At 43.5% G+C, this 1153433-nt stretch overlaps 4 protein-coding genes across 15 annotated transcripts; 2 read left to right on the top strand and 2 right to left on the bottom strand.

Annotated features, from left to right (window-relative positions):
* Window positions 1–457034: 457034 nt before the first annotated feature.
* On the bottom strand, window positions 457035–1017372 carry mast2 (microtubule associated serine/threonine kinase 2). 6 transcript variants are annotated; one of them, XM_068037080.1, is made up of 30 exons: window positions 1016549–1017372; window positions 965092–965242; window positions 946483–946557; window positions 944668–944798; window positions 764321–764352; window positions 637139–637230; window positions 609088–609163; window positions 575220–575298; window positions 561372–561526; window positions 537249–537324; window positions 530154–530363; window positions 524770–524871; window positions 517726–517858; window positions 515416–515483; window positions 510864–510949; window positions 509499–509707; window positions 502353–502491; window positions 499786–499918; window positions 497047–497212; window positions 494835–494936; window positions 494202–494324; window positions 492529–492638; window positions 488605–488768; window positions 482277–482557; window positions 477573–477788; window positions 474872–475095; window positions 474612–474734; window positions 470848–470984; window positions 469806–469993; window positions 457035–460777 (listed from the first exon to the last, which is right to left on the bottom strand). In XM_068037080.1, exons 1-30 carry the CDS (start codon window positions 1016687–1016689, stop codon window positions 458586–458588), a joined length of 6114 nt encoding a protein of 2037 aa, XP_067893181.1. In that variant the 5' UTR covers window positions 1016690–1017372; the 3' UTR covers window positions 457035–458585. The 6 variants fall into 6 exon arrangements, with proteins under 6 accessions (XP_067893181.1, XP_067893183.1, XP_067893184.1 ...); XM_068037082.1 differs by having other exon boundaries at window positions 469881–469993; XM_068037083.1 differs by lacking the exon at window positions 494202–494324.
* A 37902-nt stretch (window positions 1017373–1055274) lies between these two features.
* LOC137372801 (riboflavin-binding protein-like) lies at window positions 1055275–1098755 on the top strand. 3 transcript variants are annotated; one of them, XM_068037079.1, is made up of 7 exons: window positions 1055275–1055365; window positions 1069923–1070084; window positions 1071001–1071100; window positions 1079132–1079260; window positions 1079768–1079876; window positions 1092551–1092806; window positions 1098628–1098755. In XM_068037079.1, the coding sequence occupies exons 2-6, from the start codon at window positions 1069943–1069945 to the stop codon at window positions 1092803–1092805; spliced, it is 735 nt and encodes a 244-aa protein (XP_067893180.1). In that variant the 5' UTR covers window positions 1055275–1055365; window positions 1069923–1069942; the 3' UTR covers window position 1092806; window positions 1098628–1098755. The 3 variants fall into 3 exon arrangements, with proteins under 3 accessions (XP_067893180.1, XP_067893178.1, XP_067893179.1); XM_068037077.1 differs by having other exon boundaries at window positions 1055365–1055398; XM_068037078.1 differs by lacking the exon at window positions 1055275–1055365 and adding an exon at window positions 1055415–1055439.
* An 8537-nt stretch (window positions 1098756–1107292) lies between these two features.
* Window positions 1107293–1128690, top strand: ipp (intracisternal A particle-promoted polypeptide). Its single transcript, XM_068037070.1, has 8 exons — window positions 1107293–1107872; window positions 1113034–1113465; window positions 1116058–1116213; window positions 1120811–1120978; window positions 1122382–1122519; window positions 1123297–1123419; window positions 1125285–1125505; window positions 1127287–1128690. The coding sequence occupies exons 1-8, from the start codon at window positions 1107560–1107562 to the stop codon at window positions 1127509–1127511; spliced, it is 1776 nt and encodes a 591-aa protein (XP_067893171.1). The 5' UTR covers window positions 1107293–1107559; the 3' UTR covers window positions 1127512–1128690.
* tmem69 (transmembrane protein 69) lies at window positions 1127726–1146465 on the bottom strand. 5 transcript variants are annotated; one of them, XM_068037074.1, is made up of 3 exons: window positions 1146416–1146465; window positions 1141409–1141469; window positions 1127726–1132544 (listed from the first exon to the last, which is right to left on the bottom strand). In XM_068037074.1, exons 2-3 carry the CDS (start codon window positions 1141451–1141453, stop codon window positions 1131831–1131833), a joined length of 759 nt encoding a protein of 252 aa, XP_067893175.1. In that variant the 5' UTR covers window positions 1141454–1141469; window positions 1146416–1146465; the 3' UTR covers window positions 1127726–1131830. The 5 variants fall into 5 exon arrangements, with proteins under 5 accessions (XP_067893175.1, XP_067893173.1, XP_067893174.1 ...); XM_068037072.1 differs by lacking the exon at window positions 1146416–1146465 and adding an exon at window positions 1146240–1146409; XM_068037073.1 differs by lacking the exon at window positions 1146416–1146465 and adding an exon at window positions 1146313–1146409.
* Between the last annotated feature and the right edge of the window lie 6968 nt (window positions 1146466–1153433).

Below are 1153433 nucleotides of genomic sequence, written 5' to 3'. Positions count from 1 at the left end.
ACATGTTTTTTTTCAGTACCTTATATTTTCACTCGACCCTTTTCACGAAATGCACCTTTTCTCAAGTCACAGGTGTAGAGGTGTCATGCTAGGTCCCCACCTGCCAAGAATGAGGTACATTAATTTTGTCATGAACATTGATTTGAAACTGTTACTGGATAGATTTCTGTGGCATTTAGTTTTAATTAGAAGACTTTCATCTGGAACTTTGTTACTAGATTTCCATAAGATTAAATAACATAACGCACTGGGAGTGCTATTTTCTACTTTATTGTTAACATTATAAATGTGTCAAAGGAGTTTGTCAGGCCCTTGTAAATCCACGCTAATTTTTATTTTAAGTTACTGTTGTAGAAGTACTCCTCCAGACTGCCCATCAGATTTCATTATTTTAACCTGTTATAAATGTTAGGATAAGAGTCATATTATTAGAAGTTACCATTGTATGTTTCCAATCCTGTGACAGCTCAACAATGCTTAGCAATTCATCATGACAATGTCCAGTTTGAAAAAAAACCCTCCCTAGCATTCTAGGATATATGTCAGGAGATTTGTTAGTCTTTAATCTGCCTAATTTATAAAATACCTCTGGGATACTCAGTGTAATATAGAAATTTGATATCAAGTTAGCATCAGTATCTCTAGTGTATACTTTTAGATATTTTAATATATCAACTATTTTACACTTTAATTTTACTGCTGCTTTTTTCTTTATAATTCTAACTTCCTCTCTAATTATTCTTTTATATGTAGGAATTAAACATGATATTCATACTAGTACTGTATTATATTTATTACCCGTGTTCTGCCCTCCCTTTCCTTTATTAACCCAAACTGCATATTTCATTTTGTACCTTTTCCTGACATATAAATTCACCATCCCTAATTTCTCCTGAGCATATAAAACTACCCCTCCTATTCTGTCTTTTTCATCATTCCAGAGCATTTCTACCCCTCCATTTTTAACTTATTTCCATCTTCTAGAGTAAGCCACATATTTATAATTCCTATAACACTGTAATTTCCTGCTGCTGCATTTGCCTCAAACTTGAGCCTTTTATTCCATGCTTGTAGCATCCAGTTACAGACATTTCACAAGATAATTTTAGAGGAAGAAAGTTTTTTTGATTTATTTGATCTCATCTTACAGGAAAACCAGTCCTATAGTATTCCCATTATGTCATCTAGCTGCAGATATGTTGACTACCCTGGCCTCATTCGCCCTTCCTGACAACCTATTCCAGCTGCTGATTACCCCTGACATAAAGTAATATCTTCTGCTGTATGTTCAAAGCTTGCGCTTCATAACCCTGAACGTCTGCCATCTCCTGCTGTTGCCTTAATTTTCCTGGTTTTATTTTCTTTGTCACATTATTAATCTTAAGTATCTATAAGATTCCTTCCTGTATCGGTTTTCAAGATTGAAGACCTCAAGTTTATTCTTAATTTTAATCTGTACTTTTCATAAATTGTTTAGCCTTTTTTTTACATAATTTATTTCCTTTTAAGTTATTCTTATCCTGTTCTTGATCCCCCACCTAAACACTGAAGAGAATGTGGAGAATCCAAAACTAGGGGCCGTAAATACAAGATAGTTACTAGTAAATCCAACAGAGAAATAAGGAGAAATTTCTTTACTCAAAGAGTGGTTACAATGTGGAACTCGCTATCACAGGAAGTGATTGAGGCAAATAGTTTAGATGCTTTCAAAAGAAAACTATGAGTACCAGAGAGAAAAGGGAATTTAAAGATAGGATCATAGAACGGTTACAGCACAGGAGGAGGCCATTCAGCCCACCAAGTCCATGCCAACTCTCTGCCACAGCAATTTAGCTCGTCCTATTCCCCTGCCCTTTCCCAACAGCCCTGAAATTGTTTTTTCTTCAGGTGCTTATCCAATTCCCATTTGAAAGCCATTATTGAATATGCCTCCACCAAACTCTGAGGCAGTGCATTCCAAATCGTAAACACTCGCTGCATAAAAACGTTTTTCCTCATCTTGCCTTTAGTTCTTTTGCTATTCACATTAAATTGGTGTCCTCTGGTTCGCGACCCTTCTGCCAATGGAAACAGTTTTTCCCTATCTGCTCTATCTAGCTCCCTCATGATTTTGAGCACCTCTGTCAAATCTCCTCTCAACCTTCTCTTCTCTAAAGAGAACAAGCCCAGCTTCTCCAATCCATCCATATAACTGAAGAAATGCTGAAAGGCTAAGATCAGGTAGATGGAATGGGCGGACACTCATGCGGAATATAAACACTAGCATAAACTAGTTGGGCTGAATGGCCTTTCTGTGATGTATCCTCTATGTAATTTTATGTAATGTAACCACTGTTTTTTTATATTGAAAGTCTTGGCCTTTGCCTTCCGCATCTGGTTTAAATAATCCTCAGTTCTGCCTCTTTTGCTATCTTCTAGGCCTTTAATTAGACACTCAATATTGATAAACTTGCTTTTTGATGCAATTTGATCCATCGTAGGATGGAAGAGAGTCATGTACCCAGGACCTTCTGTATGGTGAGATAGCCAGAGACAGATGACCAGTGGGGTGCCCAAAGCTCCGCTTCAAGGATGCTTGCGAGCATGACATGAAGGACCTAAATGTTGACTATCGCACCTGAGAGTCATTAGCTGGCAAAAGAGGGAAATGGCAACACATACTATTGACTGGTGTGCACTATCACGATGGCAAGTTGCTGCAGCAGCTTGGTAACAGGTGCCAACGTCAAAACAACAACTCAAAGCATCACTTGGTAGCTTCATGTGCAGCACTTGTGGCAGAACCTGCCTCTCAAGGATTGGCCTTCACAGCCATCAAAGGTGCACCAAGAGAAGACACCCCACCTAAATGGATTGTTTGTTGCACGTCCATCATCTTTCGTGGATGGAAGGATGTAAACCCACCACAAATGCGACTAATTTCTCTCTTCCCTTTCTCTGTCTTGCTTTGTTCCTACTTGTCCATCACTCTTTAAAGTGCAGAGATCCCTGTTTCTATGTGGTATGCTAGAGGAATGCAAATTGTAGCTATTGTGGGCAGCAATCCCAAAGACCACAGAAAGCAGGACAGAACTCATAATCTCGGAAAATTCGTATCTATGGCCAAAGTCCTTGGCACTAGGGAGTGAATACCACGCTACAACAAAACTTGCACAACTGTCACTATTAACTGCAAGATGATATATTTTTCTCTTTCCCTGCCCAGCCACCCCCAGATTTGGCAGAGCACAACCCTACCCAAAACATATGTTTTGAGAGAGTGATATATGGACTCTGCCTAGAGCACAGGAAACGTCAGGCAGTTTGAAATCCATTCCATCTACCCAGGCTCCTCCTACACAGATTAGCTCTCAAGAAAGGCAGAGTGAAGCCACAAACTAACAGCCCTGCTTGGTATCCAAAAAAGGATAATGGTCAAAGCCGATCACCATATTTATTAGATCTTTAATCCTGGCCAGCAGCAAAATCCCAGTGATCTTCATCAAATTATCGTGATTCCCCAAAGAGCACACTGTTCCCATTGTGGGGACTATATCTCATATACCCCACTGTACTAATTTATTCCTCTGAAGGTTCTGTGTGACAAACTTTACAGTGACTTCATGTAGTAGTTGTGCTTTTAATTAAAAAAGAAATGTCGTTGTTTTCTCACCCACAAGGTTCCAGTTGCCCTGCTTTTCCTCTCAAGTATGAGTGTCAGAGATTTTGGGTTGCATTCTGATCCCCTTGAGCTCTTTTGCTGATTGTCTCTGTCTTCCCCTCATTCCTGTCTTAACTTGGACAACATGTCTACCTTCTGCTACTTCAGTTTCCTGTACATCCTGCACTCAGTTATGACAGTGAATTGTCAAGTTGTTACCTATACTTGTCAGTGGATATCTGCTGGCCAGCATTTGTTACCATGGTCCACGAGTAAATCATCAGGATGAAAATTGAGTGTGTTCGACAGTGCAAGAGGAGATTCACCGCACCCAGGTAGTGACAGTGAAAATTGTTCGGTCGGATAGCACCTCAGTCACTTTTAGTGCACCTACTGCTCACTGAATACAGGGTGGTTACTTAACCTCCATTTCTCCTAACTCTGTACTTATTACAAAGCTTCCCAATACAAACGGTCTACTCATGAACAGAGGAAAACGCCAGAAAAGATTGGCAAAACCCTGCTAAGAATTTTAAACTAGACATCAGGAAAAAAAATTGTCCTTCCATTTGCACTGCCTCCACCCCAAAATTTTGCCTTCATGATTGCTTCCATGGTACAGTTGTTTGGTCACGACCAGACCTCTGGTGCCTTGCCCAAGTATCCTATCTTTATTTGTTTTTTGACTATGAGACAGAACATTCAAGGGCGGCACAGTGGCGCAGTGGTTAGCACCGCAGCCTCACAGCTCCAGGGACCCGGGGTCGATTCTGGGTACTGCCTGTGCGGAGTTTGCAAGTTCTCCCTGTGTCTGCGTGGGTTTCCTCCGGGTGCTCCGGTTTCCTCCCACATGCCAAAGACTTGCAGGTTGATAGGTTAATTGGCCGTTATAAATTGCCCCTAGTATAGGTAGGTGGTAGGGAAATATATAGGGACAGGTGGGAATGTGGTAGGAATATGGGATTAGTGTAGGATTAGTATAAATGGGTGGTTGATGGTCGGCACAGACTCGGTGGGCCGAAGGGCCTGTTTCAGTGCTGTATCTCTAAACTAAACTAAACAAACTTGTCCTCGCCTAACATCTACACACATTGGGTTGGATTTTAAAGCCTCTCTGTCGTTGGAAACGTTGGCGGGGTGGGGGGAGAGGCAATGAAGATCGGCGCGGTGAAGGCCTGCCACCGACCCTGACGGCAACATGCCCTGTGGTGGGTGAGGCCTCATGGCGGCCACATGGTGACCGCCCCGCTGCTCGGCAATGGACCCCACATTTAAATATGTAAACTAATTTACATACCAGATTTAATGAGGGTCCCGTCGCCTCCTTGATTGCCACACTGATCTTCATTCGGGCGGCCATCAATGCGAACTTTCGAATCCCCGTTCAGGGAAACGTGGCGTGACACCTATGGGGAGTCGGGGGGAGGAGGAGGATTGTTTCTCTGTGCAGGGGAATAGGGAGTGGGGTGACATCACTGCGGATTGGTCGGGGGTGGGTGATGGGAAGGGCAAAGTGCCAAACCTTTGGGGGTGGGGGGGAACAAAAGGTTAGATTCTTAATAAACAACTTCTGGGGGGTGGGGCAGGGTGGGAGAAGGGCAGGAATGTTTTGAAATGCCGTTTGGGGGGAGGGGGTGTTTAAAATCTTCATTAAGGTCTGTAAGCCCTTTAAAAACGGCGCCGGCGCCTATGCATTGGTGCCGGACGCCATTGCCTGCGACAGCTTGCCCACTCCCTCCACGTGATCGCGGGAGATGGGCGCCGCAGCCATGTAAATGAGTTGCTGCATTTGAAATCATGGTGGCCCTGTGATGCGATGCCGTGCGGGCAGGGTGCATTTTTTTTACGTCCGCCGCCTACTTTGGCGGTGGGCTCTTAAAATGCAGTCCATTATATCAGGAGTGGCTGGATAGCAATCAGGAACAGACCACTGGCTGATATTTGCACCCAGCCCTAGCCTGTTCTGAGCCCAATTGTAGCACCCATATTGCCATCCCAGCTAAGATCACCTAACTCATCATAGACTAGAATTAAGTCTTGTCCATATTAAGCGTACTGCTTTGTTAGTACTGAAGTGGAAAGAAGGATGTAGTCCCGCTAAGTCATTTCTCACTTTCCAGATGTGAACAGTCCAGCTGTGGAGAATCAGAATGTTTAGAATAAAAAAGACAGATGTTTTGTATATAGAAAGTAGTGCTAGTTATGAAAAAGGGACAGTATTTATTGAGCTCAGCAGTATCACAATAGCAACGTTTTAGGTTGGGTTTGACAGTGAAAAAGAATACAGGAAGATACTTAAAGCCACAGAGTCTACAGCACACAACAGGCCATTCAGCCCAACTTGTCTAAGCCAGTGTTTATGTTCCACAGAAGCCTTATCTTCCCACCTCTTCATCTAACCTGGTGAGCGTATCCTTCCATTGCCTTCTCACTCATGTCCTTATCTCACTTCCCTTTAACTTCATCTATGCTATTTGCCTCAAATATTCATAGTGGTAGTGCTTTCCACATTTTAACCACTCTTTGGGTAAAAAAAATGTCTCCACAAGAATAATTTTGGAAAAGATTGACCAAGGACCTGGGAGCCCTGTAATCATCTCGCAGATACTTATCTGGTGATTGCTAGTTATTGGCTTGTGTGCTCACCTGACAATTCATCATTATTAACTGCTTTCTGGTTTATGGAGCGCATGACCTTTTACACTTATTCCTGCCCTTGTTTTCTCTTTCTTCAGTGCTAACCCTGCCCTCTTCGTGACCTCTCAACAATGTTCTCTTTCTGCTTCTTACCAGCCCTGACAATATACATATCCAGTTAGACGATTCATGTATTCTTTAAAACTTTTTTAAAAACTGTTACGTAGTTTTCCATTAGTTGTTTCTCTCTTTGTAAACAAAGAACAAATTTAAAATTAATAAAGCCCTAATCTAAATTAAAAGCCTTCCTATATATTTCCACCTTTATACACAGTCTCATCCTGATCATTCTTTGCATGTCCATAAGGCTGATATACCACATCATCCCCCAAAAGCTTTATCATCTTAGACAGATGCATAGTCATGAACTCTCATACATTTATTAGAGCTCGAGCGTCCACTGAAAATACAGTCTTTTTTTAAAGTAGCCAAGCCTAGGCTATGCTAAACAAAAAAAAATAGGGCCAGACCCTTGGGTATATTTGTACTCCTTCCAAATATTTGTATCTTATTTGAAGGGAGGTCGCCTTAGTCATCTATCCTTGTTTGGAGCTCTCGTCTGTAAGGATTTTCATTGTAACCCCTTTTTTTGGAATTACTGTGCAAACATAGAACAAAACATCACTCACCCTATTTCATTTCAATTTCAGAACTTCATCTATTTACTGTAAAACTAATCATGAATTCATGCAACTCTATACTTCAGTATATTAGCAACAATTCATATGTTATCTGAACCTGTGTTTAAATTTATGTATCACATTTTTCAATTTGTATAACTCCATGTAGAAATTGGTTTCATCTCATTTTCAAGCTGATGTACTGAAAAGGAAGATGGTTGTGGTTATAGAGTCATAGAGTTATACAGCACAGAAACAGGCCTTTAATACAACCGAGAACCAGGCGGAATATAGAAGGTTCAGAGGGGAAGTGAAAAAGCAAGTAAGAGAAGCAAAGAGAGAGTATGAAAAGAGACTGGTAGCGAATATAAAATGGAATTCAAAAGTCTTCTATAGACATATTAGTAGTAAAAGGGTGGTAAAAGGAAGAGTGGGACCTATTAGGGACCAAAAAGGAGATTTACGCATGGAGGCAGAGGGCATGGCTGAGGTAGTAAATTAATATTTTGCATCTGTCTTTACCAAGGAAGAAGATTCTGTGCAGGTCATGGTGAAAGAGAAGGTAATTCAGACACATGAGTTTAAAATTGATAAGGAGGAGGTTTTGGATAGGCTGTCTGTACTTAAAGTTGATAAGGAACCAAGACCAAATGAGATGCATTCAAGGATACTGAGGGAAGTGAGAGTGGCAATCATGGAGGCACTGGCTATAATTTTCCAGTCTTCCTTAGATTCAGGGGTGGTGCCACTGGACTGGAGAATTGCAAATGTTACACCCTTGTTCAAAATAGGGTGTAAAAATAAACCCACAATAACAGGCCAGTTTAACCTCGGTGGTTGGGAAGCTTCTGGAAACAATAATTCGGGACAAAATTAATAGTCAATTGGGCAAATGTGGGTTAATTAGAGAAAGCCAGAATGGATTTGTGAAGGGGAAATCGTGTTTAACTAACTTGCTGGAGTTGAAACAGAGAGTAGTGGTTAATAGATGTTTTCCAGACTGGAGGAAGGCTTGTAGCGGAGTTCTCCAGGGGTCAGTGGTAGGACCCTTGCTCTTCCTGATATATATTAATGACCTAGACCTTGATGTACAGGGCATAATTTCAAAAGTTGTGGATGATGTGAAACTTGGAAGCATTGTGAACAATGACGAAGATAGTGTAGAACATCGAAAGGCCACTGACCTGAAATGTTAACTCTGCTTCTCTCTCCACAGATGCTGCCAGACCTACTGAGTATTTCCAGCATTTCTTGTTTTTATATCAAAAGTATACACAGGTTGGTGGAATGAGTGGACAAGTGGCAGCTGAAATTTAATGCGAAGAATTGTGAAGTGATTTACTTTGGTAGGAAGAACGCAGCGAGACAATATAAAATAAAAGGTGGAATTCTAAAGGGGGTTGTCTAAAGGGGGTTGTCCAAAGTGGGCTGGGAAGATAGACTACAGGGGAAGTCAGTTGATGAGCAGATATTTCATAACACTCAGCAAACATTTATTCCAGTCAGATGGAAAGACTCGAAGAGAACGATGAAACACCCGTGGATAACAAAGGAAGTTAAGGAGAATATCAAATCAAAAACAAAGGTGTACAATACAGTGAAAACGAGTGATAGGCCAGAGGATTGGAAATTTTTTAGAAACTAGCAGCGATGACTAAAAAACTAATAAAGAGGGAGAAAATTGATTGAGAGTGTAAATTGGCAAGAAATATAAAAACAGTAAGAGTTTCTACTGGTATATTAAAAGGAAGAGAGTAGCTAAAGTAAGTATGGGACCCTTAGAATATGAGATTGGGGAATTAATAACAGGGAACAGGGAAATGGCAGATAATTTAAACCAATATTTTGCATCGGTCTTCACGGTGGAGGACACTATAAACATCCCAACAATAATAGATGAGCAAGGTGTAAATGGGAGGGAGAAACTTGTAACAATCTCTATCACGAGAGAAAAGGTGCTGGACAAACTGATGGGACTAAAGGCCGACAAGCCACCAGGACCTGATGGCCTGCATCCAAGGGTTTTAGAAGAAGTGGCTGCAGAGATAGTGGAGACATTGGTCATAATATACCAAAACTTATTGGATTCCAATAGGGTACCAGCAGATTGGAAAACCACTAATGTGACACCCCTCTTGAAGAAAGGAGGGAGTCAGAAAGCAGGAAACTATAGACCAGTTAGCTTAACATCAGTCATTGGGAAAATGCTAGAGTCCATTATTAAGTTAGAAATAGCAGGACATTTAGAAAAACATAATGCAATCAAACAGAGTCAACATGGTTTTATGAAAGGGAAATCATGTTTGACAAATTTGTTCGAGTTCTTTGAGGATGTAACAAGCAGAGTGGATAAAGGGGCACCAGTAGATGTAGTGTATTTGGATTTTCAGAAAGCGTTTGATAAGGTGCCACATAAAAGGTTATCGCACAAAATAAGAGCTCAGGGTATTGGGGGTAATGTGTTGGCATGGATTGAGGACTGGCTAACACACAGAAGGCAGAGAGTCGAGATTAATGGGTCTTTTTCAAGTTGGAAAGCAGTAACTAGTGGGATGCCACAAGGATCAGTCCTAGGGCCTCATCTATTTACTATCTATATTAATGACTTAGAGGAAGGGGCAGAATGTAATGTATCCAAATTTGCTGGCAATACAAAAATCAGTGGGCAGGCATGTTGTGATGAGGACACAAAGAATCTGCAAAGGGATATAGATAGGTTAAGTGAGTGGGCAAAAACTTGTCAGATGGTGTTCATTGTGGGAAAGTGTGAGGTAATCCACTTTGTTAGGAAGAATAAAAAGGCAGATTATTATTTAGATGGAGAAAGACTACAAAATACTGCAGTACAGAGGGATCTGGGTGTTCTTGTGCTTGAAACACACAAGGTTAGCATGCAGGTGCAGCAAGTAATTAGGAAGAAAAATGAAATTCTGGTCTTTATTGTTAGGGGGTTAGAGTTTAAAAATAGGGAAGTCTTATTACAACTGTACAGGGTGTTGGTGAGGCCACACCTGGAGTACTGCGTACAGTTTTGGTCTCCGTATTTAAAGAAGGATATACCAGCATTGGAGGCAGTTCAAAAAAGGTTCACTAGGCTGATTCCTGGGATGAAGGGGTTGTCTTATTAAGAACGGCTAAACAGGTTAGGCCTTTATTCACTGGTGTTTAGAAGAATGAGAGGTGATCTTATAGAACCATGTAATATTTTAAGGGGGCTTGACAGGGTAGATGTTGAGAAGATGTTTCCACTAGTGGGGGAATCTCGAACTAGGGGACATAATTACAGATTAAGGGGGCACACATTTAAAACTGAGATGCGAAGGAATTTCTTCTTTCAGAGGGAGGTGAATTTCTGGAATTCTCTGCCTGAGAGAGTTTTGGAGGCTAGGTCACTACATGTATTTAAGGAGGAGGTAGATAGATTTTTGAAATCTCGGGGAGTCGACGGTTAGGCGGAGCAGGCCCGAAAGAGGTGCTGAGGCCTGGGACAGATCAGCCATGATCTTATTGAATGGCGGGGCAAGCTTGAGGGGCTGAATGGCCTACTCCTGCTCCTATTTCTTATGTTCTTATGTTCTAGGAGCAGAGGGACCTTGGTGAATATGTACATAAATCAATGAAGGTGGCAGGGCAGGTTGAGAGAGGCTAATAGAGCATTCAGTATCCTAGGCTTCATTAATCGGGGCAGAGAGTACAAAAACAAGGAATTTATGTTAAATATGTCAAAACCGCTGGTTCGGTCTCAACTGAAGTTCTGGGCGCTATCATTTATGAAAGTTGTGATGGCATTAGCGAGAGAGCAGAAATGATTCATGAGAATGGTTCCAGGGATGAGGACTTCAGTTACATGGACAGATTGGAGAAGCTGGGACTGTTTTCCTTGGAGAAGAGAAGGCTAAGAGGAGATTTCATAGAGGTGTTTAAAATCATGAGAGGGCTGGACAGAGTAGATAGGGAAAAACTGTTCCCTTTGGTGGAAGGATCATGAACAAGAGGGTACAGATTTACAGTAATTGGCAAAAGAAGCAATGGTGACATGTGGAAAAACTTTTCCACGCAGTGAGTGGTTAGGATCTGCAATGCACTGCCTGAGACTGTGGTAGATGTAGGTTCAATCAAGGCACTCAAGAGGGAATTGGTTTGTTATCTGAAAAGGAAGAATGTGCAGGGCTATAGGGAGAAGGCTAGGGAGTGGCACTAGGTAAATTGCTCTTTCAGAGAGCCAGCACAGACACAATGGGCCAAATGGCCTCCTTCTGTGCTGTAATGATTCTGTAATTCTGACTTTGTTAATCTGTTGCTTCTCTTGTTTGTAAATAACTCCTCCCTTTGTTGCTGGTTGTTCCCTTCTGATTCCCTTGACCTGTGCCATGACATGGTTCCATGGGCAGCAGTTCTTCATGTCTGAGATAGGGTGATGATTCTGGGCAGCTGACTCAATCACAGGGACCCAAACCTGTCCTTGCCCAATGTTCATGCTCCTGAGTTTCCAGCTGGATGGTAATCAGCAGATGAAATTCCCATGTTATAGTTTTTACCTCCCTTGCTAGTCCAGGATACCATGCAGCCACTAAGTTGATTTCAAACCTTGGTACTGAAGTTCCTCAATGGAGAAACTCGTAACCTATACCACCTAGAAGAACAACAGCAGCAGAGACATGGGAACACCAGCACCTGCAAGTTCCCCTCCAAGTCACACACCATCCTGACTTGGAAATATATCAGCATTTCATCTTCTTCGGGTCAATATCCTGGAACTCAACCATCAAGCCGGGAGACCAACCCTCGATCAATGAAGGGTGCAGGAGGGCATGCCAGGAGCAGCATCAGCCATACCTAAAAATGAGGTGTCAGCCTGGTGAAGCTACAACACAGGACCACTTGCCTGCCAAACAGTGCAAGCAGCATGCAATCGACAGGGCTAAGCAATCCCACAATCAACGGATCAGATCTAAGCTTTGCAGTCCTGCCATATCCAGACGTGAATGGTGATGGACAAGTAAACAACCGACAGGAGGAGGAGACGCCACAAATATTCCCAACCTCAACGATGGGGGAGCCCAGCACATCAGTGCAAAAGACAAGGCTGGAGCATTTGCAACAATCCTTAGCCAGAAGTGCCAAGTGGATGATCCAACTCGGACTCTTCCTGAAGTCCCCAGCCTCACAGATGCCAGTCTTCAGCCAATCCACTTCACTTCACATGATATCAAGAAACAGCTGAAGGCACTGGATACTGCAAAGGCTATGGGCCCTGACAACATTCCAGAAATAGTACTGAAGACTTGTTCTCTAGAACTAGCTGCAAGCCTAGCCAAGCTGTTCCAGTATGGCTACAACACTGGCATCTACCCGGCAATGTGGAAAATTGCCCAGGTGTGTCCTGTGCACAAAAAGTAGGACAAATCCAAACCGGCCAATTACCGCCCTCTCAGTCAGGGATTGAACTGGGAAAATGAAAATCATCATGAAGAAGGTTGGTGTATCTGGAAATGATAGATTAGGATAGCCATAAATGCTAGAAATCTGAAATTAACACAAAATTCTAGAAATATACAGCAGGTCAACAGCAGCTGAAAAGAGAAAATACTGATTAGCAGACCCTTCAATAGAAATTTTTTTATATTTCTATAAATTAGCGGAGCTACATTGTCCCTGAGAACAGTGATTCTCAAACTTTATCATCCACAGACCACTTAGGCAGGGGAAAAGACCCCACAGACCACCTGCTGGTCCTACTCCACCCACTTTCGCTTGCCACCACTAAAAATTCATCAGAATTAATGGGAAGAATGGCGCTGATTTTGATGAGACACCAATGAGGTGATATCTGGTTCCAAGCTGGAGAGCTTCAGTCTCATGTCGGGCTCCACATTCAGCCGGTTCCTCTTTTCGTTTTCAGCCCTGCAAATGTTGAAAATCTGATCTCACAGTTGTATATTGTAGCAGTATCATAAATCATGCTTATAGCACTACATTGCTGTTGTTTGTGCTTTTGATCATTTGTGCAGTTCAAGCGGGAGCTGTTCTGGTTGTGTGACATCACATGCATGGTGGGGATAGGGGTTCTGACCTGTTCTGTTGTATGGCTTGGCCATGGCATTGCGCGCAATTTTGGAACAGCCCGTAGGCCACCTGGATGACCTTCGCAGACAAGACTACATTTTGAGAACCACTGCCCTAGAAGTTCCAAGATGAAAACAACTCAATCAAGGTCAGTTAACTTACAAGCTTTTAAGACACAATGGCAGCAAAATTCAGCTCTGTCGGACCCATAGCTTTGGCGGTATGAGTGCCATTTTAGTTCCAAAATGGCATCCGCACCACACACTTCCAGCGTGACCCATGGCAGATGCCATTTCGACATGTCAGTAGCGCAGATGTTAGAAATCTGCACCAAAGGTAGACAGAATGGGCAGAATGTGAAGTCAGTCAGCGTGTAACACTGATTTGACACATGCACTGTAATTTTCAACGTCACCATACCGGCTAACATCCTCCCTTAAACATGTATTCAGCAGCAGGAAGGACCCCAAACCCCTGCCCACCAGTGCTTTTTAAAGGGACCATCAACCACTCTCAGGTTAGTTGCTGATTAATTTCTATCACTTTGCCTGAGTTTGTAGAATTGCTAGGTGGTTTCCAGGGTTGTTTAAAGTTGGTGAAGTCAACAGGGAGTGGAGCTACACGTGGTGAATGCCATGGTTCTGACTTTAAGAGTTCTGGTCAGACCACTTCTCCCAGTCATGGATGCTGTAGTTACCATCCCTCCTGTCCTGCAGCATGAGAGAGGGATTGAACAAAGGCAGCACAGAAGAGAACAAGCTGCTCACAGATAGAGGAAGGGGAGAAGAGCTCTCAGCAGGAAGCTGTCAGGGTATGGGAGCATTTCCCTTACTTCAACATAAGCTCAGAGCAGTGCATCAATTCCATTTTACAAAGGAGATGGTCGCTGAGATCTGCCACCTTTTGCAGACAGAACTGCAGCCCCAGAGCAGGGCAAAGGCGGTACTGCCAGTGGCTGTGTTGGTGACTGTGGCCATTAATTTCTTCAATATCTTGCAGATCGTTGTCCACTGCCGCATATGTCCCACCCACAAAAAGCAGGACAAATCCAACCCAGCTAATTACTACCCTATTAGTCTACTCTCAATCATCAGCAAAGTGATGGAAGGGGTTGTCGACAGAGCTTTCAAGCAACACTTGCTCAGCAATAACCTGTTCACTGACACTCAGTTTGGGTTCCGCCAGGACCACTCAGCTCCAGACCTCATTACAGCCTTGGTTCAAACATGGACAAAAAGGCTGAACTCCAGAGGTGAGGTGAGAGTGGCTGCCCTTGACATCAAGGCACTATTTCACCAAATATGGCATCAAAGAACCAGTGTAAAAGTGGAGTCAATGGGAATCAGGGGTAAAACTCTCTGCTGGTTGGAGTCATACTTAGTGCAAAGGAAGATGGTTGTGGTTGTTGGAAGTCAATCATCTCAGTCCCAGGACATCACTGCAGGAGTTCCTCAGGTTAGTGTCCTAGGCCCAACTATCTTCAGCTCCTTCATTAATGACTTTCCCTCCATTATAAGATCAGATCTATGTCGATGATTGCACAATGTTCAGCACCATTCGCGACTGTCATAGTCATAGACTTATACAGTACAGAAACAAGCCCTTCAGCCTATCGTGTCCGCGCCGGTCATCAAGCACCTATCTATTCTAATCCCATTTTCCAGCACTTGGCCCGTAGCCTTGTATGCTATGGCGTTTCAAGTGCTCATCTAAATACTTCTTAAATGTTGTGAGGGTTCCTGCCTCTACCACCCCTTCAGGCAGTGTGTTCCAGATTCCAACCACCCTCTGGGTGAAAAAAGTTTTCCTCAAATCCCCTCTAAACCTCCTACCCCATACCTTAAATCTATGCCCCCGGTTATTGACACTTCCGCTAAGGGAAAAAGTTTCTTCCTATCTACCCTATCTATGCCCTCATAATTTTTTATACCTCAATCAGGTTCCCCCCTCAGCCTTCTCTGCTCTAAGGAAAACAACCCTAGCCTATCCAGTCTCTCTTCATAGCTGAAATGCTCCAGCCCAGGCAACATCCTGGTGAATCTCCTCAGCACCCTCTCCGATGCAATCACATCCTTCCTATAGTGTGGTGCACAGAACTGTACACAGTACTCCAGCTGTGACCTAACTAGCATTTTATACAGCTCCATCATAACTTCCCTGTTCTTATATTCTATGCCTCCGTTAATAAAGGCAAGTATTCCATATGCCTTCCTAACCACCTTATCTACCTGTGCTGCTGCCTTCAGTGATCAACGACACAAAGGTCCCTCTGACCCTCTATACTTGCTCGGGTCCTACCATCCATTGTATATTCCCTTGTTAGTCCTCCCAAAATGCATCACCTCACACTTCTCAGGATTAAATTCCATTTGCCACTGCTCCACCCATCTTACCAGCCCATCTATATTGTCCTGTAATCTAAGGCTTTCCTCCTCACTATTTATGACACCACCAATTTTCGTGTCATTTGCGACATTACGGATCATACCTCCTACATTCACGTCTAAATCATTAATGTACACTACAAACAGCAAGGGTTCCAGCACCGATCCCTGCGTTACACCACTGGTCACAGATTTCCAATTGCAAAAACAACCCTCGACCATTACCCTCTGCCTCCTGCCACTAAGCCAATTTTAGATCCAATTTGCAAAATTGCCCTGGATCCCATGGGCTCTTACCTTCTTGATCAATCTCCCAAGCGGGACCTTATCATAAGCCTTACTGAAGTCCATGTAGATTGCATCAACTGGTTTACCCTCATCTACACACCTAGTCACCTCCTTAAAAAATTCTATCAAATTTGTTAGACATGATCTCCCCCTGACAAAGCCATGCTGACTATCCTTGATTAATCCCTGCCTCTCCAAGTGGAGATTAATCCTGTCCCAGATACTGAAGCAGTCCGTGTCCAGATGCAGACCTGGATAAAATTCAGGCTTGGGCTCATCAGTGGCAAATAACATTCGCGCCACACAAGTGTGAGGCAATGACAATCTCCAACATAAGAGAATCTAACCATCTCCCCTTGATGTTTAATGGCAATACCATCGTTGAATCCTCCAGTATCAACATCCTTGGGGTTACCATTGACCAGAAATTCAACTGGACCAGCCACATAAATAATGTGACTACAAGAGCAGGTCAGAGGCTGGGAATTCTGCGGCAAGTAACTCGCCTCCTGACTCTGCAATGCTTGTCCATCATCTACAAGGCACAAGTTAGGAGTGTGATGGAATAGTCTCCACTTGCTTGGATGGGTGCAGCTCCAAGAACACTGAAGAAGTTCGACACCATCCACGACAAGACTTGATTGACACCCCATCCACCACCTTCAACATTCACTCACTTCCCCACTGATGCACAGTGGCAGCAGTGTGTACCCATCTACAAGATGCACTGCAGCAACTCACCAAGGCTCCTTTGACAGCACCTTCCAAACCCGTGACCTCTACCACCTAGAAGGATAAGGGCAGCAGATGCATGGGAAGACCACCACCTGCAAGTTCTCCTCCAAGTCATACACCATCCTGACTTGGAACTATATCACTGTTCCTTCACTGTCGCTGGGTCAAACTCCTGGAACTCCCTTCCTAACAGCACTGTGGGTGTATTTTGAAGGAGGTGACCTATTACTAGCCCGTTGGTGCATTTGCTGTCTAATTAGGGGCAGCTGATGCATTGAGGAGGTGGGATGTAAACGTGGTGGATTCAATTTAAAGGACACCTGGCAGCCATGATTGTGAACACTGGCATCCTTGGTGATGACAGAGGTCGGAACACAGTGGAGCAGCAGCATGGCATGCACCTGTGGAAAGCAGCCTCATGATTTGTCACTGCCTCCCGGGAGATGCTGTTAGAGGCGGTGGCAGCCCAGAGGAGCATCATTTTTCCGGAGAGTGGCAGAAGGAGGCCAGCATGCATGGATGGAGGTGCCTCAGAAGCTGAGTAGTCGCAGTGTGGTCAGCAGGATGTAGGTGCAGGGCAGGAAATGCTTCAATAACCTCCTGAGGTCTAGCAAGGTGAGTGCAATGCTTCACCCAGATGACAGCCTCCAGTTCTGGATTCACGAGCAGATCAACGAGCTGAGCAGCCTGAGGGCACATTGTGCTCAGGAACAGTGAGGATATGTGTTCCCAGGTGCACTCCTGAACCGTGGGCAATGCTCACACCACAAGTACTTGTGAAGGAGGTGGCACTGGAGCCGTGGACATCATATCAGAGTGAGCCGCTGGATGTATTGAAGGAGAGCACCATGTCTTAACTCTCTCATTGTTGACTTTGCACGAAAAATGAGCGCGCAACCCAAGTGAAAGGGGTCAAACCAGTGGTGGAGTGGAACATCGCGCTATTCTGATGGCCATGGAGGAGGAGGCCCTTGATGTTGCCAGGGTGTCAGCTCAGTAGGAAGTCAGCGAGAGGGAGATGGGTGTCCATCTGAGACAAGGTGAAAGGATCTTCCCATCTCCATGGAACGGGGGTGGAGCTCTGTCCTCATTTGTTTACTCCAGGCCAATGCTGAAGCTGTTATCAAAAATAAAAACAGAAAGTGCTGGAAATACTCAGCAGGTCAGGCAGCATCTGTGGAGAGAGAAGCTGAGTTAACGTTTCAGGTCTGTGACTTTTCATCAGAACAGAAGCTGTTATCGGCTACTACAATGCTGCAGAAGCAGCTACTGAGAAAGGAGAGTTTTCCTGATCAAATTCTTATGTCTCCTGTGGGGCCAGTTGTGGAGGGGGAGCCTCAGTATATCAGTGTGATGTCAGCGTCTACTTCAGAGGAGGAAGATGCATCCGAGGTAGCACCATCACATAATACAAGCAAACCCTCCAGCAGCGCAGATGTACTCACCTAGGACAGGGCCTCGTGCAAGTTTAGAATGAGTTGCCAAAGGTGATCAACACTTCATGTGTAATCAGGAGTTGGTGACGGAGACAGAGGCAGCTGTGGCCAGTCTCCCTCGGAGGATGGAGGACAGACACAGCAACGCTCAGCTGGGCTGAAATTCAGAACCTTGGGTCAAATACAAGGCGGGTCTACCTGGTCCAGTAGGAGGAGATGTGTGCTCAAATGTTGCCATTCCCTGAGGCAGTGTGGAGTCAAGGGCAGAGAATGGAGGAGTCCATTCATGAAATGTGCTCCACTATGTCTCAGGCATATAAGCGCGTGAGCTCATCCACTGAAAGAATGTCCTCCCACATGGATAGTCATATGCGGCATCACACTGAATGGATGCAGGAGCAGTGCATTGACATGCACAGAATGTATGCCACATTCTGTAGCATTGATGGGTCAGTGGCATTAATGACGCAAAGATGCATGAAAGGGCTGTCAGTTGTGCCCCAGCAGTTGGTTCCCTCAGGCATGCATGCCATGAAAGGGCTGGGGCACCCCTCACAGGGCATCATTATCATCAGCCACCTCTTTGGCCCCTCTGACTGAGGCACAATCTGTACAGCAAGATCCCGTGACCATGGCTGCCCTTGCATTGAAGCAGGTGGGGCACCCTGTGGTGTTGTCCCCACTGGAACTGCAACACTGAGGACGGTGCCATGGGCATCTCAGCTGCTGGCAGCCAGAATGGAGCAGCCTCTTCCACTTCTGCCTCAGCCACAAGGGGAGCACCCTGTAGGAATGATGGCATGTGTAAGGTGCCGTGATGGTAGTTTCACTTTGGAGTTCACTTGGGTGACTTTTGTAATGCTTCTGTTCACTGATAAATCCTCAAAGTGGGATTAGGGGGAAGTGGGAAGGGAGGAGGTGGTTTAGGTATGAACCTACTGGCATCTTCTATGGTTTCAGCCCTGCTGCTAACCACGGTCCCAGTTGTGGTGAGCACTGACTCCTCCATTGAGGTAAGGACATGCAGCCGTGCCTATCCCCAATGGTTAGGTGCTGTTGCCTCCGGTTATGTGCTACCTTTTCCTACTAGAGAGAGGGAAGTGTGTCAGTGAGTGTTGTGTAATGTGTTTGGGTGATGTGGCTATCATAGTTGAATAGCTGGCAGTGTGTGCAAGCTGTGAGCTGTGAGGCTTACAGCAATGCTAAGTGTGTGAGGGTGAGGTGAAGCTATGTTGGTAGGTGAGTAAAGGAGGCGTGGTGAAGAATGGAGTATGGTGTAAGGCTAGTGGTTCAGTTGTAAAGATATGGCATTTGATGATGCATTCACTGACCTTGACCACTCGCATGAGGTCATTGAACTTCTTCCTGCACTGCATTCAGATCCTTGGGGCTAAATGCTTGTATTGACATTGAGGGCTATCTGCTCCCCTTCCCTTCTCAGCATCTGCCTGACGGGTCTCCTGGCACTCTGTGGGTAGAGGATCTCAATTCTGTCCACCACCTCCACTAAGGTCTCCAGTGCTGCATCAGACAATCTTGGAGCCTGCTTTCTGCTCTGTTGCACCATTTTCACACTTCCTGCTCAGAGACTCTTCCCCAGTCACTTCTCGCACTTGTTGCAGCCAGAATACACCTGAAGTGCAAGCTAGCTTTAAGTAGTGCAGACTGGCTTAAAGTGGTGCTAGCCTCACACGAACTTGGGCACCCTACTCAGGTGTGCAGCCACCCAGCAGTGAGCGTAGCTTTGGGATGCACACTACTATAATTTAAATTATCAGGCAACACAAAGTTTCCATGCTGCCTGCATGACAATGAACGGGTGTGGGTTAATCATGCATCGCGACCCCCATGTCCATTTTCAGGCCTTATCTAATTTTCCCCAATGTAGATCAAACATTTGGAACAATTCAAAAATACTTTGCAAAGTTAGGGCCAACTCAATGACCACTATCAGATTAAATATCTTTCATTTAGGCCTATGGTGATCGTTGTCTCCAAGGTGCTTTGCCAAGACACTACTGCCTCTTTTAAAAATGTAACGACTTCCTTGATCTGTCCCACTCACTAAGAGTACAGTGAATCATAGGATACATTAGTCATCCATTCATAAACTGCCCTTCTATTACAATAGCTGGAAGTTATATACACAATACATATGGTTATGGTTTTGGTTTTGTCTCTAGCTTCCTGTCTCTGCCCTTCCACCCCCTCTTTTCACTGCGTCTCCAAAAGTCCCAAGTAAATCATTGCAACATTGCTCCAAATTCTCTGAGTTTTTGCAAAGCTGTGACAAAAAACATATCCAGTGAAAGAAAGTAGATCTTGTTGCTCGCAGAATTCCTTTCTCCTTTCAAATGATTTTTTATGCACTCCCATGAGCTTTGCTCACCTGTACACTGGGAAGTTCCCAGATTTGATCCTTGGCCTGTGCTCAACTCGCTAATCCCAAATGGGGCAGCAGTAGGGTGTTACAATTGGCTTTGACACACCTGATTTAAGGAGAGCAAAATTGTAGTAGGGGCAGGGGCTGTTCTTCCTCCTGATAGCTATCCAGTGGCCTTTACTGGATGTGAGTATGACTCAACATTGTGTGAATTGGATTTGACTGTGATGTTTCCACAGTCAGATAGCCAGACAATTGTCATTGTCAAAGTTCACATATGAAATAGGAGCATTTTGGTAAGGTATTGGAGAATGTCTGGTTCCTGTGAAAATCTATTCCAATAAGAAATTGATATCTTCAGAGGGTGCTACCAAAATTAACCATCAAAATATTCTATTGGAAAAAGAAATACTGATGTAACTCCAAGATATCTGTGCCTTCCTCTCCAGATTTTACCCCTCAGAAAGGTGGTAGGTATAAAACAGGAGGAGGGAAGGTCAGGACGGGTGGGGGGGGGGTGGTTGTGGGGGAGTTAGACGTGCTAAAATTCAGTGTGCTGGCCTCAAAACCCATTGGGCAACAAGTTATTACATGGTGCTACTCCTAGAGGTGCTACAAACGCCTACTTGAGGTTTTCTTGTGTGCGAAGTAGCTAGATGCAGGGAGGATGTTCCCGATGGCTGGGGAGTCCAGAACCAGGGGTCACAGTCTCAGGATACGGGGTATGCCATTTAGAACCGAGATGAGAAATTTCTTCACTCAAAGGATTGGTGAACCTGTGGAATTCTCTACCACAGAAGGTAGTGGCCGCCAAGTCATTAAATATATTCAAGAAGGAGATAGATATATTTCTTAATGCCAAAGGGATCAAGGGATAGGGGGAGAAAGCGGGAACAGGATACTGAATTAGACTGTCATCTTTTTTGAATGGCGGAACAGGCCCGAAGGGCCGAATAGCCTACTCCTGCTTCTATTTTCTATGTTTCTATGTACAGCTGGCCACTTGCTACACGAAGTTAGTGAAGTGGAGTGGTACACGCAGGTCCATCCCCTGTATGCCCCCAAAGACGTTGCAAGAGCAAAATGATGACATTATTGACCCGCACAGGCAACACCAGAATACCAAAATTGGTCAACACATGTGCAGGCAGCATCTTCCTTATTCACTCCTGAAACAAACAAGCGTTATGAAGTAAGATGGGCCCTGTTCTGGAGCTATTTAAAGAGCCACTCAACAAATGGCAGCTGAGGTGTTTTGAACTGACTTGTACTGAGACGAAGTTTGTGGAAGCACTGTGGTGAGTTGCTGGAGCAATTTGGAGATTTTTGCTGACCACAGGAAAGCCTTGCATAGGTATGGGAGCAGTAGTTGCAGTACCACTTGCTCTGCAACATGAGCAGGGCATGCAGAGGATTAGACAGAGAGGGGAAGCTGTGCGAGGAGGGAGAAGAAGGAGGGCTCTCCATAGAAGGCCCTAACCACAAAGTGTGTTCCAGGAGCACCACTCCTATGTAGCAATGAACCAGGAGCAGTGTCTCAGAAGGCTACATTTTACAGAAGAGGTAGTGATGAAGCTGTGACACCTCCTTCGTGATGACCTGGAGCCTCAAACCAGGGAGAGGACGGCCCTCACAGCGGCCGTGAAGGCCACAGACCTTACATGCTTTGCCACAAGATCCTCTCAGGTGGGAGTAGGCAGTATCAGCAACATATCATAGTTTGCCATGCACAGAAACATCAGGGAGGTCACAGATTCACTATACAGGAGAGAGGATTTCATCCTCTCCTCCCTGAGGAGGGAACACTAGGATGAAAGGGCACGTGGATTCGGCAGAATAGCAGGCCTCCTGATGGTGCAGGGCACCATCAACTGCACGCACGTGACTCTGCGGGCCCCCCACATCAACGGGGACAGATATAGAATCCGCAAGGGCTATCACTCTCTGTGCAGTTGGTGTGCGACCATACTAAGAAGTTCATCTCAGTGAATGCCCACTATCCTGGCAGCACCCATAATGCTTTTATCCTGTGCCAGTCCACATTACCTAGACCCACCAGAGGACACCGGCTCAGTGACAAAGATTCCTCTGCCCACCCCACCCCCTCACAAATGGATCATGAATCATGACCCCATTCTGCCTTCCCATCCACACAAGGTCAGAGGGCCTTCAATAAAAGCCATAGAGCCACCTGCAACACCATGGAGCAAACCATTGGTCTCCTAAAACAACAGTTTCACAGCTTGGATCATTTGCGGGGGATCCCTGCAGTACACGCCTGCGAGGGTATGCATGGTTATAGTGGTGTGCTGCGTCCTCCACTACCTTGGAATTATGAAAGCCTAGCCACTACTTCTTGGAGGGGCGGTGGGTGCGGTGGGGGGGGGGGGGGTGCAGAGGAGCATGAGGATGAAGATGAGGAGGAGGAGGACACATCCACTGCATGCAACTGGACAGAGCAAGAGGGATCACATTGTGAGGCTTCACTTCAGTTGAAATGAATTTCCCCTTACCCAACATGGACCACCCATTCCTTTACAGTGCACCTATTTCAGAGTCCTCATCAAAATGCCCCCTTGGCCAACATTACTCAACAAAGGGCAACAGCAAAAAACTTCATTCAAAACTTTATCCAGCAGCACATAAATAATACAAAAAAAAGCAGAACTAATCACCCTTAGTGCCTGTCTTGTAGGTCTCTTTGACTGTCCTAGTACTCCTATGCAGTGCTACCCCTGTGGCTGGAGGATGGCTAGTGGAAGGCTGTTGACTTTCGGTCGAGGACACTGCAGATGGCCTTGCTGGACACCTTCCACCACCCTGGGCCTTAAGTATCCAACTTCAGACTGTGCCAACTTGACATGGGTGGCTGCAGTCTGGGCTGACTGGCTGAGAGACAACAGCAAGGGCACTAGTGGAATGGCAGTGGTGGAAGCACTAATGCTATCATCCTGAGAGAGAACAGCAAGTTTGTGCTCCACGGTGCCACTGGCACTCCCCCAAAAGGTACCTCAGGAATCCTTGTAATCTACTAGACCTGGACTGCTGTGAGAGCCTGCATGCCCCATTGAGCACTGAGATCTGGATCCAAAATTGCAGCTGTCAGTACCTGGATGGCAGTGGTGTGAGACTGGATTAAAGTAACCATGACCTCCATCTGAGCTTCCACTCAGAGCCACGCTACAATCAGGGTAAAAAGGTGGCTTCATGAAATTTACTTGCTGCCCACCTCATTTTCAACCAGCGCAGGCAGGTAGTGAATCATGACCCCCGCGACCAAAAATCGGGCCAAACAAATTTCTAGCTTATTGTCCCTCTTTTCCTGCCAGATCCAAGGTTTCCAAATTTTAAGTTGCCAGAGTACACCATCATGTCAGAACATACAATAATATATAAAAACCATTTGCTACCCGAGTCTGTTTCTCTTCAGTAGGAGTTCAGCTGTTGCCATCTGAACTATCCATTCTTCAGACACAACTCCAGTTAAAACCAAAGCATCCCAACCTCAAACCTCAGGGAATTATTCCTAAAACAGGATTGGAAATTTCATTAGCAGAGTGTTTGACACAGCCTGAATTTACTGGAATGGATGTTTGGTGGTGTACTTGGCTAATCGGACGTTTGCATTCTCCATTCATACGGCATGACGCAATGAGGTCAATGACAAATCAAAGACCCTATGGACTGCACGGCCGTGGTTTACCCTGCAGGGGTACACGTGGCTCGAAACAGCTGAGAACGTATGGCAGAACTCAGACTGTGGGGTGGAACTGGGACGTAAATGAGTTGCAACTTCTAAAATCATTTAAAATCAACTTTACAAAGTTAATTTAACATTTTAAAAGGCTGTAAAAATATGTCTTTAGTGTCTGTACATCCATTTTTATCTCAGAAATGTCACAGGACGATTTAAAGTAAATATCTCAAAATGTTGTCCCTCTGTATCCATCCATTGTGGCAAATTGTAACCCTTGAGAATAGGTGGGGGGTGGGGGGGGAGGTGGTAAAAATTCATAGCACAACCCAACTCCACACACCCACTTCCAGGTGAGTATTTAAACTTATCATTGTCCCATCTGAATAAATGTTCACTTATTGTAGCTTCTGCCTCACTTGCCTCTGGCAAATGTCTGGCAGAGAGTGCTTATGTGGATACAGCATTTTGAATCTTTGAGGATTTCAAATTGACAAGGTAAGGATGGGAGGCACCTTAGATGTGTTTGACAGCACATCAGAAGAGGTAAACCATCACCATTCATGGCAGCGATGGCATACTGTGGTGGGATCAGTACATGCACAGGAAAGAGGATTGTGGTGCAGGAGGAAAAAGGAGCTTATCACTCATCTTCAGATGAAGACAACATAGAGAAGGAGGATGAAGATGAGGCACCCATTGCCAGACCAGCCATTTACATTGCTGCCAGGATGCCCTATTAGCACAAAGTCATAGAGTCAATGCAGCACAGAAGGAGCCCATGCCAGCTCTCTGTACAGCAATCCAGTCAGTCCCATTCTTCCACTCTATCCCTATAGTCCTGCAAATTTATTTCCCTCCAGTACCCATTCAATTTCCTTTTGAAATCATTGATCGTCTTTGCTTCTACCACACCTATTGGCAGTGAGCCCCCATTAACAATTGGTTCTTCCTCACATCCATACACCCCTCCGCCCCCCGCATCTCTTGCCCAAAACCTTAATTCTGTTTCCCCTAGTCCTTGTGGGAACAGCTTTGCTTTGTCTACCTTATCTAAACCTGTCATAATCTTTAACACCTCTATCAAATCGCCCCTCAATCTCCTTTACTCCAAAGAGAACAACCCTAGGTTCTCCAACCTAGCCTTGTTTCTAAAATCCCTCATCCCTGGAACCATTCTGGTAAATCTCCTCTGCACCCTCTCAAGGACCCTGATATCCTTCCTCCAGTGTGGTGACCAGAACTGGACATAATACACTAGTTGTGGCTTAACCAGAGCTTTATAAAGGTTCAGCATAACTTCCCTGCTTTTGTATTCAATACCTCTAATTATGAAGCCCAAGATCCCAAGATGCTTTAATAATTGTTCTCTCAATATGTCCTGCCACCTTCAAAGATGTATGCACGTGAACCTCCAGATGGCTGCAAACCCTTTAGAACTATGCCATTAAGTCTATATCGCCTCTCCCGGTCTATCCTGCCAAAATCCATCACCTCACATTTATGTATTACATTCCATTTGCCACTTGCCTGCCCATTCTGCTAGCCTATCAATATCCTGTTGCAGTCATTCGGTATCATCTTCACTGTTTGCGCAACTCCAAATTTGGTATGATTGTCAAATTTTGAAATGTTACTCTGTTTTCCAATATCCAAGTTATTTAAATACAATAAAAAAGCAGTGGTTCTAGCACTCACCCTTGGGGAACACCACTGTCTACCATCCTCCAGTCTGAAAAACAACCATTTACCACAACTAACTGTTTTCTGTCCTGAAGCCAATTTTTTTTTAATCCAAGCTGACTCTTGCCCTCATATTTCATGAACATCAATTTTGTTAGCCAGCCTTTTATGTAGTACTTTGTCAAACGCTTTCTTAAAATCCACATATATAACATCAATTGCTTTCCCTTCATCAACCTTCTCTGTTACTCAATCAAAAAATTCAATTAGATTAGTCAAGCATGATCTGCCTTTTACAAATCATGCTGGCTCTCCTTAGTTAACTCAGACCTCTCCAAGTGCCTGTTGATTTTTTCCCTGATTATTGCTTTTAAAACCTTACCCACCACTGATGTCGAACTGACCAGCCTGTACTAGGAATGTCCATACACGCTTTCTTGAATAAAGAAGCTTGCCACTCTCCAAGCCTTTGGCACTTCCCTCACGTCCGGGAAAGATAGGAAGATTATGGTAAGCCCTTCCACTATCTCCACCCCACTTTCTTTAGCAACCTGGGATGCAAGCCATCTGGACCAGGCGTCATATCCACTCTAAGCATCGCCAGCCTTTCCTGTGCATTCTGCCTATCGATTTTCACCCCATCCATTACTTCTAACATCTCCACTTCTACCAATATTTTGTCAGCATTCTCTTCCTTAGTAAACATTGATACAAAGTACTCATTAAGTATTTTAGCCTTACCCTGTGCCTCTAAACATATATCACCCTCTCTGTCTCTAATTGAACCACCCTGCCTCTTACTACCCACTTACTATTTACACGCTGGTAGAAGACATTTGAGTTCCATTTTATGTTAAACTGCCATTCTTTTCTCATATTCTTTCTTTGCCAGTCTTACTTTCCTCTTTGCTTCCCCTCTCAACTCATTATATTTAACCTGGTCCTAGCTTGAAGAAATCACCTGATTTGCATCATACATCCTCTTTTTTTTTTGTTTCATCATATTCTCTATCTCCCTCATCATCCAAGGATCTCCGGCAGACCAGATTGGTGAAGATCAATGACATGTTGTAAGGCCACAGATAAGGTATCTGCCATCCTGTTTAAGGTTGCAGATAATTTGCCATCCAAAGTCTGCACAGCTACAGTCATGGCCTGCATGGACTCATTTGAGAGCCTTTCTTGAAGCTCCATGAAGGCAGCCTCTCTCTCCATGGCAGACATTCTCACAGTTTCCTGCACAACCAATACACCACAGTTGGAGTTGGATGCCTCCATCATCTCTGCTATTGTGGAGAGTATCTGGCTAAATTGCTGTTGCATCTCTAGCATTCTCCTTATCAATGACCCTGGAGTTCAACATCTGTGCCCACCTGAGCATAGCTTGGGAGAATTGCACTGCCCTCTGACATAGACACTCCACAGTTATCCCTGCCATCAGTGTGTGCTTGTGCTCACATGTGAGGTGTGAATCAACAGATGAAAACCCAACTATTTAAGTGGACCCACTGAACTGTGAGTATCTGCGTTGGTTGTAGTTCCTGTGAAGATGCACCCTCAGAAGGAATGAGGTCTTCCGAGGAAACATAGGAACACAGGAACATAGAAGCAGGTGTAGGTTATTCAACCCATTGAGCCTGCTGCGCCATTCAATACGATCATGGATGATCATTCACTTCAATGCCTTTTTCCCACATTATCTCCATATCCCTTTATGTCATTGGTATTTAGAAATCTGTCAATCTCTATTGTCCTCATGGATGTCCTGTGATACATGCTGCATGTATGAAGGCTCAGGAAGACAAAAGAAAGAGACATGATTTAGTTGTGACAAAGTCACAACCTAGAAAATCACCACACTCCATCTTCTCATAGTTCAGTCATTGATGAAATGAAGTGAGCATATGTGTATCAGAGATATTTGTAATTCTGCCACCAGCTTTCTACGGGCTCCTTGTCTCTTAATCTCTGACTGAGAGGGATGCAAATGTGCCACTTATCTTCGGGGCGTCCTCCTCTGCATCTGTGAACTGCACTATTTATGGCAGCTCACTGCCAGTTCTCTCCCTCTCCCTTGCGCTCTCTTCTCTTAGGAGAGGTGAAAAAACAGATCTGTGAGTGAGTGAGTGAAGGTGATGTATTCACCCAATGGATGCAGTGACAATGAGACACATGCATTACATTGCATAAGGATTGGGTTAGTGTCAATGGTGGATGGACAAATGGGGAGTTGATGAAGTGCACGGAGAGTGAAGACTGGATGCTGTTGAAAGTTGATTGGGTGTGAGGAGTGATGTAATGTAGAACACATTGCAAGAGCGAGTGAAAGGTGGGAGTGGGGCTTAAAGCATGGGATGTAGTTGAATCAGCAAATGTACTTACTTTTCCCTGCCTGGTTAGGTCATTAAACTGCTTCCTACATGGCATCCATGACCTGGGTACAATGATGCTGCTGCTCACCTCTTCAGCTACTGACAATCACACCATCTAGGAGGGAGTAGCAGGTTTCTTCCTCCCAGGGCTGGGGGAAAAGATGTCCCTCCTCCTAACTGCATCCAGCAGTATTCCAGTGATGCATTATTTAATCTGGGTACTGCCCATGCTTTACATCCACCATTCATCCTGAACACCTCCAATTTCCATTGTGCACTGTCCCTTTAAAAACAGCTGAGATTACATCATGCAGGTGAACATCATGCCCACTGCTCAGCTTGGAGATGCAAAACCTAGAAGCCAAAATTAATTGGAACACTTGCTTTGAGATTGTAGATTCCGACATGCTTGGTTGGCAGGTTTCCCCCAAGAACTTCCACCTCACCACCCCCATTGGAGCTGTCCTCAGATTAATATCAGGGCCCTTGTCCCTCCCTACTGAATAAGTTGTGTGTGGATGAGTGGTGAAGAACAAAGGTACTGTGAAAGCTTCCACAATGGTGTAAGTTAATATGCAGGATCCACAATTGGGTGTTGCAATTAACTCATTTAGTGGGTAATAACACTTCCTGTTAATCAAGTGACAGGTTCCTCAAGTGGAACCTCCAGCTACATATGGGTCCTGTCAATAGTCCCTTGCACACTGGGTAGGCCAACAATCCTGTGGAAATTGATGGACTTGCCTTTTTTCTACTTTAATAAAGTTGGATGCTGTGTGGAAGGAAGACAGCATTTGTCACCTGTTCACTGCAGGTGCTCACAGCTCCTTGGATGATGTTACGGGGGTCTCCAATGCCTGACTGGAAGGAACCTGAGCTATAGAAATTATGAGCCATTGTCACCTTCATAGCCACTGACAAGGCCCAGTGGGAGGTCGACTTTGCCTTCAGTTCTTCACAGAGTTTCTCACAGAGAAGCACGCTTAGCCGCTCTGATTGTCCCTTACATGACATCCATTCCCTGTCCACTCTCTGTGGAAGGTGGTAATGACATTGGATCAATCTCCAGCCAAGGTGCCTCAAAAAACATGCCTGCTTCCTCTACTCCTTCTCCAGGCTGTCCATGATAATCAAAAACAGGGGAATTCCCAGAGAATAGACCATTGAAATGCTTTCACATTCTTAAGATGTAGAAGGAAGTGGAGGTCCGGAAATTAATTGCCTTCAGACACTAACAGGATTGTCAATGTCAAAACTGGCAAAAAAACCTGGCAAAACTGAGCGAATTAGAAAAAGGAACAATTTCAGATTGCTGGAGTAAAGCTCTACAGCTTTAATAGTCCCTTTGTTGGATTCCTAGGCTGAGAGTCATATAAGGGCCATAAATCATGCCAGTACCAGGTCAGTCACGCCATTATTTTTCAGTCTAAGTGGCTGTGGTAAAAATAATGCCGTAAATCCAGCAAATTGATGTTTGCCATTGACTGCAACGATGGGCTCAAACTTTTATCGGCTGAGGCAAGGCTATTGGCAGAGCAGCTCATATATCCCTGAAAATTATGGCAAAATGCAAATAATGGCATAACTCACTATTATTTCCTGAAAATTTAAGAATAAACAATGGTTTCCACCATTAATATATCATTGCTGTGACACAAGTTTGCATCAACTCCAGGCCCATTATTCTGCTGGGTTCAATGACCTTTTATCAAATGTCTTTTAACAACAGGGCATCAATAACTGTTATCGTTTGCCCCCACCTCAATAGAAAGAAGAATTCTGATGATAGGCAAATGACAGAGAGAAAATGCAACTTGGAGCAGGGAATACTTGAATATAGTGCTTTGTGATCTCTGCACTAACAGCGTTCATGTTTGCTGCAGGTTTTGACTTTGCAAACATGTTGAAAGCTTAGCGAATAAAGGTCTCCAATGAAGACTGCTGTTCAGTCTTCCCCCATCCTATAATAGAATATGTCACTTAGCAACACAGTTGTGAAATCGACGAAACTATTCCACTTCTTGACAAAGTTGTCATTTATTCTCAGGAAAATTTTTCATTAGAGTCTGATGCAGTCATGGCCCAAAATAATTATATTTCAACACCATCACAGGCCCACTTTATATTAGAATCAAACATAGTAACTGATTGTACTGCTACTTAGCACACTATGTCTTAAGTGTGCTCTCTTTTGTTTGGCTGCAGTAGTTGCCAGTGGACCATGTTCAATTGATTATTCCGCTGAGTACTCATAGTTATTATCCTTTGTTTGGCTGCACTCGCTGCTTGTACACAACATTAAATCCATTATTTTATGAATTAAGTAACTGGTACTTGCATTTGACCATTTTGAACAATTTCTTCTTGCGCACTTAACAATTTTGCTATTACTAGACGTGTGCAAAATTAACATCTTGCCAGTTTTAAGCAGAGACTTAGAAGGATATTGTTGCTGTCACAAACTTCCCAGAATTAACATCTCTTACAAAGCGATTTCTGTGTTGGGCTTCCAAGTGATACTCTGCCTTGACAATGCAGAGGACAATTACTATAAAATCTGCTGTATTCTTTCCCCAATGGCATACTTGATAAGAGCACAAACATTTCCTCCCCCTTAACACCTCTGTGAAATGCCTTGGGATGCTTTTCTCTATTAGCACTGGGATGAATATAGAAATTGAAGAAAGATGTTAAAAAGGCGATCAGAAAGGCAAATTAAGCCCTGGAAAAAGCACAGCAGCTGAAGCTGAGCATAATAGTACAACATTTTTCAATTTTAGGATGACTTTTTAAAAAATTATGGAGTTGCTTTCAATAAATGCCTACCTGACCTATTAATACATGCTTCAAAAGTTTAGTTTTTAGTTTTTAGTTTAGAGATACAGCACTGAAACAGGCCCTTCGGCCCACCGAGTCTGTGCTGGCCATCAACCACCCATTTAAAGTGGCGAGACTTGACATGAAAGCGAAGAAAGCAAAAGTAAAATCAACATACCAAAAGGACTAATAAAAACAATTATAGCGTCACAGAGTCATAGAGTTATACAGCACAGAAACAGGCCCTTCAGCCCATCATGTCTGTGTCGGCCATCAAGCACCTAACTATTCGAATCCCATTTTCCAGCACTTAGCCCGTAGCCTTGTATGCTATGGCGTTTCAAGTACTCATCTAAATACTTCTTAAATGTTGTGAGGGTTCCTGCCTCTACCACCTCTTCAGGTAGTGCGTTCCAGATTCCAACCACCCTCTGGGTGAAAAAAGTTTTCCTCAAATCTCTTCTAAACCTCCTGCACCTTACCTTAAATCTACGCCCCCTGGTTATTGACACCTCCGCTAAGGGAAAAAATTTCTTCCCATCTAACCTATCAATACCCCTCATAATTTTGTATACCTCAATCATATCTCCCTTCTGCTCTAAGGAAAACAACCCCAGCCTTTTCAGTCTCTCTTCATAGCTGAAATGCTCCAGCCCAGGCAACATCCTGGTGAATCTCCTCAGCACCCTCTCCAGTGCAATCACATCCTTCCTATAGTGCAGTGCGCAGAACACAGTACTCAGTACACGGTACACAGTACTCCAGCTGTGGCCTAACTAGTGTTTTATACAGCTCCATCATAACCTCCCTGCTCTTATATTCTATGCCTCGGCTAATAAAGGCAAGTATCCCATATGCTTTCCTAACCACCTTATCTACTTGTGTTGCTGCCTTCAGTGATCTGTTAGTCCTCCCAAAATGCATTACCTCACACTTCTCCGGATTAAATTCCATTTGCCACTGCTCTGCCCATCTTACCAGCCCATCTATATTGTCCTGTAATCTAAGGCTTTCCTCCTCACTATTTACGATACCACCAATTTTTATGTCATCTGCGAACTTACTCATACCTCCTACATTCACGTTTAAATCATTAATGTACACTACAAACAGCAAGGGTCCCAGCACCGATCCCTGCCGTACACCACTGGTCACAGGCTTTCACTCGCAAAAACAACCCTCGACCATCACCCTCTGCCTCCTGCCACTAAGCCAATTTTGGATCCAATTTGCCAAATTGTCCTGAATCCCAAGTGCTCTTACCTTCTTGACCAATCTCCCATGCGAGACCTTATCAAAAGCCTTACTGAAGACCATGTAGACGACATCAACTGCTTTACCTTCATCTACACACCTCAGGCTGAATTCTATTGGCAACGCATTCTGCGTCGGTGCCCTTTTCCCTCGGTGACACGCCCACATTTTCCGGCCGCCGCCGGGCCCCCTTGATATTAATCACAGGGGCTCATTTCCACAGAGGCTGCGGGCCACCCCCCACCCCCCATATTATGTGGGGAGAGGCGGGGCATTCGCCGCAGTGAGAGTTTTGACAGTTGTGCAGCAGATGGTGAGGCCCTATTTTAAGCGCCCCAGCACCTGCTTCCTGACAGCTGTCAAAGAATACTTACCTGACTGCTGAGGAGTGGGGCTGCTGTCAACATGGCAGCAAAGCAGAAAGTTCACAGACCTGAAAGTTAACTCTGCTTCTCTCTTCACAGATGCTGCCTGACCTGCTGAGTGACCCCAGTACCTTCCACTTTGCCGCCACATAGTTATCCTGCTGTGTCCCAGTGTCCTGTGAAGTTGCGACCCTCTTCTCCCACTCAAATGTAATATTCCTTCATGTAGGCGTGATGCACCTGGGTGAATAATTGTACATTTGCACATTCCAGGAAGTGAGACTTAAATAGACCATAAAAGGTATGACAAGAGGTTTACAGAGAACTCACTGAAATAAATGGGAAAGAATGGGTGTCACAGCAATGTAAATACTTCTTTCACTAAATGTTCCTCACCAACATGTGTGCCCTTTTCTCTGTGGGGATGATGTGTGCCAGCATGTAGTGCCAATGTCACATCCTTTTGCACCATTGGCCGTTCAGGAGAGCCAACGTATGCAATAACATCATTGCCATGCCACCATTACTCATGAACGTTTCCACAGATGCAGTGACATGGACATTGGCTCAGTCAGCTGCTGCCTCTAATGGTTTACACAGGGATGCTGCAGATGTGGACTGGTGCACAGCAGGTGAGCAAGGGTGATGCGTGACTTGCAGAGCTCATGTCGGTTCCTAAGGTGCAGAGAGCCTTTGTCTGATAAGCCACTTCTGTACATCTCTAGTTCACTGCTAGCCCTGCGTGGAGAGCCTGCGTGCCATCTGCCCTCCCATGTGTCCTTCATGTTGTAGGTCTTCAGCGTCCTCATAATCCGAGGAGGAATCCTGTTGATGTCGCCTCATCATGCCAGTGTCCTGGCCCCTATTGGGTGCGTAGTTGTGCAAAGCAACAAAGAAAGGAGCTGGCCTTTTTGGCCCATAGTACAGACCATCACTCTATCCATACAGGCATTGGAGGCACCCTTTCAGCATGCTGATCTCCTGCTCAATGGTGGCTCATGTAGCTCAGTGGCTGGCATTGTATCTCTCCTCTGCAGCAGTGGTGGAGTCTCTCACTGGTATCAGGAGCCATGTCTGCAAAGGACAGCCCTTATCTCCAAGAAAGCCACCCTCCAGCTGAGCCAGTTCAGTGAACAGCAGTGGCAGCCGGGACTGGCGCAAGACTCAGGTGTCATGGCAGCTGCCTGAAAAGCGACCATACATTCGCTGCAAGCATCTGCGGTGTTCACATACCAGCTTCACCTAGATTGCGAGGGCTCCTTTAATGGTGAAGTCTGCAGGTGGTAGCCTGGCGGGAGGCCTGATGGCCACATGACTGCAGTCTATGAACATTACAACCTACGGTTCTCCAGCAATGGTACCAGAACCAATGGCCCTCTGGGCCTGGCTGTGAGAGTCCGTCCTGAAGCGGACATACTCACTGGCCGTCCGGTGCAGGGCTTTGGTGACCTCCCCAATGCAGCGGTGCACTGCTCCCTGTGTTACCCCACAAACGTCTCTGGTGGGCCCCTAAAAGGCTGCAGAGGCGTCAGGATTGAGAACTGCTGCCACTATGAGGAACAAAGGCATGGGATGTCCACCGGAGCCCATGGGCTGCAGGTCATCCTTGACCAGGGCACAGAGACGTGTCACCACCCTCTCTATATGCTCAATCGCCTCTGACACTGGTGCTCTGACATCCGATGGCATGTCATGTGGGGCCTGTAGATGCACGGCAAACGTAATGGCGAGCTCCCCTTGGGGGCTGCTGCTCATGACCAAGGTCTCTACGTGAATCGCACCTGCCTGTTGGTATTGCCTCTGGTGCATACAGATCCTCATGTGCAGAGGATCACACAATGTAGGATGAGCCATACCTATTTCCATGTGATAAATAAAGTTGAACCCTGAATGTATTCGAAGGTTCCTAACAGGGCAGGGATTGGTGTTGACGGGTAGATCAGCTGCTTTCTGGATCAACTATGTGGCGTGCCATGGCATTGCCCATCTTGGCCAACACTCAGAGTGGCACAGCATGACCACATCAAGATCCTACCAGCTGAATTGATTGTCCCCACCATCCATATAACCTTAATGCCCTTTCTGGCACCCTCCCCACACACCGGGTACCTAGTGTGACATTGCTCCCTCACAAACTCAGAGCGTACACTATTAATGGAGGGATGGTACACGGTACCTCCCTTCATGTCAGCACAGCTTTCCCTCCAGTAATCCCAGTGCCCCTCCCTTTAAGAATGCAGAGTTAGACCCCTGAATATCCCCCTCCCTTTAAGAATGCAGAGTCAGACTCCTGAATATCCCCCTTCTCTCCTCCCTTCCTGAATGCAGAGTGAGACCACTGAATAACAGAACTTACCTTGGCTGGCGACAACTTCTGCCTCTGAGGTCCCACTGGCTTTTCAAATCATGAATGGGATGCCATGTGACGGCCCCCCGTTCAGTGAAAAATCCGAAAGAGTCAGTGGAGAGGCGGCGGGCTGCATAATCAGCAAAGGTAAGTACTCTTTACCATATGCTAATTGTGATGCCGCCGCCATGCAGCGGGGGGCTGCACTGAGGTCCTGCCACCGCCGGTAATATGCGGCGGGGCCCTTCTCGACGTCGCGGGTCATGGCGGGCCTCTCCCCACAGCATTTTACCAGCCCCCGCACCACAACCCCCAGAACCGAGGGGTCTGTAAAATTCAGCCCCTTGTCACCTCCTCGAAAAATTCAATCATATTTGTTAGACTTGATCTCCCTCTGACAAAGCCATGCTGACTATTCCTGATTAATCCCTGCCTCTCCAAGTGGAGATTAATCCTGTCCCTCAGAATTCTTCGAATAGTTTCCCTACCACTGATGTTAGACTCACCGGCCTGAAATTATCTGGTTTATCCCTGCTACCCTTCTTGAATAATTGTACCACATTCACTGTCCTCCAGTCCTGTGGCACTTCTCCTGTGGCCAGAGAGGATTTGAAAATTTGTGTCAGAGCCCCCGCAATCTCCTCCCTTGCCTCACATAGCAGCCTGGGATACATCTCATCTGGGCCTGGGGATTTATCCACTTTTAAGTCCGCTAAAACCTTTAATACCTCCTCCCTTTCAATGATAATTTGTTCAAGTATATCACAATCCCCCTCCCTGATCTCTACACCTACATCATCCTTCTCCATAGTGAACACAGATGAAAAGTAATCATTTAAAATCTCAGCTACGTCCTCCGGCTCCACACACAGATTGACACTTTGGTCGTTAATGGGCCCTACTCTTTCCCTGGTTATTCTCTTGCCCTTAATATACTTATAAAATGCTGTGGATTTTTCTTTATCTTGCCCACCAGTGATTTTTCCTGCCCCTCTTCACTCTCCTAATTACTTTTTAAAGTAACCCCCCTACACTTTCTATACTCCTCTCGGGCCTCCGCTGTTTTTAGCCCTCTGAATCTGCCATAAGCTTCCTTTTTTTCCCTTATCCAATCCTCTATATCCCTTGACATCCAGGGTTCCCTGGACTTGTTGATCTGACCCTTCACCTTAATGGAACATGTTGGCCCTGAACTGTCACTATTTCCTTTTTGAATGACTCCCACTGATCTGATGTAGACTTTCCTACAAGTTGCTGCTCCCAGTCCACTTTGGCCAGATCCTGTTTTATCATATTGAAATCGGCCTTCCCCCAATTCAGTATCTTTATTTCCGGTCCATCTTTGTCCTTTTCCATAACTACCTTAAATCTTACAGAATTATGGTCACTATCTCCGAAATGCTCCCCCACTGACACTTTTACACTTGTCCACCTTCATTCCCATTAGGTCCAGTATCGCCCCTTCTCTTATAGAACTTTCTACGTGCTGGCTTAAAAAGCTCTCCTTGACGCAATTTAAGAATTCCGCTCCCTTTAAGCTTTTTGCACTAAGACTATCCTAGTTAATACGGGGGAAATCCTCTGCTATTATTTGTACACGTCTCTGAGATTTGCCTTCATATCTGCTCCTCTATCTCTCCCTGACTGTTTGAAGGTCTGTAGTACACTCCCAGAAAAGTGATTGCCCCCTTTTTGTTTTTAAGTTCTACCCATATGGCCTCATCTGAAGAACCTTCTAAGATATCATTGCTCCTTACTGCAGTAATTGACTCCTTGATCAATAGTACAGGCTCTTAAAATCCAACCCTGAGGGTGGGGTATCTAAGTGCTCCGTTAGGTTAGATACTGGTCTTTAACCACTAGCCTTTTACCAATTGGGTGAAAGTTTCCTCCTCTCTGTTGGTTGTAAGTATTCTTTCTGAACTATGTTCCTAGTCAGCATGGGCATACAGCATACTTTCCTTAATTCTACCCTATTGGGCAATGTTATTCAGTCAAAGCTAAGGATGGTTAGTGTGGGTGGTAGAAAAAATGTCACACTGGCACATGAAAAAGTGTTCTTCTGAGGTTGAGGTGTTGCAATATATTTTTGGGCGTTGAAGGGAGCTTTGTTCTGCATCTGGCTGTACCGTACCTAACTAGTAAGTGCTTGATGCTGCCACTGGGCCCTGAAATGGAAACTGTTCTACTCCCCAGCAGTGACATCCATCACCTTGATTAGCATAAATTTGAAATCATTGAAGAAAGAAATCTGAAATAACAACTAAAAAGGAGCTTTTAACCATCAAAATAAACCGTTCTACTTTGTATGAATGTTTGTGCATTAACGACTGTTAACTGGACCCTCTTGGGGGAATGCATCAAAACATCTCAACATCAAAAAACATTTCAAACTGTAATTACAAAGGCTTAGACATGGTAGTTTTCAGTTAAATTGCAGTTCTTTGCTGTCAGTTTTATGATTACTTGATGCTGACAGTGGGATTCAATCATTATACATATTCAATTGAAATAAGTGGAAAACAGACACAAAAGCAATCCATTCAAAATCTAAATTACTTTGAATTTAAGCACCTTTAATGACATTTTAAATGATTATAGTCTTAACAGTTCAGTGTGCTAATAGCAAGAAAAAGTGAAGATGAAAAGAAGGAATGAAGGGGAAAGTTAATTAAGGGAGAACTAAAAGCAACCAGAAAATTGAAAGGGGGAGGAAAAATTTAGAAGGTTGAGAAAAAAAATACATTAAACATTAGAAAAACACCAACAGTTCTGAAAAAATGGAAAGACAAAAGGAAACATACAAAGGAAAGCAGTAAACAGAACTTTATCACCCAATGTAAGGATAAATGGGATAGAAATTCACTTTGGGCCATGTTGCATTGGTGGTCTACTATACATCCTGCTTGATGGTCAGTTCCATTGAAGTTAATGAAACTGAACATTAGGCAGGGCATATAACAGGCAACCTAAACGATAGCTCCCATTGAGTACTTCTGCTCAAGACAAATTTCTACTTCTTTGGGGAAGAAATTGTCAGCATTTTTTTATTGTCTTCCACTTTCTCCCTCAAATTTCCAGGCCCTTTCTCAGCTGGGAAGATGACTGAAGACCTTGTTACAGACAAGTGGGAAGTGGTGCGGGTAACTTCCACTTTTCACCTCTCAACTGACCGCAGATATTAAGGGTCAAATAAATAGACAAGCAACAGCTTTTCTCGTAGGTTAAAAAAGAAAGATAAATATTTATTTTTACACAATAACCAAAAATTGTTCATGACTTCACCCACTCACACACACGCTCACACACAAGAAAGATAAAGAGCAGAGGATACCATGCAATTAGAGTCCAATTGTTTAAAAAAAACTTATGAAGCTTTTCAGGAGGCTATCTTTCTGTGGTGCAGCCTGAATGCTCGTTGTCTTGAAAAGGATGAAGTGTTGCTGACTCCTTATGATTAAGTCTTAACTTAAAGTTAATGGTGGAAATCCTGGTTCACTTTCACAGATGGGAAGTTCCAAAGTTATCTTGCTATTTCTCTTTGCAGTAGTTAAAGATGTTATTGGCAGGGTTCCTGCGTAGCTAGAACAGTCTCTGGCTGGAAAAGACTCCTGAGAGATACCTTTTAACTTGTCATGTTGGAGTTTGGGCCAGGTGACTAAGGGCTCTCTCCCCTGGGGTGATCCATACAATGTTCCAGGATATGGGAACCAATGTTACATGATGGCATCTGAATGTGGTCCATTCTGCTAAAGTGGTGCTATTTTAAAACTATTATCTTCATCTTAGCTGCAGACTCAGTCTGTCCGTAAAAGTCTTTGTTAGCACCATTTCCGCCTAGCCCAGGGATCCAACCTGCATTTTACGGGTCCCAGGGCTTTAATTGTCCTGAGGCGGGACTTCCACCCGCTTGAGGGAGGAGGTCCCGCCTCAGTGAGCTGCCGGCCAATCTTAGTCCCAGCTGCGCCACCAGGAGTAGTGGCCACTGCTGGGACTGCAGCCCAGCTGATGCCATGGAGCCAGGACCTCAGGTAAGTTGGGCTTTCCTCACTGGGGGTGGGGGGGGGGGTGGTGGTCGGTCATGGTGGCAAGGCAAGGGTAGTCGTTTGGGGGGAGAGGGGGGTGTCTTGGGTCCCGGGGGTGGGTTTGGAGCCAGGAAGGGGCCCTCAATTGGGCACCCTGTGCCCGACTGCCATGGCACTGCCCACCCCCCACACCGCGCATGGAAAGGCTGGTAGCTATCGCTGGGCGGCCTTTCACATCCCCAGCATGCCCACTTGCCATGGGTAAAATACCTGTGGAGGCGGGTGAATGCCCTTAACTGGCCATTAAGACCACCCCTCCCGCCGACCACCGTAAAGTTGGATGGAGGTGGGAGTGGGGGGGGGAAGGCCTCCCAGAGCCTCCTGCTCAATTTTATGCCACTCCCATCTACCTCCACGTCACCATCTGGCCTGCAGGGGCGGCATAAAATTCAGCCCTTTACTTCAGTTAAATGTTTTGGATAATGAACATGGAGAAATTCAGTGGAATAACGGTGATATTTGCTTAATATTTTTCAAACTTTGCATTTCCACAAAAAGAAATAATTTATGTGTAATAATGGAATGGTTTTCAGTGTTAGATTGACAGCTTAAAGTAGAATTGCTCCACAAGAAAATTATATTGTTACTATTTTGAACATCCATTATAAAGAAGCAGGGACAACAAAAGTGCTCCTGAGAGACCTGACACAATTTAGATTAATTGTTCTATCTAGGTTAATTTAATGAAGAATTTTACACTTTGTCGCAAATACTCATTAAATGTCTCATTAGATCCAAAAATACGAACATTTCACCTATGCTGTTATTTGAATGTCAGAATAAAATAAAACGATTGCCATTGGAGATATGCAATGACAGTAATTTTAACTCTTTTAGTACTGATATTGTCCTGTAACTTGGTTTGACCAAGATGTCCCCTAGGCAGCAGTACCATATATTTCATTAACTGTCAATTTTCATATGATCAATTCAATGTAGCCCAGTCTTATTTACTTTGTGATTTGCATTCCCTCGCTGTATGGCTTAAGCCTCTATTCGGTGGTTATCCATGAAGGCAAAGTGAGATCAGAAATGCCCGATGGAAAAATCATATGATTTTTACAGAGCTAAAGAAGAGCATATAGGTGGATTTTACTTCTTCCAAGCAGACGTCAAGGGAGGATTCAACTGTGGAGTATGTAGAGTGTGTAGGTTTGTTACATCTCTACAGGAAAATGGGAAAATCAGTCAGAATCACCTCAGGCTACTCTCACATGCTTTCTGGTTGTTGGCTATGGAATGACATTGGCAGAAGTCTGGAGCTGGTCTATAATCTTTTGAATGGGGAATTGCCAGGAATGACTTCAGGACAATAAACCAGGTTATTTTCTTAAGTGAGCAATTAAATCAATAAATAAAATGGCTATAAAGGAAGACTGAAGAGAGTACTTTTCAAGAGGATGCTGTGGTGAATTACCTGTACGATCCAACCATCAGCGTACACCTCATGTGCCATATGGGATTTCTATTATCCCACTCCTAGATCCATTGAAGTTTGTATTATTAAATGAGTTGCTGGATTAGGAAAAGGGGAATAACACACACCTCAGCAACAAGCTTGAATAACAATCACCAACTTCAGGAGAGCAAGGTTTAAGGTACATTGTGAATTTTCAACTTATCACACCAGCAATGTTTATGGTGTCTTTGAGTAAGACTGCTAATTAATGCCAATCTCTGGTAAATTATGGGTTACTTTATGCTGTGGATTTGCAGTGACAAAGAACTGGGTTGAAACTGTCTACACTAACTTTAAGCCTAATAAGAACTTTTTTTTATTGAAAACCATACTTCTACTGCTCTCGGCTCCACATTCAGGTTAGTAATTTCTTTAAACTTACCTCGTGATGGCAGCCAGCCCTTTGAGTAAAAATAGATACTTTTTATGTTTAATTTGCTACAGAAGTGGCTTGATCAGTAGATTGTTCGATTGGGCTGGACCGTGGGTTTACATAGTGAGGACCAAAAATCTAAAACTTAAGAAAAGACTAAACTAATTGTATATTTTCTCATTCATCGAATATCTCTTAAAAAGTATTTAATATTACCTGCAATTGTATTCAGTATTGCTGTTTATTTAACAGGACTAAATTCAGAATCTTTTATCATAAACTCTCCTTGACATTAACCCATTTAATTCTGTTTCTTGTTTTTGTGTTCTCTCTCAGATACACATAAATACAAGCTGCAAGCATTCCACACATTCCAAAATAAGCAACTGCAAAATTTCAAATAAATAGTTTTGCTTGTCAAGTTAGTGTTGAAGCCTAGGAAAGATTGCAACCTGAAATGGTCCATTGAAATGGTCCAATACATGGGTAGAGCTAAAGGAATGAAACTAAATCACGTTCTCTTTCAAATGCCTATGGTAATTATATAGTTCCTTCTTACAAGAAATATTGACCAATAAAAATATGTTTTGATTGAACAACAATCTAAGTGTATCACAAATGTAGATTATTCCCTATCCATTTATATGAATTAATTTACTAATAAAAGCAAGCTATCACTTTTATAATCAAATTGCTTGTTACAAAAGAAGCAAAACCCCTCCCCCATAAATGCTGTTCATACTCAATGCAATTAATCTTCCCGTCCTTTCACTTAAATCCTAAGGGTTTAATGTTGGTGAGTGACTGGATGATGATTCACTATGAATAATGATACAGTCAGACTTATTAATTATGTCCTTAATGTAGCATAGCACATGGACTGGATTGTGTGTTTTGTGTGTCACCAGACCTCTCATGCCAGTGGAATCTTTGTTTCTGTAGTCCAATGGTCTGCTCAGTTAGGACTGTCATGGAGAAATGGGTCAAGTTGCATTAATCTTCCACTGGTGAGCATGGGTTTCTCAGAAGAGTCACGAACCACTTGTGCAGCAGCGGCCACACACTGATTTGATATGTAAAGTCAAAGATTGGGGGTATGGAAGACTGCCACAGTGTGAAGGCATCATACCAGCTGCCAGGACAGCAAACACATACATACATGTACTACGAGTCAACACTTTTCAGTTGGACATCCAGAGTGTGGTAGCCCTTATGATTCATGTATGTGCTTCCAAGGGACATGTGGACAGTCAATAATGCCCGGACCTGGGGGAAGCCTGCAATTTGTGGAAACCTGGAACCTTATCTTGTTGTTTCTGGTTATCCATGTGGAAAGTGATAAATGTATTTGTTCTGAAAAACATGGCATTAGCCACATGCCTGGTGCAAACAAGGACTACAAAACACCAATATAAAAGCAACATACTGCAGATTCTGGAAATCTGAAATAAAAACAGAAAATGCTGTAAATACTCAGCAGGCTGGCAGCATCTCTGGAGAGAGAAACAGAGTTAACATTAAGGTCTCTGACCTTTCGTAAGAACTGGAAAAATTTAGAAATGTATTAAGGTTTGAGCAAGTGAAAGGAGGTGGGGGAGTGGGAGAAGAACAAAAGGGAAGGTCTGTTGTAGGGCAGAGGGCAGGAGAGATTAAATGACATGGTATAAAGCCAAAGGGAGTGATAATGGGAAAAGTAAAGAAACAAAAAATGTGTCTAGAGGAGGTGTGAATGGCAGAAAAGCAACCATTCAAGGACAAAGTAAAGGGATTAAGAAAGAAATAAAATGGGGGAAAATGAAGCCTAAAAAAGCATGAAATTTTTTTTTAAAAGGGGGCAGAGGTTATCATCTAAAAGTATTGAACTCAATGTTGAGTCTGGAAGGTGCCCTGTCAAAAGATGAGGTGCTGTTCATCAAGCTTGCAGTTAGGTTCATTGGAACACTGTAGCAGGCCAAGGAAGAAAGGTCAGAGCGGGAGCAAGGTAGAGAATTGAAATGACAAGCAACAGGAAGCTCGAGGTCATGCTTTCGCACTGAATGGAGGTGTTCAGCAAAACCATCACTTAGTCTGCATTTGGTCTCCCCATTGTACAGGAAACCAAACTGTGAGCAGTGAATACAGTATACAGTAATAGAGGACTATAGAACAACTGATGTTACCAATGTTCCCTTTAGCAGCTGGGAAAGAGCCAGAGTCAAAACAGTACCAGGCAGGAATGACTTTAACTAGCACAGGTAAGGCTGTGCTAACTCTGCCAGTTGGCTGCAGATGTTACTGCGGAATGCACAATTCTGTCTATGCCTTCCTGGAGAAGTACAGCCTGCTTCTGCAATGCTCCTCTGAGAACTGCAGGTATGATGTCCTGTGTCAGAGAACTTTGGGAAAGTAAGCATTCATACAAGCTTTCCTTCTTCTGCCTACTCTCCCTGCAGCTGTGGCTCCTCCTCCTGCAATCACACTGGAATGGATCCCCATGATGGCAAATCTGGGTGGTGAGAAGCCCCTTACCAGTTGTCAACAGTGTAGAGGGAGTATAACTGTTGAAAAAGCTCTAAGTAACCAAAAAACATAATGCTTCAGCAGACAAAAGACTGCAAAAAGTTTCTAGTGATTTACCCAGAACCAGCTGAGGCCCTCTTTTAATATCGCTGAAAATAAGTTCCTCTGGATTCGTACCCCCCAATGGTTTGTGGGTAGGTTGTAGAGCTGTTGATAACAATGTGGATGCCAACTAAAGTGGTGCTTGAGTCCAAAAATCAGCACCCATAAACCCAATTTCATATTGTTTCAGGCAGAAGTGCAGGCTGCCTAAATCAAAGCCTAATCAAAAATTGTATTTTGTGTACTTCTGGTGAGCAGTGCATGTTATAATAGAGGTGTTGCAATATCAGAGAGGGTTATGACAAGAGGGCATTTTCAATTATTATTTATAAAAACTTTTTTACAATGACTCCTTCCAGTTCTCAGTCACGGAAACTGGAAAGATCCTCTTATAACAGAGCTAAGTAATACCAACTAATATTCTATTACATGTTGAAAAATAGGTTTGTGTCCTGCAATGTGACTGAGAGAACCTCAGTCCTGAAAGGATTAAGCAAATTATAAAAACAACCAGGTTCCCTGACAACTGCTGTGAGATGATTGATTATAACACAATGCAGCTATTTTATTTTTGTTTTGTTTCTGTTTGAATTTACATGTCAGTTCGAAGATGAAACTGTGCTCTGCAAACAAACACAGGAAAAGTAACATTAGAGAAGTTCAAAGTTCAGGCAGCTGCCTAGCGACACCACAGGCCATGGATCTTTGTGGTTATAGAGATAGATCCTTCAGCTTTCATCACATTTTGACAGATATGGTATTCTGCATTCCTATCCACCATTGCCTGGAGATATGGCCCACCGCACGAGTAACCTTTGCCCTCTTCCTCAGCAGTCTGGTCACTAGAATCCCCAGTTGTCTGCCATATCATTCAATAAGAGTGCAAGGATTCTTCAAATAATTGCTTGATAATCAATAACATAAAAATGGGTCAAGGTCACACATCTGCAAATGACTTAGTTCTTTGGTAAGCAGTAGGTTGCAATTGCTAAGGCAACATTATCTTCCATTAAAAGATTTCAGCTCATTCGTTCCCCTGCATAGTGCATTATCACTAATCCAACTGTTTAGCTTCTACCAGTTCAGAGTGATTTATGGGTTGGGGAGGGGGGAATACCATAGTTGTATTTTGAAGTACAGTATTGTAAGAGAGTTGCTCTGTATCTCTGTAAAAAGAGTTTGTATGTCAATGTTCTACATCACTACCATCCTGTTGGAATACAGAGTGAATTTGTTTTGTATTAGATTGGTGGTTATTTCCCTTTATAAAATACAGATGATCTGGGCTGAGACTAAAGAGAATAGGTTAGAATCTCTGTTTCGCTTCCAATCCTTTTAAAGTTTTTGTTTTATTTTTTACCATGTAGCCTAGAACCAGCTTATCATTCACATCGCCATCAGGGTTGAAAGCAAGTTTCACAACGTCTGAAAAAGTTCTGTAGCACAGAAACACCCTATTTTTCAAATGAGCCAGTAGAAATTCTGTTGCAGGCAGACGAGAGGGACTCTGTTTGGGACGGAAGGGTATGGGGACCCAGGGAAGCTTGCAACAAGAATGGCAGGAGGTGGCTACCAGTGTGAAGGTCATGAGCACCTTAGCAGATACCCGGAAACAATGCTGGAAGATGTTTAATGATTGTTTCCGGTCAGCTAAACTGGAGAACCCACTGTTATCTTCCATCATTTCGGCGTAATAACAATCCATGGTACTTGCAATTAACTGCCATCGCCCATGTGTTACGACCAGGTGAGAAAGGGATCTAGGCTTCCCTCTCAGCCTTCACCTGGTCTTACCGTAACAGGGTTTAATTTTAAACACACTGTTTTTTTTTAGCTCCCCCTGAGCGAATCCTTGTTCACGAACTTCCAATTATAAAGCAAAGAAACTAGCCAAACAGGTTTTCTTTGGTTTAAAGAAAAAGGTTGAACTTTATTAAACTTAAACTCAAATTCGGTTAACGTCTAGGGATACATGACGCGCCCACGCTAGCATGCCTACACAATACTTACATGCAGATAGAGACAGAAAAGAGCAGAAGAAATAAAGTGGAAAAATTTGAGGCAATATCTGAAGATGGTTTAGTTACTGTTCTTCGAACTCACTGTAAAGTCCTTGATTATAGGTAGGTCTTGCTTTTTGTTGGGGCCCAATATTCTTCTTAAACCTTGTTTGATGTAGGAGACTTTTCTCTCTTGATTTTCATGTGTCCTCAGTGGGCCCAGTGGCTTGTGAGAAAGAGATGGGAGAAAACAGGAGAGGTCTTCTCACTCCAGGAGCAAGCAGTCTTTTTTCTTTTCATTTCAAACTCTTTGTACAACTCAGAAAAACCCAGGTTGCCAAGCAGGTTAGTCATGTGACTAGTTGGTCTGACCACGTCTGTTTGTGGATTCACTTGGCTTAGCCGACCCTGGAATGAATCTTCTGACACAAAATACCTGGTGCTCAAAGTCCATTGTAGTTTAAATTGGAACAGGAATAGCCCCTTTCTCCCTCCAAGCACTGTCTGTTAGTAAGCAAATGTTTTTATCCAGCCTTGGTTGATCTGTTTAACAAGTCATTTCCTTGCTCCAGCAACAGTTTAAAATCAATATTTATATGACAAAATTAATATGCCTCATTCTTGGCAGGTGGGGGGCGGGGTCTGTATGGCACCTCCACACCCAGCAGAATGAAATGCGATTTGAGAAAAGCGCATTTCATTAAAAAGGGTCGAGAGAGAAAATATAAGATATAGGAAAAAAAGCTTGCGTCTCTCTCATTCATTCATTCACATGCATTCATAAATCCTCAAACTTATTACAGCCTGTCTTTTCTTGGTGCCAGTACTGTTTTAACTACCTCCTTTTTGGCATCCCAATAAATGTGGTTTTTTTGGGAAGTTTTTCTTCAGTCTGCCCATTTCCATGACTGCCTAAGGTCTCTGTTCCTGTTGAGGTCTGCAAGGGGGAGGGGGTGGGGTAAGATTTAATTAGCCCTAAGTTGGAATTTTTTTTCCTCAGGAGAGTCAGTAGTGGGTGGATCTATTCTGAATTCTCTTTCATGCTTTGCTGAGTCATGCAAAGGCTTTTGACTTCAGGGGATGGGTGGTTCCCTTTTTTTCTGATTGTGGGGGAGGATTCAGACACTCCTGCCTGCAGGTATTTGTGCAGACTCTACTGCACTCCCCTGTGGCACTTTGACGAGGTGAGGCATCACCCTCACAGATTGTCTGCCCCCTAGAGGTCTTTCTTTGTCTCTGCAGGTTCCTGTAAACGCTGTTAGCAACTCTGGAGGGGTCAGCATTTACATAGGAGGATGTGGGGTCGCACTTTTCAAATTTTTCGGGGTCAACTGATCGAACCGTAGGAGTTTTCATTCGGGATTCCTCCCGGACTTCCTTTAACCAGCCCGCTTGGTTGCTTTTTCCCCTTCCCTTTCTGCCGGCCTGTCCTCTTTTGTTCTCGGCGGGGGTCCCTTACAGTTCACCAGCCCTCTGCTGGAGGTTCCTCCTAACACCAGCACAGGACGTAGGGGTGCAGGTCTCACTGTAGGTTGGGAGGTTCCCTTCAACTTGGCACATGTGGCAACTCCTGCAGTACTCCACCACATCTTTGTGGAGTTTTGACCAGTCAAACTGCTGTCTTATGCAGGCTTTGGCCTTTCGTATACCGGCATGTACAGCCACTGCAATCTCATGGGCCATTCTTACTATTTTTCTCTGGTACCTCTGCGGCACCACTAATTGGTGAACTACTGTCCACTCCCTGCTCTCAAGTCTGTGAGGAGAACTCCATTTCCTCATCAGTACCTCATTCTTTAAATAGTAGCAATCAGGGACTCCCTCTGCTTCACTTTTAGACTGGGCAGCTTGTGCTAACTCTCGCAATACCGGGTTGGCTCGCTGAGTCCCAGCTAGGGAAAATTCATTTAATTCATTAACTGGAACTTCCAAAATTCCAAAGAAAGTCTCGGATGGACAGACCTCATGGTCACCTGCCTGCAGTGGAAATTCAGTCTCCTCTGGGGGAGCTGGTTTGATCATGGCCTGATTCATTACACATTCAGGGAAACTGCAGGGGACCATCTCCTGCCACTGCCCTGTCTCTCTCATCTCCTGCGATCATTCTTTCACTACTGGGGGGGCTACCACCTTCACCCCTGCCAATTCATTACCTAGCAGCACATCAACCCTGTCCACAGGCAAACTAGGGACAATCCCTACGGTCACTAGTTCCGAAACTAGGTCGCACTCCAAGTGCAGCCGGTGTAAAGGTACAGGCATACATTTCCCTCCAATACCATTCACCACCATTTTTGGTGTTCACTGCACTCTCTGGGGGAAAAGTCAGGCCTTTTCCCAGTAAAATGAATCTAGTGGCCCCTGTGTCCCTGAGAATTACTATGGGCTTGCTTTCCCCACTCGAGGGATCTGGGGTTACTTTCCCTTCAAACACAAAACCCCGATTGCCTTCAGAAATCCTATTAACCTTTCCTACACCTGTAGTAGTAAGCCACCTGGGTCTCATTCTTACTGCCGTTAAAACCACAGCTTGTTCTGCTGTAATAAAAGCAAAATACCGCAGATGCTGGAAATCTGAAATAAAAACAAGAAATGCTGGAAATACTCAGCAGGTTTGGCAGCATCTGTGGAGAGAGAAGCAGAGTTAACATTTCAGGTCAGTGACCCTTCATCAGAACTGACTTGTTCTGCTGTGCTTTCCATCAAGGTCTCTTCTTCTCTGAGTGGATGTGCCTTGATTAACCCTGTAGGTTTTCCCTTTAGTTTCCCGCAGTCAGCTTTTAGATGACCTGCCTTATTTCAGTGGAAGCACACGGGTCTCCGGGTCTCACTCCTGTTCACAGCACCTTCCTTTTTGGCTAGAGGAGGGCCCCTTGTGTCTCCTGCTTTTCTTTCCCAGGACTGCTTGGGCTCCTATCACCTTCCCACCCCTTGTCCTTTTTGGATTTGTGGGGTTGATTAGGAAAGGTTCCCCCCCGGGAAACCGACTTATATGTTAAAGCAAACTCACCGGCTAGAACGGCCACTTGCTGGGCTCTCTGAACCTGCTGCTCCTCTACATGGGTCTTTATGGAGAGTGGGAGAGAGTGTTTAAATTCCTCTAACAGAATTACTTCTCTGAGATTCTCATTGCTGAGCTGCACTTTAACAGCCCTCAGGCACTGGTCAAAAGCTAGCTGCTTACTTCTTTCAAACTCCAGATGAGCTTGATTAGCTTGCTTCTTGAGGGTTCTAAACTTTTGGCGATAGGCTTTGGGTGCTAATTCATATGCCCCGAGGATAGCATTTTTTTGTCAGTTCATAACTTGATGAACTCTCATCTGGCAACAGAGAATAAATCTCAAGGGCTTTTCCGGTTAGCTTGCCTTGTAATAAAAAAGGCCAGGTCTCAGCTGGCCATTTTAGCTGCCTTGCCAATTTCTCAAAAGACACAAAAAATGCTTCCACATCTTCCTTATTGATTTTTGTGATTAGTTGAGATAGTTTTAACAATTCTGTACCCAGTCCTGAATTATGCTCCTCCATATTGGCCATGCTTTCACTGGAGTTACTCTGTCACCCCCTAGTTAACTCAAGCCACTTCAGCTCTCTCTCTTCACATTCCTTATGGAATGTTCTTTCTCCCTCCCTCTCCTGCCTTTCTCCTTCTCTCTCCACAAATTCAAGTTTCCTCTGTTCCAATTGTATCTTTGCTAACAACACTCTGTTGGAGTCTACTTCTAACCCTGGTTCTGCTTCTTCAGATTCAAGGGAAAAATTGTTGGCCACTAGTCTTAGGAGTTCAGACTTCCCAGCCTTACCACATACAGTGGTCCCACACTGCTCAGTCATTTTCCTCATCTTTTGGGCCTCCTTATCTCGAGAGACAATGGATACGCGCCTGGAGGTGGTCAGTGGTTTGTGAAGCAGCGCCTGGAGTGGCTATAAAGGCCAATTCTGGAGTGACAGGCTCTTCCACAGGTGCTGCAGAGAAATTTGTTTGTTGGGGCTGTTGCACAGTTGGCTCTCCCCTTGCGCCTCTGTCTTTTTTCCTGCCAACTACTAAGTCTCTTCGACTCGCCACAATTTAGCCCTGTCTTTATGGCTGCCCGCCAGCTCTGGCGAATGCTGGCAACTGACTCCCACGACTTGTGATCAATGTCACAGGATTTCATGTCGCGTTTGCAGACGTCTTTATAACGGAGACATGGACGGCCGGTGGGTCTGATACCAGTGGCGAGCTCGCTGTACAATGTGTCTTTGGGGATCCTGCCATCTTCCATGCGGCTCACGTGGCCAAGCCATCTCAAGCGCCGCTGACTCAGTAGTGTGTATAAGCTGGGGATGTTGGCCGCTTCAAGGACTTCTGTGTTGGAGATATAGTCCTGCCACCTGATGCCAAGTATTCTCCGAAGGCAGCGAAGATGGAATGAATTGAGACGTCGCTCTTGGCTGGCATACGTTGTCCAGGCCTCGCTGCCGTAGAGCAAGGTACTGAGGACACAGGCCTGATACACTCGGACTTTTGTGTTCCGTGTCAGTGCGCCATTTTCCCACACTCTCTTGGCCAGTCTGAACATAGCAGTGGAAGCCTTACCCATGCGCTTGTTGATTTCTGCATCTAGAGACAGGTTACTGGTGATAGTTGAGCCTAGGTAGGTGAACTCTTGAACCACTTCCAGAGCGTGGTCGCCAATATTGATGGATGGAGCATTTCTGACATCCTGCCCCATGATGTTCGTTTTCTTGAGGCTGATGGTTAGGCCAAATTCATTGCAGGCAGACGCAAACCTGTCGATGAGACTCTGCAGGCATTCTTCAGTGTGAGATGTTAAAGCAGCATCGTCAGCAAAGAGGAGTTCTCTGATGAGGACTTTCCGTACTTTGGACTTCGCTCTTAGACGGGCAAGGTTGAACAACCTGCCCCCTGATCTTGTGTGGAGGAAAATTCCTTCTTCAGAGGATTTGAACGCATGTGAAAGCAGCAGGGAGAAGAAAATCCCAAAAAGTGTGGGTGCGAGAACACAGCCCTGTTTCACACCACTCAGGATAGGAAAGGGCTCTGATGAGGAGCCACCATGTTGAATTGTGCCTTTCATATTGTCATGGAATGAGGTGATGATACTTAGTAGCTTTGGTGGACATCCGATCTTTTCTAGTAGTCTGAAGAGACCACGTCTGCTGACGAGGTCAAAGGCTTTGGTGAGATCAATGAAAGCAATGTAGAGGGGCATCTGTTGTTCACGGCATTTCTCCTGTATCTGACGAAGGGAGAACAGCATGTCAATAGTCGATCTCTCTGCACGAAAGCCACACTGTGCCTCAGGGCTTCTCTATAAACAGTGCTTTTAACGTATCCAAAGTTACTTCACCCTGGCTTGGGGAACTACTAGCTTTAATTGCAGACATGTTAGTATTCAAGCACACACAACCATAAGAAAATCTGTATTAGAATCTTGCTCTTTTTTGATTGGGAACAATGTGGCTCCCCACTTCCAATTTCTCTTGTTTGTATGTGGGTGATATCCAGGACGGCAGCCCCCAAATTTCTGTTATGACCAGGTGAGAAAAGGGTCTAAGGTTCCCTTTCAGTCTTCACCTGGTCTTACCGTAACAGGGTTCAATTTTAAACACACCGTTTTTTTAGCTCTCCCTTGGTGAATCATCTTCACTAACTTCCAATTATAAGGCAAAGAAACCAGCCAAACAGGATTTCTTAGGTTTGAAGAAAAAAGAGTGAACTTTATTAAACTTAAACTCAAGTTCAGTTAACAACTACGGATACGCAACGCGCCCAAGCTAGCATGCCTACACAATACTCATATGCAGATAGAGACAGAAAAGAGCAGAAGGCATAAAGTGTAAAGGTTTGAGGAAATATCTCGCTCTAAAGTCGTTGATTGTAGGTAGATCTTGCTTTTCATTGGGGCCCAGTATTCTTCTTAAACCTTGTTTCGTGTAGGAGACTTTTCTCTCTCGATGGTCATGTGTCCTCAGTGGGCCCAGAGGTTTGTGAGAAAGAGATGGGAGCAGACAGGAGAGGTCTTCTCACTCCAGGAGCAAACTTTCTTTTTTCTTTTCAGTTCAAACTCTTTGTACAATTCAGAAAAACCCAGGTTGCCGAGAAGGTTAGTCATGTGACTAGCTGGTCTGACCATGTCTGTTTGTGGATTCTCTTGTCTTAGTCAAGCCTGGAATATCTCTTCTTACACAAAATACCTGCTCAAAGTCCATTGTAGTTTAAATTGGAACAGGGAATAGCCCCTTTCTCCCTCCAAGCACTGTCTATTAGTATGCAAATGTTTTTTCCATCCATGGCTGATCTGTTTAACAAGTCATTTCCTTGCTCCAGCAATAGTTTAAAATCAATGTTCATATGACAAAATTAATATGGCTCATTCTTGGCAAGTGGGCGGGGGGTGGGTCTGCATGACACATGTCTTAAATTACAGTGCCAGCCATACATGCCTCTTGTGGTGCTGAGTAAGAATTAGCACTACCAGCTTTCTCTTAACAGGTGTTCGTTCACTCACGCATTGCATGCATTCAGCCCCAAGTAATCTTCCTGTGATATAGCTGCTAGATGCTGTGTTATCTCATCGTGCCCACCATGAGTTCAAGCTCACTATTGGGAATCACTACATGTCCTGGTTACAACTGTAGCTTCTCACTTGCTCCACTCTGGTTGCAAAAGAAGCCATAGCAAAAGATGGAGAGCACGCACTGGAGAACAATCCATAGCACTCGTCTTGCTGCTCTTAGAAAGAGGAAGCCTTGCAAATCCTGTGGAGAGAGGCCATAGAGGAGGTTGGGCATGGTGAAGTAGGAGTCCTAACCCCAGCAAAAGAGTTCACTGTTACCTTTTCCTTCCTATCTCATCCTCTCATTCAATCACTAACAGCTAAGCGTAGATTACCCTTCACCATGGTAATCCTTTTAGTGCAAGGAATGCCTGAATATTGGCAATATGCCGTTGGACATACTTCAGCCACACTTTGTGTGGGAGACAACACCAGGTAATTGGTAATAAAAACAGAAAGTGCTGGAAATACTCAGCAGGTCAGGCCTGTGGAGAGAGAAGCAAAGTTAACGTTTCAGGTCTGTGACCTTTCATCAGAACTGGCAAAGAACAAAGAACAAAGAACAGTACAGCACAGGAACAGGCCATTCGGCCCTCCAAGCCTACACCGATCTTGATGCCTGTCTAAACTAAAACCTTCTGCACTTCCGGGGACCGTATCCCTCTATTCCCTTCCTATTCATGTATTTATCAAGATGTCTCTTAAACGTCACTATCGTACCTGCTTCCACCAGCTCCCCCAACAGCAAGTTCCAGGCACTCACCACCCTCTGTGTAAAGAACTTGCCTTGCACATCCCCTCTAAACTTTGCCCCTCGCATCTTAACCCTATGTCCCCCAGTAACTGACTCTTACACCCTGGGAAAATGCTTCCGACTATCCACTCTGTCCATGCCACTCATAACTTTGTAAACCTCTATCATGTCGCCCCTCCACCTCCGTCCTTTCAGTGAAAACAATCCAAGTTTATTCAACCTCTCCTCATAGCTAATACCCTCCAGACCAGGCAACATCCTGGTAAACCTCTTCTGTACCCTCTCCAAAGCCTCCACATCCTTCTGGTAGTGTGGCGACCAGAATTGCACGCAATATTCCAAGTGTGGCGACCAGAATTGCACGCAATATTCCAAGTGTGGCCTAACTAAAGTTCTGTACAGCTGCAGCATGACTTGCCAATTGTTATACTCTATGCCCCGACAGATGAAGGCAAGCATGCCGTATGCCTTCTTGACTACCTTATCCACCTGCGTTGCCACTTTCAGTGACCTGTGGACCTGTACGCCCAGATCCCTCTGCCTGTCAATACTCCTAAGGGTTCTGCCATTTACTGTATACTTCCCACCTGCATTACCTCATATTTGTCCAGATTAAACTCCATCTGCCATTTCTCCGCCCAAGTCTCCAACTGATCTATATCCTGCTGTAGGTTAGAAAAGAATTAGGTTTTAAGCAAGTGGGTGGGGGGAGGGGGGGAGGGTGGCGGGTAGAGAACAAAAGAGAAGGTGTGTGATAGGGCAGAGGGCAGGAGAGATTAAATAACAAAGCTGTCATGGGACAAAGGCAAAGAGTGTATTAATGGTGAAAGGCACAGCATTCGTCCAGAGAGAGTGTTCATGGCAGAGTAATAAGCAGCTCTGTCTACATGAAGAACAGGCATATGGTTAAAAAATAATATAAAATAATTAAAAATATAAAAATGTAAAAAAGGACCAAAAAAAGGAACGCTGCAGCAGGCCAAGGACAGAAATCGGGGCATGAGAGCTGGGGTGTATGTTGAAATGGCAAGCAACCAGAAGCTCGGGGTCATGCTTTCGGACTGAGCGGAGGTGTTCTGCAAAGTTTTATCTCCCCGATGCAGAGGTGACTGCATTGTGAGCAGCGAATACAGTATACCAATTTGAAAGAAGTACAAGTAAATTGCTGCTTCAACTGAAAGGAGTGTTTGAGGCCTTGGATGGTGAGGAGAGAGGAAGTAAAAGGGCAGGTATTACACCTCCTGCGATTGCATGGGAAGGTGTTGTGGGAAGGGGACGAGGTGACGGGGGTGATGGAGGCGTGAACCAGGGTGTCGCGGAGGGAACAATCCCTTCAGAATGCTGACAGGAGGGGAAGGGAAGATGTGTTTGGTGGTGGCATCACAATGGAGGTGGCGAAAATGGCGGGGGATGATCCTTTGGATGTGGAGGCTGGTGGGGTGGAAAGTGAGGACAAGGAGAACCCTGTCGCAGTTCTGGGAGGGAGGGGAAGGGGCCAGGACAGAAGTGTGGGAAATAAGTCGGGCATGGTTGAGGGCCCTGTCAACCACAGTGGGGGGGAATTCTCGGTTGAGGAAAAAGGAGGACATATCAGAAGCGCTGTTGTGGAAGCTTGCATCATCAGAACAAATGCATCAAAGATAGAGAAACTGGGAGGATGGGATGAAGTCCTTGCAGGAAACAGGGTGTGAAGAAGTGTAGTCAAGGTAGCCGCGGGAGTCGGTGGGCTTATAATGAATATTAGTAGACAGCCTATCCCCAGAGATGGAGACAGAGAAGTCGAGGAAGGGAAGGGAAGTGTCGGAGATGGACCATGTAAAGGTGTTAGAAGGGTGGAAATTGGAAGCGAAGTTGACAAAGTTTTCAGTTCGGAGCAAGAGCAGGAAGCGGCACCGATGCAGTCATCAATGTACCGGAAAAAGAGGTGAGGGAGGGGGCCTGAGTAGGACTGGAACAAGGAATGTTTGACATATCCCACAAAAAGACAAGCATAACTCAGACCCATGCGGGTACCCATAGCAACACCTTTTATTTGAAGGAAGTGAGTGGAGTTGAAGGAGAAGTTGTTCAACGTAAGAACAAGTTCAGCCAGGCGGAGGAGGGTGGTGGGTGGTGACTGTTCAACGAAGAAGCAAAGAGCCCTCAAACCATCCTGGTGGGGGATGGAGGTGTAGAGAGATTGGATGTCCATAGTGAAAAGGAGGTAGTTAGGGCCAGGAAACTGGAAATTGTCAAAAAGACATAGGGCATCAGAAGAGTCACAGATGTAGGTGGGAAGAGACTGGACCGGGGAGAAAACATAGAGTCAAGATAGGAAGAAATAGGTTCAGTGGGGCAGGAGCAGTCTCAAATGATGTGTCTACCAGGACAGTCCTGTTTGTGGATTTTGGGAAGGAGGTAGAAGTGGGTTGTCTGGGGTTGCAGGACTATGAGGTTGGAAGCTGTAGAGGGAAGATCTCCGGAGGAGATGAGGTCAGTTACAGTCCTGGAGACAGTGGCTTGATGTTCGGTGGTGGGGTCATGGTCCGGGGAGGTAGGAAGAAGTGTCTGAGAGTTGGCGCTCAGCCTCTGCAAAGTAGTCGTCAGTACACCAGATGACAACAGCACCACCTTTGTCAGCAGGTTTGATCACAATATCAGGGTTGGACATGAGAGAACAGAGTACAGCAAGTTTGGAGGGAGACAGGTTAGAGTGAGCGAGGGGAGCAAGGAAATTGAGACGGCCGATGTCACACCGACAGTTCTCAGTGAAAAGATCAAGAGTGGGTAACAGGTCAGAGGGAGGGGTCCAGGTGGAGGGAGAATAGTGGAGGCGGGTGAAAGTGTCCGCTGGTCGGGGGGAGGACTCCTGATTAAAGAAGTGAGCCTGGAGGTGAAGACGACGGAAGAAGAGCTCAATGTTATGCCAAGCGCAAAATTCATTGAGGGAATAAAACTGAGTACTCTGTTACGTACAGATCGTTCAGCATCAGAGATGGGAAGGTCAGAGGGTATTGTGAATACATGGCAAGGGATCAGATTAGGAGAAGGGATGGGGCCAGAGGAAAGTGAAGGGGAAGAAGGATCTGGAGTGGCGTTGGTACCCATGAGTTTTAGATTTTTTTTTTAGATTTAGATTTAGAGATACAGCACTGAAACAGGCCCTTCGGCCCACCGAGTCTGTGCCGACCATTAACCACCCATTTATACTGATCCTACACTAATCCCAGCTGAAGCTTGTGCTCCTTCACACCTGAAAGGAAGAGAAAAAGTTTTTTGTTAATGCCTTGGATAAGATGAAGGATGAAATGAAACAGCAGAGCAGAACAGCTTTGAGATAAGGTGAGGCGGTGCTTCTTGAGAGAGAGGTCAAGTGTGTACAAGGGGCAGCGCACAGCACTGAGTGTGGATCTCAGGATGTGGCGAGAGCAGCAGTCCAAGGAACGTTGTATTTCTCGGAGATACCTGTAACCCTGGGTGGATTCAAAACATGAAGGATGGAACTTCAGTTGGAATCCACGTGGAATAAGTCGGAGCCGGAGACAGTCACTGAAGATGATGTGGCTGTGAGAACGAGTTTGGTAATTGGTGCTTTTTGCCCCCATAGTGCACCTGAAAAATGGATGCAGCGGGGTCCAATTTCTTACCCCTTACATTGGTGGTTAATGTGAAGCAAACATTTCGATATACATGGAACAGATATTTGAGAAAATGCTTCCTTTAAATAGATATTCCCAAAAAGGGTTATGTTAACTATTATGTTCTGTAGCAGGGTTAAGAACCATACTTGGGAAATTGAATTTAAATGCATTGGAAGGAACAGGAAGTAGGTCTTATAGGCAATATGAATTTTTAGAGGGCAGAATTTGAAAGAAGATGGGAGCTTTGGGACAAGAATGGGGTAAAACTGGAAGAGGTGGAGGGGGCAGAGATAGAAGGGAAACGTAGCAGAAACAGCTTATAATGGTCTCAATTTTGCAGATAAAAAAAGTAATTGAGCTCCTTGCACTTCATATTTGAGATGACCTTCAGCCCATCTGTTCTTTTCAATGACTGCCCTATCTCTAACCTCCCTTTCCTCGCGAAGGTCCTCAAAGGTGTCAGTAGCTCCCAGCTCCACTTCTTTCTCCAAACATTTGTCCAATCCAGCGACTATCTTTCTCATAGGCCAAACATGCTTTAGCCAAAGTCATAAATGATATCCTATTTGACTTGATGTATTATACCCTCCTCATCCTTGATTTTTCTTTATCAGTTGGCCACTTCATTTACTTCCAATGACTCTCATCTCTTCCCAGTTATTGTATTCAGAGGAAGAACAATCTCCTTGTCTCAAAACGTGTCTCCAACTAGTCTTGAAGAAAATAAATCACCACATAAGACAACTGACAAACATGTTCTAGAAAGGTCTGAGGGAAATGAATTTGTTTTAACAATTGCTGTTTACTTGTTATCTCTATGTTCTTTAAAGACAGGCACTAAATAACTACACCTGTAATCACAACTCTCAGAAACTATCAGATCATTTAAAAACATTTTTATATCAATCTTTGTTGCAGTGAACAGCGGTAGAATGTATAATTTTATTGATTGATTACTTCTACCTTCCTTCAGTCCCAAAATCTTAACGGCCTGATTGCTTGACACTAACACCCTCTAATCTCACTAACAAAGTTGATTTTTATTTTTTGTTAAATACGCACCATCTGTTTTTTAGGACACGTGACAGTTTATCAGTTTAAGCAGCTGAAGGTTGGCTTGCATGCAATGTAGAGGCATAGATGTTAGGAACTGTTGTGACCAGCCACTGACAGGGTGGTGTCTGTATCAGTTGGCTTCATGCTCCTTTGCAACATGCAGCATAACTCAGCATAGCCCTTGTGACTTACAGCCTCTAATGTATTATTTTATTTATTTTTGGGATATGAATGACTGTCAGGGCAGCATTTACTGCGCTAGCTTCCTGAGGGCATTAATAAACAACCTAACCACATTCTGTGGGAGTGGAGCCACATGAACTGTATTGATTGAACCAGTTAGGATTTTAGGGCAATCTGACACTTTTGTGGTAATTTGTCTGCTGCTGGCCCACAAATTACCAGATTTATTGAAATCCATTTCATAACTTGCCATGGTGCGAGTTGAAGTCACAACCTTTGGGTTCCTACTCAAATACAATAATAACCACATTACCGTACCCAGATAATGGATTATACAAACTTTTCTCTGTAAGTGTGATTAGAAGGATACTAGTTCTTGAGTGCAGTGTAACACTGGTGCAGCACCCCATCGCCCAAGATCCTTATGAACCCCCATGCTACCATTAATCCAGTTGCAGCCTCTTTGGAGAATTCTCCACCCAACAAGCCTATCAATCAGGCTAACTTCCATACGGGGAAACTTCTGGGGGGAAAAATGACCTACATTAGAACAAGCATCTGGTCTGCCCAGTGATAATGATGTCATAGGACTTGGATTTAAGTTTATTAATGAGGTATCTGTGTTTGTCACCAGCGTTAGCCCCATAATTGAAATGGTAGTCGGCAGGTTTTCAGCACAACTGGGGCAGTAACTTGATTTCCCTGATTGATCCGCTCACTTGCCCCACTCCCACTTGGCAGGTTGGGTTAAAATTGAGGTCCCCATTTCTTTGTCCATTCCCCATATCTCATCTGATAATTTTTAAAATAGTTATCGATTCCCTTTTAAATTATGTAGTGTTTGCTTTGGTAGCTACTTGTGATAAAGCATTTGGTGTTCTAATAACCTCATGGATGAAAATAATTCATCCAACTTCCTTTTTCATTCTACCAGTGATAATCCTGAGTTTGTGCCCATTTAACAATTTGCTAACCAGTGGATTTTCATTCTTTCACGATTCACCGTTTCAAAATCTTTGATTATTTCAATAACCTCAAATAAATCTCCCTTAGCCGCCTCTGTTCTAATGATAAAATGCCACAACTTATCAAGTCTTTCTTTCTCCATGATTATAACCTATCATTCCGAATAATAATGAATGAAAAACCACTGTACAATTAAAGATACTAATAGAAACTTGAGGGGTGGAAGTAGAGATGCTGAAACTTGCCTCAGTGCCAAAGAACAACAACAAAAATCTGCTAGGTTCCCATTCCTGATCAATGCGTCGTACTTCCCATTGCAAAGTGTTCAGGCATAGACCTTGGGTGAGAACAAGATCAAGTTTGGCTATGATGCCCTTCATGCTTGAATAACCTCCCACACCACACAGGCATACGGGTGAAAGTGGCCATTTGAGTGAAAGATCTGCTGCTGTCCACAGAAACCGTAGCAATGTCGCCACTTTTAGAAGAGGAAGAAAATTGGGGGACCTTCTGCTACATTTCAAGGCACATGTTTCTAAATTAACTGTTGAAAATTAGCCTCAGCTTTGGAGATAAACACAACTGTTTCTAAGACGTTTTGAATTGCATTTCTATAGTGATCTAAGCACACAACACTGGACAATCTTTGAAAACTGATTAATTCAGTGTTGACAAAATTTGTAAGCTTCTGAAAACAATGTAGTCCTTATTTTAACTAATGAAATAAGTGATGTGAAAGCAGAAGGTCATTTACACAGTACTTGATCCTCAGAAGCAGAGAAAGTCTCAAGAAATGTAAGCTAGCGGCATGGTAAATTGTGGGTCACTTCTGCTGTTCAATTTGACTTTTCCATTGCTGAATGCAGTAGCTAATAGTGTTGCACTGCTGCTACTCCATTGATGACCATGATTTTTAGTATTAGGTACTGAGATTTATAAAACATCTACTTATTCAGGATGACACATTTCAACTTTGGTGGATTTTCCTTACATTTTATGTGAATAATGGGCTGCTAATAGTCTCATGGGCAATCAATTATATGCTCATCATACTCATCGTTATTACCATTGCCCCATCATTGTTCATATTATGGCTGCCCCTTGTACAGTTGGTATAGGTGTGTGTGTGTGTGTGTGTGTGTGTGTGTGTGTGTGTGTGTGTGTGTGTGTGTGTGTGTGTGTGTGTGTGTGTGTGTGTGTGTGTGTGTGTGTGTGTGTGTGTGTGTGTGTGAGACCTATTTGGCACAATGATGTGGGTCATGCCAATAATGAGGTGAGTGTAGTGGAATTGGAAGGAAATTTGAAGCGTCATCAAAAAGGAGAAGCATTATTTTCATAGCTACTGACAGCAAACATATTTTAATTTATATTGTATTTCTTAAAAATAATAGTGATATTACTGAAGGCAAAAAAGAACCGTGGGCTGGATTTTACCTTAGGCGGACAGGAATTCGCCACCGACTTTTCCTGCTTCTGCCTAGCCTGGGGATCCATCCCGCATTTTAAGGGTCCTGCCTGGGCTTTAATTGTCCCGAGGCGGGACTTCAACTCACTTGAGGGAGGACTCCCGCCTCACTGAGCTGCGGCCAATCAGCGGGCCAGCAGCTTTTAGTCCCAGCAGCGCCAGCGGGAGCGGTGGCCACTGCTGAGACTGCAGCTCAGCTGACCAGGTGGAGCTGGGAGGCGAGGTAAGTTGGGCATGCCTCTCCAGGGAGATCGGTCCTTCCCTGGTGAGGATAGAGTTGTTTGAGGGGAGGGGGGAGCCTTGGCTCCCAGGGGTGGGTTGGGATGCGGGGGCGGCCCTCAATCAGGCACCCTGCGCTCGACTGCCATGGCCCCCCAGTGCGTGGAAAGGCCAGCAGCTATCGCTGGGCAGCCTTTCACGTCCACAGCACGCCAGCTTGCCACAGGTAAAATACCCATGGAGGCAGGTGAAGGCCCTTAAGTGGCCATTAAGTGGCTATTTAAGGGCCTTGATTGGCCTTGGGCGGGTGGGCCATTTCCCCCCACCACCCGACTGCCATAAAGTTGACCGGAGGTGGGAGCAGGGCAGGTAGGCCTCCCAGAGCCTCCTGCTCAATTTTACATTGCCCCCACACCACCATCCGACCCACTGGGGCAGTGTAAAATTCAGCCCCGCATGCGTGAAAGCCGCTTTGCCATATTTAATTCATATTTTATGATGGGTAATTCTTCCCTTGCTCATAAGATGACAGGTGATCTGGGAAACCAAGCCTTTTTCCACTTTTGTCACCCAATGTCTTCTTTCATCATTCCCAGGACAGAAACAGCCGACCAAGCACACAGTCTTATAATATTGTTAAACCTAACCTTCAGAACAGCATCCCTAATGCTGAGATTTCCATTTCCGTACAATCTATCTTGTGATCCTGATGAAACTGCATATTAGTACCAATTTGTAGCAACTTGTAGCCAGTTTCATGCCTTTGATGACCAGGAGCTGGGCTGATGCCCAGTTTATGAAGGGCCGCTATAACTGTAGACAGGAGATTTGACTGGGTTCAAACACTGATCAAAGCTAAAAGATTCAGTTTGCTACTCTCCAGTGCACTTTAATTCCACCTGACAAACAACAAAAGATCATTTGCATTGTTAAACTGCAACTTATTGCAGCTTTATCACCTTTGATCTGTGTCCATTCCATAGTGTGTACTTACTAATACATTAGTTCGGATTTTGCAGGCAGTGACAAAGCAATGAGGCTCGCCGCTGAACTTAAAGAAAGCTGCCCACAAAGTTCTAGCGACCTCTGTGGCGTGTATTTTCCCTATCCCAAAGTCAGTTTAAATCTGCCACCAAGTCTAGGGGATCTATAGGCATGCAGAGAAAGCAGCCAATCACATTGCTGTATTCTCACAGACAGCAAAGCAAGAAGTTAAAAGCACTCAATCCCTTCACTTATAATTTAAATTTTGTGATAGGGAAATGTATGATTTAGACAGATGCTAAAAAACTATATACACAAATTTCAAAAAATATTTTATTTAAAAATATGTGCAATTTTATTATCATCTTGGAGAAATTTGACATTCCACAAATACAAAATTAGCTTTTTAGGGCAAATGAGGGTATTTTGCAGAAACTATGAAGTTAGTACACCATTAAAAGCCCAGTTACAGCCCATTGAACAAGGTGTAGCTTTTTCAAGGGTTTTCACAATGAGGGGAACAGAGTAAGATTGCAGCTTGGGGGGTGGGGATGGGTGATGTCTCTATAGCTTACTGTCTAGAGAAGTGTAGAATCAAAAACAGCAACGTTTAGATTTCTGCATTAATCTGTGCATGTGCAGACTCAAAAATTGCTGTTGCAAATACTAACAGTTTTGCCCATCATTACCACTGCAAAATCTGACCCATTCGTTATGTATAATACAGTGTATGTATTGCTAAACTCTATAAAGCATTGTGATATACTGCCATATTCCATGAAATATATATTTTTTATATATATATATATATATATATATATATACGGATGGTAGCATGGTGGTTATGTTAATGAGGCCTGAACTAATGATCCAGAGACTGCAAGTCAAATCCTGTCACAGCAGCTGAGGAATTTAAATTCAATTAACGAAATAAATCAAAAATTTAAAAAAAGTGCTAACCATAATCTTTCAAACTTCTCTTGATTTGAAAGCCATTCCTTTAGATTGGTAAATTGCACCAAGTTCTCAACTATTTAAGAAAGGTAAGAGAGTGAAATCAGGGAATTATAGACCAGTTAACCTAACATCTGTTGTGGGAAATTGTGAGAGTCTATAATTAAGGATACTGTGACTGAATAACTTGACCAATAGTCACCAAGGCTCCTGCTGTTTATTTAGCTTAAGATATGTAACTGCCAGTAAGGGTTTGTTTTTAAACAAAGTCCCAAGTGTCCTTCCAGTGGCCCTTTGCAAAAAAAAGTCCAACATCTCCTCAAATATTCTCCACAGTCTTTTACACACAAGTCCTCAAAAATATTAAGAATGGAAGCATGTTTTCAACTGATCAGAGAGAGCCAATATGGATTTGTAAAATGTAGGTCATGCTTGATGAAATTTGTTATCTATGTATTTATTGTTATACTATCTGTAAAGTGTTAGGAACTAATTAGCTAGGAACTAGTTGTTGTATGTAAGCACTCCAGTGGGGGGCCTCATTCATGGCTGCACTGGGGAGTCATTTTATATGTAACACAAGAACCAGTTGAACCAGCTTCCACGGCCAAAGCATTGTGCTGAAATAAACAAGACTGACTCCAGCATTTTCCAAGTTTAAAGTGTGATTCTTTCCAACATCTGGGAACCAGAAACAACAAAAAGATGAAACATGGTGGCAGTGAGTATCTATAAGTAAACCTAGAATATTTTTTAAAGGATCAGATTGAGAAAAGTGATCCAAAATAGTGCCAGAGAGACAGAAAAACTGAGTGATTCGTGTGAAAACTCTAAAAAAAAATGTCAGCTGGGCAGAAATGAAAGCACTGCTAAAGCCCATCATGAATTGGGAAGCTGATGATGTCATAGAGGCATTTGAGAAGTTTAAATAAAAGTGCAATTTGGCATTTGATAGTTTCTTAAAAGGCACTAGTGCAGAGGAGAGGGTCAGCTATATCCTTCTGTGGGTTGGAGATAAAGGATTAAATTTATTGAACAGCTGGGACCTAAGCAAAGAGGACAGCAGAAACCCAGACAAAATTTCTGAAAGATTCAGCACCCATCTCCAGCCAAAATCAAATCATCGGATATACCGATATGAATTTCAAGGCTTCAGACAGTAACTAGGTGAGCCCATTGACGATTTTGTAAGAAGATTGAAAAATGCAGCCTGAAAATGTAAATTTAAGGACACAGATGAATGGCTGATAGATCAGCACATTTGGGGTTCTGCACATCCTGAAGTACCGAAATCGGACAGGACAAGCTTACAATATCACAGGCTGTAGACATTGCCAGAGCACATGAAGCCACGAGCAGACAGATGAAGACTCTGACCTCCCAAATGGTTAGCCTTCAATTAAGCCAAGAGACAGGCAGCAAGGTCGATGCAGTGAAACAACAACTAAAGAATGTACACCAAACAGAGAGAAAGACGTGCGGGAGCTGTGGTCGACCACATGAATTGACAGATAGAAGGAAATGTATCGCATATGGATCAATCTGCAGAGCGTGTGGAAAGACCAATCACTGGGAAAAGATGTGCAGAACATGGCAAGAGGGTGGTAGACAAATCATCAGAGCCAGAGTAACAGGGCGAAGGAATAGTGAAAGAAACCAAAACATCCATACCCTGGAAGATGGCGATGGGTTTGAGTACATGGTAGACATAGGAACCATAGAATTGCATGAAATGTCTGGATGTGACAGTTTCCAGTGAAAAGAAATTCACACAACCATTCAGATCAGGAAGAGGCTGAGAAATAAGGCAACAATGATAAATCTGAAGGTGAAGATTTATACTGGAGCACAGAGTAACATCATCCCGCTCAGACTATACCAGCAGATCTTTACTGCAAATTTGGAGAAAAATGGTTATCTAAGGGAAGGTGCTCTGAAACCAAGCAATGTCATGCTAACAGCATATGGGGGAACTGAGATTCGACAGCTAGGAACAACCCAAATCAGAGGGACACACAAATCAAAAGATGTTAACTGTATGTTCTATGGCACAGAAACAGATGGTGCAGCTATCCTGGGGCTGAGCAGTTGTGAAGAGCTGCAGATTATCTCAGTAAACCATGAGGTGAAGGAGGCGACACTGAGAGTTGAAGATAGTACACCCGTTGAAAAGTGCCCTTGATAAGAAGCAAAGAAGGAAACTCACAACAGAAAGAGATGATAGCTATTGAAGTCCCAGCCAGACCATAGCACACTGTAGGAGTTGATTTATTCACACATAATCAAGAATGGTATCTCAAAGTCGCAGACTACTGCTCAAAATTCCCTTTTATCTGGAAGATGAAAGACTTGAGAGCCACATCAATAATCTCAGCAGGACAAGTTCTGTTCGCTGAGCAAGGCATTCCTGAAAGGTTAATATGTGACAATGGCACCCAATTTACATGCAGAGAATTTAAGGAATTCGCTGACCAGTATGGGTTCAACACCATCACCTCATCACCACACTACTCACGGGAACATGGATTTATAGAAAGACACGTCCAGATGGTCAAAATTGTGAAATGCCAAGAGACGAAGGAAAACCCAAACCTGGCCTTATTGTCACTCCAATCCACACCTCTCAAGACTGACATGAAATCACCTGCAGAGCTGTTAAACGGAAGAAAATGGAAGACAACTCTGCCAAGCAAAATACATCCTTCAAATGACCAGGAGGAAGTGAGACAACAACTCACTGAAGCACAAGTAAGAGGAGAGCAACACTTCAACAAATATGCTAAATCCCTACCCAAGTTGTTGAAAGGACAAACTGTACATGTACGGGATCCAATCATGAAAACCTGGAGCCCAGCAAAAGCTGTTAATGAAGCTGAGACTCCAAGGTCATATTTCATTGAGATCGAAACCGGTAACCAAATCAAAAGGAACAGAATCCATATTTGACCTACACCTGAACTGGAACAACAGAAAAGACCATCAACAACACCAGAAAAATCACTATCCAGTGAGACAACATTGACAACATCACCAGCAAGTGACACAACATCGCCTGTACAGCATGCCAACTCACCACCCAGAGCAACAAATGCCAAATCTATAAGATGGAGACACATCTTACCACCCAAGCGATACTGTGAATAATATTAGAAAAAAAAAATACACACTATAAAAGACTCTAAAAGGGGTTCAGATTATTTCCACAAGTTGGATGATAATCTTCTTTATTTATATTGACAGTTATATTGGTATAATGGCATTATGTTTTAAAGAAAGAGGGATGTTTATATTGTTATACTATCTGTAAAGTGTTTGGAACTAATTAGCTAGGAACTAGTTGTTATGTGTAAGTGGTCCAGTAAGGGGTCTCATTCAGCACTGGGGAGTCATGTTATATGTAACACAAGAACCAGTTGAACCAGTTTCCACAGCCAAAGCATTGTGCTGAAATAAACAAGAGTGACTCCAGCCTTTTCCAAAAGTTTAAAGTGTGATTCTTTCCAACATCTGGGAACCAGAAACAACAAAAAGATGAATCAAAACTGATTTAACTTTTAAAGAGGTGACTAAATTAGAATCATGGAGCCATAGAATGGTTACAGCACGGAAGGAGGCCATTTGGCCCATCGAGTCCACACTAGTTCTATGTAAGAGAAATTCAGCTGGTCCCACACCCCCCACTTTCCCCGTAACCCTACACAATTTTTATCTTCAGGTGCTTGATGGAGGAGTGCACTCCCTTTCTCTAGCTTCACTTCTCCATGGGTCACAGCATATATTTAAATGTTTTACCGACTTACTGATACAGCCAATTATACTTTATTTTAGTTTCAGAATAAAAATCCACCAACCAGGTTTCTTTAATAAACAATAAAATTACTAATTTATTATAAAACAAGACTCATTCAATAAAGATGCAAAGCTTATCAACACACAGGTTGAAATATGGAAGTATAAATATGTTCCCTTCTAAATAACACAATACACATCCACACTCCCGGTTAAAGGGAAAATAAAGAAGTTTTCTCTGCAGAAATCAACTTTACAAATAAACTAAAAGTACTTTGGCCAGATATTTGTTAATTCTTGAAGGAAAAGGATAAGATATGGAACGTTCCAGTTGGTCTGCCATCTGGATACACATAGGTGGGTGTCACTAGACACATGCGGCTGTCACTGAGATCTTTTCAGAATCAATTCGTTCAAGAGATGTCAAGAGAAAGTCTTGCAGAAGCTTCTCAGGAGAAATGCTGCATCAGTTTCTCCAGTTCTCAAGCTGGATTCTCAGGGTTTCTCAAAGAGGTGGAAAAGGATGAGCTGGTGGCCTTTCTCTCTTAGCAGGCTTACACCCCAACTGATATTCAAACAGTCCACACCCCAAGTCAAAAAGGCCAAAACTCCTGACCACCATAAACCTAGGCATGTCACTGCTCTGTAAACAGCTCCAATAGTCAGCAAGGCACCTGTTGTTTACTTAGTTTAAAGTATATGACTTCCAGTAAGTGTTTGTAAATAAAGTCCCAAGTGTCCTTCCAGTGACCTTTTCAAAAAAGAAGTCCAGTATCTCCTCAAATATTCTCCACAGTCTTTTACACACAAGTCCTCAAAAATATTAACAATGGAAGCACGTTCATGACATTATCCAACTCCCTTTTAAAAGCCACAATTGAATTTGCCTCCACCACACTCTCAGACAGTGCATTGCAGATCCTAGACACTTGCTGCATGAAAAATGCTTCTCATATCACTTTTGGCTCTTTTGCCAATCACCTTAAATGTGTGTCCTTTGGTTCGCGATCCCTCTACTAAAAGGAAGTTTCTCTCTCTCTACTCTGTCTAGACCCCTCATGATTTTGAACACCTCTATCAAATCTCCTCTCAACCTTCTCTTCTAGAAGAACAACTCCAGTTTCTCCAATCTATTCATATAACTGACGTCTCTCCTCTTCCCTGGAACCATTCTTGTAAATCTTTTCTGCACCCTCTCTAAAGCCTTCACACCCTTCCTAAAATGCGGTGACCAGAATTGGACACAATGGGCTGGATTTTACGTCGGGAGGATGGGAGCTGGCCACCAATGTAAAAGTCGGTGGCGAACCCGCTTCCGCCCGGCTTGGGCATCCGTCCCGCATTTTACGGGTTCCCGGGTTTTAAGTGTTCCAAAGCGGGACTACCACCCACTTGAGGGAGGAAATCCCACCTCATTGAGCTGCCGGCCAATCATTGGGACGGCAGCTCTTAGTCCCAGCAGCACCACCGGCAGTGGTGGCCACTGCTGGAACTGCAGCCCAGCCGAGGATATGGAGCCAGGAGTCCAGGTAATTTTTTAATTTAAATTTTTTTTTATATTTTAGAGATACAGCACTGAAACAGGCCCTTCGGCCCACCGAGTCTGTGCCGACCAACAACCACCCATTTATACTAACCCTACAGTAATCCCATATTCCCTATCACCTCCCTACACTAGGGGCAATTTACAACGGCCAATTTACCTATCACCTGCAAGTCTTTGGATGTGGGAGGAAACTGGAGCACCCGGCGAAAACCAACGCAGACACAGGGAGAACTTGCAAACTCCGCACAGGCAGTACCCAGAATCGAACCCAGGTCCCTGGAGCTGTGAGACTGCGGTGCTAACCACTGTGCCACTGTGCCGCCAAAGTAAGTTAGGGTTTGCCTCGCCAGGCTAATTGGTCGTGCCCCAGTGAGGCAAGGATGGTCGTTTGGGGGGAAGGGGGGGGACGTCTTGGGTCATCGGGGTGGTTGGGGAAGTGGGGGCGGCAATCAATCGGGCACCCTGTGCTTCTCCACAGGTCACAACATATCAATAAATTTTCCCACTTACCGAAACAGCAAATTAGATACTCTATTTGTCCCCAGAATAAAGCACACCAACCAGGTTTCGTTAATAAACAACAAAATTATCCCGTTATTATAAAACCCAGTCTTATCCAATAATGAAATAAATAACATTCGCAAATCGAAATAATAAAGCCCTGTATTTTTATTTATATCCTAGCCCTCACGCACATACACCCAAAAACCAGTTAACCGGGAAAAAAGGGATTTTTGTTTACAGCTGTTTCAAAGGAATAAAAAAGATTAGACTGCAATTATCTGGAAGGAAGTTCTTTGGTTTGGCGAGGTGTCCCAAAGTCGAATAGTTGGATGCCACCCAAAGTCTTTCCAGGTGAGGTTGATGAATAGTCTGTGTTGGGTAGGCATTCAATGAAATTCAACTGTAGAAGGCTTCACACAGGTCTTCCATCAGGGCTGTAGCATCAGGTGCCAGTTCTCATATTCATTGCAAAAATCCTTTTTAAAGATGCAAGGTTTCTGCAAATTCAGGGTTTCATCAAAAATGCAGGAGGTAACAGTACCACTTCATACAAGCTTTTGCTTTTCAAGAGCAAAGATTCTTTACAAAGAGGTAATATTTGTCTTGTTCTTCTTCTGATCTCCTGGCAGGTGCTTCTCAAATTCCAATTGCCTGCTTTAATCCAAACCCACTGGCCGGAATTTTACGCTGGGCGATCGGGAGCCAGACTCCGACGTAAATGTCAGTGCCGATCCAGCTCCCGCCCAGCCTGGGGATCTGTCCCGTATTTTACGGATCCCCAGGCTTCAATTGGCCCGAGGCGGGACTTCCACCCACTTGAGGGAGGAGGTCCCGCCTCAGTGAGCTGCCAGCCAATCAGTGGGCCGGCAGCTCTTAGTCTCAGCAGCACCACCGGGAGCCGTGGCCACTGCTGAGACTGCAGCCCAGCCGACGGAGGAGGACACAATGGAACTGGGACAGAAGGTAAGTTCGGGCAGCCTCACTAGGGGAATCGCTCGTGCCCCGGTGCGGCTAGGGTGGTCGTTTGGGGGGAGGGGGGCGTCTTGGATCCCGGGGTTGGGTTGGGAGACAGGGGCGGCCCTCAATCGGGCACCCTGTGCCCAATTGCCAGGCCCCCGCCCGGGGTGCGGAAAGACCGACAGCTATAGCTGGGTGGCCTTTCACGTCCCCGGCACACCCGCTTGCCACCGTAAAATACCCGTGGAGGCGGGCGAGGGCCCTTAAGTGGCCGTTAAGTGGCCACTTAAGGGTCTTGATTGGCCTTGGGCGGACAGGTCGCTTCTCATCCCCCCGCCCCCCGCCGGACCTCCGTAAACTTGGTCGGAGGCGGAATCGGGGCAGGTAGGCCTCCCGGAGCCTGCCGCTCAATTTTATGCCGCCCCCACGCCACCATCCGACTCGCTGGGGCAGCGTAAAATCCCGGCCACTGGCTTTGAAAGTTCAAAAATGAAACTAAAGTTTTGCAGAAACAAGTCACATGCTAAGTCATAAATTCTCTCTTGTCACACAAAGTAAAACCCCCCGCTGGTTGCCTTGAAATTACCTGGTTTCCAATACTTGTTTACTGGTCAAACCAGGATCCTCTTGTTGACCTTTCTTTTTGTTTTGAAAGCATCCATAAGTTCAGCTATCTCCAAATGTTTCAATGTCCACTGAAATCCTTTTCAGTTTTTAAAAATTTAGAATCCCAAGTTTTAATACAAAAATTGGAAATCCTCATGACAATGTATTAAGCCAAGGATTCCGTATACAATTTTAGCCACTTTCTCAAACTGCCCTGCCACCTTCAACAATTTGTGCACCTATCCCCAGATCTATCTGTTCCTGCACCCCTTTAGAATTGTTCCCTTTAGTTTATGCTGCCTTTCATCGTTCTTCCTACCAAAATGTATGGTGGAATGGGCAGACAAGTGGCAGATGAAATTTAATGCAGTGAAGTGTGAAGTGAATCATTTTGGTGGGAAGAATGAGGAGAGGCGATATAAATTAAATGGTACAATCTCAAGGAGGTGCAGGATCAAAGGGGCCGGCGGGTATTTGTGCACAAATCATTGCAGGTGATGGGGCAGATTGAGAAAGCAGCTCATAAAGCATATGGGATCCTGAACTTTATAAATAGGAGCAAACATAGAGTACAAAAACAAGGAAATTATGATAAACCTGTATAAAACACTGGCTCAGCCTCAACTGGAGTATTGTGTCAGTTCTCGGCACCACACTTTGGGATGTGAAGCCATTAGAGAGCGTGCAGAAAAAGATTCACAAGAATGGTTTTAGGGATGAGGAAGGGCTGCAGTAATGTGGATAAATTAGAGAAGTTAGGGCTGTTCTTCTTGGAGAAGAGAGATTAAGAGGAGATTTGATATAGGCGTTCAAAATCATGGGGGTCTGGACAGAGTAGACAGGGAGAAACGGTTCCCATTAGCGGAAGGATCCAAAACCAGGACACTGATTTAAGGGTGTTGGCAAAAGAAGTTAAGGCAACATAAAGAAATAGTTTTTTACGCAGTGAGTGGTTAGGATCTAGAATGCACTACCTGTGAGTGTGGTGGAGGTAAATTCAATCAAGGCCTTCACAAGAGAATTGGCTAATTATCTGAAGATAAAAATTGTACAGGGCTACAGGGGAAAGGTGTGGAAATTAGATTAGTTGTTCTTGCAGAGAGCTGGTGCAGACACAATGGGCCAAATGGCCTCCCGCTGTGCTGCAACCATTCTATGATTCTGTGATAAAGTTACAAAGTGATATTGATCAATTAAGCTGTTATGACCAGGTGAGAAAGGGTCTCGGGCTTCCCTCTCAGCCTTTGCCTGGTTTAACCATAACAGGGTTTATTTTTGAAGCACCATGTTTTTAGTTCCCCCTTAGTGAATCCTTGTGCACTGCTTCAATTGTAAGGCAAAGAAATCAAACAGGTTTCCTTAGATTTAACAAGAAAGGTAGAAGTTTATAAATCTTAAACTCTAATCCAGTTAACGATTACGAATACACGACGTGACCATGCTAGCATGTATATGTGATAAACACACACGCAGATAGAGAAAGAAAAAGTAGAAGGAATAAAGGGGAAAAGTGTGAGGCAATATCTGGTAGTTACAGTCCTTTAAGTTCAATGTGGAGTCTTTGGTTGCTGGTAAGTCTTGCAATTTGTTGGGGCCCAGTTTCAACTTGTTACTATGTAAGAGTCTTTTCTCTCTTGAGGTTTACGTGTCTTCTGTGGGTTCGTGGCTTGGGAGAAAGTGAGAGAGAGAGAGAGGCTTCTGTATTCCAGCTTCAGTTGCACACTGCCTTCTGAATTTAAACTGTCCTGTGGCTGGTTCAAAAAATCTGCACCAGCCAGTTAGTCCTGTGACCAGCTGGTTTAACCAATCCTGGCTCTGTGGATTGTATCATCTTAGTATGGCCTGGAATACGTTTCCTTACATCTTTAATGTCTGGTGATCAAAATCCATTTGGGTTAATTGGAGCAGGGAATAGTCTTTTGTCTCCACAAGGAAATGTCCTTCCAGCCCAGTGTCTAGTGACTTTCAAACAAGTCACTTCTTCACTCCAGCAACAGTTTAAAATCAATGTTCATATGACAAAATTAATATGCCTCGTTCTTGGCAGGTGGGGGTCTGCATGACAAAGTGAATAGGCAACATTGCAGAAAATAGATTTCAATGTAAGCAAATGTGAGGTCATTCACTTTAAACACAAAAAGGGTGTAACAGAGTACTTTCTAAATGGTGTAAAGCTAGAAACAGCAGAGGTACAAAGAGATTTGGGGATCCAAGTACATAAGTTATTAAAATGTCATGAACAGTTAAAAAAAAATCAAAAAGGCTAATATAATTGTGGCCCTTTTATCTAGAGTGTGAGAGAAACCCCACATGCCAAATGGAAATATTAATTTCATTGTGTAGAACTTTGCCTGAGACTTTTACTGGCCATTGTTACAAGTAACTTTTAAAACAGAACAACTAGAAGCCAAGATGGCCACGTCCAATTTGCATATGAACAAGCTAAAGAATCAGGCTGTAGACAGATTTGGTTACTCAGCCTAGCCAGAACAATGGGGTGCTCTCTGATTCACTTATCTGGGATAACCTTATCAATGGGGTTGTTAAAAGTAATTGACACCCATAGACTTTGAAAGAGCCAAAGCCCCCCACTACCAAGTATGTGTGAACAGCTCGGGGGGGGGGGGGGAACCCTTGAATTCTAAAGACCATTTCAGAAGATGCTGATTCAGACACAAAGAGGTGGTCATATGACATGTGTGCTAAGGCCACTCTGGAGATTTCTTTTTCTTTTCTACAGATCCTTACTTCCAGCAACTAAGGGGACATGGATAGAGCCCCTCTTCTGTCTTCTGGAACCAAAGAAGAAAACCTGAATTGTGCACGTGGCCCAGCGAGGACTTCAGGACTACAATTTCAACTAAAGACACTGAGACTCAGTACTTAAATTCTATTTATTAAGGACTCTTCTTCAGCCTCCCAACTCTGTTTTTAACCTCTGTAATCTATTTATGTGTGTGTGTGTGTGAGTGTGTGTGTCTCTTGTGTGAATGTGGGCATGGATGCGTAGCGTATTTTAGTAATCTTAACCAGTTTAGAATGGTAAGGTTAATAAACTTATATCTTTCTTGTTTAAAAACAAGAAAACCTATCTGATTGGTTCATTTGCAATTATATTAGAGGAACAGGAACAAGTGCACAGTTAAATCACTGTGTTAAAAAAAAAGATAAACTCTGTTGCAGGCAAACCAGAGAAGGTGCGAAAGGAGAGCCTGACACCCCTTCCTCACCTGGTCGTAACAAGAGGAATAGAACGCAACGACGTAGAAGTTATGCTTCAGCTACATAAAGCTCTGGTTAGACCACAAATTGGAGCATTGTGATCAGTTCTGCGCACCACACCTTAGGAAGGATATATTGTCTTGGAGGGAGTGCAGTGTTGATTCACTAGAATGATACCTGGATTCTGAGGGTTAAGCTACAAGGCGAGATTAAACAAACAAGGGTTGTATTCCCTGGAATCTAGAAAGTTAAGGGGTGATTGGATTGAAGTTTACAAGATATTAAGAGGAACTGATAGAGCTGACTGGGAAAAACTATTACTATTAGTTGGAGAGTCAATAACGAGGAGGTATAGTTAAAAAATTAGAGCTAGATATTTCAGGAGTGAAATTAGGAAACACTTCTTCACTCAAAGGGTGCTGGAAGTTTAGAACTCTCTTCTGTAAACAGCAATTGATGCTAAATCAATTGTGAATTTTAAAACTTAGATTGATAGATTTTTGTTATCCAAAGGTATTAAGAATATGGGACAAAGGCAGGTATAGAAGTAAGGTATATTGCACTAAGGCATAGAGCAGAGTTTCCCAGTTTCAATTCCCAACTGTGCTGTATTGACTGCTCTATCTGGGGTAAGAGTTTCTCTCAGTATACCTGAACTTGAAAAGGGGAAAGAAACAGGCGAACCAGTGACCACAGCTGGAGGCATGGACTCTGGGTGAACAAGATTGGCTGTGATGCTCCCCTCAGTGGAATAGTTTGTCAACACTCACTGTGTACATTCACACATTAACAAAGGTCACAGGAGCAAATTGTTGAAGGGTTTCCAGAACCTATGAGACCATAGCCAAGCAAAAAAAATCAGCATCGATGGAAAAGGAAGAAAAGCAGGAGCAGAGAAAGGATGCGCATGTGTGTGTTTGTGTACCTGAGTGTGTGTGTGTGTGTGTTTAAATGTGTGCATGCATAGACATGAATTTCACCAAGCAAATACAAAAAATATAGAAAGGATAAAGGAATTTACAGCCAAGAACCAAAAAACTAAATATTACACACGTACTCACCAAAAAAAATATGCAAGAGCGTTATACCTCTGTTAAACAGAGGACATTATATTATAGCAATGTGAGCATTAATAATAACAGGAATATTAATGTAAGATATGTAATAGAGTGTGTCAGTTCACAGTAAATCCATCTCTTCCTATGAGGTAAGCCCAACATAACATCAATCCAGCTCCATATTTTCAGAAACTGCTCTTTAGCTCACATGGTGCAGTGACATATGGTAGAAATCAGTAGTCATATCACTGCTCATTAGCAGAAAATACAAATTCTGACTAGGATAAGATAAAACTAACATTAGGCTCTTAAAAACACATTATGCTAGATTTTACCTTAGGTGGACGGGAATTCGCCACTGACATAAAAGTCGGTGGCAAACCTGCTTCTGCCTAGCCCAGGGATCCGTCCCGTATTTTACGGATTCCCAGGCTTTAATTGTCCCGAGGCAGGATTTCCACCCACTTGAGGGAGGAGGTTCCGCCTCAGTGAGCAACACTACCGGGAGCGGTGGCCAATGCTGGGACTGCAGCCAGCCGACTCATTGAACCTGGTAAGTTGGGCATGCCTCACCAGGGGAATCGGTCCTTCCCTGGTGAGGCTGGAGTGGTCATTTGGGAGGGGGGGGGGGGGTGTCTTGGGTCCCAGGGGTGGGTTGGGAGGTGGGGGCGGCCCTCAATTGGGCACCCTATGCCTGACTGCCATGGCCCCCCCACCCCCCACCCCGGGGCACAGAAAGGCCGGCAGCTATCGCTGGGCGGCCTTTCACGTCCCCAGCATGCCCGCTTGCCATGGGTAAAATACCCATGGAGGCGGGCAAGGGCCCTTAAGTGGCCACTTAAGGGCCTTGCTTGGCCTTGGTCAGGCAGGCCATTTCCCCCCTTGCCCGTCCGACCACTGTAAAGTTCACCGGAGACGTGAGCAACGTGGGTAGGCCTTCCGGAACCTTCCACTCAATTTTACGCCGCCACCATACGAGCTGCTTGGGCGGCGTAAAATTCAGCCCATTGAGAAAGTGAACACTTCTTCTGTCGCTATTTCTGCTGCAATGTAAACTGCCTGCAACTGTATTCTGTAAACTCTGAACTACAGTTGTCTGTACAAACTGTTCCAGAGAATGAGGCTTCTCACAGAGCTCCACCACTTCCTTTAAAAAAAACATAAATTTGCCTAACCACTGTCCTTTTTTACTTGCTCTCAATTCTTCTTCTTCGAGTTTTGTGTCAGATATGTGACTCAGTCCAGCTGAACTTTTATTTACAAATGGATAAATCTGCATCTTAATATATTCCAGTTGTTTCTTTCTCCCACATATGGGGCTGGATTTTGATCTCCCCCAGGCGTCAGGTTCTGTGGCAGGGGGAGGGGGGGGTGCCTGAAGATAGCTCCGGATAAGACTCACCATGGACCTCGACACCGGGAGGGCCCAGCCTAATCCTCCCAGCGGTGGTGAGGCTCAGTGGTGGCACCCCCGCCACTGGGCAATGGGACCACAATTTAAATATTCAAATGAATAAAATTATTACATTTAAATAGACTTACTTGCAATCTTGAGGGCTCGCTGCGATCTTTGGCTCGGCAGCCGGCACTCCCTGCCTTCAAGTCCCCGTCCGGGGCAACGTGGCACCACACTGGCGGGGAAGGGGAAGGAAGGAAGTTTTTCAGTACTGTGGGGGGTGGTGACGGAGTTAAATATATGAAATGGGTGTAGGGGCTGGTGGGAAGGGCTGAACCTTAAGCTTTGTGCAGTTTGGGGGAAGGTCAGATGTAAAAGGTAAGTGTTCTTTTGGGGGGGAAGGGCAAATAGTTATTGTAATTGTTATTGGAGGGGTGGGAAAGGGGCATTAGAAATTTATTTATTTAATTTTGAGGGGTAGAACTTTAAAAATTTAAATTGGACAGCAGGGCTGGCTGCCCTTTAAATATGGCGCCGGCGCCAGCGTATGGGCAGCTAATGCCATTGCCGGGGACGGACAGCCTACCCCCTCCATAGGATTGAGCTGCCGTGTTTGAGATTGCAGCGGCTCTTTGGTGTGTGGTCCGTGTCGGCAGGCCGCCAGTTTTTGAGCTCACTGCCGATACCGAGGGCGGGCTCTTAAAATACAGCCCATGTAGTCAACACTTCTGCATTGAACAGAGCCGAAAGCCCCAGGCAGTGTTACACATATCTTCCAAGTCTTGAAATTGGTGGATATGCAAAGTGTTCATAAATCAGACTTAAGAACTGTACATTTTTCTTGTGACTGCTTTAATTTGCCAAAAGCCTAAGGCTAAAGGGGGAAACACTTTGTTGGCCATCAATATTAATATCTTCAAAAGGTGCTTTATCATTTCAAACTACACTGAATAATTCCAAAATTATGTGACACTATATCTCTCCAGTTTTAGAACTCAATAACAGTCACAAAACCACCTGTAAATTACCTATCAGAAAACGAAGTGAATTGTAGAAATACTGCCCAGATTATAATTTATTATTAGAACCCCTTCAAAAATATACTGAGCCTCTTTTCAGTCACTTGTGTTCAGACCGAGGTTGAAGGAAAGTACTGCCTTTCTCTAGTTCCACTATTCCACTGGTCACAACATATGTTTAAACGTTTTACCCAGTTACTGATACGGCCAATTATATACTTTATCTATATTAGTTTCAGAATTTAAAAAATCCGCCAACCAGGTTTCTTTAATAAAAAACAAAATTATTGATTTATTATGAAACAAGACTTATTCAATAAGGATGCAGAGCTTATTAACACACTGCTTGAAATGTGAAAGTACAAATATCTACCCTTCTAAAATAACCCAACACACATGCGCATGCACACACCGGTTAAAGGGGAAAAAAATAAAGAAAATTTTTTAAAAACTGGTTCCACAGAGATCAACTTTAAAAAAAATACTTTGGCCAAGTTATTGTCAATTCTTGAAGGAAAAGGATAAGATATGGACTGTTCCAGATTGCCTTTGGTCTGGCATCACTCGGATCTTTCTGGTGCAGTTCTGTTCAGGAGACGTCGAGGAGTAATCTTGCAGGCTTTTCGGGAGAATTGCTGCATCAGTATGTTCAGCTATCACACTGGATTCTCAGAAGATTTTTCAAAACAGGTGGAAACGGATGTGTTGGGTTGCTTCTCTCTTAGCAGGTTACACACCAACGGAGTATTCAAACAGTCCAAGACCAAATCAGAAAGCCAAAACTCCTGACAGCCATAAACCTAGATGTGTGACATCTCTGTAAACAACTCCAATTGTCAGCAAGGCTCCTTATTTTTATTTAGCACTTCATTGTCTCTTACAGTAAGTGTTTTTTCAAAAAAAAACAAAGTGGCCTTGCAGTAACCTGTTTAAAAAAGAAAAATCCAGGCATCTCCTCAGTCTTTCAAATGAACCAATTTTCACAATTGTTATGGCCAGGTGGGGAAGGGGGTCTCAGGCTCCCCTTTCGCACCTTCTTTTGTTTGACCGCAACAGGGTTTATCTCTTTCTAACACAGTGGTTGAACTTACCACCTCAGTGAGCGCTTGCTCCTGTTCCTCTAATGTAGTTGTAAATAAACCAATCAGACAGGATTTCTTGAGTTTAAACAAGAAAGAAGTAAGTTTATAACTCTTAACACTCTAAATGGGTTAAAAATACATTGCACATTCACGCACACGTTCACGAGAGTCACACACACACAAATAGATTACAGAGGGAAAACAGATTTTGTGATTGGATTAATATCCATAATAAATGGAATTCAAATACAGTTTGTGAGTTCAATAGTCCTCATCTGAAATTGTATTCCTGAAGTCCTTGCTAGGCCACGTGCATGGTGGTGGGCTTGCTTTGCTCAGGGCTCCTGAAGGCAGAAGACAGGGTTGATTCTCATCCCCGGTTGCTGGCTTGAGGGGGTTCCCAGTCACAGCCGGATCTTGTCTTGATACTTTCTGGGGAGAGAGAGAGTGCGCATCCTTCATTGATGGCTCTCTGCTGTCTGTGTGACAAAGCTTACAGTTTCTCCAGAGCTGCACAGGCAGTCACATAACTCTATCATTTCATTTGTTTTTAATGAGGTTTTTCTGGAATCTTCTCTGAGATTCAAGGTGCTACATGCCTCAAGGTGTCCAGTCACACTTGGAGGGGCTTAGCTCTTTCAAAGTCGGTGTAGATGGCCTTGATGACCATGTTGATAAAGCCATTCTAGGTAATTTAATCACTGAGAGCCAACAATTGTTCTGGCTAAGCTGGGTGAGACTTTTCATCTCCAGTTTTAATCTTCTGGTGTTTCAAATGTAAATTGCAGCAGCCATCTTGACTGCCAGTTTTTAAAAAAAGTTACTTGTAAGATTTTTTAAATTAAAAGTCTAATGTAAGGTTCCCACCGATGAAATTAATATTTCCCCTTTGGCATATAGGGCTTTCATAACACAATATTTTAAACACGAGTCCCCAAAAAGATATTAATAATGAATGCACCTTCATGACACTTGTCATTGGCTGATATAATTCTGTAGTAAATGCAGTAAGATTAGAATGATGCTGAAGTTTGCTACTTTACCTTGGTTTGATTTGGCACATTGGCCCATTGCACCGGATCAATTGGACATTGTAAATTGAAGCACAATGTGCTGTCAGCCCAAATTAGCCGCCACTTTTAATAATTTGTTAGAAATAATAACTACATAGCTTTGATGAACTAAAGGGCAACTGGCATCTGGTAAGATCTCATATACAAAAGTTTGGTTCAATGTGAATGCTATTGATCTCATCAGTGTCAAACAGAACCAATGCTATAAATGTGCTTTTCCCTCCTCCAGCTGCAGTACAATGTGAAAATGTGGTACAATGTCAACTTAAAGAGTCACCATTGGTGCTCATCTAAAAATAGGATTTATATTCTCTTGATTTTTCTATTTCTTAAAGTATTTTTGTTCAAACAGTGAGAATTAATGATAATTATCAAAGATATTAGTTTGGAATTATTCCTTTCAACAGGAAGGGAACATCAACAGAGATATAAGGCTGATTTTTTTTCTTAAAGCCAACTGAGAAGAGAGGCCTTTGCTTTTCTTCCTCCAGGCCAAATGGGACAATTTTAATTTCACAGTTTAGGCCTCGCACGCTAATACTACGGCCCAACCCCATTGCAGGTTTCCTGCCGCCAGCCTGAGGCACGCATCACAGTTGTGACGTTATTGGTGAAGATGCCCATCTCATTTATGCAAATACCCCTGATCCTAGAGCTTGGGTCAGGGACAGACGGCACATCTATTGAGCAAGTAAAGATTCTGCCTCATCCCAAATCCACCCTTAAAAGGCCTCCCACCAAAATAGGATCATGTGAACTCTATTTTATCCTTCACCTTCAGTAATCAATCAAGTCTTATTTATCACAGTATACATTTCTTAGCTTCTTTATCTACAGTTACACACAGGTATCATTTTACATTGATATCTGCTTTTAGAGTGGTGCAAGTGACCAGCATTGTATTTTATTATTCCATTCTCTAAACACTGGAAAGCAAAATGAATTAAATACATCTGTACAGTTTTGATCACCAGTGTCCAACTATCAACGAAATTTCTACCAGTCGAAACGAGTCAGCAGGACAGTCATCGGGCTGAATTTTGGCGCGCTGTGAAAGCAGCGACCTTCCGACACGGGTGTGCAGCCGCCAAGCCCCGCGATATTATGCGCGGGGGCTCATTTAAATAGAGGGGGCGGAGCGGCCACCCCCGATGACATAGAGGGGGCGGCCACTGTGTTCTTGGCAACGGTGTCCAGCACCATTGCGCAGGCGCAGATGCCGACGTCATTTTTAAAGGTCTTCCAGCCCTTAGAGGACATTTAAATGATTAAAGGGATCGGTTCTTTAATAACTTAAATAAAGATTTATCCACACCTGCAATCCCCTCTCCCACCAACACCCCGCCCCCCCACCCCGCCCAATGCACATACAGTAATTTTTTTGGCCTATCCCCCAAAAAAAGCTATTTAGCAGTAACGACCCCTGAACTTTATTCCCTTTGACCCTAAACCACTTTCCACCATCCCCACACCCAATGAAAAAAGTTTTCCACACTTCTCCCACCCTGATAATTTTACTCTTCCCACCCCTCCCCACCCAGTGTCTCGCCTTAGAACTCAGTATGGAATTCCGAAGGCGCACGAGTTGCTATCAGCGGCGGTAAAATCGGCGTGGGATGGCCGCCGGCAGCAGGTAAATTAATTTGCATTTGATTACTGCTCATTTAAATATTTAGATGAAGGCCCCGCCGCCAAGCAGCCGGGGGATGGGGGAGAGTGGGGAGGTGCGGGGTGGGGAACTCACCGAGGTCCCCCCACCGCTGGTAATATGCGGCGGGCCCTTCTGAATGTCAAGGGTCAAGGTGGACCTCTCCCCGCAGAATTCTATGGAGCCCCCGCTGTGACCCACAGCGTCAAGGGGCTGGTAAAATTCAGCCTGTAATTTTTCTTAACATTGGACTTCAATTGGCTGGAAATGGAAACCTTGCTTGTATCCTCTACTCTTTATTGTCAATGAGAACATAATTGAATCATTCGGTCAAAATCTGTAGCAGATAATTCAAACCCCTATTTTAAACCTGTCTGCCTAGTGGAAGTGGCGGGGGCCTTATACTTGTTTAAATGGTTTCAATTTTGAAGCTGAAGTGATGGGAAACTATTGTTGAGGTGGTCACTCGCACACTAACAAATTAATAAACAGTGCTGAGATGCTTGCCAGGAAGCCTAAAATTATCTGGAGTTGTTAATACTCAAAGGGTTAAACAAAACTTACATATGTTGTAGTTTGTTTTGCTATATATAACTAGAAAAGTGGTTTAAAAAGTCAAAAAGCATGAAAGAATATGTGGCAGAACACTGTGCATACAGTATAATTGGAGAAAGTTTCATCAACAGATTTGGTATCTTTCAGTCTCAGAATAATATTCCTACTGACCTGAGCAAAAGCTAGATGTACTTTCTGACCAACCATGAACTTTCTTATAGCTGCACAGTTTGTAAATCTGGAATGAATAGAACACCTCTTTAGAATGCACCACTCCCCTTCATATTCAACAGAATTTTTTATTTATTTTCCAGAGGCCAGTTATTGAAGAGTATATGTACAAAGACAATTAATACAGCTAAACCCAAACATAAAAGGCACAACTTTATAAAGGTCATGGCACACTATCATCAAGTAAACAGCCACATAATGGCATAAAATTGCACATTCATAACTGTTTCAGTAAGTATGGAGTATAGTGACCTAGGACTTGTTACTAGCTGGGCATTGTTTAATAAAAGAGGTCCTCTTTAGTTCAAAATATCTATCTGGCAATTTTTTTTTTGTAGACTAATAGCTTCAGAAATAACAAAGTCTGACATACTACTGTTCCATTCTATGGTATTAAATGGATTACGCTTCTTGTAATTATATAACATAATGTTCTGGCAGTAGTCCAAGCCTGTCCAAACCATAATGTCTTGCATATATGTAACCTGAGTGTTTCCAACTGTCTACCAATATATACAAATGTGAAGGACTATTAATTACAACTTACATCCATTATAATTTCTAAATATCTTAATTACAATGGACCTCAACATCGGTCTGTGAGTCAGTACATGTGTTGCAGATCGCCAGTGTTTTCTACTTATGAACAATTCAACCCAATGGGTAGAATTTCTGTTGATATTCTCCAGATCCCCTACCGTAAGTCTCTCACTAAGGAGAAAATTTTAATCAGAATATCAATGGCTGGAAATGGAAACCTTGCTTGTATCCTCTACTATTTATTGCTCAATGGGAACATTTGGTCATTTGGTCAAAACGTGTAGCAGATAATTCAAACCCCAAGTTTGACTCTGTGTGCCTAGTGGAAGTGATGGGGGCCTCAGGTGTTTAAACATCAGTGTCTGATGATGTAATTGGGATCTTGATACTATCTTAACTGCGAAATTCTCAAATTGCACTCAGGCCCAGAGTTGCCAGTGCAACTTAATACCAAGGAAGAGCTGAAACCACAGGAAAACCCTAGCCCCCTCTGCCATGGGCTTACCCCTTCCCATAGCTTTCAATCTTCAGGCGCCCACCTCACTTAACTTGTTGGGTACTGTTTCCTTGGTTCCCCAGTAGCAACGTACAGAAGTGTTGTTTTTGGCTACAGCCCACAGCTTCAGGTGGTAATCTGTGCCAGAGCATTTAAATGAGACTCAGGGGCAAAAATTGTCCAGGCTCCTTGGTGGCACCATTGTGAATGCTGGCCTCCAACTCCGAGCCCCACCAGTCACACTCTCACCCTCGATTAACATCGGGGCTTTAGCGTTAGTACCAGATTTTAGGATAGCTCAGTTTTCAAATATCAGGGAATATATGGTCAATAGGGACATGCTACCTGTTGAATTAATAATGATACAGAAGGAACATGGAGGTTATTTAAAATTTGCACTTAAGTACAGGGAAGTCTTGAAAGTTCTTCAAATAAAAATAGAGGATAAATGGGAAAGCAAAACCTAATTGGTGAAAGAGGATATCTGTCAGGAAATTAATCTCTAAAAGAAATATTTCATTCGGTGTAAAGTTAGCAAGAATCGTAGAATCATAGAAAGCTTAAGACACAGAAAGAGGCCACTTGGCCCATCATGTCTGTGCCGGCTGAAAAACAAGCCACCTATTCTAATCCTACCTTCCAGCATTTGGTCCGTAGCCCTTCAGATTACAGCACTTAAGGTGTATATCCAGACTCCTTTTGAATGAGTTGATGTTTACTGCTTCAACTACCCTTTCAGGCAGTGAGTTCCAGACCATCACCACCCCCTGGGTGAAAAAGGTTTCCTCATCTCCCCTCTAATTTTTCTACCAATCACTTTAAATCTATGCTCTCTCATCACTGGCCTCTCTGCTAAGGTGAATAGATCCCTCACTTCCACTCTATCCAGGCCCCTCAAAATTTTGTACATTTCAATCAGATCTCCCATCAGTCTTCTCTGTTCTAAGGAGAACATCTCCAAGCCTACCCAATCTTTCCTCATAGCTACATTTTTCCAGTCCTGGCAACATCCTGGTAAATCTTCTCTGTACGTTCTCTCGTACAATTACATCCTTTCTGTAATGAGGTGACCAGGACTGCAAACAGTACTCAAGTTGTGGCAAGGACAAGTTACAGTTGAAGATAAATAAAACAATTGTTGGAAATGCCAAACACATACTAGAAAAAAGGATTGTGGACGGGTGTCCTTGTGTTGTTACAACCATTTTCACTTAAGTCAGAAATTAGAAAATGATTGATGCCTAAATAGGCCCTTTGAGAGATTTAACAGTTCAATTTAAGTATGAGAATCAGAAAGCGGCTGAAGTACTAATATTCTGCATATATATAAAAGCAGATGCTGGAAATCTGAAATAAAAACAAGAAATGCTGGAAATACTCAGCAGGTCTGGCAGCATCTGTGGAGAGAGAAACAGAGTTAATGTTTCAGGTCAGTGACCCTTCGTCAGAACTGCCTCAGAAGGGTCACTGACCTGAAACGTTAATTCTGCTTCTCTCTCCACAGATGCTGCCTGACCTGTTGAGTGTTTCCAGCATTTCTTGATTTTATTTCTGTATATGTATGTCAGTGGTGCCGGATGGGGGTATGTAAATTAATTCCTAAAAAAGTAACTGTAGTATTGTGCTAAGTTTGCTCTCAAAATGGTGTCTCCTCCCTTTCTATGCCTGATGATGTCATTCATTGCATCAGTGGCCTGATCTTTTAGTTTAGTTTAGAGATACAGCACTGAAACAGGCCCTTCGGCCCACCGAGTCTGTACCGACCATCAACCACCCATTTATACTAATCCTACACTAATCCCATATTCCTACCACATCCCCACCTATATATTTCCCTACCACCTACCTATACTAGGGGCAATTTATAATGGCCAATTAACCTATCAACCTGCAAGTCTTTGGCATGTGGGAGGAAACCGGAGCACCCGGAGGAAACCCACGCAGACACAGGGAGAACTTGCAAACTCCACACAGGCAGTACCCAGAATTGAACCTGGGTCCCTGGAGCTGTGAGGCTGCGGTGCTAACCACTGCGCCACTGTGCCGCCCCTCTTTAATGTATGGTTTCTTAACGGTGAAGTCACCACTGCACTGCATTATAGTAACTGTAGAAATATTTTTAGCTAGACTTAAAGCACTCAAGGCTGTGCGACTAGCCACTAGATCTGATGCCATTTACCCAAGAATACTGAAAGAAGTTGGAGTGATATTATGTAAGCCAGTGCCATATATAATTAACAGGTCTTTAAGATCTGAGCTAGTTGCAGTGAACTGAAAGGAAACTCATTTGATTCCAATATTTAAGAGGGAAATAATTTGGAGCTTGGGAATTATTAGCCCATTTGATGGCAGTGTAAATAAGACATTGGAAGGCATTATAAGGTATGTTATATGTGATCACCTGGAAAAATCAATATATCCCAGAGATGCTAGCACATATATAAGAAATGGAAATATTGCCTCACTAGCCTGATTGAGCTCTTTGAGGAATTGACCAAATCAGTGAATGATGGTAATAGCTGTTATGTACCTTGATTTTTGGAAAGCTTTCAATAAGGTACAACATATACATCTGTTGGGAAAGATTTCATAGTGTAGGATTGGCAGTCAGATACTCAACAGTGTTGATGAATTTAAGGGAAAGCTAGATAAGTACATGAGGGAGAAAGGAATAGAATAGGGTGAGATGAAGTAAGGTGAAAGGAGTGTCATGTGGAGCATAAACCAGCACAGGCCTATTGAGCAGAATGACCCGTTTCTGTGCTGTAAATACTATATAATACTATGTAAGGTACTATACTGGGTAGAAATTGGTTACCAAGTTGTAGGTAGACGATTGTTTTTAATGCAAGACCAATTAAACATCTGGTTTTAAGGAGCTGGCAAACAAGCCTAGGGTAGCTACAAAGCAATCGGTTGCCCGTGTTTATTTTGTAAGGTCGTATTGGGAAGCGCGAAAATGCTACACAATGGGAACCCCTCTTAACTTGTTGATGGAGATAGTGGGCTGAATTTTATAAGCCCGCCGCTGAAATTGGCGGCAGGCGAATAAAATGGCGGCTCGCCCATGCGGGCTGCACGACACAGAGCTGCCGCGATTCCAAGTGCAGCAGTTCATTTAAATAGCTGCGACAGGCTGCCCCCCATCCACTCCCCTGCCGATCGCATGGAAGGGGTGGACTGTCCCTCCCCAGCAATGGTGTCAGCTGCCTGTACGCAGGCGCTGATACCATTTTTAAAGGGCTGTCAGCCCTACTGTGAAATTTAAATATTTAAAGAGCAAAGAGGCTGTCGGGAACCAGGAGTGTTTCTGTTTAGAGGCAGATACATGCTGGGAAGTCCAGATTCAGGAGATAATCTCATACCGTTAAAGACAGCTAAGAAATTAAGGAAATCAAAGTGAATTCCTAAGAGCTGTGGTACACTTTGGATTGGTCCCAGGAGAAGTGAACAAACTATCAAGATCCTGTAACATATAGAGAAATTCTTGTGATGGGAACAACAGTCGAATAAGAGTGTTCTGTTGAGATTTAAAATTAGTGGTATACATCTCCATGTTTTGTTAAGATTTTAAGTGTAAAATATGTCTTTCCAAATTGTAGTGTTAAGTTAGTAGTGTTTTGCTTTGTTTAACTCATGTACAGTAAAGATTTTTTGTTTAAAAAGTAAAATCTTGTAGCGTAATTTCTTCAGTAATAACAGGGAATTCGACTTTCTCTTTTTAAAAATTAAAGGTCCCTAACCGGATCGTACCACTTCCCCAATGTCAACACTTGTGCACTCCCTACATGGCTCATGCAACAGCAATTAGACTGGGGACCCAAGGAATTGGGCTAGATTTTAAGAGTCCACCATCACTCTCGGTAGCAGGAGAAAAAAAATGGCGGCCAGCACATGTGGGCCTCAAGCCGTAGAGCCGCCATGATCTCCCATATGGTGGCTCATTTAAATAGCCAGGGCAGCCTGCCCCCCAATCCCGTGAAGGGAGCAGGCACTGGCGCCGTTTTTAAAGGGTAGCCAGCCCTGCCAGCAAATTTAAATTTTTAAAGACACCCCTCCCAAAAATGTACCAAATATAATTTCTAACACCCCTTTCCTACCCCCAATAACAATTACATTAAATATTTGCCCTTTGCCCCCCAAAACACTTACCTTTGAAATCTGACCTTTCACCCTCCAGACTGTACAAAGTTTAAAGTTCACCCATTCCCACCATCCCCTACACTCATTGGGCTGAATTTTACAAGTGCGTCACAGTTTGCGGCGGCACACTCTAATGACGGTGTGCATCCCGCACGGATGCGCCGTCCCTGAGCCCCTGTGATATTATGTGTGGGGGCTCATTTAAATAGAAGGGGCGGAGCGGCCGCCCCCTCCATGTCATTGTAGGTGCCGCCGCATCCTGGGCAGTGGCGTCTGGCGCCGTTATTAAAGGGCTTTAAGCCTTAGCAGAGATTTAAATTTTTAAAGGGACCAGGACTTTAAGTTTTAATAAAAAGCAGTACATTTTACATAAAAGTGCCACTTCCACCTCCCTCCCAATAATCACACAATAAATTTATTTCCCTCTCCCCCCCAAATAACGATTCTTGACAGTCCCGACCTTTAAACCCCAACCCCAAACTTAACACTCTTTGCCCTTTAACCCCTTCCCACCATCCCCACAGCCAATGAAAAATGTTTTCCCCACTCCTCCACCCCTCCCACCCTGAAAATTTTACTCCTCCCCCCTCCCCACCTGGTTCTCACCTCAGAATTCCATATGGAGTTCTGAAGGCGAGTGAGCTGCGTTCGTAGTCAGTAAAATCAGTGTGGGACGTCCACCGCCTGCAGATAAGTTTATTTGCATTTCATTTAGGTTCATTTGAATATGCAGATGAAGGGCGCTCCACCAGGCGGCGTGGGGGGGACACCGAGGTTTCCCCACCGCCAGTAATATGCAGCAGGCCCTTCTTGACATTGCAGGTTGAGGCAGGCCTCACCACCCCCTGCAGAATTTTACCGGCCCCCGCGCCGTGACTGCAGCGTCGAGGGGCCGGTAAAATTCAGCCAATTATGTTTATTTGACCCCGTTCCCCACCCCGCCGCACTAAAAATCATTACCCTCCCTCCACCTCCACCACCAGTGACAAGCCTGCTTTCCCCAGATGGGGAAGTGAAGGCACAGAAGTGACGGCTATCATACTGAAGATTGCAGCAGGCCCGGAAGATTGAAGGTAAGTTTACGTTAATGTATTCATTTTATTGTTTTAAATATGGAGATGCAGGTCCCATCCCCAGCGGCCAGGGAGCTGCCACGGCATCTTGCCACCGCCAGGAGGACTGAGCCGGGCCCTCCCGGTGACAAGCTCCGTGGCGGACCTCTGCCAGAACGATCTTCCGGCGCCCCCCACTGCGGAGCCCGACGTCAGGGCTTGGAAAAATCCAGCCCATTATTTCTCCAAACTACTTCAGGTTCACTAAGGCCAATTGTAGGAAACAATGTGAACTGTGATTGCAGCATCAAACATTCACCGGCCCCACCCCCCAATATGGCACCAGTTGAGAATGACTAACTCAGCACACACTTGGGATCAAAATATGGACCACATATTGTACTTTAAATATTTTTTCCCAATAGATTGCTCTTATTTTCGTGTTTCTTCCTTTTTGGTATCCATTAGTGTGATTTGTGTGCTTTTTCTGTATGGCATAAAATTGCATCAAATGTCAGAAAGTTTGAATATTACATTTTCTCTGCCACGGTTTTCTTAATATGCTTTTATTAATTCCCTTAAGTTGGTGTCCGACAGGTTAAGATATTATTTTGTTCTTTCAGGAGAAAGCTAGTTATCAACACCATACACATTGCTGCTACAATGAACATTTTTCTGCTCATAATTTAAAATAATTTAATAATAATAATTTAAAGTACTTTTCCAGGCATAATCATTCAATTATGCAAGACTGAAGCTTCACTTGTAGTCTGATTTATAGTCTTCATGCACTCAAGTATTTTCATAGCATTTGTTGTTCATACTGCATACTGCTTCATTGTTGGTTTTTAAGTGCCTTTGGGAGTACACCTCACCAACTCAAACCAATTGTCTTTTTCTTTGTCTGGGCTAGCTGATATGATCCAATCCATCAGGACGTGAAAAGCCAGATAACACTTCAAAATAATTAAAAAGTTCAGGTCTCCTTAAGTTCTTGAAAATGTCCAAAATAAAGTCACACTCAGAAAAGAATTGGAAGCAAATGTATTAAGTAATTTACTTTGAAAGCAATCATCATTTTATCAAGTCAACTTTAGCCTACAGAGATAGTAGCAAATTAGTCTATAATTTCCATGTCTGTCTGTAGTTGAGAGATTAATATTTTGAATAGCAATTTCCTCAAGTCAAATGAATTTGAATACCTAAATACATGAAACTGTCCAGAGATAACAAACTGAGATCTGAAAAAAGTCAGGTTTTATACAAAATTTAGACACAAGAATTCTTTGCAATTCATTGCATATCCAAATCTGAGATCCAAAGGACCTGTAAATAATGTTCACCTGTCTACGGAGAGAAAAAAATCAAGGGAACTAACACACCATTTGTCAAAATTAAAATTATAGGATCGTTACTCAAGACCAGGTTCTAAATCCATCCACTTTTAAAGTCTAGATCATATTCATAATTCTGCTGTCTATAGTATGTGCACCCATTATATCTATTAAGTGGCTTTGCAGAGCCAGGACAGATTGCAAGAGTTAATATTACTGATAGTGCCTCCCAAATCCCTGGGCCTGGGAGGCAGTTGTGAAAGTGTAAACCAGGTGTGCAGGTCAAAATTTAAGGCAAGATCCAGTTCCAGCAGGTCTCCAACTCTTCTGTCTCTGTCATGAAATTCTGATAGAGGTAGGAGCAGACACTTTTTGTGGACATCGGTGTAGACATCACTAGAAGAGGCATGATCCTCCGACAGTCCTTTTAACTTCAATCTTACAGCTGCAGTCCCGACTGGATATTCTACATCAGCTAACTTTGTGAAGATAAAAACAAATACTGCAAATAATGGAAATATTTGGTAGGACAGTTGGCATTTGGAAAACAAAAGATTATGATAGATTAATATTTTTGGAAGGAATTTTCATCAGAATTGCTATATATATGAAATAAAAACAGCAAGTTCTGGAAATACTCAGCAGGTCTGGCAGCATCTGTGTAGAGAGAAATAGAGTTAACGTTTCAGGTCTGTAACCTTTCATCAGAACTAGCAAAGGTTAGAAATGAAATAGGTTTTAAGCAAGTGAAAGGGGGGAAGGGGAAGAAGAACAAAAGGTCTGTGATAGGGCAGAGGGCATGAGAGATTAAATGACAGAGATATCTTGGAATAAAAGGCAAAGGGAGTGGTAATAGTTGTAGTAAAAGACAAAACATTTGTCCAGAGAGAGTGTTATTGGCAGAAAAATGAATAGCTCTGTCCGAAAGCAAAAACATGAAAAACAAGTTTAAGGCCAGGTCATGATCTGAAATTATTGAACTCAATATTGAGTCCAGAGGCCCATAGAGTGCCTAATTGGAAAATAAGGTGCTGTTCCTCGAGCTTATGTTGAGCTTCACTGGAACACTGCAGCAGGCCAAAGACAGAAATGTGCACGTGAGTGCATTGTGGTGAATTAAATGGCAAGTAACCAGAAGCTCAGGGTCATGCTTGCGGACTGAGCAGAGGTCTTTCGCAAAGCGGTCACCCAATCTGCGTTTGGTCTCCGCAGTGTAAAGGAGACCGCATTGTGAACAGCAAATACAGTTTACTAAATTGAAAGAAGTGCAAGTAAATCCCTGCTTCACCTGGAAGGAGTATTTAGGACGTTAGATAGTGAGGAGAGAGGAGGTAAAATGGCAGGTGTTTCACCTCCTGCAATTGCATGGTAAAGTGCCATGGGAAGGGGACGAGATGTCAGAAGTGATGTAGGAGTGGACCAGGGTGTCACAGAGGGAATGGTCCCTTCGGAATGCTGACAAGCGAGGGGAGGGGAAGATATGTTTGGTGGTGGCATCACGCTGGAGGCGGCAGAAATGGCGGAGGATGACCCTTTGGATGTGAAGGCTGGCGGGGTGGAAAGTGAGGACAAGGGGAACCCTGTCACGGTTCTGGGAGGAAGGGGAAGGGGTGAGGGCAGAAGTGCAGGAGTGGGCCAGACACGGACGATGGCCCTGTCAACCACAGTTGGCGGTTGGGGGGGTGGGGCGGAATCCTCACTCGAGGAAAAGGAAGACATATCAGAAGCGCTGTTGTGGAAGGTTACATCATCAGAACAAATGCAACAGAGATGGAGGAACTGGGAGAATGGAATGGCATCTTCTCCTCCCCTCCCCTGTCAGCATTCCAAAGGGACCAAAGGGCGTAGAGGATGGTGGGAAGGGTTGAACTTAAAACTTTGTGCAGTTTTGGGGGGTGGCGGGGAAGGTCAGGTGTAAAAGATAAATGTTTCGGGGGGAAAGAGCAAATAGTTAATGTAATCGTTATTGGGGTGGGAAAGGGGCATAAGAAATTTATTTATTTAGTTTTGAGGGTTATGTGCTTAAACATTTAAATTAGGCAACAGGGCTGGCTGCCCTTTAAAAATACTGCCAGCGCCTGCACACAGGCAGCTGACACCATTGCCAGGGATGAACAGCCCACCCCCTCCACGAGACTGGGTGGGGCAGGCGCCCTGACTTTTTAAATGAGCCTTCATGCTTGAGATTGTGGCAGCTCTTTGGTGTGAGAGGGCCGTCAATTTTTGAGCTTGCCGCCGAGATCAGGGACGAGCTCTTAAAATCTAGCCTGTTAACTCGGTTTCTCTTTCCACAGATGCTGCCTGACCTGCTGAGTATTTCCAGCATTTCTGTGTTAACTTCAGATTTCCAGCATCCGCAGTATTTTGCTTTTACTGCTATATTTATGGTTCTTCTGAGAAAGAATTCAATGTTTAACCACAGGGAAAAGTCTTTCATCTCCATCAGCCTGAGCTGGACTTACATACATGTCCATAGACAAAAGGATAGTCTTCCAAACCCCTGTAGTGTCCAGTTTCTTGTAAACATTTATTAAAGGCTAGGGAACAGGTTTTCTTGTTCCTGCTACTGGGTGCACTGGATCATTTGAGCAAAGTGCTGAGGGATGGTCAGGTTTTTGGAAAGCTTGGGATGCATATCCTGGGAATTAACAACATTGGCTGAGAGGAGGTCTTGGGTTTGTTTTTGAATTCTAACAAAATAGAACATGAATGTGGTACACTTCTTTCTCTGCCTCGTTCTCTATCTGCTTTACTATCTAGCTGTGTGTATCTTATGCTCTCTCTCTGAACATAAAATTAAGCAAGTGATAACAAATACATTACAACCCTTATTTTGGCAGGGGGAAAGAGCAGTCTTTTTTTTTTCAAAACATATTTTGAATAACTTGATTTGTTTACTTTGTTACCTCCTTTTGAAGAAATGTGCACATGATCAAATTGCAATTACATTTGCATATTAGCTGGAAAAAATCCAAAATGAATTTCAGTCACAATTATATGTTAATAAACTAGATATAATGAATTATATATTATACAGTTACATATCAGCCAATCAAATGGAAGACATTTGAAATGGAAAGTATGACACAGAAATTTGCATTAGGCAGGAATATACGAACATAAAAACAAGAGTAATCCATTCAGCTCCTCAAACCTGTTCCGCTATTCAGTTATTTCATGGCTAATCTGTATCTTAAACTACCTACCCATCTTGACCCCATACCTCTTACCTAAAAATGTTCAGGGTGTGACTGACAAGATGGACTATCTCAATAATACCATTTGTTAGAAATATAAATATCAGCATGTTTTCAATCACCCATTATAGCTTCCTGTTCCCCTCATCATCACCTTCACTCTGCATGGTCTATCCTCCAAACCCACAGTACTCTAGCTCCATCTTGCTCCCTCCAAGACCCACCTTCCAGTAGCTCTTCTACCTATCACCAAGGCCTCGTTTAGTGTTCCAGACCATGTGGTTCCTTATGTCCTACCTCACTAAGCCCATCCCAGGTTCTTCATCCATGATTCTCCGTTTCCACAGTCCACTCCACTTAGACTGTTGCAGACAGCATCTGGTCCAAGAATACCTATTCCTTCAATCTCCTCCCCCATGCTGCAACCATAGGAACTGCTGTAAGAGATTGCTACATATCATCTATAACATTTATTACTTTTGACAGTTCATTTTCAATATTGAACTAACAGCCTGAGAATCCATCCATCTACCCTCAATAAAGAGAGATAATCAATTATTATTATCATTTGATGTCATCAAAGTAGCAAAAAAAAAAATTGTTACCAGATATTATCAAAATAAAAGTTACAATCAGTACATCTATTGCTTTTAGAAGTTAAATAAAATTACTGTTAAATACTTGAATAATTTGCAATAGGTTATTAAAACACAAGATAAAATCACAGATTGCTGCCCAGACCAGTCATTATACAAAAAATTTAATTCAGCATGGTGATGTTACAAAAGTAATTTAGTAATGATTTATTTAATCAATTTTATTCCATGCATCTGTTCCCCGGAGCATCAGTATAACATCTGGGATATAACAAGAAGTTCACAACTACTTCTGGAACCATGTGCTATGATGGATGAGATTCCTGCAATAATGAGAAATTCCAGAGAAAATGATATGAGAAAGAAGATTAATAAACATGCATGCAAAATAAGGTGCATTGTGTGTGCAGGTATAGGCAAAGGTGCATGTGTACATGTGTTTTGCCTTGGAAGTAATGTCAGCCTGAGGAAAAGGAATCTTCATTTATCCTCATTTGCCTCATGTATTATTTTTAATTTTTAAAATCAATATTTGGACTGACTTAATTAAATTTTTCTTTCACTGAGATAAGCAGGCGTTCCATCTTGTAGTTTCAGTTCAATAGTCTTGATGGAAGTGCATCTAAATGGACATTGATGAGGGCAGAAATAGGTTTTGTAATGATGCCTCTTACAATCAAGTAGCAAATTGACATTTCATGTTGCGTTTTCTGCATCAAGAATGCCTAATGGTAAAGGGAACAGCAAGTTTCCAATGTACGAGAAACTGTACTCCAGTAATATCATTTGTCCTCATGAGAGGAGGAAAAACTGTGGAATAAAAGCTTGAATGTTTCAATGTGCAGTAACATGGGGAGGAAATTACTAGTCAAAGGCCACCTGGCTGAATTATCAGCTGCACTGGATTTTTGTTGCTCAAAGCACATTTTAATTTTGTTTTCTTCCTGGACTCGGTGGCAATCATTTCCAAAACAAGTGACGAGTTCTGTCATGTGTTTTCATGATAATGAGGGTTTTACACCATCTACACCATACCTCATTGCCAGGTCCAATTGCCATTCTTCTTCTTAAACCAATGCTGATTTAACATTTCAGGTATCAGCACAACTAAGGTAAAGAAAGAAAAGAAAAAGTAACCAATTATTTCCCACTGGTAGTAATCCATACTGTCTACCGAAAACATTGTTCATTTTCTTAGCTGGCTGTAGTTAAAAAATCTCTTACTCTATTATAATTCAGTTTCCCATAATTGTTATTTTCAGAGTAAACCCATTTCCCTATTATTATGAAAGTGCTTCCATTTTTTAATATTTTTTGAGGACTCATGTTTAAAAATTGTGGATATGGATTCATTTGAAAGACTGAAGTGATTCTAAAATGCTGGACTTTATTTTTTTTTAAAGGTCACTGGAAGGACTTGAGATTTTGTTTAAAAACAAACCCTTACTGGAAGTCACATGTCTTAAACTAAGGAAACAGCAGGAGCCTTAGTGACTAGGGGAGTTGTTTACAGAGAAGTGACATGTCAAGATTTAAGGTGGTCAAGCATTGGTTTTATTTTGGATACTGTTTTGAGTCAGTTGGGCATAAGCCTGCTAAGAGAAAAACCACCAGATTATCCTTTTACATCTCTTTGAGAAGCCCTGAGAATCCAGTGCATGGACTGGAGAAATTGATGCCATATTTCTCCTGAAAAGCTTGCCAGACTAATCCTCGACATCACCTGAAGGGAACTACCCCAGAAAGATCCCAGTGATAGCCATCTACGAGTATCTGGACACCAGACTAAAAGAACTGGTGTATGTGTGCATGTGTGTGTGTGTGTGTGCACATGTGCGCGCGTGTGTGTGGGTGTGTTGGGTTAATTTAAAAGGGAACTTTCATATTTTAACCTGTGTGTTAACAAGCTTTGCATATGAATTGAATAAGTCTTGTTTTATAATAAATTAATAATTTTGCTGGTTATTAAAGAAACTTGGCTGGTGGATTTAATTCTGAAATTAAAATAAAGTATATAATTGGCCGTATCAGTAACTGGATAAACCATTTAAATATATGTTGTGACCCGTGGAGAAATGGAACTAGAGAAAGACAGTGCACTCCACCAGCCTCAGTCATAACACTCTCCCTTGAATCCCCCACCAACATTTTGCATTGTCAATTTTCCTCTTTATATATGTGCGAAGTAATTTTTGGTCCAGATTTTTTTTCATTGAGAAATCAAGGTGCAGAGCCAAGGATCATAATTGAGACATCATCAAGCTGATCTTGAAGTGAGATTAATTGGGACAGAGAGACCAGATAATGCTAAAGTTGGATATTAAAAGACAGAAGATTATAGGAGGTAAGAAAGACCAAGGATTTTGAGATCTTATGAAAGAGTGAGTTAGAATAGGAAACTGTCCAGTGCAATTTGATGTAATAATAGCAAGAATACATGGGAAGGGGAATACATGGATGGTGAAGTATTTGTAGTTTTGGAAGGACAAGGGCAAAGTTCAGAGGAGCGCTGACTGTAATGGAATTAATAAACTATTGAGAGACCAGAAAAGTAGGTTTGGCGAGAGAACAATAAAGAGAAGTTTAAGACAAAAAAAAAAGCAGCTTCTGTTTTTCCATCTTGATCAAGTAAACTATTAGAAGGACCTCATCAGTAAGGAGCAGTATTCAGATCTTGGAGATTTTTGGCTTTGCAGTAAATTAAAAGCAACCTTTTTTAAATCCACTGCTCCATCTCAGGTTTGATTGCTCCCATTATCGTGGACATGCTCCATGTTCTCCTATGATTGTTCATATCCTTCTTCACAGCTACAACCTTATTTAATGGTTCAATTGCAACAATTACTGCATACAATGACAGTTCATTTTTAAAATGCTGTATTTTTTTTTAAAAGAAACAGAAATGTATTTTATATAGTGCCATATCACATCTCTTAGAAACGACTCAGTGATCAACATGTAATGAATTACTTTGAACTGCAATGACTTATAAGATCATAAGATCATAAGAACTAGGAGCGGGAGTAGGCCGTCTGGCCCCTCGAGCCTGCTCCGCCATTCAATAAGATCATGGCTGATCTTTTCGTGGACTCAGATCCACTTACCTGCGCTCTCACCGTATCCCTTAATTCCTTTATTGTTCAAAAAGATATCTACCTTAGCTTTAAAAACATTTACTGAAGAAGCATCAACTACTTCACTGGGCAAGGAATTCCATAGATTAACAACCCTCTCGGTGAAGAAGTTCCTTCTTAATTCAGTCCTAAATCTGCTCCCTCTAATCTTGAGGCTATGCCCTCTTGTCCTAGCTTCACCTGCCAGTGGAAACATCCTCTCTACTTGTATCTTATCTATTCTCTTCATAATTTTATATGTTTCTATAAGATCCCCCCTCATTCTTCTGAATTCCAATGAATATAATCCTAATCTACTCAGTCTCTCCTCATAAGCCAACCCCCTCAACTCCGGAATCAACCTAGTGAACCTCCTCTGCACCCTCTCCAGTGCCAGTACATCCTTTCTCAAGTAAGGAGACCAAAACTGCACACAGTACTCCAGGTGCGGCCTCACCAGTACCTTATACAGCTGCAACATAACCTCTCTGCTTTTAAACTCAATCCCTTTAGCAATGAAGGACAAAATTCCATTTGCCTTCCTAATTACTTGCTGTACCTGCAGACCAACCTTCTGCGATTCATGCACAAGGACACCCAGGTCCCTCTGCATAGCAGCATGCTGCAACTTTTTACCATTCAAGTAATAATCCTTTTTACTGTTACTCCTACCGAAATGAATGACTTCACATTTATTAACATTGTATTCCATCTGTCAGACCAATGCCCACTCACTCAATGTATCTATGTTCCTCTGCAAAGTTTCACAGTCATCTGCACACTTTGCTCTGCCACTCATCTTAGTGTCATCTGCAAACTTTGACACCCTACACGTGGTCCCCAACTCCAAATCATCCATATAAATTGTAAATAATTGCAGTCCCAACACCGATCCCTGAGGCACACCACTAGTGACTGATTGCCAACCAGAATAGCACTCATTTATCCCCACTCTCTGCTTCCTGTTAGTCAACCAATCCTCTATCCATGCTAATACTTTACCCCTAACGCCATGCATCCTTATTTTATGCAGCAGCCTCTTGTGCGGCATCTTGTCAAAGGCCTTTTGGAAATCTAGGTACACCACATCCACTGGGTCCCCATTGTCCACCTTGCTCGTAATGTCATCATAGAATTCCAAAAGATTTGTCAAGCATGACCTGCCCTTCATGAACCCATGCTGCGTCTGCCCAACGGGACAATTTCTATCGAGATGCCCTGCTATTTCTTCCTTAATAATAGACTCAAGCATCTTCCCCACTACAGAGGTTAAGCTAACCGGTCTATAATTCCCCATCTTTTGTCTACCTCCCTTTTTAAACAGTGGCGTCACATCTGCTGTTTTCCAATCTGCTGGGACTACCCCAGAGTCCAGCAAATTTTGGAAAATTACCGCCAGTGCACCTGCTATTTCTCCCACCATCTCTTTTAGTACGCTGGGATGCATTCCATCAGGGCCAGGAGACTTATCAATCCTTAGCTCCATTAGCTTGCCCAACACTACCTCTTCCGTAATAATGATTGTTTCCAGGTCCTCACCTACGTTCGTCTCTTTGTCAATTACTGACATGTTATTAATGTCCTCCACTGTGAAGACCGATACAAAATACCTGTTCAATGCCTCGGCCATTTCATCATATCCCATAACTAAATTCTCCTTCTCATCCTCTAAAGGACCAACATTTACTTTAGCCACTCTTTTTTTCTCATGTTCTATCTTACTTTTCTTTATAGCTCTTTTTGTGGCTTTCTGTTGACCTTTAAAGTTTTCCCAATCTTCTAGTTTCATGCTGTTTTTGTCCATTTGTATGCCTTCTCTTTCAATTTGATAGCCTCCCTTATTTCCTTAGACACCCATGGCAGATTACCCCTTTTCTTCCAGTCCTTCCTTTTCACTGGAATATACTTTTGCTGAGCACTTTGAAAAATTGCTTTGAAAGTCCTCCACTGCTCGTCAACTGTCCCACCATAAAATCTTTGTTTCCAGTCTACTTTAGCCAAGTCCTCCCTCATTCTATTGTAGTCCCCCTTGTTCAAGCGCAGGACCCTGGTATTGGATTTTATCTTCACACTCTCCATCTGTATTCTAAATTCAACCATACTGTGATCACTCCTTCCAAGAGGATCCCTAACTATGAGGTCATTAATTATTCCTGTCTCATTACACAGGACTAGATCTAGGATAGCTTGCTCCCTCGTCGGTTCCATGACATACTGTTCAAGAAAACTATCACGGATACACTCAACGGACTCCTCCTCAAGGCTACCCTGACTGAGCTAGTTTGACCAATCTACATGGAGATTAAAATCCCCCATGATAATTGCCGTACCATTTTTACAGGCATTAGTTATTTCTTTGTTTATTGCCCTGCCCAATGTGATGTTATTATTTGGTGGCCTATAGACTCCGCCTATCAATGACTTTTTCTTCTTAGCGTTTCTAATTTCCACCCAAATGGATTCAACCTCATTCTCCATAGAACCTATATCATCTCTCAGCACCGCCCTGATGTCGTCCTTGAATATCAGAGCTACACCACCTCCCTTACCTTCCTGTCTGTCCTTCCAAATAGTCTGGTACCCCTGGATATTTAACTCCCAGTCGTGACCAGCCTGTAACCAGGTCTCCGTAATGGCTACCAAATCATATTCATTCGCGATGATTTGTGCCGTTAACTCATCAACCTTGTTGCGAATGCTACGAGCATTCAGGTAAAGTGCCTTTATGCTAGCTTTCTTACCCTCATGATTTCCAACATCTCTAATAATAACTCCTGAGTTATCCTTCCTTTCTGCTTCTTTCATAGTTTGCCTTGAACTTAAACCCTCCTGAACTGACGAGCACAGCTGCCGATACTTCAATCTCCGATCCTGCTGTCTTCACAGTCCAGAGTGTCTGCAGCCACGGCATGCGGTAAGTCCATTGAGGTGAAGAAGGAGCTGTGGGACCCGAGAGAAGTCCTGTGAAAAGGTGCCCCGAACACCCAAAACATCCACGAACGGCCCCCCCGGCCGCAACTTCAAAGCGCCCGCGGGAGATGGCTCGGAGAGCATCTGCAGCGCACTGTCGGCAATGCTACATGCCTTTATTTAAACCACTGCAAAAAAAAAAAACCCTTAGCAAATGTAATCACCTCTAAGTCTGCCAAATGATGCTTCACCTCCCGAAGGACGTGGATGAGCTTTCCGGACGTCGATGGTGGGCACTGAGGAAATGGCTTATTACCTGCACCAGATTCCACCCCCCCCTCCCCCCCCCCTTTACCCCCCTTCCACCCCCCCCACCCCCGTCCCCTTCCCTGCTCCACCCTCTCAGCTCACCCCTTCACAACCCCGTCCCAGCCCGCCCCCCCCTCGCACCATCTTCACCCCGCACCCCCTTCCCCTGCACCCCCCCCCCACCCCCTCCCTCTACCCCTCCCCCTTGCATCCCCTCCTCCCACCGGCACCATCCTACACCTGTGTAGGGGCCCCAACAACCCCACTGCCTTGTGGGCGTCTCGGGAGAGACCAAGGCTAAGGGAGTAAACCCTAACAGAAAATCCGGAGCGGAACCCCGTAGGCGGTCATGTGTCACCTTTGGCATGTTTCCGGCAGTTCCTGCAGCCATACTGGTGCCAAACGTCGTGTCCTGCACTCCTTTGGACCCCACCAGAAAGGCCGAGAGGGGGGTTTTGACGACTGGGCAACTCTCAACCTCCATAAATTTGCCCAGGCATGCGCCATGGAGAGGTCACTCCATAGTTGCCTCACAGCGACTAAAACAACACGGAAGGCAGCAGTTACGGGTTATAAGTCCAGATAAATTGGCGTAGAAACTGGGCGCCACGGGTTGCCTTTGTCGGTGGGAGAGGTTATTGCACCTCACTGGACAGCTACCGCCCGCCTCAAACCGGGCAGCCCCCGGTCAATAAGGTTCTGTCCCGCCACAGTCTGCCTGCTTCAATGGGTGCTTGGAGCTCAGGGTCATTGCCCGAAAGGTGGACTGATACACCGCACCAAACAACATGAAAAAAGGAAAGAAGGTACCAGCCCTTCGCTTTGCAAGCTGGAACGTCAGAACTATGTGTCCTGGCCTGTCGGAAGACCTTACACAAATCAACGATTCTCGGAAGACCGCCATCATTAACAACGAGCTCAGTAGATTCAATGTGGACATTGCAGCACTTCAGGAGACTCGCCTCCCCGCGAGTGGCTCTCTAGCAGAGCAAGACTACACCTTCTTCTGGCAGGGCAGGGATCCTGAAGAACCAAGACAGCATGGAGTGGGCTTCGCCATCAGAAACTCCTTGCTCAGCATGATAGAGCCTCCCTCAAATGGCTCGGAACGCATACTGTCCATCCGACTGCTCACCACCTCTGGTCCAGTACACCTACTCAGCATCTATGCTCCAACACTCTGCTCCGCACCTGAAGCTAAAGACCAGTTCTATGAACAACTCCATAACATCATTAGCAGCATCCCCAACACCGAACACCTATTCCTGCTGGGGGACTTTAATGCCAGGGTTGGGGCCGACCATGACTCATGGCCCTCCTGCCTTGGGCGCTATGGCGTTGGAAGGATGAATGAGAACGGGCAGAGACTGCTTGAGTTGTGTACCTATCATAACCTCTGCATCACCAACTCGTTCTTTCACACTAAACCCTGTCACCAGGTTTCATGGAGGCACCCAAGATCACGTCGTTGGCACCAGCTAGACCTCATTGTCACAAGGCGAGCCGCCTTAAACAGTGTTCAAATAACACGCAGCTTCCACAGTGCAGACTGCGACACCGACCACTCCCTGGTGTGCAGCAAGGTTAGACTCAGACCAAAGAAGTTGCATCATTCCAAGCAGAAGGGCCACCCGCGCATCAACACGAGCAGAATTTCTCACCCACAGCTGTTACAAAAATTTCTAAATTCACTTGTAACAGCCCTTCAAAACACTCCCACAGGGGATGCTGAGACCAAGTGGGCCCACATCAGAGACACCATCTATGAGTCAGCTTTGACCACCTACGGCAAAAGTGCGAAGAGAAATGCAGACTGGTTTCAATCTCATAATGTAGAGCTGGAACCTGTCATAGCCGCTAAGCGCATTGCACTTTTGAACTACAAGAAAGCCCCCAGCGATTTAACATCCGCAGCACTTAAAGCAGCCAGAAGTACTGCACAAAGAACAGCTAGGCGTTGCGCAAACGACTACTGGCAACACCTATGCAGTCATATTCAGCTGGCCTCAGACACCGGAAACATCAGAGGAATGTATGATGGCATGAAGAGAGCTCTTGGGCCAACCATCAAGAAGATCACCCCCCTCAAATCTAAATCGGGGGACATAATCACTGACCAACGCAAACAGATGGACCGCTGGGTTGAGCACTACCTAGAACTGTACTCCAGGGAGAATGCTGTCACTGAGACTGCCCTCAATGCAGCCCAGCCTCTACCAGTCATGGATGAGCTGGACATACAGCCAACCAAATCGGAACTCAGTGATGCCATTGATTCCCTAGCCAGCGGAAAAGCCCCTGGGAAGGACAGCATTACCCTGAAATAATCAAGAGTGCCAAGCCTGCTATACTCTCAGCACTACATGAACTGCTATGCCTGTGCTGGGACGAGGGAGCAGTACCCCAGGACATGCGCGATGCCAACATCATCACCCTCTATAAAAACAAAGGTGACCGCGGTGACTGCAACAACTACCGTGGAATCTCCCTGCTCAGCATAGTGGGGAAAGTCTTTGCTCGAGTCGCTCTGAACAGGCTCCAGAAGCTGGCCGAGCGCGTCTACCCTGAGGCACAGTGTGGCTTTCGTGCAGAGAGATCGACTATTGACATGCTGTTCTCCCTTCGTCAGATACAGGAGAAATGCCGTGAACAACAGATGCCCCTCTACATTGCTTTCATTGATCTCACCAAAGCCTTTGACCTCGTCAGCAGACGTGGTCTCTTCAGACTACTAGAAAAGATCGGATGTCCACCAAAGCTACTAAGTATCATCGCCTCATTCCATGACAATATGAAAGGCACAATTCAACATGGTGGCTCCTCATCAGAGCCCTTTCCTATCCTGAGTGGTGTGAAACAGGGCTGTGTTCTCGCACCCACACTTTTTGGGATTTTCTTCTCCCTGCTGCTTTCACATGCGTTCAAATCCTCTGAAGAAGGAATTTTCCTCCACACAAGATCAGGGGGCAGGTTGTTCAACCTTGCCCGTCTAAGAGCGAAGTCCAAAGTACGGAAAGTCCTCATCAGAGAACTCCTCTTTGCTGACGATGCTGCTTTAACATCTCACACTGAAGAATGCCTGCAGAGTCTCATCGACAGGTTTGCGTCTGCCTGCAATGAATTTGGCCTAACCATCAGCCTCAAGAAAACGACCATCATGGGGCAGGATGTCAGAAATGCTCCATCCATCAATATTGGCGACCACGCTCTGGAAGTGGTTCAAGAGTTCACCTACCTAGGCTCAACTATCACCAGTAACCTGTCTCTAGATGCAGAAATCAACAAGCGCATGGGTAAGGCTTCCACTGCTATGTCCAGACTGGCCAAGAGAGTGTGGGAAAATGGCGCACTGACACGGAACACAAAAGTCCGAGTGTATCAGGCCTGTGTCCTCAGTACCTTGCTCTACGGCAGCGAGGCCTGGACAACGTATGCCAGCCAAGAGCGACGTCTCAATTCATTCCATCTTCGCTGCCTTCGGAGAATACTTGGCATCAGGTGGCAGGACTATATCTCCAACACAGAAGTCCTTGAAGCGGCCAACACCCCCAGCTTATACACACTACTGAGTCAGCGGCGCTTGAGATGGCTTGGCCATGTGAGCCGCATGGAAGATGGCAGGATCCCCAAAGACACATTGTACAGCGAGCTCGCCACTGGTATCAGACCCACCGGCCGTCCATGTCTCCGTTATAAAGACGTCTGCAAACGCGACATGAAATCGTGTGACATTGATCACAAGTCGTGGGAGTCAGTTGCCAGCATTCGCCAGAGCTGGCGGGCAGCCATAAAGACAGGGCTAAATTGTGGCGAGTCGAAGAGACTTAGTAGTTGGCAGGAAAATAAGACAGAGGCGCAAGGGGAGAGCCAACTGTGCAACAGCCCCAACAAACAAATTTCTCTGCAGCACCTGTGGAAGAGCCTGTCACTCCAGAATTGGCCTTTATAGCCACTCCAGGCGCTGCTTCACAAACCACTGACCACCTCCAGGCGCTTATCCATTGTCTCTCGAGATAAGGAGGCCCAAAAGAAAAAAGAAAGAAACCCTCCTGCACACATGTTAACCTGCTGCTTACCTTTTTATTTACCATCATACTCCCTGTCGTTTTCCCTTTCGCTTCCCCCCGACTCACTAGTTTAAAGTCTTAGAGACCACCCTATTTATCCGTTTCGCAAGAACACTGGTTCCAGATCGGTTCAGGTGGAGACCATCCCATCGGTACAGATCCCCCCGGTTCCAAAACTGATGCCAATGCCCCATGAAATGGATCCCCTCTTTCCCACACCACTCCCTTAGCCACGTGTTTACTTCCCTAATATTCTTATCCCTAAGCCAATTTGCACGTGGCTCGGGCAGTAATCCGGAGATTATGACCCTCTAGGACCTGTTCCTTAATTTTGTTCCTAGTGCTTTATAATCCCCAAACAGGTCCTCCATCCTAGCCTTGCCTATGTTGTTAGTCCCAACGTGGACCACAACAACTGTATCCTCCCCCTCCCGCTCCAATATCCTTTCAAGCCGGTCAGAGATGTCCTGCACCCTGGCACCGGGCAGGCAACACACCATGCGGGACTCCCGATCCAGCTTGCAAAGGATACTATCTATCCCCCTAATTATAGAATCCCCTATAACTACCACTTGTCTTTTTGCTCCCCCCTGTTGAATGGCCTTCTGCACCATGGTGCCATGGTCAGTTGGCTCATCCTCCCCGCAGCCAGCTCCCACATCATACAGCTACAGCACATCACCTGCCCAGCCATCTCTACTTAGTTAATTACTTTATTACTTTATATAAATTTATGAGTTAAATACCTTCTGATACTTCTCTGCTATGGTCTTTTTCAAATAACCAATTAATAGATAAATCAAAAAAAGAAAGTAAATTTTTAACCAAACACACGATACAGAAGAAATAAAAAAGCTTACCTTATCAACACACCAGAGTCCTTTTTTTTTGGTTAGAGGAGGCGGGTGGGAGACACTACACATGTAATGTCTCGGGTTCAGCCACTGCCCAAATATATAGGTTTTTACTTACCCAGCAGTCCCCTGGTCCGCCAAAACAAAAGGTAATTTACTTTAAGCTGAAACTGACCTTCCCAGCTGATAACTCGCTCGCACTATCTCTGCTTCCGAAAAAACTGCTGCAACAAAAGGTGAGTTATTTTAAACTGCCCAAATATATAGGTTTTTCTTGTTATGTTGGCAAATTAGGCAGCCATTTTACAAACAAAAAGATCCCACAACTAGAAAAGAGATAAATGATCAGTTTTTATGTGTTGAATGAGTGAGAAGAATGTTTGCCAGAGTACTTCCTGCTATTCTCCAAATGATATCATAGGACATTTAACCTGATTTAGAGATCAGTGGATTGACTACCATGTCAGACCATTTGGGATTGTTTCATCTGCAACCTGTTCTATGTGAGAACTCCAGGACACTTCATGCATCATGGATCACCTTGCGTAGGAAGTGCTGCCAGTTGCTCAAGCCCAAGCTCCAAGTGTAATATTACTTGTCTCTTAGGTTTGTGATCCATTGTAATATTCACAGGACTACAAATAACATCCCAATAAAATGTGGGTTTTATTATAAGACTTGCAGGTTGTTAGGTAAATTGGCCATTATAAATTGTCACTTGTATAGGTAGGTGGTAGGGAAATATAGGGACAGGTGGGGATGTTTGGTAGGAATATGGGATTAGTGTAGGATTAGTATAAAAATGGGTGGTTGATGGTCGGCACAGACTCGGTGGGCCGAAGGGCCTGTTTCAGTGCTGTATCTCTAATCTAATCTAATAACTGAACTGGAATGTATATATTCAAATAGTTCCTGCACGAGCGAGATCTAAACACCCCTCACTCTGCCGGGATCCATCCACAACTGCCTGCTCATGTGTGACATGACATCACTTCCTCTGGTATCTTCACTTGCAGCTCTTAAAGTCGTCCGTTCTTAAGGTAGTCCCTTCTTAAGGTTGTCCCACAACACTGAGTTTTGGAGTCACCAGTGCATCTGTAATTCTGAGAGTTTCCAAAAACATATTTTCCAGGAGGTGGTCACCTCACAGCTACAGAGGGTCCAGGAGGAAGACACAGGTAGTGCAGGAATCCCCCAAGCTAGTTGCACTTGCTCATCGATTTTCAGTTTTGAATACCAGAGGGCGACGACTCCTTGGAGAAATGCAACAAGAATCAAATCCTGGGCACCATGGGAGATTTGACTGCATACAGGGGAAAACAAAAGAGTAAAATATGCAGTAGTCATCAGAGGTTCGATAGGTAGGGGCATCGGCAATTGTTTCTGTAACCACAAACAATATTCACAAATGGTGCCAGGGTAAAGGATATCACTGAGCAGGTACAGGATATTCTGTGAGGGAAAAGGAAACAACCAGAGATTGTGGTTCATGTTGGAACCAATGACATAGGTAGAAGAGGTGTTGATATTGCTACAGACAGATGAGAGATGATAGGGATGATTCCTCCTTTTCATCTGTCGACTGGCCAGAGCCAACGTGTTTTTTAAGGAAAAGGTGCTTTAATTTTCAAGAACAGACAAATAACAGGTTTTCTCATAAGTTTAAAAGAAAGATAAATGTTTATTATACAACACCCAAAATATACGCAACAACACCCACTCTCACACTCATCCAGATACACACACACTCAAGAAAAAATTATAAAGATAACGTGGGCTGGATTTTGTAGTCCTGCCACTGAGAGCGACGGCGGGCATAGAAAATGGCAGCCAGCACGCATGGGCCGTGCACTGCCATGCCGCCGCGATCTTGAGCCCAACAGCTCTTTATCATATGCAGCTGCCACCCACCCCCCAGTCACGTAATGAGAGCAGCCTCAACAATGCCGTGAATGGCATCAACTGCATTTGCGCAGGCGCTGGCGCCATTTTTGAAGAGTTGCCAGCCCTGCGTAGAAACTGCAGAGTTGCCCCCATTCCCCTCCCCACACTGCACAAAAAATACAGATTTGCCCCGTTCCCCCCTCCCAACTACACTACAAATGCAGAGTTGACCCCTTCTACCCCAACTGCACAAAGTGCAGAGTTCACCCCTTCCCCCCAACCGCTACACTAAAAATGCAGAGTTCACCCCTTCCACAGCTCGGTGGCACCAGCTTTCCCTGGATGGGAAAGTGAAGACGCATGAGTGCCACCCGTCACGTTGAAGATCCAGAACTGCAGATAAGATCACTGTGGATTAGATTTTAATTAATGCAAACATCTAATTTAAATATGTCAAGTCAGATCCCGTCGCAGAGCGGTGGAGCGGTGGCAAGCCCACCATGGAGCTACCCCACCAGTGGGAAGATTGGGCCCAGCAATCCTGGCATCGGCTTCCGTGGTGGGTCACTGCCGCTCCGATCTTCTAGCCCCCCACCCCTCACCACAGAGTCACAATGTCAGGAGGGGAACAAAATCGATTTCCGGAAAAAGTGATGCCGATGTTACGTCTGACGATTTTAAAGAGTTCTCTGTTAAACTTGCTTTTCCCCAGGGTGAAGACTTGAAATGGTATAGGCATGTAATCTTTTCCCTTGTTCACTGAAGAAAGACTTGGGAGGTCAAGGAAGACGGATGTGCTGCTGCAGACTGCTCTTGATATATTACAGCCAAAGGTCACCGGCAAAGTCCTGGTATGATTTCTCAGGTAGGGAGTTCAAGGCCAAACTCCGGTCTCTGCCTACATGTGGTTCAAAGCTGGTAATCTTAAGCAGGGTCCTTTCTCTTCAATGGCAAAGATGGATCTCCTTTGTCTGCCCAAAATATATCTTTATTAAACCTCCTTATTAGAAACCTAAGGAGGAATTTTATGCTTTCTCTTACTGCGGGTTTGGAGGTGGGGAGAGCATAACATTGGGTGGGATGGTGGTGGGGGGGATCCCTGACAGCTTCCTGCCTCTGCCAAAATGAGTCCGGGGCAGAAAGTCCTGTGACCAGCTTTCCTTCCACCCCCCCCCCACTCACAATTGAGGCCCTTAACTGGGCAATTAATATCCAGTTAAGGGCTTCATCCCGTCGCCATCGCAATTAAGTGGGCCGTTCTGTTGCCGCATGGGAGTCATGGCACGAGAAACCATATGGGCTGCTTTCCTGCTCTGGGGGGTGCGGGGGGTGGGGGGGTATCCTTCATTAAGAGGCACTTAGTGCCTGAATGAAGGACTCAGCATCAGGAAGGGGGGGGGGCTTCCTGAAAGCCAGCCCCCTGCCCTTGCTAACGACCCCCTACAACCCCTCCTCCACAACCCTCACCCTCCCTCCCTGACCTACCTGTGGCCTGGATCCAGCGACACTCCTGGACCTTGGGTGGGTGCTCCACTGGCAGCAGTCACCACCTCCGTGGTGGTGCTGCTCAGTGAAAGTGCTGCCAGCCTCCAATTGGCCAGCAATTTTCTGACGGCAGGACATCTGGCCCAGAGTCCTTGGTCCCATGGAAGATCCACCGCTGTCCACTTAAGTGCCTAATTGACACTAGATTTGGTGGGCCTCCTACAGAAGAGGTGACGCGGGGGTTTTCGGCATCACTTTTTCCGGACATCGAGACCCCAGTCACCAGGATAAAAGCCCGGCCCTAGGTTCTGTCATGTGACCATAGTTTTTTTTTCCATTGTCCTCATAAATGGTTTCTGATGGTGAGGCCATTGTTAGACAATGGAGTCTGGGTGTCATTCATCCTCATTTCATCTTGATAAAGTAGAGCTTTTCACACCCATTCTTTGGAATTTGAGTTTGGCGTCCAAAAGTCTGCGACAGTATTGTCAAAACAATTAGTTGAAGAGAAGCAGCTGTGACCACAGAAAGGGTTGTTTACATTTTAATGATATTTCAGAGATATGTCCCAAAAGGTCATTTGTATTTTAATGGCTTCTCAGGGGTGTGTCTGAAAAGGCCATTTGTATTTTAATGATCTCTCCAAGAGTCAAGACATGAAAATTAGCTCAGGGTTCTTGTAATTCTATGTGTATTGGTAGGAAAGGAAATGACACCTGACATCTTACTCCATTTTGTTTACAAGAAAAGTGTCAGTTTCAGGTTTACTTCATAAGTTCATTTTATAGCTCATATGTTTGGATTGTGTGGGCATGACAATATCTTCCTGGCAGTTTCAGAAGCTAGGAGAAAGAATAAAAAACAGGACCTCCAAGGTAGTAATCTCAGGATTACTCCTAGAACCATGTGCTAGTGAGTATAGAAACAGGAAGATAGTGCAGGTAAATGCATGGCTGGAGCAGTGGTGCAGGAGTGAGGGTTTCAGATTCTTGGGGCATTGGGACCAGTTCTGGGAGAAGAAGCACTTGTGCAAAATGGATGGGTCACACTTGAAAAAAGCCAGGACCAACATCCACACTAGCACTGTTCAGGAGGTTTAAACTAATTTTGTAGGGGATGGGGGAAACAGAAAACAGCAGAAAGGAGCAGAAATGAGATCAGAGGAAAAAGAGATGTAAACAGCAGTAAAAGTACAAAAATAGAGTCATAGGTCTGAATTTTACAGACCCCCCCAACATCAGGAGTCATGATGGATGGGGCCTAAAAATGCCTCCGGAAGAGTACGTATATATTTCAGCCCATAGAGCCATTACGGCACAGAAGGAGGCCTTTCAGCCCATCGAGTTCATGTCTCCGCAGACCTCCATATCTCTGTAGACTGTCCAGTCAGTCCCATTCCCTCGTATCCCTACAAGTTTATTTCCTTCAAGTGCCCATCCAATTTCTTTCTGAAATCATTGATCGTGTCAGCTTTCACCACCCTCATAGGCAGCACGTTCCAGGCCACTACCACTCGCTGCACAAAAAAGTTATTCCTCACATCTCCCATGCATCTCTTACCCAAAACCTTAAATCTGCGTCCCTTAGTCCTTGTATCATCAGCTAATGTCTGCAGCTTTTCTTTGTTTACCTTATCTGAACCTGTCATAATCTTGTACAGCTCTATCAAATGGCTCTTAACCTCCTTTGCTCCAAGGAGAATAACCCCACCTTTTCCAACCTAACCTTGGAGCTAAATTCCATCATCCCTAGAGACATCAATGCTCATCAATGTTCAGTCTGGGTTCCGCCAGGACTCTTGGCTCCAGACCACAATATGGCCTTCGTCGAAACATGGACAAAGCAGCTGAATTCCAGAGTTTCTATCCTTGACATCAAGGCAGCATTTGACCAAGTGTGGCATCAAGAAGCCCTAGTAAAATTGAAGTCAATGTGAATCAGAGGGAAAACACTCCACTGGCCAGAGTCCTAACTAACACTAAGGAATATGGTTGTGGTTGTTGGAGGCCAAACATCTCAGCCCCAGGACTTCAGTGCAGGAACACCTCAGAGCAGTGTCCCAGGCCCAACCATCTTCAGCTGCTTCATCAATGGCCTTCCCACCACTGGGGAAGTGGGGATATTCACTGATGATTGCACAATGCTCAGCACAATTCACAATTCCTCAGATACTGACGCAGTCCGCGCCCACACGCAGCAGGACCTAGACAACATTCAGGCTTGGGCTGATAAGTGCCGAGTAACATTCGTGCCAGACAAGTGTCAGGCAATGACTATCTCCAACAGGAGAGAATCTAACCGTCTCCTTGACTTTCAGCAGCTTTACCATTGCTGCATTCCCCACTATCAACACCCTGGTAGGTTACCATTGACTAGAAACTTAACTGGAACAGCCGTATCAGTACTGTGACTACAAGAGCAGGTTGGAGGCTGGGAATTCTGTAGCGAGTAACCCACCTCCTGACTTCCCTAAAGCCTATCTACCATCTAAAAGGCACAGGTCAGAAGTATGATGGAATACTCTCCACTTGGCTGGATGAGTGTAGCTTCAACAATGCCAAAGAAGCTCGACACCATCTAGTACAAAGCAGCCCGCTTGATTGGCACCCTATCCAGCACCTTCAACATTCACTCCTTCCACCACTGGTGCACTCTGGCTACAGTGTGTATCATCTACAAGGTACACTGTAGCAACTTGCCAAGGCTTCTTCAACAGTATCCTCCAAACTCACAACCTCGACTGCATAGAAGAACAAGGGCAGCAATTGCATGGAAACACCACCACCTACAAATTCCCCTCCAAGTCACACAGCATTCTGTCTTGGAAATATCTCACCATTCCTTCATCATCGCTGGGTCAAAGTCCTGGAACTCCCTCCTAAATGCACTGTGGTCATACCTACACCACATGGACTGTAACAGTTCAAGAAGGCAGCTCACCAGTACCTTCTCAAGGGCAATTAGGGATGGGCAACAAATGCTGGACTTGCCAGCGATGCTCACATCCCATGAACGAATAAAATACAATCTTCTTTTGCCTTGCTCCATTATCCTTTTGTGATTTAACCTTTCCTGCCTTCCACTCTATCATAGAACTTCCATTTTTATCCTATCCCTTTTCCATGCCTCTGTATTTGCTTAAGAACTATTACATCTCTAACTTTTTCCAGTTCTGACAAAAGGTCACTGATCTGAAATGTTAATCCTGTTTCTATCTCCAGGTAATATCACTGAGCTAGTAATCTAGAGGTCCAGGCTAATGCTATGGGGAAAGGGTTCACATCCCACATTAATGAATCAAGTAATTCATTTAAAAAAATCTGGAAATGAAAGCTAGTTTCAGTAATTATGCCATGAAACTATCATTGATTGTTGTAAAAACCCATCTGTTTCACTAACGTCCTTTAGGGAAGGAAATTGCCATCTTCACCTGGTCTAGCCTACATGTGACTCCAGACCCACAGCAATGTGGTTGACTCTTAACTGTCCTCTGAAATGGCCTAACAAGCCACTCAGTTGTCAAGGGCAATAAGGGATGGGCAACAAATGCTGGTCTTGAAAGAATAAAAAAAAAATGCTGCCAAACCTGCTGAGCATTTTCTGCTTGTATTAGCAAGTTGAATGTTTTGTTACGTGCTGAGCAGAGAATCAGGATGCAAAGCTCAATATCACTAAATTTGGCTCTTTGAAAGATATTTCTCTACAATTTCTGTTTTGACACAATTGTTCATAAATGCCAGTTGCTTAACAGTTGTTTTGCTATTTTAAATTCAAAGTACAGAGGAGACTAATTAACGTAAATAGCCAGCGTATTCATGAAAAAGTGTTCATTGTTCGGAGAAGAATCCAGCCATGCAGCTATTTTACATGCCAGTGCCACCATGATGTATTAGAATGCAATTTATGTTTGTTGGATTGCATATTTGCAAACAAATGAGAATAGGTTTGAAAAGCACTTTTCATGAAGGCACTATGCTTTATGCTCAGTTGAAAATGGTTGTGAATTTACATTCTTTGACAGATTTCTGTCCATTTTCAGACATAATTGATATTGGCTTGATCTAACTTCTACTTTGAAAGCAGAATCTGTAATTCGACTGTGGCAAGCTATGGCATTCAGAAATGAAGAGATCCAACCCTATTGACCATTGAGTGAACCTCATCCATAGGATGCACATTGCACCAGGATAGCTTCTATCCTTCCTAGGTTTTAAATCCTCATGACTTCTCAGCTAAATTTTCAACAGTGCTACATTTACTGCTGACTATGAGTTTTTTTGCTGTAAATCCATAAGGACTATACATTTGATAAAGTTTGCCAAATCTCATTTCACTTTAGATCTTGTAAGTGGGACTATATCATTTGAAGTTTCTGGTTGCTGGCTTCAGGCCAGGAATAAACAGCAAAACTTATCTCTGAGGACAACAGGCTTGTCAGTTCAGGGCCTTTCTACACGACTCATATTCACCCAACAGATAGTAGGGAAGAATGTCTCCTTCACTGATATGAAGCAGGAGAGATGTTCACTATGTTTTTGGGCACAATTCAAATTTCTTGGCTAACAAGGTGTAATTCTAATCTGCTGGAAAGTAACATTTTAAAATAATACATTTCTCAAATGTCAAAGGCACGTGATGCAAAGAATTTTCCACTCATTAATCTTTCCTCTGTGTTCACTTCATAGTTTGTAAAAGGATATCATCCTATTAGCTCACTTTTTTTTACTTTTATAATGAACATTTTAAGAAAAGTAAGTTTAAATCCTACATTTTGTTAATTCACTTAAGCATGAAGAATACATCTGGTGCTAGTTAATGGGTATTTCTTGGGACAGTTCCATGAAGTCACTTTGTGAACAGAATGTTGACATTTAGGCATTAGCACTAGCAATCCAACAAGTTTTAGAAAAACAATAGCCAATCCTTCCATTCTGACTTTGTTAATGTTGACTGTTAGAAGAGTCTTGTATGTTGTTTATAGTGGCAGATGACTGGAGAGGTGAGTGTTTCTGTGCATGCACATGTACAGAGAAGGGAGAGATTTAGCATCCATTTGCCAGTATAAATACCAAACATTTAAATAATTAAAAATAAATGAAACCCACCTCTTGAGTGTTTGCTTTATTCTAAGTTTTCTAAATACAGTGATCCTGCAAGTATAGTTCTGGCCGGTCCCATACTTAAATTTGTGTTACTAAATTGATGTGGTCAGCATGAATCCACCTCTCACTTCTGCAAAAGGGTATTTGAAACCCAAATTAAAGATTTCTGTATCGATGGAAGCCACCTTATTGCCATCTGTCAGTTTAAACCTTTAACGAAACCAGATCCTGCATTCATAGCAAAAGCACTACAAAATAATTACAGATGATAAAGGCCATTCGGCCCATCTTAACTCATCTATCCAGAAAGACCTATTGTAGCATCCAATTGTTTCTTAATTGATTCCAGGATGTTAACCTTCATTAATGTATGTGGAAACCGATCATCTGATGATCACTCAGCGGGAGTAATTTTAACTTGTGCTGACAGTGCATAATGGGCAATGTCGGATTGACCGCCCATTAAACACCTCTCCTGTTTTTCCTTTCCAGGAATAATGAGCAGCTAATTGATATTGCCTATTTAAAACTCTCAGCAGCAGTTAAAATTATTCCCATTGTATGAGTGAGAACTTTCTGATTTCAGTGCCAACTTTATATTTTATTAGTTTGAACCTGGGCCCCATGTCTCATGCTTACAATTTAGTCTAAAGTAAAATTCCAGATTTATCTTTTCTATTCCCTTAAGAACCTTATATGCATTGTCATGAAAGTACTTCCATTTTTAAATATTTTTTGACGAATCGTGTTTTAGAGTTGTGGAGATGGATTCATTGGATGACTGAAGTGATTCCATAGATCCTGGACCTTTTTTTAAAGGGTCGCTGAAAGGACTCTGTTGAAAAACAACATTTCCTGGATGTCACATGTCTTCAGCTAAGTAAACAACAGGTGCCTTCTGACTATGGGAGTTGTTTACAAGAGATGTGGCATGTCAAGATTTAAGGTGCTCAAGAGTGGGTTTCATCTTTGAATACTGTTTTGAGTCAGTTGGGTTTGTAGCCTTCTGAAAGAAACACCCAGTTCATATTTTCTCCACCTCTTTGAGAAACCCTGAAAAAAAATTGAGTATGTGATAGCTGTAATGCCTGATGCCTCAGTGACCCATCTACGTGTACTCGGATGCCAGACTGTATGCCATCTGGAACATAACATATCTTATCCTTTTTCTTCAAGAATTAACAAGTACTTTGGCCAAAGCATCTTTATTTTTCCTTTAACCAGTGTGTGTGTGTGTGTGTGTGTATATTTACTGTCATATTTCAAACTGTGCGTTAAAGCTTTGCATCTTTATTGACTAAGTCCTGTTTTATAATAAATTAATACTTTTGTTGTTTATTAAAGAAACCTGATTGGTGGATTTTATTCTGAAACTAAAATAGATAATATATATAATTGACCATATCGGTAACTGGGTAAACATTTAAATATATGTTGTGACCTGTAGAGAAGTGGAGCTAGAGAAAGACAATGCACTCCTCCCACCTCGGTCGTAACAGCATCTATAAGAACACATCTCAAATACAGTGGGGTGAATTGTCACTTTTACTCATGGGTGGGAAATGGGTAGTAGCAGATTAGGCATCTGTTTTATACGCTGCCTCTTTTATACCCCACACATTTTATAGACCTTCTGTTTTATACCCCACCAGTCTTAAATGCCACCTGTTTTTGATTTTGATTTAGAGATACAGCACTGAAACAGGCCCTTCGGCCCACCGAGTCTGTGCCGACCATTAACCACCCATTTATACTAATCCTACACTAATCCCATATTCCTAACACATCCTCACCTGTCCCTATATTTCCCTACCACCTACCTATACTAGGGGCAATTTATAATGGCCAATTTACCTATCAACCTGCAAGTCTTTTGGCTGTGGGAGGAAACCGGAGCACCTGGAGGAAACCCACGCAGACACAGGGAGAACTTGCAAACCCCACACAGGCAGTACCCAGAATTGAACCCGGGTCGCTGGAGCTGTGAGGCTGTGGTGCTAACCACTGCGCCACTGTGCTGCCCTAAATTACACCCCATCCATTTTATATGCCATACATTTTATACCCCACCAATTTTATATCCCATCTGTTTTATATGCTGCATATTTTTATACACCGTCCATTTTATATCCCACCCGTTTTATATCACACTGTTGTGTAGACCACCTGTTTTATCCCCCACCTGTTTATTACCACATCTGTTTTATACCCCAACAGTTTTATATCCTACGTGTTTTATACCCGACCCATTTTATATCCCGTTTGTTTTATACCCCATCCTATGTTCACTTCCACTGACTTCAGAATTAAGTGAAATATAAAAGTTGCAGTCAATCTTCCATCACCTGTTCTCTGCCAGTCAGCAAAAGTGAAATTCATCCCTTTTCCTAGCCAAACAGGATAATTTCCTCCAACTTTTCTTCATAACGTAGCACTTTGACACTAGGGATCAGTCTCATGGCTCTTTTCTGTAGTGCTTCTAGTTGTAGGCGGTCTTCCGTGTGTCTCAGTGACCAGAACTGGGCATAGTGTGGAAAGTGTGGTCTGGTCAGAGTAGTCTAGTTTGATGACAAATTCCTTTAATTTATATTCAGTTGTTTTTGGTGCCATAGTTCAACATGCTATTACCTTTGTTGATTGTTGTTCTGCATTGGTTGAACAAGTTGAACTTTGAGTCCAATAGGACTCTTAGATCACTTTTACCTTCATCTATAGCTTTTTCAACACCATTCATGGAATATGTATGTTGCCCATTTTTCCTTCCAATGTGTGCTATATCAGCATGTTTTTATTCTGTCCACATACATATTTTTTCAACTCATTCAGTAATTTCTTAGCTGCTTATAATTCCACTGCCTTTGCTAGTTTGATATGATCTACAAAGTTGACCAATTTGCCTCAGGTTTGTGAATCCAAGTCATTGATTTAAATTAGAAACAATATCCCTCTATCTAGCCCTGGGGCACTTCACTCAGGATAATGCTGGTGAAAAGTATGCACACTGGGTGAAGGAATGAACAACAGCAACAAAATCATGCATTTGTATTTTATAGAATAATTTAATGACTGTTTTTGTCAGTATTGCATTTTATCAGTGAATATGTTTTGGCTTTATTAATATCAGTCAGACCATTAGGTGGAGGTGGGATGAGGCTTTTAACAGGAGCTCAAACTTTATGTTGGCTGTTGATCAATGCGCCTAACCATGTTAATTCAGTTGAAAGTCATAAAGGAGTCTTTGCCATATTTGCACATTCAGAGAGATAGATAATTATAGAAAGAAGATGGAACAAAATATGGAAAAACTGAATGTGGAGCTGACATATAAATGTCAAATGGTGCAGCTACAAAAGCAATGAGTAAACATTTTTGGTTTAAGGAGTAGAATAATCTACTTTTGCTTGCAATGGAGAAATCCTTTCTGTAAAGAACCAGCCATGAAGATCATGATATTGTTAAGCACGGGCATCATGAAATCTGAGACCTCGCAGAGTTCAACTGCAGGATAAGTGGTTACCTTCTGAAAAAAGGATCATAAAGATGCCACCGTCATAGAGATGTCCCAGACTGCTTCAGATTGTTCAATTGCCTGCAAAGGTGAAGTGGGAGACTTGGTTCCTTTGAAAGGTAACAAAATGGTTGCAACCTCAATAAAGGAAATGTTGCAACCTGGGCAGTTCTTACACTCTGAAAGTGAGCACCATTCATTTTCATGCATTAAATGTGAGGTTTCAAAACATACCATTTTAATGGTGGTAGACCTCTAGAGCACTTTTCTGCCTTGACATTTAATCTATAAATATAAATCACTTCGTAGTGCTATTATTTCTTAATTACCATGCAGATTCAGGTACATTAAATGACTGCTCATCCGTGATGAATGGTTGATGGAAGTGATCTGGGGTTACGCACAATCATCTACTAATATATTTGAGTCTGCATTTTAATACTCATTAAAATTCCAGTTATTTACTGTACTGCTTATAACCCATTAACTAGAAAGAATGGCAAGTGGTGTAATGACAGTGACATTGTGGTCCCGACCACAGCTGCTGTTTCTCCTTGCCTTAACCCTTTCTATAACCAGGGAAGACAAAGTAGAGCCTTAGAAAGCCAATAGCTTGGTCACAGCTGTCCATTATTCTAAGTGAAAAATACTCAAAATTTCCCTAATGCTAAATCACTTATATAACAATTGATCAGTAGTAAATTCTCATCAAAACAGAATCTTTTTTATATAAAAGTTCACCTTGCCAAGAAACAAGGGCTGAATTTTATTAGCGTGCTGCACATCGTGGTGGCGCACTTTCATGTCAGTGGCCTTCAGACACAGAAGTGTCTTTCACGCAGGGGCTCAAGCAAATGGAGGGGGCGGAGTGGCTGCCCCTGATGATGTGAAGGGGCGGCTGCTCCAGCCTTGGCAATGGCGTCTGGTGCCATTGCGCAGGCGCCGGCGCCATTTTTAAAGGGCTTCAAGCCCTTAGCATAGTTTTGAATTTTTAAAGTTTAACACTGGTGCTTTTATTTTTTAAAAATTAAAAGATGGAGGGCCTTTCCCAACTCTCACAATGTTTTTTGTTATTTTTATTTATTTTTATTGACTGATGTGAATAAGATCTAGTTTAGTCCCAACCCGAACTTTCCCCCTCAACCTCTTCACATTTGCCCTTCAACCCCCTTCCCAACATCCCCACGACCAATAAAAAAAGGTTTTCCCCGCGCCCCTGCCTCCCGCCCTGATAACTTCACTCCTCCCCTCTCCCCACAAGTGTCTCGCCTTGGAACTCCGTATGGCGCACGAGTTGCGGCCGGCGGCCGTAATATTAGCATGGGACGGTCACCGAGACAAGATAAGTATATGTAAAATAATTTGCATTGATTTTACTATTTAACTGAAGGCCCCGCTGCTTGGCAGCTGGGGGGGGAGTGCTGCACCGAGGCCCTGCCGCCGCCAGTAAAATGCAACAGGGTCTTCTCGGTGTCAGGGGTCATGGCGGGCCGCTCCTGCAAGTATTTTACGGGTCCGCCCCCCCCCCCCCCACCCTGCCACAACCCCCGACATCAAGGGGCTGGTAAAGTTTAGCCCTTGTGGTTGAATTAGGATTTTGAGGTTATTTATAAAACATTTTTAATTGATCGTATTTGTACCTCAGCAATGTAATAATTAATAATAGAACTGAATTCAACAGGTTCATTGAATTTATTTCAGATAATTTCCGAATGCAGCAGGTCTTATAACCAAATAAGGAGGAGGTGATTGTTAATGCAGTTATGAGGGACCAACCAGAAATAGTTAGCAATTCTCTTGGGAATTTTTGTCCACAAACAAACTTGAACAGAAGGTGGTTTTGGAGACATAGGTAATTAATTAACTGCAACAAAGTGGAAGAAATGGTTAATTAATAGATCTATGGACCAACAGTAGATTCTATTCAAGAACTTAATTAGTGAAACACAAAACAACTATGTACTTGGGACAGGCAAAGGAGAAAATTCTAGGGTGATGGTCTATGATAGTGGTTATGACCAGTATTGAAAAGGAAGGCTCATGCAAAGATGAATGATGGCGGCAAGAATGAAACAATGAAAATTAAAAGGGAAACAAAAAAGAAACTATGATGAATAACTTGCTGATGATATTAAGGGTAACAGCAAAGGTTTCTGCAAGTACATCGAGAAAAAGAGTGGTAAAAGAGAAACAGGACAATTACAAATAAATTTAGATATGACAATAATAGAGGAGAAGGACATGGGGAACTGCAAAATTAATATTTTACTTTGGAGGGTACAGGAGCAGGGATGACTAGAAATTCGAGAAGGGGAGAAATTTACAGGCATTAAATGTAACCAAAAAAAGTAGTGGAAAAATGAATGGAATTGAAGCCAGAGAAATTTCTAGATTGTTTCCTACCAATAACATTAAACAAAATAGGCAAGAAAAATCGGAATGTATTAGTTATAATCTTCCTGCCTGTTTGGAAGAGGAGCCAGGGTCAGCTGAGGCCCAGATAAGTAAGTTTTTTAAAATGTTGTTTAATTTCCTTGTGGACCAGGAGGACCATGCAATGCTTTGTACTGGGAACTGTTCAATTAGGACCCAGACAGTACCCTCTTCCCACCCAAAATCCAGCTCTCGTCCTCTGGGTTCGAATAACTCCAATCATGTAGATGGATGTTAAAATTTACCGGGCCCCACACTGCAGAGGGCCACTGGTTTCTCCTCTTCCTCGGCCCCAGCTGCACCAACTCTGCTCATGCTTAACATCGTCTTGTAATGTTCTCAGAGATAAATAGCGGGGTCCCATCATTTTCCTCCATAAATGACCTGAAATAGTGGGCTGTATATCCAAGTTTGCAGATGAATGCTTAGTCAAAAGGTCTGGTGAGTTGAGGAGGAGCACAAAAGAATGGAAAAACAAAGGGCAAATGTGCAGGTGGATGAAAGGTGCAGTTTAATACAACAAAGTGAGGGGTAATAAATATATTTTGAATGTAAGAGCACCAGTATAAATGAGGAAGCACTTCATGGCAGATTAACAAAAGGGTATGTAGGGGTAAGGTATATAAGTCATTAAAAGATAGCCTGCAGGTATAAAAAGTGATAAAAATATTCAATAAGATGCTGGATTTACCACAAGAGGTATATGTAAAATCTCTTTCTTTCTTATGACTGAAGTAGATGTACAGCAACAACAATAATTTTATATTCAGGTGGTTAAGCCAGCTAATTGTGTCAGGAGTAGCAGAGTGTATTGCTGTGATGCCTCCTTCATATTTGTGAACCAACATTGAGTCATCATAAATTCCATGGTCTGTTCTGGGTGACCATAATGTAACGCTGGAGAGTTTTTAACTCAAGTGTCCTCACCTGCCATGATTTGTGTGGATGCAATTTAGAGTTGCCAATGGACTTCACGGAAGATCGAAGCCAGAGACCTTCTACGTCGGTTTTTCACAAGGGATTTGTTTGTCATTTCTTGTGAGCCCCAGGCTTTCCAAACGTCATCAGGGTTAAAAATCACATTGTTGAAGGTTAAACACAGGGATCCATAAGGGCTTGTATGACTTCAAACATTGTTGAGGGACATTGTTAAAGTCCTTGTGGATGGGGCGACGTTTGTTTTCATCGATTCACTGGACTTCCATGAGGGTTGTGGCATTGTGGCAAATGGATGGTGGCACGGTGTGTGACAATACAGCAGCTAGGGTGTCAGGGTTGACTTGAGGGCTCCAATGATATACTGCATTGCAGAGTCCAGTTGGACATCAACAAGTTGAGTGTGACTACTTCTGGTCTGTAGCAGTTCACAATACTCACTATGGAGTACACAAGGGTCATCGCTGGTGTCCGAAGCACTGATGCTTCCCAGTTTATGTTTGCTAGTTTCTAGACCAGGTTAACCCTTATCTTTGTGTTGGTGGCTACCTTCTTCAGGTGATCATGGACGGTTAGCGTATGGTCCAGCTTCACTCTGAGATAGGTCATAGTGGGGTCATGTCACATAGTTTTGCTGCAGAAGATCACTTGTAGGGTGTGTTTAGTATTCTTTTCAAACTTCAGCACCAATCCTTTAATCCAGACTGTGTCGTAGGTTGATGGCAGGTGTATATATAAAATAAAAGCGAATAAGCATCGCTGGAGTCCTGCAGAACACAGGTCAGATTTCATTTGGAAAATTGTATTTAGTTTTGGGTACCCTATTTTCTGAAAGATATTCTGGGCTTGGAAAATATCCAGCATAATTCACCAGCATAATACCTAGAGATAATCAATGTTGCTGTAATGAGACTGAATAAATGTACTTTGAAGATGAGTAGGGTAAGGGGTAATCTGACTGAGGTATTTAAAATAGTAAAATAAATTACAGAGTAGATATGGAACAGTTCTTCCCTTTAATAGGGGGAAACTAGAGCAAGGAGACATAGTCATAAAATTTAAGCTAAGCTGATTAAAAGTAACACAAAAGTTTGTGGGAATCTAAAATGCACTGCATATCCCTTGTTATGAACAGGTGAGGAAGGGGTCTCAGGCACCCCTTTCGCCCCTTCTCTGGTTTGACCACAACAGGATTTATCTTTTAAATACAGTGATTTAACTTACCATCTCAGTGAGCACTTGCTCCTGTTCACCTAATATATACTTGCAAATGAACCAATCAAACAGGTTTTCTTGAGTTTAAACAAGAAAGATGTAAGTTTATTAACCTTATCACTCTAAACCGGTTAAAATAACTAAAATATGCACTGCATCCATGCTCGCATTCACACGAGAGGCACACACACATACAAATAGATTACAGAGGGAAAACAGAATTGGGAGATTGAAGTAAAGTCCATAATAACTGGAATTCAAATACTGAGTCTCCATGCCTTTAATTAAAATTAAAGTCTTGTAGTCCTCGCTGGGCCATGTGCACAGTTCAGGCTTGCTTCTCTAGTTCTGGAAGGCCAAAGAGGAGCTATATGCATGTCCTCTTTGTTGCTGACTGTGAGGATCTGTATATTTTAGGCTTAGTAGCTACCACTAAGGCTTCCCTGGGACTTTGCTGGAGAGGGAGAGAGAGAGAGAAGTGCTTTCTTCCTTGGAGTTCAGTTACTGTCTGCTTTCTGAGGCACAATTCACAAACTCTCAGAGTTACACAAGCAGTCATGTCATTTGACCACCTCTGTTTGAAACAGCACCTTCTGGAATGATCTTTGAAATTCAAGGCTGTTCAGGGGGGAGTTTTGGCTCTTTCAAAGTCAATGGGTGTCGATGGCTTTTGACGCTCAACATTGACAATAACATTCTAGGTAATTTAATCACAGAGCACACCCATTGTTATGACTAGACTGTCTCCAGTGGGCCTTTGGCTTTTTAGGTGCAAATTCGTGTGTGGCCATCTTTAGCTGCACTGTTCTGCTTTCTTAAAGTTATTTGTAATAATGTCCAGTAAAAGTCTCAGGTAAAGTTCCGTACGACAAAATTAATATTTCCATGTGGCATGTGGAGTTTCTGTTACACCTCTGTACCATGCCGAATGAAATGTGACAATGGGAAGCATTTCATTATAAGTTAAAAAGAGAAAACACAAGAAAAGACGCATGCATTTTTTTCATTCACTCTCATCCACTCGGAAATTTTAATATTGTTGCAGCTTGGCTTTTTCTATCTGCAGCAGTGCTGATTCAAACTGCCCTTTTCCCTTTGATGTTAGTGTGAGATGGTTTGGTGTGTTCCAATGGGTTGAAAGTTTCTTTAGTATTAGTTTGTAATAAGCTGGGAATGGGCATCTCAATAAACATGTGGTTGTTGGGAGAGCTTGGTGTCTGAAAATTTCCATAATGGTCTAGGGTGAGTTCTTTTTTGTGCACAGGTTTTAACACCTCAGCTGTTGTTTCTACAACATGTGGTTCTAACCCTTCAGGTTCCAGTACCTTGCTAATTTCTCTCCTTTGGGTAGTATTGGGAAATGTGTTGACTTTAAGCCCCGGTGAGGTCTCTGAGATTTCCTCTGGGCCTTTGTTCTTCTTGCAGTCTGAAGTGAGAGTGTTGGAGTTAATTAGCTCTGGTCTTGAGCTCTGATCATGGGAGTCTGCAGTGGGTGGATCCACTCTGACCTCACTTTCAGTGTTCTGGTGAGCCATACAAGTGCTGCTCACTTCAGGGCATTTTTGTTTCCCTCTTCTCTTGACTGTGGGGAGGGTCTCTTTGTTAATCTCCCCTATGTCCTCTGGGACATTCCTGCTCCCAAGTATTTGTCCAGATTCCACTGCACTCCCCTGCGACACTTCGACTAGATGAGGCATCACCCTCACAGTTTCATTGCTCTCTTGAGGACTTTCTTTGTCCCTGCAGGTTTCTGTAGAGGTTTGTGACAACCCTGGTAGGGTGCTTCTCTTGTCTGCATTTACGTAGGAGGGTGTGGGGTCTAATTTTCCTAACATTTCAGGGTTGGCTGAGTGGGCAGTAGGGAGTTTCATTTGGGAATCCTCCCAGACCACTTTTAACCTGTCCTCATGTCCTGTTTGGCCCCTTCCTCCCTAACTCTTTGCCAGATCTGTGCTTGCCTGTTCCCTTTGGTCTCGGCAGGGGTCCCTTACTATTCAACATCCCTCTGCTGGAGGGTCCTCCAAACGCCGGTACAGGAATTAGGGGTGCAGATTTTACTGCAGGTTGGGGCTTCCTCACAACATGGCATATGTGGCAAATTTTATGGTACTCCACCACATCTTTGTGGAGTCTTGGCCAGTCAAACTACTGTCTTATGCGGGCTTTGGTTTCTCGTACACCGACCTGTACAGCCATTGTAAATTCATGGACCATTCTTAATATTTCTTTATGGTACCTCGGCAGCACCACTAACTGGTGAATCACTGTCCACTCTTTGTCCTCCGGTCTGTGAGGAGAGCTCCACTACTTCATCAGCACCTCAACCTTTAAATAGGAGCAATCAGGGACTCCCTCTGCTTCAGTTTCAGTTTGGGCAGCCTGTGCTAACTTTCTTAATGCTGGGTCAGCTTGCCGAGCCTCAACTAGGGAAGATTTGTTTAACCCATTCCCTGGGTCCTCTAACTCCCCAAAGAAAGTTTCAGACAACCAGACAGCTTGGTCATCTGGCTGCAGTGCCAGTTCAGTCTCCTCTGAGAGAGCTGGTTTGGCCATGACCCAAGACACTGCACAATCAGGGAAATGCAGGGAACCGTGTCCTGCCACTTCCCTGTCTCTCTGACCTCCTTCGGTCTCTCTACCACTACTGCAGAAGCTACCACATTCGCCCCCACCAGATCATTACCTAGGAGCAGGTCAACCTCGTCCACAGGCAAACTAGGGACAATCCCTATGGTCACTGGTCCTGAAACTAGGTCGCAATCCAAATGCACCCAACATAAAGGTACTGGCATACATTGCCCTCTGATACTATTCACTATCATCCTTACATTTATTGCACTTTCTGGGGGAAAGATCATGCCTTTTCCCAGCAAAAGAGATCTGTTGGCCCATGTATCCCTGAGTATGACAATGGGCTTGCTTGCCCCACTCAAGGGGTATGGGGTTACTCTACCTTTGGAGAGTAAAGTCCTGATAGTGTTCAGGGATCTCATTAAATTTCCCTGCACCCACAGTAGTATGTTTCCTTGGTCTTACTACTGCTGCAGTTAAAGCCACAGCCTGTTCTGCTGTGCTTTCCATCAAGGTCCCTTCTCCTGCACTGGGCAGGTGTTTCCTGATTAACCCTACAGGCTTTCCCCGTAGTTTTCATTCATCAGCTCTGAGGTGACCTGTCTTATTACAATGGAAACACACAGGTCTCCGGTCACACTCCTGCTTTCAGCACTATCTTTTTTGGCTTGAGGAAGGCCCCCTGTGTGTCCCGCTTTCCTTTCTCGCCCAGGGCTATTTGGGCTCCTATCACCTTCCCACCTCTTTTCCTTTTTGTGGTTATAGGGGTTACTAGGAAAGGTTTTTCCTTGAGGTACGGACTTGTAAATGAGAGCAAACTCATCAGCCAGAACTGCGGCTTTCCTCACTCATAATTTCATAAGTTCATAATTTGATGAACTTTCATCTGGCAACACGGAATAAACCTCTTGGGCTTTTCCTGTTAGCATGCTTTGTAGCAGTATTGTCCAGCTCTTGGCCAGCCATTTTAACTGTCTCACAAGCTTTTCAAAAATTACAAAAAATGCCTCATTGAACTTTGGGATCAATTGGGAGTATTTTAAGAGCTCAGCACATGGCCCTGAGTTAAGTGTAGCCTCCATATTGGCCATGCTTTCACTGGGGTTACCCTGTCATCCCCTAGCTAATTCAAGCTGCCGTAACTCCCTTTCCTCCTGCTCCTTCTGGAAAGTTCTCTCTCTTTCCCATTCCTGTCGTTCATTTTCTCTCCCTTCTCTCTTTCTTTTGCTTCCCTGCTCTCTCTTCTTCCCTGTCTTCTAATTCAAATCTCTTCTGTTCTAATCGTATTTTTGCTAACATTACCCTGTCTGAGTCTAATTCCAATCCTGTCTCTGCCTCTTCAGGTTCAAGGGAAAAATGGTTGGCCACAAGTCTTAGGAGTTTGGATTTCTTAGCTTTGGCACGGAAAGTGATCCCACGCTGCCCAGCCATATTCCTCAATTCTTCTATAGATAGAGCCTTTAACTTATCCCAAGTTACTTCACCCTGGCTTGGTGAGGTACTGGCTTTGGACACAGACACAGCCGCTTTGGGGCGGCACAGTGGCGCAGTGGTTAGCACTGCAGCCTCACAGCTCCAGCGACCTGGGTTCAATTCTAGGTCCTGCCTGTGTGGAGTTTGCAAGTTCTCCCTGTGTCTGCGTGGGTTTCCTCCGGGTGCTCCGGTTACCTCCCACATGCCAAAGACTTGCAGGTTGATAGGTTAATTGACTATTATAAATTGCCCCTAGTATAGGTAGGGAAATATAGGGACAGGTGGGGATGTGGTAGGGATATGGGATTAGTGTAGGATTAGTATAAGTGGGTGGTTGATGGTCGGCACAGACTCGGTGGGCCGAAGGGCCTGTTTCAGTGCTGTATCTCTAAACTAAACATGCTAGTATTCTAGCAACATAAACCACAAGAAAACTTGTATTGCAGTTTACTTTTTGATTGGGATCAACTTGATTTAGCACTGGCAATTTCTCATTTGTCTGTGGGAACAATGCCACAATAGAGCCCCAAATATCTGCGATGAACAGGTGAGGAAGGGGTCTCAGGCGTCCCTTTCGCCCCTTCTCTGGTTTGACCACAACAGGATTTATCTTTTAAATACAGTGATTTAACTTACCACCTCAGTGAGCACTTGCTCCTGTTCACCTAATATAAACTTGCAAATGAACCAATCAGATAGGTTTTCTTGAGTTTAAACAAGAAAGATGTAAGTTTATTAACCTTATCACTCTAAAAACCGGTTAAAATGACTAAAATATGCACCGCATCCATGCTTGCATTCACACGAGAGGCACACACACATACAAATAGATTACAGAGGGAAAACAGAATTGGGAGATTGAAGTAAAGTCCGTAATAACTGGAATTCAATTACTAAGTCTCCATGCCTTTAAAGTCTTGAAGTCCTCGCTGGGCCATGTGCATAGTTCAGGCTTGCTTCTCTAGTTCTGGAAGGCCAAAGAGGAGCTATATGCATGTCCTCTTTGTTGCTGACTGTGAGGATCTGTATATTTTAGGCTTAGTAGCTATCACTGAGGCTTCCCTGGGCCTTTGCTGGAGACAGAGAGAGACTGAGGTGCTTTCTTCCTTGGAGTTCAGTTACTGTCTGCTTTCTGAGGCACAATTTACAAACTCTCAGAGTTACACAGGCAGTCATGTCGTGGGAGCACTTCTTTGTTTGAAACAGCAACTTCTGGAATGATCTTTGAAATTCAAGGCTGTTCAGACATACTTGGGGTTTGGCTCTTTCGAAGTCACTGGGTGTTGATGGCTTTTGACGATCAACATTGACAAAATCATTCTAGGTAATTTAATCAGAGAGCACACCCATTGTTCTGGCTAGATTGGGTAGTCACCTGTCTCCAGTGGGCCTTTGGCTTTTCATGTGCAAATTCGTGCGTGACCGTCTTTTGCTGTTCTGATCTGCTTTTTAAAAGTTATTTGTAATAATATCCAGTAAAAGTCTCAGGTAAAGTTCCGTACGATGAAATTAATATTTCCATGTGGCATGTGGGGCTTCCGTTACACACTGTTCGTATGTTGGTATAACCTTAATGTACCAGTGTGAACACATCACCATATTATTCCTCAATAACTCATTGCCTGGTTGGCCCCAAGTAAAGGTACTTGAAAGCACAGATGGTCAGAAATGGGTTAGATGGACACATAACTAATCATGTTATTAATGTGTCTAGAAAGAGGACGGAGTCGAGGGACTGGATTTTTAGCCCATGCCCGAGACGGGAACAGAGGGCGGGGGTGGGTGCCTGGCGCAGAGTTTTGCGCCACCGACATGCGTGTCAGTTCCCTGGCTCCATCCTGCCCAAGGCCAGCAAGTGGCGGGTAGCCAATTGACCCTCTTAAAGACATATTAAGGCCTGTTAACAGAGACCAACAAGGATTTTCCAGTTGGTCTCCAGGTCCCCACAGGTGGCAGGGGACTGGGCAGTTGCCTAGAGGCGGCCTGCCGGTGGCAGACCAGTGCCCTCAGCGCTCCAGGCAGGCTTAAGGGGCTTCCCTGACTGCCTAAGTTCAACAGCAGCTGCAGGCCACCCTGTGAAGTGGTTCCCTCCCCCCCCCCCCCTCCCCCTCCACAGTTGTGGCCTGGCTGCAAAGGTATTTTTATTTTAAATATGAAAAGGTTGGAGAAAGGGGGCAGCCATTTTGGGGGGCCCTCTCTCTCATTGACCTGTAAGAGGACACTGCTGCTGCTTCCAAGCTGAAGAGCCTACTATTAGCCTTCCAGCTTCGAGACCCTGCCCGCTGTTCTTAAATGGATGGCAAGCTTGCTCTCGGGCCACTAATTGGTCAAATAGGGGAAACTCACCAGTGAGTGACTGTCTATTACACAGTGCAGGCTTCTAACCCCCATTTGAGCCTGACAGCAGTGTCTCTGAAGCCCACAGGAAAATCCTGCCCTAGATGGTAAACTATAGCTATCCAGCTCATCATCAAAAGTCATAGAATTATACAGCACAGAAACAGACCCTTCGGCCCATCGTGTCTGTGCCGACCATCTAGCACCCAACTAATCCAATCCCATATTCCTGCACTTGGCCCGTAACCTTGTATGCTATGGCGTTTCAAGTGCTCATCTAAATACTTTTTAAATGTTGTGAGGGTTCCTGCCTCCACCACCTCTTCAGACAGTGCATTCCAGATTCCAACCACCCTCTGGGTGAAAAAATTTTTCCTCAAATCCCCCCTGAGTCTCCTGCCCCTTACCCTAAATCTATGCCCCCTGGTTCTTGACCCCCTCCGCTAAGGGAAAAAGTTTCTTCCTATCTAACCTATCAATGCCCCTCATAATCTTGTATACCTCAATCATGTCCCCCCTCAGCCTTCTCTGCTCCCCAAGGAAAACAACCCTAGCCTTTTCAGTCTAATTACTTCAAATGCATTTTGCCAATAACTTAGAAAAGGGAATGGAAATAATACACAGGAGATGATATGCAGGTTATATGTGCATAATATGGGGGCTGGGGGGACATTAAAAATGGTGGAATGTGACAGAGAACTCTGACATTCCAGCACAGCAGGCCCAATAAAATATGAATATATCTTTTGGAGGCATTTTATCTGCCTCTGTATGTTACTCAGCTTTTTCTAGTGCTGAGCATATAAGCACTGGTCTTCTACCTTTTAGCTATACCCATGAATAAATTGATCTGCTTGCTAGTTTAATAGAGATTTCAGAAGGGAGACTACACTTAGTCCCTTGACCATAGCAAGTTTAGCTCCCTTTCACTTCCACTGAAAAACAACGCAACAGTAACAGGGTGCAGCAAATTGCTTCAGGCTCTCAGCAGGATGAGTTTAACATATTCTTTTGCTCTCCCGTTGTTTTCAATAACTGGAAAAAGCACCGACAGAAGCTTTATCCATTGCTCACTAACATCCATGAAGCACATTAGCACCCAAGTATTGCATTCTCTTGTACACTTGTTCTTATTTATTCTTAAATGTAAATCTTATTCCATATAAAAATAAAAGGGGAATGTTATAGAAGCATTACTGAACTGTAGTGTTTTGGGACCTCAAGCAGTCATGAAAAGGGTTTCAGTGGACTCAGCCCTCAGGCCTGTGATCCACTTTGAGTTCTTAAATGCTAGAGTGAGCAGTTGGCATTTAATTTCAGTCAGACAATGCAGCATTAGAAAATAACGCCAAAGCTCATCCTAATAAAGTCCATCCAATGGAGTAGCTGATCTGGAAAAGGTTTTACATCCTTCCTCATTGATGTTGCACTGTTATGTTAATAATAGGATTCCCTGTTTTAAGGTAGATTAAGACCCAGTAGATATGGTCTGTTCCGAGGTATATCCTATCAAATCCAGTGAATGCATGAGTCAGCTCCTGAATGAGATTACAGGACAGGTGGATGGGCTGTGCATCTGACAACACAATCTAATTAAAGCACCGACACACTGCCTCATGGCAAAAAGAAGAGACTATTCAGACTGTTCTGGAAAGCTGCAGCATCTGCTTTATATTATTACTTTTCAGTATTATTCTCTCTTTTGGTTTTTGATACACAGATGCAGTAAATGATTAGGAAGGCAAATGGAATGTTGGCCTTTATTGCAAGAGGAAACGAGTATAACAGTAGGGAAATTTTACTGCAGCTGTACAGGGCCTTGGTGAGACCACATCTGGAGTACTGTGTACAGTTTTGGTCTCCTTATTTGAAAAAGGATATAATTGCATTAAAAACAGTTCAGAGAAGGGTAACACGACTAATTCTGGGGATGAAGGGCTTATCTTATGAAGCAAGGTTGAACAGGTTGGGCCTATACCCTTGGAGTTTAGAAGAATGAGAGGTGATCTGATTGAAACATATAAGATCCTTGGACTTGATAGAGTGGATACCAGGAAGATGTTTCCTCTTGTGGGGGAGACTAGAACTAAGGGACACAGTTTAAGAATAAGAGGTCTCCCTTCTAAGACAGAGATGAGGAGAAATTTCTTTTCCCAAAGGATCAATAGTCTGTGGAATTCTGTCCCCAGAATGCAGTGGAGGCTGGGTCATTGAATTTATTCAAGGCTGAGTTAGATAGATTTTTGATAGTCAAGGAAGTCAAGGGTTATGGGGGAAGACAGGAAGTGGAATTGTCTTATAGAATGGCAGACCAGGGTCGAAGGGCCAAATGGCCTACTCCTGCTCCTAAGTCCTATGTTCCTATATTGTTTAGTGGAAATGAAAATAGGTTTATTGCTTAAACATGTTAGGGGCAGTATAACGGAAACTATTACTCTGATTTTAACCGCAACAGAAATCGATGGGGGGTGGGAGCGAAAGCAGGTGGCAATCCATTTGTCACCAACCCTTACCCGCAGAATGGAAGGCTCAATAGATTTTAACACAGGCCTCCTATCCATGCTGCAATATTGAGTCCTGCCTGAAGACAGCAGGAGTGACATCACACTGGGGGGTGGGGGGAGGGGTGGGGGGAGGGGGAGGTCAGGCTGCCACTGGGGCAACAAAAATGCTTTCTGGCAAAGTAAGTCCATGACTAGGGGAGGTGAGGAAGCCCAAGGCATGAGAGGCCTGCTCCTCCCACCCCACAAGGAACCTTCAAAAAGTAAAACAATATTAACTTACATGGGCCTCCAGTAGCCTGGATCTTGTCTACTTGATGAAGCTGGAGGTGGCAAGATGCAGTGCATAGCCTCCTGCCCTCAAAGCTCTGCACCTGCACCTCTTCCACCACACGAGGGGTTAAACTTAGACCACATAGCACTGGAAGAGACTGGCCATGATAATGAGTTTGATATTTGTGTCTGTCTAATTTTGTTGGCACCATCAATGGCAGTCTTCCTATAGCCTCGATATTTAAACTGTTGCTGATGCACCTTTCTTAAGAGGTTACAGTGTAAAAGCAACTGAACAGCAAGTTCTTATTCCAAAGAATGGCCAAATGGCCCCACTGAACTCATAAAAGGGTACTAAAGCATCCAATTGATATTTCTGAGTCAAAAATACAAGTCGTGGCAGTGTGATTGCACATTAGGAATTCAGCATGCTGTGTTGATGATTGTTTGAACATTGATTATAATTCCCGACACTGGTTATAGTGATGCAGCTGAGATAGGAAATAATGAAACTCCAGTCAAGGGATAGGTGCTTCCCCTGACAGAAAGACAGGCAGATAACTTAGGGCACCTATGTCTCTTGGTGACCAAAAACAATGCTTTGACAGTCCTCAGTGCCAGATGCCTGTCCTTGCTTTGAGCCGGTTATACATTGCACAGGACAGTAAAGGAAGGAAAGTATATCAAAAATAACTTCAATGTTTGCAAGTTCAAATTTGACTTTATGCTGAAAATTTTTTTGAGTTTGGGATCAGATTCACCTCATCCCTCAAGTTTTCCCCTCATGTCTTGTCTGAAAGAAAAGAAATAACTTACATTTTTAAATAACAACTTGTACGAATATAGCACCTTTGATGTAGTCAAGCATCTAAAAATGCTTCACAGGAATACTATGAAACAACATTTGACACTGAGTTACATAAGGAGATATTAAGACAGGAGACATGCCAGAACTGGAGGACCGCAGAGTTGTCAGAGGGTTGTAAGGCTGCAAGAGATTACAGAGATAGGAAGGGATGAGTTCATGGAGGGATTTGAAAACAAGAATGAGAATCTTAAAATCAAGGCATTGCTGAACCGAGTGCCAATATAGGTCAGTGAGCACAGAGATGATGGGTGAACAGGGCTGGGTGCGAGTTAGGATACAGGCTGCAGAATTTTGGGCGCGTTCAAGTTTATAGAGAGTGTAAAATGAAAGATGGTCAAGAGTGCATTAGGATTGTCAAGTCTACAGTTAACAAATGCATAAATAGCACCTTTCATGACCTCAGGACATCCCAAAGCACTTTACAGCCAAGTATAGTCACTGTAGTATTACAGGAAATGTGGCAGCCAATTTGTGCACTGCAAACTCTGACTTAGGGTGGGTACAATGACACACACCAGCATCCCCCAGTGCATTGTCCAAGAGGCTATTCTTTATGTGTGAGTTAGACTATGAGTGCTGGTACACTACTCAACTCTGGGAACATCAAAGCTAGCCAAGTCTGATTCTGTCCTCATCTATGCCCACACTTGCACATTTACTAACACGGGTTGCTGTGTAGTGATCAGTAGTGGAAACCTTAGATGCTCTTTGCCTTCCTCAGCCTAGGGATCCCAAGACCAATTTTAGTGTGCCTACTGTTAAGAGAAGGAAAGTAGAATAGTAATGGTAGGATTCATACTCGTGCCATCAATAGACCTGCATTTCCCCCTCCATAACATCGCCCAACTTCGCCTGTCTCAGCTCAGCTACTGCTGAAACCCTCATTCATGCCTTTGTTACCTCTAGACTTGACTATTCCAATGCATTCCTGGCTGGTTTCCCACATTCTACTCTCAGTAAAATTGCGGTCATTCAAAACTCAGCTGCCCTTGTCTTAACTCGCACCGTTCCCCTATAAACACTGTGCTCGCTGACCTACATTGGCTCCCGGTCAAGCAGCATCTTGATTTTAATATTCTCATCCTTGTTTTCAAATCCCTCTATGACCTCACCCCTCCCTATCTCTGTAATCTCCTCCAGACCCACAACCCTCTGAGATATCTGCGCTCATCTAATTCTGACCTCTTGTGCATCCCTGATTTTAATCTCGCCACCATTGATGGCCGCGCCTTCAGTTGCCTAGGCCCTAAGCTTTGGAATACCCTCCCTACACCTCTCTGCCTCACTTTCCTCCTTTAAGACACTCCTTAAAACCTACCTCTTTGACCAAGCATTTAGTCATCTGACCTAATATCTCCTTTTGTGACTCAGTATCATACTTTGTTTTATAATGCTCCTGTGAAGTGCCTTGGGACTTTTAATTACATTAAAAGCGCTTTAAGTTGTTTCTGTAGTAATTACAGGGTTAACAGGGGCTTTTCCGTACTGTGAGTGAAAAGCTGGGAGTATAATTTTAAGAGATGGCTAACAGTCGGCATGTTTGCAAGGTGGTCATAATTCAGAGTTGAGCAGACACTTGAGTTTGAGAAATGTCTAGGATGATAAGATGATCAATGTCACCCCCCACCCCCAACCAACCCCCTTCCCACCCAAGGCCAGCCTAACTGCTCTAGTGTGTGAAATATCTGGAGAACAATAAACAGATTGATCTGGAATGTACACATGAAAGAAGGGGAAGTTGCCTACATGACTGCTGCCAGACTTAAATACTAATTTTTTTTTATTCTTTCATGGGACGTGGGCATTGCTGGCTAGGTCAGCATTTATTGCCCATCCCTAATTGCCCTTGAGAAGGTGGTGGTGAGCTGCCTTATTGAAGTGTAGGCACACCCACAATGCTGTTAGGAAGGGAGTTCCAGGATATTGACCGAGAGAGAGTGGAGGAACGGCGATATATTTCCAAGTCAGGGTGGTGTGTGGCTTGGAGGGGAATTTGCAGGTGGTGCTGTTCCCATGCATCTGCTGCCCTTATCGTTCTAGGTGGTAGAGGTCGTGAGTTTGGAAGGTACTGTCAAAGAAGGCTTGGTGAGTTGCTGCAGTGCACCTTGTAGATGGTACACATTGCTGCCACTGTGTATCTGTGGTGGAGGGACTAAATGTTGAAGGTGGTATATTGGGGTGCCAATCCAGCAGGCTGTTTTGTCCTGGATGGTGTTGAGCTTCTTGAGTGTAGGGTAGATGTCTGTATCATAGCTGCACTGGAACAGCTTGGCTAGGGGCACAGCCAGTTCTGGAGCACAAGTCTTCAGTACTATTTCCGGATTGTTGTCAGTGCCCATAGCCTTTTCATTATCCCGTGCCTTCAGCTGTTTCTTGATATCATGTCTAGTGAATCGATTGGCTGAAGACTGGAATCTGTGATGCTGGGAACATCAGGAGGAAGCCGAGATAGATCATCCACTCAGCACTTCTGGCTGAAGTTGGTTGCAAATGCTTCAGCCTTGTCTTTTGCACTGACGTGCTGGGCTCCCCCATTATTGAGGATGGGGATGTTTGTGGAGCCTCCTCCCCCTGTTATTTGTTTAATTGTCCACCACCATTCACAACTGGACGTGACAGGACTGCAGAGCTTAGATCTGATCTGTTGGTTGTGGGATCGCTTAGCTCTGTCTATCACATGCTGCTTCCACTGTTTGGCATTCAAGTAGTCCTGTGTTGTAGCTTCACCAGGTTGACCTCATTTTTAGATATGGCTGGTGCTGCTCCTGGCATGCCCTCCTGCACTCTTCATTGAACCAGGGTTGATCCCCCGACTTGATGGTAATGGTAGAGTGGGGGATATTCTGGGCCATGAGGTTACAGATTGTAGTTGAGTACAATTCGTGCCAGGGGATGCTTACATACTAGCCTTACTTTAACCTTATGTACTAAGCAGTATAAAATAGGACACGCCAGGAAACTGTTGGAACTCCAAGAAGCCTTAAGGAGACTCTCGTGAGTGGTCAGAGGGTTTTGTTCACAAACCCCGAATGAGTTAGTTACTCGTGAGTATATAGGTGCCTGTTTCATAAACACTGCATATGTTCAGTTTATATTGATTTGATAAATAAAGATTATTGATGAGACAACTCTGTCTCTAGTCCACATGCCTGTATTGAAGTAATAGGATAAGGATTGTCCTAACACCTACCACTAGCCCAGGTCAGATCAGGTAAATCAATGAAGATAAGAGAATCAACCTGCAGACACCATGGACTGTATTGCTCGGCATTACACCAAGCAGTACATTTATCCAATAAACCAGCACAATATCAAGGAATAACTTCCTTGAAAAAAATTCAGACTAGCAATTTGATAATAAATTGGAATTTAGTGCAATTAAGTTAATCTCACCAGTTTTCAACTCAGTATAATAAAGTCAGCAAACTTTAGTTGAGTTCTACCTTTTCGGCAAAGCACTACACTTCTATACCGATAAGTAAAAATTTTAACTTCAAAGAGTCATCTAAACCATGCAATCTTCAGAATTTTAAATGAATCTACCCAAGAAAGAAAATTGGGAAAGTAGCAGTGCATATGAGGTTGATCTCTTCATCCATGTGTGTGCATGTCTTTCTATAACTTCCTATGATTCTCACATAGTACTGTCACTTTCTTGTGCATAGAATTTCAGACATGCCCCTTTGTATTGCATTTTTACAAGCCAAGATACACTGTCTTGTGTAAAATTAAATCACTAGAATGTATGTATCTAACAATACAATTATTTAAAAAAACATTGTGGCATTGCATTAGTAGCTGTTTCTGTTAGCATCCTCATGGTAGATTGTCTTGGAGAAATACTTTTTCATTGTTTACAGGTTCTGACTTCTACTTAATGCTATCTCCTAGAACCTGTTGTTCCCTCCCAAATCCATGCCCACCCATCCTGGAACATCATGGGCTGAAATTCTGGGGCCCCTTGAAGTCAGGAATGGAGGTGGTAGGGAACCAAAAATAAAGGTCAGAAATTTATGTTGCGGCGGTGGCCCTGCCCACATGCTGAAAAGTCATGGGAAAGCCCGTGTCCGTCGGGCCTGAAAGCCAGACAGTGATTTTACATGGCCATATTGGTCTTGGTTGGAATTTCCAACCTTCTGAGGCAGGAAGTCCCACCTCCATGAGCTGCTGGCCAATCAGCGGGTCGGCAGCTCCTCAGTCCCAGCAGCGCCACTGAGAGTGGTGGCCATTGCTCGGGACTGCACCCACTGAGGGGAGAACCATGGACACTGGCCCCAAGAAAAGATGAGTGGGAATTCAGGCCTGGCTGGGGACAATAGGCTGGGCCCCAGCGATGGGGTGGGGTGGGGGTTGGGGTCGATCAAGCGGGGGGGTGGGATCTGTTCGAGCAGGGGTGTCGTGCCACCGGGGGCGGCCCAGTGCCATGGGGCACAGGGCAACCGATCAGGATGGCATCCCCCGAGCCCGCAAGGAGGCTGCCAGGTTTTACTGGGCGACTTCCTCAGCCGGTGAAGTGCCTGGGTGTCTGGCCACTGCTGGTAATTAATTGGCCACTTAAGAGCTTCAATTGGCCTGGGCCAGGCAGGCCATTTGCTACCACTCTGCTGCTGCAAAATAGTAGGTGGGGGTGGGAAGGCAACAGGAAAGGTGCTCCCCAACCACCACCAGCCACCCCCCTCCTCCCCACCACCTCACTCTGCCTTCCATACGATATTACGCCCACCCCTGCCTCCAGCCTGCTCCTGGGAGGGCCTAAAATTCCGGCCCCTATTTCCAGTGCTAGCAATAATCACAGACATCTGTGACCTCGTCGGCGAAGACCTCACACTTCGCAGCACTCGTCGTCATGCCCTGCCAGTGACCATTAAAGTCACTGTGGCCTTGAACGTCTTTGCTTCTGGATCCTTCCAAAGATCAACTGCAGACCTTAGTGGCATCACAAAAATGGCTCCCACTACTGCATCTCGCCAATCACTGATGCCCTTTCTGCCAGATCTGAACAGTACATTCATTTAATGACAGACATAGCCTCGTGGGGACAGAAGGCATTAGGTTTCATCTCCATCACTGGATTACCCCAAGTGCAGGGCACCATCGATTGCACCCATGTGGCCATCAAGGCACCCAGTGACCGGCCAGTGAGATCCATCAGCAGGAAGGGCTTCCACTCCCTCAACAACCAACTGGTCTGCGACCACAACAAGAACTTCCTCCATGTGTTTGCTCACTTTCCTGGCAGTTGCCATGACTCCTTTATCCTCTGCCAGTCCAGGCTGCCTCAGATCTTCACTGCAACCCAAAAAGTGCGTGGATGGATCCTAGGGGACAAGGGATATCCTTTGAAGAGATGGCTACTGATCCGCTATGGGATCCCCAGACAAAGGCACAACCAATGCCACCTGTTCAGTCGGATAACCACTGAGCAGGCCATTGGCTTCTGAAAATGCAATTCCGGTGCCTGGACCAGAGAGGTGGCGCCCTCCAATATCCACCTGCAAGGGTCTTGGTCATTGTGATGGTCTGCTGCGCTCTCCATTAAATGGCCCTTCAAAGAGCTGTGGATGTTAAGGCCAATGAGGCTCTGGAAGGAGACAGCTCATTAGGGAAGGAGCAGGAGTGGAATGTGAGAGAGGTGGAGTAAGAGGAGGCAAAGGGAGATGATGCTGAACAGAGAGGTGCTCCTGCTGCATGACAAGATGGCCTCCATCTGCCACCTTCTGGGAAGAGGACATACCTCCTCTCCCTCATGGCCTCCAGCATTAAATCCAGGTTGGCATCGATGAAGCGAGAGGCAACCCTGCCCTAGGTGCCAGGCCTTCAGCTTCCCTGTGACATCTCATTTGCCTCTGGTGCAGTGGAAGGCTTTGGCATAATCAGCAGATCTCTCCCTCAAGACAACCAGCAGCATCAGTGATGGCTACCACGGGAGTCTAAATGAATCCCACACTTCATCTGACCCACCTCCATTCCTGCTCACTAGGGCCCTAAGTGGACAGGAAACCGGTCTCCTACCAATTAAGGGTTTTCCCATGCCAAAATCTTAATTTTGATCAGTTTTCCACCAGAGGCGGGTTTCTGACCCAAAAACAAACCCAGCTCCTGTTTTCCACCTCTGTGGCGGAAATTCAAATGCATATTTGAATCCCTCCAGTCAGGTTTCCGCCCTGCTACAGTACCAAAACAGTTCTTATAGAAGTCACAAATGACATCCTATGTGACTGTGACAAAGGTAAACTATTCTTCCTCATCCTTTTCAACCTGTCTCTGCAGTCTTTGACAAGGTTGACTATACCATTCTCGTCCAAAGCCCCTTCACCGTCCAGCTGGGTGAGACTGCTTTCATCTGGTTCCATGCTTACCTATTTAATCATAGTCAGAGTGTCACCTACAAGTGGCTTCTCTTCCTATTCCCACAGTGTTAACTCTGAAGTTCTCCAAGGATTTATCATTTCCCCCTCCTATTTCTTATCTACATGCTGCCCTTCATCGATATCATCCGAAAACACATCCAGATCCACTCAACCCCTCTACTTTTCTAAATTGCCAGACTACTGTCCAACACCCATTCTATCTGTTGTAGATGTATCTATCCATGACATATTTGGTAGGAATGACCACTGCAAAGTCCTTGTGGAGATGAACTCCCATCTGCACCCTGACAATACACGCTATCGTGTTGTGTGGCACTACCACTGTGCTAATAGCTTCAGAATAGAATTGGCAGCTCAAAACAGGGCATCCATGAGGCACTGTGGGCCATCAGCAGCAGCAGATTTTTATTCCACCACAATCTGTAACCTCATGGCATGCCACATCCCTCAATCTACCATTACCATCAAGGCAGGGACGAACCCTGGTTCAATGAGGAGTATAGGAGGGGCAGCACCAGATGTAACCAATCTGCTGATGCTACAGAACAGGACTTCTTTTGGGCCTCCTTATCTCGAGAGACAATGGATACGCGCCTGGAGGTGGTCAGTGGTTTGTGAAGCAGCGCCTGGAGTGGCTATAAAGGCCAATTCTGGAGTGACAGGCTCTTCCACAGGTGCTGCAGAGAAATTTGTTTGTTGGGGCTGTTGCACAGTTGGCTCTCCCCTTGCGCCTCTGTCTTTTTTCCTGCCAACTACTAAGTCTCTTCGACTCGCCACAATTTAGCCCTGTCTTTATGGCTGCCCGCCAGCTCTGGCGAATGCTGGCAACTGACTCCCACGACTTGTGATCAATGTCACACGATTTCATGTCGCGTTTGCAGACGTCTTTATAACGGAGACATGGACGGCCGGTGGGTCTGATACCAGTGGCGAGCTCGCTGTACAATGTGTCTTTGGGGATCCTGCCATCTTCCATGCGGCTCACATGGCCAAGCCATGCATGCTAAACTACATGCATGCTAAACAGCAGAGCTAAGCAATCACGCAACCAATGGATCAGATCAAAGCTCTGCAGTCTTGTCACATCCAGTCCAAAATGGGGTGGACAATTAAACTACTAACAAGAGGAGTAGGTGCCATGAACATCCCCACCCTTAATGATGGGGGAACCCAGCACGTCAGTGCAAAAGGCAAGGCTGAAGCATTTATAACCATCTTCAGCCACAAGTGCTGAGTGGATGATCCATCTTGACCTCCACCTGAAGTCCCCACCATCACAGAAGCCAGCCTTCAGCTAATTCAATTCACTGCATGTGATCTCAAGAAATGGTTTATCACACTGGACACAGCAAAGGCTATGGGATCCAACAACATCTTGGCTGTAGTGCTGAAGACTTGTGCTCCAACTTAGCTCCAACTCTAGCCAAGCTGTTCCCATACAGCCACAATACTAGCATCAACCCAATAATGTGGAAAATTCCCCAGTTATGTCCTGCCCACAAAAAGCAGGAGAAATCCAATTCAGCCAATTACCGCCCTATCAGTCTACTCTCAATCATCAACAAAATGATGAAAGTTGTTGACAACATTGCTATCAAGTGTGTAAAGGGTTCCGTTCCTGTACCCACTTACTACAGTTCTTGGACTTTAGGAATTACAGTGTTCTAGGCCCAACCATCTTCAGCTGCTTCATCAATCACCATCCTTCAATCATAAGGTCAGAAGTGAAAATGTTCTCTGATGATTGCACAATGTTCAGCACCATTTGCGACTCCTCAGATACTGAAGCAGTCCATGTAGAAATGCAGCAAGACCTGGACAATATCCAGATTTGGGCTGATAAGTGGCAAGTAACATTCGTGCCACACAAGTGCCAAGCAATGACCATCTCCAATAAGAGAAAATCTAACCATCTCTCCTTGACATTCAATGGCATTACAATCACTGAATCCTCCACTATCAACATCCTGGGGGTTACCATTGACCAGAAACTGAACTGGAGTAGCCGCATAAATACCGTGGTTACAAGAGCAAGTCAGAGGCTAGGAACCCTGTGGCGAGTAACTCACCTCCTGACTTCCCAAAGCCTGTCCACCATCTACAAGGCACAAGTCAGGAGTATGATGGAATACTGTCCACTTGCCTGGATGGGTGCAGCACCAACAACACTCAAGAAGCTTGACACCATCCAGGACAAAGCAGCCCGCTTGATTGGCAGCCCATCCACAAACATTCACTCCTCCACCACTGTGGCAGCAGTGTGTACCACCTACAAGATGCACTGCAGCAGTGCACCAAGGCTCCGAAGACAGCCCCTTCCAAACCCACGACCTCTACCAACTAGAAGAACAAGGGCAGCAAATGCGTGGGAACACCACCACCTACATGTTCCCCTCCAAATCACACACCATCCTGACTTGGAACTATATCGCCGTTCCTTCACTGTCTCTGGGTCAAAATCCTGGAACTCCCTTCCTAACAGCACTGTGGGTGTACGTACCTCACATGGACTGCAGTGGTTCAAGAAGGCAGCTCACCACCACCTTCTCAAGGGCACTTAAGGATGGGCAATAATTGCTGGCCTAGCCAGTGATGCCTACATCCCGTGAATGAATTTTTTAAAATGAACAAAATTGCACACGGCACAGGGTTGGCTTAACCATGAATTGTTGTTTTATTGAATCCAATAATATCCCTAATACAGACACCTCTTTGCGTAGTTGAAACAGAAATAAAATAAAACTGTCCTCAGGACAAAACCTTCTGCAGTAACTTAAAATTGGCACCCTCCAATTCCCAGCGGAACCTTTCTGTGATTTAACCACTGTTCCGTGTTACCCAAAACAAAGTCACTATGACTTGGCTCAAACTTACAAATTTCAGGCAAATGAACTACGCTTTTGTCCCAAAACCCTCAGACCAAGATCACTACAATTTGGCTGTACCACAAATACGGGTAAAACAATAGGCTTTGTCCCAAACCCTCAGATTAATATCACTACGAATTGGCTGAACACAAATACAGGCAAAAACACTGCACTTTTGTCCCAACCCCTCAGACCCAAATCACTACAATTTGGCTGAAAACACTTACAATCACTCACATGGCCGTTCGGTCCCGGTGTTGATTATAGGTCCTGAGTCAAGATGAACAATCTTGATCTTTCTTCCGACTGCAGGTCCCCACAGTACAAACCCCTTCAAGATTTGACTGAAAATCTTACAATCACCCACACGGCTGGTCATTACCAATGTTGATTGTAGGCCTGGACATGAGATGACCAGTCCCCGTCCTTCACATAACTGCAGCACAGTCACTCCGATGTAGCTACTTTTTATAATAAAATGACTCAGGATTTCTAAGACACATGTTCTATTGTTCAGGCTGTGCTGTGTGCAGCAGGTAAACATCCTTAGTTTATTTCATGTATAGCCCAGACAAATTTGATCAGCTCATACTGGGAGAAATAACGTGGAAGAAATAACTCAAACAAATCTTCACACCAATCTGATCAGTGCAACAATGCAGTCCTTCCGAGGCAGATCCTTAAACTCTCATGTTGTTTAAAACAAAGCCTCCTGCTGTGTGAGGCAATACCTGGCTCTGAAGTTGCTGGAAGGTGTGAACGTATCAACTCTCTCCTTGAGAGGGATCAATTACAGATACAATGGCCAGATTCCAGTACCATTGTCTATGATGCTGGTCTTAATTATCACAACCTTGTACCATTGTGCAGGGTAATCAATCTCTTAATTGCATTAGTCGATGGTAGGTGATGGCTTTTCCTTTGGTACCATTGTTCCATTGAAAGCACTCAGTCAATGTTTGAATTCCTTTTGATGAGCCACTGTCTTTTCTGAATGTCCAAATTTATCCTTTTCTGCCCGGCCTGTACTGCTGGCTGCAGCTTGGCTTTTTGTATTGCAATCTAAACATGAGGTCAAAGCATGGCTGTGGATCTGAATTTTATAGTCCATAAATTTTCCCAGTTGGAGGAGATTCTGATCCTACAAGTGGCACTAACCAATAACAATGCACAGTTTGGGTTCTGCCAGAACCACTCAGCTCCAGATCTCAATACAGCCTTGGTCAAAACTTGGACAAAAGAGCTGTATTCCAGAGGTGAGGCGAGAGTGACTCCCCTTGATATCGAGGCAGCATTTGACCAAGTGTGACATCAAGGAGCTCCAGTACAACTGGAGTCAATGAGAATCAAGGGGACAAACTCTCCTGTGGCTGGAGTGCTACCTAGCACAAAGGAAGATAGTTGTGGTTGATGGAGGCCAATCATCCAAGTCCCAGGGCATCATTGAAGGAGTTTCTCAGTGCAGTATCCTAGGCCCAACCATCTTCAGCTGCTTCATCAACGACCTTCCCTCCATCACAAGGTCAGAAATGGTGATGTTCGCTGATGACCACACAGTGTTCAGTTCCATTCATAATTGCTCAAATAATGAAGCAGTCCATGCTTGCCTGCAGCAAGACCTGGACAACATTCAGGCTTGGGATCATAAGTGGGAGTAACATTTGTACCACACAAGTGCCAGGAAATGACAATTTTCAACAAGAGAGAATCTAACCATCTCCCCTTGACATTCAATGGCAGTATCGTCACCAAATCCGCCAACCATCAACATCCTGGGGCTCAGAAATTTAACTGGATCAGCCACATAAATACTGCACGGCTACAAGTGCAGTTCCAAGATAACTGTGCCCCTCCAATTCTAGGCTCTTGTGCATCCCTGATATTAATCTCACACTATTTGGTGTTCACGGGAGCTTGTTGTGTGCGAATTGGCTGCTGCATTTCCTACTTTGCAACAGCGCCTAAATTTCCAAAGTACTTAATTGGCTGTAAAGCCCTTTGAGACGCCTGGCGGACATGAAAAGTACTATATAAATGCAAGTCTTTCTTATTTCATTTGTTGCCATGCTTCAGTTGACTAGGGTCCAAGCTCTGGAACACCTTCCCTACACCTTTGTGCCTCTCCACCTCCCCTTCCTCCTTTCAGACACTCCTTAAAACCTACCTCTTTGACCAAGCATTTGGTCATCTATCCTAATCTCTCCTTATGTGGCTTGGTATCAAATTTTGTTTATACTGCTCCTGTGAAGCAGTTTGAACATTTTACTATGTTAAAGGCATAATATATATTTGCAATTTGTTAATGTTGTTGTTGATACAAAGAACCAGGTATGCAAAACATCCCTTGTTTCACGTATATCTTTAAATACACCATTTTGCATAGGCTTCCTCTTTCCTGCACCCTCATTGTGTTGAAATTAGGGGTCTTTGTCCCGTTTCCCACTCAAGATTAATCTTTCCCAAGACCTCAGAACCATGGAACTCTGACTCTTGCACTCTCCCTTTCCATTTAGTATAAAGGCACTTAAACCCAGACTTGTCATTGTCTAATGTTGCTTTGTACACACTTTGCTCTAGAAGCAAATGCTAGTTTGTCATTATTTAGATCTCCACAGAGGTTGTTTTTCAAGTTGTGATCTTCATTTTTACAGCTACAATATTTATAAAAGTTTGCATGTTAAATCTATATGACTGTCTTTTTTAGTGAGAAACCTTGGTGAAGAGACCAATATCCCCAGTATATTCTGGTACAACAAAGAGGAGTTTGCATGATGCAAGTTCCCCCATTCCTGAATTTTGTATCAAAGTCCTACAATTGGTGTTAAAACTCTGATTCCCTGGACATCTAAAAGAAACCCACTTCCAATATGGCAACTGGCAGACTGACAGGGTAGATCTGGCACTGGAAGTTGTAAACCCGAAATTCATCCTCTACCTTGCAATTTATGCCCAACAAACAGGTGAAAGGAAGTAGAATTTCTCCCCTTAAATGTTGGCATGAAAGAGAAAACCAAATATGTTTTTAAAGCAAATTTAGAAAATACAGCTTTCCAAAAAAAGGGGTGAATTCCTTTAAAATTAGAAGAACAAATTGCTGTAAATATAGACCTAAATCTTACAGTGGGCTAAGTCAACTGAATGGCCCTTTTCTCAATCTTTCATTATACCCATCTCCAACTTCCTTGCAGTAACATTATCTTCTGTTGATTTCAACTATTAAGGCATGTTCCAAGAAGTAATAAACTTTGTGTACCATGTTTGAAAAAGGAAGATTTAGGATGAATATAAACTCCTCTGGTAAGCTGATGTATTTTTGCACATTTACAATTCATCATCTTATTGGTCCAACAAAATAAAGTTAATGGGTTTACACATTACAGGAAGTATATGAGAATCATTTAAAAAAATCTCCCAAAGCAATCTTATTATTAAGAATTATATAGTTCTTCCGAAAAGTTAATGTATACTTATTGCACTCCAAGAACCAGCTGTTAAGTGTCCTCACAGATTTCATTTCTAGGCTTCCTTCACAAATGAAATAGACATTTACTATCCTTTTAAAAAAACTGCCAATTATTTATTCCAGTGACTATTTCTGCAATGTCAATGTCTAAATAATAAAAAATCTAGGCACATAGTTATTTCTGGCACCTTCCGTTATGTGAGACGATGGTTTGTGCGTTGGCGGTCAACTTTGTGTTAAACGTCACCTGCTGTGGCTCAGAGCCCCACTCTGGCATGGCAGTGTCCGCTGCACTTTCTGAAAATGAAGACAGTGGGCTGAGAAGGTGCAGGATTCGTTGGCCTCTGTTTTCTCTGGTCCCTCTTCTCAGCCAGCTGAGTTTTCAATTTCTCCTTGCCCCTTCCAATGCTGCTTCAAATAGTCAGCCTCCAGAGGTCCCGGCCATCAGCAGCTGTCTTCCAGTTGTCTGTGTTGATTTCCGCCATCTTCATATCTCGCTTACAGGAGTCCTTGTAACTGAGGTATGGACATCCAGCAGTTCATGACTCAGTGACCAGTTCACCTTACAGAAGGTCTTTGGGTATACAGATGTCTTCCATCTGATGAATGTGCCAGAGCCATCGCAGACATCGTTGGTTTAGTAATGAGTGTATGCTGACGGAATTAGCACGCTCCAGGACGTCTGAGTTGGTGACCTTGTCCTGCCAAGAGATGCCGAAGACATGTCTGAAACAGCAAAGGTGGAAACTGTTCAGCCTTTCCTCCTGCCTTGCAGAAGTTATCCAGGTTTCACTACTATAGAGGAGTGCATTGAGGACACAGGCTTGGTAGACTCACAGTTTGGTGTTCTCTGTCAGGTTGCTGTTGTACCACACTCTCTTACTCAGCTTGGATATAACAGCTAGAGCTTTTGCAATGTAAGATGTAATTATTACTTTTATCAATCAGATAAGAGGAAAATCATTCTGACACGTCCACATGATGGCTGGCATTTCACTCTTTTCCTTTTTGATATAAAAAAAATTCCTGGTGCACAACCTTTTAAAAAACAAACTGTATTTACATATCAGATTTGGTTCATAAAGTACTTTAAACATGTATATGCACATTGCTTCTTAATTACAAACAGACATCTCTATCTAATTTGGAGGTAACCATTTTCCCAGTAGAATATATACCAATTTGGAGAGATCTGCTTCAGAAGTCTAGCTTGAGGGAACAAATTCCCCCTGTACAGTATCTGTCAGTTATAAGCAGGAATTAGTAATTAACAACTCAATGTGAATTTATTTTCTGGTGAGTGATCTGTTGATCTAAGATAGCTTCTACAAATACAGGGACACTATTGTATTGCTGATGAGCGAACCTTTGTTTAATCATGAGTAACAAAACAATTCAGGAAAATGCTGACCATCACCCATGAATAGCCTCTCAAACATAATTAGCCATTCTAACATGATGGGAGGGAATAAGCTACAGAATAGACCTGGAGAATTCAAACATACCTTAAGCATCACAGGAAATTTGTTCCAATGCTATGAAAACAATATGGCCAATAAAGAATTTTCTTAAAATGGCATCCATTGTGATAACCTGAGAACTGGCCACCTGCCATGTAAATTTTTAATCGTACATGAATCATTAAGCAAACAGTTTTCCTCAGACGAATACAGAATCATTTTTTTCATTGTTGCTCGTGAAAAGAACACCCTAGTTAGTATTGTGCTTTTTTGCCCATCTAGGGTGTGCTGTATTCTCTTGAGGACCTCCAGTTGTCTGTATTAACACATATAATGAGTGATAATGCAAATAGATAAGAGAAATTGGTAGGATAAATGGAATATCTGCACCATTGAAATGGTCAAATCTAAGTCATCTACTAGCTCAATGACTACAACAGCTTCAACAGTGATGATAATAATTAGAAACAAAACAATGCAAGCTAAATAGCATTTCTCCATTTTAACTACCAATTAAACAAGTCAAATTAATCATTTTGTTTGCTGGAACATTAAAGTGCTTTGCATGACAATTTAAGGAGACTGCAATGACCCTTTAAGTCTACTGCTCCGCCACCTCTTTTCACAATAAACGTGCTGTCAATCTCAAGTCAGTTGCATGAACTCAGAAATAACTGATTGGTAGGCTACTATTTCGGTGTGATTTGGAAGCGGTATCTTCAGTAAATGGATTATTACAATAAAAACAGCAACAATTTATTTTAAGTCCCATGAATAAAAATGTAATTAGAAAGTTATTAATGTGTAATTTCATTGCTGGCCATGCATCTACAATGCAAGACAAGTAATAAAAATAATATTAGTGTACTGTAGTTCCATTTACATTGCTATTAGTTATTCATTTATGACACATTGGCAGTTGCAGAACTACAAAGAAATACTATGAATTAATACTGTCATTAAAGTTATTTGTTAATTGCATTATGTTTTATGGAACATAAAAGGAAAGCATTACCCTAAAAAGCATTAGATTAAAGATAAAACTTTAGTGAGGGTCTTTTTTATTTTGATTGAAAATGTAACACCATATGAGCAGTGCTGTAATAGGGATTGGATTTAAAGACAGTCCTTTCATCTCTGGTATAGACATTCTAGCCCAGATTGATGGTGTTACGACCAGGTGAGAAAGGTGTCCAGGGTTTTTTTACTATCTTCACCTGGTCTAATTGTATCAGAGTTTAATTTTAAACACACTGTGTTTTGAGCTCCCCCTTTGGTGAATCCTTGTTCACAGCTTTCCAATTATAAGGCAAAGAAATGAGCACACCAGGTTTTCTGAGGTTTAAAGAAGAAAAGTGAACTTTATTAAACCTTAAACTTAAACTCTAATACAGTTAACGCCTACGAATATACGACGCACCCACGCTAGCATGCACATGTGATACACACATGCAAATAGAGACAGAAAAGAGAAGAAAAATAAACTGGAGAGGTTTGAGGCAATCTCTGAAGAGGGTTTTTTTTTTTACTGTGCCTCGAGCTCGCTGTAGGCTCCTTGATTGTAGGTCATCTTGCTTTTCGTTGGGGTCTGTATTCTTCTTAAACCTTATTCGCTGTTGGAGACTTGTCTCTCTTGGGGTTCATATGTCTCCAATGGTTTCCAAAGCTGATGAGAGCAAGATGTGAGCAGACAGGAGCGAGGTCTTTTCCAGTCCAAGAGCAAACAGCCTTCTGATTTCAAATTCTTTGTTGGAAGCTCCAATTCAAAAAATTCCAAGTCAGTTAGTCATGTGATCCAAACCAGTCTGTCCACCTCTGTTTGTGTATTCAGCCATTTTAGCAGTTAACCTGGAATGCTATCTTTTCCACCTTCAATGTCTGGTAATCAAAAGCCCATTGTGGATTAAATTGGAGCAGGGAATAGCCCCTTTGTCCTTTGAAGTACTGTCTGTTGATATGCTAATGTCTCTCTCCAGCCAAAGTCTCCAATTGTTTTTTAAAGTAAGTTCTTTCTTCATCAACAACAATCCAAAATCAATGTTCATGTGACTAAATTAATTTTCCTCATTCTTGGCAGGTGGGGGGCTTGCCTGACACCTTCACCCCAGGGGAATGAAATGTGATTTGAAACAAAAACACCGCATTTCATTACAGGGTTTGAGAGAAATATAAGATACAGAAAGAAAAAACATGCATTTCTCTCATTCATTTCCATTCATTCACCAATCTTAATTCTTTTTAAAAATGGTCTTTTCTGTGCCAGAGCTGCTTTGATTTCCCCTTTTTTGTCTCTGGAGAGCGTTCTGAGTCATGCAAAGACCTTTGACTTCAGGGGATTGGTGGTTCCCTTTTCCTCTGACTGTGGGGGAGGATTCTTTGTTAATCTCCCCTTTGTCCTCTGGGACTATCCTACCTGCAGGTATTTGTGCAGACTTGACTGCACTCTCCTGTGACACTTCGACTAGGTGAGGTATCACCCTCATGGTTTCTGTGCCCCCTAGAGGTCTCTCTTTGTCTCTTCACCAGCCCTCTGCTGGAGGATCCTCCGAACACCGGTACAGGATTTAAGGTTGCATGTTTCAGTGCAGGTTGGGGTTTCCCCTCAACCTGGTACATGTGGCAACTCTGCAGTACTCCACCACATCTTTGTGGAGTTTTGGCCAGTCAAACTGCTGTCTTATGCGGGCTTTGGTCTTTTGTATACCGGCATGTACAGCTACTGTAGTCTCGTGGGCTCTTAATATTTCTCCCTGTTACCTCCGCAGCACCACTAACTGCTGTCCACTCCTTGTCCTCAGGTCTATGAGGAGAACTCCATCAGTACCTCATTCTTTAAATCGTAGCACTCAGGGACTCCCGCTGCTTCACTTTCAGACTGAGCAGTCTGTGTTAACTCTCATAATACTGGGTTGGCTCGCTGAGCCTCAGCTGAGGAAAATCCACCTAATTCATTCCCTGGGTCTCCTAACTTTCCAAAGAAAGTCTCGGACAGGCAGACCTCATGGTCATCTGCCTGCAGCGCCAATGCAATCTCCTCTGGGGGAGCTGGTTTGATCATGGCCTGATCCACTATACATTCAAGGAAACTGCAGGGGACCATGTCCTGCCACGGTCCTGTCTCTCTGACCTCCTGCGGTCCTTCTTTCCCGACTGGGGGGCTACCACCTTCACCCCTGCCAGATCATCACTTAGGCGTAGGTCAACCCCGTCCACAGTCAAACTAGGGACAATCACTATGGTCACCGTTCCTGAAACTAGGTTACATTTCAGGTATACCCGGTGTACAGGTACAGGCATACACTGCACTCCAATACCATTCACCACCATTCTGGTGGTACTAATTCATATGTCCCAAGGATAGCACTTTTGGTCAGTTCATAATTTGATGAACTCTCATCTGGCAACAAGTAATAAACCTCATGGGCTTTTCCAATTAGCTTGTTTTGTATTAAAAGAGACCAGGTATCAGCTGGCCATTTTAGCTGCGTTGCCAGTTTCTCAAAAGACACGAAAAACATTTCCACATCTACCTCATTGAATTTTGGAATTAATTGAGCAAGTTTTAGCAATCTTGTACCCAGCCCTGATTTCTGCTCCTTCATATTGGCCATGCTTTCACGAGGATTACTCTGTCGTCCCCTAGTTAACTCAAGGCGCTTCAGATCTCTCTCTCCGGATTCTTTCTGGAGTATTATTTCTCTCTCTCTCCTACCTTTCATTTTCTTCTCGTTCCTTCTGGAAGGCTCTCTCTTTCTCCCTCTCTTCTATTTCAAGTTTCCTTTGTTCCAATTGAATCTTTGCTAGCAGTACCCTGTCTGGGTCTGCTTCTAACACTGCTTCTGCTTCTTCAGAGTCAAGGGAAAAATGGTTGGCCACTAGCCTTAGAAGTTCAGACTTCCTAGCCTTGGCACGTCCAGTATCCCCAACTGCTCAGCCATTTTCCTCAACTCCTCCATAGACAGTGCTTTAACTTATCCCAAGTTACTTCACCCTGGATTGGGGAGCTACTCACTTCACGTGAAAACATGTTAGTATTCAATCACACACAGCCACAAGAAAACCTGTATTAATCTTGCTCTTTTTTGATTGGGAACAATTTGGCTTCCCGGTTCCAATTTCTCTTGTTCATCTGTGGGTAAAATTCTAGCTAAAATGCTAGCATCCAAATTTCTGTTACGAGCAGGTGAGAAAGGTGTCTAGGGGTTTTTTACTGGTCTAACTGTAACAGGGTATAATTTTAAACAAACTGTGCTTTGAGCTCCCCCTTTGGGGAATCCTTGTTCACAACTTTCCAAATTTGAGGCAAAGAAATGAGCACATCAGGTTTTCTTAGGTTTAAAGAAGAAAAGTGAAATTTATTAAACCTTAAACTTAAACTCTAATATGGTTAACACCTATGGATATACAACACACCCACGCTAGCATGCACACGTGATACACACGTGCAAATAGAGACAGAAAAGAGAAGAAAAATAAAATAGAGGTTTGAGGCAATCTCTGAAGAAGGTTTTTTTTTACTATGCTTCGAGCTTGCTATAGGGTCCTTGATTGTAGGTCATCTTGCTTTTCGTTGGGGCCCAGTGTTCCTCTTAAACCTTATTCCGAAATATTAAACTAAAATGGCAGGAGGGTGGGAACCTTTGCAAGGAGTCAGAGGAGGGAGGATCAAAGACAAGAACAAAAGACAGTAAGTAAGGGGAATAAGAAAAGTGATAGGCAGAGAAATCAAGGGCCAGAATCAAACAGGGCCACAGTGAAAAATAGTGGGAAGGGGCCAAGTAATGTTAAAAAGACAAGCCTTAAGGCTTTATGCCTTAACACACGGAGCATTCACAATAAAGTGGATGAATTAATCATGCAAATAGATGTAAATGGGTATGATATAGTCGGGATTACAGAGACATGGCTGCAAGGTGACCAAGGATGGGAAATGAACAGTATTTAGGAAGGACAGAAAAAAAGCAAAAGGCAGTGGGATTGCATTGCTGGTTAAAGAGGAAATTAACGCAATAGTGAGGAAAGATATTAGCTCTGACGATGTGGAATCTGTATGGGTAGAGCTGAGTAACATGAAGTGGCAAAAAACATTAGTGGGGGTTGTATATAGACCGCCAAACTGTAGTGGTGATGTTGGGAATGCCATTAAACAGGAAATTAGGGACACATGCAATAAAGGAACATCTGTAATTATGGGTGACTTTAAACTGCAAAGAGATTGCGCAAATCAAATTAGTCACAATACCGTAGAGGAGGAATTCCTGGAGTGTATACGGGATGGTTTTCAGGACCTATACGTTCAGGAACCAACTAGAGAACAGGCCATCCTAGACTGGGTATTGTGTTATGAGAGAGGAATAATTGACAATCTAGTTGTGCGAGACCCCTTGGGGATGAGCGACCATAATATTATAGAATTCTTCATCAAGATGGAGAGTGACATAATTGCTTCTGAGACTACGGTCCTGAACCTTAATAAAGGAAACTACGAAGGTATGAGGCGTGAATAGGCTATGACGGATTGGGAAATGTTACTTAAAGGGATGACGGTGGAAAGGCAAATGGCAAACATTCAAAGAGTGCATGGATGAACTGCAACAATTGTTTATTCCTGTCTGGCACAAAAGTAAAACGGGAAAGGTAGCCAAACCAGGGCTTACAAGGGAAATCAGAGATAGCATTAGATCCAAGGAAGAGGCATATAAATTTGCCAGAAAAAAAACCCAACAGACTTGAGGATTGGGAGCAGTTTAGAATTCAGCAAAGGAGGACCAAGGAATTGATTAAGAAGGGGAAAATAGAGCACGAGAGCAAGCTTGCGGGGAACATAAAAACTGACTGTAAAAGTTTCTATAGGTATAGAGAAGAGAAAAAGAGTGGTGAAGACAAATGTAGGTCCCTTACAGTCAGAAACAGGGGAATTTATTATGGGGAACAAAGAAATGGCTGGCCAACTAAATGCATACTTTGGTTCTGTCTTCACAAAGGAGGACACAAATATCATACCAGAAATGTTGGTGAACACAGTGCTTAGTGAGAGAGAGGAACTGAAGGAAATCAGTATGAGTAGAGAAATGGTGTTGGGGAAATTGATGGAATTGAAGGTCGATAAATCCCCAGGGCCTGATGGTATGCATCCCAGAGTACTTAAGGAAGTGGCCATTGGTGGTCATCTTCCAAGTTTCTATAGACTCTGGAACAGTTCCTACAAATTGGAGGGTAGCTAATGTAACCCCACTATTTAAGAAGGGAGGCAGAGAGAAAGCAGGGAATTATAGACCAGTCAGGTCTAAGCGCATTGCACTGTTGAACTACAAGAACGCCCCCAGCGAGTTAACATCCGTAGCACTTAAAGCAGCCAGAAGCACTGCACAAAGAACAGCCAGGCGCTGCACAAATGACTACTGGCAACACCAATGCAGTCATATTCAGCTGGCCTCAGACACCGGAAACATCAGAGGAATGTATGATGGCATTAAGAGAGCTCTTGGGCCAACCATCAAGAAGATCGCCCCCCTCAAATCTAAATCAGGGGACATAATCACTGACCACGGCAAACAAATGGACCGCTGGGTTGAGCACTACCTAGAACTGTACTCCAGGGAGAATGTTGTCATTGAGACTGCCCTCAATGCAGCCCAGCCTCTACCAGTCATGGATGAGCTGGACATACAGCCAACAAAATCGGAACTCAGTGATGCCATTGATTCTCTAGCCAGCGGAAAAGCCCCTGGGAAGGACAGCATTACCCCTGAAATAATCAAGAGTGCCAAGCCTGCTATACTCTCAGCACTACATGAACTGCTAACCCTGTGCTGGGACGAGGGAGCAGTACCTCAGGACATGCGCGATGCCAATATCATCACCCTCTAGAAAAACAAAGGTGACCGCGGTGACTGCAACAACTACCGTGGAATCTCCCTGCTCAGCATAGTGGGGAAAGTCTTTGCTCGAGTCGCTCTAAACAGGCTCCAGAAGCTGGCCGAGCGCGTCTACCCTGAGGCACAGTGTAGCTTTCCTGCAGAGAGATCGACGGTTGACATGCTGTTCTCCCTTCGTCAGATACAGGAGAAATGCCGCGAACAACAGATGCCCCTCTACATTGCTTTCATTGATCTCACCAAAGCCTTTGACCTCGTCAGCAGACATGGTCTCTTCAGACTACTAGAAAAGATTGGATGTCCACCAAAGCTACTAAGTATCATCACCTCATTCCATGACAATATGAAAGGCACAATTCAACATGGCGGCACCTCATCAGACCCCTTTCCTATCCCGAGTGGTGTGAAACAGGGCTGTGTTCTCGCACCCACACTTTTTGGGATTTTCCTCTCCCTGCTGCTTTCACATGCGTACAAGTCTTCTGAAGAAGGAATTTTCCTCCACACAAGATCAGGGGGCAGGTTGTTCAACCTTGCCTGTCTAAGAGCGAAGTCCAAAGTACGGAAAGTCCTCATCAGGGGACTCCTCTTTGCTGACAATACTGCTTTAACATCTCACACTGAAGAGTGCCTGCAGAGTCTCATCGACAGGTTTGCGGCTGCCTGCAATGAATTTGGCCTAACCATCAGCCTCAAGAAAACGAACATCATGGGGCAGGACGTCAGAAATGCTCCATCCATCAATATTGGCGACCACGCTCTGGAAGTGGTTCAAGAGTTCACCTACCTAGGCTCAACTATCACCAGTAACCTGTCTCTAGATGCAGAAATCAACAAGCGCATGGGAAAGGCTTCCACTGCTATGTCCAGACTGGCCAAGAGAGTGTGGGAAAATGGCGCACTGACACGGAACACAAAAGTCCGAGTGTATCAAGCCTGTGTCCTCGGTACCTTGCTCTATGGCAGCGAGGCTTGGACAACGTATGTCAGCCAAGAGCGACGTCTCAATTCATTCCATCTTGGCTGCCTCCGGAGAATCCTTGACATCAGGTGGCAGGACCGTATCTCCAACACAGAAGTCCTCGAGGCAGCCAACATCCCCAGCTTATACACACTACTGAGTCAGCGGCGCTTGAGATGGCTTGGCCATGTGAGCTGCGTGGAAGATGGCAGGATCCCCAAAGACACATTTTACAGCGAGCTCACCACTGGTATCAGACCCACCGGCCGTCCATGTCTCCACTTTAAAGACGTCTGCAAACGCGACATGAAGTCCTGTGACATTGATCACAAGTCGTGGGAGTCAGTTGCCAGTGATCGCCAGAGCTGGCGGGCAGCCATAAAGGCGATGCTAAAGTGTGGCGAGTCAAAGAGACTTAGCAGTTGGCGGGAAAAAAGACAAAAGCGCAAGGAGAGAGCCAACTGTGTAACAGCGCCGACAAACAAATTTTTCTGCAGCACCTGTGGAAGAGCCTGTCACTCTAGAATTGGCCTTTATAGCCACTCCAGGCGCTGCTCCACACACCACTGACCACCTCCGGGCGCTTACCCATTGTCTTTCGAGATAAGGAGGCCAAAGAAGAGCCCGACGTCGGTAGTGAGTTCATTTTCAAAGATTTTATAGCAGAACACTTGGAGAACAGTGGTAGAATTGGACAGAATTGGGTTTACAAAAGGGAAATTATGCTTGACAAATCTGCTAGAATTCTTCACGGATGTAACTAGTAGAGTTGATGAGGGGGAGCCAGTGGATGTGATTTATTTGGACTTTCAGAAGGCTTTCGACAAAGTCCCACATAAGAGGTTAGCGTGTAAAATTAAAGTGCATGGGATTGGGGGTAGTGTATTGTGATGGATAGAAAATTGGTTGGCAGACAGCAAACAAAGAGTATGGATAAAATGGGTCTTTTTCCGAATGGCAGGCAATGACAAGTGGAGTACCGCAGGGATCTAGTGCTAGGACCGCAACTCTTCACATTATATATTAATGATTTAGATGAGGGAACTAAATGTAATATCTCCAAATTTACAGATGACACAAAACTGGGTGGGAGGGTAAGTTGTGAGGAGCATGCAGAGAAGCTTCAGGGTGATTTGGACAAGTTGAGTGAGTGGGCAAATGCATGGCAGATGCAGTATAATGTGGATAAAAGTGAAGTTATCCACTTTGGTAGCAAAAACAGGAAGACAGATTATTATCTGAATGGCTATAAACTGAGAGAGGGGAACATGCTGCGAGACCTGGGTGTTCTCGTACACCAGTCACTGAAGGTAAGCATGCAGGTGCAACAGGCGGTAAAAAAGGCAAATGGTATATTGGCCTTCATAGTGAGAGGATTCGAGTACAGGAGCAGGGATGTCTTGCTGCAATTGGACAGGGCCTTGGTGTGGCCACACCTGGAATGCTGTGTGCAGTTTTGGTCTCCTTATCTGAGGAAGGATGTTCTTGCTATCGAGGGAGTGCAGTGATTGTTTGCCAAACTGATTCCTGGGATGGCGGGACCGACATATGAAGAGAGATTGATTCGGTTAAGATTATATTCGCTGGAGTTCTGAAGAGTGAGGGGGGAATCTCATCGAAACCTATAAAATTTCTAACAGGACTTGACAGGGTAGATGCAGGAAGGATATTCCCGACAGTGGGGGAGTCCAGAACCTGGGATCATAGTCTAAGGATACAGGGTAAACCATTCAGGACTGAGATGAGGAGAAATGTCTTCACCCAGAGAGTGGTGAACCTGTGGAATTCACTGCAGTTGAGGCCAAAACATTGTATGTTTTCAAGAAGGAGTTAGATATAGCTCTTGGGTTTAAAGGGATCAAAGGATATGGGGCGAAAGCGGGAACAGGTTACTGAGTTGGATGATCAGCCATGATCATAATGAATGGTGGAACAGGCTCGAAGGGCCGAATGGCCTACTCCTGCTCCTAGTTTTTATGTTTCTATTCACTGTAGGAGACTTGTCTCTCTTGGGGTTCCTATGTCTCCAATGGTTTCCAAAGCTGGTGAGAGTGAGATGAGAGCAGACAGGAGAGAGGTATTTTCCAGTCCAGGAGCAAACAGCCTTCTGATTTCAAATTCCTTGTTGGAAGTTCCAATTCAAAAAAACTCCAATAGTCAGTTAGTCATGTGACCCAAACCAGTCTGACCATGTCTGTTTGTGTATTCGGCCATCTTAGCAGTTAACCTGGAATGCTAGCTTTTCCACCTTCAATGTCTAGTAATCAAAAGTCCATTGTGGATTAAATTGGAGCAGGGAATAGCCCCTTTGTCTTTTGAAGTACTGTCTGTTGATATGCAAATGTATCTCTCCAGCCAAAGTCTCCAATTGTTTTTTAAAGTAAGTTCTTTCTTCACCAACAACAATCCAAAATCAATGTTCATGTGACTAAATTAATTTCCCTCATTCTTGGCAGGTGGTGGCGGGGAAGCTTGCCTGACAATGGCAATAAAGATTCTCTTTCTGATAGATGTAATGATAGAAAGTCAAAACTGTTTGGGAAGTCTCAAACCAGTTCCAAATAGGTATGCAGCAATAAACTGCCTATAATCCAGTGTCAGCCTGGCTCAGTTGGCAGCATGAAGGGACAGCGGTCGGCACTGACCTTGCAGAAAGCTGCCCACAAAGTTCTATTGCCCTCTGTGGCCTAGATTTTCCCATTCTTGACAGCAGTTTAATTCTGGCACCAAGTCAAGGCATCAAGCAGCAGTGATGTCAGTAAGCAGGGTAAGTAGCCAATCACATTGAAGTACTCTCACAGGCAGCAAACCAGGAAGTTAAAAACACTGATTATCATCACTTTTAATTTAAATTTTAAGATAATGAAATCAATGCTTACGATTGGATGAAGATAGAAGCTAAAATATCGTGAACAAACTATAAAAAAAGTTATTTTAAAATATGTGAATTTTTTTATAATGTTGAATAAATTTGACATTCAGCAAGTATAAAATTAGCTTTTCAGGGACAGTGAGGTTGTTCAGCAGTAATTATGAAATTAGTATGTCATTAAAAGCTCAGTTATATCTCATTCAACAAGGTGTTAACTTTTTCAAGGATTTTTACAACACGACTCATACTGGAAAAGTGGAAATTTTTGTCGGTTTACTGATTGTTTAAGGGGATGTCAACAGCATATCCTCTGGAGCAGCATGGAATCACTGATAGCAGCCTCTGGATTTCCACATTATTCTGCATATGTGGAAACTCCTGAAGTTGCTGTCACTTTCAGCGGAGTAACGATGGTGAAGACTGACAGTTTTTTGGTCATGGTTACCGAGCCATTAACGGCACAGGAGGAAGCCATTCAGCCCATCAAGCCCATGCCAGCTGTGCATGGAGCAATCCAGTCAGTCCCATTCCAGGCCAATATAATGTGACACTTCAATGTAGTACTGAGGGAGTGCTGTATTGTGAGAGCTGCTAACATTTTGGGTCGAGTCCAGGTTTTAGCTGCCTGTTGGAGAGAATGTAAAATATTACATTGCATTACTCAAAAGGAAAGGAGGGTGTCCTCCAAGTATCTGGGTCAACATTCATCCCTCAAACAACATCACCAACATAGACTAACTGGTCATTCACCTTGTTTTCCCTTAGTGGTGCCTTTAGCTGCTGCATTTATGCGTTTCAGAAATAATTCATTGCTTGCGAGGTGCTTTGCGATGTCCTGAGGTTAAGGTGCTGTATAAATTCCCATATTTTCAATAATTCAGCACTAATTGAGAGCATCATTCAGAGAGGCCACAGGATGGCTAAGTTAAAATATGTTAATGCCTACTTACCATACAGGCTGCAGCGATTCAGGCAGCACAGTGCAATCTATGTTCTGGCAGCCAGCAATACCACACCTTTGAATCCCCATTTGGGGAAACATGTTGCAACACCTATGGGGAGGGGGGAGGAGGTGTTTGTCTTTGTGCAGAGTTAAAATACCTCGGATTGGTCGGGGGAGGGGGTGATGGAAAGGGGTAAAGGACAAAGCTTCTGAGCTTTGGACGGGGTGGGGGGTGAAGGTCAGACTTTCACATGAGAAGTTTCAAGGGGAAAAGGGCAGGAATGTTGAGATATGCCATTGGGGTGGGGGGAGAATACATGGAAAGGTTATTTTATTCATTTTTTAAACTTTAAAGTAACCGGCCCTTTAAAAATGTAAATGCACATTAAGGACTGTAAGCCCTTTAAAAATGGTGCTGGCACCAGTGCATTGGTGCCAGATGCCTTTGCCATCATCGTGGGGGGGGGGGGGGCAGGTGCCGTGGCCACGCAAATGAGTCACCACGTTTGAAATCGCGGCAGCTCTGCGACATGGTTCCCGTGCATGCGGGCTGCATTTTTTTACACCCAACGCCTATTTTGGCGGTGGAGTCTTAAGATGCAGCCCATGGAGTCTGCACATGCACAGTTAAACATGGAAGTCCTGAAATAAAACCAAAAAGTGCCAGAAATACTCAACTCTACTATGAGTATTTCCAGCACTTTTTGGTTTTATTTCAGATATCCAGCATCTGCAGTATTTTGCTTTCATTACAGAAGTCCTGAAGTTGCTGTCAGTGATTCGACGCCATTGGTGATGATCCCACCCCCCCCCCCACCTCCCCCAAAAACAGACTGCAATCAAGTAGAAATCACTGAATTGACCAAAACTTTCCTTTTTACACTATTAGTCTCACTCTAAAAACGCTTGAAAAAGTTACACCTTGTTGAATGAGGTGCAATTGGGTTTTTAACGGTGTACTAAGTTCATAATTAATGCTGAGCAGTCTTAATGTCTCTGAAAATCTGACTTTATATTTGTGTAATTAAAATTTCTCCACCATGATATAAAATACACATTTTTAATTTTTTTTAAGTTTATGATATTTCAGCATCTACCTAATCCCATGCATATGTCTCAAATATTTATTCTGCTCTCTATAAAATTTTAATAAATGTGAAAAATTCAGTGCATTTTACTGCTAGCTTGCTGTCTGTGAGAATACTTCAACGTGACTGGCTGCTTACTCTGCTGGACGTCTGGAAATCCCCTTGACTGGAATTAAATTCAAACTAATGTTGGGAAAGGGGAAATCCATACCCCAGAAATTATTAGATCTTTGTCGGAAGCTTACTTTCAGGTCAATGGCAAGTGCTGTCGCTTTGCTGCCGTCCGTGAAATTCGGGCCAATGTTATGGGTTGGGACCAAGGGCAGGATTTTTGCCCCAATATGGGGTAGGAACTGAGGTGGGGAGGCATGTAAATTCACGCTTCGACCGTCTTGTCGGTTTCCCTACGCTGTTCTGATGGTCAGTGATTTTGCTCGGGGAAGGCAGGACCTGGCAACCTGACCGATTTGGATCAATGTCCAATTAAGCCTGCTAATGAGCTTGTTGTCAGCTCATTAAGGGCCTGTTTGCAATTTTTGTGGGAAGGCACATGATCCACAATGGACCTGGAACAGTCCAAGTTGAAGGAGGCAGAAACACAGCAGGGAGCCAGTCATGGCCACGCCATTCAATTCGGTGGGCTCATAAAAAGGTGCATGGCTGAGAGGGGCACTCAGCCATTGGCACACAGGTGTCATTGGGTGAGGAGAGTTAGCGGAGCGAGTGATCTGTCCGTGCTCAGTCAGGTGAGGGATTCATGACCGTCCTGGGATTGTGGCACCATAAGTAGTAAGCATTGTGAGTGCAGCTCATCACAAGCAAGGCAACAGCTGGACACGGGATTAAGGTACTCAGAGATAAGGAGGAGTAGCAATGAGGAGCAACATCCTCAGCGGTAAATGCAGAGCCCTGAGCATGAGGAGAGCAAAGAAGAGGAACAAGGAACAGGAAGGTAATGGAGGCCATACACTGAGCATCAAGTGTGCTGCCAAAAAAAAGCTATCTGGACATATCAGAAAAAGTGTCGCTTGAGACTATATCTATCTAGGCAGATGGTAACTGAAATTTGTGCCCTCATTAAGGAAGACCTCAGACCTCACAGTACTGCTCGCCATACCCTGCCAGTAGCCATTAAAGTCACAATGGCCTTGAACTTCCTCGTCTCTGGCTCACTTCAAGGATCAGCAGTGGATCTTGGTGGCATCTCTTAAGCGGCAGCACACCAATGTATCTCTCAAGTCACCGATATTCTATTTGTGAAAGGAAGGCAATACATACAATTTCAAACAGATGGGGCCTCATAGGCGCAAAGGGCAGTGGGATTCACCTCCAATGCTAGATTCCCACAGGCGTACTAAGTTCATAATTACTGCTAAACAGTCTTAATGGCTCCAAAAATCTAACTTTATATTTGTAGAATGTCAAATTTCTCCACTATGATAAAAATACACATTTTTAAAATAATTTTTTTAAGTTTATGATATTTCAGCATCTACCTAATCCCATGCATATGTCTCAAGTATTTATTTTGCTCTTTGTAAAATTTTAATTAAATGTGAAAACCAACCAGCCAATAATTTGTCCAAAAGTTATCTCAAATTCATTCTCCTACATTCAATCCTCCCCCACTTCTCCCCACCATAGTTCAGAGCTTTTAATTTAGATGCACAATAGGTGATTGGCGGGTACAGTGCACCCACCGCCTCGTGCTGCAGAACGCTGTAGGGTAAAATCCAAAATGATGCAAAGGAACATAGGAACAGGAGCAGGAATCAGCGATTCAGCTTGTCCAGCCTGCTCCGCATTCAGCTAGATCATGGCTGATCCTCTACCTCAATGCCACTTTCCTGCATTGTTCCCATATTCCTTGATGTCATTGGTCTCCAGATATCTATCAATTTCTGCCTTGAACATGCTCAATGATTGAGCTTCCACAGCTCTCTGGGTTAGAGAATTCCAAAGATTCACCACCCTCTGAGTGAATAAATTCCTCCACCTCTCAGTCTTAAATGGCCTACCACTTATTCTGAGACCATGCCCCCTGGTTCTAGACTCACCAGCCAGAGGAAGACTCCTATCTACATCCTCCCTGTAAAGCCCTGTAAGAATTTTGTAAGTTTCAATGAGATCACCTCTCATTCTTCGAAACTTTCGAGAACACAGGCTCAGTTTCCTCAATCTCGCTTCATTAGACAATCTGCCATCCCAGGGATTAGTCTGGTGAACCTCCGTTGCCCTCCCTCTATGCAAGTATATCGTTACTTAGATGAAGCGACCAAAACTGTACACAATACTCCAGGAGCAGTCTCACCAAGGCTCTATATAATTGCAGAAAGACTTCTTTATTCCTGTACTCAAAATACCTTGCAATGAAGGCCAACACACCATTTGCCTTCTTAATTGCTTGCTGTACCTGCATGCTAGCTTTTAGTGACTCATGAACAAGAACACCCAGGTCCCTTTGGACATTAACATTTCCCAACCTCTCACCATTTAAGAAATACTCTGTCTTTTTGTTTTTCTACCAAAGTGGATAACTTCATATTTATTCACATTATTTCCATCTGCCATGTTCTTACCCATTCACTTAGCTGTCTAGGTCCCCTTGAAGCCTCCTTGTATCCTCCTCACAACTTACATTCCCACCTAGTTTTGTGTCATCAGCAAATTTGGAAATATTACATTCAGTCCCCACATCCAAATCATTTATAGAGATTGTAAACAGCTGTGGCCCCAGCAGTGATTCTTGAGGTACCCCAAGAGTTGTTACTGTCATCCTGAGAATGACCCATTTTTTCCTTCTCTCTGTTTTTGTCTGTTCACCAATTCTCAATCCATACCAGTATATTACCTCCAATCCCATGTGCTCTAATTTTGTTTATTAACCTCCTGTGTGGGACTTTATCAAAAGCTTTCTGAAAATCCAAATACACCACATCCACTGGTTCTCCTTTATCAATGGTACAAGTAACATCCTCAAAAATCTCAAACAGGTTTGCCAAACATGATTTCCCTTTCATAAATCCATGTTGACTCTGCCCAATCATATCATTATTTTCTAAGTGTCTATTTATCACATCCTTTATAATAGATTCTCACATTTTCCCTCCTACTGACGTCACACTAACAGGTCTGTAGTTCCCCGTTTTCTCTCTTCCACCCTTCTTAGATAGTGGGGTTACATTTGCTACTTTCCAGTTTGCAGGAACTTTTCCAGTATCTATAGAATTTTGAAAGATAATCACCAATGCATCCATTATCTCTATAGCCACCTCCTTCAACACTCCGATGTAGCTCATCTGGTCCAGGGGATTTATCCACCTTCAATCCAGTTAATTTTTCGAGTACTACCTCTTTATTAATACTAATTTATTTCTGTTCCTTATTTTCACAAGTCCCTTGGTTCCCTAGTATTTCTGGGAGATTTTCTGTATCTTTGTCCGTGAAGACAGACACAAAGTAATTGTTTAGTTTCTCCGTCAGTTCCCCATTCTCCATCATAAATTGTCCTGTCTCTGCCTGTAATGGACCCACATTTGTCCTTGCTAATCTTTTCCTTTTCACATATCTAAAAAGCATTTACAGTCCACCTTTATGTTTCTCGATAGCTTGCATTCATATTCTCTTTTCCCTTTCTTTATTAGTTTCTTGGTCATCCTTTACTGGATTCTAAATTGCTCCCAATCCTCGTGCTTACCACTTTTTCTGGCAACCTTTTAAGCCACTTCTTTTGATCTAATGCAATAACTTCTTTTATTAGCCACAATTGATTCATCTTTCCTGTTGGGTTTTTGTGTCTTAGAGGAATGTATATTTGTTGTAGACCATGTTTCTTTTCTTTTGGGCCTCCTTATCTCGAGAGACAATGGATACGCGCCTGGAGGTGGTCAGTGGCTTGTGAAGCAGCGCCTGGAGTGGCTATAAAGGCCAATTCTAGAGTGACAGACTCTTCCACAGGTGCTGCAGAGAAATTTGTTTGTCGGGGCTGTTGCACAGTTGGCTCTCCCCTTGCGCCTCTGTCTTTTTCCCTGCCAACTACTAAGTCTCTTCGACTCGCTACATTTTAGCCCTGTCTTTATGGCTGCCCGCCAGCTCTTGCGAACGCTGGCAACTCACTCCCACGACTTGTGATCAATGTCACAGGATTTCATGTCGTGTTTGCAGATGTCTTTAAAGCGGAGACGTGGACGGCCGGTGGGTCTGATACCAGTGGCGAGCTCGCTGTACAATGTATCTTTGGGGATCCTGCCATCTTCCATGCGGCTCACATGGCCAAGCCATGTCAAGCGCCGCTGACTCAGTAGTGTGTACAAGCTGGGGATGTTGGCCGCCTCGAGGACTTCTGTGTTGGAGATACGGTCCTGCCACCTGATGCCAAGTATTCTCCGGAGGCAGCGAAGATGGAATGAATTGAGACGTCGCTCTTGGCTGGCATATGTTGTCCAGGCCTCGCTGCCATAGAGCAAGGTACTGAGGACACAGACCTGATACACTCGGACTTTTGTGTTCCGTGTCAGTGCGCCATTTTCCCACACTCTCTTGGCCAGTCTGGACATAGCAGTGGAAGCCTTTCCCATGCGCTTGTTGATTTCTGCATCTAGAGACAGGTTACTGGTGATAGTTGAGCCTAGGTAGGTGAACTTTTGAACCACTTCCAGAGCGTGGTCGCCAATATTGATGGATGGAGCATTTCCGACGTCCTGCCCCATGATGTTTGTTTTCTTGAGGCTGATGGTTAGGCCAAATTCATTGCATGTAATACTTCATTAAATACTAGCCATTGCCTGTCTACTGTCAAATTGTTTAGTGTATTTTCGCAATCCACCATTGTCAACTTGCCCCTCATACCCTCATGGTTTCCTGTGTTCAGATTTAAGACCTTAGTTTCAGAATGAAGTATATCACTTTCAAACTTAATGTAAAATCTATCATATTATGGTCATTATTTTCCAAAGGCTCCTTTACAGAAAGGTTATTAATTGACCCCTTCTCATTACATAATGCTAAATCTAAAATAGCCTGATCCCTATTTTGTTCTTCAGTGTACCCATCCCGTACATCCTCCACAGCATTAGTGCTGATTAGGTTTACCTGGTCTTTATGTAAAATAAATTCGCCCATTATTACTGTATTACCCATTTTACATGCACCTCTAATTTCCTGATTTATACTGTGCCCAACATTACCACTACTGTTTGGTGGTCTATAAACAACTTCCCCTAATGTTTGCTGCCCCTTGCCTGTTTCTTAGCTCCACCCAGACTAATTCTACATCTTGATCCTTGATCAGGATTTGAGCAGGTAGGTGTAGTACAAGGACCTGAAAGGGTGGAGACAGTGAGAGCAACGCCTCCCTCTGTAGTAATGATGATGTAACAGTCACATGGTAATGGGCTTTGGAAGAAGGGAGTGGAAGCACAAAAGATGCTAGCTAGTGAGGCTTGAGGAGAGTGTAAATAGAGATGTGTAAATAATGAAAGTGTTCTTAGTTGACCTTATCCAGACTCCGAGACTTTATCAATAATGTCCTAATTATGCTACTTCTACTACAACAACACACAACAGCAAGTAACTACTCATTTTTAGCTGTCCATCAGCCTGCTTTCCACCAGACAGGTAGGGCTAAAATCATGTCAGAAGTAAATTAAAACTGCGCAGCGACCTGCAGAGAACACAAATTGTCCTGAATGTGAGAAATTGTTAACTTCAGGCAACCAATTCTCAGAGTAGCATGGAGAGACAATTCGTGGTTCAGATCTATGAAGGAACTTTGCAAAGAGGACAGTGAGGTACAACTTAACCCCTTTGTACATCACGTGGTCCAGGGAAAAGTGTATATTTAGAAACCTTTCACATTCCAGTCAAAAGATCAGAAAAATAACAATGAAACAGTAATTCAATAATTTCATCAATACCATGATTCCAAACATAACCTGATTTATGAAAGAGAATTCTTCAACCAGTGCACTCAGAAAGCAGGAGAAGCTGCTGAATTATTTGTCCAGAATGTCTATGAACTGGCTGAAAGTGGTGAATTTGAATCACTCAAAAAAATGAGCACATTCAGAACAGAATTGTGATTGACTTTATGACAAAGGCTTGTCAAAGAAGCTAAAAATTTAAATTGGAGCTGACGCTTGATACAGCTATCCGAATAGTCTGTCACTCAGAACTGATGAAATGCCAAGCAGAAGGTCAGAGGCCAACTAAAAAGAGCTGGAAGAGGTTGCATTGAAATCATAGTTTAGACGTGGGTAAGAAAAGAAATGGAATAATTCTCAGAATGAGAAGGCTCCACTAAGACAGAGAGTACCTGAACCTTGTGCATGTTGTAATCACAGACACAGTCAAGAAGAGAACTCTCAAGTGCACAATTAAAGGTGCAGGAAATGTAATAAACTGGCACATTTTGAAATGATCTGTCACACAAAGATTGTTAAAGCTGTGATCTCTAATAATAACTCACATCATCAGGAATAATTCTAGGCTGAGTCAGCTATGTGTGGTGACGACAGACAAATCATGGCAGGTCATAAATGGCAAGACTGTGAATTTTAAGATTGATAATGCCACAGACATCATTATAATATCACAGCACACGTTTAGAGTCTATCCCCAGCCACTGAACATCTAACATTAAAGACCAGGACTGGAAACTGGATTGCAAGGGACAATTAAGGCATGCACTATATTCAAAAGTGGAAAGTGCGCTTCAGATTTTCAGAAGAGAAACTAAAAACAACAAAATATATTGGCATAATTGAAGAAATTACTTAATTTACAGATTGGTGCAGGCAAATTTTACCTGTTGTAAAAGCAGTCTATGTTCCACAGGAAGAGTTAATTGTGTGTCAGTTTAGTTCAATTTGTAGCACTCTTGCTTCTAAGTTAGAAAGTTGTAGGTTAAAGTCAACTACTGACTTAAACGGGGAATCTAGGTTGATATTTCAGTGCAGTACTGAGGGGATGCTGCATTGTCAGAGGTGCCATCTATCAGATCAGTTGTTAAAGTAGGCTCTGTCTGCCTAAACAAATGGATATCGAAACAAATCCATTGCTATATTTGAAAAAGTGCAGGGAACAACCTGGAATCCTAACTAACAATGCTCACTCCACCAAACCAGCAAAATACATGCTTTCATTTGCTGTTTGTGTGCAAATTGATTGCTGTGTAAATAAAGTGATTGCACTTTACTTCATATTAAAAGTTGCCATTGGTTGTAAAGCACTTTGTGGCATCTTGATGACATGATAAACCGCTATACAAGTTCTTTATTGTAGGTGATACCATCCAGAAAAATAATTCAAGATACAGATGGAGTACATACTCAGAATGAGATACAAGTATATGTTATAATCGTGTCCTTATATTTAAACCTATCACTGTTGTTCATTTAAGGCAGCTTTGGTGTACACTCTTGCTCTATTTGAGGAATCACAAGTCTATTGCTACAGTCACTTTCCATGTTTGGCACTTAACCAGATACTTTGCACATGTGGCCCAGTTCAGTGTGCCAAGCATCTGCTAGACTGAAGATTTTAAATCCATTGATGACAATATTGATGATATTCTTTTCCATTCTTTCAATTTGTAAGAAAAATACTAACAGTGAAATCCCTTTTCAAATACGAGAAATTCCACAGTCCCCTATGGAGAAATTTGCAGAACTATGGAAAAAGAGGAGGAGAGTGGAAGAAATTGGGTAGCTCTTTCATAACAACTGCTTGGAAAAGCTTCTTAGGTTTATAAAAAGGCAGAGATTAGCAAAAGTAAATTTGGGTCCCTTGGAGGCAAAGACAGGTGAAATTATAATGGGGAATAAGGAAATGGCAGATATTAAACAAATATTTGTATCTGGCTTCATGGTAGAAGACACAAAAAGCATTCTGGAAATAGTGGGGTACCAAGAATCTATTGAGAGTGATGAACGTCAAGGAATTAGTGTTAGGAAAGAAATAGCACAGAAATTAATTAGACTAAAAACCAACAAATCCTCTGGACCTGATGGATTACATCCTAGGGTTTTAAAAGAAGTGGCTACAGGGATAAAGGATACATTAGTTTTGATCTTCCAGAACTTCCTAGATTCTAGAATGGTCCCCTGATATCCAAGAAAGGAGGGACAGTGAAAACTGAGAACTATCGGCCAGTTAACCTGACATCAACAGTAGGGAAAATGCTTGAACCTCTAACTAGAGATGTGATAACAGAGCAATTAGAAAATCATAATATAACTGGGCAGAGTGAACAGGGATTTATGAAAAGGAAATTGTGTTATTAAAAATCTGATAGAGTTTTTAGGGCATGTAACTACTAAGGTAGAAAAGGGGGAGCCAGTTGATGTGGTGTGCCTAAATTTTCAAAAAGCATTTGATAAGGTACCGCACAAGAGATTATTACACAAAATTAGGGATTGGGGCTAATGTATTAGCATAGATTGTGGATTGGTTAGTGGACTGAAAACAGAAAGTAGGAATAAATAAGTCATTTTCAGGTTGGCAGGCTGTAGCTAGTGGGGTACCATAAACATCAGTGCTTAGAGCCTCAGCTATTTACAATCTATATCAATGACTTAGACAAGGGGACCATGTATAATGTACCCAGGTTTACTGACGATACAAAGTTAGGTGGGAAAGTAAAGGCCTGCTACCCGACCCGAACCCAACAGGACCCAACAACATGTGGGGTTCGGGTTGGATCGGCTCGCACTTCCGGGTCCGGCATTCAGGCTCAGGCTCAGGTCAGGCTGGATCGGACACATTCTATCACCACCTCAGGTAAATGACTTTAATGTTAATTTACTTTTTGGATTTTAAAGGTGGTTTTGCTACAGTTATTTTAAGCTTGTGCATGTAAGGAACAAAGTGAAAAACGGAAGGTAGGTTAACTGATGGTCGGGTTGGGTTGGGTCGGGTGTGGGAAAAAATGGAACAACTCGGGCCAGGTTGGGCTCAGGGTCAGATGGAGTTCTGTCGGGCTCGGGTCGGATCTCATTTGCAGACCCGAGCAGGTCTTTATGGGAAAGTAAGCTGTGGGTAGGACACAAAGAGGCAGGTTAAATGAGTGCGCAAGAATGTGGCAAATGGAATATAATGTAGAGAAGTAAGAAGTTATCTACTTTGGTAGGAAAAATGGAAAAGCAGAATATTTTTTAAATAATGAGAGACTGAGAAATGTTGGTATTCAGAGGGACCTGGGTGTCATGGTATACAATTCCAGAAAGTTAACATGCTGGGAGGAGAGGGTTGTCTTATGATGACAGGCTGAGTTAAATTGGGCCTATATTCTCTGGAGTTTAGAAGAATAAGAGATGATCTCATTGTAACATACAAGATTCTGAAGGGGCTTGACAGAGTAGACACTGAGAGGTTGTTTCCCGTGGCTGGGGAATTTAGAACACGGAGTTTAGCCTCAGGAGAAAGGGTCGATCAGTTTGAACTGGGATGAAGATAAATCTCTTCACTCAGAGGGTTGTGAATCTTTGGAATTCTCTAACCCAGAGGGTTTTAGTGCTCCATCATTGAATATATTCATAGCTGTGACAGATAAATTTTTGATCTCTTGGGGAGTCAAGGGGCAAGGGGAGCAAGTGAGAAAGTTTTTTTCATTCGTTCATGGGATGTGAGTGTCACTGGCTAGGCCAGCACTTATTGTCCGTCCCTAATTACTCTTGAACTGAGTAGCTTGCTGGGCCATTTCAAAGGGCTTTGAAGAGTCAACCACATTGCCTTGGGAATGGAATCACATGTAGGACAGAAGATTTCCTTCCCTAAAGAACCAGATAGGTTTTTACAACAATCAACAATGGTTTCATGGTCACCAATAGACTAGTGTTTTTTTCTTGTTATTTAAATTCCAGATTTATTTATCAAATTCAAATTTCACCATATGCCATGGTGGGATTTGAAGCCATGTCTCCAGAGCATTAGCCTAGGCCTCTGGATTAATAGCCCAGTGACATTACCACTATGCCACCACCCGCCCCCCACCCCCCCAGTTGAGTGGAGGCAGAAAAGCAGCCATGGTTGTATTGAATGGCAGAGCCGGCTTGAGGAGCTGTATGGGGGTCTACTCCTGTTCCTGTTCCTTATGTTCTTATGTACAACCAATTAGGAAAGCAGATAGTATGTTAACCTTTACTACAAAGGGATTGGAACATCACAGCTAAGAGGTCTTACTGTAATAATATAAGACTTTGGGAAGATAACACCTGGACAAAGCAGCCCGCTTGATTGGCACCCCATCCATAAACATTCACTCCCGTCACCACCGACGCATAGTGGCAGCATTGTGTACCATCTACAAGATGCACTGCAGCAACGCACCAAGGCTCCAAAGACAGCACCTTCCAAACCCGTGACGTCTACCACCTAGAAGGACAAGGGATGGGAACACCACCACCTGCAAGTTCCCCTCCAAGCCACACACCATCCTGACTTGGAACTATATCACCGTTCCTTCACTGTGGCTGGATCAAAATCCTGGAACTCCCTTCCTAACAGCATTGTGGGTGTACCTACCCCACATAGTCTGCCAAGGTTCAAGAAGGCAGCTCACCACCACTTTCTCAAGGGCAATTAGGGATGGGCAACAAATACTGTCCTAGCCAGTGACGCCCACATCCCAGGAACGAATGAAAAAATATACCTGCCCTCGAGGGAGTACAACAAAGGTTCACCAGACTAAATCCTGGGATGAGGGGATTATCCTATGAGGAGAGATTGAGTAGACTAGGCCTATATTCCCGAGAGTTGAGAAGAATGAGAAGTGATCTCATTGAAGCATATAAAATTCTTAAGGGGCTTGACATGGCAGATCATGGGACGATTTCTCCTCTGGCTGATGAGTCTAGAACACAGGGTCACAGTCTCAGAATAAGGGATCGGTCAGTTGGGACTGAAATGAGGAGAAACTTCCTCACTCAAGAAGTTGTAAATCTTTGGAATTTTCTACCCCAGAGAGCTGTGAATGTTCAGTCATTGAGTATAGTCAAGACAGAAATTGATAGATTGTTCGATACTAAGGGAATCAAGGGATATGGGGTCATGCGGAAAGGGGGAGTTGAGATAGAAGATCAGCCATGATCTTGTTAAATGGAAGAGCAGACTTGAAGGGCTGAATGGCCTACTGCTGCTATTTCTTATGATTTTATGTTCAAAGAGCCATCATGAACAGGATGGGTTGAATGACCTCTTTCTCTGATTTCCAAATCAGAGAATTAAGAATACAGTGTTGCTCCCCTATCTCTGAGCTGCACTCTCTGCTATATGTGTGGAATCACCTCTTACATTTCTCTCTAGTGATAAATATACAGCAGTAACATACTGTATCACTCACTGGTGCAACACATGTTTCCTATGTCTCCTGCCTCACGCAGTACTGATATAACACCACTTTAACATGCCTCGAATAATAATGATTTTTGTGGGCCTGTTACATTTTCAATCCATCTTGATTCTAATCGTGCTGCTGTTAAGAAACAGTCCTTTTATATCATCCGACTGCTTTCTCTGGCACACTAGAATACAATACAACCTAAAACATCATCAATTAAATAGACTAGTTTTATATCCCTTGCAATCACAATGAAATGTACTGCAGTAATAAAAGAAGCAATACTCTTTCAACAACTTTTACAGCCTATTATTCAAAGCTATCAAAATACATTCAATGCTACAAAACATATCAATGAAGAAGATTTCAAAAATATTATAGGCTTCTTCAGAATCGAATGCTAATTTTCAAACTGAGTAAGCTACTTCCTGTGAAACTCCATTTATGTAGAAAAATGTCCTGGAACCGTTATCAGTGGATGGAGACAAATAAAGAGAACTAGATGGATATTTCAGATTTTTATAATTTAAGGTCATCAATGCAACAAATTTCCCAAATTAAGATCGTGCCTGTTCCTTGGGCATAATGTAGGCACCCCTGACTGGAAATTTGTGCGGCGATCTATTAGCCCTGATCTTTTCAAATTTGCGTCTGTTACAATTCTCTGATTGGGATTACACTAGGTGCAGAAAGCATCCACCAGTTTGTGGGTCAGCGCCTGTATAGTGTATAATAACATGATGAAGTACATCAAATTTTCTAAAATGAAAACAGAAAATGCAGGAAATACTTAGCAGGTCTATCATCACCTCATTCCATGACAATATGAAAGGCAAAATTCAACATGGTGGCTCCTCATCAGAGCCCTTTCCTATCCTGAGTGGTGTGAAACAGGGCTGTGTTCTCGCACCCACACTTTTTGGGATTTTCTTCTCCCTGCTGCTTTCACATGCGTTCAAATCCTCTGAAGAAGGAATTTTCCTCCACACAAGATCAGGGGGCAGGTTGTTCAACCTTGCCCGTCTAAGAGCGAAGTCCAAAGTACGGAAAGTCCTCATCAGAGAACTCCTCTTTGCTGACGATGCTGCTTTAACATCTCACACTGAAGAATGCCTGCAGAGTCTCATCGACAGGTTTGCGTCTGCCTGCAATGAATTTGGCCTAACCATCAGCCTCAAGAAAACGAACATCATGGGGCAGGATGTCAGAAATGCTCCATCCATCAATATTGGCGACCACGCTCTGGAAGTGGTTCAAGAGTTCACCTACCTAGGCTCAACTATCACCAGTAACCTGTCTCTAGATGCAGAAATCAACAAGCGCATGGGTAAGGCTTCCACTGCTATGTTCAGACTGGCCAAGAGAGTGTGGGAAAATGGTGCACTGACACGGAACACAAAAGTCCGAGTGTATCAGGCCTGTGTCCTCAGTACCTTGCTCTACGGCAGCGAGGCCTGGACAACGTATGCCAGCCAAGAGCGACGTCTCAATTCATTCCATCTTCGCTGCCTTCGGAGAATACTTGGCATCAGGTGGCAGGACTATATCTCCAACACAGAAGTCCTTGAAGCGGCCAACATCCCCAGCTTATACACACTACTGAGTCAGCGGCGCTTGAGATGGCTTGGCCATGTGAGCCGCATGGAAGATGGCAGGATCCCCAAAGACACATTGTACAGCGAGCTCGCCACTGGTATCAGACCCACCGGCCGTCCATGTCTCCGTTATAAAGACGTCTGCAAACGCGACATGAAATCGTGTGACATTGATCACAAGTCGTGGGAGTCAGTTGCCAGCATTCGCCAGAGCTGGCGGGCAGCCATAAAGACAGGGCTAAATTGTGGCGAGTCGAAGAGACTTAGTAGTTGGCAGGAAAAAAGACAGAGGCGCAAGGGGAGAGCCAACTGTGCAACAGCCCCAACAAACAAATTTCTCTGCAGCACCTGTGGAAGAGCCTGTCACTCCAGAATTGGCCTTTATAGCCACTCCAGGCGCTGCTTCACAAACCACTGACCACCTCCAGGCGCGTATCCATTGTCTCTCGAGATAAGGAGGCCCAAAAGAACTTAGCAGGTCTGGTAGAATCTGTGGAGAGAGAAGCAGATTTAACGTTTCAGGTCTGTGACTTTTCATCAGAATTTTCTGTTCTTTCCGCACATTTCTTGCAGTTCCTTTTGTCATGCAGGCCCCCACCTGCCAAGCATGAGGCATATCACTTTCAACACATGGACATTACATTTCAAACTGTTGTTGAAGTGAAGAAAGGACTTATTTTTTAAAAAATGCCAGATCTTGGCTGGAAAGACATTTGCACATTAAGGGATCCATGACAATTTGGCAAATTGGATCAAAAATTGGCTTAGTGGCAGGAGGCAGAGGGTAATGGTTGAGGGTTGTTTTTACGAGTGGAAGCCTGTGACCAGTGGTGTACCTCAGGGATCGGTGCTGGGACCCTTGCTGTTTGTTGTGTACATGAATGATTTAGACGTGAAAATAGGAGGTATGGTCAGTAAGTTCGCAGATGACACGAAAATTGGTGGTGTCGTAAATAGTGAGGAGGAAATCCTTAGATTACAGGATGATATAGATGGGCTGGTAAGATGGGCAGAGCAGTGGCAAATGGAATTTAATCCTGAGAAGTGTGAGGTGATGCATTTTGGGAGGACTAACAAGGCAAGGGAATATACAATGGATGGTAGGACCATAGGAAGTACAAAGGGTCAGAGGGACCTCGGTGTACTTGTCCATAGATCACTGAAGGCAGCAGCCCAGGTAGATAATGTAAACCGTGGAGCGGAGTCAACGCCCCCTTGGCCCCTTTATTCCCTGCACCCACTTGATCCTGGCTGTCACGTGGGACTAAGTCCTCTTAATTCAGGCTCAGGCTGGGTGTTTGGGATATTGGGTTACAGGAGGGCCACCCTCCACTTAATCCACCGGCTACAGTTAATGGCTTAGCACAAAGAGGAGGAAACTCAGTCCTTTCTTTAACTATCAATTTACTTTATTCACGTTGTTGTACAATGTAAGAATAAGGCTTATACACTTGGTTAGACAAAAGCATGCAACTCAAACTGGGTTATACAGTTAATAACAAAGCTAGCTAGAATTGATAAGCACACCCACTAGGTTCCTCTGACCTTTCCCTGACCTAGTCACAGAAAACAAAGGATAATACCCAAAAAAGGGGAGAGCTGATGCTGGCCAGGCGTTCCATTCTCTCTCTCTTTTACGTCGTCACTGCGTTGCTCACGCAGGGTCTTCCACTTCCACGATGGTTGGTCTCCGGAGTTTTTCGCTGGCTCTATGCCCGAGATTCTTTATTCTTATTCTCCTTCTTATCTCTCCAAAACTAAGCTGTCTCTTTCCGGTTGGTTTAAGCCTGCTCACCTCGTTCGTATCTTCTCCTAATTGGCCCAGGCCCAAAGACCCCAGTATCACACCATGACCAAATAAGGCTCTATTCCTGTGTCCTCTCTTTTGTCTTGTCACATAAATTAATTAGTTCAAACTGGTTTTACCAGCACAGGCCAGTGTCTGAGCTCCAGGTTACTATAGTTCAACAAACTATTCCAGCAGTTTGTAACTGATTCTGTATTTCTTGCAGCCCCTGGCCAACAATAAGGTGGTTAGGAAGGCATATGGGATACTTGCATTTATTAGCCGAGGCATAGAATATAAGCACAGGGAGGTTATGATGGAGCTGTATAAAACGCTTGAGTACTGTGTACAGTGCTGGTCGCTACACTATAGGAAGGATGTGCTAAGAGGGTATAGAGTGGATTCACCAGGATGTTGCCTGGGCTGGAGTAGTTCAGCTATGAAGAGAGACTGGATAGGTTAGGGTTGTTTTCCTTAGAGCAGAGAAGGCTGAGGGGGGACTTGACTGAGGTATACAAAATTATGAGCGGCATAGATAGAGTAGATAGGAAGAAACTTTTTCCCTTAGTGGAGGTGTCAATAACCAAGGGGTTATTAAGGTAAGAGCAAGAGGTTTAGAGGGGATTTGCGGGAAATGTTTTCACCCAGAGGGTGGTTGGAACACACTGCCTGAGGGGGTGGTAGAGGCAGGAACCCTCACAACATTTAAGAAGTATTTAGATGAGCACTTGATACGCCATAGCATACAAGGCTACAGGCCAAGTGCTGGAAAATGAGATTAGAATAGATAGGTGCTTGATGGCCGGCACGGACACAGTGGGCTGAAGGGCCTGTTTCTGTACTGTATAACTCTATGACTCTATGACTCTATAACAGACAGTGTTTGGAAGAACAATGCAGCCATTCCCTGACACATTCAGCCCACAATGGACCATGGTCTGGAAAGATATTTGCATATTAACACAGTGCTTGGATAGGACAAAGGACCATTCCCTGACACATTCAACCCACAAGGACTTTTGGTCACCAGACATTGAAGGTGGGGAAGCTCCAGGTTGACTGCTAAGATGGCCGAATACACAAACAGATGCTCAAACCAGCTCATCACATAATTAACCTGCTGGGCAACCAGACTTTTTTGAATGTGTACAAATAGTTTGTACAGAAAGTAAATGCTCCTTGACTGAGAAGATCTCTCCTGGCTGGCTGGCCACAGCCTCCCCTGTTTGTCTGCTCCCATCTCTTTCTCACAAGCCTCTGAATCCACTGAAGACACATGAACCCCAAGAAAGAAAATTCTCCTACAATGAACAAGGTTTAAGAAGAATACTGGGCCCCAACGGTAAGTAAGATCTACCTACAATTAACGACTCTACAATGAGCTCGAAGAACAGTAACAAAAACTCTTTAGATATTGCCTCAAACTTTTCCACTTTATTTTTCTTCTGCTCTTTTCTGTCTCTATTTGTATGTTTGTTTCGCATATGCATGCTAGCGTGGGTGTGTCATGTATCCGTCGGCATCAACTGAATTAGAGTTAAAGTTTAATAAATTTCAACTTTTCTTCTTTAAACCTAAGAAAGACTATTTGTGCTGGTTTCTTTGCCGTATAATTGGAAAGCAGTGAACAGAGATTCGCCAAGGGGGAGCTAAAAACACGGTGTGTTTAAAATTAAGCCCTGTTATGGTAAGACCAGGTGAAGGCTGAGAGGGACCCCTAGACACCTTTCTCACCTAGTCATAAAACTCTGCAAACAGCCTTGGTACTCAGAGTTGTTAACCACAGAACTCCATAAGGAAATCAGTTTAAAGAAAACTGTAGTGACATCAGGGCCAATTTTAACTTGAGGTGGAAAAAGGGCAGGCGATGGGCAAAGTAACTGAGTCATGAGATAAACCTGCTGCAGGCTGGAGCATTTCCACCATTGTGTGGGCAACCTGCGCCTGCTTGTTTTCGAGCATCTGCACATCCATAGAGGGAGCTGATGGGTGGATTAGACTATTATCCAAGCCCATTCCAGCCACGTCCCTGCAAAGGGGTACTGACCCATTATGTCCATTGATCAGCAGGACAGCTGAACTAATGGCATCAATGAGATCAGTGAAGCAGTGTCTCAAAGTCTTTTACACTTATCTCCAAATCTGAAGCTGTAACAGAATGTCCATTCAACTCTGCCAATGTCTCAGTAGCAGCCTTAATACTATCTATTCAAGATGCCCAACTGCCTTCAGGACCTATGATATAGGGTACATGCTCTGGAGTTGCCAAATACAGCCCAAACTGAGTATTGGTGTGCAAGTTATTGGTGAGCAAATGATACTTGATAACTCTGATAATGACTCCTTCAATCACCATCCTTACAGCAGAAGGAGTAACATGGCACAGGACTATATAATATACTTTTCTAGCACGTGGCAAGCGCGGCGCCAATCGCAGCAGCGCGCTTTGAAAATGGCAGTCCACCCGCATGGATTGCCTGTCGTGGAACCGCTGCTATATTCAGCGCGGAGGCTTATTAGCATCAGCATCACAACGACGCGCCGTCCCCTCCCCCTGCCCCTCCAAATTACATGGTGGGGGGTGGGACATCTGGCGCCATGATCGTCATTGGCTTAGCTGAGGAGCAAGTGCTGGGACCCTATTTAAAGCGCCCCAGCACCTGCTTCCTGACAGCTGCCAAATACTTACCTCAGCACAGCATGCTGTGGATGCTGGCAATCTGGCAGAAAAGCAGAAAACTCTCCACTAGTTGGACTCATGCCTAGTGCAATGGAAGATGGTTGTGGTTGTTGGAGGTCAATCATCTGAGCTCCAGGACATCACTGCAGGAGTTCCTCAGGGTAGTGTCCTTGGCCCAACCATCTTCAGCTGCTTCATCAATGACCTTCCTTCAATCATAAGGTCAGAAGTGGGGATGTTCACTGATGATTGCACAATGTTCAGCACCATTCGCTACTCCTCAGATACTGAAGCAGTCCATATAGAAATGCAGCAAGACCTGGACAATATCCAGGCTTGGGCTGATAAGTGGCAAGTAACATTCACGCCATATAAGTGCCAGGTAATGACCATCTCCAACAAGAGAGAATCTAACCATGTCCCCTTGACATTCAATGGCATTACGAACGCTGAATCCCCCAATATCAACATCCTGGGGGTTACCATTGACCAGAAACTGAACTGCAGTAGACATATAAACACCGTGGCTACAAGAGCAGGTCAGAGGCTAGGAATCCTGCAGCGAGTAACTCACCTCCTGACTTCCCAAAGGCTGTCCACCATCCACAAGGCACAAGTCAGGAGTGTGATGGAATACTCTCCACTTGCCTGGATGGGTGCAACTCCAACAACACTCAAGAAGCTCGACACCATCCAGGACTAAGCAGCCCGCTTGATTGGCACCCCATCCAGAAACATTTACTCCCTCCACAACTGATGCACAGTGGCAGCAGTATGTACCATTTACAACGTGCACTGCAGCAACACATCAAGGCTCCTTAGACAAACCCGAGACCACTGAATGTCACCTAGAAGGACAACGGCAGCAGATACATGGGAACACCACCACCTGCAAGTTTCCCTCCCAGCCACACACTATCCTGACTTGGAACTATATCGCCGTCCCTTCACTGTCGCTGGATCAAAATCCTGGAACTCCCCAATAGCACTGTGGGTGTACCTGCCCCACATTGACTGCAGTGGTTCAAGAAGGCAGCTCACCACCACCTTCTCAACGGCAATTAGGGATGGACAATAAATGCTTGCCTAGCCAGCATTGCCCACATCCCATGAACGGATAAAAAATGAAATGTGACCACAGGAATATTTCAAATACAAAGTTGTCGGTGAAATGGAACACACACATTCATTCTCAAACACTCACTTCTCAAACTCACACTGCCATAGCTAGGCTCTGGTTTAAATTTTTGGAGTTTTGTCATCATCCTTCCTTTGGGTAAGGTACCATTTAAAAATTGCATTTCTTTTGGGTTACATGTTGTCAAATGGGCTTTCGGTCTCTCTAGCATCAATCGTTGTACTCTGGGAATGTTAATTTCAATAAATAGGGGATTGTTGGTGAAACTTGTAGTATGCAAATTTCCGTTACGGCTGATGACAATGTTTCATGTCTGCACAAGCTTTAGTTCTTTAACTACTGTTTCCACAACAACTGGCTTTAACAATTCAGGTGCCGGCACATTGATAATTCTTCTCTCTATAGTGATAGTGGATGATAAATTGTGTTTTAGCCCCTGTGAGGTGTCTGAGATTTCCTCTGGGCCTTAGTGCTTGCTGAGTTCTGAATCTAAGTTGTTGGATTGGATTATCTTTGGATTTGGGACTTGATCATTGGGTTCTTCAGTGCGTAGATCCACACTGACCTCATTTTTTGTTTTCTGGTGCGTTACACTAGTTCTGTTTACTTGAAGGCATTTTCCTTTCCCTTTTCCCTTTACTGTGGGGAGGGACTTTTTTCTAATCTGCCCCATGTCCTCTGGGACATTACTGCTCACAGGTATCTGCCCAGTTTTCACTGGACACCCCTGCAGCTCTTCAACTAGGTGAGGCATCTCCCTCACTTTTGGCCTGCCCTTTTGGGAACTTCTCTTGTCCCTGCAGATTTCTGTAAATGCCATTAGCAGCTTTTTTTAGGGTGTCTCTTTGTTCTGCATTTAAGTAGGAGAGTGTGGGGTCCAATTTTCCTAACATTTCAGGGTTGATTCAGCGGACAGTAGGGGGTTCAATGTGGGAAACTTCCAGGCCTTCCCATAACTCGTCCTCACTATCCTTTTTGTCCTCCTCTGTCCTAATTGCCTGACAGACCTGGGTTTAGTTGTCCCCTTCCCGGCTGTTTCAACATGTTAATGTGGCACAGCCTTTACTTTTTCCTTCGGTCTGGGATGTCAATTTTTAAAATTCATTCATGGGATGTGGACGTCGCTGGCCAGGCCAGCATTTATTGCCCATCCCTAATTGCCCTTGAGAAGGTGGTGGTGAGCCGCCTTCTTGAACCGCTGCAGACCATGTTGGGTAGGTACACCCACAGTGCTGTTAGGAAGGGAGTTCCAGGATTTTGACCCAGCGACAGTGAAGAAATGTTCCTAGTCAGGATGGTGTGTGACTTGGAGGGGAACTTGCAGGTGGTGGTGTTCCCATGCATTTGCTGCCCTTGATCTTCCAGTTGGTAGAGGTTGCGGGTTTGGAAGGTGCTGTCTAAGGAGCCTTGGTGCATTGCTGCAGTGCATCTTGTAGATGGTACACACTGCTGCCACTGTGTGTCGGTGGTGGAGGGAGTGAATGTTTGTAGATGGGGTGCCAATCAAGCAGGCTGCTTTGTCCTGGATGATGTCGAGCTTCTTGAATGTTGTTGGAGCTGCACCCATCCAGGCAAGTGCAACGTATTCCATCACACTCCTGACTTGTGCCTTGTAGATGGTGGACAGGCTTTGGGGAGTCAGGAGGTGAGTTACTCACCGCAGGATTCCTAGCCTCTGACCTGCTCTTGTAGCCACAATTAAATAATTTACCTGAATAATCCTTTTTGCTACTTGGTATGGGCCACTGAACTGAGCTTTCAGGTGTACACCCTAAATTAGGGGGACTACTAGCACATTGTCTCCAGGCTGAAATGTTCTGGCCTTGACATGTTTATCTGCCTGCCTTTTCATAGCTGTCTAGGAGGTTTTTAGGTGTTCCTGAGCCACTGCACAGGCTTTCGTGAGCCACTCCCTAAACATGGAAATGTAGTCTAACATGGAAGACTCATCCCTGTGTCCCAGAAACCTCTCCTTGATTAGTTTAAGGGGACCTCTCACCTCGTGTCCATAAACTAATTCAAAGGGACTAAAGCCAGTGGACTCATTGGGTGAGTCCCTGGTGGCAAAGAGGGGAAATCCCAGCCCTTTTGTCCCAGTCATGGGGGTACTCATCGCAGTATGCTCTGATCATTGTCTTTAGGGTTTGGTGGTACCGTTCCAAAGCCCCTTGTGCTTGTGGGTGGTAGACTGAGTACTTTAGCTGGGTTATGTCCAGATTACCCATTACTTTTTGAAGGAACCCAGACATGAAATTCATGCACTGATCCGACTGGATCTCAGCAGGCAGCCCATATCGGATGAAGACTTGGGTTAGCCCCTCCATCACTACCTTAGCAGAGATAGTTCTGTGGGGAATGGCCTCTGGGAATTGGGTAACCATATCCATAATGGTGAGAAGATACTGGTAGCTCCCTTTTGTTTTCGGCAGGGGTCCCACACAATCCACCAGCATTCTGCTGACGGGTTCCCCAAAAGCCAGTATGGGAATTAAGGGTGCAGGTTTTTTTGCAGGTTTGGCAAGTTTTACAGAGCTCCACCACATCTCTGTGGAGTTGTGGCCAGTCAAAATGCTGTCACATGCGGGCTTGGGATTTTCGTCGTGGGCCATTCTTAGTAAGTCCTTACAGTACCTCAGCGGCACCACTATTTGGTGAACCACTGTCCACTCTTCATCCGCAGGTCTGTGAGGACATATCCACTTCCTCATTCGCACCTCATTCTTTAAATAGTAGAACTCTGGAACTCCCTCTGCTTCAGCTTCAGTTTGGGCAGTCCGTGCTAAATCTTTTAGTACTGGGTCGGCTTGCTGAGCCTCAACAAAGGAAGACCTGTTTAATCCATTCTTTGGGTCCTCTAACTTCCCAAAGAAGGTGTCAGATAACCAAACAGTAGGGTAATCTGTCTGCGGTGCAATTTCAGCCTCCTCTGATAGAACTTGTTTTACCATGGACTGAGTCACCACACAGTCAGGGAAAATGCCGGGGACCTTCTCCTGGAACTGCTCTGTCTCCCTGACCTCTTTTGGTCTCTGTAAAACCACTGGGGAAACTACAACCTTCACCCCAGCCAGATCACTACTCAGGAGCAGATCAACCCCATCCACAGGTAATCTAGGGACAATCCCCACCGTTACCGGTCCTGAAACAATGTCGTACCCCAGGTGCACCTGGTATAAAGGTATGGGCATATATTGCCCTCTGTTACCATTCACTAACACTCTAGCATTCAATGCACTCTCTGAACACAAGAACACTAGAAATAGGAGCAGGAGCAGACCATATGATCCATCGATCCTGCTGCGCCATTCAAAACGATCATGGCAGATCTTAGGCTTTAATTCCACTTGCCCGCCCACTCGCCATATCCCTTGATTCCCTGAGACCAAAAATCTGTCTATCCCAGCCTTAAATGTATTCAACGATGGAGCATCCACAACCCTCTGGGGTAGAGAATTCCAAAGATTCACAACCCTTTGAGTGAAGTAATTTCTCCTCATCTCAGTCCTAAATGATCGGCCCCTGATCCTGTGACTGTGCTCCTGTGTTTTAGATTCCCTGACCAGCGGAAATAATCTCTGTGTTCACCCTATCCAGCCCCTTTAGAATTTTATATGTTTCAATGAGATCACTTCTCATTCTTCTAAACTCTAGAGAATACAGGCCAATTTACTTAGTCTCTCATCATAGGACAACCTCCTCATCCCAGGTACCAATCTAGTGAACCTTCGCTGCATTGCCTCCAATTCTTAAAAGTGGAGACCAAAACTGCACACAGTATTCCAGATGTGGTCTCACCAAAACCCTGTACAATTGTAGCAATACTTCCTTAGTCCTGTACTCCAATCCCCTTGCAATAAAGGCCAACATGCCATTTGCCTTCCTAATTGCTTGCTGTACCTGCAAGTTAATTTTCTGTGTTCCTTGTACAAGCACACAAAAGTTTCTTTGAACATTGACACTTACAAGTTGCACACCTTTTAAAAAATATTCTGCTTTTCTATTCTGACGGCAAAGTGCATAACTTCACACTTCCCTACATTATGCTCCATCTGCCATCCTGTTGCCCACTCACTTAACCAGTCTATATCTCTTTGCAGCATCTCTGTGTCCTCCCCAGAGCTTACCTTTCCAACTATCTTTGTATCATCAGCAAACTTAGATACATTACTCTCTATCTCTTCATCTAAGTCATTAATATAGATTGTAAATAGCTGAGGTCCCAGCACTGATCCTTCCAGCACTCCACTATTTACTGCCTGCCAACTTGAAAATGCCCCATTTATGCCCACTCGTTGCTTCCTGTCTGTAACGAATCTTCCATCCATGCTAACATATTACCCCAAACTCCATGAGCCCTTATCTTGCCAATTAACCTTTTAGTTTAGAGATACAGCACTGAAACAGGCCCTTCGGCCCACCGAGTCTGTGTCGACCATCAACCACCCATTTATACTAATCCTACACTAATCCCATATTCCTATCACATCCCCACCTGACCCTATATTTTCCTACCACCTACCTATACTAGGGACAATTTATAATGGCCAATTTACCTGTCAACCTGCAAGTCTTTTGGCTTGTGGGAGGAAACCGGAGGACCCGGAGAAAACCCACGCAGACACAGGGAGAACTTGCAAACTCCACACAGGCAGTACCCAGAACTGAACCCGGGTCGCTGGAGCTGTGAGGCTGCGGTGCTAACCACTGCGCCACTGTGCCGCCCTGTGCGACACCTTATCGAATGCCTTTTGAAAATCCAGGTATACTATATCCACTGGTTCCCCTTTATCTGCCCTACTAGTTACATTCTCAAAAAACTCTATTAAATTTGTCAAACAGGATTACCCTTTAGTAAACTCATGTTGACTTGTTCTAATCATACTGTGTTTCTCAAAGTGTATTGTTAAGATTTCCTTAATAATAGATTCCAGCATTTTCCCAACGACTGATGTTAGGCAAACTGGCCTGTAGTTCCCTATTTTCTCTCTCCCTCCTTTCTTGAAAAGCAGTGTAACATTTGCCAACTTCCCGAATCTAAGGAATTTTGGAAAATCATAGCTAGTACATCCACTATATCTGAAGCTATCTCGCTTAGAACCCTAGGATGTAGGCCATTCTGTCCTGGAGATTTGTCAGATTGTAGTCCCGTAAGTTTCTCCAATACTTTTTGACTGCTGATATGAATTTTCTTAATTTCCTCACTCTTTTTAGCCTATTTCTGGTATGAAGCTTGTGTCTTTGACTGTGAAGGCAGAGACAAAATATTTGTTCAATGCCTCTGCCATTTCCTCATTCCCCATGACAATTTCTCCTGTCTCTGCTTCCAGGGGACCAATGTTTACTTCAGCTAGAATTGTCCTTTTGAATACCTGTAAATTTCCTATAATCTGTTTTGATATTACTGGCTAGTTTACTCTCATTCTATTTTTTCCTTTTTATCAACTTTTTGGTGGCCCTTTGCTGATTTCTAAAACACTCCCAATCCTCAGCCTTGCTACTCTTTTTTGCAACATTGTAAGCCTTTTCTTTTAATCTAATACTATCCTTAACTTCCTGAGTGGGCCACAGATGAATTTTTCTGGCTGAGTTTTTGTTTTTCACAGGAATGTATTTTTGTTGAACATTTTGAATTGTTTCATTCAAGGTTTCCCACTGTTTATTTTCACCATACCTTTTAGTCTATTTATCCAATTTACCTTAGCGAGTTCTTCACTCATGACCTATATAATTGGCTTTGTTTAAGTTTAAGATTCTTGTTTGTGATTAGAGTATGTCACTTTGAAACTTAACATGGAATTCAATGGTATCACGATCACTGTTTCCCAGTGAATCCTTAACAATGACAGTGCTTATCAACCCTGTTTCCTTGCATAATACTAGATCAAAGATAGCTTTAGCCCTAGTTGGCTCCACAATGTATTGCTCCAAGAAACCGTCCCAAAATCCTTCTACAAACTCATCTTCTAGACCACTCCTGCCAATTTCATTGTCCCAGTCTAGAACAAAGAACAAAGAGCAGTACAGCACAGGAACAGGCCATTCGGCCCTCCAAGCCTGCGCCGATCTTGATGCCTGCCGAAACTAACACCTTCTGCACTTCCGGGGCCCATATCGCTCTATTCCCTTACTATTCATATATTTGTCAAGATGTCTCTTAAACGTCGCTATCGTATCTGCTTCCACCGCCTCCCCTGGCAGCAAGTTCCAGGCACTCACCACCCTCTGTGTAAAAAACTTGCCTCGCACATCCCCTCTAAACTTTGCCCCTCGCACCTTAAACCTATGTCCCCTAGTAACTGACTCTTCTACCCTGGGAAAAAGCTTCTGACTATCCACTCTGTCCATGCCGCTCATTACTTTGTAAACCTCTATCATGTCGCCCCTCCACCTCCGTCGTTCCAGTGAAAACAATCCGAGTTTTTCCAACCTCTCCTCATTGCTAATGCCCTCCAGACCAGGCAACATCCTGGTAAACCTCCTCTGTACCCTCTCCAAAGCCTCCATGTCCTTCTGGTAGTGTGGCGACCAGAATTGCACGCAATATTCTAAGTGTGGCCTAACTAAGGTTCTGTACAGCTGCAACATGACTTGCCAATTTTTATACTCTATGCCCCGACCGATGAAGGGAAGCATGCCGTATGCCTTCTTGACTACCTTATCCACCTGCATTGCCACTTTCAGTGACCTGTGGACCTGTACGCCCAGATCTCTCTGCCTTTCAATACTCCTAAGGGTTCTGCCATTTACTGTATACCTCCCACATGCATTAGACCTTCCAAAATGCATTACCTCACATTTGTCCGGATTAAACTCCATCTGCCATTTCTCCGCCCAAGTCTCCAACCGATCTATTTCCTGCTGTATCCTCTGACAATCCTCATCATTATCCGCAACTCCACCAACCTTTGTGTCGTCCGCAAACTTACTAATCAGACCAGCTACATTTTCCTCCAAATCATTTATATATACTACAAACAGCAAAGGTCCCAGCACTGATCCCTGCGGAACACCACTAGTCACATCCCTCCATTCAGAAAAACACCAAGCCACTGTTACCCTCTGTCTTCTGTGACTGAGACAGTTCTGTATCCATCTTGTCAGCTCACCTCTGATCCCGTGTGACTTCACCTTTTGCACCAGTCTGCCATGCGGGACCTTGTCAAAGGCTTTACTTAAGTCCATATAGACAACATCCACCGCCCTTCCCTCATCAATCATCTTCGTCACTTCCTCAAAAAACTCAATCAAAATAGTAAGACACGACCTCCCCTTTACAAAACTATGCTGTCTCTTGCTAATAAGTTTGTTTGTTTCCAAATGGGAGTAAATCCTGCCCCGAAGAATCCTCTCAAATAGTTTCCCTACCACTGACGTAAGGCTCACCGGCCTATAATTTCCTGGATTATCCTTACCACACTTCTTAAACAAAGGAACAACATTGGCTATTCTCCAGTCCTCTGGGACCTCACCTGTAGCCAATGAGGATGCAAAGATTTCTGTCAAGGCCCCAGCAATTTCTTACCTTGCCTCCCTCAGTATTCTAGGGTAGATCCCATCAGGCCCTGGGGACTTATCTACCTTAATGCTTTGCAAGACATCCAACACCTCCTCCTTTTTGATAATGAGATGACTGAGACTATCTGCACTTCCTTCCCTCGACTCATCATCCACCAAGTCCTTCTCCTTGGTGAATACTGATGCAAAGAACTCATTTAGCACCTCACCCATTCCCTCTGGCTCCACGCATAGATTCCCATCTCTATCCTTGAGTGGGCCAACCCTTTCCCTGGTTACCCTGTATAAAAAGCCTTGGGATTTTCCTTAATCCTGTTTGCCAATGACTTTTCATGACCCCATTTAGCCCTCCTAACTCCTTGCTTAAGTTCCTTCCTACTGTCTTTATATTCCTCAAGTGCTTCATCTGTTCCTAGCCTTCCAGCCTTTACAAATGCTTCCTTTTTCTTTTTGACTAGGCTCACAATATCCCGTGTTATCCAAGCTTCCCGAAACTTGCCAAACTTGTCTTTCTTCCTCACAGGAACATGAAGATTAAATTCCCCCACAATTATTATATGGCCTTTGTTACAAGCTCCAATAATTTCTTGTTTAATGCTCTGATCAACAGTATAACTACTGTTAGGGGACCTATAAACTACTCCCACCAGTGTTTTCTGATTTTTGTTATTCCTTATTTCCACCCATACTGATTCTACTTCATGATCTTCTGAGCCAAGGTCCTTTCTCACTAATGCCCTTATGTCATCTTTTACCATCAATGCTACTCCTCCTCCTTTGCTATTCTGTCTGTCTTTCCGAAATATTGTGTACCCTGGAATATTTATTTCCTAACTTTGATCACCATGTAACCATGTCTCTGTGATGATGGTTAGATTGAAATCATGGACCTCTATTTGTGCCATTAGTTCATCTATCTTATTGCAGATGCTTCGCGCATTGAGATATCGAACCTATAATTTCATTTTTTTGCTTCTATTCTCTTCAATGACCTTATTAGCTGCTGTACAATTTCGGTTAAACTCTGTCCCTTCCTGTCACTTTCTGCTTTTCTTTACCCACAATGCTATACTATTCAGTTTCATCAGTTCTGATGAAAGGTCACTGACCTGAAACATTAACTTTGCTTGTCTCTCCACAGGTGCTGCTAAACCTGCCGAGAATTTCCAGCACTTTTTGTTTTTATTTCAGATTTCCAGCATCTGCAGTATTTTGCTTTTATTTACGCTATACTGTTCTGATGCCTTGGCCTTTCTCTTTGGATTTCAAAATCTCACCTCTCCCGAACCCTCCCCCACTCTGTTAGTTCACTATCTCCAGTCTTATCTGTTGGCTCACTCTTGAGTTTGTATGCACTGTCCCTTCCTGTTACACCCTGATTATTATTATCCTTATTGCTATCTTGCTCTCTTGCCTTCTCCTATCTCTTTAAACTATCACATCATTCCTCACTTGATCCCTCACCCCCATTACTTAGTTTAAAGCCCTCTCTAATGCTCTAGTTATATGACTCGCCAGAACACTGCTCCCAGCACAGTTCAGGTGCAGACCATCCCAACAGTACAGCTCCCACTTTCTCAAGTGGGACAAAGGTCATGCCTTTTCCCAGCAGAAGAAATTTGGTGGCCCCTGTATCCTAAGTATGACTATGGGCTCGCTTGCCTCACTCAAGAGGTATGGGGTCACTTTCCCTTGGGACACAAAATCCTGGTAACTTTCAGGGATTTTGTTAGGTTTTCCCGCACTGACAGCGGTAAGTTTATTGGGTCATACTGCCACAGTTAAAGCCACAGCCTGGTTTGCTGTGCTTTCCATCAGGGCCCCTTTTTCTGCACTGGTCTGGTGTACCCTGATTAATCCTGTAGGTTTTCCCTGTAACTTTTAGCAGTCAGCTCAAAGGTGACCTGCTTTGTTACAATGGAAACACGCAGGTTTTTGGGCATAACTCCTGTTCTCCTGCCCCCTTTGTGTCCAGCTTTCCCTTCTTGCCCATAGCTGTTCAGGCTTCTATCACCCTCACACCTTTTACCCTTTTTGGGTTTGTGGGGGTGAATAGGGAATGGTTTCCCTTGGGATAAGGGCTTGTGTGCAAGCATAAATTCATCAGCCAGGATTGTGGCCTGCCTGACTCATGGAACCTTTTGTTTTTCTATGTGGGTTTTAATGGGGAGAGGGAGCAAATCTTTGAACACCTCAAGAAGAATCATCACTCTGAGGGTTTCATATGTGGGCTGTATCTTGAGTGCCCGTATCCAATGGTCAAAAGCAAGCTGCCTAACTCTTTCAAACTTGAGGCAAGTTTGGCCAGACTGCTTTCAGAGGGTTCAGAATTTCTGGCTGTACGCCTCCGGTACCAGCTCATATGTGCCCAAGATAGCATTTTAAGTCATCTCATAGTCTGACGAACTCTCATCTGGCAACAGTGAATAAAACCTCATGGGCTTTTCCTGTTAGTTTGCTTTGTAATAACAGTGTCCAGTTCTCTGACAGCCATTTCAGCTGTTTTGCAATCCTTTCAAAAGTGACGAAAATGCTTCCACATCCTCCTCATTGAACTTTGGTATCAACTGGGAGAACTTTAAGAACTCAGCACTCTTCCTGAGCTAGGGGTAGCTCCCTCACTAGCTGTGCCTTCACTGGGTGTATTGGGTATTCCCCTAGTTAGTTCAAGCCACCTTCACTCCCTTTCCTCCTTCTTCTTCTGGAAAGCTCTTCCTTTTTCCCTAACCTGATACTCTCTCTCCTCTTTCTCTCTCTGGAAAGTTCTCACTTTTTCTTGGAGTTCTAACTCTGGCCTCCTCTGTTCTAGTTGTACTTTAGCTAACATTACACTCTCTGTTTCTGACTCTGAACCTGTTTCTGAGTCCTCAGGTTCAAGTGCAAAATAGTTGGCCATAAGTTTTAGGATTTCAGGTTTCCTAGCTTTTGGATGGATAGTAATCCCTAACTGCTCAGCTACATTCCTCAACTCTTCAATAGATAGGGCATTTAATCTGTCCCAAGTTACTTCACTCTTGTGTAGGAAGGTATTGGCCTCGAATGTAGACATGTTAGTACTCTAGTAGCAAAATCCACAAGAAAACCTGTATTGAAGTTTTAAAATTTTTACCAGAGATCAATTTGATTTTCCACTTACAATTTTTCATTTGTCTTTGGGTACTCAAGCCCCCAAATTTTCTGGTCCGATTAGGTGAGGAAGGGTCACCAGGCTCCCCTCTTATCCTGCTCCTTGTTTGACTGCAACAGGGTTTATTCTCTTTTAAAACAGTGGTTGTGCTTACCACTGTAAGGGTGAAGGCTTGCCCTGGTACCCAAAAACGTCTTGAGAGTCAGATGTCTTGTACAAACGAGCGATCTTTATGTACGAGTGTGCAAGGAGAAGTCCTACTCTCATGAATGATTGTAGGAGTCCTGCTTGTACATTGTTCCAGTAGTCATTTTATCCAGTTTTACAGGAGGTTTGCTTGGTAAATTGTTGCTTAATTCCATCATTTCCCATCGATTGCCTTCCCTGATCTCATCCTGCCTTGGTTATATTACTCACCTCGTCAACCTCTTAGGATTCTTAGGCAATTCATAGGATTCAGGTGTCTCCCTCCTGAGCTCATTTCCTTCTGATTAGGCTATTCATAGGATTCGGATGTCTCCCTCCTGAGCTCGTCACCTTCTGATTAGGTATTCATATAATTCATGTGTCTAGCAGGCAAACTTTCTCAAGTTACAGGGACCTATGTTACGCCAAGTATCCCATGGTTCCCTATGCCAGTCGCCCCTACAGACCCCCCTTTTGGCCCTTGGCCTGCACCTGGTCCAAGGTAGCCATTACCCTAGGATCCTCTGCCTGTAAAATCATCTGGGGATCCTACCGGTTCCGATGAGCTTCCGTTCCTTCCCTAGCATCCTCTTATGACTTCACCTGTGTCCCAGTGACCAGGCTTAGTCTGGGATTGATACTTTGTATTATTCTACATAAATTACAGCAATTTTAGTCAAGCCTGCAGTACTCCCAGTGTACACCACTTCAGTCCCACCATTTGCCCCAAGGATACCAGCAAGATGGCCAACAAACACTAAGTACTCCTTGCCCCATCACTGTTGGCCAGACTGGTGGTTAGATTTGCATGGTTACATTTTTTAAATTATGTCTAACATCTCAGTTTAGGTGCCAGGATACAACATTCAACAAAATGTCTGATAACAATTCGCAACTGCACCGCTCCAGTACATGGGAATCAATTCTAATCAGGGATGAACATCCACCATAATACCCCAGTCCCAAACCGCCTCCCATCATAATGCGTCCTCCAGTTCGGCTACCACATCCTCTCTCAGTTGCTTGACCTCCTCTTGGATTTGGTGATACTGCTTCATTGCTATCCAGGCCTCTTCCCTCACCTTCAGTAGTTGTTCCAGCAGTTTAGGGATTCACTTCCCCTCGCGAAGCAGGTATCTCAATAAGCCCTCCACTAGATCATCGGTTATGCTCATCCACTCCCTATGGGGCGGCCAGATTGAGTTATCGCCAAATGTCCGATTGTCATTGGGGCCTGGGGGTGGAATCAGAAACTCGAGTTGATCACTGGGCAGTGGATGTTACCGTACTGGTACTGAGGCTCGCGGTGGTCATGCAGTATTCCCCTTCTCCACGATGTGCCACCTGCGTCGGGTCATGGCAGGCGCTAGAAATTTCAAGGGTACAGTTTAGAGTGATATTAAAACCATGTGCTGCTCTTGTCCCTATCCCTATGGGATGTGGACAGGCAACAATATTCCCTACACCCAGCCAGCAAGCTCCTGTAAGGAGGAAATCTCTCTGGGTCGCGTATTTGGTACAAGGTAGTACTCTGACCAATTGCTATCTCCCATGATCCCTGTATTCTCTACCCTGAGAAGGGTTTGGATGCCCCTGGTTCTTTAGTGTTTTGCTAGCATGTTGGTTAAATTCAAATCTAACTTAAAATTCCATTTAACATTGCTTTACTCAATATGATTTAGAAGTCAGCAAGCTCATTATAGCTAACAGCCATAATTCATTAATAAATACCAACTGGCTCTACACAATTATTCTAGCAATTCAATTTTTTAAAATTAAGAATTACAATTTAATCAGTGAATCTGGCTGTGCAGTTCAGCCACGAAGCTAGCCAATGTGCTCATGTACACTTAATGGAGTTTATTGAACAGATTACCCAAAATGGGACCCTGCAGTCAACATTCATGTTGGTTAGACAATTTAATAACAAATAACTTGAATAGAACTTAATCCAACAAGTAACTACATACAGATAGAATAGGTGTTATAAAGTTAGAGCTACAGTGGGTGATATGAAGCTAGATTTATGCATCACTGCTTTAAGTATAAAGGGAACCTTCATTGCCACGCTTTGCAACTTCAGGCACTGCTGTTCCCCATTCCCAACTGCCCTGAGCTACTCCTTAGGCATACTAGTTTGTTAACCATGACATTTAATGTTCCACACGCCTGATCACAATTGGCATCGCTCAATTCTTATAAAACAGGACTTGTTGGGTCCCCCAGTCAACCAACTTGGTTCCTTCTGCGCTCGTGGTTGCCAGACATATTGGCAGTACTGCGATTTTCATGGTCATGTAAAGAGAGAACATAGTGGACGCCAGTCGTCACCTCAGATACTGAAGCAGTGTAGAAATGCAGCAAGACCTGGACAGTATCCAGGCTTGGGCTGATAAGTGGCAAGTAGCATTTGTGCCACACAAGTGCCAGGCAATGACCAACTCCAACAAGAGAGAATTTAACCATTACCCCTTGACATTCAATGGCATTACGATCGCTGAATTACCCAATATCAACATCCTAGGGGTTACCATTGACCAGAAACTGAACTGGAGTAGCCACAGAAATACCGTGGTGACAGGAGCAGGTCAGAGGCTAGGAATCCTGAGGCGAGTAACTCACCTCCTGACAAGTCAGGAGTGTGATGGAATACTGTCCACTTGCCTGGATGGGTGCAGCTCCAACAAGACTCAAAAAGCTTGACACCATCCAGGACAAAGCAGCCCGCTTGACTGGCACCCCATCCAGAAACATTTACTCCCTCCGCCACTGACGCACAGTGGCAGCAATGTGTACCATCTACAAGATGCACTGCAGCAATGCACCAAGGCTCCTTAGACAGCACCTTCCAAACCCGTGACCTCTACCAACTAGAAGGACAAGGGCAGCAAATGCGAGGGAACACCACCACCTTCAAGTTCCCCTTCAAGTCACACACCATCCTGACTTGGAACGATATCGCCGTTCCTTCACTGGCACAGGGTCAAAATCTTGGAACTCCCTTCCCAACAGCACTGTGGGTGTCCCTACCTCACATGGACTGTAGCGGTTCACAAAGGCAGGTCACCACCACCTTCTCAAGGGCAATTAGAGATGGGCAATAAATGCTGGCCTAGCTAGCGACGCCCACATCCCATGAATGAATAAAAAAAGATTATTCTTTACATTTTCGTACTCCTTGATCTGCATCCAGTGCTTCCACCGGCCTTTCCCTTCCATATCCACTAGCACAAATGTTGCTGGTCACCGGGACCTCCTAAGGTCCTTGCCAGCGAGATGCTAAGCCTGGTTTTGCAAGTAGGACCCTAACAATCACTTGATCCACTACTCCAGGCAACTTTTCCCTGTCCTTTCGAATAATTTTCAAGTTCTGATGTTCCCAACTTAACCGCATTTGAATTGCATCTTCTTTAACTTGCTGCAAAAGTTTGAAAGGTTAAAATGGGTTTCTGCCAGATTTTTACAAGGCTCCGGACTTATCTTTATATTTGGAAAACAAACTGGAGCTTCTTCCACAGTTGCCAATTGTTTGTGTCAGTACGTCTCAGTTTTGCCTCAAGAGTACAAACGAGCGATCTTTATTTACAAGCATGCAAGGAGAAGTCCTACTCTCATGAATGATTGTAGGGGTTCTGCTAGTACGTTGTTCCAGTCGTCATTTTATACAGTTTTACAGGAGGTTTACTTGGTAAACTGTTTCTTAATTACATCATCTCCCATCTATTGCCTTCCCTGATGTCATCCTGCCTTGGTTGTATTATTCACCTCTTGATTACCCTATCCATAGGATTCAGAGGCTATTCATAGGATTTGTGTGTCTCCCTCCTGAGCTCGTTACCTTCTGATTAGGTATTCATATAATTTGTGTGTCTAGCAGGCAAGCTTTCTCAAGTTACAGGGACCTAAGTTACGCCAAGTATCCCATGGTTCCCTCTGCCAGTCTCCCCTACACCACCTCAGTGAGTGTTTTAACCTTTTCCTTTGTTGTGATTGTAAAAGAACCAATCAGACAGGTTTTCTCGAGTTTAAACATGAAAGAGGTAAGTTTATTGTACTTAACCAAAAACCTGATCTAGATAAAATAATAAAATTAAGTTACACTTTCACTCATACATACACGAGAATCATACACACAAATAGAGTACAAAGTGATAAGAAATAGTTTGGTTGGTTTAGAGTCCAGAACAAGTAAAAATGAATACACAGTCTGTGGGGTTGGATGATTCCATTGTGTTCCGGCTGAAGTTGTGATCTTGAAGGCTTGCCTTGTGGCTGGCCCACCTGGCTCAGGATTTTCTTGGAGACAGAATTGTAGGTGGCTCTCTTCCCCTGGGATATCTGTCTGTAACAATCTGTAGGCTTGGATGGTCCATAGCTACAGATGGTTTTTAAACTTGCGATGTTATCGGGAGAGAGAGTGAGACATACAGTCCCACTGGCGTTCTGCCTGGTTAGCACACTAAACCTGTTTGCTTCAAGGTCTCAGTAGTTTGTCTCCTGTGTGTAACAAAACTCCCAGTTTTACACAGCCTGGGGAGAGTGTCACATGGTTCTCTCAATCCTCTTTGATTTTTTTTATGAGAACAAAGAACAAAGAACAAAGAACAGTACAGCACAGGAACAAGCCATTCGGCCCTCCAAGCCTGCACCGATCTTGATGCCTGCCGAAACTAACACCTTCTGCATTTCCGGGGCCCATATCGCTCTATTCCCTTACTATTCATATATTTGTCAAGATGTCTCTTAAACGTCGCTATCGTATCTGCTTCCACCACCTCCCCTGGCAGCAGGTTCCAGGCACATACCACCCTCTGTGTAAAAAGCTTGCCTCGCACATCCCCTCTAAACTTTGCCCCTCGCACCTTAAACCTATGTCCCCTAGTAACTGACTCTTCTACCCTGGGAAAAAGCTTCTGACTATCCACTCTGTCCATGCCGCTCATTACTTTGTAAACCTCTATCATGTTGCCCCTCCACCTCCGTCGTTCCAGTGAAAACAATCCGAGTTTTTCCAACCTCTCCTCATTGCTAATGCCCTCCAGACCAGGCAACATCCTGGTAAACCTCCTCTGTACCCTCTCCAAAGCCTCCATGTCCTTCTGGTAGTGTGGTGACCAGAATTGCACGCAATATTCTAAGTGTGGCCTAACTAAGGTTCTGTACAGCTGCAACATGACTTGCCAATTTTTATACTCTATGCCCCGACCGATGAAGGCAAGCATGCCGTATGCCTTCTTGACTACCTTATCCACCTGCGTTGCCACTTTCAGTGACCTGTGGACCTGTATGCCCAGATCTCTCTGCCTGTCAATACTCCTAAGGGTTCTGCCATTTACTGTATACCTCCCACCTGCATTAGACCTTTCAAAAAGCATTACCTCACATTTGTCCAGATTAAACTCCATCTGCCATTTCTCCGCCCAAGTCTCCAACCGATCTATATCCTGCTGTATCCTCTGACAATCCTCATCATTATCCGCAACTCCACCAACCTTTGTGTCGTCCGCAAACTTACTAATCAGACCAGCTACATTTTCCTCCAAATCATTTATATATACTACAAACAGCAAAGGTCCCAGCACTGATCCCTGCGGAACACCACTAGTCACATCCCTCCATTCAGAAAAACACCAAGCCACTGTTACCCTCTGTCTTCTGTGACTGAGACAGTTCTGTATCCATCTTGTCAGCTCACCTCTGATCCCGTGTGACTTCACCTTTTGCACCAGTCTGCCATGCGGGACCTTTTCAAATGCTTTACTAAAGTCCATATAGACAACATCCACCGCCCTTCCCTTATCAATCATCTTCGTCACTTCCTCAAAAAACTCAATCAAATTAGTAAGACACGACCTCCCCTTCACAAAACCATGCTGTCTCTTGCTAATAAGTTTGTTTGTTTCCAAATGGGAGTAAATCCTGTCCCAATGACAGGAGGTCCAAAGTCTAAAATCCAAAACCTCTCTCAAGTGGTATTGTCAGTGTTACCACCTGGAGGGATGTCTCCACTCACGAATGCCTCAAGATAGCTTTAAATATCCTGCTAATGAGGGTGATCTGGATAATCTACTCCGTTCGCCAAAGCATTGTCCTGGCTGGGCTTCTTATTAGACATTGCCCCCTTGATTGGCACTCCGTCTAAAAACATTCACTCCCTCCACCACCAACGAACAGTGGCAGCAGTGTGTACCATCTACTACAGCACTACAGCAACACACCAAGGCTACTCATGCAGCACCTTCTTAACCCTTGAAAGGACAAGGGCATCAGATGCATGGGAACACCACCATCTTCAAGTTCCCCTCCAAGCCACACACCATCCTGACTTGGAACTATATCTCTGTTCCTTCACTATCACTGGGTCAAAATCCTGGAACTCCCTTCCAACAGCACTGTGGGTGTACCTATCCCACATGGACTGCAGCGGTTCAAGAAGGCAGCTCACCAGCACCTTCTCAAGGGCAATTAGGGATGGGCAATAAATTGCTGGCCTGGCCAGCGTCACCCACAACCAATGTAATGAATTTTTTAAAAAGTCTCTCCAATTCGATGCCTTGGAATGTGAGGTATTTCAGATGAAAATTGTGGTGGCCATCATGGCTGCCAGCTGTTTTTAAAGTTAACTGTAGGATTCCAGCTCTTTTTTTTTCATTGAAAGTTTAATGTAGGTTTCTAATTGATGAATTTTTAAAAATCCTCATTTAGCATTGCGGGTTTTCTTGACAATTGCTTTAATATTCTGGGCCCTACAATATATAATTATGCACGGCACAAAAACAGTCGGCTAGTGATAAAAAAAGAACTGCTAGAACTTCCAAAAAAACAGAAATGCAGAATGTAAACCAGGCAGATCAGCAGCTGAAAGAGAAAAGGTAGGTTAATGTGGCAGGTGTAAAGCTTTGTTTAGTACTTCGCACATTCAAGCAGAAGAATCCGAAGAGTCATATCCGACTCAAAATGCCAACTCTGTTTCTCCCTCCACTGATGCTGCTAGACCTGCTGAGTATTTCCAGCAATTTGTTCTCATTGTAGGAGATTCCCGTTGTTGGATTTACCAGAATTAACTGAGTACGACTTGCCAGAATTAACAAGTAGAGAGGGATCTTATTTTCATTTGTTTTTGTGGAATATGGGTGTCACTGGCTAGGCCAGAATTTATTGCCCATCCCTAATTGCCCTTGAACTGAGTGGCTTGCTAGGCCATTTCAGAGGGCATTTTAAGAGTCAACCACATTGCTGTGGGTCTGGAGTCACATGTAAGCCAGACCAGGTAAGGACGGCAGATTTCCTTCCCTAAAGGACATTCATGAACCAGATGGGTTTTTACAACAATCAACAATGATTTCATGGTCACCATCAGACGAGCTTTTAATTCCAGATTTATTAATTGAATTCAAATTTCACCATCTGCCATAGTGGGAATCGAACCCATGTCCCCAGAGCATTATCCTGAGCTCTGGATTACTAGTCTGGTGACACTACCATTACATCACTGCCTCTATCTGTACTCCTCAGTATAGATATTCTAATTTATTTCACAAACAGATTTTAAATTGCTGGAAAATCCTGTAGTGGAGGTCATCTCAGTTAATCAGCCATGTGCAGGGATAAATGTGGACTGAAATAACCCAAGATGAATTTTGGGTTCATTATTGGCTACTTACATTGATTGTTCTTCAGCCAGTCTGCCCCCGTGTGCTGCTCATGGTCTAAATGCGGCAAGAATAAAGTGAATGAGAATCCCACTGAAAATAATAGAGGAAGAATCACAGATAAAAGAGCACTCTCTTAAGTATTGCTCTGATTATAATGTTCAAGTTTTTGTATGGGACTTGAACCCACAACAATGACTCAGAGGTGAAGATGCTACAAACTGAGAAGCTGATGCTTAAAAAATTAATAAACTAGTAATAAGTGATTCAATAAATCCAGACCTCAAACAAAAGAATGGTAGATTTTGCAGACTGTTACAACCAAGGTGGGAGGAATGCACTGTTAATTCAGTCCCACTTCTCCACAGGTCACGATATCTATTTAAATTTTCCCATTTAGCAAAACTGTCAATCAGATACTCTATTTTTCCCCCAGAATAAAGCACACCAACCAGGTTTCTTTAATAAACAACTAAATTATCTGCTTATTATAAACCAAGTTTTAACCAATAAGAAAGTAAACATACAAATGTATTGAAATATTAAAGCCTCCTTATTTATCCTAGTCCTCACACACACACCCGGTTAACTGGGGGAAAAAAAAGGATTTTTTGTTTACAGTTGTTACAAGGAAATTAAAAAAAACACTTAGACTGAAAAATAGGTATGGACGTTCTTTGTTTTGGCGAGGTGTCCCAAAGGCAAATAGGCGGCTATTTGTGGAATCTTCCTAAAACAGCTTTTTCTAAGCAATGTTGATGATCAGTCTGGGCAGGCTTTCAAAGAGATGCAACTACAGAAGGCTTCACATGGGTCTTACATCAGGTATGCAGCAACAAAGGTTTCAATTCTCACATATTTGATGCAAATTTCCTTCAAAGATGCAAGGTTTCTGCAAACAGACAGGATGTCTTCAAATATAGGAGGCAACAGTACAACTTGATGAAGGAATTCTTTAAAGATGCATGGATTCTTCAAAGAGAGAACAATCTCAGCCATCTTCTTCTGGCAGCACACAGCAACTCCTTCCTTCCTTCTGTTTTTAGCCAAACCAACTGGCTTTTTTAACAGTTCAAAATGAAACCAACTTTTTCCAGAAACAAGTCCTATGACAACCATAAATCCTGGCCTGTCATTCCCTTGCAAACATCCTTCCAGAGTCACAAGCACAAACCCCCTGCTGAGTTATTTGCAAATAGATGCTTTCCAGTAAGACCTGCTCACAAACCAACCTTCTGTTGACCTTCCTTTTGTTTTTATGAAACACAAAGTTCAGCAATCTCCAGATGATTCAATGCCCAGAATTCAACTATAAGTTCTTTAAAACATATTTTACAAAAGAAACGGAAGCAGTTTCATAACAAGACTTGTAATAAATCAAGATGTAATTGAGTACGAAATAGTTTTTATCTATAGACTTAAAGTTGACTTAAAGATGTTTGCCTGAAAATCCCAGGGCATCGCACCCTTACATTGTGACACCCCAAGTCATGGAGTCATAGAGTTATATAGTACAGAAACTGGCCCTTCGGTCCATCATGTCCATGTTGGCCATCAAGCATCTAACTATTCTAATCCCATTTTCCAGCACTTGGCCCGTAGCCTTGTATGCTATGGCATTTCAAGTGCTCATCTAGATACCTCTTAAACATTTTGAGGGTTCCTGCCTCTACCACTCCTTCAGGCATTGTGTTCCAGATTCCAACTACCCTCTGGGTGAAAACATTTTTCCTCAAATCCCCTCCAAACCTCCTGCCCCTTACCTTAAATCTATGCCCCTTGGTTATTGACACCTCAGCTAAGGGAAAAAGTTTCTTCCTATCTACCTGATCTATACCCTTCGTAATTTTGCATCCCTCAATCAGGTCGCCCCTCAGTCTTCTCTGCTCTAAGGAAAACAACCCTAGCCTATCCAGTCTCTCTTCATTGCTGAAATGCTCCAGCCCAGGCAACATCCTGGTGAATCTCCTCTGCACCCTCTCCAGTGCAATCACATCCTTCCTATAGTGTGGTGACCAGAACTGTACACAGCTGTGGCCTAACTAGCGTCTTATACAGCTCCATCATAACCTCCCTGCTCTTATATTCTATGCCTCAGTTAATAAAACAAAGTAGCCCATATGCCTTCCTAACCACCTTATCTACTTGTGCTGCTGCCTTCAGTGATCTATGGACAAGTACACCGAGGTTCCTCTGACCCTCTGTACTTCCTAGGGTACTACCATCCATTGTATATTCCCTTGCCTTGTTAATCCTCCCAAAATGCATCACCTCACATTTCTCAGGATTAAATTCAATTTGCCACTGCTCTAATATAAAAGCAAAATACTGCGGATGCTGGAAATCTGAAACAAAAACAAGAAATGCTGGATTCACTCAGCAGGTCTGGCAGCATCTGTGGAAAGAGAAGCAGAGTTAACGTTTCGGGTCAGTGACCCTTCTTCGGAACTATAGGACACTGTGCAGTTCGATCATGACTTCTTTTGACTTGGGCTCCGCTGTTTGAGGTATTATCTCAACATTTCTGCTCTGTGTTAGTTGGACATGTTTAATTTCTGAGCCTTCCTGTCCAGAGGCTAATTAAGATCCTTAAATGGTCTATTAAATAGCCACTTAAGGGCCTCTTCCCACCTCCACTGGGATCTAACCAGGGAGGGCGCACTCCCTGTAGGCTTGAGGGGGGTCCCTCCTCCGTGAGCTATATGTGGCCTACAAAGGGCAAAGTCTCCACCTCCATGGACACCCCTGGACGTCACGCCCATCCCTCCTCCCCCCCATCCCATCACCAGGGCCTTCATGCCTGGTTTCGCTGACCCCGCCTCAGTTACCTGAGGACTGGGGTTCCAGCGCTGGGCCTGGGTACAAGGCCTCTGCAGTAACTGCGGCTGATTGGCCGGCAGCTCTTGGAAGCGGAATCCTGGTCGTTAAAGAGACGGCAATCCCAGCGCTGGAAAGTTTGCCTCTGGAACAATGGAGGATAACACCGGGGGGGGGAGGGGGGGGAGGTTGGTGCGGGGGGGCACGAAAAGGCCAAGGTGGGTTACCCCCTAACCTTGACCGTAATTTTCAAATTTGATTATTTTGCATTTTCTTGGATTTATATAAGTTAGAAATAGTAGTGATCCTAAAACTGAGCTGTGGGATACTTCACTCAGAGCTTCTCCCCACCCAACATCATTCAATAACAAGTATATATTGTTTACTAACTTTCATCCAATTTATTATCCATTTTCAGGGCTTACCCTTAATTCCTGTTGCTTTGAGTTTGAGGGAGAAATAATGGCCAGAGAACTGGTGGTGCAAATTGAATTAAAAATTTCAATCTTCAAATAGTACCATGAAAATTTTAATGTCCATCTGAACCACCAAACAATGCCTCTGTTTAATGTTTTTGAGGACAATTTCAAAATTGCAGCACTGTCTGGGTACTGCATAGCCTAGATAATGAACTCAAACCGACAACTTTCTGAACCAGAATCAATACTGCTCCAATTGAGCCAAGTTGTCACATAAAATGAGTGTGCCACAAAATATTTGTCATGGTTTGCCACAGAGAAGTCCAATTAATGCATTGTTCAGGTATTGTCAGAAGCATTTTAATCTTTTGATATTAGCAAGACTGCCACTGCCATTATTACACACAATACTGAGCACAATGGGTCCAGTGTCCAAAAACTGCTTGGCCATTCCTTTTTGTTCTGAGAATTGTTGCCTTTCTGATCTGTGCTGATTTATCAAACTCAGCTGAGATAGTAATATCGACAGTGCATCTGGTCTTTGACTATGGATCGAAAAATCAATCGGCATTCCCACCTCTTTTTGCTACCAGATTTCCTCTGCTGGAAAGAGCACATGCATTAGTGTTAGATAAGAACTAATGGGTTTGACTGCAAAATTCACCATCTAAGCTCAGAAATGAACAATGCCATGTTGGCAAAGTGCCAGAAGGATGGCAATTCCATAGGAAATTTTTCTAGCATAAGAAAGCAGTTTCAGGACAGGAGAAAACAGGGTTTTTTTTTTATGGTCCATTGCTTCCATTGTTTCAAATTGTTTCAAGCTACTTAGCCACTCAGTTCAGCTTCCACCCTCTCCTGCCAGTGGTTGTGAAGTTTTAATCGAAGCAATGCTGGAAGATTATTTGAATATTCTAAACCAGCAGTTAATGTCAACAGTGAAAAATAGATCATACCACAGGTAGGTAGACTTGACACCTGGCAGAAGAAAGTTATTTTAATATTATGTGGGAGTTTAATTACATATTTATGCTGTTAGTGCAAATACAAACTCCAGAGGATTGCAAATAATATGACACATGCTCTGCAAGATTAACAATTGTGGCAATATTAGAAGAAATAATTTGTAGCTAATTACTGAGAATTTTTAATGCCAATATTATCTACACATTAAACGTGTTATATGTGCACTCAGTTCGTTGTAATATTTAGTCCTGTCATGCTTGTGTCACCCTTCTCAGTCAATCATTCTTAATCATATTTAAATTTATTATAAATATCCCAAATTTATTCCACTGTATCCAAATTTCTTTTACTTAACTGTGATTGGCTGATTCGAACACTTGTTTGGCACTGAAACTTTACTTTACTTTCTACTTTCGCAACAGCTACTGCACCCCCCAAAAATTAAGTTAAAGCAAACTAAAAGTAAGTGATCAACTTCCAAGGTAGATATAATTGTAGGAATATTTACACTTTTTAAACCATGACTCGTACAATTATTGTAATTTACATTTTCTACCTTTGGGCGGCACAGTGGTGCAGTGGTTAGCACCACAGCCTCACAGCTCCAGCGACCCGGGTTCAATTCTGGGTGCTGCCTGTGTGGAGTTTGCAAGTTCTCCCTGTGTCTGTGTGGGTTTTCTCCGGGTGCTCTGGTTTCCTCCCACAAGCCAAAAGACTTGCTGGTTGGTAGGTAAATTGGCTATCAATAAATTGCCCCTAGTATAGGTAGGTGATAGGGAAGTATAGGGACAGGTGGGGATGTGGTAGGAATATGGATTCCTGGATATGGATCACTGGACATGTTTGACTGACTGGTCAACCACAATTTAGAGGTAATACAGAGCGAGTTTTTGGACAAAGGAGGTTGAAGTACACAGTATTCTAAGATTGTCTTGTAAAAACTGGATGGAAGAGGTAGTTTAGTTTAGAGATACAGCACTGAAACAGGCCCTTCGGCCCACCGAGTCTGTGCCAACCATCAACCACCCATTTATACTAATCCTACACTAATTCCATATTCCTACCACATCCCCACCTGTCCCTATATTTCCCTACCACCGACCTATACTAGGGGCAATTTATAATGGCCAATTAACCAGCAAGTCTTTGGCATGTGGGAGGAAACCGGAGCACCCGGAGGAAACCCACGCAGACACAGGGAGAACTTGCAAACTCCACACAGGCAGTACCCAGAATTGAACCCGGGTCGCTGGAGCTGTGAGGCTGCGGTGCTAACCACCGCGTCACTGTGCCGCCCAATATTGATGTGACACACAGTTGAACACAAACAGATGAGTGGCTTTTGTTTATTTGTTTTATTTTTCCTCTCATACATCTCATCAATTTAAAAGACAATCCATGGGCTTTCAACATACTTGCATAGCTGAGGTCTGGAGCCAGGGTTCATTATGTCATGATATGATATTTGAAGCATAGAGTCTCCACAGTCCAGACAAAGAAATGTCTGTAATTACTGCTGCACCCAATGGAGCACTGTGACTCCAACTGCCTTCCTGTTTAGGAAAGTAATTGTTTTAATTCTCTTCATTGTGAGACACTTATCAGTAACATGTTAGTTGAGTAATGACACTTAATCAAATTACAGTATGATTGACAATGCTGACGCACCAATTGAACACTCAGCAGGCAACTCAATGGTTTAATTATGATTGCTGGTGAGCATGATTGAGTGCTGAACCAAATTTAAGAGCCACTCTCGCCTAAATGTGGCCACTTTGAAACTAATGCAAAGCCCTAAAACTGATTCAGATGGCCTGTTCCTTTTTTTAAAAAAAAAAGTTTCAGGTCAGTCCCAAAATGACAAAGCCCTTCCATAGATGCTTCTAACCAGATGAGCATCATGACCATTTGAAAAACAAGTTCTGAAAATAAGTGTACATAACAAGGTATATACAGCTAGTTAGATTCTTCCTAATAATATCAGCTGGAAAGGACATGTCCCAAATAAATCATCTACATATAGACTTTTTCAGGTAGCGGCTAATGAAAAGTTAGGCTGACAAGATGACCTGCCTAAAGACATTTCTCACTAAATAATAGAACACTCCCAGATATGTTGTATTTCTGTTTCAGGCAGCACTAAACTGACCCAACAAAGCACCTCAGCCAATACCACCCTTCAACTTTGCCTCCTTTGCTCCAGTCGTCATCATGATGCAAAGCATTTCTGTCATATGAATTTCACGCTTCCTCAATTAGTGCAAATATCAGTTGCATTTTGATCTTGACCTGAAATTTCCATGAAATCGAAAATTAAAGATTGAAATAGCTGAAGACTTTTCCTATATGAATTGTCAGGTTTTTTTTTCCTTTCCATGTATTTCGTCCAAAATTATGGAAAAAGACATTGGAAAGCATATAACGGTTGACATTTTCCTTGGGTGACACTGCAAAGCATGTAATAGCAAATCAACCAGCCTGTTTTACACTCTGCCTGATTTATTGAAATTCAATCCTCTTGTTCCTCGTATTTGGAGTTATATTTTATAATGGTTACTCCATAGGTAACTTTCATTCAGAGTGCTTTAAAAGGCAACAGTGAGTAGATAGGGAAATGGGAGTAATTTTAGAATGCTATAACAAAGAGCCAGCATAGACAATGGACCAAATGACCACCTTCAGTGCCGTAAATTTCTATGAATCAGTGGCTGTCGCAGCTCACCTATAGGAATCAGTCAGAAACCTTGGGTTCAAATCTCACTTGTAATGTTGCAAAATGAGATTTCTCTTGTACATTGTGGTTTGATATGCACACAGCTCATGAAAGCCCACCAATGAAAGAATGGAAGTAATTAAATCAATATATGATATTTTGATTAAAAAGTAAAGAAACATTTTTATATATTAAAATGTTCCAATGTGCTGCATAACTGAGGATCAGATCCGAGTAGGGAAGTTAGGGACGTGACTGGAAGTATAATTGAAATAATTTCTAAGGGTTTTTTTTTTAAAGATGTAGGAAAAAGATCAGTTGTGTAGATTGAGAGTTCCAGAATGTGGGCAAGATGATTGAAGGCTTTACCAATAATAGTAGAATGAATTGAGGGCCAAATACATGGTAAACCAGAACTAGAAGAGTGAAGATTTGGGCAGGGACATGCAGGATGTTGCAGAAGCAGAAAAAAGGCAAGCCCATGAAGACATGTGAAGGCAAGATTTTAAATTTGATGTGCTGAGGATCAGTGAGCCAATGCAGATGAGCAGGCATTGGAGTGATAGGTTAGTGAGATAGGATGCTACTGGTGGAGATCTGGATATGTTGAATTTTAATCAAAGTGAACTTCAGAAGACCAGCAAGGAGAACATTGGAAAAAAAACAAGACAATATGTAACAGAAGCAGGATGTTGACAGTTTCAATGATGGTGGGGTTAGCTCAGAAAATCAAGAGGTTGATTGGGTGGAGCTAAGAAATAGCAAGGGGCAGAAAATATTGGTGGGAGTTGTTTATAGGGCCCCTAATGGTAGTTGTAATGTAGGGCAGAGTATAAATCAAGAAATTAGAGGAGATGTAATAAGGATGATACAATAATCATGGGGGATTTTAATCTTCATATAGACCGGGCAAACAACTTTTGCAGTAATAGTGAAATGGATACAAGATAGCTTTCTAGATCAGTATGTCAAAGAACAAACTTAGGAAATAGCTATTTTGGATCTAGCATTGTGCAATGGGAAAGGGTTAATTAATAACCTTGTAGTAAAGGGGCTTCTAGGGAAGAGTGACCATAATATAATAGAATTTTATATTGAGTTTGAAAATAGTTTAGTTAAGTCCAAAACTAGGGTCTTAAATCTAAACAAAGCAATCTACGTCGGGATGAGGGGAGAGTTGCCAAGGTGATTGGGAAACTAAATTGGAAGATATGATAGCAGACAAGCAATGGCTAGCATATAAAGAATTAATGCATAATTTGCAACAAATATACATTCCTTTAAATATATTGGATTGAGAATTGGCTAATGGACAGAAAGAAAATTCAGAATAAATGGAACATTATCGAGTTGGCAGGTTGTAACTAGCAAGGATCAATACTTGGGCCTCAACTATTTACAATCTATATTAATGACTTAGATGAGGGGACTGAGTGTAACATATCCAAGTTTTCTGATGATACAAATTTAGGTGGGAAAGTAAGCGGTGAGGAGGATGCAAAGGGGCTGCAGAGAGATATAGATAGGAATGGAGAGTGGGCAAGAACATGGCAGATGGAACACAATGTGACAAAGTGTGAAATTATCCACTTTGGTAGGAAAAATAAAAAAGAATATTTTTTGAATGGTGAGAGACTGGGAAATGTTTGCATTCAGAGGGACCTGGGTGTACTTGTTCAATAATCATGGAGAGTTAACATGCAGGTACAGCAATTAGGAAGGCAAATGGTATATTAGCATTTGTTACAAAGGGATTGGAGTATAAGACTAAACAAGTCTTACTTCAATTATGCAGGGCATTAGTAAGGCCACACCTAGAGTACTGTGTGCAGTTTTGGTCTCCTTACATAAGGAGCTGCTATAACTTATTCTAGAGGAAGTGCAACAAATGACTCGTTCCTGAGATGAGGGGACTGTCCAATTGGGGGAGATTGAGTGGACTAGGCTATGCTCCCTGGAGTTTAGAAGAATGAGAGGTGATATAATTGAAACATAAAAAATTCTTAAGGAGCTTGACAGGGTAGATGCTGAGAAAATGTTGCCCTTGTTTGTGGAATCTAGAACATGGGTCATAGTCTCAGCATATGGGGTTGGCCATTTAGGACTGAGATGAGGAGAAATTTCTCCAGTCAAAGAGTTGAGAGTTTTTGGAATTCTCTACCCCAGAGAGCTGTGGATGTTCAGTCGTTGAGTAAATTCAAGACAGAAGTCGATAGATTTATGGATACTAAGGGAATTAAGGGATATGGAGATAGCGTGGGAAGGTGGAGTTGAGGTAGGAAATCAGCCATGCCCTTGTTAAATGGTGGAGCAGGCTCAACGAGCCAAATGGCCTTCTCTAGCTCCGATTTCTTATGTTCTTATGTAGTTATGGAGATAAGCAAAGCTTTCATGGTGAAATTAGGCAGTCTTGATCATGCAAAAAATAACAATCTTGTGGTATTGCATGTATGGCACAGGCTTGGACTTCACTGCACAGTTTTAATTCTGGACTTAGAAGTTGCTATTTTATATTTGGATAGAAAATAATAGAAACAAAAAATTCATCGGTTCTATCACATTCTTGTAAACATTCCATTGAAATACAAGAGTGTGGTCACACAGCAGAACAGTCCAACTGACAATCCAGCTACATTATGTATGCATTTGCTGACTGTCAGGCAGGCTGATGAATGGAATTTCAGACCTCATAATAACAAAGATTTCTAGCTCGGGATGACAGAAGTCTAGCAGGGAGACCTGTGCCATCCAGAATAACATTCCCTTCTGTTAACCAACACAAAATGGCACTGATAGGGCAGAAGTTTGTGCAGCCGTTTAAAGCGAGAATGGTGAAGTGCGAGGATGGAGAATCACATACGAGCGTACACCCGGAAATCCGGCATCGTGATGTCGGTTCTGGATTTTGTTAGCGGCAGGAAAGCACCAAGGTGGAATTGATGCCCCACGCAATAGCTATGCAGGTTAAATTGTGGAATGCTTAATTTCAATACATTAGCATCTCATTTGTCACGATTTAATGGAGGGCCTGGGATTAAGTGGATGGTGGGAGGTACTCACGTGTCTTCGGGTTCACAACTGTTGAAAGCTAGCAGCGCAAGGTGAGGCTTCATTGCCGTGACGGGGAGGCAGCCATAACTAGAATCACAGAATCACAGAATTGTTACAGCGCAGAAGGAGGCCACTCAGCCCATCGTGTCTGCTCTGGCTCTCCGAATCAGCAATTCACCTCGTGTCTTCACCCCATAACCCTGCACATTCCTCCTTTTCATATAACAGTCTAATTCTCTTTTGAATGCTTTAGTTGAATCTGCCTCCACCACACTCTCAGGCAGTGCATTCCAGACCTTAACCACTCGCTGCGTGAAAATGTTTTTTCTCATGTCAGTTTTGCTTCTTTTAACAATTACTTTAAATCTGTGCCCTCTCGTTCTCGATCCTTTCACGAGTGGGAACAGTTTCCCCCTATATACTCTATCCAGACCCTCATGAGTTTGAATACTTCCATCAAATCACCTCTCAGCCTTCTCTTCTCCAAGGAAAACAGTCCCAACTTCTTCAATCTATCTTCATAACTGAAGTTCCTCATCCCTGGAATCATTCTCGTGAATCTTTTCTGTATTCTCTCCAATGCCCTCACATCTTTCCTAAAGTGCAGCGCCCAGAACTGGATGCAATATTCCAGCTGAGGCTGAAATAGTGTCTTATATAAGTTCAACATAACTTCCTTGCTCTTGTACTCTATGCCCCTGTTAATTAAAGCCCAGGATACTGTGTGCTTTATTAACCGCGCTCGCAACCTGTCCTGCCACCTTCAATAACTTATGCACATATACACCCAGGTCTCTCTGCTCCTTCACCCCCTTTAGAATGTAGCCTTTATTTTATATTGTCTCTTCAGGCTCTTCCTACCAAAATGAATCACTTCACATTACCCTGCATTGATCTTCATCCGCCATCTATCCGCCTATTCCACCAACTTGTCTATAACCTACACTATCCTCCTCAGAGTTCACAATTCTTCCAAGTTTCGTATCATCTGCAAACTTCAGGAAAAGCAAGGGTCACAACACTGATCCCTGGGGATCTCCACTACAAACCTTCCTCCAGCCCAATAAACATCCATTAACCAATACTCTTTGTTTCCTGTCACTCAGCTAATTCCGTATCCATGTTGCTACTGTCCCTTTTATTCCATGAGCTATAACTTTGCTCACAAGTCTGGTGTGTGGTACTGTATTAAACACCTTTTGAAAGTCCATGTACACCACATCAACAGCGTTGCCCTCATCAACCCTCATCAACCCTCTCTGTTACCTCCTCAAAAAAACTCCAGCAAGTTAGTTATACATGATTTTCCTTTAAGCAATCCATGCTGGCTTTCTTTAATTAACCCACATTTGTCCATGTGACTATTAATTATGTCCCAAATTATTCTTTCTAGAGGCATGTCCTGTAAATAGTTAGCTCTGTACTGTATATAATAGTTAGCTGTTAATAAACCCATTTGAGCCCTTCAACTAACTGGACTCCACGCATCTCATTTATGTTGCACCAGACAACATAAAAAGGAATTCATTACAGTGACCAATGCCCTGTTCCAGAGGGCCGGCGATTATGTGTGCTACCAGACTGATGGCACAGTGGCGCAGTGGTTAGCACCGCAGCCTCACAGCTCCAGTGACACAGGTTCGGTTCTGGGCACTGCCTGTGTGGAATTTGCAACTTCTCCCTGTGACCGCGTGGGTTTCCACTGGGTGCTCCGGTTTCCTCCCACACCCAAAGACTTGCAGGTTGATAGGTAAATTGACCATTGTAAATTGCCCCTAGTGTAGGCGGGTGGTAGAAGAATTGAGGGAAGGTGGGGATGTGGTAGGGAATATAGGATTAATGTAGGATTTAGTATAAAATGGGTGGTTGATGGTCAGCACAGACTCAGGGCCTGTTTCAGCGCTGTATCTCTCTATGACCCTGACAGTCAGGCTGAGAGGCCCATTGTATTCCGGGCTATTGTTTGATTTCCTCAGGTGCAAGGTGTGACAGATTGCACACATGTGGCCATCAAGGCTCCCATGGACCAACCAGCCACCGTCATCAACAGGAAGAGCTCCCAGTCTGCAACCACCAAAAGCGTTCCCTGGAGGTATGTGTCCGCTTCCCAGAAAGCAGCCATGATGCCCACATACTTCGACAATTCCAGGTGTCACAGCTTTTCAGTTCCCCCGCTCGTCTTCAGGGATGGATTCTCGGGGACAAGGGCTACCCATTGAAGACTTGGATGCTTACGCCTGTGAGGGACCCTCGCAATGCAGCGGAAGAAAGGTATAAAAATTGCCACGGTCCCACCCTGGTGACAATCGAGCAGGCCATTGGGCTGCTGAAGATGAGATTCCGCTGTCTTGATCGATCTGGTGGAACCCTGTAGTGTGCCCCAGCAAGGGTCTCATGTATCGTTGTGGTCTGCTGTGCTTTGCACAATCTAGCACTGCAGAGGGCAGAGGCCTTGCTTAATGCTGACATAATTGAACGACACTCCTCCACTGGCACGGAGGGCGGGAGGAGGGAGAGGTGCAAGCAGTACTGGATGTTGAAGCCCTTTCACTGGAGGCCAGGCAGATTGGGCAAGGAGGCAAGAGACAATCTCATATTTACCCACTTCCAGCCACCCTGATATCCAATCACAGAGAAACCAATAAAGACTGACCTCAGTGCATGTAGTCTGTCACCTCCTTTTCATTTGTGATCCATGCCGAGCGCCCAGCTGAAACACGTGCTAGTGTCCACAGGAGATTATATGTGAATGAGGACTGTGCCTACATTGGTATTCCACTAAGGGGGAAGGGTGAAGTCAGCAGCTCACAATTAAAGCATGATAGAACAATCACTTTTACACAATGAACATTAATGGTATGAACAAAGAATTTTACATTAATCATCACGTCAGATATGAAACACCTGTGAACCACTAAGTGTGTTTATGTGCTTTTCTTTATACGTTTGTGAGTGCTTCTATGAGGTGTGAACCCAACAACAGCAGCTGGGCTGGAGACAGGCCGCTGATCATGCTGCCCCTGGGCCTGAGTTGACTTTGGTGGCCATCCTCCATTTGATTGAGGCCTGGATGCCCCCAACTGCCTGAGGGTATCCCGGACTGGTGCAAGACTCTCCTCAGTCATCTCGGCTTCTAGAGCTGGGCTCACTGGCGGTGGTGGGTTGAGCAGCTGTTGTCAACACTTGGAGCTCCCTGAGGGTAGTCCTGGCTGTGGGGGCCAGCCTCTCCTCCTCCCTTTCAAGGATCGCTTAACCATCCCTGTTCATAAAAGAAGGACGAGGAGCTGGAGAAGACTCCAGGTGCTTCATCCTTCCCTCACCTAGCCACTGCTGCATTGAGCTGTTGGCCAAGGTAATGGTGTGCAGGTCTGTTCATATTTGTGGTATCTGGCTCTCCATGAGAGTCGTCAACCTCTCGATGGAGGAAGCCATGCACTCACGTGCCTGAGACATGGCAGCACCCATGGCGTGGATAGACTCCTCCATTGTCCACTCATGGCTGCACATGGCCTCTGGCATCTCCAGCATGCCCTGTGATGCCAACATCAGAGGCTTGTCATCAGTCTGGAACTCAGCTTGGGCCTGGCCACCCACAGTCCTCCGACTGTCAGAGACTGTCTCAGCCTCAGCCAGCTGCTGGAATGCATTTGCGATGCCCTCACCAGCTTGTGATCCTGATTCTACAGTCAAGCAGAAACCCACTGAGGTGAAAGTATCTGCACTGGTAGAAGCTGCAGGAGTCATGGGATGGTGTATCCTCTGAGTGCTCCTCCTCCTCAGAAGTGGACACCTGTCTCCCCTCTAGTTGAATCTCCTGCGGTTGCTGACCTGCATGAGAGAACAAAAATATGTGTGGGTTAGTCTATGCAGATCTTGTCATACCTAGCATATATGATGTGGGTCTCCAGAAGTGAACTGCATGTCGATGATAGGCAATCCTCACTGTTTTGCGCTGACTCTCCATCGGATATGGTGTGACTGCCCTGCATCCCCGCCAATTCTAATGCCTCCTCCTCTGCTGCAGTGAGAGGATGAAGATCTGAAATGCCCTCCACCAGCCCTGGCTGTCTCCCTCCTGTTGTGGACCCTCTTGCCCTGCAACAGGAAAGATAGGGATAGTCGTACTTCACAGAGAGATCAACATGACAATTCTCTCACTGTCAGCCCCTGGACCTCTACTGGGCTTTCACATATAGCTCATGCTCCTGGCCGCTCTCCAGGGAGTTAATGGGGGGTGAGCTGTGAAAGAAGGTGGCCTGTGGCCAAGATACAGCTATGTGTCTGTCAGGACGAGGTGATGCCTAAACCCCTCTGCCACCCTTGTGCCCCACTTCCTCCTGTGTAGCCACTTGCAATCAATAATAATGAGATCTATGGAGCACTCACCTTGGCAAAACGCAGGGGGTCGTTGACCCTTTTGTGGCACTATGCCCAGTTACAGGGGATGGCCCCATGGCTGCTGACCTCCTCAGCGATCTCCATCCAGGCTTCTTGGTCAGGCAGGAGGACTTCTGCTTGCCATCACAGGGGAAGAGGACCTTCCTCCTTTTCCTTGCAGCCTGGAGGAGAATCTGGAGGGAGGCATCACTTAACCATGAGGCCATCCTGTGTCTTGGGTCGGCCATCCTGTGGGTCCGCCTTGGGGGGATGAGGAGGTCCAGAGTCAAGGCAAAATGGGTCACATTTTGAACAGCTAGCAACAACTGAATGCAAGGAAGCAATGCAAGTGGAACTGGCAGGCTTTAAATATGGCGCCAGAATCTGCTGTGGAGTCATCTGACACCATCTCGCCTCTCACCCATGCCGCATGATTTGGGGGAGGACCCATGCCTCCAGTATGCAAAATGGTCACCTGCTGGGTGATCGAGGTAGGGCGGCCATGCACATGTCAAATGGGAACGTTGCCCATTTCCAGGCCTGGTGCCAGGACCGGAGGTAGGATTACTAAATTCAGTCCATATTGGGAGTGGAGAAGACCAGAGCCTCCTGATAGAACAGAGATATTCACACTCCTATTATAGAGTCATAGAATGATTAAAGCACAGGAGGAGGCCATTCGGCCTGTTGTGGCTTTGCTGACTCTCTGCAAGAGCAACTCACCTCGTCCCACTCACCTGCCTTTTCCACATAGCCCTACATTTTTTTTCTCTCCAGATTATTGTCCAATTCCCCTTTAAAAGGCACAATTGAATCTGCCTTCACCACACTCTCAGGCAGTGTATTCCAGATCTTAACCAATAGCTGCGTAAAATTTTGTTTTCCTCATGTCGATGTTGCTTCTATTGCCAATCACGTTAAGTCGGTGTCCTCTGGCTCTGGATCCTTCTGCCAATGGGAGCAGTTTCTCCCTATCTCATACAGCCATAGAGTCATAGAGTTATACAGCACAGAAACAGGCCCTTCGGCCCATCGTATCTGTGCCGGCCATCAAGCACCTATCTATTCAAATCCCATTTTCCAGCATTTGGCCCGTAGCCTTGTATACTATGACGTTTCAAGTGCTCATCTAAATACTTCTTAAATGCTGTGAGGGTTCCTGCCTCTACCACCCCTTCAGGTAGTGTGTTCCAGATTCCAACCACCCTCTGAGTGAAACATTTTTTCCTCAAATCCCCTCTAAATCTTCTGCCCCTTACCTTAAATCTAGCCCCCTGGTTATTGATCCCTCCGCTAAGGGAAAAGGTTTCTTCCTATCTATCCTATCAATGCCCCCATAATTTTGAATACCCCAATCAGGTCCCTCCTCAGCCTTCTCTGCTCTCAGGAAAACAACCCTAGCCTATCCAGTCTCTCTTCATAGCTGAAATGCTCCAACACAGGCAACATCCTGGTGAATCTCCTCTGCACCCTCTCCAGTGCAATACATCCTTCCTATAGTGCAGTGACCAGAACTGTAAGTACTCCAGCTGTGGCCTAACTAGCGTTTTATACAGCTCCAGCATAACCTCCCTGCTCTTATATTCTATGCCTTGGCTAATAAAGGTAAGTATCCCATATGCCTTCCTAACCACCTTATCTACCTGTTCCCCTTCAGTGATCTATGGACAAGTACACCAAGGTCCCTCTGACCCTCTGTACTTCCTATGGGCCTACCATCCATTGTATATTCCCTTGCCTTGTTAGTCCTCCCAAAATGCATCACCTCACACTTCTCAGGATTAAATTCCATTTGCCACTGCTCCGCCCATCTTACTAGCCTATCTATATGGTCCTGTAATCTGCGGCTTTCCTCCTCACTATTTACAACACCACCAATTTTCATGTCATCTGCGAACTTACTTATCATACCTCCTATATGCATGTCTAAATCATTAATGTACACTACAGACAGCAAGGGTCCCAGCACCAATCCCTGGGGTACACCACTGGTCACAGGCTTCCATTGGAAAAAACAACCATCAACCATCAATCTCTGCCTTCTGCCACTAAGCCAATATGGATCCAATTTGCCAAATTGCCCTGGATCTCATGGACTCTTACCTTCTTACCCAATCTCCCATGCGGGACCTTATCAAAAGCCTTTCTGAAGTCCATGTAGACTACATCAACTGCCTTACCTTCAACTACACATCTAGTCACCTCCTCGAAAAATGCAATCAAGTTTGTTAGACACGATCACCCCCTGACAAAGCCATGCTGACTATCTCTGATTAATCCCTTCCTCTCCAAGTGGAGATTAATCCTGTCCCTCAGAATTTTTTTGAATAGTTTCACGACCACTGATGTTAGACTCACCGGCCTGTAATTACCTGGTTTATCCCTGCTACCCTTCTTGAATAATGGTACCACATTCGCTGTCCTCCAGTCCTCTGGCACTTCTCCTGTGGCCAGTGAGGATTTGAAAATTTGTGTCAGAGCCCCTGCATTCTCCTCTCTTGCCTCACATAACAACCTGGGATACATCTCATCCTTTCCATCCTTCCTAAAGTCAGGTGCCGAGTGCTGGACACAAAACTCCAGTTGAGGCCGAGCTAGTGTCGTATATAGGTTTATCTTAACTTCCTTGTTCTTGTACTCTAAGCCCCTATTTAGAAAGTGGAGGAACCCATATGCTTTATTAACAATTGTCCCAACTTGCCCTGCAACCTTCAATGATTTGTGCATATATACCCCAGGTCCCTCTGCTCCTGCACCCCCTTTAGAATTGTACCCTTTAGTTTATATTGTCTCTCCTCGATCTTCCTACCAAAATGAATATCTTCAAACTTTTCTGCATTTCTGCCACTTGTCCACCTATTCCACCAGCCTGTCTATGACCTCTTGAAGTTTATCACAATCCTCCTCACAGTTCACAATATTAAAAAAAATAGCAGGGGCATTGGAGGTTATCAGAAAATTATCCTTTTTGAGTGCATTCATTTCAATCCTTATTAAAGTTAAATTAACTTTAAAAAGACATTGAACCAGAGCACAATTTGCCCACATTCTTTGTATGTTCATCTCATACACTATACCCTAAGGCCAATTAAAATTTTATTGCAAAAAAGAATTGAATATTTACATAATGAGAGTGGTTTTTCATATTTTATTTTACTTAGCCTGTTCCTGGTGGATGCTTAGGTTGACTATAGGACAGTCTTGCTTACTCAGGAGATCACAGTAGGAAGCATTCATGTTCCTATCCCACATAAAACCTTGGGCTACCTGAAGTATTCAGTTGCTAAGCTGCAGAAAAGTCCTGGATTTGCCTTTGGAGTTTAATGTATCCAAGCCTGCTGATATGGGCCATTCTTCTTCATTTATTTTCAGCTTTTTCATTACTCATAGTTCAACAACAAGAGAACTGAGAAATTGAAACTAATATGAAAATAAAAAAAGAAAAATGCTGCAGAGTTATACAATCTGAAGTTTATTTGTTTATATTGTCATGCTCACGCAAAGAGGAATTATGAACAATATAATGAACTTGCAAAACAAACCTAAAACGGACACATTTCCTAAAAAACAAGATGGAGTCACGAGGTCAGGTGACCTTATCCTGTACTGCCAATACACATGGAAACTACAAGAACACTGAGTCAATCTTCATGTCTGGACCAGTGTTGGAGAAGGCATTAAAATGTAAATGGCCCATTCTGCGTTAATGGCTACCTCTCTTCAACAACGTTAACAACGGCATGGCAGACATGTGGCTGAATTTTGTTTGATTGTCGGAGGCAAGTTCGTTGGCATGGGAGGGCCAGAGAATCACTGTGGAGCCGTCTGCCACAAAACCTGATGCTGTAACGCTGTTTGTCAATTTTGTCGGAGGCGGGGAAGTACCATGATGGCACTGATGCCCCGACATGACGGTATCATCATTTAAATATTATAAATACTGTTTCAAATAAATTTGAATCTCATTCCTCGCGATCCAACGAAGGGTTCACAATTTTGTGCGTGACATGCAGCACTCACATTCCTTCAGTTTCTCGACTTTCGAAAGCTGGTGCCACCAAAGCGAGAGTCCTCGGTGCCGCGAAAAGGAAGGTAACCTCACCTGAGTTTTTTTTAGAGGAAGTTTCAATAAGAAGCTTTTTTTACGTTGTCTGATGCAACATAAATGAGATGCGTGGAGTTCAGGTTGTTTAGTTTAGTTTAGTTTAGTTTAGAGATACAGCACTGAAACAGGCCCTTCGGCCCACCACGTCTGTGCCGACCATCAACCACCCATTTATACTAATCCTACACTAATTCCATATTCCTACCACATCCCCACCTGTCCCTATATTTCCCTACCACCTACCTATACTAGGGGCAATTGCTAATGGCAAATTTACCTATCAACCTGCAAGTCTTTGGCTTGTGGGAGGAAACCGGAGCACCCGGAGGAAACCCACGCAGACACAGGGAGAACTTGCAAACTCCACACAGACAGTACTCAGAATTGAACCCGGGTTGCTGGAGCTGTTTAAAGATCTGAAAACAGGTTTATTAAACAGCTAACTAATATACACAATACAGAGCTATTATAGGACTTGCCTCTTGGTAGTACAGTAGAAGAGTGAGTCTGGCAAGTAATCACATGACTACATCCTGGTACTCAGCTCATTAGCATACTAAGATCTTAAAGGTACATTACTCCTAAAGGCAATCACACAACAAAAGCGGGCTTTGCAACGGCCATTGCCACTATGGTGAGTCTGCAAGGGCTGTGTGTGAATTGGGGGGGGTAACTCTGCAAGAGACCTGTGTGTAAATGGGGGGATCTCTGCAAGGGGCTTCCTTGTGAATGGGGGAAGGGGCCACCCTTGCTCTGACCTCTGACATCTGACATGGTCAGAATGATGCCCAGGCGAGCTGCTTGCTGAGTAAGAAGTTTATTGTAAACCACAGAGGTGTTCATTTAATAAGCTGCCGCTCAGTGCTGGGAGAAACTAAATGCAGGGCTGGCAGCCTTTTAAAGATGGCACCAGCACCTACTCCAACATCAAGTGATGCGTGAATGGTGTCTCGATTGCGACCCCTGCCACATGACTGGGGGGGGGAGGGAAACAGTCACCAGCCCATGGTGTCTCCAAATTCAAACTCAAATGAATGGGTGTGAAAAGCTCCATTTTATCAAAATGGAATGAAGCTGGGTGACATGCAGACCCCATTGTCAAACAATGGCCCCACCATCAGATACCCTTTATGAGGGAAATGATGAAGAGAAACAATGGTCACATGACAGAAACTGGGATCTGATGAGGAGCTTCATAAAAGTATATGCTAGGCAGAGAGACTCAGAGAGAGAGAGAGAGAGAGACTGAGAGAGATTCCATCTGCTCCAATGGAAGAAGAAGGACCCTGCCTCGAACACCATTTTTTTAAACTACAAGTAGGCAGTGAATTGAAGTCACTTTGAACTCCATACCTGAGATACAAACAAAGCGAAGTCTGCAGCAACACATTCGCCCTCCTGAAATTTTCCAAGTTTTGTCTTCAGTGAAGCCGGAAAAAGGATAAATGATCCTGTACCGTTTTTTAAATCTTCACCCCGGGGAAGAAAGCAAGGTTTACAGTGAACTCTTTTTAAAACTTTCAGACCTAAACATGTTATCTTTTAATCTCTATCTTTTCATGTGTGTGTCTCTGTGTGCATGTGAGCATGGGTTAGGTTGTGAATATTTTTGGGTGTTGTTTAATAAACTTTTACCTTTCTTTAAACCTACGAGAAAACCTGTCATTTGTCTGTTTGTTAACTAATAAAACATTCAGGGGTTAAAACACATTTCTATTAAACACCCTGTCTTCGGTCAATTGAGAGGTGAAAAAGGAAAACCATCCCTATTATTTCCCACCTGTCCATAACAATATTAAATGATTGTAGCTGAAAAAAACTTAAAGAGTTAGCCTTTTAGCTATAACATTGGAAACAGTCACCAGCCCATGGTGTCTCCAAATTCAAACTCAAATGAATGGGTGTGAAAAGCTCCACTTTATCAAAATGGAATGAAGCTGGGTGACATGCAGACCCCATTGTCTAACAATGGCCCCACCATCAGACACCCTTTATGAGGGCAATGGTGAAGAGAAACAATGGTCACATGACAGGTCAGATAACCTGAAGACCCAAGTCTAAATTCAGTCTTGACTGAAATCTATCTTTCGACTTCTTGTAGGTGATAAGATTTGCAAAGCTCAGACAAACTGTCTGGGATGATCACTTCCTACACTTCTTATGTTTGCCTCACATGGTCCAACAAAAAACAGTATTCATGAGATGTAGAAATCCATAAGACTAGATTAATCAAACAAGGCAATAAGAATATAGCTAAGTTCATTGGTAGTCATGCATTATATAGTATAATACTATATTGCAGGAATGGGGAAGAGTGTATACTGGGTTAGGAAACTGTACTTTCACCTTTCACAATACTACCATGAGGAATATTTTAAATGAGTGCCAAGCTTATTCAGAACTGCTATTACTCTGAATGCAATTTGTTCAGTCTCTCTCAAGCATCTGTATTACTGAAACAGGATTTGTCAAAGTATATATTGTAGCATGCCAAAAATATCAGTGTGTAATAATTCTGAACAGGTGGTAAGTAATGTTGATTTTGTATATACCAATGTAATTTAATAATGCCCTCATAAACTGCAAATTCTTCAAATGTACCTGGACTGAAAATATATATTGAGGTTACACAACATATACATTTCTGAGAATACCTTAAAGGGCTGCTATTTTAGTTAATCAATGAAAGGCGCAAAGTATCTCCACTTAATTTAAATCATTTGTTGCTACTACAGAGAAAGCGGTTTCTCTGTGTGAATTGCATTAATAGCCAATATTAACAAATTTATTTCCCACCCATTCCTGTCCAAATATCTCACTTAAACTTTTGAGTCATGATTTTTACCCTCTCCCAGTGTTCTCAGAACTGAATTCTTGAGTGATCCCAGGAACCCTCTCCCAGTTTTCCCATACCCTGGAATCCCCTCAAGTACTGCTTCAGCTGGGACCCCATTCTGGTACTGCTGGACCATGCATCCCCTTTCTGGTGCTAGGGTGTCCTTATTGCTAGTAAGTCAGTGCCCTTAGTAATAGTACTTGCTATAACCACCCCAAGTTTATAGAGCATCCAACTAACGATGAGCAATGCCTCAGGAGATTTGCCTCTAATTTAATTAAAAATGTTATATATAAAAAAGTGAAATGAAGGTAAAGCTACAGTCTAACAATTTCAAATCACTGATTAAATGTGGCTCAGTGATGCAGCATATTGTTAAATGAACATGCTGAGCCACCCGTAAAGTGGTAAATGTCAGTTTGTGCCCACAATTCCTTTGTGTAATCACCTCCTAATGTCAGCCAAGTCAATAAGAAAAGAAGAAAGGAGGCATTAAATTGTGGTTATATGTTGCCAAAGAGAGGAAACAAAACTTCAGTTGCTAAGTTCCCAATATTTGTTACTCACTTTCACCATAAAACTGAATTCAGTCAGTATAAGAATTATGGAAGCAGAAACGTACAGATCTTAACTAATTCTCGTACTATACTACAAGACAAGCTCAATTGTGTACACACGAAAATGTCTTGTTCTTTTAGACTCAGAGGTAATTTGAAACAGTATTGTAGGAGGCAGGAAGAAAATCCTGGGAGTAAGCCTTGCAGCTCTTCTGTGCCAATACTGTAACACCAAGTTTATTTACAGTTGGACAGAACTGGGATCACTTGAGGCTCTCCTTAGAAATATTAGCATATCGACTCAGATTAAAGGATGATCTAACTAGATCTAGGACCTAAAATATGGGCAGGGCCATCAGAAAAGCTGATTAGGACCCTAATGCTAGGCACCAGGAGAATCAGGTAGCTCAGGGCATGTTGATTTTGTTGCTAATGGAGTGCAACAATTAACAGGTACATTGGGCTGGTCCAGCCGGTGGAAATGAGAAAGAGTATGTGGTCAAGTTATATAATTGAGCATGTGCCATGTGAATATATTAAAACCCTTACATACCCATGATGAAGGGGTCCTCCAGTACCCCAAAGGAGGGATAGCAAGTCCTAGATCCCTTATGCAAGAGTAAACCAAAATGCCAATATGCTGTAACACCACTAGAGGCAGGCCTACAGAAGCCAATCACCTCCTGGGTTGGGCACTTGAGCTTATGTCGCGAGTGTGCCAGAGAACGGCTAAACTGGTGCTATCCTGACGTCACGCAGCCCAACTGAAAAGTAATAGCCGACTCAAAATGTCAACTCTCTTTCTTTCTCCACAGATACGGCCAGACCTGCTGAGTACTTCCAGTACTTTCTGTTTTTATTCCATGTTCAATTACTTTGGCTTCAAGCTGCAGTAAAAGCAATACTGAGGTAGAAATCCCAGAGCAGCAGTGAGGAGAGGGTGAAGAATCCAACAGCACCTCTGGGAAAGGGGAGGAGTGTGCCAGCATGAACTAGGATGAGGTTAGGGGAAGGAGAGTACCAAGATGGCAGGGACTATAGTGTCAGCATGGATTTTGGATGGGTGGGGGGGGAGAGGACAGAAAAATAGAGCCCCAAGTTGCAGTTAGTGGTGAGAGAGGAGATTGTCTGGTTGGATTCAGGGGGATAGGAAAAAGAGGGTCAGGATGTAGCAGGGGCATTGGAGAAATAAAAACAGCCTATGGACTGGGCCTAAAGGAGATAGGGTAATTCTGTCTGGTGGGATTTGATTCCATATGAGGAAACGTTCCCTTGCAGAACTGGCACTTGCTGATTGTAAAGAACAATTTCTTCCAAGTGATTCACATGAGAAAAAAAATTTCACACTCATACCATAATCCTGTAAATTCCAGCGAGCATGCAATGGTACTGAAGCAAACACAGACATCTTATCCAGGATAATTGTGTTCTGATGAAAGGTCACACACCTGAAATGCTGGGCTAACGTTCTGGGCCCCCCAAAGTTGGGAACAGAGGCAGGTTGGGGGAAGGGGCCCCAGAAATACCAGCGCTGGCTGGCGTGATGGTTTCGAGTTGCTGTTCCCAGCACGGGCAAGGTTCACCAGGGCGGGGGAGGGCAGGACAGTGATACTGCCCACCTCCCAATTGAAGCCAATTCAAGTTGCTAAGCAGCTCATTAAGAGCTCGTTAGAGGGGGAGGTTGAAATTTTGACAGGGGCGAACGGGTTGCACATCCTGTCCATTGCTGACCAACTGATGAGAGGCCGGTACACAGTGGGCAGCCAGTCATGGCCCCTTAAGAGGGTCAGCGGGACAGAGGAGGACTCAACATTTGGAAAGGAGTTGGCCCCTGGCACTGTGCAGGTGGCAGGGAAAGTGGGCACTCAGCGCTCAGGCATTGAACGGGATCATCAACCCCTCAACATCACGGGGGTAGATGAACAGGGGGCAAGGCTGCCAAGGACAATTGGGCAGCCACCTATCCAAAAGAAAGGCTGCAGCTGGCAATGGGGGCACAACTGTCAGGTTTTGGGCCCAGTGATGTTGAGGGGCAACACGCTCCACAGAAAGGCATGAATCCCAAGCAGCAGGAGGACACAGGAGAGGAAGGAGGCACAGGAAGAACACGGAAGCCAAACCCTCAACACAGGATCTACTGCCAAAGATGTAGCTACCTGGTAATGACCGAAACCCAGTGCCACGGGACACTGCAACTCTCCAGACAGATGGTCACAGACATCTATGCCCTCATCACCGAAGACCTCGCACCTCGCAGCACTGGTCACCATGTCCTGCTAGTAGCTGTCAAAGTCACTGTGACCTTGAACTTCTTCACTTCTGGCTCCTTCCGAGGATCAGCTGCGACCTTAGTGGCATCTCACAAACAGTAGCACACCATTGCCTCTCGCTGGTCACTGATGCCCTCTTTGCCGGAGCTGGACAGTACATTCATTTCACAACAGACATGGCCTCACAGGGTCAGACGGCATTGGGTTTTGCCACCATTACTGGATTCCCACTGGAACAGGGCATCATCGATTGCACCCACGTAGCCATCAAGACACCCAGTGACTGGCAGGTGAGATCCATCAACAGAAAAACCTTCCACTCCCTTAACGTTCATCTGGTCTGTGACCACAACAAGAGCTTCTTCCATGTGTGCTTTCGCTTTCCTGACAGCTGCCAAAAACTCCTTCATCCTCTGACAGTCCAGGCTGCCTCAGATCTTCATTCCAATCCCCAAAGTGTGTGGTTGGATCTGAGGGAACAAGGAACATCACTTGAAGAGATGCTACTCACCCCTCTACTAGAGACCCAGACAGAGGCACAGAGGTGATATAACTAATGCCACCTGCTAATTAGGACAACCATTAAGAAGGCCATCGAGCTTCTTAAAATGCACTTCCGGTGGGTAGACCAGTCGGGTGGCACCCTCCAATACCCTCCTGCAAGGGTCTCGTCATTATGATGATCTGCAGCGATTTTCATAACATGGCCCTCCAGAGAAGTTTGGACCCGCAACGGAACAATTCACTGGGGAAAGAACAGGAGGTGAGAGAGGAGGAGGAAGTGGAGGTGAAGGGAGATGACACTGAAGTATCCCTGCTGCACAACAATGTGGCCGGGCATGGCTCAGGGACCGAAGGGCTTGTGAGGATGCCATGAATGTAAGGGATCTCCTGATTCAGGGATACTTCAACTAAGCCCTTCTGACCTAGGTTGAGGGGCATTGCATGGAAGGGAGTTTGAGATACCTGTGCTAACACAGGCAGGGAAGACGCAGCCTGGAACATCTAATCACTTACCACCAGTGAAGGAAGCACATCTGCCTAGAGGTTTTGTCCTCACCATGGAGAACCCTATATCTCTTGCACCACCTCATAGAGTTATTCGGGGCCAGAAGGAGGTCATTCGGCCCATCAAGTCCATGCCGGCTCTCCACAGAACAATCCAGTCAGTCGCACTCCCCCGCTTGATCCCAGTTTATTTCCTTCAAGTGGCCATCCAGTTTCCTTTTGAAATCATTGATTGTCTCTGCTTCCACCACCTTGTGGGCAGCGAGTTCCAGACCATTACCACCCACTGTGGAAAAAGGTTCTTTCTCACATTCCCCTGCGTCTCTTGCCCAAGTCCTTCGATCTGGGTATCCTAGTTCTTGTACCCTCAGTTAATGGGAAGAGTTTTTCCTGGTCTTCCTTATCTATGCCTGTCATAATATTGTACACTTCTATTAAACCTCCCCTCAATCTCCTTTGCTCTGAGAACACCACCAGATTTTCCAATCTAACCTTGTAAATAAAATTCCCCATCCCTGGATCTATTCTCGTAAATCTCCTCTACACCCTCTCAAGGCCCCTCACATCCTTCTTAATATGTGGTAACCAGAACTGGACCTCATACCACTTTTCCAGTCACGGCAGCAATGAAAGAGTCCCAGACATCTGGCTTAAAGTGTCATAATTTATGCAGTGCAAAGAGAGGAAAACAGTAGACAGGGACAATAAGAACACAGCCCAGTGACACGCTCAGCGCTCCGTATGAAGCAATGGCTTTAGTGCTTGGCCACTCCTATGCTGTGCTAAACACGTGGCCTCAGAGGATATGGGGACAGCCTGCTCACTCTTCTCGGCTTGTGGCTGAGTTGCATGTGGTGGTCATCCACGGCATGGGAGTTGCCTCTGGGGGCATCTCCAGAGGCTGCTGCACCTGCATCATTGTAGGGGCATCCTCCATCACTAGGTCCTGCTGCACAGATGGTCCCTCAGTCAGAGGGACCGAGGATGATAAGGATGCGCCATCGGGGGTAGCACCCTCATCCTCCACGGTGACATCCTCAGCCTTTGCCGGGTGCTTTGAATGCCTGGCAGAGTCCACCAGCTGGGGTGCACCTGGCATCCCTCCAAAGATCTCTGTGCTACCAGTGCCACTGACAGGTCCACGCTATCCAGTGTCTTATGCATCCAGTGAACGTCAGTGCACAGGTGGGCAGGATGTTCCATTAACAGCTTCATTCTGTCCTACCAATATCCACCTTAAGCTACAATTGTACAATGGGGCATCTAATTTGTTGTTCAAACCACAGTATTGGAGTCCATCCTGACATTGTACATCTGTTTTAAACTTCCTTCAGTAATTCCATCACTCTTAGATTCTGCCGATGTCTTTAGATCATTATCAGCACACACAATAGCAGCTTCCATCCCTGGTCACACATTTCAGGACCACCAAGATAATTAAACAATCAGAGTCCCTCAAATTACTGACTTCTTCCAAGTTATTGCTTGGTGAATTGAAGGCAGGGTTTATCTAAGAAAGCATATATTAAAAAAAAAGCTTCTTGTGCAGTTAGTTTCTCTGCGTTTCAAAAGAAGACGAACGTTTGCATCATCAATCAATGTCAGTTAGTGTCAGTTTCTGCAGCTTCCTCATCAATTAAGTTAGCTAATCTCTTGTTACGACCAGGTAAGGCAGGGGTGTAGGACTCCCCTCTCAGCCTTTTTGTATTTTGCCATAACACGGTTTAATTTGTAAAACACTGTGTTTTTAGCTTCCCCTCAGTGAATCCTTGCTCTGTAATTGTAATTGCAAAGAAATCAACCAGACAGGTTTTCCCAGATTTAAAAAAGAAAGATGTAAGTTTATTTCCCTTAAAACTCTAATTCAGTTAAAACTACTAAGAATACACGATGCAAACATGCGAGCACGCATATGCGATAAACACACACACAAATAGAGATAGAGGAAGAGAAAGAATTAAGGAGGAAAAGTTTGAAGTAATAGATGGAATTCAGTTACTGGTTCTGGGTTGAATGTAAAGTCTTCGATTGAAGTTAAGTCTTGCAGTTCTCTTTGGGGCCCAGTGCACACTTTCAAACTTGTTTAGCTGGCACCAAAAGGCTGCAGGGGTCTTCTGTCTTGAGGCTCGAGTTCCTTCTGTGGATCTCTTGAACTTTGTGTGAGAAAGAGAGGGAGAGACAGAGAAAAGGAGTGCTCCCTTCTTGAAGTTCAACTGCAGTCTCTTCCAAAAACTATTCTGTGAGCACAATTCAATTAACTCCAGGTTGGCCAGCAGGTTAGTCATGTCACTAGCTTTTTGCTTGAGACAGCCGCGCCTGCGAGGTTTGTGGATTCCTCACAGCTTACCAGACACTGTCAGTGGGGGGTGGGATGCTGGCCCTTACACATTCAATGACTCTCAATGTCTTTTGATCATTACTATTGACAAAACGCAGTTGGGCTAATTGGATCAGGGAGTACTCCCATTGTCTCTCCATGCCACTGTCCTTTAGAGTGCAAATGTGCAGCTATGTTTTCAGCCACTGTTCTGTGGTCTTTTTAAGCAAGTTTGTTCAATGCCCAGTAACAGTTCAAAAATAATGTTCTGTATGATGCACTTAATATGTCTCATTTTGGCAGGTGTGGTTTCCGTCACACCTTCACATCCAGCAGTATGAAATGTGACATTAGGGGAGCATTTCATTATAAAAATAGAAAGAAAACACACATGCATTCCTCTCATTCATTCAGAAATCTTAAAAATTGTTGCAGTCTGTCTTTCCTTTGTAGCAGCGCTGCTTTAAACTGCCCCTTTTCTTGAGGTGGGTCTGAGATAGTTATGTGTTGCTCAATGGGTTTAAAGTTTCTTCACTATCAGCCTGCAATACATTGGGAATGGGCATCCGAATAAACATATGATTTTGGGGGGAGGTTTGCAGTTTGCACATTTCCATGACGGCCTAGAGTGCCTTTGTTCCTGTTGAGGTCTGTGGATGTGGGCAAGGGGGCGGGGGGTTAGATTTAATTAGCCTTGGTTTGCAGTTCTGCTCATGAGAGTCAGCAGTGGGTGGATCTACTCTGATCTCTCTTTCAGCGTTCTGATGAGTCATGCAATGCTTTTCACTGTAGGGGATGGTTGGTTCCCTTTTCTCCTGACTGTGGGGGACCGCTCTCAGATGATCTGCTTTATTACAATGGAAGCACGCAGGGCTCCAGGTCTCACTCCTACTTACAGCGCCTTCCTTTTTGGAAGGTGCTGGGCCCCCTGTGTGTCCTACTTTTCTTTCTCTCCCAGGACTGCTTGGGCTCCTATCACCTTCCCACCCTTTGTCCTTTTTGGATTGTGGGGGTGACTAGGAAAAGTTTTCCCCTGGGGAACCGACTTGTATATTAGAGCAAACTCATCAGCCAGAACTGCGGCTTGCATCACTCTATGTACTTTATGTTCCTCTGCATGAGTCTTTATGGAGAGGGGGAGGGAGTTTTTAAATTCCTTGTGCAAAATCACCTCTCTGAGGTTTTCATAACTGGGCTGCACTTTAAGAGCCCTCAACCACTGGTCAAAAGCCAGCTGCTTACTTCTCTCAAACTCCAGTTAAGTTTGATCAGATAGCTTCCTGAAACTTCTGGCAGTAGGCTTCTGGTACTCGCTCATATGCCCCAAGAGCAGTATTTTTTGTCCGTTCATAATTTGATGAATTCTCATCTGGCAACATGGAATAAACCTCATGGGCTTTTCCTGTTAGCTTACTTTGCAACAGAAGAGTCCAAGTCTCAGCCGGCCATTTTAACTGCCTTGCAAGTTTCTCAAAAGATACAAAAAATGCTTCCACATTTCCCATATTGAATTTTGGAATCAATTGGGAAAATTTTTAAAACTCAGTACACAGCCCTGCACTTGTATTTTCTATGCTTTGCTTTGTTGCCCCCGATTTAACTCAAGCCACCTCAGCTCTCTTTCCTCCCGTTCCTTCTGGAATTTCTTTCTCTTTCTCTCTCCTCTCTTTTTCTTTCTCCTGTCTCTCCCTTTCTCTCTCTTACCCTGTCTTCCAATTCAAGTTTCCTATGTTCCAATTGTATTTTTGCTAGCAATATCCTGTCAGAGTCTATTTCTCACCCTGTTTCTGATTCTTCAGGTTCGAGAGAAAAATGGTTGGCCACTAGTCTTAGGAGTTCCAATTTCCTAGCCTTGACACAGAATGTGATCCCACACTACTCAGCCATATTCCTCAACTCTTCCATAGACCATGTCTTTAACCTATCCCAAGTTACTCCACCCTGGCTTGGGAGGTTACTGGCTTCAGTCACAGATATGTTAGTATTTGAGCACCCACAACCACAAGAAAACCTGTATTGAAATCTTTTCTCTTTATGATTGAATCAATTTGACTTCCCACTTCCAATTTCTCATTTGTCTGTGGGTCCAATCGCAGACGCTAGCCCCCAAATTTCTGTTATAACCAGGTGAGGCAGGGGTGTAGCCTTTTCCTGGTTTGGCCGTAACAGAGTTTAATTTTTAAAACATTGTGTTTTAGCTTCCCCTCAGTGAATCCTTGCTCTGTAATTGCAATTGCAAAGAAATCAACCAGACAGGTTTTCTCAGATTTAAACAAGAAAGATGTAAGTTTATTAACCTTAAAACTCTAATTCAGTTAAAACTACTAAGAATACGCGATGCAAACATGCTAGCACGCATATGCGATAAACACACACACACAAATAGAGATAGAGGAAGAGAAAGAATTAAGGGGGAAAAGTGTTAAGTAACCTGGCCTGTCGGAAGACCTTACACAAATCAACGATTCTCGGAAGACCGCCATCATTAACAACGAGCTCAGTAGACTCAATGTGGACATTGCAGCACTTCAGGTGACACGCCTCCCTGCGAGCGGATCTCTAAGAGAGCAAGACTACACCTTCTTCTGGCAGGGCAGGGATCCTGAAGAACCAAGACAGCATGGAGTGGGCTTCGCCATCAGAAACTCTTTGCTCAGCATGATAGAGCCACCTTCAAATGGCTCAGAACGCATACTGTCCATCCGACTGCTCACCGCCTCTGGTCCAGTACACCTACTCAGCATCTATGCTCCAACAATCTGCTCCCCACCTAAAGCTAAAGACCAGTTCTACGAGGAACTCCATAACATCATTAGTAGCATCCCCAATACCGAACATCTGTCCCTGCCGGGGGACTTTAATGCCAGGGTTGGGGCTGACCATGACTCATGGCCCTCCTGCCTTGGGCGCTATGGCATTGGAAGGATGAATGAGAATGGACAGAGACTGCTTGAGTTGTGTACCTATCATAACCTCTGCATCACCAACTCATTCTTTCACAATAAACCCTGTCACCAGGTTTCTTGGAAGCACCCAAGATCACGTCGTTGGCACCAGCTGGACCTCATCGTCACAAGGCGAGCCTCCTTAAACAGCGTTCAAATCACACGCAGCTTCCACAGTGCGGACTGCGACACCAACCACTCCCTGGTGTGGTAAGACTCCCTGGTAAGACTCAAGCCAAAGAAGCTGCATCACTCCAAACAGAAGGGCCACCCACGCATCAACACGAGCAGAATTTCTTATCCACAGCTGTTACAAAAATTTCTACATTCACTTGAAAAAGCCCTTCAAAACACTCCCACAGAGGATGCAGAGACCAAGTGGGCCCACATCAGAGACACCATCTGTGAGTCAGCTATGACCACCTATGGCAAACGCGTGAAGCGGAATGCAGACTGGTTTCAATTTCACTTTGAAGAGCTGGAACCTGTCTTAGCCGCTAAGTGCATTGCACTGCTGAACTACAAGAAAGCCCCCAGCAAGTTAACATCCGTAGCACTTCAAACAGCCAGAAGCGCTGCACAAAGAACAGCCAGGCGCTGTGCAAATGACTACTGGCAACACCTATGCAGTCATATTCAGCTGGCCTCAGACACCAGAAACATCAGAGGAATGTATAATGGCATTAAGAGAGCTTTTGAGCCAACCATCAAGAAGATCGCCCCCCTCAAATCTAAATCAGGGGACACAATCACTGACCAACGCAAGCAAATGGACCGCTGGGTTGAGCACTACCTAGAACTGTACTCCAGGGAGAATGTTGTCACTGAGACCGCCCTCAATGCAGCCCAGCCTCTGCCAGTCATGGATGAGCTGGACGTACAGCCAACAAAATCGGAACTCCGTAATGCCATTGATTCTCTGGCCAGCGGAAAAGCCCCTGGGAAGGACGGCATTACCCCTGAAATCATCAAGAGTGCCAAGCCTGCTATATTCTCAGCACTCTACGAACTGCTTTGCCTGTGCTGGGATGAGGGAGCAGTACCACAGGACATGCGCGATGCCAATATCATCACCCTCTATAAAAACAAAGGTGACCGCGGTGACTGCAACAACTACCGTGGAATCTCCCTGCTCAGCATAGTGGGAAAAGTCTTCGCTCGAGTCGCTTTAAACAGGCTCCAAAAACTGGCCGAGCGTGTCTACCCTGAGGCACAGCGTGGCTTTCGAGCAGAGAGATCGACCATTGACATGCTGTTCTCCCTTCGTCAGCTACAGGAGAAATGCCACGAACAACAGATGCCCCTCTATGTTGCTTTCATTGATCTCACCAAAGCCTTTGACCTTGTCAGCCGCCGTGGTCTCTTCAGACTACTAGAAAAGATTGGATGTCCATCAAAGCTACTAAGTATCATCACCTCATTCCATGACAATATGAAAGCCACAATTCAGCATAGCGGCGCCTCATCAGACCCCTTTCCTATCCTGAGTGGCGTGAAACAGGGCTGTGTTCTCGCACCTACACTCTTTGGGATTTTCTTCTCCCTGCTGCTCTCACATGCGTTCAAGTCTTCAGAAGAAGGAATTTTCCTCCATGCAAGATCAGGTGGCAGGTTGTTCAACCTGGCCCGTCTAATAGCGAAGACCAAAGTACGGAAAGTCCTCATCAGGGAACTTCTCTTTGCTGATGATGCTGCATTAACATCTCACACTGAAGAGTGCCTGCAGAATCTCATCGACAGGTTTTCAGCTGCCTGCAACGAATTTGGCCTAACCATCAGCCTCAAGAAAACGAACATCATGGGGCAGGACGTCAGAAATGCTCCATCCATCAATATCGGCGACCACGCTCTGGAAGTGGTTCAAGAGTTCACCTACCTCGGCTCAACTATCACCAGTAACCTGTCTCTAGATGCAGAAATCAAGAAGCGCATGGGAAAGGCTTCCACTGCTATGTCTAGACTGGCCAAGAGAGTGTGGGAAAATGGCACACTGACACGGAACACAAAAGTCCGCATGTATCAAGCCTGTGTCCTCAGTACCTTGCTCTATGGCAGCGAGGCCTGGACAACGTATGTCAGCCAAGAGCAACGTCTCAATTCATTCCATCTTCGCTGCCTCCGGAGAATCCTTGGCATCAGGTGGCAGGACCGTAACTCCAACACAGAAGTCCTCGAGGCGGCCAACATCCCCAGCTTATACACCCTACTGAGTCAGCGGCGCTTGAGATGGCTTGGCCATGTGAGCCGCATGGAAGATGGCAGGATCCCCAAGGACACATTGTACAGCGAGCTCGCCACTGGTATCAGACCCACCGGCCGTCCATGTCTCTGCTTTAAAGACATCTGCAAACGCGACATGAAGTCCTGTGACATTGATCACAAGTCGTGGGAATCAGTTGCCAGCGATCGCCAGAGCTGGCGGGCAGCCGTAAAGGCGGGGCTAAAGTGTGGCGAGTCGAAGAGACTTAGCAGTTGGCAGGAAAAAAGACAAAAGCGCAAGGGGAGAGCCAACTGCGAAACAGCCCTGACAACCAATTTTATCCGCAGCACCTGTGGAAGAGTCTGTCACTCTAGTATTGGCCTTTATAGCCACTCCAGGCACTGCTCCACAAACCACTAACCACCTCCAGGCGCTTACCCATTGTCTCCCGAGCCAAGGATGCCAAAGAAAAAAGAAAAACAAAAAGATGGAATTCAGTTACTGGTTCTGGGTTGGATGTCAAGCCTTCGATTGAAGTTAAGTCTTGCAGTTCTCTTTGGGGCCCAGTGCACACTTTCAAACTTGTTTAGTTGGTACAGAAGGCTGCAGGAGTCTTCTGTCTTGAGGCTTGAGTAACTTCTGTGGGTCCCTGGAACTTTGTGTGAGAGAGAGAGGGAGAGAGAGAGAGGTGCTCTATTCTTGAAGTTCAATTGCAGTCTCTTCCAAAAACTGTTCTGTGAGCACAATTCAATTAACTCCAGGTTGGCCAGCAGGTTAGTCATCTCACTAGCTTTTAGCTTGAGACAGCCTCGCCTGTGAGGTTTGTGGATTCCTCACAGCTTACCAGACACTGTCAGTGGGGGGTGGAATGCTGGCCCTTTCACATTCAATGACTTTCAATGTCTTTTGATCATTGCTATTGACAACATCCATCTGGCTAATTGGATCAGGGAATACTTCCATTGTCTCCTCATGCCACTGTCCTTTCGAATACAAATGTGCAGCCATGTTTTCAGCCGCTGTTCTGTGGTCTTTTTAAGCAAGTTTTTTCAACGTCCAGTAACAGTTCAAAAGTAATATTCCATATGATGGAATTAATATGTCTCATTTTGGCAGGTGTGGTTTCCATCACACTCTGTCGTTCTGTTTTATAATCCCCCCGGACTGACATCATGATTCTGTGTTCTTTATGTCCAGTTTTATTTCTTATCAGACCTCCTGAAACAATCCGTTTCTTACTTTACAACAAAGCAAAATACAGCCTTTTTTTTTTTTGTTTTTTTTTTTGGTTTCAACTCAATTTTACGACACTTGGGCCTCTTGCTAAACATTCCATAGACTGAAAGCGTTGTTTTTCATCACAGACCAATGACTGTTTATCTGTGGGAAAACAAACAGCCTGACAACTGCTTAAAGCAAAAAGCACTTTGTCTGAACCATCCATGTCCCCATCCCCATCCCAGGGTTGAATATCTTTTGCAAATCTCAACCGCAAATTTCACTTAAAGTTACAGATTCTTACATTATTCAGTGTGCGACACACATTTGGACAAGGTGGAGTGCACTGCACCCCCTTAATGACCACTTTTCCCCCTGTAATCATCAGGTCCACCATAAGCTCCCGTTTCGCCAGGCCCAACTGTCTCCTCTTCCACTCTCCTGACTATGTCCATTGCTGTCTGCTCCATTGGTGTGATGCGGTAGAAGAACGGCACCCCTCCTCCCGTCTGGGCCCTCTCCCAGACATTAGAGCACATTTTGTTCTCTTGTTGGAGGCGGGTTCTGTGGCATGGAGGGTACGGAGAATCTCTACAGAGCCGTCCACCATGAAATACGGCTCCATACCATAGGTGTGCCGATTTTGTTGGAGGCAGGGAAGTACCATGGCTGTACTTACACCCCAACGTGACAGCATCATCATTTAAATGTTTGAAAAGCTGCTTTAAATAAATTCACTAGGATCCAACAAAGGTCCCTCAATTTTGTGGCGGACGTGCGATACTCACGTGCCTTCAGTTTCGCAAGCCTCAGGAAGAGGACCTCCCTCCTCTCCCTCATGGTCTCCAACATTAGATCCAGGCTGGCATTGAAGTGAGGGCAGCCCTGCCCTGTGTGCCAGGCTTCTGGCTCTCCTGTGACATCTTGCTTCCCTCTGGTATTGTGGAAGGCTTTGGCATAATCAGCAGATTTCTCCCTTAGGACAACCAACAGCCTCAGTGATGGCTGCCATGGGCAGTCTAAATCAGTCCCACACTTGATCTGACCCGCCTCTGTTCCCTGCCCCCACTGGCTCTAATTGGACAGGGAAACCGTGTCCATATCAATTAAGGGCTTCCCCATGTGAAAATTGGGATTTTAATCAGTTTCCAACTGGAGGCAGGTTCCTGATCCGAAGACAATCCTGACTCCTGTTTCCCGCTTCCGTGGCGAAAATTCAGCCCATTAATTCTGTCTGTTTCTCTCTGTCCACAGATACTGCCAAACCCGCTGAGTATTTCCAGCATGTTCTGTTTTTATTTCAGATTTAGAGCACCCGCAGTATTTTGCTTTTGCATGTTATCCAGGACGGCTGCAATAAGTCGTGCTATATTTCTGCTGGAAGGACAGGAGGAGGTGTTATTACCGCAAGGGGTAAATTTATCACCAGGATAATTTTTCCAGGTAGGCCATCAGAGGCATAAGTGCTATGTCATTATCTTTCTGACAAACAGCCCCCATCAGATGTGTGTGAGGCCTTTCGTAGGAAATCTTTAGCACTGTGAAGCCAGGAGCCATGGTACACTGGTTACTTACTCGCTATCGCCCTCCTTTTTAGACACTGATGATGATATCTCTGAAATTAGCATGTCCTTCCTTTTCAAATCACTTATTTAGGTGTAACTGTGTTGGTCTGGTGAACAGATCAATATTCCCTCTTGGACACCCAGCAATGGCAAATGAGACATGATTTTTATGCTACTGTTGGGTTTCAAAATATCAGTGTCTTGGAAGCTGTAAATATCCACCTTCATCCTTGAAAAAGAGAAATTTGCAGGGCTATGGAGAAAGTGTAGGAGGAGTGGAACTAACTGAATGGCTCTTCAAAGAGCAGGCACAGTCATTATTCTCCAAATAGCCCGAGTCTGTTCCCGGGGTTGCAGGGTGGGGAGGGGGGGTGGGGGTGGGTGGTGGCGGTATTTAGATGGGAGTCTGTTCCCGGGGGGTATTTAGATGGGAGTCTGTTCCTGGGGGGGTATTTAGATGGGGGTCTGTTCCTGGGGGGGGGGGGGGTATTTAAATGGGAGCTGTTCCCGGGGGGTATTTAGATGGGTTGTTTTTTAACAGGGGGAATGGGATTAGAGGGGGGGTCTGTACTGTATGATTCTATGCTTCTTTGTGTCGTTTAGAGAATGTAGCTGAATTGTAAATTGGATATGACTTCGGGATCAGGTTACCACAGTCACACTTTTCAGCAAGAAGATAAGGAAACACACCTGTGATTCACTCGTGGCAATTGTAAGAGGTTCTGTTCCCGTACAACCTGACTACAGTTCTTAGACTTTAGGAATTAAAAGAACAAAATTGCACATGACACAGGGTTTGGCTTAACCATAAATTGTTGTTTTATTGAACCCAATAATATCCCTAATACAGACACCTCTATGGTTAGTTGAAACAGAAATAAAACAAAACTGTCCTCAGTACAAAACTTCCTACAGTAACTTGAAATTGACACCCTCCAATTCCCAGCTGAACCTTTCAGCGATTTAACCACTGTTCCCAGTTACCCAAAACAAAGTCACCACGACTTGGGTCTTCACTTACAAATTTCAGGCAAAAACACTACGCTTTGTCCCAAACCCTCAGACCAATATCACTATGAATTGGCTGAACCAAATACGGGCAAAAACACTAAGCTTTGGTCCCAACCCCTCAGACCAAGATCACTATGATTTGGCTGAAAACACTTACAATCACACACATGGTCGGTTGGTCCCAGTGTTGATTGTAGGTCCTGAGTCAAGGTGACCAATCTTGACCCTTCTTCTGACTGCAGTCTCCACAGTACAAACCCTTTAAAGATTTGACTGAAAAACTTACAATCACCCACAGGGCTGGTCATTACCAATATTGATTGTAGGCCTGGATCTGAGATGACTAGTCCCCGTCCTTCTTCACATAATGGCAGCACTATAACTCTGATGTGTCTTCTTTTTATAATAAAATGGCTCAGGACTTCAAAGACATATTTCCTATTGTTCATGCTGTGCACTGTCCAGCAGGTAAACTCTCTTTAGTTTATTCCATGCATAGCCTCGACAAATATGATTAGTTCATACTGGGTGCAACAATGCAGTCCTTCCATGGCAGAAATAACCCCATCAAATTTTCAAACTCTCATGTTGTGTAAACAAATCTTCCTGCTGCTTTGAGCAATACACCTGGCTCCGAGGTTGATGAAAGGTGTGAATGTCTCATACCTCCTTGAAAGGAATCAATCATAGTTATAATGGCCAGATTCCAGCACCATGATGATAACCTTATTATCATATCGAACGCATGTCCCTTGCAACCATTGTGCAGGATAATCAGTCTCTTCATTGCATTTGCCGATGGCTTTCCTCTGGTATCATTGTTCCCTGATAGCACTCAGTCAATGTTTGAATTCCTTTTGATGGGCCACTGTCTTTTACTGAATGTCCAAATTAACCCCTTGCTGCCCAGCCGTGCTGCTGGCTACAGCTTGGTTTTTTTGTATTGTAAACCAAACATGAGGTCAAAACATATCTATGGGTCTGAATTTTATAGTCCATAAATTTTCCCAGTTGGAGGGGTTTCCAATCCTACACAATGTCCTAGCTTTAGCCATGATGTCAGCAATAGATTTGAGCAGAGGGTTGTAGCTCCTTTCTCAAGAGAAATGTGAAATGAAGAATTACCTACCCCTTGATACTTTTCTTACACTCCCTGATGGGTGGTTATAAAGTAGAAACGTCTATAAACCGGCTCTGTACCTGATCTCTATTGTCTGCTACTTGGCAAAATTTCAAAGACTGCAAGTTAAATATTTTATCATTAAAAAACAAAAGTGGTTTTGTTTCTCAACCAGTATAATGTGTATAGTTTGGTTCCATTTCCTCTATTTGGGTTTTGACTATCAACTCCCTTTCTCTGTGATAAATATGCAGAGATGTTAATTTTAGGCAGCCATTAAGACACATACAATGTCCATTAGCAGAAATTATCCCTTTGCATATAAAGTTGACGTCCCATCAAACATTGCACAATATCTAAGTGCCATTAAACAACAAAAGCAATTGCTGCTAATCATAGCAAAATTGTCCATTTTTATTTTAATACATGGCAAATTACCAAGAGATCCATGTTCTCCGTCGGTTAGTATGTATCGGAGGGTATACTGTGGAGAAGTGCATCCACATTCACAGGTATGCTAGCAGTAAAGAGAAAGATTACCATTTTCCCTCCGTTCCTCTTGCTAAGTATGCTAGTGAATGGATACAAAGGGATCAAGGATCCTCCAGTGTCTCTTCAAGACAGGCATTCTTCATGCACGAGTCCCGACAATGACTGCCAGAGGCACAGGCAGCAAATTTAAATTTGTACACACATCTTACCCCACAGGAGTATGTTGACACATGTATTCGTAGGAAAGTCCAGAGGCATGCTTCCCCCCCAGAACTTTTTGACTTTTACAGTGAAAAATGTTGCTTTAGGAATAATTTTAGAACACTTTTTTTAAAACTTCATAGTTAATAGATTTTTAATGTTTAAAACAGTGTAGTCATCAAACTACCTTGAATCAGACATTCAGTGCTAAAAGGGTATGGAACATTTTTATCAGAAGACGCAAAAAAAAAGACCTGAAAACTCAACACAATCCCCACTCTAGGCTTTAACTGGAGAATCCAGGCTGATGCCTGAATACAATACTGAGGAAAAGGCTCTTGTTGGTGGTGCCATTCTTTGGATGAAACATAAAACTTCTGTATTGTCTGCTTGTTTAGGTGGATGTAAAAAGTCCAACGGCACTTTGCAAAGAAAAGCCAGAGGTTCTTTTGTCCACTGACCCAGCCAACATTATTCCCTCAATTAATACCAGCAAAAAAAAACTTGGTCATTTGTCTCATTTCTATTTCTGGGATTTTGTTGGCACAGATTATATCAGCTTTGGCTCAGTTGGTAGCACTCTTCCCTCTCTGAGTCAGGAGGTTGTCTGATCAAGTCCCACTCCAGGGCTTTAGCACAACAATCTAGACTGACACTTCAGTACCATACTGAGAAAGGACACTGTCGGAGGTGACATTTTTCAGCTGAGACAGTAAACTGAGGCCCCGTTTGCCCTCTCAGGTGGGATGTAAAAGATCCCATGGCACTATTTCAAAGAATCACAGGGGAGTTATCCCCAGTATCCTGGCCAATCTTTATACGAACATACAAATTAGGAGCAGGAGTAGGCCATTTGGCCCCTGGAGCCTGCTCCGCCATTTGATAAGATCATGGCTGATCTGATTCCAGCCTCAACTCCACTTCCCTGTCTACCTGCTATAACCTTTGACTTCCTTGTCGATCAATAATCTATCGAACTCAACCTTAAAAATATTCAATGACCCTGCTTCCACTGCTCTCTGGGGAAGAGAATTCCACAGACTAACAAGCCTCAGAGAAAAAATTTCTCAGCTCCATCTATAGTGGGAGACTCCTTATTTTTAAACTGTGTCCCCTAGTTCTAGTCTCTCCCATAGGGGAAACGTCTTCTCAGCGTCCACCCTGTCAAGTCCCCTCAGGATCTGAAGTTCTGAAGAAGGGTCACTGACCTGAAATATTAACTCTGCTTCTCTCTCCACAGATGCTGCCAGACCTGCTGAGTATTTCCAGCATTTCTTGTTTTTATCCCCTCAGGATCTTATATGTTTCAATAAGAACTCCTCTCATTCTTCTAAACTCCAATGGATATAGGCACAACCTGTCCAACCTTTCCTCATAAGATAACCCCTTCATCCCAGGAACTAGTCACGTGAACCTTCTCTGAACTCCTTCTAATGCAATTATATCCTTTCTTAATTAAGGAGACCAAAACTGTACATAGTACTCCAGATGTGATCTCACCAATGCCCTGTACAACTGTAGCAAACTTCCCTGCATTTGTCTTCCATTGCCCTTGCAATAAACAACAAATTCCATTTACCTTCCTAATCATTTGCTGTACCTGCATACTAACTTTGTGAATCATGCACCAGGACACCTAGATCCTTCTGTACCAGAGTTCTGAAATCTCTCTCCATTTAAATAATGTACTGCTTTTCTATTCTTCCTGCCAAAGTGGACAAGTTCACATTTTCCCACATTATACTCCATTTGCCAAATTTTTGCCCACTCACTTAACCTATCTATATCCCTTTGCAGACCCTTCACAACTTACTGTCCTACCTATCTTTGTTTCATCAGCAAATTTAGCAACCATACGTTCTGTCCCTTCACCCAATTCATTGATATAGATTGTAAATAATTGAGGTCCCAGCACTGGTTCCTGTGGCACTCCGTTAGTTACAGCTTGCCAACCTGAAAATGCCCCATTTATCCCTGCTCTCTGCTTCCTGTTAGCTAATCATTTCTTTATCCACGCTAATATGTTACCCCCAACACCATGAGTTCTTATTTTGTGTAGTCACCTTTGATATGGCACCTTACCAAATGCCTTTCGGAAATCCAAGTACACCACATCTGCGGGTTCCCCTTTATCCACCTTGCTTGTTACTTTATCCCTCAATCAACTTCACAAAAACAGATTAGCTGGTCATTATCACATTTCTGTTTGTGGGACCACGCTGTGCACAAATTGGCTGCTGTGTTTCCTACATTATACCAGTGACTCCACTTCAAAAGTACTTCATTGGCTGTAAAGCACTTTGGGACATCCAGTGGTTGTGAAAGGTGCCATATCAATGCAAGTCTTTCTTTTTTCAGATTGCCAACCCATACTCACCTAGAGACATTGCACTTCAACGTAATTCACTGAATGAAGTTTTGAGATTGCTTAATGTGAGAGACACCATATGAATACACATACTATTTATTCTTAGTGCTCTGTGGCACATCAGCTGCAGCACTCCAACTGCTACATGGTTGAGATCAGCTAATTCAGGACAGGAAGCAAATGTGGGACATTCCTGATATATATAGCTTAGTACAGTGGGCAATGTAATTCCCCAGCCAGTGTGGAAACGAACAACCTGTCTAATAGCGTGAATATGCCACCAATATCCTGGCTAGTTTCTAAAGTTTAGTTTCCCAGTGCATCTTCATTGAGTTTCAGGGGAAGAAAAATCCTGCTGGGTTTCCAGTACCAGTGACAAGCATTTGAGGTACAGGTGTGCAAAGAAAACCTGACCCAACTCCGAATGCTGGACCCGGAGGCCCTACCTGATCCGAACCCGACACATGCTGTCGGCTCCCATTGGGTCAGGTCGGGTAGCAGGTCTTTACCCATGTACTGATGTAAAGGCCTGCCACCCGACCCAACCCCGACAGGTCCCAACGACATGTGTCGGGTACGGGTCGGGTTGGGTCGGACTTCCGGGTCTGGAATTCGGGCTCGCGTCGGGTTTCCTTTGCACACCTCTAATTTGAGGAAGTGTCAAACAAAAGCCAATACTTTCCCTGCCCCTTTCTCCCAGTAAGGAAGGGTCAACCTTGGATTCAGACAAGTAGAAATATTGTTAGCATCCTTCCATCTACAAAAGATGATGGACATTCAGTAAACAATCCATTTAGGTGGGGTGGCTTCTCTTGGTGCACCTTTGTTGATGGCTGTGAAGGCCAATTCTTGAGACACACATTCTGCCACAAGTGTCGCACGTGAAGCTGCCAAGTGACACTGTGAGTTGTTGATTTCGGCTTTGGAACCTGTTGCCAAGCTGCTGTCATGGTAGTGCATGCCCGTCCACAGGATGTGTCGTCATTTCCCTCTTTGGCCAGCTAGTGACTCCCAACTGCAATCATCAACATTTAGGACCCTTAATGTCACACCTGCAAGCATCTTTGAAGCGGAGCTTTGGGGCGCCCCACTGGTCGTCTGGCCCAGCTACCTTGTCATACAGAAGGTCCTTGGGTATGCAACCATCTTCCATCCTGCGGACATGTCCGAATCACCAAAGCCACTTCAGTTTGATTAGTGCCAATGCACTGGGAAGCTCTGCCTTTGAGAGGGCTGTCGCATTTGTGATTTTGTCCTGCCAGGATATACCCATAATGTGCCACAGGCAGCGAAGATAGAAATTGTTGAGCTTCTTCCCCTGATAGTTGTAAATCGCCCATGTTTCACAGCCATACAGCAAAGTGCTGAAAACACAGGCCTTATAAACCATCAGCTTGGGCCTCAGGGTCAGCTTGGTATTATCCCCTGTGCGTTTTGAGATTTGACCTGCTTTCCCTATGCGTGTATCAAGCTCTGCATCGAAGGAAAGATTGTCGGAATTTTACAGCATGGTAGAGGCCCGCCCATCAGCTTAAAAGTTGGGGGCAAGCCTCTCTCCACTGGGCCTGGAAGCCACGCAGCAATTTTGCATGGCCCAGGCCCTTAATTGGCCTCTGAGGTAGGAAGTCTCATCGCCAAGAGCTGCCGGCCAATCAGGAGGAGCAAGAGGGACACTGACCCTGAGAAAGGTAAGTGGGATTTTGAGCCTCATCAGGGACAATTAGCTGGGTCCCAGCGATGGGGGTTGGAGTCGATCAAGAGGGTAGAAGAAGGTGCTGCAGCAGGGGTGGCTTATGCTTCTGGGAGTGGGGGGGGCGGTGGTGTCCTCTGTAGGGCAATTAATTGGCCTCTTAAAGGGTCTCAATTGGCCTGCCGTGGGTGGGCCATTTGCCACCTCCCCTGCTGCTGGTAAAATGGCAGTGGGGGTGTGTAAGCAACGGGAACAGCACCCCCAGCCTCCCACTCGATTTTACACCCCCTCCTCACCTCTAGCCTGTTCCCTGGGGGGTGGGGGGGGTGGTGGGGAAGGTAAAATTCCGGCCATTGTCTGTCACCGTGGACCCAAGGTAACAGAATTTGCTGACCACTTCTAGTGGGATCTTATTTACTGTGATCAGAGGCTTAGATGCAACATTTTGTCCCATGACTATAGTTTTCTTGATGCTTCTAGTCAAGGAGAACAAGTTACAGGTATGGGAGAGACAGTCCACGAGTCTTTGTAGCTGAGTTTCCACGTAAGCGACTAGTGCATCATCATTGGCGTAGATCAGTTCTCTAATCAGGACACAATGTGTTTCTGTCTTTGCTTTCAGCCTTGATAGATTATCGTCTCGTAGACTCCTTTCATATCTGGCGAAGGTCAGGAAATAACTCTAGAATTTTATGGCATCATCTAAATCTCTCAATTAGCTTGCAGTCAATCTCTTCTATACATTGCACAAAACATTTGAAGCAGCACATATCAGGTGCAAGTCATTTTAGGAATGGTGCCTGCTGGTATGTATCAGTAGTAACAAGAGGCAGAATGAAGTATTGGCATTTGTGAGGATGTTAAAACTGAAGTCTTTCTCCCCCAGTGAGTGTTACTGCTCACAAGAGTAAGAGCACCTCAGACTGGAAGATGACAAGGCTGATGATCATTATCATTTGAATCTGGTTGTAAGTGGCTGCTAGTCTGACACTTCTAAAGTGAACCGAGAGGGGTGAACTGATAATGATGAATGGTGGCTGATTTGAATTACACAGTATTAGAATTATCAGAGACAATAACATTTATATTTAAAGCAATGAGCAACCATTTATCATCATGAGATTATCATTCGGAAATGTCTATGAAACTTTGCTGTTTGTGTGAAACCTGAATGGCAGATTCATTAGAGAGGAGTAAATGGGTTTCATTACAGTTTAGTGATGTTCATTTGACATATTTTTCTTTGGTGTGTTAGTCCATTGATGCTATGTTAACTACTTATTTTCTCCACTGCAGCACATTGATCTGAATTTTACCGCAGGCTCCGGGATGTTGGGGTGGAAAACAGATCCCAAGCCCAGACCTGTTGGCAGCGGGACTGTAATTTTATGTTGTCTGATGCAACGTAAATGAGATACTTGGAGTTCAGTTGTTGAAGATCTCAAACAGGTTTATTAAACATCTAACAACTATATACAGTACAGAGCTATCTATTTATAGGACTTGCCGCTTGGTGTTACAGTTACAGAGTGAGACTGGCATGTAGTCACATGACTGCATACTAAGATCTTAAAGGGACATCACTCTTAAAGGCAATTACACATCAAGGTCCAGCTCAGCGATTTTACCACAGGCAGTATCCTCATTGGCCACCTCCAGGCCCACTGTTCAATTAAGGAGGATGGGCAGGCTCCTGATGTTGCTGGCCCAATTAGAGTTCTGAAGTCTCAGCATCGTCACCAGGAGAGGTGGTCTCCGGGAGAGGTGGCTGAGGCAAGCAGGAGATCAAGCCTCTGACAAGAAAGTTAAAAAAAAGAAAAATTTAAGGGGCCTGGAGCCAGAGAGGAAACCCCTCCAGGGGCTTGTGGCATTGTGGCTGAGGGGTCTGCCTTCACTGCCTGCAGCCTGCACTTTGGGCATGAAGGCTCCAACTCTGCCACAGGGAAGCCACCGCTATTAACCTGGTACCCTTCCCACATGGCCAGGGGGGTCGCCCTGTAGTCAGCAAAATTCCTGCGGCTCTGCAAAATGGCCTAAATAGGACCTTTAAAGTATGCAGATCGGCTGCCTGCCCCCTCGGAATGGGCAGCCGCTCTGCATCTGGTCCTGCGACTGGGAAAATGCCCTGGTGGCGGGACTGCTTTGCCCAGCCGTCCAGATGCAGCTTCCCACTATTTTACCGACCCCCCCGCCCCACCCCCCACTGCCTCCCAGCCTGCCACCCCGGGTTCAATAAAACTCTGCCTATTGTTTCTTTTCCTTCTCCTGAGACATCTTTTGCACCTGTTTTGCACAAAAAAATCTTGTTATAGCTACTTTAAAATCATAGAATTTTCATAATTTTCATCATCGGCTGACTTTGTTTGAAGCTGATTTCTCCATTTTCCAGGATCAGCTTTTCTGTGGCAACCACCATGTCCCCCCCAGGGATGATTAATGGCACAAGAAAGCCAAAGGAAAGGGGAGAAAGTAACAAAATCACTTAATAAAATTCAAAAAAAAGGATGGAAAGGGCAAGAAAAATAGCATGGCATACAAAAATAAACTTGTGATTCCAGTGTCTGAGAGATGCCTTAAATTATTAGAATTATTTAAGGTTATAACAAATGTGAACTCAGTAATCCCTGCTCTCAATGATGAGTCATGTTCGAAGGTAGTGCCAATTCTACTGCCCATGGATCCGCACTGGAAAAGCAGGATAACTGGATTTATCTTACAGTCTTATTCCATTAATAATTCACACCTGTAGGATTATTACACAAGCATGTTTATGAACAAAATACACCTCAAAAACCTGCCAATAATAGGTAGACCATCTGGAAAATGTAAGCTAATTTATTTCCTTGTAAATACAATCACATTTAAAGCAGTAACAATTTTCTTCACTTAAACCACTGCCTACACCACAAACAAACAGAACACAAGCTCACATAATTCTGATGTATTGCCTATTTAGACTGAACACATTGAAAAGGGGCCAGTTTATGGGAGGAGAAGCACTTCAGGTTCCGGGTTGGGTTTTATTTTCCAGTGAAATGTGTAGATGAAGTCTGAAGGCCATAGTCAAGGTGAAAAGAATAAGATAGAAAATGAGGTAAGTCAATAAGCAGGAATTGGGAGTCACCAGGCATTGGTTTGAGCATGCACGGTGATCAAACATAAATATAAACAGCTGAATTGTAAAGAACCTGCGCCTCCCTAGTATAAACTGCACATAAGATGAATATTCCCACTGCCAGAAAACATAGCCATGATAGCACTAAATGGTTTTATACTCTTTTTGCAATGATTTTATCTCTATACTGGAGTTTCTGTTGTAAATCCTTTGTCTAAGCCTTTAGGGCATATCAATTAAGGTGAAAAATAATCTGTTGTTTGATATGCTCATATCATTATACATTTTTGGTACATATATTGGTTTATATTATTCTGTTATTGTGTGTTAATATATTAGGACAGCAAAAGAGGAAGTTAGAATTCTGTCATGTTTTTCAAACAACATCTTAACAAATATGAGCCTCTCGCTGAAAATATTCAATAACCTGAAACCAGCTTAAAGAAAGGGTGCAGGTTATTGGCTATGACCCGATTAAGACTCCACAATGCCAGATCCTTAAAGTGACACAATCCTATTTAGTAAGCCATTTAAAACCATGCAAACATAAATCCATCTATAATATTTAAGCATTGATAAAATCATAGCATGGCTTCTTTGGATGCCACGAGCAGTGTTTAGCAAGTATTATTTTGGTTGGCAGCTATGTAATCAAATTTCCTTCTGACCAGCTGAAACTTTAAATAGTTAATATAAATTTTCATTTAATGTTTTATTGAATACTTTGTTTTTTGGCTTTTCCATTTTGATTTCCAAGTACCACATTCCACTCTTCAGACAAGAAGGCAATTATGGAGCAGTGTGACAATGATGCCCTCAACCTGATGGCAGTAAAGTGGAGATGAGCAGCTTAATATGATTCATCCATCAATTCACTTCCTCTCCCTGTTGAGAATGTTCCTCCGCAGCACCTCTTTGATATAGCATAGCCAAGACCAAGAGGAAGTGAGACAACTCACAGAAGCACAGGTAAGAGGAGATTAACATTTCAACAAGCATGCTAAATCCCTACCTGAGCTGTTGAAAGGACAAACTGTATATGTACAGGATCCAATCATGAAAACCCAGAGCCCAGCAAAAGTTGTTGGTGAAGCTGAGACTCCAAGGCCGTACATCATTGAGACCAAAACTGGTAAGAAAATAAGAAGGAACAGAGTCCATATTCAACCTACATCTGAGGTGGAAAAGCAGAAAAGATCATCAAAAACACGGAAACATCTCTATCCAGCGAGACAACATCACCAGCAAGTGACACAATATTAGAAACAGCAAGGACGACTCCTCCAACACCAGAAGCAACACGCACAGCATCACCTGCGCAGCATGCCAACTCACCATTGAGAACAATGAATGCCAAATCTACAAGATGGAGGCACAATGTGGTTAACTCTTACATGCCCTCTGAAATGGCCCAGCAAGCCACTCAGTTGTATCTAACCGCTATGAAATTAATAAAAAGGAATGAAACCGGACGGACCAACCGGCGTCAACTGAGGCAATGGAAACGACAACGGCAAACCCAGCCCTATCGACCCTGCAAAGTCCTCTGTACTAACATCTGGGGTCTTGTGCCAAAGTTGGGAGAGCTGTCCCACAGACTAGTCAAGCAACAGCCTGACATAGTCATACTCACGGAATCATACCTGACAATGTCCCACACACTGCCATCACTATCCCCGGGTACGTCCTGTCCCACCAGCAGGACAGACCCCAGCAGAGGTAGCGGCACAGCAGTATACAGTCAGGAGGGAGTTGCCCCAGGAGTACTCAACATTGACTCCGGACCCCATGAAGTCTCATGGCATCAGGTCAAACATGGGCAAGGAAGCCTCCTGCTGATTACCACCTACCGCCCTCCCTCAGCTGATGAATCAGTGCTCCTCCATGTTGAACAGCACTTGGAGGAAGCACGGAGGGTGGCAAGGGCGCAGAATGTACTCTGGGTGGGGGACTTCAATGTCCATCACCAAGAGTGGCTCGGTAGCACCACTACTGACCGAGCTGGCCGAGTCCTAAAGGACATAGCTGCTAGACTGGGTATGCGGCAGGTGGTGAGGGAACCAACAAGAGGGGAACAACATACTTGACCTCGTCCTCACCAATGTGCCTGCCGCAGTTGCATCTGTTCATGACAGTATTGGTAGGAGTGACCACCTCACAGTCCTTGTGGAGACGAAGTCCCGCCTTCACATTGAGGATACCGTCCATCGTGTTGTGTGGCACTATCACCGTGCTAAATGGGATAGATTTTGAACAGATCTAGCAATGCAATGAGGACTGTGGGCCATTAGCAGCAGCAGAATTGTACTCAAACACAATCTATAACCTCATGGCCCGGCATATCCCCCACTCTACCATTACAATCAAGCCAGGAGACCAATCAACGCAAGCTCGAGGAACAGCATCTCATCTACCGATTAGGCACACTACAACCTGCCGGACTGAACATTGAGTTCAATAATTTCAGAGCATGACAGCCCCCCATTTTACTTTCATTTTTTGTTATTTTTTCTTCTTTTCTTTTTTACATTTTTACAACCTTTTTTTTGCATTTATTTCATTTCATCTTAGTTTGTTCAGTTTGCTTACCCACTGTTTTTTTTTCATGTTTGTACTTGCTGCTGTTCAATCTTCAGTCCGTTAACACCCTATTTGTACTAATGCTTTGTCTTTCAACACACCATTAACATATTGTTTGCCTTTGCTCCATGACCTTTTGGTCAGCTATGTGGCCTTGTCCAACTTCACCTTCTCCTTTGTTATCTCTTGCCCCACCCCCACCTCACTTGCTTATAACCTGTGACATCTCTAATATTTGTCAGTTCCGAAGAAGGGTCACTGACCCGAAACATTAACTCTGCTTCTCTTTCCACAGATGCTGCCAGACCTGCTGAGTGGTTCCAGCATTTCTTGTTTGTATTTCAGATTTCCAGCATCCGCAATATTTTGCTTTTATTAAGCCGGGAGACCAACCCTGGTTCAATGAAGAGTGCAGGAGGGCATACCAGGAGCAGTACCAGGCATATCTCAAAATGAGGTGTCAGCCTGGTGAAGCTACAACACAGGACTACTTGCGTGCCAAATTGCGTAAGCAGCAATGCAATAGACAGAGCTAAGCGCTCCCATAACGAACGGTTCAGATCTAAGCTCTGCAGTCCTGCCACATCCAGCCATGAATGGTGGTGGACAATTAAACAACTAACTGGAGGAGGAGGCTCCACAAATATCCCCATCCTCAATAATGGGGGAGCCCAGCACATCAGTGTGAAAGATAAGGCAGAAGCATTTGCAACAATCTTCAGCCAGAAGTGCCGAGTGGATGATCCATCCCAGTCTCCTCCTGAAGTCCCCAGAATCACAGATGCCAGACTTCAGCCAATTCGATTCACTCTGCATGATATCAAGAAACGACTGAAGGCACTGGATACTGCAAATACTATGTGCCCTGACAATATTCCGGCAATAGTACTGAAGACCTGTGCTCCAGAACTTGCCGCGCCCCTAACCAAGCTGTTCCAGTACAACTACAACACTGGCATCTACTCAGAAATGTGGAAAATTGCCCAGGTATGTCCTATACACAAAAAGCAGGAGAAGTCCAACCCAGCCAATTACCGCCCCATCAGTCTACTTTCAATCATCAGTAAAGTGATGGAAGGTATCATCAACAGTGCCACCAAGCAGCACTTGCTTAGCAATAACCTGTTCAGTGACGCTCAGTTTGGTTCTGCCAGGGCCACTCAGCTCCTGACCTCATTACAGCCTTGGTTCAAACATGGACAAAAGAGCTGAGCTCAAGAGGTGAGGTGAGAGTGACTGCCCTTGACATCAAGGCAGCATTTGACCGAGTATGGCATCAAGGAGCCCTAGCAAAACTGGAGTCAATGGGAACCAAGGGGAAAACTCTCCGCTGGTTGGAGTCATACCTAGCGCAAAGGAAGATGGTTATGGTTGTTGGAGGTCAATCATCTGAGCTTCAGGACATCACTGCAGGAGTTCCTCAGGGTAGTGTCCTAGGCCAAACATCTTCAGCTGCTTCATCAATGACCTTCCTTCAATCATAAGGTCAGAAGTGTGGATGTTCACTGATGATTGTACAATGTTCATCATCATTCGCGACTCCTCAGATACTGAAGCAGTCTGTGTAGAAATGCAGCAAGACCTGGACAATATCCAGGCTTGGGCTGATAAGTGGCAATTAACATTCGTGCCATACAAGTGCCAAGCAATGACCATCTCCAACAAGAGAGAACCTAACCATTTCCTTATGACATTCAGCATTACCATCGCTGAAACCCCCACTATCAACATCCTAGGGGCTACCATTGACAAGAAACTGAACTGGACTAGCCATATAAATACCGTGGCTACAAGAGCAGGTCAGAGGCTAGGAATCCTGCGACAAGTAACTCATCTCCTGACTCCCCAATGCGTGTCCACCATCTACAAGGCATAAGTCAGGAGTGTGATGGAATATTCTCCACTTGCCTGGATGGGTGCAGCTCCAACAACACTCAAGAAGCTCGACACCATCCAGGACAAAGCAGCCCGCTTGATTGGCACCCCATCCACAAACATTCACTCCCTCCACCACTGATGCACAGTGGCAGCAGTATGTACCATCTACAAGATGCACTGCAGCAACGCACCAAGGCTCCTTAGACAGCACCTTCCAAACCTGCGACCTCTGCCAACTAGAAGGACAAGGGCAGCAAATGCATAGGAACACCACCACCTGCAAGTTCCCCTCCAAGTTACACACCATCCTGACTTGAAACTATATCGCCGTTCCTTCACTGTTGCTGGGTCAAACTCCTGGAACTCCCTAACAGCACTGTGGGTATACCTACCTCACATGTACAGCTGCGTTTCAAGAAGGCAGTTCACCACCACCTTCTCAAGGGCAATTTGGGATTGGCAATAAATGCTGGCCTAGCCAGCAACGCCCACATCCCATGAATGAATTTTAAAAAGTCTTTCCACCTAAGCTATACTGTGAATAATATTCTTTGAAAAGAAAACAAGCTATAAAAGACTCTTAAAGGGGTACAATTTATTTTCAAAAGTTGATTGTTAATCTTATTTAGTTTAATAAAAAGTTAATGATTGGAACAGTTATAGTGTTATGAAAGTGCTTCCATTATATTTAATATTATTATTTTTTGAGGACTTGTATTAAAATTGAAAAGATTCTATGAATGTGTTTTTTTTACTAAGTTCACTGACAGGACAAAATGTTGTTTGAAAGCCAACTGTGCTGGCGTCCACCTGTGATTTGGGCTCAGAAAACAGCAGAACCCTTGGTGACTTGGGGAAAAATGTTACAGAGAAGCCACATGTCAAGGTTTATGGAGGTCAGGAGGTCAACTCACTGTTTAGGGTTTGGACATTGTTTTCAGTTGGAGTGTGAACTGTTTGAACACAGTTGGTGCTTACCTGCCAAGGAAAAATAAATCACCCAGCTCACCTCCTTCTCTACCTTTTTAAAGAAATCCTGCCAAGATCCAGTGTGGGAGAAAAATTCTCTGGTGCCATATAGTTCCTGAGGAGCTGAAAAAAAAATCCTGCGATTCAAGTGTAAGCTGTCGGAAAAAACGTTGATGCCACATTTCTTCAAGAAAGCCTACTAGAATAATTCTCGACATCTCCAGAACGGACTGCTTCTGAAATGAACCCAGTGATCTGTCTCTGTATACCCGGTTGCCAGACCTAAAGAGGGACAACTGACTTTCTTCCATATCTTCTTTCCTTTCTTGTCAAGAATTAGCAAGTATTTGACTGAAGTAGTTTTTTTTGTTGTCTTCTTTTGTAACAGATCTCTGCAGAGTGAATTTCTGTATTTTTCCAGTGTGTTTGTGAGTGTAGTTGGGGTATTTTTAAAAAGGGAACTTTCATATTTTAATCGGTGTGTTAATGCTTTGCTTCATTACTGGTTAAGTCTTGTTTTATAATAAACTGATAATTTTGTTGCTTATTAAAAAATCTGATTGGTGTATTTTGTTCTGGGATAAAAAAAATAGAGTATATGATTGGCTATATCGGTAACCGGTAAACATTTAAATAGATGTTGTGACCTGTGGAGAAGTGGAACTAGAAAAGGAAGTGCCCACCTCCCACCTCAGTCGTTACAATAGTGATATAAAGGCATTATATTTTTAAAGAGGGGTGTTATATGTTGTTATATTATTTGTACAGAGCTAGGAACTGATTATTATGGGCAAGTGTGTTCCAGGGGGGCCAAATTCACTGCTACATTGTGGTCATGTAATGTGTAACACAACACTGCTCTGAGCTGTCCCTACCAGGCAGCATGCAAGCTGAATGAATAAACAAAGTGCTCCAGCATTTCTAAGTCTCAAGTGTAATTATTTTGAACTTATGGGAACCAGAAGACAACTAGGAGACATAACAGTCATAGAATATGAAAGTGTAATTGGGAACTCATGTGTCCTGAGTCTCAAAAGCAGGTTTATATCTGATGGGGTCAATACAATTTGATGAATAAACACTATTTCCTTGTAATCTGCTTGTTATAATTTCAGCATCTATCATCGAAGAAAACAGCTTCCTAACCATCAATCTTGTTTCAATGACAAAGTCCTTGTTTAGGATTCAACATTATAACTGCTCCTTCCTTAAGTTGGACTGGAGCTAGACTGTCTGGAAACTCTGGAGGGTATAGATTGTCATAACCTTCTGCATCTATAGAATCAACGCTGATATATTCTTCTAATTCACCTGACAGATTTTCTAAAACTTTTCGATTCAAATCTAGTGAATCTTCATTTTTAGCACAAAGAATGGCTTTCAAATACTAAGTTATATCAAATAATTATCCCTGCCATTTTGCCACACTAAACCAATCCATCATCTCATACACCTCCCTCATACCATCCCATCCCTTCCATACCATCCCCATGCTATGTCATTCCATCCTTCCTATGCCATTTCCATCCCTCCCATCAATCCCATCCCATCCCTCATGAAAACAATCGCTCCAGCCAGGGTAACTTTGTTGATGAGCTCCCTTTACCTTCTGTTGTTTTTGTTCTCCATCAAACTCCCCAACCCATCACCACCAACTGTTGGCAGTTGCATATGCATCACATCCTTCAGTCCTCCATGCACCCCATGTGCTTCCACATGCGCCAGGCACCACCCACCAAATAAACCCATCAACAGATGTGCCCCTTAAACGGAATGTTCAAAATGGTCTGGACAGACAATAACTGAATATTATTATTATAAATTATTGTTTTCCAGACACTTCCATAAAGATTTGAAATCACTATCTTGAGAATTCTATACAGAGCCGCACCTCTGTTCCTCAAACCTTAGATTTTCTATTGTCAATCTTGAGGCATAATTATGGCACAATTTTCTTATTTTTTTCAAGTTAGTGTGGCCAGCCTCTATAAATGTCAATTGTGTGAAATTACCAAATGTTTGCATTCTCCACAGTGTTTTAAATACAGCTGGAGTATATTATTCCAAAAGGCTTAAACCTCCAATTAAGTCAATTGTTTAGGGCAGACTTGATTAACCTAAGACAAACTGTGATGATTGGCATCAAAGAAAACACACAAGAATGTACGGGTAAAAAAGGGTCATTTGATTACACGGGGCCTATTATTTTCACAGACCAAAATCAATCTGCTGTTAGGGAAACAACTTACTCAATCTCCTGAGCAAAATGACTTACTTCAGGTCAAAATATCTCCAAGGAGATAAAGTTGTGCTAAATTACTATTATATCAAGTTTTATTGGATCATTTCAATAATCAGTCATGTGAGCATAGATATGGTTTACTGTGTTATAACAGTGACTTCAATGGCTGTGGTATATCCTGAGGTTGTGAAAGGCGCTATATAAATGCAAGTTTATTCTTTCTTTTCTGTTACTTGCTCTGGTCAGGCGGCATTCTGTGTGTTTGTGAGGTTTCAATGGCAGCTATCCTATGTGTCTCCATTTGGGCCCTGTTAGGTTGAATTTCAGTATCAGAAAATAAGTAACATTAAATTTTTATTATAATGATTATATTCATTATTCCTTTTTAAATACACATCTGAACAATGCGTGCTGGTGGTATCTGTAAGGGACTAGCTTGGTGGAGTTATTGAGCCCTGCAGTGTGAGAGCTGAATTCTAATGTATGTTGAAACTGAAATGCCCTTCAACTAATTCTGCTTTTTCATGGTAATTATCTAAATGTTTGATTTTTAAAAGCAAAGTGCTAGTTGCTCCTTTAGGTAAGTAACAAAGAACAATAGATCATCATTAACATGACCTGACTCCACCACTGCCTCAGTTTATCTGCTGCTGAAACTCTCAGCCCTGCCTTGTTACCTCTAGACTTGGCTATTCAATGTTCTCCTGGTTAATTTCCCATTTTCCACCCTATATAAATTTGAACTCATCCATAACTCTGCTGCACATATCCTAACTTGTACTGTTCTATTCACCTATTATCCCTCTGCTCACTGACCTGCATCGACTCCTGGTTTGGGAATTTTAAAATTCTCATCCTTGTTTTCAAGTCTGTCCATAGCCATGCCCTTCACTATATTTTTGTAATCTCCTCCAGTCCTCCAACCCTCTGAGATCCCTGTGTTCTTCCAATTCTGGCTTTTTGCTTATTCACAATTTTTATTTGTTCCATTATTGGTGGCTGTGCCTTCAGGTGTCTAATCTCTGGAATTTCCTCCCTAATCCTTTCTGTCTTTTGACCTCTCTCTACTCCTTTAAGGCACTGCTTTAAACCTACCTTTTTACCTGGTTTTTGGTTATCTATCCTAATATCTCCTTATACAGCTTGTGTCAATTTTGTTTGACAATGCTCCTGTGAAGTGCCTTGAGACACTTTGTTACTTTAAAGGCACAATATAAATTGTTAATTAAAACTATGGCACCTTTCTTCAAGTGGTAAGTATAGAATATCACAATTAAAAGTGTGTAATAAAATTAATGTTTATGCACAAAAATGAAACTCATCTTGTGAACCCTAAGATTTAGTAGAATTTGGGGAAGAAAATTTTCATGTAGGGCTTATACAAATGTGCTTAAAGTAGAGTATAAGTATCTGTTGAGGTGAATGTGACATGGAATCTGGCTGAGTGGAAATGGAGCAGCATAAATTCTGACAGCCAGAGCAGGATATTATGGAAAGAGATTGCTTCTCAAGTTTTGTGCCATTCTAATTGAAGTGATTTAATGATTTGTACTAACATGTTACAAGCTTTTAATTGATATGGAAAATTCTTGTGCAAAATCTATATAAAATATAAAACATGCATTTGAGAACAATTAAAAGGTAATTCACTAATCTTATAGTACAGAAGATGTCATAAACGGGGGAAACAGAGTTCAAATGACTCCGAGAATAGATTGTCCCCCATCAATTAAATCCGAGAATAGATTGTCCCCCTTGTAATCACTGGGATATCCATTAATTCTCAGAATACACACAATGCATCTCGTGGAGGTGATTTCATTTCATTAAATTTTTGACAGCCAGGGCTTACTATATAGTTGATATATAATTATGTCAGTGCTGAAGGATTAATGACTGTTTCAAACCAATTAAATTAAAATACACAGTTAATTCAGTCAACATGTATTTGCAGTTCCACATTTTAAAACAAACTTCATTCTGATTGTGCTGTGATACAACTGCCATAATTCTCATAGGATCATGATTATGTTTATCTATTTAGGGCAAGAAAAGGCCACACACCATAACATTCTGAGCCCCATCCTTCAGCTGTCTCCATGCACATGCATCAATCCCCTTCCCTTCCGCCTCCAGGAAGAGGCAAAAGAAACGGGACACAGAAAGGAATATATAGCATCTTTTATGTCCTCCGGATTCCCCAAAGCAGCTTGGAGCTAATAAATTACTTTCAAAATGTACTAATGTAGGCAAATGGGGGAGCCATTTTGTGCACAAGATCCCAAAGACACCAATCAAATAAATTAAAATCAAGTTATCTGATAAGTGGTGGAGAGATAAATGTTAACTATTGTACTGAGGGAACCTTTTCACATCTATGGCAGACAGCATCTTGGTTTAATGTCTCATCTGAATGAAGACATCGCCAACACTCCCTCAGTACTACACTGAAGTGTTAGCCTAGATCATGTACTCCATTTCTGGTGAGTGTAATATCTTTGTCTCTCACCAAACCCAAATGGGTGATCAGGTAAGCCTCAGCATGGGAAAGATGTAAAAAATTGTAACAGTGCCAATATTTGAAAGATGTTTACCAAACAGTTGTGTACCCATGTGCATGCTAGTTGGTTGGAACATCGTGCATCAATGACAGACTGTATTTGATCAGAGCAATGTGTATTCTCCTGAGGTCAGCTTAAACCCCTGTGAGAATCATCCTCAGCAGAAGACTCCTGGATTACATGGGTACAGAGACAAACACCTAGTATATCATGAATCTGAGAGGGACTCCAAATCACCCAGCGCTTGTGTAATACATTTTCAGAGTTAACACTCTGCAACTACACTCACGTTCATTTAAATTATATATAGCATTTAAACAATTAAATGCAGATTAATTAAACAATTAATAACAATTCCACCCAGCCCTGAAAATGATTCAGGACCTCTTAAAATAGTAGCCTGCCTGATAAACCACATGGGGACTAGGATCCTGAAAATATAGTATTTTGAAAGGTAATACAACTGAAATCAATTCATCTGTGTTAAATTGTTCCAATATGCGTTTTTAACTTTAGGCTAGTCATTAACAACACCAACATAGCAAGAAAATTGCTTTCCTGTGGCATAAGGAAATGCAGACTTGAAAGAAAAATTAACCCCTTATCATCCCATTTTAATTGGTGACCAAAATCTCCTGTAGATCAGGAAGCACCTGAACAGAAGTAGGAATAGATTGGCCTGGATTTTATTGTGGTAATGATGAGGAAACTGTCAGCATTCGCAGTCATTACACCAATGAAACTAAGAGCACCTTCTGGAGTCCACACGTGCACAGAATAACATGGAAATCTAGAAGTTGTTGTCAGTGATTTAATGCTTCTCCAGAGGGCACGCTGTTGAGAGACCACCCAAACTGCAGTCAATGGAAAACATTTGACTTGATGAGAACTTCCACTCTTATGCTATTAGTCTCACTGTAAAATCCTTTAAAATTTCTGACACTCAGAATCATCTTTGTTGCCTCTCAGTGAACCCTTTCCATATGAAGACCATTCTTCTTAAGATGAAATTCCAGAACACCACACACAATTCCAGATGGGGTCTGACCAATGCCATAGAAAGCAAAAATATAACTTCTTTTGATTTGTACTCTTGTTAGTCTGTAACAATCAAATAGCTTATTTATTATTTTTACTGCAGCTATGTAATATACTGGTGGTTTCATATAGATCTATTGATCGTGTCCCTAATCTCTTTCCTAACCAGCACGCTGCATCATTGTTCCTACGAGCACAGGCTCCTTTTGGTTTCTTGCTGCCATATTAATTATTTAATGAATATCCACAACAAATTCCATCTGCCATCTATAGGCTCAGTTACTGAAAAGATCTGAATTCTTGTGAATCATGCTGTATTGCTCATTATTTGATCCTCTTCCTATCTTTGTATCATCCTGCAAACTTGGAGACTTTGCTTTTGACATTGATATATTTGTATTCAAAAGTCTTGCACCCAGCAAATGAAACATCAACTCAACTACGAGAAACAAAAAGAGAAAGAAAATGAGGCACTTCTTGCTGTTTTTGGACCTTGGGGGTAAATGTGGCCTAACCCACCTAGGACAATCTGACAGAATGGGATCGGCCGCCTGTTTTACACCCTGTCTGGTTTTACTTATCAGGATTTCAATAGAAAGTAAAATTGGGTGGGGTGAAAAATGCACAGCTGATCTGATCCGATCCGGTGAATTTCCTGCTGGGTGGTCTAGGTTAAATTTGAGAAATTCTCAATTCTTCTCAATGAAAGGAGCTAAGCAGTTACCAATCTAAAGAAACTTCCAACGGCGAGACCAATTAGCCTCCAAGTGACTTCAGAGTCTTCCTATTGAGTTTATGGCCCACACAAAATCCATGATCAGTGGGCTTAAAGGGAAAGGCCAGGTTAGCAGCCAAATTTCCCAACCCCAGACTACCCATAAGCAATGCTCTACAAGATCAGTTACTACACACTTAAAAAAAATACAAGGCACCCAAAACTGACTGCTAAGGTATCACCTCTTTCCATGCTGAAAAATAGTCATTTATATCTATTCTGTTTCTTGGTTTTAAGTGAACATTCCATCCAACAGTATCTCCTGTGACTCCTTGTCTTATCTTAACTGCTGATAGGAAACCTTGACAAATGATCACTGAGGTTATTGAAGAACTGACCTCCAGCATGTGTTGCTTCCTTCACAAAAAGGAGAGGCAAAAGAGGGAGAAAATGCAGGATATAACAGTGCTGACAGTGGCTCCACATCTAGTGCACAGTGGTGAATACAATGACAAGAATGGAGTAGATGAAATGGAATCTTCCAACTGTTATATCACACCACTTCTGAACTAATCTGAGTATGAAGCCTACCATTGACACACAAAGGGCAGGATTTTGCTTCCAGGGGCAGGGAACAGAATCAGGGCCATTTCCAGGTCCTAAACCTGCCCCCAGTGAAAACATTCACACCTCAGATTTTCATGGGGCACCCCCTAAATTGGCCTGGAGACTGGTTTGGCGGCCAATTAGTGGTTGCAGGGGCTGTATTGGAGGTGGACAGTTCAAGTGCAGGCCCAAATTAAACAGATCACATCAGCCATTACTGTGGCTGCCATTCCACTGCTTTACCTTCAGCTTAGAAGCATAGAATGTCCCAAGGGAGCCAAAGGCCTGGAACCCGGACATGGGCAGAGCCATGATTTGTGGATGCAGAGCTGGAGGTCATCCTCGAGGCAGTAAGGAAAAGGAGGGAGGATCTCTTCCTGGAGGGTGGCAGATGGAGGCCACCCACCCAGATTAAGCAGGCCTGGATGGAGATAGTTGGCACAGTCAGCAGAAGGGATGTGGTGCAGAGAAACTAGATCCAGTGTAGGACAAGGTTTAATGACCTGATGCTCTAGCAAGGTGAGTGCAACCTCCAACCCTCAGGTCAGGCCGATGGATATTCACCCTCCAGCAGACACAACAGCTGAGGAGCCTGCTCCTGAACATGGGAGGAGTGTGTCCCAGGGCACCTACTGACTCCTCAGAATGGCTCACAGCCATATTGCTGCTGAGGAAATGCCAGCACCGAAACATACAGCTTTTAATGAATAGCAGCACCTGGCATTCGCCATAGAGACTAGCAGTGCCTTATCACAGTCGCTTTTGTCCTTGTAGGAAAGAAAAACTCAAAATGCCCATGAGAGGACCCAGAGGGAGGAGGGGCTCCCTACCTTCACATTGTCACTGCCATGGAAGAGGGAGCCATGGACATCACCAGGGTTGTGGACCAGGAGGAAGTCAGGCAAGGTGCAATGGGCATCTGTGGTGGAAATGGTGATGAGAGTGCAATGCATTCATTAAGGGGGTGAATTGCACTCCAGCCCCTCCAAGGGTAGACTGAAGACTGAATTGCATTGGGAAGCCTCAGCACTGCAGAGGCTTCTGTTCTTCAAAGCTAGTTCTCATGATCTCTTCTTGTGTCTCACACAGGTGCAGGGCAATGAGACCAACTCCCTCAGCATCATCTGGCACAGCGCAGCAACATCAGGGCTCAGAGGAGGCACTGTCACGCCTTACAAGCGCACCTTCCACCAGCACAGATACAGTTACCTCAATGGGTCCTTGCATGCGGTTATATAGGGTGGCACTGGGTAAGGAGCACGGCACGAGTGTACAGGAGGAGGTACCAGAGGCAGAAACAGCTGTGGGCAGTTCATCTCAGAGGATGGAGGACAGACAGAGCCATTCTCAGCTGGGCACAGATGTAGGGCTCAGGAGTCACTGGAAAAGAGGCTCTACCTAGACCAACAGCAACGTGCTCCCACGTGTCAGAATTCCCTGAGGCAGTGCAGGGTCATGGGCTATCATGGCTCAGGGCTTTGAGTGCATGAGCTCATCAATTGAGAGAGTGGCTAACCTCATGGAAAACCATATGTGTAGCACTTGGAATTATTGCAGGAACTGCTCACTGATGTTCACAGGATACATTCCGTACTGTGCAGCCTGGATAGGTCAGTGACGCTGATAATGCAGGGATGTCTGGAGGGGATGCCAGTTGTGCCTTAGTTGGTGCTCCCCTCCAGCCATCTGGAGCACCCGTCAAGGGCTAAGGCATCACCAAGGAGGATGAGGGCACCACACCTCACGGGGCACCATCAGCATCATCTGCCTCCTTGGCCCCTCTGACATAGGGAGCTTCTGTACAGTAAGGCCCAGTGACTGAAGCTGCCCCTGAAATGATGCCGGTGCAGCAGCCTCTGGGGGAACCTTCATGATGACCGCCACATGCATCTCAGCTGCAGGCAGAGATACGTGAGCAGGGTGCCTCCATCACCTCCGATGCCACAAGGGGAATACAGCTTAGAAATGGCTGAGCACGGAGGCCACCACACCGGACAGAGCACTGAATGGGTCTCTGAGGTGTAACTGTCTTCTACTTGTAACTGTGGACTATTCCCCTTTATGAGCACCAGGTATATATTGACCCATGAAGCCAGACATGTGAGCATCCTTTTATTAATGACGGGACAAGAAAAGAGGTATGAAGTGGTGAAGGTGAGAAAGGTGTTACAATCAGATGAGGAGGGGCCGAAGGGCTCCTCTCTTTTCCCTTTCCTTGTTTTACTTCAACAGCGTTTATTTCTTTTTAAAAATGAACGTACTTGCCAATTCAGTAAGTTTTTCATTATTTACATACTATGATCATAAAAGAGCCAATCGGACAAGTTTTCTTGAGTTTAACAAAGAATGAGGTTAGCTTTTATTGTACCTAAACAGATCTAAGTAAAATAATAAACTATGCTCCAACTTTCACACACACACAAATAGGTTACTGAGTGGGGAAGGGTAGATTGGTTGGATTAGAGTCTGGAGCAATAAAAAGGAGTATACAGTATGTGGAGTTTGATGACTCAGTGGTCTTCTGGATGAACTCGGTGGTCCTGAGGCTTCTGCCTTGTAGAGGTGGCCAGCAGATTTGAGTTTTCCTGGAGAACAGTGATGCAAATGGTTTCCTTCATGGGGTCTCTGTCGGCAGCAATGATAGACTTAGTTGATCACGGGTAGCAGGCAGGGTTCAAAACTTGCCAGGTGGACTGAGGAGAGAGAGCGAAAAAGAGAGGGACCCCACAGGGGTCTCTTCTGCTCTTCTGATCAATGTCAGTTGCTTATCTGCAGCCGAGAAAGAACTGCCAGTTTAAAACACACAGATGGTGGGCCTGTCACATGATGGCTCAATGTATTTGCTCTTGCAACTTAATGAGTTCATGTCTAGGAATTCCCCTTCTCTCAATCAGGGTCCCATTGTTCAGCGATTACCTTTGAGTGGTCCATCTCCACCAGTTTTAATGTCCCAAATTGCCTTTATTGTCTTATTAATGGAGACTGGCCAGGTGCGGCATTCCAAACTTCTCAAATCATTGTTCTGGAGGGGACTGGCCAGACAATTCCACTCCCTCTCAATGCAATGGAATGCAAGAGATTTTGATGCAAATTTCGGTGGCCATTTTAGCTGCTTGCAGCCACCTTTTGGTCTGCTCTTTTCTCCTTTTCTAAAATTTAGTGAATGGATTTTTTAAAAATCATCATTCTGCATAGCACGTGTTTGTGACAAAGGGTTCATCAATGGTGACAGTGAAACCTCAGGGCAGATGTGTATCTTTCATTGGTGGTAAGAGTTTACATGTTCCAGGTTGTGCCTTCAATGGAAGAGTTAGCACCGGCAGCTCAGAGTGAGTGCCAGACTGTGCCGTTGCTCCTGGATCAGAGGGGCTCAGTCAAATGCATTTAATCAGATGATTCCTGACATCAATGGTAACCTGACGAGACCCTCGAGCTCACGCTGGGCTCAGCCACCACCCTGTACAGATGGGGCACCTCAGTGCTCTGCATCATCCTCTTCCGCAACCTGCTCTTCCTCTTCCTCCAATGAGTTGTGTCCTGCCAGGGTCTCATCCTCTTCAATGTCCAACTTCTCTGGAGTGCCATATTATGGAGAGCACAGCCACCACAATAAGTGAAACCCTTGCAGGAATGTATTGGAGGGCGCCATCCAACCAGTTCAGGCACTGGAACCATATCTTCAGAAGCCCGATGGCCTGCTCAGTGGTTGCCCTACTGAGCAGGTGGCTTTGGTTGTATCACCTATATGCCTGTGTCTCTGTCTTTGGTAGAGGGGTGAGTAACCATCTCTTCAAGGGATATACCTTGTCCCCTTGGATCCATCCAGGGGATGGTGGGTGAAGTGAAGAGCTTTGGCAGCCTGGACTGGCAGAGGATGAAGGAGTCATGGCAGCTCTCATGAAAGTGAGCGCACACATGGAGGAAGCTCTTGTTGTGGTTGCAGACTAGCTGATTGTTGAGGGAATGGAAGCCCTACTTGTTGATAAATCTGACTGGCCGGTTACTGGGTTTCTTGATGACCACATGGGTGCAATCAATAATGTTCTGCATCAGAGAGAATCCAGCGATGGAGGCAAAACCTATTGCCCTCTGTACTGCCAGGTCACGTCTATCTTGAATATACTGTCCAGCTCTCGCAAATAGGTCATCAGTGATCTGTGAGATGCAGTGGTATGCAGCCGTTTGCGAGATCTCGCCAAAGTCCACAGCTGATCCTTGGAAGAAGCCAGAGGCAAAGAAGTTCAAGGCTACAGTGACTTGCAGGGCACGGTGAGCAATGTTGCGAGGTGTGAGGCCTTTGGCAATGACGGCACAGATTTCTGTGACTATCTCCTTAGACAGTCGGAGTCTCCTGTGGTCATGTGGTTCATGGTCATGTTATGGACAGGTGGGAAGTGGTTTGGGTGAATTCCACTTTTCACCTGTCAACTGACTGCAGTTAGTGTTTTAAAAATAATGTTTTAGTCCCTGAGTGTTTTAAGGGTCAACTAAATAGGCAAACAACAGGTTTTCTCGTAGGTTAAAAAGAAAGATAAATATTTATTTTTATCCAATAATCAAAAAATATTGCAACTTCATCCACTCGCATTCACACACACATGCACAAGATAGAGAATAGAGTGGTAGCAGGCAATTAGAGTCCAATTGTTGTGTAATAAAGTTTTTTGTTTTAAGAAAACCTTTAGAAGCTTCTCGGGAAGAAATCTTTCAGCAGTGCAGTCATGAATGTTCTTTGTCTTGAAAAGGATGAAGCATTGCAGGCTGCTTGTGCTTAAGCCTCAATCCAAAGTCGATGGTGGAAATTCTAGTTCACTTTCCCAAATGGGGAGTTCCAAAGTCACCTTGCAATTTCTGTGCTGCAGTAGTCAGAAGACGTGATTGGCAGGGCTCCTGCTTAGTTGAAACTGTCTCACAGCTGTTCTGAGTGGAAAAGTCCTTTTCTGGCTCTTTTGTCTGTGTTCTGCCTCTCTCTCTCCAGACAGATATCTTTTAAGCTAGAAATTTGTCAGGTAGGGTGTCGGTCAAGTGACTAAGGGCTCTCTCCCCTGGGGTGATTCATACAATGGCCGGAATTTTACGGCCCCCCCAACGAGCAGGCTGGTGGCAGGGGTGGGGAGGGTGGATGTAAAATTGAGTGGGAGGTGGGGGGGAGGACCATTCCCTCCGCCTTCCCACTCCCGCTGCAATTTTACGCAGAGTGGCGATGGCGAGAAACAGCCTGCCCTCCCCAGGCCTATCAAAGCCCTTAAATGGCCAACTAACTGCCAGTTAAGGGCCTCCTCCCGCCACCGCTGGTATTTTACCTGCAGTGGCCAGATGGCAAAGGCCCCAAGAACCCTGCCTGGTAAATCCTGGCAGCCTTCTTGCAAACAGGATGCGGCCGCTCCTGATTGGGCACCCTGTGCCCCACGGAGAGCCACCCCCGAAGCCCCAACAGCCCTCACAACACAACACTCCCCCCACCCCCCGCAACTGATTCCCCTTGCCTCACCGGGGCCTGGCCAATTGTCCCCAGCGAGGCCCCAAAAACTGACCTATGTTCCAGGGCCGTCCTTCACCTTGCTTGCAATGGCTGGGTATAGTCCCAGCAGTGCTGGTACTATGAGCTGCCGGCCCGCTGATTGGCCGGCAACTCCATTAGGCGGGATTTGCTGCCTCAGTGGTGTGGACGTCCCGCCCATGGCCAATTAAGGGCCTGGGAGCGGAAAATCCCAACGTGTCTCTCCAGGCCCAGCGTAGGCAGGCTCGCCCCAACTTTTCAGGGTGGGGCCTCCTGCCTAATGTAAAATTCCAGCCAACGTTCCAGGATATGGGAACCATTGTTACATGATGGCTTCTGAATGTGGTCCATTCTGATAAATAGGTGTAATTTCACACCTATTATTTTGGCCATAGCTTCAGAGTCAGTCTGTTTTCAAAAGTCTATGTTAGCTCCATTTCTGCAGAAAAGAGTTGTTAGCATGGAATGGGTTGTTTTCCATTTCAATGTGTTTTCCCCAAAACTAATTCAGACATGGATAAAGGGTTTCGTCTTCAACAGACAAACATATTTATTGACAGAACAGGAGGGGTCACCTGACCTCTTCTCCATCTTGTATGTGGCACGTGTGTCCTTTTTTGTAGTTCAGTTCAACATTTGACTTTTATTTCATAATTCCTCCAGTTCATTTCATAATTCATCACTGTTCCCTTCATGAGCATAGCCGTCTTCTCAAGGTAGCTACATCTTAAGCAATAGATCCTATGCCTCCCTGTCCTTCCTACCCCTTGACCCTATCCTTTGCCCTCCTGATGCCTGAAACTCTGCCTTTTCTGGATTAGGTTAACAGTCTTGATTGCCACTACACCCCAAAATCTGAGAGTCATGCCCCGATTGCCTTCCTCGTGCTTAGGTGGTCCTCCCCAATTGTGTTTTCCAGTCTTGCCCCCTCCTCTTATGCCCCCATGATTCCTGGAATGTGACAACCCCCTGCACACCATGAGCACTTACTGCTCACTCTCCCCGAAACCTGCGCTGACCTGATGGCACAGGTGTGCCAATAGCCAAGTCCCCCTCTGCACCTTTCATCCTTTCATGAGGCCCACCTAATTTCTTGGCATAGTCATGACTGGGTCCCCGCTGTGTGTCCAACTCCTTTCAGCTGGTCTGCCCCAGAAGACGCATACTGCCCATGCTGCCCCTTAATGAGTTCTCAATGAGCTTTATAACAATGTTAATTGGTGCTGTTAATGGATTGGGTGGGATCTCATGGCTGCCCTCCCCCAGTTCTAGTGAAACTCACCAGTGCCAGGAATGGTGTCAGGAAAGTAGCATGCTGGCCAGGTCTGGTATTTTCATTCCCTGTCCACCTCCATTCCCATCTCTGGCAGGACCTGACAATTCAGCCCAAAGCATCTGGAAGAATGGTATACTGGCATTTTTACAAATAAACCTTTTTTCGTATTGATACCTGGATAGCTGTTCTATTCCTGCTGTAATCTGTTACAGAGTGACTGTGTGCAGTTGTGTGGCCAGCACAGTTAACTGCAGCAATACAACTTCATGTATGAACAAAAATAGTAAAAAGCAATAATGCACAAACTGCACTTCCATCAGCACTTGCCAAGGCACACCAAGGGCTGGATTTTCCCTCCTGGGGTGGGAAACAAAATTCGGGACTGTTTCCAGATGCCGAACCCGCCCCCAGGGTGAAGGGATGCAGTCACTAATTAGGATTTTCAAGGAGGCGCTCCCTTAATTGACAGGGAGGCAGGTTCTCCATCCAATTAAGGGTGGTGGGTGGGCTCTTACAGCTAGAGAACCAATCAGAGATCTTTCAGCTTGTGAGGAGCAGCAGGTTGTAATGGAAGGTAAGTAAGAGAGAGAGCGCTTCAACATGGGGAATCCTCTCTCCAAATTTTTTATATCTGTAATTAAAAAATAGATTCAGCAGCCAGGTCAAAACTGTGGGTGGGGGTTGGGGGAGCCACTTTACAGGGCAGCCTGTGGCTGCTGCCACACCCAGCAGGCAGAGAGGGCCTCTAGGCCTGCCGCCAGATGCCTGCCTCCAGGCACCTACAGTGGCCCCAGCTGGAAAATTCCAGTCAGCCTCCTTTAATTGGACTCCATAAGGCTCTCAATGAGCAGTGACAGCTACCGCCACCTGTGGGTGGGTAGCCCTGCTGTCCCCTAAACATGCCTCCATAAAAATGGCCCGGAGGCAGCATGGAGCCGGGAAGCTGGCACACTGGCTGGCGGGGCTAATTCCCGGCCCTGCCCACCATTTCTCCTGGCCTCAGCGAGAGCTGAAAATCCAGGCCCAAGAATCTATCAATTGAGAATTAGTGTAGGGAATTGTTTTAGTATCCGCTGTTTCATTGTAGTCTGATCAAAAGAATTCAGACTGTGAAGCAGTTTGTACTGACATATTTAATTGAAGACTCGGAGCTGACATTGAAAATAAAATGTTCACCATATATTCCTGCCAACCCTTTTACTACCACTTTGAGCCTGGATAGGACTATGTACTTACCAGATGGAATAACAAATGACAAAGACTGGCAGGAAAGCAACCAAGCTATAAATTTTGGTTGCCATTAGTCATCGGGTAACTTGATACCTCAGTGCTTATTTCTCTGTTTTGGAAAGCTGCTTTTTGCTTCAAACACCTCTGTTCCATCTCCCTTGCCAAAGTGAGCACAAATTATCATCAAACTATAGCTAGAAAGCTTGGCCAAATTACCAATTTGTGGCAGAGCTAGAAATGCAATTGCACGGTTCACAACTTTTAAAAAGAAAATGATTCCACCAACCAGCATAACTCATGGTAGCTACAATCAGCCTCAGCACATTGTCATGACTGAACAAGTGATAAAGACATCAGAGCGCGCAGAAACATATTGGCTGTGTTGTTTTCAAGGAGTGAAAATACCAGAAAAAGGTTGCTTTTTTCTTATTTTCCTTTAACCTAAATTAGTAAATTTCACTCAAAGTAAGTTTGCCTTGGCAGACCTTGTTGCACTGCTGGGCAACAAGCCTAAGCTACACAGAGGTCAAAGGTTTCAGCACCTAAAAGGATAATGCCAATCTTGATTGAGTAGACAATATCATAAACAAAGAGGATTAGGTGTGTTTCATTGCAGTGTTCTCAGTCAATTTTATAAAACATAAGAAGTTAATTCCATGGATGATATGTACAATAAATTTCTCCTAAAGGGGCAATGGCGCATTTAAAACAAAGTAAAAATACAAAGAGCGCACACTGGGAGATCACATAATAGTGTATTTAGAGTGCTGAAAAGCGAATTCACCGGGCCATATGAACATACATACGAACATACGAATTCCGATATGGTGCCGCTCCAATGGGGTTTCAGAGCAAGCCATCCCAGGACTGAGCCAGATTCCAAAATTTTCCACTGAGGAAATAATATCTCTAAGTGATTTCATGTTTCAGTTGTAGCTAATTGCCCCATATGTACTCGGTTGTACAACCATTGTAAATGCAAATCTTTCTTCCTAGTCTTGAGACTTAAGAACATAAGAGCATAAGAAAGAGGAGTAAGAGTAGACCATACAGCTCCTCAATCCTGCTCTGCCATTCAGTACATCCATGGCTGATCTTCTGCCTCAACTCCATTGTCCTGCCTGCTTTCCATATCCCTCGATTCCCTGAGAGATCAAAAATCTGTCTATCTCAGCCTTAAAGATGGAGCATCCAGAACCCTCTGAGATAGAGAATTCAGAAGATTCACAACCCTTTGAATGAAGAAGTTTCTCCTTGTTTTGGTCCTAAATGATCAACCTTGTATCCTGAGACAGTTCCCCTGTGTTCTACATTCCCCAGCCAGGGCAAACAACCTTTCAGTTTCTATCCGATTAAACCCCTTCAGAATCTTAAACACCAACAGGAAATGCTGGAAATACTCAGCAGGTCTGGCAGCATCTGTAGAGAGAGAAGCAGAGTTAAAGTTTCAGGTCTGTAACCTTTCATCAGAACTGGAAAAGGTAAGAGAAGTATTAGGTTTTAAGCGGTCGCCTCTACATTGCAGAGACCAAACGTAGATTGGGTGACCGCTTTGCAGAACACATTTGATCAGTCCGAAAGCATGAACCCGAGATTCCAGTTGCTTGCCATTTCAAGACATCACCCTGCTCTCATGCCCACATTTCTGTCCTTGGCCTGCTGCAGTGTTTCAGTGAACATCAGCACAAGCTCGAGCAGCAGCATCTCATCTTTCGATTAGGCACTCTACAACCTTGCGGACTCAACATTGCGTTCAACAATTTCAGAGCATGACTGGTCTTCTTAATTTTTTTAATTTTTTTATTTCTTTTTAAAATTATTTTATTTTATTTTATTTTATTTTTTATCCATGTGCCTATTTTTTATGTTGTGCTTTTGGACAGAGCTGCTCATTATTCTGCCATTAACTCTCTCTCTGGACTAATGCTTTGTCTTTCACCACAACCATTAACACACTCTTTGCCTTTGTCCCATGACATCTTTGTTATTTAATCTCTCCTGCCCTCTTCCCTATCACACACCTTCTCTTTTGTTCTCTTCCCCTCCAACACCCTGCCTGCCCCCACCACCTTCACTTGCTTAAAACCTAATACTTGTCTTACCTTTGCCAGTTCTGATGAAAGGTCACGGACGTGAAACGTTAACTCTGCTTCTCCACAGATGCTGCCTGACCTGCTGAGTATTTCTAGCACTTTCTATTTTTATTTCCTTTCTTAGATACGGAGACCAAAACTGCGCACAGTATTCCAGGTGTGGATTCACCAAACGCCCTGTTCAATTGTAGCAAGGCTTCCTTATTCTTGTAATAAAGGCCAACATAACATTTGTCTTCCTATTTGGTTGCTGTGCCTGCATGCTAACCTTCTGTGTTCCTTGTACGAGTACACCCAAGTCTCTCTGAACGTCAACATTTAGAAATTTCATGCCTTTTAAAAAATATTCTGCGTTTCTATTCTTACTACGGAAGTGAATAACCTCACACTTCCCCACATTATACTTCATCTGCCACCATGTTGCCACTCACTTAACCTGTCTATATCTTTGTCGCCTCTTTGTATCCTTCTCACAGGTTACATTCACATCTAGCTTTGTATTGTCAGCAAGCTTTGATACGTTACTGTCCGTCTCTTCATCTAAGTCATTAATATAGATTGTAAATAGCTGAGGTCTCAGCACTGATCCTTGTGGCACACCATAGTTACAGCCTGCCAACTGAAACTCCTTATTTATCCCTACTCTTTGCTGCCTGTCTGTTAACCAATCCGCTATCCATGCTAACATATTACCCCCAACTGCATGCCCTTATCTTGTGTATTTACCTTTTGTGTGGCACTCCATCGAATGCCTTTTGGAATTTCAAGTATACTACATCTACTGGTTCCCCTATTATATACATCTTCAAAAAACTCTAATTTGTCAAACACGATTTCCCTTTCATAACACCATGTTGACTTTGTCTGCTCATCCTTTGGGCTGAATTTTATCAGCGGGCAGCAAACTGTGATGGCGGCATCCTTCCAACTCAGAGGTGCCGCCGCACAGCCCCTGCGATATTACATGTGGGAACTGATTTAAACGGAGGGGCGGAGCGGCCTCCCCCGATGATGTAGAGGGGCGGCAGCCGCGTCCCCGGCAATGGCATCCAGTGCCGGTGCCATTTTTAAAGGGCTTCATGCCCTTAGAAGTGATTTTAATTTTTAAAGTGATATTTTGTTGCATTGAATGAAGAAATTGAAATAAATGCTGGAGACCCTTTCCCATCCGCCCCACAATGTTTGTTTTCAGAGCATCATGAACAACATGAACATTATTCCAAACCCCAACTATCCCCCCACAACCTCTTTATTTTTGCTTTTCAACCCCATCCCAACATCCCCACAACCAGTAGGTATAGTTTTCCCCACTCCCCTCCCCAGCCCCAATAAATTTATTCCTTCCCCCTCCCCACCAGTGTCTCGCCTCAGAACTCCAACAGAGTTCCGAAGGTGCGCAAGTTGCGGCCAGTTGGCTGTAAAATTGGCGTGGGACAGCCACCGGCGGCAGGTAGATTAATTTGCATTTCAATTTCTCTAATTTCAATATTGTAATGAAGGCCCTGCTGCCAAGCAGTGGGGGCCGCACCGAGGCCTCGTCACTGCCGCTAATATCCGGCAGGGTCTTCTTGGTGTTGTGGATCGAGGCGGGCCACTCCCGCTACCATTTACCGGGCCTCCCCGCCTCAACTCACAGCATTAAGGGGCCAGTAAAATTCAACCCAATGATTTTCTAAGTTTATTGTTAAGACTTCCTTAATAGATTCCAGCATTTTCCCAACAACTGATGCCAGCCTAACTGGCCTATACTTCCCTGTTTTCTCTCTCTCTCCTTTCTTGAATAGTGGTGTTACATTTGCTAACTTCCAATATACAGGGACCATTGTAGAATCTAGGGAATTTTGGAAAATCATATAGTGCATCCACTATCTCTGCAGCTACCTCTTTTAGAACCCTAGGATGTAGGCCATCCAGTCCTGGAAATTTGTCAACATTTAGTCCCTTAAGTTTTTCCAATATTTTTCCTCTGCTGATATTGATTACCTTAAGTTCCTCACTCTTATTAGCCCCTTGGTTATTCTTTATGTAACTTGTGTCTTCTACTGTGAAGACAGACACAAAATATTGTTTCAAGTCTCTGCCATTTCCTCATTCTCCATGATAATTTCTCCTGTCTCTGCCTCTAAGGGACCAACATTTACTTTACCTACTCTCCTCCTTTCCACATACTTGTAATAGCATTTACAATATGTTTTTATATTTCTGGCTAGTTTAATCTCATATTCTATTTTTTCCCTTTTTATCAACTTTTTGTCACCCCTTGCAGGTTACTAAAACATTCTCAATCCTCAGGCTTACTACTATTCTTTCCAACATTATGAACCTGTTCTTTAAATCTAATATAATCCTTACCTTCCCTAGCAAGCCAGGCATGCCTCTTTCTTGCTGAGTTTTTGCTTTTACTGGAATGTATTTTTGTTGAACATTTTGAATTGTTTCTTTAAATGTTTCCCACTGTTTATTTACTGCCATACCTTTTAGTCTATTTACCCAATGAACCTCAGCCAGCTCTCCTCATACCTATGGAATTGGCTTTGTTTAAGCTTAAGATTCTTGTTTGGGACTGGAGAATGTCACTTTCAAACTTAATATGGAATTCAATTGTATTATGATCACCTTTTCCCAGCAGAGCTTTTACTATGAGATTACCAATTAACCCTGCCTCATTGCACAATGCTTTTAGACTTCTTGTAGCCTGGTTGGTAACAGATGCTTTTAATAACTGTGGGAGAGTTATGCTAGGCAAAGCACATGCCAAAAATTGCTAGAATCTTTCAGGAAAATAAATCAGAATTGTTTTTAACCAATAGTGTTATTTGATCCTTCTCGACATTAGTGGTGTCAGTTGTCCAGTGACCCTCACAAATCCAGCTAACATTTCACAGGTACATTCCGTGTTTTATTCTGTAGAACAGAATAGATTCTATTATTTAATCAAGAAATACTGGAAAGTTTTTTTTTAACTTTTTATATACATATATTATTTTATATTATTAAAGTCAACTTCAATAGATTTGATCTTTATTCTTCTGTATATTGCTATCGTGCGCCAATTTTTCATAGCTATATTTGAGGTGAACACTTTGGAACCAAGAAGCTGGAGCTATTATTATTGGGTTTATTTTTTTTATATTTCCAAAATATACTTTATTCATAAAAATCTGTAAAAATTACATTCCCAAACAGTTTAAAACAGCATCAAGTCATAATACACAAACAGTGCAAAGGTGATCAGTTACCTTCTATACAATCATGACTTGCCTCACAACCCTTCCATTTCATTGTCATGCCATATACATTTTTACATTTACAGCACACAAAATTTCTCCGATACAGTTCGAGGGGTTTCCCATGGATCCAGCCCCTCAGTTCAGCTTGGTGGGGGGACCTTACACTGTGGTCTTTCTCCATTTAGCCTTTGCTGCGGCTGCCCCAAGCTTTAGTGCGTCCCTCAGCACGTAGTCTTGGACCTTGGAATGTGCTAGTCTGCAACATTCGGTCGTGGACAACTCTTTTCGCTGGAAGACCAGCAAGTTTCAGGCAGACCAAAGGGTGTCTTTCACCGAATTGATAGTCCTCCAGCAGCAGCTGATGTTTGTCTCGGTGTGCGTCCCTGGGAACAGCCCGTAGAGCACAGACTCCTGTGTTACAGAGCTGCTTGGGATGAACCTCGACAAAAACCACTGCATCTCTTTCCACACCTGCTTTGCAAAGACACATTCCAGGAGGAGGTGGGCAACCGTCTCTTCCCCACCACAGCCACCGCGGGGGCATTGTGCGGAGGGGGCGAGACTTCGGGTGTGCATGAAGGATCTGACGGGGAGGGCCCTTCTCACCACCAGCCAAGCTACGTCTTGGTGCTTGTTTGAAAGTTCTGGTGATGAGGCATTCTGCCAAATGACTTTGACGGTCTGCTCAGGGAACCATCCAACCGGATCCACCGTCTCCTTTTCCCGTAGGGCCTTGAGGACATTCCGTGCAGACCACTGCCTGATGGATAGGTGGTCAAAGGTGTTTTCCCGCAGAAACTGCTCCACGAAGGATAGGTGGTACGGCACGGCCCAACTGCATGGAGCGTTCCGCGGCAATGTGACCAGGCCCATCCTTCGCAACACCGGGGACAGATAGAACCTCAGCACGTAGTGACACTTGGAGTTTGCGTACTGGAGGTCTACACACAGCTTGATGCAGCCGCACACGAAGGTGGTCATCAGGATGAGGGCCAATTTGGGTACATTTTCCCCGCCCTTATCCAGAGATTTGAACATCGTGTCCCTCCGGACCCGGTCCATTTTAGATCCCCAGATGAAGCGGAAAATGGCTCGGGTGACTGCCACAGCGCAGGAGTGGGGTATGGGCCAGACCTGCGCCACGTACAGCAACAACGTGAGTGCCTCGCACCTGATGACCAGGCTCTTACCCACAATGGAGAGAGATCGCTGCCCCCACATGCTCAACTTTTGTTGTACCTTGGCTACTCGCTCCTCCCAGGTTTTGGTGCACACCCCGGCCCTTCCGAACCATATCCCCAGCACCTTCAGGTAATCTGACCTGACGCTGAAGGGGACAAAGGATCGGTCAGCCCAGTTCCCAAAGAACATGGCCTCGCTCTTGCCGTGGTTAACTTTGGCTCCCGAGGCCAGTTCGAACTGGTCGCAGATACTCATCAGTCTGCACATGGACAGCCGATCCGAGCAGAAGACGGCGACGTCATCCATGTACAGGGAGGTTTTAACCTGAGTGCCTCCGCTGCCTGGGATTGTCACCCCTCTTATGCTCGCGTCCTTCCTAATAGACTCAGCAAAGGGTTCAATACAGCAAACAAACAAGACCGGGGAGAGAGGACAGCCCTGTCTGACTCCAGATTTGATCGGGAAACTTTCCGATTGGGGTTATGAAGCAGTAAAGCAACTATCCAGTTCAGTCTTTATCTTCTCACTCCTAGTACAATGGTGGCACTTTAGTGATTTACCTCACTTCTCTGTGTTTGTAGGAGCCATTCAGCAATCATCATAAGCAACCTTGAATCATAAATTCCCTCTGAAGCACTAGAAAGAAGATACAGCCAGGGTAAATTATTTGAAAACTGTTCCAATAATAATGATAAATATATCAAAAGTATTTGCAATTTTTATTTTGTTTTCTGTAAACAACGAAAGTAACTGAGAGCAATTTAGTCTCTATAACCATGGTAAAAAGTGTATTCTGAGCAAAGGCCATTTTCATTTAACAGGAGGGAACGTCTACTACTCTTCAGTGAAACATGCAGGAGAATTTCCATGGAATAAGTTGTGACACAGTTATACCATTAAAAAAAATTGTGTCATCAGTGGTAGGAAAGGCATTTACACAGTAGTGTCCTGAGTCATCTCATTTGCATGCACATTGGAGTATTCATTGGTGTAAGTCCCATGTATAACAAGTGTAAACCACTGCAGTGCATCAAAACTGCAATGCAATCTTTAAACAGACAGTTCAAGCTGCATGTTTCAGCAGCAGACTGGAGGATAACTAGGTAAGGATGCAGCCGTGCTTGGCTCACTCATTTGACACTCAAATAACTTTGCTGCATGACTCAACAATCCGTTTCTTGTAGTTTTCATGAATGTCAGGACCCTTTTGAGTGAACAGCCATGTAAGGGAACAGAGCACAGCACCTAAGGTACAGGAAAAGAATAGCATTTTTCTGACTCAGTCTTCATCGAGGAAATTGAATAAAGGAGACACAGACTCCTGGGTGTCCATGCCAGCATATCAGCTAGGAAAGTAATTTCTGCCACCTGGAGGGAGATGGGACTGGCATTGAGTAGCAATTCTCTCATCCCCAGGACAGCCAACCATGCCCACACGAAGTTTAATGACTTCACCAGCCAGGCACATTAACACTCAGCAACATCAAACAAAGGCCTTCTTAAATTTTGATGTTTTAAAGGGCACAACAGGTTATAATTATTTGTGATATGCTATCTGAAGGTACTGCATCACCCCACCAAGCTTATCCTAGCAGCAATAACATACCTTTAAGACCCCATTGGTTCTCTCGATGACAATTCTTGCAGAGAAATATGCCTTGTTGTAGTGCAGCTCTGCTGCTATTCAGAGGTCATTACCCATGGGAGCAGGTGCGTAGGATTTGCCGCCCAGAAACTACAACTTAATCTGTTTTTGCTCCAGGAAGAGGCCAGGAGGGACTGAATTTTGCAGTATGAAGGCATTGTGAGAACTTGCAGTATATTGGATGTTGACAAAGAAGATCCTCTGCATTTTGCCGCATAAATTTGATACATTCAGGGATTTGAAGGCCTTCCTTTTCAGATGGTTGGGAAATTGTTCTGGAGGAGCTCACAAAGCTACCTGGACACCATCAATTGTGCCCGAGAGCTTGATAAAGCTAGAAATTTCATTAAAAAGGATGACCCTCACTGATGCATTTTAATGATGCATAGATGACAAATTCCTCCACTCTTCTGTAAACTAGATATTCATAGAATAATCTGGTTGGTTTTACATGGATTCCCCCATCGCTGCTAGAAGTCATCCTGTTCAATAAAAATTGATTGTTGTTGTCACCTGCATAGCTACAAAAAAGCAATGCAGGAAGATGACCATGTCTGGAGGTCTTCATGTAGTAGTTGACAGAGCTTCCCATTTTGCCTCTTCAGTGAAGCATATTTTTCTTGTCCACATCCCATCACTAAAGTCCCCATTTGACCTGTTCTTCCTATATATTCAATGGGGGAGATGATAACTGGTGGGGTTCATCCTCCTTAGCATATACCTGATTTTCCTTTGCTCTATCCTGTGTTGCTTCTCCTCCATGACGAGCTGAAAATCTGATGGTGATCTGACCCTGTCAGAAGCAAGAGTAGGTGTCTGTAGGCAGAATGGCCAAAAATAAATCACTAAAAAACATTGTTTCCAATTGCAGAAACTGCTATTCAAATTCTTCAGGCCCAGTATCTCTTCATTTCCGCCTGTCTCCGTTGATATTGACACCTGCTGCACCTTATAAATCTCAGTCTAAATTATCTAAAGTGTATCAGGACAGTAAAAACAGAAAACCCTGAGCCGCTGCTCTCAACCTCTCTTTCCTCCTTTAAGACGCTTTTAAAAACCTACCTTGTTGATCAAGCTTTGGCCTGTCCTAATTTCTCCCTTCTGTGGCTCAGTGTCAAATATTGTTTGATAACACTCCTTTGAAGCACCTGGGGGTGTTGAGCTACATTAAAGGCACAAATAAATGCAGGTTGTTGTTGCTGTGGCTGCACCACTGGTCATCATATTGAAATATGCAAATACAGTCCATTGGGACTCAGTGGATGGATTACAGGAAGGTTCACAAAGCGCAAGGGAGTATGGAGGAAGGGTTTGAATGGCAGATGTTGGGTGGAAACACCTTCTGCCCAATCTTCCTACCTGAAAACATTTCCTGTGCCATTTTTCCACCATGAGTATGTAGAAAATGGTGGGCAAAATCACCCACATGAATAACACTAGCTAATAGTTCTCTTTCTGTTCATGACTGACCTATCCATTACCAGCACTTTGGGATAGACCTTGACTTTGAGCAATAGCTTCCAACGGGTAATAGCGAATCGGCTGCCTGTTTTACATGTCTCCTGCTGTTTAATTCTATTGAAGTAAAAAATTACAAGAGATGTAGAATAGACTGAAAATTTAATGTCAGTCATTTCACACTATCGGACAAAGTCAAAATCTACCCCTTTCTGTTTTTATTTCAAATTTTCAGTATTTATTGTCTTTCCTTTTATCCCTACGTCGAAAATCATTATTCAGTTTCCATTTACTTACTGAAGTGTTCACTGAGCAGGTGTTCACTACAGTATTATCACCTTGTGCTTGAATTTTGTTAATGCCAGAAAAGATAGTCAGCACTCAGACAGTTAAATATAGCCAGAATGAGGGGAACAAAATAGCGAGAATAAAGGGCTCCATAGAGTCCAGGAGCATGATACACAATGGGTAATACCTTGGGTTGGGAAGACTAGAATACTGTGTTATTCCTCTGCTATTATGAACTTATTCTCCACAGCACTGAAAGATGTAGCTGCTGTTAGGTGCTATAATGAAATTGTGGCCACTTGGGTTTTCATACAGCTGATTTCTTAATGAGGTTTACGTTTCCTACATTTTTTGCTGAGCTACTCAGTCCCAAGGGTGCTTATGAATAAGTTATAGCCTGCTGCAATGCATACTCATTATAATTTAGTCAAAAGTTGCACAGCACTTAGCAACCACAAACCCTCTGCTTTTTCTCCTGCTGCTGATTTAATAGCATGGAATAAAGCTATATTTAGGAGCTAGTGTAATCTGCCTGGACACTGAAAACAAATTGGCCCATTTAGCAAGAAAAGTTTTCATGTTTTTGGTCAATTATTTTTTTTCTTGCCAATTTTCTCCCACTCACTTCCTTTTTGGAGTATAGTCCCATAGGTATCTGCACCCTGTGGTATCCCACCCAATGGGAGCTTCAACTGTGTCAGCAGCTTGTTTGACAATGGGGGTATCACAACCATGTCTAATCCTGTCTTTAAGCAATATCCACACACACACATATCCAGCAGGGGCCACGGTATCAGAAGCTGATTCCTTTCCTGCTTATCTCAGAGGTCTAAGGTCAAATGTAGCATCCTACTGCAGCCCAGCTGAAATAAGCTAACTCGATATAGAGCCATGAGTGTAGCAGGGGGCCTGCTTGCCCTACATCTTCAACTTCAAACTGGACAGATAAACTGAGCTATTAAGGAACTTCCATTTGCTTTTATCATTTGCCAATTTTCAACCCTGCCCTCCCTCCTTGTTGGGTACAGTTCCACAGGTAACAGCCATCCTGCTGTACCTCACAGTAGTAAATATTATTCATGTCTGAGCCCTGAAAGTAAGCCTCAGTAGGCTATTTGACCATGGGAGCATATCTCAACCCTTCCTAGTCCAACACCAATATGTGCACATTCCAGCAAGGGTTGCTGGATAGCAATCAGGAGTATGATCTTTGATATTCCCTCCATGATGTAAAAGCACTGAGCCACATGTAGTGACTTACTGCCATTCTCAGAGAGATTAGTTAACACAACACAGACCAGAGTCAAAATTAGCACCCTCTTTGTCTATACGGCTTTACTACTCATTTAATAACTCCTTGGAGCCCTTGAAACACCTTGGAATGTTTTACTACATTAAAGGCGCTATATGAATGCAAGTTGTTGAAGAACGATGGTCTGGATTCTGTGCTGGAGGCGGGACTCATGGCGCTGAGCAGAAAAGGTGGGTCGTGCCCCCCACCACCGCCACCCCGCACCCCACCACCCACATTCACCCCACCGCCCATACACCCTAGAGCGATCCTCTGGTCTTTTTGAATCGAAGATTTAGGAGGGGAGATTACCAACCCTTTAAAGATTTTGAAGGGACAGGGAACCCGCCTCCAAGAGCTGCCGGCCAATCATAGGGCTGGCAGCTCAGCATTATTGGCAGTGCCACCCAGAGCAGTGGCCACTGCCAGTACTGCAGAGGTCACGGACCCAGGCCCAGTGGTGGAACCCTGGAACAATGGTAGGTGAGGTGGGGATGCGGCAATGGGGCAAGATCCTAGCGGCAGCAGGAAGAGAACCTTAATTGGGTGTTAAAAGGCCACGTAAGGGTCTCAATTGGCCTCTGGGTGGGAAGACCGTCATCAGCCTATCCTGCCCCCAGGAAGATCGCTAGGCGACGGGCCCACCACCACCACCCCCGCCACCCGTCGCAATATTCCATGCCCCCCCCCCCACCGATCCTGCGTCGGGGGTCTCACAAAATCCCGGCCCTCATGTCAGTTCAACTATATCATCATTCCATCATGATCCCAAGCTTCCGGTTGTTGCCATTTCAACACGCCCGCCTGCTCTCGTCCACATTTCTGTCCTTGGCCTGCTGCAGTGTTCCAGAGAACATCAACGTAAGCCTGAGGAGCAGCACCTGATATTTCAATTAGGCACTCGCGGACTCAACCTTGAGTTCAACAATTTCCAAGCATAACTGGTCTTTTTTTATATTTTTCTATTTTTTAAATTATTTTATTTTTTAACCATGTGCCTGCTTTGTCTTTCACCACAAGCATTGACACGCTCTTTGCTTTTGTCCCGTGATATCTTTGTTACTTAATCTCTCCTGCCGTCTGCCCTATCACACACCTTCCCTTCTGTTCTCTTCCCCACCAACCCGCAACCTCCCCCCCACCCCACCCCCTTCACTTGCTTAAAACCTAATACTTGTCTTACCTTTGCTAGTTCTGATAAAAGGTCACAGACCTGAAATGTTAATTCTGCTTCTCTCTCCACAGATGCTGCCTGACCTGCTGAGTATTTCCAGCACTTTCTGTTTTTATACCATCATTGTGTTGCTATACAATCATTATGTTCATGTATCATCAAATCAATAATTGTGGAACCCAGAATCATGGAAATAAAAATCATATTTTTCTGTAGATTTTGTACTCAAATCTTAGTAGGAAAGGTTCTTTATATTCCAGTGGAATCCTATCCGAAACACAAACCTGGCTTTCTTATTCTCAGTACTTTCTGGTTCTATTTTCTATTTAAACTGAGGACAGAGTCTCAACAGTCCAGAGTCTCTTCGCATTCTATGTTGCTACATTGACCTTCATTCTCTCTAGGCCTGAAAGTCGAGCCTATGTGAACAAAGTGTTTTGTCCACCTCACCCTCTGTCAGCGCCACAAAATTCAATGACCTGTTTGGTAATCTGAATTAAATCGAGAGGAAGTTTTCTTGCATAAAGACACTGAATAACATGTTTTAGGTTTGAGCACTGGTGGACAATTATGTCATTATTCAAGCAAGATTCTATTAAATTTACTTGTGAAGGCCAATGATGCATAAAGTAGGAACAGAAGAAGTAATATTTATATTGTTAACCTTTCAAAGCGTGGAAAGACAAATAGTTGGGCTCAGGCCTGACTGGGGGCTTCAAAAATGAGAATGTTACTTTAGCAAGGAATTGTGCTTATCATGTCCCAGTGCCTCAGCCTTGCCTAAGTCAGGAACCTTAATGTAATTGTATCTCTGTTAAGATCTCTAGATGTAGACCCTGCAGTCTGTAAAGAAGGGGATTTTGCTTCATACAATAGTGTACAAATAAGGATTTTCCAAGATTTGTCTGCCAAATTAATCCATGAAACAGGACAGAATTTACATCGGCTGAACAAGCTCTACGAACACCAGGCTAAATTTAGTGACCCCATAGCAGGTTTCAGCCGCGGACCCAGAAAGGGGTGCTGTCGCCACCTGTGACGTATGCAGCCGGCTGACCGCGATCACGCTACGGGCAGTTACTTAACATATTGGAGGCGTGTAGGCCCGTCCAATCACGTGATGGGAGCGGGCTGTGAGGCAGTGATAGTGGTGTCAGATGACTCTAACGCAAGTGCTGGCGCCATATTTAAAGCGCTGCCAGTCCTGCTTGTATTACTGTCTTTGAGTGAATCACTGATTCTGGATTGCTGCTGGACCCAGTGAAGAGGTGTTGGAAGTCCAGCGTCCACCGCCACCCCCACCACCAACCCCATAGAAGGACGTATCACCATTGGCACACATTGGGAGCGACCTGGCACTATGGTTGAGGCAAGACACCAGGTACCCCATGGTTTAGCAATGTCTCCCTGGAGATTCTCCTCCAAGCTGCAAGGGAAAGGTGGGAGGTCCTCTTTCCAAGGGATGGCAAGAAGAGATCCTCCCACCTGACAAGCAAGCCTGGATGGAGAATGCAGAGGAGTCAGCAGCCATGGGGTCACCCCATGGAACTGGGTCCAGTGTCGGAAGAAGGTCAATGACATCCTTCGTTCTGCCAAGGTGAGTGCTCCATACCTCCCTCTCCTTTGGGGCTTGCATGTGGTTACATGGGAGAGAGTGCAACATGGGGGGGAGTCGCCACAAAGGCACTGGCAAGGGGTTGCACTCTCCAGGGGAAAGATCAGGTCTTTTCTCAGTAAGAGTGATCTGGTGGCCCCTGTATCCTTAAGGATTACTATGGGCTTGCTTGCCCCACTCGAGGGGTATGGGGTTACTTTCCCTTCAGACACAAAATGCGATAAACTTCAGGAATCCTATTAAATGTTCCTGCACCCACAGCTGTATGTTTTCTGGGCCTTACTACTGCTACAGTTAAAGCCACAGCTTGTTCAGCTGTGCTTTCCATCAGGGTCCTTTCTCCTTCAATGAGTGGGTGTGCCCTGATTAACCCTACAGGCTTTCCCCGTAGTTGATGTAGTGGCAATAATGGAACCATGGTTTCTTAATATACAAGGATATAAAGTGTTCAGAAAAGATAGAGAAGGAAAAAGGGGAGTTGGGGTGGCAGTACTGTTTACAGTACAGTACTGTACTGGGAAGACATTATAGTGTTGGAAAGAGGGGATGTTCTTGAAGGGGCAAGGACAGAAGCCATTTGGTTAGAGTTGAGAAGCATAAAGAGTATGATCATGCTATTAGGGGTATTCTATAGACCTCAAAATAGTGAGAGAGAGAAATAGAGGAGCAAATCTGCAGTGAAACCACAGCCATGTGCAAAAAACTATAGGGTGGTGATATTGGGGATGTTAATCCCCCAAATATCGATTGGGATAATGTTAGGGTAAAGGGAAAGGAGGGGGAGGAATTTCTGAAATGTGTTGCTACGACCAGGTGAACAATGTGTCTAGGGGGGGGGTCTCTTGCTGTCTTCACCTGGTCTTTTTGTAACAGGGTTTATTTTTAAACAAACTGTATTTTGAGCTCCTGTTTTTGTGAATCCGTGTTCGCAGTTTCCAATTATCAGGCAAATAACTGAGCTCAAGGAAAAACAGTTCCCATTAACTTGGTACAAGGACTAGGGGACACAGATTGAAGGTTTTGGGCAAGAGATGCAGGTGAAATATGAGGAAGAACTTTTTTATGCAGTGAGTGGCAATGACCTGGAACTCACTGCCTCCGAGGGTGAAAGTGAAAGCCGAGACAATCAATGATTTCAAAAGGAAATTGGATGCGTACTTAAAGGAAATAAACTTGCAGGGCTACAGGGATCGAATGGGGTAGTGGAACTGACTGGACTGCTCCGTGGAGAGCCATCATGGACTCAATGGGCCAAATGGCCTCCTTCGATGTTGTAAATAACTCTATGGCCTTCTCGATGGTCACTCTTGTACAGCTGTGGCAACTGTTGTACCTCTCCTCTGCTTCAGTGCGAGGGTTCCTCACAGGCGTCAGTAGTCACGTCTTCAATGGGTAGCCCTTATCCCTAAGAATCCATCGCTGAAGGCAAGCGGGGGTGCCTGAAAAGCTGTGGCACATGGAATTGCCAAAGTATGTAGACGTTGTGGCTGCTTCCCAGGATGCAGACACACACCTGCAGGAAATGCTTTCGGTTGTCGCAGACCAGTTGAACATTGATTGAATGGAAGCTCTTTCTGTTGATGAAGGTGGCTGATTGCTCCAAATGCGTCTTGATGAAGGGCCATTGCTGGATTCCCCCAGGTACAAGGTGTGATAGATTGCACGCTTATGGCCTTCTCTGCCTGACTGTCATCGGTCAGTCCATTAATGCACATAGTGGATTGAAGAGGGAATTTGTTACCCCCTTGATGCGGTGGTGGGCCACTGCCTGGGAGACCCCACACATGTCCCTGGTGAATCCCTGGAAAGAGCCAGATGCGTAAAAGTTGAGCAACACGGTGATCTTCAGGGCCACAGGCATTGGGTTGCAACTCGTCTAGTAGCATGGCACAAACGTTGGTAGCAGCCTCCCTGGGGAGCCACAGTCTTCACTGACACTGCCGCTGGGACAGTTGGAGGTAGCTGAGATGAGTCCAGTACACTCTCTGGCGCAGGTAGTTCTTTCTTGGTCTGGCTGGCCGCTATTGCTCACCTCTTGGAGCTTCACAGGCGGGCGCAGCTGCATTGTGCCACGGGGTCCACAAAGACAGGGTGTATGAGACCCACGCCAGCTGATCAGTAGCCCTCCAGAGCGAACTTGCTGTGGCTCGTTTCCCTTTGCTACTCCCCTTGGAATGCACGTTAATGGCCCTCAGTGCCAACTCTTGCAGAGAGCCCAGAACCTGATACTATGGCCACTGGACTCTGTCACCTGAGACCATGGTCACCCAACACTGTCACCTGAGATCAAGCCCACCAGTGCAGAGTGCCCAGCACTGCAGGTCAAAAATGGCCTCCGTTTCTCCCTTTTCTCTTATCCAATGCTCCCCATGGCTGCTGTAATGGCAGAGGCGGGAGAAGTGCACTGTTTATTCCTGTTCCATCTCTCCATGGGTCACAACATATATGTAGATTTTTTTCCCCTTGCCGATACGGTCAATCATAGACTCTATTTTTATCCCAGAATAAAACACACCAACCAGGTTTCTTTAATAAACAACACAATTATCAGTTTATTATGAAACAAGTCTTAACCAGTAATGAAGTAAAGCATAAACACACAGATTGAAATATTAAAGTTCCCTTTTTACCTCAGCTCCTCACACTCACTAACATACATACACTGGTTAACTGGAAAAATAAAGGGTTTATGGTTTTTAGAGCTCTATTACAAACAAAAAAAACATTTGGGTTAAATACTTGCTCATTTTGGAAAAAACAGCATATGAGATATGTTGTGTTCCAAAACTGGCATACAATCTGGCCTCCAAGTACACATAGATGGGTCACTGGGATCTTTTAGAACAGTTCTTTACAGGCGGTGTTGAGAATTAATTTAGCAGGCTTTTCTTTAAAAGACAGGAGACGCGATGAGTTGACAGAGTGGACTTCTCAGTGTCTTTTAGAGAGGTGCTGGAAAGCTGAGCTGGGTTGTGGTCTTCTCTTCTTCCTTGGGAATTCTCTTCTCTCCTTGGAAGTTCTCTTCCTTTTTATACAGTTCAACCCAACTCAAAACAATTCAAAAGCAAAACCGACAACAACAGGTCAACTTTTTGACCTTCATCAATCTTGACCTGTCACTTTTTTGTAAACAACTTCTCCAGGTGCCCAAGTTTCTCTGTTGTTTATTGATCTAGACGTCAGGTGGTTTCCCAGAAAGGCTTGTTTTCCTCACAAGACCTCTCAGTGCCCCTTTTAAAAAACATTTCCAGGGTCTGTTGTTCAAAGTCAAGTGGACTTTACATGACCCCGTTTGAAAACGCCAAAGGTTAACATTTCTTCAATTTTTCAAAAATGAATTCCAAAAAATATGTTTAACAAATCACAGAGGCACTTCGTAACACTGCCTTCCGGCAACAGCACTGAGGCCTTGCCTCTGCACACTGCTGCCTTAATTCCAAACACCCCATTGAATTGCAATCAGTTCCATGCAAATGTATTACAACAAGATGTTCACCAATTTAAATTCCTGTTGTGTCAGGTTGGCAATGCCACCTTGGAGCTTTCCCACCACTGACAAAATCCAAACTGACGTCGCAACGTCAGATTTTCGGACCCACGCCTCCATTCTGATTCCTACTGGCCTCACTAAATTCCACCCACCCTGTTTGTTATCAAATCTTATACTTCACTAAATGTAAACTCCAAGACTCAACTGGAACTCCCTTCATTACATCCACTATGGAACCCATGAAATTTATTGAAACTTTTGAGGGTACATCTAATGTGGAGCGAACATGTTAGCCATGGCTCAGTTGGTAGTACCTCTGAGCCAGTAGGCTGTGGGTTCAAGTCCCACTCCAGGACTTGAGCACAAAAATCTAGGCTGATACTCCAGCGCAGTACCAAGGGAGTGCTGCACTGTCGGAGGTGCCGTCTTCCAGATGCGACATTAAACCCAAGCCCCACCTGCCCTCTCAGATGAATGTAAAAGATCCCATGGAACTACTTCAAAGAAGATAGGGGAGTTATCTCTGGTGTCCTGGCCAATATTTATCCCTAAATCAAGATCATATAAACAGATTATCTGGTCATTAAAACATTGCTGTTTGTGGGAGATTGCTCTGCACGAATTGGTTGCCGTGTTTCCTATATTACAACAAGTGACTACACTTCAAAAAAGTACTTCATTGGCTGTAAAGTGCTGAGAAATTGGGTGGTCATGAAAAGCACTATATAAATCTGAGTCTTCCTTTTTTTAATCTGATAGTTGGGAAGTATGGCGGAATTTTAGGAAATTGGACATCTGGTGTGAAGCCTTGTCCACCAGGTGCACATATCAAGGATTTGAAAGTGTGCCACTCGCTGGCAATACCTCCACCCCATGATTTTCCATCCATTTCTTTTCAGATTTCCAATTCACACTCCCAATAACCAAGGCTTCACAGCAGGAGCACAGTTTCATAATATCATCCCTGATATATTACCTTGTATTTGAGCTGTATTAACTCTTTATTTTACATTATTTTATAATTGTTGTACAACTGGTTGCTTTAAGACTTAGCTGTTTACTGTTGGAGTGCTCAGTCTCTTTTTTTTCTAGTTACACTTGTTGTTGTGAGATTACAACAATAACAATAACAACTTTTGTTGCTATAATACCATTAACATAGAAAAGATTTCCCACAGTAATTCACAAGGAGCTTGGGAGAGATAACCAAAAGAATTGGCCAAAGAGGGCCTCAACTGAGGATAGGGAGGTGGAGAGGTGGAGGGACCGAGTGGGGAGTTCCAGATTGGGCAACTGAAGCCATGGCAACCAATAGTGGGGTGCAGCGAGGGGGAATACACAAAGACCCAGGGTCAGAGGAAAGGAGAGTTCAGGGTTGGGGCATGGTAGGGCTGGCCAAGTTTACAAAGATTGAGAGGGGCAAGGCCTCAAAAGGACTTAAACACAAGGATGAGAATTTTACATTTAAGCCCATGTAGGCCAGCCAGGACTAGGGTGAGTGGGACTTGGTACAGGATGGAATACTGGCAACAGAGTTTTAGATGAGCTGAAGTTTACAGAGTGTGGAAAACGGGAGGCTGGCCAGCAGAATGTTGTTATATTTCAGTCTGGAGATGATAAAGATGAGGGTTTTAGTGGCAGATGGATTGAAATATTTAACTGAAAGAAGTAACATCTCATCCAAGACTGAATATCAGACAAGCAGTCTGACAACAGAGGCAATGGTGGGGGCGAGAGAGGAGATGGACAGATAGATCTGGGAGTCATCAGAATACATATAGAAGCTGACCCCATATTCACAGATGATGTCACCAAGGGCAGCATGTAGATGATGCAGAGGGGGATCCAAGGATATATCCTGGAGGTAATGGTGCAAAGGCAGGAAGAGAAGCTATTTCTGAACATAAAAACAGAAAGTGCTGAAATTACTCAGCAGGTCAGGCAGCCTCTGTAGAGAGAGAAACAGAGTTAACGTTTCAGGTTTTGATGAAAGGTCACACACCTGAAACGTTAACTCTGTTTTTCTCTCCACAGATGCTGCCTGACCTGCTGAGTAATTTCGGCACTTTATGTTTTTATTTCTGATTTCCAGCATCTGCAGAATTTTGCTTCCATTTCTGAACATGCTCTGTCTACAATCAGATCAGTAACATTGCAACAAAATGAGGGAAATCCCATTTATCTGTAAAATAGAGGAAAGGCATTGGAGCATGATGGTGTGGTCAACTGTGCTAAAAGACTACAGAGAGGTTGAGGCCGACAAGGAAACCTAATGCACCAGAGTTGAGGTTTTTTTTTTGAGGAGGCTTCAATGATAATGTCCTTGGAGGTTAGGGGGACAGTCCCTGAGATGAGAAATTCATATACAATGTCAGCTAGCATGGGGGCTAGGAAGGGAAGTTGGGTGGTCAGCAGTTTAGTGGGAAATAGGTCTCATGGACAAGATAAGTTCAGAGATGATCTCAGGCGAGAAATGGAAGAGGTTGGAGAAAAATGTGATCTCAAGGTTAAGTCAGGGGAAGCCTGGGGCAGTTTGGCTTGGTGAGGCCTTCTTCATCCAATCAATGCACTTGTGAATTTAGTTATTGTTAACAATTTGAATTCCCCCGGCTTGTTATTCCTACTAAGTATACTGTTATGGTGGTCTGCCGCCTCATTGCATGATGTTTTTCTGGACAGTTCTGTAGCCTTTTCTTATTAAAAATTTTGAAAGGAGCAGTTGGGCAAAACTTTATTTTAAAAAGAGCAACCGGTTATCAGACAATAAAGTAGACTTCACTCGACATCGACTGTTAGCAGATCCAGAAAACATCCAGACTATCCGGCAGGGCATTTTTTTTTATTGTTTTTGATTTCAAGCCTGGGATGTAAAAGGTGCTTGAAGCTACTTCCCTTGTGCCATGTGGGTAGGAGAATTTCTTAAATTGACACTTCAGGCACCTCGCTAAATGCATTTTAGATAAGTAACTGGTACACTAGTCCTCCCAATTGCATTGATGTTTCCACAGCTGCTACCTTGGCAGGAGAGGTTCAAAAAATATTTTTTATGTTTCCTTGTCAGCCAGGTGAAGCAGCAGTGCTTCTCGGGGCCTTGCAAGGAAACACGGGGGCTCGCTCCCATAATGTGATCCACCAGTTGCCCCCATCACCACTTGTCTGGCTGCATGGGATGCATAAACTGGGATTTTGAAATATCTCCAGGTGAATCCAGCGACACCTGGTGCATTTACATCAGGTCTTGGATGTGTAAATATTCTCGATCTGTCATGAAGCATTTGCCTGAAGCCTGAAACTGGAATTTATGATTTCCTGCAGTTTCTGTTGCTAACAGTTAGCTGTAGCACAGTCTAATGATTTGGAACACTGTGGAATATATGAACAAACAGAACATGTCATTTTAGTGATGACATATGGGGATTATAGGTGGTGAGTCTGTTGTTTCATGTTATAATATCATATCCCATTTGTAGCTTATAAATTTAATATGTTCAAGGGGAAATTAATATTCAAGGAATGTTATACACAAACAATAAACATATCACTGCGTCTCGGTTACCTCTCAATAGCATGTTTTATATTTTAAAAATACCAGTGAGGATTAGCTTGAGAACAGATACTTTGCCCTGCAAATTCCTCATGGTTTTTAGCACAATTTCCGTGTATAATTGGGACAATGAACTTTTATTTGGAAGTCATTTCCATCCCCAAATCGATCCTCTCAAATCCCCTGGTACTTTTTGGTCCTTCTCACAATCTACCCACCAAATCCAGAGTGGCGAAGCAGCTCCACATTTTCTAATTTTTGCACCCACAATGCACTCATTGTAAGTTTGAGTGAGAATGATAAAATGCAGCTGATACCGGAATCAGCTGAGATTGCCTGAATAGTGTGGTTAGTGATAGTGTTTTTTGTAGCTCAGAATGCTTTTGTTTGCAGATTTGTTTCGGCATTTGGCCTAGAGAGATCTAGACCAGGATTTTATGCTGGCTGTGGGGGTCTCAACATCTGGAAAAAGCGATGCCAAGAACCCCGTGTCACCTCTTCCGTGGAAGGCCTGCTGTATCTAGTGCCAATTAGGCACTTAACTGGACAGCAGCAGGCCTTCCACAGGATTAAGGACACTGGGGCTAGAAGTCCCCCCCGCGGAGAACTGCCAGCCAATCAGAGGCCAGCAGCTCTTCCACTGAGCAGTGCCACCAGAGAAGCGGTGGCTGCTGCCAGTGGAGCGACTACACCGGACCCAGGAGCATCGCTGGATCAAGGCCACAGGTGGGTCAGGATGGGAAGGGTCTCCCGGGTTGGGGGTCATAGGGGAGGGTGGTGTAGGGAGTTATTAGCAAGGTCAGGGGATGTGGCTCTCAGCGACCCCCTACCATCCTTCCCAATGCCGGGTCCCTCGTTCAAGCATTAAGCGCCTTTTAGCGAGGGACTACTCGCCCAGAGCCATGAAGCAAACTGCATGGCTTTTCGTTTTGTGCTTCCCGTGCAGCGGCAGGGCCGCCTGCCTCTTGGCTAATAGCAGTGGCGGCAGGATGAGGCCCTTAATTGGGCATTAATTGCCCAGTTAAGGGCCTCAATTGATGGCAGGGCACCAAGTTAATTTTGGCAAAGGCGGGAAGGTGGCAGGGCCCCCCCAACCACCATCCCATCCGATTTTATGCTCTCGCCACCTCCAACCCCACCGGGGGGAGAGCATAAAATTCTCCCTTACACTTACTTTTCACTGCTTCCAACTGTGTGAGGCCACTTGGAGATTTTCACTCACATATGCCCTCCACCTCACAGTAAAAGCTTCTCAGAAGCAGCAACAGCATTCCCTGTGGACACACTCATGTATGACATTATCATGGAGGAGGAGGAAAAGCAGCAGAGAATGAAGTACAGGGGAGCCAGGCAGAATTTAAAGAGGATGGACACGACCAGATATCATCTCACCCATTGAATATACACATAGACCAGGCCATATGAATTGCGGGATGTGTGGCAGCAGAGTGCGCAGTGGTTAGCACCGCAGCCTCACAGCTCCAGCGACCCGGGTATAATTCTGGGTACTGCCTGTGCGGAGTTTGCAAGTTCTCCCTGTGACTGCGTGGGTTTTCGTCGGGTGCTCCGGTTTCCTCCCACAGCCAAAGACTTGTAGCTTGATAGGTAAATTGGCCATTATAAATTGCCCCTAGTATAGGTAGGGGAATTGAGGGAAGGTGGGGATGTGAGAGGGTAATGGGATTACTGTAGGATTAGTATAAATGGGTGGTTGATGGTCGGCACAGACTCGGTGGGCCGAAGGGCCTGCTTCAGTGCTGTATCTCTAAATATAAAATATAATATAAAAGAGGCAATGTGGAGCTTTATCACCTACTGCATAAGGACTTGTACTTGAGAGGTCATCTCTGAAGGCGTCGACAGCGTTCAACATTTATAGCACAGGGTGATTTCAGGCAGCCATAGCGGAAGCTATGTAATATCAGCCAGGGTGCGATGTGGGCATGGGTCAGGTGACTGATAAACTTTACAAAAAAGCTGGCGACTTCTTCCCCTTTGGTATCAACAATGCAGTGGTGAGATAAGGCCATCCAATTCTGCAGGGATGATGCTTTCCCACAGTCCAAGTCCAATAGATCATGTCCATACCTGCTTTGTGAGGTCTTACTGAATACCCCCACATCTTTCTCAATAGGAAGGGCTTCCACTGCCTGAACTTGTAGAGTGCACATCGCACATAAACAGTCATGAGATATTCAGTCAAGCGAGCTGGCAATCAACTCAGTGGGCTGAATTTTCCCACCTTAGTTTTGTACAGGTTGTCAGGACAATTTTAGGTCGCGCACCCGTCTGCTGGAGTAGCAGGCCTCCAGGTTGCTTTTTTCCAGACCACTTAGGGAGGGTGGGTGGGATGATGCAGCCATTTTGTCAGAGGAAGGATTTCTAATTAAAGGGACCACGACACACTTCAGAGAAGCTCACCAGCTTTTGCAAGCTGCATAATCCACAGGAATAGTGAGGAGACCTGGCCAGGCTGGCCCCCAGGTTCCCCCCCTTTCACCTGAGGTCCAACTGAAGGAGTTGAGGGACTGCATTGAAGTAAGATCTCCTAAGGGCAGGAGGATGAGGACAGCTTCTGCAACCAAGCAGGCGTGGATGGAAGTGGCCGAGGAAGATAGTAGCAGCAGTTTGGCCCCTCTGACCTGGAGACCACGGACCAGGAGGATCCAGAACCTTAATGGCTTAACATTGTCAGGTGCCAAGTCCCGCTCTCTGACTTTCCCAGCATTCTCCTGTACAGCACTCTTCAGGACAACACACCTTGCAGCTCCACTCATACCTCTCTCTGCAGGCATCTCACATCCCCATCGGAACTGCTAATACTCACACTCATCCTTAACCTATTGCTCTCTCGCACCCATGCCTCACAGACAGTGTACACAAATGTTGTCTTTCACTCCTCTGAACACAAGCCATTCCTAATACTCCCACCTTCCTGCTTTCTCTCCTTGCAGGAGAAATCACACAACTTATTGAGAGTCAGGGACGAGGAGTTGTGGGGAATGAGGGGGTGTGTGCCTCCAATGACAGCTTGGCAACTTGCTCCATTGTGAAGGTGGTCTGGCACCTTGAGGATCCAGATGTCAGCAGCGAGCTGCCATCAGAGTCTGAGCCTCCTGAACCACTAGTGCTCACACATGTCAGGATAGTTGATCCATTGCCTGTAGACCTTCTGTTGGGGGTTTGGCTTTTTTCCACCTGTATCCCGGTGCCCAATGCTTCTGCATTATGGAGGGGCATTTGGCTGCGTAGAAGGAAGCTGGTGCTAATCCAGCTGCAGCAGGAGCATGTTACACTGGGAAGACCCTCGAGCCTCAACAGAGGTAGATCGGGTAGCTACATAAGCTGCTCCCCTGCCGCTCTGAAGGCTAGCAGCAGGGAAGTGCATCTGAAGCTGGGTGAAGTGCTGATCAGGTACGGTGCTTTCCAGGCAGTTAGCACTCATTTGTCAAGCAGCGATAGCACTCTCTGGCAGTGCTGTGCAAGGCAGCCTCACAGCCCATCCATTTCTATAGCTGTTCAGTGCAACTGATCAAAGCCTTCACAGCTTTTCAGTTTCACTGAGGCAGACCCTCCCCCTGTACTCTCACCTTCTCCTCACTGCCAGTTTAGGGATACAGCATGAGACTGCTCCACTGTTGGGAAAGATGGATTTCATTGGGAAAATCCCTCTGAATTGGCTTCTTAACAAGTTCAGTTGGCTTTCCACTGTTGCAGGATGGATGGCCACCATCATACTCAACACACCCCTGGGAAAAGCAGAAGTGAACAGGAACCTGTCCGCTGGCATTTTTAAAATAATTTTCCCACCTCCAAACCCTGGGAAAAATCTCCCATTGAGTCAAACATTGTTCCTGAGTTACCTGATGCTCCCCAGCCTGCTGCTGCGATCTTCAGCCACAACATCCTTTCAAAATGTTGTGACAGAAACCACACCTGCCAAATGGAAACATATTAATTTTGTCATATGGGACACTACTTGAAACTATTTTTTCTGGACATTGCAAAGAACTTGTTAAACAAAAACAGAACTGAGCGGCTGAAAACATGGTTGCACATTTGCATTCTGAGAGACATGAATGGAGAGACAATGGGGGTGCTCCTTGATTCAATTAACAAGATTGGTCTGGACAATAGTGTTGATCAAAAGACACCGACAGCTTTTGACATTGTAAGAGACAAAACTCCACCCCTCACCAAGTATGTCTGGGAGACTCTGAAATCCAACAATCCTCCCAGAAGTTGCTGTTTCAAACAAAGGTCACATGACCTACCTGCTGGGAAGACTGGGGATTTTTGAATTGTGCCTGACACAGAAAGGAACAGACTGCAATTTAAACACCAAGGAGAAAACTTCTCTCTCTGTCTCTCTCTCCAGCAAAGTCCCAGGAAAACCATGGTGGCAGCTTCTACACTCCAAGACTATAGACAAAGCCTCTCTTCGGCCTTCTGGTACCACAGAAGCAAGCTTAAAATTGTGCACTGAGGCCCAGTGAGGACTCCAAGGCCTTAACTTCAATTGAAGACATTGTATCAAGGACATTACCACCCAGTAACTGAATTCCATTTATTACAAATTCTACTTCAACCACACCCCCCTCCCCAATTCTTTCTTCCCCTCTGTGTGTGTGCTTCTCTCGTATGCATGCGAACATGTTTGTGTCGCATATTTTAGTAATTTTAACTGGGTTAGAGTGATAAGGATAATAAACTTACATCGTTCTTGTTTAAACCTAAGAAGACCTGTCTGATTGGTTCATTTGCAATTACAATTAGAGTGCAGTGAGCAAGGGCTCACTGAGGTGGTAAGCTAAAATCACTGTGTTTTAAAAGACAAACACGGTTACGGCCAAACCAGGAAAGGGGCAAGAAGGGAGCCTGAGACCCCTTCCTCACTTGGTCGTAACAACTTCTATCTAATTTCTATGCAGCCAGAACATTATTCTTATTTAAACAGATCTTGCAGAAATCACTAATGGATATGCCATTGGATTGACCTACAAAGTTCTCACATGAATATCTGTCCAGAGCATTAGGGATGGAACACATTTTCCATTGACACAACTTACCACGTGGAATTGTTAAGTCTTTGTGTAGAACTCCTTTGAGAGGAGAATAATAGTCACAGGTATTATATCGTTAGTGTAGCCATTCAAGCCTCACGTTTCTTTATTAATGTTCAAGCAATTAGAGTAGAAAGATGAAAAATGTTCAGATTAGGTGCTGAAATAGAACTTGGATAATTTGGTTGCCTTGGTGAAACAAATTCTAATGTTCTTATATTCTTAAACCAGCACTGGCTGAATGATAGCACGTTTGTCTCTAAAGCAGTAGGTTGTGGAATCAAGTTCAAAAACCTAAGTACATAATCTAGGCTGACACTTGAAAGCTTTAGTGTCAGAGGGGCTGTCATTTGGCTGAGTTATTATAAGTGAGTTGCTAACTGCCTTCTTCGATGGATGTAAAAGATCAAATGGCACAACCTGAAGAAGATTAGGGTGTACTCTTAATTTCAAGACCAATATTTATTTCTCAATCAATGCCACAAAAATATTATTTTCTGGTCATTTATCTGTTTTCAGAACTGTGCTGTGCACAACTTTTCTGATGCGTTTATCTACATGACAACAGTAACTACACTTCAAAGTATTTCATTGGCAGTGGAGCATTATGGGACCTCATGAGGATGTGAAAGGCATTATATAAATGAAAGCTTTTTCTTTTTGCTAGATACTGATGACTTCCTCTCTCATGTCACTAAGTAGGCTCATAAGAGTCCATGTTGGTACAAATAATATATTGTTTGTGTAGGGAATCGAGTTGATAGGACAAAATACTCCTCCTTTTCCATACCTTTCCATTCTTATAATGGTGGGGGGGAGGGCCTTAATGAAATTATACCTCAATGCTGATTCTAAAGATGGATATTGAATTTTAGGTTTTTCTCACTCGTAAAGGATCACCATTTTCACAAACTCAAGAACTGTGCTATCAATTTCTTTTAATGAGAAGCATTGAACTGACTTCCAGTCAAACTTTCAGCTCTTGTCACTTGTTGAGAATTCAAAGTCCTTATCCTGGGTGGACCACAGGGAACATTTTTATCATTGAGTTAAAAAAAAACATTTAAGTACCTCTGGCTTTCTTTATTTGTGGCACTCCTAATATTTCAGTGCCTTTGTTTTCTTTTTACCCTTAGATTTTGTGCTGGAGGTGGGGCTTCTGGTGGTGGGCCAAAAAGGTGGGGGGAGCCCCACCTCTGCATTTTCTCAGCCCCCAGAGCAATCCTTCAGTCTTTTGGTGTCAAAGTTTTAGGAGGTGGGATCCCTGTCCCTTTAACGTCTTTGAAGGGATGAGGATCCCACCTCCAAGAGCTCCCAGCCAATCAAAGGGCTAGCACCTGAACAGTATTGGTAGTGCACCGGAAACGGTGGACACTGCCAGTACAGCAGAGGCCTTGGGCCCAGGCCCAGCAGTGGAACCCAGGACAAGAGGTAGATAGGTGGGGTTGCTGAGGCCAGGTCAGAAGGCCCCAACGAGGGGGGAACTATGGGGTGGTCGTGCAGTCCAGGGGGAGGGGGTCCTGGGAGGTGAATTGGTTCCTGGTGGGATCCTCCATGGGCCACAAATTGCCCACAGAGGAGGAATCCCCCTCCCCTCAAACCCACAGGGAGGGTGCCTTGTTTTACATGGCATCCTCTCCATGCGACGGTGCCCCCACCACCACTGGTAAGATCCCAGCGGCGGTGGGAAGAAGCCCCTAATTGGCCGTTAATAGGCCACAGAAGAGCCTCAATTGACCTCCGAGTGGGAAGGCCATCGTTGGCCTATCCTGCCCCCGGGAAGATTGCTGGGCAACAGAGAGACAATGGGCCTCCACCCCACCGTCCCCCCCCCCCCCCCGCCACCTGTTGCGATACTCCGTGTCCCCACCCCAGCCCCTAGCCTCCGATCCCAACTCCGGGGGAGGGGGACCTGTAAAATCCAGCCCTAACTTCCTGTCATAACGTCACAAATGACTGATGAGGGACAGTGAGATTCACGGGGCATAACCAATGGACACAAAGAGTGTTTCCTGTTATCAGGAGACAGATTTCTTTTACCATATCATCTCTCCCAACTCACTAATTCTATTTACACTCCATGTTCATGTGCTACAATAATAAAGGAAGTGAATTTATTTTAAAGTTAAAGCATTGACTATGTTAATTCCATAAGCACCACTTCCAGGTTAAAAATTGCCAATGGAAAATAGCCCATTGCACTTCAGGCAACATACATGGTTTTAAGGAAAAATAAGCTGCAACATATAACAACCAATGTAAACCCAAACAGTCATTTAATAGTACAGAAATTGAATATTGCTGAAAATAGAGACGTGTTGTCGAAGTTTTTCATCTTGCACTCATCAGGACAATCATTGACAAGACGAAAAGCTTCGACAACATGTCTCTATTTTCAGCAAACCCAAACCTGGAACCTTAGGAATACTTGATTTAATAGGATAGTCGATAATGGCCGCACACAGCTTCTTGCTGTTTCGGTAGTCTTTTAACTTCATAATGTTTAGTCAATGAATCCACAAGGGACCCTTTTTACGGGTAACGCTTGTAGCCAATTATCTTCAAGCGAATCAAAGGTAAACACTGAAAAATTAGCATGAAGAATGATTATGTTAATGAAATCTTCCCACAAATCAGAAAAGAGTGCTATGATTGGGAAAGAGCTCAATTATGGAGTATAAATAAAATTAGTGATTTAGGTATTAGCTTTGGCTCAGTGTTAGCACTCATGCCTCTGAGTCAGAAAGATGTAGATTCAATGGGCTGAATTTTATACGGCGGAGGCCTTTGAACTCAGCGGGGCGCCCGCATTCGCCGGCCGCCGTCGAGCCTCCACGATATTAATCGCGGGGTCTCATTAGAATCACGGCGCCATACCGCCCTCCCCATATTAGGCTGTCAAAGAAATACTTACCTGCTTGCTGAAGAGTGGGGCTGCTGTCAATCTGGCAGCAAAGCAGAAAGTGCTGCAGAAATCCAGCAGGTCAGGCACATCTGTGGAGAGAGAAGCAGAGTTAACTTGTCCAAGTTCACAGACCTGAAAGTTAACACTGCTTCTCACTCCACAGATGTGGCCTGACCTGCTGAGTGACCCCAGCACTTTCTGCTTTGCTGTCACATTCTTACCCTGCTGTGTCCCAGTGTCCTGTGAAGTTATGATCCTCTTCTCCCACTCAAGTGTAACATTCCTTCTTGTAGGCGTGCCGCACCTGGGTGAATAATCTTAATTTTGCACATTCCAGGACGTAAGACTTAAATAGACCATAAAAGGTATTACAGAGGTTTTCAGAGAACATACTGACACAAATGGGAATGCACGGGTATCACAGCAATGTAAATATGTCGCTCACTAAATGTTCCTCACCAACATGTGCGTCCTTTTCTCTGTGGGAATGATGTGTGACAGCATGTAGAGCCAATGTCACATACCTTTGCACCGTTGGCTCTTCAGGAGAGCCAACGTATGCAATATCATTGCCATGCCACCATTACTCATGAGCGTTTCCACAGATGCAGTGACATGAACATTGGCTCAGTCAGCTGCTGCCTCTAATGGCTTACACAGGGATGCTGCAGATGTGAACTGGTGCACAGCAGGTGAGCGAGGGTGATGTGTGGCTTGCAGAGCTCATGTTGGTTCCTATGGAGCAGACAGCCTTTGTCTGATAAGCCACTTCCATACATCCCTAGCTCACTACTATCCCTGCGTAGAGAGCCTGTGTGCCATCTGCCCTCCCATGTGTCCTTCATGTTGTAGGTCTTCAGCGTCCTCATAGTCCGAGGAGGAATCCTGTTGACGTCTCTCCTCATCATGCCAGGCCTGGCCCCTATTGGGTGCATAGTTGTGCAGAGCAACAAAGAAAGGAGCTGGCCTTTTTGGCCCAGGGCATCACCCTATCCATACAGGCATTGGAGGCGCTCTTTCATCATGCCGATCTCCTGCTCAATGGTGTCTGATGTAGCTCAGTGGCTGGCATTGTATCTCTCCTCTACAGCAGTGGTGGAGTCTCTCACTGGTGTCGGGAGCCATATCTGCAAAGGATAGCCCTTATTTCCAAGAAGCTACCCCTGCATCTGAGCCAGTTCAGTGAACAGCAGTGGCAGTGGGGACTAACACAAGACGCAGGTGTCATGGCAGCTGCCTGAGAAGTGGTCACACGTTCGCTGCAAGCAGCCGTGGTGTTCACATACCAGCTTCACCTAGATTGAGAGGGCTCCTTTAATGGTGATGTCTGCAGGTGGTAGCCTGGTGGGAGACCATCAGGCGATGGTCACATGAGTGCAGTCTGTGAACATTACAATCTATGGTTCTCCAGCAATGGTACCAGAACCAATGGTCCTCTGGGCCTGACTGTGAGAGTCTGTCCTGAAGCGGACATACTCACTGGCCCTCCGGTGCAGGGCATTGTTGACCTCCCTGATGAAGCGGTGCACTGCTCCCTGTGTGACCCCACAAAGGTCCCTAAAAGGCTGCAGATGCATCAGATGTGAGAACCGCTTCCACTATGAGGAACAAAGGCATGGGATGTCCACCGGGGCCCATGGGCTGCAGGTCAGCCTTGAGCAGGGCACAGAGATGTGTCGCCGCCGTCTCTGTACGCACAATCTCCTCTAACACTGGTGCTCCGACATCCGATGGCATGTCATGTGGGGCCTGTAGATGTACGGCAACCATAATGACGGGCTCCCCTTGGGGGCTGCTGCTCACAACCGGGGTCTCTACATGGATCACACCTGCCTGTTGATATTGCCTCTGGCGCATACGGATCCTCACGTGCAGAGGATCGCACAATGTAGGATGAGCCATACCTATTTCCATGTGATAAATAAAGTTGAACCCTGCATGTATTTGAAGGTTCCTAACAGGGCAGAGATTGGTGTTGATGGGTACATCAGCTGCTTTCCTGGATCAACTATGTGGCGTGCCATGGCATTGCCCATCTTGGCCAACATTCAGAGTGGCACAGCATGACCACATCAAGATCCTACCAGCTGAATCGATTGCCCCCACCATCCACAAAACCTTAATGCTCCTGCCCTTTCTGGCACCCTCCCCACACACCGGGTGCCTAGTGTGCCATTGCCCCCTCACAAACACAGAGCGTACACTGTTAACGGAAGGATGGTACACAGTACCTCCCTTCAGGCCAGCACAGTTTTCCCTCCAGTAATCACAGACCCCCTTCCTTTCAGAATGCAGAGTTAGACCCCAGTGTATCCCCACTCCCTCCTCCCTTCTGTAATGCAGAGTGAGGACCCGCCGACTTTTCAGTTCATGAACGGGACTGCATGTGACGGCCACCCGTTCAACGAAAAATCCGGCAGTGTCAGTGGAGAGGCGGCGGGCTGCATAGTCAGCATAGGTAAGTAAGCATTACGATATGCTAATTGTGGTGCTGCCGCCATGCGGCAGGGGGGGCTGCACCGAGGTCCTACCACAGCCAGTAAAATGCGGCAGGCCCATCTCAACATCGCAGGTCAAGTCGGGCCTCTCCCCGCAGCATTTTAATAGCCCCCGCGCCCTGCAGCGTTGTAGGCTGGTAAAATTCAGCCTAATATGTGCAGAGCAAAGCAGAGTTAACGTTTCGGGTCAGTGACCCTTCATCAGAACTTCTGATGAAGGGTCACTGACCTGAAACGTTAACTCTGCTTCGTTCTCCACAGATGCTGCCAGACCTGCTGAGTATTTCCAGCATTTCTTGTTTTTATTTCAGATTTCCAGCATCTGCAATATTTTGCTTTTATTATATGGATGTAGATTCAAGTTCCACTCCAGAGACTTTGAGCAGATAACCTAGGCAGGCACTTCAGCGCAGTACTGAGAGAGTGCTGCATTGTCAGAGTTGCTGCCTTTCAGATGAGATGCTAAACTAAGGCTCCCACGGCAATTATCAAGAATCGCAGGGGAGTTCTCCCAGTGTTAACAGCGACTACACTAAAAGGTCATTGACCTTAAGCATTAACTCTGCTTTTATCTACACAGATGTTGCCTGATCTGCTGAGTATTTCCATATTTTCTGTTTATACTTCAAAAGTACTACATAGTTTGTAAGTGCTTTGGGATGTCCTGGGGTGGTGAAAGGCACTATTTAAATGCAAGTCCTTCTTTCATGTTTTTAATCAGGGCAACATTTAAAAATGTTCTCTGTCACTTTGGCCTGGATTATTACCTGGAGGCGAGTTCTGTGCAAAGGGGCTGTTGCGAGGTGGGAAACCTGGAAGAACATGCTTCCGAATGTCCTGCAGAATGCCCTTCAGGCTCCATTTTAGTGGGGTTTCCACTCACAGGCAGCCTGACTGACAGGCTGGAGGCTCTCAGGTAGAAAGCCTGCTTCACAGGGACAAAGCCTATGGAAGTAGATCGGTGTACAGGGGACATGGGAGAATCATGGATGGGGTCCCAGTCACCGGGAGGTGGGTATCCGGATCAATCGCAGCGTTTCCCATTTTGGTCAGAGTGGGGGGACCCTGATCCTGGAAAGGGGGGCAGGGGATCCCGATCACGGATGCTGGTCTGGGATTCCAATCACTGGGTTGGCATGTCAGATGGTGGTGCAGGGGTCCCAATTGAGGGGAGCAGGTGGTGGTAAGAAGCTGATCCCTGGAATCCTGATCCATGGTGGTCCAGGGATCCTGAGTGTGGGGAGGGGGTAGCTGGATGGTGGTCAGTTGGTCGGATGGCAATCGGGAGCAGACAGGTCAAAAGAGGTGAGTTTTACTGGGTAGTTTGTTGGGCCTAGAGGAAATACACCTGCTGCTCGACCCACAAGCTATGCTGTAAAATGTACTTATCTCATGAAGTCAGCCCCTCTCACCTCCTTTAAGCTGCTTGGTTTCCCAGGTCCTGGAAAACCTGTCCACCTGTGGGTAAAAATAGAATGACGACATGCAGCTGATTATAATATTTAAATGACCAACCCACTTCCCTCAAGCAGATTGGTCCCCGTCCTTCAACCCACCTCTGCTTAAACCAGAAATTGGGGGGGTGAGGGATGGTTTTAAGGCAGTTTTGATTCCCATCCCAGATTTTTCACATTTTAGTCTGACATGAACCCAACCCATCTATTTTTGGGAGTTAAAATTTGGCCCATGGTATTTAAAACAGATCTAGTAGAAGAGCTGTTGAAAGTGAACTGTATCCACCAAGTATTTTTTTCTTATTTTTTTAGTAAATATTTGTGTTCATCAAGGAATATTAATGCAGAGAAATATAACATACACATTTCAAGCATCCAGCATTAGTATAGCAATCATCAAACAAAGGCTTCCTCAAGTCTGGCTCAACAACAGCATCCAAACCTTACTGCTGGGTTACACCAGTGTGACATTTTCCATCTCCCACACAAACCATCCCTGGAGTCACTAACTGAGATAGTGTTATGTGAACATTTTTTTTTAAATCATGTATTTGAGAGTATATATCAGGTGTGCTCGGCAAATGTAGTGTCTTTTATATAAGCATTTATTGAAAAGGCTTGCATTAGACTGTCTGTCTGGGACAAAAGTGAATTGCATCTATTGTCACAAATATTATCAAAATTATGAATACAACTAATAAATGTTTGAACAAAATATTAAAGGAAAATATGAGGCAGAGCTCTGCAATATAAGGATGCTGGGTAGGAATAGGTTTATAACTTCGAAAATAGTGAACAAAAAGGTATGTGTTTATTGGGCTTTTACGATGCCAAAGATTATTTCAGTACTCAGTACCTTGTGCCAAAACAAACACCTGCATAGTAAAAATCCCAATAAACGTATACCTTCTCATTCATTACTTCCATTTAAGATCTGATGCCTCATTAGGTGGTCCGTCAGCAAAGATCTATTAAAATGAAAATGATTCTAGCCAAAGAACAAAACAGTTTTCAGCTGAGTTTAACTTTTGAAATGATAGGTCACACCAGCAAGGACAAAACAATGGTATTTGTGCGTGTGGGATTAGGAAAGGGTATGCAATTGACAGTTTATGTTTTACATTGCTGTGATCATCAGCCTACAAAGTGCCAATGGATCTGATTGATAATTTTTCCTGTGGATGAAATGACAACCATAACAGCACGTGCTAGGATTAGTCTACCATATGCTGTCCCCTAATAACATGCACTTAATGATAAAGAGTCTGCTTTGCCACCTCCTGGGTATAACTCGAACTTCAGTGGGACAAGGTTAATTAAACCTCTGAAGTCAAGTCCCTGCGGTCAACACCTAACTGCCTCACAACACTACTTCTGTGTTAAAATTAATACATAAAAATATAACCTAGCTAGCAAAAATCAAAAATATATCTTTTTGAAATAACCTTCGAAGAATGGCTGTTCAGGTTCACGTAACGGTTGTTGGTGAGTGAGAGGTTAAGCTAGACAACTTCCAAAATGGTCCTACTCACCATGAGGTGAATAACTTCTAATATTTTTGCAAGCAATTTCTCTGATCAAGTTCCAAGGCTTCCTGCCACTTTTGCTGTGCCAGTACACGTGATCATATCCAGTCATTCTCAATCAGCCTTCCTGCTGTGCAGGAGTAAAGTTTGGATACACACTCGTCTCATCAGGGTGAATGGGGAATTTTGAATAACATTGGGAAAGAATATAAGCCTCAGTCTTTCAAAAAGTGGCTAAGCTAAAAAAGAAAATGATGAATTGATGGTTAAAAATCAACACATTATCCATATAACACATAAAGGGGGAAAGATAAAACAATGCAAAACAATGGTTCTGTTAAAAATAGTCTTTTTTTCTGAAATGGAAAATACAGCTGAACAGGATATTAAATCAACCAAGAAGAAAACCATAGTCACGACAAGATGATTAATGAACAAACTCAAATGTCTGAATTGCCTTCCACATGGTAAAGCTTTACAGCTCATCCAGCAAGGCGAAGTCTTGCAATGCCTCCTGTATCCAAGTAATTTGCTGTAATAGATGGTGATAAATAGAATTATTGTGGATCACTTAATGCCCTATGGAATCTATAGAAATAGTTACGAATACTGCTGTCAGCTCAAAAATTCAAAGGCATAATTTTAAAGAAATGAAAGATTGTGTTGAGTCCTGCATGGCTTAATTAAGAAAAGGTGGTGCTAATTCTTTCCAAGAACTAGTGTCTCTGTGAATAAAACAAACTGTTCATTTGGTATTGTACCAGAGATAAGTGTGAAATCAAATGGTAAAGTTATCCAAAGAATTGCTTATTATTAACGTAACAGTTTGCAAAATTTGACAAGTAAACTGTAGCCCTTTTTCTCAGAGGCAAGATTTCCTGCAGGACATGCGTTTTCCTGATGTAAATAAATGTAATATATCCTACTGGTCTAGCAAGCTCTGGTATACTGGAGGTATTGCAGCAAGATTGGACAGGGCCTGAGTAAGGGTATAGGGATTACAATGCAGGATTACCCCGTGCCCATTGCTTCTGATGCATGCAAACTCTGTGCTGCCTGCTATCATAGAATAGAATGGTTACAGCACAGAAGGAGGTCATTCAGCCCATTGAGCCCGTGCCAGCTCTCTGCAAGAGCAATTTATTCCAACTTCCCCACCCTTTCCCCATAGCCCTGCAAATTTATTCCCTTCAGGTGCTTGTCCAATTTCCATTTGAAAACCGTGATTGAATCTACTAATTCAAATGATTGTAGCGAGCAGCCAGTGCTAACCTTGCTGTTGAATGGCTGCACACTTGAGCAGGGAGCACAAAATCATGAGAGGCTAACAAAAGTTAAAGCCAGCCTGCATCTCTTAAAGAAGTGGTGCATAGTGGCTGGAGCAGGTGCTGGAAGTCATCGTAAAAGTGATTTTGATGTGGGGAAACACTCAGTAATGGCACAACACATCAGAGAGCAGGCTGAAAGATTTTCTGACTTGCACTGGAGGCCTTGGTGCAAGAGGTAGTGAGAAGGAGAGATGTCATCTATCTATGGTGGGTCAGGAGGCATGCCAGACAAAATTTGTGAAGGCAGTGAGAGCAGATAGCTGTGGAGGTAAATGCCAGGAGCCTAGCCCCATGGACATATATGCAGTGCCACAAAAAGTTCAATGACTTCACACACATGGGACTGAATTTTACAAGTGTGCCGCTGTTCGTGGCGGTGCACTCAGATGGCAATGTGCAACCTGCATGGATGCATCGACCCTGAGCCCCCGCGATATTATGCATGGGGGCTCATTTAAATAGAGGGGGCAGAGCAACTGCCACCCAATGACACAGAGGGGGCAGCTGCTGCCACCACGCAGGCGCCGGTGCCATTTTTAAAGGGCTTTAAGCCCTTACAATTAATTTTAATTTTTAAAGGTGTATCATTGCAAAATTTTATTAAATAAAAACTTTTGTGATGGAGGCCCTTTCCCAATGCCTCCCTCCACCACCCCACCCCCACCCCCCCAATGGTAATTTCATTGCCCAAAATGACCAACAATTGGCTTTTTCAAATACCTGGACTCGCCCCCCAGCCTTCAGTCTTTTGCCCTTCAATCCCTTCCCACCATCCCCACATCCAATCAAAATTGATTTCCCTGCTCCTCCGCCCTGGAAATTTTATTCCTCTCCCCTCCCCACAAGGTTCTCGCTCCGGGAATTCCGAAGGCGTGCGAAGGCCGAATAGAGGCTGTAAAATCAACGTGAGACAGCCACCGCCTGCAAGTAAATTAATTTAAATATCATTAAGGTTCATTTTAATATGGAGATGAAGGGCCCGCCACCATGTGGCGGGGAACCGCAACGAGGTCCCCCCGCTGCCAGTAATATGCGGCGGACCCTTCTCGGCGTCATGGGTCGAGGTGGGCCTCTCCCCGCAGAATTTTACCGGCCCCCGTGCCACGACCCGCGGCATCGAGGGGCCGGTAAAATTCAGCCCATAGTCAGTGTCAATGACTGTATCTTCAAATGGCATACTGGGGGCCCCACCAAGTTCACAGTAAAATTTTACACATTTCACAGTCACAGCATTTTAAGAATCGTGAATTTCACGATTCCACATATTTAAATTACAAATTTCACATAGTCGCAACAAACCATGAAAATGATCTATTTAAAACAAAAAAAAGACAAGGGAGGTTTCTGATTAAAATGGCATTTATTGTGTACTCAAAAACTATTGTAAAAAGCTGACTATGAACAGGTCACATTCTATACTGACTGGAGTCAGTGGTTGAATGTGAGCATGGAGCAACCTGTAACTGTCTCTTTCTTCATTCCCTGTCCCTGCATTGTGAACACCAGTCCATGTTTAAACACAGCTTTCTCTGCGTCCACAGAGTTTGTTGGAATTGTCAGACAGCGTTGTGCTAGCCTTGCAAGGTGGGCGATTCTGCATTCCACAGAGTTCCAAAACTGCAGCACAGGCAAAGTACAATCTGTTTCTTTTGCAATGCTTTTATAATCAGGAATTTCCAAACTACAGCTCTTGTCAAAGCCAGGAATCGCATCAAATGACTTTAAATCCACCATCAACAGGTGCATTTGTGTCGGGTCAAAGTTATACACAGCTTTCAGGAGTGCCAAGGTTGTTGAAACCTCTGAGCCATTTTTTCTTCACCACTCGTCTCTTCCCCATAGCAGTAATATTGTTTGAGCTTCTTTGCCATGCAAGAAAACACCTATTGAGCACAGGCATTTAATTCAGCATCACCAGAGTGTTGTTCGTTTGACTGTGCTTCAGCCCAGAACAGTACATCCATTCCTTTATTGTAAGCTTTGTGGATTGTGACGTGTCGAGATTCAAACCAAGTGATTAAATCCATCAGTTGTGTAGCATTCTTGGCAACAAACTGAACCTCCTCATTCAGCTGCACATTGTTCAGAAGGGTTACAATGTCTGTTAAAACTTGTGCTGTCGGTGTCAGCGTGGGATATTCTGAGATGAAGTCTGAGTAGTATTTCAGGTGAGCTACATGATACTGTACTGCACAAAACCAAGAATTCCAACGTGTAATTACTGGCTCTGGAGGAAGGGCAATGCTTTGTTCCCCAAGTTCAGCCATTTCAGCCATATTTGCAATGTGTTGCCTGCATCAAAGTTTGTGGCTACGGCTGTGTTTGAAGATCTTTCAATGTAGCTGAGCAGTTTATCGACTTTACCAAAGTCACTTTTCCACAGCTTACTGATATGTGCATAATATGAACAGCATTAGGCATTACACCTTGGAGCACAGATTTGAAAGATTTTGTCATGTAAGTTGCATGGTCACTAATGAAAGCAGACACTTTGTTGAAATCTGCACCATATTTTGAAACAGTTTGGGTTATTGCTTGGGAAACTGTGATGTAATTAACAGCTTCTAAGTGGATGCAGTCTGCGAGCACTGTTGTTAGCTTTCCTGACTGTACATCTTCAGCCTTACCAGACATAAAATCAAACAAAACATGCAGTACCTAGTTGTCTTGCTCATCAGTGGACGCATCACAAATAATTGCAAGAGACTCACATGCATTAATTTGAGACTTCATTTCCTCACAACATGTAGAGAAAACCTTTGGTAGGTAGTCCTGTCGTAGTTTATTTTCACTTGGCAAGCAGCCACTATTTTGCACTTTACGTTGAATGAATACGCGCAGCTTTGGGTGATCAAATTTTTCCAGTGGTATGTTGACGCTTGCAAAACCATCTACAAGTTCCATTGCAACCAACTGACGATTTTCTGAGCTCTCTGTCGACTTCTTAAAAAGAGATGAAATCATTGTTTGTTTTTCTGTGTGTTCATTTTCCAGCAGTGTGGTGTTGGATGTTCTCTTTCTTCTGTGATGGCTTTCGGACTCTAAGCGGTGCTGAACCATCGCCCGCCGTGTGTGATCCAACGAAACGTTGCAGTTTGTGCAAAACAATATTCCAATATCAGCATGCAGAATTTGGCTTCCAATTTCTTTCAGTCGATGTGCTGCAGTAATGGTTGTGGACGTTTCTGATTTGCCACAAACTGCACCACTAGCCTCACATGCTGCTCAATTCACCACACTCCCATCATTTACTGACCAACAATTTCTATCAATCAGGACTCATAGCTAACGTTTGTAACTTCACCACACCCTCACACACTTAGTATAGCTTCAAGCCTCACACCCAACATCTCACGGCTTGTGCACACTGCCAGTAATTCAACCATGATAGGCACATCACCCACATTCACTGACACAGTTCCCTCTCTCTTGCAGGGCAAGATGGTGCACAACCAGCATGGAAGTGGTGCCCACCTGCAGACCCAACCATGATGCATTGTCTGAAGGCCAATATCTCAGCTTCAATTTCAGCACAAATAGAAGCTACCCAATGCCTGGGTGCTGCAGTGGAAGCTCACATTGAAGTCATCCAAGTTCAGCTTGCTGTCATGGAAGATTAGAGAGCTGGCAAAAGGTGTGCCCTCATGGTGGCTCAGTTATGCAGCATGCAGCAGACCCGTGTTCTGTCAAATACTGCAGAGCTCCTCCAAAACTGTCCAGGCAGCGCAAGTGTTGTTTAAGGACCCCAGTGGTTTGCTCTGTCACTTTTCAAGTGGCAGCATGGCTTTCATTATATGCATGCTGTCCACGTGGGCACGGATTGTGCACTGGAGTCATGAGCCATATTGTCAAAGGATAGCCCTCATCACCCAGTAGCCACCCTCTGGTTTGTCACGGTGGCTCAAATGTAGATGTGTGGCAGTGGACTGCTGCAGAATGAAGGCATCATGACTGTTGCCAGGATACTGAGCGTTGACTTGTATGGACCAGCTGGACGTTGAGGAAGTGGAATCCCTTCTGTTGTGGTACATCTCAGATTTGACATGCCGCAAGTCAATAGCACCCTGCACCATAGGAAAGCCTGCAAACAATGTGCCTAATAATTTTTTGTTCTGCGTGGTCTGTTTGTTTCAATATGTAATATTGCTAATTTTTTTTGCATGGCTGCATTTATCTTACACATAATACCTTAAAGTGAATAACTTGTGAGCAGCATCCGGATTACTATACAGCCATGCACGGGCACAGCCTAGTGGGAGTACTGCCCCCAATCCTTGCAAAGTCGTGCGCTTGCTCCACCTGTAAGAGAGAATTAAATGTATTCAGCTCTCCTGGAGCTCTCTCAGCCTCATTCACCTCCGTTTTACAACAGTGGATGGCAAACTGGGAGATGTTGGAAATACTACCTGCTCCAGTTTGGAAGGAACCAGACACAGAAAAATGTTCATAGATACTGGCAACGCTGTGTCCTAAGGCTGCAGTTGTGGCTGCAGCAGGTGGCAAATTTCAGCCAGCACCTTCTTAGTGAAGCAAAAGAATCTGACACACTGTTCCTCGCTGACGTTTAGGTCGGAGAATTGCTCCCTGACTCCTCTGGGCAGATATGACCTCCTGATAAGAGCCCTTCACTGTTCACCCATCTTCCACCAGCTTGCCCTGCCCTGTATTGCTTCTTTGGCTCATTTATATTTCCACATGTTCGTGCTCCCAAAATCAGTGTAAAAGTGTACAGCTAGAATTGGAACTCCAGCAGGGATACTGCTCTGGTCAAATGATGATGCTTGCTTTTAGTTTTGAAAATAAACAACTTCTAAAGATTTGACAACTTCCCTAACCCTACTCAGAAAAAAAGACAGTCAGCCCTATAAAATATATTGCTGCAAATATTGGATTTATATCAATTGTACCGATGGTGTAGTTCTTCAGGGCAAACCTCAAAATTGTCTGTAATTCTCTTTGTTCCACATCATTCAACATGACTTCCAAGTTTCCCTGCAGGTCCTATGGCTGTCAAAAAATTAGCATGTCAAAGGAGCTGTTCGTCACAGATCAAAGGGTCAGGTTATAAGGCTGAATGTTTACAGCTTTCACTCACTTTTTTTTATTCAGTACTGTTCGATATTTCACATTCCCCAGTATGAAAATGAATAATTAAATGACTTTCATCTTCTTTCTCTACAGAGAGCAGCCACAGCCAGCAGCAACAGCTTCAATTCTGACAGGAAGAAAATAGGTCTGAATTTAATTAGTTGCAAAAGTTATTTGGGGGAATTTTGTACTCATCAAGTTAAAAGAAGTTAATGAATGGAGACTGGAACATTTCTCGCATTAGGAACCCGACGTCATCATTGAGCACTTCCAAGAGAGGTATAGGATAGGAACAAGGCAAATTTCCAGGTTGCGGGCCGTCGGGGGGTCCGTCCTCCCCGATTGCCTGCCCCTCTTCCGCGGTTACGTTCGCGCCCGGGTGTCCCTGGAGAAGGAGCATGCGGTGTCCGCCGGTACGCTTGAGGCCTTCCGCGACCGGTGGGCACCGCAGGGACTGGAGTGCATCGTTGACGCCGAGAATGGCATTTTAATTTGAGTTTTTTGTCTATTTATCTGGTTTAATAAAGTTATTTTAAAACTGTAAATATGTATATAAAGGGGGCCTGAGGAATAAAGGCCCCCTCCACTTGAAAATATAAAAGGGGCCTGGGGTATAAAGGCCACCTTAAAAAAAAAAGGCAAATTAATCTCCTTCCACCTTACACCAGCCTGAGAAGAGCACCCTGTAGCACCAGGAGAATGGTCCCATTCCTATTTCCTGCTCCGATTATTGCTGTGAACTTTAAGGATGTAAGGAAAGTCACAAATATAATAAGATCATTCAGCCCACTGAAGCTCACCCCTCCAATATCTGTGGGAAGAGGACAGGTAAACTACTGGGGGCATTCGGGAAAGACTTTGGAAGAGCCAGCAGCAGCTGCCCAGATTTATCTTGCTTCTCCTGATCCCTCCCCCAGCAACAGTCTGAGGCTGACCCAGTCTGTTCGCAACCTTGGTCTCACATTTGACCCCGAGATACGCTTCTGACCTCATAATCGTGCCATCACTATGACTGCCTATTTCCTCGTCTGTAACATTGCCTGACTTCGCCCCTGCCTCAGCTCATCTGCTGCTGAAACCCTCATTCATGCCTTTAGACCTCCAGACTTGACTATTCAAACACAGTCCTGGCTGGTCTCCCACATTCTAACTTCCATAAACTTGCGGTCATCCAAAACTCTGCTGCCAGTGACTTAACTCACACCAAGTCCCATTCACCTATCACCTCTATGCTCACTGACCTACATTGGCTTACAAACAACATCTTGATTTTAAAATTCTCATCCTTGTTTTCAAATCTCTCCATAGCCTTGCCCTCCCTATCTCTGTAATCTTTTCCAGCCCCACAACCCTCCGAGATATCTGTGCTCCTCTAATTCTGGCCTCTTAAGCATCCCCGATTTTAATTATTCCACCATTGGTGGCTGCACCTTCAGTTTCCTAGACCCTAAGTTCTGGAATACCCTCCCTCCACGTCTCCGCCTCTCCACCTCACTTTCCTCCTTTAAGACACTCCTTAAAACCTGCCTCTTTGATCCAGCTTTTGGTCATCTAACCTAATATCTCCTTATGTGGCCCAGTGTCTATTTGTTTTATAATGTTCCTGTGAAGTGGCTTGAGACGTTTTATTACGTTAAAGATGCTATATAAATATAAGTAGTTGATGTTGTTGTATCCCACCAAAGAAACAAGCATTGATATTTCCTGGGCCATTTTGTGATCGACCTTCAGTGGTATTTAAAGTTGTTCATTATTCTGCCCTTGATACTTCCTCTGGACGCATCTTTTGTTTGTTTACTTGTTCCATTATCACCCCCTTTGGCTCTGCCCACCAACTCTTTTGTCATTTAATGTCTTCCGCCCTATCACAGACCTTCCCTTTTTTATTCTTTTTCTACCCTCCCCATTTGACCTACTTAAAAACTATTGCATTTCTAACTTTTACCAGTTCTGATGAAAGGCCATTGACCTGAAACATTAACTCAGTTTCTCTCTCCACAGATGCTGCCAGACCTGCTGAATGTTTCCAGCATTTTCTGTTATTTTAGATTTCCAGCATCCGCAGTATTTAGCTTTTGTATTGGTGTTTAATTCACTGCCATTTCTCTTCCAGGAGTGCCCACCTTGAAGAAGTTCTGCTGTTCTTTCCAACGGGATTTCCATTTGTCTCTTTTACCTTGTTGACCTTCATTGCTTTCTATTTTGCTTCTTGTGGTTGATCAAAAACTCGCTTTCACAGCCACATCACCTTCCTTAGCAACTGTCTCCGGTTCCAACTTATTCCATGTGGATTCCAACTGAAATTCCACCCTCCGTGTTTTGGACCCACCCACGATAACAGGTATCTCAGACCTTCAATGTTCCTTGAACTGCTGTTCTTGCCGCATCCTGAGATCCACACTCACTGCCATGCATCACCACATGCACACTCTTGACCTCTCTCTTCAGCAGCACCGACTTACTCGATCTCAAAGCTGTCCTGCTCCGCAGTTTCATTTCATCCTTCATCCCAACAAACGCCTTTTTTTATCTTCCTTTCAGGTGTTAAGGATCACAAGCTCCAACAACTCATGGGCACAAATGCTCTTCCAGATCTTTCTTGCCCTTCACTTCCTTCTGATATCATCCCTTCTTCTAATCTCACCTTTTGCCATGTATTCACAATACGCTCCAACCTTCCCCTCTCTGACCCGGAACGATCTGTTCTTTGTAAAGGATTTATCCCTTTAGGCCACCACCTCGGCACAACATTGAGCTCTTCTTCTGTCACCTTCACCTCTGCGTCCACTTCTTTGGCTAGCAGTCTTCCCCCCACATAGCGGACCCATTTACCCATCTCCAGTACTCTCCCTTCCCTTGAACCCTTCCCTCTAGCCCGTTACCCTCACTTGATCTTTTCATTGAGAACCTCTGGCGTGGCATTGGCCATCTTAATTTCTCTGCTCTCCTTGCTCATTCTAACCTGTCTCCCTCTGAACTTGCCGCACTCTGTTCTCTCAGGTCTAATCCTAACATCATTATCTGCTGACAAGGTGGTGCTGTTGTCTGGTGAACTGACCTCTACCTAGCAGAGGTTGAACACTAACTCTCTGACACTTCCTCCTACCTCCCCCTGGACCAGGTCCCCACCACCAAACATCAAGCTATCGTCTCCAGGAATGTCACTGACCCCATCTCCTCTGAAGATCTTCCCTCCATGGCTTCCAACCTCATAGTCCCCCAACCCCAACCAGCCAGTTTCTACCTCCTTCCCAAGATCCACAAACAGGACTGCCCTGGTAGACCTATCTTTTCTGTCCCTTCCTGCCCCACTGAACTGATTGTTTTCTAATTTGACTCTATTTTTTCTCCCCTTGTCTAGTCTCTCCCCACCTACGTCTGTGACTCTTCTGAGGTCCTCTGTCACTTTAACAGTTTCCAGTTTCCTGGCGCTAACCACCTCCCCTTCGCTATAGATGTCCAATCTCTCCACACTGCCATCCTCCACCAGGACAGTCTGAGGGCTTTCCACTTCTTTCTTGAACAGAGACCCAACCAGTCTCCATCCACCACCACCCTCCTCCGCCTTGCTGAATTTGTTCTCACATTGAACGACTTCTTTAACTCATCTCACTTCCTCCAAATAAACGATTTTGCTATGGGTACCCACATAAGTCCTAGCTATGCCTGCTTTTTTGTAGGATATGTGGAACATTCCTTGTTCCAGTCCTGCTTGGACCCCCTTCTCTCAACTCTGTTTCCAGTATATTGATGACTGTATCAGTGCAGTTTCCTGCTCTTGCACCAAACTGGAAAACTTCATCAGCTTTGCTTCCCAATTTTCACCCTTCTCTCACCTTCACATGGCCCATCTCTGACTCTTCCTCGACTTCTCTGTCTACATTCCTGGTGATAGGCTATCAACAAATATTCATTATAAGCCCACTGACTCCCACAGCTACCTGGACTACATTTCCTCATACCCTGCTTCCAGTAAGGACTCTATTCCATTCTCCCAGTATCTCTGTCTCTGTCGCATCAGTTCTGATGATGCAACCTTCCACACCTTTGCTTCCGATATGTCTTCCTTTATCCTCAACTGAGGAATCCCCACAACCCCCCACCATAATTGACAGGGCCCTCAACTGTCTGACCCATTTCCAGCACTTCTGCTCTCACCCCTTCCTCATCTTCCCAGAACCCCACCAGCTTCCATATTCAACGGAACATCCTCCGCCATCTATGCCACCTAGCACCAAACACATCTTCCCTTCCCCTCCCAGCATTCCGAAGGGACCGTTCCCTCCGTGACACTCTCGTCCTCTCCTCCATCACCCCTGACACCCCATCCCCTTTCCACGACACCAATCCATGCAAGTGCAGGAGATGCAGCACCTACCCTCTCTCCTCACTATCCTTTTTTTATATTCTTTCATGGGATGTGGGCATCACTGGCAAGACCAGCAGTTGCTGCCCATCCATAACTGCCCTTGATAACTGAGTGGCTTCACATGGAGGTCAGATCAGGTAAGGACAGCAGATTTCTTTACCTAAAGGATATTAGTGAACCAGATCGTTTTTTATGACAATTGATGGTAGCTTCATTGCACCATTATTGAGAATAGCTTTCAATTCCAGATTTTTATGAATTAATTGAATTTAAATTCCACCAGCCATTACCACTACATCACCATCTCCCCGATCCAAGGCCCCCAAACACTCCTTCCAGGTGAATCAAGGATTTATGAGTATGTCTTTCAATAATGTAATCGCTGCTCACAATGCAAATTGATCCGTACTTGGAAGACTAAACGCAGACTGGGTGACCACTTTGCAGAACATCTCTGTTCAGTCTGCAAGCATGACCCCGAGCTTCTGGGAGCCTGCCATTTTAATTCTCTCATGCTGACATCTCTGTCCTCGGCCGACTGCAGTGTTCCAATGAAGCTCAACGCAAGCTCGGGGAACTGCACCTTGTCTTTCGATTAGGCACTTTACAGCCTTCTGGATTCAACATTGGGCTGGATTTTGTAGAAGAGGTGGGGCTCCCGGCGCTGGGCCGAAAATGTGGGGGGAGCCCCGCCTCAACCTTTTCATGCCCCCTCAACCCAAGCGGTCCGCCGTTGTTTTTTTGGCTACGTGTCCTTCAAAGACAGGGATCCCCGCTCCATGAGCTGCCAGCCAATCACAGAGCCGGCAGCTCAAGAGTATCGGCAGGACCACCAGGAGCAGTGGTCACTGCTGGTATTGCAGAGGCCTTGGACTCAGGCCCAGCACTGAAACCCCACACCTCAATTAAGTGAGGCGGCGTCACCAGGGTCAGTCCGAAAGGCCACAGCGAGGGGCTTTGGGGGTGTAGTCGTAAAGCCCAGGGAGAAGGCGGGTCCTGGGAGGTGCATTTTCCTGGCCGGGGCCCTCCATGGGCCACAGATTTCCCACGGAGGGACTTCCCCCCCAAAGCCGCAGGGAGGGTGCCTTATTTTACAAGGCACCCCCTCCCTCCCCCCGCCGCTAGTTAGATCCCAGTGGCAGTGGGAAGGTGCTCTTAAGTGACTGGTAATAGGCCACTTCAGGGCCTCAATTGGCCTCTGGGCAGGAAGGCCATCATCGACTTATCCCTCCCCCGGCAAGATCACTTAGTGACAGGGCGATGATGGGCCTTCTGCCCCCCCTGCCACCTATAGCAATTCTATGGGCCCCTCTGCCTCCAACCCCACCTCAGGGGACTCACAAAATCCAGCCCATTGAGTTCAACAATTTCAGACCATAATCCCTGCCCCCCCATTTTGATTCCTTTTCTTTTCATGTTCTGGCCTTAATCTTGTTTTTCTCCTTTTTTTCTCATTTTTGCTTTCAGATGGCAGCTGTTCATTATTCTGCTATTGACACCTCCTCTTGTAATGAGTTCCTTATGTTGTCTGATGCAACATAAGTGAGATGCATGCAGTCCAGTTATGCTGAAGAGCTCAAACAGGTTTATTAACAGCTAAACTATTATACAGTACAGAGCAAACTATTTACAGAACCTTACTCTGGGAGTTACAGTTGCAGAGTGACGCTGGCTTGTAGCCACATGACTGCATCCTGGTACTTAGCTTATAAGCATACTAAGATCTTAAAGTGACATCACTCTTAAAGGCAATCATACAACACCTCTAGACATATCTTTTGTTTCTTTACTTGTCCCATTACTGGGACTCATTTAGTGCTAGGGACTTGGATGGGGCAGAATTTGTGAGGGGCATCCAGGAGGGCTTCTTGAAACAGTATGTAGATAGTCCAATTAGGGATGGGGCCATTCTGGAGCTGGTATTGGGGAATGAGCCCAGCCAGGTGGTCGAAGTTTCAGTGGGGGAGCATTTCGGGAGCAGTGACCATAATTCCATAAGTTTTAAGGTACTTGTGGATAAGAATAAGAGTAGTCCTCGGGTGAAGGTGCTAAATTGGGGGAAGGCTAATTATAACAATATTAGGCAGGAACTGAAGAATTTAGATTGGGGGCGGCTGTCAGAGGGTAAATCAACATCTGACATGTGGGAGTCTTTCAAACGCCAGCTGATTAGAATCCAGGACCAGCATGTTCCTGTGAGGAAAAAAGACAAGTTTGGCAAGTTTCGGGAAGCTTGGATAACGCGGGATTTTGTGAGCCTAGTCAAAAAGAAAAAGGAAGCATTTGTAAGGGCTGGAAGGCTAGGAACAGACGAAGCACTTGAGAAATATAAAGACAGCAGGAAGGAACTTAAGCAAGGAGTTAAGAGGGGTCATGAAAAGTCATTGGCAAACAGGATTAAGGAGAATCCCAAGGCTTTTTATACGTATATAAAGAGCAAGAGGGTAACCAGGGAAAGGGTTGGCCCACTCAAGGATAGAGATGGGAATCTATGTATGGAGCCAGAGGAAATGGACGAGGTACTAAATGAGTACTTTGCATCAGTATTCACCAAAGAGAAGGACTTGGTGGATGATGAGCCCAGGGTAGGGAGTGCAGATAGTCTCAGTCGTCTCATTATCAAAAAGGAGGAGGTGTTGGGTGTCTTGCAAAGCATTAAGGTAGATAAGTCCCCAGGGCCTGATGGGATCTACCCTAGAATACTGAGGGAGGCAAGGGAAGCAATTGCTGGGGCCTTGACAGAAATCTTTGCATCCTCATTGGCTACAAGTGAGGTCTCAGAGGACTGGAGAATAGCCAGTGTTGTTCCTTTGTTTAAGAAGGGTGGCAAGGATAATCCAGGAAATTATAGGCCGGTGAGCCTTACGTCAGTGGTAGGGAAACTATTAGAGAGGATTCTTCGTGACAGGATTTACTCCCATTTGGAAACTAACAAACTTATTAGCGAGAGACAGCATGGTTTTGTGAAGGGGAGGTCGTGTCTTACTAATTTGATTGAGTTTTTTGAGGAAGTGACGAAGATGATTGATGAAGGAAGGGCAGTGGATGTTATCTATATGGACTTCAGTAAAGCCTTTGACAAGGTCCCTCATGGCAGACTGATACAAAAGCTGAAGTCACATGGGATCAGAGGGGAGCTGGCGAGATGGATACAGAACTGGCTCGGTCATAGAAGACAGAGGGTAGCAGTGGAAGGGTGCTTTTCTGAATGGAAGGATGTGACTAGTGGTGTTCCGCAGGGATCAGTGCTGGGACCTTTGCTGTTTGTAGTATATATAAATGATTTGGAGGAAAATGTAGCTGGTCTGATTAGTAAGTTTGCGGATGACACAAAGGTTGGTGGAGTTGCGGATAATGATGAGGATTGTCAGAGGATACAGCAGGATATAGATCGGTTGGAGACTTGGGCGGAGAAATGGCAGATGGAGTTTAATCCAGACAAATGTGAGGTAATGCATTTTGGAAGGTCTAATGCAGGTGGGAAGTATCCAGTAAATGGCAGAACCCTTAGGAGTATTGACAGGCAGAGAGATATGGGCGTACAGGTCCACAGATCACTGAAAGTGGCAACGCAGGTGGATAAGGTAGTCAAGAAGGCATACGGCTTACCTTCATCGGTCGGGGCATAGAGTATAAAAATAGGCAAGTCATGCTGCAGCTGTCTAGAACTTTAGTTAGGCCACACTTAGAATATTGCGTGCAATTCTGGTTGCCACACTACCAGAAGGACGTGGCGGCTTTGGAGAGGGTACAGAGGAGGTTTACCAGGATGTTGCCTGGTCTGGAGGGCATTAGCAATGAGGAGAGGTTGGAAAAACTCGGATTGTTTTCACTGGAACGACGGAGGTGGAGGGGTGACATGATAAAGGTTTACAAAGTTATGAGTGGCATGGACAGAGTGGATAGTCAGAAGCTTTTTCCCAGGGTGGAAGGGTCAGTTACTAGGAGACATAGGTTTAAGGTGCGAGGGGCAAAGTTCAGAGGGGATGTGCGAGGCAAGTTTTTTACACAGAGGGTGGTGAGTGCCTGGAACTTGCTGCCAGGGGAGGTGGTGGAAGCAGATACGATAGCGACGTTTAAGAGACATCTTGACAAACACATGAATAGGAAGGAAATAGAGGGATATGGGCCCCGGAAGTGCAGAAGGTGTTAGTTTAGGCAGGCATCAAGATCGGCGCCGGCTTGGAGGGCCGAATGGCCTGTTCCTGTGCTGTATTGTTCTTTGTTCTTTGTTCTTAATGCATAAATACAGCAGCAGCAAATAAAGTACAAAGAATCACTGAGAAATTACCACTCCCTTTGGCTCTGCCCCACCAACTCTTTTGTCATTTCTTGTCTTCCGTCTTCTGCCCTATCACAGACCTTCACTTTTTTTTTTTCCAACCTCCCCCATTTGATCTACTTAAAACCTATTACATTTCTAACTTTTACTAGTTCTGACCAAGGGTCATTGACCTGAAATGTTAACTCTGTTTCTCTTTCCACAGATGTCGCCAGACCTTCCAGAGTGTTTCCAGCATTTTCTGTTTTTATTTCAGATTTTCAGCAACCACTGTATTTTGCCTGTATATGCCGAAATAGCTTTGCACAAGCACTTAGCCATTATGGACTGAATTTCACCTCAAATTGAAAATTTACTCCATGGTGTCCAAAGGGAACAAATTGCTACTTTAATGAATCACATGTTTCAAAGTTGCACAATTTCAGTGGAAAGGTTTTAGTTACATAGAAGAACGTGTATTCTCCTGTTTATGGTTAAGAAAGATTTTTCGTGGACTCCTGACAAAACAACAGGGATGTAGCCTGCAGCGGAAAAGTGCAAGGAAAATGCTTTTAAAAATCTGAGCACGGTCTGGTTTAACCAATGCATTGTAACAACTTTTTATAGCTTTGTCAACTTATGTCATACTGTTCTGGCTTTATAACCTAATATTTTACTAGCTTTTTCAGGAACACAGGAACAGTAGGCTATTCAGCCCCTTGTGTCTGTTTTGCCATTCAGTTAGATCATGATTGATCTGTACCCTAACTTTTATTTGTGACAATATATTGACTATATATTAAAAGTGATGAGTATAGTATAGTTGAAGTCTCCTTGTGCAACTCCAACTCTATTCATTGAGTTTTTATGATTCTTTTTGGCCCACATGCAATTAATTACAGAATTGAAAACCTGTGGGCTGTGATACCAGCAGTTACACAAAGATGGCATTTGCTGATGCACCTCAGCACTGCTGCTAGAGTATACACAGTGCAAGGTCATCCCATTCTCAGGGGGCTGGCTGATATTCCCACCACTGTGGTACATCTTCAGTGCCTGCCAGCCCCACGCTGCCAGCTGTCATGTGTGATGTGGGGGTTGGGGTGCAGTGGACGGAGTGGGGACAGAGTAGGGGAACCATCCTCAAGAAACCTCTTCGGCCCTCTTTAACTTTGTCAGAAATTACATGTTTCAAAGGGGCCAATGCTAAGATTTTTGAAATTTTTCCTTGCTCTTCTGGGTGCAGGCCACTTCCCCAGTTTATTTCCATGCTGTTACACCACAGTTACAGCAGGAATCCATCAAAAACAGGCATATAAAATCGCACACACATTTTTAAATGTTACTTTTCATTTTTTGTTTGTCTGCCCTATCGCATAACTGAAAGAATCCTTTTGTAGGCCTTCGTGCATCTTCGCTCTGTTAATTGTCATCATCAGCTAATTTGACAAGCTTACATTTGGTTTCAATATCCAGGTCATTAATGTAAATTACAAACAACAGGGGTCCAAGCATTAACTACTCCACTCAACACTTCCGCTCGTCTGTCATTACTCCTCGCGCTAGTACTCTTTCTGAATTTCAATCTTTTTACACAGGCCTGTACTCTACTCTGTCTCATATCCCAAGTTGTAAATGACTATTTTTTCAAACAATGGGTGCAATTGAAAAGCTCAGCCACTTTTCTGTTATTTTTCTTTTGAAGTTAAAGCAAATTATTTTTTAAAAAACTTGAGACCTGTAAGATATCTCTTTCTCCAGGCCATTAAGGCAGCATAAGTGGTGTCTTCGAACTACTTTTCAGCTATTCTGGTAAAATTACTTGGCAAATATGTAATATTCAGGAAGGGAGAAAATCGTCGGGCACAGGTGATGTACTGATGAATGAAGATAATCGTTTTCCAAGCACTTTTATAAACAGCACCAACAACTTGCATTTATATAGCGCCTATAATGTAGTAAAACGTCCCAAGGTGCTTCAGCAGGAACATTATCAGGGAACATTTGATGCCGAAAATAAGGAGATATTAGGACAGATGACCAAAAGCTTGGTCAAAGAGGTAGGTTTGAAGGAGCATCTTAAAGGAGGAGGGTGAATAAGAGAGGCAGGGAGGTTTAGGGAGGGAATTCCAGAACATAGGGCCTAATCAGCTGAAGACATCGCTGGCAATTGTGGAGCAATTAAAATCAGGGAAGCGCAAGAGGCCAGAATTGGAGGAGTGCAGAGATCTTGGAGGTTGGTAGGGCTGGAGTAGGTTACAGAGATAGGTGTGACTGAGGCCGTGGAGGGATTTAAAACCAAAGAAGAGAATTTAAAAATTGAAGCGTTGCAGGACTGGAAGCCAATATAGATCAGCAAGCACCCGAGTGTGTGGGACAAGAATGGGACTTGGTGCACGTTGGGATATGGGCAGCTGAGTTTTAGATGAGCTTAAGTTTATGGAGGGCAGAACGTGGGAGACCAGCCAGGAAAACATTTACCACCATGATAGTAGCTTTTTAACACTTATATTTGACTTTTCTAAAATCCCTCAAATCAGTTCGTTTTCATATATTGAATAACAAAATGATTTAAATGCATTATGTGGCAGGAGCGCAACTAGGGGCTCAGATGGCACTTCAATCATAACAGAAAAGCCTGTACTATTTGATGTAATTTGATGGAACATGTTGCAAAATTTAAAAACCAATATCTTTGCAGTGACAAGTATTGTGCCAGATGACAGCGAATAGCATGTGAAAGAACTGTGTGGTTTGAATTGTAATTTCCCTCTATTATCCAATTTCATCATTAATATCTGGCAGAGATTCATATTTTTGTATTTATGTAAGAAAGCAGTAATAGAAAGACTAGGGTCAATATTAATGTCTCCTTCCCAATGAGAACAGGATGGGAATGGGGGAATGGAAATAGAGATGAACTCCTCCACTCCAGGTTCACACCTTCTCCTAACCTAACTGGTATGTTTTGGGCATCCAATGAGGCCTTTGCCACAGAGCCTTACCCGGGAGTGAAATTTAAAGGAATGAGGACGTGTCATAGGAGGGTGACACCATTTTGAATACTTTTAGAGTTTCAAAAGTCATTTCAATCCATTAGAAAAGAGGGAAGGGTATTAAGTCAAACAAGTTCTTAAACTATTTCACAGACTCTCAGGGCACGTGCACTTATCCAGGCTGCAAAAGTAACATTTGTGTGAGAGTGTGAGAGGTTGCAGCCCTAATTCAATTAGTTAAGGGGGCTGTTCCTCAGTTTCTTGCTTCACTACAGTCTGACATTCCTGATCTTTGGTGTAGGGGTGGTGGTGGCAGTGGCAGGTAAATTGGAGAACCATTTGGTGAGTCTGCTCCTAGACCTGGCCTAGTTGGCCACCTATAAGTGCAGTGGAGGGCAGCAGGGGTGGGTGGGTGAGGGATAGTGTTGCAGGGGCATGGGACATTGTTCTGGCAATCTGCCTCTCTTCCGTAGTCATTTCTGTGCCCTAGTGGCCCTGGAGAAGGGGCACGTGGCATCAGCCAGTACGCTCAAGGCCTTCCGAAATCAGTGGGCACCGCAGGGGAGGGAGTGTTTTGTGGACACCAAGAGTGATATTATTATTTAGTCTCATAAGTTTGCTTTGTTTGTCAACAGACAAAAAAGGATCTGATGGACAAAAGTGAAGGAAAAGCAAACACTTAATAGAGCATCACAATCCAGGTGACGGATGGAGCAGCCCAGCCTCACCTCCTTATTTGATAGCTGCTGAAGTCTCAGGGTGCTGTGTGAATATGTTAGAAGCAAAGATCCTTAAGAACATATGGCACGGCTCTAAATCTGGCTCTCTGCTGATCCAGACCATGTGAAGACACTTCCTCACAATCATTGCCAGGTAGATGCCGCAACATCTACAATTGTGGTTACAGCCATCTTGGCCGATGAGGCAATCAGGCTTTGCAGGCTGATGATCACAAGACATGCTTTCTTGCATGCAGTACCACCGAAACATGTGATGGTGCAATTACAATCCAGGATAAAGCTTAGTCAGGCCTTCACATGCAACTGTGCTATTGGTCTCATTAGCATAACCTATATGACTCTACGTGTACTAATCACCTGCCGAAGTGACATACAATCAGCTGTGTCTACAAATAGCAATGAGTATGCATAGAGCACCTTTCATACAGCCTGATCTGCCTGACAACACCTATTTTTCCATGTACCTCAAACAAGGGATTTCCATTTATAAAACCATTGAAGTCATTATTGGGCAAGGGGCTCCAAAACAAAAACAGTTGGCGCAAAGACTCATGCGATCCTACATACCAGAAACAACTGGCCTAAAATCTGTTGAATTAATTTGCTTACTTGCCCTTTAAACTTTGTGCTCAACACCCAATCATCTTGCATGTTCACTTATGCAGCCATTTTTTGTAGTCTCAATTTTACAAATCTCCATCCTTATCCCTTGCTATTAGATCCCTACAAACTGGCACACACGAGGTAGTAACAGCAGAAAAATTGGCCATGTTGATTAGAACAATAAGGGTATATGTTCTGGTCAACTATGCCCTCTGGCCCATGGAGCAAAGCAGGCACTAGGGCCCAGGAAATTTGACTCAAATCCACATCGCCAGATCTACACCACTTTAACACTGAGCATGACCAAGTGGTGAGTATTTTAGACCAGCCTACACTGGGATTGCCAGAATTGAACCACATCTTTACAATGTGTTTAACTGAAGCTTAGTGCATTTTTTTAATCCACTTTTGACACTGCCATTTCTCTTCAGTCATCTGAGTTGGCCTAAGAGAAACTCCATGGGTGATGGAGTTCTTAAAAGATCTGAAGCTCTTTACCCTTTCCTGCTTTATTTTCCAGTTTTCTTCAGTATTTTCATTTCAGTTGGCATTTTCCTGTAAAGAATTTTTATCACGTTTTTCCTTAATTTTTTGTTTGAGCACGCAATCTGCCCGTGAAACCTAAAATATTCAAATTATTCTGCTAATCACTAGCAAGCTGACTGTAACTGAAGCATTTACAAGACTTCAGCAGGACAGGAAGAACTGAAAAATAAGGATGAATGATAAAGGAGCTTTTACATATAAAGTATCATGAGGAGTCCTGCAATGGTTGGTAAGTCAAGATAAAGATAATGATGGGGTTTGGTTTTAAAGCATCCCAATACTTAAGTCACAATTTAATGGTTGATGTAGTAGAAATCAAACAAAGGAGACCAAGAGGCAGCAATACCAGAATGCCTGCGTTCACCAACTGTGTCTGCATGCCCAGGCCCACATTCACCAGCTCCTCGCCCTACCTCATTCAGTATTCTGGGATACAAACTGAATGGTATGATGGTTCCATTAAATTTTTAATAGAGTGCCCTTTTGAATGTTTGTCCTGTGGCTGTTCCATGTCCTCCTCAGTTACTCCTACAGTCCTGCTTTTACCTTTCCCTGTAAAAACTGAGGCAAAATACTTAATTAGCATCTCTCCCATTCCCTCACAGATCTCTAAGTTCTTTGATTTCTTCTATTACCATGGGCTTATAAAAGCTCTTGTTATTTACTTTTGTCTTTACTGACACTTCTTCCATATTCTCTTTCATTCTTCCTAATTTTTTTTTGCTCTCATACTATAATGTTTAGATTCCTCAGTTCTCTTCTGTATTATTCCCTCTATATTTATCAATTGCTACTTTTTTGTTGCTTTAACCTCTCACTTTATCCATGGAAACCCTACTTTTAATGTATCCTGTTTAGTCCTAGTCAGACTGTATGTCACCTCTACCTTATACATTTCATATGTACAGTCACAATCACATTCAAAGTCGTTTGCCTGACCCTGCACCTCCCAAGCAAAAGAACATGAGGAGCCAAGTGGCTATGGCAGCAGAAAATTAAAAATGGAAATATTCTGAGTAACAATTTAGAAAGGAATGGTGTGTACATTTTATTTGTAATCATTTTGAAATATAACTTCAATAATATGAGAAAAATGGATGCACTCCCTTCAACATTTCTGTGGAACTACATAATTAAACAAGCTGTTTGCGTAGCAGTTTAATTATAGCTGAGACTTTTTTTCTCCATGAGCTGTAAAATTTTTATGCAGGGTCACATTGAGTTAATTTGCCTGCCTGCAGTATATGGAGATTGCATTCCACATCATTAATCTGCTGCCGAGGTCCACATCTACTGCAACCTGCTGATCACTGTAGCTTCATCAAAGGGAAATGCAATATCAATCACACAGAACTCCCTTCAATCCATAGATACAGTCGCTCGTATTTAGCAGAACTATCTAAACCGTCCCTAATTGACCTCTGGAAGGTATGAAGTAGCATTTGTTGCTTAGCCATTCATTGTGATCTAGGTGGCATTTTGCATTCTATACACAGATGGAACAGCTTTTCTATAGGTTTTTTCGTTCCAGATTGGTATACTCTGAATTTATCTATAGAAAATGTACCAGTTACTTACAAAGAACATATGAAAATATACAGTTACAATAGGACTTTCCTCCTATCAAGTCTATTCTTCCAAAGACCAGAGACCATTCACTCTAGTATGCAGTCTGGTATTTAAGCCTTTTAAATGTCCCAAGGATAAATTCTGCAATATTCTTCCCTTTGCCCTCAGTTTCAGAATATCTCTTAATCTTTGCATCCTGCATTATTTATTCTTGACCAGTGCCTTCCTTGGTGGGATATGTCCATAGTCTGAGGAGCTGTAGAACCATGAATAGTGTGCTACGGACAGCTGGGAAATGGTCTGAGTGACTTCCACTTTTCACCTCTCAATTGACCGCAGATAGCGTTTTTTAAAAAAGTGTTTTAGTCCCTGAGTGTTATAAAGGTCAAATAAACAGTGTTACGACCAGGTAAGAAAGCGGTCCCTCTCAGCCTTCACCTGATCTTACCGTAACAGGGTTTAATTTGAAACACACCATCTTTTTAGCTCCCCCCAGTGAATCCTTGTTCAGCGCTTTCCAATTCTAAGGCAAAGAAACCAGCACAAACAGGCTTTCTTAGGTGTAAAGAAGAAAAGTTGAAATTTATTAAACTTGAACTTAAACTCTAATTTGGTTGACGCCTACGGATACACGATGCACCAACGCTAGCATGCATACGCGATACACACGTGCAAATAGAGACAGAAAAGAGCAGAAGAAAAATATAGTGGAAAAGTTTGAGGCTATATCGGAAGAGTTGTTATGGTTCTTCAAGCTCACTGCAGAGTCCTTGATTGTAGGTAGATCTTGCTTTTTGTTGGGGCCCAGTATTCTTCTTAAACCCTGTTCGCTGGAGGAGACTTTCCTCTCTTGGGGTTCATGCGTCTTCAGTGGAATCAGAGGCTTGTGAGAAAGAGATGGGAGCAGGCAGTCAGGAGAGGCTGTGGCGAGCCAGCCAGGAGGGATCTTCTCGGTCCAGGAGTACACAAACACTCTCAGTTCAAACTGTTTGTACAATTCAGAAAAATCCCAGGTTGTCAAGCAGGTTAGTCATGGCTTGGCTCTGTGGATTGTATCATCTTAGCAGGGCTTGGAATGCTCCTCTTACACACAATACCTGGTGATTAAGGTCCATTTTTGGGTTGAATGTATCAGGGAATGGTCCTTTGTCCTTCCAATCACTTTGTTAATATGCAAATGTCTTTTCCAGCCATGACTGATCTGTTTAACAAGTCATTTCTTCACACCAGTAACAGTTTAAAATCAATGTTCATGACAAAATGAATGTGCCTCATTCTTGGCAGATGGGGGCCGAGCATGACAACAGACAAACAACAGGTTTTCATGTAGGTTTAAAAAGAAAGATAACTGTTTATTAAAACAATACCTGAAAATGTTTGCAACCTCATCCACTCACTCAGGCACACACATGCACACACACAAGAAAAGATGGAGATTAGAGGATAGCATGCATTTAAATCCAATTGTTATAAAAAAGCGTTCACTTTGAAACATTCTTGGTTTTCCAGGAGGAATTTTTAACAGTAGTGCACACCTGATATTCCTTATCTTGGTTCGAAGAGGTATCGCAAATTCCTTTGTTTAAGACTCAAAGTCAATGGACATTTTGTTAAAATATCTAAGATGGGGTGTTTTCAAGGTCATCTTTGGAGTCTCTGCCTCGGTGGTTTGAAGATATTACAGGCAGGATCATAATCTTGGCTGGAAAGGATGTCTCAGCTTCCTCACTGGGTAACTTTCTCTCTGTCTCTCTCAGAGGAATCTCTTTTTTTAAGAAAAACCCTTATCAGGCTGGGTTTCAGTCAGGTGACAATAGATGTTCTCTCCTGGTATGTTCATTCAATGTCTTTGAACGTGGGGCCATTGTTACATAATGGGGTTGGACTGTAGTTTGTCTTCATAAAGTGGTGTTATTTCCCATCTTGGCTTTGCATCCAGAGTGGCTCTGTCTGTGAAGGTCTTTGTCAGCCCAATTCTTGAAGGTAGCAGCCATTTAGCACTGAATGGCCTGTTTAACATTTTAATATGTCTTCCCCAGAACTAGTCCAGACCTGATGCTGGGTTTTAGTGTCCAACAGTCATGATATATATTTGCAGTACAGGAGGGGTCACCCGACCTCTTACTCCATCCTGTCTGCAGCAAAATGTGTCCATTTTTTGGAGTTTAATTCATCTATTCATTTTTGCAGTTCATAATTGCTCCAGTTCACAAAGAACAAAGAACAAAGAAAATTACAGCACAGGAACAGGCCCTTCGGCCCTTCAAGCCTGCGCCGATCCAGATCCTCTATCGAAACATGTCGCCTATTTTCTAAGGGTCTGTATCTCTTTACTTCCTGCCCATTCATGTATCTGTCTAGATACATCTTAAAAGACGCTATCGTGCCCGCGTCTACCACTTCCGCTGGCAATGCGTTCCAGGCACCCACCATCCTCTGTGCAAAGAACTTTCCACGCATATCCCCCCTAAACTTTTCCCCCCTCACTTTGAACTCGTGACCCCTAGTAATTGAATCCCCCACTCTGGGAAAAAGCTTCTTGCTATCCAACCTGTCGATACGTGTATATGGAATTAGTATAGGGTTAGTATAAATGGGTGGTTGATGGGCGGCACAGACTCGGTGGGCTGAAGGGCCTGTTTCAGTGCTGTATCTCTAAAACTAAAACTAAAACCTCTCATGATTTTGTACACCTCAATCAGGTCCCCCCTCAACCTCCGTCTTTCTAATGAAAATAATCCTAATCTACTCAACCTCTTCATAGCTAGCGCCCTCCATACCAGGCTGATGAACCTCCTCTGCACCCTCTCCAAAGCATCCACATCCTTTTGGTAATGTGGCGACCAGAACTGCACGCAGTATTCCAAATGTGGCCGAACCAAAGTCCTATACAACTGTAACATGACCTGCCAACTCTTGTACTCAATACCCCGTCCGATGAAGGAAAGCATGTCGTATGCCTTCTTGACCACTCTATTGACCTGCGTTGCCACCTTCAGGGAACAATGGACCTGAACACCCAAATCTCTCTGGACATCAATTTTCCCCAGGACTTTTCCATTTACTGTATAGTTCACTCTTGAATTGGATCTTCCAAAATGCATCACCTCGCATTTGCCCTGATTGAACTCCATCTGCCATTTCTCTGCCCAACTCTCCAGTCTATCTATATTCTGCTGTATTCTCTGACAGTCCCCTTCACTATCTGCTACTCCACCAATCTTAGTGTCGTCTGCAAATTTGCTAATCAGACCACCTATACTTTCCTCCAAATCATTTATGTATATCACAAACAACAGTGGTCCCAGCACGGATCCCTGTGGAACACCACTGGTCACATGTCTCCATTTTAAGAAACTCCCTTCCACTGCTACTCTCTGTCTCCTCTTGCCCAGCCAGTTCTTTATCCATCTAGCTAGTACACCTTGGACCCCATGCGCCTTCACTTTCTCCATCAGCCTACCATGGGGAACCTTATCAAACGCCTTACTGAAGTCCATGTATATGACATCTACAGCCCTTCCCTCATCAATCAACTTTGTCACTTCCTCAAAGAATTCTATTAAGTTGGTAAGACATGACCTTCCCTGCACAAAACCATGTTGCCTATCACTGATAAGCCCATTTTCTTCCAAATGGGAATAGATCCTATCCCTCAGTATCTTCTCCAGCAGCTTCCCTACCACTGACGTCAGGCTCACCGGTCTATAATTACCTGGATTATCCCTGCTACCCTTCTTAAACAGGGGGACAACATTAGCAATTCTCCAGTCCTCCGTGACATCACCCGTGTTTAAGGATGCTGCAAAGATATCTGTTAAGGCCCCAGCTATTTCCTCTCTCGCTTCCCACAGTAACCTGGGATAGATCCCATCCGGACCTGGGGACTTGTCCACCTTAATGCCTTTTAGAATACCCAACACTTCCTCCCTCCTTATGCCGACTTGACCGAGAGTAATCAAACATCTGTTCCTAACCTCAACATCCTTCATGTCCCTCTCCTCGGTGAATACCTATGCAAAGTACTCATTTAGAATCTCACCCATTTTCTCTGACTCCACGCATAACTTTCCTCCTTTGTCCTTGAGTGGGCCAATCCTTTCTCTAGTTACCCTCTTGCTCCTTATATATGAATAAAAGGCTTTGGGATTTTCCTTAACCCTGTTTGCTAAAGATATTTCATGACCCCTTTTAGCCCTCTTAATTCCTCGTTTCAGATTGGTCCTACATTCCCGATATTCTTCCAAAGCTTCATCTTTCTTCAGCCTCCTAGACCTTATGTATGCTTCCTTTTTCCTCTTAGCCAGTCTCACAATTTCACCTGTCATCCATGGTTCCCTAATCTTGCCATTTCTATCCCTCATTTTCACAGAAACATGTCTCTCCTGCACGCTAATCAACCTCTCTTTAAAAGCCTCCCACATATCACATGTGGATTTACCTTCAAACAGCTGCTCCCAATCTACATTCCCCAGCTCCTGCCGAATTTTGGTACAGTTGGCCTTCCCCCAATTTAGCACTCTTCCTTTGGGACCACTCTCGTCTTTGTCCATGAGTATTTTAAAGCTTACGGAATTGTGATCACTATTCCCAAAGTAGTCCCCTACTGAAACTTCAACCACCTGGCCGGGCTCATTCCCCAACACCAGGTCCAGTATGGCCCCGTCCCGAGTTGGACTATTTACATACTGCTCTAGAAAACCCTCCTGGATGCTCCTTACAAATTCTGCTCCATCTAGACCTCTAACACTAAGTGAATCCCAGTCAATGTTGGGAAAATTAAAATCTCCTATTACCACCACCCTGTTGCTTCTACATCTTTCCATAATCTGTTTACATATTTGTACCTCTATCTCACGCTCGCTGTTGGGAGGCCTGTAGTACAGCCCCAACATTGTTACCGCACCCTTCCTATTTCTGAGTTCTGCCCATATTGCCTCATTGCTCGAGTCCTCCATAGTGCCCTCCTTCAGCACAGCTGTGATATCCTCTTTGACCAGTAATGCACCTCCTCCACCCCTTTTACCTCCCTCTCTATCCCGCCTGAAGCATCGATATCCTGGGATATTTAGTTGCCAATCATGCCCTTCCCTCAACCAAGTCTCAGTAATAGCAATAACATCATACTCCCAGGTACTAATCCAAGCCCTAAGTTCATCTGCCTTACCTACTACACTTCTTGCATTAAAACAAATGCACCTCAGACCACCAGTCCCTTTGCATTCATCATCTGCTCCCTGCCTACTCTTCCCCTTAGTCACGCTGACTTCAATATCTAACTGTAGTTCATAACTGTTCCTTTCGTGAGCGTGACAAGTGAGTACATTAGATCATTTTATGTGCACTTGTCCTTAATCTCTTTCCTTACCAAGCATCCATTCAACTCATTTTTAAAGAGCACTGTTTCAGCAGGATGTCCATTCTACATATCCACAACAAGGGAGAAAATGAAATAAAAACAGAAAATGCTAGAAATATTCAGCAGATCTGGCAGCATCTGTCGAGAGAGAAACAGAGTTAACATCTCAGGTCAATGACCCTTCATCAGATAAATCATTTTCCCCTTATATGATTATAGAATTATTTTAATCTGATGTACTGCCTGAAGTGGGCTAGTTTTGTACTGATGCTTTCTAGTTCTGTGTTCAGTATTAAATAATTGTTTGTGTCTATATTACCCAATTCACTCAAAAGTTTGTCTGATCCCCTTCTCATTTTCTCTGGTGAAATCAGTTGAAGGTTTATGTGCCTGTTTAGAACAAAGAACAAAGAACAGTACAGCACAGGAACAGGCCATTCAGCCCTCCAAGCCTGCGCCGATCTTGATGTCTGTCTAAACTAAAACCTTCTGCACTTCCGGGGTATCCCTCTATTTCCATCCGATTCATGTATTTGTCAAGATGCCTCTTAAACGTCGCTATCGCACCTGCTTCCACCACCTCCCCTGGCAGCAGGTTCCAGGCACTCACCACCCTCTGTGTAAAGAACTTGCCTCGCACATCCCCTCTAAACTTTGCCCCTCGCACCTCAAACCTATATCCGCTAGTAACTGATTCTTCCACACTGGGAAAAAGCTTCTGACTATCCACTCTGTCCATGCCACTCATAACTTTGTAAACCTCTATCATGTCGCCCCTCCACCTCCGTCGTTCCAGTGAAAACAATCCGAGTTTATCCAACCTCTCCTCATAGCTAATGCCCTCCAGACCAGGCAACATCCTGGTAAACCTCTTCTGTACTCTCTCCAAAGCCTCCACGTCTTTCTGGTAGTGTGGCGACCAGAATTGCACACAATATTCTAAGTGTGGCCTAACTAATGTTCTGTACAGCTGCAGCATGACTTGCCAATTTTTATACTCTATTAGATTTTGTTTTAGGAGGCCCACAGTTTAAAGTAATTGCAAAACTAAATAGCAATCCTCAGAACAAAAGACACCAGTCTCAAATGCCAGAGATCTGCCCTCTGTGATGGCAGGGAGATGGTAAACACATGCACAAAGGAAAACTGGTTGATCATCTGTGTCCAAAGATGATCAAGAAGTTGAAAACACTCATTGATGCATTTTAATTTTTCAAAATATGCAGTGTTTTAATTTATGTGCAATTTATTCAGTTTTATTGCCTTTTTGCAGACATCATTGTCAACACTAATTGCCAATAGACTTTATTATGTTGATCATATCCACACACCAAAATTAACAATTGTGATTGATTGAGATGCAATTTATCATTGATTAATAGGTCAATCTTGGCAGGATTTTTCTCTCCAGTTATGCTGGTTCCCCTGGGTGGAATGTGACAGAAAATCCTTCAGGAGTCACTCTAACAGCATGTTGTTTCCTCCCTCTCACACCACCCCCACCCCAGCTTCAGCATTTACCTTGAGAGCATATGGTACACCTGCCCATATTTGGGTGCCCATATTATAATAGGATGCAAATGATGGCAATACATTATATGGCATTTTTCCAGGCATTTACACTTTATAATGCTGTGTACAAGAACCACTGATGGATAATGGCAATCCAGCATTGCTGTGGGCAACAGGAGAGCTGGGAGTTGAATTGGTCATGGGGCAACTGTTTCAAATTTCCAGCTCCGCAATTTTAAATTTAAAAAAAAAATTACCTCTTTGGTAATGAGCCATGTTTTGTTGCAACACGATCATCACAAACATTCTCCGCTTGCTGAGGAATCCACCTCCATTAGGTAAAACAGCCTTATACTGGACAATCAGCTGGGGTCAGGAGCACATCCTTGTGACTGGTCGAATTTTCATCCCTCTGATATTGATATTGCACCAGAACAGAACATCCCAGTCTCTATGTCCAATATGTAAATGTATATTTTGATCATATCAATATACCATGATCCTGTACAAAAAGAAATAAAAATAGAGTTGGACAAAGATAGCATCCAATTACATTGCGTGGAAATGTCTTGAAAATCTAGCAGGGACATTGTGCATTTATTTGCTTGCCTAACTCAACTTTCAGACAGGCCTTTAAATGAGTGCTCAGTGTTCCTGCTAAAAACACTTTAACCCCAAAATTCCAGATGGTGAGGTCAGTAAGATGCTTCAGAATCTTTCAAGTCAGCTCATGTGTTTACCCTTTGGAACAGGCAGGAGAGCAGAAGGCCAGCAACCTCACGGTCCACACATTGCCCAAAAGTACTCAAGCCACTCTGCTCAAGTGAGGCAAATTTGTGCCACTGCATGAGCACTTATGTTTGACTATCCTTTTTCATACAAGATTTTTCATCAGCAGCCACAGTTAATAATGGCTCCCTGCTGTGTGCCCGACAACTGTGCATTAATGTTTCCCAGACCGTTTGCTCTTCCCGTTATTACCTTTGAAAATTTGATTCTGTCCCTCTCCATCCTGTTAACAAGCTCATCAACAAGATTAGCAGCAAGTTAATTGGAGACATAGACGTTGCAGGCTCCCACACCCCCTCCCTGCCCCCCACTGCCCTCCCTTTAAAAATTCCAGCATGTCACGGAGGCGTCGGAAGACTGACACGCCATCCTATTTTCAGAGAGTGCCCGCACCCAACCTCGGCCCCATGGGCAATTGAAAATCCAGCCCTATGATTCTATTTTCCACTTCAGTGCTCCTGGTGCACAACAGGAAGGCACAAGCTGAGACTGTACACCTGAAGCCTGTTTTGTTCCATCCACTAAAATTTTAATGGATGGAAAAAAATGGGCTCCATGTGCTGGGATTACTCAGGTGGAAAACCTCTCTTGATATTCTTTCCTCTGCTAGATTATAATACTCCTTTATATATTCGAATAATATCACCAAGCAAAGCTACCTTATACCCAAGAGGGCATGATGTGTATGATTGTTATCATTTCCATCTTAAATTGTGATAATGATATTACTTAGAAGATTGCAATAAAGGGATTATCTCAGACTCTCAAAAGTTCAAAACCTGTTGGTACTGAAACTGTGTGGTTGTTCTGGCTAACTCGAACAAGAGAAGTTCATCAGAATAGCTGCAAATGGCCTTAAGTGCCATTTTCTAGAATGGCCTTGTGGGGGGCAGAGCTTCCTCCCATCCTTACACGGCCACTGGTGTAAGTGGAGTTGGGCTGGGGACAGGAACTCTTGAGAAATCCCATGCACCAGGCCTCAATCAGGAGGATGTTTACCTGCCCAATGCAGGCGGAAGTGGGCCCCACCTCAGGGTCCAGGCTAAGTTCAAGGCTTAAACCTCAAATTTAAGAAAGCCACTCTGGCAGCCAGATTGTTAGGGCTGGATTTTCCCATGGACTTCAGGACCCTAACGTCACGACAGAATGGGGATCCCGAATGGGGGGCCGGCAGCTCTGGAGCCTTGGCAGCCCCACCGGTAGAGGTGGGCACCGCTGATGCAGCTGTGGGACTGCAAGGGCGCCTCAACATGGAGGCACCCTTGGAGGCATGGATCCAATTCAAAAATGCAAAGGAGCAAAGCAGTAGCCCCCTCAGAGAAGAGGGGAAACCCCTCCTGATGAATAGTTTATGCCACGGGTGAGGCCTTTCATGCCCACAGCCCCATCATTGGGGCATGGATCTTCTGGTTCTGTTGGCCCCCCCAGCCTACCGCTGGGAGGCTGTCTCCATTGCACTGGCGGCCTCTGCACAAAGCGGGTGACCACTCTGCCAGTGGCAAAATGCTGGCGAGGCTGCAAAGTTGCCCCTAAATGGGGCCTTAACAAGCGTAATGGGCTGCTCGCCTCCATGGAATGGGTAGCTGATCCCATTCCCAGCCTGCTCCTGGGAAAGTTCCCCAGCAGAGGGAATGCATCAGGAAGCCATCCTGATGTCCCTCCCCCATATTTTCTGGACCTCTGACACCTCCAAGCCTGCCATTATGGGCCAGGAAAATTCTGCCCTTAGACTGAGAGGGGGATCCAGCAATACCCATTCCACACCACACTGGCCAGCTAACACTGGCATTTCTGGAAAGGCCAGATCCTCAATCAGAAGAACAATCTGGGTGCCTGTGGAGCCCACATCGCTGTCAGCACTGCCACTGAACTTGCAAATTTCAGTGGGGTCAATGGTGGAGATCTTTTGGTATTGTGCCCAGAATGCTAGCATCCAATCGCTGAATACAGTCCCCCTTATCTCAACTTTATGTTCATTTACAAGCCACATGCTAATTTCAGATAGCTTCCTCAATATATGCTCCATTTTTCCCAATGTTCCATATAATTGGGAATGACTGTTCTTTGTACATAAGCAGGAAAGGGAAATAAAGAAATCTGCTAATCTTCTTGAGAAATGAGATGTGTTTTGGTAACCCATGAAAGGGTTCCAGTATTTTAAAAATAAGTAAGTTATGGGTTCATGAAATAGAACAGGGAAGCTAAGTAGATTCTCATGGTGCAGGCATCTTTACTTCCAACCATTCTTGGGTTTCATATAAGAGTCAGTAGTCAGGGCTATAGCAAGTATTGCTGGTCTCCTAGACGCTATCCATCCACAGCCAACAACCTTTGAACAAGGATGGTAGTGTTGATGGTTGCAAAATGAGAGTGTCATGGGACCTGGCATCAATCTGTATGATGAGATGGTGGTCACGTACAAACTGGATATTTATTGAGTGGAATCCTTTCCTGTTGATGAACACCACTGGCTAATGGAAGGAGCCCAGGCAGCATCAACTGGGCCTTGGGAGATCCGTGAGCTCTGTAGAAATGCTGGGCCCTCGCCTAGTGTAGCTCCTCCTTAAAGCAAAAAATGAAGCCATTTGGCCATTTAAACAGACCTTCAGTGTCCTAATGGATGCAGCATTCTGATGAATATCCACTTTCTCAATAATGCACTGAAATATAAGCTCATGTCATAGTCATGGTCATAGAGTCTGTGCCGGACATCCAGCACCCAACTATTCTAATCCTATTTCTTTTTATTTTAAAAAAAATTACATGCATAGTTACTTAGTTTATTGATGTGTATTTTGAACCAAACAGAATAAATGAGTTTCTGACAAGACAAAGCAGCCCTGAATCCCCAACAAATCTATCTATATTTTCAGCATTCAGCTTCACTCTTCTAAAAATTTCCATCCAACTATTTAGGTTTGCATAAATATCCTTATTGTTAGATACATTTTCTTTCCATTAGAATGAACTTGTTTTCATCTCATTTGTATCCTGTTGATGTAGTTTGGAATTTCATCACAAAATTCTGTTCATTCCTATAAAAGCTAAATGCCAGCAATACAATAATGAAACACCAGCCCATCTAAAGACTGGAAGGCAGGCCATTAATTTTAACAGCACTAGATGAAATGAAAGGTAAATTTTTTAAAATACAATAAAAAAAAGCTCCAAACAAAATTTTGTAATTTACCAGAAGTTCCACAAGATACATATTCACAGCAAGGGACACTGTTCCAGTGCTATTCAAGTGGTGGGGAGTTTGCCTCTCACCTCAACAGACATAATGAAAGAGGTGACTGATGTTTTAAATCTTGTCTGTCAAAGTAATTACTTGAATCTGTAAAGTATTCCTGCTATCCATAACTTGCCTAACCTACAAAAAACCTAAATCCTTTTAAACCCAAAGTATGACTGAATAAAAACATGGTAAACAGAAGTTTAAATCTGAACACTGACTACTGTCCAATATCTCCTAATCAGTTTGTTGCTGTGTAACAATATCCTGTAATATCTTCACTGCAAGTGATTACTTATTTTATCACATTCCCTCTCATTCCATTTCTAACTTTGTTTCTATCCTTTAATGTCATTAGTTACGTTCAGTGTCACAGCCTCTGAACAGGAACCAAGCAGGTAAAGCGGAATAAAAAGGGGGCCCGTCACTCCCACCTATTAGCTGCTACTGAACTCCACAGCAAGTGGTTCTCAACTAGAATTCACACAATCAGCATGGTGTGACAATTCGAGCAGAGAACAAACCCCACTATTTAATCCAGCCTGTCTATAGTCAAAAAATACCTTTCTGCTTGGCATATTTTAACTTTACGCAGGATCCCCTTAAAAGGACTTGTCTCACCAAATGCAAATATTAGCATTTCAAATGGAAAATTACAAGTTTGGCAATTATTACACATTAAAGCTGTTTTAAAGGTATGGTTATTCAAAATACCTCTTTGCACATCCAATATAAATAAATACCAGAACATTTCAGTGTTACTGGCATAAAAATATAGTGCTTTTGTACAAATATTTAACAGTCCATGATAATTCTTCAAAGATAATGAACACTGTACAATCCAATATACCACAAAGCTGACATATCCTTGGAGGGAGGCCTGAATCCAAATCCTTCTAACTTCAAGGAGCGAGTGTGTCCACTAAGCCAAGTCACTCAGTAAAAAAGAGCACAATTTCAACCCTTTTGCTAAAAAATGAATTGAGATAAGTCGAAATACACAACTTTGAATTAAGAGGAGTCAGAGGAGTAGACTGTAGTAGAGCATGGCTACCCAATCCAAACCCGACGGGGTCCGACAGCATGTGTCGGGTCGGGTCGGGTCGCACTTCCAGGTCCGGCATTCGGGCTCGGATCGGGTCGGGCGGGTCAGACACGCTCTATCACCACCTCCAGTAAGTGGTTCCAATGTTAATGTACATTTTGGACTTGAAAGGTGGTTTTGTTACAGTTTTTAAGCTTGTGCAGATAAGCAACAAAGCGAAAAAAGGAAGGTGGGTTAACTGATGGTCGGGTCGGATTGGGTCGGGCGCGGGAAAAAATGAAAGGACTCTGGTCGGATCGGGCTCAGGGTCCAATGTAGTTCTGTCAGGCTTGGGTCGGGTTTCATTTGCAGACCCGAACTGGCCTTTAGACTGTAGCAGTTTTTAATGCATGAACCAACGACAGAAATGATATTTCTAGATCAATGGTCAACAAGGTATTTCTTTAATTTTTATGCAATCAAGTTTAACTGTCATTTATAAAAATAAATTCATAAAATATAAAATCAATGCATTTTAATGAATTTGTATGGGATACTGTAGATGACTGAGTTAGTGCGTGTGTGACCGAGCGCGCGATTGAGTGAGTGGTCGGACTTTTATGCCCCTTGCGGGAGTAGGCTGGAGACGGCGATGGCATAAAATTGAATGGGAGGCGGGGGGTGCGGTTCCTGTCACCTCCCCGCCCCTGCTGCAATTTAACGAGCAGCGGGAGAGGTAACAAACGGCTCGCCTGCCCCAGGCCAATTAAGGCCTTTAAGTGACCAATTAATTGCTACTTAAGGGCCTCCTCCCACTGCCACTGGTATATTATAGCTGAAAACATAGCCCAACTCTAAGCTTGAAGTTCATATTCCATGGTGGTTTTGAAGAAATCAGATAATGAATTATTTAATTCTGTCCAGCTGGACGCCGCGAGCTGAGGAGGTTGCTGAGTAAAAAGTGGCAGCTTCCTTGCGGGCTGGGTGAGGGGCCCTCCAAACACTTGATCGGGCACCCTGTGCCCAAGGAAGGCTCCCCTGTGGCACACGATGCCCTCGCTGGAGCGCAACCCCCCCTCCACCGCCCTGTCCCCCCGCCTCGCCAGGGCCCAGCCAATTGTCCTAGCCGAGGCCCCACAAATACCTCTATTCTGAGGCCACCTCCATTCCTACCCCTCTCACTGGGTGCAGTCCCAGCAGTGGCCACCGCTCTCCATCCGCTGATTGGCCGGCAGCTCTTGGAGGTGGGACCTCCTGCCTCCATGGGGTGGGAGTCCTGCCCGAAGCCTATTAATCACGTCATGGCTTCCAGGTCCGGCAGAGGCGGGCTTGCCCCGACTTTTTGGCCGGCGGTTGGGGCCTCCGCTCCGATGTAAAATTCCGGCTAGTGAGTGAGCGAGAGATCGTGTGAGCAAGTGAGTGAATGAGTAAAAACAAACTGCCCCACCACAGCCGGACAGAATTAAATAATTCATTAACTGATTTCTTCAAAAACACCATGGAATATGAACTTCAAGCTTAGAGTTAGGCTATGTTTTCAGCTGTAATGTTACATGGACTTGTCTCAGCTCTTCACCACACAGCCCCCCATCACCACCACTTTGTTTAGCTCCATTTCACCCATGCGCAACCCCCAAAGAAAAGGGATGCAAGGTGACTGCTTTCTTGCCTCTTAAGTAAAGTACAAGATGGTGATGTGGGTGAACTAGCCACTTTGAGTTTTTCTCTCTCTCTTTAGGGATGGAATTTTATGTGCAGAGCCCAGAAGCAGCCACCAGGGCCGTAAGCGGGTGGTACTTGCACTCCGACCCAATCCCAAATTGCACCACTATCTCACACCAGACTGCTATTTAACTGTCAGCAGGTGGGGGGTGAGGGCGCGGTCTGACCATTCCAGGGCTAAAGGAGGGCTTTGAGGCGGTGACCGCAGTGCCCTCTGACACTAATGGATATGCTGGCACCATCTTTAAAGGGCTGCCAGCATCAGAATGTAGCTGAGCCTTCTCTGACTGAAGTCTTCCCTGAAGACCCAGCCAGCAGTCTAGGCTTGCCAGTGGGAAGAGGCCAACAGGTCAGCAAAGTAGTCATTGTGAAGGCCAGAGAAACGAGGCACTACATGGCATGGCAGAAAGAAGATCCCGGGTGATCCCACAGTTCAGTGACAACTCCTGCATGTTCTCCTCCAGGCTGGAAAGGCGGGAGGTCCTCTTCCCCAGGGACAGAAGGAGGAGACCTGCCTGCCTAACCAAGCAAGCCTGGACTGAGGTGGCAGAAGAGGTCAGCAGCTGTGGGGTTGTCGGGAGAACCTGGCTGCAGTGCTGCAAGAGCATGAGTGACCTTCTTTGTTCGACCAAACTGAGAATCCCACACCTCAGTCCCCTTAGGGGTTAATAAATGGAAGTGTGAGGGTGCGGTTGTTGGGGAGAGAGACCCCATCCAGTCGGTGGCAATGGGGTCTGGCTGCAGCAGCTCCTATAAGAGGAATGGATGCAGCTCAGTCAACAGACACTAGTCAGTGGTGATGTGTGCAGGATCGCTGCAGAGTGGCTGAATGCTGGACGCATTTGAGTGCCACCAAAATGAACAGCTAGGCAGCTACCTGGCTAATTGTTGTGCCTGTCATTGTTGGGCAACTAACATTCCTCTTCTTTGTTCCTGCAGGAAATGAAAGCTTACAATGCTCAAGAAAGGACCTAGACCGGCGGCAGAGTGCCATTTCTTGCTATCCTCAAACCCGTGGAAGAGGCAGCTCTGGAACTGGCAGGGCAGCATGGCAGCAACTCCATCCCAGACAGTGAGGCAGGATTGTGGGTGCAAGAGGGTGTGTAGCCTCATGACCAGGCACAGGGTGCCTTAGGCGAGCACGAGGGAATGTGCTCCCTTGTCCTCCACTGCACCTAGATCGATCTGAAGACCAGCCAATTCTGGAGACTTGTGCATGGAAGGGGAACAACCCTTGGATCTTCCTGTTCTCTCATGCAGGTCAACCGCAAGAATAGAAAGCTGCTGTCTTCAGGGGACAGCTGTCCATCCCAGAGGAGGAGGAGGGTACCTTAGAGGGTGCATCGTCACATCATTCTCCTGCACCCTCCACCAGTGCAGATACTCTCACGTCAGTGTGTATGTGTTCACGCTGAGATTCAGGGTCACACCCTGGTGAGAGCACCACAAACGTGCCTGAGCAACTGTCAGAGGCTTTGACAGTCAAGGCCACTGACACTCTGAGGAGTGTAGGAGGCCAGGCCAATGCTGAGCCCCAGGCTGATGACATCCCTCTGGCTTTGGAGTCATCAGCAAGATGGCAGATGCTGGATGCACAGCATGAGGTGCATGAAGATCTGGCGGGGATTCCAGAAGGTATGCACACCCTGTCTTGGACAGTGGAGGAGTCCAGCCAGGCCAGGAGTGCTGTCATTTCCCTTGACTATGCACCTGACCTCTTCCATCAAGAGACTGGTGATTTTATTAGATAGCCAGATCCAGCAGACCAGACATGGATGCCAGAAATGCACATAGACCTGCATGCCATCGTCTTGTCCATGAGCACAATGGGACAGTGGCAAGGCGAGAGGTGGACGATGTAGTATAGGGATGTAAAGGGTTAATGCTGCAGTCAGCGAGAGTGACCCCTCCCACTGCAAGACTGATGATGTAACAGTCACATGGTATGGGCTTGAGGAGAAGAAGAGATAGCAGCACAGAAGATGTTATCTTAGGAGACTTGTGGACAGTGTATATAGGAAATGTAAATAATAGAGTAAATAATAAAGTTGACTTTATCTGGAGTCTAAGACTTTCCCCAGAACAGCCCAGCAACACTACAAATACAACAACAATACACAATATGGTGGCAACAGTAAAACAGCGGTAAAACAAAGGTAAAACTGTGGTGAACAACAGAGAAATTTAAAGATAAGTACTGGCTCAGTACAGTAAGCAAACTAATTACCTGCTGAAGAGGCTATGAAGAGCTCCAAAGCTGTGGTGAGTCAGAGCACACAAATACAAGCTGCACCACAGAAGCGTGGTGGTCTGCAAGTAGAATCCAGCGATCAGGTGAGTCACAATACCGATGGTCTTGGATTGGGTTAAAAGCCCTTCGAAAAGTTTGAAGTAATTCTCTAAAGGCATGGTGCTGTAAAAGGGGAAAAACCCAATCCTTCACTCGGGCTGAACAAGAGGGTGAAGAGCGGGGAACCCCCGAAAATTGCAAGAACTCCCCAAAAGCACAGGGAACCTCCGAAAACAGCAGGGACGCCTCCATTAAAGTAAGCAAGCACTGAAAGAAAAACAAGCAAACAGAATTTCTTAAAGAAAGGGGACACCCTAAAAAGTCTATTAAAGAAAGCAATATGGCTTCAAAATTGAGAATGCCTGAATGCTTCCACTAACAAGGAGGGTCCAATCAGGTACAAAATTGGTCCTTATGGAGGAAAAGGTTCCTAAGGTTTAGGATTGCTTCTCAGCGCCATACCAAGTCAGAGTGGAACAAGTGAACCCCCCTCTATATTCAATAGGTGTGATTCTGGACGACATAATTGTCTGACAAGGGACCAATGAGGTTTCTGATAAATTTGAAGAGGTACTTCAAGCCTTTGATAAATATTTCAATCTTCACAGTGTTATGACCAGGTGAGGAAGGTGTCTAGGGGTCCCTCTCAGCCTTCATCTGGTCTTACCATAACAGGGTTTAATTTTAAACACACTGTTTTTAGCTCCCCCTTGGTGAATCCTTGTTCACCGCGTTCCAATTATAAGGCAAAGAAACCAGCACAAACAGGCTTTCTTAGGTTTAAAGAAGAAAAGTTGAAATTTATTAAACTTAAACTCTAATTTGGTTAATGTCTATGGATACATGACACGCCCACGCTAGCATGCGTATGCGATACACACATGCAAATAGAGACAGAAAAGAGCAGAAGAAAAATAAAGTGGAAAAGTTTGAGGCAATATCAGAAGAGTTTTTGTTACGGTTCTTCAAGCTCACTGTAGCATCCTTGATTGTCGGTAGATCTTGCTTTTTGATGGGGCCCAGTATTCTTCTTACACCTTGTTTGCTGTAGGAGACTTTTCTCTCTCAGGGTTCATGTGTCTTCAATGGATTCAGAGGCTTGTGAGGAAGAGATGGGAGCAGACAGGAGAGATCTTCTCAATCCAGGAACAAACAGACACTCTCAGTTCAAACTGTTTTTACAATTCAGAAAACTCAGGTTGCCAAGCAGGTTAGTCATGTGACTTACTGGTCTGACCACATCTTGGATTGTAACACCTTAGCAGTCTCTGGAATGCTTCTCTTACACACAATACCTGGTGATCAAGGTCCATTGTGGGTTGAATGTGTCAGGGAATGGTCCTTTGTCCTTCCAATCACTGTCTGTTAATATGCAAATATCTTTTCCAGCCATGGCTGATCTGTTTAACAAATCCTTTCTTCACTCCAGTAACAGTTTAAAATCAATGTTCATGACAAAATTAATGTGCCTCATTCTTGGCAGGTGGGGGCCGAGCATGCCAACAGCAATAAAGTCTTGGAAAGAGCCAAACTTAATAAGCGGCCAGAGAAGATTGGTGAATCCATAGATTCCTATATTAATGATCTGTATAGATTGGCAGAAGGATGCAAATATGGCAAATTAAAGGCAGGAAAGATTAGAGACCAGATAGTCGTCGGCATAGCTGATGAATCCTCATCAGACCTTTTGCAATCCAAGGAAGACATTACACTGGAAAAGACCGTTCAGATTGTAGGACAGGCCTAAGTTCGCAAACAGAATAGGGCCATTCTATGAGTTGAAGACAAGCCATGGATGAGAAGTCCAATGCCAGTACAGTTTGTGAGAGCAAAGTGAAAGAAACACTTTGTGGAAAAGAAAACACATGCAGGTGGGAAGGTGAATGACACAGGAAAACCATGCCAACGTAGTGGAGCCAGGAAGACCCACAGATGGAAGCAGTGTCCAGCAACTAAAGCCGAGTGTTTTAATTGGAAAACAGCTTGACAATATGGGAAAATGTGCCAGAGCAAAACTTCTTTGCTTAAGGGTACAAAGCAGAAGACCTTCATGCAAAGAGCAGTGAATCAAGTACATCAATATCCCGACGAGAAAGAACCAAGAGATTTCCTGGAAGAAATCGGGAACCCAAATCAAGGTTTCCGGATGACAGACATCGACATGAATGAACACCTCACAAATTTTAAACTTGATATGGGGTCTAGCATCACAATACTGTCTGACCAAGAGCCATGGATGATGAGACATTGCCTCCAACCGGTTGATATACTGTTGCATGGTCCGGGAGGGACACAACTGAGAGTAAAAGGCAAACTTCAAGGACCGCTTCAGCATAGAGAGAGACAACTGGTAGACACCTTATATGTCTTGCATAGACAAGAATTGTCCTTACTGAGTAGGAATGCATGTTTAGAACTGCAGTTGATTAAGAAGATAGACGAAGTCAAGCAAACAAAGGTAAACAATTGCTTTCAAGCAGAATACCCAAAGCTTTTTACAGGGGTTGGAAGACTCAAGACAGAGTACAGGATCACATTGAAGGAAGGGGCCAGGTCAGTGTGTATCTTCACACCAGGAAGAATACCTCCTCCATTGTTGATCAAAGTCCAAGAAAAATTGGAAGAGATGACAAGAATGGGCATTATCTCTCCAGTAACACAACCAAAAAGTGACGAAGAATGCATTTGCATTAGACAGTATTGTGCACAAGGGTGGCCACAAGAAAGTCCAGGGGAGAGAACAATCAAGACGTTCCATGAGTATAGGAAATATTTTACCATAATCGACAATTTATTCCTAGTTCAATGAGTTCCCATATCTTAGATCGATTACACCAAGGCCATTTGCGTATAACTAATTGCACAGCAAGGGCACTATCTTCAGTATGATGGCCTGGAATATCTAAGGACATCGAGACCATGATCCAGAACTGTCAGGCATGCGCGATACAGAGGCCAGAACAACACAAACCTCTTTTAACTACCCAATTTCCAAATAGACCTTGGCAAAGGCTAGGTATGGATTTATTCACGTTTAGTGGGAAGACATATATAATCATCATCGATTACTTTTCAAGGTGGATATAAGTCCACAGATTACATTCTATGGCCATCGAAGTAGTTAACAGGATTCTTCAAGTCATTTTTGCGACACATGGGATTCCAGATGAAATATTATCAGACAATGGTCCACAGTTTGTGAAAAGTTTACTCGGTTTGCAATGAAGATGGGCTTTCAGCATCTCACAAGTTCACTGAGGTATCCACAGTCCAATGGTGAGGCAGAAAGAGGTGTGAAAACCATAAAGTCTTTACTAAAGAAAAAAGATCTTCCAATCTCACTCCTAATTTATTGTTCAACGCCGTTAATGTGTGGATTATCACGAGCAGAATTTCTAATGGGCAGGAAGTTAAGAACACAGCTTACAGTGTTGCCTCAGAAATTGATTTCGCAGTGAAGGCTCAAGACTATGAGAAAGTACAAGATAGGGAAAACTTCTATAGAAGGAAACAATCCCAGAATTATAATAAAAGATTTCGAGCAAGAAACTTACCCAAATTAAACAATGGTCAAAGAGTATGGGTACATGGCCTGGAAAGGAAATGTACAGTAATCCATAAATACAAAGACTATCAGCAATCGTATGTGATACACACAACTGCAGAGAACATATGAAGAAATTGGAGGGATATCATTCCTAGTCCCCAAAAGCAAGAGCCAATAATTCATTTGGAAGACCCAGATGAAGATGAACATACCCAAACCTAACAGAATGCTCCAATCTGTAATAAGGTTCAACCAAGTCAACAATCAGACTTACAAAGAGGACTACTTATCATCCCAGAAAGACCACAACCAGATCAGGGAGAGCTGTCAAAGTCCTATCAGACGAAATCTGTAAAGTTAGAGACTTGGGGAACAGAGTAGTAGATAAGTCATGAATGTATATATTTTTCAGAAAATGTTGGATAAAGACTCGAGAGGAGATGTAGTATAAGGAGGTAAAGGGTTAATACTGAAGACAGTGAGAGCAACCCCTCCCACTGTAAGAGTGATGGTGCAACAGTCACATGGTATGGGCTTGAGGAGAAGAGATAGCAGCACAGAGGGTGCTAGCTTAGGAGGCTTGTGGAGAGTGTATATAGTAAATGTAAATAATAGAGTTGTTCGTTGACTTTATCCAGTGTCTAAGACGTTCTCCAGAATTCCCTAGCAATGCTACAAATACAATAACACACAACAGACGAGGTGCCTGGAGTCTCCACCAGGTCCTCATCCACCTCAGGTTAGCAGGGAGTAGAAGTGTGCCTTGCGAGGGAGGAGGAGCGGCTGCCTTCCACATCTGTGGTCTCCTCTCACGGCGCTCCTGCTGTGGACAGCGGCTCCTCAGCCCCTCTGCCAGTGACACACACACCTCAAGTTACCGTGACGACAGAGGACAGTCCTGCACCTGTGCAGGAGCCCCTCATCATGTCGGGGCCCTCCAAGCATCAGGCAGCCAGAAGACGGCCGCCAAGGTCATCCCAAGCCACGGGGCAGCAAGGTCAGCAGCCTACCTCCACCACAGCTGGCAGCAAAGGGTGAGCACCATGTAGGAGCACTCACAGAAGAATTAAGAAAACCCACCAAATCCACTTGGACTTCACAGATGAATAGATTGTTAAGGATTTTCTGCTTGTGTCTGCTTATGTTTGTAAAAAAGGTATTTAGCATTATGTTAATATTTCCATCTTTTGCTGAAGACCCTTTGGAAGTGTAGGAGAACCAAGGCTCGCTCCAAGGGCTGTTTGGGTGGCATAATAGCGCCTGTGGTCATCGTAACAACTGTGTAGAAGCACCAGTGACACTGGTCGCAGGAGCATGGGCTTGCAACTGAGGCAAACAACAACAGTGGAGGGTGAATGTGGGCCTTTATTTGACTTGAAGGATGATTTGGAAAGGTCTTCTGAATCCTGTATGTATAAGCACCTCACGAGCTTCCCTTGCACCTACATCATTCTGCCTTCCATGCAGTCCATCATGTCTTTCAGGATGCTGCGACTGGCCATCACCTTCCTCATTATCCTCCTCATCTGAGGATGCCTCGCGCTCCATTATATCCTCATAGGTCAGGGCCTCCCCCTTCTGCAGCACCAGGTTTTGCAGCACTCAGCTGACCACCGCAATACGCAAGACCCTTGCTGGGGCATATTGAAGAGCGCCATCGGTTCGATCCAGGCACCTGAATCGCCTTTTTAGGAGACCTATAGTCTGCTCAATGGTGCCGTGGGTTCCATGTGGCAGGTGTTGTATTTCTCCTCTGCTACAGTCCTTGGGTTCCTCACTGGAGACAGCAACCATCTCTTTATTGGGTAGCCCTTGTCGCCAAGTATCCAACCTTGAAGATCCACGGGTGGGGGGGGGGAGGTGGCGGTTGGGGGAGTGAAAAGCTCAGGCACCTGGGAGTGCCTGTGTATGTAGGCACGGTGGGTGCTTGCAGGGCACCTGCAGGACATGTTGGCAGTTATCACAGACCAGTTGGATGTTGAGGCAATGGAATCCCTTCCTGTTAATGAAGGCTGCTTGCTGGCTGGCCTGTGGGAGCCTTGATAGCCACATACATGCAGTCTATCACCCCTTGCACTGACTGACTGTCCAAATCAGTGAGATAATGGATGTATTAGCTGGCCCTCCTAAAGAGAGCATCGGTCACTACTTTGATGAAATGATGTACCACTGATTAAGAGATGCCACACATGTCACCAGTGGGCCCCAGGAAAGAACCAACATCATAGAAGCTAAGGGCCATGGTGACCTTCACCGGCACTGGCATCGGGTGGCCATCAATACCAATGGGGCTCAGCTCATCTGTCATCATGGTACAAAGATCTGTGATGGCCTCTCAGGAGAGGCGCAGTCTTCGGCGACACTGCCACTCTGACATCTGGAGATAGCTCATCCTCAGTCTGTACACCCTTACTACAGGGTATCTTCTTCTCTGCGCTGGAGCCTGCTCGTGGTTCCCTCTGCAGCCTTCTCCCGCTTCCAATCCCAAGGCTGCCCCTGCAGATGGCCATGAGATTGCTGCTAGCTGGAACCCTCTGGCTGCAGCTCCGTCTCTCTCAGGTTCTCCTCCTCGATGTCCATGTCAGGTGGGCACTCGCAGTCTCAAGGGCCACTCTCCGAAATGCTTCCTCTAACCACACCACCCACTCTCAGCCCCCTTTCAATGCACCCAAGTGCGAGCAGCCAGATGGCACTCTGGAGGCTCAACCCCAAAGCCGTGGCATCTGACCTCCCCCTCCTTGCTGCAATATTATATTGCCACACTGCCCTAGCCTTCCTGTGAAGGCACACTGCCTCACCCGACAGCTGCTAAATTCAGCACTGACCTGACCTGTGAAAGGTGGGGGAGGGGAGACACTGGGCTGAGACAAACAATGTTTCCTGGACCTTTTGCTGTGCTGATATACCAGTCAGGACTGACGCCACCATGAGCCCCATGCACTTTGTGCAAAATTGGAACGGCTAGCAAAATCCGAGTCAATTGGCACCAAGTGTCTTAAGTACCTTGTTTTCAGACATGCACACCATTTCCATTAGACATGATGTCTGCCCCTCATAAAATTGGTACCTGCTGTGATGACATCAAAACTCTCTTTCGACGTCACCCCATGTGATCTTACCCGTTACCCCCACCCCACCCCACCCCACCCCACCCCAGCCACCAAGGCCTTCTGCAAAAGGTCTAGGAAACACCTTTTGTCTCAGCCCAGTGTCTCCCCTCCCCCACCTTTCATAAGTCTGGGTGAGATCAGAAAAACAGGTGGGCTTTATGATGTGATGTGATGCATGAGCAGAACACACTGCATCTCTGCACTATTAGTCTCCACAGCAACGTCACTATATGTTTATCTTACACAAGAACCAATTTACTGTATAATTATAGTTCCTGGCACTATGGAATCTGTCCCATTTATATTGCAGCGTGGATTTCATAACACCTCATTAACTATTGTGCTTTTCATTTCTTGCTTACAGTCCTTCCCCAATGGTTGATTCTTCATGAGTTTATTTCCTTGTTTTTTCCCCCAAAGGTCATACTTATATTTAATATTCAGTGGTAAATTGTCTTCCACTCCAAAAATAATTATAGTAACATTCTTGTCCTCATCTAAATAGTTCACATGAATATGCTCATATTGAATATTTTAAAGCATTTTGGCTGTTGAAGTATGATAAAAAGAAATCTGGGTATCATTAGTCAGCAAAAATAAATCCATCTTGGGGCGATTTTAAAAATGTAAATACAATCTATTTTCTTCCCAAAAGAACATTTTTAATGATGGATGAGATGGTAATTCCTTAAAAATTATGAAAAATTCCTGTTGTTTTTCTGAAGCTAATTAGTGCTACTGAAATCAGCTTGGTATTCAACTGCAGCTTTGTCCCCTGCTGGTTACTTCAACACAATAGTGTATTTGCTGGTGCTTATGAATGAATAATCAGTTCCTTTTCTCTAGCCAAAAGTTTTTAAGGACTTCAGTGGAACAGGAACAGATGGAAAAAGAGGACACCTGAAAAGCAGCTTCTCCAATACCAACTTGCACTGGAGTTGAGAATCACTCAGTGTCTAGATGCAAGCTGCACAGTCCCAAAGTGAGTGGTAAGTAAACATAAAGTTAATGATGGGGTTGGTTTGGATGAGTCCCAAATACAGGATTTTATGGTTGAACATGATGAAAGAAAGTATACCACTGAGATCAGTCGGCACCTGAGCCACAATGGTCACATCTGCCATTATACCACCAACCCTAGCTAAAAGCCTTGGCAAGCCGAGCTGCCAATGACTTGAGGACAAAGGCATCTCCAGGCCTTGGATTATCAGACAACTAGTTGTAGTGCTTTATTTTTACCATCTGCTGCAAGAGTACCGACAACAAACCTGTGACATTGAGACAGCGCGATCAATGGCAGGCAAGGTCACCATCAACATCCTCAACTTTTCTGCCACTGTCTTATTTCAGGCAATATTGGCTAATGTGCTATCACACATATATTAAACAAGCGACTGAAGCATTTTCATCTTTCCTACTGAATGGCAAATGGAGCATGATATGACTGTCGCATTGCACCACAAAAATGAGAGTGCATGGCATTGGAGGCAACTTATTGGCTTGGATAGTGAATTGGATGGGAGGTAGAAGACAGAGAGTAGGGATAATGGGTATGTACTCAAATTGGCAGGATATGACTAGTGGATCTATACTGGGGTTGCAGCTTTTCATTATATTTATCAATGACTTGGATGAAGGTATAGGGAGCCATATATCTAAGTTTGCTGGTGACACACAGGCAGCAGACGGCAGCAGAAAGTTGCAAAGGGACATTGATCGATTAATCGAGTGGGAAAACCTGTGACAAATGGAGCTCAATGTGGGAACATAAGAACATAAGAAATAGGAGCAGGAGTAGGCCATTCAGCCCCTCAAGCCTGCCCCGTCATTCAATAGGATCATGGTTGATCTGCCCCAGACCTCAACTCCTCTTTCATGCCAGCTCCTCATGGCCCTCAACTCCCCGATATTTCAAAAATCTATCTACCTCCTCTAAATTTCTTTCAATGATCTAGCCTCCACAACTGTCTGAGGTAGAGAATTCCAGACATTCACTACCCTCTGAGAGAAGAAATTCCTTCCCATCTCTGTTTTAAATGAGTGTCCCCTTATTCTGTAACTATGTCCCCTAGTTCGAGATTCCCCCACTAGTGGAAACATATTCTCAACATCTACCCTGTCATGCTCCCTCAGAATCTTGTACATTTCAATAAGATCACCCCTCATTCTTCTAAATTCTAATGAATAAAAGCTGTTCCCGATAAGTCAACCCCTTCATCCCAGGAATAAGCCTAGTGAATCACTTTTGAACCGCCTCCAATGCCAGTATATCCTTTCTCAAATATGGGGACCAAAGCTGTTCACGGTACTCCAGGTGCAGCCTCACCAACACCCTGAATTGTTGTAACAAGACTTCCCTATTTTTAAACACCAACCTCCTAGCAATAAAGGCCAAAAATCCATTTGCCTTCTTAATTACTTGCTGCACCTGCATGCTAACTTTTTGTGTTTCATGCACAAGAACACCCAGATCCCTCTGTGCTGCACTTTTTTGAAGTCTCTTTCCATTTAAATAATAGTCTGCCTTTTGATTCTTCCTACCAAAGTGCATGACCTCACATTTTCCTACATTGAACTCCATCTGCCAAATTTTTGTCCACTCACTCAACCTATCTATATCCCCTTGCAGATTCCTTATGTCCTCATCACAACATGCCCTCCCACCTATTTTTGTATCATCAGCAAATTTGGATACATTACACTCTACCCCCTCCTCCAAATCATTAATATAGATAGTAAATAATTGAGGCCCTGGGATTGATCCTTGTGGCACTCTGCTAGTTACATCTTTCCAACCTGAAAAAGATTCATTAAACCCGAATCTCTGTCTTCTGTGAGTTAACCAATCCTCAATCCATGCTAATACATTACCCCCAATATGGTGAGCTCCTATCTTGTGCAATAATCTTTTATGTGGCACCTTATCGAATGCCTTCTGGAAATCTAAATAGACTACATCTACCGGTTCCCCTTTATTGACTCTGCTTGTTATATCCTCAAAGAACTCTAGCAAATTTGTCAAACATGATTTCCCTTTCACAAAACCATGTTGACTCTGTTTGATTGCATTAAGGTTTTCTAAATGTCCTGCTATTTCTTCCTTAATAATGAACTCTAGCATTTTCTCAACGACTGATGTTAGGCTGACTGGCCTATAGTTTCCTGCTTTTTGTCTCCCTCCCTTCTTGAACAGGGGTGTCACATTAGCAGTTTTCCAATCCGCTGGGACCCTCCCGGAATCCAGTGAGTTCTGGAATATTTCGACAAATGCCTCCACTATCTCTGCAGCCACTTCCTTTAAAACCCTTGGATGTAGGTCATCAGTTCCTGGCAACTTGTCTGCCTTTAGTCCCATTAGTTTGTCAAATACTTTGTCCTTGTGATAGAGACGGTTACAAGATCTTTCCTCCCATTAGCTCCTTGCTTATCTGATATCTGTGGGATGTTTATAGTGTCTTCCACCGTGAAGACCGATGCAAAATATTGGTTTAAATTATCTGCCATTTCCCTATTCCCTGTTATCAATTCTCCAGTCGCATCCTCCAAGGGTCTCACGCTCACTTTAACTACTCTCTTTCTTGTTACATACCCTTGGAAGCTCTTGCTGTTTGTTTTTATATTTCTTGCCAATTTACTTTCATAATCAATTTTCTCCCTCTTTATTAGCTTTTTAGTCATCCGCTGCTGGTTCCTAAAAAATTCCCAATCCTCTGGCCTACCACTAGTTTTCACCGATTTATATGCCTTAGTTTTTGATTGGATACTCTCTTTGACGGCCTTTGTTAACCACGGGTGGTTCATCCTTCTCATCGAGTTCCGCTTTTTGACCGGTATAAATGTTTGCCGAGTGTTATGAAATATCTGCTTAAGTATCTGCCACTGCTTATCCTTCCCCTTAGTCTATTTTCCAGCCGTTTTAGACAACTCTTTCTTCATACCTCTGTAATTGCCCTTGTTTAAGTTGAGGACACTGGTTTGAGACCCAAGTTGCTCACCCTCAAACTGAATTTGAGATTCTATGATGTTGTGATCGTTACCCTCTAGAGGATCCTTAACTACGATATCTCTTACTAATCCTACCTCATTACATATTACTAGATCTAAAATAGCCCGTTCCCTGGTAGGTTCTGCAATGTATTGCTCTAAGTAACAATCCCTGATGCACTCTACAAATTTGTCTTTCATTGTACCTCTGCCAATCTGATTTGTTCAGTCAATATGCAGATTAAAATCACCCATGACAATTGTAGCGCCCCTCTTACATGCCTCTGTTATTTCCAAATTTATATTTTGTCCTACAGTGCGCAACTCTTCGGAGGCCTAGCTATGACTTCTTCCACTTGCTATTCCTTATTTTCACCCAAACTGATTCCACATCATGATCTATTGCACCTATATCACTACTCACCACCGCACTGATACCTTCCTTTATTTACAAAGCTACCCCACCTCCTTTTCCTTTTTGCCTATTTTTCTGGAACATCGAATACCCTTAAATATTGAGTTCTCAGTCTTGGTCACCCTGCAACCTGTCTCTGCAATAGCTATCAAGTCATACTCATTAATTTCTATTTGTGCCGTTAACTCATCTATCTTGTTACAAATGCTGCATGCATTCAGTTAAAGAGCCTTAAGCTTTGACTTTTTACCATTATTACTCATTCTGGTTCTAATTTCTGCTGCACTCTTCTGCTTATATTTTCTGCCCCTTCCTGTCATGCTTTGATCACCATTCGCCTCTTCACTAACCTGCACCTCTGCTCTCTCGTTTCTTTTTAATTTTTTAAACATCCCTTCAATTGAGCCCTCCCCCATTGTGAGATCGTCCACTTTGGACGTAAGAAAGATAAATCAGTGTATTTTATAAATGGTGATAAACTAGGAACTATGGATGAGCGGAAAGACTTAGAGGTACCAGTACCAAAATCAATAAAAGGCGAGTGAACAGATAGAAAAAATAAGTAAAAAGACTAATGGAATGTTGGACTTTATCTCAAAAGGGTTGGAATACAAAAGAGTGGCTACGGTATGCTACAGCTTTACAGAGCTCCAGTTAGACTCCATGGGCTGAATGTTCGGGGCACCCTGAAGATGGGAACAGAGGCAGGGGCCCGAAAAATACCAGTGCCAAGCGGTATGTCAATTTCAAGACATGATCCCGGCGCTGGCAATATTCAGCAACGTGGTGGAGGGCAGGACAGGAATCCCGCTCTCCCTCCAATTGAGGCCAATTAACATGGATTAGAAGCTCGTTAAGAGCTTATAAGGGGTCAAAGTTCTGATTTTTAAAGGGGTACACAGGTAAAATGTGCCTACTGAAGCAGATCAGCTGGGGGGGAGGTGAATACAGAATGGGGAGCCAGTCACGGATGCGCCAGGGCATCACCCCAGCCCCATAAAATGGTCAGCGGAACAAAGGGGCTCAGCTCTTAGTAAGGGGGTACCCATGGCGCTGCACATGTGACAGAGTCTGGGCACTCAGTGTCCAGGCTTTGAATGGACTCAGCACCCCAGGCATCATGGGGGCAGAAGAGCAGGGGCCATGTCAGCTAAGGACAATTGGGTGGCCACCTGCCCATAAGGAAGTCTCCAGCTGGCAATGGGGGGCACGACTGTCAGATTTTGGGTCCAGTGGCGAGGAGGAGCTACACCCTCTGCAGAAAGGGCAGAACCTCAGACCTTGTCACTGAAGACCTTGCACCTTGCAGCACTGGTCGCCATTCCTTGCCAGTGGCCATCAAATTCACTGTGACCTTGAACTTCTTCACTTCTGGCTCCTTCCAAGGATCAGCTGCGGATCTTGGAGGCATCTCAAAAACGGCTTTTCACCACTGCTTCTCACTGATCACTGATGCTCTCTTTGCCAGACCTGAACAGCACATTCATTTAACGACAGACACGGTCTCACAGGCACAGAGGGCATTGGGTTTTGCCTCTATCGCTTGATTCCCCCGGGCGCAGGGTATCATCGATTGCACCCATGTGGCCATTAAGGCACCCAGCGACCAGCCAGTGAGATCCATCAACAGAAAGGGCTTCCACTCGCTCGACATCCAACTGGTCTGTGACCACAAGAGTTTCCTCCATGTGTGCACTCACTTTCCTGGCAGCTGCCATGACTCCTTCATCCTCTGGCAGTCCAGGTTGCCTCAGATCTTCTCTCCAACCCTCAAAGTGCGTTAGTAGATCCTAGCTAGTTAGTAGCTGCAGCTCTTGTTAGACCGCATGACGGCTCTGGAGCTGCGGATGGACTCACTTTGGAGCATCCGCGATGCTGAGGAGGTCGTGGATAGCACGTTTAGCGAATTGGTCACACCGCAGATTAGGATTGCTGAGGGAGAAAGGGAATGGGTGACCAAAAGGCAGAGAAAGAGCAGGAAGGCAGCGCAGGTGTCCCCTGCGGTCATCTCCCTCCACAACAGGTATACCGTTTTGGATACTGTTGAGGGAGATGGCTCACCAGGGGAAGGCAGCAGTAGCCAGGTTCATGGCACCGTGGCTGGCTTTGCTGTTCAGAAGGGCGGGAAAAAGAGTGGAAGGGCTATAGTCATAGGGGATTCGATTGTAAGGGGAGTGGATAGGCGGTTCTGTGGTCGAAAACGAGACTCCCGAATGGTATGTTGCCTCCCAGGTGCACGGGTCAGGGATGTCTCAGATCGGCTGCAGAACATTCTGAAGGGGGAGGGTGAACAGCCAGTTGTCGTTGTGCACATAGGCACCAATGATATAGGTAAAAAACGGGATGAGGTCCTACAAGCAGAATTTAGGGAGTTAGGAGCCGTTAAAAAGTAGGACCTCAGAGGTAGTAATCTCCAGATTGCTACCAGTGCCACGTGATAGTCAGAGTAGAAATGAAAGAATAGTCAGGATGAATGCGTGGCTTGAAAGATGGTGCAGGAGGGAGGGGTTCAGATTTTTGGGACATTGGGACCGGTTCTGGGGGAGGTGGGACTATTACAAATTGGACGGTCTACACCTGGGCCGGACTGGAACCAATGTCCTTGGGGGTGCTTTTGCTAACGCTGTTGGGGAGGGTTTAAACTCATGTGGCAGGGGGATGGGAACCAAATGAGGTCAGTAGAGAGTAAGGATGTAGTAACTAAAGCCTGTAAGGAACTAGATAATGAAGTCAGCGTGACTAAGGAAAAGAGTAGGCAGGGAGCAGATGATGAAAGCAAAGGGACTGGTGGTCTGAGGTGGATTTCTTTTAATGCAAGAAGTGTAGTAGGTAAGGCAGATGAACTTAGGGCTTGGATTAGTACCTGGGAGTATGATGTTATTGCTATTACTGAGACTTGGTTAAGGGAAGGGCATGATTGGCAACTAAATATCCCAGGATACCGATGCTTCAGGCGGGATAGAGAGGGAGGTAAAAGGGGTGGAGGAGTTGCATTACTGGTCAAAGAGGATATCACAGCTGTGCTGAAGGAAGGCACTACGGAGGACACGAGCTGTGAGGCAATATGGGCAGAACTCAGAAATAGGAAGGGTGCGGTAACAATGTTGGGGCTGTACTACAGGCCTCCCAACAGCGAGCGTGAGATAGAGGTACAAATATGTAAATAGATTATGGAAAGCTGTAGGAGCAACAGGGTGATGGTGATAGGAGATTTTAATTTTCCCAACATTGACTGGGATTCACTTAATGTTAGAGGTCTAGATGGAGCAGAATTTGTAAGGAGCATCCAGGAGGGTTTTCTAGAGCAGTATGTAAATAGTCCAACTCGGGAAGGGGCCATACTGGACCTGGTGTTGGGAAATGAGCCCGGCCAGGTGGTTGAAGTTTCAGTAGGGGACTACTTTGGGAATAGTGATCACAATTCCGTAAGCTTTAAAATACTCATGGACAAAGACGAGAGTGGTCCTAAAGGAAGAGTGCTAAATTGGGGGAAGGCCAACTATACCAAAATTCGGCAGGAGCTGGGGAATGTAGATTGGGAGCAGCTGTTTGAAGGTAAATCCACATTTGATATGTGGGAGGCTTTTAAAGAGAGGTTGATTAGCGTGCAGGAGAGACATGTTCCTGTGAAAATGAGGGGTAGAAATGGCAAGATTAGGGAACCATGGATGACAGGTGAAATTGTGAGACTAGCTAAGAGGAAAAAGGAAGCATACATAAGGTCTAGGCGGCTGAAGAAAGACGAAGCTTTGAAAGAATATCGGGATTGTAGGCACAATCTGAAACGAGGAATTAAGAGGGCTAAAAGGGGTCATGAAATATCTTTAGCAAACAGGGTTAAGGAAAATCCCAAAGCCTTTTATTCATATATAAGGAGCAAGAGGGTAACTAGAGAAAGGATTGGCCCACTCAAGGACAAAGGAGGAAAGTTATGCTTGGAGTCAGAGAAAATGGGTGAGATTCTAAACGAGTACTTTGCATCGGTATTCACCGAGGAGAGGGACATGAAGGATGTTGAGGTTAGGAACAGATGTTTGATTACTCTCGGTCAAGTCGGCATAAGGAGGGAGGAAGTGTTGGGTATTCTAAAAGGCATTAAGGTGGACAGGTCCCCAGATCCGGATGGAATCTATCCCAGGTTACTGTGGGAAGCGAGAGAGGAAATAGTTGGGGCCTTAACAGATATCTTTGCAACATCCTTAAACACGGGTGAGGTCCCGGAGGACTGGAGAATTGCTAATGTTGTCCCCTTGTTTAAGAAGGGTAGCAGGGATAATCCAGGTAATTATAGACCGGTGAGCCTGACGTCAGTGGTAGGGAAGCTGCTGGAGAAGATACTGAGGGATAGGATCTATTCCCATCTGGAAGAAAATGGGCTTATCAGTGATAGGCAACATGGTTTTGTGCAGGGAAGATCATGTCTTACCAACTTAATAGAATTCTTTGAGGAAGTGACAAAGTTGATTGATGAGGGAAGGGCTGTAGATGGCATATACATGGACTTCAGTAAGGCGTTTGATAAGGTTCCCCATGGTAGGCTGATGGAGAAAGTGAAGGCGCATGGGGTCCAAGGTGTACTAGCTAGATGGATGAAGAACTGGCTGGGCAGAAGGAGACAGAGAGTAGCAGTAGAAGGGAGTTTCTCAAAATGGAGACGTGTGACCAGTGGTGTTCCACAGGGATCCGTGCTGGGACCACTGTTGTTTGTGATATACATAAATGATTTGGAGGAAAGTATAGGTGGTCTGATTAGCAAGTTTGCAGACGACACTAAGATTGGTGGAGTAGCAGATAGTGAAGGGGACTGTCAGAGAATACAGCAGAATATAGATAGATTGGAGAGTTGGGCAGAGAAATGGCAGATGGAGTTCAATCAGGGCAAATGCGAGGTGATGCATTTTGGAAGATCCAATTCAAGAGTGAACTATACAGTAAATGGAAAAGTCCAGGGGAAAATTGATGTACAGAGAGATTTGGGTGTTCAGGTCCATTGTTCCCTGAAGGTGGCAACGCAGGTCAATAGAGTGGTCAAGGCGGCATACGGCATGCTTTCCTTCATCGGACGGGGTATTGAGTACAAGGGTTGGCAGGTCATGTTACAGTTGTATAGGACTTTGGTTCGGCCACATTTGGAATACTGCGTGCAGTTCTGGTCGCCACATTACCAAAAGGATGTGGATGCTTTGGAGAGGGTGCAGAGGAGATTCACCAGGATGTTGCCTGGTATGGAGGGCGCTAGTTATGAAGAGAAGTTGAGTAGATTAGGATTATTTTCATTAGAAAGACGGAGGTTGAGGGGGGGACCTGATTGAGGTGTACAAAATCATGAGAGGTATAGACAGAGTGGATAGCAAGAAGCTTTTTCCCAGAGTGGGGGATTCAATTACAAGGGGACACGAGTTCAAAGTGAAAGGGGAAAGGTTTAGGGGGGATATGCGTGGAAATTTCTTTACGCAGAGGGTGGTGGGTGCATGGAACGCATTGCCAGCGGAGGTGGTAGACGTGGGCACGATAGCGTCTTTTAAGATGTATCTAGACAGATACATGAATGGGCAGGAAATAAAGAGATACAGACCCTTAGAAAATAGGCGACAGGTTTAGATAGAGGATTTGGATCGGCGTAGGCTTGGAGGGCCGAAGGGCCTGTTCCTGTGCTGTAATTTTCTTTGTTCTTTGTTCTTTGTTCTAGGGGACAAGGGATATCTCTTGAAGAGCTGGCTACTGACCCATCTGTGGAAACCCCAGATGGAGGCAATGCAACCAATGCCACCTGCACAGTAGGACAACCGTTAAGCAGGTCATCAGGCATCTGAAGCTGAATTTTTGGTGGCTGGACCAGTTGGGTGATGCCTTCCAAAACCCTCCTGCAAGGGTCTCGGTCATTGTGATGGTCTGCTGCGCTATCCATTATGTGGCCCTCCAGAGAAGTATGGACCTTGAGGACAAAGAGGCCTGGAAGGAGACAGCTCATTGGGGGAGGAGCAGGAGGTGAGAGAGGCGCAGGAGGTGAGAGAGGCGCAGGAAGAGGAGGCAGACGGAGATGATGCTGAACAGTGAGGTGCCCCTGCTGCACGATGAAGTGGCCTCCTCCTGACACCCTCGGGGAAGAGGACCTCTCTCCTCTCCCTCACGGCCTCCAAAATTAGATGCAGGTCAGCATTAATGAAGCAAAAGGCAGGCCTGCCCTGGTTGCCAGGCCTCCAGCTGCCCTGTGACATCTTACATCCCTCTGGTGCACTGGAAGGCTTTAGCACAAATAGCGGATCTCTTCCTCAGGACCACCAGCCGCCTCAGTGATGAGACCCACATCTCATCTGACCCACCTACATTCCTGACACCAATGGCTGTAAGTGGACAGGAAACCCATCTCCATATCAATTAAGGGCTCACCCCCGTGAATATCTGAACTTTAATCAGTTTCCCACCGAAGGCGGGTTTCTGATCCAAAAACAGACCCGGTTCCTGTTTCCTGCCTCCATGGTGAAAATTCAACCCCATATGGAGTACTGTATTCAGTTCTGGGCACCGAACATCAGGAAGGATATTGACCTTGGAGGATGTGCAGCGCAGATTCACCAGAACGATACCATCACTAAAAGGCTATGAGGCCAGGTTGCTTGGACAAGGTTTGAATTCCCTTCAATATAGAAGATTAAGGGCCAATCTGATTGAGGTGTTTAAGATGATTAAAGGATCTGATAGGGTAGATACAGGGAAACTATTTCTTCTGCTGGGGAATCCAGAACAAAGGGGTATAACGTTAAAATTGGAGCTCGGTTGTTCAGGGGTGATTTCAAGAAGCACTTCACACAAAGGGTAGTGGAAATCTGGAACTCTCTCCCCCAAAAATGCTGTTGCGAAAAGGTCAATTGAAAATTTTAATTCTGAGATTTATAGATTTTTGTTAGGCAAAAATATTAAGAGTGATGGAATAAAGGCAGGCTGATTGAGTAAAGCTACAGAATGGCGAACAGGCTCAAGGAGTTTAATGGCCTACTCCTGTTCCTATACTCCTATAAATACAGGAGTCATTGATGATAACCATGTGGCTATCCATTCAGAAGGTGCCTATGTCTCCTGTCACAACTATTGTGTGTTGTTGTAGTTGTAGCATAGCTAGGGCATTCTTGATAAAGTCTGAGTCTGGAGAAAGTTAACTAATAACTCTTATTATTTACACATCTCTTTTTACACTCCCCACAAGCCTCTCTAGCTAGCATCCTTTGTGCTGCTACTCTCTTCTTCCAAAACGTATTACCATGTGAATATTACATCACCATCACTACAGTGGGAGGGGCTGCTCTCACATTAACCCTTTCAGGTCCTTATACCACATCTCCCTCCAAGTCTTTATCCAAACATTTTCTTTAACTTATATACATTCTTGACTTTACCTATTACCAGTTCTCTCCCCAAGTCTCTGACTTCACAGATTTAGTCTGTTAAGAGGTTTCACTACTCTCTCTGATCATGTTCTAGTCTGACTGGGATGATTCTCGAAAGTCTTGATCGCTGTCTTGCTTGACTTTTACTCAAGGTTATAGCATTCTGTTGGCTCTGGGTTTCTTCATCATCATCTGGTTCTTCCAAATAAATGAATGACTGTTGCTTCTGGGGAATAGGGATAATGTTTCTCCTATTTCTACATATGCTCCCTTCTGTTGTGTGTACAACATACGCTCTCCGGCAGTTTTCATCTCTGGGGATTACAGTACCCACACAGGAAGTTAGTAAACAAAATTAGAGCACATGGGATTGGGGGTAATATATTGGTATGGATTGAGAAAACAGAGAGTAGGAATAAACGGGTCATTCTCAGGATGGCAGGCTGTTACTAGTGGGGTACCGCAAGGATCAGTGCTGGGACCACAGCTGTTCACAATCTATATAAATGATTTGGATGTGGGGACCAAATGTAATATTTCCAAATTTGAACAGCTGGTGTAGAAGGGAGGGTTTCAGATATCTGGACCATTGGGCTCTCTTCAGGGACAGATGGGACCTGTACAAGAAGGACGGGTTGCATCTAAACTGGAGGGGCACAGATATCCTGGCTGCGAGGTTTGCTAGCGTCACTCGGGAGGGTTTAAACTAGTGTGGCAGGGGTTGGGAACCAAAGCAGTAGGACAGCAAGTGAAATAAATGAAGGGGAACTAGTAAATAAGGCCAGTAAGACTAAGTGGAAGAGCAGGCAGGGAGATGTTGGGGAGAACAGCGGGACTGGTGGTCTGAAGTGCATTTGTTTCAATGCAAGAAGTATAACAGGTAAGGCAGATGAACTGAGAGCTTGGATTAGTACTTGGAACTATAATGTTGTTGCTATTACAGAGACTTGGTTGAGGGAAGGACAGGATTGGTAGCTAAATGTTCCAGGTTATAGAAGCTTCAGGCGGGATAGAGGGGGATGTAAAAGGGGTGGGGGAGTTGCATTACTGGTTAAGGAGAATATCACAGCTGTACTGCGGGAGAACACCTCGGAGGGGTCATGCAGCAAGGCAATATGGGTGGAGCTCAGGAATAGGAAGGGTGCAGTCACGATGTTGGGGGTTTACTACAGGCCTCCCAACAGCCAGCGGGAGGTAGAGGAGCAGATATGTAGACAGATTTTGGAAAGATGTAAAGGTAACTGGGTTGTAATGGTGGGTGATTTTGACTTCCCCTATATTGGCTGGGACTCACTTAGTGCTAGGGGCTTCGATGGGGCAGAATTTGTAAGGAGCATCCAGGAGGGCTTCTTGAAACAATACGTAAATAGTCCAACTAGGGATGGGGCCGTACTGGACCTGGTATTGGGGAATGAGCCCGGCCAGGTGGTCAAAGTTTCAATAGGGGAGCATTTCGGGAACAGTGACCATAATTCCATAGGTTTTAAGGTACTTGTGGATAAGGATAAGAATAGTCCTCGGGTGAAGGTGCTAAATTGGGGGAAGGCTAATTATAACAATATTAGGCAGGAACTGAAGAATTTAGATTGGGGGTGGCTGTTTGAGGGTATATCCACATCTGACATGTGGGAGTCTTTCAAACGTCAGTTGATTAGAATCCAGGACCAGCATGCTCCTGTGAGGAAGAAGGATAAGTTTGGCAAGTTTCGGGAACCTTGGATAACGCGGGATATTGTGAGCCTCGTCAAAAAGAAAAAGGAAGCATTCGTAAGGGCTGGAAGGCTAGGAACAGACGAATCCCTTGAGGATTATTAGGACAGTAGGAAGGAATGTAAGCGAGGAGTCAGGAGGGTTATGAGAAGTCATTGGCAAACAGGATTAAGGAAAATCCCAAGGCGTTTTATACGTATATAAAGAGCAAGAGGGTAACCAGGGAAAGGGTTGGCCCACTTAAGGACAGAGAAGGGAATCAATGTGTGGAGCCAGAGGAAATGGGCGAGGTACTAAATGAGTACTTTGCATCAGTATTCACCAAGGAGAAGGACTTGGTGGATGACGAGCCTAGGGAAGGGAGTGTAGATAGTCTCAGTCATCTCATTATCAAAAAGGAGGAGGTGTTGGGTGTCTTGCAAAACATTAAGGTAGATAAGTCCCCAGGGCCTGATGGGATCTACCCCAAAATACTGAGGGAGGCAAGGGAAGCAATTGCTGGGGCCTTGACAGAAATCTTTGCATCCTCATTGGCTACAAGTGAGGTCCCAGAGGACTGGAGAATAGCCAATGTTGTTCCTTTGTTTAAGAAGGGTAGCAAGGATAATCCAGGAAATTATAGGCCGGTGAGCCTTACGTCAGTGGTAGGGAAATTATTAGAGAGGATTCTTCGGGACAGGATTTACTCCCATTTGGAAACAAATGGACTTATTAGCGAGAGACAGCATGGTTTTGTGAAGGGGAAGTCGTGTCTCACTAATTTGATTGAGTTTTTTGAGGAAGTGACGAAGATGATTGATGAAGGAAGGGCAGTGGATGTTATCTATATGGACTTCAGTAAATCCTTTGACAAGGTCCCTCATGGCAGACTGATACAAAAGCTGAAGTCACATGGGATCAGAGGGGAGCTGGCAAGATGGATACAGAACTGGCTCGGTCATAGAAGACAGAGGGTAGCAGTGGAAGGGTGCTTTTCTGAATGGAGGAATGTGACTAGTGGTGTTCCGCAGGGATCAGTGCTGGGACCTTTGCTGTTTGTAGTATATATAAATGATTTGGAGGAAAATGTAGCTGGTCTGATTAGTAAGTTTGCGGACGACACAAAGGTTGGTGGCGTTGCGGACAGTGATGAGGATTGTCAGAGGATACAGCAGGATATAGATCGGTTGGAGACTTGGGCGGAGAAATGGCAGATGGAGTTTAATTCGGACAAATGTGAGGTAATGCATTTTGGAAGGTCTAATGCAAGTGGGAAGTATACAGTAAATGGCAGAACCCTTAGGAGTATTGACAGGCAGAGAGATATGGGCGTACAGGTCCACAGATCACTGAAAGTGGAAACGCAGGTGGATAAGGTAGTCAAGAAGGCATACGGCTTACCTTCATCGGTCGGGGCATAGAGTATAAAAATAGGCAAGTCATGCTGCAGCTGTATAGAACTTTAGTTAGGCCACACTTAGAATATTGCGTGCAATTCTGGTCGCCACACTACCAGAAGGATGTGGAGGCTTTGGAGAGGGTACAGAAGAGGTTTACCAGGATGTTGCCTGGTCTGGAGGGCATTAGCTATGAGGAGAGGTTGGATAAACTCCGATTGCTTTCACTGGAACGACGGAGGTGAAGGGGCGACTTGATAGAGGTTTACAAAGTTATAAGCGGCATGGACAGAGTGGATAGTCAGAAGCTTTTTCCCAGGGTGGAAGAGTCAGTTACTAGGGGACATAGGTTTAAGGTGCGAGGGGCAAAGTTTAGTGGGGATGTGCGAGGCAAGTTCTTTACACAGAGGGTGGTGAGTGCCTGGAACTTGTTGCCGGGGAAGGTGGTGGAAGCAGGTACCATAGAGACGTTTAAGAGGCATCTTGACAAATACATGAATAGGATGGGAATAGAGGGATACGGACCCCGGAAGTGCAGAAGGTTTTAGTTTAGGCAGGCATCAAGATCGGCGCAGGCTTGGAGGGCCGAATGGCCTGTTCCTGTGCTGTACTGTTCTTTGTTGATGACACAAAACTAGGTGGGAATGTAAGTTATGAGGAGGATGCAAGGAGGCTTCAAGGGGACTTGGACAGGCTAAATGAATGGGCAAGAGCAATGCAGATGGAATATCATAGAATAGAATGTGAATAAGTGTGAAGTTATCCACCGGTAGAGAAAACAAAAAGATAGAGTATTTCTTAAATGGTGAGAGTTTGGGAAGTGTTGATGTCCAAAGAGACCTAGGTTGTGCAACCTTTTCACATGGGGAACCACATTACAATTTTTGTCTTACACAGGGGGCCGGTGAGACAATTTTGGAAAGATAAAGGCATTAAAAATTTATCTTACTATTAATCAAAACAACAAATATGCATTTTTGTTCATGAGTCACTAAAAGCTAGCATGCAGGTGCAACAAGCAATTAGGAAGGCAAATGGAATGTTGGTCTTCATCGCAAGGGGTTTTGAGTACAGGGGTAAAGAAGTCTTGCTGCAATTGCATACAGCCTTGATGAGACTGCACCTGGAGTAGTGTGTACCTGTTTCCTCAACTAAGGAAGGATATACTTGCCATAGAGGGAGTGCACCAACGGTTCACCAGACTAATCCCTGGGATGGCAGGATTGTCTTATGAGGACAGATTAAGGAAACTGGGCCTGTATTCTCTAGAGCAGTGTTGTCCAACATACAGCCCACAGGCCAGAATCCGGTCTGCCAAAGGTTTCCATCTGGCCCACGGATGTATTTCAGAGATGAGCATTTCCCATTGTCTTCTCCTTCCAGACTGACTTTTTTCTTAAAAAATCACACTGTCAGTTTCACAGTTGACATCGGGAACAGCGTTTTCTGAACTTCAGACATAGTTGGGGTTTTCTGGCGGGTTCAGACTTTTTTAAAAGCCCGCCGAAAACCCTGAATCTATGTTTGACATAGACCTTTGGAAGATCTCTGGTGCGGAAGTTATCCCAAACAGTAACCGATTGAAACAAGCCTTCCGAACTGGGTTATAAATTTGGTTAGTAATCTTGAGGTCTTGTCTAAGGGAACCTGCCAAAATCCACTACTGGCGCCAAGTTTGGTAAACATTTTGCTCTGAGACAATTGTGCCAAGCTGTTTTCCACTGTGAATATTGGATGAATTTCCCATGCCACTGCTTTGTTAAGCTGCATTAAATCCACACAGATACGAGGAGTACCATTTTGTTTTGGGACTGGAACACTACACTCTTGGTTTTGTAACAGGAGCAATGACTCCCATCCTGGTCATTTCTTCCAGCTGGTCTTGAACGTCATTCATCAATAGGTGTAGTATTTTTCTGGCTGTAAAGATACAAATTGGTCTAGCATTTTCTTTAAGTGTGATTCTATACTCTGTCTTCAGTCTTCCTAGACCTGAGAAATGTTTTGGATAGTCTGCTTGAAAGTGACTGTTTACCTGTGACTCTTTACCTCTGGCTATTTGACTTAATTAATCTTCTGATGAGATGCAGGTCTAAGCACATTTTTCTGTTTAACAAAGAAAATTCTTGGTTTTGCAAGACGTATAGAGTTTCCATAATTTGTCTCCCTCTATACGCTTGAAACTTTACCTTCACTTTCAGTTGAGTCCCACCCGGACCATGCAGCTGTGTGACCACTGGTTGTAGGAAATGTCTCATCAACCATGCCTCTTGGTCTGACAGAACTTTGACACTAGCACCTGTGTCCAATTTGAAATTCGTTAGGTGTCCGCTGTCCAAAATCCTTAATTTGTGTCATTAATTTCTCCCTGGAAATCTCCCGATTCCTTTTCTGCTGGAAGTTGATGCACTTCATTTACCGCTCTTTGTGTGAAGGTCTTTTGTTTTGTGATTTTGAGTGGTATTGTCTGGCATATTTTCCTGTAATATCCTGACTTTTTACAGTTGAAACATTTCACTTTACTAGCAGGACACTGCTCCCGTCTGTGGGTTCTCCTGGCTCCACAGTACTGGCATGGTATCCCGGTGTCACGCACCTTCTCACCTGTATGTGTCTTCTTCTCTATAGATTGCCTCTCTGACTTTAGCTTCAAGAACTGTACAATTATTGGATTTCTTCTAATCCAAGGCTTCTCTTCATCCAGCAGAATGGCTCTATTTTGTCTTCGGACTTCTGCCTGTCATACGATCTGAATTGCCATCTCGAGTGTAAGGTCATCTTTCGACTATAAGAGCTCTGATAAAGACTCATCAGCTATTCCAACAACTATTTGGTCCCTCAACAGTTCTGCCTTCAATTCTGCATAGTCAGATCCCTCAGCCAATATGTACCGGTCATTTATAAAAGAATTCACCTATCTTCTGGACTTACTTGTTAAATTTTGCTCTTTCCAGAATTTTGTTACTCCTCAAATTGAAATATTTGTTGAAGGCTTGTAACACATCCTCAAAATGATCAGAAGCCTTGTTTATTCCTTGCCTCACAAACACGTCATCCACAATCACACCCATCGAGTATAAAAGGGTATTTACTTGTTCTGCTTCTGATTTAGTATGCAGCTGGGAAGCTATCCTAAATCGAAGGAATCATTTTCTCCATAAGGACCAATTTTGTAACTGATTGGGTAGCTTTCAGGCATTCTAAATTTCAAATCCATTTTGTTTTCCTAGGCTTTGTTAGGCATTTTAGGGTGTACCCATTTCTTTTTAAATTGTTTTGACTTTAATGGAGGTGTTCACACTCTTTCTGGGGGTTTCCTGTGCTTTTCCAAGGTTTCTCACACTTTCTGTGTCTGGTTGAGTAATGGCTGCCAACTCCGCCCGACTCCCAAGTCGCCTTTTCGTTAGAGATTGACCTCTCTCCCTGTTTTTCCATCCCAGTGCACTACTATCCAACAATGGTCCCTTTTAAAATTCTCTCCCCCGATCCTGGACAGTCACCTTGCACTGTGATTTGGAACCCAATCACTGGACCTGGATGTTTTGTTGCAGACCACCACGCTTCTGTGGTGCAGTCTGAATGCCTGCACAGCCGACTCACCGACTATCCACATCTTCTTCGGCTACGGAGTGGCTGTGGAGCTCTTTGCAGTCCCCTGATGAGATCTGCCATTCTCTTGGTGTTACTTCACAAGGTAAGGTGTTTTCAGTACTATTTGGTCATTTTTACCGGTGCCACCATTATGTGTGTTGTTATTATGGTTGTAGCGTAGCTGGGGTGTTGTTGATAAAGTCTAGGAGTCTGGATAAGGTCAACTAATAACTCTTTTATTATCTACACATCTCTATTTAAACTCTCCTCAAGCCTTTCTTGCTAGCATCCTTCATGCTAAAGCCCTTTACAATATGACTATTATGTCATCATCATTACAGTAGGAGGGGTTGCTCTCACTGTCTCTATCATTAAACCTTTCAGGTCCTTATACTACAACCACTGCTTGATCTTCCTCATTTACCTTCAGTGAGTAGAGAGGAGCCAGACCTGCATGGCAGCACCTAGAACCGGGAGCAGATAAATACAATGCGAGGCTCGGGACCTTCACTTATCTTCAGGGAGCAGAGAGGAACGGACCTACGTGGGAGCTTCAGGAGTCGACATGCACTGACTGAGTTGGAAAAAAAAATTTAAACAGTGACATCACAGGAAAGCTGTAAGGTGATTGATTGATGAGCAGGGAGTATCTGTAAATAGCTAGGTTAGTACACTGCTATTAGGGTATGTGTGTAAACAGCTGGAAATTATAAAAACTTAAAATTAAAATTTATGTAGCTACTTTATAATTATTTAAGACAGGTAAGCAGAAGGGAAGTAAGAAGCTTTAAGCGGTAAGGTTTATTGTATTACCAAGGTTTAAATTACTGCAGTAAATGCTGGTGAAGAGACGCATTAATTAAAAAGTTAATTAAGTAAATAATTAATTAGTTATTCAAAACACAATAAGGATGACAGGGCAGGTCATGTGTCACAGCTGCAGTATGTTGGATCTCACGGACACCAATGTGATTCACAGCAATCATGTCTGCTGTCAGAATCTACAGCTCGAGGAGCTTCGGCTCAGAGTTGATGAGCTGGAGGCTGAGCTACAGACACTGCAAAGCATCATGGAGGGGAAGTTACCTGGACATTTTGTTCCAGAAGGCAGTCACACCCCATAGGATAGGGTCTTTTGATTTGGTCAGTGGTCAGGGACAGGACGATGTGACTGCAAGTAAGGCAGATAAGGCGATTGAGAAGGCAGAAGTGGAGGAGCCTCAGCCCTTGCAATTGTCCAACAGGTCTGAGATTCTTTCAGCTTGTATGGATGAGAGAGGGGCTGCAGGGTGGATGAGCGAACTGACCATGGCACCATGGTACAGAAAGCCATTCAAGAGGGGGGAGTAAATAGGAAATAGGGGACAGTATAGTCAGGGGGATAGATACCATTCTCTGCAGCCAAGAGTGAGAGTCCAGAAGGCTGTGTTGCCTGCCCGGTCCCAGGGTTTGGGACATCTGCTCAGGGCTGGAGAGGAACTAGCAGTGGGTGGGAGAGGATCCAGTTGTTGTGGTCCACATGGGTACCAATGCCATAGATATGATTAGGAAAGAGGTTCTGCATAGGGAGTACGAGCAGCTAGGGGCTAAATTAAAATGCAGAACCTCAAAATCTCTGGATTATTACCTGAGCTACGAGAAAATTGGAGTAGGGTAAATAAGATTAGAGAGTTAAATACATAGCTCAAAGATTGGTGTGGGAGAAATGCATTTCAATTCATGGGGCACTGGCACCAGTACTGGGGAAAGTGGGATCTGTACCGTTGTAATGGTCTTCACCTGAACCGTGCTAGGACCAGTGTTCTGGCGAGTCGTATAATTAGGGATGCAGAGAGGGCTTTAAACTAAATAGTGGGGTGAGGAATCAAGTGCAAGAAGATATGATAAATTAAAGAGAGAGGACAAGGCAACAGAGCAATATAGCAATAAGGGAAATAATAATCAGACATGGCAGGAAGGGACAGAATGTACAAAATTAAGAGTGTGCAAGCAGCTAAGGCTAGAGGTTGTGTAAATAGTAAAAAGACAGAACTAAGGCTCTGTCTTTGAATGCGCATCGCATTTGTAACAAAACAAATGAATTGATTGCTCAAATAGAGATAAATATGTATGATCTGATAGCCATTACAGAGCTATGGCTGCAAGATGACAAAGGCTGGGACCTGAATATTCAAGGTTACATGACATTAAAGCATGGCTACCTGACCCGAGCCCGACCAGACCCGATGACGTGTCGGGTTCGGGTCTCTCTTCCGGGTTCAGCATTCGGGTTCAGGTAGGGTTAGGGAGAAACTGACAAGCCCAGGGAAGATATCAGTAACTGCAGTAAGTGCAGAAACATTAACTGAGCTCTTGATTTAATCTATACTTGGCCCAAGGATTTAAAAAATATCTGGAAATAGGGAAATTAAACTTCCCAACCTGAGTTCTCCGCGGAGATTTTTTTTTGTTAATGACATCGGAACTTGATACAGTTCAGAAGCTTGTTTGTTACCTTGCATGATCTCCTGAAGTGGATACTTTTTTTTTCCCGCGAGTGCTCAGGGTCGTGACGCTTTTGCCTGTTTGAAATCAGTGTTGGCTGTTTTTTTTTAAACTTTATGATGTTAATTGAGCACGGGTACATCAACAACTGGCACCTGTACTTGATTACTGGTCTAAAGTCTGGCCAGCCAACCAAACCCGAATACGTGTCAGGTTCAGGTCGGGTCGGGCATTTAAAAAAATTAAAGGACTCGGGCTCGGGTCGGGTTCGGGTTGGCTGTTGTCGGGTTGGGCCCGGGTCACATTTTAATTTTATACCCGAGCTATAGGCCTGCTCGGGTCTGCAAAAAAAAAACCAACCCAAGCCCAGCAGAACCACATCTGACCCGAGCCCGATCCGGCCAAGTCCTTTCACTTTTTCCCGTGCCCGATCCGGCCTGACCCAACTTACCTTCCGTTTTTCACATTCTTGCTGATCTGCACAAGCTTAAAATAACTGTAACAAAACCACTTTTCAAGTTCAAAAATTAAATTAATATTGGAGCCATTTACCTGTGATAGAGTGTGTCCGACCCGGCCCGACCCAAGCCCAAATGCCGGACCTGGAAGTGCAACCCGACCCGACCGAAACCCGACACATGTCGTTGGGTCCCGTCGGGTTCGGGTCGGGTAGCAGGCCTTTAACCCGAGCCAGGCTAAAACATGACATTTCGGAAGGATAGTAAACTAGGAAACATTGGAGGGGTAGCTCTGTTAATTAAGGATGACATTAGTACAATCAAGACCTAGGATTAGTTTGGGTAGAGATAAGAAATAGTAAAGGTAGGAAGTCACTTGTGGGAGTAGTTTATAGGCCCCCTAACAGTAACCATAGTTGAAAGGGAGGGAAGAACTTAAAACAATTACTATCACCAGGGAAAGGGTACTGAAAAAATTGTTAGAACTAAAAGCTGGCAAGGACCCAAATCCCAATGGACTTCATCCTAGGGTCTTAAAAGAAGTGGCTGCTGAGATAGTGGATGCATTGGTTTTAATTTTCCTAAATTCTGGAAAGGTCCCATCAGGTTGGAAAATAGCGAATGTAACTCCACTATTCAAGAAAGGAGGAAGACAGAAAGCAGGAAACTACAGGCCAGTTAGCTGAACATCTGTCATCGGGAAAACACTGGAATCTATTATTAAGGAGGTTGCAACAGGTCATTTAGAAAATCTCAGTGCAATGAGACAGAGTCAACATGGTTTTGTGAAAGGGAAATCATGTTGACTAATTTATTAGAGTTCTTTGAGGCAGTATTAAGCAACATGGATAAAGGGAAACCTGTGGATGTGGTGTACTTGGATTTCCAGAAGGCATTTGACAAGATGCCACATCAAAGGTTACTAAACAAAATAAAAGCCCATGGTGTAGGAAGTAACATATTAGCATGGATAGAGGATTGGCTAGCTAACAGGAAACAGAGAGTAGGCATAAATGGGTCGTTTTCAGGTTGGCAAGCTGTAACTAGTAGAGTGCCACAGGGATCAGTGCTGGGGCCTCAACTATTCACAATCTATATCTATGACTCAGATGAAGGGACAGAATATGTGGTTGCTAAATTTGCTGATGACACAAAGATAGGTAGGAGAGTAAGTTGTGAAGAAGACATAGGAGTTTGCAAAGGGATATAGATAGATTAAATGAGTGGGCAAAGATTTGGCAGATGGAGTATAATGTGAGAAAGTGTGAACTTGTCCACTTTGGCCAGAAAAATAGAAAAGCAACATATTATTTAAATGGAGAGTGTTATGACCAGGTGAGCAATGTGTCTAGGGTTCACTTGCTGACTTCACCTGTTCTTATTAATTTTAAACACAGTGTTTTGAGCTCTCCCTTTGTGAACCCTTTATTTATTTATTTATTTAGAAATACAGCACTGAAACAGGCCCTTCAGCCCACCGAGTCTGTGCCAACCAACAACCACCCATTTATACTAACCCTACAGTAATCCCATATTCCCTACCACCTACCTACACTAGGGGCAATTTACAATGGCCAATTTACCTATCAACTGGCAAGTCTTTGGCTGTGGGAGGAAACCGGAGCACCCGGCGAAAACCCACACAGTCATAGGGAGAAGTTGCAAACTCCGCACAGGCAGTACCCAGAATCGAACCCGGGTCCCTGGAGCTGTGAGGCTAACCACTGCGCCACTGTGACGCCCCTAGATGTAGAGGGTTCTGGGTGTCCTAGTACACAAAAAACAAAGAGTTAGTATGCAGGTACAGCAAGTGATTAAGAAGGCAAATGCAATGTTGTCGTTTATTGCAAGGGGAATGGAATATAAAAGTAGAGATGTTTTTCTACAGTTGTACAGGGCATTGGTGAGACCACATCTAGAGTATTGTGTACAGTTTTGGTCGTCTTACTTAAGGAAGGATATAATTGCATTGGAAGCAGTTCAGAGAAGGTTCACTCGACTGACTCCTGAGATGAGAGGGTTATCTTATGAGGAAAGATTGAACAGGTTGGGTCTGTATTCATTGGAGTTCAGAAGGATGAGAGGTGATCTTATTGAAATGCATTAGAGCCTGAGGGGACTTGACAGGGTGAATAGTGAAAGGATGTTTTCCCTTATGGGAGAGACTAAAACAAGGGGGCACAGTTTAAAAATAAGGGGTTTCCCATTTAAGAAAAAGGTGAGGTGAATTTTTTTCTCTCAGCGAGCCGTGAGTCTGTGGAACTCTCTTCCCCGGAGAGCAGTGGAGGCAGGGTCATTGAATGTTTTTAAGGCAGAAGTAGACAGATTCTTGACAATCAAGGGAGTCAAAGGGTATCAGGGGTAGGCAGGAAAGTGGAGTTGAACTATGATCTTATAGAATGGCAGTGCAGGCTTGAGGGCTCAACTGGCCTACTCCTTTTCCTTAGTTCATTTGTTCATATTTGCGCATGTGACTTACCTAGTGCTATCTCCTCAAGTCCACTAACTGCAACCTCTGAAATGTAGCAGCAGTACTGTGTCTTGCAGATCTTAATAGAAGGGATGAAGGATGCTCTGTGGTGTAGTTTTGCTCTGGGCTATTGGAAGTTCCCTCACTGTTGCTGGGTCAAAATCCTGGAACTCCCTTCCCATTAGCAATGTGGGTGTACCTACCCCACATGGACTGCAGCGGTTCAAGAAGGCGGCTCACCACCACCTTCTCAAGGGCAATTAGGAATGGGCAATAAATGCTGGCATAGCCAGTAATGCCCACATCCCATGAATGAATAAAAAAAGGTCAATTAGAGATGGGCAATAACCACATCCCATGAACGAATAAAAAATAAGTACTGACAACTTGCTCTTCTAAGCCTACAATAGCAGGCAAAAGGAACAAACATTAGAATGCTAACTGCAACGGACACCTTCCAAGAGAGCTTGCTTTGCAATAAGGGAGGCCCAACATCTCTGTCTGCTCCAATCAAGGTAGCCATATCAGTGGTCAAATAGCCTTGAGAAAGGGAATGACTCCCAGGCCTTCATTTTCCTCATGGCAAACCAGAGATTTAGCTGGTGGGCTGGTATACCCAATGAAAGCTGGCAAACTAGTCTGCTGGCTGACATATGCGGGGCTCACATGGTGTTGGAGGGTGGGAATAGCTTGGATCTCCAAAGATTTACAAAGTTTATGAGGATTCTTCAGCCTCTTATTGACCCTAAAGGCTTTGGAGCCCACTTGGATTACTAAAATTAGGAAATCTCCTCATGGTCTTGGAAAATCCACTGGACCCAACAACAGAGGTTCGCAGCAGGGTCATCCCAGAACTTACATGGTATACAAAACCTTTGAAATAGGTTAGGGTGCCTTGACATCTAAATGAAAGTTGCAACTCTCTTGCATGTCCTGCCAACCCACTGGTATGCATGCGATGCTATTAAAGAGTTGTAATGGTCTGTGAGGGCTTGGATTGGACCACCAGTAGTTATGGTTGCAATTAAACACTTTGCAATGTTGGGCCATCAACCTGATTCGTGGTGCTATTAGTAGCCGTACCTTCCAGAATCCCTTAAATTATATCATCTTCTCCTGCATCTGTTACTGGGTTCCACAAAGCCTAACCACTACCTCCTGTACCGCTATCTTGTGTAGCGGGTGCCCTGAAATGTCAAACACAGCGACCCTTTTTGTGCCTACCTCATACAGCAGCATGTCCACATCATCAGCTATCAAGGAGGGAGTTGGGTACTGTACAAATCTGCCACTTGCCCACTGATTCCTTTTCTGGGCTTCACATTGAGTCAGCCTTCCTCTAATTCTGCCATGCCACTTCCTCCAATATAATCTTTGGAAAGGCTAAACAAATATTTAAAAGCTATTTTGAATCTTTCTAAAGGATCTAAGAATTCATGTCCCTCTCTGCATCCCACTTATCTTTAAGTGCCTGCATCCTTTTTACTGAGGAAGGATATAATCATAGTACAAAAAAACTGTTTTCACACTTCTAGTGATGTCACGAAGAGGGCTGCTTTTTGCTGGAGCTCCTTTGTTCAAAATGTACTCAGCAAAAAGAAAATAAAACAGCAAGCCAGTAAAACATCAGCAGGTAAATGGAACAAACGAGCCACCAAAAAACCCTGAAGAAAGTAAGTGTTTCAGGACTCAACGTGGAGATGAACTGCACAGAACTGCAGTGATGAAAGATCACTGACCTGAAACATTCTCGCTCCACAAATGCTGCCAGACCTGCTGAGTATTTCCAGCATTTTTTGTTTTTATTTGTGTTTATATTTGATTCAGGACATAAATCTGGAGCTGAATTTAGGCACAGGCCCAAACATTTCTTCCTCAAACTCTCCATGGGAAAAGGATCAAATTTTAAAACACCCAGATTAACAGAACTAGCATGTGATGCCCAACTGATCCACCAGCAGAAATTTGAAAAGCATAGTTAAACACAGGTTTAGCTGCATGCAGCGATACATAGGAACATAGGAACAGGATTAGGCCATTCAGCCCATCGAGCCTGCTCCACCATTCAATACGATCGTGGCCGATCCTCCACTTCAATGCGTTTTTCCCCCCACACTATCCTCATATCCCTTTATGTCATTGGTATTTAGAAATCTGTCAATCTCTACTTTAAACATACTCAATGACTGAGCTTCCACAGCCTTCTGGGGTATAGAATTCCAAAGATTCACAACTCTCTGCGTAAAGAAATTTCTCCTCATCTCTGTCCTAAGTGGCTTCCCCCTTATTTTGAAATTGTGTCCCCTGGTTCTAGACTCCCCAACTAGGGGAAACATCTTAGCTGCATCTACCCTGTCTATCCCGTTACGTATTTTGCAGGTTTCAATGAGATCACCTCTCATTCTTCGAAACTCTAGAGAATACAGGCCAATCTCTCTTCACAGGACAGTCCCACCAGCCCGGGAACAAGTCTGGTGAACCTTTGTTGCATTCCCTCTATGGCAATAATATCCTTCCTAAGGTAAGGGGACCAAAACTGCACACAGTACTCCAGGTGCGGTCTAACCAAGGTTCTATTGAAGCAAGACTTCACTACTCCTGTACTCAAATCCTCTTGCGATAAAGGCTAACATACCATTAATTTCTTAATTGCTTGCTGCACCTGCATGTTAGCTTATTGACGAGGACATCCAGAACCCTTTGTACATCTGCACTTTCTAATCTCTTACCATTTAAAAAGTACTCAGCACATCTATTCCTCCTACCAAAGTGGATAACCTCACATTTTTCCACATTATATTCCATCTGCCACGTTCCTGCCCACTCACTAAGTCTGTCCAAATCCCCTTGAAGCCGCTTTGCATCTTCCTCACAACATGCATTCCCATCTAGTTTTGTGTCATCCGCGAATTTGGAAATATTACATTTGGTCCCCACATCCAAATCATTTATAGATATTGTGAACAGCAGGTGCCCAAGTACTGATCCTTGTGGTACCGCACTACTCACAGCCTGGCAACACGAGAATGACCCGTTTATTCCTACTCTCTGTTTTCTGCCTTAATCCATGCCAGTATATTACCTCCAATCCTTTGTGCTTTAATTTTGCTAACCAACCTTCTCTGGGGGATTTTATCAAAAGCCTTCTGAAAATCCAAGTATACCACGTCCACCAACTCCTTTATCAATTCTATCAGTAGCATCCTCAAAAACTTCAACAGGTTCGTCAAACATGATTTCCCATTCATAAATCCATGTTGACTATGCCCAATCAGATCATTATTATCCAAGTGTCCATTTATCATATCCTTTAGAATAGATTCTAACATTTTCCCTACTACTGATATAAGGCTAACAGGTCTATAGTTCCCTGTTTTCTCTCTCCCTCCCTTCTTAAATAGTGGGGTGACATTTGCTACCTTCCAATCTGCAGGAACCATTCCGGAATCTATAGAATTTTGGAAGATGATCACCAACGCATCCATTATCTCCATAGCTACCTCTTTCAACACTCTGGGATGTAGAATATCAAGTCCTGGGGACTTGAGCCCCATTAATTTCTCCAATACAACCTTCTTACTAATACTAATTTCCTTCAATTCCTCATTCTCCCTAGTCCCTTGGATCTCTACTTCTGGGAGATTTCTTGTATCTCCCTCAGTGAAGACAGACACAAAGTAATCATTTAGCTTCTCTGCCATTTCTCTATTCCCCATTACAAATTCTCCTGACTCTGCCTGTAATGGACCCACATTTGTCTTAGCCAAATGTTTCCTTTTTACATACCTATAGAAGCTTTCACAGTCCATTTTTATGTGTTTGCTAGTTTACTTTCATATTCAATTTTCCCTTTCTTTATCAGTTTCTTGGTCCTCCTTTGCTGTATTCTAAAATCCTCCCAATCCGCAGGTTTACTTTTATTTCTGGCAACTTTATAGGCCTTTTCTTTTAATCCTATACAATCCTTAACTACTGTTGTTAGCCACGGTTCACTGCCTTTACTTTTGGGGGTTTTGTTCCTTGAAGAAGTGTATAATTGCAGTAAATTATGTAATAATTCTTTGAAGACTATCCATTGTCTATGCACTGTCATACCTTTTAATGTATTTTCCCAATCCACCTCAGCCAATTTGCCCCTCATGCCTTCATAATTTTCTTTTTTCAAATTTAACATGCGGGCTTCAGATTGAACTACCTCTCTTTCAAACATAATGTAAAATTCTATCATATTATGGTCACTCATCCCTAAAGGTTCTTTTACAACAAGATTATTAATTAGCCCTTTCATATTACATAATACTAGATCTAAAATAGCCTGTTGTCTGGTAGGTTCCTCAACATACTGCTCTAGAAAACCATCCCTAACACACTCCAGAAACTCATCCTCCATAGCATTAGTGCTCTTTAGGTTTACCCAGTCTATGTGCAGATTGAAATCACCCATAATTACTGTATTACCCATGCTATATGCTTCTCTAATCTCCCAATTAATCCCATGCCCCACACTACCACTATTGTTTAGTGGCCTATAAACAACTCCCACCAATATTTGCTGCCCCTTGCTGTTTCTGAGCTCCACCCAAACAGATTTCACATTTTGTTCTTCCGATCTGAAATCCTCCCTTACTAACGTACTGATCCCATCCCTTATTATCAGCACAACACCACTTCCTTTTCCTTTTTTTCTTGTCCTTCCTAAATGTCAAAAATCCTTGAATATTCAGTTCCTAGTCTTGGTCACCCTGTAGCCACATTTCCGTAAAGGCAATTAGATCATACCCATTTACCTCTATTTGTGCCTTTAAATCATCTACCTTGTTGTGAATGCTGTGTGCATTCAGGTAGAACCTTGTCTTGTTGACATTATTCTACATTCTAAACCTAGTTGATGCTTGCCTTTGTTTCACCTGCCTTCTAATGTTGCTTGCTACTTTTCTACCTCCTGTTACCAGCTTTACTTCCTTCCAATTTGAGCTACCCCTCAGGTTCCCATCCCCCTGACAAACCCTCTCCAACAGCACTAGCAAATCTCCCTGCGAGGATATTAGTTCCGGTCCATCTTGTACAGGTCCCACTTGCCCCAGACTGGTCCCAATGCCTCAGAAATCTGATACTCTCCCTGCTACACCAATTCTCCAGTTACGTGTTCAATCAATCAAACCTCCTATTCCTATGCTTACTAGTACGTGGCACTGGGAGTAATCCTGAGATTACTGCTCTTGCGGTCCTAATTTTTAATTTCCTTCCTAACTCCCTAAAATCTGCTTTCAGGATCTCTTCCTCTTCCTACCTATATGGACCATACATCTGCCTGTTCACTCTCCCCCAGACGGATGTCCTGCAGCTGCTCCATGACATCCTTAACCCTGGCACCAGGGAGGCAACACACCATCTACTGCTGCAGAAATGCCTGTCTGATCCCCTGATCTTTGAATCCCCTATCACTATTGCTCTTCCACTCTTCTTCCTTCTCTCTTGTGCAGCTGAGCCACCTGTGGTGACACGGATTTTGTTCTGGCTGCATTCCTCTGAGGAACCATCGCCCTCACCAGTATCCAAAATAGAAAACCAATTAGCAAGGAAGATAGACTCAGGGGACGACTGCAGTACCTGCCTGGTTCTCCTAGACTGCCTGGCGGTCACCCATTCCCTTTCTGTCTGCATGCTCCTAACCTGCGGTATGGCCACCTCCCTAAAAGTGCTATCCAAGTAGTTCTCTGCCTCACGGATGCACAACAGTGACTCCAGCCACCGCTCGAGTTCCGAAACCCACAGCTCAAGCTTCTGCAGCTGGTGACACTTCCTGCAGATGCATTCATCTTCCCAAATTCCGCAGGGTATACATTCCACTTGGCCGAGCTGACCTGCCATACCGTAACTGTAAAAACTATTTATCACAATTAGAAGTAGAATAACATACCAGTTACTCACCAATCAGCTTCTTCCCCTGTACCGAAGAGAGAGACAGCTGCTAGAGGCTGAAAAAAGGTAGAAAAAGAAAGGAGCCCCTCCCTCACGCACAAAACTCCCACTTTACACTCTGTGCATTCAAAGTAGCTCTCATTGCAGACCAATTTATTTTCTCTCTTAATTTATAGTAGCCCTCCTTAGTGAACTCCCTCACTTACCAAACTCCCTTCTTCACATTCTGTGCCCTCCAGCAGCACTCAAAGCGTTCTTGACTGACCCACAGGCACCATTGCTGGAATTGATCCTCCTGTCCTCAAACACATTGCCGTTCACTCTCAAACTGTTCTTTGGGGGAACAAGGGCTGAAGTGCTGCAAGCTTACATGGCTTTTTTTACTCTCTGCTTGCAGAAGATGTTATAAGTCCCCTCTCAATAATCTTATCATGAAAGTAAAGATTCCACAACAGCTGCCACTAAGCACCAAAGGAAACTTACCCCAACACACAGTCACTTACACATCATTAAACATATAGGAATGCACAGGATAAGAAAGTGTTCAGCACAGACTTCCTCCTTCATGTTTCCCATTAAATATACCCAGGAGCCCATATAGCCTGTCACCCACTTCAGTATTCCAAAGAGAGACATTATAATCACAGGATCCAGAACAGACCTCAGGCAATACCCATGTACCTAATAGCTATGTGGACCTGCTCATGAGATCAGAAGACTAGACAACATTTTCACAAACATTTGGAACACACACAGAAATTCACATGCTCCATTACCAACACCTGAAGAGTACCATATGTACATGCTGAAAGCCAGCTTAGGTGCAGGGCATGGCAATCTCATGGATATTAGAATCCAAGTAACCAACCTACCATACAGAAAGCAGGAACTGAGGGAAGACATATTCTTCTTTGGCCTCCTTATCTCGAGAGACAATGGATAAGCGCCTGGAGGTGGTCAGTGGTTTGTGAAGCAGCGCCTGGAGTGGCTATATAGGCCAATTCTAGAGTGACAGGCTCTTCCACAGGTGCTGCAGAGAAATTTGTTTGTTGGGGCTGTTGCACAGTTGGCTCTCCCCTTGCGCCTCTGTCTTTTTTCCTGCCAACTACTAAGTCTCTTCGACTCGCCACATTTTAGCCCCGTCTTTATGGCTGCCCGCCAGCTCTGGCGAATGCTGGCAACTGACTCCCACGACTTGTGATCAATGTCACAGGATTTCATGTCGCGTTTGCAGACGTCTTTAAAGCGGAGACATGGGCGGCCGGTGAGTCTCATACCAGTGGTGAGCTCGCTGTACAATGTGTCTTTGGGGATCCTGCCATCTTCCATGCGGCTCACATGGCCAAGCCATCTCAAGCGCCGCTGACTCAGTAGTGTGTACAAGCTGGGGATGTTGGCCGCCTCGAGGACTTCTGTGTTGGAGATACGGTCCTGCCACCTGATACCAAGTATTCTCCGGAGGCAGCGAAGATGGAATGAATTGAGATGTCGCTCTTGGCTGACATACGTTGTCCAGGCCTCGCTGCCATAGAGCAAGGTACTGAGGACACAGGCCTGATACACTCGGACTTTTGTGTTCCGTGTCAGTGCGCCATTTTCCCACACTCTCTTGGCCAGTCTGGACATAGCAGTGGAAGCCTTTCCCATGCGCTTGTTGATTTCTGCATCTAGAGACAGGTTACTGGTGTTAGTTGAGCCTAGGTAGGTGAACTCTTGAACCACTTCCAGAGCGTGGTCGCCAATATTGATGGATGGAGCTTTTCTGACGTCCTGCCCCATGATGTTCGTTTTCTTGAGGCTGATGGTTAGGCCAAATTCATTGCAGGCAGCCGCAAACCTGTCGATGAGACTCTGCAGACACTCTTCAGTGTGAGATGTTAAAGCAGCATCGTCAGCAAAGAGGAGTTCCCTGATGAGGACTTTCCGTACTTTGGACTTCGCTCTTAGACGGGCAAGGTTGAACAACCTGCCCCCTGATCTTGTGTGGAGGAAAATTTCTTCTTCAGAGGACTTGAACGCATGTGAAAGCAGCAGGGAGAAGAAAATCTCAAAAAGTGTGGGTGCGAGAACACAGCCCTGTTTCAAGCCACTCAGGATAGGAAAGGGCTCTGATGAGGAGCCACCATGTTGAATTGTGCCTTTCATATTGTCATGGAATGAGGTGATGATACTTAGTAGCTTTGGTGGGCATCCAATCTTTTCTAGTGGTCTGAAGAGACCACATCTGCTGACGAGGTCAAAGGCTTTGGTGAGATCAATGAAAGCAATGTAGAGGGGCATCTGTTGTTCACGGCATTTCTCCTGTATCTGACAAAGGGAGAACAGCATGTCAACGGTCGATCTCTCTGCACGAAAGCCACACTGTGCCTCAGGGTAGACGCGCTCGGCCAGCTTCTGGAGCCTGTTCAGAGCGACTCGAGCAAAGACTTTCCCCACTATGCTGAGCAGGGAGATTCCACGGTAGTTGTTGCAGTCACCGCGGTCACCTTTGTTTTTATAGAGGGTGATGATATTGGCATCGCGCATGTCCTGGGGTACTGCTCCCTCGTTCCAGCACAGGCATAGCAGTTCATGTAGTGCAGAGAGTACAGCAGGCTTGGCACTCTTGATTATTTCAGGGGTAATGCTGTCCTTCCCAGGGGCTTTTCCGCTGGCTAGAGAATTAATGGCATCACTGAGTTCCGATTTGGTTGACTGTATGTCCAGCTCATCCATGACTGGAAGAGGCTGGGCTGCATTGAGGGCAGTCTCAGTGACAGTTCTACGTAGTGCTCAACCCAGCGGTCCATTTGTTTGTGTTGGTCAGTGATTATGTCCCCTGATTTAGATTTGAGGGGGGCAATCTTCTTGATGGTTGGCCCAAGAGCTCTCTTAATGCCATCATACATTCCTCTGATGTTTCCGGTGTCTGAGGCCAGCTGAATATGACTGCATAGGTGTTGCCAGTAGTCGTTTGCGCAGCGCCTGGCTGTTCTTTGTGCAGTGCTTCTGGCTGCTTTAAGTGCTGCAGATGTTAAATCACTGGGGGCTTTCTTGTAGTTCAACAGTGCAATGCGCTTAGCGGCTATGACAGCTTCCAGCTCTTCATTATGAGATTGAAACCAGTCTGCATTTCTCTTCGCACTTTTGCCGTAGGTGGTCAAAGCTGACTCATAGATGGCGTCTCTGATGTGGGCCCACTTGGTCTCAGCATCCCCTGTGGGAGTGTTTTGAAGGGCTGTTACAAGTGAATTTAGAAATTTTTCTAACAGCTGTGGGTGAGAAATTCTGCTCGTGTTGATGCGCGGGTGGCCCTTCTGCTTGGAATGATGCAACTTCTTTGGTCTGAGTCTAACCTTGCTGCACACCAGGGAGTGGTCGGTGTCGCAGTCCGCACTGTGGAAGCTGCGTGTGATTTGAACACTGTTTAAGGCGGCTCGCCTTGTGACAATGAGGTCCAGCTGGTGCCAACGACGTGATCTTGGGTGCCTCCATGAAACCTGGTGACAGGGTTTAGTGTGAAAGAACGAGTTGGTGATGCAGAGGTTATGATAGGTACACAACTCAAGCAGTCTCTGCCCGTTCTCATTCATCCTTCCAACGCCATAGCGCCCAAGGCAGGAGGGCCATGAATCATGGTCGGCCCCAACCCTGGCATTAAAGTCCCCCAGCAGGAATAGGTGTTCGGTGTTGGGGATGCTACTAATGATCTTATGGAGTTCCTCGTAGAACTGATCTTTAGCTTCAGGTGGGGAGCAGAGTGTTGGAGCATAGATGCTGAGTAGGTGTACTGGACCAGAGGTGGTGAGCAGTCGGATGGACAGTATGCGTTCCAAGCCATTTGAGGGAGGCTCTATCATGCTGAGCAAGGAGTTTCTGATGGCGAAGCCCACTCCATGCTGTCTTGGTTCTTCAGGATCCCTGCCCTGCCAGAAGAAGGTGTAGTCTTGCTCTGCTAGAGATCCACTCGCGGGGAGGCTAGTCTCCTGAAGTGCTGCAATGTCTATATTGAGTCTACTGAGCTCGTTGTTAATGATGGCGGTCTTCCGAGAATCGTTGATTTGTGTAAGGTCGTCCAACAGGCCAGGACACATAGTTCTGACGTTCCAGCTTGCAAAGCAAAGGGCTGGTACCTTCTTTCCTTTTTTCATGTTGTTTGGTGCGGTGTATCAGTCCACCTTTCGGGCAATGACTCTGAGCTCCAAGCACCCATTGAAGCAGGCAGACTGTGGTGGGACAGAACCTTATTGACCGGGGGCTGCCCGGTTTGAGGCGGGCGGTAGCTGTCCAGTGAGGTGCAATGACCTCTCCCACTGACAAAGGCAACCCGTGGCGCCCAGTTTCTACGCCAATTTATCTGGACATATAACCCGTAATTGCTGCCTTCCGTGTTGTTTCAGTCGCTGTGAGGCAACTATGGAGTGACCTCTCCATGGCGCATGCCTGGGCAAATTTATGGAGGTTGAGAGTTGCCCAGTCGGCCCCCTTTCAGCCTTTCTGGTGGGGTCCAAAGGAGTGCAGGGCACGACATTTGGCACCAGTATGGCTGCAGGAACTGCCGGAAACATGCCAAAGGTGACACATGACCGCCTACAGGGTTCCGCTCCGGATTATCTGTTAGGATTTACTCCCTTCGCCTTGGTCTCTCCCGAGACGCCCACAAGGCAGTGGGGTTGTTCGGGCCCCTACACAGGTGTAGGATGGTGCTGGTGGGAGGAGGGGATGCGAGGGGGAGGGGTGGAGGGAGGGGGGTGCGAGGGGGAGCTGGGAAGGGGGCTGTAAGGGGGTGGGGGGTGTGCAGGGGAAGGGGGTGCGGGGGGAAGATGGTTCAAGAGGGGGGCTGGGACGGGGTTGTGAGGGGGTGAGCTGAGAGGGTGGAGCAGGGAAGGGGATGGGGGTGGTGGAAGGGGGGGAAAGGGAGGGGGGAAGGGGGGGGAAAGCGGGTGCAGGTAATAAGCCATTTCCTCAGTGCCCACCATCGACGTCCGGAAAATATACATAGACATATAAATATAAATAGACATATACAACCTTGACAACTGGGGTTGTCGCAACAACATCTGCATTCTGCAAATGAATGAAAAAGGTCTGCAAAAGACCATCTAATCCAGACACCATCTTCCTCACTGCTCCTTGCAGTTAGACAAACTCCCAGGAGAGGCAAAAAAAGAGAAAAAAAACTGAAACCAATTTAGAAATAAATCTGATATATTCCTCTTCAATCCCAGAAGGCAATCATGCAAGTTACAGGAGGCTTCAGTAACTCATGAGTTATCACTAATGCCAGCTACCCTACACCTGGCTTCTAAAATTCAGGATATCATCCTCTGCCAGGATTTCTTCAGCATCTCCAAGGGCATGGAAAGAATGGACCTTTCCCCACCCTCCAGGATACCCTATGATCTGTACTGGACTTCATCAAGTGATTGGACCTAGCACTGAGCAAAGCCCATCGGACATTTGTCCCCAGACCTTTTATTCAAACTACCGAAGGGCAACTTCCAAGCAAAGAAAATCATCATGGCCTACACAAGAGCAAAGAGCCAGTTGTGTTTCTCCTCAAGGAAGGAGTCTTAATGCATTTCATTTCAGAGGCAGGTCAGGTCTTCACACCCAATTTAAACTTTAAGCTAGCACCATGCAAAATTATCTTATCTTCACATTGACACTAATCTTGTGCAATGGGAATACATGGTGGGGGTGGAATTCCACTTCAATAGGGACACAAAACAGATGATACACCCCCATGATTTACCTTCCATTGAAGTCAATGAAAAGGAAACATCAGGCCGGGTGTATAACAAGCAACTGATTCATAAATCGTCACCGCCATGGTCACATGGGCCAACTGGCAGGCTGTCAACTCTACTGTCACTGTTCATTAGCAGCTCGCCTAATGGGGGGATGGGGGTCAATATTGCCATTGCTGACGCCATTTAAAGGAGCATGTGCCTCTTAAAAGGGAAATGCACTTTGGCTGCAGGCAACTGTAACTGAATATTGTGGACAATGGCAGGCAGACGAGAATCTGCATGGTGAAGGTGGAGTGAAATGCCCTACAGTGGTTGAAGAATGCCACTAATCAGGGAGAGAAGGAATTGTGAGTGGGGCAATAGGTAATGCAAGGCTAAGCAGAGAGTAATGAGAGGTATATTTGGAGGCTTACCTTATCTAGCCTTGAGAGTTCATTAAATTTTTCCCTACATTGCAGCCCTGTCCTGGACATGATACATCTGACACTGCCATATTCTGCCATCTCTTCCCAGTGATGTTGGGAAGCTTGCCTCAATACCTTCCTGTTGCTTGGTGGACAGAAGATAATTCTCCTCCTGACAACCTTTCCCCTCCAAAACCTCCGATGCATCATCAGAGGAAAGGCTGTGTAGGGGGAGCTGCTTGCAGCTTCTCCTGCACCTGCCATTGTCCACAACTTTCGGTTACAGTTGCTTGCAGCCAAATTGCAGCTCAGCTTTAAGAGGTACAGGTTGCCTTTAAAATGGCATCAACAGCACACAAAACCGATCTTGCCCCCACCGCCCCAATTAGACAAGCCGCCAATGAACAGTGGCAGCCTGCCTATTATATTTAAATTAATCAGCAAGACCAATATGGGGCCTTAGTTGTGTCCACATGATCGGCTGCATGCTTCAATTCCTACCTCCTTATATATTAGGATCCAACTGCAAACAGCAACCATTAAACCGCACAGGAACAGGCTCTATTTATGATCAAGTTCTTAGTGTTTACTTGATAATATAAGATTTTCCTTATGACACGTGCTACTTATTATTTTCAAAAATGCTTTGATGATGTGCTAAGGTAAACAAACTCTGGTTTTGTGCGTAGCCACTTTTAATAATAAACTTTCCTGATCAGCAGGAAGAATATGGAAATGATGTAACCTCTCACTTACCGTAAACTTGTCAACGAATAGTTGGGACTGTGCTGCGGGCAGTTGCACCAGATCCATTAATAGCTATTACAGATTAATACTGACCTCTACTGGAATCATTTAACAAGCAGCATTTCTTGCAGGACAATCATTGCCTTCACTGTTTGCAAAGCATTAATGAGATTTACGATTATTATTAAATTAATGCCATTACTTCATCTGCCAGATTAAATCAGTTTGGTTTCAATATAAGCTATAGCAAGTCATAAAAACACGAGATTTAAAACTATCATTATTTATTTTGTTTCAAAATGCAGTAGGACATTTTAAATTGCCCAGAGGAGAACAAAATTATATAGTAAACCAAAAGTGACGTTTACCATATGACATCTCAGTGGGAATAATTAGGCACAGATTCGTATTCCTTTCTTTGCAGCTTAACCTCAGATGGCATTTCCTATGCACAGAAAAATTTGCACTGTGGCATAAGGAATTGTTTTGCTACAGGAAATTACAGCCAAACATATTGCCCGTGATATGTTATGTTACTTTGTCATGTGAGCTTATTTCCTTTTCTTATATAAGGCAGTGGAGACCGAAGACACCATCTGCTGCATTAATTCCTATAATCACTTTTCCTCTGACGATTTTTCTTTTGAATCTGTTCCTAATAGACTTGCTGGAAACTCAGGTATGCCTGGGGGAGCAGAATTTTCTTGAAACTGACTTGAAATTGACAGATAGGATGAGCATAGATGCAGTATTGACATCTTTAATAATTACGTGTTCATGCAATGTTAAAGATCTTCTGCATTAGAAGCCTTTACTTTCTTCTTTCACAGGAACAGGAGTAAGCCATTCAGTCCCTTGGGACTAATCCACCATTCAATTAGATCATAACTTTCAGAAGGCTGCTTACCTCAGGGAGCAGCCAAGTACCTACTTATAGTTATTTTGAAAATCACTTTTATGGGCTAAAGATCTATTTTAATTACTAGACCTAATACTTCATTTTGACAGGGCTGCACAACTTCTCCATCTATAGTGCCCAGAATGTATCCTGTGGGACGACATCCAGATTCTGCTTCCTACCAACCTATGAAATTCCATCCTAACACTTGCTATATAATACAGTAAATTGGAGCACCTGCTTGTAGCACTTTATCTTTCAGAGATGTTTTTAATCCTGTTTCCTTTCAAAACTGTCCTCTGTGTTTCTGTTTGTTATTGGTAGCCAATTCCATTTTGGGAAGTTTATTGGTAAAACAAAAACTGTCCCTCAGAATTAGAACTTCCATTCTGTGGGGTTAATATCGCTCACTGTGAAACCTATTTCCTTTAAATTTAGACTCCCCTACCTCAATATCTAGCGGATACCTGCAGAATGTGGCGTGCCGTTAAACTACACAAAGCAGAAAGGTTCTAGGTTCAATTCTAGATCTGTTTTGAGTTACCCTATTTCAACGTGAAAGAGCTATGAGCTTACTGTAATCAGGTCCTTAAATTACTTCAGGATAATAGACTCATTCCTTTAATATTGTCTCACTACTTTTCTATTCTTGTTTTTACACAAATAGATTAAATTCTACCATATAGGAAGTTATATAAAATTACCAAACCTCCTCCGCTATAAATTTCAGCTATAATACTGAGGACTGTGATAAAGGTCATCCCTTCTATCTAGCTGAGATATCCATAAATTCCAACCCACTTTGGTACACACTTCTTTATTATTGCACCCCAATGCAGAGTATATTACCACTGGCAGTTTTCTCCTACTGGCCAAAAAATTAAAAGGTTCAAATTCTTGTTCCATTTAACCGGATATTTTCTATCCAACCTTCTGGCAACAGGGGGAAAACATCAGCTTCTTTTCATTGGCATCTTTAATCACATTGGTCACTTCGGTCTGATGGCCTGGTGCTAAATATAAAGCAAATGTAAAAATAAATCTTTCTTTAAAAATAGCAAGTAAATGTCTAACGTTAAAATAAAAATCAAGGTAATTACCTGTGTAATATGGTGAGTTGCACCTCACAAAAATCAATGTCCAGAATAATTATTCCTTGAGGTACAATTATGGATGGCAAAGTGAAAATGACTCAGATTAGCTTCCAGGTGATAATTTATTAATGATGAACAATCATTCAAAATCTGAATTTTTTAATTAGTTCCCCGGGTAACCTTCATGGAAAATATAACTCTATTTATAAGATCAAGCCTATACAAATTTTAGTGCACACATATATAGAGACATATACACTAACACACACACACACACAGGCACACACATGTGGCATATATGTTACTAAAGATTTAGTCACGCAGTACTTTGAAACCAGTACTTGATTCTTTATAAGAACTGCAAAGAAGTGGAAACGCAATCACATAGTGGTGTTTGCCCCTGGGGCAATGCTAGATTCAAATCCATATTTTACTATTGTGCACGCTAGGAGACTGTTGCTATGGCAGTCAATGGTGGTAGACGTATTGGTGGATTCTTGCATCTAGTGCTCAACCAATATTTGTCACGAATAGTTGAAGTAATGACTTAATATTCCTGTTTAAGTAAGACCACGATGGGTATAATAATGTAGTATTTCTGGTACTAAACTAGAAATCCAGAGTTCAGATCCCACCATGGAAAATCGTGCAATTGAATAACTAATCTGCTAATTTGTGGGCTAATACTAGAGAATCTGACCATGAAACTATCATAAGAAGCCAACTGGTTTGCTAATGCCCTTCAGGGAAGGGAGCTGTTTCTCCTACCCATCTGGTCTGCATGTGTTGCCAATCCCAGACTATGTGGTTGACTCTTGATGCTGTCTGAAGTGGCTTGGCAATCTACTCACATGTGAACATCACGACAAAGTTCAATTATAAAAAATTGTATCATTTTAGGGCAAGAATCAGGAAATTTCAGCCCAGTCAAATCTAAAAGGTCCTACTCACTAACACTTGCCGGTGCCCATATTGGGACAGCTGCCCGCTAAATAGTCAAACAGCAGCCTGACATAGTCATATTCAGCCAGCATTCTGACTCCCCTCACCACCCCTGGATATATTAAGTCAGACCAGCAGAATAGACTCAATGGAGATCAAAACATAGTGGTGTACAGTCAGGTGGATAAGGCTCTGAGTGCCTTCTTCAATGACTTTAGGTTCCAGAAGTTTTGTGGCTTCAGGTCAAACAGGGCTAATCATCATTTACTGTCCTTACTCCTCAACTAATGAATGAATATCCCACCATTGACAGAAGCAAATATACAGAATGTACTCTATGAGGGACACTTCAATATACACTAACAAGATTGGCTCAGTAATACCATTGCTGACCGAGCTGGCTGTTTCCTGAAGAATATAGCTGCTAGACTTGGCATGTGTCAGGTAATGAAGGAACTGACATGAGGGAATAACCTCCTTAGAGTCATAGAGTCATTTACAGTCTATCAGGAGGCCATTTGGACCATCGAGTCCATGCCGGCCTTCCACTAAGCTATCCAGTCAGTCCACTCCCCAGCTCATTCCCGTAGCCCTGCCAGTCTATTTCTCTCAGGTGGTCATCTAACTTCTTCTTGAAGTCATTCATCATCTCCGCTTCCACCATGCTTGTGGGCAGCAAGTCGCAGGTCATTACCACCCGCTGCGTAAAAAAGTGCTTCCTCATATTCCCCTGCATCTTTTGCCCAAAATGTTTAATCTGTGTCCCCTGGTCCTTGTGCTATTTGTTAATGGGAACAGTTTTTCCTTGCCTAACTTAACTAAGCCTGACATAATCTTGTACACTTCTATTAAATCTCCCCTCAACCTCCTTTGTTCTAAGGAGAATAAATACAACTTTTCCAGCCTAACCTTGTAAGTAAAATCCTCCATCCCTGGAACCATTCTGGTAAATCTCCTCTTCACCCTCTCAAGGACCCTCACATCCTTCCTGAAGTGTGACCAGAACTGGACACAATACCACAGTTGGGGCCTAGCCGGGGCTTTATAGAGGTTCAGCATAACTTCCTGCTTTTGTACTCAATGCCTCTATTTATGAAGCCCAAGATCCCATATGCTTTACTAACCACTCTCTCAATATGTCCTGCCACCTTCAAAGATCTATGCACATGCATCCCCCAGGTCCTTCTGTTTCTGAATGCTCTTTAGAACTGTGAAATTAAGTGTATATTGCCTATCCCTATTCTTTCTGCCAAAATGCAACACTTTACACTTGTCAGTATTAAATTCCATCTGCCACTTCTCTGCCCATTCTGCTAGCCTATCTATGTGCTGTTACAGGCAGTTCATATCATCCTCACTGTTTGACACACCTCCAAGTTTGGTATCGTCAGCAAATTTTGAGATTCTACTCTGTTTTGCAAGATCCAATACATTTATATATAGCCAAAAAAGCAGTGGTTCCAGCTCTGACCCTTGGGGAACACCACTGTCTATCATCTTCCAATCTGAAAAGCAACCCTTTACTACGACTTGCAATTTTCTGTCCTTAAGCCAATTTGTTTATCCAGTTGGACACTGACCCTCCTATTCCATGAGCTTCAATTTTCTTAACCAGCCTTTTATGTTTTACCTTATCAAATGCTTTCTTAAAATCGCTATAAACCAACATACACTGCAGTCCCTTCATCAAGCTTCTCCGTTGATATTTTCCCTAATTATAGTTTTTGGGATTTTTTTCTCCCTGCTGCTCTCACATGCGTTCAAATCTTCAGAAGAAGGAATTTTCCTCCACACAAGATCAGGGGGCAGGTTGTTCAACCTTGCCCGTCTAAGAGCGAAGTCCAAAGTACGGAAAGTCCTCATCAGGGAACTCCTCTTTGCTGACGATGCTGCTTTAACATCTCACACTGAAGAGTGTCTGCAGAGTCTCATCGACGGGTTTGCGGCTGCCTGCAATGAATTTGGCCTAACCATCAGCCTCAAGAAAACGAACATCATGGGACAGGACGTCAGAAATGCTCCATCCATCAATATTGGCGACCACACTCTGGAAGTGGTTCAAGAGTTCACTTGCCTAGGCTCAACTATCACCAGTAACCTGTCTCTAGATGCCAAAATCAACAAGCGCGTGGGAAAGGCTTCCACTGCTGTGTCCAGACTGGCCAAGAGAGTATGGGAAAATGGCGCACTGACACGGAACACAAAAGTCCGAGTATATCAGGCCTGTGTCCTCAGTACCTTGCTCTATGGCAGCGAGGCCTGGACAACGTATGTCAGCCAAGAACGATGTCTCAATTCATTCCATCTTCTCTGCCTCCGGAGAATACTTGGCATCAGGTGGCAGGACCGTATCTCCAACACAGAAGTCCTCGAGGCGGCCAACATCCCCAGCTTATACACACTACTGAGTCAGCGGCGCTTGAGTTGGCTTGGCCATGTGAGCCGCATGGAAGATGGCAGGATCCCCAAAGACACATTGTACAGCGAGCTCGCCACTGGTATCAGACCTACCGGCCGTCCATGTCTCCGCTTTAAAGACGTCTGCAAACGCGACATGAAGTCCTGTGACATTGATCACAAGTCGTGGGAGTCAGATGCCAGCGTTCGCCAGAGCTGGCGGGCAGCCATAAAGGCGGGGCTAAAGTGTGGCGAGTCGAAGAGACTTAGTAGTTGGCAGGAAAAAAGACAGAGGCGCAAGGGGAGAGCCAACTGTGCAACAGCCCCAACAAACAAATTTCTCTGCAGCACCTGTGGAAGAGCCTGTCACTCTAGAATTGGCCTTTATAGCCACTCCAGGCGCTGCTCCACAAACCACTGACCACCTCCAGGCGCTTACCCATTGTCTCTCGAGATAAGGAGGCCAAAGAAGAAGATAGTTCTTGCATATCTCTGTGATTTCTCTGCAGATTAGCTCCTCTATTATTTGGAGGCCTACAGAATACCCCTAGTAGCATGATCATACCCTTTTTGCTCCTCAACTCTAACTAAGTGGATTCTGTCCTTGCCCCTTCAAGGACATCCTCCCTTTCCAACACTATAATATCTTCTCTAATCAGGGATGGCACCCCACCTCCTTTTTATCTTCTCTACCTTTTCTGAATACTTTATATCTTTGTATATTAAGTGCCCAGTCCTCGACATTTTTAAGCCACATTTCCGTTATTGCCACCACATCATATTCCCATACTATTATTTGTGCTTGTAACTCACCAACCTTTTTCACCACACTTTGTGCATTTACACACATGCATTGCAATCCTGAGTTTGCATTCCTCATAGTCTTTCTCAGTCCGCTCTCATCTAATACGGAACTACTCCTTTCTCTGGTGCTGTCTATCACTCTCACTCTGACCCCTACCTAATACTTTGCTATTTCTTACTTTAGTGCTATCTGTCTCTTCCAAATCTCTGTGCACCTTGGTGTTCCTGTCTTGTATTATGTCCTGTTTTGTACACTCCTGACAAGTTAGATTAAACCCTCCTCAATAACAGTATTTCCACAAGGAAATTTGCCCCAGCTCTGTAGGTGCAACCCGTCCGGCCTGTACAGGTCCCACCTTCTCCAGAACTGATCCCAGTGCGCCAGGAATCTAAAGCCCTTCCTCCTGCACCATCTTTCCAACCATGCATTCATCTGCACTACCCTCCTATTTCTATACTCACTTGCGTGTGGTACTAGGAGTAATCCGGAGATTACTACTTTTTGAGGTCCTGCTTATGTTGTTGGTAGCGATGTGAACCATGACTGCTGGCTGTTCACCCTCCCCCAAAGGGGTTCTGCAGCCATTCAGTAACATCCTTGACACTGGCACCAGGGAGGCAATACAGCCTAGCAATACTAAAACGTTACCAATAGTATTAATAATCTCACCAATAGTAATAAACATGACCAATAGTAATAGTAATAACTAGGAATTACACCCAACCAATCTAATAAGCTTTACCACTATTAGTAAACCTTACTACTGCTAATAAAACCTTACAATTACTAAAATTACCCAGGTTTTGAAAGATAAATGAGGCAAATACTTTGATTTTTCTCAGAACACGGTTGGTCCACTTTGGAGCCACAGACTGGACTGGACTAGACTGGCCAGCTCCCCGCTGGTTTCGCTCTCTGCCACCACTCTGTTAAACTCACCACTAGTCTCGCTCTCTCTCTCCTTCCCACTGCTCTGCTAAACTCCCTGCTGGTCTCAATCTTTCTCTCCTTCTTGCCACTCTGTTAAACATCCCGCTGGTCTCGCTCTCTCTCACTCTGTTGCCGATCTGTTAAACATCCCGCTGGTCTTGATCTCTCTCTCTCTCCTTCCCGCTGCCGGCAGTGGTGGCCACTGCTGGGACTGCAACCCAGGTTCAAGATGAAGAGGAAGCACATCACCCCCAGGCCATCAGAAGGCCGCCTACTTTTTACAGGCAGCTTTTCTCAGGCCTGGGATGCCCGCTTGCCAATGGTAAAATCCCCGTAGCGGTGGACAGACGCCCTTAAGTAGCTGTTAAATGGCCACTTAAGGGCCTTGTTTGGCCTTGGCAGGCGGGACATTTTTGCCACCACCACTCTGCATAAAGTGGCGGCGGAGGCGGGAGCAGGTTGGGAAGGGTCCCCTGAGCGCCGAAACTCATCATAGGGTCAAATGTGACATCAAGGTTGCAAACAGACTGGTTCAGCCTCAGAATATTGCCAGGGAGAGCGATGGAGTCGGTAGCTAGGGAACAGAATTTGGAGTGGGGACTGGAAACAATGGCTTCAGTCTGCTCAATATTTAATTGCAGTAAATGTCTGCTCATCCGGTACTGGATGTTGGATAGCAGGCTGATAACTTAGCAGCAGTGGAGGAGTCGAGAGAGGTGGTGGTGAGGTGGAACTGGGTGTCATCAGCATACATGTGAAAATTAATGCTGTGCTTTCAGATGATATCGCTGAGGACGAGTGAAGGAAAGTATATAGTGGGATTCTCTAAGGGTCTGTGTTAGGACCACTGCTTTTATTGGTATGTATTATTGACCTTGACTTGGGTGTACAGGGCACAGTTTCAAAATTTGCATATGACACAAAACTTGGGAGTATTGTGAACTGTGAGGATAGTGGTAGACTTCAAGAGGGCATAGACAGGCTGATGGAATGGGCGGACACATGGCAGATGAAATTTAATGCAGGGAAGTGTGCAGTGATACATTTTGGTAGGAAGAATGAGGAGAAGCAATATAAAATAAAGGGTACAATTCTAAAGAGGGTGCAGGAACAGTGGGACCTGGTATATGTGCACAAATCATTGAAGGTGGCAGGGCAGGTAGAGATGTGATGAAACATGGGTATAATAGGCTTAGTTAGGTAGAATTTAGATATAATTAATACATTATAACTTTTAGAATTAAAGATTGAATAAATGATCAGTTTTCAAGACTCACTGAAATTCCCTTTCAAGGGCAGAGTTAAAAATCCATAAACATCCCTGTTACAATCGAATGTGAACCAGAAACATCTTTTAAGTTAAAAAAAACTCCATTCCAAGGGCTCTGTTACAATGGAATTAGAAGATGAAACACACCAAGACATGTTATATGAGGTCGGTACTGATAACTATAATCTTAATTAGTTGATAGTGTTAGTGATATAGACAGACTGACTTAAGAGGTTGGTACAAGGTATCATCAAAGGATCATCAGATGGTCAACCACAAAATGGAATGATACTTACAAAAACAGATGCCATGTAAACCCAGTTACAGCTTCAAGAGAAGGGTATTCTCAGCAAATAAATTAAGTGGGAATGGTAGCTAATGATATTACCATATATGGATAACAAAAGTGGAAAAAACACACACAGAAAGGTAACACCTACATTCCAAAAAATGAGATGATAGATTAGAAACAGTATAAATGTGAGAGTTTTGAATCGAAAAACCGGAAGTATTGAATTCCTCATCAATGCTTCTCAACCTATGGTAAGAACAGCTGACTGCATGACAAAAGAATTCTGCTCTTAACTGAGAATGTTTTGTCTTGTTAAGCAGAAGGCTTACTCATGGAAGTTATGGTAACAGTTTACTTCGAATTTTGATGGATATTCTAAGATATTTTGCTGTAACATTATCAAGGTTGAACTTTTGGATTCTATTTTAGAAATAAGATTATGTTTTACATCTCTTAGTAATCTTTGATATTGTAGCATACTTAGCCACTTAAAATCTATTGCATGTTCAATTCTTTAATAAATATATAAAAGTTAATAAATCGTCTCATGCAGCATTCTGTATACAACTACAAGAACCCCTTCTCTGTGTCTCCTTAAGTGGGGAGATACTTATTGAAGAGAGTTTCCCAGATCCTTATAATATCTGGGATATTTATGACTTCGCTATAATTATTTTAAAAATAAGCTATCTGAAAGATAGTAATATTCTCTGTTAGTTTTCTTTCTTTGAGGGAGGATTGTTTCAGTTCTTCAGACCCAAACAAGTTTCTATAGGAATCTGTCTAGTTTGAACTTAATTAAAGGAGACTCATAGGGATGTACGCTTGATTTGGTTTTGTCCCTATATGGGGTTAAAGTCATAAGTCACTTCAGAGAAAGCAGTTAATATGGCTTACGGGATCCTGGGCTTTATAAAAAGAGGCATGGAGAACCAAAGCAAGGAAGTTATAGTGAACCTTTATAAAGCACTGATTCGGACAGACGGACACATGGTCCCCGATTAAGGGCTGCCCCTGCTTCCCCAACCACCCCAGGACCTGAGACGCCCCCCACCCCCCCCCCCCCCCCCCCCCACTTCCCCCCTCAAACAACCATCCTTGCCTCACAGGAGAGCGACCGATTAGCCCGGCGATGCAACCCTAACTTACTTGGACTCCTGGCTTCATGTGCTCCACTCCGGGTGGAGCTGCTGGGACTAAGAGCTGCCGGCCTGATGATTGGTCAGCAGCTCAATGAGGCGGGACTTCTTCCCTCAAGTGGAAGGAATTTAAGGTGAATGGCAAACGAACCAAAGGCAACATGAGGAAAAACATATTTTCCCGTATTGTGTAGTTAGGATCTGGAATGCACTGCTTGAGAGTGTGGTGGAGGTGGATTCAGTAGTGGCTTTCAAAAGGGAATTGGATAATTATCTGAATAGAAAAAATTTGCAGGGCTATGAGGAAAAGGTAGGGGAGTGGGACTAGCTGAGTTGCTCTTGCAGAGAGCCAGCATGGACACGACAGGCTGAATGGCCTCCTTCTGCACTGTAACTATTCTATGATACTATAAGTATTTACAAACATATTCCACTAAAAATGCTGAGTAGATGATCCTATCATGTCCGCTTTTAGATGCCAGTGTCCAGGTGAAATCCAAAAGTGGCTGATTACACGGGATACAGTGAAAGTCTATGTGCCCTGACAACATCCTAGTTGTAGTGTTTATTTATTTTTATTTATTTATTTAGAGATACAGCACTGAAACAGGCCCTTCGGCCCACCAAGTCTGTGCCGACAAAGAACCACCCATTTATACTAACCCTTCAGTAATCCCATATTCCCTACCACCTACCTACACTAGGGACAATTTACAACCGCCAATTTACCTATCACCTGCAACTCTTTGGCAGTGGGAGGAAACCGGAGCACCCGGCGAAAACCCACGCGATCACAGGGAGAACTTGCAAACTTCGCACAGGCAGTACCCAGAATTGAACCCGGGTCTCTGGAGCTGTGAGGCTGCAGTGCTAACCACTGTGCCACTGTGCCGCCCACTAGAAGTAGTTGTCCCTGTAGTCAAGCTGTTCCTGTGCAAATCATCCAGCAATTTGTCTCACAGGGTATCTCTTCCTTGCCACAGGTTGCTGGACCATTTACACATTAATAACAGTGCGCACATTAAATTTGCTGTTATTTTGCCAGAAAATTCTGGGCCATAAAACTTCACACACCACCTATCCTTCATGAAAAAGTTTCTGCCGGAAAACACCTTTAACCATCAATCCATCAGGCAGTGGTCTGCATGGAATGTCCCCAAAAAGTCTTGAAAAAAAACAAGAACTCCTCTTTTCCTCAGTAACCTCCAGTGGTCCCTTTAAGGACTGCTGTTTAGGCCATTGAATACCAGAGACAACTGAGACCAGCATGCACAGCTCCACACACACACATATGTCAGTAACAAGTCACCCACTTTTCAAGAGAGAAACGAGCAGCTAGCAATTTAAATCTCCTCCCAAGTCACCTCTTGACACCTGATAAACATATCTGCTGTTCACAAGGTCTAAGTCAGGAGTGTACTTGAATATTCACCTGAATAGCTGCAACAACACTCGAGACGTTCAACTCCATCCAGGATTTGTACCTCTGCCACTGTGGCTGTAATGTATACTAACTACAGAATGCACTGAAGCAATTCACTTACTTCAAACACACTTATGAGCCCTGTGACTTCTACTACCAACATGAAGACGGGCTGGAGGGACACGATGTTCAAACCTCGGGAAAAATGTACCCAACGTCGCCCTCATCCTGATGACTACCTTCGTGTGCGGCCGCATCAAGCCGTGTGTAGAGCACCAGTATGCAAACTCCAAGTGTCACTATGTGCTGAGGTTCTATCTGTCCCCCGAGTTGGGAAGGATGGGTCTGGTCACATTGTCGCGTAACGCTCCATCCAGTTGGACTGTGGCGTACCACCTATCCTTCATTAAAAAGTTTCTGCCGGAAAACACCTTTGACCATGAATCCATCAGGCAGTGGTCTGCATGGAATGTCCTCAAGGCCCTATGGGAAAAGGAGATGGTGGATCCTGTCGGATGGTTCCCCGAGGAGACTGCCAAAGTAATTTGGCAGAATGCCTCCTCACCAGAACTTTTAAACAAGCACCAAGACTTACTTTGGCTGGTGGTGAGAAGGGCCCTCCCTGTCAGATCCTTCATGCACGCCCAGAGTCTTGCCCCCCCACATGCTACCCTTGAGGTGGCTGCGGTGGGGAAGAGACAGTTGCCCACCTCCTTCTGGAATGTGTCTTTGCAAAGCAGGTGTGGAAAGAGATACAGTGGTTTTTGTCGAGGTTCATCCCAAGCAGCTCTGTAACACAGGAGTCTGTGCTCTACGGGCTGTTCCCAGGGATGCACACCGAGATAAACATCAACTGCTGCTAGAGGACCATCAATTCGGTGAAAGACGCTCTTTGGTCTGCCCGAAACTTGCCGGTCTTCCAGTGCAAAGAGTTGTCCATGACCGAGTGTTGCAGACTGGCACATTCCAAGGTCCAGGACGACGTGCTGAAGGACGCACTATAGCTTGGGACAGCCGTTGCAAAGTCTCAATGGGGAAAGACCATTGTGTAAGGTCTTCCCACCAAAGTGAACTGAGGGGCTGGACCCATGGAAAACCCCTCGGGCTGTATACACCAGATATGGTTTTGCTGTAAAATGTACATGGCATGTAAAATGGAATGGAAGGGTTGTGAGGCAACTCACTACTGTATTGAAGAAAACTGATTTCCTTTGCACTTTTTGGAATGTCAACTTGGTGCTGTTTTGAACTCTTTTGTAATGTATTTTTTACAGATTTTTATGAATAAAATATATTTTGGGAAACAAAAATGAAGAAGGGCTGGGTGGAGCAACAAGCCTCATGCTTTATCAGGACTGGTTAGAGCCATTGCTCCCTCTTTTGCTCCTGGAACAGACAGATGCAGTCAGGTTGGTGAAGGATACTTATCTGGCAGGGGAGAAAGTTTCATCCTTCAGGGGGCTGTTGTGTTTCTTTGGGAGGTTTTTTGGGGTGGTTTGGTGGTTTTAGTGCTGTTTTCGGCTCTTCATCCTCTTGGTGTTGGAGTTCTCCCATGGTTATTGTTTTCATGCTAGTTTCGGTCTTGGTGCCTGTCCTGTGAAGACTTTAAGCATAATGGCTGCAAAAAACACTAGAGCTCCAGGCCAGGGGTGCGTAACACCCATAGGGTGGCAGTGAAAAACAGCAAAGGAGGTACACCCATGGACCGGACCTTCTTCATTAAGCGAGTCCTTTTTGAATGTTGTGGATTTGAAGCTGTGGACTTCATCTGCCTGCATGACTTCCCCAGTGGCATCAACCTCGAGGTGACATTTAAGATCATTGCAGGATGCGTGCAGGATTCCACCAGCCATTGATCTGGTTGGGGGAAATTATTCCCGTTCCTCTGGCCTGGGTATTCTGCTGCGTGGTGGTAACTTCACCATCTCCGAAGTTAAGGAGGTGGTGGGTGGTCACCTCCTTGTAGCATTCGTAACTTACAAAAATGCTCCGCTCCAGTTAATCAACGTGTATGCCTCAGTTCAATACAGTGAGCGACTGATGTCCTCCAGCAGCTCCCACTGCTGCTGGCGATGTCCAGGCCAGTCATTCTAGGCAGTGATTTCAACTGTATCATTGATGCTGCTGGGTGATCCAGCAGGGCCGACAGCCAAATGGATGCCACGTCCAGTCTCCTGATGGAAACTAAAAAATGCCAAGCTGCACAATTCCTTCAGCAACCCTGCAGATGGCGCACCATGTAGATACACCTAGTCGTGACCAGGCGGGTCTGTCTGTTGCACAATTGACTTTCTGTTTGTGTCTTCAGCATTCACAGTCAGATCCTCCGATGTCATGCCAGTGTTCTTCTCTGACCACTGCCTCCTACTGGCTGCCTCACTTACAGGACAACCAGAAGGTTGGCAGGGGACATGGAAGCTGAACATGAAACTGTTGACCCCAGAGGACACTGAAGAACTCAAAAGAGATTACAAAGGTTGTAAAACTGTGAAACCCCTCTTTGAGTCCCCAACACACTGGTGGGAAGTGATCAAAGTGAACATCAAGAGGTTCTTCATCCTCAAATGGGTTCAGCAGATGAGAGACAGAGACAAAGGGAAATGTCCCGACTCCAGAAAAGCATGCAGAATCTGTTCCTGCTGCAGTCGATGGCAATCGAGGTCAAGGAGGATCTCCAAGAGGTGAAGAGCCAGCAGGCCTTGTTCTTTGCTGCGAAGGCCTCCAAGATCATCTTCAGGTCCAGAACCATGGTGAAACAGAAACTTGTCATGTGGGAGCAATGCTCCCTCTCCGTTGCAGGTAAGAATCTGGTGTGATGGAAACCACACCTGCCAAATTGAAACATAGTAATTTTGTCAGGTGGAACACGACTTGAACCCTTTTGCTGGATATTGCACAGAACTTGTTTAAGAAATATCACAGAGTTGGGCAGCTGAAATATGGCTGCACATTTGCATTCTGAGAAACAGTTGAATAGAGAGACAATGGAAGTGCTCATTGATTCAATTAACAAGACTGGGCAAACGTGATACTCAACGTTCTTTGTCTGTGTAAGAGCCAGAGCTCCAGACACCACCGAGTGTGACTGGAGAACTTTGAGAATCAATAACCGTCACAGAAGATGCTGTTTCAAACAAAGAGCTGGTCACATGACTTACCTGCGGGCCAGATTGGAAACTGTTTGAATTGTGCCTCACAGAAAGGTTTGGGCAGATTGCAATTTGTCTCTCTCTCTTTCAAGCAAAGTCCCAGGGACCCATGGAAGCAGCTTAATCCTCAAGACAGAAGACCTCTTCAGCCTTCTGGTACCAGAGAAACAAGTTTGAAAGTATGCACTGGGCCCCAGCAAGAACTGCAAGACCTCAACTCCAATCAAGGACTTTACATCCAAACTGAAAGACAGTAACTGAATTCTATTTATTGCCAACCCTACTCAAACCTCCCCATTTAATTCTTCCCCCCGCCACCCACCCCCCTGCCCCCCATTGTATCTATTTGTGTGTGTCTCATGGTGTCGTGTAGTTTAGTCATTTTTAACCAAGTGATAAGGTTAAAAAACTTACATCTTTCTTGCTTAAACCTGAGGAAACCTGTCTGGTTTGTTCATTTACAATTACATTTCGAGAGCAGTGAGCAAGGACTCACTGAGGTGTTAAGCAAAGAACACTGTGTTTTAAAAATTAAACCCTGTTACGGCCAAACCAGGAAAGGGGCCAGAGGGGAGCCTGACACCCCTTCCTCACTCGGTCATAACACTGGTCATCAGGTGCGAGGTGTTCTCTGTGTTGGTCTATTTGGCGCAGGTCTGGTCCATACCCCACTCCTGCGTTGTGGCAGACACCCAAGCCATCTTCAGCTTTATCTGGAGATCACATAAAAGGGAAAAAAATGTACCCAACGTTGCCCTCATCCTGATGCCCACCTTTGGCTGTGGCTGGATCAAGTTGTGTGTAGACACCCGGTACGCAAACACCATGCTGGGAGGTGGGGGGAGTGGGGGGGGAGGGAGTGCTCCTTTTTTTCTTTAACCCTCCAGCATTTGGTTCTTACTTTGGTGCAATGGAAGGGGCTATTCTAATTATAATAATAGTCTGTAAAGTTAAGGTTTGGCAGGGCAGCTCGGCTGAGTGGAATGTGCAGCCTCTGGCATGTGGGAAGTCATGAATGCACCATGTGTCCTAGATGAACACATCTGCAGGAAGTGTCACTGGCTGCACATGTTTGAGCTCCGGGTTTCGGAAATCGAGCTGTGGCTGGAGTCACTGTGGTGCATCAGCGAGGCAGAGAATTACGTGGATAGCACTTTTAGGGAGGTGGTGACACTGCAGGTTAGGAGCATGCAGGTAGATAGGCTGTCTAAGAGAACCAGGCAGGTAGCGCAGGAGTCCCCTGAGACGATCTCACTCACTAATCGGTTTTCCATTTTGGATACTGGTGAGGGTGTTGGTTCCTCAGAGGAGTGCTGTTGCAGCCCACAGGTGTGGCACCATATGTGGCTCAGCTGCACAGGAGAGGAGGAAGTAGAGTGGAAGAGCAGTAGTGATAGGGGACTCGTTAGTTAGGGGAACAGACATGCATGTCTGCGGCCGTAGACGGGACTCCAGAATGGTGTGTTGCCTCCCTGGTGCCAGGGTCAAGGATGTCATGGAGCGGGTACAGGACATGCTTCTGGGGGAGGGTGACTAGCCAGAGGTCGTGGTCCACCTTGGCACCAATGACATAGGTAAGAAGGAGGATGAGGTCCTGAAAGCAGATTTTAGGGAGCTAGGAAGGAGACTAAAATGCAGGACCTCAAAAGCAGTAATCTCAGGATTACTCCCAATCCTGCTTGTGAGTGAACACAGGAACAGGAGAATTGAGTGATTGAACACATGGCTGGAAAATTGGTGTAGGAGGGAGGCCTCAGATTTCTGGGGTATTGGGACCAGTTCTGGGGCAGGTGGGACCTGTACAAGATGGACAGGTTGCATATTAGCAGGACTGGGATTAATATCCTCGCAGGGAGATTTTCTAGTGCTGTTGGGGTGTGTTTAAACTAGATTGGCAAGGGGATGGGAACCTGAGAGGGAGCTCAGATTGGAGGGAAGCAAAACTGGCAACGTGTGAGGGGTGTGGGAACCAGGGTCAAATATCAGAGCGGAATACCAAGGTGCACAGAATACTGAGAGAGATAGATAGCACTAGGGTAGGAAATGTTAAGTTATTAGGTGAGGTCAGAGTAAGGGATAAAGTAATAAAGTCTAAATCAGGGTTAATGTGCATGTATGTGAATGCATGGAGTATGGTCAATAAGATTGGTGAGGTATAGGCCCAGATTGCCATGTAGAAGTATGATGTTGTGGCTATAACAGAGACCTGGCTCAAAGAAAGGCGTGTTAAATATTCCTGGATACAAGGTGCTCAGGAAAGATAGGAAAGGGAAAAAAGGGGAGGGGTGATGAAGGAGAGCATTGCGATGATGGGGAAAAAGGATGTCCCAGAGGAGTCGAGGACAGAATCAATTTGACTACAGATAAGGAACAAAAAAGGTGCAGTTACATTGCTCAGTGTTGTCTATAGGGTCTATAGGGAGGGATTCAAGAAAACTACAATCACCAGGAAAGTGGTACTGAACAAATTGTCGGAGCTGCGGGCTGACAAGTCCCCGGGTCCTGATGGAATTCACCCTACGATGTTAAAAGAAGTGGCTAGTTAGATAGTTGATGCGTTAGTTTTAATTTTCCAAAATTTCCTACATTCGGGAAGGTTCCATTAAATTGGAAAATAGCGAATGTAACTCCTTTATTCAAAATGGGAGGGAGATAGAAAGCGGAAACTACAGGCCAAAGAACAAAGAACAAAGAACAGTACAGCACAGGAACAGGCCATTCGGCCCTCCAAGCCTGCGCCGATCATGATGCCTGCCTAAACTAACGCCTTCTGCACTTCCGGGGCCCATATCCCTCTATTCCCTTCCTATTCATGTATTTGTCAAGATGCCAGTTAGCTTAACATCTGTATTAAGGAAAATGTTAGAAGCTATTAATAAAGACCTTATAGCAGGGCATTTAAAAAAATTCAAGGTAATCAGGCAGAGCCAACATGGTTTTGTGAAAAGGAAATCATGTTTAACTAATTTATTGGAGTTCTTTGAGGGAGTTACATGTGCTGTGGATAAATGGGAACAGCTGGATTTATTGTACTTGGATTTCCAGAAGGCATTTGATCGGGTGCCACATCAAAGGTTATTGCAGAAAATAAAAGCTCATGGTTTAGGGGTAACATATTGGCATGGATAGAAGATTGGCTAGCTAACAGGAAACAGAGAGTAGGCATAAATGGGTCATTTTCTGGTTGGCAAGATGTAGTGAGTGGTGTGCCACAAGGATCAGTGCTAGGGCCTCAACTTTTTACAATTTATATAAATGACTTAGATGAAGGCGCCGAAGGTATGGTTGCTAAATTTGCTGATGACACAAAGATAGGTAGGAGAGTAACTTGTGAAGAGCACTTAAGGGGGCTACAAAAGGATATAGTTAGGTTAAGTGAGTGGGCAAAGACCTGGCAAATGGAGTATAATGTGGGAAAGTGGGAAATTGTCCACTTTGGCAGGTAAGATAAAAAAGAAGCATATTATCTAAGAGATTACAGAGCTCTGAGATGCAGAGGGATCTGGGTGTCCTAGTGCATGAATCGCAAAAGGTTAGTATGCAGGTACAACACGTAATTAGGAAAGCTAATAGAATGTTATTGTTTATCACAAGGGGAATTGAATACAAAAGTAGGGAGGTTATGCTTCAGCTATACAGGGCATTGGTGAGACCACATCTGGAGTGTTGTGTACAGTACTGGTCTCCTCATTTAAAGAAGGATGTAAATGCGTTGGAGGCAGTACAGAGAAGGTTTACTAGACTAATACCTGGAATGGGCGGGCTGTTTACAAGGAAAAATTGGACAGGCTAAGCTTGTATCCACTGGAATTTAGAAGAGTAAGAGGCGACTTAATTGAAACATGTAAGATCCTGAGGGGTCTTGACAGGGTGGATGTGGAAAGGATGTTTCCCTTTGTGGGAGAATCTAGAACTAGGGGTCACTGTTTAAAAATAAGGGTTCACTCATTTAAGACAGAGATGAGGAGAAATTTTTTCTCTCAGAGGGTCATGAGTCTTTTGAACTCTCTTCCTCAAAAGGCAGTGGAATCAGAGTCTTTGAATATGTTTAAGGCAGAGGAAGATAGATTCTTGATAAGCAAGGGGGTGAAAGGTTATCAGGGTAGGTGGTAATGTGGAGAAATCAGTTCAGCCATGAACTTATTGAATGGCGGAGCAGGCTCGAGGAGCCGGGTGGCCTACTCCTGCTCTTAATTCATGTGTTTGTATGTTCATATATAGGCCACCAGCTAGTGGGGGGGACATAGAGGAACAAATTTGCAAGGAAATTAGAGGTGCAAAAATTATAGAGTAGTTATAATGGGGAACTTCAATTATCCAAACATAAACTAGGATAGTAGAAGTGTAAAGGGCAGTGAGGGGCAAGAGTTCCTGGAGTGTGTTCAGAAAAATTTTCTACAACAGTATGTTGCTAGTCCAACAAGAAAGGAGGCACTGCTAGACCTGGTTCTTGGGAATGAGGTGGGCCAAGTGGATCAAGCATCAGGGAGAGCATTTAGAGGACAGTGGTCATTGTTTAGGCTGACTATGGAAATGGACAAAGAACAATCCATAGTAAGAGTAATTAACTGGGGGAAGCCAACTTCAATAGGATAAGAATGGAGTGGGCCGTATAAATTGGAGTCAAAAGTTGGCAGGAAAAACAGTAGCTGAACAATGGACTACCTTCAAAGAAGAGAGAGTTCGGGCACTGTCAAGGTATGTTCCCTCAAAGGGGAAAGGCAAGGCAAACAAATCCAGAGCTCCCTGGATGACAAAAGAGGTAGATAAAGAAGAAAAAGTGTGCTTATGACAGATACCACTATTGAGAACCAGGCTGAATATAGAAGAATATAGAGGGGAAGTGAAAAAACAAATAAGAAGAGCAAAGAGAGAGCATGAAAAGAGGTTGGCAGCTAGCATTAAAGGAAATCCCAAAGTTTTCTACAGATATATAAATAGTAAAAGGGTGGTAAAAGTAGAAGTGGGGCCGAATAGGGACCATAATGGGATTTACACATGGAAGCAGAGGGCAGAGCAGAGGTATTAAATGAATACTTTGCATCTGTCTTTACCAAGGAAGAAATGCAATCCAGGCAATGTTGAAAGAGGAGGTAATTCAGACACTAGACGGGTTTAAAATTGATCAAGAGGACGTATTTGATAGGCTGTACTTAAAGTGGATAAAACACCAGGACCAGATGATATGTATCCAAGGATACAGAGAGAAATGAGGGTGGAAATCACGGAGTCTTCCTTAGACTCGGGGGTGGTGCCAGAGGACTGGAGAATTGCAAACGTTACACCCTTGTTCAAAAAGGGGTGTAAAGATAAGCCCAGCAACTACAGGCCAATCAGTTTAACTTCAGTGATGGGGAAACGTCTGGAAAAAATAATTCGGGACCAAATTAATAGTCACATGGACAAATGTGAGTTAATTAAGAAAAGCCAGCATGGATTTCTTAAGGGAAAATCATGTTTAATTAACTTGCTGGAGTTTTTTGAGGAGGTAACAGGGAGAGTTGATGAGGTCAATGCTGTTGATGTGGTGTACATGGACTTTCAAAAGGCGTTTGATACAATGCCACATAAAGGCCTGCTCGGGTATGAAATTGAAACCCGACCCAGGCCCGACCCAACCACATCCAACCCGAATCCGACCCGGGCCTGAGTCCCACCCAGGCCCAAGTCCCTTTATTTTTTTCCCACGCCCGACCCAACCTGATTACCATAATAAGGTTAACTATATCAAACAGGTTATTGTGCTCTACCTTGTCCAAATGTTGTGATCCTCCATTCCGGCAGCACGTTTCCCAGCTGAATGTTCAAATTTTGAAGGTTACTTCCCTCCCTGTGCAAGGCAGCACTGTGTACACATCCAGCCTGACCCAACCCGAGCCCAAATGCCGGACCCGCAAGAGACACCCGAACCCGACACATATCGTCGGGTCTGGTCGATTTCAGGTCGAGTAACCATGCTTTAGTGCCACATAACAGACTCGTGAGCAAGGTTATAGCTCATGGAATAAAAGGGACAGTAGCAACATGGATATGAAATTGGCTGAGTGACAGGAAACAAAGAGTAGTGGTTAATGGATGTTTTTCGGGCTGGAGGAATGTTTTTGGTGGAGTTCCCCAGGGGTCAGTGTTGTGACCCTTGCTTTTCCTGATATATATTAATGACCTAGATCTTGGTGTACAGGGCACAATTTCAAACTTTTCAAATGATACGAAACTTGCACACTTTATGAACTGTGAGGAGGTTATTGTATAACTCCAAAAGAACATTGACAAGTTGATGGAATGGGCAGACAGGTGGCAGATGAAGTTTAATGCAGAGCAATGTGAAGTGATTTATTCTGGTAGGAAGAAGATGGAGAGACAATATAAAATAAAGGGTACAGTTCTAAAGGGGATGCAGGAGCAGAGGGACCTGGGTGTATATGTGCATAAGTCATTGAAGGATAGGTTGAGAGAGCGGTTAATAAAGCGTACAGTATCCTGGGCTTTATTAATAGGGGCATAGAGTACAAGAGCATGGAAGTTATGTTGAACTTATATGAGACACTAGTTCAGCCTCAACTGGAGTATTTCATTCAGTTCTGAGTGCCGCACTTTAGGAAAAACGTGGGGGCATTGGAGAGAGTACAGAACAGATTCACGAGAATGGTTCCAGGAATGAGGAACTTCAGTTATGAAGATAGATTGGAGAAGTTAGGACTGTTTTCCTTGGAGAAAAGAAGGCTGAGAGATGATTTAATAGAGTTATTCAAAATCATGAGATGTCTGGACAGAGTGGATGGAGGGAGATAGTTTTCACTCATGAAAGAATCGAGAACGAGAGGGCACAGATTTAAACTATTTGGTAAGAGAAGCAAAAGTGGCATGAGGAAAACCTTTTTCACGCAGCGTTTGGTTAAGGTCTGGACTGTGCTGCCTGAGAGTGTGGTGGAGGCAGGTTCAATTTAAGCATTCAAAAGGGAATTTGACTCTTGTATGAAAAGGAAGAATGTGCAGGGTTATGGGGAGAAGGCAAGGGAATGAAACTGTGTGAATTGTTCTTTCAGAGAGCTGGTGCAGACACGAAGGGCCGAATGGCCTCCTTCTACACTGAAACGATTCTGTGATTCTGTGAAACTGAAAACCATGCAGGTCCAAGGAAGAAAGTAGAATTTGATGAGGAGTCGGTTAGAAAATAGACAAGGGAGTATTTGTGAGAAATATAGGCCCAGACTCAGACTTTTAAGTGAAGCAGTGCAAGGTTCATGCTGTTTTTGATCAGTATAAACGATCTGGACATCAAAACTAAATGTAAGCTTTTCAAATTTGCCAATAATAGTAAAATAAAGAGGGAAAGTGGAGATAAGGAGGTTAAATTTACTTAGCTCTTATGGTAGACCTCCACCATAAATAACCCTTGAAAAGAAAAAAAAGACTTGCATTTTTATAGCACCTTTCATAACCACCGGATGTCCCAAAGCAGTACTTTTGAAATGTAGTCATTGTTGTAAAGCTGGAAACGCGCAGCCAATTTGCACACAACAAACCCCTGTAGTCCGCACTGTGATAGCAATCAGATAATCTGTTCTTGTGATGTTGATTGAGGGATAAATATTGGCCAGGACACCGAGGATAACACGCCTGCTCTTCTTCAAAATAAAGCCATGGGATCTTTTATGTCCACCTGAGAAGGCAGACAGAGCCTTGCTTTAACGTCTCATCCGAAAGACAGCACCTCCAACAGTGCAACACTCCCTCAGTACTTCATTGGAGTGTCAGCCTTAATTTTTGTGTTTCTGTCCTGGAGTGGAGCTTGAACCCACAACTTTCTTGCACAGGTTAAAGTGCTACCAACTGAATCACAGCTGACGCAGCTCCCCTGTGGGAGTCTGGTGGAACAGGCAGGGACCTAACTATGCCAAGTCCTGACCTGTGTCCATGGCTTCCTGATCGGCTTTCACCCATCCCTACTAGGCTAATGATGCAGAGGGGGCAGAGCCAGGGCTGTGATACCCTTCCCTAGGTGAACCTGTTCTCTGGCGTCAGTGAGAGCCAACATATGTTTGGAGGCTGGTACACTCAGTGAGATAATGCATACCAACCTGTAAAAGGGCACAAGTCATCCCCACTCGGGAGGGATTCAAGTCATGGAAGTGGACCTTCCAAGCTAAGGAAATGTTAAAACAAATTGGTAGTATTGGCCTACTTGCTATGCTGGCATAATGGCCTAAGCGTGGCCTAAGGATTTCCATTATAATTAAATTAAAGTAGCTCAGGAAGACTTAAAAGGCAATATGTGAATAATAATAATAGACTTAACAAATTCAGTGCCTAGACAAAGTGACAAAAGCAACATAGAATCCTGGGATATTGACAGAACAGCAGAATGCTTGTCTAGAGGGATTATGCTAACTCTTTACAATGTATTGGTTAGATCAAACTTAAGAGTAGTATGATCAATTCAAAAACATTAGAATTTTCAAAATGGAGTTAGATGGCAAGATGGGAGATTTGGGATATTCCAGTATGATCTTCAATGAGTCAAATGGCCTTTTCTTATCCTTGACTTTTCCTACATTCTTGCCAGCTTTCTTTCTCTGCTTTTTTTACAAAGTGCCTTTAAAGCATTACTGTTGAAACAGTGTAAAAAGTACAGCACAAAATTCACACAATACAGAATAGTCAACGCAACATGACTTGAAACATCCCCCGAAATTGTAAGCGTATATACTATAATAAATTAGAAAGAGTTTCAATGTGTTACATATGGAATAACTCAACACAATCAAAACTACAATAAGATATAAAGTGACGTCCTTGGAGATTAACTTCGTTGGGTAAATTCAATGCAGGCCATATTGTACATGGTCAGTAGAAGAAACCAGCTTGATGGGTCAAATGATCTCTTGTTTCATGCCTCTTAATCTTCTTGTGTTTAAAGAAGGCAATTAGGTTATTGACATGGATTTGAAATTGTGAGCTATTGATTAAAAGTCAAATGTGCCTGCTACATAATCTGTTTATTTTAAATCCAAAGAAAGCATTCAAAAAGTAACCTAGTGCTAAACCGTTCATTCAGTGGTACTAATTTCACATTCATTATTGACTAATGTGGAATTTCATTAAAAATACCAGAAAGACTGGAATAAGAATTACAGAATTACATATGACACATAGACATTACTTTTGATAATACAAATATTTGGTACACATTGTCTAAGTAACAGCACACACGCACACACATATCCATGCCATGACCAGTAAATATATGACTCAATGTTAACTCTCATGTTTGCACCATGTGATATCATTGCATAGTTAACTCTACATAATTCTTGGTTTAATTATAGGGGGTGATTTTCATATAAAACATTCAGCAGGCAGATGGACCGATTGCAACACCAACACAATGACATCAGTGAGAAATTTCATTCATTTTCAAGTTGGGGCATCTCAGTATAACTTTGGTGAGCTGCCAGTGTTCAGTGAGGGGCTGGGGGGTGGGAGGAGGGTCCTAAAAATGGCATAGGATTCCAATTTAAACATCTGAATAAGGATTCTATCTGTTTCAGGTGGGACTTCTGGCTACCCAGTTCAGGACCCAGTTGAAAGAAGAGTTGGGCAGGCCTCGAGCTACCAGTGGGCGGTAAGTTTTATCTGCCTAATGCTCTTTTTTTTCTACGTGAATGGGGTGGTAAGTAGACAAAAAAATCACTCCTGTAATATTACACCCTATGGAGAAGCAACAGTGAAGCTATAAATGCAACTACCCCTGCTTGTAAAATTATTTTTTTTAATTCTCATCTGGATTGCTGTCCCCTGTATGCGGATACTCATTGACAACTTGCTGAACTTTAGTTCTGTGCATATTCATTGCACAACTGGAAAACTTTGGAACAGTGCCTCATCATCCCGATAGAATATTCCAGACACTTTTTCAGCCTCAACCTTCACCAAGGTGAATTTCATGAGATGTTTATCATTGTTCCAGTTCTCTCGATCCATACACTGTTGTTATGCTTCTTATTGTTGATGGACAAAGAGTAGTCAGTATTCCAGAATGCACATATAAGGCTGAATTTTCAAGAGCTTGTGGTGGCAAGTCGGGAGGTGGGGTGATGGAAATGCCTGAAAATGGGAGGAAATTCCCATCAAGCTGGCTCCATGACGCATTCCTGCCTTCACAGGATTTTGAAGGAGAAGGATTTACGACATGAATGGTTACACACCCGGCTGCAGCAGGTACCAATTAAACCTCTTACGAGTGCCCGTTGCGTCAGGAGGCCATACATGAAACTGTGGAAACCTTGGAGCGGCAGGGTGAGCAGACATAGGAGCCAGAGGCTCCGCTGAGCTCCGAAAGCCCCAACCTCCCTGGCCTTGTGAATTACCCGATTTGTGGCTGGCGGCCAGGAATGGAAGCACCCTCGCACCTCCCTACCTACTTCAGCAGCTCCCACCTCTGATTGTGAGACTGCCAATCTTTGACTGCTGGAAGGCCTGCTATTGGCCCTTCAGACTCAGGATCCCGCCCATCATCCTTAACTGACTGGGATCCCAGAAGCCCAGAACAAAAATTCAGCCCATATTCTCTCTAATGGGGTTAGCGGTAAAACAGACGTTATCTCCTGTTTAAACAGTGTGATCTCTAGTACAAATAGTACACATTTTTGGTTCAGTTAGTATGATCTCTTGCATGAGGGAGTGTGTCTCATGCTTAAATGGAAAAGTCTTTAGTGCATGTGCTGTGTGTCGCCTGTAGTTATATGTTTATCCATGGCAATGTCACCCTCTGCATGGCATTTGCTGCCATCTTTTATTGTAAAGGGAGAAGTTAAAAAGATCCTCTGAGACATTTGTGAATTTCATTTGTCTCGATAGCTATTAAAGCAAATTGGATTTTCGGAACACTTTACAGGTCAATAGACACTTTTCTTTCAACAATCTCAATCTCTTAGATTAGTGGAGATTTTTTCTTAACTCCACCAATTATCAGTAAATGCTGCTTGCTGTTTAAACATGCTCAACATTAATGAAGTTTGAAAAATGCAGCCAGCAGAATGTATTGCATAAATTATAGAAAATCAAATGGAAAGGCTCAATATTGCAGGAACATTTGTTATTCTGTCAACAGACAAGTAAAAGAGAGTGAATAACTGGATGAATTTCATTGCATGATAAGATATGTTGATTGAATACTAATAAAGTATTCTGAACCACCATAGGCCCAAATACACATTTAGCTTTATTTAATTTACATATAAGCAGTGAGAACTTTTGACCTCATCACTCTAGTTAATTACCACATACCCAGATAATCAGATGTTGCACTTGTTTTGAAATTTAATGTCCAGGCAATGGGAACAACACAACGTGCAGCACTGAATACTTTGCACAAATGCAGCTAACTACTATTTTCAAACATAATTTGTCCCAGTGTTAATCACTAGTGTTACGACCAAGCAGAGAGGAGTGCACTGTCTTTTCTAGTTCCACTTCTCCACAGGTCTCAACATATATTTAAATGTTTACCCAGTTACCGATACGGTCCATCATAGACTCTACTCTTTACCAGAATAAATTACACCAACAAGGTTTCTTTAATAAACAACAAAATTATCAGTTTATTATAAAACAAGACTTATCCAGTAACGAAGCAAAGCATTGACACACCAATTGAAATATGAAAGTTCCCTTTTTAAATACAGCCCCCCTGTCCCACACACACACAGGTTAAACAGAAAAAAATAAAGAAATTTTCTTTGCTAAGCTCATTTAGAAAAAAAAGACAGAAAAAGAATACTTTGGCCAAATTCCTGTTAATTCTAGAAGAAAACGGTTGAAATATGTTGTGTCCCAAAATGGCATACAGTCTGGCATCCAAAAACAAGTAGACGGGTCACTGGGATCTTTTCTGGAGGAGTTCATTTCAAGCGGTGTCCAGAATTAGTTTGGCAGGCTTTCCAGGAGAACTGCGACATCTGGGGTTTCAGATATCACATTTGATACACAGGGTTTCACAGAAACAGGAGGAAGGAGGCGAGCTGGGTACTTCTCTCTTGGCAGGTTGATCTCCAACTGCTTTCAAATACAGTCCACAACCCAACCAGAAAGTCAAAACAATATCCCAAAAGTGACCTCCTGACATCATAAATTGTGACATGTCACTTCTCCGTAAATATCTCCCCCAAGTCACTAAGGTTTCTGTTGTTTATTGAGCTTAAGGCATGTGATATCCAATAAAGGTTTGTTTTCAAACACGACCTCTCAGTGACCCTTGGAAAACAAAATCCATGGAGTTGTTTCAGTTTTCCCAAATAAACCAATGTCCATAATTCTAAAATACGAATCCTCAAAAAAAAATGTAAGAATAGAAGCACTTTCATAACACTTGGAAGCAAACAGGATTTCTGCCCATCTTCCATCAAGCTTCTGATGTTTGATTTAGAAAAATACATGAGGAAATTATTGGCAAATATAATTTTTGAGTCTGAAGGAAAGGCCAGGATTGTTCCAAGGCCAGGGAGATATTTCTTCCTATGTGGTAGAAATTACCATTTGCATTTTGCAAGGAGGAGGGTGGGCCAGTCAGAACAAAGCCAGCTAAGTCTTTCTGAGCTGTCCTGGATTTTGACCAAAAACAAGGCAACACATAGGATAATCGTATAGCACTGGGATTTAGACACATAGTGCTCTATGTATATATGTCTACATGTAACTTACACTATAACTGACCTGGGGAGCTATATGCTAGTACTGGGGACAATTCACTAACTTTACTATCAATCATTTTAATGAGCACAAAAGTTCATCCAAAATACTTTTTTTAAATGAAATTGGCTCATCATAGGAACAACGGTCTTTATGAAAGGTTTATCTTCTGTAATACCCACGTTGTCTATACATATTGGTTGAGAATTGAAAGAGCTGCATGTAGGATCTTTAGTTTTTTTAATATAGCATTATCAGATACAGTCCAGTAAAATGATTAATATACGTAATGATTGCATAGAATATACCTATAAATATGTGAGGGCTTAAAAACCATGCTAGTTTTAACAAGCTAGGAGCCTAATGCTATCACATTATGAGGGTTAGTCTTTTTTTTAGGTTGGACCTACTCCACCAATATTCCACTCGTTTTTCTTTCAGCTGAAATTTCTGGTTAGGCCCATTTCTTGCACCTGTTAAAAACATTGGCCGCAGTACTGGTCTCCATGGCAACCCATTAGTGACACCTTTCCATATTGACAGCTCCATTCACAACCACCTTTTGCTCTGTTAGCCCATTTTCAATCCACTTCTACTCTGTGCCGTCTGGCTTATGAAATAATCGCTTATGTGGCACAATATCAAAAACCTTGTTGCATTCTAAACATATCATCTGCAGAATTTCTGTTACCAACACAATCCATCATTCCTTTGAAAAACTCCAATTTGTTAGACAAGCCCTGCTTCTCATAAAGCAATGCTGGCTCCCTCTTACTCTACCATGCCATACCCAGTAGGTGTTTCATTGAGTCCTCTTTCCAGGTCCCTTCTTATACTTTACCCATAAATATTAGGCTCCCTGGCTCTAGTTTCCTGGGTCACTCTACAACCCTTTGTAAAGATTGATCTAATGTTACCTATTTTTCAATCATTGAATACTGCTCCTACTTCTAATGATTCGCTGAAGGTTAAGTACACAACTCTGACAGTATCTTTTGGGATTCATTAAAATCTAGTTTGAAGGGGTTGAAAGGCTTAAAATATCATCCTAACTGCAAACTGGGTGAAGTGTATTTTGGAAGTCTCAACCTAGTTATTAATAATCAATAGTCTACAGCACAAAACTGCTCATCATTTGGCACTAACCACCACTAAAATAGCAGTCTCACACATAAAGGCCATACAGACTGTTGGTACAGAAAATGGAAACTGCCACACTAGTGTAGTATGAGTGCTGTTGTGAGACTTAGTTTAGGAACCATTATTGGCACTTTAAAAGAAGAGAATTATCTTGCACTTTCACATACTGGGTATAATTTGGACGTATGTAATTGTCCCTCCTCCTATCTAAACAAAGGAGATGATGTCTTTAATGAGATTTTCTATGCTTGCCATTGATTCATTCACTTATTTAGGATGGAAGAAGTGCTAATTCATAATTATTTTGTTCAGTTTCTCTTTATACTGTTCATCCAAATGCTCTTGTTTGTTACCTTCGGGGAATGCTAGCAAACAATACTGTTTAAAAAAAAACACAAGAAAACTATTTCAGCAAAATAGCTATTAAACAACTGACACTGAGCCTCCCTGTAAAATACAACTGAGTACTGTAAAAAGAACATGTCAAGAAAGGTCAATGAAATGGACACATACCTTCTTGTGATGGCTCAGCGATTACGTACAGTGTGTGCCTGAACCATACATACAAGGAAGTTCTTGCGTTGTGCTGATTTTGCTCTCTGCAGGATAATAAGAAGGGTGCTATGATTGGTTTCAGCACTCTGTGGTCAAGGAGCAGAAAATCAGCCAAGGATCAGCTTCTTGATCCAGCCTTCTTGGTGAAACTACAAGTGTGTATAAGTTAAATGGTGACAGTACTGGGTTCACCTGTAATGCCCCTCACAATCACTATAAAGGTTTCGACATGAAAAATGCCTGCTATTCCAGGTACCAGAGGGCAATCAGTAAAAAGGAAAGATATAACATCTTCAAGAGGAGAAGACTGGGGAGATAATTGGCCAAAAATACAAAAGATACACAAAAAAAAGATAGATAAATCATAAGGCAGCATTTGAACCTTTGGACCTATTCAAAGTACGGGAGGCTGGCAGTGAGTCAGGAAGTCAAAAGTTAGCGGAGCGGGTTTTATTATGAGCTTCTAAACTCAACATGGTGTTAGCATCCAGTGGAGTCTCCTCATTGGAGGGCACAGGACCCTCCAAGCTCTGCTCAGCTGGACACAGATATTGAACCTCAGGGCTCATCAATGAAGAGGGCAATTCTAGAACAGCAACAGAAAATGTAAGGTTCTGTCAGCATATCTAGAGACACTGAGCACTATTTGGAAGGAGATTGGAGTGGTCTGTCTCTACCCTTGATATCTCAGGCCTTTGCACTGATGTCCACATCTATGGAAAGAGTGGTTGGCTGTGTGTTGACTTGGCCAGAGGCCTGTACACGTAGACTGCAAGTTTAAATAGGATAAAGGAAAGCCTCATTCAGCACCTCACTGAAGTGCAACAAAGTGCTTTCAAGCTTTTGGCTTGTGGGGAAGTGGGCCAAGGGAGGGAAGATGGAGAAAGGGCACATGGAACGGGAGACTTTTCTAAAGCTGTTCCCACTCTTTACCTCTTAATCCTCCACCCCCAGTCAGAGTCACAAATGCTGACCTCTGTCCTGATGGCCAAGTGTACCGCTGCACAGATGCAGGTGGGACAGTCTTTGGTAGGACCCTTATGGGCTCCAGAAACCAGGGGACACAGCCATGAGCATCTCAGCAGTCAGAGGAAGCGAACAAAAATCCTGTCTCTAGCTGTGCTGAAATGACAGGGATAGCACTATGTAGAAACAGTAAGAAAAGGAAGAAAAAGAATTTGTAGTTTCATAAGGGAAAGCACTTGGGTCTTTAAAAGTCTTTTAATGTATCAGTTTTATTGTCAATGTTTATCCACCATAAAATTTATTTCAAGTGTTCATTGTCCAGGCATCCCGATTGTTGCCTGTCACCTGCCGAATGACCATCAGCCTTGAGGAAAATGGTATGACAAGACGAGAAGATAAGCAATGGGTGTCAATGAGAGGGATAGATTATTGATTGTGGAAATGCTTTGTGCTGGGCGCTGGAGAGGTGGGCACAGTGGATTCAGCATTGGTGTGCCTGATGGCTGTCCATCCTAAACTTTGCCTGTATAAGTCTGTCACAGGTATCTCTAGCAGCTAGGCGAGTAGCTACAGCAACCCTGGCTACATGAGTCTCCTCCTCTTCCAAATATGCAGATCAGTCCTCATCTTCCTCCTCCTGCAGCTCCAGTCCTCCCTGCAGAGCAATGTTGTGCAAGGCAGACCACAATCTTTTCGCTAGTGCATATTGAAGACCAGCCCCAGATATGTACAGGCACCTAAATCGCATCTTCAGCAACCTGATGGCTTACTCAGTGACAACTCTTGTGCTTATCTGTCTTCTGTCATACTTTCCTGCACATCAGTTGTAGGGCTCCTCACACGTATTAGCCCTCATCTTCAAGGAACAATTCACTGACTCTGCTTATCTCTGTTTATCGCAAGCTGCTTCTGCTCTTTAGCTTGCAGGTAGTCTTGTGTTGTAGCTTCACCAGGTTGGCACCTCATTTTTAGGTATGCCTGGTGCTTCTCCTGGCATGCTCTCCTGCACTGCTCATTGAACCAAGGTTGGTACCCTGGCTTAATGGTAGTGGTAGAGTGAGGGATATGCCGGGCTATGAGGTTACAGATTGTGGTTGAATACAATTCTGCTACTGCTGATGGCCCACAGCACTTCATGGATGTCCAGTCTTGAGCTGCTAGATTTGTGCTGAATCTATCCCATTTAGCCCAGTGGTAGTGCCACACAACATGATAGAGCTTGCCCTCAGTGTGAAGACTGGACTTGATCTCCACAAGGATTGTGCGGTTGTCATCCTACCATTACTATCATGAACAGATGCATCTGCGACAGGTAGATTGGTGATGGTGAGGTCAAGTAGGTTTCTCCTTCTTGTCAGTTCCGTCACCACCTGCCCTTCAGGACTCCGCCAGTTTGGTCAGTATTGGTGCTACCAAGACACTCTTGGTGATAGATATTGAAGTCCCTCACAAAAGTACATTCTGTACTCTTGCTATCCTCAGTGTTTCTTCCAAGTAGTAGAGGAGTACTGATGGAGGGTGGTAAGTGGTAACCAGCAGGAAGTTTTCTTTGTCAATATTTGACTTGATGCATGAGACATCATGGAGTCTGGAGTCAATGTTGATGACTCCCAGGGCCATTCCCTCCCGACTGTATACCACTGTGCCGCCACCTCTGGTGGCTGTGTCCAGCTGGTGGATCAGGACATAACCAGGAATAGTAATGGAGGAGTCTGGGACATTGGCTATAAGGTATAATTCAGGCTGTTGCTTCCCAATTTTGGCACAAGTCCCCAGATGTTAGCGAGGAGGACTTTGCAGGGTCAACAGGGCAATTTCCAGTGTCTGGGCCAATGATGGGTGGCCCATCAAGTTTTATTCCTATTTGACTTTTCTGTAGCAGTTCAATACAACTGAGTGGTTTGCTAAGCCATTTAAGAGAGCAAATAAGAGTCAACTACATTATTGTGGGTCAAAAGTCACATGTAGGCCAGACCAGGTAAAGACAGCGGATTTCCTTCCCTGAAGGATAAATGTGAACCAGACGGGTTTTTGCAACAATCCAGTAGTTTCATGGTCACCATTATGGAGACTAGCATTTTTTTCCAAATGTATTAATTAATTGAATTTAAATTCCATCAGCTGCCATGGTGGAATTTGAAAGCATGTCTCCAGAGGATTAGTTTGGGCCATTATTTCTCTTTTTCTCATTTCAAAGAATTAATGAACTCTGTTTCAACAACAATGGTTTATGGCAAGAATTTCACATTCTAACCACCTTTGTGTAAAGAAATGTTTTCTAATTTCTCCCCGAATTCTTTTTATGATTGCCTTAAACTTATGTCCTCTCATGATTGCCATGCCAACCAGAGGAATGTGCTGAGAAAATGCCCTTAATATTGTGAGAGAAAGCTATGAATACATCAAAAACCCCTTTAATGTTGAAACAAAGAGACAAACAAATTGTTGACCATTACAACTTAACCCTAACCCTTGTTAATTTAGTCTAGCTAATGATAATTTCAACAGAAAAGCAACGCTAGTGTCATACACATGATATACAGTTGTGTTATACTGTATACAGAATAATACAGGAATAGCAAAGATTCAATGGAGATAAAGAAAGTGATGAATAGAGGGTGTTAGAAAAGCACTGGAGAGAAAAATGGTATGACAAGCAATGCAACATCTGGCAGAATACCAACACTGCAAAGAAACAGAATAAATGAAAAGACAGTTTGTCTTTGACAGAGAATAGGAGAAAATGAAACAGTACACACTGCAGAAAAAGACATTTAAAACCAAAGATTTCTTACTGCAGCTGATGCTGCATGAGTCTTTGTGCAAAGATTCACAGTGCAACCCGCTTATTATCAACCCTAAGGCATTAAAATAATAGCATTAAACAAAAGAATAGTGAAATTTGACTGACCAACAGCATCTTCAATGTTTAATTGAGTCCAATTAAGGTGATTGAAGTTACTTTGATGATGGTTTAAGGTGATTGGGAAGCAGTAGGGAAACTGTATGAGCAGAGTTATGAATAAGCAAATTTAACACTTCTGATGTAACTTTAAACTAATGTCTCAAAATCACTGAATTAATCACAAACTTTGGATAATGCAATGTTTAAATATATATATTTATACGAGTCAATTTCCTGAGATATTAGACATCAGTTGTGAAGACTAAATGTAATCATCAGGTGAAAAGAAGTAAGAGGACGGGAAATAATTAAGGATCACAGACATAATTCGGACCGCTGTCCTTATTTATATAAAATATATATTTTTTTTAAACCTACTAAATTTTGGGAAACAGAGTTGGCTGCAGTAATAGGCTAAGGAGGTGGAAGTGGCAAAACTGAAGTGCTACAATGGCATCACTGACAGAGGTGACAAGTTTACACAGGCAGTTCCATTATAGGGACTTAAGAACATAAGAAATAGGAGCAGGAGTAGACCATACAGCCTCTCAAGCCTGCTCCACCATTCAATACAATCATGGCTGATCTTCTGCCTCAACTCTACTTTCCCATCTGCTCCCCATATCCCTTCATTCATTGAATGCCCAAACATCTGTCCATCCCAGCCTTAGATACACGCAATTATGGAAAATCCACAACTCTCTCTGGGGTAGAGAATTCCAAAGATTTCACAACCCATTGAGTGAAGAAATTTCTTCTCATCTCAGTTCTACATGATCGGCCCCTTATCCTGAGACTGTGCCCCCGTGCTCCAGATTCCCCAGACAGGGAAACAACCTCACAGTGTCGACCCTGTTGAGCCCATTCAGAATCTTGTATGTTTCAATGAGATCACCTCTCATTCTTCTAAACTCCGGAGAATATAGACCCAATTTACTCAGCCTCTCATCATAGGACAACCCCCTTCATCCCAGGAACCATGTGCTATACCACTTCAAGGCGAGTATATTTTTCCTTAGGTATGAAGACCAAAACTGTGCGCAGTATTCCAAGTGTAGCAAGACTTCCTCCAACCCCCTTGCAGTAAAGGCCAATGTGCCATTTGCCTTCCTAATTGCTTGCTGTACCTGCATGCTAACTTTCTGTGTTCCTTGTACAAGTACACCCAAGTCTGTCTGAACAACAATCCTGACAAGTTTCATGCCTTTTAAAAAATATTCTGCTATTCTATTCTTACTACCAAAGTGAATAACCTCACACTTCCTCATATTATACTCCATCGGTTACCTTGTTGCACACTCACTTAACCTGTCTCTCTCTTTGCGTAACCTCTTTGTGTCCTCCTCACAGCTTACATTCCCATCTAGCTTGGTAAGGTCAGCAAACCTAGATACATTACTCATGGTCTCTTCATCTAGGTCATTAATATAGATTGTAAATAGCTGAGGCCCCAGCACTGATTCTTGCGGCACTCCACGTTGCAACCAACCAACTTGAAAATGTCCCGTTTATCCCTACTCTTTGCTGCCTGTCCATTAGTCAGTCCTCTATTCATGCTAACATATTACCCCCAAATCCACGGACCCTTATCTTGCATATTAACCTTTTGTGTGGCACCTTATTGAATGCCTTTTGGAAATCCAAGTATACTACTGGCTTCCCTTTATCTACCCTACTAGCTGCAAGCTCAAAAAACTAACAAGTTAGTCAAACAGGATTTCTGTTTCGTAAAGCCATATTGACTTTGTCTGATCATACTATGATTTTCTAAGTCCATTGTTAAGACTTCCTTAATAATAGATTCCAGAATTTTCCTGATGACTGATGTTAAACGTGAACATAGGAATTTATAATGGCAAAAGCTAACACAGGAACTACACATAAACATAAATGTTTGAATACATTATACATGTGCAATATGTTCTTAGCCTCCACCTATTTTTGTCTCCTAGGATTTTACAATAGTAATGGAAATTTGGTGCCATAATATATTGAATTACATTTTTTCAAAGAATTGTCAAAAAATTATAAACTCTGAATAAATCAAAAAGAACTGTAGTAATGTCATAATTGTATTCGGGTCAGTACTTCTGACAAAGTTGTAAATACGTTCAAATAGGACACTGCAATTTAGATAGAAATACTGACCAAAAGAAATCTTCACAAATTCATTTATAATTTACGACAGTAACCAGAGCAATCTTCTTGCAATATTATGTCACATAGAGAATAGACATAACAGACTTAATAAGTAGATCAAAAGATAGGTTCAGATATAGATGGCCATTCAGGCCATTTGTTCTCATCCTTCCAGTATATTAGCTCTACCACCATCTCATTATAGTACCAAACTGTTTCTCAAATGAATGTAATGCCCCGGCCTCAATCATCCATCCTGACAACCCATTTTATTAATTGATTATCCTCTGTATCAACAAATACTTCCTGAACTAGCTGTTTGCAGCCTGAGATTTGATCTCTTTGCCCTGCTGCTTGGTTTAGCTGAAAGTATTATTCTAAGATTACATTCTCTATCCATTAAGCACTATTTATATCATTATGGTTCCTTTCTGAGACTGAAAAAACCTAGCTTATGAAGTCATTCCTCACCCTTTTAACACTGGTGATCATAATTCTTGCTGCTGTTAACAGTATTTCTGCAGGTTTTAGATCACATCCCTATCTTATAGTAGCCACAACTGTACACTATACTTTAGGTGTGGCTTGAAACTGGCAATGTATAGTTTCCAATGATAATTTGAATAACTGATCTGGCAATATATTCTGTTTACTTTGTTTGTTGCCAACTCACACTTTCTGGAATCCACTACCAGAATTAATGGTTGAAGCAAAGATCATGGCAACATTTAAGAATCGATTAAATAGGTGGTTGAAGGAAAGAGGAATTAATTACTTTTCTCTGAGACTGTGAATCTAGATTATTTATATATACCATTTGCCCTAGTATATACCTCTGCAGCATCCTTGTCAACCTTGTGCCCTTTATGACTAATATTGACTTCTTTCCTTTTGATAAGTTACAAATCCACATCCATGACTTGTCCTAGTTTAAAAAACAGTCATATTATAAAGAAAGATTGTTTTCAACAGAAAGCGGCATCTTCCCTCCTGAAAATTAGCTTTATCTATATTAATTTATGTTTGAGGATGTATTCTTTCTTGACTGGTGGTAGTTAATACTTCTATCATTTGCGTGAAACATGATTTAGATGAAGACTATACTTTGGGTGGAGAATACAGCTGCATGTACCTTTGGCGATAAACCTACCAAAGACTGGAGAGAGAAATATACAAATCATTAGGTAATAATTAAGACAAAGTGTTCGGTCAAAAACTCAAATGTATTCAATTTAAACAAACATTGTCTTTTTAGCCAAACACATGCATTCTTTACAAGTAGACTGCCAAAGACTTCAAAGGAAAATCATGTTAGAGACAGGACAATTATGACAAGAGATATATATATATCAGAACCAAAGTTTGAACCCTGACTAAAATGTGGATGTAAAGAAAGAAAAATAAAAGACAAGAGCAAGAAACATCACTGACATGTCCGTCAACAAGCTGAGCCAAAGGTCCTCAAAGAGACAGAACCCATTTCAGATTGCTGTACTTCCTGGCTTTGATGAATTATGCTGTCTGGATTTATCAATATTGATCATTCGTATGTATCAGCAGTGAAGTTGAAGCCACCTCTGTCAAACTAGCTGTACAAACAGTCCTCATCAAAACCCCTTAAAGTAAGGCTCTATGGGAGTAGACAGCACCATCTATCAAAGTTGGACAATGATTGAAATAGAAAGCATTCTTTTTCCGCAAGCATGATCATTCTTACAAAGATGGATGTGACTTATGGAGTGGCCACTGGGCTTAGGCAAGTTTGTTGCAATCAATCCTTTATTACTCTTAGATCATTGAGTTTCATCTTCATACCCATTCAACAGATTTTTCTACCACCATTATATCTAATAAGGGTTCTAACTTTAGTTGAGTGGTTGTTTGTTGGTGCAGTCATTTACCAAGAAACCTGATTTTGAATCCTATCCTCTGACCTCCATGCCTTCACCCAAGTTAGCTGAAACGTGAAGTACAGTGCATGGTATTCTAGCCTGCAGGGAAGGTTAGGTTAGTCTGAACACAGATAAAATTGGGAACACAGACAAGTATTAGAGGTTTTAGTAAGTACTTCTACATCTTGTTAACTATGTCCACCAACTCCCTGACATGTCATGAAAGACATTTTAACTGTGGAGAAAGTAATTCTGTTCCATTTGAACCTGCAAATAAGACAGCAAATGATAAGCCATGAAGTTTTGATGAACCTTTATGAAACACTGATTTGACCACAACTGGAGTATTGTGTCCAATTCTGCCTTGCACTTTATAGAGGATGAGAAGGCTTTAGAGAAGGTGCAGAGAAGATTTACAAGAATGGTTCCGGGGACTTCATTTACGTGGATAAATTGGAGAAGCTGGGGTTGTTCTCCTTTGAAAAGAGAAAGTTGAAAGGAGATTTGATAGAGGTGTTCAAAATCCTGAGGCATTTGGATAGACTAGGTAGAGAGAAGCTGTTCCCATTGTCAGAAAGATAACGAAGCAAAGGACATAGATTTAAAGTGACTGGCAAAAGAACCAAAGGCGACATGAGGAAAAACTTTTTTTTAACGCAGAAAGTGATTACGATCAGGAATATACTGCCTGAGTGTATGGTGGAGGCAGATTCAATAGTGACTTTCAAAAAGGATTTAGATAAGCACCTGAAGGTAAAACAATTGCAGGGCTATGAGGAAAAGATGATGGTGGAGGGAGGGTGTAGCACTAGCTAAATTGATCTTGCAGAGAGCTGGCATGGGTTTGATGGACCAAATAGCCTCCTTCGGTGCTGGAACCATTCAATGATTTTATAGGGGAAAACTTGGTAAATACTTGAAGAACTGAGATAAGGTCAAAGGAGAACTGAAAGTGGTTTTGAGGCCTCACAATGTACAAAACAAATAATGACAGACAGATGAGACATGAAAGCAACTTTCTTTCAGATACACATTTTCCAAATCCTTGCCCCTGGTGAGGTAACTTGCCTGTCCTGAATAGGTATTGAAACTCTTACTGGACAGAAAATTGCAATGTCCATGCAATTTTCTGCTAAATACAGGGAAGGACTTGGAAAAATCTACCCTCCAGTATGCAGTCAATTGCAAGGCCAAATGACTTATCATAGAATCAGACAGCACAGAGGAGGCTATTCAGGCCATGTCTGTGTCACATCTCTTTGTAAGAGCTTTCCATTCTGTCCCAGTCCCCTGCTCTTTCCCATTGCCCTGAAAATGTATCCAAGTCACTTGTTAAAGTTACTATTGGAATCTGCCTCCGCCACCCTTTCACAGAGTGCATTCCAGATCATAACAATTCACTAGATAAAGAAAATTCTCATTACTCATCTGCATTTTTTTTTTGCCAATCATCTTAAATTTGTGCCCTCTTGTCACCAACTGTCCTGCCACTGGAAACAGTTTCTCCCTATCTAATCTTTCAGAACCCCTCATAATTTTGAACACCTTCTCTGCTCTAAGGAGAACAATCTCAGCTTCTTGAGTCTCGTTTTTTTATTTGTTCATGGGATGTGGGCATTGCTGGCTAGGACAGTATTTATTACCCATCCCTAATTGCCTGTGAGAAGGTGGTGGTGAGCCACTTTCTTGAACCACTGCGGTTCATGTGGGGTAGGTACACCCACAGTGCTGTTAGGAAGGGAGTTCCAGGATTTTGACCCAGCGACAGTGAAGGAATGGTGATATAGTTCCAAGTCAGGATGGTGCGTGGCTTGGAGGGGAACTTGCAGGTGGTGGTGTTCTCATGCATCTGCTGCGCTTGTCCTTCTAGGTGGTAGAAGGCGCGGGTTTGGAAGGTGCTGTAGAAGGAGCCTTGGTGAGTTGCTGTAGTGCATCTTGTGGCTGGTACACACTGCTGCCACTGTGCATCGGTGGTGAAGGGAGTGAATGTGGAAGGTCGTGGATGGGTGCCAATCAAGCAGGTAGCTTTGTCCTGGATGGTGTCAGCTTCTCGAGTGTTGTTGGAGCTGCACTCATCCAGGCAAATGGACTGTATTCTATCACACTCCAGACTTGTGCCTTGTAGATGATAGATAGGCTTTGGGGAGTCAGGAGGTGAGTTACTCACCTCAGGATTCCTAGCCTCTGACCTGCTCTGGTAGCCATAGTATTTATATGGCTACTCCAGTTCAGTTTCTGGTCAATGGTAACCCCCAGGATGTTGATAGTGGGGGATTCAGTGATGGTTATGATATTGAATGTTAAGGGGTGATGGTTGGATTCTCTCTTGTTTGAGATGGTCATTGCCTGGCACTTGTATGGGGCGAATGTTACTTGCCACTTATCAGCCCAAGCCTGAGTGTTGTCCAAATCTTCTAGCATTTGGACACAGACTGCTTCAGTAACTAAGGATTCGTGAATTATGCTGAACATTGTGCAATCATCCACGAACATCCCCACTTCTGACCTTATGATTGAAGGAAGGTCATTGATGAAGCAGCTGAAGATGGTTGGGCCTAGGACACTACCCTGAGGAACTCCTGCCTGGGACTAAGATGATTGACCTCCAACAACCACAACCATCTTCCTTTGTGCTAGGTATGACTCAACCCAGCAGAGAGTTTTCCCCCTGATTCCCATTAACTCCAGTTTTGCTAGGGCTCCTTGATGCCATACTCAGTCAAGTGCTGCCTTGGTGTCAAGGGCAGTCACTCTCACCTCACCTCTTGAGTTCAGTTCTTTTGTCCATGTTTGAACCGAGGCTGTAATGAGGTCAGGAGCTGTGTGACCCTGGCAGAAACCAAACTGAGCATCAGTAAGCAGGTTATTGCGAAGCAAGTGCCACTTGATAGCACCATCAATGACTCCTTCCATCACTTTACTGATGATCGACAGTAGACTGAACAGACAGTAATTGGCCAGGTTTGATTTGTCCTGCTTTTTGTGTACAGGACATACCTGCATAATTTTGTACATTGTCGGGTAGATGCCAGTGTTGTAGCTGTACTGGAACAACTTGGTTAGGGACACGGCAAGTTCTGGAGCACAGGCCTTCAGTACTATTGCTGGAATTTTGTCAGGGCCCATAGCTTTTGCAGTATCCAGTGCCTTCAGCGGTTTCTTGATATCCCGTGGAGTGAATCGAATTGGCTGAAGACTGTCAATTGTGATGGTGGGGACTTCAAGAGGAGGCCGAGATGGATCATCCACTCGACACGTCTGGCTGAAGATTGTTGCAAATTCTTCAGCCTTACCTTTTGCACTGTTGTACTGGGCTCCCCCATCATTGAGGATGGGGATATTTGTGGAGACACCTCCTCCAGTTAGTTGTTTAATTGTCCACCAGCATTCAGGACTGGATATGGCAGGACTGCAGAGCTTCGAACTGATCCGTTGGCTGTGGGATCGCTTAGCTCTGTCTATCGCATGCTGCTTACGCTGTTTGGCATGCAGGTAGTCCAGTGTTGTAGCTTCACCAGGTTGACACCTCATTTTTATGTATGCCTGGTGCTGCTCCTGGCATGCCTTCCTGAACTCTTCATTGAACTATGCTTGATCCTCTGGCTTGATGGTAATGGTAGAGTGGGGGATATGCCGGGCCATGAGGTTACAAATTGTGGTTGAGTACAATTCTGCTGCTGCTGATGGCCCATAGCTCCTCATGAATGCCCAGTCTTCAGTTGCTAGATCTGTTCGAAATCTATCCCATTCAGCACAGTGGTAGTGCCATACAACACGATGGAGGGTATCCTCAATGTAAAGACGGGACTTCCTTTCCACAAGGACTGTGTGGTGGTCACTTCTACCGATACTGTCATGGATAGATGTATCTGCGACAGGCAGATTGGTGAGGACGAGGTCAAGTAGGTTTTTCCCTCTTGTTGGATCCCTCAACACCTGCTGTCGATCCTGTCCAGCAGCTATGTTCTATGGGACTCAGCCAGCTCGGTCAGTAGTCATAGAGTCATAGAGTTATATTGCACAGAAACAGGCCCTTCGGCCCATCGTGTCTGTGCCGGCCATCAAGCACCTATCTATTCTAATCCCATTTTTCAGCACTCGGCTCATAGCCTTGTATGCTATGGCGTTTCACGTGCTCATCGAAATACTTCTTAATGTTTTGAGGGTTCGTGCCTCTACCACCCCTTCAAGTAGTTTGTTCCAGATTCCAACCACCCATCGGGTGAAAATTTTTTTCCTCAAATCCCCTCTAAACCTCCTGCCCCATACCTTAAATCTATGCCCCCTGGTTATTGATCCCTCCGCTAAGGGAAAATGTTTCTTCCTATCTATGCCCCTCATAATTTTGTATACCTCAATCAAGTCTCCCCTCAGCCTTCTCTGCTCCAAGGAAAACAACCCTAACCTATCCAGTCCCGCTTCATAGCTGAAATGCTCCATCCCAGGCAACAGTAGTGGTGCTACCGAGCCACTCTTAGTGATGGGCATTGAAGTCCCCCATCCAGGGTACGTGCTGCGCCCTTGCCACCCTCAGTGCTTCCTCGAAGTGGTGTTCAACATTGAGGATTCATCAGCTGAGTGGGGGCAGTCAGTGGTAATCAGTAGGAGGTATCCTTGTCCATGTTTGATCTGAAGTCATGAGACTTCATGGGGTCCAGAATCAATGTTGAGGACTCCCAGGGCAACTCCCACCTGACTGTACACCACTGTGCCACCACCTCTGCTAGGTCTGTCCTGCTGGTGAGACAGGACATACCCGGGAATAGTGATGGTGGTGTCTGGGACATTATCTGTAAGGTATGATTCCGTGAGTATGACTACGTCAGGCTGTTACATGACTATTCTGTGGGACAACCCTCCACTTTTGACACAAGCCCCCAGATGTTAGTAAGGCAGATTTTGCAGGATCGACAGGGCTGGATTTGCCGTTGTCATTTCTGCTGCCTAGGTCGATGCCTAATGGTCCATCTGGTTTCATTCCTTATCGACTTTGCAGCAGTTTGATACAACTGAGTGGCTTGCTAGACCATTCTTTGTTCTTTGACAGTTAAGAGTCAACCACATTGCTGTGGGTCTGGAGTCATATGTAGGCCAGACCAGGTAAGGACAGCAGATTTCCTTCCCTAAAGGACATTAGTGAACCAGATGAGTCTTTATGACAATCGACAATGGTCATCATTAGACCAGCTTTTAATTCCAGGTTTTTTATTTGTTAATTGAATTCAAATTCCACTATCTGCCATGGTGGGAATCGAACCAATGTCCCCAGAGCTTTACCCTGGGTCTCTGAACTACTCGCTCACAATACCACTGTGCCACTGCCTCTCCACATAACCCCTCTGCACATTGTTACGACTGAGGCGGGAGGAGTGCACTGTTAATTCTGTCCCACTTCTCCACAGGTCACAACATATTTTAATAATTTTCCCACTTGCTGAAACAGTCAATCAGATGCGCTACTTTTCCCCAGGATAGAACATACTAACCAGGTTTCTTTACTGAACAACAAATTTAACAGTTTATTATAAAACAAGTCTCAATGAGCAATGAAGTAAAACAATATTACACAGATAAAATTTTTAAAAATCCAACATACATTTTTAAAATCCCTCTTTCTACCTTAACCAAATTTTAAAGTCCCTTTTTACCTTAATCCCTTCACACTCTCTCGCTCTCACACACACACACACACACACACATATACCTGTTAATAGAAAAAAAAGGGATTTTTGGATCAGAGCTCTGTTGCAGACAAAAAGCATTTGGATTAACTACTTCTTGGTTTTGTAGGAAACAGCAGATGAGATATGTTGTTCTAAATTGGCATACAGTTTAACTTCTGAGTACATGTAGACAGGTCACCAGAATCTTCAGAACAGTTCTTTTCAGGCTGTGTTGAGAATGATCTTTAGCAGGCTTTCTTCAAATACAGGAAACAAGATGAACTGACGCAACGGACGTCTCAGAGTCTTTTAGGGAATTGCTGGAAAGTGAGCTGGGTTGTAGTCTTCTGTTCTTCCTTGAAATTCTTTCTTTCTTCTGCAGCAGACTTGACTTTTTTAAACATTCAGCAAGCATCTGATCTCTTCCTCCTGAAGGTAAAACACACACACACTGACTGACAACCTAAGAGTTTGCCAGTTTTTCTGCCCATCCAAGTGCTCTCTGTTACTACTGGGCTTGTCCAATCAAAGGAGCATTTGTCACTTTTCAGCCCCTGTTACCAGGGTTTCTGCTCAATCTCCAACCCGAGCCATGTGACAATCAGCAACACTATTGCTTTTTCAGTGCCCTCTTGATTAAAAAACATTTATTCAGTTTAACAATAAGTTCCTGTAAAAATATCTTTTAACAAAAAAGAATCACTTTCATAACAACATAATGAAGCCCATCATCCCTGACACCATTCTGATAAATCTCCTCTGCACCCTCTCCAAGGCCTTGACATACTTCCTAAAGTGCAGTGCCCAGAAATGAACTCAATTGCTGAGGCCTAACCAGCAATTCACAAAGGTTTAACATAACTTCCTTGCATTTAAACTCACTGCCTCTATTTATAAAGCCTAGAATTCCATATGATTTTAACAGCTTTATCAAATTGTGCTGTCATCTTGAAAAATATGTACGTAAATTCTCAAGTCTCTCTATTCTTGCATCCCTTTTTAAAAGTATAATTTAATTTATAATATCTTTCCTCATTTTTCCTTCCAAAATGCATCGCTTCGCACTTCTCTGCATTAAGCTGCTACGTAATACAATGTCAAGCTTTACATTTAAAAAAGATGTTCTGTGGATATCCACCTGTCCAGAATAGGGCTCAGTCTTTTTTATGTTTGAGAAAGTATTTTGAATAATATACGTTTGATTTCTGGAACATAGAACAGCAGTAATATAGGCATGTGAAAGTCCAGAAAAGACCATTACAGTCCATGTGGTCAAAAGTCAGAGTTCAAAAACAGAACACAATTTACTATCTATATCCGTCAATTGATTTTGTGACCAAATACCTGTCAGCTCCCTCTTAAAAATTTCTGGTGTATTCAGTCCGATCACCTTCTTGGGAAATCTACTCCAAATATTGAAAATCTTGTGTGAAGTCGGTATATTTATCAGCTTCCCTGTCTAGAGTGGTACACCATGCCCCTTCATTGTTATTCTTGGGATCATAGTAAACAGCTTCACGAAGTTAAACCTTCCAATACTCTGAAGAATCTTGAATTTTTAAAAAAGCTTGCATTTATATAGCACCTTTCACAACCTCAGGATGTCCCAACATTCTTTACAACATTCTTTTTGCGAGGAGCAGCTTTGACAGAACGAGGTGCAGAGCGGACTTACAGCTGAGCGGTCAATTTCAGTAAGTTACAAGTTAATCCCCTTTTGTTTCGGAGGACCAGGGGACTGCTGGGTAAGGGAAAACTATTTATTTGGGCAGTTTTAAAATCTCTTTCTTTTTGCGAGGAGCAGCTTTGACAGAACGAGGTGCGGAGCGGACTTACAGCTGAGCGGTCAATTTCACTTTGACAGAACGAGGTGCGGAGCAGACTTACAGCTGAGCGGTCAATTTCAGTAAGTTACAAGTTAATCCCCTTTTGTTTCGGAGGACCAGGGGACTGCTGGGTAAGGGAAAACTATTTATTTGGGCAGTTTTAAAATCTCTTTCTTTTTGCGAGGAGCAGCTTTGACAGAACGAGGTGCGGAGCGGACTTACAGCTGAGCGGTCAATTTCACTTTGACAGAACGAGGTGCGGAGCGGACTTACAGCTGAGCGGTCAATTTCAGTAAGTTACAAGTTAATCCCCTTTTGTTTCGGAGGACCAGGGGACTGCTGGGTAAGGGAAAACTATTTATTTGGGCAGTTTTAAAATCTCTTTCTTTTTGCGAGGAGCAGCTTTGACAGAACGAGGTGCGGAGCGGACTTACAGCTGAGCGGTCAATTTCAGTAAGTTACAAGTTAATCCCCTTTTGTTTCGGAGGACCAGGGGACTGCTGGGTAAGGGAAAACTATTTATTTGGGCAGTTTTAAAATCTCTTTCTTTTTGCGAGGAGCAGCTTTGACAGAACGAGGTGCGGAGCGGACTTACAGCTGAGCGGTCAATTTCAGTAAGTTACAAGTTAATCCCCTTTTGTTTCGGAGGACCAGGGGACTGCTGGGTAAGGGAAAACTATTTATTTGGGCAGTTTTAAAATCTCTTTCTTTTTGCGAGGAGCAGCTTTGACAGAACGAGGTGCGGAGCGGACTTACAGCTGAGCGGTCAATTTCACTTTGACAGAACGAGGTGCGGAGCGGACTTACAGCTGAGCGGTCAATTTCAGTAAGTTACAAGTTAATCCCCTTTTGTTTCGGAGGACCAGGGGACTGCTGGGTAAGGGAAAACTATTTATTTGGGCAGTTTTAAAATCTCTTTCTTTTTGCGAGGAGCAGCTTTGACAGAACGAGGTGCGGAGCGGACTTACAGCTGAGCGGTCAATTTCAGTAAGTTACAAGTTAATCCCCTTTTGTTTCGGAGGACCAGGGGACTGCTGGGTAAGGGAAAACTATTTATTTGGGCAGTTTTAAAATCTCTTTCTTTTTGCGAGGAGCAGCTTTGACAGAACGAGGTGCGGAGCGGACTTACAGCTGAGCGGTCAATTTCAGTAAGTTACAAGTTAATCCCCTTTTGTTTCGGAGGACCAGGGGACTGCTGGGTAAGGGAAAACTATTTATTTGGGCAGTTTTAAAATCTCTTTCTTTTTGCGAGGAGCAGCTTTGACAGAACGAGGTGCGGAGCGGACTTACAGCTGAGCGGTCAATTTCACTTTGACAGAACGAGGTGCGGAGCGGACTTACAGCTGAGCGGTCAATTTCAGTAAATTACAAGTTAATCCCCTTTTGTTTCGGAGGACCAGGGGACTGCTGGGTAAGGGAAAACTATTTATTTGGGCAGTTTTAAAATCTCTTTCTTTTTGCGAGGAGCAGCTTTGACAGAACGAGGTGCGGAGCGGACTTACAGCTGAGCGGTCAATTTCAGTAAGTTACAAGTTAATCCCCTTTTGTTTCGGAGGACCAGGGGACTGCTGGGTAAGGGAAAACTATTTATTTGGGCAGTTTTAAAATCTCTTTCTTTTTGCGAGGAGCAGCTTTGACAGAACGAGGTGCGGAGCGGACTTACAGCTGAGCGGTCAATTTCACTTTGACAGAACGAGGTGCGGAGCGGACTTACAGCTGAGCGGTCAATTTCAGTAAATTACAAGTTAATCCCCTTTTGTTTCGGAGGACCAGGGGACTGCTGGGTAAGGGAAAACTATTTATTTGGGCAGTGGCAGTACCCGAGACACTACACGTGTAGTGTCTCCCACCCACCCTCCTCCTCTAACCAAAAAAAAAGGACTCTAGGGTGTTGATAAGGTAAGCTTTTTATTTAAAAAGTTCAGTCCGTCGGATTGCTAAACGAACAAGTTTTGACTTTTTTTTTCGTTTGGTTTTTCAGTAGATTTGTTGGGAATCTAGAATAGTGGGAATGGAGGTAAAGGCAGTTGTATGTTCCTCCTGCAGAATGTGGGAGGTAGGGGTCGCCAAGAGTGTCCCTGCTGACTGCATCTGCGGGAAGTGCACCCAACTCCAGCTCCTCGCAGACCGCGTTAGGGAACTGGAGCTGGAGCTGGAGCTGGATGAACTTCGGATCATTCGGGAGGCGGAGGGGATTATTGACAGGAGTTATAGGGAGGCAGTCACACCTCAGGTAAAAGAAGTAGGTAGATGGGTTACCGTCAGGGGAAGGAAAGGGAAACAGCAGGCAGTGCAGGGATCCCCTGTGGCCGTTTCCCTCAACAACAGGTATACCGTTTTGGATACTGTTGGGGGGTACGACTTACCAGGGGTAAGCAGTGGGGTGCAGGTCTCTGGCACAGAGTCTGTCCCTGTTGCTCAGAAGGGAAAGGGGAAGAGGAGCAGAGCATTAGTCATTGGGGACTCCATAGTTAGGGGAACAGATAGGAGGTTCTGTGGGAACGAGAGAGACTCACGGTTGGTGTGTTGCCTCCCAGGTGCCAGGGTACGTGATGTCTCTGATCGTGTTTTTGGGATCCTTAAGGGGGAGGGGGAGCACCCCCAAGTCGTGGTCCACATAGGCACCAACGACATAGGTAGGAAGAGAGATGGGGATTTAAGGCAGAAATTCAGGGAGCTAGGGTGGAAGCTCAGAGCGAGAACAACCAGAGTTGTTATCTCTGGGTTGTTGCCCGTGCCACGTGCTAGCGAAGAGAGGAATAGGGAGAGAGAGGAGTTGAACACGTGGCTGCAGGGATGGTGTAGGAGGGAGGGTTTTGGTTTCCTGGATAATTGGGGCTCTTTATGGGGTAGGTGGGACCTCTACAAACAGGATGGTCTTCACCTGAACCAGAGGGGTACCAATATCCTGGGGGGGAGATTTGTTAGTGCTCTTCGGGGGGATTTAAACTAAATCAGCAGGGGAATGGGAACCTAAATTGTAGTTCCAGTGTACAGGCTGTTGAGAGTAGTGAGGTAGGGGATAAGGTTACAGGGACGCAAGAGGGCACTGGCAAGCAAGAACTTGGTTTAAAGTGTGTCTACTTCAACGCCAGGAGCATCTGGAATAAGGTGGGTGAGCTTGCAGCATGGGTTGGTACCTGGGATCCTGATGTTGTGGCCATTTCAGAGACATGGGTAGAGCAGGGGCAGGAATGGATGTTGCAGGTTCCGGGATTTAGATGTTTCAGTAAGAACAGAGAAGATGGTAAAAGAGGGGGGGGTGTGGCATTGTTAATCAAGAAAAGTATTACAGCGGCAGAAAGGACGTTTGAGGACTCGTCTACTGAGGTAGTATGGGCCGAGGTTAGAAACAGGAGAGGAGAGGACACCCTGTTGGGAGTTTTCTATAGACCTCCGAATAGTTCCAGAGATGTAGAGGAAAGGATAGCGAAGATGATTCTCGACAGGAGCGAGAGTAACAGGGTAGTGGTTATGGGGGACTTTAACTTTCCAAATATTGACTGGAAATACTATAGTTCGAGTACTTTAGATGGGTCTGTTTTTGTCCAGTGTGTGCAGGAGGGTTTTCTGACACAGTATGTGGACAGGCCAACCAGGGGCGATGCCACATTGGATTTGGTACTGGGTAATGAACCCGGCCAGGTGTTCGATTTAGATGTAGGTGAGCACTTTGGCGATAGTGATCATAATTCGGTTAGGTTTACCTTAGCGATGGGCAGGGACAGGTATATACCGCAGGGCAAGAATTATAGCTGGGGGAAAGGAAATTATGACGCGATTAGGCAAGATTTAGGATGTGTAGGATGGGGAAGGAAACTGCAGGGGATGGGCACAAACGAAATGTGGAGCTTATTCAAGGAGCAGCTAATGCGTGTCCCTGATAAGTATGTACCTGTCAGGCAGGGAGGAAGTTGTTGAGCGAGGGAGCCGTGGTTTACTCAAGAAGTTGAAGCGCTTGTCAAGAGGAAGAGGGCGGCTTATGTTAGGATGAGACGTGAAGGCTCAGTTAGGGCGCTTGAGAGTTACAAGCTAGCCAGGAAGGATCTAAAGGGAGGGCTAAGAAGAGCAAGGAGAGGACACGAGAAGTCATTGGCGGATAGGATCAAAGAAAACCCTAAGGCTTTCTATAGGTATATCAGGAATAAACGAATGATAAGAGTTAGAACAGGGCCAATCAAGGATAGTAGTGGGAAGTTGTGTGCGGAATCAGAGGAGATAGGGGAAGCGTTAAATGAATATTTTTCGTCAGTATTTACAGTAGAGAAAGAAAATGTTGCCGAGGAGATTACTGAGATACAGCCTACTAGGCTAGATGGGATTGAGATTCACAAGGAGGAGGTGTTAGCAATTTTGGAAAGAGTGAAAATAGATAAGTCCCCTGGGCCAGATGGGATTTATCCTAGGATTCTCTGGGAAGCCAGGGAGGAGATTGCAGAGCCGTTGTTGTTAATCTTTATGTCGTCATTGTCGACAGGAGTAGTGCCGGAGGACTGGAGGATAGCAAATGTTGTCCCCTTGTTCAAGAAGGGGAGTAGAGACAGCCCTGGTAATTATAGACCTGTGAGCCTTACTTCGGTTGTGGGTAAAATGTTGGAAAGGGTTATAAGAGATAGGATTTATAATCATCTTGAAAAGAATAAGTTCATTTGCGATAGTCAGCACGGTTTTGTGAAAGGTAGGTCGTGCCTCACAAACCTTATTGAGTTTTTCGAGAAGGTGACCAAACAGGTGGATGAGGGTAAAGCCGTGGATGTGGTGTATATGGATTTCAGTAAGGCGTTTGATAAGGTTCCCCACGGTAGGCTATTGCAGAAAATACGGAAGTATGGGGTTGAAGGTGATTTAGAGCTTTGGATCAGAAATTGGCTAGCTGAAAGAAGACAGAGGGTGGTGGTTGATGGCAAATGTTCATCCTGGAGTTTAGTTACTAGTGGTGTACCGCAAGGTTCTGTTTTGGGGCCACTGCTGTTTGTCATTTTTATAAATGACCTGGATGAAGGTGTAGAAGGGTGGGTTAGTAAATTTGCGGATGACACGAAGGTTGGTGGAGTTGTGGATAGTGTCGAAGGGTGTTGTAGGGTACAGAGGGACATAGATAGGCTGCAGAGCTGGGCTGAGAGATGGCAAATGGAGTTTAATGTGGAGAAGTGTGAGGTGATTCACTTTGGAAGGAGTAACAGCAATGCAGAGTACTGGGCTAATGGGAAGATTCTTGGTAGTGTAGATGAGCAGAGAGATCTTGGTGTCCAGGTACATAAATCCCTGAAAGTTGCTACCCAGGTTAATAGGGCTGTTAAGAAGGCATATGGTGTGTTAGCTTTTATTAGTAGGGGGATCGTGTTTCGGAGCCACGAGGTCATGATGCAGCTGTACAAAACTCTGGTGAGGCCGCACCTTGAGTATTGCGTGCCGTTCTGGTCACCGCATTATAGGAAGGATGTGGAAGCTTTGGAAAGGGTGCAGAGGAAATTTACTAGGATGTTGCCTGGTATAGAAGGAAAGTCTTACGAGGAAAGGCTGAGGGACTTGGGGTTGTTTTCGTTAGAGAGAAGGAGGAGGAGAGGTGACTTAATAGAGACATACAAGATAATCAGAGGGTTAGATAGGGTGGATAGTGAGAGTCTTTTTCCTCGGATGATGATGGCAAACACAAGGGGACATAGCTTTAAGTTGAGGGGTGAAAGATATAGGACAGATGTCAGAGGTAGTTTCTTTACGCAGAGAGTAGTAGGGGCGTGGAACGCCCTGCCTGCAACAGTAGTAGACTCGCCAACTTTAAGGGCATTTAAGTGGTCATTGGATAGACATATGGATGAAAATGGAATAGTGTAGGTCAGATGATCGGCGCAACATCGAGGGCCGAAGGGCCTGTACTGCGCTGTAATGTTCTAATTCTAACAACCAATGAAGCATTTTTGAAGTGAAGTCACTATTGCAATATAGGAAACATGGCAGCCAATTTGCACACAGCTAAGTCCCACAAACAGCAATGAGATAATGACCAGATCATTTGTTTTTGTGATGTTGGTTGAGGGGTAAATTTTGACTGGGGGAATCGCCAATAAGACCTTCAATCTTCCCTTTAGCATAAACAAATTCAGCTTCTCCTTCCTTGTGGCTGGGGTGTCAGACAGATAATCCTTTGCTTTGCCAACATCATGATATCCTTTGATATGGTGACCAAATTTAAAAACATGGAAGTGATACAGAAACTGAGGAAGGTAAAATAATGGAACTATCAATGAAGGAATGGTGATGTATTTTCAAGACGGGATTGTGTGTGACTTCAAGGGGAACGTGCATGTGGTAGTGCTCCCATGGGCCTGCTTCCCTTGCCTTTCCAGGAGGTAGAGGCTTCAGGTTTGGGAGCAAGGCGATGGGAGGTGGGATATGGAAGGACAGGCATGTATGGCACTGTGAGGGAAATCATAAAGGTTAATTTTAGGATAGAATGTGGGAGGCCATAGACCAAGGGTAGGAGGTGGCGTTATGGTATTATCACTGCACTAGTAATCCAGAGACCTAGGGTATTTCTCTGGGGACGTGGGTTCGAATCCCACCACAGCAGAAGGTGGAATTTCAATTTAATTAATAAATCTGGAATTAAAAAGCTAGTCTAATGATGGCGATGAAACCATTGTCGATTGTTGTAAAAAAAATCCATCTGGTTCACTAATGTCCTTTAGGGAAGGAAATCTGCTGTCCTTACCTGGTTTGGCCTACATGTGACTCCAGACCCACAGCAATGCGGTTAACTCTTACATGCCCTCTGAAATGGCCGAGCAAGCCACTCAGTTGTACCTAATCGCTACGAAGTCAATAAAAAGGAATGAAACCGGACGGACCACCCGGCATCGACCTTGGCACCGGAAACGACAATGGCAAACCCAGCCCTATCAACCCTGCAAAGTCCTCCTTACTAACATCTGGGGGCTTGTGCCAAAGTTTGGAGAGCTGTCCCACAGACTAGTCAAGCAACAGCCTGACATAGTCATACTCACAGAATCTGTAAGGAATACCTTACAGACAATGTCCCAGACACTGCAATCACTATCCCTAGGTATCTCCTGTCCCACCGGCAGGACAGACCCAGCAGAGGTGGTGGCACAGTGGTACATAGTAGGGAGGGAGTTGCCCTGGGAGTCCTCAACATCGACTCCGGACCCCATGAAGTCTCATGGCATCAGGTCAAACATGGGCAAGGTAACCTCCTACTGATTACCACCTACCGCCCTCCCTCAGCTGATGACTCAGTACTCCTCCATGTTGAACACCACTTGGAGGAAGCACTGAGGGTGGCAAGGGCACAAAATGTATTCTGGGTGGGGGACTTCAATGTCCATCATCAAGAGTGGCTCGGTAGGACGACTACTGGCCTAGTCCTAAAGGACATAGCTGCTAGACTGGGTCTGCGGCAGGTGGTGGGGGAACCAACACGAGGGAAAAACATACTTGATCTCATCCTCACCAATCTGCCTGCTGCAGATGCTTCTGTCCATGACTGTATTGGTAGGAGTGACCACCGCACATTCCTTGTGGAGACAAAGTCCCGCCTTCACATTGAGGATACCGTCCATCGTGTTGTATGGCACTACCACCTTGCTAAATGGGATAGATTTCGAACGGATCTATCAATGCAAAACTGGGCATCCATGAGGTGCTGTGGGCCATCAGCAGCAGCAGAATTGTACTCAACCACAGTCTGTAACCTCATGGCCCGGCATATCCCCCACTCTACCATTACCATCAAGCCAGGAGACCAACCCTGGTTCAATGAAGAGTGCAGGAGGGCATGCCAGGAGCAGCACCAGGCATACCTCAAAATGAGGTGTCAACCTGGTGAAGCTACAACACAGGACTCTCTGCGTGCCAAACTGCATAAGCAGCATGCGATAGACAGAGCTAAGCGATCCCATAAACAACGGATCAGATCTAAGCTCTGCAGTCCTGCTACATCCAGCCGTGAATGGTGGTGGACAATTAAACAACTAACTGGAAGAGGTGGCTCCACCAATATCCCCATCCTCAATGATGGGGGAACCCAGCACATCAGTGCGAAAGATAAGGCTGAAGCATTTGCAACAATCTTCAGCCAGAAGTGCCGAGTTGATGATCCATCTCGGCCTCCTCCTGAAGTCCCCAGCATCACAGATGCCAGACTTCAGCCAATTCGATTCACCCCACGGGATATCAAGAAATGACTGAAGGCACTGGATACTGCAAAAGCTATGGGCCCTGACAATATTCCGGCAATAGTACTGAAGACCTGTGCTCCAGAACTTGCCACGCCCCGAGCCAAGCTGTTCCAGTACAGCTACAACAGTGGCATCTACCCTGCAATCTGGAAAATTGCCCAAGTACATCCTGTACACAAAAAGCAGGACAAGTCCAACCCGGCCAATTACCGCCCCATCAGCCGACTCTCAATCATCAGTAAAGTGATGGAAGGTGTCATCAACAGTGCCATCAAGCGGCACTTGCTTAGCAATAACCTGCTCAGTGACGCTCAGTTTGGGTTCCGCCAGGGCCACTCAGCTCCTGACCTCATTACAGCCTTGGTTCAAACATGGACAAAAGAACTGAACTCAAGAGGTGAGGTGAGAGTGACTGCCCTTGACATCAAGGCAGCATTTGACCGAGTATGGCATCAAGGAGCCCTAGCAAAACTGAGGTCAATGGGAATCAGGGGGAAAACCCTCTGCTGGCTGGAGTCATACCTAGCACAAAGGAAGATGGTTGTGGTTGTTGGAGGTCAATCATCTGAGCTCCAGGACATCACTGCAGGAGTTCCTCAGGGTAGTGTCCTAGGCCCAACCATCATCAGCTGCTTCATCAATGACCTTCCTTCAATCATAAAGTCAGAAGTGGGGATGTTCGCTGATGATTGCACAATGTTCAGCACCATTCGTGACTCCTCAGATACTGAAGTAGTCCATGTACAAATGCAGCAAGACCTGGACAATATCCAGGCTTGGGCTGATAAGTGGCAAGTAACATTTGCGCCACACAAGTGCCAGGCAATGACCATCTCCAACAGGAGAGAATCTAACCATCTCCCCTTGGCATTAAACTGCATTACCATCGCTGAATCCCCCACTATCAACATCCTAGGGGTTACCATTGACCAGAAACTGAACTGGAGTAGCCATATAAATACTGTGGCTACAAGAGCAGGTCAGAGTCTAGGAATCCTGAGGTGAGTAACTCACCTCCTGACTCCCCAAAGCCTGTCCACCATCTACAAGGCACAAGTCAGGAGTATGATGGAATACTCTCCACTTGCCTGGATGGGTGCAGCTCCAACAACACTCAAGAAGTTTGACACCATCCAGGACAAAGCAACCTGCTTGATTGGCACCCCATCTATAAACATTCACTCCCTTCACCACCGACGCACAGTGGCAGCAGTGTGTACCATCTATAAGATGCACTGCAGCAATGCACCAAGGCTCCTTAGACAGCACCTTCAAACCCACGACCTCTACCAACGAGGAGGACAAGGGCAGCAAATACATGGGAACACCACCAACTGCAAGTTCCCCTCCAAGTCACACACCATCCTGACTTGGAACTATATCGTCGTTCCTTCACTGTCGCTGGGTCAAAATCCTGGAACTCCCTTCCTAACAGCACTGTGGGTATACCTATCCCAAATGGACTGCAGCGGTTCAAGAAGGCAGCTCACCACCACCTTCTCAATGACAATTATAGATGGGCAATAAATGCTGGCCTGGCCAGTGATGCCCACATCCCATGAATGAATAAAAAAAAGGTGCCTTTTGATACCTTATTAGGTAAAATCTTTGAATTTTTTTGAATATTAGCTGTCAATAAATTATTTCTGGGAGAACAGAAGATCAGACACAAATTATACTAGACAGCAAACAGACAAGACATAGGTTTCCTGTAACCCAATATATATTTCATAATCCTAATTCACCGACTGCTGAACTTCTGTCTTAGATGGATTATAATTCCAGATGAGGACACGTTCTGAAAGGGTTTCAGTGACAGAAGTCTGATGTATAGCTTCACCAGAGGCATTTCATGGGGAATTTTTGGTTAGATTGAGAATATTGAAGTGTAACTGAAGCAGCTTCTGTTACTTCAGTGAGTGTGGAGGTCTGTCTCGAGCATTAACACCAGGTCTTTTGGTTAGGTGTCAGGCAAGCCCCCACATGCCAAGAATGAGGCATATTAATTTTGTTATATGAACATTGATTTTAAACCTGCTGGGAAGAAGAGAATCCCTGTTACAAGGACTGCCAGACACTTTGCTGAAAAAAACATTTGCATACTGACAGAGAGTGCTTTTGGAAACAAAAGCACCATTCCCTAACACATTCAACCCACAATAGATTTTGATCACCAGATATTGAAGGTGTAAGGAAGAGCATTCCAGAGACTGCTAAGGTGATACAATCCACAAAAGCTAGGACTGGTTAAACCAGCTGGTCACATGACTATCTGGCTGGTCCAAGGTTTTTTGAACTCGCCACAGAGTTTTTAAACTCAGAAAGACTGTTTGCTCCTGGAGTGAGAAGACCTCTCCTGTCTTCTCCCATCTCTTTCTCACAAGCCTCTGAACTCACTGAGGCCACATGAACTTCAAGAGAGAAAAGTTTCCTACATCAAACAAGGTTTAAGAAGAATACCGGGCCCCAACAAAAAGCAAGACCTACCTACAATCAAGGACTTTACAGCAAACTCGAAGAACAGTAACCAAAACCATCTTCAGATATTGCCTCAAACATTTCCACTTTATTTCTTCAGTTTTTTCCTGTCTTTATCTGCATGTGTGTATCGCATATGCACGCTAGCGTGGGCACGTCACATATCCATAGGCTTTAACCGAATCAGAGTTTAAGTTTAATAAAGTTCAACCTTTTTTCTTTAAATCTAGGAAAACCTGTTTGGCTAGTTTCTTTGCCTTATAATTGGAAGTTATTGAACAAGGATTCATTAAGGGGGAGCTAAAAAAAAACCGGTGTATTTAAAATTAAGCCCGGTTATGGTAAGACCAGGTGAAGACTGAGAGGGAACCCTAGACCCCATTCTCACCTGGTCATAACAGAAATTTAGGGGCTACCATCCTGGATTTTGCCCACAGACAAATGAGAGAAATTGGAAGTGGGAAGCCAAATTGTTCCCAATCAAAAAAAAGCAAGATTTCAATACAGGTTTTCTTGTGGTTGTGTGTACTTGAATACTAACTTGTCTGCAACTGAAGCTTGTAGCTCACCAAGCCAGGATGAAGTAACTTGGGATAAGTTAAAAGCACTGTCTATGGAAGAGTTGTGGAAAATGGCTGAGCAGTGTGGGATCACACTACGTGGCAAGGCTGGGAAGTCTGAACTTCTAAGACTAGTGGCTAACCATTTTTCTCTTGAATCTGAAGAAGCAGAAACAGGGTTAGAAATAGACTCTGACAGGGTATTGTTAGCAAAGGTACAATTGGAACAGAGAAAACTTGAATTTGAGGAAAGAAAGAGCATTCCAGAAGGAATGTGAAGACAAAGAGAGGGAGGAGAGACAGAAAGAAAGAACCTTCCAGAAATAATGTGAAGAGAGAGAGCTGAAGAAGCTTGAGTTAACTAGGGGGCGACAGAGTAACCCCAGTGAACACATGGCCAATATGGAAGAGAGTAATTCAGGGCTGGGTACAGAATTGTTAAAACTATCTCAACTAATCCCAAAATTCAATGAGGAAGATGTGGAAGAATTTTTTGTGTCTTTTGAGAAACTAGCAAGGCAGCTAAAATGTCCTGTTGAGACCTGGCTTCTTTTATCACAAAGCAAGCTAACTGGAAAACCCATGAGGTTTATTCCCTGTTGCCAGATAAGAGTTCATCAAGTTATGAACTGATAAAAAATGCTATCCTCGGGGTATATTAAATAGCACCCGAAGCCTATCACCAAATAATTAGAACCCTCAAGAAACAAGCTGATCAAACATATCTCGAGTTTGAAAGAAGTAAGCAGCTAGCTTTTGACCAGTGGCTGAGGGTTCTTAAAGTACAGCTCAGCGATGAGAATCTCAGAGAAGTAATTCTGTTAGAGGAATTTAAAAACTCTCTCCCACTCTCCATAAAGACCCATGTAGAGGAGGAGCAGGTTCAGAGAGCCCGGCAAGTAGCCGTTCTGGCTGATGACTTTGCTTTAATTTATAAGTCAACTTCCCAGCGTGAACTTTTCCTACTCACCCCCACAAACCAGAAAAGGACAAAGAGTGGGAAGGTGATAAAAGGAGGCCAAGCAGTCCTGGGAGAGAAAGAAAAGCAGAAAAGAGGGGCCCTCCTCCAGACAAAAAGGGAGGTGCTGTGAGCAGGAGTGAGACCCGGAGACCTGTGTCCTTCCATTGTAATAAGGCAGGTCATCTCAAAGCTGACTCCTGGAAACTAAAGGGAAAAACTGTTGGGTTAATCAGGGCACACCCGCTCAGTGAAGACAGGAACCTTATGGAAAGCACAGCGAACAAGCTGTGGCTTCAACTGCAGTAAGAGTGAGACCCAGGAGGCTTACTACTACAGGTGCAGGAAAAGTTAATAGGATTCCTGAAAGTTATCAGGGTTTTGTGTTTGAAGGGAAAGTAACGCCATACCCCCAGAGATGGCAGTGAACACCAGAATGGTGGTGAATGGTATTGGAGGGCAGTGTATGCCTGTACCTGTACACCGGGTGCCGCTGAAGTGCAACCTAGTTTCAGGACCAGTGACTGTAGGGATTATTCTTAGTTTGCCTGTGGACGGAGTTGACCTGTTCCTAAGTAATGATCTGGTGGGGGTGAAGGTGGTAGCCCCCCCCCCAGTAGTGAAAGACAGACCCCAGGAGATCAGAGAATCAGGCCTGCGGCAGGAGATGGTTCCCTGCAGTTTCCCTGAATGTGTAAGGAATCAGGCCATGATCAAACCAGCTCCCCCAGAGGAGACTGAATTGGCACTGCAGGCAGATGACTATGAGGTCTGTCTATCTGAGACTTTCTTTGGAAAGTTAGAAGACCCAGGGAATGAATTAAATGGAATTTCCCTCGGTGAGGCTCAGTGAGCCGACCCAGGCTACCCAGTCTGAAAGTGAAGCAGAGGGAGTTCCTGATTGCTACTATTTAAAGAATGAGGTACTGATGAAGAAAGGGAGTTCTCCTCACAGAACTGAGAGCAAGGAGTGGACAGTAGTTCACCAATTAGTGGTGGTGCTGCAGAGATACCTGAGAGAAATATTAAGAAGGGCCCATGAGACTACAGTGGCTGTACATGCTGGTATATGAAAGACTAAAAGCCACATAAGACAGCCGTTTGACTGGCAAAAACTACACAAAGATGTGGTGGAGTGCTGCAGGAGTTGCCACATGTGCCAAGTTGAGGGGAAACCCCAACCTACAATGAAATCTGCACCCTTAAGTCCTGTACCAGTGTTAGGAGGACCCTCCAGCAAAGAGCTGATGAACTGTAAGGGACCCCCGCCGAGAACAAAAGGGGACAGGCAGGCACAAGGCTGGCAAAAGGTTCAAAAGGGAAGGGGAAAAAGCAACCAAGAGGGCAGGTTAAAGGAAGTCCGGAAGGAATCCTGGATGAAAACCCCTACTGCCCAGTCAGCCAACCCCGATAAATTTGAAAAGTTGGACTGCACATCCTCCTATGTAAATGCAGGCACTAGAAGCACCCCACCAGAGTTGCTAACAGCATTTACAGGAACCTGCAGAGACAAAGTAAGACCTCTAGGGGTCAGAGAAACTGTGAGGGTGATGCCTCACCTATTTGAAGTGCCACAGGGGAGTGCAGTAGAGTCTGCACAAATACTTGCAGGCAGGAGTGTCCCAGAGGACAAAGGGGAGATTAGCAAAGAATCCTCCCCCACAGTCAGAAAAAAAAGAAAACCACCCATCCCCTGAAGTCAAAAGCCTTTGCATGACTCAGCAAAGCACTGAAAGAGAATTCAGGATAGACCCACCCGCTACTGACTCTTCTGAGCAAAAAAATTCCAACTTAGGGCTAATTAAATCCCTCCCCTCCCCCCTGCCTTTTTGCAGACCTCAACAGGAACAAAGAGTGTAGGGAAATGGGCAAACTGAAGAAAAACTTCCCCAAAGAATCACAGGTTTACTGGGATGCAAAAAAAGGGGTAGTTAAAGCAGCACTGGCACCAAGAAAAGACAGGCTACAAAAAGTTTTAGGATTTATGAATGGATGTGAATGAATAAGAGAGAGCGAGACACTTGCCTTTTTCCTGTACCTTATATTTTCTCTCTCGACCCTTTTTAATGAAATTCGTTTTTCTCAAATCGCATTTCATTCTGCTGGGTGTCAGAGTCATACAGCACAGAAATGGCTTTGGCCCATCATGTCTGTGCTGGCCATCAAGCACCTAACTATTCTAATCCCATTTTCCAGCATTTGGCCTGTAGCCTTGTATGCTATGGCGCTTCAAGTGCTCATCTAAATACTTCTTAAATGTTGTGAGGGTTCCTGCCTCTACCACCCCTTCAGGCAGTGTGTTCCAGATTCCAACCACCCTCTGGGTGAAATTTTTTTTCCTCATATCTCCTCTAAACCTCCTGCCACCTACCTTAAATCTATGCCCCCTGGTATTGACCCCTCTGCTAAAGGAAAAAATTTCTTCCTATCTAACCTATCAATGCCCCTCATAATTTTGTATACCTCAATCATGTCCCCCCCCCCCCCCCCCCCCCTCAGCCTTCTCTGCTCTAACCACAGTCTTTTCAGTCTCTCTTCATAGCTGAAATGCTCCAGCCCAGGCAACATCCTGGTGAATCTCCTCTGCACCCTCTCCAGTGCACTCACATCCTTCCTATAGTGTGGTGCCCAGAACTGTACACAGTACTCCAGCTGTGGCCCAACTAGCGTTTTATACAGCTCCATTATAACTTCCCTGCTCTTATATTCTATGCCTCGGCTGATAAAGCCAAGTATTCCATATGTCTTCCTAACCACCTCATCTACCTGTGCTGCTGCCTTCAGTGATCTATGGACAAGTACACCAAGGTCCCTCTGACCTACTGTACTTCTTAGGGTCCTACCATCCATTGTATATTCCCTTTCCTTGCTAGTCCTCCTAAAATGCATCACCTCACTTCTCAGGATTAAATTCCATTTGCCACTGCTCTGTATGCTTCCATGTAGAGGTATCATGAAGGCCCCCCACCTGCCAAGAATGAGGCATATTAATTTTATCATATGAACGTTGATTTTAAACTTACTGGGAAGAAGAGAAGGCCTGTTACAAGGGCTGCCAGACACTTTGCTGAAAAAACATTTGCATACTAACAGACTGTGCTTGTGGAGACGAAAGGACCATTCCCTGACACATTCAACCGACAATGGATTTTGATCACCAGATATTGAAGGTGTAAGGAAGAGCATTCCAGTGACTGCTAAGTTGATACAATCCACAAAAGCTAGGACTGGTTAAACCAGCTGGTCACATGACTAACTGGTTGATCCAAGGTTTTTTGAACTAGCCACGGAGTTTTTGAACTCAGAAAGACTGTTTGCTCCTGGAGTGAGAAGACCTCTCCTGTCTTCTCCCATCTCTTTCTCACAAGCCTCTGAACTCACTGAGGTCACATGAACTTCAAGAGAGAAAAGTCTCCTACATCAAACAAGGTTTAAGAAGAATACTGGGCCGCAATGAAAAGCAAGGCCTACCTATAATCAAGGACTTTACAGTGAGCTCAAAGAACAGTAACGAAAACCATCTTCAGATATTGCCTCAAACTTTTCCACTTTATTTCTTCTCTTTTCTGTCTCTATCTGCATTGTATGTATTGTTTAGGTATGCTAGAGTGGGCACGTCGTGTATCCATAGGCGTTAACCGAATCAGAGTTTAAGTTTAATAAAGTTCAACCTTTTTTCTTTAAACTTCAGAAAACCTGTTTGGCTAGTTTCTTTGCCTTATAATTGGAAGTTATTGAACAAGGATTCACTAAGGGGGAGTTAAAAAATACAATGTTTTTAAAATTAAACCTTGTTGCAGTAAGACCAGGTGAAGACTGAAAGGGAAGCCTAGACCCCTTTCTCACCTGGTCTTAATAGAATTTTGGCTACAGTCATAATGTTGTACAGAATGCATAGCCCAGCTGCATTCTTTGGTGTTGGAGAAGTTGGGACCCTTAATGTGGAGTGGGTCACAATCATCAACTTTAATCGTCTGCATGGATTTCGGCTTTACAAATCCAATAGTAGAAGTTAGTTTCTGCAGCTTGCCAAATAGGGCTTAAACTATGCCATCACAGTGCAAGCGTAGGCTTTGTAAATCAGTGGTGTGATCCCATTTCTATGAGGATTCCCACTGTTCTGGACAGCTTCCTATTTGCTGGGACATCAGTTGATCATAGGAATTGAACATTTCTAAATAAAGAAGGCTTGCTATGCCAATGTTCATTATCAATTTGTCTTCTTAAGAACTGAAGATAAGCTACTTATTTGCCTGGTTCAGTTTGCTTCATAAGTGCCTCCAGCAATTTGGTCTACAATTGTTTTGTAGCAAGAATATTATTTCCTCTAAAAATGCCTTGAGGAGAGAATTGTTATTTTAGAGGACGCACACCAGATTGCCAAAGAAAATTAGAGACAAAACTGGTCTCCACTCCTTTTTCACTCTCTCAATCTGTTGAAGACGCAACGTGAAAATGAGCATCCAGGACCATCTGGTCTATCAAGCTCATCTCATACATATGATGGCTGTAAGGTCACAACTAGACCCTTTCCTCTGCCCCTGGCCCCCTCCCAGTAGCCATGTCATCTCCTGGGAGAGGGGAGAAAAGAAAAACTCAGAGCAAATAAGGGGGGAAAAAAACTCTGGAAAATCCCTCTTTGACTTCGTCAGGTGATCAAAACTAGTCCAGGAGATTATGTGGACCATGCGTTATCCATTAAGCCGCTTACCTCTATATGTTACAATCTCTGCCCAAATAAAGATATGGCCCAGCTCCCTCTTGAAGGCATGTTGAGAGTCAGCACCATCACATCAGCCAGTGACATATTCCAGAGACACTCTACTCTCTGGATAAAGAAGTACTGACATGCAGTCCATTCCTACTTTTGCATTTTGCAAACTCAAGTCCCCTGGTTGTCCCTAATCTGTTTTCCTGGATTAATCTATAGATTCATTTTTTTATTCACTCTCAGGATGTGGGCTTCACTAGCAAAGACAGAATTTATTGCCCATCACTAATTGCCCTTGAAAAGGTGATGTTGAGCTACCTTCCAGACAACCGAGTGGCTTGCTAGGCCATTTCAGAGAGCAGTTAATAGTCATCCGCATTACCGTGGGTCTGGATTCATATATAGCTCAGACCATGTAAGGACAGCAGATTTCCTTCCCTCCCTGTTTCCCCTAGTGGAGAGGTCAGTTACCAGGGAGTATAGATTTAAGGCACTGGACATAACCTACCTACTCATTATCTGAACCAGATGGGTGTTTACAACAATCCAGAGGTTACATGGTCACCATTACTGATAATTAAATAAATCTGGAATAAAACGTTAGTAGGTGAAATTAAATTCAAATGACTCAAAAAGTGGCCATGTAGTTGATAGTGAAGAGGATGGCCGTAGACTCCAGAATTATGTCAATGGTTTGGTTGAGTGGGCGGAAAAGTGGCAAATGGAATTCAATCCGGAGAAGTGTGAGGTAATGCATTTGGGGAGGGAAAATAAAACAAGGGAATGCACAATAAATGGGAGGATATTGAGAAGGGTAGAGGAAGTGAGAGACGTTGGAGTGCATGTCCAGAGGTCCCTGAAGGTGGTGGGACAGGTAGATAAAGTGGTAAAGAAGGCATATGGAATGCTTTCCTTTATTGGCCAAAGTACAGAATACAAAAGCAAGGATGTAATGCTGAAAGTGTAAAAAATTCTGTTTGGGCCACAGCTGGAGTGTTGCATACAGTTCTGGTCACCACATTACAGGAAGGACATAATTGCTCTGGAGAGAGTGCAGAGCAGATTTACAAGAATGTTGCCAGGGCTTGAAAATTGCAGCTAAAGGAAAGATTGGATAGGCTAGGGTTGTTTTCCTTATAACAGAGGAGGCTGAGGGGTGACTTAATTGAGCTGTACAAAATTATGAGGGGCCTAGATAGAGTAGACAGGAAGGATCTGTTTCCCCTAGTGGAGAGGTCAATTACCAGGGGGCATAGATTTAAGGTGATTGGTAGAAGGATTAAAGGGGACACGAGGAAAAACATTTTCACCCAGAGGGTGGTGGGTATCTGGAATTCACTGCCAGGAATGGTAGTGAAGGCAGAAACCGTCAATTTTTTAAAAAGGTATCTGGACCTGCACCTGAAGTACTGTAATGTGCAAGGCTACGGACCAAGTGCTGGGAGGTGGGATTAGATTGGGCATCTAGTTTTTTCAGCTGGCGCAGACACGATGGGCTGAAGGCCTCTTTCTGTGTCATAACCTTTCTATGGTTCTAAATTTTCCTCCACACAAGATCAGGGGGCAGGTTGTTCAACCTTGCCCGTCTAAGAGCGAAGTCCAAAGTACGGAAAGTCCTCATCAGAGAACTCCTCTTTGCTGACGATGCTGCTTTAACATCTCACACTGAAGAATGCCTGCAGAGTCTCATCGACAGGTTTGCGTCTGCTTGCAATGAATTTGGCCTAACCATCAGCCTCAAGAAAACGAACATCATGGGGCAGGATGTCAGAAATGCTCCATCCATCAATATTGGCGACCACGCTCTGGAAGTGGTTCAAGAGTTCACCTACCTAGGCTCAACTATCACCAGTAACCTGTCTCTAGATGCAGAAATCAACAAGCGCATGGGTAAGGCTTCCACTGCTATGTTCAGACTGGCCAAGAGAGTGTGGGAAAATGGCGCACTGACACGGAACACAAAAGTCCGAGTGTATCAGGCCTGTGTCCTCAGTACCTTGCTCTACGGCAGCGAGGCCTGGACAACATATGCCAGCCAAGAGCGACGTCTCAATTCATTCCATCTTCGCTGCCTTCGGAGAATACTTGGCATCAGGTGGCAGGACTATATCTCCAACACAGAAGTCCTTGAAGCGGCCAACATCCCCAGCTTATACACACTACTGAGTCAGCGGCGCTTGAGATGGCTTGGCCATGTGAGCCGCATGGAAGATGGCAGGATCCCCAAAGACACATTGTACAGCGAGCTCGCCACTGGTATCAGACCCACCGGCCGTCCATGTCTCCGTTATAAAGACGTCTGCAAACGCGACATGAAATCGTGTGACATTGATCACAAGTCGTGGGAGTCAGTTGCCAGCATTCGCCAGAGCTGGCGGGCAGCCATAAAGACAGGGCTAAATTGTGGCGAGTCGAAGAGACTTAGTAGTTGGCAGGAAAAAAGACAGAGGCGCAAGGGGAGAGCCAACTGTGCAACAGCCCCAACAAACAAATTTCTCTGCAGCACCTGTGGAAGAGCCTGTCACTCCAGAATTGGCCTTTATAGCCACTCCAGGCGCTGCTTCACAAACCACTGACCACCTCCAGGCGCGTATCCATTGTCTCTCGAGATAAGGAGGCCCAAAAGAAAAAGAAATTCCCCAGCTGCAGTGATGGGATTTGAACTCACGTTTCCGGATCATTACTCTAGGCCTCTGGATTACTAGTCCCATAACAACCATTATGCTACAGTTCCTATTAAATTCTTGAGCTCTAACAGTGCTTCACTATTTCGTCCAAGTGACCATTCAGATAATGAGTAGGTAGGTTATGTCCAGTGCCTTCCCACCTACATCCATAACTCTTCCAATGCCCTTTGCCACTTTAAGTTTCCAGTTTCCTGACTTTAACCATCTCCTTTCCACCATGGACGTCCCATCCCTTTTACTTCACATCTATCCCTCAACAGGATGGCCGGAGGGCTCTCAGTTTCTTCATTGAACGGAGGCCCAAACCATCCACCACCACCCACTTCCACCTGGCTGAACTTGTTCTGAACTTCTCCTTTGACTCCACTCACTTCCTCTAAATGAAAGGAACTCATATGGGTCCAAGCTATGCCTGCTTTTTCGTAGGGTATGCGGAACATTCTTTGTTCCAATCCTATTTAGGACCCTTCCCTTACTTATTTTCCCAGTAGATTGATGACTGTTTTGTTACCATTTCCTGCTCTCGCCCCTAACTGGAAAATTTCATGAACTTTGCTTCCAATTTACACCCTTCCCTTATTTTCACATGGTCCATCTCCAATTTTTCCCTTCCCTTCCTCGACTTCACTATTTCTGGGGATAGGCTATCAATCAATAATCCATTATAAGCCCCCTGACTCCCACACCTTGACTACACATCCTCCTACTCTGCTTTCTGCAAGGACTCTATTCCATTCTCCCAGTTTCTGATTCCATAATAACCATTTCCAATATGTCTTCCTTTTTCCTCAGCTGAGGATTTCTCCCCACTATGGTTGACAGGGCCCGCAACTGTATCCATTCCACTTCCCACAATTCTGCTCTCACCTCTTACCCTCCCTCCGAGAACCATGATTGGGTTCCCTTTATCCTCTCTTGCCATCCCATCAGCCTCCGTATTCAATGGATTATCTTCTGTTATTTTCGCCACCTCCAGTATGATACCACCACCAAACACATTTTCTCCTCCCCTTTCAGCATTCCAAAGGCATAGTTCCCTCCGTGACAACCTAGTTCACTACTCATTCACCTGCAAGTGCAGGGCACTTTTACTGCTCTCCTTCTCACCGTCCAGGGCTCCAAACACTTCTTCCAAGTGAAACAATGATTTACTTGTACATTTTTCACTGCTCACGACGCAGTCTCCTCTATGTTGGGGAAGCCAAACACAGGTTGGGTGACCTCTTTGCAGAACACCTCCATTTAGGCTGTAAACCAGACCCCGAGCTTCAAATCACCTATTACTTTAATTCTCTGCCCCACTCCCAATCTGACCTCTATCTCCAACACTGTTCCAATGGAACTTAAGGAACAGCACCTTATCTTTTGATCAGGCACTTTACAGCCTTCCAGACTCAACCCTGAGTTCAACAATTTCAGACCATAACCTCTATCCCCATTTTTTCCAGACAGCAGGTAATAATTCTGCCACTCCCATTTATACCTCCCCTGGACTCATCTTTTGTTCCTTTACTTGTCCCATTACCATCTCCCTTTTGCCATTTAATCCCTCCTGCCTGCCACCCTATTACACACCTTCCCTTTTGTTCTTTCCTCCTCCTCCCATCTATGCACTTGCTTAAAATCTGTTTCATCTGTAACTTTTTTCAGTTCTGATGAAAGCTCATTGACCTGAAACATTAACTGTTTCTCTCCCAAAAGATGCTGCCAGATCTGCTAAGTATTTGCAGCATTTTCTGTTTTTATTTTAGGTTATGAGGGAGGTTCAATGTGATCCAATATTTCACGCAGAACAACTTGCCAAGACAGAACATGGTTCATTGCAAAATGTTTCCCTCCTTAATTCATTAATGGAAACATTAATGCTGTTCAAAATTGCAGCCCAAGCAGCTATGGAGTCCTGTGCCACCAGGCAGCAATCTCACTAATAAAAACAGATGACCTTCCATCAGAATTGTCTCACTGTCCTTCATCAGAACAAGTCTTAATACAGAGCTTGCATTGAATAGTATCTTTGTAATAGATCAGTACTGATTCACTATGATGCACTTTCTATGCTATAAGAATCCCTCTAGATTGTTCTGATGAAAAGTCATTAGCCTCAAATATTAACTCTGTTTCTCTCTCCACAGATGCTTCCAGACCTGCCGAGTGTTTCCAGTATTTTCTGCTTTTTTCGGATTTTCAGCATCTGGAGTATTTTGCTTTTGTACCAATCTAAGTTGTCAATTGAGCAAAACAATGAGTCACGGATAATAATTAAGTCCTTACCTGGAAAACTTCAAGCCAGATGACAGGTACACACACAGAACTAGGGTTTCTGGGTACCTGTTATCATTTTGGAATTATAACAAGTATCACAAATGTACCAACACAAGTCTCAATATAGAGTTTGCATTCAATACTGCCTTTGTAATAGATCAGTACTGATTGACTATGATGCACTTCCTATACTAGAAGAATTACTCTAGACGGTTTTTGCTTCATTTTTCAGCCCAGTTTTGAGGAACACTTCAAGTGAGCATTGGCGTGTTAATTGAAGCCATCTTGATGCAGGAATCTATTTCCAGCACTTAGGGTTATTCTTGATGGTTCAGTTACAGATAGGATATGTGAGAGAGAAAAAGAGATGGTGAGAAAGAGGACTTACTTTCATAAGTTGTACTCAATAAAGGAAAACAAATGTACTTTTGATGACCAGGGTACTTTGAGATTATTTTGAACCAGAAACAATCAAACTCTGCTGAGGAAGTACAGGAACTCATGATTGATTAAGTCAACAGAAAGACAGCACTTAAGTGGCAACTTAAACTTGAGTTCACCAAACTATTAAAGATTTTCAAGAAAAACTCCTCCTGAGTAATTGAAAGATACTTCTGCTAACCTTTAAGTAAAAATAAAAGTCCTGATTTATGGCAATGACTCTTAGAAACCACAAAGTGGAGCAATTTTGTTTTTGGTCAGTTCGTTAAAGTACACGTGCAGAAACACATCACCATGTTTAAGAGTCTTCAAACCAAGAGGCCAATAATTCTACATTTGTACAATTTCTGTTGGCCTAACACAGAGTACTTGCTGTCTCCCTATAGAAACACACCCCATTTTCTCAGCCACACAGCTCACCATTACAGAGATAAAAGCAAAATACTGCAGATGCTGGAAATCAGAAATAAAAACAAGAAATGCTGGAAATACTCAGCAGGTCTGGCAGCACCTGTGGAGAGAGAAGCAGAGTTAACATTCCAGGTCAGTGACCCCTCATCAGCACTGGCAAAGGTTAGAAATGTAATAAGTTTTAAGCAAATAAAGTGCATGTGGGGCAAGAGATAACAAAAGGCAAGGTGTTGATAGGACAGGGTCACAGAGAATAACTGACCAGAAGTTATGGAGCGAAGGCAAACGGTATATTAATGGTGTGTTGAAAAACAAAGCGTTAGTGCAGAGAGGATATGAATGGACAGAAAAATGAACAGCCCTGGCCCAAAGCACAAACATGAAAAAAACAGTGGGCAGGCACATGGTAAGAAAAATGAATGATGAAACAAACTAAAATAAAATAAAAAGAAAAAAGAAAAAAAAACTGAAAATAAAAGGGGTTGGGGGGGGGGGGCGGTGGGGGGGAGGTGGGTCTGTCATGCTCTGAAATCATTGAACTGAATGTTCAGTCCAGCAGCCTATAGCGTGCCTAATCGATAAATAAGATGCAGTTCCTCAAGCTTGCGTTGATGTTCACTGGAACACTGCAGCAAGCCCAGGTGCGCAATCTCGAGGAACAGCATCTTATTTATCGGTTAGGCATGCTACAGCCTGCCAGACTGAACATTCAGTTCAATAATTTCAGAGCATGACAGGCCCCCCTTTTTATTTTCAGTTATTTTCTCCTTTTTTCTTTATAATGTTATTTTATTTTATTTTAGCTTGTTTCATCATTCATTTTTCTTACCATGTGCCTGCCCACTTTTTTCATGTTTGTGCTTTGGGCCAGGGCTATTCATTTTTCTGTCCATTAACACCCTCTCTGCACTAACGCTTTGTGATTCAACACACCATTAGCATACAGTTTGCCTATGCTCCATGGCTGTCTAGTCAGTTATTCTCTGTGACCCTGTCCCATTAACACTTGCCTTTTGTTATCTCTTGACCCACCCCTGCTTTATTTGCTTAAAACCTATTACATTTCTAACCTTTGCCAGTTCTGATGAAGGGTCACTGACCTGAAACGTTAACTCTGCTTCTCTCTCCAAAGATGCTGAGTATTTCCAGCATTTCTTGGTTTTATACCATTACAGAGCATTGGTAAGCTGCTTCTGCCTATTTTGTCTGAACCAATGGATTGGCATTGGCCCACAAAACAACCAACTCCCAAGAGGTGCCTCCGCTGGGGAACTAAAATGACTGGTCCAAACAAACTAAATCACATATGACAAGTTAAAATATGGTGTTACTCCCATTATTGATAAAACACAATATATCCTATAGTGATCTGTGGACACTGAAGATTTGCAGAGAACTTGTGGACACCACAGACGTTTGTCTCCAAGTTCAGCCAAGTGTATACTTTGGAAGACTTGAGAGGCCTTGGAAGAGGAGCAAAGAGCCAGATCAACCCCTCCTGCCAATCTTGTGCATCCTATGGAACCTGTGCTCGTCCAGCTAGGACCACCCTACCTATTAGGGTACTGGTTTTCAGGATGGTTGGGGCTTTTGGAAAACCTGAAAATGTAAACTTTTAAAATAAACACTGCATGCTATTTGTTTTACTTTTTAACAATAGCTTTAAGTTTGTGGTTCCAACATCGGCAGGGTTGACTGACAATTCAAATGGTAAACAAGCACAATGAGCTTTAATAAGTTCTGTAAACCCAGCATATAATTTTCTGCTATACTTTACTGCTGCTATCTCAGTTGTGCAAAGAACCACATTAGATATCTACAAGCAGCTATTTTAACTTTACATAACTCTTTGCAAATGTCATGAGAACATTATGCACAATTCTGAGAACACAGCCTTCAAAAAGCTGTCGAAGAATTGGAGAGAGATCAAAGAAGAGGTTCCAGGAGAAAGGTACCAAATTATGAGGAAAATGCAGAGAATTAAACTTGCTTTCATTGTACAACAGAAAACTCTATGGATAATGCTCTTTTAATAGTTTTATCTTCCTAATGTCAAGCAAAACAACATTGGATAAGTAACTAGTTAGGAAGGGCATTTAAAGACTATAAGTCATATCTCTACGTGAGCAGTGTTCTAAAAATATAATTCCCTGCTCTGTTGGGACCATAGAAATGTCAACTGTGACTTGCAACTGGCTAGAATTAAGTAAAGTAAGCTGTAACATTAGTCAGATTCTCTGGAAATTTGCTAAATTATCTTAGGACATTTTTGTCATGAAAACCAGATCTGCCAAAGTGAGACATAATAATTTTGTCATATGGAACATTAATTTTTAAACTGTTACTGGACTAAAAAAAAAACTTGTTTAGAGAGACCGCAGCAGTGGCTGGAAAACATGGCTGCACATATTTGCATTCTAAAAGGACAGTAAAAAAAAAAGATAATGGGAACTGCTCACTGATTCAATTAACAAAGATTGGTCTGGGCAACAATGATCCACTCTTGTCCATGTAAGAGACAGCACTACATGCCCCCCACCCCCACCCCACCACCGAGAGCGTTGATATCCACAACCACAGGAGCGGTTGTTCCAAATAAAGGATGAGTTACATGACTAACGTGCTGGCCAGTTTGGAGTTTTGAATTGTGCTCACGAAACAGTTGGAAAAGAGACAACAGAGAAGGAAGATCTCTTCCCCCCCCCTCATGAATTTCCAGGCACCCACAGAAGCCACTTAAACCTCAAGAGAGAAGACTCCTGCAGCTGAACAAGTGAAAGTGTGCACTGGGCCCCAACAAGAACTGCAAGATTTAACTGCAATCAAAAACTATACAGCTAATCCATAAACAGCAAATGAACTCCAGCTATTGCTTCAAACCTTTCCCCTTGATTCTTTCTCCTTTTCTGTCTCTGTTTGTGTGCGTGTTTATTGCATATGCATGCTAGCGTGGTCGCATTGCGTATTTCTAATAGTTTTAACCGAGTTAGAGTTTTAAGGTTAATAAACTTACACTTTGTTTAAATCTAAGAAAACCTGTCTGATTGATTTCTTTGCCATTATAATTAGAGAGTGGTGAACAAGGATTCACTGAAGGGAGGCTAAAAACATAGTATTTTAAAAATTAAACCCTGTTACGGCCAAACCAGACAAAGGCTGAGAAGAGAGCGCTAGACCCCTGCCTCACCTGGTCATAACATAAATTTGGGGGCTCGTCTGGGATTGGACCCACAGAAAAATGAGAAATTGGAAGTGGGAAGCCAAATTGATCCCAATCAAAAAGAGAAAAGATTTCAATACAGGTTTTCTTGTGGTTGTGTGTGATTGAATACTAACATGTCTGCGACTGAAGCCAGTAACTCCCCAAGCCAGGGTGAAATAGCTTGGGGTAAGTTAAAAGCACTGTCTTTGAAAGAGTTAAGAAATATGGCTGAACAATGTGGGATCACTTTGCTTGCCAAAGCTAGGAAATCAGAACTTCTAAGACTAGTGGCCAACCATTTCCCCCTCAAATCTGAAGCAGAGACAGGGTTAGAAATAGACTCTAACAGGGTATTGCTAGCAAAGATACAATTGGAACAGAGGAAACTTGAATTAGAAGACAGGGAAAGAGAAAGACAGGAGAGAGAGAGAGAGAGAGAAAGAAATTTCCGGAAGGAATGGGAGGAAAGCGAGCTGAGGCGGCTTGAGTTAGCTAGGGGGCGACAAAGTAACCCCAGTGAAAGCATGGAAAATACAATTGCGTGCAGAATTTTAAAAATTTTCCCAATTGATTCCAAAATTCAATGACAGTGAAGTGGAAGCATTTTTTGGATCTTTTGAGAAACTGGCAAGGCAGTTAAAATGGCCGGCTGAGAATTGGACGCTTCTGCTGCAAAGTAAGCTAAGCGAAAAAGCCCATGAGGTTTATTCCCTGTTGCCGGATGAGAGTTCATCAAATTATGAACTGACAAAAAATGCTATCCTCGGGGCATGTGAGCTGGTACCGGAAGCCTACCACCAGAAGTTTAGAACCTTCTGGAAACAAACTGATTAAACTTGCTGGAGTTTGAGAGAAGCAAGCAGCTGGCTTTCAACCAGTGGTTGAGGGCTCTTAAAGTGCAACCCAGTTATGAAAACCTCAGAGAGGTGAATATGCTAAAGGAATTGAAAAACTCTCTCCCCCCTCTCCTTAAAGACCCATGTGGAGGAACAAAAAGCACATAGAGAGAGGCAAGCCGCAGTTCTGGCTCTAATATTACTTGCTCTAATATACGAGTCAGTTCCCTAGGGGGAAAACCTTTCCTAGTCACCCCCGCAAATCTGAAAAGGACAAAGGGTGGGAGGGTGTTAGGAGCCCAAGCAGTCCTGAGAGAGAAAGAAAAACAGGACACACCGGGGGCCCTCCTCCAGCCAAAAAGGTGCTGTAAGTAGGAGTGAGACCCAGAGACCAGTGTGCTTCCATTGTAATAAGGCAGGTCATCGGAGAGCTATCTGCTGGAAACTACGGGGAAAACCTGTAGGGTTAATCAGGGTGCACCCACTCAGTGAAGGAGAAAGGACCCTGATGGAAAGCACAGCTGAACAAGCTGTGGCTTTAACTGCAGCAGTAGTAAGGCCCAGGAAACATACTGTAAGTGCAGGAAAATTTAATAGGATTTCTGAAGGTTATATGGATTTTGTGTCTAAAGGGAGAATAACCCCATACCCCTCGAGTGGGGCCAGCAAGCCAATAGTAATCCTCAGAAATACAGGGACCACCAGATCCCTTTTACTGGGAAAAGGCCTGACCTTTCCCCAGAGAGTGCAGTAAAAACCATAATGGTGGTGGTGGTATTGGAGGGCAGTGTATGCCTGTACCTTTATGCCGGGTGCACTCGGAGTGTGACCTAGTGTTAGCGGGAATGAATCTGAAAGAATCACTCGACTCTCGGGTCTGCTCCAAACGTCAAACAGTTTATTTGGTTACGCCGGCGGGGAGCAGGTCATTGGGTAATCCAGATTCCTCTCCATCGAACAAAGGAAAATCATCAATACTTATACAGTTTCAAACAGTTACTCAGCCCATCCCGGCTGGACACGGTCCAATCATAGTGATTATAAATTATATACATTGATTAGTAGAACCAATGAAATGGGTTGCTAGACATTGGGGGACTGCGTGGTCAGCTTATGCTCTTGGACAGCTGGGGGGTTACTCATGCGTACATGATCTCTTCCAGATCCCCTGCTTCACCGTCCTTGGGCCTTATGTATACATAACATCTTATCTTAACCTTGTTACAGACAGGTGACTTTGTCAGCATTCCATCTTTGTCGACATTTCATAAGGGCATTGGCTAGAGGCCACTTGATTAGACTCTTGAATTTATGTGAATCATCCCTTGTAAGGAATGTGGTCAAGTTAGCTGAGTCCCATGATGCCTTGCAATCATTTCATTGCAAGCTAGAATCATATGTTATTGGTTATTCACATAGTATTTATTGCAGGTGCCTCTGCCCCGGGAATACACTTCAACAATCCCCTCTTTCGGTAGGAGACTAGCCCGAGTATCCTTAACCGACACTACTCGTTACCCCCCTTTTCTTTTAAACCGCCTCAAATGTGCTGGCCAGTCATGTGATTTCAGGAATTCCAGTCGTTCTAGATCAAATTGAGGTGATTCAACTGACTCTGTCCTCCGGCCACGCAAATCACCTTTCTTCCCTCTGCCTTGGTTTTTATCCTCTTTCGTCGTACATATTTCCTGCATGATCGCCAGGCCAATATGCCCCATGTTAAGGCCAGGATCAACTGTATCCCTACCAGTATGTGTGATACTATCCGAATCCAGGGGTGGATGTTCACATTCATCCCCCAATCCCAAATCTTCTTCCACCAACTCTGGTTCTGTAATTCTGAATCAGTATCTTTCTCCAGATTTTTGATTTTTGTCTGCAGTTGGTGGTAAAGTTTAACGGATTGACCCACCCTGAGCCTTAATTCCCTTAATACTTCGGCTAAGTGTAGGATGCAGGCCTGTTCTGGCTCCTCATATTCCTGTAGGTGGTCATGAAGTTGATTGGTGACGTTAATGATTTCGGTACCTCTGCGCTGAATCTGAATGATTCGAGCTTGTCCTATAGTGACGGGTCGTAAAGACGTAAAGCAAAAGTTTGGATGTGGGATAGGACATTGTAGGTCATTATAACGGTAGGAACTTTCTGTTGTGGAGACGCAATATTTTCCTTTACCTCCGTAACCTGTCTTGGTGAAATGTATGGGGGCAGGTATGATTTCTATGACACAACCATCGGTTCGATTAAACCCACATTCATCCAATTTTCCCTGTCTGACCGGGTGAGGACATACTGCAATGTCCCCCCTTTGCTTGCATCCCGTGAGGGAGGTTCCATATAGTGTATTGTTTCTGAGTATGGCAGAGGTTTCAGTTAAATAGTAGTGGTGGGAGGTGTTACCCTGTAAGATCCCAATATTTTCCAATTGGTAGTGGGGAAATGGCCCTGAGTCCCGTGTGACTATAGGGATCATCAGGACTATTCCCACTCCGGTATCTTCGCCCATTTCACAATCTGGGATCACTGGGTATACTCTGGTGAGTCCCTTCAGAGTACAATTGTCCAGTGTCCCTTTTCTCTCGGCTAGCCGAGCCAGATGTGGGCTGTCCATCCAATCGGGCACCTCCCCCCTTTGGATCTGATCGAGGTTGTGTCGTATCTGTCCCACCATCCATAAGAGTGACAGAATTGTCCCTGCCTTAGCTTTCCAGCATCTTCCTTTTCTCTATCGATGAGGTGATTGATGGTTTTGGCATGGGCTTCTAATATCGTAATTCCATCTAATTGTATTCCCATGCCCTCCTCTCCCAGATTGGCCCGATTCTCCTGATTTTTCTCTGCTCTAAGAGTTCCTTCATTATTCCTTTAAGTTGTTCCACCTTTTCATTTAGACCTTGTATGTCCAGTGAGTTTACTACAGTGGTACTGGTATTGAATCCGGTAGCAACATTGTTAACTATTCCCCTTTTTGTTCTATAAAGCTGATCCTGACCTCAAAATCTCGTGGCACCCATGGCATCTGCAGCCTGCTACATTACAACCTTACTTAACACATTATACATATTTCTCGCCTGTTCTGTACAATATTCCGACATCTGTATTCCCGAGATATTGATCACAATCTCATGTTTAACATTGTCATATAATATTTCGCCTTCGTTAAAAAGTACAATTCCATTCTCTGGTCCTTTAGTGATCATGGGGCATGGCAGTTTGTCGGGTTGGGTGGTGGTTATTACGGGGTGTGGTGTCGGAGGGGGAGGAAAACATCACCCACCTCCTCATAATACCCTCATAATCCCACCCCCTTTCTATAGGTAGTCATGGGCTGAGCTCCGACAGGTGGTGCACACAATATTCCGAACGCACACCTATCAGGTTTTTTTGTTTCACTTCATCGGAAGCAGCTAACTCTTGTTGCATCAGTGGAGCACTGTATGCATACTTTATCTTTTCCCGAGTGGACTTGTAACCATGCATTAAAATAAGCTTTATCTCTACTCCAGCCCTTGGTTGCTGGGATACATATACCATCAGTGAAATTATACAAGACCCTGTAGCTCATGTAGTTACGTTCCTCCTGTGTTTGTTGTAGCTCCAGTGGTGCATCAGCATTCTCTTGTGCTTGTAGTGCCCACTGTGGTTTCATCGCTTCGGGTGTTTTAATCTGGGGATTTAAACAAAATGACCTGGTCGTCACCAAGTCTTAGTTCCTGGTCTACTCATTTCCTCACCTGTGTGGGCCGAAAACGTTCTATTGTTTATGGGCTAATAGCTGTGTCTTTTATAATCGTACCATTTCTATCTCGTCAAGTCCGTGTCTGTACTGCCGTCGGATTTGCATCTGAGCACGCTGCGCTCGTGCCTGAGTGGTGATCCATTTGAATACCACCCAGACTCCAGTTAACATCATCACCACTCCCAGTCCCCCGAACAATCCATTCTCTAATGTGTTTTCTTCCATTCCCAGTATCTCTTTGCGTACCAGGTGGTGTTTATTTCGGAGTCTGTCATTTGCTGTTGTCTTTATATACCTTCAGTTGGGACCAGTGTTTCCATCGGCCCTTCCCTTTACCATTATTTTGTCTCCCACAACAGGCACCTTTGTCTGTTCCTCTTTCATGTCTGTTTCTATAGAATCTCCTGCCTCAGCTCATACAGTTGTCTGCACAGCTCCTTCACAAATCTTTTAACCCTTTCTCTCGTGGCTCTTACTTCCTCACTACGTGCTACAACATACCTTGGCAGTCTCATCACCCTTCCTGTCATTAGTTCAGTTGCTCTACATGTAACAAATCACATCTGCACATTTACACTGGTATTCCAATGTCATGCCACATATTCGCAACTCTCAGGTAATCTTATCAAAAGATCAAATGTCAGTGGTGGGGAGAGGGGGGCACTGGTGGTGTCTGTCTGAGATCTTTGCTTACCTCCCCCTGCAGGGTCCTGATGTCTCAGGTTATGGCCAGACTTTCAAATGTAGTTCACTTAAAAACTCATATCTTCAAGAGAAAACTATCAATTGCCAATCTTATCTACACTTTCCTGACTTTCACTGGAAAATTCGAGGCTTCTTGGAAATTTCACACTATATTAATTTAGCTGTTTGAATTCTAATTTCACCATTTGTTTATCCCCAGAATTCCTTTAATAGCTCTTGCATCAGCCAGATCTGATTGCCAATTCCCATTAATTATAATTCTATTTCATTTTGAGCCCTGGAGAACCTTTACAATTAATATTCATAATTCCTTAAAACAGAAATCAAACATTTCCGTTTGACTCCAAGCATTACTGTATATTGTTTGTGTTTTTTTTTAACCTTAGATGACATTTTAATTCCTTAAATAACTTGCCAAATTAAACTGGATTTTCGACATCTCAGATTATTCCAAATTCAAACAACAGTAAATTTCCCTTTGAATGCTTTAAATAACCACTCATATCAATTTAATTTTGTTTATCGATTCCAATTTCTTTTGCCCAGACTTGGTGATATTGCATTTTTTTTACATTAAAGACAGAAGTGCTTGCAACTATTTCTCCTTCTCAAGCACTTTGTCTCATTGATAAAGATAGCTGCAGCAAGGTTAATTTCTTTGCTTGTCTCCAAGGGGGTGGAGCAAAGCATTCTCAGCTGCGTCGCTTTACGTAACCCTTTTTTTCCTTATTGAAAAGAACTAAACTCCATTTTAAACGCTTTTTTGGTATCCTTAGGATTTTAAAACAACAAAATCTTTAGTAACATTATCAACTTCAAAGGAAACCATCTCCATCAGGAAAGACAGCATTTTAGATTAAAACTCCAATTATTTCCAAACTTTTAGCATCTTTTGTAAGAGATTTCTAGTCCAAGGATTTTATAAGACCAGGATGATTCCAAATTCCGGTTCACGTCAATAAACATTTAAAAGTTTTCCTCAACTTAACAGGTTAATTACCCTTAACAGTATTAACTTAATTCAGACTTATTAACTTATAATACTTATTAACTACACACAGAACAGAATAGCACGTGCTTTTTTCAAAAGATAGGTAAATTACGTCATTTTTCTTCTTCAGGCGCCTTTTCAAATGACTGTAATAAAAGCAAAAACTAAAGAAAAAATTATTTTAACATTCTTACAACAAAAGACTTAACACCAGCTCCTTACACAAACTTTAATCTTTCCCATATCTCCTTTGCTTATCCTTCTCTCCCTTAAAACAATATCCAATTTTTTGATATTTGCTACTTAAAAACAGTCAGTAAAACATGCCTTCAAGTTTAGACTGCAAAATAAAGCAATAGCAGAGTTTCCAATTAAAGCAGTGTTTTAAACTTCAAATTGGATTTCTGCCAGACATCTTCAGACCTTCAAGGCTGAAGCTTATCTCTTAGAAAATTGTTCATTGCCTTTTCACAGTTGCAAAACCAACTTTAAAAAATAAAACTTTAACTTAAAATATAATTCAAGTTTATATCCCATTCCTGGGTGCACATTCTTAAATTGAAATGAACACACTCAACAATCACTTTTCACACTCATTCAATCCCAAACAACTTAATAGACTCATGCTTTCAACATTAAAGCCAGACAACAAAGTGTTAACGACAGTCAGTTCTACAGAACACAAGCTGTACATCCCAGGGACATTCAATTCATTCGTGGACGCTTCCAACATTCACACATTCGAATCAAAGACACAGTAACTTGTTTTTACTCTAAAACATAGTCTTTTATGTCACTCTGCCATAAACTTAGTGAATGCTTTTCTTCTTTTTGTCATCACTCCCTTTGTTTTGCAGCAGGGTCGTGGGGTTTCCAACCTGATTTAATCATCTTATCGATAAATTTCTTGTTCTGAACTGCCAAATAACACGTAAGGGAACCCTCTGGTCCCTGCTTGAGCTCTATCTTTTCACTGGCCATTTTTGGATAGGATTAGAACCGTTAGAAATCTACTCTCAGAGGTCCGCTTTCGATCTAGCGCAACTTGTAGTAGACCGTCTGAAACAAAAACAAGAAATGCTGGAATCACTCAGCAGGTCTGGCAGCATTTGTGGAAAGAGAAGCAGAGTTAACATTTCGGGTCAGTGACCCTTCTTCGGTCACTGACCCGAAACGTTAACTCTGCTTCTCTTTCCACAGATGCTGCCAGACCTGCTGAGTGATTCCAGCATTTCTTGTTTTTGTTTCAGATTTCCAGCATCCGCAGTATTTTGCTTTTATTGTAGTAGACCGTCTCCTGGCTAACTGTCGGGTCACAAGTCTGTCAGTATTTCGTACAAGAAGTTATGATATAATTCTTAAATACTTTAAGCAATTCCCGACAGCGCTCTACGTATCTTAACGAGCTACCTACCACCATTTGACTATTGGTCAGAACCTGTTCACAGGTTTGAAATTCGTTGGTTGCTGAACACCAGCTGGTCCCGGGATAAGCTTTTAGCAGTACTTATTATGAGTAAATATACTCACCCGGTACTTCTGATGGTATCAAACGACCGCCGAATCCTGTTCGTCTCAAGTTCGGGATCAGGCTCCAGCCAACTCCCCCTTGGCCCCTTAGTTCCCTTCGCCCACTTGATCCTGGCCGTCACATGGGACTAAGTCCTCTTAATTCAGGCTCAGGCTGGGTGATTGGGATATCAGGGTTACAGAAGAGCTGACTTACAACTGATCCTGCCGACTACGCCAATTGTTAGCGGGAATGAATCTGAAAGAATCACTCGACGCTAGGGTCTGCTCCAAACGTCAAACAGTTTATTGGGTTATGCCGGCGGGCAGCAGGTCACTGGGTAATCCAGATTCCTCTCCACCGAACAAAGGAAAATCATCAATACTTATACAGTTTCAAACATTACTCAGCCCATCCCGGCTGGACATGGTCCAATCATAGTGATTATAAATTATATACATTGATTAGTAGAACCAATGAAATGGGTTACTAGACATTGGGGGACTGCGTGGTCAACTTATGCTCTTGGACAGCTAGGGGGTTACTCATGCGTACATGATGTCTTCCAGATCCCCTGCTTCAAAGTCCTTGGGCCTAATGTATACATAACATCTTATCTTAACCTTGTTACAGGCGGGTGACTTTGTCAGCATTCCATCTTTGTCGACATTTCATAAGGGCATTGGCTGGAGGCCACTGATTAGACTCTGCTGAATTTATGTGAATCATCCCTTGTAAGGAATGTGGTCAAGTTAGCTGAGTCCCATGATGCCTTGCAAACATTTCATTGCTAGCTAGAATCATATGTTATTGGTTATTCACATAGTATTTATTGCAGGTGCCTCTGCCCTGGGAATACACTTCAATACCTAGTTTTGGGACTGGTGACTGTAGGGATTGTCCCTAGTTTTCCTGTGGACGGGGCTGACCTGCTCCTTGGTAATGATCTGGCGGGGGCGAAGGTGGTAGCTTCCCCAGTAGTGAAAGAGATACCGCAGGAGGTCAGAGAGACAGGGCAGTGGCAGGAGATGGTCCCCTGCGTATGTAGTAAATCAAGCCATGATCAAACCAGCTCCCCCTGAGGAGACTAAATTGGCACTGCAGGCAGATGACCATGAGGTCAGTCTGTCTGTGACTTTCTTTGGAAAGTCAGAGGACCCAGGGAATGAATCAAATGAATCCTCCCTAGTTGAGGCTCTGTGAGCCAACCCAGTATTGAGAAAGTTATCACAGGCTGCCCAGTCTGAAATTGAAGCAGAGGGAGTCCCTGATTGCTATTATTTAAAGAATGAGGTACTGATGAGGAAGCGGAGTTCTCCTCACAGACCTGACGACAAATAGTGGACAGTGGTTCACCAGTTAGTGGTGCCGCAGAGGTACCGGAGAGAAAGAGTAAGAATGGCCCATGAGATTACAGTGACTATACATGTCGGTATACGAAAAACCAAAGCCCACATAAGACAGCAGCTTGACTGGCCTAAACCCCACAAGTATGTCATGGAGTACTGTAGGAGTTGCCACATTTTCCAGGTTGATGGGAAACCCAACCCTGTACCGGTGTTTGGAGGACCCTCCAGCAGAGGGCTGGTGAATTGTAAGAGACCACTGCGGAGAACAAAAGGGGACAGACAAGCACAGGGCTGGCAAAAAGTTTGAGAGGAAAGGGGAAAAAGGGACAAAGAGGACAGGTTAAAGGAGATCTGAGAGGAATCCCAAATAAAAACCCCTACTGTCTGGTCAGCCAACCCCGAAAAATTAGACCCCACATCCTTCTATGTAAATACAGACACCAGAAGCACCCCACCATAGTTGCTAACAGCATTTACAGAAACCTGCAGGGAACAAGAAAGTCCTCAAGAGGGCAGAGAAATTGTGAGGGTGATGCCTCACCTAGTAGAAATGCCGAGGGGAGTGTAGTGGAATTTGGACAAATCCCTGCAAGCAGGAGTGTCCCAGAGGAGAAAGGGAAGATTAGCAAAGAATCCACTCCCCACAGGCAGGAGTAAAGGGAATCAAACATACCCTAAAGTGAAAAGCACTTGCATGACTCATCAGATCACTGGAAGACAGAGCAAAGTGGATCCACCCACAGCTGACTCCCATGATCAGAACTCCAAACCAGGGCTAATTAAATCTAACCCTCCCCCTGCAGACCTCACCAGGAACAAAGGCAGCCTGGACAGTTGTGGAGATGTGCAGCCTGCAGGCCTCACCAGGAATCACATGTTTGTTGGGATTGCAGGCTGATAGTGAAGAGGTTTTAAACCCCTTGGGTGGCACATGGCTTTCTCAGACCTACCTTGAGAAAAGGGGCAGTTTGGAGCAGCTGCAGTAATTTTTGAGATTTCTGAATGAATGAGAGTGAATGAGAGGAATGCCTGTTTGTTTTCCTGTACTTTCTCCCCATTCTATTTTATTAATGAAATGCTCTTCAAAAATTGCATTTCATTCCGCTGGATGTGGAGGTGTCATGAAAACCACACCTGCTAAAGTGAGACATATTAATTTCGTCATATGGAACGTTACATTTTAAACTGTTACTGGACTAAAAAAAAACTTGTTTAGAGAGACCACAATAGTGGCTGGAAAACATGGCTGCACATAGCTGTATTGTAAAAGGACAGTGGCTGGAAAGGACTGCTCGTTTTGCATTCTAAAAGACAGTTGAAAAAAAAAGACAATGGGAACTGCTCACTGATTCAATTAAGAAAGATTGGTTTGGGCAACAGTGATCCACATCTTGTCTGTGTAAGAGACAACACTACACGCGCTTCCCCCCCCCCCCCCCCCCACCGAGAGCTTTGAAATCCACAAACTGCAGGAGCAGTTGTTGCAAATAAGGTGTTAGTCGCATGACTAACATGCTGGCCAACTTGGAGTTTAGAATTGTGCTTAAAGTTGGAAAAGAGACTGCAATTTGAAGACAACAGAGAAGGAAGATCTCTTCTCCCCCCCCCCCCCCTCATGAATTTCCAGGCACCCACAGAAGTCACTTAAACCTCAAGAGAGAAGACTCCTGCAGCTGAACAAGTGAAAATGTGCACTGGGCCCCAACAAGAACTGCAAGATTCAACCGCAATCAAAAACTGTACAGCTAATCCACAAACAGTGAATGAACTCCAGCTATTGCTTCAAACCTTTCCCCTTGATTCTTTCTCCTTTTCTGTCTCTGTTTGTGTGTGTGTTTATTGCGTATGCATGCTAGCGTGGTCACATCGCGCATTTCTAATAGTTTTAAGGTTAATAAACTTACACCTTTCTTGTTTAAATCTAAGAAAACCTGTCTGGTTGATTTCTTTGCTATTATAATTAGAGACTGGTGAACAAGGATTCACTGAGGGGAAGCTAAAACCACGGTATTTTAAAAATTAAACCCTGTTATGGCCAATCCAGGCAAAGGCTGAGAGGGGAGCCCTAGACCCCTGCCTCACCTGGTCGTAACATTTTAGATAAAGTTCACATTAGTTATTCTTCTCACGAGTTTCATATAGTTAGTCAACATCTTCAGAGGTTTTAGAGTTACCATGATAGTCCCACTGTACGCAGCCTATGAAAAAAAAGGGATGCTTAATGACAAAGTCCTTTCCACATGTGCGACGTACCACAACAAAGGTCTGAACTTGACAGTTAAATTGTTGTACGGAAAGTGCACTCTGACATTTCTGAGAAGTGATAAGGGGTTTTATAACTGAGTCTTTTTATGTAAAAATATAACATGTTTGAACAGTATATTTCAATTAAGTTTATTTTGATGAATGTATTTGACTTGTTAGAAGGAGCTTTGATGTCAATAAACGTGGTGAAATTGAGGCTTTCTGGCTGTTTTTTTATCTGAACCATAACCACCATTAATATGCAATTTTGAAATTACCACAGGCCTTAATTTTTGAAAATTATAGCTTAGCAGCCTTTTGAACAAAGACCAAAACAGAATCTTAAGATGCTGTAAATTTAAACGCCATTAGTCTGTAAATTATATTTCATGACTATCATAATTGGAGGTGCGCATCCCTAAACATTAACATCTGGATAAAGAACACTGGCATGCATTGCATATGGCTGTTGTGAAGTACTGTCTGTGGTCATATGATATGAAATATTAAATATTTGGATATCAAGCACACATATCTTCATCCCAAATTAGGAGATATTTTAAAAAAGACACAAAAAAGCAGTGTTTTCTTTTCACGGCAGTAAACACACCCCCTTTATTTCAAGTATTTTCCTCATTAACTTTGAATGAAAACATAGCAGTAAAGAAATCAGTCAGATGCACTGGGAGCAAATAAAGTACAGCCTCCACAGTACCATAATGTCCATAGAACCTTTTCTTTTTTTTTTCCTTTTTTCCTTCTTTTTATTTTAAAAGATTAAACACAGCAATTAAAATTCTGTCAGTATTAACCAATAACAGTCTAACTTACTCAGTTCAACTAACTGACACATTCAGCAGAATGTAGCTGCTGGTAAAAGAAAGCAATCTACAATTGTTAGCCTAGCAGAAGCTCCAAGTTCTATTAGTGCAATACATCATAAACATAACATGATTTTGGGGGGGGGGGGGGGAAGGGGGGGTGGAGAAGTGGCAGAAAGGAAAGAGAGAGGGGGACACCAAATTAAAACATTCACATCAGCTGAAAACTAACACAAAAGTTGTTACATTGTTGTAATGGGAGCTTTTTAAAAAAAGTGAAGCAAACTTTATAAAAATTATGGGTCTTGTGGATATTATTCAACATATGCAATTTGAAATGTGGAAAAAAGTTCTGTATATTTGATTGGATTGGGTTAAAGCCAACATGTAGTAATAACACAAAAAACCCTACTGCACTATAGTTCATGGCGATGTTCTGCATTGATTAAATAAGTACTAAGATGTAATTTTTAAAAATGCTTTTCAGTTTTTTGTGAAAGCACTTCCATTACACATTCACTACATCCCTCCAAGACAACAAAATATCTATGTGGCACAAACCCAGAAAGACATCCAAGACTGTCATGTGTATATTTACAATAAATAAGATACATTTCTCAGATACATTAATACAAAAAAGGGAAAAATTACAGTACACTGTCAAAGCGCTCTGCAGGAATGTATTACTTTGCATAGTAACAAGTTACATTACAGAGCTAAGGGTTCAGCGACACCATGACAAATAATCTAGTAAATAAAGCATAGGCCTCTATCAAGGCTTTGTTGGCAAACCTGGGTTACACATACTGATGTCACCTACATCACAGAGAATTTGCTTGATGTCAATGCGCATCACAGAAACATTTTGTAAATGGGAGTCACTTAAATTTGAAAATGTAGAAAATAGAGATGATATGTAAGCTTGTACTCATTGTCTTGTACTCATTCATGTGCATTTATGGCATTTCTCATAGAATCCCAGTGTACACAGGAATTATCATCCACTTTGCTATCTTCAAAAAGATCATTGGTCCAACTTGAAATTGGTGTTAGCAACAGTGAGTGGAAAAAATAATGCCAGCTACCCTGTTTGAAATGTCAGCTCACTTCCAAACAAAAATAAAACTGTTGCACATTGGCAGCACAGGACATGTCCCCAAAACTGAATATAGTGTTAAGAAAATGCTAAACGATTTGCACACATCTCTGAGTATTTTTTTGCAATAGTGTATGGATACAAAGTCAAACATGCAGCTTTAAGGAACCTCCAAAAAAGGTTTTTATAGTTAGACGTTGATGACCCATTTTCTCACAACTGGGAATTACCAACTATGTTTTCTTGAAATTATCACATGCAAATTTGTGTGATAGCTGCAAGTTCTGCCCTTTCTTATGGTCTACTGGTTCTTTATTTTTCACATGACAGTTTCCGGATTGATCTTTCCCACACTTTTCCACACAAGCTTGGTGTTGTTCTCTTGCTGATGAAATTCTTGTAGTATCTTGCACTGCTTTTTGCTCACATAAAGCCCCTGTGACTGATTCAGGCTTTAACAGTGATCCACAAACTGTGGCCTTATCTTCGAATTGCAGCTTTGCACTTGCAGGCATTGATGAGGATGTTGTGATACTTGAAACTGTAGCAGACCCTATTGTGGTAAAATGTGCCCCTTCATTATCATTCCTGGCTTCCAAATCCTGTGAAACTAATTCTTTCCTCCTGTCAGTCTCTGTTATCCCAGGGATAGCCAACTTCACTGGACCCAATACATTTTTGGCAACAGTAGCTAAATGGGAAACAAAAGGTGTTTTAACAAAGCTAACTGGAGAGCATTTTGAGCCAACTGGACTTTTAGCATCCAGTTCTTCATTTTCCTTTAATATTCGCTCACTTTGGCTTAATCTTCCTTCCATTTCACCTGCTGTGGAATGTTTAAGATACTTGACATTACTTGAATGAATAGGTTTTTCACTAATTTCAAATGAATCTTTTTGCTTACTCACGCTTTGACCTTTGATCTCATCAATTGACTTGCATTCAGTTCTGATGGTCTCCTTCTTAGGATCTTCAATTTTTTGGGACTGTTCTGAGGGATAAGGAGGCACTGATTTGAAAAGGAGATGCTCAAAAGTAGTGGAAGAACATGCAGTAAGTTGATCAGTTGCTTCTGGTAGTTTCTCATGTGCATCCTTTGTAGGCTTTCTATGCATCATCTGATTAAGAGGAGTGCTACTGTTATAAATACCAGTGTCCAACAAATCTGTTTGAATGTCTTGATGTATTTTCAATGCTGCTGTCTTCCTGAGCTTTTGGTTTGATGTTTCCTCTGGGGCTTTTTGCATTGAGAGTGTTTTGGGGGAGTCATTATCCTTTGTAGTAACACAATCTATGACAGGCTGTTTTATTTCAACAGCTTTCAAGTCTCTGAAATCTATTTTATTCTGGCCACTCTTCTGAATGCCTGAGGCAGTATCTTCTAATACAGCCTTTTCCCCATGTGCAGTGTTGACTGAACAATCTTCTGTCTGATATGGTTCTGCTGTTTTATGTGGTACTGTACTGCCCAATATTGACCTCCGAATGTTGTGCTCTGAAGGCAGTGTTAAGGTTCTTTCTGAAGACTTCATTTCTTTAGACTCAGATAAGAACATAGAGAGGAGGTCATCTTCTGAAGAATCCCTACTTTCTGGTTTATGTGAATTATAACCAGTTTCAAGTAAATTTGAAACTTCAGTTTGGGCACAAGACTGATGAAACTTCCTTCCTTCCTGGCTGTCTTCTGAACCTTCATCACTTTCATCTTCAGAGATCTCCACCTCATGAATGGCATCTTGTTTTTGTAGAGCTTCTCTCCTTTCTGCTCTATCATGTCTTATCGCCACCAGTTTGTCATTCAGCTTTCCCCTATTAATTCCTTCTGATGATTCTTGCCTGCCAATTTTTCTGGCAGCAGGTTGCTTTAGTGTTCCCTTTTCTGCAGGGCCATGTTTGCTGCCTGGTGATTCATTAGCAGATTCCTGTAAACTCTGTAGACTGGGGTCTCTCTGCAGCATTTCCTTCTTAAATTCTGAGTGTGATATATCCAGGCTGTGCTTTCGGGAAGATGACAGCTTCTTTTCAGATGACAAAGTGGCAGCCAATTTTTCAGCAGACTGAACCCTCTTTAACAATGGCGATCTTGGAGGTTCTGCACTTTTGGGCCTGGAGATCTGCCTGACCAGTGGTGGAGAAGAATGTAATTTAACTGGGAATGATTGTGTTACAACGGAACTACCCAGAGAATGTGAAGGCAGGGGAGACGGGGAGCGCTGAGGGGATGTTGGCGGTGGAGTGGGTGATGGAGTGCGAGCAAGAGGAGAAAGGGGAATGTTCCCTGCAGACTTGCGTCTGGGTGACCTGTATTGTCGTTGAAGCTTGGGAGCCAATCCTTGGAGAGAGCTTGGACGGATGTGACCAGAACTGGCTGGAGAATTGGGCACACTTGAACTGGGAGAACTGCTCTGTGATGAATTTCCACCAACTAGAGAGAGAGAAATCAAAATATGGGATTAGCACTAAACAAAAAGGTAACTTAAAAATCATAGCTAACTGATATTTGAGATGAAAACTGCTAAGAACAACTTAGTAGGACTTACAACAACAAAAAATACAACGGCAAAGCTAGTTATTTTCCCCAGGGCCATGTTAGTTGAAATAATTTTGCACAGGAAATACTAGTAGGATATATGATAAAAACTTGTATTATATATCTAGTAATCACATTTTTTTACTCTACTATAAACAGGGATCATAAATACTGTTACTTTCTTTTAGCATTTCAAATCACAGGTTTAGGAGGAGTTAAAAAAGCTGTTTGGAGAAGAATTTTGTGTTTGTTATTTATACCTTACCATATTCCTCACCCAATTAATACTGTGGGGGAACAAATGAGAGATCCAGTAAACATGTTACTTATATCATTGCTATTAACACATTTGTAACTGTCTTGCCACAATTTATTAGACAATAAATAATTGTACATAGGCTAGTTCTTCAGAATTAGGAAGCTGTTGGATAAACATTTTACCCTATGTTTTTTTTCCACTCTGCTATAGTCATTGATCAATGTTGGATTCAAACCTAGAGCTGAAAAGCAAATGTAGGCGGCTGTGAATTGCTGGTGAGACAGCAGTTTTAACCACTTTTCCCGGCCTTTATACTTCCTTAAAATCTGTTACATCTCCAACTTTTTCCAGTTCTGATGAAAGGTCATCTATCTGACTTTATTTCTCTCTCCACAAATGCTGCTTGACCTGCTGAGTATTTCTAGCATTGTTTTTATTGTTTTAATACTTTCCTCGTTTGGATAATGTAACATCAAACAAGTCACTAGCAAAAATAAGGGCTTATAAAATCAAATAATGTCCCAGTTAGTATACAGTACTTTGAAGAAAATGGAATTGTTTTCAATGAACATAGTCATAGGCCCTATGCTTTTCTTTGTTGCCAGTCAGATGAGAGAAAATTTGAGCAAGCTTGATTCTAGAATAGATTCTTTACTCTCAGTAATTTGTACAGCAAACTGCATTGATTTTTCCAGTTTCAGTGATCTGAGGTGACCTTGGGGCTCTTTTGTTTTATAGTATGATTTATCAATTGCCAAATACTGTCTTTTAACAAAAAGGTCACATAATGACTTCAAGCTGCATGACCCTACAAATACCACAGTAATGACTTCCTTAGAAATACATACATACAAAACAATTCAGCTCATTTCAAATTTTAAAACGAGTGAAACATGATCACATTTAATGTAGTATTTGAGTTTGCCTGTCTTAACTGCATCCTAATTTCAGCCTAGCATTATCAGCAACAGAGTTCCAGCACCAGAACATAAAAATAGGAGTGAGCAAAGTGTTTATTCCAACCAACTAGTCTGTCATTTGATTAAAGAACTGATTTGATCCTTTTTATAACATGTTGGTAGATATTTCTCTACTTTCAGTGGAGTCAGACATTTGATAAATTGCCTCTCAAATAGTTTGAGTAATCTGTTCCATAAATAGTATAAAGAATTTTAATTATGTTTAGCCAGTGCCTTCTTTAGCCTCTAATTGCATTCTGTAGTTGACTGCAAAATACCTTTCTGTCCCACTTTGCAGATTGCCTCTATTATTTTAAATTCTTACACTACCTTCTGCTCAATCATCATCTTTACAGTAAGAACAGATTAAATTTCTTAACGAGGTCTTCATAGCTCAATAATCTCAACCTACAACCATCCTCATCATCACTTCCACCGACCATGTGGAAAGTTTTGGGTGCCTCGAATGATACTCCACAATGTGGTGTCATTAACGAAAGAGTTTGCATTTAATAATGCCTCACATTTTCCCAGGATGGCCCACTGTGCTCTACAAATAACAGATGTTAAAATGTAGCCATTGTTGATAAGCAGGAAAACGTGGCAGACAATTTTCATATTACAAACAACAAATGAATGAATAACCAGAGAGTCTGTTTTTGGTGGTATTGTTTGAGGGAGAAATGGTGGTGAGCACACCAGTAGAAATCCCCACCTTTTTTCGACTAGTGCCATTTGAAATTTTATGTCCAACTGAGCAGGCCCCAGTTTAACATCTCATCAGAAAGATGGCATCTCCAACAATGCAGTAGTCTATAAATACTGCACTGTTGCGTCAGACCATATTGTACTCAAACCTGTAGTGGGACTTGAACACACTGTATTCTGTTTCAGAACAGTACGAACCGAGACATGCTGACTGTCAGTTAAAAACAGTTGTTGGCTGACACGAGAGGATGCTTCTCAGGCTAAGAGCTCAATGACAGGTTACAGGCTGGCCTGGATGGAGAGGATCAGTACTCCAAACACAGAAAGTGGGAGGAGAGTTAAAAGTACTAAAAGCATGAGGGTAGGTCAGACTATATTTTCTGAGGCTTTCTATGACTAAATGCTACTGTTGCCTACCTCCCCCATGAATATTGCCAAAGCCTAGCCTTTCCAGTGCTGCCAGGCAATGCCACTGTTTCAATGCTCTGAAGACCCTCGAACCTCCCTTCCCAATATTACTGTAGCCCTATACCACTCCCTCAATGTTTCTAGCTTTCCCTATATTATTTGTTCTCTGGGTGTGAGCAACGCTGGTAAGGCTGAATTTATTGTCCATTATTAGTTGGCCTGAAAAGACTGTGGTGGGCCATGTCTTAGAACTACTGAAATTGTTGGGTGATGGTGCTCCCACTATGGTGTTAGATAGGCATTTCCAGGATACTAACCTAGCAATAATGAAAGAACGGTGATATATGTTCATGTCAGGAATGTGCATGATTAGATGGGAACTTGGAGGTGATGGTATTCTCATGACATTGCCGATTTTGTTCTTTTTGTTGGTGGAGGTTACAGGGGAGGGTGATGCTGTGTCAAGGGTTTTATTTTTGTACTAAATCTTAGAATTCTGCGTGTTTTCAAAAACTGCAAAAAGGATTTTCAGTAGACATGGACACCTGCAAATAGCTGAAAGTTTTGAATGTTGACTTTGTATACAAGAAAAGGAAAAGCAAGCAGATTCAAGGAAGCCAACCAGGGGTTTTGACTTCCTCAGAGCAACACTTCAAATGACAGAGTGCGTCTGGTCATGTGATCGGCTCAGAAAGGTTTACTTTTTTTGGACCTTTTTAAAAACCAGTGAATTTGACAAAGAGCAGCTATTTGAAATTTTGAAACTTAGACCTGAACAGTCTGGAGATGAGAGAAAAGGGCCTCTCTCTGTAAAGGAAACTTGCATCTCTTGAAAAGAAACCCTGTATTTGAAAGGTGGAAGATTCCTATTGCCTCCTGTCTCTGAAGAATTCCTGCATCCATTGTGGTTCCTGTTGCCTTCTGTGTTTTGGGAAATCCTGGAACCTGAAGGAAGCTTCTTCTGCTATACTGCTGCTGTGAGTCCTAAGAAGACCTGCTGCTACACCCCTGCTGAAAGATCTATGTGATGTCTACTGTAGCCGAATTGCCTTGAATGCCTACCCATCACAGAATGTTCATCAACTTCGCCTGGAGAGACTTTGAGTGGCATCCGAATATTTGACTCTGGGACACTTCACCCAACTGAAGATTTTCCTACCAGAACGTGACAAACTGATTTATTTTATTATTCCTTCTATTCCTCAGAAACAGCAGTAAACAAAATCCCTGTTTTCCCAGTTAATCTTTTTTTAATATGTGTGTGTGTACATGAGGAGTAGGGAAATAAGGAGCTTTCATAGATATAGATCTATCTCATTAGTTAAGACTTTTTTTTCCTCATAGTTAATGTTACTGTTAAAAGAAACCTGATTGGTGTGCTTTATTCTGGGGGACAAAGAGTCTAATTGGCTATTCTTCGGTAGGTGGTAAAAATTTATTGATATGCTGTGACCCATGGAGAAGTGGGACTGAATCAACCGTGCATTTCTCCCGCCTTGGTCATGACAACATTGGTTTGTTTCTGCAGTTCATCCTGTTGACTGTACATACTGCCACACTGTATTGGTGGTGGAGGGGTGGATATTGAACTGGCGGCAGAGGCACAATCAAGCAATGGCATTGTGCTCCTTGGATGCTATTGCGACTGAGTCATCCTGACCTGAGCCGTTTAGATGTGGACAGGAGGATTAGACACAGCTACAAATCCAGCAAGGGCTATCAAGAGAGGTAAGTAGTATTAAAATAACCTATTAAATTTATTTTAATTGCAGAGAAACTTTTAAGAACTATTAAAAACTTTTAATAAAATGGCAAAATAAAAATGGGTAGTTTGTAAAAAGCTGTGCAAAGTAAAATTAACAGTTTTTAAAAAAGATGTGTAAACTAATTCATTTAAAAAAAACACAGACAGAAAAAAGGCAGCAAAGCAATAGATGAGAAAAAGAGGTGTCAGAACTCTAGTGATGAAAACCTCAACACACTCCTCAATGAGGTGAAGGTGAGGCATCAGCGGCTTCTGAGGAATGAGAAGTGTAGGGCACCAAAATAGTTCGCATGTTGGTGTGTAAGGAGGGGACACAGACTTTGAGTGCTAACTACACCATGCCACAGAGTGTGGAACAATGTTGGGAAAAACAACGATTTAATGCAATGTCAGGGTTTGTGCAGTAATTTTAAATTTTAAAAGTAATATTTCTTAAAATGTTACTGATGCAATGAAAAGCGCAGAGCTTGTTTATGGATGGGATGGTCAGGGTTCAATCTAAAGTCAAGTGGTGAAAAAATTCAATTGCCATTGGAGCGCTTGTGAAAATCTTTTATCTGTACGTCACAGATTTGAGGCGTGAAGTTGCAATTACTGGATTAAACACTGTCTCCAAAGAACCCAACTAGTCTCTTCTCTTAGCACAAGATACTCAGGTCATGGGGAAGGGCAAGGCAGAGGAGGCAGCAGAGTGCCACCTTCCTCATGCCTTGTCACTGCGACCCTCAGGCACAGATGTGAGGGTGCATGTCTTTTTTTTGCTGTTTGCTATTCTTGAAATGTTGGTGTTGTAAAATTTATCAACAGTTTATTTATGTTATGAACGTTTGTATTATAATTGATTTTGTTGCTGCTATACTGTCTTAGTCATTTTAAACTGTTTACTTTTTAAATTAACATTAACCATTTTAATGTTACAACTGTTTACAGTAACTGGTTAACTTAATTTCTATTTAAGGTCTTCACCTCAATGTTTATGAAAAGTTTAGCAACAACCACCCTGAAGTCTTGCAATAAGTATTCACTGTTCAATAAAAGTTCACTGTTTCAATATCAATCTTTGCCTGTTCTTTTGTGTGCTTTCCTGGGGAAGGGGTAGAGGGAGGTGGCATCTTGCCACTTTCATTGCTCTTCAAATGCACGTGCCATCAGCTGCTCTTCAAATGCCCTGCCTGCTGCAGTCGCACCTTCCTTGGGCGGTCCATGAAGCATGTCCCCAGCAACATACGTTTTGGGATCCTCCATGCTGTCCGTTTCCACCAGAATCTTGTCTGCCGGGTTAAGGGTCAGTCCTTCCTTCAGGGGCAAGTTGAGCAATATGCATAGGTTACCACAATCCTCACCATTTTGATAGGTGAGTACTGCAAAGCCACCCTGATCTGTCCAGGCACCTGAAGCATGATTTCAGCACCCTGATTGTCCTCTCCACCACTTGGCCCATGCACATGTATACACAGTTGTATCTTTGCTGTGCTTGACTGTTGGTTCTGTGGTAGGGTGTCATCAGCCATGGCTTTAGCCCTTGTCGCCTAATATCCATCCAGATTCTTGACGCAATCTACTGAGGGCACCTTGTAAGTTTGAAATGAAGGCATCAGGAGCACTTCCCCGGTGATCTGCAGTGATATTTATGATCCACAATTGGGTATCACAAAGGACCACCACATTTAATAAATGAAAGCCCTTCCTGTTTATGCACACAACAGGTGTATCATTCTGTGTCTTCAATGGGATACGAGTTCCATCAACGGCCCCAAGCACCTCGGGGAAGCCAGTGATCCTATGGAATTAGATAGATCTTTCCCTTTGCTGTGCTGGGGACATGGCAAAGTTGATGAACCTTTTCCTAAGGGGAATACCCCATTTTAAAAATAGTTTACTATTCGGTGGACAAGTGGCAGGTGAAATTTAATGCAGAAAAGTGTGAAGTGATTCATTTTGGTAGAAAGAATGAGGAGAGGCAATATAAATTTAAGGGTACAATTCTGAAAGGGGGGCAGGAGCAGAGGGCCCTCGGGGTATATGTGCATATCTTTCTACCAATCACTTTAAATCTATGCCCCCTAGTCACTGACCTCTCTGCTTTGAAGCAGAGCCTTTGTTCCCCTGTCCTGTCTCAGACCTGGATGGTTTTCTGCTATCTCCCACTGCCAAAGAAACATAGTTAATCAGCGTTGTTTTTAAAATTTCATGGAAGTAAAAGGCCAAGGAGCCAACAATGAAGCAGCAGTTTACAACCCTTGTTACTGAATCTTAGTCAGAAAATGTAGTGGAATTCAAACGATGTCATTTGGGATGTCAGCCAAAACAGGCCTAGCCCATAGATCAGTATGTCGAGGAGCCAATGAGTGAATGGGCTATTTTAGATATGGTACTGTGCATTGAGACTAGATTCATTAATAACCTCGTGGTAAAGGAGCAACTGGGAAGAGTGAATGAATTTTATATTGAGTTTGAGAGTGGTATGGTGAAGTATGAAACAAAGGTTTCAAATCTGAACAAAGCAAACTATGCAGTATTACGGAATTTCCATATATTTTTGTTAAAACTTGGGATCTATATTTTTTAATTGAAGCGGCTGACCTTTGGGTGCTTTTTTTGAAAGGAAGTTCAACAAAAGTTTAACCAGTAAACAAGTTTTTTTTTACTGGAATGCAGGTGAGTTCAAGTAAACACCACTGGGCGTTTGACTTAAAAGCTATTTTGTTGTAACAAGAGAGAATTTATGATTAGCATGAGACTTGCCTGGAAAAAAGTTTGGTTTCACTTTGAACTGTTAAAAAATGCTGGTTTTTGGACTAAAAGCAGGCAGTTGGAATCTGCATATGGACCTGCCAGAATATCAGAAGAAAACCAGATAATTGTTACCTCTCTTTGATGAATCCCTGTTATTGAAAAGCAAAAGCCTGTATGAAGTGGTACTCTTGCCTCCTGTATTTTTTGAAGACATCCTGAATGCTTGCAGAAACTTTGCATCTTCCAATGAACTTTGCATCGAATGTGTATGAAAACTGTCACCTCTGTTGCTGCATACCTGCTGTAAGACCTATGTGAAGCCTTCTGCAGTTGAATTGTTTTGAGTGCCGACCCAAACAGACTGGTCATCAACCTCGCCTGGAAAGATTCCTGGTGGCAGCCAACTATTTGACTTTGGGACACCTCGCCAGAAAAAATTATTTCCATCTCTTCTCTTCAGTAAAGGTTTTTTTTTATTCCTTCTATTCCTTTGTAACAGCTGTAAACAAAAATCCCTTTTTTTCCCGGTTAACCAGTTTTTGGATGTATGTGCGTGAGGGCTAGGATAAAAATACAGGGCTTTAATACTCAATTCACATACATATTTATCTCATTATCGGTTAAGACCTGATTTATAATAAATGGATAATTTTGTTGTTTATTAAAAAAGCCTGGTTGGTGTGCTTTATTCTGGGGACAATTAAAGTATCTAATTGGCTGTTTCGGTAAATGGGAAAATTTATTGATATGTCGGACCTGTGGAGAAGTGGGACTGAATTAACAGTGCACTCCTCCCATCTCGGTCGTATCAGTAGGTATAAGGGGCGAGTTGCCTAAGGTAGATTGGGAAACTAGATTAAAAGATATGACAGTAGTTACAGATTGTAGGTTTTTGAGCAGGGAATACAGGGGGAATGTGAGGAAGCACTTTTTTATGCGGTGGGTAGTGGTGGCCTGGAGCTCGCTACTCACGGGGATGGTAGAGGCAAAGACGGTCAATGACTCAGGAGGAAGTTGGATGGCCACCTGAGAGAAATAGACTTGCAGGGCTACGGGCATTGAGCCAGAGAGTGGGACTGACAGCATTGCTCCGTGAAGAGCTGGCATGGACTTGTTGGGCTGAATGGCTTCCTTCTGTGCCATAAATGACTTTATGACTCGAAATCATTGAAGGTTGCAGGGCAGGTTGAGAAAGGGTTAATAAAGCATATGGCATCCTGGGTTTTATAAATAGGGGCTTAAACTACAAAAACAAGGAAGTTATAAACCTGTATAAAACACTGGTTCGGCTTCAACTGGAATATTGTGTCCCGCTCTGGGCACCACACTTTCAGAAGGATGCTAAGGCATTAGAAAGGGTGCAGAAAAGATTCACAAGAATGGTTCCAAGGATGAGGAACTTCAGTTACATGGATAGGTTGGAGAAGCTGGGGCTGTTCTCCTTGGAGAAGACAAGATTAAGAGGAGATTTGACAGAGAAGGCTGGACTGAGTAGATAGGGAAAAACTGTTCCCATTGGCCGAAGGATCCAGAACCAGAGGACACCGATTTAAGGTAATTGGCAAAAGCAACAGCGACATGAGGGAAAACCTTTTCACGCAGCGAGTGGTTAGGATCTGGAATGCACTGCCTGAGAGTGTGGTGGAGGCAGATTCAATCGAGGCCTTCAAAAGAGAACTGGATAATTATCTGAAGAGAAAACATTTTCAGGGCTATGGGGAAAAGGAGTGGGACTAGGTGAGTTGCTTTTGCAAAGAGCCAGCATGTACACGACAGGTCAAATGGCCTCCTTCTGTGCTGCAACCTATGATTCAATATCAACAGTGTAGCACAAATGGGCACTGCATGTGCGTTTATTTTATGTCGGTTTTTACATTCCAGCATAGTCAAATGAGCTTCGGAAGAAACACTGCCGCAAATTTCGGTCAGCAAGATCAGCGTAATTTCTGCGTCAGTACAATCCAGAAAATTCAGGGCTTATATCTTAAGTCAAGCTGTGGAATTTTCTAAAGAAATGATCTGTGATATGTGTTTAGAATTTCCACAATATGACTAAGATTATTACTTCAATGTAGAAATGATATCTACCTGAGTGTACAGAATCCGGCGTGGACCTATAACTCTGGGTTGGTGAGCAAGGGGAAAGGTTATGTGTTGGCGAACCTGGCATACTTTCTCCAGATGACAGCGATCGATTCAGGGAGGACAAACTCCGACTTGTATGTAGCAATGTCGCTTGTTTTGTAATCTTTCGGAAGAGTGAGCTTCGTTTCTTACTGTAAATTATAAAGGTAACAAATTGAACACAATAGAACTAACTTTTCTAAGCACAGGTTAGACTTTTAAATGTAAATAGATGTTTCTAACAAAGTAAAAGAAAAAATGGATTCGGAGAAATTTATATCCCCTGTCCTTTTGGTAATGAGCAATGTCAAGGACCATTCAGTGTCAAATCTACACATTAGCTTCTGAAAACACCACTCTGAACTGAGTGACAGGGAGACCAAGACATGCACAAAAAATGATGCAAGTAACTGTAAGTAAGGGGCTCAAGATGCCATCAGAAACTGGAAAATTTAACAGCGGGAGCAGAGATAAGATTTTCTGTCACGAAAGCACTGCAAGAATGTATTTTTTCCCATTTTATCCAATTACAATAGGACCAGAAAGTTTTTGCACCCAAATTTAGAGAAGAAAAATAAAATAATGCACAGCTATGTATTATTTTGTGTTATTTTTAATAAATGCAAGTCTATGCAATCTTATTTCTACTTAATATTGCTAAATCGCTATATAGGTATGATCACAGCAAAGGGAGGAGCTGTGTGCTCACCAGTGTGGCATTCTGCTCAATTGCTTACTGACACTCAACAACAGCAAAATGCAAAACAAATGGACAATAATTGTTGCCATTCAAAATTCAATAATAATGTATGAGCTAGGTCCTAATAAGAAGAAAGTGTCTGTTCAACAAAATACAGCAGCAGTTACTCATCAATGATGCTTAAAACGCCTCATTTATGCAAACTTTTAAAGCTTATTTCAACAGCAAGTGTACTCCTCAAAGTACAGAATTAAATGGGCAAAACTGATACTGTGATATTATTCAGTAATCTCTGCTGAAAAGTACCTTTCTTGGCCGTCTTTTGTTTTACTCTTCTTATTCCTCCTTGCCATCTTTGACTTGTAGGTAGATCTCCGAGCTGGGCCAATTTTGATTGAAGTATTCTCAAAAGGTGTTGTCAATATTGAAACCTTGTTGCCACTCTATGAATACATGGTAATTGCAAAAGAATAAATTCATTTTTTAATTCCTGTATGAAATTCATTCGGCAAGTATTCAACCACATTTATGCTATAGTTACGGGAATGGCATTACCATCGCTGAATTCCCCACCAACAACATCCTGCGGGTTATCATTGACCAGAAACTTAACTGGACAAGCCACATATACAGTGACGACAAGAGCAGGTCAGAGGCTGGGAATTCTGCAGTGAGTAACTCACTTCCTGACTCCCCAAAGCCTGTCCAGCATCTAAAAGGCACAAGTCAGGAATGTGATAGAATACTCTCCACTTGCCTGGATGAGTGCAACTCCAACACCATGCAGGACAAAGCAGCCCACTTGATCAGCACCCCATCCACCATCTTAAACATTCACTCCCTCCAACACGGGCCCACAGTGGCAGTAATGTGCATCATCTACAACAGGGTTGTTCAACCTTTAAGCATGGGGGGTGGCCACCTTACAATTTTTGTCTTACATGGGGGGGGCCGGTGAGATAATTTTGGAAAGATAAAGACATTAAAAATGTATCTTACTATTAATGAAAACAATCATAAATGTGCATTTTTGTGAAGAAGCTTAAATTAGAAGATTAATTTATTGACTTACTTTCTCATCATTTTGTTGGATACTGATTTAGTGAGATACCTGGCACTTTTTGCTTGCACAGGTAATCAATGTTTGCCTGCGCACTTGCTGTAGCGATGCGGAGTATTCTGGATAGATGTACATCTGTCAGGAGTGATCTTGATTTCTCTGTCTCTGACTCTCTGTGTCCCTGCCCACCCCCCCCCCAAACAGTTGCAGGGAACGGGAGCACTCAACACAGCAGCTTTGTGGTTGCAAAGTTTTTTGTTTAAATTGCTGTAAACTTCACAGCTAACAGCTGCTGACATTGGGAACAGCGATTTCTCAACTTCAGACAGATTCGGGGCTTTCCGGCAGGTTCCAACTTTTTATTTAAATGACCGCCTATCAGCTGTGAAACTGACAGAGAATTTTTTTTAAAAAAGCTGGTCTGAAAGAAGAGACCAATGGAAAATTTCTCATCACTGAAATACATCCGTGGGCCGGATGGAAACCTTTGACGGGCCAGATCCTGGCCCACGATCCGCATGTTGGATAACCCTGATCTACAAGATACACTGCAGTGACTCAACAAGCCTCCTTCCACAGCACCTTCCAAACTCTTGACCTCTATCACCTCGAAGGACAAGGGCAGCAGATGCACAGGAACACCACCACCTGCAAGTTCTCCTCCAAGCCACACACCATCCTGAGTTGGAACTATATTGCCGTTGTTTCACTGTCGATGGGTCAAAAACATGGAACTCCCTTCCTAACAGCACTGTGGGTGTACCTACACCACATGGACTGCAGTGGTTCAAGGCAGTGGCTCACCACCACCTTCTCAAGGGCAATTAGGTATGGACAGCAAATGCTGGCCTTGCCAGCGATGCTCACATCCCATGAATGAATAAAAAAAAAGTATAGATGTGGGTAAGAAATGTAGATGCTATGACATAGCAGAAATTGAAAGATACTGTGACAAGGAAGCATGTTCCAATTTTTTTTTATTTGTTTGTGGGATGTGAGCATCACTGGCAAAGTTAGCGTTTATTTCCCATCTCTAACTGTCCTTCAGAAGCTGGTAATGAACCATCTTCTTAGACTGCCACAGTTTGTGTGGTATAGGTACACCCACAGTGCCATTTAAGCGGCTGCTTCTTGAGTGTTGTTGAAGCTGTACTCATACAGGCAAATGGAGAGTATTACATCACACTCCTGACTTGTGCCCTGTAGATGGTGGAAAGGCTGGAGGTGAGTTACCCACCACAGTCTCTGACCTGCTCTTGTAGTCACTGTTTGATGTGGCTAGTTCAGTTAAGTATCTGGTCAATAGTGACCTCTGGGATGTTGATGGTGGGGGATTCAGTGATGGTAATGCTGTTGAATGTCAAGGGAAGGTGGTTTGATTCTCTCTTGTTGGGGATGGTTATTACCTGGCACTTGCGTGCCACTTATCAGCACGACAGAATATTCTCCAGGTCTTGCTGCATGTGGGGATAGACTGCTTCATTAGCTGAGGAGTTGTGAATTGAACTCAACACTATGCAATCATCATCAGCAAGCATCCCCTTTTCTGAACTTATGATGGAGGGAAGGTCATTGATGAAGCCGCTGAATATGGTTAGGCCGAGGACGCTGCCCTGAGGAACTCCTGCAGCAATGTCTTGGGGCTGAAGTGATTGGCCTCCAACAACCACAACCATCTTCATTTGTTCTAGATATGACTCCAGCCAGTGGAGAGTTCCCATCTCCCGCCCCCGATTCCCACTGACTTCAGCTTAACCTGGGCTCCATAATGCTATACTTAGTTAAATGCTGTCTTGGTGTCAAGGGCAGTCTCTCTCACCGCACCTCTGGAACTCGGCTGTTTTGTGCATATTTGGACCAAGGCTGTAACGAGGTCTGGAGATGAGTGGTTCTACAAAAACCCACACTGAGCATCGGTGATCAGGCTATTGGTGAGTAAGTACCACTTGATAGACCCCTTTGATCACTTTGCTGATTTTTGTGAGTAGGCTGATAGGGAAGTAACTGGCTGAATTGGATTTGTCCTACTCTGGTGAACATGGTATACTTGGGCAATTTTCCATTTTGTTGCTGTAAGTGCTGTAGCTGTACTGGAATTGCGTGGCTAAGGGCACAGCTAGTTCTGTAGCACAAGTCTTTAGCACTACAGCTGAAATGTTGCCAAGATCCATAGCCTTTGCTGTATCCAGTGCACTCAGCTGAATCTTGACAACATGTGGAGAGAATCTAATCGACTGAAGACTTGCATCTCTGATGGTGGGGACCTCAGTAGGAAGACTGAGATGGATCATCCACTTGGTACTTATGGCTGAAGATGGTTGCAAAGGCTCCAGCCTTGTCTTTCATGTACTGAGCTCTGCCATCTTTGAGGATGGGGATGTTCAATGGAGCCTCCTCATCTCGTTAATTGTTTAATTGTCCACCACTATTCATGACTGCATGTGGCAGGACTGCAGAGCTTTGATTGGATTTATAAGTATTTTATATACATCTTGACTGTGGGTATTTCAAATTGTAAAAAAGAAAATTGTAATATTTTAAATCAGTTTAGCTGGCCAGATTTTAATCTCATCATATACAATTCAAAGTTTGATGGATATCTTCTGCAAATACAGTCCTATTTTAAATTTTGTTCATGCATAGCAGGAAGACAAAGCCACCCTGTTTGAAGGTCCAACCCAGCTATGGGACAACTAGAGCTTTCTGGCAGTGACAGCTATGCATTTAGACAGTTGGGATTCAGGAGTCTCACCACCTATTTGGTGTCCTGTCTGCTAAACTGGTTTGGCTCTCAGATGAAGGTTTTGCCAAACTTAGACTCCAAGCAGATATGAGATGGTTTAGTATTCCACATAGACATCAGATTTCGCAAAGATAGCATGGGAATACAACATGCAGAAAACAGGATATTAGCATGGATGATGCTGCTCACAGTGACTGGAGCTGCAACCTAAACATTCTATTCCAACTTTTACATCAGGTGTTTCCTATGGAAGAAAATGAAAACTACCTTTAATATGAGTTCCACCACTTCTGTGTGAACCAGACCATGGACAGGTTCACCATTTACATGAGTTATCAGATCCCCTGCTCGCAGGCCAGCATCATGAGCAGGCCCATCTCCTTCGACATGCTGCAATACGAAGAAAGAGATCAGTCCAATGTAGGATACAATGTACCAGCCAAAAGCAATAACAATATAATCTAGCCCCTTCTGATTTATAAACAATGGTATGATTATTTACAGAGGAACAAGGAGAATCTACTTACCCAGACCATATGGTGAACTGTAAAGACATCACTCTCTCCCATGTATACTCGAATAGCTCGAAGGGTAAAGCCATACTTTTTCCCAGCTCTATGGATAATGATTGGAGGCTTCAGACTGTTTACTGCAGGAGAAAAGTCTCGGCTTGGTGAGGAATCCCGTGAGGATGGATTGGACGACAAAGAACGAGGTGACATAGGGCTGGCTAAGGGAGAACTATGGTGGTCTAAGTAAACAAAGTATGAAAAAAGTTATTTAATATAAATAATACCAAAAAATAATATTCTCCTTTTGTGCCAACATAGTATTTAACTAACTACATTCATTTCATCCACCATTACATGCGAGTGTGGAGATTTTCTGTTAATCTGTACTGTACTTGCTTAAGTAAGTCAATGAACTATTATAAAAAGATTTAGAAATTGCTCTGAAAAAGGTTTAAAATTGTCTACTTAATACAAATGGATCTGTACCTAACACTTTGCTGGAGGACAGTTCAACAGTTGCCTTCATCCCAAACTACTTCAGTAAAATAATATGTAACACCACAGATAAGGACACTGTGCTGACCAAGTAATATTTCAATAGCAGGACATCTTAAATTTTACTGCCATTTGCAAATATGACTTTTGTGATCTCTGAGCTCATCGTTCAAACTTACCTAGATTAAACCATACTAACTGATGCAATGCTGTGTCAAAATTTACCCACTGCTGTTACTCTTTGTTAAGTTAAATCAAATAAGAACCTTGAATGTTTCATTGAAGAGAAGGAAAAACCTAAATCTGTGCTACAAATATAACAAGGAACTTGGGGAGGACTGTGATCATGATTTGTATTTCAGTTTTACATACTGATTTTTCTGGCAGTTATAGATGCGTTACAGAGCTTCTGAGCCTGCAATGCTTGTTAACCACTCACAATAGTAAAATCTTAACGAGTATTTCGTCCCTCCATATATCCAAAGCTATCACTCAAAGCACAGTAGGAACATAAGAAATAGGAGCAAGAGTAGATCATACAGACCCTTGAGCCTGCTCTGTCATTCAATACAATCATTCAGCGACAGTGAAGGAACAGCGATATAGTTCCAAGTCAGGATGGTGTGTGACTTAGAGGGGAACTTGCAGGTGGTGGTGTTCCCATGCATTTGCTGCCCTTGTCCTTCTAGTTGGTAGAGGTCGCGGGTTTGGAAGGTGCTGTCTACGGAGCCCAGGTGCGTTTCAATATACTCAATAGTGGAGCATCCACAACCTTCTGGGTTAGAGAATTCCAAAGATTCACAACCTTCTGTGTGAAGATATTTCTCCTAATTTCAGTCCTAAATGATCGACCCCTTAATCCTACGACTGTGCTCCCATGTTCTAGATTCTCCAGCCAGAAGAAACAACCTCTCCGTGTCTACCTTGTCAAGCTCCTTCAGAATCTTGTATGTTTGAACGATATCACCCCCTCATTCTTCTAAACTCCAGCAAGTATAGGCCTAATTTACTCAGCCTGTCAACATAAGACAACCCTCTCATCACAGAATCATAATCGTTACAGTGCAGGAGGCCATTCGGCCCATCGTGTTCACACTGGCTCTCTGAAAAAGCAATTCCCTCAGTTCCATTCCCCTGCCTTCTCCCCATAACCCTGCATTCTTCCTTTTCATATAACTGTCTAATTCCCTTATGAATGCTTCAATTGAACCTGCCTCCACCAGGTTCACAGGCAACGCATTCCAGACCCTAACCATTCACTGCATGAAAAAGTTTTTCCTCATGTCACTTTTGCTTCTCTTAGCAAATATTTTAAATCTGTGCCCTCTCGTTCTTGATCCTTTCACGAGCGGGAACAGTTTCTCTCTCTACTCTGTCCAGACCCCTCATGATTTTGAATACCCCTTTCAAATCACCTCTCAGCCTTCTCTTCTCCAAGGAAAACAGTCCTAACTTCTCCAATCTATCTTCATAACTGGAATTCCTCATCCCTGGAACCATTCTCATGAATCTTTTCTGTACTCTCTCCAATGCCCTCACGTCTTTCCTAAAGTGCAGCGCCCAGAACTGGATGCAATATTCCAGCTGAGGCCGAACTAGTGTCTTATACAAGTTCAACATAACTTTCTTGCTCTTGTACTCTATGCCCCTATTAATAGAGCCCAGGACACTATATGCTTTATTGACCACGCTCTCAACCTGTCCTGCCACGTTCAATGACTTATGCACATATACACCCTGGTGCCTCTCTTCTTGCACCCCCTTTAGAATTGTACCCTTTATTCTATATTGTCTCTCCATATTCTTCCTACTAAAATGAATTACTTCACATTTCTCTGCATTGAACTTCATCTGTCACCTGTCTGCCCATTCCACCAACTTGTCTATGTCCTTTTGAAGTTCTACACTATCCTCCTCACAGCTCACAATGCTTCCAAGTTTCGTATTATCTGCAAACTCATCCCAGGAACCAGTCTAGTGAACCTTTACTATAGCTCCTCCAACATAAGTATATCCTTCCTTAGATATGGAGACCAAAATGTTTGCTTCATCAGTTTCCAAAAATCTAAATTGTTAATGCAGTGCTTTGTTGGTCAGTATCTTTTCACAAATCCTACGGTCATCTTCCCAAATGAAAGATTAAGTTCCAAACTGCTGCTCCCAGGGTCAACAGACCATTTAAGTCCAAAGTGCACTCAGGGAGACCAGCTTTAAACCTCACCTGAAGGGATCATAAGAGACAAGGCAGTTGCAGATGCTGATTTGATCACTTTATTAACAGGCCTGGAGGTGCGTTTCTCAGTCGATTCCCCAGACATTAGCCTGTGTCGAGCCCTGCGGACTGCTAGGTCACTGATTGCTTTTGGAGTTGAAGAGTCTGATCCCTCCGTACTATTGCTGCGAGACCTCTTATCAGATAGGTCAGCAGTGCTGCTAGCTGGAATACAAATTAAAACTCATTAATAATGGCTTACATTTTGCAATCAGTAATGAACAAATGGTGTTAGTCGTTCATTACACTTGCACTGGCCCACAGACTTTCTAAGGGATTTTGCACTGGAACTTGCAGTAATTAGAAAGCCATTTTGGTGGAGTACCTTCTACAGTGGGTCTGGGACCTGCGTGAACTGGGTAAACAAATATTTATGTCCTTAATCAATCAAATTGGAGAATCCTTACTGAGGAATGCAGAGTATGAATCACCAAATGTAAGTTGGAATATGTCAAATCATATATAGAAAGCAAAATAAAGAGAGGGAAATAAAAATATCTTGATGGAACTTACTTTGGAATCATGCTCAAACAGCTATCATTTATATAATTGACATGCTTTTACCATTTGAGGTCCACTGCAAAAACCTTGTCACACTTCACAAATAAATAACAATAAAATGGCAAACTCTCAGGTCCACAGAGAATTGAAAAAATAGCTGGATACATTTCCTTCACCAGCAGTGTGCACCATAACTGTTTAACAGTGCTCAAAATGTACTCTGTGTTCTTCTTTCTTCTTTGGCCTCCTTGTCTCGGGAGACAATGGGTAAGCACCTGGAGGTGGTCAGTGGTTTGTGGAGCAGCGCCTGGAGTGGCTATAAAGGCCAATACTAGAGTGACAGACTCTTCCACAGACGCTGCAGATAAAATTGGTTGTCAGGGCTGTTTCGCAGTTGGCTCTCCCCTTGCGCTTCTGTCTTTTTTCCTGCCAACTGCTAAGTCTCTTCGACTCGCCACACTTTAGCCCCGCCTTTATGGCTGCCCGCCAGCTCTGGCGATCGCTGGCAACTGACTCCCACGACTTGTGATCAATGTCACAGGACTTCATGTCGCGTTTGGAGACGTCTTTAAAGCGGAGACATGGATGGCCGGTGGGTCTGATACCAGAGGCGAGCTCGAGGTACAATGTGTCCTTGGGGATCCTGCCATCTTCCATGCGGCCCACATGGCCAAGCCATCTCAAGTGCCGCTGACTCAGTAGGGTGTATAAGCTGGGATGTTGGCCGCCTCGAGGACTTCTGTGTTGGAGGTACGGTCCTGCCACCTGATGCCAAGGATTCTCCGGAGGCAGCGAGGATGGAATGAATTGAGATGTCGCTCTTGGCTGACATACGTTGTCCAGGCCTTGCTGCCGTAGAGCAAGGTACTGAGGACACAGGCTTGATACACTCGGACTTTTGTGTTCCGTGTCAGTGTGCCATTTTCCCACACTTTCTTGGCCAGTCTGGACATCTACATCGTGCACTTTCTGTAAATCTCACACTTCCTGTAACACTTTACCCATTACAGTTTGCTGATTTGACAGAACTGGATATGACTTATTTCGTCACTGCAAGTTAGTGGTCTTGATAATAAGACATTGTGCTTTAAATGGCCTAAGAATCTGTCATAAAACAGTATATCCACTGACTCACCATTAGCAAAACTACAGGAGACCTGCTGGTGTATGAAAAGTCCTGTGTATGCAGAACTTTCTACAAATGTAACACTTACTTCATGTAATTGTCATGCCATCTCAATTACAACCCAGTGTCTGACCAAAAATGCCAAATTCTGATCTTCAATTGGCTGATTCCTACCACGTAACCTGGTTTAGGTACTGCCAGATAACGCTGATTGGCGAGCAACGATAATTCCGTTGAATGTCAAGGTTAGACATTCTTGTTGGAGATGGTCATTACCTGGAACTTGTGCGGCATGAATGTTACTCGGCACTTATCAGCCCAAGCCTGGATATTGTCCAGGTCTTGCTGCATGCCGGCATAGACTGTTTCATTATCTGAGGAATTATGATGGATTTGAACACTCTGCAATCATCACCAAACATTCTCACTTCTAACTTCACGATGGCGAGAGGTCAATTTGCAAAGTTTCCTGGCCAAATAATAATTGAACTGGATCAAGGCATTTGAAAAATTTTAATTAAAATACTGTAAAAATATTGCTGAAAATAGAGACATGTTGTCGAAGTTTTTGTCTTGCTCTCATCAGGACAATACGGAAGAATAACCAACGTCAGGGAAAACAACTTATCCTGTATGAGAAGAGAGTGCTGATTGGTTGGCAAATGAACTCTGATTGGTAGAGGCGTTGCCATGGAGAATGCACCAGTTTATGGTGACTGACAGTTAACTGCCAAGCTTTGTTTGAAATTTAAACCAGGCAGCTTGACTATGATTGGTCAAGGCATTGCCCTGAGGAATGAACCAGCGAATGACTGTCACTTATTTTGTTCAGTTGAAACACATACGTCCCAAAGACTGGCGGATTGTATCAAACAACATGTCCCTTCTGCTGTTCGCAATGGGCAAGGTACAGGCCGTACCCAAACAGCCCGTGCTTGCAACACTCAAAACATAGTGTCCAACATTAGATGTCATTTCATGATTGGATAACATTTGCTAAATAATCCTCAGTGAGCTAGGAATTACGCTGACAACCAATTTAAGATGGTCAGTAGGGCTCGCAGTGTTGCGCATTTGCGCATACTGGAAACTACATATATTTAATACACAGGGCTCTGTTCTTTGCAGACAGAAAGAACATGTACATATATTGCCCCTGTTTCAGCTGAACAAAATAAGTGACAGTCATTCGCTGGTTCATTCCTCAGGGTAATGCCTTGACCAATCATAGTCAAGCTGCCTGGTTTAAATTTCAAACAATGCTTGGCAGTTAACTGTCAATCATCATAAACTGGTGCATTCTCCATGGCAATGCTTCTGCCAATCAGAATTCACTTGCCAACCAATCAGCACTCTCTTCTCATGCAGTATAAGTTGTTGTTTTCCCTTACGTTGGTTATTCTTGTGTGTTGTCCTGATGAGTGCAAAATGAAAAGCTTCAACAACATGTCTCTATTTTCAGCAATTCTCAAGTTCTGTTCAAACGACTGTAAAAATACTTAAAAAAATATTGACAATATATTATGGTTCATGCATTAACTTTGTGTCAATTTCAGAAAGGCTAAATTCTTAGGTGGCTTGGCAATCCTTAAATAAAAAAAGCACAGGGTTCTCTTTCAAAAAACCTTCCAGTCCCAGGCTCATTATTGCACAGGTTCTCAGCTGGGCTGTAGACATGAGCATTTCAGATAAAGCTCTCAACAGTAGACACAGTCACATCTGTGTCCCAGAAGATCACATCTTTTTGGTTTAACGAGACAGAACGGAGATATAGATGAACAAGACTTTGCATCCACTATTATCTTCGCATTATCTAGCTGGTTTTCCTGCAGAAAATTGATAGAGATGATTGCAAACTAGAAATTCCCAATTAGGATCATTTCTACTATGCAAGAGCCTTATATTTCTTATATGTGTTGTCCTTTCATAAAATTAGGCAGTGGATTGACAGTTTTTTAAAAAATTCATTCATTAGAGGTGCTGGTAAGGTTAGTATTTATTGCCCATCCCCAGTTTCCCTTGAGAAGGTGGTGTGACCGTCTTTCTTGAATACAACGGAGTGGTTTGCTAGGACATTTCAGAGAGCAGTTTAGAGTCAATCACATTGCTGTGGGTCTGGTGTCTCATATAGGTAAATACGGTAGATTTCCTTTCCTAAAGAACATTAGTGAACTAGATGGGGTTTTATGATAATTTGGTAGTTTCACATTGCTGATTTTTATTCCAAACTTTTATTTAATTAATGGAATTTAAATTTCCCAGTTGCCATGGTGAGATTTGAACTCATGTCTCCAAATCATTAGGCTCGGCCTCTCTTCAATCCAGTAACATAACCACTCTGCTACCATACATTATTTACTTAAATATTCCAAGGAGTATATATATATATATTTGGATGAGGAGTGCTGGTTGGGGGGGGGGGGGGGCGGGCAGTGGGAGGAAGGGATTGGAGTGGGGAGGGCCAGGTGGGTGGATCTTGGTTGGGAGGGCTGAGTTAAACAGCTTTTTGATCTACACGGGAGTCAAGGATTATGGGGAACAGGCAGGAAAGTGGAGTTGATCTTATTGAATGGCGGAGCAGGCTCAAGCGGCCGAATGGCCTGCTTCTGCTCCTATTTCTTATGACTCCATTAGAATTATTCAGAAATTATTTGCTGAATTTAAATTTTATGTTCAAATCAGAATATTAATCAAATCCCACCATGATAATTTGTGAAATTGAATTCAGTAAGTCTGGTAATCTGGTAAAATAATGAGCATGATGTTGCTGAATGGTCATAAAAGCCCAACTGGTTCACTAATGTCCTTCATGGAAGAGAAGCTATCATTCCTTGCCTAGTCTGACCTACATTTGACTCCAGTACCACAATATGCAGTTGACTCATAATGCCCTCAGGGCAACCAGAGATGGGCATTAAATGCTGCCTTTACAATGTCACCATTCCCCCAGGGATTATTCTGTAAAAGAAATCACGTTATATGCTCATCTGCAGTTCTTTGCAGCATTTTTTCCAGGAGCATATTACCAGTTAAAGTCGAGCTGCTGATGTTACTGATTGTCGAGGCAGGTGTGGCCGGACTAACATCCACTTCCAGCGATAGATCTCTCTCTGTAGGCTGTTCTGGAATAGTTAAAGACACATCTTCCCATGTTCTAGTTGCTTGCTGCTTCTTTCCCTCTTCCTCTCCAGAGATTGCAACGCGTGGCATCTCTATTAGTGTCGAGCAACGGCGCCTGACTGTTAGTGGAGGGCTCGAGTCACTCTCAGTGTGGGATGATTCTGACAATGACATACGCTTTCGGATACTGAAGAAAGGAAAAAAAGTCATAAAATTACATAAGTGGTGATGCCTCTTATCCATCATATGAGTTATCAAGAGAATAGCGCTAATATTTATCCATATCAGTAAAAGAAAATAAGAAAATGGGTATATTTTCTGCTGCCACAATCTATATTTTGTAATCGTCAGCTTATTTGAAATACGTTTTTCCACATGATTCAAAAAATTAGACAAAGGAGAAGCTGAGTTCCTCCTTCCCGCATTGCAAGTCAGATTTGGCCAACTCAAAAATACATTTATCAGCTTTGATGTAGATCAGGCTGTACAATAAAATAATCCGATGGTAAAATATTTTTCCACTGAATATATTCTTTCTTTCTTTCTTTTGGGCCTCCTTATCACCGCCAATCAATGATGTTGAGTGGTTAGCTCAGTCTCCAATGTGTGACGGAAAACACTGGCCTTTAGGCACCAGCACAGCAACCTGGTGCTCGGATACACATATAAAAAGAAGATTTGGTCTCTGAAACTTCTTCTATAATCAGTTCGTAGTCTCAGCTGTGCTCCCAAGATGCAGCTGCTTTCAGCTGCATGCCGACAGGGAAGGTTAATAAAAATCACCCAATGGTGAATTTGAACACTTACTATAGAATGACACTGACACATATCTGGAGCAAGTTACCACACATCCAATTGATCAGCGAGGCAACAGTGATTTTTAAAAAATTCATTCATGGGATGTGGCCGTCGCTGGCCAGGCCAGCATTTATTGCCCATCCCTAATTGCCCTTGAGAAGGTGGTGGTGAGCTGCCCTCTTGAATCGCTGCAGTCCATGTGGGGTAGGTACACCCACAGTGCTGTTAGGAAGGGAGTTCCAGGATTTTGACCCAGCGACAGTGAAGGAACGGCGATATAGTTCCAAGTCAGGATGGTGTGTGACTTTGAGGGGAACTTGCAGGTGGTGGTGTTCCCATGCATTTGCTGCCCTTGTCCTTCTAGTTGGTAGAGGTCACAGGTTTGGATGGTGCTGGCATTGGTACGAGGAAATAAAAGGGTAGGGGAAGAAAAATGAGCAAGAATTGAACAACATAGCTGTTAAGTTCAAGGAAGTTCTACTCCAAAGATTAAATTCCAATTACGTGGGTAGGTGTAACCAGGACGAGCATACAGGATTTCAGGAATTGATACTAAAGGTTTTGCAGTCAAAACCTCAAAAGGAATAACAGAAAGGAACAGGCTGAACGGCCAATCTACTTATTAAGATCCCTCTACATAAGTATTCTGATACCATCTTGCTAGTTTTCTAATAATCTAGATAAAAATAATGTTCAAGTAAGTCAAAACCCGATACACACAAGTATGTACATTAGCTGGATATTTTAAACTGAAGTACAAGTGCCAGTTTGAACTTTTACAGTTCATGGGCTGGATTTTAAGAGCCTGCCTCCGATCTTGGCGGCAAGCTCAAAGAATAGCAGCCCGCGCCAAAGGGCAGGTGCAATCTCAAGCACAGCTCTCATTTAAATAGCCGGGGCAGCCCACCCCCTCAATCACATGGAGGGGGCAGGCTGTTCATCCCCGGCAATGGCGTCAGCTGCCTGTGCGCAGGTGCTGGTGCCATTTTTAAATGTCAGCCAGCCTTGCTGCCTAATTTAAATTTTTAAACATATACCCCCCCCCCAAATTAAATACATTTCTAATGCCCCTTTCCCACACCCCAATAACGATTACATTAACTATTTGCCCTCTTGCCCCCCAAGAAATACTTATCGTTTACATGTGACCTCAACCCCTCCCCCCCACAAACTGCATAAAGTTTGAAGTTTAACACCTCCCACCATCCCCTACACCCATTATGTGCATCTGACCCTGTCCCCCCCACCGCACTGAAAATCTTACCTCCTCCGCCCTCCCCACCAGCATCAGACTACCTTTCCCTGGACGGGGAACTGAAGGTGCGGGAGTCCCGCCGTAACACCGAAGATTTTGCCGGGCCCTCAAGATTGGAGGTAAGTCTATGTAAATTTATTCATTTGAATATTTTAATTGAAGTCCCATTGCCCAGGGGTGGGGGGGCTGCCACAGAGCCTCGCCGCCGTCAGGAGGATCGGGCCGGGTCCTGCCAACACTGAGGTCCATGGCGTGCCTCATCCGGACCCATCTTCAGCCCGCCACCCCCCCCACCACGGATCACGACGTCGAGGGCTTGGTAAAATCCAGCCCCATGTAACTAAAATGCAAGACTGACATCTTAACCAAGAAGCATCTTGACAATACAGCTGAGATTACGAACTGAGTATAGAAGAAATTTCAATGATCAAATCTGTCATTTTTTCTATGTGTATCCAAGCACCAGACTGCTGAGCTTTTGACTTAAGGCCAGTGTTTTCCGTCACACATTGGAGACTGAGCTAACCACTCAACATCGTTGATTGGCAATGGTACTGGCATTCCATGGGGATATATATCCGGTGGAGAAGTATTTTTATCATAGGATCATTTTATTGTACGGCCTGATACACAGCAAAGCTGATAAATGTAATTTTGAGTTGGTTACTTATATCTTAAGTTTAACTCACTGGAGCCAACACACTCACTCTTAATTTTTACAGCTAAACACCTATTTTCAAAATTTTCATGGACATTTGAATGTGAGGAGCCTGTTTTGCCTTAATCATTGGAAGCCATAAAGCATCAGATAATGTGAAGCAATGTGCAGGGCCACTGCTGTGACTGCAAGGAAAAGACCAAGGCTCTAGTCTAGCAAATAAGAGGTCTAAGGATGGACCTGAGGCAGTGGTGCTGGATTGTTAGGTTTTTACATGGAGTTACATAGAATATACAGCCCAGCAACAGGTCATTCAGCCCAACCAGTCCATGCTAGCATTTATGCTCTGCTTAAAGCCTTCTTCCATCCTTCCTCATCTAACTCTATTAGCAAAATCTTCCATTCCCTTCTCCTCATAACCTTTATCTAGATTCCCCTTAAATGAATCTATACTATTCACCTCAACCACTCTCCATGGTAGCAGTTCTATATCATCACCACTCTGTGGGTAAAGAAGTTGCATCTGAATTTCCTATTCGATTCCTTGATGACTATTGTAAGAATCTGTAACTTTAAGTGAAATTTGTGGTTGAGACTTGCGAGGCTATCCAACCCAGGGGCATCGATAGTTTGAATGAAATATAGAAAGCTATGCTGTAAAAGGCTGTACAGAAAACTGACCAAATCTGACCAGCATACATTGCAAAGGCCAAAAGGGCTTTTTGAACGAAAGAAACCTGTTGACACCTGTACGCTTTAAAGCTATGGAATGTTCAGCAAAAAGCACAAAAGCCGTAAAATCGAGTTGAAACTAATAAACAGACAGACTTCAAAGCTATGTTTCCCTTTGATGCCAAGTTAGAACTTCGGAGAAGCTTCATGTATACAAAAACATTGGAGTCATGGTGTCTGGAAACATGAAGAAAAGAGGTTGGCATGACTGAACATATTTTAAAAGATGCGATTTCAGCTGGCCTAAGCCCCACATGGCAGACTGGTTAAAAAATTAAATCCCATGGGATCGAGGGAAATGCAGCAAGGTGCATACAAAATTGGCTTAGTGGCAGGAAACAAATTGTGGACGGGTGTTTTAGCGATTGGAGGGCTGTTTACAGTGGTGTTCTGCAGGGCTCAGTACTGGGTGCCCTGCTTTTTGTGGTATATATTAATGATCTGGATGCAAATATAGGGGGCATGATCAAGAAGTTTGCAGATGACACAAAGATTGGCTGTGTGGTAGATAGTGAGGAGGATAGCTGTAGGCTGCAGGAAGATATTGATTGCCTGGTCAGATGGGCAGAATAGCGGCAAATGGAATTCAACTTGGAGAAGTGTGAGGTGATGCATTTGGGGAGGTCAAACAAGGCAAAGGAATTCACGATAAATGGGAAAATACTCAAGAGTGTAGAGGAAGTGAGGGACCTTGTGAATGTCCACAGATCCTTGACAGTAGCAGGACAAGTCGATAAGGTGGTTAAGAAGTAATATGGAATCCTTTCCTTTATTAGCCTGAGGTATAGAATATAAGAGCAGTGAGGTAATGTTGGAACTGTATATCTCATTGGTTAGACCACACCTTGAGTACTGTGTGCAGTTCTGGTCACCTCATTACAGAAAGGATGTAATTGCACGAGAGAGGGTACAGAGGAGATTTACAAAGATGTTGCCAGGACTGGAAAAATTCAGCTATGAGGAAAGATTGGATATGCTGGGGTTGTTCTCCTTGGAACAGAGAAGGCTGAGGGGAGATTTGATTGAGATGTACAAAATTGTGAGGGCCTGGATAGAGTGGAGGTGAAGGGTCTATTCACCTTAGCAGAGAGGTCAGTGACGAGGGGCATAGATTTAAAGTGATTGATAGAAAGATTAGAGGGGAGAAGAGGAAAAACATTTTCACCCTAAGGGTGGTGGGGGTCTGGAACTCACTGCCTGAAAGGATAGTTGAGGCAGAGACCCTCAACATTCAAAAGGAGTCTGGATATGCACCTCAAGTGCCGCAATCTGCAGGGCTACGGACCAAATGCTGGAAGGTGGGATTAGAATAGATGGATCGTTTTTTGGCTGGCACAGACATGATGCCTTAAACATTCTATGATTCTAAGTGGTCCAAAGTGTTTTGAAAAGCTGTAAGAGTGACACAACATGAGATTGATTGATGACATCAGAATTTACCTTCTTTTGAAATGCAGAGAAACTAGAAGTCATGTTTTTTATATATTTATCAGATAAACTCTGTCTTTAATTCTCCAAGTAACAGTTTGTTAGATGTCAGTAATTTAAGGGACTTACATTGTTTAATTGTCCTGTGGTTTTAAAATGTTAGAGAGACCAGGAAAGGAAGTTGCTGTTGTATGTGGAGTACTGGCACCTTATTTAAGGAAAGATGTAAATGTGTTGGAGGCAGCACAGAGAAGATTTACTAGACTAATACCTGGAATGGGCGGGCTGTCTAACAAGGAAAGATTGGACAGGCTGGAATTTAGAAGAGTAAGAGGCGACTTGATTGAAACATACAAGATCCTGAGGGGTCTTGACAGGGTGCATGTGGAAAGGATGTTTCCCCTCATGGGAGAATCTAGAACTAAGGGTCACTGTTTAAAAATAAGGGGTCGCCCATTTAAGACAGAGATGAGGAGAAGTTTTTTTTCTCAGAGGGTCGTGAGTCTTTGTAATTCTCTTCCTCAAAAGGTGGTGGAAGCAGAGTCTTTGAAAATTTTTAAGGCAGAGGTAGATAGATTCTTGATAAGCAAGGGGTGAAAGTTTATTGGGGGTAGGTGGAAATGTGGAGTAATCAGTTCAGCCATGAACTTATTGAATGGCAAAGCAGGCTCAAGGGGCTGAGTGGCCTACCCCGCTCCTAATTTGTATGTTCGTATTTACTGATAAAGATCTTGAAGGCATCTATAACATCCACAAGGGGTGATGAAATTACTGAGGAAATTTAAACATATGCTGATCATCAAGGCAGTCTCTAATATTGCAGTTTGCACAAAGAATTAGACGCCTCAGTGGACAATTGTAGCTTAAGGTGGATTTTGATAGGACAGTACAATCCTGTCAAAGGAATATCCTGCCCACCTTAGAAAAAGTAGTATAAAAATCACTGTAGAGAGTGATTCAGTAGTTCTGCTGGGCAATTTGGTCAATTGCTGAAGAGTACAATCAATGGTAAGTGACTGCTCGCTGGGTGATCGTATGTATGGCCCCTTGTAACATATTTGTGATTAATGAGTATATCGCTAAAGGGTGTAATGTGTTAACTAGTATTCCTACCAAACCTAGTAAAGACACTGGTTTTTAATTTGGACTTTGAGTGTTGTCTCATTATTTCTTGTAATTCTCGTATCTGAACAGTAGAGTAATCTGGTCAGGCCCACAGGTGATCAGTACAGACAAACATTTCTATATAGATTTTACAAATACTAACAGCCACTACCTGATCATAATCTGATTCTGAGGAGAAAGCACATTACTTAGCCAATTTTACTTCCTCTCTTGATTTGACAGCCGACAGTTAACTCACATTTCAGGAGAGCCAATTATCCAGCTCCTATCTCGGGTCTTCAGGCTACCAAGGCCATCCAACTTATCAATTCTGTCCTCTTTCTCCTCACTGAAGCTGCGTTTGGTTGGGGGTGGTGTTTTCCTTTCCTCATGTAGTGAAAGCCGTTCCATGCTACTGTAAACCTAAAAGATGGAGACGTTTATTAGTTTTCATGTGGCTCTGTCTGCTGGCAGAATACAGTTTTGCATTAAAAATTGCAGAAACTCAATAACAAGGCTTTAAGAAAAAGATTCCTTAAGTTAGATTTTTACAACATTCTGCACTTTTCACACGCCACAAAGGAAGATGATTGCTGGAGGCCCATCATCTCAGTCCCAGGACATCGCTGCAGGAGTTCCTCAGGACAATGTCCTGGGCCTAACCATCTTCGGCTGCTCCACCAATAACCTTCCCTCCATCATTAGATCAGAAATGGGATGGTCACTGATGACTGCAGTGTTCGGTTCCATTTGCAACTCCTCAGATACTGAAGTAGTCCATGCCTGCATGCAGCAAGACCTGGACAATGTTCAAGCTTGTGTTGATCAGTGGCAAGTTACATTCGCGCCATACAAGTGCCAGGCAATAACCATTTTCTTCTAGAGAGTGTCTAATCTCTTCTTGATGTTCAATGGGAGTAACATCGCTGAATTCCCCATCAACATCCTGGGGGTCACTACTGACCAGAAATTTAGCTGGACCAGCCGTAAAAATACTGTGGCTACAAGAGCAGGTCAGAGGCTGGGTATTCTGCAGCGAGTAACTCACCTTCTGACTCTGCAAAGCTTTTCCACCATCTACAAAACACAAGTCAGGAGTATGATGGAATTCTCACCACTTGGAACCATAGAATAATTACGGCATAGAAGGAAGTCATTCAGCCCGTCGTGTCCGTGCTGGCCGAAAAAACTAGCCACCCAATCCAATCCCACTTTCCCTAATCCCACCTGGTTCATAGCCTTGCTGGTTACAGCACTTCAGGTGCAGGTCCAGGTACCTTTTAAAAGAATTGAGGGTTTCTGCCTCCACCACCATTCCTGGCAGTGAATTCCAGACACCCACCACCCTCTGGGTGAAAACGCTTTTCCTCATGTCCCCTCTAACCCTTCTACCAATCACCTTAAATCTATGCCCCCTGGTAATTGACCTCTCCGCTAGGGGAGACAGGTCCTTCCTGTCTACTCTATCTAGGCCCCTCATAATTTTGTACACCTCTATTAAGTCACCCCTCAGCCTCCTCTATTGTAAGGAAAACAACCCTAGCCTATTCAATCTTTCCTCATAGCTGCAACGTTCGAGCCCTGGCAACATTCTTGTAAATCTCCTCTGTACTCTCTCCAGAGCAATTATGTCCTCTCTGTAATGTGGTGACCAAAATTGTACGCAATACTCCAACTGTGGCCTAACCAGCATTTTATATAGTTCCAGCATTACATCCCTGCTTTTGAATTCTATACCTCGGCCAATAAAGGAAAGCATTCCAAATGCCTTCTTCACCACTCTATCTACTTGTCCTGCCACCTTCAGGGATCTGTGGACATGCAGTCCAAGGTCTCTCACTTCTTCTACCCCTCCCAGTATCCTCCCATTTATTGTGTATTCCCTCGCTTTATTTGCCCTCCCCAAATGCATTACCTCACAATTATTTGGATTGAATTCCATTTGCCACTTTTCTGTCCACTCAACCAAACCGTTGATATCTTTCTGGAGTCTATGGCTATCCTCTTCAATATCAACTACACGTCCAATTTTTGTGTCATCAGCAAATTTCCCAATCATGACTCCCACATTTAAGTCCAAATCATTAATATATACCACAAACAGAAAGGGACCCAACACTGAGCCCTGTGGAACGCCAATGGAAACAGCTTTTCATTCACAAAAACATCCGTCGACTACTGCCCTTTGTTTCCTGGTCCTGAGCCAATTTTGGATCCAACCTGCCACATTCCTCTGTATCCCATGGGCTTTCATTTTACTGACCAGCCTGCCATGTGGGACCTTGTCAAATGCCTTACTAAAATCCATGTAGACCACATCCATTGAGCTTCCCTCATCAATTGTTCTTGTTTCTTCCTCAAAAAACTCAATTAGGTTAGTAAGACATGACCTTCCATTAACAAATCCCTGCTGACTATCCCTGATTAACCCTTGCCTTTCTAAGTGGCAGTTTATCCTGTCCCTCAGAGTAGATTCTAACAATTTACCCACCACCAAGGTCAGACTGATTGGCCTATAATTATTTGACCTATCCCTCGCACCCTTTTTAAACAATGGTACAATATTCACAGACCTCCAATCGTCTGGTACCTCTCCTGTATCTAGTGAGGATTTGAAGATGATCCTCAGCGCATCCGCTATTTCCTCCCTGGCTTCCTTTAACAACCTGGGATGCAATTCATCCACTTACAAGGATGTCAGACCCTCTAGTACTACCTCTCTCTCATTATGCTTATCATATCAAATATTTCACACTTTGCCTGGATAAGTGCAGCTCCAACAACACTCAAGAAGCTCGACATGATCTAGGGCAAAGTAGCCCACTTGATCAGCACCCTATCCATCATCTTAAACATTCAATCCCTCCACCATCAGTGCACCGTTACTGTAGTATGTATCATTTACAAGATGCAATGCAGCAACTTGCCAAGGTTTCTTCCACATCATCTTCCAAACCCACGACTTATTCTACCTAAAACAGTGAGGGCAGCAGGTGCATGGGAACACCACTATCTGCAAGCTCCCTTCAAAATCATACACCATTCTGACTTAGAAATATATCCCCCTTCCTTCATTATCACTGGGTTAGAATATTGGAACTCTCTGCTTAACAGCACTCTCGGTGTACCGACACCACATGGACTGTAGCAGTTCAAGAAGGCAGCTCACCACCACCTTCTCAATGGCAATTAGGGATGGGCGATAAATGCTGACCTTGTCAGCCATGCCCACATCCCATGAGCGAATAAAAAAAATCAACCAAGCCTTATACACACATATTGAGCCAAATTGCCCCACTGGCCAATATAATATTATCATCCCACTTACAAGGTCATCAATATGACTACACATTTGACTAAATTAGCTACATGAGGTTGTTTAAATTAACTCCATGTAAGGTGGTGACTGGCATAGTTTACGATGATCATGCCTGTAAACCAAATAAAATGGGGGTTGAAGTTGTTAACTTTATGACAGAAATCCAAATTATCAAATTAAGAAAACCTAATCAGTTACAGAGTAGAATGAAAATAAAACAGCGGTGATGAAGATGTCCTGATTAATGTTTACCTACTCCATTCCCAAAAATTGTTTTGTGTCTAGATTTTCCAGTTAATGTTGCAAATGAATTAATGAGAAAAATTCTTCCTTTTTTAAAGCACTGTATCACTTGAGTTAGATGGATCTCAAAACGTTTCACATGTCATGAATCTCACTTTGAAGTACAGTGCCATTATTGTGCACAGATAAAATTCACAAACAGCAATCAAATGAACATCCACATTAATCGGTTTTTGATGCTGCTGGTTGAAGGAAAAATGTTAGCTAAGACACTACGAAAACTCTGTGCCTTTTTCCAATTATTGAGACAGGACTTTTACTGTACTGGATTGTTAGTTTGGATTATGTGCTCATGCCCTGAAATGGGGATTGCACTAATTTGATTTTTTTGGAACAGGGAAAAGCCTAGTAAGTGTTATTCTTTCTGAATGATCTTGATTTCACCTACTCAGGTTCTCACCAAATCCCTCAATTACTTCTCTCTTCAAAAACACATCTGGTTACCACATGGATCACTTATGGTGCTTCAAATTAATTCACTTCTTGAATTATAATACTGTAAACCCTGAAAAGAGACCCAATAGTACCTCTCACGTTCAGTAATCTAGATATTGCACTTACCTTGCTGAATCTTGGTGAACATGATGAAAACTGTTTGATTTCTACATGGTCATCATCATTAGTGTCATCTTCCTCATCAGAATCAAGATGGTGGTACCTGTCAGATCGAGCTATGACAAAAAAAGATATCTATCAAAAACGAGTACTAATTCAGTGATTTTTAAATTGACACATTTGCACACGTCATCTCAATCAGACCATTTTTGATTGCCACAAAGTCAGATAGATAAAGTGTTACGTGAAAATAATGGACTAAATCAAACACCCGCAACAAAAGGAGACTTGGTAAAAATTGAGCATTAAACTATCAAAACTGTTTTTAGTAATTCTGACAGCATCTGCTTTTTTTGTTCCTTTTAAAGTAACAAACTTTTTCATCACACACAATTTTAAACAGGGAGAGTTGGCATCATTACATTTCTATGAAAAATCAAATCTAGGTGATCGTATAGATCAAGTTCTGGCAATCTGGCTTTAAAGTCCAGGCAACAATTTATTTTGACTTGTTGCTTTGTCCTGTTTGATGTTTGTGACCTTGAAGATTCAGAAAGGGTTATTTTAAATATTGTCATCTAAAGTTCAAGTTCAACCTAAAGAAATAGGAATAAAATCTTCCTCTACTGTCTACAAGGGCCATTAAATGAGAACAACTTGGTTGAGTTCTGAGTTCATGGGACAATATTAGTCATAATTAAGCACTAAAGTACAACAACATTCACTTATATAGCATCTTTAACTTAGAAAAACATCCCAAGGCACTTCATAGTAGCGCAATCTGACAAATATTGACACTGAGGCAAAATAAAATATTAGGTGGGATGATTAAAAGCTTGGTCAAAGAGGTAGGTTTAAAGGAGGAGAAAGAGGTGGAGAGGCAGAGGTTTAGGAGGGGATTCCAGAGCATAGAAGACTGAAGGCACAGCCACTGATAGTGAGACAAAGCGAGTGGAGATGCACAAGAGTCCAGAGTTGGAGGAATGCAAAATTCTTGGAGGGTTTTTCTGAGGCTGCAGTGAATATTCATTGTTCATTGCAAGCAGAGGGCTTGCCTGCAGTTGAACTGAGAAAACTTGACACTGATACTGACGGACTTAATTGGTATCCACATCTGATATTCCTCCTAATGTGCTGTACACATTTTAAAAAAGTCAAGGAAAAGTGTTAGGATTAACTTGCACTACTAAAAAAAAATGAGGAGTTTTGTTTTCAAGGTTGAGTTAATGATATCAGGGAAAGCAGCTGAAAATTTACTGAACTCAGTCATGAGGGTTTTGAAATATCAATAATTGCAAACAGGAACTGTTTCTACAATTGTATAATTTCAGCTGTGCCTGTCAAATCAGCTCCCACCCATCTCAGCAACTTTCTCGAGCCAGTAACCCCAATAAGGTCTTCAACACATATTGATGAAATAAAATTACTGAGTAGGAATGTAAAAATGTAATATACAAATGTGAATTATAATTCTTGGTTACCATTTTATTTTTCAAAGTGCAAATCGTATGACACTTTAACATTAAACTTTGTTAATTTTTCCATAATTATGACAACCAGTGCACTTAAACTTGTACAGTAATGGAGCAAGAAGCAACAAAACAAAAGGAGAAGCTGAATGATTTTAGTTAGAATTTTATCTTTTAACCTCAGGCCACAGGTTTCTAAACTCTACCTACTGTCAAAGTAACTGGTGTCATCTTCTGACTCAAGCTGAGGAATGAATTCAGCTTTCTGACGAAGCAGACTGTTCCAGTCCAGGTCTGTGAAAAACCGATGTTGCTTAACTTCATAGACACTGCCTAAGGAGGACAAAGCATAGTTCTGTGTTGATTCAAGTCCACCATTCTTGACCTTACATGAAAGGGCAAAGCTAAGCAACTTCATCACCCTACAACCCTCCCTCACAAGCCACAAGCAAAGCCTTTTCAGTAAAAAATAAGGTTAATTCACTCTTCTAATTCCTGTACTGAAAAATAAAATAGTACAAAAATAAGCTAGCACATGCGCACAAATGGTTTAATTATTCTTAATGTGCTAAAAATAAGATCACTATATGCTGCAAAACTGCCCTGATAGCTCGTCAACTGTCTTTCAGATAAAAGATTGAGATTTCAAAACAAGCTCATATAGAAAAGTAGAAATATGAATAATGAGAGAAGAGGAAAGGGAGATGGAGAGAGAGAGCAATTAAAATGCACAAACACACAGGAAGATTTTAGTAACAGTAATTTTAAGATTCCAATCCAGTAGAATTCCATAAGTATCTCTAACATTGGTCATACTTCAGAGAAGTAAATGCTAATCATTACCTGCACCTAGCCTTTCCAATGGATTTTGCCTTAGCAGCTTTGAGATGAGGTCCTCAGCATCAGGTGGTAAAGCATCATCCCCATCAGGCCAAGCTATCTCATCTGAGCAATTAAACAAAAAGATAACAATAGAAGATTTTATGTGAAGCTAATACTTGTAACGTCTAATTTAAATAATTTAAAACTTCCTCCAAAATTAAATCGTATAATCATAAAAGTGTATAGCACAAGAGGTCACATGCCCATTACTCCTGTGCAGCTCTCAAAGAATTATCCACTTAATCCCATTATCTTATCCTTTCCCAATGTATGCTTTAAATGTTATTTTTCATATATTTAGACACTTCCCTTTCGAAGGCTGTTATTAATTTGTTTCTACCACCTTTCCTGGTAGAACATTCTGAACCCCTACAACCCTCTGTGTAAAAATAAAAATCTCTTAACATCACCCTGTGTTCTTTTGGTGATGAGTTTAAATTCATGTCCCTCTAGTGATCGACACATGACCAGCAGAAATAGATTTTCCCTATATGCGTTATTGAAAGAGGCCAAGTGGCCTCTTTCTGTGCCGTAAACTTTCTATGATTCTATGAAATCTATCATTTTGAACAGATTCCAGTTTACGAAGTAACAGCTTCAGGCAGAAGACTATTGGTTCATCTAGTCCAACCACCCACAGTATTCCCCTGGTGCATTTAACTCTGAATTCCAGTTTTTGAAAAGAACCTGCTTAGTTCCTTCTTGAAACTCATTAAGGTTTATTGGTTCACGAGCCATACCGGTAATCTGTTCCACATATTTTCCAGCCTTTTAGTAAAAAATTTCCTCCTGTTTTCCTTTGTTGCCCTTAATGTGTAAATATGACCCCTAGTGCTTAAATTCTATATATAGAAGAAAAACTTACTTGGATCCAATTTGTTCAAACCCTTCAGAGTTCTAAACATTTCTATCATATCCCCTCTCAGTCTTCTCTTTTCAGGAGAGAGAAGACCCAAGGTCGTCAATCTTTCTTCAAATGTCAGTCCCTGAGCTCTAGGATCATTCATGAAGCCCTTTTCTACACCCTGTCTGAAAATAACTTGATATCCTCTTTGAGATAGGGAGACCAAAACTGGGACATGGATGTAAGATTAAATACAAGAGATTTAGGGCAGAGCACAGGAAAAACTTAAAAAAAAACATAAGGTTGTGTGGCTGTGAAATGCACTACTCGTGTTAGTGATTGAAGTGGAGACCACGGCAACATTTAAGAATAGATTAGAAAGATGGCTGAAGGAAAGGTGAATAAAGGGATATGGGAACAGGGCAGGACATGCGGTTAGGACTAATGCTTGTGTGGAGGATAAACACTAACCTGGTTTGTTTCTGTACTGCAATTTATATGTAATTCTATGTAAAATCTGTTGAATGCTATTCTAACATATTGTTTAATGCACTTGTTGAAATATTGGGTATAGTAATTTTACACAAGTTGTTAAGCTGTTTAAAATAAATTTACAACTTTATTAAAATGACGTCAGTAAACAGGGCAAGTAGCCAATCACACTAAAATATTCTCAGACAGCAAACCAGAAAGTTAAAAGCACTGATTATCATCACTTTTAATTTAAATTTTCAGATAGTGAAATAAATGATGTGATCGGATTAAGATAGAAGCTAAAATACCACAAACTTTAAAAAAAAATTATAAAGTGGAATTTTGTTTTTAAATCATAATGGAGAAATATGGCATTTCACAAAAATAAAATCAGCTTTTCAGAGCCAGTGAGAGTGTTTAACAGTAATCATGAACTTAGTATGCAGTTTAAAAACCCAGATCCACCTCATTCAACAAGGTGTAACCTTTTTGAGGGTTTTTACAGCAAGGCTAATGGTACTAAAGTGGAAGTTTTCACCAATTTACTGATTGCTTAAGGACTGCACTCTGGGAGGACCTCTACAGGACACCCTCTCAATCACTGACAGCTACTTCTGGGTTTCTGTGTTATCTTGCACACATGTGGAGATCCTGAAGTTGCTGTCAGCTTCAGTGGAGTAATGATGGTGAATGCTGACAACTTCACCATCATTATCACCGCAAAATCTGGGTGAACATTCTGCATTCTAGAAGCAATTCAGCTTTAGAGGATTTATTTGCAGCTTCTCTCCAATGTTCTCTACACATCATAATTGGGGTGAAGGCAAGTCCACCAAACCAAAACATAAAACTCACCACTTATCACTTGTCCAAACAGTTCCTCTGGAGTATCTCCAAAAAAAGGAACACATCCCACCAGAAATTCATACAGGATTATACCCATGGCCCACCAATCCACTGGTTTCCCATAACCCTGCCGCAGTATCACTTCAGGAGCAATGTATTCCGGAGTTCCACATACCTTTGTCAAGATAAAGAAACCAGGTTTTACAAAGTTTATTTGTCCACACATTTAAACCCTCAATATATATCTATGCTTCAACAAAATGTTTTTCAGTTTAGCAAACATCAATATGGTGAAGTGAATGGAATTGATATGGCTTTCTGTCCATAAATAGCAAGACAATGAAGGCAGCTCAATAAACTACCTGATTTTTTTTTTACAAAAAAATCACAAAAAGATAGTGTACCATTCATTGTAACAACTAGGAGTTGATCCTGCAACATTTTGGAACATATGGCATGGGATAACTGATAATTATATAACATGGATCTTAATCCAGCAGAGCATTTGACAGGCCACCTGACGAGACAGGATTACAGATGCATGATAATTTCCATGAAGACATGATCAACAGAAACTCAAAAGAAATTACCTGAAAAACAATTAACCAAAAAAAGTGCACCTTGTCAGACTATTAAGGTTCCTTGCTGAAAGTTTCAAGCAACACCGTTTCTCATACCAAAGGGGAACTATTTCTTTCCTATTCCCACCATCAAATCATTTTTTTGGTCCCTTGCATGGCCATCCACTCTCACTAGGTTAATGCCAGTCCCGTCTTAGAATCCCACTTACATCCTTTTATTTTGGCAACAAGCATCTCTCTGTCGCATACTTTCACTTCCTTTTACATCCCTATATGTCAGATTCAATTAGTCCCCCTACCACAGATCTACGTTTGAATTTACTTGCTACGGTTATTTTGAACTCTCAACATTTGCTTTCTCACAACATTTGCTTTCTCCGCAGTACTATTTAAATAGTTTTAGAAATTTATTTTAAAACACGTTGGAAATGGCATTGAGTCCTTTAGACCTGTAATTTCCCCGGTTTGATTGCTGAGTTGTTCTACCTTTTATGCAAAGATGGTGATGCAGTATATTGTCCCTGAATTTAAAATTTTAAAAAGTTGGCTTGTCCAGAAGGTCCTGCTAGAAGCTGCACACTTCTGAAAGTCAAGTGATTACATTATCAGGTTCAATTGAATAGTCTGCAATTCATCAGGCTTAGCAAATTAAAATTGGCCACTTAAACATGCCACCTAGACTGCAGCAGTTCAAGAAGGCAGCTCACCACCACCTTCTCAAGGGCAATTAGGGATGAGCAATAAATGCTGGTCGAGCCAGCGACATCCACATCCCATGAATGAATAAAAAAAAGTGCCAACATCTGTGGAACTGCTTTCGAGAAATGTGTAAGGGTGGCTGGGGTGGATGAAAGTGGAAAAGAAAAAAAATGTCTGGAAATGAGAGAGCTGCTAAAATATCTAACTTCTTTAGCCCATGAATTGTTGTTTTCCTCCCATTCCCTACTTAACATGCAAACTATTAAATGCTATTGCAGTCACATAACTGATGGTCAGAAATCAGTTTAACAGGAATCACCTTTAGATTTCCAGCATAAATTAGTTTTGTAATAATTTTATTCATTAAGAAACTACTGCTAGACAGTCAGTGGCTTAAGCCAACAATTACGACATATTAATCCTTTCTAGATAGATACGTGAACTAATTTACTATCAATTTTCACTGATTAAAATATTAAAGAATGGGTGATACTGTGCATTACAATACAGTAATTTCACTCTAGAATCTGTATTCAAATTCAGCCCAGACTAGTAGGATCACAGTCTCCTCTGGACTCTCCATATACAGTGGTTTTAAAGTGAATTTGGGCCGTCTTAAATCACAGCTTGTCGTAAATCGTGAATCTCACTAACAAAGTCTAACAACTTGCATTATTATAGCCAGACATAATAATAGCTGGTGTGTAAGGTTAAAACAAAAACATACCAATTGCAGCAGACAGCAGTTTTTTCTAAAGTAGCAAGGCAGCTTATTTTTCCTGAAACAGCTATACCTGAGCTTGGTACTGCCACTGGAAAAATGTTCACACTTTAGGGTTTTATAAGTGAGGCAAATAATTTGTGTTGTGCATTTAAGTTGAAACTTATCCAACTTATTTCACTTAAATGCCTATGGTCATTAAAGGGGAAACCTCGCCTTGATTTGAAGACAACTCTTGGAAGGCTGTGCCGTTCTCCAAGGTATAATATTTTCTTCTCCCTCATGCCATTCCCTTCAGTAACGCAACAATAAAACAAGGAACAAATTACATACAAAATTTTATGATATCCTTTAAGGACTACAGTATTTCTGTACCAATATTTAAGAGTTACCTTATTCCATGGACAATGTTATTAAGGAATGCCTATTGTATTTTTTCTATCCTGCTACACAATGTCAGCAGCTGAAATGTGCACTTAGGTACAAGGACATTGTGTGAAAGAAACTGTAAATGACATTCAGGATTCGATTTTTATAAATGTCATTTCTCATTTAACTACCAACTCCAAAGCCTTCTGATAGAAATCGCAGGAGAGATAACGAAGTAAAGCAGAGTATATCGTTGTTAGTTAGAGTTGTAACAATGAAATTAACACCAAATGTACTCCACAATGATAATTCCACAAAAAGAGGTCAGCAATAACAGCACTCAAAAATGTTCACTAGAAGATCATCTGGGGTTTTCACCTGCTTGTCAAGAAATTCTCTTGCGTCTTTTTCAATGTGCCCTTCATATAGATTGGTAGTGAGGCTCATCAGACCAATCTTTGAAAGTCCAAAATCTGTCAGCTTGATGTGACCCATCGAAGTGATGAGCAGACTGTAAGCGGAAAAAACTCAATCAATATTAGAGGTCATTTAGACATGACCGGTTCTACAATGTATTACGAGATTACATAGAACATAGAACATAGAAAATACAGCACAGAACAGGCCCTTCGGCCCACGATGTTGTGCCGATCCTTTGTCCTCTGTCAAGGACAATTTAATCTATACCCCATCATTCTCCTTTATCCATATACCTATCTAAAAGCCGTTTGAAAGTCCCTAAAGTTTCTGACTCAACAACTTCCCCAGGCAAGGCATTCCATGCCCCGACCACTCTCTGGGTAAAGAACCTTCCCCTGACATCCCCCTTATATCTCCCACCCTTCACCTTAAATTTATGACCCCTTGTAACGCTTTGCTCCACCCGGGGAAAAAGTTTCTGACTGTCTACCCTATCTATTCCCCTGATCATCTTATAAACCTTTATCATGTCACCAATACTTTTTCTGATACAAATGGGCCAGAAAGCTTCTATCAATTAACAGCAAATGTTTTCAATTTAAGTAATGATGTCAAGTTAACAATACTTCAAAATTGTCAATGTATTAACAGTTGTAGAAGTGTATGCATCAATAACACTTAGATACAGTGGATTAAATTCAAGACAGTAATGTAACCTGAAGGTTCATATGGCAATTATGTTTTGAGTCCTATGCTCAAAATATTTATGATTCCACGTGAATGCAAGACTAATGTAATTGAAATAATCATCGAGTTATCCAGTGTTATGTATTTAAAGTGGCAATTTTTTAAACACAAAACAGATTTTAAAAATGATAAACAATATGCTCATTTGTGGCATTAGGATGATGTTCCTTTACAGAAATTATCTTATTACGGTAATTTGAATAATCTTTGTACAATGTACATACAGTATTTGTTTCTTTATAAAACTGCTTTTGGATGCTATGTGCCAGCGGTATGTTAAATATTGGCTCTTTATGCTACCCATAAACATTGTGTGTCATACTAGATATCATGTTATAACAGGGTACAAGGCACAAATGTAAAGACAATGGTGATTGTAATATATAATCATCCAGCTCATTTTTATTAAAGGAGTTGACATTGAATGACCGACTTTCATTATCTACTACTCTGCATGAGAGGAAAAATTCCATTCTGACTTGAAATTTACTAATTTCATACTCATGTCCGCCAGATCCATTATTTCAAAGAAATCTAGGCAAATTAAGTTGTTGAGCTAAGGAATGGCAGGCAACATTTAATATTCTATAGAAGAAGCTCATGCATACTGGTATAGGAATCTTGTACATAATGCACGGGTGCCCAATGGTGAGGTTAGGAAGGTTTTGGACAGCATTTATTAGCTATTCACTGGAACTTACCACAGTGTCAACAAGGCTAATTAACTACTGGAATTCATCTTAAAGATATTTATTTGATTATAAGTTGAAACAAGCTTTTTGATCTTGTGTAACTCATGAAAGGACCACATTTATAATAGACACGTCTTTGTCGAGCATAAGACACAGGCTCAGAGTAGAGTTTTTAAGAGAGGGAAGCGAGAGAAGAGACTGAGACCAGTGCTTTCAGAAGCTGGGGTAGCAGCGCAGGTAGAGAATCCAGCAGCAGCACTTAAAGAAAAGAGAGGGGAGAAGCATGGAGTAGCAATTTAAGGGAATGGAAAAAGCTGTGTGGAATGAGAGTGGGGGGATGAAGGAAGGAGAGAAGTGGGCTACAGCACTTTGGAGAACAACATAGAAGTAGTACTTATGGGAGGAAGGGGGAAAAGAAGAGAAAGGAGAGAAGCCAGCAGCTGCACTTATTTGGAGATGAGAAAGAAAGAAAGAGCAGCACCATGGGGTGGAGGGAGATAAGGGGGAAAAGCTTGCAGCAGTGCTTTGTGAGGGAAATTTAGATACAGGGAAGGAAGAATGACTGTTGAGGTAGCTTTTCATGAAGTTTTGCTCCTTATCGGTGAAATAGGCTGACTAATTAATGCAACTGACCAGGTGGATGTGTGGAATATCTGGAACTCTTATTCTAGTTGAGGTCTCAGAGGCGAGAGTGCTACTACTGAACCAAGGCTGTCACTTGAGATGACCAAGGAGTTTTTTTGTATTAACTGGAACCATCTAATGAAATTGTTTGCTGTGGTAATGCTCATATGATTCACTAAACAGTAAATTCTTCTTCCATTCACCTCTTATGTACAGTCCAACACTGGCAAAGCCTGGTCAGAAGATCATTCATTGTGGCGGAAGGAACTGAGATATGCTGAGATCCAAAGGAATCGGAATAAAATTACACCCTGTCCCCACAAAAATGATTTGCTCAGGAAGAGTTTGAGATAAGAGGCAACATTGACAGCCGGTTCTTTTTTCACAAGACAACATCAAGATTAATTTGGTAGAGCACTAAACTAAGGTGACCTTGAATGTAGTGAATGTTAGAGTTCATACTTGTCTGGCTTGAGGTCTCGGTGAACAATGCCATAATTGTGTAGGTACTCCAAAGCCAGCACAGTCTCTGCAAAATACATCCTGGCCATTTCAACCGGCAAAGCACCAATATTCTTCAATAAAGTTGCACAGTCACCACCTATGGTACAAAATACAAAATAAGGACACTGATAGAAATGCTTTGCTATTTATCAATACTGGAAATCTGAATTTGAAAACATACCTTTTTACTAAGAACATACATACCGTAGAACTTTATGCATTGACCACTCCTCTAACTCCAACAGGTTGGCCTTTTTTAAAGTTCTATTTTGAAATTAATGTTAACACTGTAACATATATCCCATTAACTGGGTCAACCTGGAGTCCAGGAAGTTGAGTCTTTAGCTTCCATGTGTCATTTTCAACCACTTCTACCAAAACTTTCAACTTCTGTGATCATTAAAAAGTCAGCAGTTCCACTGATATCAGCACAGCAGTAGCTGACAAAAGGAATCTTGGTGTTGAAGGATTGGTTTAGTGTATTAGTTATCGTAATGGTAACCGATATTACTGGCTAACACTGCAGCAATTTATCAACCAACTGGCCTATCAGTTCAGAGATAAATGAGATAAATGCAGTGAGAAAAATATCTAAGTCACTAGCCTGCTAAATCAACCACTTTTCACCAAGCCCATAGGTAATTGACTTAGTGACGTGCCACAGTAACTATATATACTGAGTAATTTTATTTAAACCTTGATACTCTACAGACTCATAAGGAAAATATTTGAGATTCTAAGGAGATTTCACTTCAGGATACAAGCTAAATACAGCAATCCAGAGAAGCTGCAGAGAGGTTTAGACAGATTGGTGAAAACTTCAAAATTAGCAGCATTTAAAGGCATTTAGTGGAGCCAATGCCCTGGAATATCACAGAGTATCCCTTTCAGTATGTCTGATTCCAAGCTGATCAATGATATTAGTTGGCATTCAGATTAGTTCTCAATCGGATTGATTCAAGCTGATCTTTGCTGAGAGTTCGCTATTTGTTACAAACTTGCAGCTAGGTAGAGATAGTAAGGAAAAAACCCTTTTTCGCAAATAGTAAATGTTTGCAATCAGAGATTCAGCTGTGAACACAACATGGTTCAACGAAAAGTGCAGAAGAGCATGCCAGGAGCAGCACCAGGCATACTTAAAAATGAGCTGTCAACCTGGTGAAGCTAGAGCACAGGACTACTTGTGTGCCAAACAGGGAAGAAGCATGCAACAGACAGAGCTAAGGAATCCCACAACCAACAGATCGGATCAAAGCTCTACAGTCCACATCCAGTCGTGAATGGTGATGGACAACTAAACAACTAACAGGAGGAGACGTCTCCACAAACATCCCCATTCTCAATGATGGAGGAACCCAGCACATCAGCACAAAAGAAAAGGTGAAGCACTCAAAACCACCTTCATCCAGAAATGCCGAGTGGATGATACATCTCGGCCTCCTCCTGAGGTCTCCAGCATCACAGATGCCAGTCTTCAGCCATTCCAATTCACTCCACGTATTATCAAGAAATAGCTGAAGGCATTGGATACTGCAAAGGCTATGGGTCCTGACAACATCCTGGCTGTCATACTGAAGACTAGTGCTCCAGATTTAGCTGCGCCCTGAACCAAGCTGTTCCAGTACAGCTACAACATTGGCATCTACCCGACAATGTGGAAAATTGCCCAGGTGTGCCCTATCCGCAAAAAGCGAACAAATCCAATCCGGCCAATTAATGCCCCATCAGTCTACTCTCGATCATCAGCAAAGTAATGGAAGGTGTGGTCGACAGTGCTATCAAGCGCCATTTAAACAGCAATAACTTGCTCACCGATGCTCAGTTTGGGGTCCGTCGGGGCCACTCAGCTCCTGACTCATTATAGCCTTGGTCCAAACATGGACAAAAGATGAGGAGAAATTTCTTCACCCAAAGAGTGGTGAGCCTGTGGAATCCGCTGCCACAGAAAGCAGTTGAAGTCAAAACATTGTATGTTTTCAAAAAGCAGTTAGATATAGCTCTTGGGTCTAAAGGGATCAAAGGGTATGGGGCGAAAGCTGGAACAGGCTACTGAGTTGGATGATCAGCCATGATCATAATGAATGGTGGAGCAGGCTCGAAGGGCCGAATGGCCACTCCTGCTCCTATTTTCTAGGTTTCTAAAAGAGCTGAACTCAAGAGGTGAGATGAGATTGATTGCCCTGAATATCAAGGCAGCATTTGACTGAGTATGGCATCAAGAAGCCCTAGCCAAACTGGTCAATGGGAATCAGGGGGAAAACTCTCCACAGGTTGGAGTCATACCTAGCATAAAGGAAGATGGTTGTGGTTGTTGGAGGCCAATTATCTCAGTCTCAGGACACTACTGCAGGAGTTCCTCAGGGTAGTGTCCTAGGCTCAACCATCTTCAGCTGCGTCATCAATGACCTTCCCTCCATCATAAGGTCAGAAGTAGGGATGTTCGCTGTTGATTGCATGATGTTCATCATACAATCCTGAGATACTGAAGCAGTCTGTCGATATGCAACGAGACCTGGATAACATTCAGGCACCTCGTCCCCTTACAATGCAATCACAGGAGGTGATCCCTCCTCCCTCCTCACCATCCAGGGCCCCAAACACTCCTTCCAGGTGAAGCAGCGATTGACGTCTTCTTTCAATTGAGTACTCTGCATTAGCTGCTCACAATGCGGTCGCCTCTACATTGGGGGAGGCCAAACGCAGATTGGGTGGCCGCTTTGCAGAACACCTCTGTTCAGCCCACAAGCATGACCCCTAGCTTCCGGTTGCTTGCCATTTTAATTCACCACCTCGCTCCCATGCCAACATTTCTGTCCTTTCCTGCTGCAGTGTTCCAGTGAATCTCAACACAAGCTCGCAGAACAGCATCTCATCTTCCAATTAGGCACTCTACAGTTTTCTGGACTCAACATTAAGTTCAACAATTTCAGAGCACGACTGCCTTTTTAAAATTTTATTTTGTTTTATTTTTTAACCATGGGCCTGTCTTAATCTTGTTTTTTCAGATTTTTGCTTTTGGGAAAGCTACATTATTCTGCCATTAACACTCTCTCTGGACTAATGCTTTGTCTTTTCATACAACTATTAGCACTCCCTTTGCCTTTGTTCCGTGAAATCTTTGTCATTTAATCTCTCCTGCCCCAATGCCCTATCACATTCCTTCCCTTTTGTTCTTTCCCCACCCCCACCCCTCTTGTCAATTGCTCAGAGCTTATTACATTTCTAACCTTTGTCAGTTCTGATGAAAGGTCACAGACCAGATACTGCCAGACCTGCTGAGTATTTTTTTAGATTAGATTAGAGATACAGCACTGAAACAGCCCTTCGGCCCACCGAGTCTGTGCCGAACATCAACCACCCATTTTTATACTAATCCTACACTAATACCATATTCCCAACAAACATCCCCACCTGTCCCTATATTTCCCTACCACCTACCTATACTAGTGACAATTTATAATGGCCAATTTACCTATCAACCTGCAAGTCTTTTGGCTTATTTCCAGCACTTTTTGTTTGTAATTCAGGCAAGTGACATTCATGCCACACAAGTGCCAGGCAATGTCCATCTCCAACAAGACAGAATCTAACGATCTCTCATTCTGACATTCAATGGCATTACCAGCACTGAATCCCCACTATCAGCATCCTGGGGGTCCCCATTGACCAGAAACTGAATTGGACCAGCCACATAAATACTGTGGCTACAAGAGCAGCTCAGAGACTGGGAATGCTCGCTGAGTAACCCACCACCCAAAGCCCGTCCACCATCTACAAGGCAGAAGCCATGAGATTGATGGAATACTCTCCACTTGCCTGGATGAGTGCTGCTCCAACAACACTCAGGAAGCTTCAAAGCATCCAGGATAAAGCAGCCTGCTTGAGGGGCACCACATCCACAACCTTCAACATTGACTCTCTCCACCATTGATGCAGCAGCAGTATGCATCATATACAAGAAACACTGCAGCAACTCACCACGCCTCCTTTGACAGCAGCTTCCAAACCCGCGACTTCAACCACCTAGAATGACAAGGACAGCAGATGCACGGGAACACCACCACCTGCAAGTTCCCCTCCAAGTCACACACCATCCTGACTTGGAACTATATTACCATTCCTTCACTGTCGCTGGATCAAAATCCTGGAACCCCCGCCCTAACAGCAAAGTGGGTGTTCCTGAACCAGAAGGACTGCAGTGGCTCAAGAAGGAAGCTCACCACCACTTTCTCAAGGACAATTAGGGATGGGCAACGAATTCTGGCCTCGCCAGAGACGCCCACATCCCATGAAATGAATAAAAAATAGGCGCATCAGTCAGAGTGCATGTTGGAGGTAGCTAAGGACCTTCACTGCACAGCATACAAATCATTACTCAGGATGGATTGTTGAACAAGAATAAAGAATTTCCAGTGTGTACTGGATGATCTATTTTCATGAGCAGTGTGGACAGCTCACAGTAACAATGGATAAACTAACATTTCACCTAACTAAAATGATTTTGCACTTAAATCTTCTGTACATAAAATTTTCGGGCAATCCCGCTCAGTTCAGCGGGCCACCTTTGCATTCACCATCCAATTGAGGATGGCGGGCGGGAGGCCCAATGAGAGGGCCCGCAGGACTAGCCAGCTGACAGTCCCACGGGGAGGGGTGGGTGCTGTTCAGGCAGAAGGTTAAGTGCGAGGCACCTCAAAATAGAGGAACTCTCAAAAGGCTGCAGAAGGTTCTATAACAAAGAATCCCAGAGCTCTTAGGGCCATCAGTGTGGAGGCGTAACGCCTCCACAAGAATGATTTAGGCCGCGGCTGTGCCGATTGCAACTTTGCAACTCCATCATAGCAGCCTGGACAGCAGGCTCCAATGGCCCTCTGGAAGGCCACCTACAAATCGTTGCCGGGCTCTGGACCTATGTGGGGCCCATGCAACACCGGGGAACATTCCACTGGTGTGGGAAAATGGCCCTTAAATGAGGTCTTAATTGTCTTGATTGACTGCCCACCTGCATGGAGTGGGTTGCCAATTCTTGTCCCAGTCAAGCTCTGGGACATTCGTCCGGAGGTGGGACAACTTTGCGGAGCCGTCCTATCAGGGTTTTCCCCACTTTCCTGGCACCACCATCCCCCCCACTGCCTCCAAAGGGGCCAGGAAGATTCCAATCAAAGTGTTAAAACTTTCCAATGGTTCATAAATCAAGATCATGTTGTTTGGTATTACAGTACCATTTGATGGCAAGCCCGTTATAACACATAATATATATATATATATGTATCTCCACAAGCAAAACCAAGAGGATATGGGTTCAGTTCTGGGTACTGCCTGTGTGGAGTTTGCAAGTTCTCCCTGTGACTGTGTGGGTTTCCTCCAGGTGCTCCGGTTTCCTCCCACATGCCAAAGACTTGCGGGTTGATAGGTAAATTGGCCATTGTAAAAAAAATAAATTGCCCCTAGTGTAGGTAGGTGGTTGGAGAATTGAGGGAAGGTGGGGATGTGAGATGGAAAATGGGATTAATGTAGGATTTGTATAAATGGGTGGTTGATGGTCGGCGTGGACTCGGTGGGCCGAAGGGCCTGTTTCGGTGCTGTATCTCTCTATGACTCTATGATAACCCATCAGGTATCAAAGCCATAATTAAATCGTGGTCATTTTATGTAGGAATAATCAAGACATAGTTTATCTCTAACTATTGCCCTAAGGTGTTCATTGAAAAGAATTAATTTAAAATGAATGTATTTATGAAGTCCAAAGTAGTAGGCTAAAACTTTGCTGTGATATCATTTTGACATTGCATTGTTATATAGATGGATACAGAAGTAGGCACAGCACAGCAATAACTAGAACTGTACTGAAATGTTTGCATTCAATTTGAAAGTATTCACCTCACCACATTTTTTAAACTTGATTTTGATGCACAGATTTATTAAAAAAATGAGGGATGTTGCCTGACAGTATTTCGCCAGCATTAGAAGAATAGTACAAAACCCTAGATCACCGAAAAATACTGAGAATATAGTATCCAAAACAAGGATAGCAAGCAGAAAAGAGAGAGAAGATCACTGATAATGATGATGTTCCTATCAATTGAATTGTCTAGAGGGAGCATCAATAAAGGACAGTCTTGTCTAGGTTTTTAAAAAAATGTCATTTAATGTGAAAAACAGGAAAGTCTTAAATTTGATGCCTGGGTTTGTTGATTCAGCTGATGTAATGGGGATTTTTTTTATTCTTTCAAGGGATGTCATCGTCACTGGCAAGGCCAGAATTTGTTGCCCATCCCTAATTGCCTGCAAGTAGGTGATGGTGAGCTGCCTTCTTGAACTGTTGCAGTCCATCTGGTTTACAGTGCTGTTAGGAAGGGAGTTTCAGGTTTTTGACCCAGCGACAGTAATGGAACAGCAATACAGGTCCAAGTCAGGATGGTGTGAGGCTTGGAGGGGAACTTTCAGATGGTGGTGTTCCCAGTGTCTGCTGCCCTTGTCATTTTAGGTAGTAGAGGTCACAGGTTTGGAAGGTGCTGTCAAGGAACGCTTGGCAAGTTGCTGCAGTGCATCTTGTATATGGTACATGATATATGTGAGGCAAGTGCCAAAACAACTGTCCTCAACAATTGTGATGAATTTGGAGGGTGAGGGGAAGTAACCAGGAATGCTGTCATTGACTGCTATCGAATTACCATGCTGGATTGTTTGCCTACTTATGTGGAAATCAGTAGCGAGATTTTCTGTATATGTTGTGGGTCAAAATTATAAAGATGATTGCTATAAGTAGGTGTATCATTTTGTTGCATATAACACACAGTAGCAATCTTCATTTTGCAGCTGAGAGCAGGATTGAATTTGGTTGCGATCCTTCTGTAGTCAAGGAGCCCATTAACATTTGCTGTCTAGGCTCACATACAAAGAATCGGCAATGCATGAGTAGATTGCCAGCAACCGTGGAATCACACCAAGCCCAAGTTTGCACCTTCCACTCAAGAAATATTATATTTTATATATAATTTTTTTAAGAAAGAATACTGTTCCAAAAAGGTCGCATCGTAACTTGAACTTGACAATGTAGCCACTATTTCAGAAAGAAATTGCGTAAGCAATTTGGTAACTAACCTTCTACATATTCAATTACCATACACAGGTGGCGTTTCGTCTCAAATGAGCAGAACATGCTCACAACAAAAGGGTTTTCAGCAAAGGTCAGGATATCTCTTTCAACAAATGCTTGCTGGATTTGGTTCCTTAGAATGAGGTTCTGCTTGTTAATTTTCTTCATAGCAAACCTCTGCCGTGTTTCCTTATGTCGTACAAGATAGACCGCTCTGGAATAATCATGAACATTGTATCAGTTACTAACTCCTACATGACACAAGCCTAACAGCAACAAAGTCTTCTGTCAGAAGTAACAGCAAGAGCATAATAATCCTGGTAAAATGGCAATTCTTATAAGGTTACTCAGAATTAGCCAATTCAGTGTACTGTCCTGTACAGATATAACAGGTTAACATAGCAATCGAAATTGTGATATTTCTATAGTATTAGTGGAAAAATATTAACTCATCAACTCTTAGTAATCCTTACACTGGCGAACAAACATATGCTGACCAAAGCTTAGGAAGACTAATCTTAAAAGACACTGTATGTTAGAAATGGTGATGGGGATGGCATGCATTGATTTACCAGTCATGCTTCTTTGTCTGGTAGAAGGGATAATAATTGGTCTAGAATTTCATGCATACTTGCATCCAGAGACATGTGCAATCTGGACATAAATCAAATATGCGGCCTAAAAATTGTGGAATTTTGGGCGTAAGTGAGTTACATGTATATGTACAATACACCAAAATATCCTTGATGTTCTACATTCATCGATACACGTCCCAAATGCATCTCCGCTCATAATAATGGCCCATCACCAAGTTTGAGAGCCTTATACCCAAGTTTTGTTCAATTGCACATGCTCAGAGGCTCTTTTCAAATTAGAATCAAGTTTTCAAATGCAGCAAGAAACAAAGTTAGCTTCTGATGTCTTGTTTACGCTGATTTGCATGAATTTACCCCCATTTTACAGTCTAGCGTATTCTAATGAGTCTTGCAAGTGTAACTTGACACTGGCAGAATGGGTGTAGGAATGGGTGCATCTTGGGGTCTAATTTCGGGTTTGTGTCAACGGAGGAAATTCCAGACAATAACAACAGTTGTGACTTCATACTGGGACAATTGAAGTTTTGATTGTGGCATTTACTCTCTTTGGTTTTTGTTACACTATTTGCATTGATGTTTTTGAAGATGCAGTCAGCTGGGAAAACCAAAGGACGATTTTCAATGGTTGTGTCATTCCAACAGCTATTTCATTGCGTTAATGTCCAAGTCATAGCCTTGACATTGTCATTTGTACTCATCAATTAAAGAAAATTTTTTTTTTTAGAAAGGGAGTATGGACGACTAGGCTCTCTGTTTAAGTGAGAAAATCTTTACCCATAGGCTCCATTGCTGATTAGCTTTAGTGTTTCAAAGTCTTCCTCGCATGGGGTTTTCTTTGTGTGAAGTGCAGCACCACGACCCTGAAAATAATCAAAATTCAACAAGTAAACCTGATATTCTGCCACCAGGTTACTTTATGCATTGTGCTAAGTCATTACATTTAGAAGCTACAGATATAAGAAAAAAGATATGACAAATATATGAAGAAAATATTTAACACATGTCTCTCTTATCCTGCAAATGCAATGCAAGTTTATTAATAAAGGACAAAGTAACATTTCCAAATGCAAATTCTTAAATTGAAAAGCAATTGTGAGATAACAGGTGCATTATTCAAAGGTTTAAATCCTGAAAATATCCCTTCAATTTTCTTGCCAAATGTATAATTTTCTATAGAAGCTTAGTGGACTATTACACTTGATGATGCCACAAATTGGGGGCTGTAGTTTCAAATGACCGTGGAGGCAGTTTGCTGGCATCTTCCCACTTCCGGTCCATTTTCAAGGAGGCCAGGTCGGAGGCGCAATGGCTACCTGCCCGCAAGTGCCAGGTAGCCAATTGAAGCAATTAAGGGACCTTTTAAGGCCCCTCTACCGCATTTTCGAGTCAGTCGTGCCCTCCATGGTAGCCTAAACACGCCAGTGAAAAGAAGTGGCCTTCCAGTGGCAGACCTGGGGGTCAACACTCCAGAATAATTTAACCCCCCCCCCACTGCTGCCACTGCAGAAAGATAGCCACAGCTGCAGCCCTGCACAGCTGGGATACCCCTCCACACTGCAGTTTGGCAGTCGTGGCCATTTTTATTTTCAAATCTTTTGTAAGTGTTGAAAGGGCACCTCCATCTTGAGGCACTCTCTCTCTCCATTACCTGCATTAGCAGGTTGCTGCTCTCTGTGTAGGAGGGCCTCCTATTGGCCCTCCACATTGGGTGCCTACCCGCCGTCTTTAATTGGATGATAAGCATGCCCTCTGGCCACTATTTGGCCATTCCTTGGAAAATCACGACGGGTGAATATTTCCAACACAGCGCGGGGTTGGGACCTTCATTTGATCCAAGCTAAAATCCTGCCCTGTATCGCAGTCACGTTACTTGCACAATCTGTTCAATGCACATTATTATACATCACAACATTTGTTCTCCTGGTAAGGCGCTCATCCTCACTCCCTTACGTCCAAAGGATGCAGACTTGAACGGATATGCCAGATTTAGTCATTCACTGCCAAGTCTGGCTGGCCTACAGAAAGCACAATAGGATCATGCTCTTGTCTGTCAAAACTACTTACTATGTCAGGAATGCATCCTGGAATGCAAAGATAACTACTCATTTCTTTTCTCTACTGCAACCAGTCTTCTTAAACCCCTCGCTCTTGCCTCCTCCACCCTCTGTCTATACTTAAAAGTTGATAAAGCACCAGGGTCTGCTGAGATGCATCCAAGGATACCTAACACAAAGGAAGACGGTTGTGGTTGTTGGAGGTCAATCATCTCAGTCCCAGGACATCAATGCAGGAGTTTCTCAATGTAGTGTCCTAAGCCCAACTATCTTCAGCTGCTTCATCAATGACCTTCCCTCCATCATAAGGTCAGAACTGGGGATGCTCGCTGATGATTGCACAATGTTCAGCATCATTCACAACTCCTCAGATAATGAAGCAGCCCATGTCCAGATGCAGCAAGACCTGGACAACATCCAGTCTTGGGCTGATAAGGGGCAAGTAACTTTCGCGCCACAGAAGTGCCAGGCAATGACCATCTCAAACAAGAGAGAATCTAACCATCTCCCTTGATGTTCAATGGCATTACCATCGCTGAATCCCCCGCTATCAACATCCTGGGGGTCACCATTGACCAGAAACTGAACTTGACCAGAAACTGAACTGGACCAGCCACATAAATGCTGTGGCTACAAGAGCAGGTCAGAGGCTGGGAATTCTGTGGCGAGTAACTCACCTCCTGTCTCCCCCAATGCCTCTCCACCAGCTACAAGGCACAAGTCAGGAGTGTGATGGAATACTTTCCACTTGCCTGGATGGATGCAGCTCCAACAACACTCAAGAAGTGCGACACCATCCAGGACAAAGCAGCCCGCTTGATTGGCACCGCATCCATCACCTACAACATTTACTCCCTCCACCACCGACGCACAGTGGCAGCAGTAGGTACCATATACAAGATGCACCACAGCAACTCACCAATGCTCCTTTGAAAAGATTCTCGAGAATGGTTCCAGGGATGGGGAACTTCAATAATGAGAAGTTGGGACTGTTTTCCTTGCAGAAGAAAAGGCTGGGAGATTTGGTAGAGGTATTCAAAATCATGAGGGGTCTGGACAGAGTGGATAGGGAAAAACTGTTACCACTTGTGAAAGGATTGAGAACAAGAGGGCACAGACTTAAACTGAATGGCAAAAGAAGCAAAATTGGCATGAGGGAAAACTTCTTCACGCAGTGAGTGTTTAGGATCTGGAATGCATTGCCTAGGAATGTGGTGGAGACAGGTTCAATCTAATTCAAAAGGGAATTAGACTGTTATCTGAAGAGAAAGAATGTGCAGGGTTACGGGGAGAAGGCAGGGGAATGGCATTAGGTGAACTGCTCATTTGGAGAGCCAATGCAGACACGATGGGCCGAATGGCCTGCTTCTGTGCTATAACAATTCTGTGAATTCTATGAACAAGTGTGAGGAGCTCAATGACTTCTTTCTCACTAAGATTGAGACCATACTTTCACCTGTCTGCCTCCTTTCCCCAAGCCCACTGGGCCAACTCCTCAGAAATTGCATCATTTTCTAATTTCTCTCCTATCTCCCCTCATCCCCTCACCGAGCTCATCTTGTCCATGAGACACACCTCCTACTCCCACTAAAATTCTGACCACACATTTTCCCTTCCTGGCCCTCACATTATATGGTATTGTTAACGGTTGTCTCTCTTCTCAGGTACTGTCTCCCTCACCTTCAAATCTGCTGTAATTTCCCCTCTCCTCACATCCTTGACCCACTCTTACAAACAACTGTCCTATCTCCAACCTCCCTTTCCTCTCTAAAGTCCACGAATGTGCTATCCCTTCTGAATTCTGTGCCCATATTTCCTGGAACTCAATATTTGAATCCCTCCAATCAGATTTCCACCCCTGCCAAAGTACTGAAACTGCTATCAAAGTCACAAATGACATCCTATGTGACTGTGACAAAGTTAAACTACTCCTCTTCATCCTTCTCGACCTACCCGCAGTCTTTGACATGGTTGACCACGCCATCCTCCTCCAACACCTCTGCACCGTCGTCCAACTGGGTGGGACTGCACTTTCCTTGTTCCATTCTTATCTATGCAGTCACAGCCAGAGAATCACCTGCAATGGCTTTTCTTCCCATTCATGCATCATTACCTCTGGTGTCCCCAAAGAATCTATTCTTGACCCCCTCCTATTTCTCATCTACATTCTGCCCTTCAGCAGCACCATCCGAAAACAGAGTGTCAGGTTTCACATGTCACCAAGATCTTTCTCGACCCCTTCAATGTCTCATAATTGTCAGGCTGCTTGTCCAACATCCAGTACTGGATGAGCAGAAACTTCTTCAAACTAAATATTGGGAAGATTGAGTTATTGTCTTCAGTCCCACCAAAAACTCTGTCCCTTAGCCACTGACTCCAATTCTCCCCCTGGCAACTGTCTGAGACTGAACTAGATGGTTGGCAACCATGGTGTCACATCTGACTCCGAGACGAGCATCTGACCACATATCCATCCCATTACTAAAACCACCTATTTCCAACTCTGTAATATAGCCTGACTCTGCCCCTGCCCCTGCCCATCTGCTGCTGAAACCCTCATCCATGCCTTTGTTATCTCTAGCCTTAACGAATTCAACACTCTCCCAGCTGCCCATGTCCTAACTCACACCAAGTCCCATTCACCTATCACCCCTGTGCTCACTGACCTACATTATCTTCCAATTAAGCAGTACCACAATTTCAAAATTCTCATCCTTGTTTTCAAATCCCTCCATGGCCTCACCCCTCCCTATCCCATAACCATTTCCAGCCCAACAACTCTCCAAGATATCTGCACTCCTCCAATTCTGGCCTCCCCGATTTTAATAACTCCACCATTCAAGGCTGTGGCTTCAGCTGCCATGGATCTAAGCTCTGGAACTCTCTCCCTAAACCTCTTCACCGCTTTTTCCTCCTTTTGGACACTCCTCAAAGCCCAACTCTTTGATCAGGCTTTTGATCATCTACCTTAATACCTCCGAAGGTTGGCTTGGTGTCAAATCTTGTTTGATAACGTTCCTATGAAGCACTTTGGGATATTTTACTACGTTAAATGTGCTACATAAATACAAGCTGTTGTTATATGAAAAAAGAAAAGATAAATTCTGTTAGCAATTCATTTAAGGTGTAGATTCAGAATGCTGTACACTGTTTTCCAGTAATGAACGCAGCTGTTGCTAAAGTTTACTAAGCATGCTGATAGGTGAGTACATATAAATTGAGGTGGGCTGTTAAAAACAATAGTTAACCTTTTGGTTTTAACCAATACTCACATCAACAGAATCATCAGTTTCTGGGGCTTCTGGATTGCCACTGTCATAGCTGGTCAGCTGGGCCATTTCTAAACAAACAAAACAAAGGCAAAATAATATTTGCATGAGGAAAACAGAAGACTGGTGCATCTCACAAACTTAAGTTTTCTTCGGAATAAGTACAGTATTAAATTTGGGCACAAGACTTTAAGTCTTTACTAAAACATTATCCATATTATGCGACGATGCAACAATGATTTGGATGAATTCTAATGATAAGATTTAAAAGAAGAAAGAGGGATGCACTGCTGAGATAGACCAGTGCAGGTGAACATCAGTTCCTCTTTCCCAGCATCCAAACCTACTCTTTTTCCTTATGTTCTGAAAATCATTATAAACCACTGTTTAAAATTAAAATCATTTATCTAACTATTTTATCCAAAGTTCCCTGATTACTCTTAACACATTAAAGTAAATCCTTATTATTCAAAAATAACCTCAACCATGTAGCACTCAACTGTCCTGCAGGTGTCTGTGCTGGGGCCTCAACGTTTTACAATTTATATCAATGACTTAGATGAGGGGAGCGATGGCATGGTAGCTAAATTTGCAGATGACACAAAGATAGGTAGGAAAATATGTTGTGAAGAGGTTGTAGACCGATATAGATTGGTTGAGTGGGTGGGCAACAATCTGGCAGATGGAGTGTAATGTGGGAAAATGTGAAGTTGTTCACTTTGGCAGGAAGAATAAAAAAGCAGAGTATTACTTAAACGGAGAACGACTGCAGAATTCCGAGATGCAGAGGGATCTAGGTGTTCTAGTGCATGAGTCACAAAAAGTTAGTATGCAGGTACAGCAAGTAATAAAGAAGGCGAATGGAATCCTATCCTATATTATGGAAGGAATTGAAAATAAAAGTAAGGATGTTATGCTTCAGTTATACAGGGCATTGATGAGACCATATCGTGAATGCTGTGTGTAGTTTTGGTCTCCTTATTTAAGAAAGGATGTAAATGCTTTGGAGGCGGTTCAGAAGAGGTTTACTAGATTGATACCTGGAATAAGCGGGTTGTCTTATGAGGAAAGGTTGGACAGACAGGGCTTGTTTTCACTGGAGTTTAGAAGAGTGAGGTATAAGATCCTGAACGGTCTTGACAAGGTAGATGTGGAAAGGATGTTTCCTCTTACGGGTGACTCCAGAACTAGGGGACACTGTTTTAAAATTAAGGGTCGCCCTTTTAGGACAGAGATGAGGAGAAATTTTGTCTCTCAAAGGGTTGTGCGACTTTGGAACTCTCTGCCTCAGAAGGTGGTGGAGGCGGGGGTCATTGAATATTTTTAAGCTGGAGGTAGATTCATTCCCTTACCTAATAAGAATCTAAGGTTATCGGGGGTAGATGGGATTGTGGAATTCAGACACAAATAGATCAGCCATGATCTTATTGAATGGCGGAGCAGGCTCGAGGGGCCGAATAGCCTACTTCTGCTCCTAATTCGTATGTATGTTTGTATTTCTGTGAATATTGGGTGACACATCCAAAGTCCTCGTAAAGTGAAGGATGAAGAATGACGCTAGCAGTTTAATAGAATGAACACTTATTTGTAACTGTCAATCCAGAATGTATTTGAAAATTATTGATTTTTGGAAAGAAATTCCCAGAATTTACCTAATTATTCAAATATTGCATGACTACGACCAATTTTAGTTGCCAATAACCTTCCAGTGAGAGAGAGTAAGAGAATATAATGGAGGCAGAGCTATCCCAACATCCACAGAGCAAGTGAATGTACTCTTTTATAGTTAAGACTATCACGATAGATACTGGCACCTCCATATCAGTGTCACGCTCTCAACCCTCAGAAATGAAGAGAAAACAACTAATTATTAGCAGCAGCAAACCATAATGGTAAGTCAGTTGTGAAGATAAAAGAATAAAAGTACAAAAATAAATTATAGATGGAAAAGGAGGTAAAAATAGTGACGAAAAAATGAGAAGTGACAAATGCAACTTTGTATATCAGGAAATGATGTTCTACTTATATAACCAAGGTATGTCTGAAAATCTCAAACCTAGAAGTTTGCTATTGTGACAGCTTGAAACAACAGTTGAATACATTCAACACAGGTTTTGTGCGTGAGATAATAGCCTAAGTTTGTAAACAACTATTAATAATACCATATTTGACGTTAATCCAAACATTGATGTATACCACTCTCAGCCCTAAAAATGCTTTAACTAGCCCTTTAGTGGTTAATCTCCAGCCCTTTCACAAACAAGCTTCCTAGTACTGGGTCAGCATTTTTATCTTTTCAGTAAAATCACCTACCCTCCAAGGGATCCCTGGTAAGCCCCAGCTGACTGATGATGTAGCGGGGAATATCAGTCTTGATTCCTTGTCCTTCTTTGGCATGGCCTTCAGCTGCTTCCAACAAATGATAGAATTCTTCGGGATCAAACTCCTACAAACACAAAACCAGTCTCTCAAAGTTTCAATCTGGATCAAATATAATTATGACAAATGAGAAAATATGAAGTTATAGCACTCTCTGCTTCTTCTCCTATTTTCCCACATTTTCGCAAACATTTTTGAGTGCTGGGAACACTACCAGCATTTGACATGTTGTCCCATTCGATACCCATTTTCAAGAAAACATGCTATGCTAAATGAGGATTTTAATTCATCAATTGGAAACCTACATTAAACTTTTAAAAAGGAAAGCTGGACTCCTACATGCAACTTTTAAAAAACTGGCAGCCAAGATAGCCACTACAATTTGCATTGAAATACCTCACATTCCAAGACATCGAATGGAGATACATGTCTAAAAGACTACCATCCAGGACAATGGCTTGAACAGTTGAGTAAATTATCTAGCATCACCCTTGTTAGCAAGACATTCAAAGCCATCTTGGAGCATTCACTAGTGGAGATGTACATCCAGGAAGTAAACATTGAAACAATATGACCTGAGACAGAATTGGGATTCTTAGACTTTGAACCTCATGAAAGTAAAAAAAAATACTGAGAGAACCATGTGACAGTTTCCACGGGCTGTGTGAACTTGGAGTTTTGTGACATACGGCAGGCAAGCTTTGAGAGCTAACCAGTGCAGGACACCGGTGGAGCTGTCTCTCTCTCTCTCTCTCTCCAGGTAATATTGCAAGTTTCAAAGCCTGTCTGCGACTGCGGACCATCTAAGTCTATCATCACTACAGACAGAGACCCCGGAGAGAAAGTCACCTACATCATTGTCTCCAAGAGAACCCTGAACCAGCTGCAAGTGCATTTCTACCAGTCAGAGACTTCAGAACCATGATTTTAGCCAGACGATAACTGAATTACCAGACCCCATGAACTGTATATTATATTTATTTGTTCTGGATTCTAATCCAACCAAACTATTCTTCATCATTTTGTAACCTATTTGTGTGAGTGAGATTCTCACGTGTGTGTGTTTGTGTAAAAGTTGAAGCATAGTTTATTATTTTCACTTAGATCGTGATTGGATTTTAAGTACAATAAGCTAACTCCTTGTTTAAAACTCAAGAAAACCTATCCGATTGGTTCTTTTATGACTATAGCACATAAAGGGTTAAACAATCACTGACTTGGTAAGCACATTCACAGATTAAAAGAAATAAACGCTGTTGCAGTCAAACAAGGAGAGGGACAAGAGGGAAGCCTTTCAACCCCTCCTCACCTGATCGTAACAATATATTTTGCATACAAGGCATAAACGTTTAACTACTTTAGTAGCAAACATGGCTAAATTAAATGGTTTGAGCTTTTTCGCAACTTTTATTTTGTGGTGCAACAACTTAACATACTTTTAGCATAAAAACTATACCTGCTTAAAATATGGAGTGCTTAAGAAAAAAAACATACAATAGAAACTACAGTTCACATCAATCTTTGTCCAGAGAAAGCCAAGAGTGCAACAAGAAGCTCAGATTTGAAAGGAATCCAACTGGAATCTCACCAACCAACATAACACAACAGAACAGGAGGAAAAATAATTTAGATATAAATCAAGTAGCCATCATTCACCAGAAATAGTAAAGAGATTGCTAGAACACATACAGAGTGATTAAGATGCCCTTCCCTAGATCCTTTCTTCTATCTGGATTATGTATTCAGGATATCCAATGTAAATGGAACCCTGACTTGCTCTACAATTCAGGTTACCGCAACATACGAACATACGAATTAGGAGCAGAAGTAGGCCATTCCGCCCCTTGAGCCTGCTCCACCATTCAATAAGAACATGGCTGATCAGTTTGTGTCTCGAATTCCACACTCCCATCTACCTCCGATAACCTTTGCTCCCCTTTCCAAACAAGAATCGATATATCTCCGGCTTAAAAATATTCAATGACCCCGCCTTACCACCTTCTGAGGCAGAGAGTTCCAGAGTCACACAACCCTCAGAGAAAATATTTCCCCTCATCTCTGTACTAAAAGGCCAACCCCTAACTTTAAAACAATGCCCCCTAGTTCAGGAATCACCCACAAGAGGAAACATCTTTTCCACATCCACCTTGTCAAGACTGTTCAGGATCTTATATACTTCAATCAACTTTCCCCTCACTCTTCTAAACTCCAGTGAAAATAAGCCCAGTCTGTCCAACCTTTCCTCATAAGACAACCCAGGATACATTCCAGGTATCAATCCAGTAAACGTCCTCTGAATTGCCTCCAATGCATTTACATCCTTCCTTAAATAAGGAGACCAAAACTGCACACAGTATTAACAAACAAAGAACAGTACAGCACAGGAACAAGCCATTCGACCCCCCAAGCCTGCGCCGATCTTGATGCCTGCCTAAACTAAAACCTTCTGCACTTCCGGGGACCGTATCCCTCTATTCCCATCCTATTCATGTATATGTCAAGATGCCTCTTAAACGTCATTATCGTACCTGCTTCAACCATCTCCCCCGGCAGCAAATTCCAGGCACTCACCACCCTCTGTGTAAAGAACTTGCCCCGCACATCTCCTCTAAACTTTGCCCCTCTCACCTTAAACCTATGTCCCCGAGTAACTGACTCTTCCACCCTGGGAAAAAGCTTCTGACTATCCACTCTGTCCATGCCGCTCATAACTTTGTAAACCTCTATCATGTCACCCCTCCACCTCCGTCGTTCCAGTGAAAACAATCCGAGTTTTTCCAACCACTCCTCATAGCTAATGCCCTTCAGACCAGGCAACATCCTGGTAAACCTCTTCTGTACCCTCTCCAAAGCCTCCACGTCCTTCTGGTTGTGTGGTGACCAGAATTGCACGCAATATTCTAAGTGTGGCCTAACTAAAGTTCTGTACAGCTGCAGGATAACTTGCCAATTTCTATACTCTACGCCTCGACCGATGAAGGCAAGCATGCCACATGCCTTCTTGACTACCTTATCCACCTGCATGGCCACTTTCAGTGACCTGTGGACCTGTATGCCCAGATCTCTCTGCCTGTCAATACTCCTAAGGGTTCTGCCATTTACTGTATACTTCCCACCTGCATTAGACCTTCCAAAATGCATTACCTCACATTTGTCCGGATTAAACTCCATCTGCCATTTCTCCGCCCAAGTCTCCAACCGATCTATATCCTGCTGTACCCTCCGACAATCCTCATCACTATCCGCAACTCCACCAACCTTTGTGTCGTCCACAAACTTACTAATCAGACCAGCTACATTTTCCTCCAAATCATTTATATATACTACAAAGAGCAAAGGTCCCAGCACTGATCCTATTCTAGATGTGGTCTCACCAATGCCCCGTATAACTGAAGCATAACATCCTTACTTTTATTTTCAATTCCCCTCATAATAAAGGATAGGATTCCATTCACCTTCTTTATTACCTGCTGTACCTGCATACTAACATTTTGTGACTCATGCACTAAAACACCTAGATCCCTCTGCATCTTGGAATTCTGCAGTCTTTCTCCATTTAAGTAATACTCTGCTTTTTTATTCTTCCTGCCAAAGTGAACAACTTCACATTTTCCCACATTACACTCCATCTGCCAGATTGTTGCCCACTCACTCAACCTATCGATATCAGTCTGCAACCTCCTTATGTCCTCTACACAACACACTTTCCTACCTATCTTTGTGTCATCTGCAAATTTAGCTACCATGTCATCGCTCCCCTCATCTAAGTCATTGATATAAATTGTAAAAAGCTGAGGACCCAGCACAGACCCCTGCGGGACTCCACTCGTCACATCCTGTCAATCAGAAAAGGACCCATTTATGCATACTCTCTGTTTTCTGCCAGCTAGGCAATCTTCTATCCATGCTAATATATTACCCCCTACACCATGAGCTCCTACTTTGCACAATAACCTTTAATGTGGCACTTTGTCAAATGCCTTCTGGAAATCCAAGTACAGTACGTCAACGGGCTCCCCTTTATCCACAGCACATGTTACTCCTTCAAAGAACTTCAATAAATTGGTTAAATGTGATTTCCCTTTCACAAAACCATGCTGACTATTCCCGATTACCTTGAGTTTTTCAAAGTGTCCAGCGATAGCCTCCTTAATGATCAATTCTAACAACTTCCCCACGACAGACATCAAGCTATAGTTACCTGTAGTAACCTATAGTTACCTGTTTTCTGTCTCCCCCCATTCTTGAATAGAGGGGTTATATTTGCTACTTTCCAGTCTGATGAAACCTTTCCAGATCCAGTGAATTTTGAAATATTAACAGCAACACATCTACCACTTCATTAGTCACCTCTTTTAAGACTGTAGAATGAAGCCCATCAGGACCCGGGGACTTGTCAGTCCACAGCTCCATCAGTTTTCTCAGCAACATGCTGTACACTGCTGGAATTACAAAGACACTCTAAATGCAAAACCACAGAGTCATAGATGGCAAAGGAGGAGGCCATTCTGGCTCTCCAGGGAGCAATCCAGTCAGTTGCACTCCCTCGCTTGATCACTGTAGCTCTGTACGCTTATGTCTTCCCAGTGTCCAAAACCTTCACTCTGTGTACCACTGTTACAAATTTTTGTTTATACCTTTATTCTGCAACTGCAGGGATCACAGCTCATACTATAATTCAGTAAATATGGTGCAATGTGCTACATTCATTTAGGTTTCCTGATTTTTCTGCATTACAATCGAGACTTCTGCAGAATGCAACCTGGCCTAAATAAACCTCTACAGAAAGCATTAAATTTTCACTAATGCAGTCGACTTTTGCTTGCAAAAGTCAACTTTACCATTTATATGCTCTTTAACTTAAAGAAAAGCTTCATTAAGTATCTATTAAAATGGTAAGCTGTACAGAGCATTTCAGTGTCAACATAGTCACATCTTTTTGAAGTTAACAATGAACCTGCTGCACTTCTTTTAATCACTGATGAACATACAGAACCATGAAGCATCAGATTAAACAGTTCAAATTCCCTGAGGAGCTAATCCATTTCAGAAATCAACAGTCTTTCTATTCATCATCATTGGAATCAATAAGCCTCAAATTTCCTGCCCGAGTCTGTATAATGCAACTGAAATTAGTCTCGCCAAGATGTTTCATCACAGTTTGTTGATCTCCACAAATACGAGGCATGGAAATACATTTAACGAAGTGTAAACTGTGTAGAAGGACCACATGGAGAGGAACAGAAGCTATAGACTATGTATTGTGCAATTAGTATATTAGTATCAGCTCTGCCTCAGTTGATAGCACTCTCGCCCCTGAGTCACAAGGTTCCAAGTTCAAGTCCCACTCCAGGGCTTGAGCACAAAAATCAAGACTGACACTCCAGTGCAGGACTGAGGGAGTGCTGCACTGTCGGAGGTACAGTCTTTCAGATGAGATATTAAACCAAGGCCCCATCTGCTTGCTCAGGTGGACGTAAAAAATCCCGTGGGACTATTTCGAAGAAGAGCAGGGGAGCTATCCCCAGTGCCCTGACCAGTATTTATCCCTCAATCAACATCACAAAAACAGATTATCTTGTCATTATCACATTGTTGTTTGTGGTAGCTTGCTGTGTGCAAAATTGGCTGCCACATTTCCTCCAACAGTGACTACACTTCAAAAATACTTCAATAAAAGCAAAATACTGCGGATGCTGGAAATATTCAGCAGGTCTGGCAGCATCTGCAGACAGAGAAACAGTTAACGTTTCAGGTCTATGTGTTTTCATCAGAACTGAAAGAATTCTTTTCTAACCTTTGCCAGTTCTGATGAAGGGTCACTGACCTGAAATGGTAACTTTGCTTCTCTCTGCACAGATGCTGCCTGACCTGCTGAGCATTTCCAGCACTTTGTTTTTATTTTAGTCTTTTTAATGGTTTGAATGATGGGCCTTTTTGACCTATTAAAATCCACAACCATCTTTAGTTTAAGAAATAGCTGGATAAGTACACTTTTAAAAACTGTAAAGAAATTAAAAGGTTTAATGTGGAAACTCAAAACCATTCCTAAAAATATCTGTTCTGATCTTTGCTTTTGGAATAAATTTTATGAAAGATTTTTTATACATCGCAGTGTATATTCCCATTAACTAACCAGTAAGTCATAAGCTGGCAGTTACTTTGAGCAATCACACTTCTGCTCTTTTCAATGAACAAAATACTAAGTAAAGGCAATCGAGCAGCCTAATTGCCCAAACCACCAATGAAAAATAATTTATGGCAGAAGTACTTAAATCATATAAAAATTACAATCAGCCATCTGATACAAACATTCAGAGTGATGCATTATCAAATATTCTTGACTACAATTTTGATCGCTGGTGAAGCACAGATAGAGCATTTATGTCTCTGATGTTCCCTCTGTTAATACTGTGAATGTTTTCTTTTGTCTTGCTCATTTGAAAGCTACTACCAAAACCTTCAGACACCATTAGCTGAACACAGCACATTAATTTTGTATTCACCTGCTCACCCATCTCTACAAATCTATTTTGTGACACAGTAAGAATTGCTTCCTTAGTGTGGGGGGTGGATCAATGTAACATACATTCCTGCAGTGTCTTGTGATACATTCATTTATAACGAATGCTGATTTGATTTAAGAGCTGTTTCATGAGATTCACAGGGAAGCCTGGCAAGTTGGAAGCCTGGGACAGCTACACAACCTTGTCATTTAATGGCATTTCATATTATTTCAGAGCAAATTACAATCAAAATATCACCCACCCCCACATTTAGAGGACTACTATATTAACCTTAAACTATTTTTTTCTATCTGTATTATTGCACAATTCAAAATTTAAATGAAACAAGATAGAAGCATGATTACAATGATCTGGTTGGCCTTGAATACTTATTAACCTCCTGTTTAATTCTGTGCCTATGTATTTTATTGATGGACATGCAAGTAATAGGTACATGAAAGGTGATTCTCACCAGACACTCAAGCAGCCGTGCTGGTCGAGCAATAACGATCATCAGTTTCTTCACCAGCTGGGTCACAAATGTTACCTCTGAACTCTCTGACCGTTCATGGGCCTGTAAAATAAAAGTCACATTAACATTTCAACAAGGGGTGCACTAAGCCAGCACACAATTTATTCCTGCAACAACAGAAATTCCATTGTGCATACATGCCACGCTATGTCCTCTACCTCAAAAATAAGACCTTTAGTAAGAACAGAAACAGAGGGACTCAACTTGTAATAGTGCGTCTGCCAAAATCCGTGCACACCTCTGATGCTCCAAAATTCGCAGCAAGATATTACCTTGCTCAAAAGATAATCTAGACATCTTGTTTAGATGCACTCTAAACCCTTTTTGAAACATGCTGCATTACATACTAAAGCCTCATTTGTGTCTGCAAGTTATGCCCTGACAGCAGCACACACTCATTAGCATCTGAAGCTGATGTCATGCTTGTCTGAGGAATGCCTATGTCATTCCTATACACAGTGAATCCCAATGACATAATCACCAGAATAATTTACCAAGGCAAGTTAAGTTATACTCTATCTGAAACACCATCAGTCACCACCAGTAATCACTGGAGCACGAAATTAAAATGACCCACCATTCCCTCTCCACTGCTCCATCCTAAACAGGCTCAAACTAGGTGCATGAAAAGCAATTGCAAATGTGTTTAAAGAGAAAACAAACACAAAGCATGTTTTTTTTCGACAAAAATAAATTGTACAGCTTCAAATTTTCTCTGTTAAACAAAGCTTCCCACTTTTATTCCTGCCAGTTTTTAAAATTTATATATTTTAATGCTTTCAAATTAATTTTTTTGCAACATAGGATATCTGAAAGATCATAGCAGCAAAATTAAACACTGGCAGATCGAGGTATTGGTGGGGAGTGCTGTTCAAAATGAAGCTTAACTTAATTAGACAACAAGGCTCAGATGGATGATCTGCTTCTCCCCTCCCCAAACTTTGAGGTCCACACTCTGTCTTGGGCCTTCTCTCCAGTTCTCTTTATACTCCTGTCACATTTGCTCCTGTTGCCTCTGGATTTCTTCAAAGGTTCACCGTCAACACAATGTTGACAGTACCAGGTGTACTTGCTGAGATTCCTAGCCAGACAACAGACTCCCTGTACTTTCTCTTATTCAAAGAGGCATCATTAGAGATGCAAATAATATTTTTAATGAGAGACTTATACCACAGAAATCAACAATGCCAAATTGTGGAGATGTAGTCTTCTCCCAGACAGCCACAAATATCATCTATATTACACAGATATGGTTATGGAAAAAGCTGGGAACTGATGTTGGGAAGAGGTTATCGCTTCCCACCCGAACATCATTACGTCTGAAGTCTCCCAAGGATCTATCCTTGGCCCCCTCCTACTTCTCATCTACATGCTGCTGTTCAGCAACATCATCCAAAAGCATGTCAGATTCCACATGCATGCCGATGATATCCATTTCCGCCTCACCACCACCTTCTTCAACACCTCCATTGCCTCAGTGTTGTCAGACTGCTTGTCGGTATCCAGTCCTGGATAAGCCGAAAGTTTCTCCAATTCAATATTGGGAAGACTGAAGTCACTGTCTTTGGCACCACCAATTCCATTACACTCCCTGGCCACTGTCTTAGGCTGAACCAGCATTTTCTCAACCTCTGTGTCCTATTCAAATCTGAGCTGCCTTTCAGAGCCCATATCCTTTCTATCTCAAAGACTACTTTACTTCCACTTCTGTACCATCACTGGGCTTTGCCACTGCCTCAGGCTATTTGCTGCTGAAACCCTCATTTACCTCTTTGTTAACTCAAATGCTCTCCTGGGTGGCCTTCCACCTTCCATCCTCAAAAATTTAAACTCATCCAAAACTGTGCTGCCTGTATCCTAACTCACACCAAGTCCCATTCACCTATCACCCCAGTGCTTACACTGCCATCCGTTGGCTCCTGGTCCAGCAATGCCACAATTTTAAAATGCTTATCCCAGTATTCAAACTTCTATAATGGCCTTGCCTCGCCCTAGCTTTTTAACCTCCTCCAGCCCTATAATTTTGAGAACTCTGCCTTTCTCCAACTCTGGCCTCTTGTGCATCCTTTAATTTTTGTCTGATAATGCTCCCGAGAAGCACCTTGGGACATTTTAATATGTTAAAGGTGCTATATAAATGCAATTTGCTGTTGATCACACCCAATACTCTCTGAAAGTCTTCACAGTTGCAAATTCTCTGTCTGCTATCCTATTGTCTAATACTTACAGATGGACAGTGAAGTATAGTACACCCGAACAGCCATGAGATACCTTTGGTCCGGCAAAACAACATAGTACAATATGCTATACACTGAAACATGCATATGTACCACATGCTTTTAATGTCTAGCTGATGCTCATTGTTAAAAGTCACAATCATACAATTCAATTTCCATCAACCTGCACAGCAACATCTTTGACTCTATTTCACTGCTGTCATGCAGGCCCCCACCTGCCAAGAATGAGGCACATTATTTCCACCACATGGACATTAAATTTCAAATTGTTGCTGGGAAGAACAGAAGGCCTGTGACAAGGGGTTGTCAGGTCCCTGGCTGGAAAGACATTTTTGCATATTAACAGACAGTGTTTGGGAACAAAACAATTCACAAACAGACGTGGTCAAACCAGTTAGTCACATGACTAACCTGCTTGGCAGTTTGGGTTTATTTTCTGAATTGTACAGTTTTGAACTGAGAGCCGTCAGAAAGCAGAATGCTCCTGGACTGAAGAAGACCTCCTGTCTGCCTCCATCTCTTGGAACTCCAAAACCCATTGAAGACACATGAACCCCAAGAGAGAAAAGGCTGCTACAGTGAACAAGGTTTAAGAAGAATACTGGGCCCCAACAAAAAGCAAGATTTACCTACAATCAAGAACTCTACAGTGAGCTCGAAGACTTGCAACAAAAACTCTTCAGATATTGCCTCAAAATTTTCCACTTTATTTTACTTCTCTTTTCTGCCTCTATTTGCATGTGTGTATCGCGTATGCATGCCAGTGTGGGCACGTCATGTAGGCTTCAACCGAATTAGAGTTTAAGTTTAATAAATTTCACTTTTCTTCCTTAAACCTGAGAAAATCTGTTTGGCTGGTTTCTTTGCCTTATAATTAGAAAGCGGTGAACAAGGATTCACCAAGGTTGAGCTAAAAATATGGTGTTTTTAAAATTAAACCTCGTTACGGTAAGACCAGGTGAAGGTCCTAGACCTCTTTCTCACCTGGTCGTAATGCTATATATAAATCAAATCCAAACTAAATCAGGCACTTTCACTTTGATGCAAATGGCAATAACAATATGCTGGTGATAAAGTTTGTAAACAAGGGGGATTGCAGATCATTGCATCAACTTCCAGACACTCATTCAGTTTGAAATGCTTTACTGTACTTTTATTGTTTCCAGGTGCATTCTGGGTTCTTGTTGAAATGCACACATAATGACTGCATGGATAAGCTGATTTTAGTTTGATATATCTCATGCAAGTTTCAAACTTTAGAGCTTTCATTGTAATATCAAATAATTTCATAAACAAATAGCACTTTCATGAAGGCTGGAATTTTACATCCCCAAACGAGTGGGCTGGTGGGGGGGGGGAGGGGGAGGTGTAAAATTCAGTGGGGAGGTGGGGCGTGAGCCGTTCCCGACCCCCTCCCTCCCAGCGCCAATTTACACAGGGTGGCAGCATGATAAATGGCCCACCTGCCCCAGGCCAATCAAGGCCCTTAAGGGGCCAATTAACTGGCACTTAAGGGCCTCTGCCCACCTCCACAGGTTACGTTAACCGTGGCAGGCGGGCGGCTGAGGACTCAGAAAGCCCGCCTGATGAAAGCAGGCAGCCTGCTTGCAGGCTGGGGGCCTCCTGATCAGGCATCCTGTGCCCCACGGAGGGCCGCCCTGAAGACCCAACCACCCCCAATGCACAACACTCCCCCCCGGCCCCCCTAACCAACCTCCCTTGCCTCACCAGGACCAGACCGATTGTCCCCGGCGAGGACCTAAAACTTTACCATTTTTCTGGGGCCGTCCTTCATCTTCATCCGATGGCTGGGTGTAGTCCCAGCAGTGACCACCTTTCCCAGTGGCGCTGCCAGGACTAAAAGCTGCCGGCCCACTGATTGGCTGGCAGCTCCATTAGGCGGGACTTCCTGCCTCAAGGAGGTGGAAGTCCCGCCCAAGACCTATTAAAGGCTTGGGAGCAAAAAATCCCGGTGTGGCTCCCCAGAATCAGTGAAGACGGGCTCGCCACTCACTTTTCAGCCGGTGGACGGGGCCTCCCGCCCAACGAAAAATTCCAGCCTAAGTCACAGATTTGCACTCTATACTTTAAATAGATTTGATAAAGTTATAGGGCAAAAAATAACATAGGGAAGGCTGGGAGTTCAACACAAGAATGAGCACTGATCCAAAGGTAAGATTTGCTGAGAAACTCATTGTTGTACACCACAGTGACAAAGGTGGCGATTCAAGGAGTTTTGAAGCAATCCTTAATGATCACGCTAAATCAAAAGTGTAATTCAAATTTAATGCTGCCTTTGTGTTATTAGTTAAACCTCTCTAATGGTGATTTGAGATTCATTCCAAAACTAGAGTAGTGGTTCCCAGTGCAGCCCACAGCTTGCAATAACTAGGTAAGCCATCACCTGAATTAAGTAATTTATCACTTTTAAAGATGGCACACGAAGAGTGTATAATGCTTGTACTTATATAGTTATTGAAAGAACTGTACAGTGTTCCTATAGCATCATTTGATGCACGGTGTTAAATGTCATCAGTTGTCTACCTCGTAATTGGCCCAATAATCCCATATTTATTGACCCTGACTCTCCACTTACTGCCTTTCAGAAATAACTTTCCCACAAGCAGCAGTAAAACTTGCTTATCTACAGCAAGTTGGCCTTCACTGCTGTTTTCAATGGGGGTGGTGGGGTGAGGGGGAAGCTTGCAATATGGTCATTTCCAGGTTTCAGCAAAAACTGAACGGCTTTAAACTAGTGTCTTAACAGACTAATTTACATGTACAATGTTCAAATTAAAAAATTAGGTGATATCTGCAGCAAAAAATTCTGTAAATATATAGCAGGTTCATTAGCATCTACAAAGGGAAAGGACAGGATAAAATTTGGTTACAACAATCGTATTTTTCTTTCAGATTGCCAGCATTTGCATTTCTTTCTTTTTATTTACATTTGCAGGAGTGTTTTGTAGTTCGACTTGAATCATATTTATTTCTTGTGACTGAGGAATAGTCTGAATGTGACTTAGTATTAACAGACAAATTAGTTATGTTGCCACATTAGTAAATTAAAACAAAAGAGACACTTACATCTTGAAGTAGCTTCTCCAGGTTCTCTTGCAATTCAAAGAAGTATCTGGAGGTGATGAGCCTATCTCGGGATTTTGCCAGGGAGTCTCTAGCCAGCTCAATAACCTGATGGTGGATAAAGCTGAGTACTCCATCAGCTAATGGCAGCACATTCTCGGGAGCGCTGGACGTGATGAACTCCTGGAGGTTCTCTTCCATTTGAGCCGTAGCCTATTAAGTGAAATTTGTTTGCCACATTTTATCCGCAATAAATCTGATTTTTCTTGCTCTTTTTGCTAAATTTTAAATAAAACGAATGTAGTATTCGCTAGAGGCACTGTTGCTATGGTATTGTCTTGCAAGACACTTTGTGTATCTGATAAAGAACAAAATTGCATTTACAAAGCACCTTTCACATCCTCAGGACATCCCAAAGCACTTTACAATCTGGTTATGGTTATTTTGTATATAAAACAGTATGTTGGATAGCATTTTTATTTGGCTGATTATATTTTCTTTTGAGAGACCAAGGTGAAGGTTCAAGGCCCAGTAGTGTAGGAAGTCACCAAGGTTAAAAAGAATATATTGCAGTAAATCAGGCATAGCTTTTAAAAGATTGAAGGCTGTAAACAGAAGGAAAGATTGAGGGACATGGAGCCTGTGAAAAAAGTAGAGTGGTCATCTTGAGAGTGTGTGTACAGGCAAATAAAGTTGCAAGTTTTAATTCATGGAAGAGTTGATCTGCTTGTGCAAATTGTCATCTAGCCACAAATATGAGAAAATGCATTGGGAATAAGGCCTGGAGCTTCCATAGTCTTGAGATACCAGGAAACGACGAGTTGAACTGAGCATTGCACCACTATTTCAAGGCAGTGGGAAATATGAGGAGAATGAGCACCTGTGATAGCATTTTTGCAGCATAGAAGAAACAAGAGTACAAAGTTCAAAGAAGCTCTGACAATAGTCGTATCAATTCATTCTCAGCTTGGGGATGATGCTGGCGAGACTGCAGCTATTGCCCATACTTACTTTCCCTCAGAAAGTGGTGGTGATCTTCCTCCTGTTTGTATAATGGAGTGGTTCAGTAGACCATTTCAGAGGGTAGTAAGAGTTAACCATATAGTGTGGACTAGAATTACATGCAGGTCAGGACATTACTGAGCCAGGTGAGATTTTACAACAAAATGGCAGTTTTTTTTTTGTGATGGCCCACAAATTACCTGATTTTTAAAAATTCATTTTCACTACTTGTCATAATAGGATTTGTTCCCATGACCTCTATGCTGCTAGTCCAGTATCATAAACACTACACTACTGTACTCAAAATGCAGCAAGCAAGTTTACAAGTTAGAGATGAGAGTGGGACCAGGTGCTAAGTTTTTTCTTCTTACCCAGTGTAAAGAAAGTTGATGAATGTAGAATAGTCATCAGCAAAAGATTGGATTAATGGAGGAAGTTATTGATACAAAGTGTGGGAGAGGAGGCAGAGCTTTGCAAAAGAATTAAGCTAATACAAGACCGGGCAATATGAAAAGAAAATACAGAGGCATCAACAGAAATTTAGTGGGAGGCTACATGATTGTAACTTGTTTAGAACTGCATGGGGCCAGATCCTATCAAAGGTTTTGAAGATGTCCAATGTAATTACAGATGATTCATCAGTTCCAGATATGCAAAACATGGGCAACAAAATGATTAATAGAATAGTGATGCAAAAACCATACTGGCAAGCATGCATATGGCCAGAATTTTCAAGGTAATGGATAACTTCAGAGTTAACATCAGTTTCTACAACTAAAATAAAATACCAAAGCAAGGGCAATAGTTTACGATGTAAGAGGGATTATTTTTCTTCAGGACTGAATGAACACAAACAAAAGGGATTAAGCTGATCATTGTGGCAACTCCTTCATCACACAAACAGCAGCAGTTCAAGAAGATACACTGCCACTTTCTCAGGGCATCTAGTGATGGCTAATAACTGTTGACTTTGCCAATGACACCCACATCACGAGAATGAATTAAAAAAAAGTTTAGACGGACGTGGATAGAGAAGTATCACGGAATAGGATATTTTTCAAACATTGGGACTGGCCAAATTAATTCCAATAGCCTTTTTCTGACCTGTACATTTCTATGCACTTTCCAGATTTTGAAGTAGATCAAAAGCTTGAGTGGGATTAGTTAAATGAAGAAAGGCATAGGACACGGGTTTGCTTCATACAAAAGCATGTATCTCAAGGAAAATGGGAGAGAAACCACCACGACCAGAGGTCCTATTAGAATCCAAACAGCAGAGTCTTTTTGGGCATAAAATTTGATAAAATGGCACAATGGAAAGAATTGCTTGAACAAGATCACAAAGATGAACTGTTTAATCACTCCCTCTCCACCACCTTTAATGCCATTGACCCATGAGAACTATTACTCTCTCTCACCCCAATCTTTCTCCCTGGTATGCCCCTCATTTCCACTCCATTAATCCCAAGACGTGAACATCATTAGCAAACAACTGGCTTAACCACCTATCACCAGATTTGGCTGGACCGCTTAAAGCATCATCAGTTTATGCGCGACATCTCTAAAACTGCTCACTGTTCAAAGATCATCCAGGAATGCAAAGATAATCCCTGGTTTCAGGATTAAGGAAAATCCCAAGGCTTTTTATACGTATATAAAGAGCAAGAGGGTAACCAGGGAAAGGGTTGGCCCACTCAAGAACACAGATGGGAATCGATGTGTGGAGTCAGAGGAAATGGGCGAAGTGCTAAATGAGTACTTTGCATCAGTATTCACCAAAGAGAAGGACTTGGTGGATGATGAGCCTAGGGAAGGGAGTGCAGATAGTCTCAGTCATCTCATTATCAAAAAGGAGGAGGTGTTGGGTGTCTTGCAAAGCATTAAGGTAGATAAGTCCCCAGAGCCTGATGGGATCTACCCTAGAATACTGAGGGAGGCAAGGGAAGAAATTGCTGGGGCCTTGACAGAAATCTTTGCATCCTCATTGGCTACAGGTGAGGTCCCAGAGGACTGGAGAATAGCCAATGTTGTGCCTTTGTTTAAGGAGGGTGGCAAGGATAATCCAGGAAATTATAGGCCGGTGAGCCTTACGTCAATGGTAGGGAAACTATTAGAGAGGATTATTCGGGACAGGATTTACTCCTATTTGGAAACAAACGAACTTATTAGCAAGAGACAGCATGGTTTTGTGAAGGGGAGGTCGTGTCTTACTAATTTGATTGAGTTTTTTGAGGAAGTGACGAAGATGATTGATGAAGGAAGGGCATTGGATGTTATCTATATGGACTTCAGTAAAGCCTTTGACAAGGTCCCGCATGGCAGACTGGTACAAAAGGTGAAGTTACACGGGATCAGAGGTGAGCTGGCAAGATGGATACAGAACTGGCTCGGTCATAGAAGACAGAGGGTATCAGTGGATGGGTGTTTTTCTGAATGCAGGGATGTGACTAGTGGTGTTCTGCAGGGATCAGTGCTGGGACCTTTGCTCTTTGTAGTATATATAAATGATTTGGACGAAAATGTAGCTGGTCTGATTAGTAAGTTTGCGGACGACACAAAGGTTGGTGGAGTTGCAGATAGTGATGAGGATTGTCAAAGGATATAGCAGGATATAGATCGGTTGGAGACTTGGGCAGAGAAATGGCAGATGTAGCTTAATCCAGACAAATGTGAGGTAATGTATTTTGGAAGGTCTAATGCAGGTGGGAGGTATACAGTAAATGGCAGAACCCTTAGGAGTATTGACAGGCAGAGAGATCTGGGCGTACAGGTCCACAGGTCACTGAAAGTGGCCATGCAGGTGGATAAGGTAGTCAAGAAGGCATACGGCATGCTTGCCTTCATCGGTCGGGGCATAGAGTATAAAAATTGGCAAGTCATGTTGTAGCTGTACAGAACCTTAGTTAGGCCACACTTCGAATATTGCGTGCAATTCTGGTCGCCACACTACCAGAAGGACATGGAGGCTTTGGAGAGGGTACAGAAGAGGTTTACCAGGATGTTGCCTGGTCTGGAGGGCATTAGCTATGAGGAGAGGTTGGAAAAACTCGGATAGTTTTCACTGGAACGACGGAGGTGGAGGGGCGACATGATAGAGGTTTACAAAGTTATGAGCGGCATGGACAGAGTGCATAGTCAGAAGCTTTTTCCCAGGGTGGAAGAGTCAGTTACTAGGAGACATAGGTTTAAGGTGCGAGGGGCAAAGTTTAGAGGGGATGTGCAAGGCAGGTTTTTTACACAGAGGGTGGTGAGTGCCTGGAACTTGATGCCAGGGGAGGTGGTGGAAGCAGATACGATAGCGACGTTTAAGAGACATCGTGACAAATATATGAATAGGAAGGGAATAGAGGGATATGGGCCCCGGAAGTGCAGAAGATGTTAGTTTAGGCAGGCATCAAGATCGGTGCAGGCTTGGAGGGCCGAATGGCCTGTTCCTGTGCTGTACTGTTCTTCTCCACCACAAACTATCTTCTTAGTCTACCCTTCCCTGTTTCCTCCACCTTCACATCTGACAATAAGTGCGAGGAGCACATGTACTTCATGTCACAAATATTGAAACCATCCATTCAGCTGGCTCTGCTGATTTCCTCCCTTCTTCTAGTCCATCAGGACAAATCTTCCTAAATGTTCCCTACTGCCCTGGCCCTGAACTCACGTCTTTCTCTGGATTCTATCCCATCTCCTTGAGATCCACCTCTTGCTTGCTCGATCCAAATCTGACCAGACTCCTGACCACAGAACTTCCATTCCTGGGTCCCTTGTTATCTCACATTGTTTAATGGGTTCCTCTCCTCAGGTACTGTTACCCCCCCAACTCACTTCAAACCTGTCATCACCCCTTCAATCAAAAACACTACCCTTGACCCCTCCGTCCTTGCAAACTAATGCCCCATTTCCTCCCTTTCCTCTCCAAAGTCCTTGAACATGTTGTAACTTTCCAAATCCATGCCCATTTTCCCACAATTCTGTACTTGAATCCCTCCAATTAGGCTTCCAGCCCAGCCGCAGTACTAAAAGGGCCCTCGTCAAAGTCAAAAGTAACATCCTTTGTGACCGTGAGCATGATAAACTATCCCTCCTCATCCTTATCAACCTATCTGCAGCTGTTGATGCACCATCCTCCTCCAACTCCTCTTCTCCATTATCCAGCTGGGTGGAACTAGCTTGGTTCCATTCTTACCTATCTATTTATAGCCAAAGAATCACCTGCAGTGGTTTCTCTTCCCACTCCCACACTGCTACCTCTGGAGTCCCCCAAAGATCTATCCTATCCTTGGCCCCCTTCTATTTCTCATCTACATGCTACAACTTGGTGATATAATTCGCAAACACATCAGTCTCTACCTCACCATCACCTCTTTAGACTTCCTCCACTGTCTCCGATTTGACACACTGTGTCCAACATGCAATTTTGCATGAGCAGAAATTTCCTCTAACTAAATATTGGGCAGATTGAAACCATCGTCTTCAGTCCCTGTCCCAAACTCTGTTCCCCGATGACTGTTTCCATCCCTGGCAACTGTCTTTAGCTGAGCAAGGGCATTCGCAAACTTTTGGTGTTATGTTTGAGGTGAATTTCCCACCACATATCCGCACCATACCAAGACTGCCTACTTTTAACCTTCATAATTTCACTCAACTTGGATCCTACCTCAGCTCAACTGCTGCTGAAACCCTCATCTACACCTTTGTTACTGAGATTTAACTATTCCAATGCTCTCCTGGCTGGCCTCCCATCTTCCACCTTAGTTAAACTTGTGATCCAAAACTCTGCTGCTCTTACCTTCACTCACTCCAAATCTCATTCGTCCACCACCCCTGAGCTTGTTGACTTCACCCTGACACCCAGTATCACAACACCTCAATATTAAAATCCTTATTCTCGTTTTCAAATGCCTCCATGGCCTCACACCTCCCTATCTCTGCAGCCTCTTCCAGCTCTACAAGCCTTCAAGATCACTGCGCTCTTCCATTTTGGCCTCTTGTGCATCCCTGATTTTAATCACTCCATCACTGGTGGCCATGGTTTCAGCTGCCTTGGCCCTAAATTCTGGAATTATCTTTCTAAACCTCTCCACCTCTCTCTCCTTTAAGATGCTCCTTAAAACCTATTTCTTTGATCAAGCTTTTGATCTTCTGTCCTGATATTCGCCTTCTGTGGCTTGATGCCAAAAATCTCTTTATTGATTTCGCTCTTGTTAAGCGCGTTAGGATGTTTTACTATATTAAATGCACGATATAAATGTAAGTTGTTGTTGTTAAGTTGGAGGCAAAAAGTGAGCCAAAAAGGACAATTTGCTCTTTAGGAGAACCAGCAAGTATCTCATCAGGACAGAAGAGGGGTGTGAAGGAGGATTTACAGAAGATACGACGACTTTGGTAAGTAAACAAGATCAGCAGCGCTGGAGATGCAGGGAGACAATAGTTGACACTCTTTTTGATTAAGTTGAATCAAGCAGCTCTATTATCAGATCTACAGAAGTTACAAGCAGAGATAAAGTTACTTTAGGATGCTTCTGTATGATAAGTAACAGTTGTGAACAGCTGAATCTTTACAAGAAACAGCTGAGCGACAGGTATGGCTGAACTAAAATGTAGCACCAAATCTGACAGAAGGAGAAGAGTGAGCTATAAACCTCCCCATGCCAACTGGAGTACCACCAGTTGAACAGACGAAAGATCTGAAAAGTTGCATTTGGACCAAGCAAAGGTAGCACAGAATTTGCAAAGATCAATCCAGCTGATTTGACTCAGAGGACTAAAACAGATTGGACTAGTTGTAAAAAGGGATCCATTGTAGAGTATTAGCATAGTATCATAAATGTTATATCGGAACACTAATAAATACATATTTAGGAATATGTGAAAATTCAATAGATACCCCTTCCTTTAGAAGCAACTAAAGGGCAGATGCCACAAAAGCCTATTGAATTTTCGAAATATTTTAAACAAATCATATTCACACTGACATGCTGAAGTCAGAGCAGACATTTATGGATTTACCTTAATACATTAAAAACATACAATTTTCAAGCAATACATGTGTATAGATATTGAATTAATGAGCTGCCTTTAAAAAAAATTATCACTACTGACCTTCGGAAATCTTTCTTTATACACATGGTTCATCATTACTATCTCATTGTCATAGAAACAAGGGGATCGTCCGGGACTGTGATTTTAAAAACAAAAGTACACATACAAAAAGTGTAAGTAACAAAACATATTGTATTTCATTTTTAGGAATAATGTCAGTATTTCATCAGTAACTGTACTACAAACTTGAGAATCATTGTTGCTTCAATGGATCTGACACTTGTATGAGGTAATACATTATGTCATGAGAAACTGTTTACAAACCACATTTACTCAATCAGAAATGTAATTATATGGCTAATTGCTTGAAGAAAGAGCAAATGGCAGACACTTTTCAATCCATTGTAGCTCTTTGGAAGATAGAATGATAATGCAATGCCCCATTCACATTTCATTATGTAGAAGGATTCGGTATGTCCCAGCAAACACCACAAACGGCTGCTGGAAAATGAAAATACAACATAGCTTTTTAATAAAAACAGGAAGTGCTGGAAAAACTCTCAGCAGGTCTGGCAGCATCTGTGGAGAGAGAAGCAAAGTTAACGTTTCAGGTCAGTGACCCTTCTTCAGAACTGGCAGATATAAGAAATGTAAAAGATTTTAAGCAAGTAAAGCAGGGGTGGGGCAAGAGATAACTAAAGAGAAGGTATCGATAGGACAAGGTCACAGAATAGCTGACCAGAAGGTCATGGAGCAAAGGCAAACAATATGTTAATGGTGTGCTGAAAGACAAAACATTAGTACAGATAGGGTGTTAATGGACTGAAACTGAACAGCCACAAGCACAAACATGAAAGAAAAGTGGGTAGGCACAGTAGAAACAAACTGAACAAACTAAAATAAAATAAACACAAAAAAAGAGAAAAAATAAATAAAAATAAAAGTAAAATGGGGGGCCTGTCATGCTCTGAAATTATTGAACTCAATGTTCAGTCCGGCAGGCTGTAGCATGCCTAATCGTTAAATGAGAAGCTGTTCCTTGAGCTTGCGTTGATGTTCACTGGAACACTGCAGCAATCCCAGGACAGAGATATGAGCATGAGAGCAGGGGGGTGTGTTGAAGTGGCCAGCAAGCAGAAGCTGGAGGTCATGCTTTCGGACTGAGCAGAGGTGTTCCGCAAAGCGGGCACCCAGTCTCCGTTTGGTCTCCCCAAAGTAGAGGAGACCACATTGTGAGCAGCGAATACAGGATAAAACATTGAAAGAAGTACACGTAAATCGCTGCTTCATCTGAAAGGAGTGTTTGGGGCCTTGGATAGTGAGGAAAGAGGAGGTAAATGAGCAGGTATTATACCTCCTGCGCTTGGAGGGTGAGGTGCCGTGGGAAGGGGACGAGGTGGTGGGGGTAATGGAGGAGTGGACCAAGGTGTCGCGGAGGGAACGATCCCTTCAGAATGCTAACAGGGGAAGCGAGGGCAAGATGCCTTTGGTAGTGGCATCACGCTGGAGGTGGCGGAAATGGCGGAGGATGATCCTTTGGATATGGAGGCTGATGGGGTGGAAATTGAGGACAAGAGGAAACCTGTCGTGGTTCTGGGAGGAAGGGGAAGGGGTGAGGGTAGAGGTGCGGGAAATGGGCCGGACACAGTTGAGGGCCCTGTCAACCACAATGGGGGGGATTCCTCGGTTGAGGAAAAAAGAAGACATATCAGAAGCGCTGTCATGGAAGGTAGCATCATTAGAGCAGATGTGTCGGAGACAGAGAAACTGGGAGAATGGAATGGAGTCCTTACAGGAGGCCGGGTGTGAAGAAGTGTAGTCGAGGTAGGTGTGGCAGTCGGTGGGCTTATAATGAATATTAGTAGTCAGTCTATCCTCAGAGATGGAGACAGAGAAGTCGAGGAAGGGAAGTGTCGGAGATGGAGATTTTTAATAATCTGACCATTGTTTAATGTAGCATATAGCAGGGTAAAGCTGACATTTTCATCTGTTGCATGAGACAGGAGTGTCAGGTAAGTCATTGTTCTTTCCAAATTAATTTATTAGGTCAGTTGTGTTTAAGGACTTTTGTCCCTTTGGGACAAAGCTTCTGTTCCAATTTATCTTAAAGAATTTACATTAAACATTTGTTTTTATTGAATCTTGGAATTCCACAAAGCACCTTTTTGCTTATATGTTCCACAAATGACAATGTTCCCTCTAAGCTACATGGCCCAAAATTTCCTGTGCAGGCCACAAACAAACATTTAAAGGGGTTGTGCAGTTAAACAAATTGCCTGTGCAGATGACAGATCAAAAAAATGGTAACTACAATAACGACTCTTTTGATTTTGCTGCTTATCTGTTTAAGCTGATTCAGAGGAAAGCACATTTGATTTAATCTATTCATTAAGCATTTTCCTTTATCTTGAATTCAATGGTTTAAATTTACTGTTGGTTTTAGTTTTCCAATAAACACGACATCTTTCCTATTTTTGTTAAGTTACTTTTTCCACTTCTCTGCTTTCATAACCCTCCCACCTCAATAATGTCTGGTAGATCCCAATAAATCACCATGTCAGTGAAAATTGCAATAAGTCTCTGTTTGAACAGAACATGCCAAGAGAACATTTTCATTTGGAAATAAAAGTTAGGGTTTCCCTTTTAGTTCTGTGATTAGAATAAATATTAAGCAGTTCAAAGATACATCAAACATCTCATACACCAACTGAAGTACTGCTTATCATTACTACTGATAATAATGGTATATAATTTGTGTAATAACCTGTGCTCAACAGTCATTATGACAAACTTTCGACCTGCCTACCTTCAAGTTAAGATTTTGCATTAATGTGATTGAAGTTGTACACCTCATCTGACCTGAGTTAAGGGCACAGGAAGGTGTGTACATAAAACAGTAGTAATAGTGTAGTTTCCTTTTTGGATTTCTGCTGTTTTATACAGTAATCTTTTAATTTATTCTTTTTTTAAAATTCATTCATGGGATGTGGGCGTCGGTGGCCAGGCCACCACTTATTGCCCATCCTTAATTGCCCTCGAGAAGGTGGTGGTGAGCTGCCTTCTTGAACTGCTGCAGTCCATGTGAGGTAGGTATACCCACAGTGCTGTTAGGAAGGGAGTTCCAGGATTTTGACCCAGCAACAGTGAAGGAATGGGGATATAGTTCCAAGTCAGGATGGTGTGTGACTTGGAGGGGAACTTGCAGGTGGTGGTGTTTCCATGCATTTGCTGCCCTTGATCTTCCAGTTGGTAGAGGTTGCGGGTTTGGAAGGTGCTGTCTAAGGAGCCTTGGTGCATTGCTGCAGTGCATCTTGTAGATGGTACACACTGCTGCCACTGTGTGTCGGTGGTGGAGGGAGTGAATGTTGAAGGTGTTGGATGGAGTGCCAATCAAGCGGGCTGCTTTGTCCTGGATGGTGTCGAGCTTCTTGAGTGTTGTTGGAGCTGCACCCATCCAGGCAAGTGGAGAGTAGTCCATCACACTCCTGACTTGTGCCTTGCAGATGGTGGACAGGCTTTGGGGAGTCAGGAGATGAGTTACTCGCCGCAATGCTATCAGTTTAATATATAATGACCGAACAACTGGATGTCACTATAATTTTCAATTGCATGAGCAGGTATATTTTCTGATATCTACATAACTACATCTATAACCTATCTCTATGAATGTGTACTCGGGATTTCACTGGATGGATGAATCAAATGTGCCAACATTTATTTTTTAAAAACTAAAAAAAAAATAACACCTCCAATTGTCTCAAATGATTCCAGACTTTCTGCCTTTACTACTCTGTTTCGAAGTTTACTCCAAATATTGACTACTGTTTGGATGAGGAATTTCAGAATACGTATTCTGATAGCAGCCTTCTGCAGTTTGAACCATGTGCCCACATATTCTACTCCAGAAGTTTAATTTAAAGTGACATTCGAAGTTAACTTTTTCTATACCCTTAACAATCGTACATAACGCTATATGGTCACTTCTCAGATGCCTCCTTTCCAGGCTGAAAAGCCCAGGTTTTTCCAGTCCTTTGTTATAACTCATATCCTTGAAACTGGAGATTAGCCTTTTGGCATTGCCTCCTGTTTGAATGTCTCTTTTTTTTTGGTGGCCAGACTGGATGCAGCATTCAAGGTTATAGATCATTATAAAATTTGCTTATTACCTCTTCTGCCCTATATATGTTTTGGCGATATAGTTCAACATCCTTTGTTGGTCGCTGTCCTTCATTGATTGGACATGTTTAGCATTGAGTGCACTAAGCCTCCTAGGTGTTTTTCAATGTCATCTTCAGCTATTTCAACACCATCCATTCAGTACATATGTCATCTATATTCCCTTCCCATGTGTAACATTTTACGTGGTCTGCATTAAATTTCGTGTCATTGTTGTGCCCACTAACACATACTGGCCAACTCATTCTCTAATTTCTCAGCAACCCCTTCTGATTCTACTGCTGCTCTTAGTTTAGTATCATCTGCAACTGCAACCACTTAGCATTGAGTTTCTGAAGCTCTGTTGTTTAGGTAAATTAGAAACAAAAGTGGTTCTAATACTGAACCCTGAGGTACCCTACCCAGGACATCCCCTCCCCCACCCCATCTGTCATAACTCTTCGATGGGATACGCTTAGTTTTCTTCAACTAGTTTCTTATTCATTCCCACAGTTTATCCTAAATCCCCAGAATTATGTTTTATTATTAATAATTTAGTATTATCCAATGTGACAGCAATTGTGTTGAAATGGACTACTGCAATAACTAGAAATACCTAGTAAAGGTTGTTAAATGTTTAATCAGGAGATTGAGATAATGTGCTCTACCTATGAAATTTACCTACAACAATTCAATCTTCAATTATTCCACCAACAACCAAAAATTTATAGGAAACCAGAAAATGCTAGAAATACCAAACAGGTTCTTTAGCATCTAAGATGAGAAAAGGCAGTTTAACGGTTTGGGAGGAGATCCTTCCCAGTATTTTTAGCATATTTTGTTTTGATTACAGATTTCCAACATTTGCCATGTATAATCAATTTTATATTATGGATTTATTGGACATGTATTTCACACCATTACCTCAAAAGTACCTTCAGTGGAGGTAAAAGGAACAAAGAATAAAACTTAGAGACACCAAGAAAGGCTTTGTAAATAATGTTGGTGTTATGATAATATTAGAAGCAATATCCCTGTTAAATCAGCCTGGCATTGTAACTAATCACAAGTTATTCACAATGTGATGGATTCTTTTGCTATTCATTAGGTGTTTTTCTATTACACAAATGCTGCATGGTTCTCAAAATAAAGACCTCACACATCTGGCAGCGTGTAAAACTAAAACCTTTTAACAGGTCTTCCAGGCAATTGGGCTTAGCAAATCCCAGCAGCTTTGCATCAGGTTTGCAATTAGCTGCACTTCAGCAACTTGGCAACACTAGCATATACAAAAGCATTTATCATACTTCAACTCTTGCACAGCTAAGAAGGAGTAGCAGCAATATCTCCATAAGTCATCTATAATGTTAAGTTAAATGCGGTACAGTAGTAAGAATCTGTTTTTTATTTTTGATAGATGATTTATTAATGACAAGATACCTTAGCTGAATATAGGTCTGTAACACCTCTTCATAGTTGTTTTATTATGCTTCTATACAAGGAGTATCAAAACTACAAAAGCCAACGATAAGACAAAAAGTGATAGAGCAACCAGTAGCTCAAGTTAATTGGACAATGCAATGTAACTAACATTTTAAATGCAATGCAATAGAAATGGAAGTGTGAATCATTCTTTGCCCCAATTACTTAATATGTTCAAACATTTCTTCTTAAATATTAAATATGCTTATGTGAAATTGATTACAATTTGATGTCTCATCATGGTATAGCCAAAGAGTACCACTTTTCAAGCTTTAAACTGCAAAGATATAAAAGGCAAGGAAAGGCAATATGAGAAAAAAGTCAAGATTGATGGTCTTTCCCTTTTCATTAAGGTTTGGAAAAATAGGTCAAGCAGGAACTTCCTCCAACAAATATTGGGAAGAGAGAAGCCATTGTCTTTGGTCCCTGCCACGAACTCCATTCCCTAAACCCAACTGAATTCCTCATCCTTGGTAACTGTCTGAGGCTGAACCAGACTGTTCGCAACCCTGCTGTCATACTTGACCCCGAAATGAGCCTCCAACCACATATCCACGCCATCACCAAGACCGCCTACTTCCACCTCCGTTACATCGCTTGACTCCACCCCTGCCTCAGCTCATCTGCCCACCCTCATCCATGCCTTTGTTAGCTCAAGACTTGACTTTTCCAATGTTCTCCTGGCAGGCCTCCCATCTTCTATAAACTCAAGTGATCCAAAATTCTGCTGATCACATCCTAACTCACACCAAGTCCTGTTCACAGTTCACCCATCACCAATGCCTCAATTTTAAAATTCTCATCCTTAGTTTAAAATTTCTCCATGACTTTGCTCCTCCCCATCTCTACAACCTTCTGTGATATCTGCGCCCCTCCAATTTTGGCTTTTTGCATATCCCCTATTGTAATCACTCCACCAGTGGCAACTGTGCTTTCAGCTGCCAAGTTCCGAGCCTCTGGAATTCCCTCCCTAAACCTCTCTGCTTCTTTAGCTCTCTCCCCTCCTTTAAGACACTCCTTAAAATCTACCTCTTTTACCAAGCTTTTGGTCACCTGTCCTAGTATCTTATGTGGCTCAGTGTCAAATTTCTTTTGATAATGGTCACGTGAAGCACCTTGGAATGTTTACTATGTTATAAAGAGGCTATATAAATGCAAGTTGTTGTCTTCAGTTAGTTAACTAATTTGTTAGTTAACTTTGTTGACTGTGGTTGAAGATCCGAGCACATAAAACTATTCAAAGCTGCTTCTGGTCTCTGGTTCTGCAGTTTTAATCCCCAGTATTAACATCAAGCATTCCCAGCCAGACATAGCAGGAATTAAATGCAGTGCAGATCTCTTATTCTCCCCCATTATGCCTCAATCCAACTTCAAATGAGTGCTTCTCTCTGCACTAGTTTAACAGGTGATTTCCTACATCAGGTATCAGGACTCTAAGGAAGATTGTAAACTTGATGCCAAAGCATGAGTAGCATTGTGATGTAGGCATTATTTGGGACCTTCCATCACAGTTGTCTGAGGTAAATTCAAACCAAGCACCAGAACTGTAATAAAAATATTACCCTTCCCACTTTTCCTCTTTTCAGAATCTGCTCCTGTTATAGTCATCTTCCAGCAGGTTCTGTTATTTGCCACATCACTCATATATATTGAAAAAAAATTGGAAAATTATAATCTTACCTCATTTTTGGTCTTAGTGCAATGTTGATAGCTTCTGAGTGGGAGGCTAGTTTTTTTTAAAAATTCAAATGGAATTTTGTTCGGAATTCAGAAGGAATGCCTTTTTTTTTCAAAAATGTTTTTTTCCTCCCAGGGAAAAAAAATTACTATTCCATCCCTGTGCTTACTAAATTTCATCTCAATATCATGCAGCAAATTTATTTTCATTGTCATCAATCCTCCTGTCACCCTGGAAATGATGCATGGAATTTAAGGAAAGCTGACAAATTGTTGATGACCTCATCTCTGAGAGAGCATGGTATTGTGTCCCTCCTAGTAACATCTTTCACAATTATAAATCTATTAGACAGTAATGACATTTAAGTAATTTCTCAGTTAGGGATTGCCTAATAAATTAATAACCACCAGGTCTCTGCATTATTTTGCTCGTCCATTATCGGACAATCCATAAGGCAAGTTGAAAACCTGACTGTTAGTTCACTGAGATAATGACACTTTAAAAAAAACAACATAGCACCACTAGAAAACATCTCAAGAAGATCAAAACATTGAATTAACCATTTAATTAATATTTATCTTGATGTGATTTTTAACATTTTTACATTGAAGTGAAGCCCTGTGGGATGCTTTTCTATATTAAAGGTGATATATGAATGCAAGTTATATTCAGACTCATTCCATGTAAAACAGTCCTCTAGTAGTCATTTGGACAGTAGTAACTGTTGATGTGAAGTTTACAATCCTGGCATCTATTGCACTCTGTCTATATACCTGGTGTGAATGTGCACAAAATGGATAATGCACTTATAGCACACAGCAGGACAGCTCATGGGAGAAATGGGGAGAGTAACATAAAGCTGGACAGCAATTCTATGGGATAGGAAACTGCAAAGTCAGCAGCAAATATGGCAAACAGACTGTAAACAGGCCTTTTTATGCTGTGGCATTAGCCCAGCTGGTTTATAGTCATTCAAGCAGTGTAATGGGCACAGGGTTGTAATTCACTGATGGTGAAAAATATTGCTTGCTTACTGAAAACGTCCACATTTTAAAGGTTCATTATCATCCAAATTTTTCCGGTTTGGAGAGCAAAAAGAGTCAATAATCACATTTATCACAATGAGCTGTCTAATTGATGTATTTCATTTTCCTTGTTATCTTGTAAGCGAATAAAAAATATTTTATCTTGTAATGGATGTTATTACATTAAAGTGCAGTTATGAAACATAAAAAAGCACTGCACACATTATATCACGATAATCCTAGGTAACAAAATTAAAACTCTCATCTAGAAATTAGCTGTTTGCTGTACTACAATTTTCCAAAGTTAATGTTGATAATGCACAACACTATTTTCAAAAGTGAAAATGAAGAGTGAGGTTACAATAATTTTAGAACCCTGGATGGCTGGGAGTGAATTGCAAAGTAACAATCCAATCATTAGATTCCAGTGATGTCATACAATGAACCTTGAGCAGTTAAATTCTAACAATGAATTACTTTGATAATTGTCGAACAATCATCTAGTTTTCCCAACACAAGAACAGAATATCAGGTCCTTCAACAACTTGCAGGACAGAATCTCATGATGTTTCAAAGCAGGTTATAACCAGAAAGATGCTACTGAAGTGCAAATGTATATGTAAACTGTAAATTGTAAATGTGTAAACTGGATATTTTCTGTAGGTTCAGTGCTGCAGACCCATCCTGCAAGTAGGGAGAGAAGAACTTGCATTTATATGGTGTCTTTCACCATCTAAAGCCCCTTTAATATAGAAAAATGACCAAAGGTGCTTTATAGGGACATAAATTAAAAATAAATGTCAAGCCAAAGGAGGAAATATTAGGAGGGGTTAATAAAAGCTTGTGAGTTTTGAGGAGGATCTTAATGATCAAAGGGCAGTTAGAGGTGCAGAAGTTTAGGGAGGGCAGTTCAGAACATGGTCGTCAATGGAGGAATGAGCGGGGGCGGGTAGAGGGGGGGATGCATGAGATGTAATATTCAGAGTGTGAACCTGTTAATGTGTATCAATTGTTTGATTATATGCAGGTGGAGGGGGTTAATTGGGGACTTACTTGAGTAAATATAAGCAGTCACTTACTGAGACTGGTGGAGGGGTTGAGTGAGGAGCTATATGTTTTCAATCCTTTTACTCTGTACAATAAATGTGAAATTGAGTAGAGATAGGCTCCAGCATTATCCTTCCATAACAAGCTTTCTGGAGTTTAACACAGAGGAACAGAGAGCTAGGGGATGGGGTGTAAGGTTGCAGAAGGTTACAGAGGTAGAAAATGAGGTAGCCATAGAACCATAGAAAAGTCACAGCATAAAAAGAGGCTATTCAGCCCATTGTGCCTGTGCCGGCTGCAAAAACCAGCCACCCATTCTAATCCCACCCTCCAGCACCCGGTCCATAGCCTTGCAGGTTACAGCACTTCAGGTGCAGGTCCAGGTACCTTTTAAATGAATTGAGGGTTTTTGCCTTCACCACCAATTCAGACATCTACCACCCTCTGGGTGAAAACGTTTTTCATGTCTCCTCTAATCCTTCTACAAATCACCTGAAATCTCTGCCCCCGGGTAATTGACCTCTCCACTAGGGGAAACAGGTCCTTCCTGTCTACTCTATCTAGGCCCCTCATAATTTTGTACACCTCAATTAAGTCATTCCTCAGCCTCCTCTATTCTAAGGAAAACAACCCTAACCTATCCAATCTTTCCTCATAGCTGCAATTTTCAAGCCCTGGCAATATTCTTGTAAATCTCCTCTGTACTCTCCCCAGAGTAATTCTGTCCTTCCTGTAATGTGATGATCAGAACTTACACAATACTCCAGCTGTGGCCTAACCAGCATTTTACACAGTTAGAATCATAAAATCACAAAGTTTACAGCACAAAAAGAGGCCACTTGGCCATCGTATGTGTGCCGTACGAAAAATGATCCACCCATTCTAATTCCGCCTTCCAGCATTTGATCCGTAGCCCTGCAGATTATGGCACTTGAGGAGCATTTCCAGACTCCTTTTGAATGAGTTGAGTGTTTCTGCCTCAACTACCCTTTCAGGCAGTGAGTTCCAGACCACCACCACCCTCAGGGTGAAAACTTTTTCCCTCATCTCCCCTCTAATCTTTCTACCAATCATTTAAAATCTATGCCCCCTAGTCACTGACCTCTCTGCTAAGGTAAATAGGCCCTTCACATCCACTCTATCCAGGCCCCTCAAAATTTTGTACATGTTAATCAGATCTCCCCTCAATCTTCTCTGCTCCAAGGACAACATCCCCAGCCTATCCAATCTTTCCTCATAGCTGCATTTTTCCAGTCCCATGAACATCCTCATAAATCTCCTATGTACCCTCTCTAGTGCAATTACATCCCTGATGTAATGAGGTGACCAGAACTACACACAGTACTCAAGGTGTGGCCTAACCAATGAGGTATACAGTTCCAGCATAACCTCCCTGCTCTTGTATTCTATACCTTGGCTAATAAAGGAAAGGGTTCCATATGACTTCTTAACCAACTTATCGACCTGTCCTGCTACCTTCAGGGATCTGTGGACATTTACTCCCAAGTCCCTCACTTTCTCTACACCTCCCAGTATTTTCCCATTAATCGTGTATTCCTTTGCCTTGTTTGACCTCCCCAAATGCATCACCTCACACTTCTCCAAGTTGAATTCCACTTGCCACTTTTCTGCCCATCTGACCAGACTATCAATATCTTCCTGCAGCCAACAGCTATCCTCCTCGCTATCTACCACACAGTCAATCTTTGTGTTGTCTGCAAACCTCTTGATCATGCCCCCTATATTTACCACAAAAAGCAGGGGACCCAGTACTGAGCCCTGCATAACGCCACTGGAAACAGCCCACCAGTCGCAAAAACAGCCGTCAACAATTACCCTTTGTTTCCTGCCACTGAGCCAATTTTGTATCCAACTTGCTGCATTTCCCACAATCCCATGGGCTTTTATTTTTTTAACCAGTCTGCTATGTGGAACCTTGTCAAAAGCCTTGCTAAAATCCATGAAGACCACATCAAATGCACTACCCTCATCTATCTTCCTTGTTACTTCTTCAAAAAATTTGATCAAGTTGGTCAAACAAGATCTTCCCTTAACAAATCCATGCTGACTATCCTTGATTAAGCTGTGCCTTTGTAATTGACAGTTTATCCTGTCTCTCAGAATAGATTCCAATAATTTGCCCACTACTGAGGTTAGACTGACAGGCCTGTAATTATTCGGTCTATCCCTCGCTCCCTTTTTAAACAAAGGTACAATGTTAGCAGTTCTCCAACCCGCCGGCAGCACACCTGTATCTAGTGAGGACTGGAAAATGATGGTCAAACCTTCTGCTATTTCCTCTCTTGCTTCTTTTAACAGCCTGGTGTATATTTCATCCAGCCCTGGGTGATTTATCAACTTTCAAAGATGCTTATCCCATTAACTTTCAGAATAGATTCCAATAATTTTCCCACTACTGAGGTTAGATTGACTGGCCTATAATTATTCAGTCTATCCCTTGCTCATGTGAATGAGAGTTTCAAATTTGAGATGTTGGGCAAACAGGAATGAATGTAGGTTAGCGAGGGCAAGGGCCATGGATGAGTGGAACAATGCGGGAAAGGATGTGCCAGCAAAGTTTTCGATGAGTTTAAGTTTATGCAGATTGGGAGGACAGCCAAGAGAGCATTAGAAGCATCATGTCTGGAGGATTTCAGCAACAGATGGGCTGTGGTAGAAGCAGAGGTGACAATGCTACAGAAATGGAAGTAGGCAGTTTTTGTGATACAGAGGATATGGGATTGGCAGCTCAGCTTGAGGTGGAATGGTATTTGGAGGTTGCAAATGGTCTGGTTCAGACAGAGTGTCTCTGGGGAGGTGGATAGAAATAGTGGGATAGATGAATCCCTTGAGGAATATAAAGACAGTAGGAAGGAACTTAAGCAAGGAGTCAGGAGGGCTAAAAGGGGTCATGAAAAGTCATTGGCAAACAGGATTAAGGAAAATCCCAAGGCTTTTTATACGTATATAAAGAGCAAGAGAGTAACTAGGGAAAGGGTTGGCCCACTCAAGGACAGAGAAGGGAATCTATGTGTGGAGCCAGAGGAAATGGGCGAGGTACTAAATGAGTACTTTGCATCAGTATTCACCAAAGAGAAGGACTTGGTGGATGATGAGCCTAGGGAAGGGAGTGTAGATAGTCTCAGTCATCTCATTATCAAAAAGGAGGTGGTGTTGGGTGTCTTGCAAAGCATTAAGGTAGATAAGTCCCCAGGGCCTGATGGGATCTACCCCAAAATACTGAGGGAGGCAAGGGAAGAAATTGCTGGGGCCTTGACAGAAATCTTTGCATCCTCATTGGCTACAGGTGAGGTCCCAGAGGACTGGAGAATAGCCAATGTTGTTCCTTTGTTTAAGAAGGGTAGCAAGGATAATCCAGGAAATTATAGGCCGGTGAGTCTTACGTCAGTGGTAGGGAAATTATTAAAGAGGATTCTTCGGGACAGGATTTACTCCCATTTGGAACCAAACAAACTTATTAGCGAGAGGCAGCATGGTTTTGTGAAGGGGAGGTCATGTCTCACTAATTTGATTGAGTTTTTTGAGGCAGTGACAAAGATGATTGATGAAGGAAGGGCAGTGGATGTTATCTATATGGACTTTAGTAAAGCCTTTGACAAGGTCCCTCATGGCAGACTGGTACAAAAGGTGAAGTCACACGGGATCAGAGGGGAGCTGGCAAGATGGATACAGAACTGGCTCAGTCATAGAAGACAGAGGGTAGCAGTGGAAGGGTGCTTTTCTGAATGGAGGGATGTGACTAGTGGTGTTCCGCAGGGATCAGTGCTGGGACCTTTGCTCTTTGTAGTATATATAATTGATTTGGAGTAAAATGTAGCAGGTCTGATTAATAAGTTTGCGGACGACACAAAGGTTGGTGGAGTTGCGGATAGTGATGAGGATTGTCAGAAGATACAGCAGGATATAGATTGGTTGGAGACTTGGGCGGAAAAATGGCAGATGGAATTTAATCCAGACAAATGTGAGGTATTGCATTTTGGAAGGTCTAATGCAGGTGGGAAGTATCCAGTAAATGGCAGAACCCTTAGGAGTATTGACAGGCAGAGAGATCTGGGCGTACAGGTCCACAGGTCACTGAAAGTGGCCATGCAGGTGGATAAGGTAGTCAAGAAGGCATACGGCATGCTTGCCTTCATCAGTCAGGGCATAGAGTATAAAAATTGGCAAGTCATGCTGCAGCTGTACAGAACTTTAGTGAGGTCACACTTAGAATATTGCGTGCAATTCTGGTCGCCACACTACCAGAAGAACGTGGAGGCTTTGGAGAGGGTACAGAAGAGGTTTACCAGGATGTTGCCTGGTCTGGAGGGCATTAGCTATGAGGAGAGGTTGGAAAAACTCGGACTGTTTTCACTGGAACGACGGAGGTGGAGGGGCAACATGATGGAGGTTTACAAAGTTATGAGCGGCATGGACAGAGTGGATAGTCAGAAGCTTTTTCCCAGGGTGGAAGAGTCAGTTACTAGGGGACATAGGTTTAAGGTGAGAGGGGCAAAGTTTAGAGGGGATGTGCGAGGCAAGTTCTTTACACAGAGGGTGGTGAGTGCCTGGAACTTGCTGCCGGGGGAGGTGGTGGAAGCAGGTACGATAGTGACGTTTAAGAGGCATCTTGACAAATACATGAACAGGATGGGAATAGAGGGATATGGTCCCCAGAAGTGCAGAAGGTTTTAGTTTAGGCAGCCATCAAGATCGGCGCAGGCTTGGAGGGCCGAATGGCCTGGTCCTGTGCTGTTCATTGTTCATACTGAGCTTGTGACAGGGGTTGAAGACAATTTTTAGTCTTCCCAATGCTTAGCAAAAGAAAACTGCAGCTGATCCATGACTGGATATCGAACAGGCAATCTGGCAACACTGACAGCATGGAGGAGCGAGAGAGGTGAGTTACCAACCGTGCAATCCAGCAAAGATGATGGTACTTTAAAGTAGGAAATTTTGCCCTTTTCCTGGATTCAAATAACTGAATCTTATTGAGTCAATAATTTCACAATCAGATCCTTAACAAGAGATGGAGAACGAGCAGTAGCAGAACATTAAGTGTAACATTTCTTTTTGTGTACATGATTGCACGTCACTGCAGACCAACGGCTTAAGTGAAGATCACAGGTCAAATTCATTCCAATCATTTTGCTTAAAATATAAAAAAGATATTTTGTAGCTTTTCTTTATATACAATTTTTCTTTTACATCTGTTGGATCTGGTGATATCTGATGCAGTAATGAGCAATGGCAGCATTAGCAATCTTGCCATGAGACTAATTTTTCTTGATATTTTTCTCTGATTTCCCTTTCTTCAGTTTCCATGCACTCTGCAATGTTCCTAGTCAAGTCTCCGTCTATACTTCTGCTACTCCTAAAACTAGTCACTAGGACAATTGTGACAAACACATGGTTCAAGAGCCACAGAAGACTCTTCTGTTGCTCAAATGTAGTTCTTCAATCTTTCCAAGTAATTGACAGCAGTGTGGCTCTGACTGGGAAGCTGTCTCAGTCAAGGACACTGCACACAGCAATCATCATTTTCTGTGAGAAGAGTGTCACGAAAACATACCATGTCAAATGATGATTTTTAATCCACCAGCTGGAAATCTGAATTGAATTTTTTTAAAAAGATAAAAGGTGACTCGATACTCACAGCTAAAGATAGCCACCCCAATTTGCATCACTCTACTTTCCACATTCCAATGCATTGCGATGGAAACGAGCTATCTGCACAGACACAAGAACAATGGGGAACCTAAGTAAACCCCCTAACCTGTTCCCATTAGCAAGGCATCAAGGCCATTACCTGAATATTCAACTGGTGGAGACAAACCACTTGAACCTAATCGCTTGAACAATGGGAGCCCAGCTGTGAGAAGGGAAATCCTAGACATGGACTGATTAAGTTGCAAGAGGGAATACACACTGGTAACCACCATGCTTGAATCACTAGGTGATGGTCATGTGACAGGCCTACCCTCCGTGTGCTTAAGCTGGTGTTTTCTCTGCAGCAGAGAGATGACCAACTAGACGCTGAAGGGAGAAGACCTGAGTGGGGTCCTTCCTTCCTTTCTCCCTCTCCAACCCACCTTGCAAGCTTCGAACCCTGCCAGCTAACCGTGACTACCCTGCTGCAGACAGTGACTCTTGGAAGGAAATCAGCCACATTGCTGTCTCCAGGAGAATCATCGAATCAGCCAACCACATCTTCAAATCGGAAGCGGCAGGACCACCAAAGAAAAGTTGCATGACCACCGAGTTGAGCCTGAAGCCAGCTGAGTAACCAACCTTCAAAGACTGTATACCCCTTTTATTTCTCTGGACTCTAATTTGACCAATCTATCCTTTCCCACTCTGTCAACCGTGTGTGTGTGTGTGTGTGTGTGTGTGTGTGTGTGTGTGTGTGTGTGTGTGTGTGTGTGTAAAAGTTGTAGCATATTTTATTATTTTACTTAGATCAGTTTAAGTACAATTAAGTTAACCTCTTTCTTTGTTAAACTCAAGGAAACCTGTGCGATTAGTTCTTTTTTATGATCATGCATGTAAACAGTTAAGCAATCACTGAATTGGCAAGTATATCCACTTCAAAAAGAAACAAACCTGTTGGTCAAACAAGGAGAGGGAAAAGAGGGGAACCCTTTGACCCCCTCCTCATCTGACCGCAACAAGAGATTTCGAGGGAGCAGGACCAGCACTCACAAGCAGAATTGCAACAGAGCCAGCATTTTCTGCAGTGTGAAGCAGCAGGTAAAACAGTGAGTGTGCAGCAGCAACAGCAACTGAGCAATGCTGTCAAGAGAGCAGCAGCAGAGTACAGCCATGACTTTGCTATCAATCAAGGTCAGGGCCATTTTATCTTCAGAAATAAGATTTTCTGCTGATGGTTTGTGGGTTTCAGGCGGAGCAATGCTAAAACCTTCTGAAATGCCAAGTACTATTTAATTGGATCCCTTTTGGGGAATGGGAATGTGAAATAAAATCTGTTATAGAATTTTTTTTAATTGAAGAAATCATTTTCAAGCTAAAAGCAGCTGACCTTCTGTCTCAATACAGTGCAGAAATGAGTTCTTCTTGGAATAGAAATGAGGGAAGATGACAGCAAATGGAAGTGAAATCATACAGAGCAGGACACACAAGTATTTTAATTACTGGTGTCAAGCTGAAGCATCCGTGTGCAGCCAGAGTGCGGAAAGAATGGAGTCAAAATCATTAATGTGGTGTTAAATTTTGGAGAGTTATGCCATGTAAAAAGTATTTAAGACATCTGACACTCAGATTTCTACCTTCAGTTCCACCATACAGCCATGTAGAAATCTGATTTTAAGAAAAGAGTGAGCAACAAAGCAAGTCAAAAGTTGCATTGTTTTGTGTGCTTTTTAACAATAGTTACCTCGAGTCTACAGCATAGAAACATGCCATTTGGTCTAACTGATTTATGTTCCACATTAGCCTCCTCCTACCCCACTTCATCTAAACCCACCTGCATATCCTTCTGTTCCTTTCCCCTTCATGTGCTTATCTAGCTTCCACTTAAATGCATCAACACTATTCATCTCTCTTACTCCTTGTGGTAGCAAATTCCAAATTCTCACCTCTCTCTGGGTAAAGAAGTTTCTACTGAATTGCCAACTGGATTTATTAATGACTATCTTATATTTATGGCCCCTAGTTTTGGTTTTGCCCTACAGGTGGGAATATCTTTTCTATGTGTACCATATCAAACCCCATAATTTTAAAGATCTCTATTAGTTCACCCCTCAGTCTTTACTTTTCTGGAGAAAAGAGTTCCAGTTTTTTCCTGATTAGTATATCCTCTCAGTTCTGGACTCATCCTTGTGAATCTTTTTTGCACCTTATCCAGTACCTCTATATCCTTTTATAACATAGATACAAGTACTTCAAGTTTAGTCTAACCAAGTTTAATATAACTTCTGTGCTTTTCAATTCCCTCATTCTAGAAATGAACCCCAGTGCTTGATTTGCTTTTTTAAAAAATGGCCTTACTAACCTGCATCGTTACTTTTACTTAGTTGTGTATCTCTACCCTTGTTCTGAAACAAATAAGCATCTATTAGAAATTGGACAACTCTACTCGGGAACATAATATGCCATAGGATACACTGAAAATATCCATACTAGCATATAAAGTAGTATACTGGAAGAGATAATTTGACTTCCAATTTTCCCTCATTCTCAGGAGTTATTTGGTTGTCACTCAGAACTTAACACAGTAACCTGGGTAAGACTGAAAAGTCAATTTCTAAAGGTTTGTGGCTTGGGGCTGCTTCCTTACATTTTCTGCTGCAGTGTAAATAACGCTTCAAATGTTTTAATTTATATATTAAACAATCATTTAAAAGTTTAACGCACAATAGTTACTCATTGCATCAACAAATTTATTTCACAGCACGTTCTCTAAGCTCAGAAACATAAAGATAATACCTTCTCCTTACAGGAAATATCCATCAGTTGAAGATGATGGATACCCACAAAAGTAGCCAGAAGTCACCAAAGTATAAGTAAACTACATGCAAGAGCTTAGTTTGGTAACACATTGCAAATATAGCTTCATAACACTGTCAATTTCTGCTAAGCAATGCTCAAAGAATTCAAATATTTTCAGCATAAAGATGGACTGTATCAATGTGCAAATCCAAACTACTCTAGATAGGAAGGCAGCAATGGTCTGGCCCACAGACCTCTCCAAGGATGTCTTTGATAATGCTCATCATTGTCAATCCATCCACAAGGAAGAATCCTATCTCTCTTCCTTCTACTAAAGTCTGTCTTCAATTGCGAATCAGACAACTCGGCTGTGACTAGAGAAATTTATAGTCTTAGGGAAGCAAAATAAGTGAATATTGATGTGGAGACTGTGATCTAAATTCAGTTCTCCTTGCTGAAAGCTTAATGCTCTGTGCAAGAGATTTAAATAAGCGTATAATACATAAAAATGGGCTGAGAGTATGTTTTAAGCTGTTCCAAAACCTGGTGATGGTTTAAAACGAATTGAATTTTGCTTGCAGTGCACACTGCCATTAGAAAGCCTCCATTGCATTACAATCTTTGATGTACTCCCAGCAAATTTTACATCTAGGATTCTGCAATTAGGAATCCATTTAGACTTGTATCCAACAAGAAACAACAGAAGAGGATACTGCCCATGTCAAAGAAAATGAAGAGGTAGTATAGAAATTGGTTAGGATAAAATTAAAGAGATACTCAAAAGGTTGGCAGCACTCAAAGTTGAAATGTCACCCAGTTTGAATGGGAAGCATCCGAGATTGCCCAGTGAAGAATGGGTGGGATTGTGGAGCCTCTAACCACAATCTTTCAATACTCCTTAGATATTGGACTGGTTTCAAAGGACTGGAGGGTTGCAAATCTTACATCCCTGATCAGAAAAGCAGAGAGATAAACCTGTTAACCACAAGCCAGCCAGCCTAACATCAGTGAAGAAGAAACAATTAAAAGTCATTCGGAAAATATATGGGTTAATAAGTGACAACCAGTACGGATTTGTTAAAGGCCAATTGTGTCTGACCAACTTGAGTTTTTTTTTTAAACTAAGCAACAGAGAGGGCTGGTAAAGTTAGTGTGATTGATGTTGTGTATATTAACTTTCAAAAGGAGTTTGATAGCCACTTAATAGACTTGCTAGCAAAATTGAAGCCTGTGGGATTAAAAGCACAGTGGGTGCATGGATACAAAACTGGCTAAGGAACAGAAAGCAGAGAATAGAGGTAAATATTGCTTTTCAGGCTGGAGGAACGTTTATACTGGTGTCCCCCAGGGATTGGTATCAAGACCAATGCATTTTTTGATATATATTAATGACCTGAACTTGAGTATAGGAGACTCAAAGTTTCAAATTTCAAAGTTTGTCGACATGAAATTCAGAAATGTACTAAAGCATAGTGACTGACTTAGGAGGACACAGATTGGTGAAATGGACAGATACATGGGGGGGAATTTCAATTCGCGGGTTGGAACCCCAACGTTGCGATGACTTCTGGGTCCAGACCCTGAACTGAAGTGGATATGCGCACACAGAGCCATTTTAATCTGCAAATAGCTCAATTTTCCCAGAATCGCATTCACCACCCAATGAGCGGCAGCAGATGCGGAAAGCCGGTGGGACGAAAGCAGCAGCAGGCCCAATTTAAAGTGTGGGCAGTAGACATTGCTGAGGCGACCTCACCAGCGCACCCACTCACACATTAGTGGGTCCTCATGTGTTATTATAGAGGGTGGCACAAAGTGAAGTACACGTCCCAACAGAGCTGGAGGATTAGAGGGAGGCAGAGTCGGCTGTGGCCAGTCCCCCTGGGAGGATGGAGGACAGGCGCAGCCCTGTTCAGCAGGGTGGAGATGCAATGCCTCGGGAGTCACCAAATAGATGGCTACCTGGAGAACCATGAGATGTGTGCCCACATGTTGGGAGTTACCTGAAGCAGTGCGGAGTGCATTCATCCCGTGCATCACAATGAATCAGTGCTTTGAGTGCATGAGCTTCTCGACTGAGGGTGTGGCCAACCTCTTGGAGAACCGTGACCTTGTGTGGCATTAGTCAGAGTGGATCAGGAACAGCGCACTGACATGCACAGGATGCATGCCACACTCAGCAGCATTGACCAGTCAGTTGTACAAATGGTACAAAACTGTATGAAGTGGATGCCAGCTGTAGCCCAGCTAGTAGTCCCCTCCAGCAATCAAGGGCACCATGAAAGGGGTGAGGAGGCGACAAATGGTGATGAGGGGGCCATCCCTCACAGGGCTCTGCCATCATCATCCTCCCCCATGGCTTCCTCCGACAGATAAAGCATCTGTGGAGTCACAGCCTGTGACAGAAGCTGCCTCCACAGCTTTGCTGGTTCAGCAGCCTTTGGAGGTGCACCCCCACAAACCGGCACCTCCACAATGAGGATGGACCACCACAAGCATCTCAGTCCCAGACAGGCACAAGTGAGCAGCCTGCCTCCACCTCATCCTCAGCCACATGGGAAGCATCTAACAGGAGCGGCTGGCAATGGAGGCCACCACATTGGTAATGTCACTTTGTGGGTCACTTGGGTGTTTATGATGTAAATAAGAGTTAATTGTTAGGTAATAAACCACTGAGAAAGTTGTTGCACTAAGCCTGACTTGGAGTTTGAGGGACGAGCTCACTGCAACATACAAGATTCTGAAGGACCTTTATCGGGTAGATGTGGAGAGATTGTTTCCACCAGTCGGGAAATCTAAAACAGGGAGGCACAGTCTCAGGAAAGGGGCCAATCATTTAGGACTGAGATGAGGAGAAATTACTTCACTCAAAGGGTTGTGAATCTTTGGAATTCACTACCCCAGAGGGTTGTGGATGTGCCATCATTGCATACATTTAAGGCTGGTCTCTCAGGGAATCAAGGGATATGGGAAGTGGGCAGGAGAGTGGAGTTGAAGCCCAAGATCAGCCATGATCGTATTGAACAGCGGAGCAGGCTCGATGGTCATATAGTCTACTCCCGCTCCTATTTCTTGCATTCTTGTATTTTTATTTCATGTTGGCAAAATACCGGAGAATGGAAAGTGAGGGTTGGCAGAGCAATGGAGTGTGCTGGTGAAGATTGTGTTAGATGCCGACTCTAGAGCCTTCCTCCCTCGCGCCCCTGCTGCTCAGGGGTCTGACTCTATTCCAGCAGATACTGCTCCTCCTCGCTAGTCGACCAAGCTCAGAGAAGCTTGATTCCATTTCCTCTTATGTCCTTCGTTTGTTGGCATTGGACTGTACCGACATACCCTCCCAACAAGTTCTGCCCCCCACCCCCCAAAAAGCCCTTGTCGAGTGCAAAGCTACGAAGGATATTTCTTATCACTGAACCCAACTGCTTGCCTATGAATGAGGGTCATCTCTCAGCCTTCTCTCTTCAATACTGGCTCTTGCCTCTGTCCCAACATTCCAGATGGCTTCCGATCACCTCCTCCTCCCTGTTGTGGTCTGACAGTGCATTGAACCTGCCCCTTAGAACCAAAATCCAAGTCTGGCTCTTAAACAAGCAGACAAGCTTGTTAATGGCCTTAAGTGTCCACTTAAGTAGTTCCGGCACATTGCCTCTTCCGACTCCCGTCAGCGCCATCCAAAATCTGAGCATGTTGGTTTCATTACTCGAGAGGCGGGTTTAAGCAACTGCCCGCACCCTTTCCCACTCTCACTGCGATGAGAAATCCTGCCCATTGTGGATGAAGCTTAATGCAGTGAAGTGATTCATTTTGGTAAGAATGAGTGGCAATATAAACAAAATGGTACGATTTTGAAGAGGGTGCAGGAACAGAGACACCTGGGGTTTTGTGTATGCAAATCTTCAAAGGTGGCAGGACAAATTGATTAGGCTTTTAAAAAAGCAATCAGGATCCTTGGCTTTTAAAATAGAGGAACTGAGTACAAAAGCAGGGAAGTTATGCCAAACATTATAAATCAGATTCAATACTAACTTTCAAAAAGGAAATCGGATATATACTTAAAGGGGAAAAATTTGCAGGGCTATGGGGAAAGAGCAGAGGGAATGGGATTAACTGGAAAGCTTTTTCAAAGAGCTAGCACAGGCATGATGGGCTGAATTTTCTCCTTTTGCGCTGAATGATTCTATGATTGTGATAAATATCTCCACTCAGAAGATTGGCCATAACCCATTCATGATTTCTCTCATCAGTTTTATTTCTGGAGCCATGTACCATTCCGAATATGGCATTCCCGGCGTTCCAAACACAATGGGAATCAGACCTGACCTGACACTGAAATGAAGGCTACCTGGAGAAGGGAGTTTCATTTTGTTTCACTTCATAATCTGGTCAGGCCCTGGCTGGATTTACACATGTTTAGCGTTGATACTTCTTTGCGCCAGAACTCAACTTGTAGTGCAACTTAAATATAACTGGTTTCCCTTAGAGTTGCATGATACTTTTTAATCAGATTTAAAAGTAGCTCCTAAACAGCAGTCCTTTAAATATTGCAGTTACAGCTTGGGAGATAATTTAAATTTTGACCAAAATATTTTATGCAATTGTGTTAAATGAGAGGTACAATGGTGACACATGTGAAAACATCAGTAACAACAATTCCAACAACTATAAGACAGCAGGGAACCACTGAAGCAGCAAATGTACTAAAGTTGGGATCTTTGTTCAATGGATGGAATTTAACCAGAATTCTCTCAAGGTATAGGCCTGGATTTTACAGTAATAGCAGAATTTTTAAAAAATCACTTTTTCTTGTTTCTTCTATCTCTTTCTCAATCCCACCTTTCCTTCCCTCCCTTTATTTTGTTTTCAATACATGATTTTACACTAAATTATATATTCTAACTTACACTCCTTGGTTTAGACTCTGCGTGCTTCAGTAAGGATTCTTCAGTCTGACTGGTTGAAGAGACACGTCTTTGCTTAACTTGCTCACATAGGTCCCAGATCCCCTTTAAAAGGCGCTGCGCTCGCTAATTACTGTAAATTGCTGCACAAATGCCCATTAAAAGTCCGAGAAGCAACTGCAAGTGTAATGAACAGCAAGCACTGCTGGCTCGCCACTGACCACAAAATCCAGGCCATTGTTTTTTTTTGAGTGTACCTGTGTATGTGACAATGTCAGGGTCATTGAATTTTTCACAGAAGCTGCAAATTGGGAGGGAAGGATGCTGGCTAGCGGGTGGGGTGGAAGGCAGGGGGCAGGAAATCTGCATTCTCCCTTTCTTTGTATAAGTTGGTAAATAATGACCAAGTTTTATAATTAATTGAAAAAGTGTTCCAATTGTTCAGCTTCTGTTGAAATAATAGTCAAAAACAATAGATGACTTACTGATTTGACTGTTGAAATGGGACAATATTAACAGCCTGAAATAAATTTTTACATTAATTGGGTCTATACTAAACAAATAACCAAATCCCATTTCCTGACAGTTTTGTAACAGAGCAATATTGTTTGCTTCTCAGAAACACTGCAAGTATAAGTGTCAAGACTCTTAAAATCATTTCAAAGTGTCACAGAAAAGATCAAGGAATATTATGTAAATAACTATCCTTTGCAAGGGTGGTGAAAACAGGATACATCTTTGAAACTGAGACGTCACCAACTGGGACTCACTGCCATCACTGGAGTGTTGAGTTACTAACAGGACAAACATTGAAAAGTTCTGCTTTTAAAGGAATTTTTCAACTCTGTGTATTTCATGTTGAATTTGTTTACATTGATTATGAAGAGGATTGCCATGTTTAAGCAAAACATAACTCTATGACTCTGTAACATTAAATGTGAAATATAGTCAAACTGGATTACCACTATGATAGAATGTCCTCCAGTCCAGCCAAAAATAAAAAGAATCAGCTGTGGATGGGGAAGCAGAATGTTCATCAATGCTGGAATCTGAATGTGCTAAACCATGCTTAGAAGTCTCCAACACTTGAACTAATAAGGCCACATGTTGTTAATAATTTCCAACTTGCATCCTAAAAATACCCAATTACAAATATTCAGAGGAAACCATTTCTTGCCACAATGTTACTACTTAGCAAATATAACCCTAATAATTAATTTACAAATCATCAGCTGAAGATTTATGGTGAGGAATGTCTGCTTTGTAGAAGCTTGTCTTCTCTGAAAATTACTACAACCTCAATCTTAAACAATCATCAAATATTTTTAAAAAATCAATACTTCAGATACACAGGAATTCAAATAAATGCATTGTCTTTGTTGCTGTAATTCCTACTTAAGTAATATATTTAACTGGCACTCTTGTCAAGATTTATTTTTATAGTACTAACCTGAGGCTGCGTGATCGAGGACGCATGGCAGGAGACTGTCGTCCATCATCATCTGTGATGCTCTCTGTGCTGAAGTGCTTGCTGAGGAAATGCAGTTCATCGGCTGTGGGCTGATATGGCAGCTGGTGAAGTTTTTCCTGTGATGAGCAGGATGACTGTGTGCAGTAAACAAAATCTTTCTAAGTGTTATTTCTCATCAGTCCCCACTCCATTGCTCTAAATTACTAGAGCATGGAAGTGAAGGAAAAAACAAGTATTAAAGGCAAAATAAAAAGGTCAAACAAAGCTGCTAATTTAATGAATGAATATGATGCTACTTGCTACAGCAAATTTTGACTGATGTTGGCACCTCAAGCCTACATAATTATGGATTACATCACAGTTAACCCACTCCTGTAAAGCAAAGCACATTTATTACAAAAGTAAAATGTATTTTTAAGTATTGAAAAGCATATCTTTTCTTAAAGTACAGCTGTTGAAATATATATATTTTTTCAAATTGAAAATACTTCTGAGATAAGAAGTAGAATAATGCTGCCTTTAATTTTCACAGGAAATGTTTCAAAAGTGTACAATAGAGGGATTTCATTAAAAGTCCACAGGCCGATAATGTCCATCATCATTGTAATTAGGACTGAAATGGTCTCAGTGCATTATTCTCCTAGCACAAATAGTATGGCAATGAATATCAAAACAAAGAACTACATTTATTACTTTACCATTATTTCTCTCTAGAATGCCAGCCCTGAGGAAGTTTTGATCTCTTTGTTATGATTTCTCTTTATCTCTTTCATGCTATTCAACTTCATTGTTTTCTTTTTCCCTTCTCATCTGTGCCTCTGTATTTCCTAAGACCTGCTTTTACAGACATATCTTCTTTCTCAACACCTGCCTCCACAGCTGACTAACTCCAACTGGACTCCAGCTTAAGTTTCACCCTTTGCCTTTTGCATCTACTCATGACCATGAGTTATACAACCTGCCTCTGACTACTGCTCTCAGCACTTCATGCAATCCATCCTCTCTAGTGGCCCCAAATGCACGCTCTTGACCTCTCTCTTCAATTTATTCCGTAGCTGCCCTGGTCTTCAGTTTCACATCACCCTTCATCTCGTCCAATGCTTTAACAAAAAGCTATTTTTTTCTTTCATATATTAAGCAGAAATGTAAGCAATTTTGGGTGCTGTCCCACATGCTAATCCTTGTGCCCCTTCACTTGCTTATACTCATTCCTTGCTGAATTTTCACCAGGCTCTCTGCCTTTCTTTTTCTAATTCCCAACAATCTGTCTTCAGCAAAGGTCCTACCTTCACAACCCCTATCCCACCTCAATAAATTCTGAGCTTGCAAGATTTCTTGTGTTGCTTCCACTTCATCTTTTTGTCCATGAGGCCCGTTGTCCAACCCACCAAGTATCTGACCTCTTCTCTGGTCTCAAGCCTTCGCAATCCTCCTAGGCCCCTCCCTCTAGAGTTTTACCTGCTCTTGATCTTTATGGTGACATCAGATGTCTCAATTTCACTACCTCCTTAACTATTTCTATGCCCCTCTGTTCTCTGTTCCTTCAGCACTAAATAATCATTAAATACAACAACAAAAGAAATGCTGTTGAATGGCAGTAGAACCTCAACCTGGCGGAGGCCAAACACCATGGGGCAGGATTTTCGAAGGCCGCTGGGGATGGAACCAGAGGTGGGTGGACCCTGAATTTTTCTCCACCGGCCAGCGTGCTGGTTTGCCAGCACCATCCCACCCTCAAGCTATTTTTGAGAAGGCTGGGCTGGGGGCTGATAGGCTACTCACCTGCAAGTGGTGCTTAGCCAATTGAGGTAATTAAGGGGCCTATTGAAGCCCCTCTTGCAGGCCAACTAGAATTTTCCAGTCGGTAGGTAGGTCCCGCACTGCGGCCAAAACACGGCCAGTGAGGAGGCAGCCTCTAAGCGTGAGAGCGGGGACAGTGCTTCATCCCACTAGGGACCACCCCACCACCACGTTCGTCATGGCCGTCAGGCCACAAGTGCCACTCCTGACCGCCCAGTGGAGGGATTGTCCCTCCATGATCATGGCGTGCAAGCTCGGGAGCCCACCCACCTTCCTTAATTGGACAGCAAGCACGCCCTCTGGCCACTAACTGGCCAGCTCACCAAAAATCATGGCAGGTGACCATTCCCAACATGGTGTGGAGTCCGGACCCGGATTTGATCCTGATTTTGGGGTCTCGACCCCAAATGTAAAATCCAGCCCATGGTCTCCGGACCATGACTTTACTTTCCCAAGCTGTTAACTGAGCCCATCTCCTCTGGAAATCTTCCTCACCCCACATTCTCCAATGTTATCGTTTCCCAACTCTGCATAGCCCAATTCCATCCCCAAACCTGACAGAATCCATTTTCCAGTGGGTTGTTACTGCTTGGACTGGGAACCTGGTGACTGGGATTCATTCACCTTCCTGACAGCATTAGTTTGCAGGTTTTCAAGCTTATAAACGTACTTTAACAGGAAGACCATGTGACGGTTGCTATCTCCCATTGATACAGGACATTAAAAAAACCCACTCACTCGCCTGAAATCTCATAGCCCCTACTGGAATACACTCCATACCCGACAAACTGGCGACGGCCGCACCTCTCGATGGCACACTTCCTGTTTGACTGCTAGCATCACCAATGGCAACCTGGTAACTGACCCGAGTGGTGAAATCCCAGGTTTCAACCTCCCATGGAAAATCTGAATAACCCTCAACCACTTGAGGATGGGCCAGAGAAGATGTGGTCATTTGCTCCACAAGTGGAAATGAGGACCAGCTCAAATTGTGACTGTGGCCATCCAAGTCAAACCATCATCCACATATTGAACTCTTTCCCTGAGATCCATTCATGATGCCATCATAACCATGCACACTGCATCAGCTGAAGCCGGTGAATGGATTATTAACCTCAACATCGAGCTATAACCGTTTCCCCAGCCATACGAATATATATCCCCAAACCACCTTCCCACCCATCCACCCTCACCCCCAATCTCTAAAATACAAAGGGCCCCAAAAACACTGGCGCCGGCTGGCCTGTCAGTTATAGGACACTATTCCCGGTGCTGGCAATAATCAGCAGGGTGAGGGCAGGAATCATGCTCTCCTCCCTATTGAGGCCAATTAAATTTGTAAAAAAGCTCATTAAGAACTTGTCGGAGGGGGAGGGCGGAATATTTAAAGGTACATACGGGTTTCAAGAGCTCAGTTTCTGATCAGCTGAACAGCGGTGGGTACAGAGTGGTAAGCCAGTATTGGCTACCCCTGGACATCACACCAGCCCCATAAGGTGGTCAGCAGGACAAAAGGGAACTTGGATTTTGGTAAGGAGGTGCCCTTGGAGCTGTGCAGGTGGTGGGGGGAGTGGGCACTCAGTGCCCACAGGGTCAGCACCCCCGGTATTGCAGGGGCAGAAGAGCCAAAGGCAATTGGGTGGCCACCTGCCCAGAAGGAAGGCTGCAACTGGCAATGGGGGCACAAATGACAGATTTCAGGTCCAATAGCGATGAGGGGCAACACCCTAGGCATCAAGAGGGCACAGGACAGGAAAGAGGGGGCAGGAAGGCAACGGAGGCCAAACTCTCAACACAGGATCTAGCGCCAAAGATGAAGCTACCTGGAGATGATCGAGACTCAATGCCACAGGATAGTGTGACTCTCCAGGCAGATAGTCACAACATTGCCGAAGTCCTCGCACCTCACAGCACTGGTTGCCACGCCTTGCCAGTGGCTGCTAAAGTCACAGTGGCCTTGATCTTCTTTGCTTCTGGCTCCTTCCAAGGATCAGCTGCAGAACTTAGTGGCATCTCAAAAATGGATGTACACCACTGCATTTCGCTGGTCAATGATGTCCTCTTTGCCAGAACTGGATGCACATTCATTTAATGACAGATATGCCCTTGCAGGAATAGAAGACATTGGGTTGTGCCGCCAATGCTGGATTCCCCCAGCTGCAGGGCATCATCAATTGCACCCATGCAACCAAACGGCACCCTGTGACTGGCCAGTGAGATCCATTGACAGGAAGGGCTTCCACGCCCACAATGTCCAACTGGTCTGCGACCACAAGAGCTTCCTCCATGTGTACGCTCATTTTCCTGCAGCTGCCATGACTCCTTTATCCTCTGCCAGTCCAGGTTGCCTCAGATCTTCACTCCAACCCCCCAAAGTGCGTGGTTAGATCCTAGGGGACAAGGGATATCCCTTGAAGAGATGGCTATTGACCCCTCTCCAGGTGCCCCAGACAGAGGCAATACAACCAACAGCACCTGCTCAGTCGGACAGCCACTGAGCAGACCATCGGGCTTCTGAAGATGCAATTCCGATGCCTGGACTGGTTGGGTGGTGCCCTCCATTACCCTCATGCAAGGGTCTTGGCCATGTGGTGGTCTGCTGTGATCTCCATTATATGGCCCTCCAGAGAAGTGCAGACCTTCAGGACGATGAGGCCCTGGAATAAAACAGCTCATTGGTGGAGGATCAGGAGGAGGAGCTGAGACAGGAGGAGGAAGAGGAGGCAGAGAGAGATGACACTAAACAGACCGGTGCCCCTGATGAATGAGAAGTTGGCCTCCTCCTGCCACCCTCCTCTCCCTCATGGCCTCCCTCTGGTGCAGTGGAAGGCTTTAGCACAAACCGCAGATCTCTCCCTCAGGATAACCAGCAGCTTCAGCGATGGCTGCTGTGGGAGTCTAAGTGAGTCTCACACTAGATCTGAACGGACTTGATCTGTTCCTGCTGCCACTAGCTCCAACTGGACAGGAAACCAGTGCCCATGCCAATTAAGGGCTTCCCCATGTGACAATCTTAACTTTAATCAGTTTTCCACTAGAGGCAAAAACAAACCCGGCTCCTGTTTCCCACCTCCATGGCGAAAATTCAGCCTATCGAGCAGGATACCCACAGAATCGGGTGGAATGCCAGTTTTACGCCCTGCTCAATATTGCCCTCCATTAGCTTCAATAGGGAGTAATGTCAAGCAGGGTGCAAAACCAGTATTGAACCGCACCTCGTCAGTTTCCCAATGGGTGGTTAGGTTAAATTTATCTTAATTGTTCCAGCCTACTCCTTCCCCACCAAACTAATTTCTTCTTATCTTGACTTAATCCTTCTCTCCGATGCCTACTTTCTACCCACCTATATTGGCATTTTCTCTAATGTCCTCTACAGCTCTAACAATTTCAAATAACATACAGTCTCTTCACAGTTCCATCCCTCACCAGGATGGTCTGCAGCCTCCAAACTGGCATAATGCATTCAAAACTCATCCTGCAGTTTTCTCTACACTGCGGAAACCAAATGCAGATCAATTGAATTCTTTGATAAGCATTTCTGCTCTGTGCAGAATTGTGACCTTTACTCACCACTTAACAACTCTACCCAAGAACAGTACCTCATCTTTCTGCTGGACACACTGTCACTGCTTGAGAAGAGGGTAGGCAAGTTGGCATTTGGGTCAAAAATTTTCAAAATATTGGTGGGAGTTTGGGCCTGTGATGTGGATCCATTCTTTTACTGTTTGCACAATTGGCAGAACCATTGTGCTTCGCTTTCTTTTTCTATTTCACCCGGTCTTCTTAAAATTTATTTTTATTTCTCATGCTTTTGTTGTGCATGGATCTCTCTCCTGTGTCTTCCCACCGCCCCCCCCCCCGCCAACTATTAGTACATTTTTGTTCTTTTTATATGCCAGCATTAATTTACCTAACTATTTAGAAGTTTGCAAGTTATTTAATACACAAACTCCTTTTATGTGAATGGTGTGTTTGTTGGTCATCTCTCCATTTTTTCTTCCTTTTTTATATTTCCCCATCCTTACTAAAATGCCCACTTAAGTCTTAGCCTTCAACTTGATGAAGTATACACATCAGAAATATCAGAAACTATCTTTTTAGATGCTGACTGAAATGAATTTCCAGTATTTCCTGTTTTTATTCTAGATTTTCAGCATTTGCAGATTTTCATTTTTATTTGATTGAAATGATCTAAAGGAGCAGTAGTAAAGAAAAATATGGGATTTGCTCCGATAACAGTGGCAGCATGGTCAAATGCTTTAAATACAGGGCAAATCTCAGTCAAGATGACCTACACAATGATCTACAACATTCAATATAGATAATGTAAAGATAATTGTAGTTTAAGGTAATGCAAGCATCGACAATAATGGCTTGCATTTTTTAAAAATTCTTCAGCGTTGGGCACCAGCATTGATAATAATTGTGAAAACTAATCATTTCCTGGTATTCACTATTAATGCATGAATGACACCTGCAGTACAACTAGAAACTGAAACAGCTGCTTGATTTGCTGAACAGTTATTTCCAAAATTCACACCAAAAACTGTTGATATTGAGTGATCAAAGATCCTCCCACAAAAATGAGGGACATGCTTACAAGAAGAAATTGCTCCCACTAATTACAGCAACAATCTGATTAAATAAGCAGCATCCAAAAATAACATGGTTTGGTTAATTTACCATTTCTGTTGCCAGCATTTTAATCACTTAATATACAAACAGAATGGAAATGTAAAAAAAATTAGTAAATATTTTCTATGCTCTGATTTTACTAAAAGGATGGAAACACAAATTGCACAGAGAAGCGATACAAGGTACACAGAGGAATGAGAGAGACAAACAGCATTAAAATTAAGAGTAGTTCAGAAATAGGAGGAATTATATGGGGAAAATGTGATGCAGACATAGCTGGATTTAGAGTACATGTGCATAAATGCTCAAAGCATCGTAAATAAGGTTGGTAAACCACAGACACAAACTGCCAGATGGGATTATGATATAGTGATAATAACAGAGACCTGACAAAATAAGGGGTGGAATGGGCATTTAATATTCCTGGTTACAATGTATTCAGGAACGATACGGAAGAAAAAAAAAGGAGGCGAAGCAATATTGATCAACAATACTGTTACAACACCAGAAAGGGATGATGTACTTGAGGGTTCAAAGATAGGATCTATTCATTACAACTCAGCAACAACACAGAAGCAAGTACACTGCTGGGTGTATAAGTAAAGGCCACCAAATAGTGAGAAGGAGAAAGAGTAAATTTGCAGGCAAATTACAGAAAGATGCAAGAACTTTATAGTAAGGATAATGGGAAGCTTCAATTATCCTAATATAGACTAGGAAAAAACAGTATAAAGGGCAAAGAAGGGGAGGAATTCCTGAAAAGTGGACAAGGGAATGTTCTTGATCAATACGTTTCCAGCCCAACAAGAAAGAAAGCAGTGCTTGAATCTATTTCTGGATAATGAAATGGTGCAATAGAGAATGTTTCAGTGGGGAAGCATTTGGGAAATGGTGATCACAATATTGTTACACCAATGTGTTTTGTTCAATGATAATTTTCTTTGGTCCACTGACTGGAGATCTGAATTGGTCTTTTTTTTTTAAAAAGGCATTTTTAAAAGACATTTTAAAAAGACAAGCTGCCAGCAAAGTCATCCTTTCAGCTTAAGATGATCACCTAGTTTGCAACACACTATCCTACATTGTAAAGGATTGTGAGGAGAGAGATGAAATGTCTGCTAATTTCCTAGCAAGAACCAAGACCCAGGAAGTTTAAAGGAACTACCTGTTCTCTCAGCAAGCAGAGGCGATCTAAAAATGAAATGAGGGGCAGACAGAGTATGACAATAGATTAGCAGCTAACAAAAAAAGGAAACCCAAAGTATTTTATAAACATATAAATAGTAAAAGGGTAGTCAAAGGAAAATTAGGGTCGATTAGAGACTATAAAGGAGATCTTGTGGAGGAAAGGACGTAACTGAGGTGCTAAATGACTACTTTGTATCCGTGTTCAATGTCACAACTGCTACGTTTGCATGACTGAGTGACTGTCATGTGACAAGCCCCTCCCCATCTGAGGTCTTAAGCTGATGTTTTCTCTGCAGCAGAGGGGAAGCAACTGGACTCTGACATGAGCAGACACTAAGTGGAGGTCTCTCCATTCCAGCTTGAAAGCTTTCAAAACCTGTTTGTTGACCTTTGCATACTCCGGCTACAATCAGAAACCTCATTGGAGGAAATCATTTGCATCGCTATTTCCACAAAACTCACTGAACCAGTCATCAAACTCTTTAAACTAAAAGCCTCAGGACCAATGAATTCAGCTAGAAGCCAGCTGAATCACCAAACTTCACAGACCAGTAGACCTTTTAGATGTACTCTAACCCAACCAATCTATCCTTCCCTACTCTATAACCTATGTGTAAACCTCTACTGTGTGTGTGAGAGTGAAAGTTGCTGTGTTGTTTATTATTTTTATTAGGTACAATAGTTAACCTCTTTCTTTGCTAACGCAAGAAAACCTGTCCATACCAAGTAAGTAATCAAACACCTACTGAATTGGCCAGTACATCCACTTTAAGGAAGAATTAAATCTGTTATGGTCAAACAAGGAGAGGGCAAAGAGGGAAGCCCTTCAACCCCTCCTCACTTGACCGTAACAATATTAGGTTTTGAGCAGTTATGGAAAAGGATAGGGAAAAAACAAATGTGAAAATACTCAACTGGAGGTGAACTCAGTGAGTTGAAAAGGGTTCTGGCCCAGATGGATCGGAATCTAACATTGACAGGTAAGACAGTAAATGAGCACCAGAAGGCCTTCAGATAAGGGATAGTTCAGTTACAGACCAGACACATTCTCACAAGGGGGAAAGGAAGGGCATCGAAGCTAGAGCTCCCTGGATGATTAAAGATATAGAGCTTGAGACAGAAAAAGGAAGCTCATGACAAATGTAAGGTTCGTAATACAATAGATAACCAAGCTGAATACAGTAAGTACAAAGGAGATCTAAAAAAGAAATCAGGTGCAGACAGAGTATGACAATAGATTAGCAGCTAACAAAAAAGGAAACCCAAAGTATTTTATAAACATATAAATAGTAAAAGGGTAGTCAAAGGAAAATTATGGTTGATTAGAGACTAAAAAGGAGATCCTGTGGAGGAAAGGACATGACTGAGGTGCTAAATGACTACTTTGCATCTGTGTTCACTAAAGAGAATACTGTCGATGTCACAATAAATGAGGAGGTAGTACAGAAAGTGGATAGGATAAAAATAGATAAAGAGGTACTTAAAACGTTGGCAAGACTCAAAGAAGAATAGATACTCAGTCCAGTCGGAACGAATTCCCAGTTGCTAAAGGAAGGGTGCAAATTGTGGAGGCTCTGGTCACAATCTTCCAATCATCCTCAGATACGGAAGTGGTGCCAGAGGACTGCAAATGTTACACCTCTGTTCAAAAAGGGGAGAAGGATAAGCCCAGCAACTACAGGCCAGTCAGCCTGATGGCATTGGTGGGGAAACCTTTGGAGACATTAATCGAGACTTGGAAAAATATGGGTTAATAAATAAAAGCCAGCATGGATTTGTTAAAGGCAAGTCATGTTTGACTAATTTGAGTGACGTCTTTGATGAAGTAACAGAGAGGATTGATGAGGGCAGTGCAGTTGATGTATATATGGACATTCAGAGGTGTTTTCAGAGATAAAGGTAAAGTTGCACATAATTAACTTGTCAGCAAAATTGAAGCCCATTGGATTAAAGGGGCAGTGGCTGTGTGGATATAAAATCGACTAAGAGATAGAAAGCAGAGCAATGGTGAACAGTTGTTTTTCCAAACTGGAGGGAACTGTGCAATGGTGTTCCCCCAGAGGACAGTGTTGGGACCACTGCTCTTTATGATATGTATTAACGACCAGAATGCTGAAAACAGCGGAGGCCCTAGAGGAGTATAGAATGTGTAGGGGGGTACTTAAAAAAGTAATTAGGAGAGCGAAGAGGATACATGAAAAAATACTGGCGGGCAAGATAAAGGAAAATCCCAAGGCATTTTATAAGTATATTAAGGGCAAGAGGATAACCAGGGAAAGAGGAGGGCCCCAAGTGGAAATCTGTGTGTGGAGCCAGAGGACATAGGTGAGGTTTTAAATTATTACTTTTCATCTGTGTTCACTATGGAGAAGGACGATGTAGGTGTAGAGATCAGGGGGGGGGGGGGAGATTGGGGTATACTTGAACAAATTAGCATCGAAAGGGAGGAACTATTAGCTGTTTTAGTGGGCTTAAAAGTGGATAAATCCTCAGGGCCAGGTAATATGTATCCCAGGCTGTTATGTGAGGCAAGGGAGGAGAGAACAGAGGCTCTCACAAATTTTCTAATCCACTCTGGCCGCAGGAGAGGTACCAGAGGATTGGAGGACAGCCGATGTGGCACCATTATTCAAGAAGGGTAGCAGAGATAAACCAGGTAATTACAGGCCAGTGTGTCTAACATCAGTGGTAGGGAAAATATTGGAAAAAATTCTGAGGGACAGGATTAATCTCCACTTGGAGAGGCAGGGGTTAATCAGGGATAGTCAGCATGGCTTTGTCAGGGTGAGATTGTGTCTAAAAAACTTGATTGAATTTTTCGAGGAGGTGCCGAGATGTGTAGATGAGGGTAAAGCAGTTGTAGTCTACATGGACTTCAGTAAGGCTTTTGATAAGTTCCCACATGGGAGATTGGTTAAGAAGTTAAAAGCTCATGGGATCCAGGGCAATTTGGATCAAAAATTGGCATAGTGGCAGGAGACAGAGGGTGATGATCAAGGGTTGTTTTTGCGAGTGGAAGCCTGTGACCAGTGGTGTACCACAGGGATCGGAGCTGGAACCCTTGCTGTTTGTAGTGTACATTAATGATTTAGACATGAATATAGGAGGTATGATCTGTAAGTTCGCAGATGACACGAAAATTGGTGGTCGTAAATAGTGAGGAGGAAAGCCTTAGATTACAGGACAATATAGATGGGCTAGTAATATAAAAGCAAAATACTGCGGATGCTGGAAATCTGAAACAAAAACAAGAAATGCTGGATTCACTCAGCAGGTCTGGCAGCATCTGTGGAAAGAGAAGCAGAGTTAACGTTTCGGGTCAGTGACCCTTCTTCCGAAGAAGGGTCACTGACCCGAAACGTTAACTCTGCTTCTCTTTCCACAGTAGATGGGCTAGTAAGATGGGCACAGCAGTGGCAAATGGAATTTAATCCTGAGAAGTGTGAGGTGATGCATTTTGGGAGGACTAACAAGGCAAGGGAATATACAATGGATGGTAGGACCATAGGAAGTACAGAGGGTCAGAGGGACCTTGGTATACTTGTCCATAGATCACTGAAGGGGAACAGGTAGATAAGGTGGTTAGGAAGGCATATGGGATACTTATCTTTATTAGCCAAGGCATAGAATATAAGAGCGGGGAGGTTATGCTGGAGCTGTATAAAACGCTAGTTAGGCCACAGCTGGAATACTGTGTACAGTTCTGATCACTACACTATAGGAAGGATGTGATTGCACTGAAGAGGGTGCAGAGGAGATTCACCAGGATGTTGCCTGGGCTTTCAGCTATGAAGAGAGACTGGATAGGTTAGGGTTGTTTTCCTTAGAGCAGAGAAGGCTGAGGGGGGGACCTGATTGAGGTATACAAAATTATGAGGGGCACTGATAAGATAGATAGGAAGAAGCTTTTTCCCTTAGTGGAGGGGTCAATAACCAGGGGGCATAGATTTAAGGTAAGGGGCAGGAGGTTTAGAGGGGATTTGAGGAAAAAAACTTTCACCCAGAGGGTGGTTGGAATCTGGAACACACTGCCTGAAGGGGTGGTAGAGGCAGGAACCCTCACAACATTTAAGAAGTATTTAGATGAGCACTTGAAACCCAATAGCATACAAGGCTACGGGCCAAGTGCTGGAAGATGGGATTAGAATAGATATGTGCTTGATGGCCAGCACAGACACAATGGGCCAAAGGGCCTGTTTCTGTGCTGTATAACTCTATGACCTAGACTTGGCTATACAGAGCATAATTTCAAACTTTGCAGATGACACGAAACCTGGAAATATAGTAAACAGGGAGGAGGATAGTACCTCAGGAGGATATCGATAGACTGTGAAATGTGCAGACAAATGGCAAATGAAATTAAATGCAGTGTGAAATGATTAATTTGGTAGGAAGATTGAAGAGAGGCAACATAAACTAGACAGTAAAATTTTAAAGGGGATGCAGGAACAGCGAAAACCTGGAGGTTTGGGTGCACAAGTCTTTGAAGGTAGCAGGAAAAGTTGAGAAATTTGTCAGAAAGGCATATGGGCTCCTTGGCTTTATAACTAGAAGTGCAGAGTAAAAAAAGCAATGACATTATTCTTAACCTTTATAAAATACTGGTTAGGGCCCAGCTGGAGTATTGTGGCCTATTCTGGGCACCACACTTTAAGGAGGAGAACAAGGCCTTAGAGAAGGTGCAGAGAAGATTTACAAGAATGGTGCCAGGGATGAAAGATTTCAATTATATGGAGATACTGGAGAAACTGAGGTTGTTCTCCTTATGGCAAGGTAGGTTAAGGGGAAATTTGATAGAGATATTCAAAATCATGAAGGGTTTGGATAGGGAAAATGAGGAGAAACTGCTTCCAGTGGCAGAAGGGTCAGCAACAAGAGGACTCAGACTTAAGGTAAATGGCCAAAGAACCAGATGCAATATGAGGAAAAAAGCTTTTGCGCAGCGAGTTATGATGATCTGGAATATGCTGTTTAAAAGGGTGGTGGAAACAGATTCAATGATAACTACAAAAAGGAATTTTGATCAATACTTTAAGTGGAGAAATTTTCAGGGCTATGGGAAAAGAACAGGGGAGGGAGACTAATTGGAAAGCTCTTTCAAAGACCCAGCAGAGGCATGTTGGCCATAATGACCTCCTGCCATGCAGTATTGTTCTATGATGTTATGATTCAATGTACTAGATAACAGGTCCACAGTATTAGCAGAACACAAGATACAGTTTTGGTATGTATGATGCTATGGTCCTTGTTTGACCACACAGGTCCAATTCTTTCCTAAAGTGGATGCACTGGCCGATTTAGTAGGTGTTGGATTACTTACTTGCTATGATCATAAGAAGAATCAATCGAACAGGTTTTCTTGAGTTAATAAAGAGATTAACTTTATTGTACCTAAACCAAACTAATAAAATAATAAACAATGCACCAACTTTCACTCTCACACACACACTAGAGGTGTACACACACACACACAAATAGGTTACAGAGTGGGGAAAGGTAGATTGGTTGAGTTAGAGTCCATAAAAATAGGTGTACAGTCTGTTGGCTTTGGTGCTTCGGCTGGCTTCTAACTGAATTTGGTGGTCCTGAGGCTTTTAGTTTGAAGAGGTAGATGACTGGTTTGGTTGGTCTCTTTGGAGATAGCGATGCAGATGATTTCCTCCAACAGGATTTCTGATTGTAGCCGGAGTATGCAAAGGTGGTCAGTCAACAAGGAGGATTTGAAAGCTTTCAAGTTGGAACAGAGAGAGAGAGAAAGAGGGACCCCCACTTAGGGTCTGCTCATGTCCAATTGCTTCTCCTTTGCCGCAGAGAAAAAGACCAGCTTAAAACCACAGATGGGGAGGGGCTTGTCACATGACAGTCACTCAATGATTCAGACACAGCAGTTAGCAATATTTCTCTGCTTGCTGAGAGAACAGGTAGTTCCTTTAAACTTCCTGGGTCTTGGTTCTTACTGGGGACTTAGCAGACATTTTGTCTCTCTCCTCAAAGTCCTTGCAGTGCAGGATACAGTGTTGTAAATTAGGTGATCATCTTAAGCTGAAAGGATGACTTTGCTGGAAGCTTGCCTTTTAAAAAATAAATGCTGATCTCTAGTCAGTTAATTAAAGAAAATTATCATTCAAATAACACATTGGCGTAACAGTGATCAATCATTAATTAGTACAAATGATAATCTATTGCAAGATAATCAATACGTACAGATACTGTGGAACTGGGTGTATTGGTTCCATATCCAGAAGAAGGCAGGGAGGCCAGGGACCATCGGCGTCCATCAGTCCTGGAGATTGGGAGGGAGAAGATAGAGAATGGTAACAAGAAGGAAGGCATCATAAGCTATTTTCAAGCTGCATACAATCTTTAAAAAGGTGAAAGATATTCAACATGTGCACTGTCCCATCCAGTGAATTCCCAATTATAGCCATCCCAACAGTAAGACTTATGAAACAGAGGTATAATTCCAGGGGTTAAATATGAAAAGCAAGAGTCATCCCTCATACCAATGAGATTAACAGCATCAGGATGTTGTCTATTCTTTCATTTTAATACCCAAGATTCAGGAAACTAAAAATAGAGGAATTGAAAGAAAAGTGGGAACAAAATAAAAATCTTATTCTTTAATCTGGAGATAGCTTCAGTTTTAAAAAGTGTTACAGAGGATCAATGCCAACATACCTCACCACCTCCCACCTCACCAAAAAAATGTACACTTCTAACATTTCTGACTACAATAACAAGACTGAAATATTAGGTTTCACTTTGGTGCACTTACATCCTTCAAACTATATGTCAAGGGTGTTTCATTTTTGATGCAGGTCACCTAAAATGTTTCAATTTCTGAAGAGGGAAAAGTAGCAATTGGATGTCCAGAAAGTTACGCAATATTGATTGCTGTAAAGGAATTTGAAGTTTTATAGGTGACAGTGAAGGCTAATCTCAGGAATCAGGTAATAGAAAGTTAGTCCTTTTCTATCGGTTTTGATCTTAAACATAAATCTTCTCTGCAGCATTACTTCTGGTCGGGGTTTTCAAACATACGATGCTAAATATTTTGTGACACTACTTGCAGAGAAGTGATGAAAGGCGTTTTGAACTACACTGGCAGGGCACCAAGGAGTGGTTCTTCAGATTGTGGATGCTGCTTGTAAAAGACAGATGCAGACTTTCAGCCAGTATATTTCTGTCATTAAAGATCTAGCTTAAAAAGATATATGGATGACTTAAGACAAAATATCAGAATAGTAGGAATAAATGACTTCCAGGTTTTCTATCAGTCATTATCAATAGATTCTTATATGAAAGCAGACTCAGGATTATGAATCGCTTTTGTTGACAATAATATTCATTATTGAACATTGTCAGGTTATTTTTTTTAATTCATTCATGGGATGTGGTCGACGCTGGCCAGGCCAGCATTTATTGCCCATCCCTAATTGCCCTTGATAAGGTGGTGGTGAGCTGCCTTCTTGAACTGCTGCAGTCCATTTGGGGTAGGTACACCCACAGTGCTGTTAGGAAGGGAGTTCCAGGATTTTAACCCAGCGACAGTGAAGGAACGGCGATATAGTTCCAAGTCAGGATGGTGTGTGACATGGAGGGGAACTTGCAGGTGGTGGTGTACCCATGTATTTGCTGCCCTTGTCCTTCTAGTTGGTAGAGGTCGCGGGTTTGGAAGGTGCTGTCTAAGGAGCCTTGGTGCATTGCTGCAGTACATCTTGGAGATGGTACACACTGCTGCCACTGTGCGTCGGTGGTGGAGGGAGTGAATGTTTGTAGATGGGGTGCCAATCAAGCGGGCTGCTTTGTCCTGGATGGTGTCGAGCTTCTTGAGTGTTGTTGGAGCTGCACCCATCCAGGCAAGTGGAGAGTATTCCATCACACTCCTAACTTGCAGATGGTGGACAGGCTTTGGGGAGTCAGGAGGTGAGTTACTCGCCTCATGATACCTAGCCTCTAACCTGTCCTTGTAGCCACGGTATTTATATGGCTACTCCAGTTCAGTTTCTGGTCAATGGTAACCCCTAGGATGTTGATAGTGGAGGATTCAGCGATCGTAATGCTGTTGAATGTCAAGGGGAGATGGTTAGATTCTCTCTTGTTGGAGATGGTCATTGCCTGGCACTTGTGTGGCACGAATGTTACTTGCCACTTATCAGCCCAAGCTTGGATATTGTCCAAGTCTTGCTGCATTTCTACACGGACTGCTTCAGTACCTGAGGAGTCACGAATGGTGAACATTGTGCAATCACCAGCGAACATCCCCACTTCTGACCTTATGATTGAAGGAAGGTCATTGATGAAGCAGCTGAAGATGGTTGGGCCTAGGACACTACCCTGAGGAACTCCTGCAGTGATGTCCTGGAGCTCAGATGATTGACCTCCAACAACCACAACCATCTTCCTTTGCGCTAGGTATGACTCCAGCCAGCCGAGGGTTTTCATTCTGATTCCCATTGACCTCAGTTTTGCTTGGGCTCCTTGATGCCAATCTCGGTCAAATGCTGCCTTGATGTCAAGGGCAGTCACTCTCACCTCACCTCTTGAGTTCAGCTCTTTTGTCCATGTTTGAACCAAGGCTGTGATGAGGTCAGGAGCTGAGTGGCCCTGGCGGAACCCAAACTGAGCGTCACTGAGCAGGTTATTGCTAAGCAAGTGCTGCTTGATGGCACTGTTGATGACAGCTTCCATCACTTTACTGATGATAGAGAGTAGGCTGATGGGGCGGTAATTGGCCGGGTTGGATTTGTCCTGCTTTTTGTGTACAGGACATACCTGGGAAATTTTCCACATTGCAGGGCAGATGCCAGTGTTGTAGCTGGACTGGAACAGCTTGGCTAGGGGCGCCGCAAGTTCTGGAGCACAGGTCTTCAGTACTAATGCCAGAATATTGTCAGGGCCCAAAGCCTTTGCAGTATCCAGTGCCTTCAGTTGTTTCTTGATATCACGCGGAGTGAATAGAATTGGCTGAAGTCTGGCATCTGTGATGCTGGGGACTTCAGGAGGAGGCCGAGATGGATCATCACCTCGGCACTTCTGGCTGAAGATTGTTGCAAATGCTCCAGCCTTATCTTTCGCACTGATGTGCTGGGCTCCCCCATCATTGAGGATGGGGATATTTGTGGAGCCACCTCCTCCAATTCGTTGTTTAATTGTCCACCACCATTCACGGCTGGATGTAGCAGGACTGCAGAGCTTAGATCTGATCCGTTGGTTATGGGATCGCTTAGCTCTGTCTATCGCATGCTGCTTACGCAGTTTGGCATGCAGATAGTCCTGTGTTGTAGCTTCACCAGATTGACACCTCATTTTGAGGTATGCCTGGTGCTGCTCCTGGCAAGCCCTCCTGCATTCTTCATTGAACCAGGGTTGGTCTCCTGGCTTGATGGTAATGGTAGAGTGGGGGATATGCCGGGCCATGAGGTTACAGATTGTGGTTGAGTACAATTCTGCTGCTGCTGATGGCCCACAGCGCCTCATGGATGCCCAGTTTTGCATTGCTAGATCTGTTCGAAATCTATCCCATTTAGCACGGTGATAGTGCCACACAACACGATGGACGGTATCCTCAATGTGAAGGCGGGACTTCGTCTCCACAAGGATTGTGCGGTGGTCACTCCTACCAATACAGTCATGGACAGAAGCATCTGCAGCAGGCAGAATGGTGAGGACGAGGTCAAGTATGTTTTTCCCTTGTGTTGGTTTCCCCACCACCTGCCGCAGACCCAGTCTAGCAGCTATGTCCTTTAGGACTCGGCCAGCTCGGTCAGTAGTGGTGCTACCGAGCCACTCTTGGTGATGGACATTGAAGTCCCCCACCCAGAGTACATTCTGTGCCCTTGCCACCCTCAGTGCTTCCTCCAAGTGGTGTTCAACATGATGGAGTACTGAGTCATCAGCTGAGGGAGGGCGGTAGGTGGTAATCAGTAGGAGGTTACCTTGCCCATGTTTGACCTGATGCCATGAGACTTCATGGGGTCCGGAGTCGATGTTGAGGACTCCCAGGGCAACTCCCTCCCTATGTACCACTGTGCCACCACCTCTGGTGGGTCTGTCCTGCCGGTGGGGCAGGACATACCTAGGGATGGTGAATGCAGTGTCTGGGACATTGTCTGTAAGGTATGATTCCGTGAGTATGACTATGTCAGGCTGTTGCTTAAACTTGTCTGTGGGACAGCTCTCCCAACTTTGGCACAAGCCCCCAGACGTTAGTAAGGAGGACCTTTGCAGGGCTGACAGGGCTGGGTTTGCCGTTGTCGTTTCCGGTGCCTAGGTCGATGTTGGCTGGTCCGTCCGGTTTCATTACTTTTTATTAACTTCGTAGCGGTTAGGTACAACTGAGTGGCTTGCGAGGACATTTCAGAGAGCATGTAAGAGTTAACCACATTGCTGTGGGTCTGGAGTCACATGTTGGCCAGACCAGGTAAGGACAGCAGATTTCCTTCCCTAAAGGACATTAGTGAACCAGATGGGTTTTTACAACAATCGACAATGGTTTCATGGCCATCATAGACTAGCTTTTAATTCCAGATTTATTAATTAAATTCAAATTCCACCTTCTGCTGTGGTGGGATTCGAACCCATGTCCCCAGAGAAATACCCTGGGTCTCTGGGTTACTAGTCCAGTGATAATACCACTAAGCCACCGCCTTCCCATTGTTATTTACAATCCATACCAAGTAAAATGGACTGGTTCCTATGATTTCCAAGTGAGTTTTACTGGATTATGAATCACGACTATTAAAGATGTGAGTTAGATTTAAGAGTTCTTTTAATTGTAAGGGGAAAAAACAGCTGCAAATCAACTAACTACCTCAAAGGGAGGCCAGTGGTATTAACGCAATATTATTTTGTGCATAGATTTGCTTTATTTGATCTTCTCCTACAGATGGCTGCACACAAAGTGCTGAGCGGAGAGAATTATGAGGTTTCCTAGATTTGCATGCCATCACAGCATAAGAGGTGGGTATGGGTTCCGCCTGGTTTGTTTATGTTCCTTAATACTGTGTTGCCATCTGTTCAAAGTCACTCATTTATAAAAGACCTGCTCTTTGAAGAACAGCAGAGCTGCACATGCTGTTGCCAGTACTAAAGTCTCAAATATATTTCACGATAAGGAATGGAACAAAGAGAAGAGGGTTCATAAGTAGCGAGTTACTAGGGACCTCAAAATGCTTACTGTAAATGCTAGAAGCATTAGAAATAAAACGTTAGAATTACAGTCATAGGGCACCTCTGGAAAAATTAGATCTTATAGATATCTCTGTAATATGGTCCTAATTTGCAGCTGGGCCAGAGTAGCACTGGACATGAGCCCAATGCCAGAAGAACAAATACCACTCGAAGTAGCCCCCATCACAACCAGCCAAGAGAAGGGCACCACGAATACAAAAGCTGCCCAGTCAAATCAAAAATGTATGCGTAGATTTATGCTTGCAATTGATGAGACAGATAATGTCCTGCAGTGCCCATCAGTTACAGAAGGTTTCAAGCGAAACAGTGATTTTGCTTCGAGGTCACCTGGGCATGTGCTAGGGCTCAGAACAAATAGTTGGGGTAACTCCTCCCCCACAATCCTCCACATCTTGCAGCAATCGATGGCAGTTTTCAGAGATATAATTAGATGCAAAGGATGGAGTAGAATTCCAGTTAAAGGGATTACTAAAGGGCAGAATAGGACAAAAAGGAGGGGATGTGACTCTGTTTGTTAGTGGTGACTTAATGAGAGATTATATAGGTCTGCTGAGACAATCTGAATCAAGCTATTGGCCCAAAATTGATCACTGTTAGCTGTAATATACCTCCAAAGGCCCATCAGAACAAAGCAGGGGGCACAAATTAAAAGGGCAACAGAATAATAGAATCCGAGAATGCTAAGAGCACAGAAGGAGGTCATTTGGCCCATCAAATCCATGTTGGTTCTCTGCAAGAGCAATTTAGCTACTCACTCTCCCCATAGACCTGGAAATTCTTTCCCTTCAGGTGCTTATCCAATTCCCTTTTGAAAGCCAAAATTGAATCTGTCTCTACCACACTTTCAGGAAGTACATTCCAGATTGTAACCATTCATTGCGTAAAAAAGATGCGAGTTAGATTTAAGAGTTCTTTTAATTGTAAGGGGAAAAAAACAGCTGCAAATCATGTCGATATGTATATCTATCTTTCCAAGATTGTATTCGCAAGAACATAAAAAATAGGAGATTGCTCTGCTATTCAAGAGGATTGTGGTTCATCTTCTACCTCAGCTGCACCTCCCTGCACTAACCCCATATCCCTTGATTCCCTTAGTATCCAAAAATCCGTCGATCTCTGACCTCGAATATACTCAACTGAGCATCCACAGCTCTCTGAAGCAGAGAATTCCAGAGGTTCACAACCCTTTAAGTGAAGAAATTTCTCATGGCTAAGTGAGTGGGCAAAAATTTGGCAGATGGAGTATAATGTGAGAAAATGTGAAGTTATCTACCATCGTAGGAAGAATAGAAAAGCAGGATATTATTTACATGGACAGAGACTGTGGAATGCCACGGTACAGAGGGATCTGGGTGTCCTTGTACATGAATCACAAAAAGTTAGCATACAGGTACAGCAAGAAATTAAGGCGGCAAATGGAATGTTGGCATGTATTGCAAGGAGGATGGAGTATAAAAGTAGGGAAGTCTTGCTACAACTGTACAGAGCTTTGGTGAGATCACACCTAGAGTCTGCATACAGTCTTGGTCTCCTTATTTAAGGAGGGATATACTTGCATTGAAAGCAGTTTCATAGAAGGTTCACCAGGTTGATTCCTGGGATGAAGGGGTTGTCCTATGAGGAAAGGTTAAGCAGGCTGGACCTATACACATTGGAGTTTAGAAGAATGAGAGGTGATATTATTGAAACATGTAAGATTCTGAGGGGCCTTGACAGGGTAGATGCTGAAAGGATGTTTTCCCTTGTGGGGGAATCTAGAACCAGGGGCACAGTTTCAAATTAGAGGTCTCCCATTTAAGACAGAATTTCTTCTCTCAAAGGGTCACTAATCTTTGAAATTCTCTACCCAGAGAGCAGTGGAGCATGGATCATTGAATATATTCACCGCTGAGTTAGACAGATTGTTGATCTACCAGGGAATCAAGGGTTATGGGCAGCAGGTAGGAAAGTGGAGTTGAGGCCACTATCAGACCAGCCATGATCGTATTGAACGGCGGAGCAGGCTCGAGGGGCCAAATGGCCTACTCCTGCTCCTATTTCTTATGTTCTTGTGAAATCATCTCTCATTCTTCTAAACTCGAGGGAATATAGGTATAGTCTACTCAATCTCTCTTCATAGGAGAATATCCTCATCCCAGGAATCAGTCTGCTGACCTTTTGTTGCATGCCCTCTAAGGCAAGTATATCCCCCCCATAGGTAAGGAGACCACCATTTGAGAGAGTAGCTAGGCCACAGTGCCCTTAACATCATTGGATTTAACCTGATCAACCAAGCTAATATGTCTGACAATGTAATGCTAGGACTAATTGACAATGTAATGCTAGGTTACAAAATGACAGACGGCTGGAGTAAGGTTGACTTGGCAATACAACTGGATGAAGATAATTGCAGCATGGATGAAAAATGGGGTCATTGAAAAACCATGCTTATGTATATGTCTCCCAGGTCAAAAGAGCACATGGTAAAATATGGGAATGGGAATAGGATTAGGCCGCTCAGCTTCTCAAGCCTGTTGCACCACTCAGTTAATCGTGACTGACCTGTATGTCAACTCCATTCACCCGTGCTTGATCGACATCCCTTGATACCCTTACCCAACAAAAATCTATCAATCTCCTCTTGAAAATTCTAATTTATCCAGCATGAACAGCTTTATGGGCAAGTGAGTTCCAGATTTCCACCACCCCTTGTGTAGAAAAATGCTTCCCGATTTCACTCCTAAATGGCTTAGCTCTAATTTCCTCTTATTCTGGATACCCCTACTGAATGAAATAGTTTCCTTGCATCTGCCCTATCGAATATCCTAGTCATTTTAAATGCCTCTGGGATATCGCCCCTCAATCTTCTCAACTCATGGAAACGCAAGCCAAGTTTAGGCAACGGTCCTCTTAATTTAACCCTTTAAGCCCTAACATCATTCTCGTGAATCTGCACTGTAAGCCCGTCAAAAGGCCAATAGATCTTTCCTGAGGTTCGGTGTCCAAAACTGAACGTGATATTCCAGGTGGGGTGTGACCAAGTCTCTGTACAACTGTTCTGGCTTTTAAATTCCAACTCTCTCTCTCGAGAAAGAAGTCCCCCAAAATTTTTCCATAAGTTGATCAAATGATTTTTTTTGCTTTTCCCAGGAGATAATGAGACTGGAGGGGAGAGCAAGGGGTGGGGTCGGCGGGAGAAGAGGGTGGGGGTGTGTCAGTGTAGCCCACACTATATTGGGGCGCAACAGGCTTGACAGAGCTGTTGGTCATTTGCTGTTCTTTATTTGTAGGTTTGTAAATTGCATTCAGTCGAGTCCATTTCTGTATCAAAGTCATTGTGGTGTATAATCAGACATTTATTTTATTATATTCCTTTCCTCTAAGAACTTCTCTTTCCAAAATTTTGTATTTAGTTACATCAGATTTATATAAATCCATTGACTTATAAGTGGGTCACTAGACCAGCACCCTGGTGCCCCAGCAGTGTGCATATGTGCCCCAATTATCTAACTTGTCACTTGGACAATTGTGGATTAATTAAGGAAAGCCAGCATGGTTTTGTTAAAGGAAAATCATGTTTAACTAACATGACTGAGTTTTTTGATGAGATAACAGAAAGGGTTGATGATAGTAATGCAGTTGATGTGTCATACATGGACATCCAGAAGGCGTTTGATAAAGTGCCACATAACAGGTTTGCCAGCAAAATTGAAGCTCATAGGATAAAACGGGCAGTGGAAGCATGGAATCAAAGTTAGCTAAGTGACAGGAAAAAGACAGTCATGGTGAAGTTGTTTTTCAGACTAGAGAAAGGTAAACAATGGGGTTCCCCAGGGGTTAGTGTTAGAATCACTGCATTTTTCAATATATATTAATGACCTAGATTTGGGTGCACAGGGCACAACTCAACATTTGCAAATGACACAAAATTTGGAAGTACTGTGACCTGTGAGGAGAATAGTGATAGACTCCAAGAGGACATATAAAGGCTCGTTGAATGGACGGACACATGGCAGATGAAATTTAATGCAGAGAAGTATGAGGTGATATATTTTGATAGGAAGAACAAGGAGATGCAATATAAAATAAGGGATACAATTCTCAATGAGGTGCAGGAACAGAGAGACCTAGGGGTATATGTGCGCAAATTGTTGAAGATGGCAGAGCAGGTTGAGAAAATGGTTAAAAAGGTATATGGGATCCTGGATTTTATGGGAAGTTATGATGAACCTTAATAAAACACTGGTTTGGCCTCAACTGGAGCACTATGTCCAGTTCTAAGCACCACACTCTAGGAAGGATGTGAAGGCTTTAGAAAAGATTTACGAGAATGGTTCCAGGGATGAGGGACTTCAGTAACGTGGATAGGTTGGAGAAGCTGGGTCTGTTCTCCTTAAAGGAGAGAAGCTTGAGAGGAGATTTGATAGAGGTGTTCAAAATCATGATGTGTCTGGACAGAGCAGCTAGAGAGAAATTGTTCCCATTGGCAGAGGGGTCGAGAACCAAAGGACACTGGTATAAGGTGAATGGCAAAGAACCAACTGCGACATGAGGAAAAACATTTTTACGCAGCGAGTGGTTAGGATCTGGAATGCACTGCCTGAGGCATATTCAACAGTGGCTTTCAAAAGAGAATTGGATAAACACCTGAAGAAAAAATTGTGCAGGGCTACGGGTAACAGCTGGGAAGTGGGACTAGCTGACTTGTTCTTGCAGAGAGCTGGCACGAACACGATGGGCAGAATGCCTCTTTCTGTACTGTAATATTCTATGATTACTGGATTCTTCTTCTGGGGGAAGAGATTTTTCTGACTGAGCAATATCCTAGATTTAGTCTGTGTGTGAACTATAACAGTGGAATTTGTGCTGGAGAGATATAAAGAGATGATATTTTGAAGAAACTTCATCACTTATCAGGCCAAGACAAGAGGAAACTCCCAAGGACTCTGAGGAGTTCTGAACCAATGTAGAATGTAATGATGTGGTTCTGAACCATTTTTGAACTGTAGCAAATGATGCTTTGTTCTCTTTGTGACACAAAATCTCTGCACTGGGAATTAAGGGATGACCAATAAAAAGCAGTGCCCCGAATGTGATTCCCTAAAATCTGGTAAAATTTCTAGAACCCTATATAATAAAAACAGATTTTTTAAACTTATGTTGGTGACAATAAAGTGGTGGGTGTGACGATCCGCGTTTGAAAGTTTCAGCTACTGGGAAGAGTCCATGACAAGTAGCACTGATCTTAATGCTGAGTGCCAACATCAACTGGGAACAAAAATAAACAGAGGAAGGCAGCAAACTGAATCAATACAAGACTTCACCAGATTTGAAAACAAAAATAAAAAATACATTCAGGACTAAATTTGAACAACCTTGTAAAGTTTAGCATCTACTGACCTCTAATTATATACAACTTTTTGTAAAAAAAGACAGAACATACTAAATACAACAAAATAACATAAAAGGACTGGATTGCTAAAAATAATGACTAATAATTTTTCCTAGTGTCATAGAGAAGAATGTTTCTGACAAGAGGAACAGAGAACTTCCTTAATGTGATCCTTATAGAACAGGGATGGATGCAGGAATGTCACAAGAACATGAAAAATACTGGTCTCAAGGGTTTTGCCATTTGGATGGGAACCTGTTCATTTAATGGTACATCTTGCTTCTATGACGTTTTTTGTTTCAATTGTAAATTACTTAAAAGCCAAGGGCAAGTCACAAAACACTTCAATGATAAAATTTGTCAGACAAAATTTTACAAAAGCATTATGAGAAGAATAAATGACAGAACTTTATTAAATAAAACAGACACAGGGAAGTTAGCCATTGGGAGTTGATGCTTTTGTGACAAAAAGTATCAGAATGCTGAGCAAGCACTATTAAAGCGGCATTAAATCTACACAGGTCAGCATAGGAAGCGCAAAAGGAGCTTGGCATTCATTAATACAAATGTAGCTGCAGATCCAGTGGCTTCAATAGAGTGGATTCTTCAAGAAACCACACTTTCTATCAGTTGCAGCTTTAGTCACTCCTGCTTCTGTCAGCATTTTCCCCCGTGTGTCAAATAAATTATAGTATGTGCACCATTCTATACACATGTAACATAAAAGTGAAACATTTTGCTCCAGCACTTTATTGCATTTTCATGCAAGCAAAGCGCGTGCACAAACATCCAAAGTCCAGCTCCAGAACATGCAATAAATATGACAGCAACACCTATTTGAGTGTTACCTGTCAGCTCTGTGACCATGGCTGCATCAAAGAAATATAAATACATTAATGACGAACAAAACAATTCAGTACAAAATAATATATATTCAAATCACTTGACGAGTCAATCTTTGTGACATATGCAAAACAGACCATTTAGGGTTTGCATTTAACTCTAACATACAGTATGCAACAGTGTGGAATAAAACATGATTTTTGGTTTTGGGTTAGCAGTTCACAATTGTCAATTATTTCTTCAATGTACAAATGGTATTTCTGTCTTTTGTTTTCAATGAAGCACAATTTCTTCCATTTCTGAACAGCTAAAGTAAATTATTGGCTACATTGAAAAAGTAACAACTGCGCCTGGATCTCTTCACATGGATGGCCTGTTTTTAAAGTGCAAATACTTTGTGATAGTTAAAAACATAAAAGTTCTTCAAAGTATATTTTCAAATCACACAGCAGAAATGAAGAAGCTGATGGCATTAATTGATAACTAGTTAAATGATGGTTTGCAGATCTACACTGAAAGGCTGAATCCAATTTACGGCCAATTGCCTTTATAGTTTTCTCTCCTTTTATATTTAGTCTTGTGCCCTTTACTGCTCCCTAACTGACGAGGTCATCAGGGCTGTCAAATGCTGCTCTACATCCAGCCACTGGGTAATGAAGCTCTGAAGTGTATTTGACTGATGTAACTAAACAGTGCTTAATGCTTTCACATTGTATCCAAAATGGAACAGAGAAGGGCCAGTGTAAGCTAGAGAAGTAAATTAAAAACGATTGGAGAGCCTTGTTACCACAACAGAGGTGAGCATTTTCAATCTTTTTAAACAATTTTTAACAAATAAAGCAATATCAATAAACAGGATAATAATACTTTGCCAACACAAGGAACAGTAAATTTGTAGACTGTTATGAATAGAACATGGACATTATGGTGGCAGTACAAAGTAAACAATACTTCAGCAGTTTTCTTTTGCAGAAAAACAACAAGGCGTATGAAAGTCAGGTTCCAATAATTAGTGTTTAGGACCAAACTGCAGCATGGTTTAGTTATATAGCGTCTTTAACATAAACTTTTCTAAGTGCATAGGTCAAAACAGGTGGTGAGTGGTAATAGGAGTAGTAAGGATATGGTTTAAAGAGATAGATTTTGAGAAGGCTTTTGAATGTGCAGAGAGGGATGGAAAGACAGAGTGACTTGGGGAGAGAATGCCAGAATATAAGATTAAGACAGTTGAAAGCTCTGCTACTAAAGCGAAAAAAGGTGGGATGCTTAGGAAGCCACAGTCAGAAGAGCAGAAGATGTGCACTGGCACGTAGGGCTGAAGGCATAGAAATACAGTCGGACAAAATTTGGAGAAGAGAAAAGAAAGACTTGCATTGATATAGCGGTTTTCATGACCACCAAAAGTCTCAAAGTGCTTTACAGCCAATGACGTGTAGTCACTGTTGAATGTAGGAATCCCGGCTGCCAATTTGCACACAGCAAACTCCCACAAACAGCAATGTGATAATGACCAGATCATCTGTTTTTGTGATGTTGATTGAGGAATAAATATTGGCCAGGACACCATAGATAATGTTGTGTATTCACTGAGTTAGTCTAACATGGACCTGAATTTTACGCCACCCCAGCGAGCTGGATGGCTGGGGGTGGTTGGGGGGGGAGGTGTGGTGACGTAAAATGGAGTGGGAGGCTCTGGGAGGCTTTCCTGGCCCTCTTCCGCTTCCGCCCTACTTTACATAGAGTGGGGGGGGGGGGGCAGAAAATGGGCCACCCGCCTCAGGCTAATGAAGGTCCTTACGTCACCGATTAACGGCCACTTAAGGGCCGTCGCTCGCCTTCACAGAGATTTTTGCCCTAGCAAGCGGACATCCTGGAGCCGGGAAAGGCCGCCCGGTGAAAGCCATCGGCCTCTCCGCGCCCCCGAGGGGTGGGGCCCTGACAATCGGGCACCCGTGCCTCACTAGGGCACGACTGATTATCCCTGGCGAGGCAACCCAAACTTACCTGCCATCCTAGCTCCATGTCCTCGGCTGGGCTGCAGTCCCGTCAGTGGCCACCGCTCCAGATGGCGCTGCTGGGACTAAGAACTACCGGCCCGATGATTGGCCAGCAGCTCAATGAGAAGGGACTTCCTCCCTCAAGCGGGTGGAAGTCCCAACTCGGAACGATTAAAGCCTGGGGACCCGTAAAATACAGGATGGATCCCCAGGCTAGGCGGAAGCGGGTTCGCCACCAATTTTTACGTCGGTGGCCAGCTCCCTTCTGTCCGATGTAAAATCCAACCCATGAAGTCTCTCAGTGTAAGTAGCTTTTGTCCAACAAACTTTATTTACACCTCCCCAACAGAAAGGGCAGCAGAGAGGGCAGTATACAAAATGCTCAGCGATTAAATAAACCACACTCGCACCCTACTTTAAAAAAAATTATACATTAAAATATAAAATGGAACAGGTGCATTATTTCCCATAAATACCTGATATTTAACAGGTTGGGTTGCATGCTTGTGACTGTAATCACAACTAAAACATATATAACCAATATTTCCAGAGTAATTTACATGTTAAGAAAAGTTTTTCCTTTACACCAGTATGTCTTTAACAAAAATATCATAATTTGACAAAAAAATAATGAAAGGAACAACTTATTTCTTCCTTCCTACATATTTTCAATTAACCTATCTGGCTTCTTTCTCTTTCTGTCTGGGTCTCCTCTTCCATTTCCATTAGCTTGACTCTGCTCTCCCAACATCTCAGACTGTCGACTCTGAACTTTGACTTTGACTACCAACTCCATTTAATGGTTGCGACTGTGAAATTGATTGATTAGTCTTAATCAAAGACCCTGACTCACTTTGCTCTACTGCTGGATCCTGAGATACTGGTAAACTTTCAGTTTCTTTGTGACTTTCACTTTCATTCTGACTTTCATTTGGGACTGTAGGAACTTGGACTATAGGAGGTTTCACATACTCTCCTCCTGTCAGATTTCCTGTATCAAGCAAATGATCTGCATGACATTGACCAGAGTCTCTCTCCAATCCTCACTGCATATGTGAATGCACCTAGACTTTTTACAACCACTCCCAACAACCTATCACCTCTGTGGTTTATCGCCATGACCTACTAACCACTACTGAACTCTCTAAGTTTCATGCCTTGTGTATCATGACTCATTTTCACTCTGTCTTGCTTTTCTCTTACTTTCCTATTCACGTCAGGCTTAAACAAACTGAACTTTGTGTTTTAACATTAACTGGTAAAGTGAGCAACCTGTTGTAGACTGTGGAGTTACTCTGTAAGAGAACAGAAAATTGTCTAGCCTGTGTCGAAGAAAAACATGGACATTAGTACCTAGCTTGTCACCTAGCAAATCAGGTAGTTATAATGGGGGACTCTAATTATCCAAACATAGACTGGGATAGTAGTAGTGTAAAGGGCAGTGAGGGGCAAGAGTTCCTAGAGTGTGTTCAGAAAAATCTTCTACAGCAGTATGATTCCAGTCCAACAAGAAAGGAGGCACTGCTAGACCTGGTTCTTGGGAATGAGGTGGGCCAAGTGGATCAAGTATCAGTGGGAGAACATTTAGGGGACAGTGATCATTGTATCATAAGGTTTAGGCTGACTATGGAAAAGGACAAAGAACCATCCAGAGTAAGAATAATCAATTGGGGGAAAGCCAGCTTCAAGGGGCTAAGAAAGGATCTGGGACAAACAAATTGGAGTCAAAGGTTGGCAGGAAAAATGGTTAGGAAGAGATAGTTAAGGCACAGTCAAGATATGTTCCCTCAAAGGGGAAAGGTATGGCAAACAAATCCAGAGCTCCCTGGATGACAAAATAGAGATTAAGATAAAGAAGAAAAAGTGTGCTTATGACAGATGCCAGGTAGAGAATACTATTGAGAGCTTGGCTGAATATAAAAGGTTCAGAGAGTAAGTGAAAAAGCAAATAAGAAAAGCAAAGAGAGAGAATGGACAGTGGCTTGAAGCTAACATAAAAAGGAATCCCAAAGTTTTCTCTTGACATATATATAGTAAAACGGTGGTAAGAGGAGCAGTGGGGCTGATTAGGGACCAACTAAGGGATTTGCATATGGAGGCAGAGAGCAGAGCTAAGGTATCAAATAAATACTTTTCATCGTCTTTACCAAGGAAGAAATGCAAACCAGGCAATGGTGAAAGAGGAGATCATTCAAACACTAGAAGGGTTTAAAATTGATAAGGAGGTGTTGGATAGGTTGTCTGTACTTCAAAGTGAATAAGGCACCAGGACCAGATGAGATGCATGCAAGGATACTAAGGAAAGTGAGAGCGGAAATTGCAGAGGCACTGGCCATAATTTTTCAGTCTTCCTTAGACTCGGAGTGGTGCCAGAGGACTGGACAATTGCAAACATTACACCCTTGTTCAAAAAAGGGTGTAAAGATAAGTCCAGCAGCTATAGGCCAGGTGGTTTAACTTCGATGGTGGGGAAACTTCTAGAAAGATTAATTCAGGACAAAATTAATTATCACATGGACAAATGCGGGTTAATTAAAGAAAGCCAGCATGGATTTCTTAAGGGACAATCATGTTTAACTTACTTGCTGGAGTTTCTTTTTGAAGAGGTAACAGAGACGGCTGATGAGGGTAATGCAGTTGATTTGGTGTACATGTAATTCCAAAAGGTGTTTGATACAGTGCCACACAACAGACGTATGAGCAAAGTTACAGCTCATGGAATAAATGGGACAGTAGCAACATGGATACCGAATTGGCTGAGTGACAGAAAACAAAGAGTAGTGGGTAATGGACATTTTTCAGGATGGAGGAAGGTTTGTAGTGGAGTTCCCCAGGGGTCAGTGCTGGGACCCCTTCTGTTCCTGATATATATTAATGACCTAAACCTTGGTGTACAGGGCACAATTTCAAAGTTTGCGGATGATACGAAACTTGAAAGCATTGTGAACTGCAGGACGATAGCGTATAACTTCAAAAGGACAGAGACAAGTTGGTGGAATGGGCGGACAGGTGGCAGATTGTGAACGAGTGTAGTGGAGGCAGGTTCAATTGAAGCATTAAAAGGGAATTAGACAGTTATATGAAAAGGAAGAATGCGCAGGATTACAAGGGGGAGGCAGGGAAGTGGCACCAGGTGAACTGCTAATTCAGAGAGCCAGTGCAGATACCATGGGCCTTCTTCTGCACTGTAACAAGTCTTCACAATTTGTACACTTCTTTCTGCAACACCATTCGATGCTGGGTGATATGGTGGTATTAGAGTGTGTTTGACTCCATTCTTACTCAGAAATATTTCAAACTCCTCTGACACCAACATTTCTGGCAACCCATAAATTTTGTACCAAATTCTCAAAACCGCAATAGTTTTGGCACTTGTGGTATTGGGCATAAAATCAACATTTATCCACTTGCTATAGCTATTGACTAAAATAAAGTACTCTTTCCCTTCCACTTCAAAGAAATCGACATGTACTCGTTCCCATGGTTTTCTTGTGTTTGACCATGAAAGAAAGATTGGTTGGATCATTTGGTCCTCCTTGCTCAAAGACTACTTTGTGCTCCCTTAGTACTTCCTCACTGTCAGACGTACTCTTACTGATCCCTACTGTAAATAACTCGGACCAGTTAAACTGTATTTTCTTAAGCCAATTTTGTCCCATCAGGGAGACTTTGTTCCCTCCTACCACCACCAATGGCAAGTAATAGGATGCATCATTGTATTCCACCCGAACACCTGGAATGCTGTTGTTGGAATAACTAGTCAGTTTCACGCCAGTTTTGTATAAGGGAATGTGACTTAGGGACTTCTTGTACTCTTTTTTAGAGTGTGAACTTGGCTACCATGGCCTGGTTCCTGCTGAAATCCGGTGGACCTCCCCTGCGGGCTCAGGAAAAGAGCTTCATTGCAATCTGCAACTATCTCTTCCTGCCATTTCCATAACTGTGGCCTCCTACCATGTCAGCTTGTTGCCTTTACTCTAAAGCTTGACCTGGAATTTACTGTTCTATAGACCTCCAACGAATGCGTTTCTAAGGTTGACTTCTAAGTTTGTGCCATAACCACAGTGACGAGTGTGTTTCTCTAACTCGAGAATATATTCTGCAATAGTTTCACTTGGCAACTGCTTCTTTTTAAGGAATGCAACTCGCAGTGCAATTTCATTCTTAGTCGTGCAATAATAGGAGTCCAGGATCTCATTAATTTCAGAATAGTCAAAGTACTGGAGTCTCACAGGCAATATTGTTTACACACCACCTCAAAACTATCATGGTGAGGAAAATATTTACTTTATCCTCATCTCCTATTTTATTAGCTTTTAGCCAAATGTGTAATCTTCATTTGTAATTACATCAGTCCTCTTTGTTTGGGTTGAATTCCCCCATTGTCCCAAAATATGTCTTCAGTGACATTTTTTTCAATTACATACCGTATGACTCACTGAGTTGTTTTTTCTTTCTTTTGGGCCTCCTTATCTCGAGAGACAATGGATACGCGCCTGGAGGTGGTCAGTGGTTTGTGAAGCAGCGCCTGGAGTGGCTATAAAGGCCAATTCTGGAGTGACAGGCTCTTCCACAGGTGCTGCAGAGAAATTTGTTTGTTGGGGCTGTTGCACAGTTGGCTCTCCCCTTGCGCCTCTGTCTTTTTTCCTGCCAACTACTAAGTCTCTTCGACTCGCCACAATTTAGCCCTGTCTTTATGGCTGCCCGCCAGCTCTGGCGAATGCTGGCAACTGACTCCCACGACTTGTGATCAATGTCACACGATTTCATGTCACGTTTGCAGACGTCTTTATAACGGAGACATGGACGGCCGGTGGGTCTGATACCAGTGGCGAGCTCGCTGTACAATGTGTCTTTGGGGATCCTGCCATCTTCCATGCGGCTCACATGGCCAAGCCATCTCAAGCGCCGCTGACTCAGTAGTGTGTATAAGCTGGGGGTGTTGGCCGCTTCAAGGACTTCTGTGTTGGAGATATAGTCCTGCCACCTGATGCCAAGTATTCTCCGAAGGCAGCGAAGATGGAATGAATTGAGACGTCGCTCTTGGCTGGCATACGTTGTCCAGGCCTCGCTGCCGTAGAGCAAGGTACTGAGGACACAGGCCTGATACACTCGGACTTTTGTGTTCCGTGTCAGTGCGCCATTTTCCCACACTCTCTTGGCCAGTCTGGACATAGCAGTGGAAGCCTTACCCATGCGCTTGTTGATTTCTGCATCTAGAGACAGGTTACTGGTGATAGTTGAGCCTAGGTAGGTGAACTCTTGAACCACTTCCAGAGCGTGGTCGCCAATATTGATGGATGGAGCATTTCTGACATCCTGCCCCATGATGTTCGTTTTCTTGAGGCTGATGGTTAGGCCAAATTCATTGCAGGCAGACGCAAACCTGTCGATGAGACTCTGCAGGCATTCTTCAGTGTGAGATGTTAAAGCAGCATCGTCAGCAAAGAGGAGTTCTCTGATGAGGACTTTCCGTACTTTGGACTTCGCTCTTAGACGGGCAAGGTTGAACAACCTGCCCCCTGGTCTTGTGTGGAGGAAAATTCCTTCTTCAGAGGATTTGAACGCATGTGAAAGCAGCAGGGAGAAGAAAATCCCAAAAAGTGTGGGTGCGAGAACACAGCCCTGTTTCACACCACTCAGGATAGGAAAGGGCTCTGATGAGGAGCCACCATGTTGAATTGTGCCTTTCATATTGTCATGGAATGAGGTGATGATACTTAGTAGCTTTGGTGGACATCCGATCTTTTCTAGTAGTCTGAAGAGACCACGTCTGCTGACGAGGTCAAAGGCTTTGGTGAGATCAATGAAAGCAATGTAGAGGGGCATCTGCTGTTCACGGCATTTCTCCTGTATCTGACGAAGGGAGAACAGCATGTCAATAGTCGATCTCTCTGCACGAAAGCCACACTGTGCCTCAGGGTAGACGCGCTCGGCCAGCTTCTGGAGCCTGTTCAGAGCGACTCGAGCAAAGACTTTCCCCACTATGCTGAGCAGGGAGATTCCACGGTAGTTGTTGCAGTCACCGCGGTCACCTTTGTTTTTATAGAGGGTGATGATGTTGGCATCGCGCATGTCCTGGGGTACTGCTCCCTCGTCCCAGCACAGGCATAGCAGTTCATGTAGTGCTGAGAGTATAGCAGGCTTGGCACTCTTGATTATTTCAGGGGTAATGCTGTCCTTCCCAGGGGCTTTTCCGCTGGCTAGGGAATCAATGGCATCACTGAGTTCCGATTTGGTTGGCTGTATGTCCAGCTCATCCATGACTGGTAGAGGCTGGGCTGCATTGAGGGCAGTCTCAGTGACAGCATTCTCCCTGGAGTACAGTTCTAGGTAGTGCTCAACCCAGCGGTCCATCTGTTTGCGTTGATTATGTCCCCCGATTTAGATTTGAGGGGGGTGATCTTCTTGATGGTTGGCCCAAGAGCTCTCTTCATGCCATCATACATTCCTCTGATGTTTCCGGTGTCTGAGGCCAGCTGAATATGACTGCATAGGTGTTGCCAGTAGTCGTTTGCGCAACGCCTAGCTGTTCTTTGTGCAGTACTTCTGGCTGCTTTAAGTGCTGCGGATGTTAAATCGCTGGGGGCTTTCTTGTAGTTCAAAAGTGCAATGCGCTTAGCGGCTATGACAGGTTCCAGCTCTTCATTATGAGATTGAAACCAGTCTGCATTTCTCTTCGCACTTTTGCCGTAGGTGGTCAAAGCTGACTCATAGATGGCGTCTCTGATGTGGGCCCACTTGGTCTCAGCATCCCCTGTGGGAGTGTTTTGAAGGGCTGTTACAAGTGAATTTAGAAATTTTTGTAACAGCTGTGGGTGAGAAATTCTGCTCGTGTTGATGCGCGGGTGGCCCTTCTGCTTGGAATGATGCAACTTCTTTGGTCTGAGTCTAACCTTGCTGCACACCAGGGAGTGGTCGGTGTCGCAGTCCGCACTGTGGAAGCTGCGTGTGATTTGAACACTGTTTAAGGCGGCTCGCCTTGTGACAATGAGGTCTAGCTGGTGCCAACGACGTGATCTTGGGTGCCTCCATGAAACCTGGTGACAGGGTTTAGTGTGAAAGAACGAGTTGGTGATGCAGAGGTTATGATAGGTACACAACTCAAGCAGTCTCTGCCCGTTCTCATTCATCCTTCCAACGCCATAGCGCCCAAGGCAGGAGGGCCATGAGTCATGGTCGGCCCCAACCCTGGCATTAAAGTCCCCCAGCAGGAATAGGTGTTCGGTGTTGGGGATGCTGCTAATGATGTTATGGAGTTGTTCATAGAACTGGTCTTTAGCTTCAGGTGCGGAGCAGAGTGTTGGAGCATAGATGCTGAGTAGGTGTACTGGACCAGAGGTGGTGAGCAGTCGGATGGACAGTATGCGTTCCGAGCCATTTGAGGGAGGCTCTATCATGCTGAGCAAGGAGTTTCTGATGGCGAAGCCCACTCCATGCTGTCTTGGTTCTTCAGGATCCCTGCCCTGCCAGAAGAAGGTGTAGTCTTGCTCTGCTAGAGAGCCACTCGCGGGGAGGCGAGTCTCCTGAAGTGCTGCAATGTCCACATTGAATCTACTGAGCTCGTTGTTAATGATGGCGGTCTTCCGAGAATCGTTGATTTGTGTAAGGTCTTCCGACAGGCCAGGACACATAGTTCTGACGTTCCAGCTTGCAAAGCGAAGGGCTGGTACCTTCTTTCCTTTTTTCATGTTGTTTGGTGCGGTGTATCAGTCCACCTTTCGGGCAATGACCCTGAGCTCCAAGCACCCATTGAAGCAGGCAGACTGTGGCGGGACAGAACCTTATTGACCGGGGGCTGCCCGGTTTGAGGCGGGCGGTAGCTGTCCAGTGAGGTGCAATGACCTCTCCCACCGACAAAGGCAACCTGTGGCGCCCAGTTTCTACGCCAATTTATCTGGACTTATAACCCGTAACTGCTGCCTTCCGTGTTGTTTTAGTCGCTGTGAGGCAACTATGGAGTGACCTCTCCATGGCGCATGCCTGGGCAAATTTATGGAGGTTGAGAGTTGCCCAGTCGTCAAAACCCCCCTCTCGGCCTTTCTGGTGGGGTCCAAAGGAGTGCAGGACACGACGTTTGGCACCAGTATGGCTGCAGGAACTGCCGGAAACATGCCAAAGGTGACACATGACCGCCTACGGGGTTCCGCTCCGGATTTTCTGTTAGGGTTTACTCCCTTAGCCTTGGTCTCTCCCGAGACGCCCACAAGGCAGTGGGGTTGTTGGGGCCCCTACACAGGTGTAGGATGGTGCCGGTGGGAGGAGGGGATGCAAGGGGGAGGGGTAGAGGGAGGGGGTGGGGGGGGGTGCAGGGGAAGGGGGTGCGGGGTGAAGATGGTGCGAGGGGGGGGCGGGCTGGGACGGGGTTGTGAGGGGGTGAGCTGAGAGGGTGGAGCAGGGAAGGGGACGGGGGTGGGGGGGGTGGAAGGGGGGTAAAGGGGGGGGGAGGGGGGGTGGAATCTGGTGCAGGTAATAAGCCATTTCCTCAGTGCCCACCATCGACGTCCGGAAAGCTCATCCACGTCCTTCGGGAGGTGAAGCATCATTTGGCAGACTTAGAGGTGATTACATTTGCTAAGGGTTTTTTTTTTGCAGTGGTTTAAATAAAGGCATGCAGCATTGCCGACAGTGCGCTGCAGATGCTCTCCGAGCCATCTCCCGCGGGCGCTTTGAAGTTGCGGCCGGGGGGGCCGTTCGTGGACTGAGTTGTACCTGAACACAAATTGCAGACACACCCGGAGCAATATTTCAAACTGCCCAAACCTCCTCAAGCGTTCGAAAATGTGTGACACAATGTTCTTTAGACCGTAATCTCTCAAATGAAATGTAAAAAAGAATTCAATCCAATCTCCTCACCATCTTTCTGATGTGTATTCACTGAATTAGTCTAGCATAAGGTCTCACAGTGCAAGCAGCCGTTATCCAACAAACTTTATTTACACCTCCCAAACAGAGAGGGCAGCACACAGGGCCATATACAAAATGCTCAGCTATTACACATTCCACAGATAACTACCCATGTCTCATCCAAAAGACAGAACCTCCAACAATCCAGGTCTCCCTCAGTACTGTACTGGAGTTTCAGCTTTGGATTTTGTGCTCAAGCCCTGGAGTGGGACTTCAACGCAGAACCTCGTGATTCAGAGGCAAGAGTGCTACCAATCAAGCTATGGCTGACATCATGGCATTTTATGGGGAATGATAAGTCTTTAAATTCATGAGCTGGGAAACAGGGACAAGAAAGTAAGAGAGCAGAACTTGGGAAGAACACCAGAGCTTTGGTCAAACTGAAGTTTATTTAAGATGGAACTTGAAGGCCAGGAATGAGAGCATTGGATAAATTGTATCCAGTGACTTCAGCAGCTTCAGGTGAGATAATAGTTAAGATGCTGTATAGGCAAAAATCGCCAGTCTCTGTGAGGGATAGGATATGGGGTTTGAAGCTAAATGCCAGAATAAACAGAACACCAAATCTGTGCACCACTGGTTCAGTCCGAGCATGCAGCCAATATCATGGAACTGTTTTTTTCTCTCCTTGGATTTAAAAATAGCCTGTGCCTCTAAGACTCTGTTTGAAAACAGTGTGTCTTTAAGACTGAGCACAGGGTGCCAGCTGCACTTGTCCCTAGGCCACCACAGGAGAGAGAGGTTACATGGTATAATGTTTCAATTTGACTGTGTGTAAAACTGGCAAAAACCAGTCTGAACCAGACACCAGCGAAGTGTTCTGCTGAAGAAAAGAGCTGTCTATTTCTCTGCAGAAATTCTACAATGAGCTACAGGCCATGTTAATTGCCCAAGGAGGAAAAAAAGCCCTTTTTTTTTGAAGAGACCATTTGTATTGCTGGGGATAGCAAAATTCCTTTTTCTTTACTTCCAATCTAAGAGTCTTTGCTTCAAAATTGACTCTCTCTTGACTGATTGTATTTTCTGGAATTCACAGTAAAGTTTCGACTGACAGAGTGTCGGTTTTAAAATCTGAGTGGACACATTACTATACTCCTTGTCTATAGAACTGTTTGATGCCTGCTGCAGCTGAAGTGTTTTGATTGCCTATCTACTAAGAGACTATTTCATTAAATCCGTGTGAAGACTTTGCGTGGCATTTGATTATTTTCACATTAGAATACCTCACACATCAGGAACGTAACCCACAAAGACTTACTTATTTATTTATTAAGAAACAGCTAATTTTTAAAAACAGCACTTTTAAAACCAGTTAACTGTTAGTTTTTGAATGTATGTGTCTGTATGGGGGAGTTAGGTTAAAATAAGAAGTTATAAGGTCTTTAGATATAGGTTTATCTTAACAGTGTTTAAGATTTAGTTTTTTTTTAATAAATAGTTAATTTGTGGTTGTCTAAAGATACCTGGTTTGGTCTGTTTTATTCTAGGGGTTACTAGAGTGTTTAACTTGCCTGTTTTTCCAGCTGGGTGGGGAAACTTTAATTATATCATGCGACCTGTGGAGTGACGGGACTGAATTGACGGTGCATTGCTCCTTGATCGTAACACCAAGAGTGGAATTAAGGGCAAGTTGCAGAGTTTTACTCTTGGTGCTAAACCTATGTGAACTCCAAAAGGTATAAGAATCTTGACTCTCCTTGTTGGTTGTATGAGGGACAGATAACCATGTAATGTGCAACGTCAAGCATATATAAACTATACCTGAAAACCAAAATAAACCAGCATTTTCAAATTAAAAATCTGCCTTTCAAATGCCTTTGTCTGGGGGAGAGGTCTGATAGAGGGGACGTACTCCTGCTTCTCCTGGCCTACAAACAGTGCTGTAAAAGCAATTATCTTCTCCCCGAAGATGTCTTGCCTCCTGTCAGCTGCCAGTTTCCCCAGGCCTGGGAAATGCAGCCACTCACATTAAGATCGACAAAGCAGGCTAAAATCAGAGGCTGCTAGCCTCATTAGGATATTTAAATTGCCAACTCACCTCCTGGTAGCGGCATTGGCCGCCTGCTCCTTGTCCCACCTCCATTAAGTGGGGTCGGGGTTCAGATTTGTAAAATTTTAATATCTGCCTTGACCCCAACCCACCCATTTCTGGTTATTACAATTCAACCCCAAGTGCAAGCCATCTGCACATTATTAAACTGTGAAGGACAGCACAGCCAAGCCCAAGAAAATACTCAAGCAACACCCACCAAGCACACTTGCCACAATGAGTCTTTCGATTGAGACATTAAACAGAGGTCCTGTCTGCCCCCTCAGTTGGACGTAAGATTCCACGGCACTATTTTGAAGAGGAGGAGCCGGGAGCTCCACCCGTGTCCTGATTTATCCCTGAAACAACATCACTAAAGCAGATTATCTGGTCATTATCACTTTGCTGCTCATAGGAGCTTGCTGTGCATAAATTGGCTGCTGTGTTTCCTACTCCAAAAATATTTAATCAGTTGTAAAGCATTTAGGTTGTGAAATATGCTATATAAATTCATGTCCTTCTTTATTGGATACTGATCAGGAGCAGGAATCCTGGTTGAATTCCCTCATTTAGTCCAGAAGCATTGGGGGCAATGTACCCTCTTTTTTTATGGTGCGTGGGCCCTTAAAATTTTTTGCATGGGAACTTAAAAGGGGCTGATTTGTGCGGGACCTGCGTGAGCTTTCGGGTTGTGCAGCCACAGAGTTTAGAGGGAACGTTGAATGAGGGCAACTTGCTGCCCAGCCGAAATCAGTTATTTCAGCACAGATTAGGCATTGAACCTGGGAACGTTTGGTCTGTGTGGCTGTCATGCAAGCCCCCACCTGCCAATAGCGAGGCATATTAATTTTATCATATGAACATTGATTTAGAACTTACTGGGAAGAGGAGAAGGCCAGTCACAAGGGCTGCCAGACACTTAGCTGAAAAACATTTGTCTACTAACAGACACTGCTTGTGGAGACAAAAGGACCATTCCCTGACACGTTAAACTGACAAGGGATTTTGATCACCAGACATTGAAGGTGTAAGGAAAAGCATTCCAGAGACTGCTAAGGTGATACAATCCACAAAAGCCAGGATTGGTTAAACCAGCTGGTCACATGACTAACTGGCTGGTCCAGTGCTTTTTTAAACTAGCCACAGAGTTTTGAACTCAAAGACTGTTTGCTCCTGGAGTGAGAAGACCTCTCCTGTCTGCTCCCATCTCTTTCTCACAAGCCTCTGGACCCAATGAGGACACAAACATCAAGAGAGAAAAGTCTCCTACATCGAACAAGGTTTAAGAATAATACTGTGCCCCAACGAAAAGCAAGACCTACCTACAATCAAGGACTTTAAAGCGAGCTCGAAGAACAGTAACCAAAACCATCTTCAGATATTGCCTCAATCTTTTCCACTTTATTTCTTCTGCTCTTTTCTGTCTCTATCTGCATGTGTGTATTGCGTATGCATGCTAGCATTGCGTATCCACAGGTGTTTACCAAATTAGAGTTTAAGTTTAATAAATTTCAACCTTTTTTCTTTAAACCTAAGAAAACCTGTTGGCTAGAACAAGGATTCACTCAGTGGGGGCTCAAAAAAACCTGGTGTGTTTAAAATTAAACCCTGTTATGGTAGAGGGAACCCTAGACCCCTTTCTCACCTGGTCATAACATAAATTTGGGGGCTACCGTCCTGGATTTTACCCACAGACAAATGAGAGATATTGGAAGTGGGAAGCCAAATTGTTCCCAATCAAAAAAGAGCAAGATTTCAATATAGATTTTCTTGTGGTTGTGTGTACTTGAATAACAACATGTCTGCAACTGAAGCTAGTAGCTCCCCAAGCCAGGGTGAAGTAACTTGGGCTAAATTAAAAGCACTGTCTATGGAGGAGCTGAAAAAAAATGGCTGAGCAGTGTGGGATCACTGTACGTGGCAAGGCTAGGAAATCTGAACTCCTAAGGCTAGTGGCCAACCATTTTTCCCTTGAATCTGAAGCAGAAACAGGGTTAGAAGTAGACCCAAACAGGATATTGCTAGCAAAGATACAACTGGAACAAAGGAAACATGAATTTGAGGAGACAGAGAAAGAGCCTTCCAGAAGGAACATGAAGACAAAGAGAGTGAGGAGAGAGAGAGAAAGAACCTTCCAGAAAGAATGCGAAGAAAAAGAGAGCTAAGGAGGCTTGAGTTAACTAGGGGGCGACAGAGTAGTGAAAGCATGGCCAATATGGAGGAGCGTAATTCAGGGCTGGGTACAGAACTGTTAAAACTATATCAACATATCCCAAAATTCAATGAGGAAGGTGTGGAAGCGTTTTTGTGTCTTTTGATAAACTGGCAAGGCAGCTAAAATGGCCAACTAAGACCTGGCCTCTTTTATTACTAAGCAAGCTAACCGGAAAAGCCCATGAGGTTTATTCCCTGTTGCTAGATGAGAGTTCCTCGAATTATGAACTGACAAACAGTGCTATCCCTGGGGCATATGAATTAGCACCCGGAGCCTATCGCTAAAAGTTTAGAACCCTCAAGAAGCAAGCTAGTCAAACTTGTCAGGAGTTTGAAAGAAGTATGCAGCTGGCTTTTGACCAGTGGCTGAGGGCTCTTAAAGTATAGCTCAGCTATGAAAATCTCAGAGAAGTAATTCTGTTAGAGGAATTTAAACACTCTCTCCCACTCTCCATAAAGACCCATGTAGAGGAGCAGCGGGTTCAGAGAGCCCAGCAAGCGGCTGTTCTAGCTGATAAGTTCGCTTTAATTTTTAAGTTGGTTTCCCAGGGGAAAACCTTTCCTAATCACCCCGACAATCCAAAAAGGACAAAGGGTGGGAAGGTGATAGAAGCCCAGTCATCGAGTCATACAGCACAGAAATAGGCCCTTTGGCTCATCAAGTCTGTGCCGGCCATCAAGCACTTATCTATTCTAATCCCATTTTCCAGCACTTGCCCCATAACCTTGTATGCTATGGCATTTCAAGTGCTCATCTAAATGCTTCTTAAATGTTGTGAGTGTTCCTGCCTCTACCACCCCTTCAGGCAGTGTGTTCCAGATTCCAACCACCCACTGGGTGAAAAAACTTTTCCTCAAATCCCCTCTAAACCTTCTGCCCCTTTTCTTAAATCTATGCCCCCTGGTTATTGATCCCTCCGCTAAGGGAAAAAGTTACTTCCTATCTATCCCATCAATGCTCCTCATAATTTTGTATACCTCAATCAGTCCTGGGAGAGAAGGAAAAACAGGAGACAGGGGGGCCCTCTTCTAGCCAAAAATGAAGGTGCTGTGAGCAGGCGTAAGACCCGGAGACCTGTGTGCTTCCATTGTAACAAGGCAGGTCATATAAAAGCTGACTGCTGGAAACTAAAGGGAAAACCTGTAGGGTTAATCAGGGCACATCTGCTCAGTGAAGGAGGAATCCTGGAGGACAGCACAACAGAGCAAGCTGCAGCTTTAACTGCCGTAAGAATGCAACCCAGAAGTTGACTACTGCAAGTGCAGGAAAAGTTAACAGGATTCCTGATGGCTATCAGTGTTTTGTGTTTGAAGGGAAAGTAATCCCATACCCCTCGAGTGGGGCAAGCAAGCCCATAGTAATTCTCAGGGACACAGGGGCCACTAGAGCCCTTTTACTGGGAAAAGGCCTGACCTTTCCCCCAGAGAGTGCAGTGAACACCAGAATCGTGGTGAATGGTACTTGAGGGCAGTGTAAGTCTGTACCTGTACACAGGGTGCACCTGCAGTGCGACCTAGTTTCGGGACTGGTGACCATAGGGATTGTCCCTAGTTTGCCTGTGGACAGGGTTGACCTGCTCCGAGGTAATGATCTGGTGGGGGTGGAGGTGGTAGCCCCCCCCCCCTCAGTAGTGAAAGAAAGACCGCAGGAGGTCAGACAGACAGGGCAGTTGCAGGAGACGGTCCCCTGCGGTCTCCCTGAATGTATAATGAGTGCTTTCGCCCCATACCCTTTCATCCCTTTAGACCCAAGAGCTATATCTAGCTCCTTCTTGAAGACATGCAATGTTTTGGCCTCAACTGCTTTCTGTGGTAGCGAATTCCACAGGCTCACCACACTCTGGATGAAAAATTTCTCCTCATCTCAGTCCGGAAAGGTTTACCCCGTATCCTTAGACTATGACCCCTGGTTCTGGACACCACCACCATCGGGAACATCCTTCCTGCATCTACCCTATCAAGTCCTGTTAGAATTTTATAGGTTTCTATGAGATCCCCTCTCACTCTTCTGAACTCCAGCAAATATAATCCTAACCGACTTGATCTCTCCTCGTACGTCAGTCCAGCCATCCCAGGAATCAGTCTGGTAAACCTTTGCTGCACTCCCTCTATAGCAAGAACATCCTTCCTCAGATAAGGATAACAAAACTGCACACAATATTCCAGGTGTGGCCTCACCAAGGCCCTGTATAATTGCAACAAGACATCCCTGCTCCTGTAATCGAATCTTCTCGCTATGAAGGCCAACATACCATTTGCCTTTTTTACCGCCTGTTGCATCTGCATGCGACTGGTGTACAAGACCACCCAGGTTTCGCTGCATATTCCCCTCTCTCAGTTTATAGCCGTTCAGATAATAATCTGCCTTCTTGTTTTTGCTACCGAAGTGGATAACCTCACATTTATCCACATTATACTGCATCTGCCATGCATTTGCCCACTCACTCAACTTGTCCAAATCACCCTGAAGCCTCTCTGCATCCTCCTCACAACTCACCCTTCCCACCCAGTTTTGTGTCATCTGCAAATTTGGAGATATTACATTTAGTTCCCTCTAAATCATTTATATTGTGAATACCCTCTGGGTAAAAAAGTTCTTCCTCAAGACCCCCTTAAACATCCCATCCCTCACCTTAAACTTGTGACCCCTCATAACTGACCCTTCAACTAAGGGGAACAGCTGCTCCCTATCCACCCTGTCCATGCCCCTCATAATCTTGTACACCTCGATCAGGTCACCCCTCAGTCTTCTCTGCTCCAGCGAAAACAACCCAAGACTATCCAACCTCTCTTCATAGCTTAAATGTTCCATCCCAGGCAACATCCTGGTGAATCGCCTCTGCACCCCCTCCAATGCAATCACATCCTTCCTATAATGTGGCGACCAGAATTGCACACAGTACTCCAGCTGTGGCCTTACCAAAGTTCTGTACAACTCCAATATGACCTCCCTGTTTTGTAATCTATGCCTCGATTGAAAAAGGCAAGTGTCCCGTATGCCTTTTTCACCACCCTATTAACCTGCCCTCCTGCCTTCAGAGATCTATGGACAAACATGCCAAGGTCCCTTTGTTCCTCAGAACTTCCCAGTGTCAGGCCAATCATTGAATACTTCCATGTCACATTACTCCTTCCAAAGTGTATCACCTCACACTTTTCAGCGTTAAATTCCATCTGCCACTTTTCTGCCCATTTGACCACCCCGTCTATATCTTCCTGTAACCGAAGACACTCCACCTCACTGTTAACCACTCGGCCAATCTTTGTGTCATCCGCGAACTTACTGATCCTACCCCCCACATAGTCATCTATGTTGTTTATATAAATGACAAACAATAGGGGACCCAGCACAGATCCCTGTGGTACGCCACTGAACACTGGCTTCCAGTCACTAAAACAGCCGTCTGTCATCACTCTCTGTCTCCTACAGCTAAGCCAATTTTGAATCCACCTTATCATCAAGTTACCTTGTATCCCATGTGCATTTGCTTTCTTGATAAGTCTTCCATGTGGGACCTTGTCAAAGGCTTTGCTGAAATCCATGTAAACTACATCAACTGCACTACCCTCATCTACACACCTGGTCACATGCTTAAAAAATTCAGTCAAATTTGTTAGGCATGACCTCCCTCTGACAAAGCCATGCTGACTATTCCTAATCAAATTTTGCCTCTCCAAGTGGAGATAGATTCTCTCCTTCAGAATTTTCTCCAATAGTTTCCCTACCACTGACGTGAGACTCACTGGTCTGTAGTTCCCTGGCTTAGCTCTACAACCTTTCTTAAATAGTCTTGGAAGATGAGCACCAATGCATCCACTATTTCTAGGGCCACTTCCTTAAGTACTCTGGGATGCATACCATCAGGCCCTGGGGATTTATCGGCTTTCAATCCCATCAATTTCCCCAACACCATTTCTCTACTAATACTGATTTCCTTCAGTTCCTCTCTCTCACTAAGCCCTGTGTTCACCAACATTTCTGGTATGATAGTTGTGTCCTCCTTTGGGAAGACAGAACCAAAGTATGCATTTAGTTGGTCAGCGATTTCTTTGTTCACCATAATAAATTCCCGTTTCTGACTGTAAGGGACCTACATTTGTCTTCACCAATCTTTTTCTCTTCACATACCTATAGAAACTTTTACAGTCAGTTTTTATGTTCCCTGCAAGCTTGCTCTCGTACTCTATTTTCCCCTTCTTAATCAATCCCTTGGTCCTCCTTTGCTGAATGCTAAACTGCTCCCAATCCTCAGGTCTGTTGTTTTTTCTGGCAAATTTATATGCCTCTTCCTGGGATCTAATGCTATCTCTAATTTCCCTTGTAAGCCATGGTTTGGCTACCTTTCCCGTTTTACTTTTGAGCCAGACAGGGATAAATAATTATTGCAGTTCATCCATGCACTCTTTAAATGTTTGCCATTGCCTATCCACCGTCATCCCTTTAAGTAACATTTCCCAATCCATCACAGCCAACTCGCACCTCATACCTTCGTAGTTTCCTTTACTAAGATTCAGGACCCTAGTCTCAGAATCAACTACATCACTCTCCATCTTGATGAAGAATTCTATCATATTATGGTCGCGCATCCCCAAGGGGTCTCGCACCACTAGATTGTCAATTATTCCTCTCTCATTACACAATACCCAGTCTGGATTGGCCTGTTCTCTATTTGGTTCCTCAACATATTGGTCCAGAAAACCATCTCGTATACACTCCAAGAATTCCTCCTCTACGGTATTGTGACTAATTTGATTTGCCCAATCTATATGCAGATGAAAGTCACCCATAATTACAGATGTTCCTTTATCGCATGCGTCTCTAATTTCCTGTTTAATGCCATTCCCAACATCACCACTACAGTTTTGGGGTCTATATACAACCCCTACTAACGTTTTTTGCCCCTTAGCGTTTCTCATTAGTACTCTTTAATGCAACTATTTGATCTTTACAAAAGAAATGTGATTAACATGAATTTTTCTTCTGTTATCTAGACGCTGTCTGATGTAGACAGTTTCCAAACCTCTGCCCCACCTTCAAATGCCTGTTGAGCAGCTGCCGATTAAACAAACCTGCGGACAGAAGCAGCTGATATTCTAGTGGGGAATAAAAACAACAGACGTCCCTGCTAGCTTTCACCACGGGGGCACAGTTGGCTGACACACACATCCTGCTTCCAACAGCACTGCTATTCCCTCCTCCAGTTGGGTCCTGCCTTAAAAATCTGTAATCACAGGTGCGACTAACATTCCCTGTAAGCTGTGTGGCTGCGTAACAACCTGAAAGTCCGCACACAGGCCACACACAAGTTAGCCCCTTTAAGTTACTGTGCATGCGCAACCGCTCAAAAAAAATTAAAGGGGCCATGCACTTAAATAAATCGCCCACACATTCCAAAAAATTAGAGGGAACATTGGTCCTGACTAGAAGGGAGAGGAGTGCTTGTAGGAGCAGAAGGTGGAAGCTAACCCACTGTTCACCTAGTGGGAAAGCTAGCAGCACTATCTGTCTGATTCTTATTCCTGTTGCCTATCAGAAGGATCAGCTGTTTCTGTTGGCAGATTTTCTGAGGTAGGTGTTTTCCATTCATCGCGCTCTCACTCAGGCAGCGTTCTGTGCTGAGATCAAGTTTGCTATCACAGCTTACCTGGACCAATATCCAGTAAGCCAAAATGACCCTCTAAAAAAGATTTTGACAATGTCAGAACCCCTTATAGAACGTCAGCAATCAGAAGACTCACAAACTAATCTGCCTCAAAGAATATGGTAATGTGTCCGAATCAAGTGGCCACTATTGCTCCTGTCTCTAACCCACCTGCAAACCCAAGTCCCAATGTTAGTGTTTCTCCCTGTCCACAGATGCAGAGACAAGCAGAAGAGATTGAAAACAAATAGAAAGAATGGATCATGAAAAGTGGAGGAACCAAGAAACACTCTCTCCCAAAGGCTGTGAATGTTAGGACAACTGGAGCTTTCAAGACTGAAATAGATAGACTTTTATTCACTAGGGTTACCAATGGATATGGAGCAAAGGCGGAAAAAAGGAGTCCAAACAGCCACGATGCAATTGCTGGCGGAGGAAGCCCAAGGGGCTGAATAAACTACTCCTGTTCCTAATGTTCCTAGAGCAATGCCATATATTGAAAGAACACCTGCAGCTACCATACTTCATTTTTGCTCATCAATTCTTTGTCCCCTCCTTCTTCAGTCTTGATAAAGTCTGCTGTACTGACAGACCCTTTTAATTTCACTTGCATGTAATTTTCCACTCACCATTAGTATGTTCCCTGCATCTATCCAAACCAGCACCTGAAGCTACGGAAAAGGAGCTAAGCTTGGAAAATAGACTGTAAATAGCACACTGCCATTTGAGTCTGTCAAGACCCACTAAGAACCAGTCCACAGTCTAAACTGAGCTGACACTGGAAAATATAAGCTTAAATGTCTATGATATTGTCAGGAGAACTGGCTGGGAAGAGTTATGGACTCTAAACCAGAAAGGAGCTGAATTTATGTCCATAGATACAATCAACAATCTAGTGTGCTTTAGTTAGTGGCATTTAACAGTGTACTTGATGTTTTCTACATTTTCGGTAAAGGCGGCAATCAGCAGCAGCACAGGCCCATATGATTATGCCTAAATCATTCTCAAGCTTCTCAAAATTGAGAAATTTAGATGACAGGTTGAGACCCATGGCACAGCAAACCATCAAAGCTTTAAATAGTAAGAGAGATGATTATAGAAAGAAAGGAAGACTTAAGAGCCAGAATGTTACACCTCCAGGGAGGTGGGGAAGGTTAAAATCGAGTGGGAGGCAGGGGGCACCGTTCTCGTCACCTACCTGCCCCCACTGCCATTTTACTCGGGGCCCAGCCGATTGTCCCCAGCGAGACACCACACAGATACCTCCATTCCAGGGCCTGCTCCATCTTGCTGGTCTTGGTTGGGTACAGTCCCAGCAGTGGCCACTGCTCCCAGTGGCGCTGCTGGGACTGAAGTGCTGCCAGCCCTCTGATTGGCCGGCAGCTCTTGGAGATGGAACTTCCAGCCTCAGAGGGACGGAAATAAAAACAGAAAATTCTGGAAGTACTCAGTAGGTCTGGTAGCATCATCAGTTCTAATGAAAGGTCACTGAGTTGAAAGGTTAACTGTTTCTCTCTCCACTGATGTTAGCAGACTTGCTGAGTATTTCCAGTATTTTCTGTCTTGATTATTTTAACATCAATGCCATCTAACAAAGATGATAAGGTTACACTACGTTTTAAGATGTTGAACGTAATTTCAGTTCTTCTTTCTTTAGAATATAATTTGCACCATTTTGCAAACATGTGAAACACGTCAGCTGCTCATAGCTGATTTTGAACTGCTTTGTGACAGACACATGAAAACTAAGATAACATCTCTTTATAGATCAAATTTCTCGCTAATTCCACATGCAGCCTGAGCATATTCCATGCAAAACCCAAACCACCTTGCATGCTTTTTAAAAAAAAAAGAACACTGAAATAATTAATCTTACCTTCGCGCTGGTATGAATGAAAAGTGAGCTGCTGCATTAGGAGAAAAATTCCTTGGACTGTCAAGAGGACTGCTACCTGTTGGCAAATTGAGAATACAAAAACTGTGAAACTTGACCCAGTTTTAGGAAGTGCATTTTAACATTAATATTTATGGATTCCCAAGTGAAGTTATCCACTGATTAGCTGAACCACATTACAGAGGTTCCAGGCCCGATTCTCAGCTGAGGCAGATTTAGCTAGCCTCGGCTAAATCAGCAGAAAGGACCTAAAACAAACCTTCTTGCCCGTTGGGTTAGGAAGAGAAAAATCCTACAAGGGCCCTATTGGAAGTGCTCGTGTGTGGATATCAGGTGACAACTGAATAGTTGCTGACACCAGACATGCCAACTCCAGCAATTTGGTCACTCGAGATGCGATTTCTCAGCCAAATCCATTCTCACTTGCAGTCTCGCAAGAGGCTATGAAATCTGACAATTTTTCTGCTACTGACTTTTTCTTAGGGAGCCAGGTCCAGATTGGGTTGCTGACTCTCTGTTGATCTCTTTCTCAATCTTTTTCGGCTCGGGTACTACAGTTCCTTCACGCCCCTTCCACTCCTCTAACACCAAGCTTCTTCACCATTGATGGCCCATCATGCAGGCACTACAGTCCTGTCCTCTCTATTTAGTTTTCTCCACCCTTTCTGATTCAAAAAAGCTCCCTAAAACACTTCTCTTCTATTGTCATAGAGAGATACAGCACTGAAACAGGCCCTTCGGCCCACCGAGTCTGTGCCGACCAACAACCACCCATTTATACTAATCCTACATTTAATCCCATATCCCCTACGACATACCCACCTTCCCTCAATTCTCCTACCATCTATCTACACTTGGGGCAATTTACAATAGCCAATTTACCTATCAACCTGCAAGTCTTTGGCTGTGGGAGGAAACCGGAGTACCCAGCAGAAACCCACACGGTCACAGGGAGAACTTGCAAACTCCGCACAGGCAGTACCCAGAACTGAACTCTAGAGCTGTGAGGCTGCGGTGCTAACCACTACGCCACTGTGCCTTTCACTTCCCAGCCTACTCTTTATTTTAAAATTTCCCCTCCATTGTTTTGCATTCTTCAGTGTAAAGCACTTTTGAGGCAAGTCTCTGCAAGTTGTTGCCTATTGGTAGTAAAACAGTAGCACAAGTGTACTGTTCACTAAGTGTTATTCTACATGACCATGTCTATTTGTTATATTAATTTATTTCAAGATATTGCAAATGAAAATAGTGATTAAAACTGATCATTGAAACCAATAATTGAAATCTTTACATGATACGTGAGGGGCATATATATATAAATTGCGTGGGACCAGAGTGCCGTTGCCTGTCAGTTATTATTCATACATTTGTATTAATTTAACTGCCACTACCATATTTTTAATAACTCAAATCTAAAGGTGATAATACTCCATTGTAGATAAATATATTTTTAATACATTAAGCTGGAACACGTGGGTTAGGTTTTATCCTTTAAGGAGGCAACTGTTCAGCCAATAGTGACTGTGGAGAGAGGGCAGATCCTTCTTTAATACGTGTGGATATAGCAGTTAGGATTTTTAAAGTCTTTTGACAAAGCATTTTCAGATACAGTAATACAGTTTTTTGTAAAGCGCTCTAAGATTAAATAAGCCACTAATGAGGTTTATAAACCAACAGTCAATCGATATTGGTTTATGTTTGAAAAATAGAAACTTATACCAAATCCCTTGAATGTTAAGAGTTTGTCTTTTGATTTAAGAGATGGTAGGGTTGCCATTACTGCAACATTCATACTTGAACAACGATCATTTTGGAAAAAAAACAGAGGTTAAGAATCATAACCCAGCAGGGAATCAATGCCTTCAAGGGAGGAAGGTGGACAGAAAATTGGCAAGGAAAAAGCACACACATGTTTAGAAATATGTAGCATAATTCAAATATATACTGATCTGCAGTGAGGCAAAATAAATTCATGATTTATTCAATAAGCAGGATCATAACTCACTTAGAGTTTTGCCATTTACAAATTTCTGGTTAATCCCTTTTGTTGAAACATATAGGGTACATGAGGAGGAGCTATGAAGAATACTTTATATTCCATGAGTGAGCTGACCTGATCATTTGCTTGTAACTTATATCTATATACATAAATTATACTCTATAGTGGGGGAATGGGACTGACTGGATTGCTCTACAGAGAGCCGGCATGGACTCGATCTGCCGAATGTCCTCCTTCTGTGCCATAATGACTCTTTGACATAAATTATATTACACATCTCCACATCACATCATTTGTCTGGCACAGTTGAGTCAGACAGGCCTTTTTTCCCCCCCTGTTCTTAATAAGGCTGAGTTTGCTGACAGCACTACCACTAGGTGGCGCTGCAGTGGCACATGCTCAAATGCAGTATGTGCCACTAAAACGTCTCAGTCTGCGACTGCAGGCAGCCGCCAGGACTAAAGATGGCGCTGCTCAAATAATCACACGAAGGCAACCTAACCTAAACACATGGCAGCACACAATGGTGGGAGGGAGAGCGAGTGGGCCGGGTGGGGGGGAGGCGAGTGGGCCGGGTGGGGGGGAGGCAAGCAGGCCGGAGAGAGCAGCGAGGGTGGGGGGGGAGCGGAGCGGCCGGAGAGAGCATCGAGGGAATGGGGGGGGGTGTGGGGTAGCGGAGTGGCCGGAGAGGGCAGCGGAGGAGGAGCGGTGCTTGACACATGCGTGAATTTCTGTTGGCGTTGCATTTCGATGACATCATCAGCACATGCGCTAACCAGTCCTGGCAAGTCAGAACGCAGCGCACGTGCAGAGAGCAGGAGCCCGTCTGCACATGTGCGCACCTCGGTGCAGCCTGATGACATCATTGGCCGACTACGTTGTCAGGAATCACTTTGTCTTAACAATGCTGAAAATCTTCCCTGGATGTAACGATTGGTCAATCTGTCGACCAAACACATGGTACAGTTTCAGATTGAGTCACTAGGTGGTGCTGTAGCAGTGCAGGTGGATCACTATATTCAGATTTAATCACTCTTGCAGCCCACCCCCTTGCCTCTACTTGGTGCTGCCCCAAACCACTCAGCCACGCACGATCTTACTGTGCAGGGGATATCAGCAGGACATCTGAGTCAGACTTAGGGTGCCACATCATGATACTCTGCCTGAAAATGCTATAATACCAGACTCACTGGACTATAGTGAGGTCAGGTAATGTTCAGCAGTGAGAACCTGTTACAAAACAGGCTAACTGAATAACTGGACACTGTAAATCAAGGTCAAAGTTATCAGATCTTCATTGTTTGTTACCAACTGCAATAACATATTTATCTCTTTTGTTTCAACTCTTGTTTATATATGAAACATATATGACACATGAAAGCTGTCCCCACAGTCCCAAGAACACACATGGGACATAAACAATACTAGTTCAAATGGATACGTTTTTTTTTAAAGAAAAACACAATTTTTCTTACTTTCAGAAGTGAGGTCTGGTTCTAAAACAAAGCCATCTTAAAAGCATAATAGTATTTTAAAAAGTGGAAAGTAAGACTTCACTGAAGTTGCAAAAGCAATGGCTCTGTCAACTTTTCAGATGCAATGATGGTCCATGAGAAATGCAACCGTCAGTTCATAAGAGTACAAGAAATAGGAGCAGAATTAGGCCACACGGCTCCTTGAGCCTGCTCCTCCATTCAATAAGAACATGCCTGATCTTCACCTCAGCTTCACTTTCCTGTCCTATCCCCATAGCCCCGATTTCCTTAGGAACATAGGAGCAGGAGTAGGCCATTCAGCCCATCGAGTCTGCTCCGCCATTCACTTCACTTCATCCACTTCAATGCCTTTTTCCCACACTATCCCCATTTCCCTTTATGTCATTGGTATTTAGAAATCTGCCAATCTCTACTTTAAACATACTCAATGACTGAGCTTTCACAGCCCTCTGGGGTAGAGAATTCCAAAAATTCTCCACCCCGAGTAAAGAAATTTCTCCTCAATGCTGTCCTAAGTGACTTCCCCCTTATTTTGAAATTGTGTCCCCTAGTTGTAGACTCCCTTCATCTTAGCTGCAGCTACCCTGTCTATCCCTTTAAGTATTTTGTAGGTTTCAATGAGATCACCTCTCATTCTTCGAAACTCTAGGGAGTACAGGCCCAGTTTCCCCAATCTCTCTTATAGGACAGTCCCACCATCCCTGGAACAAGTCTGGTGAACCTTGGTTGAACTCCCTCTATGGCAATAATACCCTTCCTAAGGTAAGGGGACCAAAACTGCACACAGTACTTCCAGGTGCAGTCTAACCAAGGTTCTATACAACTGAAGCAAGACTTCACTACTCCTGTACTCAAATCATCTTGCGATAACGGCTAACATTCCATTAGCCTTCTTCATGTCCATTGGTGTTCCAAAACAAAATGGTTGAGTATAAAAAGTCATGACACTTGAAAAAGGAGTAAGCTTGTCAGGGAAAAATAGCTGGAGGACTTTGAGAAATGTGAAGCTAAGAATTTTGGAAATTGTCTTTAATATTTTAAATGTTTATGACGTTATAAATGGGTTATCTGAGGGAACTATTACTTATTTTGCACAACACTCATTGACTTTATAATAAAATCCTACATTCTTATAAATTTCTTAGCTCCTTCATAGTTTTTTTTAAAATCTGTTACTTAGAGGACAAATGGGTCGCACAGAGTTCAGATCGCTTGGATAAACTAAAGATGATGGAAAATGTCTCCAGTATTGATAAACTCCAAAGGATTCGGAGGTCAGAATTGTCAATCATCCACAATTAGACACAATAGTAAAAACTACTGCATAAGAATACTGATGGAGCAGATCTCAGAGATCATAATTACCTACTGATGCTTGTCTATGTGCAAAATCAGTTAGTACCTGGAAAAAAGCCCCTATATCTTAATTTTCAGATAAATCAACCTCATCTATACTTATCTCAGTTTGTCATGAGAAAAGAGATCATTTCCATTTCAATTTGAGCTATTTCAAAATTGAGTAACATAAAATACCCTTAGGTCTCTATTTTGTCACATATATTAAACTTTATTCAATTGCGATCAAATTATTAATTTATAATGCTGGGTATTGATGACTATTGTACAACTTAAAATGGCACATGGCTGTTTACACATATGATATATAATATACACCTGAGTTACATGCACATTTTTCAGTGTGAATAATGTATACTATAAATTATCATAACTGAATACTTCCCAGTCACCCTGCTGCATAAAATGTAGTTACTGAATGAGCAAATATATAACTTTTGCTCTGAGTTAACTAAGCAATAAAAAATGTTACCATGATTAGTCTAAAAATAAAGACTTTTAAAATTATGAAGGGTTTTAATAGAGTCAATAGAGAGAGATTATTCCCTCTGCGTAGTCAATGGTGGGGTTTATCAATATAAGATTATAACTTGAGAGTGAGGAGAGGGTTAGGAGAACTTTTTTCATACAGAATGTTGTTGCAGCATGGAATGTTTTGTTAGAGGTTGAGGCGGGGCAACTTACATCTTTTAAGAGAAAATTGAATGAATAGTTGAAACAGAGAAAGACTGCTTAAATGTAATAGAATAACTTTAATTGTGGATAACCTGTGATGTTCTGGGCTTCCAAAATGTACAAATCAAGAATATATGCAGAATGTTTGCTGTGTGCACAGAGTGCTTAGATGCAATTTATGCTTGTGATTTCTAATATTCCACATTTTTGGTCTTGGCTACATAAATGGAGGAGGTACTGAGCAGAAGGAACGTAACAACTTTTTACTCAGGGCCACCATGTGGACTTTGAGAAGCTTACATGCCATTCTATCCACCAAGTGGCATAGTGAAGGAGTGCCAAAACTAAGAAAATGATTCCATTTTAAATGGAGATCACAAAAGAGTACAACATGATTTTTTTTTACATAGTCCAGTTGAGTATCATTCACTCGAATAATGAAACAAAGCATGTGGGATCCTGCAATTTAGATTTAAGATCCTCAGTCAGGCATGAATGTGATCACTTTTGAGCTGGTGAATTCAGTGCCATTTTTGCACCCATCTGCATTTTCACCTGGATTTGTACTTGTGAGAATTTGTATAAGAGATTTCATAATAATCGAACAAAATTCTAAAGAAAACAAATGGGATAATCAAAGCATTGATATCTGACTAGCTTATTAATTCATCATGAACGTCATCAGGCAGGACAGAGAAGTAACTTGAATAAATGTGTCAGAAAGCAAGCTGACTAAATTGGCATGAAATTGGATGCTTCAATCAAGATGAGTGCCAAACAGCAAATTTCAGAAATGAATGGAGTCAATAAACTGCTTGGATGGCAGTCTGGAAAATATGAAGATGGAGAAACTCTTTTCCCTTTCTACAGGCGTTATCTAACACTGCAAATTGCATCGCAACTGATATTGGTCAAAGTTTATATGTTAATTATTAAGGGCTGACAATCTCAGTCAAAGACAATAAAGGCAACTGAATTCTTAGACTGGCTGTTATCATCAATGTGTGGGTTTGCAAAGGTATTGATGGCAAAACCATGGACATGAATTGAATTTGTTCAACCACAAGCACTATCATGCAAGTTTTTTTTTCTAAACGACACGTATATATTATCAGCTACCAACATTACATCTTATTAGCATTAGTATTCAGCTACAGCAAAACTCACATTTGTCCTCTCACAATGAACCAGCCACTGCTGCTACACAAAAAACGCATAAAAACACCAATAAAGCTTGCCACACAGCCCAACCATATCTAAACAACACGCTTTTTATTCCAAACATTTGGATACGATAGCAAAAATATCAAGACATTGCCCCTGGATTACAATAGAAATGGTAACACATTTTATATCTTGTGTGAGTGTTTTACTCTAAATCATCGGGCTGGATTCTATAGAGCCCTCGATGTCGGGATCCATAGTCGTGGGGTACCAGAAGATGGCCTTGGATGAGGCCCGCCACGGACCTGGATGCCGGTAGGGCCTGGCCTGATATTGCCAGCTGCGAAAGGGGCAAGGCCTCGTGGTAGCTCCCTCGCCGCTCGGCGATGGGACCACAATTTAAATAAAATAAAATATCTGCATTGGTTGATAGGTAAATTGGCCATTATAAATTGCCCCAAGTATAGGTAGGTGGTAGGGGAATTGAGGGAAGGTGGGGATGTGGTCGGAATATGGGATTAATGTAGGATTAGTATAAATGGGTGGTTGATGGTCGGCACAGACTCGGTGGGCCGAAGGGCCTGTTTCAGTGCTGTATCTCTAAATAAATAGATAAATAATAAATAAAACAGGGGTGTCAAACTCAATTTATATAATGGGCTTGATCCAAAATCATGGCACTTAGATTGAATCATATTCAACAAACGTTATTTGGACACACCGGGGATAGAAACTCGTATGCACTTCGTCTGCTTTTTGGGCGTAAAACAGGTGCAGTGTATACTAATTTCTGAAATTCGAGGTCCTGCCCTAATTTACGCCTGCACCATGGCCGCTGCATACCAGTCTTCACTGGTTGAGGTGGACCTAGTGGCTGCCTGAAATCGACTTTGGATCAATTTAAATGACTAAAGAAGGTTCCTGCACCTATTTCTAAATTTCAAGAAAAACTAGGTGGAGCATGCATTGTGCAAGCTCAGGCTAGTTTTTTCCAGTTCTACAGATGTCCTGAAAGAGACTGCTGGATGCCATTGAAGAAATGGTTGGGAAAGTTCACTTTACTTCCCCTTATGTGGAGTGTCGAGGAGCAGTTTTTACAATTTTCAAATTATGTAGATACTATAATGGATCATGTATACAAGCATGGAAGATGGCAGGATCCCCAAAGACACATTGTACAGCGAGCTCGCCACTGGTATCAGACCCACCGGCCGTCCATGTCTCCGTTATAAAGACGTCTGCAAACGCGACATGAAATCGTGTGACATTGATCACAAGTCGTGGGAGTCAGTTGCCAGCATTCGCCAGAGCTGGCGGGCAGCCATAAAGACAGGGCTAAATTGTGGCGAGTCGAAGAGACTTAGTAGTTGGCAGGAAAAAAGACAGAGGCGCAAGGGGAGAGCCAACTGTGCAACAGCCCCAACAAACAAATTTCTCTGCAGCACCTGTGGAAGAGCCTGTCACTCCAGAATTGGCCTTTATAGCCACTCCAGGCGCTGCTTCACAAACCACTGACCACCTCCAGGCGCGTATCCATTGTCTCTCGAGATAAGGAGGCCCAAAAGAGAAAAGAGATACAAGTTCATTTTCTGTACAGAAGACTGTCAGAACCACAGAGCATTTAATTCAGAATTCTACAAATAAATAACAGATTTTGTAGCTTTAGGAAAAAAACTTTATGCTCACAGCTGAAAAGTCTTCTATTAGCAGAACAGAGCTCTATCCCACTAATTGATAGAACTTATTAGGTGAATGTACCCAGTGATAATTAAGGACATTATTATTTTTGAGTGATTGGCTACACTGGATTTGAGTGTGTATATTATTGGATATCCTGGGATTTTGATAATGAAGGAGATGAGAAAATAAACAGAACCTATCACATTCAAATCTTTCTGCATCTCCCATCGCCCAATCTGCCTCTTTTTGCTTTCAGATGCAATTTGTCTCCAGGCTCCAAAGCATTAATAGTGCTTTTAATGTAGTAAAACATTCCAAGTAACACAAGTAATATTACCCAGTCTACAAACAATGTTCAGGAATTCCCCCACAACCTGTTCAAACTCCACTGCCGTAAACCTCACCAGAAGTGGGGCCGTAACTCCATTTACTTTCAACTAAGTTATGGCAGTTTTTTTTGCGGAGTGGGCACACTTCCAGCCAATGTGAAATTTGCTTTCTCTCACTATAGGAAATGGAACAGTTTCCACATAGCATGACAGGCTAAGTATCGCTGCTTGATTCTCACTACCAGATCTGAAACAGGCAAATAATATTACAGCCAGATTTTGCAGGAGACACAGGCAGGCAAATCACATAGGCCTGGGAAGTAGAAAGTGAACAGCAAAGAAAAATAAGAGAACAAACAAGCCAGAGAAAACAGAAAGACAACAGTCAGAATAGAAAAGCAGCAGTGGTGAGAAGTAAAATAAGAGAAGAGGAACAATTCAAGAGGTAAACGGCATGATATAAACTACTCTCCAGGCTGGAATTTTGAGAATAGCCACGAAGCCACACTATGGGAAGTATGCCAGTGGAACTGTAATTCACAATGAATCATGTCTTTTGCGGGGGCAGAGGATGTGGGTAGGGAGAAAAAGTTGGTAAACAATGTATACAAACATACAGAAAGGATAGGAGAAAAGAACCAATCAGACCCATTAATACTCAGTATTTCTACCTGACAGTCCAACTTTATGCTATTTTTCCCTTGGGGGAGGTACAGAACAAAAACATACAGCCAAACTCTGATAAAAGGCAATTGAGCGCCCTCCGAGACCATAGTTATCTATCACATGCCACTAAACAAAATTAACCAGCCCACATTACTCCAATACTTTCAATGTTCTCATTCATCAGGAGCTTATCAAGTCACTTCATCAAGGACTATAGCATACCTACACTTAACAGGAAGGTAGAAAGAAAATCTTTTGCTATCTCAAAATGCTTAGTTTTACTTGAGAACTTACTTTAGCTTTACAAACCAGTACAGGTTTTCAAAATTATGAAAAAAAATATTCAAAGGGTAAAAGTGTTTCTATTGGTTGATAAATAGTAACAAGCAGCGCAGACTCAGGATTATTATATAATACAGGAGTGGGATGGGGGGGGAGGGAGTTAAAAGATTTATTTTCCACACAGTGGGTTACTAGAACATGAGATCCTTTACCACAAATGGCTACTGAGACACAGACCATAACATAATTTAAATAGAATTGGATAAGAATTTACAAACAAGAATATAAAATAATGAGAGAAGGGCAGAGAAATAGACTTAAATAAACAGCTGCAGTTTGAAGAGAAGCACACAGCACAGACAAAATGGGCTGGTTTACCCTCGTCTGTGTTACAAGCTCCAGGAAGTGCACAAAAGAGTTAAAATAAGAAAGAAATATTTTGCTTGGTTAATGCTCAAAACTGGTCTTTATTCCAAAACTTCAATAACCATGGAAGTAGAAGCTGGGAAATCATCCCTTACCACATTAAGCAGCAATCCCCACAAACATTACTAATACCAATTCTCCATGCAATTACCCTACCTTATTAATTTTCATTTTGAGCTTGGGTTATATCTATTATAAATAATCCTCTAGGAGCCTGTGGGTTATTAATAATTCATGATCGGCAGTCTCTCAGCAGTTTATGTCAAATGAAATTATAATCTTCTGATACGAGGCAACATCCAATTATTAAGAGTGATAAACAGATGCTGGCTGTACCTGCACCTGTGCTTAATGTAACCCAGGGAAAATGTACTTAATCACGTTATTTCAAAGTAATCTGCCTGTGAAGAAAAACAATACTATTTCATTGGCTTTAATGCCAATTTTGCTTTGGCACAATGACCTTCTAATAAAAGCTGACAGCATTTCAGCAAAATGCAAGCCTGCTGTTTAACCATAATTTTTCCTTCTTCACGTACAGTCTCATTACAAAAATAAGATTCCAGTACATGCACAGCCTTAGTGGGATATACCACCCAATGAAATGTTAAAGGACTTCACATTTCAAATCCATGACCTTGTTCCAATTTGAAAATACTGAACGTTGCAAAGCAATATCTCTATGAATTGTCATTTCACACAGGCCAATGTTTAAATCAGAGAAATTGTTTAGTATTTGACTTAATTTAAACTGATTGAATTTTCTTCTTGTACTGATGAGCAGCCAAGCATATTTTTCTTTAGTTCTGTGTCTCTCTTTTTCATTTCAATTGATTTATTTTCTGTCTTTGAAATGAGTAATTTCTATATTACCTCTTGCTTCTATGACTTTAATTTTTCTTTCTCGTCTTCCTTTCCAGTTATTTTTAAACTTTTTAAAATTGGTTTCTCAAAAATTATACATACAAGTGTATATTCATATACATTTTATGATACGTATTGTTAATGCAGGAAACAATGACAGCTTTGCATTTAGTTAATGTTGTTGTACAATGATCCTGTTGGTCAGTGAGCGAATTGCCTTTTTTCCTTCAAACGACTAGCAGCATCACCATTTTTAATAGAATTTGTAGTAACCAATAGATATCTCAATTCTGTTCCACCATTTAATTAGATTATGGCAGATCTGTACCTCAACTCCAATTGCCTGCCTTTGTTCTATATCCCTCGATATCCTTATGTAACAAAAGTCCAGCTTACCATCTTGAAAACTTCAACTGACTCAGCATCCACAACCTTTTGAGGGAGCAAGATCCACTACCCTTTGTGTTGAAAAAGTGCTTCTTGATTTCACTCCTAAATGCCTTAGCCCTAATTTTAAGATTATGCCCTTGTGTTCTGGATTCCTATAATTCTATAGAAGTTTGGAACCAAGGTTTACAGTACAGGAGAAGGCCATTTTACTCATTATGTCTGTGCCAGACCTTTGCTAGAGTAATGCAAAGCTAATCCCATTGCTCCATGCTCTCCCAGTTGTCCTGCAATTAAGCATGCCATTTTACACTTCCCTACATCCCCAAGACTCACTATATAGTCTCTAATTCCAACACAGTTTTTCTAGGACCTTAAAAACGTGAAATACTTCACCTGTCTCCACCAGAGGAAATAGTTGCTCTGTATCCACTATCAAATCCTAATCATTTTAAATATCTCAGTTAGATGCCCCCTCAATCTTCTAAATTCAAAGGAATTCAAGCCAAGTAATGCAACATTTCCTCATAATTTAACCCTTGAAACATCAATTGGTTTATTCAAAACACCATGGTGGCATCCTGACAAATTTGCACTGTATCTTTCCCAAAACCTATATGTCTTTCCTGAGGTTTGGCGCCCAAAAGTATTCCAGTATTCCAGATCAGGTCTGCCCAAAGCTCTGTATAAGTGAAACATCTCTTCTTCAATTTTGAATTCCAATCCCCTTGAGATGAAGGCCGACAGCCATTACTATTTTTAATTACTTTTTGTTCCTGGCTTTTAGTAATTGCGTACATGGACATCTAAATCTCAATGCTTCCCACACCTCCTAGACTCTCACACCATTAAGAAAATGTATGACTTTTCTTCCTCAGTTCACGATCTCTGTGCTCCTCCAATTCTGGCCTCCTGCAGATCCCCAATTTTAATGCCTCCACCATGGTGGCAGTGTTTTCAGCTGCCTTGGCCCAAGCTCTGGAATTCCCTCCCTACAGAAATTTAATGAATCATCATTTTTAATAGAGATTTTTAAAAATCCTATGTTTAAGAATCAAGTCATTTCTACTGCATATCCAGTGCTGAACATTAACTCACAACAGTGTACCCCAGTTTGATCTTATTATGAGTCCAGAATGTACAATATTCAATCAGAAGGCAAAACCACTTCTTACCAATGCTAAACTGGGAACGTAAATCTCATCAGCTCACCTGAACTGACTGGTGTGGTGGGCAGATAGCAAGAAATATGCTGGATGCCACTGGGCCTGCCCTCTGACAGACCAAGGGTGGGGAACGGCAATGGACAGAGATGGCAAGGGTGCAACAGGACGCTATCCTGAGTAGATTCCAGCCTTGTCCTTCCCAGTACCTGAAAGTCTAACTCTACATTTTTATGTAAATTCACCTGAAGATGATTTCATCTTGCCAAGGGAGTGCAATCTAGTTTTTTTACTATAAGGACAGCACTTTATAAGAAACAACAGCTGAGAAGAATTGATGTTAAAAGGGGAGTGTATAGAGGAGCGAAGCTATAAAAGAGCACCTGTGTATAAAGGGGGAAGCCAATATTCACAATGATAACCAAAGAAAGTAAACTTTAAAAAAACACGCAAAAAGCAAAATTAAAAGGGGATACCAGAAAGTATAACTTTTAAAATGGCGCACCTGAAATCATAAAGCAAAACTTAAAAAAAAAAGAAAATGAAGATATATTAAGATGGAGATGTTGAAATATGTTTGTTATGGAAACTCGACAGCCAGTTACAATAGAAGAGCTTCGAGATGAAGAACCTCAGTATTGATCAGTAAACTTAAAAAATCAAAATTACAACATGTAAATTGAATTGCCTTATATAGGTTATTAGGAATAATTTTAAAAATAGCTAACACAGGTATTATAATGGACATTATTTATTCTAAGTAAAATTAGTTTGAGCTAGCATATCCAGACAGTCACATATCCTACCAGACAGATGTTGGTCATGCAGAGATAAGACACATGCCTTTGAGTAGGTCAAGTAGAAAAGGGGAGATAACACGGACAGCAGAAACCCAGGCAACTGTGACAATTTGTAGTAAAGGGTTAAAATCAGACAATTGAAGTGCTGCCCTAGAAAGACAGCCTGCAGCTTTTGCCTAATGGAAAAGCACTGGACAGAGAAGCCTTGAAGAAATAGGACTAATGTCTATGCTGCAGAACTTGACAAAACTACTTTTAGTCATTTTCAGACAAAAGGAATAGCACATAGTGCTGAGGTTAAATCATATCCTGTGAGCAAAAGTAGGTGTGCTTTCGTAAAAACATGAAAGTTGGTGCATCCTGGTAGTCAGTGGGTACCTTAAATTTAACTCTGGTGTCTTTAATTCAAGATTCCAAGGTCCATCCAACAAACTTGTCTACATTTAAGTACAGGGACGCATATTACTATAATTCATCCTTTAAGAAATAAAATATTTAGTTTCTGTCTTATTTTATAGAAAAGGCAGAAGTGTAGCCATAAATGTTGTAGTCAATTTGAAGATAAATGGAGTTCTTCCTATGGGAGTGGTAATCGACTCTGGTTAGGCACCTTTAATGTGAAAAGAACAGTTTACTCTATAAAGAGCTGACAAGTATATGCGCAAAGCGGAAAGTTATTTTAATGACAGACTTCAATCAATGCAATATAAAGTAAATTACTCAAGACATGGCGCAGGAAATGAAAGCTGTAGCACCCCTTTGAGACAGCAATCTGAGTACTGCAGATAGGAAGAAAAAATATGTGAGAAAGGTACTTGATGAATGGTGTTAGAATATTTAAGGATGAGCATGGCTAGTGGAAGGAATAGTCAAGTACAAAATGTTCTTAGTTTATGAGATTAAGTCACGAGTGGGCTTTAAGGCCACCACTTTCAGACCTGAAAAGTGCCCAGTCTAGCTCAAATTACCCTGGAAGGGTAAAGGATCTCAAAAAACTGAGCAACAGGTGAAGCTAGCCGTTTCACACTGCTAATATGCAGTAGCAATGCAAGTGGTATTTTCCATCAATAGCATGCTGTCATCAAGCCAAAAAGACATTCTTTCTACTACACAAATGAGTAATGTGGCATGTGAATTCCAGTGCCAGTGTAATGCCAGATACATAGGCCGTACAACCCAACGACTGGCGGATCGCATCAAACAGTACACCCCTTCGGCTGTTCACAAAAGGCAGAGGACTGACTGTATTCAACCAGAACGTACTTGCAAAACTCAGAACACAATGTCTAACATTAGATGTGATTTCGCAATTGGACAGTGCTTACTGAACAATTCCAAGTGAGCTAAGAATTACACTATCAATTTAAGATCATCAGTCAGGCTCGCAACGCTTGCTAGAAGCTACATTTATTAATAAGCAGGGACATGTCCTCTGCAAGCAAAAGGAACATGTCCAGGCATTGCTCCTTTTTTTAATTAAACAAAGCATGGGGACAGTAGTTCCCTGATGCATTCTCCATGGCAATGCCTTGACCAGAGTCGACTGTCAACCAATCAGCACCCTTTTCTCATGCAGTATAAATTGTTGCTCCCTTTAAAATTTGGCATTCTTGCTTCTATCCTGATGAGCAAAACGAAAAGCTTCAACAGCAAGTCTCTTTCTTCAGCAATACTCCAGCTTAAGTTTTGTTGAAGCTATACAACAAGCACTTCATTCTACTAATCCATGCTATACCTCGAACACGAGACCTACTGGGCTGGGTATAACGAATATGAAAATATTCTGTTTTCCAGCACTGACATCCTTCAGCTGAATAAGCACAAAAGTTCAACCCCAAAATCTATAAATTGGTTCATGACTAAGAGAACACTTTGGTAACTACAGGACATAGTACTTCTTAATTCTGCAATTTAAACAATAACCTCACTTGGATTAGTGCTTTAAGAGTTAAATTTCATGGAGCTAAGAATTCAGTTGCTCTCTTTAAGATTCCGTATCAAAACCTGCTTTGAACTTGCACTTCTGCACTACTATCATAGTAATATCAGCTCATCCAAGGAAAAGCAGACTACAAGGCTTTGCCTTGCTGTAGTACTACACCGTAGTTAAATAGCTCATTGCCAGAGTTCCAAATGCAAATACAGATACTCTAGAACAAAGTGCACAATTGTAAAATCCAATTAAAAGAATAACCAAATCACTATTATCTTTTTCATGGTGTATCACACTTACTTTAATACTTAAGGAGCAGACCCTGACATTTTTGCTGCATATCGAGCATTTATGGAGACAAAAAACATAATAGCTGTTTGGAATTCAAATGTCATCTGTTCATGGAGTTGCTGCTTACCTCCATTTATAACTTATCTTCATTTATAGAGCTCTGTAAATAAGTATTTAAATGATAGGGTATGCTGGGCTAATATCAACCATAGGGATCCATTTCACTTGTTTCTACATAGAACAATGGAGGTGCTCCTCTGTTCATCTCAGAGACCAGAGAAGCTCTTCAAATGGGTTAAATCAAAAAAAATTACATATTAGGAGGGACTCCAAGTTATCCATTAATACCTATCAGTGATGGTTCTTACAACACAATTACATTAGTCTTTAAGAGGACTAGATTTTAAGAGTTTGATCACAGCCTAGATGATGCTAGTAGCAATCACCTTGGGACATTTCATTGTGTTCTAAATCCTATATGAATACAAGTTACTGTTCTAGTTGTAGTGACTCTTATTGCACCTGTCCTTCTACAATATGCTAACAGGGAAACTGGGTCAAACAGCAGTTTGGAACTCACGGCTCTAAATTCTGAACTACTGCAGCTCAAGAGTAGCAGGTATCAGAAGGGAGAGCCCACCCTCTTTTCCACATATGCTGTCCTTTATTATTTTCCAAGTGGAGAGGAGAGGAATTAAAATTATTAGCAGCAGCAACACCTTAGCAAAGCAATTATTTCACTTTTTTATATATTGATTGCTGTACACACATCCCAAAAATGTGAATTTGGCCAACTGAATGCAAATAAATATAATTTTGTATGCAAAACACAAGATTTGCTTGAAGCAGATTTTGAGGCTGTATAGCAACGCTTGGATGTTTTGACACATTTACGTAGTTGCTGAAATAACAGTGTAGGTGTTTGTTGGGCGCCTAGACACGGCAAAATATACCTTTAATTAAAGTCAGTCTCTTTTCAGTTAACAGGTCAAGGTTAGCCATATGATAAGTAAAGCAATGTACATTTCACAACATAGAAAATGCAAATGACTCATCTGTTTGTCACCTTGCAGCCAGCAGGCTCATTTCATTGTTACATTAATACAAATTAAATATTCAAAAGGAAGATGTCCAAATATATTTATCATAAAACACAGCAAATGGGTTTAGACAGATATCTATAAGCTCCATTTATTCATACGATTTGATTTCATTCATATAATTTTAAATTTAGCCTCTCAATATCATCTAAAGCTAATAGAATGTTATCGTTTATCGCGAGGGGAATTGAATACAAAAGTAGGGAGGTTATGCTTCAGCTATACAGGGCATTGGTGAGACCACATCTGGAGTACTGTGTACAGTACTGGTCTCCTTATTTAAGGAAGGATGTAAATGCATTGGAGGCAGTACAGAGAAGGTTTACTAGACTAATACCTGGAATGGGTGGGCTGTCTTACGGGGAAAGATTGGACAGGCTAGGCTTGTATCTGCTGGAATTTAGAACAGAAAGAGGCGACTTGATTGAAACATATAAGATCCTGAGGGGTCTTGACAGGGTGGATGTGGAAAGGATGTTTCCCCTTGTGGGAGAATCTAGAACTGGGGATATCTGTTTAAAAATAAGGGGTCGCCCATTTAAGACAGAGATGAGGAGAAATCTTTTCTCTGAGGGTCATGAGTCTTTGTAATTCTCTTCATCAAAAGGTGGTGGAAGCAGAGTCTTTGAATATTTTTAAGGCAGAGGTAGATAGATTCTTGATAAGCAAGGGGGTGGAGGGTTATCGGGGGTAGGTGGTAATGTGGAGTAATCAGTTCAGCCATGAACTTATTGAATGGTGGAATAGGCTCGAAGGGCCGAGTGGCCTACTCCTGCTCCTAATTCTATGTTCGTATGTATCTCAGACCGAGTAGTTTTAAATAGTGTAAGGTGGTTTCATTTGTCCGGGATCTGGATTCTGAAGGGTCCTTAGGCTTGCTGATGCCGAGACTCAAAATTACATCTGATTTAGTGCGAAACTTCTTACCATCCAATCTATTTGTTGTTTTATCTGACCAAGCTCCATTTGTCAGCCTGCCTGCTTAGCAACTAAGAGTACAAAAAAAAGCAGGTTTTTTTGGTTTTCATCTTTAAAAGAATAGGGGTATTTAGTTCCACATCAGATAATTTAATGCAGTCTCCAGCTATACAAGATATACAAAACACAACTAGATATGACCTAAATAAGCTGGTATCCAATTAGTAAACCCAGAAATAATCACACTGATAGGTCTATATGAGATATGTGATCTGCACTTCCAGGCAACAAACTGATCAAACATTGGCCAAGCATAAATGATTTGTAAAATACGACTACTGAAAGGTACCAAATGAGATTACAGACAATCTGAAATAAATTCCACAACATTAAAACCCAATTAGGATTATCATTTTCTTTCCCATGGTTAATACTTAAAATGTGACTTAATCATTTTTGCTGCAAATGTTTGATAGCAAACGTGAATTTTAAAAGTTGCCTCCTGAATCCAAGGATTAAATCGTTATTGTCCTCAAAACCTCCAGACACTACAATTGATATCATAAAGTTAGATAAGGCTTTTGTGAAAATTAACATATTTAGCTTTCTTAGTGGCCCAGTAAGTAAAACACAGCCGAGCTCCAAGTCACGCACATCCCGAAGGCCCAGCTACAATTTCTAGTCTGTGCTGCGTTAACTAAGAGCCAACAGTTATGACACTACAAATGGCCTTTGTTTTTATGCAACGAGTGGTGAGGATGATAAAGAAAATAGCTAGGATTCCTACTCACGATCACTATCTACTGACCCCTGCTGTACCTTGTCCATGAGGCCATTCTTTTCCTCTGAGCCTAGATGCTATCTAGAAGACAATGGTGGGAGCTGATGAAATGTTTCATTACCTGCACCCCCTCCCTCCACCCACTCTCCCCCGCTCCCCCTTCCCAGCTCCCCCCTCGCGCCCCCCTCCCAGCTCACCTCCCTCGCACCCCCTTCCCCCCACCCCCTCGCACCCCCTTCCCAGCTCCCCCCTCGCACCCCCCTCCCCACCCCCCTGCAGCCCCCTTCCCAGTTCCCCCTCGCACCCCCTTCCCTCCGCACCCCTCCCCCTCGCATCCCCTCCCCTCCCCCCACCTCCCGCACCCCCTTCCCCCCACCTCCTCCCACCGTCATCCACCTATCCCTGAGCAGGGGCCCTAACAACCCCACTGCCTTGTGGGTATATCGGGAGAGACCAAGGCTAAGGGAGTAAACCCGAACAGAAAATCCGGAGCGGAACCCCGAAGGCGGTCATGTGTCACCTTTGGCACGTTTCCGGCAGTTCCTGCAGCCATACCGGTGCCAAATGTCGTGCTCTGCACTCATTTGGACCCCACCAGGAAGGCCGAGAGGGGGGTTTTGACCCTTGGGCAACTCACAATCTCCATACATCTGCCCAGGCATGTGCCATGGAGAGGTCACTCCATAGTCGCCTCACAGCGACCAAAACAACATGGAAGGCAGCAGTTACGGGTTATGTCCAGCTCAATTGGCGTAGAGATTGGGCGCCATGGGTTGCCTCTGTCGGTGGGAGAGGTCATCGCATCTCACTGGACAGCTACTGCCTGCCTTAAACCGGGCAGCCGTCAGTAAGGTTCTGTCCCGCCACGGTCCACCTGCTTCAATGGGTGCTTGGAGCTCAGAGTCATTGCCCGAAAAGTGGACTGCAACAGCGCATCAAACAGCACAACAAAAAAAGGAAAGAAGGTACCAGCCCTTCATTTTGCAAGCTGGAACGTCAGAACTATGTGTCCTGGCCTGTCGGATGACCTGACACAAATCAACGATTCTCGGAAGACCGCCATCATTAACAACAAGCTCAGTAGACTCAATGTGGACATTGCAGCACTTCAGGAGACACGCCTCCCTGCGCGCTGATCTCTAAGAGAGCAAGACTACACCTTCTTCTGGCAGGGTAGGGATCCTGAAGAACCAAGACAACATGGAGTGGGCTTCGCCATCAGAAACTCTTTGCTCAGCATGATAGAGCTACCCTCAAATGGCTTGGAACGCATACTGTCCATCCGACTGCTTACAGCCTCTGGTCCAGTACACCTACTCAGCATCTATGCTCCAACACTCTGCTCCCCACCTGAAGCTAAAGACCAGTTCTACGAGGAACTCCATAATATCATTAGTAGCATCCCCAATACCGAACATCTGTTCCTGCTGGGGGACTTTAATGACAGGGTTGGGGCCGACCATGACTCATGGTCCTCCTGCCTTGGGCGCTATGGCACTGGAAGGATGAGTTGTGTACCTATCATAACCTCTGCATCACCAACTCGTTCTTTCATAATAAACCCTATCACCAGGTTTCTTGGAGGCACCCAAGATCACGTTGTTGGCACCAGCTGGACCTCATCGTCACAAGGCGAGCCTCTTTAAACAGCATTCAAATCACATGCAGCTTCCACAGTGCGGACTGCGACACCGACCACTCCCTGGTGTGCAGCAAGGTAAGACTCAAACCAAAGAAGCTGCATCACTCCAAGCAGAAGGGCCGCCCGCACATCAACACTAGCAGAATTTCTTATCGACAGCTGTAACATAAGTTTCTAAATTCACTTGAAAAAGCCCTTCAAAACACTCCTACAGGGGATGAGGAGACCAAGTGGGCCCACATCAGAGATGTCATCTATGACTCAGCAATGACCACCTATGGCAAACATATGAAGCAGAATGCAGACTGGTTTCAATCTCACTTTGAAGAGCTGGAACCTGTCATAGCCGCTAAGCGCATTGCACTGCTGAAGTACAAGAAAGCCTCAGCGAGTTCACATCCATAGCACTTAAAACAGCCAGGCGCTGCGCAAATGAGTACTGGCAACACCTATGCAGTCATATTCAGCTGGCCTCAGACACCGGAAACATCAGAGGAATGTATGATGGCATTAAGAGAGCTTTTGGGCCAACCATCAAGAAGATCGCCCCCCCCCCTCCTCAAATCTAAATCAGGGTCATAATCACTGACCAATGCAAGCAAATGGACCGCTGGGTGCAGCACTACCTAGAACTGTACTCCAGGGAAAATGATGTCACTGACACCACCCTCAATGCAGCCCAGTCCCTGCCAGTCATGGATGAGCTGGACGTACAGCCAACAAAATCAGAACTCAGTGATGCCATTGATTCTCTAGCCAGCGGAAAAGCCCCTGGGAAAAATGGCATTACCCTTGAAATAATCAAGAGTGCCAAGCCTGCTATACTTTCAGCACTCTACAAACTGCTTTGCCTGTGCTGGGACGAGGGAGCAGTACCACAGGACATGCGCGATGCCAATATCATCACCCTCTATAAAAACAAGGGTGACGGCGGTGACTGCAACAACTACCGTGGAATCTCCCTGCTCAGCATAGTTGGGAAAGTCTTCTCTCGAGTCGATTTAAACAGGCTCCAGAAGCTGGCTGAGCGTGTCTACCCTAAGGCACAGTGTGGCTTTCTAGCAGAGAGATCCACCATTGACATGCTGTTCTCCCTTCGCCAGCTACAGGAGAAATGCCGCGAACAACAGATGACCCTCTACGTTGCTTTCATTGATCTCACCAAAGCCTTTGACCTCATCAGCAGACGTGGTTTCTTCAGACTACTAGAAAAGATCAGATGTCCACCAAAGCTACTAAGTATCACCTCATTCCATGACATGAAAGGCACAATTCAGCATAGCGGCGCCTCATCAGACCCTCATCAGGGAACTCCTCTTTGCTGACAATGCTGCGTTAACATCTCACACTGAAGAGTGTCTGCAGAGACTCATCGACAGGATTGCGGCTGCAATGAATTTGGCCTAACCATCAGCCTCAAGAAAACGAACATCATGGGACAGGACGTCAGAAATGCTCCATCCATCAATATCGGCAACTACGCTCTGGAAGAGGTTCAAGAGTTCACCTACCTAGGCTCAAATATCACCAGTAACCTGTCTCTCGATGCAGAAATCAACAAGTGCATGGGAAAGGCTTCCACTGCTATGTCCAGACTGGCCAAGAGTGTGTGGGAAAATGGCGCACGGACACGGAACACAAAAGTCCGAGTGTATCAAGCCTGTGTCCTCAGTACCTTGCTCTATGGCAGCAAGGCCTGGACAACGTATGTCAGCCAAGAGCGACGTCTCAATTCATTCCATCTTCGCTGCCTCCGGAGAATCCTTGGCATCAGGTGGCAGGACCATATCTCCAACACAGAAGTCCTCGAGGCGGCCAACATCCCAGCATATACACCCTATTGAGTCAGCGGCGCTTGAGATGGCTTGGCCATGTGAGCCGCGTGGAAGATGGCAGAATCCCCAAGGACACATTGTACAGTGAGCTCACCACTGGTATCATACCCACCGGCCGTCCATGTCTCCGCTTTAAAGATGTCTGCAAACACAACATGAAGTCCTGTGACATTGATCACATGTCGTTGGAGTTAGTTGCCAGTGATCGCCAGAGCTGGTGGGCAGCCATAAAGGCGGGGCTAAAGTGTGGCGAGTCGAAGAGACTTAGCAGTTGGCAGGAAAAAAGACAGAAGCACAAGGGGAGAGCCAACTGTGTAACTGCCCCGACAACCAATTTTATCTGCAGCACCTGTGGAAGAGTCTGTCACTCTAGAATTGGCCTTTATAGCCACTCCAGGCACTGCTTCACAAACCACTAACCACCTCCAGGCGCTTACCCACTGTCTCTCGAGACAAGGAGGCCAAAGAAGAGAGATGCTATCAGCAAGGTGGGGGCATTGCAACTGCATCAAATCCTGTCCTCACCTAATCATGATAAATACACACTTTCCAGATGACATCGTTAGATAGTACTCAAGAGTAGAAACCTGATTTTTTTATTCACTTTTGGCCAGTGCTGCTGAGGATAACTCTCGTGCTTCTAAGATAATGTGACCATGAATGATTAACTCAGCATGGCCCAGGAGACTGAATTAGAAATAACTTTTGTGGACACTGAACATTAGGGCACAACTGTAGAATAGCCTGTAGACAATTACTGTTTGGCCTAATGTAGAATGATCACTTGAGTGAGATACTAAAGGGCCACTGCCTTCCACTGAACCAAATTCCATCAATAGCCAATACTTCAGCCTAGAAAAATTTTGGAAAAGAAAACAATTGTGGCCAGAAATAGTCTGGTTATCAAAGTGAAAATCCCTCCCTGCTAAATCAATTCAAGAAAACATCACTGTCAATCCTGGAGCAGCTCCACTGCAAAGAAATAGGCGATTACTGACTATTGCGATGGAGTCACTGAACTCTATGAAGCTTCGCTATGGGGTTAAGTAATTTGCATTAGCAGCCTGTAGCATGGTTTCCTGGGCATGGATGGCAATGGAATGGTAGTTTGCAATAAGTCTCTGTGTAACTCACAGGGAGAGAGACCAGAGCAGATGAGCAGCATGAGAGCCTCACTTGAGAGTCTCAATGAGAGCAATGTTGCTGGACATAACTGCTGTTAATAATCCTTTGGTCTTGAAATTACATTGTGTGATGTCATGCAAATGCTCAAAATGGGTTAAATTTGTTTTGCACATTATTTTAACATAAACAATTAAATAAATGGATTAACACCTCATTTATATGTCTACACTCTCTACAAATTGAAATGCATTGCAAAGGTTTAAAAAGTACTCAGAAGGTCCAAGTTGGCCAACACACGAGAGTTACACTACATGCAATGTCAAATAACCTCCTCCACTGGACCCCCTTATTGTGTTACAACTTCAGTAAGACTGAAATGGGAACGTCTTTGCAGTGATGCCAATCTATCATGTCAAATGCATCTTATATACCTCTCCTGAAACCGATTCTAAAGCTCAAAAATAGTGATAAAAGTGTACCATCTGTAATTCAATCTTTTATGTTCAAGGCAAGATTTTCAAAAATTATTCTATCTCATTAGCTATTCCATGGTTCACAGTATTTATTTTTAAACGTCACACCTTACCAAGGGGAAAGAAAACACAAATACCTGCTTTCTTCTTTGGGTTCCCACCACTGCACTTCTTTCCCATGGCACAGCTTCACAGACTACTTCATAACTACAATCAATACTGAGTTCAACAACAACTTATATTTATTTAGCACCTTTAACAAAATAAAATGTTCCCAGGCACTTCACAGGAACATTATAAAACAAAGTATGACACCGAGTCACATAAGGAGATATTAGGTCAGATGACCAAAAGCTTGGTCAAAGAGGTAGGTTTTAAGGAATGTCTTAAAAGAGGAAAGTGAGGTGTAGAGGTGGAGAGGTGTAGGGAGGGTATTCCAGAGCTTGGGGCCTATGCAATTGAAGGCGTGACCACCAATGATGAAGCATTAAAAATTAGGGATGTAGAAGAGGCCAGAATTAGAGGAGTGCAAAATCTTGGAGGGTTGTGGGCCTGGTGGAAATTTGAGAGATAGGGAGGGGCGAGGCCATGGAGGAATTTGAAAACAAGGACGAGAATTTTAAAATCAAGATGTTGCTTGACCGGAAGCCAATGGAGGCCAATGGGGTGATAGGGGAATGGGACTTGGTGCAAGTTAAGACACAGCAGCACAGTTTTGCATGGCCTGAAGTTTAGGGAGAGTAGAATGTGGGAGGCCAGCCAGGAATGCATTGGAGTAGTCAAGTGTAGAGGTAACGAAGGCACAATTGAGGGTTTCAGCAGCAGATAAGCTGAGACGAGGTGAAGTCGGGAAATGTTACGGAGGTGGAAATAGACAATCTTAGTGATGGCATCAATATGAGGTTGGAAGCTCATCTCGGGGTCAAATGTGATACCAAGGTTACGAACAGACTGGCTTAATTTCAGACTGTTGCCAGGGAGAGGGATGGAGTTGGTAGCTAGGGAACGTAGTTTGTGGCGGGGGCCAAAAACAATGGCTTCAGTCTTCCCAATATTTAATTGGAGGAAATTTCTGCTCATTCAGTACTGGTTGTTTGATAATTTAGCAACAGTGGAGGAGAAGAGAGAAATGGTGGTGAGGTACAGCTGAGTGTCATCAGCATACATGTGAGAACTAACGCCATGCTTTCGGATGATGTCGCCGAGGGATACCATGTAGCTGAGAAATAGGAGGGGCCAAGGTTAGATCCTTGGGGGACACCACAGGTAATGGTGCAGGAGCAGGAAGAGAAGCCATTGCAGGTGATTCTCTGGCTACAATTAGATAGATAAGAATGGAACCAGGTAAGAGCCGTCCCACCCAGCTAGACAACACTGAAGAGGTATTGGAGGAGGATTGAGTGATCAATCGTCTCAAAGGCTGCAGACAGATCGAGAAGGACAAAGAGGGAATGTTTACCTTTGTCACAGTCACATAGGGTGTCATTTATGACTTCTATAAGACCTGTTTTGGCACTGTGGCAGAGGCAGAAACCTGATTGGAGGGATTCAAACATGGGGTTCCGGGAAAGATGGGAACGGATTTGGAAGGTGACAACACGTTCAAGGTGAGGTAAGGCTGAGCAAATGTGTAGCTGCAGAAATGGTGTGGCAAATGCAGGGCCAAAGGATAGCTGAAACTTTGCAAGTGCAGTTGTAAATGAATCGGTGGATATTTTTTTCCAGGGATGGATACAGAAGGAGGCAGGGTTGGGGCAGGGGAGGGGGATGCAACTGGAGAGTGATAGCAGGAAGCCTTATCTGTAATTGATATGATGGGACTAGCAAGACCACACAAGGCGTCAAGGTCAAGGGGGTGGCCAAGAATATAGGTTTGGGAATTTACATGCAAGGACAGGTTTAGGGAGGATAAAAGGCAGTGAACTCAGAGGGGAGAGAACATGATGAGTTGAGATGGAGATTGAAATCACCAAGGATGAGAAGTCATTTGGTGCAGAAGCTGAGGGAGAAAAGCAGTGAAGATATCACGGTGGTAAAATGTTTTTATCATTCGGACTAGAGGGAAGCTGGCCAACTGTAGTTCTCCTAAATATCACTTTAGGGCGGCACAGTGGCGCAGTGGTTAGCACCGCAGCCTCACAGCTCCAGGGACCCGGGTTCGATTCTGGGTACTGCCTGTGTGGAGTTTGCAAGTTCTCCCTGTGTCTGCGTGGGTTTTCTCCGGGTGCTCCGGTTTCCTCCCACAAGCCAAAAGACTTGCAGGTTGGTAGGTAAATTGGCCTTTATAAATTGTCACTAGTATAGGTAGGTGGTAGGGAAAATATAGGGTCAGGTGGGGATGTTTGGTAGGAATATGGGATTAGTGTAGGATTACAATAACTGGGTGGTTGATGGTCGGCACAGACTCGGTGGGCCGAAGGGCCTGTTTCAGTGCTGTATCTCTAATCTAATCTAATCTAATCACTTCTGACACCATCACTCTCTCGCGATGGGGCTCCACCAAACTGACAAACTCAAAGTTAGAGAAAGGTGCCCGTTTGAGATAGTCAATGCAGATCCTTGATGATCCAGCGATTAGGAATTGACACTTTCACTGCTGTGACTCAGGTTCATTGCTCAGTCAGAGAACCAATTTTCAATGTGTGGAATAAACGTCCAGATTAAATAGTGGTGGTAAAAACCCTGGAATTATTTGAGAAACGTTAGGATATTAGGATCTCTCTCTGGATGGATGAAATAAGGTGGGATGAATAGCCTTTCACACCTGTAACTATCTTGGCTCTGATGAAGGATCCTCACCCAAAAATATATTTTCTGTTACAGATGTAACTGGTCTTAATATGTATCTATAGTATTTTCTGCTTTCATGAAGATTGTGCTGTAGCTTTGCAACAAGTTCCTGCTTTATAATATACTGATCCAGTTTCCTTTTTACTCAATATAGACAAAGGAGGCTGGATATCAGAAATAAACAGAGAAAATGCTGGAAATCTTTGTCCGCTCATCTGTTCTCTCCACAGATGCCAACTGAGCTGCTGAGTGTTTCCAACATATTCTGTTTTAATTTCAGATTTACAGCCTCAGTAATTCTCTATATTGCTTATATTGTTTAATTTACTGCCACTTCTCTGTCGGGAATGTCTCCCTTAAAGCAATTCCATTTCCCTCTTCAGCCCAATTTCCGTTTACCTTTTTAAAAAATTCATTGTTATTGCTATCCCTTTCCTCAGTCTTTTGATAATTTCACTAACACTACTTTCACAGCCACATCACTTTTTTCAATAACAACTTGCATTTATATAGCACCTTGAGAAAATAAAAACTTCCCAAGGTTCTTCACAGAGGATGCAAAACCAAACAAGGAGTTCTCAAAATCTTGGTCAAAGAGGTCAGTTTTAAAGTGGATCTCAATGGAGATCAACAGGGAAGGAAGAAGCAGAGGGTCTTAGACAAAGAAGTCCAGAGGCGTGGGATCCAGGTGGCTGAAGGCAAGGCATGGCCACCAATGGTGGGATGAAGCGGGGTCGGGGGGGGATGGTTGCAGGGGGAGAAGGTGCACAAGAGGTTATAGGTGGAGGAAAACAGTTCAAGAATTTCCAGCAGGTTACACAGATAGGAATAGGTGAGGCTGTGAGAGGATTTGAACATGAGGTTGAGTTTTAAATTATAGGCTTTGGGGAACCAGGAGCAAATCGAGGTCTGCGAGGATAAAAGGTGATATGTTGAGTTTGGACAGGTCTGGAGCATTTTGTTGTTTGATCAGCATGCTCAGCAATCACCTGATGAAGTCAAAGTATTGCTTGCAACTTCTGGATAAAGTCCTCGAAGCTGCACTAAGACGTGAAGTGTCTGATAAATTCAAGACAGAATTCCAAACTTAATAAAAGTGAAAAACTGCAATAAATTTACTTATTCATTCTGGGGGTGTTGGCACCACTGGCATTTATTGCCTATCCCTAGTTTTCAGTTGTATAGTAATTGTGTTTAATTATATGCAGGTGGTGGGCATTAATTGGGGTTTCACTTGAGCACACATGGAGGCACTAATTGAAGCTGGGTATAATTGTGTTGCATTCTTGTAATGTTTCACTCTAAATAAATGTAAGACTGATGTAAGATTGGCTCCAGTACTATCCTTCACCAGTCATATCTGATTCAAAACGTCAACTCTGTTTCATTCCACTCAGATGGTGCCAGACCTGCTGAATATTTCCAGCACTACTTTTATTTCTATCCTTCACCAACTGGCTTTCCTGATTAGAGCACTAGTTTCCTTGAGAAGGTGATGGTGGGTCTTCCACTTGATCTGCTGCAGTCTATGTGGTGAAGTACTTCCACAACGATCCATGATGATGAAAGAATGGTGATATGTGTCCAAGTCAGAATTGTGTGCTTGGATTTGATGGTGCTCCTGTGCATCTACTGCCCTTACTCTTCTAAGTGGCGGAGGTCACAGGTTTGGGAGCTGCAACTTACTGCAGTCAATCCCGTACATAGGACACACTGCATCAAAGTACGCCGGTGGTGGAGGACATTGATGTTTAGACTTACACTGTAAAATGCTGCAAGTAAACTGGAAGCAAAGTTTCAATTTTCTTTTTATATACAGTAAAACCAAAGCCCACTCATGGTTGTTGTTGCTCCTTACCTGTGTGCCCTGGCAATGGTGAATGCGGCCGTGGTAGCGTTGGAGAAGTGCTCGAAGTCACAATCAGGCTCTTCCTATTACTTGTACGGCAACTGAAATAGAAAAAAAATCAAAGGTTTTAAAACAAACCATTGCTACCATGCCTTTTCCCTAGCCTATCATTTGTGCTCAGTTCATCCTGATGGTAGGTTTCCTCTTTATTCCCCTATTGCTCAAGCCAACGTCTTGTACACTATGTTTTCTGCAACTAATGATATGGCAGGTGGATTTCTGGGATCTAAATGGGCATCAGTGTGTTAACAGCTGCCAAGCCAACAGCCATCCTTTACACACTATGTTCACACAAAAGGTGAAACTAGACAAATCTCACTCGGGAGAATTGTGCTCTCCCCTTCTCCATTCATCACCCTACTGATGTTGGACGGTATATGTAAGAATCCAAATTTATGTAACACTACTGAATTTGGTTGATTGGAATGTTTTTTTAAAGCAGATACCTTATCTTGAAAATGACCTTTAAAAAATAGGCCATAAAATGCAGGAATATCTACCTAGTAGTTTACTAGTGCATAAATAAGTGTGTCAAACCACGTAGTGCGTTCTGGCTTGCAGGTTTCCTTAACAGCTTCATACTAATGTTATATTGCTGTATGTCAGTGTAATTTATTTAAAGCTCAATGTTGTCTAAAAACAGTAAATCAATTCCCTAAATTTCAAGATAAAAGCAAAATACTGCAGATGCTGGAAATCTGAAATAAAAACAAGAAATGCTGGAAATACTCAGCAGTTCAGGCAGCATCTGTGGAGAGAGAAGCAGAGTTAACGTTTCAGGTCAGTGTCCTGAAGAAGGGTCACTGACCTGAAACGTGAACTCTGCTTCTCTCTCCACAGTTGTACCCTAAATTTCAAGTCTGACTTGAAGCAAATTTACTGTTTAACTAATAGTAATAGATCTGTAAAATCTAAATTAGCACAGAAATCAAATGTGTGGAATACATGTGTGCCAAATGGTCTGTGTTAGGCTACAGTGAAGGGCTAACAATACACTTAACTCATGTGGATGGTGTTTAAAGCACCAGCACCTAGTACTTGGCTTGCTTTTGTTAATTGAGTTTGCACATCATTAGGTGATTTTTCTTTACCAAAACTGCAGAGATCTTGCAGTTGATGAGAGACGACCAAGGTCAGATTGCAATAAATGACATTTTTCTGCTATTCTTTGAATATATAAAGTTAATTGAAGTATAATTATAAAGTACTAAAATTCTGAGAGCTATTAGCTCCCTGGCCTTTACCATTCTATTTACTATAAATATTGGTAAACGATTTACTGCAGGAAATTGTATGAAATGATTATAGCAGATTCTCTGTCTGCTACCATATTGTTTTACAGTTATAATTGTTCGCCTCTCCGCCTGCCCCAATGGGATGATAATGCCCTTTTAAACCAAACAGTTCATTAACAATGTACCTAGGCTAATAACTGCATTAAAAGGTCAGGAAGCTAAACACTTGGTATTAGTTTATGCTGAATAGTGACAGTATTAAGGGTTGGTAGAAGGGGTAGTCATGGGCTAATAGTTCAAAAGTGTCAATGAACTCTGGAGAACCATCAAAATGAAATTCAGGAAAGGAGGAACAAGGAGGTCACCTCCAACTGATTATTTTACTCATCACCCAGACAAAGCAATCAGCTGTCGTCATTCTAATTTCTGGTCTCAATGGATGGCTGTGTACAGCACCTGCCTGTTCCTGGTCCGACATCAAAAGGTCAACGTTGAATGAGTGAAGAAGTAAAATGCAGGATAGGCTATTCTTCTGAATATAGGCTTTATGCTGCCATGTTGGGGCAATGCAATGGCTGACTCTGCCATATTGATGTAGAAACGCTTTGTTTTGAATCCACATTTATTGTTTTTGACCATAAGAACTCAAACAAAACAGAAACATTTCCCCATTGCTGATTTAAATAAGTGACAATATCATGCTGAACAATATAGAAATAGCATTACCTTAGGTTTTTTTTTAACAAAGCTAACTTAATATTTTTCCTTCCTGTGTCTGGGACAAGCTTCTGCCAATGCTGCTTTACAATCAGCTACTTACAAGGTGAAAGCAGCACGTGCCAATTAGTCTTTCAATTTCCCTTCACTTCCTGTGAAGAAGTGGATAGCCTACACTCAGTCCTTTACCATGACTGCATGGCTGAGCTTTGAGATCGCAATGTCAAATCTGCATTATAACTACTCTGCAGCGCAAAACTCTGCATCAGTGCGCCACCACATTCCGAGTACATTTTGAAACTAATTTACAAAATTACAGAGTGCAGCTTAAACACAGCCAGTCTTGTGTCTAGATAAAGTGCAATGACACAACAATGGGAAAATGAGAGACTCCAAAAACACTTTCTGTCAACTAAATCACATCAAAAAGAGAGACCCTAATAGGGTGAAGAATGTGCTTTACCAAAATTAAAAACTTGTAGGTAAATATATCTCATACATGTATTTTAATTTTATATACTGTCACAAGAGCTTTTTTTTTATTGAAAAGCTAAGAAATCTGCGTGCTTTTAAAAACTGAAAAAAAGACTGCAAGGCACCTGTTTCCAAGCAGCTCAACAGGAAAATGACAGTCATAAATCTTCCCGTCACATGATTTATTGTTAGGGTTTCAGTTTCAGTTTTGCAGTGTGAAAAAGACCAGGGAGCTGGAAGTAGCCTGTAGTGAGCTGTCTGGGACCTGTGTTTGCAGACCAGAGGCAAAAAAGACCTACTCTCTAAAAAGATTTTCCTCTCTTGAAAAAAGAGATTCTACATTTGAGGTGGTGGCTGTGGTCTGCCTGGAGAGAGAAAAAGACCCAGCGAAAGAGGAGTTGCTGCTCTCTGTGGAGAAAGGCTCATTTGCTGAGAGGAAGCCTTGCATTTTAAAAGGCAGCAGACTCCTATTGCCTCCAGTCACTGAAAAATCCCTGCTTCAGGAGTGATTCCTGTTGCCTCTTGTGTTTTTGGAGATGCTGAAAGATCAAGAAAGCTTCTATTGCTAGACTGCTACTTCAAAATCCAAGTGGACCTGTTACCACACCCTTTGCTGAAAGATCTGTGTGACACCTGCTGCAGACGAATTGCCTTGAACCCCTACCCATCACAGACTGTTCAATAACCTCGCCTGGAGAGACTTGGAGTGGCATCCGGCTATTCGACTCTGGGATACCTCACTGACCCAGAAATATCCCACCAGAACGTTACAACCCAGTTATTTTATTATTCCTAAGAAACAGTTGTAAAGAGAAAAGCCTTTCTTTCCCCCCCCCCCGTTAACCGGTTTTTGAATGTAAGTGTGTGTGCATGGGGGTTAGGAAGGACAAGGAGTTATAACATCTTTGCATATATAGATTTATCTCATTATTGTTTAAGATTTAGTTTATTAATAAATAGTTAATTTTGTTGTTTAAAGAAACCTGGTTTGGTGTGCTTTATTCTGGGGGACAAATAGAGTGTTTAATTTCGCTATTTTCCGGTAGGTGGGAAAATTTACTAATATGCTGTGACCTGTGGTGTAGTCGGACTGAATTAACAGTGCATTACTCCCGCCTTGGTCGTAACAACACACATATATCTCACATGCACATTGTATATTTATGCAGACTGCTTCTATCAACGAAAGGAAGCTGTAATGTCGCCAGCAATATTCCCTCTAAGCTGCATGCCCTGCTTGACCTGTGGAGGTCACCCACAAATCGGCCTCTTTAAATTATGGCTGGTACAAATCCATGCAAAAATTTTAAAGGGACTGTGCACTCAGAACAAAATTAGAGGGAACATTGGTCACCAGCTGATTTTAATGCTGAACTGGTGTAAGCTTTTTTTTTATTTGTTTCATGGGATGTGGATGTAGCTAGTAATGTCAGCATTCGTTGCCTATCCCTAATTGTCCTTGAGAAGGTGGTGGTGAGCTGCCTTCTTGAACCACTGCAGTCCATTTGGTGTGGTACACTCACAGTGCTGTAAGGGAAGGAGTTCCAGGATTTTGATCCAACGACAGTGAAGAAATAGCAATATATTTCCAAGCCAGGATAGTCTGTGAGTTGGAGGGGAACTTGCAGATGGTGATGTTCCCATGTGTCTGCTGCCCTTGTCCTTCTAGGTGGAAGAGGTCGTGGGTTTGGAAAGTGCTGTTGAAGCAGGCGTGGCGAGTTGCTGCATTGCATCTTGTAATTGGTACACACTGCTGCCACTGTGCGTCGGTGGTGGAGGGAGTGAACGTTGAAGATGGTGGATGGGGTGCCGATCTAGTGGGCTGTTTTGTCCTGGATGGCATCGAGCTTCCTGAGTGTTGTTGGTTACAAAGAAAATCAAGCCATAAATAGAAGAAGCACTAAACTACTTAATTCAGGCTTTCAGAAATTCCATTAAATAAGAAGGGAGGAGGGTATAGAGGAAAAAGGAGCAGGAATGGGCCATTTGGCTCTTCAAGCCTGCTCCACTATTCAAACAGATCATGGCTGATCATCTACCTCTACGCCATTTTTCCCCACAATCTCCATATCCCTTGATGTCGTTAGTATTCAGAAATCTATCGATTTCTGTCTTGAACATGCTCAATGATTGAGGGTCCACAGTCCTCTGGGGTAGAGAATTCCACAGATTCACCACCCTCTAAGAAATTCCTCGTCATCTCAGTCTTAAATACAGGCCCAATTTCTGCAATCTCTCCTCATAAGACAATCCCGCCATCTCAGGGATTAATCTGGTGAACTTCCATTGCACTCCCTCTATGGCAAGTATATCCTTCCTTGGATAAGGAGACCAAAACGGTACACAATACTCCATTGATCTCACCAATGCTTTATACAATGGAAGCAATACATCTTTACTCCTGTAATCAAATCGCCTTGCAATGACGGCCAACATTCCATTTGCCTTCTTAATTGCTTGCTGTACCTGCATGCTAGCTTTTAGTGACTCATGAACAAGGACACCCAGGTCCCTTTGAACATCAACACTTCACAACCTCTCACCATTTAAGAAATACTCTGCCTTTTTCTTTTTTCTACCAAAGTGGATCACTTCACACTTATTCACATTATATTCCATCTGCCATGTTCTTGCCCATTCACTTAACCTGTCTAAATCTCCTTGAAGCCTCCTTGCATCCTCCTCACAACTTACGCTCCCTCCTAGTTTTGTGTCATCTTCAAATTTGGTAATATTACAATTGGTCCCCATTTCCAAGCCATTTTTATAGATTGTAAACAGCTGTGACCCAAGCACTGATCCTTGCGGTACCCCACAAGGAACAGCCTGCCATCCCAAGAATGATCCATTTATTCCTACTCTTTGCTTTCTGTCTGATAACCAATTCTCAATCCATTGCAATACATAACCCCCAATCCCATGTGCTCTAATTTTGTTTATTAACCTCCTGTGTGGCACCTTATCAAAAGCCTTCTTAAAATCTACATCCACTGGTTCTCCTTTATCTGTGCTACAAGTAAGATTTCAAAAAACTCCAACAGGTTTGTCAAACATGATTTGCCTTTCATGAATCCATGTTGACTCTGTCCAATCACATCATTATTTTCCAAGTGTCCAATTATCTCATCCTTTATAACAGATTCCAACATTTTCCCTACTACTGTCAAACTAACAAGTCTGTAGTTCTCGGTTTTCTCTCTTGCTCCCTTCTTAAATAGTGGGATTACATTTGCTACATTTCAGTCTGCAGGAACTCTTCCAAAATCTATAGAATTTTGAAAGAGAACCACCAATGCATCTACTATCTCTATAGCCACCTCTTTCAATACTCTGGGATGTAGCTCATCTGGTCCAGGGGATTGATCAACTTTCAATCCAATTAATTTTTTGAGGACTATGTCGTTATTGATACTAATTACTCTCAGTTCTTCATTATTACAAATCCCTTGGTTCCCTAGTATTTCTGGGAGATTTTCTGTGTCTTCCTTTGTGAAGACAGACACAAAGTAATTGTTTAGCCTCTCTGCCATTTCCTCATTCTCCACCACAAACTCTCCTGTCTCTGTCTGCAATGGACCCACATTTGTCCTTGCTAATCGTTACCTTTCACATATCTAAAGAAGATTTTGCAGCCTCCCTTTATATTTCTAGCTAGCTTCGATTCATAATTCCTATTCCTTTTCTTTATCAGTTTCTTGGTCCTCCTTTGTTGGACTCTAAATTGCTCCCAATCCTCGGGCTTACCACTTTTTCTGGCAACCTTATAAGCCACTTCCTTTGACCTAATGCAATCCTTAATTTCTTTTGTTAGCCATGGTTGATTCATCTTTCCTGTTGGGTTTTTGTGTCTTCAAGGGATGTATATTTGTTGTAAACCATGTAATACTTCTTTAAATACTGCCTCCTTAAATATTGCCTGCCTCCCATCAAATCTATTAACGTATTTTCCCAAGCCACCATAGCCAATTTGCCCCTCATGCCCTCAGAGTTTCCTTTGTTCAGATTTAAGACCCGAGTTTCAGAATAGACTACATCTCTTTCAAATTTATTGTAGAACTCTATAATATTATGGTCACTATTTCCTAATGGCTCCTTTACTGCAAGGTTGTTAATTAGCCCTTTCTCATTGCATAATACTAAATCTAAAATAGCCCGATCCCTAGTTGGTTCATCAACGTACTGCTCCAGAAACCCACCTTGTACACCGCCATGCTAGGCCCCCACCTGCCAAGAATGAGGCACATCAATTTTGTCATGAACATTGATTTTAAACTGTTACTGAAGTGAAGAAAGGACTTGTTAAACAGATCAGCCGTGGTTGGAAAATACATTTGCATATTAACAGACAGTGTTTGGAAGGTCAAAGCAGCCATTCCCTGACACACTCAACCCAAATGGACTTCTGATCACCAGACGTTGAAGGTGGGGGAGTTCGCATTCCAGATTGACTGCTAAGATGGCTGAATACACAAACAGACGTGGTCAAACCAGGTAGTCACATGACTAACCTGCTGGGAAACCTGAGTTTTTGAACTTGTACAAATAGTTTGAGCAAAAAGCAAAATGCTCTTGGACTGAGAAGATCCCTCCTGGCTGGCTCACCACAGCCTCTCCTGTCTACCTGCTCTCATCTCTTTCTCACAAGCCTCTGAAGACACATGAACCCCAAGAGAGAAAAGTCTCCTACAGCGAACAAAGTTTAAGAAGAATACTGGGCCCCAACAAAAAGCAAGATCTACCTACCTACAACCAAGGATTCTACAGTGAGCTTGAAGAACCGTAACAAAAACTCTTCCGAAATTGCCTCAAATGTTTCCACTTTATTTTTCGTCTGCTCTTTTCTGTCTCTATTTGCATGTGTGTATCGCATATGCATGCTAGCATGGGCACATCGCATATCCATAGGTGATAACTGAATTACAGTTTAAATTTAATAAATTTCCATTTTTCTTTTTTACACCGAAGAAAGCCTGTTTGTGCAGGTTTCTTTGCCTTATAATTGGAAAGCAGTAAACAAGGATTCACTGGCAAGGGGGCGAGGGGGAGCTAAAAAATACAGTTGTCTAAAGTTAAACCCTGTTATGGTAAGACCAGGTGAAGACTGAGAGGGACCCCTAGACACCTTTCTCACTTGGTCGTAACATAGACACTCCAGGAATTCATCCTCCACAGCATTAGTGCTAATTAAGTTTGCCCAATCTATATGTAAATTGAAGTCACCCATTATAACTGTATTGCCCATGCTGCATGCAGCTTTAATTTTCTGATTTATACTGTGCCCAACATTATCACTACAGTTTTGTGGCCTATAAACAACTCCCACCAATGTTTGTTACCCCTTGCTTTCCTTAGCTCCACCCAATCTGATTCTACATCTTGCTTCTTCGATCTAAGAGCCTATCTCCCTCAAGTACTGATCTCGTCCCTTATTAACAGCGCTACCCACCTCCTTTTCCCCTCCGCCGATCCCTCCTAAATGATGAACATCCCTGAATATTCAGTTCCCAATCCTGGTCACCCTGTAACCACGTATCTGTAATGGCAATTAAGTCATACCCATTTACCTCTATTTGTGCCTTCAAATCATCTACCTTGTTGCAAATGCTGCGTGCATTCAGATGGCATGCCCTTAACTTTGTCTTAACATTATTTCTCACTCTGATCCTATCTGATGTTAGTCTTCGCCTCATCTGCCTTCCAATTTAGCTTACTACTTCTCTACTTTCTGTTATCAGTTTTGCTTCCCTCCATTCTGAGCTCCCTCTTAGGTTCCAAACCCCCTGCCAACTTAGTTGAAACCCTCCCCAACAGCACTAGCAAATCTCCCTGCGAGGATGTTAGTCCTGGTCCTGCTAAGGTGCAACCTATCCATCTTGTACAGATCCCACCTATGCCAGAACAGATCCCAATGCCTCAGAAATCTGATGCCCTACCTCCTGCACCAATTCTCCAGCCGAGTTAAATTGCTTAATCCTCCGATTCCTTTGCTCACTGGCACGTGGCACTAGGAGTAAACCTGAGATTACTGCTTTTGAGGTTCTGCTTTTTAATTTCTTTCTTAACGCCTTACTCCACTTTCAGGACCTCATCCCTCTTCTTACCTATGTTGTTGGTACCAATGTGGACCATGACCTCTGGCTGTTCACCCTCCCCAAGAAGAATGTGAAAATACAATTAATAAAACACCAGTCAGACTTACTGCAGAGCTGCAGTGAGGTGTTTGTTCTGAACAGTGTGCTAGTGATGGGATTAACAGAATGGATGCTTGAATTAATTACCTAATAAATAACAATAATGATTTGTGTCATACAATATATCATGTAGGAATCTGAACATGTATAAAAGAAATTATAAACGACAAAAGTTAAGCCTTAATTCTGAGTATCTGTTATTTACATACATATATAGTAAATAACAGGCAGTAATCCAAACAAGGGATGGTATCTTTATACCAAGAGCATAGCTCAAGCTGTCTGCAGAAGCCACACTGATGCCGAAAAAAACATGTTTTTTTAATAAAGAGGTAGTTAACCAATTTTCTAAAAATATTTTCTGGCACAAAACACATTCAACAGCAGCAGCTTTGATAACATGTTGATGGTGAGCCACTGAACCTCCTAGAATATCTTCATTTTGGATGATGACATACATATATATATAGCTACTTATGGCTTGAGGACTCTCCGCTTGTTCCTTGAACATAGAAACACAGAAAATAGGAGTAGGCCATTCGGCCCTTCGAGCCTGCTCCGCCAATCATTAAGATCATGGTTGATCATCCAACTCAGTAGCCTGTTCGGTTTTCGCCCCATACCCTTTGATCCCTTTAGACCCAGGAGCTATATCTAACTCCTTTTTGAAAACATTCAATGTTTTGACCTCAACTACTTTCTGTGGTAGCGAATTCCACAGGCTCACCACTCTATGGGTGAAGAAATTTCTCCTCATCTCCGTCCTGAAAGTTTACCCCGTATCCTCAGACTATGACCCCTGGACTCCCCCACCATCGAGAACATCTTTCCTGCACCTACCCTGTCAAGTCGTGTTAGAATTTTATAGGTTTCTATGAGATCCCCCCTCACTCTTCTGAACTCCAGCGAATATAATCCTAACCGACTCAATCTCTCCTCATATGTCAGTCCTGCCATCCCAGGAATCAGTCTGGTAAACCTTCGCTGCACTCCCCCTATAGCAAGAACATCCTTCCTCAGATAAGGAGACCAAAATTGCACACAATATTCCAGGTATGGCCTCACCAAGGCCCTGTATGATTGCAGCAAGACATCCCTGCTCCTGTACTCGAATCCTCTCACTATGAAGGACAACATACCATTTGCCTTTTTGACCGCCTGTTGCACCTGCATGCTTACCTTCAGCGACTGGTGTACGAGAACACCCAGGTCTCGCTGCACATTCCCCTCTCTCAGTTTATAGCCATTCAGATCTGTGGGGCAGCACAATGGCACAGTGGTTAGCACCGCAGCCTCACAGCTCCAGCGACCCGGGTTCAGTTCTGCGTACTGCCTGTGCAGAGTTTGCAAGTTTCCCTGTGTCTGCGTGGGTTTCCGCCGGGTGCTCCGGTTTCCTCCCACAGTCAAAGACTTGCAGGTTGATAGGTAAACTGGCCATTGTAAATTGCCCCTAGTGTAGGTAGGTGGTCGGAGAATTGAGGGAAGGTGGGGATGTGGTAGGGAATATGGGATTAATGTAGGATTAGTATAAACGGGTGGTTGATGGTCTGCACAGTCTCGGTGGGCCGAAGGGCCTGTTTCAGTGCTGTATCTCTCTTTCTCTCTCTCTATAAGATAATAATCTGCCTTCTTGTTTTTGCTACCAAAGTGGATAACCTCACATTTATCCACATTATACTGCATCTGCCATGCATTAGCCCACTCACTCAACTTGTCCAATTCACCCTGAAGCGCCTCTGCATCCTCCTCACAACTCACCCTGCCACCCAGTTTTGTGTCATCTGCAAATTTGGAGATATTACATTTAGTTCCCTCATCTAAATCATTAATATATACTGTGAATAGCTGGGGTCCTAGCACCGATCCCTGCAGTACCCCACTCACTTCCTTCACGTAAAAGGTGTTGCTATGGGTAACCACATGGGTCCTAGTTATGCCTGTCTTTTTGTGGGATATGTCGAACATTCCTTGTTCCAGTCCTACTCAGGCCCCATCCCTCACCTCTTTTTCCGGTATACTGATGACTGTATCAGTGCTGTTTCCTGCTCCTGCCCCAAACTGGAAAATTTTATCAACTTTGCTTCCAATTTCCACCCTTCTCTCACCTTTACATGGTCTATCTCCAACACTTCCTTTCCCTTCCTCGACTTCTCTGTCTCCATCTCTGGGAATAGGCTGTCCACAAAAACTCATTATAAGCCCACCGACTCCCATAGCTACCTCGACTACACTTCTTCACACCCTGTCTGCTGTAAGTACTCCATTCCATTCTCCCAGTTTCTCCATCTCCGACCCATCTGCTCTGATGATGCTACCTTCCACAACAGCGCCTCTGATATGTCTTCCTTTTTCCTCAACTGAGGATTCACCCCCACTGTGGTTGACAGGGCCTTCAACAGTGTCTGGTCCATTTCCCGCACTTCTGCCCTCACGCCTTCCTCTCCCTCCCAGAACTGCGACAGGGTTCTCCTTGTCCTCACTTTCCACCTCACCAGCCTCCACATCCAGAGGATCATCCTCTGCCATTTCCACCACATCCAGCGTGATGCCATCACCCAACACATCTTCCCCTCCCTTCCCCGATCAGCATTCCAAAAGGATCATTCCCTCCGTGACACCCTGGTCCACTCCTCCAATACCCCCAACACCTCGTCCCCTTCCCATGGCACCATCCCATGCAACCACAGGTGTAATACCTGCCATGTTACCTCCTCTCTCCTCACAATCCAAGGCCCCAAACACTCCTTTCAGGTGAAGCAGCGATTTGCTTGTACTTCTTTCAATTTAGTATACCGTATTCGCTGCTCACAATGCGGCCTCCTCTACACTGGGGAGACCAAACGCAGATTGGGTGACCGCTTTGTGGAACACCTCCGCTCAGTCCGAAAGCATGTTGGCTTGCTCCAGTGAACAGCAATGCAAGCTTGAGGAGCAGCACCTGATCTTATGATTAGGCACACTACAGCCTTGCGGACTGAACATTGAGTTCAATAACTTCAGAGTATGACTGGCCTTTTTTCAATATTTTATTTTTTAACCATGTAGTCATGTAGCTGCTCATTATTCTGCTATTAACAGTCTCTCTGGACTAATGCTTTGTCTTTCACCACAAGCATGAACACACGCTTTGCCTTTACCCTAGGACAGCTTTGCTATTTAATCACCCTCTGCCCTATCAAACACCTTCCCCTTTGTTCTCTCCCCCACCCCCCTCCACTTGCTTAAAACCTAATTCTTTTCTAACCTTTGCCAGTTCTGATGAAAGGTCACAGACCTGAAACATTAACTCAGCTTCTCTCTCCACGCTGCTGACCTGCTGAGTTTTTCCAGCACTTTTTGTTTTTGTTACACATACATTCAGTTTTAGTGTCTGTCTGAATTTTATTGTGTTGGCAATCATTGATCATCAGTGTTGTTGTGAGCTTGATGCACAACAACATTCATAAAGTTAGGAAACTGAGGTGTCATTGCTGCAGGTTTACAGACCAATAATCTGCACTTGATTCTAATATATACTGGATATACAAACTAATGGTGTAACACATGTGGAAACAAGAGCAGATAAAAATCAAACTGCATGAGGAAAATGGCTCAGACCAACACTTCGTTCAAGGTAAACATTTCGGATGAAAAAAAAATTAATCATTTTGCTGCCACATATTGTTGGAAATGATCATTCTTTTCAATGCGAATAGGCCAGATAACTGTTCACACTGTTGATCAATTTTAACTGCTTTTCCTCAAAGGTGGGAATCAAAAGTTTAAATCTCAGTCATTGAATATTTAAAAGCACTTTACATCTTTAAGTATGCTTTATGACAAATTTTAAATAAATTCCCCTAACTCTCTTAACAACTGTTGCACAGTTGGGAGTCTTGACATAAACAGAAGACAACTGAACCAGGAGGTTGCACACGGAGAATCTCCAGTCAAGTACTGAGAAATTATAATGTATACTTTGCATTTAAGTTTATTTATTCCTGTTCATACATACAGTAAACTAAAAATAGAGCACCTTTGTCTGTTGAAAAATTATCCTTGATTTGCTGTGCTCACAAACAACTGTTATCGAAAACAGAAGTCTTTTAGTCCTAAAGATGTGAGGATATTCCATCATTTTTCATGGGAACCAATCTTGCAATTTTGGTGATTTAAGAGAACTAATGCCTTGAAATATTTTAAGCCTTTTCATTTATTTTGTGTGAATAGTCATGGTGAGTGAGGTCAATGCTGAGGAATGAAGGCAGTTTTCAACTTCCGATATCCGGTGTGGAATGTTACACCTATATAGCTATAAAAATGGATGACATCAGTCTGTGCTGATTCAAACCAAGATCCCAGAGTGCAAAATCTATTGCTTCATATTATGCCAAGATTCCAGTTATTTCAAAGGCATTTTGTTTTATTCGTGAGCATCACCGGCAAGGCCAGCATTTGTTGCCCATCCCTATTTGCCCTTGAGAAGATGGTGGTGAGTCACCTTCTTGAACTGCTGCGTCCACATGGGATAGGTACACTCACTGTACTGTCAGGAAGGGAGTTCCAGGATTTTGACCCAGTGACAGTGAAGGAACAGTGATACAGTCTGCGGCACAGTGGCGTAGTGGTTAGCTCCGCAGCCTCACAGCTCCAGCGACCCGGGTTCAGTTCTGGGTACTGCCTGTGCGGAGTTTGCAAGTTTCCCTGTGACCGCATGGGTTTCCGCCGGGTGCTCCGGTTTCCTCCCACAGCCGAAGACTTGCAGGCTGGTAGGTAAATTGGCTATTGAAAATTGCCCCTAGTGTAGGTAGGTGGTAGGAGAATTGAGGGAAGGTGGGGATGTGGTAGGGAATATAGGATCAATATAGGATTAGTATAAACGGGTGGTTGTTGGTCGGCACAGACTCGGTGGGCCGAAGGACCTGTTTCAGTGCTATATCTCTAAATAAATAAATAAGCAGTTCCAAATCAGGATGGTGTGTGGAGAACTTGCAGGTGGTGATGCTCCCATGCGTTTGCTGCCCTTGTCCTTCTAGGTGGTAGCGGTCACGGGTTTGGAAAGTGCTGTCAAAGGAGGCTTGGTGAGTTGCTGCAGTGCATCATGTATAAGGTACACACTGTGTGCCATTAATGGAGGGAGTGAATGTTTAAGGTGGTGGATCGGGTGCCGATCAAGCAGGCTGCTTTGTCCTGGATGGTGTCAAGCTTCTTAAGTATTGTTGCAGCTGCACTCATCCAGACAAATGGACAGTATTCCATCACACTCTGGATTTGTGCCTTGTAGGTGGTGGACAGGTCAGGAATGTGATGGAATTGCAATTTATTTGGTTGTCTGTAAAGCTGAAGGGGAGTGCCAAACTTCTTTCCAACAAACAAACTGTGTGATCGGTTCAGACTGTTCACAACCATGGCATCTGATTTGACGTTGAGCAGAGATTCTAGCCCTACATCCATTACTTCACAAAGACTGCATATTACAACCTCCATAATATCACCTGCCTCTGCCCCTAACTCAGCCCATCTGCCTTTGAAATCATCATCTCTGCCTTTGTCACCTCCAGTCGTGATTATTCCAAAACTACATAACTCTTCTGGGTGAAGTCCCATTGTCCACCCTCTGTAACTTTCACATCATCCAAAGCACTGCTGCATATATCCTAACCTCGCCAATAATCCTGTCTTCACTCACCTACGTTAACTTTAATCCTCCTTCACCTGAACTGTAAAATTCTCATTCTCTGATCCCTCCATGCCCTTGCTCCACCCGATCTCTGTAACTTTCTCCAGCACTGCAGCCCCCAAACACTCTGTTCCCTGACTCTGGCTTCTTGTATATGCACCCCTCCCTTCACTCCACTATTAGTGGCTATGCCTTCAGTTCCCTAAGCCCCACTTTCGAATTCCCTCCCTAAACCCGTTCACACCAACATCTCACTCTCTTCCAACCTTGAAATTTCAATGTATCTATGTAAATAGTAAACAAACTTTATATGATGAACTAAATCATAGAATGTTCCAGCACAGGAGGCTGCCATTTGGCCCATCATGTCCATGCCAGCTCTCTCTAAGTTCTTCTCAGCTAGTCCCACTCCCCTGCCTTTTCCTCATAGCCCTGCAATTTCTTTCTCTTCAGATAATTATCCAATTCCCTTTTGAAAGCCACAATTGAATCTGCCTCCCCTACACTCACAGGCAGTGCATTTCAGATCCTAACTGCTTGCTGCATAAAAAGGTTTTTCCTCATATAGCCTCTGGTTCTTTTACCAATCACCTTAAATCAGTGTCCTCTGGTTCTTTACCTTCCACCAACAGGAACAGTTTCTCCCGATCTATTCTGTCCAGACCCCTCATGACTTTGAGCATCTCCATCAAAACTCCTCTCTAAGGGGAGCAGCCCCAGTTTCACCGATCTATCCATGCCTCTCATCCTCACAACCACTCATAAATGTTTTCTGCACCCTCTCCAATTCATTCACATCTTTCCTAAAGTGTAATGCCTACTAGTAAGTCTGCCTACCAAACTGAAAGTGTACACCGCAGTAGTCTTGCCCACTGTGCTCTACACATGCAAGACTTGAACTGTGTACCGGCATTATGCCAAGAAGCTCAACCACATTCACTTGAGCTGCCTTCAGAAGCTTCTGAAGATTAAATGGCAGGACAAAACACTGAGGTGTTCATCCGAGCTGGCATGCTGGCATCCACACCATATTGAGACAGTCACAATTGAGTCGAGCTGGTCATGTAGCCAGAATGCCTGACAGTCCCTTATCTAAGCAAATCTTCTAGGGAGAGCTCGAGTCTAGGGTACGCTCTCATGGCAGTCAAAGGAAGCACTACAAGGACGCTCTGATGGCTTTGCTTAAGAGTTTTAATATTGACCCCGTGTCTTAGGAGAAACTCACCTGGGATCGCTGCACCTGGCGCAACCAAATAAAAAAGGGTGCAGCCTCCTTCGAAAGCAAGCACATATCAGAGGCAGAGAGAAAACTCAAGGAGAGGAAATCTTGAGCCAGCAGCTCATCCAAAACTCAATCGTCTGCGGTATCCTGCCCTATTTGCAGCAGAACCTTTGGGGCGCAGATCGGCCTCAGTAGCCACCTATGTACACACCGGAAACCTACCAAACACCACAGATGATGGACATAGTCGTCTTCGCCTCAAATGATGAACAACAGCAAAGTGTGGTACCCAGAATTGGACACAACACTCTAGTTGAAGCTGAGACAGTGTTTTATAAAGGTTCACGATAACTTCCTTGTTTTTGTATTCTATGCCTCTATTTATAAAGCCCAGGATCCCGTATATCTTTATTAACCACTTTCTCAACCTGCCCTTTCACCTTCAACGATTTGTGCACTAAGATTGAACGTAACTATAAACCATTTCTTTTCTTGATAAATGAACATGTATATATAGTAATATTTAAATGTTCACTTCATTATGGATTTTCCAAATTCCATCTCTGCTCACAGTGTCAAATTCCTTTGTGAGGTCTACGAAAGTGACGTACAGGCCTCTGTTTTGCTCATGACACTTTTCTTGTAATTGTCTGAGTGCAAATACCATGCCTGTGGTGTCTCTGTTTGCTCTGAAACCACACTGGCTCTCTTGGAGGTTTTCTTCTGCAATGGTAGGCACAAGCCTGTTCAGAAGTATTCTTTCCAGGATCTCCCCAGCAATAGAAAGGAGGGTGACCCAATGGTAGTTGGAGCAGTCTGATTTTTTGGAAAATCCTTGAAAAACTTGGATGCCCACCCAGGTTCCTGGCCATGGTGAAGCAGTTTCATGAAAATGAGTACGGACAAGTCAAGCAAAACAGCGACCTCTCAAGTCCCTTCCATATCTCCAATGGCGTGAAGCAGGGATGTGTGCTGGCCCCGACCCTATTCACCATCATTTTCATCATGATGCTGCAGCAGGCAACGGAAGACCTTAAGGAGGGAGTTTATGTATGCTTCCGAACTGAGGGAGGCTTTTACAACCTCAGGCGTCTTCAGGCTCACACAAAGATGCAAGAAAAACTCATCCGTGAACTTCTTTTCGCCAATGACTGTGCTCTCCTGGCCCACAGGTAGTCAGACCTGCCACATATAACAACACATTTTCTCCGAGGTGGCACAACTCTTCGGGCTAAAAATCAGTTTAAAGAAAACTGAAGTCCTGCATCAGTCTGCACCCCAAGAATAATATAGACCACCAAGCATTGTCATCGAGGGAACCAAGCTAAAAGCCGTAAAGCAATTTACTTATTTGGGAAGCATCATCTTGTTTGATGCCACTATAGACAAGGAAGTGGACAATAGGCTCTGAAAAGCAAACAGTACATTTGGCAGACTCTACAAATGTGTGTGGAGCAACCACAGCCTCACAGCACAGACCAAACTCAGTGTACAAAGCCATAGACCTCACCACCCTTCTGTATGGTGCCGAGTCATGGGCCCTATAGCGCCGTCTTGTACACCTTCTAGAGCGCTTCCATCAGTGCTGCCTCCGCAGCACCCTCAAGATCTGCTGGCAGGACCGCATCTCAAACACTGAAGTCCTGGAACCAACCAACATCACCAGCACTGAGGCCATCCTCCTGAAATGCCAACTGCGTTGGGCAGGTCACATTGTCCGGATGGACTACAGTCACCTGCCCAAAATAGTGTTGTATGGAGAGCTGACCATAGGTAAAAGGAACAGAGAGGCCAAACATTTCAAGGACTCCCTGAAGAAGTCCCTCTCTGTGCACCACATCAACCAACACCAGTGGGAAGCACAGGCCATAGATCGTGATGCCTGGAGATGCTACATCAGGAGGGTTACAGACACCTTTGAGACTGAGCGAAGAACCAGCACAAAAGAGAAAAGGAGAAGGATAGATTCAACTGCCCCCAGCAGTGACTACACCTTCACTTGTACCCACTGTGGGAGAATCTGCTGGTCACGGATAGGCCTGACTAGCCAGCAGTGGGCCTGCAACCGACGACTACCAGACTTCATTATGAATGTTATTTTACTGCAATCAAAATGCTAGATATTTACAAAAAAAATTGGATCTCCCATGACAATGCTCTTACCATCTTGGATTATACACAAGGGCAAAGTTACATCATATTATTCTGCTGTTAAGATTAAGCTGTAGCCAGATTTTTAACATAATTTTTTTTTATAAAAGAGAAACAGAGCGCCCAAGTGAGGGGAACAGGGGGAGGGGTGGAATAGGGAAGTACACAGAAGGGAGAACTTCCAAGACAACAAAACCGAAGAAGGGGTCATAAGCTGCCTTTGGTGCCAGCTGCTTTTTTTTGATATCACAGGTTAGTGCCAAGTGAGATATGACCTCAAAATATATTAGTGTAGCACGCACAAAATATTGGATTATACTGGATGGTAAAATGTAAAAACATCTGCTTAGAATAATTTATGATTTATCATGTACACCTTGCAAATAATTTGTTGCACTTTTTTTGAAATAGAAAAAGAAAATTACAGCTGCAGCTGTATAGACTATTAACTATATAGTTAGCATTATCATGGTAAAATGTGTACAAGAAACTTGGGAAATAAAAATGAATCCACTGAAGTTGAATCCACAGCGTGGCCTGACTTAAGACTCACCAACATACAGGTACAGGATGTGTAGGATCCACCAGGAGGCTCACCACAACAGCTTGCTTCTCTTCTGGCCTTGTGTCACTAATAAATCCAATAGGGAATTCAAGAGAAACTTCTTTGTCCAAAGAGTGATAAGAATGCACAGCTTGCTACCACAAGGAGTAGCTGAGGCAAATATCATTGATGTATTTAAGGGGAAGCTCGATAAACATGAACAAGAAAGGAATGAAAGGATATGTTAACGGGGTTAGATGAAGAAGGGTGGCAGGAGGCTCCTGTGGTGCATAAACACCAGCATGAACCCATTTCGCTGAATGGCCTGTTCTGTACTATAAATACTATGTACTATGCAATGTACATGTCCAGATACCCTTGGGGAGGAATCACGCGATGTCCAACATTACACTTGAAGCCTTCCATGACCAGTGGGCAATATTGGACATGGGTCTTCTGATAGGTGGATAAAATAATATAGTGCTTTAATAAATCTTAATTTTTTTGGGCCCATTATATTAGCAATGCCTTCCTCTCAGGGAGAAAACTTGTAGAATATATTTTTTGTTGGGACCACTGGGTCAACCCTCAGTGCCATCTTATTGGCCCATCAAAAAAAAAACACTGAAGTTAGAAAACCTCAGATTAAAAATATTTCTCCATAACAAATAAACATTCCCAATAAATATGAGTGAAACAAGTTATTGGAATCCTTATGTAAAATAATTCTTTGTTCACCATAAATTCTTTCAACAAATGAAATAGCAATCACGCAAGCCTGTGAATGATGAAAGGCACTACAATGAATAGCCTAGTATCAATGGAAAAACAAAACCTTCCAACAACCTTCAGCATGCCCTGCAAGTCATCTGGACCTATATTCTAATCTTCAGTTTGGTACTGAAATGCTGTCTCAAAGGCTCCACAGGAAAATGAATCCGTCAGCCATTAATGTGACATCAAATGCACTGAGCACTTGAAAGCTCAGAAATCTGTTGGTTTGGCTTCAGGCTGTTATTTAGCACAAGGTTATTATTTAATCAACTGAAGGAAGCTACTTGACTGCTGTAATTTCTGTAGAATGCATAAAAATCCATACTGAAATCGGACCAAACAAATGACTTTCATGCTTTATGCTCTTTGTTTTAACATTAAACGAGTTTGTCAGCTTACAGTCTTCATGCTTCAGTGGAATTTCAGTATATTTATCATCTACTATAAGGCGCTAGACAGACAACTGAACTTTTTTCAGCTGATTAATTCTTTTTTTTAAATATTAGTCTCCTTAAATTATTGATCTACTGAGCCACAAAGTGGTAGAACATAACTGCATGTCGACTGTTCTCTTAATAGCAAGTTTCCAATCATGACTTTTGGAAGTAAGGAGATTCGACTAAAATTGGTAGGTGAGTAAGACCACCAGATGTTGATGCAGCGGAACGGACGAGATGGCAAACTCGACACACAACTTTAACACAAAGAATTCCTCATCAATCCTTCAAGACAGAATGCCACTGAAAGCAGAAAATGCGAGAAATACTCAGCAGATCAGAGAGGAACAGAGTTAAGGTTTCATGTTTGTTGACCTTTCTTCAGACTACATACTGTAGTTCCTCTGTCCTTACTATAACACACATCCACAGCTGGAATAAAGACATGTATGGCATTATCTCATGACCAGACCCTGGTAATAAATGGCAAAGTCTGAAAAAACTAGTAAAACAAGTGATTACAAATTAACCTTGGTGCATATATGTAACCCACACATCAAGAACAAGCTCTTATTACATATTATTTAAAAGGAACATTGTGATCTGGAGCTTTTGGCAGACAAGTTGATAATGCTACACCAAAGAAAACAGGTTTTATAATAAAGGCATATAATACAAAAAAGAGGTAATGTTAAGCCTTTATAAATCAATGGTTAGGCCACAGTTAGAATATGTTCAGTTAGGTTGCCGCACTTTGGGAAGGATGCCAAGACCAAGACCAGTGCAAAGGTATAGGAATAGATTTACTAAAATAATCTCAAGCTGTAGATGTAAGGATAGACTAGAGAAATAGGTGCTCTTTTGACTAGAGAAGAGAAAGTTTAGAGGAAATGGGATAGAGATGAGTTGCTTTCAACAGGTAAATAAGGAAAAACAAGTTCCACACGACAACAGCTTGTATTTATAAAAAGCCTTTAATGTAATAAAACGTCACAGGAGTGTTATAAAGCAAAATTTGACACCGAGCCATATAAGGGGATAGATATTAATGAAGATGGCCAAAGGCCTGGTAAAAGAGGTAGGTTTTAAGGAGTATCTTAAAGGAGAAAAGAGAGTTAGACAGGTGGAGAAGTCTAGGGAGGGAATTCCAGAGCTTAGAGCCTAGGCAGCTGAAGACACAGCCACCAATGTTGGAGGGATTTAAATCGGGGATGCTCAAAAGGTCAGAATTAGAGGAGCACATATCTCCAAGGGTTGTGGGACTGGAAAGAAATACATACGTAGGAAGGGCATGGAGAGATTTGAAAACAAGGATGAGAATTTTTAAAATTGAGGCGTGGCTTAACCGGGAAAAATGTAGATCAGCGAGCACAGGTATGATAGGCGAATGGGACCTGCTGCGATTGAGGACACGAGCAACAGAGTGTTGGATGACCTCAAGTTTATAGGGGGTAGTAAGTGGGAGGCCAGTAAGGAGTGTGTTGGAATCATCAAATCTAGAGGTAACAAAGGCATGGATGAGGTTTCAGCAGCTGATCAGTAACTGAAAGGAATAAGTCTGAAATTTCCTCAGAGCTGCTCCTGCTCTGCCGATGTAACTTTACCGACGCTGACATGGAAACCCTTTTACGCAAAAACAGGGTTTCCGCTGCACTGCCAGCAAACTAATGGCATCAGAGCTACAACTAGTCTGTGAAATTGCCAGCCATAAATTTAAGATCACCAAAGTAATGGGGGAAAGGTTTAGAATAATTCTTTCGATGCAGTGGGTTGTAATGACGCGGATGCAATGATGGAATCAGAATCTGTAAAAGCTTTAAAGAGAGAAGTGAATAAATATTTCAAGAGGAAAACTTTAAAACATCATGGGGAAAGGGCAAGGGAATTGAATTAACTGGAAAGCTCTTTCAGAGAGTCTGCTTTAAGCCAAATGGCCTCCTTCTATTCTGCAAAATTCTACAATTTTATAAGATTTTTCCAAATCACAGCAACCTTGGAAATTCAAAGACAATGGTGGAAAGAACAATTGTATGGGCTTGCAATGTAAAGTCCAAGGGCGTCGCATTACTCCCGAATCAGATTGGGGCAGGACTTGGGAGGTAGACTGTCACTTTTGTATTACTTCAAGGAGGAAACCACTTCCCAGAAATATAAAAATGGCAGTTGATCTCTATGCCAAGCGTGTCAAGAAAGAACTGGAAAGGAACTTAGCAGATGCAAAACAGAATAGCAAGTGTTTTTTTTTCCAAAACACAAGTGTTTTTTTCCAAAACACTTGTAGCAAGAGAATTGTCAGGAAGGAAGTTCAAACCCTATCGTAACCACATGGGGATGAAAAGGAGAAAGCAAGCATGCAAGGTGGTTAGTTCGTGGAGATTTATTTTAACCGGGTGAACCAACATCTCTGAAACTGCTGGCGTCAGTTAACACCGTGGAAGGAAGAGAATGGAAAGAGGGAAATGTAGTTCAGATATTCAAGAAAAGCACCACATCCATACTTGGCAATTACAGACACATTAACCTGAAATCAATGATTAGAAAACTGATGTAGTCAATGATCAGAAACAAAATGGAAGATTGCTAATGTGAAAATCATTTCATGACAACCAAAAAGCCTTCAAAAAGGGTTGACCTTGCCTGACCCACCCTACAAACCTTTCTGGAGGGTTATTTTCCAAAGGCTTCTCAAAACCTTTCACAAAATAATGCATAAAAGATCCCTTCACAAATTCATATCAATTCTGGTTGGCATAACGGAAGGCAGTGCAGAGGAGGACAAAGACACCGATCCCTGGTTTTCAAATAATGTGCTTCAAGAAGCAACTTGATACATTATGGGTGTTCAGGCTCAAAAATGAAAGCGTTCTCAGTGGGCCCAGCAGAGGTACACAAGACACTTCAACAACATACAGAAAGCAAACCTGGAACAAAATTTTGCTTTTAGATCAAATGTCAAACAGTATTTCGTTTCATAGGTGACCACCAGCAAGAACGATAACACTGGACACTGGAAACAGACAGATGTTGCAATGGGAAAATGATAAGAATTGGCATTCTGAAAGGATAGGATCAAGTAGCCAAAAAGGCGTTTTGCCTTGGAATACATCTTGTAATGAACTTTCCTGGGAATAAATCATCTCTGACATTATCCAAAATTGTTAAACCTTCAGTGGGATACCATCTATTTGAAAGAAGTGAGGTTGAAGCTACTAAAATTTCAATTGACAACCACTTTTTAAAAAATATGATAAGGTAACAACTTATAAAGCAGTGAAAGTAAGAGGTACTCAGGAGATCCAAGGGCCTTTTTTCCTTCTAAATAGGCTTAACAGCACCTGGATTTATACTGCAAACAGAAAACAAGTGGAGTAATCATAAAACTTCCCCTCGGGGTTCCTCCATCTGCAAGATTTAGCAGTATAAGGTATATTCAACCATCCATTTGGGTGCCTGCTGCTCAAGTCACTGGTAGGTTCTTGCACCATAGGAAACAAAGAACTGCCAAGGCAACTCAAATTATTGTGAATGAGAGAGTCAATAACTTAAGAGGTCTTCAAGCAGCTTACATATATATTTCAGCTCTCACTTGTGTGGTAGCAGATAAAGAAATTGTCTGAAGAATATGAAAGAGAGAAGCAACCTTAGGTAAAAATTCCACGTAGTCCTGTCAGGTCAAACCATTCGTGCTCCCAAGATAATGAAGCAGTCCGTGTCCAGATGAAGCAAGACCTGGACAATATCCAGGCTTGGGCTGATAAGTAGCAAGTAACATTCGCGCCAGACAAGTGCTAGGCAATGACTGTCTCAAACAAGAGAGAATCTAACCACCTTCCCTTGATGTTCAACGGCATTACCATCACTGAATCCCCCACTATCAACATCCTGGGGAGGTTACCATTGAACAGAAACTGAACTGGACCAGCTACTTTGGCTACAAGAGCAGGTCAGAGGCTAGGAATCCTGAGGCGAGTAACTCACCTCCTGACCCACCAATGCCGGTCTACCATCTACAAGGTACAAGTCAAGAGTGTGATGGAATACTCTCCACTTGCCTGGATGGGTGCAGCTCCAACAACACTCAAGAAGTTCGACACCATCCAGGACAAAGCAGCCCGCTTGATTGGCATCCAATCCACTAACATTCACTGCCTCCACCATCTACCATCTACAAGATGCACTGCAGCAACTCACGAAGGCTCCTGCGACAGCACCTTCCAAACCCGTGACCTCTACCACCTAGAAGAACAAGGGCAGCAGATGCATGGGAACTTGCACCACCTGCAAGTTCCCCTCCAAGCCACACAACTTCCTAACCTGGAACTATATCACTGTTTCTTCACTGTCACTGGGTCAAAATCCTAGAACACCCTTCCAAGCAGCACTGTCAGTGTATCTACACCCCAAGAACTGCAGCGGTTCAAGAAGGCAGCTCACCACCACCTTCTCAAAGGCAATTAGGGATGGGCAATAACTGCTGGCCTAGCCAGCAACGCCCAAATCCCATGAATGAATAAAAAAAATCTAAGCCTGTCACACTTCGATTAAATCTCTCCTCAATCTCCTTTGTTCTAAGGAGAACAAACCCAGCTTTTCCAACCTAATCTTGTAACTAAAATCCCCCATCCCTGGAACCATTCTAGTAAATCTCCTCTGTACCCTCTCAAGGGCCCTCACATTCTTCCTAAAATGTGGTGACCAGAACTGGATGCAATACTCCAGTTGGGGCCTATCCAGAGCGTTATAAAGATTCAGCATAACTTTCCTGCCTTTGTACTCAATGCCTCTATTTATGAAGCCCAAGATCCCATATGCTTTACTAACTACTCTTTCAATATGTCCCGCCACCTTCAAAAATCGATGCACATGCATCCCCAAGGTCCCTCTGTTCCTGCACGCTCTTTAGAACTGTGCCATTTAGTATATATTACCTCTCCATATTCCTTCTGCCAAAATGCATCACCTCACACTTGTCTGTATTAAATTCCATCTGCCACGTCTGCCCATTCTGCTAGCCTATCTATATCCTGTTGCAGGCGGTTCACATCATCCTCATTGTTTGCCTCACCTCCAAGTTTTTTGTCATCAGCAAATTTTGAGATTCTACTCTGTATTGCAAGATCCATGTCATTTAAATATAGCAAGAAAGCAGTGGGCCCAGCACTGACCCTTGGGAACACCACCGTGTACCAGATAGTGGGTTCATTAACCTGTGGAATGTGTGTTTGGAGGGTAACTGCCAACAGAAACTGGGCCAAATGGCCACTTTCCATGTTGTAAATTCTATGTATTACCAACTTAAAGTCCAATGAGGACTGAGACAATTTCCAAATAGCTTATATAAAAAAGTCATTGAAAATCAAATGGAATGGGTAGTGAAAGACAAATGGCTACAAAATAAGCCTGAATGGAACTAAGCTTTAAACAAAGATTGAACAAATGCTGGAAATATGCCGGAATATGCAGGACATGACGCATGACAGGATGAATGAGCCATTTCCTATTTGTATTGTAGGCTGCATTAGTGGATGCCCTGCACGAACTAATTGAGCCATCACCCACTAGAGATTGCCATTTTTCTGGAATGTCTCATGGAATATTTGACCCTCAATTGTGAAAGCAGATCCCTTCCACAAGATAGTAGAAACATAGAAAAATAAGAGTAGGCCATTCGGCCCTTCGATCCTGCTCCGCCATTCAATATGATCATGGCGGATCATCCAAACTCAGTAACCTTTTCCCGCTTTCTCCCCGTATCCCTTGATCCTATTAGCCCCAAGAACTATATCTAACTCTTTCTTGAATACATTTAATGATTTGGCCTCAACTGCTTTCCGTGGTGGAGAATTCCACAGGTTCACCACTCCATGGGTGAAGAAATCTCTCCTCATCTCAGTTGGATGAGGATCTTGCCTCTGCTGATTACCATGATGCTGTAGAGCTGGAATATCCAAAGCCAAAATTGGTTACCAGAATAATTTTTATTCATTTAGCTCATATCTTTCGAACTATCTGAGAGATCAGTTGCTTCGAACGGTTCTGGTCTCCATATTATTAGAAGGATATAGAGATACCCAAGAAGGTGCAAAGAAGATTTACTAGAATGATACCAGAATTGAGAAGTTATACCCATCAGGAAAGATTGAACAGGCTGGGGCTCTTTCCTCTAGAAAAGAGAAGGGTGACCTGATAGAGGTCTTTAAGATTATGAAATGGTTTGATTGGACAGTGATAGAGAAGACGCTTCCAGTTGTGGGGGGGTGGGGGGGGGGGGGGCGCGGGGGAGACCAGATCTAGGGTCACAAATATATAAATCTATGATACATACAAACATATGAAATTGAAGCAGGAGTAGGCCACTTGGCCCTTCGAGCCTGCTCCACCATTCAATAAGTTCATGGCTGAACTGATAACTCCACATTTCCACCTACCCCCGATAACCTTCCACCTCCTTGCTTATCAAGAATCTATCTACCTCTGCCTTAAAAATATTCAAAGACTCTGCTTCCACCGCCTTTTGAGGAAGAGAATTCCAAAGACTCACGACCCTCTGAGAAAAAATTTCTCCTCATCTCTGTCTTAAATGGATGGACCCCTTATTTTTAAACAGTGATGCCTAGTTCTCCATTCTCCCACAAGGGGAAACATCCTTTCCACATCCACCCTGTCAAGATTCCTCAGGATCTTCTATATTTCAATCAAGTCGCCTCTTACTCTTCTAAATTCCAGTGGATACAAGCCTAGCCTGTCCAATCTTTCCCTAAGACAGCACGCCCATTCCAGGTATTAGTCTAGTAAACCTTGTCTGTATTGCCTTCAATGCCTTTACATCCTTTCTTAAATAAGGAGACTAGTACTGTACACCGTACTCCAGATGTGGTCTCACCAATGCCCTGTATAGCTGAAGCAAAACCTTCCTACTTTTGTATTCAATTCCCCTCGCGATACACGCCAACATTCTATTTGGTTTCCTAACGACATGCTGCACCTGCATGCTAACCTTTTGCGATTCATGCACTAGGACACCCAGATCCCTCTGCATCTCAGAGCTGTGTAATCTCTCACCATTTAGATAATATGCTTCTTTTTTATTCTTCCTGCCAAAGTGGACAATTTCACACTTTCCCACATTCTACTCCATTTGCCAGGTCTTTGCCCATTCACTTAATCTATCTATAACACTTCGTAGCCCCCTTATGTCCCCTTCATAAGTTACTTTCCTACCTATCTTTGAGTTTATCAGCAAATTTAGCAACCATACCTTCGGTCCCTTCAAATAAGTCATTTATATAAATTGTAAAAAGTTGAGGCCCCAGCACTGATCATTGTGGCTCGTTACATCTTGCCACCCAGAAAATTACCCATATATGCCTACTCTCCGTTTCCTGTTAGCTAAACAATCTTCTATCCTTGCCAAGGATGGCGGTGGGAGGCGGTGGCATAGTGGTATTATCACTGGACTAGTAACCCAGAGACCCAGGGTATTTCTCTGGGGACATGGGTTCAAATCCCACCAGAACAGAAGGTAGAATTTGAATTCAATTAATAAATCTGGAATTAAAAGCTAGTCTAATGATGGCCATGAAACCATTGTCGATTGTTGTAAAAACCCATCTGGTTCACTGTCATTTAGGGAAGGAAATCTGCTGTCCTTACCTGGTATGGCCTACATGTGACTCCAGACCCACAGCAATGTGGTTGACTCTTAACTGTCCTCTGAAATGGCCCAGCAAGCCACTCAGTTGTATCTAACCGCTACAAAGTCAATAAAAATGAAACTGGACGGACCACCCGGTATCGACCTAGGCACCAGAAACAACAAAGGCAAAGCCAGCCCTGTCGACCCTGCAAAGTCCTCCTTACTAACAATTGGGGGCTTGTGCCAAAGTTGGGAGAGCTGTCCCACAGACTAGTCAAGCAACAGCCTGACACAGTCATAGTCACGGAATCATACCTGACAGACAAGGTCCCAAACACTGCCATCACCATCCCCGGGTATGTCCTGTCCCACCGGCAGGACAGACCCACCAGAGGTGGTGGCACAGTGGTATACAGTAGGGAGGGAGTTTCCCTGGGAGTCCTCAACATCGACTCTGGACCCCATGAAATCTCATGGTATCAGATCAAACATGGGCAAGGAAACCTCCTGCTGATTACCACCTACCGCCCGCCCTCAGCTGATGAGTCAGTACTCCTCCATGTTGAACAGCACTTGGAGGAAGCACAGAGGGTGGCAAGGGCACAAAATGTACTCTGGGTGGGGTACTTCAATGTCCATCACCAAGAGTGGGTCGGTAGCACCACTACTGACCGAGCTGGCCGAGTCCTAAAGGACATATCTGCTAGACTGGGTATGTGGCAGGTGGTGAGGGAACCAAGAGGGGAAAACATATTTGACCTCGTCCTCACCAATTTGCCTGCCGCAGATGCATCTGTCCATGATAGCATTGGTAGGAGTGACCACCGCATAGTCCTTGTGGAGACAAAGTCCCGCCTTCACATTGAGGATACCCTCCATCATGTTGTGTGGCACTACCACCGTGCTAAATTGGACAGATTTCAAACAGATCTAGCAATGCAAAACTGGGCATCCAGCAGCAGAATTGTACTCAACCACAATCTGTAACCTCATGGCCCATCATATCCCCCACTCTACCATTACCATCAAGCTAGCAGACCAACCCTGGTTCAATGAAGAGTGCAGGAGGGCATGCCAGGAGCAGCACCAGGCATACCTCAAAATGAGGTGTCAACCTGGTGAAGCTACAACACAGGACTATCTGCATGCCAAACTGCGTAAGCAGCATGCGATAGACAGAGCTAAGCGATCCCATAACCAACGGATCAGATCTAATCTCTGCAGTCCTGCCACATCCAGCCGTGAATGGTGGAGGACAATTAAACAACTAACTGGAGGAGGTGGCTGCACAAATATCCCCATCCTCAATGATGGGGGAGCCCAGCACATCAGTGCGAAAGATAAGGCAGAAGCAGTTGCAACAATCTTCAGCCAGAAGTGCCGAGTTGATGATCCATCTCGGCCTCCTCCTGAAGTCCCCAGCATCACAGATGCCAGACTTCAGCCAATTCGATTCACTCCGCGTGATATCAAGAAACGACTGAAGGCACTGGATACTGCAAAAGCTATGGGCCCTGACAATATTCCAGCAACAGTACTGATGACCTATGCTCCAGAACTTGCCACGCCCCTAGCCAAGCTGTTCCAGTACAGCTACAACACTGGCATCTACCCTGCAAGGTGGAAAATTGCCCAGGTATGTCCTGTACACAAAAAGCAGGACAAGTCCAACCCAGCCAATTACTGCCTCATCAGCCTACTCTCAATCATCAGTAAGGTGATGAAAGGTGTCATCAACAGTGCCATCAAGCGGCACATACTTAGCAATAACCTGCTCAGTGATGCTCAGTTTGGGTTCCACCAGGGCCACTCAGCTCCTGACCTCATTACAGCCTTGGTTCAAACATGGACAAAAGAGCTGAACTCAAGAGGTGAGGTGAGAGTGACTGCCCTTGACATCAAGGCTGCATTTGACCGAGTATAGCATCAAGGAGCCCTCGCAAAACTGAGGTCAATGGGAATCAGGGGGAAAACCCTCCGCTGGTTAGAGTCATAACTAGCGCAAAGGAAGATGGTTGTGGTTGTTGGAAGTCAATCATCTGAGCTCTAGGACATCACTGCAGGAGTTCCTCAGGGTAGTGTCCTAGGCCCAACCATCTTCAGCTCCTTCATCAATGACCTTCCTTCAATCATAAGGTCAGAAGTGGGGATGTTCGCTGATGATTGCACAATGTTCAGCACCGTTCGTGACTCCTCAGATACTGAAGCAGTCCGTGTAGAAATGCAGCAAGACCTGGACAATATCCAGGCTTGGGCTGATAAGTGGCAAGTAACATTCGCGCCACACAAGTGCCAGGCAATGACCATCTCCAACAAGAGAGAATCTAATCATCTCCCCTTGACATTCAACGACATTAGCATCGCTGAATCCCCCACTATCAACATCCTAGGGGCTACCACTGACCAGAAACTGAACTGGAGTAGCCATATAAATACCGTGGCTACAAGAGCAAGTCAGAGGCCAGGAATCCTGAGGCAAGTAACTCATCTCCTGACTCCCCAAAGCCTGTCCACCATCTACAAGGCACAAGTCAGGAGTGTGATGGAATACTCTCCATTTGCCTGGATGGGTGCAGCTCCAACAACACTCAAGAAGCTCGACACCATTCAGGACAAAGCAGCCCGCTTGATTGGCAACCCATCTACATTCACTCCCTCCACCACCAACGCACAGTGGCAGCAGTATGTACCATCTACAAGATGCACTGCAGGAAGGCTCCTTAGACAGCACCAACCAAACCTGCAACCTCTACCAACTAGAAGGACAAGGGCAACAAATGCATGGGAACACCACCACCTGCAAGTTCCCCTCCAAATCACACACCATCCTGACTTGGAACTATATCACCGTTCCTTCACTGTCGCTGGGTCAAAATCCTGGAACTCCCTTCCTAACAGCACTGTGGGTACACCTACCCCAAATGGACTGCAGTGGTTCAAGAAAGCTCACCACCACCTTCTCAAGGGCAATTAGGGATGGGCAATAAATGCTGGCCTGGCCAGCGACGCCCACATCCCATGAATGAATAAAAAAAAAATTTTGTTACCCCCTACACCATCAGCTTTTATTTTCCGCAATTACCTTTGATGTGGCGCCTTATCAAATGCCTTCTGGAAATCCAAGTACAATACATCCACTGTTCCCCTTTATCCACAGCACATGTAACTCCCTCAAAGAACTCCAATAAATTGGTTAAACATGATTTCCCTTTCACAAAACAATGCTGACTCTGCCTGATTACCTTGAATTTTTCTAAGTGCCCTGCTATAACTTCTTTAACAATAGCTTCTAACATTTTCCCTAAGACAGATGTTAAGCTAACTGGCCTGTAGTTTCCTGCTTTCTGTCTCCCTCCCTTTTTGAATAAAGGAGTTACATTTGCTATTTTCCAATCTAACGGAACATTCCCCAAATCTAGGAAATTTTGGAAAATTAAAACAATGCATCAACTATCTCACTAGTCACTTCTTTAAACACCCTAGGATGACGTCCATCAGGACCCGGGGACTTGTCAACCCGCAGTTCCAACAATTTGTTCAGTACCACTTCCCTGATGATAGTAATTTTCTCGAGTTCCTCTCTCCCTTCCATTTCCTGACTTACAGTTAATACTGGGATGTTACTTGTATCCTCACTAGTGAAGACCAATGCAAAATATCTGTTCAATTCATCTGCCATCTCCTTATTATCCATTATTAATTCCCCAGACTCATAGGACCAATGCTCACTTTGTTAACTTTTCTTTTTTAACTATGTGTCTTTATATTTTTAGTTAGCTTTCTCTCGTACTCTAATTTTACCTTCCATATCCATCTTTTAGGCATTCTTTGCTGTTTTTTATATTGTGTCCAATCTTCTGATCAGCCTTCTATCTTTGCACAATTATAGGCTTTTTCTTTAAGTTTGATATTATCGTTAACTGTTTTAGTTAACCACGGATGGTGGGTCCCGCCCTTGGAATTTTTCTCTCTCGTTGAAATGTATCTATTCTGTGTATTCTGAAATATCCCCTTAAATGTCTGCCACTGTATCTCTATTGACCTATCCCTTAAGCTGATTTGCCAGCTCACTTTAGCTAGCTCTGCTTTCATGCCCTCATAATTGCCCTTATTTAAGTTTAAATTACTAGTCTTGGACCCACTCTTCTCTCCCTCAAACTGAATGTAAAATTCTATCATATTATGATCGCTGCTACCTAGGAGCGCCTTAACTATGAGGTCATTAATTAATCCTATCTCGGTGCACAATACCAGGTCTAGTATAGCCTGCTCTCTGGTTGGCTCCAGAATGTATTGTTCCAAGAAATTATCCCAAAAACATTCTATGTAGTCCTCATCTAGGCTACCTCTGCCCACCTGATTTTTCCAGCCTATATGGAGGTTAAAATCTCCCATAATTATCGCTGTACCTTTCTGACAAGCTGCCATTATTTCTTCCTTTATACCCCGTCCTACAGTGTGGTTAATGTTAGGTGGCCTGTACACGACTCCCACAAGTGACTTATTGCCTTTATGATTTCTCATCTCTATCCAAACTGCTTCTGCATCCTGGTCTCCTGAACTTAGGTCGTCCCTCTATATTGGGCTAATACCATCATTAATTAACAGAGCTACCCCTCCACCTTTTCATAGCTTCCTGTCCTTCCTAAATGCCATGTACCCTTCAATATTCAGGTCCCAATCTATGTCATCTTGCACCCATGTCTCTGTAATGGCTATCACATCGTACTTATTTATTTTTATTTGCGCTCTTAGTTCATCTATTTTGTTTCGAATGCTATGTGCATTCAGATACAGAGCCTTTAGTTTTGTCCTTTTATTATTTTTGTAACCTCTAGCCTTATCTGTTGATTTCTTAGATGTATATGCTCTGTCCCTTCCTGTCACAGTTTGTTTATCATTTCCCATATTAGTATCTTTCTCTCTTGCCTTCTCTCTTCTCCTAATAAATCCAACAGGGAATTTAGGAAAAATTTCTTTATCTAGAGTGGTTAGAATATGGAGCTTGCTATCACAAGGAGTAGTTGAGGCGAATGGCATTGATGCATTTAAGGGGAGCTAGAGAAACACATGAGGTAGAAAGGAATAGAAGGATATGTTGATGGGATTAGATGAAAAAGGATGGAAGGAGTATGAACACCGGCATGGAACTGTTAGGCCAAATACCCTGTTTCTGTGCTGTAATACTATGTGATCAGGAGAAATAGAGACAACACATACAGAAACCCATGACCAGGAAAAGAGCACACACCCTGTTCCAGAACCAAAACAAAGGACACAACAGGCTTTCTATTTTAATTCTCCGTTCCATTCCCACATTGATCTCTCTATCCATGGTCTCATACACTGTTTAAATGAAGCTCAACAGAAGCTTGAGGAACAGCATGTTATCTTTCATTAGGCACTTTACAATCTTCCGACTCAGTGACTTAAACAGTTTCAGACCATAACCACCATTCCCCATGTTTTCTGTACAGCTATTCCCATTTACAGCTCTTCTAGACCCATCTTTCAGTTCTTTACTTGTCCCATTATCAACCACTTTTGCCTTGCACCATCACTCCTGCCTTCCACACGATCACAGACCTTCCTCTTTGTTTTTTCCTGCCCTCTACCCTTTACTTGCCTCTGTAAGTTGTTTAAAAACTGTTACATTTCTAACCATTTCCAGTTTTGACAAAAGGTCATCAACCTGAAATGCCTTTGATTCTTCTCCACAGATACTGCCTGACCTGCTGAGTTTTTCCTGCACTCTCTTTTTATTTCAGTTTCCAGCAGTATTTTGCTCATGTTGGACTGGACACTTGCCTCAGGAGCATGAATTACAAAATGACTGCGGGGACCTGAAGACTTTTGGCATAAGAACTGGAGCACAGTAACTTGGGAAAAGAACTGAACTGGCACAACTGTTCAATTGGCAGATATCCAATCACCAAAATCAGGAAGCAGGAAAAAGTCTCTGATCCACAACTGATTAATTCACAATCTACAGTTCAGTACAAATACCAGTTCCCACTCTTACCTTCTGGACTAACTCCCTAAGCTTGTGGAATTCGCTGCCACAGAAAGCAGTTGAGGCCAAAACATTGCATGTTTTCAAGAAGGAGTTAGATATAGCTCTTGGGGGGAAAAGGGATCAAAGGATATGGGGAGAAAGCAGGAACAGGTTACTGAGTTGGATGATCAGCCATGATCATAATGAATGGCGAAGCAGCTTCAATGGGCCGAATGGCCTACTGCTGCTCCTATTTTCTATGTTCCTATGTTAGCTCAATCCAGCAGTTAGAAAATTGAACCAACAATCCCAAATTCCACATCAATAGAAAAGGCTTTGTAAATCACAAAAGCAGTTTCTTTTTTGAAGGTAACACAGCCATAGCTCTTCACTGCAAAGAAGAAAGGCAATCAGCTCGTTGTGTCTGTGACTGTTTGTGCTAGAGCATATCTGTCTGCTTTCTCCCAATAGCCCTAAATCTACTTTTGTTGAAATGTTTATCTACTGTTCCCTTGAAAGGTGCAATGGTCTCTGGCCCTGTAGCAAAATACTCAATACTTTAAACAACTCCACGTACAGAAATGTTTCCTAACTTTTCTCCTTAATTTCTTAGTGAGAATTTTAAATTGTTGACTCTCTTCACCCATTCCCCAATTAGAGGAAATATCTGTCTCTGTCTACCCTATCAAAATCCTTGATTTTCAAAAGCACAATTAAATCTCCTCAGCTTTCTTTTGTTAAGTAAAGATAATCAGAGTATCTCAAGTCAACTAGTTTCTCATCCCTGTTATTATCATGGTAAATTTATGTAGTATGCACTGAAATCTGAACGACACTGAGGCCTAACCACTACCTTTGTCTTTATACTGTATGACCCTATTTATAAAACACAAAATTCTACCTGGCACTTCGTATGGATTAATTTACCTGCACGCAGACTTTCATGAAGCATCTTTGCATGGAATGTTTCCACACATCTCTTGTTTTTCATCTCAAATTGTATCACCTCATATTTCTCTGCATTAAATTGAATCTGATACCAGTCTGCCCATTCCACTAACCTATTTATACTCTGGAGCCTTCTATTTCCATCCCTGCTGTTTGTTAACACCACCCCACTCCCCAATGTATGTGTCACCATAAAATGCTCCCTATGCCCAAGTTGAAATCATTTGTAAATACAAGGAACACAAAACTTTTGAGGTACATCACTTTTAAATCAGGAATATCCATGGAGTATAACTCGTTGTTTCTTGTCTGTCAACCAAATTACGATCCACACTGAAAACAGAGACATTTTGTCGAAGTTTTTCATCTTGCACTCATCAGGACAATATGCAAGAATACCAATGTAAGGGAAAGCAACAAGCCACTGTATGGAACTTTGTGTGCTTTGGAAAACCTACAGACGCTACATTTACCTCATTCCCTTTATATATAGTCACTTCTTCACAAAAACTATTAAAAATTGTCAAATTCAATAAACTCTGCTAAATTTGTTAAATTGGTTAATTCTAGTTACTTTTCCCATAGTTTGTGAAAGTCAGCTGTGATGTTAAAAGTGCTGTGTCAGCCGTGGCTCTGTTGGTAGCACTCTTACCTCGGAGTCAGAGCGTATGCGTTCAAGCAGCACTCCAGAAACTGCGCACAAAAAAAAAATCAAGGCTGACACTCCAGTGCAATCCTGAGGGTGTGCTACACTGTCAAAACTGCCATCATTTGGATGACGCCTTGAACCAAAGCCCCATCTGCCCTCTCAGGTGGATGTAAAAGTTCCCAGGGCACTATTTAGAAGAGAAGTAGGGGAATTATCCCCGGTGTCCTGGCCAATATTTATCCCTCAATCAACATCACAGAAACAGAATATTTGGTCATCACATTGTTCTTTGTGGTAGCTTGCTATGCACAAATGATTGCCATATGTCCTATATTGCAACAGTGGCTACACTTCAAAAGTACTTCATTGGCTGCAAAACACTTGGCAATGTCCTGCAGTTGTGAAATATTAATGCAAGTCTTTTTTATGTTTTAAAATGTTAGATATTATTTTTGTTTAGGATCTTTATATTTTAGTGAATCCTGCTGAATAATGTGAGGTAAATGAATTAATACCAATCATTAATCTGAAGCAAGAATAAAAACAGAAAATGCTGGACACACTCAGCAGGTCAGGTAGCATCTCATTACTTTTGGTTTTCCTACACTACCAGATTGAGAAAATATTCTAAGTCAAATTATTCACGCCATCAGTACTCATTTCTTAAAATTAATTTCAAACAGATCAACAGACAGAATAAAAGCAAAATATATTTAAGTTAATACAAGTTCTTTGAAATACTTGAATTTTTAAAATGGTAATTTTGATGCCTCATTAGCAATTACATCAGCTTCCTATTAACTACCTCGAGTAGCTTCTTTTCCATCTTTGGAAAAAAACAGAAAGGGAACTAAAACAAAATCAATTTGAATTTTAAATAGAGATTAAGCATAGATAGTGATGCTGGAAGACAGAGGTACAATTTTGGCCATGGCAATGTCACAGGAGAATATTTATGAAGCGAATGATTCCATACATACACATATGTAAGCATAGCGTTCCCCTTTCCTTAATTTCTATTAGATATGACAACTATATTGTAGTCAAAACACTGTTGGCTTGTAAGCAGTTTATTTAACGCATTATTTAACCAAAATGTCAACTATGATGAATTCTGATAGCTACTTGTCATTTTTTTTTTACAGAGATGAAAGCTCTACAGTACATGAGTTTTAATGCATCTGTTGATTCATAATAATTCACCTCTTCACAAGGGAAACTTGGTCAAATCTCAGCTGTGCTACTAAATCAGGAATATATGCGCGGAGGAAGGAAAGACAAACAGGAAAAAAACTACCAAGATTGCTCCTTCAAGTGAACCCACTGGAAGTCAGCATTGAAAAAGAACAGAATAAGGTTTTGAGATTTTTGACTATTTGGCCTAGGAGAAATTTAGAACTGGGGAGGCAGTGGCGTAGTGGTAATGTCACTGGACTAGTAATCCAAATGACTAGGCTAATGCTTTGGGACATGGGTTCAAATCCACCACAGCAGATGGTGAAATTTGAATTAAATCAATAAAAATCTGGAGTTAAAAACTAGTCTAAAGGTGACAATGAAACCATTGTCGATTGTGATAAAAACCCTTCGGGTTCACGAATGTCTTTTAGAGAAGGAAATCTGCCATCCTTACCTGGTCTGGCCGACATGTGACTCCACTCCAACAGCAATGTGGTTGACTCTTAACAATCCTCTCAAATTGCCTGGCAAGCAATTGCATGGCAGTTGTATCAAACCACTACAAAGTCTAAGAAAAGGAATGAAACAAGACAGACCACCTGGCATTGACCTAGGCACTGGAAACAACAATGGCGAACCCAGCGCTGTCGACCCTGCAAAGTCCTCCGAACGAACACTGGGGGCTTGTGCCAAAATTGGGAGAGCTGTCCCACAGATTAGTCAAGCAACTGTCTTACATAGTCATAGTCACAGAATCATAGCTTACAGGCAATGTCCCGGACACCAGAGGTAGCGGCACAGTGGTATACAGTCGAGAGGGAGTGGCCCTGGGAGCCCTCAATATTGACGTCGGACCCCATGAAGTCTCAAGGCATCAGGTCAAACATGGGCAAGGAAACCTCCTGCTAATTACCACCTACCGTTCCCCCCTCGGCTGATGAAGCTCCATGTTGAACATGGAGTAGAAAGGGCACAGAATGTACTCTGGGTGGGGGACTTCAATGTCTATCACTAAGAGTAACTCGGTAGCACCAGAACTGACTGAGCCGGCCGAGTTCTGAAGGACATAGCTGCTAGACTAGGGCTACAGCAGGTGGTGAGGGAACCAACAAGAGGGAAAAACAGACGACCTCATCCTCACCACAGTACTGGTAGGAGCGATCACCGCATAGTGCTTGTGGAGATGAAGTCCTGTCAACACATTGAGAATACCCACCATTGTGTTGTGAGGCACAATCACTGTGCTAAATGGGATAGATTTCAAACAGATCTAGCAACTCAAAACTGGGCATCCATGAGGCAGCAGCAAAATTGTACTCAAACACAATCTGTAACTCATGGCCTGGCATATTCCCCCACTCTACCATTACCATCAAGCCGGGAGACCAACCCTGGTTCAATGAAGAGTGCAGGAGGGCATGCCAGGAGCAGCACCAGGCATACCTAAAAATGAATGGTCAGCCTGGTGAAGCTACAACACAGGACTACTTGCATGCCAAACAGCGGAAACAGCATGTGAAAGACAGGGGTAAGTGATCCCACAACCAACGGATCAGATCTAAGCTCTGCAGTCCTGCCACATCCAGTTGTGAATGATGGTGGACAATTAAATAACAAACTGGAGGTGGTGGCTCAACAAATATCCCCTGCCTCAATGATGGGGGAGCCCAGCACATCAGTGGAAAGGACAAGGCTGAATCATTTGTATCCATCTTCAGCCAGAAGTGCTGAGTGAATGATCGACCTCGGCCTCCTCCTAAGGTCCCCACCATCACAGATGCCAGTCTTCAGCCAATCCGATTCACTCCACATGATATCAAGAAACAGCTGAAGGCACAGAATACTACAAAGGCTATGGGTCCAGACAACATTCCAGCAGTAGTGCTGAAGCTTGTCCTCCAGAACTAGCTGCACCCCTAGCCACGTTGTTCCAGTACAGCTACAACACTGGTATCTATCCAGCAATGTGGAAAATTGCCCAAAAAGCAGGACAAATCCAACCCGGCCAATTACTGCCCGATCAGTCTACTCTCGATCACGAGCAAAGTGATGGAAGGGGTCGTCGACAGTGCTATCAAACGGCACTTGCTCAGCAATAACCTGTTCACTGACGCTCAGTTTGAGTACCGTCAGGGCCACTCAGCTCCTGACCTCATTACAGCCTTTGTCCAAACATGGATAAAAGAGCTGAACTTCAGAGGTGAGGAGAGAGTGACTGCCCTTGATGTCAAGGCGGCATTGACCAAGTATGGCAGCAAGGAGCCCTAGCAAAACTGAGGTCAGTGGGAATTAGGGGGAAAACCCTCTGCTGGTTGGAGTCATACCTAACACAAAGGAAGATGGTTGTGGTTGTTGCTCAGTCCAAAATAAAGGAAGGGGAAAAAATTGGTTCACGTTGCAAATTCTAAGCACCACCGTTAGAAACACTGTACTCTGATGCTGGTTGTTTTATTTTCACTTAATCCCTATAGAATCATTGCAGACATACCAGATTTAAAAAAATAAACACATTTTTCACAGTTTCATTTAACTTAGACTGGCTCTTTTAGCAACAAACTCAGTCTCATTATAAATCTAGAGGAGCTCTTGAGACAGGGCTCAGTCCACCTTTGCACTCGTCCAGTTAAAAAAAACTTAGTGATTGGCTATTATTGACACATGCAAGACACGCAGAGGCAGGTGAGACACTGCAATATTCAGGGAGAATTTATAAAAGAGGGCAAAAGCAAAATTCCTGGCCGGAGCGAGTAGTACTTAAGGGTTATGATTTCAACCCCAACTGATGGGATGAAAGTGTCCTCTCTCTACTAGCTGTAAAAATCCCACAGTAAATTAGCTTAGATAATTGCAGTCTATGCTTTACGTCCATGCTATGTCCAGACTGGCCAAGAAGGTGTGGGAAAATGGCGCACTGACACGGAACACAAAAGCGTATCAAGCGAGTGTCCTCAGTACCGGCAGCGAGGCCTGGACAACATATGTCAACCAAGAGCAATGTCTCAATTCATTCCATCTTCGCTGCCTCTGGAGAATCCTTGGCATCAGGCGGAAGGACCGTATCTCCAACAGAGAAATCCTCAAGGCGGCCAACATCCCCAGCATATACATTCTACTGAGCCAGCGGCGCTTGAGATGGCTTGGCCACGTGAGCCGCATGGAAAATGGCAGGATCCCCAAGGACGCATTGTACAGCGAGCTCGTCACTGATATCAGACCCACCGACCGTCCATGTCTCCACTTTAAAGAAATCTGCAAACGCGACATGAAGTCCCACGACCACAAGTCGTGGGAGTCGGTTGCCAGCGATCGCCAGAGCTGGTGGACAGCCATAAAGGCGGGGCTAAAGAGTGGCGAGTCGAAGAGACTTAGCAGTTGGCAGGAAAAAAGACAGAAGCGCAAGGAGAGAGCCAACTGTGTAACAGCCCCGACAACCAATTTTATCTACAGCACCTGTGGAAGAGTCTGTCACTCTAGAATTGGCCTTTATAGCCACTCCAGGCGCTGCTCCACACACCACTGACCACCTCCAGGCGCTTACCCATTGTCTCTCGAGATAAGGAGGCCAAAGAAGAAGATGCTTTACAAATGTTGGCCTTAATCATGAAACTATTCGAAGTTCAGGACAAGTTAAAGATCGCTAAGAGCCGCAGCACTTTGGGACATAGAATGGTCATTCTGACTTGGGCAGAATAGACCAAGTTTCTGAATCTGACCATTTTATACATGATTTAGGACTGATTGATGCTGACAGCTTTTATAAAAAATGAAAAAGTATGCTTTTCCCAGCACGAGCAATTCACCTCAAAAAGGAACAAAAAGGAACCATTATTTAAATTTTTTTTTTTAATTTGACATGATCAGACAAAATATTTAACATGATCAGAACTAGTATTATTATGTATATTGCTCATTTATAAGATATGGACAAAACAGTCCGGGGATTTTCATTATAAAATCATATAAATAGCATCGACTCAAAGCTATTCAGGTTACAATGAAGATGAGGGAAGTGAGACATCAACATTTATAAAATAAAACAAGATACAATGTTACAAAATAACTAAAGCCTAAAAATAATTATCCCTACCCTGCATTCTGTACTGAAGAAAAACAAAGAATCTGTCCTTTCACTTGGAATCAAAGGAAATATAAAATGGAGATATAGCCCAGTCATTGAATTGTAGCAGAAGTCCTTTTGTTTCAAAAAATGGGATTGTTTCTATGAACTGCAGCATGCGACATTGACAAGTGGGACCAACTCAAAATGGGCAGACACAAAAATTACAGTTCCATGTATCCCTCTACTCAGTTTTGAAAAGGTCAGCCTTTCATTATCTTTCAATATTCACCAATGCCAGTTAGACTGATCTCAGCGTAATGGCATAAGTGTCCAGCGTTCTCCACAACACAAGCTACTGAACAGTGCATTGCTCCTCAACTGCTATAATAAGCCTAAATATTTCCAGTATACACAATTCCTTTAGTTGAAGATACACCCTTGTATAAAAGATCATTAGATGACAGATGCTTTTTTCACAACCGGTAATCTGCAAAACAGTACCGTTCATCACAGCATAATTTAAAAAAATCTTACCTACATCTTTTCAGTAACAGTTGCATTAGCAAGAATAATTTTTCGGTTCGCAGGTGCATGATAATTAGTTACATTATTTCTGTGAAAAGGGACTCTAGCTTTGAAAGGATTATGGCAGAATGGAATGTAAAAGACAGTACCTTTTTGAGCGTCGGAGCATGCTTGTGTCCGGCATAGAGAAATTGGAGAGCAGAGTCCAAAACGAGTCAGACATGATCCTTTATACTTGTCATGGCTGCAGAATACGGTACTCTCTAACCACTAAGAAACGCTCAGCTATTCCCTCCAGACCACTAAGTTATTCCATTAAGGTTAGTCAGAATGGCTGAGTGCCGGTGTTGTCTGCTCTGCTGTCCATTGATTATGCCTGCTTCTCTATCAGTGTGCAGGTGATGGAAATTCAACCTGGACTTGCTGTAGTTTCATAAGCTTACTGCACTGCAAGGAAGTCATTCAAGACCAGAGGATCAATTGCTGCTATATTAACCATTCAAATTTTTTTTGGCTAACCTGCTTCATAAAATCAGTTGGTGTTCACGTTCTCTCTCCAATCTATGGAATGTAATGTGCAGCTAATGCTCAACACCTTTCTTGTACAATTTGCATGAACCCCTGCTATTATAAAGTAGGAACAGCTTGAATTAATTAAAGTAAGACTGTTCTAAAATATTTTTCCTTCTGGTTGAGGTTTGCAGATAATGGAAGCATATATAAAAATTACTGTATAATTCAAAGAGACAATGTTTATTTTTCACAGTGGTTGTGAGTGGTCCTGAGGAATTGTATATAGTAATAAACTTATGAAATCTAATTTTAAAAAATAATTTAAGACACACTGTAGTTAGAAAGACAACAGTCACAGTTTTTTTAATAGATGTACTGTACTAAGCAAAATATAAACACTGAAAGCGGAGGAGGTCATGCATATGGAGATTGCATAACATCACAAGGAAGGTACCCTTAGGGTACAGAATTTCCACTGCAGTTTTAAAAACACAGGACTTGTATATCTAGCTATTACTCAACATCATTTCCAGTTAACATGTAATGCTGAATGCCAGAAAAGTACATCAGGACAAAGAAATTCTACAACAATTCCTTATTCTCTGTATTTTCAGGGGTGGGCATCAACTTTAGCATATAAAAGAGGAATGTTTTAACCATAATGACTGCAAATGCTGGTCATATGAGGGTAATAACCTGCTGAGTCCCACATAGTGTCAAATTTCTGGTACGTCAGTAGAATTGCCATAGCATTACATGGCATTCGGACTGCACTGTAACCACGTATCTTTTGTAGGTTTGTTTTATGTGACAGTCGACAGCTCAGGGGTCTGTATTCTCAGCACCAAGAGGTGTATGCTATGCCTCTAGCCAGTTGCACTAAACTCAATTAACACAGTCAATTGTGTACCCATTGAGTCCAAGAGACAAAGTAAAATAAAACCTTTGTGAATCAGCAGGAAGGTTACAAATACAGCAGTACTCAAGAACCACTGCATTTTAACACACCAGACAAAGACTCCTGTATCGAGATACTACATGAAAATGGTTGATCCGATTACAGCTTGCCAGCTGCGGTAAACAATTGTTTTCACATCAGATGAATGCTGGCTTGTAATACATACTATTTAAAGCTGTAAGGCTCCATAATTAAATCTGCTCCAAGTATAAGCAAAGCAGTTGAAGAACTAAAGATTGTTTTTCCAACTTGAGTTTGAAAAAAATCCTCACACCCCTCAAGAGTGCAATGGAAAGCATACAATGTCTATGTGCAGTGTCTTTTTCCAACTTCCCAACCACACCAAAGAGAAAAAACGCAGCAGAAACAAAAATCCATGATGCATTTGAAAACAGCAAATCACAGAAACATTAACCTTGCTTGTATATATGCTGCGCGTGAGAGGTTGCAGCTGCTGTTTGATTATTTAAAGCAGCTGTTCCTCAATTTCTGCCTCCACTCAGTCTGATGCTTCTGATCTTTGGCCACCTGCTACAGAGGTAAGGGGATGGTTTGGTGCGGCGGGTGGGGGGGGGGGGGGGGGGGGGAAAGAGGTGGTGATGAGAGTAAACTCACCTTCTGCTGAGTCTGCTCCTGGGCCTGGCCAAGGTGACCACCGAAAGGTCCAGGATGAGTGCAGTCCAGCAGACACTCTGGTTGCCTGCTTCTCTTCCGCATTCTTGTCCACACGCATGTGGCCCTGAAGAAGGCACACATAATATCCGCCAGAAATCATCAGTAAAGTGATGGAAGGTGTCATCAACAGTGCCATCAAGCGGCACTTGCTTAGCAATAACCTGTTCAGTGACGCTCAGTTTGGGTTCCGCCAGGGTCACTCAGCTCCTGACATCATTATAGCCTTGGTTTAAACATGGACAAAAGAGCTGAACTCAAGAGGTGAGGCGAGAGTGACTGCCCTAGACATCAAGGTAGCATTTGACCGAGATTGGCATCAAGGAGCCCTAGCAAAACTGAGGTCAATGGGAATCGGGGGAAAAACCTCCGCTGGTTAGAGTCATACCTAGCGCAAAGGAAGATGGTTGTGGTTGTTGGAGGTCAATCATCTGAGCTCCAGGACATCACTGCAGGAGTTCCTCAGGGTAGTGTCCTAGGCCCAACCATCTTCAGCTCCTTCATCAATGACCTTCCTTCAATCATAAGGTCAGAAGTGGGGATGTTCGCTGATGATTGCACAATGTTCAGCACCATTCGTGACTCCTCAGATACTGAAGCAGTCCGTGTAGAAATGCAGTAAGACCTGGACAATATCGAGGCTTGGGCTGATAAGTGGCAAGTAACATTTGTGCCACACAAGTGCCAGGCAATGACCATCTCCAACAAGAGAGAATCTTCCCTTGACATTCAACGACATTACCATCGCTGAATCCCCCACTATCAACATCCTAGGGGCTACCATTGACCAGAAACTGAACTGGAGTAGCCATATAAATAGCGTGGCTACAAGAGCAGGTCAGAGGCCAGGAATCCTGAGGCGAGTGACTCATCTCCTGACTCCCCAAAGCCTGTCCATCATCTACAAGGCACAAGTCAGGAGTGTGATGGAATATTCTCCACTTGCCTGGATGGGTGCAGCTCCAACAACACTCAAGAAGCTCGACACCATCCAGGACAAAGCAGCCCGCTTGACTGGCACCCCATCTACCACCTTCAACATTCACTCCCTCCACCACTGATGCACAGTGGCAGCAGTGTGTACCATCTACAAGATGCACCACAGCAATGCACCAAGGCTCCTTAGACAGCACCTTCCAAACCCGCGACCTCTACCAACTAGAAGGACAAGAGCAGCAAATGCCTGGGAACACTACCACCTGCAAGTTCCCCTCCAAGTCACACACCATCCTGACTTGGAACTATATCGCCGTTCCTTCACTGTCGCTGGGTCAAAATCCTGGAACTCCCTTCCTAACAACACTGTGGGTATACCTACTCCAAATGGACTGCAGCGGTTCAAGAAGGCAGCTCACCACCACCTTCTCAAGGGCAATTAGGGATGGGCAATAAATGCTGGCCTAGCCAGCGACGCCCGCATCCCTGAATGAATAAAAAAAAGAAAGCTTTCGGTCTTCCACGGCCAGCAGGCACCGCAGGAAATGGAGATTTTTTTTGTGGACACCAGAAATAATGTTATAATGTACTTCATACTTCCCTTTGTTTTATTCAAAGCTATTAATGAAACAGTGTAATATAAGTAGTAATTTTAAAGAGTTCTCCAAATGACATTAAAAGGGCAAAAAAAATTTTGAGGTTGGAGATTATTTTAAATACAAATTACTCTCAACTTGCAATGTAAAAAAAAGTGAGGTTTTCACCCCTTTGGAAACTTGCCAATTCAAATGTCTAGACTGAGCTACATACAACTCAGTTAACACCAGCTAGTAGACCTACACTACCCACCACCTCCACTGAAAGCCACGAACCTCAGCATCCTTCCCAATGCTAGATATAGATGGGAATTCAGGCCTGCAAACTTCAATATTGGCCAAATACTGACGTTTTGCTGTTTCATTCACATTCAGAAGAATAAAAAAAAGTTCTATTCAACATGGTTTCCTACGGAGGAACTGACTGGTGGTTCTGTAACTTACATTAGCTGAGTATGTAGAGATCTGAAATCGTGAAAGCCTAAGTAGGTGAAAATTCATGATATGTTATCTTGAAAGTATTCCACCTCTCTCTTTTTAAAACTATCAGCTTTTCAAACTGTTTAAATAAACTCCTGGGAAAACTATAAATATCATACTAGATCCTCCAGTGGTACTGTCACAATGTCCCAACATAAGAAAGTATATTATGGATGCTCAGACCAGTGGTGCCACAACTTCAGCACTGACGTCAACACATGTTTACTGTGTCTCGGCAGTTGTACATTGCAGATGACTTCAGCAGTGAACTGAGCCGAGTGACTACTATAAAAGTATAATTAAAATGAAAATTATTCTAAACTCTCAGGAACCGCCCAACGCTGGGAAACCACGTCACAGGCTGGGAATTCAATTTTGGTAAGAAATGCCACTCTAATCCAACAGCGACTTCAAGTGCGAGGGGAGCAAGCAGTATATGTGAAAAAATGTTGTGAGTACATGGAGGCAGTCATGTAAATGTTTGCCATTGAGTAACACTCTACTCTCCAGCACTCCCCACTTCACCATGCTAGGCACAGAGCAGAAACAATTTCCTACTCTCTACAGCTGCTCCCTCGGTGACACTTGGAATCAATAAAATAGTGCATCAAATAAAGAGGCCTTTTGGTTAATCTCTTTACCCCACCATCTTTAGGAACCCAATGAGCACTTAGGTAAGGTACAAGGCAGCCAACATTCATGGAACTATACTCCAGTATAGTGTTTCTCTACATTACAAGAGTGACTACAATACTTCATTGACTGTAAAGCGCTTTGCTGTATCCTGGGCCTGTGAAAGGCACTATATAAATATAAGTTAGTTTCTTTCTTTCAGTATAAAAGAAAAAGAAAACCTTGCATTTCTATAATGCCTTTTATGATTTCAAGATGTCCCAAAGCACCTTACAGCCAATGAAGCATATTTGAGATGTAATCACTGCTGTAATGTAGGAAATACAGCAGCCAATTTGTGTACAGCAAGGTGCCACAAAGAGAAAAGTGATAGTAATCAGATAATCTGTTTTTTTGGTGAAGTTTGGTCATGACATCAAGGATAACTCCCCTGCTCTTCTTCGAAATAGGTGCCATGGGATCTTTTACATCTGCCTTGGTTTAACACCTCAGCTGGAGTAGTGCGTCCAGTTCTGGGCACCGGGCTTTAGGAAGGATGTGAAGGCGTTAGAGAGGGTGCAGAAAAGATTCACAAGAATGATTCCAGGGATGAAGAACTTCAGTTATGGAAATAGATTGGAGATGTTGGGACTGTTTTCCCTGGAGAAGAGAAGGCTGAGAGGAGATTTGATAGAGGTTTTCAAATTCATGAGGGATCTGGACAGAGTAGATAAGGGGAAACTGTTCCCACTCGTGAAAGGATAGAGAACAAGAGGGCACAGATTTAAAGTATTTGGTAAGAGAAGCAAAAGCGACATGAGGAAAATCTTTTTGACGCAGTGAGTGGTTACAGTTTGGAATGCACTGCCTGAGAGCGTGGCGGAGGCAGGTTCAATTGAAGCATTCAAAAGGGAATTAGACAGTCATATGAAAAGGAAGAATGCGCAGGGTTATGGGGAGAAGGCTGGAGAGTGGCACTAGGTGAAATGCTCATTCGGAGAGCCAGTGCAGACACAATGGGCTGAATGGCCTCCTTCTGCACTGTAACAATTCTGTGATAGTACAGCCAACTGCTGATAAATGTGCAAACTAGATATTGATTTTTTAAAATTATAAAATAAATCTGTCTATATATTTTTTTAATCTAAATTGATTTTCTTCTCTTCCCCTCATTCTCTACTACTAGTGTTCTATACCACCTCCATGTAGCCTAAGAAGCCAACACTAAAATTAACTGCTTGAAAAACATGCAAGTTAATTCACCCTTCAATATTCCTTCTGTGTAGTGAAACGTTTGCTGGCACCTGACAGTAATACAGCTGAAATCGCCACACAGAGGAAGTGTAGGTTATAATGTTCCTTTAAATGATATAAATTAAGACTGACCTTCAATTCACCACCACAAATCTGTAAGAAGTAATTTGGAATTTGATCTCTCCAGATAATCACCTCGCAAAAACTGATAACAATGCAAGGCATTAGAAGTCTTGGACTTGGGCACTTAGAAAAACTCAAGGTAATCGCGAATAGTCAGCATGGTTTTGTGAAAGGGAAATCATGTTTAATCAATTTATTGGAGTTCTTTGAAGGAGGAACATGCACTGTGGATAAAGGGGAGCCTGTTGACGTACTGTACTTGGATTTCCAGAAGGCATTTGACAAAGTGCCACATAAAAGGTTATTGTGCAGAGTAGGAGCTCATGGTGTAGAGGGTAACATATTAGCATGGATAGAAGATTGGTTGGCTGGCAGAAAACAGAGTATGCATAAATGGGTCCTTTTCCAATTGGCAGGATGTGACGAGTGGAGTCCCGCAAGGGTCTCTGCTGGGGCCTCAACATTTTACACTTTATATCAATGACTTAGATGAGGGGAGCGATGGCACGATAGCTAAATTTGCAGATGACACAAAGATAGATTGTGAAAAGGACATAAGGAGGTTGCGAACTAATATAGTTAGGTTGAGTGAGTGGGCAAAAATCTGGCAGATGGAGTGTAATGTGGGAAAATGTGAAATTGTTCACTTAGGCAGGAAGAATAAAAAAGCAGAGTATTACTTAAACGGAGAATGATTGCAGAATTTTGAGGTGCAGAGGGATCTAGGTGTTCTAGAGCATGAGTCACAAAAAGTTAGTATGCAGGTACAGCAAGTAATAAAGAAGGCTAATGGAATGCTATCCTTTATCACGAGAGGAAGTGAAAATAAAAGTAAGGATGTTATGCTTCAGTTATACAGGGCATTGGTGAGGCTACATCTCGAATACTGTGTGCAGTTTTGGTCTCCTTACTTAAGGAATGATGCAAATGCTTTGGAGACAGTTCAGAGGAGGTTTACTGGATTAATACTGGGAATGAGCGGGTTGTCTTATGTGAAAAGGTTTGATGGACTGGGCTTGTTCTCACAGGAGTTTAGAAGAGTGAGGGAAGACTTGACTGAATTATATAAGATCCTGAATGGTCTTGACAAGGTGGATGTGGAAAGGACGTTTCCTCTTGTGGGTGAGTCCAGAACTAGAGGGTACTGTTTTAAAATGAGGGGACGCCCTTTTAAGACAGATGAGGAGAAATCTTTTCTCTGAGGGTTGTGCGACTTTGGAACTCTCTTCCTCAGGGTGGTGGAGGCGGGGTTATTTAATATTTTTAAGGAGGAGGTAGATAGATTCTTGTTTGGCAAGGGAATCAAAGGCTTTCGGGTGTAGATAGGAATGTGGAATTCAGACACAAACAGATCAGCCATGATCTTATTGAATGGTGGAGCAGGCTCGAGAGGCCAAATGGCCTACTTCTGCTCCGAATTCGTATGTTTGTATGTAAGCTGGAAAAACATAAGCATTCCATGTCTGAATCTGCAGCCACTAGTGCAGACAATTGTGTGTTATATACATGCTCTTGTGTACTTTTTAATTATGTGGGGTGCCAAAAATGAGCTCTGCTGAAGACTCTGCCCCTCAGCGCTACTTCCGCTCTGGCCTGATACTACTCTGGTAAGGAAAAAATGCTGTTGACTGAAATCTCTCTTATAGTTTTGCAAGGTCAGAAATCCTGATCTGACAATATTATCAGGACAATTCTGAACCTACAGTGGTGTTTTATCCTCAGAGCAGCAGTAGGGAGGATTGAATCATGAAGAGAAGTGGCACTGACAATTGGGTGGGGGTGTAAGGAGAAGGGCTGGAACATGATCAAAAACAAATTTACCAATTACACCTGGTTTGCATCCAGATAATTTGGCAGCTGTAGCTGTTCTTATGGACAAAGGTTTGACAACAACCCATGGGATTAAGATTAAATATCCGGGGCTGTAATATATTTGATAAAATAAATACAATTTTAATATGGGACTGAGTTTCTCATTACATTTATTTTAAACTGAGCCTGATGTTCATAAAGTAAAAACGTTCCTAGGAAACATTCAGTACTGAACTGGCTAAATATTTAGAGAAATAAAAACAGACTGATTTCTTTTCTCACACCTTATTGCTCCCAGGGCCCAACTATAATTAGAAGAAAAAAGTTTGTCAGTGACTTCAACTGCCAAAGACAAATGTTCTTCCCACAAGTGAAAGAAACCAGACAACGTGGAACTCACAACCATGAAAACTAGATGAAGGCTGCAATTCTCAGAATGCTGAGATATGGTGACTCTCAAGCAGCAAGTGGCATAACTGGTTGGAATGCTGAAGAGCCAATTTTTAAAGTTAGGCAGCATTTGTCGTCCTGCATAAAATTGTATACTACTGCTGACACCTTAAAATCAGAATTACAATTTCAAAGAAATTTAGTCTGCAAGGAGAACACAAGCAACTCACATTATCCACACCACCAGCAAATAGCATATAGGCTGCATACTTCAGCAAATTCATATTACAATGAATTTATATGAACTCCCTCCTGAGTAACAAACAAGAATACATTCCTCCTCTTGTCTTCCAATGGCTGTTTGAGAAGTAGTAGCATTCTGCATTACATCTGCCGACCTAATGAGATACTATGATCTCTGGAGTTCCCTGGATAGAAGCTGCAACTAAATAACAACTTATATTTACATAGCACCTTTAACATAATAAAATGTCGCAAGGTGCTTCACAGGAGCATTATAAAACAAAATATGACACTGAGCCACATAAGATGATATTCGGTCAGATGACCAAAAGCTTAGTCAAAGAGGTAGGGTTGAAGAAGTGTTTTAAAGGAGGAAAGCAAGGTAGAGAGGCAGAAAAATATGGGGTGGGAATTCTAAAGCTTCGGGCCGAGGCAACTGAAGACTACGGCCACCAATGGCGGAGCGATTAAAAGCGGGGAAGCTCAAGAGGCTAGAATTAATGGAGGTCAGATATCTCGGAGGGTTGTGGCGCTGGAGGGCATTAGAAATAGGGAGGGGCAAGGCCATGTAGGAATTTGAAAACAAGAATGAGAATTTTAAAATCAAGATGCTGCTTGACCAGGTCAGTGAGCACAGGGGTAATAGGTGAAAAGAATTTGGTGTGAGTTAAGACATGGGCAGCAGAGTTTTGGAAGATCTCAAGTTTGCAAAGGGTAGAATGTTTGAGACCAACCAGGAGTGCATTGGAATCGTCAAGTCTGGAGGTAATGAAGGCATGGGTGAAGGTTTCAGCAGCAGATGAGCTGAGACATGGCATTGCTATGTTAATATCTTTTCTCCTTGGACTCACCAGTTGATATCTGGCAAATTAAGTATTAATAAGGATATCAATGGCCTTTTCTCAATCCTCTTGTTTCCATTCAATTTTTAGATACCAAAAGGAAACAATACTATGAATGAAATTTAAAAAAAAAAATTTCATGGGATGCGGACGTCGCAGGCAAGGCCAGCATTTGTTGCCCATCCCTAATGCCGTTGACAACTGAATAACTTGCTCAGCCATTTCAGAGGACAGTTAAGAATCTACCACATTGCTGTGGGTCTGGAGTCATATGTCGGCCAGACCAGGTAACGATGGCAGATTTTCTTCCATAAAGGACTTTAGTGAACCAGATGGGTTTTATAATAATCTATGATAGTTTCCTGGTACTAAGACTGGCCTTCAATTCCAGATTTTTATTAATTAATTGAATTTAAATTCCACCAGCTGCCGTAGTGGGAATTGAGCCCATGTACACAGGGCATTAGTCTGTGCCTGTGGTTTACTATCTCAGTGACATTACCACTATGTCACTGTCTCCCACTTCATCAGTATTCAGCACTGTGATGGAAATTACACCTGCCAAATGGAAACATATTAATTTCGTCATATGGGACACTACTTGAAACTTTTCTACTGGATATTGCAAAGAACCTGCTTAAGAAAACAGAACTGAACAGCTGAAAACACGGTTGCACATTTGCATTCTGAAAAGACCGGGACTAGCCGAGAGACAGTAGAACAGAGAAACAATGGGAGTGCTCACTGATTCAATTAGCGAGATGGGTTTTGTCAATAGTGATGATCAAAAGACACCAACTGCTTTTGACTTTGTAAGAGACAAAACTCTATCCCCCACCGAGTGTGTCAGGAAAGCTTTGAAATCCAACAACCCTCCAAGAAGTGGCCGTTTTACAAAGAGATGGTCACATGACCTACCTGCTGGTAAGACTGGGGCTTTTTGAATTATGCCTCAGAGAAGGGGACAAACTGCAATTTGAACACCAAGGAGAAGAACTCTCTCTCCAGCAAAGTCCCAGGGAACCCAATGTGGCAGCTTAGACTTCAAGACTACAGACAAATCCCGTCTTCGGTCTTCTGGTACCAGAGAAACAAGTCAGGAATTGTGCACATGGCCCCAGCAAGGACTCCCAGACATTAACTTCAATCTAGGACATTACATCAAGAAGAAAGGACGCACCTATATTCCATTTATTTCAACCCCCCCCTTAATTCTTTATTCCCCTCTGTATCTATTTGTGCGTGTGTGTGCCTCTCGTATGCATGCGAGCGAGGTTGTGTCACGTATTTTAGTAATTCCAACCGGGTTAGAGTGATAAGGCTAATCTTTCTTCTTTAAACCTAAGAAAACCTGTCTGATTGGTTCATTTGAAATTACAATTAGAGTGCAATGAGCAAGGGTTCACTGAGGTGGTAAGTTAAAATCACTGTGTTTTAAGAGATAAACCCTGCAACGGCAAAACCAGGAAACGGGCAAAAGAGGAGCCTGAGACCCCTTTCTCACTCTGTCGTAAGAAGCACCAAAAATAATATGCTGGTAAATCAACAAAAATATCACATCATGATAAATGGGGCGGAAATCTGCTGACATCAGAGAGCCTCAAGACTCACTTCACCAATCACCTTGGGTCCAGGGAATCTTATTTGAAGCCTTACACCTTATTTGGAAATCTCTCAGCAGCACAAAAAAAGGATAGATACTCTGAGCATATTAAAGGCACCAAAAGGTACAATAAGAGTAGAAATATGATTAAAAGTTTGAAAGAGGTTTCAAATGGTTTCCCAACATTTTTTAACACCCTAAGTACCCACCTCTCACAATGTTGTGCCAGATTTTGCGATAAGAATAATAGCGAGGCTAACAGTACATTAGAATAGGATAAATCGGACAGCAACGTCTGGCATCTGTGCATGCACAGTTAAATGCGGATCTCCAGAGGTTTCTGTAGAGATATCCCGTTGCAGAGGATGCACTGCTGCACTCCTCACAGATAAACTCGACACTGAAATCAAAGCAATGGCATAAACTTGGGGTATGTGCCCAATGGTTGCATGCTGAAAATAGCAGAAAAAGTTTGAGCTGGTGCATTCAGGAGTAAGTTAGTGTGATGTGTGATATGTGATAATCACTGCTAAACACCCTCACTGGCCCTGAAAAATAAATTTTACAAAGGTGGAGTCTCTTTCTCTCGGAAGACAATTACTGTTGGAGATTTTTTAAATACATTTTTTAAAAAATATTTTCCGTCTATCTCTTTTACCTCTTTCTGTTAATTCAGTCTGTATTCGTCATTATTTATTTTGCTTTCTGCACATGCTTAAATTTAATTTACATTTCCTGCTTTATACTTCTTGGTTTACACTCTGCATGTCTCAATGAGGATTCTTCAGTCTGAATGGTTGAAGGGCTTTGCTGTTTATCAGATGCTGGACTAGAGCAAGTCTCTAGTACCCACAAACACTTTGTGGACAGTTATCAGTGAGGTGAACATTCCTTCACCACTGATCACAAGATTTTTTATTTATTTATTCTCGGGAACCATGAAAGAAATTAGGAAATCCTGAGGATATTTAAGGCATCTGATTGTAAAACTTTGAAGAAACACACATAGTAGGATTAACAGGTACCAAGTGCTTTCCTTACACTGTTACGACAGAGGCGGGAGGAGTGCACTGTTTATTCTAGTTCCACTTCTCCACAGGTCACAACATATATTCAAATATCCCACTTATCAACACAGTCAATCATATACTCTATTTTTCCCCAGAATAAAACACATCCACCAGGTTTCTTTAATAAACAACAAAATTATCAGTTAATTATAAAATCAGTCTTAACCAGTAATGAAGTAAAGCATAAACAAACAGATTGAAATATTTTGGCTTTCGAGCTCTGTTATAAAACGTAGGCTGAATGCTTGCTCATTCTTGAAGAAAAAAAAATACGGAAAAATGTCCTTTGTTTTGGCTTGACATCCCAAATGCGTATAGACAGTTGTCACTGGGATCTTCCCGGAACAGTTCTTTCCAGGCGATATTGAAGATCAGGTTGGGTAGGCTTTCAAAGAAATGCAGCTACATAGGCTACCGATCGGTCTTACAGCAGAAATGCAGCAACAGGGGTTTCAGTTCCTACACATTCGATATGCAGGGTTTCTTCAAATACAGGGGGAAGGAGGAGATTGACACACTGATACACAGGGTTTCTTTCCAAGAGAGGGAAAGAGATGAGTTGGGTTTTCTTGGCAGGCAAACAACCAACTGTCTTCCAAGCAGTTTACACTGCGTCTTTTTTAAACCAAATTCCATAGAACAACTCACTGTCCAAAACAAAACCATAAACAATGTCACAAGAGACAAGCCTCCTGACCTCTATAAATCTTGACCTGTCACTTCTCTGCAAACATCTTTCCAAGTCAAACAACAAGCTCCTGCTGGTATTTTATCTGAAAACAGGTGCCTTCCAGTAAGGGCTTGTTTACAAGTCAAGTCCAGGAACCTTCTGGTGACTTTTCAAAAACACAAAGCTCAGCATCTCTTCAAGCATCCAGATGAATCAATGCCCATAATTCAACTATACGTCCTTAAAAACATATTTTACAAAAAATAGAAGGACTCTCGTAACAACATTTTTGCACAAGCATCGCACTAAATATTTATTTATTTTTCATGATACAAAAAAGGAATTGTTCAGTACATTTAAAGTTCCAAACTATAAAATCTAAGCAAACTACCTAGATCTGAAGGCTTCTACTGCTTTCCTTGATTTTTATGGCAAAAAAGCAAGCAATCAAATTGGCAACAGGCTATGCTCAGGGAAGTTGAAAACAAGAACAGAAATAATGAAAGAAAGGTAGTACTGCGACAAGTATACGAGGAATTAAATTACTGTACAGTAAATGAGGTGCAACAGTGTAACCAATTATAACACAAATAAGTGTTTCTTTTAAGAGCGTGACAAAAGCCATGCCACAAGTAGGAAAAGTCTGATAAAGGAAGTACACAAAGTCATCAGAAGTTTAATATCTTTCTTTCTTTTGGGCCTCCTTATCTTGAGAGACAATGGATACGCGCCTGGAGGTGGTCAGTGGTTTGTGAAGCAGCACCTGGAGTGGCTATAAAGGCCAATTCTAGAGTGACAGGCTTTTCCACAGGTGCTGCAGAGAAATTTGTTTGTCGGGGCTGTTGCACAGTTGGCTCTCTCCTTGCGCCTCTGTCTTTTTTCCTGCCAACTACTAAGTCTCTTCGACTCGCCACATTTTAGCCCCGTCTTTATGGCTGCCCGCCAGCTCTGGCGAACGCTGGCAACTGACTCCCACGACTTGTGATCAATGTCACAGGATGTCATGTCGCGTTTGCAGACGTCTTTATAGCGGAGACATGGACGGCCGGCGGGTCTGATACCAGTGGTGAGCTCGCTGTACAATGTGTCTTTGGGGATCCTGCCATCTTCCATGCGGCTCACATGGCCAAGCCATCTCAAGCGCCGCTGACTCAGTAGTGTGTACAAGCTGGGGATGTTGGCCGCCTCGAGGACTTTTGTGTTGGAGATACGGTCCTGCCACTTGATGCCAAGTATTCTCCGGAGGCAGCGAAGATGGAATGAATTGAGACGTCGCTCTTGGCTGACATATGTTTTCCAGGCCTCGCTGCCATAGAGCAAGGTACTGAGGACACAGGCCTGATACGGAACACAAAAGTTCGAGTGTATCAGTGCGCCATTTTCCCACACTCTCTTGGCCAGTCTGGACATAGCAGTGGAAGCCTTACCCATGCGCTTGTTGATTTCTGCATCTAGAGACAGGTTACTGGTGATAGTTGAGACTAGGTAGGTGAACTCTTGAACCACTTCCAGAGCGTGGTCGCCAAAATTGATGGATGGAGCATTTCTGACGTCCTGCCCCACGATGTTCGTTTTCTTGAGGCTGATGGTTAGGCCAAATTCATTGCAGGCAGCCGCAAACCTGTCGATGAGACTCTGCAGGCACTCTTCAGTGTGAGATGTTAAAGCAGCATCGTCAGCAAAGAGGAGTTCCCTGATGAGGACTTTCCGTACTTTGGACTTCGCTCTTAGACGGGCAAGGTTGAACAACCTGCCCCCTGATCTTGTGTGGAGGAAAATTCCTTCTTCAGAGGACTTGAACGCATGTGAAAGCAGCAGGGAGAAGAAAATCCCAAAAATTATTATAGATTATATATAGGTTACAATGGTGCTCCCATGAATTGATGAGTTAGTCTATTTTGGTGACTGGAAATGGCAAAAGATCAGGTTAATGGAATAAATTACAACAGAACCGCTATAGGTAAAACAAATGTTTTACAGCAATTAAACGAGAACATTAAGTCAACTAAAGTTTTTGCAATTTTATTACTTCCATTTGCAGCAAATATTTGGATAAGAAAAGGTTCTAATTAACAGCACCAAATCCCATCTTGTGCGAAATTATTTAAATTAAATTTATGATGAGTTTTTTTCCCCCAACTTTCACAGATGCAAAATGATCAAATGTATGGATAGAAACTGCATCCCAGTGTCTTTAGCTTACACGTCATAAATGGAGGAATTGTAGCCTCTCTCAGCTGGTGCTTGCAGCTGCTGACATGTAAGCCTGAATAAAACCACCCCTTTGCTTTGCAGCATGTGAAAAAGCAGACATAAATCAAAAGCAAATTCAGCTCACCTGTGAAGGGTAATGAGTTTGATTTTAGTCAGAATTATTATGGAGATTAATCATGATACTGCATCAGTAATGAAAGCGCATAGAAGTAAGCAAACAATCAGTGTGCTTACACCCTCTACTGGCTGAGTTTATGTAATATTTCTTCAATATGCAGACTTTTTTTTATTCTTTCATGGGGTGTGGGCATTGCTGGCAAGGCCAGCATTTGTTGCCCATCCCTAATTGCCCTTGAGAAGGTGGTGGTGAGCTGCCTTCTTGAACCGCTGCAGTCCATCTCGTGCAGGTACACCCACAGTGTTGTTAGGGAGTTCCAGGATTTTGATCCAGTGACAGTGAAAGAACGGCGATATATTTCAAAGTCAGGATGGTGTGTGACTTGGAATGGAGCTTGCAGGTGGTGGTGTTTTCATGCATCTGCTGCCCTTGTCCTTCTAGGTGGAAGAGGTTGCAGGTTTGGAAAGTGCTGTTGAAGGAGGAATGGCGAGTTTCTGCAGTGCATCTTGAATGTGGTAAACACTGCTGCCATTGTGCATCGGTGGTGAAGGGAGTGAATGTTGAAGGTGGTGAATTGGGTTCTGAGCAAGCAGGCTGCTTTATCCTGGATGGTGTTGAGTTTCCTGAGTGTTGTTGCAGCCACACTCATCCAGGCAAGTGGTGAGTATTCCATCACACTCTTGACTTGTGCCTTGTAGATGATGAACAGGCTTTGGGGAGTCAGGTGGTGGGTTACTTGTCGCAAAATTCCCAGACTCTGACCTGCTCTTGTCGCCACAATATTTATGTGGCTGGCCCAGTTTAGTTTCTGGTCAATGGCAACCCTCCCAGGATGTTGAAATACTCAGCAGGTCAGGCAGCATCTGCAGAGAGAGAAACAGAGTTAATGTTTCAAGCTGATGATCTTTCATCACAGCTGAAACATTAATTCTGTTTCTCCAAACATGCTGCCTTATTTGCTGAATATTTCCAGCATGTTCTGATTGTATTTCCGATTTTCAGCATCCACAGCATTTTAACATTGTAAAGGGCCTCACGTAGAGTAGTAATTCACAGTGAAGAGAATAAGTGGGTGGTGAGCTCTGCAGAAGGCTTAAGAGAGGTGACGGAAAGCTTGTGTGATGAAAATTAAGCATATGATACATTGTGCATTGGCTTCTTTATTTTTGTCACAATATACATGGGGTTAAAAACTAGCTACATATGGAGAAAATGGCCCAGATTGCTTTGACACAATAGCTGTGGGATATAGACAGCCTGTTCGATCAGTTATCTGATAAAGGGGCCAAACCATTCAAATCAAATACAAACATTTTATGGGTTCTGTTCATATATATGTTTGATTGGCAGCTTTCTTACCATTTAAAACACATGCATTTTAATTTTCTGACTATCTGACACCATTAGAGAAAGATAGGCCAGAGAGACACACTAGAATGTCAGCAACAAATCATTATTTAAACATGATTACTCAGGAACCTTGTGACTACAGCATTTTACATTGCCGTTTAGTACAGAACACGAGTGTTATTTTTCTATTGAATTTGAAGGGCATTAACCTTCTAACTAATGCAAAGTGTACCATTGCTTCTGTTCACTTATTCTTGAATTAATCTACAAAGTCACTTGTGAAACCAAAGAAACAGTAAGAGGGCATGGGATATAACCTTTAAGTTGAAATACTATAATGAGGGTATTCTGATGGATCCCTAGGCTTGCTATAAATGACCTAGATAGAGGGCAGGAAGAGATACACTCTAGACCAGAGGGAGTGATGTCTCACTTGCAACAACAGTCTGAAATGCTGAACACAAGAAGAATATTTAGAATAAAAACTGTAAAAGCTTGGTCAAAGAGAAAAATGGAAATATAGAGTGACAGAGAGAAAAAGGAAAGAACAAACGTGTATTTGTGTATGGCCTGATAAGTCCTCAGAATGTTCCAAAGCAGTTCACAGCCAATTAAGTCATTTTGAAATCTGGTCACCATTGTAAAGTAAGCAACTCTTTATTTTTAATTTCAAAAAGGCTTTTGATTTCAATGCACTGGAGAACAGAGAGCCACCAGGGATCAACAAGGACAGGGGAGGCTGGCAAAAAGGAATCAGTGAAGGTTAGGATGTCAATGACAGAGTTTTGAATGAGTTTGAGATTGTGTGGATCCCAGAACACTAATGAGCAGGGCACTGAATCAATTGAACCTTTTTAACAAATATGTAGGTAAGGGTTTTTGGCATGGTGAAGAGGAGCAAGGTTCAAGGACAGCAATGTTGCAGAGTTGGGAAGTATCCAGTCTTAGTGCAGGACAGGAAAAAAGGCTTGAAGCTAAACTCTGTGTTAAATTGGATACCAAGATTGTGCACTATCTTGTTGGACTTGAGTGAGGAGTAAGGAGTCCAGTGAGAGGGTAGAGCTTTTGGCAGATTTCAAATAAGATGGCTTTCGTTTCTTCAATGTTCAACTGCAGAAAGTTCTCGTTCATTCACCAAATGGGGGCAGTTATCAGAGAATGGGAGGATGAGGAGATGAAGAAGGGAAAAAGGCAGAATATGAAAGGGAAAGGTGGTGACAGAAGGAGGAGAAGAAGGAGAATGAGAGGAGAAAGGAAAAAGAATGAGGGCTTGATATTTTTCATGTGTATCTATGGGGCTTCACATGCTGCTTTATGTGTCTCAATTTCTGTACATGAGGTGCATTTTTTGTGTATCAGGATTTCACTTTTTTTGTAGATGATGATTTTACTTCTTTGTGGATGACGTTGCACTTTTAATGGTATGTACCAAGTGCAGCTAGCTCATCACCCCAACCTCATCACATGGCCCGAGTCCCTGAAATTTAAAATGATCATCCTCAAATTTAAATCCCTCCATGACCTCCCCCCCCACCCCAGCTCCTCAGCTTTGCAACGTCCTCCAGCCTTACAACCGCCACCTGTGAAGTCTCTGCTCTTCTGACTCTGGTCTCTTTATTTAGCCACTCCCACTTCAGCTCACCATTGCCAGCTGTCTTCAGCCGCCTCGGCCCCATGCTCTGGAAATTCCTCCCTAAATCCTCTCTGCTATCTATTGCCCTTTGCTCCTTTGGGATCTTCCTTAAAACCTACCTCTTTGATCAAGTTTTTGGTCACCCCTCTATATCCCCTTCTTTGGTTCAAAATACATTTTTCGGTTTCACCTCTGTGTTGGAACACTTTTTCTGCATTGAAGGTGCTTTATAAATTTTGTTAAATCATTTTTGTTCTTTTCAATTCATCATAAAGAAAGCTTTGCTGGTGCTTGGTGGAGATGTAAACCACTGATAAAACCCAAGCACACTCTATAAATTATATTATTGTAGGTCACCTGAAACGTGATCTTTGATTCCGTCAACAACTACCAAAAACAAGTTAATAAGATGCAGGTTTCAACATTTTACCGAATAACTGGTGGATGGGGGCAGGGAATGCAAAAAAACTTTACCTTGAGAAAGCACCATCCACTAGGAAGGTAATGCACATAGAATGTTAATATATAAATAATTAAAACACAAAAAAAATACATAATTAACTTTTCAATTGATGAACAGATTTTTCCATTTGAAAAACATACTCCATGCATAAAGCAGTCATTTCTCAGGTTTGGAATCTTATAATAGACACTTCTACATTTCCATATTATAATGCACAGATGAAAATGATATAACTCAAGCAATATTTGAAGTAAAAAATTCTCTAAGAATATCGATATACAGCAGCATAATAGTGCAGCAGTAATTCACAGCTATACAGCATCCCTATACTGTGTCTCCCTGCTTAAATTTGTCTTCCCACAACCACAAAACCAATTCTTCAACTTTGATGGTGTCCTGTTAAAGAGCCTTGGGACTTCAGAGCTTCCAAAAATTCCTGAGCTTGTCAGTACTAGGAGAACAGACAGAGTGTCAGTAGTAGGGGAAGAGAGAGTAAAGGTTAGGCACTCTTCAAATGGAGGGAGAGCTATCAAGCCACAAATTCAGGCCAGCGGTGCCCAAGCTGTGGCCTGTGAGCTATAGGTAGCTTGCAGGCCTTAGTAACCCCACCCACAATGCTCAGGCAACTTCATTTTATTTGAGCTTAAATTTTCCATTTGCTGTTTTGAATTTCATGAATATGGAACTTTGGAAAGGACTGTTTTTTGTTCTATTAACATAATGGTGGAATGAACCAAAAACAGAATGCCAAGATCCATTCGTATCCACGGCCTTAGATATATGCAAATTAAAAGGAATATAAGTTTACATATATATGCATTACAAGTAAAGACAAGATCAGGCCGAACTGTGCTGTCAACAACAATGGACTAACCTGGCATATTCATCACCTAGGCTTACAGATAAAGAATTTCCATTTGGGTTGAGAAAAAGAGGTTACCAGCATCTATGAAAACATACACTAGCACGAAACCCTCGAGAAAGAAAGAGGGCAAACTAAAAAAAACTTACTGAAGAGACTCAGTATTAGGTTGGCAACCTCCCATCTATAAAGATGATGGACATGCAGCAAACAATCCATTTAGGTGGGTTGTCTGCTCTTGAAGCATCTTTGCTGAGGTCTGTGAAGGCCAATCCTTGAGAGGCAGTTTCTGCCACAAGTGCTGCATGTAAAGCTGCTAAGTGATGCTTTGAGTTGTTGTTTTTGGTGTTGGCGCCTGTTTCCAAACTGCTGTAGCCACATGTCATCGTGGTAGTGTGCGCCAGTCCACAGGATGTGTCGCCATTTCTCTCTTTCACCAACCAGTGACTCCCAGGTACAACATCAACATTTAGGGCCTTCATGTCACACTTGCAAGCATCCTTGAAGAGGAGATTTAGGTGCCCCACTGGTTGTCTCGCCCCGACTATCCCACCATACAGACGGTCCTTGGGTATGCGACTGTTCTGCATCCTGCGTACATGTTTGATCCATCAAAGCTGCCTCTATTTAATTAGTGCCAACACAATTGGGAGCTCTGCCTTTGAGAGTACTGCCACATTTGTGCTTTTGTCCTGTCAGGATATCCCTTAATGTGCCACAGACAGCAAAGATGAAAATTATTGAGCTTCTTTTCCTGGTAGCTGTAAGTCGCCCATGTTTCACAGCCATACAGCAAGGTGTTAAGAACATAGGCCTTTTGAACCATCAGCTTAGTCCTAAGGGTTAACTTGGGTGTTAGCCCATGCACATTAATAACAGCATTAAAAACTTGCAATGGGGTTAAAAGTTCACCTCAGGATCAAATAAGACAGCAAGGTTACAAACAGTGTTCAGCCTGAGACAGTGGCAAGGAAGGAAAATCGGTGGTTAGGGAACAGTTAGTGTAAATTAAGTTTAGAACTCTTTCCAGCACCCTCTCCTCTGACGTCTTGGCCCTCCTACCGTCACTCAGTCTCACCTTTCAGATAAACCAGGGGTCGGCAAAGTGTCCATGGTAAAACTTTTGAGGTCCATGGAAACTTTAAATGGCTTGTTCCAAGCCTTTAAACTTATATTTTAAAATAAAACAAAATTTTCAAACACAAGTTGAAAGGCTTGGAGCAAAACATTTAAAATTATCAGGAGCAAAAGTAATTACAAAGATTGGGATTAGCGGGGCAACGGGCTAGGTCCTACAACCTGCCAAAGTTATGTATCCGGCCCGCCAATCAAAAGCGCGAAAGGTTTGCCCGTGTGCAGGCCTCCGTCCAATTGGAGCACAGGGGAGGCAGGACTTGCTGGGAAGACTGGTGTCATGAATGAAGTGCTTGCTGCCTGTGTCCGATCTCCAGAATCAGCCATGGAGAGTGTTGGTGTGAGTAGAACAAATAGGATAGCGCACAGGAAAGCAATGTTGGAACGGGAAAGGGAAGACTGCTGTGAGGCAGAGCAAGCTTTTTTTTTGGGCAGACAATCCACTTTCTCAGCTCTCCAAAGGTCCCGGTTTCTTTCAGAGTGTGGGGCCAGCGCCAAGGTGTTTCCGCTCCTGGTGCATGGTGGGGGTGGGGCAGGAGAGATGGGTGGGGGAGGGGGAGGGGTTAGTGGGGCAGAGGGAGAGTCAGGATGCAACAAGGGAACAGAGCAGGGAGAGGGAAGGGGGAGGGGGAGGAGATGGGATGGGGGTAGAGGTGGTGAGGGACATGGGGAGAGAGGGGGACACAGAGGGCGAGAGGGAGGGGAAAGGAGAGGGAAGGGACAGAGGGAGGGGCGGGGGAGGACACGGGGAGAGAAGGGGACACAAAGTAGGGAGACAGAAGTGGGGCACAGAGAGGAGAGGGGGATACGGAAGTGGGATGGGCACAGAGATGAGAGAAGGAGAGGGGAGAGAGATTGACACAGAGAGGGGAGAGAGGAGAGGAATGGAGAGAGATTAAAAAGATCAAGATCACTACTGACAGTTGGGCATCTGTCCGAATTCTCCTCATCGCTATATCAAGTGTTCAGCCAGACATTTACTACTTGTGCAAGCAAAATCAATGTCAGGTATATCACTAAATAGGGAGAAATGTGGTTTGAATCGGACTTTGTTTTGATGGCATTAGATTGGCTATATACTTTATATACAGATTCATTGCCCCCATATCTGTGGCTGAGTCAATAACTTTGTCAAATGTCTGTGGTGCAACATGTTAGTGCCTATCCCTGACAAACTCCCACACCTACAACCATGGCTAGCCCTGTGATTTTGCCATTTATTCTGGACTTTCCACTTCCAAGTTCTCAACAACTGGCAAGGTTTTCTGACCACTTCTTCATCTCTCTCATCACCCACATCCTCCTACTCTCTCCCAAGTCTACTACCCTCACTAGTACAAGACTACTACCCTCACTGTCTACCTGTAAGAAGACCTCATCCCCAGCTCCCTCACTTTCATACTTTCAACTTCCTTTCCTCTGACCAGTGTCCCTGCTAGTTTCTTTTGTTGTGGGCAGCCTGTTAATTACAGTTCGCAGTACCTTGAAGTTTTTTTGCACGGCTGCACTATTGCAGTGTCTTCACGGGAACGACCTGTGAGCAGCCTGCGCAGTAACTTCTGGGTTGCTGCACGACTGCGTATGCTTGCAGCTTAAAGGGAACATTGCCTCTGACCCTCAACCAGTCTCAACGCTTATGCTGAGGTTGACTTGCTTAACAGCACCTTTGATTCTGCTTTCAACACCCTTGTTGCAACCAAATTATTCATCTTATCCTGTTACACCCATAACTCTCTGGCATGCTCGCGAGAAGTTCTTCTTCTTCTTCGGCCTCCTTGTATCGAGAGACAATAGGTAAGCGCCTGGAGGTGGTCAGTGGATTGTGAAGCAGCGCCTGGAGTGGCTATAAAGGCCAATTCTAGAGTAACAGACTCTTCCACAGGTGCTGCAGATAAAATTGGTTGTCAGGGCTGTTACACAGTTGGCTCTGTCCTTGCGCTTCTGTCTTTTTCCTGCCAACTGCTAAGTTTCTTCAACTCGCCACACTTTAGTCCCGACTTTATGGCTGCCCGCCAGCTCTAGCGATCGCTGGCAATTGACTCCCATGACTTGTGATCAATGTCACAGGACTTCATTTTCGCATTTGCAGACGTCTTTAAAGCAGAGACATGGACGGTCGTCGGGTCTGGTACCAGTGTCGAGCTCGCTATACAATGTATCCTTGTGGATCCTGCCATCTTCCATGCGGCTCACATGGCCGAGCCATCTTAAGCGCCGCTGGCTTAGTAGGGTGTATATGCTGGGGATGTTGGCCGCCACAAGGACTTCTGTGTTGGAGATACGGTCCTGCCACCTGATGCCAAGGATTCTCCGGAGGTAGCGAAGATGGAATGAATTGAGACGTCGCTCTTGGCTGACATACGTTCTCCAGGTCTCGCTGCCGTAGAGCAAGGTACTGAGGACACAGGCTTGATACACTCGGACTTTTGTGTTCCGTGTCTGTGCGCCATTTTCCCACACTCTCTTGGCCAGTCTGGACATAGCAGTGGAAGCCTTTCCCATGCGTTTGTTGATTTCTGCATCGAGAGACAGGTTACTGGTGATAGTTGAGACTAGGTAGGTGAACTCTTGAACCACTTCCAGAGTGGGGTCGCCGATATTGATGGATGGAGCATTTCTGATGTCCTGTCCCATGATGTTGGTTTTCTTGAGGCTGATGGTTAGGCCAAATTCGTTGCAGGCAGCCGCAATCCTGTCGATGAATCGCTGCAGACACTCTTCAGTGTGAGATGTTAATGCAGCATCGTCAGCAAAGAGGAGTTCCCTGATGTGGACTTCCCGTACTTTGGTCTTCGCTCTTAGACGGGCAAGGTTGAACAACCTGCCACCTGATCTTGTGTGGAGGAAAATTCCTTCTTCTGAAGACTTGAACGCATGTGAGAGCAGCAGGGAGAAGAAGATCCCAAACAGTGTAGGTGCGAGAACACAGCCCTGTTTCATGCCACTCAGGATAGGAAAGGGGTCTGATGAGGTGCCACTATGCTGAATTGTGCCTTTCATATTGTCATGGAATGAGGTGATGATACTTAATAGCTTTGGTGGACATCCGATCTTTTCTAGTAGTCTGAAGAGACCACGTCTGCTGACGAGGTCAAAGGCTTTGCTGAGATCAATGAAAGCAACTGTTGTTCACGGCATTTCTCCTGTAGCTGGCGAAGGGAGAACAGCATGTCAATGGATCTCTGCTCGAAAGTCGCACTGTGCCTCAGGGTAGACACGCTCGGCCAGCTTCTGGAGCCTGTTTAAAGCAACTCGAGCGAAGACTTTCCCCACTGTGCTGAGCAGGGAGATTCCACAGTAGTTGTTGCAGTCACCGCGGTCACCCTTGTTCTTATAGGGGGTGATGATATTGGCATCGCGCATGTCCTGTGGTACTGCTCCCTCGTCCCAGCACAGGCAAAGCAGTTCATACAGTGCTGAAAGTATAGCAGGCTTGCCACTCTTAATTATTCCAGGGGTAATGCTGTCCTTCCCAGGGGCTTTTCTGCTGGCTAGAGAATCAATGGCATCACTGAGTTCCGATTTTAATGGCTGTACGTCCAGCTCATCCATGACTGGCAGAGACTGGGCTGCATTGACGGCGGTCTCAGTGACAACATTTTCCCTGGAGTACAGTTCCAGGTAATGCTCAACCCAGCAGTCTATTTACTTGTGTTGGTCAGTGATTGTGTCCCCTGATTTAGATTTGAGGGGGGCGATCTTCTTGATGGTTGGCCCAAAAGCTCTCTTAACACCATCATATATTCCTCTGATGTTTCCGGTGTCTGAGGCCAGCTGAATATGACTGCATAGGTGTTGCCAGTAGTCATGTGCGCAGCGCCTGGCTGTTCTTTATGCAGCGCTTCTGGCTGCTTTAAGTGCTACGGATGTTAACTCGCTGGAGTCTTTCTTGTAGTTCAGCAGTGCAATGCGCTTAGCGGCTATGACAGGTTCCAGCTCTTCAAAGTGAGATTGAAACCAGTCTGCATTCCACTTCACACGTTTGCCATAGGTGGTCATTGCTGAGTCATAGGTGGCGTCTCTGATGTACAGCAATGAAAATATAGAACCAAACTGAAGAGTTATAAAAATTGGAACAATTTTAAAGAGACTGGTACATTTGCTGTCAACAAAATGGAGGACAAGACACATCACCTTACAGCATCTCTAGCATTCAAATCCACATCCATGTCTGCTAAGACTGAAAACCAATTATGTACTGTCTGCATGGAAATGCGACAGATAATTATACCTGGCTGTGAGCTACACTCGAACACAATGAGACAAGACCTTTATCAGACTTCCCGTCTCCAAATAACCTCCTTTACAATGGAGTGTGAACCACCCTCATCTCCTCAGAATGGGGCCATCAACAAGGCCCAGCTAGACTGAAACCTGAAGTCACATGGGTGATGCCAACCCTTGTAAACTCAACATAAAAGGTAATCGTTTTAAGGAACAGGTTGTCCTGTGATGAGAGACTAAGTAAATCGGGCCTGTATCCTATCGAGTTTAGAAGGAGAGGTGATCTCATTGAAACATATAAGATTCTAAAGGGGCTGGATAGGGTAGACACTGTAAGCTTATTTCCGCTGGTCAGCGAAATCTAAAACACAGCTCACGGTATTGGGGGTAATGTATTAGCATGGATTGAGGATTGGTTAACTCACAGAAGACAGAGTCAGGATCAATGGGTCTTTTTCAGGTTGGAAAGGCGTAACTAGTGGAGTGCCACAAGGATCAGTCCTAGGGCCTCAATTATTTACTATCTACATTAATGACTTGGAGGACAGGGGTGGGGGCAGAGTGTAGCGTATCCAAATTTACTGACGATACAAAAATAGGTGGAAGAGCACGTTGTGATGAGGAATCTGCAAGGGGATATAAATAGGTTGAGTGAGTGGGCAAAAACTTGGCAGATGGAGTTTAATGTAGGAAAGTGTGAGGTCATGCACTTTGGTAGAAAGAATCAAAAGGCAGATTATTGTTTAAATGGACAGAGACTTCAAAAAAGTGCAGAGAGGGATCTGGGTATTCTTGTGCATGAAACACAAAAAGTTAGCATGCAGGTGCAGCAAGTAATTAAGGCGGCAAATGGAATTTTGGCCTTTATTGTTAGGCAGTCGGAGTTTAAAAATAGGGAAGTCTTGTTACATCGGTACAGGGCGTTGGTGAGGCCGCAGCTGGAGTACCGTGTACAGTTTTGGTCCCTGTATTTAAGAAAGGATATACTGGCATTGGAGGCAGTTCAAAAGAGATTCACTAGGCTGATTCCTGGGCTGAAGGGGTTGACTTATCAAGAAAAGCTAAACAGATTAGGTCAAAAGTCTGACTGGGATCACAATCACTCGGAATGCAATCAATAGGATGGACATCAAAACTGACATCGGAAGAATAATAGAAAGGGACTGTTTTCCATAGTTATTGACCAGCTATCCACTAAACTGATCTTTATTTCAGAAAATGCTGAGCAGGCACAGTGGCGCAGTGGTTAGCACCGCAGCCTCACAGCTCCAGCGACCCGGGTTCAATTCTGAGTACTGCCTGTGTGGAGTTTGCAAGTTCTCCCTGTGTCTGCGTGGGTTTCCTCCGGTTTCCTCCCACATGCCAAAGACTTGCAGGTTGATAGGTAAATTGGCCAATAGCAATTGCCCCTAGTATAGGTAGTTGGTAGGGAAAAATATAGGGACAGGTGGAGATGTGGTAGGAATATGAAATTAGTGTAGGATTAGTATAAATGGGTGGTTGATGGTCGGCACAGACGCGGTGGGCCGAAGGGCCTGTTTCAGTGCTGTATCTCTAAACTAAACAGGTCAGGCAGCATCTGTGGTCAAAGAAACAGAGTTAATTGTTTCAGATCGATGACCTTTCATCAACCTGAATTGTTAACTCTTTTTATCTCTCTGCAGATGCTGCCTGACCTTCTGAGTATTTCCAGCATTTTCGGGTTTTTTAATTCAGATTTCCAGCATCCGCAGTACTTTACTTTTGATCTTTATTCCCTGTTGTCTTTGGGTCAGACACAGTGAGACACTTCTGAATCTGTCCTTGTATTATGATGTGTGGTAAATTTGAGCAAGAACACACCACTACAGTTCCCAAGCCTGCTCCCATCAAAAACAGCAGAATTGGTAGGATAGCAAGGGCCCTTCTCTACTTTGTATTCAGTTTAAATCAAGTAGGCAGGCGTTTTTAAAAATACACACAGGTTTTAATGCGTCAGGTGGTTAGCAGTAGAACTGCAATATTAGCTATTCTGTTGCCAAAGCCATATTAAGACACATCTTGTTGAAGCAACATTTATAGTAGTATCTGCCAGGACAGTAAAGTTCACTCTATGTGCCACCAGTATAATCGACAAACCTGACCTCATTCTCATTGGGGAAGTTCTGGCGGTTAATAATAGTGTGGTGATGGACAGCAACCAGCTGGGTGACATCAATTACAGCTAATGTTAGTGTTTATGTTGCTAAGCAATAGAAATCCCTGTTGAGATAGAAATTCTGTACTGAGACCCAGGGGCCATAAAGCTGTTATACTTATGGAATCAGACTGGTGTCAAACCTGTCTTGAGAAAGGTGGCGTACTTTGCCTATATGACAGTATAATCATTGAATAATTCACACTTCAGCAATCAGTTTTATTATTTGTTTACTTCTGAATGTGTCCTGTAGTTGTTAAAAGTGCAAACAGCTGAGTGAAGCTGCTTGAAGTCTCCATCAGCTGTTGATATTGGAGGCAATTTCAATCAGTTGATATGGTTAACGTGAGAGCCAGCTCTGCTACAATGTCTTCTTTCTATTTATTCCTTCTCTTATAAAACCCATAAGACACCGGGTAACCCCCTATTTAAGGACTATAAACTGCAGTCCCTGTGGTGCCACTGGTCGCAGAAGGTCTCAAAGGTACCAGCAGACACCACATATCCTTTCTCCAGGGCCACCCGGGTGTGGACAAGGTCGCAGAAGAGGTAGGCAGCCAGAGACAACACCCCCATGGGTAATGTCCAAACTGGGCCTGAGGGTGACTTGTTCTATTTTGACTCTGGCTTCAACACCTGTCTACTTATGTTGCAAAGTGAGATATTGATTGGATGCAGCCATGGGCAGTGCAGGGGCAGGGGGACAGCTTTTAAAAGGTCGGATAAGTACAAAATAGCCAGTCTGCATATTACGCCTCTGTACTTGATGCCTACGGTAACAAATGGTTAGCCCCATTTGCCCAATATAGGCAGCCATCCACGATAAGCGATGATGGTGTAAATGGTGGGGACTGTGTAAATCAGCCTGGCATAAATGATGCTGTCTACCATAACTTCACAAGCTGTTCTTGTTTTTCATAACGAAGACTGGGTTATAGCATCAACTGCAAAACAGCAAGTACAGCTCCAAACTCCAGAAGAAAAAGTAAATTAAGGAGGTGATAAAATTCCAACTTATCCCATCAGTTTTGATGGGAGTGACTACAATTTAACTTAAACATTTGGGATTCTGTCACTGTAGCAAATTAGTAAGTAAACTCATTCTGGTAATGAAGTAAATCCTTTACATACACACACACATATGTACATATATATGCTTATTTTAAAAAATCAGCATTGAAATCAATTTCCTAAATAAATACAAAACAAGCAAAGTCATAATCTGAACCAAGACACAAGAAAAATCCACAAGGTCACAGTAGTCTTTTTGTGTGAAGGAAAGAATTAATGGGTGACTTTCCAAGTAAGGTTTCAGGAATTAACACCATGTTCATAAAGAACACTGAAAAGGACTTCTGGCGCAATTGAAACCATATTTTTAGTATCCATTTACAAGATTTACAAGATCACTTTAAATTTGCTTACTTCATGGTGGGGGAGAATCTCTCAGTCATTCATGTCTCTCTGCTAACTCGTTTTCCGCATATTGGAAAGGATACACAACACCGCTGAATATATAAAATGTCACTTCAAAAGGCTTTATTCACATGTATGTGCATTTTGATTGCAAAGTAAGCAGAAACATCATAACACAAACTGCTTGCTTTGTCCTGGCAACAAAACTGAAAAGCAAAGGTCTTAGTAACATAAGCAATTTTATAGTGTATGGAATTTGGATCAAATTACAAGAAATTTGTGGTATTATATTGCATACAAACTTCATGAATGCTGGAGTCACTACTGTGTCAGAATACCCACATAAGAACATATATACAAACATACGAAATAGGATCAGGAGTAGGCCACTCTGCCCCTCGAGGCTACTCCGCCATTCAATTAGATCATGGCTGATCTAATTGTAACCTCAACTCCACATTCCTACATACCCTCAATAACCTTCCACCCCCTTGCTTATCAAAAATCTAACTACCTCTGCCTTAAAAATATTCAAAGACTCTGCTTCCATTGCCATTTGAGAAAGAGTGTTCCAAAGACTCACCAGCGGAGAGAAAAACTTTCTCCTCATCTCTGCCTTAAATGGGCAACCCCTTTTTTTAAATAGTGATCCCGAGTTCTAAATTTTCCCACAAGGGAAACATCTTTTCCACATCACCCTGTCAAGACCCCTCAGGACCGTAAAGAAACTCAGCGCCAACTCTCAGACACTTCTTCCTACTTCACCCTGGACCACGATCCCCACCACCGAACATCAAGCTACTGTCCACAGAACTGTCACTGATCTCATCTCCTCTGAAAAGCTTCCCTCGACAGCTTCCAACCTCTTAGTCCCGCAACCCCAGACAACCCGCTTCTACCTCTTCCCAAAATCCACAAACAGGACTGTCCCGGCAGACCCATTGTTTCAGCCTGTTCCTGCCCAACTGATCTTATTTCTTCCTATCTTGACTCTATCTTTTCTTCCCTGGTCCAGTCTCTTGCCACCTACATCTGAGACTCTTCTGACGCCATACGTCATTTTGACAATTTCCAAGTTCCTGATCCTAACCCATTCACTATGGACATCCAATCTCCATCCCCCAACAGGACGGTTTGAGGGCTCTCCGCTTCTCCCCTGAACAGAGGCTTAACCAGTCCCCATCCACCACCACCACCCTCCTCCGCCTGGCTGAACTTGCTCTCACATTGAACAACTTCTCCTTCAACTCCACTCACTTCCTTCAAGTAAAAGGTGTTGCTTTGGGTACCCGCATGGATCCTAGTTATGCCCGTCTTTTTGTGGGATATGCCGAACATTCCTTGTTCCAGTCCTACTCAGGCACCACCCCCGCATCCCTCCCCCCCCGGCAACTCTTTTTCGGTTACATCGATGACTGTATCGGTGCCGTTTCCTGCTCCCGCCCGGAACTAGAAAACTTTATCAACTTTGCTTCTAATTTCCACCCTTCTCTCACCTTCGCATGGTTCATCTCCGACACTTCCCTTCCCTTCCTCGACTTCTCTATCTCAATCTCTGGGGATAGGCTGTCCACTAAAACCCATTATAAGCCCACCGATTCCCATAGCTACCTCGACTACGCTTCTTCACATCCTGCCTCCTGTAAGGACTCCATTCCATTCTCCCAGTTTCTCCGTCTCTGACGCATCTGCTCTGATGATGCTAACTTCCACGACAGTGATTCTGATATGTCTTCCTTTTTCCTCAACCGAGGATTCCCCCCACTGTGGTTGACAGGGCCCTCAACCGTGTCTGGCCCATTTCCCGGACCCTCACTACCCTCACCCCTTCCCCTCCCTCCCAGAACTGTGACAGAGTTCCCCTTGCCCTCACTTTCCTCCCACCAGCCTCCAGCCACCACATTCAGCGTGATGCCACTACCAAATGCATCTTTCCCTCCCTTCCCATCAGCATTCCGAAGGAATCGTTCCCTCCGCGACACCCTCGTCCACTCCTCCATTACCCCTACCACTTTGTCCCCTGCCCACGGCACCTTCCCCTGCAATCTCAGGAAGCGTAATACCTGCCCATTTACCTCCTCTCTCCTCACTATCCAAGGCCCCAAACACTCCTTTCAGGTGAAGGAGCGATTTATTTGTACTTCTTTCAATTTAGTATACCGTATTCGCTGCTCACAATGTGGTCCCCTCTACATTGGGGAGACCACTTTAACGAACACCTCCACTCAGTCCGTACGCATGACCCCGAGCTTCCAATTGCTGGCCATTTCAACACCACCCCCACCCCTGCTCTCATGCCAACATCTCTGTCCTGGGATTGCTGCAGTGCTCCAGCAAACATCAACGCAAGCTCGAGGAACAGCATCTCATTTACCGATTAGGCACGCTACAGCCTGCCAGACTGAACATTGAGTTCAATAATTTCAGAGCATGACGGGCCCCCCCCCCCCCCCCCACTTTTTATGTTTAGTTATTTTTTCTTATTTTTTTCTTTTTTCTTATTTAAGTTTTTTTTTTAGTTTGTTTCTACTGTGCCTACCCACTGTTTCTGTTTTTTTAAATGTTTGTGCTTGGATTGTTTTGTGCTTTATTCACACCCTCTCTGTACTAACGCTTTGTCTTTCAGCACACCATTAACATACTGTTTGCCTTTGGTCCATGATCTTCTGGTCAGTTATTCTCTGTGACCCTCTGTCCTGTCAACACCTTCTCTTTTGATATCTCTCGCACCAGCACCCCCTCCCCCCCGGCTTTACTTGCTTAAAACCTTTTACATTTCTAATATCTGCCTGTTCTGATGAAGGGTCACTGACCTGAAACGTTAACTCTGCTTCTCTCTCCACAGATGCTGCCAGACCTGAGTATATCCAGCATTTCTTGTTTTTATCCCCTCAGGATCTTATATGTTTCAATTGTCACAGAACTGTTTTTTCCCTCCTCTGTTGTGCCTTTAAACAGTGTGCCTTTAAAGACTAAGAAGAGCAGTGTGCCAGCTGCAGCTGTTCCTAGGCCACAGCAGGAGAGGGAGGTCACATGGCGTTTTGTAACTTCTGACTGTGTAAAGACTGTCTAAAACCGGTCTGAACTAGACACCAGCGAAGCGAGCTTTATATTTCTCTCAGCAGAAGTTCTATGAGCTACAGGCTGTGTTAGTCACCTAAGGAGAGGAGAAAAAAAACCTTTGAAGAGAACATTTGTATTGCTGGAGTAAAGTTTCGACTGAAAGACTACCAATTTGAAAATACAAATATAGACCGAACATTACACTCCATATTGAAAGAACTGTGTGATGCTGGCTGAAGCCGAAGTGCTTTGAACGCCTATCAAGTAAAGACTGTTCATGAAATCCGCCTGGAGACTTTGAGTGGCATCTGATTATTTTTACACTAGGATACCTCACCCGTCGGGAATGTAACTCACAAAGACTTACAACCCAGTTGTTTATTTATTCTTAAAAAACAGCTAATTTTTAAAAACACTATTTTTAAAACCGGTTAACTGTTGATTTTTGAATGTATGTGTGTGTGAATGGAGGAGTTAGGATAATTAAGATGATATACGGTCTTTAGACATAAATTTATTTCAAAAGCGTTTACGATTTAGTTTATTAGATTAGATTAGAGATACAGCACTGAAACAGGCCCTTCGGCCCACCGAGTCTGTGCCGACCATCAAACACCCATTTATACTAATCCTACACTAATCCCATATTCCTACCAAACATCCCCACCTGTCCCTATATTTCCCTACCACCTACCTATAGTGACAATTTATAATGGCCAATTTACCTACCAACCTGCAAGTCTTTTGGCTTGTGGGAGGAAACCGGAGCACCCGGAGGAAACCCACACAGACACAGGGAGAACTTGCAAACTCCACACAGGCAGTACCCGGAATTGAACCCGGGTCCCTGGAGCTGTGAGGCTGCGGTGCTAACCACTGCGCCACTGTGCCGCCCTATTGACTATTGATAAATAGTTAATTTGTTGCTGTTTAAAGATACCTGGTTTGGTCTGTTCTATTCTGGGGGTGACAGAAGTGTTTAATTTGGCTAATTTCCAGTAGGTGGGAAAACTTTAATAATATTCTGCGACCTGTGGAGCATTGGGACTGAATTGACAGTGCATTATTCCCTCCTTGGTCGTAACACAATCAAGTCGCCTCTTACCGTCGTAAACTTCTGTGGATACAAGCCTACCCCGTGCAACCTTTGCTCATAAGACAGCCCGCCCATTCCGGTATTATTCTAGTAAACCTTCGCTGAACTGCTTCCAATGCATTTACATCCTTCCTTAAATAAGGAGACCAATACTGTACACAGTACTCCAGATGTGGTCTCACCAATGCCCTGTATAACTGAAGCATAACCTCCCTACTTTTCAATTCTCCTCAAAATAAAAGATAACATTCTATTAGCTTTCCGAATTACTTGATAAACCTGCATACCAACATTTTGCTATTTATGCACCAGGACACCCAGATCCCTCTGCATCTCATTTAGGTAATATGCTTCGTTTTTATTCTTCCTGTCAAAATGGACAATTTCACATTTTCCCACATTATACTCCATTTGCCAGATCTTTGCCCACTCACTTAACCTATATAAATCCTTTTGTAGCCTCCTTATGTCCTCTTCACAACTTACTTTCCGACCTATCTTTGTGTCATCAGCAAATTTAGCAACCATACCTTCAGTCCCTTCATCCAAGTCATTTATATAAATTGTAAAAAGTTGAGGCCCCAGCACTGAACCGTCTGGCCCACCACTCATTACATCTTTCCAACCAGAAAATGACCCATTTATGCCTACTCTCTGTTTCCTGTTAGCTCGCCAATCTTCTAGCCATGCCAATATGTTACCTTCTACATTATGAGCTTTTATTTTCTGCAATAACCTTTGATGTGGCACTTGATCTGGAAATCCAAGTACAGTAGATCCACCAGTTCCCTTTTATCCACAGCACACGCTACTTCAAAGAACTCCAATAAACTGGTTAAACATGATTTCCCTTTCACAAAACCATGTTGACTCTGCCTGATCACCTTGAATTTTTCTAAGTGCCCTGCTATATCTTCTTCAATAATCGCTTCTAACATTTTCCCTAAGACAGATGTTAAGCTAACTGGCCTGTAGTTTCCTGCTTTCTGTCTCCCTCCCTTTTTGAATAAAGGAGTTACATTGGCTATTTTCCAATCTAATGGAACCTTCCCCGAATCTAGGGAATTTTGGAAAATTAAAACCGTCACATCAACTATCTCACTAGTCACTTCTTTTAACAGCCTAGGATGAAGTCCATCAGGACCCAAGGACTTGTCAGCCCGCAACTCCAACAATTTGCTCAGTACCACTTCCCTGGTGATTGTAAATTTCTTAAGTTCCTCCCTTCCTTCCATTTACAGATATTTCTGGGATGTTACTTGTACCCTCTATAATGAAGACCGATACAAAATACCTGTTCAATTCATCTGTCATCTCCTTATTTTCCCTTATTAATTCCCCAGACTCACTTTCTATAGGACCAACGCTCATTTTGTTAACTCTTCTTTTTTAAATGTCCATAGAAACCATCACTATCTGTTTTTATATTTCTAGCTAGCTTTCTTTCATACTCTAATTTTTCCCTCCTCATCAATCTTTTAGTCATTCTTTGCTGTTCTTTATTTTCTGTCCAATCTTCTGACCTGCCACCCACCTTTGCACAATGATATGCTTCTTCTTTAAATTTGATACTATCTTTAACTTTTTTAGTTAACCACAGATAGTGGATCCTCCCTTTGGAATTTTTCTTCCTCATTGGAATGTATCTATTCTGTGTATTCTGAAATATCCCCTTAAATGTCTGCCACTGCATCTCTATTGACAGATCCCTTAACCTGATTTGCCAGTTCGCTTTAGCTAGCTCTGCTTTCATGCCCTCATAATTGCCCTTCCTTAAATTTAAAATATGAGTTTTGGACCCATTCTTCTCTTCCTCAAACTGAATGTAAAATTCAATCATATTATGATTGTTGCTACCTAGGGGTGCCTTCACTAGGAGGTCATCAATTAATTCTATCTTGTTGCACAATATCAGATCTAGTATAGCCTGCTCTCTGCTTAGCACCAGAATGTTCTGTTCTATGAAACTATCCCAAAAACATTCTATGAACTCCTCATCTAGGTGACCTTTTCCCATTTGATTTTTCCAGTCTATATGTAGTGTTATGACCAGATATGAAATATGTCTAGGGGTCTTTGGCTGTCTTTACCTGCTCTTGTTGTAACAGGGTTTAATTTTAAACACACAGTATTTTGAGCTCCCCCTTTGTGAATCCTTGTTCACAACTTTCCAATTATAAGGCAAAGAAATGAGCACAAACAGGCTTTCTTTGGTTTAAAGAAGAAAGATGAAATCTACTGAACCTTAAACTTTAACTCTAATACGGTACATGCCTACGGATATACGACGCGCCCATGCTAGCATGCACACACGATATAAACATGCAGGTAAGGACAGAAAAGAGCAGAAGAAAAGAAGTAGAACAGTTTGAGGTGATATCTTGTTACTGTTTCTTGAGCTCGCTGTAGTCCTTGATTGAAGATATGGTCTTGTGTTTCGCTGGGGCCCAATAGTCTTCTTAAAACCTTGTTCACATAGGAATCCTTTCTCCAAGTTTCATGTGTTTTCACAAGATTCAGTTCCATGGGAAGAGATGGAAGCAGGCAGACAGGAGAGGCTGTAATTCTTGCTTCAGTTCCAGGAGAGATCTTTACTCCATGAGCACACAGCTTTGTCTCAATCCTTTTGCTGGGAGTTCAAATTCAAAAACTCCAGCCAGCTAGTCATGTGACTAAAACTGGTTTGACCACTTCTCTGTATTGGGGAAGCAACTGCTGGGTCCCCATTGTTTCAACATTGTCTGGTACTGTGCAAATGTCTTTTCAGTCAACCTTGCAATTTTACATTTTAATGTTCATTGATGAAATAATGTGTGCCTCAGTCTTGGCAGGTTTGCCTGACAGTAGATTAAAATTCCCCATGATTATCGCCATATCTTTCTGTCAAGCTCCCATTCTTTCTTCCTTTATACTCTGTCCTACAGTGTAATTACTGTTAGGGGGCCTGTATACCACTCCCACAAGTGACTTCTTGCCTTTATCATTTCTCATCTCGACTCAAACCACTTCTACATCCTGGTTTCCTGAACTTGGGTCCTCCCCCTCTATTGTGCTAATACCATCATTAATTAACAGAGCCACCCCTCCACCTTTTCCTAGCTTTCTGTCTTTCCTAAATGTCATGTACCCTTCAATATTCAGGTCCTAATCTATGTCACGTTGCCGCCATGTCTCTGTAATGGTTATCAGATCACACTTATTTATTTCTAATTGCGCTATCAGTTCATCGGTTTTGTTTCGAAAGCTACGTGCATTCAGATACAGAGCCTTTAGTTTTGAACTTTTATTATTTTTATAACGTCTAGCCTTGACTGATGTAGTCTTAGATTTGTACACTCTATCCCTTCCTGTCACAGTCTAACATTTCCTACGTTAATACCTTTCCCTTTTGCCTTGTCTCTACTCTTTGATTTAACACATCTTACCAAATTTGATCCCTTGCCCCCATTATTTAGTTTTAAACCCTTTCTATTTTGCTATTATGCGGCTCGCTAGAACACCAGTCCCAGCAAGGTTCAAGTGTAGAGCGTCCCAACAGTACAGCAACCACTTTCTCCAGTACTGGCGCCAGTGTCCCACGAACCCACTTCTACCACACCAGGCTTTGAGCCACGCATTCATTTCTCTAATCTTATTTGCCCTATGTAATTTGAATGTGGCTCAGGTAATAGTCCAGAGATTATTACTGTTCAGGTTCTGCTTCTTATTTCGGTGCCTAACTCCTCATATTGACTATGCAGAACCTCCTTTCTTGTCCTGCGTCCTGCCCATGCCATTGGAACCTACATGAACCACATCAACTGGATCAACCCCCTCCCACCGCAAGTTCCTCTCCAGCCCTGAGCAGATGTCCGGAATCCTGGCACCAGGCAGGCAACACAGGCTTCTAGACTCTCGCTCTTTGCTGCAGAGAACAGTGTCAATCCCCCTCACTATACTGTCCAAAACTACCACTACATTCCTTTTTTCTCCCTCCCACTTGAATGGCTTCCTGTACCACAGTGCCATAGTCAGTTAGCTCAGCCACCCCGCAGCCCCCCCTCTCATCCCAACAAGCTGAAATAACCTCAAACCTGTTGGACAATCACAAAGGCTGAGGCCCCTGCACTCCTGCCCTCTGGGTCCCCTTACCTGCCTCAGTTGCTGCCACACTCTTCTGTCCCTGACCACTGACCAAATCAGAAGACCCTATTCTCAGGGGTGTGACCGCCTCCTGGTACAAAGTTTCCAGGTAACTTTCCCCCTCCCTGATGTGTCGCAGTGTCTGCAGCTTGGCCTCTAGCTCAATGAGTCTGAGCCAAAGCTCCTCGAGCCGCTAACACTTACTGCAGATGTGTTTGCCCTGGATCACACTGGCATCCAGGAGCTCCCACATGCTGCAGCTGTGACACATCACCTGTCCTGCCATCCTTAATGTGTTCTAATTAACTACTTAATTATTTTATTCAATTATTTATGTTCCTTTTTTATATATTTTATAAACCTTACCACCAGTTCCCATACTATTTTAAAACTTAGGAATAGAATAGACCTTAACCACTTACCAGATACTCACCAAACAGCTAGCTTCTCCCCCTGTAGTAGAGTAAGAACCAAATCCTACAGGGTCAAAAAGTTAGAAAAAGCAAAGCAAAGGAGTACCTCCTTCCCAACTCCCTCAATTCACCAAACTCCCAGCACTCTGTTCATGTCGCACAGTGCTAAGTGCACAGCACTACTACAAAGACTACATGTTCTTATCAAAGGGATACTGATTAGGAATAGCAAATAACAAGTTCAAATGAACACAAAAAAACTAGCACAGCAAGTACTGTGTTATATCATTGTTGACTTCAGTTCCATCTCATTCTTATTAATAAACTGCACCACGCAATTGCCCAAATTCTGAGAGGCCGCATTGCACACAATAAACAAATAAATCATAGGACCAATATTGCAGGCTACCTAAACATATGCCCAATTTCAAAGTGACATTGGAGAGCAAACAGCAAGTCACATTGACTAATCTCTCACCCAATGGCTTGTTTGTGGTAAAGGCAGATCCAAGAAAGGAGGAAGAAAAATAGAATTTTAAGATGTGGGATTGTCACCTTCAACAGTAATAGCTAAATATAAATATATTTTTTATGTTGTGAAAGTAATTTTTCATCAGTGGAAGTAGGCAGGAAGTCATTACCGCTGCTATCAGCTGCAATCTACACACTGAGAGTAACAGTAAACCTGATATTGCACCACTATTAGATTTTTCCTGTCCTGAGTAGCAGCTGAAGGAATTGACCAGCAGGATTTCAATTATGATTCAGGTTATTTGGAAAATGTACCTCAACATTATTGACAAAAGACAATCTTAGTACGTGTGCTATTACCGCCCACTGTTCGCAAGTGGCATCCAAAGGGGGGAAATTAATTCAACAAGGGGGAAAAAAAATACAAGATCTACTCAGGTCGAGTTTTACCTGTTTTGCGTCTGGAACACTGTCAGTAAATAGTTTAGTGCTCAAGAAAGAAATTACCATCTTGAACTACTGTGATCCCTATGAATGCATATTCCACCTTTTGTAATGTTAGGAAATACGCATTACTATTCACAAACAAGTAGAAGGGTATTAAAAAATGTTTAATTTAAACCAAGTTATTTAATATCTTACATATAATTTCATATATGCGGTACTCCTGGTATTTTTATTATTTTGCAACTATATAAGAAAATAATTAGTATTACTATAGTATTCAGTTCATAATGCTGCAAATCTTTGGGTCTTTCATCACATTTATCTCACTTACCATATCATCTTATCTATTCTGTTCAAAATTTCACACCTCAAAGCTCAAGAACAATATATCCTCAAACAGCAGACAACTGAGGACTCATGCTACACAAGATTTAAAAAACATAAATATTAACTCATGTTCTTTTTAAACAGAAGATTTTTTTTAACATAACAGTCAATTAAAACATCAGAAATTTGGACACTGCCCTGTCTCACAGCAAGTCAGTCAACTACTATCCTCCATCAAATGCTTGGTATCGAAAACGTTGCTGCTTTCATCGGCTTTTCATTCATCCTTACAGGGGTAATATTTCCCCAATAAAAGAATCTTTGCATTTTATTTTTCAAGATTCAGCAACTGTTAAATGTCTCCATTTTGACAGCTAATATTGGTAGAATGAACTAAATTAGGCAATGTGCTCCATTTTTGTAAATGATTGCACTACAATGTGTTATACATTGAAACCAACATGCTTCAACACTGCCCTTCAGCTCGTAAATGAAAAAAGCATCAAATCCTTACAGTTCTTGCAAACCCAAAAAAGGACAAACTTACTTGAGGCAGAAACATGACAGCATTTCAGCTGAGGCAGATAAGCTCGAGAGCTTATCAACTTTACAACCTCCTAGACTCAACATTGAGTTCAGTGATTTGACATCATAACACTGCTCCCATTTTTTCCAAACAGCAGATGCTGATAATGGTTCTACTTATTGCCATTTATAGATACTCTAAACCCATCTTTTGTTTCTTTACTTGTCCTATTACCATCTCCTTTTTGCCTTGCACCATCAACCCTTTTGTCATTTAATCTCTCCTGCTTTCTACCCTATCACAGACCTTCCCTTTAGTTCTTTCCTGCCTTGCCCCCATCCTTTCTTTGCCTCTGTACTTGCTTAAAACATGTTCCATCTCTAACTTCTTCCAGTTCTAACAAAAGGTCATTAACCTGGAGCATTAGACCCATTTCTCTCTCCATAGATGCTGCCTGACCTGCTGAATATAACCAGCATTTTATGTTCTTTATTTAAGTTATGGAGCTGGTATGTCTCAGCAAAAAAAGGGGTGTAATGAGCCGTTCCGTTTAATTTCCAAGTGAACAAGAGCAAAGCAAAAGGCAGAAACACCTCAGTACACTGCACTGTTATGCCAATTTGTTTTGTTGAATGATAATTTTCTTTAATCCACTGACTGGAGATCTGAATTTATATTTTTTTTTTAAAGACATTTTTAAAAGGCCAGCAAAAAGGATGATTTTTCTGGCAGCTTAAATTGGCTACCTAATTTGCAACACTGTATCCTACACTGTAAGGACTGTGCGCAGGGGGAACAAAATGTCTGTTAATATCCCAGCAAGAACCAAGACCCAGGAAGTTCAAAGGAACTACCTGTTCTCTCAGCAAGCAGAGAAATACTGCTGGTTGATATGTTTGAATGATTGAGTGACTGTCATGTGACAAGCCCCTCCCCATCTGTGGTTTTAAGCTGGTGTTTTCTCTGCAGCAGAGGAGAAGCAACTGGACTCTGACATGAGCAGATCCTGTGGGGGTCACTCTCTCTCTCCATTCCAGCATGAAAGCTTTCAAATCCTGCTTGTTGACTGACAACCTTTGCATACTCCAGCTGCAATCAGAAACCCCGTTTGAGGAAATCATCTTGATCGCTATCTCCAAGAGACCCACCAAACCAGTCATCTACCTCTTCAAACTAAAAGCCTCAAGGCCACTGAATTCAGCTAAAGGCCAACTGAATCACCAAACTTCACAGAATGTATACTTTCTTTGAAAAGCACTCTAACTCAACCAATCTACCTTTCCCCACTATGTAATCTATTTGTGTGTGTGTGTAAACCTACGGTGTGTATGTGAGTGAAGGTGGCACGTTGTTTATTATTTTATTAGTTCGGTTTAGGTACAATAGAGTTAACCTCTTTCTTTGTTAACTCAAGAAAACCTGTCCAATTGGTCGTTATGATCATAGCAAGTAAGTAATCAAACGTCTACTGAATTGGCCACTACATTCACTTTAAGAAAGAATTAAACCTGTTGTGGTCTAACAAGGAGAGGCAAAAGACAGAAGCCCTTCAACCTGTCTTCACTTGACCATAACAGCACACTTACCAAGTTCCAGGCACCATGTCTCCGGTTTTGGCCAGTGGCCTCCTGCCACCCAGCATTGCACTCCCACCTGACGCTTCCCAAATGTGTCCAGCAGGCAGCAGAATGCATGCATATAGATGAGGCCAGGGAGTTGAGATCATTTGGACCCCATGCTCTCAAGTTCTGGATGGTTTGCTACCCACCTTGGCTTCAGCACCACCTGTACACATCCCCGCTAAGGTAAGGTCACAGCTACGAAAACTGCAATTTTGCAAATAAAGAAATTGAGGTTCCTGGAAATTCAGCAGAATATGTTATTACAGGGGCATAACAGAGTATGAGGAGAATATCAAAATCTCATTGGTCTGTCAATTCTTTCATTTGATTCATGTTCTGAATGCCTGCATTGCAAAACTAAAAATTCTTTCCATTTTTGTGAGGGATACCTTTTGAACTTTGGTGACGTTATCAAGCTGATGGATGTGTAGATACTCAAAATTGGAAAAACAAATCTGAAAATTCCAAAACCTCATGATTACTTGCCTTGTAACTACAGGTATTGCAAAAGAACAAGCACTGATCAATTATAAATACCATAAGGACATATCATTCCATGGTTTGCTTTGTCTTGAGAATACAAAGTGCACTTTCTGGCTTTAGCAAAGAGATGCATCACACAAAACACGACAATACAGTCTCAAGCATAGCACAATGAGAAGTCCTGTCTGTTTAACGTCTTTCTACATATTTCACTTATATTTATTGTTTCACACAGTACTTTTAAGGCAAACAAAAAGTAATCAGAGTTAGACAGCATTGAACAGCTGACAGTAAAAATACAAAGCCAAACACAAGGCCATGGCCCAGATTTTACAGTTGTAATGACAGCAAAACTGTCACAGTTACCGACAATACAACTGAAATGACAATAACTTCTGCATCTGGTTAGACGCAGAAATCCAGAATTTACTATCAGTGATTCCCTGCTCCTCCACACGGTGTGCTGTTGAAGCCCCATCACTCCCCACATGGAAATCTTTGGAATTCTTTTGATTTGACGTAAACTTCCACTTTTATGGTATTAGTCTCATAGTAACAACCTTTGAAAAAGTTACACCTCCTTGAATGAGGTACAAGGAGGCTCTTAATGGCATACTAAGTCATAATTACTGAAGAAAGACTTCTCTGGCCCTGAAAAATATTTTATATTTATGAAAGGGCCAATCTCTTCATGATAAGAATTCCGTGGGTATTTAATGTAATAATTATTTTTTTTTAAGTTTGTCTATGATATTTCAGCTTTGACCTTAATCCTATGTATGTGTCCCAGTCTTTATCTCGCTCTCTGTAAAATGATTAAAAACTGAGGAACAATCAGTGGATTTTATTTTTTGGTTTGGTGTCTGTGAGAATTCTTCACTGTGATTAGCTGCTCAGCCTGCTTCATGACATCACTGTCAGTGGATGCCAGAGATTCCCTACAGTTGACAACAAAATCAAGCTGATGTCAGAAAGGTGAAATCCAAGCTAGAGAGTTCACTAGGTCTTTGTGGGCAGCTTTGAGGTCAGTGGCAAATGCTGTCATTTCACTGCTGACCTAAAAAATCCAGGCCCATAATTAACTGCCAACTACTGTACAATTCTCCAAGAACAATACACAGGTGCAAAATTCAAAAGAACACCAGCAAATATCAAAATACAAGCATCAGAGTTCTTGAGCCAAATCACTTATTCTGCAATAATTGCAAAAGTAGCAAAAATAACTAGTAAACTATTGCCCTTTCATGTTATTAATTATTGAGTAGAAAAAGCCAAACGGTATTAAAGGAAAAATAATTACAGGCTGTGAACAAATTTCTTCACTGCACCAGACACAAGCCACACTCGCAAGGCTTCAATGCTCTTCATGCTGTTATCTTACCTCCACTGGAAAGGACTGTAATAGGCTTGACAACAGGGACTGCTGGCCCTATACAGATTTGAAAAGATACCCAAAGCTGCACAGTGCTGAGAAAGTGTGACATCTGTATTGCAGGGAACAGTGAGGTAGTTTGGGTTGTTGGCTGGAGTAGGTGATGAGATGCACTTAATACCACCATTTTCTTCTGAAAGGCAGTTTTCAGAGGGCCAGATTCTAACAAAGTACAGTAGTACAAACAATAATCAATAATTCATCAACATTAAAAGGAAATCTGCTCTTAAAAAATCCTATGATATTTAGCTCAATTCTATCATTTCAGCTGGCGTTATCAAAAGAGAAGTGAAAATCCAGTTATAATCATGGCCCAAATTCAACACCAGTGCCATCTAAGGACCCCATAATGGAGAAAATTTAGAATTAGAGAAATTTTTCTGGGATGAATGTGCAAGTTTTAAAATTCTAGGTATATACACTACAAATGCATGTATTATTGTTTTTTCATTTTACATAGATCTTAAAAATCTTTTATCCTATAGCACTTAAATAGAACTGGTAGGAAAAGAAATCTTTTTATGAGGGCAAGGCTGGGAGGCTAAGTTCATCCAAGACAATGCTGTGCAACAGAAGTTGATGACTAGCCATAGGTGTGACTGTGACGATTTTAGTCACATTTAGTCTCAGTAGAAAATGCCTTACGTACACTCTCACAACACAGGTCAATTTACTTCACATGCAAACATGTGCTTAGCAAACTTCTACTACCATTCAGTAACTAGTGAAGTAAACAGTGAAGTCACAATGATCAAAAAACATTTGATACTCTGCTTTTCATTTTACCATCTTACCAAAAAAACTTACAAAAATGTTAAAAGTAGCATGCAAATACCAAGTGAATATGAGTATTGAAATCACATCAATAGATGGTGTCTATTATTACTCATTATTTATTAATCAAAAATGCAATTAGCTACATGTGCTTTGTAGCAAATATATTGGGCACCACTGATTTAAAAGAGTTGGGGAAGCAGTCAGGAGGGTTATTGGCGGTGTCAAAGAGGAAAGGAAGCAGGCACAGTGGCAGCCCTTGCTTCAGGACAGGAGGGAAAACATTACAAGATCATACGTTCAGGTCTAACAGCAGCGAGATAAAACTACAGAAGCATTCAGTAATGTCGTCCAACTTTGTCTAAAATACAGACAGCATACAGTCTCCATACTGGCTCTCCAGATTTGGTGAAATAATCATAAACAGAAAATACACAACAGTAACATAACATTCATGATCAGATGAAGCTACATTGCCTAGTACTTTGGTGATTCATGATATAATCAACAATTAAATCACCAGGTTCAGCAGAATATCCTGATTATGAATGAGAAACAGTAGAGAGTTGCAATGCTGAATTTGTTTCCACTAGTTCAGAGAAGGACAAGAGAAGATTCAATACAAGATTTTTTTTAAATTATGAAGTGCTTTGATAGAATGAATAGGAACTCGATTGAGAGTCAACAATGAGGGGTCAACTTCAAATTGTCACTAAGATTGTAAGGAAAGGCGTTTGAGAAATTTCTTAATACACAGAGTTTTTATAGCCATGGAGATTGGTGAGGCAGAAACCATTGCACCTTTTAACAGAAAAGGAGACAAATATTTGAAACAGAGGAAAAGAGAGAGCTATGGAGAGGCAGCAAGTTAGCAAACATGATTGGCCTGTACGGTAAACCCCCATGGTTCTAAATGGCAGCAAATACAAGCAATACTGCCTCAAATATTGTAATAGCAAGTGCTTACATATGTATTAGTGTTTTCCATGTATTCTGTGCAATCTACATGCTCAGAAAAAAGTAAAAGGAATGCTTTCCAGAGTGAGTAATTCCAATACTGGAACAAAAAACAAAACTAAACAAAAAACAGGTCTTAAAAAAAACTTTCTACCATGTTGGAGACACTTTGTTCTCTCAATGAGACGTACATTGGGAAACCTCAATATCAGCTGAGTACTGTATTCAAATTTATGTATGTCCTATCATAACCAATTTAGGATACACACAGCATCAACCCACTGCATTACAGATCTGTACACTCAATGAAACTTGAGGTTGTCCACACCTGTTGAGCTTCTGGTGTCAATTTGCAATGCTTGTGCTAACCTACGAGGTAGTTACAAAGTGTTACTGGAAAGTTTGGGACAGGATTCTAGTTCAGTGATGAGTGCACGGAACAAGGAAACTGGAAAAAGAGGGAAAAAATATATAAATTCAGCCTTCTAAAAAAAAAGCTGAAAATAACATGTTGATATTACATTTCACGTCAACTTCCACAACATGGAATATGTCAGAGGATTGGGTACTGTGAAGTAGCCAAAAGGAACAAATAGCAACAAAAGGGTTCCTGTGTTAGCTAAGGACAGTGAGCATTGAGTTTCCAGGTGCTGTCCAAACAGGAGGTGAATGATACACAATCATTGCTTAAAAACAAATCAAAAGGCTTTTGCCTGTTAATCACTTACTTCAGAATAATAATCAATCTATAGCACTGCACAATCAGAAATATATAAGCAGTCACTGACAAAAAGGAGCTTTTTCACTTGTGGGATTGAGGCATTTTGTTAACTATATGCTCATGAAAACCAAAAAAAAGAAAAATCAATAAGTATTTCAAAAGAAAAGCAGCAATGAATCAGGAAGTTGACAACTCATGTTACCAACTATCCAAAAGCCGCAGACCATTAGCAGTTATGTGCAAATGTTGAAACAGACAAAAAGAATGCTGGTGTGTTCAGTGATACTGGGTTGACAAGGCATAACATGTGTTCCAGGATTTCGAGTACTGCAAAACTTGACATTTACCATTAAAAAAGGTCATTTGTAATGCGCCTCTCTGCTGCATAATTTCACTAAGGTCTTAAATTTACAATCTGCATAAATATTAGTTTGCTGAAAATTATAAAATCTGTTTAAATAGCAAAAATCTCTCAGTGGCAGGTAAGCAGAGGTTCATTTTCCATTCTTCAACTGAACATGGATAATTTGAGTTTAAGTCAAAAGAATCAGACTGCAACACAAAAAAAGTTTTTCAATTTACATGCACTAGACTGAGATGGACATAACATTTTCAAATGCCAAACATGCATTTAATAGGACCAAAAGAGGCAATGACTGACTTTAATGATCAAAGCTGGGATTTGGTATCAGGGAAGAGCACTGCCAGGAATTTTCTTGAATCACAATTGTAAATAGAGCATCTAGGTTTGACCATCTTTCCATTCATGAAGTTGAACATTAAATTCTTAATTGATTAAACTACATGCATGTAGACAGACAACAAATTCCAACACCAAATTACACAGTAGCTGATTACATTTAAACAATATAACAATAAATTCATATATGGTTTCCCACTTTACTCGTGATTGAATTCCTCTCGAATGTAAGATGCCTTCCTTAGAAGTATGATTTGTCCTAGTTGTGGTATGAAATGATACAATCTTCTTTACAGTTTTCGCCATTACTCACTGCTAAGCCACACACTGACTCACATAACCAACGTCTCAGAATTTATTAAATGTCTATTTCTGAAAGATGACAGCAATGGTTAAAACTGGATTCTCAAAGGACATTAAAAAATCCTATGTCGTTGCTCAATGAATCTGGCCCCAATGACTTTGTCAGTAGCACAAAACAAACGATGGCAGATCAGCAGCCCATCTTACACAACACCCAATTTTATCTTCTGTTTAAGACATGTGTCCATTAGCACCACTGTTGAAGTTGAATTTCACTCCCTGAATTTCAAGTTTCTGGCCAACTGTTGAAATGAACAAACTTTTTCACATCTTTGTGGACACCAGTGCTCTGCATGATGCCGTAAAGAATAGTTCTGCCACATTTTATCAATATAATGATGGCAGCAGTGCAAATTTTTTGTCCGAACCTAGAGAAATAAATTCACTATGGAGCCCGTCAACCACCATTTGCTGTCACTTACAGGTGCAACATATTTCGCGTGGCATGACAAGTGGTTGACCAGTAGTGGAATTTTTTGAATGAGAGAAATGCATGCAAGGAGAACTATTTGTTCTTTCAATTTGTTGGCATATGCAAAGGGCTGCTAGCGGGTGCTAACTGACACGGAGGAAAACCAAACTAATTTTCTGGCAGTAAGCAAAATTGGTGGCATAAAGGAGCTCATTATAACAGTGAAACGTTTATGCATTCGGGGCCTGAAATTTCAGACAATGCTTGTATCAAAATACAGTTCAAACAGTTTTGTTCGTGGATGGGTAATTCGCACAGTTTCCACCCAATGACTAATTTTGGACCAAGTGGTTTTAAGTGAAGTTTTTAAACAGTGAAAATCATACCAAGTGGTCAAGACAGCGGTGTAAAACTGAAGACCTGTCAAAAGCAGCCTTCATATACTTTGCTAACATTTATAATTGAGCTTTCTCTGTTGAGAGAGTTAGAGCTCAATGAAGAAATGCGTTAGTGGTCCTGAGACCCCAATATCTCTGGCACCACTGAAAATCCCATCCAGAAATACTGGGCCACTCCCACGAACCTATTATTAGTATAGCAAATTAAAAAGATTTTGCCACTCAGCAGAACCAAATACATGAATAAAACACAAGGCCACCTATTACATAATTTCAAATTCGCAAACTATATGCTAATATGACATCAACGTCATTTCGATCTCCATCATTACTATAAAAAAACCTGGCTCACTGAAAACATGACATGCATACTCACCCAAGAGCAGAAAAAATAATAGATAAAAATATGAAAAGGCTCAAAGACATGGTAGGATGATGACCTGAAGCTTGGTCAAAAAGGTTTTTAAAAGATAGAGGTTAGTGTAGTCAATTGTAATAAATACAGAAGGCACAAAGCACTGCTGTAACAGTCACAGAGCACATCAGTCATGACTTTAGCTAGTGCCATTTCAGTGCTATGAAGAGTGCCCAAAAGCTTGATCAAAGAGATGGGTCTGAAGGAAGAATGTGAGCAGCACAAGAATTAACAGTCTGAAACTTTCAAATTTCAACAGACATAAAATTCAAATAATCACTGATAAAGTCACTTTGAAATGAGAGTTTGTGCTATAACCTCTGGCCAATATATTTACAAATTAGTGCAATAGCCCTCTTCCTACTGTTCAAAATAATCCCACCAGATATTCAGTTGGAAGCTAGTACTATCCTATGCCCCACTGATAATCAGTGCTGACACAGCTGAAAAAAAACCTCACCGTTGACGATAAAACCTTGACCAAACCTGAACTTATTCTTAAATTGGTCAACTTTTAACACATTAACAGTCTTGTGAAATCAACTCTGCTTCAGTGAACACCAAAAAGGGAGGTGTGCATGGAGAGCATGTTCTTTGTTAATCTTTTTGCATTATATTGCGGTTCTCTTCCATGAATTAAAATACACTTAAATCTGATGAAAACAAATTTCCCACAACATCAAAGTCATTATATATTGAATTCGATCCCTGACACATATATGAAATTCCTGTTCCTCTTAAGTAAAGACCTGTTATTTGTGCCAAATTTGTCAAGTTTACAGTGCAAGATGAATTTAGCAACAGTCCGTCTAATGTTATTATTCTGCCCCTATTCAAGGGAAATTTTAAGGACAGCAATGTCAAAAACTGTATGTGCAGGCTGATCTACAATTGCTGCTGGTGGCACATTGATTGGATGGATCTCAGTGTCTTCAGGGGATACAGTGATGGCAGATGTGGCAAAGTCTAATGTGATCAAACCCTCACTGTCCTAAAGGTCAGCGAATGTCCCATCATGATTTTTTAAATAACTTTCTTAGACCATATTTTCTACAGCACATTTTTATTAAAAATAAATAGTTTAAGGATAATTTAAATTGATGTTTTGTATTAATTTTATGTACAAATTGCAATTCCTGATTAATAAATTCTTGCCAGTGTCGTACTTGTTCTCAACTTCAAATTGAATGAGGATTTTCCTCAAGACAAAAGCTAATTTCAGTTTTACAAAAAGCTTTAAACAGATATAATTACTTTATATTGTTTTATATTTAGTACTGTGCGCCCCACTCATTATCCTAACAGAACACAGTTTTACCAAGTATTAGGATCAACAATAACTTGCACAAGATGGTAAAATTGAACAGATTAATTCAATTTATATCTGTTTGACAAAATCACTATTTGATCAGTGTGCCAATCATGTTGGTAATATTCAAAATATTTTCTAAATCCACTTGACACAACACAAAATATTACAAACACTTTGTAAAAAGACGAGAGAGAGTTAAAGTTACAGAGTTCTTACTGGATCCGCAAGCGTGGGGCCCCAGGTCTTTCTCGTCTCTTCTTCATTGCTGGATTATCTGATACCTTCGCAGCTAGAGAAACTAAGCTGTCCTAGTAATACCATCATAAGACTGACATCACTCAGGGAAATATTGGCAGCTGTGTTTTGTGCAATAGGGGCAGTCGGTAGGAATTAAGTTCAACCCTTGCAGAAAATCAGAGCCACATTTTGCATGTCTCAAAAAGTACAACTTTCACTTTAAGAGGTTGCCAAACTAATTACAATCCTATTCCTGCCAATCCTAAATATACTATTGTACTAACATTTAATAAACAAGATCAACTTCTCTAATCCCCTCAACTCATGCAGAGGATCTACTAGTCTACTCACCAACAGCACAACAACTCTAGCTAAAATTAGAAAGGAGCAGTCCCTTGAATGGCAGTACAAGTTTAGTTTTAAACAAACCAATCCAGTCCGCTGTCCAGACAACGTACTTTGGTGTGAAGGAAATTGCAGGATCCTATTAACAGAGACCAAGGGGAGGAGTAAACACAAGGTTCAAGCAGCCAATTGTTGTCACAGTTGTATTAATACCCCTGATACTCTGTTCAAAATTTTCACATTTAGCTAATTATTTTTATGGGTTGAGTATGTAAGCCACAATATATAATTATTACACACTTGCTTAAATCTTCCTCTTTCTTCAATATCCTCTACTAAAATAAATTGGTAGGCAAACAGAAGTGTTGGGCATCAAACTACTTCAATTTTTTTTGAAAATCAAGTATTTAAAGACTGTGACAGTAGGGATGCACAGTATAAAGTATGAATTAAACTACTAACAATTAATTAATTCAACACTTTATTTTTGCATGCGATGCGAGTGTCACTGACAAGGCCAGCATTCATTGCCCATCTCTAATTGTCCTCGATAAGGTAGTGGTGAACCACCTTCTGGAACTGCTGCATTCCATCTGGTGTAGGCACACCCACAGGGCTGTTAAGAAGAGTGTTTCAGGTTTTTGACCCAGCAGTGAAGGAAAGGCAATATAGTTCCAAGTCAGGATGGTCTGTGGCTTGGAAGGGAACTTGCACATGGTGGTGTTTCCATGCATCTGATGCCCTTGTCCTTCTAGGTGGTAGAGGTCACAGGTCTGGAACGTGCTCTCGAAGGTACTGTTGGTGAGTTGCTGCAGTGCATCTTGTAGATGGTACACACCGCTGCCACGGTGTACTATGGCAAACGGAGTGAATGTTGAAGGTGGTGAATGGAAATGCCAATCAAGTGGGCTGCTTTGTCCTGGATGATGTTGAGCTTCTTTAGTGTTGTTGGAGCTGCACTCATCCAGGCAAGTGGAGAGTATTCCATCACACTCCTGACTTGCGCCTTGTAGATGGTGGCCAGGCTTTGGCGAGTCAGGAGGCGAGTTACTCGCTGCAGAATTTCCAGTCTCTGGTCTGCTTTTGTGGTCACAGTATTTATACAGCTGGTCCAGTTCAGTTTCTGATCAATGGTAACCCCCAGGATATTCATGGACGGGGAGTCAGCGATGGCAATGCTGCTGAATGTCAAGAGGAGAGGGCTAGATTCCCTTTTGTTAGAGATGGTCACTGTCTGGCACAAATATTACTTATCACTTATTAGCCCAAGCCTAAATGTTGTCCAGGTCTTTCTGCATGTGAACATGAACTGCTTCAGTATCTGAGGAGTTGTGAATGGTACTGAACACTACGCAATCAGCCAACATCCCCCCACTTCTGACCTTATGATGGAAGGAAGGTCACTGATGAAGCAGCTGAAGATGGTTGGGCCTAGAACACTACCCTGAGGAACTCCTGCAGTAATATCCTGGGCCCTCCAACCCATCTTCCTTTGTTTGACTCCAACCACTGGAGCGTTTCCCTGGATTCCCACTGACTTCAATTTAGCTAGGGCTCCTTGATGCCACAATTGGTCAAATACTGCCTTGATGTCAAAGGAAGTCATTCTCACCTCACCTCTTGAATTCAGTTCTGCCAATGTTTGGACCAAGGCAGTAATGAGATCTGAAGCCGAGTGGCTCTGGCGGAACCCAAACTAAGCATTGGTGAGCAGGTTATTGCTGTGTAAGTGCTGCTTGATAGCACTGTCAATGCTACCTTCCATCGCTTTGGATGTGGCCAGGCAATTTTAGACAATCTTCGGTAAATTCCAATGTTGTAGCTGTACTGGAACAGCTTGGCTAGGGGCGCAGCGAGTTCTGAAGCCAAGCCTTCAGTATTACAGCCAGGATGTTGTCGGGGCCCAAAGCCTTTGCTGTACCCAGTGCTTTCAGCCATTTCTTGATATCACGAGGAGTGAATCAAATTGGCTGAAGTCTGGCATCTGTGATGCTGGGGACTTCAGAAGGAGGCCTAGCTGGATCATCCACTCGGCACTTCGGGCTGAAGATGGTTGCAAATGCTTCAGTCTTGTCTTTTGCACAGATGTGCTGGGCTCCCCCATCATTGAGGATGGGGATGTTTGTGGATGCTCCCCCTCCAGTTAGTTGTTTAATTGTCCACCACCATTCTTGACTGGATATGGCAGAATTTCGATCAGATCTCTTGGTTGCAGGATCGCTTAGCTCTGTCCATCGTATGTTGCTTCCGCTGTTTAGCATGCACGCAGACCTATGTTGGAGCTTCAGCAAGCTCGGCACCTCATTTTTAGCTATGCTTGCTGCTGCTCCTGGCATGCTCTCCTGCACTCCTCATGGAACCAGGGTTGACCCCCTTGGCGTGATAGTAATGGTAGAGTGGGGGATATGCCGGGCCATGAGGTTAAAGATTGTGGTTGAATACAATTCTGCTGCTGCTGATGGCCCACAGTGCCTCATGGAAACTCAGTCTTGAGCTGCAAGATCTGTTCTGAATCTATCCCATTTAGCATGGTGGTATTGTCACACAACACAATGACAGCATCCTCAGTGTGAATTCGGTACTTCATCTCCACAAGGACTGTGCAGTGGTCACTCCTACCAATAGAGTAAGGGACAGATGCATCTGCAACAGGTGGATTGGTGAGGACTTTGCAGAGTCGACTGGGCAGGGTGTTCTAGTCATTTCTGGTGCCTAGGTCGATGCTGGGTGGTCCATCGGGTTTTATTCTTTTTTGACATATCTATAACTGAATGGTACAATTGAACAGCTTCCTAGGCCACTTCAGTGGGTAATTAAGAGTCAACACATTGTGGGTTGTGGGTAAAGTGCAGTGAATCCACAGGAATCTATTTTGCTCCCCACAACACTGGGGAGACCAAATATAGTTTGGGTGACCGCTTGTGGAACACCTCCATTCAGTCCGCAAGTATGACCCCTAGCTTCCGGCCGCCTGTCATTTTAATTCTCCGTCTTGCTCTCACGCTGACCTTTCTGTCCTCAGCCTACTGCAGTGTTCCAATGAAGCTTAACATAAGCCCGAAGAACAGCACATCATCTTTCCATTAGGCACTTCACAGCCTTCCAATCTGAACATTCAGTTCAAGAATTTCAGACCATAATATCTGCTCCCATTTTTTTTCCTTTTTCTTTGTAGATCTCAGTCTCACTCTTGTTTTTCTTTTTTTGTTTTCAAACAGCAGCTGTTCATCATTTTGCCATTCACACCTTTTGTTTCTTTACTTGTCCCATTACCACCCGCATTGGCCCTGCACCACCAATTCTTTTGTCATTTAATCTCTCCTGTCTTCCACCCTATCGCAGACTTTCCCTGTTGATCTTTTTCCATCCTCCCCCATATCAGTTGTTTACAACTTGTTACATTACTAACTTTTCCCAGTTCTGATGAAAGGTCATCAACCTGAACTGTGAATTCGGTTTCTCTCCCCACAGATGCTGCCTAACCTGAATATTTCCAGCATTTTCTGTTTTTATTCCATTTAATTAAACTTAGAGTCATAGAGAGAAAAAGCACTGAAATAGGCCCTTCGGCCCACTGAGTCTGTGCCGACCAACAACCACCCATTTATACTAATTCTACATTGTTTTCAGGGGACAATAATTAAACCCATTTTCTGTCTACATCTCTCCCCGCTCCCATAAAGTCACTACACTACACACAAAATAGTAATGATGTGGGCTGTGATCTTTAACCTGAAAATGATGGTATCACATGGCAGATACTGTAGCATATAAAACCGTTCACTGATCAATGATCTGTTCTGGATGTACACTATTCACAACTAATACCAGTACGTTTAAGGGGGAAGTTACACTATCACTTTCACATTGATGTGGAAAGATTTTGGCAGCACATCAATGCAAAATAGGCAATGTAGTTCTGGAATCAGGTCCCAATCTTAAGGAGAGTGTGTTACGAAAATGCTTCTATATTTTTTGTTAAGTATATGTTTTTGAGGACTTATATTTAAATTGTGGAGATGGATTCATTGGAAGAAATAGAGAAACTGATGCTGCATTTCTCCTGAAAGGCCTGCCAAGGAAAAAGGAACCACCTAACTCATCTCTTTCTCTACCTCTTTGAGAGCTTGAGGGCTAAAATCCCTGGTGCTGTATCTCTCTTGAGAAGCTGAAAATCCTGCAATTCAAATGGGCTGGCTGAAACCCCTGATGCCACATGTCTCCTGGAAAACCTACCAGATGATTTCTCATCATCTCCAGAACAAATTGCTTCTGAAAAGATCCCAGTGATCCGTCTCCATATACCCAGACACCAGACAAAAGAGATATGACATCCTTACCTACTCTTTTTTGTTTCCTTCAAGAATTAGCAAGTATTTGGCCAAAGTATTCTTTTTTTGTCTTTTCTTTTTGTAACAGATCTGTGTAGAGAAAATTTCTGTATTTTTTTCTGTGTATCTGTGTGTGTGGGGAGTGGGGGGGGGGATTTAAAAAGGAAACTTTCATATCTCAATCTGTGTATTAATGCTTTGCTTTGTTACTGGATAAGTCTTGTTTGATAATAAACTGATAATTATTTTGTTTATTGAAGAAACCTGGTTGGTGTATTTTATTCTGGGATAAAGAGTATATGATTGACCACATTGGTCACTGGGTAAACATTTAAATATATGTTGTGACCTGTGGAAAAAATGAGAAAAGACAATGCACTCCTCCCACCTCGGTCGTAACAAGTGGCATTGACAGCCATTCATGCTACTTGGGCTAGAGACCTTCCGGAGTGCAACTCTACTGCAGCTTCTGAGTTTAAAAAAATGCTCTGGTCATCCATTGAACTACTCAGTTACTTGATAAACCTCTGTTCAAAGTACTCCCTGTTACACAGGAGAAAATTATAGTCTGACCTCATTTTTGTTTTAGCAAAAACATTAAGTTCTTACTCGCATAGAGACCTTGGAGTTGGTTTTACATGCAGCTAGGACACCCTGGTCATATACCAACAAGAAGTGCCCCACAGTAAAGAGTGTGACTTGAAATCTGACAGCATACTACTCCAGAGACTTTCACCAAAGACTGGGAAATCTGTATTCCCAATCTGCAGAATGATTTGTCAGGGTGAGATGATTTTCGAGTAACACTCGGCTCAATTTGAGGATACACCCCTTGGTGTTTACAATGCAACTGCTGCAGGATGTCACTGGAACAGCCAGAAAGCAGTGAGAGACCTGACTTGAGCCCTCCACGTCTGCAATAATATTGTCATTTTTACTGAAATCTCAAAACAGTCTTCTCATTTAATTCCTTTCTTCCAAAAGGATACTTCAATACTTGCCTTCCGCTTTAAATCTGAAAGACCACAAAAAATAAAATTGATCTTTGAGCAATCATGCATATAGCAGGCTAGTTCTGAGAAATCAGGTACGAGTGCCTATGATGATTTCCAAGAGGACATTAACCTATTTTGGCATAGTTCATGCAGCTCATGCCTATCCCATATGAATCAATACAAAATTTAAAAAAATGTAGAGTTAGGTTAAGAGGTTAGAAAGTCCATTCTTTTTCCGAGTGAAAGCAATCTCTGGAACATATCACAACGCACATAAGGATACACTTAAGGCCTTCAGGAGGGACCAGGATGCAGTTGCTGTAGAAGAAAACACTTTGAGTTATAGAAAGTAAATGCAGCTAGTGGTAATCAGTCTCATCAGTCACTGCAGTTTCCTAGAACTTGTTCGATTGCCAGAAGGGCTTGCAGAGGAATCTTCCATAGTTATTTCCTACATTGGTCCAAGGTTTTTCCTCTTTTGTTACCTCTCCCAGGAGACAGCACAATTGGTGGGACTGGAAAAATGGAGCACATAGACTGCACCATGTTTGGGTGGGACAGGCCAGATAGACCAGTTAGTCTTTTCTTGCTGCTCTGTTCCTACATTGAAAATGCTATATACTGCATAACACCAGCTTTGCCCAACAAGGAAATCAATAAGTTCTATTTATATGGCACCTTTAATGTAGCAAAACGTCCCAAGACACTTAATTAAGCAAACACAATTTTGACTTCAAGGCACATAAGGAGATTTTAGGATAGGTGACCAAAAACCTGATCAGAGGCAGGTTTTGATGAGTGTTTTAGAGGAGGAGAGAGAGATAGAGTTGCAGAAATGTTTAGGGAGGGAATTCTTGAGCTCAGGGCCTAGGCAGCTGAAGGCACGGCTGCCAATGATGAAGTGATTAGCGTAAGCACTAAACACCAGTCGTACATTCCTGTATGTTCCCTCAGCTCCTCTATTACTAGCTTTGTCCTCGTCAAGCACAACATTGGTAGTTCCTTCATCAGCCATTACACTCCTGCCTTTCTTGAACTTTTTCCCTAAATCCCTGACACCTCAGTCCTGGTCTGAAAAAAAAAACTGCTATTTGACTTTGCTTTTGGCTCTGTTTTCTGCTTTTTTCCTCCCTTTTTCTCTCCTGCAGTGACAACACTTTACCCCAACACATTAAGGTACCTCATGCCTTCAATCAGTTTGTTAAGAACACTGCAAAATTTGTGCTGTAGCTGTAAGGAATAGCTAGAAAAGGCAAATCTTCTTTATTGGAAAGTGTGAATTACAATCTTTGTGTTTTTATAAGTACTACCTCTCTATCAAAGGTTTCACAGCAGTTTGTGCAAATAATCTTCCCGAGCAGGTGTATGTGATCTATAAGATTAACAATTACCCTGATTTTAATCATCTCCACACAATATTAATTGTTGACAGAAGCTATGATAATACTCTTTGAAACTAGCAGAGTATTAAACTTAGACCACAACTTCCAGCTAAGTAACTTATAAATAGAATTAAAATAGAGAATTAAAGCACCAAAAGAACTCGGCAAATACTGAAACAGTTCAATTATCAAACCTAGATGAAATGAGCTATGTCCTTATGGGTTAATTTACCTTTTTCAGCACTTTGTCCTGAAGCAGTGAAAGAGCCACGAAATTATAAGGCAAAGAAACCAGCACAAACAGGCTTTCTTAGGTTTAAAGAAAAGTTGACATTTATTAAACCTAAACTCTAATTCAGTTAACACCTACGGATACACGACGCGCCCACGCTAGCATACATACACGATACACACGTGCAAATAGACAGAAAACAGAAGAAAAATAAAGTGGAAAAGTTTCAGGCAGTATCAAAAGAGTTTTTGTTACATTCTTCGAGCTCACTGTAGAGTCCTCGATTTTAGGTAGAACTTGCTTTTTGCTGGGGCCCAGTATTCTCCTTAAACCTTGTTCGCTGTAGGAGACTTTTCTCTCTTGGGGTTCATGTGTATTCAGTGGATTCAGAGGCTTGTGAGAAAGAGTCGGGAGCAGACAGGAGAGATCTTCTCAGTCCTGGAGCAAACAGACAGTCTCTCAGAGTTCATACTGTTAGCACAATTCAGAAAAACCCAGGTTGCCACACGGGTTAGTCATGTGACTAACTAGTCTGACCACGTCTTGGATTGCATCACCTTAGCAGTCTCTGGAATGCTCCTCTTACACACAATACCTGGTGATCAAGGTCCATTGTGGGTTGAATGTGTCAGGGAATGGTCCTTTGTTCTTCCAACCGCCGTCTGTTAATATGCAAATATATTTTCCAGCCACTGCTGATCTGTTTAACAAGCCCTTTCTTCACTCCAGTAACAATTTAAAATCAATGTTCATGACAAAATTAATGTGCCTCATTCTTGGCAGGTGGGGGCCTGGCATGACAGTACATTTTGCTTGCTTATGTCATCCTATTTCCTTGCAAATTATGATGTACAAAGCACCAGCTTTTGTACTATAAAGTAGCTCTTGCTGACTGAGTCTGAAATTTTAGCATGAACTACAGTACTTGCAACAAAACTCCTGGTTTTAGCCTTCAGAGCTCCTTTGATAAAACAATAAACAGCCAACAGTCGGAGATGCAGAAGGAACCATTCAACGATGCAAACTTTATATAAGTAACGTTTAGTTTTTCTCTTTATGCCTCTGAGAAACACCTTGGGATATTTGTCTACATGAAAGGCACTACATCAATGCAAGTTGTTGTCGCTCAACATGAATATACAAGATCAAATCAACAGGAAGAGATCAGTGAAGGCAAGATCCACAGACTTAGAGGTACTGCACTGGTGAAAATAAGTGGCAAATTTTTCTTCAGGAAGGATGAACCAAAATACGCCATGTATCGCTTTTATCAAGATTTACATCAATTTCTGGAATGTTCTTGCAAATATCAAGAAAGTTTTGTCAGTTCTTTGGCAAGCCACTAGATGGAGATGAATGCACAGCAAAAACTAACAGTTTTTAATTCAAGATAGGGAGCTCAAGTAAAACAGCCTACATCGCAGACCCCTCTTTAACCTGACCAACCCAATGATTAGCACCATACATACATGCCAGCAGCATGAGTTTGACATTGTCAAAATGTGATTTGGGAGCCCTGTCCACATGCCCAAAGTTCCAGCCCAAAATCAGTGCACACTGTCTTCCAAATGCCACTCGCATGTTCATGACATGCTCCTGCTGTGATTGATGGCAATATGCACTCTGGGCAGGAATTCTCACTAGACTGGAATTTCCTACTCAGTGTGCAATTCTGTCAAAATCAGTAGCATGATGAGCAATAAAAACAAGAAATGCTGGAACCACTCAATAGGTCTGACAGCATCTGTGGAAAGAGAAGTAGAGTTAACGTTTCGGGTCAGGAAAAAAAGTTTGATGAGCATGTAGGTGCTCCTCAAGAGGGCTGGGGTGGGGCGAGGAGGGAAGCAGAATTGGGGAGAACGTTTCGGGAAGGTAAGGGCAGCTTTTTCCACAGGGGGAGGGCAGAAGACAATGCAAACGTCAGGACCAGCTTCTACACCAGGCATGGTCAGTAGGAGGGGGGGGGGGGGCGGGGTTTTTTTTAATTCATTCATGGGATGTGGGCGTCGCTGGCCAGGCCAGCATTTATTGCCCATCACTAATTGCCCTTAAGACAGTGGTGGTGAGCTGCCTTCTTGAACCGCTGCAGTCCATTTGGGATAGATATACCTACAGTGCTGTTAGGAAGGGAGTTCCAGGATTTTGACCCAGCGACAGTGAAGGAACGGCGATATAGTTCCAAGTCAGGATGGTGTGTGACTTGGAGGGGAACTTGCAGGTGGTGGTGTTCCCATGTATTTGCTGCCGTTGTCCATCTAGTTGGTAGAGGTCACGGGTTTGGAAGGTGCTGTCTAAGGCGGCTTGATGCGTTGCTGCAGTGCATCCTGTAGATGGTACACACTGCTGCCACTGTGCGTCGGTGGTGGAGGGAGTGAATGTTTGTAGATGGGGTGCCAATCAAGCGGGCTGCTTTGTCCTGGATGGTGTTGAGCTTCTTGAGTGTTGTTGGAGCTGCACCCATGCAGGCAAGTGGAGAGTATTCCATCACACTCCAGACTTGTGCCTTGTAGATGGTGGACAGGCTTTGGGGAGTCAGGAGGTGAGTTACTCGCCGCAGGATTCCTAGCCTCTGACCTGCTCTTGTAGCCACGGTATTTATATGGATACTCCAGTTCAGTTTCTGGTCAATGGTAGCCCCTAGGATGTTGATAATGGGGGATTCAGCTATGGTAATGCCATTGAATGTCAAGGGGAGATGGTTAGATTCTCTCTTGTTGGAGATGCATTGCCTGGCACTTGTGTGGTGCGCATGTTACTTGCCACTTATCAGCCGAAGCCTGGACAATGTCCAGCTCTTGCTGCATTTCTACATCGACTACTTCAGTATCTGAGGAGTCACGAATGGTGCTGAACATTGTGCAACCATCAGCGAACATCCCCACTTCTGACCTTATGATTGAAGGAAGCTCAGTGATGAAGCAGCTGAATATGGTTGGGCCTAGGACACTACCCTGAGGAACTCCTGCAGTGATGTCCTGGAGCTCAGATGATTGACCTCCAACAGCCACAACCATCTTCCTTTGCGCTAGGTATGACTACAACCAGCAGAGGCTTTTCCCCCTGATTCCCATTGACCTCAGTTTTGCTAGGGCTCCTTGATGCCATACTCGGTCAAATGCTGCCTTGATGTCAAGGGCAGTCACTCTCAACTCACCTCTTTTGTCCATGTTTGAACCAATGCTGTAATGAGGTCAGGAGCTAAGTAGCCCTGACGGAACCCAAACTGAGCGTCACTGAGCAGGTTATTGCTAAGCAAGTGCCACTTGATGGCACTGTTGATGACACATTCCATCACTTTACTGATGATTGAGAGTAGGCTGATGGGTGGTAATTGGCCAGGTTGGACTTGTCCTGCTTTTTGTGTACAGGACATACCTGGGCAATTTTCCACATTGCAGGGTAGATGCCAGTATCATGGCTGTACTGGAACAGCTTGGCTAGGGGCGCAGCAAGTTCTGGAGCACAGGTCTTCAGTACTTTTGCCAGAATATTGTCAGGGCCCATAGCTTTTGCAGTATCCAGTGCCTTCAGTCGTTTCTTGATATCACGCGGATTGAATCGAATTGGATGAAGTCTGGCATCTGTGACGCTGGGGACTTCAGGAGGAGGCCGAGATGGATCATCAACTCGGCACTGCTGGCTGAAGATCGTTGCAAATGCTTCAGACCTACCTCTTGCACTGATGTGCTGAGCTCCCCCATCATTGAGGATGGAGATATTTGTGGAGCCACCTCGTCCAGTTAGTTGTTTAACTGTCCACCACCATTCACGGCTGGATGTGGCAGGACTGCAGAGCTTAGATCTGATCCATTGGTTATGGGATTGCTTAGCTCTGTCTATCGCATACTGCTTACGCAGTTTGGCACGCAGATAGTCCTGTGTTGTAGCTTCACCAGGTTGACACCTCATTTTGAGGTATGCCTGGTGCTGCTCCTGGCATGCCCTCCTGCACTCTTCATTGAACCAGGGTTGGTCTCCTGGCTTGATGGTAATAGTAGAGTGGGGGATATGCTGGGCCATGAGGTTACAGATTGTGGTTGAGTACAATTCTGCTGCTGCTGATGGCCCACAGTGCCTCATGGATGCCCAGTTTTGCATTGCTGGATCTGTTCGAAATCTATCCCATTTAGCACGGTGGTAGTGCCACACAACATGATGGAGGGTATCCTCAATGTGAAGGCGGGACTTCGTCTCCACAAGGACTGTACAGTGGTCACTCCTACCAACACTATCTTGGACAGATGCATCTGTGGCAGGTAGATTGGTGAGGACGAGGTCAAATATGTTTTCCCCTCTTGTTGGTTCCCTCACCAGCTGCCGCATACCCAGTCTAGCAGATATGTCCTTTTGGACTCGGCCAGCTCGGTCAGTAGTGGTGCTACCGAGCCACTCTTGGTGATGGACATTGAAGTCCCCCATCCAGAGTACATTTTGTGCCCTCACCACCCTCAGTGCTTCCTCCAAGTGCTGTTCAACATGGAGGAGTACTGACTCATCAGCTGAGGGAGGGCGGTAGGTGGTAATCAGCAGGAGGTTTCCTTGTCCATATTTGATCTGATACCATGAGACTTCATGGGGTCCAGAGTCGATGTTGAGGATTCCCAGGGCAACTCCCTCCCTTCTGTATACCACTGTGCCACCACCTCTGGTGGGTCTGTCCTGCCGGTGGGACAGGACATACCCGTGGATAGTGATGGCAGTGTCTTGGGTGATTCCATGAGTATGACTATGTCAGGCTGTTGCTTGACTAGTCTGTGGGACAGCTCTCCCAACTTTGGCACAAGCCCCCAGATGTTAGTAAGAAGGACTTTGCAGGGTCGACAGGGCTGGGTTTGCCGTTGTCGCTTCCGGTGCCTAGGTCGATGCCGGGTGGCCCCTCTGGTTTCATTCCTTTTTATTGACTTTGTAGTGGTTAGATACAACTGAGTGGCTTGCTGGGCCATTTCAGAGAGCATGTAAGAGTCAACCACATTGCTGTGGGTCTGGAGTCACATGTACGCCAGACCAGGTAAGGACAGCAGATTTCCTTCCCTAAACGACATTAGTGAACCAGATGGGTTTTTACAACAATCGACAATGGTTGCATGGCCATCATTAGACTAGCTTTTAATTCCAGATTTATTAATTGAATTCAAGTTACACTTTCTGCAGTGGTGGGATTTGAGACCCTGTCCCCAGAGCAATACCCTGGGTCTCTGGGTTACTAGTCCAGTGACAATACCACTACACCATTGCCTCCCTTGAGAAAGGAACAGAGAAGCCGCAGCCCTTCAGAAGAAAAAAAAACGACGGTGAACTGAGTTAGGTCAATGGCCTACTCCAAATTTCCTTGCAATGAAGGCCAACATGCCACTTGTCTTCCTAATTTGCTTGCTGTACCTACATGCTAACTTGTGTTCCTTGCACAAGATTCTCTGAACATCAACAATTAGAAGTTTCACGCCTTTTAAAAAATTCTGCTTTTCTATTCTTCCGACCAAAGTGAATAACCTCACACTTCCCCACATTATACTCCATCTGCCATCTTGTTGCCCACTCACTTAACCTGTCTTTATCTCTTTGCAGCCACTTTGTGTCCTCCTCACAGCTTACATTCCCATCTAGCTTTGTATCATCAGCAATCTCAGATACATTACTCTTGATCTCTTCGTCTAAGTTATTAATATAGATTGTAAATAGTTGAGGCCCCAGCACTGATCCTTGCAGCACTCCACTAGGTACAGCCTGCCAACCTGAAAATGCCCTGTTTATCCCTACTCTCTGCTTCCTGTCCATGAACCAATCCTCCATCCATGCTAATATATTACCCCACAACCCCATGAACCCCTATCTTGCATATAAACGTTTATCTGGCGCCTTATCAAATGCCTTTTGGAAATCCAAGTATTCTACATCTACTGATTCCCTTTTATCGACCCTACAGGTTACATTCACAAAAAACTCTAATAAATTTATCAAACATGATTTTCCATTTGTTGGACTAAGCTTACAAACATATTAAAAGTAAATTTTATGAGTGCATACCCCAGAAGGTCAGAAATGCTCATCAGGAATATTTCCCATGATTTTCTATGCATTCATACAATTTACCCCTTTGTGTCGATCTCCTGAGCTATCATGAAAATTCAGTACAATAAGAATCATGAAAGCAGAGCGTCGCTCACAATATATTCTCTACATTTGCAATGGAACTGAAGTTGAACATTATGATGTCACAGATGGGAACAGTTCGACACAAAATATATATTTCCAAACTGCTTCTGATCAAAAAAAACTGTAAAGCATAAAGTGGGACAAAGCAAGGTAATTGAGACGCTGTGAGGTTAATATCCTACAAATGTACTGACAGTATGTTAAATGAGAGTTAATTTTTATTCCCAATTGTTTTCACCTGGCAGACCTGTGTCACTTTACCCTGTGGACTCTCTCAAGGTTGAATGTGTTTTTACTAATGCACAACCCTGAAGCCAATCAGAATGTAATTCCAATAATGCTGCAAGTAACTTGTTAAACTGCTAACCATGCACTTACTGATCTCAAACTTGCAAACCTTGGGTAATTCTCCTGTAGGGTGCACATTCCTCTGTTGCGTTTTTTGCTATGATTTATCATTTTAGTATTTGGTTGTAACCCTATGCGAAAAAAAATCACCAAATTTCCAATGATCTAATAAATAAAATATCAAGCCTCTTTTTAATTCTCATTTTAATTTGAATTTCTCAGTTCATTCAAGGGACTCTAGATTTTGCTGCACTCCCTGCACTTCTTGTGGTAAGATACATAGGTCACCTTATTTGAAAGTTTCCCATTATTTCCTCGCCATTTTATCTGCCAATATTTCTTTGCAATCTACCTATGTTAGTTCCCTTTTTATCTTGTTTAAATACGCAAAGCCTGCTATAAAAGTGTGTGCGTGAACACTAGTTGAGGTCAACGGTGATGATAAAATACCCTACTTACATTTAGGGCTGAATTTTATGCCGCCTCAGCGGGTCAGATGGTGGCGTGGGCGCGGTGTAGAATTGAGCGGGAGGCTCCGGGAGGCCTACCCGCTCCACTCCCGCATCCGGTCGTCTTTATGGCGGTCGTGCGTGGGTGGGGAGGAAAACTGCTCACCCGCCCGAGGCCAATCAAGGCCCTTAAGTGGACACTTAAAGGCCAATTAAGGGCCCTCGCCCGCCTCCACAGGTATTTTACCCGTGCCAAGAGGGCGTGCTGGGGACGTGAAAGGCCGCCCAGCAATAGCTGCCGGCCTTCCTGCAACCCGGGGGAGGGGCCATGGCAGTCAGGCACAGGGTGCCCAATTGATGGCCGCCCCCACCTCCCACCCCACCCCCGGGATCCAAGATTCCCCCCTCCCCCCAAACGACCACTCCAGCCTCACCAGGGAAGGAAAAATCCCCTGGTGAGGCATGCCCAACTTATCTTCACTCCTGGATCCATCTGGTCGGCTCGGCTACAGTCCCAGCACTGGCCACCGCTCCCAGTGGTGCTGCTGGGACTAAGAGCTGCCGGCCCACTGATCGACTGGCAGCTCAACGAGGCAGGACTTCCTCCCTCGGGCAGGTGGAAGTCCCGCCTCAGAACATTTAAAGCCCAGGGATCCGTAAAATGCGAGCCGGATCTCCAGGCCAGGCGGAAGCGGGTTCACCACCGGCCTTTACGTCGGTGGTGAATTCCTGTCAACCTAAGGTAAAATCCAGCCCTTACTGTCTAGACTTACTATGAAAAATGACAGCTTTGGAAAAGTACCAGAGAGCTCTTTGGATCCGATGTATTTTTTGTTGGCATCCATCTACAAACACAAAAAATAGCAGCAGGAGTCAACCATATGGCCCATCAAGCCTGCTCCACTATTCAAAACTATCATGGCTGATCTTCGGATTCAACTCCACTTTCCCGCCTCCTCGCCATATCCCTTGACTCTCTGAGACACCAAAAATCTGTCTATCTTAAATGTATTCAACGATGGAGCATCCACAACCCTCTGGGGTAAAGAATTCCGAAGATTCACAACCCTTTGAGTGAAATAATTTTGCCTCATCTCAGTCCTAAATGATCAGCTCCTTATCCAGAGACTGCGCTGCCGTGTTTTAGATTCCACAACCAGCAGAAATAATCTCTCAGTGTCTACCCTAACAAGCCCCTTTAGAATCTTATATGTTTCAATGAGATCACCTCTCATTCTTCTAAACTCCAGAGAATACAGGCTCAATTTACTTAGCCTCTGATCATAGGACAACCTCCTCATCCCAGGGACCAATCCAGGGAACCTTCGCTATATTGCCTCCAATGCAAGTATATCCTTTCTTATGTCACAACCAGGTGAGAAAGAGGTCTAGGGGTCCCTTTCAGCTTTCACCTGGTCTTACTGTAACAGGGTTTAATTTTAAACACACTGTGTTATTAGCTCCCCTTTGGTGAATCCTTGTTCAGCGCTTTCCAATTATAAGGCAAAGAAACCAGCACAAACAGGCTTAGGTTTAAAGAAGAAAAGTTGATATTCATTAAACTTAAACTGTAATTCGGTTAACGCCTACAGATAGATGATGCACCCATAATAGCATGCATATGCGATACACACATGCAAATAGAGACAGAAAACAGAAGAAAAATGAAGTGGAAATGTTTGAGCCAATATCTGAAGAGTATTTGTTACGGTTCTTCGAGCTCACTGTAGAGTCCTTGATTGAAGGTAGATCTTGCTTTTCGTTGGGTCCAGTATTCTTCTTAAACCTTGTTCGGAGTAGGAGTCTTTTCTCTCTTGGGGTTCATGTGTCTTCAATGGATTCAGAGGCTTGTGAGAAAGAGATGGGAGCAGACAGGTGAAATTTTCTCAGTTCAGGAGCAAACAGACAGTCTCTCAGAGATCAAACTGTTTGTACTATTCAGAAAAACCCAGGTTGCCAAGCAGGTTAGTCATGTGACTAACTGGTCTGACCACGTCTTGGATTACAGTCTCTGGAATGCTCCTCTTACACACAATACCTGGTGATCAAGGTCTATTGTGGGTTGAATGCGTCAGGGAATGATCCTTTGTTCTTCCAATCACCATGTGTTAATATGCAAATATCTTTACCAGCCATGGCTGATCTGTTTAACAAGTCCTTCCTTGACTCCAGTAACAGTTTAAAATCAATGTTCATGACAAAGTTAATGTGCCTTATTCTTGGCAGGTGGGGGCCTAGCATGACACTTCAATGTGGAGACCAAAATTGCACATAGTACTTCAGATGTGGTCTCACCAAAATCCTGTACAATTGTAGCAATACTTCCTTATTCCTGTACTCCAATTTCCTTGCAATAAAGGACAAAATTCCAAAAAGATGATGGACATGCAACAAACAATGCATATAGATGGGATGTCTTCTCTGGTGCACCTTTGCTGATGGGCCAATCCTCGAGAAGCAGGTTCTGCCACAAGTGCTGCACATGAAGCTGCTAAGTGAAACTGTGAGTTGTTGTTTTCGGCCTTGGTGCCTGTTGTCAAACTGCTATAGTCACTGATCGTCATGGTAGTGTACGCCAGTCCAGAGGATGTGTTGCCTTTTTCCTCTTTCGCCAGCTAGTGACTCCCAGGTGCGACAGTCGACATTTAGGGCCTTCATGTCACACTTGCAAGTACCCTTGAAGTGGAGCATTGGGAGCCCCACTAGTTGTCAGGCCTTGGCTACCTCACCATACCGAAGGTCCTTGGGTATACAACCGTCTTCGATCCTGCGGACATGTCCGATCCACCAAAGTCGCCTCTGTTTGATTAGTGCCAACGCACTTGGGAGCCGTTGGAGCTCTACCTTTGAGAGGACTGCCACATTTGTGATTTTGTCCTGCCAGGATATCGTGATCATGGGACAAGCTGTTGCATTTCCGCCCCTGATCACACTAAATAACCCCCACTGGAAGTGGTTAGAAAATTCTGTTGTCTTGGGTCTACGGTGATAGACAATCCGTCCCTTGATGCAGAATTTGATACACACCAGAGAAAGCAACTACCACCTTTAGCCAACTCAGGAAATGTGCAGAGGATAACACCAAGCTGACCCTGAGGGCCAAGCTGCTGGTTTATAAGGGCTGTGTTCTCCACATCTTGTTGTATCGCTGTGAAACATGGGCATCTTACAGGAAAAGAAGCTCAATAATTTCCATCTTTGCTGTCTGTGGCCCATTATGGGTAGATCCTGGCAGGACAAAATCATAATTTTTACCCCAATTAGAAAAGGAGAAGGAATAGAAAATACTTTTCTACATTGCAGGGAAACTTGGGACAACAAGAATAATACTTAGCATTCTTTTTGAAACTTTTTTAGCAGTTGCGCAATATCAGAGTTAAAGAAATCTGATTAACCAGCAACTAAAGAGCCTTAACAATCTTCGTCCAGGTGTTGTACTCTCAGATATAATGCTGCTACCTGAAGCTGTGTTCACTTGATTAAACTTAACTTCCCATTTCAATGTTCACACTAAGCTTTAACTATGATTGCAATGGCGGGTCAACACACAATTTCTGGCTTTTTTGCTACAATTCAAAAGTAGTTTCATGGTATAAATAGTAGTTATGCTTGCGGTCTGATGCCGGGAAAGTCAGGCAAGTTAACCTTGAATATGCATTGTTAAGTTCTTTTGACAGCCCTAGTCAGGATTTAACATATTTTGAATTGTAGAAATCTGTGGAACCATATTAAACCTAAAAATATGGTTTTTTTTTGTTTTGTGGAATTCCATGAAGCCGTGTATGTGTTAAAAATGTGTTACTAGCTCTTAACACAAACATACCGAACACTATAACAATGATTAGTAAACTAAACAAAGGGTTCTTTATTGAAGAATAACAGGATTCTAGGTTACTTCTTCAATACACATGCTACTTGCTGACTAAAACTGTTCTAACTACTGTATCACGTTAACATGCATCACTTCCTGTGATGATGTATACTAAACTATTTACACATTCAGTAGTATGTTAATCAGTATTAAAGCAATATCACAACAAAAACACTTAACCTTTTACAAAGTTGTGAATGCCCTGACCTATAAATGATACACTACTTTGAATCATAAGTAAAGTGATGGAAGGAGTCACTTGCTTAGCAATAACCTGCTCAGTGACGCTCAGTTTGGGTTCCGCCAGTGCCACTCAGCCCCCAACCTCATTACAGCCTTCGTTCAAACATGGACAAAAGAGCTGAACTCAAGAGGTGAGTACCGAGTATGGCATCAAGGAGCCCTAGCAAAACTAAAGTCAATGGGTATCAGGTGGAAAACTCTCTGCTGGTTGGAGTCATTCCTAACGCAAAGGATGATGGTTGTGGTTGTTGGAGGTCAATCATCTGAGCTCCAGGACATCACTGCAGGAGTTCCTCAGGGTAGTGTCCTCGGCCCAACCATCTTCAGCTGCTTCATCAATGACCTTCCTTCAATCATATGGTCAGAAGTGGGGATGTGCGCTGATGACTGCACAATGTTCAGCACCATTCGCGACGCCTCAGATACTGAAGCAGTCAGTGTAGAAATACAGTAAGACCTGGACAATATCCTGGCTTGGGCTGGTAAGTGGCAAGCAACATGCGCGCCACACAAGTGTCAGGCAATGACCATCTCCAACAAGAGAGAATCTAACCAACTCCCCGTGACATTCAGTGACATTACGATCACTGAATCCCGCACTAACAACATCCTAGAGGTTACCATTGACCAGAAACTGAACTGGAGTAGCTATATAAATACCGTGGCTCCAACAGCAGATCAGAGGCTAGGAATCCTGCGGCAAGTAACTCATCTCCTGACTCCCCAAAGCCTGTCCACCATCTACAAGGCACAAGTCAGGAGTGTGATGGAATACACTCCACTTGCCTGGATGGGTGCAGCTCCACAAGATTCAAGAAGCTCGACACCATCCAGGACAAAGCAGCCCACTTGATTGGCACCCCATCCACAAACATTCACTCCCTCCACCACCGATGCACAGTGGCAGCAGTGTGTACCATCTACAAGATGCACTGCAGCAATGCATCAAGGGCTCCTTAGACAGCACCTCCCAAACCTGCGATCTCTACCAACTAGAAGGACAAGGGCAGCAAATGCCTGGGAACACCACCACCTGCAAGTTCCGCTCCAAGTCACAAACGATCCTGACTTGGAACTATCACTGTCGCTGGGGCGAAATCCTGGAACTCACTTTCTAACAGCACTGTGGGTTACCAACCTCACATGGACTGAAGCCATTTGAGAAGACAGCTCACCATCACCTTCTCAAGGGCAATAAGGGATGAACAACAGCTACTTCTCCCTTGCACCGTGCTTGATTAAGAACTTTTATTTACTTTAATCCCGTGGACTCGAGAGTGGTTATTTTCTCCACAACAATTTGGCGTAGTCGGCAGGATCCTCAAGGCTCAGGCACCGGTGCCCAACTGAGTGAGCGGGTGAGTACATTTACTTGACCACCCATTAGATAGATAGGTCGGCGTTCAGGACGGGAAGCTGGCAGACCGATTTGAGGATCCGAACCAAAGAACAGGTCCACGGGTGGAGTAACTAAAGATGGCACAGCACCAGGATCATAGTCCCTTGGGTAAACAAGGAGGTAATATCGTTCTCGGGGTTAACCAGGCAAAGTAAGAACGATCGTAGGTTTGCAAGAGGTCCGTACTCACACCAAGTAGCGAACGGCCGTACAGGAAGCCAGACGTCCACTTCCCGCAGAGAGGACGTCAGAACGATCGGAGAGGAAACGAGAGGTCCATTTCCCACGTGCGAACAATCATAGGGTAGCGAGAGGACCCACAAAAATAGTAACAATAGTCAGACGACAAAACATCAAACATGGAAAATAAAGATCCGGAGTGGGAATCCAAAGGGTCACTCACCAAATTTTTGGCAGCCAAAAACAAGAACAACTTCAGATGAAATGATCAGGAAGGTTGGGATCCCTTGAGAACTCCAGATAAGCTTGAAGAGTAGTGGAAAGAACAGACAAACGGGAATAATTATATTATGCAAGTGCTATGTGTGGCTCGTAGCGCATCTGCAGCACAATGTCGGCGAATTCCTGCTGGTACTGGCGCCCGTGGCTGTCACCCACCTTCCGGAGGACGTGGATGAGTTTTCCCGGCATCGATGGTGGGAACTGATGAAATGTTTTATTACCTGCACCCCTTTCACGCACCCACTCCCCCGCTTCCCCTTCCCAGCTCACCCCCCGGCACCCTCTTCCCCCACCCCCTCCCCCCTCGCACCATCTTCCCCCTGCACCCCCCCACCCCTCACAGCTCCCTTCCCAGCTCCCCCTCGCACCCCCTCCTCCCACCGGCATCCACCGAACCCTGAGCAGGGGCCCTAACAACCCCACTGCCATGTGGGCGTCTCGGGAGAGTGCAAGGCTAAGGGAGTAAACATTAACAGAAAATCCGGAGCGGAACCCCGCAGACGGTCATGTGTCACCTTTGGCATGTTTCCCGCAGCTCTTGCAGCCATACCAGTGCCAAACGTCGTGCTCTGCACTCCTTTGGACCCCACCAGAAAGGCCGAGAGGGGGGGTTTTGACGCTTGGGCAACTCACAACCTCCATACATTCACCCAGGCATGCGCCATGGAGAGGTCACTCCAAAGTCGCCTCACAGCGACCGAAACAACACGGAAGGCAGCAGTTACGGGTTATATGTCCAGCACAAATGGCGTAGAGATTGGGCGCCACGGGTTGCCTTTGTCGGTGGGAGAGGGCATCGCACCTCACTGGACAGCTACCGCCCGCCTCAAACCGGGCAGCCCCCGGTCAATAAGGTTCTCTCCCGCCACAGTCCACTTGCTTCAATGGGTGCTTGGAGCTCAGGGTCATTGCCCGAAAAGCGGACTGCAACACCACACCAAACAACACGAAAAAAGGAAAGAAGGTACCAGCCCTTTGTTTTGCAAGCTGGAACGTCAGAACTATGTGGCCTGGCCTCTCGGAAGACCTTACACAAATCAACGATTCACGGAAGACCGCCATCATTAACAACAAGCTCAGTAGACTCAATGTGGACATTGCATCACTTCAGGTGACACGCCTCCCTGCGAGCGGATCTCTAACAGAGCAAGACTACACCTTCTTCTGGCAGGGTAGAGATCCTGAAGAACCAAGACAACATGGAGTGGGCTTCGCCATCAGAAACTCTCTGCTCAGCATGATAGAGCCACCTTCAAATGGCTCGGAACGCATACTGTCCATCCGACTGCTCACCGCCTCTGGTCCAGTACACCTACTCAGCATCTATGCTCCAACACTCTGCTCCCCACCTGAAGCTGAAGACCAGTTCTGCGAGGAACTCCATAATATCATTAGTAGCATCCCCAATACCGAACATCTGGGGGACTTGAATGCCAGGGTTGGGGCCGACCATAACTCATGGCCCTCCTGCCTTGGGCGCTATGGCATTGGAAGGATGAATGAGAATGGACAGAGACTGCTTGAGTTGTGTACCTATCATAACCTCTGCATCACCAACTCGTTCTTTCACACTAAACCCTTTCACCAGGTTTCTTGGAGGCATCCTAGATCACGTCGTTGGCACCAGCTGGACCTCATCGTCACAAGGCGAGCCTCCTTAAACTGTGTTCAAATCACACGCAGCTTCCACAGTGCGGACTGCGACACCGACCACTCCCTGGTGTACAGCAAGGTTAGACTCAAACCAATGAAGCTGCATCACTCCAAGCAGAAGGGCCACCCGCGCATCAACACGAGCAGAATTTCTTATGCACAGCTGTTACAAAAATTTCTAAATTCACTTGAAAAAGCCCTTCAAAACACTCCCACAGGGGAGGCAGAGACCAAGTGGGCCCACATCAGAGACGCCATCTATGAGTCAGCCATGACCACCTATGGCAAACGTGTGAAGCGGAATGCAGACTGGTTTCAATCTCATTTTGAAGAACTGGAACCTGTCATAGCCGCTAAGCGCATTGCACTGCTGAACTACAAAATAGCCCACAGCGAGTTAACATCCGTAGCACTTAAAACAGCCAGAAGCGCTGCACAAAGAACAGCCAGGCGCTGCGCAAATGACTACTGGCAACGCCTATGCAGTCATATTCAGCTGGCCTCTGACACCGGAAACATCAGAGGAATGTATGATGGCATTAAGAGAGCTTTGGGCCAACCATCAAGAAGATCGCCCCCCTCAAATCTAAATCAGGGGACACAATCACCGACCAACGCAAGCAAATGGACCGCTGGGTTGAGCACTACCTAGAACTGTACTCCGAGGGAGAATGTTGGCGCTTAGACCGCCCTCAATGCAGCCCAGTCACTGCCAGTCAAGGATGAGCTGGACGTACAGCCAACAAAATCAGAACTCAGTGATGCCATTGATTCTCTAGCCAGCGGAAAAGCCCCTGGGAAGGACGGCATTACCCCTGAAATAATCAAGAGTGCTAAGCCTGCCATACTCTCAGCACTCTACGAACTGCTTTGCCTGTGCTGGGACGAGGGAGCAGTACCACAGGACACGCGCGATGCCAATATCATCACCCTCTATAAAAACAAAGGTGACCACGGTGACTGCAACAACTACCGTGGAATCTCCCTGCTCAGCATAGTGGGGAAAGTCTTCGCTTAACTCGCTTTAAACAGGCTCCAGAAGCTGGCCGAGCGTGTCTACCCTGAGGCACAGTGTGGCTTTCGAGCAGCGAGATCGACCGTTGACATGCTGTTCTCCCTTCGTCAGCTACAGGAGAAATGCCGCGAACAACAGATGCCCCTCTACGTTGCTTTCATTGATCTCACCAAAGCCTTTGACCTCGTCAGCAGACGTCGTCTCTTCAGACTACTAGAAAAGATTGGATGTCCACCAAAGCTACTAAGTATCATCACCTCATTCCATGACAATATGAAAGACACAATTCAGCATCGCAGCGCCTCATCAGACCCCTTCCCTATCCTGAGTGGCGTGAAACAGGGCTGTGTTCTCGCACCTACACTGTTTGGGATTTTCTTCTCCCTGCTGCTCTCACACGCGTTCAAGTCTTCAGAAGAATGAATTTTCCTCCATACAAGATCAGGTGACAGGTTGTTCAACCTTGCCCGCCTAAGAGTGCAGACCAAAGTACGGAAAGTCCTCATCAGGAACTCCTCTTTGTTGACGGTGCTGCATTAACATCTCACACTGAAGAGTGTCTGCAGAGTCTCATCGACAGGTTTGCGGCTGCCTGCAGCGAATTTAGCCTAACCATCAGCCTCAAGAAAACAAACATCATGGGACAGGACGTCAGAAATGCTCCATCCATCAATATTGGCGACCACACTCTGGAAGTGGTTCAAGAGTTCACCTACCTAGGCTCAACTATCACCAGTAACCTGTCTCTCGATGCAGAAATCAACAAGCGCATGGGAAAGGCATCCGCTGCTATGTCCAGACCGGCCAAGAGAGTGTGGGAAAATGGCGCACAGACAGGGAACACAAAAGTCCGAGTGTATCAAGCCTGTGTCCTCAGTACCTTGCTCTACGGCAGCGAGGCCTGGACAACGTATGTCAGCCAAGAGCGACGTCTCAATTCATTCCATCTTCGCTGCCTCCGGAGAATCCTTGGCATCAGGTGGCAGGACCGCATCTCCAACACAGAAGTCCTCGAGGCAGCCAACATCCCCAGCTTATACACACTACTGAGTCAGTGGCGCTTGAGATGGCTTGACCATGTGAGCCACATGGAAGATGGCAGGATCCCCAAAGACACATTGTGCAGCAAGCTCGCCACTGGTATCAGACCCACCGGCCGTCCATGTCTCCACTTTAAAGATGTCTGCAAACGTGACATGAAGTCCTGTAACATTGATCACAGGTCGTGGGAGTCAGTTGCCAGCGATCGCCAGAGCTGGCGGGCAGCCATAAAGGCGGGGCTAAAGTGTGGCGAGTCGAAGAGATTTAGTAGTTGGCAGGAAAAAAGACAGAAACGCAAGGGGAGAGCCAACTGTGTAACAGCCCCGACTACCAATTTTTTTTGCAGCACCTGTGTAAGAGTATGTCACTCTAGTATTGGCCTTTATAGCCACTCCACAAACCAATGACCACCTCCAGGCGCTTACCCATTGTCTCCCGAGACAAGGAGGCCAAAGTGATCTTACCATGTGTCAGTCTGGAAAGTCTGAATTAGCTAGACTAACTCAGGAAAAGAGACCAGTTACAAGTGTTAGAAGAGCGAGAGCCAGGGTGGGAAAGTGAGAGGTATCAGTTTGAGGTAACAGGGACAACTGAAATAAGATGCTTCAGTGAAATTTAAAGTGAGTAAAACCAAGTTACTGTGTCTTTGTTCGAGTATGTATGGATGTTGGAAGCTTCCACAACTTTATGTCCTTGTCTGTGTAGCTTGTGTGCTGTCGTGCTAACAGTTGTTAACCCTTTGTTGTTTGGCTTTAATGTTGAAAGTCCGAGTCTGTTACTGGTTTTATTCTTGCACATGTTTGTTTCTGTGAGAACCTTGAGTCACGTTTGGGTGTGAACTCGTTAAACCTGTGAGAGTTCCCTGGGCTTGGGACTGGGAATTTAATGCAGATTTTTAGTACTTTGAATTCATAACCCATTACAGGAATCAATATTTCTAAGTTGTATGGAATTAAGGAAGTGTGAATGTGATTGCTGAGTGTGTTCATTTCAATTTAAGATTGTGCACCCAGAAATCGGATATAAAAACTGAATTACATTTTAAATTAAAAGGTGCTGGTGTACTGTTTTATTTTTATTTTAAAAGTCAGTTTTGAAACTGTGAAAAGGCAATGCACAAATTTCTAAGAGATAAACTTCAGCCTTGAATGCTTGGAAATGTCTGGCAGAAACCCAATTTAAAGCTTTTAAATGCTTTGCTTTAATTGGACCAAAGTTTAAAATCTACTATTGCTTTTTTGCAGTTTAAAATAAAGGCATATCTTACTGACTGCTGAAGGTTAAATAACGGAGATATTGGAATGATTTTAAAGTTAAAGAGGCTAGTGTTAAGTCTTCGTTGTAAGAATGTGAAATAACCTTTTCTTTAGTTTTTGGTTTATTACAGTCATTTGAAAAGGCCTGGAAGAAAGAACTTGAACATGACATTATTTATATTTTCTTTTGAAAGAACACATGTTATTCTATTCTATGTGTAGTTAATATGCATTGGTTTGAATTAAGTTTAAATTATTAAGGTTAACTGACCTGTTAAGTTGAGAAAACTGGAATTTCATTTGTGACTACAACAAACTTAGAAGTTATTATCTCATAGTATGAGGGAGTATTTAATTCTAGATATAAGGCTTGCTCATATGTAACACTGGCAGTTTTGACTTTTAAATGTTTAGTGCTGTGAATTGAAATTTGGAATCATCTTTGTTGTGTTAAAAAAAAATCCTCGAATTAGGAACCTCTTACAAATGTTAAAAGTTTGGAAACAATTGGAGTTTAATCTAAGTGCTGCCTTCCCTGATGGAGATGTTTTGAAGTTTCAGGGGAAAATTAAATTTAGACAAACTAAAAAACAAGCATTCTAAATGGTTTCTATTAATATAGAGAAATGTTTCTTTTGGGAAGAAATTAATGGAACATTAACAAAACCAGTCACCCCAGCAACACTGTTATTTGAATTTAGGATAACTTTGAGATGCAAAAAGCCCAGTTTAATTTAGCAAGTTACTTTTAAGAAACTAAAATGTCATCTAAGATAAAGAACAAACAAATAGACAAAGGATGAAAAGGAAAAGGGAATTGTAACTCTGTGTCATGGGCACATAAGGCCAAGAGAGTGGCATGGCAGTCATGAGGAAAGATAAATGATCTAAGAAGGTTGGCAGTAAATAATTTGGGATTGTTTTATCATTTTAGGGAACTGCCCTGAACAGACATAGACAGGAGTCAGAGAAGGGTTAGAAGGAATTAAGTTGGAAGCACCACAGTAAATTAAAATGTTGTTGCAAAAGATAAAAAAGGAAGAAAACTTGTGTGTGCATAAGTTTCTGTTTGTGTATTATATTAGTGTACTGTGATTTCCTTGTCTGTCTGTGTTAGCTCTGTCTGTGTCACCGAACTAATGGCTCACTCACCTTCAGTGGCCTGGTCCTGCATGATGCTTTAAAGTTTTGATAGCTGTATAAAATGGATGAGAAGCTGTTAAAGTACATGCTTTGTTTTGGCAAGGGAAAAGAGAGAAGGGTTCCTTCAAGGGGGGGAAACGATAGGTAATGAATGATACTCAGCACTGTCAATTCAATTGTTCCTGTGGGTGAAAAACTCGAAGACCACCCTTTCCTTCCCCCATGCCTGTGAGAGGCTGCTGTTTGAAATTTGGCAGATTTAAATGAAGGACCAAGACCACTGATGCACTTTATTTCCTTTGTTTTCTTTCTTTCATTTTAAGTTGTGAAGTTGAATGAGTGTTGCAGATATTGTGTGGATAACGTACGTGTGTAAATTTCATGTGCTTTCTTCCCTAAAGGGCGATTGCGCAAAAGGGGTGTCAGCACATTTAAAAAAGGAATTTCACAATGAGGAATATGAGTTGGATCAAAAGGAAGGCGTAAACAAACTAAATGTTTAAGTTATAAGATTCAAATTGAGATTTCTAGCCAAGAATCACAACCCGACTGTATTTTGATAAATGTGTGAATTTTAATCCCGATATGAATTCACACGTGAGAACAGGATAATTTTTAATGCTGGATACAGCTAATTGGAACTTGGAAAATAGTTTGGGTCTGAAACAGTCCGTGTGTTTTAAGTGCAAATTGTTAAAAGGGAGAGCATTTGACAAAGGGATCTAAGAAGCTTGGAATTTTGCAACGTTGTCAGAGGAAAGTGTTCTGAAATACAAATTTCTCATTTATTTGAAAAGTATGTGTTTAGACTATTCCATATCTCGTGGTTTGTTCTATCTTTCTAGGAAAAGGGGTGGTGACATCATCACTAGTCCATCTGAGAACGCTCGCCACATCCCCTTTCAGACTAGCAGAAAGTTAACCGTTTCCGCTAGCAGTTTAAGATAACAATACAACTTTCAAAATTTATTGCAACAAGATTGCTGACAGTTTCAGGAATTTGATCAGATATCTACATTGAATTGAAGATGATGAATTAAATTAAATGAATCTGAGTTGGTTTTCTAACCAGAAATTTAAAGAGATTCTAGGAAAACAATAAAACCACGCATACAGTCTTGTTGGTTTCTGTTTGGACAACAGTAAATATTGGACTAAAGATGAAAACAACATCACTGCGTGTCAGCTCAGAGGTTTGGTACAGGTATATCCTGTACAGCTAGATTATAAAAGGAAAAATCTTAAAGTGATGGGATCGGTATTTTATTTTCCAGGAATGACACTACTCCCAATGGTCTCAGGTCAAACTACATGACTCACATTCTGTTTCTGCCAACAGGAGGGCCAGCAGCAGATCTCTTAATTATTTTGTTTCAGATAAACCACTAGAGCAATGGCAGCACAGTGGGTAGCAGTAATGGTGGTCATCCTCCTGGTAACGGTGGCAATAGGGGAGGCGCCCACCATAAATATGAACAGAACCACACGCCTGCATCCTGGACAGTATGTGCAACTACCGAAAAGAGGGAGCACCTTGAGGGTGTCCAACACTGGAGTGAACATCATGGCAGGATGGACTAATCTGCCCCCATTTGTTTGAGAACTCAAAGGAAAGGGCCTGTGACATGTTGGCTTGGGACATGGTAAATAACATTGTTTCAGATATTGAAGATATAAGATTTGGTACGGCCCCCCGACACATACATCAGGCTGTGAAAAGAATAGACCTTATTAATTTACATGAGGAAAGGCAGAAACTGGAAGTTACATGACCTATAACGGGGGGAATGGAGAATACAATCAAGTTCCTGATGATTCTGCCTCGAGAATATGCAAATGGTACTTATTCAGGGGGTTATAAATTTGCATCCCTGGGGTTGGTGAGGGGTGAGTTGTGTATCAAGTAGGATCCCGGGGGTATATAGCAACAAGTTTAAATGGTAATTTTTTGTTGACAACACAAGAATGTTGTACTGAGACACATGCAGTACATCATCTGCTCTTGAATACTCTGAGACCCATCAGTAATGACTCTGCCATAGTGGTATTGGTCAGCCCTCTTGAGAAAGCCTTTAAGACAGGGCAAACCTCCCCTACTCAGTGGTATTTTTTGACGGATAGGACAAGGTTCTTCCACACGGAGGATTGGCGTGTGATAGAATCATCGAAAAGTTAAGGCACAGAAAGAGGCCACTTGGCCCATCGTGTCTGTGCCAGCCAAAAAATGATCCACCTATTCTAACCCCACCTTCCAGCATTTGGTCCATAGTCCTGCAGATGATGGCACTTGAGGTGCATATCCAGACTCCTTTTGAACGGCTTGAGGGTCTCTGCCTCAACTACCCTTTCAGGCAGTGAGTTCCAGACCCCCACCACCCTCTGGGTGAAAACGTTTTTCCTCATCTCCCCTCTAATTTTTCTACCAATCACTTTAAATCTATGCCCCCTCATCACTGACCTCTCTGCTAAGGTGAATAGGCCCTTCACCTCCACTCTATCCAGGCCCCTCAAAATTTTGTACATTTCCATCAGATCTCCACTCAGGCTTCTCTGTTCCAAGGAAAACAACCCCAGCCTATCCAATCTTTCCTCATAGCTGCATTTTTCCAGTCCTGGCAACATCCTCGTAAATCCCTTCTGTACCCTCTCTAGTGCAATTACATCTTTTCTGTAATGAGGTGACCAGAACTGCACACAGTACTCAAGTTGTGGCCTAACCAATCAGTTATACAGTTCCAGCATAACCTCCCTGCTCTTGTATTCTATAGCTCGGCTAATAAAGGAAAGGATTCCATGTGCCTTCTTAACCACCTTATCGGCCTGTCCTGCTACCTTCAGGGATCTGTGGACATTCACTCCAAGGTCCCTCACTTCCTCGAAACTGCTCAGTATTTTCCCAGAGTAACCACAATTTCTGCTTATAGATCACGGACTCTTTTACGGTGGGGGATTTCCACCTTGCCGGCAGGATCCTCACGCATATGCATTCAGCCCATGGTGGGATGGTCTGCTAAACATTGACAATGTCCTAGAAAGAATAGCCCAGGACATGGTGCAAAGGGCTCTAGCCACCACTAGGAGGTTTATGGAGCAAAGCCATCATGCAATCACGAGGGGCAAGGTGTAAGTGAACCTACCAAAGGAGTGGCTAGGGTATTGGCCAGCAATCGAGCCAAGATGGCAAGAAAGCAGTATAGCTGGTGGGGAGTGGGAAGGATCGCTGCAGCTGTTGTGTCCATTGCAGTCCTGTAGTTGGTCTCTGTATTTGTTGCTACCAAAGACTGATGGTATCCCAAGCAGTGCAGATGGTGATGTTGGCCAACAAAGGGTACGCCCTAGTATCTGCCACAGTTAAATCCTCTTTCCCAGGGAATATTAAACTCGGGAACATTTATGAGGATTTTGCTATCCAAGGGGATGATGGTTCCAGGCCCAGCCTAGGTCAATAGGACTTTGGTGAAGCCGTAAGTGAACGATAGACTAGGAGACCCACAGCCCACTGAACTCTAGCAGGATACCTGGAGCCATTGGTGAGTGGAGGATGTCGGGAATGTCCCACCTGGATCAGGTGGTGCGCCTAACCAGGGTTCCAAAAGGAGGGACTGAAGTGGGACCAGGAGGACAACATTAGTAGATTACATTAGGATGCGTTAACAGTCTTAGAGGGAATATGGAAACACTGTAGTTGTGGGGAACCAGGGCATGATGGGATAGTTGGCCATTGTTCTGGGAAAGCTGTACAACTTAGTACCTAATTGCATCCACATCTGTGTAAACATGCGGTCTTTGCTTCACTAATCAAAGAGATAAGGGTGCAACTGGAGACGGGACAGGATGCCCAAGGCTGGGGAGGAGATGGCAGGAGAATGTTGGTGGGCAATACAATCCAGTTTATTGATCAAGCTGCAGGCCTGGAATGTGTCGGGGGTAATGTGAAAAAATGAGTAATGGTGATTGTATCCTATAAATGTGTTTTTCAAATTCAGTTTCGCTGAGAAGCCTCTGGATGAACACCAGATACCTCTCCCTTGCATCGTGCTTGATTAAGAACCTTTATTTACATTAATCCCGTAGACTCGAGAGTGGTTATTTTCTCCACAACAGTGACCACCATACAGTCCTTGTGGAAACAATCCAGTGTCAAACTCTCTATCGTGTTGTGTGGCACTACCACTGTGTTAAATGGGATAGACTCTCAACAGATTTTTCAGCTCAAAACTGGGCATCCATGAGGCGCTGTGGGCCATGAGCAGCAGCAGAATTGCATTCAACCACAAATCTGTAACCTCAAAGCCCAGCATATCCCTCACTCTACTATTACAATCAAACCAGGGGACCAGCTCTGTTTCAATGAAGAGTGCAGGAAAGCATGCCAGGAGCAGTACCAGGCATACCTAAAAATGAGGTGCCAGTCTGATGAAGCTACAACACAGGATTACATGCATGCTAAACAGCAGAAGCAGCATGCGACAGACAGAGCTAAGTGATCCCACAACCAACAGATCAGATCAAAGCTCTGCAGTCCTGCTACATCCAGTCATGAATGGTGGTGGACAATTAAAAACCAACAGGAGGAGGCCGTTCCAAAAACATCCCCATCCTCAACGATCGGGGGAGCCCAGCTCATCAGTGCAAAATACAAAGCTGAAGCATTTGCAGCCATTCTCAGCCAGTAGTGCCAAGCGGATGATCCATCTCGACCTCCTCCTGAGGTCCCCATCATCATAGATGCCAGTCTTCAGACAAGCCAATTCACTCCACATGATATCAAGAAACAGCTGAAGGCACCGGATGCAGCAAAGGCGATGGGCACTAACAACATCACGGCTGTAATGATGAAGACTTGTGCTCCAGAACTAACCAAGGCCTTAGCCAAGCTGTTCCAGTACAGTCACAGAACAGATATCTCAACAATGTGGAAGACTGCTCAAGTATATCCCGTCCACAAAAAGCAAGACAAATCCAATCTGGCCAATTATCGCCCCGTCAGTCTACTCTCAATCATCAGTAATGGAAGGTGTTATTGATAGTGCTATCAAGCGGCACTTACTCAGCAACAACTTGCTCACCAATACTCAGTTTGGGTTCTGCCAGGGCAACTCAGCTCCAGACCTCATTAGAAACATGGACAAAAGAGCTGAATCCCAGAGGTGAGGTGAGAGTGACTGCCCTTGACATCAAGGTAGCATTTGACTGAGTATGGCATCAAGGAGCCGTAGCAAAATTGAAGTCAATGGCAATCGGGGGAAAACCTGCCACAGCTTGGAGTCATACCTAGCACAAAGGAAGATGGTTGTGGTTTTTGGAGGCCAACAATCTCAACCCCAGGATATCGTTGCAGGAGTTCCTCAGGGATGTTTCCTAGGCCCAACCATCATCAGCTGTTTCAACACTGACCTCCCTCCAACATAAGGTCAGAAGTGGGGATGATTGCACAGTGCTCAGTACCATTTGCGACTCCTCAGATACTGAAACAGTCTGTGCCCTCATGCAGCAAGACCTGGACAACATTCAGGCTTGGGCTGATAAGTGACAAGTAACATTTGCACCATGCAAGTGCCAGACAATGACTACCTCCAACAAGAGAGAATCTAACCATTGCCCCTCGACATTCAACGGTATTATCATCGCTGACTCCCCCACCAACATCCTGGGGGTTACCATTGACCAGAAACTTAACTGGACCAGCCATATAAATACTGTGGCTACAAGAGCCGGTCAGAGGCTGGGAATTCTATTGCCAGTAGTTCACCTCCTCACTCTCCACCTACAAGGCACAAGTCAAGAGTGTGATGGAATACTCTTCACTTGCTTGGATGGGTGCAGCTCCAACAACACTCAAGAAGCTAGACACCATCCAAGGCAACACAGCCTACTTGATTGGCACCCCATCCTCCACCTTCAACATTCACTCACTCCATCACCAGCGCACAGCAGCAGCAGTATGCACCATCTACAAGATGCACTGCAGCGACTCAAGACTCCTTCCATAGCACCTACCAAACCCGCGAGCTCTACAATCTAGAAGGACAAGGGCAGGAGATTCATGGGAACACCACCACCTGCAAGTTCCCCTCCAAGCCACACACCATCCTGACTTGGAGCTATATCGCCACTCTGTCACGGTCACTGGGTCAAAATCCTGGAACTCCCTCCCTAACAGCACTGTGGGTGTACCTACATCACATGGACTGTAACAGTTCAAGAAAGTGGCTCACCACCATCTTCTCAAGGGCAATTAGGGATGGGCAAAAAATGCTGGCCTTGCCAGCAATGCTCTTATCCCAAGAACGAATAAAATAAAAGTCCTCTTGAAGTCTATTACCATCCTCCTCGCAATTCACTACAGTTCTAAGGTTGATGTCATCCACAAGTTTTGAAATAGTGTCCTGTATACCAAAGTACAAGTAATTAATATAGATAAAGAAAAGCAGTGGTCCTTGTATCAATCCCTGGGTAACATCATGGGGTATACCTTCCTCCAGTCCAAAAAACAACCATTCACCAGTACTCTGTTTCCTGTTGCTTAGCCAATTTGTATCCCTACTGCCACTGCCCTTTTATTCCATGAGCTTCGACTTTGCTGACAAGCCTATTATGTGACACTTTATCAAATGTCTTTTTGTTAAGTTAGTTAAATATGATTTGCCTTTAAAAAATCTGTGCTGACTTTCCTTAATTAATCGACACTTGTCCAAGTGACTGCTAATTTTGTTCCAGTTTATCAGTTCTAAAAGCTTTCCCACCACCACAGTTAAACTGATTGGCCTGTAGTTGCTGGGCTTATCCTTAAACCCTTTTTAGAATTAGGGTGGAACATTTGTAATTCTCCAGTCATCTGGCACCACTCCCATATCTAAGGAAGATTGGTAGATTATGGCTAGTACTTCGCAACTTCCACTCTTACTTACCTCAGTGAGCTAGGATGCATCCCATCTGGACCTGATGACTTATCAACTTTGAGTACAGAGAGCCTTTCCAGTACCTCCTCTTTATCAATTGTTAGGCCATCCAATATCTCAACTAACTTTCACTAAGACTTTCGCAAAGAAAATGATGATGCCAAAGACAAATGCCAAGTACTTATTTAACACCTCAACTATACCTTCTGCCTCCATTCGCAGATCCCCTTTTTGGTCCCTAAATGGCCCCACCCTTCCTCTTACCACTCATCTACTATTTAGATGCTAATAGAAGTCTTTTGGATTCCCTTTTATGTAAGCTGCCAGTCTATTCTCTATTCTCTCTTTAACCCTCTTATTTCCCATTTCACTTCCCCTCTGTGCTTTCCATATTCAGCCTGGTTCTCACTTGTATCGACATTTGTCACACACTCCCTTTTTCTGCTTCATCTTACTCGCTATCTCGTCATCCAGGAGCTCTGGTTTTGGTTGGCGTACCATGCTCCTCATGGGAATGAACCTAAACTGTACCCAAACTATCTTCCCTTTAAAGGCCGTCCATTGTTTGATTATAGTTTTGCCTACCAATCTTTGATTCCAATTTACCTAGGCCAGATCTGTTTTCAACCCACTGAAAGTGGCTCTCCTCCAATTAAGCATTTTTACTCTAAATTGCTCCTTGTCCCTTTCCATAGCTATTCTAAACCTTATGATACGATGGTCACTGTTCCATCAAGGTTCCCCTACTGACACTTGCTCCACTTGACCCACTGTATTCTCCACAACCAAATCCAGCAACCTATTTAAAATAAAAAACAAGCAATGCTGGAAATACTCAGCAGGTATGGCAGCATCTGTGGAGAGAGAAGTAGAGTTAACGTTTCAGGTCAGTGACCCTTCTTCAGAACCTATTTCATTACTTACTTTTTTTTTTACCAATTCAATGCCTGATTTATTGTATAAATAATTAGTGGTGGCATTTAGTTGCAAATACAACAAAAACAGATCAAGAGGTCAAGGAGAAACCCAATAGAGCTCTTCAGGATATAAAGGTTTATGTTAAGCTAAATTTGATCAATTGGTCCCACTGGTTGGTGAAATGATAACGAGAGGGCACCAATATAAGGCAATCACAATAAGTATTAGAAAATATTTCTTTACACAGAGGGTAGTAAGAATGTAGAATTCTCCAACACAAGCTGTTGTCAAAGCAGAGTCCATTATTATTTTAAAAGGAAATTAGAAGATAGTAGATTAGAAAACATGGCTCATTTGGAGGAAAACAATGCACAGGCTTGTTTGTGAATGGAACATTCTATGATACTAAGATAGTTTAAAACAAAGCGAAGCTATTAATTCATTGGAACTTTCCCTTCTTCTGCCATATGCCCTGCCCTCCCTGCAAAAAAAATTCCAACAAAAATTTGAATGGTGGTCTATAAAACACAAAGAATTAACTTTCCTCCTCCTCACTGGGCCTCAAGGATCTGCTGATTAGCATCACTGGTTCAGACATTTCATTCAAAATGTCAGTTTTTAAGACTGCTGCAATTTTTGTCTGCTTTAAATACCATTATGGAATTTAATCCTGCTGTGGCAGAGTTGCTACAACAGCAATTTCTTCTGCTGTCTATCAATACAGCTTTAACATCTCAACCAGATACACCTTCAGAAAAAATGACAGATAGGTTTCCTGAATGGTTGTCAGACTGAATTATTGCAGGCTGTCCTTGACAAAGAGGTAGATGGTTCAAAGAATAAATTATGTCCATGTGCAATATTTTAACACAATCCCTCAGACCACTTCTTATGCAAATAATGATGAAAGGGCTTCGCACACTAACCAGCTGTTTATATATACAGAATACTGAAAAAAGCTGCAAATTTTTGAAATGTGTTCCCTAGCCTACTATATACCAATCAGTGGATTGCTGGGAGTGTTGGTTAGACCGTATTTTAATTTAGATAAATGGCAACCCAGAGGCCCAGGTTAATGTTCTGGGGACATGGGTTCAAATCCCACCGTGGCAGATGGTGGAATTTGAATTCAATTAATGAATTGAAAAGCTAGTCTAGTGGTGATCATGAAAACATTGTCAATTGTTCTAAAAACCCATCTGGTTCACTAATGTCCTTTAGGGAAGGAAATCTGCTGTCCTTACCTGGTCTGGTCTACATGTGACTCCAGACTCACAGCAATGTGGTTGACTCTTAAATGCCCTCTGAAATGGCCCAGCATGCCACTCAGTTGTATCAAATTGCTATGAAGTCTAAGAAAAGGAATAAAAGCAGACAGACCACCCAACATCGACCTAGACACTGGAAATGACAACGGCAAACCCAGTCCTGTCGACCCTGCGAAGTCCTCCTTACTAACATATGGGGGCTTGTGCCAAAATTGGGAGAAGTGTCCCACAGACTAGTCAAGCAACAGCCTGAGATAGTCACAGTCACAGAATCGTACCTTACAGACAATGTCCCAGACACTGCCATCACCTTCCCCGGGTATATCCTGTCCCACCGGCAGGACAGATCCACCAGAGGTGGCGGCACAGTGGCATACAGTAGGGAAGGCGCTGGGAGTGCTCAACATTGACTCCAGACCACATGAAGTCTCATGGCATCAGGTCAAAAATGGGCAGGGAAACCTCCTGCTGATTACCACCCACCATCCCGCTGCCGCCACCCTGCCCCCTCCTCAGCTGATGAATCAATGCTTCTCCATGTTGAACACCAATTGGAAGAGGCACTGAGGGTACAAGGGCACAGAATGTACGGTGGGCGGGGGACTTCAATGTCTGTCATTAACAGTATCACCACGACTGACCAAGCTGGCTGAATCCTAATTGACGTAGCTGCTAGACTGGGTCTGCGGCAGGTGGTGAGGGAACCAACAAGTGGGAAAAACCTACTTTTGTTTTAATATATGTTCATGGGATGGGGGCCTCGCTGGCTAGGCCAGCATTTATTGCCCATCCCATATTGCCCTTGAGGTTAGTTAAATCCATACAGTAATGTCAATATGAATTAGAATTCACACAAGCATGAATTATTAGGATGCCCTGATTGCCGACTTGCAGATTTATTCAGAAACGAACAGAAGTCAGTTTTCAAGTGACCCTATATCTATAATAATGTAATTTAATCTTGGTTTTTGATTGCTAAAACTTTTTTAAATAAATTAATGGAAACTCCTTTTGTGTAGAAACTCTCGGAACTGTGATCAGCGCAGCAAACTGGGCTCAAATAACTCGTATTCTGGGGGAACAGACATAAAAATATTGACCCAGATTTTCCTGTCAAAATAATGGTAAGGCGAATGGTGTGCACCTTTATTTATAAAGAAGACTTGCATTTATATAGTGCCTTTCATGGCCAAAGGATGTTCCAAAGTGCTTTCCAGTCAAGAAAGTACATTTTCGTAATTCTTGTAAATCAACAACATAGAAAAAAAAGAGAAACCATTTTGAGTACAGGGCATTTGAAACACTATGCTCAGAGCACTGTCATCCCAAATGGAAGAAATCCGATGACTTCCACCAACCTCAGTTTGGAAACCTCTGCTGCGGACTACTTTTGCAAGATGCAGCCTCCCCTCGATTTTATTTTAAATGTTCCATTTTGTGAATTATATTTTTGTTGCTGGCCTCCCAATTTAGATTACCAATATTGACCATTTTTCTAAACAGCAAGACAAACAAGTGTATAAGTACACCCCATACATGCACACAAGCTCCTTGAAACATTCCTTTAAATAGTACAGTTTAACTTTTCATGAAATTCATGCTGTATCTAACTTAGTAATGTTCTACACTGGCTTTGGGTAACAACTGTGAAACAGTATTCTCTTCAACAGCTCTGCCATCTATCACCCTGAAGGACACAAATTTCAAGAAAAAGAGTGCTGGTGGATACTGCATAGATCTTTCAGTCACTGAATTACAGAATTCTTTGTTTATATTATAAATACAAGAAAATTAAATGTTGACAATATATTTCAGCTAGTGCTCAAAAAGTGGTGCAAACTCAGTCACCCCTAAAAATTTCTAGATAAGAAAAATTCAATATTGTACCTTTACAATCTGATATTTCTGGCATAATCAAATGGTAAATCACAGTTCTTAGTTTTGTCAAAGGTCTTGTTGGTTAAGCATCATTCATGTAACAATAAGACATACTAAACCAGAAGGTGCCAAGATCAATTCACTTTCTGTGTTGAGTTAACTGACCCACGCAGCAGCTGGGATACTAGTTGGCCTCGGACCTTAGCCTGGGCTAGGATGGGGAAAAGTCAACCCAGTTTCATTCCTGATTGTGATCAGTGAGCTGTGGTCAAAACCACATATTTGTCACATCAGAGTAGGATGTGCCTTACCTGTGATGCTCTTCATTGTTGAATAATCCACCAACACTAATTGTCTAGACTCTCAAAAAAAAAAGAAACTTTTGTAGTGTTGCAAGTTGTTGAGGGAAAACAAATGTTTGGCATTACAGGCAACTTCTTGGAACCAGCATGGAGTAAATGTGGGAGATTCACTTGGGGTCAGAGGAGATATCGAGACTAAGAACATAGATGGATTTGAAAAGAGTAGAGCTGATGTTGGAAATGGAAAACTATTACAATAATTCAGTAGCGGGTGGGGTGGGGAAAAAGTAGAGGGTACTTCACCCTGTTAAAATAAAATGTACTTCACTTGACCCCGTACTGTTTGATGCATACCCTGCAGGCCTGAAATGGAAAAGTGCTTCAGTTGTAGCACTAACAACCTTCACCTTCAGTGCAAAATTCACAAATAGCTTTAGAACATCCATCAACATAGCATAGTTACGCATCTCTCCATATAATTAGTGCATACTTACAAACTTCCTTTTCTTGGCAAACTCAATTCTTTCTGTAAAAAAAAAATAGAAATTTGCAAATTATTGCAACAAATAATGTTTTATTCAGCAATGTTTCAACTTACTTTTAAAAACTGAGGCATTTATAAATTTCAGGACCTAGTAGGATCAATAAAATGACAACATCTTGGCATTCTGTGAGCTTAAAGTTCAATTGTGTCATTGTCTTGGATTTGACAAACCATGTGCGATCAGTCACTAAGAACCAGCAATCTACTGCTGATGGAACAGACAGTTAATGACTCCATTTTAAAATCTAGTATAAACCACTAACTTGCAAATCTTCCAGCAACACACCGAAATGAGAAGCACCATTTAAACTTTTCCATGTGGTTGCCTGAGACAATGATTAGAACCTGATCAGACCATTTTATCGCCTCCCTGCTTCAATACCATCCCCAGGATCGCTACTGAATTAGGAATTCCACAAATAAGCGTGGTTTACTTCTCACATTTTCTCTACTTATCCACGTGCCCTACTTTCTTTTCCAGCAAATAGATGGTTTGAAGCCCCAAAAAGCTACAGCTATGTCTGCAAGCATGCCCTGACTTACCTCATGGAGAAGGAATCCACTAATCTAACATTGAAAAATAAATTAATTAAATCACAAAGAGAAAATTAATTGAAAATGAACAAGCTATCTAAATTTACTTGTTTAAAAAATTTCCATATCCCAAAGTGCTTCAAATCTACTATATGAATTTGTATTTTCGGTGGATATTTTTACTGTGGGCAGCAAGAACTCACAATAATCCCTTTACAGAAAATGAGCACATTTTCAGTATTATTGAACAGTGTCAAAGGAGAACAAGATTTTGACGTACGGAAAGTATGTCTTGCCGACCACATCAATTCAAAGATGTACCTCTAGGTGGCAGTGAGCACACAGCTATGAATCCACCATCTCAGGATCAGAAAGACAATAACAAAGCAGCAAACCCAGAACCAACATTTACACGGATGCAATTTTTATTACTTTGTATAAAAACAATAACTAAAATCCTCTCTTCTTTAATGTGCCTTTATCCCATTTTCTAAAACTCAATTTTTGAATAAATTTTGAAAAAATGCGGCACAGTGGCTAGCACCACAGCCTCTGGGTACTGCCTGTGCGGAGTTTGCAAGTTCTCCCTGTGACCATGTGGGTTTCCGCCGGGTGCTCCGGTTTCCTCCCACAGCCAAAGACTTGCAGGTTGATAGGTAAATTGGCCATTGTAACTTGCCCCTAGTCTAGGTAGGTGGTAGGAGAATTGTGGGGATGTGGTAGAGAATATGGGGTTAATGTAGGATTAGTATAAATGGGTCGTTGTTGGTCGGCACAGACTCGGTGGGCCGAAGGGCCTGTTTCAGTGCTGTATCTCTAAATAAATAAAAAACACACTTTTTGCTCTCAAGATTGTAGCGAATGGGTATAAAACATAAAGGGGAAAAGTGCAATGTCAATTCATAAGACTGGATTGCACCTAGCCCCAATTTATTTTTAATCATGATATTCCAATTTAATGAGCACAGAATAAAATCATTTTAATAACTGCCTTCAGTAAAAGTACTAACTCATACAGTAAAATACTGTCTTTCCATTTTCTGCGTGTGCCAGTTTGAAAACTACAGATTCAGTTTCGTGCTATGCTATCAATTTGGTACTAGATGTCCACTAATGTAGCAGCATAATTTCAGCAACAACTCAGTAGCACAACAGTAGCATTTCTTTTTCAACTACTGAACACTGCAGCTCAGCAAAAAATACTTGATCACTTATTAGTGTAAATAACAACAAGAAAAACTTTAGCTTTTAATTAGTAAACATAAACCCTGAATTTCCTTGGACTTTCTGTCCTGACTTTCATCCCCTCAGAAGACTTCATCTTGAGGTCGTTATTAAAACTGTTAACTACTGGGTCTCACGTATGGTATGCAATATGTTTCAAACATGAAGGAGCTCATCACTCCTCATAACAAAGAGTTATGCGAATGCCCTTGGTGGAAGATTTATTTCAGTTAATATTTCCAGTTTCATAGCCCCAATTATTAAAACATGAAAGGGGAATGAAAGGAAGAATGTAAACCATTGTCTTAGAAAAGAGAACAAAAACCAGCATAGAAATCCAGAGTACCCATTAAAATTGAGTCAAAAGGTACTCTTAAAATAACTCTTCCTTGTTGCAATCTCAATTATATCTATACAAGAACCTGTAATTATCCATAACAGTAAGCTCATAGATCATTGCCAACAATTTAAACCAGTACCAGTTTGTGTCTGCAATAACACTGTATGTAAAGTACTGAAAGTACTCAAAGTTCCTGCCTGGATGAGCATAAAAAGTGAAAAATATAAATGTCTGGTCTAATGTCCCAGCATTATAAATTACAATTACAAACCTAGTTTACTGAAAATGCAAATAGCATCTTGACTAAAGGGTGCTCCATCACTCCCTGCCTAACTACAACAGAAAACTAAATCAAAAGGAAACCAAATTAAGCTGACGCATCACAAGAGACATTAGGCTTTTAATATGCTTTATGTTTCAGCTGTCCTGTGAAGCACAACATATTTCCCCCAGGTACCAAACATGATGCATGATTATTATTATTTTATTTCCAAATTCATCATCATCATTAACTGGATCCTGAACATTTTAAGGCGCTACAGATGGTGACATTTTTCATTTACACTAGAAGCAGAATGCCATTTAACGGGTTTATCAACTGTATATATCAATGACATTCCCTATTTTGTTCTTGAAATAATGCAACCTGTAGCCTATAGTGTTGTGTCAAGATTTGAGCATTCACAATCTGGATAACTGAGCACTTTAGCTGTCAATTCAGATACATTATCTACATTACATTAGGAATCTACACAAGCACTCTCTGAAAGTCAGTAATTCAATCCCTTAAATGCTTTCATCCATTAAGTGTGCATAATCTTGGCTCGTGCATATACAATATGTGTATTAATCAATACCTCACCTTGTCTCTGTTGACGATTTCTTTGTAAATTTGCCTTCCAAGTACTACCAAAACTGGGGAGTTTTATAAGGGGTTTATGCTTACCAAAATAAAATGGTACAACAGAAATACACCTGGAAACAGATTCGCATTTTAATGGAGTCAGCTGCAGCTACAACATTTTGCAAAACCTAAATTAAGTACAAAGCAAAAGAGTATTAAAAATTTAATCTATCTTGCAAATCCACCCAACTCTTGTGCTGCTTGACAATTAAAATGGTTAACAATCGCCAACTGAGCACATTTCCAATGACGTTTTATTGTGTAGAACATTCAAGACTGTACTGTTGGATAATTTAAAACATCTGTTTACCTCATGCGACAAGGCTCAACAGTTCAAGATGTGGTACCACACTGCAGTTATCAGCAACACAAAGAGCCCAGGCCTTTAAACCTGCTGCCCCATGCTTGCAAGCTACTTCACAATTCTATAGACGAAGCACTAAGTTTTAAATTACAACTAAATATTTATATTGCAACTCACTTGACTTCATTTGGCTTTTAGTTTTAGCGTTTGCGGGTCTTGATATTCTTGTTGATTTTGTTTTACCCCACTTGGGGTTTTTTTCTGAATGTTTTCCACGATATTAAGTTTTAAATTTATTTTAAAATTTTAGCTCATGAATATTATCATCCAATTCTGAAACTGCATTCTTCTTAAAGATAACGTTCATTATTGTCATGAATGTGGGATTGGTTGGGCAACAGAAATGCAACATTACCTCTACATGTGCAGTTCATTACATGCCGGATAATGGTAGAAAGGATGTTAAGAGGCAGCAACACACTGGGAGTTCAGATGTCATAAATGGGAGCAGGAAACTCGAGTCCTTCATCAAAGTCATCAGACTCCCAAGAGGCATTGATGCCTTCATGCACAGTTTATTAGAAGAATCATAATACAAGAAATATTTTTGAAATCACGGTGGATAGAATTTGCATGCAGAGGTATATAGCAATTGCATATAAAAACAAACCAATATATTTGTCATATGACTCAACTCCGAAGATATGAAGCATTTTAACAGCTGAACACTAGGAAATTGCACTATTATATGCATTATAGCATAAAGCATTTCAACTTTCCAATTGCTGTACTTCATTACAAAACCTCAGCTGGGGGAGGTTTGGTGAAATCGTAAGGATGTTTGGGTTTTTGCTGATGTGCACAGAACATTATTTATTGTTAAAGTATTAACATTACATGAGCCAATTTCTGTAATGGAACAAAACAAAGACAAAAGGGAACAGGAAATCATGATGCAGAAGCTAATTAACAGAATAAATAGTCTGATGATGTAAATTCAACACATTAAACACTTCAATGCTGTACATTTTCCAGATAACTGCAGGATAATTCTATCCAAATTAAGCAATATTACCCTTTTAATGGCACCCTCAAAAGGATTTTATATCATTATAGACAATGTTATTGCAGAATTATGTTTCATTTTCAACTTACAATTTTAAAATATATAGATTGATGACCATCAGAAGAGAGCTGTGACTGATCTGGATCCCAATTCAAAAGCGAATCTATGTAAACATGTGTTTGCATACAATGGCAATACAAACACACTGCTAGAGGCCTGTGTTAATTAACTGGGATGCTTTGTTTATTCATTTTTTAACAGAAAATTTGGACTCACTATTGGCACCTGGGATTAAACACAAGTATCTCATTTGACACACTGCAAAACGTTACATTGCTTCGGAATGCTATCTTAAAACAGCCATTTTGATTATACAATAGAACACAGTAAGCGATGTTAAGCAGCAGCAAAAACTCTCCTGATGCCTCTAGTGATAAATACACGGTGCACTGAATTACACAGGCTAAAAATGTTCCAGATTTAATGCTTGATCTGTATCAGTTCAGCTGATCACAGTGGCAGTGGTAGAATAAGCACACAGGTCAGGGTTTCCAATCCTACTTGCTATCTGCTGATCCTAATTGGAAAGGAAATGTGTGTGTGAATGCAAAGCAATAGCAGGATCAAACTCTCAATCCTTGGTGATAGAATTGCCTACCAAAATCCAAATTTCATCCTTATAGATTAAAAATGGTCACTTGGGTGAGAAATGAGGGAGGCATCTTTGTTTATAGAACTGAGCATGAGAAGCGGAGTAGCATGTAGAATTTTGTTTTAAAACACCTCCTGTTGCATGACATTAGGCTGTATTTGTAAATTTAACAGAAAATAATTCAGAGGCCCAAACACATTTACAAGTGAAGAAATTGTAACTGCATTATGTCTGACTAAACAATTTGTACAATGTTTGCACTGGGTCCTGTGCAGTTTGTGTTCACACAGAGTGCAGAGAAATATTTGCAGTTTCATTGGATAAAAAGATGTTGATTTTTATTTTGGTAATTATGTTTCAACACAAGTTCTGAGTTATTGAAGTGGAGTGGTAGTCCATAGAATCAGTGCTAAGGTTTGACATTTGCTATCATAAGAGCATATTGTTAAAGTTCTCTGTGGCCTTTAAAAATGTTCAATTTCAGTATTTCATTAATTAGCACTTCAGTACTTTATTAAGAGGATTTCATTTTCTATACTTCATGTATAAAAGTCTTGCATCAGCTACATATCTGTAAGACATGAGAAAATGTAAAATATATTTATAGTACAAAGTGTTCGGTTTAGTTCTAGCTTTCTAAATACATTTAAGGTTCGCAGAGCACATAATGCACATAAACTTCACACTTCAAAATGTCCAAATATGTACATTGCATGCTGTTCTTTCCTGATCTGGGGCTAGAAATTTACAAGCCTTTTTCAATGTGAAAACTTTTCAACAAACTTTGATTGATTTTAGGCTGTGCTTACTTAAAGTGCCAGGTCAGCTAACCACAGCTCCAAATTAGCTGGAGAATTAGCTGTTCTGAAACAACCTGCAATGAGCAAACCCACAGCAGTTCCAGTAGTTCCTTAAAAGATCATCTCGGAACTGAATCATGCAGCAGATAAGACACAGGCCTTTCACCTGCAAGTGAAGTTCAAATCTAGCCCACAATGTTAGGATGAAAGTCTCCTCTGTCTACTCGGCCCTGTGTGAATGTTTATGTTCAGATATAGGCTCTGTGTCCTCCCCCTCCCCCAACTGGCATTTACATGCAGTAAGTGGGGGCAGGATAGCCAGTGGCAACCTGAGCAGGAGAGAAATGGGTAGAACTATGGTGGTAAGTGTTAATGCATAATTTTTCTTCCTTTTCTAGCCCAAGTGTCTGAAAATGGGAACAGTAGCATTCTCTGGCACCAATTTTATCCACACTTTGAGGAGCACAAAAGTATTTTTCCTCATAGCAATACACATAAGTTACAACACTTAATCAGGTCTTTTGACTCAACCAGTCCATATTGCCATTTACCTTCTATGCAATAAAAAATATCTGGAAACCAAAACTATGATAAAGTATAGTCAGCAGGGATTTCAGAAGGGAAAGTCATGCCTGACCAAATTCTTCAGAGAATTCTTTAAGCAAGAAGTAGAGTTGATAAGGGTAATGAAGTCCATGTAATCAGGCCTTCGATAAGCAAGACTCATTAATTCAGAGCACGGGAGTCAGGGGACAACTCGCAGAATGGATAGCAGGCTGGTGACAAAACAGAGAGTAGTGGTATAAGGTAGTTAGTCAGACTGGCAGAACATGAGAGATGATGTTCCATTGGGATTGCCGCTGGGTTCAATGTTTCTTTTAAAATTTTGTTGTTGTATGCAGCTAGTTTTCTCTATGCGTGGTACCCTTACTTTTTTTGCACAGCCACTGCATGTAACTATATCTGCGCAGTACATTTCAGGCTAAAAGCCGCTCGGGTCTGCAAACGAAACCCGACCCGAGCCCGACAGAACCACATCCGACCCAGAGTCCGTCCCGAGTCCTTCCATTTTTTCCCGTGCCCGACCCGACCCAACCTGCCTCCCGTTTTTCACTTTGTTGCTGATCTACATAAGTTTAAAATAACTGTAACAAAACCACCTTTCTAGCCCAAAAATTACATTAACAGTGGAGCCACCTACCCGCGGTTGTGATGGAATGCGTTCGACCTGGCCCCACCCAACCCCGAATGCCAAACCCAGAAGTGCGACCCGACCCAAACCCGACATGTCGTCCGGTTCGGGTCGCCGGCCTTTATTCCAGGCTACTGCACGGTTGGCACGCCTGCAGCTTAGCAGGCACATTGGCTGGGACCACTGTTGTTCACTATTTACAATAATGATTTGGGCTTGAAGTACATCATCAAAATTTACAAATGACACCAAATTCAGGATGTAGTTAATACTGAGGAGGACTGCAACAAAATACAAGACATTAACAAACTTGCAGAATGGGAGTGTAAATGGCAAAATTAATTTCACTATAGGCAAGTTTGAGGTGGTGCATGATGGCAGGAGAAAAAAGGCCACATACCCCTTGGGAAGTAAGAGTCGAAATGGGGTACAGATACACAAATCAGTAGAAGTAGCAAAAGAGGTTAACAAAGCCATGAAAATTGCAAACATAGCACTGATTCATTTCTAGAGGAAAGAATTCAAAAGCAGAGAAGTTATGTTAAACATTTATAGAACTTTAGCTAGACCACACTTAAAAGAGCATACTGCACAGTTCTGGTCTCCATATTACAAAAACAGATTTTGGAGCACTGGAAAAAATGCAAAAAGCTTTACAAGACTACCAGAACTGAGAGGGTCCAACTATCAAGAAAGACTGAACTTTCAAACAGCACAGGCACGATAGACCGAATTACCTTCTTCTGTGCTGTAAAAAATCTATGATTCTACAGGCTGGGACTCTTTTCTCTAGAAAAAAAGACTGTGAGATGACCTGATACAGGTCTTTAAATCCTGAACAGGTTTGATAGGGTAGACTTGGAGAAGATCAATCCACTCGTGGGGTAGTTCAAAACTAGGGGACATAAATGTAAGACAGCCACTAATAAATCAAATATGGGATTCAGAGAGACTGCTTTAACTAAATAGTGGTGAAAATATAGAACTCACTATCATATGGAGTGTTTGAGGCAAATAGCATAGAAGCATAAAAGAGGAAACTAGATAAGTACATGAAAGAGAAAGAAATAGAGGATAAGTTGAAAGGGTGAGGCCAAGTAACCAGACGGGACAAGAGGCTATGTGGAGAATAGACTCGGACCTGGATTGGCTTGGTTGAATTGACTGCTTCTGTGTTGTAAATGCTATTGAATTCTATGTAATGTAAGCGAATAGTTCTAATCCCATTTATCCACCATATTTCCATTTCCCTTCAACCATTTCGACAATGTAACCTTGAAGGTGAATTCCCTCCCACCATCATGAATTCCTATAAATGAGGTGCTCAAAGCCATCATCAAAATGACACTGCAGTTAATCAGAAAATGTATAACAGTGAAATGCACATCCCACAAACGAATAATTTAAAAAACAGAAAGTGCTGGAAACACTCAGCAGTTCTGGCAGCATCTGTGGAGAGCAAAGCAGAGTCAACGTCCTAGGTGGGTGACCCTTCATCAGAATTGACCAGCATTTTCTGCTTTGATTTCAGATTTCCAGCATCTGCAGTATTTTGCTTTTAAGTGTTTTAATGAGTCGAATTTACGTCATCAGTCTTTGTTTTCTGTTGACCAGCTTTTGCATCATGGTTTCCTGATGTTTTGTCCCATTACAGAAATTGGTTCACAATTATCACCACTGACTTGCTTTTATAGTTAATATCCCCATTATGTTTTGGCGCATTTTCGAAGCTTCTTATCCTAGGTTATTTTGATTTTATCTTAGATCACACTCCTGATCGATTCCCAGATCTTTGGGAGCATCCAACCCCGCATTTTCTTTTTATTCATTCATGGGATGTGGGCGTCGCTGGCTAGTCCAGCATTTATTGCCCATCCCTAATTGCCCTTGAGAAGGTAGTGGTGAGCTGCCTTCTTGAACCGCTGCAGTCCATTTGGGGTAGGTATACCCACAGTGCTGTTAGGAAGGGAGTTCCAGGATTTTGACCCAGAGACAGTGAAGGAACGGCGATATAGTTCCAAGTCAGGATGGTGTGCGACTTGGAGGGGAACTTGCATTGAGATCTTGGTAAGTTTTTGGTAACAAGCCCCTGAAACAAACAGCAAATCCTGTCTGGTAATTGTTCCTATTCTACATAGGACTTAGAAGCAAGAGTAGGCCATTCAGCTCTTCGAGCCACCAGCCACGATCTTATTGAATGGTGATCTGGTTGTGGTCTCAACTCCACATACAATTAAGTAAATAAATTCAATAAAAACAAATTTAGCTATTGTATATAAGCAATGTCTTCAACACAGGCCTGTATGTACCCTTGGGCTCTCCTCATGTTTCTCTGCAAGAGCTTACAGCGTTCACCTGGGTCTTTGATCCAAATATATTTCAGGCCTCCGTGCAACCTCAAGGCACCCAACTCCAACTGCTCTCAGCTATCAAACCACAAACACTGCCCTCCATTCCAATCCAGGCCTACCCTTCTGTCTAATCACTCCAACATATCAAACCTAGTTCTTAGCCCCCATATCCCCTCTCACCTAAACCCCTAATCCCTCTAGATTCTCTCAATCACACATCTCCATACAGCCAGTAAACACCTCCAACATGTTGGTCGACATCTTACTATGCCCCTCTTGCTTGGACATGGAAAATGACATCAGTTAAAGAAAATGTTTGAAAGCCAGATGAAGATTTGGAGATACACAGAAGAGCGAAGAGGGAGATTTGTGAGAGAGTGAGAGACTTGCAAGAGGGAGTGAGGCAGAAATAAAATGGAGAATAAAACAGAAAGAGACACTGAAAGAACTAGAAAGGGGGAGCAGTTGGGAAAGAAGAAACCAATTATAGAAAGAGACACTTTTTGCCAAGTACAACATAACAGGAGATAGCTGCTAACAGTCAAGTACAAAAAGTCACCTCACCCTTGCTTAAAAAAGTACATTGGCCTCCTACTCTAGGGCTCCACTCCCCACAATTAGAACATTGCTTCTGATTTCTAAATATATTTATATTTTTATTGCAAACTTTGCTTAGAAAACCTGAGTAGTAGTTTGTACTGGATAGACCTGCTTCAAGGCAAAACCTGATGGCAGGCTATAAATTCTAATGAACATCTGTGGTCAGTAACTCCAATTTGTTCTTATAGCAAATTATTAAGTATTACATTTCGTTTGCAAAATGTTTACTTAAAATTATGTGCAATTTAAGTCTTGCAAAAAAAAAGTGTAGTTATGGATTCTGACTGGGATAATTAAAGGATTGGGCTATTTGCCTTGTCAGGAATTGTATAGTATGCAATTGCTCATAAACCAAACAATAAAAATGGTGCCTGAACTAAATACAATTAAGCAGGCATAAAAACAAAAAGTATTGAAAAGTCTCAGCAGGTCTGGCAGCATCTGTGGTGAGAGAAGCAGAGTTAACGTTTCAGGTCAGTGACCTTTCATCAAACTGATGAAAGGTCACTGACCTGAAACATTAACTCTCCTCTCTCCATAGATACTGCCAGACCTGCTGGAGTATTTCCAGCACTTATTTTGCTTTTATTACTATTAAGCAGACACTGTTCCTCCGTTTTAGTAAGCACAGTGCTGATGGTGGCATCACTAAAAATAAAACATTCAGCAAGTCACAACTTATGAGAATTTAATTCTATTAGAAATAGGGAAGTATGTGCATTTTCTAACATATCAAAATGAGCAGACAGAACTATTAACTTTATTTTCCACTGAAGATATTTAGCCTCAATCAAAAGAAGTGCAACTCTTCAGATCTGAAACACCCTTTCTATTCCTATCCACATTAATGTAGTGCCAGTATCTCATTTAGTAACAACGACCTCGTGCTGCCAATGTGTGATGGGTATTTCCAAAATGCAGATTTTTCAGCACCAAATTCAAGGAAAAAGAATTATTTAAAGCCCACCTTAATTCAGTGAATCCTGTTCAACTCCTTACCTTATGATGAAGGGAAGATCATTGATGAAGTGGCTGAAGATGGCTAAGCTGAGGATATTTCCCTAAGGAGCATTCTGCAGCTAGAACCTAAGCTTCAATGATTAGCCTCCAACAACCATGACAATATTTCTCTTTATCAGGTTCGACTCTAGCCACAGGAGGGTATTTCCTCAACCCCACTGAGCTCAATTTGCTGACAGTTTCTTGGTGCCATACTTGACCTAATGCTGTATTGATGTTGAGAACAGCTTGTCTAAACACAACTCGGCAGTTATCTCTTTTTCTACATATGGATTAAGGCAATGATGACGTCTGGAGCTGAGTGATTCTGGCAAAACCTGAATTGAGTATCAGTGAGCAGTTTATTTGTGAGAAGGTGTTGCTTGATGGCTCCGTCTATCCCTTTACTGATGATTGGGAGGAAGCCAATTTGGAAGTAATTGACTGGGTTAGATTTGTCCTTATTTTGTGCATAGGAATTACTAGATCAACTCCTTATATTGGTGGACAGAAGCCACAGTCATAGTTGCACTGGAAATGCTCAGCTCAGTGTGCAGCTAGTTTTGGTGTGTTGGTCTTCAGCAATATAACTGGAATGATGTCCTGGCCAATAGCGTTTGTTATGTTCAGTAAAGTCAGCTGCTTCTTAATGCTATGTGAAGTGAAGCAAATAGGCTGCGCAATAGCATCTATCACGACGAGGACTTCAAGGGAAGGCAGTGTGGGATTGTGCACGATACTTTTAGCTGAAGAAATTTGCAAACACTACTGTATGATCTGATGAAGGGTCACTGACCTGAAACGTTAACTCTGCTTCTCTCTCCACAGATGCCGCCAGAACTGCTGAGTATTTCCAGCAGTTCTTGTTTTTATCTTAGTATGATCGCTTCCACAGTTGGGAATGTTCATGGAGCCGCCTCCTCCGCTAGTTATTTGCCTCATTGGGTGTGGAATGGCAAGAGTGTTTTGCTCTGATCTGTTGATGTGGGATCACTTAGCTCTGAGTTGAGAATAGGCAGGTAATTGCTATTTCAGTTGGAAAGATACTTCTCTAGAACACAAACAATCAATGCTACGTCTAGTTGTTCTGAGGCCACTTTGCACTTTGATGCTGAACATATCTTCTAATATTTGCTCGAGATGCAAGTGGCACAGCAGAAGGTTGCAAACGGAGCAGAGTGCAAAGAGATTGTGAGTTAAACCACCCACGAATTGAACCAAATATTGCAATCCTTGTACAAACTCATCTGCCTTTGGAGATACTCAAGGAGTATATATATGCATGTCCATAGGGGAGTTTCATTCTTGCTCTCCTGGGTCCCACTACTGCACGAGCATTTATATAACAATCTGCAACCGCCAACTTGTGTCTCGCATGGTATGCTGCCTCCCTGATGCCAGGATAAAGGACAACGCTGAACAGGTGCAGGATATTTTGCAGGGGGAGGGGAGGAAAGGGGGAACAGCCAGGAATCATGGTCCATAATAGACAAGAAAAGGGTTGAGGTCCTTCAGACAGAATTACTGGAGCTCGGGAGCAAGTTAAAGACCAGGTAATCTCTGGATTACTCCCAGTGCCACATGCTAGTGACACTAGGAGCTGCAAGATAAGACTGGATAACGTGTGGCTGGAGAAATGGTACAGGAGGGAGGATTTCAGATCCCTGAGGCATTGGAACTAGTTCCGGGGCAGAAGGAACCCTATACAAAATGGACAGGTTGCACTTCAACAGGGCTAGGATCAATGCCCTCACAGGGAGGTTAACTTGTTCTGTGGTCAGCTTAAACTGACTTGGTGGGGAAGGAGCAGAAGGATGAAGCATTAGAGAGGAGACAGATGGGGCACAGAGGATTGGGAGAGACAAACAGCATTAGAATCAAGAGCATTTCAAAAATATAAAGGATCAGATAGTGGGGTAAATGCAAGGCAGACTAAGATGGAATTGAGTGCATGTGGATGGAGCATGGTAATTAAGGTTGGTAGTCACATGGGATTTTGATATAGTGGCAATAACGGAGACCTGGCTCAAACAAGCGGAGGAATGGGCGTCTACAATTCCTATCTACTAGTATTCAGGAAAGATAGGGAAGGAAAGGAGGAGGAAGACAATATTGATCAAAGATACTGTTACAGCGCTAGAAAGTGATGATCTGCTTGAGTGTTCAAAGACAAAATCCATTTGATTTGGATTAAGGACAACAGGGGAGCTATTATACTGCTGGGTGTATACCAAAAGCCACCAAATAGTGGGAGGAGATGACAAACCAAATTTGCAGGCAAATTGCAGAAAGATGCAAGAAGTGTACAGTAGTGATAATGGGGAACTTCAATTATGTTGCCAAGGTCAGGGAAAATGACAGTATAAAAGACAAAGAGGGGGGAGTTATTCCTGAAATACTTAAAACAGACCTTTCTTGATCCTTATGTTTCCAGTCAAAAGAGGAAGAAAGCAGTGCTTGGATCTAGTTTAAGTTAATGAAGTGGAGCCTGTTTCAGTGAGGGAGCATTTGGGACACGGTGATCACTATATCATTAGGTTTAGAGTAGTTATGGAAGAGGACAAGGAGCTAAGCTAATTTCAGTGAGTGGAAAAGGAATCTGGACCAGATGGATTAGAATCAAAGATTGTCAGGTAATATAGTAAATGAGCAATGGGAAGCCTTCAAAGAAGATCTAATTTGGGTAAAGATTATACACATTCCCAGGAGGGAGAAAGGAAAGACGTCTGAAGCTAGAGCTCCCTGGATGACTAAAGATATTAAAATTGAAATGAAACAGAAAAAGGAGGCTTATGATAAATGTCAAGTTCCAAATTCAGTAGAGAACTAAGCTGAATACAAAATGTACAGGGAATAACTGAAAGAGTGGCAGAGAACATATGAGAATAGATTAGTGGGTAACAAAAAAGGGAACACTAAAAGAACCAGAGGCAACATGAGGAAAAAGAAAGTTACTCTGAGTTATGATGATCTGGAATGCAGTGCCTGAAAGGGTGCTGAAATCAGAATCAATAATAACCTTCGAAAGGGAATTGCATAAATACTTGAAGGGGAAAAATTTGCAAGGCAATAGGGAAAGAGGAGAGTGGGGCTACTGGATAGCTCTTTCACAGAGGCACGATGGGCTAAATGACCATCTTTAATGTTACATGATTCTATGATTCTAGTGGAACTTAACTTCCATAAGAAGCAGACAATCATACCACTTAAGGGATCAGATGACTCCACTGAACTGCAGTAGATATATGCAGCTGAGGCCACCCAACTGTAATAACACTGTGGCTCTGGATCTGATGGGTCTATTCTGCTGGTGAGACAGGACATACCTGAGGATGATAGAGGAATTAGAATATTGCCCAATTGACATGATTTTGTGACTATGACCAGGTCAGAATGTTGCTCCACTAGACTAAGGGACATTTCTCCCAACTAGAACATCAACCTCTACAAGTTAGTGAGGAGGAATTTGCAGGATCAACTGGGCTGGGATTCCTTCAGCTTTGTTCTGAGGCAGTGATTGGTGTTTGGAAGCAATGCGCGGGCAGAGGGAGGGAGAACCCGGAGGGCAGAAGGGGGTGTGGGGGCAGGGTGAGGGAAGGGGATCAGATGCCGAGGAGAATTGGTGACGGAGAGATAGAGAGATCGGTGACTTGAAGCTCCATCTCTTGTTTTCCCAGTGACAGTGATTATGTGTATCAAATCAGTTGGCAAAATTCTCAGCGTGTCCATAATTTCATGGCACTTCTGATTTTTCTCCTTCATCATTGTCCCATGCGTGTGATTTCACTCACTCACTCCCCCGCTCCTCCTCTTCTCTCGGGGTTTTCTTGATTTTTTTTTCTCCCCCCACTTGCGTTATGTCTTGATAATTTCATGGGGCTTCTAAGAATTATCATGCTGTCCAAATTGCAGCTTTTAGTGATTGTGGCATTTGTGATCACGATGTTGTTCCTGGAGAACCAGATCCAGAAGCTGGAGGAATCATGAGGAAAACTGGAAAGATCGACATAGAAATCCAATCAAAGAATCTCAATTGACAGGCTTAACCCTTTCATGAAGTGGTTCAAATTTGTTGTATTATTTGGATGACTATGTCAGCACTTTTGCAGATCATTCAAACCTGGCAATATACCTCCCATTGTTGGGATTGAGCATTCCCAGATAAAGTGTCACACAGAAGGTTAATGACTTCAAGAGGATGTTAGATAGCCACCTGAGAGAAATGGACTTGCAGGGCCAAGCGGATAGAGCCAGGGAGTGGGACTGACTGCATAGCTCCATGAAGAGCCAGTATGGACTCGATGGGCCGAATGTCCTTCTTCTGTGCCGTAAATGACTCCATGATGGCTGGGTCATTCCCCATGGATTCGTCCAATATTCCTTTTATGACTGCATTCGGTGGTGATTGTTTTTAACTGAATGGCTTACTACGCTACTTTGGCGAACATCAAGCATATTCCACATATAGTGGGACTGCAGTCGCAAATACATCAGATTGAGTTGAACTGGCAGTTCCCTTCCCTGAAGGACATTAATGAACCATTTTTTTTTTCAAATTGACAATCTCGCAACTTTGATCGTGACTTTCCAGGTGTTTACTCATAAGCGGCCAGGTGTATTGAAATATTTTTACTGGAGCCTAACCAATAATTGGAATAGATTCAGAATTACCTTTTTGCTTTTATGCTTAGTTCCTATCAGCACTTTTTTCCCCACAGCTTTATTAATTTGTCCTCTAACTTTTAAAGATATGCACATCTGAAACCTTAAGATTCTGCTCTTCAACTTTTTAAATTTTTACCATTTATTATTGTAGGGATGAAGGACTTCAATTATAATGATAGGTTGGAGAAGTCGTGAAAGTTCATTTTAGAGAAGAGAAGGCTGAATGCAGATTTGATAGAGGTGTTCAAAATCATGAGAGGTCTGGACGGAGTTGATAAGGAGAAACTGTTCCCAGTGGCGGAAAGGTCGAGAACCAGAGGTTAAGGTGAATGGTAAAAGAAGCAATGCCAACATGAGGGAAAAACTTTTTCATGCAGCGGGTGGTTAGGATCTGGAGCATGCTGCCTGCAAGTGTTGTGGAGGCGTATTCAACTGTGGCTTTCAAAAGGGTATTGAATAATTATCTGAAGGAAAATAAATTGCAGAGCTACAGGGAAAAGGCAGGGGAGCGGGACTAGATGTGTCGCTCCTGCAGATCTATCTATCCATATTTTTCAATATATGTTTAAGTAATTCATGATATTTTTTGTTTATAAGAAGTAGCCCTCACTAAAGAAAAGGTTGGAGGCCCCTAAATTAGATAGGTCAGAATAAAACCAAGTGAGTGCAATTCTACCCAGCTGACCGACGGTAGAAAGGCATTAAAAGAGGGTGACGTAACCAACTGTGTCAATGTTGCAGGTGGATCAAGAATAGTTTACTTTTGTCACAGTCACATAAGATGTTATTTGTGACTTGGATAAGAGCCGTTTCAGTACAGTGGCAGCAGCAGAAACCTGCGCTTCAAACATGAAGCTCCTGAAAAGATGGGCACAGATGGGCAGAGGAATCGGAGTGCTGAGATTACGGTAGCTTTGTTAGGATAACAGCAGTCATTATGATGGATTTCAGGTGTTACAATTATTGATTAAAATTGCAATCAAATTTATCATAACTGAAGTAGAATAATACCAGTTGGGATACTGCAGAGTTAAAAAATTATTGGCAGCCAACCCCACTTTAGTAGATCTCAAAGCATTTAACTAGACAGCAGGCTTATCTACGGCATGGAAAATTAATTCAAGAAGTGGAAATGAAATTAGCCTCCGTGGCAAGTTGGGCATGCATGTACAAATGCAATCTGCTCAATGGAAGACATCAATAATCTTTAGACACTGTTCGACAGCTCCTGTAAGACAGACAGGCCAATTTAATCACCATGACGTCACTGCTGCATTTGTAATCGACTTAATAACTCAATTTCCTCCTTTGGCATGAGTGATGTCTTAAATTTGGAAAACTCGGGTTCTGGCAATCAGCAATTTGTTCCTGTCAATCACATGAGATCAGCTATACCATAGATACATGACTACAATAACTCATTTTTTTCTTCAACGGGTATGACTGCAATTGCAATCTTAATTGTCAAATTATCAGAAAAATGCTTTAAACCAACCTCCTTCCAATCCAATAGCATAACTTTGCTATAAAGAACTGCATAACATTAGCTGTACAGAAATGTTACTAGCATGGTTGGTAGCAGATAGAAATGTTATTAGAATTTTGGTTGATGCTGGAGACCAGGAGTTTCTAGTCCACTAAAGCTGCAGAATCTTGGCAATCTCAAAATGAAGCTACTGGACACTAGTCAAAAGGAGTAAAGTGCCACCTACAGCAAAGTTAACAGCATTAATTATTTTTTCCTCAAAAATATAATTTATTCATAAAAATCTGTTAAAAAAATACATTACAAAACAGTCCAAAACAGCACCAAGTTGACATTCTAGAAAGTGCAAAGGAAATCAGCTTACTTCAATACAGAACGTGAGCTGCCTCACAACCCTTCCATTCCATCTTACACGCCATGTACAATTTACAGCAAAACCAGATACAGCACGAGGGGTTTTCCATGGGTCCAGCCCCTCAGTTCACTATGGTAGGAAGACCTTACACAGTGGTCTTTCCCCATTGAGCCTTTGCGGCGGCTGTCCCAAGCTTTAGTGCACCCCTCAGCACATAGACCTGGACCTTGGAATGTACCAGTCTGTCGTGGACAACTCTTTGCGCTGGAAGACCAGCAAGTTTCGGGCAGACCAAAAAGCGTCTTTCACCGAATTGATGGTCCTCCAGCAGCAGTTGATGGTTATCTGTGTGCGTCCCTGGAAACAGCTCGTAGAGCACAGACTCCTGTGTTAGAGTTGCTTGGGATGAACCTCGACAAAAACCACTGCATCTCTTTCCACACCTGCTTTGCAAAGACACATTCCAGAAGGTGGTGAGCAACAGTCTCTTCCCCACCACAGCCACCTCGAGGGCAGCGTGCGGAGGTGGTGAGATTCCGGGCGTGCAGGAAGGATCTGACAGGGAGGGCCCTTCTCACCATCAGCTAAGCTATGGCCTTGGTGCTTGTTTGAAAGTTCTGGTGATGAGGCATTCTGCCAAATGACTTTAGCAGTCTGCTCAGGGAACCATCCGATAGGATCCACCATCTCTTTTTCCCGTAGGGCCTTGAGGACATTCTGTGTAGACCACTGCCTGATGGATTGGTGCGCAAATGTGTTGTTCTGCCAAAACTTTTTCACGAAGGATAGGTGGTACGGCACGGTCCAACTGGATGGAGCGTTACGCGGCAATGTGACCAGACCCATCCTTCATAACACCAGGGACAGATAGAACCTCTGCACAGTGACACTTGGTTTTTGCGTACTGGGGCTCTGTGCACAGCTTGATGCGGCCGCACACGAAGGTGGTCATCAGGATGAGGGCAACGTTGGGTACATTTTTCCCACTCATATCCAGAGGTTTGAACATCGTGTCCCTCCAGACCTGGTCCATTTTGGATCTCCAGATAAAGCGGAAAATGATGACCGCCACGGCGCAGGAGTGGGGTACAGGCCAGACCTGTGCCACATACAGCAACAGCGTGAGCGCCTCACACCTGATGACCAGGTTCTTACCCACAATGGAGAGAGATCGCTACTCCCACATGCTCAGTTTATGGTGTACCCTGGCTACTCGCTCCTTCCAGGTTTTGGCACACGCCCCAACCCTTCCCCAGCACCTTCAGGTAGTCTGACCTGACGGTGAAGGGAACAAAGGATCGGTCAGCCCAGTTTCCACACCTCATGGCGGTGGTGAGCCGCTGTCTTGAACCGCAGCAGTCCATGTGGTGAGCGGTTTGATACAACCGAGTGGCTTACAGAGCCATTTCAGAGGGCAGTTAAGAGTCTGGTTTCACATATCGGTCAGACCAGCTAAGGACAGCAGATTTCCTTCCCTAAACTAGATTTGTGAACCAGATGGGCTGTTACAACAATCCGGTAATTACGTGGTCACCATTGCTGATACTACTTTTTTTAAATTCCAAATTTATTTAATTAATTGAAATTAAATTCCCCAGCTGCCTTTATAGGATTTGAACTTGCGTCTCCAGTAACTACTTTGCTACTGACCTGGTGAAGATTAAATGCGAGACATTTATAACAAAGAGAAAATGAACCTTATTTACACAGAGAGTTGTGAGGCTGTGGAATTCACTTCTATGATTAGTGGTTGAAGCAGAAACTCCATCAACATTGAAGATTAAATTTGATAAGTAGATGACAGAAAAAAGGAAAAATTGAATATTAGAAAAAAGGTGTGTAAATGTGATTAGGACTATTTGCTTGCGCCGACATGGAATGGTTGGCTGTAGGGCCTACTTTTATGTTGTAACTTCTGTGTATTTCCAGGATGTTTGCAACAATCTTGCTGAACTCTGAGGAGACAGCAAGAGTTAATGCTAAAAGCCATCAGTACTCCAAGACAGCAGTATGACAACAAAGGATCTTTTACAGCTGACATCTGGCTCACAGCAGTAAGATGGAAAGGAGTATCTTCTTATCATGTGCCATGATTTAAGGTGAGTGAAAGTGAAAGTAGTTGTCACAAGACCTGGAAGTGGCCACATCAGATATAGATTGCCTTACCACTGTTTCTTAAAATTAGAGAAACTAAAAGTAACGTCACAGCAGATCTTTTTTTTAAATCAACTAATTAAAATTTGCTCATCACAAGGGCATGACATACGTCTGTCTAAGATAGTTAGCAGATAAGGGAATCCTTGAAAAAAGGTGCATCACAAATTGATTGAAATGTTGTCAAAGGACTGTACTTTGAAAACATTTCAACCAATCTATGTAAACATCCTTTTGCAAGAACTTGTTTATTTGGAGACAGACAGACTAGCCTGAGATTGGTAAATTATTCAATGCATCACTTGAATGCAAAAGTTAAGTTTGAGAACACAAACAGGGTACCAGGAGAACAGATGCCGGAAGCGGCCATAAGCATCGCAGAGGGAGGCATACCAACTCTACTGTGCCAACTCAGAAGGATTAGGGTGTATAAGCTCCTGGGATCATTGCTAAACCTGTGAACATTAGCAATAAGCATAAGTAACTATACTTCAATACACCAAATAAACTTTACAACTATATACGGAGACTAAACATTGCTGATTTCATGTGAATTTCAAGCAAGGAGTATAATATCGACTTCTATTAAGTAGAGCTCAGCTGATTTTGAGCTACTATGATGCATCTGAATTCCATGTATAACCTCAGGCGTTTATTCTTTTGGGTAATAATAGCTACCCAAGTACCTTGAGTATTCTTACCATTTAAGATTAACTTGTGTATTAACAAAGAAATGCTAGTTCATGATTTCATGATCTGACTTCTTTTTGATGACTTTGGAAAGCAGTTAACTTTTTCATTCAGTAGTTTACATGTAAACTAACAGGGAATTGATACTGTACATGCTAATATAATTTGGATATTTGATGCAAGGCAATTCAAGCAAGCAGATGTAGATGGTCTAATCCCCAATCATTTGTTGTGTAATCAGGAGTTATGATGAAGGGGTTATAGATTTGCCTGGTGCCCTTTGATGATTACTGTTTATGAGAATTATTGGTTTACTGATCCCAGTGTTCTTATAACATCAAATACAAAACTCAGAAAATCTGGCACATACTTCCCAAAAAGGGTGAATCAGCTCCAAAAATACTGACGACTCAGAACACAAATTATAGCCCTGATCAAGACTACTGTTTCAAGGTGATTCAGTAAGCTAAATTTCTTTTAATTACATGGGATTTCAGGATCTTTTATTAATGTTGTAATAAAACACCTGGAGTATGGGTGAACATTACTTCTAATCTCTGGTATGACTATACAATCCAAATTTACTCTGCATACATTCACGTGAGTATTTGGCTCCTGCTCCAGATCCATTCCCATCAACTCTGCTTTTTTTTCCTCTCTCTTGGGTTCCTCTCTCCAGCATCCTCCCCTGTCATCCGGTAACCTTTCATTCCTCCCTTATTAGGTACAATGCTCCCCCAATGCTCCCCCTACCACCACCTCACCCCCCACCCAACCTCTACTTTATCCATAGTTCTTTACTTTTCTACGCTTCTCCTGACATTGATGATCTGAATTCCCTTGAATAAGCCCACAGCTACACTGTGTCTCTCAGAATTCTTGGAAGGCCTTATCAAGGTATCTGGTGTAGCCTCCTGAGGAGCAAACAACCAAACCGCATAATCCATTTCTCTTAACAAATTTCCTGCATAGCATGCTCACTTGGAGATAGCCAAACCACCCTCCTTCCCGTCTCATTCATTCCATTTATTCTAATCCAGAAAGACATTTGGTGAAGGATAGTACTGGAGCCAATCTTTACTCAGTCTTCCATTTATTTACAGAGTGAAACATTTCAGACTTACATCTCCAAACTCAACCGCACCATAGTTTCAATAAGTGTCTCTGTATATGCGCTCAAGTCAAACCCCAATTTATGCCCTCCACCTGCATATAATTAAACACAATTGATATTCAATTAACAGCACTTATCACTGCCACAGTGGACAATAATCATCACTTCTTCATTTCCCTCAAGAGTTCTTTTTCTTCAAGAGTAGAGTTACTTACAAAGAAACCTAAATTCAACTAAAATTTTCTTTAGAAATAATCATCAGAAAGAATACCAAGTTAATAAATTTAAATGGTTTTACTCAGACTGAACTAATCCACAGGATGAATTAGTCTCAGATATGACTGAGTGTATGAAAAAGAGAGCGAGGAGGAGAAAGGGAGTGAGAGCAAGTGAGCGAAAGAGAGAGAAAGAGAGAAAAAGGTCCAAAGTGCTTCACAGTCAATGAGTTATTCTTGAAGTGTAATTAACTGTGATGTAGGAAAGCCTGGACTAAACTGTGCACAGCAAAGTCCCAGAAAAAGCAAGTATCCCATTAATCTGTTGAAACCATATTGTAAAAACCAAGTTCAGGATCAACTTATAAAGAAATACTTAAAGTAATTAGCGAAAAAAAAGTGCTCATGCAGAACTGTACATGCTAACACCCTTTTTCTTTTAAGCTGTGATCAACAGTGTCCAAATACTTTTTGTTACTAATTAAGACAGCAGCAATGTACGGTGTCACCAATCAAAAGTTCTGTGGGATGGTTAGATACGGGTTCACAGCCAGTTTTCTTATAAGGGGAACTCGCAACTTAGTCATGCTATCTGACAATGTGGCGATATGATTGCAGATACGTTATTTAAGAAAAAGGAAATTGGACAGCAAGTCAGGCTGGCCAGTCCACCCCACTTATAGATGTTTGGAGAATGGGAAAGAATCACCTGGTCATCCCCCAGAATACAGAATGGCACACACTACAGGAAGGCCAAAGATAGTAGGGGGGGGGGTGGGGGAGGGGGAGTTAAGAGATCAAAAACACCAAAATTATTAAACCTGTCTCTCCCAAAAAAAACACATCAGACTAAAATTCCTGCATTGTCAAAGTGTCTGAAATAACATCACATCATTAGCAAGTTGAGGAATAGCACTACAAATGTCTAAACTAAGGATCAAGCACAGTCAATTCAGTGAAGTGAACATTGCCAGAAAAAAGCAACATTAAAATTATGCGATGCTACAAATAAATTAATAAAAAAATGTATTCCCAATATTTGTTAACTAAGTAAAATTTGCAAAAGATACAAAAATTAGAACATCTCATGTCATTACAGTATGAAAGTCTACTGAAGGGATGCACTGAGCTGTGCATATTTAATGGCAGCGAAGCATAAACTATTCATGGTTCCTGAGGCCATAATTAAAAGTTAGCCTACTTAATAAACACATTACTGGCAGAAATTCAAACAACATTCAGGTCACTGAAATGGGTATTTTAAATCGTTACTGTTGATATATAAATTGGAAAAATAGAATGTGAAATGCAGTAAGTCAATTTATGTCATATGCTTGAAATGTTGACATTAAGCATATGAATGGATTTATTAGTTACAAATGTCTAGATTATATGGAATATGTTTGTACAAAGTTCAAATTAGAATATTTCTGATGATCTAATTTAGCATTCATAGTAATCACATATATGCTAACCAACAGGGAATTAAAAAAATTGACTTTGAAAATGAAACAATCGTGTTTTATAGCTGCCCCCATGAATCCATTCTGGAGTCTGATTGCTGAGAATTATACAATATTTCAGCACTGTAAAAACAATTTATTTATAGCCCTGTTAATATCCATTTATGTAAAATTGCTATACACAACTGCAATGAATAAATGTCCATAAATGAGCAAATTGATTAAAAATACTTCACGGAATCACAAAATTGTTACAAATCAGAAGGAGGCCATTCAGTCCATCGTGTCCGCACCGGCTCTCTGAAAGAGCAATTCATTCAGTTCCATTCCCCCACCTTCCATCAGTTCTTTACCCAAACTCATCCTTTTTAGAATAGCTTTTACAAAACATACACGCAACCATAAAAAATATCTAGAGGAATTAGAACAGCCCAATGTGGTAATATATTTAGTCAGAATTGTAATTTACGGATTCTGAATTAATAGACATTTAATAAGCATCATTATACATCAATGAGTATTGACAGGATTGTAAGCGACATTCGTTTTACAGTATATCTTGTATATTCACAAGTGGACACTGTGTCTCCAAACTGCAAACAATGGTCATAGCTATGAAATGTGATGAGGAGTTACTTTGTTTATCTATTCTGCCTTTGAAGCAGCGCAAGTAGGTGCACAGCATGTAACAAGAAGAACGGTCATAGAACCATAAATTTTACAGCACAGCAGGAGGCCATTGTATCTGAACTGGCTGCTTTTCTTAAGCATTCAAAATTAATTCCAGTGCCCTACTTGCTCCCCAGAGCTTTGTATCTTCCTCTCTGTGGCAAATAATCCACGCTCCAAGCCTCTATGTAAAGAAATTGCACGTGACTCCTCTCCTCATTCACTTAGTAGTAATTTTAAATTGATTGCCTCTTGTCACCGACTCCCCAACTGGAGGAAATAACTTTTTCCCATTTGCACTATGATACCAAAGCAGTTAACAACAACTTTAGATATAAATTTGTAGAAATAACTAGCATACAGGTTGGAAAAAGGCTACTTATTAAGTATGTGTTGCTTATTTTCTTGTTCATATACTGTTAAATAAAATTGTTTCACGGGTTTAGACTTCAAATGAGGTCTAACAATGTGTTATGTGCCTGCTCAGGATAAGTCCAGTTGCTGCAAGCCATTAACAGAGTAAGTTTTCTGATTCGTTATCCCAGCCTCGCTACCAAAAGCTCACCTAGATCCTGAGGCTAAGATAAGACACTTTTGAATTTATGGGTCTTTGGGACTTGCCCATGAGGTAATCGAAGATACAGAACTCAAAATAATGTCTATTAAGAAGGGTAGAAAAGGCCTAAAAACATAACAGCTTGTCTGATTGGCAGCTTTTCAAATTAGACAGTTATTCAAATTCTGCTTGGCTACAGTTAATCTTGTGCGAGCCTTCACCTTTCAAATCATTTTTACCTGCAGACTATGAAGGTCTCACTCTGCTCTCAGCACCGTCTTTTTTGGCTTGAGGAGGACCCCCTGTCAAGAGCAAAGTTAATTGAGGTAAATTACTCCCATAGTTGATGGAAAAATGGTAAAGCATCACTATGGAAAAAATAATGGCCCTGATTTTGCTGTGAAAGTAAGTGAGGCTAACAGCACTCATTGTTATTTATTCGTAGATCAGACAGAAACTTCCAGTAAGCACATAAGCACAGTTAAAGACAAAAATCCAGCAGTTGTTGCCCAAAATAAGCCGCTCTGCTGGAAGCTACACAGAAACAACATCTGGCCAACTTGCTCCTCATTCAAATCTACTGAACAGCATGAAGTTCCTGTACTGATGTCACAGATATGGACTGAACTTGCCACAAAAAGCTAGGGTATGTCCATTCCAATCTAAGTATCCTTTTGACGGCATGGTAAGTCTTAATTACTGGCAAACATCATCTCTGGCACTAAAAATTAACTTTAGCAAGTGCGGAGTCTCATTCCTCCACATTCTAATCGTTTTGAAATTTTTTAATTTTTCTTTACTTTTCCTTTTATCGCTCTCTTTATCTAATCTTTATTTCCCTCTCTGTTTCATTTTCTGTAGTTGGTTTGACACTGAATTCGCAATTCAAACTGGCATTTCCTGGTTCAGACTCTAAACTGCTCATTAATGAAACTTCAACTGCTCATTAATGAAACTTCAATCTGGTTGGATAAGGAGATGCACAGCTGTTTACACAGGTTCCCAATGATCTGTTGAGGGCACAATGTTGTTTCAATGTCCCAATGACAGCAACTTATCTTGCACAACATCAGAGAAAATCAATGTGCAAGTGCATGCATACTGCAAAATCCAGCCCTTTGATTTCAAACCTGGGACTTTCCAAGTTTGCATCACTCAGTACCACGCCTATATATGAAAACCTCAGAGAGGTGATTCTTCTCAGGGAACTAAAAAACTCACTTCCCCTTTCTATTAAAATCCATGTAGAGGAACAAAAGGTTCATAGAGCCAGGCAGGCCGCAGTTCTGGCTGATGAATTTACCTTACCCCATCCCTAGTCACGCCCACAACCCCAAAAAGGGTAGGAGGTGGGAGGGTGATTGGATTCCGAGCAGCCCTGGGCAAGAAAGCTGGACACAGGGGGCCCTCCTCAAGCCAAATAGGACGATGCTGGGAGCAGAGACCTGAAGACCTGTGTGTTTCCACTGTAACAAGGCAGGTCATCTTCAAGCTGACTGCTGGAAAATACAGGGAAAACCTGTAGGATTAATCAGGGTACACCAGACCAGTGCAGGAGAAGGGGCCCTGATGGAAAGCACAGCAGAGCAGGCTGTGGCTTTAACTGCAGCAGTAAGACCCACTAAACGTACTGCTGTGGGTGCGGGAAAATTTTAAAAAATCCCTGAAGGTTAACAGGATTTTGAATCCCAAAGAAAAGTGATCCCATACCCCTCAAGTGCAGCAAGCAAGCCCATAGTCATACTCAGGGATCCAGGGGCCACCAGATCCCTTCTGCTGGGAGAAGGCATGGCCTTTCCCCCAGAGAGTGCAGTGAATACTAGGGTGTTAGTGAATGGTATCAGAGGGCGGTGCATGCCCATACCTTTATATCAGGTGCACGTGGAGTGCGACCTAGTTTCGGGACCAGTGACTGTGGGGATTGTCGCTAGTTTGCCTGTGGACGGGGTCGACCTGTTCCTGGGTAATGATCTGGCGGGGGTGAAGGTGGTAGCTTCCCTAGTGGTTGTAGAGAGACTGAAAGAGGTCAGAGAGACGGGGCAGTTGCAGGAGACGGTCCCCAGCATTTCTCCCGACTGTGTGATGACTCGGTCCATGACCAAACAAGCTCCATCAGAGGAGGTTGAACTGGCACTGCAGACAGATGACCCTGCCGTCTGGCTATCCGAAACCTTCTTTGGGAAGTTAGCGGACCCAAAGAATGGGTTAGACAGATCTTCCCTAGGCTCAGCAAGCCGATCCAGTATTAAAGAAATTAGCACAGACTGTCCAAATTGAAACTGAGGCAGGGGGAGTCCCTGAGTACGACTATGTAAAGAATGAGCTGCTGATGAGGAAGTGGAGACGTCTTCACAGACCTGCAGATGAAGAATGGACAGTGGTTCAACAGATAGTGGTGCCACCAAGGTACCATAAAGAAATATTAAGAATGGCCCAAGAGCTTCCAATGGCTGGACATGTCAGTGTATGAAATACCAAAGCCTGCATAAGGCAGCATTTTGACTGGCCAAAACTCCACAAAGATGTTGTGGAGTTCTGTAAAATTTGCCACACATACCAGGTTGTGGGGAAGCCCCAACCTGCAGTAAAACCCCTAATTCCCCATACTGGCTTTTTGGGAAACCTTTCAGCAGAGTGATGGTGGATTGTGTGGGACTCCTGCCGAAAACAAAAGGGGATAGACAAGCACAGGTCTGTCAGACAGATAAGGAGGAAGGGGACAAAAAGGACAGTAAGGACAGGTTAAAGGAGGGCCAGGAGGCTTCCTAAAATGGAACCCCGTACTGTCCGGTTAGCTAACCCTGAAATGTTGGAAAAATTAGACCCCACACCCTCCTAAACAAATGCAGGCCAAAGAAGCACCCTACCAAGGTTAACAGCATTTACAGAACCTGCAGGGACAAGTAAAGTGCCCAAAAAGGCAAACCAACAGTGAGGGTGATGCCTCACCTAGTCAAAATGCCGCAGGGGAGTGGTGAAAGTTGGACAGATACCCATAAGCAGGAATGCCACAGAAGACATGGGGCAGATTAGCAAACAGACCCTCCCCACAGTAAAGGGAAAAGGGAAGCAAAAATGCCCTAAAGTGAACAGCACTTGTGTGACTCACCAGAACACTAAAAGTGAGGGCAGGGTGGATTTACCCACCCAAGAACCCAATTAGCAGGGTCCAAACCCAAAGCTAATCAAACCCAACACTTTCAATTCCGAATTCAGCAAGAACAAGGGCCCAGGGGAAATCTCAGACACCTCACAGGGACTTAAAACCAATGTATTACCCACTACCACTATGGGGAGAAAAATTGTCAAGGTACTAGAATCTGAATGGTTAAAGCCAAGTGTTGCAAAAACAGGAGTTGAGGGGTTAAAGCCTGTACATACAGGAGAATTTGCCTTAGACAATCATGGAAATTTGCAGACCTCAAGCTTCCCAGAAAACATCAAGTTTAAAAACCATCAGCGACTAGGGGACCCTCCAAGCCTGCAGACTGCTACAGCCAGCAACCAGGGAAAGAGTGCCAACTACAGATTCTGCCTTCATGAAAAACTTGAGCAAAGCAAGCCAGGCAAAAAACACTGTGACCAACCAAGAACTTGAAGAATGCAGCTTCAGCTGAGGACTACTGGATCATCCACTTCACAGACTGTACTGAAGTTCCATTTATTCTAGACTTTAAACCAACCACCAAATCGCGAGCGCGAGAGAGGGCGAGAGAGAGCGCGCGGGCGCAAGAGAGAGCGAGAGAGAGAGCGCGGGTACGATAGAGAGCGAATGAGAGAGTGCGGGTACGATAGAGAGCGAGAGAGAGCCGCGGGCGCGAGAGAGAGCGAGAGAGCGAGCGCGGGCGCGAGAGAGAGAGAGGGAGCGAGAGAGCGGGCGCGAGAGCGAGAGAGCGGGCGCGAGAGCGAGAGAGCGGGCACAAGAGCGGGCACGTGAGCGAGAGAGCGGGCACGTGAGCGAGAGAGCGGGCACGAGCGCGAGAGAGCGGGCACGAGCGCGAGAGAGCGGGCACGAGCGCGAGAGCACGAGAGCGAGCGAGAGAGCGCGAGAGCGAGCGAGAGAGAGCGGGCGCGAGAGAGAGAGAGAGCGGGCGCGAGAGAGAGAGAGAGCGGGCGCGAGAGAGAGAGAGAGCGGGCGCGAGAGAGAGAGAGAGCGGGCGCGAGAGAGAGAGAGAGCGGGCGCGAGAGAGAGAGCGGGCGCGAGAGAGAGAGAGAGCGGGCGCGAGAGAGAGAGAGAGCGGGCGCGAGAGAGAGAGAGAGCGGGCGCGGTAGAGAGAGAGAGCGGGCGCGGTAGAGAGAGAGAGCGGGCGCGGTAGAGAGAGAGAGCGGGCGCGGTAGAGAGAGAGAGCGGGCGCGATAGAGAGAGAGAGCGGGCGCGATAGAGAGAGAGAGCGGGCGCGACAGAGAGAGAGAGCGGGCGCGACAGAGAGCGAGAGCGGGCGCGACAGAGAGCGAGAGCGGGCGCGACAGAGGGAGAGAGCGGGCGCGACAGAGGGAGAGAGCGGGCGCGATAGGGAGAGAGCGGGCGCGATAGGGAGAGAGCGGGCGCGATAGGGAGAGAGCGGGCGCGATAGGGAGAGAGCGGGCGCGATAGGGAGAGAGCGGGCGCGATAGGGAGAGAGCGGGCGCGATAGGGAGAGAGCGGGCGCGATAGGGAGAGAGCGGGCGCGATAGGGAGAGAGCGGGCGCGATAGGGAGAGAGCGGGCGCGATAGGGAGAGAGCGGGCGCGATAGGGAGAGAGCGGGCGCGATAGGGAGAGAGCGGGCGCGATAGGGAGAGAGCGGGCGCGATAGGGAGAGAGCGGGCGCGATAGGGAGAGAGCGGGCGCGATAGGGAGAGAGCGGGCGCGAGACAGAGAGGGAGAGAGCGGGCGCGAGAGAGAGAGAGAGCGGGCGCGAGAGAGAGAGAGAGCGGGCGCGAGAGAGAGAGAGAGCGGGCGCGAGAGAGAGAGAGAGCGGGCGCGAGAGAGAGAGAGAGCGGGCGCGAGAGAGAGAGAGAGAGCGGGCGCGAGAGAGAGAGAGAGCGGGCGCGAGAGAGAGAGAGAGAGCGGGCGCGAGAGAGAGAGAGAGCGGGCGCGAGAGAGAGAGAGAGAGCGGGCGCGAGAGAGAGAGCGGGCGCGAGAGAGAGAGCGGGCGCGAGAGAGAGAGCGGGCGCGAGAGAGAGAGCGGGCGCGAGAGAGAGAGCGGGCGCGAGAGAGAGAGCGGGCGCGAGAGAGAGAGGGTGCGAGAGAGAGCAGGCGCGAGACAGAGAGAGAGCGAGCGCGAGAGAGAGAGAGAGAGAGCGGGCGCGAGAGAGAGAGAGAGAGCGGGCGCGAGAGAGAGAGAGAGAGAGCGGGCGCGAGAGAGAGAGAGAGAGAGCAGGCGCGAGCGAGCGCGAGAGAGAGAGCGGGCGCGAGCGAGCGCGAGAGAGAGAGCGGGCGCGAGCGAGCGCGAGAGAGAGAGCGGGCGCGAGCGAGCGCGAGAGAGCGAGCGGGCGCGAGCGAGCGCGAGAGAGAGAGCGGGCGCGAGCGAGCGCGAGAGAGAGAGCGGGCACGAGCGAGCGCGAGAGAGAGAGCGGGCGCGAGCGAGCGCGAGAGAGAGAGCGGGCGCGAGCGAGCGCGAGAGAGAGAGCGGGCGCGAGCGAGCGCGAGAGAGAGAGCGGGCGCGAGAGAGAGAGAGAGCGGGCGCGAGAGAGAGAGAGAGCGGGCGCGAGAGAGAGAGCGGGCGCGAGAGAGAGAGCGGGCGCGAGAGAGAGAGCGGGCGCGAGAGAGAGAGCGGGCGCGAGAGAGAGAGCGGGCGCGAGAGAGAGAGCGGGCGCGAGAGAGAGAGGGTGCGAGAGAGAGCAGGCGCGAGACAGAGAGAGAGCGAGCGCGAGAGAGAGAGAGAGAGAGCGGGCGCGAGAGAGAGAGAGAGAGCGGGCGCGAGAGAGAGAGAGAGAGAGCGGGCGCGAGAGAGAGAGAGAGAGAGCGGGCGCGAGCGAGCGCGAGAGAGAGAGCGGGCGCGAGCGAGCGCGAGAGAGAGAGCGGGCGCGAGCGAGCGCGAGAGAGAGAGCGGGCGCGAGCGAGCGCGAGAGAGAGAGCGGGCGCGAGCGAGCGCGAGAGAGAGAGCGGGCGCGAGCGAGCGCGAGAGAGAGAGCGGGCGCGAGCGAGCGCGAGAGAGAGAGCGGGCGCGAGCGAGCGCGCGAGAGAGAGAGCGGGCGCGAGAGAGAGAGAGAGCGGGCGCGAGCGAGCGCGAGAGAAAGAGCGGGCGCGAGCGAGCATGAGAGAGAGAGCGGGCGCGAGCGAGCGCGAGAGAGAGAGCGGGCGCGAGCGAGCGCGAGAGAGAGAGCGGGCGCGAACGAGCGCGAGAGAGAGAGCGGGCGCGAGCGAGCGCGAGAGAGAGAGCGGGCGCGAGCGAGCGCGAGAGAGAGAGCGGGCGCGAGCGAGCGCGAGAGAGAGAGCGGGCGCGAGCGAGCGCGCGAGAGAGAGAGCGGGCGCGAGAGAGAGAGTGAGCGGGCGCGAGAGAGAGAGTGAGCGGGCGCGAGAGAAAGAGTGAGCGGGCGCGAGAGAAAGAGTGAGCGGGCGCGAGAGAAAGAGTGAGCGGGCGCGAGAGAAAGAGTGAGCGGGCGCGAGAGAAAGAGTGAGCGGGCGCGAGAGAAAGAGTGAGCGGGCGCGAGAGAAAGAGTGAGCGGGCGCGAGAGAAAGAGTGAGCGGCCGCGAGAGAAAGAGTGAGCGGGCGCGAGAGAAAGAGTGAGCGGGCGCGAGAGAAAGAGTGAGCGGGCGCGAGAGAAAGAGTGAGCGGGCGCGAGAGAGAGAGTGAGCGGGCGCGAGAGAGAGAGTGAGCGGGCGCGAGAGAGAGAGTGAGCGGGCGCGAGAGAGAGAGTGAGCGGGCGCGAGAGAGAGAGTGAGCGGGGGCGAGAGAGAGAGAGAGCAGGCGCGAGAGAGAGAGAGAGAGAGAGAGAGAGAGAGAGCGGGCGCGAGCGAGCGCGAGAGAGAGAGCGGGCACGAGCGAGCGCGCGCGAGAGAGAGCGTGCGCGAGCGAGCGCGAGAGAGAGAGAGCGGGCGCGAGCGAGCGCGCGAGAGAGAGAGAGTGTGAGCGGGCGCGAGAGAAAGAGTGAGCGGGCGCGAGAGAGAGAGTGAGCGGGCGCGAGAGAGAGAGTGAGCGGGCGCGAGAGAGAGAGTGAGCGGGCGCGAGAGAGAGAGTGAGCGGGCGCGAGAGAGAGAGAGAGAGAGCGCGAGAGAGAGAGAGAGAGAGCGGGCGCGAGAGAGAGAGAGAGCGGGCGCGAGAGAGAGAGAGAGAGCGGGCGCGAGAGAGAGAGAGAGCGGGCGCGAGAGAGAGAGAGAGAGAGAGCGGGCGCGAGAGAGAGAGAGAGAGCGGGCGCGAGAGAGAGAGAGAGCGGGCGCGAGAGAGAGAGAGAGAGAGAGCGGGCGCGAGAGAGAGAGAGAGAGAGAGCGGGCGCGAGCGAGCGCGAGAGAGAGAGAGAGAGAGTGAGCGGGCGCGAGAGAGAGAGTGAGCGGGCGCGAGAGAGAGAGTGAGCGGGCGCGAGAGAGAGAGTGAGCGGGCGCGAGAGAGAGAGTGAGCGGGCGCGAGAGAGAGAGTGAGCGGGCGCGAGAGAGAGAGTGAGCGGGCGCGAGAGAGAGAGTGAGCGGGCGCGAGAGAGAGAGAGAGCGGGCGCGAGAGAGAGAGAGAGCGGGCGCGAGAGAGAGAGAGAGCGGGCGCGAGAGAGAGAGAGAGCGGGCGCGAGAGAGAGAGAGAGCGGGCGCGAGAGAGAGAGAGAGCGGGCGCGAGAGAGAGAGCGGGCGCGAGAGAGAGAGAGAGCGGGCGCGAGAGAGAGAGAGAGCGGGCGCGAGAGAGAGAGAGAGCGGGCGCGAGAGAGAGAGAGAGCGGGCGCGAGAGAGAGAGAGAGCGGGAACGAGAGAAAGAGTGAGCGGGCGCGAGAGAAAGAGTGAGCGGGCGCGAGAGAAAGAGTGAGCGGGCGCGAGAGAAAGAGTGAGCGGGCGCGAGAGAAAGAGTGAGCGGGCGCGAGAGAAAGAGTGAGCGGGCGCGAGAGAGAGAGTGAGCGGGCGCGAGAGAGAGAGTGAGCGGGCGCGAGAGAGAGAGTGAGCGGGCGCGAGAGAGAGAGTGAGCGGGCGCGAGAGAGAGAGAGAGAGAGCGCGAGAGAGAGAGAGAGAGAGCGGGCGCGAGAGAGAGAGAGAGCGGGCGCGAGAGAGAGAGAGAGCGGGCGCGAGAGAGAGAGAGAGCGGGCGCGAGAGAGAGAGAGAGAGAGAGCGGGCGCGAGAGAGAGAGAGAGAGCGGGCGCGAGAGAGAGAGAGAGCGGGCGCGAGAGAGAGAGAGAGAGAGAGCGGGCGCGAGAGAGAGAGAGAGAGAGAGCGGGCGCGAGCGAGCGCGAGAGAGAGAGAGAGAGAGTGAGCGGGCGCGAGAGAGAGAGTGAGCGGGCGCGAGAGAGAGAGTGAGCGGGCGCGAGAGAGAGAGTGAGCGGGCGCGAGAGAGAGAGTGAGCGGGCGCGAGAGAGAGAGTGAGCGGGCGCGAGAGAGAGAGTGAGCGGGCGCGAGAGAGAGAGTGAGCGGGCGCGAGAGAGAGAGAGAGCGGGCGCGAGAGAGAGAGAGAGCGGGCGCGAGAGAGAGAGAGAGCGGGCGCGAGAGAGAGAGAGAGCGGGCGCGAGAGAGAGAGAGAGCGGGCGCGAGAGAGAGAGCGGGCGCGAGAGAGAGAGAGAGCGGGCGCGAGAGAGAGAGAGAGGAGAGCGGGCGCGAGAGAGAGAGAGAGCGGGCGCGAGAGAGAGAGAGAGCGGGCGCGAGAGAGAGAGAGAGCGGGCGCGAGAGAGAGAGAGAGCGGGAACGAGAGAGAGAGAGAGCGGGCGCGATAGAGAGAGAGAGCGGGCGCGAGAGAGAGAGAGAGCGGGCGCGAGAGAGAGAGAGAGCGGGCGCGAGAGAGCGGGCGCGAGAGAGAGAGTGCAGGCGCGAGAGAGAGAGAGAGAGCGGGCGCGAGACTGAGAGAGAGAGCGGGCGCGAGAGAGAGAGAGAGCGGGCGCGATAGGGAGAGAGCGGGCGCGATAGGGAGAGAGCGGGCGCGAGAGAGAGAGGGAGAGACCGGGCGCGAGAGAGAGAGAGAGCGGGCGCGAGAGAGAGAGAGAGCGGGCGCGAGAGAGAGAGAGAGAGCGGGCGCGAGAGAGAGAGAGAGAGCGGGCGCGAGAGAGAGAGAGAGCGGGCGCGAGAGAGAGAGAGAGCGGGCGCGAGAGAGAGAGCGGGCGCGAGAGAGAGAGCGGGCGCGAGAGAGAGAGCGGGCGCGAGAGAGAGAGCGGGCGCGAGAGAGAGAGCGGGCGCGAGAGAGAGAGGGTGCGAGAGAGAGCAGGCGCGAGACAGAGAGAGAGCGAGCGCGAGAGAGAGAGAGAGAGCGGGCGCGAGAGAGAGAGAGAGAGCGGGCGCGAGAGAGAGAGAGAGAGAGCGGGCGCGAGCGAGCGCGAGAGAGAGAGCGGGCGCGAGCGAGCGCGAGAGAGAGAGCGGGCGCGAGCGAGCGCGAGAGAGAGATCGGGCGCGAGCGAGCGCGAGAGAGAGAGCGGGCGCGAACGAGCGCGAGAGAGAGAGCGGGCGCGAGCGAGCGCGAGAGAGAGAGCGGGCGCGAGCGAGCGCGAGAGAGAGCGGGCGCGAGCGAGCGCGCGAGAGAGAGCGGGCGCGAGAGAGAGAGAGCGGGCGCGAACGAGCGCGAGAGAGAGCGGGCGCGAGCGAGCGCGAGAGAGAGAGCGGGCGCGAGCGAGCGCGAGAGAGAGAGCGGGCGCGAGCGAGCGCGAGAGAGAGAGCGGGCGCGAGCGAGCGCGAGAGAGAGAGCGGGCGCGAACGAGCGCGAGAGAGAGAGCGGGCTGCGAGCGAGCGCGAGAGAGAGAGCGGGCGCGAGAGAGAGAGAGAGCGGGCGCGAGAGAGAGAGAGCGGGAACGAGAGAGAGAGAGAGCGGGCGCGATAGAGAGAGAGCGGGCGCGAGAGAGAGAGAGAGCGGGCGCGAGAGAGAGAGAGAGCGGGCGCGAGAGAGAGCGGGCGCGAGAGAGAGAGCAGGCGCGAGAGAGAGAGAGAGAGAGCGGGCGCGAGAGAGAGAGAGAGAGCGGGCACGAGAGAGAGAGAGAGCGGGCGCGATAGGGAGAGAGCGGGCGCGATAGGGAGAGAGCGGGCGCGAGAGAGAGAGGGAGAGACCGGGCGCGAGAGAGAGAGAGAGCGGGCGCGAGAGAGAGAGAGAGCGGGCGCGAGAGAGAGAGAGAGCGGGCGCGAGAGAGAGAGAGAGAGCGGGCGCGAGAGAGAGAGAGAGCGGGCGCGAGAGAGAGAGAGAGCGGGCGCGAGAGAGAGAGAGAGCGGGCGCGAGAGAGAGAGAGAGCGGGCGCGAGAGAGAGAGCGGGCGCGAGAGAGAGAGCGGGCGCGAGAGAGAGCAGGCGCGAGAGAGAGCAGGCGCGAGAGAGAGCAGGCGCGAGACAGAGAGAGAGCGAGCGCGAGAGAGAGAGAGAGAGCGGGCGCGAGAGAGAGAGAGAGAGCGGGCGCGAGAGAGAGAGAGAGAGAGAGCGGGCGCGAGAGAGAGAGAGAGAGCGGGCGCGAGAGAGCGCGAGAGAGAGAGCGGGCGCGAGCGAGCGCGAGAGAGAGAGCGGGCGCGAGCGAGCGCGAGAGAGAGAGCGGGCGCGAGCGAGCGCGAGAGAGAGAGCGGGCGCGAGCGAGCGCGAGAGAGAGAGCGGGCGCGAGCGAGCGCGAGAGAGAGAGCGGGCGCGAGCGAGCGCGAGAGAGAGAGCGGGCGCGAGCGAGCGCGAGAGAGAGAGCGGGCGCGAGCGAGCGCGAGAGAGAGCGGGCGCGAGCGAGCGCGAGAGAGAGAGCGGGCGCGAGCGAGCGCGCGAGAGAGAGAGCGGGCGCGAGAGAGAGAGAGCGGGCGCGAGCGAGCGCGAGAGAGAGAGCGGGCGCGAGCGAGCGCGAGAGAGAGAGCGGGCGCGAGCGAGCGCGAGAGAGAGAGCGGGCGCGAGCGAGCGCGAGAGAGAGAGCGGGCGCGAACGAGCGCGAGAGAGAGAGCGGGCGCGAGCGAGCGCGAGAGAGAGAGCGGGCGCGAGCGAGCGCGAGAGAGAGAGCGGGCGCGAGCGAGCGCGAGAGAGAGAGCGGGCGCGAGCGAGCGCGCGAGAGAGAGAGCGGGCGCGAGAGAGAGAGTGAGCGGGCGCGAGAGAAAGAGTGAGCGGGCGCGAGAGAAAGAGTGAGCGGGCGCGAGAGAAAGAGTGAGCGGGCGCGAGAGAAAGAGTGAGCGGGCGCGAGAGAAAGAGTGAGCGGGCGCGAGAGAAAGAGTGAGCGGGCGCGAGAGAGAGAGTGAGCGGGCGCGAGAGAGAGAGTGAGCGGGCGCGAGAGAGAGAGTGAGCGGGCGCGAGAGAGAGAGTGAGCGGGCGCGAGAGAGAGAGAGAGCGGGCGCGAGAGAGAGAGAGAGAGAGAGAGAGAGCGGGCGCGAGCGAGCGCGAGAGAGAGAGCGGGCGCGAGCGAGCGCGCGCGAGAGAGAGCGGGCGCGAGCGAGCGCGAGAGAGAGAGAGCGGGCGCGAGCGAGCGCGAGAGAAGAGAGAGTGAGCGGGCGCGAGAGAAAGAGTGAGCGGGCGCGAGAGAGAGTGAGCGGGCGCGAGAGAGAGAGTGAGCGGGCGCGAGAGAGAGAGTGAGCGGGCGCGAGAGAGAGAGTGAGCGGGCGCGAGAGAGAGAGTGAGCGGGCGCGAGAGAGAGAGTGAGCGGGCGCGAGAGAGAGAGTGAGCGGGCACGAGAGAGAGAGAGAGAGAGAGGGCGCGAGAGAGAGAGAGAGCGGGCGCGAGAGAGAGAGAGAGCGGGCGCGAGAGAGAGAGAGAGCGGGCGCGAGAGAGAGAGAGAGCGGGCGCGAGCGAGCGCGCGAGAGAGAGAGAGTGAGCGGGCGCGAGAGAAAGAGTGAGCGGGCGCGAGAGAGAGAGTGAGCGGGCGCGAGAGAGAGAGTGAGCGGGCGCGAGAGAGAGAGTGAGCGGGCGCGAGAGAGAGAGTGAGCGGGCGCGAGAGAGAGAGTGAGCGGGCGCGAGAGAGAGTGAGCGGGCGCGAGAGAGAGAGTGAGCGGGCGCGAGAGAGAGAGTGAGCGGGCGCGAGAGAGAGAGTGAGCGGGCGCGAGAGAGAGAGAGAGAGAGCGGGCGCGAGAGAGAGAGAGAGCGGGCGCGAGAGAGAGAGAGAGCGGGCGCGAGAGAGAGAGAGAGCGGGCGCGAGAGAGAGAGCGGGCGCGAGAGAAAGAGAGCGGGCGCAAGAGAGAGAGAGAGCGGGCGCGAGAGAGAGAGAGAGCGGGAACGAGAGAGAGAGAGAGCGGGCGCGATAGAGAGAGAGAGCGGGCGCGAGAGAGAGAGAGAGCGGGCGCGAGAGAGAGAGAGAGCGGGCGCGAGAGAGAGAGAGAGCGGGCGCGAGAGAGAGCGGGCGCGAGAGAGAGAGAGCAGGCGCGAGAGAGAGAGCGGGCGCGAGAGAGAGAGAGAGCGGGCGCGAGAGAGAGAGAGAGAGCGGGCGCGAGAGAGAGAGAGAGAGCGGGCGCAAGAGAGAGAGAGAGAGAGAGAGCGGGCGCGAGCGAGCGCGAGAGAGAGAGCGGGCGCGAGCGAGCGCGAGAGAGAGCGGGCGCGAGCGAGCGCGCGAGAGAGAGCGGGCGCGAGCGAGCGCGCGAGAGAGAGCGGGCGCGAGCGAGCGCGCGAGAGAGAGCGAGAGAGTGAGCGGGCGCGAGAGAAAGAGTGAGCGGGCGCGAGAGAAAGAGTGAGCGGGCGCGAGAGAAAGAGTGAGCGGGCGCGAGAGAAAGAGTGAGCGGGCGCGAGAGAAAGAGTGAGCGGGCGCGAGAGAAAGAGTGAGCGGGCGCGAGAGAAAGAGTGAGCGGGCGCGAGAGAAAGAGTGAGCGGGCGCGCGAGAGAGAGAGCGGGCGCGAGAGAGAGAGAGAGAGAGAGAGCGGGCGCGAGAGAGAGAGAGAGCGGGCGCGAGCGAGAGAGAGAGAGAGAGAGAGAGAGAGCGGGCGCGAGCGAGCGCGAGAGAGAGAGCGGGCGCGAGCGAGCGCGAGAGAGAGAGCGGGCGCGAGCAGGCGCGAGAGCGGGCGCGAGAGCGGGCGCGAGAGCGGGCGCGAGAGCGGGCGCGAGCGGGCGCGAGAGAGAGAGCGAGCGGGCGCGAGAGAGAGAGCGAGCGGGCGCGAGAGAGAGAGCGAGCGGGCGCGAGAGAGAGAGCGAGCGGGCGCAAGAGAGAGAGCGAGCGGGCGCGAGAGAGAGAGAGAGAGAGCGGGCGCGAGAGAGAGAGAGAGCGGGCGCGAGAGAGAGAGAGAGAGCGGGCGCGAGAGAGAGAGAGAGAGCGGGCGCGAGAGAGAGAGAGAGCGGGCGCGAGAGAGAGAGAGCGGGCGCGAGAGAAAGAGTGAGCGGGCGCGAGAGAAAGAGTGAGCGGGCGCGAGAGAGAGAGAGAGCGGGCGCGAGAGAGAGAGAGAGAGCGGGCGCGAGAGAGAGAGAGCGGGCGCGAGAGAGAGAGAGAGCGGGCGCGAGAGAGAGAGAGCGGGCGCGAGAGAGAGAGAGAGCGGGCGCGAGAGAGAGAGAGAGCGGGCGCGAGAGAGAGCGGGCGCGAGAGAGAGAGAGCGGGCGCGAGAGAGAGAGAGCGGGCGCGAGAGAGAGAGAGCGGGCGCGAGGGAGAGAGCGGGCGCGAGAGAGAGAGCGGGCGCGCGAGAGAGAGAGCGGGCGCGCGAGAGAGAGAGAGCGGGCGCGCGAGAGAGAGAGCGGGCGCGCGAGAGAGAGAGCGGGCGCGAGAGAGAGAGAGCGGGCGCGAGAGAGAGAGCGCGGGCGCGAGAGAGAGAGAGCGGGCGCGAGAGAGAGAGAGCGGGCGCGAGAGAGAGAGCGGGCGCGAGAGAGAGAGAGAGCGGGCGCAAGATGAGAGAGCGGGCGCGAGAGAGAGAGAGCGGGCGCGAGAGAGAGAGAGCGGGCGCGAGAGAGAGAGAGCGGGCGCGAGAGAGAGAGAGCGGGCGCGAGAGAGAGAGAGCGGGCGCGAGAGAGAGAGAGCGGGCGCGAGAGAGAGAGAGCGGGCGCGAGAGAGAGAGAGCGGGCGCGAGAGAGAGAGAGCGGGCGCGAGAGAGAGAGAGCGGGCGCGAGAGAGAGAGCGGGCGCGAGAGAGAGAGAGCGGGCGCGAGAGAGAGAGAGCGGGCGCGAGAGAGAGAGCGGGCGCGAGAGAGAGAGCGGGCGCGAGAGAGAGAGCGGGCGCGAGAGAGAGAGAGAGAGCGGGCGCGAGAGAGAGAGAGAGAGAGAGAGAGCGGGCGCGAGAGAGAGAGAGAGAGAGAGAGAGCGGGCGCGAGAGAGAGAGAGAGAGAGAGAGAGCGGGCGCGAGAGAGAGAGAGAGAGAGAGAGCGGGCGCGAGAGAGAAAGCGGGCGCGAGAGAGAGCGGGCGCGAGCGAGAGCGAGAGAGAGAGAGAGCGGGCGCGAGAGAGAGAGCGGGCGCGAGAGAGCGAGAGCGGGCGCGAGAGAGCGAGAGAGGGCGCGAGAGAGAGAGAGAGAGAGAGAGCGGGCGCGAGAGAGAGAGAGAGCGGGCGCGAGAGAGAGAGAGAGAGAGAGAGAGAGAGAGAGCGGGCGCGAGCAAGCGCGAGAGAGAGAGCGGGCGCGAGCGAGCGCGAGAGAGAGAGCGGGCGCGAGCGGGCGCGAGAGCGGGCGCGAGAGCGGGCGCGAGAGCGGGCGCGAGCGGGCGCGAGAGAGAGAGCGAGCGGGCGCGAGAGAGAGAGCGAGCGGGCGCGAGAGAGAGAGCGAGCGGGCGCGAGAGAGAGAGCGAGCGGGCGCAAGAGAGAGAGCGAGCGGGCGCGAGAGAGAGAGAGAGAGAGCGGGCGCGAGAGAGAGAGAGAGCGGGCGCGAGAGAGAGAGAGAGAGCGGGCGCGAGAGAGAGAGAGAGAGCGGGCGCGAGAGAGAGAGAGAGAGCGGGCGCGAGAGAGAGAGAGAGCGGGCGCGAGAGAGAGAGAGCGGGCGCGAGAGAAAGAGTGAGCGGGCGCGAGAGAAAGAGTGAGCGGGCGCGAGAGAGAGAGAGAGCGGGCGCGAGAGAGAGAGAGAGAGCGGGCGCGAGAGAGAGAGAGCGGGCGCGAGAGAGAGAGAGAGCGGGCGCGAGAGAGAGAGAGCGGGCGCGAGAGAGAGAGAGAGCGGGCGCGAGAGAGAGAGAGAGCGGGCGCGAGAGAGAGAGAGAGCGGGCGCGAGAGAGAGCGGGCGCGAGAGAGAGAGAGCGGGCGCGAGAGAGAGAGAGCGGGCGCGAGAGAGAGAGAGCGGGCGCGAGAGAGAGAGAGCGGGCGCGAGAGAGAGAGAGCGGGCGCGAGGGAGAGAGCGGGCGCGAGAGAGAGAGCGGGCGCGCGAGAGAGAGAGCGGGCGCGCGAGAGAGAGAGCGGGCGCGCGAGAGAGAGAGCGGGCGCGCGAGAGAGAGAGCGGGCGCGCGAGAGAGAGAGCGGGCGCGAGAGAGAGAGAGCGGGCGCGAGAGAGAGAGAGCGGGCGCGAGAGAGAGAGAGCGGGCGCGAGAGAGAGAGCGCGGGCGCGAGAGAGAGAGAGCGGGCGCGAGAGAGAGAGAGCGGGCGCGAGAGAGAGAGCGGGCGCGAGAGAGAGAGAGAGCGGGCGCAAGATGAGAGAGCGGGCGCGAGAGAGAGAGAGCGGGCGCGAGAGAGAGAGAGCGGGCGCGAGAGAGAGAGAGCGGGCGCGAGAGAGAGAGAGCGGGCGCGAGAGAGAGAGAGCGGGCGCGAGAGAGAGAGAGCGGGCGCGAGAGAGAGAGAGCGGGCGCGAGAGAGAGAGCGGGCGCGAGAGAGAGAGCGGGCGCGAGAGAGAGAGAGAGAGCGGGCGCGAGAGAGAGAGAGAGAGAGAGAGAGCGGGCGCGAGAGAGAGAGAGAGAGAGAGAGCGGGCGCAAGAGAGAAAGCGGGCGCGAGAGAGAGCGGGCGCGAGCGAGAGCGAGAGAGAGAGAGAGAGCGGGCGCGAGAGAGAGAGCGGGCGCGAGAGAGCGAGAGCGGGCGCGAGAGAGCGAGAGAGGGCGCGAGAGAAGGCGCGGGACAGAGAGCGAGAGCGGGCGCGGGACAGAGAGCGAGAGCGGGCGCGGGACAGAGAGCGAGAGCGGGCGCGGGACAGAGAGCGAGAGCGGGCGCGGGACAGAGAGCGAGAGCGGGCGCGGGACAGAGAGCGAGAGCGGGCGCGGGACGGAGAGCGAGAGCGGGCGCGGGACAGAGAGCGAGAGCTGGCGCGGGACAGAGAGCGAGAGCGGGCGCGGGACAGAGAGCGAAAGCGGGCGCGGGACAGAGAGCGAAAGCGGGCGCGGGACAGAGAGCGAAAGCGGGCGCGGGACAGAGAGAGAGAGCGGGCGCGGGACAGAGAGAGAGAGCGGGCGCGGGACAGAGTGAGAGAGTGGGCGCGAGACAGAGAGAGAGAGCGGGCGCGAGACAGAGAGAGAGAGCGGGCCTTTAAGAAAATAATTCCTCCGACATCTTAAGGATTAATTTTCATGACTTTTGCTTCAATTCCTGCTTTATTTTAATATATCCTGGTTATATCTTACCTAAGCCATTTAATATAATTCATGAAGATCCTCCCTTCACCACCTTCTCACAGCTGTAAAAAGTGAGGTTTTGTAACCTGCCACTGCTCATCCCTTTCACATTTAGAATCATTCATGTTCCTCTTTGCATCTTTTCCAATATTAACAGCAGAAAAAATATTATAAAACCTGAAATTGCACAGTATTTCAATTGTGATCTAATCACTGCATTGAACCACACCCTCAGCATACCCATATTAGGCTTGTATTACACTCTTTTTCTAAATCCATTCTCAGAATGCCAACATCACTAGCAAAGGCAGCATTTATTGCCTCTCACTACATGCCCTGCAAAGGAGGTGGTGGGCCTTCTACCTGAACCTCTGAGTAGCAATTTCATACATCTGAGTGGATTTCTAGAGCACTTCAGAGTTCAGCTAAGAGTCAACCACACTGTTGGGAACTAGATTCACGCAGGTTTCCTTCCCAAAAGGACACTAATGAGCCAGCTGGAGTTTTACTGCAATCCGACAACTTCATGGTCACTTTTGAATGCAAGAGTTCATTGATACCAGTATTTTTTTTATTTCCAGATTCATCTTAAACTAAATTTAGTTCAGGACTCTGGGTTACTAGTTTAGTAAGATAACCATTGCATTATTTAACTCCCACCATACAGTTCCAGCCATCTATCTTTTTCGAATCACTGTCTCTATTTTAAAACTCTCATTCTTGTTTTCAAATCCCTCCAAGGCCTTGCCCCTCCCTATTTCCGTAACCTCCTCCAATCCTACAACCTCTGAAATCTCTGCACTCCTCCAATTCTGGCCTCTTGCACATCCCAATATTTTTTGTTCCACCATTGGCAGCTAGGCCTTCAGCTGCCTTAGTACTGGAATTCCCTCCCTAAACCCCTCTAGCGCTCTCCCTAAATCTTACTGCCTCTCCATTCTCCTTTAAGACGCTCCTTAAAACCTATCTCTTTGACCAAGCTTTTGGCCACCTGTCTTAATATATCAAAATATGTGGCTCAGTGTCAAATTTAGTTGGTAATGCTCTTCTGAAGAGAGCTGCAACCTCACTTCCTACTGCTCTTCCTACTTTTTATCATATCCAAATTTGATCATCTTCATTTGATGGAAAATTCAGGACATTTATGTCAATGAGAAACAATGGAGGCTCTAGTCTGCCCTTTCAGAATTCCATTTAAAATCTTCCCCCAGTTTGACAACAAATCTCTCACTAATACTCCGCTTCCTAAGTTTAATCAACTTCATATCCCATTCTGACTCTACTCTGGATTCCCATGGTTTTGAATTAATGAGAATTCTTTCATGCAGAAACATGTCAAAAGTCCAAATAAACTATACTTCAGGGAAATCCACTGTCGACTTTTATCTGCACTATCTTTGAAGATGAGATGTTTTAAGAGCCACGGCCTTCCCTTTCTAATAGGATGCTGCTTACGTCTTACTCGGTTATTAAAAAAGTACTCCTCTAGCCTACTCCTTGGAAGTGTTTCCACGACTTTACTAGTATAACAATTAAGTTCATAAGCTTTCCATAGAGCCTCCTACCTGGTGTCCACCAACACCCTTCGATGCATGCAATCAGCACCTGGGATTGGTTTGTCTTCAATCCCTTTAATTAGTTCAGCATTTCTGCCATACTGACTTCAAAATCCTCTGGGATAATTTATATTCCAATAACACAATGTTGAACTAATAGGGCATAAAGAACAAGAGATGCAGAAAGCACTCTTTGGGTTAAAAGACACCGTTAAAATTAGTTTTAATTTGGACATTGAAATTAAAGCTGAAATACAACATTAAAAGAATGCCATTCCTTGATGGAGTAACTCACAAAAAAACATAAACAAACCCATCAGTTTCACTGAGCGTAAACCACAGCCTTTGAAAGTAATTTACGGTATGTGGCATTCTATTCAACAGGCCTCTTTAATAATTTGGTTCTGCATTTTATATGACAGCACTTGCAATATCATGCTAGACTGGTTAATTACTACATAGAACAAATGTCATTCCTCTGTGTTTCTTAAGCAAGGACTTGCCTACTTAAGAGTTTATGTACATTAATGAGACTTATACAAAGGCCTAACAGACAAAACTTCCAAAGATCTAAACATCGCTGGAGAGGAACTTGGAGTAGGAGGGGAAAGATCCAGTTGTCGTGGTCCATGTGGGTTCTAAAAAAGAGGTCCTGCTGAGGGAGTATGAGCAGCTAAGGGCTAAATGAAAAAGCAGAACCACAAAGGTAATAATCTCTGGATTACTACTTGAGCCACAAGCAAACTGGCATAGGGTAAATAAGGTCAGAGAGTTGAATGCATGGCTCAAAGATTGGTATGGGAGAAATGGGTTTCGATTCATGGGGCACTGGCACCAGTACTGGGGAAAGAGAAAGCTCTAACATTGGGGCAGCCTTCACCTGAACCACTCTGGGACCAGTGTGCTGGTGAATCACATAACTAGGGCTGTAGAGAGGGGTTCAAAGGCACTTAGTGCCTGAACAAGGGACCCAGCATCTGGAAGGCGGGGCGCCGCACTGAGGGCTGACCCCACTGCCTTTTATGTCAACCTCCTTCTCCCCCCACAACACCCACCCTGCGACACCCTTCCTGCCCTGACCTACCTTAAGCCTGGTTCCAGCGCCGCTCCTCAGTGTCTGTTCGCTGCAACTATAGCAGCAGCCACTGCCTCCACGGTGGCACTGCAGCTGCTGGCCTCTGCTTGGCCAGCAGCTCTGCAAGATTAGGACTTCCAGCAACAGGGTGCTAAATTCTATGGAAAGCCCACTGCTGTCCAGTTAAGTGCCTGATTGGCACTATATTTGGCGTGACTTCCAGAAAAGAGGTGGCGCAGGGATCTCGGCCTCGGTTTCCTGACGTCGAGACCCCCGCCGCTACCATAAAATACCCCCAAAGTGTCTGCAAAGGGAGAAAGATAGGTTAAGTGAGTGGGAAAAAATTTGGCAAATGGAGTATAAAGTGGAAAAATGTGAGATTATCCACTTTGGTAGGAAGAACAGAAAAGCAGAATATTATTTACATGGACAGAGACTTCAGAATGCTGTGGTACAGAAGGATCAGGGTGTCCTTGTATATGAATCGCAAAAAGTTAGCATGCAGGTACAGTAAGTAATTAGGAAGGCAAAAGGAATGTTGGCACTTAGTGCAAAGGGGATGGAGTATAAAAGTAGTGAAATCTTGCTACATTTGTACAGGGCATTGGTGAGACCACACCTAGAGTACCGTGTACAGTTCTGGTCTCCTTACTTAAGGAGTGGTAATACTGGCATTGGAAGCAGTTCAGAGAAGGTTCACTAGGCTGATTCCTGGGATGAAGGGATTGTCTTCTGAGGAAAGGTTGAGCAGGTTGGACCTATACTCATTGAAGTTTAGAAAAATGAGAGGCGATCTTATTGAAACATGTAAGGTTCTGAGGGGGCTTGACAGGGTAGGTGTTTCCCCTCTTGGGAGAATCTAGAACTAGGGGACACAGTTTCAAGATAAGGGGTGTCCCTTTTAAGACACAGATGAGGAGGAATTTCTTCTCTCAGAGAGTCATTAATATTTGAAATTCTCTTCCCCAGACAGCAGTGGTGGCTGGTCATTCAATATATTCAAGGCCGAGTTAGACAGATGTTTGATCTTCAAAGGAGTCGAGGTTTATGGGGGGCAGGCAAGTGGAATTGAGATCAGCCATGATCTTACTGAATGGTGGAGCATGCTCGAGGGGCCGAATGGCCTACTCTTGCTCCTATTTCTTATGATCTTAGGATCGCATATTGACTGCAGCATTGTATTTTCAGTGAAGTGTTGAAACATAAAAGGAAATTAAGCCTTAAAAAGCAGACTCAGCCAACAGCAGCAAACTGAACAAGTACACAATATTTGAATGGCTTCTCCCAATGGAATGACAACTTAAGACTGACTGAGATCCATGGTGCAGAGATTTTTATTGGCTTTTTCCTCCCATTTCTCTCATTAAATCTATTATTTGTCGTTGTTTTGCACAACACAACTATATCAATCTTTTACATCTTATGAGGTAATATTGTAATGTTTGACCAATGCCATGTTTGCAGCACGCAAAAGTTCCTTTTACAAATCTGCTTTGTGCTAGGTGTATTCCTTCCCATTGTCCAATGACATTGCTCTCACAACAGTATGTCTGCCTCAACATTCTGGGAAATCAATGCCCCTTCTCCCTGTAGCTTTAAGTGTTCTGACCAATATTGTCAGATAAACTTCAATGCCATCCTTCCCTAAGGGCCAATGAGATATAGAATTTTACTGAACTCTCGCCTTAAAAATGTTCATAAGAAAGAAGTTAAATCTTTGAAAATTATATGTAGGGTTTCATTTATTTTAGTGCCCACTAGGCACTGCATAAAGACTACAAAAACGAGTTTCATTTGGATCCGCAACCATTAAAAACATGGGCTCTATATTCCATTAGTACCAGGTAAAACTAAACAAAGGCCCTGGAAATGAAAAGCAGCATTCTTTTATGGAGGGAAGAGAAAGACAAAGAAGAGGACAGGTTACTGCACTTACAGTTTCAGCTGTACCAAAAGGATAAGATAAGGTTCCAGAATAACCCTACAATACTTCTCCATAACACAAAATAGAGACAAATTCATTTAATAAAAAACATAGTTGGACTTTTCTGGGGGTGGGGGAGGAAACGGTTCATCAAAATTCTTATGTTCCTAATTTTAAATCCTTAATTTTTCCCCACAGTTGCAGCATTACCTGGTTTAACCTAATGGAAAAAACAAGACTTGTGCTGACAAAAAAAAGTGACAGAAATCAAACCAATTTGAAATAAATACATTTGAAAACTATAAATGACATGCACAGAAAGGGGTTTCCATTTATCATAATAACTTCCGTTCTCATCAGATTTTCCTGCTTTTTTATCATTCCAAAGGCGCTAGCAGTTCACTAGTGCTGGGACAAGGAAGCCATTTATTGTGTGCAAGTCTTGAAAACAAGCACCAGAAACTCTTCAATTATGCTGGCTTTGCTTCACCAATGTCCCTGCACGCACATTTTAACAATAGTTACCTGATAGTTACGTAGAAGCAGTAACCCTGGCACAGAGACATAGGGGCCAACTTGCCTCAAAACCCCCTTTTCAAAGCTTTTCAATCTAACTTCTGTTCTGCTTAGAGCACCGAGACACCACCAAAAACATCCTCTCTAACTGCAAACAGAACACACTCAACCACTCCATACTCCTCACCCACCACTCCTCCACGGTCCACCTCCAAAACATTATCCTCATTTGGTCCCTCTCTTGAGCTGGAACCTGTGGAATAATGTCTCAAAACGTCCCACCATTCACAAATATGGGGTCAGCATCCATATGTATGTTGGTGACACCCAACTTTACCTTTAAAACAGCCTTGGTTCCACAAACATGCTACGCCCTCACCTGCCAAGAATGAGGCACATTAATTTTGTCATGAACATTGATTTTAAACTGTTACTGGAGTGAAGGAAGGACTTGTTAAACAGATCAGCCGTGGCTGGAAGATACATTTGCATATTAACAGACAGTGTTTGAAAGAACAAAGCAGCCATTCCCTGACACATTCAACCCACAATGGACTTTTGATCACCAGACGTTGAAGGTGAGGGAACTTGCATTCCAGGTTGACTGCTAAGATGGCTGAATACACAAACGGACATGGTTAAACCAGCTAGACACATGACTAACATGCTGGATAACTTGAGTTTTTTGAATGTATACTAACAGTTGGGGCAGAAAGCAGAATGCTCCTGGACTGAGAAGATCTCTCCTGGCTGACTCGCCACAGCCTCTCCTGTCTGCCTGCTCCAATTTCTTTCTCACAAGCCTCTGAATCCACTGAAGACACATGAACCCCAAAAGAGAAAAGTCTCCTATAGTGAACAAGGTTTAAGAATAATACTGGGCCCCAATAAAAAGTAATCATGGACTCTACTATGAGCTCGAAGAACCGTAACAAAAACTCTTCAGATATTGTCTCAAACTTTTCCACTTGATTTTTTCTTCTACTCTTTTCTGTCTCTATTTGCACATAAGTATCACGTATGCATGCTAGCGTAGGCGCATTGTGTATCCGTAGGCTTCAACCGAACTAGAGTTTAAGTTTAATAAATTTCAACCTTTGTTAAACCTAAGAAAGCCTAGTTGTGCTGGTTTCTTTGCCTTATAATTGGAAAGCGGTGAACAAGGATTCACCAAGGGGGAGCTAAAAACACTGTGTTTTTAAAAATAAAACCCTGTTACAGTACGACCAGGTGAAGGCTAAAAGGGAACCCTAGACCTCTTTCTCACTGGTCGTAACACTCTCCTTAACCAAGGAGACCAAAACTGTATGCAGTACTCTAGGTGTGGGCTCACCAATGCCCTGTACAGCTGTAACTTTTATACTCCATTCTCCCTTATAATAAATGCCAACATTCCATTTGCCTTCTTCATTATTTGATGTACCTCCAGGCTAACCTTTTGTGATTCATGTACAAAGATACCCAAATCCCTCTGTACCAGAGCATTCTGTAGTCGCTCTATTTAAATAATATTCTGCTTTTCTATTCTTCCTACCAAAGTGGATAACCTTACATTTTCCCACATTATACTCCATCTGCCAAATTTTTGCCCACTCACTTAACCTATCTATATCCCTTTGCGGACTCTTTGTGTCCTCCATAAAACCTGCTTTCCTACCTATCTTTGTATCTTTAGCAAATCTGGTGACAATACACTTTATTCCTTCATCCAAGTTATTAATATAGATCATAAATAAATAAATCACTGTGGCACCCTGAAAATGACCCATTTATCTTGACTCTCTGTTTCCTGTTAGTTAGCCAATCCTCTATCCATGCTATTGTATTATCCCCAAAACCATGAGGTCTTATCTTTGCCATTTTCCTCTTTTCTCCTGAATGTGGCAATTTCTGCTGAGGTAGCATATTAGCTGGTACCTCTGATGCCTTGATCAACTCCTTATGTATGAACTCAAATAGTAAGCATTGGCTAGCTATTTGATTGTAAAAGGCACCACAGTTGAGTCAATCTTCATTCACTGTCCACATGCAATCAGGAGTTGAGAGAGATCCTTCAGTCCCAATAGGACCAAAATAGGTCCCAATTTAAAACTGCAGCAAGCAATTTAGTGCCGATAAAACTCAAAACCGCAGTTACTGATTGCTCTTTTCTGACTTAAAAAACAATGGCGATACTTCAAAAGTAATTCATTGGCTGTGAAGTACTATGGGACATTTTGAAATGAAAAATGCTGTATAAATGAAAGTAGTTCATCAAATTTTGAGGACTCTATTTGCGTTATTAAATATTAATTTCATTTCTCCCACTGAATGAGGTCCCCAAGTACCAATTATATGCCATTCCTGCCATACATTTTTTTTGGCAACTTAAGTGCCCCCTCATTTACATTTCAAGGACTGACTTGCCCTCAAGCATTTCCCTCTAAAATTCTCATCTTTAGGCCAAGTCCTCTCTTGAATTGTGCAACTCAAAACCGAAGCTTAATCTAGGGGGAAATCCATGAGCTAAACTTGCAGTCGTCGGTGGGGATGGCACGAGGCAGGTGGGCCCGGAGATTCCCGCTGCTAACCGACATTCTGATTTGCCAGTACTGTCCTACCTCTGAGCCATTTTCAGAGTGGCTGCGTCGGGGGCGCATTGGCTACCCACCTGCAAGCGTCAGGGAGCTGATAAAAACATTTAAGGGCCCGTTAAGGCTTTTCTTCTGCACTGACTTGAATTTTCCAGTCAGCAGGTGGGCCCCCTGTGGTGGCCAAAACACCGTCAGTTGAAAGAGGTGGTTTCCCAGCAGCAGACAGTGGGGCCAGCACTCCGGAAATATTAAAACCCCATCCACCCCACCTCCCCTGGTGTCGATATCGAAAGATGGCCACAGCTGCAGACACAGCCTGCCTTCTACAAAGGCGACCTGGCAGCTGTGGACAATTTTATTATAAAAAATTTTGCAAGTACTAAGGCACCCTCTCTCTTCCTTACCTGTATGAGCAGGCTGCTGCTCTCTGTGCTACTGACCCTGAAGCATCTGGAGCCCGCCCGCTGTCCTTAGTTGCACCTTCTGGCCATTAATTGACCGAATGATTATTTCTGACACAGCGTGCAATTAGGTCCCAATATCAGGGTCCCGACCTCAAAACAAAAATCCTGCCGATATCTCAGTTCAATGCATCATTGCACCAAAAGGGTTATTTCCCACTAAAGGCCTGCTCAGGTCAGGAAATAAAAACCCGACCTGAACCCGACAGAACCACATCCGACCCGAGCCCCTCCACTTTTTCCCATGCCCAGCCCGACCCGAGCCCGACCCAATCACAGGAATGGTTACCTACCATAATTCCATAGTGCACTCACTCACCCACTGCACCACTTTTGGATTAAGGAAGCCGCAGCATGAGCGTGATGACGTCATTGAGACACTCACTCACTGCGCAGACTCAGAGTTTCCCTCCTTGACATCCCAGACTCCAGCTCAGGTAAGTTTTTCAACTATTACACTCTCCACTCCAGCAGAGCAAATTGCAAGACTTCCTGTGTGTGTCAGACCCGGACCCGAAGGAGCAACCCAACCCAGCCCGAACCCGACACATGTCGTCGGGTCCCATCGGGTTCAGGTCGGGTAGCAGGCCTTTATTTCCCACTATATACCAACCACTGCTTTGGTGAACTTTGTAACTACCCATCCAGTATATATGGCATTTTGTGCATTTCTGTTCAGTGGGAACAAACAATGGAGATGAAACCTTTCAGTTATGGGTCTTAAAACACCTCATTCTAAAATTGTACCTAATATAGTAGGGTTGCAATTGGACTCTGCTCATTAGTTCATTTCTTAGTAGGCAACAAGTAATGGGCTTATTGGCAAGGTTTAGTCATGAATGACGATCAAAAAAAGCGATCAATTCTTGTACAGTGTCACCTGACAGTCTTCTCCTTCTTCCCAATGTCAGCAGGAGATGAGAATTTTATTTCCCTGGACCAAATTTGCTGTATCTAGGGCTTTAATTAAAAAAAAATTGTCTCCTATATTACAACAGTGAATGTGCTTCAAAAAGTACCTCATCAGCTCCAAACTCCAAAGTGCTTTGGGATGTCTGGTGGTTGTGAAAGGCAATATATAAATGCAAGTCTTTTTTTTAAAAGCTGAGCTCAACTATTCAGAGGATAACCAAATAGGATTGAAAACAAAAATAGAATACTCAGAATATACATGTATTCCTTTCCAGCAATTGGTCTGAGCTTCATTTCAAATCCGATAAATAGATATTTATAGGATCACGTCACTACTTTAAACAATGTCACATAGTGCCATTTCACTTCAACTGAAACTTGTGGGAGAAAGTAAAGTTTTATGCTGCAAAGTAACTGGTATAGTTTACTCTGGTACAAATGTCTCCTCCCCTTGTTGTGAGAAAGGTCTTCAGTGAGTTTAGTATTGCAAGCAGCACATACACTACAGTATAGTATACCTATATTGCAGCCAATGTACATAAAAACACCATCATTCGGCAACCATACTGTCATTTTAGCACCTTAATTAGCACAAAGGAGAAAGAAACCCATCTTCAAACCCATCTGTCATCAATTACCCATCTTCATACATCTCAAACGTAAAATATTTCAGGAAAAACCACAACAGTTCTGTAAACAGCCCCATAAATATGTCAAAAGCAGTGCTACAGACGTGTAAATTAATCCCAAGAGGCTTTGTGCCTATATGATGTGTTATTGCCACATCAGGTGTTATCAAGCTTCACAGATAAAAAGTAATTTTTCTTGGAAAATATTTTGCTGTTTGATGGCAGAGCCTCAAGGCCTAATAAGAACAAATAACATCTGCATTTGAGTGCAGTAACAGCATTCCTTCTGTTGAACTACAAGGCTGCAAATGTTTACTCTCTTGGTCCAAACCTACACTATTTGTTAATACTCATCACCATGGAGAACAAAAGCAGACAGCTCAGTAATAGATAATGTGCCTTTTTTTAAAAAAAGGCAAGTGCTGCTACACAGTTCCAAAATTGTTTCCTGCTTCATACATGGATCATTTAAGTGCATAACACAAATAAAGATTAAAGGGAAAATTGAAGAAAAAACATTTCGGGGCTATTGTTCCTGATTCTTTACAACAACTTCCTCAGCTCATGCTGGTTATCTGAAAGCAGGGGAACAAATGGGCAATATTCTAGTGCATCTGGACTGTTAGCTGAACTCTTAACAGAGAATGGTACACAAAGATGGGACAAAATATTACCAAAATGGAGAGTGAAGAGAAGTTATAGTTCAAGAACAAAAAGATTGCCATTGTTCAGTAACTTGAAATCAAATCCCTCTCTGTCACAGAGTTATACAGTACAGAAACAGGCCCTTTGGCCCATCGTGTCTGTGCCGGCCATCAAGCATCTATCTATTCTAATCCCATTTTCCAGTGCTCATCTAAATACTTCTGAAATGTTGTGAGGGTTCCTGCCTCTACCACCCCTTCAGGCAGTGTGTTCCAGATTCCAACTACCCATTGGGTGAAAAAGTTTTTCCTCAAATCCCCTCTAAGCCGCTTGCCCCTGACCTTAGATCTATGCCCCTGGTTATTGACCTCTCCGCTAAGGAAAAAGGTTTCTTCCTATCTGTCCTATCAATGCCCCTCATAATTTTGTATACCTCAATCAGGTCACCCCTCAGCCTTCTCTGCTCTAAGGAAAACAACCCTAGCCTATCCAGTCTCTCTTCATAGCTGAAATGCTCCAGCCCAGGCAACATCCTGGCAAATCTCCTCTGCACCCTCTCCAGTGCAATCGCATCCTTCCTAGAGTATGGCAACCAGAACTGTACACAGTACTCCAGCTGTGGCCTAACTAGCGTTGTATACAGCTCCATCAAAACCTCCCTGCTCTTATACTCTATGGCTTGGCTAATAAAGGCAAGTATCCCATTTGCCTTCCTAACCACCTTATCTACCTGTGCTGCTGCCTTCAGTGATCTATGGACAAGTACACCAAGGTCCCTCTGACCCTCTGTACTTCCTAGGGTCCTTCCATCCATTGTCTATTCCCTTGCCTTGTTAGTCCTCCCAAAATTCATCACCTCACACTTCTCAAGATTAAATTCAATTTGCCACTGCTCCGCCCATCTATATCATCCTATAATTTAAGGCTTTCCTCCTCACTATTTATGACACCATGAATTTTCGTGTCATCTGTGAACTTACTGATCATACTTCCTATATTCACGTCTAAATCAATAATGTACACTACAAAGGGCAAGGTCCCAGCACCGATCCCTGTGGTACACCACTGGTCACAGGCTTCCACTCGTAAAAACAACCCTCGACCATCACCCTCTACCTTCTGCCACTAAGCCAATTTTGAATCCAATTTACCAAATTGCCCTGGATCCCATGGGCTTTTACTTTCTAACCAATCTCCCATGTGGGACCTTATCAAAAGCCTTACTGAAGTCCATGTAGACTACATCAACTGCTTTACCCTCATCTAAACATCAAGTCACCTCCTCAAAAAATTCAATCAAGTTTGTTAGACATGATCTCCCCCTGACAAAGCCATGCTGACTATCTCTGATTAATCCCTGCCTCTCCAAGTGGAGATTAATCCTCCCCCTCAGAATTTTTTCCAGTAGTTTCCCTACCACAGATGTTAGACTCACTGGCCTATAATTACCTGGTTTATCCCCACTACCCTTCTTGAATAATGGTACCACATTCACAGTTCTCCAGACCTCTGGTACCTCCCCTGTGGCCAGAGAGGATTTGAAAACTTGTGTCAGAAGCCCTGCTATCTCCTCGCTTGCCTCACATAACAGCCTGGGATACATCTCATCTGGGCCTGGGGATTTATCCACTTTTAAGCCTGCTAAAACAGCTAATACTTCCTCCCTTTCACTGCTAGTTTGCTCAAGCATATCACAATCCTCCAACCTGATCTGTGTTTGTACTTTGCATCAGTGGAGGGGGTTAATTCTGTTTACTTTTTAAAAAGCTGTGTATGTTTTGTAGCAAAAAAAAGTGGTCCGAGAAGCTCCCACGCTGAACATTGTAAATTCCTTTTTTCTGACCAATTCTCAATCTTCCCTATTCCCCTGTTTCAATGGACAGATCGGAGAAGAATACAAAACCAAAATTCCAAGTATGCTGAAATACAAACAGAAAATGCTCGAAACAATTAGCAGGTTGACTGTCATTCCAATTCTCTACCCCACTCCCACTTCCACCCTGACCTTTCTGTCCTCGGTCTCCTGCACTAGTCCAATGAAGTTCAACATAAGCTCCAGGAACGTTTTGATTAGGTGCTTTACAGCCTTCAAGACTCAACACTGAGTTCAACAATTTCAGATCATAATCTCTGCCCCTTATTTTTTTATTTTTTTTTTGTTTTTGGACGGTAGTGATGATTCTCTTTTTCCATTTACACCTTCTCTGGACCTGCCTTTTGTTTCTTTTCCAGTTACCATTGCCTTTTGTGTTACAACATTCTCCATTTTGTCATTTAATCGCTCCTATCTTCCAGCCTATCACAGACCATTTTGTTCTTTCCTCCCTTCCCCCTTTCCATGCCTCTGTACTTGCTTAAAACGTGTTATATCTCTAACTTTTTCCAGTTCTAATGAAAGATCATCAACCTCAAATGTTAAATCTCTTTCTCTCTCGCTCCACAGATGCTGCCAGACCTGCTGAGTGTTTCCAGCATTTTCTGTTTTTATTTCTGAGAAGAATAAATGTTGTCTTAGATCTCAATGTCATATATGCTGATTATAGCACCTTACAAAGAGAATTGGTGAGATTAATTTCAGCAGTCTATAGAAAGTTATATTATGGGAATTGAGAACGCTGGAGCAATGTTTGAACAGAAGTTACACTTTTCTTCACAGAAGTCTCCCTGCTCCGAATCGTATTCGGAGCAGAGATGATGTGCTGGACAGCTCCTCCTAACATCTATGGTTGCGGAGAAATCAGCAGGAGCACCGCTTGTGAAGTTTTCCTACTGTCTGTCCTCTACTCAATACCTTCTCACAATCGTTGACATCAGAATCTCACAATGTGAGGAACTAACAGGAACACATAGGAACATGAATCGGCAACTCAGCCCCCTGAGCCTGTTCTGCCATTCAACTGCATCATGGTTGATATTACTTGCCCCAACTCCTTTGGACCCCAGCAGAAAGGCCGAGAGGGGGGTTTTGACGATTGGGCAGCTCTCAACCTCCATACATTCGCCCAGACATGCGCCATGGAGTGGTCACTCCATAGTTGCCTCACAGCAACTGAAACAACACGGAAGGCAGCAATTACAGGTTATGTCCAGCTAAATTGGCGTTGAGATTGGGCGCCACGGGCTGCCTTTGTCGGTGGAAGAGGTGATCGCACCTCACTGGACAGCTACCGCCCACCTCAAACCGGGCAGCCCCCTGTCAATAAGGTTCTGTCCCGCCACAGTCCTCCTGCTTCAATGGGTGCTTGGAGCTCAGGGTCATTGCCCGAAAGGTGGACTGCAACACCGCACCAAACAGCATGAAAAAAGGAAAGAAGGTACCAGCCCTTCGTTTTGCAAGCTGGAACGTCAGAACTATGTGGCCTGGCCTGTCGGAAGACCTTACACAAATCAACGATTCTCGGAAGACCGCCATCATTAACAACGAGCTCAGTAGACTCAATGTAGACATTTCAGCACTTCAGGAGACACGCCTCCCCGCGAGTGGATCTCTAGCAGAGCAAGACTACACCTTCTTCTGGCAGGGTAGGGATCCTGAAGAACCAAGACAGCATGGAGTGGGCTTCGCCATCAGAAACTCCTTGCTCAGCATGATAGAGCCTCCCTCAAATGGCTCAGAACGCATACTGTCCATCCGACTGCTCACCGCCTCTGGTCCAGCACACCTACTCAGCATCTATGCTCCAGCATTCTGCTCCCCACCTGAAGCTTAAGACCAGTTCTACGAGGAACTCCATAACATTAGCAGCATCCCCAATACCGAACACCTGTTCCTGCTGGGGGACTTTAATGCCAGGGTTGGGGCAGACCATGACTCACGGCCCTCCTGCCTTGGGCACTATGGCGTTGGAAGGATGAATCAGAACGGGCAGAGACGGCTTGAGTTGTGCACTTATCATAACCTCTGCATCACCAACTCGTTCTTTCACACTAAACCCTGTCACCAGGTTTCTTGGAGGCATCCTAGATCGCGTCGTTGGCACCAGCTAGACCTCATCGTCACAAAGCGAGCCTCCTTAAACAGCGTTCAAATCACACGCAGCTTCCACAGTGCGGACTGCGACACCGACCACTCCCTGGTGTGCAGCAAGGTTAGATTCAGACCAAAGAAGTTGCATCATTCCAAGCAGAAGGGCCACCCGCGCATCAACACGAGCAGAATTTCTCATCCACAGCTGTTACAAAAATTTCTAAATTCACTTGTAACAGCCCTTCAAAACACTCCCACAGGGGATGCTGAGACCAAGTGGGCCCACAACAGAGACGCCATCTATGAGTCAACTTTGACCACCTACGGCAAACGTGCGAAGAGAAATGCAGAGTGGTTTCAATCCCATAATGAAGAGCTGGAACCTGTCATAGCCGCTAAGCGCACTGCACTGTTGAACTACAAGAAAGCCCCAGCGAGTTAACATCCGTAGCACTTAAAGCAGCCAGAAGCACTGCACAAAGAACAGCCAGGCGCTGCGCAAATGACTACTGGCAACACCAATGCAGTCATATTCAGCTGGCCTCAGACACCGGAAACATCAGAGGAATGTATGATGGCATTAAGAGAGCTTTTGGGCCAACCGTCAAGAAGATCGCCCCCCCTCAAATCTAAATCAGGGGACATAATCACTGACCAACACAAACAAATGGACCGCTGGGTTGAGCACTACCCAGAACTGTACTCCAGGGAGAATGTTGTCATTGAGACGGCCCTCAATGCAGCCCAGTCTCTACCAGTCATGGATGAGCTGGACATACAGCCAACAAAATCGGAACTCAGTGATGCCAATGATTCTCTAGCCAGCGGAAAAGCCCCTGGGAAGGACAGCATTACTCCTGAAATAATCAAGAGTGCCAACCAAGCCTGCTATACTCTCAGCACTACATGAACTGCTATGCCTGTGCTGGAACGAGGGAGCAGTACCTCAGGACATGCTTGATGCCAATATCATCACCCTCTATAAAAACAAAGGTGACCGCGGTGACTGCAACAACTACCATGGAATCTCCCTGATCAGCATAGTGGGGAAAGTCTTTGCTCGAGTCGCTCTAAACAGGCTGCAGAAGCTGGCCGAGCACGTCTACCCTGAGGCACAGTGTGGCTTTCGTGGAGAGAGATCGACCGTTGACATGCTGTTCTCCCTTCGTCAGATACAGGAGAAATGCCGCGAACAACAGATGCCCCTCTACATTGCTTTCATTGATCTCACCAAAGCCTTTGACCTCGTCAGCAGACGTGGTCTCGTCAGACTACTAGAAAAGATTGGATGTCCACCAAAGCTACTAAGTATCATCACCTCATTCCATGACAATATGAAAGGCACAATTCAACATGGCGGCACCTCATCAGACCCCTTTCCTATCCTGAGTGGCGTGAAACAGGGCTGTGTTCTCGCACCCACACTTTTTGGAATTTTCTTCTCCCTGCTGCTTTCACATACGTTCAAGTCTTCTGAAGAAGGAATTTTCATCCACACAAGATCAGGGGGTAGGTTGTTCAACCTTGCCCGTCTAAGAGCGAAGTCCAAAGTACGGAAAGTCCTCATCAGGGAACTCCCCTTTGCTGACGATGCTGCTTTAACATCTCACACTGAAGAGTGCCTGCAGAGTCTCATCGACAGGTTTGCGGCTGCCTGCAATGAATTTGGCCTCACCATCAGCCTCAAGAAAATGAACATCATGGGGCAGGACGTCAAGATATGCTCCATCCATCAATATTGGCGACCACGCTCTGGAAGTGGTTCAAGAGTTCACCTACCTAGTCTCAACTATCACCAGTAACCTGTCTCTAGATGCAGAAATCAACAAGCGCATGGGAAAGGCTTCCACTGCTATGTCCAGACTGGCCAAGAGAGTGTGGGAAAATGGCGCACTGACACGGAACACAAAAGTCCGAGTGTATCAAGCCTGTGTCCTCAGTACCTTGCTCTATGGCAGCGAGGCCTGGACAACGTATGTCAGCCAAGAGCGACGTCTCAATTCATTCCATCTTCGCTGCCTCCGGAGAATCCTTGGCATCAGGTGGCAGGACCGCATCTCCAACACAGAAGTCCTCGAAGTGGCCAACATCCCCAGCTTATACACACTACTGAGTCAGCAGCGCTTGAGATGGCTTGGCCATGTGAGCCGCATGGAAGATGGCAGGATCCCCAAAGACACATTGTACAGCGAGCTCGCCACTGGTATCAGACCCACCGGCCGTCCATGTCTCCGCTTCAAAGACGTCTGCAAATGCGACATGAAGTCCTGTGACATTGATCACAAGCCGTGGGAGTCAGTTGCCAGTGTTCGCCAGAGCTGGCGGGCAGTCATAAAGGCGGGGCTAAAGTGTGGCGAGTCGAAGAGACTTAGCAGTTGGCAGGAAAAAAGACAAAAGCGCAAGGGGAGAGCCAACTGTGTAACAGCCCCAACAAACAAATTTTTCTGCAGCACCTGTGGAAGAGCCTGTCACTCTAGAATTGGCCTTTGTAGCCACTCCAGGCGCTGCTCCACACACCACTGACCACCTCCAGGCGCTTACCCATTGTCTCTCGAGATAAGGAGGCCAAAGAAGAACAACTCTATGCTACATATGGATACATATACCACATCTCTTTTTTAAACACTAAAGGCAATACTTGAAATGTGGTACTGAGTTTAATTGGGGTTTGTTGCCAACTAAGTCAATACAAAGTCTCATTGAAGTTTTCAGAAACATCCTCAGGTCTGATTTCACCATCTCACTGTTTAACTACTCCCAGTAACTTTAAGATTCTGCCATTATTCAAAAAAGTGGTGGCAAAATACAAGTTTAAAGTGGCATTATAAAACTTAATGGGAAAATGTGCAGTATACAATTAGTTATACCTTATCACATCACTGCTTTGCAAGCATGGCCTATCCTAATATTAAATTTTCAGCAGTCATAAAATATTAGTCATTTAATTTTATTACAGGTCACTTGGACCTTTCAACAGTTTGAAAAAATGCAACTAAAAATAAGGTATTTTTACAGGAAGAGTTTTTCGTACATTTTCAATCTTCCCTTTTCTATTGCATCACCAATACATTCACACAGGAAGAAAGGAAAACCTTTTTAAAAATAGATGACTGTCAGGGACCTCAGAGAACAATGAAAGAGCAGATCACCTTCCAACCCTGTGCTGCATGAACCACATATTTACATTGTGCTTTTAACACAATAAAACTTTCTAAGCAAGATATATCGACAGAAGTAAAACGGAAGAGAAAATTACGAAAGGATTTGGTCATCCAAAATTCTGCTGTCCGTGCCCTTACTCACAGCAAGTCCAGTTCACCCCTGCGCTCGCTGACCTACGGTGATGTTGATGTTGACTCATGGTTAAGCAATGCCTCAATTTTAAAATTTTTATCCCTGTTTTCAAATCCCTCCAAGACTTTGCCCTTCCCTATCTCAGAAATCTTTCAGTCCCACAACCCTTCAAGATATCTGCTCTCCTCTAATTCAGGTCTCTTGAGTAACCCGATTTTAATTGCTCCACCAATGATGGCTGTCACTTCAGCTGTCAAGGCCCTAAGTACTGGAATTCCTCCCGAAACTTTCCAACTCCCAACTTCTCTTTCTGCCTTTAGTACACTCCTTAAAACCTACCTCTTTGGCCAAGCTTTTGGTCATTTGTTCTAATATCTGCTTATGTGACTCGGTGTCAGATTTTACTTTATAATGCTCCTGTGAAGCACCAGAGGCGTGTTATTACATTGAAGGTACTATATAAATACAAGTTGTTGTTACTGTTGTTTATCTGTGGAAAATCAAAACATAGAAAACAGTATGAACAAAGGCTGACTACACTCATTTTTAGAACTCATGCACATATTAAATGAAAGATCTAAGTTTTGTTGCAATTAATCAAAGCTGTAAATATTTTTACCATTATTACCAGGACTGTGTCTACCTTAACAATATTTCACATCTTGAGATTCAGATTCAGTGCTCAAATGAAAGTACTAATTATGATTGCTTTCATTCTGTATTGACTTTGTCCACCCTGTTTGGCACTTAAAGCCACCCTCTCCACAAATATTTTTAAGTCAGGCTGCAAACATGTGACAGTTTATCCTCCGCACCACCTCACCAACCCCCAAACTTGTCAGATTTATTTTCCTCCTACAATATACAGGCTTTTAAAATCCAAACTTGACATCACTTCATTGCTGCTTCCTGATTTATTCCCCTACATTTTCAACCTTGGCCCTTCACCTAGATTACTCAGTACTTTTTTTAATTAAAAAGACACCTGGTTCACATGGTTGCAGTCATTTAAATGTACATGCCAGCCTATTGTTGCTGTCTCTTTCTCACATCCTTTAGCCCTATCTGTTTGTTGTTTAAATTATTAATCTTAAATGTTTATATTAGTAAATGAAAAGTAAATATGCCAATTTGTACCCCAACATGGAAATTAATCTGCCACTGCAGCTTCCTGCCAGAAATCCTCTGGCAGCTTAAATCCAGGCCCAGAGAGAGATTCAGAAATACTGAGAGATTCAGAGAGAGATAGAGAGCACAATTCAGAGACAGAGGAGAGTCAAAAAGAGGCAGAGGGGAGAAAAAGCCAGAGAGAGACAGGAAGAACAAATGCATATCATAGACACACCTAAGGATGGGGATCGGTTTTGATCATTTACAGCCATGGATGAACTTGTCACATGACTAGAGCTCCCAAAGGTACCTTTTTACAAAACAATAAAATTAAACATTTTCCTCCATGGATTCAAAATTTCACCCTAATTACATAGGCGTGCCCATTCCTGGCTTTCAGATACTTTAGAATAATAACGGTGCTATAATTTTTGTTTAGCCACCTTACAAAAGTCAACTCCTAAACAACTGTAATTACAAAGTATTGAGCTTCTAAGGCTGCATTTATATTTGATTAATTCAGATTCCAGGAAACTGGCACTCAGGAGCTAGGTCAGGTAAAATCAGCCTGACAAGTCTGTTCTGGCTATGGAAATTGGATTCAACAGAATAATCAATTGACATCACCAGAGGGATGCCAGGGTTCAGGAATCCAAATTAAAATATAAAAGCAGCTTAAACATTTCCTACTGACAGATTGTCCAATGGTCTGAGCTGGTGCTGTGCAATGAGAAGCCGAATGAACCAAATCAATGTGACTTTAGACCTGCCACAGTCAGTTCCCAACTTTTATGTAGCAAAAGAAAATCAAGTGAAATCAACTGTTGCTGCCTAGTATCATTCTACATATTTTCATAGAGGAAGCGACTGGTGAGAAGGTAGGCAGGTTGGGTTGATCTATCTAAAAGGAACAATGGACTTTTCCCTTTGCTGAAACTTATGAACACTTTTCTTGGTTTAAACTGCAGCCATCATGAGTTCAAATTTGCAAACCAAGACCAAATCTAAAAGCCCTACCAAAAACTTGTGAAAATGCTTCCTAAATAGGAAACCACACAACTTTGAGAGCTTCCAAATAGCTGCTAGTTTGCATTATCAGCTGGATGAAATATCACCACATGACCACCTTGATGGATTTTAAATCAGCCCTAAATGCTGGAGGGGCCAGATTAGCACAGCTTCAACAACTGTGTGTGCTTTTTTGCTGTGTCATGCAGTTAGTCCTTATGGACATAAAACCAAGTTCAAAGACATATTTACAAATGATCATAAAAGTCACTTGGAAATCAGCTTCAGAAAAACAAGTATAAATCTCAGTTAAAACGAAGTAATGACTCGAGGGCCGCTGGCACACCAAAACCTAATACAAAGCTACTCCTGCATTATTCTTCAGAACAGAGTTACTTGTCTAGCCATTTATCTGGGACACAGTTATTTTCACTGAAAAACTGTAAAGGGAGAAAATACCTTTCTTTCCGAAACAATATAATTCATTTATATAAATTTATACTGAGAATTGAGTAAATACTGGAATGGTGAGAGGCTTTCACTACCCAGCACCCCAAATTTAAAAACAAAAATCAAGTGAATTCAGTCAGAAAATGGGCTCAAAAGCAATATTCAAAAATAGTGGGTATAATTGAAAACCAACAACAACTTAAACACTCAACATGACAATGTGGAGAGCAGAAAGCAGAGGGGCATGCAATGTTCCATGAATCATTCCACTAGTGCATGACAAGGGAAGTCTTATTTTACAATTTTGTTTGACTTGAAGAAAGCAATGTGCTTTAGGGTTTGACTCTAATTTCGGAATTTATCTCGAGGAATAAATACAAGGTTTTATTAAGTTAAATCATAAAATCATAAGAATAATTGTGAGCCTTCCTGTTAATAGAAATGCTGAAAAATCCATTTGTAGTTTGCTAGTGACTAAGCTTAAATGTGAGCTCCGTTAAAAATTTGCACTTATAGAGCATCTTTAATGTAACAAAATGTCCCAAACCACTTCACAAGGGGTTGGGGACAGAAATGGAAACTGAGCGAGCATTAGAAGAGCTACTGGAAGTGACTGAACACATGGTTCAGAAATAGATTTTGAGGTTCTTGAACATGGAAAGTGATGTAATCAGCCGGCTGCATTGAAGAAGAGAATTCCAGAGGGAAGGAATGTGTCTGCTGAAGGTTCTGCCAACTATGGTGGAGCAGAGAAAAGAGGGAAAGTACCATTTATTGAACTCAGAAGAATAGAACATGAGAGTTGGAAAGCAGGGCTGATGAAAGTTGCAGAGGCAAGATGAGTTCAGTAAGGAAAGGATTATAATTGAGGACTGGGATTTTGAAATCCATGTGTTGGGAAGTGGGAGCCAATAAAGATTGCCAAGAGCATGGGTTAGTATATGAGCAGGACTTAGTCAGGCTAAGATAAGGGCAAGGAGCATTATGTTAAGTTCAGCTTGTGTAGGGTGGAACTCAGAAGACCACTGGAGAAATCAACAGTGGAGGTGACGAGACACATGGCTCAGCAATGAAGATCAGAGTGCAGTAGGAATGGAGGCAAGAAATGGTAAAGAAAGTAAAACAGAAAAGAAAGACGTGTTTAGAAAGCACCTCAGTAGGTCCCAAAGAGCTTTACAACCAATTAAATACTTTTGAAATGTAGGCACTATTCAATGTAGCAAATGTAGCAACCAATTTGTGCACAACAAGCTCCTACAACAGCACTGTTATAATAATCTGTTTTGTGATGTTGACTGAGGGATAAACGTTGGCCAGAACATTGGGGGTAACTTCTCTGCTCTTCTTCAAAATAATGCCATGGGATCTTTTATGTCTAACTGAAAGGGCAGATAGAACCTTAGTTTAACATCCCATCTGAAAGATGGCTCCTCAGTGCAGCAGTCCCTCAGTACTGCAGTGGAGTGTCAACCTAGATTTTTTGTGCTCATGGTCCTGGAGTGGGACTTGAATCCACAACCTCTGAACTCTGAGGCAAAAGCAGTACCAACTGAGCCACAGCTGACACAAACCCATGTAGTCTTGATGATAACAAAGATGTGGGATTTGAAACTTGGGTCAGAGTCAAACAGGACAAAAAGGTTGCACATTTTCAGATCCAGCCTGTGCAAACAGCTGGAGATAGGATCATCGAGTAACAGTGTACAGTTCTGGCAGGAGGTGACTAGAATAGCAATAGGCTTGCCAATGTTAAACTGGAGAACAAACTGTTTTAACCCTTCTTCCAATAGATAAGTTGCATCCCTTTAAGGGTAGCAAGCGTTGGGACTCGTACGCTGAGAAACAGTGGTACTGCAAACATCATCTTTCTAACCAATAAGCTGCCTGTCCACAGTGCAACCCATTGGCTTTAAGCCCTCTGAAATAGAAGTAGGGGTCACTACAGTTGGTAAGTCTATATTTAGGAATTTTTCAATAGCTGAAATTGATACACATCTGGTCGCTCGACCAGAGAGAGACTGAAAACCCATTTTATCCCACATTTGTTATATAAAGAACACTGTTAATGGAAGACTGTAGATTGGTGTCCAAGAATGCCCATCTATACTGTATTTTACTCGTTGAAATAAAGCTAAGGTTTTGGGGGAAGAAAGACACTTTCCACATCACTATAATGCTAAGATCAGTCAAATACAACTGAATCTCAACAAGTGACTAATATGTGTGTCATGGCATTTCAAGACACTATTGAATGAACTTGTATCACGATTTGTTCAATAATGCTACAATTGTGATATAATTTGCATTTCTAAAGAAAATATTTGCTACTTCCTTGCAGACAGCTGTCCTATCTACTCTAGTTACAGACAATAAACTGGCAGCTGTTTTCAGTGAAATGTTCTTTCAAACTAAACCCCTGCTAAAGTGTGCATCTTATTAGTTGTTTCTGTCTGTATATAACATTCATTGGAAGTTAATACAGCTGGGGTTTTAAAACGTAAAACTCAGGAACTTTTAGTCTATTTTATTACTTATGTAGGCTACAATTAAATATTGAAAGTTTGCTGCGTTTTATCTTGTAACATCTTGGCAATCGTAACATCTTCACATAAATGGAATTAATTTATTTCAAAAATAAGGGTCACACAATAGAAATTTCCATGCAAGTACTACCCCTGTCCTTCTCGGTGGTGGGGGGCATGAGTTGGAAGTGCTGTCAAAGATGCTGCATTGCAACCCATTGATAATACATTCCACAGTCACGCTACGCTGGTGGTGGAAAGGGGTGGACATTTAGACTAGTATAAGGATATCAGAGAGTTGCAAGACTACTTTAAAACAACTAAATGTGAGGAGTTCTGATGATGTCATAAACCAAACCGGGGGTAAAAGACTTCATGGATGTCCATGAACTGCAGATACTGCATATCGGAAAGGACAGAAACTATTGTAAACACTTAGCAGGTCAGGCAGCAACTGTGGAGAGAGAAACTGAATTAACATTTCAGGTCGATGGCCTTTCATCAGATGTTGGAGATGAACAGTTTTCAAGCAAGTACAGAGCCAGGAAAAGATCAAAAGGAACTGTGATAGGGTGGGGGGCAGGGGAGGCAGTGATTAAATGACAAAAGGGATGATGATACAAGGCAAAGGAGATGATAATGCTACAAGTATAAAAACAAAAGATGGGTCCAGAGGAGGTGCAAATTGCTACAGCAGAACAGCAGATGTGGAAGGAAGCCATGGAAAATTCAGCAAACAAAAGAAAGCTCCTTTGGCCCTGGATAGTGGCAGTAGAAAGGTAGATAGAGCCAAGGGGCACAGACAACCCCACAGGCCATATACTAATAGGAAATGTCCACCGCAACCACCAGCCCACACCTTCTTTGCTTCCTGTGGCTCTGGTGTAGCCATCTTCCGTTACCAGCACCCAGTGTCCACACATCTGCCCTCACCCCTTTCTCCTCATTCCCAGTACCATGATGGGGTTCTCCTTGTCCTCTCCTCCCACTCAACAGCCACTGCATTTAATGGATCATCCATTTCAGCCATCTCCATTCAGTCACCACTAAACACATCCTCCACCCCATCTCTTTCAGAATTCCAAAATGGATTCAGATTTAGAACCATAGAAAAAGTATGGCACAGAATGAGGCCATTCAGCCCATCGTGTCTGCGCCGGCGGAAAAACTAGTTGCCCAATCTAATCCCACCTTCCAGCAGCACCTGGTCCATAGCCTTGCAGGTTACAGCACTTCATGTACACGTCCAGGTACCTTTTAAAAGAATTGAGGGTTTCTGCCTCCACCACCGTTCCGGGCAGCAAATTCCAGACACCCACTGGGTGAAAAAGTTTCTCATGTCCCCTCTAATCCTTCTGCCAATCACCTTAAATCTGTGTCCCCTGGTAACTGACCTCCCGCCAGGGGAAACAGGTCCTTCCTGTCCACTCTATCTAGGCCCCTCATAATTTTGTACACCTCAATCAAGTCACTCCTCAGCCTCCTCAGTTCCAGGGAAAACAACCCCAGCCTATCCAAACATTCTTCATAACGGCAACCTTCAAACCCTGGCAACATTCTTGTAAATCTCCTCTGTACTCTCTCCAGAGCAATTATGTCCTTTCTATACTGTGGTGACCAGAACTGTACGCAATACTCCAGCTGTGGCCTAACCAGTGTTTTATACAGTTTCAGCATTACATCCCTGCATTTGTACTCTATACCTCGGCCAATAAAGGAAAGCAATCCATATGCCTTCCTCACCACTCTATCCACCTCTCCTGCCACCTTCAGAGACCTGTGGACTTGTACTTCAAGGTCTCTCACTTCTTCTACCCCTCTCAATATCTTCCCGTTTATTGTGTATTCCCTCGCTTTATTTGCCCTCCCCAAATGCAACACCTCACGCTTCTCTGGATTGAATTCCATTTGCCACTTTTCCAGCCACTCAACCAAACCATTGATATCATGCTGGAGTCGACGGTTTTCCTCCTCACCATTAACTACACGGCCAATTTTTTGGTCCTCAGCACATTTCCCAATCATGCCTCCCACATTTAAATCCAAATCATTAAACATACCACAAACAGCAAAGGACCCAACACTGAACCCTGTGGAACTCCAGGGTTGATAGGTTAATTGGCCATTATAAATTGCCCCTAGTATAGGTAGGTGGTAGGGAAATATAGGGACAGGTTGGGATGTGGTAGGAATATGTGATTAGTGTAGGATTAGTATAAAATGGGTGGTTGATGGTCGGCACAGACTAGGTGGGCCGAAGGGCCTGTTTCAGTGCTGTATCTCTAAAACTAAAAACTAAAAAACTAAATACCATTGGTATTGTAAATACCAATGACATAAAGGGATATGGGGATAATGTGGGGAAAAAGGCATTGAAGTGGATGATCAGCTATGATCGTTTTGAATGGCGGAGCAGGCTCAATGGGCTGAATGGGCAACATCTTCTCCCCTGCCCATGAAAGCACAGGAGATGTTAGACCTGCCTTTTCACCTTTCTCACCGTCTGGGGCACCAAACACTCCTGGATGAAAGAGCAATTTACTTGCACTTCTTCCAATATAGTACAGAGTTATCTCTGTTCACAATGCTACCAAAATGACACCAAAAGCAGATTGGGTGATCGCTTTGCTGAACACCTCCATTCAGTCTGCAAGCATGACTCTTAGGATTCGATGCTTGCCACTTTAATTCTCCATCCCACTTCCATTCTGAAGTCTTAGTTCTTGGCATCCTACACTGTTCCAATGAAGCTCAATGCTTGCTGGAGGATCAGCACCTCATCTAGCTAAAAGGCACTTTACAGACTTACGACTTTAACATTATGTTTAACAACTTTGGACCTTAACCACATAATGCAATTTTCTCTTGGACAGCAGGTGCTGCTATACTATAACTTCAATTGATGGTGGTAAGCTTAAAAATATGATGTACCTGGACGTCCAAAGGGTATATTACAAAGTCTCATATGACAGGCTAGTATTCAAACTCAAAACTATGGAGATTCAGGATAAACGCTGGGAATGTGTAAGAAACTGTTTGAATTGTAGAAGACAATGAGTACTCATTGGAGGATTTTGTCAGGTTAGTGTAGAACAAAAAACACTGAATCGTGTGGCTTGAGGCTGTGTGTTGGGACAACTATCGTTTCTCATTCATATAAATGACTTGGACTCAGAAACTCAATGCAATGTCATTACATTTGCCAATGGTCCTAAATTGGAGTCAGTGGAAAAATGAGCAAATCGACAGACCAATGGTAAATGAAAATTTTATGTCGACAGGTCCAAGGTACTGCAATACGAACAAAAAATAAGCAACACTTCAGACCTCCGAGTCTTAGTGCACAGTAACAATCCATCACACAATAAAATGTGTTAAATAAGCAAAAAACAGTAGAGCGCAAGTAAGGCGAGGTCATGATCAAGTATTGCAGTGCTCCGGTCAGATCACATCTTGAGTTCTGTTTCAGTTTCAGTCATGAGATGGTCCCTATAGACAGTGTAGCAAAGAGCAGGACCGATCCCTACATTTCAGAGGCCTGAGGAATAAAAGGACAAACTTCGGCTCCAATCTGGAAAGGAGGCAATCTGACAGTATACAAGATAGTTAAGGGCGTAGAAAAGGTAAACCCAGATTATTACGCTGAAATAAATTGGAAGTGTAGGACAGAGGACACAGGTTCAAATTAGTGAAAGGTAAATTTAGGACTGATAAAGAAATTCACAGAGTCACAAATACATGACCTGACTTCCAAGTAGAGTAGTGAAGGTGAAAAACCTGGAATCATTCAAGCAGAGATCTTAAATCATAAATATTAAATTCTCTAACGATTTAGATGTTGCAACAATAGACCCTTAACTACTAATATAAATCCTTTAAAACTGCACTAACGAATGTTCAATACCAACAGATCATTGATCAGGCAGCCATTTTGCTTTTTAACCAAAATGTAGTTGCAAAACCACTACTCATTCAGTTTGCCCATAGGAAAGGGTAGGAGCAAATATGTAACAGCTTCTTTTTTCCCAATTTCTAACTGCAACAAAATCTATTAACATGGTTTTATATTTCATCCTCTATAAAATCACATCTTAGTCTGCTTTGCATGTATTAAAGCTATTTAATTCAGATTAGCTGATAATGAAATTTGTTTTAGCATTGAATTATGAAAAGTGCGAAGTTTAAATTGTTGGATAATTCATTTTTAGTACACAACAGACTTAATTATAAGTAGACTGTTATTGTTTTCTGCACACAAATGAACAACATTTTGATAACAAGTGAAGAAAAAAAGATGAGAACCATTTTTGAATTCAACTTAACCACACTATGGAGAAGTGCATGTTTTGTTCTGAAGGTGTAGTTGCAATCACATCTCTGCTGCCCTGGAGTGCTATTTGACAGTTACTCTCTCTTCACTGTACTCGGAGACTAATTTATGCACAACTGCACTTTCTGGATGCTGTAAAGTGGTTTCAGATCATGAAGCATTTTTCACTCCTGGCATCTGCCTTGAAAGTGACACAACTCCTTTTGTTTTAGTCAATTAAAGTTAACAACTGAACAATCATTCAGCCTTATAATGAAGAGCAAGAGCACCAGCTGGCATACACAGTACAAAAAAATCACCAATTAAAACCCCAAAGGTACAACTGATTTCAAATCAACCAGTACCTTGGTCAAGTATAGAACTTCAATATAACAAATCACTTCTCAATCATCTCTGTTATGTGCTGTGCCTCATCCAACAGCGCAAAGACAAATTCCCAACAAAGAAGCAAATACAGATTTAGAAAAAGCCTGGCATCCTAGATTGAGTTAAATCCAAAACAAAACTTTAAGTGTAGAAAAAGACTGGGGCAAAGCTTTCAGGTTTTGGATCATTCGTTCTGCAGAGAGATTAATCAAGCTAAACCTATTCTCAGTAGAAAACAGGTGATCCAAATATTATTTTAAAATTGGAGACATTGAAAAGATTGAATGTGCAGTCTTTTTCCAAATAAAACTGCAGTAAAAGCACCAGGAGCATAATTATTAGCTAAAAAAGTCAGAAGTTAAACTTAATGAAGAACTTCAGGCTTACAGTTGGTGACTGAGTACAGTGACTTACTGAGCAGGGAGATAGGAATCAGGGTCAAATTCACAAATGGTGAGGTCATTCATCTGAGAACTCTGGTTGGTCCAAGACATTGATTTTATTTTTCCTATATTTATGGATTGATAGAGTAGATTTCCATTTGGTGCAATAAATATGGATCACGTTGAAGCAGTCACTAAGAAATAATCAAATTCTTATTAGTAGGGAATATATGAGTTCACAGTAACAGGAAATTTAATAATGAATAGATTGAGCCGTGAAACAGAATTTAGATCCTGAGCAAGCTGGATGGGCTGAGTGGCCTTTTGGAATTCTCGTTCGTCAACGAAGTTGTAGGAGGAAACTTCTTGTTCAAAGTCTTTTCCCTTTATTGTATAAAATAAAACAAATTCAAATTGCTTTGGATTTTTTTTTGTTGACATGGAAACATTTAAGTAGGGTCACTCATCCTGGAAGGCTGATTTGGCAACATTAATTAAAGGAAGCATTCTACAAAGGCTTCATTGAGAAGAGTGGTTGCCACAACTTGAAACCAGCCTGACAACTGTCCATCCCCAAAAATCATTCTACAGGCTAGAGTTGCAAATTTTGCACCCTCCTGAGTGATTCCAGGGACAGATGACTGTGCAGTAGCTCTCAGGCTTGCCTGAAGTAGTGGTCCCCAGTGGTTACTGTGGAGTCACTCAAGGCCACAAGAGGTGAATGGGGAACGCGATGGGCCGGCTCGGGGAAAAACAACAAGGTGAATAGAAGGCATGCAGGACCCAACTTGAGGGTGGAAAGCCACATCCAGCTAATAGGAAGTAGAAGCCCTTGTGAATGGTAGAGCAGCCTAAAGGGAGGTGGGGGGGAGAGATATGATGGAGAGTAAGCAGCAAATGTAATTTTTATTTTAATATTGTCAAATAATACACCTGTTCCCACCTCTATCCTTCCAATCCTTGAAGTTTGAGGTAGAGGACAACAGGCAGGGTGAAAAGGAAGACAGAGGTGGGAAGGGAGCAGAAATTTGCAAGTAAGTAGGAGACAGAGTGAGGGGAAAGAGATGAGGTAGAACACAGGACAGAGTAGAGACAAGAACAGGGCTGACTAAAAGCCATAGCAGTAAGGATGGGACAGACAGGGGAAGGTTCGGGATGTAGGGATGATACGGGGATAGTGTTTGATCATGGTTGGAGTAAAGACAGGAATGGGGAAGATAAGCTTGAGTTCAATTCATACAAGCGATTGTGGGGTACTAAGGAACAGGGATGGAAAAATTGTGAGGAAGAAAGGATATGTGGGACACACTTGATGTGAGTAGAATGAACATGGGTTGTAGGGTTAAATAGGATACAGAGCAAGGCATAGGCTCTTTATCTTCCTCCACTGACAGCCAGCCAACCACCTAAAATGAGAAAAAAGCCACACAAAAGCAGATGGCAGAGATAAACACAAGAAAAAAAAGAGACAGAGACAGCACCTAAATAGGACAGTTTAAGAGAAATCTCCAACTCACTATCACACCATCACCTATTATTACTTCAAAATTTTCGTCCATATGACAAAGGTATGGATGAATTAGGCAGTCTTTGAGACAAATAGGAAATCAGGTGAGAAACTCAGTTGCGGATAAAAATAAGTCGCTGTAGTTGCAAACTAGCTGGTTCATCATCAACAACAAAAGCTTGCATTTATATAATACCTTTAATACAGTAAAATGTCCCAAGGCACTTCACAAAAGCATTATCAAACAGAATGAGACATTGAGCCACATAAGGAGATGTAATAATACACATGGCAAAAAGCTTGATCAAAGGTAGGTTTTAAGGAATGTTTTAAAGGAGGAGGGTAAAGAGGCTGAGAGGTTTAAGGAGCGAATTTTAGAGCTTAGGGTCTAGGCAACTGAATACGCTTCAGCCAATGATAAAGCGATAAAAATCAACGATGTCTAAGAGGCTAGAATTAGATGACGGCAGAGATCGGACAGGGTGGTACATCTGGAAAACGTTGCAGACATAGTGAGGGGCAAGGACATGGAGGGATTTGAAAACAATGACAAAAAATTTTAAATCAAGATGTTGCCAAGATCGGGAGCCAATGTAGATCAGCGAGCACAGAGGCGATAGTTGAACGGGACTTGTTGCAAGTTAGGATTTGGGCAGCAGTGTTTTGGATGAGCTCCTATTTTTGAAGGTTGGAAGATGGGAACCCAACAGCAGAGCATTGGAATAGTCAAGTCTAAGGGAAATAAAAACATGACAAAGAGTTTCAGCAACAGATGAGCTGAGGCAGGGCCAAGACAGGTAATATTACAGAGGTGGAAGTAGGTGGTCTTGGTGGTGGAGCAGGTAGGTGATGGATCAAATAGGATACCAAGGTTGCGAGCAGTCTGGTTTAGCCTCACACAGTGGCCAGGGCGAGGGATGGAGTTGGTGGCTACAGAATGGAGTTTAAGGCAGGCCTGATGGCAATGGCGTTGGTCTTACCAATATTTAATGGGAAGAAATTTCCACTTATCCAGTACTGAATGTCAGACAAATAGCATGGTAAATCAGAGACAGCAGACAGGTCAAGAGAAGTGGTGATGAGGTTCAGGGAGAGGGCTGGACTCAATGACATGTGCACAGAGTTTGTTGCGGGGTTTGAAGACAATTGCTTTATTATTCATAAAGTTTAACTTTAGGAAACTGTGCTGGGGTCAAGAGGTGTTGTCAGGTTTTAAGGATGCAATCTGCATATATGTGAAAGTTGAGTTCATGTCTGCTGATGATGTCACCAAGTGCAAAACATAGAGTAGGAAGAATGGAGACACGAAGGATCCTCACAGAACTTCCTGGGTGAATACGTGAGTTTGAGAAGAGAAGTCATTGATAGGTCTCCATTCATGGCCAGTGCATCACTAACAGTGGAACTAAACAAACTGCCATCAACCACCCTCGTTTCCACTCGATCAATGAACTGCAAGCACTGAATCAGTGCTCACAGACAATTTGCTGAACTGGATGTAATTATTGGGTTTAAAAGGCAAAGGGAGTTGTAGGGTGGGGATTACAATGAGTGGCAAGAATTTTGTGGGACTGGGAAGAGCAATTCTAATAACGTAGCATTGATTTTTGTTGTTTTTGGCTACTCATTTTCAGGTTGAGTTAAAATTGGCGACAGCTGGAGGAGGAGCAGGAATGGGGCCAAGTGGCCGCATATGATTTTTGGTGTACTACCATCCTGTTGGCAGAGACCCTGAAATTCGTCCTTCTTCTAATTCTAATTGTCTTCTGTTTCTGTCATGGCCTGAAGATCATAGGATCACGGGAAATAGGAGCAGGAGTAGGCCGTTCAGCCCGTCGATGGAAATCAGGGGGAAAACTCTTCGCTGGCTAGAGTCATACCTAGCGCAAAGGAAGATGGTTGTGGTTGTTGGAGGTCAATCATCTGAGCTCCGGGGCATCACTGCAGGAGTTCCTCAGGATAGTGTCCTAGGCCCAACAATCTTCAGCTGCTTCATCAATGACCTTGCTTCAATCATAAGGTCAGAAGTGGGAATGTTCACTGATGATTGCACAATGTTCAGCACCATTCGTGACTCCCCAGATCCTGAAGCAGTCCGTGCAGAAATGCAGCAAGACCTGGACAATATCCAAGCTTGGGCAGATACGTGGCAAGTAACATTTGCGCCACACAAGTGCCAGGCAATGACCATCTCCAACAAGAGAGAATCTAACCATCTCTCCTTGTCATTCAATGGCATTATCATCGCTGAATCCCCCGCTATCAATATTAGGGACTACCACTGACCGGAAACTGAACTGGAGTAGCCAAATAAATACCGTCGCTAAAAGAGCAGGTTAGAGGCTAGGAATCCTGTGGCGAATAACTCACCTCCTGACTCCCCAAAGCCTGTCCACATCTACAAGGCACAAGTCAGGACTGTGATGGAATACTCTCCACTTGCCTGGATGGTTGCAGCTCCAACAACACTCAAGAAGCTCAACACCATCCAGGACAAAGCAGCCCGCTTGATTGGCACCCCATCCACAAACATTCACTCCCTCCACCACCGCCACACAGTGGCAGCAGTGTGTACCATCTACAAGATGCACTACAGCAACGCACCAAGGCTCCTTAGACAGGACCTTCCAAACCTGCAACCTCTACCAACTAGAAGGACAAGAGCAGCAAATGCACGGAAACACTACCACCTGCAAGTTTCCCTCCAAGTAACACGCCATCCTGACTTGGAACTATATCGCCGTTCCTTCACAGTCGCTGGGTCAAAATCCTGGAACTCCCTTCCTAACAGCACTGTGAGTGTGCCTACCCCACATGGATTGCAGCAGTTCAAGAAGGCAGCTCACCACCAGCTTCCAAGGCCAATTAGGGATGGGCAATAAATGCTGGCCTGGCCAGCGACGCCCTTATCCCATGAATGAATAAAAAAAACATTTTACCGAAGTCAATTAAGGGATAAAGGTAATTCAACCTGCAGTCAGACATTTTTGGGAAATTTCAAACTATATTCATGATAAATGTCTTGCACAACAAAAAGATATTTTGCGGTTTCTTGGAGAAAACAGATGCCATCCATTTGTCCAGCAAAAATTCAGCAATGGGGTCAAACAGTCATACAATTGGGTTATGACGCAGTTTTTACCTAATCTCGTTTTAAAGCATTTCAATTTCAGAATATCATGTAAAAACTTGATATTAGCGTTTACCCACAACAGAAAATAAGTTCTGAAGGGTCACTGACCTGAAACATTAACTCTGCTTCTCTCTCCACAGATGCTGCCAGACCTGCTGAATATTTCCAGCGTTTCTTGTTTTTATTACGGCACAGTGGCGCAGTGGTTAGCACCGCAGCCTCACAGCTCCAGGGACCCGGGTTCAATTCTGGGTACTGCCTGTGCGGAGTGTGCAAGTTCTCCCTGTGACCGCATGGGTTTTTGCCGGGTGCTCCGGTTTCCTCCCACCGCCAAAGACTTGCAGGTGATAGGTAAATTGGCCATTGTTAATTGCCCCTAGTGTAGGTAGGTGGTAAGGAATATGGAATTACTGTAGGGTTAGCATAAATGGGTGGTTCTTGGTCGGCACAGACTCGGTGGGCCGAAGGGCCTGTTTCAGTGCTGTATCTCTAAATAAATAAATAAAAATAAATAACACCATTGTTTCAGCAGTCTTGCTAAATAATTCAGAAATTACACTTAATCATTTTGATTTCTCTGTGATTTTTGCACAACAGTTAATGGATATTTTCCAAAGCATACCTGCTTCTTCTGATTGTTATATACCACAGAGTTGACACACTTCACACAAGTCCAGAATATAGTCTTTTACTGTTGCACCTTCCACTGTGCACGCGCGCACACACGCGCGCGCACAGATACAAAAATCCTTTTTGCAACCTCTCCACTGTTTCGATATCGTTTTCATAATATGGTGACCCGCATTGTGTGTAGTATTCCAGTTGTAGTTGCACCAAGGTTCAAGTTTAGCATAATGTCGGTGCTTTTGAATTCTATCCTTCTAAAAATAAACCCCAATGCTTACCCTTTTTGTTTTTACAAGTGCCTTTTTAACCTGTGTCGCTACTTTTATGAATGTGGAACTCTTACTTTAGACGAATATTCACTTTGCAAAGTTTTATGCAAGACTAAATGCCAGAGTCCTGCAATTGATTTCATCTGTGCAGCAGTACAGTGAAAAGGGAACTGGTCAGTTATGAAAAGCATGCTGTACGTATACTAGTCTCCAGCAAGACCAGAATTAGCTAAAAGGACTTCAAAAACGTACCCGGAAGGTTCTCTTGGGAGCCTATCTTAAACCCTTCATCCATTTTCAAAACAATGCATACTTTTGAATCTGGATAAGGAGAACTTCCTCTCGAGACAGTCATCACAGCAAAGGGCCAGTGCAATAGCACATGAAATGGCCTGTAAAATTGGGAATAGCATAGCCCAATGATCCATATGAATTGTTTCCATCACCTGCGAGTCTCATTTCACATGGTGAATATACGACCAAAACAGAAATGAGTCACCTGCCTTTGCAATGACATCAGGACGAAGAGCCAGTTCAACAAAAGAAAAAAAGGATTTAATTAAGTATGAATCGTTAATGTGGCTCTACTGTTGATACAGCCAATCAAAAATGAAACAAATCTCCAAGACATCATATTTCTCAATTAGATTGATCACAAAATCACTCTCAGGTACCCATTATTCCAGATATTATCCACTGACCCCCTCAATTCGATTTGCAATTATAAATCTCTCTTTGGTTTCCAGCATTTTAAACTTCAAACAAAAAGTGCAATCTACAAGAACTTGTCATAGCTAATAGAAGATAAACAAATTCAAAATACCAGTTCATTATTTTCAACACATTGTTTACAAAGACGACAACAAGGAAGATGACAGGAAACAGAATATTGGACTAACTTGTCTCTTAACAGTTATTTTTAATGGAACTTACCCATCCCACTGATAATATTCTTCAACACTACAGTATACCATCAAATCTCTTCACTGACAAATTTTCTCAAGTATCTTAGAACTTTTAGAAATTAATTTGGTTAAACAGCATCATGAGACGTAAATTTATGTTATGATTGATTGCACTAAAAAATTAGGTGTAAGATTAGTCAGACAACATTCCATATAAAGCTAGATTATCATTTTCTAAAGAGACTTTTACTTAATTCCACAAATAGAAAATTATCCAGCCAGTTGTGGTGTTATCTGCTAAAAGATATGCCAAATCACCTAGGGTTCTTCAGTAATGTCCGACGGTTAGGCTTATAGTAAATTACTCTGTAGAAGCAATGCAACAAAAATGTAAGCATTCTTTAAAAACTAGCAGAGACCCACAAACATTTGCGGTCAAATTAGTATCTTTTTTGCAATAGTATTTCTTTAAATCCCTATCCAATGCTATTCCTCTCATGTCATACCCATCCTTCTCATATCATTCCCATCCCACCTACCATCCCAGCCTTTCTTCCTATGTCATCCCCATCCCCCATACCATCCCATCCATATCCACCCATTTTATTCCCCCCCCCCAATGCCGTACCTGCACCGCCCAACAACCCCCCCCCCCACCTCCTATGAAGTTCACCCCCCTGCCGAATCCCTCCAGCCAGGGTAACCATTGTTTTGGCTCGCGTTACCTTCGCTGCTCTTTTTCTCCAACGTTTCCCCCACTGCCGCCATCACCAACCATCCCTTTCCATGTCGTTCCCACCCCCCAATCCAAATCCCAATCCTTCCAGCCAGGCTAACTGCTGTTGGGCTCCCTTGACCTTCTGTTGTTTTTTTCTCCACCAACACCCCCACTCTGCCGCAGTGGGCACCCCTAGTTCCACAATCAATGTACAAAATACCACTTGGGGTTTGTGTTTCCAAATGTATTTTTGGGGGCGGGAAAGCATGTACTCCGCTTCACTCCCCAAACCCCCGCGTGTTGGAAGAATGAGAGGAGACATTGTGAAACAGTCAAAGATGGTGGGGTGGGGGGCGCGAGAGAGAGAGTGTGTGAGAGAGAGAGAGTGTGTGAGAGAGAGTGAGTGAGTGAGTGTGAGCGTGAGAGTGAATGAGTCTGCATCTTGCCTGTCTGTGCCCCAGAGAGAGCCCAAACCTCGCTTGTCCAGACCACAAGGAGGGGAGTTTAAAAAGGGTCTTCATTTTGCACCTCTTTCTCTTCTATTCCCCTGTAAAGCCTGGCTTGGGTATAAAATTAAAACCTGACCCGGGCCCAACCTGACAACAACCAACTCGAACCCGACCCGGGCCAGAGTCCTTCAATTTTTTTTCATGTCCAACCAACCGGAAAATAACAAACATATTATTGAAACAGAAAAAAATTGTACATCAAAACAATACGAAACAAAACAGTACAGTCCAGTCCAGCCCGACCCGACCACAGCCTGAATGCTGGACACAGAATACAGACCCAACTTGACCCGTCGTCAGGTTTAGTCGAGTAGCCAGGCTTTATTCCCCTGCCCCAGACTCAATGCTTGTTATATTCCCTTAAAAAGAGGTTGGCTAGCAAGCAGTTTTTTGGCTGCTCTTGAACCACCTGCTAGGCAGTGCTCAGTGCCTCCAGACACAACAGCAATGGAATCTGAGTGTGGGGGCAGGGTGGGGATAGGTAGATTTCAGGGGAACACATGTCCTTGTGTACTATTCTAGTGCACAGCACCAGCTAAAACACAATTTTCAGAAGGCTGTACATAAGACAGCAAGGACAGACATTCATTTCATGCTCACACGTATCCCATCAGGCAACTTATTTGACAGCTGGTCAAAGAGCTTCGTAGCCCAAGTGAAAAATTACAGTCGCTGTCAGACACCAACCAAAATCTAATGAACAAAGGAACAGCAGCAGGCCATTTAGTTCCGTGAGATCATTGCTGATCTGTGACCTTCCATATATCCACCTTTGCCCCCTTATCTGATTAGCAAAAATCTATCAATCCCAGATTTAAAATTAACAATGCGACCAAGCATCAATTGTAGTTTACAGAAGAGAGTTCCAAACTTCTACCACCCTCTGCATGTAGAAGTGTTTCCCAATTTTACTCCTGAAAGCTGCAGCTCTAATTTTTGACTGCCTTCTATCCTAGACTTCCCAACCAATGGACATAGTTTCTCCCTATCTACCCTATCAGTTCCACTGAGTATCTTGAAAACTTCAATCAAATCACCCCTTAACCTTCTGAATTCCAGGGAACACAACTCTAATTATGTAATCTCTCCTTGTAATTTAACCCTTGGAGTCCAGGTATCATTCTGGTAAATCTATGCTGCACTGTCTCCAAGGCCAATATATCCTTCTTAAGGTGCGGTGTCCAGAACTGCTCACAGTACTCCAGTTGTGGTCTAACCAGGGCTTTGTATAGCTGAAGTATACATTCTACACTCTTGTACTCTAGTCCTCTAGATAAAAGGGCCAGAATTCCATTAGCATCTTTGATTATTTTCTGTACCTGTCCTTGACATTTTAATAATCAATGTACATTGTTTCGAGCAATTCACTATTTAGAAAGCAGTCTGTTCTTACATTTTTGGGTCCCAAATGGATACTTCACATTTGCCACAGTGTTGCCCATGCACTTTATCTATCAATATCTCTTTTTAATTTCATGTTTCCAGTTACTCTACTTATAGTGCTGCCTATGTCACTTTCTACCCAATCATCTAAGTCATTAATAAATACAGCAAATAGTTAAGGCCCCAACAGAGCTCCCTGAAGGGCATCATGAGTCACATCCTGCCAATTAGAGGACCCGGCCATTATCCCTACTCTGTCTCTTGCTGCTCAGCTGCTGCTTAACCAGGTCAATCATTTTCCTTCAATTTCCTGAGATTCAACTTTAACTAGCAGTCTTTTACGAGGGGCTTCAATAAATGCCTTCTGAAAGTCCATACAAATAACATCCACGTGGGAAGATTGTTGGTTGATGTTGTCTTTTACATTTCTTTACCTCCGGCCCGATTTTCTTCCATCTCTGGATGTACAAGTCTGGAAGACGTTTACATCTTGTTCAGACACAGTTCTACAGGCACCAAAATCCCCGCTATTTACAGGAGAGCCTAGGTGTTGAATGTTGACAGGTTATTCGACCAAAAGTGAATGTTATCCTGCCCTCATGTACTTTCAACAGGGGTCACTAACCTGTCATCAGGATTGGGAACCTTGGAGAACTTTTCCCTCCCTAACCCAGGGGTGCGGAGGCCAACCGTAATGGCTCAATTTCTGCTTTGGCTGAGTTCAGTCAAAGTGTTGGTGGGATGGTCGCGGGGCGGGGGCAGGGGGGCAGGTGGTGAAGCAGAAGGTGAATGGAAGCAGAGGAAGCAAAGACCTCAGTGTAGCTCAAATATTTACCAAATAAAATCATTAAACCACGGAGGAGCTGTGACAAACTTATTTGAATTTTTTTTGAAACTCACCCACCTTGCCACAGTTAGTAGTTGGATTAATTTACCCAATACCAACCAACACAAGTTCAACTGCTAGATTAAATTTAATTGATTTAGCCCAATAACACAGCCAAAAAGTAAGCAAACCAAAAATGTAATTGTTAAGTTTATGCTTTTATAAAATAGTCATGAGCATCTATTACATCTTAAGAGAAACTCAGCTCCAGGTGAGAAAATGTGAGTGCGCATGTGCTGATACTGCAATACTCCTCAGTCTTCCACTGGTTTGAAACTAACCTTAAAAAGGTAGGATTTATTCTTTGTAATGGACACTTTTGAAACAACAAATACTGGGACCTGTAACCACCCATTTTTGCATTGTGCTCCGATTTTGCATATGAAGTTTTTATCTCGCCAACCAGACACCTAGCTTCCAATATTTAAGAGATTAATTGGCCGAGGCATTGAGTACAAGAGTTGGGACATCATGTTACAGTTGTACATGACGTTGGTTAGGCCGCATTTGGAGTACTGTGTGCAGTTCTGGTCGCCGCACTACAGGAAAGATGTGATTAAGCTAGAGAGGGTGCAGAAAAGATTCACAAGGATGTTGCCTGGTTTGGAGGGCTTAAGTTATAAAGTGAGATTGGATAGGCTGGCTGTTTTCCCTGGCAGCAGATAAGTTTAGGTAAGGGAAGAGTTGGGTTATGTTACGAAGGTGGAAATAGACGGTCTTAGCGATGGCATAGATATGTGGTCAGAAGCTCAGCTCGGGGTAAAATACGACACCACGGTTCTTAACAGGCTGGATGAGCCTCAATCAGTTGCCAGGGAGAGTGATAGAGTCAGTGGTTAGGAAACAGAGTTTGTGCTGGGGACAAAAGACAGTGGCTTCAGTCTTCCCAATATTTAGTTGGAAGAAGTATCAGCTTCGCCATCTCAGTACTGCTGAGCATCTACATGCGAACATGAAGAAAACTGATTTTATATAATTTAGAAATGCTGTGAATGAAATGGATTATATTTCTTAAATAGCCAATAGTGACCTGCTCACAAAAACCTTCTTGAGCTGGCAGGAGCAGGATAAGAGATAAACAAACTAGTCAAGCTGCAGATTGATCTTTTGTTTTACCGACTCCATTCCTCTCCCTGGCAACAGTCTGAGATTAAGCCAGTCTGTTTGCAACCTTAGCATCACATCTGACCCCGCGATGAGCTTCCAAACACATATTTGTGCAATTACCAAGACTGCCTATTTCCACCACTAACATTGCCCGACTTTACCCCTGTCTCAGCTTATCTGCTGCTGAAACCCTCATTCATACCTTCGTTACCTCTAGACATGACTATTCCAATGCACTCCTGGCTGGTCTCCCACAGTCTACTCTCCGTAATCTTGAGGTCATTCGAAACTCGGCTGCCCATGTCTTAACTCACACTAAGTCTCGTTGCTGACCTACATTGGCTCCCAGTCAAGCAATATCTCGCTTTTAAAATTCTCATCCTTGTTTTCAAAACCCTCCATGGCCTCGCCTCTCCCCATCTCTGCAATCTCCTCCAGCCCCACAATCCTCCGAGATAGCTGCGCTCCTCTAATTCTGGCCTCTTGTGCATCTCTGATTTTAATCGCTCCACCATTGGTAGCCGCGCCTTCAACTGCCTAAGCCCCAAGCTCTGGAAAACCCTCTCTACACCTCTCTACCTTGTTTTACTTCTTTAAGACATTGCTTAAAATCTACTTCTTTGACCAAGCTTTTAGTCATCTAACCTAATATCTCCTTTAGTGACTCTGCGTCATACTTTGTTTTATAACAGTCCTGTAAAGCGCCTTGGGACGTTAAAGACATTATATAAATTGAGGGCGGCACAGTGGCGCAGTGGTTAGCACGCAGCCTCACAGCTCCAGGGACCCGGGTTCGATTCCAGGTACTGCCTGTGTGGAGTTTGCAAGTTCTCCCTGTGTCTGCGTGGGTTTTCTCCGGGTGCTCCGGTTTCCTCCCACAAGCCAAAAGACTTGCAGATTGACAGGTTAATTGGCCATTATAAATTGTCACTAGTATAGGTAGGTGGTAGGGAAATATAGGGACAGGTGGGGATGTTTGGTAGGAATATAGGATTAGAATAAATGGGTGGTTGATGTTCGGCACAGACCCGGTGGGCCGAAGGGCCTGTTTCAGTGCTGTATCTCTAATCTAATCTAATAAGTGGTTCTTGTTTATTGACAGAAAATTAAATTTGGAGAACTAATTTTTTTTAAAAAACTTAGCATGAGGTTAAAGACCGTTCCCCCACACCCTGCGCGTCCATCTCCCTCTCCCCCACGCCCTGCGCGTCCATCCCCCTCTCCCCCACACCCTGCGCATCCATCCTCCTCTCCCCCACGCCCTGCGCGTCCATCCCCCTCTCCCCCACACCCTGCGCGTCCATCCTCCTCTCCCCCACACCCTGCGTGTAAATCCCCCTCTCCCCTCTCTGCACATCCTTCCCGCTCTCCCCTCTCTGCTTTTGGTCATCTAACCAAATATCTCCTTTCGTGACGCGGCGTCATAATTTGTTTTATAATGCTCCTGTAAAGTGCCTTGGGACGTTAAAGGCTTTATATAAATATAAGTTGTTCTTGTTTATTAACAGAAAATTAAATTTGGAGAACTAAATTTTTTTAAACTTAGCATGAGGTTAAAGACCCATCATTTGTTTCAAAAGTTAAGTGTGCTTTTGTTTGGTGTGTTTTTCAACTTTAGCTATGCATCATTGATGCAAAATTGCTGTTACATATTACAAACTAAGGAGAGGCGTGCATATTTTCAAATTTATTTCTTTATCATTAGAGTCATAGAGATTGACATAGTCATTGACATCAAGTATATGAAAGACTAATCTATTGTCTAACACTGGGGTAGGAGAAATCAAGCAGCTTGTGTTTTTAATTAACGCAATCCCTTGCAAATATCCTTTCTGGTATTTAGCCAGGCTGTTTGGCTGCTGCACCTCATTAACCAATTTTTGAGGTGGGGAAATCAGGCATTGTGTGGTTGTCAGGTGAGGACAGGATCAAAACTAACTGTGATGGCTTCCACAGTCCACCAGCTAGTCAACATTCGCTGCTTAGCTTTGCATATACATAAATTGGCTGCCGTATTTCCTACATTACAACTGTGACTACACTTCAAAAGTACTTCATTGGCTGTCTTTGAGATATCTGGTGGTCGTGAAAAACGCTACATAAATGCAAATCTTTCTTCTTCTAAAAATGGCAATTGGGCAAAAAATCAGAAACATATTTTTTACAAGGGCGGAAGCAAAGAATCATATTAGAGCTTTTCTGATTACTTCCCCCTATGCAAATGATTTCATTAAATAAAATGAAATCTAAATGTATAATTGATTGGTAGCTAAATGTCAACGAGAGCTACAAGGTCTAACTGGCAAGAACTTAACTGGTGAACCCTAAATGCAACATGGCAGAGCAGAGCACAGGACTGGAGACTATTCAATAACAAACACACCAAAGCTCTGGAAACTACAGAGATCAGTGGTCTTTCATCTGCCATGATTAATCTAAAGATTCTAAGGGTTCCTTAAAAAAAAGCAAACAACAAAACGATTATTAATTATTTGAACACAAGTTGCCCTCTGATATCTGACCAGGTCAGAGACTTATGTTCAAAAATTCTGGGCAAACAAAGCACTCAGCAGTCAGATCACAAACTTGGCAGAACTGCAAAACCAGGCCTGCACCCACTGCGGCGACACCAGCTTATGGTCAAACTTGCTCAACGTTAATAACTAAAAGTACTTGCGGTCATTTCTGCCACCTCCACCAATCTTACCTGCAGTCCCCTCCGCCTCAAAATACTTGAATCGTCCATCGTGTTCTTTCAAATTAAATTTTGCTGTGCATCCCAACTAGCAAACGCTTGTGTGAATTGCATAAATACTTAATTAGTCTGTTGTCTCTCACATCAGAAGGTCATCAGGCAGGTACATTGTCCTATTTGTCACCTTCCAAAGCAGGCACAGCTACTGTACTTCATATATCTCATTTGATAAGCACACTGATACTCTTTTGGAGTTTGTGCAACATCAATCTCTGTCTGTCTGAAGGCAGTCTGAGCTGCTCAGAGGTTGGTAGTGTATCTGTCACCCATGGAGGGATTGTTTCCTGTTCTGAGTAGCTGAGACACGCGTCTTCAAACGATGCAGGAATTCACTCAACTATTCATCACCAGCATAGCTGTCGGGGCCATCTCAATTTTGCAGTTTCTCTGAACTGGCAGTGTTAATATGAATTGCAGACTCGGCAGATAGCTAACAGCTCTTCTCATGTGAGAGTTATGGCCACAATCAGAGCTCAATTCACAGTCACTTCAACATGAGGTCAAACATCTCTCCTCACATGCCAGCCTAATGTGTCTTTTGAATTGACATCCTCCATCACTACAAAAAACATCTCTCTCGAGTCTCAAAGTCAAGCCATAAGCCCAAATGATAGTACTGGGATATTTATGAGGCAATCTCACAGAAGTCCCTGGAAAACAGCACCATGATTCATAGGAGTAACATGCAGCACAAATCCAAAGTGAACAAAGTGTTCAATTCACAAATCTTGTTCCGTTACGGCAGGCATTTGTCCGTTTATTATGTGGCAGATCCAGAGCTCAGTAGCACTTCCTCTCCATCTGCTGTTGAAAGCAACTGAATGCAAGCAGTCAGCCAGCCAGCTACGCAGCTAACCAACCACAGACAGGGCACATGAATATTTGCATAAATTAGGCATACAGTTAGGCATCACACACTGCTGTGAAAACCTCCCTCTCCCTTTGGTTCAAAATCGCATTCATTCCACACTTCTTTTGTCACAGGTGTCGTGTAATTTGCAGTTATAACAACTTCTTGCTAAATATTTACCCAGAGCTATAATTTTAGCATATCTAAGTAACCAATTCCATAACATAGATGAAAAGAAATCCTTTCAAAATAAGTGCAGTTTACTTTAACTCATCTATAATTACTGTTTCCAAGGAAAACAGCCAGTAAAGCCAAGCCAACTCAACTTAACAGAGCACCTTCCTTGAGTCAAAGTGTCATTTGCAGCACAAAGGGCCATTCAGCCCATTGAGTCCACATCAGCTCTCCATGGAGAAACCCAGTCAGTCCCATTCCTCCGCTCAATCCCCGTACTCATGCAAGTCTATTTCCTTCAAGTGGCTATCCAATTTCCCCTTGAAATCATTGATTGTCTCTGCTTTCACCACCCTCGTGGGCAGCAAGTTCCAGGTCATTACCACCCGCTGCATAAGAAAGTTCTTCCTCATATTCCCTCTGCATCTCTTGCTCAAAACCTTCAATCTGTGTCCACTAGTCCTTGTCCCATTAGTTAATGGGAACAGTTTTTCCTTGCCTAACGTACCTAAGCCCGCCATAATCTTGTACACTTCGATTAAATCTCCCCTCAATTCCCTTCGTTCTAAGGAGAACAATCCCAGTTTTTCCAACCTAATCTTTTAACTAAAATCCCCCATCACAGGAATCGTTCTGGTAAATCTCCTCTGCAAACCTCTGAAAGACCTTAACATCTTTCCTGAAGCGTGGTGACCAGAACGGGATACAATACTCCAATTGGGGACTAACCATAGCTTTATAAAGGTTCAGCATAACTTCCCTGCTTGTGTACTCAATGCCTCCGTTTCTGAAGCCCAAGATCCCATATGCTTCACCACCCACTCTCTCATTACGTCCTGCCACCTTCAACAATCCATACACATGCACCTCCAGGTCCCTCTGTTCCTGCACACTCTTTAGAACTATGCCATTAACATATATTACCTCTCCCTATTCCTTTTACCAAAATGCATCACCTCACACTTGTCAGTTTTAAATTTCATCTGCCACCTGTCTGCCCATTCTGATTAGCACAAGTGTCCAGGTTTATGTGTCAAATTGTATTATAAAATCAATATAATCTTCAATTATTTAAATGGGAAGGAAAGCCCAAGTATTTATTTTGTTTAAGTAACTTCCCCATTTTATAGAGGACTAAAAATAATTTATTTTGATGTTTTGGTAACACCATGTGACTTGGACCAGCTCAATTGTAAACAACAGTGGCAGAACTTCCAAAGGACCAGTCCACCTCCTGACCCAAGGAAATCACACTGCAGACTTCGCAGACAAGATTTTCAACTAACTGCCTGGGCATAAAGCTGGTATTGCAGATCAACTGCCTATTACAGAAACTGTGCAATTTTCATTTTGATTCATTCTGAATAATAGACTTAGTGCTTACTTTTATTGGCAGTTTCCTGGCCCAAACAGTTGGTATAAGCCCAGACAGCAGGTTGAAAATCTACCCTCAGTCTCTGAAACCACAGCGTGTGGCTCCAGAGCTGTGTGCAAGACTAGTTTTAAGTGACCTCCCTGCTTGTTGTTTCCTATGGTACCACTCCAGGATGTACAGAGGCACATCCAATTGGCCAATGACAAGTGGCCGAACAGCAAGGCAGTGGTGACTGAAGGGTCTATCCCAAAAAGAAAGCTTTGAGTGGTAAGCAGTGAACTGCCATACATCAAAAAAGTTACTAGATTATTTTCCTTTCCAATATGGAGAATATGTTAAATTAATATATTCCTCAAAACCTTCTTTCCTCTTTAAGCAGTCTATGAACATTTTGAAACCAAAATGATCTGTATAAAACCAGAAACTTTGGAATAAATTCCTAATGTAACCAAAAACAGAACAATTAAAAAGCACACATATTGTTTTGCAAGATTTTATGATAGTATGAAATTACAGTAATTCCTTTTGTAACTAAGCAATTCTTCACTTAATTTTGTGCTCACTCGAAGCCTAGTGACAATAGAAAAAAAGAGCTGTTGAAACAAATGCGACATCTTGTGTGGGGTGGAAGGGCATAATATACAAAAACTATTTCTACAAAAACTTAACAGATTAGTACACTATAATCATTTACTGGATTCAGAAATTGTTCTGTCCCTAAGAAATCAAGCGTCCTGGCATTTGATATAGTGGTTTTGTTTGAGCTTACCTAGTTAAACACACTAAAAATCAAGGCAAGAACCCAAGCAGCAAAAAGCCTGAGAAGAGCTATTTCCTATCCATAATAGGCATGTACACATCTGACATCATTTCTTGGAGCACATCCAACATACACATCTGTTTCTCCAATGCACAGTTCTATCACACGACTGACAACACTCTTTGTTAACCCCCGCCAGGAGGTTAGACTGTTTCATTGACTGTGCCCTTGGTGGTTGTTTTACATGTTTAGTTTTTCCTACTCACTTCCTCAAAATCTGATCTGATTGTGCGAATTGTTTGGTGTTTGACTCAAATTGTACGGATTAACTACTGAGACAAGTAATAACATTCTGTCAAAAAATCAATAGGAATAACTTTCCAGCTAAGAATACAAGCTAATTTTGCTGCACATCCAAGGGAGAAAACAACCTGACCCCATTTTTGTCTCAATGTATTCAAGTCCATGGTATCTTAATCTAAATGTAAGGATTACCCTCCTCACTGAAGAAACATTTAGCCTCCATAAAATACCACTGGATAGCATTAGGCTAATTTCAAAACTTGCAGACTGGTAAGCAGTAGGCCATAATATCATTCCATCCAGTTCAAGGTAATTCTACATATACAACAGAAATAGAATTTTAACACTTCAATTAGATGCTTTGTCAAAAGACTGCAAGGGCTCAAATAAATGGTAAAAAAGTTTGGAATCAAATGGAAAAGCAGAGTAATGAAAATCACTTCATTTTGTGGCTGAAACAGTGAAGTGAATCGACTTGGTAACTGTCAACTACACCGTTTTTCATGTTTATACTTCTGTCTGGTGCACAGAACTCAGCCATATTGGTATAATGTAGATAAAGTTAAGAATCAACAATGAAATCTGACTGGACTTTCATTTAACTACTGTCATTTTCTTTCCCTGAAATGCTGGTCTGCAAGAATCAATAGGACTTCACACAGTGAAATTCTGTTCAATAAGAATTTCTTGTTGCAAGCAAGAAACTCCATGCCTTCAACGTTTTCCAAACCAAAGTTAACAACAGATTTGTAAGCGCAGAACAGTAAAGAATATTTAACACGACTTCATGTGAAGATAATTCAAACCTCCCAGCTGATCACTGGTACATAATCTGATTTCAAGAGTTCTAAAACAATTACATTCTCAAGGATGGAGTTTTGTATGAAGTATTCATACAGATGGAAAAATAAACAACATAATTAATTTCAAAGGTTGTAGTGCAGTGTTGTTCTCAGCAACCCCTATTGCATGTATGAAAAAGATAGTGATCCCAAACACCTGAGGTGCTCTGCTGCTACAACAATGGCGGAGAAGGGCTTCTACCCCCATGTGCCCCTGTCAATCCCAAATTTGGAGTCATTAATGGATTTGCAAAACCAGTCTCCCTAGACTGGCTGGAAATATAAAAATATCCATATCATGTCATAACTGTGATGGTCAGAGGCTAGCTTAAAGCACACTGATTTTGCATCCTGCTCCAATCATGTGATGAGCAGCAGTGAAACCAGAACGAATGACTGGATATTAAATTACACAATTGGCTACAAAAAACAGATTATTGCGCATATTTGTGATTCCTCTGGATGGTAAGTATGCTAGTCATGGTTAAATCAACTGATAGTGAAGGGGAAGAAAAGATTCGGTTCCCAAATGTAGCTTCTGGCAAGTTAAACAAAATTATCTATGGTATCTGGAGAGATCTGCAGGCCACACTGCACTACCTCTAAACTGACAACAGCATGGATGTGGGTGGTTAACTGGGATGAAAGGAGGGACAATATGAAAAACTAGCAGGGACCCGTAAACCATTTGCAGTCATATTAGTATACTCAGCCAAATTCCATCATCTCATCCACCTCTCCCATGCCATTCATCCCATGGCATCCCCTCCCTTCCATACCATCCCTCTCATGCCATTCATTCCCTCCCACTCCATTCCATTCCATCTTTCCCATGCAATACCTCCCATCCCCTCCGTCCCATGCCTTCCCCATCCCATGCCATGCCAGTCCTCCCATTGCATCCATCCCTCCCATCACATCAGTCTCTCTCTATTGTACATCATATTTTACTTGAGTCTCTCTCTATTTTATATTAGAATGATTACATTTTGCCTTCATCTCTATCAATTTTATATTATACTGATTATATTTTATCTCAGTCTCTCGCTATTTTTCTTTAAATTCTGCAATGTTAAACTGTTTTATCCCAGTCTGACTCCAAATCTTTTCAGTACCATTCACCATTTCTCCGGCTCAAGCAGCGTCAGGCACCAACCATCAATGATGTGCCTTCCCCATTCACCAGGTGCCGTGTATTGAATCTATCATAAAACTGTCACTCAACACATGCTATACTTTAACATTACAACAAAATGGTAAAATATCGAATCAACCAACTATCAGCCCACAGGTGAAAAATTTCACTGGACCTTACAATACACAAACCAAGACCTATAACTGAACAGAAGTTGTCCTATTTTTAAAATGGGTCTCCCTCCATGATCCCCATAATACCCAGATTTGACTTAACCTCAGTTTCTATTTTATATTTTACCTCAGTCTCTCTCTCGCTTTTATATTATAATTGGCTATATTTAACCTCAGTCTCTCTCTATTTGATTACATTTTATCTCAGTCTCTCTCAATTTTATATTTTTTCATGAGTGCGTACTAAAACTCACCTCTCACTGTACGCGTGAAAACCTTGAACATATCTACTGTAGACCTGGTCTCTCATTTGGAGCCAAATCGAAATGTCAAAAAAGTTTTCATTTTGTCATGAAGAACTCACCTGCCACAAGTGAGGCATATTAATTTTGTCAAATGAAACATTAATTTTAAACTGTTGCTGGACTGAAGGGATGAATTGTTCAAAAATATCAGCAGTGGCTGGAAAAATTTGCAATATAAGAGACAGTTGCCTAGGAAAAGTCAATGGAACTGCTCCCTGATCCAATTAACCCAAATGGATTTTGATCACCAGACATTAAAAGGTGGAACATGCCAGCATTCCATTCCCCCAACCACAGATGTCTGCTAAGATGAAAGGAATCCACAAAAACTTAGGAGAGTTTGTTTTAAAAACTAGTCACATGACTAACCTGCTGGCCCAGGGTTTTTGAATTGCGCTCACAGGACAGGTTGAGGACAGAGACTTCTTTGAAGACAAAAAGAGAAGGCAGGTCTCTCTCGCTGGCTTGCTCTCTCTCACGAATTTCCAAATCCACTGAAGCCACTTAAACCTCGAGAGAGAGGGCTCCTACATCGAAACAAGTTTGAAAGCGTGCACTGGGCCCCAACAAAACGGCAAGATTTAACTGCAATCAAGATTCTACATTCAACTCCAAAGACAGTAAATGAACCCCAGCTATTGCCTGAAACTTTATTCTTATTCATTTTCTGTCTCTATCTGTGTGTGTTTATCGCGTATGCATGATAGTGTGGTCATGTCACGTATTTTTAGCAGTTTTAACCGAATTAGAGTTTTAAGGTTAATAAACTTACACCTTTCTTGTTTAAATCTAAGAAAACCTGTCCGGTTGATTTCTTTGCCTTACAATTAGAGAGCAGTGAGCAAGGATTCACTTCTTCTTCTTTGGCCTCCTCGTCTCAAGAGACAATGGGTAAGCGCCTGGAGGTGGTCAGTGGTTTGTGACGCAGCGCCTGGAGTGGCGATAAAAGCCAATTCTAGAGTGACAGACTCTTCCACAGGCGCTGCAGATAAAATTGGTTGTCGGGGCTGTTACACAGTTGGCTCTCTCCTTGCGCTTCTGTCTTTTTTCCTGCCAACAGCTAAGTCTCTTCGACTCGCCACTCTTCAGCCCCGCCGTTATGGCTGTCCGCCAGCTCTGGCAATCACTGGCAACTGACTCCCAGGACTTGTGGTCAACGTCACAGTACTTCATGTCGCGTTTGCAGACTTCTTTAAAGCGGAGGCATGGACAGTGGTAAGCAATTATGCCAAGTCTTTTTTAAAAACTCCCACAAAATTTTTTGTTAACAGTTTGGCTGCTCATAAGTGCATGTGGGATGATGGTGGGGGAGGGGGGGTTGGGAAGAGCAGTGGCTGGGTGTGATTAACACCTTCAAAAATACATTTTATTTCATGATGGCATCACAGACAATAATTATATCCAAGCATCACGCTATGGGAAACAACACAAAGAGATAGCACCAAGACAAAAAGCACGTATTATATGCACCAGAGGCAAAACAGCCAGCCTAGCTTACAATAAAAAATAAACTCGAGTTTAAATTGCACAGTTATCCCACTGCACGTTATCTCGTGTGAAGCAGGAAGGGAAGACTTATAGTTCAGATAGCATAACAGCAGATGCTACTGCCTCCTTTCCAGGATCTATAACAGTGGTAAGTTTTACAAGGATAATTATAGCCAATTTGAAACTTATTAGCTCTCATTAAAATTCTTGGCTGTAGCAGTTGCATCCGATTGCATTTAGATCAGTCTGCACATACTAGAATTAAATATTTCTGCATAAGAGGCTTTCTCTGCAAGGTAGAATCCTATGGAATTAGTGATAATCTACTGCACTGGATTGAGAATTGGCTGAATGCCCATAGACAGAAAGTGGTTCATGGATTTGGATCTGCTTGGGGACTGGTCATCAGTCGTATCATCTACTCCACAATCTGATCCAATGTTTGATCTCCCACTTTCCAAAGTCAAGCAGACCATGACAGCTTATGTCTTACTTAGTAAACTTACAGTAACAAGAATGCCTACTTAAGCCCTGGATAAAAAGTGGCATCAGATACCGTGCATGTAAAACCACAATCTGGTTGATAGGGGCTAAGAGCTCACTTACAGCAATGGCGTTTGGTGCAGAGCCCAAGAGAAATATCCAGACAAGGTCTAAAAATGTAATATTCCCATCTTATTTAAATCATATGGCAAGATGCCAGGTAGGTGAGGCACTGAAGGAAAGACAGACTTGCATTTATATAGCACCTTTCACAACCACTGAACGTCTCAAAGTGCTTTACAGTTAATGAAATATATTGAAGTGCAGTCACTGCTGTAATGGTTTCACAATGTAGTATCACTAATCTAATGAAATGGTCTATGAAAAACTAAAAAGTACAAGAATAAACCTTCAACCAAAATAAAACTTCATAAAATATTATATGCCTTGCAGGCTGTCCAACCCATGAAAATATTCTCCTCACAATGTTGCCTTGCATTCAGTAGATGGGACAGATTACTTAACGCACTTTAAATCATTCGTAAATGTCTCATCATAAAAACTTCTCTTTGCGTGATTAAAAATTGTTACACAATAGAAAGCCAATAGAAATAAATAGATTAAGCACAATAACGGGTTGCAGACTACAGGGAAAAATAATACTCAGGGAAATATGTGATAATGAAGATGAACATTGTAACAAGTTGCATTTACATGGCACCAGAAGAAGTGGCTTTTTAGGAAGGCCTTCAAGGAGGAGAGGGAGATGAAAAGGCAGCGAGGTTTAGGGTGTGAATTCCAGAGGGTCTTAGTGGCTGAAGGCACAGCTGCCAAACATTGTAAAGATAATGAACATTCTATGGTGTAAAAAATGTGAATACTTTACGTGCAATATTAAGGGGCAGTTCCTTTTAGGAAATGGTATTTATTGTAGAGGGGTGGCCAACAGGAAAGAGAAAACAGTTTAAGAAAAAAAACCCTTGACAAAAGAAGGAAAAACACAACAATAATTAACGACTTGCCTAACTCAGAGCAGCTAAATGTTAATGCTTGGTGGTGTGATGACTATAGGGAGAAGATGATGGTTTCACAATAAACATGACAGAAAACAACACAAGAACCACTGTAAGTATTACAAAAACAAGCTTTAAAAAATTTCTTTCACATGTTTACCATGCAAAAGATTGTGCAAAATGGAGTCCAGATTTAATAGAAGGTCAATGCTTAAGCTTTCCATTTTAACTTCCAGATTTGCAGGGACCTGAGCAGCAAACAAGAAAAGTTTCAAACTAATTACTGCCACAAGGAAAATCAATGAACGACAACCAATCAACTCTGCCAGCTGTTGCACTGCATGAAAAGATAACGTGAATTACCTAGAAGAAATCAGTGGTACATTTGAAAAGCCCTTATGAAATTCGATTCTTACCCTATTCATAATCACTCCCGTTTGAAACAGAAACAAAGAGCTCTAATTGAGAGACAAATTAATTTTTTTCGTTTGTTAAAATATCATGGTGTATGAGATGGGGGTAGGAGAGCATGAGCTTAACAGTTCGAGATCCCCTTTCTCAAAATTCCACTTGGATGTTTCATGAAGCCAAACAAACCTGACCTACGTAATCATTTACTGGAAGATATTTAGGAACATAAGAACTGCGAGATGAAAAAGGACGAAAGGTCCATTTAGTTTGCCTTCTACCATCCTGGTAGTTCATGCCACAATAATAGTCGTTGACTAATCACAGCATCAATCTCTATCAATTAAGGCTACAACAGACCAAGAAATGACAAGCAAAATCCCAGAGGTGGAGAGCTTTGGGAAGCATAGATCAAAAGTCACCTTTTTCCTCTCAAGCATGTTACACTTACCATACATTGCATCTCAAATGACGCATATACTGTATCACAAATTGATATTTTCATAAAGAAATCTATGCAATTTGCATTTGAATGAATCAACAATAACTGTTTCCACTATCTGCCCAGGGAGCTTGTTCTGTAGATGGACCATTTGCTTACTGAAATATTAGGCTGGATTTTAAGAAGCCGTCGATGTGGGATCTGTGGCAGAGGTGGGAGGGGGATGCCTGAGGATGGCCCCGGACCTTGATGTCAGCCCAGCCCAGCCCGAACCTGCCGATGGCGGCGGGACACCGTGGCGGCCCTCCCGCCGCTCGGTGACGGGAGCACAATCACCATATTAATCTTGATGTCCTGCTGCCATCTTCGGCCCAGCAGCCAGCACTCCCGCGCCTTCTTTGGAACACTCTTCCTCAAAAGGCGGTGGAAGCAGAGTCTTTGAATATTTTTAAGGCAGAGGTAGATAGATTCTTGATAAGCAAGGCGTGAAAAGGTTATCGGGGTTAGGCAGGAATGTGGAATTAGGTTACAATCAGATCAGCCATGATCTTATTAATTGATGGAGCAGGCTCGAGGGGCCGAGTGGCCTACTCTTGCTCCTAATTCGTATGTTCGGATCCCCATCCGGGAAACGAGGCACAACACTGGTGGGGACATGGGAGGAGGTATATTTCTCACTAGCCACCTTGCAGAAACAGGGAGAATATGCATGAAAAAAAATCAATGGTTTCATACACAGAAGCAATAAACAATTTGTTAGCCCTGCCCCCTCAAAAGGATAATAGGTAATATTTTCAACACTTTTCAGCTTAGTTTCACATAACCTTTTCTGTCTATATTCACTTTCGAATTTAGTAATGCTGCAGTCAAATTTATCAATTATATTTTGAGGGGGTGGGAAAGAGGGTGGAAGAGATAAACAAGGGCACATTGAGAGAATATCTCACCAAGAACAAAGAAAGAACAATTAAAATGATTCAGTACATGACATCCATTAACTTCTGACAGAAAAATGTTCTCGTAACTTTTAACAGCAAATTTTCTCATTTAGTTTTTAGCCTTTTAATGACATTAAACCAAATTGTTAAATAATCTTTCAAATGTCATTCGTACATACAATTCCACTCAGTAATTAGCTTCGGGCATATGGTGGTGTAAAAGACAAAGTGGCTCATCAGGATGTTTTCCTCCAGAGCTGCAGGACGAGTACTGACAAAAGAAACTGATTGCACAAAGAATTATTAAAGAATGTCAGCGTCAGCTCATAAAAAGGAAAAAATATTTTCACAGAAATTAATGGCTATGAATCCCTTTGATCTGTTGGAATGGGAGCTGTTCAGTTCATAATCTTAATATGATCATTTCATTTCTATCGCTGCAACCAATCTTTACACAATACATAGAGCCAAGACATGGTCAGACCAGTTAGTCACATGACTAACCTGCTTAGCAACCTGGGGGATTCTGAATTGTACAGTTTGAACTGAGAGCCTGCAGAAAAGCAGAATGCTCCTGGACTGTAGAAGACCTCCTGTCTGTCTGTCTACTCCCATCTCTTTCTAATGGAACTCCAAAGCCCACTGAAGATACATGAACCCAAAGAGAGAAAAGTCTCCTACAAGGAACAAGGTTTAAGAATACTTGGCCCCACCAAAAAGCAAGATCTACCTAAAATCAAGGACTCTACAGTGAGCTCGAAGAACCGTGAACAATTTTTCAGATATTGCATCAAACTTTTCCACTTTATTTTTCTCCTGCTCTTTTCTGTCTCTATTTGCATGTGTGTATCGCGTATGCATGCTAGGGTAGGCACATTGTGTATCTGTAGGTGTCAACCGAATTAGAGTTTCAGTTTAATAAATTTAAACTTTTCTTCTTTAAACCTAAGAAAGTCTGCTTGTGCTGGTTTCTTTGCCTTACAATTGGAAAGCGGTGAACAAGAATTCACCAAGGGGGAGCTAAAAACACAGTGTTTAAAAATAAAATCCTGCTACAATAAGACTAGGTGAAGACTGGAAGGGAACCCTAGACCACTTTCTGACCTGGTCATAACAGTGCCCCATTTGTGTTATACATCGCATTGAATTGTAGACAGTGTCTAACTTCACATTTTCTCGATAGGAATTTCTAGTCTCAGCTCAGCATCTGGGAATATGCTCAGCACAAAAAGATGCCTAACTGGGTATTTAGGAAGGAGTCGTACAGGGAATTTAATCAGGCCAATGTCACTCCCATTTTAAAACTCATTTTCAAACTGGATGGAGGTGAGCTTGCAATGGTTGCCTCCTTTCATTGTCAGCACAATGACAGATTTCAAAGAGGAGAAATCAGCTAAGCAGCTTAAAAAGTTTGCTTACTTTTTTTTCAGAAATTCTTCCTCCTGAATCTCAACTTCAACAATAACTTCCAATTACATTGTGATTTCAACATTAAAAAAAAGCTTTCACCAATAGGTGTACAAAAAACAGAAGTCAAACCAAAAATCAGAATAATTGACAAAGAAATGGATTTCATTCAAACATAGAATCGTTACAACACAGGAGGCTGCCATTCAGCCTGTTGTATCTGTGCCGGTTCTCTGCGAGACACTTCAACTAGTCCCACTCCATCGCCTATTCCTGTAGCCTTGCAAATCTTTTCTCTTCAGATAATTATCCAATTCCCTTTTGAAAGCCAGGATGGAATCTGCATCCAATACACTCTCAGGCAGTGCATTCCAGATCCTAACCAATCGCAGCGTGAAAGAGGTTTTCCTCATGTCGCCTCTGGTTCTTTTGCCTATCACATTAAAATGGTGTCCTCTGGTTCTCGATTCTTCAGCCATTGGGAACAGTTTCTCCCTATCTACTCTGTTCAGACTCATGATTTTGAGCACCTCTATCAAATCTCCTCTCAACCTTCTCAAAGGAGAACAGTTTCAGCTTCATCACTCTAGGCACATAACTGAAGTCTCTCATCCCCAGAACCATCCCCGTACATCTTTTCTACACCCTCTCCAATGCCTTCACATCTTTCCTGAAGTGTGGTGCCCAGAATTGAGAACAATACTCCAGTTGAGGCCAAGCCAGTGCTTTATAAAGGTTCACCATAACTTCCTTGTTTTTGTATCCTATGGCCCTATTTATAAAGCCCAGGATCCCACATGCATTTTTGATCACTTGCTCAACATGCCCTGACACCTTCAATGATTTGTGCACATATACCATCGGGTCCCTCTGCTACTGTACCAATTTTATAAAAGCATCCTTTATTTTGTCTTGCCTTTCCTTGTTCTTCCTACCAAAATGTATCACTGCACACTTCACTGCATTAAATTTCATCTGCCACATGTCTGCCATTTCCACTAGCCAGTCACAGTCTTTTGAAGTCTATCACTATCCTCCTCACAGTTCACAATACTTTCAATTTTTATGTCATCTGTAAATTTTGAAATTGTGCCCCGCACACCCAGGTCATTAATATAGATCAAGAAAAGCTCTGGGGAACCCCACTATATACCTTCCTTCAGTCCAAAAAACAACCATTTAACATAATCCTCCGTTTCCTGTCACTCAGCCAACTTCGTATCTGTGCTGCCACTATCCTTTTTATTCCATGGGCTTCAATTTTGCTGACAAGTCTGTTATGTGGGACTTTATCAAATGGCTTTTGGAAATCCGCATACACCACTTCAATCATCTCTGTGGCCTCATCAAAAAACTCAATCAAATTAGTTCAACGCAATTTGCCCTTAAGAAATGCATGCTGGTTTTCCTTAATTAATTCACATTAGTCCAAGTGACTGTTAATTTTGTCCCACATTATTGTTTCTAAAAGCTTTTCCACCACTGAGGTTACACTGACAGGCCTGTAGATGCTGGGCTTATTCTTGCACCCTTTTTTGAACAAAGGGGATTGTTAAATTTTGGCCAGTGCCTCTGCAATTTCCACCCTTACTTCCCTTTAGTAAGGTTTTTAAAGAGAGCGCTAGACGTTTAGGAATGGCACTCCAGAGACTAACAGTCAGGAGACTGAAGGTTGTAGCACCAAAATTGGGCCGATGGGAGATAAGTGCAAGAGGCTGGAATCTGAGAAATTAAGAGATCCAGGTGTCTGAGGGAGGGGATATAGAACTTGAAGAGCTTCCAGAGGTTGGATAGGGTGAGGCCATAGAAGGAATGAGTATGAGTATTTTAAATTTGAGGCACTGAAGGCAAGAGCCAACAGAGGTCGGTGTGATTTGAGATGCTGCGTGAGTGGAAGTTAATGCAAGACGAAATATGTGTAGCAGAGCGGTAAACAAGCTGAAATTTCCAAAGGGTAGAGGACTGAAGGCCAGCAAAGAGGCTGCCAGAGTAGTTAAGTTAGAAGATAATGAAGGTATGTGTAAGACCTTCAATGGTAAAAGGCTGAAGAGCTGACTTCAGTCCTTGAGCCAACTGCTGATTTAACATTTGCAGACCCCAGTTTGAAAACGGCAAACCAAATTAAATTGCTTTATGATCATTTTCATGCAAGAAACTTGCAATTTGTCTCAGACCATATTTCTCTCCTGGTTTTGCAATAGTCTGTTTCACAGCATGAAGCAACTGGAACACATTTAGCAGATGAGGTTGCATTCAAACAAATGGGCTTTGGTCTGCTCATCTATTACCAACTAAAATTGCTTCTCCATCAATACAATACACTGCAGAGTGCAAATAAATGTTTAATTCAACTATGTAAATTTTTTTAAAGGACTATTAATACAATCCAGAATAAATTAACCTCACAGAATGCTGTCTCAGTTTTCCCAATAATAATTCACTCAGTTTGTAGTATCAGAACCATCCCCCTTCGTAAGTCAATTCTACTCTTGAAACATAGAAAAACAGGAGCAGGATTGGCCATTCGAGCCTGCTCCACCATTCAATATGATCATTGCTGATCAGCCAAACTCAGTAACCTGTTCCCGCTTTCTCCCCATATCCCTTGATCCCATTAGCCCCAAGAACTATATCCAACTCTTTCTTAAATATATTTAATGATTTGGCCTCAACTGCTTTCTGTGGTTGAGAATTCCACAGGTTCACAACTCTCTGGGTGCTGTCTGTTTGGTTATTGTTCCACAAACACCAGCAGTCTTCCAGTACATCAGCCACATATCCATCTTTCATGCAACAGCAAAGATATTGAATGCCTATACACAATTGATCCTTTAAGCATATCAGAGCCAAACCTTGCTCAACCTGAGGTCACTGGATAGGAAAAACCATAGTTGACAAAGGGACACTAAGGCAAATTATGTGGCCCACTCTCAAATTGCTCAAATCTTCTATCACAGAAGAGATTTAATTTATAGCCTTCTGGTTTGTATTGCGTACCAAATCACACAGTGTATTTACGCATTACATCATCAAGGAAGCAGTCCATTAGAAGTTCTTAAATGTGGCCGAAAATTTTTAATTTATTTTTGCGCTCTGAGTATATGATAGCTAGACAGATTTTCTGGTCTTTTCCAGTTCTGTATTTTCCTATGTCAGTGCTCAGCAAGGAATCACTTTTGGTCCCCACTATCAGCACCTTACAAATCAGGTACAGCTTGGATCAGATATAGCATAAAGCCTGAGTCTTAAACTGAGTTTTAGTACAACAGTTCTTATTGCAATAGTGTGAATTTTCCAAATCCACATAAGCTGTCCGACAGCATCTGTGAATATGATGTCCAATTTCGTGCCAAACTGGGGATAGTTTTTCAATGTGAATCTAAACTCACCAGGAACGACCCTGTGATTACCCAAACTCATTTCATTCAACACCCGTACAACTTTGAGAAAGGTGACTGCTCCACTTCACGGTCTGGACTGGACTAAATAAGCAAATCATTCAAAATTTCATTTATACCCCATCTTTACTAGATATATAGTCAAATTGTGTGAGGAGTAAAAATTAAAGGTTAAAATCATAGCCAAGCTACGCACAAAAATGCAATGAAGAATTTTACTCAAAAATCTAATCCTGTTAAGTACATGTTAATGCCCTCGAATATACAATTTTTCGTTAGCGTTCTTCCATCTACGAGAGATGATGGACATGCAAAAAACAATATATTTAGATGGGTTGCCTTCATATGGTGCACCTTTGTTGATGACTGTGGAGGCCAATCCTTGAGAAGCAGGTTCTGCCAAAAGTACTGCACATGAAGCTGCCAAGTGACGTTTTGGGTTGTTGTTTTTGGTTTTGATGCCTGATGTCAAGCTGCTGTAGCCATTGGTCACTGTGGTGATGTATGCCAGCCCACAGGAGGCATCACCATTTCCCTCTTACGTCAGCTACTGACTCCGAGGTGCAATGGTCAATGTTTAGGGCCCTCCTGTCACGCTTGCAGGCATCCGTGAAATGGAGCTTTGGCTACCCCATTAGTCATCTAGCTCTAGCTACCTCACCATCCAGAAGGTCCTTGGGTATGTGACCATCTTCCATCCTGCAAACATGCCCGATCCATCAAAGCTGTCTCTGCTTGAATAGTGCTAACACGCTTGGGAGCTCTCCCTTTGCGAGGACCGCTGCATTTGTGATTTTGTCAAGATACACCCATAATGCACTGCAGACAGCAGAGCTGGAAATTGATCAATTTACAATTTATAGTTAAATATAAACCAAAGGGATGAAAAACTGAAGCCTTCTATTATTTCCTAAATTATTCACGAAAACATCCAACCATCAAATATTTCAATCTGGGAAAATGCAGCATGCCAACTTAATGATAATACAGGAACTGTAATAGGTGAAACAATGAAGGCATTTTTGTCAGGTCCTTCTGCAAAAAAAAAATGCCAATTTAATTACATTACATAAATTAATATAAATCATGCAAATACTTTAAATGAATTAATGTTTTATATGAAGTTCATTTTATATGGCGTTTGAATCCTGCATTTTATGCAGAATGCACCACAGGGAGTAATTTTTTTAAATTCCTATATGGGAATGTGGGCATCGCTGGCTAGGCCAGCATTTATTGCCCATCCCTAATTGCCCATGAGAAGGTGGTGGTGAGCTGCCTTCTTGAACGGCTGCAGTCCATGTGGGATAGGTACACCCACAGTGCTGTTAGGAAGGGAGTTCCAGGATTTTGACCCAGCAACAGTGAAGGAACAGTGATATAGTTCCAAGTCAGGATTGTGCGTAGCTTGGAAGGGAACTTGCAGGTGGTGGTGTTCCCATGCATCTGCTGCTCTTGTCCTGTTAGGTGGTAGAGGTCGCGGGTTTGGAAGATGCTAAGGAGCCTTGGTGCATTGCTGCTGTGTATCTTGTAGACGGTACACACTGCTGCCACTGTGCATCAGTGGTGGAGGGAGTGAATGTTTGTGGATAGGGTGCCAATCAAGTGGGCTGCTTTGTCCTGGATGTTTTTTTCATTCGTTGATGGGATTTGTGCATCGCTGGCTATGCCAGCATTTATTGCCCATCCCTAATTGCCCTTGAGAAGATTGTGGTGAGATGCCTTCTTGAACCGCTGCAGTCCATGTGGGGTTGATACACCTACAACGTTGTTAGGGTGTTCCAGGATTTTGACCTAACAACGGTGAAGGAACGGCAATATAGTTCCAAGTCAGGATGGTGTGTGGCTTGGAGGGGAACTTGCAGGTTGTGGTGTTCCCATGCATCCGCTGCCCTTGTCCCTCTAGGTGGTAGAGGCCGCAGGTTTGGAAGGTGCTGTCTAAGAAGCCTTGGTGCGTTGCTGCAGTGCATCTTGTAGATGGTACACACTGCTGCCACTGTGCATTGGTGGTGGAGGGAATGAATGTCTGTTCCGAAGAAGGGTCACTGACCCGAAACGTTAACTCTGCTTCTCTTCCCACAGATGCTGCCAGATCTGCTGAGTATTTCCTGTATTTCTTGTTTTTATTTCAGTTTTCCAGCATCCACAGAATTTTGCTTTTATTTTAGTGAATGTCTGTGGATGGGTTCATATCAAGCAGCTGCTTTGTCCTGGATGGTGTTGAGCTTCTCGAGTGTTGTTGGAGCTGCACCCAGCCAGGCAAGTGGAGAGTATTCCATCGCACTCCTGACCTGCGCCTTGTAGATGGTGGACAGGCTGGAGGTCAGTTACTAGCCACAGGATTCCTGGCCTCTGCCCTGCTCTTGTAGCCACGGTATTTATATGGCTACTCCAGTTCAATTTCTGGTACATGGTAACCCCCCAGGATGTTGATAGTGGGGGATTCAGTGATTGTAGTTCTGGGTTGTAGCTTCACCAGGTTGACACCTCATTTTGAGCTATGCCTGCTGCTGCTCCTGGCATTCCCTCCTGCACTCTTCATTGAGCCTGGGTTGGACCTCCTGCTTGATGGTAATAGTAGAGTGGGGGATATGCTGGGCCATGAGGTTACAGATTGTGGTCGAGTACAATTCTGCTGCTGCTGATTGCCCACAGTACCTCATGGATGCCCAGTTTTGCATTACTACATCTGTTCGAAATCTATCCCATTTCGCACAGTGGCAGTGCCACACAACACGATGGATGGTATCCTCGATGTGAAGATGGGACTTTGTCTCCACAAGGACTGTGTGGTGGTCACTCCTACTCACACTGTCATGGACAGATGCATCTGCGGCAGGCTAACTGGTGAGGACGAGGTCAAGTATGTTTTTCCCTTTTGTTGGTTCCATCACCACCTGCTGCAGACCCATTCTAGTAGCTATATCCTTTAGGACTTGGCCAGCTCGGTCAGTAGTGGTGCTACCCAGCCACTGTTGGTGACAGTCCAGGTAAGGACAGCAGATTTCCTTCCCTAAAGGACATTACTGAAACAGAAGGGTTCTTACAACAATCAACAATGGTTTCATGACCACCATTAGACTAGCTTTTAATTCCATTAATTGAATTCAAATTCCACCTTCTGCTGTGGTGGGATTCGAATCCACGTCCCCAGAGCAATACCCTGGATCTTTGGGTTACTAGTCCAGTGACAATACCACTAAGCTACCATCTCCCCATGAATTTCTACTGGAGTACAAATTAGAAAAATCTGTGCCTCTCTTCAAGAAGTACAATTTTCTTTTGTTGAGAAGAAACAAGGACAAAAATTGTCCCACCTAAACTCAATTTTCTTTTTGATCTGGAGCTGGAGTTTCATCTTTTAACGTTTTGCATCAGAGAACTGCTTTCAATTTCTTATGAGGCTGTTCCATTGTCACCAATTTCACTGCTTGCATTTTGTAGGGGGATTCCGCAACACTGGAATAACAGCAAAGTTCCTCAAAAGACTATTGTATTAGCAGATTCTCTATAACATTGCGTCTGCAACTTTATCATTCAGCCCATGGACCCTTCGAAATGTCAGGCTAAGTTAATTACAGGTCAAAAATTTCAAAGTGGCCTCTCTAGGTGCAGAGGGAAAATAAAAACCATTGCCAAGTGAGGTCAAGTTCTCAGAAATTCCTACACAACTCACTAAAGCAATCAATCATGCTACGGGAGACCACTTTTAGCAATGATATGTCACAATCTAAACTAAGAAACCATGCATCCTCTGCAAGTACTCTTCCCTCAGAAATTTGCTGCATTCCCTTTTAAAGCAATGCAGCAATCCCATACTCCTCATACCTTACCAAAATCATTGTACTACCTCTTAAAGTAAGGCTGCAATATAAACAGGATCTGAGAAACCAGAAGGAATGAACAGTCCATTAATTTCCAGAAGGCTTCATCCTGGAAAAGTATACCGACAGTCACGATGAGCCTTTTTGCATTTTAAGCAGCATTATGGCAATTTGCTCTTTATTTATTTCCTGTTCTTTTTTTCTCCTTGCTGACAATAACACATCTAGTCATATAATGTAGATGGGGATACGCTTGATGCATTGTGTTTATGTGCTGGGAAGGTAAAGGGTGGGGAGTCCTCTGGACAATACACTGATGATTTGACTGACCCAATTATAACAGAGTCATGCTGGAAGTAGACCTGGTACATCATTTCCATTCAGTGCTGATTTTTACATTGCACTCTGGTTTAGCAATGCTGACACTGTTCTTCCTGCACACACATTATAAATAAAACCCTCGTCACCCAATTGGGGAATTAAACAGGCGCCAAATTTTTAAAAACACATACTGTAGATAGAAGGAATCTGCAACTGGGAGAAAAAGCCAAAATAATTACAATAAAATCCAGTTATGGGTCACATCATTGCAAAATCTGTACTTTTCAACTAACTCCATGCCCATAAGCTGGATGTTAAAATATTATGAAAACCCAACTGAAGCAGTAAATTATGCATTAGATTTGATAATACAATTTTAATTTACAGTATATAAACTTTCATCTGAAGTTTCAGCTGAGCCAAAGTGTAATTTCTGGCAAACATGAAGTCATTGTACACAGAAATGCTGCAAAATTTAATTTTTTGATTTTGCTCATATTAACTTACAGCCTGCAGCCATGTCAACAGAAAATGATACATGGCAGAAAATTACTTCGGAATTTGAATATTCCTTCTTAATGATCAACGGCATTTCATTCTATATTAAACAACCACAACAACTGTAATAGTACAGTTTTCCAGCCAAGCAAAGACCTGGACACTTCACAGTAATGTGTTATGAACATACAAATGCCACAGACAAGATGAGCTGGTCCATCGGGCTTGTCCCTAGAGTCATGGTGGAAGTGAGTATCATTATTTCTAACACTACCCACCACCAACCACAAAATCTTCTGGCAGAGTGATTACCGGCAAGGCGTAACAACCATTCTTCTGTGCATGTGCACCCGTATGGCGTGCGAGCGTGAGAACTATCCCATCTCTCCACTAGAAATACGCAAGCGCACCTCATATGCAACTGCACATGGACCCAGCTGGAGCCTACGGCCTAAATCACGTTTCTTCCCAGCAGTTTTTTGCCTGGAGATAGTCAGGACTTGGTGGGAGGGGACAGGTGGTTAGCACTTCAGGATGGGGATGAGGGGAGAGATTAAGAAGAGGTCAGGAAATCGTTGGTTGTGGGGGAGCTGCAGAAGAGAAGGTCAGGAACTTGTGGGGGGGGGAAAGAGAAGGTCAAGAACTTGATGGGGGCTGGGGGGCAGAGAGAAGGTCAGGAACTCAGGGTGGGGTGCTGCAGAAAAGGAAGTAGGAAAAATGAAGTAAGGCCTTATAAACAAAATGGTACAATTTTGAAAGAGGTGCAGGAAAAGAACGACCTGGAGTGTACCTAAGCAAGGATAAGTAGAGATGGCTCTTAAAAGGTACAAAGCATCGATGGCTTTGTTAATAGAAGCAGAGATGACAAAAGCAAGGAAATTTCCTCTGAATTAGCTAAGAGTTCTGTTTTCCCTTTTCCTGCCTCTCTTTTGCACCACAAGTGGGTTGGACTAGATTTCTCATTGGCTCCTTGGAAGACAAGACACATCCAACAGTTTGTCTGGAATGTGTAATGTAATCCTGCCTGCTGTCGTGTAATTCGAGGTCTCTGCATTGTGTAATTTGATCCAGTCATTGTCAGGCAGGCTCCAAAGCCCACAATGCCAACACAACACTTTCAGAGAACAGACAGGGCTCACATTACCAAGTTTAGAAAAATCACAGCACTCGAACTCCAAAGTTCAGAGACTGCAATGTTCATACCACTGAGTTCAGAGAACGCACAGCAGTCATATCTCAGAGTTCAGAAAAGGCACAATGCTGAAACTACTGATTTTAGAGAATGCATAATGCTCAAACTATGGATTTCAGAGAACACACAGCACTCATACTGCCAAGTTCAGAAAGGAAGGGGTTGAGGGACGAATTTCAACATGAAGAGAATTTTAAAATGGAGATGTTGCTGGATCAGGAGCAGAGTAGGTCATGAGCAGAGCAATGATGGGTGAACGGGACTATCAGAGTTAGATTACATGCAGCAGAGTTTGAGATCAGCTCAAATTCTTTGAGGGTGGGAGATGGGAGGCTGACCAGGAGAATGTTGGAACAGTCAAGTCTGGATATAACACATAAATGTACCGTAATGCATATTATGAACACAGAATACATTTTTTTTAAAATAAGGAGAACAACCCTAGTTTCTTTTGTTTCTCTACATAACTGAAGTCTTTTAACTTTGGGACCATTCCAGTAAGTTTTCTCTGCACACTAAACTTTGATATCCTTCCTAAAGTGTGGTGCCTAGATTTGGCTACAGTACCCCAGCTGAAGCCTAACCAGTGTTTTTAAAGACTTAGCATAACCGTTCTCCAACCCGTGAAGATGATCAAACTATGTTTCAGGAAACCACAGTGACAATGAGACATAAAGCCCCGTTATTTACCTATTGTACCCAGTGTTAACAGCCAGAGCTAAGATCAGAAACTCATTCAGCCTCCTTGGTTCAATGCTTGCAGCAAATTTGCACTCATCGTATACACTGGCAATTTGTTTCTAAAGTTAATGAACGCCTACAAAAAGAAAAACCTACTAACATCAAACTTAGTTATGTGCTTACGTAATTTATCAGCAGGAACCAGATTCTCCTAACCTAATTCAAATATTCTATCCACATCAACACAACCTAATCTGCATTGTTTTTCAGGCCTCAATCAAATCTCATCAAAACCCATGCTTTTCGAGAGTAAAAAGCCCAGGTCTCCAAGCCTATTGTGGTAAACTGATGCGCCTTTAAGCAAGTTATCAATTTAGTGGCCTTTCTCTGAACCTTTGCCAGAGCGTCTATAAAGGCCACTGTGTTCATAACCAAAAGTGGCAATGCACTCTAGATGAGGTCTAAACAAGATCTGAAATAAGGACAACGTGATGCTTTTTTTTAATATCAGATTAACCCAGCAATACATCTAAACACTCCATTTGCTTTTGCTAGTTTTTGTGGCACTGATACTGAAACTTTGGAGATTTATGTACTGCAACCGATGTTCCCTGTAAGCTGTGCACCCGCGCAGTAACCTGAAAATTCCCTTGTAGGCCGTGCACAAGTTGGCTCCTTGAAGTTGACCTATGCAATTAAATAAGTCACCTGCGCACTGCAAAAAATAACTACAGGGTATGTTGACTGTCGTACCTAGATTCTTTTTCTGTTCAACAGTCTTCAGTTTGGAATCCTAAATGGTACACCCGAATAAGTATGCAAGAAAGCTGGTGATCCCGAAGACAAAAGCAAGAGTTTCTCGTTCAATATTGAAGTAATTTGTTTGTGCTGGCAACAGACCTTTTGAACCAAATGCGACAGGTTTGGCGTCTTGAAGAAGACGCACACTGAGACCTTTCTGCGATACGTCTACTTCCAATGCTGTTGCCATCTGAAGGTCATCGTATTGAAGATGGGATTTGGCTGATGGCGCTTGTTTCAACGTATTGAATGCACCTTGGTGACCGTCCAACCATAGGAATGGCATGTCTTTCTTCAGCAATTCCCTCAGTGGAGATGCCTTCTCTGAGAAGCTCGGTATGTATGCAGCAAGGAAGCTGAATACACCTAGACAAGTTTGGAGGTCTTCGTCCTTGTCCTGTAGTGTCGGCACTGACTGGATGTCTTTGATCTTCCCAGGATCCAGGCTTGAGTAAATGGCACCAAAACATTTTTTGTGATCTGCCTTAATGGAGCACTTTTTGCTGTTGAAAACCAAACCTTTGCATCTGGCAGTCTCCATTAACAAGTGCAGGTTTCTGTCACACTCTTCTTCCATGCGTCCTATTACAGCGATGTCGTCTGCAATACGCACACAGCCTGGGACTAGTTCCATTATCCGGTCCATATGCTGTTGAAATATATCCTGGTTGACTGACAGTCCAAATGGTGATTGGACGAAACCTGCCAAAAGGAGTTCTGAACGTTGCTAGCTCTTGCGACTCTCTTGAGTAGTATACAGACCAATATCCATTTTTTGCATCTAATTTGGAAAAGCGTTTCACTCCAGCAAGCGTTGGGTTTAGCTTTTCTAGCATTGATATCTTATGAGGACATCTCTTTAAGGTTTTGTTTAGCCTCCTTGGGTCTTAACATAGTCAAATTGAACAGTCGTTGTTGATTGCAGCAGTGATGGAACTACACCAGTCCATGTGATGTTGCACTCGTCGAATGATGCCTTGATTTTCCATTCCATTCAGTTCCACCTTCAACTTTTCTCGAATATGCATTCTACATTTTCACACCAGGTCGACTGACAGCTTTGCACCTTCTTTAAGGTGTAGGACTGTGCCCCTGTGGGAATTCCCAAACTTATCAAACTGGTCTGGGTGCAACCTCTGGAGGTCTTGTACCGATCCAATAGGTGTGTACCTTTTTTGACTGCTGTGGTCTTCTGACTGGGTCAGCTCATGGATGGGGGCCATATTATGTTCGCTGCACACTGGCAGCCCTACTCCTGCTGGTTCGAACACAAGCACAAAACAGAATATCTGAATACACTATGTTGATTCTTTGTACTTGCATTCCAGGTCTAGGGAACCTAAGCACTTTATTGTCAAGCCATTGTACACCATAAGCTTCACTCTTGTGGACTGGACCACAGTCTTCCATGCCTCGTGGTACATGTCAAAGAACAAAGAACAAAGAACAAAGAAAATTACAGCACAGGAACAGGCCCTTCGGCCCTCCAAGCCTGCGCCGATCCAGATCCTCTATCTAAACATGTCGCCTACTTTCTAAGGGTCTGTATCTCTTTTCTTCCTGCCCATTCATGTATCTGTCTAGATACATCTTAAAAGACGCCATCGTGCCCGCATCTACCACCTCCGCTGGCAACGCGTTCCAGGCACCCACCACCCTCTGCGTAAAGAACTTTCCACGCATATCCCCCGATGTCCTTGAGAATGCAGAAAGGTAGAGTGTTGGCACTTGCACCTCTGTCCATCTTCACTAGCTACTAAAAAGAGTACAAGAGCTTTTATAGATGTTTAAAAAGGAAGAGAGTAGCTAAAGTAAACGTTGGTCCTTTTGACGGAGAGACAGGAGAAATTAGCATGGGGTATGAGGAAATGGCAGAGGCATTGAACAAGTATTTTGTGTCTGTCTTCAGAGTAGAAGAAACTAGTTTCATACCAGAAATAGACGGTAACCTAGGGGATAAAAAGAATGAGGAAATTAAGGAAATTAATATCAGCAGAGAAAAAGTATTGGAGAAACATAAGGGTCTAAAATCCGACAAATCCCCGAGACCTGATGGCTTACACCCGAGGGTTCTAAAAGAGATAGCTGCAGAGATAGTGGATGCATTAGATATCCAAAATTCCTTACATTCAGGAATGGTCCCATCAGATTGGAAGTTGGCAAATGTTACACCATTTTTCAAAAAAGGAGAGAGAAAAAACAGGGAACTACAAACCAGTTAGCCTAACATCAGTAGCTGAAAAATGCTGGAATATATTATTAAGGAATTCTTAACAATGTACTTAGAAAAGCATAGTATGATTGGAACAAATCAACATGTTTTTACTAAAGGGAAATCCTGTTTGACAAATTTATGAGAGTCTTTTTGATGATGTAACTAGTAGGGTAAATAAAGGTGAACTAGTAGATGTAGCAGATGGTGTTCCGAAGAAGGGTCACTGACCCGAAACGTTAACTCTGCTTCTCTTTCCACAGATGCTGCCAGACCTGCTGAGTGATTCCAGCATTTCTTGTTTTTGTTTCAGATTTCCAGCATCCGCAGTATTTTGCTTTTATTATAGTAGATGTAGTATACCTGGTTTTCCAAAAGGCATTCGATGAGGTGACACACAGAAGGTTAAGAGGGAAAATAAGAGCTCATGAAGTTGGGGGTAATGTATTCATATGGATAGAAGATTAGTTAATGGACAGGAAGCCAAGAGTGGGCATAAACAGGGCATTTTCAATTTTGCAGGCAATGAATAGTGGAGAACCACAAGGATCAGTGCTGGGGCCTCAGCTATTTACAATCCATATTATAATGCCTTAGATGAAAAGACAGAGAGCCATGTATCTAAGTTTGCTGATGATACAAAGTAGGTGGAGAGGACATAGAGAGGCTGCAAAGAGATATAGATAGATTAAGTGAGTGAGCAACAAGATGGCAGATAAACGATAATGTAGGGAAATGAAACATTGAAACATACAAAATTCTGAAGGGACTGGATAGGATAGACACAGAGATTGTTTCCGCTGGTCAGTGAATCTAAAACATGAGGGCGCAGTCTCAGGATAAGGGGCCAATCATTTAGGACTGAGATGAGGATAAGTATCTTCACTCAAAGGATTGTAAAACTTTGGTGGAATTCTCTACCCCAGAGGGTTGTGGATGCGCCATCGTTAAATATATTTAAGGCTGTGATAGACAGTGTTTTGGTCTCTCAGGTAATCACGGGATATGGTGAGCGGGCCAGAAAGTGGAGGTGAAGCTGTTGAAGAAAATCCAGATTGTGCCCAATTGTTGAACAAATTCTCCGGACTCAGACATTGAGAATCAAACACTTTATTGCATGATATCATGGGGGAGCACACCTTACCTAAATGTGGTCCAGTGCTACTCCCCCAGAGCTACAGATCGCCGTGGACTTATATAGTATAACAGAGGCAGAGCAGACAGTTTCTCAATCAGACATAAAACCGCAAGATAACCACAGGACTGCCTACGTGACTATACACCATGCACAGTCCGAGGTCAGCAAAACATCAGTTTCAACAATAACAAGCTAGTTCCTTAATTCAATGCCCACTCCAGACACCATATCTGGCCGTAACGTCTGATTGTGGTTAGCTGCTCTGTCTACAATTTATAACCGTTGGTTGTGGTTAGATTAGCTACAAGCTGTGTCCTGCTTTTCTGCTTCTACAAAGTTAAGTAATAATTAGCAAAGCTAAGAAAATTTCTCCAACAGAAGCATAAGACCAGCCATGACCGCATTGAATGGCGGAGCTGGCTCGATGGGCCATAGGGTAAACTCCTGCTCATAGCTCTTGCACTCTCAGTCGATGTCATCAGCCTTATTGGGGTAGATGACCTTGAGTGTTGCAAATATTTCCATTTTATTAACAGAATGGACCTGTTCCGCTGAGGTAACTGTGTGAAATAGCTGTTCACCTAAAGTGTCGTCACTTCAATCCGCCTCATCCGTTTTGGCCAGGCATTCCCCCATTTCGTGGAAAGGTCTATGCTTTTGGCGATGCCTGGCAGTGTCTCACCTCCCTTTATGTACTTCTGTGGTTTGAGTGCTGCCTGGTCTGGCTTCTCCCCATGTTCCCACTGCTGCAACTTCTGCAAAGCTGGGTCCAATGACTTGTAAGCCCACATGCCTAGCACATGTCTGTATATGCCAGGTGTCCACACAGTTTGTGGGAGAGCCCACAGTTACTGCACACCTTACTCTGCATGGCTGCCTTGAATATTATACCGACAGGGATTTAGGACCCTAAGGCTTGCAAACACTGTCTCCCTGTGATAATTGCCTCGTATCTGCATCCATCCTGTAGTATGCTTTCTATGCTGTGTCCCTTCGGCTTTTCCAGGTGGTCTTTCTGGAATGCCTCAATAGGAGTGGAGGTGATAACCAACTCCATAATTCATTCCGAGAGTTCAGTGCAGAGAAGTCGCATTTTTTTGCTTTCTCTTGTCCAATCTCTCTGCCTTTACCGCATGAGTTCCAGATGGTGTACTCTGAAATTGACTTTAATCTTAAACTGATTTTCTAATGTTGCCCACAGCTTTGATGGATTCTTCTGGTCAGCATCAGATAAACCAGAGGCATTGATTCTGCGCAGACCTTAGTTTCCATGGTATTCCTAATTTTTATAGCCTGCTTCTCTGAATCCACAACCTCATGGTCCAGGAAGCATAGTTCAATCCACTGCTTAAACAGTTTGAACTTGCTTGGGACATCAGATGCTTTCCAGTCCATCTCTGGAAATCTGGCTGCCATTGCCCAAGCCTTCTACTCTTTCCTCCCCCTGGGGAGTAAACCTTGCTTTAAAAATTGCAGCAAGCTGTGATGTCTGCAGAGCTAAGCAGGAGCCATGCCCTGAGCAGTGCTGCCACACTGCAGGCTTGTGAACTTGTAGGCGGGAGGGGCCCTGGCATCGGGGTTGGCTAATGGCGCGTAAGTGCGGCAATGGCAGGAAGGAATCCACACCAAAACACTATGCTGCACGGATCTATGTGGCTGAAGCTACCATTGATTTTTGTTTTGCTGGTTCAGGGCAAAACCGTGAGTGCACCCAAATCGCCTTCAAACTCCACTCTCACCATTGCTCTCCCAATGTGAGAGCTGTGATCCAGTCACAACGCTTCAGTTAGGGCTTCTGACTTGAATGGTCTTTTTCAGCTGCTGATCAATGCTGTAGACTCACTACTACTGCCACCATACTATATTATCTCTTTCTAGATTAATACAAAGGCATAAAGGTTGAATGCAGAGCTTTAATGGAGACTTGCTGTTGCTTCAGCTTACACATGCTAACTGACTGTGCAAGAGAACTGGATCACGTGATATTGCACCACTTCCTGTGATGACATACATATTAGCATAAACATATATTTAAATGATTATATTTAACATACTAACGAATACACTATCACAACAAGAGTAGATTAGGGAGAAACTATTTCCATTGGTGGAACTATCGAGAACCAGAGGACACCAATTTAAGGTGATTGGCAAAAGAACCAGAGGCAGCATGAGGAAAAACTCATTTCTGCGGAGAGTGGTTAGGATCTGGAATGCACTACCTGACAGTATGGTGGTTTTCAAATGCAAATTGGACAATAACCTTGAGAAAAAAATTTACAGGGCCACGGGGAAAAGGCGGGGAGTGGGACAAGATGAGTTGCTCTTGGAGAGCCAGCATGGACACGACAGGGCAAATGGCCTCCTTCTATGCTATAACCATTCTGTGATTCTATGGTATATAACATCAGTGTTTATGACCTAAAAATAAAAAAAATAAAAATAGGAGCATTCACTGCCTGAGAAAACGTGCTTGCTTTCAAAAGCAAAATATCAACGCTTCAGAAGAAAAACTGTGAACATCATTCCAACTCACAATCTGTATAGCACTGCCAATTATAAATGACAATTGAATTGCCATTCTTTCTGCCCCTATCCCATTAACTTACTTATTGGATAGTCAATATGAGACAAGGCCACTGCCTTTGGTGTTGAACTATTATTCATTTAGCTCTTAGCATAATCTGCTTACACTTAGCACATTCATTTGTCACTTGGCAAAAACAATTGAGTATTTGTTTTCCTGGCTTCAATTTTTTTTTATATGCTTATTTGTTTTATTATTTTGATTGATATTTTAGAGAATGTTACATTATCATTGAGGTAAGACATTTCTCCCAGAAATGTCATTTGAACTGAAGAAAGCAAAACTCATAGCTTTTTTTCTTCAGGAGATTCTAATGTGAATACTTAAGAATCAGCAACACCTTTCTCCACACTATTACCATCAATGTGACACTTTAGCTTCAAGTGAAGAAAACAAATGTGTACTGTAAAATAAATTCTTGCATTTTTATAGTTCCTTTCACAACCTGAGGACATCCCAAAGTGCTTTACAATCAATAAAGTACTTTTGAAGTGTAGTCACTGTTGTAATGTATGTGAGGAAGGACATGTGTTGAATGTCCAGAGAGTAGAAATTCAATGACAGTAAATTCAATCACAGCTGCTGCTGTGAACAAGTTTCTGAAACAAATTATCCTTGGATAAATGGAAGACAAATAAAATGTTTGTGTAAAACTCACAGTTGCCATCCTTTGTTATTTGCTTATGTTCACACGCATTTTGGTTTAAGCTTCAAAAAACTAAGGATCTCCAAGTGACATTACTCATGATAAGTCAAAGAAAGAGCATGATACTATTAATGCACTGCACCATGCATCAATCCCTTAATCCAGGTCATCAAGTGAGGGGTTTTGGCAAAGAGATACATCCATCATTAAGCCAAGTCCCCCTGTAAATGAAAAGCAAAATACTGCGGATGCTGGAAATCTAAAATAAAAACAAGGTGCTGGAAATACTCAGCAGGTCTGGCAGCATCTGTGGACCTGAAACGTTAACTCTGATTCTCTCTCCACAGATGCTGCCAGATCTGTTGAGTATTTCCAGCACTTTCTTTTTTTATGCCCCTGTAAATTAATCAATTGGTGTAAACTAAAGCTCTCCCATTCCATGCCTAGGAATTCTTAATCATGAAGAAGTGATTTGAAAATGCCAGAGTCCATTTTTCCAAAATTCTTTATATTCGGGAACAGTCCCATCAGATTGGAAGTTGGCAAATGTTACACCACTTTTCCAGGAGGGAAAGAGAAAACAGTGAACTACAGTCCAGTTAGCCTAAGCTCAGTCATTGGGAAAATGCTCGGATCTATTATTAAGGAATTCTTAACAATGCACTTAGAAAGGCACAGTACGATTAGAACAAGTCAACATGTTTCTACGAAAGGGAAATCCTGTTTGACAAATTTATTGGAGTTTTTTTTGAGGATGTAAGTAGTAGGGGAAATAAAGGGGAACCAGTCAATGTAGTATACATGGGTTTTCAAAAGGCATTCGAAAAGGTGCCACACAAAAGGTTAATCGGGAAGATAAAGGCTCATGGAGTTAGGAGTAATATATTAGTATGGACAGGCAATTGGTTAACAAACAGGAAGGAAAGATTGGGCATAAATGGGGCATTTTCAAGTTGGCAAGCGGTGAATAGTGGAGTGCCGCAAGGATTAGTGCTGGGGCCACAGCTATTTACAATCCATATTAATGCCTTAGATGAAGAGACAGAGAGTAATGTATCTAAGTTTGCTGATGTAAGCTCTGGAGAGGACACAGAGAGACTGCAAACAGATATAGACAGGTTAAGTGAGTGGGTAACAAGATGCAGATGGAGTATAATGTAGGGCAGTGTGAAGTTATTCACTTAGGTCACAAGAATAGAAAAGCAGAATTTTTTTAAAAGGTGTGAGATTTGTAAGTGTTGCTGTTCAAAGAGACTTGGGTGTGCTTGTACAAGGAACGCAGAAAGTTAGCATGCAGGTACAGCAAGCAATTGGGAAGGCAAAAGGGATGTTGGCCTTTATTGCAAGGGAATTGGAGTACAGGAATAAAGAAATCTTGCTACAATTGTACAGAGTCTTGGTGAGATCAGATCTGGAATACTGTGTGCAGTTTTGGTCTCCCCATTTAAGAAAGGACACACTTGTATTGGAAGCGGTACAGCAAAGGTTCACTAAATTGGCCCCTGGTCCCTTGTCCTATGATGAGAAGCTGAGTAAACTGGGCCTATATTCTCTAGAGTTTAGAAGAATGAGAGGCACTCTCAATGAAACATACAAGATTCTGAAGGGGCTGGATAGGGTAGACACTGAGAGATAGTTTCCGCTGGTCAGGGAATCTAAAACACGGGGGCACAGTCTCAGGATAAGGGGCCGATCATTTAGGACTGAGATGAGGAGAAATTACTTCAAAGAATTGTGAACCTTTGGAATTCTAGAACCCAGAGGGTTGTGGATGCTCCATCATTGAATACGTTTAAGGCAGAGACAAACAGATTTTTGATCTCTCAGGGAATCAAGGGATATGGCCAGCAGATCGGAAAGTGGAGTCTTACAGTCATAGAGTTATACAGCACAGAAACAGGCCCTTCGGCCCATTGTGTCTACTATGCTGGCCATCAAGCACCTATCTATTCTAATCCCATTTTCCAGCACTTGGCCCGTAACCTTGTATGCTATGGCGTTTCAAATGCTCATCTATATACTTCTTAAATGTTGTGAGGGTTTCTGCCTCTACCACCCCTTCAAGTAGTGTGTTCCAGATTCCAACCACCCTCTGGGTGAAAACATTTTTCCTCAAATCCCCTCGAAACCTCTTGCCCCTTACCTTAAATCTATGCCCCCTGGTTATTGATCCCTCCGCTAAGGGAAAAAGTTTCTTCCTATCTATCCTATCAATGCCCCTCATAATTTTGTATACCTCAATCAGGACCACCCCAGCCTTCTCTGCTCTAAGGAAAACAACCCTAGCCTATCCAGTCTCTCTTCATAGCTGAAATGCTCCAGCCCAGGCAACATCTTGGTGAATCTCCTCTGCACCCTCTCCAGTGCAATCACATCCTTCCTACAGTGTGGTGACTAGACAGTACACAGTACTCCAGCTGTGGCCTAACAAGCGTTTTATACAGCTCCATCATAACCTCCCTGCTCTTATATTCTATGCCTCGGTTAATAAAGGCAAGCATCCCATATGCCTTCCTAACCACCTTATCTACTTGTGCTGCTGCCTTCAGTGATCTACAGACAAGTACACCAAGGTCCCTCTGTACTACCTAGGGACCTACCATCCATTGTATATTCCCTTGCCTTGTTAGTCCTCCCAAAATGCATCACCTCACACATCTCAGGATTAAATTCCATTTGCCACTGCTCCGCCCAGCTTACCAGCCCATCTATATCATCCTGTAATCCAAGGCTTTCCTCCTCACTATTTATGACACCACCAATTTTCACGTCATCTGCGAACTTACTGATGATACATCCTATATTCACATCTAAATCATTAATGTACAATACAAAAGCAAGGGTCTAAGCACTGATCCCTGCGGTACACCACTGGTCACAGGCTTCCACTCGCAAAAACAACCCTCGACCATTACCCTTTGCCTCCTGCCAGTAAGCCAATTTTGGATCCAATTTGCCAAATTGCCCTGGATCCCATGGGCTCTTACCTTCTTAACCAATCTCCCATGCGGGACCTTATCAAAAGCCTTACTGATGTCCATGTAGATTGCATCAACTGCTTTACCCTCATCTACACATCTAGTCACCTCCTCAAAAAATTCAATCAAGTTTGTTAGACATGATCGCCCCCCTGACAAAGCCATGCTGACTATCCCTGATTAATCCCTGCCTCTCCAAGTGGAGATTAATCCTTTCCCTCAGAATGTTTTCCAGCTGTTTCCCTACCACTGATGTTAGAATCACTGGCCTGTAATTACCTGGTTTATCCCCACTACCCTTCTTGAATAATGGTACCATATTCGCTGTCCTCCAGTCCTCTGGTACCTCTGCTGTGGCCAGAGAGGATTTTAAAATTTGTGTCAGAGCCCCCTGCTATCTCCTCCCTTGCTTCTCATAACAGCCTGGGATACATCTCATCTGGGCCTGGGGATTTATCCACTTTTAAGCCCGCTAAAACAGCTAATACTTCCTCCGTTTCAATGCAAATTTGATCAAGTATATCACAATTCCTAATGGGCCCTCCTCTTTCCCTGGTTATCCTCTTGCCCTTAATATACTTATAAAACGCCTTTGGATTTTCCTTCATCTTGCCCGCCAGTGTTTTTTCATGTCCCCTCTTTGCTCTCCTAAATACTTTTTTAAGTACCCCCCTTACACTTTCTATACTCTTCTCGGGCCTCCGTTGTTTTCAGTGCTTTGAATCTGCCATAAGCTTCCTTTTTTTCCCCCTTATCCAATCCTCTATATCCCTTGATATCCAGGTTTCCCTGGACTTGTTGGTCTGACCCTTTACGGGAACACGTTGGCTGTGAACTCTCACTTTTTCCTTTTTGAATGACTCCCACTGGTCTGATGTAGACTTTCCTACAAGTAGCTGCTCCCAGTCCACTTTGGCCAGATCCTGTTTTATCATTTTGAAATCGACCTTCCCCCAATTCAGTACTTTTATTTCCGGTCCCTCTTTGTCCTTTTTCGTAACTACCTTGAATCTTACAGAGTTATGGTCACTATCCCCGAAATGCTCCCCCACTGATATTTCTACCACTTGTCCAGCTTCATTCCCTAGGATTAGGTCCGGTACCACCCCATCTCTTGTATGACTTTCTACGTGCTGGCTCAAAAAGCTCTCCTGTATGCACTTCAAGAATTCCGCTCCCTTTAAGCCTTTTGCACTAAGACTATCCCTGTTGATATTGGGGAAGTTGAAATCCCCTATTAATATTACCTATTATTTTTTATACCTCTCTGAGATTTGTCTACATATCGGCTCCTCTATCTCTCCCTGACTGTTTAGAGGTCTGTAGTACACTCCCAGCCAAGTGATTGCCCCCTTTTTGTTTTTAAGTTCTACCCATATGGCCTCATTTAAGGAACCTTCTCAGATATCATCGCTCCTTACTGCAGTAATTGACTCCTTGATCAACAGTGCAATGCCACCTCCACTTTTACACCCTCCCCTGTCACGCCTGAAGATTCTATACCCTGGAATACTGAGCTGCCAGTCCTGTCCTTCCCACAACCATGTCTCTGTAATAGCAATATCATATTTCCATGTGTTAATCAATGTGTTAATCCCATCAGCACTAGCAAACCTCCCAGCAAGGATGTCGGTCCCGTTCCAGTTCAGGTGCAACCCGTCCAACTTGTACAGGTCCCACCTTCGCCAGAAACAGACCCAGTGATCCAGGAAACTAAAGCCCTCCCTCCTGCACCATCTCTTCAGCCATGCATTAATCTGCTCTATCCTCCTATTCCTATACTCACTAACATGTGGCACCGGAAGTAATCCAGAGATTACAACCTTTGAGGTCTTGCTTTTTAATCTGCCACCTAGCTCCCTAAATTCTTGTTGCAGAACCTCATCCCTCTTTCTACCTACTCATTGGTATCAATGTGTACCACGACCTCTGACTGTTCACCCTCCTCCTTCAGAATGTCCTGCAGCCGCTCCGTGACATCCTTGACCCTAGCACCAGGGAGGGAACATACCATCCTGGAGTCACGTTTGTGGCCACAGGAACACCTTACGAAAGAATCCCCTATCATTATAGCCCTGCCACTCTTCTTCCTCCCCTCCTGTGCAGCTGAGCAACCCATGGTGCCATGAACTGGGCTCTTGCTGCTTTACCCAGAGCCATCTCCCCAACAATATTCAAAGCGGTATATCTGTTAGAGAGGGGGATGGTCACAGGGGACTCCTGCACTACCTGCCTTCCTCTACTCTGCCTGGTGGTCACCCATTCCCTTCCTGCCTTTGCAGCATTTACCTGCGGTGTGAGCACCTCGCTAAACGTGCTATCCACGATGATCTCAGCATCGCGGATGCTCCACAGTGAATCCACCTGCAGCTCCAGCTCCGCAATGCAGGTAGCCAGTAGCTGCAGATGGATACACTTCCTGCACACATTGTTGTCAGGGACACTGGAAGCATCCCTGATTTCGCACATAGCGCAGGAAGAGCATATCACGGGTGCGAACTCACCTGCCATGACTTATCTTTAGATTACTTAGATACTCCCTTTAATTAAAAAATTACACTGGGGGCCCCCTGTTCTACTCCAAACACTACCCGCTACAATCTAAAGTCCTTAACAAATAACACAAATTTTTTTTAAAACACTCTTTAGTAGTACTAACCTTATCACTTATACGGTAGGTTGAGGTCTTTTTCAAAAAAGAACTTAGTGCATGTAAATAGCTTTAAAAAATGAGTGCTAACAGCTGTTACTTACCCAACCAGTCACCTTACAGCTTTCCTGTGATGTCACTGTTGACTTTTTACAAAACTCCGCCGCGCCTGGACTCCACTCCACTCCTGGAAAGTAAGTGTCTAGGTCACAATCCTCAGGCTCAATTTATCCATTCCTCGCTCGGCATTCTCCCCGCAGGTCCGCTCCTCTCCGCTCTTGGAAGGTAAGTCTATGATCAGCCATGATCGTATTGAATGGTGGAGTAGGCTCGATGGGCCATATGCTCTACTCTTGCTCCATTTCTTGTGTTCCAGAGCTGAAACCTACATTGAACTGAGATGCCAGTGAAGAAAAATGAAAAAGCTTCAAGCTTCCTTCGCCATTTCACATTACAGTCCCAAAGGACTGTGTTCAGGATGAAAATGCCATCCATCAGAAATACCATTGAGAACCTCTTCTGAATTGTGCAAAGCTGTAATACCACATTTGAGGGTATCACCCATTCATTAGTCCATTGCTGAAGATGGTGAGTAAAGTACATCGGAATCACCTGAAAATCCAACACCACCACGTTATCTGCAAACAGGAACACTGTAATTCTTACAGAAGTACCCAGACGTTCCAAGGTCACAACTTTAACATGATTGATAATGACATTCAACAGGGTGAGAGACAATGGCCTCACTTCTCTTTTGTAAGATAGAGTTTGGTGATCTTGCATCTGTAGTAGGTGCCTTGGACAAATCTAAAATTTGGTCATACAGTCCCATAGTTTACAATCTGGCTTAATTCCATGTTTCAGAGTACATCTGCATCAGTCCAATGAATTACTTAATAACCTACCATCCACCAGCAGACACAACATAAGAAATGTTAACTGACAACATATAAAGCTGAAAGCTGGCATGTATATAAATCCATATGACAAACAGAATTTAAACTCAAAAACCATAACAGTTTAACAAATAATTAATCCATGTTCAGGTTACATTTGGTTTCAGATTTATGTTCATATGTTGTTTTGGACTCAGAAAACTCGTAACTCTATGGCAGGTTAAATAGGATTCACTGGAGACACACAGGTAGGAGATAGCTTTTCCCCTTTTAACATTAAGGATGCTGGGCTGCTTTAGTGCCGCCTATCCAGCTAATTACAGGATTTTAATAATCTCTTCATGCATTAATGAATAAGAAACAGTACTTTGTTGAACTTGAATACAAATGTTAGCAGATGCAAAGATAAAATATTGAAGAGCGTAATTATAGCACAAGTACATGTTTGGTTCGAAACCAGTAGCTGCCTGGAGCACACTGGGGCCAAGATACCCAAATTATACTGCTGGTTTTACAATACTCCCTCCCCAGTGAAATGGGGAGACTTTTGCTCACCAGCATCTTGATATGTTAACAAAGATCTGACTGATCAGTCAGTTCTTCGCAAATATTAAAAGAGGTAAAAAAAGCCAAGTTTTTTTTAAAAGTTGTCAGGCAGTTTAACTGAGCACCTGAAAATTTCAATTATACTTAGCCTGTGCAAAAACTGCAGTGGCACAAGGACATACCAGGTCACGAAAATTCCAATGGGCAACTCCACACCCAAATTAAGTTGACATGAAGCCAAAACTGCTTCACATTAAATGTAAATGCAGAATGCATGTCGTAACTGGTTTTTAACAAATTAATCTACATGTCCTTTACATACAAATATAGGGTACTTTAAGAATATATGCAATGATTGAAACATATTACACAAAAGATTTAAATTTTACATATTAGAATCATTCATTCGTCAGTCGATAAATTAAGCCAGCCATAAAGCATACATTAGATCTCAAAACCTAAATATTAAAACTTAAACATTAAAAACTGTAATGTTTCAGTAACAAGTGTATAGCTTATTTTCCTATTGTACAGAGTCACAGAGACTTTATAACACTGATACATACCCCACATAGTTTTACCACACACAAAAAAAATCTAATTTAACTGGTTATGTTTTGCTTCTGAATTGTAAATGAGTGTTGTCATAGGATAAATTAATTACATTTGTGGCAATAACAATGAAGCATGAAATCAATATCTCTCCATGCAGCCATGTATAACCTCACAAAAGTACCATCAAGTTTCAACAGTGCTTAATTTCCACAATAAATTGTTTAAGCTCAACATTTATAAAATTCAAGCATTTAGCCAATTACATAATTTTATTCTGATGTTTTGTTCAGTAATCTGAATTAACAAGATAATTGCAATCTGGTTCCATTTCCAGACAAAACCATACAGTACATTTACAAGAATAGTCAGGGCTGCAACCTACTTTCTGCTCATCACAGAAGGATAGCCCAAATTAATAATTATATTTTACAAAGGCAAAATAATGCTGGAATTCTAAAACATGAACAGAAAATGCTGTAAATACTCAGCAGATCAAGCAGCATTAGTTAACAGACTCATTGCCTCCACCTTTTGTAGAGCCAGAAAATCTTACAATGTATTTTAAGCAACAAGGCCGGAAAGTATAGTAGTGGGCCGGGGGGGCGGGTTGGGTAGGAGAGGAAAGAACAGAAGTGAACGTCTGCGATACGATGAAACGCACGAGTGATTAAGTGACAATGGAGGTGATGTCGCAAGGCAAAAGGAGATGGAAATGGGACAAGAAAAGAAACAAAAGATGGGTCTAGAAAAGGTTGTTATATCATAAATTCTTTCTTGGTCAGAAAACAAGAGGTAGATGTTGAACTTTCAATCACATAGAATGAATGTTGTCATTTATCTTAATTGCAGATTATAATTTTTAAGAATGTGCATGATGTCTACAATATATCTAGATTAATGGAAAGCCTAAATGAAACCACAAAGAAACCTCAAAAGGAAACTTCACTCTGGAATTCAAACCACTTCAGGGACCAATTACAGAAATCCACTGATGAGAATGTAAAGTCTGCTCAGATAGACTGTCTCTATGATTGTAAACATTATCATTTACCCTGCAGGTGCATCATTTGTAAACTGAATTTTCCTCCTTGCCTTTCCCACAACCTGTGCTGACACCCTCTGAGAGGGCAGATAGCTCAACCTTCACTCCCTTGTTAAAACTGCTCTTTGATCAATGCTGCACATCCCCTATTGCACAAAAGAGTTAAGCATAAACCCCAATCAATATAGGGACACAAGTGTGATTGTTGGCAGAGAATAAGCACTTCAATGTTGTACAAACTAGACTTACATCCAACCAAATGCTGTAGAGGGGCTCTTGTCTAAAATGACATTGTCACAAAAGCAGATTAATTATTCAGGATTCAGCCTGTAGTAAGACCACCTATTATCAGCTCCAAAGGTGGTCATTATAGGCAGCATTATACTGTATTAATAACCTACTGACTACCACATTTCATTTCACTGGACTGAGAGTTCCTCATGCTCCTTGAGGTCTTCATAAATTCAAATTTCTGATACTTCAAGAGGATATCAGAAGTTATCAGAGAATGAAGTTCCTTTGTTACAGAACTTTGCTTCCAAACAAATCCCACATATTTGCTGTTAACAGTGTAAAGCTCAAATTTTGTGGCGATATCCCTGAAAATTTGGATCAATGGTTTCAGATTCTCTATGCCTTCTAGAAGTTCAAAGACTTCCAAATCCCCCCCACCCCTATGATTGTACGCCCAAGCACAGATCTTCACCAGTTTGTTAATATAATGATAGTACCTGATAAAACCCAAAATCCAAAAGATGAAGGGCAAAATAATTTCCAAGTTAACTTCTGAACACAGAGAAGTATGTGATTTTTACTTTTACAGGGCCAACTTCAGTCAGCTAATCAAAGTATTGTGGAGCAAAGGTGCTCCTGCAAAGCACCTTGGGACATTTTATTACATTAAAGGTGCTATATAAATATCAGTTGTTGTTGTTCTTGTTGTTGTAGTGTCATGATTTCGCATCTATTTCCAGTATTAACTGGCAAACCAAAAATGAACAGCAGGACAGCAGGCTCAACTTGTAGCTGGAGAATCTATCAAAGAGAGAATGGCTGATATTTTTTTTAATTATTTATTTATTTAGAGATACAGCACTGAAACAGGCCCTTCGGCCCACCGAGTCTGTGCCGACCATCAACCACCCATTTATAACAATCCCATATTCCTACCACATCCCCACCTGTCCCTATATTCCCCTACCACCTACGTATACCAGGGGAAATTTATAATGGCCAATTTACCTATCAACCTGCAAGTCTTTGGCTGTGGGAGGAAACCGGAGAACCCGGTGAAAAACCACGCAGACACAGGGAGAACTTGCAAACTCCACACAGGCAGTACCCAGAATTGAACCCGGGCCCGGGTCGCTGGAGCTGTGAGGCTGCGCAGTGGTTAGCACCACAGCCTCACAGCTCCAGGCACCCAGGTTCGATTCTGGGTACTGCCTGTGTGGAGTTTGCAAGTTCTCCCTGTGAGCGCGTGGGTTTTCGCCGGGTGCTCCGGCTTCCTCCCACAGCCAAAGACTTGCAGGTTGATAGGTAAATTGGCCATTGTAAATTGCCCGTGGTGTAGGTAGGTGGTAGGGAATATGGGATTACTGTAGGGTTAGTATAAATGGGTGGTTGTTGGTCGGCACTAGGCTTAGAAAAACATGGTTTTACTGCAAAAAAAGCACAGACTGAGGAGATTTAATTGAGCTCATTAAAATACTGAAAGGGTTAGTTCGATCCACATGAATAGGCTTTTTGAGTTAGATGGGTTGGAGAGGATCAGAGAACATGCATGTTACGTAGGCATGGCATTAGATTAAACGTTAGGCAGCTTTTCTTTTCACAAGAAACTCATCAACCTTTGGATCAAGTTGCTTGCTTGTGCACTGAGTGTGGATTTGCAGCAAAGGGCAAGTTTCTCATTGTGGCTGACATCACAGCATACAGAAGGTAGATGGGGTATTAAGCAATATTTAGTTTAGTTTAGTTTAGTTTCCCAGACACTGTGTTCTCCTCGAACTTATTTGGTTGCCTTAAGGGGTCAAAGATTCATTTCTCTCTAGTCCAAGGAACTGAGGCCAATGACAACACATCAATTCCCATCCTGAGATCAGTTAACAGCACAGCCTGGAGGTTGAACCTGGCCTGTAAGGTTCAGGCCCTCCATAGATAAGTTTACTTTAGAAGTGAGTTTAATTAAAATTTATTAAGCTCCCCCTAGTGAAATAATAACTGAAAACATTTCGCTAATTTGTTCCTCTACAACCAAGCTCAACTAAGCTGAAATATTTCTAAGAGCAATTTTATATTGTTTGATAACAATGGGGGGAGGGCACAAGGGGAAATCAGTGCTTTCATTTTATCCCAATCCTTCCCGCCAGTTAAATTTACCTAATCAACAATGGCAACCACATTTCTTCAACTGAAATGGCACCACCATCTGGGCGGGTGGGTGTGAATTATAATTGTGCAACAGCCACTGTACCATTCTGTTCAAGTGTCCCATTTAGAGGATGGAACCAAGTGCTACAGTAGCTCAACCACTGGAGGCAATCAAGATTGACTGGCACAAACAATCAAAAATGAATTCAGAAGCTCTGAAAATCTAACACTACCAATTATTGGAGGTCCAGTAAGGTAGAAGTAAGGGATGGCACAAAGATGTGGGTATGTTTTTATTGTTATAAAACTATACAACTAGAATTTTACAATCTTCTGGCATTCAGTGTTGTAAGTGATCTGAATCACTGAATGAATGAGTGGATTTTGACCCTGGCAAGAAATCATCTACAACAGTTTAAATAAATACCATTGGAGAAGCATTCAGGCTGGATGTTGAGCACCAATTAACCCTTGAGTCAATTTTGTCATTTGACATTGGAGGAAACACTGAACACAAGCGGAAAACAATGAAACAGATGGTACAAACTTGTATGACTGACTTTTGTTGGATTTCAAAAAGATTAACCCAATTCAGTAGAAACTCAGCTGATAAATACTACAACAGGAGCTTCTTTCCTATCGGTAAGATCGAACACAGATAAAGACTAAGCCTTTATAGTACTGAATGTCCCTCACAAATTTACTACTGATAGGTTAGGAACATACTATGAGCACCACAAACTTTTAAAAGATTGCACTCTCCAAAGCTACAATGCTGAACAAAATAAGTGCAAAGCACAGAGCACAAACATTGCTTTAGAGGTGTGCAAAGGAAACCTGACCCAAGTCCAAATGCTGGACCTGGAAGCCCGACCCGACCCAAACCCGACACATGCCATCGGATCCGTCAGGGTCAGGTCGGGTTGCAGGCCTTTACCCATGTACTGATGTAAAGGCCTGCCACCTGACCCGACCCCGACGACATGTGACGGGTTCGGGTCGGGTCAGGCCGGACTTCCGGGTTCGGAATTCGGGCTCACGTTGGGTTTCCTTTGTTACATTGCTTTACATCTATTTTACGGAATGAATATTAAAATTACTGCTTTTCATTAAATCATTCTTCATTCCTCGCTTTTAAACAGACAAAAACATTTTATGGAGCAACAAAGTTAATCATAATTTTTTAAGGTGAATCTCCATCCCTGCTCCACAGTGGGTCACTGAGGCATGATTGTCTTGCTTTTTTTTTAAAATTCGTTCATGCGATGTGGGCATCACTGGCTAGACCAGCATTTATTGCCCATCCCTAATTGCCCTTGAGAAGCTGTGGGTGAGCTGCCTTTTTGAACCGCTGCAGTCCTTGAGATATAGGTACACCCACAGTGCTCTTAGGAAAGGAGTTTCAGGATTTTGACCCAGTGACAGTGAAGGAACAGCGATATAGTTCCAAGCCAGGACGGTGTGTGGCTTGGAGGGGAACTTGCAGGTGGTGGTGTTTCCAATAGCCTGCTGCCCTTGTCCTTTTAGTTGGTAAAGGTCACGGGTTTAGAAGACGCAGTCGAAGGAACCTTGGGGAGTTGTTGCAATGCATCTTGTAGAAGGTACACACTGCTGCCACTGTGCATCAGTGGCAAAGGGAGTGAACATTGAAGGTGGTGGATGGGGTGCCAATCAAGCAGCCTGCTTTGTCCTAGATGGTGTCAAGCTCCTTGAATGTTGTTGGAGCTGTTGTGGTCAAACAAGGAGAGGGAAAAGAGCGAAGCTCTTTGACCCCTCCTCACTTGACTGTAACAGGGGATATTGGATTAGTTTGGCTCTGGAGGTTCCTGCTGTCAAAAACTCTCATCCGAAGCTCAAGTGTTAAAGAAAAGTCTCTTGGGTGAGATACTGTACTCTAAAATAGCCATCAGGAAAGAACAAGTACAAACCAAAACTTGGGAGAAACATCAGGCAAAAATATTTCCACGTTGAATTATGAAGTTCTACTGCACAATTCAGAACAACTCTTGAAAGCAGATAGAACACCAGAACATCAATATTGTCAAATATTTAAATAAAATGATCGTCTAAGTCTTACTTGGAAACATTTGGCTTTCAACGACAAAGCGAACAAAGCCTGGTCACAAATCACATTACTAACTTAAAGGCATATATACAACAGCTATCAAAGTTGTAGAAAATCGAGGTTTAGAAATGTGATCAATAAAACCCATCTGCCACTGTGTGTTGCAAGTCTTACCAGTTGTTACACAAATGTCTACTGTAGGTACCGTTCACCCACCATCATGGAACAAATAAGCATCTAAACTGTGCATGTGTTGCCCAATGCAACACGCTCCCAGCCATGGCAGTAATTACTATATGAATAGAAGAAAAGACTGGAAAAGCGAAGATCATATTCATGCAGTTACATTATAGCCTCCAGTTAAGGCATCGTTAAAAATACCTAACTTAAGAGAAATTCTTCGAATGACTTGGAAGACATTTTGAGCAAGTGTCAGATATTGCTAAAGCATAATGTAATATTACATTCAATATTATCAAGTTTTTGTTCATTGAACTTTTACTAGACATTAGTTTCATTAATGCTATGTCTTGAAATGATTTGCTTCTGCCAACCCTGCGTGACATTAATAGAATTAGTTATTTCTCGGAGCCAAACATTTTTTTCGGCCGACTTAACAGTTAATATCAGTAGTCATCAAAATGCTAGAAACTATTATTTGGGACGTGGTAACAGGGCACTTTAAAAATCATGTGATTAAGCAGAATCAACACGGATTTAAGAAAGGGAAATCATGTGTGACAATCCAATTAAGAGTTTTTGAGGATGTAACTAGTGAGATGATAAAGGGGAACCACTGGATCTAACGTATTTGGATTTTCAAAAAGCATTCGATACGGTGTCACACAAAAGGTTAATGGACAAAATTAGGACTCATGGGATTGGGGGTAGAGGCCTACTTTAAGTCGGGAAAACAAACCCGACCCGAACCCGACCGAGTCCCTCCGCTTTTGCCCCAAGCCCAACCTGATCCGAGCCCGCCCCGACTCAACCCGAGCCCGACCCGGCCATCCGTTTACTTACCTCCCGACTCGGAACCTCCATGAAGTTGCCACACATGCATGATGACGTCATAGTGATGTCACTCGCTCACTGCGCAGACTCAGTTTCGTCCCGGTCTCCCAAGCACTGACCCTGCGTGTCTGGCCCGACCCGACTTGACCTGGACTCAGCCCGACCCGACCTGAGCCCGAAAGTCGGAGCCTGAAGGTGGGCCCGACCCGACCCCGACACATGTTGTCGGGTCCCGTCGGGTTCGGATCAGGTAGCAGGCCGCTAATTGGGGGTAATATAGTAGCATGGATTGAGGATTGGTAAATGGGCAGAAAGCAGAGAGCATTTTCGGATTGGCAGTCTATAACTACTGATGTACTGCAAGGATCAATACTTGGGCACCAACTATTTATAATCTATCTTAATGACTTAGATGAGAGGACTGAGTTTAACATGTCCAAGTTTTCTGACTGTACAAGCTAGGTGGGAAAGAAAGTAGTGAGGAAGATGCAAAGAAGCTGCAGATATAGACAGGTTGGTGAGTGGGCAAGAACATGGTAGATGTAATACAATGTGACAAAGTGTGAAGTTATCCACTTTGATAGGAAAAATAAAAAAGCCAAATATTTTTTGAACAATGAGAGACAGGGGCCAGAATTTTAACTTAGGCGGACGGGAGCCGGCCACCAACTGAAAAATCGGTGCTGAACCCCCATTCGCCTCGCCTGGGGATCTGACCCATATTTTGCGGGTTCCCGGGCTTCAAAGGCTATGAGGCAGGACTTCCACCCTCTTGAGGGAGGAAGTCCCACCTAATAGAACTGCCAGCCAATCAGTGGGCCGGCAGCTCTTAGTCCAGCATGAAGACAAGATGCCTATACTCCCAGGAGTTCAGAAGAATGAGAGGTGACCTAATTGAAGCATATAAAATTCTTAAGGGGCCCTATGGGTAAATGCTGAGAAAAAATGCTTCCCCTCCCTGGCTGGGGAATCTAGAACACAGGGTCAGTCTTAAATTAAGAGGTCGCCCATTTAGAATTGAGATAAGGAGAAATTTCTTTGGAATTCTCCACCCCAAAGAGCTGTGGATACTCAGTCGTTGGAGTATCATCAAGTCAGAGGACGATAGATGTTTGGGTATGAATGGAATTAAGTGATATGGGGATAAGGCAGGAAGGTGGAAGATCAGCCATGATCTTGTTGAATGGGGGAGCAGACTCGAAGGGCCAAATACCCTACTCCTGCTCTTCTCTCTATGTTCTTAAACTTTATTGTGAAAAACAGTGTGGTGCAGTTTCCACTTGTTTACGTGAGTCATATCAGCATAATCTGGGTGTAATCAGCCGAACTAGCGCAAATGATCTGTAAATTTTAGACATAAGTAAGTTATGCCAAAAACGCTGACATTGTGTTTTCCTGACTCGTTTACGCTGGTTCAAGTTCCCATTTAGCCGGATCACGCCCCAGGTCAAAATTGAGAGATTCCGCCAATTGCACTGGCTCAAGAAGGCTCTTCAAATTATGCTCATTTCCTTCAATGCACAGGAACGAGTAGCCACATTCTTTCATATTGAAAATATTCCATTTATGAAGAAACTGAATAGTGTATGCCAATCAAACTATTAAATGATTTAATATAGTTTGTCAATTTTGGCAATTTTAAATCAGGTGGAGAACCTGAATTAAAAATGCTTATTTTTGCTGATAACCCCACTTCACCTGTATTTATAAAACTGCATCAGGTTGCCACTCTTAAATATAATCAAGGAATATTTTTTAAAGGAAAGAAACAAAAAGGAAATGATTATGTTCTATTGCGCTGCCCAAATGTGTTGGTTCATGGAAGAGTTTTAAGTTTCAGATTATGCAAAATAATTTTAGCAGAAGCTTGAACTGTAACCTAACCAGTGCAGTTTTAACTGCAATTTGGGCACAGTTTTCTGATTGCTTGCTAAGTGGAAATGCATTGGACTTAACCACTGGATGCAACTTTTCAATTAATTAACAGAATCTTCCAATGTAAGATGCATTGATACCATAAAGCATCAGATTTGCCTTTCCAAGAAAAATAATGAGACCCAAACTGGCCAGGAAACAAAGGAGGAAAAAATAACTCCTGTGCCCAAGGGCTCAGGGCTTTGGGAATATGCTACAATCAGAAACAAAGAGAGGATGAAGGAAATGGCAAGCGCTCACAAAAGCTAGACACACAGTCTCCAAGCAAACAAGGAAACAGAACAGCAAACAAGTAACAAATCAGCTGCAAACTAATCTTCCTGTAACTTGAATTAGAATTTTTAATTAAAACTCAAGTTCGAAAACGTTGCAGAAATCGCAAAACTGGTAAAGGCCATCAGATGCCAATTTTCTAAGTACTGTCTTCAAAGTTAACATTACTTAAAGATTTGAAATCTAAATCTCATGTGAACAGATTAAAACATCATAACTCTTTTGATTAATTTAGATATGACATCCAGTTCCAAAGTCACCAGCTTAACTGACTCAACTCATTTAAATATGAAACAGAATAGGGTCGTGAATTATTTATTTAAAAAAGTACTAGTCTTCATTTTTATTTAAGCAAACAAAAATACTCCTTGTTCTTGCAAAAATTAATTGCAGCAAGTTCATTCTATATGACAGCCAGTTACAAAACAAAGTAAGGGTACACCATAACTTATCAGGAAGACTTAACACAATCACTTAATTAATTTACGAAAACATTTATATTTCTGGGTATGAATGGCCATTAATTACACAAACTGAAAACTATCACATCAGCCAGTAAATAAGAATCGCATTACTGTGTAGCTGATGTGACCCTCAAAATTATTTAGTTTTTAAATGAAATGCATACTTCTCTCTGAAAAAAGTGAATATACATAATAGGTGTGGTCAAATCTGTCAAAGGCTGCATGTAAATAAGGATGAGAAGAGGTAGTACACCACCGTCAGGCACAGAGGATGTCATTTGTCAATATACACCCACACAAAATAGCTGCAATGACACAGGAGAGTGAGCTATTTATGTAGTGAAAAACAATTAACCATTCTCCATTTAACAGAATGTGACAGGAAGGGAGGATAATGCTTTCAGTGCAAATCATTTCTTTTTCCCGACAAAGGTTGCTCACCATTTACTTAAATGATTTGGACTCGGGAATTGGAAGTACAATTTCAAAATTTGCAGATGGCCCCAAATTGGGGAGTGCAGTTAACACAGAGGAGGACTGCGACAAAATACAGGAAGACATTCATAAATCTGCATGCCTCAAACAAGGGGCAGGCTGAGTAGAAATGGTGGAAGAGAAAGAATAAAAGAGACAATTTCTTTTCTTGTTCCCAAGCAATGATGCCTGATAAAAATAGTTTGGACGTGCCAAACATGTTTTGAAGAGACTCTGGAAGGTGTGGAGAGGTGCAGGAAAGCAAATGTACTCAAAGAATTTTATTCAGGGTTGCACTGGCTGAAGACTTTGCTACTGATACCATCATGTTCTTAATAGTACAAAAATAAAACTGAATAACCGCAAGATTGCAAGAGCTGATTCTTTCCTGACTCCTGTCAGTTTTAGCAAAACAAACAAAACATGACAAAGCCTCACTCGCTTGAAAAGTAAAATCTGAGTACTTTCTATTCAAGAAACTCTGGAAAAAAAAATAGACTACTTCTGTATGGTATGAAGTAACCTCAACCTTTGGACACCAACACTTTATATCGCTGCTTTCTTAACTGTCCAAGTGGCATACAATCAAGATGCTGCTTGCCGAAGTTGCAGAGTTGACACTTCAGATCAGCCTCGAAGCCAAGCATGTGTAACAGTATAAGTAACAGTAAAGAACAGACTTGCAATTATGTGTGGCCTCACACATCCTCATGACATCCCAAAGTGATTCACAGTGAACAAATAGTCTTTGAGGTGCAGTCACAATTATTTTGCATGCAAATGCAGCAGACAATTTGAGCACAGCAAAGTACCACAAACAGCAATAAGATAAATAACCAATTAATCTGTCTTTAGTTGAGTACATTGGTCAAAGGAGGTGGTGGCATAGTGGAATTGTTACTGGACTAACAACCCAGAGACCCAGGGCGCATGGGTTTGAATCCCACCCCAGCAGAACGTGGAATTTGAATTCAATTAATACATCTGGAATTAAAACCTAGTCCTTAAACCATATTGATGGCCATGAAACCATTGTCGATTGTTGTAAAAACCCATCTGGTTCACTAATGTCATTTTGGGAAGGAAATCTGCAGTCCTTATCTGGTCTGGCCTCTGAAATGGCCTCAGTTGTATCTAACTGCTAAGTCAATAAAAAAAATAAAATCGGACAGACCACCCTGCATCAACATAGGCCGACAACAGCAAACCCAGCCCTGCCAAGTCCTCCTTACTAACATCTGGGGGCCTGTAACAAAATTGGGAGAGCTGTCCCACAGACGTGTCAAGCAACAGCCTGATACAGTCATACTGACAGAATCATACCTTACAGATAATGTCCCAGACACTGCCATCACCGTTCCCAAGCATGTCCTGCCCCAACGGCAGGACAGACCCAGGAGAGGTGGCAGCACAGTGGTATACAGTCGGGCGGGAGTTGCCCTTGGAGTCCTCAACATCGACACCGGACCCCATGAAGTCTCATAGCATCAGGCCAAACAAGGGTAAGGAAACCTCCTGCTGATTACCACCTACCACCCTCCCTCAGCTGATGAATCAGTACTCCTCCATGTTGAACATTACTTGGAGGAGACAGAGGGTGGCAAGGGCACAGAAAGTACTCTGGATGGGAGACTTCAATATCCATCACCAAGAGTGGCTCTACTGACCGAGCTGGCTGAGTCCTAAAGGACATGGCTGCTAGACTGGGTATGGAGCAGGTGGTGGGGGAACCAACAAGAGGAAAAAACATACTTGACCCCGTCCTCACCAATCTGCCTGCCACAGATGCAGCTGTCCATGACAGTATTGGTAGGAGTGACCACCACACAGTCCTTGTGGAGGCGAAGTCCCACCTTCACATTGAGGATACCCTCCATTGCATTGTGTGGCAATATCACCGTGCTAAATGGGATAGATTTCGAACAGACCTAGCAATGCAAAACTGGGCATCCATGAGGTGCTGTGGGCCATCAGCAGCAGCAGAATTGTAATCAACCACAATCTGTAAACTCATGGCCTGGCATATCCCCCACTCTACCATTACCATCAAGCCAGGATACCAACCCTGGTTCAATGAAGAGTGCAGGAGGGCATGCCAGGAGCAGCACCAGGCATACCTCAAAATGAGGTGACAACCTGGTGAAGCTACTATCTGCGTGCCAAACAGCATAATCAGCATGCAACAGACAGAGCTAAGCTCTGCAGTCCTGTCACATACAGTCGTCAATGGTGGTGGACAATTAAACAACTAACTGGAGGAGGTGACTCCACAAATATCCCCATCCTCAATGATGGGGGAGCTCAGCACATCAGTGCAAAAGACAAGGCTGAAGCATTTGCAACAATCTTCAACCAGAAGGGTCAGGTTGACAATCCATCTCAGCCCCCTCCTGAAGTCCCCAGCATTACAGATGTGAGACTTCAGCCAATTCAATTCACTCTGCATGCTATCAAGAAACGACTAAAGGCACTGGATACTGCAAAGGCGATGGGCCCTGACAACATTCCAGCAATAGTACTGAAGACATGTGCTCCAGAACTTGCCAAGCTGTTCCAGTACAGTTACAACACTGGCATCTACCCAGCAATGTGGAAAATTGCCCAGGTATGTCCTGTACACAAAAAGCAGGAAAAGTCCAACTCGGCCAATTACCGCCCCATCAGCCTATTCACAATCATCAGTAAAGTGATGGAAGGTGTCATCAACAGTGCCATCAAGCAGCACTTGCTTAAAAATAACCTGCGCAGCGATGCTCAGTTTGGGTTCTGCCAGGGCCACTCAGCTCCTGACCTCATTACAGCCTTGGTTCAAGCATGGACAAAAGAGCTGAACTCAAGAGGTGAGGGGAAAGTGACTGCCCTTGACATCAAGGCAGCATTTGACCAAATATGGCATCAAGGAGCCCTAGCAAAACTGAAGTCAATGGGAATCGGGGGAAAACTGTCCACTGGTTGGAGTCATACCTAGCACAAAGGAAGATGGTTGTAGTTGTTGGAGGTCAATCATCTCACTACAGGAATTCCTCAGGGTAGTGTCCTAGGCCCAACCATCTTCAGCTGCTTCATCAATGGACTTCCTTCAATCATAAGGTCAGAAGTGGGAATGTTCGCTGATGATTGCACAATGTTCAGCACCATTCACGACTCCTCAGATACTGAAGCAGTCCGTGTAGAAATGCAGCAAAACCTGGACAATATCTAGGCTTGGGCTGATAAGTGGCAAGTAACATTTGCGCCACACAAGTGCCAGGTAATGGCCATCTCCAACAAGAGAGAATCTAACCATCTGCCCTTGACATTCAATGGCATTACCATTGCTAAATCCCCCACTATCAGCATCCTAGGGGCTACCATTGACCAGAAACTGAACTGGAGTAGCCATATAAATACCGTGGCTACAAGAGTAGGTCAGAGGCTAGTAATACTGAAGTCAGACAGGGATGTCGTTACCTCTATCAGCAGGCGAGTTCTCTGATTACAGTTTCCTTACATCAAGTTAGCACAATGAGTGAATTTTAAAAACTGACAATATATAGGGTTGTTGGGATTTGTTTAGCAAACCAAATTGGCAGGAACCAAAAGCCCAATCACTTGATTTCAAATTTTCAACATAAAAAAGATGATCTTTGATTTCAAAACAATAAAGATAAAAGGCAGTTCTTTGTTACCCAAGTAAAATGCTGCAAGATACAACATCAGCATACCAATAAAAGAGCTATCCACTCTCAGAATAACAAATGACCACATAAATGTAACTAAAATAGCATAGCAATACTTAACCTAGATTATAGATGGAAAATCAATTTATATTCAATTAAAAAAACTTCAATATTTATTTTCCGTTAGTGACACAATGCTCAAGTTTCACTAAGCAGAAGTTTTCTTTCTACTCACGAACAGCACGCATAAATTTTCAATAGAAAAAAAAAGGGAGCTTTCCAACCTCAGTGTGACTGTTAGACTGACAATATAATGTGGTATTTATCATGCTTGCTCTCAGAGAAGATAAGAAAACGCAGTTGGAATGATATCAGCACATAGACAACAAACATCAAATCCAAGTTCTATTTCCAAACATATCACCGTTGGAATAGATCCATATATGATCTCCACAAAACGAGGGAAACCAACATAAAATAAAGAGTACAATTCTAAAGAGGGGGCAAGAACAGAGACCTGGGGGTATATGTGCACAAATCGTTGAGGGTCAGATTGAGAAAGTAGTTAAAAAGACATACAGGATCCTGGGGCTTTATAAATTGAGGCATAGAGTTCAAAAGCAAGGAAGTTATGATGAACCATCATAAAAGTCTTGTTCGGCTTCAACTGGAGTATTATGTCCAATTCTAGGCACTGCACTTAAGGAAGGAAGCGAAGACTTTAGAGAAGGTGCAGAAAAGATTTGTGATAATGGTTCCAGGGATGAAGGACTTCAGTTATGTCAATAGATTGAAGAACAAAGAACATGACAGCACAGAAGCAGGCCATTCGGTCCTCCAAGCCTGCGCCGATCTTGATGCCTGTCTAAACTAAAACTTTCTGCACTTCCGGGGACCGTATCCCTCTATTCCCATCCTATTCATGTATTTGTCAAGATACCTCTTAAACGTCGCTATCGTACCTGCTTCCACCACCTCCCCCGGCAGCAAGTTCCAGGCACTCACCACCCTCTGTGTAAAGATCTTGCCTCGCACATCCCCTCTAAACTTTGCCCCTCGCACCTTAAACCTATGTCCCCTAGTAACTGACTCTTCCACCCTGGGAAAAAGCTTCTGACTATCCACTCTGTCCATGCCGCTCATAACTTTGTAAACCTCGATCATGTCGCCCCTCCACCTCCGTCGTTCCAGTGAAAACAATCAGAGTTTACCCAACCTCTCCTCATAGCTAATGCCCTCCAGACCAGGCAACATCCTGGTAAACCTCTTCTGTACCCTCTCCAAAGCCTCCAACTCCTTCTGGTAGTGTGGCGATGAGAATTGCACGCAATATTCTAAGTGTGGCCTAACTAAGGTTCTGTACAGCTGCAGCATGACTTGCCAATTTTATACTCTATGCCCCGACTGATGAAGGCAAGCATGCCATATGCCTTCTTGACTACCTTATCCACCTGCGTTGCCACTTTCAGTGACCTGTGGACCTGTACGCCCAGATCACTCTGCCTGTCAATGCTCCTAAGGGCTCTGCCATTTACTGTATACTTCCCCCCGGTATTAGACCTTCCAAAATGCATTACCTCACACTTGTCTGGATTAAACTCCATCTGCCATTTCTCCACCCAAGTCTCCAACCGATCTATATCCTGCTGTATCCTCTGACAATCCTCATCACTATCCGCAACTGCACCAACCTTTGTGTCGTCTGCAAACTTACTAATCAGACCAGCTACATTTTCCTCCAAATCATTTATATATAATACAAACAGCCAAGGTCCCAGCACTGATCCCTGCGGAACACCACTAGTCACAGCCCTCCATTCAGAAAAGCACCCTTCCACTGCTACCCTCTGTCTTCTATGACCGAGCCAGTTCTGTATCCACCTTGCCAGCTCACCTCTGATCCCATGTGACTTCACCTTTTGTACCAGTCTGCCATGAGGGACCTTGTCAAAGGCTTTACTGAAGTCCATATAGACAACATCCACTGCCCTTCCTTCATCAATCATCTTCGTCACTTCTTCAAAAAACTCAATCAAGTTAACGAGACACGACCTCCCCTTCACAAAACCATGCTGCCTCGTGCTAATAAGTTCATTTGTTTCCAAATGGGAGTAAATCCTGTCCCGAAGAATCCTCTCTAATAATTTCCCGACCACTGACGTAAGGCTCACCGGTCTATAATTTCCTGGATTATCCTTGCTACCCTTCTTAAACAAAGGAACAACACTGGCTAGTCTCCAGTCCTCTGGGACCTCACCTGTAGCCAATGAGGATGCAAAGGTTTCTGTCAAGGCCCCAGCAATTTCTTCCCTTGCCTCCCTCAGTATTTGGGATAGATCCCATCAGGCCCTGGGGTTGTTCTCTTTAGGAGAAGAGAAGGTTGAGAGGAGATTTTATAAAGGTGTTCAAAATCGTGAGGGGTCTAGACAGTAGATAGAGAGAAACTGTTCACATTGGTGAAAGGGTCAAGAACCAGAGGACACCAATTTAAGGCAACTGACAAAAAAGCTAATGGTAACATGGGAAGAACAACTTTTTTTAGATAGCAAGTGCTCAGGATCTGGAATGCCCTTTCGAGTACGGTGGAGGCAGACTTAATCATGGCTTTCAAAAGGGAATTGGATAAGCATCTGAATAGAAAAAAATTGCAGGACTATGGGGAAAGGACAGGGGAGTGGGACTAGTTGAGTTGCTCTTGCAGACAGCTGGCACGACATGATGGGCCAAATGGCCGCCATCTGTGCTGTAACCATTCTATGATTCTAAAAGAGGGTTTTTGTTGCACAAGGATTTTCTTCAAAGCAAATGAAGAAACCGTGAAAATGATCCACTGAATATTTTAACTGGTTCTCTTAACTTACATGCAGCTCAGCACTGAGAAACCTTGGACATCTAGGTTTTGGGAGGGACTACCAATCCCAATCCATTTTGATAAGGAAATGTGGGCAAGTTCATTACTCCTCAAAGAGGTGCACACGAGGCATGAATGAGACAAATATTGGCTTCAGTTAATCAGTTGTCATGACCAGGCAGGCCAGAGAATATACAAGCTCTTGCAAAATGGTGCCCTTGATCATCCTTCCGTTCACGTCTTTCTATTCACAGTCCCATAATCTCAGTTTTTCACTTTCACATTGTCTTTTCTTAGTCTTTCATTTTCTCTTTTTTTTCTATGGTGTTATTTCCATGATGCAATCTGGCACAAAGTGTAAGGTAGCAATAAAAAACATTTAAAATTTCTTCTCAGGCACTGGATTTGTGTGAACGAATATACATTAAACAATAGTGCACAATATAATGATAACATTTATCAACCATACAGGATTTTCCTTTGGTATGTGGCATTTTCGACAGTCAAACCTCACTTTAAAAACACTTTGCACAAAAAAGCACACTATCTTTGGACTCTTGACTCCAAGTAGATAAGAGCCCAACAATAGTTTTTTTTTGTTATCTTAAGTAGCTATCAGAGCAGCTTTCCTTCAAAGAAAATTACTAAAAATAACTTTTCTTTGATTTGAATATAATTGAAGCAACATAATCCCAGAGCTGCCCAGAAAGCTTAGTGGCTAAAAGCACCACCAAGTATTAGACTGTACACTATTATGGTTGGTCTAACATAGCCAAATCGAACACTGCTAGGACTCATGAAGACTGACTAAAAATGGGCCTTCTCAGTAGCCAATTTTAACAACTACCAGCAGTATGACACTGATTTGCAACCAGCTGCACAAAACCCAGGCTTCAGGAAGCACCTGAGCTAATGTGTCAGCCTTGGCTCAGTGGTAGCACTCTCATCTCTGCCAGAAGGTTGTGAGTTCAAATCACACTCCAGAGACTTGAACACATAATCCAGGCTAGCACTCAAGTACATACTCCCCGAGAGGTTCTCCCTTTCAGTTAGAATGTTAAATCAAGGCCCAATTGCCCTCTCAGGTGAATGTAAAAGATCCCATGGCACTATGCAAAAAGCAGGGGAGTTCTCTTGGTTGACAGGCCAATTTGTACCATCAACCAACAGCACAAAAACAGATTTTAAGATCATAAGCTCATTACTATTGCTGAAACCTTGCTCTGGATAAATTGACTGCTGTGTTTCCCAACATACAACAAATTCAACAACAATTTGAATTTATATAGCATCTATAAACATAGTAAAATACTGCAATGCACTTCACATGAGCATTATTGAACAAACATTGATAGAGAGCCACATAAACAAAGCAACTCTACTTCAAAGATATTTCATTGGCTATTTCATTGCCCCTTTGGGACATCCCAAGGTCATGAATGGTGCTTTGTAAATGCAAAATCTTTTCTTCTTTCTTTATTGCTGGCCTCTTGCATCAGAAAAGCAACTGTAAATTATAGAATGCGAGATTTGTTTAGAGATACAGCACTGAAACAGGCCCTTCGGCCCACCGAGTCTGTGCCGACCATCAACCACCCACTTATACTAATCCTACACTAATCCCATATCCCTACCACATCCCCACCTGTCCCTATATTTCCCTACCACCTACCTATACTAGGGGCAATTTATAATGGCCAATTAACCTATCAACCTGCAAGTCTTTGGCATGTGGGAGGAAACCGGAGCACCCAGAGGAAACCCACGCAGACACAGGGAGAACTTGCAAACTCCACACAGGCAGTACACAGAATTGAACCTGGGTCGCTGGAGCTGTGAGGCTGCAGTGCTAACCATGCGCCGCCCATAATACCTTACTCAATGCTGAGTGAACTGCGATCATCAGGGCAGTAGTTTGGGTGTTACAATGGCCTTAGTGCCTCCCTGCTTGAGAAGTTCACGGGGGTGTTGGAAGCAGGGTGAGAGAAGAAGGAGGAAAAATTAGTCAGAGTTCCCACATATATCGAAAAAAAGTATGCGTGTGTGGACATCCTATAAGAACAGGGTAGGGGTCAAAAATAATGCCTCCACAGTGAAATAGCCTGTCAGCACTGAGTTTGTCATTACAAATGGCAGTTTTGCAGAAGTTAAAGGCTGCTGCCAATCATAGAATTCATAATACTACATCTTAAAAAAATAAACGGTTTTAGTAGAGGATGATCCCTGTGCACGAAGATGGAGACCTGAGAATCTTGAGAAATTGGTTCTCCAACCCCATCTAAATGTTCACGGCACTGATGCGTATCGACAGACAGCTCACTGGCTGAAGAAGTGAATTTCTGGTCATCTGCCTTGTTGGTCACAGACCTCAAGCCAGTCTTACTCCTTCTGGTTACACATCCTTTTGTTTTAAAAAAGGAGGAAATGCACCTTTTCAATGGAACCACTGGCTAAGCCTCATCAATGACCAGAAAACCTGAACTGAGAAGAGCAGACCAAACACCTGCTCTATTCCAGGCAGTCAAATTTCACAGAGGTCCTAACACAGGTTTCATATACTGAAGAAGGGCCTATGAAACAGCCCCAACGCTCAAAAAATGGCTCAACCCAATTTCGGTTCAGGCATTTCTCAAGTGTCTTTTTAAGTCATAGATTAAGTAAGATGGGTACAAGGTCCAATTTCTACCTCCTTATTTCAGAAGCTGATAAAGGTGAAAATGAGAAACTAGACATGGTGTCACCCATTCCTGAAAAAGATTTTTTAAGATGCATTTAAAAATGCAACACATTGTCGACCGTTGTATCACACAATATTACAAATATTCTTCAAGTCACTTGTTGCAAAAATATTCATTTAGTAGGAATGTAAATGTGAACTGCCATCCCTATATATTCCTTCACATATTATACTCCAGGATTCAGCTTAAAATACCAACAGATGGCAGGTTGTGTTTCATTAATTAAAACATATCCAAAAATATTCCACAAGTTACATTTCAACATTATATTTTATTATACAGCAGCATTTAATGGTGCACATCTGAACAAAGGATACCAGTTGCTATACCGTTCAAATTCTTTCTGCGCCCAGTCACGTGTGCATTTTGGCTTCCACTCTGCACCCAAGCCTATTACTTCTATTCCTCTCTTTTTTTCTCCCTCTCCTTGCCCTTTCGGCAGTACTCTCCTGTCCTCTCCCCAGCCTGTCACTCAGTCAGATCACCTTTAATTTCTTCCTTCTTAGCTACTTTGCCCCCTCCCACCACCCCAATCCAAAGACAGGATGTGAGAAATGAGGGCCAGCACTTCATGAGCTTGATTGGAGCAGGTCAGTTACCTACCATTCCATTAGAATAGTGTTGTCCAATATATTAGCCACAAGCCACGTGTGACAACTTGGGAATACAGATGTGGTGAAATGAATTTATAATTAGTCAGTGATTATTGAGTATTAGACCATTGTTGGGCATTTGATTTCATTACTCATATTTGCACCACGTGTACATGTGTATTTTAATCTTTTTCTTAACATTTCAGCAACAAATCCACAAAAAGAGAGTATGAATTTTTTGATAATTTTTGGTTCTTAAATTCCTTAATTACGGAATGGTGCTCGATGTTTGTGGAGGAAAAATACATGTGAAGTACATTTACCTGTATTATATGAATGTATGTAAGGTGTTATCTAATAAAATTATTCCCTGTGGCTAAAATTGTGTTGCCATAGCCACACCTGTGGCTTGTCAGCTGTTTCTATTGGACAACTATAGTTTGCAAGTTCTCCCTGTGTCTGTGTGGGTTTCCTCCGGGTGCTCCGGTTTCCTCCCACATGCCAAAGACTTGCAGGTTGATAGGTTAATTGGCCATTATAAATTGCCCCTAGTATAGGTAGGTGGTAGGGAAATATAGGGACAGGTGGGGATGTGGTAGGGATATGGGATTAGTGGAGGATTAGTATAAGTGGGTGGTTGATAGTCAGCACAGACTTGATGGGCCGAAGGGCCTGTTTCAGTGCTGTATCTCTAAACTAAACTAAACTAACTTGCATTGTGAAAGTTAGGAAATAGGAAAAGGCTGATACCATGGGATCAGATATTTTGGGAGCTAGGGGCAGGTGTGGAGGACAAAGAGGTTGAGGCAGTGCATGGATCATCTCAATCTTTGAGATGATAAAGTCTGTTCAGCTTCTGGCAGTAGAAGCCAGGACGAAAGGGGATTGGAGAAAGCAGTCGGCTCGTGGACAAACTAACCAGTCATATATTAGGTGTGTTCAAGACTGTGGTTACATACTGAAGTGAGCAATTTGTCAGTGGAACAATGGGAGTTGAAGTCCATAACTGATTTGATGGGGACAAGGACATAAAAGGCAAATCCAAGGGAGCAATATAGTGACGAGAAGAGGAAGAGTTAAGTGTTAGAAACTGACGGAACACAAATGAACTAATCTACTAGGGTGGAAGAGAGGGTCAGTGTTTGGATGTGGGCAGAGAAATCTGGAGTTTGAAGGAGATGTAAAAGTGGTCAAATATAGCTTCACTGATCTAAACCTCAGAGCTGGTCCAGAGTGTGGATGTAGGTAAGAAAGTTTATTTGCAGGGTCAAGTTCAATGAACACATAAGGGCAGAGAACGCAGAGGAGACAAGGAAAGATTTCTGTGAAATTCGAAACTACTGACGAAGGAAAGCCACCCAGCACAAAGAATGAATAAGAAAAGGGAAATCTCAATTAAGAGGTGACCACGAGGGCTGGGAATGTGACTGATGAAGACTTCAAAAGGAGTAGACAAGTGTGAGTATTTCAACAAAAAGTGGATGTAGGGGGGGCGGGGGGAGGGCAGGGAAATGTTGCAGGGACACAAGAGCCTTAGATAGGAACCGTTGATCAGAATCTCAATGATTTAAGCTTCAAGTTTCAGGAGGGAAAGAGACAAGAGAATCAAGGATTCTCCAAAGATAGTGGCACGGCTTAAACCTCCAGAAAAGACACTCTCCCCAAATCACCAAACCATTTGTGTCATCCAAAAGCGAGTATCTTGGCTAGTCAGTTTTTTGATTCATCACATACATTAATGTTCAACTTGAAAAATTATTGCAAACTAAACAGAAAAGTAGCCGTTACAGGGTAATGTGATCATACTATTTATTGAGTTCTGAGATCATACTGTTTATTGAAGCAAAAAAGACACTAGTTATTACCTTTTGAACTGTCAAAACCAAACAAGCCAACATTTTTAACCACCTTAATGTCTGACCTTGAACAAAGTTTTAATGTTTCTAAGTCCATGGTAAAAGGACGCACATTTATATACCGTATTTCACAACCGGAAGATTTCCTAAAGCACTTTACAGCCAATGAAGTACTTTTCATGTGTAGTCACTTTTGTAATGTAAGAAACAGAGCAAACAATTTACGCACAGCAAGGTCCCACAAACAAGATACATTGGCAGGTAATATGTTTTAATAATTGTAGAATAAATATTGACCATGGCACTGGGTGAACTCCCCTTTCTCTTCTTTGAATAATGCCATAGGAACTTTTACATCCACCTTTGTAAATTGAAGCACTGAAATTGGTGGTCTATCATTAAATCGTACTTGTGTAACATAGTTGTATCGTTCTGTAGGGGGTTATGCAAATGCCAAGTATTATGAAGGAAGAAGTTAATAAAAGCACCATATTGTTATTGCAGGACAGATATACATATTACACAAAATAGGGCCAGTCACGGCATAAAGACTACAGAATTGCTGAACTGCTATGTCAATTTTAAACCGCAAACTGAGTTTGCTCGGTAACACCACTACTGACCGAGCTGGCCGAGTCTTAAAGGACATAGCTGCGAGACTGTATCTGCGGCAGGTGGTGAGGGGACCAACAAGAGGGAAAAACATTCTTGACCTTGTCCTCGCCAATCTGCCTGTCGCAGATGCATCTGTCCATGACAATATTGGTAGGAGTGACCACCACACAGTCCACGTGGAGACGAAGTCCCGCCTTCACATTGAGGATACCGTCCATCGTGTTGTGTGGCAATATCACCGTGCTAAATGGGATAGATTTCGAACAGACCTAGCAATGCAAAACTGGGCATCCATGAGGTGCTGTGGGCCATCAGCAGCAGCAGAATTGTAATCAACCACAATCTGTAAACTCATGGCCTGGCATATCCCCCACTCTACCATTACCATCAAGCCAGGAGACCAACCCTGGTTCAATGAAGAGTGCAGGAGGGCATGCCAGAAGCAGCACCAGGCATACCTCAAAATGAGGTGTCAACCTGGTGAAGCTACAACACAGGACTACTTGCATGCCAAACTGTACAAGCAGCATGCAATAGACAGAGCTAAGCGAACCCATAACCAACGGATCAGATCTAAGCTCTGCAGTCCTGCCACATCCAGCCGTGAATGGTGGTGGACAATTAAACAACTAACTGGAGGAGGTGGCGCCACAAACATCCCCATCCTCAAATGATGGGGGAGCCCAGCACATCAGTGCGAAAGATCAGGCTGAAGCATTTGCAACAATCTTCAGCCAGAAGTGGCAGGTTGATGATCCATCTCAGCCCTCTCCTGAAGTCCACAGCATTACAGCTGCCAGATTTCAGCCAATTCAATTCACTCCGTGTGATATCAAAAAACGACTGAAGGCACTGGATACTGCAAAGGCTATGGGTCCTGACAATATTCCAGCAGTAGTACTGAAGACATGTGCTCCAGAACTTGCCGCACCCCTAGCCAAGCTGTTCCAGTACAGCTACAACACTGGCATTTACCCGGCAATGTGGAAAAATGCCCAGGTATGTCCTGTACACAAAAAGCAGGACAAGTCCAACCCAGCCAATTACCACCCCATCAGTCTACTCTCAATCAGCAGTAAAGTGATGGAAGGCGTCATCAAGAGTGCCATCAAGTAGCACTTGCTTAGCAATAACCTGCTCAGCGATGCTCAGTTTGGGTTCTGCCAGGGCCACTCAGCTCCTGACCTCATGACAGCCTTGGTTCAAACATGGACAAAAGAGCTGAACTCAAGAGGTGAAGTGAGAGTGACTACCCTTGACATCAAGGCAGCATTTGACCGAGTATGGCATCAAGGAGCCAGAGCAAAACTGGAGTCAATGGGAATCAGGGGGAAAACTCTCTGCTGGTTGGAGTCATACCTAGCACAAAGGAAGATGGCTGTGGTTGTTGGAGGTCAATCATCTGAGCTCCAGGACATCACTGCTGGAGTTCCTCAGAGTAGTGTCCTAGGCCCAACCATCTTCAGCTGCTTCATCAATGACCTTCCTTCAATCATAAGGTCAGAAGTGGGGATGTTCGCTGATGATTGCACAATGTTCACCATTCGTGACTCCTCAGGTACTGAAGCAGTCAGTGTAGAAATGCAGCAAGACCTGGACAATATCCAGGCTTGGGCTGATAAGTGGCAAGTAACACTCGCACCACACTAGTGCCAGGCAATGACCATCTCCAACAAGAGAGAATCTAACCATCTCCCCTTGACATTCAATGGCATTACCATCGCTGAATCCCCCACTATCAGCATCCTAGGGGCTACCATTGACCAGAAACTGAACTGGAGTAGCCATATAAATACAATGGCTACAAGAGCAGGTCAGAGGCCAGGAATCCTGCGGCGGGTAACTCACCACCTGACTCCTCAAAGCCTGTCCACCATCTACAAGGCACAAGTCAGGAGCGTGATGGAATACTCTCCACTTGCCTGGATGGCTGCAGCTCCAACAACACTCAAGAAGCTCAACACCATCCAGGATAAAGCAGCCCACTTGATTGGCACACCATCGACAAACATTCACTCCCTCCACCACCGACGTACAGTGGCAGCAGTGTGTACCATCTACAAGATGCACTGCAGCAATGCACCAAGCATCCTTAGACAGCACCTTCCAAACCCGCGACCTCTACCACCTCGAAGGACAAGAACAGCAGACGCATGGGAATGTCACCACCTGCAAGTTCCCATCCAAGTCACACACCATCCTGACTTGGAACTATATCGCCGTTCCTTCACTATCGCTGGGTCAAAATCCTGGAACTCCCTTCCCAACAGCACTGTGGGTGTACCTACCTCACATGGACTGCAGCGCTTCAGGAAGGCAGCTCACCACCACCTTCTCAAGGGCAATTAGGGATGGGCAATAAATGCTGGCATAGCCAGCGATGCCCACATCCCATGAATGAATAAAAAAACACTTGAGGATGCAGTGCTACCTCCTGTATTCGCTGTTCCTTTCACACTCACTAATGTTCTCTCATGTCCCTCAGGGCAAATAAAAATGATCACAAATAGCCCAATGAAAATAGTTAAAACCATACTGTACATTCCAAGTTTGAATTTTGGAACAAAACCAGTCTTATGTACCTCGATCCTCATAACAGACTCAAATATTTGAAATATTTAGCATACTTGAAATATGTAGCATATTTTAAATCTAGTTTTGATCAGCACAACTAGCTGCTCTAAAGGCTGGTACATACATGGACTTCAGATGCCAGTCTGCTGAAAGTAACTTTAATAATTAATGCAAGCTTCAAAACAAAACACAACGGAACCCATTAATCAAAATCTTTCAAGATCTTGACAGACAGAAATGTTCTATTCGGTTGCATAAAATTAGCATTCAATAAATGCAACCAACAAGAACCAAAATATACACAATGAGAGAAGAAAAATCTCATGGCAATAATGATCTTTAATTACTTTATGTAACATTATTGTAATGAAAGCTTCCAGGAACTCACTTCTGGTGCATCATTACTCATTATATGGATCACTCCGAAAAGATATGACAGGAATGGACAACAGATATTAATGTGATAGACATGGTCAATTTATAGTTTCTGCAATTTGCCTTAATATCAGACCCATGAATCTTTACTGAGGAGGTGTGACAGTGTTCTCAAAAGTTTCACTCTTAACCTAGAAATAAGCTGTTTTTACACAGATCTTTGTTCAAATTGGGTCCTGGGAGCCCAGGGTACACAAGACAGCTCCTGACATATATGCTGTTCAAATTGGCTTCCATAGTCTGGTGGCTGACATGTTGACCCACTTACTACATCTGCAAATCTGTCACCAATACCCTGAGAAAATATTCGTAGCCAGTTCAGAAACTCTGGTATTCAAGAAAATAATATAAGCATAGTAATATTGATGAATTTGTGCTCAATTTCTCATGTGATGAGTCTTCCTACCTCAGTGACAGCATACAAAGGAAAACAAGGGTGAAGATAGCTCCTTTAACAAGTTACGTTGTTTGTAGAATCACATAAATAGCATGCACATAACTAAAATGGAATAGTGGGGCACCTTTATTAAATCTTCACCGCAGGAGGAGGGAAAAGTGCTTCGTCTGCACAGATACCTGGTAGTATATATCATGCTTGAGACAAACATGATCATATGCAAACAATTACATTATCTGAAAACATCAGGTTCCACAAGTATGCTGACAATTCCCTGCTCTACCTCACCACCACCTCTCTCAACCACCACACCCACCCTGGTACCTCCACTGTCTTTGAGTTGTCCAACATCCAGTTCTGAATAACCAGAGATTTCCTCAAAGTAAATAATGGGAAGACCAAAGCCATTGTCTCAGTCCCTGCCACAAACTCTGTTCCATAGCCACCAACTTCATCCCTCTCCCTGGCAATTGTCTGAGGCTGAACCAGACGGTTCGCTATCTTGGCTGGTGATGGGAGCTTGCTGTGTGCAAACAAGCTGCAGTGTTTCCTACATTACAACAGTAACTACACTTCAAAAAGTATTTAACTGACTGTAAAGCACTTTGAGACGTCCCGAGATTGTGAAAGACGCTATATAAATGCAAGTCTTCCCATTTTCTTTTTTCAACTATCTGAGGCTGAAGCAGACCATTTGCAACTCTGGTGTTATATCCAACCAGAGATAAACTTACAACTACATCTGCTCCATTACCAAAACACCTGCTTCTACCTCCATAACATCACCCATTTCCACCGCTGCTTCAGTTCATTTCCTACAGACATCCTCATCCATGCCTTTGTTACCTCTGTACTTGGCTATTCCAATGTACCTCTGGCGAGCCTCCCATCTTCCGCCCTACATAAACTTTAGTTCATCCAAAACTGCTGCCCATATCCAACTCGCACCAAGCCCCATTCACACATCACCTCTGTGCTCACTGTTACAATGGCTTCCAACCCAGCAACGCCTCAGTTTTAAAACACTCATCCGCATTTCAAACCCCTCATGGTCTCGTCCCTCCTGATCTCTGTAACCTCTGCCAGCTTTAAAAGCCAAGATCTCAGTGCTCCTCCAATTCTGTCCTCTTGTGAGTTCCCAATTTTAATCACTCCACCAATGCCAACCATTGCCCTAAGCTCTGGAATTCCCTTCCTAAACCTCTCTACCTTTTCACCTCTCCCTCTCTCCTCATTTAAGACACTGTTTAAAACCTACCACTTTGACCAAGGTTTTGGTCATTTGTCCTAATACTTCCTTATGTGGCTCAGTGTCAATTTTTTTCTGATAACGCTGCTGTGAAGCACCTTGCGATGTTTTATTACATTAAAAACACTATCAAAATTATTATTGTTGACAAGTTGGGCAAGTGGAGAATCCATAATGAAACATCATAACATTGGGTCAAGGGTCCAAACGGTTTCGGCCTCCACTTAAAGTTTGTAATTCTTAATACATGCCCTCTGAAACTACTTTTGCAATAAAATATCACTGAAGACTTCAAAATTCATGCACAGTAGTACAGCAAGTTACTATATTTCCTTCACTGAGGGAGCTTCTCTAAAGCATGCTCTGCAATTCTGTTAGAAAGGATTCCATTTTATATAAATCTACATTATGTTGATACTTCACCAATAGCTACTTGATCGGCCACAGTTATTGCTTTACTTTGCTAAATGGCAGCAATTCCAGTAGTAAATCTGTAAGCACAGCTGAAATTGGAGATGAGATACATTTTGACTGTTTAAAGACTCCAGTATCATCTCCATATTAAATTCCAAAAATCAGAACAAAATTACAATTCCTTCTTTTTCAGGTTCTGTTGAAAATGTTGGCAACTCATAATTCAGTTATTGGGAGTTAAATATCCAGGGGTAGCAGACTATTCGGAAGGACAGACAGGAAGGTAAGGGAGGTGGTGTAGCTCTGATATTCAAGGACGACATCAGGGCGGTGCTGAGAGATGATATAGGTTCTATGGAGAATGGGGTTGAATCCATTTGGGTGGAAATTAGAAACTCTAAGAAGAAAAAGTCATTGATAGGCGTAGTCTATAGGCCACCAAATGATAACATCACATTGGGGCGGGCAATAAACAAAGAAATAACTAATGCCTGTAAAAATGGTACGGCAATTATCATGGGGGATTTTAATCTACATGTAGATTGGTCGAACCAGCTCAGTCAGGGTAGCCTTGAGGAGGAGTTCGTTGAGTGTATCCATGATAGTTTTCTTGAACAGTATGTAATGGAACTGTCGAGGGAGCAAGCTATCCTAGATCTAGTCCTGTGTAATGGGACAGGAATAATTAATGACCTCATAGTTAGGGATCCTCTTGGAAGGAGTGATCACAGTATGGTTGAATTTAGAATACAGATGGAGAGTGTGAAGATAAAATCCAATACCAGGGTCCTGCGCTTGAACAAGGGGAACAACAATAGAATGAGGGAGGACTTGGCTAAAGTAGACTGGAAACAAAGATTTTATGGTGGGACAGTTGACGAGCAGTGGAGGACTTTCAAAGCAATTTTTCAAAGTGCTCAGCAAAAGTATATTCCAGTGAAAAGGAAGGACTGGAAGAAAAGGGGTAATCTGCCATGGGTGTCTAAGGAAATAAGGGAGGCTATCAAATTGAAAGAGAAGGCATACAAAGTGGCCAAAAACAGCATGAAACTAGAAGATTGGGAAAACTTTAAAGGTCAACAGAAAGCCACAAAAAGAGCTATAAAGAAAAGTAAGATAGAACATGAGAAAAAAATAGCACAGAATATAAAGACAGATAGCAAAAGTTTCTCTCAATATATAAAACGAAAAAGAGTGGCTGAAGTAAACGTTGGTCCTTTAGAGGATGAGAAGGGGAATTTAGTTATGGGATATGATGAAATGGCCGAGGCATTGAACAGGTCTTCACAGTGGAGGACATTAATAACATGCCAGTAATTGACAAAGAGACAAACGTTAGGTGAGGACCTGGAAACAATCATTATTACGGATGAGGTAGTGTTGGGCAAGCTAATGGAGCTAAGGATTGATAAGTCTCCTGGCCCTGATGGAATGCATCCCAGGGTACTAAAAGAGATGGCGGGATAAATAGCAGGTGCACTGGTGGTAATTTTCCAAAATTCGCTGGACTCTGGGGTAGTCCCAGCAGATTGGAAAACAGCAGATGTGACGCCACTGTTTAAAAAAGGAGGTAGACAAAAGATGGGGAATTATAGACCGGTTAGCTTAACCTCTGTAGTGGGGAAGATGCTTGAGTCTATTATCAAGGAAGAAATAGCAGGGCATCTCGATAGAAATTGTCCCGTTGGGCAGACGCAGCATGGGTTCATGAAGGGCAGGTCATGCTTGACAAATCTTTTGGAATTCTATGATGACATTACGAGCAAGGTGGACAATGGGGACCCAGTGGATGTGGTGTACCTAGATTTCCAAAAGGCCTTCGACAAGGTGCCGCACAAGAGGCTGCTGCATAAGATAAGGATGCATGGTGTTAGGGGTAGAGGATTGGTTGACTAACAGGAAGCAGAGAGTGGGGATAAATGAGTGCTATTCTGGTTGGCAATCAGTCACGAGTGGTGTGCCTCAGGAATCGGTGTTGGGACCGCAATTATTTACAATTTATATAGATGATTTGGAGTTGGGGACCACGTGTAGGTTGTCAAAGTTTGCAGATGACACTAAGATGAGTGGTAGAGCAAAGTGTGCAGATGACTGTGAAACTTTGCAGAGGAACATAGATACATTGAGTGAGTGGGCAAAGGTCTGGCAGATGGAATACAATGTTAATAAATGTGAAGTCATTCATTTCGGTAGGAGTAACAGTAAAAAGGATTATTACTTGAATGGTAAAAAGTTGCAGAGGGACCTGGGTGTCCTTGTGCATGAATCGCAGAAGGTTGGTCTGCAGGTACAGCAAGTAATTAGGAAGGCAAATGGAATTTTGTCCTTCATTGCTAAAGGGATTGAGTTTAAAAGCAGAGAGGTTATGTTGCAGCTGTATAAGGTACTGGTGAGGCCGCACCTGTGCAGTTTTGGTCTCCTTACTTGAGAAAGGATATACTGGCACTGGAGAGGGTGCAGAGGAGGTTCACTAGGTTGATTCCGGAGTTGAGGGGGTTGGCTTATGAGGAGAGACTGAGTAGATTGGGATTCTATTCATTGGAATTCAGAAGAATGAGGGGGGGATCTTATAGAAACATATAAAATTATGAAGGGAATAGATAAGATACAAGTAGAGAGGATGTTTCCACTGGCAGGTGAAGCGAGGACAAGAGGGCATAGCCTCAAGATTAGAGGGAGCAGATTTAGGACTGAATTAAGAAGGAACTTCTTCACCCAGAGGGTTATTAATCTATGGAATTCCTTGCCCAGTGAAGTAATTGACGCTTCTTCAGTAAATGTTTTTAAAGCTAAGGTAGATATCTTTTTGAACAATAAAGGAATTAAGGGATACGGTGAGAGCGCGGGTAAGTGGATCTAAGTCCACAAAAGGATCAGCCATGATCTTATTGAATGGCGGAGCAGGCTCGAGGGGCCGGACGGCCTACTCCTGCTCCTAGTTCTTATGATCTTATTACTTTTATGCAATAGTTTCTCTTCACTTAGGCACTGTATCCACCGCCCAACACACAGGTCGTGTGCATGTATGTACACACCACACACAATCCTGAAGGTGCTGACTCTTGCTGGTGTACAGATCCACAGACACATTCACCCAATTGGTCATTCTTTATCTACAGCATAGTCAATGGGTGTTTTTTGATGAAGCAACAGAGAAGGTTGATGAAGGGAAAGCATTGGATGTTGTATATATGGATTTTAAGAAAGCCCTTGGCATGGTACCACCAAAAAGTAAAAGCAAAATACTGCAGATTCTGGAAATCTGAAATAAAAACCGAAAGTGCTGGGAAGTCACAGATCTGAAATGTTAACTCTGATTCTATCCACAGATGCTGACAGACCAGTTGAGTATTTCCAGCACTTTCAGTTTTTATTTGTACCACATAAAAGGTTAGTTAACAAAACTGAGGTGCATGGAATAGGGGGGTCAGTGGCAACTTAGATAAAAAATTAGCTTAAGGACCCAACACAGAAAGTCGTGATAAATGGTTGTTTTTCAGACTGAAGGATGGTAGCCAGAGGTGTTCTCCAAGGTTCAGTACTGGGACCACTGCTTTTTTATTGATATATATAAATGACATCGATATTGGAATACCAAGTAACATTTCAAAATTTGTCAATGTTGCTAAACTTGGAGGTAATACAGTGAGGATGATAACAATTGATTACAACAGGACACAGAGAGGGTAGTAGAGAAGTGTGAGGTGATGCATTTTGGCAGAAGGGATAGGGAGAGGCAATATAGACTAAATGGCACAATTCTAAAGAGTGTGCAGGGACAGAGGGACCTGGGAGTTCATATGTACAGATCTTTGAAGGAATTGAGAGAGTAATTAGTAAAACATATGGCTTCATAAATAGAGGTATTGAGTACAAAAACTCTGGTTATGCCACAACTAGAGTATTGTATCCAATTCTGGTCACCACACTTTAGGAAGTATGTGAGGGTCCTTGTGAGGGCGCAGAGGAAATTTATCGGAATGGTTCCTGGGATAAGGATTTTAGCTACGAGGTTCAGTTGGAGAAGCTGGAGTTGTTCTTTGTGCAGCAAAGGAGATTCAGGGGAGATCTGATAGAAGTGTACAAGATGATGACAGGTTTAGATAGTCAAAGAAAAGCTGTTCGCATTAGTTGATGGTACAAGGACAAGGGGACACAGATTTATGGTTTTGGGCAAGAGATGCAGCGGGGTGTGAAGAAAAACTTTTTTTTACGCAGTTATGTGGTAATGTCCTGGAACTCGCTGCCTAAGAGGATGGTGGAAGCGGAGACAATGAATGATTTCAAAAAGAAATTGGATGGCACTCCAGGGAAATAAACTTGCAGGGCTACGGACTGATTGGATTGTTCTACAGAGAGCCAGCATGGACTCGATGAGTCCTTGTGCTTCCTTATGGGCCGCTATGACTCTATTTTTCCATAGAAAACATTGTAGCCAAGTCAAATCCTGCCCATGGCCACATGCACACACTTTCCAGCAGGAGATCATTGAATAACTATTAGAGACAGAAATCCAAGCTGATTTATTTTTGTTTTCCTAGCTCAAGGGCTCCATGTGGCCAACTGTAATGCCAGCTGTCATTTTGATCCTTACCAGTAAAGACCATGCACACTTCGGCGATAGAACATGCCAGTAGTCAGCCATTAGTGTTCTTAAAGTGCAGGCAGATGTCATGCGAAAGAAAATTGCCATTAGCTCAGCACTAATAATTGAACCACTTTTTATACAATTGATTGCGTTGTGAATATGTGGAATGGGATGCCAATAATGTTTTGGTGAAACAGAAGCCAAGGCACTGTGCCATAGAGCTGAGAAATGGGTCACTACTGCAACATTCCACTGACCAATATCTGACCTCAGTTGATACAAAGTGTTAAAAAAGACCATTTTAATTTAAAAATTGGCAAATAATCCCGGCCAGCCTGCTCTGTATCCAGAACTGGCTTGGTCATAGAAGACAGAGGGTAGCAGTGGAAGGGTGCTTTTTCTGAATGGAGGGATGTGACTAGTGGTGTTCCGCAGGGATCAGTGCTGGGACCTTTGCTGTTTGTAGTATATATAAATGATTTGGAGGAAAATGTAGCTGGTCTGATTAGTAAGTTTGCGGACGACACAAAGGTTGGTGGAGTTGCGGACAGTGATAAGGATTGTCAGAGGATACAGCAGGATATAGATCGGTTGGAGACTTGGGCGGAGAAATGGCAGATGGAGTTTAATCCGGACAAATGTGAGGTAATGCATTTTGGAAGGTCTAATGCAGGTGGGAAGTATACAGTAAATGGCAGAACCCAGAATAGTGAGGGAGGCAAGGGAAGAAATTGTATTGACAGGCAGAGAGATCTGGGCGTACAGGTCCACAGGTCACTGAAAGTGGCAACGCAGGAGAATAAGGTAGTCAAGAAGGCATATACGGCATGCTTGCCTTCATCGGTCGGGGCATAGAGTATAAAAATTGGCAAGTCATGCTGTACAGAACTTTAGTTAGACCACACTTAGAATATTGTGTGCATTTCTGGTCGCCACACTACCAGAAGGACGTGGAGGCTTTGGAGAGGGTACAGAAGAGGTTTACCAGGATGTTGCCTGGTCTGGAGGGCATTAGCAATGAGGAGAGGCTGGATAGACTCGGATTGTTTTCACTGTAACGACAGAGGTGTGGGGGCGGCATGATAGAGGTTTACAAAGTTATAAGCGGCATGGACAGAGTGGATAGTCAGAAGCTTTTTCCCAGGGTGGAACAGTCAGTTACTAGGGGACATAGGTTTAAGGTGAGAAGGGCAAAGTTTAGAGGGGATGTGCGAGGCAAGTTCTTTACACAGAGGGTGGTGAGTGCCTGGAACTTGTTGCCGGGAGAGGTGGTGGAAGCAGGTACCATAGAGACATTTAAGAGGCATCTTGACAAATACATGAACAGGATGGGAATAGAGGGATACGGACCCCGGAAGTGCAGAAGGTTTTAGTTTAGGCAGGCATCAAGATCGGCGCAGGCTTGGAGGGCCAAATGGCCTGCTCCTGTGCTGTACTGTTCTTTGGAGTTGATGTGGTGTATATAGACTTCAAAAAGGTATTTGATAAATTGCCACATAATAGACTTGTCAACAAAGTTGAACATCAGTGGTGGGTAAGGTTTTAGAAACAATAATCAGGGGAAAAATAAAAATCAACAGGCACTTGGACAGGTTTGAGTTAATTAAAGAGAGCCAACACTGTTTCGTATAAGGCAAATTGTGCTTGACTAATCTAACTGAATTTTTTAATAAAGTAACAAAGGGGGTTGATGAAGGGAATGCAGTAGATGTTGTCTATGTGCATTTTAAGGAAGTGTTTGACAAAGTACCACATAAAAGATTGGTTAACAAAATTGAGGCTCATGGAATAGGAGAGTCAGTATCAGCTTGGATAAAAAAAATTGGCTTAAGGAGGGGTGGCACACAGTGCAGATGATACCAAGCAACTGCAACAGGATACCGATAGGCTAGCAGAATAGGCAGACAAGTGGCAGATAGAATTTAATACAGAGAAGTGTGAGGTGATACATTTTGGCAGATGGGATAAGGAGAGGCAATATAGACTAAATGGCACAGTTCTAAAGAGTATACAGGAACAGAGCAACCTGGGGGTTGATGTACAGCAATCTTTGAAGGTGGCAGAACATATTGAGAGGTTAGTTAACAACGCATTTGGGTTCTTGGGCTTCATAAATAGAGGAATTGAGGACAAAAGCAGGAAAGTTATGCTGAAACTATTTAAAGCTCTGGTTAGGCCACAACTAGAGTACTGCATCCCGTTCTGGTGTCACCACACTCGAGGAAGGATGTGAAAGTTTTTGAGGTTGCAGAGGAAATTTGCCAGAATGGTTCCAGGGATGAGGGATTTTAGCTACGAGGTTAGGTTGGAGAAGCTGGAGTTGTTCTCCTTGGACTGACGGAGCTTAAGGGGAGATTTAATAGAGGTGCACAAGGTCATGACAGGTTTAGATAAGATAGACAAAGAGAAAAGCTTTCCGCATTAGTACAAGGGCTTGGGGACACAGATTTAAGGTTTTGAGCAAAAGATGCAGGGGGGATAAGAGGAAGAACTTTTTTTTTACACCGTGAATGGTAATGACTTGGAACTCGCTGCCTATGAAAGTGGTGGAAGCAGAGAGAATGAATGATTTCAAAAGGAAATGGACACTTGAAGGCGATAAACTTGCAGGACTACAAGGATAGAGCAGGGGAATGGGACTGACTGGATTACTGTACAGTTGATTGGTATCATCCTCATGGTGTGCCACCCCTCCAGGTTTGGTAACATTGGCAAATTTTGAAATTTTACTCTATTACAAAATTCAAGTCATTTAAGCAGTGGTCCCGGCACAGAACCTTGAGGCTGTTTTCTGTCCTTAAGCCAATTTTTTTATCCAAGCTGACATAGACTCCCTTATTCCATGAGCCTCAATTTTGTTAACCAACTTTTTATGTGGTACTTTGTCAAATACTTCCTTAAAATGCACACAGATTGCATGGACCCAATAGGCCAAATAGCCTCCTTCTGTGATGTAATGATTCTCTGGCATCTATTAGGTCATCCCTCAGCCTTCTATTTTCAAGAGATCAGACCCAATCTGTTCATTTTTTTTCCCAACAATATACTTTATTCATAAAAATTTACAAAAAATATTTAACAAAACAGTACAAAAGAGTTCAAATTGCACATTTCAGAGAGTACTGTCCACTGGAGTAGTACCGGATGATTGGAGGGTGACAAATGTTGTTCCCTTGTTCAAGAAAGGGAATAGGGATAACCCTGGGAATTATAGACCAGTCAGTCTTACGTCGATAGTGGGCAAATTATTGGAGAGGATTCTGAGAGACAGGATTTATGATTATTTGGAAAAGCATGGTTTGATTAGAGACAGTCAGCATGGCTTTGTGAGGGGCAGGTCATGCCTCACAAGCCTTATTGAATTCTTTGAAGATGTGACAAAACACATTGATGAAGGAAGAGCAGTGGATGTGGTGTATATGGATTTTAGCAAGGCGTTTGATAAGGTTCCTCATGGTAGGCTCATTCAGAAAGTAAGGAGGCATGGGATTCAGGGAAAGTTGGCTGTCTGGATACAAAATTGGCTGGCCCATAGAAGTCAGAGGGTGGTAGTAGATGGAAAGTATTCAGCATGGAGCTCGGTGACCAGTGGTGTTCCACAAGGATCTGTTCTGGGACCTCTGCTCTTTGTGATTTTTATAAATGACTTGGATGAGGAAGTGGAAGGCTGGGTTAGCAAGTTTGCCGATGACACGAAGGTTGCTGGAGTTGTGGATAGTGTGGAAGGCTGTTGTAGGTTGCAACGGGACATTGACAGGATGCAGAGCTGGGCTGAGAAGTGGCAGATGGAGTTCAACCTGGAAAAGTGTGAAGTGATTCATTTTGGAAGGTAGAATTTGAATGCGGAATACAGGCTTAAAGACAGGATTCTTGGTAGTGTGGAGGAACAGAGGGATCTTGGGGTCCATGTCCATAGATCGCTCAAAGTTGCCACCCGTTGATAGGGTTGTTAAGAAGGCGTATGGGGTGTTGGCTTTCATTAACAGGGGGATTGAGTTTTAGAGCCGTGAGGTTATGCTGCAGCTCTATAAGGCCCTGGTTCAACCACACTTGGAATATTGTGTTCAGTTCTGGTCGCCTCATTATAGGAAGGATGTGGAAGCTTTACAGAGGGTGCAGAGAAGATTTAGCAGGATGCTGCCTGGACTGGAGGGCATGTCCTACGAAGAAAGATTGAGGGAGCTAGGGCTTTTCTCATTGGAGCGAAGAAGGATGAGAGGTGACTTGATAGAGGGGTACAAGATGATGAGAGGCATAGATAGAGTGGATAGTCAGAGACTTTTTCCCAGGGTGGAAAGGGCTATCACCAGGGGGCATAATTTTAAGGTGATTGGAGGAAGGTTTCGGGGAGATGTCAGAGGTAGGTTCTTTACACAGAGAGTGGTGGGTGCGTGGAATGCGCTGCCAGCGGTGGTAGTAGAAGCAGATACATTAGGGGCATTTAAGCGACTCTTGGATAGGTACATGGATGATAGTAGAATGAAGGGTAGGTAGTTAGTTTGATCTTAGAGTAGGTTAAAGGTTCGGCACAACATCGTGGGCCGAAGGGCCTGTACTGTGCTGTACTGTTCTATGTAGTACAATAGAAATCAGATTCCTTCGAGCCAGAATATGAGTTGCCTCACAACTCTTGCCATTCCATTTTATGTGCAATGTACATTTGCATTACACAGCAAAAACTCTTCTGGTGCATGTAGCACGAGGGGTTTTGCACTGGTGTTCCAGCCCCTCGGTTCACTATAGTGAGAGGGCCTTACGCAGTGGCCTTTTCCCATTGAGCCTTTGTGTTGGCTGCCCAAAGCTTTAGTGCATCGCTCAGCACGTAGTCCTGGACCTTGGAATGTGCCAGCCTGCAACACTTGGTCATAAACAACTCTTTGCACTGGAAGTCCCAGCCTCTTCATCCTTTCCTGATTAGGTATAACCTCGCAGTTCTGGTAACATTCTTGTAAATCTTTTTTACTCTTTTCAGTGCCTCTGTACTTTTTTTGTAATATGGCAACCAGAACTGCACAAGTACTCCAACTATGATTTAACCAAGGTTTGATGCAAGTTTAGCACAACTTCTCCACTTTTCAATTCTCTCCTATTAATGAACCTGTGTGCTTTGTTTTTTTTTAAATGGCCTTATTCATCTGCATCACAATTTTTAGTGATTTGTGTATTTGTACCAACAGATCCCTTTGCTCTTCTATATCATTTAGATTATTTTCCACATAATATGTGCCTCCTTATTTTTCTAACCAAAAAATACAATTGTCTATGTTGAAATACATTTGCCAATCATATACCCATTCTGCAAGTTTATTAACTTCTTCTCATTTGTTGCAGACCTCATTATTGGCTATCCCCTCTAATTTGGTGTCATCTGCAAATTTTGAAATTGGGTTTTTGATTCCAAAGTTTAATTTGTTAATGTGAATTATGAACAACTGATCCCAGCACTGATCCTTGTAGGACCCACTTCCTACCAAAAAGTACCCTTTACCCCTTCTCTCTGCTTTCTGTCTTGCAGCCAGCTAGCTATCCATTCTACTACTTGTCCCCTGACCTTACTAATTAGTATATTCATAAATTACGTACCAGTCTTTAAAATTATGAATGGGATGGAGAACATAGATGCGGTGAGAATATTTCCACTTGTGGGAGAATAAGCACGAGTTACTAATAAATCCCAAAAAAAGAGGAATTTCCTTACTCAAGAGTGGAACTTGCTTCCACAGGACATGGTTAAGGAAAATAACTCGATGCTTTCAAAATGACCAGTACACAAGAGAAAAGGGAATGCTGAAAGATGGAAATGAGGTTGATAGAACAGGAGGAGGCATATGTGGAGTATGAACATCACCACAGACTAGTCGAGCTGAATGGACTGTTCCTGTGCTGTATATCCTAAGCAATTATGTCTGATTTACCAATTTATAAATGTTTTGTGTTTTATGTGGCAGGGTTCATATTTACTCCAATACTGTGAACAGCAATAATTCATTCACCAGGCAGGTGCCTGATTCTGGCTTTTGTGAGGACAGACTGTGGGGTGCAGGTGAGAAACAGCAGGTGCAAAGTGCTTGCCTTGAGAGAAAGAAAATTACAACCTCTGGACAGCTGGGCCAACAGCATCATTTGTGTTATTTTTAATCTCAAAACAAAGTAACAGGTAGGTTTATTCTTTTGGATTCTCAATAGTTTACAGGACATACAGCTAATGCAATGATGCAACCGACAGTACTATAGTGCTGGTGAACATGGTGTACTGAAGAGACGTGATATGTCAAAAGCATTCCATTCATTCACAGTTCATTATCCATTCCCTGCGCCAGAATTGTTAGATGGCAATTTATTTTCAATATTTTTCTCATATCTCAACATGTGACACATTGGTGTACATTGAGTGTAAATAAAATGGAACAATGCTGATTAACTAAGCATCAAATATTATGCAACCGACCAGAGCAACAGCACAACAGGAAAGGTATGACAGGGCAAGAGACATCCTTACATGGACTTTTGTTTTAATCGTAATTTTAAACTCACCATTTTTCCACTTGTTGCCCAACTCTATCTACAGAGGCCAGGCAGGCAGAAAATTAATGTACTCTTTGTCCCGAATAATAATATCCCCAAGTCAATTTCAGGTAGTGTGCAGTTTCTCTTGCTCTCTTCCCAACCCCTTCACCCCCTACCACTTCCCTTCAAGGAACCACTTGTCTCCACCTCAGTGACTTCTTTCTCATGCCCCTTCTTTTCATGTGAATGAATTACTGCTGCTCTGAATCTATTTTGAGCATGAACAAGTTCAATTGCTACACTATCCTGAACATTTACAATCCAAGACCGCTTACAGTCATAACAAATTGGCAAAAAAAATCTTAAGATAATTGGGAATATTGAAACAATACAGTGACAGTAAAAATAGGTCACACTTCATCCATTATGATTTGATGTGCATGAGTGCAGGAAATATAAGCAGGCTGGAAATTGACAAATTTTGTATAACTGATTAACTCTAAGAAAAGGGGGGGGAAATGAATGTTTTTATCGGGCCAGAATTTGCGGTAGAAATAAATGTTCTGGCTGATAGCATTATTTATGTGGAAATCACTGTCCTTGACAAGCATCTGAGGCTGAACCAGACTGCTCCCAACCTTGGTGTCTCATTTGACCCTGAAGCGATATTTATTTATTTATTTAGAGATACAGCACTGAAACAGGCCCTTCAGCCCACCGAGTCTGTGCCAACCAAGAACCACCCAATTATACTAACCCTGCAGTAAGTAATCCCATGTTCCCTACCACCTACCTACACTAGGGGTAATTTACAATGGCCAATTTACCCATCACCTGCAAGTCTTTGGCAGTAGGAGGAAACCGGAACACCCGGCGAAAACCCATGCGGTCACAGGGAGAACTTGCAAACTCCGCACAGGCAGTATCCAGAATTGAACCCGGGTCCCTGGAGCTGTGAGGCTGCGGTGCTAACCACTGCGCCACTGTGCCGCCCAATCTTGACCATATATCTGAACCATTATTAAGACCACCTATTTCCAGGTCTGTAACATCAGCCAACTCCACTCATCTGCTGCTAAAACCTCATCCATGCCTTTATTATCTCTAATCTTGACTATTCCAATGCATTCCTGGTCGGCCTCCCATGTTATATCCTCCAAAAACGTGGTCATCCAAAAGTTTTCTGCCCATATCTTAACTTGTGCTAAATCCCATTCACCCATCACCCCTGCTCACTGACCTACAGTGGCTCCCAACTCGACAATACCTCAATTTTACTCTAATTCGCTTTTTCAAATCTCTCCATGGCCTCACCCTTCTCTATTTCTGTAATCTCCTCCAGCCCTACAATCCTCAGAAATATCTGCACTCCTCCAATTCTGGCGTCTTCAGCATTCCTGATTTTAATTACTCCATGATTGACCCCAAGCTCTGGAATTCCCTCCCTAAACATCTCTACCATGCTTTCCTCCTTTAAGATACTCTTTAAAACCTATCTCTTTGAACTAGATTTTGGTCATCTATGCTATTATCTCCTTACATGGCTTCATGTCAAATTTTGTTTGATAACGTTCCTGTGAAGTGCCTTGGCATCTTTTGCTATGTTAAAAGCACTATGTAAAAACAAGTTGCTGTTGTAAATCAGACAGCAACTTCCAGTGACCACACATGCCCAGTGGAACGTAGAAAACCGGAAGTTGCTGTCACAGATGCCCTCCTTCTCCAAAAGCTGTGCAATGCCATGAGATTCACCATTCAAATATATTGAGTGGCGTGAAGCTGTGGTATTTACCCGATAGATTTGAACTAAAAATTGACAGAAAAGTCAGTGCATACCCATTCCAGCACAAGTACCCTTTCAATGGCATCGTTACATCTTAATTACTGACAATCTTTCTGGAACTGTAAATTAGCTTTTACAAGTATGGAGTCCCATTCTTTCAGCATCTAATCATTATTGGAGATTTTAAAAAACATGAAAAAAATGTAAATGCTTTCTTTTACTTTTCCTTTCTATTTGCTCTCATAATCCAAATCCTTTTCCTTCTGTTTGTTTCACTTTCTGTACATAATGTTGCATTGTGTTCTCTCTTCTAACTAACACTTACTGGTTTAGATGCTGCACTGATCGTTAATGATTCCACAATCTGATTGTTTAGGGGAGATACACAGTTCTTGGCCCTGTTCACATAGGTCATAGATCCCCTGTAGAGGGCACTGTACTCTTTGGCTCTCTAATTTACAGTAAATTCCAGTGCAAAACCCCAAAAAGGTTGGCAGGCAAGTGTAAGTGTAGCAAACTGCATTCACCACAGACAGCAAAATCAGGCCCATTATCTTAAAATGAAGAATGACATCAGTTTAACCTTTTGATCTTATATTCCCAGACTGTGCTTCAACACTCATGAATCCAGCATGATAACTGTTTGATCCTGCAGTAATGTTTATCTTGCTGAACCATGCTAAAGTAAGGCTCTCAACTGGAAGTACAAGGCTTTGTTTTGGTAAAAAGCTATTTTGAAATCCAAGAGCTTTAACTTAATCAAAAACTACATTTGAAAGGACAGATGAGCAGTCAAAGTTCCCCAATGCAGGTAAGTAGCAAGACTAAAGCTGATAACACTTCAGAAAATCGCAAGAAAAAGAAATAGATTGCAAGCCAAATAGCCTCCCTCTGTACAGCAGTTAAAATGTATCCAACTGATCCCTCAAGGATAGAATGGAAGAAACTCATTAGCTCCTGCACATCGATGGCACTATTATATAAATAAACACACTTTCCAGAATCTGTTCGAGAAGCAAGTAATTAGAATTAAAAGAGTATTCAGCTTTCCTAGGTTTTAAAGTGCAATTTAGGTTTATTCAAGTCACATTAGGAATGACCAAGTGGCAGACTCACTTTAACAGGCAGAAGCAGACAGTGTTTACATTGCAGTGGTTGGCTTGGTAACTCAAACACAATGTTAGTAGCAGGAGACATATTTTCTACAAATTTGAGTCTTACCAAACTGTTTCAGTAGTTACTTTGTTAGGAAAATACATTTTGCATTTTCTTCTCGTTCTTAACATTCCACCCATTGCTTACCCTACTGAGTAAGCTCTTGAACTGATCATCAGAGGCCTGCAATCATCAGCGAACATCTCCACTTCTGACCTTACGATAGAAGGAAGGTCACTGATGAAGCAGCTGAAGATAGATGGGCCAAGGACACTGCCCTAAGGCTGAGATGCCTGATCAACAACTACAACCATCTTCCTTTGTGCTAGGTATGACTCGTCAATGGAGATTTTTCCCTTGATTTGCATTGACTTCAATTTTTCTGGGGCTCCTTGGTGCCACACTCGGTCAAACGCTGCCTTTACGTCATGGGCAGTCACTTTCACTTCACCTCTGGAAAAGGGCTCTTTTGAAAACTGCAAATGCAGCATGGATTTTGAAAACTGTTTAATGAATCCAAAAATATTTGTGAGCCACTGCTCTATTCCAACAATAGGAAATGGGGAAAAAAATCATTATCAGCTGACTTTGAGCTGAGAATGTATTTGTGCCAAATTCTGTGTTTTTCCCTTTTAGTAAATAGGTTAAGATTCACCAAACTCAAGATTCACAGGACCGCAGATTAGAACTGAAACTCAACACTTGAGGAACTGCAGGTGTAAACTACTCTGGAGTAATAAATCACCTCCACCTGGCAGCCCGACTAAATCACTAACTTGATGTGGCTGGATTCAAAAGTGCAAGATGGTAGTTCACTACTTCTTGATTTAGTACCATTCACACTGTGCCACCAATACACATTTGCACTAGAATGCTATCCACTCCCCCCACCCCATTAGCAGTTTTACTGAGCAGTCAGGTTGCCATCAGTGGAACTTTATCCTCTGATGTCTCAGTACGGAAAACTATAAGCCAGTGGAACAAATTATCAGGGAGCCGACGATTAGAAGCAGTTATACTGCCATATTCACATCTATGGGATGCAACTTTTCATGTGAATCAATACCAAAGTAGCACTCTTCCTGGCAGTACAATACCAGAAACCATTGAGCACAAACACCAGTGCAAGTTCACATTCTATAACTTGCACCTTAAGGTCGACCACTGAACTTTTCAGTCAAACTGTTTCGCTCAAACATTCATATTTAGAATTTTACCCCCAAGACAATTGTTAAAAACCTCTCAGCATTGTCAATACTGTGGGTGCAGTGTGCTTTATTTATTCCAGTAAATCTAACATCATAAGAAATAAGAACCAGAGTAGGCTATTCAGCCCCTAAAGCCTGCTCCGCCATTCAATAAGATCATGGGTGATCTGATTGTGGCCTTAATTCCACTTTCCTGAGAGCACCCCCATAACCCTTCACTCCCTTGTTGAACAAAAATCTATCTAACTCAGCTTTGAATACATTCAATGACCCAGTAAATCTATATTTACTGCAACAGTAGATCACATTTTCATTAAACACTAACCATAAACAGGAATTCCATATATAAAAAGATGCATAGACCATTTTAATAGGATACCTTTATGAAGTTTTATCTATATTTTACATACAAATGTTTCTGAAGTACGCATGCAGGTCTATGGTAAGCTCTACTCAGGTTATCCTAATTTATTCATTCATCACAAATTGAAGTGGGATTTGTGTCTGCTTCTCAAATCCTTTTGTTAAAGTATTTTAAACCTAATTTAGACTTAAGACATGGAAATCATTTTTTAATAACCTGAATGCATCTCCATTCTACTTTCAGAGTCTATAATAACAAATTAGTTCATTCTAAATGTGGCAGGAACTTGAATGGTCTAGTCCTGCAGCTGACAAATATCTTATCTCATGGAGTGGTAGCAAGGGGCTTCACAATGACAATTTCCCATATAGTTTAAATTTTGTCAGGATATAAATGAGAGATTGAGAATTCAAGTATTTTTACCACAGAACAAGAGTCATGCCCATGTATCCATGGAAAGCCAGTTGTAGCACAGCACTAACAGAGATGGGCAGAAAGGGCCATGAATATATTAAAGCAGATAATGAAAAAAAATTTGTATTTCAGGAGACCCATAACAAAAGGCCATTTTGGAAGGCAGAAATCAAAGAGTTACAAGAATTCTGAACTTTCTTTTCCGAAAAAGCACGAAAATTTATATGATCTAATGTTACACAAGCACCTTGGGAAGTTTGATTATGTTAAAGACGCTATGTAAATACAAGTTGTTGTTACCGCTGTAGATGAAAATCATTATTAAATAGTAAGATGGACCGGACCCCTAGAATGTGCATCAGTTTGATGTATCTGACAGAAATGATGAGCATCCAATTCAGAGGTCATCAACATGTCCATACACAGACACCAGTGTCTGTGGTAAAAAAAATTAAGATCTGTCACTGGTAATTTCAGGGATGAGAAATTTCCCAATGGCTTCTTCTTTCTGACCAGACCAGCTTTAAAAAAAAATTGCACTGTCAGAAATTCCAAATCAGCTGTGAAACTAAACTCAGACCTTTATTTAACGGTCATCAACATTCATTCACAACAGGAACAGCAGTTTCCAAACTTCAGGCAGCTTCGGGAGTTTCCGGCAGATTCTGCTCTTTTTTTGAAAGCATGCCAGAAAACCACAGATATGTCCAAAATCTGTCTGCTGTTCCCACTCTCAGCAACAGTGAGGAGGGCGGGGGCAGGGAGAGAGGAGAAGCAAGAAAATCCAAGGAATCTGCAGAAGTCATCACTGTAAGTTCTTCATGAATACAAAAGTACGGTGTAATGGGGCTGAATAATATTGGCAAAAATAAACCGAATGCTGCTGACCCATATGCAATAATTAGTAAATATAATGAAATGGATCGCTTAAATAAACCTTTATCTATGAAGAACAGGCTATGATTCCTGAACAAAATCATGCTGCATTTGCAGTTTTAAAAACTGTTGGGGAAGACATTGTAAACATGTATTATGTTTCAATGACCATGTTAGAAACAGTCATTAACTTTTTTTTGGTTGTGAATTTGATTAATGGTAAAGTTTTCCAAGTATGTTAAAGATCAGTATCTGCAATGTGCATCATTTACTATCCAGTCTGACGGCAGATAACCTGAGTGGCCAATGACATTTGAAAGTTGTATCAAATAATTACATTACATAAATTGGTTAGTCTGGAGTAAAATCTTACAGATAGTGACTAAACATTTTGTAACTGAATAGTACATGCAATAACAACCGCTCAACTTTTGTCAAAAAGCTTTTTGTTAATAATTATCTTGTCAGAGCGGAATCGGAATTGACAATGATCGACTGAAAAATAGACACAAGTGAATTTCAGAGAACCGCTTTATTGGAGGAGTTAGAGGGCGCACGTTATTTGTAATTATGTTTATCTAATTTTTCACTAGCTTTGGTGAGTAAATGACATTTGTCCATGAGAGATACTGTCGTTTCCATATTTTTAGAATCCAGGATCTAGTTTAACAGCTTAAAAATGATTATAATCTGTGACTTTTCTAATATTTGTCAGTTCCGAAGAAGGGTCACTGACCCGAAACGTTAACTCTGCTTCTCTTTCTACAGATGCTGCCAGACCTGCTGAGTGAATCCAGCATTTCTTGTTTTTGTAATAAATTAGTCTTGTTCACCAACTGTTAATCTTTTTGTCCCTTCCTGTCCCACTTTGTTTTTCTGTTTTACATGACTCTTCTGAAGTACTATCTACTCCATCCTATAAAATTATCCTGATTTTGAGATCACTGCCCTTTTGTTGGCTGCCCTGTCCTCAGACACATACTACAAGCGGATGGAGATATTGCACAAACATTGATCATCAGGGGTTAAATTGTCTTGTAACAATAGCAGTGTGGGAAATGGTCCATCTTCCTATTGCTGATTTTTCTACTGCCTCACCTCAATAAGCACAATGACAATCCTCTCCTCAAGAACAAGAATGCAAGAAACAGGAGCAGGAGTAGACCATATGGCCCATCGAGCCTGCTCCGCCATTCAATACGATCATGGCTGATCATAGGCTTCAACTCCACTTTCCCTCCCACTCCCCATACTGCTCGATTCCCTGAGAGACCAAAAGTCTGTTGATCCCAGCCTTAAATATATTTAACGATGAAGCATCCACAACCCTCTGGGGTAGAGAATTCCAAAGATTCACAACCCTTTGAGTGAAATAATTTCTCATTTCAGTCCTAAATGATCGGCCCCTTATCCTGAGACTGTGTCCCGTGTTTTAGATTCCCTGACCAGCGGAAACTATCTCTCAGTGTCTACCCGATCCAGCCCCTTCAGAATCTTGTACGTTTCAATGACATTGCCTCTCATTCTTCTAAAGTCCAGAGAACACAGGCCCAGTTTACTCAGCCTCTCATCACAGGACGACCCCCTTATCCCAGGGACCAATTTAGTGATCATTCACTGCACTGCCTCCAATGCAAGTATATCCTTTCTTAAATGTGGAGACCAAAACTGCACACAGTATTCCAGATGTGGTCTCATCAAAACCCTGTATAATTGTAGCAAAGCTTCTTTATTCCTGTACTCCAATTCCCTTGCAAAAAAGGCCAACATGCCATTTGCCTTCCTAATTGCTTACTGTACCTGCATGCTAACTTTCTGCGTTTCTTGTACAAGCACATCTAAATCTCTTTGAATATTAGCAGTTACAAGTTGCACACCTTGTAAAAAAAATTCTGCTTTTCTATTCTTACGACCAAAGTGCATAACTTCACACTTCCCTACATGATACTCCATCTGCCATCTTGCTGCCACTCACTTAACTTGTCTCTATTTCTTTGCAGCCTCTCTGTGTCCTCCCCACAGCTTACCTTTCCACAACTGATCACAACTCCCTGACCTTTACTATAGTCATGGAGAGGGACAGGAGCAGACGGGATGGGAAAATATTTAATTGGGGAAGGGGGAATTACAATGCTATTAGGCAGGAACTGGGGAGCATAAATTGGGAACAGATGTTCTCAGGGAAATGCACGACAGAAATGTGGAGGTTGTTTAGGGAGCACTTGCTGTGACTGCTGGATAGGTTTGTCCCGATGAGGCAGGGAAGGGATGGTAGGGTGAAGAAACCTTGGATGACAAGAGATGTGGAACAGCTAGTCAAGAGGAAGAAGGAAGCTTACTTAAGGTTGAGGAAGCAAGGATCAGACAGGGCTCCAGAGGGTTACAAGGTAGCCAGGAAGGAACTGAAGAATGGACTTAGGAGAGCTAGAAGGGGACATGAAAAAGTCTTGGCGGGTAGGATTAAGGAAAATCCCAAGGCGTTCTACACTTACGTGAGGAACAAGAGGATGGCCACAGTGAGGGTAGGGCCAATCAGGGATAGTGGAGGGAACTTGTGGTTGGAGGCGGAGGAGGTAGGGGAGGTCCTAAATGAATACTTTGCTTCAGTATTTACTAGTGAGAGGGACCTGGTCGTTTGTGAGGACAGCGTGGAACAGGCTGATATGCTCGAACAGGTTGAGGTTAAGAGGGAGGATGTGCTGGAAATTTTGAATGATATGAGGACAGATAAGTCCCCGGGGCCAGACGGGATATACCCAAGGATATTACGGGAAGCGAGGGAAGAGATTGCCGCGCCTTTAGCGATGATCTTTGCATCTTCACTGTCCACTGGAGTAGTACCGGATGATTGGAGGGTGGCAAATGTTGTTCCCTTGTTCAAGAAAGGGAATAGGGATAACCCTGGGAATTATAGACCAGTCAGTCTTACGTCGATAGTGGGCAAATTATTGGAGAGGATTCTGAGAGACAGGATTTATGATTATTTGGAAAAGCATGGTTTGATTAGAGACAGTCAGCATGGCTTTGTGAGGGGCAGGTCATGCCTCACAAGCCTTATTGAATTCTTTGAAGATGTGACAAAACACATTGATGAAGGAAGAGCAGTGGATGTGGTGTATATGGATTTTAGCAAGGCGTTTGATAAGGTTCCTCATGGTAGGCTCATTCAGAAAGTAAGGAGGCATGGGATTCAGGGAAAGTTGGCTGTCTGGATGCAAAATTGGCTGGCCCATAGAAGTCAGAGGGTGGTAGTAGATGGAAAGTATTCAGCATGGAGCTTGGTGACCAGTGGTGTTCCACAAGGATCTGTTCTGGGACCTCTGCTCTTTGTGATTTTTATAAATGACTTGGATGAGGAAGTGGAAGGCTGGGTTAGCAAGTTTGCCGATGACACGAAGGTTGCTGGAGTTGTGGATAGTGTGGAAGGCTGTTGTAGGTTGCAACGGGACATTGACAGGATGCAGAGCTGGGCTGAGAAGTGGCAGATGGAGTTCAACCTGGAAAAGTGTGAAGTGATTCATTTTGGAAGGTAGAATTTGAATGCGGAATACAGGCTTAAAGACAGGATTCTTGGTAGTGTGGAGGAACAGAGGGATCTTGGGGTCCATGTCCATAGATCGCTCAAAGTTGCCACCCAAGTTGATAGGGTTGTTAAGAAGGCGTATGGGGTGTTGGCTTTCATTAACAGGGGGATTGAGTTTTAGAGCCGCGAGGTTATGCTGCAGCTCTATAAGGCCCTGGTTCGACCACACTTGGAATATTGTGTTCAGTTCTGGTCACCTCATTATAGGAAGGATGTGGAAGCTTTACAGAGGGTGCAGAGGAGATTTAGCAGGATGCTGCCTGGACTGGAGGGCATGTCCTACGAAGAAAGATTGAGGGAGCTAGGGCTTTTCTCATTGGAGCGAAGAAGGATGAGAGGTGACTTGATAGAGGGGTACAAGATGATGAGAGGCATAGATAGAGTGGATAGTCAGAGACTTTTTCCCAGGGTGGAAAGGGCTATCACCAGGGGGCATAATTTTAAGGTGATTGGAGGAAGGTTTCGGGGAGATGTCAGAGGTAGGTTCTTTACACAGAGAGTGGTGGGTGCGTGGAATGCGCTGCCAGCGGTGGTAGTAGAAGCAGATACATTAGGGGCATTTAAGCGACTCTTGGATAGGTACATGGATGATAGTAGAATGAAGGGTAGGTAGTTAGTTTGATCTTAGAGTAGGTTAAAGGTTCGGCACAACATCGTGGGCTGAAGGGCCTGTACTGTGCTGTACTGTTTCTATGTTCTATGTTCTATGTTCTACCTTTACATCATCAGCAAACTTAGATACATTACTTTCTGTCTCTTCATTTAAGTCATTAATATAGATTGAAAGTAGCTGAGGCCCCAGTACTGATCCTTGTGCCACTCCAGTATTCACTGCCTGCCAAATTGAAAATGCCCCATTTATAATCCACTTTTTCTGTCTGTTAACCAATCCTCCATTCATACTAACATATCCCCCCCAACTCCATGAGCCCTTATCTTGCCTACTAATGTTGTGTGGCACCTTATCGAATGCCTTTTGGAAATCCAGGTGTAGTGCATCTACTGGTTCCCTACAGCATCTACAGTAAGCAATTAGGAAGGCAAATGGCATGTTGGCCTTTTTTGCAAGGGAATTGGAGTACAGGAATAAAGAAGCTTTGCTACAATTATACAGGGTTTTGATGAGACCACATCTGGAATACTGTGTGCAGTTTTGGTCTCCACATTTAAGAAAGGATATACTTGCATTGGAGGCAGTGCAGTGAATGATCACTAAAGTGCATCTACTGGTTCCCCTTTATCTACCCTACTAGTTACATCCTCAAAAAATTCAGATAAGCTTGTCAAACAGGATATCCTTTTAGTAAAACCATGTTGACTAGTTCCAAACATACTGTGCTTTTTTAAGTGCATTGTTAAGACTTCCTTAATAGATTCCAGCATTTTCCCAATGGCTGATGATAGGCGAACTGGCCTGTAGTTCCTTGTTTTCTCTCTCCCTCCTTTCATGAAAAGCGGTACAGCATTTGCCAACTTTACAATCTGATGGGACTGTTCCCGAATCTAAGGAATTTTGGAAAATTATAACTGTTGCATCCACCATCTCTGCAGCTATTTCTTTTAGAACCCTCGGGTATAGGCAATCAGGTTCTGGGGATGTCAGATTTTAATCCCTTTTTCTCTGCTGATATTAATTTCCTTAATTTCCTCACTCTTTTTAGCCCCTAGGTTAGTGTCTATTTCTGATATGAAACTTGTGTCTTCTACTGTGAAGACAGACACAAAATATTTGTTCAATGCCATTTCATCATTCCCCGCGCTAATTTCTTCTGTCTCTGCTTCTGAGAGATCAACATTTACATTAGCTACTCTCTTCCTTTCTATATACCTATAAAAGCTCTTATAATCTTTGTTTTTTATATGACTGGCTAGTTTACTCTCATATTCTATTTTTCACTTTATCAACTTTTTGGTGGCCCTTTGCTCATTTCTAAAACACTCCCAATCTTCAGACTTGCTACTGTTTTTTGCAACATTGTTAACCTCTTTTAATCTAGTACTGAATGAGTCACAGATCGGTCTTTCTTGCTGAGTTTTTCTTTTCCAATGCAATGTATTTTTGTTGAACATTTTGAATTGTTTCTTTAAAGGTTTCCCACAGTTCCTTTACCACCATACCTTTCAGTCTATTTACCCAATTGACCTTACCCAGTTCTTCCCTCATACCTACCCAATTGGCTTTGTTTAAGTTTAAGATTCTTGTTTGTGATTGGAGTATATCATTTTCAAACTTAACATGGAATTCAATGGTATTATTTCCCAGTGGATCTTTTACTATGACATTACTAATTAACCCTGCTTCATTACACAATACTAGATCTAAGACAATTTTATCCCTAGTTGGTTCCATAATGTATTGCTCCAAGAAAGTGTCCTGAAACCATTCTCCAAACTCATTTTCTAAACCACTTTTGCCAATTTCATTGTCCCAGTCTATATGAAGATTGAAGTCCCCCACAATTATTACATTGCCTTTGTTACAAGCTCCAATAATTTCTTGTTTAATGCTCTGTCCAACAGTATAAATACTGTTAGGGACCTATAAACTACTCCCGCCAGTGTTTTCTGATTCTTGCTATTCCTAACTTCCACCCAAACTGATCCTATTTCATGTTCTTCTAAGGCCAGATCCTTTCTCACTCATGTCTTTATGTCATCTTTCATTATCAAGGCTACCCCTCCTCCTTTGCCATTCTGTCTGTCTTTCCGAAATATTGTGTACCCTGGAATATTTATTTCCCAACCTTGATCACCTTGTAAGCATGTCTCTGTAATGGAGATTAGATTAAAATCATTTGCCTCTATTTGTGCCACTAGTTCATCTAACTTATTGCGGATGCTTCGCGCAGATAAAGAACCTTCAATTTCTTTTTTTTTAAACTTCTATTCGCTGCAATTACCTTATTTGATGATTTACAATTTTTGTTAAAGTCTCTGTTCCTTCTAGTGCCATTCTGCTTGTCGTAACCCACAACGCTATACTGTGCCGATGTCTCAGCCTTCCTCTTTGGATTTCTTAATTTCCCTTCAAGTGAACCCTCTACCTCCACAGTACAGTTCCCACTTTCCCCAATATTGGTGCCAGTATCCCATGAATCGAAACCCATTTCTCCCACACCAATCTCTGAGCCATGCATTTAACTCTCTAATCTTATTTACCCTACGCCAATTTGCTCGCGGCTAAGGTAATAATCCAGTGATTATTACTTTTGAGGTTCAGCTTTTTAATTTAGCCCCTAGCTGCTCATACTCCCTGTGCAGAAGCTCTTTCCTAGTCCCATCTATGTCATGAACTACGACAACTGGATCTGCCCCCTCCCAGTGCAATTTCCTCTCCAGCCCTGAGCAGATGTCCTGAACCCTGGCACCAAGCAGGCAACACAGTGTTCTGGACTCTCACTCTCGGGTGCAGAGAACTGTGTCTATCCCCTAACTATACTATCTCCTACTAGCACTATATTCCTATTTACTCCCCCAGATTGAATGGCTTTCTGTACCACAGTGCCATGGTCAGTTCACTCATTCACCCCGCAGTCCTTGCTCTCATCCTTACAAACTGAAAGAACCTCAAACCTGTTGGACAATTGCAAGGGCTAAAGCTCCTCCACTTCTGCCTTCTCAAACCCCTTACCTGCCTTACTCGCGGTCACATCCTCCAATCCCTGACCACTGACCAAATCAGAAGACCCTATCCTATGGGTGTGATGACCTTCTGGAACAAGAGTTTCACAGTTTATTATATGAATCTGCACTCCTGACACAGTGTGATTCCACAGAGGTTATCTAATAAGGTCCATCTACCACCACATGACGTGGTGTAGCTAGCTCTATTCTGTCAACAAAAGTAATTTGCATTGGCATTGCATACTATTTTGCTTACTAGCTCGCTAATACAGTGGTGCTGTTCTCCATTGATATTTGTATGTTTTGTTTATTTATAGGGAGAAATGTATTTTAAATCAGACTATGTTTTGATGGCATTAGGTGGGCTATACATGTCATATACAGATTAATTGCCCCCATGTCGGTGGCTGAGTCAATAATTTTATCAGATGTTTTTGTGTAACATGTCGGTGCTTATCTCTGATCCAATCCATCAAAATTCTTCTGACAAAACAACTTTGTCTTGTTAGCTTAAGCTTGTTTCCTTTCTTTGGCCTCCTTATCTCGAGAGACAATGGATAAGCGCCTTGAGGTGGTCAGTGGTTTGTGAAGCAGCACCTGGAGTGGCTATGAAGGCCAATTCTAGAGTGTAATGTTCTACTATTCATGCGCGGAAAACTAGGCAATAGCGTCACCTGCTGACAAAGTTAGCATCAGCAGCACATCGATCTAAAGCGACAATAGCCAAATCACCTGACAGCTCTATGCCCTTTCGTGCACCTAATAAAATAATATTTATGAAAGCCTGGTGATAAATTGCCTTAACACCTTTTGACTGGAGAGTGATGAGTGACGCATGGAAAGCTGTTGTTGGATTTGGTGTGGGGTGGGTGGGGTGGGGTGGGGGTGGGGGGAGAAAGACAGGTGGACGAAGAGTGCCAAGTAAACAATTAACTAACAGCCACTCGTTTAAAAATGGATAAACGTAGGATTAGCATTGCGCAGATTTTGAAATTGCAAAGAATGTCAAGTCAGGCTGATTTCAACTCCTGAAGCAAGTAGAAATTTGAATAAAAAGATCATCTAAACCTGATGATAAATCATCTCAGACAGTTTCAAGAGGGAAGCCAAAGTTTATATATATCTTTGTGGTTCTGATGACCCCCAGAAGGACAATGTTTAAAAAAAAAGCTTCTACAGCAGTTTATACATAATTTCAATAAAGACGCTTCATCCATAAAAATATTACTCCAACTGAGCTGAAGCTGGTTTCATTCTTTGAGACTAGATGCATCGTTCAGATAGAACAACTTTCATAGCAAACTGAATACGTAATAGCAAACTCCTCCCTGAATATCTATAATGGAGTGATGTCTGCGGCCACCACAACAGAGTACCCACAAAATTGTTCATCCTTCTAGGCAAAGTAATAGATATTATGGTTGGTTTCAATATCAGAGAACACAGACCAGATGCCAGATGTATTAACAAAAGCTCAATGCTGCCACCTTACTACAAACCAGCATATCCAATGCCACTCCATCAGCTCACTCACATGTGGTTGGAGGGGGAGATATAAAGTTAAAAAGAAAAATTAAAATTCCAACTCAATATTGATTGTCCTAAAAACATATTATCTGGTTTCAGATGGACATGCCAAGTCCAAACAAAATTGAGATTTAGTTTTATTACATATCCTGATGTAAGCATGAAAACCCTAAATAAAATGCATAGCAACACATTATGAGCAACACACTTTTACATTAGCATACCTAAGTTTACCCATGACAAATCCATTACCGTTTCTTTAGGATACTCACAAATATAAAATTGGACAAAAAAACACTGCCAACTGTGTGCCTATCCTCTGCGAATTCTCATACCAGACACACTCTTCAGTCTCCAACTTAAAAGTCTTTAAAGGTTTTAGATCAGATCAGTCTGCTTGATCTGTGGCTTCTGCTATTGCCCGCTCTTCAAAAGAAGGTCAGACAAATTCATGCTGAGTACAGAGGATACACAGAATGATTTCAGGCTGCATTTACCCAACAACTCAAGCACAGGTCACAGAACACAGAATCGTTACAGTGCAGAAGACGGCCATTCGGCCCATTGCGTCCGCACTGGCTCTCTGAAAGAGCAATTCACTCAGTTCCAATCCCCTGCCTTCTCCCCATAACCCTGCACATTCTTCCTTTTCATATAACTGTCTAATTCCCTTTTGAATGCTTCAATTGAACCTGCCTCCACCATGTTCTCAGGCAGCGCATTCCAGACCTTAAACTTGCTGCACGAAAAAGTTTTTCCTCGTGTCACTTTTGCTTCTCTTACCAAATACGTTAAATCTGTGCTCTCTCGTTCTCCATTTTTTCATGAGTGGGAACAGTTTTTCCCTATCCACTCTGTCCAGACCCCTCATGATTTTGAATGCATCTATCAAATCTCCTCTCAGCCTTCTCTTCTCCAAGGAAAACAGTCCCAACTTCTCTAATTTATCTTCATAACTGAAGTTCCTCATCCCTGGAACCATTCTCATGAATCTTTCCTGCACTCTGGCAGACAAGATAAAGTAAAATCCTAAGGCGTTTTATAAGTATGTTAAGGGCAAGAGGATAACCAGGGAAAAAGTGGGGCCCATTAGGGATCAAAGAGGCAATGTGTGTGTGGAGCCGGAGGACATAGGTGAGGTTTAAATTATTACTTTTCATCTGTGTTCACTATGGAGAGGGACGATGTAAGTGTCGTGATCAGGGAGGAGGATTGTGATATACTTGATCAAATTAGCATTGAAAAGGAGGAACTATTAGCTGTATTAGAAGGCTTAAAAGGTGGATAAATCCCCAGGCCCAGATGAGATGTATCCCAGGCTGTTATGTGAGGCAAGGGAGGAGATAGCAGGGGCTCGGACACAAATTTTCAAATCCTCTCTAGCCACAGGAGAGGTACCAGAGGATTGGAGGACAGCGAATGTGGTACCATTATTCAAGAAGGGTAGCAGGGATAAACCAGGCAATTATAGGCCAGTGAATCCAACATCGGTGGTAGGGAAATTATTGGAAAAAACTCAGAGACAGGATTAATCTCCACTTGGAGAGGCAGGGATTAATCAGGGATAGTCAGCAAGGCTATGTCAGGGGAAGAACGTGTCTCACAAATTTGACTGAATTTTTCAAGAAGGTGACGAGATGTGTAGATGAGGGTAAAGCAGTTGATGTCGTCTACAGACTTCAGTAAGGCTTTTGATAACCAATCTCCCATGCGGGACCTTAAGAAGGTAACAGCCCGTGGGATCCAGGGTAATTTGGCAAATTGGATTCAAAATTGGTTTAGTGGAAGGAGGCAGAGGGTGATGGTCAAGGGTTGTTTTTGTAAATGGAGGCCTGTGACCAGTGGGGTACTGCAGGGATTGGTGCTGGGACCCTTACTGTTTGTAGTGAACATTAATACTTTAGACATGAATAGAGGAGATATGATCAGTAAGTTCGCAGACAACACGAAAATTGGTGGTATTGTGGAGGAAAGCCTTAGATTACAGGACGACATAGATGGGCTGGTAAGATGGGCGGAGCTGTGGCAGATGGAGTTTAGAGTCATAGAGTTATACAGCACAGAAACAGGCCCTTCGGCCCATCAATCCTGACAAGTGTGAGGTGATGCATTTTGAGAGGACTAACAAGGCAATGGAATATACAATGGATGGTAGGACTCTAGGGAGTACAGAGGGTCAGAAGGACCTTGGGGTGCTTGTCCATAGATCACTGAAGCCAGCAGCACAGGTGAATAAGGTGATTAGGAAGGTATATGGGATACTTGCCTTTATTAGTTGAGGCATAGAATATAAGAGCAGGTAGGTTATGATGGAGATGTATAAAACACTAGTTAGGCCACAGCTGGAGTACTGTGTACAGTTCTGGTCACCACACTATAGGAAGGATGTGATTGCACTGGAGAGGGTGCAGAGGAGATTCACCAGGATGTTGCCTGGGCTGGAGCATTTCAGTTATGAAGAGAGACTGGATCGGCTAGGGTTGTTTTCCTTAGAGCAGAGAAGGCTGAGGGGGGACCTGATTGAGGTATACAAAATTATGAGGGGCATTGATAGGATAGATAGGAAGACACTTTTTCCCTTAGCGGAGTGGTCAATAACCAGGGGGCATAGATTTAAGGTAAGGTGCAGGAGGTTTAGAGGGGAGTTGAGGAAAGATTTTTTCACCCAGAGGATGGCTGGAATCTGGAACACACTGCCTGAAGGGGTGGTAGAGGCAGGAACACTCACAACATTTAAGAAGTATCGAGATGAGCACTTGAAACGCCATAGCATACAAGGCTACGGGCAAGTGCGGGAACATGGGATTAGTTTGGACGGGTGCTTGATGTCAGCGCAGGTATGTTGGGCCGAAGAGCCTGTTTCTCTTCCCCTCTGAAGCTTCTTTAATCAGCCTGGTTCTCCATTGTATTATCTATCTAACAGCTGTCGTAAGCACATTTTTTCTTCTTTATTTCTATCTCTTTTGTCATCCAGGGAGCTCTGGATTTATTTTCCCTACTTTTTCCCTTCAAGGGAATACACCTTGACTGTGCCCGAACCCATCCTTTCGAGAAATCGACATTCCCTATTTTCCTTCTCAACAATTTGTAACCACAAGGTGGCAGTGTCCTTTCATTTTTCAACACAATCTTCTTCCAAAAACTAAATCAAAACGTTCCTCAGAATTCCAAAGAAATGTATGAACCAATTTAGAGTCCCCAGGGCACAGTGCTTCATCAGCCCTGCACAAGCCGAATTATTATTCTCCAGCCTTTCACGGAGGTGCTTCCGAGGCACCTTGCCCCAAGCTGCATCGTGCTAATTTTTTTGTTTAGTTAATTTATCAGTAGGTTTAAATTATAATAAAACATGACAAAATTCCACACAATGGCCTGTCCCGTTAAATTTGGTTGAGACATGACCAACTGCTGAAGGACAAGATCCTATGTATACTCATAGCAGATAACTTTCTGGATATTTCTCCCGAGTCTGAATTAATACCTTATCTGCTAGATATGGGATGGATTAGCAGCTACTTTGGCCCCAAGTTCTGGAATTCTCTCCCTAAACCTCTCTGCCATTTTACCTCTATTTTCTCCTTTAAGATACCCCTTAAAATCTCTTTCACCAAGCTTTTGGTCATGTTATCCTGATATCTCTTTCTGTGGCTCAGTGTCAAATTTTTATTGATAAGGCTCTTGTTAAGCACCTTGGGACATTTTGCGACATTAAAGTGGTATATAAATGCTAGTTATTGATATTGCTCCTCAATACCCCAGTATCTTTCAATCACAGTGGCAGACAGGTAAGGTCACGATAGAGGTTACAATAAAGCAAGATGCAGTAAACCCAGAATTAGAAGTGGGAATCTATGTTCGACAACCACAGGATAGTTCCAAAAAAACACAAACCCTCATACCTCATAAGTATTGACTGTGAAGTACTTTGGGACACACAGGATCATGAAAAGAGTTGAATAATTGCAAGTTCTTTCTTCTCAAAGCATATAAAGGGGAGTTTATATTAAACTCAGAGACAGAAATAGAATCAACTGTTCAAGTTGATGATCTTTCATCGGAACTGGAAAAAGTTAGAGATTTAACAGATTTTAAGCAAGTACGGAGAGAAAAGGGTAGGGGAAGAACAAAAGGGAAGGTCCATGAAAGGGAGGAAGGCAGGAGAGATTACGTTACAAAAGGGACAATGGTGCAAAGCAAAAGGAGATGGTAATGGGACAAGTGAAGGAACAAAAGATGGGTCTAAAGGCGGTATAAATGAAGATAGCAGAATCATCACCAAAAACTGCATCCAAAAAAATTTAGGGGCTGAAATTGTTGAATGCCATGTCAAGTCCAGAAGGCTGTAAAGTGCATAATCTAAAGGTAAGATGCCATTCTTCAAGCTTACATTGAGCTTCACTGGAACAGTGTAGGAGGCTGACAACAGAGAGGTTAGTGTGGGAGTGGAGCAAAAAATTAAAATGACAGGCAAATGTAAACTCGGGGTCAGGCTTGCATACTCAGAAATGTTCCACAAAGTAGTCACCCAATTTGTGTTTGACCTCCCCAATGTGGAAGAGACTGCAGTGTGAGCACCAAATACAGTATACTAATTTGAAAGTACAACTAAATCACTATTTCACTTGCAAGGAGTGTGCAGGGCCCTGGACAGTGGGAAGGGAGGTGGTTTTAAAAAAAAAGGACAGGTGTTATATCATCTGCACTTTCATGAGAAGCTGCCATGAGATGGGGAGAGGATGTTGGGGGCGATTTCAGAGTGGATCAGGGTGTCGTGGAGGCAACAGTCCCTTCGGAATGCTGAAGGGGAGGGAAAGACATGTTTGGTGGTTGCATTACACTGAAGGTGGCGAAAATGGTGCAGGATAATCCATTGCACGTGGTGGCTGGTGGCGCGGAAGGTGAGAACATAGGAATGAAAAAGATAGGAGCAGGAGTAGATCATTCAGCCCCTCGAGGCTGCTGCACCAAACAATAAGATCATAGCTGATCTGACTGTGATCTTAACTCCACTTTCCTGCCTGCCCCCATGGACTCTGCTTGTTACATCCTCAAAGAACGCTAATAAATTTGTCCAACAAATTAGTCCCATTAGTTTTCCTAGTACTTTTTCTCTGGTGATTGTTTTTAAGTTCCACCCTCCCTTTTGCCTCTTGATTTTCTGCTATTCTTTGGATACTTCTTGTGCCTTCTACGTTGAAGACAGCTAGAAAATACTTGTTCAAAGTCTCTGCCATTTCCTGTTTCCCACCATTAATTCTCCAGTCTCATCCTCTGAGGGTCCAACACGTACTTTTAGCTACTCTCTTCCTTTTTATAGATTTGTAGAAGCTTTTACTGTTAGTTTTTATATTTCTTGCTAGTTTACTCGCATACTCTTAATTTCTCCCTCGATTTTTTAAAAGTCATCTTTTGCTGGTTTCTAAAATTTTCCCAATCTTCTGGCCTACCACTAATCTTTTGCAGCCTTTCTTTCAACTTGATACCATCCTTAACTTCCTTGGTTAGTCACGGATGGTGCATCCTTCTCAAAGTCTTTCTCAATGGAATATATCTTTGTTGAGAGTTATGAGATATCTCCTTAAATGTCTGCCACTGCTTCTCTATTGCCTTAACTTATAACTTATTTCCTAGTTCACGTTATCTAATTCTGTCTTCATACCCTTGTAATTTCCTTTATTTAATTTAAGATGCTAGTTTCAGACCCAAACTTCTCACCTTCAAACTGAATGTGAAATTATACCATGTTATGATCATTATCCTATCCAAGTTCTGGAAGGGAGAGGAAGGGAGCAAGAAATGGAGTAAACACAGTCAAGGGCACTGTCAACCACAACAGAGCGAAATCCTCGGTTGAGGAAAAAGACATAACGGATGCACTGGTATGGAAGGTGGCATCATCCGAACAATGCAAAGGAGATGGAGAAACTGGCAGAATGGAAGACAGTCCTTACAGGAAGTGGGTTGGGAAGAAGTGTAGTCAATGTAGCTTTGGGGTCAGTGGGCTTACAGTTAATATTGGTTAAAAGCCTAACCCCAGATTTGCAGAGAGAGAAATCGAGGTAGGGAAGGGAGGAGTCAGAGAAAGACAACATGAAAGCAAAGGAAGGGTGGAAATTGGAAGCAAAGTTATAGAGTCATTGCGAGATACAGAAACGAAACAGGCCCTTCAGCCCAATGAGTCTGCACCGACCATCAACCACCCATTTATACTAATCCTACATTAATCCCATTTCCCCCCTCACATCCTCACCTTCCCTCAATTTTCCTACCACCTACCTACACTAGGGGCACTTTTTACAATGGCCAATTTACCTATCAACCCGCAAGTCTTTGGCATGTGGGAGGAAACCGGAGCACCCGGAGGAAACCCACGCGGTCACAGGGAGAACTTGCAAACTCCGCACAGACAGCACCCAGAATCGAACCCGGGTCGCTGGAGCTGTGAGGCTGCAGTGCTAGCCACTGCGCCGTTGATGAAATTTTCAAGTTCGGGGTGTGCAATGAACGGCACAGATAAGTCATCAATGTACCAGTAAAAGGTGAGGGAGGGGACCCAAGTAGGACTGGAACAAAGAATACTCCACATATCCCATGAAAAGGTAGGCACAACTAGAACCCAATATGGGTCCTCACAGCAACAACTTTCATTTGGAAGAAGTGAGTGAAGTTGTTCAATGTGAGAACAAGTTTACCCAGGTGGAGGAGGGTAGTGGTGGATGAGGATTGGTTGGGCCTCCGTTCAAGGAAGAAGCTGAGAGCTCTCAGGTGATCTATGAACTTCTTTTTTTAGGGCAAGCACAGCAGAGACTACCATGCTGTGCAAACAATTCAACATCAATGTTACCAAAGCTCTCTTTGGATTGGGGTCCTGTTAGGTGACTGACAGCTAATACAACAAAGCTAAACAAATGCCGCCACCAGCAATTGTGTCATGATGAACATCTTGATTCTGACTTCTGGCTGCTGAGCTCTCAGGCTCTCCATATAGGCCAGCTATGCACTTTCACCACCCCTCTAGAACAGCATCAGTCAACATGGAGGAAACTCCTAGCCACGTTGATAATGACATTGCAACGTTTGAGTCAATGCAGACATGCAACTGCTCCTAAATCCATCCATTGTATAAATGGAGTCATTCAACCACAATATCAAGACAACTGGGGAATTTCAATTTTTGCCAAATCGCAAATCCTGGATAATTAACATGTGTATATAAGCAGTAAGAGGGTAATTTAGGATAGTGGAGGGATGAGGTTTGATGGGCCAAATTGCCTTTCTTTATTATTTTAATCTCCAAAGATCTTTTTGTTCAACTGTGGATTTTTTTTGTATGCCATCTTTAACTGAGCTTTTCATACGTTCTTGATTTTGGGTTACAAAGAAATCACAACAAACTAAAATATTTGTTAATTCCTACCAATACAAACTTCAGAAGTTCTGCTTTGGACTGTTTTCCCCAAATCAGAAGTCTACATTTGCCCCTTTTGTTTTAGAAGTAACAATTGCATATATAAATTTTCACTGACACACCCATTAAAGCTACATGACGTCACCTCATACATGATCATCTACAGTTAGCCACAAATGCTCATTCTGAAAAATGCTATTTCATTTTTCCTCTGAGAAGATGGTTAGTCATAAAGCTTAAAGGTTTATATATGCACACACACAAAGCAAAAGTTTAATAATGTGCTCGTGTTGTGCATACCAGAACAGATGCAAAATAGCAGTACACATCAGAACATTCTACAGGTAGGAATCCCTCCTTATGGTGTTCATAATGCATAATCCAGATATTTAGATATAAACATCAACTGAGGTTCTGATTCTCAATCTCTCATTCCATGCTCACAATTTAAGTTGAAGAGCACAACCTCACTTCAATTCAATTCATTGAAATTATGAATTAGGCTTAGCATTTTGATAACTGCTGATGGCAAGGTCAGCAGGGCCAGATCCTCAAGTATTTCTTCATTTACTTGTTAAATGTAACAGTTTCTGCGACTAGGTCTGGAATACTAGCACAACCACTGAAAATTACGCTAATTCGTTGTACAAGGGTAGTTTTTTATAAAAGCTTCCCCAAGAATATTAATGCAACTCGTGCAATCCACTTCAATAAAAACAGCACATCAGCATCAATCTAAGTCCAAGTAGAGATAACTTAAAATAAACCTTTTCAAACATCCCCAATCATAAGTTCAAAAGACTGAAATTGGAGTTTTGTTTTTTTAACTGCAAGAAAAAACCTGAAACACTTGAGTTGGCTAACTGTAACAATAAATTACTTTTCAACATGGCTGTCAAAGTAATCTGGACTTACCATGCCAGCAGTGAGAGAAGGAGCTGACTGCCCCAAAGTTTGATTCCTCATTCGCACCAAGTTGGAGGATTCGCCAGACACCTGACATGTCAATGGTCCACTGCTACTGCAAAGTGGTGGCAAGTGTTTACCTGGTTCAGAAAACATGAAACTTAGTGCACAGAACAGCAAAGCTAAGAAAGTCTACTGCATTTTACACTCTGTGCAATGAATGATTTAGATAGATATTATATATATATATATATATAAAATCATAAATATATACATAAAAATATAGATATCAAACACATTCCTCATAAGGAACAAAAATGTCTCTATCTTCTTGTAACTTAGTCTCCAATCGTCCTGAACTCTCTTGTCCTGTCTACTTTTCCGCCTTCCCACCTTAAAGCCTACACCCCATGCACTTCCGCCCCTATGTCTGTACCTTTGCCTCCAGCTCTTTGTCTTTGTTTACTCTTAAATATCACTCTCTATTTTTGCCTCTGGACGTGTGTCATCTTGCACTTTCAAAAAAAAATCCAGACATGCAGTAAAATGGCTGACACAAATTGGGTTGATGGAAGGTACTGGACCTGGGTTGGAGAACTAGTTGAGAGGTGTTGTTACATGTGGAAGAGAATCTGGATGTTGGGAGGGAGTAAAGAGACATGCGCAGCACTGGGGGGAGCACTTTTAACAGAAGTGAAACTGTAGCAGAGAGCATGTTGTCACACAAACTGGTCCACAACATGTCTGCGCCGCAGAGTTTGGCCTTTGTCCCAACTTACTTTTTAAAAAAAATAGAATTGGAAATAAGCTTTCTAGCCTGATTGGAATCACCACTGTAAGATGAAGATTCTGAGGGCTGGTAGGCGTTGTCCTGCAACAATCATGAGCATATTTAAAACTAAATAGAAAAACAGAAGTCACAATGTTGAGGGTTCCATTTAACAGGATTACCCTAGCTACTCTGAAAATACAGATTGACCTATAGGGGGAAAAAGCTCATCAGTTTTGAAACATTGCTAAACTGAGAACTCAATCAGATACAGAAATATTTTCAATTTCTATGCAAAATTTAAGAATATTATTAACTTTGCTTTTCTCTCCACAGATGCTGCCTGATCTGAGTATTTCCAGCAATTTCTGTTTTTGTTTCATAAGTCAAAGATCCTGTATTGTGTGTTTTTGAACATAATATATTGGACACACCATAAAATATTTACATATGAAAAGTCTATTCTGAGATGCCGAAACATGCACAAAATGAGGTATCAAAAATCAAAACTTTTTGGGACAGATGCCCATCTTACCCATGACAAAGTTTATCCACCTCTAAAAGTGGCACAACACTTTTGCCACAATCCAGAGAAGACTGAAATAAAGGATACAGCTGAAAGTTGAAGTAAATTAAACTAACTATAGGTCCGATAGCCAAAATCCAGCTGTCCAAAAACTGGACATTTTTGCAACAACACTTCCATCATTACAAACAGCATTGCCTCTGATTCTGACTAAAATGTGATTATATTTTTCAGATTTAAAGCCACAATTCGCAAAAGCAAAATATCAGGAGCTGACCGGAGACACGATGGAGTAGATGGAAATCTGCACCTATTTTTTTTTCTCCTGAGAAAAGTGGAACAGTTAGATACAAGGTCCAGGTCTTAAAAACATCAAGTCTGCAAGTGAAACACGACAACAGAACTTATGCTTTGAGCTTCGTGTTTTAACCATATTTGGAAATATTGAGACTATAGATATCCACTATACCCCTAAATGAAAATCTGACACATTTTATTTCCTGAATGCTGACAATATTGTTTTACTAACCTTGTCCAAAGTCCGGGAAAATCCGAAATCCGGCATGGTCTTGGCCCCGAGGGTGCCGAATTTTGGAAATCGGACCTGTATAAGTATTTAAAAGTTTAGTTTCCAGATAAAAGTCCAATTATGAGCTACAAATTAATCGGAAACACCTCAGCTTGCAGAAGTCTGGGACTGGATTGAGAAGGTAATTAGAATATAATTATTTTGACCAATGAGAGACTGGATTAATAGGGATTCAGAAATATGACCTACTGAGGCCTGGTCCATGCCAAAGCTTTTCCTTAAATGTTGTCCTCAGTGGTGCCAAGGGAAAAATCAATTAATAAACATACTATGACCCCAACAAAAAAGGGTAAAGAGCAGGCAAGCAACCAATTCCAAGGTTGCACAGCAGCAGACTTGCATTTGAATAATCTCAGAATGAGCATCTGGGTCAGCCAGCAGACCAACTTCCATGTAAGCCGGCATGTCATTGATGCATGCAAGGTGCCCCATGACCAACTCTGAAACAGCTCCAAATAACAACCAAGACCCTAAATGGTGTGTCTCCATGCAACAAGAAAATGTTCCGAAGCAGATTGGAAATATGCCAATTTTTCTGCCTTTTTTTTAAAAAACTGCACAAATGGATAAGCACTTAATACGAAAATTACTTCCATAGCTTTTTCTTCTCTGTTAACCTTGAGCTGGAATAAAATTTGCTTCTAGTACAAAGAGCTAATAATTGAAGCAGTGAAGGCTATCAATTGATCAGATATAAAGGAAAAGCAAGTCAAGGACCAAGATAAGAAATAGAAGCATAAGAATTGCTTTGTTTTTTAGTTCATCAAACTAGAAAATAGCCCCTCCAGGATAAGATGGCAAGTGGAGTTTCACCCATGTTCTCTCGATTAGAGCATGGCTATCCGACCCGAACGTGACAGGACCCGACAACATGTGTCGGGTTTGGGTCGGGTCGCTCTTCCGGGTCCGGCAATCAGGCCGGGTCTGACACACTCTACCACTACCTCCGGTACGTGGCTCCAGTGTTAATGTACTTTTTGGACTTGAAAGGTTGCTTAGTTACAGTTTTTTTTAAGCTTGTGCAGATAAGCAACAAAGTGAAAAACGGAAGCTAGGTTAACCAATGGTCAGGTCGGGTGCAGGGAAAAATGAAAGGACTCAGGCCGGGTCAGGCTTCATTTGCAGACCCGAGCCAGCCTTTACTCCAGATAATACAGGAGTACAGAAGATAGGTGTACAGCTTGGAAATTCTGACACTAGCAAGAGGTGCTTAAGATACAAGGGAAAAAGAATTTCTGCTGTTTTCTCCCCTACGCCACCCCCGAGAAAAAGGAAAGTAACTGCATTTTTCCAGCAAAAAATTCAATTGCCATTCAGACTTACAGAAGGACTTCTCAAAGATAATTCACATTCAATGTAAATGCTCTGAAAGTACATGGAATGTACCTTTTAAAATACTATACTCCAAAACTAAAATGCAGTTTAACGAGGGCAACAACATTAAATCTCTTCCTCTTCCACATTGTGTGTTAAACTGTTGGTCTGTTAGCAGCTGATAACAATCTTGCCTCTGAATCAGAAGGTTGTGGGTTCAAGACCTACTCCAGGACTTGAGCACAACAATTCTAGGTTAACACTCCAGTGAAATACAGAGGAAGGACTGCACTGTTGGAGGCACCATCTTTCACATGAGATGTTAAACCAAGGCCATGCCTGCCCTCGGTGGATGCAAAAGATTCCCATGGCACTATGTTGAAGAGCAGGGGAATTATCCCCTGTGTTCTGGCCAATATTTATCCCTCAATCAGCAACACAAAAACAGATTATCTGGTCATTTTCAAAGTGTTGTTTGTGGGAGCTTGCTGTGTGCAAATTAGCTACCACGTTTCCTTCATTACAACAGTGACTGCACTTCAAAGGGATTGTAAAGTGCTTTGGGGCATTCGATGCTCATGAAAGGCGCTATATAAATGCAGGTCTTTTTTCCTTTTCTTTTAATTTGTTAGCAGTTGTTTATGCTTTGGCAGTTTACATATGGAAATTAATATCACTTCAGTGCTTAATGCAAATACATTTTAAAAAACAACCAAAACCCCATCTGGAAAATAGATCACTGCAACCTCAAGCACTGAAGACAAGACACCTAAAACAAACCTTCTGTTGTTCAATAACATCAGTTTGCCTCAGGCATAGCCAACTCAGAATGTTGTGAATTCAAGCCTCGCTCCAGGACTTGAGCACATAATCCACATTGTACTGTCAGAGGTACCATCTCTCGGATGAGATGCTAAACTGAAGCCCCATCTGTGTATTCAGGTTGATGTAAAAGATTGCACAGTGTTACTCAAAGATGCTGCTCGCACTTTCAAATTGTAATGCCAATGAATTAACAGATTTGACAGCCAGCAAATGGGAAAGCAATCCATTCAGGAATTGATCAGCCTGTTATGCACGAAAAGGGAGTAAGGCACAAACGGGGTCACACATGCATCAGGCAGAAAGGTCATACAGAGATGAATGAGGGGGAAACTCGAGATATGAGAATGGAAATATGGTGGATTGGGAATTTAGAGGCAGCATTGAGGTGTGGCAGAGTTGGGGATGGGTGCAGTGGATATTGAGTGAAACAGAATGTACAATCTAAAGCCAACAAGCTGCAGCATAAGGGTTTACAAGGGTATAGGGGTGTACTGGGGGATGGTGGGGGGGGGGGAAAGGAGATGAAGGAGCAATAGGAAAGGTGCACTGTAAAAGGAAGCAGGATAGGAGAATCAATGGTATAAAGGCTGATGATCCCAATGCCAGGAATGGTGGATTGGGGTGCATTTTCATGGGTTTCTCCATTGCCCACCTCCTCCTGGAATGTGTCTTTGCAAAGCAGGTGTGGAAAGAGATGCAGTAGTTTTTGTCGAGGTTCATCCCAAGCAGCTCAGTAACACAGGAGTCTGTGCTCTACGGGCTGTTCCCAGGGACGCACACCGAGACAAACATCAACTGCTGCTGGAGGACTGTCAATTCGGTGAAAGACGCCCTTTGGTCTGCCCGAAACTTGCTGGTCTTCCAGCGCAAAGAGTTGTCCACGACCGAATGTTGCAGACTGGCACATTCCAAGGTCCAGGACTATGTGCTGAGGGACGCACTAAAGCTTGGGGCAGCCGCAGTAAAGGCTCAATGGGGAAAGACCACTGTGTAAGGTTCCCCCACCAAGCTGAACTGAGGGGCTGGATCCATGGGAAACCCCTCGAACTGTATCGGGAAAATTATCATTTGCTGTAAAATGTAAAAATGTATATGGCATGAGAAATGAAATGGAATGGTTGTGAGGCAACTCATGATTGTATTGAAGGAAACTGATCTCCCTGGCACTGTTTGTATTTTTTGACTTGGTGCTGTTTGAAACTGTTTGGTAATATATATTTTTTTTTTTACAGATTTTTATGAATAAAGTATATTTTGGAAATAAAAAAAAGAATCCATCTCCAATACTGCCACATTCCAGAATCACCCTTCAGAGTCAAACCTTGGGGCTGCTGCCCTCGTTGCTCTCACACTTCAGGACCCTAGGACTCCCTTCCAGACCCATGGATGTCCCTCCTCCAGTACTCCAAGACATTGCTTCCCCTTTCCCAACAATAAATTAAAGGATGCCCTTCACCCAGAATACTTCTGACACACACTGTGCTCAACCCAATGACCTCCTTTGCCCAGTGCACCCAGATGCTGATACTTCCTATTATCAGAATACCATCCACAGCCCAGTTCCCCCAGTGCAGACAGATGCCTACTTATCCTTCCCAGTGTCGCCAAACACCAGAAACCCCCTCAGTTCTAACATACCTTAGGTTCCCCTCAGAGCCAGAACTGAGAGGTTATAGCTTTCAGGAAGATTGAGCAGGATGGGCTCTTTTCTGGAGAAAAGGGAAGGCTCAGGGATGACCTGGTAAAGTGATAGAGGTCATTATGATGAAAAGATGAAAGATTTGACAGGGTAGACAGAGATGTGTTCAGATGTGGGTGAGACCAAAACTAGGGGAAAGAAATACAAGATAGGCATTAATAAATCCAATAGGGGATTCAGGAGAAACATTTTTGGATGGAGTGTGCAACTCAGCACAATAAGGAGTAAGTAAAGCAAATATCAATGATGCATTCAAGGGGAAACTAGAGAAGTACATGGGGAGAGAAAGGAGTCAAAGGATATGCTGATGGGGTTAGAAGAAGAAAGGTGGGAGCAGGCTCATGTGAATCAAACACTGGCATGGATCTGCTGGGCCAAATGGCCTGTTTCTCTGCTGTAAAGATTTTGTAATATTTTGTGCTCCAGACTGTAATATTCTTTTCAGTCCTGCCACATTGTGTGATCATTGACCCTCCAATGCTGACAGACCCCAGGATATATACCAAATGCTCCCAGACCCTGAACTTCAATTCGCAGTGCTGTCATACTCAGGTCTGGCCACACTACCTCTACACTCTGACACCCGCTCCTCCGCAATATTACCAGCCTCAGAAATTCAATCCCAAATTGCCTCTCTCAACTGCTGCCAATCATTGCAATCATTCCCCACTATTGCTAAAGCACCATAATTGCTGCTGAACACCACAATCAATACCTCCAACCACACTACTACTATACTTTACATACTCGATCCAAGCTACTAATAGTTGGCTTGCATCTTCCTATGTACCGAGCTTTGAAAAAGAGATTAAATTTAAATGCATCAAACGAATACACAAAGACCACTCACTCACTTCTCACAGAAAAATGGACAACCACAGAATGTGATTCTCAAAATGGTAAAATTCCCAGAATACCACTGAATAAAGCAAGAATTTAACAGTTACCATAAATCAGAGCCTCTGACAACAGTTTATTACATGGCATAATGCCTGCTTATACAAGAGAACATCTTCTGATGCAACATGAGTAATATCATGGGAAATCTGCTAGCATGTTAATGTCTCCTGTCACTACACGTTAAATTGCAACAGAAATTCTCTCCTGGTTGGGAAATTTTGGATGTTTAGTAATTAATTTATTTGTACATTCCAGTCATAAAGATGGCAAGCTTAAAGACTCTGTAATGGCTGAACCATTAAACATCATAAAAGCTATCCAGACACATTGTGTCAGCATTAGAAGTTCCTGGGTAACCCAGGCCTTGGATAGCTGTGTTATTTATACGAACATACAAATTAGGAGCAGGAGTAGGCCACTCGGCCCTTCAAGCCAGCTCCACCATTCAATAAGTTCATGGCTGAACTAATTACTCCACATTTCTACCTACCCCCGATAACTTTCCACCCCTTTGCTTATCAAGAATCTAGCAACCTCTGCCTTAAAAATATTCAAAGACTCTGCATCCATCACCTTTTGAGGAAGATAATTCCAAAGACTCAAGACCCTTTGAGAGAAAAAATTTCTCCTCGTCCCTGTCTTAAATGGGCGACCCCTTATTTTTTTTTTTAAACAGTAACCCCTAGTTCTAAATTCTCCCACAAAAGAAAACATCCTTCAGGATCTTATATGTTCCAATCAAATTGTCTCTTACTCTTCCAAATACCAGCAGATACAAGCCTAACCTGTCCAATCTTTTCTCATAAAACAGCCCACTCATTCCAGGTATTAGTCTAGTAAACCTTCTCTGTACTGCCTCCAACACATTTACATCCTTCCTTAAATAAGGAGACCAGTACTGTACATTGTACTCCAAATGTGGTCTCACCAATACCCTGTATAGCTGAAGCATAACACTTGTGTATTCAATTCTCCTTGCGAAAAACGATAACGTTCTATTAACTTTCCGAATTATGTGCTGTACCTGCATACTAACCTTTTGCGATTCATGCACTAGAACACCCAGATCCCTCTGCATCTCAGAGCTCTGCAATCTCTCACCATTTAGATAATATGCTTCCTTTTTGTTCTTCCTGCCAAAGTGGACAATTTCCCACTTTCCCACATTATACTTCACTTGCCAGGTCTTTGCCCACGCACTTAATCTATCGATATCCCTTTTGTAGCCTCCTTATGTCCTCTTCACAAGTTACTTTCCTACCTATCTTTGTGTCATCAACAAATTTAGCAACCATACCTTCGGTCGCTTCATCCAGGTCATTTATATAAATTGCAAAAAGTTATTGATCCCGGTGACACACCACTCGTTACATCTTGCCAACCAGAAAATTACCCATTTATGCCTACTCTCTGTTACCTGTTAGCTAACCAATCTTCTATCCATGCCAATATGTTACCCCCCCCTACACCATGAGCTTTTATTTTCTGCAATAGCCTTTGATGTGGCACCTTATCAAATGCCTTCTGGAAATCTAAGTACAAAACATCCACCGGTTCTCCTTTATCCACAGCACGTGTAACTCCCTCAAAGAACTCCAATAAATTGGTTAAGCATGATTTCCCTTTCACAAAACCATGTTGACTCTGCCTGATTACCTTGAATTTTCTAAATGCCCTGCTATAACATCTTTAATAATAGCTTTGAATATTTTCCCTAAGACAGATGTTAAGCTAACTGGTCTGTAGTTGTCTACTTTCAGTGTCTCTCCCTTTTTGAATAAAAGGAGTTATATTCACTATTTTCCAATCCCCGAATCTAGGGAATTTTGGAAAATTAAAACTAACGCATCAACTATCTCACTAGCCACTTCTTTTAACACTCTAGGATGAAGCCCATCAGGACCCGGGGACTTGTCAGCCCACAGCTCCAACAATTTGTTCAGTACCACTTACCTGGTGATTGCATTATATCTTGATTGACAGGCTACATTCAGGGTGCCTCAGGCAGGAATAAATACAGCAAGGCTCCAGCCATACATTAATTCACTTGAATAAATCAAAATTACAACACGCTGGTGAGGTGGAACTCTGTGGATTCAAATTGCCTGTATTTTCTCCATACTAGATCCAGTTAAAAAGATTCCAACAATTCTGAAATGCTTTGTTACTTTCATCTCAGAAAAGAATTGGCAAAAGTCAAGAATTGAATTGCTCTTTTATCTATCGATTAATTTTCCCTCATAAAACTTCAGGACCAAAAATACAATTGGTAGTTTAGTCTGAAATATATGGACTACCAGTGTGGACGTTTTTCTACCTATCGCAACCACCAGCAGAAAACGGAGTACGTCTCATACACCTTTCCAGTCTTCTTTGGCCTCCTTATCTCGAGAGACAATGGGTAAGCGCCTGGAGGTACGTATCAGGGAAAAGGGCCATTGTTACTTGCACAATCCACTAATCTACGTACAAGGTTGAGAAGTTCCAGATCACAGGAGACACAGGCCTGCCAATAGAAGCTGCCTTGTTGCTATGAACACAAATAGAGCTGAGAGTAGCCCAAATAGCAACATTCCCCTCTTTTCCTTAAGGTACTGACTCAAGCTGGTAAAATTCCATGGGTGCCAGGCAGTGCCCAAAAAGCCACTCTTATCAGTGAGCCTTGACAGCAAGTGCTGGCAGGTTATTTGACTTATCACAGCTGACCCCAATTATATTCTCACACATACATGCGTGTATACTTTCCAGTTGGGATGGTGACCTGAAGTGGAAACATTATCTGTTTCTGTTTTACCCACTCACTACCAAAGGGAACTCAGGGCAGAACTCAGCTAATTCAGCACAGGCAGAGGAACTTATCTTGAGGCTTTGTTATTCCATGTGGCACTGCATATCAAGTGGTGCATTATCCAATACGCTATGTGGAGAGCTAAAACTGCCATTTAAAACAACCCCTGCCCCATTATTAACTGCTCATAAACATAGTTGATGAAAATTTGAAGAAATATTATTTGTCTATTTTGCTTCCATTAAACTCCATCAAATCCTGGAGGGGGGAAAGGAGGACCACACGGCACAGGATTGCTGCATAAAGCAGTTAAAAGCAGAACTAATCATTGCCTGAAAATAATAAGGAAATCAGAAGGTCTTTGAATATTTCATCCAAAATTGAGACCAAATTGAGGTAAAGGAAAGGCAAGGCTGCATTATAAAATTGGAGCAGCAAATGTCACAGTCAAACATCGATGGACTGCAAGTTAGAATTCGAAGAATTGAGAATGCTGCTACAGTCTTTTCATAGGGCCTCTTTTGAGCTCAAAGCACTGTTCGTGCTGAACATGTTCGTACTTGCCAAAAAATAAACTTTACATATCTGCTTCTGTCTTAGAATATGAATCTTTGTTCCAGACATGAAATAACCATTTTGAACTTAATGTAACTCAGTTGCTATGAACATATCTTTTCTAGTCTGCAAGATTCTTGACAATATGCTATTTCTGAAGATACAACTTTTATTATCCACAGTAAATGCTGTTGCAAGCTATTTTTAAAAAATACTTTGTTGGTAGAGCTGCATGTTGGAATACCAATCTGCTGTGCTGCAGAGGGATGGAACATGGCTTTATAACCACAATGTACAAAGTAGAGGCCAAGCAGTTCCACATAGAAAAAGGGAGGAAGGAAACAAGAAAAAACATCTGGATAATTACCCCGGGCAGCTGACATTGCTACTAGTGACAGTCATACGACAGCATTTAAGGTGGTGCTGGACTAGATCACCTGACCACTTAGACACTTGGGATCAAAATGCTAATTGCCAGTTTATTGCTTATGTTAGAGTTCACTAGAAGGACTTGGACTGTGAAGATTAGTATTTAACTACAGACAAATACTGTATTCTAAATGTCTAACCCATATAAATTATTCTGGCTTGATGAATTACATTAGAATCAAAGAATCACAGAATAGTACAGCACAGAAAGAGGAACACACGAACATATGAATTAGGATCCAAAGTAGGCCATTAGGCCCCTCTAGCCTGCTCCGCCATTCAATAAGATCATGGCTGACCTGTTTGTGTCTCAAATTCCACACTCCCATCTACCCCCGATAACCTTGGATTCCCTTGCCCAACAAGAATACACGATCCATCACATCAACGGTGGCTCTTCTGAAGACAATCCAGTTAGTCCCACTTCCCCATTCTTTCCCCATAACCCTGCAAGTTTTTCTCCTCAAGGATTTCTCCAATTCCCTTTGAAGGCTACTGTTGAATCTGTATCTACCACCCTATCTAGTTCCGAACAACTTGTTGCATAAAAAAAGCTTTTTCTCACGTGGCTTCTGGTTCTTTTGCCAATCACCTTAAATCTGTGCCGTCTGGTTATTGACCCTTGAGTCACTGAAAAAACAGTTTCTCTTTATTTACTCTAACTAAACGCCTCATGATTTTAAACACCTCTACAAAATCCCCTCTTAGTCTTCATTGCTCTTAAGGATAATAATCCCAGTCTACTCATGTAACTGTAATCCCTTATCCCTGGAACTATTCTAGTAAATCTCTTCTGCACCCTCTCCAAAACCTTCACGTCCTACCTAAAGTATGATGCCCAGAATTGGGCACAATACAACAACTGGGGCCACAATAATGTTTTCTGTAGGTTTAATATAATTTTCTGGCTTTTGGTGTCTATGCCTTTATTTATAAAGCCCAGGATCCCATAAATTTTATTAACTGCTTTGTTAACCTGTTCTGCTACCTTCAAAGATTTGTACACAAAGGCCCCCAATCTCTCTTCTTAATATACCCAATATTAGACTCCAAAATGATGGAGGAAGAAATGTCAGAATTCACACCCTAGACCCACAACCCACCCCAAAACATAAGACATGCTTTCAATACTTGCACCTACACCCTCCAACTCCACTGTCACCCCCTTAGGCATTTGTATAATTATGCTTTTTCCCTTCACATAAAAGAATGTCAAGCACAGCACTACGTTATGTTGCAACAAGCCCGTGTCTCACTGAATTTTCACATCATTGTCTTAAAATCAGGGCCACTTTTAAGAAGTGTTTGTCAGCTTTTGATAGATTTACATAACTTAGAAAACTAATATATAGGCATCCCAAAAACTGGCATAACTTTAATTTGCCACAGTGATTCCCAATATCAAATATGCCATTAACAGCCTACTTACCTGACAGGGGACAGACCATGATCAGTGGCCTTTGATCCTGCTCCAGGTAGATTTTGAGTAAAATGGCTGTAACCAATTCTGGAGCTTCAGGCCAGGGAGTACGTAACACAGTTCGGGTGGTGGTGAAGGATAAGGAAGGAGGTTCACCGGTTGACCGTACTTTCTTCATTAAGAAAATCCTTATTGATTGCTGTGGATTCAAGCTGCGGACATCTTCTGCCTGCAGGACTTCCCCAGCAGTGGATATTTCGACGTGACTTTCAAGAAGGTGGCGGGATGCATCAAGTTCCTGAAGGTGTTCAAGAAGAAGGGAAAACCAGGCACCGCTGTCGATCCTCACAGTGGAGCCACTCTTCACCCTCTGTCACAACGTGACCGGGTAGTGACAATTCACCTCTAAAACCCCCATGTTCCTGTCGTGGACGTACTCAACTTCCTCGCCAGGTACGTCGAGGTGGCCAGCAGCAACACTGATGTCAAGGACCCATTTGGGATTTGGACCAGCAAGCGTCAGGTCAACATGACCTTGAAGGCGATGCCAACTGAGCCATCATCCATCCTCCTTCCAGCTTCGCTATTGGGGTAAGTCGAGGCTTCTTGGTCTATGCAGGGCAGCCCAGAGTTTGTCGCACCTGTGGCAAAATTGGTCACGTGGAAGCTAACTGCAGCACAGTCATCTGTAAGAACTGCAAGGAAGGCAGGCCATCAGACCAAAGACTGTAAGCACAGTAAGTGCTGCAACCTGTGCGGTGAGGTAGGCCACCTCTACAAAACCTGCCCCAAATGCTGCCTCAGTTATGTTCAGGCGGCAAGGTCCAAGGAAAGGCCGGGAGAAGGAACGGCGAATGTGTCCGGTGCTGGGAAGGAGACAAGCAACCCTCTCCTCAGCGAGGAGAGTCTACCTGAGAAAGAGAAGAAAGGGGAGGCAGCCGCAACCAGCAACCCAACACCTACCCTGTGCCCCGAAACCCCTCCTCTACAGACAGAATCAATGGAGGAGGAGGCAGCAGATGGACAAACTGGTCAGTGACAAGTGGTACAAACGAAAATCACAAAGAAAAAAACCTCCAAAAAAGGAACAGGCCATCACCCAAACCAGTGGCAAGAGGAGGCTACCGTCTGAGACAGATTACGGCAGTTTCTCCTCACTGGACAAGGAAGGGCCGGAACAACGGCACCTGCAAAAGAAGTGACAGAACTCAAAGGAACCGGAAGATAAAGTTGCCCCCAGCTCCGGGGTGTAGGAAGCTGTGATGGGCCCAGTGCACCCCAAACCAAAAGCCTTGAACATAGTGACAAGCCCAGCGCATCCCAGCTCCGGGACACCTAGAGCAAAGAAGCGTTGGGCGCACTCCAGCTCCATGAAGCCGGGAGCAGTGATGTCTTCGAGGAGGAACAGAGGGGAAAGACACCAACAGCAGAGGACAGCCTAAGCCTTGTTGCCTACAAGACCCCCCCATTGTCACCCCAGCGGAACAAACCCTGCATGAGAAACCAGGAGGGGTTTCTGAGCCCAACGAACATGAAACAGCTTGCGTACACTATAGGTATGCAGGAACATACCGAAGGACTGGGACTAGCAAAGACAAATGATTTGGGAAGCAATAACTAACTTAAAAATGGGTATAAAGATTGCTTCAATGAACATGCGTAGCATTAAATCCACTATGCGATATGCTTCAAACTTGGACTACTTGGCCAAGGTCAAAGCTGATCTACTGTTTCTGCAGAAGTGTGGAATACCACACCTCAGCACCTACAGGCAATGGCTGCAATGGTGGTCCCACGGGCCATCCATCTGGTCAGGGTGCAATGATTCCCATTCCTCTGGCCTGAGTATTCTGCTGCGGGGTGGTAACTTCACCATCTCTGAAGTTAAGGAGGTGGTGGGCGGTCGCCTCCTCGTAGCAGATGTAATGTACAACAATGCTCCGATCCGGTTGATCAACGTGTACGCCCCGGTTCAATGCAGCGAGCGGCTGACAGACTTCCAGCAGCTCTCACTGCTGCTGGCGATGTCCAGGTTGGTCATTCTAGGCAGTGACTTCAACTGCATCATCGATGCAGCTGGACGATCCGGCAGTGACGACAGCAAAATGGACACTACGTCCTGATTCCTAATGGAAACAGTAAAAGATGCCAAGCTGCACGACGTCTTCAGCAAACCTGCAGACGGAGCGCAGCACAGATACACCTGGTCAAGATCGGACGGGTCTGCCCGTTCCAGGATTGACTTCCTGTTTGTGTCCCGTGCTGTCACGGTCAGATCCACCGACGTCAAGCTGGTGTTCTTCTCCAACCACTGCCTCTTACTGGCCGATTGTCACTTACAGGATGGCCAGTGGGTTGGCAGGGGGACATGGAAGCTCAATGCTACACTACCAACCTCAGAGAATGTTGAGGGTTTACAAATTGGAGGGTTGGAGAACCATGAAACCCCTCTTTGAATCTCCAGTTCACTGATGGGAGGCGAACATCAAGGGGTTCTTTACCTTCAAAGGTGCTCAGAGGGCGAGAGAGACACAGAGAGAAATGTGCCGACTCCAAATAAGTATGCAAAATCTGCTCTGGCTGCAGTCGATGGGGGTCGAGGTCAAGGAGGATTTCCATGAGGTGAAGAGCCAGCAGGCCTCGTTCTTTGCCACGGAGGCCTCCAAGATCATCTTCCGGTCCAGAGTCCGTTCCGTTGAGCAGGATGACACATGCTCGCGTTACTTCTTCCAAAAGGTACACAGAGAGAGCTCTGTGATCAGCAGTCTGAAGGAAGAGGATGGCTCGGTAAAGTCTTCGCAGTCCAATATACTAAGGATCAGCAAATCCTTTTATGCTGGGCTGTACGACGTGAAGCCCACGGACAGCACGGCTTCCCAGTCCTTCCTGTCATCTATCACGGAGGTTTTAGATGACAGCATGAGGGAGAGACTGGACAAACCACTAATTCTGAATGAGCTGACAAACGCAGTCAGGTCCTTCGAGACGAGTAGAACTCCCGGAAGCGATGGATTACCAGTTGAGTTGTATTCAGATCTGTGGGACTGGGTCGGCCCAGACCTGCAAGAAGTATACGAGAATATGCTTCTGGCCGGCAGCATGTCAGAATCCATGAGGAAAGGCATCATCACCCTCATCTACAAGTGGAAATCAGAAATTGGCAGACCATCTCACTGCTTAATGTTGACTACAAGATTCTGTCCAAAGTCATCGCCAGTCGGGTCAAGTCTGCTCTGGAGATGGTGATTCACCCTGACCAGACCTGTACTGTACCTGGCAGGTAGATCTCTGATAGACGATCGTATCCCTGAGTAGCACAAGACTATGGACAGGACAGGAGGGTGAACACCTGCCTCATCAGCTTGGACCAGGAGAAGGCTTTTGACAGGATATTGCACACCTATATGATGGACGTGGTCTCCAATATGGGGTTTGGGGAGGGAATCTGCAATTGGATCAAACTGCTCTACACAAACATCAGTAGCGCAGTCTCAATCAATGGGTGGGAATCAGAAAGTTTCCTGATCCAATCTGGAGTCAGACAGGGCTGTCCTCTTTCCCGTCTTGTTTGTTTGCTGTATCGAACTTGTTGCAGAGTCAATTAGGAAGGATGCAGGCATAAGAGGGGTGACAATCCCAGGCAGCGGAGGCACTCAGGTAAAAACCTCCCCGTACATGAAAACATCGCCGTCTTCTGCTCGGATCCGCTGTCCGTTCGCAGACTGATGAGCATCTGCGACCAGTTCGAACTGGCTTCGGGAGCCAAAGTCAACCACAGCAAGACTGAGACCATGTTCTTTGGGAACTGGGCCGACCGATGCTTTGTCCCCTTCACTGTCAGATCAGACTACCTGAAGGTGCTGGGGATAAGGTTCAGAAGGGCTGGGGCGTGTACCAAAACCAGGAAGGAGCAAGTAGCCAGGGTACACCATAAACTGAGCATGTTGGAGCAGCGATCTCTCTCCATTGTGGTTAAGAACCTGGTCATCAGCTGTGAGGTGCTCACGATGTTGCTGTGTGTGGCGCATGTCTGGCCCATACCCCACCCCTGCGCCGTGGCAGTCACCTGAGCCATTTTCCGCTTTATCTGGAGATCTAAAATGGACAGGTCCAGAGGGTCACTATGTTCAAACCTCTATATAAGGGCGGGAAAAATGTACCCAATGTCGTCCTCATCCTGATGACAGCTTTCATGTGCGGCTGCATCAAGCTGTGCGTAGAGTCAGTACGCAAACACCAAGTGTCGCTACGTGCTGAGGTTCTATCTGTCCCCGGTGTTACGAAGGATGGGTCTGGTCACATTGCCATGGAACGCTCCATCCAGTTGGACCGTGCAGTACCACCTGTCCTTCATTGGAAAGTTTCGGCTGAAAAACACCTTTGACCACCAATCCATCAGGCAATGGTCTGCACGGAATGTCCTCAAGGCCCTACGGGAAAAGTAGATTGTGGATCCGGTCAGATGGTTCCCCGAGCAGACTGCCAAAGTCATTTGGCAGAATGCCTCATCACCAGAACTTTCAAACAAGCACCACGACGTAGTTTGGCTGGTGGCTCCCCGTCAGATCCTTCCTGCACGCACGGAGTCTCGCCCCCTCCAGACGCCGCCCTCGAGGTGGCTGCGGTGAGGAAGAGACAGTTGCCCACCTCCTTCTGGAATGTGCCTTTGCAAAGCAACTGTGGAAAGAGATGCAGTGGTTTTTGTCGAGGTTCATCCCAAGCAGCTCTGTAATACAGGAGTCTGTGCTCTACGGGCTGTTCCCAGGGACGCACACTGAGATAAACATCAACTGCTGCTGCAGGACCATCAATTCGGTGAAAGACCCTTTTTGGTCTGCCCGAAACTTGCTGGTCTTCCAGCGCAAAGAGTTGTCGACGATAGACTAGTACATTCCAAGGTCCAGGACTACGTGCTGAGGGACGCACTAAAGCTTGGGGCAGCCACTGCAAAGGCTCAATGGGGAAAGACCAGTGAAGGTCCTCCCACCAAAGTGAACTGAGGGGCTGGACCCATGGGATACCCCTCGTGCTGTATACACCAAATACTGTTTTGCTGTAAAATGTACATGGCATGTAACATGGAATGGAAGGGTTGTGAGGCAACTCACTCCTGTATTGAAGAAAACTGATTTTTTTTTTTAGAGATACAGCACTGAAACAGGCCCTTCGGTCCACCGAGTCTGTGCCGACCAACAACCACCCATTTATACTTTCCTTTTCTTTTTCTTTTGGGCCTCCTTATCTCGAGAGACAATGGATACGCGCCTGGAGGTGGTCAGTGGTTTGTGAAGCAGCGCCTGGAGTGGCTATAAAGGCCAATTCTGGAGTGACAGGCTCTTCCACAGGTGCTGCAGAGCAATTTGTTTGTCGGGGCTGTTGCACAGTTGGCTCTCCCCTTGCGCCTCTGTCTTTTTCCCTGCCAACTACTAAGTCTCTTCGACTCGCCACAATTTAGCCCTGTCTTTATGGCTGCCCGCCAGCTCTGGCGAATGCTGGCAACTGACTCCCACGACTTGTGATCAATGTCACACGATTTCATGTCGCGTTTGCAGACGTCTTTATAGCGGAGACATGGACGGCCGGTGGGTCTGATACCAGTGGCGAGCTCGCTGTACAATGTGTCTTTGGGGATCCTGCCATCTTCCATGCGGCTCACATGGCCAAGCCATCTCAAGCGCCGCTGACTCAGTAGTGTGTATAAGCTGGGGGTGTTGGCCGCTTCAAGGACTTCTGTGTTGGAGATATAGTCCTGCCACCTGATGCCAAGTATTCTCCGGAGGCAGCGAAGATGGAATGAATTGAGACGTCGCTCTTGGCTGGCATACGTTGTTCAGGCCTCGCTGCCATAGAGCAAGGTACTGAGGACACAGGCCTGATACACTCGGACTTTTGTGTTCCGTGTCAGTGCGCCATTTTCCCACACTCTCTTGGCCAGTCTGGACATAGCAGTGGAAGCCTTACCCATGCGCTTGTTGATTTCTGCATCTAGAGACAGGTTACTGGTGATAGTTGAGCCTAGGTAGGTGAACTCTTGAACCACTTCCAGAGCGTGGTCGCCAATATTGATGGATGGAGCATTTCTGACGTCCTGCCCCATGATGTTCATTTTCTTGAGGCTGATGGTTAGGCCAAATTCATTGCAGGCAGCCGCAAACCTGTCGATGAGACTCTGCAGGCACTCTTCAGTGTGAGATGTTAAAGCAGTATCGTCAGCAAAGAGGAGTTCTCTGATGAGGACTTTCCGTACTTTGGACTTCGCTCTTAGACGGGCAAGGTTGAACAACCTGCCCCCTGATCTTGTGTGGAGGAAAATTCCTTCTTCAGAGGATTTGAACGCATGTGAAAGCAGCAGGGAGAAGAAAATCCCAAAAAGTGTGGGTGCGAGAACACAGCCCTGTTTCACACTACTCAGGATAGGAAAGGGCTCTGATGAGGAGCCACCATGTTGAATTGTGCCTTTCATATTGTCATGGAATGAGGTGATGATACTTAGTAGCTTTGGTGGACATCCAATCTTTTCTAGTAGTCTGAAGAGACCACGTCTGCTGACGAGGTCAAAGGCTTTGGTGAGATCAATGAAAGCAATGTCGAGGGACATCTGTTGTTCACGGCATTTCTCCTGTATCTGACGAAGGGAGAACAGCATGTCAATGATCGATCTCTCTGCACGAAAGCCACACTGTGTCTCAGGGTAGACGCGCTCGGCCAGCTTCTGGAGCCTGTTCAGAGCAACTCGAGCAAAGACTTTCCCCACTATGCTGAGCAGGGAGATTCCACGGTAGTTGTTGCAGTCACTGCGGTCACCTTTGTTTTTATAGAGGGTAATGATATTGGCATCGCGCATGTCCTGGGGTACTGCTCCCTCGTCCCAGCACAGGCATAGCAGTTCATGTAGTGCTGAGAGTATAGCAGGCTTGGCACTCTTGATTATTTCAGGGGTAATGCTGTCCTTCCCAGGGGCTTTTCCGCTGGCTCGAGAATCAATGGCATCACTGAGTTCCGATTTGGTTGGCTGTATGTCCAGCTCATCCATGACTGGTAGAGGCTGGGCTGCATTGAGGGCAGTCTCAGTGACAGCATTCTCCCTGGAGTACAGTTCTAGGTAGTGCTCAACCCAGCGGTCCATTTGTTTGCGCAAATGGACCGCTGGGTTGAGCACTACCTAGAACTGTAGCGATTTAACATCCGCAGCACTTAAAGCAGCCAGACGTACTGCACAAAGAACAGCTAGGCGTTGCGCAAACGACTACTGGCAACACCTATGCAGTCATATTCAGCTGGCCTCAGACACCGGAAACATCAGAGGAATGTATGATGGCATGAAGAGAGCTCTTGGGCCAATCAAGAAGATCGCCCCCCTCAAATCTAAATCGGGGGACATAATCACTGACCATTTATACTAACCCTACAGTAATCCCATATTCCCTACCACCTACCTACACTAGAGGCAATTTACAATGGCCAATTTACCTATCACCTGCAAGTCTTTGGCGGTGGGAGGAAACCAGAGCGCCCGGCGAAAACCCACACGGTCACAGGGAGAACTTGCAAACTCTGCACAGGCAGTACCCAGAATCGAACTCGGGTCCCTGGAGCTGTGAGGCTGCAGTGCTAAGCACTGCGCCACTGTGCCCAGCTTTACACTTTTTGGAATGTCAACTTGGTGCTGTTTTGAACTCTTTTGTAATGTTTTATTTTTTACAGATTATGATGAATAAAGTATATTTTGGGGGAAAAAGCCATTAACAGTCAAGATCTGACACTTCCCCAAAAGAATCAGGAATTAAAAATCACTTTTGTTGCCCTGAGGACCTGGCCAATAGAAGGATTGAATAAGTTCACAAAAGAAAAGTACTGCAGAATGCTCGATGTTTGAAACAACAGAAAATGCTGGATATACTCAGCGGGTCAAGCAGCATTTGCACAGTGAAAGAGAGTTAACGTTTCTGGTCAGAACTGTGCATCAGAACTCGTCAGACCTGACTGAAGCAGGTTGCTGGTTCACGCTCAGTTGCGGGAAGAGAAGGAAGGAGGGCAAAGTTAAAACTGTAATGGGATGTTCATAGCTGAAGAACAGGGATGAAATTTAAGCAGTTTATAAGCCACACAAATCACAGGTAGCAGACTTAAAATTGCTCAATATTTATAGATTTTTTTTGAAAAAAAGTGTTACATGACATTGCTCATCAGTTTTTGGACCATCAGCATGGTCTGTATCATGGACATGTGATGGTTCACACAAAAGGATTAGCTATTACTACTGAAAATTTAAATATCAAAACATGCCAGGTCCAGTACATGTCAGAGGGTGTTTTACAAATCAGTTGCAGTTGAAATTTGGTTGACATCAGACACCAAACATCCCAGAGGGTTTTCTACAAACCTAAAACAGACTTAAGGATCTTAAGATGAATTTTTATAATGTTTGATGATTGCTCTTGTTACTCTATTGGAGTGATTTGTACCAGAGTTCAAATATTAAATTACTGGCAAACTCTTGAGAGATAGACCTTCTCAGGTATCCCTCAGAATACAATACTCCTGTTCATGCTCTACTTATTTGAATAACAACCCTAAAATCTTCCATTGACAATGAATAAAAAATAATCAACTCTTCACCTCCCAATGCAGCACCAAAGCTCCCTCTTCGAAGTTTCCCATCGTCTTCACTAAATTGATGCTGGAGTTTAGAGACTTTTCCAGATGAACAGGTGAGGTCAGGATTACTCAGTTTCCTAAACAGCAACGGAGAGGGTCCAGAAAGTTCTGCCTGTTCAAAAAAAAAAAGATTTTTTAACTCCCATTTTCAAGTCAATCATTAAAATATTAACCTATCTAAAACCAGTTTATCCACATTATATTCAATCATAACCGGGAAAACCCCTTGTGATTTTTAAACATTTGAAACGCACTACCTGCCCAAACCTATATCTTATTTTGCAGAAAAGTAGGATTATTCTTTTGAAAAACTTCTTCCGACATAAACTGATTTGTGCAGTTTGAACGTAACATCTTCCAACACAAGTTAATTACTGTCATAAGGAAAAGTCTCCACATCACAGAGCATCAAAAGATTTTCTATCTGCTGTTGCCCACAATGATGAGTTTCAGATTTAGGCTGCATTATCAGAGGCAGGTGCAGAGAACTTACCCGCCACTTCCACACAAAGAACTGGGGGAGGATGCAATTTTGTTATAGTCAATAATTCTGTTATTAGCACAGAGTAGGAAACACCAAAGACAATTTCAATCTACCTGGAATTTCAAATCACATGGCACCACTCATGGCAAGTCAGAGGAGATATTATAAAAATTGGGCCATCACAAAAGGAGAGTCTTGCGTTAGATATTCTCTCAGGTACAGTGGTGCTAGACACTTCTGCAAGAGGTCTGCCACTTCTCATTTAAAGGTGTGGCTCTGATGCCTACCAATATATAGCTTCACAAAAGTGTAATTTAAAGATATAACCTCAGTACCCCCATTATGATTTTAGGTAGATATCGATGTCTTTTGCACATGCTTTTCTTTATTTTCTTCAAAGATAAACTGCGAAACACCGGTCTGATGCAAATCATTAAGGTGCTTTATCTCCGTACACGATTTTGCAGAGCAACAGTTATAATCAGAATTACTTATTTCAATCTGTACAACGTGCCTTTGCGTAACAATAGAAAGTTAATCAGCACACATCAAAACTGTTTTTTTTTTCCTTTAAAATAACTCCAAACTACTCGCATAGGTTATGAACGCTGGACTTCGTAGCATGATTAGGTTTTAGTAACTGTGAGTTTAATACAGTGCAAGATGGAATCAAAGGAAACATGTGACCTCACACCAAGTCTGCTTAAAGACATGACAGGAATCTTATTAACCAGGAGAACAAGGAGGCCAAATCAAAGACCCTTTTGAAAAGCAGAGAATGATGATACAAAACTTGGAAATATTGCAAATTGTGAAGAGGATAGTGTAGAACTCCAAAAGGACATTGACATGTTGGTGGAATGGGCAGACAGGTGGCAGATGAAATTCAACGCACAGAAATGTGAAGTGGTTGATTTTGGGAGGAAGAACATGGAGAGACAATATAAAATAAAGGGTACAATTCTAAAGGGGATGCAGGAGCAGAGGGACCTGGGTGTATATGTGCTTAAGTCATTGAAGGTGGCAGGACAGGTTGAGAAAGCGGTTAATAAAGCATACAGTATCCTGGGCTTTATTAATAGGGCATAGAGTACAAGAGCAAGGCAGTTATGATGAACTGGTACAAGACACTAGTTCAGCCTCAGCTGGATTATTGCATCCAGTTCTGGGTGCCCACTTTAGGAAAGACGTGAGGACATTGGCGAGAGTACAGAAAAGATTCACTAGAATGGTTCCAGGATGAGGAATTTCAGTTCTGAAGATAGACTGGAGAAGTTAGGACTGTTTTCCTTGAAGAGAAGGCTGAGAGGTGATTTGATAGAGGTATTCAAAATCATGAGGGGTCTGGACAGAGTAGGCAGAGAGAAAATATTTCCACTCATGAAAGGAAGAACAAGAGGGCACAGATTTAAGGTATTTGGTAAGAAAAGCAAAAGTGACATGGGGGAAAACCTCTTCATGCAGAAAGTGGTTAAGATCTGGAATGCACTGCCTGAGAGTGTGGTGGAGGCAGGTTCAATTGAAGCATTCAAAAGGGAATTAAGACTGTTTTATGAAAAGGAAGAATGTGCAGGGTTATGGGGAGAAAGTGGGGGTGTGGAACTGAGTAAACTGCTCTTTTGGAGAGCCAGTGCGGACACGATGGGCCAAATGGTCTCCTTCTACACTGTAACAATTTTGTGATTCTGTAAGGTTTTCACACCTGACGGACAATAGGGTTCACTTTCCCAGACACTCAGACTGTAAACAAGGAGCCAGTGGCTCCAAAAATGCAAATTGCAATGGCTAACACCTGGAAACAGGCAGGCCTGGGTCAGACTTGTGGCTCTGCATATTGAAAAAGCAAATAACTATTGACCTTTTGATTCTGGTTAAATTCTACAGACTTTGAGAAATCTGTAGCTGTAAGGAAGACTGGAAGACAACGACCAGCGGTAACAGCCTCAGGAAGGGGGGGGGGGGGGGGGGAGAGAGAAAGAGAGAGAGAGAGAGAGAGAACGCCCATTCACAGAACACTGATACTGTGAAAGGCTGCGAAAACTTGAACCTGATTTGAAAGTTGAGGTTTGCTGAGAATGAAAAGACCAATAGACTAGAGATCACCTTTCCTGGGTCGAAAATGCTCGGAAGTGAGCAAGGAGGGCATTGACTTTGAGAAGGTCTGGGAGATCCAACTCATTGCAACTGGGAGGAGTTTGGGACTTTGAGCTGCAAAGATTTCGCTTCAAGGAGGACTGTGTAATGTATAAATGTGGGGTGAGGTTTTCAAGGTGTTTTTCTTTTTTTTCCCCCTCAGTAGTTTGCAATATTAGCTACTTAGAAAGGACTATTTATGGTGATTTTTAGTTTAGTTGTTATAATAAAAAATCTTAATGTGAAATCTTGTTGTTTAATTCTTTAGATTGGTCTGGGGAGTTCATAACTCGCAGTTTAACGTTAATGATCTCACTGAGGTCATAAAACATGTTATTTCTATTTGAAAGCTGACTGGCCTTGCACTCTTTGCATTTAAAATCTTTATCCTCTACAGCCCACCCAAATACCACAAAGATTTTCTCACCAAGATATTAACACTTTCCTCCCTCAGCCTCTGTACTGAGTGACTTTGTATCCTTAGTGATGTAAACCTCCATGTTAATTCATCATGCTCTCTCTCCTCTGAGTTCACTGCCTTCTTATCTTCCCTTAATCCCTCCCTCTATGCAAATGCCTCCTCCGATACTCATAGCCACCCTCTTGAACTTGCCATCTCATCTGGCCTCACTACTCCTTTCACGTGAAGGCCATCTCTGATCACTTCCTTGTATCACTCTTCACCCACATATTCCTTCCCCTACTTCCTTCAGTGTCCATCCCTGGAAAAAAGAACTCTTCCCCAATTCAATTACAACTGCATTTTCAAAATCCCAACCGTTTAACCTTCGGCTCTCCATTGGCATCAGGTCAAACATGGGCAAGGAAACCTCCTGCTGATTACCATCTACCACCCTCCCTCAACTGATGAGTCAGTACTCTTCCAATGTTGAACAGCACTTGGAGGAAGCATTGAGGGTGGCAAGGGCACAGAATGGGCTCTGAGTGGGGGACTTCAATGTCAATCACCAAGAGTGGCTCCGGAGCACCACTACTGACCGAGCTAGCCGAGTCCTAAAGGATATATCTGCTAGACTGGGTATGTGGCAGGTGGTGAGGGAACCAACAAGAGGGGAAAACAGACTTGACCTCGTCCTCACCAATCTGTCTGCCGCAGATGCATCTGCCCATGACAGTATTGGTAGGAGTGACCACGACACAGTTGTTGTGGAGACAACGTCCCGCCTTCACATTGAGGATACCTTCCTTCGTGTTGTGTGGCACTACCACTGTGCTAAATAGGATAGATTTCAAACAGATCTAGCAATGCAAAACTGGGCATCCATGAGGCGCTATGGGCCATCAGCAGCAGCAGAATTGTAATCAACCACAACCTGTAACCTCATGGCCCCGCATATCTCCCATTCTACCATTACCATCAAGCCAGGAGACCAACCCTGGTTCAATGAAGAGTGCAGGAGGGCATGCCAGGAGCAGCACCAGGCATACCTCAAAGGAGGTGTCAACCTGATGAAGCTACAACACAGGACTATCTGAGTAAGCAGCATGCGATTGAGAGCTAAGCGATCCAATAACCAAAGGATCAGATCTAAGCTCTGTAGTCCTGCCACATCCAGTTGTGAATGGTGGTGGATAATTAAACAACTAACTGGAGGTGGTGGCTCCACAAATATCCCCATCCTCAATGTGTGGGAGCCCAGCACATCAGTGCAAGAGGTAGGTCTGAAGCATTTGCAACAATCTTCAGCCAGAAGTGCCAAGTTGATGATCCATCTCGGCCTTAAGTCCCCAGCATCACAAATGCCAGACTTCAGCCAATTCGATTCACTCCGCATATCAAGAAATGACTGAAGGCACTGGATACTGCAAAGGCTATGGGCCCTGACAACATTCCAAAAATAGTACTGAAGACCTGCGCTCCAGAACTTGCCACGCCCCTAGCCAAGCTGTTCCAGTCCAGCTACAACACTGGCATCTACCCAGCAATGTGGAAAATTGCCCAGGTATGTCCTGGACACAAAAAGCAGGACAACCCGGCCAATTACCACCCCATCAGCCTACTCACAATCATCAGTAAAGTGATGGAAGGTGTCATCAACAGTGCCATCAAGCAGCACTTGCTTAGCAATAACCTGCTCAGTGACGCTCAGTTTGAGTTCCGACAGGGCCACTCAGCTCCTGATGTCATTACAGCCTTGGTTCAAACATGGACAAAAGAGCTAAGCTCAAGAAGTGAGGTGCGAGTGACTGCCCTTGACATCAAAGCAGCATTTGACCGATTATGGCATCAAGGAGCCCTAGCAAAACTAAGGTCAATGGGAATCAGGGGGAAAACCCTCCAATGGCTGGGGTCATACCTAGCGCAAAGGAAGATGGTTGTGGTTATTAGAGGTCAATCATCTGAGCTTCAAGACATCACTGCAGGAGTTCCTCAGGGTAGTGTCCTAGGCCCAACCATCTTCAGCTGCTTCATCAACGACCATCCCTAAATCATAAGGTCAGAAGTGGGAATGTTCGCTGATGATTGCACAATGTTCAGCACCATTCGTGACTCCTCAGGTACTGAAGCAATCCGTGTAGAAATGCAGCAAGACCTGGACAATATCCAGGCTTGGGCTGATAAATGGCAAGTAACATTCGCGCCACACAAATGCCAGGCAATGACCATCTCCAACAAGAGAGAATCTAACTATCTCCCCTTGACATTCAATGGCATTACCATCACTGAAACCCCCACTATCAACATCCTAGGGGCTACCATTGACCAGAAACTGAACTGGAGTAGCCATATAAATATCATGGGCTACAAGAGTAGGTCAGAGGCTAGGAATCCTGCGGTGAGTAACTCACCTCCTGACTCCCCAAAGCCTGTCCACCATCTACAAGGCACAAGTCAGGAGTGTGATGGAATACTCTCCACTTGCCTGGATGGGTGCAGCTCCAACAACACTCAAGAGGCTCGACACCATCCAGGATAAAACAGCCCGCTTGATTGGCACCCCATCTACAAACATTCACTCCCTCCACTACCGACACACAGTGGCAGCAGTGAGTACCATATACAAGATGCACTGCAGCAACACACCAAGGCTCCTTAGAAAGCACCTTCCAAACCAGCGACCCCCACCAACTAGAAGAACAAGGGCAGCAAATGCATGGGAACACTACCACCTGCAAGTTCCCCTCCAAGTCACACACCATCCTGACTTGGAACTATATCGACATTCCTTCACTGTCGCTGGGTCAAAATCCTGGAACTCCCTTCCTAACAGCACTGTGGGTGTACCTACCCTACATAGACTGCAGCGGTTCAAGAAGGCAGCTCACCACCACCTTCTCAAGGGCAATTAGGGATGGGCAATACATGGTGGCCTGGCCCGCGACGCCCACATCCCATAAATGAATTTTTTTTAAAAACTCGTACCAAGTCCCATTCACCCATTACCCCTGCGCTTGCAAACCTGCATTAGCTCCCGGTTAAGCAACAGCTCAATTTTAAAATCATCATCCTCGTTTCCAAATCCCCGCATGGCCTCGCCCCTCACTGGCTCTGTAATCTCCAGGCGCACAATCCTCCGAGATATCTGTGCTCCTCTAATACTGTTCTCTTGGGCGTCCGTCATTTTAATTGCTCCACCATTGGTGGCCGTATCTTCAGATGCCAGGCCCAATTCCCTCCCTAAACCTCTCCATCTCTCCTTTCTCCTTTAAAATGCTTCTTAAAACCTACCTCTTTGACTAAGCCTTTTGTCATCAGCCCTAATATCTCATGTGGCTCAGTGTAATATTTTGGTTTATATCCATTCTGTTAAGTGCTTTGGGATGTTTTATTACGTTATGTTATAAATACAAGTCGTCTTAGTCAACACGTTTTCTGGACCTGACTATTCCAATAAAATTCAATTTTCAAAAACTTGACTGACTGCTCGCATCTATGCTTATTTGTCTCAGTGTGTTCAATAAGCAAAAGGGATAATTCATTTCTCAACACAATGGGTGTGGCGTACTTAGCAATTGTGGAGGCAGGTTCATGAATTTCTTGTTTATAGTCTTTGGGAAAAATAAATTTCATGAATATATTAGTTATCTTTCATTTATGTTTTCTGTTGTAAACTTTACTTCAAACAATCTGAAAAATCACTTGCAAAGATAAGATTTCTTTTAAAATTTCAAAATATGGCAGGGGTTTTATGCCATGTAGGACGGAACATCAGAGACGATGATGCACAGTGACTGATGGCATGCAAAATGGAGCAGTTTATGATAAATATTTCATATTTAACCATACTGAGGTTTAAAAAGTGCTGGGGTGGGGTTTGGAGGTTGATCCACTGTGCTTTTTGATGTTTATTAATGACCCAGACTTGGGTATAGGAGGCATAATTTCAAGGTTTGCAGATAACAATGCAATAAACAGGAGGATAGTAGCTGACTTCAGGAGAACATAGACAGACTGGTGAAATGGACACATGGCAAATAAAATTTAATGCAGTGAAGTGTGAAATGATGCTTTTTGGAAGGAAAAACAAGCAGCAGCAGCATAACTAAATGGAAAAATTTTAAAAGGAGATGCAGTAACATATAGACCTTGGGCGTTCACATACCCAAATCTTTGAAGGCAGCAGGCCAAGGTGAGGAGGCTGTTAAAACATATGGGATCCTTGGCTTTATAAATAGGGGCATATCCTTCTATTCCTTTCTCCCTCACTGCAATCTAGCTTCCATTTAAATGCATCTATGCTATACGCCTCAACTATTCCATATGGGAGCATGTTTCACATTCTCACTACTTTGAGTGAAGAAGTTTCCCCTCAATTCCTTATTGGATTGATTAGTCACTGTCTAATATTTATGATCCTTAGTTCTGGATCTCCCCCTAAGTGGGGACATCAACTTTAAATCTACCTTCAAACCATTTTGAAAGTTTATTGACTTCTCAGGGCCACCTGCGGCCTTTTTTCAAGAGAAAAAAAAGAGCCTCAGCCTGTTCGGTGTTTCCTTATAGTTACAACATAGATTCTATGATCTGAACACACATTTGTAAATTGCCAATGTTTTCAATCCAGGAAGAACTTTCTGCTCTTTGAATAACACTCTGGATCATGAATGCATACCTGCATCACTGGAACAAGCAGATTAGGCCATGTTTAATGACTCACATTTTTAGACTTTACATTTTTTTTTATATGCTCGGTGTCAAAACCACACCCATAAGCAACATTTTACTCCCTGTAAAAAAGGGGAGAGTGACTTAACTTGCACAAAAGCTGGTCATGTAGCATTGCCTAGGCTTTGAACAGAAACCATTCCTGTTGCATTTATTACTACTGTGATCTCCTAGATTTCAGAAAGCTGGAGCAAATACCCAGACACAGTTAGGATATAAGCTACAAAACAGGCTATTAAAAGAGATGAACAGCAGCAATAAACAATACAGTAGCTTGAACTATCTTTACTTTTATGCTCACTCCTCAGGTACAAAAAAACCCACCAATTCTGAATACTAAATCTGGACTAGCATCCATACCATAGCTGATGGCCTACAGAGCACTACAAAACAACACCAAACAATACAATACTGTACATGAAAGCAGGGCTATGGACCTGTCAGTTACCATCCAAGATAAATGGGTTACTTGAGAACAAATCTTTCATCTGTTCAAAAGGACAAAGTCAATCAAAACAATATTTTCACAAATATGGTTATGACTTACAGTAGGATTTAAAAGGTTAGTTTCCTGGACCCTGTATTGAGTCAAACATGACAGGGAGGTTGGAGCAATCAATCTCCCAGGGTCAAAGAACTGATTATTGTGCAGGTGTCATCAGAAAGTGAGATCAACCAAACAGCTTTGCAATTAAAAATGTATCACTGCATTAACAGCACTCTTGAATCACATCATTTCCAGCCATGCAGACAGGATGCCGTTCAACAAACAGACGTTCAGTAAAACAAGTATGAAGTAACTGGCCAACTCATAATAAAAATTAGTTACTTGATTCGAACTGTGATGTAACACGCATTTATCGTAGGCTCATGCAAGGGCATTCTGCCATTGGAACTGTGACCTACAGAAAGCACTAAGCTGGTTCAACTTGTTTGGATGTTTAATATATGACGCAAATAGCATCGTGGCATGAGTTCACAGATATAAGGAATAGGCTTGGCATTTGAATGAGGCAACTGCATTTCTTCATGTCACACATCCACCATTAGAGAACACATCCAAGAACAGCACACTGTTCTTGCTCCACAAGAACACAATTAAAAGGATTCCATTTGATTTTGTTTCCCCCAGATAGAACACACAGCACAGAAACAGGACATTTGGCCCAACTACTCAATGCCGGTCTTTATGCTCGACATGAGCCTCCTCCCGCATCTTGATATCTAAACTTATCAGCATAACCTTAGGGGAAGCCCTTTAAATTTCATTAAGCAAAATATATTAACACTGCATTGTCCATTAGAAAGATGTCAATGCACCATGAAAAATCATGTATGACAAGCGATATCAAAAAAATGTACTTTGAGCAAAAGCAATGTTGGAACTGGTTGTACAGAAAAGACTGAAGCATTCGCAACCAACTTCAGCCAGAAGTGCTGAGTGGATGATCCATCACGGCCTCCTCCAACAGTCCCCAGCATCACACAGATGGCAGTCTTCAGCCAATCCAATTCACTGTGATATCAAGGAACGGCTGAAGACACCAGATACTGCAAATGTTATGGGTTCTGACAACATCCCAGCTGTAGTACTGAAGACTTGTGCTGCAGAACTTGCCATGCCCCAGCCAAGCTGTTCCAGTTCAGCTACAACACTGGCATCTAACTAACAATGTGGAAAATTGCCCAGGTATGTCCTATGCAGCGAATTACTGCCCTATCAGTCTCCTCTTGATCATCAGTAAAGTGATGGGAGGGGTCGTCAACAGTGTCATCAAGCGCCATGTAAACAGCAATAACCTGCTCACTGATGCTCAGTTTGGGTTCTGTCAGGGCCACTCAGCTCCTGACCTCATGACAGCCTTGGTCCAAACATGGACAAAAGTGCTGAACTCAAGCAGGGAGATGAGAGTGATTTCCCTGGATATCAAGGCAGCATTTGACCGAGTGTAGCATCAAGGAGCCCTAGCCAAACTGAAGTCAATGGGAATTAAGGGGAAAGCTCTCTGCTGGTTGGAGTCATACCTAGTACAAAGGAAGATGGTTGCGGTTGTTGAAGGTCAATCATCTCAGCCTCAGGACATTGCTGCAGGAGTTCCTCAGGGTAGTGTCCCATGCCCAACCATCTTCAGCTGCTTCATCAATGACCATCCCTAAATCATAAGGTCAGAAGTGAAGATGTTCACTGATGAATGTGAAATGTTCAGTGCCATTCACAACTCCTCAGATACTGAAGCAGTCCGTGTCCATATGCAGCAAGACCTGGACAACATCCAGGCTTGGGCTGATGAGTGGTGCGAATGTTACTTGCCACTTAAGTGCCAGGCAATGACCATCTCCAATAAGACAGAATCTAACCATCTCCCCTTTGCATTCAACAGCATTACCATCGCTGAATCCTCCACTATCAACATCCTGGTGGTTACCGTTGACCAGAAACTGAACTGGAGCAGCCTCATAAATACTGTGGCTATAAGAATAAGTCAGAGACTGGGAATTGAGCAGCGAGTAACCCACCTCCTGACTCCCCAAAATCTGTCCACCATACAAGGTACAAGTCAGGAGTGTGATGGAATACACTCCACTTGCCTGGATGAGCGCAGCCCAACACCACTTAGGAAGCTCGACATCATCCATGACAAAGCAGCCCACTTGATCGACCTTTCCCCCCCGCCATCCACCACCAATGCACAGTGGCAGCGGCGTGTACCATATACAAGATACACGGCAGCAACTCACCATGCCTCCTTTGACAGCATCTTTCAAATCCATGACCGCGACTTCTATCACCTCGAAGAACAAAGACAGCAGATGCATGGGAACACCACCACCTGCAAATTTCTTTCCAAGTCACACACCATCCTGACCTGGAACTATATCGCCGTTCCTTCACTGTCGCTGGGTCAAAATCCTGAAACTCCCTTCCTAACAGCACTGTGGGTATACCTACCCCACATGGACTGCAGCGGTTCAAGAAGGCAGCTCACCACCACCTTCTCAAGGGCAATTAGGGACGGGCAATAAATGGTGGCCTGGCCAGCGACGCCCACATCCCATAAATGAATTTTTAAAAAATTCCTTCAATGTCACTGGATCAAAATCCTGGAAATCCCTCCCTAACAGCACTGTGAGTGTACCCACACCAGATGGACGACAGCGATTCAAGAAGGCAGCTCTCCATCACCTTCTCAAGGACATTTAGGGATGGGCAACAAATGCTGACCTTACCAACAGTGCCCACATCCCATGAAAGAATTAAAAGAAAAGTCCAGATAATTGAAAATACCATGGCTCTGAGTATGAAATGTTGCTTAGTCATGCCTATCTATGGCTAAGTGTTTTTGCCACAAGTAAAAACCCAACACAGGAAATGAAAACTTTGTTTTAAGAAACAAATTGAAGCCTGGCTAGTGAAAGTTATCTTGGAGGCTGAGCATGGACTAAAATGCACTGAATAAAGAAACTAGCAAGCATTTTGCTCAGACTGCACAAACCATTTCACTGCTTTATAAAAATATTATCCTTCTAACACATACCTGGAAGGCACAGAACAAAATTGAAACATGAATTTCAGTTAACATTTTCTTCAAAAAACATTAAGTAATTCAACCCTTTTTTGGTGTCCAAGGTTAAGACTGTAGCAGCTTTCATAAACCAACAATTTTTATATTTATTCAAATACTTGCAATGGATTCCAGAATTTAATTCTAGAATATTAAGCCCTTAACGATCAGTGAGAATGGTGATTAAAAACCTCTACCTACCCATAGAACAAATTAAAAAGTACAAAGAACATCTTAAAACGATATACAGCAGCTCAAAACACTGCACACTCTTCCAAGATAGAGGAACACTCACAGGATTGTGTACAGTATAAGATGCCAAACATTACAGTGCAGCATTATGAATACATCCTTATTTTAACCATGTTTCACAAGCAATGCGTCTAAACCCACCCCAACCTCACTCTCTCTCATGATTTATTAATGGAGTCATAGTTGGGGTCCTAGAGACTGAACAGAAAACATTCATATTTTGAAAGCTATAAGGAAATATTAATTGCTCAGAAGAGTTAACCTTCCAGGCCCTAACTCAAAATTCAGCATCTCCCTTTAGAAATAACCTGTAAAATTTTATAACAAGTTCTAGTGGTAACAAAAACTTTACGCATCAGTACAATTATTGCACCAAAGGGCAGTTTCTAATAATATTGCTAGAAGACAGCAGGAAGGTCTTGATATTTACTACATAAGAGGTATAACCTGAGTACTGTATTCTCAAAGCTTTAGGATTCCAAGTGATCTATCATGCATTTTCTTCCTCAATTTAGCGAATTGGTCACACCGCAGATTAGGATTGCTGAGGGTGAAAAGGAATGGGTGACCAAAAGGCAGAGAAAGAGCAGGAAGGCAGCGCAGGTGTCCCCTGCGGTCATCTCCCTCCAAAACAGGTATACTGTTTTGGATACTGTTGAGGGAAATGCCTCACCAGGGGAAGGCAGCAGTAGCCAGGTTCATGGCACCGTGGCTGGCTCTGCTGTTCGGAAGGGCGGGAAAAAGAGTGGAAGGGCTATAGTCATCGGGGATTCGATTGTAAGGGGATTAGATAGGCGGTTCTGTGGTCGAAAACGAGACTCCCGAATGGTATGTTGCCTCCCAGGTGCACGGGTCAGGGATGTCTCAGATCGGCTGCAGAACATTCTGAAAGTGGAGGGTGAACAGCCAGTTGTCGTTGTGCACATAGGCACCAATGATATAGGTAAAAAACGGGATGAGGTCCTACAAGCAGAATTTAGGGAGTTAGGAGCCAAGTTAAAAAGTAGGACCTCAGAGGTAGTAATCTCAGGATTGCTACCAGTGCCACGTGATAGTCAGAGTAGAAATGAAATAGTCAGGATGAATGCGTGGCTTGAGAGATGGTGCAGGAGGGAGGGGTTCAGATTTTTGGGACATTGGGACCGGTTCTGGGGGAGGTGGCACTATTACAAATTGGACGGTCTACACCTGGGCCAGACTGGAACCAATGTCCTTGGGGGTGCTTTTGCGAACGCTGTTGGGGAGGGTTTAAACTAATGTGGCAGGGGGATGGGAACCAAATGAGGTCAGTGGACAGTAAGCAGGTAGTAACTAAAGCCTGTAAGGAACTAGATAAGGAAGTCAGCATGGCTAAGGGAAAGAGTAGACAGGGAGCAGATGATGAACACAAAGGGACTGGTGGTCTGAGGTGCATTTGTTTTAATGCAAGAAGTGTAGTAGGTAAGGCAGATGAACTTAGGGCCTGGATTAGTACCTGGGAGTATGATGTTATTGCTATTACTGAGACTTGGTTGAGGGAAGGGCATGATTAGCAACTAAATATCCCAGGATATCGATGCTTCCGGCGGGATGGAGAGGGAGGCAAAAGGGGTGGAGGAGTTGCAGTACTGGTCAAAGAGGATATCACAGCTGTGCTGAAGGAGGGCACTATGGAGGACTCGAGCAGTGAGGCAATATGGGCAGAACTCAGAAATAGGAAGGGTGCGGTAACAATGTTGGGGCTCTACGACTGGCCTCACAACAGCGAGCGTGACATAGAGGTACAAATATGTAAACAGATTATGGAAAGATGTAGGAGCAACAGGGTGGTGGTGATAGGAGATTTTAATTTTCCCAACATTGACTGGGATTCACTTAGTGTTAGAGGTCCAGATGGAGCAGAATTTGTAAGGAGCATCCAGGAGGGTTTTCTAGAGCAGTATGTAAATAGTCCAACTCGGGAAGGGGCCATACTGGACCTGGTGTTGGGGAATGAGCCCGGCCAGGTGGTTGAAGTTTCAGTAGGGGACTACTTTGGGAATAGTGATCACAATTCCGTAAGTTTTAGAATACTCATGGACAAAGATGAGAGTGGTCCCAAAGGAAGAGTGCTAAATTGGGGGAAGGCCAACTGTACCAAAATTCGGCAGGAGCTGGGGAATGTAGATTGGGAGCAGCTGTTTGAAGGTAAATCCACATTTGATATGTGGGAGGCTTTTAAAGAGAGGTTGATTAGCGTGCAGGAGAGACATGTTCCTGTGAAAATCAGGGATAGAAAGGGCAAGATTAGGGAATCATGGATGACAGGTGAAATTGTGAAACTAGCTAAGAGGAAAAAGGAAGCATACATAAGGTCTAGGAGGCTGAAGAAAGACGAAGCTTTGAAAGAATATCGGGAATGTAGGACCAATCTGAAACGAGGAATTAAGAGGGCTAAAAGGGGTCATGAAATATCTTTAGCAAACAGGGTTAAGGAAAATACCAAAGCCTTTTATTCATATATAAGGAGCAAGAGGGTAACTAGAGAAAGGATTGGCCCACTCAAGGACAAAGGAGGAAAGTTATGCGTGGAGTCAGAGAAAATGGGTGAGATTCTAAACAAGTACTTTGCATCGGTATTCACCGAGGAGAGGGACATGATAGATGTTGAGGTTAGGGACAGATGTTTGATTACTCTAGGTCAAGTCGGCATAAGGAGGGAGGAAGTGTTGGGTATTCTAAAAGGCATTAAGGTGGACAAGTCCCCAGGTCCGGATGGGATCTATCCCAGGTTACTGAGGGAAGCGAGAGAGGAAATAGCTGGGGCCTTAACAGATATCTTTGCAGCATCCTTAAACGCGGGTGAGGTCCCGGAGGACTGGAGAATTGCTAATGTTGTCCCCTTGTTTAAGAAGGGTAGCAGGGAAAATCCAGGTAATTATAGACCGGTGAGCCTGACGTCAGTGGTAGGGAAGCTGCTGGAGAAGATACTGAGGGATAGGATCTATTCCCATTTGGAAGAAAATGGGCTTATCAGTGATAGGCAACATGGTTTTGTGCAGGGAAGGTCATGTCTTACCAACTTAATAGAATTCTTTGAGGAAGTGACAAAGTTGATTGATGAGGGAAGAGCTGTAGATGCCATACACATGGACTTCAGTAAGGCGTTTGATAAGGTTCCCCATGGTAGGCTGATGGAGAAAGTGAAGTCGCATGGGGTCCAGGGTGTACTAGCTAGATGGATAAAGAACTGGCTGGGCAACAGGCGACAGAGAGTAGCAGTGGAAGGGAGTTTCTCAAAATGGAGACGTGTGACCAGTGGTGTTCCACAGGGATCCGTGCTGGGACCACTGTTGTTTGTGATATACATAAATGATTTGGAGGAAAGTATAGGTGGTCTGATTAGCAAGTTTGCAGACGACACTAAGATTGGTGGAGTAGCAGATAGTGAAGGGGACTGTCAGAGAATACAGCAGAATATAAATAGATTGGAGAGTTGGGCAGAGAAATGGCAGATGGAGTTCAATCAGGGCAAATGCGAGGTGATGCATTTTGGAAGATCCAATTCAAGAGTGAACTATACAGTAAATGGAAAAGTCCTGGGGAAAATTGATGTCCAGAGAGATTTGGGTGTTCAGGTCCACTGTTCCCTGAAGGTGGCAACGCAGGTCAATAGAGTGGTCAAGAAAGCATACGGCATGCTTTCCTTCATCGGACGGGGTATTGAGCACAAGGGTTGGCAGGTCATGTTACAGTTGTATAAGACTTTGGTTTGGCCACATTTGGAATACTGCGTGCAGTTCTGGTCGCCACAGTACTAAAAGGATGTAGATGCTTTGGAGAGGGTGCAGAAGAGGTTCACCAGGATGTTGCCTGGTATGGAGGGCGCTAGCTGTGAAGAGAGGTTGAGCAGATTAGGATTATTTTCATTAGAAAGACGGAGGTTGAGGGGGGACCTGATTGAGGTATACAAAATCATTAGAGGTATAAACAGGGTGGATAGCAAGAGGCTTTTTCCCCAGAGTGGGGGATTCAATTACTAGGGGTCACGAGTTCAAAGTGAGAGGGGAAAAGTTTAGGGGGGATATGCGTGGAAAGTTCTTTACGCAGAGGGTGGTGGGTGCCTGGAACGCGTTGCCAGCGGAGGTGGTAGACGCGGGTACGATAGCGTCTTTTAAGATGTATCTAAACAGATACATGAATGGGCAGGAAGCAAAGAGATACAGACCCTTAGAAAATAGGCGACATGTTTAGATAGAGGATCTGGATCGGCACAGGCTTGGAGGGCCGAAGGGCCTGTTCCTGTGCTGTAATTTTCTTTGTTCATACATTTTAACAAATATTAATGACGTTCACTGTGGCAGAGGTCTCATCAACAAATAAAAAGAACACTAAAGCAAAAATGTTACCCGTTTCATTTTATATTTGTCACGCTTACTTTCTTTGAGTAATGAAAATCATTCACATAATGTGCAGCAGAGCTTCTGTTCTGTGCTTTATTAGTTTTACACCAGTACAGTAACCTCCAACATATGCATGCACTAAATCATCGTCATATACTCAGTCGCAGCTATCAACATTACATCCGGGTTTAAAGAATCAAAAACATGACACTGTACTGCTGCACTGTTTCCACCTTAAATGGCTTCCTCAGAGCATTTAGCTCTCAGCTCTTAATTCAATGCTTCTCCCATTATACTGTTCACAGAGCCACACAGCACAAAATCAACAGAGCTAAAAAGGAGCACCAATGTCTATTTGTAAAAACTCACAAAAATAAAAGATGACGAACATTAGCTTTCCTGGGGCTTAATAGATGTAGTCATCCCAGGAGCCCTGCAAGCAGGGATTCTGATTTGCTCATTCAGTACTTCCATTGCCAACAATTTGTCTTCAGGTCAATACCAAAATAAATAAAATGTCTACCAAGTACAGAAAGGTGATACATTTGTCAAGAGGCAAATTCAATGGCTTGCACATTTATTTCTAAGCAACTACTCAAACAGTAGTCATTTTGACATCAGTATTTTGTTAGAAAATTAAGCAATGCAGTCAATGAGCATATTGATGTAGAGAACAGATATGCTGTATAATATTACTCAGCAAAGAGACTATCACCAGTAACCTGTCTCTAGATGCAGAAATCAACAAGCGCATGGGAAAGGCTTCCACTGCTATGTCCAGACTGGCCAAGAGAGTGTGGGAAAATGGCGCACTGACACGGAACACAAAAGTCCGAGTGTATCAGGCCTGTGTCCTCAGTACCTTGCTCTACGGCAGCGAGGCCTGGACAACGTATGCCAGCCAAGAGCGACGTCTCAATTCATTCCATCTTCGCTGCCTTCGGAGAATACTTGGCATCAAGTGGCAGGACTATATCTCCAACACAGAAGTCCTTGAAGCGGCCAACATCCCCAGCTTATACACACTACTGAGTCAGCGGCGCTTGAGATGGCTTGGCCATGTGAGCCGCATGGAAGATGGCAGGATCCCCAAAGACACATTGTACAGCGAGCTCGCCACTGGTATCAGACCCACCGGCCGTCCATGTCTCCGTTATAAAGACGTCTGCAAACGCGACATGAAATCGTGTGACATTGATCACAAGTCGTGGGAGTCAGTTGCCAGCATTCGCCAGAGCTGGCGGGCAGCCATAAAGACAGGGCTAAATTGTGGCGAGTCGAAGAGACTTAGTAGTTGGCAGGAAAAAAGACAGAGGCGCAAGGGGAGAGCCAACTGTGCAACAGCCCCAACAAACAAATTTCTCTGCAGCACCTGTGGAAGAGCCTGTCACTCCAGAATTGGCCTTTATAGCCACTCCAGGCGCTGCTTCACAAACCACTGACCACCTCCAGGCGCGTATCCATTGTCTCTCGAGATAAGGAGGCCCAAAAGAAATTTTGTTAGAAAATTAAGCAATGCAGTCAATGAGCATATTGATGTAGAGAACAGATATGCTGTATAATATTACTCAGCAAAGAGAAAAGAGCCTCATCATGTTTGCTTGTAAATTACATTTTGTTCAACTTTCAGGGTGGCTCACTAAGCAGTTAATATTTTCACAATTGTCATGTCAGCACCATCTTCAATCACTATGATGAAACGAAAAGAAAGGTCTTGCATTTATATAGCGATTTTCACAACCTCAGGATGTGCCAAAGCACTTTACAGCCAATGAAGTGCTTTTTGAAATGTAGTCACTATTATAATGACAATTTGTATGCAGAAAACTCCCACAAATAGCACTGAAATACATGACCAGATAGTCTGTTTTCGTGATGTTGGTTAAGGGATAAATATTGGCAAGGACATTAGGAGAACTTCTCAAATAGTGCAATGCAATCTTTTAGGTCCACCTATGAGGGCAGACAGGCCTTAGTTTAAAGTTTCAGCCCTCAAGCTGGACTTGAACCCATGACCTTATCTCTCAGATATGAGAATGCTACCACAAAGCCAAGGTTGGCACTACTCCGTCTCTTCACCCTAGATATGGTCAATTTGATACTAAGATTGAGACCATTTGTTTAACTGCCTCTGCTGTTTCAACCCATTCCCTTGCTCGCCATGCCAAACCTGCCCCAGGTTCACTCTTGATCCAGTGTCCTTCTTTAGTTTCTCTCCTATCTCTTGTCCTGTTCTCTCCAAGCTCATCTTGTCCACAAGACCCACCTCCTGCTCCCTTGTCCCCAATCCAACTCGAACCGCTAACCTTCCAACTTTTCTTCATGTCCGCCATTCTAGCTGACATTGTACTTGGTTCCATCTCCTCAAATACTATTCTCTTCCCTTCCAAAAGCACAACCAAATCCACGCTGGATCCCTGGATTCTTGCAATGTATTGTAACCTATCAAATTGGTGCCCATTATGTTTGAATCTTTCCAAAGCAACTTTCCATCCTGCCAGAACACTGAAACAACATTGTTGCATTTAAATAGTGGCATTAAGATTGAAAGCCATCACTAGATGCTTCACAGAGGCATAATCAAACAAAAAAAAGAACACTGAGGCAAAGGGTACTATAATTGCAAACGGTGACCCAAGATTTGGTCAAAGAGTTGATGATAAAGGAGGAGGTTTTAAGGAAGAAAAGTACAAACCTAAGTCACAAATGACATCTGAGACTGTGGGGCATTTTCCATGTTCATCCTTCTCAATCGCTCCGCAGCCTTTTTAAACAGAGGTGACCACACCATCCTCCTCCTCCATTATAAGTGGGCTATCCTCACTTGGTTCTATTCTCTACCGGCCACTTTCTCAGGTTCAACCACACTGCTTGAAATCTTGTAATCCTGTACCTTGTAATCCTATTCAACTTGGAGTTAAGCTTCCATCTTCTTATCCTGCCTACTTGTATCTCCATAACATCACTGTCCGCACCCCTGCCTTATCCCAGTTACTGTTGAAACTTTCATCCCCATCCCTGTTAGCTCCAGACTCAGCTATTTCAATGCTCGTCTGTTTGGCTTCACCCTGGGAGAGCTTCTGAATATGCAAAACAGTGCTGCCCACATCCTATCCCACATGCACCCATCACGCCTATCCTTCTGACCTGCATTGGCTCCTGATCCTTCGACACATCAAATTTAAAATTCTCGTCCCAATGCTTAAATTCCTCATGGTCTCTTCGCCGCTCATCTCTAACCTTCTCCAGCCCTACAACCCACTCTCTGAACTTTCTTTCAGCCACTTAGGCCTCACACTCTCGAATTTCCTCATTAAAACTCCTCCACTTCTCTTTCACTATTTAAGGCCCTCTTTAAAACCCACCTCTTTGACTAAGCTTTTGGTTACTCTTGCTAATATCTACTTTGGGTCATCAGCCATTTTTGTCTTATTTCATTTCTGTAGATGTACCTTGCGATGTTTTTCTATGTTTAAAAGTTACTACATAAATGCAAGTTGTTTTTGTTTGCTAGTTTGACCATTGATGTCATTAATGCAAATAATGAAACACCTGGAGCACACCACCCAGTATCTCTTCCATAACCTGTTATCACTGCCCTAATAAGTATCAATTCTGTCCTATTCGATTTCTTATCCACTCCCAGATTTCACCAGGAATTCTGATTTGCTCATTCAGTACTTCCATTGCAACAATTTGTCTTCAGGTCAATATTAAAATAAGTAAAATGTCTACCAAGTACATTTGCTTTGAACTCAAGTAGTAATTTATCATGAGGAACCATTTTCAGAAGCTTTTCAAAAGTGCAGTACTTTCTCCAATTTGGTCCAATCAGAATTTCAATTATAGCCCTGTAATTTTCTCCACATTAACAATCCACATAATCAAACAGAGCAATGATCAATGTCGTAGCAATCTTAACTTGCACCAAGTTTCATTCACCCATCACTCTTTATGCTCATTAACCTACATTGGCTCAGGGTCCAGTAACACGTTAATTTTAAAATGCTCATTTTGGATTTCAAATCGCTCCAAGGCCTTGCCCTACATCAACTCTAACCTCCTCCAGCCCTACAGCCTTCGGAGATAGAACATAGAACAGTACAGCACAGTATAGGCCCTTCGGCCCACAATGTTGTGCCGAACCTTTAACCTACTCTAAGATCAAACTAACTACCTACCCTTCATTATAGAACATAGATCTCTGCACAACTCCAATTCTGGCCACCTGCACATCCCTGATTTTCATTGCTCCACCATTGGCGGTAATGTCTTCAGCTAACTAGGCCCCACACGATAGAACTTTCTCAAATTTCTCCATCTCTCTTCCGCATTCTCCTCCTTTAGCAGGCTCCTTACTATCTACCTCTCTGATAAAGTTTTTGGTCACCTATCCTGGTATGTAGCTCGGCATCAAATTTTGTTTGATAACACTTCTGCAAAGCATCTTGTGACATTCTGTATTAAAGGCACTATAAAAATGTAAGTTTGTTGTTGTTAGAGAGATCCTAGCCTGCTTTTGAAAATGACAACCCTCCTGATGCTAGATTATTTCAACCATATCATTTATAGTGATCAATTTTCTCATTATTCTCTCAGTTTTAATATTGATAGCTTGCATGATTGAACATAAGAGTGGATAGTGGCATGACAACTATTCAACAAAACAAATGACTAAGGCTCTCACCAGCAAGTAAGTGAGGAAAGGCTGAACACCTACTTTGTCAACTGTTCAATGTGATATTCATATTGCAAATCATGGGATCAGAAATATACAGCAAGGATTACTATATTTCAATATATACTAATCAGTCAGTTATCACAATCTTTTGTTATACCAGTCAAATCACTACACCAGGATACCACTGTATTACATATTTTTCCACAGAAATTCCGCAGATACCATAATTTCATGAATATATTTCTTTATATAAAAATATGAAATTGGCTTGTGCTAAACAAGTCCCAGGCCACAGCAATGCTTACCCCAAAAGCAATTTCCTGCCTGCCTACTTTAGCTGACATAAAAATGATTAGCTACTTTATATACTTATAATTTTATCACAGGAATTTATTGCTGTTGAAATTGGGTTCGGGCAACCTTCTGCAAAACACCAGTGGATTGGCTGAGCCAAGATTCAGCCTCAAACACAGTGCAACAGCAATAGCAGGCACACAGATGTCTGCAGTCCATAATTATGCCACCCTCACCACTGGAAGACACCGTGTTTGATAGCAATCGAAAAATAAAACAGGAAAAGAGTGCAACTTTCTCTGCCCTGCAGTTGTGGTAATTTCTCCTCTAGGCTGTACATGGAGAGGATAATGTAAATCCTCAATCTGAATCAATAACTGGTTAATCTCCCTGGTTGCACCCTTCTCCACACTAGCAATCAGAATCTCAGATCAAAGACAGAAACACAGCTCTGTAAAATTCATTTCCAAAAATGATTGACTATGTTCACACCAGCTTTCTAAAAGGAAGGTGTCCATGTTTTCAGCCAAATTTGGCAGACTGAGTAGAACTTACAAGCCACAAATTTGTACAGTTTGGTTCACATTAAGGCAAGTGGAAAATAGCATAATGCAGACAGATCAAATGAAGATTAGATTTGGTTTTACAAACTAGTGTGACATAGTTTTAAATATTTAAAAGATTTTAACAAGATTACAAAAACAGATTTGCAATTTTTCACTGAATATACTTCGCTGGTTGCATTTAAAAAATATTTATAGATAGAATAAGATTTTTAATAATTACAGCATATATGTGCATTTCTTCTGAATCTTGCAAAGAAAATACATGCACTAAACACTGTGTTCAAGAACCAGGTTTATTTCTCCTCTTCTGATGTTGATTCACACTGGAATATAGTTTTATAAACACCAGCAACAATCCTGTACTTCATCCAATTAGCCATCCTTCATGCCAGCATCAAGATTGAGAGGATAGGCATGTCACTGAACTGTGGATGTGGACAGGAGGTTTGCATTCTTGCCTCACCCTAATACTTAAACCTTCCATCACACTGCATAGCACCCACGAGAAGAAATCCTAGCTGATTTTCCCTCTCCCCCAACTTGAAGGGATTCCATGGCCAGCTTCAGCACTCCATGACAGCAATTAATTCAGCTAACTCAGTAAAAGTTGGAATAGAATCTGGAATCTTTCTAATCCGTATGGCTAAGGAGCCAACACACTATATATTTACAAACTGAGCCAAGAGATGAGCCGAACAGCCCTGTTCATAACAGTAGTTGTTCCAGCACAATGCTGTTATTACATGGTATCCATATTAGTATCCTAAGTGGGGTTTGGCTTTGGCCAGCAAAATAAGAGCGATGCAATCTTGGAAGTTGTCTCATTTGGTTTAACATAGACCAAATCATATTGCAATTTTTGGCACCAATGTGATGAAAGTTGTAGCACAACATTTCCAAAACTACAATACTAGGAACATAAGAAACTGGAGCAGGGGTAGGCCATACAGCCCATCAAGCCTGCTCTGTCATTCAGTAAGATCATTGCTGAACACCAACAACTCCACCTGCTCACCCTAGCCTAAATCCCTCGATTGCCGTAGTGCCCAAAAATCTAACCATCTCATCAATGTATGAATATACCTCAGCATTCACAGCCCTCTGGGGTATTGATTTCCAAAAGTTCACAACCCTCTAAATAAAAATATTTCTCATCATCTCGGTCCTAAATGGCCGATTCATTTAACCGAGACTATCCCCTCCAAGTCACACACCATCCTTGGAACTATATTGCCGTCCCTCACCGTCGCTGGGTCAAAATCCTGGAACTCCCTTCCTAACAGCACTGTGGGTCTATCTACCCCACATAGACTGCAGTGGTTCAAGAAAGCAACTCATCACCATCTTCTCAAGGACAATTAGGGATGGGCAATAAATGCTGGCCCAGCCAACGACGCCCACATCCCAGGAACAAATACTTTTTTTTTTAAATGACCCCAAATTCTAGACTCTCCAGCCAGGGGAAGGAATCCCACAGCATCTACCCTGTCAAGCATTCCAAGATTTTATATTTCACATCTCATTCTTCTAAATGCCAGAGAATATAGGAAATATTGTACAACAGCAGATTAAAAAGAGCCCTTCCCCAATTTAAAACTTTAATACTTTGTGTATCTTTATCCTTTTCCATAACTATGCTAAATCTAACTGAATTATAATTGCTACCATCAAAATGCTGTCCTACAGATGCCCCTTCCACCTGTCCAGTTTCATTCCCTAACAAAGACCAAAAGTTCCCCTTCTCTTGTTGGGCTTCCTGGCAAAAAAAAAGTTCTCCAGAATGCATTTTAAGAACTCCGCTCCTATATACCTTTTACACTGATATAATCTCAGTTCATGTGTTGGTAGCTGAAATCCCCTATTACTGCCTTAATGTTTCTGTACTTCTCAGCAATTTGCCTACATATTTGCTCTTCTCTCTCTGACTGCTTTGGGCGTATAAAGCATACGCCCAGCAGTTTGATTGCCCTCATTTTTGCTGCTCAGTTCAGCCCATATGGACTTATTTGATGATCCTTCTAGCATATCATCCCTCCTCATATCTGTTACGAGGGTTTAAATTTTTTGTTATAACATGGAGAATCTATATTTTAAAAACTGAAAAGGATTCCATGGATACTGGAATCTTGAAGAAACTGAACTTTGGGTGTTTTTCTTAAAAGGAAGATCAACAGAAGGTTGACCAGTAAACAAATCTTATTGGAAAGCCTCGGTTTCCAAATAACCCAGCAGGGGGCTCTGCTTGTGTTCTGACCTGAAGGGGCAGATGTTTACAAGGAAATGACAGACCACGATTTATAGCTGTCACAATATTCCGGCAATAGTACTGAAGACCTGTGCTCCAGAACTCGCCGCTGTTCCAGTACAGCTACAACACTGGCATCTTCCCTGCAATGTGGAAAATTGCCCAGGTATGTCCTGTACACAAAAAGCAGGACAAGTCCAACCCAGCCAATTACTGCCCCATCAGTCTACTCTCAATCATCAGCAAAGTGATGGAAGGTGTCAACAACAGTGCCATCAAGCAGCACTTGCTTAGCGATAACCTGCTCAGTGATACCCAGTTTGGGTTCCGCCAGGGCCACTCAGCACCTGACCTCATTACAGCTTTGGTTCAAACATGGACAAAGGAGCTGAACTCAAGAGGTGAGGTGAGAGTGACTGCCCTTGACAGCAAGGCAGCATTTGACCGAGTATGGCATCAAGGAGCCCTAGCAAAACTGTAGTCAACAGAAATCTGGGGAAAACTCTCTGCTGGTTAGAGTCATACCTAGCACAAAGGAAGATGGCTGCGGTTGTTGGAGGTCAATCATCTGAGCTCCAGGACATCACTGCAGGAGTTCCTCAGGGTAGTGTCCTAGGCCCGACCATCTTCAGCTGCTTCATCAATGACCTTCCTTCAATCATAGGGTCAGAAGTGGGGATGTTCGCTGATAATTGCACAATGTGCAGCAACATTCGCGACTCCTCAAATACTGAAGCAGTCCGCGTAGAAGCGCAGCAAGACCTGGACAATATCCAGGCTTGGGTTGAGAATTGGCAAGTAAGATTTGCACCACACAAGTGCCGGGCAATGACCATCTCCAACAAGAGAGAATCTAACCATCTCCCCTTGACATCCAATGGCATTACCATCGCTGAATCCCCCACTATCAACATCCTAGGGACTACCATTGACCAGAAACTGAACTCTAGTAGCCATATAAATACCATGGCTACAAAAGCAGGTCAGAGGCTAGGAATCCTGTGGCTCACCTCCTCACCTTCTGACTTCCCAAAGCCTGTCCACCATCTACAAGGCACAAGTCAGGAGTGTGATGGAATACTCTCCACTTGCCTGGATGGATGCAGCTCCAACAACACTAAAGAAGCTCGACACCATCCAGGATAAAGCAGCCCATTTGATTGGCACACCATCCACAAACATTCACTGCCTCCACCACCAAAGCACAGTGGCAGCAGTGTGTACCATCTCCAAGATGCACTGCAGCAACGCACCAAGGCTCCTTGGACAGCACCTTCCAAACCCACGACCTCTACCACCTCGAAGGACAAGAGTAGCGGATGCATGGGAACATCACCACCTGCAAGTTCCTGTCCAAGTCACACACCATCCTGACTTGGAACTATATCGCCGTTCCTTCACTGTCGCTGGGTCAAAATCCTGGAACTCCCTTCCTAACAACACTGTGGGTGTACCTATCTCACATGGACTGCAGCGTTCAAATAGGCAGCTCACCACCTCCTTCTCAAGGGCAATTAGGGATGGGGAATAAATGCTGGCATAGCCAGCGACACCCACTTCCCATGAATGAATAAAAAAAAATGATTGTTGAACAGTTTTGGTTTCATTTTGAGCAGTTAAAAAAGCCAGTTAGTTTGGCTAAAAAAAAATGGAGTTTACTTATTGACCTACTGGGAGAAAAGAAGACCCAGCCAGCCCATCTTTCTTTTGAAAAGCAAATCCTACGTCAAGTGTGTTTACTGTTGCCTCCTGTATTTGAAGAAATACCGAATGTTTGCAGAAACCTGGCATCTTTGAAAGAACTTTGCACCAAATGTCAGGAGAATTGAAACCTTCGTTGCTGTACACCTGATGTAAAACGCATGCGAAGCCTTCTGTAGTTGTATCTCTTGAAAGCCTACCGAGACTGTTCATCAACATCACCTGGAAAGAACTGTTCTTGGAAGATTCCTAGTGGCAGCCACCTATTTGCCTTTGGGACACCTCGCCAAAACAAAGGACTACCTTCCAGACCTTCTTTTAAGCCTAAGTGTTTTTTTTTATTCCATCTATTTCTTTGTCACAGCTGCAAACAAAAATCCTTTTTTGCAGGTTAACCGGTTGTGTATGTTTGTGTGTGTGTGTTGTTGTTGTGCCTAATTTAACTCGGGATGGGAAGATTGACCACTTTTCCAATTAGGTCAAACTCCCAGGCACCAGACACTGGAATACAAACATATGACAAGGAGAAGTTTAGTACAACAGTTTTATTTATACACCAAATAAGTACAAGTCTCACTTCTTGTACAAGATATTACCCATCAATGCAGAGGTGATCAGTGTCTCGTCATGGTTGATCACTGAGCCTCCAGACTCAGGGTCCTGCCTTCGAGAGTTGTTCCTATGTTCCCGTGAGGATACTCAAGCGTTAACCCTCATATATTCTTTAAAGGCTCATTGCTCAACCCATGACTCATGATCGTGTCTTGCATGGTCTGTAAGATAAAGCTCCAAACATTATCTTGTCTTTGATTAGCAAGTGTTAGAGGTTTAGCTGCCTCAGCAGATGTCCAGACTTGTTTGCGACACCCATTGCTTGTTCCCCTTAATCTGCTCCCCTTTATCTGCACCGTTCAACAGTCACTTATTTGTTCCCCCTTTGCACCATTCAACAGTCATGTACCCTTAACCACAAGTTTCGACATGTCTGAAAGCTTAATTCAGCAAGTTCTGCGCCTATCTTAGCTGCCTTAGAGCATGCTGTGTATAGAACAATACTTGACCAATTTTTCAAGGCCGACAGTCCCCCCTTTGATTCTATAAATTTCCAATTTATATGGATCACTACCCTTTTGGTATCAAACTTCTTTTTTCCTGTAGCACGTACCTGAGTAACTTTCCTTTGTTGGCCCTTAATTATGGACTTTAACTTGAATACCAGTCACATATTATGCAGTATAATCAATATTAACACAATTACACATACGCAAGAGGCTATCTGTATCCATGGTGATATTTGTAAATTAGACCCCCGTTCATAAGGTCATCCCACCAATTGGTGGTGCTTAATTGGTCGATCTCCTTCTGTGTTTCTTCAGTTTTTTGTTGAATCTCATCATACCCTTTTGCGGCTGTCCACCATCCTTTGTTGCTCTTGTAGATTAGTCGAAAGTGGCTCAATCTCATATTCGTGTCTTTCAAGATACTGTATCAGAGTGGCCTTAATTCCTTCGTGTACCGTGATATTCACTTGTTTCCGTCGATGTATGTCCACAATTTCCACTTGACCAACCCTAGTTGGCTGTTGAGGCACCATACAGAACGTGGGGTTGGTTATTGGACAGGTTGTCTTTCCTTGTGGATAGCTTACAGCAGTTGTTGTTGAACAATATTGTCCTTTGCCTTTATACGCCACTCGAGTAATTCCAGAAGTAGCCTTGGTTGTTTCCATTGTACAGTTAACAGTTAGGTTACTCTTACAGCCACACATTGACTTGGGGATCTTATATATAGGATAGGGACAAATAACAATGTTGCCTCCCATCTCACATCTGTTCAGAGCCATTCCAATTACTTCATCCTTGTCTTAACAGCAGAAGATAAAATATTATATTTAATATGTTCACTATTTCTAATCACTCCCATATTTTCCACCTTATTTAGTGACATGGGGTTCTTGTTCTGGGTAGTTCCGGTATTCCCAATATTCATCCCAACATGCTACCCCTTGTAGTAGTATACCCATCTGTCCACCAGACCTTAGTTATCTGTCTATAGTCATACATAGTCATATTTCTTTTCTTGCTTCCTTTCAACATTTCCTTCAACTGAGTATTATTTATCCATACCGGTACCTCTCCTTCCTCTATTTGTCGAAGGTTTTCTCTGGTTTGTTCCAACATGCACAATCCATAAATGGAACATATGCTTTCATTATTGTTTTGCTCCGATTGATCCGTTAATCCCTTAATTAGCTTGTTAATAGTCCCAGCCTGCCCTTCTGAACAGTAACTAACCCTTCAATTCCTTCAGTCAAGGTTAAACTGGTTCGAGCTATTCTCCTATCCTCCTGGGTAAGATTAGCTAATATATTTTTAGCCTGTTGGGTTAGGGTTCTCAATTTACTATCTATATTTTGGAGGTCGATAGTGTTAAACACTGAGTTGCCCGTGTTAAATACCGTGACTGCATCATTAACCAGACTTATTTTTTTCCTCTGGGGAGTTTCCTTTTCACCCTTATTATCACTGACTATATTCGTCCATTCTTGTCCCAATAATTGTTGCATCAATACTATACATCATTCCCTCATTTTTGCTGGGCATCAATCTGGCAGGCCAATGTTTGGTATATCCAATACAACCGGTACCAACCCATATTGTACATTATCATACACATACTTCTGGGTGTCAATCATTACTAACCCATTTTTGGTGCCAGGGAGTGCAAGGTTAACTGTCCTCCCACTACTCGCCGCGGTTGAGGCCCTCATAGCTGTCTATGGTACCTCCCCTTGGTACAGACTCAGGGTCCGGCTACCAAACGTACAACTTCGCCATCCCTTCTTGGGGTCGGGAAGGGGCGGGTACAGCATTCCTATACCCTTTTAATCGGTACAGTTCCAACCGAACTGATCGCTCTTTAATCGTACTTCATGACACAAACTCCTTACTGTTAGTCAGGCTCCTCACCCATGATCGATTAGGCTTGCCCCATATTGGAACCGTCCAAGCTTAGTCTAACTCACGCGGTTATACCTGATAGAGAAACCATATTGAGCTGGACCGTCCTTTCACATTGGTGGTCGTACACCTCAGCTTTGTAGGTTGGTTATGGACGATGATGCTGATAGTTCCCTCGTTTGGATCACACCGGACCTTCCTCTCCTTGTACCCCAATATTCTTGACCAGTTTACCTGGTTTCTGCTTTCTTTTATTGCTACCTTCGCCCTTTCTACTGCTTCTTCATTCATGTCTTTTACTTCGCTTGATGTCTCCGGACTTGAGGTGGCTATCATTACAACAGCTATGGCAAGCGCACATACCCACCAATGCATGTTGGCAGATTATTCACTCCTGCGATACACAACCAAGATAATATCTGCTGTTATTTACAAGCACTAAATATCTTACACTTATTCTGGACCATTCCCGAGATCATAATCATCATCACCCGGTCTCCTTAGCCTTAATCGGGTTCCCTCAGGGCCTGGAAATAGTCTACACCATCCTGGTTGGTAGACAGTGAGGTCAAGTGGTCCTAGATCTGGAACATTCCAGAGTGAGATGAAAGGTGAGCTGGCTAGAGTCAATGTTGTCTAGTGTCAGGTGTTCCTAATGTCCTCGCTACTGTAGGCACCTGAGGGGTTGTTGTAGCTGATGCAGTTGGAGGGGTGGATGGTTGAGAGGGGGCAGGCCTGGCTACTGAGGTTCCAGTACCAGAAGGTCCTGGCCCTCCTTCATCCTCAGAATCGGAGTCTGATTCCTGTTTTAGGAAGTCCCTCAGGTATAGGGAGCATCCATCCCGTGGGGACCCTTGGCTCCTGTCTCTCCTTCCTCAGAGTAACCATCGTCCTTGAGGTAATGGGGTTGAACCACCGTGTGGTTGCCTTCCTAGAGGGGACCCTCCTTCGTTGCCACCCAGTGCGTCCAGTAACACATGGTGCTGAAGGCTACTCTGTTTTTCTCCGTACTGTTTTAACTGATTAATGTGGTACCAATGCGTACCTCCGGTGTCCATCATGACTTTTTAGACTGAGGGGCTGGCTTTGTCTACTATGCTGTAGGGGCCAGCATATTTAGGAGACAAAAAAGGTTCCTGTTTGTTGTACCCTAACCATAACTTGTTGTCCAATGTTTAGATCACACAAATCGACTCTCCCATCAAAACAGGCTTTACTGGCCGGTTTTCCTTTTTCCCATGTTCACTGCTGCTGTCAATTTAGTTGCTTTTAGATTGTTCAGTAGGTCTTTAACTACCTTCTCATGGGTCACAGCTTCTAATTCTGTTCTGATAGGTCTATACCCAAGCGGCCTTCAATTCCCCTTCATGTCCCTTCCGGTCATGAGCTGGTAGGGGGTGTATCCAGTGGAGCTAGATACTGTGTACTGAACTATTACTGTATAAGGCAATACCTTGTGCCAAGTTGAATTATTTTGTTGGACTGTTTTCCTGATCATGCCCTTAAGAGTTTGGTTCATTCTTTCTACAATATCGCTAGACTTTGGGTGGTAGGCTATGTGGATTTTTTGATCTATGTCAAGCATGGTCATAACTGACTGCATTACTTTCGCTGTGACGTGTGAGCCTTGGTCTAACTCAATATTACGAGGCAGTCCCCATCGGGTAAAGACATGTTATAGGAGTAATTCTGCAGTTATCCGAGCTGTGTTAGTCCCAGTAGGGAACGCTTCCACCCACTTGGTAAAAGTGTCTATGATGATAAAAATATATTTAAAACCTCCCTTGCAAGGTGGTAGCGGCCCAATATAGTCCATCTGTAGGTCGGTCCAGGGACCTTCTATGGGTCTGGTATGTCTCAGTTCTCCTTTCTGGGCATATTGGTCTGGGTTATTTTGAGCACAGATTAGACAATTTTCCACATAATGTTTCACATCACTTCCAAATTGAGGCCACCAACACAACTGTCCTAGTTTCTTAATTGTTGACTCAATACCCTGGTGCCCTTGTAAATCATGGCACTGGTAGATAATTTGATTTCTGTCCTGTTTTTTTACTACATATTTTCCATCCTTCAATACAATATCCTTTTTAGTGTCTGTCCGGCTTCTCTATTTCTCAGACCAGCTAGGGCATCCTTCTAATTTAATTGGGGGTCTTTTCCCTGACTTTCAGTTAGGTCCTCGACCTTAGTCTGGTTAGTAGTAAGGGCTTGGATATCGCCATTATTTTGGGTGGTCCCTGCTAGAGGGTCCCACTCATAGCCATTGCGGGCTCCTTGTTTGGCTAATTCGTCAGCACATCTGTTGCCGTCAGGGGTTTCTTTACAGTGGGCTTTAACTTGGATTATGCCATACCTGCCAGCATAATTATTGGCATGTTGGCAGACAGTAGAGGTTTGCCATCGGCTGATACAAATCCTCAAGCTTCCCACAAGGGTAAGTATTCGGTTAGACTATTGCACAGATACATACTGTCTGAGTAAATATCTACAGGTGGGGAAAGGCAGCCGGGTGCGATACTACATAGGCTACAGCAGCCAACTCAGCGCCTTGTGCACTAACGTTGTTGGGTAATTTAATAGGTATTTCCTCCATCACTTCCCCACTTCCTGTTCTCCTAACTATGCTACACCCAGTTTGTCAAACTCAGTTTTCTACAAATGAGGATCCATCCACAAAAAATTTGACAGACTGAGTAGACCCCGGGCTACTCCCCACTTCGTTTTTGACACAAAGGGTCCTTTAAGAGCCTTTGCTGTCAATACCTGACATTCATGTGGTTCACCTTGGTAATTTAGATTGTCGGATAGACGTGGTCTGGACCTGATTTTGGTAAATTTAATGTCTTTTCCTGCAGCAACAGAGTCCACTTAGCTATCCTGTTCTGGCTAACACTGTCATCCTTCAGACGGCCGTCCAGTAGTATGTTCTATCAAGATAGTGATAGGGCGAAGGCCAATTATATAAGTAAAGTTCTGTATGGCCCAAAATACCGTCAGTAAATGCTTTTCACATACCGTAAATGTGCTTTCTACCAAAGTCAGGATCCTAGGCGATAGGGCATAGCCGTCCATGTTTCTCCTGCAGTAGCACAGCTGAGAGTGTAGTGCCAGTTGTGGCTACCTCAAGAGCAAAAGGCAGAAATGGGTCTGGCACTTGCAATGCGGGGGCAGTAGCAACAGCCTGCTTAAGTGCCGCCACAGCCGCAGTGCGCTCTGGGGCCCATACCCACTCGGAATTCTTTTTCAACAAATTGTATAGCAGGGTGGCTTTCAGGGCAAAGACAGCTATGTGATTCCTACAGTACCCTACCAATCCTAGAAATGATCATAGGGCTTTAACATCCTGTGGTGGGGGTAAGTTTAAGACTGCTCTATGGCGTTTCTCCTCAATCTCGTGCTTTCCTTGGGTAATAACTATACCTAGATAAGATACTTTCTCTTTCATGATCTGGGCATTTTTAGGATTGATTTTCGCTCCTGCTTGTTGCAGTAGCTGTAAGAGTTCTTTCAATAGATCATAATGATCTTGTTCTGTTTCTGTTTGTAGTAGTAGGTCATCTGCATACTGTACTAGGCATTCCGGTCGGGAGAAGTTCTTAAGGCAGTTCACCAGTCTCTGGTGAAATACAGACGGCTTGTTATGGAACCCTTGGGGCAAGCAGGTAAAAGTGTACTTCTGACCTTGGAACGTAAATGCAAATTTATAATGGCATTCTTGTGCCAGTGGGACAGACCAGAAGCCACTGCAGATATCAAATACTGTAAAGTACTTGGCAGCTGGCTGCTGTGACATAAGAGTTTCCGGACTGGTTGCTACAGTGGGGGCGGTAAGGGGCGTTACCTTGTTTAGTTCCAGATAGTCAACTGTCAGTCACCAAGATCCATCTTGTTTACGTACTGCCCATATGGGCGAGTTGTTGGTAGAAGCTACTGGTCTGAGCACTCCCTGTTGTAGGAGACTGTTGATTACTTTCCCTACCTCCTCTTCGGCTTCCTTGGGGATGCTATACTGTTTGAGGTTTAGGGTCAGGTCCCTTCTCCGTTTATTCTACCACAAACATGTTTAATCTTAGCAAACACATCCTGCTATTCCCATAACAGTTTCTGCGTTGGTCGACTTTGGGTCATTTCCTTAGGTTTTAGCCATAATTCGGTCATAACACAGATTCTGTGGAGGCACCACCAGTCCAGTATTTGTCATATCTGCCATCGCCCACTTTCCATACACAACAGTTGACTGAGTCAAAGAATAGTCCCTGCTGTTTCATTACATCAATCCCAGTAATATTCCCTTCCCCATTTTCAGCTCCCCGGTCCAATAAGATACAAAGGTGGCTAAAAGATTGCGTGCCCATTGTAAAACATATGGGTTTGGTTCCATATCCTGCCTACTACGTCTGGTAAATCCACTAAGTATAATTCTTTCTGATGAGAGCATGCGAGGGTCAAGGGGTCCTTGATGATTTAATACTGTTCTGGATCCTCCAGTGTCCCACAAAAATAGGGTGGGGCAACCTCCTACCCCACTGGTCACTGTAGGTCATCCAAATTCATGCCAATTTCCCCTGCACACCCATTGGTGAGACCTGACACCATCATTGTTGAGGATTTGGTAGTTCTGGGTAGCCTGGCCAGTTACTACAGGGGTGACCCATCATTGGGACCATCCAAAAGAGTCCTTGGGATCCCCAATCTCCTTTGCCTTCTAAAGGCAGTTGTCTAGGTTGGTTCCCTCCCGCACCCGGGGGTCCTTCTGAGTTAGAACAGAGCTGTCGCCTTGGGGAGTCACAATCCCTGGCAAAGTGCCCTTGCCTTCCACATTGTAGCAAGCCCCACCATCCCTTCCTTTACTTCCTATGGGTCCTGCTGACCTTTCCCACCATGCCTGGTCATATCGGGATGGTCCCGAATATGGGGGTGGTGGTCCTCTGTTAGGAGGTTGCCCTCGACCTCCTCCTTCATTTTTCCATGATGGTCCTTGTGGGACAAAGGCATGGAGTTTGCCCTTTAGGGGTGTACTTCCTGATTTACTCTCTGGTAGCTAAATCTCACTCCCAGGCTCTAGTCATTCTCCTAAGTGCCCATTGTTCTGTATGGGTCTGAACAGTAGGGTCATAAGATTCACAAATGTTCTGGCTTGATTCGTTGGAGTGGGCAATGAGTGTTCTTATCCATCTTGGTCCATTAATATTCCCTAAATGATGTGTGACCAATCCGGGTCCCTAAACTCTGTCAAAGTTGCTCCATAGCCGTTGGCAAAGGCTACGTGGTGTTTGTTAGCTCCCTGCCAACACTTGTGCAAGCCGGCTGTGGGGTCGCCTTTGTTGGTGCCCGAGGCTTCCAGAATGGCTGCCTTCATTTGGTCAGGGGTCCCTTTCCCGGACTGTTGGGGCTGTAGGAGTGCAGAGAACAGAACTGGGTCTGCACACATTCCAAATAATTTTACTTCGTCCCGGTCATCCAGTCCATGCAGTGCCCAGAGCTGGGCGATGGCGGTAAAAGTGGTGTACGGGTCTCCCGTACCATTATACTTAGGGACCTCCTTCTGCGTCTCGGCTAACTGAGCGATGGTGTACGGAGTGGCGTAGGTCAAGGTCTGACCTTCACCTATTGCACCCAGAGCTTCGTCCGTTCTACAGGTGGTTACGGGTGCCATGGGGGCTTATGGCTCTAAAGGGACCACCCAGTGTTAGTGGATTGTCCCAATCTCACTGGTCCCTGTAATGGTCTCAGTCATCATCGTCATTATACTGACTAGCTCGCCACGCAAGCTGTTTCCAATCTACTTTACTGGGGTTCCCCTAGTTATCGTCAGGGTCTTCCCTATCACCAAAGGTGCAAATTATGCCTCTTTGGGCAGACAATTGAGACTGCAGTTTACTGATCTCTTGCTGACACTTAATGTGGTCCCTTGATCTTCTTTGTTGTCTGCGGTCTGTTGTTGTAAGACCTTCATCGCGATCTAGAGATCGCTACATTTCTATTCAGTTTTAGTTAACTGTTCTTTAGCCCTTTCAGCTTCTCGCTCAGCCTTACTGCGATTGTGTTTAGCCTTTTCAGCCCGAGTTTGGAATGGACTCAAAAATACTAATTGTTTCTGTTGTTCGTCCCGGGACGACTTATTCTCCTTTTCTAGCTGGAGGACCCGGTCCTTCCAAGCATCCCTATCCTTTTGTGTCTTTGCCAATTGTTCTTTTAATTGCTCTACTTCCCTTTCCTTTTCATCCAATTCTCTCATACGTGAGGCAATTGCCATAACCTTTGCTAATTTAGGGGCTTTCTTAGCCTGGTGAGTACGAGCATCTTCCCAATGCTGCACTCCTACGGATCCCTGACCCGTTTACTGCTTAACAGCAAACTCAATCTACGAGGGCCACTTATCTTCTAAGTACCCCCTCAATTCCGATTCCCAATCGGTCCAAGACTGAGCCATTTTAATACTAACTTTCATTGAAGGATTCCCCAAATCCTAACTTCCCCTTTTGTATCTCAGTGTCAAGTTCGGATCCTGCGAGCTTAAGACAAACTTCTCACCAGGATCCTGCCAGCAACACCAGTTCTGTTGTTCCCAATTTAACTCAGGATGGGAAGATTGACCCCTTTTCCAATTAGGTCAAACTCCCAGGCACCAGACACTGGAATACAAACATATGACAAGGAGAAGTTTAGTACAACAGTTTTATTTATACACCAAATAAGTACAAGTCTCACTTCTTGTACAAGATACTATCAGCCAACGCAGAGGTGATCGGTCTCTTGTCATGGTTGATCACTCAGCCTCCGGACTCAGGGTCCTGCCTTCGAGAGTTGTTCCTATGTTCCCGTGAGGATACTTAAGCGTTAATTGTTTAAAGGCTCATTGCTCAACCCATGACTCACATGATCGTGTCTTGCCTGGTCTTTAAGATAAAACTCCAAACATTAGCTCATCTCTGATTAGCAAGCGTTAGTGGTTTAGCTGCCTAAGCTAAGTGTCCAGACTTATTTGCGACACCCATTGTTTGTTCCCCTTTAACTGCACTGTTCAACAGTCACTTATTTGTTCCCCTTTGTCTGCATCGTTCAATAGTTATGTACCCTTAACCACAAGTTGACATGTCTGTAAGCTTACTTCAGTAAGTTCTGCATCTATCTTAGCTGCCTTAGAGCATGTTAGGTATAGAACAATACTTGACAAATTTTTCAAGGCCTACAGTTTGTGTATGTATATATATATATATATATATATATGTGTGAGTGAGAGAGTTAGGATAAAAATAAGGGGCTTTCATATTTCAATTGGTGTGTATGTTTACTTCATTATTGGTTAAGACTTGGTTCATAATAAGCGGATAATTTTGTTGTTTATTAAAGAAATCTTGTTAATGTGTTATATTCTGGGGAAAAACTAGATATCTGATTGATGGTTTCAGTAAGTGCAAAAATTTAAATATATGCTATGACCTGTGGAGAAGTGGGACTGAATTAACAGTGCATTCCTCCCGCCTCAGTCGTAACACATCTGCGATTGCTTCTTTCGCCAATATTGTGACCACCCCCTCCTTTTCCACATAAGAACTTAAGAAATAGGAGCAGGAGTAGGCCATTTGGCCCCTCAAGCCTGCCCCACCATTCAACAAGATCATGGCTGATCTGCCCCAGACCTCAACTCCTTGTTCGTGCCACATCCTCATAGCCCTCGACTCTCCGATATTTCAAAAATCTATCTACCTCCTCTTTAAATACTTTCAGTGATCCAGTCTCCACAACTCTCTGGGGTAGAGAATTCCACACATTCACTACCCTCAGAGAAGAAATTCCTTTGTATCTCAGTTTTAAATGAGTGTCCCCTTATTCTGTAACTATGTCCCCTAGTTCGAGATTTCCCCACTAGTGGAAACATCTTCTCAACATCTACCTGGTCAAACCCCCTCAGAATCTCTCACGTTTCAATAAGATCACACCTCATTCTTCTAAACTCTAATGAATAAAGGCCTAACCTGTTCAGCCGTTCTTGATAAGTCAACCCCTTCTTCCCAGGAATCAGCTAATGAATCTCTTTTGAACTGCCTCCAATGCCAGTATATCCTTTCTTAAATACTTTTAAACACCCCCGCCCTCTCTCATTTGCAAACACTCTAACCTGGAATGTTGAGCTGTCATTCCTGCATTTTTAAAGACATGTTTCAGTAATAACTATGGTATCATACTTCCAAGTGTCTATCTCTCAGCTAATCTACCTTATTCACTAGACTCCTTGCATTGAAGTATACGTCACTAATCACTGAACAACTCTCTTTTCCTATCTATTTTCTGTCTTCCATTTCCAGCTTTGTTTCTCCCCCTTCTGAATCTATGCTCAGGTTCCCATTTCCCCTGCCAAACTACTTTAATTCTCCCATTATTTCCATCTCCCAATTTTCTTTGTTTTCCTCAAACCTTTGGCCCTTATCTCTTCCCTTTCCCGTTACCCAGATATGCCTCTTTTAATTTCTCCTTAAAACCTACATTTTTGCTCAAACTTAAGGGCATCTGTCCTAATATCTCCTTTGGCTCAGTGTCAATTTTTGTCTGATTTACACTCCAGTGAAGTGCCCTGGGACATTTTACCACCTTAAATCCTGTTTTTTTCCAAATTAATTTACGAGACGTGGGCATTGCTGGCAAGACCAATATTTATTTCCCGTCCTGAACTGCCCTTGAGAAGGCAGTGGTGAGCTGCTTTCTTGACCGTTGAAGTTCTTGAGGTGTAGGTTCACCCACAGTGCTGTTAAGTATGGAGTTTCAGGATTTTGACTCATCGACAGTGAAGGAACAGCGATACATTTCCATGTCAGGATGGTGGGTGGCTTGGTTGGGAACTTGTAGATGGTGGTGCTCCCATGTGTCTGCTGCTCTTGTTCTTCTAGGTGGTAAAAGGTCATGGGTTTGGAAGGTGCTGTTAAAGGAACCTTGGCGAGTTGCTGTAGTGCATTTTGTAAATGGTACACAATGCTTCCACTGTGTGCCAGTAATGGAGAGTGAATGTTTAAGGTGGTGGATGGGTGCAAATCAAGCAGGCTGCTTTATCCTGGATGGTTTCAAGCTTCTTGAGCGCTGCTGGAGCTGTACTCATCCAGGCAAGTGGGGACTATTCCACTGCATTCCTGACTTGTGCATCGAAGATGGTGACAAGGTTTTGGGAGGTGATTTGTTTGCTGCAGAATTCCCAGCTTCTGACCTGCTCTTGTAACCATAGTATATGTGATCTTCTCAGTGAAGTTTCTGGTCAATGGTAACGCCCAGGATGTTGTTGGTGGGGGATGGTAAAGTAAGTAAATGTCAAGGGTAGATGGTTACATTCTCTCTTGTTGGAAATGGTCATTGCCTGGCACTTGTGCGGCGTGAATGTTACTTATCACTTTACAGCCCAAGCCTCAATGGTTGTCTGGATCTTGCTGCACATGGGCGCAGACTGCTTCAGTATCTGAGGAGTTACAAATGGGAGTGAAGACTGTATATTCATCAGCAAACGGCCCCACTTCTGGCCTTATGATAGAGGAAAGGTAAATGAAGCAGCTCAAGATGGTTGGGCCTTGGACACATCACTGAGAAACTCCTGCAGTGATATCCTGGGGCTGAGATAATTGGGCTCCAACAAATTACAACCATCTTCCTTTGTGCTAGGTATGACTCCATAAGTTTTCGCATGTACTTCAATTTTACTACCTTGATACCACACAGTCAAATGCTGCCTTGATGTCTAAGGCAGTCACTCTCACCTCATCTCTGGAATTCAATTCTTTTGTCGATGCTTGGACTAAGCCTGTAAATGAGGTCCAGAGCAGAGTGGTCCTGACAGAACGCAAATCGAGCGTTATTGCTCAGTAAGAGCCACTTGGTCTACCTTCCATCACTTTGACGATATTGGAGAGTAGACTAAAGGGGTGTTCATGGGCCGGATTGGATTTGCCCTGCTTTTTGCAGACAGAACATAGCTTATATATAACTGCAAGCGGTTATGAAGAACAAGGGACATAGATGCAAAACTAGATACAAAACTAAATGTAAGAGATTCAGGACAGAAAAGGAGGAGAAACATGTGTTACAAGGTTGGGGCTGTGTCCATTAGAAGAGAGAATTTTGCAGTCATTTGATGGGGGTGTTTAAAATTGCAATGCAATAGAACAGGGTAGGTAAGATACAGGCACTTCCAATGATTTACGAGTCTAGAACAAGAGGACATAGAAGAATAAGGACAAAAGAGTTAGAGCAGAGAGAAAGATTTTTGTTATATACAGAGGACTGAGTGGCTGTCGAATGTACTGCTGCATTCAGAGTTACTGATTAAAGTAGAGATCATGTCAACATTTAAGAACAGGTTCAACAGGTGGTTAAAAGAAAGAGATAAAAAGGGATATGGAACACGACAGGCATCCAAGAGTAGGACTACTGCTCCCGTGGAGGATGAACATCAACAGTGACTGATTAGGCTGAACTGCTTTGCAATTTCAATGTCATTCTGCATAATTCATTTGAATTCGTAATCTGATCTGGTTTGCACTGCACCAAATAGAAACTATGACATGGTAATTCAAGACATTAGGCCATCAATAAGTTGAATGATTCCTACTTTGCAGGTACATAATAAAACTAAATTTCTTAATGCTACAGTAACAACCCAAATTCACATGAACCTAAAAAATAGAAATTGTAGTTCGGAAACACAAGCTTGAATTTGGCTCAAGCAGATATTTGGTTTTGAAGAAAATTGATACATTAGTCATTTATTCCAATGTTATGATCCCAAATATACATTTCCAGTACCAATGAAAATGCCGCTGATCCTTGGTTAGCCTGAAACATAGAAACACGTGCGCATAGATTCTGTTACCATGGTTTTTACAGATAACTTGAAGCTATTCATGTATTAACAGTATTAATTTCAAATCATATTGTACTAAAATATTTAACATTGCAATGCAATATTTCCAAAAATATATACTTATAGTATAAAAGGGAGGTATCAAAGATCAAAAAAAAAAATTTTTTTAATAGAAGTGTGCAAATAATGAATTTGTACTGAGGGAAAGCTCCAGACACCACAACCAAAGTCACATTTTGGCTCACTACAACAGAAACAATTGTTTCTATGAAACAAATGAGCACAAGATAGTCATTAACAGATCAAATAAAGAAATTAGGACTTTTGAGAAAGTGTAGCTCACCGTCAGTTTTTTTTTCATTGATGAGATGTGGGTCTTGCTGGCTAGGCCAGCATTTATTGCCCATCCCTAATTGCCCTTGAGAAAGTGGTGGTGAGCTGCCTTCTTGAACTGCTGTAGTCCTTGGCAGTGCTGTTAGAGAGTTCCAGGATTTTGACCCAGCAACAGTGAAGGAACAGCGATATAGTTCCAAGTCAGGATGGTGTGTGGCTTGGAGGGGAACTTGTAGTAGGTGGTGTTTGCACGCATCTTCTGCCCTTGTCCTTTTTGGTGTTAAAGGTCACAGGTTTGGAAGGTGCTGCCTGAGTAGCCTTGGTGCATTGCTGCAGTGCATCTTGTATATGGTACACACTGCTGCCACGGTGCGTCGGTGGTGGAGGGAGTGAATGTTTGTGAACGGGGTGCCGATCAAGCTTTGTCCTGGATGGTGTCAAGCTTCTTGAGTGTTGTTGGAGCTGCACCCATCCAGGCAAGTGGGGAGTATTCCATCACACTCCTGACTTGTGCTTTGTAGCTGTTCGACAGGCTTTTGGGGAGTCAGGAATAGAGTTACTCGCCACAGGATTCCTAGCCTCTGACCTACTCTTGTAGCCACGGTATTCACATGGCTACTCCAGTTCAGTTTCTCGTCAATGGTAACCCCCAGGATGTTGATAGTGGGGAATTCAGCAATCGTAATGCCATTGAATGTCAAGGGGAGATAGTTAGATTCTCTCTTGTTGGAGATGATCATTGCCTGTCACTTGTGTGGCACAAATGTTACTTGCCACTTATCAGCCCAAGGCTGGATGTTGTCCAGGTCTTGCTGCATTTCTACACGGACTGCTTCAGTATCTGAGGGGTCACGAATGGTGCTGAACATTGTGCAATCATCAGCGAACATCCACACTTCTGCTCTTATAATGGAAGGAAGGTCAATGATAAAGCAGCTGAAGATGGTTGGGCCTAGGAAACTACCCTGAGGAGCTCCTGCAGTGATGTCCTGGAGCTCAGATGATTGACCTCCAACAACCACAACCATCTTCCTTTGCACTAGGTACAATTCCAACCAGTGGCGAGTTTTCCCCGATTCCCATTAACTCGAATTTTGCTAGGGCTCCTTGAAGCCATGCTCAGTCAACTGCTGCCTTGATGTCAAGGGCAGTCACTCTCATCTCACCCCTAAAGTTCAGCTCTTTTGTCCATGTTTGAACCAAGACTGTAATGAGGTCAGGAGCCGAGTGGCCTTGGTGGAACCCAAACAGAGCGTCACTGAGCAGGTTATTTCTAAGCAAGTAGCGCAAGATCCTAACATATTATCCCTCCTCACAACTACAACTGTTTTGTTCTTTAATCAATATTGCAACCATCAACCTTTTTTAAACCCTCTTTCTCATCTGAAAACCCTGTTGAGCTGCCATTCCTGCCCTTCTTTCAGCCCTGTCTCACTAATGGTTATATCATACTCCCACGTGTCAATCTGTAGTCTCAGCTCATCTGCCTTATTCTCTAGACTTCTTGCATTCAAGTATATACCATATAGCACTGCCAAACACCCTTGTTGTCTATTTTCTACCCTTTGTTTCCTCTCCCTTCCACACATGCTTACTATTTTTCTGCCTTCCACTTCCAACTTTTCTTCTTTCCCTTCTGAGAGAAGTGTTCTTTCAGGTTCCCATACCCCTGCTAAGCCAGTTAAAACGAACCCCCCCACTCCGACCCACCAAGCTAGTTTAAACCCCCCACCCCACTACACCCCCTGACAGCACTATCAAAACCCCCTGTGATGATATTGGTCCCATCCCTATTGAGGTGCAACCCATCTGGCTTGTATAGGTCCCACCTTCCCCAGAAATGGTCCTAATGACTCAGGAACTTAAAGCCCTCCCTCCTGCACCATCTCTCCAGCCATGTATTCATCAAGTCTAACATTTCTGTACTCACCAGCATATGGCACTGGGTGTAATCCAGAGATTACAAACTTTCTGAGGTCCTGCTTTTTAATCTCTCTCCCAGCTCTCTAAGCTCTATCTGCAGGACCCTCTTTGTTCCTTTGGTGCCAATATGGGTCAGGGCCTCCGGTTGTTGACACGACCCCCATCCCCTCAGAATGTCCTGTAGCCAGTGATATCCTTAATCCTGGCACCAGGAAGCCAACATATCATTCTGGAGTCACGTCTGCAGCCACAGAAGTGCCTGTCTGTTCCCCTCACATCAAATCCCCTACCACTATTGCTCGTCCACTCTTCTTCCTCGCCCCACTATGCAGCATGGTGCCATAACTTGGCTGTGCCAGCACCCACCAGAGGAACCATCACTCCCACCAGTATGCAGAACTCAATACTAACTGGAGCGCGAGATGAATTCATGAGATCCCTGCCTTTCCCTCCTGGCATTCACCCTCTCTGCCTGCACATTTCTAAGCTGTAGAATGACCAACTTCAGAAATATGCTATCCACGAAGCTCCCCGCCTTGTGGATGCCCTGTAGTGACTCCAGCCATCACTCAAGCTCCAAAACCTGGAGTTCAAACTGCTTGGTTGGCGACATTTCCTTCACATGCCATCACTGCTGCCTATGAGTCTCTGGGCTGCCACGCTTTAACTCCTCAGGCGCTTCACTCCGTCTTCACCCAGGTCCGCCATCACCACTGTAGTTTATTTCCCTCAAGTGCCCATCCAATTTCCTTTTGAAATCATTCATGGTCTCTGCTTCCACCACCCTTGTAGGCAGTGTTTTCCAGGTCATTACCACTTGCTTCCATAAAAACGTTTTTCCTCACATCGCCCTGCATCTCTTGCCCAAAATTGTAAAATCTATGTCCCCTAGGCCCTGTACCATCAGCTAACGGGAACACCTTTTCTTTGTCTACTTTGTCTAAACCTGTCACAATCGTATACACCTCTATCAAATCTCCCACGAATCTCCTTTGCTCCAAGGACAGCAACCCCAGCTTCTCCAAATTAAGATTGTAGTTAAAATCCCTCACCCCTGGAACAATTCTAGTAAATCTCCTCTGCACCCTCTCAAGGACCCTCACATCCTTCCTAAAGTATGGTGACCAGAACTGGACTCAATACGCTAGTTGTGGCCTAACCAGAGCTTTATACAGGTTCACCATAACTTCCGTATAGAGAGTCATAGAAAGTTTAAGGCACAGAAAGAGGCCACTTGGCCCATCGTGTCTGTTCCGGCCGAAAAACGATCCACCCATTCTAATCCCACCTTCCAGCATTTGATCCGTAGCCCTGCAGATTACGGCACTTGATGTGCATATCCAGATTCCTTTTGAATAAGTTGAGGGTCTCTGCCTCAACTACCCTTTCAGGCAGTGAGGTCCAGACCATCACCACCCTCTGGGTGAAACTGTTTTTCCTCATTTCGCCTCTAATTATTCTACCAATCACTTTAAATCTATGTCTCCTCATCACTGATCTCTCTGCTAAGGTGAATAGCCCCTTCACCTCCAGGCCCCTCAAATTTTTTTACATTTCAATCAGATCTCCACTAAGCCTTCGGTGTTCCAAGGAGAACATCCCCAGCCTATCCAATTTTTCCTCATAGCTGCATTTTTCCAGTCCTGGCAACATCCTCGTAAATCTCCTCTGTACCCTCTCTAGTGTAATTAGATCCTTTCTGTAATGAGATCACCAGAACTGCACACAGTACTCAAGTTGTGGCCTAACCACTATGAGTTATACTGTTCAGCATAACCTCCCTGCTCTTGTATTCTACCTCAGCTAATAAAGGAAAGGATTCCATATGTCTTCTTAAACACCTTATCGACCTGTCCTGCTACCTTCAGAGATGGCGCAGTGGTTAGCACCAGAGCCTCACAGCTCCAGGGACCAGTGTTCGATTCTGGGTACTGCCTGTGCGGAGTTTGCAAGTTCTCCCTGTGACCGCGTGGGTTTTCGCCGGGTGCTCCGGCTTCCTCCCACAGCCAAAGACTTGCAGGTTGATAGGTAAATTGGCTGTTGTAAATTGCCCCTAGTGTAGGTAGATGGTAGGGAATATTGGATTACTGTAGGGTTAGTATAAATGGGTGGTTGTTGGTTGGCACAGAGTCGGTGGGCCGAAGGGCCTGTTTCAGTGCTGTATCTCTAAATAAAAATAAATCTCTGGACATTCACTCCAAGGTCCCTCACTTCCTCTACACCTCCCAGTATTTTCCCATTAATCGTGTATTCCTTTGCCTTGTTTGACCTCCCCAAATGCATCACCTCACACTTCTCCAAGTTGAATTCCATTTGTCACTTTTCTGCCCATCTGACCAGACCATCAATATCTTCCAGCAGCCTACAGCAACCCTCCTCGCTATCTACCACACGGGCAATCTTTGTCGTCCACAAGCGTCTTGACCATGCCCCCTACATTTATTCCGAATCATTAATATACACCACAGAAAGCAGGGGATCCAGTACCGAGCCCTGCGGAACACCACTGGAAACTAAAACAGCTGTCAATAATTACCTTTTGTTTCCTGCCACTGAGCCAATTTCGCATCCACCTTGCTGCATTTCCTTGGATTCCATGGGATTTTATTTTTTAAACCAGTCTGCCATGTGGGACCTTGTCAAAAGCCTTTCTAAAATCTATGCAGAGCACATCAACTGCACTACCCTCATCTATCTTCCTTGTTATTTCTTCAAAAAATTTGATCATGTTGGTCAAACAAGATCTTCCCTTAACAAATCCATGCCGACTATCCTTGATTAACCTGTGTCTTTCTAAGTGACAATTTATCCTGTCTCTCAGAATAGATTCCAATAATTTGCCCACTACTGAGGTTAGACTGACTGGCCTGTAATTATTTGGTCTATCCTTTGCTCCCTTTTTAAATGGTGGTACGACGTTAGCAATTCTCCAATCTTCTGGCACCACACCTGTACCCAGTTAGAACTGGAAAATGATGGTCAGACCCTCTGCTATTTCTTCTCTTGCTTCATACATTTCATCTGGCCCAGGTAATTTTTCAACTTTCAAGATGTCAATCCCATTACTACTTCCTCTCTCCCTATGTTTATCACATCCAACATTTCACACTCTTCCTCTTTAACTACACAATATCTGCAACATCCCCCTCCTTTGTGAAGACAGATGTAAAACATTCATTAAGAACCATACCAATATCTTCCACTCCTACACATAGGTTACCTTTTTGGTCTTTTATGGGCCCTACTCTCTCCTTAGTTATCCTCTTATATCAGTTCTATCTGTTCAACAACTTACATTTACACAATGCCTTTAATGGAGAAAACACCCCAACATGCTTCATACAGGCAAGACAACACGTTGAGCAGTACCCAGAAATCATTTATTGGACATCTCCAAAGTAATGGTCCAAGAAGAAGGAATTTATGAGGAAGTTTTTAAAAGGATGATTAGAGGGGTAACATGTTCGAAGAGTTAAGGGAAAGTGCCGGGAGAGAAGGCGATAAAAGAGAGATGCACACATATTAAATAAGATACAGAGAAGCCTGACATAGATGATTCCAATCAAAAGAGGGACAAATTATGAAGGAAGGTTAAAAAGTCTTTACAGCCTGGAGAACTGACAAATTAAGAGGGGAAAAAAAACTTTGAATGTATAAAATATTAACTGGCAAAGAAAATATCCATAATATTATTTTAAACTAAGGCAGGATATACTAAACATATGAAAAATAAATTGAATTCAGATATCAGAAGGAACTTCACAATAAGTGTGATAAATGGAATAATCTGCCAATGTTACTCCAGACCTGCAGCCATGTGGTTGACTCTCAACTGCTCTCTGAAATGGCCGAGCAAGCCTCTCAGTTGGAAAAGATTGGGCAATACATGCTGTCCCTGCAAGTGACCCCCACATACCATGATTGAATATTTCTTCCTTTTATCCCCAGATCAGACACTTCTTTAGAGATCAAATATTTAACAACGTGGCAGGGATGCGCCATACAACAAATGCAAATTTGACTACACTGGCAAACAATGACCAAATAAATCACATCTGCTAAGAAACGAATACCTCAAAGCTCTATATATTAACGGCACAAATCAAAATGGGAAACAAAGGTTCTTGCTGGAATGGGAGGCTAACGTACCAGTGGCAACATAGATTTGGCTCAGTAAAGTTACAAGTTGGGTAAATGTAAGGGGATACAGATTAGTAACAACAGAGGTTGTGTGGCTGTGATATATTTTAAATTCAGCAATGTTGCGTTACCATACAAGTGATTAGTCGACAAACTAGGAAGGTATAGTAAAGCTGACAAGCTTCTGAGGTAGGTCAAAAATTGATTAAACCAGTAAAAGCAATGGGCAGTTGTCAATGGAGTTGAATGACTGATGACTCAGTTTCTCTCCACCTCCCAAAGAAAACATTCTAAATAATTCATCAGCTGTCACCAATGCTGCTGCAGAGAATAAAACAGCATTAGGTCATGTGGCATAGATCTGAACAGACTGAACTTGGAGCAAAAGGTATAACCAAGATGTAAAGTTGGTAGGGATTAGTAGTTTGCCCTTTTATAATTTAAAGAGGCAGTAATATTTTTACTGATTTACACAGTCTTCATATTTATTGGCTACATTTAAAACATGAAACAGCAGCAGAACCCACTTCGCAAGCATTTGCCAAGAATAATCGCAATTGATCTTCTAAGTGCTGTCACTCAGGTTTATCAACGCCTCAACATCAACTCGCATTTATATAGCGCTTTTAATATAGGAAACTTCCCATAAAACTTCACAGGAGCATTATCAAATAAAATATGACATCAAGTCACAGGAGATATTAAAACAGGTAAACAAAAGATGGTCAAAGGAGCAATCTAAATAAGGAGTGGGGTAGAGAGGTTTAAAGAAGAAATTTCAGAGTTTAGGGCCTCGGTAGCTGAAGACATGACCCTCAATGGTGAAGCAATGGAAATTAAGGATGTTCAAGAGGCCAGGACTGGAGGAGTGCAGAGATCTCAGAGGGTTAGAACCATAGAAAAATTATTGCACAGAAGGAGGCCACTCAGCTGTGCCAGCTGAACAAACTAGCCTCCCAATCTAACCCTGGCTTCCAGCACCTAGTCCATAGTCTTGCAGTTTACAGCACTTCAGGTGCATGTCCAGGTACCTTTTAAAAGAATTGAGTAAAAAAAAGGGTTGTAGGACTGGAGGAGGTTAGAGAGAGATAGGATGGGATGGAGGCCATGGGAGGGATTTGAAAACAAGGATGAGAATTATAAAGTCAAGGCATTACCAGACCAGGAGCCAACTTGGGTCAGCAAGCACAGGGGTGATGAGCAAACGGGACTCAGTGCAAGTTAGGACACGGGCAGCAGAGTTTTGGACAAGCTCAAGTTTACAGAGGGTGCAAAGTAGGAGAGCCAGAAGAGCTTTGGAATGCAGTGAACTGACCATTTTTGAACTCGTAAGTACCTGAGTGAAGCACTGGACTGATGCAAAATCTAAGTACTTAACAGCCCATTCGAAGCGAGGAAAATCTCCCGTTACTAAATATAATATACTTTAAAATTCAAGACTGAATTAATACATAAAGAATCACCTATGTGCATTTATCCAACAATGCAGAAAACATACTGATCTGTCAGCATTTGTAGAGCGAGCAGCTAGTTTAACATTTCAAGCCATGGCCCTTCACCAGAACTGATCTGACCTCACTTTGATGAGGGTTATAACCTGAACGTTAAACTCCAAGACATCTCTACATATGCTGACTGACCTGGTGTTTTTCTATAATTTTCTGCTTTTATTCCAGCATCTGCATTTTTTTTTTTGCTTTTTACATGCATTTAACCAACGTACATTTAAGTAGGTTTCACTGCACTGAATAATAAAAATTGAGAAGTACTAGAAATGGAGAACTCCCCAAAAAAGTTTTCCTTCTCTTTTAACTGTAGGTTAAAGGTTCGGCACAACATCGTGGGCCGAAGGGCCTGTACTGTGCTATGTTTTATGTTCTATACTAGTGGAAGCAACTGATCAGAAAATCCTTGGAGAATTCCAAGCCAAATGTTGCAAACCAGAAAGGCCAACCAGATGTTTTTTTTTAAAAAAGCAAAACACAAGCCCAGATTCTACTGTTTAGCATACTGTCTGACAGTATTTGTGCTACAGATACTGAAAACAATTCACAAGGCCAAGTGGTAATGTAGTTCACTGCTCTTAATTCAAACTTGTTTGATTCAAATTTTCTGAAAATTTCAATTGAAAATCATGAAAACACCTCCTGTTCTGTTATATTAAAATGGTTTAATTCATACCAGATAATTCAAGTTTATTCTGAGCAAATAAATGACTTCCAACAAAATGTGATTTTGAATTAACAGAGTGTATTTTCGCAAAAATTGTACATTATAGATATCTCAATTAGCATTCAGTAACCATCCATGAGCAGGCATAGGGCAAGTAGCCTCTTTCTGTGCCATACATTTTCTATGATTCCAGAAGCATGACCTTCAAGAATACACAGAATACTCCAGAGACACAGCTGGAAGTGCCTGCCTGCCCAATAAGCAGGGAATAATACATAATGCAGAGGCACACAAGAATGGTAGGGAAAATAAACGAGAGGAACATAGAACAAAACAAGATGCCAGTGGGAGTAAATGCTCATACAGGGTATTCAATTACATTTTCAAAACATGTATTAACAGTTTAAATGAAAATATTCATACATTAAAAATACATCCAATGCAGCTTCTTCAGAAACATAGCGGCATGTGTAAATATATTCTTTAAACTTTATGTTTTCTTAACTAAAAATTTCTTACAGCTTTGTACATAAGTACTCTCAGACTTGCAAAGAAACGTTCCCTATTTTCCTGATGCAAAACAATTAATTCTTTACAGAAACTTCTACTGTAACTCCAAATGCTGTCTCTCCATCCAAGTTATGTCATTCATCAAGTCAGCTTTTCCATTGGCAATATTTTGCTGACACTATTTATGCCAAGCCCAATAAAGCAAATGATTTCCAAGTCATTTAAGGAGCTGCAACATGTCAAGTAGTCAAGTCATCTTTTTTTACTTGGAGCAAAGGTACAATTATGCAACAGGGATGTACATCTTGTCTGGTATGATAATTTACCTCTGTTAATGTAATACCCAAGATCACATTTTTCCTCAGACTGATCATGGGAACATTTTTAAAATTTACACAACCTAAGCAGCGAGTTGGTATATCAACACTTCACATGTAAGCTGTACAACAAAAATCCCAACAAAATAGGCTATCAGAGGTGACACAGCCAAAAGTCCCAAGGCAGGCCAGCACAGTGGTATTTACTAATGCCACTGCCACTCCCCACCACTCAGTGCCATACAATGAATACTACATGCAATGTACACCATGAATGTAACAATTGTTGTATATTTTTAAAGCAATTGCTCTGTTACATCAGTATCTGTTGCAGCAGAAACTTACCCTGGCAGACAAAATGTACACAGCACCCTGTACCAAACAAGCTGTTCTAGGAACTGAGCCTAGAAATTCCAAGTGTAATTACTGTATATCAATATAGAAACTCTGTGCGACACTGTACATGCATCTCAAGAGTCACTGTTCAGTTCATCTTCTCTTTGGCATAGGATAAAGACATGTCCCAAAATTAAGAGTGTGCAGAAATACTACACTGGTAGCGATCATACATGTGAAATCTTCTGTTGCTGCTAACTGGCTTGATTTTGCTAATGAACAAACAACTTGCATTTATATAGCACCTTTACAGCCAATGAAGTACTTTTTGAAGTGTTGTCACTGTTGTAATGCAAGAAATGCAGCAGCCAATGTGCACACAGCAAGGTCCCACAAACAGCCATGTACGGATGTTAGCTGAGGGATAAATATTGGCCAGGACACCTCGTTCTTCAAGAATCATGCCGTGCGATCTTTTATGTCTGTCCGAGAGCAGACAGGGTCTTGGCTTAAGCCAAAAGACAATGCCTCCAAGTGGAGAGGGTGGGGGGAGATGGTGGCATAGTGGTAAGTCACTTGGCTAGTAATCCAGGGTAATACCCTGTGGTCATGGGTTCAAATCCCACCACAGCAGAAGGTGAAATTTAAATTCAATTAAATAATTTTTTTAAATCTGGAATTGAAAGCTAGTCTCAGTAGTGGTGCCATGAAACTATGATCGATTGGTATAAAAACACATCTGGTTCACTAATGTCCTTTAGGGAAGGAAATCTGCTGTCCTTACCTGGTCTGGCTTACATGTGACTCCAGACCCACAGCAATGTGGTTGACTCTAAACTGCCCTCTGAAATGAACTAGCAAGCCACTCACTTCAAGGGCAATTAGGGATGGACAACAAATTCTGGCCTTGCCAGTGATGCCTACATCCCATGAAAGAATTTAAAAACTCCCTCAGTATTGCACTAAAATGTCAGCCTTGATTCTTTTGTGCTCAAGCCTCTGGAGAGAGACTTGAACTCAACATTTTGACTCAGAGGCGAGACAGCCACTACTAACTGAGTCATGGCTGACACTATAATGCAGTATACTTCATGTAAAGTGACCTAGTAGATTTGCAATGACTTACTGTACAACAGAGTTGAGGAGCTCTGCGAGATATTCAGCCAAGTAGCCAGTGTCACCTAATGGAGACATCTCACACGTTTCCACCTCTTACAATCCAGTTATAAATCAGCCAAGAGCGACGTCTCAATTCATTTCATCTTCACTGCCTCCGGAGAATACTTGGCATCAGGTGGCAGGACCGTATCTCCAACACAGAAGTCCTCGAGGCGGCCAACATCCCCAGCTTATACACACTACTGAGTCAGCGGCGCTTGAGATGGCTTGGCCATGTGAGCCGCATGGAAGATGGCAGGATCCCCAAGGACACATTGTACAGTGAGCTCGCCACTGGTATCAGACCCACTGGCCGTCCATGTCTCCGCTTTAAAGACGTCTGCAAACGCAACATGGAGTCCTGTGACATTGATCACAAGTTGTGGGAGTCAGTTGCCAGCGATCGCCAGAGCTGGCGGACAGCCATAAAGGCGGGGCTAAAGTGTGGCGAGTCGAAGAGACTTAGCAGTTGGCAGGAAAAAAGACAGGCGCAAGGAGAGAGCCAACTGTGTAACAGCCCTGACAAATTTTTCTGCAGCACCTGTGGAAGAGTCTGTCACTCTAGAATTGGCCTTTATAGCCACTCCAGGCGCTGCTCCACAAACCACTGACCACCTCCAGGCGCTTACCCATTGTCTCTCGAGACAAGGAGGCCAAAGAAGAAGAAGATAAAGCAGATCTGATGAAATCTGGGAACAGGGAACTAACTTCCCTCTTAACAGATAAAAAAACATAAGCAAACTGTATATTTAAGACAATCACACTGCCTTGTCATGCATATTATTAAGTGATAGATGTCAAAGAATTGTGGGCTACACAAAATAAGTGAATAAATGAGCCCCAAATGAAAGATGAAAAAGTTATTTGCTTTGCAAAAGCCACCAATGTATAATACTCATTCTGCTTCGACAATTCAATTTCATGAACACTTATGGTCACTATTATTGTGAAACAACTGTGGTGCATGCAGTTTGAAATGACAGCATGTCCCATATTACATTATTCAGTGTAACATGAGATTTTTGATTCTGTTTGAGACTGAAGCCTCAAGAACAAGATGATAAAATGTTTAAGAAAAGTCTTCCGGCGTTATTTTTCTTTTGCAGGAGATCCAACATGCAGAAATTGACAACAGCAAAGCTGCAATTGAATGCTGTCAGTTTCAATAAGTTGTTGAGTAAAAGCTCTGTCTGCTCACCATATGTTCATTGTGTTTAGAAAATAAAGATCTCCAGGTAAACTACAAACTAAAATCCCATTTAACAAATGAGATTATGGAGAATTCACAATTCACTTCCTTCGCTGATAAACTCACCTTTTCTTTCTGTGATTCGCTGCTTCGCCCCTGGTCCAGCCCAGGTTTAGTTTTATTTCCCTCAGTTTGTTCATCCCGCACAAGCTGTTTGGAGGCTTTCTTTTTACTCCTGAAGCTGATGTGCGTTCCAGATTTCTTCATTGCTCAGCTGATGTCCAAATCCACATACATGTAGCAATAACACAACCAAATAAAAACTGTCAGATCTCCCAAATAAAAGGAGAATGCTGAGTCTATTCTCCAGGCCGCAGTTGACAGAGAAACATCATAATTGAAAGGATGGTCCACGTTGAACTTGTTTTTTTAAGAAACAAGAAATAAAAGGGAAACGTTTGGGAATAAGCCGGGAAGGTTTCACCCTTCACCGGGTGACCAGGTGGAGACACCCGGGCATCTTCGCTGAGTCCAGCGCCCAAGAGCCGCTCTCACTGGGGGACAAATGGACAAAGCTGAGGTTCAGACAACAGCCGCTACTGACTCACTGCTGCTGCGGTTAAAGCTCGGCCCGATCTCCAGCCATCCACTGACACTTATTCTGGGTTCACACACACTCGCTGTCCACTCCACCCCGCCGGGCTGGGCCGCTTCAATCGCAGCCGCCGCTCCCGGTAAGAAGCTGCCGCCCGCCACTTGCCCAAACGCTGCCGACAACAACCGATCGTGCGTCGGCATGGCCGCAGTCACTGTCCCCTCGGAAACATGCCAGGTCAACCGCACATGACGATGTTGCTGGTGGTGCCGGTGGTGTGATGAGACTTTATTTATTATTGCTGTAATGTTTTATTCTCCTGAAACATAACTCACTTCCGGTTATCAATGCGTTTGACCTTTCAGCCGGAAGTGCCCCTTACCGACGGGCGCGCGCACCTCGTGGGGCGTGCGTGAACTGGAGCGCGCGGTCCATTGTCATTAAATTTGGTCGCGCGCGAACCACAGGAAGGAGAGGAGCAGCTCTGTGCACGCGCTGCTCTGCAATATTGAAAGCCAACTTGCAGATTCTTCTTCTTCTTCTTTGGCCTCCTTGTCTCGAGAGACAATGGGTAAGCGCCTGGAGGTGGTCAGTGGTTTGTGAAGCAGCACCTGGAGTGGCTTTAAAGGCCAATTCTAGAGTGACAGACTCTTCCACAGACGCTGCAGATAAAATTGGTTGTCCGGGCTGTTACACAGTTGGCTCTCCCCTTGCGCTTCTGTCTTTTTTCCTGCCAACTGCTTAGTCTCTTTGACTCGCCACACTTTAGCCCTGCCTTTATGGCTGCCCGCCAGCTCTGGTGATCGCTGGCAACTGACTCCCACAACTTGTGATCAATGTCACAGGACTTAATGCCGCGTTTGCAGACGTCTTTAAAGCGGAGACATGGACGGCTCGTGGGTCTGATACCAGTGACAAGCTCGCTGTAAAATGTTTCCTTGGGGAACCTGCCATCTTCCATGCGGCTCACATGGCCAAGCCATCTCAAGCGCCGCTGGCTCAATAGGGTGTATATGCTGGGGATGTTGGCCGCCTCGAGGACTTCTGTGTTGGAGATACGGTCCTGCCACTTGATGCCAAGGATTCTCCGGAGGCAGCGAAGATGGAATGAATTGAGATGTCGCTCTTTGCTGACATACGTTGTCCAGGCCTAGCTGCCGTAGAGCAAGGTACTGAGGACACAGGCTTGATACACTCGGACTTTTGTGTTCGCTGTCAGTGCGCCACTTTCCCACACTCTCTTGGCCAGTCTGGACATAGCAGTGGAAGCCTATCCCATGCGCTTGTTAATTTCTACATCGAGAGACAGGTTACTGGTGATAGTTGAGACTAGGTAGGTGAATTCTTGAACCCCTTCCAGAGCATGGTCGCCAATGTTGATGGATGGAGCATTTCTGACATCCTGTCCCATGATGTTCGTTTTCTTGTGGCTGATGGTTAGGCCAAATTTGTTGCAGGCAGCTGCAATCCTGTCGATGATTCTCTGCAGACACTCTTCAGTGTGAGATGTCAATGCAGCATCGTCAGCAAAGAGGAGTTCCCTGATGAGGACTTTCCGTACTTTGGTCTTCGCTCTTAGACAGCAAGGTTGAACAACCTGCCATCTGATCTTGTGTGGAGGAAAATTCCTTCTTCTGAAGACTTGAACGCATGTGAGAGCAGCAGGGACAAGAAGATCCCAAACAGTGTAGGTGCGAGAACACAGCCCTGTTTCACGCCACTCAGGATAGGAAAGGGGTCTGATGAGGCGCCGCATTGCTGAATTGTGCCTTTCATATTGTCATGGAATGAGGTGATGATACTTAGTAGCTTTGGTAGACATCCGATCTTTCCTAGTAGTCTGAAGAGACCATGTCTGCTGACAAGGTCAAAGGCTTTGGTGAGATCAATGAAAGCAACGAAGAGGGGCACCTGTTGTTCACGGCATTTTTCCTGCATCTGGCGAAGAGAGAACAGCATATCAATGGTGGATCTCTTGCTCGAATGCCGTGCTGTGCCTCAGGATAGACGCGCTCAGCCAGCTTCTGGAGCCTGTTTAAAGCCACTCGAGCGAAGACTTTCCCCACTATGCTGAGCAGGGAGATTCCACGGTAGTTGTTGCAGTCACCGCGGTCACCCTTGTTCTTATAGAGGGTGATGATATTGGCATCGCACATGTCCTGTGGTACTGCTCCCTCATCCCTGCACAGGCAAAACAGTTCGTAGAGTGCTGAAATTATAGCAGGCTTGGCACTCTTGATTATTTCATGGATAATGCCGTCCTTGCCAGGGGCCTTTCCGCTGGCTAGAGAATCAATGGCATCACTGAATTCTGATTTTGTTGGCAGTACGTCCAGCTCATCCAAGACTGGCAGAGACTGGGCTGCATTGTGGGTGGTCTCAGTGACAACATTTTCCCTGGACTATAATTGTAGGTAGTGCTCCACCCAGCGGTCCATTTGCTTGCGTTGGTCAGTGATTATGTCCCCTGATTTAGATTTGAGGGGGGCGATCTTCTTGCTGGATGGCTCAAAAGCTCTCTTAATGCCATCATACATTCCTCTCATATTTCTGGTGTCAGAGGCCAGCTGAATATGACTGCATAGGTGTTGCTAGTAGTCATTTGCGCAGCGCCTGGCTATTCTTCGTGCAGTGCTTCTGGTTGCTTTAAGTGCTACAGATGTTAACTCGCTGGGGGCTTTCTTGTAGTTCTGCAGTGCAATTCGCTTAGCGGCTATGACAGGTTCCAGCTCTTCAAAGTGAGATTGAAACCAGTCTAGATACCGCTTCACACGTTTGCCATCGGTGGTCATTGCTGAGTCATAGATGGCGTCTCTGATGTGGGCCCACTTGATCTCTGCATCCCCTGTGGGAGTGTTTTGAAGGGCTTTTTCAAGTGAATTTAGAAACCTATGTAACAGCTGTGGATGAGAGATTCTGCTAGTGTTGATGCGCGGGCGGCCCTTCTGCTTGGAGTGATGCAGCTTCTTTGGTTTGAGTCTAACCTTGCTGCACACCAGGGAGTGGTCGGTGTCGTAGTCTGCACTGTGGAAGCTGCGTGTGATTTGAACGCTGTTTAAAGAGGCTCGCCTTGTGCCGATGAGGTCCAGCTGGTGCCAATGGCGTGATCTTGGGTGCCTCCAAGAAACCTGGTGACAGGGTTTAGTGTGAAAGAACAAGTTGGTGATGCAGAGATTATGATAGGTACACAACTCAAGCAGTCTCTGTCCATTCTCATTCATCCTTCCAGTGCTATAGCACCCAAGGCAGGAGGGCCATGAGTCATGGTCGGCCTCAACCCTGGCATTAAAGTCCCACAGCAGGAATAGGTGTTTGGTGTTGGGGATGCTACTAATGATATTATGGAGTTCATCGTAGAACTGGTCTTTAGCTTCAGGTGGGGAGCAGAGTGTTGGAGCATAGATGCTGAGTGGGTGTACTGGACCAGAGGCGAACAGTCGGATGGACTGTATGCGTTCCGAGCCATTTGAGGGTGGCTATCATGTTGAGCAAAGAGTTTCTGATGGCGAAGCCCACTCAATGCTGTCTTGGTTTTTCAGGATCCCTACCTGCCAGAAGAAGGTGTAGTCTTGCTCTCTTAGAGACCCGCTCGCAGGGAGGCGTGTCTCCTGAAGTGCTGCAATGTCCACATTGAGTCTGCTGAGCTCGTTGTTAATGTTGGCGGTCTTCCAAGAATCATTGATTTGTGTAAGGTCTTCCGAGAGGCCAGGACACATAGTTCTGACGTTCCAGCTTGCAGAACGAAGGGCTGGTACCTTCTTTCCTTTTTTTGTCGTGCTGTTCGGTGCGGTGTTACAGTCCATTTGTCGGGCAATGACCCTGAGCTCCAAGCACCCATTGAAGCAGGTGGACTGTGGCGGGACAGAACCTTACTGACCGGGGGCTGCCCGGTTTGAGGCGGGCGGTTGCTGTCCAGTGAGATGCGATGACCTCTCCCACCGACAAAGGCAACCCATGGCGCCCAATCTCTATGCCAATTGAGCTGGACTTATAACCCGTAACTGCTGCCTTCCGTGTTGTTTTGGTCGCTATGAGGCGACTATGGAGTGACCTCTCCATGGCACATGCCTGGACGGATGTATGGAGGTTGTGCGTTGCCCAAGCGTCAAAACCCCCATCTCAGCCTTTCTGGTGGGGTCCAAAGTCATCAATAAACTAGAATTTGGTAACAAGTGTATTTGTGTAGAAACATGCCTCTGCTATCACCTAGACTTTGCACTATGCTGTTTGATTGTCTCTCTATCAGTGGTAACACAAGTTATGCCAACCAACCCTCAGCTTGGGTGCCATTGGTTTCTTGGTTCCAAAAGGCAATTTTAGCTGTATCCCACAACCCAAAATATCTATGAGAGGCATTGTTAAAAAGAGCTTTCCAACACATCTATTTTCCAAAAAGGTTAGGCGTAGCAAATAGCCACTCAACTACTCCACAGGAATTTTCCTGAGACTCTGGATAGAGTTGTCTGCATATAACACACATAATGCATATACCTACATACCTTAGGAAAACAGTTTCACAGTATGCACATGCATAACATTATAAGTTGTAAGAAAAACAAAATACGAGAAGTACTCAGCAGGTAGAAGAGTGAGGGGAGACTTGATTGAAATATATAAGATCCTGAACAGTCCTGACACTGTTTTAAAATTAGGGGTCGCCCTTTTTGAACAGAGACGAGGAGAATTTTTTTCTCTCATGGGGTTGTGCGACTTTGGAATTCTCTGCCTCAGAAGGTGGTGCAGGCGGGGTCATTGAATATTTTTGAGGAGGAGGTAGATGGATTCTTGTTAGGCAAGGGAATCAAAGATTATCGGGGGTAAATGGGAGTGTGGAATTCGAGACAGAAACAGATCAGCCATGATCTTATTGAATGGCGGAGCAGGGGCCAACTGGCCTACTTCTGTTCCTAACTCGTTTGGTCCGACCTGCTGATTATTTCCCGCATTTTCTGTTTTTTTAAGATTTCCAGCATCTATGGTAATTTGCTTTTTTATCACAAGTTATAACCCATATCGAGGAGCAGGAGATGGTGGAGTAGTTGAATTGTTGATGATGGTGAAGATGCATTTTGTTGGCTGCAGGGGTTGTGGGTGGATTAGATCAATACTGTGTGAAGATATTTGGCAAGGGCCTAAAGGGAGGGATGAGTGCTGTCAATGTCGGGGAGCTATGGGGCAAATTGAAGGTACTGGCTCGCAGAGGGAACGGTCAGTCAATGGGAGCAAATGGATTCTTTAGGGGAAAGGTCAAGACTAATGGCTGGGTATTCGACAGCTTCATATGGAGGGGAATGGAACTCGGCAACAGTGGTCATTTTGATGTGAGGAGGTTCAAGGATAAAAGTCGGCATGTCAATAGAATGGGGGCGGGATGGCATGAATACATTGATGATTACACTGCACGTATGGGGGGAGGCTCAATGGTAATGGAGGGAAGGGTAACTAACATTGGGTGGGTCAAAGGTGATGGGTTCAAGCAGGAAGGTTGCAGGAGGAGGTTAATTGGAAGGTGGGGAGACTTGCCCTGAATTCCAGATAAGGAGACTTGCCCTGAATTCCACGCACACCATTTTTTCCAAAGATAATGGGAACCATGTGGACACGTAAGGATTGCAAGGAGAATGGGAGGAGGCAAATGACTGTGGTTATGTCTTCTACCTGGCTGCAATTTGAAGGCAGACATAAGGGAGCTGTTCATTGCTTTGATGTTTCAGATCACTAGAAACAGAGGGATGAATCGCCACATTCTGCTTATTGTTACAAAAGTGCCTCTGTGTTTTGTTAAATATATTTTTGGGGGATTCATTTTTGAAAGATTGAAGAAATGTTAAATTTTGGGGTTTTCAAAGGGGTTCATGTAAAGGCCACTTGACTTTGAAAAACAGTCCCTGGAAATGTTTTTTAAAAGGGGCACTGAGAGGTCTTGAGAGGAAAACAAGCCTTTCTGGGAAACTAACTGACCTCCAGCAACAACAACAAGCCTTTCCGGGAAACCACCTGACTTCCAGCTCAATAAACAACAGAGAAATTTGGACACCTGGAGAAGTTGTTTACAAAGAAGAGACAGGTCAAGGCTGATGGAAGTCAAAAGGTTGATCACTTGTTGTCGGTTTAGCTTTTGAATTGTTTTGAGTTGGGGTTGAACTGTATAAAAAGGCAGAGAGCTTCCAAGGAGAGAAGGGAATTCCCAAGGAAGAAGAGAATCCACAACCCAGCTCAGCTTTCCAACACTTCTCTAAAAGACCCTGAGAAGTCCACTGTGTCAACTTATCTCGTCTCCTGTCTTTGACGAAAAGCCTGCTAAATTAATTCTCAACACCACCTGAAAAGAACTGTTCTGAAAGATCCCAGTGACCTGTCTACGCGTACTTGGAGGCCAGATTGTATGCCAGTTTTGTAACATTACGTATCTCATCTGCTGTTTCTTCAACAGTGAGCAAGTATTCAGCCCAAGTGTTTTTTCCGTCTGTAATAGAGCTCTAAAAACAAAATCTCTTTATTTTTCCGGTTAACCGGTGTACGTGTGGGTGATTGTGAAGGGGCTAAGGTACAAAGGAAACTTTAATATTTCAATCTGTGTGTTTATGCTTTCCTTCATTACTGGTTAAGACTTGTTTTATAATAAACTGTTAATTTTGTTGTTTATTAAAGAAACCTAGTTGGAGTGTTTTATTCTGGGATAAAAATAGAGTCTATGACTAACCGTATCGGTAAGTGGGAAAAAAATTAAATATATGTAGTGACCCATGGAGAAGTGGACCGAGAATAAACAGTGCACTTCTCCCGCCTTGGTCGTAACATTATTTATTCAGAAAAGCCACAGCGACATGGGCCTTATACATTCAATTTGTCGTGTACTTCGTGTACTACGGGAAGAAGAATAAAGAGAGAGACTAAGGAAGGTTCTTTCCCTCAACTCATGATGCCTCAGCACCAGCAACAGGCAGAACAGGAAGGTGAGGATGTTCCAAATGATAACATCGAGAAATAGCCTTACCAAAGACAGGCACTGGCACGTCATTACATCCTCAGGACAAGGCAAAATTACCTTCAAATATCAGAGAGGCAAATATCAGAGAGCACATCAACACTAACAAAATTTCTTATCCACAGCTGTAACATAAGTTTCTCAATACACTTGAAAAAACCCTTCAAAACACTCCTACAGGGGATGCAGAGATCAAGTGGGCCCACATCAGAGACGCCAACCATGACTCAGCAATGATCACCTTTGGTAAACGTGAGAAGCAGAATGCAGACTGGTTTAAATCTCACTTTGAAGAGCTGGAACCTGTCATAGCCGCTAAGCGTATTGCACTGTTAAACTACAAGAAAGCCCCCAGCGAGATAACATCTGTAGCACTTAAAGTAGCCAGAAGCGCTGCACAAAGAACAGCCAGGCATTGTGCAAATGACTACTGGCAACACCTATGCAGTCGTATTCAGCTGGCCTCCGACACTGGAAACATCAGAGGAATGTATGATGGCATTAAGAGAGCTTTTGGGCCAACCATCAAGAAGATTGCCTCCCTCAAGTCTAAATCAGGGGACACGATCACTGACCAATGCAAGCAAATGGACCGCTGAGTGGAACACTACCTAGAACTGTACTCCAGGGAAAATGTTGTCACTGAGACCACCCTCAATGCAGCCCAGTCTCTGCCAGTCATGGATGAGCTGGACGTACAGCCAACAAAATCAGAACTCAGTGATGCCATTGATTCTCTAGCCAGTGGAAAAGCCCCTGGAAAGGATGGCATTACCCCTGAAATAATCAAGAGTGCCAAGCCTGCTATACTCTCAGCACTCCATGAACTGCTTTGCCGGTGCTGGGATGAGGGAGCAGTACCACAGGGCATGCGCGATGCCAATATCATCACCCTCTATATGAACAAAGGTGATTGCGGTGACTGCAACAACAACCGTGGAATCTCCCTGCTCAGCATAGTGGGGAAAGTCTTCATTCGAGTCATTTTAAACAGGCTCCAGAAGCTGGCTGAGCATGTCTACCCTGAGGCACAGTGTGGCTTTCGAGCAGAGAGATCCACCACTGACATGTTGTTCTCCCTTCGCCAGCTACAGGAGAAATGCACGAACAACAGATGCCCCTCTTCGTTGTTTTCATAGATCTCACCAAAGCCTTTGACCTCATCAGTAGGCATGGTCTCTTCAGACTACTAGCAAAGATTGGATGTCCACCAAAGCTACGAAGTATCATCACCTCATTCCATGACAATATGAAAGGCACAATTCAGTATAGACCTTATCAGACCCCTTTCCTATCCTGAGTCGCGTGAAACAGGGCTGTGTTCTCGCACCTACACTGTTTGGGATCTTCTCCCTGCTGCTCTCACATGCGTTCAAGTTTTCAGAAGAAGGAATTTTCCTCCACACGAGATCAGATGGCAGGTTGTTCAACCTTGCCCGTCTAAGAGCGAAGACCAAAGTATGGAAGGTCCTCATCAGGGAACTCCTCTTTGCTGACGATGCTGCATTAACATCCCACACAGAAGAGTGTCTGCAGAGAATCATCGACAGGATTACGGCTGCCTGCAACAAATTTGGCCTAACCATCAGCCTCAAGAAAACCAACATCATGGGACAGGAGGTCTGAAATGCTCCATCCATCAATATTGGCGACCATGCTCTGGAAGTGGTTCAAGAGTTCACCTACCTAGTCTCAACTATCACCAGTAACCTGTCTCTCGATGCAGAAATCAACAAGCGCATGGGAAAGGCTTCCACTGCTATGTCCAGACTGGCCAAGAGAGTGTGGGAAAATGGCGCACAGACAGGGAACACAAAAGTCCGAGTGTATCAAGCCTGTGTCCTCAGTACCTTGCTCTACAGCAGCGAGGAAAGGACAACGTATGTCAGCCAAGAGCAACCTCTCAATTCATTCCATCTTCGCTGCCTCCGAAGAATCCTTGGCATCAGGTGGCAGGAATGTATCTCCAACGTAGAAGTCCTCGAGGGGGCCAACATCCCCAGCATATACACCCTACTGAGCCAACGGCGCTTGACATGGCTTGGCCATGTGAGCCGCATGGAAAATGGCAGGATCCCCAAGGAGACATTGCACAGCGAGCTCATCACTGGTATCAGACCCACCGGCTGTCCATGCTCTGGAAGTGGTTCAAGAGTTCACCTACCTAGGCTCAACTATACCAGTAACCTGTCTCTCGATGCAGAAATCAACAAGCGCATGGGAAAGGCGTCCGCTGCTATGTTCAGACCGGCCAAGAAAGTGTGGGAAAATGGTGCACAGACACAGAACACAAAAGTCCGAATGTATCAAGCTTTAAAGACATCTGCAAACGCGACATTAAGTCCTGTGACATTGATCACAAGTTGTGGGAGTCAGTTGCCAGTGATCGCCAGAGCTGGCGGACAGCCACAAAGGCGGGGCTGAAGAGTGGCCAGTCGAAGATACTTAGCTGTTGGCAGGATAAAAGACAGAAGCGCAAGGAGAGAATCAACTGTGTAACAGCCCCGACAACCAATTTTATCTGCAGGGCCTGTGGAAGAGTCTGTCATTCTAGAATTGGCCTTTATAGCCACTCCAGGTGCTGCTTCACAAACCACTGACCACCTCCAGGCGCTTACCCATTGTCTCTCGAGACAAGGAGGCCAAAGAAGAAGAATGCCAGAGACTCCTAAGGATGTCATGTGAAATGGTCACAGAAATTTGTAGGATCCTGCAACATGACCTGCAGCCCCTGGGCTTCAGTGGGAATCCCATGCCAGTTGCCCTCAAGGTGACTGCTGCACTCAGTTTTTCCCCAGCGGCTCCTTCCAGGGATCCACCGGTGACATATGTGGCATCTTGCAGTCTGCGACCCACAGGTGACATCAAAGAGTGACAAATGCCCTGTCTCAACATGCCAATGATTTCATCTACTTACGTGAAGACGAGGACAGCCAGGCAGCAAGGTCTGCGGCCTTTGGCGCCATCACTGGCTTGTGACCATAGGAAAAGAATCATGCATGTTTGCGCAGGTTTCCCAGTGAGCTGTTTTGACTCCTACATTTTGAGGAACTCCCAGCTGCCAGTAGTTTTCAAGGAACCAGCCGAAGTGGACAGATGGATCTCTTTGTACATGGTTGATGACACCAGTACATCATCCCCAAAGTGCTGCTGAAGAGAGGTACAATGTTCTCACGCATCTATCAGAGCCATCATTGAACACACCACTGGCATGCTGAAAATGCGATCTCATTGCCTTGACCAGTCTGGAGGGGTTCTTCAGTACATGCCACAGAGGTTGTCATGAAAAATTGTTGTTTGCTGTTTCTTGCACAACCTTGCAATTAGACATGGTAATATTCTGCAGGTGGAGGAACAGGAGGTACAGCAGACATCCTCAGATGAGGAAAACTATAAAAAGGGTAAGGAGGATGACAACAATGACAATGATGCTGTCATCGCTATGAGGGCCATGGAGAGACATGCAAGGGATATCAGGGAGAACCTCATTTATGCACATTTCAGCCAACAATAAACCACATCATCAAGGAACATTGCGAGGAGAAACATAATTTCCCACAGGAATTCCCTTTTGCATGAGGTCTTATTCATCGCGGCAATCTTAATCAAGTATTGCTGCACTTTCATGTGATTGGCATCTGAAATCATCTATGGGCTACGATGAATGTGAATACAGACCACTGCAAGCAGTGTGAAGTTATGATCGTAGAAAACAAAAATAAAGCACAACAGTATTAGAAAAAGTTATTGATCATTAATAGGAAAATAGCGATCATTGAAGAGTGAAGGCTCAAATTCCAATGAGATAGGAACACTGGACATTTCCTAAGATGCTTTGCAAGCATCATTGCATTCCTTCCGTAAGCCTCCAAAAAGCCTTTTTGTATCCATCTATAACCAAGCAAAACATTACTGAGCAGATCAAATTTTGCATGAAATAAAAATTTTTAATACATCTTTGTAATTATGACTATTTGTACAGCACCCGTGATCAAAACTGTTTCAATTTCCTTTTTCTCCCATTATGTCCAGGTGTTATCCCAACATTATCACTGAGGTTGAGGCAGCCTGCTCAGTGACCTGCCCCGTTGCTGTGGATGACATTGGCAGGCGTCCTCTGGAGGAATGGGGTCTCGATGGCTTCATCTTACTAGGGGTCTGCAGCAATGGTGCTTGAGTATGCCCCATGTACTCGCCTGCTGGAGGTAATGGGTCACTATCGTTGGGGAGGACTAGGTGCCGCTTACCCTGGGGCAGCTGGCATGCATTCCTCCTCCATCTGTGTGCACGATGACACCTGCTTGCCTCCCTCAGGGGAAGGAGCACTTTACACTGAAACGATTGGACAAAGTGGGGTGGAAGGAGGCTCGTGTGGAGTATGAGCTCCGGCATGGACTAGTTGAGCTTCTGTGCTGTGCACTCAATGTAACTTGATGTAACATTTACCATGAAGGAGTCAGTATATAATGAGGTGATTCACTATCAGTGTAACTGAATTTTGTGGGGTTGGAGTGGGGGAAGAGGGAGATACTCAACAGTTTCCCATCGCACATTGTGATGAAGAATTCTTGCCATAAACTAAATGAAGCTGGGGTTGTTCGCCTTCGAGCAGAGAAGAGTAAGAAGAGATTTGATAGAGGTGTTGAGAACCATGAATTGTTTAGATAGGGTAAATAAAGAGAAACTATTCCAGTGGCTGCAGGGTCAATAGCCATAAGGTAATTAGCAAAAGAACCAGAAGTTACATGACGGAAAATCTTTTTACGCAATGAGTGGTTAGGATTTGGAATGCACAGCCTGATAGGGTGGCGGATAGAGAATCAATAGTAGCCTTCAAAAGGGAATTGGATAAACACTTGAAGAGAGTTTTGATGAAAGGTCACAGACCTGAATCATTAACTCTCCTGCTCACTCCGCAGATGCTGCCTGGCCAATTAACCTATCAACCAGCAAGTCTTTGACATGTGGGAGGAAACCAGAGCACCCGGAGGAAACCCACGCAGACACAGGGAGAACTTGCAAACTCCATACAGGCAGTACCCAGAATTGAACCCAGGTCGCTGGAGCTGTGAGGCTGCGGTGCTAACCACTGCGCCACTGTATTTCCAGCACGTTCTGTTTTTAATCCATCAGGAGCAACAAGGCTTCTGGAGCAGCCCTAATGCTGCAACTAAGTGACAGCATTAACAATTGTTATGACCAGGTGGGAAAGGGGTCTAGGGGTTCCCTCTCAGCCTTTTCGTGGTTTGACCGGAGCAGGGTTTAATTTTTGAAATGTTGTGTTTTTAGCTTCCCCTCAGTGAATCCTTGTTCACAGCTCTCCAATTGTAATGGCAAAGAAATCAACCAAACAGGTTTCCTTAGATTTTAACAAGAAAGGTGTATGTTAATTAACCTTAAAATTCTAATTCGGTTAAAACTACTAAAAATACGCAACGCGACCACACTAGCATGCATACGTGATAAACTCACACGCAGATGGAGATAGAAAAGGAGAAAGAATCAAGGGGAAAGGTTTGAAGCAATAGCTGGAGATCATTTACTGTCTTTTGAATTCAATGTAAAGTCTTTGGTTGCAGTTAAATCCTATAGTCTCATTGGGGCCCAGTACACACTTTCAAACTTGTTTCGATGGTTTTCTATCTTCTTGAAATCCAGTTGCAGTCTTTTCTTTTCGTGAGAGAGAGAGAGCGAGACAGGGAGATGCTGCCTTCCTTCAAGTTCAGTTGCAGTCTGACTTCAATCTGTTCTGCGAACACAATACAAACCAAACCTGGGCCAGCAGGCCAGTCATGTGACTAGTTTTTTTTTTAAACAACCTGCCCGGTGAGGTTTTTTGGATTCTTTCTTAGTAGACATCCTCAGTAGGGGGCTGGAATGCTGGCTTTCACACAGTCAATGTCTTGTGATCAAAATCCATTTGGTTAATTGAATGGGGGAGCAGTTCCATTGTCTTCTCCAGGCAACTGTCTCTTAGAATGTAAATGTTTCCAGCCACTGCCCTGTTAGGATGCAGGTGCAGCCATGTTTTCAGTCCAGTAAGAGTTTAAAATTACTGTTCCATATGATTAAATTAATATGCCTCATTCTTGGCAGGTGTGGTTTTCATCACACAATGTACATCAAAGCAGGTTTCCAGCACCAACTCAAGACCACTATGGTATTCATGGACCTGACAGCAATGTATAACACATTAAGGAAGCATGGACTCCTTTTCAAGCTCTCTACCATTCTCCCTTGTAGAACAATGATCCATCTTCTCAACTCCATATTTAGCAACCGATGCTTCAGTGTGGACACTGGCACTCAGAAGAGCAGATATAGAATGCTGCACAATGGACTCCCACAGGGTTCTGTTGTGGCATCCTTGTTATTCAACATTTATATCAAACAGTCTGCCCAAAACAGAGTCCCACAAGTTTGTATATACTGATGACATTGCCTTGGCCACACAGAACAAGAATTTGTCTGCCACTGAGAAGACCCTGACCAGTGCTTTATAGAGGATGGAGGCTTACTCCCACCAATAGCAACTTTGGCCAAACTTACAAAAAAACTGTCACTTCAACATTCCACCTCAACAGCAAACCAAGCCATGAAAATCTCCTTTTCTAAGGCAGTAGTAAACTATCCCAAAATCCCCTTACATTCAGGAGTCAGACTTGCTTACACCATGCTGGATAGACAGAATCTCAGGAAGAAACTAAAGAATAGGGTTAACCTGCTCCATACACTTGCTGGATCCACATGGAGAGCAGATGCTTAAACCTTCTGTATGGCAGCACTTAGCCTGGTGTACTCTAAAGCGGAGTACTGCTCTTCCACATGGCTATCAAGTCTGCATGTCAAATCCTTGATGTCCAGCTCAACTCTACTATATGAGAATTATCACCAGTGCACTCTTAATGACACCAACACCCTGGCTGACTGTGCTTGCAAACATCACACCACCACACCTACACCACGAATATGCAGTCTCCAGAGAATACAACCATCAAAGACATGCTGATCCAGACTGACTTGACCAACCTACTACTAACTCATTTCAAATCTAGAAGGCCATTTTGGACTGCCACTGAAACCCTTCAGTGATCTCCTATCAGCCTTGATGACCATGCCGTAATCTTGTAAGAACTGTGACATACCAAATGGATTTCTTACAGAGAACCCACAGTACAACCTGAAAGATCAAATGTTCCTCACAAACAGTGGACAACCATCCACCACCTCAGAACTGGTCATGGTAGATGCTGCCATCTTCTCCATAGATGGTAGATTAAAGCATCTCCATCATGCAACTGTAGATCTCCTAATGATTCCCTGAGCACATCAAAAACTGCTCTCAGAGGAAATTCGCAAGCAGCCTGCAAGATATCAGGTTAGACGGAAGTTTTGACCTGGATTATTAACTGTATATTAATTTTGTTTAATTAATGCAGGTATTGGGCATTAATTGGGGATTCACTTGAGCACATATTTAGATGTACTTATTGAAACTGTGGTGTGGTTGAATCAGGAAGTGTAAGCTTGTAATATTTCACTCTGTAAATAAATATAAGACTGAGTAAAGATTAGCTCCAGTACTATCATTCACCAATTGGCTTTCCAAACTATAACATGGATATCTGACTTAAATACTGACATCTGATATTGAGTTCTAATGAAAGGTCATTGACCTGAAACGTTAACTTTATTTCCTTCTCCACAGACGCTACCAGACCTGCTAAATATTTCCAGCATTTTCCGTTTTTATTTCAGATTTCCAGCATCTGCAGTATTTTGCTTTTGATATTTGATTTGTTCTTGGCTTCTATAATATGAGAGAAGATTCTGCTTAAATTAGGAAGGGAAAAAGTCAGCTAAGTATGCCATCCACAATTACTTCAGTAACTCCTCCTGGTATACACATATATTTTGTGAGGAGAGGACTGAGTTCAGCTCTGACACTCCCCACAACCTAACAACAGCAACTCTCATCCCCAGAACTGCCGACAAGTCCCAGAAGAAGTCCAATGACCTAACTATCACAGAATCACAGAATAATACAGTGCAGAAGAGGCCCTTCGGCCCATCGAGTCTGCACCGATGCATTAAAGACACCTGACCTGTCTACCTAATCCCATTTGCCAGCACTTGGCCATAGCCTTGAATGTTATGATGTGCCAAGTGCTCATCCAGGTACTTTTTAAAGGATGTGAGGCAACTGCCTCTACCACCCTCCCAGGCAGGCCATTCCAGACTGTCACCAGCCTCTGGGTAAAAAATTTCTTCCTCAAATCCCCCTTAAAACTCCTGCCCCTCACTTTAAACTTATGTCCCCTCGTAACTGACCCTTCAACTAAGGGGAACAGCTGCTCCCTATCCACCCTGTCCATGCCCCTCATAATCTTGTACACCTCAATCAGGTCACCCCTCAGCCTTCTCTCCTTTCGCTTCAGCGAAAACAACCCAAGCCTATCCAACCTCTCTTCATAGCTTAAATGTTCAATCCCAGGCAACATCCTGGCGAATCACCTCTGCAACCCCCTCTCCCCCCCCACCCCAGTGCAATCGCATCCTTCCTTTAATGTGGCGACCAGAATTGCACACAGTACTCCAGCTGTGGCCTTACCAAAGTTCTATACAACTCCAACATGACCTCCCTGCTTTTGTAATCTATGCCTCGATTGATAAAGGCAAGTGTCCCATATGCCTTTTTCACCACCCTATTAACCTGCCCTTCTGCCTTCAGAGATCTATGGACAAACACGTCAAGGTCCCTTTGTTCCTCGGAACTTCCCAGTGTCAGGCCATTCATTGAATACTTCCGTGTCACATTGCTCCTTCCAAAGTGTATCACCTCACACTTTTCAGAGTTAAATTCCATCTGCCACTTTTCTGCCCATTTGACCATCCCGTCTATATCTTCCTGTAACCTCAGACACTCCACCTCACTGTTAACCACTCGGCCAATCTTTGTGTCATCCGCGAACTTGCTGATCCTACCCCCCACTTAGTCATCTATGTCATTTATATAAATGACAAACAATAGGGAACCCTGCACAGATGCCTGTGGCACGCCACTGGACACTGGCTTCCAATCACTAAAACAGTCGTCTGTCATCACTCTCTGTCTCCTACAGCTAAGCCAATTTTTAATCCACCTTATCAAGTTACCCTGTATCCCATGTGCATTTGCTTTCTTGATAAGTCTTCCATGTGGGACCTTGTCAAAGGCTTTGCTGAAATCCATGTAAACACATCAACTGCACTACCCTCATCTACACACCTGGTCACATGCTTAAAAATTCAATCAAATTTGTTAGGCATGACCTCCCTCTGACAAAGCCATGCTGACTATTCCTAATCAAATTTTGCCTCTCCAAGTGGAGATAGATTCTCTCCTTCAGAATTTTCTCCAATAGTTTCCCTACCACTGACGTGAGACTCACAGGTCTGTAGTTCCCTGGCTTATCTCTACAACCTTTCTTAAATAGTGGGAACACATTAGCTGTTCTCCAGTCCTCTGGCACCTCCCCCGTGGCCAGAGAGGAATTAAAAATTTGGGTCAGAGCCCTTGCAATCTCCACCCTCACCTCCCACAGCATCCTGGGACACAAATCGTCCGGACCTGGAGATTTGTCCACTTTTAAGCCTGCCAAAACCTCCAATACCTTGTCACTCCCTATGACAATTTGCTCAAGAACCTCACAGCCTCTCTCTCTGAGTTCCATATCTACATCCTCATTCTCTTGGGTGAAGACAGACGTGAAGTATTCGTTCAACACCCTACCAATGTCCTCTGGCTCCGCCCACAGATTTCCTTCTTGGTCCCTAATGGGTCCTACTCTTTCCCTGGTTATCCTCTTCCCATTGATATACTTATAGAATATCTTGGGATTTTCCCTACTTTTACCAGCCAGAGCTTTCTCATATCCCCTCTTTGCTCTCCTAATTGCTTTCTTAAGCTCCATCCTACACTTTCTGTACTCCACTAATGCTTCCGTTGATTTGCTCTCTTTGTATTTGCTAAAAGACTCTCTTTTCCTTCTCATTGTACCCTGAATGTTTCTGGTCATCCATGGTTCTCTGGACTTGTTGCTCCTACCTATTACCCTAGAAAGAACATGTTGGGCCTGTACCCTCCCCATTTCCTTTTTGAATGCCCCCCCCATTGCTCTTCTGTAAATTTCCCGACAAATAACTCTTTCCAGTCTACCTTGGCCAGATCCTGCCTTATTTTACTAAAATTCACTCTCCCCCAATCCAAAACCTTTTTTTCTTTCTCCTATTTCTTTCTCCATAACAAGCTTAAATTGTACCATGTTATGGTCACTATCACCAAAGTGCTCCCCCACCAACACATCAACCACCTGTCTGGCTTCATTCCCCAGAATTAGGTCCAGCACTGCGCCCTACCTTGTTGGATCCTCTACATATTGAGCTAAAAAGTTCTCCTGTATACATTTTAAGAACTTCACTCCATCTAAGCCCTTAACACGATGACTATCCCAATTAATGTTGGGAAAGTTGAAATCACCTAATATAATTACCCTATTATTATTTTTACACACCTCTGCAAATTGTGCACATATTTGCTCCTCAATTTCCGGCTGACTATCTGGGGGTCTATAATAAACACATAGCAATGTGGCTGTCCCTTTTTTATTCCTAAACTCTATCCATAAAGCTTCATTTGATGCCCCCTCCAAGATATCATCTCTCCTTACTGCAGTAACTGACTCCTTAACTAATATTGCAATGCCCTCTTCTCTTTTACCCCCTCCTCTGTCTCACCTGAAGATTCTATATCCCGGGATATTGAGCTGCCAATCCTGCCCCTCCCTCAACCATGTCTCCGTGATGGCTACTATATCACAATTCCACGTGTCAATACTTGCCCTTAACTCATCCATTTTACCTGTAATACTCCTGGCATTAAAGTAGAGGCCATCCATCTTGGTCTTACTCCCTCGAAACTTACTTCCGCTGTATTCCCTCTGACTTGTTTGCTTTCCTGTGTTTAGCTGTGTCCCTATTCTGCTAGGAGTCTGTGTCTCCTCCCCCTGCCAAATTAGTTTAAACTCCTCCCAACAGCACTAGCAAACCCACCAGCAGGGATGTTAGTCCCCCTCTGGTTCAGATGTGGACCGTCCTGCTTGTACAGGTCCCACCTTCCCCAGAAATGGTCCCAGTGGTCCAGGAATCTAAAACCCTCCAACCTGCACCAACTCTTAAGCCACGCATTCATCTGTGCTATTCTCCTATTTCTATACTCGCTAGCACGTGGCATTGGGAGTAATCCAGAGATTACAACCTGAGAGGTCCTGCTTTTTAGTCCGCTGCCTAACTCCCTGAATTCTTGGTGCAAGATCTCATCCCTCTTTCTACCTATGTCATTGGTACCAACATGTACCATGACCTCTGCCTTATCACCCTCCCCCTTCAGGATGCCCTGCAGCCGTTCAGTGACATCCTGGACCCTGGCACCAGGGAGGCAACACACCATCCTGGAGTCACGTTGATGGCCACAGTAGCGCCTATCTGTTCCCCTGACTATAGAATCCCCTATCACTATTGCTCTTCCTCTCTTTCCCCCTTCCTGTGCAGACAGGCTGCTTGTGGTGCCAGAAGTTTGGCTCTGTCCGCACTCCCTGCAGGAACCAGCCTCATCAGCCTCCAAAATGGAATACCGATTTTCAAGCGAGACCTCAGGGAACTCCTGAACTACGTGCCTGTTTCTCTTGGACTCCTGGTGGTCACCCATTCCCTTCCTTCCTCAAGTCCCTTCAGCTGCGGTGTGACCACCTCTCTAAACGTGCTATCCACGATGCTGTCAGACTCGCGGATGCTCCACAGTGTTTCCAGCCTCCGTTCCAGCTCTGAAACCCAAGTTTCCAGGAGCTGCAGCTGGACACACTTCCTGCACACATGCTGGTCCTGGGGACTGGAAATGTTCCCAGATTCCCACATGCAGCAAGAGGAGCAAACCACGGCTTTAAGCTCTCCTGCCATGACTAAACCCTTTAAATTTAAAACTTTAGAAGACTATTTTAATTTTAAAAAATCAACTAAGTGTTGCTAAAACAATGACTTACAATTCAATCCAGTTTGAGAAATACCCACCAGGACTTACTCACCAGTTGGCTGTGCTCTTTGGAAACTCTCGGCTCTCCTCAGGCTCTTTGAGGACAGGTAGGAAACCAAACTCCCTCAGTCACAAAACTCCCACTTTAGCACTCTAATGTAGCCCCAAGTCAGCACTCCAGTGCAAACTAGGCAACGTAGTTCTCACCTTCCACACTCCTGTGTAAAGAGTTGGGAATTACTCTGCCAAATGACACAGCCATATCTGACAGCATTTCTTTATTTTGCTTTGAGGGCTGTACAGAAATGTTCGCCAGAGCTACCTCTTTTGATGCTGATTTGCTGGTTTGCAGTACTGGTTTACTGTTTACTGTTCTTTTTATTCATTCACGGAATGTGGGCATCACTGGCAAAGCCAACATTTATTGCTCATCCCAAATTGCCCTTAAGAAAGTGGTGTTGAACCGCCTTTTGAGCTTCTCCAATCCATGTGGTGAAGTTACACCAACAGCGCTGTTAGGGACAGAGTTCCAGGATATTGACCCAGCAACAGTGAATGAACTGAAATATATTTCCAAGTCAGGATGGTGTGTGGCTTGGACGGTGTTGTGTGTTGTTGTTGTAGTTGTAGCATAGCAAGGGCTTTACTGATAAAGTCTTGGAGTTTGGATAAGGTTAACTAATAACTCTCATTATTTTCATATCTCTATTTACATTCTCCTCAAGCCTCACTAGTTAGCATCCTTTGTGCTGCTCCTCTCTTCTACCCAAGCCCAGGACCATGTGAATGTTACATCATCATCACTACAGTGGAACGGGCTGCTTTCACTGTTTCCAACCTTAACCCTTTCAGGTCCTTATACTACATAAGGAACTTGAAGGTGGTGGTGTTCCTAAGTGCCTGCTGCCCTTGTCCTTCTAGGTGGTAGAGGCTGCAAATGTAGGAGGTGCTGTTGAAGAATCCTTGACGAGTTGCTGCAGTGCATCATGCAGTGCCAATGACGGAGGGAATGAATGTTTAAGGTGGTGGATTGGGTGCCAGTCAATCAGGCTGCTTTGTCCTGGATGGTGTCAAGCTTCTTGAATGTTGTTGGAGCTGCATTCATGCAAGCAAGTGTGGACTATTCCATCAACTCCTAACATGTGCCTTGTAGATAGTGGAAAGGCTTTGGAGAGTCAGGAGGTTAGTGAACAACCAGCCTCTGACCTGCTCTTGTAGCGACAGTATTTATGTGGCTGGTCCAGTTAAGTTTCTGGTCAATGTTGACCTCCTCCAGGATGTTGTTGGTGGAAGATTCGACATTGGTAATGCCATTGAAAATCAAGGGGTAGGGATATGGCTGGACTCTCTGTTGCTGCAGGTGGTCATTTCCTGGCACTTGTGTGGTGTAAAAGTTATTTGCCATTTATCAACTCAAGACAGGATGCTGCCCAGGTCTTGTTGCATGTGGGCGCAGACTGCCTCATTATCTGAAGAATTGAGAACGTAACTGAATACTGTAAAATTATTGGTGAACATCGCTCCTTCTGACCTGGTAGCCATTTTAGCGACGACACCAGAAACCCTACACTGTGGCTGGAATTTTATGTCGCCCCAGCGGGTCGGATGGTGGTGTGGGGGCAGCATAAAATTGAGCAGCTGGCTCCGGGAGGCCTAACCGCCCCGATTCCGCCTCCGACCAAGTTTACGGCGGTCCAGCAGGGGGGCGGGAGGTGAGAAGCAGCCCGCCCGAGGTCAATTAAGACCCTTAAGTGGCCATTTAACAGCCACTTAAGGGCCCTTGCCCGCCTCCATGGGTATTTTACCAGTGGCAAGCGGGTGTGCCAGGGACGTGAAAGGCCACCTGGCTATAGCTTCCGGCCTTTCCGCACCCCGGAAGCGGGGGCCTGGCAATCGGGCACAGGGTGCCCGTTTGAGGGCCGCCCCCACCTTCAAACCCAACCCCGGAATCCAAGATGCCCCCCTACCCCCCAAACAACCACCCTAGCCTCACCAGGGCATGACCGATTCCCCTGGTGAGGCAACCCAAACTTACCTTCAGTCCCGGCTCCTTGGTATCCTCCTCGGTTGGCTGGGCTGCAGTCCCAGCAGTGGCCACTGCTCCCGGTGACGCTGCTGAGACTAAGAGCTGCCGGCAGCTCCCTGAGGCGGGACCTCGTCCCTCAAGTGGGTGGAAGTCCCACCTTGGGCCAATTAAAGCCTGGGGATCCGTAAAATACGGGACGGATCCCCAGGCTGGGCGAAAGCAGGTTTGGCACCAATATTTACGTCAGAGTCCAGCTCCCATCTGCCCACTGTAAAATTCCGGCCTGTAAGTGCAACATGAGCCTGATAGTCTAAGAAAACTGGATGAGTATGAAAATTACTGGGGTATTTTGAGTGAATATCTACATCTCCAGTAATATAATTAGACATGCCTGCACTCATGGGCCCAGCCACATTCCCAGTTGATGTCATCAGCAGTTACCGTTTGTTAATCTTTTGTTAATTCAACAAAAACTGACAGGAAAAACCAAAAACCTAAAGGATGTTTGATTTTTAAGCGGGGCATTGATTGTGAGACTCTCTCTCGAACTGCAAGCACAGAATAATGTTATTGTTTTAACATATGCTTTTGATTTTCTGAAATCTCAGGTCATTAGTTCTTTTTACAAATGTTACCATGAAATGATGTTTTAACAGATGCCTTGAATTACAATATATAAAAATGTAAAAAATCCAGAGTTTCTGAACTGCTTTATGAACCCAAATGTAGTTTTGCATCAGATTGTGAAATGCTGGCAATCAGAATGAGTAAACAAGCACAGTTATTATCTGAAGGAGCCATCAGGGTCTGACTAAAGTAAGGTCAGTTAATACAATCATTAGCCCCTTGATAATTTTTGATGCACTGGAAACTCAGTGTAAGAGAATTTTAACAAAATAGTGTTTTGAAAAATACTTGGCTCATTTTTCTGTTTGTAAGGAATGAAATAATTATAAATGGTTGCCTTTTTATTGGGACAATAAGGAATTTTGTCGAACATAAAATGAAACACTATTGCCACATAATTCCAAGATGAAAAGCTAGATAGCATCGTTTATAATATCCAAGGGATCATAGAATTATAGAAATTTACGGCACAGAAGGAGGACATTAGGCCCATTGAGGGCAATAGCGGGAACAGGTTACTTAGTTGAATGATCAGCCATGATCATAATGAATGGCGGAGCAGGCTCGAAGGGTGAGTGGCCTACGCCTGCTCCTATTTTCTATGTTTCTATGTGTCCATGCCAACTGAAAAAGACCTATCCAGCCTGATCTTACTTTACAGCTCAATCCCACTTTCCAGTTCTTGGTCCATCGCCTTGCAGGTTATGACACTTCAAGTGCATATCCAGGTACTTTTAATGCAATGAGAGTTTTTGCCTCTACTGCCCTTTCAAGCAACGGATTCCAGACCCCCACAGCCCTCTGAGCTAAAATATTTCTCCTCAACTCCCTTTCAATCCTTCTATCATTTACTTTAAATCTATGCGCCCTGGTTACTGACCTGTCTGCTAAGGGATTCTGTTATATTAGGGGAGGGTCCAATGCCAAGTTAGTTAAAGATGCATGTAGTGACTTTATTTACTTTCTGTTCCAAAATAGGATGTGGCTAGGTTGGTAATATGTGTGCAAGGAGTTTGGGAGATTGACTTACTACTTTCCTCACCACCTCAATACCTAGAAAATCTGCCTCAGAGTTAAACTTAGTTTTATTCAACTTCATTTTTCCCCCCTCAAGGACTTCTGTGAGTTAAAGCTAAAAAATGTTTATCTCAGCTAGATAGCTAGAAGTTGTGAGCTGCAATAACCAACTATACATATAATATCTGATATTGAGAATGAATCTCACTATGCAAATACTTGAAGGACATTCTGCTACTTTGAAGACAAGACTGTTGGTACATCCAGCCATGATATTCTATGAATCAGTCACAAAGAGGAATGGTAGAGTAACTAATGGAATCCAGTGCTGCTGTTATCTGCCAGGGAAAGATCTACCAAGTGTAGGTAAAGGCTGTAATTGCCATATCAACTAACTTTCAGCACATAGATTATTTATAAGACAGGAGATGAGAATTCAGATGTTTGTTTTGAGCCATGCACATTTAATGAAAGCTAAGGTTTTACTCTAAAGTGAATTTTTGTGCTTGAAATTCATCCTCTAATTTTGTGAACTGTTTCATTAGAATGTAATTCCAATGTGACAAATTTATGTTTCTGCCCTTTGGGTGCCTTTTTTTTGTCTGTTTACACAATTGATAGAATGGGAAAAAAGTAGTTTGCGATGATCAAGCTGTTGTATGATTGCCTTTAAGAGTGATATCCCTTTCAGATTTTATAGGCTGATGAGCTAAGTACCAGTATGTGATCATGTGTCTTCAAGCCAGGGTCACTCTGCAACTGTAACACCCAGAGGAAGGTTTGTAAATAGTTTGTTCTGTACTGTATATAATAGTTTAGCTGTAATAAACATATTTGAGATCTTCAGCATAACTGGACTTAAGCATCTCAGTTATGTTGCATCAGACAACATAAAGAACTCAATTAAAAAAAAATTCATTCATGGGATGTGGGCGTCGCTGGCTAAGCCAGCATTTATTGCCTATCCCCAATTGCCCTTGAGAAGGTGTTGGCGAGCTGCCTTCTTGAACCGCTGCAGTCCATGTGGGGTAGGTACACCCACAATGCTGTTAGGAAGGGAGTTCCAGGATTTTGACCCAGCGACAGTGAAGGAATGGCGATATAGTTCCAAGTCAGGATGGTGTGTGACTTGGAGGGGAACTTGCAGGTGGTGGTGTTCCCATGCATTTGCTGCCCTTGTCCTTCTAGTTGGTAGAGGTCGCGGGTTTGGAAGATGCTGTCTAAGGAGCCTTGGTGCGTTGCTGCAGTGCATCTTGTAGATGGTACACACTGCTGCCACTGTGTGTCAGTGGTGGAGGGAGTGAATGTTTGAGGATGGGGGGCCAATCAAGTGGGCTTCTTTGTCCTGGATGGTGTTGAGCTTCTTTAGTGTTGTTGGAGCTGCACCTATCCAGGCAAGTGGAGAGTGTTGGCCAGGGGCTGTGAGAAATACAGAGTCTGTTACAAACTGCTGGATTGTTTGTGAACTATAGTAACCTGGAGCTCAGACACTGGCCTGTGCTGGTAAAAACCAGTTTGAACTAATTAGTTTATGTGACAAGACAAAGGAGAGATCACAGGAAAAGAGCCTTATTTGGACACTGTGTGATACCGGGGTCTTTGGGCCTGGGCCAATAAGGAGATGATATGAACGAGGTGAGCAGGCTTAAACCAACCGGAAAGAGACAGCATAGTTTTGAAGAGATAGAGAAAGAGAATAAGAATAGAGAATCTCGGGCATAGAGCCAGCGAGAAACTCTGGAGACCAACCATCGTGGAAGTGGAAGACCCTGCGTTAGCAACGCGGCGACGACGTAAAAGAGAGAGAGAACGGAACACCTGGCCAGCGTCAGCTCTCCCTTTTTTGGGTATTATCCTTTGTTTTCTGTGACTAGGTCAGGGGAAGGTCAGAGGAACCTAGCGGGTGTGCTTATCAATTCTAGCTAGCTTTGTTATTAACTGTATGACCCAATTTGAGTTGCATGCTTTTGTCTAACTAAGTGGATAAGCCTTATTCCTCCATTGTACAACAACGTGAATAAAGTAAATTGATAGTTAAAGATAGTTAAAGATACTTAAAGATCATTAAGGTGGACAAGTCCCCAGGTCCGGATGGGATCTATCCCAGGTTACTGTGGGAAGCGAGAGAGGAAATAGCTGGGGCCTTAACAGATATCTTTGCAGCATCCTTAAACACGGGTGAGGTCCCGGAGGACTGGAGAATTTCTAATGTTGTCCCCCTGTTTAAGAAGGGTAGCAGGGATAATCCAGGTAATTATAGACCGGTGAGCCTGATGTCAGTGGTAGGGAAGCTGCTGGAGAAGATACTGAGGGATAGGATCTATTCCCATTTGGAAGAAAATGGGCTTATCAGTGATAGGCAACATGGTTTTGTGCAGGGAAGGTCATGTCTTACCAACTTAATAGAATTCTTTGAGGAAGTGACAAAGTTGATTGATGAGGGAAGGGCTGTAGATGTCATATACATGGACTTCAGTAATGTGTTTGATAAGGTTCCCCATGGTAGGCTGATGGAGAAAGTGAAGGCGCATGGGGTCCAAGGTGTACTAGCTAGGTGGATAAAGAACTGGCTGGGCAACAGGAGACAGAGAGTAGCAGTGGAAGGGAGTTTCTCAAAATGGAGACATGTGACCAGTGGTGTTCCACAGGGATCCGTGCTGGGACCACTGTTGTTTGTGATATACATAAATGATTTGGAGGAAAGTATAGGTGGTCTGATTAGCAAATTTGCAGACAACACTAAGATTGGTGGAGTAGCAGATAGTGAAGGGGACTGTCAGAGAATACAGCAGAATATAGATAGACTGGAGAGTTGGGCAGAGAAATGGCAGATGGAGTTCAATCAGGGCAAATGCGAGGTGATGCATTTTGGAAGATCCAATTCAAGAGTGAACTATACAGTAAATGGAAAAGTCCTGGGGAAAATTGATGTCCAGAGAGATTTGGGTGTTCAGGTCCATTGTTCCCTGAAGGTGGCAACGCAGGTCAATAGAGTGGTCAAGAAGGCATACGGCATGCTTTCCTTCATCGGAAGGGGTATTGAGTACAAGAGTTGGCAGGTCATGTTACAGTTGTATAGGACTTTGGTTCGGCCACATTTGGAATACTGCGTGCAGTTCTGGTCGCCACATTATCAAAAGAATGTGGATGCTTTGGAGAGGGTGCAGAGGAGGTTCACCAGGATGTTGCCTGGTATGGAGGGTGCTAGCTATGAAGAGAGGTTGAGTAGATTAGGATTATTTTCATTAGAAAGACGGAGGTTGAGGGGGGACCTGATTGAGGTGTACAAAATCATGAGAGGTATAGACAGGGTGGATAGCAAGAAGCTTTTTCCCAGAGTGGGGGATTCAATTACTAGGGGTCACGAGTTCAAAGTGAGAGGGGAAAAGTTTAGGGGGGATATGCGTGGAAAGTTCTTTACACAGAGGGTGGTGGGTGCCTGGAACGCGTTGCCAGCGGAGGTGGTAGACGCGGGCACGATAGCGTCTTTTAAGATGTATCTAGACAGATACATGAATGGGCAGGAAGTAAAGAGATACAGACCCTTAGAAAATAGGCGACATGTTTAGATAGAGGATCTGGATCGGCGCAGGCTTGGAGGGCCGAAGGGCCTGTTCCTGTGCTGTAATTTTCTTTGTTCTTTGTTCTTTGACTGAGTTTCCTCCTCTTTGTACTAAGCCATTAACTGTAGCTGGTGGATTAGGTGGAGGGTGGCTCTCCTGGAACCCGATATCCCAAACACCCAGCCTGAGCCTGAATTAAGAGGACTTAGTCCCACGTGACGGCCAGGATCAAGTGGGTGAAGGGAATAAAGGGGCCAAGGGGGAGTTGACTCCGCGCCACGGTTTACAAGAGTATTCCATCATACTCCTGACTTGTGTCTTGTAGATAGTGGACAGGCTTTGGGGAGTCAGGAGATGAGTTACTCGCCGCAGGGTTCCGAGCCTCTGACCTGCTGTTGCAGCCACGGTATTTATATGGCTACTCCAGTTTAGTTTATGGTCAATGGTAGCCCCTAGGATTCAAATAGTGGGGGCTTCAGCAATCGTAATGCCATTGAATGTCAAGGGGAGATAGTTAGATTCTCTCTTGTTGGAGATGGTCATTGCCTGTCACTTGTGTGGCACGAATGTTACTTGCCACTTATCAGCCCAAGCCTGGATATTGTCCAGGTCGTATTGCATTTCTACATGGACTGTTTCAGTATCTGAGGGATACCGAATGGTGCTGAACATTGTGCAATCATCCCCACATCTGACCTTATCATTGAAGGAAGGTCATTGATGAAGCAGCTGAAGATGGTTAGGCCTAGGACACTACCCTGAGGAACTCCTGCAGTGACGCCCTGGAGCTCAGATGACTGGCATCCAACAAACACAACTATCTTTCTTTGCATTAGGTATGACTCCAACCAGCGGAGGGTTTTCCACCTGATTCCCATTGACTCCAGTTTTGCTAGGGCTCCTTGATGCCATACTCGGTCAAATGCTGCCTTGATGTCAACGGCAGTCACTCTCACCTCACCTCTTGAGTTCATCTCTTTTGTCCATGTTTGAACTAAGGCTGTGATGAAGTCAGGAGCTGGCTGGCTCTGGTGGAACCCAAACTGTGTCACTGAGCAGGTTATTGCTAAGCAACTGCCGCTTGGTGGCACTGTTGATGACACCTTCCATCACTTTACTGATGATTGAGAGTAGGCTGATGGGGCGGTAATTGGTCGGGTTGGACTTGTCCTGCTTTTTGTGGACAGGACATACCTGGGCAATTTTCCACATTGCCGGGTAGATGCCAGTGTTGTAACTGTACTGGCTAGGGGCATGACAAGTTCTGGAGCACAGGTCTTCTGTACTATTGCTGGAATATTGTCAGGGGCCATAGCCTTTGCAGTATCCAGTGCCTTCAGTCGTTTTTTGATATCACGCGAGTTGAATTGAATTGGCTGAAGTCTGGCATCTGTGATGCTGGGGTCTTCAGGAGGAGGCTGAGATGGATCATCAACTTGGCACTGCTAGCTGAAGATTGTTGCAAATGCTTCTGCCTTATTTTTGTACTAATGTGCTGGGCTCCCCCATCATTGAGGATGGGGATATTTGTGGAGCCATCTCCTCCAGTTAGTTGCTTAATTGTCCACCACCATTCACGGCTGGATGTGGCAGGACTGCAGACCTTAGATCTGATCTGTATGGGATCGCTTAGCTCTGTCTATTGCATGCTGCTTATGCAGTTTAGCATGAAAGTAGTCCTCTATTGTAGCTTCACCAGGTTGACAACTCATTTTTAGGTATGCCTAGTGCTGCTCCTGGCATGCCCTCCTGCACTCTTCATTGAACCAGGGTTGGTCTCCTGGCTTGATGGTAATGGTAGAGTGGGGGGATATGCCAGGCCATGTGGTTACAGATTGCGGTTAAGTACAATTCTGCTGCTGCTGATGGCCCACAGTACCTCATGGATGCCCAGTTTCGCATTGTTAGATCTGTTTGAAATCTATCCCATTTAGCACGGCGATAGTGCCACACAACACGATGGACAGTATCCTCAATGTGAAGGCGGGACTTTGTCTCCACAAGGACTGTGCGGTGGTCACTCCTACCAATACTGTCATGGACAGATGCATGTGCAGCAGGCAGATTGGTGAGGACGAGCTCAAGTATGTTTTTCCCTCTTGTTGGTTCCCTCACCACCTGCCGTGGACCCAGTCTAGCAGCTATGTCCTTTAGGACTTGGCCAACCCGGTCAGTAGTGGTGCTATCGAGCCACTCTTGGTGATGTACATTGAATTCCCCCACCCAGAGTACATTCTGCGCCCTTGCCACCTCAATGCTTCCTCCAAGTGGTATTCAACATGGAGGAGTACTGACTCATCAGCTGAGGGAAGGCGGTAGGTGGTAATCAGCAAGAGGTTTCCTTGCCCATGTTTGACCTGATGCCATGAGACTTCATGGGGTCTGGAGTCGATGCTGAGGACTCCCAGGGCAACTCCCCCCCCCCTACTGAAAACCACTGTCCCGCCACCTCTGCTGGGTCTGTCTTGCCAGTGGGACGACATACCGGGGATGGTGATGGCAGTGTCTGGGACATTGTCTGCAAGGTATGATTCTGTGAGTATGACTGTGTCAGGCTGTTGCTTGACCAGTCTGTGGGACAGCTCTACCAACTTTGGCACAAGCCCCCAGGTGTTAGTAAGGAGGACTTTGTAGGGTCGACAGGGCTGTGTTTGCCTTTGTCGTTTCAACTGCCTAGGTTGACGGGTGGTCTGTCTGGTTTAATTCCTTTTCATTGACTTCGTGGTGGTTAGATACAACTGAGTGGCTTGCCAGGCCATTTCAGAGGGCATGTAAGAGTCAACCACATTGCTGTGGGTCTGGAGTCACATGTAGGCCAGACCAGGTAAGGACAGCAGATTTCCTTCCCAAATGGACATTAGTGAACCAGATGGGTTTTTACAACAATCGACAATGGTTTCATGGCCACCATTAGGCTAGCTTTTAATTCCAGATTTATTAATTGGATTCAAATTCCACCTTCTGCTGTGGTGGAATTCAAACCCATATCCCCAGAGCAATATAAAAGCAAAATACTGCGGATGCTGGAAATCTGAAATAAAAACAAGAAATGCTGGAACCACTCAGCAGGTCTGGCAGCATCTGTGGAAAGAGAAGCAGAGTTGACGTTTCGGGTCAGTGACCCTTCTTCGGAACTAGCAAATATTAGAAATGTCAAAGGTTATAAGCAAGTGAGGTGGGGGTGGGGCAAGAGATAACAAAGGAGAAGGTGTAGATTGGACAAGGCCGCATAGCTGACCAAAAGGTCATGGAGCAAAGGCAAACAATATGTTAACGGTGTGTTGAAAGACAAAGCATTAGTACAAATAGGGTGTTAACGGACTGAAGGTTGAACAGCAGCAAGTACAAACATGAAAAAACAGTGGGTAAGCAAACTGAACAAACTAAGATGAAATGAAATAAACTTTAAAAAAGTTGTAAAAAATGTAAAAAAAGAAAAGAAGAAAAAAGAACTAAAAATAAAAGTAAAATGGGGGGCCACTCATGCTCTGAAATGATTGAACTCAATGTTCAGTCCGGCAGGCTGTTGTGTGCCTAATCGGTAAATGAGATGCTGTTCCTCGAGCTTGCGTTGAAGTTCACTGGAACATTGCAGCAATCCCAGGACAGAGATGTGAGCATGAGAGCAGGGGGGAGTGTTGAAATGGCAAGCAACCGGAAGCTCAGAGTCCTGCTTGCGGACTGAGTGGAGATGTTCCGCAAACCCAGTCTGCGTTTGGTCTCCCCAATGTAGAGGAGACCACATTGCGAGCAGCGAATACAGTATACTACATTGAAAGAAGTACAAGTAAATCACTGCTTCACCTGAAAGGAGTGTTTGGGGCCTGGGATAGTGAGGAGAGAGGAGGTAAATGGGCAGGTATTACACCTCCTGCGATTGCAGGGGAAGGTGCCATGGGACAGGGACGAGGTGGTGGGGGTAATGGACCAGGGTGTCACGGAGGGAACGATCCCTTCGGAATGCTGACAGGGGAAGGGAGGGGAAGATTCGTTTGGTCGTGGCATCACGCTGGAGGTGGCGGAAATGGCGGAGGATGATCCTTTGGATATGGAGGCTGATGGGTGGAAAGTGAGGACAAGGGGAACCCTGTCACGGTTCTGGGAGGGAGGGGAAGGGGTGAGGGTAGAGGTGCGGGAAATGGGTTGGACACGGTTGAGGGCCCTGTCAACAACAGTGGGGAGGAATCCTCGGTTAAGGAAAAAGGAGGTCATATCAGAAGCACCGTCATGGAAGGTCGCATTATCAGAGCAGATGCGACGGAGACGGAGAAACTGGGAGAATGGAATGGAGTCCTTACAGGAGGTAGGGTGTGAAGAAGTGTAGCCTCCATATCCAAAGGATCATCCTCCGCCATTTCCGCCACCTCCAGTGTGATGCCACTACCAAACGCATCTTCCCCTCCCTTCCCCTGTCAGCATTCCGAAGGGATCATTCCCTCCGCGACACCCTGGTCCACTCCTCCATTACCCCCACCACCTCGTCCCCGTCCCATGGCACCTTCCCCTGCAATCGCAGGAGGTGTAATACCTGCCCATTTACCTCCTCTCTCCTCACTATCCCAGGCCCCAAGCACTCCTTTCAGGTGAAGCAGCAATTTACTTGTACTTCTTTCAATGTAGTATACTGTATTCGCTGCTCGCAATGTGGTCTCCTCTACATTGGGGAGACCAAACGCAGACTGGGTGACCGCTTTGCGGAACACCTCCGCTCAGTCCGCAAGCAGAACCCTGAGCTTCCGGTTGCTTGCCATTTCAACACTCCCCCCTGCTCTCATGCTCACATATCTGTCCTGGGATTGCTGCAATGTTCCAGTGAACTTCGACGCAAGCTCGAGGAACAGCATCTCATTTACCGATTAGGCACACTACAGCCTGCCGGACTGAACATTGAGTTCAATCATTTCAGAGCATGAGTGGCCCCCCATTTTACTTTTATTTTTAGTTCTTTTTTCTTCTTTTCTTTTTGACATTTTTTACAACTTTTTTAAAGTTTATTTCATTTCATCTTAGTTTGTTCAGTTTGCTTACCCACTGTTTTTTTTCATGTTTGTACTTGCTGCTGTTCAACCTTCAGTCCGTTAGCACCCTATTTGTACTAATTCTTTGTCTTTCAACACACCGTTAACATATTGTTTGCCTTTGCTCCATGACCTTTTGGTCAGCTATGCGGCCTTGTCCAATCTACACCTTCTCCTCTGTTATCTCTTGCCCCACCCCTGCCTCACTTGCTTATAACCTTTGACATTTCTAATATTTGCTAGTTCCGAAGAAGGGTCACTGACCCGAAACGTTAACTCTGCTTCTCTTTCCACAGATGCTCCCAGACCTGCTGAGTGGTTCCAGCATTTCTTGTTTTTATCCCCAGAGCAATACCCTGGGTCTCTGGGTTTCTAGTCCAGTGACAATACCACTACGCCACTGCCTCCCCCGATACATGGTGGCAGCTGTGGTGAGAAGACAAAGTTTAAGTCGACGACCACAGGTAAAACAGCTGTACAAACTACCCTTCCGACAGCCACTGGAGAGAAAGTTCAACAAAAATACTCGCCCAAAAAGTGGAAAGAAGAAATAACCTATCTCCAGCTGTGGAAGACAGAGCACAGAAAAACAGGCTATAAGTAAATTGGGTGAGGCATCATGCCGATGGTTGAGGGACACTGGTTTTTTAAAAAAAACAAGCTTTGAAGTGCTTAAAAGATAGATTTTTTCTCAAGACTCCGTAAAAAAATGAGGAAGACCCGATTTCTCTCCCAGGCCGATCTAGGTCGATGCCATTACAGGATGTGTCCAATTGCAGAAAGCATGGGGAAACCCCAATCACTGCAGAGTCTCCCTCCACTCAGCCACAGTTTAAAAAAAATTAAACCACTCAAGCGTGAAGAACATAAACAAACTCTATCAAAAACAGCAATTGAACTACCTAGTGAACATCTGTGTAAACAGACAAACTTAACAACTGCAGAAAAAAGCAATTGGGCTGCTTATTGAACAGCTGTGTAACCAGACAGGCTTAAGTGCTGCAAGCGTGAAAAACACAGAGCACTGTCAAACAACTGCTCCTCTCAATCCAAGCAGCTCGTCTAAACAACAGAAAGTTTCTTAAAGGGGAAACAGCGCAGAGTCATCGGACAAGTCTTAAAGCAAGTTTTAAGAAAAAGAACTGCAGAAAGATGGATACCAAATTTCACAGCATGAACAAAAAGCTGTTGTTATCCTATCCAAGTTCCAACTTGTTAAACAAAGAATGCAGTTATGTTTCACAGACCAAGTGATAGTGGAACCAGAGAAACAGGCTGTTAAAATATTGATAGCAGTTGGATATGAGGGGTTGCACAAAATCAATACCTCCAGATTATCTGAAAAGGTCCAGAAAGATCTCGCAAAGATATGGAAAGTGCTAGAAGATCAGCTTCAGTTATGAGTGAATTTTAGAATTCACCACCTAGAATTGATGTCCTACAGGCCACTGCCACAGGAATCAATAGACCAGTTCATCAGTAGGTGCCATAGTAAGGGCAACAAATGCGATTTTTCAGAAACGGAACTGTCAGAGCTGGTGATTGTTTCAACACCCATTGAAGCATTTCAGAAAGACCTCTTGGGGGAAAAGAAAGGTCACAATATTGATGCACTGCTCGAAGATGGCAGGAAATATGAAGCCATTGTAGCTGGACAACAGCACCTGTAAGCGCTAGGTGCAGCTTACAGTTTCAGCATGATAATCAGGTCGAAAAGAGCAAGCAAGCTGTGTGGTAAGTCCCACAAACCACAAAATTGTCCTGCATTTCAAGGCCTGTGCAAGGCATGCGGTACAAAAGGACACTGGGCCTGCCTATGCAAGAAATCTGGCTCCAAAAATGCAGCCAGAAGTCACTATAGGATGCAAGAAAACAGAAGACAGGTGTAGCAACAGGGCAACAGCAGCAAGGAGAGCACCAGAGACCTGCATAAACGCAAGCCTATACACGAAGTCCACAGCTGAACAAACCTGAGACAAGTCTCAGAGAAGAGTGATTCTCAGTCAGACGACGAGCAGGCGTTTCACATTGTGAACCTGACACATCAGGTTGATGAAGTCAAACAACTGGAAGCTTTTGCTACCATTAACATCACGTGCACAAAGAAAGCCGGCAAACATACACTCAGGGTTAAGATTGACTCTGGAGCTGGTGCAAACATCCTAACAGTCAGAAACCTGAAGGACATGTACTGGAGTCATTGGAAATTAATGATACAACTGACAACTGACAAGTTATCTGCATACAATGGGTCACCCATCCCTTGCAGTGGCGCACTGACAATACAATGAAGCTATGGCAAGTCAGCATGGAAACCACAAACATTCTACCTGGCAGACATGAGTGACCAGCAGTGTCAGGACTACCAGCATGCAAAGACCTCAGTATCGTGACTACCCACGAGGTCACCAAGGCACCCATTGCAACAGATGAAACCAAGGGTACCCGCATTGGGTCAGTCCACGACATACAGCAAATGTACCCGGACAGGTTAGACGCCATAGGAGATTTCAAAGGCGATGCCGTACTGCACCTCAGAGACTATGCAATTCCATCGATCAACCCTCCCAGAAAGTGCAGCGTGCACATAAAAGAAAAGCTTAAGCATGAGTTAGATGGAATGGCATGATCCGTCATGTGCATCATCACACAGACTGGTGCAGCTCAATTACGTGTGTACTGAAGAAGGATGGAGCAATCAGGGTACGTCTAGATCTGAGGCATCTAAACCTCTCCCTAAAGAGATGCCTTATAAGATTCTGACATTAGAGGAATTGAATCCCAAGTTCACAGGAGCCAAATTCTTCTCCAAGTTGGATGCTAAACATGGATATTGATTGGTACACCTAGCTAAGGAATCTCAAGAAGTCACCACCTTCAGGACACCATTGGCAGATACTCCTTCCAGAGACTACCCTTCGGCTTCTCTGTCAGTCAAGATCTGTTTCAGCAGCATATGGACAGAATTATCGAAGACTTGCCTGGCTGCATATGCATCACCGATGACATTGCGGTAATGAGCAAAACCAAAGAAAATCATGATCGAAATCTCCATTCACTGATGGCAGGAGCTCATCGCGAAGGGCTTGTTTTTAACAGCAAGAAGTGCCAAGTGAATGTAAGTCAGATCAATTTATTTGGCTCCATCTATTCTGGTTGCAGAATCCGTCCTCATCCAGGCAAAATTGAAGATGTAAGTCTACCCCACAAGACAAGGAAAACCTCCAGCGATGTCTTGGATTTTTCAACTTCTTGGCACCATACATTCCAAATTTTTCTGACAAAGCATCATTGCTGAGAGAGCTCTTGAAGAAAGATGTACCATTTGTAAGGCAGGAGGACAATCAGCGTATGTCTGAGTCTCTTAAACAAGCATTGTCAGCAGAAACATGTACCCTGCAGTACTATGATCCCAGGAAGCAGACAATCCTGGAAGTCGCCGCCTCACAGAAAGAGCTAGGAGTGTGCATCCTGCAGGATGGCAAACCAATTGCATTCAGATCCAAAAGTTTATCCCCAGCACAATCCAATTACTCAAACACAGAGTGTGAAACACTTGCTCTGTTGTTTCGTATCAGAAGGTTCCGCACCTACCTGTTCGGTAAGCAGTTCACAGTGGACACGGACCACAAACTACTGGAGATGATCTGGCGCAAACCATTGACAAGCGCACCACCTCGACTACAGCGGCTCTTAGTGAAAGTACAGAGGTAAGACTTCGACGTCTGCTGCAAACCTGGCACCTCAAATACGCTGAGCAGATTGCCAAACCCAAGCAAGAAGGAAGAGGTTCCCCCCACTGGATCTACAAGTAGACAGCATGGACATCGAGGTGGAAGATGTGCTTAAATTCGATTTATTGCATTTTGGTCAGCACAAATATGATCAACTACAATCAGAAACAGCCAATGACCCACAACTGAAGGCACTTTGGAGAGTCAGCATAGAAGGTTGGCCTGACACAGTAAAAGAGGTGCCAGAAACCCTCAGATGCTTTTGGCCTTATAGAGATGAACTCAGCATCTCAAAAGGTATCACCTTCAAGGGAAAACAAGTGATTGTGCCCAAAGCTGTTTGACAGGGCATCTTGTCATAACTTCACCTAGGCCATATGGGCAGACAGCAAGCAAGACAACTGACACGAGACACTGTTTATTGGCTAGGGATCAACAATGACATCGAAAGGTTAGTGAGGAGGTGCGAGGCATGCCAAAGCCACCAGCCACAACAGCGCAAAGAACCTCTACACCCTCATGAGATTCCATCAGTCCCTTGGTCCACATTCACCACTGATCTATTTTCCGTTAATGGAGATGACTTTACCTTAGTTTCTCCAATATTCCAATTGTCAGACAGTTAAAGACACTTCAAGCACAGTCATCACAGACACATTGAGTGTCATATTCAGTCTATTCAGTGCACCTGAAGAAATCAGATCTGACAATGGGCCACAGTATACAGGAAAACCTTTCAGGGATATGTGTGCCAAATGGGGCATAAACCATGTGACATTCTCACCACATTACCCTAGGTCTAATGGTCTTGCCGCGTGAATGGTTCACACAGTCAAATCATTTATCCTGAAGTGTAGGACAACAAAACAAGATTTTCGTGTTGCCATGCTCCACTTCAGAGCTACACCTATGGATATGGGCTTACCGTAACCAGCAGAGATCATGTTTGGCACACAAGTGTGGACGACTCTGCCAAGCCATCATCTGTCCAAATTCTCTGAGATGCAAGACACTGCTCGAAAAACAGGGGAGATTGAAGATGGCGTATGACTGACACGCAGGGGCGGAACTACCTCAGTTACACATAGGACAAAAGGTCAGGGTCATACACCCCACAATGAGAGCATGGTTACCTGCAGAGGTATCGAAAATATGCAGTGAGCCTAGGTCCTATGAGATTACAACATCTAGCGGAGCGGTGTTGAGAAGGAACCGAAGCCAACAAGAAAAGTGTGCAATACTCCAATTGCGCATGGCAGACTCGAAAGAACACACCCTGACAATGAGGGTGTGATGGAACAACAGTACAACAACGAACACATTGACAACATGCCTGCAAACCCAAAACAGCCAAGGGTGAAATCCACATCACCAGAAGGTAGTACCATAACCAAATCTGGAAGAGCTGTCAAACCACTGAAATGATATATGGACTCTTAAGCTTCTATACTCGTAAATTTCACAATCTCTATCCCTGTGTAATTAGTTTTGGTGTTATCTAATTTTATGTATTTTTCTTGTAGCATACGAAACTTCTCTTTGGAAAGAAAAGGGATGTTGTATGATTGCCGTTAAGAGTGATATCCCTTTAAGATCTTGGTATGCTATTGAGCTAAGTACCTGTATGTGGTCATGTGACTTAAGCCAGGGTCACTGAGGTTACTGAGTTGGATGATCTGCCATGATCATAATGAATGGCGGAGCAGGCTCGAAGGGCCGAATGGCCTACTCCTGCTCCTATTTTCTATGTTTCTATGTTTCTATGTCACTCTGCAACTGTAACACCCAGTGGAAGGTTTTGTAAATAGTTTGCACTGTACTGTAGATAATAGTTTATCTGTAATAAACCTGTTTGAGATCTTCAGCATAACGTAAGCATCTCAGTTATGTTGCATCAGACAACATAAAGAACTCATTACACAAGCAACACATTTCCAGCAGTTAATTAAAAATTAGATTCATATAGTATCTTTAATGTAGAAAAATGTCCCAAGATGCTTCACAGGTATAAGGGAAAAGATACCAAACCAATGATGAGAGGTGACGGAAAGCTTTGCAAAGTGGTGAGTTTTAAAGAAGAAGAAGGAAGTGGAGAGGCAGAGGGGTTTAGGGAGGGAACTCAAGGCTGGATTGCCAATGGTGGTATATAAGGGTGTGAAGAGATACACAAAAGGATTGAGCCAGAGAAATGGAGAATTTGGGATGGGAAGGTTGTAGAGATGGCAGAAATTACAGAAATAGGAAGCGTTGAGATAATGGAGGAATGTAAACACAGGATGAGGATTTTAAATCAATGGTATTTAGGGAAACAGGAATCAATGAAGGTCAGTGAGAACTGAAAAAACGAGTGAGTGAGACTTTGTTTGGAATTGGATATAGTCAAGAGAATTTTCAACATGCTGAAGTTGATGGAATGTGGTGGATCAGATGCCAGTCAAGAGAACAATGGAATATTGGAGTCTGGAGTTGAGGCAGCAGACATCAAGTATTGAAGCTGTATTTTGATTGCATGTCACATTGCTCGTGAAAACATTTGTGTTGTTACATGGGATGATTTGGCAGAGAATGCCCTTTGGACTTTTCCTCTTAAACCAATCAGAAACTGTGCTAAATGTGCTTTGGAATTTATTTCAAAGTGGCGCAGAAGTAAATGGTTAGTTTGCCTTGTGTTAAATCAGTGAACAAATGATAAGGATCTCATAGATATGTACCTTACAAAAATCTTCAGGAAAAAATTAACAAATTTGTAAAAGCTATTTCAGGAATTACCATGTGTACTGCCCGAAATAAGCTGCATAGTGTTAAGTCAGTATAAAAATTAATGACAATTGAGGTGCTGTTCATTTGTTCAGTGTGGGTGGATGGAGAAGTGTTGCAAAGTAACCTGATGTTGCTGAGCTGCCATTTTCTTGTATTCTTGTATGATTAAGTTGGAAAGATCACAAGGGTTGAATGCTGTTCAGAACATTGTTTTAAAATGGCAGGGGCTGATTTTATTGTGTGGAATTTATTTTCTCATCAAATAGAAAGGACAGAATTTCTCAAGCTCAGCAGAGATGAAAAGGCCAGGGACAAACTATTTATCTACTTCTGAGAATTGTTTACCTCTAACTCTTGCTCAAGATTTGTATTGATTGAGTTGACATTTCAGATTAACCAGACTTCAGTAAATATGTTTAAGGGTAAAGGTAACCACTCGAACAATTTAACCAATGAGAGTTGCAGATTGATCATACATCTGATCTGATATAAAAATGACTGCTACCAGACAAGCAGGAGAGCTTCTAATTCCATCGTCAGTACAACAGGTAATGGATCTGCAATGGTTAGAGTCACATATGGTAACATACAGCTGTACTGTATTAATTCTATATGATTGAAAGTAAGCAGTAATCTAAAATTTAACCAAGGGGGTTAGAGGAGACTATAAATGACAAGGCTGAAAATAAAGTGGCTTGTAGATGTCACCTTAATTACACAATTATTTGGAATTTTTTACTGCCTATTACCTTTTATTTTTAGTTATATATTCTGTATTCTCAATAAAATGAAAATAATATTTGCGACATTTAAAAATGGCACTGGAATTTAAATTGAAAACTGTGAGACTACTGTGAAATTATGAGTTCAGAAAAAATTATTACATGATTCATAGAAGGTACAAGGGAAGTTATATTGCTGATTGAAAATAAAATTAAAGGACTTTTAAGATTATGTTATAGTTGTTTACCATAATAATAATCAGAGCTTATCATTAATACTAATGAAAGTTCTCAAATTGTATTAATTATGAACTCAGATGCTGTCAGTGGTTTGTTAAAGTGCTTCAAGAGGAATTGCTACATTATCACATTATCATTACATGCTTTAATGAAGTGAGCCATTTTTACCTGAATTAGAAATGTTAAAAATTTGTGTGATTTGTGAACAAAGGCTGCAGCTTACGCTTGTTGTGCACATTTTTGTAAATAAAGTGAGACATGAAGTATTTTCTAAAATGTGCAATATATTACGAATTGTTTTTCTTCATGTCCATCAGTGTTTTTATTGTTGGGGTTTTAGAAGTATTTAGCAAGTATTTGTAAATCAAATTGTTTTGCTATATTGATTGCATATTATGTACAATGGAGCAGCAGGACCAAGGGCTTTCAAACATGACAAATTCCTGATTCAACTGCACTGTCACTGACTGGTCACTTTTTTTCCCCAAAAAAACGAAAGGCAAATCACCCTTGGTCAGACTTGGCTGTCTCCAAGATGTTGCCTAATGATTGACAATCATAGAATCATAGAATGGTTACAGCACAGAAGGAGACCATATGGCCTGTTGTGTCCATGCCAGCTCTCTGTAAGAGCTAATCAGCAAGCTCCACTCCCCCGCCTTTTCTCTGTAAAAAGGTTTTCCTCATGTCGACTTTGGTTCTTTTGCTAATCACTTTAAATTGTGTCCTTTGGTTCTTGACCTTTCTGTCAATGCAACAGTTTCTCTCTATCTACTCTATCCAGATTCCTCATGACTTTGAACACCTCTATCAAATCCTCTAATCCTTCTCTTCTCTGAAGAGAACAGCCCCAGCATCATCAATCTATCATCAGAACTGAAGTTTCTCATCCCTGAAACCATTCTAGTAAATCTTTTCTGCACTCTCTCCAATGCCTTCACATCCTTCCTAAAGTGTGGTGCCCAGAACTGAACACAATACTCCAGTTGATGCCAAATCTGTGTTTTATAAAGGTTCACACCACTTCCTGGTTTTTGTACTCTATGCCTCTATGTATAAAATCCAGGATCCAGTATGCCTTATTAACTGCTTTCTCAACCTGCCCTGCCACCTTCATCAATTTGAGCTGAAAGCAGGATATCTGCCTATCCTCCCAGCCTGAGAATAATAAGGGAAACTAAAGAGAAAATAACAAAAATGAAGGGAAGAAAACTTTTTAAAACTTAAATTAATTCCATGTTATCAGCCTATGAAGATGAAATTTGACTTGATGAAAATTTGATGACTTTCTCCCCAGCCTCCCTTTTCAAACCCTAACCCAAATCTGTGGAAATTGTGCTTGGATTGAAACATTTCCTGCATGCTATCTCTGTTGTATCTCTACCTTTGTAGACTGAATTCTGTTTTCTTCTGTCCCCCAATTTGCCACCCACTTAGTATTTGCATGCTTTGTTTCTGTTCTGTCTTTGCATTTTAGCTCTGTTTTACTTTGCGTAATATCTATATCCTATGTTCTGTCTATCCCTTTGGATTCTTTCCTCAGTTACGTTGTGTTTTTGCTCCACTCTATTCTTCTGCATGCTTTCTCCATTCATTTCGTTTCTCCTCTGTTCTGGTGAATCTTTCCCTTTTTCTTTTCTTTTCAGTCATTGTTCTCTATGTTCTTCCTGTTTTCATTCTGTATCTTTTACTCACTTGACATGTTATCTTTCTGTTCACTTTACTTCTACAATCTAGGGGCACGAAATTGAGCTCAGTAGTTTCCATTGTTGGGGTGCTACGAGTGCCGTTCAGGGTTCCAAAATGGTGTCCATTCCACACATGCACACATTTAGAGTCACAGAGTCACTTACGGCACAAAAGGAGGCCGTTCGGCCCATCAAGTCCATGTCAGCTCCCCACGGAGCTATGCTGTCAGTCCCACTCCACGGCTCGATCCCCGTAGTCCTGCAAGTCCATTTCTCTCAGATGGCCATCCAACTTCCTCTTGAAGTCATTGATCGCCTTCACTTCCACCACCCTTGTGGGCAGTGAATTCCAGGTCATTACCACCAGCTGTGTAAAAAAGTGCTTCCTCATATTCCCCTTGCATCTTTGCCCAAAACTTTCAATTTGTGTCCCCTAGTCCTTGTACCATTTGGTAATGGGAACAGCTTTTCCTTATCTAAATTATCTAAGCCTGTCATAATCTAGTACACCTCAATTAAATCTCCTCTCAATCTCCTTTGTTCTAAGGAGAACAAACCCATCTTTTTCAATCTAACCTTGTAACAAAAATCCTCAATCCTGGAACCATTCTGGTAAATCTCCTCTGCACCCTCTCAAGGACCCTCACATCCTTCCTGAAGTGTGGTGACCAGAACTGGACGTAATAGTCCAATTGGGGCCTAACCAGAGCTTTATAGAGGTTCAGCATAACTTCCCTGCTTTTGTACTCAATGCCTGTATTTCTGAAGCCCAAGAACCCATATGCTCTCAATGTGTCCTGCCACCTTCAAAGATTGATGCACATGCACCTCCAGGTCCACTCTTACTGCACATTCTTTAGAACTGTGCTATTAATTATATGTTGCCTCTCCCTATTCCTTCTGCCAAAATGCATGACCTCACACTTGTCAGACTTAAATTCTATCTGCCACCTCTCTGCCCATTCTGCTAGCGTATCTACGTCCTGTTGCAGGCAGTTCATATCATCCTCACTGTTTGGTGCCATTGGCAAATTTTGAGATGCTACTCTGTATTCCAAGATACAAGTTATGTATATATATCAAAAAAAGCAGTGATCCCAGCACTGACTCTTGGGGAACACCACCATCTACCATCCTCCAGTCTGCAAAGCAACCATTTACTACGACTTGCTGTATTCTGTCCTTAAGCCAATTTTTTATCCAAGTGGACACTGACCTTCCATTCCACGAGCTTCAATTTTCTTAACCAGCCTTTTTTGTGCTACCTCATCAAATGCTTTCTTAAAAACCACAGAAACAACATTCACTGCATTCCCTTCATCAAGCTTCTCTGTTACTTCATCAAAAAATTCAAATGGATTAGTCAAGCATGATCTGCCTTTTACAAATCCATGCTGACTATCCTTAATTAACTCAAACCTCTCTAAGTGTCCGTTGATATTTTCTCTGATTATTGTTTCTCAAACCTTACCCACCACTGATGTTAAACTAACTGGCCTGTAGTTGCTAGGACTATTCTTGCACCCTTTCTTGAATAACAGTGTCACATTTGCCACTCTCCAATCCTCTGGCATCTTCTCCGTATCCAGGGAAGATTGGAAGATTATGGCAAGCCCTTCTGCTATCTACATCCCCATTTTCTTTAGCAATCTGGGATGCAAACCATCTGATTTATCTACCCTAAGCATAGCCAGTCTTTTTAGTATTTTCTCCCTCTCAATTTTTATCCTATCCATTGCCTCTACTCTCTCTGCTTCTACTTCTATTTTGACAGCCTACATTTCCTTAGTGAACTCTGATACAAAGTAGTAATTAAGTATATTAACCTTGCCCTGTGCCTTTAAGCATATATTACCCTCTCTGTCGGTAATAGGCCCCACTCCACCTCTTACTACTTGCTTACTATTTACATGCCAACAGAGGATCTTTGAGTTCCCTTTTATGTTGACTTTTCTGCTGGGAATTGCGCAGGATACCATCTTGGTGAGGGTGTTAATGTGCATGCAGCTAACGTTCGCTGAAAATATGCAGAGTAGGCAGATCATGACATCAATTAGCATGCAACGCTGATTAGACACCAGTGGTGCCATTTTGCAGTGCCACGATCCAGCCGACACCCTCTCTTAACTTCATACAGCTGAACATGCATTAATTAGCAGGAAGGACTCCAACCACCAGCACAGTTTGAAGGGATTATCAGCTACGTACAAAATAATTGCTGGTTGATTTCTTGTGGGCTGTTGCCATGACTGTACAAGTGCTTGGTGCATTCTATAGTTAGTTTTAGTTTAGAACAAAGAACAAAGAAAATTACAGCACAGGAACAGGCCCTTCGGCCCTCCAAGCCTGCGCCGATCCAGATCCTCTATCTAAACCTGTCACCTATTTTCTAAGGGTCTGTATCTCTTTACTTCCTGCCCATTCATGTATCTGTCTAGATACATCTTAAAAGATGCTATCGTGCCCGCGTCTACCACCTCCGCTGGCAACGTGTTCCAAGCACCCACCACCCTCTGCGTAAAGAACTTTCCACGCATATCCCCCCTAAACTTTTCCCCTTTCACTTTGAACTCGTGTCCCCTAGTAATTGAATCCCCCACTCTGGGAAAAAGCTTCTTGCTATCCACCCTGTCTATACCTCTCATGATTTTGTACACCTCAATCAGGTCCCCCCTCAACCTCCGTCTTTCTAATGAAAATAATCCTAAGCTACTCAACCTCTCTTCATAGCTAGCACCCTCCATACCAGGCAACATCCTGGTGAACCTCCTCTGCACCCTCTCCAAAGCATCCACATCCTTTTGGTAATGTGGCGACCAGAACTGCACGCAGTATTCCAAATGTGGCCGAACCAAAGTCCTATACAACTGTAACATGACCTGCCAACTCTTGTACTCAATACCCCATCCGATGAAGGAAAGCATGCCGTATGCCTTCTTGACCACTCTATTGACCTGCGTTGCCACCTTCAGGGAACAATGGACCTGAACACCCAAATCTCTCTGGACATCAATTTTCCCCAGGACGTTTCCATTTACTGTATAGTTCACTCTTGAATTGGATCTTCCAAAATGCATCACCTCGCATTTGCCCTGATTGAACTCCATCTGCCATTTCTCTGCCCAACTCTCCAATCTAAGGATTATTACTTGAATGGTAAAAAGTTGCAGCATGCTGCTATGCAGAGGGACCTGGGTGTCCTTGTGCATGAATCGCAGAAGGTTGGTCTGCAGGTACAGCAAGTAATTAGGAAGGCAAATGGAATTTTGTCCTTCATTGCTAAAGGGATTGAGTTTAAAAGCAGAGAGGTTATGTTGCAGCTGTATAGGGTACTGGTGAGGCCGCACCTGGAGTACTGTGTGCAGTTTTGGTCTCCTTACTTGAGAAAGGATGTACGGGCACTGGAGGGGGTGCGAGGAGGTTCACTAGGTTGATTCCGGAGTTGAGGGGGTTGGCTTATGAGGAGAGACTGAGTAGATTGGGATTCTATTCATTGGAATTCAGAAGAATGAGGGGGGATCTTATAGAAACATATAAAATTATGAAGGGAATAGATAAGATACAAGTAGAGAGGATGTTTCCACTGGCAGGTGAAGCTAGGACAAGAGGGCATAGCCTCAAGATTAGAGGGAGCAGATTTAGGACTGAATTGAGAAGGAACTTCTTCACCCAGAGGGTTGTTAATCTATGGAATTCCTTGCCCAGTGAAGTAGTTGACGCTACTTCAGTAAACGTTTTTAAAGCTAAGGTAGATATCTTTTTGAACAATAAAGGAATTAAGGGATACGGTGAGAGCGCGGGTAAGTGGATCTGAGTCCACGAAAAGATCAGCCATGATCTTATTGAATGGCGGAGCAGGCTCGAGGGGCCGGACGGCCTACTCCTGCTCCTAGTCCTTATGATCTTATCTAAATGGTGAGAAATTGCAGAGCTCTGAGATGCAGAGGGAACTGGGTGTCCAAGTGCATGAATTGCAAAAGGTTAGTATGCAGGTACAGCACCTAATTAGGAAAGCTAATAGAATGTTATCGTTTATTGTGAGGAGAATTGAATACAAAAGTAGGGAGGTTATGCTTCAGCTATACAGGGCATGAGTGAGACTATATCAGGAGTACTGTGTACAGTACTGGTCTCCTTATTTAAGGCAGGATGTAAATGCGTTGGAAGCGGTACAGAGAAGGTTTACTAGACTAATACCTGGAATGCGTGGGCTGTCTTATGAGGAAAGATTGGGCAGGCTAGGCTTGTATCCGCTAGAATTTAGAAGAGTAAGAGGTAACTTAATTGGGTGGCACTGTGGCGCCGTGGTTAGCACCACAGCCTCACAGCTCCAGCGACCCGGGTTCGGTTCTGGGTACTGCCTGTGCAGAGTTTGCAAGTTCTCCCTGTGACCGCGTGGGTTTCCGCCAGGTGCTCCGGTTTCCTCCCACCGCCAAAGACTTGCAGGTTGTTAGGTAAATTGGCCATTGTAAAAAATTGCTCCCAGTGTGGGTCGATGGTAGGAGAATGGTGGGGATGTGGTAGGGAATATAGGATTATTGTAGGATTAGTATAAGTGGGTGGTTGTTGGTCAGAATAGACTCGGTGGGCTGAAGGGCCTGTTTCAGTGCTGTATCTCTCAATGAAACATATAAAATCCTGAAGGATTTTGACAGGGTGGATGTGGAAAGGATGTTTCCCCTTGTAGGAGAATCTAGAACTAGGGGTCACTGTTTAAAAATAAGGCATCACCCATTTAAGACAGAGATGAGGAGAATTGTTTTCTCTCAGAGGGTCATGAGTCTTTGGAATTCTCTTCCTGAAAAGGTAGTGGAAGCAGAGTCTTTGAATATTTTTATGGCAGAGGTATTAAATTCTTAATAAGCAAGCGGGTGAAAGGTTATCGGGAGTAGATGGAAATGTGGAGTAATCAGTTCAGCCATGAACATATTGAATGGTGGAACAGGCTCAGGGGTGGCCTACTTCTGCTCCTAATTCGTATGTTCATATGTACGTATGTTCATATGTAAATTATTAGGTTACTAATTAGAATACCAATTGTTAAAATCTAGCTATTATAAACTAACAACTAATTTATTATCATAAACTAATACTTAATGTTATTAAAACCCTTTGTAATATGGTAAAGTGCGAAAACTTAGGAAATAGGGCACAGTATGATCAAGATGTCAAGGTAGAGGGATTCTGTAATTTTATGTCATGTTTTAAAAAGCTTACATTCAGCAAAAAGGGTGAAACCTTGAAGGCAGTCAGTGAGATGCAGCCTCTGTGAGAACAAAATGTACATTTGTCTCCCAATGAGATAAGGAACCATGGGATGTAAAAACATGGAGATCCAGGAGTCAACACAGTGGGCATTTCTTATGTAAATCAGATTGGCAACAACCACAAAGTGATCCTTGGTTGGTTAAGGAAAGCATCCTTTAACATGAAGCTAAAAATGTTTGGGGAAAAGGAGGAGTTAATTGAATAACAGCCAGGATAAGAGATGCCTTGTCTTTTTCACTGTACGGCTGAGAGAACTTTCAAACAAAACGAGAGAGAGAGAGAGAGAGAGTGAGAAAGCTTGAAGACCAAAAGCTGCAAAAGAAACTAGTCGTGTGCTCAAGCCAACCAGTTCCTGACACGGGTAGTATAATCTGCATTAAACTGTTGATCATTGCCTGAGTTTGTGATTATAGTTTAACTGAACTTAAACTTGTCCTTACTGTCACGAAGACCCCACCTGCCAAGAATGAGGCATATTAATTTTGTCATATAAACATTAATTTTAAACTGTTGCTAGACTGAAGAGATGACTTGTTTAAAGAGATCAGCAGTGGCTGGAAAAAATTGCATTCTAAGAGACAGTTGCACAGAAAAAGACAATGGAACTGCTCCCTGATCCAATTAACCCAACTTGATTTTGATCACCAGACATTGAATGTGGAACAAGCCAGCATTCCATTTCCAACTCCCCACCTCACCCACCTCCCCCCCCCCCCCACCGCCCCCACCACCGCCACTGCAGGTGTCTGCTAAGATGAAAAGAATCCACAAAAACACAAGAGAGTTTGTTAAAAAAACAACTAGTTACCTGACTAACCTGCTGGCCCAGGGTTTGTGAATTGTGTTCACAGGACAGTTTGAAGACAGAGACTGCTTTGAAGACAACAGAGAAGGAAGGTCTCTCCCTGGCTCTCTCTCTCATGGATTTCCAAATCCACTGAAGTCACTTAAACCTCAAGAGAGAAGGCTCCTACATCAAAACAAGTTTGAAAACATGCACTGGGCCCCAACGAAATGGCAAGATTTAACTGCAATCAAAGACTCTGCATCCAACTCAAAGGACAGTAAATGAATCCCAGCTATTGCTTCAAACTGTTCCCCTTTATTCTTACTCCTTTTCTGTCTCTATCTGAGTGTATGTTTATTGTGTATGCATGCTAGCATGGTCGTGTCGCGTATTCGCAGTAGTTTTAACCGAATAAGAGTTTTAAGGTTAATAAACTTACACCTTTCTTGTTAAAATCTAAGAAAACCTGTCTGGTTGATTTATTTGCCTTACAATTGGAGAGCAGTGAACAAGGATTCACTGAGGGAGGAGCTAAAAACACGGTATTTTAAAAAATTAAACCCTGTTTTGGTCAAATCAGGCAAAAGCTGAGAGGGAACCCTTTCTCACCTGATCGTAACATTACCTTGTCTCAATAAAGTTGATTCACAACAAAGCTTTGCTGCCAAGTCTGTTCCTGCCTTAGAAGGGGGCATAAACCCCCATGATCTTACAAAGGCAACGGAGGCCATACCCTCAACACAGGATTGACTGCTGAAGATGAAGCTACCTGGAGATGACAGAACCAGTGTCATAGGAGACTGCAACTCTCCAGGCAGATGATCACAGACATCAGTACCCTTGTCACCGAAGACCTCGCAGCACTGGTTACAATGTGTTGCCAGTGGCCGTCAAATTCAGTGTGACCTTGAACTTGGTCATTTCTGGCTCTTTCCAAGGATCAGCTGTGGACCTTAGTGGAATCTCAAAACCGGCTGTACACCACTGTATCTCACTTGTCACTGAGGTCCTCTTTGCCAGAGCTGAACAGCACATTCATTTAAGAACAGACACAGCCTCGCAGGGACAGAGGGCACTGGGTTTCACTTCCATTGTTGGATTCCCCCAGGTGCAGGGCATTATCAGTTGCACCCATGTGACCATCAAGGCACCGAGTGACAAGCCAGTGAGATCCTTCCACAGGAAGGCCTTCCACTCCCTCAATGTCCAACTGGTCTGTGACTACAACAAGAGTTTCCTCCATGTATGCAATCGATTTTCTGGCAGCTGCCTTGATTCCTTCATCCTCTGGCAGTCCAGGCTGCCTCAGATCTTCACTCCAACTCCCTAAAATGCGTGGATGGATCCTAGAGTCCTAGAGGACAAGGGAAATCCTTTGAAGAGATGGCTATTGACCCCTCTAGGGGAGCCTCAGATGAGGCCCAGAAGCGATACAACCAATGCCACCTGTTCAATAGGACAATCATTGAGCAGGCCATCAGGCTTCTGAGGATACAATTCAGGTGCCTGGGCCAATCAAGTGGTGCCCACCAATATCCTCCTGTAAGGGACACGGTCATTGTGGTGGTCTGCTGCGCTCTCTATAAGATGGTCCTCCAGAAATGTGTGGACCTTGAGGACGGTGAGGCCCTGGAAGGAGACAGGTCATTAGGGGAGGAGCAGGAGGTAAGAGAGGAGGAGGAATTGGAAGCGGAGGGAGATAATACTGAATAGAGTTGTCCCTGCTGCATAATGAGGCGGCCTCCTCCTGCCACTCTCGAGGGAGAGAACTTCACCTGTCTCCCTCACGGCCTCCAGCATTAGATCCAGGTCAGCATTGATAAAGTGAGGGGCACAAACTGCAGATCTCTTCCTCAGGACAACTGGCAGCCTCAGTGATGGCTGCCATGAGGTGTTTCAATGAGTCCCACACATCATCTGACCAACCTCTGTTCCTGCCTCCACTGGCTGTAAGTGAACAGGAAACCCATCTCCAAATAAATTAAGGGCTCACCCCCGTGAAAATCTGAACTTTATTCAGTTTCCCACTGCAGGCGGGTTTCTGGCCCAAAAACAGACCCAGCTCCTGTTTCTCACCTCTGTGGTGAAAATTGAGCCCAAGGTGTGAGATACTGTGCTTCGAAAAGGCCGTCTTCACTGAAATCTGCCACCTGCTGCAGCCACAACTGCAGCCTCAGAACAGGGCAAGGACCTCATTGCCAGTGGCTGAGAAGGTGACCATGGTAAACTTTCATGCATCTGGATCCTTCCAGGCTGCAGCTGGAGATATTTACAACATCTCAGTTTGTCATCCACTGTTGCATAAGGGGGTTTACTGCGGCTCTCTATTCAATGAGAACGAGCTTCATTTACTTCTCCCTTGCCAGGCAGAATGAACACACGGTTTTGAGAGGATTCCAGGCCTCCGCATGGCTCAGGGTACCATTGACTGCACGCACGTTGCACTGCAGCCGCCGCATGTGAACTCTGCCATATACCGAAAGGGATTCCATTCCCTCTGTATCTAGCTGGTAGTGAATCATGCAGGTCAATGCCCAGCGTCCTGGCAGCACTCGTAATGCTCCAGCAGTCTGTTGTGCCAGCTGCATTTGAACCATCACGGCAAACCAAAGGATATCAGCTGATGACATGGCTCATGACTCCGGTTCGCAACCTAAGTACATTTGCACGGCATGCATGTAATAAAAGCCATGCTGCCACATGAAATGTAATCGAGAAGACTATTGTCATGCTGAAACCACATTTCACTGCCTGGACAGCTTTGAAGGAGCCCTGCAGTACTTGGCTGAGCGGGTGTCAAGATTTGTGGTGGTCTGTTGCATGCTGCACAACTTCACCATCATAAGGGCACAGCCCTTGCCCCAGTTATACAGGAAGCAGCTGAGGAAGGGGGAGGAGCAGAAAGATGAAGCAGAAGGGAGGAGGCAAACTAGACACCCACTTTCTGCATGGGCTGCCCGTGAAGTGCTAATTCGAGTACAGTACCAGTGAACACAACTCCAACTCCCCATTCACCAACAGTCCCACACCTTCCCTTCCTTCTGTCACTGACCATCGCAGCATCCACTTGGCCACAATGCAAACATAAAACCCACCACAAAATATACATTCCAAATCAAATTTATAAATGAAATTGTGTCATATTGCGTACAACCGTAAACTAATCACTCTTGTGCATTCTCTTAATGCCTATCTTTTGTGTGCTTTTTCTCTCAGTGCTCCTACACAGTGCTACCCCAACGGCTGCTCCATGGAGCCACTGCCATTCTCCTGGGGCAGTGTCTCAACAAACCTAGTAATCTGTTGGAGGACAAATTGGTGGCTTTCTTGTTTTACTGCATTTACATTTATTTCCAGTGTACATCTGAAATGAATAATGAGCATGCTCAAATGGCCAAAGTATCAGTTTGTGGTAGAAATTGATCTGAGACTAGGGGTTGTGAAGAGAACATTTGAACTGTGAGGTATTTTGAATGGTTTTATTTCAGTCCTATAGCTGTTACACAAAACCAGATTTTGAATTTACAGCTACTATAAAAGCAACAGTTGAGTAAAGATGTCTTCCTCCAGTGAATTTGGTCACTTCCATTTCAATATTGAAGTTCACACTGAAAGTGAACTTTCAGTTGTCCATACTTCTATCTGCTCTCAGTTGCAAATATTTACCAGTATCTACAATGTGACAGACAGTTACATATGTTTTAGTGAAAGGAATATTTTATTTATTTATTTATTGAATTTCAAAACTTTTTTTTATTTTTACAAATTACTCTCCTCAATTTCCTTTCACTTCAGAAAAGTACCAGAGTTATATATTTTTCTGCCGTGGCCTCACTACACCACTCAATTACTTTTGATCGTTACTATATTGTTTCTAAATTAAATTCTGTTGGCCTCAACATGATTCACCAGGACAACACCATAAGGGTTACTTCATGTAGTTGAAATAAAAAATTATTTTTGAAATAAGAAATTTCATGACTTGCCTTCCCTTTTCCATAACCACAATTGATTTGTTCCAAACTAAACATCAAAAAGTTTACTCCCTTTACACAAATACTTCTTTCCATTGCTCCCCTTCAAAGAGACCCTCTTTATTTCTTCTCCCTTCACAAAAATTCTTCTTTCCCATTCCCTTTTACAGGGACACTTTTCCCATATCTTCACAGAGCCTTTTTATAAATCCCCTTCCACTTCACAATAACCTTTTCACTTTCAGAGAGGCTCCTTCAACTCACTTTGCAGATGCAATATATCTGTTCATAGACGATCTCATTTTTCCCACTTCCCTTTCATAAAGGTGCTCACCTCCATCCCTTGCTCACAAGACATTTTTTCCTTTCCCTCTGTTCAGTGGTGATCTTCCTCCTGTTTCCTATTCACAGCAATGCTTGCTCTCACTGATGTGCCCCTTGCTGCTAAAATTTATTGCAAAATCAGGAACCTCCACTTGCAGTACATGGCAGATCCCCTCCTAGACCAATGTTAAAGCGTCAATAAGAGCAGGAGCTGGAGCTTGCACAGAAAATGAGGAGTGCACCAGAGAGCAGAATCCCTGCCAGGTACTCTTGAATCCTCACATCCCCCTGCCCAGGATAATCATTACCCACAGTTTGAGAATCACTGCTTCATGTATGGTGTATGAACAGAGAAACATCCAGTGCTTCTGCAATACTTACAAAATACATGTTGCCAAGATTTATTTATTTGAGTCAAATTATGTGACTGTTTTTCTAGTTTTTAGAGATGGGAAAAGTCTTTTGGCTTGACAATAAAAGCAAAATACTGCAGATGCTGGAAATCTGAAATAAAAACAGAAAGTGCTGGAAATACTCAGCAGGTCTGGCAACATCTGTGTAGAGAGAAACAGAGTTAACGTTTCAGGTCTGTGACCTTTCATCAGTTCTGCTGAGTATTTCCAGCACTTTCTGACTTTGTTAGCCTGACAACCATCGCTTCTTGATAGATCTCAACTCTACCTATTCACCTCACTGTATTGTTACATCGCTTTTCAGAAATTTGATTACTATTTTTAAGCCATTAATGCTGTCTGTTACAATGATGATCTTCCTGGTAATTCATTCCACAATTCTGTTATTCTTTATTTTAAAAATAAATCTGCTTTCGTGTTCCTCATTTCCTAATTTCTAAACAAAAACAGGAAGAGCAATCTACATCTTTAGACTGGACAGCCTATTATTATCAACTGTTTCTCCTCTCCACAGATGCTGATTGATCTGGAATCTATTTCCAACTATAAAAGTACTGGTTTCAGATTTTTAGCAGCTACAATATTTTGCTTTTTCCTAATTTTTAATATGTGTCCTTTGCTATTTGTATCCTTCTTGGTAGTGGCAATTGTGCCTGGATCAATTTGTCCACTCCCTTCATAACCTTAAAAACATCAATAAGATCATCTTGAAGTTTTTCCTTTTCCAAAGACTTTGGCTGCAAAATTCACCCCCTTAATTTTCCGTGATACAGGTGATGTTTTGGGTAGAAAATTGCATCGGCACCGCACACCTCTGGTGCAGGCCATGCTGGGCGCCATTTTAATGAGGGCATTAGCATGGGCATTAGAGGCATGCACCAGAAGTGATACAGGAGGTCACTTCAATACAGTCACAATATATAAGGTTAAAAAAAAAATCAACTGTCGTCATCAGCCTAACGCAATACAAATGTTGTGAAAATTTGTTTATCTGCTGGAAAGGTTGCTCATGGAAGGAACCAAGCTAAACAAATAGAAATATACTATGTGATTGGTTCACTTACATGAAAAATTAGTGGCTCCTCTTGATTTGAGTGAACGGTTATTTAAATTTAACAAGCCTGGCAACTTATTGAGGGACATTTAAGTAGAATGAGTTCTTCAAATTATGAGTAATTTTGAATCTGAAGAGATATAGATCACTTAGCTTCTGCAGTTGTAAAGTGTAAGAAAAGAATAACTGTGTATATAATAGCTGTCAAACATTACCTTAGCATAAACATTGCATTCATTTATTATTTTCTTTTGAGGAGTGGGTTAGTTTAATATCTACTGTAAACTTGTATGTATCACTGTTATATATTGACTTGTTCACCTATTGCTCAGCAAATGCACGTATTTGTTCAAGTCTGGAACAACGCAATAGTCTACTACTTTTCAACAACATGAGGAAAGCCCCACTGAATCACAGGATAGATCAAGCATTTGAAACAGTTTACAAAGAGGTTTTCTATTCACTATGAGAAACTCACCTTGATAACAGAGCCAGACACTCTTGAGAACCTTAGGAAGCTATGGTTAATATATAATAAACAGAAGCCAAGGCATCCAGATTTAGAGTGGCAGAAAATATCCAGAACATAATGGGAGTGTAATACTGTTTCACATCTATTTTGCTTTCTTTTGCAGGTTCAAAGCCAGTGATCGCGATGATTAAGTTTCTGGGTATTTCTATTACAACATTGTTACTGGCAGTTCATTGCTATGGAGACAGCTGTCTATCAGGAATAAGCCACAAGGCAATGCCTGGTCCTGAGCCAGGCATGAGGGAGTGCAAACAGTACTCCCAATGTAAGTTAAAGTAATCAAGCCAGAGGCAAATGAAAATTTTAATAGTCATGCGATTGTTCTTCTGGAGGGAAATAAAGTCAAACTTCGAATTACATGGGCAACTAAAAACAAGAAAATACTATCCATCCGGCTAGTCCTAAAAATCCGCACCGTTGAATATCTATCCAATTCTCCCTTAAATTTCTCAATAGGATAAGGGGTCAGCCATTTAGGACTGAGGTAGGAGAAATGTCTTCACTCAGGGGTTGTGAATCTTTGGAATTCTCCACCTCAGACAGATGTGAATGTTCAGTCGATGAGTATATTCAACACTGAGACTGATCGATTGTTGGGCACTGAGAATCAAGGGATATGGAAATAGGACGGTAAAGTGGAGTTGGTGTAGAAGTTCAGTCATAATCTTATTGAATGACAGAGAGGCTCACTGAGCTGTATGGCCTACTCTTGCTCCTATTTCATATATTTTTTATGTAACTCTGTCTACCTGAGCAATCCTTTCCACACATTCATCCCTCTTTGTGCAAGGTAATTAAATAGAAACAAACTGTGTTGCTCTTTTAAGCGTGTGTCTTTGTATCCTGATTCTAGAGTTTGTGGCACTTCCCTCATTGTGCTGAGGTGCCTGGACTCCATTCTGCATGTTCCCACAGTAAATGATATCCGTAAGTCATCAGATTGGGCATTAAACCTGCATTCCATTGCTCTCTGTTGCAGTGATCTATCCTTTTGCGACATTCCTATTTGATAAAGGCAGATCATGAGTGACATTCACGTATAAAATTTTCGGACTCTGTAACCTTATCAGAAATACAGTAACATGATTGATATTCCTGAACTGTGAGTTTATCTGCAAATTTTAGAGGATGCTCACTGCTTAACTTTCTTTCTCAGGTTATTTACTTTTTTTCCCCAACAGCTTCATGCTGCTTTTCCAACTACACTGAACAGCTGGCTGTGTCCCCAGTCACTAAGGTACAGAATACATATTGGAACCGATGTGGTCAACTTAGCTCAAGGTAAGCCAACATCTTATTAAAGATTTTCAAGAATTTAGAACTGTGAAATTTTTTTAATGGCTGCTGTTCTCTTTGGGTGGAACTAGTCCAAACTGCAGTCACAGAATCACAGAATTGTTACAGTACAGAAGGAGGCCATTCAGCTTTTTGTGTCGGTGCTGGCTCTCCGAAAGAGCAGCTTACCTAGTGCCACTCCCCAGCCTGCTCTCCGTGGCCCTGCACATTCTTCCTTTTCAGATAACAATCCAATTCCCTCTTGAATGCTTCAATTGAAGCTGCCTCCACCACATTCATAGACAGTGCATTCCAGATCCTAACCACTTGGTGCGTGAAAATGTTTTCCCTCATGTTGCTATTGTTTCTTATGGCAATTACCTTAAATCTGTGCCCTCTTGTTCTCAATCCCTCCACCAATGGGAACGGTTTTTCCCTAACTACCCTGTCCAGAGCCCCCATGATTTTGAATACCTCTATTAAGTCTCCTCTCAACCTTCTCTTCTCCAAAGAAAACAGTCCCAACTTATCCAATCTATCTACGTAACTGAAGTTCCTCATCCCTGGAACCATTCTCGTGAACCTTGTCAACACTTTTTTTATTCTTGTATGCAATCTGAATGTCACTGGGAAGGCCAGGATTAGTTGCCCATCCCTGACTGCCCTTGATAACTGAGTGGTTTGCTAGTCCATTTCAGAGGGAGTTAAGAGTCAACCACATTACTATGGGTCTGGAGTCACATGTCAGCCAGACAAGGTAAGGACAGCTGATTTCCTTCCCTAAAGGACATTAGTGAACCAGATGGGGTTTTATAACAATCAATGATATTTTCATGGCACTATGACTGAAACTAGCTTTCAATTCCACCAGCTGCCACGGTGGGACTTGAACCTGTAACCCCAGGGCATTAGCTTGGGCCCAGTACTGGTTCAGCAATATTACCACTACACCACCATCTCTCCAATGTCTTCATATCTTTCCTAAAGTGTGGTGCCTAGAACTGGACACAATACTCCAGCTGAGGCTGAACCAATGTTCTGTACAAGTTTAACATAACTTTTTTGCTCTTGTACTCTATGCCCCTATTAATAAAGCCTAGGATACTGTATGCTTTATTAACCACTCTCGCAACCTGTCCTGCCACCTTCAATGAATTATGCAATATACACCCAGGTACCTCTTCTTCTGCACCCCCTTTAGAATTGCACCCTTTATTTTATATTGTCTCTCCGTGTTCTTCCTACCAAAATGCATCATTTCACATTTCTCTGCATTAAATTTCATCTGCCATTTGTCTGCCCATTCCACCAACTTGTCTATGTCCTTTTGAAGCTCTACACTATCCTCCTCACAGTTCACAATGTTTCGAAGTTTTGCATCATCTGCAAATTTTGAAATTGTGCCCTGGACACCAAGGTCTAGGTCATGAATATAAATCAGCAACAGCAAGAGTCCTAACAGTGACTTTTGGGGACCTACACTACAAACCTTCCTCCAGTCCAAAAAACATTCATTAACCACTACCCTCTACTTCCTGTCACTCATCCAATTTCGTTTAAATGTTGCTACTGTGTCCTTCACAAATCCGTGCTGGCTTTCTCTAATTAACCGCATTTGCCCAAGTGACTATTAATTTTGCCCCGAATTATTGTTTCGAGAATCTTCCCCACCAGTGAGATGAAACTGACTGGACAGTAGTTGCTGGGCTTATATTTACACCCTTTTTTGAACAAGTGTGTAACATTTGCAATAGGACACTACCATGAGGAACTCCTGCAGTGATGTCCTGGGACTGAGATGATTGACCTCCAACAACCACAACCATCTTCCTTTGTGCTAGGTATGACTCCAACAAGCAGAGAGTTTTCCCCTGATTCCCATTGACTCCAGTTTTGCTAGGGCTCCTTGATGCCATACTCGGTCAAATGCTGCCTTGTTGTCAAGGGCAGTCATTCTCACCTAACCTCTGGAGTTCAGCTCAAATTGTTCTCGGTTGTGTTATCCACCTGACATCTGTTATAAGCACACTTTTTTTCCTTCATCTTAATCGCTATAAGTTTCGTCATCCAGGGAGCTCTGGAATTGTTTGCCCTCCTTTCCCCTTTGTGGGAAGATAATAGCCAGAGTTTATAATAGTGGATTAGCAATCTAGAACTCATGTGTTCAAATCCTACCATGGAAAGTTGTGAAATTGAAATTAATAAATTGGGTGATTTGTGTACTGGCATCACAAAATGGCATAAAAGCTGTAAAAATATAACTGGTTCACAGAGGTCTTTCAGGGAAAGTACCTGCCACCCCTCATTGGTCTGACCTACGTGTAACTCCTATTCTATATCAACAACAACTTGCATTTATATAGCACGTTGAAGATAGAAAAACACCTGTGGCACCTCACAGAGATGTAATCAGACAAAGACATAGAGATGATGAAGAAGAAGATATTAGAAGGGGTGAAAAAAACTTGATCAAAGTGCTGATTTTTAATGAGGGCCTTGAGGAGGAAAAGCAGTGGAGTTTAGGAATCGATTTTCAGAGTGTGGGACCTAGATGGCTATGAGCATGGCCATTAATAGTGAGGTGAAGGGAAAGTGGTATTTATAAAAGATCAGAATTATAGAAATGGAGAATTCAGGTGGGGTTGTTGGGCTGGAGGAGATTACAGAGATAAGGAGGGATGAGGCCATGAAGGCATTTAAACACAAGGATGAGAGTTTTATAATTATGTTGATGGACCAGGACCTAATGTAGATAAGCAGGGACAGAGGTGATGGGTGAGTAGGATAGGATATGGGTAGTAAAGTTTTCAATGAGCTAAGGTTTGCACATGTGAGAAAGTGGGGGAGGGGCCGGTGGGGGGGGTGTGAGGCGCAGCCTGAAGAGCATTGAAATAATTGAGTCTGGAGGTGACAAAGACATGGATGAAGGTTTCAGATGGACTAAGGCAGAGGAGAAGGCAGGTGATGTTATAGAGGTGGAAGTAGGCAGGATTTGTGGTGGAAAGTACATGGGCCAAAAATTTTGCCCAATAGAATAGAATGCAGAGATTGTGAACAGTCTGGTTTAGCCAGAGACAATGGCCAGGAATTCCGCATCCCAAATCCCGTATCCTGGATAACCATTTGTGCAGGAAGTGTTGTCAATTGCAGCAGCTTGAGCTCGGGGTTTTGGAACTTGAGCAGCAGCTGGCGACACTGTGGTGCATTTGTGAGGACGAGAGCTATGTGGATAGAACATTTATAGATGTGGTCACCCCACAGCTTAAGAGTATGCAGGGAGTGAGGGAATGGGTGACCAGGAAGTCAAAAAGAATCAGGCAGATAGTGCAGGAGACCCCTGAGTGCATCTCACTCTCCAACAGGTATTCAGTTCTGAGGAAATCGATGCTTCATCTGGGAGTGCAGCCAGAGCCAAGTCCATGGTACTACGGGTGGCTCAATTGCACAGGGAGGTACAGGGAAGACTGGAAGAGCCATAGTGATAGGTGATTCAATAGTCAGGCGGACAAATAGATGTTTCTGTGGCCACAGATGTGAATCCAAGATGGTGTGTTGCCTCCCTGGTGCCAGGGACAAGGATGTCACTGAGCGACTGCAGAGCATCATGAAGGGGGAGGGTGAGCAGCCAGCAGTTGTGGTTCACAACGGAACAAACGACATAGGCAGAAAGAGGGATGTGGTCCTGCAGTCAGAATTTAGGGAGCTAGGTAAGAAATTAGCAAGCAGGACCTCAAAAGTAGTAATCTCTGCATTACTCCCACTGCCACGCGTAAGTGAGTATAGAAATAGAAGGATAAGACAGATGAATGCGAGGCTGGAAAGATGGTGCAGGAGGGAGGGCTTTAGATTCCTGGGACATTGGGACTGGCTCTGGGGGAGATGGGACCTATACCGGCTGGGCGGATTGCACCTGAACAGAGCCGGAACTGATTTCCTTGCGGGACGTTTTGCTAGTGCTGTTGGGGAAGGTTTAAACTAGTTTGGCAGGGAGATGGGGACCTAAGGGTAGACTCAATTGGGACAAAATCAGTAATGAAAATGGAAGGCAGAAAATTAATGGATGAGTCTTGAAGACAGCGGAAACAAGAGTTTGGCAGTGCTCAAGGGTATTTATTTCAATGCAAGAAGTATAGCAAATAAAGCAGATGAGCTGAGGGCACAGATAGACACGTGACAGTAGGATATCATAGCTATTATAGAAACATGGCTTAAGGAGGGACAGGAATGGCAGCTCAACATTCCTGATTACAGGGTTTTCAGATGCGATAGGGAGGGGGATAAGAAAGGAGGGGGGGTAGCAAATTTGGTCGAGGAAACTATTAGAACTGTGAGGAGGGAAGATATGTTGGAAGGTTCATCAAATGAGGCCATATGGATGGAGATAAGGAACAGAAAAAAGGGCACTCACACTGTTGGGAGTGTACTATCGACCCCCAAACAGTCAGAGGGAGATAGAAGAGCAAATATGTAGGCAAATCTCTGAGAAGTGCAAGAACAATAGGGCAGTAATAGTAGGAGATTTTAACTACCCCAATATTAACTGGGATAGTTTTAGTGTGAAAGGAATTGAGGGAGCAGAATTCATGAGATGCATTCAGGAGAATTTTTTTGCCCGGTATATAGCAAGTTCAACAAGAGAGGGCGCAGTTTCAGGCGCAGTTTTAGACTTAGTTTTAGGAAATGAAGATGCACAGGTGGAAGGAGTGGCAGTGGGAGAGCATTTTGGTTGTAGTGATCAAAATTCACTCAGTTTTAACATAACTATGGAAAAGAACAGAGATAGAGCAGGAGTTAGAGTTCTCAACTGGGGCAAGGCTGAGGAGTGATTTAGCGAAAGTGGACGGGAAACAGCTACTTGAAGGTAAATCATAGTCAGAGCATTTGGCGGCATTCAAAGGGGAGATTCAAGGTGTTCAGAGTAAACATGTTCCCACAAAGAAAAAGGGTGAGACAGCCAAATCTACAGCCCCATGGATGTCAAGGAGCTTACAGGGAGAAAAGGAAAGCTTATGTCCGACACCAAGAACTCAATACTACAGAAAGCCAAGAGGAATATAGAAAGTGGAGGGGTGAAATCAAAAAGGAAATTAGGAAAGCAAAGAGAAGGCATGAAAGAATATTGGCAAGCAAAATCAAGGTGAGCCCAAAGATGATTTATCAATACATTGAGAGTAAGAGGATAACTAAGGAGAGAGTAGGGCCCATAAAATACTAAAAAGGTAACCTATATGTAGTGGCGGAAGATGTTGGTATGGTTCTGAATGAATACTTTGCGTCTGTCTTCACAGAAGAGGGAGACGATGCAGATATTGTAGTTAAGGTGGAGGAGTGTGAAGTATTGAATGTGATAAACATTGGGAGAGAGTAAGTATGAATGGGATTAGCATCCTTGAAAGTTGATAAATCACCAGAGCCAGATGAAATGTACCCGAGGCTGTTAAAAGAAGCAAGAGAGGAAATATCAGAAGGTCTGACCATCATTTTCCAGACCTCACTGGATACAGGTGTGGTGCTGGAGGATTGGTGAACTGCTAATGTTGTACCTCTGTTTAAAAAGGGAGCGAGGATAGACCGAACAATTACAGGCCAGACAGTCAAACCTCAGTGGTGGGCAAATTACTGGAATCAATTCTGAGAGACAGGATAAACAGTCACTTAGAAAGGCACAGGTTAATCAAGGATAGTCAGCATGGATTTGTTAAGGGAAGATCTTGTTTGACCAACTTGATCGAATTTTTTGAAGAAGTAACAAGGAAGATAGATGAGGGTAGTGCATTTGATGTGGTCTACATGGATTTTAGACAAGGTCCCACATGGCAGACTGGTTAAATATAATAAAATCCCATGAGATCCATGGAAATGCAGCAAGGTGGATACAAAATTGGCTCAGTGGCAGGAAACAAAGGGTAATTGTTGATTGGTGTTTTAGCGACTGGAAGGCTGTTTCCAGTGGTGTTCCGTAGGGCACAGTACTAGTCCCCTGCTTTTTGTGATATATATTAATGATCTGGACGTAAGTGTAGGAGGCATGATCAAGAAGTTTGCAGACGACGCAAAGATTGCCCGTGTGGTAGATAGCGAGGAGGGTAGCTGTAGGCTGCAGGAAGATATTGATGGTCTGGTCAGATGGGCAGAAAAGTAACAAATGGAATTCAACCTGGAGAAGTGTGAGGTGATGCATTTGGGGAGATCAAACAAGGCAAAGGAATACATGATTAATGGGAAAACACTGAAAAGTGTAGAGGATGTGAGGGACCTTGGAGTGAATGTCCACAGATCCCTGAAGGTAGCAGGACAGCTCAATAAAGTTGTTAAGAAGGCACATGAAATCCTTTCCTTTATTAGCTGAGGTATAGAATATAAGAGCAGGGAGGTTATGCTGGAACTGTATAACTCATTGGTTAGGCCACAACTCGAGTACTGAGTGCAGTTCTGGTCACCTCATTACAGAAAGGACGTAATTACACTAGAGAGGGTACAGAGGAGATTTACGAGGATGTTGCCAGGACTGTAAAAATGCAGCTATGAGGAAAGATTGGATAGGCTGGGTTTGTTCTCCTTGGAACAGAGAAGGCTGAGTGGAAATCTGATTGAAATGTACAAAATTTTGAGGGGCCTGGATAGAGCAGAGTTGAAGGGTCTATTCACCTTAGCAGGGAGGTCAGTGACGAGGAGGTATAGATTTAAAGTGATTGGTAGAAGAAATAGAGGGGAGATGAGGAAAAACCTTTTCACCCAGAGGGTGGTGGGGGTCTGGACCTCACTGCCTGAAAGGGTAGTTGAGGCAGAAACCCTCAACTTATTCAAAAGGAGTCTGGATATGCACTTCAAGTGCTGTAAGCTGCAGGGTTACGGACCAAATGCTGGAAGGTGGGATTAGAATAGGTGGCTTGTTTTTCGGCAGGCACAGACATGATGGGTCAAGTGGCCTCTTTCTGTGCTGTAAACATTCTATGATTCTTTGATTATATGAATGGGGATGGAATCAGTGGCAAAGGTATGGAGTTGGCGGTGTGACCAAATATCTTCAGTCATCCCAGTGTTTAACTGGAAGAAATTGTGGCACGTCTGAAATTGAATATCAGACAAGCAGTACAAAGCAGTCTGACATCACAGAAGCAATGGAGGAATTGAGAGGTGGTAAAAAGGTAAGTTAGGTGTTGTCAGCATAATAAGAGATGGTATTTATTGCCCTAAGGACAACTCTGGATGGGCAATGAACATTGTTTCCCCAGTGTCACACATCCCAAGAATAAACTTTAAAAACTAATTTGTTTATATTAGTGAACAAATGCTTATTGCATGCATATGACATTCCTAGGTGCACTGTTTTAACAGAATATTAACCAATTTAAAATAAATAAGTTAATGTCTGAGCTAAAATACCAGACTGAAGAATTTGATGTGGACATGTTAATGCCGTCAGAGTAATTTCTAGGCTACAGTATTTACGCAGAGGTAAGAAGAGCAGTAAAACAGACTGATGTTATTTCTATAATCGTGATATTATGCGCATGTTATATGATCGTGTTTTCGTGACACAATGCTGCAGTTCAGTGTAATTTCCATTGTCATATTTGATAAGCATAAAAAACTCCCTTTTGAAGCTACAGCAGGTTTGTCACATGGCTTGAACATTGCCAAACACAAGATTTGATATGTGTAGTTTTATTTTGATATTGACATTTATGTATTTGAAAAGCCAAACTCATTACAATATGGTCTACAGAAATTTGGTATTTGCCAAACAGGAATCCTCCTTCATTGACAATGGCAGTGTCTTGAGGCACTTTCATGAAGAAACCATTATTTTTTAAATATTGATAACAAAGCAAAGCACATTTAGAAATTGCACTGTAACTAAGCCATATTTCTACCACAAATAATGGATACAAATAACGTGAAATTGTTTGACCTGGGGGCAGGTCACCTCTCCTGTGGAAAGATTATCAGAGTGAAAATAGAACAAAAATGGAATAAATTACAAGAAATATTGTAGAATAGTTACTGATTATCTCTTGTTATTCATTATTAAAGATGTGAGGCGTACTCGAAAAAAATAGATTGTTTCTACCATTGCTCACCACATGCCTTCAACTGGATCACTCCCAATAATTCGTATTCAATTGTTGCTGTCCCACTCTGTCAGAGCTTTTGTGATGACTGGTAAGTTATTTTTTTAAAGTTTATTTCTCCAGTTAAAGGCAATTTCACCTTGGAACAATTCCAATTTTTATTGCATTTCATCTTTTTACGATGTGAAATTTAGATTTTCTGTAAGACAGTAAAACATTCTTCAGTAGATTCTTCAAAAATGCATAACTTAAAATACACATAATAGTAATATGGTTTGACGGAGATATATTGGGAAAAGGAGTTTGTAAACAGTGCAACCTTTTAAATGTTAGACTATTTCTTGAATTTTGTGCTCATCAAAGTGAAAGATGCATGTTCAGTTTTGAAACCAATGTCAAGAACTGATAGTACTACACCAAATCCAGCCTACGTGTTTCCTTCAAGTCCCAGGAGGAAATTGCAGCAGGTAATGGAGGAATCATGTGGGTGGGCAACATTCCCTCTCTGATAGTAACCCACTAATGCAAAGAAGGTTCAGCTTATCAGTGGTAGTGACCATAAAGCAGTTATTAATGAACAATCATTTGCTTTCTACAGGTTGGCAGCTTGTAGAGATGACCTGACCTGTACTAGAAACTGGATTACTGATTGGGAATGGGATGATCATGGAAATAACTGCAGAAATGAATGTATTCCATACCATCAGGTAAGAACAGCAGAACTACATTTTAATGGACAGTTGATGGACTTAGTGCACTGATATGGTAATGCAGATTACGTAATGGGCATATTTTGAGCTGGTAACTACACTGAAAGGAACAGCATTCCCATGATTAATAGGTAGGGATCTTACAAGTCAGTTTTATTGATATCCACCATAAATTATGGAAGTTTTGTGCCAGTGGATTTGTAACCACGAATTCTCTTGTGAGTGTGTGATGATGTCAATAATGTGATCCACACACATTCAGCACCAAATTCGTCCAAAATAGTTGTGAGAATTCTTGAAGGCTGGGGTGAATTGAGCAGTGAGAGTAGTCTATCCACAACAATAATTTACATTTTTAAAGGGCTTTAGATGTGGAAAAGGATCCCATGGCACATCACAGAGGAAAAGGGAAAAAAATGGACTCTGGGCCAAAGAAGGCAATATTAGGAGGTGACCAAAGAGGTTGCTTTAAAAGTGGATCTTAAAGGAGTGCGTAGAAGAAGAGGGTTTAGGGAGGGAATTTCAGAGAGGGAGACTTTGGCAGCTAGTGACACGAGGGTGAAGGGAGGTGGTGAAACATGGGATTGAAGTCAGGGCAACAGAGAATGAAAGGTTTGTAGGACTGGAGGAAATGACAGAGATGGGGAAGACCTGGAGGGATATAAGCAAAAGGATGAGAATTTTAAATTTGAGCCATTGTAGGACTGAGAAACACTACAGTTCACCTAGGACAGGGGTGATGCATGAGTCGAATTTGGTGCAGCATATGATACTGGCAGCAGACATTTGAAAGATTACAGAGTGCCGATAATGGGATGTTGTCCAGGAATAGTTAAGCTTTGAGCTAACAAAGGCCTGGATGAGAGTATCAGAGATAGATAGACTGAGCTGGGTGGCGGACAATGTTATGGGTGGAAGTAGGCAGTCGTTGTAATGGGGATGATATCGGGTCAAAAGCTCAGGCCAGGATTGAACAGGATATCAAGTTGCAAACAGTCTAGTTCAGACAAAGACAGTGGTGAGGGAAGGGATAGAGTCAGTGGCAAAGATATGGAGCTTATGGTGGGAGAATTCCTAAAATTTAGATGGAGAAAACTGAAGCTCATCCAAGACTGGATGTCAAGATAACACACTGACAAGACAGGCAATTATGGGTTGGGAGAGGTGCTGAAGAAGTTCAGCTGGATGTTGTCAGTGTACATGCGGAGTCTGACCCCTGTCTGCAAATGATGTCAGCAAAAGACAGCACTTAGATGGGCCAAATGAGGGGCTTAAGCATCAATCTATGGGGACTCTCTAAGTGGCTGTGCAGGGGTGGGAGATGAAATTATTGCAAGGGATGCTATGGTCATGATTGGATAGATATAAGAGGAAGCAAGTGAGGCAGTCCCATTGAGCTGGACAACGGAGGATAGGTGTTGGAAGATGATGGTGCAGTCAAACTGCATCAAAGAACGGTGAGGATGATGAGGATGTATAATGCACCATTGTTATAATCAAAAACAGTGGTGCTCATACTTTAGTTGGGGCTGTTTCATTGCTGCGAAAGGGGCAGATTCCCAATTGTAGAGATTCAGATGGGAAATTACGGGAGAGGTGGGCTAGTGATTGGCTAGTTTCTGTCAGCTTGGGGCTCTTCAGGAAGGCAATTACTGAAATATGGCAGACAACTTAAGCTTGTCCTGTATAACTAGAGCTACTCTGCCTGTGATCCCCATGCCTTTACGCCTTTTGCTTTGAAACATTCCAATGGCGTGCATGATCTTGCCAAAGGACTATCTCTACATGCATACAAATATGATTAGTTTAGTTTAGTTTAGTTTAGAGATACAGCACTGAAACAGGCCCTTCAGCCCACCGAGTCTGTGCCGACCATCAACCACCCATTTATACTAATCCTACACTAATCCCATATTCCTACCACATCCCCACCTGTCCCTATATTTCCCTACCACCTACCTATACTAGGGGCAATTTATATTGGCCAATTTACCTACCAACCTGCAAGTCTTTTGGCTTGTGGGAGGAAACCGGAGCACCCGGAGAAAACCCACGCAGACACAGGGAGAACTTGCAAACTCCACACAGACAGTACCCAGAATTGAACCCGGGTCGCTGGAGCTGTGAGGCTGCGTGCTAACCACTGCGCCGCCCATAGATTAGTGCACTCTTCCGAGGAAGTTGCAAAAATACTTATTTCTGCAGAGGTGCAGCTACACAGTTGGAGAAATGGCAATAATTGTCTGCTGTTCTCAGATTCTCCGAGATCTTGGCTAAACCCATGTAGAAATAAGAGTGCACATAGTGGGCTGAATGTAGTTGAGCTGGCGGGCGTCCCGATGGCAGACCAAAAAGATAAGGAGAACCCTCCTCTCAGCCGTTTGGAGCCCCCCACCCGGCGCATTTCAATTGTGTTTGGGCATTTAACTGCCCAGCACCATGGATATAAATCATTAAGCTGATTTATTTCACAGACAGAAAATCGAGGTAAAGAGTAACAATCAAAACAAATTTTATTTAATTCATTCAATCTCAAGGCCCAAAATTGCAGCGGGAGCGGGAAGGCGTTGGAACGCTCCCCCAGCCTCCCCGTCAATTTCATGCCACCGGCCACCCCCTGCCACCAGCCCGCTTGATGGGGGGGCTGTAAAATTCTGGCCAGAGTTAACCATCTTTCTTAACCAAGATGGCTGGACCATGCCCTCGGGCCCTGGGCTTGCAATTTAGCAACAAAGTGCACATTTTCCAATCCTATGCTTTCTATAGCACAAAACCCAATATGATGAGACATCTGTCTTCATTACAGTTGCCTCCACTGCACTCTGTTATTATCCCACCCATACATGCAGCGGAAAAGTACTTACATTTAAGTAATCGAGGACTGTCAACGGCTTCATGATTTGCTTATTTATTTGGCCAGAAAATGTTTAATCCCATTATTTGTTAGTCATTGCCACACTTTGCAAAATTGTTTACTGCAGCTAAGGGACACACTCAAGACTATGCTCCAGGAAACCTATAATTGCACTAATGTCACATCTCTGGACTTATGATCATTGCTATTTTCACAGCAAGATTTTTAGTATTGAGTTATGTTTAAATTCTCTGTTTTAAAACAAAGTAAATTCACAGGGGGAAAAGGCAGACGGCATCATGGGGTATGACCTGCGCAGCTTGTGCAGTTTTCTTCAATGATAGCAGTGAGGAATGCTATGCAGACCACGCAGGAAACAACCCGCAAAGCTGCCTGCCCCCGGAGAACAAACGTGAAACAAGTCTTTTCTTCCACAGTTCTTTTTTTAAAAGCAACGTCCGCCTGAATATTTGCATTGTGCGTGGTGTTACGACTGAGACAGGAGCATTGTACTGTCAATTCAGTCCCATCACTCCACTATTCATAGCATATTATTAAAGTTTTCCCACCTACTGGAAATTAGCTAAATTAAACACTTCATTACCCCTCAGAATAAAAATACACCAAACCAGGTGTCTTTAAACAACAAATTAACTATGTATTAATAAACTAAATCATAAACACTATTGATATAAACCTATGTCTAGAAGACTTTATAACTTCTTATTTTACCCTAACCTTCATGCACACACACATTCAAAAACCAATGGTTGACTGGTTTAAAAAAAATTATGTTTCTTAGGAATAAATAAGTAGCTGGGTTGTAGGTCCTGGTGATTTACATTCCCAGTTAATGAGGTATCCCAGAGTAGAATAATCAGATGCCACTCGAAGTCTCCAGGCGAATTCGACGAACAGTCTTTAAGGGATAGGAGTTCAAAGCACTTTGGTTGCAGCAGGCATCACACAGTTCTTTCAACAAGAAGTATAGCAACAGGTCTATTTGGATTCTAAAATTCATAGTATTTCAGTAGAAACTTTACTGAGAATTATAGCAAACACAAACAGATGACAGATAGTCACTCCCAATGCAGAGACTTCTTAAAGTTTGGAAGTAAAAAGGAATTTACTACCTCCAACAATGCAAATATTCTTTTCCAGGGGTTTTCTCTCCTTAGGCAATACACAGCCTGAAGATAAATGTAGATTTTTCTGCTAAGAGAGAGGGATCCTTCCTTTCAGTAAGCACGCTTCGCTGGTCTCCAGATCAGACTGGTTTTAGCCAGTCTTTACACAGTTAAATTGATACAATACAGCACATCTCTCCTGCTGTGCTGCTGGCACACTCTTCTCAAATAATCTAAAAGCTTCTCTCTCTGCCTTAAAGGTACACTGTGCCCTTAAGTTTTTAAACAGAGTCTTAAAGGCACATTGTTTGTAAACAGAGGAGAAAAAACAATTCCATGACGGTGGTCTGGTCATTTGAATGTGCAGTACCCTTTTTTTTTGCAAAACTGTGCATGCATGGTATCTTAAAGGAGACAACTTGTGAGCATCCAGTGTGGTACCTTCTGGGTTGCTGCATGGCCGCATGTGCACACAGTTTAAAGGGAATGCTGGTCACAAGCTAAAAGGATTGCAAATGTGTATTAAAGCCTGACAGGCCAATTTGTGGAATCTCAGAGCTCACAAATTATTTCAAACCAAATACAACGAGCGTCTATTGTCTCATCTCATGCCTAATAGCCAAAATAGTGGGATCATTAAGCAATTCACTTGCTCATCTCAGATGGCCAACAAGTGTTCACATCCATTACATTCACATGGCCCCATTTATTCTTGGGTTGAAAATTAATATAAAGAGGGAAAAGACCTGTGTTTGGGGCTAATTACGTTTTAAATAGGGCCCAGAGCTGGAAGTTAAAATGCAGCAGATCAATTTTAGCAGCTCGAAGTATTCTAGAAAACAAGTAAATCAGCCCACAATAGGAACAAAGTACTTTATTATTTTCTCCTCATTTTTTGAGGAGAGAACTGAGATTGAATGAATTAAGTAAAAGTTGCTTTGATTGTTACTCTTTACATCGATTTTCAGTCTGTTGTCATGAACACACCCACCTGCCAAGAATGAGGCATATTAATTTTGTCACATGAACATTAATTTTAAACTGTTGCTGGAGTGGAGAGATGACTTGTTTAAAGAGATCAACAGTGGCTGGCAAAAAATTTGCATTCTAAGAGACAGTCTCCTAGGAAAAGACAATTGGAACTGCTCACTGATTCAATTAACAGAGATTGGTCTGGGCAATGGTGATCCACATCTTGTTGGTGTAAGAGACGGAACTACAACCACCCTTCCCCCACCACCACCACCGAGAGCTTTGGAATCCACTAAAGCAGGAGTTTGTTAAAAAAGTGAGTCACATGACTAATCTGGCCCAGGTCTGGTTTTGAACTGTTCACAGGACAGCTTGGGTCAGACTGCTGATTGCAACTGAACTTGGAACAAGAGCCTCTCTCCTGTCTGGCTCTCTCTCTCCCACTAACTTCCAGATCCAGTGAAGTCACTTAAACCTCAAGAGTGAAAAGACTCCATCACTGAAATAGGTATTAAAGTGTGCATTGGGCCCCAACGAAACAGCAAGACTTACCGGTAACCAAAGACTCTACATCAAACTCAAAGGACCGTAAATAGAAACCCAGCTATTGCCATAAACTTTTCCCCTTTATTCTTTCTACATTTTCTGTCTCTATCTGCATGTGTGTTGATCGCGTATTCGTGGTTGTGTCGCATATTTGTAGCCGTTAACCGAATTAGAGTTTAAGATTAATAAACTTCCACCTTTCTTGTTTAAACCTAAGAAAACCTGTCTGATTGATTTCTTTGCCATTGGAAAGCTGTAAACAAGGATAAACACTGGGGAGCTAAAAAGATGGTGTTTTTAAAATTAAACCCTGTTATGGTTAAACCAGGCAAAGGCTGAGAGGGAACCCCTAGACCCCTTTCTCACCTGGTCATAACACTGTGAAATAAAGCAGCTTTATGATTTATATCTGACCTCATCTCATCCAGTGTTTCCCAGTCTATCTTCAAAAGGATTGGAGTCACTCATCTCATAGCTCATTGTGGCCTTTTCATGCAAAATGGCTGCCATGTCAGCCTACATAACACTGTAATTGCATTTCAAAGTAACTCATTATTTGCAAAATGTTTTGGGACTTTTCTGAGAGATGGAATAAGGCATTACATAAATGCAAGTATTTATTCCTTTTCTGTTTTTGTTAAGAAATTAATCATTAATTATATTTGGCATTATTTTGTTGTGTTATCTTGACCCTTGCATGAACAGAGTGAACAGATGATACTTGTGTCCTTCACCGGGATTCTGTTAACTTTCAAAGAACATTCTTTGAACTGCTTGTTAGCTCATTCACCACACTGTGCCATCTCTTGCATTCTATTCTCACTGAACAAAGGGATAGGTTTCACATCATAACAGAAGCTGGGACTTTTGCTGTTACCATATTGTGGTTCTTAGTGTGAAAATGGAGAGCAGCAGACAGCGGATAAAAGCACAGCCAGCTCAGGAAGAAGAGGGAGAGATTGGCAGATTCCATTATACAGGAGTTGAACTTGAATTTGTTCAGATGGGATACTTAGGATCCTGGTAACCCCGGCCCTGACCTTTTAGAAGCTTTGATTTTAGCCTTCATTATCAGATTTTTAAAAACAAGTTGAATCATTTCCCTCCAATAGCAGCCAATATTCTATTAGTGTGCATAAAGATGTTTGAAATTTAAAAAAAAGTTTTTGTTTAAATCTCTGAATGACAGACAGGAACTTCGATCTCTGTTTTTGGTCAACACACTGCTTAAATCAGTATTCACCATTGAGGGGTATTTTTGTGGTTTTTTTTGCTTCTCTTTCCTCAGTAACAACAGATGAACTATTACTGAAGAATAAAGTTAAATTAAGGAATGCAGGAAATAGTTTAAAATGAAAAAAGTCTTCGTTTTTTAACATTGAGACAAGCCTGGCCAAAATTGCAAATTAAATCTGTGACCACAACTCCTGTGCATTTTTCCCTTTATCCACAGTGTTCGATATGGCCGACCATTGTGTCCTTCTCTATCACCTTTCCTTGGTTATAAAGCTTCATCTGAGTTTTCTTGCAAGGTTCCACTCATATCTTCCCCAAGGCAGCTATCACGTCTTTAGCAACCCCTGGTTTGTTCAGAGACTGCTTCAAATGAACTGAACAATTGAAAGATATTGCATGTTCGCATTTTTTCTTCATCAATTTTCTCAGTCAGTCTCTCTCTTCAACTCCTTAAAGCACGGCTTCCTTGCTTGGATATTCTTTATTCATTCGTGGGATGTGGGCATCACTGGCCAGGCCAGCCTTTATTGCCCATCCCTTGAGAAGGTGGTGGTGAGCTGCCTTCTTGAACCACTGCATTCCTTGGGGTGTAGGTACACCAATAGTGCTGTAAGGAAGGGAGTTCCAGGATTTTGACCCAGCGACAGTGAAGGAACGGTGATATAGTTCCAAGTCAGGATAGTGTGTAGCTTGGAGGAGAAGTTGCAGGTGGTGGTGTTCCCATGCATCTGCTGCCCTTGTTCTTCTAGGTGGTAGAAGTCACGAGTTTGTAAAAGTTGTCAAAGGAAACTTGGTAGTTGCTACTGTACATCTTGTAGATGATACACACAGCTGGCACTGTGCATCAGTGGTAAAGGGAGTGAATGTTGAAGGTGGTGGATGGGGAGTCAATCAAGCAAGCTGCTTTGTCCTGGATAGTGTCAAGTTCTTGAGTGTTGTTGGAACTGCACCCATACAGGCAAATAGAGAGTATTCCATCATATTCCTGATTTGTGCCTTGTAGATGGTGGACAGGCATTGGGGAGACAGGAGGTGAGTTACTCGCTGCAGAATGCCCAACCTCTGATCTGCTCTTCTCGCCACAGTATTGATGTGACTGGTCCAGTTCAGTTTCTGGTCAATGATAACCCCAAGGATGTTGATAGCAGGGGATTCAGCGATGGAAATACCATTGAACATCAAGGGGAGATGGTTAGATTCCCTCTTGTTTGAGATGGTCATTGCCTGGCACTTGTGTGGCATAAATGTTACTTGCCACTTATCAGCCCAAGCCAGGTCTTACTGCATCTGGATACTGGCTGCTTCAGTATCTGACGAGTCACAAATGGTGCTGAATATTGTGCAATCATCAACGAATATCCCCACTTCTGACCTTATTCTGGAGGGAAGGTCATTGATGAAGCAGCTGAAGATGGTTGGGCCTAGGACAGTATGCTGAGGAACTCCTGCAGTGATGTCCTGGGATTGAGATGATTGACCTCCAACAACCACAACATCTTCCTTTGTGCTAGGTATGAGTCCAGTCAGTGGAGAGTTTTTCCCCTGATTCCCATTGTTACGACCAAGGCGAGAGGAGTGCACTCTCTTTCTCTCATTCCATTTCTCCACATGCCACAACATATATTTAAATGTATACCCAGTTACCAATACGGCCAATTATATACTCTGTTTTTATTTCAGAATAAAATCCACCAACCATGTTTCTTTAATAAACAACAAAATTATCAATTTATTACAAACAAGATGTATTCAGTAAAGATGCAAAGCATAAACACACAGATTGAAATATAAAAGTTCCCTTCTAACTTAGTCCAACACACACACACACACACACACACACACACACACACACACACACACACACACACACACACACACACACACACACACACACACACACACACACACACACACACACGTACGTTAAATAAAAAATAAAGAGATTTTCTTGCCAAAGTGTTTTTTCACAAAAAGACAAAAAAAACCTTGGCAAAATACTTGTTAATTCTTGAAGGAAAAGGATAAGATATGGAATAGCATCCCAAACACATGTAGACAGCTGTCACTGGGATCTTTTTGGAGCAGTTCTCTTCAGGCGACGTCGAGGATTAGTCTGTCAGGCGAGACCAGGTGAAATGCGGCATCAGGGGTTTCAGCTATCACACACTGGATTTTCAGGGTTTCTCAGAGAGGTGGAGAAAGAATGAACTGATCTTCTCTTTCAGCAGGCTGACCCCAGCTGACTCAAAACAGTATTCAAAATGAAACCAACTCTTGACCACCATAAATCTTGACATGTCGTTTTTCCGTAAACATCTCCCACTGGTCCCCAAGGCCTTTTCTGTTTACTTTGATGAAGACATGTGACTTCCAGGAAGTGTTGTTTTTAAACAGAAAGTTCAAGTCCCAAAGTCCTTCAGGTGACCATTTAAAACAAAACCAAGTCCAGTATCTATGGAATCACTTGAGTCCTCCAAAGAAATCCATTTCCACAATTTTAAAACATGAGTCCTAAAAAATATTTTAAAAATGGATGCACTTTCATAACACCATTGACTCCAGTTTTGCTGGGGCTCCTTGATGCCATACTCGGTCAAATACTGCCTTGATGTCAAAGACAGTCCCTCTCACCTCACCTCTGGAATTCAGCTCATTTGTCCATATTTGGACAAAGGCTGTAATGAGGTCAGGAGCTGCGTGACCCTGGCGGAACCCAAACTGAGTGTCAATCAGCAGATTAGTCCTAAGCAAGTGCTGCTTGATAGCACTGTTGACGACCCCTTCCATCACTTTGCTGATGACTGAGAGTAAACTTTTCGGGTAGTACTTGGCTGGGTTGGATTTGTCCTGCTTTTTGTGCACAGGACATACCAGGGTAATTTTCCACTTTATCGGGTAGATGCCAGTGCTGTAGCTGTACTGGAACAGCTTGGCTAGGCATGCGGTTAGTTCCGGAGCACAAGTCTTCAGTACTATTGCCGGAATGTTGTCGGGTCCCATTGCCTTTACAGTATCCTGTGCCTTCAGCTGTTTCTTGATATCACGTGGAGTGAATTGGATAAGTGAAGACTAGCATCTTTGATGCCCAGGACCTCAGGAGGAGGCAGGGATGGATCATCCACTCAGCACTTCTGACTGAAGATGGATGCAAATGCTTCAGCCTTGTCTTTTGCACTGATGTGCTGGGCTCCCCCATCACTGAGGATGGGGATATTTGTGGAGCCTCCTCCTCCTGTTAGTTGTTTAATTGTCCACCACCATTAACCACTGGATGTGACGGGACTGCAGAACTTAGATCTGATCCTTTGGTTCTTAAGAAAAGTTATTGACCCGAAACATTAACTCTGTTTCTCTCTCCATGAAGTTGCCTGAGTATTTCCAGAATATTTTGTTTTTATTTCAGACTTCCAGCATCCACAGTATTTTGCTTTGGTGTCTGTGATGGGCTAAATTGGTCTGCATAAGGAATGGGCTACACATCTTTTATCATGCTTTCTTATGTGCCTACACTTTGCCAGTAAGTTAATTTGTTAGTTTAAAATCATAGTATGGAGATCACAGTGAACTAGGAGATAAGTAAAACAGATATTTTACAGTCCCTGTTGATGTTACTACAATTATTCCTCTCCTACACCTTGCCAGTAAGTTTATTTGTTAGTTTAAAATCATAGTATTTAGTTAAAAGTTGAGAATCTATATTTTAAAACTGAAAAGGGATTCTATGGACTCTGGAATCTTGAAGAAGCTGAACTTTGGGTGTTTTTCTTTAAAAAAAAAAGTGATCAGAAGATTTGGGCTGAATGTAAACAAATTTTACTGGAAGGCACCTGTTTGCAAAGAACCCAGCAGGGGGTTGTGTTTTGCCTTGAAGAGCTATTTGCAAGGAAGTGACAAGCCAAGATTTATGGTCGTCACAAGGCTTATTTCTGAAAGGGTTTTGGTTTCATTTTGAACTGTTAAAACAAAGTGACTCCTGACAACGCAGCCCAGCACCGAAGTCATCAAAGCGTTCCCGCCAATGCACATGCACAGAACGGACCCTTGCTGTCAGTATAGTGCTGTGCCTACACAGCCTATGTCAGCACCTGGCTTGCCAAGACGAATTCACGTATGTGTACGAAAACATCATTGCGTATTGCAACGTCTGCTTGCGGCTTGCTCCCGGCCTTGCCGTGTCTCCCCCCTTGGAAGCTTGCTCCCCGCTTCACCCCTCACTCCCCACCTCACCTCTTGCTCCCCGCGTCACCACTTCTTCCTCCTCAGTCACTTGCTCCCGCTTCACCCCTTGCTTCCCGCCTTGCCACTTCTCCTCCATTGGTTGCTCGCTCCCTGCTTCACCCCCCCTCCTCCACCTACCTGTGGGCCACTCGCTCCCAGCCTCTGCTTCCTCCCCTCTGCTCTGCCTCTGCTTCCCTGCTCCCTCCCGCTTCTGGTCCTCCCTCCCTCCTGTGATTACTGCCTTTCTTCCCTGCATGGCAGAAGTGGGGGAGATAGAGAGTGACAAGATAGGAAAGGGAGGGAGACTGTGAGCAGGACGGAGTGGGGAGCAGAAGTGGGAAGGAGCAGAGAGCAGAGGCAGAGCAGAGGGGATGAAGCGGTGAGGCAAGGAGTAACTGGCCCATTGGGGCGGGGTGGGGGGGCTGAAGTGGGGAGCGAGCGGCCGAGGGGAGAAAAGCGGCAAGGCATGGACAAAGCAGTGAGCAGACGAGCGCAGGAGGCAGCGGTGAAGAGAAGTGCGATGGCAGGCGGGAGCGGACTACTGTTGGGGTTGGGATGGAGGCAGCGACGCAGCCATTGTGGGGATTTGGATTTCATTTGTTTTTGTTTTTGTGTTAAATTGAGCAGCACCATCTTTACTACTAGCAGCTGCCAAAAATGTCGCAGTGAGGTTTCAGTGCATGAAGCTGCATTTGTACATGTGCAAGTATTGCGCCACCTAGTGGTTGAGTTGTCAGCAAACGCAGCCTAATTAAAAATGGGCAGTTGGAGTTTTCTTATTGACCTGCCAGAAGAACAGAAGATGATCCAGCCAGCCCATTTTTCTCTTGAAAAGCAAATCCTGCATCAAGTGTGTTTACTGTTGCCTCCTGTATTTGAAGAAATTCTGCATGTTTGCAGAAACCTCACATCTTTGAAGGAACTTTGCATCGAATTTGTGAGAATTAAAACCTTTGTTGCTGCACACCTGATGTAAGACCTATGTGAAGCTTTCTGTAGCTGCATCTTTTTGAAAGCCTACCCAAATTGATCTTCAACATCGTCTGGGAGGAACTGGGAAGATCCTAGTGACAGCCACCTATTCGCCTTTGGGACACCTCACCAAAACAAAGGACATGCTCCGTACCTACTTTTCAGTCTGTGTTCTTTTTTATTCCTCTATTTCTTTGTAACAGCTGTAAACAAAAATTCCTTTTTATCTCCCAGTTAACCGGTTATGTATGCGTATGTGTGTGTGAGGGCTCGGATAAATAAGGGGCTTTAATACTTCAATTTGCGTGTATGTTTGCTTTATTTTTGGTTAAGACTTGCTTTATAATAAATGGATAGTTTCATTGTTTATTAAAGAAACCTGGTTAGTGTACTTTATTCTGTGATAAAATAGTGTATCTGATTGACTGTTTCACTCAGTGGGAAAATTTAAATATATGTTGTGACCTGTGGAGAAGTGGGACTGAATTAACAGTGGACTCCTCCCGTCTCGTTCGTAACTGTATGGACATCACAGCAAACTAGAAGTAAAACAGATATCTTACAGCCCCTTTTAATGTTACAATTATTCCTCTTTGAGGAGGATATTGTAGCTTATGAATTCAGTATTCTGCTTCTCTGAACAGTTGCATATTTAATGCACATAACCATCTGGATTTGGTGTTGCATATAACAGAAAGTGTAATATGATGACTGTCCTATGAACAATCAAATTATTCTTTGTGTAGATGTATAAGGATGGAAAGGATCTCTGTGATAACATATGGGGTACGACTTTCAATGTGATTTCCTGCCCTTGCCACTGTCTGATGATGGACGGTGATGATAATAATGTGATCCAACATCTGGTCCACAACAGAGGAACAATGACTCCAGCAGAAGCCATGCACAGTGAAGTCATGAAGCAACCTTTCTGTCAACGGAGGCATAAAAATCTGCATGAAAGGAAAGAGAGGGAAAAGGAGAAAAAAGGGACAAAATAGTGTAAGTACATACCTTGTGGAATGCAATTAAACTTCCCACAAAACTTGTCTTGTTATAATATTCATGTTTTTCTGTTTGAAATATTGTCCATTACCATTCGAAATGGGTGGATCTATGACTCTATGACCAATGTCAGCTATGGGTATTGATAACAGTCATGGATTCAGTTCCTAGGAATTTTGCAACTGAACAATTTATCTCCCTAGCTCACTATGATTTATTTTGTTTTAGGGGTTTTCTTACCATTTTATTCCTGATATGGGTACCAGGAATGGACACAGTTCATGGCATGGCACAGTTCCTGTTTCACACTTTGCAAGTCATTTTTCATTCTTGTTGCTTGGTTTTAATATACCATTTTTCAAGTTCCTCATTCACAGCCTTGGTCATTAAGACGGCTATTCTTGCCACTTATCAATGATACCCTATAGTTTTCCAAAACCTATGAATGACGTTAAACATTACTAGCCAACCACTGTGAGGCACATTTTCTGGTGCGTGCGTGTTAGAGTGCAAAAGAGGAGATAACCCATTTAATGCCAATGAGAACAATTTTAGAGTTCAGGCTGACTTACATTAATGTTGGGAGGCAGTTACTGGTTTACCCTGAAATTTTAAACTGTGGAATTGCACAACTGAACATCCATCTAAATGGTAATATCTGTAACTACCAACTGCTCAGGTTTCCGCCATATTATTTGGCAACGTTACAGCAGCATTCCATTATTTTATGCCACCAGAGAAATTTATTGCTATTTTTAATTTTAATTCTTAAATGAATATTGTAATGAAATCAACAGATCAAACCATCTCAACTGGGACTGGGGCAATAGGCATGAAGAAAATGGTGAAATCTGTTCTGCACCAGAGGATTTATAGACAACTATTAAAGTTCACCCAACGTTTTTTATTCGTTCATGGGATGTGGGCATCGCTGGCTAGGCCAGCATTTATTGCCCATCCCTAATTGCCCTTGAGAAGCTGGTGGTGAGCTGACTTCTTGAACTGCTTCAGTCCTTGGGGTGTAGGTACACCAACAATGCTGCTTGGAAGGGTGTTCCAGGATTTTGACCCAGCAACGGTGGAGGAACGGCGATATAACTCCAAGTCAGGATAGTGTGTGGCTTGGAGGGGAATTTGCAGGTTGTGCTCCCATGCAACTGCTGCCCTTGTCCTTCTAGGTGATGGAGGTCGCAGGTTTGGAAGATGCTGTGGAATGAGCCTCGGTGCATTGCTGCAGTGCATCTTGTAGATGGTACACACTGCTGCCATGTGCATTGGTGGTGAAGGGAGTGAATGTTGAATGTTGTAGGATGGTGTGCCAATCAAGCGGGCTGCTTTGTCCTAGATAGTGTCGAGCTTCTTGAGTGTTCTTGGAGCTGCACCCATCCAGGCAGGTGGAGAGTATTCCATCACACTCCTGACTTGTGCCTTGCAGATTAAAGCCTGGCTACCCAACCCGAACCCAACTAGACATGTGCCAGGTTCGGGTCGGGTCAGGTCGAAATTCCGAGTCCAGCATTCGGGTCAGGTCAGGCCGGACACTGCTTCGGGAAAGTCACGGGATCAGGCTTACCCATGATTCCCCACAACTCCAGCTGCAGGAATAGCCTGCTGCCAGAACAGATGAATGGGATTCATGTCGGGTCGGGTACGAAAAACATTAAAGGGCTCAGGCTCGGGTTGGGTTCGGGTTAGCTGTGGTCGGGTTGGGCTTGGGTCGAGTTTTAATTTTATACCCGAGCCAGACTTTATTGTAGATGGTGGACAGGCATTGGGGAGACAGGAGGTGAATTACTCGGCACAGATTGCTGAGCCTCTGACCTGCTATTTTAGCCACTGCATTTATGTGCCTGGTCCAGTTCAGTTTCTGGTCAATGGTGACCCCCCCCCAGGATGTTGATAGTGGGGGATTCAGTGATGGTAATGCCATTGAACGTCAAGGGGAGATGGTTACATTCTCTCTTGTTTGAGATGGTTATTGCCTGGCACTTGTTTTAGTTTAGTTTAGAGATACAGCACTGAAACAGGCCCTTCGGCCCACCGAGTCTGTGCCGACCATCAACCACCCATTTTATACTAATCCTACACTAATCCCATATTCCTACCACATCCCCACCTGTCCCTATATTTCCCTACCACCTACCTATACTAGGGGCAATTTCTAATAGCCAATTTACCTACCAACCTGCAAGTCTTTTGGGAGGAAACCGGAGTACCCGGAGAAAACCCACGCAGACACAGGGAGAACTTGCAAACTCCACACAGGCAGTACCCAGAATTGAACCTGGGTCGCTGGAGCTGTGAGGCTGCAGTGCTAACCACTGCGCCACTTGTGTGGTGTGTATGTTATTTGCCACTTATCAACCCAAGCCTGGATGTTTTCCAGGTCTTGCTGCATATGGACATGGGCTGCTTCATTATCTGAGGAGTCGCGAATGGTGCTGAACATTATGCAATCACTTCTGACCTTACGATGGAGGGAAGGTCATTGATGAAGCAGCTGAAGATATTTGGGCTTAGGACACTACCCTGAGGAACTCCTGTAGTGATGTCCTGCAACTGAGATGATTGACATTCAACAACCACAACTTCTTCCTTTGCACTAGGTATGACTCCAGCCAACGGAGGGTTTTCCCCCTGATTCCCATTGACCTCAGTTTTGCTCGGGCTCCTCGATGCCATACTCGATCAACTGCTGCCTTGATGTCAAGGGCAGTCACTCTCACCTCACCTCTGGAATTTAGCTCTTTTATCCATGTTTGGACAAAGGCTGTAATGAGATCTGGAGCTGAGTGGCCCTGGCAGAACCCAAACTGAACGTCAGTGAGCAGGTTAGTGCTGAGTCAGTGCTGCTAGATAGCACTGTCGACGACCCCTTCCATCACTTTGCTGATGATTGAGAGTAGAACTGTTAGGGTGGTAATTGGCCGGTTTGGATTTGTCTTGCCTTTTGTGCACAGGACATACCTGGGCAATTTTCCACACTGCCAGGTAGATGCCAGTGTTGTGGCTGTATTGGAACAGCTTGGCTAGGGGCGTGACCAGTTCTGGAGCACAAGTCTTCAGTATCATTACTGGAATGTTGTCAGGACCCATTCAGCTTTCAGCTGTTTCTTAATATCATGTGAAGTACATTGGATTGGCTAAAGACTGGCATCTGTGATGCTGGAGACCTCAGGAGGAGACCGAGATGGATCATCCACTCAGTACTTCTGCCACTTTTTGCTGAAGATGGATGCAAATGTTTCAGCCTTGTCTTTTGCACTGATGTGCTGGGCTCCCCCATCATGAGGATGGGGATATTTGTGGAGCCTCCTCCTCCTGTCAGTTATTTAATTGCCCACCACCATTCACAATTGGATGTGGCAGGACTGCAGAGCTTAGATCTGATCGGTTGGTTGTGTGATCATTTAGTCCTGTCTATTGCATGCTGCTTATGCTGTTTGGCATGCAAGTAGTTCTGGCTTGTAGCTTCTCCAGGTTGGCACCTCGTTTTTATGTATGCCTGGAGCTGCTCCTGACATTCCGTCCTACACTCTTCATTGAACCAGGGTTGGTCCCCCAGCTGAATGGTAATGGTAGAGTGGGGGATATGCCAGGCCATGAGGTTACAGATTGTGGTTTGTCATGCAGGCCCCAACCTGCCAAGAATGAGGCATATTAATTTTGTCATATGAACATTGATTTTAAACTTGCTGGAAAGAAGAGCAGGCCTGTTACAAGAGCTGCCAGACACTTAGCTGAAAAAAATTGCAAACTAATAGACAGTGCTTGTGGAGACAAAAGGACCATTCCCTGACATATTCAACCCACAATAGATTTTGATCACCAGACGTTGAAGGTGTAAGGAAGAGCTTTCCAGAGACTGCTAAGGTGATACAATCCACAAAAGCCAGGACTGGTTAAACCAGCTGGTCACATGACTAACTGGCTGGTCCAGGGTTTTTTGAACCAGCCACAGAGTTTTTGAACTCAAAGACTGTTTGCTCCTGGAATGAGAAGACCTCTCCTGTCTGCTCCCATCTCTTTCTCACAAGCCTCTGGACCCACTGAGGACACATGAACTTCAAGAGAGAAAAGTCTCCTACATCGAACAAGGTTTAAGAAGAATACTAGGCCCCAACGAAAAGCAAGGCCTACCTACAATCAAGGACTTTACAGCGAGCTCGAAGAACAGTAACCAAAACCATCTTCAGATATTGCCTCAAACTTTTCCACTTTATTTCTTCAGCTCTTTTCTGCCTCTATCCCCATGTGTGTATCACGTTAACCAAATTAGAGTTTAAGTTTAATAAAGTTCAATCTTTTTTCTTTAAACCTAAGAATATCTGCCTGGCTAGGCAGATTCTTTGCCTAATAATTAGAAAGCAGTGAACAAGGATTCTCCAAGGGGGAGCTAAAAAACGGTGTGTTTAAAATTAAACCCTGTTACGGTAAGACCAGGTGAAGGCTGAGAGGAAACCCTAGACCCCTTTCTCACCTGGTCGTAACAGGTTGAATATAATTCTGCTGTTTTGAGCTTCTAGATTTGTTCTGAATCTATCCCATTTAGCACGTTGGTAGTGCAATACAACACGATCAAGGGTATCCTCAATGTGAAGTCGGGACTTTGTCTCCATAAGGACTGCGCGGTGGTCACTCCAACCAATACTGTCATGGACAGATTCATCTGTGACAGGTAGATTGGTGGGGACGAGGTCAAGTAGGTTTATCCCCTCTTGTTGGTTCCCTCACCACTTGCTGCAGACCCAGTCTAGCGGCTATGACCTGACCAGTAGTGGTACTACCGAGCCACTCTTGTTGATGGACATTGAAGTCCCCCACCCAGAGTACATTCTGTGTCTTTACTACTCTCAGTGCTTCTTCCAATTGGTGTTTAACATGGAGAAGCACTGATTCATCAGCTGAGGGGAGGCAGTAGGTGGTAATCAGCAGGAGGTTTCCTTGTCCATGTTTGGCCTAATGCCATGAGACCTCATGGGGGCCCAAGGCAATGTTAAGGACTCCCTCGACAACTCCCTCCCAACCGTGTACCACTGTGCCACAACCTTTGGTGGACAGACCCAGGATGGTGATGGTTTTGTCAGGCACATTGTCTTTAAGGTACGCTTCTGTGAGTATGACTATGTCAGGATATTGTTTGACTAGTCTGTGGGACAGCTCTCCCATTTTTGGCACAAGCGCCCAGATGTTAGTAAGGAGGACTTTGCAGGGCTGGGTTTGCTGTTGTTGTTTCCAGTGCCTGTGTTGATGCCAGGTGGTCCATCCAATTTCATTCCTTTTCCTTAGGCTTTGTAACGGTTTTTGATACAGAGTCAACCATATTGGTGTGGGTCTGGAGTCATATGTAGGCCAGACCAGGTAAGGGCAGCAGATTTCTTTCCTGAGAGGGCATTAGTGAACTAGATGGGTTTTTTTACAACAATCAACAATGTTTTCATGGTCATCACTAGACTAGCTTTTAATTCCAGATTTATTAATTGAATTCAAATATCCTCCATCTGCCATGGTCGGATTCGAAACCATGTCCCCAGAGGATAAGCCTGGGGCGCTGGGTTATCAGTCTAGTGACATTACCACTACTGCCACTGCCTCCCTGGGAGAGGTGAGCTAAAGTGTGAACTGAGAGAAGTGAGCTGAAGTGTGAAATAGTTCAGGGACATCAAATCACAACCTTCTGCTAGCCTTATACTTCTCAATCAAACCACATTTTTTGGCTATTTTTGTTTAATTTTATATCTGTTAAATGAGTTTCTTTCCAATCTACATTATTATTTCAGAATAATGGTACTCATAACTTTCTATCTTTCACTCATAGTGCTGTAAAGAACTGAAGATACTTCTGATCACGGAGTTACTTGAAGAAACAGGCTTAATGTTTTAAACAAACTATATGATAAATTTGTCAAATATAAAATGTCTGGAAAAATTAAAAACTTTTCACTACTATTGTCTTTTTGATGTTCATTGCAGGTTTTGGGACAATGATACAGGATGTGTATCTTGTTTTATTGCTGAGAGTGATACTATCTGAAATTCCATCTGATCTATATCAGTATCAGCCAAATTCGCTCTCTCCAATGTTTGATGAAACTCCTATTCTTAACACTGCCTCAACTTTTTGAAGTTCCGTGAACTGGAAAATATATCAAACTGTTCAAATGCAGCTTACTTGACTACTGGATCAAATATCCTTCCTGTCATCAAATCAAGACCAGGATACAAATCCTCATAACCTGTTTAAAAACCTACCTTTTGAATTTTAAATTTTCCCCATCTTATCTTAGGGGCAGGGAACAAAAATTTAAAATAAAGGGGAAAAGTAAATCTAATTATGGCATTACATAATGTAGCACTCATCTCCAGCCACGTCTTAGGGTTACACCACAGGACTTGTGCTCAAGTCTTTTAAAACATAACTTCACTTTTGCCCTCGAAAGTGTGCATGTGAAAAGGAACTGGCTAACAGATTGGCGAATGTACAATTATAAACGCACTTGAACACAACAGGATTGAATCAGTGGGTATAGAAAAATGCATTTTCCATAATGCATTGTGGCACACTTCAGAAATTGAGTGTTTATCATGGGTCTCTACTATGGGGAGTACATTTCTTCATTGCTGTGCTCCAGAAACTGAACATTTACCAAGATTTTGCTACAGATGTGTAGTCCCTGAGAGTTCTGGCTCAACTTGCAAACTGAAATTGACCCCCAATTTAACCTCCAAATGCACAGTCCTACATTACTCCCTGTTTTCTAAAGATAAACAACAACCCTGAGAATATTCACCCATCTCCACGATTCAAACCCAGCATATTTCCCTCCAGAAACACTTCACTCTGTCTTGCAGCCCACAGACTATTTATAATTTTAGTTATAAAAACAGAAAGTGCTGGAAATTCTCAACAGATCTGGCAGCATCTGTGGAGAGCGAAGCAGAGTTAACGTTTCAGGTCTGCGACCTTTCATAATTTATTTAAAAATTAAATATAATTTGAGTCCCTGTTTTCCCAATTTTCATCCCATTCCTAGTCAGATATTTATCCAGTTCATTATTTGAATGAGTTAACCTGGTTGGACAGGTTAGGCTTGTATCCCCAAAATAAAAGTAAAATACTGCAGATGCTGGAAATCTGAAATAAAAACAAGAATTGCTGGAAATACTCAGCAGGTCTGGCAGCATCTGTGGAGAGAGAAGCAGAGTTAATGTTTCAGGTCAGTGACCCTTCATCAGAACTAGGCTTGCATCCGCTGGAGTTTAGAAGAGTAAGAACAAAGAACAGTACAGCACAGGAACAGGCCATTCGGCCCTCCAAGCCTGCGCCGATCTTGATGCCTGTCTAAACTAAAACCTTCTTCACTTCCGGGGACCGTATCCCTCTATTCCCATCCTATTCATGTATTTGTCAAGATGCCTCTTAAACGTCGCTATCGTACCTGCCTCCACCACCTCTCCCGGCAGCAAGTTCCAGGCACTCATCACCCTCTGTGTAAAGAACTTGCCTCGCACATCCCCTCTAAACTTTGCCCCTCTCACCTTAAACCTAAGTTCCCTAGTAACTGACTCTTCCACCCTGGGAAAAAGCTTCTGACTATCCACTCTGTCCATGCCACTCATAACTTTGTAAACCTCTATCATGTCGCCCCTCCACCTCCATCGTTCCAGTGAAAACAATCCGAGTTTATCCAACCTCTCCTCATAGCTAATGCCCTCCAGACCAGGCAACATCCCGGTAAACCTCTTTTGTACCCTCTCCAAAGCGCCCACGTCCTTCTGGTAGTGTGGCGACCAGAATTGCACGCAATATTCTAAGTGTGGCCTAACTAAAGTTCTGTATAGCTGCAGCATGACTTGCCAATTTTTATACTCTATGCCCCGACCGATGAAGGCAAGCATGCCGTATGCCTTCTTGACTACCTTATCCACCTGCGTTGCCACTTTGTGACCTGTGGACCTGTACGCCCAGATCTCTCTGCCTGTCAATACTCATAAGAGTTCTGCCATTTACTGTATACTTCCCACCTGCATTAGACCTTCCAAAATGCATTACCTCACATTTGTCCGGATTAAACTCCATCTGCCATTTCTCCGCCCAAGTCTCCAACTGATCTATATCCTGCTGTATCCTCTGACAATCCTCATCACTATCCGCAACTCCATCAACCTTTGTGTCGTCCGCAAACTTACTAAAGAGATGACTAGATTGAAACATATAAGATTCTGAGTGGTCAGGACAGGGTGGATGTGGAAAGGATGTTTCCTCCTTTGGGAGAATCGAGAACTAGGGGGTCACTGTTTACAAATAAGGAGTTGCCCATTTAAGTCAGAGATGAGGAGAGTATTTTTTTCTCAGGGGGTCATGAATCTTTGGAACTCTCTTCCACAAAAGACATTGGATGCAAAGTCTTTGAATATTTTTAAGGCAGAGGTAGATAGGTTCTTGATAAGCAAGGGGGTGAAAGGTTATTGGGGGGGTAGGCGGGAATGTGGTGTTGAGGTTACAATCAGATAAAGCATGATCTTATTAAATGGTGAAGCAGGCTCGAGGGGCCGAGTGGCCTACTCCTGCTCCTAATTCATATGTTTGTATGTTCGTATGTAACTAGTCATTTTCAGGTTAAAAGGCAGGGCTGGATTTTATGCTCTCCCCCATGGCGAGTTTGGAGGAGGGGAGGGCATTTAATCGGGCAAGATGGTGGTGGGTGGGGAACCCGCCATATTCCTGCCTCTTACCCCGATTAAGTTCATGGCAAGTAGGTCAATGGACGGCATTCCCACCCTACCGCCAATTGAGGCACTTAAAGGGCAATAAATAACCAATTAAGGGTCCCTTCCCGCCACCGCTGGTACAGGGAGCACGACATGCAAACCTGTGCGAGGTTGCTTGCCAGCTCTCAGGGTGGGGTCCTTGTTCCAAGGCACTCAGTGCCTGATCAAGGGACCTGGCATTGGGAAGGGCAGGCCTGCTGAGAGCAACCCTTGCTGCCAAACCCCCTACACCATTCGCCCCTGCAAGCACCACCCTGCCAACCTCCTCCCGCCATCACTCACCTAGTCCAGGATCCAACGTTGACCTGGGCCTCAGGTGGGTGTTCTTCTCCCAGAGACTGGTGCACCTGTGGAATTCTCTACCACAGAAAGCAGTTGAGGCCAAATCATTAAATATATTCAACAAAGAGTTAGATATAGTTCTTAGGGCTAAAGGGATCAAGGGATACGGGGAGAAAGCGGGAACAGGAAGTTCCGAGCGAAACAGAGTTTGGATGATCAGCCATGATCGTATTGATTGGCCAAGTGGCCTACTCCTGTTCCTATTTTTCTATGTTTTTTTAATGATAGGTTAATTATGATGTTAAAGATACCCAGGTGAAGGGCATTGTTTAATTAAGGATTTAGAGGGGATATAAAGAGAGTCTGCTGGGACACGGGGGAGGAAGGCAGGAGGCAGGGATATGTAAAGCTGCATTCTGTGAATAAACTGACTATCAAGAAAAGGATCTGTGTCTCGTTTCATTCTTAACCATTTGGTTTGGATCTGTTTAACATGGTAACAGAGGATGGTTGCCTAAAGGTGAAGATTGGAAAGTAAGAATTTTTTTTCAGACAGAAGCTTGTAATTTGAGTTTCTTTTGAGAAGAATGGCTGAAACCGAATGTAAAGTGTTGATGTACGATTTCCCACCAATGTTCTCTAAATCTGAACCTTATGACTAATAGAAAAATGAAGTAGATATGTGGACATGGGTTATGTCCTTACTGAAAAGAAAACAAGATTTGGGGCGGCGCAGTGGTTAGCACCGCAGCCTCACAGCTCCAGCGACCCGGGTCCAATTCTGGGTACTGCCTGTGTGGAGTTTGCAAGTTCTCCCTGTGTCTGCGTGGGTTTTCTCCGGGTGCTCCAGTTTCCTCCCACAAGCCAAAAGACTTGCAGGTTGGTAGGTAAATTGGCCATTATAAATTGCCCCTAGTATAGGTAGGTTGTAGGGAAATATCGAGACAGGTGGGGATGTGGTAGGAATATGGGATTAGTGTAGGATTATGTATATATGGGTGGTTGATGGTCGGCACAGACTCGGTGGGCCGAAGGGCCTGTTTCAGTGCTGTATCTCTAAACTAAAAAGATATGGCCTTGGCACTGTTGATTCCTAATGAAAGTAAGACCAGGTGCAAAGTAGTTGTGAACTAGCGATCTGTCAGTTGGAAACTGAAGAAAGTTTGGAGCTTCTATTAAGCATTATGAATAAAATTGATAAAGATCTATTAAATGCATATGAGGCATGTCAAATTTTGATAAATTTAGAAAAACAGAGAAATATATCATGGAATTTAACACTATATAAAAGCTTGCGGAAATTCTTTGTTCAGTGCCCTGTTCAATTGTGCTAAAATGTCACATGTGGATAGGCTCCTGGTCTTAACTGGAGTTCGATTCTCCGAAAGAGACACACTTTTCAATCAGATGTGTGATGCTTTAAGAAAATTCCTGGGAAAGCAGTCATTTCCAGCAGCCTTCATGGCACAAATGGAACATTTTGAGGTGTCACAGAAGATGGTCACAGTATTTCAAGATTGCTCAGATATGGGGCACAGGCATCAATACAGCAGAAGAATTACAGACAAAAGATATGAGGATGGAGAGATTTTTGACAGCTCTGGCAGACAACAGGAATGGAGGAACAATAACAGACTAATGAACCCCAGGAATGCCTGGGGAATTATAAACAGGTGTTTCAGATGTGATTCAAAATATCATTATGCGGTAAACTGTCCAAAAAGGAACAACAGGGTTTTCGAGGCAATGCATGACATGGAAGGTTTGGAAGTGGAAGATAATATTTTTCAGTCTGAGGGAATTGTACTGGTCACAAGAAGCTTCAGTCCAGTAATGTGTACTAATTGTGGATTCATTTAATTGCGCCTTGTTGGATAGTGGTTGCACATGCATAGTGAGTGGAACGGATTGGTTGAAATGTGATTTAGATTCACTCAGTCGTAAGGATCAAAGTAAGGTCAAGGAATATGAAAGTTCTACTTGCTTCAGGTTTGGGGATGACAGCACGTTAAGGTCACTGAGAAGAGTGGTGAGTCCATGCAGAATAGCTGGAGTAAGCCACTATATTAATACAGATGTGCTATGGAGTGGGATACCCTTGCTGCTGAGCAAGCCTCCCATGAAAAAGCACAAATGAAACTGGACATGGAACCTGATAAAGCAATTGTCTTTGAGAAAATTGTAAATCTACTGACTTTCCAATCAGGACATTATTGTATCCCTTTAACAATGCCTAGCATCTCGCAATTGACACTACTTTATCATACTTATTAATCATATGATAGGAGTTTAAGAGAAACCAAAGCAAAATATCTTAAAGTTACATCGACAATTTAACTCATCCCTCGTCACAGATTAAAAATCCTACGAAAGGATGCAGGGGTGGCCCATTGAAGGGCATAATGAAAAATTTAATATATGCAAAAAAAAGTATCGGACACCATCATGGCCTATTGTAAGTCTCCCATTGGTACGAGACTTTAATGGAATAGTACCTATGTATTTGAAGGTATGGGACAAAGACAGAAACATTTTCATTTTGTGTTTCGTAGACATAAGATTGTCTTTTTACAGTAATACATGGTAAAGACAAAAGAGTAATACCAGCTAATTTCCTGACTCTAATTACTGCAAGTTGCAACGAGCGCACAAAGTCTGTGGGTAATTTTAAGTGTATTTGTTGACTGCTGCTCGCTAAATCTGAGCCATTGTAGTAGAATAACGAAAACATGTTTAAAGTATTTACTGAACGTTAACTTTAGGACTGATACCAGGAACGATTAACACATGGAATGGACTTTGTAATAGTGAAGATGATGAAAATCCTGGATACATTTAACAAATAAAAGGGTGGTTAAGTACTTTGAATTAATTAACTATTAAGACCGAATGGACTTTCTCGTCACTAATTATCTTATTGGTAATACAGTCGTAAATATTTCCTTCATTGGTGGTGTTGTTTCTTCCCATTGTCTCAATTCTATTTCTTTTATGTTGAAATAAATGGCACGATTCAAACTTCTGCGACCTGCCCTCCCTCTCTCCCTGTCCTCTATCCTCTCCTCCTCCCTCCCTTCCCTCTCTCTCTCTCTATCTCACCCACTCCCCTCCCCGTTCCTCTCCTCCCCCTCTCTCCCACCCCCTCTCTCTTCCTCTTCTTCCCTCTCCCTCCATCCCTCTCTCTCTCAAGTGTCTCCTGCCCAATTCCCTCCATCTCTCTCTCCTACTCCATCTCTCCCTCTTACCCCATCTCTCCCTCCCTCCCTCTCTCTCTGAAGCCATCCCTCCAACTCTCTCCTCCCCCTCCCTTCATCTCGCTCTCTCTCTCCTCCCCTCCCCATCTCACTCTCCGCCCCCTCCCTCCATCTCTCTCTCTCTCTCCTCCCCCCTCCCTTCATCTGTTTCTCTCTCCTGCCCCCTCCCTCCAACTCTTTCTCTCTCCTACCCCATCTCTCTCTCTCCTCCCCCCTGCCACCATCTCTCTCTCTCTCTCCTCCTCCTCCCCATCTTTCTTTATCTCTCTCCTCCTCCTCCCCATCTTTCTTTATCTCTCTCCTCCTGCCCCCCTCCCCCCATCTCTTTCTTTATCTCTCTCCTCCTGCCCCCCTCCCCCCCCATCTCTTTCTTTATCTCTCTCCTCCTGCCCCCCCTCCCCCCCCACCTCTTTCTTTATCTCTCTCCTCCTGCCCCCCCTCCCCCCCCACCTCTTTCTTTATCTCTCTCCTCCTGCCCCCCCTCCCCCCCCACCTCTTTCTTTATCTCTCTCCTCCTGCCCCCCCTCCCCCCCCACCTCTTTCTTTATCTCTCTCCTCCTGCCCCCCCTCCCCCCCACCTCTTTCTTTATCTCTCTCTTCCTGCCCCCCCTCCCCCCCCACCTCTTTCTTTATCTCTCCTCCTGCCCCCCTCCCCCCCCACCTCTTTCTTTATCTCTCTCCTCCTGCCCCCCTCCCCCCCCACCTCTTTCTTTATCTCTCTCCTCCTGCCCCCCTCCCCCCCCACCTCTTTCTTTATCTCTCTCCTCCTGCCCCCCTCCCCCCCACCTCTTTCTTTATCTCTCTCCTCCTGCCCCCCTCCCCCCCCCCACCCCCCACCTCTTTCTTTATCTCTCTCCTCCTGCCCCCCTCCCCCCCCACCTCTTTCTTTATCTCTCTCCTCCTGCCCCCCTCCCCCCCCACCTCTTTCTTTATCTCTCTCCTCCTGCCCCCCTCCCCCCCCCACCTCTTTCTTTATCTCTCTCCTCCTGCCCCCCTCCCCCCCCACCTCTTTCTTTATCTCTCTCCTCCTGCCCCCCTCCCCCCCCACCTCTTTCTTTATCTCTCTCCTCCTGCCCCCCTCCCCCCCCACCTCTTTCTTTATCTCTCTCCTCCTGCCCCCCTCCCCCCCCACCTCTTTCTTTATCTCTCTCCTCCTGCCCCCCTCCCCCCCCACCTCTTTCTTTATCTCTCTCCTCCTGCCCCCCTCCCCCCCACCTCTTTCTTTATCTCTCTCCTCCTGCCCCCCTCCCCCCCACCTCTTTCTTTATGTCTCTCCTCCTGCCCCCCTCCCCCCCACCTCTTTCTTTATCTCTCTCCTCCTGCCCTCCTCCCCCCACCTCTTTCTTTATCTCTCTCCTCCTGCCCCCCTCCCCCCCACCTCTTTCTTTATCTCTCTCCTCCTGCCCCCCTCCCCCCCACCTCTTTCTTTATCTCTCTCCTCCTGCCCCCCTCCCCCCCACCTCTTTCTTTATCTCTCTCCTCCTGCCCCCCTCCCCCCCACCTCTTTCTTTATCTCTCTCCTCCTGCCCCCCTCCCCCCCACCTCTTTCTTTATCTCTCTCCTCCTGCCCCCTCCCCCCCACCTCTTTCTTTATCTCTCTCCTCCTGCCCCCTCCCCCCCATCTCTTTCTTTATCTCTCTCCTCCTGCCCCCCTCCCCCCCATCTCTTTCTTTATCTCTCTCCTCCTGCCCCCCTCCCCCCCATCTCTTTCTTTATCTCTCTCCTCCTGCCCCCCTCCCCCCCATCTCTTTCTTTATCTCTCTCCTCCTGCCCCCCTCCCCCCCATCTCTTTCTTTATCTCTCTCCTCCTGCCCCCCTCCCCCCCATCTCTTTCTTTATCTCTCTCCTCCTGCCCCCCTCCCCCCATCTCTTTCTTTATCTCTCTCCTCCTGCCCCCCTCCCCCCATCTCTTTCTTTATCTCTCTCCTCCTGCCCCCCTCCCCCCATCTCTTTCTTTATCTCTCTCCTCCTGCCCCCCTCCCCCCCATCTCTTTCTTTATCTCTCTCTCTCTCTCCTCGCCCCCATCTCTTTCTTTATCTCTCTCCTTCTCCTCTCCCTCCTTCTGTGCCGGCGGTCGCGGTGCCGCCCCCTGTGCTGGAGGAAGTGCCGGAGGACTCAGGGCTTCCTGTTGTCCCGGGGACACAGCGCTATCCACTGTTCGGATGACTCAACATCTCCCGCTGTCCTGAACCGTGCTGAGAACCAATAATAACCAACGGGGAGTGCGGGCGTCATCAGGCAGCAGTTCGATTACTCCTCCTGTTAATGAGAGGCTCGATTGGCACTGGCACAATCTGGATCTTCGCGGGAACAGGTTGTGGAGTTCTTGAAGGAAGCGATCATTGTCTCCAGGCCCAGCATGTTGTTGCTGATGGAGTGGTTTGCGATTGCCTGACGGTGGCAGGCCGGCGAGCTGGGTTTCCTGTTGCTAGGGTAACGGGATGATGGCTCATAGCGTTTATCCGAAGCCGGGGTCGAGTCCGGCCTGGGAGCAGGGACGGTCGGCCTGTGATAAACATGCCCGGGCCCTGCTGGCCCAGATAAACCGCATGAGGTACCGCTCTGATTTCTGCGACGTGCAGTTGCAGGTGGAAGAGCAGCTTTTCAGCGTCCACAAGCTGATCTTGGCTGCCAGCAGCCCCTACTTCGCTGTGCTGTTCGCAGGAGGGATGCAGGAAGCCAGCAAAAACCTCATCCAGATCCACGGCATCGAGGCAGAAACCTTCCGGTTACTGCTGGAGTTTATTTACACAGGTAATTGTTCGGGAGAACTGGGAGAGTCCGTTCAGTGACTTCTTACAGGCCCAAAGGGGGAAAAAATTGGGAATAAAACACTAGAGGGAGGGAAAAACGCAGTTCCCTCAGCATGTGAGGAAAAAAATCAAAAGTGTCTAAAGTGTAAATCCTTCCTCCAGTCTTTAAACTCACCTCTTTGGCCAAGCTTTTGGCCACCTAATATGTCCTTGTTTGGCTCCACATCTTTATTTTGGCTGACTCTACTCTGTGAAGGACATTGGCACCACTTTCTACATTAAAGGAGCTGTATAAATGCTTGTTGAGATTATGTAGCGCTTGACAAAGCGGCTTTTCTCCTAGTTTCCACGTCTAATGAAGGGCCTTTTGTACCGCTAAAACTTTAATCTATCCTTTTTCCTTAAATGCTACTGGACCTGTTTGTTTCTCACAATTTCTATTTTTATTTCCAGAATCACAGAACTATTCTCGAAGTTGTTTTGCCCTACTTATTGTAATTAAGAAGTGCCATCTATATACTACTCCATACAGGGGAATTCAGAATAAGTTAGTCACTCTGAAGCATGAGACCACTGGTGAAGTACTCCAACCTTTTGTGCCCCCACTTTGGTATAGATTTCAAAACTACTATTCTACTACATTTTTTGATACTCTGAGCCATTGCATTGTTTTTCTAGACTGTGATGCCTTTGAAAAATCATTGTATCGGGTTAAAACAGAATAGATAACTTTCCATTGCTGCTGATGTGATGAAGCAGATGATTAATTGGTAGAATATGTTAGATGTTTCTCAGGAATGTGTCCCTCGTGTTGGTTAGCTGTCCTCAAATACAAAATGTTGTATTTTCATCCATTCTGTATAGACAGTAGAGTTGTTACAGCTGGAATGACGTACTGATAGTATTTAAACTGTGAGTTGTGTTATGCCCACTATTTGACCTTATCATTTCGAGCGTCACAGTGAGTTAGGATGGATTGAAAGAATGGATGTTACCGTCACAAGCAGGAATTGCACCTTGTAGAATATTATGTATTTATTTAAGTTAATTTGGGAACACTGTGCAATAATGACTCTGTTTTGTTACAATTTGTACAGTGCATCCTGAAATAAAGGCTGCAGACCCATCAGACAGAGGGTCAGAAATCACTGGTACTTAGTTTAAAAAAAAAACGCATTGGTTTGCTATTGACTGGTTGAATCTAATCATGTATTTGCTGTGTTTTATACACTTTTAAATTATGGGTGTGGTTTTTCCAAGTCTTAAACAAGAAGCTGCCTGTGTGTAGAAATACACTAAGTTGGCATTATGTTGGAATGCAATCACTATTCTATAAGATCCCACTGTTCCATCCTTGGCCTCCTGCTATTTCTCATCTACATGCTGTTCCTCGGCGACATCATCCGAAAACACAGCTTAGTTTTCAAATGTAAGCTGACGACACCAGCACCATCTCTCTCAACCTTTCTGCTGTTGCTAACTTATTACACTGCTTCTCCGACTCCCAACTAAACATCGGAAACCCCCACTACAAACTCCATTTCCTAACTACTGACTCCAACCCTCTCCTGGCAACCGTCTGAGGCTGAACTACACTTCACAACCTTGGTATCATATTTGATCCCGAGAAGAGCTTCCAAGCTCAAAAGGAGCAAAAGGGAATTTTACTTATAACATTTAATAAATTATGTGTGTAACCAGATTTTCAAGATCTTTGTGGCTTTTAAAAATGTAAATAGTACTAAATTAATTTAGCAAGAAAATCAAAATTGAAAAGACCAATTAAGTATAACTGTTTTGGAAAGATCTGTCTTTTATATTTAGCATAACAGGGGTTGCAAAGCAAGAAGAGCCATTTTCAAATTAAATACCAAATCTAAATAGATTATTTCTGACTTCCAGATGATATTACAAAGGTGGAAATAGGTGGTCTTGGTGATATGAGGTTGGAAGCTTATCTCGGGGTCACATATGATACCAAGGTTGTGAACTGTGTGGTTCAGCCTTAGTTGCCAGGAGAGGGATTGAACCAGTAGCTAGGAAATGGAATTTGTGGCGAGTGCTTCCAATGTTTAGTTGGAGGAAATTTCTGCTTATCCAGTTCTGGATGTCAGAAGCAGTGTGATAATTTAGCAAAAGCGGTGGGGTCAAGAGAGATGGTGGTGAAGTAGAGCTGGGTGTTGTCAGCTTACATGTGAAAACTAACGCTGTGTTTTTGGATAATGTCGCTGAGGGACAGCATGTAGATGAGAAATAGCAGGAGGCCAAGGATGGATCTTTGGGGGACACCAGAGATAATGGTGCAGGAGCAGGAACAGAAGCCATTGCAAGTGATACGTTGGCTCTGATTAGGCAGATAAGAATGGAACTAGGCAAGTGGAGTCCCACCCAGGTGAATGACAGTGGCGAGGTGTTGGAAGAGGATGGTCTGGTCAACCCTGTCAAAGCCTGCAGATGGTCGAGAAGGATGAGGAGGGATAGTTTACCTTTGTCGCAGTTTGATAGGATATTATTTATGACTTTGATAAAAGCTGTTTCGGTACTGTGGTAGGGGTGGAAACCTGATTGCAGGGATTCAAATATGGAGTTCCGGGAAAGATGGAAATTTGTTCAAGGACTTTGGAGAGGTAAGGGAGGTTTGAGATGGGACAGTCATTTGCAAGGATGGTGGGGTCAAGTGTTGGTTTTTTGAGGAGAGGAGTGATGACAGCAGATTTAAAGGAGAGAGGGACAATACCTGAAGAGAAAGAACTCAACAATTGTCAGTTAACGTGGACCAGGAAGGGAAGTTGCGTGCTGAGCAGTTTAGTGAGAATCGGTCGAGGGAGCAGGAAGTGAGTCTCATGAACAAGGTGAACTCAGCGTGGACTTGAGGGGAGGTAGGAGAGAAACTGGAGAAAGATGAGTTCAGGGCTAGGGCAGGGGGAAGGGAGGGAAGTGGCAGAGACAACCGATTGGATGGCCTCAATCTTGGTGACAAAGAAGTAAATGAGCTCATCGAAATTATAGTTGGAGTTGAGGATGGAGCAAACGGGAGAAGGGTTTAAGAAGACGTTTTGCTGTAAAGAAAAGAAGTTGGGGCTTATCTTTGCATTCTGCCAAAACCATGTGGCTCCAGACCTTGTTACAGCATTGATCCAGACATGCAGCAAAACATCTCCTGTTCATATACAGCCTTTAATGTATGAAAATGTCCCAACAAATTGATGCAAGAGCTGAATGTCAGAGAAGTGAAGCTAGTTGTCCTCCCCATCAACATAACATTCAAATATGGCATTCAGGAGCATTTCAAGAGAGATGGGTGGTGGGTAGGGTGGAGGTTAAAGCAAAAACCCTGGAGATAAAGGAAGGAGGTTGTGGTTGTTGGAAGCTGGTCATCACAGCTACAGGACATGTCTGCAGAAGTTCCACAGGTCAGCATGCTGAGTCTAATCATTTCCAGCTGCATCTTCAATGATCTTGCATCTGCCATCAAATCGGAAATGGGATGGTCCTAAGCTCTGGAATTCCCTTCCTAAATCCCTCCTCCTGTCTGCCTTGCTTTCCTCTATTAAGACACGCTTTAAAACCTATCTGTTTGACCAAGTTTTTGGCCATCTGCCCAGTGCAAAATTTTGTTTTATAATGCTCCTGTGAAGCTCCTTGGGATGTTTTATTACATTAAAAGAGCCATGTAAATACAGGTTGTTGTTGTTTTGTTCCAGTGTTCAGCTCCATTTGCAACTTCTCCAATAATGAAGCAATCCATGCCAGCCAACAGCAGGATTTGAACAGCATCTAGGTTTGGGTTGACAAGTGTCAGATAACATTTCCCCATATAAGTAAGTGCCAAGATTAAGCCCAACCCTTCACCTGTTAACTTTCAATGGCACGAACATAACCAAGGCCCCTAACCATGAACATATATTGTCCAGGAGCTTAACTGGACCAGCCATATCAACACTATGGCTGCAAGAGCAGGGCAGAGGCTGGGATTGTGCTGGCTCAACTCCTGACCCTCTGCCACCTACCAGGCTCAAATCTGGATTCTGATTAAGTACTCATCACTTGCCCCAGTTGGGTGTAGTTGTAATAACACTGAATAAGATGAGTTGCGTCAAGATGGAGCAGTTTGATTCATTGCTATTCCTGGAATTGGATTCCATTATATGCCCTGCGGCATAGTGGCGCAGGGGCAGCATAGTGGTTAGCACCGCAGCCTCGCAGCTCCAGGGACCCGGGTTCGATTCCGGGTACTGCCTGTGTGGAGTTTGCAAGTTCTCCCTGTGTCTGTGGGTTTTCTCCGGGTGCTCCGGTTTCCTCCCACAAGCCAAAAGACTTGCAGGTTGATGGGTAAATTGGCCATTATAAATTGTCACTAGTATAGGTAGGTGGTAGGGAAATATAGGGACAGGTGGGGATGTTTGGTAGGAATATGGAATTAGTGTAGGATTAGTATAAATGGGTGGTTGATGTTCGGCACAGACTCGGTGGGCCGAAGGGCCTGTTTCAGTGCTGTATCTCTAATCTAATCTAAAACTCCTGCATCACTTGTGCAGCAATAACTGTGTATGCACTATCGATAGGAGACTCTGCAGCAACCCGTCAGGTTACTTTGATAGTACTTCCCTGTGACCCCTCTCACCAAGAGTGACAAGCAACAATGTCATGGGAACACTTCACCTCCAAGTCACCATCCTCATTTGGACATATGGAGTTGCTTCATCATCGCTGGGTCTAAATCCAAGAATTCCCTTACCTAACATCATTGTGGGAGCACCATCACAAAGAATGCCCATCACCACCTTCTCAGGTCAGCTGGGGGATGAGCAATAAATGCAATCTTGCCAAGAACAAATAGAAATACATTTAAACAGTTCCACTGGCAGGAACAAAATAATTAATAATGGACCATTCACAGTGGGAGCTGAGCTGATAGTCCAGTGAATGAATTATGATAAACCCAGAATATGCTGATGACTGTGCATTCAGTTTCTGCTGTGTTATTGAAACAATGCGCTTTTACTGTAAAGTAGCTGGTTCTGCAGTCTTTAATTTGAAGCCCTATCAGAGTGAACATGGACAAGTTCAGTAATGACATCACCACTCTAACCTCAGCTAAGAAAGCGGCCCTGTCATGTGTGCTTTAAAATGCATTTTCTTTCTTCTACTTCATGTCACAGGTATCATCGATGTCAGCATAAAAAATGTACAAGAGGTGATCCTTGCAGCAGATATGTTGCAGTTAACAGAGATTGTGAACATGTGCAGTGATTTTTTAAAAGGGCAAATTGACCCCTCAAACTGTGTAGGAATTTTTCAATTTGCAGAGCAAATTGCATGCCACGATCTTATAGAATTCAGTGAAAGCTACATTTATGTCCACTTCCTGGAGGTGTGTAAAACTGAGGAGTTTATAGGATTAGAAAAAGATCAACTTGTTAAGATTTTAAAAAGTGAAGAACTTCATATTGAGGATGAATATCAAGTTTTTACAGCCGCTATGGAATGGGTTCTCAAAAACATGGGCAAAAGGAAAAAGTATGTGATTGAAGTTCTGGATCCTGTTCGATTTCCTCTGCTGTCTTCACGGAGATTATTCAAGTATATTGAAGGTATGATTGAGTTTTCAATATTCCACATTCTTTGACTAATGTTGGTAGTACTTTAGAATAAACATTCTGATAAAATACTATGTACAAATCTCGCTGTGCACACATTGGCTGCTGCATTCCCCTGCTATACAACAGTGGCTACTGCGTCATTGGCTATGAAGTGCTTTGGGATGTCCTGAGGTTGTGAAAGGTGCCTTTATAAATGTATTTGTTTACTGTGTAGAGGCAGTCCTACTAAAATTCTTCCTAATCAGATTACAAATAAATCTACTAACAAAATAGTTTTACAGAACCATGCTGAATACGTTTACTAAAAATAACCATTAACATGCATTTGGGTATTTTTGTTTTTAAATTTTCTTCACTGCTGTGTTGGCAGCAGTGACTCAAGCTGGGGTTTATTCCCATGGATTCTGGCACGCCCCAGCATTGGAATTCTCCCTAGCCCAGGAACATCAAAGTCAATTGCAAAATACCCCCGACACACCAGGATTCTCCCTTGATCTTTCTAATCTGTAGACAATGCTCAGTTTGGGTTCTGCTGGAGCCACTCGGCTCCAGACCTCATCACAGCATTGGTCCAAACATGGGCAAAAGAGCTGGATGCCGCAGGTGAGGTGAGTGTGACTGCCCTTGACATCAAAGCAGCCACTTGACCGAGTGTGACATCAAGGATTCTTATTGAAATTGAAGTCAGTGGAAATCTGGGGAAACACTCTACTGGTTGGAGTCGTACCTAAAACAAAGGAAGATGGTTGTGGTTGTTGGATGCCAATTACCTCAGCCCCAGGAGTTCCTCAGGGCAGTGTCCTAGACCCAACCATCTTCAGCTGCTCCAACATGACCACCCCCCCCTCCCCACCCCCCACACCAATCATAAAAGTCCGAAATGACGTCCATATAAGGTCAGAAGTGAAAAAGCCCAGGACTGAGATGTGGGCAAAAGAACATGGAGGGGTGTGCTGAATTGGGGATGAGGTGTCAGGGATAATGGACGAGTGGACCAGGGTGTCGTGGAGGGAATGATCCCTTCGGAATGCTGACCGTGGGGGATGGGAAGATATGTCTGGACGTGGCAGAAATGGCAGAGGATGATCCTTAGGATGTGGAGACTGGTGGGGTGGAAAGTGAGGACAAGGGGAACCCTGTCGCGGTTCTGGGAGGGAGGGGAACGGGTGTGGGAAATGTGCCAGACACAGTTGAGGGCCCTGTCAACCACAGTGGGGGGGAATCCTTGCTTGAGGAGAAAGGAAGATGTATCAGAAGCTTAATCAGCACCCCGTCCACCACCTTAAACATACACTCCCTCCATCACCCTGGCAGCAATGTGTACCATCTACAAATTACACTGCAGAACCTTGTCGAGGCTCCTTCTACAGCACCTTCCAAACCCGTGACCTCTGCCACCTAGAAGAACAAGGGCAGCCAGTGCATGGGAACACCACCACCTGCAAGTTCCCCTCCAAGTCACAAGCCATCCTGACTTGGAAATATATTGCTATTCCTTCACTGTCACTGGATTACAATCCTGTAACTCCCTAACAGCACTGCAGGTGCACTTGCACCACATGGATGGCAGCAGTTCACGAAGGCAGCTCTCTACCACCTTCTCAAGGGCAATTAGGAATTTTTTTTTTCGTTCATGGAATGTGAGCATTGCTGGCAAGGCCAGCATTTATTGCCCATCCTTGAGAAGTTGGTGGCGAGCCGCCTTCTTGAATCGCTGCAGTCCTTGTGGCTTAGGTACACCCACAATGCTGTTAGGATGGGCAATAAATGCTGGCCTTGTCAGCAACGCCCACATCCCATGAACAAATATAAAAAAGTGGCGCATTTACCAGCAGAGCAAAAGGAGGCTCTAGTTAGTTGGTTTTTAATTCCATGTTATTACTTTTGATGATTTTCAAAAGATCTTTCCTACTTTAGGACCCCCATTACCTGTATGCAAGGGTGGCCAGCTGCCCTGTTCTCTTCCACCAGAGCACACGGCTCTGGGTTGTTTTCACTTCAGTCATTCTCTTTCATCCTTCCCACTTCCCAATGGACACTCAGTTTGCATAGCAAACCACCGCAGCAACTGGGAAAACTGGAAACTTATAGTATGGAGTATCGTGGGCGCAAAATGATCTGTGCATCAGGGACATGTACCATCATACCATTAAAGACACGGCATGAGAAAATAAGGATCCACTTGCAATTTGTGCTATCTTGGAGTTGTGCATAATTTTATGGTGCCATGGCTCAACATAATTAAGTGCCCTGAGAGTGGTACAAACTTGTAAGCAGAGAATCAAAAACCTCCAGCATATCCATTTCACATTAAGATCCACATCATCCAACCCCATTAGCTGAATTCTGCAGCTGTCTGTTGTATGATGGTTTAACCCATTTGAATTTCCAATGAGCTAATAACATGCTCAATTACCAAAGTAGTCCCATGCCAACCTACATCAATTTATTTTCCAACACAAAATGTTTAGTTCATGGCTTTCAATGCTTTCTATTTCGTGGTAGTGTTATGGGATATTCTGTATGATGCTGTACATCTATCTTTTAGCGGTAAATGCAATAGTATCTTATTCCTATCTCCAGGTATTCCTGATTTTAGTCTACGAGTTGCCCTGCAGAAGTTGCTGGAGGAATACAGGGAGGTCGGTAAACCTCAGAAAGAGATCAAGAGCTGCAAACTATCACCTGCATCAAAGATTCGACCCCGAAGGAAGGCCAGGAAGTACCTCTATGCTATAGGTTACCTCTTCATTTATTGTGCTTTCTGTAATTAGATCTAAATAACAGTGAAACCTCCTGCATCATCATGTTACAACACAATTGATAGTTTGCACACATCTACAAGTTAGAGTAACATTGATGGTCAACCACTTAGTCAACAATTGGTGCATATAAGTATGTACTTTTTTAGTACAACTGAAAAATAAAATGAGTGAGCAATCAAAAGCAGTGACCTGAATCACAGCTGAAACCTAATACAGTAGAGCATTATACAGTTACCCTGTAGCTTAACATGTTTTTTTACATTGTTCCTTTTGCATCCATTATTGAAAATTATTTTCTTTTCTGGATTTCCTTAGACTGTTCATGATACAGGTCTGCTGCAATATTTGATTTCTAACATTTGGAGACAGTATTTCCAACTGCGTTACATTCTAAAGAAAACTACATGATCCTAAATGGGAGAGAACATATTGGTTGAAAATCTCTTCTGCAGTTTTTTTTTCTCTTAACTTTCCAAAGATGCTAACTTGTACTGTTTATCTTGCCGAAGTTGCCATTCTTCTTGTGCGAACCTTAACTGTGTTGACAGGGTACTTGATCATGAAAGGTGTTGGTTCTTGGAAGTCCAGCCTTAGTCTTCATTTGACATTTAAAAAAAAACTTTTCCTTCTTCCCTCAGACAGGGTTACAGAGTCTTAAAGGAGTAAAGAAAGATAGCGAGGCACTGGGTGTAAGGAGGGAATTCTAGAGCTTAAGGCCTAGGCAGCTGAAGGCACAGCCACCAGTGATGGAATGATTAAAATTGGGTATGTTCAAGAGGCTAGAATTGAAGAAGTGCATACATCTCAAAGGGTTGTAAGGCTGGAGGAGAGTACAGAGGTGGGGAAGGGTGAGGCCATGGAGGGAGTTGAAAACAATGATGAGAATTTTTTAGTCGAAACGTTGTTTAACCTGGAGCCAGTGTATGTCAGCAGGCATAGGGGTGATGGGTGAACAGTACCTGGTGCGAGTTCGGACACTTCTTCTTTGGCCTCCTTGTCTCGAGAGACAATGGGTAAGCGTCTAGAGGTGGTCAGTGGTTTGTGGAGCAGCGCCTGGAGTGGCTTTAAAGGCCAATTCTAGAGTGACAGTCTCTTCCACAGGCGCTGCAGATAAAATTGGTTGTCGGGGCTGTTACACAGTTGGCTCTCTCCTTGCGCTTCTGTCTTTCTTCCTGCTAACTGCTAAGTCTCTTCAACTCGCCACTCTTTAGCCCCGCCTTTATGGCTGTCTGCCAGCTCTGGCTATCACTGGCAACTGACTCCCATGACTTGTGGTCAATGTCACAGTACTTCATGTCGCGTTTGCAGACGTCTTTAAAGCGGAGACATGGATGGCTGATGGGTCTGATACCAGTGACGAGCTCGCAGTACAATGCGTCCTTGGGGATCCTGCCATCTTCCATGCGGCTCACATGACCAAGCCATCTCAAGCGCCGCTGGCTCAGTAGGGTGTATGTGCTGGGGATGTTGGCTGCCTCGAGGACTTCTGCATTGGAGATACGATTCTGCCACCTGATGCCAAGTATTCTCCGGAGGCAGCGAAGATGGAACGAGTTGAGACGTCGCTCTTGGCTGACGTACATTGTCCAGGCCTTGCTGCCATAGAGCAAGGTACTGAGGATACAGGCTTGATACACTCGGACTTTTGTGTTCCGTGTCAGTGTGCCATTTTCCCACACCCTCTTGGCCAGTCTGGACATAGCAGTGGAAGCCTTTCCCATGCACTTGTTGATTTTTGCATCGAAACAGGTTACTGGTGATAGTTGAGCCTAGCTAGGTGAACTCTTGAACCACTTTCAGAGCCTGGTCGCCGATATTGCTGGATGGAGCATTTCTGACGTCTTGTCCCATGATGTTCATTTTCTTGAGGCTGATGGTTAGGCCAAATTCGTTGCAGGCAGCTGCGAGCCTGTCAATGAGTCTCATCTCACACAGAAGAGTGTCTGCAGTTAATGCAGCATCAGCAAAGAGGAGCTCCCTGATGAGGACCTTCCATACTTTGGTCTTTGCTCTAAGACTGGCAAGGTTGAACAACCTGCCATCTGATCTTGTGTGGAGGAAAATTCCTTCTTCTGAAGACTTGAACGCATGTGAGAGCAGCAGGGAGAAGAAGATCCCATTCAGTGTAGGTGTGAGAACACAGCCCTGTTTCACGCCACTCAGGATCGGAAAGGGGTCTGATGAGGCACCGCTAGTCTGAATTGTGCCTTTCATATTGTCATGGAATGAGGTGATGATACTTAGTAGCTTTGGTGGACATCCGATCTTTGCTAGTAGTCTGAAGAGACCATGTCTGCTGACGAGGTTAAAGGCTTTGGTGGGATCTATGAAAGCAACGTAGAGGGGCATCTGTTGTTTGTGGCATTTCTGCTGTAGCTGGTGAAGGGAGAACAGCATGTCAATGGTGGATCTCTCTGTTCGAAAGCCGCACTTTGCCTCAGGGTAGACGCGCTCAGCTAGCTTCTGGAGTCTGTTTAAATCGACTCGAGCGAAGACTTTCCCCACTATGCTGAGCAGGGAGATTCCACGGTAGTTGTTGCAGTCACCGCGGTCACCCTTGTTCTTATAGAGGGTGATGATATTGGCATCGTGCATGTCCTGTGGTACTGCTCCCTCATCCCAGCACAGGCAAAGCAGGTCATGGAGTGCTGAGAGTATAGCAGGCTTGGCATTCTTGATTATTTCGGGGAAATGCCGTCCTTTCCAGGGGCTTTTCCACTGGCTAGAGAATCAATGGCATCGCTGAGTTCCGATTTTGTTGGCTGTTCGTCCAGCTCATCCATGACTGGCAGAGACTGGGCTGCATTGAGGGCGGAATCAGTGACAACATTTTCCCTGGAGTACAGTTCTAGTTAGTCCATTTGCTTGCATTGGTCAGTGATCATGTCCCCTGATTTAGACTTGAGGGGGGCGATCTTCTTGATGGTTGGCCCAAAAGCTCTCTTGATGCCATCACACATTCCTCTGATGTTTCTGGTGTCGGAGGCCAGCTGAATATGACTGCATAGGTTTTGCCAGTAGTCATTTGTACAGCGCTTCTGACTGTTTTAAGTGCTACGGATGTTAACTTGCTGAAGGCTTTCTTGTAGTTCAACAGTGTAGTGCGCTTAGCGGCTATGACTGGTTCCAGCTCTTCAAAGTGAGATTGAAACCAGTCTGCATTCTGCTTCCCACGTTTGCCAAAGGTGGTCATTGCTGAGTCATAGATGGCATCTCTGATGTGGGCCCACTTCATCTCGGTATCCCCTGCAGGAGTGTTTTGAATCGAAACGTTGTTTAACCCGGAGCCAGTGTACGTCAGCAGGCATAGGGGGATGGGTGAATAGTTCCTGGTGCGAGTTAGGACACAGGCAGCAGAGTTTTGCATGATCTCAAGTTTATGGAGGGTAGAATGTAAATTTATTGAAAATTATATGGTCATTATAAGGAATTGAATGCAGCACTGGGTATTTTTTGCTTAATTACAAAATCCTTCCTAAGTTCAGTCTGCAATACTTTTTAGTTGGAGGTTAGATGCCCTTTTTGTTGTTTCATAATTGTCCATGATCTGCACACCATCTCCCTTGCGCACCCTCTTTTATCAAGATTCTAACCATTGATTTGCATGCAAGAGCTAGTGGTTGTATTATTAAAGTTTACTTTCAGTCAAGTTTTGATTGGATTTTTTTAGTTAAATGAAAAAAATATAGGCCCATAACTTGCAGTCAGCAGTAAAGTGACAGCGATCGCCACCGACCTCAAAGAAAGATGCGCTCTGAGATCTAGCAATCTCTGTGGCGAGAACTTTACCTCCCTCACTGTGCAGTTGCTTGTAGTGTTCTTTAATGGGGATTCCCAGCTTTGAGCTGCAGTTAAGTCATTAAGCTATCTAAGCATCCAGTCATATTAAAGAATTCTCACAGACAGCAAACTAGGAAATGAAAAGCACTAATAATAAATCCACTTCTTAAAACTTGTGCAGAGAGCTAAATAAAGATTGGGACCTGCACTTGAGGTTGAGGTAGAAGCTGGAAATATAAACTAACTTTAAAAATTTTTTTAAATCTAGTTGAAAAAAATCTAGTAATTAGATGGAGAAATTAACGATATTCCGCTGTATTTTCAGATCGGTTGTTCTGCAGCAGTTATTACAGATTGCCATTAAAAACCCAGTGACACCTCATTGAACAAAGCTTAACTTTTTATGGGGTTTCTAAAAGCAATATTAGAGCAGAAAATGGCAAGTTCTCAGCAGATCAATTGATTTCACTGATTGTCAGCTCTGTTGGGAGGGTTGGGGTGGTGGTGGTGTTTTTCATAGCACAACCTGAGGCGGAGCAGTCAATGACAGAACTCAACTTCACTTTAATCTGCACTTGTGCTAAATCCTGAAGTTGTGGTCAGATTCAGCAGGGTAATGGCAGCGAACGCTGACAGTTCACTGTCAAGAGCCCTGCAAATTCCAGACCATACTTTGAGGCTTTTTTTCTATGTCCTTAATAGAACTCGAGTGTAAGGTTACAGTTGATGAATTAACTCAGTATCTGTTTGGGCACTGCTGAAGCCATGATTTTATCATTTCTCTTAACAAGGTGGGTATACCCGGCTTCAGGGAGGTCGCTGGAGTGATAGCAGAACTCTCAGTTGCGTGGAACGTTTTGATTCATTCAGCCAATACTGGACGACAGTGTTGTCCCTCCACCAAGCCCGAAGTGGGCTGGGTGTTGCAGTACTCGAAGGGATGATCTATGTAATAGGTGGTAAGTAAAGTTATTATGGTGTAAACAATTATTTCATTTGAAACAGCTTTTCTGCTGATAGGATACAGAATCTATGGACAGTTTCTCTGCTCTGTGCGATGTCGGGGAGGGTCCTTGCTTATCTACTTGTTTCTAATTTTTGAGAAAGTGGCTGGGGATGAGAGAATAATAGTTTTTGGTCTGGGTTTTTTTTTAAAGTTAATGCTTCTATATTGAACAGGGCTTCAGGGTAAGCACTTTTATGAGGCAACATGAGAAATACCAATACGGTTTGGCTTTTTGTTTTTAATGCCTCTCCGAAAACGACAGATGTAGCAATTCAAATTCATGAAGACCTAAAATTTGAAGTATTTATTACCTCCTCATTTTCAGCTTGGCTAGTTGGCAAGCTTTAATCTGTTTTGATAGTGACTTCTCACCTTTTAATTCAGATCTGTTTTTTGTGTGGGCTCCTTTAGTTATGTCTCACTGCTATTTGAGGTGTTATCAACTGTGTCTTCAATCCCAGAACGCTTTCCAGCTCGGCTCCTACTTCTAAAATACTTCGGCTACATGCCATAGTTGTGAGGATTTATTGTTGTTGGATATGTGGCACAAGTGTAACTTTGTCCTCTGATTACGCATCCATTCCACTGCTCATATGCCTTTTGTTTTGAGGTTTGATTATTTCTTCATCCTCAAACTTTCAAGTTTTGCTATACAAATGTACAGAGCTGCTTTGCTTGGACTGTTCATCCATTCTCTCATGATCTTTTCCCTTACCATACCTGGTCTTACGAGGCGATTGAGCAGATGGTGCCTCAGTGTCTCCCCTCAGTGATCTGCAGTTTCTCTCTTAAATCTAGGGCTCCTTTAGCTTTTTTTTTATTGATAAGGACGAAAGGTTTTCCAGCTATGATTAGGACTTGTTTCTGATCCAGATGAGGCTTGCTTATGTAGATGGCGAGGTGGGGAGGAAATTAGGTAAATTGTTGAAAAATTCCACTAAGTTGCTAAATCGGCAAAAAGCTCATGACTCAAAGTTGACTTGAGATTGGGCAGTTGGGGGAAATTTGAGATACTTGGGGCAAAAAAGTCAATTTGGTGCTTACAGTATCTTAGTGGTGACACTCATATATTACAGATTAATAGCAACATACAAAAGACCATTTTTATTTGTGGTCAGCGATTTATTTCCTGTCACAAGAAATGGAAATTCTGAAAGATGGTTTAATTTAACCAAAAGGATTGATGGAATAAACCTTAAAAAGGGCAGATTACATTTTTAATTTTACTGATCAAAATAGTTTCAGAAATAATTTTGTAATTTCTAATCGGCATGATGATGTTTGTGATGCCTTGACAAAGTTGAAGATAAAAACAATTTGTTACATTTTTAAGGTAAATTTACAATTTTTTATAAGGTGAAAGTGATTCCATGATTTTTGACTGTGCTGAGCGATATGATCCAGTTACTAAACAATGGGCAGCTGTGGCCTCTATGAATTCCCCACGATGTGGACTTGCTGTGTGTGCCTGTCATGCTGCTATTTATGCTCTCGGTAAGAATATCTGTAAAATATATTTCATATATCTAGCATTTATGGTTTATAAGTAGTATCTAGCCCTATAAGACACCTAGGAAAAAAGTTTCAATGACGTAATGACCTTTGGTGTTAAATAACACTTCAGTCCTGTTGTAGAAAAGGTTTTTCAAACAGTTTTGGACAATGCCATAAGTTCCTGTTCAGCATCACCTGACAGTCCACTGTACCAACTGTGTAATTTGGACACATGGCTGAAGGGGATAATTGGCTTGGCTGGTATTAGACCACATAATTACCAACTTTTGAATGACAGATACATAGGAGCTCCACTGGTGACTTTGTTCTTTAAATTGTTAGGCTATTCATCCACATATAGCCATATATAGTCTTGAAGCAAACAGACCAATAAGTTGAATGAGCTGGCCTGTTGCGTACTTTCTGTTTTTAATTACAGGTGCATTTTGTTTAACACTAAGTACTCTCTTGTGAGTCTAACTGAAACAAGACCATTCAGACTTGGGGACATTGCAGTTGATATCAATCTTGAATACAGAAGAACAGTCATGTGGAAGTCATGAGCCCTTCAGATCTCATGGCGGGGGGAGGTGGTGGGGAGATTAGGAATGAATTCACATACAGATTTAACAATTAAATAAGCAAATGTAACCAACTTTAATTTTTTTAATTAACTTGTGATGGGGTTCTGTGAGCCAGAAGGGCAGCTATATGAGATTATGTGAGGATTCAGAGTACTTATTAATAACAATCTGCACATATTTTTAATATTTCCAGGAGGCTGGGTTGGAGCAGACATTGGGAAGACTATGGAAAGATTCGACCCCTCTGACAATAAGTGGGAAGTTATTGGTAATATGGTTGTCCCTCGATACTACTTTGGGTGTTGTGAAATGCAAGGTATGGAACTACCTACCAGAATATGACTCACTGATTTCTTTTTTTGACAAATTTGTCTTACCATATGGTTATTAAGATTGTCTGCGGTAGATGTCAAAGTTGTGCATGGTGGTATGATCTTACAAACCTGAGTAATCCGGCTTCTGTCCCACCATAGTACCGAAACGGTGCTTATCAAAGTCACAAATGACATCCTGTGTGATTGTGACAAAGGCAAACTATCTCCCTGTTCTTCTCAACCTGTGCGCAGCCTTTGACATAGGTGACCAATCTATCTTCCTCCAATGCCTCTCTACCATCGTCCAATTGGGCGGGACTGCACTCACTTACTTCCATTCTTATCTATCCTGTCGTACCAGAAAATCACCTGCTCCCATGTGTCGTGTCCTCAGAGGATTGATCCTTGCCCCTACCCTTTCTCATTTGCATGCTGCCCTTTGGCGATATCATCTGAAAACACAACACCAGTTTTCACATGTGCTCTGATAACACCCACATCTACCTCTGTCGGCCACTTCACTGTCTCTAAATTGTCAGACTGCTTGTCCAATCTCCGGTACTGGATGAGCAGAAATGTTCTCCGACTAAATATTGGAAAGAACAAAGCCGTTGTCTTCGGTCCCTACTACAAACTCTGTTCTCTAGCCTCCAACTCCATTCCCCTCCCTGCAGCAGTCTGAGGCCAAACCAGACTGTTCACAACCTTGGTGTCATATTTTGCCCTGAGCTGAGCGACCAACCACGTATCTGCACCATTGCTAAGACCGCCTATTTCCACTTCCATAGCATCACCCATCTCTGCCCCTGCCTTGGCTCATCTGCTGCTGAAACCCTCGTCCATGTCTTTGTCACCTCTAGACTTGACTGTTTCAACATAGCTCCGTGGAGAGCTGGCATGGATTCAATGGGCCGAATGGCCTCCTTCTGTGCTGTAAGTGATTCTATGACACTCTCCTGACCGGCCTCCCATATTCTATCCTTCGTTATCTTGAGGTCATCCAAAACTCTGCTGTCCGTGTTCTTACTTGCACCAAGTCCCATTCAGCTATCTCCCCTGTGCGCACTGACCTACATTGAGTCCCGGTTAAGCAACACCTTGATTTTAAAATCCTCTCCTTGTTTTCAAATCCCTCCATGGCCTTGCCCCTCCCTATCTCTTTAATCTCCTCCAGCCCTGCACTTCTCAGCTATCTGCACTTACCTAATTCTAGCCTCTTGGACATCCTGATTTATTCACTCCAATTTTGGTGGTTGTGCCTTCAGCTGCCAAGGTCCTGAGCTCTGGAATCCCTCCCTTTCCTACTTTAAGATACTGTAAAACCTACCTCTTAGACCAAGCTTTTGCTCATCTGCCTTAATATCTCCTTTTGTGGCTCAATGTCAAATTTTGTTTGCTAACACTCCTATGAAATGTTTTTGGACATTTTACTTGTTAAAGGTGCTATTTAAAAACAAATTCTTTGTTATTACACTGACTTTATTGTACTTTCATTTCTTAGATATTAGATTGAGGATTGAATAAGATATAGGCTTAAATTCTCATTTGTTTTCCCGTTTTCTCCTTTCTGCCCTGAATCTTGCTGGGTTCCTGCAGCTGCCCTCCTATATCGCACTCAAATGTCCATTTTTCATGTGCACAACTGGGTAATGTTAGAAGCTAGGCTATTCAAGTATAAAAGTAGTTGTAGCAAATTCCGCACCTATCCACAGGTTTGCTTTCCAGCAAGGATTGTTACTGCCAATCAGGAAGTTCACATTTCAAGATTTTAAAGCCTGTGCCAAAAACATTTCAATAGATTTGACAAACTTCAAAAAAGAATCAAATGATTATCAATACAAGTCAGAAATATCTAATTGTCTCATAGGTTTAATTTATGTTGTTGGAGGTTTGAGTGACTCTGGGTCAGAACTTCATTCAGCTGAAATGTTCAATCCCATCACAAAGCGTTGGACGACATTAGATGATATGAAGACAAAAAGAGCATATGTTGGAGTAGCTGCTCTGAATGACTGTATTTATGCTGTTGGAGGGTGGAATGAGACTCAGAATGCGCTGCGAACAGTGGAGAAGTATTCACTTCAGGAGGTGGGTGTAGTTTGTTTTCTAATTTTATTACAACAATTTACTTTATTTTTCTCTTTTGAAGAACATAAATCTATAGTTTGGTATGATTGCAGTGAGAAAACACATTGAGAGATAATTCAATACTGTTGAGATTTGTTAAGTTTTCTTTTTGTCTCTGGGGCCTATGCTGGGTGCCTAGCAGGTGCCATTAGCTTGATCCTGACAAGGCCTTGCTCTGGGTTCAGGGTGTGAAAGGAGAGGTGCAGCTACAGCCTTGGAAACCATTAACAGGAAGACCCCAATCCCCAAAGGTTATCTGGAGCAAGCTACTTCAGCCTGCCTGCGTGACATCTGCAGATCCTCTGATCTATTGAGGGTCCCAGTACAAGCTCAGTCATCAACTTTCTTCAAGTGCTGATCTGAGGAAATTGAGGCAAGAACCCAAGAATGCTCCCTTGTGCCTCAATGTAGTAAATAGGCTAGCCTGCACCTACTGGAAGGATAACATTTAGGGGAGCTGCAGAAATCCCTTAGCAGGTTAGCGGCTGCAGCGACCTGTAGAAACATTTTGCTGCTGGGAATTGAGCATTTGCCTCATGCAACAAAGAGCAATATCTCCCCTATTGTTCCTTTGCAGTAGAGAATAGGAGATTTATATTGGTTTTATTGGAATGTTCCGTGCCAGAAGTTTTATTGTCTAGCTGCTAATGATGGAACATGTTGTGACATAGGACAAACCCACCAATAGAGGTCACTGCTGGTAAATTCAGTATTTAATTTTTTAAGAACTGTTTTGCATATGTTCCCCTTCCGTAAACAGAAATGTTTGGTTCAGTCACTACTGTGAATGAGATTGTTTTCATGTCTTCAAAGGAAGGATTCACAGGCTGATTGGTCTGACAGTCCTTTCATGGCCATAACCATCTTTATATCAGACTCTTGGTCCTATACAACGGGAGGGTTTTAAAGGCTGCCACAACCCATACAAGGAGGGGTTGGATGGGGGTGTTGGTTGGAGATACCCACTCCCACTAGACTTGAGTATTCCACTGGATATTAATTCAGAATTCAGAGCTGGAACTCCATTTGCCTGGAATAAAGGGAGCAGGGTTCAAACCCTCTACATTCCAACTCAAGTGCAAATGCTACCACTAAGCCAATGGCTCAATCCACTGTGAATAAGGTGAAAAGGCTGTTCATCACAACACACTGATTACCTATCTACTCTGCCCTCCACTTCTGCATAGCAATAGTTTGAGATCAGGAACTCTGGGCACAAATTTGCATCGTGTTTTATGTCGTTTCTTTTGAAGCTGAATGATACTAAACGGTCTTGGAAATCAGGTGCGCAGTGGTTAGCACCGCAGCCTCACAGCTTCAGGGACCCGGGTTCAATTCTGGGTACTGCTTGTGCAGAGTTTGCAAGTTCTCCCTGTGACGGCATGGGTTTCCGCCGAGTGGCTCTGGTTTCCTCCCACAGCCAAAGACTTGCAGGTGATAGGTAAATTGGCCATTGTAAATTGCCCCTAGTGGTAGGGAATATGGGATTACTGTAGGGTTAGTATAAGTGGGTGGTTGTTGGTCGGCACAGACTTCGTGGGCCGAAGGGCCTGTTTCAGTGCTGTATCTCGAAATAAATACATTCGTGAGACATGCCATTATTGTGGTGTATTGCTAGGCTTCTCAAGTGGCCCTTCAAGGTGACCTGCTGGATCGTATCAGTCCAGCAACTTGTGTGATTTAGTGAATTCAGATTTCTCTTTTCTACTTCTTACTTCCTCCACCCCGCCCTCCTTTTCCAGGAGAAGTGGTTTGAGGTTTCACCTATGAAAATGGCAAGAGCGGGTGTTTCGGTCATTGCTGTTAATGGCCTCCTTTATGCAGTTGGAGGTCGAACATCAGGTAGAGATTCCTCCGCTCCTGTTACTCTGGACTCTGTTGAAGTGTATGATCCTCATACTGACACGTGGATAGAAATTGGGAACATGATAACTAGCCGCTGTGATGGGGGAGTAGCTGTGCTGTAACTGATTGCCTTCTGCGATTTAATCAAAATGACTCCTAGATGGAGAAAACCTGTATGCCAAATTGAACTGTCATCACCTATTTCCATTGTGATAAAGGAAATTTTCATGAGTTTGGACAGCTACTATTGGGTTTCAAGTTAAGGATTCAGTGCAGAGCTGGCCACATTAGTGCTAATATACAAAAAGAATTAAGGTTGTGTTACTGCTCTAAGTGAAATATGCATGTTTCAAGTTTATTTGAAGTAAAATTACAGATTTAAACCTAGAAGTGAATTTTAACACATGCCACAATCATTGGAATTTTCACAGTAACGTTACCCAAGTTAATGTCGAGTTTTAAAATTCTGATAGCAAATACAATTAACCAAAACATCAAACAACTGATTTCTTAAAAGCTGTGTTTTCATTTCAATACAGTGCAGTTTAGAAAAAGAAAAACTTGAAGCAACATACAGTATTTGCACAAAACATCAATTTTTAACATTTAGGGGTTGGATGTAGTCAGTGAAGATTTCCTTGACTGTAGCCGAGTGAATGTTTCTTATGGGGTGTGTGCAGTGACTGAGCTGAACAAATGCCTTTTTTAAGTGCTCTCCAGAGTCTACACTATATCTGGAACTGGCTCTACATATTATTTTATCATAAGTGTTAACAGTACAAGACAGCTGAGCAATGGATTATTACCTGGTGGCTTTATGTACCGAATAAAGCTTTATTTCTCAGTGTATGGATTGATATATACTGATGGTTTCTTTTATCTATATTTTCTTAATAAATGTATTCTAGCACAATTAATTGTTTTGCTTATATCTATACAACAATGAAAAGCGAGATGCTTTTTAATTTTATTCAGATGCGTAGAATTTACAATATTTCACATAAGCTGGTGTAGTATCTTCAGTTTTTCATTGGTGGCCGTGCCTTCAGCTAATTAGGCTCTAAGCTCTGGAATTCCCTCTTTAAATCTCTCCACTCTGTCTCCTTTTATGTTGCTCCTTAAAACCCACATCTTTGACCAAGCTTTTTCTCTTCTATCCTAATATGTCTATGTGGCTGGGTATCAAATATTATCAAATGCTCCTCTGACATGCCTTGGGATGCTTTTATTACATTTATAATAAACTTGCATTTATATAGCACATTTAAAAAGCACATTTAATGAACAAAATCTACTGTTCTAATACTATAGCAATACTTGAATATTAATCTTCATTAAGATATATAAACTTGTAGTTATGTAATTTGTTGTGACTTTTGTGTTCCATTTCTAGGTTTTTTAGCAAGCCTAGTTTATTTATGCAGATGTGATATGTATATGTTGAACAACTGCTGTTGTCAAATATATTGTTGCTGCAGAGATTAAGGGCCTTCCAAATACTGCAGATGCCTGACGGCATTTGGACAACATTGCTTGTTGTGCTTTGGCTGGCGGTGCACATCTACAAATAATGCACCACAGAGAACCAGAGAGATGCTGTAGCTCTTTAACATTTCCAGGCCTGCAGGACTGATAAAGGTGGTTCCGCGATTGGTTAAAATCCACCCAATTAAGCAACAGCCTTTGCTAGTACTGCAGTCTTGAGAACTTTAAAAACATTGAACATGCCAAGTCAGCTTTGTGTACATGTGCAAAGAAAGGAACTTCACAGATTGAACAAAGAAGCTTGTGATACAAAATAATAAAAAATAAAATCTGCTAAATGTTGTGCTCTTCTGACCTGGACCCCACAATCCAAAAGCAGATACATTTGCTCTTTAGTTAACCTCAGCAGTTTTAAAGGAGCTAGTTATCTGAATTTGCATATTTAGAACACTTGCCCCTAGGGAACATAGAGCAGTGTTCTGAAACAGAACTTATGAGGTTGAAACACCAATTTAACCAACTGAACAGCACTTCTTCCAGACTATTCACAAGCAACACCATGAGAGATCTACTAGTGTAAAACATTACTATGGGTACAATAGTTTAGTTAATTTCTCCATTAGGTGGATTAATTTGTAAAAAAAAACTTACATTCAAAAATCTCAGAATTTCACCCAAGATGGATGTTTGGTTTCTTAATACTATGATCCAAAGACAGACTGACTGCACCATACTTACAGGAGATGAGCATTTTATTAGTAACACATCAAGCTTTTAGTGCAAACTCAAAATGTTTACTAACATAATTTTAGCTCAGGTATCTAATGTTTAATAGAGGATGCAAACAAAAATGTCAATACTGCAAAGTACAATACTTTTTTCTAATTTTTTTCTACGAGGACTGTTACATTTTGGGATTTTTACGCTGGATATACTACTTGAATTCAGCATTAATGACCACTCCGGTAAACATGCTGAAGTAGTTATCCTTATCTTCCCAATATAAGTGTATCAAGTCCAACAAATTGAATAGTGAACCCATGCCCTTATATTCTCGTTGACTGGAATATATCAGATGCCACCCCATGCCCTCCTTGTCTTCAATGGACAGTTTGAATATGCTTTACCAGATTGAGGTTCAGAGTCTAAACTAGTAGTCAAATCTATTTACCATTAAACAGCTAAATGATTAGTCTTCAGTATGAAAAGTATCTTCAGAGTAATTTAAAAACTGTAAAATGTGAAAACTTAAAATGTAAGATGCTTTTCCTCCAACATCTCAAAAGTGATCCTTGAAATATTGCCACTCATTTCTCAGGTAACAAAATACCAGCAAAGTCTCTGCTTGCTTCAGACTGACTCACTGAGCTGATACTGCCAAATATAAGTGTAATGACCAGGTGAGAAAGGTGTCCAGGGGTCTGTTGCTGTCTTCACCTGGTCTTATTGTAACAGGGTTTTATTTTTAAATATACTGTGTTTTGAGCTCCCCCTTTGTGATTCCTTCTTCACAGCTTTCCAATTATAAGGCAAAGGAATGAGCATAAACAGGCTTCTTTCAGTTTAAAGGAGAAAAGTGAAATTTATTAAACCTCAAACTTTAATATGGTTAATGCCTACGGATATATGATGCGCCCACGCTAGCATGCACACGCGATACACACATGCAGATAGGGACAGAAAAGAGAAGAAAAAATAAAATGGAAAGGTTTGAGGCAAGTCTCTAAAGGCGGTTTCTGGTTACTGTTTCTGTGGTTCCAGCTCACTGTAGAGTCCCTGATTGTAGGCAGCTCTTACTTTTCATTGGGGCGCAGTATTATTCTTCAACGTAGGAGACTTTTCTCTCTTTGAGGTTCACATGTCTTCATTGGTTTCTGAAGCTGGTGAGAGTGAGCTGAGAGCAGACAGGAGAGGGATGTTCTCAAACCAGGAGCTTTCTGATCACAAATTCTCTGTTGGAAGTTTAAATTCAAAAACACCAGTCAAGTCATGTGACCAAAACTGGTCTGACCACTTCTTCTGTGTATTTGGCCATCTTAGTAGTTAACCCGGAATGCTTCAATGTCTGGTAATCAAAAGTCCATTATTGGTTGAATGTGTCAAGGCATAGCCCTTTGTCCCTTGTTCCAATACTGTCTGTTACTATGCAAATGTCTTTCCAGTTAGGGGCTTGCAATTTTAAGTTTTAATGTTCATGTGGCGAAGTAATGTGTGCCTCAGTCTTGGCAGGTGGGGGGGTGGGGGCTTGCCTGATATAAGCCAATAGGAAGCTCATCGGCAGAGTTGTCGAGCAAAGTGACTGTAATTAATCATGGCCCTGGCCTGACCTACATTGTCACTCCAAATAAACTGACAATCTTAGGATGTCAATCTCCTTGGATACTTGGAATTAAATGAGATGGTTTTATTTATTGATCTATGTCAATATGGTTACCTGCTCAATTAGTCCCTGTCCAGGTATCATGCAAACAATCAAATCATACACACAAGATTTCTGCTATTATTTGTACCTCTGCCATGTTCTGAAATGCAAATATTGGTTAGACTGTAATGTAAATTTGATCCAGTTTGTGTAAAACTGCAATAACTGCCTTTAACCTTGTGTGAGGATTGTAGCCAAGAATAAACAAACAATCTAAGAGCCAAAAAATACTTTGACAGACTTTTATCCAGGCTAAAATGACTCATGGTAGTATTTTTTCCTCTTTTTGCTAGGTCACAATATTGACAATACTTCTACATGATCAGTTTAAACAAAAAGGAACCAAAATACACAAGAAATAATGTGAAAGTTAGAGATTTTTCAATAGCTAGATTTTCAAAAGGTACTGTCAGTGATGAGCCTCCCTCTGAAATATAATGCATTCATGAATTAGTTGTTAATCATCCTCTTTAGTGGGTTTCTCTACACTACAGTTCTATTTGTCAGTTTTTAAAAAAATGTGCCATGATGATTTTATTTTTTATCAAACGCAAGCTTTTTCTCAGGATATGTATTTTTGATAATTAAAGTGGCAACTAAGGAGAATGTTGCTACCACAGTCAATACTGTTCGAAGAGCTCTAAACCAACCTGGATAACCTGGGAGTAAGGCTAAGTCATAATGCAATGCTATACCTAGGCCCATGATGATCAGAATTGTTGCTTCAGTGAGATTATCATGAAAGAGTAAGGCTATCCAGGCTAGCAAGGAAGGAACCACACTATTTCCCAGATTCAACCAGTCGGGTTTTGCAGGACTGCATTCTGGAATTGAAAATCCCCATCGTGCTCCTCCAATGAAAGAGAGAATCGTTGCTCCATATGCTATTTGGGCAAAAGCTAGTTCAGGGAAATATGTTTCTGTTATGGCCATTACAAGGGGAGCTGATACAAAAGGAATTAATCCACCATAGCCAAGGTAGAGGGCAGGTTTGGGACTGTTCTTCAGTTCTCTGAAATCGTATCTTATTAAGTCTAATTCACGTTTCTCTGGTTCCTCCACTTTCTTTATCTTGGCTGCTTGAGAGGACACATGAAAACAGCTTGTCTGAGTCCAGAAAGATGCAGATCTTTGTAAGTACTTAATGTTTCGATACGTCAGAATTCTTCTTTGTGTGCAATGGGCCAATAAATGATATGAAATCATGTTTCTTGATTCATTTGAAAACTGTGATGTTAATTTCTGAACCTAGAGTACAGAGTAACAATAATTAATACAATACATATGGGTGGCATGCACTGGACTCAGAATTTGTATTAACTACAGCAAGCTACAGAATTGAGCTTGGAATTTCATGGTATACTGCTGTCCTGAGCACATACATCTGTAACACAACCTACAATGTGACCTGAAATAAAAACAAAGTGGTGGAAATACTCAGCAGGTCTGGCAGCACCTGTGGAGAGAGAAGCAGAGTTAACGTTTCAGGTCTGTGATCTTTCATCGGAACTGGCAAAGGTTAGAAATGAAATAGGTTTTAAGCAAGTGAGGTGAGGTAGGTGGGGGAGGGGAAAGCGAACAAAAGGGGAGGCATGTGATGGAGCAGAGGGCAGGAGAGATTAACTGACAAGGAGGTCATGAGGCAAAGGGAGTGTGCTCATGGTGTGGTGAAAGACAAAGCATTATTGCAGAGAGAGTATTAATGACAGAATAATGAACAGCTCTGTCCAAAAGCACAAACATGAAAAATCAATTTTAAGGCAGGCACATGGGAAAAAAAACAAAATTAATAAAAAAAAGGGCCAGTCATGCTCTGAAATTATTGAACTCTATGTTCAGTCCGGAAGGCTGTACAGTGCCTAATCCGAAAATGAGATGCTGTTCCTCAAGTTTGCGTTGATAGACACTGGAGCAGGCCAAGGACAGAAATGTTCCGGACTGAACATTGAGTTCAATAATTTCAGAGCATAACGGGCCCTTTTTCATTGCAAAGAGCATACACAGAGCAATCGCGGACGTCATCAGTGCATGTGAACATTTGCCAGTTTGCCAGTATGAATGCGCACATGATGTCACCATGCAATGACGTTCTCACACCTCAATAGCCATCTCCATTCACCCGTAATCCACTCCCTCCCACCATCCCTGCTTCAATCGCCGCTTCACCCTCCACTCCCCTCCCTCAGCTACTCGCTCCCCCAGCCCGCGTTCGCTCCCGCCCCACCAGCCGCTCGCTGTAGGCCTCTCCACTTATCACTTCTCAGCCTTGCGCTCTCGCCCTCGACGCTTTCTCCCCACTGGCTGCTTCCCCCCCACACACCCAGCCGCTCACTCCAGACCTTGCAGCTTCTCCCCCCAGCCGCTCACTCCCCCCACTCCCTTGGCTGCTCGTTTCAGGCGTCCCTCCTCTCAGCCACTCACTCCCACATCCCCCTCGCAGTCTGCCTTGCTTCTTCGGGTGGCGCAGCGGGGAAGAATTGAACGTTGGAGCGAGTGGCATGGAGCGAGGAGGTGGGGAAGTGAGCGGCGAGACTGGAGCGAATGGATAACGGAAGGCAGCGGCAAACAAGCGAGCGGCGAGAAGATGGGTGCAGAAGGAAGCGGCAAAGAGAAGTGCAATGACAGGAGGGAGCAGGGAACTGTTGGGGCTGGATGGAGGTGGCGATAGCAACCATTGAGGGGATTTTCAGGTTGAATTTGTTTTTTGTGATAAATTGAGCACCACCATCTTTATTACTGGCAGCTGCCTGAGACATCGCAGACAGTGATATTTCAGTAGAAGAGGGTGCATTTGCACATGTGCTAGTACTGCGCCATCTAGTGGTTGCATTGTCAGCAAACTTTTCATTATTATTTTATTTTGTCTAATCAATTTTTTACCATGTGCCTGCCTGAAACCTGGTTTTTCATGTTCGTGCTTTTGGACAGAGCTGTTCATTATTCTGTCATTAACACTCTCTCTGCACTCATGCTTTGTCTTTCACCACACCATGAACACTTTGCCTTTGCCTCATGACCTCCTTGTCAATTAATCTCTCCTGCCCTCTGCCCTATCACACGCCTTCCCTTCTGTTCTCTTTCCCCCCCCCAACCCACCCCCACCTCACTTGCTTAAAACCTATGACATTTCTAACTTTTGCCAGTTCTGATGAAAGGTCACAGACCTGACACGTTGGCCGGAATTTTACTTTCGGCGGACGGGACTTCGCCACTGATGTATAAGTCGGTGGTGAACCCAGTTCTGCCTAGCCCGGGGATCTGACCCGCATTTTACTGGTCCCCAGGCTTTAATTGTCCCGAGGTGGGACTCCACCCGTTTGAGGGAGGAGGTTCCGCCTCATTGAGCTGTCACTAATCAAGGGGCCAGCAGCTCAGCCCCAGCAGCGCCACCGGGTGCTGTGGCCACAGCTAGGACTGCAGCCTGGCCGACTGAGGAGGATGCCATGGAGCCAGGAGTCCATTTAAGTTGGGGTTGCCTCTCCGGCGGGAGGGGGGGGGGGGGGGGGGGGGGGGGTGGAAATCGGTTGTGCCAGCAAGGCAAAGTGGTGGTTTGGGGGAAGGGGTTGTCCAGGGTCCCGGCGGTGGGTTGGAAGGCAGGGGCCACCCTCTGTCTGGCACCCTGTGCCCGACTGCCATGGCGCCCTCCCTCAGCACACGGAAAGGCCAGCAGCTATCGCTGGGCAGCCTTTCATGTCCCCAGCAGGCCCGCTTGCCATGGGTAAAACACCCGTGAGCAGGCGAAGGTCCTAAAGTGGCCACCTAAGGGCCTTGATCGACCTGCGCGGCGTAAAGTTGGCCAGAGGTGGAAGCAGGAAGGCCTCCCGGAGCCTCGTGCTCAATTTACACCGACCCACTGGGGGGCAGTGTAAAATTCAGCCCGTTAACTCTTCTCCCTCCACAGATGCTGCCAGACCTGCTAAGTACTTCCAGCACTTTGTTTTTAAATCAGTTTTCCAACATCCGCAGTATTTTGCTTTTACTACCAATGTGACCTATATTCGTTCTCTATAATATGAAAAACACTTCTCTACAAACTAAATTTTCAAAGATAAATTTTTTTCTTGTGTAAGGAGGAAGAGGATCTTTTCAGAATTACTAACCCCAACTAATCAGTTTAAATTATGGTTGTGGTAATACAAAATTGTACAACCCTATTTCTCAGGTCTGCTACACTTTGATACAACAAGGTTCAAAGGACTAGGTTCTCAGAATTACTGACTTAAAAGCTCTGCTTACATTTGATCTGGATGCTGGTGCCATCAAAACATATACATTAACTAGATAGACAGGAGTGGTTGGGGGGCGGGGGGGGAGTGTTTTTCCCATGTACCCCCCCATAATAGTAAATTACATTATTACATGCAGTATTGGGGAGACGGTGTCGTAGTGGTACTATCGCTGGACTAGTAATCCTGAGGCCCAGGCTCATGCCCTGGGGACATGGGTTCAAATCCCACCATGACAGCTGGTGGAATTTAAATTCAATTAATTAATAAAAATCTGGAAGTGAAAGCTAGATCGATTCATCGATGGTCATAAAAAAACCACCAGGTTCACTAATGTTCTTCAGGGAAGGAAATCTGCCGTCCTTAGTTGGACTAACCTACATGGGACTCCAGACACAATGTATTTGACTTAACTGCCCTCTGAAATGGCCCAGCAAGCCACTTCTTGTATCAAACTGCTGCAGAAAGGTAAAAATGTAAGAACACTGGACCAACCACCTGGCACGACTCAGGAACCGGAAATGACAAAGGCACACCTTACTAGTCCTCATAACTAACATTTGGGGGCTTGTGCCAAAATTGGGAGAAGTGTCCCACTACTACTCAAACAACAACCTGAATTGTCTTACTCTCAGAATCATAACTTAAAGCCAATGTCCCGGACACCGGCATCACCCTCCCTGCACCAGCAGAGGCGGTGGCACAGTGGGGAGGGAGTTGCCCCAGGAGTCATGAACATTGACTGCAGACCCCATGAAGTCGCATAGCATCAGCTCAAACATGGGCAAGGAAACCTCCGTCCCTCAGCTGATGAATCCGTACTTCTCCATGTTGAACACTACATGGAGGAAGCACTGAAGGTGGCAAGGGCACAGAATGTACTCTGGGTGGGGAACTTCACTGTCCATCACCAAGAGTGGCTTGGTAGCACCACTACTGACTGAGCCATGAAGGACACAGGTGCCAGATTGGGCCTGTGGCAGGTGGTAAGAGAAGCAACAAGGGAAAAACCTACCTGACCTTGCCATCACCAATCTACTGATGCAGATGCATCTGTCCATGACAGTATAGGTAGGAGTGACCACCGCACAGTCCTTGTGAAGACGAAGTCCCATCTTCACACTGAGCATACCCTCCATCATATTGCGTGGCACTACCAATGTGCTAAATAGGATAGATTCAGAACAAATCTAGAAGCTCAAAACTGGGTATCCAGGAGGGGCTGTGGGCCTGATGGCCTAGCATATCCCTTCATTCTACTATTACCATCAAGCCAAGGATCAACCCTGCTTCAATGAAGAATGCAGGACAGCATGCCAGGAGTAGCAACAGGCATACCTAAAAATGAGGTGTCAACCTGGTGAAGCTACAACACATGCATGCCAAACAGCGGAAGCAGCATGCAATAGAGCTAAGCAATCCCACAACCAACGAATCAGCTGATAGCTCTGCAGTCCTGCCACATCCAGTCACGAATGGCAGTGGACAATTAAACAACCAACAGGAGGAAGTGGCTCCACAAACATCCTCATCCTCAGTGATGGGGGGGAGCCCAGCACATCAGTGCAAAGACAAGGCTGAAGCATTTGCAACCACCTTCAGCCAGAAGTGCCGAGTGGATGATCCAACTCTGCCTCCTCCTGAGGTCCCCAGCATCACAGATGCCAGTCTTCAGCCAATTCAATTCACTCCACGTGATATCAAGAAACGGCTAATGGCACTGGATACTGCAAAGGCTGTGACCCCTGACAACATCCCAGCATGAGAACTGAAGACTTGTGCACCAGAACTAGCTTCACCCCTAGTCAAGCTGTTCCAGTACAGCTACAACACTGGCACCTACACAACAATGTGAAAAATTGCCCAGATATGTCCCATCCACAAAAAGCAAGACAAATCCAATCCAGCCAATTATCACCCCATCAGCTTCCTCTTAATCATTAGCAAAATGATGGAAGGCGTTATCGACGGTGCTATCAAGCAGCACTAACACAGCAATAACCTGCTCACTGATGCGCAGTTTGGGTTATGCCAGGGCCACTCAGCTCCTGATCTCATTACAGCCTTGATCCAAACATGGACAAAAGAGTTGAACTCAAGAGGGGAGGAGAGAATGACTGCCCTTGACATCAAGGCAGCATTTGACAGAGTGTGGCATCAAGGAGCCCTGGCAAAATGGAAGTCAATGGGAATCAGGGGGAAACCTCTTCACTAGCTGGAGTCATACCTAGCGCAAAGGAAGATGGTTGTGGATGTTGGAGGCCAATCATCTCAATCACAGGACATCGTTGCAGGAGTTCCTCGGGGTAGTACCCTAGGCCAAACCATCTTCAGCTGCTTCATCAATGACCTTCCTTCCATCATAAGGTCAGAAGTGGGGATGTTTGCTGATGATAGCACAATGTTCAGTACCATTTGCAACTCCTCGGATACTGAAACAGTCCGTGTCCATACGCAGCGAGACCTGGACAACATTCAGGCTTGGGCTGATGAAAGGCAAGTAACATTTGCGTCACACAAGTGCCAGGCAATGACCATCTCCAACAAGAGAGAATCTAACCAATTAGGGGTGGCACAGTGGTTAGCACCACAGCCTCACAGCTCCAGCGACCCGGGTTCAATTCTGAGTACTGCCTGTGCGGAGTTTGCAAGTTCTCCCTGTGAACCGCGTGGATTTTCGCCGGGTGTTCCGGTTTCCTCCCACAGCCAAAGACTTACAGGTTGATAGGTAAATTGGCCATTGTAACTTGCCCCGAGTATAGGTAGGTGGTAGGGGAATATAGGGAAGGTGGGGATGTGGTAGGAGTATGGGATTAGTGTAGGGTTAGTATAAATGGGTGGTTGATGGTCGGCACAGACTTGGTGGGCCAAAGGGCCTGTTTCAGTGCTGTATCTCTAAATAAATAAAATAAATTAAATGGCATTACCATCGCTGAATCCTCCACTATCAACATCTTGGGGTTTACCATTGGGCAGAAACTGAACTGGAGAAGCCATATAAATACTGTGGCTACAAGAGCAGTTCTACAGGGAGTTCTGAGGCACGTAATTCAGCTCCCGACTCATCAAAGCCTGGCCACCATCTATAAAGCACAATTCAGGAGCTTAATGGAATACTCTTCACTTACACGGATGAGCATGTCTCCAAGAGCTCGACATCATCCAGGACAAGGCAGGCCGATTGATTGGCACCCCATCCACCATCTTAAATATTCACTCCCTTCACCAGCAACATACAGCGGCAGCAGTGTGTACCATATACAAGATGCACTGCAGCAACTCGCCTAGGGTCCTTCAACAACACCTTCCAAACCTGCGACCTCTACCATCTAGAAGGACAAGGGCAGCAGATACATGGGAACACCAACACCTGCAAGTTCTCCTCCAACACACACACCAACCTGACTTGGAACTATATCGCCGTTCCTTCACTGTCGCTGGATCAAAACCCTGGAACACCCTTCCTAATGCACCAGATGGACTGCAGTGGTTCAAGAAAGCGGCTTACAACAACCATCTCAAGGGAAATTAGGGACAGGTAACAAATGTTGCCTTTGCCAGCGATGCCCACATCCCATGAAAGGATTTAAAAAAGCAACCAAAGCTTGCAGCAGTAGGACAGATTGTTTTTTTCCTTCAGCTCCACTGTAAACAGTTCTAATGAAAGGTCATTGACTTGAAATGTTAACTGTTTCTCTCTTCACAGATACTGCCCGACCTGCTGAGTATTTCCAGCATTTTCTGTTTTTATTTCAGATTTCCAGCATCTGCAGTATTTTGCTTTTGGGCTACGAGCAGGGCTGGTTCACCTTTCCCCATCCTACCCTCCCGCTGAAGGTACAAGTCTTTAATGGACCATGGAGACACAGATGTGACATTGCAATTTCACCCAAATGGCCATTCTTCATGTATAAGCCAGCATCACAAGCCAGTCAGATTCTTTCTATACTTGATATCAACACATTCATACTTTTTACCATTGGTCATAGGATAGCAATCAGGAAGAAACTCCTGTTAACTTTTTTCCCTCCCTAGCACAGAGGCCAATTTCAGAGGCCCAGCTGCAGATCTGGCTATCTCAGCTCAGACCTGGGATTGAACCTGGGATCTTTGTGGGTTGCATGGCTCTGTTCCACACTGGGCAGTGCATTTACAATTGAGCATACTAATCACCAATGGTTATATAGTTCTCTCATGCTCCAAGCAATCTATATTTTGGAGTCAGCTTCAACAGCTGCAGCTGTACAAAACTCTGGTGAGACCGCACCTGGAGTATTGCGTGCAGTTCTGGTCACTGCATTATAGGAAGGATGTGGAAGCTATGGAAAGGGTGCAGAGGAGATTTACTAGGATGTTGCCTGGTATGGAGGGAAGGTCTTACGAGAAAAGGCTGAGGGACTTGAGGTTGTTTTCGTTGGAGAGAAGGAGGAGGAGAGGTGACTTAATAGAGACATATAAGATAATCAGAGGGTTAGATAGGGTGGATAGTGAGAGTCTTTTTCCTCGGATGGTGATGGCAAACACGAGGGGACATAGCTTTAAGTTGAGGGATGATAGATATAGGACAGATGTCAGAGGTAGTTTCTTTACTCAGAGAGTAGTAGGGGCGTGGAACGCCCTGCCTGCAACAGTAGTAGACTCGCCAACTTTAAGGGCATTTAAGTGGTCATTGGATAGACATATGGATGAAAATGGAATAGTGTAGGTCAGATGGTTTCACAGGTCGCCGCAACATCGAGGGCCAAAGGGCCTGTACTGCGCTGTAATGTTCTAATGTATGTCAATGATACCCAACTCCCTGCTACCCCTGATTCTGCTATTGCTACCAAACTTTGGGCCATCAAATCCAGTGTGAGGGAGAACTTTTTTCAGCTCAATATCGGCAAGACAGAAGACATTCTGTTCAGCTCCCGCTAGAAATCTTACATCACAGGCAATTAGTTTCATTCCTTTACCTGTTTGCTTCAAGCTGGATCCACATTGATCCTAAAATCCATTCAATAGTTTTCCAAAATCTTCTGTAGCTTCAAAGTAACCTAACTCTGTAATTGTCTTCAACCTATAGCTCAACCACTGTGGCAAAGCTTGCATCCACCAAGGCTGTACACTTAGGAATGCTCTCTCTCTGCTGTGCCACATTTTCTGTCTTCAAAAGCCTCCTGAAAATCCACCCCTTCAACTGCATTTTCAGTCACTTCTTGTAACTTCTCCACTTCTCACTAAGTGTCCTCCAATATCCTGTGAAGTAACTTTTGGAAGTTTGTTACATGAAAGGCATTATATAAGTTTACGTAATTACTGCTGATTCCTCAGATGCCCAGAGATTAGCAAGTTCTCCTGCGGGAAATAGGGGAGCAATAAAAATCACAACAAAGTCCTCTCATCCTACACCTCTGTGACACATCATACTAATGTGCTGTATTACTGAGAAACTTTTGCCATGTGATTTATTCTGACAATAACTTTATGCAATGACTTCAAAAGTTCCTGCAATTTCAACTATTTTTTTCAACTGCTGAACGTCCTCCCCACCCTATCCCATCCCTATATTAGCATATTTTTACTGGTTGAAATCTTTTGTACTACATTAACTCCTAAAAAGAATTAAGATAGTTGAGTGTTTTGATTTTGAACCACCAGCTGTTAGAATTAAAATACAGATTCATATTTATCTTTTCAACAAACCTTTTGACTTACTACAGGAATCTAGATGATCTCCTATTGTACTTCCACATTAACCTGAGCACCTTTAGTCTATATTGCCTTGACATCTATTTTTGCTACTGCCTTCTTCACTGGAAAAGTTAAAGCTCTGCAGGGTGCAGTGCTCTCAAACGTGGTGTGTAGTGCCAACAAATGTATTCTTTATGCATGCTAGACACTTACTTTGCTAGTTGTTTGAAAGCATCTCCTCACCAAAAAAGCAAACATCTTAAGGGTTGGACACCTGCAAAAAATAAAATAAAGTCTTAAAATTTGTCTATACCATAGATTATCAATATTGTTATAGAGATAAGTAAGAGAATTTTAGAAATTGAGTTATGTTTGGTCCAACAATACTTTGAATTTAGGTAATTTTATTCCTGTCACCACTTGGCAAAGGGAAAGTTTTTTAAATTCATTCATGAGATGTGGGCGTCGCTGGCCAGGCCAGCATTTATTGCCCATTCCTAATTGCCCTTGAGAAGGTGGTGGTGAGCTGCCTTCTTGAACCGCTGCAGTCCATGTGGGGTAGGTACACCCACAGTGCTGTTAGGAAGGGAGCTCCAGGATTTTGACCCAGCTACAGTGAAGGAACAGCGATATAGTTCCAAGTCAGGATGGTGTGATTTGGAGGGGAACTTGCAGGTGGTGGTGTTCCCATGCATTTGCTGCCCTTGTCCTTCTAGTTGGTAGAGGTCGTGGGTTTGGAAGGTGCTGTCTAAGGAGCCTCGGTGTAGATGGTACACACTGCTGCCACTGTGCGTCGGTGGTGGAGGGAGTGAATGTTTGTAGATGGGGTGCCAATCAAGGGGCTGCTTTGTCCTGGATGGTGTTGAGCTTCTTGAGTGTTGTTGGAGCTGCACCCATCCAGGCAAGTGGAGAGTATTCCATCACACTCCTGACTTGTGCCTTATAGATGGTGGACAGGCTTTGGGGAGTCAGGAGGTGAGTTACTCGCCACAGGATTCCTAGCCTCTGACCTGTCCTTGTAGCCATGGTATTTATATGGCTACTCCAGTTCAGTTTCTGGTCAATGGTAGTCCCTAGGATGTTGATAGTGGGGGATTCAGCGATGGTAACGCCATTGAATGTCAAGGGGAGATGGTTAGATTCTCTCTTGTTGGAGATGGTCATTGCCTGGCACTTGTGTGGCGCGAATATTACTTGCCACTTATCAGCCCAAGCCTGGATATTGTCCAGGTCTTGCTGCATTTCTACACGGACTGCTTCAGTATCTGAGGAGTCACGAATGGTGCTGAACATTGTGCAATCATCAGTGAACATCCCCACTTCTGACCTTATGATTGAAGGAAGGTCATTGATGAAGCAGCTGAAGATGGTTGGCCTAGGACACTACCCTGAGGAACTCCTGCAGTGATGTCCTGGAGCTCAGATGATTGACCTCCAACAACCACAACCATCTTCCTTTGCGCTAGGTATGACTCCAGCCAGCGGAGGCTTTTCCCCCTGATCCCCATTGATCTCAGTTTTGCTAGGGCTCCTTGATGCCATACTCGGTCAAATGCTGCCTTGATGTTAAGGGCAGTCACTCTCACCTCACCTCTTGAGTTCAGCTCTTTTGTCCATGTTTGAACCAAGGCTGTAATGAGGTCAGGAGCTGAGTGGCCCTGGTGGAACCCAAACTGAGCAGGTTATTGTTAAGCAAGTGCCGCTTGATGGCACTGTTGATGACACCTTCCATCACTTTACTGATGATTGACAGTAGGCTGATGGGACGGTAATTGGCTGGGTTGGTCTATTCCCTGTTGCTCTATAATTCTAAACATTACAATTAACTGTCTGTGCATTTAATGGGACCTCTTGGTTTCCAATTCTTAACTTAAAATTTGTTTTGATGCAAGCTTGGAATAGCTATTTTGTACTGAACTCCCCTGATGGGAAAATCACAAAGGACCATTGAAGCAGCATTACAAATATAACTACAAGCCATAGCTTAACAGGGAAGTTCTACCCAAAAGTAAATTTAGCAACATTATAAGGTCTTGCTCATTCTTCAAATGAAAGCACCTCCACAAAGTGCAGAAGCATGGCTAGGTGATGACAGCAGATGTCAAAAGAGATGTAAATGTTAGCCAAGGGCAGCACTTTAAATTATGCTGGAAGCTTTTATGACGTCCATTCTCCCTAATGGCACTATTACTCCGACCATACATGTAAGATGCTGAATGAAGAACAATCCCTTTTCCCAACTTGGATTCAATTCACAGTTGTAAAGCCCAAAACAATAACAAAGGACAGCTGGTTCATTGTTGCAAGCAACACTAGATTTTCACACGACTCATCTGCATTGCACACTAACATTGCTATCTTGAGAACTCCTAAAGCACTTGGCTTGTGCATTTAAACTGCAGTTGCTGGTCTCATATGCTCATTTATATTTTTTGGCTTGAAAAGCAATTCTCCCTTGTTTCAGTGCCTGCACTCCCATCTCTTGAGTCAGATGTAATTGCACTAGGGAGGGTACAGAGGAGATTTACGAGGATGTTGCCAGGACTGGAAAAATGCAGCTACGAGGAAGGATTGGATAAGTTGGGGTTGTTCTCCTTGGAACAGAGAAGGCTGAGGGGAGATCTGATTGAAATGTACAAAATTTTGAGTGGCCCGGATAGAGTGGAGGTGAAGGGCCAATTCACCTTAGCAGAGAGGTCAGTGGCTAGGGGGCATAGATTTAAAGTGATTGGTAGAAAAATTAGAGGGGCGATGAGGAAAAGCTTTTTCACCCAGAGGGTGGTGGGGGTCTGGAAGCCTGAAAGGGTAGTTGAGGCAGAAACCCTCAACTCATTCAAAAGGAGTCTGGATTTGCACCTCAAGTACCGTAATTTGCAGGCTACGGACCAAATGCTGGAAGGTGGGATTAGAGTAGGTGGATAATTTTTCAGCCAGCACAGACATGATAGGCCAAGTGGCCTTCTTCTGTGCCTTAAAATTTCTATGATTCTCTGAAAGTTGTGGGTTCAAGCTCCACATAGAGACTTGAGCACACAATCTAGACTGGCACCTTAATGTCACCCTGAGGGAGTGCTGACCTTTGGATTAAACAATAAACCACAGCCCCGGCTGCCCTCACAGGTCAACACAACAGATCCCAGGGCACTATTCAAATAGAAGAGCAGCGAAGTTTTCTTGGTGACTAGGCCAACATTTATCCCTTAACCACCTTCACTAAAACTGAGGATTTGGTCATGTATAATCTCGATCTCCGAGCTGGTTCATACATAGTGGCCAAAATAGGTGCCAGGTAGTAACAGGAAGAACTGTAGCCAAAGGGCAATGGAAGCTTTTTTCCCCCCATCTCCTGCAATGGATCCAATACTCATTCAGTACTCAGCTGGGTACTAAAATCATTGAACAAGTAGTAAAACACAGCAGCCGCTGGAAATCTAAAACAAAAACTGAAAATACTGGAAACACTCAACATGTTAAGCAGCACCTGTAGAGAAAACAAAAGTTGATGTTTGGGTATAAACCCTTGCTCAGAAGTGTAAGATATTACTGGTAGACTACATTCAAAAAGGAACAGAAAAGGGGCAAGAGAGAAATGAAACAATACAAAAAAATGATCACTTACACAGAAAAATGAATAGAATGACCTGTAAAATGCTTCAGTTAAGATTGTTAAATGGCAGAAATGGTATTTGCATGAAGCAAAAAGAGGCATGGTGAGCAAAACTGAAGACTTACATGAGACATTGGAGAGTGTGTGAATGGTTAGTTAGAAACAGAAGTATAAACCTCTAGTGAGAATTGCCAGGTGATGAAGAGAAATGTTTCTTAGAAAATGTTCTAGCCATCGACCCTTACGACTATATGAATTAGGAGCAGAAATAGGCCATTCAGCCCGGCGAACCTGCTTTGCCATTCAAGAAGACCATGGCTGATCTGTTTCAGTCTTGAATTTCACACTCCCATCTACCCTGGATAATCTTTGATTCTCTTGCCTAACAAGAATCTACCTCTGCCTTAAAAATATTCAATGTCCCTGCCTCCACCACCTTCTGAGGCAGAGAATTCCAAAGTCGCACAACCCTCTGAGAAAAAAATTCTCCTCGTCAATGTCCTAAAAGGGCAACACCTAATTTTAAAACAGTGCCCCCTAGTTCTGGATTCTTCCACAACAGGAAACATCCTTTCCACATTCATCCTGTCAAGACCGTTCAGGATCTTATATACATCAATCAAGTCTCCCCTCAATCTTCTAAACTCCAGTGAAAACAAGCCTAGTCTGTCCAACCTTTTGTCATAAGACCACCCGCTTATTCCACATATCAATCTAGTAAACCTCCTCTGAACTGCCTCCAAAGTACATTGGCATCTCTTCCCATTACAGAGAGACTGTTGATAATATATATCTTGACAGTCATGCAACCGTGAGGCAAGCTGAGGAGGCTGTCCTTCATGAACTACCACAGCCAGTACGAGGATTGAACCCATGCTGTTGGCATCTTTCTGTACCACACTCTGGACAACTGAGCTAACCAACCCCCTTAACAGAAACATAAAAAGAACTGGCAAAACGGAGCCAGCTCCAGTTGCTGATGAATGAAAAGAGGTCAACACCAAGGATGCAGACCATCCTGCTATAAGTTTTCCAACAAGGGGTCACCAACCCCAACCCAAGCACCGACCTGTTGTTTTCACTAACCCTCCCCCCCCCTCCCCCTCCCCCTCCCATTTCATCTATCCATCCCTGGAAACACAAGAACATCCGAAACTCATTGATTCGTGGCCAGTTAATTCTCTTTACAAGATTTAGGGATTATACAGCAATTCAGTTGAATAAACTTCATCAAACATCTCCAAACATTACAAATGATTAGAGCTTTGCCAGTTGACAAGACTGATGTTATTTAAAATATATATATATAAGAATGACACCGATTACAGACCCATTTAACAACATGGAGTTGTGTGTTCACCTTGTAAAGTGATAGCTATCAGATTGAGACAGCGCCAACCCCAATGATAATGAGTAATGTTTGAATTTGGAACATACCAACTGGCCGAACCCCAGAGGATGAGACGGCTCTGTCCCTGGGCACGAACGACAAAGAGAAACACACGCTTACCTCCGCCGAGAAAACCCACAGAAATCAACCAACAAAATTACCAAACTTAATTCCGTAAAAATTAAACCCAAATCCCTGACCCATAAGAGAAAGTCAGAGGAACCTTGAAAGCAGCCGACAAGTTCCCTTCCGGGTCACCCCCAATCAGTTCCGGGCCACGGAAGGAGCGGGAAGTTACTGTCTGGGTTTTCTGAATTCTCCCATGAGTAATGGTTCATGTGTTAGATCACATGGCAGTTGAGTTTTAGGGGATCATGATCTGAAAAATATTTGTGCAGGTGATTTTAGTTTTAGGTTAAAACCGAAAGTGCTGGAAATGCAAACCGGGTCTTTCAGCATAATTGTCGCTATTCTGAAATGTTCTGTCTGCTGGCTGCTACTACGGGAGTCCATTTTTACTGTAGATTTCCAGTATTAGTTTTTTTTTACTATGTCTAGTTTCAGATTGCCTATACTGAACTAATAAGCAGTTGAGGAAATGTTAAACCAGCAACAGTCAATGCATTTTATGGAGTTGTTTGAAAATCACACAACTGGAGTCAAAACTTATTTCTTATTTTAATTTATTTAGAGATACAGCACTGAAACAGGCCCTTCGGCCCACCGAGTCTGTGCCGACCAACAACCACCCATTTATACTAACCCTACAGTAATCCCATATTCCCTACCACCTACCTACACTAGGGGCAATTTACAATGGCCAATTTACCCATCACCTGCAAGTCTTTGGCAGTGGGAGCAAACCGGAGCACCCGGCGAAAACCCACGCGATCACAGGGAGAATTTGCAAATTCCGCACAGGCAGTACCCAGAATTGAACTCGGGTGCTTGGAGCTGTGAGGCTGCGGTGCTAACCACTGCGCCGCCCTACTTCTTTCAGTTTCTGAAGATTGAGAACGTGAAAAAGGGGCAGAAAATGAAAAGTCTGGTCATTGCTCCATCCCATCCAGCCCACTTCTTCCCTCCTGTATATGTCAATCTACCTCAACATAGGCAGTGATTTAATCAACATTTTATTAAAGCACTGGAGTCACATACAGCCATACCAGGTAGGGTTGCAGGCTCCTGAAGGCCCATTTGATATGCATAATTTTCCAACAGCTGATAAAAACATTTTTCTGCCCACAAACAAATCCTTTTTAAAATTAACACAAACAGAGGTTTACAAGGATATAATAGTTTTGAAACAAAGGGGAAATCAATAACCTTGTTGCATATATAGAGAATACACAATGGGTCGGATTGAAAACTGAAAATAATCTAGCGACAAACGAGTCACATTTTAGAACCCTGAGATATTCTTTTCATCATAATCCCACCCCTGGTACAATACTTGTAATTATATGCAGGATTATTTTCAACAATTGTGAAAGGTGGGAGAATAGTTTTGTTGCTCTCCTGTACAAAGATATTTCCTGTTTTGTACAATGTGAAAGATTTTTCACAAAACATGATTAAAACACTGAGCCTTTGAAAGCTAAACATTAATATAATTCAACATACTATTTATTTCTCCTGATCAAGTATGACTGCTTATATTGAATGGTCACATGATTAGGATGGGGCATTTAACTTGTGTTGGTTGGACATGCAAAAAAAAACTCAGCAAATATTTTGAAGTCATTAAATATATCAGTTAAATCATTGAATTATGTTCAAAAACAAACTGAGAAAGAAAGAGGAATGCCCGCGAGAAAGAAAGACAGTTTTGAAAAGTGGAAACGTTTTTCTGAGGGTGCTGCAACTCACAGTTTTGGTTTATGCCATGCAAATTATGCCTCAATAGTGTGCGCAAGAAGAAATGTGTTTTGCACTTTCTTTGCTGACAAAAGAAAACACCTTCCTTATTTGCTCCCAGGATCTGGGATACTCCATTCTCTTTCTGTACAAACTACATCCAAACAGCTTTAACTGCCTGCATCAGGGTCATCCAAAAACAGGGTATTTACTTCCTTCTTGCTTCACCATCCTTACCAGAAAAGAATTTTTTCAAGTTACAAAACAAAATTCCCTTTAACAGCAAGCAGCAGCCCTTTCAGAGATACTGTCTAAGCCAATCTTCTTTCGACGAAGAGTCAACCAGGTTTAAAGTGAGTCTAAAATTCCACAAGGTTCTACTGGTTTCCCATTGTAACTCTGGCAGAAAGCCAACAGAATACACTGGAAAATGGTGGTATTATGGAGGGTGACCACTAGAGAATTTTAACCCCAGTTTAGCTGACTCAAAAGTACAGCGAGAGGGAACCTGAGAAACAGGAAGGAATGTAAGGCTGGAGGAGGATATACGTTAGGATGGCCGTGGAGGGATTTTCAGATTATGTTTTTAATTTCCATGTGTTGGGGTTCTAGTTCCATTGTAAGTCAATGAGTTCAGAGCTAATAGATGTGAGGAGCTTAGAAATCTAACTGTTGAGAAATCAGGGATTACTGAGAGCAGAAATCTAAGCTGTCTGTTGTGATGAAAGTATGACAGGCATGGAGGTGGATAACATTGCAAAGGTGGAATTGTCCTGGTAATTTGAAACACACTTCTGGATCCAGCAAAGAAGTTTCCCACAACTAAATACTGCAGATGCTGGAAATCTGAAATAAAAACAGAAAATGCCAGAAATTTTGAACAGGTCAGGCAGCATCTGTGGAGAGAGAAACAGAGTTAACATTTCAGGTTGATGGATTTTCCTCGGAGAGGGACTGTGGTAAGGGAGCAGAATTTTCGGTAGGATGAAAATAATGGCTTCTTCCCGATATTAAACGGGAGAAAATGTGAGCTCGTCCACGACTTAATTCAGGTATGAAAAAGCATTAGGAAAAGACCACTTGATCTATCCTTTTTTGCGAGGAGCAGCCTTGATAGAACGGGGTGCGGAGCGGACTTTCAGCTGAGCGGTCAATTTCAGTAAGTTACAAGTTAATCCCTTTTTTGTTTCGGAGGACCGGGGACTGCTGGGTAGGGGAAAACTATTTATTTGGGCAGTGGCAGTACCCGAGACACTACACGTGTAGTGTCTCCCACCCACCCTCCTCCTCTAACCAAAAAAAAAGGACTCTAGGGTGTTGATAAGGTAAGCTTTTTATTTAAAACTTCAGTCCGTCGGATTGCTAAGCGAACAAGTTTTGACTTTTTTTTTCGTTTGGTTTTTCAGTAGATTTATTGGGAATCTAGAATAGTGGGAATGGAGGTAAAGGCAGTTGTATGTTCCTCCTGCAGAATGTGGGAGGTAGGGGTCGCCAAGAGTGTCCCTGCTGACTGCATCTGCGGGAAGTGCACCCAACTCCAGCTCCTCGCAGACCGCGTTAGGGAACTGGAGCTGGAGCTGGATGAACTTCGGATCATTCGGGAGGCGGAGGGGATTATTGACAGGAGTTATAGGGAGGCAGTCACACCTCAGGTAAAAGAAGTAGGTAGATGGGTTACCGTCAGGGGAAGGAAAGGGAACCAGCAGGCAGTGCAGGGATCCCCTGTGGCCGTTTCCCTCAACAACAGGTATACCGTTTTGGATACTGTTGGGGGGGACGACTTACCAGGGGTAAGCAATGGGGTGCAGGTCTCTGGCACAGAGTCTGTCCCTGTTGCTCAGAAGGGAAAAGGGAAGAGGAGCAGAGCATTAGTCATTGGGGACTCCATAGTTAGGGGAACAGATAGGAGGTTCTGTGGGAACGAGAGAGACTCACGGTTGGTGTGTTGCCTCCCAGGTGCCAGGGTACGTGATGTCTCCGATCGTGTTTTTGGGATCCTTAAGGGGGAGGGGGAGCACCCCCAAGTCGTGGTCCACATAGGCACCAACGACATAGGTAGGAAGAGAGATGGGGATTTAAGGCAGAAATTCAGGGAGCTAGGGTGGAAGCTTAGAGCGAGAACAACCAGAGTTGTTATCTCTGGGTTGTTGCCTGTGCCACGTGCTAGCGAAGAGAGGAATAGGGAGAGAGAGGAGTTGAACACGTGGCTGCAGGGATGGTGTAGGAGGGAGGGTTTTGGTTTCCTGGATAATTGGGGCTCTTTCTGGGGTAGGTGGGACCTCTACAAACAGGATGGTCTTCACCTGAACCAGAGGGGTACCAATATCCTGGGGGGGAGATTTGTTAGTGCTCTTCAGGGGGGTTTAAACTAAATCAGCAGGGGAATGGGAACCTAAATTGCAGTGCCAGTGTACAGGCTGTTGAGAGTAGTGAGGTAGGGGATAAGGTTACAGGGACGCAAGAGGGCACTGGCAAGCAAGAACTTGGTTTAAAGTGTGTCTACTTCAACGCCAGGAGCATCCGGAATAAGGTGGGTGAGCTTGCAGCATGGGTTGGTACCTGGGATCCTGATGTTGTGGCCATTTCGGAGACATGGGTAGAGCAGGGGCAGGAATGGATGTTGCAGGTTCCGGGATTTAGATGTTTCAGAAAGAACAGAGAAGAGGGTAAAAGAGGGGGGGGTGTGGCATTGTTAATCAAGGAAAGTATTACAGCGGCAGAAAGGACGTTTGAGGACTCGTCTACTGAGGTAGTCTGGGCCGAGGTTAGAAACAGGAGAGGAGAGGTCACCCTGTTGGGAGTTTTCTATAGACCTCCGAATAGTTCCAGAGATGTAGAGGAAAGGATAGCGAAGATGATTCTCGACAGGAGCGAGAGTAACAGGGTAGTGGTTATGGGGGACTTTAACTTTCCAAATATTGACTGGAAATACTATAGTTCGAGTACTTTAGATGGGTCTGTTTTTGTCCAGTGTGTGCAGGAGGGTTTTCTGACACAGTATGTGGACAGGCCAACCAGGGGCGATGCCACATTGGATTTGGTACTGGGTAATGAACCCGGCCAGGTGTTTGATTTAGATGTAGGTGAGCACTTTGGCGATAGTGATCACAATTCGGTTAGGTTTACCTTAGCGATGGGCAGGGACAGGTATATACCGCAGGGCAAGAATTATAGCTGGGGGAAAGGAAATTATGACGCGATTAGGCAAGATTTAGGATGTGTAGGATGGGGAAGGAAACTGCAGGGGATGGGCACAAACGAAATGTGGAGCTTATTCAAGGAGCAGCTAATGCGTGTCCTTGATAAGTGTGTACCTGTCAGGCAGGGAGGAAGTTGTCGAGCAAGGGAGCCGTGGTTTACTCAAGAAGTTGAAGCGCTTGTCAAGAGGAAGAGGGCGGCTTATGTTAGGATGAGACGTGAAGGCTCAGTTAGGGCGCTTGAGAGTTACAAGCTAGCCAGGAAGGATCTAAAGGGAGGGCTAAGAAGAGCAAGGAGAGGACACGAGAAGTCATTGGCGGATAGGATCAAAGAAAACCCTAAGGCTTTCTATAGGTATATCAGGAATAAACGAATGATAAGAGTTAGAACAGGGCCAATCAAGGATAGTAGTGGGAAGTTGTGTGCGGAATCAGAGGAGATAGGGGAAGCGTTAAATGAATATTTTTCGTCAGTATTTACAGTAGAGAAAGAAAATGTTGCCGAGGAGATTACTGAGATACAGCCTACTAGGCTAGATGGGATTGAGATTCACAAGGAGGAGGTGTTAGCAATTTTGGAAAGAGTGAAAATAGATAAGTCCCCTGGGCCAGATGGGATTTATCCTAGGATTCTCTGGGAAGCCAGGGAGGAGATTGCAGAGCCGTTGTTGTTGATCTTTAAGTCGTCATTGTCGACAGGAGTAGTGCCGGAGGACTGGAGGATAGCAAATGTTGTCCCCTTGTTCAAGAAGGGGAGTAGAGACAGCCCTGGTAATTATAGACCTGTGAGCCTTACTTCGGTTGTGGGTAAAATGTTGGAAAAGGTTATAAGAGACAGGATTTATAATCATCTTGAAAAGAATAAGTTCATTTGCGATAGTCAGCACGGTTTTGTGAAAGGTAGGTCGTGCCTCACAAACCTTATTGAGTTTTTCGAGAAGGTGACCAAACAGGTGGATGAGGGTAAAGCCGTGGATGTGGTGTATATGGATTTCAGTAAGGCGTTTGATAAGGTTCCCCACGGTAGGCTATTGCAGAAAATACGCAAGTATGGGGTTGAAGGTGATTTAGAGCTTTGGATCAGAAATTGGCTAGCTGAAAGAAGACAGAGGGTGGTGGTTGATGGCAAATGTTCATCCTGGAGTTTAGTTACTAGTGGTGTACCGCAAGGTTCTGTTTTGGGGCCACTGCTGTTTGTCATTTTTATAAACGACCTGGATGAGGGTGTAGAAGGGTGGGTTAGTAAATTTGCGGATGACACGAAGGTCGGTGGAGTTGTGGATAGTGTCGAAGGGTGTTGTAGGGTACAGAGGGACATAGATAGGCTGCAGAGCTGGGCTGAGAGATGGCAAATGGAGTTTAATGCGGAGAAGTGTGAGGTGATTCACTTTGGAAGGAGTAACAGCAATGCAGAGTACTGGGCTAATGGGAAGATTCTTGGTAGTGTAGATGAGCAGAGAGATCTTGGTATCCAGGTACATAAATCCCTGAAAGTTGCTACCCAGGTTAATAGGGCTGTTAAGAAGGCATATGGTGTGTTAGCCTTTATTAGTAGGGGGATCGAGTTTCAGAGCCACGGGGTCATGATGCAGCTGTACAAAACTCTGGTGAGGCCGCACCTGGAGTATTGCGTGCAGTTCTGGTCACCGCATTATAGGAAGGATGTCGAAGCTTTGGAAAGGGTGCAGAGGAGATTTACTAGGATGTTGCCTGGTACGGAAGGAAGGTCTTACGAGGAAAGGCTGAGGGACTTGGGGTTGTTTTCGTTAGAGAGAAGGAGGAGGAGAGGTGACTTAATAGAGACATACAAGATAATCAGAGGGTTAGATAGGGTGGATAGTGAGAGTCTTTTTCCTCGGATGATGATGGCAAACACGAGGGGACATAGCTTTAAGTTGAGGGGTGAAAGATATAGGACAGATGTCAGAGGTAGTTTCTTTACGCAGAGAGTAGTAGGGGCGTGGAACGCCCTGCCTGCAACAGTAGTAGACTCGCCAACTTTAAGGGCATTTAAGTGGTCATTGGATAGACATATGGATGTAAATGGAATAGTGTAGGTCAGATGATCGGCGCAACATCGAGGGCCGAAGGGCCTGTACTGCGCTGTAATATTCTAAAAAAAAAGACATGGTGCAGCCCCATGCACACTCAACATGCACTGTCCTCAACACCTCCACTAAATAAAAG

The sequence above is a fragment of the Heterodontus francisci genome, chromosome 8 (assembly GCF_036365525.1).
Source record: "Heterodontus francisci isolate sHetFra1 chromosome 8, sHetFra1.hap1, whole genome shotgun sequence".
Lineage (NCBI taxonomy): Eukaryota > Metazoa > Chordata > Chondrichthyes > Heterodontiformes > Heterodontidae > Heterodontus > Heterodontus francisci.
Note: the sequence above shows the minus strand (reverse complement) of the source record. Positions and strands in the feature narration are given on the sequence as shown.

Excerpts from the sequence above, each read along its gene's own strand:
- tmem69 (XM_068037071.1), bottom strand. Across the intron at positions 1,132,545-1,141,408 it reads GCTTTCAAACAACTAGCAAA|GTTCAGAAATTAACATCACA; the intron begins GTAAGTGTCTAG and ends TCTGTACTCTAG.
- mast2 (XM_068037080.1), bottom strand. The coding sequence starts at position 1,016,689 with ATGAAGAAATCTGGAACGCACATCAGCTTCAGGAGTAAAAAGAAAGCC. Across the intron at positions 497,213-499,785 it reads GAGAATTTCTTGACAAGCAG|GTATGTGGAACTCCGGAATA; the intron begins GTGAAAACCCCA and ends ATCTTGACAAAG. Across the intron at positions 474,735-474,871 it reads CAGTTCACCATATGGTCTGG|CATGTCGAAGGAGATGGGCC; the intron begins GTAAGTAGATTC and ends TTCGTATTGCAG.
- LOC137372801 (XM_068037077.1), top strand. Across the intron at positions 1,070,085-1,071,000 it reads GTGCAAACAGTACTCCCAAT|CTTCATGCTGCTTTTCCAAC; the intron begins GTAAGTTAAAGT and ends TTTCCCCAACAG. Across the intron at positions 1,079,261-1,079,767 it reads CAGAGCTTTTGTGATGACTG|GTTGGCAGCTTGTAGAGATG; the intron begins GTAAGTTATTTT and ends TGCTTTCTACAG.
- ipp (XM_068037070.1), top strand. The coding sequence starts at position 1,107,560 with ATGATGGCTCATAGCGTTTATCCGAAGCCGGGGTCGAGTCCGGCCTGG. Across the intron at positions 1,113,466-1,116,057 it reads ATTATTCAAGTATATTGAAG|GTATTCCTGATTTTAGTCTA; the intron begins GTATGATTGAGT and ends TCCTATCTCCAG. Across the intron at positions 1,123,420-1,125,284 it reads TGGGTGTTGTGAAATGCAAG|GTTTAATTTATGTTGTTGGA; the intron begins GTATGGAACTAC and ends ATTGTCTCATAG.